At 38.0% G+C, this 1,095,724-nt stretch overlaps 3 protein-coding genes across 8 annotated transcripts; 2 read left to right on the top strand and 1 right to left on the bottom strand.

The window, feature by feature from the left end:
• Positions 1-34,096: 34,096 nt before the first annotated feature.
• LOC150087067 (BRISC and BRCA1-A complex member 1-like) lies at positions 34,097-151,757 on the top strand. The gene is made up of 8 exons (XM_090372363.1): positions 34,097-34,735; positions 40,324-40,382; positions 52,696-52,816; positions 79,550-79,631; positions 88,810-88,834; positions 108,962-109,085; positions 128,957-129,043; positions 151,557-151,757. Exons 1-8 carry the CDS (start codon positions 34,400-34,402, stop codon positions 151,755-151,757), a joined length of 1,035 nt encoding a protein of 344 aa, XP_090228489.1. The 5' UTR covers positions 34,097-34,399.
• Positions 151,758-183,304: 31,547 nt separating this feature from the next.
• On the top strand, positions 183,305-702,567 carry Pi3K21B (phosphatidylinositol 3-kinase regulatory subunit alpha). Of its 5 annotated transcripts, none has more exons than XM_090372927.1 (23): positions 183,305-183,405; positions 222,062-222,738; positions 283,700-283,780; positions 309,500-309,547; positions 332,877-332,980; positions 343,483-343,617; positions 372,481-372,561; positions 387,032-387,080; positions 412,519-412,632; positions 415,966-416,064; positions 457,101-457,211; positions 486,742-486,819; positions 505,402-505,530; positions 518,316-518,523; positions 539,787-539,887; positions 564,725-564,923; positions 581,116-581,214; positions 609,628-609,808; positions 629,791-630,041; positions 634,551-634,727; positions 634,853-634,936; positions 673,513-673,680; positions 702,123-702,567. In XM_090372927.1, exons 2-23 carry the CDS (start codon positions 222,402-222,404, stop codon positions 702,316-702,318), a joined length of 3,030 nt encoding a protein of 1,009 aa, XP_090229053.1. In that variant the 5' UTR covers positions 183,305-183,405; positions 222,062-222,401; the 3' UTR covers positions 702,319-702,567. The 5 variants fall into 5 exon arrangements, with proteins under 5 accessions (XP_090229053.1, XP_090229050.1, XP_090229054.1 ...); XM_090372924.1 differs by having other exon boundaries at positions 183,328-183,419; XM_090372925.1 differs by lacking the exon at positions 183,305-183,405 and adding an exon at positions 183,865-183,893.
• A 3,955-nt stretch (positions 702,568-706,522) lies between these two features.
• LOC150087065 (serine/threonine-protein kinase PLK2-like) lies at positions 706,523-1,094,437 on the bottom strand. 2 transcript variants are annotated; one of them, XM_090372930.1, is made up of 14 exons: positions 1,094,343-1,094,436; positions 1,016,901-1,017,078; positions 925,392-925,499; positions 893,713-893,829; positions 883,430-883,647; positions 866,566-866,661; positions 850,613-850,885; positions 842,037-842,160; positions 837,296-837,395; positions 811,027-811,101; positions 783,428-783,590; positions 745,843-745,972; positions 719,451-719,567; positions 706,523-706,998 (listed from the first exon to the last, which is right to left on the bottom strand). In XM_090372930.1, exons 2-14 carry the CDS (start codon positions 1,017,066-1,017,068, stop codon positions 706,792-706,794), a joined length of 1,896 nt encoding a protein of 631 aa, XP_090229056.1. In that variant the 5' UTR covers positions 1,017,069-1,017,078; positions 1,094,343-1,094,436; the 3' UTR covers positions 706,523-706,791. The 2 variants fall into 2 exon arrangements, with proteins under 2 accessions (XP_090229056.1, XP_090229057.1); XM_090372931.1 differs by lacking the exon at positions 1,016,901-1,017,078 and having other exon boundaries at positions 1,094,343-1,094,437.
• Positions 1,094,438-1,095,724: the final 1,287 nt, after the last annotated feature.

Raw genomic sequence — 1,095,724 nt, 5'->3', positions numbered from 1 at the left:
AGATGCATATATAATAAAATGGTTATAAAATGCATTGTTTATAGGCTGCGACCAAACCGTCTTGTTTGTAATAATAAAGGAAATGTGAAAACCATAAAGCAAAACTGCCAATGATTGAATTAGCGACTGCAATAGACTCTTCTCTCTGTGTAGACATTTAGCCTTTTCCTGAAAGCCACAGGACACTTTATAATTACTATATAGCATCTGTAAGGAACCAATTCAGGTGAACCTATTTGCAGCCTGCAATCTTGTTTCAAATATACAAACAAAGAATTATTCTCAAGTAGACCGTGTGCATGAAACACTATAAAAAGATAGTTTGTGTGAAAATAAAGGGAACCTGAAAACCATAAATTATTTTGAAAATTTCGTGTATTTTTAATTTTAGCGATTTATTTTTGCCATATACCACTTAACAAGTACCACACTTAGTTGTTGTGATTTTTCATGTTGTGTTTATTTGACATAAATTTATTGAATTCATGTGTTTTATAAAATAAAAATTATTATTTTTCAGCAGGGAAGGGGATTTTATTCCACCAGGGGTGAAATTCGCCTGTCACCCAACTGGATTCAACACTGTTAGCAACAGTCATCAGATTGAGCTATTGCACCAAGATATAGGAAAATTGAGTGGATGGGCTGAGTTTGTTATTTGGTTTTTAGGAGCATTAGCAACTAAGGCCATATTGCTCCGGGGATATGCGGTGGTCATACCCTGGCCTTTCCGCATCCTCCGTATTTGGTGGTCACGGGTGTGGATGGGCTGAGAAATTTAACATTGACAAATGCAAGGTAATGCAAAAGGGTAACAGAAATCTGAGATTAACTTATTAACTGTGTGGTACTACACACAGGGTAGTGAAGAATGAAAAAGAACTGGGGGAAATTGTGCAGTCAGACATAAAACTGTCTGAGCAATGCAAAGTTATCCTGCCAGGATAACTCATGGTGTTTTAGCATTAGTAGAGGCACATGATGCAAGAAGGCAAACTTACACAGCATCAGCCAAAATAAAAAATAAAAAAAGTTCCCATTCACACAACCATTTGCTCTAAAAGTTTTTCCAGGTCTTCTTTTATTTAAGCTATCAACCTCCACAATGACAGATGGAAGATTGGTCCGGCAATCAACCACCCGGTGACTAAAGTCAAATATCCAAACATCTATTCTACAACTTTCCTTCAGCAATTTGAATTTATGCCCTCTCAGGCTCGTAATCTGAGCAGGAGGAAAAATCTCATCAGCATTGAGCCTGCTCAAACCATTCAAGGCGTTATACACTGATTCAGATCACCTCGCAGGTGCCTACTCTCCAGACACTGCAATTTGCAGAATTTAAGCCTTTCTTGGTAAGAGCACCCCTTCGTTCCCTCACCAATCTTTTTGCACTTCTATGTACTCTTTCTAGCAACTGCATCCTTCCTAAAATAAGATCTGTATGCAGTACTCAAGGCATGGCCTGACCATTGCCTTATACAAAGGAATAATCACCCGATAATTCCTTATACAAAAGAATAATCATATATTCACCATATGTCAACCAACCAGTCTTGTCAAACATATGGTGAATAATCACCATATGTTTGACAACACTCCATTACCTGCTCTGGCAGCCTGTCTGCACTGCTCAGAAAACTTCATATCTGACTGTACAATTACCGAAAGGTCTTTTTCATTCCCTATCACTCAGAGTGTAGGTACGTTTCTCTCGGGTTACTTCTACCCATATGCAGTACTTTGCATTTGTCAATGTTAGACTTCAGTTGCCACTTCTCAGTCCATCTGCCCAACTTTTCTAGATATTGTTGCAGTAGCATACTGTCATTAAGAACCCTGCTAATGACATTTTATCATCTCCAAACTTGGACATTAAGCCTGATATACCTTCATCAATATCATTGATAAATATACAAAACAACAATGGGCCCAACACTGAACCCTGGAAAACTCCACTAATAACATTAGTCCACAAAGAGTGGTGTCCATTAATTACCACTGTCTTCTCCCACTCAACCTTTATCCATAGCAGCATTTTTTCCTCCAATGACACACTGCTCCGATTTGTGCAGCAGCCTTCCATGTGCAACAGTATCAAAAGCCTTTCTAAGATCCAAATATATGATATCAAAATTGTTCTTTGCATCCAGTTTCTTTGTGACTACATCATAGTATCCTATCAAATTGGTCAGACAAGACTTCCCTTTAACAAACCCATGCTGTGTCCAAGCTATAGCTGAAGTCTAGATGATCCTGCAATGCTTCTTTAATCAGTGCCTCCATTAATTTCCCCTGGAACAGAAGTTAAACTAACAGGTCTGTAATTACTCATGTCGCCTTTTGATCCCCTTTGTGAAAAAAATGCAAGATCTCAATGGAAAATTTCTACCGTTACAGTCTCCAATAATACAATGGAATGGGCAGGACCTATCCTCTTCTACTGACGCTGCAAATGCTTTAGCAGAATCTTTCTATAATATTTCCACCTCTTCCTCTTATGTGACCTGCTTTCAACGCATTAAAACTAATCAAGAATGTGAAAAATTGAATTTTTCAACTAATCTCTCACTTCCATATAATCAGCCCTTTACTCTAGCTGAGCTCAAGGAATTCTTGGGCAAATCTCCGAATAGTGCAGCAGGACCTGACAGTATTCACTACAGTATGCTGAAACATTTGTGTGAAGCTGATCTATACATACTATTGCTATTTTATAACCACATCTTCTCAGAAAACACATACCCTCACTCATGGTGTCATTCCTATATTTGTGCTATACAAAACCAGGCAAAGATCCATCTCTAGTTGAGAATTACAGACTGATATCATTGACAAGCTGTTTGGGCAAAATCTTCAAAAGGATGGTGCGCAAGAGGCTGACCTGGATTCTAAACTCCCAAAATCTTTTTTCTGATCACCAATATGGCTTCCGTAAAAACAGGTTCACCCTAGATTTACTTGTAAAAATTGAATCTAACATACATAATGCCTTCATTAGGAGACATCTTGTGATAGTAAATCTGGATATTAAGAAAGCATCCGACACCACATAGCATCATGGTATTATCAAAGATATGCATCAGTTAGGGATGAGAAGCTATCTCCCTCAAATCATTCAGAACTTTCTAAAGTTACGTATCTTTCAAGTCCGATATCAAAACATCCTATCAGCATCTCGCATTCAAGAAGAGGGTGTCCCACAGGGTTCCATACTGAGTCTAACCCTATTTGCAATTAGGGTCAACAATATATTGGAAGATTTTCCAAAAACTATTGAAGTATACACGTACGCAGATGAGCTCACCATATCCTCCCAAGCACAAAGTATGAATGCTATTGAAAGACAGTTACAAATTGCTCTAAACAGAATAGAATCTTGGACTTTACACAATGGATACCATTTTGCTGAACAGAAATCCACAACCACTCATTTATGCAAACTACAGTCACTTCATCCTGATCCTGAGCTAAAGATAAAAAATGTGCCGGTTCCTCATGCTAACACTGTCCGTTTTCTTGGCCTGACACTAGATATGAAACTGAACTTTCAAGCAGATGTGGCCTATCTTTGAACCATCTGCTTGAAGAAATTGAATATCCTTTGGTGTGTTATCCATGACATGGGGCGCTGATTGACATACCTTATCCATCTTTATAGAGCTCTCATTAGGTCCCGTTTGGACTGCAGTTCTCCAATGTATGACTCTGCGAGGAAGAGTACTTTAGAGCAATTAAATACCATCCAGCACAGTGCTCTGAGAGTTTCTATAGGGGCCTTCAGAGCCTCTACATTGAAGCCCATGAATCTCCCTTACATCTTTCGAGAAAAACATTGCTTTTGCACAAAAATACCTCAAAAATACAGTCTTCCCTCTACGCTAGTTGGAAATGTTTGTACAATACTGAATGGGAGTCATTTTACAATAGTAAACCAAATGAAAACAGACCTGCTGCACTTAGACTTAAAGAACTGACTCAAACGTGGAACATAGGAATCAACGTTATATATCAGGACACGACACTGCCTGATCTGCTGTGGACAAATATCCCTGCAATTTACGATGACTGTTTCTAACAGTGGGGAAAGAACACCTTGTCTCCTTTCAATATCACACAGTTACATGAAACTTACTCTGCTTCTAATTCACATCCCTGTAAGATCTATACAGATGGATCAAAAACTGAGACCCAAGTAGGTGCTGTGGCAGTCTTTCCGTCATTCACAACTTCTGTCTCATTACCTGTAGAATGCAGTATCTTCACTGCTGAGCTTTATGCTATAAACTTGGCTCTGGATCACATCACTGAACTTCTAATTACGCGTGCTTTAATTTACACTGACTTGCTCAGAGCTGTCGCTGCCATAAGTAGTAATACCAACTCCTCTCACCCTGTAATAAAACAAATCCATTCTTAATTATTTGCTTGTAATGAGTCAAACCAAACTGTGACATTCTGCAAGATTCCAGGACATTGTGGCATAACAAGAAATGAAAGAGCAGATCTTGCAGCCAAACAATGCTGATGCTATCGAGGCAGAGTTAGGTGGGTTTGAAAACTGTCAGAAATAATAGATTAAAAGTAGCTGCTGGCAGAGGTGAAAGTGATTCTTGCACTGTTTCTATTGAAATGCAATTGAGCAGCAGAGTCATAGTGGAAGAAGTAAATACATGGGCTGTGTTAGAGTAACTAAGAGTAGAAACAGGTGCATGTATACCAATGCTAGGAGTATAATTAATAAATTGGATGGGCTTGAAGTGCTAGTAAAACATAAAAAGGCAGACATTGTTGGGATATCAGAGACGTGGTGTCGCACATACATAAGCAATGCAGAATTGGAATTTGGGGAGTACAATGCGTACAGAAAGGATAGACAGGACAGGAAGGGAGGAGGGGTTATGCTGTTAGTTAAGAAACATAAAATCTAAGGAAGTGCATCCAATTGATGTTGGTGGACAATGCAGTGTTGAGTCTGTTTGGTGTGACATAAGCACTGGGAAAAGAAAAAAGAGAGGTGTGTGTTATAGGTCTGATGAGTATAATGAGCAATTGTGCAGAGAAATAGAGTGGGCCAGTAAATCAGAGTGTCTTATAATGAGGGATTTATTTCCCAGAGATTGACTGGAATTTGTGGGTTGGTCACACACACACACACACACACACACACACACACACACACACACTAGCAAGACTTTTGTGGATTTATTGGATGATTGTTTTTTATAGCACCATTTTTGGGAGGCAACTAGAGGGAGTAATACTCTTGATTTCATTATCAGTAGCGATTCTTCATGCATTAAGAATCTGCAGGTAAATGAACCACTAGGTGGCAGTGATCACAGTGTGCAGAAGTGGAATTAATTAAAGATATATAATTACCATCAGGGGTAAAGGGAAGGGTTTTTGCTTTCGTAAAGGTGACTACGGTGGTCTCAGACAGTATTTAAATTCTATACAGTGGGACCAACTGATGATGTTACCAAAATCAAATTCAAAATGGGAAGCATTCAAAGAACTTATCTTGGAAGCTACTAGGCTTTACATACCAACTAAGAAATATTGTTCAAGGTTTAGGCCTAAATGGATGTCAGATGAACTAATTAGACATGTGGCAGAGAAGAAAAATGCATGGGATACATATAAATTAACAGGTAACACAGAAGCCTATGATAGATATAAGCTGGTCTGTAACCAAGTCACAAAGGAGGTTAGGAAGGCAAAAGCAGATTACAAAAAATCTTTGGCAAAGGATGCAATGAAAAACAGCAAAGAGTTCTTTACTTATGTAAACTCTAGAAGGAAGGGGATGAATCAGATTGGTCCACTTGATATCAATGGTTCAACTGTTGATGATCCTGCTCAGGTAGCTAACAAACTAAATGAATATTTTGCTTCTACATTCACACGAGGAGTTATTCAGTGAGGGGAATACCAGAGGTGTATTAAACACTGGCAGTAAGCTGGATAACACCTGCATATTCTTGCAGTTATTATCCAGCTCACTACACGCCTGCATATTCTTGTGATAACTAAGAGTAAAGTGGACGAGAAATTGTTGAAGATAAACATAAAGGCACTGGGGTGAATGGAATCTATCCAGTTATATTAAAGGAGACAGCAAAGAAACTAAGCGAATCCTTAGCCATAATTATGAGAGCTTCCTTGGAGTCAGGGGAGGTACCCGTGGACTGGTTTTGTGCAAATGTGACCCCAATCCACAAAGGAGGATCAAAGGAACACACAGCTAATTACAGACCTGTTAGTTTAACTTCTGTTCCAGGGAAATTAATGGAGGCATTGGTTAAAGAAGCATTGCAGGATCATCTAGATAAGACTTCAGCTATAGCTTGGACACAGCATGGGTTTGTTAAAGGGAAGTCTTGTCTGACCAATTTGATTGGATACTGTGATGTAGTCACAAAGGAACTGGATGCAAAGAACAATTTTGATATCATATATTTGGATCTTAGAAAGGCTTTTGATACTGTTGCACATGGAAGACTGCTGCACAAATCAAAGCAGTGTGTCATTGGAGGCAAAAATGCTGCTACGGATAAAGGGGTGGTTGAGTGGGAGAAGACAGAGTGGTAATGAATGGACACTGCTCTTCCTGGACTAATGTTATTAGTGGAGTCCCCCAATTGTTGGGTCCATTATTGTTTTCTGTGTTCATTAGTGATATTCATGATGGTATATCAGGCTTAATGTCGAAGTTTGCAGACGATATGAAGGTCGGCAGGGTTGTTAATGACACTAATGACAGTACGCTGCTGCAACAGGATCTAGAAAAGTTGAGCAGATGGGCTGAGAGGTGACAACTAAAGTTTAACATTGACAAATGTAAAGCATTGCATATGGGAAGCAGTAATCCCAGAGTAACGTATCAACTGTGTGGTACTAAGCTGACAGTGGTAGAGACTGAAAAGGACCTGGGGGTAATTGTGCAGGCAGATATGAAGTTTTCTGAGCAGTGCAGACATTCTGCAAGAGTAGCTCATGGTGTCTTGTCAATGATATACAGGAATTTTTCTAGCAGGGATATGGAGGTGATTATCCCTATAAGGAAATGGGCAGACCACACCTTGATTACTTTATACAGTTCTGGATGCCTCATTTTAAGAAGGATGTAGAGCTGTTGGAACGAGTACAGAAAAGGGCAACAAGATTAGTGAATGGAACAAAGGGTTGTTCTTACGAGTTATCTTTGCCAATTACAGTGTCTGGAGACTAGGCACCTGAAGGGTGATCTGATTGAGGTGTATAATGCCTTGAATGGTTTGAGCATGCTCAATGCCAATGGGATTCTTCCTCTTGCTCACAATAATCGCCTGAGAGAGCATAAATTCAAATTGAGGAAAGACAGTTATACGATAGATGTGCGGAAGTTTGCATTTAGCCAGCGGGTGGTTGATTGCTGGAACAAACTTCCATCTGTCGTAGAAGTTGATAGCTTAAACAGATTCAAGGCAGAACTGGACAAACATTTGAAGTGAGTGAAATGAGAAGGGGGTCTTTTTTTCTTTTTTTTTTTTTTTTTTTGCTGATGCTGTATTAGCTTGCTTTCTTGCATCATGTGCTCTTGCTAATGCTAACAACCAGATACTACTCCTTTGCAGACTTTTCAAACTCCATATACCAATTATAAACATTATCTGTAAAGCATGTCACCAATCTGTAGAGGTTATCCAGGAAACAAACTATACCAAATAAACCCAGAACCAAAGCTGTTGCTCTCCAGTTTCTAGGAAAGCAGATGAAAAGAAACAATTTTAGGAAGACTAAATATTGGGCATACTCACCTCACTCAGCTGTATCTATTAACAGCATTCTCCAACGTACATCATTTCAAGTACAACCGACCATTCACCATTTGTTAGTCTACTGTCCCCACTTTCAAATCATCTGCTTAAACACCTTTAAATCAATTGCTAATACAGTCATCAATAAATTTATTGCAGATTCTGGGAGATGATCCTAATAAAAAAGAACTATTTACTTTCCTAAATCGTATAGGAATATATCATAAAATATAGTTATTTTTTTGATATTCACCATTAGAAAGACACAATATAGCCCTAGCAGCCTATGTGTCGTTAAACTCAACAACAACACCACCAATATTACATTTTCTATGTAGCATCACACAACTGGGAGAAAAAAAAAATTGGAGACATTAGTTTTACAGCTGCCCTTGTATATATAAGTTGAACATTTGTATCACTCTGCCAGTTAATTATATGAGGGGATATCTGGAAATTTTGTGATGTCACTAAGAAATATTTCTTAGATGTTATTTATTGATACTTTATGGAGTGTTTCAAACATATTGCACAGCTAAAAGTGAGGAAAAAAGTTTCTGTAAACATATTTCTGAAAGCTTTATTTCTGAGATATTAAATATTAATTGTAAATTAGGAAAACAAAAGAAATTGAAATAAACCTCTAAAACAAAAATGACTAAAGCAGCTGTTCAGAGTGACCTCTATTCAGTTCTGCAAATCAGCTTCTGAAGACAGGGTGCCTGATTGAGGTGTTTAAGTCCTCGAATGAATTGAGTAAGCTGAATATAAAAGGCATTCTTTCTATTGCTGAGACTACATACATGAGGGGACACAAATTCAAGTTGGGGAAGGATGGTTGCATGGTAGATGTGCTGAAGTTTGCCTTCAGCCAGTAGGTGGTTGATTGTTGGAACAGGCTTCATCTGTTGTTGTCGAAGTGGATGGTTTGAATAAATTCAAGGAAGAACCAGACAGATTTTGGAGGGTATGGATGGGAGAAGCATGTAGTGTCTTTTTTTTTTTTTTTTTTTTTGGCTGGAGTTACATAAGTTTGCTTCTCAGCACTGCTATTCTGCTCAATGTCACATTCAGTACAGTGAATCCATGATTCCCTGGCATGTCCTGTTGTTTCAGAACTATTCTTAATAGTTTTAGCAGTTTCTGCAATTTCTCAGTTTGACCTGCATGGTGGTATGCATAGAATAAACCATTGATTTCATGCAACCTCACGCAAAGTAATCTAAGGCTGTCAGGTCAGGTGATTGTGGTGGCCATTGTACAAGGCTGCTCTGTACAATGTTTGTCCATATTTTAAAAAGTGGAAACATCATGGGGGAAATATGAGCTGATGCACTGTTGTGCATAAACCCATTCTCTACTGAATTTGTCTTCTTTTAACTTTGTCTTTCAATTAGTAGCTTTGTCTTCCAGTAGTTCCCACAAATTGTACCACAAAAAATGTAGCTATGCCATTCCTGAAGCGTTACTAGTAAAAAAAAAAAAAAAAAAAAAATAGGTAACAATAAAAAAGCTACACTAAACATTAAAAGGAAAGGTATGAGTATTGAAAATCATATTTGGGTCTTCTTTGGCCCAGCGATGAGTATTTTGACAGTAGAGAATTTTATTTGTTGTAAAAAAAAATATGCTCATCTGCAATCAGAAAATGGCTGATTACAGAGATTCATACTCTTTAAATATATATATATATATATTTTTTTTTTTGCAACAATTCTTTTACAGGTGACTGAAATGTATATAGCTTTTTTTCCATGTAATATCCTCCATACTCTTGTAGATGAAACATCTATATAACCTCTCTCAACCATCTGTTACTCATCGCAGGATATACTTCAACATCACAAATATTTGCCTCTCAAAGTTTGTATTTCATCATTATTTCCCTCTGCCAGTGTTTACTCAATGGTTTCAGTGTACCTATTTTTTGAAACCGTTAACTTTCCACAGCAGCAAATGCTTCATGATTTAGTACTCATCGAGTTGAAAATTTTAGATAAATCTGTGAGCAGCAGCCACAGAATTCTTATGAATCTCAACATAAATTATAAAATCATATCACACAACTCAGCAAACGTAAGCAGATTTGTAATGTCTCTCATAATATCAACATTAGAATAGAAATTTGCCTTTAGCCAGCGAGTGGTTAATTGCTGGAACAAACTTCCATCTGTTGTTGTGGAAGTTGATAAGTTAAATAAATTTAAGGAGGAACTGAACAAACATTTAGAGGAAATTGTTTTGTAAATTTTCTTTTTTTTTTTTTTGGCTGATGCTGCATAAGCTCATATACACTTACTTTCTTGCATCACATGCCATTACTACTACTACTACTACCTGAAAGTTAAGTGACAGACACAATGACTTTTAGTTTCCATGAAAGTCAAGTCAAGTAAGAGATACATTAACACTGCTAATATGTTTTCTGTCACACTGGTTATTCACAACTGAGTAATTGGTATGATGTGCATGTCAGTGTTGGTACATATGTTTTGTACAGTTTAAAGGCTGTACAAAACATATGTACAGCCACACAGTGACATACAGTATATATTGAACTTATTGTAAAATATTCAAATTTTTTGTTCAAAAATTTCAGCTATTTTACAAGTTTTTTAATTAGTGACTGATGTTTAATATCTCAGTAATAAAGGCTTTTGAGATGTTTATAGGATTTTTTTTCTTATTTTTAGCTAGAATATGCTCCTATATTTGTTTCTTGCAATTTTGAACTACTTTGTATATAAGTTTAACTTTTGTGTCATCATTCCAGTAAAATCCAGATGCAGGTGTGTTTTTTTTTCCATAGGAAGCAGCTATCATTGGTAACTCTTTACAGGAAATACATTGCTCAAAAAAGGATAGGAGGAATATAAGGGTATGGCTTCCTGCACTTTTTAGCGTAATTGAATTGTAATGTGATCCAGGGTAAAAATTTACCCAGAGGACCAAAGTAGGGGTAAGGGAACAAAAAGTGATATTGTTCTGCACAATGGGACTAATGATATCAAGGTTAGGCAATCTGAGGATTTACTTAACAGATATAGGGAATGTTGAGAAAAAGCCACAAGTTAGGATTTAATTTGAAAGTGTCTGTAATTTTGCTGCTCAGACATGACAGAATGGTGAATGTAATGAGAACTTTGTCAACCACTTCTGCCATGGAGAGATAGTGCAAGGCTGATGGGGTTGAATTTTTCTAGGCAAGGTCTGTACTTGTTGGCATGTTTACAGAGATGGAATATATATTTAAATAGATGGCCAGCAAAAATATTTGCTGATTCTGTTGAGGCAGGGTTAGGTGGGGTAGTTAGTAATGGCAAATGATATAAGAAAGCAAGCTTATACAGCATCAAAAAAAAAAAAAAAAAAACAAACAAAAAGACCTCCCAGTTCCTTTAGTTCTACCTTGAATTTATTTAAACTATCAACTACTAAAACAACAGATGGGAGTCTGTTCCAGTAATCAACCACCTGTTGGCTAAAGGCAAACTTCCACACACCTATTCTGTAACCATCCTTCCTCAATTTGAATTTGTGTCCTCATGTGTGTGGTCTGAGCAGGAGGAAGAATCCCATCAGCATTGAGCTTGCTCAATCCATTCAAAGCCTTAAACACCTCAATCAGATCACCTTGCAAGTGCCTAGTCTCCAGATGCTGCAATTTGCAGAACAGAAGCATTTTTTGGTAAGAGCACTCCTTTGTTCCACTCACCAATCTTGTTTCCCTTCTCTGTACTCATTCCAGTGCTCCACATCCTTCCTAAAATGAGCCTCCAGATCTTTATGCAATACTCAAGATGTGTTGTGACCATTGCCTTATATGATGGGATAATCACCTCCTTATCCCTGCTAGCAAAATTCCTCTATATTAGGTTCCCTATATAATATTGGTGCGAATATACCATGGATCACTCTTGAAGGCAGAAAACTGCATTTGTAGTGTAAAAGGGCATCATTTTATCTGTATCTCATATTGTGCTCCTCCTTCACAAGTTGCGAAGGAGGAGCACAATATATTACTTAAATACGTTACTTGAATAAGTAACACTTCACTAAAAGAGAAGACTATTGTTACTTATTCTCAGTGGGCATCGCCACCCAGATGGCACCGTTTCAAGGCTTGTTGGCCTTTCATCTGTGGGTGGGCAGGTACCCTGGTATTGCAGACATGACAATCCATTTGTGAAGATAATCACACAATATGAGAGATGCTTTTACACTACAAACCTGTTTTTTTGCCTTTGGGAGTGGTCTATGGTGTATTCACACCAATATTATATAGATTATTTATACTCTTAAACCTATGATGCCTTGTTGCATTGAGTTTAACTTATACATTATCATGTACACCTTTCAGCATCTTTCATATTGTCTGATTATCTTCACAAGTGGATTGCCATGTCTGCAATAGCCGGGTACCTGCCTACCCACCGATGAAAGGGTGCCGTCTGGGTAGTGGTGCCCACTGAGAATAAGTAACAATAGTCTTCTCTTTTAGTGAAGCGTTGCTTATTTGAGGTAGGGCAATACATGGCAACTCATTGTGAAGGAGGAGCACAATATGAGATACAGATAAAATGTTGCCCTTTTACACTACAAACATAGTTTTTTGCCTTTAAGAGTGATCTATGGTCTATTCACACCAATATTGTATAGATTATTTATACTCTTAAACCTATGATGCCTTGTTGCATTGAGTTTAACTTGTATATTAGGTTCCCAAATTGCTCTGCGGTTCCTAAGGGATCCGCAAACAGTTCCCAGGGGATCTGTGGACAATTTCTGTAATGGCTACTTTGAATTTTACTTATTTTTTTAAACAAAATCTAAATATTGTTACAGACTGGATGTTGCACCTGACATGAGATTTCAGTTGTCTACAATCACTCTCAACTTTAAAGGACTTGTGAGATGAAAAGCAATACCATTCTTCACACTCGTAGCCGATGAGGTACGACTGATTCTATACTCAAATACTGACAGTTTATTATTCAGTTATTTTTTGTGTCAGTCTGAAAGAGGTAGATTGTAAGCATATAATAAATCAGGTCTGAGATATAAATTTTTAATTTTGGATACCTATAGTCCGGACACCACATATTTAAGTGAGCTAGGATGTAAGGATCTGTCGTTATTTTTCGAAGCCAAAAGGGGTCTGCCAGCAAAAAAGTTTGGGAAACACTGCTGTATATCATTGACAAAACCCCATGAACTCTCCTGGCAGCCTGTCTGCATTGCTCAGAGAACTTCATATCTGACTGCAAAATTACCTCCAAGTCTTTCATTTTCCATTACCTTGAGTGTAGTACTACACAGTTGGTACGCTACTCTAGGGTTACTGCTATGCATATGCAGTACTTTCTCCTATCTGCCTAACTTTTCTAGATTGTGTTGCAGTAGCATATTGTCATTAACTATCTTGCCAGCCTTTGTATCATCTGCAAATTTAGACATTAAGCCTGATATGTCTTCATTGGAAACTGGGGCTGGAAAACTGCTGATGTGGGGAAGGATATATAGATTAATAATTTAACAGCGGCCACAAGCAAGGGTGAAATTGATTCATGCTTTCTTGACTTCTATTGATAAATGCAGAAGCGTAGAAAACAAACTGTGGAAGGGAGAGATCAAGGTTGCTTGGGGGGGGGGGGAACTCATGAGAAAACCATATAAATGGGGTTGTGTTAAGGTTGCTTAGAAGAATAAATGCCAAAACATGCTTATACACTAATACTAAGAGCATAAATACTTCTGAGGAAGTGTTATAGCAGACTGGGACTTAATAAATGCAGTGGAGGAAGAATTAGTATAAGAATTGAAGGAACAGGTCATATAGGAACAGGGTTGTCAAGGACACTACTGACACTATGCTGCTGCAACAGGATCTGTAAAGGTTGAGCAGATGGGCTGAGAGGTGGCAAATGAAGTTTAACATTGACAAATGTAAAGTACTACACATGGGAAACAGCAACCCCAGAGCAACGTATCAACTCTGTAGTACTACACTGACAGTGGTAGAGAATGAAAAGGACCTGGGGGTAATTGTGCAGGCAATATGAAGTTCTCTGAGCAGTGCAGACGGGCTGCAAGAGTAGCTCATGGTGTCTTGTCAATGATATACAGGAATTTTTCCAGCAGGGATAAGGAGGTGATTATTCCCTTGTATAAGACAATGGTCAGGCCACACCTAGAGTACAGTATACAGGTCTGGAGGCCTCATTTCAAGAAGGATATAGAGCTGCTGGAACGAGTACAGAGAAGGGCAACAAGATTAGTGAGTGGAACAAAGGGGTGCTCTTACGAAGAAAGGCTTAAGTTTTGCAAATTACAGTGTCTGGAGACTAGGCACCAGCGAGGTGATCTGATAGAGGTGTATAAAGCCTTGAATGGTTTGAGCATGCTCAATGCTGATGGGATTCTTCCTCTAGCTCAGAATAATCACCTGAGAGGGCATAAATTCAAATTGAGGAAAGACAGATGTAGGATAGACGTGCGGAAATTTGCCTTTAGCCAGCGGGTGGTTGGTTAGTGGAACAGACTTCCATCCCTTGTAGTGGAGGTTGATAGCCTAAATAAGTTTAAGGCTCAGCTGGACAGGTATTTTGAACGAAGAGAGGGGTGAAGTGGGTTTTTTTTTTTTTTTTTTGGCTGATGCTGCATAAGCTTGCTTTCTTGCATCAAATGCCTCTACTAATGCTAATATGTGCAAAGATAATTCTGACCAAAAAAGATGGAGAACTTTACCTACCCATAATATTATACTTCAGTATGCCAATGCTACCAACAGTGGCAAAGGCAGGTTATTTCAAGTACCATATCAGACCATATGTACCAAACCCCTTACAATGTTACGAGTGCAAAAAATTTGGCCACTCATAAGTGACATGTAGGGTAGATGCAGTTTGCATCTACACTTGAGAATACACAAGGAGAGTGTACTGCTCAATCACCACATTATGCAAATTGTGAAGGCTTTCATCTGGTACATCAAGAGCTTGTGACTTGTGGAAATAAGAAAGAAAATCCAAAAGTATTAAATTGAGTACTAAGTTATGTATCAGGAGGCTTTTTCTAAAATTCCTTTTTCTTATTCTAGCCTCCTGGTAGCTTCTTCTGGATATGCATAGCATATCTAGAAATTGCGTAACATAGCCATGCATCTGTTACCTATAAAAACACCAAACCGTAATAACACGGACTGAGACAACAATTCTTCCAAAAATGTCACTTGCTGAATGGGTGAAATCTTTGTTAACTTTATAGACTCACAAGTGACATCTGATCAAGTTAACAATGTCCAGAATTCATTTCCATCTACTTGTACTCCTGCATTTCAAAGTACAGAAACATATGGAACCAAATTCTGTTAATCCCAGGGACTCGCATATCATCTGGATATCATCATTCTTCTCTTTCTTGGTGATTCCCTTTTACTTTTGACACACTCCCTCTCTCTCTCTCTTAGGGTAACGTGGGCAATTTTTTTTTTTTTTTGGCTGGTGCAGCATAAGCCTCGAGCTTCCTTGCACCATGTAGCTAATAATAATAATTTCGGACACATTTGCACATCTGCAGTCTGTGGGAACCTCCACTGAGTCCAAGGATGCCCTCATAATTATGGCTAAAGGTTTGCTTACTTCTTTTGCCACCTACTTTAACATAAATGGATAGATCCCATCCAACCCAAGTGTCTTTATGTTTAACTTCAACAATTTCTCCTCAACTCTGCTCTGTTATTACAAAATCATTTAACTCCCTGTTAGAGTTTAATAAGCTTCTGTCCTCCACTTCCCTACAGAATTCCTCATGTGTGAATGTATATGCAAAATACTCATTCAGTTTGTCAGCTATCTGAGCAGAATCATTAACAGTCGAACCACTGATATCAAGTGGACCAACCTGATTCATCCCCTTGCTTCTAGAATTTATATAAGTAGAGAAGTCTGCTGTTTATCTTTACATCTTTTGCCAAATCTCTTAATCTGCCTTCACTTGCCTGACCTCGTTGTGACTTGATTACAGACTAGCTTATATCTACCATAGGCTTCAGTGTTGCTTAATAATTTATATGCAACCCATGCATTTTATTATTATTATTAGCCATATGGTGCAAGGAAGCCTGAGACTTTTGCTGCACCAGCCAAAAAAAAAATTTGAGTTACCCTGAGAGAGAGAAAGAACAAGAATAAGAAGTAGAAGGGAATCACCAAGGAAAGAGAAGAATGATAATATCCAGCTCAGGACCCTGGGTGCGCCAAGTCCATACTCACCAGATGTGATCTCCCGGGATTAAAAATAATTAACTTTTAGGCGAGGCGCCAGGCAACGATCCCTGTACTTTTGTCAATGATATATAGAAACTTTGCTTGCAGGGATAAGGAAATCATTATCTCCGTGTATAAGGCCATGGTTAGGCCGAAACTTCAGTACTGTAGCCTCTAGACCTGGTCTGGAGAGCAGGCATCTTCCGAGAGATCCGAATGAGGTGTTTAAAGGCTTGAATGGATTGAGTAAGCTGAATTGTTAATGGCATTCTTTCACTTGCTGAGACTACACACGAGTGGGCATAAAATTCAAGTTAAAGGATGGTTGCAGGATAGATGTGTAGAAGTTTGCCTTCAGCCAGCAGATGGTTGATTGTTGGAACAGGCTTCCATCTGTTGTGGAAGTGGATGGGTTGAATAAATTCAAGGAAAAACTAGACTAATTTTTGGAGGGTACGGATGGGCGAACTGTTTTATTTTATTTATTTTTGACTGATGCTACATAAGCTTGCGTTCTTGTGTCATATGCCATTACTACTACGCTCATCTGGCTTTGCAATCGTGCATCTTCAGTTTCACAACTTGTGGTTTTGTGGGATACCACTTGTATCAATCAAATTTTTATATAGTCAGAAAATCCTTTTTCATTCTTTCTGAAAATGCATTGAAATAGCTATTTTCCCAGAATACAGATAAGAGGGAAAAAAATTGCCACAAGTAATTCCAATATATAGACTGGCAGATACAGTGAGCATCGCGCATGCTCATTCGAGTTGGAGCTTCATTATTGCGATTTTGCTGTGATGCATTAAAAGTATACAATTACTGAATGTTCTTAGCTTTCATTATTCAGCTGACTTTAGAACAGGGTACCCCTCCAGACTGCCTCAGTCTTAGGGTGTTTATCCCCACCTTCCTGCTGTTTTAAAATAGGAAAAGAGTTCCCAATTTATAAACAGTGGTGGGGGGATAAACCCCATAACTAACACTAACCATAGCAGGTTAGCCATGTAAATCACTGCCTTCTTCTTGCTGCTATTTTGGAAGGGGAACCCTGTTCTAAAGTTTTACCCATTATTCTTTCTGAAAATGTAGAAAATTGGGTAATCCTGCACTTTAGTGTTGTGAGTCACAGTTCAGCTCACAAGTCGCACCATCTGCGACCTGTCGTGAATCATATTCTGACTGGCAGTTCTGACTTGCTGAGAATGCATAACACTCACTGTATCTGCCAGTCTATGTGCTGGGAATTGTCAAGGAGCATGCATGCTGCTCATTGTATCTGCCATACTATATACTGCCAAGTACTCACAGTATTTTTTTTTTTTTTGCTTTAAATAAAAAACAATTTCCCGACTACCTAAGAATTTGATTTATAAAAATAAAAGTAGATAGTTATAAAAACAATAATGGAAATAGGTAATTATTTTCAGGTAATATATTTGATATTGCCTGAAAATAATATATGAGTATATTTTGTTATTATTTGTATATATTTATAATAATTTGTACACATTACAGTGTTACCAATTAACGTGTATGGTGCTTTACCCAAATACTATGCCATAACATACAGCGCTATCTGAATTGCCTCAGCATATCCCTTTGAACTTAATTTTAATGGGTGTACAGGACCATTCTGATTATAAGTGTTTGTTTCTGCAAAACGACCTTATGACAGAAAGGTGAGTGTTGCCCACAGAAGGACAAGGACCTTACAATCGAAATGCAAATGTGTCTTATAATGTAACACTGCAATGTGTACAAAACATCGCAGTGTTACTAGTCGTATCACAACAAAAACTAAAAGGCCAAGTCAGAGAATTAAAAATAACATAAAAATGAATAAAACTTATTATCTTAACATGCTTTCATCTCAAATAACTTTTTAAAAAATTGTACTCAAATAACTGCGATCAGAATAACAATAACTAACAATTACAGGTGTTCGGGATTGAGATTTTCTGGATCCCTTGTAGGTGTTCTGTTACAAATAATCACAAAATATACTCATTATTTTCAAGAAATACAAAATATATTACCTGAAAATAATAATTACCTACTTCCATTAATTTTATAATCTTCTATTTTATAATCGTAGTCATGAAATTATATTTTATTTTCTTTCTTAAAAACGAAAAAAAAAAATTACTGCGACTACGTAGTACATTGCCAGTACAGCAGATAAGTGAGCCACAGAGTAGTAACAATTCCCAGCAAAGACCGGTAGACACAGTGAATATCGAGCATGCTACTCGAGTCGGAACTGCCCCGTCAGAATATACCCGACAAATACAGAGTGTCGCGCATGCTCTGTGACAATTCCCAGCGCAGAGACTGGCAGAAACACAGGCAACCGGCTGATACAGTGAGTGTTGCGCATGCTCAACAAGTCGGAACTGCCAGTCAGAATACGATTCCCGACAGGTTGAGCTGGCAATGACTTGCGAGCTGAACTTGACTCAAGACACTAAAGTACAGACTTACCGAATATTATTTTCTTTCCAAAAAATTAAAAGTATATAAAAAATTACTGAAAGATCTTATTTTTCATTATTTTTAAATCAGCGAGCGCCGCGCATGCTACGTCAGAATTACAGGTTCGGTAAAAAGAAACTGCTCCATCTAAATACGATTCACAAAAGTTCAAGCTAGCGGTGACTTGCGATGCAAAACTGCACAGAGTAGTAACATATCTTACTTCTCTGTGCTAAACTGGAGGATTATCGAAATCTGAACATGCCAGCAGTTACTCACAACAAAATCTAAAAGGCCAAGTCAGAGAAATAAAAATGGATAAAACTTATTATCTTAACATGCTTTCGGCTAAAATTTAGTATATGGTGCACCCTCTCTATACTCGCCGACACGGCACTGATTGATGGGTGCTGACTCCGCCCAGTGTCACGTGATCTCCTGAACATACGGAAACATCTGGCACGAGTGCCACGCCATGTTTCCGTATGTTCATGTTTATGAACTTCACTGATAGAAATGTCACGTGGTGTTAATATTTGATTAGCCGATTATTTAATTTTATCGATGCGCAATTAAAACCGAAAAACGAAAAGTTGTTTGGTTTTGGAAAAGGCTGAATAATACGTATATGGGGGGTGTGGGGACAGAAGCCCCCACAGAAACGGGGGGTCTGCGTTGAAACGGGTGTCTGTTGTATCGAGTGATTTTTTTCTGCGAAATATTAGTTCGAAAATGTTGGGTTGTTTAGAAAATATAATTCGATGATGAGGTGAGTGGTTTTCTGTCGTTTTAGCATTTCTGTTGACGGGCATCGGCAATTTTCGGCGTGAAATCGTGTAGTTATCAGTGATTATTCGATTTCTTGAGATTTACTTTTTTGCTTTGCCTTCTTGCTCTTCAACTGGATGATTTATTCCTGCAAAATATTAGTGCGAAAGTGTTGGATCGTTTAGAAAACATAATTCGATTGATAAGGTGAGTGATTTCTGTTTTTTTTTTAGCATTTCTGTTGACGGGCATCAGCAATTTTCAGTGTTGCACGTGGTGTTAATTTTTGCTATAAATAATATGCTAATTACTTGTTTTTTCATGTTCGGGCAGAAAAGCAGGGGATCGGGATCCCCTATCCCCCGTCTAGTAATGTACGGGCGAGAAGAATCAGGGGTTACACGTGGTGCGAATTTTTTTTTAAAAATTGCCGTATAGCCTTTTCTTTTTCTTCATTTCAGCTCCGATTTTGTGGGAGGAAAGCGGGGGTTAGGGGGCACCATCCCCCACCAATTTTTTTTTTTTTTTAATTCATTTGTTCACTCGCATCAGCAATTCTCGTTGTTAATGCTCGCGAAAATGTCTAGTAATGTACGGGGGAGAAGAAGCAGTGGTTGCATGTCGTGTGAATTTTTGTTACTTGTTTTTTTTTTTTAATTGCCGTTTTTCGTTTTCTTCTTCATTTCAGTTCCGCTTTTGTGATGTCTCGTGACATATTGCGGCGCCTCCGTAGCCAGATGGGAAGGAGCAGCAGTGCGTAGCACACGCTTTTTGATTAGACCGGGGTTCGAGCCCGTCACCACCAAATACGGAGGATGCGGAAAGGTCAAGGGAATGACCACCGCACATTCCCGGAGCAATATGGTCTTAGTTGCTAATGCTCCTAAAAAAAAAAAAAAAAAAAACAAATAACAATGGCATATTGCAGTCCCCAAATAACGTGCATTTTTGTTACTTTTTAAAAAATTGCCATTTCCCGTTCGTCCTATTTTTCTTTTTAATTTGCCACGTTGTTGATCTACAATAAAAATTGATTTGCTTTTCCATTTCTATCGTGAAATTTTCTTAAAAATTACTGTTTTGTCTCTCCTTTTTTTTCTTTTCAGACAATCTCATTGTTAATGCTCGTAAAATATAGCTTAGAAAAACGTGCATTTTTGTTTGTTTTATTTTTAATATTTGTTCATTTGTAGTTTCTTTTCTTTCGTGAAAATTACCTTTCCCCCTTTTGTTTTTTTTCTTTTCGGCTCTCTCCGACTTATTCAAATGTCACGTGACATTTTGTGATCCACTAAATACGTGTATTTTTGTTGTTTTGGTTTTTAGGAGCATTAGCAACTAAGGCCATATTGCTCCGGGGATATGCGGTGTTCATTCCCTGACCTTTCCGCATCCGGTGTTCACGGGCTCGAACCCCGGTCTAATCAAGAAGCGTGTGCTACGTACTGCTGCTCCTGGCTACGGAGGCTCAGTGTATTTTTGCAACTTGAATTTTTAAAATTATTGGATTTATCCTATTTTCAGCCGCCGTTTTTGTTGCTGTGCCACGTGCCATCTGCGTGTCACTTGACATCCGTCGGCCGAGGAGTATAGCGAGAACGCAGTGAGTGGGCGGAGTCACAATCCGTTAAACACTGCTTTCCCCCTCTTCTCCTCGCCGCCATTTTGAAGGGTGTACCATAAAATAAATAAAATAAAAATAAATTTAAACTAAATCTTTACCATGCTTTCATCTCAAATAACTTTTTAAAAAATTGTACTAAAACAACTGCGATCAGAATAACAATAACTAACAATCACACCAGGAATATCTTCTGCAACTTACAATACGTTGTGCATTATGCGATAATAGTGACATCAGTGAGCACGGTTGCTGACTCAAGTTAACTATTAAACTAAAAGTAAACTAATAAACTCCGGCGTTTCGTAAAAAATTGAAATATAGCATTTTTTTCCATAGACAAAGTTATCCTTATTTCTCAACGATTCTAAATGTCAGAAAAAAACAACCTAGATAAAATAAATCCTTAAAAAGCAGCTTTTGGAGGGAAAAAAAAAACCCGTTCTATTAGGATCACCCAAACAGCAACTGATCTGCCTATGTGTAGTACAAGGTTGTTAAAATTAAAGTATCCCTATGTATAATGCTCTGGAGGGAGTTCTAAGGCTCGTACTAAAGAGAAATTTGGACAACAGGTGCAATAAAGAATGCACTCGCCATTTATTGGAAATAAAATTAGTTACAAAATTTGTCACGATATGGAGCTGTCGCAATACAAATCACTTGAATAGTGCTCCAATTGTTCAATGTGTCCTCGATTTTGGTCAACAACAGTTTCCATTCGAAGAACAGCATTTTCTACAGCAGAACGTACCATGTCAACTAGAACAGCCAACACACGACGTCTTCAGATCTGCCAGTTTTACATACTTCCTTATAAACCTGATTCTTCAAAACACCCCATAACCAGAAACTGCATGGGGTGAGGTCCGGTGATCGGGGTGGCCAAGATGTCTGGAAACAACGGCTGATGACCCGTGCGTCTGTAAATTAAAAAAACTCTCTCCTCTCCCCCTCTTCTCAGCTTGAGCTCAGGTGCGGCTCTTCGGATTCTCTCTCTTTTTTTTAATTTGATCAAAAATGGCTCTTCACTCAAAAAAGGTTGCCTACCCCTGGCATAGGGTGTCAGATGAGAACTTAATAAAAATTTGGAATATTCAACCAAAACTTTATTATGAAATTATTTTTTACTTATTTTACTCACATTTTACTTATTTTTTTATATACTTGAATAATAAATTTATGCTTAATAAACTGTGTTAATAAACTTAATTTGTTGTTCTTATTCTAAAAACATTGCTACTAAAGTAACAATATCAGGAAAAAAGAATTTTTAGAATACTAGAATACTTTTTATATCCTTTTAATTTTCAATTTTTCCTTATAGCAAAGAATCAGTACCGGCACCTATTTTTTTATAAAAAAAACACAAACACTATATATATATATATATATATATATATATATATATATATATATATATATATATATATCACATCCAATTGTTGCAGAAAGGCCTTAGGCACATGGAGGCCAAAATAAATTTACATAAATTTGTTTTCACCTCTCTGAATAAATTACGTTACTTGAGCGCCTAAGCTCATGCTGACAGGTCGCTCTTGTAAGCGTTCTGAATGAAATAATGGAAGTAATCTACCAAATGTGCATAACCCTTTTTTTTAAAGGATTATGTACATTTAGGTACATTTCCGACCTTAGAAAGGTTTGTTGGTGCGGTGAGCCCGTAAATAGCAGAACATTTATTTATTTACTGGAAAGGAGGAAAAAAACTAGGAATATCTCATAAAGAAATATCCACAAACTCCGCTTGACATCAGTTAACAGAAATGCAGTGAAACGGCTATCAGAATTCCTTCTGTGTGCGAGGAATCGAACCCAGACCATTCCAAATGAATGCCAATGACTAATCCACAATTCTAACACTCAAATAGAATCTTGAACTCAGACCATTCTAAACAGTGCCAATGACTAATCCACATTACTAACACTGGTACATGAAGAGAAACACGAACTGGAGAACAGACCATTCCAAAAAAGTGGTAAATAAGTAATTTACAATACGTACTAACCTCCCTTTTCTTATAGATGTAAATCTGGTTCTTATAGCGGAGACTAAAGCAACAATGACAAATCATTGCCACTAGGTGGCCCATAAATAGCAGAAAATAATCAAAGTATTTTTTATTTGAAGACAGATTGTTTTATGGTCTACAACCACATCTAGTGGTGAGAACTGTGTACAAAGTAGGGTAAAATTATGACTTCGGGAGGTTCTCATTGTAAACTTTCAAAAATTGCTAAAATCTATATACCCTATTTCCGAATTTTTGTGACGTGGTGGTATGGCCACCGAAAGTTGTTATATTTTTTGTTCAATTCAAAGACGGATTTACCATGCAGCATAAGCGTCACGACTCCTCACTTCCACTTGCCACTTTAATGCTGTGGTAGCGGGCTTAGCAATGTGTTGGCATGATCATATGTTTTTTGTAAAATTTGAAAACGTAAGACATTTTAACCACAATCGGTTAAGACCGCAGTCTCTTTCCATTCCGATATCATCTCCGTCACGCTTGCCCTCGTTCGGGTGAAGTTTTAGTAGCCGCGGGCAATTTTGAGATCTGGCTAAGAGGAAGTTGATTTGGAGATACATTTCGTTTTTGATTTAGATTTAGTGAGATGTATTTATGTGGTTTGCAGTCACATCAATGTTTATTTAAGTTACTGCCATCTATCGTGCTGCAGAAATGGCGTACAGAAACACTCCTGCCGCCTATAACATAAACCGTCACTACAACGAGGACATCAACGACAACCAGGTTGATATGTGTCGTCAGTTCAAAGAGTATTTAAGATTAGTGTCTGCAATTCTGCTCAGACACGATAGGAGGGAGTATATTATGATGAGAGCCCTGTCAATCAATTCGGCCCTGGAAAGATTGTGCAAGGCTCACGGGGTAGAATTTTTTTCAGCCTGGTCTGTACTTGTTACCAGAAGAGACTGCTTCTACAGGGATGGGATACACTTAAATATAAGGGGTGCAATAATGTTTGCTGATGCTATCGAGGCAGTGTTAGGTGGGTCCGAAAATTGCTAGATTAGGGGGGATACAAGGACTAATACATTAACAGTAGCTACTGGCAGAAGTAAAAGTGATTCTTGCACTGCTTCTATTGGAATGGGCAGCAGCTTGGAAAATAAGATGCAGGATATTTCAGAGTCTGCTGGGAATCATTGGGGTACAAGTAAACACATGGGTTGTGTTAGGGTAGCTAAGAAAAAGAATAGGTGCATGTATACTTGCGTGTACACCAATGCTAGGAGTTTGGTAAATAAATTTGATGAATTTGAGGTATTGCTCAAAGCATAAAAGGCGGATATTGTTGGTATATCAGAGACGTGGTGTCACACAGATATAAGTAATGCAGAACTGGAATTTGGGGAGTACAACGTCTACAGAAAGGATAGACAGGTTAGAAAGGGAGGAGGGGTTATGCTATTAGTTCAGAAACACATAAAATCCAAGGAAGTGAAGCCAGTCGACATCGCTGAACAGTGCAGTGTAGAGTCAGTTTGGTGCGACATAAGCAATGGGAGATCAAAATTGAGAGTAGGAGTGTGCTATAGGCCTAATGACTCTGATGAGTATAATACGAAACTGTACAGGGAAATAGAGTGCGCCGGTAAATCAGAGAGTATTATAATGGGGGATTTTAATTTCCCAGATAAATTTGTGGGTTGGTCACTCACACACTAGCAAGGGTTTTGTGGATTTATTGGATGATTGTTTTCTAAATCAGCATGTTCGGGAAGCAACTAGAGGGAGTAATACTCTTGATTTGATTATCAGTAGTGATTCTTCATGCATTAAGAATCTGCAGATACAGGAACCACTAGGTGGCAGTGATCACAGTGTGCTGAAGTGGGATTTACTCAAAGAGGTAACTACCATCAGGGGTAAAGGAAAGGGTTATTGCTTTCGTAAAGGCGACTACGATGGTCTGAGACAGTATTTCAATTCAATACAGTGGGACCAACTGATGATGTTACCGACAGCAAACTCAAAATGGGAAGCATTGAAAGAACTTATCTTGGAAGCTACTAGGCTTTACATACCAACTAAGAAATATTGTTCAAGGTTCAGTCTTAATGGATGTCAGATGAACTAATGAGACATAGGGCAGAGAAGAAAAATGCATGGGATACCTATAAATTAACATGTGACACAGAAGCCTATGTTAGATATAAGTTGATTTGTAACCAAGTTACAAAGGAGGTTAGGCAGGCGAAGGTAGATTACCAGAAATCTTTGTCAAGGGATGAAAAGAAAAACAGCAAGGAGTCCTTTACTTATGTAAACTCTAGAAGGAAGGGGATGAATCAGATTGGTCCACTTGATATCGATGGTTCAACTGTTCATGATCCTGCTCAGGTAGTTAACAAACTAAATCAATATTTTGCATCTACATTCACACATGAGGAGTTATTCAGGAAGGGGAATGCCATAGATGAAGTAAACATTGGCAGTGAGCTAGATGATATTGAAATAATTGAGAGTAAAATGGAGGAGAAATTGGTGAAGATAAATACAAGAAAGGCACCTGGGGTGGATAGGATCTATCCAGTTATATTAAAGGAGGGGGATGAATCAGATTGGTCCACTTGATATCGATGGTTCAACTGTTCATGATCCTGCTCAGGTAGCTAACAAACTAAATCAATATTTTGCATCTACATTCACACATGAGGAGTTATTCAGGAAGTTGAATGCCATAGATGAAGTAAACACTGGCAGTGAGCTAGATGATATTGTAATAATTGAGAGGAAAGTGGAGGAGAAATTGTTGAAGATAAATACAAGAAAGGCACTTGGGGTGGATGGGATCTATCCAGTTATATTAAAGGAGGCAGCAAAGGAAGTAAGCAATCCGTTAGCCATAATTATGAGAGTTTCCGTGAACTCAGGGGAGGTACCAACAGACTGGAGATGTGCAAGTGTAACCCCAATTCACAAAGGAGGATCAAAGGCTGACACAAGTAATTATAGACCTGTGACTTTAACTTCTGTTCCAGGAAAATTAGTGGAAGCACTGGTTAAAGAAGCACTGCAGGATTATCTTGACAAGAATTCAGTTATAGCTCACACACAGCATGGTTTTGTTAAGGGAAGGTCTTGCCTGACCAATTTGATTGGATACTATGATGTAGTCACAAAAGAATTGGATGCAGGGAATAACTTTGATATTATATATTTCGATCTTAGAAAGGCTTTTGATACTGTTGCACACGGGGACTGCTGCACAAATTGGAGCAGTGTGGCATTGGTGGGAAATTGTTGCTATGGATAAAGGGATGGTTGAGTGGCAGAAGACAGAGAGTAGTAATTAATGGACACTGCTCATCGTGGACTAATGTTATTAGTGGAGTCCCTCAGGGTTCAGTGTTGGGTCCATTGTTTTTTACTGTATTTATAAATAATATTGATGATAGTATATCAAGTTTAATGTCCAAGTTTGCAGACGATACAAAGGTTGGCCGGGTTGTAAGGGATGCTACTGACGCTATGCTGCTCCACCAGGATCTGGAAAGGTTGAGCAGATGGGCTGAGAGGTGGCAAATGAAGTTTAACATTGACAAATGTAAAGTACTACATATGGGAAACAGCAACCCCAGAGCAACGTATCAACTCTGTGGTACTACACTGACAGTGGTAGAGAATGAAAAGGATCTGTTGGTAATTGTGCAGGCACATATGAAGTTCTCTGAGCAGTGTAGACGGGCTGCAAGAGTAGCTCATGGTGTCTTATCAATGATATATAGGAATTTTTCTAGCAGGGATAGGGAGGTGGTTATTCCTTTGTATAAGGCAATGGTCAGGCCGTATCTTGAGTACTGTATACAGGTCTGGAAGCCTCATTTCAAGAAGGATGTAGAGCTGCTAGAACGAGTACAGGTTAGTGAACGGAACGAAGGGTTGCTCTAACGAAGAAAGGGTTAAATTTTGCAAATTACAGTGTCTCGAGACTAGGCACCAGCGAGGTGATCTGATAGAGGTGTACAAAGCCTTGAATGGGTTGAGCATGCTCAATGCTGATGGGATACTGCCTCTTGCTCAGAATAATCACCTGAGAGGGCATAAATTCAAATTGAGGAAAGACAGACAGTAGGATAGATGTGCGGAAATTTGCCTTTAGCCAGCGGGTAGTTGGATGGTGGAACAGACTTCCATCCCTTGTTGTGGAAGTTGATAGCCTAAATAAATTTAAAGCTCAGCTGGACAGGTATTTCGAACGAACGGAGGGGTGAAGTGGAAAGGGTTTTTTTTTTTTTTTTTTTGGCTGATGCTGCATAAGCTTGCTTTCTTGCATCATATACCTCTACTAATGCTAATGCTAGTAATTGCACAAGGAAACTTGCAACGCCCTGAAATCTTACAGTATATATATTAAAGAAATTTGATAGAGGTTTTCCCAAATTTGACAAAATCCTAAAAATTTACATGACATTACCAATAACGAGTTGTGAAACTAAAACAAACTTTTATAAACTATCAATAAGGAAAAAAAAAACAAAGTTCGATTAACCATGACAGAGAAAGACTGAATTATCTTTCTATTCTCTCTATAGAAAATAATATAACAAAATCGTTGTCATAAGAAGAGGCGATCAAAGAGGTTTTTTTTTTTTTCTCGCCTTTTTCCCATTATTTTGTGGGGTTGGCGTTTTTATTGTTTTGGCATGCAATGTTTACGGCCCTTCCTCCTGACGCCAACCTTCACCTTTATTCGGGTGAACTGGGACTATGCAGTGGTCATTCCCTGACCTGCCGCATCCTCCGTATTTGGTGGGTACGGATTCGAACCCCGGTCTAATCAAGAAGCGTGTGCTATGCACCACCGCTCCTGCCCACTTGGCTACGGAGGCGCCAAGAGGCGACCAAAGAGTATAAAGCCAAAACATATAGGAAAAAATGTATTATTATGGAGGTGTCTTCAGGCAATTAATTAAAAAAATATATTTCTGGATTTTGTGATGTTTGTAGTATTTGTTAGCTGTTTTAAATTTGTTATTTGTTGTGATTTCTTTTCTCATTCTAAATAAATATTCACTTTCGTACCTATATTTTGTATTCGTAATATTGCATTCTTTTTCTTACAGAGGGCTCCAAAAATTGTATACACTTCAGGTTCCACAAAACTTGGATCTGCCCCTGTTTCAAATTATTATTGGCACAGAGGCAAGAAAGGTTTGTCATGGCTGGAATGGATTGTTGGTGTAAGAATAATTCTGTGGGTTTTCACAAGTGCATTGAAGGTGTTTGGAATAAAGGATTTATAAATAAGCTTCCGTCCTATGGTTTGGCATCTGTTTTTTTTTTTTGTAATTAGGTATCCAATTTTCTCTCTGATCGCTCATTGTGAGTGATGGTAGATGTTACCTGTCTTCTAACCTCTCCACTGATGCTGGTGTTCCCCTGGGTTCAGTTCTTTCTCCCATTCTATTCCTCTTGTATATTAATGTCTTTCTTCCATTGACTGGAAATCCGATCGATAGTTTTGCTGACGATAGCACATTGCATCCCACCTTACAGTTTCAGAAACTTTGCCCTGCTCAAACAGCTTCAACTTCTCGAATATCTACTACGAATTCCTTAAATGCTGACCTCGGGAAATTCTCCGGTTCGGCAAAGATAACTGAATTGATTTCAATCCTTCTAAAACTCAGTAAAAATCTTGCAAGAAAGATTCTTCTGCTCCGGTGCTTAACTTTGATCACACTACGATTTCTAGGCAAGGTCATATAACTCCATTGGGGATTACCTTGACTTCTAGTCTCTATTGACATAAGCACATTACAAATATTGCTTCCTCTGCATCTAAGAAACTGGTATTTCTCTTTCGCTCTCTGTGTTACTTTTCTTCCAAAGAGCTGTTCACTCTGTGCAAATCGCGAATCCGCCCTACCATGGTATATTGTTAAAAAAATATCTCGGGTGGTGTCCCCTCCAAAAAAAAAAACTTTCTCAGGCTTCTAGATTCCCTTCAGAAGAAGGCAGTTAGGTTAATCAATGACTCATCTCTAACAGAGTCTCTTCAGATGTTTCTACATGGGCACTGTTCTCTTGAATTGGTTTCTATAATTCCCGCTATCGCTTTCAGAACAGTCCGAACAATTGCTCCCACCAGCTAACATCCATTTGCTGTCCAACCTAACTCACAGAACCAACTTTTCTTCTTCCTCGTTTATTCATTCAACTTCTGTTTTTTTTTTTTTTTTTTTGGAACAACCTTCCTTCATACGTATTTCCTAAAAATTACAATCTACAGAAGTTCAAGTATCATCTCAACAAAAATCTTCTTTCATCTTCGCAGCCTCCAACACATACACTACTAAGTACTGTTGGTTCTAATATCTCTCATGTTTGGGGTTTATATAAAAAAAAAAAAAAAAGTTTAAATGACGTGGTAATTTAAATGCATAAGTTAAACAAGTTAAACAGTTTTTTTTCCAAAACGCTGTAATTATTATTATTAGTAACGTTAGTTTTCGTTTCAATGTACAGAATGAAAGGAAACAAGCTTATACAGCAGCACCAAAAAATATATATATAAATAAATAAAATAATAATAATAATAATTAATTAATTAAAAACATTTCCCACATTACCTGTCGAACCCCTCTTATAACAATTTGCCCAATTATTCCTTAAATTTATCAACTATTAAACTTAATTTATTAAACTAGCCACTTCCACAATACATTTCGAAGTTTGTTGCAATTATCAAATATCCATTAACTGAAAGCAAATTTATGCAGATTCATTCTGCAACCATCCATCCTAAATTTAAAATTAAGCTCCTTCACGTGTATTGTGTAAGCAAGATGGCATCATCAGTTCTGTTTCCACCATTAATCTCATTTCTATTTTCTGCACATATTCCGTTCAAAAAGATACATATCATTTCTAAAACGAGATTCCCATAAGCATGCAGTGTGCAAGATGTGGCCTAACTACTGAATTGGCTTATAGAACAGGACAATCACATCTTGACCAGCTGATAAATGCCTATATATCACTGACAAAACACGCATGAGCATTTAAATTTTCAATATAACTGGATATACTAACATTTGATCATAGACATGACATTTTTTGTTCTCATCCTTATACATAATAAGGATGAGAACTAACAAAGAACAACAATAAGATGGGAATATCAGCCTGAATATCTAAATTTAAAAATACCACAAAGGTTGGTAGGGTGGTTACTGACAGTAATTAAGGTGTCTACTACAACAAGATCTAAAGAAATTATATCGAATACATAATGATCAATCCGTGTATGGATTTAAAAAATCGAGAACAGTGAGTGAAAAGTAAGAAATTTTTGTGATCTTTATATAAAGAATTAAAATATATGCGAAAACCTTTTGATGGCAGTTATTTTTATTGCATTTCATGTGCTCCCAATTCTCGCATTTCATGTGTTCAAACAATTTGGGGGCCTAACTGGCAAATATTTTCATGGTGCAGAAATCATACCTCCTATAACAGGAAGCTAAATGATTTTTTGATATCTGAGAGGAAAGTAGAGGAGAAATTGCTGAAGTTAAATTTAACAGAGGCATCTGAAGTGGATGGGATCTATCCAGTTATATTAAGGGAGGCCGCAAAGGAAGTAAACAAACCTTTAGACATAAATATGAGAGTATCCTTGGATTCAAAGGAAGTCCCCAAGGACTGGAGACTTGCAAATGTATTCCCTTTTCACAAAAGGGCATCAAAGGGTGACACGAGTAATTACATACCCGTTAGTTTAATTTCTGTTCCACTGAAAATAATGGATTCACTGTTTAGAGAAGCAACACAGGATCACCTAGACAAAACTGCAGTTATTGTTCAGACACAGCATGGGTTTGTTAAGGGAAAATCTTGCCTGACCAATTTGATTGGACACTATCGATGTGGTCATAGAAGAACTGGATGCAAAAAATAATTTTGATATCAAAAACTTGGATTTCAGGATAGCGAGTCCATGAGATGTCGATGTGAGGCCTGTATTCAGGCAGAAAGTGAACATTTTGAACAATTACTATAAGATGATGTGAACAGTTAAGTGTTATAGACAGACCTTCAAAACTCGGAAACCAAGCATTTTCGGAACTATGTTGATATAAAATATTTTTATTGTCTACATATCAGGAACTCATTCCTGAAGTTATGCAGTGTATTTTTTAGACACCCTGTATAAGTAAAGGAGACTTTGCTATTTTTCTTAGCATCCTTTATCAAAGATTTCTCGTAATCTGCCTTCGCCTGCCTAACCTCCTTTGTGCTTACACACTAGCTTATATCTACCATAGGCTTCTGTGTCGCCTGATAATCTATATGCATCCCATGAATTTTTCTTCTCTTCCACGAGCCATGTTATTTCATTTACATTTAGGTCTACACCTTGAACAGCATTTCTTAGTTGGTATGAAATGCCTAGTACCCTCCACGATTAAGTCCCTGAAGGCTTCTCAATTCACTGTTGGTAACATATTCAGTTGATTCCATTGTATGGAATGTAAAAACTCTCTGAGATCACTGGTCACCTTTACGATAGCATAAACCCTTCTCCTTACCCCTGCTGGTAATTACCTCTTTAAATAAATCCCACATCAGTACACTGTGATTACTGCCACCAAGTGGTTCGCTTATCTGTAAATTCTTAACGCATGAAGAATCGCTGCTGATAATCAAATCAAAAGTATTACTCCCTCTGGTTGCCTCTCGAATATGTTGCTATAGAAAACTGTCATCCATTAACTCCACAAAATACTACCCATATGCAATACTTGGTCTTTGTCAGTGTTTAACTTCAGTTGTCACCTCTCAGCCCATTTGTCCAAATTATCTAGATTCTGTTGCAGTAGCGTACTGTCATTAACAACATGCCAACATTCGTGTCGCCTGCAAACTTGAACCTTAAGCTTGATATACCTTCATCAATATCATTGATGAAGTTCGAAATACCTGTCCATCTGGACAGGTATTTCGAACGAACAGAGGGGTGAAATGGGAGTGGTTTTTTTTGGGCTGATGCTGCGTAAGCTTGCTTTCTTGCATCATATGCCTCTTAAGAGGCATATGATGCAAGAAAGCCTCATCATATGCCTCTTCAGATGCATATTTATCATATGCATCTGAAGAAGCATCATATGCATCTGAAGAAGCATCATATGCCTCTTAAGAGGCATATGATGCTTCTTCAGATGCTAATTTATACATATGGAAAACTAATGCTAATTGATAAATATGGAAAACTAATGCTAATTGATAAATATGGAAAACTAATGCTAATTGATAAATATGGAAAACAACTATGGTCCCAACGCCGAACCCTGTGGCCTCGAGTAATAACCTTAGTTCAAGAAGAGAAGTGTTGATTTATTACCACTCTCTGTCTTTGATTATTCAACGAGCCCTTTAAGCAGCAACTTGCCATACTGCTCCAATTTGTACAGTAGTCTTTCATGTGCAACACTATCGCTGTTGGGCCCATTCTTGTTTTCGTTATTTACAATGATACTGATGAAGGTATATCAGGGTCAATGTCTAAGTTTGCAAATGATAAGAAGGTTGGCAGGGTTGTTAATGACAGCAATGATTGTGCACTACTGTAACGGGATCTGGAAAATTTTAGCAGAAGGGCTGAAAGGTGGCCACTGATGTTTAACATTGACACCTCTTAGCTTTTCAGTGGGCACCTCTCAGTCCTTCTGAGAGGGCAGATAGGTGGCCACTGAAGTTTACCATTGACAAATTTAAAGTACTGCATATGGGTAGCAGTAACCCCAGAGTAAGGTATCAATGAAATAAATGGAATTTGAAGCTTGCTTTCTTGCATCATATGCCCTACTAATGGTAATGCTAATAACCTTAGGTTAATGTACCATGTGGTACTCCACTCCTGGTAGTGGAAAGGATAAAACGCCTCGGGTGTAATTGTGCACTCAGACATGAATTTTTCTGAGCAGTTCAGGCAGGCAGCCAAAGTAGCTCATGGTGTCTTGTCAATGTCATTCAGAAATTTTGCTAGCAGGGATAAGGATGTGATTATCCCCTTTTATAAAGCAATCGCAGGTCACGCCTTGAGTACTGCAAGCATGTCTGGAGTCCTCATTTTAGGAAGGATATAGAGCTGCTTGAACGAGCACACAGAAGGGCAACGAGATTGGTGATGGGAAAAAATTGTTGCTCTTACCAAGAATGACTTCAGTTCTTCAAATTGCAGCTTCTGGAGACTTGGCATCTGCGAGGTGATCTGATTGAGGTGTATTAGGCTTCGCATGGTTTGAGTAAGCTTAAGGCTGATGGGATTCTTTCTCAGATTATGCGCTTAAGGGGGCATAAATTGAAATTAAGAAAAGACAGTTGCAGAATAGATGTGCCAAAATTTGTCTTTTGCCATCAAGTGGTTTATTGCCGGAACAAACTTCATCTGTCGTTGTGGAATTTTATAGTTCAAATTGATTGAAGGAAGAACGGGGGAAACTTTTGGAGTGAATATATAGGTAAACTGAGAGTTTTGTTGTCTGGCTGATGCTTTATAAGCTTGCTTTTTTGCATATAATGGAAGAAAGCAAGATCATACAAAAATCGATTAGTCACTGATGCGGCTAAAACCCTAATAGACATATATGGTTCAATACTGTGTAAGTTGTTAATGCGTCCAAAAGACTAACCAGAACAGCAAATGATACTTGTGAAATAAATAAATCATATTTTTCATTTTAAGATTTTAATAAAAATTAGCTGAATGAAATAAACAATAAAACTATCAAAAAATTAATATTTTATTTTTGATTAAAAAAAAGGTTTTTGCTTATCTGAATACGACTGCAGCGTATGCGCCAAGTCACAGAGAAGTAAGATGTGTTACTACTCTGTCCGCCGAGCAAAGAAATTTTAAGATTTCAGTAGACGATTTTGTTCCTCATTATTATGTTTATTGCTAATATTATTATGTTTATTGCTAATATTAATGTCATACAATAGTAGCTATATTATTCACAGCCATTCAAAAAATTAAACTTCAACTTATTTTTAGATAACAAAAAATTATCTTAGCTGTTTGAGTTCGGAGAGTAGTACTGTACTCTGTTCACTTGTCATTTTTCGTAATTGAGTAACGCCAGTGATTGTGTCTATTAAATAAATTTTTCTATGTAAATTAATAATTGTGATTTAGTTATTCCTGTTCTTATCGGAAATTTCTTATTAACGTGGTACGGTGTTTTTTGTTTTTGCTTTAATAATGATTATAATGAACCTGATATAATTAATCCACTTTGCTGCCATCGATAAGCGATGTCATGGGTTGCACTTCTGAGCTTCAGCTAAAATTTTGCGTTTTGTTAGACGCGATCACAACTTACTAATTTTATCAACGATCAGGCGAGTCTTTGTTTTAGGATTAATTCTTTCTGTGTTCTTTCATTTTCTTTGGTCGCAATGGAACCGGCACCCTTATTGCAGGATATTGATATGGGAACACAAAGTTCGGTTACTACAATAGCGGAAACTCCAAGCATTCAACGGGAGAGTGAAGTTGAAGATGAAAATAATTCGGATCAAGAAATTCCTGAAAGAATTAGCCCTGTGGAGGAAACAAAAACTGTCCATATGACTTCGTCGGAAAACATTACTGATCGTATTACTGATTTGGATCATTTTAAGCCATGTAATCCGACTGTTTACGACACCAGAAAGCATTCAGTTTCTGGAGTGTCAAAAGAAGTTCCAACGCTTGAAAGAATAATACCGAGAGTAGATTGCCCAGAGAAAATTGTAAGTGGTTTATGAATTTATTCATTATGAATCTTGTAGGATAATTTTTTTATCTGATTAACTCTTGAATAAATACTTTTATATCTTGCCTTGCAGACTAAATGAACTATTTGATGCAACCAGCATTTTTGCCACTTGATAAATTTCAGACTACAAAATCCTGCAGCTTGTGTGGGATCAGGTGTGTGCATTTAAAGAGAAGTATCATTTATATTTTTGAACTCAGTTTGTGGGGAAGCCAAAAAATAAGTAACATTTCTGGTTTTCATACAATAACCACACCTTGAGTACTGCATACAGTTCTGGAGGCCTAATTTTAGGAAGGATGTAGAGTTGCTAGAATGAGTACAGAGAAGGGCAACAAGATTGGTGAGAGGAATGAAGGGGTTCTCTTACCAAGAAAGGCTTAAATTGTGCAAATTGCAGTATCTGGAGTCTAGGCATATGTGAGGTGATCTGATTGAAGTGTATAAGGCCTTGAATGGTTTGAGCAGACTTAGTGCTGATGGGATTCTTCCTCTTGCACAGATTACGAACTTGAGGAGGCATAAATTCAAATTGAGGAAAGACAATTGCAGAATAGATGTGTGGGAATTTGCCTTTATCCAGCGGGTAGTTGATTGCTGGAACAAACTTACATCTGTTGTGGAAGTTGATACACTTAAATAAATTCAAGGAAGGACTGGACAAACTTTTGGAGTGAATTAATGGGTGAAGTGGGAAATTTGTTTTCTGGCTGATGCTTTATAAGCTTGCTTTCTTGCTTCATATGCCTCTATTAATGCTAATAATTACACAAAAGTTTTGACTTTAAATGAAATCTTGCAGAACTTTGGGCTTTTTTTGCAAATATGACTTGAGAAATATCAAAATCAAATTAATGAGCTGAAAAATATAATATAATATTTACATTACATAAATTAATATTCAATTTAGTGATAGTAAACATGGTATGTAAGCATATGTTAATTCACCCATATAATATTCTAACTTAAGTATTGCCATTAAACCAAATTATATCTTTGACATATTTGGATCCTCTTGGAATTTTATCATTAAGCTCAAAGGAAAGACTACTTAAAGACTGAAAAAACAAAGACCTTATGAAGTGCAATGAGTGCTGACAGAGAATACCTATGTACACTCATACCCATATATTTCTGCTTCCAATTAGTGATCTTATGTAGTTATGTGTGTATTACAAGGAAATGAGTAATAGAAAGTTTGAAGGGCTAACCAAGAAATGCATAAACAAACATGCCAAGTAAAGGAGGGGAAGTCTGTGTCTGTACTCTGTGGACTAGAGAAGGCGAATCACTTTGCCAGGCCATAAGAGTTGTTTGTTATTATAATTATTTGAGGATAACCAGAATAAACACAAATATTTTAGTTACAAAAGACACAAAAATTAAGATACAGAAGTACTTTAGTATTGCATAAATTCTGAAGGATAGGAATAAAATAAAAAAAGAAAAAACATTACTTGTATATAAAAAAAGTTATTTTTATTTTGATATTTTATTTTTCTACAGTTTCCTTTTTTTTTTTAAAGTTTGTTCAATGTGTCACTCTATTATTAGTAGTAGTGGCAAATGATACAAGAAAGCAAGATTATATAGTATCAGTGAAATTCCTTGAAGTGCTGTTTCTTTTCTGGTTCATAGTGCTGTATCCAGGATACATCTTCAGTTAAAATGATTTTAAATATGCCAATTTAGAAACTTGATAACTGCATGTTCAAAAAAAAAAAATCCTTTTAAAACAGTGTAACTTGTAAATAAACAACTAAATAGAAACAGCACTACACACACATACTAACTAGAAACTCTTATCCATGTGGTGAATCTAACTGGTATTTGATGTGTCATTTTGCATTGAGGTTATGAACCAGGAGGCACTACTTTTTTTTGATCCTCTTATGTAAAGTATTTTACACTGCACCCAGTCCTATGACAGAGTTCAGGAGTTATTGAAATGCTTTGACTGTTGGGATTTTTTCATTCTCAAAGGATATGGATGGATCTTTTAGCTTGCTTGTTTTATTTTAATTTTAATTTTATTTTATTTTATTTGGTGCTTTGTTTTGTCACATCATGTGAAAGTAGTGGAAACAGAGGAGCACAGATGGCCTCAGCAACCATTGTGTACTTTTCATAAGCACTGTTCAAAAGATTCATTTCAATTCAGCTCAGTGCAGTGTAAAATATAGACAACAGTAGCCAATCTGTAATAGCCTTCCATTTTGGCCTGATGACAGGAGTTGGTAGTGTTGCCATATAATTTAGTTCCTTAGTTGTAGGATATGCTTAGTTTAGGATACTACATTACATTGACTGTATCTGTATTTATCATATTTGTTATCAATAAATTAAATTCTAAAATATAAAAACAATGTGTTTTATACATACACTAGTGGTACTTTATTAGGTATAACTACCCTTGGTGCCTCCGTAGCCAGGTGGGCAGGAACAGCAGTGTGTAGCACGCTTCTTGATTACACCGGGGTTCGAGCCCTGTGACCACCAAATACGGAGGAGGCGGAAAGGTCAGGGAATGACCACCGCATATCCCTGGAGCAATATGGCCTTAGTTGCTAATGCTCCTAAAAACCAAACAATAACAACAACAAATAACTACCCTTTTTGTAGCTGAGTGGTCAGGAGCAGGAGTGTAGTAGTACACGCTCTTTGAGTAGACCGGGGTTCAATCCCCTGGCTGCTAAATACGATAGATCTGCCAACCCGCACTGGACCAGCATAGCAGATTATGGTCCATTTCCCTCAGCATGAATTGTTGAGGAGGCTTCCATCCTACAGTGGCTTGATAATGGCTGCAGTTTACCTTTTTTTTTTTTTTTATCCTTTTTATCAGATAGAGTGATCCTCCAGTGACAGCATCATGTGTTGTTAACCATGTGATATAAAGAAGGTGGACAGATATGTATGATGCAGCATGTGCACAGTTCAGTGTGAGAATGGGCAAGATGAAAGATTTAAATGGCTTTTAAAGTGGCATTCTGACCAAATAACATCCAGCTAGTGGTGATCCTCTGGTTGGATGCAGCTCATTGATGCACGATGCCAGTGGAGACTGAGTTATGCAGGGTAATAGGAAGGCTACAGTAAGTCAAACCACCCAGTCAGTACATTGGTAACCAAAGAGGCATTTCAGATTACACAACTCGTACCTTGTCACAGATGGTAGTATCACAGCTGACAGCTGAACTGATTGAATATTTTGACAAAGTAACAAAGGAACTAGATGACAAAGTAACAAAGAAAATAAATTTCGATATTTTTAACAGCAATCGTATACTTGGATTTCAGGAAAGCTTTTGATGCTGTTGCACATAAAGGACTCCTGTATGGATTGGAGCAGTGTGGCATTAAGGGCAGTTATTGCTATGGATAAAGGGATGGCTGAGTGGGAGAAGCCAGTGTTATCAGTGGGAACTGCTCTTCCTGGATAAATGTTATTAGTGGAGTCCCCCAGGCTTCAGTGCTGAGCCTGTTGTAGTTTTCACTTTGTTTATGATTTTAATGAAGGCATATCAGTCCTAATGTCTTAAGTTTGCAGATGATACAAAGGTTGGTAGGGTGGTTAATGACAGTAATCAGGGTATGCTTTTGCTACAAGATCTAGATAAATTAGATGGCCCGAGAAGTGGCAATTTAAGTTTAACATTAACACACGAAAGGCACTGCCTATGGGTAGCAGCAGTGCTGTAGTTGTAAAATTAGCAGGTGTACTCTGTGAATGTTACGTATGCAGAGAGTATACTGTGCTTATTAATTGAATTCCATGGGGTATATGGCATATGTCCATATATGTGTGCGTATATATTTGTGCACACACACACACACGGCATATTTACTTACTTATATATATATATATACAGCATATATATATGCTGTATATACACATTAAATATAATAAAACTATAAATCTAGGAATCAAATAATTAGAATAAAACTAAGAATAAAATTCTAATAAATTTATTTTTTAATTTTCAGTAAATATTTTAATAATATGTTTTTTCAAGTCTTTCAAAAGCCAGAAGGTATATGCTATTCACTTAAAAAACCAGAGGGTATACGCCATATACTCCACACTACATCCCTGGGTAACAGTCATCCCTGGTTAATATACCAACTGTGTGATACCACACTCGGTAGTGGAGAATGAAAAAGAGCTAGGGGAGTAATTGTACAGTCAGATATGAAGTTCTCTGAGCAGTGCACACAGCCTCCCAGGATAGCTCATGGGTTTTTGTCAATGATATTCAGTAATTTTGCTGGTAAGGATAAGGAGGTGATTATTCTATTGTATAATGCAATCATTAGGACCTCTTGAGTTATGCATACAGGTCTAGAAGCTTCATTTGCAGAAGGTGCAGAGAAAGGAGTGAGGGTAACAAATGGGCTCTCTTACCAGGAAAGCCTTCAGTTCAAATTGCAGCATCTGGACATTAGACATGTGGGAAGAGATCTGATCAAGGTGTTTAAGGCTCTGAATGAATTGAGTAAGCTTTGTGCCAATGGAAATCCTCAGACTAAAGTAGCAAAGTAATGGGAGTGCTGTGGTTTGGGGGGGGGGGAGAGTTGGAACTGAAGGAGCAATTGTCCTACTAATCACGGCCTAACAAAATGCAACTACTTGTGCAACATTGCAGTTATCCTGTCTGAAATGGAACATGGTGGAGCCAAGGGGGATTTCTTTGTATGTGTTTGGTATAAACAGTACGAGAAAATTTTTCACAAACTTGCCATTCTGATAGGTGTTTATGAAAGCTTGAAGGACAGAGAGGTGCCCTCGAAGCAATTAAAATGGGGGGGGCATCAAGCTCGCTCTCAGCTGCCTAACTCAACACTAGAACCTTAACGTGCATCAGGCAGCACAGCAGCAATCCTCGAGGCAGAATGCACTTGCCCCCGAAGGATGTAGTAATCGTTGGACTATTATCGGGGAAACAGGAAATATGTTGTGTAAAAATGATAGGTGATATTATTGTACGTGTGGGAAATAATGATATTAAGAGTAAGAGATCTGAGGATTTAATTAACAAGTAAAGACAATTTAGGAAAAAGTTGCAAGTTAGGATTAAATTTGTCTGCAATCCTGCCCAGTCTCAATAGGAGGAGTACATGTTGAGAGCCTTGTCAATCAATTTGGCCCCAGAGAGACTGCAAAGCCCATGGGGTAGAATTTTTCTTAGTGTGGGCTGTGCTTGTTAACAGGGGAGACTTTTTACAGGGATGGGATACACTTAAATAGAGGGGTGCAAGAATATTCGCTGATGCTATCAAGGTAGTACTAGTAGGTGGGAAAACTGATAGTTTGGGGGATACACATACAAAAAGATTTAACTAGAGCTGCAGGCAGAGTTTCATTGCCCCTCTAAAGCAAAGTGTCGGCAATTTGCTTGCTGTGGGTCATCATGAAACTGAAATGCGAGGGCTGTTTACATCACTTTAATAGTTATCTTAATTTGTAATATATATATATATATAAATATGTTTTTTTTGTACAAAATATGTTAGTATTTGCAGGTGGGTGAACCAGGTTAATTATGTTTTTTTCATTACCAGGTGGTATGTATTGATTTATCTTCAGATATGGAAAGTCCTCCTTTCAAATTAGGAGATGGGTAAGTGCATTAATTTTGTATTGTTTTTTTCAATATGAATTATTATTTCAAACTAACTGTATATGTTTGTGCATTTTGTGTTGCATTATACAAGGTAGGCATAATTTAAGTTTTCCTATTTCTCTCTGCTAAACAGAAGAGTGGAGGGGGAAATAGCATTTTAATTAGGAATATATGTGCTTCAGAGAATGCAGATGAGGTTTATAGGGGAAAAGATTTATTCCAAAACTCACCACCAGAGAGGCAAAGAAAGTTTGCTGTTTAATTTTAGGACAGTAGCTGTGTGTTGTGGAATCTATTTGGAGCACAGTCCATGAGGTGTGATGTTGTTTTTCAAGTTTGCAAGGACATAAATGTTAGCATGCAGACTAGGTGACAAGAGACTTCCCATTTTAACAAGATTGTCCCATTTTTGTGAGAGTTGACCCATTTTTCTGATGAAGAGGAAATAATATGCCAGCTAGTTCCACTTTATTAGTATAATTATTGGCAAATGATACACAAAAGCAAGCTTATATAGCATCAGTAAAAAATAAAATTAATTTAAAAAACTTCCCCACATCACTTGTCCATGTCTAATAATTTGTCTAATTCTACTTTAAATTTATTTAAATTATGCATTTCAAATAATGTTTACTGATTCATTCAAGAAATAGACAAATTTGTAACATCATCATCATCATCAGCCATTTTCAATCCACTGCAGGATGAAGGCCTCTCCAGCAACTTCAGCAACTTTTATTTTATTTATTTAATTTGTAACTTTTATTTAATTTGTAACACATGACACTGATTCCACCATTCTTCAGGTTTTGCTATAGCAGCTGAATCCACCATCTGTTTAAAGTATGATACTTCAACGAGAGCTAGAAAAATTAGGCAGATGTGCTGAGATGTGTCAATTCAAGTTTTAACATTGACAAATGTAAGGTGCTTTGTATGGGTAGCAGTAATCCTGGAATAATATACGAACTTTGTAGTAGATAACGAAAATGACCTGGGGGAGAATATTGTGCATTCAGACATAATGGTCTTTAGGCAGTACAGATGGGCTGCTAGGACATCTCATTGAATTGTGTCAATGATATACAGGAATTTTTCCAGCAAGTATAAGGAGCTAATTATTCTGCTGTATAAGGCAATAGTTAGGCAGCATCTGGAATACTGCATACAGGTCTGGAAGCCTCATTTTAAGAAGGATGTGGATATTTTGGAACGAATGCAGAGGACAGCAATGAGATTGGTAGGGAAGAACAGAAGAGTACTCTTACCAAGAAAGACCAGTTCTGCAGCTCGCAGCATCTGCAAACTAAGTACCTATAAGGAGATCTGATTGAGGCATGTAAGGCTTTGAATGGATTTAGTAAAATAAACGTTTGTGGCATTTTTACTCTTGGACAGAAAAAACACATGAGGTCACAAATTTAAATTGAAGATGGGTGATTGCAGGGTAGATATGCAGAAATTTGTTTTCAGGCATAGGGTAGGACATCTCATTGAATTGTGTCAGTGATATACAGGAATTTTTCCAGTAGGTATGTGTCAGGCATAGTGATTGTTAGTATAAATTTCCACCTGGTTTTGTGGAAGTAGATAATTTGAATACATTTATGGAATTAAGGAAGAATTAGACAGATAGATGGGTGGTGATTTTTTTTTTTTTTTTTTAGTTGATGCTGTATAAACTTGCTTCCTTACATCATTTGCCAGCGATATAAGGAACTGCTAATAAAATAATGTTTACTTATTTGCCATCTGTTGCAGTTGAAACAAGTTTATGACAAATGACAGAAACTTAACTCAAAGCATAGAATGTGTGATAGAAGTTATATGTTTCTAATACAACTTACATGGCAGCCATGTAAGTTGTATTAGAAACATATAACTTTATGATTCATGTGCACACTATGCACTCTCCCATGCCATGTTGCCATTTCGGCAAGTGTCTTGTTTTTCATTTTTTAAAATCTAGTCACCCTGTGATAGGATTCATTTGTTCACAAAATCTCACAACCAAAGGTCAGAAAGTTCAGATTGAAGGAACAGGACAATCGTGAGGTTGGAAATTCACAGTCCATTACCTTGTGTTTAGTGAAATTTGCTCATGATAAGACCTATGCATAAACATACTTACCTGAAGGAATTCACATTGTTGCAATATTGGAATGGCCTTATCACGTACATGGGGCTTGATAGCACTGACAAATCATTTCAGGTCATGTTACAAACATCTCAAAAAAAAAAAAAAAAAAAAAAAAAAAAGAAAGAAAGAAAATGTAAATGAAAATTTCAGCTATTACTGCCATATAGGCTGCTGTAGGTAAATGTAATGGGTATCTGCAGATTGATTGTTGCCCAAATTTAATAGTTGCAAGCAATCATGACCCTTGAAGCAAAAGTGAGCCTTGTCTTTCTATAAAAATTTCAAGACTATACATCCATATATGCTAAAATATTCTGTGCCAAGGCAGGTTGAGTTTCCAGGTGACCACTCAGGAGCTGGGGTGGATAGTAAGTTGTGTTCCTGTAATGAAGAAGCACTTTAAGCCTGTGAACTATAACTTAATTTCACCAGCACACATGAGGCTACCTATTAGAATATCCCTTCTTTGTCTTTACTGTTCTCAGGTTCTCTATTCTTCAGGTTAGTCATGTTCTGTTATAACTGTATCTATACTGAATTTGTTTTTCTTGGATAATCGCCAAATTTCATAATCAAATGCAGAAACATTTAATAAACTTCAAAACCATATTGTTAACAAGTTAGAAGAGTGATACAACTCAAAGAAAATGTGCTTTCAAGAGAAGCAATTTATTTATTTATTTATTTATTTTTTTGTTAATTCGTACTGATCGAAATTGAAAAGTGAATATTTTGCACTCTGCTGGTACGAAGTGCATTTCATAAACTTTATATACCCATTGTTATTCCTTATGTAGTTTCAGAAACAACCCTCAAAAACAATAACTTTTATCCCTTATTTTGACTTGTGTCACTTTTCTTATGTAAGTAATTAAATTTTTTGGAGATAAATTATTGTACTAATATGGAAAATTATAACATAATTTTTAATTCAAAATAAACTGTTATCATTTAGTGAAAAATACAAAAAAAAAAAAAAAAAAATAGGATATACCAATTCACATTATAAGAAAGAAAATTATAAACCATTATAGAATGGCAAATAATATTTCAGAATACAAATTATTTTAAATAGAGAGGTTACACCATCTTTCTTTTTCTCACTAAATTGTATTTTGCTTTTATAAGCTTTGTTCAAAGCAAGATTCTCAACATTTCCAGTACTTGACTTCCTTTTTAAGGATTTCTGACCTCAACACTCTGGAATTTATCTTTTTCATGAGAAGTTTTATAATAAAGTGTTCCTTTTCTACTCTTATAATTTTAATGTCAGATATCTTGAAAATATCTGTTTAGGCTCTTGGGTGAGTTTGCGAATCCAATATTAGTAGCTAATTGCTTCAAATCATGAACATCATCATAGCACGTTTCCTCCACTTTATAAGGATTCCCAGTTTTTGGCTCTATTAATTTGTCTTTCATTCACAAAGTGAGCACTATTATCTTCATTCTGGCATAACCCATAATAAGAAATTTGTGTGTTATACTTTTTATCCATTTATTTTTCAAAACTGCATACATATACATAGTGATCATAAATCTATTTTTCTGCTGGACATCACAATTTTACAAATAAAATATAACATCCAGATGATTAGTGTTGTTTTCTTCCTCTTTGATAAGCTTGAGGTATCATAATATACAAGAACCAATTTCGTTGGCTCCTCTCTGAGTTTCCCCTTCATGCCATGCAAGACATTCAACATTATTTATTTAATTTTTTTTTTGACTGGTGCAGCATATGCCAATAGGCTTCCTTGCACCATGTGGCCATTGCTAATACTACTAAAGTGAAATTAAAAAACTCAGCTTTGACACATAATAAAAAGAAGCATTTTCATGTGTCGGGGTAATACAGCTTGAATATCATACATGGCAATTATAATATTTTCTGATTTATTTCTTGTCCATCTCTTTTTCTTCTTGAGATAATTTTGTCTCGTTCAGATGAACTTGATAGTATTCTTCAAATTCGGCCTTCAAAAACAGTCATAATTCTAAAAGTGATACTTTTCTCATAAAAATAATATTAAAATATAATATAAAAGAGTAACTTTTCAAATTATGTCATTTCACTTGCTAATCATGTATACAAGGGGTGGACACTCTCCAGCCCACGTTCATTTTCAAAATACAGTAAACCCCCACTATTCGCAGTATCTGTATTCGCGGTTGCTGATTTAATATAAAATGAAACCTAAAAAAATGTGAATTTTAAAGCGCCATGAACATTTTCCGCCATAAAAAAACATGGGCGTGGCTAAAATTATCTTTCCTGGTCAAAACAGTGCTCAGTGGGTGGGTTGAGAGGGGTGACAAAATTGCGAGCATGGATGTTTCTCGCTAATCCTTGTTCAGTATGTGTTATGCGCTTGTTATGGAAAATTTCGTTGTTTGTTTAATTTATTTAATTTATATGCTTGTATATTAAATAAATTTATCAATTTATAAATTGATATGCTTACAAAAGTGATAAATCTACCGTTTTGCAGTGTAAAACAGACTTTTTCGAGTGTTTTAACGGAAGAAAGTGACTTTATTGTGGACAAGTTCTTTCTAACCGGTACAAAAATATGGCTACGAATAACAAGGGAAATGTGAAAATATCAAAGAAGGTGATGCCATTGGCGAATAAAATTGAGTTATTAGACAAAATTTATAATGGTGAAAGTGTCTCCTCAGTGGCAAAACATTATAAAATCAATGAGTCAACAGTACGATCAATCAAAAAATCAGAAGAAAAAATCCGCTGTAGTGTCCGTGAAAACGTGAAAATTTGCTCTGTAACTCGTGATGTTAAATTAGAAAAAATAGAAAAGGCTTTAAATTTGTGGATAGAAGACCGAACTCAAAATAAAATTCCGTTAAGTTCACTCATCATTCGTGAAGAGGCAAAACTCCTTTATCAACACTTTAGCGAAACTGGTGATAGCACTGGCGGGATAAGGTTTTTAGCTAGCAAAGGGCGCTGGTTTGAAAGATTTGTTTGAAATTTCTAATGAATATTACATTTAATATTAAATTGTTTCTTATTTTCATTTCGATGCCATATGCTTGCATTTAACTATGTACTGTCTATGTACATAGTCATATCATGATGGTACATATAATATATACATAGACAAAATTTTAAACTAGTTTTTCTTATATATTTCATACTTTGGAACGGAACCCCTTTATTACTATGGGAGCCATAACTCAGTATTCACGTTTTCCGTATTCGCGGCATTTCTCAGGAACATAACCCCCTTGAATAGCGGTGGTTTACTGTATATATAATAAACAGCCCATCAAAGAAAATGAAATTTTTGGAATTATTTCAACACAAATTTTATAAAAATTTGAACCAAGAAGAATTTCCACAGGTGATAGATAATGCACAGAAAATTCTGTCATTATTTGGAAGCACACAGATGCGAACAATTTTTTTCAAAAATGACATTTATAAAATCCAAGAACAGGTCACGAATTTCTGACTTAAATTTAGAAAATAATCTGCACATTGCTACAACAAATGTCAAAATACAACAATTGATTCACTGAAAAAAAAATAAACAGTATCAAATCTCAATAAATATTATAAAAATAAAATATTGTAATTTTTGTTACTGAAATTGTATTTCTATTTTGTTAATATAATTGTATCTTTGTAATTTTATCTTGAATTTGTATTTCATTTTTTTAATTAATAAAATTAATTATATGTACAAATATAAATAAATAAATAACATAAATAAATAATAAATAACATAAAACTGTTTATGACAATTTTTTTATTATACACCATTTTAATAATCCTAAAAATCAAAAGAAAAAAAAAAAATTTGGCCTGCATGTACCTCACAGACATTTTATTTGACCCACTATTTAAAAAGGTTGCCCACCTCTGATGTATACTAACACTTTGAAAGTTGTGACTTCAGTTGTGTCACTTTTTTACTGGGCTAACAATATATACATAAGCATATATTAGATATATAAGCAGGCATGTATTAAACACATTACAGACTGCTGTAAAAAGAAAAGTACACCAGATAAAGAGAAATGGTTCATTTTATTTCAAAGATAAACGAAAAAAAAAATAAATAAATAAGTTTCATGGAACTTCAGGTTACACTCCCACCTGAAAGTTTGGGATCACAGCATATGACAACAGTTTTCTTTAATTTTTTTGAAATTAACTAGGACAATGTAAGGTTTAATATAAAAATGCAACATACTACAAAGTTTTTTAAGATTTTTTTTTATTAAGAATCGAAAAATTTACATCAAAAAATGTTGAAATGATTAATATTAACAACTACACTGATTTTTCATAAAAAAGTCCTCCATGAAATTTTATCACTGCCTTACAAAGACATGGTATTCTGGCAATTAATTTTATTATAATGGCTTGATTAACATTATTCCAAGTGATCTGCAAGGTTTGTCATAAATTTTTTGATGATGGACAGACTTTATGGACTTGACAGTCTAAATGATCCCATAAATTGCGTTTGTCAGGTGATTGGGGTAGCCAAACCATAATTTACAACACCCCTTCCTGTTGTTTAGTTTCTAGAAAGTCCCTACACAGCTTATCGCTGTTCTTCGGATCATTGTCTTGTTATAATATAAAACTTCTTCCACAAAGTCAAAGTCCAGAGGATATTGCATTACATTCAAGAATGTTTTTATAGCCTTCTTGTCTTAAAATTCCTTCAATTCTAAGTGTCACCCACTACAGAAAAACAGAAGTAACCCCAGGTCATGATGGAACCACCACCACATGCTTGACGTAGGCACTAAACAATGTGGCACCATTTTTAATTCAGTTGATTGTTTCACATAAACTATATGCTTGGATCCAAAAATTTCAAATTTGCATACATCCATCCACAGTATATTTTTACACTCTTCAGTTTTCCAATGTTTATGACTCTTAGCCCAAGCCAACCATTTCTTTCGATTTTTTAGTTTTAATAAGGGTTTTCAGACTGCTGCTTGACCATGAAGTTCTGCTTGTTTAAGACAAAGTTTCACAGTGATATAAATATGCAAGTTTCTCTGTTCCTGTTGAACTCAGCTTGGATTTCAGTTGCAGTAACCAAATGTTATGGTTCTATCTTGTGCTTCCATTGTTATGTGTGGTTGTCCTGATCACGGTTTGTCCTTTAAACTGCCAGTCTCCTTGAACCATCAAATGGTAGTGTGTACTCCTTTAAATGAAATGCCTAGTTTTTTGCCAATACTTCTCATGGAATAACTTTCTTTGTACAGATTTATAATAGCACTTCTTTTTTCAACACTCAGGCTTTAGCCCAAAATATTTTCAATCAACACTCAGTTCCTTATTTCTTGCCATGTTTATCAACAAACACAAAACTTACACAACACTGAAATCAAATACCCATCATACCCATGATGGGTATTTGATTTCATATGTTACAGCTCTTACTGCTCAGCTTATATTATTGCAAAACACTCTAGAATCATCTACAGTCTTCTGTAATATCTTTCTAGAATATTCTAGAATCGTTTACAATGTTCAGGAATCTTCTACAGTGTTCCACCATATTCAGACATCTTGAGTCTTCTACACCTTTCTGGAATAGTCTCAAATATTTTAGAAATTTCTTAAATATTATTTAAGTTTTATGATTTTTATACATAATAGAAAATACTTTTAATAAAAGTTTGTAACCAGTTGGTCCCATTTTAATAAAAACTTTGAAAATTAAGGAAAATGAAATGTGATTCCAAACTTTTAGGCAGCAGTGTGTGTAGACTGTTAAATAGCAGGGCTGAAATGGTCCAATCTTCAAACTGCATTGCTATAGCACAGTGGTTCCCAAACTACTGAGATTTATGAACCCCCTTCAAAAATCAAAACAAGTTTGCAGACCCCTTCAAGAAAGAAAATTAATTTTAATGTGTGAAACAACTCAACTTTATTCTTATTTTTATACAGATATACACTGAGTGATCACTGAATTATGACCACCTACCTAATACTTCGTACGTCCTCCTTTTGCCCTCAGTACAGCAGCTATCCAATGTGGCATTGATTCAACAAGATGTCAGAAGCGTTCGGGAGGTATGGCCAACCAAGCTGCGTGTAATGTGGTCAGGTATGGAGGTGATTGGTATATCCAGATGCCTGATGTGCCTTTCCATAGTGTCCCACAAGTGCTCTGTGGAATTGATATGGTGGGGGAGTTTGGAGGCCAATCGATATGCTGGAAGTCAGAACTGTGTTCCTCAAACCATTCCTGCACATCAAGTGCCCAATGGCTTGGTGCATTGTCATCTTGGAAGATACCATCGCCATTCGGGAAAAAGTGTAACATAGTGGAGTGTACACAGTCAGCAAAAGCAGTTGATGATAGCGGAGACCAGTGATACGTTGTTCCACATGCACCAGGGGTCCAAGTTTTTGCCAGTGAAACATGCCCCACACCATACAACCGCCTCTACCAGCCTGCACTTTTGATACCATGCATGATGGATGAAGAGCCTCATGTTGTTGACGCCAAATCAGTACACAACCATCCACGGTGTGGAGTAAATAACATGACTCATCCGACCAGCACACCTTCCAGTCTTCTAACGTCCAACTTGCATGCTCTTTGCGCCAGGCGAGTCTTTTGCGCCAATGGACCTTGGTTAGAAGAGGATGCCATAGGGGTCATCTGCTGGTATACGTGCGAGCGTGCAATGCATGGTCATGCCAGATACTGTTCCGGGTTAGCCCATGTTGTATCGGATAATAAACTCTTCAACAGTGCTGCCCTATTTGCCTGTACAAGTCGTTGGACCCGGCACTCACCTCCAACATCAACCTTAAGGTCAACATTTTGCTGATCTTTGCAGTTTTGCTGTTGGGTCGTTGTTTGACCATTTTGGCACCAGTCCTGGTACACTTTAACAACGGTGGCTCTTGAACATCCCACCAGTTCAGCTGTTTGAAAAATCAAGGCACCAACTCGTCGAGCTCCCACAATCTGTCCTTTATCAAAATCCAATAAATCCTTCCTTTTACCCATCACATTCGGAATTTTACTACCCACTGAACCACTGACACCTTATCTATGCTATATAGGTCGACTAACTCTGCACTCTCGTACCTCATGTGGTCAACTGGTCGCATTCAGTTTTCGTAAGGATGATCATAATTCAGTGATCAATCAGTGTATAATAACTATCAATTTGCTATATATAGAACAAATAATTTGAAATATGTATACAATTATATAGACTAATCATATCGAAAATAAGTAATGTTCTGTAATGCAATTCATTGTGATTCTATCAGCATATTTTTTAAGAAAATTAACACATATTACTTGATACCGTCTGCACATTTCGTGTACCCCCTGGAACTGGTCTACAGACCCCAGTTTGGGAAACGCTGCTATAGCAGAATGCAATGCATGTTTTCTCTGGTATTGGAAGTTATTTGTGTTTATGTTTTGCATTATGCGGGGTGATCATAATTAAGGGTTTCATATTTCTGTCCACTGAAGAAATGGGAGAATAACATTTTAATTAGCCATCTGCATACTTCAAAGGATGCAGATTAAGATTATAGGAAGAAAAATTTGTTCCAAAGCTCACCACCAGAGGGATGAAGAAAGGTTGCTGCTCAATTTCATTAAAAAAGGCTGCTTCTTGATTCCAATAAATATGTGCATTTTAATGAAATTAAACAGAGATGTTAATGGTTGTTAACAATGCTATCAAATTATAAGCACCTGGAAGGCTGCTTCTCCAGGGGGGAGTTGAATTAAGTTCAAGAAACAGCTAGTAGTCATAGCTGCTAACTTTCTGGATTTATGTTTGGGGGAATCTTTATTTGACCCATCCTCCAGCTCACCATTCTAACATGGTTATTCTCCAGCCATTTCACAAAAACACCTGTAAATTATTCCTTTGCTGTTAAATTCAGAATTTTTGAAATAAATTCTGTGTATTTGTGCATGAAATTTGTAGTTCATTGCTAGTTAATGATTAGTTCATCAGGTGTGTACCAGTCTGTGTTGCATAAAATATATGGAATGCACAAAGATAAACATTAGGTATTGTACTGTAACATTAAACCATATATTCTTTGTATACTTGGTGTGAAGCTAAATGTCATGTAACATTGTCTTTTAGTAAAATTCCAAAGAAATATGACGTAGTGTTTAAGAAGATATATACCTATAGTTTTCCATGTATTATAAAATCTGGAAAAAGGTAACACATTGTGTGAAAGGGATAGGATGATATGTGGTTAACCATTAACTATAATTTAAAGTAAATTAAAAACACTGGTACACCACGTGATCAGGGTCGGATTAAGGATGAAATAGGCCACCCGCCATATTTAAATTTGAGGCCCCTTTAAAATATATATATATATATATATTACACACATACATATAAATACTAGTTTTTATATTTATATTGTTAATTTATATTATATTATATTTTATTGTTTTATTCATCCATACATTGATACATATTTTTCCATCATCCATAAAAACTATTATTATTAGAAATTTTTGTCACTACTTGAGAAAATATTTATGCTGAAAATGATGCCTCTCTTCAGGTGAGGCTCCTGGCCATGAAGTGAGTCACATCAATTTACACTCAATACTTTGGTAGTGTTTTGAGGCTCAACTGAACACCATCATCAGGCCTATAGGGGAAGTTAAAACACGAAAGAAATCATATTAGCAATTATAGGGTGTTACAACAGGATTGCATTGTAAAGTTACATTAATGAATTTTAATATAATATGGCATTAAATTAAGATAAATTACTTTAAATTAAATTCTTTACAAAATTACTAAGAATATTTTACGAGAATTGTTCAAAAGGAATATTGAGATATGAATTTAAATTTGGACCACACAAGGACCACCTGGTGTTATAAAAGGAGGTGCCCAAAAAAATAGCAGAACAGAAAATTACCATAAGTTAATTCTGAAGGAGGGGGATATATGGAAGAAAAATCTAAAGAAGGATTATCAAAGTAGGACAGTACCCACTTGTTCAAGTGAGTACTGTCCACTTTAATCTGAAGCTCTTTTCATCTTTCTCTCACTCACTCACTCTCACTATTAGGTAAGCCTTTCCACAATCCTACTTGTTTGATAATCCTTTAGATGTTACTTTCATATTCCCCCACCCCACTTTAGAGTTAACTTACCATAATTTTCTGTATGTTTTTTTGTGCACCAACTTTCTATAACACCAGATATTATAATGATCTGCTTTTCAAATTTAATCAAATCTTCTCAGTATTTCTTGTGGACAGGTTCTCGTAAAATATTCTTTGTAATTTTGTAAAGAATTTTATTTAAATTATCTTAACTTAATGCCAATATTATATTAACATTCATTAATGTAATTTCATAATGCAATCCTGTTTTACAGTTACTAATTTGATTTCTTTCATTTTTTTAATTTCCCCTATAGGCCTGATGATGGGGTTCAGTTAAGCCTCAAAACATCAACAAAGTATTGTAAATTGATATGATTTACGTCAATAAACATTTAAAACTCTATCACATGGTGTTAACATGTTTTAGACAGTGTTACACCACGTGACAGTGAAAAAAGTATTAAGAAAATTTTGATTATATTTTCTATATGTTAGTAATAAATAAATTAAAATTTATTTATTACTAATGTCATATTATATGCAAATGCATATAATATGATGTCTAATGATCACTATTTTCCCAATCATAAAAATGCTTTTAATTTCCTTCTTCATTTGATGCTACTTTGTTTTATATCATGTAAGTTTTCAGTTAAGTATGGCTTCAAGTGTATGCTCTGTTATCATTAAGAGCAGGGTTCGAAGTGGAAAATTTTATGAAACAGAATGTTCCTTAAACTAATTTTTAATAACGTTTATACACGACATTATCTATGTAACAAATGGTATTCCTGTCGTTTGCACAAACATAGGTAATGTCCTTACATAGGTGCACTACAGCCCATTCAAAGCCCTTTTTAGAAGCAAATGGCCTCACTAATATGGTTATTGTTCATTATCAGAACTGGTGCCCTACACAGATTTTTAAAAAAATTTGTTTGTTGCCTAAACCATCTTATGTATGTTTATTGACACCATCTTATTATTAATATGGCTGTCTTATTATTAAAATAACATCAATATTTTTTTTCTTTAGGTCCAGATATTCACCATTATATATGGTTAAAAGAATTGTAGAAATTTATGTCTATAATAAGCACAGAATAGACAGGATGCACGAATTTGCTTTAGTTGTGCTACATGAATCTGCCACATGGGTAAGTCATTAACCTCATAAATTAATGTTTAGTGTTTCATTTGAGGTGAGAAAAGTGCAATCTGTCCAAAACAAAACCATTTTTTGATGAAAATTTTAGGGAAAAAAATTACTTCACTATAAATTTATATTCTCTTTCATTATTGTTTAATAGTTTCAAAGTCACAATTCCTGTATAAGGGGCATGTATTTAACAATCTCAAGAATTATGAGCTCAGTTATGCAAAAGAATGCTTTCCTGTACTGTCAATTAAATTTGACTTAAGAGGTAATTATTATTATATGTTCCCTAGACACCAGGCTGAGAACTTATAAGATGAGACTATATATTCTTCCATAGAATTGCAGAAAAGCATCAAGTTCACATACAGCATTCAGAATCTGCAATCATGATTGTATTAAACTAAGTAGCATGTGTTAAGTCATAAATTATAATGGCAGGAGTTAATTAAATGACCTATTTTAATGCAACAGAAAACTTTCTTGTGGAATTTAGCACAATTTGTCAGTTAGTTAACAATCCAACTGCATCGCGTTTGTCTCTCTTTAGTTCTTTTTGATTTCTAATACAGCAGGCCTCCATTATAACGCGGTTCGCTTTATGCTGATTCGCTATAACGCTGTTCTTATATTATAACCCGTATCTGACTATAACGCTGTCACAGATCACTATAACGCTCTTTTACAGATTGCATTTTTGGCATATTTAACGAAATCGTTTCATTTGATGGAGTCGATAGCTTGAAAATGAATAGCAAAACAGCATTAAAACGTTTCCCACGCCGACTTGAGAAATTTTCCCACGCTCAGTGAAATTTTCTCGCATGCTAATTTAATTGCAGTACAGTGACTTGTTACATAGTTCCGAGATCAACATTTTAAAAAATATATCAAGTATGTTGCTTGTAATATTTGCGTTATATGCATTTATCCAAAGTCTAGTCATCACTCAGTACAGTATTAGACATTGTGCGTAACGGACAGTTTACTCGAATATTGTATCGTAATTAATGCAACCAACGCAGTTACATTTTCGAAGGGTTAATAATGGCAGATAAGAATGAAAAAGCAACAACGTCTGGGCGCAGTACAAAGACTATAAATGTAAGAAAAAGACTGAATTTGAAAATTAAATTAGACGTTTTGAAGCGAATTGATTCCGGTCAACGACAAGCGGATGTGCACCATAATTTAGGACTTGCAAGTTTAACTGTAAGAACAATTATAAAAAAATAAAGAATTAATTTTAGCAGCGGGAAAGATAACTGTTCCACTGCAAGCAACTAGGGCTAGGCCGACTATTAGGATTGAATTGGAAAGACTAACTAATTTTATTGAAGATAATATCCAATGCAGAATTCAGTTAAGTTAAATATTTAAAAAAAAAAAAAAAAAAGAGAGAAAGAGATTAGCCAATATGATGATCTGAAGAAAGCTCACCTAAAAAAAAAAAAAGAGCTGAAACTTTCAAAAAAAGAACATAAAATTATTGAAGAGGGGTATTATGTGTTATACTTCTCAACAAGTTTTTAACATAGATGAAGCAGAACTTTTATGGAAAAACGAATGCTTAAAAGAAGTTTCTTATTGAAAGAAGAAAAAGCATGCCAGGTTTCAAAGCGGCGAAGGATCGGTTGACTTTATTGTTAGGTGGCAACACTGCGGGAGATTTAAAATTAATACCCCTTTTAGTTTATTTGGAAGAGGGCCAAAGTTCAACCCAAAATCGACACATTTTTCATGATTTTAATTGGAATTTTAAGTTTAATTTTGATACGTAAGTAGTTCCACATAATTATATACATATGTAATGCAGAATATTTTATATGTACAGATATTTGAATATTAAATATTTTGACCGACATTTGTGCGTCTTTTCACTACCGTTTATTATTGATTAGGAAATATCCTATGGCACCGACCGCAACTCACAAATACATATGTTACCTTATGGGAATGTGGTGTTCGCTTAGCGTGGATTCACTTAGCGCTCTGTTTTTCCGGAACGAATTATCAGCGTTAAGCGGGAGTCACCTGTAATCATGTTTGAAAGCTAACATTCACATCGCAACATATTTGCATAACTTATGCATACAGCAGCTGTCATTGTAATCCTTAACAGAAGGCCAGCAGGCATTACTTCGGCTACTTCATGGCTTCTTCTTCTGTGAAACTCTAAAATAATTGAGTATTGGTCAGAGAAATGTTTTAGAATATTGAATGAGGCAGAAGGGAAAAAAAATTAATTTCTAAGTAAAGCAGTTTTTATTTCTAGTGCACACTGTGTTGAGAGCATAATGTTTCACAGAATGGGAGGCAAAATAAAATTATTTCTAAATAAAAATAAAGAAGTAAAAAAAAATAAAAATAAAATTTTTCTAATTTTTATGTTGATTTCGCAAAGTTGTGGAACATTGCAAGCATAATGTTTTGTATGGTAGTCAGCTGCCATTGCCCTATGCTTTAGCTACTTTGTTCTGTGTTAATTTCTCAGTGCAGTCTTCTCCTTTTTTAAAATTTCAGTAACCTTACCTTAATTTGATAAGGTAAGGTTATTGTTAGGTTACTAAAATTGATTGAAGTATGAAATGAGGATAAACTAAAGTTTTATTTGCAAGGTACACTCTCTTGTAAGCATAATGTTCCATGCAATAATATTTTCTTCTACATATTTTTTGAATTTGTTTTCTTCATGCATGTTTATGTAACCTATCCCTAATACAATAACAATGCTGTGTATGGTTATATTACAGAAACTGACAATAATACCAAATAGGAATAAAATAAAATGTTATATCAAAATAATACACTGCATAATTTTGGAAGTGATTGAATTTAACTTTTTGGGCATTGTTCAGCTAACCAGTCCTTTTAAAGCTACAGAAAACTTTTCACTGTCTTCTGTATAATAAGTCAGCTGGTTAGCAATCACGCTGAATCAAGTACTTCTGTCACTTCTTACCTTGACTGGCAACTCATATCAGTCAAATCTCATATCACTCTTGATAGTATCCCTATGTTTGAACCAGTGTGCAATTGCATTTCTCCCACAACTAATATTTCTAGTTAAAAGCTCTTTTAACCAAGGTATTCCCTCTACTGCCTTCAAAACTGCTTATATAGCACCACTATATAAATCAGGTGATAAACCAGAGTCATACTGTCTAAACCATAAACAAATTTACTTGTTAAGCTACTGAGGCACTTGTTCACTCTCAGCTGATGAATACATTCAGAAATATTTTTCACTCGATACATCATGGATTTTTAAGAGGGCATTCAAATACTACTAATTTGCTGTTATTTGATTTATAATTGATAAAGGCAATACATTTCAACCTACAACTTTACCACACGCACTGGTCCTTGAGGTTGCAGACACTCTCTCAGATATGCCAGACAAGTTGTACTTGATGATTAAGTGTTAGCCAGTAAAATAATTTAATTGCAAATAGATACTGAATATCTTTGATTACAAATAGATACTGTAGCTTTCGAGACAAATCGTGCCTCTTTTTCAACAGAAAAATTTAAACTTAATTATTCTAACAGACACAGTTATGCATGCAGTTAGGCCTCTGAGGGCACGAGGTAGGTCATTCAATCATTAAACTGGTGTTCATTGTTGCTGCACGGATGTGCGCAGTTTTTCTCCAGCGCTTGTCTAGACATAAAACGGTTGTCTCTAAGATGGGGTGTAGTCTCATGCCTTTGCAGCGGTTCATGGCTCCGTAGCCGAGTGGGCAGGAGCGGGAGTGCAGTAGCACACGCTCTTTGAATAGACCGGGGTTCAAGCCCCTGACTGCTGAATACGATCTGCCAACCCGCACTGGACCAGCGTGGCAGATTATGGTCCATTTCCCTCAACATGAATTGTTGAGGAGGCTTCCATCCTGCAGTGGGTTGATAATGGCTGCACTTTACTTTTTTTACTTTATGGCTCTCAAATTGCCCAATATATTGAGTGACTCTAACCAGAGACGGTGGCGAAAGTGTCGGGAGTGGTCAATTATTTCATAGTCCCGCTTGGGATTGAGGTCGTGGTGGGTGGACCAGAAGTGTTCCGTGATTGTGGACTGGTCAGTCTCAGCAAGGCGAATCGCTCTGTCGTGTTCTGCAAGGCAGTCTTGAAGACGTTTCAAAGTCTCTCCTATGTAGCAGCTGTCACAGTTTTTGCAAGCTATGCGGTATATTACACTGCTGCGTAAGAGAGGGGTGACAGGGGTTTTTACACTGGAAAGTAGGGAACGTAAGCTTCTACTGGGCAACTGCATGCATTTTATGTAGTATTCTCTGATGATTTTGGAGAACTGGCCGGACATGCCTAGATAGTAGGGAATGTAAAGAGACTTCAAGACCGCCTTGCAGAACACGACAGAACGATTCGCCTTGCTGAGCCCGTGGTCGGTCTCAGCAACCTAGTGTTTTTTTGCAATTACAAGGATGCAAAATGGGATGACCAGCGAGATTTCTTCTCTTCTTTTCCTTGGTCGGATTACTGTTTCAAAACTTCTGATGTCAACGTTTGCTCAGATCATGTCAGTGAAATTATTCTTGTAGGAATGAAACCCTTTATTACACACTCCACTTTAAAATCTCGTCCTTTATCTAAACCTTGGTTTTCCAATAAATGTGCTAAGGCTTGTTCAAGAGAAGAATGTTGCATATCGTAATTGGCTTGTTTCCAATTCTTCAGTTTCATTTTCTGCCTACACCAAAGCTCGCAACAATTCTAAAGCAGCTATTAATCAGTCCAAACTAGATTTTGAACAGGCTAAGAGTAGAAAACATGCTTCTTGCCCTAATGGTAGCCGAGCATTCTGGTCTCTTGCCAATGTTATTGGCAGCAACTTTTGCCCATCTCTGCTCCCACCTCTGTCAAAACCAGATGGTTCTGTTGTCACTTCAACCAAGCATAAAGCTGACTTGCTAGCATCCCATTTTTCTTCCAACTCATGTATTAATGATCTTGGTGAAACACCTCTCACCATTCCCAACACACTCCATTCAATACCTCCTGCGGTCTTCCACCAAAAGGATGTCAGAAGGATTTTGACAAATCTTGATGCTAAGAAAGCTCCAGGTCCTGATGGTATTTCTCCACTTGTTCTCAAAACCTGTGCTCCTGAACTTACTCCTGTTCTTTGCTGCCTTTTTTCACTTTCTTATTCCAAAGGTGTTTTTCCTTCTGCTTGGAAATTTGCTCATATCCAGCCAGTTCCTAAAAAGGGTGACAAATCCCTCCCATCCAATTATCGTCCCATTGTAATTACTTCTACTCTTTCTAAAGTAATGGAGAAATCAGCCGCCAACTCTTAAACTACCTAGAAACCTTCCATTTGATCAACGATTGCCAGTATGGATTCCGTCAGTGTCAATCGACTGGTGATGATCTGGCTTATGTTATCCATTTATGGACAAATTCAATGGAAAAGTTCGGTGAAACACAAGCAGTTGCTCTTGACATCTCAAAGGCTTTCAATTGTGTTTGACATAAAAGTCTTCTAAACAAGCTTCAATCTTATGGTTTGACAACTGTTTTTTGTAATTGATTATCCAGTTTTCTCTGTGATCGCTCACTGAGGGCAATGGTAGATGGCTTTCTGTCTTCTGACTTCTCCACTAATGCTGGTGTCCCCCAAGGTTCAGTTCTTTCCCCCACTCTTTTCCTCTTGTATATTAATGACCTTTTTCCTTTGACTGGAAATCCTATCCATAGTTTTGCCAGTGATAGCACATTGCATTCCACTTTACAGTTTAAGAAACCTTGCCCTGCTCAATCAGCTTCGACTTCTCGAATATCTGCTCCAAATTCCTTAAATGGCGATCTCCAGGTAATTGTCTAGTGGGGAAAAGACAACTTAGTCGATTTCAATCCTTCTAAATCTCAGTCTTGTCTTATATCTGACAAAAAAGGATTCTTCAGCTCTTATGCTTATCTTTGGTGATACTCCGATTTCTAGGCAAAATGATATATCTCTTTTGGAGATTACCCTGACTTCTAATCTCTCTCTCTCTCTCTCTCTTGGCACAAGCACATTACAAATATTGCTTCCTCTGCATCTAAAAAAATTTGTACAGAGTGAACAGCTGTTCACTCTGTACAAATCGCAAATCTGCCCTACCATGGAATATTGTTCCCACATCTGGGGTGATGTCCCCAAAACCTCTCTGAGGCTTCTAGATTCCATTTCATTGGGGATTACCTTGACTTCTAGTCTCTGTTGACATAAGCACATTACAAATATTGTAATGTGCTTATGTCAATAAGCACTCTTCCTCTGCATTGAAAAAACGTGGTTTTCTCTTTCGCTCTCAGTGTTACTTTTCTTCCAAATGCTGTTCACTCTGTACAAATCACAAATCCGCCCTACCATGGAATATTGTTCCCACATCTGGGGCGGTGCCCCCAAAACCTCTCTGAGGCTTCTAGATTCCATTCAGAAGAGGCAGTTAGGTTAATTATTGACTCATCTCTAACAGAGTCTCTTCACTCGCTGTCTCATAAACGTACTATTTCTGCTGCAAGCCTTTTCTACAGATACTTCCACGGGCACTATTCTACTGAATTGGCTTCTATAATTCCTGCTCTCTTTCAAAACAGTCCGAACACCTGCTGCCACCAGCCAACATCCATTTACTGTCCAACTTCAAACTCACAACCAACTTTTCATCTTCCTCGTTTATTCATTCACCTGCCATTTTCTGGAACAACCTTCCTTCGTAAGTATTTCCTGAAAATTACAGTCTACAGAAGTTCAAATCTAATGTCAACAAATATCTTCTTTTGTCTTCTCAACCTCCAGCCCAAGGTACTAAGTACTATAGGTTGTAATACTTCTCGTGTTTGGGTTTTCACAAAAAAAAAAAAAAAGAAAGAAAGAAGACCATTCACGTTGACATTTCCAGTTCCATTCACTCTGTATCATTGTAAATTCTTCTAGGTACACTCAATTTTCTGGGCATTGCTGGCAGTGCCCCAACATTGGATCACTAGCTTTCTTGTTGAAAGATCTGCAATAATTAAATATTCCAATAACACTCCCAGTCCATTCATAATTGGCCTGAGGATTGCCTCAGGGCCCAAAGAAAGGTGACTTTATGAACAATGAGTGTTCCTGTTCCTTCTTTAACAGTAATTAAATAAGTCATTACAAAGGTCTCTTTAAAATGCACTAATTTTAATATGTTCTTTTCCTTTACTTCCTTTTGCTTTAGAATCTCTTATTCCTTATGAGTGGCATTGAATCTTATACTAATAAAGGAGCTTATATATTAACATAAAAGTCTCACAAATTTCAACATCTCACATATACAGATGATTTAAAAATTTTCAGATCTATTTGGAAACTTAGTGCAGTTAACTTCTACTGGCCGTAAATTCAGTACCTAACTGGAAGCCGACCGGGCTAGCCGAGTGGGTAAAGTACCTGCCCGGCAACCCAAAGGTCGCGGGTTCGATTCCCGCCTCGGGCTTGGATCAAAGTACTGCAAAAACCTTGGGAGGCGCAATATGGCCACAGAAGCCGATGCGCCAACAACTACCAAATCAAAAAAAAAAAAAAAAAAACCTAACTGGAAGAAAACATTGGATTATCATAAAAATAATACTATGGCACATGCTTTCAAAAAAATGTCTCCCCCTTCCTGGTGGGGGGGAGATGCATTTATTTCATTCATAATCCGCACTCTCTTGCATTCTATTTTTATGCTTTTTTTGTATATTTTATAATTTATTAATTTTTTTCCTGTTAGGTTATATAATAAAAATATAAAATTAAAATATTAAAGTAAAATTAAAGGTTATAAAATTAAAGTATCCCTATGTAGAGGGCTCTGGAGTGAGTTCTAAGGCTCGTACTGAAGAGAAATGTGGACAACAGGTACAATAAAGAATGCACTCGCCATTTATTGGAAAAAAAAATTAGTTACAAAATTTGTCACTATATGGTGCTGTGACATTACAAATCACTTGAACAGCACTATAACTGTTCAATGTATCCTCCATTTTGGTCAACAGTTTCATTCGAAGAACAGCATTTTCTACAGCAGAATATAACATATCAACCGGAATAGTCAGCGCATGACATCTAATGCTGTCCTTCAGATCTGCCACAGTTTGACATCCTTCCCGATACACGTGGTTCTTCAAAAAAACCTCATAACCAGAAGTCGCATGGGGTGAGGTCCAGTGATCAGGATGGCCAAAATGTCTGGAAACAATGGCTGTTGACCCGTTCATCTGTAAAGTGTTGCCTTAACAATCTTTGGACACAACGGTGGATGTGAGGTGATGCACCATCTCACATGAATGGGGTATCCTGAAGGCACTTACGTTGTTGCAGCTCTGGTATTGTGTAATTTGCCAACATTTCATAATATCGCTGTCCAGTGATGGAACAGGTGCGGGGTCCAGTTGGTGTTACCTGTTCAAAAAAATATAGTCCAATCATGAATATGGCCGTAAATCCAACACACTGTCACTTTTGGAGAATGCAACTGGACCTCTTGGATAACTCGGGGGTTTTCTGTTGCCCAAATGCGACAGTTGTGCATATTCACTTGTCCGTTTAAGCAGAAGTGGGCTTCATCACTCCAAAGGATGATCCATGGCCAAGTGATATCCAAAGTCATTCACGCCAGAAACTGAATTGCGAATGTGAAACGAATATCTACATCACCATGCTTTAGCTGCTGTAGCATGTGCATCTTGTAAGGATAGTACTGTAAAACTTGACGCATTACTAGCCTTACAGTGAAATGTGGCATGTCCACTTCACGAGAAACAGCTGGCACACTTGCACCACCACATGGAGATTGACTTGATAAATCCACCACAGCCATAGCTACATCTTCAACATGAAAAGAGTCCACTCGTTTTCGATCTCTACCTGGTTGAACACCAAGATGTCCTGTCGCTTCAAATTTTTCAATCATTTTGCAGACAGCACAACCAGTCATAGGTCCACGCCTTTTGCGTTTCTGATACCAGAATTCTCTGATAGCTGCAGCTGCAGTGTTGCTGTTCTGATAGTACAGTTTCACTAATAGTGCCTTTTCCTGCAATGTTATTGGCATTGCTGCTGTAGTGCAGGTAAACATCTACTGTATGATTTTGAAGAGACTGTTTGCTTTCATACAGTACAGTAGAGCTGAGTAGTGGTGCTGTGGCAATAACTTACGATTATGCAAATAACGTAAGTTATTTGCATAATCGTAACTAAGATAGTTACTCGCCATACAGTGATACAGCGCCATACATTGACAAATTTTGTAACGTATTCTTTATTGTACCTGTTGTCCAAATTTCTCTTCAGTACCAGCTTTAGAACCAATGGGTGCTGCTCTTCTTGGACTAATGTTATTAGTGGAGTCCCACAGGGTTCGGTGTTGGGTCCACTGTTGTTTTGTATATTTATCAATGATATTGATGAAGGTATATCAGGCTTAGTGTCGAAGTTTGCAGATGATACAAAGGTTGGCAGGGTTGTTAATGACAGTAATGGCAGTGTGCTACTGCAACAGGATCTAGATAATTTGGGCAGATGGGCTAAGAAGTGGCAACTGAAGTTTAACCTTGACAAATGCAAAGTACTGCATATGGGTAGAAGTAACCCCAGAAGTAAACGTACCAACTGTGTGGTACTACACTTAAGGTGGTAGAAAATGAAAAAGACCTGGGAGTAATTGTGCAGGCAGATATGAAGTTTTCTGAGCAATGCAGACAGGCTGCCAGGGCAGGTCATGGGGTTTTGTCAATGATATATAGGAATTTTGCTAGCAGGGAAAAGGAGGTGATTATCCCTCTGTATAAGGCAATGGTCAGGCCACGCCTTGAGTACTGCGTACAGGTCTGGGGGCCTCATTTTAGGAAGGATGTAGATTTACTTGAGCGTGTACAGAGAAGGGTAACAAAATTGGTGAGGGGAATGAAGGGATCCTCTTATCAAGAGAGGCTTAAGTTCTGCAAATTGCAGTGGCTGGAGACTAGGCACCTGCGCAGTGATCTGATTGAGGTGTATAAGGCCTTGAATGGGTTCAGCATGCTGAATTCTGATGGGATTCTTCCACTTGTTCAGATTACGAACCTAAGGGGGCATAAATTCAAATTAAGAAAGGACAGATGTAGAATAGATGTGCGGAAATTTTCCTTTAGCCAGCGGGTGGTTAATTGCTGGAACAAACTTCCATCTGTCGTTGTGGAAGTTGATAGGTTGAATAAATTTAAGGAGGAACTGGATAGGCATTTGGAGGGAATGGTGTGATTTTTTTTTTTTTTTTTTTTTTTTTGGCTGATGCTGCATAAGCTCATACATTTGCTTTCTTGCACCACATGCCACTACTACTACTACTACTACCAGCTCCAGAGCCCTGTACATAGGGATACTTTAATTTTAATAACCCTGTATATATATATATATATATTTTTTTTTTTTTCTTACACACCGGGGGGGGAAATGAAATGGTATGTAATGTAAATTTAAATACTAATGCATAATAATTAAGCTAAATAAGTAAAAATATAAAAGATTAAAACTAGGGTTAGTGTGTACTTAACTGTAACATTTATGGTTTGTGTTCTTTTTCTCACACACAGTCTTATTCATTCTTCTGGCTTTCATTTGATTTGTTCGACTCTTGCTTTCTGCACTGCACTCTCTGGGCACCTCAACTTACTGCTCTTCTTCAGTTGTGGTGGTGCAGGCTTAGCCTCAAGTTCTTTTGCAGGCCAGGGGAGAATGCAGTGATAGTGTTTGTGAGTTAGTAAATGTTTGTTAGTATATATAAAGTTATTATTAACTTTGTATTCTTTCAGCCAATTACATTTGCTCCTCCACTCCTTCCCATTCACCATAACACTCAGTTACTCTCTCTTTCTCTCATGCTGGGTCACTCTTTCTTTTACCAAAACTGATATTTATTCCCTTTTACCATAATTCCTAATTCACTCTTTCACTCAGTGCCCAAACCATTCATTTTGTCTTTCATTCTCATTCATTAGTTTATTCTACATTGCATCACCTTGCGGCACCTCTGTAGCCAGGTGGGAAGGAGCAGCACACGCTTCTTGATTAGACCTCGGTTCGAGCCCGTCACCACCAAATACGGAGAATGTGGAAAGGTCAGGGAATGACCACCGCATATCCTGGAGCAATATGGCCTTAGTTGCTAATGCTCCTAAAAACCAAATAACAAATAACAAGCATCACCTTGCTACTAGCTTACTGATATTTTTCAGTTAATCTGCTTCCCTGGCTGATGTACATCTCCCTCCCTTACATGGTTACTTATTTGGTGTGGGACTCCAGGTTCCTACACATAGCAGGGTAGTTCTGGGGGTGGGGGGTGCCCGGGTCAATCCGGTTTTGTCACGTCAGGGCACAGAATACTGCTACCCTGACAGTTTTTAAGTCATCGTCTGAGCATGGCGGGAGATGTGGGCAATTTTGATTATTGTTTAATTGCTGGGGGGCTGAATTGCCATTCCTTGGATAGTTCTGCACATTTCGAATACTTTCTGTGTGAAGGTTGTAAAGGCTTTATAGTTTCCTCTTTTATGTATAAAAAAGGGTGACTTTTCCAATTGATTTCTCACTGGTTGAGTGAATGATTAAGAACCTTGGAACAGGCCCTGATATCCCTGGGACCCCTCGACGTGGGCACCTGTATGTGGTGAGGGAACCTCCCAGTGATGCTGCTGGTCCTCCAGATTAGCATCACTGGGATCCAATGCCCACAGCCTAGGTTCTAGGCTAACATCAATGGAATCCGGCATGTTTGCTGTGCGCTGCGACCCTTGGAAATTCGGAAAGGGGATCCTGGTGGTTGAGGGGGGGCCCAACTTCAATGCACCACTTCGGCCCCTGCTTCAACAAGACGGGTGGTTCTGGATGGCCTGACTAGGATCAGTCGGCTAGTGGGTTCGCCTGCACGGGTCAATCGTGCTAATGCTATGCCCCTACACTCATGGTCTGAGGGACAGGATTCAGGCTGGCGGCAGTGTGGGTATGGTGTCTGGGTAGGCCTAGCGTACCACTCCTGAGTGCATTTATTGCATGCCATGTAGTGGGCATTCCTTTGGGCTCTGTGGTGTTTTGGGAGCCCAGGCAGTGAACCACTACAAAACTACTATGAATCCTGATAAACTTAATTCTTCAAGAGCCGCAACCCGTTCCATATCTGCAAATTTAAGTGAAGAAACAGAAAGTGCTATTGCACCAAAGCGACAATGTACTGAAATACCATTAGGGCCTGTTCCAAGGTTCTTAATCATTCACTCAACCAGTGAGAAATCAATTGGAAAAGTCACCCTTTTTTATACAGAAAGGGTTAGATGGGTTAGCAGGTTCCCCTAAATCTGTTAAGCTCCATTCTGGGGACCTCTTAATAGAATAAAAAAATGATAGGCAGTCTGTGCAGCTACTCGGAGGAATACCAATAACAGTTACACCACACAGAACACTCAACTCATCGAGAGGTGTTATATCAGAGTGGGACTGTCTCGGTGTTACCAAGGAGGAGGAAATCTGCTCTGAACTGAAACCACAGGGAGTGATTGCCGTTAAGAGAATGCGCATAGGGATGGGAAACTTGTTAAATCTAGAAATTTAATTAATGCTCATAAGGATGGGAAACTTGTTAAAACTAGAAACATAATCCTGACTTTCAACTCACCGACATCTCCACGACAAGCCATTTGAGTACGTTCATATGTTCCAAATCCTTTACGATGTTCGGTGCCAGAAATATGGACATTCTCAAATGGCTTGTCGTGTGGTCCTTGCATACGCTTGATTTGGTTCAAAGGACCACGAAACAACATCATGTTCAGCCACTAAACCCACCTGCATTAACTGCCAGGGGGAACATCCAGCCTATTCACGAGCATGCCAGAGGTGGAAAGAAGAAAAAGAAATTCAACGGCTGAAGCCAGAGCTGAACATATCATATCAGGAGGAAGGAAAATGGTTAAGCCTATAAATATCAACAAACCCACCTATGTCCAGAAAGTAGCAGGGAGATGTTCCATTGGAACTCAGACCTCCAAAAGAGTCATTCACTCCCATTGCACGCTTCCTCATAAGCTTCCAAAAACCTGCACAGATAGATTAATCAGCTGCCACTGCCATATTGGTACCTCCTAATGCTCCCCCAGTATCAAAAGTAATAGCCAAAGAAAAGACCAAGAAAATTGAAGTACCTTCTAGTACTCAAGAAAACATGGATGTCAAGGAGAAGGAAGTACAAGACGTTTCAGTCTTGGAACTCTTTGCTGAGGAGGAAATGACACAGGACAGAGTCCATACTTCCCCAGAAAAGATAAATCCAAGACTGACAAAGGCAAGCCCTCAGCACCCCGGAAGCCGCCTGATGGACCCACCAGCCAAAATAATGGCTAAATTCTTACAATGGAACTGTCGTGGATTCCGGTGAAACAGTAATGACATCAAGGCCCTCCTGCAGAAGCGTGAGCCTGTTTGTTTTTGCTTGCAGGAGACATAATTGAAGGCAAATGAAAACCCTTCCCTTCGTCATACTACTATCGTCTGAAAGAACAGAATTGGGAACGGACCTACTCATGAGGGTGTTGCTATCCTTCTGGGCAACCAAACCCGATTTAAACCTATTCCGCTCTCTACCAGCATAGAAGTGGTAGCAGTTCGCCTCACAGTAGGGTTTTTGTTAACAGAGTGTTTGTTTATTTGCTACCCGGAGCCGACATCTCCCAGAAAGACTTTGATGATCTCATTGTGCAGCTGCCTACTCCTGTCTTACTCCTGATCAATTTAAATGGACGCTGGGGTAGTGCTCACGTTAATGGAAGGGGACATGTCATAGAGTCTATGCTCACTGACAATGACCTTTCCCTTTTAAATGTGGGAAGTAATACCTTTTTTCACATTCCTACCTGTACATTCTCTGCCATTGATCTCACTACATGCTCTCCCCACTCTCTCCTTCCTTCACTGACTTGGGAGGTAGAGGAGAACCTCTTTGGAAGCTATCACTTCCCCGTGATAACCAGCCTAATTAACAGAAGGCCATGTCTACCTTTTAGTTTACCACGGTGGAAGGTTGATCATGCTGACTTGAATGACTTTCAACATCTAGTAGCTTTGACACCAATACAGTCAGCCAGTAGCTTCTCAATGATGCAGTGGCATACATCACAGAAAGCATTGTCCATGCAGCTGCAACTACAATTCCGGTTTCCAGGTTTCCACCGTTTCCAAAACCTTGGTGGAATGCTGAATGCACAGCAGCAAAAAGGGCACAAAACAAGGCTTGGGGGATATTTTGTCAATATCCCACTGCAACCAATCTCTTAGCCTTCAAACGTGCATGTGTAAAAGCATTCTATATTCGAAATCAAAGCCAAGAGACATTGTGGATTCACTTTACATCCACTATAACTCGGTTGACCAGCGTAAACTGTCTGGGATAAAATCTGGAAAATGAAGCGGAAATATACATTGCACCCTTCATCGGTCCTGGAACATAATGAATGTGTTATTGCAGGTCAAACTGCATAGCTGATGTTCTTGGGGGAAACTTTTACTACTATTTCTTCAACATCCTCTTACTCCCCAGATTTCTTGGCCCTCAAAAACAAACACGAAAAGCAGCCCATAAACTTCAAATGTAAGAATTTTCATCCTTATAATGGGGACCCTTCAGCATAGAAGAATTAAAAACAGCTCTTATTCTTCACTAAAAAGGCCTCTGTGGTCAGGAAATCTATCCATAATTGATGCCACCAACTCTGACCAATTATAGCTTTATAAACATAAATAAAATAAAATTACACATAATAAAATAAATAAGTAAAATCGACTGTAAAATGTAGTATAATTTAAAATACCATAAATCATATGAATTCATATCAAATCATATAAAAACTATACATTAAAAGCGTTAAACCCATACTACTGTAAAACTGAAGCTTTCGGCAGCATCTGCTGCCTTCCTCAACATAAGTAGTGCTGCATCAACAATTCATTATAAAGCATTATAAAGCCTTCCCAGCAGACCTGTGCATACTCCATTTCCCATATATCAGCACCGGAAGTGGCACGTGGCTGTATGACCTGAAAACGCTCCTCCCTATCCAGGATAACGGTCTCAAACATTACATTAATCCTACAACCCTTATCCCTATTCAAGCTATGATCACCTAAGGAACAAATCCTTAGGCTCTCCAGCCACTTCCGTTTCCAGAAACCCTCTACCTTATCTGTAATTACAGCACCTTCGGCTTTTATACCCTGCCCGGTTTCCCAGGCATGTTCCACCATGGCCGCCTCCGAGACATTAGCCAACCTAAGCGCCCTACTATGCTCCCCCAGTCTATCACGTAATCTGTACTTAGTCTCACCTACATAACATCCCCCACAATCTTTCAAAATTTCTTATATTTTTCCTAGTACAGGGGAGTAGAGTTATTGGTCTTTATGATTTGGGATCAGTAGGGTGTTTCTCAGGGTTTTTGAGAATTAATCTTAACACAGCTTTTTTTTACATATTTTTGGGAATATACCCTCTGTCAGAATATACAGCTGCTGTATATTCTGAGAAAATTTGCCAGATGGGTTTAGAGGGGAACAGGTATCCTGTGTGTTATCAGACACTCAGCCTAAAACACTGATGGATCCAATATCTCTATTACAGAAGATTTAGGAGAAGTCCAGTTGGCCTGCCTCCCTAAAATCCACTCATGCACACCTTCTCGATGGTAAGCCCTGTTATGTCACTTAGGTAGCAACGAACGTGTAGAGTGGTTCTCTTCAAGACGCCTGGTCAGCGTGAAGAGGAAAAGACCAAACCCTCCAGCAATGAGAGCACAACAATACAAATGGCCCTCAGTCCCCAGCAGCTTTCACTCTCCCTCTTACGGCAGCGAGAGGATGAGAGTGGAAGCAGAGGGTGCTAAGAATCTCTGGGTACGACCAGGCTGCCATGCACGGAAACTGAACTTGGCCTGTTATAATGTATGATCACTCATCGGTGAAGACAGGATATTAGAGCTGGAAAAGGAATTAGAAAATGTGAATTGGAATATCATCAGTTTGGCTGAAACAAGAAGAAGAAATGAATCACTTATAAGTTTATCAAGTGGAAATCTGCTGTACACCAATGGAAACAGTGAAAGGAGTGAAGGTGGATTTGGGTTTCTGGTCCATAAAGATTTTAAAAACAACATTTTGGAATTCAAACGTACATCACCAAGGGTGTCAAGACTAATACTCAAGATTTCTAAGAGGTACAACCTAAAGATTATAATGATTTATGCACCAACATCGAGCCATGATGATGAAGAGGTTGAAGAAATGTACACTGAAATTGAGAGTCTTCTAGATGAGCAGAAAACCCACTACACTATTATTATGGGAGACTTCAATGCTAAGGTTGGAAAAAGGCAAAACAGCGCAGAAAGAGGAACTATAGGAAATTTTGGAATTGGTGAAAGAAATAAAAGAGGTGAAAGACTTGTGGAATTTGCAGAATCTCAAGGACTGTCAGTAATGAACACTTTTTTCAAGAAAAGGGTGAACAGAAAGTGGACATGGAAGAGTCCAAATGGATTAACAACTAATGAAATCGACTTCATCCTCACTAACAAGATATATTGTGAATGATTTTACCGTCCTGAATAAGGTAAATGTTGGAAGTGATCACAGAATGGTAAGATGTACACTTGATATAGATGTAGGAAAGGAAAGGAAAAAACTGACTCGAGTAAATAATACAAAGGTCTTTGAGATAACAGAGGAGGAGAAAAAGCAGTATGTACTGGAACTTAAGAACAAGTTTGAGCTTCTGCAGACTGCTCAGGACGAAGATATCGATGAGGAATATTACAACTCTCTGAAAGTGATAAAGCCCAAGAAACCTATAAGGAAACAGAAATCCAAAGAAGAAAAAATTAGTCAAGAAACACTTGTCATGATGAACCGAAGACGACAAATGAAGAGCAAGAAAAACACTGACAGGGAGAAAATTGAGTATACTGAGTTATGCAAAGCCATTAGAAAGAGACTCAGAGAGGACATAAGAAGATTTAACACAAGAAAAGTAGAACAAGCATTAAGGGAAAACAAAGGATTTAAATCAGCAGCCATGAGCAGTAATACAGAAAGACAAATGATACTGAAACTGAAGAATAGCGATGGTGTACTTATAAACAGCAGAGAAGGCATAATTCAAATAGCAGAAGACTACTATAGAGAACTATACAAGGAGCGAGGGAATGATACCAGCAGTGGGGAAGATGGATTGCAAAGTTGCAACACATACGACATACCTGATATTCTTCCTGATGAGGTAGAACATGCACTGAAGAAAATGAAGAATCGGAAAGCCCCGGGGGAAGATGAAGTTACTGTAGAGTTGTTAAAATTGGGAGGAAGAGACATAACACAAAAACTGGCAAGGCTCTTCACAAAGTGCATTAGAAAAGGTGTGATGCCTAAGCAGTGGAATAATGCAATCATAGTTTTGCTGCATAAGAAAGGAGATAAATCAGAAATTGGAAATTATAGACCAATTAGCTTGTTATCCCACATCTACAAGTTGTTCACAAGGGTCATTACTAACAGATTAGAAAGAATACTTGATGAGAATCAACTGAGAGAGCAAGCTGGCTTTAGGACAGGATTCTCAGCTATGGATCACCTTCACGTAATATCACAGCTAATGGAGAAAGCAAATGAATATAAAACACCATTATGCCTGGCATTTGTGGATTATGAAAAGGCATTTGACTCCATACAGCATAAGGCAATGTTTCGGGCACTGGAAAGACAAGGTATAGATACCCCATATATTATGATTTTGAAGAAAATATATGAGAGTGTTACCTCCTTTATTAGACTAGACAAAGACAGTAGGAAATTTAAAATCGAGAAAGGAGTTCGACAAGGAGACACAATATCTCCGAAGCTGTTTACTGCTGCCCTTGAGGAAGCTTTCAGAAGATTAGACTGGTCACAGAAAGGAGTCAATGTGAACGGAGAGTACCTAAACCATTTACGATTTGCAGATGACATTGTGATTATAAGCCACGATCCCAAAGAATTAGAGGAAAATCTTAATCAGTTATGCACAGTTAGTAAGGATTTTGGACTAAAGATGAATATGGCTAAAACAAAAGTAATGATGAACAAGTATGCCACAGAAAGGGAAATAATGATTGAAGGAGCAGTAATTGAAAAGGTGGAGTCATAAACTTATCTGGGACAAATTATTAGCTGTAATAATGATAAATGGCTGGAAGTCAAGAGAAGAATAAATTTTGGATGGATAGCATTCAGGAAATATAGTCACATACTGAAGAGCAATATCCCAGTTTGTCTGAAACGTAAAATAATGAATCAATGTATACTCCCCACCATGACTTATGGAAGTGAAACTTGGGCACTCAGCAAAAGAATGGAAGAGAAGCTGAGAACTACACAGCGAAGAATGGAATGAATTATATTGGGAATCAGACTGTTAGATAAGAAGAAAACACATGGATTAGGCAGCAAACTCAAGTAAAGGACATTCTTATCAAAACTAAAGAACTAAAATGGTCTTGGGCAGGACACATAGCTCGAAGACATGATGACAGATGGACTAAGAAAATAACAGAATGGTACCCAAGAGGAGCTAGAAGAAAATCTGGAAGACAAAGGCGGAGATGGATAAATGAAATTCATGAGTTTTTGGGTAGTAAATGGATGGCCAGTGCTCAAACAGAAGGAACTGGAAAGTTGCTGGAGAGGCCTTCATCCTGCAGTGCATTGAAAATGGCTGATGATGATGATGATGATGACCCTCTGTCAAACAGTTATTATATAGTGCTATTAATTTGTCTGGTGCTATTTCCACTAATTTTTTGATAATCTCAACTTCTAAGAGGTCAAAACCTGGGCATTTATTGTTTTTGGTTTTAGATAGTGCTATTTTTAATCTTGTATATTCAGCCATTGTCATATTCAATGTTTTCTATTATAATGTCTATCTGTGTGGGGAATGATCCCCAGTTTCAGTCTGAATAATACTGTCTAGGATGTTATTTATAGAATCTGCCCAACACGGGATTGGGGTTCCATCAGGTTTGACAGTAGTTTCTAAGACATCTCCTCTTGGCAGCTTGTTGGTCACTATTCTGTAGACAACTGCCCAAAGGTTATTGTTTCCAGTAGTTCCCACCAAGTGCCTCCAGCATTCCATTTTCTTCTCTCTTATGAGGGGTGCATACTGATTCCTGAGAGTTCTATAAAAATCTCTCAGTGCATCCACCTCATTTTGTGGCCAAGATGTTATGGCTCTTTGAAAATGTCTCCTCGCCTGGTGTACCCTTCTCCTGAGTATAGTCAGCTTGGGGCAACATCAGGGGACTGCCTGCTTCCCCAGTTTTTTCTGTGGGATAGACAGGTTTGCTGTTTTCGTTAAAATGTTTGTCATAATTAGTGCTTGCTCGTCCTGGCCACAGTTTCCTGATCTAGACCACTCATTTTTATGTTTTTGCAGCTCAGCTGCTGTATATTCTGAGAAAATCTGCCAGTTTGCCTTTTTAAGGTTATACCTTTTGATATCCAATAAGGAGTGTTGGGTTGTTTGTAATTGCCTGCTTAGTTTGAAGGTAAGGACTATGATCTAATGTGGTCCAGACTGGCTGGACCCACCCGTCTGTAATTCTATAAGCTGTTGAATTGGTAGCAAGGGTAACATCAGTGTCACTCTCCCACATGATACTGCTAAAAGTTGGGAGGTTATTTGGTTGGTTTAGCACTTGAAAGGGTGAGGTGGCCACATAGTCTGAAGGTATCTGGCCATTGTGTGTGCCTGCTCTGTCTTCCATATGGCTATGCCATAAGGCTGATCGGCAGTTGATGTCAGCACACACACTATGATATTTGCAGTAGGTAGCAAGTCTGTGACTGCTTGTAGATATTGAATAGTTGGATTTATATCTTCACCTGGTCTGGAATATAGTGAAATAATGTAAAACTGTCCTGCACTCTGGTGATTTGGGCACACACTGCCACTGGGAAGCAGAGGTGATCCACCTTTGTGCCTGTAAGGTCAGTATTTTTAACTACTATTGCTGTAGAAGGGGACATCTGGGGTGTATTCTATTATTTTATAGCCTCTTGGGTATCCTTGAACCCTACCCATATATTTGTATGTCTCCTGGATTACCAAGATATCTATATTATTTTCTTCTAATTTGAGTTTGAGCTGATCTATAACAGCTCTTGCTCTTTGAGCATTCAATTGGATATGATTTAGAGCCCTGGTCATATTTATGTTTTCAATATGGTCCATAGTTGGTCCTAGATTGTATAAGTTTTACCATTTTTTTTTTTTTTTTTTTTTTTTGTAACAGCAGTATTTATCACATTTTGGCTGTTGAGACTTAATTTTTCAATTTTTGTAATTGTGGCCAGCTACTGCACAGTGACCACAGACAGGTTCTTTCTGACTGCAGTCTCCGGCAGTGTGACCATATTTATGACAGTTAAAATATCTTTGGATAGGAAAATGTTCCCTAAATCTATGACTGGTCCAGCCAGCATAGATTCTCTGTTGTCCCTGCAATACCTTCCAAATTTTCGGCGTAATTTCTGCAATTATGTTGAGCTTTCCATTCCTTTTATTTTTTGTTGCTCTTTTCAACAGGAACTTAGCAGCAAATTCATCTATTGTCATTTCATTGTTAAAGTTTTTGAAGTAGATGTCCATCATGAATTCTTTTTCTATTATTGACATAGGTACATTAAAGATTTGGGTTTTTCCCTTGGTTTTTCAGGGAGCAAGCCCAGTTTTTCCACCTCAGGATGTTTTTCTATTTTTCTTAGATCTTATTTGTTTGTTATCTCGATCAGGACTCCGTTATTCCTGATTTTTTACGTTGTTTACAAAAGGAAAATTCAACAGTTCCTTTTGTTTGTTTTGGTGTATACACCATCGCTATGTATGAGTAATATATCTAATTTTATACTTTTAGAAATTTGTCGTTCATTCGACATATTCATTCATCACATTTCATTCTTATAACAACATTGTGTTTTATCTCCACTGAAATTCATATGAGACTTTGTCTAATTACATTTTTAACTTTGTAAATATCGTTTCTTTTATAAATTCTGCTGTTATCTCTTCGATTCAGTTTAACTTTATTTTTAACCAAAAAAATGAATAGCAAATGCTTAGAAAACGGTACTCACCTTGTATAAATCTGCAATAAAATTTTTTGGTAGATGGTGGTTAAATTTAGGTTGAAAGAGGCATTAAATAGAACTAAGGCGGGGAATGGGGTGAAAATATTTTAAACAGATTTTAAAATGAGCGCAAGGAAGTAGAAATGCAGATCTCCAATCCTTGGTTGTCATAAAGAGATTAAAAGATGTAAATGAAAAAAAGAGAGAAGAGCATTTCTACTTCCTTGCGCTCATTTTAAAATCTGTTTACTTCCTTTGCTGCCTCCTTTAATATAACTGGATAGATTCCATCCACCCCAAGCCTTTCTTATGTTTATCTTCAACAATTTCTCCTCCACTACTCTCAGTTATTACAAGATTATCTAGCTTACTGCCAGAGTTTAATACGCCTGTGGCATTCCCCTCCCTGGAAAACTCCTCGTGTGAATGTAGATGCAAACAGTAGACGGATTTCCGCACAGGCGCACGAGGCGCGTGCCTGGGGGCCTCTTAAATCGAGGGGGCCTCAAATCTCAGGTTTCAAAAAAAAAAAAAAGTTGTTTCATTTTAAATTTTTACACTCATCTTTATTACCATTACTGAATAAAACTATAATTTAATATGAGAAGTTAGTAAACTCTTATGCGAATATCCCCACATATATGAAATATCTATGCGAACTAATTGAATCTGAAGTAGAATATATATTATCATTAATGCTAGGTTTTATGTATTAATGTTAGATTTGGGAGGGATGGTAGTTGTGTCATTTTTTCATTTAAACATTAGTTAAAATATGTATGAAAGAATTGCGCAGCCAAAATGATTAAAACCACAACACCAAATCTAGAGCGCGTGCTATAGTAAAAGTGTGCGCGTAGAATGCACACTGTAGTGGTACCGAAAATATTTAGAGGGGGGGCCTCAAATTGAATTGCACCTAGGGTTTCTCAAGTGATAAATCCGCCACTGGATGCAAAATATTCATTTAGTTTGTTAGCTACCTGAGCAGGATCATCAACAGTTGAACCATCAATATCAAGTGGACCAATCTGGTTCATCCCCTTCCTTCTTGAGTTTACATTAGTAAAGAACACTTCGCTGTTTTTCTTTGCATCATTTGGCAAAGATTTCTCGGAATCTGCATTTGCTTGCCTAACGTCCTTTGTGACTTGGTTACAGACCAGCTTATATCCATCATAGGCTTCTGTGTCACCTGTTAATTTATATGTATCCCATGCATTTTTCTTCTCTGCCACATGTCTGATTAGTTTATCTGACATCCATTTAGGCCTAAATCTTGAACAGTATTTCTTAGTTGGTATGAAAAGCCTAATATCTTCCAAGATTAATTCTTTGAATGCTTTCCATTTTGAACTTGCTGTTGGTAACATCATCAGTTGGTCCCACCATATAGAATTTAAATACTGTCTCAGACCACCGTAGTTACCTTTAGAAAAGTAAAAACCCTTCCCTTTACCCCTGATGGTAGTTACCTCTTTGAGTAAATCCAACTTCAGTACATTGTGATCACTGCCACCTAGTGGTTCTTTTATCTGCAGATTCTTAATGCATGAAGAATCACTACTGATAATCAGATCAAGAGTATTACTCCCTCTAGTTGCCTCCCGAACATGCTGCTGTAGAAAACAATTATCCAATAAATCCACAAAAGCTTTGCTTGTGTGTGTGTGACCAACCCACAAATTCCAGTCAATCAACATTGCATGGTCCACCAACATCAATTGGATGCACTTCCTTAGATTTTATGTATTTCTTAACAGCATAACCCCTCCTCCCTTACTGTCCTGTCTATCCTTTCTGTACACATTGTACTCCCCAAAATCCAATTCTGCACTGCTTATGTCTGTGTGACACCACATCTCTGATATCCCAACAATATCTGCCTTTGATGTCTTGACTAGCACATCAAGCTCATCAAATTTATTAACTATACTCATAGCATTAGTGTACGTGCAAGTATACATGCACCTGTTTCTACTCTTAGTTACCCAAACACAGACCATGTTCTTGTTCCATTATGACTCCCAGCAGTCCTGGAAATCCCCATTGCCTTGCTTTCCAGGCTGCTCAATTGCATTTCAATAGAAGCAGTGCAAGAATCACTTTCACTGCTGCCAGTGGCTACTGTTAATTTGTTAGTCTGTGTATTATTCCTTTAAGCTAGCAGTTTTCCGACCCACCTAACTCTGCCTCGATAGCATCAGCAAATATTCTTGCATGCTTTCTATTTAAGTGTATCCCATCCCTGTAGAAGCAGTCTCTCCTGTTAACAAACACAGACCAGGCTGAGAAAAATTCTACCCCTTGAGCCTTGCACAATCTCTCCAGTGCCGAATTGATCGACAAGTCTCTCATCATATACTCCTTCCTGTCTTGTCTGGGCAGAATTGCAGACACTTTGAAATTCAACCCTAACTCACGGCTTAACAAGTACAGGTCAACTCCCATTGACCTGTACTTGTTAAGTAATTCCCCCTGTCTCCTACTCTTAATATCATTAGTGCCATCGTGTACAACAATATCACCTTTTGTGCCCTTAAAAGATGATATCTTCTCTACAATGTCAACCTTTTCCCCCTGGCAGACATACCCGGAGCACCTCCGTAGCCAGGTGCCTCCTTTAATATAACTGGCAGGAGCAGCAGTGCATCGCACACGCTTCTTGATTAGACGTGACCACCAAATACGGAGGATGTGGAAAGGTCAGGAAATGACCACCGCATATCCCCGGAACAATATGGCCTTAGGTGCTAATGCTCTTAAAAACCAAAAGCAACAACAGACATACCTTGGTCCTGTTCCACCTAACCTTTTTGCTCAATATGTTCCCCGTTTCCCTGACAATAGTCACCAACAATTACTAGTTCCTTTGGGACCAGCGCATCCTACCTTGGGGGTTGCAGCTGTGTTTCTTGATGTTCAAGTGCAAGCTCTTTAATTGATGTGGGGACTGAGAGCTCGATGGGCCCCTTAATTTAAGCTCTCATATAGGCCCATAACAATGCTGAGTTGGCACCTCTTTTCCTCACACTCCTTACATCATGCACACACAAAGACATTCCCCTTGGCAATATAATGCCCATTCCTGATTCTCCACAAACATCATTCAAGCAGTGCATTTCAAGAGGCTGTGATTCAGAGGACAACCACCTCCATGAGTTCTTCTCTGAGCCACAGCACTCCCATTAGTTTGAGCCTTTTGCTTTGCTGCTCTGGTCTGAGTCATGATTTCTATTCAATTTCAAATAAAATTCCAACACAAAATATAACCCTGAATTTATATCCCAATGCAGTTATAACACTATACATATGTATTTCAGTATCGAATATTATCTCCGAGTTACGTTATATGACTTCCTTATCTCCTGTCAAGTTATATGTATTAATTTATAATGTTATGTTTGTAAAAACTAGGTTGTTATATGTATTTATTTTTTTTAAAAAAAAGTACAATTTAATTGTACTTTTTTAACAAAATTTAATGAAATTTAATAAGATTAGTAAATTCTACTGATTAATTGATACTACTATACTTGCTATCTAGGTGCCTCCGTAGCCAGGTGTGCAGGAGCAGTAGCGCACACACTTCTTGATTAGACCGGGGTTCGAGCCTGTGACCATCAAATACGGAGGACGCGGAAGGTCAGGGAATGACCACCGCATATCCTCAGCCCGAATAAAGGGTGAGGGTTGGCATCAGGAAGGGCATCCGGTTGTAAAAATTGCATGCCAAAACAATAAAAAAAACGCTGACCCCCATATAATAATGGGAAAAGGCGAGGACAAAAAAAAAATGCTATCTAGTTTTCCGTTAAACCTTACACAATCTAGTTCGGGGTATGTTGTATTGTATAACAATGGCGGCATTTATGAATGGTAAATATAATGGAAAGTAGTTAATACCTGGACATCAGGTATTAATTACTTTTAAAATTGCGCTATCTAAATTCAAAATAAACCACAGAACTTGAACTAGGTCTATAAGCTACTTATAGAAAATAATTTAATCTAACAATTAAGTCAATAAACCGGCTAAATATAATTAAAAGCTTAGCCTTCGCAGGAGCTGCAAAACTTGTCCAACACATGGATTAGATAGATACCCTTACAGATACTAAGTAATAACCTACAAAATCTCTTCCTAGTTCAAATTAAACTAAATTATTGTTACTAGGAAATATAAAGCAACTCTAGAAAATAAATTAATATGCCAATTTAATTCAATAAAAAAGCAAAAATTTAAGAAACCTTCTCTATTAGCTGGAGCTGTAAAAACTTTGCCTGTTTACATGTACTCTTATACCCACATACCCTGATTTATTTATTGATGTCGAAGTTTGCAGATGAGGCATAGGTTGGCAGGGTTGTTAATGACAGTATGCTACTGCAACAGGATTTAGAAAAGTTGGCAGATGGGCTGAGAAGTTGCAACTGAAATTTAACATCGACAAATGCAAAGTACTGTACATGGGTGGTAGTAGTAACCCCAGAGAAAAGTACCAAATGTGTGGTACTATATTTAGTGTTGCGGAGAATTAAAGAGACCTGGAAGTACTTGTGCAGTCAGATATGCAGTTTTCTGAGCAGTGCAGACAGGCTGCCTGAGTAGGTCATGAGGTTTTGTCAATGATATATGGGAATTTTGCTAGCAGAGATAAGGAAGTGTTATCCCTTTGTATAAGGCAATGTTCAGGCCACACCTTCATTACTGCGTACAGGTCTGGAGGCCTCATTTTAGGAAGGATGTAGATTTGTTAGAATGGATACAGAAGGGCAACAAGGATTGATGAGGAGAACAGAGGAGTGCTCTTACCAAGAAAGGCTTAAGTTCTGCAAATTGCAGCATCTGGAGACTTGGCACCTGTGAGGTGATCTGATTGAGGTGTATAAGGCCTTGAATGGTTTGAGCAGGCTCAGTTCTGATGGGATTTTTCATCTTGCTCAGATTACAAACCTGAGGGGATATAAGCTCATTGAGGAAAGAGTTGTAGGATAGATGTGTGGAAATTTGCATTTAGCCAGTGGGTAGTTGATTGCTGGAACAAACTTCCATCTGTCGTTGTGGAAGTTGATAGCTTAAATAAATTCGGAAGAACTGGATAAATGTTTGGAGTGAATGGATGGGAAGAATTTTTTTTTTTTTTTTTTTTTTGCTGATGCTGGTATAAGCTTGCTGCTTCATATGCCTCTGCTAATGCTAATTAACACATTGGGAAGTCTATTTTTTGTTCTATTTTAATTGTTTTATTGAATTAATTTAATTGCATTCTTTATCATTTTACAACCAAGTCTTGCAGGTTTGAACCAAACTGGTCATGTTGCTAAATGGCTCATTGCTTAGCATTTCCTGTTTCTAAAAGTAGGATTTGAAAACTACTGTCATTTACATTGTAAATAAATCATCAAAATAAATTGTAGTAGATTTGTTCGTTTAAAACAATTGAAATCATTGTTGTAATAATTATTTGAGATTTCTTTTCACAAAATTAAAATTTCAGGAATAATTGTATAGTATCTTGCAGCTTCGGAATTTTACTGGAGATCCCAAAGAAATTTGTAATGTTTTAGAAGATCTCAATGAAACAAAGCAATGTGAATCTTGTGGTATCCTTTTATTATTCAACTGTTTTTTTTTTTTTTTAAGTTACTTCATTATTTATGTAATATTTTTGTTCTATATGTTGGAGTCAAAAGGAATTATTAGACTCACTCGTTATTAGTGAAATATCCTACAAACTTTAGCATATTTGTGGAAACCTAAGATAGTTGTTTATTTCTTATTTTTAATATTTAGATTTCAGGTCATCAGCTCGACATCATTTATTTGATTTGGTTTTTTAGGGTTAGTAAATGTTTTGAGGCTTTCTAACTGGAGAGACCTTTTTAACTACATCTAAACTAGTTTGGTGAGTATTAGCATTGGCAGGGCATATGATGCAAGAAAGCAAGCTTATACAGGGTGTCTCAAAAATATTGGTACAAACGTTTAGGGGAGGTAGGTAACATCTAAAGGAATGTGAATCGCATAGGAACCCATAACCGGAAACGTCACGGGAAAGTAGTAGCAGAGGCACAAGAAGCAGAAATGACACAAGACAGTAATTAGTGGCAAACATTTATTTGACATAAAATTAACAATGAAGTACGAGATGGATGCATTTCATGATGTTATAACAGATGCTCGAAGGTTCCACCATGACATGCGATGCATGCGTGACACCGACGTAGCATGCATTGGCGGACACGGTCGAACACACCTGGAGTTTCTTTGACAGTAGCAGCAGCACAGACGAGTCTCACCACGAGATCCATTTCCGTCTCCACAGGCGATTCATACACGATAGATTTGAGAGCTTCCCCACAGAAAGAAATCAAGGCTCGATAAATCAGGTGGCGTGGGGGCCGGGCAACGGGTCCAGCACGGCCAATCCATTGACAACCAAAACGCCTGTTCAAATGGTCACGAACACGCCTTCCATAATGGGCAGGCGCTCCATCACGTTGAAACCAAATGTTGCGTCTCACATTTGCTGGAACATCGTCAAGTAACCCTGGTACAACTTGTTCAAGAAATATCCGATATTTAGCGGAGTTCATGCGGGATGGTAACAGGTGTGGGCCAACTAAGCAGTCACCGACCATACCTGCCCACACATTTATTGCGAAGTGATGTTGTCGCATGGGGGCACACACCGTGTGGGCCCTCTGCTAATCCATACACTAGGTGCATGTCTGCCAGCTCACAGTTCGAATAACGATGCATGCTCTTTGTGCAGCGACTACTGCTTGAATGAGTTAACCAGAAATTTTCCCTCTCGCGAACTGATGAACAGCACCGTGTATCGACTTACAGTGACATTTCCGGTTATGGGTTCCTAAGCAATTCACATTCCTTTAGATGTTACCTACCTCTCCTAAACGTTTGTACCAATATTTTTGAGACACCCTGTATAGCATCAGCCAAAAAAAAAAAAAACCCACAGACCCTTCTCATTTCACCTATCCACTCACTCCAAGTGTTTGTCTAGTTCTGCTTTGAATCTGTTTAAGCCATCAACTTCTACAACGACAGATGGAAGTTTATTCCAACAATCAACCACCCGCTGGCTAAAGGAAAACTTCCCCACATCTATCCTACAACTGTCTTTCTTCAATTTGAATTTATGCCCTCTCAGGCAATTATTCTGAGGAAGAGGAAGAATCCCATCAGCATTGAGCATGCTCAAACCATTCACGGCTTTATAGTATTAGTATTAGTAATGGCTGCATGGTGCAAGAAAGCTTATGCTGCACCAGCCAAAAAAAAAAAAAAAAAAACCCAAATAAAACAATGATAAAAAAAAAAAATAAATAAATAATAATAATTAATAAAGGAAAAGGAAATTAAACCTATCATCCTATGCGCTACCCTCACCCGAAGGTACTATCCAGATGACCTTTGAATTTCCCCAAACTGTCAGCCTCTACCACCCGTGTAGGCAACTTATTCCAGTAATTTATAACTCGCTGAACCAACATGGGAAACATGGACTTTTTCCCAATAGGTAACGGTGTCAGGCAGTGCTGTATTTTGCGACCTCACCTTTTAAATCTTTATGCCGAAGATATCACATGTGAAGCTTTGGAAGATTTAGAGACTGGCATCAAAATTGAAGGACTGAAGATAAACAACCTTCGTTATGCAGATGATACTGTGCTAATTTGTAATTCTAAGAATCATCTTAAAGAAATTCTGAGGAGAGTATGTGAAGCAAGTAAGAAAAAGGATTGTTTCTGAATGTGTGTAAAACTAAAATTATGTTGATTGGTGATAATCTTGATTCCAGTAAAGTGAAGGTTAAACACCTCAATCAGGTCTCCTCTAAGGTGCCTAGTTTCCAACCTCTGCAACCCACATATCCAAAATCTTTCCTCATATAGGAGCCCTTTTGCTGATCTCACCAGGCGAGTTACCCATCTCTGGACCCTTTGAAGAACAACAATGTCTTTCTTTAGGTGCGGTCTCCATACTTGAACACAGTATTCCAAATGTATTCCAGGTCTAACAATAACTTTATACAATGTCCTTTTCTCTACTAGTGATTGTTCGATAAATCATCGATAGGACACCGTGGGCCCTCCTTGAAACCAGTCTACCATGCTCAGAGAACTTCATATCTGACCGTATCATAATACCCAAGTCCCTTTCCTCCACTACTGGCTTTAGTTCAACTCTGCCAAGTGTATAAGTTATTTTGGGGTTACTGTTCCCGAGGTGCAATACCTTACACTTTGCTGGGTTAAAGCACAGCTGCCATTTTTCTGACCATCTCTAAAGTCTATCTAGATCATTCTGAATAAGCTCTGCTTGGCGGCAATCATTAACTACTGTACCAATCTTTACATCATCTGCAAATTTAGACATCATGCCCTCTATCCCTTCATCGATGTCATTTATGAAAATCAAAAATAACAATTGTCCTAATACTGATCCTTGGGGAACCCCACTTCTTACATCAAACCAATCTGAGGAATAACCATTTATCACAACTCTCTGCCTCCTGCCCTAAAGCCATCCAGCTATCCACTAAGGATTTTCCCTGTGATTCCAACCTGTTCCAGCTTATAGAGTAACTGCTCATGTGGGACTGAGTCAAATGCTTTGCTGAAATCCAAATAAACAATGTCGAAATTATTCCTTAAGTCCAGCTCTTGAGTGACCCTGTCAAAATAGCTGACCAGATTAGTTAAACGTGATTTCCCTATACAAAACCATGCTGAGTATCCATCAGAATTCCATTTCTATCTAAGTGATCCTGAATTCCACCCTTGATCATAGTCTCCATGATTTTCCCTACTACTGAAGTTATGCTAACTGGACGGTAATTTTCCACTTCACTCTTAGAATCGCCCTTATGTTTTGGAGGTACATTGGCACTTTTCCAATCCAATGGAATCACTCCTGAATTCAGTGATGCTTTCATAATTAGCCTCAGTGGTTCATTGCACTCACTTGCCACCTCCCTTAAGATTATAGGGTAAATGCTATCAACCCCAGGAGTCTTACTGGCATGTAGGCTCGAAAGTTTTTTTCATTAAATAATCATGTGAAATTTCAACATCATTAATTAAATTTTTTTTCAACTTCACTCCCAGAATTTCTCATTGACATGAAGGGTTTTTCTTATGTAAATATCGATGCAAAGTAACTGTTGAGTTTATCTGCAGCTTCAGCTGGGGTATCTAATACTATCCCACATCAATTACATAAGGGTCCGATCTGATTTGTCCTCCTCTTCTTTGCATTTATATGTGCGAAGAATTACTCCCCACTAAGGTCACTTCCCTTAATGCCACACTGCTCCTATTTGTACAGTCATCTTCCATGTGCAACAGTATCAAAAGCTTTCCTAAAATTCAGGTATATGATATCAAAATTATTTTTTGATATCATATACCTGATCTGCCTTTGCCAACTGCCTTTAATCTACCTTTGCCAGCCTAACCTTTTCAGTGGCATTATTATAGATCAATTTATAGCTGTTATAGGCTTCAGTACTTTTTATTGCTCTGTAACTTTTCCATTCCGTCTTTTTCTGCTAAAGTAATTTGGCAACTTCATTATTCATCCAACTTGGAATCTTCCTCGTGGAGTATTTTTTTAATGGTATATAAGCATTTAGGGCTTCTGTGATTAATGGTTTAAAGGTATACTATAATTCAATTGTATTCGCTCTCTGTGAGGTATCTACCCAGTTAATAAAGGCCATGTAGCACCTTAAGGCATCATAATTTCCTTATAACCCATTCCTTTGCCTTTAACTACTGCTGCCTCTCTCTTCAAACGTCCACCGTAGAACTCCGTAATCATTTCCGGCTACTGTTGCCTGTACTGTCAGCCCTATTATGTCAATTACTTCCCATTTGCTCCAATCAATTAAAGGCAAATTGAAATCACCCATAATAAGACATCACGCTTACTTGGCCATTTGCATGTAGAGGCTCTCATCATAATCTTCGCAATCACCTGGCCTGTAGATTACTCCCACTCTCATTATACCTTTGCTTCCAACTATTTCACACCATACGGATTCTATACTAGCATGCAAAATGTATGAATCCGGGAAACATTTCGTTGTGTTCAGGCTACTTTTGATAAGAAGCATGACCCCACCACCCCTTCTATCTTCCCTATCCTTCCTAAATACATTATACATACCATACTGAAACTCATCATCCCTTATCTCCAGGTGGCACCACGTTTCTGTAAGCCCTATTATGTCAACATTAATTGTCCTAACCAGCAGTTCGAATTCACTCATTTTATTGATAACACTTCTGACATTACTGTATAAAGTATTTTTGCACTTGTATGTTTGGCAGCTCATGTCATCTCATAAAAAGTAGTTACGTTGATGTTTTGCCAGTGCATAAGAAGTACATAGCATTTGTTTTTGTATGCATGATCATTGTTAAATAATTTCCAAACAGTATATGACATTTTAATTTCAAATTGGAGATGTTTTTTGTGTGAATGTCAACTATGCTTCATTCTTATTATCAGAGCTGATTTACCCTCTGCACATGTTACTGCTATGTTTCCCTGCATTTTTTTGGTAGCCTACATTGGCACTACCAAAGTGATATGTATTTTTTACCAGCAGCATAAGAGTATGCCACGCTTTTAACATTTGTTTTTCTTTGCAGGTTGATTGTTTAAAAAAATCTCAAGACAGTATGCGACTTTTTTTTTTTTCTTAATCAGAACTGTTTTACTTGTGAAAGTCAGGCATTCTTCATTCTTGTTGTTGGAGCTAGCTTTCCCTCCACATATGTTACATCTGTGTGTCCAGGGCCAGTGCCAGACTATTTTGTGCCCTAGGCAAGGCGAGCTACTTGTACCCCCTAAAAATAAATTGCCAACTTCAATTTTTAAGAATAAATGTTTTGTAGAAAAAATAAAAAGCACAAAACTTGAAACTGCTAAATTTATTTTAAATTGCAAGAATAATTAATAATCAATCTGATTATCTTTCGCAAATACAAAAGAAAATATTTTGACACACAAATCTCCACCATTGGCAACACAACATTAAAACCTTTTACTTCACACACCTTTAAGTATATATACTATTTAACCTTACTTGGCATAACCAACCCGTCATGTTACCACAATATTTTGCTTACGGTCAGATAGAGAAACAAACAAAAAACAGACAAACAGAGTTATAAACATCTCATAAAAGTTTCAATTTCAGGCACATCAAAATTTCACTTTGTGTGCCTTTTCCTTTGAAAATTTTGTCACCAATTCAACCAGATCAAGTACTGATGCCTTGGCATGTTCAATTGATATAGTTGCCTAGCCAACTAGTCTCTTTTCCAACATTGCAGAGCGTATGTAAGTGTTTATAAGTTTTAACTTTGAGAAACTACGTTCACCACTTGTCACTGATACTGGAAGTGTGAGTAAGATCCTTAGAGCAACAGAAACACCAAGCACATTATCCAGGAGTTTTTGTTGTAGTATGAAGCGAAGTACTTCTTGTGGCAGCATAGACTTTGGAAGTCTTCGAACTATTTCCAGAAGTTCGCAACAATCAGCTGATGAAGAGGCACTTCGCTTCGAAAGCTGCTATGTATTTTAATGCTTTTATTATATTATATTATATTTTAATGCTTTTATTTTATTGTATTTTAACGCTTTTATCTTATTTTATTTCTGTTTTATCTTATGTATATATCATTTTTGTTTTAATAAATTTATTTTAACCAGTTATTCGGTTGTCGCAAGAAACTTTGATGATATAATGCAACCCGGCCACAAGGCCTGTTTTCTAATGTCTAGATATTGATGATTTTTCTTCCCTGCCTTCATAGCAGACTTGCTTGAAGAGGGAACGGTTATAATTATTCCTTCTTTACTGGAACCTCCACCTTTATCTTCTTTATCCCCTCACCAAGTAAATCCATGTTCCAAATACTTACGATTTTATTTCTCCACCTTCACAGCAGACTTGCTTGAAGAGGGAACAGTTATAATTATTCCTTCTTTACTGGAACCTCCACCTTTATCTTCTTTTTTGCCTTCATCTTGCTATCAAGGGTATTACACTAACTGAAATTTGTGTTGGCAACAGGTCATTACAGTACTTAGGTAAACGTAGCCGATTATTCAATAATCTCTTTAGTCATATTACTGTAATGAAAATGAATACTAGTTTTTTCTAAGATTAGTTTTTCTTCTTTAACCTTTTGCACTGCGATACTTCTGCCGTGTGCTTACCCTACCACTCTGAATTAACTTCCGTTTGCCACAAAGTTGCGATTCTTTCATTAGGGTGGAAACACATTAGGCAAGCTCACATTTTACTAAAGCACATTTCTGTAGGTCACTACATTAAAACAATAAAAACAATTTGCAGTTCCCGGTTCATTGGGCTTTTCTGTTAGTGCAATATAATTATAAACTGGTAGTAAACTCGATCTTATTGCATTTGCAATATACCGATAGCTGGAATTGGGCGAGTTTTTATGTTATTATGGTAAAATGTGTTTCCCCTTCCATTAAATCTTCAATCATATAAAAAACATAAATAAATTTTCATAATCTTCTCTTGATTCCTGTTTTTAAAGCTTCGTAAACTGTGATATAAATTTTTAAAAAAGAATAAGTTTAAGTAACTTAAACCCAAATTATGTGGCACCCTTGGAATGTTGTTGTGGCACCCCAGTTGAAAACCACTGGAATATTAAAAAATAATAATTTCAGGTTTACAATTTTACATACACTCAATTTAGTGTGCAGAAGTTTTTGTCAATGGAAAAAAAATTGCACAACTTGAAATTTTTACACACACAGGCCATTAAAAGTTAGAGGGAACATTGCTTGCAACCATCCTTTTTCAATTTAAATTTGTCCTCTTGCGTGTTCCCTTCTCATTCAAGCAATAGTTAGGATGCCATCTGCATTTAATTTACTCAATCCATTTAAGGCCTTAAAATCTTCAGTTAAGTCTTTCCACAAGTGCCTAGTTTCCATATGCTGTAATTTTCAGAAATTGTCTTTTCTTTTTTTTTTTTTTTTGTCAGGGTACCCTTTTGTGTCCCTGACTAATCTTGTTGCTCTTCTCTGCATCCACCCCAACATATCCACATTCTTCCTAAAACAAGACTTCCAGTCCTGTATGCAGTACTCAAGATATGGCCTAACCATTGCCATATACAAATATTTTTGATGTTAAGATAATAAGAGAAGTAACTGCTACTACTCTGAGGAATGAAGAAAAAGATGGTGATGAAGTTTACTAAAAAATTCACGCATTGGCACAAGTGATCCAAACACTGAATACTGTTCAGTGTTTGGATCACTTTAAGAATAAATTGACTGACAGGAAATTTATTTTAAAACTGTCAGTGATGTTATTACTGTTGTGAAGGATAAGGAGAAAAACAAGAAGTAGTAGTTAAAGTATATATAACAGTATATTTCCTCCTCATAAATAAAAACATAGCAATTTTGAATGATTTTACTGATTTGATTGTATTTCGTACATTTTTCTTTATATGACATTATGTTTGTTATTGATCATTATTCTGCAATTTTTTGTGTTGCAGTAATTATGTCATATTGCTCATATATGTAATTATAAAGAACATGAAATAACAATTATATATAAGAATATATATAAATAATATTATATTTTAAGGCTTCTTCTACTAAATACATTTATATTGTTATTAAAGCACACAGTGCAATGGTTGGTAGTTATTTTTGGTTGTTATATCTTTACTGTTTAATCTTAAAAACACATCTTGAATAATTCAAATTTTCTAGGAAAGAATCCTTCAAATTCAAGTTTCATCGTGTGTGTGTGTGTGTGTGTGTGTGTGTGTGTGTGTGTGTGTGTGTGTGTGTGTGTGTGTGTGTGTGTGTGTGTGTGTGTGTGTGTGTGTGTGTGTGTGTGTTTAATCTATTATAAAATATTGGAATAGATGTAAAAGGTATGTCAGATCAGATTAATGCCATCAAATTGTAGATTGGATTGAACGTTACATCAATCTGTAATCTAAAAGCTATCTGTTTCTGATTGTTATCTGCCTGTTTAACTAGGTCCAAATAATTAAAAATAAAGGCAATCTATGCTAAACTTTAAATTTAACAGCAAACAGGCAAGATAACAGCTAGCCCGACAGATAGCTTTGAAAGGAATATACAGAAAAAGAGTGCCAACCATAATTTTTTCAGATGTGGTGTTTTTTATTTATTTATACGTAGGCAAAAGAAAGCTTATGCTGACATAAGGAGAAAGGAGGTAAGAATAAGTATAGTAATAGTATCTCAATTTCCCTCAAATTTCTCTAATAGATCTTGAGGTATAAAATTTTAGAGTAAGAAAGTAAAAAGCGAAAAGCAAAAAAAATAGCTTTTTATAATGGTACTTAGGATATACCCGGAGCATAGCTGCCCAACCCTTTAGTATGGGATCCTGGTATAACTACGAAGGGTTAAAGGATGGTATTTTATGGACACAAACAGGATTACGATAATGAAGAAATAATAAAAAAAAATTTATTTTATATATTTTTATTGCTAATTATATGTTTATTTCTAGGGTGCAGCAATGTAAACCAACACAGGCTATCTTAGTCTTTATATGTTCTTTTGGCCTTATGGCCCGCTGAGTACTTTTATGCGAATGTTTTAATACACTTTGAATACCTATATAGTACCAATTATATTCTTACAATAGTAATTATATATATATATATATATATATTTTGCTTTAACTGAGGTTTCAAGATCTGGGATCATTATTTGCACTTGTGTAAGTATATTTTTTAATTGCTATTTTTATACTGTATTAGGTGTAACATGTAATTACAGTAGAATGCTAATTATTGGAGGCTCTGTTATCTGTAAGGTTGGTTTAACTTGATCCCAGTATGTTTTTATTTTGCAATTATATAAAAAAAAAATCAAAAAATAAAATTCCACTTAGCCAGCTTGTGAAACAAGTGGCTCCCGTAGCCTCCTTAACCGTATGAATATAAGTAGAGTTATGTGGACAAAATTTAAGATGAAAAGATGGGTGATGAAATTTGTGTGTACATACAGTCCATCTGAAGGCCCAGAAACAGATGAAATACAAAGCACTAAAAACTAGTGACAGAAAGAATAGTACTGGTTGGAGATTTAAATAGGAGAATATAAATCTGTTAGAGTATATCTTTTTTTCCATTATTCCAGTAAAACTAGATATCCAGGAAAATTAATTGAGGCACTGGTTAAAGAAGCACTGCAGGATCATCTAGACAAGACTTCAGTTATAGCTCAGACATAGCATGGTTTTGTTAAGGGAAAGTCTTGCCTGACCAATTTGATTGGATACTATGATGCAGTCACAAAAGAACTGGATGCAGGGAATAACTATGATATTATATATTTGGATCTTAGAAAGGCCTTTGATGCTGTTGCACATGGAAGACTCCTGCACAAATTGGAGCAGTGTGGCAGTGGAGGCAAATTTCTGCTATGGATAAAGGGATGGTTGAAGGGGAGAAGACAGAGTGGTAATCAATGGACACTGCTCATCGTGGACTAGTGTTATTTGTGGAGTCCCTCAGGATTCAGTGTTGGGTCCATTGTTGTTTTCTGTATTTATAAATGTTGTTGATGGTATATCAGGCTTAATGTCAGAGTTTGCAGACGATACAAAGGTTCGCAATGTTGTTAAGGACACTACTGACGCTATGCTGCTGCAACAGGATCTGGAAAGATTGAGCAGATGGGCTGAGAGGTGCAAATGAAGTTTCACATTGACAAACGTAAAGTACTACATATCGAAAACAGTAATTCCAGAGCAACGTATCAACTCTGTGGTATTACACTGACAGTGGTAGAGAATGAAAAGGACCTGGGGGTAATTGTGCAGGCAGATATGAAGTTTTCTGAGCAGTGCAGACGGGCTGCAAGGGTAGCTCATGGTGTCTTGTCATTGATATACAGGAATTTTTCTAGCAGGGATAAGGGGGTGATTATTCCCTTGTATAAGGCAATGGTCAGGCCACACCTTGGTCTGGAGGCCTCATTTCAAGAAGGATGTAGAGCTGCTGAAAGAGTATAGAGAAGGGCAACAAGATTGGTGAATGGAACAGAGGGTTGCTCTTACAAAGAAAGGCTTAAGTTTTGCTAATTACAGTGTCTGGAGACTAGGCACCGGTGAGGTGATCTGATAGAGGTGTATAAAGCCTTGAATTGTTTGAGCATGCTCAATGCCGATAGGATTCTTCCTCTTGCTCAGAATAATCACCTGAGAGGTCATAAATTCAAAATGAGGAAAGACACACGTAGGATAGATGTGTGGAAATTTGCCTTTAGCCAGCGGGTAGTTGGTTGGTGGAACAGACTTCCGTCCTTTGTTGTAGAAGTTGATAGCATAAATAAATTGAAGGCTGAGCTGGACAGGTATTTGGAACAAATGGAGGGGTGAAAGGGGGGTGTTTTTTTTTTTTTTTTGGCTGATGCTGCATAAGCTTGCTTTCTTGCATCATATGCCTCTACTAATGCTAAAATTTGTGACAAAAATCGACTTCAATTTTCAATAAAAAAAAGATTAAACAAATACAAATGATAAATAGGATACCATTACTTCAATTGCTCTACGTGTAACAGTGGAGGGGATTGAATTATAATTCATTTCTTTTCATTTCACAGAATCTATTGATATGCCAAAATTGCTACTAATCTTAACATTTCTGAGAATCTCTTAATACTGTACTTTATATATGCATATATGTTCTATAAATAAATAATATCATAGTGAAATTCGTTATTTTTTTTTAAATTTGGGACATGGTGTCAAATATAGCAACCTCACAAGGGGCTAAGTCCAAGTTGTCTGCATTCTAAAAGTCACAGAATATTTTTATTTTTCATTAAAAATTGGGAAAATTATGTTTTTGATGTTGTGTCCAAGAAAACTATGAAATGATGTATTTTTTTAAAGTGTGAGTTTAACCACTGTGCTAGGGAAGTAATGGAATCATTAGTTAAAGAAGTAATGCAAGAGCATCTTGATAGAAGTGGGCCATAAGGTAATCACAGCATGGATTGCTAAATTAAGATCCTGCCTCACCGTTCTCATTAGCTACTATGATGCAGTAACAAAGGATCTGGATGCAAAGTTTAATTTTGATATCATATACAGTAAACCCCCGCTATTCGCGGGGGTTACGTTCCTGAGAAATGTCGCGAATACCGAAAACGCGAATACTGAGTTATGGCTCCCATAGTAATAAAGGGGTTCCGTTCCAAAGTATGAAATATATAAGAAAAACTAGTCTAAAATTTTGTCTATGTATGTGTTATATGTACCTTCATAATATGACTATGTACATAGACAGTAGTGAAATGCAAGCATATGGCATCGAAATGAAAATAAGAAACAATTTAATATTAAATGTAATATTTATTAGAAATTTCAAACAAATCTTTCAAACCAGCGCCTTTGCTAGCTAAAAAACTTATCCCGCCAGTGCTATCACCAGTTTCGCTAAAGTGTTGATAAAGGAGTTTTGCCTTTTCACGAATGATGAGTGAATTTAACGGAATTTTATTTTGAGTTCGGTCTTCTATCCACAGATTTAAAGCCTTTTCCATTTTTTCTAATTTAACATCACGAGTTACAGAGCAAATTTTTGAAACAATTAGCGCGTTTTCACGGACACTACGGCGAATTTTTTCTTCCGATTTTTTGATTGATCGTAACGTTGACTCATTGATTTTATAATGTTTTGCCACTGAGGAGACACTTTGACCATTAGAAATTTTGTCTAATAACTCAATTTTATTCGCTAATGTCATCACCTTTGATATTTTCACATTTCTCTTGTTATTCGTAGCCATATTTTTGTACGGGTTAGAAAGAACTTGTCCACAATAGTCACTTTCGTCCATTAACACACTCGAAAAAGTCTGTTTTACACTGCAAAACGGTAGATTTATCACTTTTGTAAGCATATCAATTTATAAATTGATAAATTTATTTAATTTATAAGCATATAAATTAAAAGCAAACGACAAAAACTTCCATTACAAGCGCATAACACATACTGAACAAGGATTAGCGAGAAACATCCACGCTCGCGATTTTGTCACCCCTCTCCCCCCACCCACTGAGCGCTGTTTTGACTGGGAAAGATAATTGTAGCCACTCCCATGTTTTTTTATGGCGGATAATATTCACGGCGCTTTAAAATTCACATTTTTTTAGGTTTCATTTTATATTAAATCAGCGATCGCGAATACGCGAAACCGCGAATACAGATACCGCGAATAGCGGGGGTTTACTGTACTTATATTTCAGTAAAGCTTTTGATAAGTACCACATATGCATTTGTATAAATTGGAGCAATGTGACATTAGGGGAAAGTTTCTAGAGGATAAAGGGGTGGTCACTTGGTGAGAGACAGAGTCGTACAGCCGCTTCTCTTCATGGATTACTGTGATAAGTGGGGTTCCACATAGTCAATGTTAGGCCCTTTACTGTTTTTGATATTTATTAATGATATTGATGTAGGCATTTCAAGTTTGACTTCAAAGTTTTCTAATGATACAAAAGTGGTTAATGACAATAATCAGGGCATGGTACATCAAGGGGATCTGAAGAAACTCAGCAGATGGGCTGGTAGATGGTAGTTGGGGTTTAATGGTGATAAATACAAAGCACTACATTTGGGTACCAGTAATCTGAGAATGGGGCTTAGAGGGGAACAGGTATCCTGTGTGTTATCAGACACTCAGCCTAAAACACTGATGGATCCAATATCTCTCTATTACAGAAGATTTAGGAGAAGTCCGGTTGGCCTGCCTCCCTAAAATCCACTCATGCACACCTTCTCGATGGTAAGCCCTGTTACGTCACTTAGGTGGCAACGAACGTGTAGAGTGGTTCTCTTCAAGACGCCTGGTCAGCGTGAAGAGGAAAAGACCAAACCCTCCAGCAATGAGAGCACAACAATACAAATGGCCCTCAGTCCCCAGCAGCTTTCACTCCCCCTCTTACGGCAGCGAGAGGATCAGAGTGGAAGCAGAGGGTGCTAAGAATCTCTGGGTACGACCAGACTGCCAAGCACGGAAATTGAACTTGGCCTGTTATAACGTACGATCACTCATCGGTGAAGACAGGATATTAGAGCTGGAAAAGGAATTAGAAAATGTGAATTGGAATATCATTGGTTTGGCTGAAACAAGAAGAAGAAATGAATCACTTATAAGTTTATCAAGTGGAAATCTGCTGTACACCAATGGAAACAGTGAAAGGAGTGAAGGTGGAGTTGGGTTTCTGGTCCATAAAGATTTTAAACACAACATTTTGGAATTCAAAAGTACATCACCAAGGGTGTCAAGACTAATACTCAAGATTTCTAAGAGGTACAAGCTAAAGATTATAATGATTTATGCACCAACATCGAGCCATGATGATGAAGAGGTTGAAGAAATGTACACTGAAATTGAGAGTCTTCTAGATGAGCAGAAAACCCACTACACTATTATTATGGGGGACTTCAATGCTAAGGTTGGAAAAAGGCAAAACAGCACAGAAAGAGGAACTATAGGAAATTTTGGAATTGGTGAAAGAAATAAAAGAGGTGAAAGACTTGTGGAATTTGCAGAATCTCAAGGAATGTCAGTAATGAACACTTTTTTCAAGAAAAGGGTGAACAGAAAGTGGACATGGAAGAGTCCAAATGGATTAACAACTAATGAAATCGACTTCATCCTCACTAACAGAAGATATATTGTGAATGACGTTACCGTCCTGAATAAGGTAAATGTTGGAAGTGATCACAGAATGGTAAGATGTACACTTCATATAGATGTAGGAAAGGAAAGGAAAAAACTGACTCGAGTAAATAATACAAAGGTCTTTGAAATAACAGAGGAGGAGAAAAAGCAGTATGTACTGGAACTTAAGAACAAGTTTGAGCTTCTGCAGACTGCTCAGGACCAAGATATTGATGAGGAATATTACAACTTTCTGAAAGTGATAAAGCCCAAGAAACCTATAGGGAAACAGAAATCCAAAGAAGAAAAAATTAGTCAAGAAACACTTGTTATGATGAACCGAAGACGACAAATGAAGAGCAAGAAAAACACTGACAGGGAGAAAATTGAGTATACTGAGTTATGCAAAGCCATTAGAAAGAGACTCAGAGAGGACATAAGAAGATTTAACACAAGAAAAGTAGAACAAGCATTAAGGGAAAACAAAGGATTTAAATCAGCAGCCATGAGCAGTAATACAGAAAGACAAATGATACTGAAACTGAAGAATAGCGATGGTGTACTTATAAACAGCAGAGAAGGCATAATTCAAATAGCAGAAGACTACTATAGAGAACTATACAAGGAGCGAGGGAATGATACCAGCAGTGGGGAAGATGGATTGCAAAGTAGCAACACATACGACATACCCGATATTCTTCCTGATGAGGTAGAACATGCATTGAAGAAAATGAAGAATCGGAAAGCCCCGGGGGAAGATGAAGTTACTGTAGAGTTGTTAAAATTGGGAGGAAGAGACATAACACAAAAACTGGCAAGGCTCTTCACAAAGTGCATTAGAAAAGGTGTGATGCCTAAGCAGTGGAATAATGCAATCATAGTTTTGCTGCATAAGAAAGGAGATAAATCAGAAATTGGAAATTATAGACCAATTAGCTTGTTATCCCATATCTACAAGTTGTTCACAAGGGTCATTACTAACAGATTAGAAAGAATACTTGATGAGAATCAACCGAAAGAGCAAGCTGGCTTTAGGACGGGATTCTCAACTATGGATCACCTTCACGTAATATCACAGCTAATGGAGAAAGCAAATGAATATAAAACACCATTATGCCTGGCATTTGTGGATTATGAAAAGCATTTGACTCCATACAGCATAAGGCAATGTTTGGGGCACTGGAAAGACAAGGCATAGATACTCCATATATTATGATTTTGAAGAAAATATATGAGAGTGCTACATCCTTTATTAGACTAGACAAAGACAGTAGCAAATTTAATATCGAGAAAGGAGTTTGACAAGGAGACACAATATCTCCGAAGCTGTTTACTGCTGCCCTGAGGAAGCTTTCAGAAGATTAGACTGGTCGCAGAAAGGAGTCAATGTGAACGGAGAGTACCTAAACCATTTACGATTTGCAGATGACATTGTGGTCATAAGCCACGATCCCAAAGAATTAGAGGAAAATCTTAATCAGTTATGCACAGTTAGTAAGGATTTTGGACTAAAGATGAATATGGCTAAAACAAAAGTAATGATGAACAAGTATGCCACAGAAAGGGAAATAATGATTGATGGAGCAGTAATTGAAAAGGTGGAGTCATATACTTATCTGGGACAAGTTATTAGCTGTAATAATGATAAATGGCTGGAAGTCAAGAGAAGAATAAATTTTGGATGGATAGCATTCAGGAAATATAGTCACATACTGAAGAGCAATATCCCAGTTTGTCTGAAACGTAAAATAATGAATCAATGTATACTCCCCACCATGACTTATGGAAGTGAAACTTGGGCACTCACCAAAAGAATGGAAGAGAAGCTAAGAACTACACAGCGAAGAATGGAACGAATTATATTGGGAATCAGACTGTTAGATAAGAAGAGAAACACATGGATTAGGCAGCAAACTCAAGTAAAGGACATTCTTATCAAAACTAAAGAACTAAAATGGTCTTGGGCAGGACACATAGCTCGAAGACATGATGACAGATGGACTAAGAAAATAACAGAATGGTACCCAAGAGGAGCTAGAAGAAAACCTGGAAGACAAAGGCGGAGATGGATAGATGAAATTCATGAGTTTTTGAGTAGTAAATGGATGGCCAGTGCTCAAAACAGAAGGAACTGGAAAGTTGCTGGAGAGGCCTTCATCCTGCAGTGGATTGAAAATGGCTGATGATGATGATGATGATGAATCTGAGAATATAACATTTCGTCTGGGTGGTACCAAACTGAAGGTAGTGGAGTGTGAAGGGTAATTGTACAGGCTGACATGAAATTCTCTGAGAAATGCAAATAAATAATTAAAACAGCCCATGAGGCTGTTTTAATTAATGATTTGCCAGCAGGCCCAAAAAAAAAAAAAAAATCCCATTGTATAAAGCAAAGGTTAGGCCACATAAGAATACTTCATACAGGTTTGGAAATCTCATTTTAGTAAGAACTAAATCTGTTGGAAAGTGTATAGAGAAGAGCAAGAGTTGGGGATGAAAAATGGATATTCTTACTAAGAAAACCTGGGATTCTGTAAATTGCAATCTGTAGAATATTGTCATTTGCATGGTGATATGATTGTCACCATGTAAATGACTGACTGACTGCATCTTTATTCTTTCTGAGATGGAACATGTAAAAAAAGTACAGTGCAGCCATTATCGAAAATTGCACGGTGGAAGCCTCCTCAACAATTCATGCTGAGGGAAATGAACCATAATCTGCCACGCTGGTCCAGTGCGGGTTGGCAGATCGACCGTATTCAGCAGTCAGGGGCTTGAACCCCGGTCTACTCAAAGAGCGTGTGCTACTGCACTCCCGCTCCTGCCCACTCGGCTACGGAGGCCGTGTGTACATAAGGGAGCATAATTTAAATTTGAAAAGGATGATTGCAGATAGATGTTCAGAAATTTGCATTTGGCCAAAGAGTAATCAGTTTCTGGAATTGTTGGAATAAACTTCTACCTGATATTGTGGAGGTGGATATTTTCAATAAATTTAAGAAAGGTTTGGACAAATTATTGGAAGGAATATTGAAATTTTTTTTTTTTTTTTTTTTTGCTAGTGCTATATAAACTTTGTTTCCTTGCATCATATTTTCAGTGCTAACACTGTTAATATGTATTCATAACCAATAACTAAACATTAAATTATTTCCTATATTTCTTATTCTAAGTCAGCAGTAGATGTGTAGTAATTGTTTTGCATTGAGGACCAGGACCTGCTTATGTAGCACGAATATACCCTTGAGGTTTAAAAAGATAACAGTATTAATTTTTGAATTTGAAAATGATAGCTTTATTAATTTTCTGAATTTAACTGTTATAAAACAGGTGGTACCTGTTTTATAACAGTTAATTGGTACCACCTGCATTTATAGGAAAGCATTCACACTCCAGTCTGTTCCTTCATTATAATTCCCACCACCGCTTTACCATGAAAATAACTATGTTATGCTCACAGTCCTGTATGAGACTTTCTAATCTGAAATCTCCTCTGGCTTAAAGCCTCTTTACCACATTCTGTCAAATTCATAACTAAATAAATATTTTCTTTTAAGCAAATTACATGACGACAACAGGAAATATTTGAACTTGCATACCTTGGTTGGCTCACAGGCCTGCGAGCCATCACAGCTCATCTCTTGTCTGTGTTGTTCTTCAAATTCTGTATATCATTTAGAACTTTTAATTTCCTTTATTTGAAACTCAACTTTCTCTGATCTAACTTTTCTAAGAGTGAAGTGGTGTCTTTGGTGATTTTAATATTTACTACTTCAGCTGGCTTCAATTTTCTAGTTACACAGACCCAGCTTGTCAGGATATGCAAGCTTTTACCTCATGACCTTACTAATGACCTCACACGACTTGTTCATTTACCTAGCAGAATATTAAACAATCTTAACCATACACCCAATATTCTTAATATTTTCCTTACCAACAATTTTTCAACGTATGCAATTAATGTTAGTAATCCTCTAGGTACCCCAGATCTCTCTCTCTCTCTCTCTCTCTCTCGTGGGTATTCTCAGTCTCATGTGATTTGGCATTATAAGAAGGCAGAATGGGAGCATTTAAGTAATTTCTGCTTCTTTCAATCCTAAGGTTTGCTTAGGTAATGAAAATGAAATTGTTTCTGTAAGGATAAAATCCTTTATTCTGCATTCCATCCTTGGATTTCCAATAAATGTTTTATGACTGTTCAAGATAAGAATGTAGCAAGACATTTAGCTCTAGCATGCAGATATGCTGCTGATGCAGAAGGCAAGCTTATACAGCATCAGCCAAAAAAAAACTTCCCATTTCACCTATTCATTCACTCCAAAAGTTTGTGCACTTCTTCCTTGAATTTATTTAAGCTATCACCTTCCACAATGACAGATGGAAGTTTGTTCCAGCAATCAACTATCTGCTGGCTAATGGCAAATTTCCGCACATCTGTTCGACAGCTGTCTTTCCTCAGTTTCAGTTTATGCCCCCTCAGGTTTGTAATCTGAGCAAGAAGAAAAATCTCAGAATCTCATCAGCATCGAGCCTGCTCAATCCATTCAAGGCCTTGTACACTTCAATCAGATCACCACCTCGCAGGTGCCTAGTCTCCAGACACTGCAGAACTTGAGCCTTTCTTGGTAAGAGCACCCCTTTGTTCCCCTCACCAGTCTTGTTGCCCTTCTCTGTACTCGTTCTAGCAACTCTACATCCTTCCTAAAATGAGGCTTCCAGATTGCCTCACCATTCTGATTAGCAGTACTCAAGGTGTGGCCTGACCATTGCCTTATACAAGGGGATACATAATTGACTTACATCCAAAACTCAGCTACATACCCTACTTGTAATTAAGCCCACAACAGTTGAAAACAATTTTAATCAATTAAAGCTCAATTTTGAACTGACTTAGAGTTCAAAGACTTGCTTCTTGTCAGCGTGGTAATCAAGCGTTCTGGTCTTTGTCAAAGTTATTGGCCACAACTTCTGTCCATCTATATTCTCACCTCTGGTATAACTTGATAGTTCTCTTGCATCCTCAGCTAATGTTAAAGCCAACTTATTAGCATCATGCTTTTCTTTCAACTCTTACAATGATGATCTTGTTAAACCACCTCCAATGCACTCCACTCAGTGCTTCCTGTGGCCTTCTGAGGGAAGGATGTTAGAAGAATTCTGAAAAATCTTGATGTCGAGAAAACTGCAGGACCCGATGGCATTTCTCCACGTGTTGTCAAAACCTATGTTCCCGAGCTTGCTCCTGTTCTGTGTCACCTTTTCCATTTTGTTATTCCTGTGGTGTTTTTCCTTTTGCTTGTAAATTTGCACATATCCAGCTAATTCCTAAACAAGATGACATATCCATCCCTTCCACTTATTGCCCATTGCACTTACCAAAGTAATGGAGAAATCCATCAAATGCCAACTCTTAGGCTATCTTGAAACCTTCCCTCTGATCAATGATCACCAGTATGGACTCCATCATTGTCAATCTATTGATGATATATCAACTTATGTTACCCATCTTTGGACAAATTCAATGAAAAGTTTGATGAAACTCAAAGTTTCTCCTGACTTTTTAAGGTTTTTTATTTCATTTGACGTAAAGATGTTCTGTGTAAGCTCCCATCTTATGGATTGCCGACTGTTTTTTTCAATTGTATATCCAGGTTTATCTTTGACTGTTCACTGCAAGTGATAGTAGAAGACTATCTAACTTCTCTGCTAATGTTGGTGTTCTCCTCCAAGGTTCAGCTCTTTCTTCACTCTTTTCCTTTTATGTATTATTTAGTGATGGGCATTGGAATCATTAATAAACATTTATTTCAGTAATCAAAATAATTTATATGCAGATAAGTTGATTATGAAATCACAGCAATCAATTATAAATAATAGTAGTCTACAGTAATCAATTATAGCATTTTCATAATCGATTATATGCATATTAGTTGATTACAAAATCAGTAGTGACCGAATGCTACTATGCCTGGAATTATTCTCTATATATACACACACCCATGAGCCAAAACATTAAGACCACCCCCTCTCCCCATGAGTGGATGCTTCCCACTACACCTAGTAGTGATGTCACTGACCAGTGAAGCATATGTAGTATTGACAGGGGTAGCATGTGTCAGTTTGTCAGTACAAATCCTTAGCAATGGAGAAAGGGAATTACCTGATGGAGATTGAATGGTTAAATGATTTGTTCTAATAGCAAGTCAAGGCCAACGTTGCCACAACCACAGTTATCAGCTTTTCAGGGACTGCTGTAGTGACGTGGCAGGAATGGTACAAAGAGTTACACACATGCACCCAAATTGCGAGAACAGTGAGAACACCACTGGTGATAGTCCAGGTGAAGAGCAGTTGGCACATGGTCTCCAGGACAACAGACAGTTCACAATCCCTTGATTAATGGCATACTACAACCAGGACACATAGAGAAACATTTCTGAGTACATCGTCCAGTGGATACTCTGCAGATAGGTATATGGAGTAGGCAGCCTATTTGTGTGTCCACTTTGACTGTCATCGATATCTCTACCCTGCAGTTGGGCATGGGAGCACCATTCCTGGACATTGGATGACTGGAAAAGTGTTACATAGTCCGATGAATCAAGGTTCCAGCCAGTGGTGTAGCTACCCTTTTTTGGGCCTGGAGGCAAAGAACATGTTCGGGCCCCTACTTAATGAAAATTGCAAAAATATAAACATGAGATTAAAAAAATTTTTAAACTATTAATAATTCCTCCTCTGCCTCTGTAGACACTGTAATAAATATGATGAATACATTTTTGAAAATATAAATGATGTATTAAAAAAAATACCGAATTTATATCAAACCCTATTTTTTATTATTGTGAAACAAAACTCAGTAGCTTTAATTACAGATTAAGATCAACCGAAATACATACAAAATGATCAGTGAAAAAAATTTACTGTATACAAAGTAAATAAAGCTAACTAGGTAGTAAGCAATCTCGGGAAGTTTGAAGTTCGCTGAAGTGAAGTTGAATGAAGTTCGCTGAGCAGTGCAGATGGGCTGCCAGGGCAGGTAATGAAGTCTTGTCAATGATATATAGGAATTTTGCTAGCAGGAACAGGGAGGTGATTATCCCGTTATACAAGGCAATGGTCAGGCCACACCTAGAGTACTGTGTACAGGTCTGGAGGCCTCATTTTAGGAAGTATGTAGAGTTGCTAGAACGAGTACAAAGAAGGGCAACAAGATTGGTGAGGGGAATAAAGGGGTGCCTTACCAAGAAAGGCTTAAGTTCTGCAAATTGTAGCCTGGAGAGTAGACACCTGTGAGGTGATCTGATTGAGGAATATAAGGCCTTGAATGGGTTGAGCAAGCTGAATGGTGATGGGATTCTTCCTCTTGCTCAGACTAAGAACCTGAGGGGGCACAGTTTCGAATTTTTGTTGATTGGTGGAACAGGCTTCCATCTTTTGTTGTGGAAGCTAATAGCCTAAATAAATTTAAGGCTGAGCTGGACAGGCATTTGGAACGAATGGAGGGGTGAAATGGGAGCGTTTTTTTTGGCTGATGCTGCATAAGCCTGCTTTCTTGCATTGTATGCCTTCACAGTAACAAAAATTCAAGCCTTAAGCAAATGAAAAATATCTATAAATAATAAGATTTGAATTAAAATATGCATAAACATGAAACCTCAGTAACAATAATAAATATATACATTTATTACATGACATGTGTTACATGCAGATATAAATGACAAAATAAAAATACATAATAAAATATACAGAAACATAAATAAACACCGCAGAAAAAAATACACATACACATGTATAATAGTTTTGGAGTAATTTTAAAACAAATCATTGTAATAAGTAACCAACTGTATATGTTAAATCTAGTCTATATACACAAAAAAAAGTTTTATAACATATTTTAAACTTTAATCAAAATTTTGTCTCCTAGCCTTTTTAGTCGGAAAAAATATCTATAATTTCGTTGAAATCAAAAGAATTCGCTAGATCATTTTCTATGCTTAAGATGGGCAAATTGCTAAGTCGATCTTGACCTATTGTGTTCCTTATATATGTTTTAATTTCGAAAAACTCCTTTTGACACTAGCCACAGTAACCGGCAAGGTCAAGAATATAAAACATGCCATTATAATGTCTGTAGCAAATGCAGATAACGATTTTTTAATTAAAATAAGGTTGCGTAAGTCCTGAATTGAATTAATTTTTGAAATTTCTTGTCCTATGATATTAAATTTTAATAGCCGCTATGGAAAGTCATCAGAAATATCTTAATTGTATTGGTTTTGAAATTCTACAGCCGCTTGTTGCAGAGCTTCATTGTGTGATAAGATGTGTGTTTCTGGTTGCAAAATTTTAAACTATCTACAACATTTTTTGTATTAAGAAATCTATATTTTAATTGATGTATCACAATGTCTATTGTTGCATAGTATATATCAACTTTTTTATTTGATTTAAAGTGCAGCGTAGCTTGGTATAGGGTGTAACTTTGACAGCTTGTGATTGGTGCCGACGCGAGACAGGTGCAGACTGTCCCAATGTTTATATTTATGTTAACCATTGTTAACACTGATCAGTTTGACTTACTTCCTTTGCTTACTGCACATGATTTATGGTTATGACGTATTGGTCTTCTTTCCTGAATACGAGTATAATATATCACCATTTTTAACCTTAAAATGTTCCTGGGTAAATTGGTCTTGCCAAGCACCCCACTCAACTGCACTCTTAAACTAAATTGGGTTTAGCTGTCTTTCGTTCACCCAAAGAATATACCAAAGGTGATCTCACGTTGCAGACCAAGGAAACACAACAAAGTTTCGCTAGGTGATAACATGTAGAAAGCTGTATTCTCACCTAGTGCTTACCTTAAAAGGCTATTATTTAGCCAAATCACCTCATACTTTTGTCTGCTACTGTACTTGCAGCGAAAAATTCGATCCCGTGACTATCAGTCTTCTTCAGCTTACTAGGTGAATGACAGGAAATGTAACGTAATCCGATTCTTGTTAAGTGGGCCACATCACAGTGAGCTAATATTATTCTATCAGCTGTTGACCAAGTCTTCTTCAGAGAGGAATGAGTAATCTATTTCCAAAATAGACTTCAAGGTTAAATATGAATCTCATAGCTGCTAGTTGATTACATTGAACAGCTCCTATGCAGGAAATCAGGCCTCCGAGCCCAGCGGACACCTGCTGAGATATTTGGTACTTTTACCTCACCTAGATATGAGATTTGTTTTTCTCATCGATAAGTTTTGTTTTGGATGTCTCTTGTCCCTGAATAACAATCCCTGGAAATTAGTCCCCCATTAATGAGCTCCCTAGCCAATCAGAACGTGGTATTGGCATGAAGGGGGGGACCTATATATTCAGGTGGGTGACAAAGGATGGCATTCTTCTTGTGCTAGTTCTTCGTTCTTGTTCAGGCTCTTCTTTGTCTTGATCTTCTAATCGTTCTTGCTGTTCTTCTTTTTCGGACCTGAGAGGTACAGACGCAGAACCAGTATAGTTAGACCAGACAATTATTTACTGGTAAGTTCTACTTGTTTATGCTCTTAATTCAGTACATAAGCATCCCTCCTCATTAAAACGTTATCTGATGTAATATTACTTGACATAATACTTGCCAATTAGAGTCTAACGTAAATAACAAACTTTTAAAACATGCGAATTGGATTATTGAGTACATGTAGCACGAGTCATGAAGAACACTAACCTGTTGGACACATGTACCATTAACGTTGTATATTAATGAATGTATGTACCAAATTTTACCTATTATCTCAGGTGTATGACTTGTAGTATTGTGGTTCACCAATAAACATTGTTTCTGCACTAATACATCTAGCCTTTTCTTTTGCCACACGTTAAACCTTTGCACAAGATTTATAGTAAAGGAACCATATTTTGTGGCATTCTGAGATCTAACTTATAGGAGGATTTCAGAATGAAACAACGCTAATCCAAGCCGCGGGCTCTCCTTATCACAAAGATTAAGGAAGACTTGAGGGCATAAGAGATTATTGTACTATTATAGAAACCACTAGACAATCACGTAAGTTCACTGGCGTTTTCTGGCCCATCAATATTAATGATTAAACTTGCCCGGAAATCTTGTTATACACATTGCATCTTGAGTAATAATAAGGTTGAAAGTCTTAACCTCCATAGGAAGAATGATGGCCAGAAAAACCCTGTGGAACAAACATACTTACCCTTTAAATACCTTTCTTGTTTGTTTTCCACAACAAACACATAACTAAGGAGGTCACAAATTAATATGAAAACAATTAAATAAAATTAGCCAATGATGCCAGGCCCGGCAGCAATTGCCTTGCCTGCCTACATGGTAGCTATGCCACTGGTTCCAGATCCATCATGCTGACAGATGGGTGCATATTCACGGTGAACACAGCTGCAACTACACTGCATGGTTGTACAAAAACAGGCTGGTGGTGGTGGTGGTGGTATCACGGATTTGGGTGATGTTTTCATGGACATCACTGGGTCCCCTCATTCTCCATTGAATACACCCTCACAACCAAATCCCATCTTAGCATTAGCATTGGTAGAGGCATACGATGCAAGAAAGCAAGCTTATGCAGCATCAGCCGGAAAAAAAAAAAAAAAAAAACGGCTCCCATTTCACCCCTCCGTTCGTTCCAAATACCGGTCCAGCTCAGCCTTAAATTTATTTAGGCTATCAACTTCCACAACAAAAGAAGTCTGTTCCACCAATCAACTACACACTGCCGCTCCTGCCCACCTGGCTATGGAGGCGCCTCTCAGGCGATTATTCTGAGCAAGAACAAGAATCCCATCAGCATTGAGCATGCTCAAACCATTCAAGGCTTTATACACCTCAATCAGATCACCTCGCAGGTGCCTACTCTCCAGACACTCTAATCTGCAAAGCTTATGCCTTTAGGCACCTCCGTAGCCAGGTGGGCAGGAGCGGCAGTGTGTAGCACATGCTTCTTGATTAGACCAGGGTTCGAGCCCGTGACCACCAGATGCGGAAGGGCCACGGAATGACCACCGCATATCCTCGGAGCAATATGGCCTTAGTTGCTAATGCTCCTAAAAACCAAATAACATAACATAACATAACATCCTTATGCCTTTCTTTGTAAGAGCAACCCATCGTTCCATTCACTAATCTTGTTGCCCTTGTCTGTACTCCTTCCAACAGCTCTACATCCTTCTTAAAATGAGGCCTCCAGACCTGTATACAGTACTCAAGGTGTGGCCTGACCATTGCCTTATACAAGTGGATAATCACCTCCTTATCCTGCTAGAGAAATTCCTGTATATCATTGACAAGAGACCATGAACTACTCTTGCAGACCACCATCTGCACTGCTCAGAAAACTTCATATCAGCCTGCACAATTACTCCCAGGTCTTTTTCATTCTCTACCACTGTCAGTGTAGTACCACAGAGTTGATATGTTACTCTGGGGTTACTGCTTCCCATATGTAGTACTTTACATTTGTTAATGTTAAACTTCATTTGCCATCTCTCAACCCATCTGCTCAACTTTATTAGATCCTGTTGCAGCAGCGTATTTTCATTAGTGTCCTTAACAACTCTGCCAACCTTCGTATCATTTGCAAACTTGGACATTAAGCTTGATATATCATCATCAGTATCATTTATAAATACAGAAAACAACAATGGACCAAACACTGAACCCTGAGGGACTCCACTAATAACATTAGTCCATGAAGAGCAGTGTCCATTGATTACCACTCTCTGTCTTCTCCCACTCAACCATCCCTTTATCCATAGCAGCAATTTGCCTCCAATTCCATACTGCTCCAATTTGTGCAGCAGTCTTCCATGTGCAACATAGAAGACTACATGGAGGTAGTTACCTCTTTGAGTAAATCCCACTTCAGCACATTGTGATCACTGCCACCTAGTTGTAGAATTATTTATAATAATTCTACAACTAATACATTTTATTTAAAATAAAATACATTAGTTGTAGAATAGAAATACTCATAAAAAATTGTGACTGGTTATGACCTTTTATATTTAAATTAGCTCATGGTGGAAAAGGCTGCCAGCCTCTGGTTTTATACATTGCAGTATGTGATACAAGTATTAAATAGTTTTGTAAGCTTATATATATTAAAAAAAAAAGCATATGATTACCTTCAGTAATAGCAAATACCCCGCAAAATGTAATGGAAATTTTATTTTTTCTCTACCATTCTAAAACTTGGAGAACTTACATTTCTCAGAGACAAAACTAGCATACTTAAACTTGAAGACTCCTAGTCAAACCCAAGAAGTGGAACTCTATTGATTGATATGTAAGTATTCGTACTTTTCTAGTGTTGATCTTGTGGAACTTTTTGTCATGCTGGTTTAGATCTCTGATATGCTGTCAAAATGGTGACCCTTCAGATAGGATATCACTTTGGGGAACAGAAAATAATCAGCAGTTGCCAAATTTGACAAATACAGGAGATGGAGAAGCACTGTAACACCCTTCTGTATGAGAAACTGCGTGACAATGGTCACGATGTGTGATGGTGCATTATCATGAAGCAAGATTGGCCTAACATGCTAAATTCAACTGTCTGTTCATCACTCCTCTGTAAAATTCAGAGTTGACTGTTTGTCCTTCTGGTACAAATTCTGTGCCCATAACTCCGTGCCAATCAAAAAAAAATCACCAGTGTTGTTTTGGTTCAAGACTTTTGGAACTGTGGTTTCTTTAACCTTAACAAATTTTCTCCAATCCTACAGCTAATTGTCTTTTTGTTTTAGGTTCATATGCAAAGCAACTGTCTGCCATCCGTGCATGTGCTATGAAGTGTGAGCATGCTTTTCTTATATTTCAAATCTCCGACAACAATTGAACACATGGTATCCTTGCTGATGTGAAGTGGGTCTGCTCTCGTTTGGGAGGACGGGTGCCGATTTTCCATTAACAGCAGCCAAACTTTTTCGGTGGTTGAGTTCATACGAGACTGGAATGGGTGACCGCTCTGTGTATATTGTCCTGAACATCTTCCCACCCTTCACGGAACTGCCCATACCAGCAAAAAATGTTCGATTGTGATAGTGCTTCTTGTCCATAAGTTGCACTCACCATTGCAACTGTTTCATTTGCACTTTTTCCACTTTTTCTGGCTTTAAAATAAAATTTTGTCACCAAGAAAACTTGGTCCTTGATTCCATGACGATGTACAGGTGACCCCCGCTTAACGCTGATCATGCGTTCCGGAAAAACAGAGCGCTAAGTGAATCCGCGCTAAGCGAGCGCCGAATTCCCATAAGGTAACATATGTATTTGTGAGTTGCGGTCGGTGCCATAGGATATTTCCTAATCAACAATAAGCGGTAGAGAAAAGATGTCGGTCAAAATATTTAATATTCAAATATTTGTACTTATAAAATATTCTACATTACCTACGTATATAATTATATGGTAACTACTTATGTATCAAAATTAAACTTAAAATTCCAATTAAAATCATGAATTTAATTGATCTAAATTGATTTAATTTAATTATGAAAAATGTGTCGATTTTGGGTTGAACTTTGGCCCTCTTCCAAATAAACTAAAAGGGGTATTAATTTTAAATCTCTCGCAGCGTTACCACCAACAATAAAGTCAATCGATCCTTCGCCGCTTTGAAACCTGGCATGTTTTATCTTCTTTCAATATGAAACTTCTTGTAGGCAATCGTTTCCACAAAAGTCCTGCTTCATCTATGTTAAAAACTTGTTGAGAAGTATAACACATAATACCCCTCTTCAATAATTTTAACAAGTTCTTTTTTGAAACTTTCGGCTCCTTGATCTGCACTTGCGGCTTCTCCCTGGATTTTAAATCTATTCAACCAGCCCTTACTAGTTTTAAATGTTTCCACTTTTTTTTTTTTTTTTTTTTTTTTAGGTGAGTTTTCTTCAGATCATCATATTGGCTAATCTCTCTCTCTCTCTCTCTCTCTCTCTCTCTCTCTCTCTCTCTCTCTTTTATTATTTATAATATTCAACTTAACTGAATTCTGCATTGGATATTATCTTCAATAAAATTAGTTAAAGTCTTTCCATTTCAATCGTAATAGCCGGCCTAGCCCTTGTTGCTTGCAGTGGAACAGCTATCTTTCCCACTGCTAAAATTAATTCTTTATTTTTTTTTATAATTGTTCTTATAGTTAAACTTGCAAGTCCTAAATTATGGCACACATCCGCTTGTCTTTGACTGGAATCGATTCGCTTCAAAACGTCTAATTTAATTTTCAAATTCAGTAGTATTTTTCTTACATTTATAGTCTTCTTACTGCGCCCTGACGTTGTTGCTTTTTTATTCTTATTGGCCATTATTAACTCTTCGAAAATGTAACTGCGTTGGTTGCATTAATTATGATACAATGTTCAAGTAAACTGTCCGTTATGCACGATGTCTAATACTGTACTGAGTGATGACTAGACCTCGGATAAATGCATATAACGCAAATATTACAAGCAATATACTTGATCATTTTTTAAAATGTTGATCTCGGAACTACATAACAAGTCACTGTACTGCAATTAAATTAGCGCGCGAGAGAATTTCACTGAGCGTGGGAATATTTCTCAAGTTTGTGTGGGAAACGTTTTAACCGTATTTTTTATATTCATTTTCAAGCTATTGACTCCATCAAACGAAACGATTTCGTTAAATATGCCAAAAATGCAATCTGTAAAAGAGCGTTATAGTGATCTGTGACAGCATTATAGTCAGATAGTGGTTATAATATAAGAACAGCGTTATAGCGAATCAGCGTAAAGCGAACCGCGTTATAACGGGGGCCTGCTGTAATTTTACTTCACCAACCTAACAACTTTCCAGTAGAATACCTTTGTGCACACTGATGAAACTTGGCACATAGCCAGTTCAGACTTGATGGTGAATAGTTTCAACAGTGGCCAATGTATGGCGCTGGTAGTATCATTTAAGAAAAATTAATCCTAAAACTTTTTGGATATACCTTGTATAATTTAAAACTACCACTTAAGGCATTTATATATCCTGAAATATTTCATAAAGTAATTTGCTTTAACATTCAGTTTATTGCATACTAAAAAGTATATGACTACTGAACTATTTATTATATATATATATAGAAAAAGTAATAATTTGCAATCCAATTTACTAGAACAGAGAAGATTGAATTGCCAGCTGTTAGCCATCCAGAAGTGATTCCACCTCCATATTCTGTTAGAGTAATACTGATTTATGGCAGATCCAATACTGTGCCACAAATATATGATGAGCATAAGGTTGGAAGCATTTTTAATCCATATTTAGATTAGTTCTATGTAACAAATTAAATTAACCTTATCTATTATAATTTTAACTAGTCTTTCTCTCTTTCTTTGTACTTAACTAAAAGGTAAGAGAAGGAAAAATACTTTCAGAATATTAGATTCTCAGCCTTTCTAGGAATTGGCTATAGCTGAGTTTTAATAGATAGAATCTATTCAAACCCTGACCTATAAAGGCAGCTCTCTGAATATTGCACTGTTGATGATTTTTCTATTTATGAGGGAGTAGCTAGAGAAATCCATGACGAAGCCTTGCAGCCATGAACTGAAACCAGTTAACTCTGCAGTGACCAGAACAAAGGCAATCATATTTTTTCACAATTCAAAATAACCAGTGGGTATATAAATGAGATTAACATCGTCATAGTTTAAGAATACAAAATATTAGCATTGGTCCATTAATGCGATCTCAACGTTACTGCTACCTCCGCTAGCAACGTTAATGCCTTCTTATTTTCTGATCGCTTGGTCACTGGTTGGCACCGCTCCTGCCTCCACGTGGCAGGGCCAATAACCTGGGAGAAGGAAGCCCCTGTCCCAGGGCTAAAAGGAGCAACAATGGATTGCAATGAATATCCACCACTAGAGCCAACAGGCTCTCAACGTACCGACACCCGTAGAAGGAAACATGATCTTAGTCTCCCAAAAAGAATGAGAACAGATTCTAGCAAATCAGAACCACCAGCTTTTCTGATAATGCATTCATTATCGACTCAACCAGTAAGCAAATTGTCTCCCTTTGTCATTCAAAGATGTCTTGAAAATTCAGCAGGAACACCAAAAATGGTAAAACGACTCCAGTCAGGAGATCTATTAATTGAAACCATGCAGGCAAGACACTCTGAACTGTTATTGAAACTGTCAACTATAAGCGGAATGCCAATCAAAGTCACGCCACATAATACACCGAACTCCTCAAAAGGAGTAATAAGTGAGTGGGATTTATTAAATGTAACCGAAGAGGACATAGTTTTGGAATTACAAGAACAAAAAGTAACACAAGCAAGGCGAATTATGATCTGGGAGGACGATAAACTAGTTCCAACATGAAATATCATATTGACTTTCAGTGCACCAAATTTACCAAATTCAGTGAAAGCAGGCTATCTGCACTGCCGAGTCCGTGCATACATTCCAAAATCTCTTAAGATGTTTAAAATGCCAAAAATTCAGTCATTCTCAAATAACATGCAGAGGTGAAATTACATGTTCTAATTGTGGTTCAAAAAATCATTCTCAAACAGACTGTACTGCAAAATCTCCAGAGTGCCCAAATTGTAAGAGGGATCACCCAGCATATTCAAAATCATGTGATCTGTAGAAAATGGAAAAAAAGATACAGAAGATTAAGATCGAAAACAAAGGATCATATCAAGAAGGCAAGTCAAGGTAACTATGCCAAAACGCAGCTATTCTACTGCTACCCAAAACTGTCAAACTGTTGCGACCCAAACAGAGGTGTCAATCCCACCTAACACATCCATTGCAAAATGGGCACAATCCGTACTATTGTCAAATTAGCCAACTAACAAACCTGTTTCAATCAACAAAATAAACAATACCCCACTCTCAGTTCCATCTAAAATAACATCAATTGATAAAATACAAAGGAAACCACAAAGGCAATGCGCCGCTGAATTGCAACAACCAAATTCAAGCAGCATGGTCAGCTAAGCTGTAAATGCACAAGAAGAAACAGCCCTTGATCTTCATGCAGAAGATGACATGGAGACTGGATGTTTACTTACTGAACTGATGATGTAGGAGAGAGTACAGAATATGGATGCCCTTATTTTCCAAGAAAGGATAAGACTAAACATGGTCGTCAAAAGCAAACTGCTCCCTCTTACAAGAAAGAGATAGAATCATCTTCCCTCTATAAAACCAAATAATGAAGCACATTGTACAATAGAATTGCAGAGGTTTACGCAGTAATACTGATAATATATACGATTTGATCTCACGATATAATCCTGTAACCATTTGCTTAAAAGAGACTAACTTAAATCCACAGGTAACTTATACAGGGTGTCTCAAAAATATTGGTACAAACGTTTAGGGGAGATAGGTAACATCTAAAGGAATGTGAATCGCATAGGAACCCATAACCAGAAACATCACCGTAAGTCGGTCGACAGCGCTGTTCAAAATCATGTGATCTGTAGAAAATGGAAAAAAAGATACAGAAGATTAAGATCGAAAACAAAGGATCATATCAAGAAGGCAAGTCAAGGTAACTATGCCAAAACGCAGTAGTCATTCAAGCAGTAGTCGCCGCACAAAGAGAATCCATCGATATACGAACTGTGAGCTGGCAGACATGCACCTAGTGTATGGATTAGCAGAGGGCAATGGATGAGCTGCTCAACGAATTTATGGAGAACGCTTCCCAGATGGACATGTACCAGACCACTGTTTGTTTGCACGTGTGCATCAAAATTTGTGCGATTATGGGTCATTTAGAGGTAACAGGAGTAGTGCAGGCAGACCACGTTCGATGCAAACTCCCGCCATGGAAGAAAGTGTGTTGAATGCCGTCCAGAATAATTCTACTACCAGCATACGTCGCTGCCTCTGCCTTAGGAGTGTCTTGTTGCAGTGTACAGTGTGTCCAGCACGATGATTCCTTACACCACTTTCATCTCCAAAGGGTTCAGTTACTGCTCCCCCAAGATCATCCTGCACGTGTGGCTTTTGCGCAGTGTTCAAGACTCCAAGAAAGTGTTCAAGACTTGAATTTTCCAGCCTATGTTTTGGTCATGGGTGAGGCTTATTTCACTCAGGAAGGCTTATTCAATCAGCACAATGCTCATGTGTGGGCTCATGACAACCCACACTGTGTGCGCCCCCATGCGGCACAACATTGCTTCGCAATAAATGTGTGGGCAGGTATGGTTGGTGACTGCTTAGTCAGCCCATACCTGTTACCATCCCACATGAACTCCACTAAATATCGGATCTTTCTTGAACAAGTTCTACCAGGGTTACTTGACAATGTTCCAGCAAATGTGAGACGCACATTTGGTTTCAACATGATGGGGTGCCTGCCCATTATGGAAGGTGTGTTCGTGACCATTTGAACAGGCGTTTTGGGCGTTGATGGATTGGACGTGGTGGACCTGTTGCCTGGCCCCCATGCTCACCTGATTTATCGAGCCTTGATTTCTTTCTGTGGGGGGGGCCCTCAAATCTATCGTGTATGAATCGCCTGTGGAGACGGAAATGGATCTCGTGGTGAGACTTGTCTGCGCTGCTGCTACTGTCAAAGAAACTCCAGGTGTGTTTGACCCTGTCCGCCAATCCATGCTGCGTCGGTGTCACGCATGCATCAAGTCTCGTGGTGGAACCTTCGAGCATCTCTTGTAACATTATGAAATGCATCCATCTCATAATCCATTGTTAATATTATGTCAAATAAATGTTTGCCACTAATTACTGTCTTGTGTCCTTTCTGCTTCTTGTGCCTCTGCTACTACTTTCCCGTGACGTTTCCGGTTATGGGTTCCTATGCAATTTACATTCCTTTAGATGTTACCTACCTCCCCTAAACGTTTGTACCAATATTTTTGAGACGCCCTGTATGTTTAAACATTAAAGAGCCTATAGAAAAGATAAAATTTCTTCAAGCCATGCACACAGAGGAGTTGCAATTCTAGTGGATTGTCCATTTCCAGCAAGAAACATTCCACTTCAGACCCACTTAGAAGCCATTGCAGTTTGTGTAGCAATGGGTCAAACAATAACTCTATTCTCAGTATACCTTCCACCTGATAATATTTACACATTGAAAGAATTAGAAGATCTTGTAAAACAAATACTATCTCATAACACCTACACTCATCTTTCCACAGGATCTATGTCAGCAATTGACTTATCTATTTGTTCCCCTGAGTACTTCCTATTATAGATTGGACGGTTTTAAATGATCTACACAACAGTGATCATTTCCCAATTATATGTAGAATTCACACAATGCAGACACCATTGCCCTGATCCTTGGGTATTATGGAAATATTCCAAAGCAGATTGGAAAAAGTATTCTGTCTCCATCTCCTTTGATAGCCAATTGATACAACTAGAGTCCATTGATGATGTCACCGAGCACATTACTAAACAAATACTACCAGCAGCTTCCAAAGCAATACCATGGTCTTCTGCTTTCAAACACAAAAACCTTAAACACTGGTGGAATGATGCTTATACCATAGTGAAAAAGGAAAAAAATAAAGCCTGGAATCTGTTCCGTAAGTTTCCAACCACCGACAACCTAATTCAGTTTAAAAGGCTTAAGGCAAAAGCACGACAAATTAGAAGACAAGCCAAAAAAGAATCATGGATACAGTTTGCCTCCTCTATCACAAAAGACACTAGGAGTAAAATTATTTGGAAAAAAATTCGACAACTAAATGGCAAATATTTTCCGGTTTCTGTTCCAATTTTAACCAAGAATGGGCAGGAAATATCTTCACCACAAGAAAAAGCTAATGCGCTTGCAGAGACTTTCTCTGAAACATCCGCTGCTACAGCTTATGATACTTCCTTTCTACAAATCAAAGCCATAGCAGAAAAATATAAGATAAGCTTTCAAACTACCCACTCTCTAGCCTACAATCAACCTTTTTGTCTTTTTGAACTCCAAACAGCATTAAACAGATCACCTAATAGCACTGCTGGAGCTGATGGAATCTTTTATGTAATGCTGAAACATCTAAACAATATAGCTTTGAATTTGCTAATAACATTCTTTAATCGGATCTTTCTTGAAGGTACATATCCTTCTACCTGGCATCACTCCGTTATTTTAGCCTTTCCCAAACCAGGAAAGGATCAATCACTCACACAAAATTACCGACTAATCTCCCTCACCAATTGTGTAGGTAAAACTATAGATTGGATGATACACAGACGACTTACCTGGGTTCTTGAAACTCAAAAGCTGCTAAACAACAATCAGTTTGGATTCCGACAAAATAGATCCACTTTGGTTCTCATGGTGAAAGCAGAGACTAACATCCGTAATGCTTAGGTGAAAAATGAACATCTTGTAATGGTAAGTTTGGATATTGAAAAGGCTTTTGACACAACCTGGAGGTATGGCATATCGCAAGAACTTTATTCCCTAGGATTGCGTGGACATTTACCGAAATTTATTCAAAACTTTCTCAAAAACAGAACTTTTCAGGTTCGTTATCAAACAGTACTTTCTCGTATCTATACCCAAGAAGAAGGTGTCACACAAGGTCAATACTTAGCGCTACTCTTTTTTCACTTAAGCTGAACACTATAACCCACAACATTCCCAATACTCTCATTATACATGTATGCTGATGATCTCACTCTATCTTGCAGTTCAAAAAATATTCATACTATTGAAAGACAGCTGCGCTCTCCATAAATAATCTAGAAATATGGACACAGCAGAATGGATATCATATGTCAGAACAAAAACAGTTGCAATTCACTTCTGGAAAAAATGCAAGCTGCATCCAGAACCAGAACTTCAGCCTAGAGATCCACCTGATACCACTCACCAGTAATCTTTGTTTCCTAGGTTTAATGTTGAATACCAAACTTAACTTTGTTTCTCACATAACATATCTCCAAACTGTTTGTTTAAAGAAACTAAATATTCTTCGGTCCATTTCTTCCATGAAATGGGGTGCTGATAGATACTCTCTTCTACATCTGTATCGTGCTCTTATCGGGTCTTGCTTAGATTATGGAGCTGTTGTCTATGACTCGGCTAGGAAAAGTGCACTAACCAGACTGAACACCAGCCAACACAGTGCCCTTCGTACTGCACTAGGAGCTTATAGAACACCCCTGTCCAGAGTCTGTATGTAGAGGCATATGAACCTCCACTTCACCTTAGAAGGAAAATGCTGCTTCTTAATTATACAGCCAAAATTCAAAGCCTTCCAGCTCATCCTGTTCGACCTTTGCTTCCCAACCCTGATTGGATCACATTCTACAACAGCAAAATTGCTGAAAATAGACCCACAGGTATTTGATTAAAAGAATTGATACATGCCTGGGACATAAATTTTGACAATATGCTTCAAGAGAATGATGTACCTGATCCACCCTGGTCTGTAACCCTCCCTTACTGTGATACCTATTTTCAGAAATGGAGAAAGAAATCCCTGGCAGATGAAAGTATTAAACAGCTACATAAAGACCATGCCCTCAACAATGCTCAACGCTATATAATGTATACAAATGGTTCGAAAACAGACTCATCTGTTGGTACGGCAGCTGTCTTTTCCTCTTTTACACTTTCTATATCACTACCAGTTGAGTGTAGCAGTTACACTGCAGAATTATACACAATAAAATTAGCCCTAGAAAATATAAACACTTTCCACAATACTAGCAGTATAATATACGCAGATTCCATGAGTGCAGTGTCTGCATTAGACAATAAACTTTCAATATCGCATCCCATCATAAAACAAATTTTTTCCTGCTTAAACCACACGAAGTAAGAATCATGCAGTGATATTTTTCTGGATCCCAGGGCATTCTGGTATCACAGGTAATGAGAGAGTAGATCAGGCAGCCAAACAACTAGTCACTACAATACCATCACATTACCAAGTACCATATATAGATTATTTGAAGTGCATTAAAAAAAAAAAAAAAAAAAAATGGCGCCTCCGTAGCCAGGTGGGAAGGAGCAACAGTGCGTAGCACACGCTTCTTGATTAGACCGGCGTTCGAGCCCGTCACCACCAAATACGGAGGATGCGGAAAGGTCAGGGAATGACCACCGCATATCCCGGAGCAATATGGCCTTAGTTGCTAATGCTCCTAAAAACCAAAAACAAAGCATTAAAAAAATCTATACATTTCAGTGGTCTGAAATCTGGAGGTCACAAACAAACAAACAAACAACAAATTGCTCAAAATCAGAGGAACTAACAAGATTACGCATAGGGCATACTCGTCCAACCCATATATATCTACTCAAGGAGGATGTCCCACCTCAATGCAAGCATTGTACTTTACCACTTACTGTCAGGCATATACTCTTAGATTGTAAGCACTATTCCTATTTCCAAAACAATACTTTCCTTTCACTGTCACGACTGAAAGAGCCTCTATCACTCGCCCCTATTATTGGAAACAATGCGAATTTAAATGAACTATTTACCTTTCTTAAGCAGATACGAATATATGATTTTCTGTGATGACAAATTAGACCGAATTTTTATATAAAAAACATGTCATAGGAATAGGCACATTTTGGCCCCAGTTTCCCTTCTGCCCAAAAACACCAATACCCATGTGATCTAAAAGAGCATACACTGAATTTATATTCAAACAGTATAGAAAACTTTTTATACAGGGAAACTTACTTAATGGAGAAAAACCATTAAAGAATGAAAGAGGTTAAACTTCGCCAAGAAACAGGTTAATGACATTTTAGAATTGGCTGATTAAAAAGAAAAAAAAGAGCAATGTGCAATCATTTATATTATCACAATATAAATCTCTGGGTTTAAGTGAAAAGCACAACTGCAAATTCTCATCAAATAAGTTTTTTATTCCTTGGATTACTTTGTACTTTATTAGTAAATTAATAAGAGGAGTTTACCTCAATGTAGTACGTAGAACACTTCCGTATGATACCCTCCAGAAATTAAAACGGAAAAAACAAAAAAATCGACAACTTACCGGTACATTAAAGTAAAATATAAATAATTAAATAATCAATTTAACACAATTCAAAATCAATTTAAAACAATTAAAATTCAAATTAACGCAATTAAAAGAATCTAACGAAAATAATCAAAACGATTATTTTCGTTAGATTCTTTTAACCGTTTTGAATATTTTCGTTAGATTCTTTTAATCGTTTTGAATATTTTCGTTAGATTCTTTTAATTGCGTTAATTTGAATTTTAATTGTTTTAAATTGATTTTGAATTGTGTTAAATTGATTATTTAATTATTTATATTTTACTTTAATGTACCGGTAAGTTGTCGATTTTTTCGTTTTTTCCGTTTTAATTTCTGGAGGGTATCATACGGAAGTGTTCTACGTACTACATTGAGGTAAACTCCTCTTATTAATTTACTAATATTATTATCAACGTAGAACATATTGAGTATTACAGCTCTGATTCATACTATCTAATTAATTTTGTACTTTATGAAATAAAAGTTGAAAAATTGTTTTTTTTTTTTTAGAAAAAATATGGCCAAAATAATCAAAAAAAGCCTTCATGTATAAAGAGCAGTTAATGCACATTTTCACTGAAAATGTGCATTAACATTTCAGTTGAAATGTCACCATTAGCATTAGCAAGGGCACATAATGCATCAAAGCAAGCTTATATAGCATCAGCCAAAAAAAAAAAAAAAAACACCCACACACCCTTCTCATTTCACCCAGCCACTCTCTCCAAATGTTTGTCTAGTTCTGCCTTGAACCTGTTTAAACTATCAACTTCTACAACAACAGATGGAAGTTTATTCCAGCAATCAACCACCTGCTGGCTAAAGGCAAACTTCCGCACATCAATCCTACAACTGTCTTTCCTCAATTTGAATTTATGCCCTCTCATGCAATTATTCTGAGCAAGATGAATCCCATCAGCATTCAGCATGCTCAAACCATTCAAGGCTTTATACACCTCAATCAGATCACTTCGCGGGTGCCTAGTCTCCACACACTGTAATTTGCAAAACTGAAGCCTTTCTTCATAAGAGCAACCCTTTGTTCCATTCGCTGATCTTGTTGCCCTACTCTGTACTCATTATAAAAGCTCTACATCCTTCTTAAAGTGAAGCCTCCAGACCTGTATACAGTACTCAAGGTGTGGCCTGTCCATTGCCTTATACAAGGAGATAATCACCTCCTTATCCCTGCTAGAAAAATTCCTATATATCATTGACAAGACACCATGAGCTACTCTTGCAGACCGTCTGCACTGCTCAGAAAACTTCATATCTGCCTGCCCATTTACCCCCAGTCCTTTTCACCCTCTACCACTGTCAGTGTAGTACCACACAGTAGATACATTAATCTGGGGTTGCTGCTTCCCATATGCAGTACTTTACATTTGTCAATGTTAAACTTCAGTTGCCACCTCTCAGCCCATCTGCTCAACTTTTCTAGATCCTGTTGCAGAAACGTACTGTCATTAGTGTCATTAACAACCCTGCCGACCTTTGTATCATCTGCGAACTTGGACATTAAGCCTTGATATACCATCATCAGTATCATTAATGAATACAGAAAACAACAATGGACCAAACACTGAACCCCGAGGGACTCCACTAATAACATTAGTCCACGAAGAGCAGTGTCCATTCATTGCCACTCTCTGTCTTCTCCCACTCAACCATCCCTTTATCCATAGCAGCAATTTGCCTCGAATGCCACACTGCTCCAATTTCTGCAGCAGTCTTCCATATGGAACAGTATCAAAAGTCTTTCTATGATCTAAATACAGTCGAACTTCCCTATAACGAATTCGATAAATCCAGCGAAAAATTCATTATAAAGAAATTTCGTTATACAGAGAATATCTTTTTTATTAGAAATTATTATCTAATTAGAAAATGAAAACGAATCTACATTTATTTTTAATGTATTTTATTTCAAAAACATACTTATTTAAATTACATTTACACAATTTTCGCCGGTGAGTATCACAAATTAAAAAAAATCTGTAATTTTCGTTTGCACTGTACAATTAAAAAACTGTCTGATTCTCAAAGAAAACCTCACATTTGTTCAGAGCATTAAAAACATTATCAGGAATATTTTCACAAAATTGTAGACCCATATGAACCGTTAATCGTTTCTACGCGAGTTGGCTTTTCTACGGGTTCTGATGCGTCATCGTTAATTTCTTCGTGATCATGGTCGCATTTAACACTGTTCAGTAGTATTTCATCTTCATTTGGATATTCTGCTGTGATCTACATAAACATAACTACCCAGTGTTATTTCATTTTCGATGTTTCCAGACGATTCTAATAATGTCCAAAAGGTTTTTCAGTTGTGAAAGGGGCAGTTCATCTTGTTCGTCCAGTCGTTGTTCAACTTCTGTATTCAATGCAAATCCCGCTTTCGAAAAACAATTTTGAATAGTGTATTCAGTGACATCGTTTGTCCAAACTTTTGCCAGTTCAGAGATGCAATCTCTAAGGTTAATTGTAACCTCCAAGTTTCTATTTTCTGATAATGCATTGACAATCTTCATTATTATTCTCTTTCGATAATGAAATTTAAAATTTTTAATAATGCCTTGGTCCATTGGCTGGAGTTTTAACGACGTTACGTTTGGTGGTAAAAACAACTTCGCACTTTTAAGTTTGGCAGAAATACTGGCAGGATATGCCGGCCAGTTGTCAGTTACCAACACGATTTTTCTTTTGTTATACGCTTGTCTAGTTTTAATATCCATTCTTCAAAAATATCACTTGTCATCCATGCTTTTTTATTAAAAGGTGTAGTCAACTTCCAAAGATTTTGTGCCTCTAAAACATCTTGGGTTTTTTGATATTCCGATGACTTAAAGTCTTAATTTTTCACTTCCTGTCGTATTTGCTCCAACTAGCACAGTGATTCTTTCTTTGCTTTGTTTTCCGCCAAAACATTTATCATCTTTAAAGCAAGTGTTCTATTCGGTAAACATTTAAAGAATAAACCTATTTCGTCAGCATTAAAACATTCTTACGCTCATATTCTTCCAAAATCTTCTTTAAGGTATTGTTCCTCCAACTGTTGCAATCTTCTTCGCTTACATTAACACTTTCTCCGCCAATAACCTTTTCCACAATTCTGTGGCGCTTCTTAAATTTATCTAGCCACCCAGTGCTTGCATTAAATTCTGTATGTCCAAAGGACTGTGCAAATTTCAGAGCTTGTTGCTTAATTATTAGGCCCGATATTGGGATATTCTTTTCACATATCATTTGCATCCATTTTAGAACAGCTTAATGAACATCTTCATATATACACAACTTAATTCGCTTCTTATCTGCTCCTCCTTCAATTGCATTTAAAATTGATTCTCAATTTTTTTTAAAAATCGTAGATAAACTGCTTGCAGATATGCCATATTTCTCTGCAACATCTTTTTTCTTAAAACCCTGGTCAATATCATAACAGTCTTTGCTTTATCATTAATACTTAAACACTTTCTCTTTGACATTGTTTTCGCAATTGTAAAAATTACTGGACTCAGGTTAGCTACCTGAGCAGGATCAGCAACAGTTGAACCATCAATATCAAGTGGACCAATCTGATTCATCCCCTTCCTTCTAGAGTTTACATAAATAAAGAACTCTTTGCTGTTTTTCTTTGCATCCGTTGCCAAAGATTTCTCATAATCTGCCTTTGCCTGCCTAACTCCTTTGTGACTTGATTACAGACCAGCTTATATCTATCATAGGCTTCTGTGTCACCTATATGTATGCCATGCATTTTTCTTCTCTGTCACATGTCTAATTAGTTCATCTGACCTTCATTTAGGCCTAAATCTTGAACAATGTTTCTTAGTTGGTATGAAAAGCCTAGTAGTTTCCAAGATTAATTCTTTGATTGCTTCTCATTTTGAATTTGCTGTTGGTAACATCACAGTTGGTCCCACCGTATAGAATTAAAATACTGTCCAAAACCGCTGTAGTCACCTTTACAAAAGCAAAAACCCTTCCCTTTACCCCTGATGGTAGTTACCTCTTTGACTAAATCCCACTTCAGCACATTGTGATCACTGCCACATCGGTTCCTTTATCTGCAGATTCTTAATGTATGAAGAATCACTCCTAATAATCAGAATAAGAGTATTACTCCCTGTAGTTGCCTACCGAACATGCTGCTGTAGAAAACAAACATCCAATAAATCCATAGAAGCCTTGCTAGTGTGTGAGTGACCAACCCACAAATTCCAGTCAATCTCTGGGAAATTAAAATCCCCCATTATAAGACACTCTGATTTACTAGCCCACTCTATTTCTCTGCACAATTGCTCATTATACTCAACAGATTCATTGGGCCTATAACACATTTTTCCTTTCCCAGTGCTTAAGTCACATCAAACAGACTCAACATTGCATTGTACACCAATATCAGTTGGATGCACTTCCTTATATTTTGTGTTTCTAAACTAACAGATAATCCTTCCTCCCTTCCTGTCCTGTCCTGTCTATCCTTTCTGTACACATTGTACTCCCCAAATTCCAATTCTGCACTGCTTATGTCTTGTGACACCACGTCTGTGATATCCCAACAATATCTGCCTTTGATGTCTTGAATAGCACTTCAAGCTCATCTATCTGCCTTTGATGTCTTGACTAGCACTTCAAGCTCATCTATCTGCCTTTGATGTCTTGACTAGCACTTCAAGCTCATCTATCTGCCTTTGATGTCTTGACTAGCACTTCAAGCTCATCAAATTTATTAACTATACTCCTAGCATTGGTGTATGTGCAAGTATACGTGCACCTGTTTCTACTCTTAGTTACACACAGCCCATGTATTTACTTGTTCCACTACAACTCCCTGCAGTCCTGGAAATCCCCATTGCCTCGGTTTCCAACCTGCTGTTTAATTGCATTTCAATAGAAGCAGTGCAAGAATCACTTTCACCTCTCCCAGCAGCTATTGTTAATCTATTAATGCATGTAACCCCCTCCAAGCTAGCAGTTTTTCGACCCACCCTTCTCGATGCTATCGAGGCTAACTCTGCCTCGATAGCATCAGCAAATATTCTTGCACCCTTTCTATTTAAGTGTATCCCATCCCTGTAGAAGCAGTCTCTCCTGTTAACAAGCATAGACCAGGCTGAGAAAAATTCTACGCCTTGAGCCTTGCACAATCTCTCCAGGGCTGAGTTGATCGACATGGCTCTCATCATATACTCCGTCCTATCATGTTTGGTTAGAATTGCAGACACTTTCAAATTCAACCCTAACTCACAGCTTTTTTTCAACATTGACCTGTACTTGTTAAGTAATTCTGCCTGTCTCCTACTCTTAATATCATGATATCAATACCAGATTACAAATTGGACAGGAATTGCTTAAGACACCAGATTAATTGCGTTGTCAGTGTTACTCACCCTGTGGGCAATGGTTGCATTCTCTTCAAGGTGGAATTGAACATAACTCTCGATTTTAAATCGGCTATGTCAACAACAAGTACATAAAACACTTGTTAGCCAATATCTGTAGTTTATAGTCCATGCGATAGTCTTGCTCGAAGTGATTCTTGAGAATTTATTTCGTTAAAGGTCTGTTGACAAATAATGAAGTTGTTAATACTAAAGTCTGTTGATGACATCATATCGCAGAAAACATATACTAATATGAAAAAAAATATATTAAAGTACTGATTATAAAGGAAATAAATTGGGACCCACTTATGGTTAATGCAAAATATAGTTAATGTGAAATGTATCGTAGGTTCATTCCAGGATCTGTAGTTTTCGAGGTATATTTATTCACTTGCACAAAATGGTTTTCACAAAAATATTTTTTGATTCTGGTAAAAAGGAATATATGCAAAATTTTTCTGTTTTGTAAAATGGCATTTGAAATTATTTCACATCCTCTTTGTCTTTCAAACACCCAAAGCTTTCACCTTCCCACTGAAATTTTCTATCTGTTGACTATTATGGAAAATCTTGAACATATCTCAGCCTTTCTATTGCCTCCTGCTGTCACTGGCCTAAGCTGTTAGTGATACAGCGGGTTGTGAAATGTGCACTTAGGATCCTACGACAGCATGCTAATTTCAGTACGATACTGTAAACAGAGAAAATCTCTCTTACTCACCCTTTCTCTAATTTGCAATTCTTTTCCTTTTTTTTTAGACACTATATGTTGAGTCACTTATTTATTTCTTGTGATGCGCAACCTAGTATACATAGAATTTTTTGAATGAAAAGCACTGTCTTTGTATTTATCAGTTCATTGTACAGTACAGGTACATTTTGTTTTATCATCTTACAAGTCCATATTGAAAATGATCACTAAAATCTGTAAACAGAATGCTCTATTGCTATAAATAAAAATGCAGATCCTACAAACAGTAGATGCTGCTTCTGCTTTGAAAACAGAAACCTGCAAGAAATACAGGATTCCCAGTTCAACTTTGTCAACAATTATAACAATTCCGAAAAAATAACTTCCATTTTTGAGAGTAGCAAGTTTGAACCAGAATCAATGCATTCTCCATATGCATTCAGCAAAGAATGAAGATTTAGACATAACTTCTATTTTGTTTAAACAAGCCTGTTTACAGCTACTCAAATTTGTGGTCCTCTTTTAGAAGGCTTAATCGCAGAGCTGGGAAATGAGTTCCATTCTAATCAAGGATGGCCTGATTATTCAAGAAGAAGAAAGTTGTTTTTAAATATGTTTATGGCAAATCAGAGAAAGTTTCTAATGACATGATATCAGATTGGATGACATTTACTTTGCCTTCACTACTGAGAAATTATACAGCTAAAGATATTTTCACTGCACATGAAGCAGATATATATATTTTTTGCTGCCTATACAGATAAAATGTTGGCATTTAAAGGTGATCACTGTCTGGGTGAAAAAAAGTCAAAAGAATGTATTACTATGGTGGTATTGCAATTCAGATTGTTTTGAAAAGTTTCCTATGATTGGATGAAGTTTTTAATTCTCACTATAAAAATACAGTACAGGTTAATGCAATGCATCATGTCTGTACATAGTGGAGGTGATGTAAATCAAAATTTGCATGCAACCCATCATTCCACACATCTCATATTGTGAATCCTTCACAAGTTGACTGTTTCTTATACTTTGAATAAATAACTTCCCAGTAGGGAAGTCTTTTGTCACTTGTTTTCACCTGTATAGCTGCCAAATCTATGGATTTATAACAGCAAATCTCTCTTTTTTTGCTCGATTTGAACCCTCTCTTTCTCACCTCATAATATAGTTTGTGACAAGGTATTTCTTGGTCTTTTTGCAGAAACTCAGGTTTTCTCCACCTTTTTCTTTTCACAAAAAACTACAATAAAATTGTTTCTTATGTTTTCAATTATTCAATTTGTTAATGAAATAGCCATCGGGTGTGCTGTGGTAATCTACATTGCAAAATATGAATGTGTGCTAATAGCATTCTTCTCTATTATAGGCAGTAATCTCATAGTATTTGTATAGTGGAAAGCTAATTAACAATATCTTTCAGTAACATGCTAAAGAAATATGATATAAAATTTCAGATGATATGTATACAACATTTTCCATGGATTGTAAATCTGAAAAGGGTAACAACACTGTTGCCTTGGGTAGATGTGATTTTTCTATTTCAAGTAGTAGAAAATGCAATGCAATCAGACATTTGTAAATAAATTAGCATAATAAGAACACAACATGCAAAAATAGATTTTGCATGTTGTGTTCACAGTGATGTCATACATCTCAAATGTTTATTTCCATCGTTTTTTTTTTTTCTTCACTTCATGTAATGATGAAATTGCATTAAGAAATATATTTCCCAATAGCAAAGGAGCAACAAAATACAGTTGAGGAAGAACAAAAAAGTAGGCAATTTTAGTGAAATTACACAGATAGAGAAAGAAGATGTAGTGATTGCTTTGAAAAATGGTCCATTTTTGATTATTACAGATAGCAGTAACCAGAGTGATCCCAAGCTATATCCCATTGTGGTGACATTTTGTAAAAAAAAAACAATCTTCAAATTGAAAGCAGTTTTGACCACCAAAGCATGACCTTCATACCAGCAGTGCAGGGTGACTCTACAGGGTGCAACATTAGGCATCTTTTTTTCGGAACCTGAAAGCACATGGGATTTCTTCATCCCACCTGCTTTCAGATTGATAATGCATCTGTTATGGTAGGCAACAAAGCTAGAGTAGCAAGGGTATTAAAATAGGAGACTGAGCACTTGGTGGTAATAGACTATCCTTGTCATCTTATTAATTTGTGCACTGAAAAGGCAGCATGCCTTCCTGTGGAAGTGGATAAATATTTGATGGCCATATCTCACTATCTAAACAGAAATGCTAAAAGGAAAGACATTTAAAAATTTTCAACTGGTGCATATCAGTGAAGTAAAAAATGTGTACCTAGGCCAGTAGTAGAACAATTGCAACCTTTGATAAGTCTGTTTAAAGAAGTGATGAGCAAAGCAATATGAGCACTTTTCAGAGTAATAAATTGAAAAACACAAGTACTCTAGTAACAGGCACTGACTCATGTTAAAATCCAATTCATGATCCAAAAGTTTTGAATGAACACAAATGTATGAACTCAAAAAAAAAAAAAAAACCTGAATCAGCAACATTTGGTAAAACCAATCCTAAATAGGCCAAGCAAGATGATAATGCTGGGTATGTTATTCTCATTCAAGCAGAAAGTCATCTCTTCGTTTTCTCCCCTCTGGCCTGAATAAAACAATTTGCTGTTTTCTTTTAAATGTTATGCCAACAATACTTTAAACATTTGAAAATCTGGACTTAACCTTTTCAATCAACTTACTTCATGTCATGTGCTGAGGTCATTACTCCTAGATATGTTGAAGAATGTTACCTTCAAATTTATTTTACCACTATTTTACAAATCATCTACATCTTTTGGAAATTGATGAAATCGAAGTCTGCCAAACCTGTATGATTCCTTTTGCTTCAAAGGTGGTACACGTGCACTGTCCACTCTGATGCTTCCTCTGTATCTAAAAAACTGGTTTTTCTCATTCTCTCAGCATTACTTTTCTTTCCATCTCTAACAAAGTCTCTCTACTCTCTGTCTCATAGATGTTCTGTTTCTGCTACATGCCTTTTCTGTAGCTACTTCCATGCACACTGTTCTTCTGAATTGGCTTCTATAATTCCAGCTCTGTGTTCCAAACCAGTCTGAACATGTGCCACAACTAGTCAGCATCTTTTTATTGTCCAATTTCACACTCACAGAACCAACTTTTCTTTTTTCTCTCTTATTCTTTCAACTTCCATTTTCTGGAACAACTTCCCTTCATACGTATTTACCGACTATTACAATCTATAGAAATGCAAGTCTAATGTCAACTTTAAGTATCTTATTTCATCATCTCAACCTTCAGCCCAAGCACTAAATATTATAGGTTCTAATACCTCTTGTGCTTGGGTTTTCATTAAAAAAAGGAGGGTAATCACACGAAGAATTACAATATTAATCAGTCTATTTCAATAAGAATTGAAGCTGCTTTCAATGTAAAATTGTTCCCTTTTGTTCTTCTGACTAATCTTTTTATGTTTTTTGGCACTTGTTCCAACAGTTCCACATCCTTCTTAAAATGAGGCCTCCACACAGGGTGGTCATATTTTGAAAATTGGTAAGTGGCAACTTGAAACGAAATAAAAGAAAAAAATAAAATTACAATTAAAATACATTTTTTTTATCAATCAGTCAATCGTAGTATTTATTTGTTATATGATTGTTGTTAATATGCATTTGTCCTATATAAACTATAATATTATTTATAACAGTTATTTTAAAAATAGTGAGGAAGTCTACTTTTACTTTATATATTTTTCTTTAGATATCACTAGTTTTAAAATTTCATCTACTTCCGAAGATTTTAAAAAGTTTTTAAATTCTGAACAGGACATGTTATAGTTTTCTTTCACCATAAGTTCAGCGTCTAAATTTTCTAATAAAAGATGGTTTCTATCTTTCTGCCAAACAGTTTTCATTAACTTAAACTTTCTGATGAAGCATTTAAATGTGGAATGCTTAATGTGGAGCTTACAATTTGAAACAAATTATTTGTCTCCAGAAATTTTGAGAAAAATTTCACCCATTTTTTTTATCAACACGCATTTTCTTTTCTTCATTACTCAGTGATGAACAAAATGCCTTTAGACTTTCTAATTTTTCTCTTGTTATTAAAATTAATTTTTAACACATCCGTTAGAGTCCAATAAGATTAATTAAAAGTATGTATAATCAATAAATTAACAGTTTTTTCCCTCTCTTATCAGGACAAATGCTGATATTATCGGGAAGCGGGACTTGAAGTTCTAAATCGTGACAATCCCGGCCATATCGGGATGGTTGGCCATCCTGTCACCATACCTGTATACAGTACTCTACACGTGCCCCAACCATTGCCTTGTGCAATGGGATAATTACTTCCTTCTTCGTGCTAGCAAAGTTCCTGTATATCGTAGACAAAACTCCATAAACTGTCCTGGCAGTATGTCTGCACTGCTTGGAGAATTTCATATCTGACTTCACAAATACCCCCAGGTCTATTTTATTTTCCATTGCCCTAAGTGTAGTACCCCACAATTGGTATGTTAATCTGCTACCCTTATGCAGTACCTTGCTTTTGTCAATGTTAAGCTTCAGTTGCCATTAGTCCAAGGAGAGTAGCACCCATTGATAGCAACTCTGTGACTTCTTCCACTCAACCATTCCTTTATCCATAGGAGTAATTTGCCCTAAATACTACTCTGCTCAGTTGTACAGCAGTCTTCTGCGTGCAACAGTATCAAAAGCTTTTCTGAACTCTTAAGTATAAATCATCTACTACACAAAAAATTGAGGGAGTGTGTGGAGGCTTGATAGATACTTAGCTAGTCCCTCTGTGAACTTCAATAAAAATAAAGGCCAATACCCCCCCCCTTCCACACACTATTTTCCAGGCCTCTAACCTTCTTCCAACCACCACAGGAGACGTAGGAGACAGAATACCATCACAAAAAAGATGACTTCTGGAAGCCACTTAAATGGAATACTCCCATAACAGGAGGATCCTGGGTGGGGCTGCAACTATTGCACTGAAGGATTGCTACACAGCACATTGGCCCTACAGTCAACCACATTCCCTTCCCCTCAGAAGATTGGGCACTATAGCAACTCCTAACGGTCATGGTCAATCAGCACCAGGTTTTGCTCCTCACCTCGCCAGTGTTATTAACCCTTTCTACCAGTCCTAGGATGGATAGATCACATGACCACATCACCAATTGGGACCTCATATCCCTTCAGTGAACAGAAATCAGATAATGGTCTTTTTACTAAGAGAGCTGTAGGGATCATTTTTGTTTTACTCTTCAGACATTTAGTAGTATTTTGTTTATACACTTACTATCAGTCCAATCCAAGTAAGCTTTTATACTTTGTATAAAGTATTTATCAGCAGTGCTCACTTACCTCGCTTTTCACTCAATAAGTTTGTAAAATATTATTCCATATATTTTTAGATGTTTGTTATATTTTCATCCTTTCCTTCTTTTAATACTCTAGTCCAGAAGAGGAAGAAGGCAAAGTGGCCATAGAAATGCTGGTTACTCCCCAACCATTTCCATTTAGCATACTTTTTATTATTAACTTAATTAGCATAATGCATCAGGTATTCTGGTGCATCTAGGTGTGTGTGTGTGTGATCACCTATTAAAATTACTTCATCAATTATCATAAAAAATATTTTATGCTATATCTTAATAATATAATGATTGTAAACAGAAAGATTTTTTGTCAATTATTTTTCATAATTGCAGATAATCTACACAAGTTTTGTAGTGCATTTATCTTAATACACATTATGTGGAAATATTTTTGATATTTACATCTTCTGATTATTACACTGGTTGTATGTAATACTAAAATAGTGTCATCCTAGGGCAGGCATCCATTAGGTATATTGGATTTTACCAGATAACATTCAGGTGTTTCAACAAGGAATTTCAGTGTTATGAATTCATCACATTTTGTGTAATGTATTTATGCTCCAACATTTCATAACTCACTATAATCTTCCTTTCCAGTTTTTATTTCTTATGATTTTTTATGTAGTTTTACTAACTCTTTCTTCTGTACAGGTTTTAAAGAAACTGCAGCAGTCACATTACTTTTTTCTAGATGTATTATATATTCATGAAGCACCTTCTGAGGATAACAAATGTCAGGTAAGTTTAGATGAGACAGATTTTGGATTTTTAACTCACTCTCATTCCATTTACATGTGAGTGCATGCACGCACACACACACTTTCAGTTCTTTCACTTAGCATTTGTTTTTGTAAGATTATTATTGCTTATGATACTAATTAGATATACATCATAACTATTTGAATACATTTGGGAGATAATGATTATGTTGTGGTGTGGCAAATAGATTAATTATACTGATATGCAGTTATACCACTCAGAAATTATCGAGTATATCAAAAATCATTCTCCAAATAAAGTTTTTAAAGATAAAACAAATTTATTTATATGATAAAGTTCAGTGCACTGCACTTTTGTACTAAATAGAATCATCACTGAATTATTTCCTGATGTGGTTCCAAATAGAATAAAACATACCAGTGTAAAGCACAACTATCACAAAAAATTTCTTTTTTGGGTAATTACTTTTACTGACTTCAAATTGTAATAAGGATTATTATTAAAACACTGAGTACCGCATTTATTAGGTACAGCCCCATCATCCAAGGAATTAACCACTTTCCATCACAGGCAGTATCATTGCTTGTACCAGGTGCATATAGAGTAGATGATCTGTTACCGGTGTGTGTGCATGCATGCGTATGTACATACACAAATGCATGCGCGCGCACACACACACACACACACACACAACTGAGGACCCTGCAGCCAGAAGGATACAGGTATATTTTTGATCAGTTTTGAGTTAATGTATGTAATATATCTAAAAAAAAAAAAATACCTGCATCGATTGATGCAAGAAAGGTGCAGATCTGACGTGTAGGTGGTCAGTAATAGTTCTAAATGTATCTACCTCCACAGTTGTTTGGTGGAAGAAAGAGGCAGCTCCAAGCTGTGCCCTTTTTGCTCCAATCAAATATCGTGCCATCATATACTCCCTCATATCGTGTCTGGGCAGAATTGCCCAGACACGATAGGAGGGAGTATATGATGAGAGCCCTGTTGATCAATTCGGACCTGGAAAGATTGTGCAACGCTCAAGGGGTAGAATTTTTTTTCAGGCTAGTCTGTACTTGTTAACAGGAGAGACTGCTTCTACAGGGATGGGATACACTTAAATAGAAAGGATGCAAGAATATTTGTTGATGCTATCGAGGCAGTGTTAGGTGGGTCGGAAAACTGCTAGATTGGGGGGGATACAAGGACTAATAGATTAACAGTAGCCACTGGCAGAGGTGAAAGTGATTCTTGCACTGCTTCTATTGGAATGAGCCGCAGCCTGGAAAATAAGATGCAAGGTATTTCAGAGACTGCTGGGAGTCATTGCGGTACAAGTAAACACATGGGTTGTGTTAGGGTAGCTAAGAAAAAGAACAGGTGCATGTATACTTGCGTGAACACCAATGCTAGGAGTTTGGTAAATAAATTTGATGAATTTGAGGTATTGCTCAAAACGTCAGAGGCAGATATTGTGGGGATTTCAGAGACGTGGTGTCACACAGATATAAGGAATGCAGAACTGGAATTTTGGGAGTACAATGTCTACAGAAGGGATAGACAGGATAAGAAGGGAGGAGGGATTATGCTATTAGTTAAGAAATACATAAAATCCAAGGAAGTGAAGCCAGTTGACATTGCTGGACAGAGCAGTAATGAGTCAGTTTGGTGTGACAAGCATTGGGAGATCAACATTGAGAGTAGGAGTGTGCTATAGGCCTAATGACTCTGATGACTATAATAAGAAATTGTACAGGGAAATAGAGTGGGCCAGTAAATTAGAGAGTCTTATAATGGGGGATTTTAATTTCCCAGATATTGACTGGAATTTGGGGGCTGGTCACTCACACACTAGCAAGGCTTTTGTGGATTTATTGGATGATTGTTTTCTACATCAGCATGTTCGGGAGGCAACTAGAGGGAGTAATACTCTTGATTTGATTATCAATAGTGATTCTTCATGCATTAAGAATCTGCAAGTAAATGAACCACTAGATGGCAGTGATCACAGTGCGCTGAAGTGGGATTTATTCAAGGAGGTAACTACCATCAGGGTTAAAGGGAAGGGTTATTGCTTTCGTAAAGGCGACTACGATGGTCTGAGACAGTATTTAAATTCTATACAGTGGGACCAACTGATGAGGTTACCAACAGCAAATTCAAAATGGGAAACATTCAAAGAACTTATCTTGGAAGCTACTAGGCTTTACATACCAACTAAGAAATATTGTTCAAGGTTTAGGCCTAAGTGGATGTCGGATGAACTAATGAGACATATGGCAGAGAAGAAAAATGCATGGGATACATACAAATTAACATGTGACACAGAAGCCTATGATAGATACAAGTTGATCTGTAACCAAGTTACAAAGGAGGTTAGGCAGGCGAAGGTAGATTACGAGAAATCTTTGGCAAGGGATGCAAAGAAAAACAGCAAAGAGTTCTTTACTTATGTAAACTCTAGAAGGTAGGGGATTAATCAGATTGGTCCACTTGATATCGATGGGTCAACTGTTGATGATCCTGCTCAGGTAGCTAACAAACTAAATGAACATTTTGCATCGACATTCACACATGAGGAGTTATTCAGCGAGGGGAATGCTAGAGGTGTATTCAACTCTGGCAGTAAGCTAGAGAATCTTGTAATAACTGAGAGTAAAGTGGAGGAGAAATTGTTGAAAATAAATACAAGAAAGGCACCTGGGGTGGATGGGATCTATCCAGTTATATTAAAGGAGGCAGCAAAGGAAGTAAGCAAACCCTTAGCCATAATTATGAGAGCTTCCTTGGACTCAGGGGAAGTACCCATGGACTGGAGATGTGCAAATGTGACCCCAATTCACAAAGGAGGATCAAAGGACGACACAAGTAATTATAGACCTGTTAGTTTAACTTCTGTTCCCGGAAAATTAATGGAGGCACTGGTTAAAGAAGCATTGCAAGATCATCTAGACAAGACTTCAGTTATAGCTCAGACACAGCATGGTTTTGTTAAGGGGAAGGCTTGCCTGACCAATTTGATTGGATACTATGATGCAGTCACAAAAGAACTGGATGCAGGGAATAACTTTGATATTGTATACTTGGATCTTAGAAAGGCTTTTGATACTGTTGCACATGGAAGACTGCTGCACAAATTGGAGCAGTGTGGCATTGGAGGCAAATTGCTGCTATGGATAAAGGGGTGGTTGAGTGGCAGAAGACAGAGAGTAGTAATTAATGGACACTGCTCATCGTGGACTAATGTTATTAGTGGAGTCCTTCAGGGTTCAGTATTGGGTCCATTATTGTTTTCTGTATTTATAAATGATATTGATGATGGTATATCAAGCTTAATGTCGAAGTTTGCAGATGATACAAATGTAGGCAGGGTTGTCAAGGGCACTACTGAAACTATGCTGCTGCAACAGGATCTGGAAAGGTTGAGGAGATGGGCTGAGAGGTGGCAAATGAAGTTTAACATTGACAAATGTAAAGTACTACACATGGGAAACAGCAACCCCAGAGCAACGTATCAACTCTGTGGTACTACACTGACAGTGGTAGAGAATGAAAGGGACCTGGGGGTGGTTGTGCAGGCAGATATGAAGTTTTCTGAGCAGTGCAGACGGGGAGCAAGAATAGCTCATGGTGTATTGTCGATGATATATAGGAATTTTTCTAGTAGGGATAAGGAGGTGATTATTCCCTTGTATAAGGCAATGGTCAGGCCACACCTAGAGTACTGTATACAGGTCTGGAGGCCTCATTTCAAGAAGGATGTAGAGATGCTGGAACGAGTACAGAGAAGGGCAACAAGATTGGTGAATGGAACAAAGGGGTGCTCTTACGAAGAAAGGCTTAAGTTTTGCAAATTACAGTGTCTGGAAACTAGGCACCAGCGAGGTGATCTGATAGAGGTGTATAAAGCCTTGAATGGGTTGAGCATGCTCAATGCTGATGGGATACTGCCTCTTGCTCAGAATAATCACCTGAGAGGGCATAAATTCAAATTGAGGAAAGACAGATGTAGGATAGACGTGAGGAAATTTGCCTTTACCCAGCGGGTGGTTGCTTGGTGGAACAGACTTCCATCCCTTGTCGTGGAGGTTGATAGCCTGAATAAGTTTAAGGCTCAGCTGGATAGGTATTTCGAACGAACAGAGGGGTGAAGTGGAAGTGGTTATTTTTTATTTATTTATTTATTTTTTTTTTTTTTGGCTGATGCTGCATAAGCTTGCTTTCTTGCATCAAATGCCTCTACTAATGCTAACTGGGGAAATGGCTCGCAGAGTCCAGATAAATTATAACTATGGTAGATCTTTAAAGCTATAGTTACAGAAGCCTTGAATGCACATATACCATTAAGAAAATACAACATAAGGAAAAGCTAAGAGAGAAAAGTGCAGAGACAAGCAGTTTTTCACGTATGAGAATAAGGAGAGAAGAACGAATTATATTAGACTCTTGTGTAATGGGTGCAGAAAAGAAAACCCAGTTGATGTTGCAGATGGATTGAACCTGGTACTTTGCATTGATATTTATAGAAGAAAGACCCTTCAGGAAGAGGATAAATTGTACAAGTGAAGTGGGAAAGCATGAAATTAGCAATATTGAAATTTCAGAAGATTTAATAGAAAACCTTTCAAGCCTAAAGGAGGGTCATGTCATATTGCAGCGAGAAACCAGTAATTTTGAAGAAGGCAAGAAAAGAGTGTATGGCTAATTATAGGGTCATTATTCGACCCATGAGAGATTCCCTTGGATTGAAGAAGAGCAATTGTATCACTTATACATAAAGATGGTTGTAAGAGTGAAGTGAGCAATTACTGGTCTGACTTCAGTGGTAGGGAAAATCAGGAATGCAGTAATCAAGAGTGAAATACATGATGATTTAGTTACAGCTGTGTGTTCCATCACAGCATGGTTTTGTAAAGGGGAAAATCACATTTAACCAACCCTTTGTTAGCTATTTTGATATGGTCACTTACAAGCTGGATTTAGGAAATAATTTCAACATTTTTTGCTTGTATTTGAGCAAAGCATTTGACTCAGTCCCACTTTGAGGGGTTACTGTATAACCTGCAACAAGTTGGAATCACAGGAAAAATTCTTAGCTGGATCACAGGATGGCTGCAGGGCAGGAAGCAGATTAATGGGCAGTGGTTATTCTTCAGCTTAGACTAATGTAAAAAGTGGAATTCCCTAAAGATCTCTAATGGGACCATTATTTTTGTTTTCTTACATGACATTGACAAAGGGCATAATATCAAAATTTGCAGATTGTGGCAAAATGAGTAGAGTGGTTAATGATCAGCAACTTCAGAACAACTTGGATAGTCTTCGGGAATGGTCAGAGAGGTGGCAGCTGTGTTTTACTGCAGCAAAATGCAAGGTCTTGCACTTCAGAAATAGCAACCAAAAATAACTTATTCACATGGTGGGATTGAACTGAAAACATTGGAGGAAGAAAGTAATTTGGAAGTTACAATATGGTCGGACATGAAATCCTTCAAAGCTGGTGGTGGCAAGCAGTAAGGGAAGACCCATGATGCCCCTAAAAGGTACAAGCTAAAGATTATAATGATTTATGCAGCAATATTGATCCATGATGATGAAGAGGTTGAAGAAATGTACACCGAAATTGAGAGTCTTCTAGATGAGCAGAAAACCCACTACACTATTATTGTGGGAGACTTCAATGCTAAGGTTGGAAAAAGGCAAAACAGCGCAGAAAGAGGAACTATAGGAAATTTTGGAATTGGTGAAAGAAATAAAAGAGGTGAAAGACTTGTGGAATTTGCAGAATCTCAAGGACTGTCAGTAATGAACACTTTTTTCAAGAAAAGGGTGAACAGAAAGTGGACATGGAAGAGTCCAAATGGATTAACAACTAATGAAATCGACTTCATCCTCACTAACAGAAGATATATTGTGAATGATGTTACCATCCTGAATAAGGTAAATGTTGGAAGTGATCACAGAATGGTAAGATGTACACTTGATATAGATGTAGGAAAGGAAAGGAAAAAACTGACTAGAGTAAATAATACAAAGGTCTTTGAAATAACAGAGGAGGAGAAAAAGCAGTATGTACTGGAACTTAAGAACAAGTTTGAGCTTCTGCAGACTGCTCAGGACCAAGATATTGACGAGGAATATTACAACTTTCTGAAAGTGATAAAGCCCAAGAAACCTATAGGGAAACAGAAATCCAAAGAAGAAAAAATTAGTCAAGAAACACTTGTCATGATGAACCAAAGACGACAAATGAAGAGCAAGAAAAACACTGACAGGGAGAAAATTGAGTATACTGAGTTATGCAAAGCCATTAGAAAGAGACTCAGAGAGGACATAAGAAGATTTAACATAAGAAAAGTAGAACAAGCATTAAGGGAAAACAAAGGATTTAAATCAGCAGCCATGAGCAGTAATACAGAAAGACAAATGATACTGAAACTGAAGAATAGCGATGGTGTACTTATAAACAGCAGAGAAGGCATAATTCAAATAGCAGAAGACTACTATAGAGAATTATACAAGGAGCGAGGGAATGATACCAGCAGTGGGGAAGATGGATTGCAAAGTAGCAACACATACGACATACCCGATATTCTTCCTGATGAGGTAGAACATGCATTGAAGAAAATGAAGAATCGGAAAGCCCCGGGGGAAGATGAAGTTACTGTAGAGTTGTTAAAATTGGGAGGAAGAGACATAACACAAAAACTGGCAAGGCTCTTCACAAAGTGCATTAGAAAAGGTGTGATGCCTAAGCAGTGGAATAATGCAATCATAGTTTTGCTGCATAAGAAAGGAGATAAATCAGAAATTGGAAATTATAGACCAATTAGCTTGTTATCCCATATCTACAAGTTGTTCACAAGGGTCATTACTAACAGATTAGAATGAATACTTGATGAGAATCAACTGAAAGAGCAAGCTGGCTTTAGGACAGGATTCTCAGCTATGGATCACCTTCACGTAATATCACAGCTAATGGAGAAAGCAAATGAATATAAAACACCATTATGCCTGGCATTTGTGGATTATGAAAAGGCATTTGACTCCATACAGCATAAGGCAATGTTTGGGGCACTGGAAAGACAAGGCATAGATATTCCATATATTATGATTTTAAAGAAAATATATGAGAGTGCTACATCCTTTATTAGACTAGACAAAGACAGTAGCAAATTTAAAATTGAGAAAGGAGTTCGACAAGGAGACACAATATCTCCGAAGCTGTTTACTGCTGCCCTTGAGGAAGCTTTCAGAAGATTAGACTGGTCGCAGAAAGGAGTCAATGTGAACGGAGAGTACCTAAACCATTTACGATTTGCAGATGACATTGTGGTCATAAGCCACGATCCCAAAGAATTAGAGGAAAATCTTAATCAGTTATGCACAGTTAGTAAGGATTTTGGACTCAAGATGAATATGGCTAAAACAAAAGTAATGATGAACAAGTATGCCACGGAAAGGGAAATAATGATTGAAGGAGCAGTAATTGAAAAGGTGGAGTCATATACTTATCTGGGACAAGTTATTAGCTGTAATAATGATAAATGGCTGGAAGTCAAGAGAAGAATAAATTTTGGATGGATAGCATTCAGGAAATATAGTCACATACTGAAGAGCAATATCCCAGTTTGTCTGAAACGTAAAATAATGAACCAATGTATACTCCCCACCATGACTTATGGAAGTGAAACTTGGGCACTCACCAAAAGAATGGAAGAGAAGCTAAGAACTACACAGCGACGAATGGAACGAATTATATTGGGAATCAGACTGTTAGATAAGAAGAGAAACACATGGATTAGGCAGCAAACTCAAGTAAAGGACATTCTTATCAAAACTAAAGAACTAAAATGGTCTTGGGCAGGACACATAGCTCGAAGACATGATGACAGATGGACTAAGAAAATAACAGAATGGTACCCGAGAGGAGCTAGAAGAAAACCTGGAAGACAAAGGCGGAGATGGATAGATGAAATTCATGAGTTTTTGAGTAGTAAGTGGATGGCCAGTGCGCAAAACAGAAGGAACTGGAAAGTTGCTGGAGAGGCCTTCATCCTGCAGTGGATTGAAAATGGCTGATGATGATGATGCCCCTATCAATTAGTTTTCATACATTTGCTTGTTGGAGATAGGGAGGTCATGCTCCCATTGTATAAGGCAATCATAAGACCATACTTAGAATACTGTGCTCAAGTAAGGAGACTACACATAAAAAAAAAGACATCAGGCTCCTTGAAAGAGTTGAAAAATAAGCAACATGTCTTGTGAGATCAGCAAAAGGGTGTCCGTAAGAGAAAAGATTTCGAATATGTGGCTACAGAGCTTGGAAACTAGGCACCATAGAGGAGATTGGCTGAGGTATATAATGCTTTGAGAGGCAAAAGTGAAATGAATGATGGTTCAATCTTTATTATTATAAATTATTCCAGAACTAGGGGCTATAAGTTCAAATTATGGGGAAAGACGCTCAGTGTAGATTGAGATTGCAAATAGTTTTCTTTTAGCCAGCAAGTTATTTACTGGGATAAGTTGCCTCCAAGGGTAGTTGAGGCTGTGACAGCTTTGAGAAATTCAAAGGTCAGCTGGAGAGATACCTATGTGAGGAGTCAAATAGATAGTTTTAGTTCAGTTTATTTTGTTATATTTTATTATTTTTTTAAATTAAATAATTATTTTTATTTCTTTATTTTATTTATTTTTATTATTTTTTGGCTAGGACAACGGAAGCCTAGAACTTCCTTGCACATATCTTTGGGTACTGTGTCATATTTTTAATCATAAGAGCAGTGTGTTGTACTTTTGTGAGGTTCGGTGTCATCTCCCACATAGTTTGTTCTATGTTATTTTACATGATTCTGAACTAAAGCCATTTTGAGTATCATTTACAATGTATGTTTTAGTACTGAGCTGAAGGAATAGTGAATTCCATTGAGTCGAATGTGATTATTATTATTTTTAAAAAAAAAATTTAAAAAACTTTTTTTTCTTCTTTATAATTTTTCCCTTTTATGGGTTTTCTTTTGGCCCATTCATTTTGATGCTACGTTTCATGCATTGGCTTCTTCCTTCTTGGGTGGTTGCTAGTGCAGTTGCGGAGGAAGTATAGCAGACTCTCGATTTACCGTGATCAGATTAACCAGGACACTTCAAGACTCCAAATTAAAAAAAAAAAAAAAAAATCAACCAGAAATCATAAAATTGAAGTAATAACTAGAATAGGTATAAAAATATGTTTTGCAAGTTACAAATAAGCCACAAGAAGTGCCGTTATAAGTCGTCATTAGGACCGCTTTTTTTTTTTTTTTTTTTTAGCCGTGGGCATGAAGCTAAAAAAAAACAAAGAGAGAGAGAGCAAATGTTTTGTTGGTTTATTTTTTTTGTTGGTTTATAAATTGCGAAAATGATGGGTAAACGCAAAAGAGTTGCGCTTTCAGTTAAACAAAAAATTGAAATTATTCAAAAGTTTGAAAACGGTGCACCGTTAAATCCCTAAGGAACCATTATGATGATGCTGATCAAACTGTACACGACATTTTAAAAAATAAAGGGAAGCATCTTATTGGACACACAAGTAAGTTTTTTATCTATCGCCATATTTTTACGTAGGTTGCAGAACATTTTTCAATACAGTAAGTCCCCGACTTACGCAACTACGGATTTACGTAAATTTGTTTTAACTCAAATTTTTTATTTTTATTTTTTTTGGGATTGTGAAATTTAAAACAACAAAAAATAATAATAAAAAAAGCAATCAATAACGACAATCACAGCACGCACAAATTGCACAAATGAGATTGGAATAACAAGAAAAAAATAGGAAAGAAGAGAAGATTCTTATAATTATTTATGTGGTTTTTTTTTTATATAACTGAAGATTTCAGTGAAGGGGACACACACACACACACACACTTCAACATAACGTAAAAACCAACAGAATTCCAACTATCGCTATCATAGCAAATGCAAGAAGATCGAGTTTACTACCCATTTGTAATAGATTGCGCTAACAGAAAAGCCCAATAAAACAGAAAGTGCAAATTGTTTTTATTGTTTTTTGTTGACCACCAGAAATGTGGTTTAGTAAAATGTGAAGTCGCACGGGGTGATAATAGTGTGGGAACGAGAGTAGCCTTGTGCAGGTGAAGTTTTTACAGCTCAGGAAAATAGAGAAGTTTTTTCTGTTAATAAAAAAAGAAGTTCTTTTATTAATTTAAATTGGCATATTAACTTATTTTCTAGAATAGCTTTATATTCCTAGTTACGATACTTAGTTTAGATAGAGATTTTGTAGGTTATTACTTAAGTATTGGTAAGGGTATCCAATCCACGTGTTTTACAAATTTTGCACAGCCGGCGAACAGGAAGTTTTTGAGCTATATTTTTTTTTTAATTATTTTCTATAAGTAGCTTATAGACCTAGTCAAGATCCTTGGTTTATTCCAAATTGAGACAGTGAGATTTTGGAAGTTAATTAATACTTAAGTGTCCGTAGATTTATCGTTTGTAAATTGCCGCCATTATTATACGATACGTTATATCCCGAACTAGATAGTGTTAACTTAGTAGAGTATAGTATATAATATCAATTAATAGTAAAATTTATTAATCTTGTCGAACTTCATTCTCAATTAAATTGTACTTTTTAACTAAATACCTACAACGACTTAGATTTTACAAACGTAACATAATTAATTAATACATAACTGATACAGAAGTTATATAAAGAAACTCGAAGATAATACTTGATACTGAAAAAATATATATAGATATATAGTGTTACAGCTGCGTTGGGATACAAGTTTAGGGCTATAATTTTTGTATTGAAATTGAATCGAAATCATGTCTCAGACCAAAGCAGCAAAGCAAAAGGCTCAAGCTAAATGGAGTGCCGTGGCTCAGGGGAGAACTGAGGGGGGCAGTTGCCCTCTGAATCACAACCTTTTAAAATGCACTGCTTGCTTGATGTTTGTGGAGCAGTCAGGTACGGGACATGATATTGCCAAGGGGGTGGGAGGGGTGTCTTTGTGAGTGTGTGCACGATGTAAGGAGTGTGAGGAAAAGAGGCAAAAACTCAGCATTGTTATGAGCCTATGCGAGAGCTTGAAGGACAGGATGGATACCCTCGAAGGATCTAAATTGAGGGGCGCATCAAGCTCTCAGTTGCCCACATCAATGCTAGAGCTTGCACTTGATCATCCCGCAACACAGCAGCAACCCCCAAGGCAGAATGCGCTGTTCCCACAGGAACTAGTAATTGTTGGTGACTCTATTGTCAGGGAAACGGAGAACATTCTATGTAGAAAAGATAGGTGGAAAAGGACCAGGGTATGTCTGCCAGGGGCAAAGGTTGATGACGTTGTAGAGCGGATATCATCTTTTAAGGGCACAAAAGGTGATATTGTTGTACACGTTGGCACTAATGATATTAAGAGTAGGAGACAGGCAGAATTACTTAAGAAGTACAGGTCACTGTGGAAAAAAAGCTGTGACTTAAAGTTGAATTTGAAAGTGTCTGAAATTCTGCCCAGACACGATATGGCCCCAGAAAGATTGTGCAAGGCTCAAATGGTAGAATTTTTTTCAGCCTTGTCTGTACTTGTTAACAGGAGAGACTGCTTCTACAGGGATGGGATACACTTAAATAGAAAGGGTGCAAGAATATTTGCTGATGCTATCAAGGCAGTGTTAGGTGGGTCGGAAAACTGCTAGCTGGGGGAATACAAGGACTAATAGATTAACAGTAGCCACTGGCAGAGGTGAAAATGATTCTTGCACTGCTTCTATTGGAATGAGCAGAAGCCTGGAAAACAAGATGCAGGATATTTCAGAGACTGCTGGGAGTCATTGCGGTACAAGTAAACACATGGGTTGTGTTATGATAGCTAAGAAAAAGAACAGGTGCATGTATACTTGTGTGAACACCAGTGCTAGGAGTTTGGTAAATAAATTTGATGAATTTGAGGTATTGCTCAAAGCATCAAAGGCAGATATTGTTGGGATATCAGAGACGTGGTGTCACACAGATATAAGGAATGCAGAACTGGAATTTGGGGAGTACAACGTCTAGAGAAAGGATAGGAAGGATTATGCTATTAGTTAAGAAACACATAAAATGCAAGGAAGTGAAGCCAGTCGACATCGCTGGACGGTGCAGTGTCGAGTCAGTTTGGTATGAGATAAGCATTGGGAGATCAAAATTGAGAGTAGGAGTGTGCTATAGGCCTAATGACTGTGATGAGTATAATAAGAAACTGTACAGGGAAATAGAGTGGGCCAGTAAATCAGAGAGTCTTATAATGGGGGATTTTAATTTCCCATATATTGACTGGAATTTGTAGTTGGTCACTCACACACTAGCAAGGCTTTTGTGGATTATTGGATGATTGTTTTCTACATCAGCATGTTCAGGAGGCAACTAGAGGGAGTAATAATGTTGATTTGATTATCAGTAGTGATTCTTCACGCATGAAGAATCTGCAGATAGAGGAACCACTAGGCGGCAGTGATCACAGTGTGCTGAAGTGGGATTTACTCAAAGAGGTAACTACCATCAGGGGTAAAGGGAAGGGTTTTTGCTTTCGTAAAGGCGACTACGATGGACTGAGACAGTATTTAAATTCTATACAGTGGGACCGACTGATGATGTTACCAACAGCAAATTCAAAATGGGAAGCATTCAAAGAATTTATCTTGGAAGCTACTAGGCTTTATATACCAACTAAGAAATATTGTTCAGGGTTTAAGCCTAAATGGATGTCAGATGAACTAATGAGACATATGGCAGAGAAGAAAAATGCATGGGATACATTTAAATTAATGGGTGATATGGAAGCTTATTATAGATATAAGCTGGTCTGTAACCAAGTCACAAAGGAGATTAGGCAGGCAGATTATGAGAAATCCTTGGAAAAGGATGCAAAGAAAAACAATAAAGAGTTCTTTACCTATGTAAACTCTAGAAGGAAAGGGATGAATCAGATTGGTCCACTGGATATTGATGGCTCAACTGTTGATGATCCTGCTCAGGTGGCTAACAAAGTAAATGAATATTTTGCATCTACATTCACCCATGAGGAGTTAATCAGGGATGGGAATGCCAGAGGTGAGTTTAACTCTGGCAGTGAGCTAGATGATTTGTAATAACTGAGAGGAAAGTGGAGGAGAAATTGTTGAAGATAAACATAAAAGAGACGCCCGGGGTGGATGTGATCTGTCTAGTTATGGACCGGAGATGTGCAAATGTGACCCCAATTCACAAAGGAGGATCAAAGGGCAACACAAGTAATTATAGACCTGTTAGTTTAACTTCTCTTCCAGGAAAATTAATGGAGGCACTGGTTAAAGAAGCGCTGCAGGATCATCTAGACAAGACTTCAGTTATAGCTCGGAAACAGCATGGTTTTGTTAAGGGAAAGTCTTGCTTGACCAATTTGATTGGATACTATGATGTGGTCACAAAGGAACTGGATGCAGGGAATAACTTTGATATCATATATTTGCACCCTTAGAATGGCTTTTGATACTGTTGCACATGGAAGACGGCTGAAAAAATCGGAGCAGTGTGGCATTGGAAGCAAATTGCTGCTATCGATAAAGGGATGGTTGAGTGGGAGAAGGCAGAGAGTGGTAATCAATGGACACTGCTCAACAAGGACTAATGTTATTAGTGGAGTCCCTCAGGGTTCAGTGTTGGGTCCATTGTTGTTTTCTGTATTTATGAATGATATTGATGGTATATCAAGCATAATGTCCAAGTTTGCAGACGATATGAAGGTTGGCAGGTTTGTTAAGGACACTAATGACAGTACGCTCCTGCAACAGGATCTAGAAAAAGTTGAGCAGTTGGGCTGAGAGGTGGAATATGGAATAATATGGAAAGCAGTAACCCCAGAGTGATGTATCAACTGCAGGATCATCTAGACAAGATTTCAGTTATAGTTCAGACACAGCACGGTTTTGTTTAGGGAAAGTCTTGCTCGACTAATTTGATTGGATACTGTGATGTGGTCACAAAGGAACTGGATGCAAGGAATAACTTTGATATCATATATTTGGTAGAGAAGGAAAAGGACCTGGGGGTAATTGTGCAGGCAGATATGAAGTTTTTTTAGTAGTGCAGACGGTCCGCAAGAGTGGCTTATAGTGTCTTGTCAATGATATACAGAAACTTTTCTAGCAGGGATAAGGAAGTGATTATCCCCTTGTATAAGGCAATGGGCAGGCCACACCTTGAGTACTGTATCCAGGTCTGGAAGCCTCATTTTAAGAAGGATGTAGAGCTGTTGGAACGAGTACAGAGAAGGGCAAGATTAGTGAATGGAACAAAGGGTTGCTCTTACGAAGAAAGGCTTAAATTTTGCAAATTAGTGTCTAGAGACTAGGCACCTGCAAGGTGATCTGATAGAGGTGTATAAAGCCTTGAATGGTTTGAGCATGCTCAGTTCCGATGGGATTCTTCCTCTTGCTGAGAATAATCACCTGAGAGGACATAAATTCAAATTGAGGAAAGACAGATGTAGGATAGATGTGCGGAAGTTTGCCTTTAGCCAGCGGGTAGTTGGTTGGTTGGTGGAACAGACTTCCGTCCTTTGTTGTGGAAGTTGATAGCCTAAATAAATTGAAGGCTGAGCTGGACAGGTATTTGGAACAAATGGAAGGGTGAAAGGGGAGTGTTTTTTTTTTTTTTTTTTTTTTGGCTGATGCTGCATAAGCTTGCTTTCTTGCATCATATGCCTCTACTAATGCTAAAACCCTGTGAAGTTCTTTTCAGGAAATTGAATTTTGACTGTTATCATCAAGTCCGTGACTGCTGAATACAGTGCTGTTTCTTGTAGGTCATCCCTGAGTATAAACAGAAAATTTATTTTTTATCATGGTACTAAGTGACAGCGGTACTAGTAAATCTATCAAGAAAAGGAAAGCGAATGATTTGGATCAGAAAATTAAAATAATAACGATGTATGAAAATGGCCAAACATTAACAAGTATTGTGCTGAATTCAGATTCGTCAATAATAATATAGTAGCAATATGTTACCAGTCATTCCCGAGTTAAGTAAAACTCGACTAGGTAAGAAGTCGTGGAATATAACTCTTACGTTTGTCGAGGACTTCTGTATTTTTGGATTAACCGGGAAATCGATTATCCGGGATTTGTTTTTTACCATCTATCCCGGAAAATAGAGTCTATTGTACTTACAATTATTATTATTGTTGTTGTAACTTTTTCTCCTTTATGGGGTTTTTTTTTTTTTTTTTGCCCCATGACAGGTACTGGTACCAAGTGCATGGTTTGGTTGGTTGTGTCCGGTTACGATTATTATTGTTATTACTGTTGGTCGAGGAACTCTTACTAATCCAAGTGTTCAGGACCACGGCTTTCTGGAGTCTCATGTAAGTGTTCTCTGGGAGACCTATTGCTGGTAGGTTCTTATGGAGGCCTTTTAGCACCATGCCGGTGGTTTACACAGCGATTGTAATGGTCATTACATGTTCCATATACTGCATTTCTTAGACTTTTTGTCTTGGGTCTCTGTACTTCTTAATCTTTCCCTCATAGGTTTTCTTGGGTCGGTGTCGATCAGGTACGTAGCCCTTCTTGTCGATGAGGGTAATGTCTAAGTTGTTGTGTGAGATTGTCTTGTCACATCTTATTATGGCATGGTCATAATATAATTTGTGAGTAGGAGTATCTAGTACGGCCTGAGGTTCATACTTCTAATATGGTACACTTTATTTAATCAACTGGTATTTTTGCACTAGCTTCTGATGTATTATCCTGGCCATCTGGTCTTGTCTTTGAGTGTCCTCCATCTGAGTGATAACCCTGCATCCCATGGTGATGTGCTGGATTGTTTCTGGGGCCATGTGACTTTGTCGATATGTGTAATCTGTCAATCTGATGTCCTTGGCAATATATTTCCTGTAGTTCCTATTGTTGATTACCTGGTTTTGGATGGTGAGCATGATCCTTCAGTCTCGGGGAAGAGCTTTCCATTCATGAGCCATACATTGGAAGCAATCTTATGTATGTAGGCTTGATGGAGGTCACTCTAGTGTCTGCTATGCAGTGTATTCTTTGCTTATCTTTCTGTTTTTGTTAGTGTGTTATCCTTGTTGAGGTTGAGTGTTGTGTGCCATTTATCTATCTTTCTTATGGCTTGGTAGATTGGTGCTTTGTTTTTCTGGAAGTAATCCCGCAGGTTTTTGAATCACCTTCTCTTGATGACCTCTCCTTTCCGGGCTATGGTCAGTCTCTAAATGGCCAACTTCAAGTGACGTTGGCAGCCCTTCATTATCATTATCCTGGTTGATCTCATAATCTCCAACACAGTGTTGGTCTCATCTATAATCCCAAAGGAGTACTGGTATTGAGTAAGTGTTTATGCCTGTGACCATATTCCCACCATTCAGCTTTGATTTTAGCAGGATTCTCAGTCTGATCGTATTTCTCAGTCAGGCAGGCCTATATCTCCTTGTGTTGTAACCTGTGATCCTGTATCATCCCCAGATATTTGTGTCTCCCTTTGTCATGGCTTGAATCTCTTCACCAGTCTTCAGCTGGTAGTTTTATTCAACTGGATATCCTTGATGCAGTCCATGGGTCTTGCATCTTGCAATTTGCCAAGGCTAAATTTCATCCTTATGTTAGTACTGAACTCTTTGGTGATGTGGAATAGCTGTTGGAGTTGATTCTGAGTTGCTGCTAGAGGTTGATGTCATCCATGTACATCAGGTGAGAGAGGGTATACAGGTTCATCCTCCCTTCTTTTTTGGGTATAATTCTTATTTGCTGTTATTGAGAATGTGGGCAGTAAGTTGAGCCCTAGACAGAACTATAGTGGGCTCTGGGCATCTCCCAGAAAGATTCCTCTTCTAATGAATGTCTGGTTGTGACATTCTTGACCTTGATTGCAGTCTGCCATTTTGCCATGGTCTAGGAAGTGTCAATGTCTGGTTGACTTTGTAGATTTTCAGAGTCTCTATCAGCCAGCTATGGGGCACAGAGTCAAAGGCCTTGCAGTATTCGAAATATGCTGTGTACAAGTTATAATGCTTCTTGTAGGCCTGCTCTATAACCGTAGTGTCAATGTTCAATTGATCCTTGAATCAGAAACTCTGGGATTGTGTCAGGCTGCATTATTATATGGGTGAATTGCTCTGCAACGTGCCTGTATGTGCATCTGAATTTCTTTTTTGTACCAGTAGTTGTAAATGTTATTTATTCTTGAAGTTCACAACTTGTGGGACTTACTGATCTACTGTTGCACCTCTTCCTTCTGAATCTCCCATTCTGTCATCTCTTTTATATCCTTTGTTTTCTTCCATTCTAGATCTATCCAGAGGACAACCTTAATGGCTAAATTCACTGCTCCACAGGTTGCCCCAGAACTCCTGAAGTGCATTCTGGTTGGGGGGGGGGGTCCATTGCCTCCCTTCTCTTCTCCAATTTTCCTCTAGAAGGCTCTCAGGGTTTCGTCGCCAGATATCCTGTTGTCTGTATTTTCTGGACACCCTTCATGTAATGTGTCTTGCTGAGTGCCAGAAGTTTCTGCCTGAGGGTGTCTAGGTATTCTTCGATCCTCTTATTTATGTCTTCTGTGTGCTGTGGACATTGTCTTTCTTGAGAATGGTCTTCACTTTTCTGATCGGCTTCTTACTTCTGTTACCCTGTGGGTATTGGGTCAGTTGGCCTATCTTCACTCTTATCTGTCTATCTTCTGCTTCAGCCTTCTTTTCCAGGCTGATGGTTCCACATCTTTGCCTTTTGTTTTCTGTTGGTCTCTGGTTTCCCTTCTGTTCATCCTGGTAGCTGCCACAGCAGCACAGAAAATGGCTGTGCAGATGGTGTATAGTGTTACTTCATCATTGTTGAGGTAATCCAGTATTATTTGCTGATTGAGGTGGTCTGACTTCCCACAGGATTCTGTTGGATCTTTGCTTTGATGTGGTGTGTTTTTATGGGGTTCATTCCCTCAAATCCAGCCAGGACCATCTTCCACTCTTCTATTATAGATATTGTAACCTTATCTGTTTCCACTTTGGCTGCTCTGGGTTGTGGTTCCTCCTTCAGTTTTGGTTTGGTTGTGTCCGTACTTGTTCTTTGTAGTTGGTTACTCACATCTTGCTTGATTTTTCCAAGATTGCAGAAGCTATCAGGTTGTTAATGGCCCATCTCTGATCTGTTATTCGCTCTTTGGTGACCTGAACAGTCAGGTACCATTCCAACCGCTTGGTGTGTAGTTTTGTCTTGTGCATTGTCATATCTGTCTCTAGCTTCATTACTTCATACTCTTGCATGATGAATATATTATATATCATTTGATGAATATATCATTTCAAAGTCCACTTCATGCATTAGCTTCTTCCTTCCAGGGTGGTCACTAGAGCAGTTATGCAAGTAACACTTCCATTTGGTTGGGCTGGGTGGTCTTGCCTTTAGTTGTGGTAGCCATACATGAGACAGCTCCACTGTCGTCTGTGGGAGGCTGTCTCTGACTTTTCAAACCGACCGTTCTGCCTAAGGCCTACACCACACTCGTTGCAGTATGTTCAGTATTTCGACTTCTCATCTTCATCCAGCTATGAAGGTGGACCTGTTTTTGCATCCAGTGGTGGGTGGTAGTTATAGGGAGCAACACCGGATGGCGCCACTCTGCCACTTCTACCTTTGGAGAGGCAAGTCCAATGGAGTGACTTTCGCAAGTTTTTTTTTTTTTTTTTTTTTGTTCTCCATGATTTATTTATTTGTGGGGTTTTTTTTTTTTTTTTTTTTTTCACGTGAAATTTGAATTTGAGTCCATAATATTGTATTGGTGGTCCGGGACCATAACCACTGGACTAATAATAATTATTATTATTATTACTACTACTACTATTATGATTTTCCTTTATTGCCATTGCATGAAACATGGGTAGCCACTTTATGAGTAACAGCTCACATATTCATACCATGCTATATAAAGCAGGTGGAATGCTGTGTAGATGCAGTATATGTGCAATTCAGTGCAAGAATGGGTGAGATGAAAGATTTAAAACTATGAATGTTGTGTGTTTGGTACCAGATGTGCTGTTGAGTATCTTGGACTATACAACCCTTCTGGAATTTTCACATGTGACAACCCCAACAGGTTTTCATACATCAAAACCTGTTCCAGGTGTATATAGATTGGTCCAGTAACCAACTAACTTCCTGCCAATGACATGCCTATGGACAGAAACAGTTCGTTGTTGCAAGAGGCCAATGGAGGATAACAAAACTTGAATAGGGTAACAGAAAGGCTACATTCGATCAAAGAATAAGTCGGTACAACAGTGGCAACCAAATAGGCATTTCGGAATGTTCTGACAAGAATGTTCTGCTATTTTTTCATTGTACCTTGTCACAAATGGGTATCGCTACCTGTGACTAAACAAGTAGATTCCATTGCAGTGGGTAATGTTTTTCCAATTCTCCAGTTCTCCACTTTTTACAAGTCCATGACCCATCATGCAAGATTCCAACACTGCAGGCTGGTAGTTGCAGCAGTAATGTGCTGTGGGGAGTGTTTTCATGATTTGGATTGAACCACTTGATACTAGTGCCTCATCATTTGGATGCCACAGGTTATCTGGGAATTGTTTTTGACCAAGTGCATCCCTGAGATTGGGTTCTTCTGACAGGATAATGCACCATGTCACAAGGTCCGAACTACTTCTAGGAATGCAAGAGTGAATTCAGCCTGCTGTGGTGACCTACCCAATCACCAGATCTTGATCAAATTGAGCAGCTGTGGGGCAAGGCAGAATGAAGGCTTTGGAATAGAGAACTGCAATTGTCCAATGCAACAGCTGTAGGGAGCATTTGAGTCAGCATGGACTGACTTTTTAGTGTATACCACGAAGAATCGAGGCTGTTCACTATCAGGCAGGTGTCTCTAAGATATACTACATTTTTATTAAATTAACAAACATATCTGTTTTTATATAATAAACAATTCTGATACCAGAACAGGATGTGTTTTTTTTTTTTTTTTTTTTTGTCCCTGATTTGCTAATGCTATTTTTCATACGAATGATTTATGACTGACCAATTTGACCGCCCTTCTTAATATTTATTATTGAGCAATTATTCTGTGATACAGAATAATGCTTAATCATAACAGTAAGTGATCCTGTATCTTTAATAGATTAGGATCATGTTCTTAGAATTGTAAGTGGTTGTAAGAAGGGAGAGATATATGTATAATTGTAAGCACAAATATACATGTATCTCTCCCTTCTCTTAATATATGTTATAAGCAGTAAAGGTATAATTGAAGCTGGCTTCAAAGTTTAAAAAAGTCATAATAAGAATAAACGTGTCTCAGAAAACAAAATAATGTGAAATTCACTTGCATAGAACAGTTCAATTAAATGGTCTAATTTATTACTTAGACTTGTATCATTCTAATATAGTCATTTTGGTTGAGTTTAAAAATTTTAGGTAATTGAATAATTCTAATTTACCAAACAATGAAAAAAGGTGAGTTTAACCCCTGGCACCACCTTGCTGTGACGGGACTAATTGTGTCTATCATTGCTGCAATTAAAGATTCTATTCTATTATTTCTTCTTTTTTTTTCCCCAGAAAGAAAAGTAAAAATTCTGTTGGTCACCCCTTAATATTCTCCAACAATCTGCCCCCCCCCCCCCCCCCACCACCATCTGCACAGTGGTAGACCTAGCAGTATAGTAATTTTACCACTGCTCTTTCTTCTTCCTGCCATGCTCTTGGATTTCGAATAACTATTAAACTTCTTAATTTTGCAAAAACATAGGAAAAATAGGTAAATGTTAAGTTTCACAAAATATTGGGAGTAGCTGACTTTTTGAATAATTAAAAATACATATCCACATGTAACATGAAAAACAACATGATAAGTTTTGTACATGTAATGCTTTTTGTAGAACATCTATACACAGAATATGAAAAATAATTTAACTAGTGTTAATTGGAACTTTTATAAATAGTATGTCCTACAACATCGACAAAGAGGCTATGAAACTCAAACATCCAGGGAAAGGGCACTGGCAGTTGGCAGCTTCATCATGACAAATAAAATGAGCAGATTGGCTCATACTGCACTGCTCTCTGTGTGCAACAGTTTCTGAACAAGAACAGCATGGCTCTGCTTCTCCATTCTCTGTACTCATCTGATCTTATTCCCAGTGATTTCTTTTTCTGCTTCTGAGACTAAAATTTGAACTCAAATTTAATTATATTTTGGAGATCAAGCAGAAATTGAAAAAAGGCAACAGGAGGATACAAAACAAGTGCAGAAATGCCCTAACAATGACATATTATGTGTAAAACCCTGCAATTCTCTTAATGAAATGATATAAAGCCCTGTCCCTGTGTATTCTTAATTGTAGGGAATGCTGAGGAATAACATCCCCCTCAAAGTTTATAATTAATTTTTTTTAAAATTATTATTGTAGCCCAAAAGCTTTTGAATAGCGCCTCATATACCAAAGTGCCTGCTTAATTAACACAGACTTATTAACATGAACTATGTCCATCCATTTCTCACCTCATATATCCAATTTGTTTTCCCACTACACAGTAATAAACAAGACAAGACAATCAGCCATCACAAGCAAAGTTGTTATTTTATAATAACAGCTGTAGAACAGCAGCCCACCTAGACGTGCTAATTTTTTCTTGGGGATGGGACTGATACCATCAGTCGTGTCTTTCAGATTCCAACCAATTATAATTTTCCTCTGGTGAATACAATTACCTGTTCACAAATGCTGTACAGATTAGTATGTGAATACTGCCAGTGCTGGCTTAGCTCACCACTGTTAGTGAGCTAAGCCATCACGGGCAGTTGTTGGAGTGACAATCATATTTTTGGCTACTCAGTATTAAAATTTAAAAATAATATCAAACAAAACTTCAACATTATAAAATAGCTAATACTCCTTTGACCCTGTGAAAATTATGAAAAATAGAACTTGATCAATTCTTGCTTTTTTGTGCCTGTAGGATTTATGCTGACTAGTAAATGCAGTAGCCTTAATGCTTGCCACATAACAAACTTCATGTTGTTACAGGCAGCTCATGTCAGACAACTTCAGCAAATTTTCACCAAAGACCACTTGCAATCAAATGAGGGACCGCTACATTCCAAAAGATCAAAAAATGCTATCATAGCCTTGTCTCATGTTATAAATAAGTGGCAGATTACACCTTTTAGTCGTGCCATTTTTTTTTTTTTTTTTTTTTTAATACTTGGTTTCATTGTTAGCAGGAAGAACATTCCATTTACTATACAGTTTACATCCTTCCAGCCACAAAAACACAACAGAAAACAAGGAAATCCTACTTTTTTCAAAGGTCAAACAGAATTAATAATTGTATATCATAAAAATTAATTCTTCTACTTCTTTTAAAGGATATTATTCTTACAGGACAATTGGATACTATTTTGAATTATTTATTTATTTTTTTTTTTTACAATATTTTTGTATGAACGGTTATATATATTTTATAACGTGTTTTTCTATAGGAAATATTTGAATCATTTTGTGATTTGGATGAAAAATATACATCTTATGTGTTTGAGGTGATGAGAAATACTACTAAATTACATAACTGTATGGCAAAGTTGTTAGCACATCCTCTTCAAAGACCCTTTCAAAAGGATACTTTTTACAAACTTCAGGTAAATACAGTTCCTGATGAAAAAGAAGAAGAAGAAGAAGAATAGTTATATAGATAAACTTGTTTGCATTATTGTTAAGTTTTTCATTTACAAGATTTGGTCGTAATTGAATAATGGAAGTTAGTGTGTAATGTTTCATTAATTCTGTATGTAATTACTCTCCACTGAAAGAATAAAACTAAGTTAATCATATTTGTTTAATATATGTTTTATATATTATTCAGAGAAAGAGAAGACCTGCCCTCACTTCAGAACACTTAGTATTCTGTTTCTCTGATGGAATCTAGTTTGGGTTAGTGATAATGTTTCCCTTTTCATTCCTCTGTCATTCATTGTTCTTTCTATTTAGTGTTATTCTCAATAAGAAAATAATTAAAAGCGCTTAAAACATAAAAAGCAATAGAACAATATTCCATGCTTGTAGCAATCTGTGTTATTAAAATAATAAATTTAACAAAACATGGCAAATTGCTGCACAGAGGTTCTCATTATACACAAGATTGATGTTATGCAGGGTTTTTGTTAATGTTTTTAAACAAAAAACAGTTCCTTGGATAAATTTCATATTTATGTAAAAGTGGATATAATTGACAAGTTAAACATGTCCTCAATATATAATTGTGGCAAGTTGTAAATTGTCGAGCTTGTTTGATGACTCATCTAGACAGTAATGCATGAATCACCTGTTTATCTGTAGTCAATACAAATTAGCACACATTAAATAACAGGTGTTTTATGCTTTTTATTCCATTTTAAAATTAGTGATTTTTATTGAACAGTGAAATTGTATCACATTTTGTATCAAATTTGGAAAAAGTGCAAAAGAAACCAGTGAAGTGATGAAAACAGCTTATGGAGAAGGTACTGTGTCCTTCAAGTTGATTCTGTGAGTTTTCATTTGGATAATGAATAGATGCTGTTTTCGTCACATGTTCAAATTGGTTTCATAGAGAGTGAAGAGAATTACAGATGCAATTCATAACAATGCACGTGAGAATATCTGTAGAAAAGGCATGCATCAGAAACTGAACATCTGTGAGACAGAGTGGGGAGACTTTTTATGAGACAGGTCATTAATTTATCTGACTGCCCTCTTTTGAATGGGGTCGAGGCTTGAGAGAGATTTTGGGGAACCACAATCCAGATGTGGAAAAATATTCAATGTAGAGCAAGTTTGAAATTTGTAAAGAATGATTAGTTGCTTAGACTTGCCTTCTAATTCTGGGAGTGAAAAAGAAAATCCAGTTATGAGTTTTTTTTTGTTTTTTTTTTTCCTGAATTGAGTAGTGTATAGAGTATGAAATGGTTTATCAGTGTCATTGATGCAAGAAGAAAAGTAGGAATGCTAATAATTCAGATTTTTCTTTGGCTGAGGATGCAATAGAACCATACAGATATAACATGAGTTGGATGTGCAGAAGTTGTAGACAATTACTTTTGCATGAGACCAGCATATGTGACTATCATTTGGACAAGAAACAAGTTTTATACTCTTAGCCTGTTCAAAATTGAGTTTGGACTGATTAATAACCATATGGTTCTATTGAATCATATGGTTAATTGTTGCAAGCCTTAGTGTACAGAAAATAAAGACAGAAGTTTAGATACAGAACAAATTGCAATATGCTGTATTCCTATCTTGAACAACCTTGAGATATTTGTTCGAAAACCAAGCATTGGATGAGATTTTAGTGTGTAATGCAGAATAAAGGATTTCATCCCAACAAGAATAATTTCACTGACACAATCTGTCAATACTCCCATCTGATTTTTCACAAGAAACCAAAATGCTCGACTGCCTTTTAGACAAACAAGTTTTATACCGTTAGTCTTCTCAAAATAGAGTTTGAACTGATTAATAACTGTTTAATGATGAACTTTAGTGTAGGCAGAAAATGAAGGTAAAGATTTATATACAAGCAAATCATGATTTATTACGTTCTTTTTTGAAACAGCCCTTACACATATATTTGGGATCCAAACTTTGGATAAGGGATGTTTTAGTGAGGAATTCAGAATAAAGGATTTTTCCAAAAAAGTGGTTATGACAGCTTATGGGGTTCAGCCAATGATATACAGGAATTTTTCCAGCAGGGATAGGGAGGTAATTGTCCCTGTTGTATAATGCTGATTTCCCCCATCTGTCAGTACTTATGTCAGTACAAAGAAAATCAAAAACATTGAATGCCAAGGTCAAAAGAGTATTCTCTCCAAGAACAACTTCAGTTCTAATTTCAGTTTCTGAAAACTAGGCACCTGCAAGGAAACCTGATACTAATGAGACAAATTTAAATTGTAAACTGCTTTTAGCCAGAGCAATTAATTTTTGTGACAAACCATCTCATTATTACACTACTCTGTATTTTGAAAAAAATTCAGTGATGTTTTCTCAGAAAATGTTGTTTCTGAATCATTTTGTACTAGTGAATTCAAAAATAACTTAGATTTAGATTTGTTTCCAAAAAGTCAGATTTATTCAAATATCACAAAAGGAAATGTGATTTTTCACAAATTTTTAATAATTTGGCCAAATTTGTGCGCACTGAAGTTATAACAGAATGCTACTTTTACCAGAATTATATTTAAATACATGTTGAAAACTCTATTAAAAGGGTAGTGTGGTAAAATATCCACTAAACATTAGTCTATCATTTTAAAAACTGATCTAAGATTAGTCAAATTTTTGTTTCTTTAATATTCTTGCAGATTGTTCTATTTTACAACATCCAGCAATAGTCATCTATCATGTTAACATTCCAACTCCTCTGGTACCTCACCTCTGTGTCTTTAATGTTTGCGAAGCCTCTCACTTCTTCACTAACACTTTCCTTGAGTAGTCAGTGTAGGAGTGAAAAAAATGTAACTTGACACTCATGTTGCAGCCCAGCTTCTTGAAATTTGCCAACATATTTTCAACTATATTGTTGTCTAGATCCTTGTTCCCTAAGAAGTTCTCAACAGATCTGAAGATAATCCATGCTTGCTTTTTTTTTCTTTTATTCATAGTTCCCTCAAAATCTCAGTCCTTCATCAGTATGTGAATTTGAGATCCAACAAAAATACCTTGTTCTAATTCTCGGGTGATCAGTGGGAATTTGGTACATAGGTAGTTGAAGCAGGGACCTTCTTGCAGGGCTTTCACAAACTGTTTCATCAAACGGTTTGATGTGTGAATATAGAAGGAGGACAGTTTTTGTGGTCTACTGTTGGTTTGAGAACTATGTTCTTTGATTCAGGCAACAAACTGCCTCTCTTTGGCTAGACCTTGACATCCCTGTGCCTACATCTTCCTCAATTGTCCCACTCGCACACTCAATAGCATCAGCAAATATTCTTGCACCCTTTCTATTTAAGTGTATCCCATCCCTGTAGAAGCAGTCCCTTCTGTTAACAAGTACAGACCAGGCTGAAAAAAATTCTACCCCTTGAGCCTTGCACAGTCTTTCCAGGGCCGAATTGATCGACAAGGCTCTCATCATATACTCCCTTGTATCGTGTCTGGTCAGAATTGCAGACACTTTCAAATTCAACCATAATTCACGGCTTTTTTTTTTCAACAGCGACCTGTACTTGTTAAGTAATTCTGCTGGTCTCATACTCTTAATATCATTAGTGCCAACGTGTACAACTATATCACCTTTTGTGCCCTTAAAAGATGATATCCGCTCTACGACGTCATCAACCCTTGCCCATGGCAGACATACCCTGGTTCTGTTCCACCTATCCTTTTTACAAAGCATGTTCCCCGTTTCCCTGACAATAGAGTCACCAACAACTACTAGTTCCTGTGGGACCAGTGCATTCTACCTTGGGGGTTGCCGCGAAAATCAACCTCAGAACATGCAATTTACAATTACAGACATACAGAGCAATATGGCCTTAGTTACTGATGCTCCTAAAACTACTACTACTGCACACTACTTACACAAACTTACACTACTGCTGTATCTGGCCATTGTACGCTGGTACTGTTCTTAACTGAGATACGAGACGAAGTTCAAATGACATTCTAGGATCCACCCCTTACTTAAACACATGTCAACCTAGCATACTGGAGGTGACTACCCATGTGTGAATCAATGTAAACAATAGTCAGGGTGTGGCGACCACACAACTCATCGACCAGTGCAATACCACTGCTTAGAGGCTTGTAGTGGTGAAACCCGTGTTTAGTCTCCAGAGCAAAGCTCTGTCAACACCTCATCCCCCACCCATATCTCTTTCATCATGCAACATGAGATTATAGAAATAGTCCTTACATTACAATCTTCCTTTCATTTCAAGGGTACAGCTCTAAAACACTTTACAGGCCAGTGCTAGATATCCCAGTGGACAACCTATTGGTAACTAGAAGACTTCCAGATCACCCAGTCTAAAAATTCGTTGCCTGTACTCTGTCAGATAATGACTGAAGATAATAACGACAATGCCCCCACAAACTTGTGTTTGTGGGGGCATTGTCAAGGCCACGTCACGGAGCTGAGTATATTCTTGCTATATATTTTTGGATATGCCCTATCCAAAAATTTCGTTACTTCACATAGCATGCCCTACTCACCTATTCTTACTACTGAATAAATAATGAATTGTCAGACTAATAGAACAAACATAAAAAAGTAGGCACCTGCAAGGTGATCTGATTGAGGTTTATAAGGCCATCCTACCTCATGTAACAACTGCAGGTTATCTAAAGTGAGTACCGTTTATTAAGCTTAGCTATTCGAACTTGGGTTTATAAGGCCCTGAATGGCTTTGAGCAAGCTGAATGCTGATGGGATTCTTCCTCTTGCTCAGATTAAGAACCTGAGGGAGAACGTTCAAATTGAGGAAAGACAGTTGTAGGATAGATGTGTGGAAGTTTGTCTTTAGCCAGCTGGTGGTTGGTGGAACAGACTTCCATCTTCTATTGTGGAAGTTGGTAGCCTAAATAAATTTAAGGCTGAGCTGGACAGGTATTTGGAACGAACAGGCAGTGAAAGTGAAATGGAAGCGGTTTTTGTTTTGGCTGATGCATAAGCTTGCTTTCTTGCATCGTATGCCTCTACTAATGCTAACATCTGCGAGATCTAAACCTCTCAGATATTTCCTTGTTCGTTTCACAAATATATATGGTCTCAGTTCTAATCTCAATGATGCCTGCTTCCACTTTCACTCTGCCAAACCCCATGTTATTTTTCCTTACAGAATCCCAGTTATCCTTTGATTCAACTACTACTCATCTCTGTTGTCTGAATTATTCGCTGTTATGATTCCTTTTGCTTCAAAGGTACTTGTGCAAATTGTAAGTTCTGGAATAGTCTCTTTTCGACCTGTTGGCTTAAAATCTCTCCACATTCTGTAAAATTCATCTGTTGCATCTATCTTTCTCCTAGCTTCATTAATTACTTGGAACTTTTTGATTTCTTTTAAACTTGACTTTCTCGATTCCAACTTTACTAACATAGATGGGAGACTTTGATGGCTATTATATCCGGGTTTCTTATTGAGAATTATCTGTTATATCCGGGTTTCTTATCAGTATTGTTGGGAATTGCAGCTCATGGAGTTGCTTCCTCTGACTGTAGTATTTTGTATTTTAGGGGATATACCCTGACCAGTTTGGAGTGGGTATATGGTTCCTGTAGGATGATGATGTCGGCATTTACTTTGTCAGCTTTTAGCCTGATTTGGTCTGTTACGACTCCTGCCTTTTCTATGGTGTTGGAAGAATTTGACAATCGTGGTGTATTGCTTTGGGTGTGCTGCCATATATCTACATAAAAATTAAGTTTGGTTCAAACTTAATTTTTATGTAGATGGGACATATGTTATCTCTTACTGAGTGCTTGCGTTGAGTTTTTGGCCTTTGCAATTGGCACATTTGGTTGTTCGTCTTTCTTGGGACAGTCCTTGTAGTCATGGCCTTTTTCAGCACAGTAGCCACGTGTCTGGATTGTTTGGGTGCAAGTATGGCCAAACTTGCAGCACCTATAACATCTGGAAACCACGATGTCTTCACAAAATCTGTGGCTGCTCTAGTTTACAAAGATCCTTGTTCCACCATCCAGTTCTTGGAGTTTCCTGTCATGGGTTTAATCGCATATCTTGGTGTGACCAGTTTTTTCATGTTGGTATTTGGGAGGGACCTCTGCAGGTTTCTGAAGTATATCTCAGGTCAGTTCTGGCATAATGTTGCTATTCAGGTCGTAGATTTTCATGGAGGGTCCTTTTTCTCTTTGGCGATTCTGCCTTCAATCCTATTTATTGTTATCTTGGGGTTAGTCATAATCTGACTGGATTCTTTGATGGTTTCCGTCTCTATGATGATTCCCAAACTCCTCGTTTTTCTGATTGTTTTTGTTGTCGATTTCAGATCACATAGTTCTTGTATAAAGTGGGTTTTTTTACTTTCGCTGGAGGTGGTGTCATCAGCAGTGAGTGGTCTCGGCACAACAATATTGGGAGTTGGCAGGTTGGTTTTTGGTTTGTATATTGTCAGGTAGGTTGGAGGAATTCCTCAGTGTTTCTGCATATATCCCCCTCTGGATCCCCCCCAGTAGAGAGGGATCCAGAGGGGGATCCAGTTGTTTTTCATCACTGGCATCTCTCTGGCTTGGCTGGTTATCTTGGATTTCTTTTGGTTCTTTCGGTTTAGTTTGCGAACGCGTCTCTTCCAACTTGAGCATGGTTGGTTTTCTATATTTCCTCTTTCCAGTCTGTGGGGCTCCAGTGCAGGGGTACGCTGCTTCATCCTGGTTTTCTATGATGATGGAATCATCGTTGGGATTCAGATACGTAATGTCCTGGGAGTTTTCAGGCTTTCCCTCCATTTTGAGTAAAATCCGGATTTTCGAGACTGTCTGGATTAGCGAGGTTTCGTGGTTTTCCTGTTATAGAGCCCATAGGTCGGTGGAGATTAACACCTGTCGCATATTTCTAAGTGAAATAGAGGCTGAGTTAAAATCACCTAGAGGAGTGGGAGTAATTTCCTGTGACATTTCTAGGCGTGGCAAAAAACGGTGATATCTAATATGCTGTATTGTACAATGGGCAAAAGTTTGCGTAACACCATGGAACGTTTATGATGGAGGGAGGGAAACACAAACATCGTCATTACTTGGCAGTTTTGCACTTAAATCGGCGAAAAATGGGATACTGACTTGGTCCAATGATACTCACAGTTGGGAAGCGTCCCAGTCAAGATCCAGACCTACAGCGTGACAGCTGCATTGGTGCACTTCCCTATGTCCTTGTGGGCCTCGTGGTGACCATGTGGTCTCACAAACAAAGGAAATAGAGAATAACGCTGAAATCTGGTAAATACCCCAGGAATTTCACAAAACTGCTCACCACAATGTTCCACATGATAACTTGCTGTGCAGAAATTAGCATTAGCATTAGCATTAGTAGAGGCATTTGATGCAAGAAAGCAAGCTTATGCAGCATCAGCCAAAAAAAAAAAAACCCACTTCCACTTCACCCCTCTGTTCGTTCAAAATACCTGTCCAGCTGAGCCTTAAACTTATTTAGGCTATCAACCTCCACCACAAGGGATGGCAGTCTGTTCCACCAACCAACCACCCGCTGGCTAAAGGGAAATTTCCGCACGTCTATCCTACATCTGTCTTTCCTCAATTTGAATTTATGCCCTCTCAGGTGATTTTTCTGAACTAGAGGAAGAATCCCATCAGCATTGAGCATGCTCAAACCATTCAAGGCTTTATACACCTCTATCAGATCACCTCGCTGGTGCCTAGTCTCCAGACACTGTAATTTGCAAAACTTAAGCCTTTCTTCGTAAGAGTACCCCTTTGTTCCATTCACAAATCTTGTTGCCCTTCTCTGTACTCGTTCCAGCAGCTCTACATCCTTCTTGAAATGAGGCCTCCAGACCTGTATACAGTACTCTAGGTGTGGCCTGACCATTGCCTTATACAAGGGAATAATCACCTTATCCCTGCTGGAAAAATTCCTGTATATCATTGACAATACTCCATGAGCTACTCTTGCAGCCCGTCTGCACTGCTCAGAGAACTTCATATCTGCCTGCACAATCACCCCCAAGTCCCTTTCATTCTCTACCACTGTCAGTGTAGTACCACAGAGTTGATACGTTGCTCTGGGATTGCTTTTTCCCATGTGTAGTACTTTACATTTGTCAATGTTAAACTTCATTTGCCACCTCTCAGCCCATCTGCTCAACCTTTCCAGATCCTGTTGCAGCAGCATAGTGTCAGTAGTGTCCTTGACAACCCTGCCAACCTTTGTATCATCTGCAAACTTGGACATTAAGCTTGATATACCATCATCAATATCATTTATAAATACAGAAAACAATAATGGACCCAACACTGAGCCCTGAGGGAATCCACTAATAACATTAGTCCACGATGAGCAGTGTCCATTGATTACCACTCTGTCTTCTCCCCCTCAACCACCCCTTTATCCATAGCAGCAATTTGCCTCCAATGTCACACTGCTCCAATTTGTGTAGCAGTCTTCCATGTGCAACAGTATCAAAAGCCTTTCTAAGATCCAATATATAATATCAAAGTTATTCCCTGCATCCAGTTCTTTTGTGACTGCATCATAGTATCCAATCAATTTGGTCAGGCAAGACTTCCCCTTAACAAAACCATGCTGTGTCTGAGCTATAACTGAAGTCTTGTCTAAATGATCCTGCAGTGCTTCTTTAACCAGTGCCTCCATTAATTTTCCTGGAACAGAAGTTAAGCTCACAGGTCTATAATTACTTGTGTCAGCCTTTGATCCTCCTTTGTGAATTGGGGTCACATTTGCACATTTCCAGTCTGTGGGTACCTCCCCTGAGTCCAAGGAAGCTCTCATAATTATGGCTAAGGGTTTGCTTACTTCCTTTGCTGCCTCCTTTAATATAACTGGATAGATCCCATCCACCCCGGGTGCCTTTCTTGTGTTTATCTTCAACAGTTTCTCTTCCGCTTTACTCCCAGTTATTTCAAGATTCTGTTGCTTACTGCTAGAGTTGAATACACCTCTGGCATTCCCCTTGCTGAATAACTCCTCATGTGTGAATGTCGATGCAAAATATTCATTTAGTTTGTTAGCTACCTGAGCAGGATCATCAACAGTTGACCCATCAATATCAAGTGGACCAATCTGATTCATCCCCTTCCTTCTAGAGTTTACATAAGTAAAGAACTCTTTGCTGTTTTTCTTTGCATCACTTGCCAAGGATTTCTCGTAATCTGCCTTCGCCTGCCTAACCTCCTTTGTAACTTGGTTGCATATCAACTTGTATCTATCATAGGCTTCTGTGTCATGTGTTAATTTGTAAGTATCCCATGCATTTTTCTTCTCTGCCATATGCCTCATTAGTTCATCTGACATCCATTTTGGCCTAAACCTTGAACAATATTTCTTAGTTGGTATGTAAAGCCTAGTAGCTTCCAAGATAAGTTCTTTGAATGCTTCCCATTTTGGATTTGCTGTTGGTAACATCATCAGTTGGTCCCACTGTATAGAATTTAAATACTGTCTCAGTCCATCGTAGTCGCCTTTACGGAAGCAATAACCCTTCCCTTTACCCCTAATGGTAGTTACCTCTTTCAGTAAATCCCACTTCAGCACACTGTGATCACTGCCACCTAGTCGTTCATTTATCTGCAGATTCTTAATGCATGAAGAATCACTGCTGATAATCAAATCAAGAGTATTACTCCCTCTAGTTGCCTCCCGAACATGCTGATGTAGAAAACAATCATCCAATAAATCCACAAAAGCCCTGCTAGTGTGTGAGTAACCAGCCCCCAAATTCCAGTCAATATCTGGGAAATTAAAATCTCCCATTATAAGACTCTCTGATTTACTGGCCCACTCTATTTCCCTGTACAGTTCCTTATTATACTCATCAGAGTCATTAGGCCTATAGCACACTCCTACTCTCAATTTTGATCTCCCAATGCTTATGTCACACCAAACTGACTCAACACTGCACTGTCCAGCGATGTCGACTGGCTTCACTTCCTTGGTTTTTATGTGTTTCTTAACTAATAGCATAACCCCTCCCCCCTTCCTATCCTGTCTATCCTTTCTGTAGTCGCTGTACTCCCCAAATTGCAGTTCTGCATCCCTTATATCTGTGTGACACCACGTCTCTGATATCCCAACAATATCTGCCTTTGATGTTTTGAGCAATACCTCAAATTCATCAAATTTATTTACTAAACTCCTAGCATTGGTGTACACGCAAGTATACCTGCACCTGTTTCTATTCTTAGCTACCCTAACACAACCCATGTGTTTACTTGTACCGCAATGGCTCCCAGCAGTCTCTGAAATACCATGCATCTTGTTTTTCAGGCTTCTGCTCATTCTAATAGAAACAGTGCAAGAATCTCTTTCACCTCTGCCATTGGCTACTGTCAATATATTGGTCTTTGTCTCCCCCAAGCTAGCAGTTTTCCGACCCACCTAACACTGCCTCGATAGCATCAGCAAATATTCTTGCACCCTTTCTATTTAAGTGTATCCCATCCCTGTAGAAGCAATCTCTCCTGTTAACAAGTACAGTCCAGGCTGAAAAAAATTCTACCCCTTGAGCCTTGCACAATCTTTTCAGGGCCAAATTGATCGACAAGGCTCTCATCATATACTCCCTCCTATCGTGTCTGGGCAGAATTGCAGACACTTTCAATTTCAACCCTAATTCTCGGCTTTTGTTCAACAGTGACCTGTACTTGTTAAGTAATTCTGCCGGTCTCCTACTCTTAATATCGTTAGTGCCAAATCTTTAGCTGTAGACTGGAAAAACTACACATTTTAGAACTAAAAATCAGGAGCGTGAAATAACGTGTCCACACGTAACGGCAGCCATGTTGCATCCTGGTGTTATGGTCTGGGTAATGTTTTCATGGCTTGGGTCCAATGATACCTCAGGAGGGCACCCTGAACGCAAATGGTTACCTATCGATCATTGCCGATCAGGTAAACCATACATGTTGACCATGTTCCCTGGGGGTGATGGTATCGATCAGCAAGACAATGTGCCATGCTATGTTGCCAGAATTGTCCATGAGAGGTTTCAGGAGTATGACGAAGACGTCAAGCTTCTCCATTGGCCACCAAATTCTCCAGATCTTAACCCAATTGAATGTCTATGGAACAAGTTCGATCGACATCAGAAGGATGGATCCCCCACCGAGGAACCTACAGGAAATCTGGCCTACACTGCAGCCTGCATGGTCACAGATATCTGTAGCAACCTTCCGCAGATTTATTGAGTCCCTCCCACAGCACCTGGCTGCAGTGCATGCTGCGAAAGGCGCAATTTCTGGATACTAGGTAGGTGTTCATTATATTGTGACTGGACCCTGTACATGGGCTGTGTTGGGGAAACTAAGAGTAGGAAAAGGTGCATGCATACTTCATGTACACCAATGCTATGAGTATAGTAAATATATTTGACGAAATTGAAGGGCTGGTCTGGATTCAAAGGTGTATATTGTTAGGATATCAGAGACATGGGGTCACACAGATATACGCAGTGCAGAATTGGAATATGGTACAAACGTGATAACCAGGATAGGAAGGGAGGAACAGTTATGCCGTTAATTAAGAAACATAAATGTAAGGAAGTGCATCCAATTGACTAACGGTGGACAATGCAACATTGTGTCAGCTTGTGACATAAGCACTGGGAAAGGAAAAATGAGAGTAGGGGTGTAGTTATGCTTTTAGTTAGGAAACAAAATTTAAGGAAGTGCTTCCAGTTGACTTGGATGGACAATGCAATGTTCAGTTTTACATAAGCACTTGGAAAGCAAAACAGAGAGTAGGAGGGTTATATGCCTAATGGCACTGATGAGTACAACAAACAGTTGTAAAGAGAAATAGAATTAGCCAGAAAATCAACTTGTCTTATAATGGGGAATTTTAACTTCCCAGATATTGCTGGAAACTTGAGGGTTGGTCAATTGCACACTGGCAAGGTTTTGTGCATTTATTGGTGATTCTCTTCTACAGCAGCATGTTCCAGAGAGAATATTGTTTTGGATATCGTTATTAGCAGTGATTATGCGGGCATTGAGAAAATCTGCAGAAAAAGAAATCACTAGGTGGCAGCGATTACAGTGTACTAATGTAGGATTTACTTAAAGATGTAACTACCATCAGGAGTAAGGGGGAGAGTTTTTGCTTTCGTAAGCTTTACATGTGATACAATGGTTGGCACCGTTATTAGTGGCAGTATGCTAATGCCAATACTGTCAATACTACTAGAGAAGGGGGAAGGGAAGTTTAACATAGACATATGCAAAGTACTGCATATGAGTAGAAGTAACTTGAGAGAAACGTACTAACTGTGTGTAGATGGACTGAGAAGTGGGAAGTAAAGTTTAACATAGACATATGCAAAGTACTCCATATGAGTAGAAGTAACCTCAGTGAAACGTACTAACTGTATGGTACTACACTCAGGGAAATAGAGAATGAAAAAGATCTGGTGATAATTGTGTAATGCAAATTCCAGCATCTGGAGACTAGGCACCTGCAAGATGATCTGATTGAGGTGTATAAGGCCTTGGATGGGTTGATCACGTTCGTTGCTGTTGAGTTTCTTCCTCTTGCTCAGATAACGAACCAGAGGGGGTATAAATTCAAATTGAGGAAAGACAGTTGTGGAATAGATGTTCGGAAATTTGACTTTAGCCAGTGGGTTCTTGTTGCTGGAACTAACTTCTATCTTTCATTGTGGAAGTTAATAGCTTAAATGAATTCAAGAAAGAGCTGGACAAACTGGAAAATTTTTTTTGGTTGATGCTATATAAGCTTGCATCATATGCATCAACTAATGCTGTCAAAAGTAAAAAAAAAAAATGCTAGGTCAAAAAAATATTCAAAAACTTATCTATTAAATATTCTTGTTTTCACGGTTTAAATATATTTTGCATTAGCTCAGGCATACGATGCAAGAAAGCAAGCTTATGTAGCATCAGACAAAAAATAACTCCTCCCATTTCACCCCTCCATTTGTGCCAAATGCTTGTCCAGCTCTGCCTTCAACTCATTTAGGCTTTCAACTTCCGCAACACAACATGGAAGTCTGTTCCACCGATCAACTATCCGCTGGCTAAAGGCAAATTTCCGCACATATATTCTACAACTGTCTTTTCTCAATTTGAATCTGTGCCCCCTGAGGTTCTTAATCTGAGGAAGAGGAAGAATCGCATCAGCATTCAGCTTGCTCACCCATTTAAGGCCTTATACACCTCTATCAGATCACCTCGCAGGTGCCTATTCTCCAGATGCGGCAATTTGCAGAATTTAAGCCTTTCTTGGTAAGAGCACCCTTTTGTTCCCCTCACCAATCTTGTTGCCTTTCTTTGTACTCGTTCTAGCAACTCCACATCCTAAAATGAGGCCTCCAGACCTGTACACAGTAGTCTAGGTGTCGCCTGACCATTGCCTTGCATAACGAGATAATCACATCCCTGTCTCTGCTAGTAAAATTCCTATATATCTTTGAAAAGACTCCATGACCTGCCCTGTCAGCCCAACTGCAATGCTCAACGAACTTCATATTTGGCTGCACAATTATCCCCAAGTCTTTTTCACTTTCCACTTCCTTGAGTGTAGTACCACACGGTAGGTTTCTCTTCGGTTATTGCCACCCATATGCAGAACTTTGCATTTGTCAATGTTAAACTTCAGCTGCCACTTCTCATCCCATTTGCCTAACCAATCTAGATCCAGTTGGAGTAGCATACCTTCACTGTCATTAACAACCCTGCCAACCTTTGTATTATCCGCAAACATGAACATTAAACTTGATATACCGTCATCAATATTATTATTATTATTACTATTATTATCAGCCATATGTGCAAGGAAACCTGAGGCTTATGCTGCACGAGCCAAAAAAAAAAAAAATTCCCAAGTTACCCTGAGAGAGACAGAAGGGAATGATCAAGAAAGAGAAGAATGATGATATCCAGCTCAGGACCCTGGTGTGCCAAGCCCATACTCACCAGATGTGAGCCCCTGGGGTCATTGATAAATATACAAATCAACAACAATGGGCGCCACACCGAAACCTGGGTAACTCCACTAATAACATTAGTCCACGAAGAGCAGCACCCATTGATTACCACCCTCTATCTTCTCCCACTCAACCATCCTTTTATCCATTGTAGCAACTTACCCTTAATACCATTCTGTTCCAATTTGTACAGCAGTTTTCCATGTGCAACAGTATCAAAAGCTTTCCTGAAATCCAAGTATATGATATCAAAATTATTTTTGGCATGCAGTTTCTTTTTGACTATATCATAGTAACCAATCAAATTGGTCAGACAAGACCTCCTTTTAACAAACCCATGCTGTGTCTTAATATTAATCAAGTCTTATCTAGATGATCCTGCAATGCTTCTTTAACCAGTTATTCAATTATTTTCCCCGGAACAGAAGTTAAACTAACAGGACTATAATTACTTGTGTCGCCTTTTGAATCCACTTTTGGAATTGGTGATACATTTGCACACTTCCAATCCATGGGGTCCTCCCCTGAGTCCAAGGAAGCTCTGATAATTAGAGCTAAGGTTTGCTTACTTCCTTTGCTGCATCTTTTAATATAACTGGATAGATCCCTTCCTGGCTCCTCCGTAGCCAGGTGGGAAGGAGCAGCAGTGCGTAGCACACGCTTCTTGATTAGACCGGGGTTCGAGCCCATCACCACCAAATACGGAGGATGCAGAAAGGTCAAGGAATGACCACCGCATATTCCCGGAGCAATATGGCCTTAGTTGCTAATGCTCCTAAAAACCAAATAATAAACAACAAACAACAAATCCCTTCCACCCCTGGTGTCTTTTTTATGTTTAACTGCAAACAATTTCTCCTCCACTTTGCACGCAGTTATTACAAAATCAGTTAGAGTTTGATAAAGTTCTTGCACTCTGCTCATTGAATAATTCCTCATGTGTGAATGTAGATGCAAAATGCTCATTCAGTTTATCAACTACCTGATCATGATCCTTAATAGTCAACCTATCTGTGTTAAGTGGTCCAATCTGATTCATCCCTTTCCTTCTACAGTTTACATAAGTAAAGAACTCTTTGCTGTTTTTCTTTGCATCATTTGCCTTCTCCTCCCTAACCTCCTTTGTGACTTGACTACAGACTAGTTTATATCTGCCATAGGCTTCTGTGTCACCTGATACATTATATGCATTTCATACATTTTTCTTCTCTGCCATGAGGCTCATTAGTTCATCTAACATCCATTTAGGACTAAACCTTGAACAGCATTTCTTAGTTGGAACGAAAAGCCTAGTAGCCTCCAAAATTTAGTCCCTGAAGGCTTCCCATTTAGAATTCAACTTTGGTAACATCATTAGTTGATCCTACTGTACAGAATTTATAAACTGAGTCCTCTGTAGTCATGTTTCCGAAAGCAACAGCCCTTCCCTTCCCTTTAGCCTTGATGTAGTTACATCTTTTTGTAATTCCCACATCAGTACATTATGATCACTATCACCCAGTGGTTCTTTTACCTGCAAATTCTTTATGCATGAATAATCACTGCTGATAATCTGATCAAGGGTATTATTCCCTCTGGATGCTTTTCGAACATGTTGCTGTAGAAAATAGTCATCCAATAAATCCACAAACGTCTTGCTAGTGTGTGAGTGAACAACCCACAATTTTCAGTCGATATCTGGAAAGTTAAAATCTCCGATTATAGGACATTCTGATTTACTGCCCCACTCTGTTTCTCTGCATAATTGCTCATTATAATCATCAGATTCATTAGATCTGTAACACACACACCTACTCTCATTTTTCCTTTCCCAGTGCTTATGTCACACCAAACAGATTCAACATTGCATTGTCCAACAACATCAATTACATGCACTTCCTTCGATTTTATGTTTCTTAACTTACAGCATAACCCCTCCTAACTTCCTCTCCTGTCGTCTTTCTGTACACATTGTACTCCCCAAATTTCACTTTTGCACTGCTTATGTTCGTGTGACACCACGTCTCTGATATCGCAACAATATCTGCCTTTGATGTCTTGACTAGCACGTCAAGCTAATCAAATTTATTAACTATACTCCTAGCGTTGGGCTGTCTCGACGTGCACTTACCGGACGAGCCAATACACCACAAAGATGCTCGATAGAGTTCAGATCAGGACTCTGGGCTGGCAAAGCCAACTTTTCCACACCCATGTCCTCAAACCACTCTGTTACGACCCGAGCAGTATGGCATGGAACGTTCTCTTGCTGATAAAGGTATGGGCCTTCACCAAAGTATTGCCAAAATGTTGGACGTGCATAATTGTCCAGGATGGTCGGTCGTGTAGTACGCAGCATTCATGGTTTTATCGATAACTACTAATGGGCCCAAGCGAAACCATGAAAAGAGTCCCATATCATGACATTGGCTCCACCAAACTTCATTGTTTAGCATTAGCATTAGCAGAGGCATTTGATGCAAGAAAGCAAACTTATGCAGCTTCAGCCAAAAAAAAAAAAAAAAAAAACCACTTCCACTTCACCCGTCTGTTCGTTCAAAATATCTGTCCAGTTGAGCCTTAAACTTATTTAGGCAATCAACTTCCACGACAAGGGATGGAAGTCTGTTCCACCAACCAACCACCCGCTGGCTAAAGGCAAATTTCCGCACGTCTATCCTACATCTGTCTTTCCTCAATTTGAATTTATGCCCTCTCAGGTGATTATTCTGACCGAGAGGAAGAATCCCATCAGCATTGAGCATGCTCAAACCATTCAAGGCTTTATACACCTCTATCAGATCACCTCACTGGTGCTTAGTCTCCAGACACTGTAATTTGCAAAACTCAAGCCTTTCTTTGTAAGAGCACCCCTTTGTTCCATTCACTAATCTTGTTGCCCTTCTCTGTACTCGTTCCAGCAGCTCTACATCCTTCTTGAAATGAGGCCTCCAGACCTGTATACAGTACTCTAGGTGTGGGCTGACCATTGCCTTATACAAGGAAATAATCACCTCCTTATCCCTGCTAGAAAAATTCCTATATATCATTGACAATACACAATGAGCTACTCTTGCAGCCCGTCTACACTACTCAGAGAACTTCATATTTGCCTGCACAACCACCCCCAGGTCTCTTTCATTCTCTACCACTGTCAGTGTAGTACCACAGAGTTGATACGTTGCTCTGGGGTTGCTGTTTCCCATGTGTAGTACTTTACATTTGTCAATGTTAAACTTCATTTGCCACCTCTCAGCCCATCTGCTCAACCTTTCCAGATCCTGTTGCAGCAGCATAGTTTCAGTAGTGTCCTTTACAACCCTGCCTACATTTGTATTATCTGCAAACTTGGACATTAAGCTTGATATACCCTCATCAATATCATTTATGAATACAGAAAACAATAATGGACCCAACACTGAGCCCTGAGGGACTCCACTAATACCATTAGTCCACGACGAGCAGTGTCCATTGATTACCACTCTCTGTCTTCTCCCCCCCAGCCACCCCTTTATCCACAGCAGCAATTTGCCTCCAATGCCACACTGCTCCAATTTGTGGAGCAGTCTTCCATGTGCAACAGTATCAAAAGCCTTTCTAAGATCCAAGTATATAATATCAAAGTTATTCCCTGCATCCAGTTCCTTTGTGACTGCGTCATAGTATCCAATCAAATTGGTCAGGCTAGACTTCCCCTTAACAAAACCATGCTGTGTCCGAGCTATAGCTGAAGTCTTGTCTAAATGATCCTGCAGTGCTTCTTTAACTAGTGCCTCCATTAATTTTCCTGGAACAGAAATTAAACTCACAGGTCTATAATTACTTTTGTCAGCCTTTGATCCTCCTTTGTGAATTGGGGTGACATTTGCACATCTCCAGTCTGTGGGTACCTCCCCTGAGTCCAAGGAAGCTCTCATAATTATGACTAAGGGTTTGCTTACTTCCTTTGCTGCCTCCTTTAATATAACTGGATAGATCCCATCCACCCCGGGTGCCTTTCTTGTGTTTATCTTCAACAATTTCTCCTCCACTTTACTCTCAGTTATTACAAGATTCTCTAGCTTACTGGTAGAGTTGAATACACCTCTGGCTTTCCCCTCGCTAAATAACTCCTCATGTGTGAATGTCGATGCAAAATATTCATTTAGTTTGTTAGCTACCTGAGCAGGATCATCAACAGTTGACCCATCGATATCAAGTGGACCAATCTGATTCATCCCCTTCCTTCTAGAGTTCACATAAGTAAAGAACTCTTTGCTGTTTTTCTTTGCATCCCTTGCCAAAGATTTCTCGTAATCTGCCTTCGCCTGCCTAACCTCCTTTGTAACTTGGTTACAGATCAACTTGTATCTATCATCGGATTCTGTGTCATGTGTTAATTTGTATGTATCCCATCCATGTTTCTTCTCTGCCATATGCCTCATCAGTTCATCTGACATCCATTTAGGCCTAAATTTTAACAATATTTCTTATTTTGTATGTATAGCCTAGTAGCTTCCAAGATAAGTTCTTTGAATGCTTCCCATTTTGCATTTGCTGTTGGTAACATCATCAGTTGGTCCCACTGTATAGAATTTAATTACTGTCTCCGTCCATCGTAGTCGCCTTTACGAAAGCAATAACCCTTCCCTTTACCCCTGATGGTAGTTACCTCTTTGAGTAAATCCTACTTCAGCACACTGTGATCACTGCCACCTAGTGGTTCATTTATCTGCAGATTCTTAATGCATGAAGAATCACTGCTGATAATCAAATCAAGAGTATTCTTCCCTCTGAACATGCTGGTGTAGAAAACATGCCTCCTGAACATGCTGGTGTAGAAAACAATCATCCAATAAATCCACAAAAGCCTTGCTAGTGTGTGAGTGACCAGCCCCCAAATTCCAGTCAATATCTGGGAAATTAAAATCTCCCATTATAAGACTCTCTGATTTACTGGCCCACTCTATTTCCGTGCACAGTATCTTATTATACTCCTCAGAGTCGTTAGGCCTATCGCACACTCCTACTCTCAATTTTGATCTCCCAATGCTTATGTCACACCAAACTGACTCGACACTGCACTGTCCAGCGATGTCCACTGGCTTCACTTCCTTGGATTTTATGTATTTCTTAACTAATAGCATAACCCTTCCTCCCTTCCTATCCTGTCTATCCTGTCTATCCTTTCTGTAGACATTGTACTCCAGAAATTCCAGTTCTGCATTCCTTATATCTGTGTGACACCACGTCTTTGATATCACAACAATATCTGCCTTTGATGTTTTGAGCAATACCTCAAATTCATCAAATTTATTTACTAAACTCCTAGCATTGGTGTACACGCAAGTATACATGCACCTATTTCTATTCTTAGCTACCCTAACACAACCCATGTGTTTACTTGTACCGCAATGACTCCCGGCAGTCTCTGAAATATCCTGCATCTTGTTTTTCAGGCTTCTGCTCATTCCATTAGAAGCAGTGCAAGAATCTCTTTCACCTCTGCCAGTGGCTACTGTTAATCTATTCGTCTTTATCTCCCCCGAAGCTAGCAGTATTCCGACCCACCTAACACTGCCTCGATAGCATCAGCAAATATTCTTGCACCCTTTCTGTTTAAGTGTATCCCATCCCTGTAGAAGCAATCTCTCCTGTGAACAAGTACAGTCCAGGCTGAAAAAAATTCTACCCCTTGAGCCTTGCACAATCTTTCCAGGGCCGAATTGATCGACAAGGCTCTCATCATATACTCCCTCCTATCGTGTCTGGGCAGAATTGCAGAGGATACAATGAGGAAGGAACTGTTACCGTGCCATTCGCCACACCCAAGAACGGTCATCAGACTGGTAGAGTGAAAACATCGACTCCTCTGTCCATAGGACTGTTTTCCCCCTGCTCTACAGACCAGGAATCGAGCTCCTTACATATGTGTTAATTGGCGTCTAGCATTTGGTGAAGTGATTAATTCTGTTCAACTGTTGAGGTAATTCTGTTGAATGTGTCACCTTGCATGCCCACTTTGCAATCGTCTCTTCGAAGTCCAGTGTGCATATTTATAGTAGGTTCAGTGACGTGTTACATGCATAGGATCTGTTTCCCCTGCCATGGAGGGGTGTCCGGATATTAATTGTAGGGCAGTGTATACAGGGTGTTTCTAAAATGATGGGCAATAATTTAAAGGTGAAAAGTACAAACTAAAATAAGCAAAAAAGTCCCAGTGAAAATCGGTCCGCAAATGACCCGTTTTCGAGATAATTCACATTTTTTTGTTAAGAACCACCAGTGACTATGGGAGCACTAGTTTAGCAGAAAGCTGTGAATCCTTTGCTATGGGTGGTTTTATTAAACATAAGATAATACCTTTTTAATTTTTGGTTTCAACACGACAGATGTTACATGTTACAGGATGTTACAAAAGGTGTTCAAAATGCTGTTCTTGCATCCGTACGCAGCTTTGTAATCTTCTCTGCATTGAGTTGCGAATCTTCTCAGGCATTCCTGGGTCATTTCTGATATTCTGAAAGGCTCCTTCAATCCGACGCTGCAATTCCTCAACTGTGTTAATGTCGGAAGTGTACACCAAGCTTTTTACATAACCCTAGATACAAAAATCCATAGGATTGAAGTCTGGTGATCTGGGCGGTCACATTCCAGGCCCACCTCTACCTATCCACCGTTCACCATGTCTTATAGTAAGATTCCGAGTCACAACTCGAGCAAAATGTGCCCGTGCACCATCATGCATAAACCACATGTTCTGGCGCTGCTGAAGTGAAAAGGTCAAAATTTTTTTGACCTTTTCACAACGTAACTGATTAGTATTATAATAATGTCATATGACGCAAGAATGCAAGCTTATAAAGCATCAGCAAAAAAAAAAATAATAAAAATGAAAAAAAAAAAAATATATATATACAGTATATAATAAAACTTCCCACATCACCTGCTCATTTCTAGTTCTTGTCTAGTTCTTCCTTGAGTCTATTCAAAGTGCACGTTTAGACAACAACAGATGGAATTTCGTTTCTGCAAATAAACTACTGGGGCAAACCGCCATGCACTTCTATCTAGCAACCGTCCTTTCACAACTTGAATTTATGCCCTCTTATGTGTGTGGTCTATGCAAGAGGAAGAATGCGGTCAGCATTGAGTTTTATCAATCAATTCAAAACCATAAACACCTGAATCCGATCACTTCGCAAACTGCCCAGCATCCAGATTGCAATTTGCACAACTGAAGCCTGGCTCACCAATCTCATTACCCTTTTCTGCACCTGATCTAGCAGTTCTACATCCATCGTAAAATTAAGCCTACAGACCTGCATGCAGTACTCAAGATGTGACCTAAGACTGTCTTTTACAATGGGACAATCACCTCTTTATTCCTTTAGCAAATGTATAGAATATTAAAAAAAAAGAAAAAAAAACCCTTCAACTATACAAGCAGTCTGTCTGCATTGTCAGATTTTCCGTGTCTTACTGTGCAGTTACTCCAGCTCTTTCATTTTCCACTGCACCGAGGGTAGTACCCTACAACTGGTATGCTAATCTTGGATTACTGCTTTTGCATTTCACAAATAGTTTCACAAATGAAAGCCTAACTCACGGCTTTCACAAAGCTGTGAGTTAGGGTTGAATTTGAAAGTGTCTGCAATTCTGCCCAGATATGATAGGAGGGAGTATATGATCAGAGCCTTGTCGATAAATTCGGCCCTGGAGAAATTGTGCAAGGCTCAAGGGGTAGAATTTTTCACAGCATGGTCTGTGCTTGTTAACAGGAGAAACTGCTTCTACAAGGATGGGATACACTTAAATAGACATGATGCAAGAACATTTGCTGATGCTATCGAGGCAGAGTAAGGTGGGTCGGAAAACTGCTAGCTTAAAGGAATAAACGGACTAATAGATTAACAGTAGCCGCTGGTACCAATGTAACTTAAATTTTAAGTGTTCCTTAAATTGACAACATCGTATCGAAAAGGCAAATGAGTTATTGAGTGTTGAGTAAAAATTTTGATGTGCAGTTTTTTGTTTAAGTCTAGCTTAAAATTTAAGTCTCATTGGTGTAACTGAACATAAAAAATAATAACTTACCCTGTTAAGTGAGGTGTTTCGAAAACAGCTTCAAAAGGGTGAATAATAATAATTGAAATCATATAAGATTAGATTCAATAGCGTCACTAAAGCCTATTTGTTTTAAAGTGCAGCGTAGCTTGGTATAGGGTGCAGATTTGACGGCTTGTGATTGGTACAGACGAGAGACAGATGCAGACTGTCCTAATGTTTATATTTATGTTAACCATTGTTGACACTGATGAATGCGACTTACGTCCTTCGCTTACTGCACACGATTTATGGTTATGACATATTAGTCTTCTTTCCTGAATACGAGTATCTGTTTACGTCCGTTCCCTAAGCTCTAATTTTTAACCCTAACTCGAAAGTTGTCCCCCCCCCCCCCTGAAAAAAACCTAATAATTTCTATAATTTCTACTCAATTTACAAAATTGAAACTTTCCATATACATAAACAGAAGTATATTCTTTGATTTCCTACCTTTAAATTGCAGCAAAAACTATTAATTCACTCGAGCTTACGTCATTAGCGTTACCAAGGTGATCCAAGGAGAAAATAAAAATGTAAGCAACTTTCTTCGAAAACTTTCTTCTGAAAATTGAGCATCATTATTTGCGAACAATATTTTGCATTGTCGCTCTGTCACAACATTTTGCTTTTACTGCTTTTCGTAATTGTTGTACGAAAGAATTGCAACGAATTGTTTTTGAAAAACAAAAATATCGCATTTCCTTTCTTCAATATGTATTGTATCTACTAACAAAAAATCAAGGAAATTCATCTATTGGAAACCACAGTGGAAAAGGAAGGGTTAAAAAAAAAACTGTCGTAAAACTGATCACCACAATGCGCATTTCATAAAAAAAAAAGTCGCTTTATTGTAATTGTTTTTAGAGGACTAAATCGGAGCAGCAGTGTCACGGATGTATATTTGATCTTCTTACGAAATTTCAAGAAAATATTTCTATTGATAGCTGCGTTATAAACTTCGAAAACTAATGTCGAAGGAACTTCGTATGCATCTCACCTGGTGTGCAAACGAAAAAAAAAATATATAAAAGTAAAGGATTGTTTCCACAACCCGTTACTCGAAGTGACGGATTGGAAAATTGTAATTGTTACTGAATACTTCGATATTTCCTTGATATGCATTTGATACAATCAAAAAATTTCAAGAGAAAAATTAAATTTTCATTATCACACACACGCGGAAAAATTCACCATAAAGTGTCATATGTTTGGATGCCTGAATTTCATTCTGAGCTACAAATTTATATTTCACTTCTCTTGCGCTGACTGGCGCCTCCGTAGCCAGGTGGGCAGGAGCGGCAGTGCGTAGCACACGCTTCTTGATTAGACCGGGGTTCGAACCCGTGACCACCAAATACGGAGGATGCGGAAAGGTCAGGGAATGACCACCGCATATCCTCGGAGCAATATGGCCTTAGTTGCTAATGCTCCAAATAACAAAAACAAACAAACAACAGTAATGTTTTCTTGCGCTGACAGAGTAGCTGTTGGCTGAATGAAGGAAAACAGGGTTCATTTTCCTGAAATTTCCAGTTCCTTTGGAGGGAAAAACTCCTTAGGGGAGGGAGTTCGCCCTTTCTAGTCCGACCTTAGGGGAGAGAGAGAGAGAGAAATAAAAATACTCTTTTGGTGGGGAGACGGCCAGGAGGTTGTCAAAGCTCCAGAGCTCTAACTTTCATCAGAGATGCTGAAGTTCTAACAAGTCAGTTTCATCGCGTATGTGGAAGTTCTAATTCCTATTTCTTTATTGCATTCAGTTTCACAACAGATGCTAAAAGTTCTAATAAGTCAGCTTCATCCTAGCATTAGGCTGCGGCTCCCAAGACCAGGCCAGCTCCTCTCTCACCCTACTGTATATGTTTTATTTATTTTTTTCATCTATTTTATTTATTATTATTATTATTATTATTATTATTATTATTATTTATTTATTTATTTTTTTGCTTGTTTCTTGTTCTAGCAATCCATCCTGGATTGGGGCTTCTCTGGGCCGGGATAGTCCTCCTTCCCTCTTCCCTCTTCTTCTTTCCTCTCTTCATCTTATACAAGTTTTTCTTTCCTCTCTGGGAAACTCGTTCTCCAGGGAGGAGGGCACTGAACACTGCTTCCAGGTAGCCAAAAGGCCAAAACAGAACACACATATAAGCTCACAAACAGTTTTTATTTCCTGTCACTTTCTCCCGTGCGGGATGAAAAAAAATTTTTTTTCTCTCACACTCTCTCTCTTGCCTTCCTTTTCGTCTGTCTTCATCCAGCATGAGATATTCCTATGTGTTATGTGGAATGAATTTTTTTTATTTATTTTACACGACACGCACTGGCCTTACCTTAACAGAGTCTGTAAAAACTGAACAGAGCAACGAAGCGGAGATGAACTTTTGTTCATCCCCGCTTCGATAGAATTTTTTTCAGCCTGGACTGTACTTGTTAACAGGAGAGACTGCTTCTACAGGGATGGGATACACTTAAATAGAAAGGGTGCAAGAATATTTGCTGATGCTATCGAGGCAGTGTTAGGTGGGTCGGAAAACTGATAGCTTGGGGGGATACAAGGACTAATAGTTTAACAGTAGCCGTAGGCAGAGGTGAAGGTGATTCTTGCACAACTTCTATTAGAATAAGTAGCGACCTGGAGCGAGGGGTGTTGGGGGTTTCAGGGACGGATGGCAGCCATCGTGAAACAGGTGGGTATATGGAATGTGTTAGAGTAATTAAGAATAAGAATAGGTACATGTATACTTGCATGTATACCAATGCTAGAAGTATAGTAAATAAATTTGATGAATTTGAAGTGTTGGTCAAGACATCAAAGGCGGATATTGTTGGGATATCAGAGACGTGGTGTCACACAGATATAAGGAATGCCGAACTGGAATTTGGGGAGTACAATATGTACAGAAAGGATAGACAGGATAGGAAGGGAGGAGGTGTTATGCTGTTAATAAAGAAAAACATAAAATCAAAAGAAGTGCATCCAGTTGATATAGATGAACAGTGCTCTGTTGAGTCAGTTTGGTGTGACATAAGCACTGCGAAAGCAAAAATAAGAGTAGGAGTGTGTTATAGGCATAATGACTTGAATGAGTACAATGAACAATTGTACAGAGAAATAGAGTGGGCTAGTAAATCGGAATGTCTTATAATGGGGGATTTTAACTTCCCAGATATTGACTGGAATTTGTGGGTTGGGCACACACACACTAGTCAGACTTTTGTGGATTTATTGGATGATTGTTTTCTGCAGCAGCATGTTCGAGAGGCAACCAGAGAAAGTAATACTCTTGATCTGGTTATCAGCAGTGATCATTCATGTATTAGGAATTTGCAGATAAAAGAACCACTAGGTGGCAGTGATCACAGTGTACTGACGTGGGATTTACTTAAAGATTTAACTACTATCAGGGGTAAAGGAAAGGGTTTTTGCTTCCGTAAAGGCGAGTATAGTGGTCTCCGACAGTTTTTAGTTTCTGTACAGTGGGATCAACTGACGATGTTACCAACAGTAAAGTCTAAGTGGGAAGCATTCAAGGAATTAATCGTGGAAGCTACTAAAAGGTTCATACCTATTAAGAAATATTGTTCAAGGTTTAGGCCTAAATGGTTGTCAAATGAACTAATGAGACTCGTAACAGAGAAGAAAAATGCATGGGATGCATATAAATTATCAAGCGACTCAGAAGCCTATGGCAGATATAAGTTAATCTGTAATCAGGTCACAAAGGAGGTTCGGCAGGCGAAGGCAGATTACGAGAAATCCTTGGCAAACGATGCTAAAATAAACAGCAAGGATTTCTTTACTTATATAAACTCTAAAAGGAAGGGGATGAATCTGATCGGTCCACTTGACATCGATGGTTCGACTGTTGATGATCCTACTCAGATAGCAAACAAACTGAATGAGTATTTTGCATCTACATTCACACGTGAGGAATTATTAAGGTTTGAAAATGGCAGCAGGTTATCAAATTGTAGCAAGATACTTAATGATTTTGTAATAACCGAGAGCAAAGTGGAAGAGAAATTGTTGAAGTTAAACGTAAGAAAAGCACCTGGGGTGGATGGGATCTATCCAGTTATATTAAAGGAGGCGGCAAGGCAACTAAGCAAACCCTTAGCCATAATTATGAGAGCATCCTTGGACTCAGGGGAGGTTCCCACAGACTGGAGATGTGCAAATGTATCCCCAATTCACAAAGGGGGATCGAAGGGTGACACGAGTAACTACAGACCAGTTAGTTTAACTTCTGTTCCGGGTAAAATAATGGAGTCGCTGGTTAAGGATGCATTGCAGGATCATCTAGACACGACTGCAGCAATAATTCAGACACAGCATGGGTTTGTTAAGGGAAAGTCTTGTCTGACAAATTTGATAGGATATTATGATGTGGTTACAAAGGAACTGGATGCGAAAAATAATTTTGATATCATATATTTAGATTTCAGGAAAGCTTTTGACACTGTTGCGCATGGAAGACTACTGTACAAATTGGAGCAGAATGGTATTAAGGGTAAGTTGCTACAATGGATAAAAGGATGGTTAAGTGCTAGAAGACAGAGGGTGGTAATCAATGGGTGCTGCTCTTCTTGGACTAATGTTATTAGTGGAGTCCCACAGGGTTCGGTGTTGGGTCCACTGTCGTTTTGTATATTTATCAATGATATTGGTGAAGGTATATCAGGCTTAATGTCGAAGTTTGCAGATGATACAAAGGTTGGCAGGGTTGTTAATGATAGTAATGGCAGTGTGCTACTGCAACAGGATCTAGATAATTTGGGCAGATGGGCTAAGAAGTGGCAACTGAAGTTTAACCTTGACAAATGCAAAGTACTACATATGGGTAGAAGTAACCCCAGAGAAACTTACCAACTATGTGGTACTACACTTAAGGTGGTAGAAAATGAAAAAGACCTTGGAGTAATTGTGCAGGCAAATATGAAGTTTTCTGAGCAATGCAGACAGGCTGCCAGGGCAGGTCATGGGGTTTTGTCAATGATATATAGGAATTTTGCTAGCAGGGAAAAGGAGGTGATTATCCCTCTGTATAAGGCAATGGTCAGGCCACGGCTTGAGTACTGCGTACAGGTCTGGAGGCCTGATTTTAGGAAGGATGTAGATTTACTTGAGCGTGTACAGAGAAGGGCAACAAGATTGGTGAGGGGAATGAAGGGATCCTCTTACCAAGAGAGGCTTAAGTCCTGCAAATTGCAGTGGCTGGAGACTAGGCACCTGCGCGGTGATCTGATTGAGGTATATAAGGCCTTGAATTGGTTGAGCACGCTGAATTCTGATGGGATCCTTCCACTTGTTCAGATTACGAATCTAAGGGGGCATAAATTCAAATTAAGAAAAGACAGATGTAGAATAGATGTGCGGAAATTTTCCTTTAGCCAGCGGGTGGTTAATTGCTGGAACAAACTTCCATCTGTCGTTGTGGAAGTTGATAGGTTGAATAAATTTAAGGAGGAACTGGACAGGCATTTGGAGGGAATGGTGTGATTTTTTTTTTTTTTTTTTTTTTTGGCTGATGCTGCATAAGCTCATACATTTGCTTTCTTGCATCACATGCCACTACTACTACTACTACTACACCTGTAGTAGTAGTAGAATTTTTTTAAGGAGGTCACAAAAACACAAAAATAAGAATAATAATAAAAAATTGCATTATAGCTCTAAGTGAGCTTCATCCTAGAATGCCGGAGTTCTAATAAGGCCGATTTTGGTGCGGTGCGTATAAAAAAAATAATCCACTTTGCTTTACTGTAATTGTTTCAGGGAACAATATTTAGGAAATTTACTTTCTAACAATATTTTACATTATTGTTATGTTACAATGTTTTTTTTTTTTTTTTTTTTGATTTGGAAGTTGTTGGCGCATCGGCGTCTGTGGCCATATTGCACCTCCCAAGGTTTTTGCAGTACTTTGATCCAAGCCCGAGGCGAGAATCGAACCCGCGACCTTTGGGTTGCCGGGCAGGTACTTTACCCACTCGGCTAGCCCGGTCGGCTTACAATGTTTTGCTTTCTTTCTTTACCTAACTGCTGTAGCCAACAATGTCGGTGTGCAGGACGTTTCATCACAGATGCTGAAGTTCTAATTAGTCAGTTCATACTAGGATGCGGAAGTACTAATCAGTCCGATTTTGGTCTGGCGCGAATTTGAATGCAAATGACTACGGTTACTTTCTTTCGAGTGACCACATGTTTTCGTCTTGTGCAGATGTTTTATTGTGGATACTTCCTTCCAGTAAATTCATTAGCAGTAGTGTTTTATTGTACTAAAGTAATTCGTTATGTTGGAGGAAACGGTTTTTGCTCCTAATTGATGTAACATTTTCGCAAAGGGATCATCTGAACCCAATGTAAATTAAAAGGACAGTAAAAGAGTTGATGGTTGGTGCCATTGGTGGGCAGCATTCCGACAAACAAATTTTCTGTTTATACTCCGGGACGACCCTGGTCAGAGGAGATCCCAAAATAGAGAGAGATTTGTTTAGCAGTCACCGATTGATTGTGCGAAATTACACAATCTGCCAAAAATCACATCACAGTAAAATAAGAGAAGTGATGGGGAGAAAATCTATTTTTCAGTGGGGTTTTTCTTTTTATTTCAGCTCAGAACAGCATATGACCGAGGATTTATTCGGCTTCTGTACTAAAACTGAATTTCTCCCTTTGCGATGACATCAAAGCGTAACAAGCAAATATTTTCTAAGAATACTTTTTGAGCAGCCGTTAGTCGCAATCTATTAGCTTTGTATTGTTAGAAATCTTGCAGTTTTGTGAAGAAGACACATTTCAAGAAACAATCCGTTATTCATAGCGGATGATTTCTTCTTCTTCTTTTGCACACCAATTTTCGAAGTTTATAACGCAGCTATAAATAAAAATATTAAATATTTTCTTGAAATTTCGTTAGAAGATCAAATATGCATCCAAGGAAACTGCTGTTCCAATATTGTTCCCTAAAAACAATTACAATAACGCAAACTTTTTTTTGATCAAATGCGCATTGCAGTGTTATCAGTTTTACACCAGTTTTTTTCCGTTTCCAGTGTAGCTTCCAGTAGATGAATTTACTTGATTTTCTGGTAATTACCTTTCCTATTTGTTTTCCACACATAACTAAGGAGGTCACAAATTAATATGAAAACAATTAAATAAAATTAGCCAAAGACGCCGGGCCCGGAGGCAATTGCCTTGCCTGCCTACATGGTAGCTACGCCAATCCTTAGCCACAATTATGACAGCTTTCTTGGACTCAGGTAATTTGCATATTTCCAGTCCAGGGGAGGTACCCATAGACTGGAAATATGCAAATGTACCCCAAATCCACAAAAGAGGATCAAAGGGAGACACAGGTAATTACAGACCTGTTAGTTGAACTTCTGTTCCAGGGAAATTAATGGAAGCATTGCACGGACAAGACTAGACAAGGCAAGACTCATCTAGACAAGACTTTAGTTATAGCTCGGACACAGCATGGGTTTGTTAAGGGAAATTCTTGGCTGACCAATTTGATTGGATACTACGATGTAGTCACAAAGGAACTGGATGCAAAGAATAATTTTGATACAGTTGCACATGGAAGACTGCTGCACGAATTGGAGCAGTGGGGCATTGGAGGCAAATTGCTGCTTTGGATAAAGGGAGTTTAGTGGTAGAAGACAGAGAGTGGTAATCAATGGACACTGCTCTTCGTGGACTAATGTTATTAGTGGAGTCCACCAGGATTCAGTGTTGGGTCCATTGTTGTTTTCTTTATTCATTAATGATATTGATGATGGTATATTAGGCTTAATGTCCAAGTTTGCAGACGATACGAAGATCAGCAGGGTTGTTAATGACACTAATGCCAGTACGCTGCCTGCTGCAACAGGTTCTAGAAAAGTCGATGAATTTACATGAATGTTAATGAATTTACATTTGTCAATGTTAAATGCAGTTGCCACCTGAGAGGTGGCAACTGAAATTAACATCGACAAATGTAAATTACTGCATATGGGGAGCAGTAACCCCAGAATAACGTATAAACTGTGTGGTACTACGCTGACAGAGGTAGAGAGTGAAAAGGACCCGGGGTAATTGTGCATGCAGATATGAAATTTTCTGAGGAGTTTAGATGGTTTGCAAGAGTAGCTCACGGTGTCTTGTCATTGATATTCGGGAATTTTTCTTGCGGGGATAAGGAGGTGATTATCTCCTTGTATAACGCAATGGTCAGGACACACCTTGAGGACTGTATACAGGTCTGGAGGCGTCATTTTAAGAAGGATGTAGAGCTGTTGGAACGAGTACAGAGAAGGACAACAAGATTAGTGAATGGAAGAAAGGGTTTCTCTTACGAAGAAAATCTTAAGTCTTGCAAATTACAGTGTCTGGAGACTAGGCACCTGCGAGGTGATCTGATTGAGGTATAGAAAGCCTTGAATGGTTTGAGCATGCTCAATGCTGATGGAATGCTTCCTCTTGCTCAGAATAATCGCCTGAGAGGGCATAAATTCAAATTGAGGAAAGACAGTTGTATGATAGATGTGCGGAAGTTTGCCTTTAGCCAGCGGGTGGTTGATTGCTGGAACAAACTTCCATCTGTCGTTGTAGAAGTTGATAGCTTAAATAGATTCAAGGCAGAACTAAACAGACATTTTGACCAGATGGATGAGTGAAGTGAGAAGGATGTGTGTGTGTGTGTGTGTGTGTGTGTGTGTGGTTAATGCTATATAAGCTTGCTTTCTTGCTGTTATTTGTTATTTAGTTTTTAGGAGCATTAGCAACTAAGGCCATATTGCTCCGGGAATATGCGGTGGTCATTTCCTGACCTTTCCGCATCCTCCGTATTTGGTGGTCACGGGCTCGAACCCTGGTCTAATCAAGAAGCGTGTGCTACGCACTGCTGCTCCTGCCCACCTGGCTACGGAGGCGCCACTTTCTTGCATCATGTGGCTTTGCTAATGCTAAATGCAGTACCTTGCATTTGTGAAACTTCAACTGCCATTTCTGAGCCTATTTTCCTAAACTTTATATCTTATTGCATAGCTTACCATGATTACTGTCATTAACCACCCTGCTAATCTTTGTATCATCTGCAAACTTAGACATTACGTGTGATATACTTTCATCAATATCAATAAGAAATATAGAAAACAACAATGGGTCTAGCCCTGAAGCCTTTGGGCACTCCACTAATATTAACATTAATCCCTAAAGAGCAATGTCCCTTAACAACCACTCCATTTATAACCATATATGCCAGAAGTTGTATGCAGTGTCCCCATACGGTTAACGATATCATTATAACTCAATGGGGACAATATTTGATATTACATTTTTTTTTTCAAACATATGTTTTTTCATCTTATATCACGATGCATGTTGGAGGATGGCTTATATATTTTGTAATTATTAAATGTTATTCAGTTTCAAAAATTATAAATATTTTTGGCTTGCTGTGCTTTTCAAGTACATATTATTTAGTTCTACGATCAAAGTTGCGTATAAGGTTTGTTGGTTTACAATAAATTGTGCAGTTATGGCACCTCGCATCAGTTTAAATGTGACTTGTAGTAACTAATTCTTAATGCATTATCGAACGTGGAGTGATATTCATATTTTAGTCAAGAAGAGCATTGAAAGTAAGGCTGCATTTGTAAGTTCATGATATATATTATCTTTTTGTCGTTTTTGATACTTTATATGTGAATAATGGCAGGGTCACAGGTGGGTGGTGGTAGATAAGCTTCGATATATGAGTGTTTTTAGGCCTATGTTGGCATCTGTGGTGCGATCAAAAGGTGAGCACTTCTAATGTGGCAAACTTAAGTAAATTGCGGGGGTTCACTAAATAGAATTAGAGAAGCATTTTGCTTTGTGTTAATAAAAAACAATTTAATGAAAGTAGAAAATTTTAATTATAACATAACCCTACGTTATGATCTCTTTTATGTGATTTTCAACTGAGATAAGTTAAAGTGCGAAAACCTGAAAAAAAAAAAAAAATGACCGCCTACTAACCTGCATTCTGCCATTCATAGTCCATTTGTAGTAGAAGCTTATTTGTAGAAGTTTAGTTCCCCCCCAATTTTCTAATCTCGGTCGAAGATCGCGAAAACTGGATTGTAATGTAAAGTTGTGAGAATAAAAAAAAAAAAAAAACATGCAGCGAAATGTACCTACAGGATGTGATTCAGGGTAGATTTTGTATTGTCTCACCATTCATTTATTTTCTTCTAATTCCACAAAAATACGTATGCTAAGATTAGGGTGTATATGGAAAGTGTTTTTCAGTTATATGATCAAATTGTGACTAGGTTGTTTGCAAACAGAAACGTATTTGATATTGGAGCAGTCTCTTACGAACCCACTCAGGGTGCCTTCCTTGATGTTAAGAATACAGTAATGTATGTAATTCACAGACTGAACACTAGTTTATTTATAGTATTTGCAGTAATAGCTAAATGAAAAAATAAACAAAAAATAATAAAATTACTGATGCTTAACAGAAATAATTTAATTAATATTTTTAGATGACTTCCGAAACATCATTCATTATTGTTTGCAAATGTTCCCTAACTTATTGAAAAATTATTTTGCACATACATTCACCAATTAAATTTTTAGGGATGTGGATACTAGAAGTATTCCTAATTGTAACTGGAAGTTAAATAATTTTAGGTCAATGGAAAGGAAGCTAAAAGAGAAATTATAAAAGCAGATAATGCACCTGGGGCTAGTGGAATCTTTGCAATTATAATAAAAGAATGAACAAAAGAGGTGAGCAAACATTTAGTGACAGTTATGAAAGCACCTTAGATTCATTACATATCCCTACAGATTGGAAGTGTGCAAATGTCTTTCCTGTTCATAAAGGGTGGATGAAGACCAACTGATTATTCTACCAACAGCGAAATTCTAAATGGGAAGCATAACAACTAAGAAATACTGTTCAAGGTTTAGGCTTAAATTGACATCAGATGAACTAATGAGACTCATGGCATAGAATAAAATTTTTTTTTTTTTTTTTTTTTGGATGATGCTGCATATGCTTGCTTTCTTGCATCATATGCCTTTACTAATTATTCCATTGTATAAAGCGATGGTCAGGCCACACCTAGAGTACTGTATACAGGTCTGGAGGCCTCATTTCAAGAAGGATGTAGAGCTGCTGGAACGAGTACAGAGAAGGGCAACAAGATTAGTGAATGGAACAAAGGGGTGCTCTTACGAAGAAAGGCTTAAGTTTTGCAAATTACAGTGTCTGGAGACTAGGCACCAGCGAGGTGATCTGATAGAGGTGTATAAAGCCTTGAATGGTTTAAGCATGCTCAATGCTGATGGGATTCTTCCTCTAGCTCAGAATAATCACCTGAGAGGGCATAAATTCAAATTGAGGAAAGACAGATGTAGGATAGACGTGCGGAAATTTGCCTTTAGCCAGCGGGTGGTTGGTTGGTGGAACAGACTTCCATCCCTTGTGGTGGAGGTTGATAGCCTAAATAAGTTTAAGGCTCAGCTGGACAGGTATTTTGAACGAACAGAGGGGTGAAGTGGAAGTGGTTTTTTTTTTTTTTTTTTTTTGGCTGATGCTGCATAAGCTTGCTTTCTTGCATCAAATGCCTCTACTAATGCTAATGCTAAACTGAATGAGCATTTTGAGACTACATTTATACATGAGGAATTATGTAGGGAAGTGGAGGACAGAAGCCTATTAAACTCTAACAGGGAGTTAAATGATTTTGTAATAACTGAGAGCAAAGTTGAGCAGAAATTGTTGAAGTTAAACATAATAAAGACCCCTGGGCTGGATTGAATCTATTCAGTTTTATTAAAGGAGGCAGCAAAGGAAGTAAGCAAACCCTTAGCCATAATTATGGGAGCATCCTTGCACTCAGGGGAGGTCCCCACAGACTGGAGATGTTACAAATATATCCCCAATTCACAAAGGGGATCAAAGGGTGACACGAGTAATTTCAGACTTAATTTAACTTCTGTTCCAGGAAAAATAATGTAGTCACTGGTTAAAGAAGCATTGCAGGATCATCTAGATATGACTGTCATAATGCATGAGACACAGCATGAGTTTGTTAAGGGGAAGTCTTATCTGACCAATTTGATTGGATACTATGATCTGGTCACAAAGGAACTGGATGCAAAAAAAAATTTTGATATCACATGCTTGTATTTCAGGAAAGCTTTTGATACTGTTGCACATGAAGACTACTGTACAAATTGGAGCAGTATGGCATTAAAGACAAGTTGCAGGTATGGATAAAGGGATGGTTGAGTGTGAGAAGACAGAGAGTGGTAATCAATGGATGCTGCTCTTTGTGGACTAATGTTATTAGTGGTGACCTCCCACTATGAGACTTGATGGGGAGTCAATCAAAATTACAAGATCTTATAAATACCTTGGTTTATTTTTCGATGTTTGTATTAACTTGCCAAATATGTTTTGGCAAGCCAAATATGTTTTATAGAATTGTGACTAGCAATTAAAATTGTGACTAGCAAAATCATCAGAATTACTAGGGCTGTGTGGGGTATTAAACCCTCCACACTTAAAATATCATTCATGTATGTTTATACCCATTGTTTGTTATGCTGCTGGAGCTTGGGGCTCCAGGGTTAATTATTGTACGGTCAAAAAATATCTTGTTCAAGCACAGTGTTTTTTCTTGCTAGCTGTAAGTCGATCATGTATAACAGTGTCTACTGCTGCATTGCAGGTCCTATGTCATATAGTTACCATTCATTTTTAAGTAATTCTGAAATATTTACTATATCATCATCGAAAAGCTCTCCTTGCTAGTGTAGGTAATTATACTTATAATTTGGAGCTGCAGAAGAAAGAGGATATTAAAAGACTTCGAATTGTTGTTATTAAATGGCAGAATTCATTGATTGACTCTAATCTTGGTAGAATCATCAATAGATTTCTTCCTGTGTTCTCTGAATATGAAAACAAGCTTGGCTGGTTTAACCCAGGTCTTTTTGTAACCTTTCTAATTACAGGTCATGGGACCCTGAATTATAAATCATATTCATTGGGTTCGGCTAACTTTCCTCTGTCATTGTGATGCTCCTGAAATGGTAGGGCACCTCATTTTCAACTATTTAACTTTTGTGATATTAAGAATGAATTGCATTTGTTAACAAGTATCAATGCCTAATGATGTTCCAAGATTTATTGTTTGTAGAGAAAACTTCGTGGCATTTTCTGACTTTGCAGAGAAATTGTTCAATTGTAGGAAAATGGTTATTGAATATACGAAATCATAATAATAACTAAACCTAAGTTATTGATAATTAGCACATTGGTGTAATGACATTTTGTCTTTCACTCTGTGCCTTTTGCAACTGTGTGTACAGCCTCCGTAGCCGAGTGGGCAGGAGCGGGAGTGCAGTAGCACACGCTCTTTGAGTAGACCGGGGTTCAAGCCCCTGACTGCTGAATACATTCGATCTGCCAACCCGCACTGGACCAGCGTGGCAGATTATGGTCCATTTCTCTCAGCATGAATTGTTGAGGAGGCTTCCATCCTGCAGTGGGTTGATAATGGCTGCACTTTACTTTTTTACTGTTTTGGTGTAGAACTTTCTGTTTGCGGATTGTTGAAATGATGGAGCTTTGTTACGACTAGATTGCAGACTTGGTTGTGGAGTTTGTTGTTGGTGATATTCACTCCGCTGAGTATTAATCATGCTTGTATAAATGTAAATAGTTTTTTGTATTTGGTACATACAGTTTTTTCTTTTTTTTTTAAATGGCTAATTGGTGTACTGGTAAGCTAGTTTGGGCCTGCTGTGGTAGTGGTACTACTTTGTAAACTTAAGTGTGACATGCCTATGTAAATAATTATTTGATGGGTTGCCGACCGGGCTAGCCGAGTGGGTAAAGTACCTGCCCGGCAACCCAAAGGTCTTGGGTTCGATTCCCGCCTCGGGCTTGGATCAAAGTACTGCAAAAACCTTGGGAGGTGCAATATGGCCACAGAAGCCGATGCGCCAATAACTACCAAATCAAAAAAAAAAAAAAAAAAAAATTTGATGGGTTCTCTGCCTTGCTCTTTAAACTTTCTTTCCTAACTTCATTTTTCAGGTATGTCTTCTTCTTCCCCTTCTATTTGCCTTCCCTCCCCTCCCCTCCTATCTCCCTAACTAAACCTTCTATTTCCTATATTCCTTTCAGTTCAAAATTTGGGGCTGCCAGATTTGCATGATATCTCAGGTAGAAATTAGACCCTGGCGCAGCTCCCCGTAACCAAGATTGGGAGTCAGGACCTGGTGTCCATGGCCTCCAGGCAGCAGTCGCCTGGTGCCAGCACTCAACATAACAACACACTTACATACTTACATTTTCAGGCCTTGGCTTTTTGCCTTTTCAGATGCTACAGTGGTATATAGGGAAATCCTGGAGACCACAATTAAACAAATATACCTTGACCTTGCCCCCTAGGGTTCGGTGTTTTGCCCATTGTTGTTTTGGAATATTTATCAGTGATATTGATGAAGGTATATCAGGCTTAATGTCCAAGTTTGCAGATGATACAAAGGTAGGCAGTTGTAAATTATAGCAGTGGCAGTATGCTACTACAACAGGACCTAGAAAAGTTGGGCATATGCACTGAGAAGTGGCAACTGAAGTTTAACATTGACAAATGCAAATTACTGCATATGGGTAGCAGTAACTCCAGAGAAATGTACCAACTCTGTGGTACTACACTGAGGGTGGTAGAAAATGAAGAAGACTTGGGAGTAATTGTCCAGTCACATATGAAGTTTTCTGAACAGTGCAAGACAGGCTGCCAGAGCAGGTTATGGGGGGTCTTGTCAATGATATGCAGGAATTTTGCTAGTAGGGAAAAGGAGGTGATTATCCCTTTGTATAAGGCAATGGTCAGGCCACACCTTGAGTACTGCGGACAGGTCTGGAGGCCTGGATGAATGTAGAGTTTCTAGAATGAGTACAGAGAACGGCAACAAGATTGGTGAGGGGGACGAAGAAATCTTCTTACCAAGAAATGCTTAAGTTCTGCAAATTGCACATCTGGAGACTAGGCACTTGCGAGGTGATCTTATTGAGGTGTATAAGGCCTTAAAATTGAAATTCAGGAAAGACAGTTGTAGGATAGATTTGTGGAAATTTTCCTATTGCCAGCGGGTAGTTGATTGCTGGAACAAATTTCCATCTGTCTTTATGGAAGGTGTTAGCTTAAATAAATTCAAGGAAAAACTAGACAAAGTTTTGTAGTGAATGGATGGATGAAATGGGAAGTTTTTTTTTTTTTTTGTCTGTCACTCTATTAAGCATGCTTTCTTGCATCATATGCTAATGCTAACTTGGACATTAAGCTGGTATACCTTCATCAGTATCATTGATAAATATAGAAAACAACAGTGAGCCCAACACTGAATTCTGGTGACTCCACTAATAATATTAGTCCACGAAGAGCTGTCAGTTAATTACCACTCTGTTTTCTCCCATTCAACCATCCCTGTATCCATAGCAGCAACATTCCCTTAGTGCAGCACTCCTTCAATTTGTACAGCAGTTTTCCATGTGCTCAAAAGTATGAAAAGCTTTCAGAAATCCATGTATATGATATCAAAATTATTTTTTGCATCCAGTTTCTTTGAGACCACATTGTAATATCCAAGCAATTGGTTAGATAAGGCTTCCCTTTAACAGACCCATGCTGTGTCTGAAATATAACTGCAGTCTTGTCTAGATGATCATGCAATGCTTCTTTAACCAGTGACTCCATTATTTTCCCTGGAACAAAAGTTAAACTAATGGGTCTATAATTACTTGTCACCCTTTAATCCGCCTTACTAAATTGGGAATACATTTCCACATCTCCAGTCCATGGGGACCTCCACTGAATCCAAGAATGCTCTCATAATCATGACTAGGGGTTTAATTATTTCCTTTGCTGCCTCCTTTAATATAATTGGATAGATTCCATCCACCCCAGGTGCTTTCTTATTTTTAACTTCACCAATTTCTCCTCCACTTTGCTCTTGGTTATTACAAAATCATTTAGTTCCCAGTTAGTTTTAGTTAATCATTTAGTTTGAAAAACTTCTGGCCTCCACTTCAAACAGAATTCCTCGTGTGTGAATGTAGATGATGCAAAATACTCATTGTTTGTTAGCTACAAGAGCAGAATCGGTGCCTCCATATCCAGGTGGGCAGCAGCAGCAGTGCGTAGCACACGCTTCTTGATTAGACCGGGGTTACAGCCCTTGACCACCAAATACGGAGGATGCAGAAAGGTCAGGGAATGACCACCGCATGTCCTTGGATTGCTAATGCTCCTAAAAACCAAATAACAACAAACATAACACAAGAGCAAAATCATCAACAGCCGAACCATCAGTATCGAGTGGATCAATCTGATTCATTCCCTTCCTTCTAGAGTTTACATAAGTAAAGAAGTCTTTGCCTTCCATTCTTTGTTGAGGATTTCTCGTAATCTGCCTTAGCTTGCCTAACCTCCTTTGTGATTTGATTACAGACTAGTTTATATCTGCCATAGGCTTCTGTGTCGCATGATAATTTATTTGCATCCTATGCATTTTTCTTCTATGCCATGAGTCTCATTAGTACATCTGACATCCATTTAGGCCTAAACCTTGAACAGTATTTCTTAGTTGGTATGAAAAGCCTAATTGCGTCCAAGATTTATGCCTTGAGTGCTTCCCATTTAGAATTTGCTGTTGGTAACATCATCAGTTGGTCCCACTGTAGAATTTAAAAACTGTCTGAGACCATTGTAGGTACCTTTACAACAATAAAATCCCTTCCCTTTACTCTTGATGGTAGTTACATCTTTAAGTAAATCCCACATCAGTATACTGTGATCACTGCCACCAAGTGGTTCCTCTATCTTTTGATTCTTGATGCATGAATAATCGTTGCCGATAATCAGATCAAGAGTATTACTCTGTCTATTTGCCTCTTGAACATGCTGCTGTATAAAATAATCATCCGATAAATCCACAAAAGTCTTTATAGTGTGCAAGTGACCAAACCACAAATTCCTTTCAATATCTGGGATTGTAGAGTAGTTTATATCTACTGTAATCTTCTGTGTCACTGGATAATTTATGTTCATTCGTATATTTTTCTTATCTGCTACCAGTCTCATTAGTTTATCTGATATCTATTTCGGTTTAAGTCTTGAATAGTATTTCTTAGTTGGTATGAAATTACTGAGTAGCTTTTATTTCTTCCTTGAATGCTTTCCATTTAGAATTTGTTGTTGGGAACATGATCAAGTTGGTCCCACTGTACTGAATTTTAAAACTGTTTGAGGCCACTGTAGTGAACTTTACAAAAGCAAAAGTCCTTCTCTTTACCCTTGATTATAGTTACATCTATAAGTAAATTCAAAATCATTATATTTTGATCACTGCCACCTGGTGGTTCTTTTATGTGTAGGTTTTTAATGCATCAGTAATCACTCTTGATAATCAGATCAAGAGTATTACTCCCTCTTGTTGCCTCTCTAACATGCTGATTTAGAAAACAGTCAGTAAATAAATGCACTAAAGTCTCGCTTGTCTGTGAATGACCAACGTACAAGTTTCAGTCAATATGTGGAAAGTTAAAATCTTCCATTATAAGAGAATATGATTTACTGTCCCACTCGACTTGTCTGTGTAGTTTTTTGTCTATACTCATCACAGTAATTAGGCTAACTGACAATTCTGTAATTTTTGTTTTTCCAGTGCTTATGTCATACCAAAGTGACTCACCATTGTACAGGACACCCATATCAACTGGATGCACTTTGTTAGATATATATAACTCCAGGGGCTCACATCTGGTGAGTATGGGCTTGGCACACCCAGGGTCCTGAGCTGGGTATCATTATTCTTCTCTTCTTTGGTGATTCCCTTTTATTTCTCTCTCTCTGTCTCGCTCTCAAGGTAGTTCAGAAATTTTTTTTTTGGCTGGTGTGGTATAAGCCTCAGACTTCCTTGCACCATATGGCAGGTTTTGGCGCATTATAACTTTAGCCGCTAGTGCGCCAATAAAACCCAAGCAACAACAACAACAACAACAGCACCATATGGCATAATAATAATATATAATTTTTAACTAAGAACATTGCCCCTCCCCATTCTTATCCCACTGCCCTTTCTTTACATATCAGTACAGGTCACTGTTGAACAAAAGCCGAGAATTAGGGTTGAATTTGAAAGTGTCTGCAATTCTGCCCAGACACAATAGGAGGGAGTATATGATGAGAGCTTTGTCGATCAATTCGGCCCTGGAACGATTGTGCAAGGCTCAAGGGGTAGAATTTTTTTCAGCCTGGACTGTACTTGTTAACAGGAGAGATTGCTTCTACAGGGATGGGATACACTTAAATAGAAAGGGTGCAAGAATATTTGCTGATGCTATCAAGGCAGTGTTAGGTGGGTCGGAAAACTGCTAGCTTGGGGGGAGACAAAGACCAATAGATTGACAGTAGCCACTGGCAGAGGTGAAAGAGATTCTTGCACTGCTTCTATTAGAATGAGCAGAAGCCTGAAAAACAAGATGCATGGTATTTCAGAGACTGCTGGGAGCCATTGCGGTACAAGTAAACACATGGGTTGTGTTAGGGTAGCTAAGAATAGAAACAGGTGCAGGTATACTTGCGTGTACACCAATGCTAGGAGTTTAGTAAATATATTTGATGAATTTGAGGTATTGCTCAAAACATCAAAGGCAGATATTGTTGGGATATCAGAGACGTGGTGTCACACAGATATAAGGGATGCAGAACTGCAATTTGGGGAGTACAGCGTCTACAGAAAGGATAGACAGGATAGGAAGGGGGGAGGGGTTATGCTATTAGTTAAGAAACACATAAAAACCAAGGAAGTGAAGCCAGTCGACATCGCTGGACAGTGCAGTGTTGAGTCAGTTTGGGGTGACATAAGCATTGGGAGATCAAAATTGAGAGTAGGAGTGTACTATAGGCCTAATGACTCTGATGAGTATAATAAGGAACTGTACAGGGAAATAGAGTGGGCCAGTAAATCAGAGAGTCTTATAATGGGAGATTTTAATTTCCCTGATATTGACTGGAATTTGGGGGCTGGTTACTCACACACTAGCAGGGCTTTTGTGGATTTATTGGATGATTGTTTTCTACATCAGCATGTTCGGGAGGCAACTAGAGGGAGTAATACTCTTGATTTGATTATCAGCAGTGATTCTTCATACATTAAGAATCTGCAGATAAATGAACGACTAGGTGGCAGTGATCACAGTGTGCTGAAGTGGGATTTACTGAAAGAGGTAACTACCATTAGGGGTAAAGGGAAGGGTTATTGCTTCCGTAAAGGCGACTACGATGGACTGAGACAGTATTTAAATTCTATACAGTGGGACCAACTGATGATGTTACCAACAGCAAATTCAAAATGGGAAGCATTCAAAGAACTTATCTTGGAAGCTACTAGGCTTTACATACCAACTAAGAAATATTGTTCAAGGTTTAGGCCAAAATGGATGTCAGATGAACTAATGAGGCATATGGCAGAGAAGAAAAATGAATGGGATACTTACAAATTAACACATGACACAGAAGCCTATGATAGATACAAGTTGATATGCAACCAAGTTACAAAGGAGGTTAGGCAGGCGAAGGCAGATTACGAGAAATCCTTGGCAAGGGATGCAAAGAAAAACAGCAAAGAGTTCTTTACTTATGTAAACTCTAGAAGGAAGGTGATGAATCAGATTGGTCCACTTGATATTGATGGGTCAACTGTTGATGATCCTGCTCAGGTAGCTAACAAACTAAGTGAATATTTTGCATCGACATTCACACATGAGGAGTTATTCAGCAAGGGGAATGCCAGAGGTGTATTCAACTCTAGCAGTAAGCTACAGAATCTTGAAATAACTGGGAGTAAAGTGGAGGAGAAACTGTTGAAGATAAACACAAGAAAGGCACCCGGGGTGGATGGGATCTATCCAGTTATATTAAAGGAGGCAGCAAAGGAAGTAAGCAAACCCTTAGCCATAATTATGAGAGCTTCCTTGGACTCAGGGGAGGTACCCATAGACTGGAAATGTGCAAATGTGACCCCAATTCACAAAGGAGGATCAAAGGTTGACAAGTAATTATAGACCTGTGAGCTTAACTTCTGTTCCAGGAAAATTAATGGAGGCACTGGTTAAAGAAGCATTGCAGGATCATTTAGACAAGACTTCAGTTTTAGCTCAGACACAGCATGGTTTTGTTAAGGGGAAGTCTTGCCTGACCAACTTGATTGGATACTATGATGCAGTCACAAAAGAACTGGATGCAGGGAATAACTTTGATATTATATACTTGGATCTTAGAAAGGCTTTTGATACTGTTGCACATGGAAGACTGCTACACAAATTGGAGCAGTGTGACATTGGAGGCAAATTGCTGCTATGGATAAAGGGGTGGTTGAGGGGGAGAAGACAGAGAGTGGTAATCAATGGACACTGCTCATCGTGGACTAATGTTATTAGTGGAGTCCCTCAGGGCTCAGTGTTGGGTCCATTATTGTTTTCTGTATTTATAAATGATATTGATGATGGTATATCAAGCTTAATGTCCAAGTTTGCAGATGATACAAAGGTTGGCAGGGTTGTCAAGGACACTACTGACACTATGCTGCTGCAACAGGATCTGGAAAGGTTGAGCAGATGGGCTGAGAGGTGGCAAATGAAGTTTAACATTGACAAATGTAAAGTACTACACATGGGAAACAGCAACCCCAGAGCAACGTATCAACTCTGTGGTCCTACACTGACAGTGGTAGAGAATGAAAGGGACTTGGGGGTGGTTGTGCAGGCAGATATGAAGTTCTCTGAGCAGTGCAGACGGGCTGCAAGAGTAGCTCATGGAGTATTGTCAATGATATACAGGAATTTTTCCAGCAGGGATAAGGTGGTGATTATTCCATTGTATAAGGCAATGGTCAGGCCACACCTAGAGTACTGTATACAGGTCTGGAGGCCTCATTTCAAGAAGGATGTAGAGCTGCTGGAACGAGTACAGAGAAGGGCAACAAGATTAGTGAATGGAACAAAGGGGTGCTCTTACGAAGAAAGGCTTAAGTTTTGCAAATTACAGTGTCTGGAGACTAGGCACCAGCGAGGTGATCTGATAGAGGTGTATAAAGCCTTGAATGGTTTAAGCATGCTCAATGCTGATGGGATTCTTCCTCTAGCTGAGAAAAATCACCTGAGAGGGCATAAATTCAAATTGAGGAAAGACAGATGTAGGATAGACGTGCGGAAATTTGCCTTTAGCCAGCGGGTGGTTGGTTGGTGGAACAGACTGCCATCCCTTGTGGTGGAGGTTGATAGCCTAAATAAGTTTAAGGTTCAGCTGGACAGGTATTTTGAACGAACAGAGGGGTGAAGTGGAAGTGGTTATTTTTTATTTATTTATTTTTTTTTTTTGGCTGATGCTGCATAAGCTTGCTTTCTTGCATTAAATGCCTCTACTAATGCTAATGCTAAAAATTTTGAACGAACAAAGGGGTGAAGTGGAAGTGGGTTTTTTTTTTTTTGCTGATGCTGCATAAGCTTGCTTTCTTGCATCAAATGCCTCTACTAATGCTAATGCTAATATTCTACTCCCCATACTAAAATTTTGCAACCGTTATGATTGACACCACATCTCCAGTATCCCTACAATGTCTGCATTTGATGACTTAATGAGTGATTCAAATTCATCAAATTTATTTACTATTCTGTTAGCAGTAGTGTACATGCAAGTTAGTTACTGTAATGCAGCCATCTGCTTTTTCTGTGATGACTCACCGTTGGAGTTGAAATCCCCGACACCTTGCTTTCCAGGCGCCTGCATTTTTTAGTAGAAATAGTACACAAATAACTTTCTGATTAATTCCAAATAACTTTCTGTGATTTTTTGATTAATCTGGTGTATTTATTCTTTACATGGCCTTGTAATTGCATGAAAGTATTGGTAAGGGTATCATATCCACGTGTTACAAGTTGCAGCTCTGCAGAACGAGAAGTTTTTTAGCCATATTTAGCCGCTTTATTGACCAATTGATACATCAAATTATTTTCTATAAGTAGCTTATAGACCTAGTCAGGATCGTTAGTTTATTCTGAATTGAGACAGCGAGATTTGGAAGTTAATTAATATTTAAGTGTCTGCAGAGTTACCGTTCATAACTTGCGCCATTGTTATACGATACAGCGTTATATCCCGAACTAGATAGCGTTAGTATAGTATATAATATAATGTTTTCAATTAATCAGCAAAATCTATTAAATTTGTTAAACTTTGTTGTCAATTAAATTGTACTTTTAACTAAATACATATAAGGACTTAGATTACAAAATGTAACATAATTAATTAATACATAACTTGATACGGAAGTTATATAAACGGAACTCGTAGATATTTGATACTGAAAATATATATAGCGTTATAACTGTGTTGGGATACAAGTTTAGGGTTATAATTTTGTATTGAAATTTAATTGAAATTAAATCAAAATCACGACTCAGACCAGAGCAGCAAAGCAAAAGGCTCAAGCCAATGGGAGTGCTGTGGCTCAGAGGAGAACTGAGGGGGGCAGTTGACCTCTGAATCACAGCCTTTTAAAATGCACTGCTTGCATGATGTTTGTGGAGCAATCGGGTACGGGACATGATATTGCCATGTGGGCTGTCTTTGTGTGTGCACGGTACAAGGAGTGTAATGAAATTAGGCGACAACTCAGCGTTGTTATGGGCTTATATGAGAGCTTGAAGGACAGGGTGGATGCCCTCGAAGGATCTAAATTGAGGGGCTCATCAAGCTCTCAGCTGCCCACATCAACGCCAGAGCTTGCACTTGGTCATCACACAACACAGCGGCAACCCCCAAGGCAGTATGCGCTGGTCCCACAGGAACTAGTAGTTGTTGGTGACTCTGTTGTCAGGGGAAACGGGGAACATCTTTGTAAAAAGGATAGGTGGAACAGGACCAGGGTATGTCTGCCAGGAGCAAAGGTTGATGACGTTGTGAGCGGATATCATCTTTTAAGGGCACAAAAGGTGATATAGTTGTACTAAGAGTAGGAGACCGGCAGAATTACTTAACAAGTACAGATCACTGTTGAAAAAAAGCCATGAATTAGGGTTGAATTTGAAAGTGGCTGCAATTCTGCCCAGACACGATAGGAGGGAGTATATGATGAGAGCCTTGTCGATTAATTCAGCCCTGGAAAGATTGTGCGAGGCTCAAGGGGTAGAATTTTTTTCAGCCTGGTCTGTACTTGTTAACAGAAGGGACTGCTTTTACAGGGATGGGATACACTTAAATAGAAAGGGTGCAAGAATATTTGCTGATGCTATCGAGGCAGTGCTGGTGGGTCGGAAAACTGCTAGCCTGGGGGGATACAAGGACTAATAGATTAACAGTAGCCACTGGCAGAGGTGAAACTGATTCTTGCACTGCTTCTATTGGAATGAGCAGAAGCCTGGAAAACAAGATGCAGGATATTTCAGAGACTGCTGGGAGTCATTGCGGAACAAGTAAACACATGGGTTGTGTTAGGGTAGCTAAGAAAAAGAACAGGTGCATGTATACTTGCGTGAACACCAATGCTAGGAGTTTGGTAAATAAATTTGATGAATTTGAGGTATTGCTCAAAGCATCAAAGGCAGATATTGTTGGGATATCGGAGACGTGGTGTCACACAGATATAAGGAATGCAGAACTGGAATTTGGGGAGAACAACGTCTACAGAAAGGATAGGAAGGATTATGCTATTAGTTAAGGAACACATAAAATGCAAGGAAGTGAAGCCATTCGACATCGCTGGACGGTGCAGTGTCGAGTCAGTTTGGTATGAGATAAGCATTGGGAGATCAAAATTGAGAGTAGGAGTGTGCTATAGGCCTAATGACTGTGATGAGTATAATAAGAAACTGTACAGGGAAATAGAGTGGGCCAGTAAATCAGAGAGTCTTATAATGGGGGATTTTAATTTCCCATATATTGACTGGAATTTGTAGGTTGGTCACTCATACACTAGCAAGGCTTTTGTGGATTTATTGGATGATTGTTTTCTACAACAGCATGTTCAGGAGGCAACTAGAGGGAGTAATACTCTTGATTTGATTATCAGTAGTGATTCTTCACGCATGAAGAATCTGCAGATAGAGGAACCACTAGGCGGCAGTGATCACAGTGTGCTGAAGTGGGATTTACTCAAAGAGGTAACTACCATCAGGGGTAAAGGGAATGGTTATTGCTTTTGTAAAGGCGACTACGATGGTCTGAGACTGTATTTAAATTTTATACAGTGGGACCAACTGATGATGTTACCAACAGCAAATTCAAACTGGGAAGCATTGAAAGAACTTATCTTGGAAGCTACTAGGCTTTACATACCAACTAAGAAATATTGTTCAAGGTTTAGGCCTAAATGGATGTCAGATGAACTAATGAGACATATGTCAGAGAATAAAAATGCATGGGATACATATAAATTAACACATGACACAGAAGCCTATGATAGATATAAGTTGATCTGTAACCAAGTTACAAAGGAGGTTAGGCAGGCGAAGGCAGATTACGAGAAAACTTTGACAAGGGATGCAAAGAAAAACAGCAAAGAGTTCTTTACTTATGTAAACTCTAGAAGTAAGGGGATGAATCAGATTGGTCCACTTGATATCGATGGTTCAACTGTTGATGATCCTGCTCAGGTAGCTAACAAACTAAATCAATATTTTGCATCGACATTCACACGAGGAGTTATTCAGCGAGGGGAATGCCTGAGGTGTATTCAACTCTGGCAGTAAACTAGATAATCTTGTAATAACTGAGAGTAAAGTGGAGGAGAAATTGTTGAAGATAAAGACAAGAAAGGCACCTGGGGTGGATGGGATTTATCCAGTTATATTAAAGGAGGCAGCAAAGGAAGTAAGCAAACCCTTAGCCATAATCACGAGAGCTTCCTTGGACTCAGGGGAGGTATCCATAGATTGGAGATGTGCAAATGTGACCCCAATTCACAAAGGAGGATCAAAGGCTACACAAGTAATTATAGACCTGTGAGTTTAACTTCTGTTCCAAGACTTCATTTATAGCTCGGACACAGCATGGTTTTGTTAAGGGGAAGTCTTGCCTGACCAATTTGATTTTTTTTTTTTTTTTTTTTTTTAATGAGAACCCCAAACACGAGAGGTATAGTACTTAGTACCGTGCTTGGGTTGGAGGTTGAGAAGACGAAAGAAGATATTTGTTGATTCTGGACTTGAACTTCTGTAGATTGTAATTTTCAGGAAATACGTATGAAGGAAGGTTGTTCCAGAAAACGGCAGTTGAATGAATAAATGAGGAAGATGAAAAGTTGGTTCTGTGGGTTTGAAGTTGGACAGTAAATGAATGTTGGCTGGTGGCGGCACGTGTTCGGACTGTTTTGAAAGAGAGAGCGGGAATTATAGAAGCCAATTCAGAAGAACAGTGCCCATGGAAGTATCTGTAGAAGAGGCATGCAGCAGAAACAGTGCGTCTATGAGAAAGCGAGTGGAGAGACTCTGTTAGAGATGAATCATTAATTAACCTAACTGCCCTCTTCTGAATGGAATCAAGAAGCCTGAGAGGTTTTGGGGGCACCACCCCAGATGTGGGAACAATATTCCATGGCAGGGCGGATTTGCGATTTATACAGAGCGAGCAGCTGTTTGGGAGAAAAGTAACGCCGAGAGCGAAAGAGAAAACGAAGTTTTTTAGATGCAGAGGAAGCAATATTTGTAATGTGCTTGTGCCAAGAGAGATTAGAAGTCAGGGTAATCCCCAAAAGAGATATATCATTTTGCCTAGAAATCGGAGTGTCACTAAAGATAAGCATAGGAGCAGAAGAATCCTTTTTGTGAGATATAAGACAAGATGAGTTTTAGAAGGGTTGAAATCAACTAAGTTGTCTTTGCCCCACTGGAGAATTACCTGAAGATCGGCATTTAAGGAATTGGCAGCAGATTTTCGAGAACTTGAAGCTGATTGAGCTGGACAAGGTTTCTCAAAATGGAAAGTTGAATGCAATGTGCTATCATCGGCAAAACTATGGATTGGATTTCCAGTCAATGGAAGAAGGTCATTGATATACAAGAGGAAAAGAGTGGGGGAAAGAACTGAACCTTGGGGGACACCGGCATTAGTGGAGAAGTTAGAAGACAGAGAGCCATCTACCATCACCCTCAGTGAGCGATCAGAAAGAAAACTGGATAACCAATTACTAAAAACAGTTGGCAAACAATAAGATGGAAGCTTGTTTAGAAGACCTTTATGCCAAACACGATCAAAAGCCTTTGAGATGTCAAGAGCAACTACTTGTGTTTCACCGAACCTTTCCATTGAATTAGTCCATAAATGGGTAACATAAGCCAGAATATCACCAGTGGATCGACACTGACGGAATCCATACTGGCGATCGTTGATCAGACGGAAGGTTTCTAGGTAGTTTAAGAGTTGGCGGTTAATTGATTTCTCCATTACTTTAGAAAGAGTAGAAGTAATTGCAATGGGACGATAATTGGATGGGAGGGATTTGTCACCCTTTTTAGGAACTGTTGGCAATGGATATGAGCAAATTTCCAAGCAGAAGGAAAAACACCTTTGGAATAAGAAAGTGAAACAAGGCGGCAAAGAATAGGAGTAAGTTCAGGAGCACAGGTTTTGAGAACAAGTGGAGAAATACCATCAGGACCTGGAGCTTTCTTAGCATCAAGATTCATCAAAATCCTTCTGATATCCTTTTGACGGAAGACCACAGGAGGCATTGAATGGAGCGTGTTAGGAATGGTGGGAGGTGTTTTACCAAGATCATTAATACATGAGCTCGAAGAAAAATGGGATGCTAGCAGGTCAGCTTTATCCTTGGCTGAAGTGACAACAGAACCATCTGGTTTGGACAGAGGTGGGAGCAGAGATGGGCAAAAGTTGCAGCCAATAGCTTTGGCAAGAGACCAGAATGCTTGGCTACCATTAGGGCAGGAAGCAAGTTTTCTACTCTTAGCCTGTTCAAACTCTAGTTTGGACTGATTAATAACTCCTTTACAATTGTTGCGAGCTTTGGTGTAGGCAGAAAATGAAACTGAAGAATTAGAAACAAGCCAATTACGATATGCAACGTTCTTCTCTTGGACAGCCTTAGCACATTTATTGGAAAACCAAGGTTTAGATAAAGGATGAGATTTTAAAGTGGAGTGTGGGATAAAGGATTCCATTCCTGCAAGAATAATTTCACTGACACGATCTGAGCAAACGTTGACATCAGAAGTTTTGAAACAGTAATCAGACCAGGGAAAAGAAGAAAAGAAGTCTCGCAGGTCATCCCATTTTGCGTTCTTGTAATGCCAAACAATACGAGGTTGGGAATAGCCATGAGATAAAGGTTCCATTGGAGAAGAGACAATCACCAAGTTGTGATCTGAAGTGCCTAAAGGACCTCTCACTTCGACGTTGTACTTAGAAGGGTTGTTTGTGAGAAAAAGATCAAGCGTTTGGCTGTATGATTAGGATTGTCCAGTATTCTTGTAGGTAAATGAACAATCTGTGCTAGGTCATTAGTAATTGCAAAAGCCTCAGCATCTCGACCTGCTGGGTCGGTGTGACTAGAAAACGGAAGCCAGCTGGAGTTGTGAACGTTAAAATCACCAAGGAAAATTACCTCACTGTTAGGAAAGTTGGAGTGGAGAAAGTCAAGTTGCAAAGAGAGGAAGTCAAAGAGCTCCAAGTGATTAGTGGAGTTGGGAGAACGGTAGAGACAACAGATGAATTTTACACAATGAGGTAGAGAAATTTTAAGCCAGAGAAGATCAAAGAGAGGAGATTCCAAATTGCCAAGTCTCTGACAGGGAATACCAGAACGGACATATGCACAAGTACCACCTTTGAGGCTAAAGGAATCATACAGCAAATAATTTGGACATCTGAGATGAGCAGTAGTTGAATCAACTGATAACTGAGATTCAGTCAGAAAAAGTACATGGGGTTTGGAAGACTGCAAGTGGAAATGGACATTGTTGAGATTAGAATTGAGACCACGTATATTTGTGAAATGAATTAGGAAGTCCTTGGGAGGTTTAGATCTTTTCGCAGATAAGCTTGCTCTATTATTTTGACAATTCATGGTGTATTCAATAGTAAGAAAAAGTGGGTGGGACATGCTGTATGAAGTAATGAAATTTTTGGATATGGCGTACATGTGGTAAGAATATACCCAGATCCTTGACATAACGTGGCCTCGACAATGCTCCCCGCATACACACTACTCGGACTCCCTCCAGTCACTATCTGGCAGAGTAGAGGTAGCAAGATTATACACTAGCTGATCCGGAAGCTTCCTAGAGAGTTATCAATAGGTTCAGTCCGGTGTACTAACTAGCGGCCGGCCTGCGAACACCGTTTTAGAGCTGTACCCTCGAAATGTAAGGAATATTGGATCTCGCCACGACATTCATCATAACCTCAAAAATCATCAATCATACTGCATGATGGAAGAGATAGGGAAGGGTTGGCCGGAACTTAGCTCTAGAGATTAAACATGGTTTCCACCACTTCAAGCCTCCAATAAGCAAAGTGGTGGTATTTCACCAGTTGATGAGAGTCATCTACCACCTAGTACTGCCTGGTAACATAGAGGGGCGGCGTTCCGCCCCTCTATGTTACCGATTGGATACTATGATGCAGTCACAAAAGAACTGGATGCAGGGAATAACTTTGATATTATATACTTGGATCTTAGAAAGGCTTTTGATACTGTTGCACATGGAAGACTGCTCCACAAATTGGAGCAGTGTGGCATTGGAGGCAAATTGCTGCTATGGATAAAGGGGTGGTTGAGGGGGAGAAGACAGAAAGTGGTAATCGATGTACCGCTCATCGTGGACTAATGTTATTAGTGGAGTCCCTCAGGGTTCAGTGTTGGGTCCATTATTGTTTTCTGTATTTATAAATAATATTGATGATGGTATATCAAGCTTAATGTCCAAGTTTGTAGACAATACAAAGGTTGGTAGGGTTGTTAAGGACACTACTGATGCTATGCTGCTGCAATGGGATCTGGAAAAGTTGAGCAGATGGGCTGAGAGGTGGCAAATGAAGTTTAACCTTGACAAATGTAAAGTACTACTTATGGGAAACAGCAACCCCAGAGCAATGTATGAATTCTGTGGTACTACACTGACAGTGGTAGAGAATCTAAAGGACCTGGAGGTTATTGTGCAGGCAGATATGAAGTTATCTGAGCAGTGCAGACGGGCTGCAAGAGTAGCTCATGGTGTCTTATCAATGATATACAGGAATTTTTCTAGCAGGGATAAGGAGGTGATTATTCCCTTGTATAAGGCAATGGTCAGGCCACACCTTGAGTACTGTATACAGGTCTGGAGGCCTCATTTCAAGAAGGATGTAGAGCTGCTGGCGCGAGTACATAGAAGTGCAACAAGATTAGTGAATGGAACGAAGGGTTGCTCTTGCGAAGAAAGGTTTACGTTTTGCAAATTACAGTGTCTGGAAACTAGCAACCGGCGAGGTGATCTGATAGAAGTTTATAAAGCCTTGAATGTTTGAGCATGCTCAATGCTGATAGGATTCTTCCTCTTGCTCAGAATAATCACCTGAGAGGCCATAAATTCAAATTAGCATTAGTAGAGGCATATGATGCAAGAAAGCAAGCTTATGCAGCATCAGCCAAAAAAAAAAAAAAACCACTTCCAATTCACCCCTCTGTTCGTTCAAAATACCTGTCCAGCTGAGCCTTAAACTTATTTAGGCTATCAACTTCCACGACAAGGGGTGGAAGTCTGTTCCACCAACCAACCACCCGCTGGCTAAAGGCAAATTTCCACACGTCTAACCTACATCTGTCTTTCCTCAATTTGAATTTATGCCCTCTCAGGTGATTATTCTGAGCAAGAGGAAGAATCCCATCAGCATTGAGCATGCTCAAACCATTCAAGGCTTTATACACCTCTATCAGATCACCTCGCTGGTGCCTAGTCTCCAGACACTGCAATTTGCAAAACTTAAGCCTTTCTTCTTAAGAGCACTCCTTTGTTCCATTCACTAATCTTGTTGCCCTTCTCTGTACTCGTTCCAGCAGCTCTACATCGTTCTTGAAATGAGGCCTCCAGACCTGTATACAGTACTCTAGGTGTGGCCTGACCATTGCCTTATACAAGGGAATAATCACCTCCTTATCCCTGCTAGAAAAATTCCTATATATCATTGACAATACACCATGAGCTACTCTTGCCGCCCGTGTGCACTGCTCAGAGAACTTCATATCTGCCTACACAACCACCCCCAGGTACCTTTCATTCTCTACCACTGTCAGTGTAGTACCACAGAGTTGATACGTTGCTCTGGGGTTGCTGTTTCCCATGTGTAGTACTTTACATTTGTCAATTTTAAACTTCATTTGCCACCTCTCAGCCCATCTGCTCAACCTTTCCAGATCCTGTTGTGTTGCAGCAGCATAGTGTCAGTAGTGTCCTTGACAACCCTGCCTACCTTTGTATCGTCTGCAAACTTCGACATTAAGCTTGATATACCCTCATCAATATCATTTATGAATACAGAAAACAATAATGGACCCAACACTGAGCCCTGAGGGACTCCACTAATAACATTAGTCTACGACGAGCAGTGTCCATTGATTACCACTCTCTGTCTTCTCCCCCTGAGCCACCCCTTTATCCCCAGCAGCAATTTGCCTCCAATGCCACACTGCTCCAATTTGTGCAGCACTCTTCCATGTGCAACAGTATCAAAAGCCTTTCTAAGATCCAAGTATATAATATCAAAGTTATTCCCTGCATCCGGTTCTTTTGTGACTGCATCATAGTATCCAATCGGTAACATAGAGGGGCGGAATGCCGCCCCTCTATGTTACCAGGCAGTACTAGGTGGTAGATGACTCTCATCAACCGGTGAAATACCACCACTTTGCTTATTGGAGGCTTGAAGTGGTGGAACCCATGTTTAGTCTCTAGAGCTAAGTTCCGGCCAACCCTTCCCTATCTCTTCCATCATGCAGTATGATTGATGATTTTTGAGGTTATGATGAATGTCGTGGCGAGATCCAATATTCCTTACATTTCGAGGGTACAGTTCGCATTTGTCAATGTTAAACTCATTTGCCACCTCTCAGCCCATCTGCTCAACCTTTCCAGATACTGTTGCAGCAGCATAGCGTCAGTAGCGTCCTTAACAACCGTGCCAACCTTTGTATCGTCTGCAAACTCGTACATACTTGATATACCATCATCAATATTATTTATAAATACAGAAAACAACTATGGACCCAACACTGAACCCTGAGGGACTGCACTAATAACATTAGTCTATGATGAGCAGAGTCCATTAATTACCACTCTGTCTTGTGCCACTCAACCATCCCTTTATCCATAGCAACAATTTGCCACCAATGCCACACTGCTCCAATTTGTGCAGCAGTCTTCTGTGTGCAACAGTATCAAAAGCCTTTCTAAGATCCAAATATATAATATCAAAGTTATTCCCTGCGTCCAATTCTTTTGTGACTACATCATAGTATCCAGTCAAATTGGTCAGGCAAGACCTTCCCTTAACAAAACCATTCTGTGTCTGAGCTATAACTGAAGTCTTGTCAAGATGATCCTGCAGTGCTTCTTTAACCAGTGCTTCCATTAATTTTCCTGGAATAGAAGTTACTCACAGGTCTATAATTACTTGTGTCAGCCTTTGATCCTCCTTTGTGAATTGGGGATACATTTGCACATCTCCAGTCTGTGGGTACCTCCCCTGAGTCCAAGGAAGCTCTCAAAATTGTGGCTAACGGATTGCTTACTTCCTTTGCTACCTCCTTTAATATAACTGGATAGATTCCATCCACCCCAGGTGCCTTTCTTGTATTTATCTTCAACAATTTCTCCTCCACTTTACTCTCAATTATTATAATATCATCTAGCTCGCTGCCAGTGTTTACTTCATCTATGGCATTCCCCTTCCTGAATAACTCCTCGTGTGTGAATGTAGATGCAAAATAATAATTTAGTTTGTTAGCTACCTGAGCAGGATCATCAACAGTTGAACCATCGATATCAAGTGGACCAATCTGATTCATCCCCTTCCTTCTAGAGTTTACATAAGTAAAGAACTCCTTGCTGTTTTTCTTTGCATCCCTTGTCAAAGATTTCTCGTAATCTGCCTTCGCCTGCCTAACCTCCTTTGTAACTTGGTTACAGATCAACTTATATCTATCATAGGCTTCTGTGTCACATGTTAATTTATAGGTATGCCATGCATTTTTCTTCTCTGCCATATGTCTCATTAGTTCATCTGACATCCATTTAGGCCTGAACCTTGAACAATATTTCTTAGTTGGTATATAAAGCCTAGTAGCTTCCAAGATAAGTTCTTTCAATGCTTCCCATTTTGAGTTTGCTGTTGGTAACATCATCAGTTGGTCCCACTGTATAGAATTTAAATACTGTCTCAGACCATCATAGTCGCCTTTACGAAAGCAATAATCCTTCCCTTGACCTCTGATGGTAGTTACCTCCTTGAATAAATCCTACTTCAGCACACTGTGATCACTGCCACCTAGTGGTTCCTGTATCTGCAGATTCTTAATGCATGAAGAATGAAGAATCACTACTGATAATCAAATCAAGAGTATTGCTCCCTCTAGTTGCCTCCCGAACATGCTAATTTAGAAAACAATCATCCAATAAATTCACAAAAGCCTTGCTAGTGTGTGAGTGACCAACCCACAAATTCCAGTCACTATCTGGGAAATTTAAATCCCCCATTATAAGACTCTCCGATTTACTGGCCCACTCTATTTCCCTGTACAGTTTTTTATTATACTCATCAGAGTCATTAGGCCTATAGTACACTCCTACTCCCAATTTTGATCTCCCAATGCTTATGTCACACCAAACTGACTCAACACTGCACTGTCCAGCGATGTCGACTGGCTTCACTTCCTTGGATTTTATGTGTTTCTTAACTAATAGCATAACCCCTCCTCCCTTCCTGTCCTTTCTGTAGACTTTGTACTCCCCAAATTCCAGTTCTGCATTACTTATATCTGTGTGACACGACGTCTCTGCTATCCCAACAATATCTGCCTTTGATGCTTTGAGCAATACCTCAAATTTATTTACCAAACTCCTAGCATTGGTGCACACGCAAGCATACATGCATCTGTTCTTTTTCTTAGCTACCCTAACACAAACCATGTGTTTACTTGTACCGCAATGACTCCCAGCAGACTCTGAAATATCCTGCATCTTATTTTCCAAGCTGCTGCTCATTCCAATAGAAGCAGTGCAAGAATCACTTTCACCTCTGCCAGTGTCTACTGTTAATCTATTAGTCTTTGTATCCCCCAATCTAGCAGTTTTCCGACCCACCTAACACTGCCTTGATAGCATCAGCAAACGTTCTTGTCTCGATAGCATCAGCAAATTGAGGAAACACAGATGTAGGATAGATGTGTGGAAGTTTGCCTTTAGCCAGCGGGTAGTTGGTTGGTGGAACAGACTTGTGTCCTTTGTTGTGGAAGTTGATAGCATAAATAAATTGAAGGCTGAGCTGGACAGGTATTTGGAACGAATGGAGGGGTGAAAGGGGAGTGTTTTTTTTTTTTTTTTTTTTTTTTTTTTGGGTGATGCTGCATAAGCTTGCTTTCTTGCATCATATGCCTCTACTAATGTTAATGGTAACTTTTGCCTCTTCATGCAGCTTTAGTTGATCTGTTTAAGGCTTAATGATGTCAATTTCTTTTTTTTTTTTTTTTTTTTATATCAGCGTTATTCATTTTGGTCTGCAATTTTCAAATGTGTTAAGACCAGGGTGATTTCTCTCTTTCTTAGATAACCTCAACTGAACCAGTTTTTATACTCATTGGGGCAAAAATATAAACCAGCCATGAAAATTAATCATTTAATAATTTTAATGTTTTAATAATTTCACTGAGTTGAATGTGTGTCGTTTATCCGACATACACACTTAACTTTTTTATCAAGTGAGAGGTTTGTCTTGGAAAATAGGTTACTTATCTGGTGAAAGCAGGAAGCAAATATAGGCTGTGATTTCAATTCCATGACATTCTTATGTATTTTCATACACAGAACCTCTTCACAAAATGTAGGCAAGCTACTCCACTGCTTGTTTTTGCACTATGAAATCAGTTTGACATCAGGTAATTGAAGTTTCCTGATGTTTTCAAACAGTTATTTTTGATAATATCATTCCAGTATTGGATTTTAAGGTTAACATAAGAATAAATTAATACATAAAAAGATGTGTGTACATGGTTTTTACAGAGCATTGAAATTTTATGAAACTGAACTCACTCACTCTGCACAGTTCTCACAGTACTGGAAAATATGCCCTCAAAAGGGTAAATGCACCCCCTCATCCCTGTTTTGATCTTTCATTTTTTCGCTTTTCTTTGCCCTGTTTTAGATAGCAACTGCTTTCGGTGATTTCAGACTGATGCATAGTGCAGACACCCAGATTTTTTTTACTAGGTACAACCCAGATGGTTTCATAACGGATGATATTGCATCATATCCATAATGCATGTATTATTATAACTAGTAGGCACATTGGAGAAAAATATTATCAAAAATAAAATGAAAGTTTTTTTTTTTTTTTTTTTTTTTTTAATGCTTAGCTTTTTGTTGTAATGCCTGAAATGTCTATTGTTTCTGCAGTTAATATTATGTGCTGACACAAGAATCATATTAGTCATGTGCTTGGAACAGTCCTTTTATTTGGTATCACTGAGCATTCAACCATTTTGTCTGCTCTGTTTCATCTCTAATGACATACATTAACTAATGTGACTATTTATATTATTGTTATACTCATAACATCATGATTTATGTCAGTTTGTGTAGCTACAGTTAATTTTGTATTTAAAAGTTAACTTAGTAAAATCTGGTTAATATCATAAACTAGATTCTAGTTGAGACTTCTTGAGTGATATATGATTTATCTTTGTAGATGCAAAATTTGAGCCCAGTGTCATGAATGAAACACTGATGAGCCAAAACATTATGACCACTTACTTAATATGATGTTGGTCCTCGACGTGCAGCCAAAACTGCTCGTACCTGGTGAGGCATGGATGCTACAGGATTTCTAAATGTGTTACCAACACATAACCAGCAGATCCGCTGGTTATGTGTTGGTAACACATAACGATTTGCAGATGACATTGTGGTCATAAGCCACGATCCCAAAGAATTAGAGGAAAATCTTAATCAGTTATGCACAGTTAGTAAGGATTTTGGACTAAAGATGAATATGGCTAAAACAAAAGTAATGATGAACAAGTATGCCACGGAAAGGGAAATAATGATTGAAGGAGCAGTAATTGAAAAGGTGGAGTCATATACTTATCTGGGACAAGTTATTAGCTGTAATAATGATAAATGGCTGGAAGTCAAGAGAAGAATAAATTTTGGATGGATAGCATTCAGGAAATATAGTCACATACTGAAGAGCAATATCCCAGTTTGTCTGAAACGTAAACTAATGAATCAATGTATACCCCCCACCATGACTTATGGAAGTGAAACTTGGGCACTCACCAAAAGAATGGAAGAGAAGCTAAGAACTACACAGCGAAGAATGGAACGAATTATATTGAGAATCAGACTGTGAGATAAGAAGAGAAACACATGGATTAGGCAGCAAACTCAAGTAAAGGACATTCTTATCAAAACTAAAGAACTAAAATGGTCTTGGGCAGGGCACATAGCTCGAAGACATGATGACAGATGGACTAAGAAAATAACAGAATGGTACCCAAGAGGAGCTAGAAGAAAACCTGGAAGACAAAGGTGGAGATGGATAGATGAAATTCATGAGTTTTTGAGTAGTAAATGGATGGCCAGTGCTCAAAACAGAAGGAACTGGAAAGTTGCTGGAGAGGCCTTCATCCTGCAGTGGATTGAAAATGGCTGATGATGATGATGAACCAGCAGATCCTTTAATTTCTGTAAGATCTGTGGTTGAGATGTCACAGATCAGAGTTGCTGTTCCAACACAAACCACAGATGCTTGATGGGATTGTTGTCTGCAGAATTTGGAGGACAGGGCAATACCTGGAAGTCTTCCTCATGTTCCATGAACCAGTCTCAAACAGTCCCAGTGGTGTGGCACAGCACATTATCCTGCTGAAAGACGACACCACCAGAGGGGAAGGCCATTGCCATGAAAGGGTGTACCTGGTCAGCAGTGATGTTTAGGTAGGTGGTAGACGTCAGAGTGCCCGGCACACGGATGACTGGACCCAGGGTATCCCAGCAGAACATCGCCCAAAGCATGACACTGCCGCCACCAGCTTGTTTTCGTCCCACGGTGCATCCAGGCGGCATCACTTCCTCAGGTAAACGACGCACGGGTACTCGGCCATCCACATGGTGCAACAGGAAACGTGATTCATCAGACCAGATGACCTTCTTCCAATCACTCAAGGTCCAATATCAAAGCTCGCGTGCCCATTATAGCCTCTGTCACCGGTGAACCGTGGTTAGCATGAGTACTCGGAGTGGCCTGCAGCTATGCAGCCCCATTTTCAGCAGGGTTTGATGTACTGTGTGTACATAACAATTTACATAATGACTCTGTGGTCATAATGTTTTGGCTCATCAATGTATATTCAAGAATAGTTTTGGTGATGTATAATAGATCATTCATCTGGATTGTACAAAAACCTTTATTGAATAAGTGATGTCAAAATTATTCTTTGCATCCAGTTTCCTTGTGACAGTGTCATAGCAGTTAATCAGGTTTGTCAGGCTTGTTGCAAACCAGCAAATCCCCCTTAACAAATCTGTGCTCTGATTGCCTTATAGCTCCATTTCAAACCAGATGATGTTGTATTGCTTCTTTAACTACGGACTGCATTATTTACCATGGCAGCACAGAAGTCACCATTTATCTATAATTGCTCACTTGAACCTTTCAACCTGCTTTCTGAATAGGAGAGATATCTGTCTCTAAACTGCGGGACTTTTTGCCTGAATCTAAGGATGCTCACCTTATCGAAGCTAAAGGTTTATCTCCATCGCTGCTTCTTTTAAGATAACTAGATGGTTTCCTTGCAAACCAAATGCTTTATTTACTTTTAGTTGCAATGATTTCTCTCCCATCTTCCTTTCAGTTATCATAAAATCACAAAACTCATAGTTAGTATTGGATAGATTTCTGGTATCTCAATCTCTAAAAACTCTTTCACACATGCCTTTATATACAAAATATATTAGTGTAATGTTTGAACAGCATGTTGCAAGCATGTTCAGTTTAACTAAATACATGAAATGAAAGCACTTCACATTTATAAAGTTTAAAATATGTTTATTATGTATATATTAAGTGCAATAGCATCATTAATGATGCTGTTGCACTTAATATTATACATAGTCTAAACTTGCTTGAGGCTTTAGCCCTAAACGATCTTAGTCTAAATATGTTTATTACTAATAGTGTGAAAATCATATGTGGATATGTTCTTCAAACCATACCTTGTGGAAGAATGGATATCCCAGCAGTCTCATAAATAGGTCCATAAAAATACAGAAAAAATTCAACATATTCAATTTCTCCCTACTCCCACTCTACAGGATGAGAAGAACAGTGCCTGATTTTTTATACAGTAAATTGTATAAAATCTTCACCTGTGTAGGCTGTTATTATTATTATTTTTCTGTTTATACTCCGGCACGACAACCAAGTCAGTAGAGTTTACAATAAATCGTCAATACAAATATTTATCGTATTTAGTAGTCACAGGCTTGAACCCCGGTCCACTCTAGGAATGCTCCTGACCACTGGGCTACGTCAGGCCCCGTTGTTGTTGTTTGGTTTTTAGGAGCATTAGCAACTAAGGCCATATTGCTCTGGGGGGGATATGCGGTGGTCATTCCCTGACCTTTCCGCATCCTCCATATTTGCTGGTCACGGGCTTGAACCCCGGTCTAATCAAGAAGCGTGTGCTGTGCACTGCTGCTCCTGCCCACCTGGCTATGGAGGCGCCACCTGTGTAGGCCCACACTGTTTGTAAATAATCTGCTACTAGCATTAGTAGAGGCATATGATGCAAGAAAGCAAGCTTAATAGCATCAGCCAAAAAAAACCCCTTCCCATTTCACCCATCAATTCACTCCAAATGTTTGTCTAGTTCTGCCTTGAACTTATTTAAGTTGCTGACCTCTACTACAACAGATGGAAGTTGGTTCCAACTATCAACAATATGCTGGCTAAAGGTGAATTTCCTCACATCTATACTACAATTGTCTTTCCTCAATATGCATTTATGTCCCCTCAGGTGAGTAATCTAGGCAAGAGGAAGAATCCCATTAGCATTGAGCTTGCTCAATTAATTCAAGGCCTTATACACCTCAATTAGATCACCTCACAGGTGCTTAGTCTCCTGAAGCTGCAATTTGCAGAACTTAAGCCTTTCCTGGTAACACCAACCCTTTGTTCCACCTAACAATCTCGCTGCCCTTCTCTGTACTCGTTCCAGCAGCTCTACATCTTTCCTAAAATGAGGCCTCCAGATCTGTATACAGTACTCAAGGTGTGGCCTGACCATTGCCTTATACAAGGGGACATCATCATAAGCAATGACAGATGATGATGTCTCCTTGTATAAGGCAATGGTCATCAGAAAGTTGCTGGTAAGGCCTTCATCCACTGCAGGATGAAGGCCTCTCCAGCAACTTTCCAATTCCTTCTATTTTGTGCAATAGCCATCCATTTACTACCCATGAATTTGTGAATTTCATCTGTCCATCTCCATTGTTGCCTTCCAGGTTTTCTTCTAGCTCCTCTTGGGTACCATTCTGTTATTTTCTTAGTCCATCTGTCATGTCTTCGAGCTATGTGTCATGCCCAAGACCATTTTAGTTCTTTACTTTTGATAAAAATGTCAATTACTTGAGTTTGCTGCCTAAACCACGTGTTTCTCTTCTTATCCAACAGTCTGATTCCTAATATAATTCTTTCCATTCTTTGCTCTGTAGTTCTCAGCTTCTTTTCCATTCTTTTGGTGAGTGTCCAAGTTTCACTTCCATAAGTCATGGTGGGGAGTATACATTAGTTCATTATTTTACGTTTCAGACAAACTGGGATGTTGCTCCTCAGTATGTGACTATATTTCCTGAATGCTATCCATCCAAAATTTATTCTTCTCTTGACGTCCAGCCATTTATCATTATTACAGCTGACTCATCCAAGATAAGTTATATGAATCCACCTTGCCTTATGAAACATTGCCTTATGCTTTATGGAGTCGAATGCCTTTTCATAATCTACAAATGCAAAGCATAATGGTGTTTTATATTTATTTGCTTTCTCCATTAGTTGTGATATTATGTGAAGGTGATTCGTAGTTGAGAATACTCTCCTAAAGCCAGCTTGCTCTTTCGGTTGATTTTCAAGTATTCTTTCTAATCTGTTAGTAATGACCCATGTGAACAACTTGTAGATGTTGGGACAACAAGCGAATTGGTCTATAATTTCCAATTTCTGATTTATCTCCTTTCTTACACAGCAAAATTATGATTGCATTATTCCACTCCTGAGATATCATGCCTTTCGTTGTGTGTTTTGTGAAGAGTTTTGCCAGTTTCTGTGTCGTGGCTTTTCCTCCTAATTTTAACAACTCTGCAGTAATTTCATCTTTACCTGGGGTTTTTTGATTCTTCATTTACTGTTCCTTTAATCATTATAACCCTGTGACATACTTGTTCATCATTACTTTTGTTTTAGCCATATTCATCTTTAGTCTGAGATCTTTACTAACTCTGCATAACTAATTAAGATTTTCCTCTAATTCTTTGGGATCATGGCTTATGATCGCATTGTCATCTGCAAATCATAAATGATTTACGTACTCTCCATTCACATTGACTCCTTTCTGTGACCAGTCTAATCTTCTGAAAGCTTCCTCAAGGGTAGCAGACAACTTCGGAGATATTGTGTCTTCTTGTTGAACTCCTTTCTCAATTTTAAATTTGCTATTGTGTCTAGTCTAATAACAGAGGTAGTGTTGTCGTATATTTTCTTCAAAATCACAATATATGGAGTATCTATGCCGTGTCTTTCCAGCGCCCGAAACATTACCCTATGCTGTATGGAGTCGAGTCAAATGCCTTTTTATAATCCACAAATGCCAGGCATAATGGTGTTTATGTTAATTTGCTTTCTCCATTAGCTGTGATATTACATGAAGGTGATCCACATTTGAGAATCCTATCCTAAAGCCAACTTGCTCTTTCGGTTGATTCTCATCAAGTACTAGCTCTAATCCGTTAGTAATGACCCTTGTGAACAACTTGTAGATGTGGGATAACAAGCTAATTGGTCTATAATTTCCAATTTCTGATTTATCTTCTTTCTTATGCAACAAAACTATGATTGCATTATTCCCTCCTTAGCCGTCACACCTTTTCTAATGCATTTCGTGAAGAGTCTTGCCAGTTTCTGTGTCGTGGCTCTTTCTTCCAATTTTAAGTTAAGTTTGAAGTTACTTTTCACTAACTTCATCTTCACATGGGGCTTTCTGATTCTTCATTTTCTTCAACGCATGTTCTAACCCATCAGGAAGGATATCCGGTATGTCGTATGTGTTACTAATTTGCGATCCATCTTCCCCACTGCTGGCATCATTCCCTCGCTTCTTGTATAATTCTCTGTAGTAGTCTTTTGCTATTTAAATTATGCCTTCTCTGCTATTTATAAGTACACCATCGCTATTCTTCAGTTTCAGTATCATTTGCCTTTCTGTATTCCTGCTCATGGCTGCTGATTTAAGTCCTTTGTTTTCTTTTAATGCTTGTTCTACTTTTCTTGTGTTAAATCTTCTAATGTCCTCTCTGAGTCTCTTTCTAATGGCTTTGCATAACTCAGTATGCTCAATTTTCTCCTTGTCAGTGTTTATCTTGATCTTCATTTGTTGTCTTCGGTTCATCTTGTCAAGTGTTTCTTGACTAATTTTTTTCTTCTTTGTATTTCTTTTTACCTATAGGGTTCTTGGGCTTTATCACTTTCAGAAAGTTGTAGTATTCCTCCTTGATATCTTGGTCCTGAACAGTCTGCAGAAGCTCAAACTTGTTTTTGATTTCCAGTACATACTGCTTTTTCTCCTCTTCTGTTAACTCAAAGACCTTCGTGTTAATTACTCGAGTCAGCTTTTTCCTTTCTTTTCTTACATCTATATCAAGTGTGCATCTTACCATTCTGTGATCACTTCCAACATTTATCTTGTTCAGGACGGTAACATCATTCACAATATATCTTCTGTTAGTGAGGATGAAGTCAATTTCATTAGTTGTTAATCCACTTGAGCTATTCTATGTCCACTTTCTGTTCACCCGTTTCTTGAAAAAAGTGTTCATTACTGACATTCCTCGAGATTCTGCAAATTCCAAAAGTCTTTCATTTCTTTCACCAATTCTAAAATTTCCTATAGTTCCCATTTCTGCATTGTTTTGCCTCTTTCCAACCTTAGCATTGAAGTACCCCTATGATGATAATGTAGTGGGTTTTCTGCTCATCTAGAAGACTCAGTTTCGGTGTACATTTCTTCAACCTCTTCATCATCATGTCTCAATGTTGGTGCATAAATCATTATAACCTTTAGCTTGTACAAGGGGACAATCACCCCCTTATCCCTGCTTGCAAAATTCCTGTATATCATTGACAAGACACCATGAGCTACTCTTGCAGCCTTTTTGCACTGCTTCCCTTTCATTCTCCATTACATCAACTGGGTAGTACCACCCAGTTGATGTGTACTCTGGTTTAATGCTAACCATATGCAGTACTTTACATTTGTCAGTGTTAAACTTCAGTTGCCACCTCTTAGCCCATCTCCTCAAATTTTCCAGATCCTGTTGGAGTAGTGTACTAGTAAAAAATTTCTGTCATTAACAACCCAGCCAACCGTCTGCAAACTTCGACATTAACACTGATATACTTTCATCGATATCACTGATAAATACTGAAAACAACAATGGTCCTAACTCCAACCCCCGGGGGACTCCACTAGTAACATTAGTCCAAGAAGAGCAGTGTTCATTGACAGCCACTCTGTCTTCTCCCAGTCAACCATCCTTTTATTTATTGTAGCAACTTGCCCTTAATGCCATACTGCTCCAATTTTTACAGTAGTCTTCCATGTTTACAGTATCCAAAGCTTTCCTAAAATCCAAGTGCACGATATCAAAATTATTCTTTGCATCTAGTTCCTTTGTAACCACATTATATTATCCAATCAAATTTGTCAGACACGACTTCCCCTTAAACCCATGCTGTGTCTGAACTATAACGGCAGTCTTGTCTAGATGATCCTGCATCGTTTCCTTAACCAGTGACTCTATTATTTCCTCGGAACAGCAGTTAGACTAACAGGTCTGTAATTACCCGTGCCACCCTTCGATCCCCCTTTTGAATTGAGGACACATTTACACATCTCCAATCAACGGGGACCTTCCCCGAGTCAAAGGAAGCTTTCATAGTTACGACTAAGGGTTTGCTTACTTCCTTTGCTACTTCCTTTTATATAACTGGATAGATCTGATACACTCCAAGTGCCTTTCTTTTGTTGAATTTCAACAATTTCTCCTCCACTTTGCTCTTGGTTATTACAAAATAATATAGCTTCCTGCCAGATTTGATAAGCTTCTGGCCCCCACTTCCCAACAAACCTCCTCATGTGCGAATGTAGATGCAAAATGCTCATTCAGTATGTCAGCTACCTTAGCAGGTTCATCAACAATCGAACAGTCAATATCAAGTGGACTAATCTGATTCATCCCCTTCCTTCTAGAGTTTACATAAGTAAAGACATTGTTACATTTTGGTTTGCATTCTTTGCCAAAGATTTCTTGTAATCTACCTTGCTTCCCTAATGTCCTTTGTGATTTGGTTACATACTATCTTATATCTACCATAAGCATCTGTGTCTTCTGATAATTTATGTGTCCCATACATTTTTCTTTCCTGTGACAAGTCTCGTTAGGTCATTGGCATCCATTTAAGCCTAAACCTTGAACAGTATTTCTTAGTTGGCATGAAAAACGTAGTAGCTTCCATGATTAAGGCTCAGCTGGACAGGTATTTCGAATGAATGGAGGGGTGAAGTGGAAGTTTTTTTTTTTTTTTTGGCTGATGCTGCATAAGCTTGCTTTCTTGCATCATATGCCTCTACTAATGCTAATGCTAAGTACCATCTCCTTTTTGTCTTCTTGGTGACTTCAATGCACATCATCCACTATGGGGATTTGCTCACATGGATAATAGTGGACACTTGATAGAAAAGCACATAGACCAACTGAACCTAACATTGCTGAACACTGGTCATAACACCTACACTCACCTCTCCATGGGATCTATGTCAGCAATTGACCTATCCATTTGTTCTCCTCAGTTATTTCCCATTATAGATTGGACAGTTTTAAATGACCTGCACAACAGTGATCAGAATTCAAACAATGCAGATGCCGTGGCCTGATTATTGGGTAACATGGAAATTCTCTAAAGCAGATTGGGAAAAGTATTCTGCCCCCATCTCCTTTGATAGCCAATTGATATTACTAGCATCCATTGACGATGTAACTGAGCATATTTCAAAGCAAGTACTGGCAGCAGCTTCTGAAGCAATACCACAGTCTTCTGTTAGGGAAAAAAGAAAGGGAAAGATATAAATAAAGCCTGGAATCTGTTCCATAAGTTTCCAACCACCAGCAACCTAATTCAGAAGAAAAGCTAAAAAAGATTCATGGATACAGTTTGCCTCCTCTATCACAAAGGATACTAGCAGTTTAATTATTTGGAAAAAAAATATAACTAAAAAACTGGTTTCTGTTCCAATATTAACCAAGAATGGGCAAGAAATATCTTCATCACAAGAAATAGCTAATGCACTTGCAAAGATTTTCTCTGAAACGTCTGCCATTTTGATGCTCCCTTTCTACAAATCAAAGCCATACCAGAAAGGTACAAGATAAATTTCCAAACTACTCAGTCTCTTGCCTATGATCAATCTTTTTGTTTATTTGAACTCCAAACAGCATTAAATAGATCACCTAATAGGGCTGCTGGAGCTGATGGAATCTTTTATGTAATGCTAAAACATCAAAACAATACAGATTTGAATTTACTAATAACTTTCTTTAACTGGATCTTTCTTGAAGGTACAAATCCCTCTACCTGGCATCATTTTGTTATTTTAGCCTTTCCCAAACCAGAAAAAGATCAATCACTTCCACAAAATTACTGACCAATCTCCCTCACCAGTTGTCTAGGTAAAATTCTAGAAAGGATGTTAACACATATGACTTACCTGGGTTCTTGAAACTGACAAGCTGCTAAAAACAATAATTAGTTTGGATTCCGACAAAATAGATCCACTTTGGATCTCACGGTGAAAGCAGAGACTAATATCCATAATGCTTATGTGAAAAATGAACATCTTGTAATGGTACGTTTGGATATCGAAAAGGCTTTTGATACAACCTGGAGGTATGGCATATTGTGAGAACTTTACTCCCTAGGATTACGAGGACATTTACCAAAATTCATTCAAAACTTTCTTCAATACAGAACTTTTCAAGTATGTTACCAAAGTGCTTTCTCATATCTTTATTGAGGAAGAAGGGGGTCCCACAAGGATCAGTACTTAGTGCTACTCTTTTTCCACTTAGGCTGAACACCATAATTCAAAACATTCCCAATACTGTCGAATTATATATGTACACCGATGATCTCACTATATTGTGCAGTTCAAAAAATATTCATACCATTGAAAGACAGCTACAACTAATCCTAAATAAGCTTGAAATATGGACAGTGCAAAATGTATATCATTTGTCTAAACATAAAAACAGTTGCAGTTCACTTCTGGAAAAAATGCAAGCTGCATCCAGAACCAGAACTTCAGCTAAAGAATCACCTGATGTCTCTCATGAGTAATCTTAGTTTTCTAGGTTTAATGCTGGATATCAAACTTAATTTTGTTTCTCACATAACATATCTCCGAACTGTCTCCCTGAAAAAACTTAACTTGTTCAGATCCATTTCCGCCATGAAATGGGGTGGTGATAGACTCTTCTAGATTATGGTGCTGTTGTCTATGACTCGGCTAGGAAAAATGTGCTGATTAGACACAATACCATCCAACACAGTGCCCTCCGAACTGCTCTAGGGGCATTTAGAACATCCTCTGTCCAAAGTCTTTATGTAGAAGTACATGAACCTCCACTTCACCTTAGAAGGAAAATGCTGCTCCTCAATTATGCAGCCAAAATTTAAAGTCTTTCAGCCCATCTTCAACCAATACTTTTCAACCCAGAATAGACCACATTCTACAACAAAAAACCGGTAGAAAATAGATCCACTGGTATTTGTCTAAAAGATTTATTGCATACCTGGAACTTTCAATTTGACGATATACATTAAGAGACCGATGTACCTGATCCACCCTGGTCTGTAAATCTCATTCATTGTGATACCTATTTTCATCAATTTGGGATAAGAAATGTCTCAAATGAAAGTATTGCTCATAACTTCATAAAGGCCATGCACTTAATAATGCTCAAACTTCCCTAATATAACAGATGGTTCGAAAACAGACTCTGCTGTTTGTAACAGTTATACTGCAGAATTATACACAATAAAAATAGCCTTAAAGAATATTAACACTTTCCACAATGCTAGCAGTGTAATATATACCGATTCCACGAGTGCTGTCTCTGCATTGGACAATAAGTTTTCAATATCGCATCCCATCATAAAACAAATCTTATCCTGTTTAAATCATCTATGAAGTAAAAATCACACAGTGAAATTTTGCTGGATCCAGGGCATTCTGGTATCACAGGTAATGAGAGAGCAGATCAGGCAGCCAAACAACCGAACGGTACAACACCAGCAAATTACCCTGTGCCATATATATAGATTATTTAAAGCATATTAAAAAAACCTGTATAATTCAGTGGACTGAAACCTGGAAATCACAAATAAACAAGAAATTGCTCCAAATCAAAGATAAACCAGAATTATGGAATTCTACCTATAGGCAACACAGACAGGAAGAGGTTGTAATAGGGAGATTACATATAGGGCATACACACACCCAACCCATATGTACCTGCTCATGAGGGATGATGCACCACTATGCAGGTACTGTTCACCACTTACTGTCAAACATATACTCCTAGGTTGTACGCATTATGCTCATATCAGGAAAAGTGCTTTCCTTTCACTGTCAAGACTGCAAGATTACAATCTTAACACTGCAAGACAAAATATTACTTGTCCTTATTATTGGAAATAATGTGAATCTAAATGTTTAGTTGTTTAGCTTTCTTAAGCAAATACAAATATATGAATTCCTGTGATGCGAAAATCAGACTGATTTAGTACATAAAATAATAACATAAGAATAGGCACATTTTGGCCCCAGTGGCCCTTGTGCACTAAAACATCCACACCAATACTAAATACCTCACCACTCTCTGTATCATCTGCAAACTTAGATTTTAAGCCTGATGGACCTTCATCAGCATCATTAATAAATATAGAAAACAGCAATACCTCAAAACTGAACCCTAGGTGGAGTCCACTAATAACATTAGTCCAGAATAGCAGTGTCCATTAATAACCATTCTCTGTCTTCTTGCACTCAACTATCCCTTTATCCTTATCAGTAACTTGCCCTTAATGCCACACTACTCCAATTTATACAACAATCTTTTATGTGCAACAGTATCAACAGCATTCCTGAAATGTAAATATATGATGTCAAAACTATTTTTAGTATCCATTTCCTGTGTTAGTGTGTCATAGTATCCATTGAGATTGGTCAGACAAGATGGTCTCTTAAAAATCCATGCTGTAACTGCAGCATAATTGCATTCCTGTCTAGATGGTCCTGCATTAGTTCTTTAACCAGTGACTCCATTATTTTCTCTGGAATAGAAGTTAAGCTAACAGGTCTGTAATTACTCATGTCACCTTTTGTACCCCCACACATCTTCAGTCCATTGGGACTTCCCTCGAAACCAAAGATGCACTCAAAATTATCGACATCCTTGAAACCAAAGATGCACTCGAAATTATCACCTTTGCTGCCTCTCTTAATATAATTGGGTAGATCCCATCCATCCCAGGTACCTTTTTTATGTTTAGTTTCAGCAATTTTTCTTCCACTTCCTTCTCAGTTATCACAAAGTCATTTAACTCCCTGTTAGTTTACTAGACTTCTGTCATCCCCTCTCTAAATATTTGTCATGTGTGAACAGATGCAAAGTAGCTATTCAGTCTGTCAGCAACCTGAACAGGGTCATCGATATCAAGTGGACCAATATGACTCAACCCCTTCCTTCTACTGTTAGTATATGTAAAGAAGTCTTTGCTGCATTTCTTTGCCAAAGAGTCTTTTCATTCTCGTAATCTGCCTTAGCTTTCCTAACCTGCTTTGTCACTAGATTACAGACTAGTTTATATCTGCTATAGTCTTGTGTATCACCTGATAATTTTTATGCATCCCATGCATTTTTCTTCTCTACCACAAGTCTGATTGGTTCATCTGACATCCATTTACATCTAAGCCTTGAACATATTTCTTAGTTGGTGTGAATACGCAATAGTTTCTATGATTACTTTACTGAATGCTTCCATTTAGAATTTGCTGTTGGTAACATCAGTAGGTTCCACTCTATAAAATTAAAAAATTATCTGATGCCACTGTAGTCACACTTGGAAAAGCAGAAGCTCTTTCCTTTAACCTTAACAATAGTTATGCTAGAGGAAACTTTTCCTTTACTTTAGACATGCCGGTGGAACACTGAAAACAGATTTGCAATTGACACTCAAATTCTAATCACATTTTTTCTTTCTCAGTGAAAAAGATTTGTTGATCTGTGTAATTAGAAATAATGTTTGTAAATGAATGCCGTACTGTAGTAATACTAAAATTCAGACATTTGTTATTGTAATGGACATTTAAATTTTTGATTTTTTTTTTTTTTTGTGATTACTATGTGGTTAAAAATTCTTCTATCAATTGTTTTTGTTACTTAAAACATTGGAGAGAGAGAGAGAGAGAGAGAGCCCTCTCCCCTAATATAATAAGCATTTTATCTATCTGAACTAAATATTTTTCTGAATACATTTATATTTGTTGAATTTTATCATCAGTATTATTTATTGATGAGTTTCACTTTTTCATATTTATTGCATTTGTTTTCTTTTTCAGATCAGTTTTCATCAACGAGAACTGATAATGAATCTGTGGTTAACATGTTTATATATACAAAGTGAGTGTCATTGGGCTGATGGAAACCAGACTTCCTTTCCATTTAAATTTAAATTACAGTTAAAAGAAAAGCACTACACAGATGATTACAAGTTTCAGAGGTGCAATGTATTTTCTTAACATTTATTTGAATCTAATGAAGTGCATTTCACAATCGTGGTGGCTATGACTTTGGTGATGTAACAGGAATTACTTAAAATGTGAATTACGTGATTCTCTTCTGGAATCTACATTTTACATACTTTTTTAAGTGGATAATTGTTGAGTATATGCAAGAGATATGGGGGAGATTGTGTTTTATAGATCACAGTACAGGTATAATAAACAAGATGATTCTGAAATTTCTCTCGAGGCTGGGGATATTCTTGAAGTAAAGAAGCCATTCCAGTTTACTCTTGAAGGAACAGAAGAAAATCCAGAAGGGTGGGTACTAGGAAGGAATCAAAGGACAGCAGAAGCAGGATACTTTCCTGGAACTTTTGTTGTTTATCTTAGAACAGAAATGTCATTACCTACTACACCAGTGCCTCAGAGGCCAGTTCCCAGGCCTGAACCTGTAGTGGTAAGAAACATAATGCTTGAAGAATGCAATGATTCAGGATATGTTGGCTCACCTGGTAAGTAACTCACAAACCTTCATTTTGTAGAATACATAATCCATTGAGTTCTGTCTGTTTTGCCGTAGGCACATAAGTTGGAAGATGATGATGAGCAGTCTTTCAAATTTGAAAGTCATGAAGTAGACTGTGTTATGGTTATAAGATAAAATAGTTAGTGTAATGCCGAGGATTATATCTCTTTTTTGTGATGCTCACAATTAAAAATTGCAGTGTAATATAAATTGCAGTGTTAATTGCAGTGTTAATTTATATTAATACTGCAATTTATGTTTATTAGCATTAATGCTAATGCTAATATTCTATTTCTGTGATAACAGTTCAACATAAACATAACAAAACATGCTGGAAACAAATTCTGCTCTCTTTGCTGCCTTGCATCTTTTTAAACGTTGTGAAAAAGGCAGTTTTTTCTACCCCAAAACACACACACACACACACACACACACACACACACACACACACACACACACACACACACACACACACACACACACACACACACACACACACACACACACACTTCATTTGGGTGGGGCTGTAGTCAGCCAATCTCAGGTAGAGAGTGAGATTTTATTCCAGGTTTTTCAGCCCATGAACACACACTTTGAAAGACAGACATACTTGCTCAAATATTTTTCAGTAGGAAAAGATTGGAAATAATCATTGTTGGCACCCTGAATGGGCATCCCATACAGTAGCAGAAGGATCTGTTATGGAACAGCAATCTCACCCTTTCCCCTTACTTCTGAAATACAAAATTGAAAACCCATGGTGCTTTGTGTGCTACACAAGAACTATCAGGGATACAGACTACAACATAATGTTTTAAGAATGTAATGGTTCAACTTGATAACATGCTATTTAAGGGATTCTTGTCTGTTGAATATTAGATTTTGAGGTGGCTGAACCATTACCGTGGAAAATTATAATTACCGTCTTAAGAAATATATTTCATTCCAACCTGAATTGGATCACCTGTTAACTTACTATCGTCAAACTCAACATTTCGATCCTATGAAAACTCTTCATTGAAAGGATGGAAATTAAGCTTCCACCATTGCTTGACCACTAATAGACCCCAATGCTGTAGTCAAACCACCTTGTAGCCACCTTATAAACAGAATAAAGAGCCTTGCTCAGTTGTTTCTCACCCTGGACTCTGACAGCTTTTGTAGAAAAAAGGCCTACAAATACACTATAAATATATTGATAGAGAGAAATGAATTTGATAGTATGAACCAGAGCTATCATGTTCAATACGTTCTACGTTGATATCAATATTTGTAAAAGAAAAAGAGAAGTTTACCTCAATATGATACGTAGAACACTTCCGTATAATACTCTCCAGAAATTAAAATGAAAACAATTAAAAAATCAAAAATTTTGCATTACAGTAAGAAATAATTAACAATAATTAAAAATCACATGAACATAAAAAACAATTTAACGCAATTAAAAATTAAGTCAAAAATTAATTTCAAGTTAATTAATTTCAAAATTAAGTAAAAAAAAATTGCAAAACGATTTTCCTTCCTGAAGCTGACAATGCTTTTCAACCATGTGTTGTGATCACAGGAATGAAAATTATTGAATAGAGGTGTGCATGGAACTTAAATAGGGATGATTTGTCTTCACGCATGCACATAAAGGAACACGAGTCAGAGATTAGATATGGCCAGCAAACATTAACAGAATTCTCATGTAATTTAATTTTGGCAGTTTCTGCAACTAATAGTCTCATATAATTACGTTGGACACTTAAGTATTTTGGCCTTGTTAAATAAAAAGGTATGTTTTTCATTAATGGCATGAAAGGCTAATTCTGACGCTGCTGAACAAGAAGCACAAACTAAGGCCGCACGTTGATTAATACAAATTCAGAGGAAACCGCGCAGAACCCTGATAAGATGAGTTGCAATGACCGCAAGAAATGTTGTATACTAGGTCATTTATTTGTGTTGCAAATGAGGAAAGGACTGAGCGGTTGTTCAGTATAGTGTGTAATTTCTGTATTGACCTGGCTAAAACTTTAAATTCGGTATCTTTAAAGAATCTGTTAAGTTGTTTGTGCCACTGTTCAACATATGAGACAGAAATAAAGTATTTTTTGATATTACTATTGTTGGTTGGTGTATTTTTTTGTATTCTATCCTTAGCTTGTATCCTAATTCTGTCTATTGTAGCAAGTGGGTAACCCCTGTTTAGGAGTCCAGGAATCTGCTGGTTAATATTTGTCTAATTCTGTCTGTTGTCTATCCCTATTTAAGTTCACCCTTTATTCGATAATTTTCATTCCTGTGATCATGACACATGGTCAAAAAGCATTGTCAGCTTCAGGAAGGAAAATCGTTTTGCAATTTTTTTTCGTTAAATTAATTTGACTTAATGTTTAATTGCGTTAAATTGTTTTTTAATTGTTTATTTGATTTTTAATTATTTCTTACTGTAATGTAAGATTTTCGATTTTTTAATTGTTTTCGTTTTAATTTCTGGAGAGTATTATATGGAAGTGTTCTACGTATCATTTTGAGGTAAACTTCTCTTATTCTTTTACAAATATTGATAGAGAGAAAGAAGGAGGGGTAATGCCTTTAATTGCCAAGCATATAGTCAAGACAAACGTAACCAGTATACTTAACTGTACTGAATCAGTATGGTGTGACAACAATTTAGAAAACAAAGCTAAGGAGTTTGTAATAGGCTAGATGTGATGAGTATAAGGAACAAATGCAGACAAATAGAATGGGCAAGCAAGTCAATGTCTTTTTATGGAAAACTAATTTTTCGGAGGTTGACTCTAACTGCTAAACTACTAAATGTTAAAAATAACTTTTGTTGTGTGTTGAATGGAAACTTCAGTGGTTTGAAATTTAAAGAGGCTGCTTGTCCATCAAAGATGAACCACACTCTAGTTGTCCTTCAGTTTCAAAACTAATGACTTAGTCATGTTTGTGATCTGCTAGATCCTAGATTCCTAAATAAAATTAGTTTTTCACTAGATACCTAGTGAAATTAGTATTTCATATGGGACATTTTAGTAAATTTTAACACAAGCTTTGGAAATGAGACATATTTCGGCCAAGTTTGTGCTTTGTATCCTCCCTGATGATCACAGAGAAGTTCTTATATCACGTGATCTTCGTTATTGTGCTGCTTATGCTGTTGACTCGCTCTGTATTTTTCATCATTAAAAAGTAAAGTATCATTACTACGTGACAAATCATTGGTGTGTGACTATGATTTGAAAAGAAAGGCCCCGACCTGTCAGTGCGAGGATCTGTCCCCCCCCCCCCCAAAAAGGGCCAAAGAAACTAAACAGCCTTCATCAAATGGAAGACCATGCTTATCATATTTTTTGACTCACAGGGAATTGTTCATAATGAATTTATCCTGCATAGTCAGAGTGAATCAGAAATACAGTGGAACTCTGCTTTACGATATTAATCCATTCCATAGACACCATCGTATCCTGAAAATATCATAATGTGAATCCAATAACATTGTTTTTTTTTGGTAATTCATTCCAAGACCTTGGAAGTTGAAATTTTTGCTATGTGACTAAGCTATTTATCTCTCTAAAATGTGATTTTTGTAATGGAAATTAAACATATTGCTTAAAAAAATTGATTAAAACTAATATATTGATTAAAGCACAACACAAAAATCACTTCAACTACAGGATGCAAAAACAAAACATTATGCCAACACGTTTACAACTGCTGCTATTGGCTGAGAGGAAGGACCACGTGGTCTGGTTGGAGAGGATCGTAAGCCCATCCCATTCTAAAGTTAAATAAGTAGGTGGCGGTAAACATCATCACTTGTTAGTGGAATCAGCCACTTTAATTTCAAAAAACCAATTCAGATTAAAATGCACTACACTCATTGTTATCATATGTTCGTTTATAAGAATCAATTTTTGAACACCTTTGTGATATTTTTCTAAAGCATATTTCTGGAGGTCACTACCATAAAACAATAAAAACAATTTGCAGTTTCTGGTTTTTTGGGCTTTTCTGTTAGTGTAGTCTTAACAGAAAAGTGTAGTCTAGTGGGCCCGTTGTTTTGTTCGAATCTTCCAGCCATTGTTTTCGTATATAGAGTGGTAGGGAATTCGAATTTTTAATTGTGGTAAATAGGCAGTTCTAACGTAAAATTATACAGCGTAATACACACCATTGCATTTAGGATTCTATTAGATAGTGTAGTATTGATAATTAATTAATTAAATTTATTGATCTTATTAATTTTAAATATTATGTCCCAGACTAGAGCAGCAAAGCAATGGGCACAAAGTGGCAAGAGTGCTGTGACTTGGGGGAGAACTGAGGGAGGTGATTCTCCAATGCATCACAGCCTAAAAAAATGTGAAACTTGTGAAATGTTTGCCAAACTCTCTGGAACAGAACATGATCTAGTTGAGGAGGATGTCTTTGTGTGTGCTAGGTGCAGTGAGTGTCAGGAAATTAGGTCAACTCAGCATTCTGATGTCGTCTATGAGAGCTTGAGTTGTAGGGTTGATGCCCTTGAAGCAATTAATATGAGGGGCCTGTAAAGCTCTCAGCTGCCCAACTCAACGCCAGAGCTCACTCTTGTGCATCAGGCAACACAGCGGCATTCTCCAAGGCAGAATACGCTGGTACCACAGGAGTTAGTTATTGTTGGCGACTTTATTGTCAGGGAGATGGGTATTAGTATTAGCAATGGCCACATGGTGCAAGGAAGCCTGTGGCTTATGCTGCACCAGCCAAAAAAAAATAAAATAATAAAATAAAATGAAATAAAAATAAAACAAAAAAATAAATAAATAAAATAATAAGAAAATTAAAAAAATAATAATAAAATAACAAAAAAATAAATGATAAGAATAAAATAATAATAATAATAAAAAAATTTATATAATAATAAATAAGATAAAAGGAAATGGACAACCTAAGCGTTTCCCTCCTCCAGTAGGTAATCCAGCTGACCTTTGAATTTCCCCAAACTGTCAGCCTCTACACCCATGTAGGTAACTTATTCCAATAATTTATAACTCACTGACTAAAATAAAACTTCCTGCAATCCAGTCTAAACATCTCCCCCCAAACTTGAAATTATGGTCCCTAGTTCTAGAATCATTTATAACCATAAAAATTTCGTCCTCATTCATTTTGCTTATGCCTCTGAGTCTTAAACATCTCAATCAAGTCTCCTCTAAGGTGCCTAGTTTCCAACTCTGCAACCCACATATTCGAAGTCTTTTCTCATATGCACTTTTGCCGATCTCACTAGGCGAGTTACCCATTTCAAGAAGCGCAATGTCTTTCTTTAGGTGCGATCTCCAAGCCTGGTGTACAGTAGGACCAATTGATGATGTCACCAACAGAAAATTCTAAGTGAGAAGCATTCAAGGAACTAATCGTGGAAGCTACTAGGCTTTCATGCCAATTAAGAAATATTGTTCAAGGTTTAGACCTAAATGGATGTCAGATGAACTAATGAGACGTGGCAGAGAAGAAAAATGCATATAAATTATCAGGCAACACAGAAGCCTATGGGCAGATATAAGCTAGACTGTAATCAAGTCACAAAGGAGATTAGACAAGCGAAGGCAGATTACGAGAAATCTTTGAAGGATGATAAGAAAAACAGCAAGGACTTCTTTACTCTAAAAGGAAGAGTATGAATCGGATTGGTCCACTTGATATTGACGGTTTGACTTGATGATCCTGCTCAGATAGCTAACAAACTGAATGAGTATTTTGCATCTACATTCACATGAGGAGTTATTAAGGGAGGAAAATGCCAGATGTTTATCAAACTGTAACAGGGTGCTTAATGATTTTGTAATAACTGGCAGTAAAGTGGAGGAGGAATTGTCGAAGTTAAACATAAGAAAGGCTCCTGGGGTGGATGGTATCTATCCAGTTATATTAAAGGAGGCAGAAAAATTTATGCCCTCAGAGGGCATAAATTCAAATTGAGGAAGGATGGATGTCGGATAGATGTGCGGAAATTTGCCTTTGGCCAGCGGGTGGTTGGTTGGTGGAACCGACTTCCATCACTTGTTGTTGAAGTTGATAGCCTAAACAAATTTAAAGCTCAACTGGACAGGTAGTTCGAACGAACGGAGGGGTGAAATGGGAGAGGGTTTTTTTTTTTTTTTTTTTTTGGCTGATGCTGAATAAGCTTGCTTTCTTGCATCATATGCCTCTACTAATGCTAATGCTAAAAGGAACTAAGCAAACCCTTAGTCATAATTATGAGAGCATCCTTGCACTCAGAGGAAGGCCCCATGGACTGGAGATGTGCAAATGTATCCCCAATTTACAAAGGGGGATCGAAGGGTGACACGAGTAATTACAGACCAGTTAGTTTAACTTCTGTTCCGGTTAAAATAATGGAGTCACTGGTTAAAGATGCATTGCAGGGTCATCTAGACAAGACTGCAGCAATAATTCAGACACAGCATGGGATTGTTAAGGGAAAGACTTGTCTGACAAATTTGATTGGGTATTATGATGTGGTTACAAAGGAACTGGATGCAAAAAATAATTTTGATATCATATACTTCGATTTCAGGAAAGCTTTTGACACTGTTGTGCATGGAAGACTACTGTACAGATTGGAGCAGAATGGTATTAAGGGTAAGTTGCTACAATGGATAAAAGGATGGTTGAGTGGGAGAAGACAGAGGGTGGTAATCAAAGGGTGCTGCTCTTCACGGACTAATGTTATTTGTTGGGTCCACAGGGTTCGGTCTTGGGTCCACTGTTGTTTTGTATATTTATCAATGATATTGATGAAGGTATATCAGGCTTAGTGTCAAAATTTGCAGATGATACAAAGATTGGCAGGGTTGTAAATGACAGTAATTGCAGTTTGCTACTGCAACAGGATCTAGAAAATTTGGGCAGATGGGCTGAGAAGTGGCAACTGAAGTTTAACCTTGACAAATGCAAAGTACTGCATATGGGTAGAAGTAACCCCAGAGGAACGTACCAACTGTGTGGTACTACACTTAGGGTGGTAGAAAATGAAAAAGAACTGGGAGTAATGGTGTAGCGGATATGAAGTTTTCTGAGCAGTGCAGACAGGCTTCCAGAGCACGTTATGGGGTTTTGTCAGTGATATACAGGAATTTTGCTAGCAGGGAAAAGGTGATTATCCCTTTGTATAAGGGATAGTGGAATGGTCAAGCCATGCTTTTAGTACTGACTGCATACAGGTCTGGGGGCCTCATTTTAGGAAGGATGTAGATTGGCTTGAGTGTGTACAGAGATGGGCAACAAGATTGGTGAGGGGAACGAAGGGGCCTTCTTACCAAGAGAGGCTTAAGTTCTGCAAATTGCAATGGCTGGAGACTAGGTACCTGCGGGGTGATCTGATTGAGTTGTATAAGGCCTTGAATGGGTTGAGCATGCTGAATTCTGATGGGATTCTCCTGCTTGCTCAGATTACGAACATAAGGGGGCCATAAATTCAAATTGAGGAAAGACAGCTGTAGAATAGATGTGTAATAATTTGCCTTTAGCCAGCGGGTGGTTAATTGCCGGAACAAACTTCCATCTCTCGTGGTAGTTGATAGCATAAATAAATTCAAGGAGGAACTGGGCAGACTTTCAGAGCGAATGGTTCTGTGAATTTTTTTTTTTTTTCGCTGCTGCTACATAAAATCATATGCTTGTTTTCTTGCATCACATGCCTCTATTACTATATGAATAAAAAGTTAAAAAGTTGTTATTCAAGGTATAGATTGACAAAAGAATTGATGACTTTGTTGCAAAGAATAAAGATACAAAGCATGATTATAAATTATAATTATCAGCTGACCCTGACTCTTACACTAAATATAAATTAGTGTGTAATAAAGTTACTCTGGGATTGGGCTTGCTAAGTCTGGTTATGGGCTATGTTCCCTCTAAGCTGTGCTTTCGCGTGCAGATTTTGAAAACAGTGCACGTAGGAAATTGAACTACACACAAAAATTAAATTCCAAAAAATATGGTGCTAATAAAACAAGCACAGTTTGTTTAAAAATGCAAAATTGACTATGAGACTGGCTGTGTGCATTATTATTACTACTGAAGACTTTTAGCACTCTTTTTGTAAACATTTCAAGTAATGTCTGTTAGCAACACTCATATTTTCTGTTAAATGCAAATACAACACAATAGTAACTATGTAAATGACAATATTAACAAAAAATAATTTCAGGTTTACAATTTTACATACACTCAATTTGGTGCACACAAAAAAATTAGAGGGAAGGCCTCCATAGCCGAGTGGTCAGAAGCGGGAGTGCAGTAGCACACGCTCTTTGAGTAGACCGGGGTTCAAGCCCCTGACTGCTGAATACAGTCGATCTGCCAACCTGCACTGGACCAGCGTGGCAGGTTATGGTCCATTTCCCTCAGCATGAATTGTTGAGGAGGCTTCCATCCTGCAGTGGGTTGATAATGGCTGCACTTTACCTTTTTTTTTTTACCTAGCTAAAAGTACAAAGAAAACAAGGATTTCTTTACTTATGTTAGCAATAAAAGGAAAGGATTTATAACCAATGTATGATTACTGATTTATTTCATAATAATTCCATACATGAAATGATAAAATATACTTATACTAATAACCTTATTTAGCCACTTGACATCAGTGGTAACAGTGATAATATCGAAATGGTGCTGATAAGCTGAATAAATTTTGCATCTGCATTCACATATGAAGAAGTTTTTAAAGTTGAGGATACTGTGGTCTATTTAATGCTAATTGGGAAATGAAATTTTTTTTTTTTTTTTTTGATAACTGAAAAGGGACTAGAAGCAAAAACAATTAAACAAATAATAAGTAAACAAGGTACCAGGAGCCTATGGAATCTATTCAGTTATACTGAAGGAAACCACAAAGGATATATGCAGATTTCAGCTGTTATAATAAGGGTATTCTTGGGTTAGGCATGGTTTTTATAGATTCGAGGTGTGCGAACATCTTTCCTATTTACAAAAGTGGCTCATAGGATGAAGTGAGCAACTACAGACCTGTCAATTTGACTTCTGTTCCAGGCAGGAATATGGTATCTTTAGTTAAGGATGCAATACAAAATTGCCTTGAAGGATATGGAAATTATAAGGGAATTACAGCATGGTTTTGTTAAGGACAGCTCATATCTGACTATTCTAATTAGCTGTTATGAGGATGTCAGTAAAGAAGGATTATCCCAGAAGCATGCAAACTGGAGCTTTGAGACCCTGCATGATTTTAGCAGTCATGCTTTTCACTTACTTGGTCTGCACAACTGACACTCCCAGTACCATTCAATAATAAGGGGTTTCTTTAATTTCTCCTTTGAAAAATTACTGAAATCTCTTATTGCACAAAGGGGAAAAAAAATGTCGGATTGGTTAAGCCTATGCTTTAAAATTATATCTGTGTATTGAAAAACAAGAATTTAAAATAAGCAGTACCTCTTATATCCACTTATTGAAGTGTGCTGGCTATTTTTTATGGCAGTGCTGCAAATTGATAAAAGTAGTGTTGAGAGTGAAAATCCCCGAGCTCTTTCAATAGCAGGTCTAACATGTACACCTCGCCAAAGCGACACCAAAACAAACCTCGGATGGACCCATGATTAGACATCCTAATTATGTTATTAAAAACTATCATGAAATCCATATGGAAGCTCACTGTCATACTGACTCTGGCCCACCCTCCTGGGCTTGAGGTTGTCGCTAGGTGATCCCCTCACACATCCAGAGGGAACACGGCTAAGGAAAATTACAAAACCCAAGAGACAAAGGTAGTACCACAGACACGAATAAACAAGAGAGCGAGTTGTTGGTCGACAATCACATGTCGACCAACAACTCACTCGCAGAAGCCTGTTCATTTGACGATTGGCTCCACAAACAACCACAGAACAGGTTAAAAATGGCATAAAATAAAATCTAAACCTATCTGTTGATGTATCCCAGTTGCCCGCAAAATGGCCTTCCTATGCATCTTTTAGATTAGATTGCAACATAACCCAATATAAAATCTTGATTCAGCCATCTGCCTGGCCTCAAGGGCTCCTCATCAGCCCCTTTTTCAACCCCCCCTGCCTCAAGGCATCAGCAGCACAGTGAAATATACTGCATGGTCACATTAAGGGTTCAGGTAACCCAGCTAGCTGATGCAGCATGGAAATCATAGATGGAAGACAATACACAATTCCTGTGAGGATATCTCAAAGAGACATCTCCAGAATAGATGGAAACAGACCACAGAGGTAGAAAGTACTAAGGAAGATCCCCAGATATAATAGCCTTGCCCTCTTCTATCAGAATGCCCGTAGCATCCGTAATAAGCTCGAAACTGTAGAAGAGCTTTTACTCTCACACAATTATGATGTGCTTTGCATAACAGAAACTTGCTTGACCATAATGAAGAGGATTTTCCGTTTGCAGTTTCAGCTGGTTATAATGATTTTCTGCTCCTGACAAGACAAAAGATGGATGGAGTGGGACTTTTCTATAAAACACCACACATGATTGTAACTAAGAATTACAAAAGTCATTCCACTAAGTTCGAAGGCCTAATTGCATATTGCCAATTTAAATCAGCCCACATTGATATTGCAGTCATTTATACACCCGCAGGACCATTGATGAGATAACTAATTGGCTCATTCATGGGCTTTGTCCATCGACAAGGCATGTAATCTGTTGAGATTTCAACTTGTGCATTTTCAGTCCAGAATGCTAAATAATCTTCATCCGTTAGGAATCTATCTAATTAATCAGCTCCCAACAAGGGGATGACAACTATCTTGATCTTGTGCTATCATCAAGCGACTGAACTTGATTCAATAGCAGAAACTGCCTTTCAATCGGATCATATGCCCATTTTCATTAACTTGTCTTTTCCGACTCCAAACTACAATATCTCGACTAGGGTCCACACAAAGGTAATAACCAGCCCGAAATTAATCAACACTAGTAAATGCCTTGAAGCAGCCACTGCAATTCCTTGGAATTCACTTCAGCATGGTCTGTTAACTAGCTGGCTCGTTGCAATTTCTAAATTTGCAGCCTCAAAGAAAATAAGGATCTTGGAACGCACAAGAGGATGGTGGGCCCCTGAGCTCAGCAACAGCTTTAAGATTAAACAGCAACTCTACAAACAATGGAAAAGAACAGGACAAATCCCAGACTGAATTGCATACTCTAAAGTACGAGCAAGCTTCAATCCACTCAAGTCTCAAGCCGTAAAACAACCACATTGAAGTCACTATGTAAGGGTGCCCCATCATACCCACAGAAACATTATCTTTCCTCACAGCTCGATCCTGATGTCTGGATGGACTTTATTGCACGATTTCATTTCAGCGAGGTAACCATGAGTCCAGTGATATTCCTCTGCTTGATAATGATGTGCCCAGAGATGCACTTGCAACCATCTTAATCACAAGACACGACCTTATATCTGCAATTAATCAATTGCCTGCAACTGGTACTGCAGGGATTGACGAAGTTCCACAGTTTATCATAAAATTTTTGAGTCCATATCTAATTGATCACCTCTTAACAATTTTTAAAACATATTAAAAGGAGAATTTTTCCCTCCAACATGGAATGTGCATTCCGTTAGGCCACTCCCAAAAGTCTCCCAGCCAACTGAAGCCAAGCACTTTAGACCCATTTCTCGCTCCTTGTGTTTACTGAAGCTGCTTGAGAAAACAGTACTGAAAATGCTTACCATGGACATCCTTCCATGCAGGCCACATCAAATTCATTATGCTTTGCACGACAGATCAACAATTAGTAAATGCATATGACCACCAATGCCATCCTTGGATCGTTTGAAGAGAAAGAAGAAATTGTTATCACATATCTGGATCTACAAGCGGTGTTCGATAGTGTCACCATCCCTGCTTTGCTTAAGCTCCTTCAAAATTATACCATATCACAGGCCGAGTATTGAAGTTTCTGACATCCCTTCAGATAGAACCATCAAAATGTTTATAGGAAAGCAGACATATACTAGGAAAATGCAAGCAGGCATGCCCTGTCTGGAATTCTTTTCACAGTGATAATTAACCCGCTAGTACACAATAGACCAGATATGTCATCATATGCAGATGACTTGAAGCTCTTAACAAAAATAAAATCAACCAATGAAGCAATAGACACAACAGCAACCATCAACAAGACTTTATCAGAAATAAAGCAGTATCTCATGAGATTTGACCTGCAAGTTAATCCTGCAAAATCCGCCATCATGGTCTTCTCACTGAAACCCACACCAACCATAATTCATCCGGCGATAGACGGAGTCTTGGTCCCCTCTGTCAAAAAACGGAAAGACCCGGGTGTGACCTTTGATCAAAAATTAAGATTCCATCACATTAAAGAATTCTGTGCTAAATTCAGCAGTAAACGGTGGATTGCCAAGCAGCACTTGCTACATATTCATAACACAAATCTGATAAGAACGTATATCAGGACGATGATCTTCGGAGGTGTACTGTATGGGTAGAGTTGTGGGGCTCGGCCGCAAGCACAACAATCAAACCATTGAACGCTGCGGAATACTGGCTCCTGAAGTTAGGCTACCTGGAAGTGTCATCTTCCACCACACCTTCACACAGCACTGTTGGCCAAAGCACTGAATTTAACCAGATTCGCAGCCTTAATGAACGAAAGAAGACTAATCTTCACTATCAAAATGATCTCTGGAAGGTTTTCAGCATCCAACATTTGGGACACCGCGTGCTGAAGAATCCCCCAATCAGCACTCCGATCCACTCCCAAGCTTCTTGCTCTTCCATCGAGGTTACATTTTAAAGATATGTTCCTTCCTTATCAGAAGCTCCATCTAGCTCAGTCCTTGGATGCCGACCTGTGCAAAATCGCTGATGACAAAAAGTACAGCCGGCACATCCTAGGTCTGCACGTGTGTTCTACAACTCAACTGATGTGAGATCACTACGACTCGGCAAGAATTTCAGGGAAACTTGAATTCAAGAAAACTATCCTGTGTTATTTTAATTTATTTTTATATGTTGTTGTATTTTTTTTTTAACTAAATTCAATCTGCTGTATGTTATTTATCCTATTATTTATTTATTACATTTCCAGCAAGATGATATCTCTGCCGCTTGTTAACCCCTGGCTTAGTGCCGTGAAGGGTTTGTAAAGGTAGGGTACCTGCGTGTACCTAGGAACCTTACAATAAAGATCTTATTTATTTATTTATATTGCTGGAGTCTGGCTGGCATACAATTATTGAAGCACACGGCTTTTTTGATTTACATTTTACTCACTGACAATGAATATAACTCTCAAGTATGGGAAGTGATAACAAAAAAACATGCCTGAAGTCATGTCTAAAGTACTGCGTGCCTGTTTCAAAATTAGATAGAAAAATATTAAATATTATTATTATATAATGTTCTATGTTATGTGATAGAACATTGTTTTAAAAAAATAATTAAAAATATGTTTTTAATATAAAAAAAATGGGATTTTTCACAATTATGTTCATTATAGATTGAAAATAAAGGTGGCATAAAAAATTAACAATTTTAAATTATTCTTGCTTATTTTTTAGGTTTGAAATAGGATAACTCTTTTCTGGTGTGTGTGTGTGTGTGTGTGTGTGTGTGTGTGTGTGTGTGTGTGTGTGTGTGTGTGTGTGTGTGTGTGTGTGTGTGTGTGTGATTCTCAAAAAAAACAGTGAAATGACTTGCTTAAGGGCTAACTTGGACATCATTTACTTAGATTTCATTTACTTGATATAGTCCCCATAAATTGAGCAGTATGGCATAAGCCAGGTTATTATTACCAATAAAAGGATAGTTAAGTGGTTGGAGACAGTAGTTATAAGTGACCACTGCTATACATGGATCTTGGATCCGTAATGTTTCTAATATTTTTTAATAATATTGTGCAGGTATTTCAACTTTAATGAATGAGTTTGCTGATGAAATAAATCTGCACAGGGTAGTTAGTGACTGTAGTCAAAGTATGCTACTTCAATAAGTCAAATTATTTTCAAAGGTAGCTGACGTTCAACACTGGAAAATGCATGGCCTTATATCTGGGTAGCAAAATCAAAGTATGATATACCACTTAGGTGCCACCAAACTTGATTATAAATAATGAAAACAATTTTGGAGTAACTGTACAATCTGATATTAAGTTTTTGACAACATAAAGGTTTTTGTGATTGTTAAATATAGACTTTACCAGTAGAGATAACAGTTATGTATTAACATTGTTGCAAATGTTGCCATCCAGTCTACAATTATCCACACTCCATTTAAATTTGTCTCCTTGTGTGTTATGTGACTAAGCATACAAATTACCTTGCCATTCAGTTTACTCAAATTTTCAAGGCCTAAACAGTTGGAGCAGGTCAGCTAGGAGAAACCATCAATGTAACAATTATGTATTAATATTTTTTAAAAATAATAATTATTATTAATTATGCGCATATATATATTTTATATAATATCGATGTGTAGATACACCATAGACAACTCTTAAACTACAAAGTAGTTGTTGTAGGCATCATTTGCTCTTTCTCATATTGTGCTCTGCCTTCACAACGAGTTGCCATGATATTGCACTACCTTGAATAAGTAGCACTTCACTAATAGAGAAGACTATTGTTACTTATTCTCAGTGAGTACCACCACCCAGACATGTTTCAAGGCTATTGGCCTATCATCAGTGGGTGGGCAGGTACCCTGGTATTGCAGACATGACGACTCGGTTGTGAAGATAATCACTCAATATAAGAGATGCCAAAAGGTGTATATGACAATATTTAAAATAACTAAATGCACAAGGCATAATACATTAAGAGTTTAATATCTATATAATATTGGTGTGTAGATACACCATAGACAACTCTTAAGAAACTACAAAGTTTCTTAAGAGTTGTAGGTAGTGCAATATCATGGTAGTGCACTTCTTAAGGTAGTGCAATATCATGGCAACTCGTCGTGAAGGCAGAGCACAATATGAGAAAGAGCAAATGATGCCTGCAACAACTACTTTGTAGTTTCTTAAGAGTTGTCTATGGTGTATCTACACACCGATATTATATAGATATTAAACTCTTAATGTATTATGCCTTGTGCATTTAGTTATTTTAAATATTGTCATATACACCTTTTGGCATCTCTCATATTGAGTGATTATCTTCACAACTGAGTCATCATATCTGCAATACCAGGGTACCTGCCCACCCACTGATGATAGGCCAATAGCCTTGAAACATGTCTGGGTGGTGGTGATACTCACTGAGAATAAGTAACAATAGTCTTCTCTATTAGTGAAGTGTTACTTATTCGAGGTAGTGCAATATCATGGCAACTCGTCATGAAGGCAGAGCACAATATGAGAAAGAACAAATGATGCCTACAACAACTACTTTGTAGTTTCTTAAGAGTTGTCTATGGTGTATCTACACATCGATATTATATAGATATTAAACTCTTAATGTAGTATGCCTTGTGCATTTAGTTATTTTAAATATATTTTTTATGCACATACATTATTTATACATATACATTAGAGTGTACATTAGAGTGTCGATAATTCGAACTAATTGGGATCAGAAGTAGTTTGCACTTCCGATTTGTTCGGATTTTCGAACTTATCAAAAATATTGTTCTGGAGACTAAAAAAAAGTATAGCAAGTTTAGAAATAAAAACATTGGCTTTAAAATCTGAGGGACTGCATAATTTTTTGTTAAAATCCAGTGGCTTTTCACACAAAAAAGGTCCACATGTAGGTTCTCCTAAACTTTGTCTCTTGTGTGAACCACAAATAGGACATCAGCTGTTCTCAAAAAGTTTTTTTTTTTTTTTTTTGGGCAATCTGAATAAAGTTTGAATGCAAACTTAAAATTTTTTCCTCATTGTTTTATGTCTGTTATGGTTGACTTTCCAGCCTCGTAATTTTGCTAACAAAGATCCGCTTTCTCCCTTTGAAAGTCTGTTAAAAATCTTGATCTTCAATTCAATTGTTAAAAATTTTTGCTTCCGTTTAAAAGACGAAGAAAATTAAACTACAGTAAAATAAAAAGTCTGTTCAGAATCTTCTTACTCCGTATCTCACTTGAGTGTAAGGCGCCTCCGTAGCCAGGTGGGAAGGAGCAGCAGTGCGTAGCACACGCTTCTTGATTAGACCGGGGTTCGAGCCCGTCACCACCAAATACGGAGGATGCGGAAAGGTTAAGGAATGACCACCGCATATCCTGGAGCAATATGGCCTTAGTTGCTAATGCTCCTAAAAAAAACCAAAAAACAACAACAAAAAACTTGAGTGTATCATGTTAATTGCAATTTCTCGTGTTCTTTGTTTGATTGACACATTTTTTTAACTGTTTTAGCTTTTGCAATCTCAAAAAAATGTCACTGAACAGAAATATTAGATTTATAAAGAGTTATTTTTAATTAGTACTGTATGTATATTAATTAAGCTATATACGATGAAAACACAAATTTATTTTTGTTTTGCTAACTTATGGCTGCTATTCTTCTGATTTTCATGTATCATTTAATTTTGTTGAAAAAATAGTGTAAATTTGGGCTTTATACAGTGTATCATCATTTTTATAGCCTGTGGATAATATTCCTCCAATTTTCACTAATTAGAATTGCTGTTTAATAGAATCAAAATTCAATTTACAAACATAACCAAAATAACCAGCACTTACTGTAATTATTTAGCATTAGCATTAGTAGAGGCATATGATGCAAGAAAGCAAGCTTATATAGCATCACCCAAAAATAAAAGAAAAAAAAAAAAAACCCTTCCCATTCCACCCACCCATTCATTCCAAAAGTTTGTCTGTTTCAGCCTTGAATTTATTTAAGCTGTCAATTTCCATAACAGATGAAAGCTTGTTCCAGCAATCAACTACCCACTGGCTAAAGGCAAATTTCTGCACATCTGTTCTACAACTGTCTTTCCTCAATTTGAATTTATGTTCCCTCAGGCGGCTAATCTGGACAAGAGAAAGAATCCCATCATCGTTGAGCTTGCTCAAATGATTCAAGACCTTATACACCTGAATCAGATCACCTTGCAGGTGCCTAGTCTCCAGATGCTGCAATTTGCAGAATTTAAGCCTATCTTGGTAACAGCAACCCTTTATTCCAGTCACTAATCTCATTGCCCTTCTCTATACCCGTTCTGTAGCTCAACATCATTTCCTAAAATGAGACCTCTAGATCTGTGCAGTACTCAAGGTGTCGCCTGACCAGGAAACATGCTTTGTAAAAAGGATAGGTGGAACAGGACCAGGGTATACCTGCCAGGGGCAAAGGTTGATGACATTGTAGAGCGGATATCATCTTTTAAGGCACAAAAGGTGATATAATATAGTTGTACACGTTGGCACTAATGATATTAAGAGTAGGAGACCGGCAGAATTACTTAACAAGTACAGGTCACTGTTGAAAAAAAGCCGTGAATTAGGGTTGAATTTGAAAGTGTCTGCAATTCTGCCCAGACACGATAGGAGGGAGTATATGATGAGAGCCCTGTCGATCAATTCGGCCCTGGAAGGATTGTGCAAGTCTCAAGGGGTAGAATTTTTTTTCAGCCTGGTCTGTACTTGTTAACAGGAGAGACTGCTTCTACAGGGATGGGATGCACTTAAATAGAAAGGGTGCAAGAATGTTTGCTGATGCTATCGAGGCAGTGTTAGGTGAGTCGGAAAACTGCTAGATTGGGAGGATACAAGGACTAATAGATTAACAGTAGCCACTGGCAGGGGTGAAAGTGATTCTTGCACTGCTTCTATTGGAATGAGCCGCAGCCTGGAAAATAAGATGCAGGATATTTCAGAGACTGCTGGGAATCATTGGGGTACAAATAAACACATAGGTTGTGTTAGGATAGCTAAGAAAAAGAACAGGTGCATGTATACTTGCGTGTACACCAATGCTAGGAGTTTAGTAAATAAATTTGATGAATTTGAGATATTGTTCAAAACATCAAAGGCAGATATTGTGGGGATTTCAGAGACGTGGTGTCACACAGATATAAGGAATGCAGAACTGGAATTTCTGGAGCACAATGTCTACAGAAATGATAGACAAGATAGGAAGGGAGGAGGGGTTATGCTATTAGTTAAGAAATAAATAAAATCCAAGGAAGTGAAGCCAGTCGACATTGTTGGACAGTGCAGTGTCGAGTCAGTTTGGTGTGACATAAGCATTGGGAGATCAAAATTGAGAGTAGGAGTGTGCTATAGGCCTAATGACTCTGATGAGTATAATAAGAAACTGTACAGGGAAATAGAGTGGGCCAGTAAATCAGAGAGTCTTATAATGGGGGATTTTAATTTCCCAGATATGGACTGGAATTTGGGGGCTGGTCACTCACACACTAGCAAGGCTTTTGTGGATTTATTGGATGATTGTTTTCTACCTCAGCATGTTCAGGAGGCAACTAGAGGGAGTAATACTCTTGATTTGATTATCAGTAGTGATTCTTCATGCATTAAGAATCTACAGGTAAATGAACCACTAGGTGGCAGTGATCACAGTGTGCTGAAGTGGGATTTACTCAAAGAGGTAACTACCATCAGGGGTAAAGGAAAGGGTTATTGCTTTCGTAAAGGTGACTACGATGGACTGAGACAGTATTTAAATTCTATACAGTGGGACCAACTGATGATGTTACCAACAGCAAATGCAAAATGGGAAGCATTCAAAGAACTTATCTTGGAAGCTACTAGGCTATACATATAAACTAAGAAATATTGTTAAAGTTTAGGCCTATATGGATGTCAGACGAACTGATGAGGCATATGGCAGAGAAGAAACATGCATGGGATACATACAAATTAACACATGACACAGAAGCCTATGGTAGATACAAGTTGATCTGTAACCAAGTTACAAAGGAGATTAGGCAGGCGAAGGCAGATTACGAGAAATCTTTGGCAAGGGATGCAAAGAAAAACAGCAAAGAGTTCTTTACTTATGTGAACTCTAGAAGGAAGGGGATGAATCAGATTGGTCCACTTGATATCGATGGTTCAACTGTTGATGATCCTGCTCAGGTAGCTAACAAACTGAATGAATATTTTGCATTGACATTCACACATGAGGAGTTATTCAGCGAGGGGAAAGCCAGAGGTGTATTCAACTCTGGCAGTAAACTAGAGAATCTTGTAATAACTGAGAGTAAAGTGGAGGAGAAATTGTTGAAGATAAATACAAGAAAGGCACCTGGGGTGGATGGGATCTATCCAGTTATATTAAAGGAAGTAAGCAAACCCTTAGCCATAATTATGAGAGCTTCCTTGGACTCAGGGGAAGTACCCATGGACTGGAGATGTGCAAATGTGACCCCAAATTCACAAAGCATTGGGGTCACATTTGCAAAGGGTGACACAAGTAATTATAGACCTGTTAGTTTAACTTCTGTTCCTGGAAAATTAATGGAGGCACTGCTTAAAGAAGGACTGCAGGATCATCTAGACAAGACTTCAGTTATAGCTCAGACACAGCATGGTTTTGTTAAGGGGAAGTCTTGCCTGACCAATTTGATTGGATACTATGATGCAGTCACAAAAGAACTGGATGCAGGGAATAACTTTGATATTATATACTTGGATCTTAGAAAGGCTTTTGATACTGTTGCACATGGAAGACTGCTGCACAAATTGGAGCAGTGTGGCATTGGAGCCAAATTGCTGCTATGGATAAAGGGGTGGTTGAGGGGGAGAAGACAGAGTGTGGTAATCAATGGACGCTGACTAATATTATTAGTGGAGTCCCTCAGGGTTCAGTATTGGGTCCATTATTGTTTTCTGTATTTATAAATAATATTGATGATGGTATATCAAGCTTAATGTCCACGTTTGCAGACGATACGAAGTTTGGCAGGGTTGTCAAGGACACTACTGACACTATGCTACTGCAACAGGATCTGGAAAGTTTGAGGAGATGGGCTGAGAGGTGGCAAGTGAAGTTTAACATTGACAAATGTAAAGTACTACATATGGGAAACAGCAACCCCAGAGCAACGTATCAACTCTGTGGTACTACACTGACAGTGGTAGAGAATGAAAGGGACCTGGGCGTGGTTGTGCAGGCAGATATGAAGTTTTCTGAGCAGTGCAGACGGGGAGCAAGAATAGCTCATGGTGTATTGTCGATTATATATAGGAATTTTTCTAGCAGGGATAAGGACGTGATTATTCCCTTGTATAAGGCAATGGTCAGACCGCACCTAGAGTACTGTATACAGGTCTGGAGGCCTCATTTCAAGAAGGATGTAGAGATGCTGGAACGAGTACAGAGAAGGGCAACAAGATTAGTGAATGGAACAAAGGGGTGCTCTTACTAAGAAAGGCTTACGTTTTGCAAATTACAGTGTCTGGAGACTAGGCACCGGCGAGGTGATCTGATAGAGGTGTATAAAGCCTTGAATGGTTTGAGCATGCTCAATGCTGATGGGATTTTTCCTCTTACTCAGAATAATCACCTGAGAGGGCATAAATTCAAATTGAGGAAAGACAGATGTAGGATAGACGTGAGGAAATTTGCCTTTACCCAGCGGGTGGTTGCTTGGTGGAACAGACTTCCATCCCTTGTCGTGGAGGTTGATAGCCTGAATAAGTTTAAGGCTCAGCTGGACAGGTATTTCGAACGAACAGAGTGGTGAAGTGGAAGTGGTTATTTTTTATTTATTTATTTATTTTTTTTTTTTTTGGCTGATGCTGCATAAGCTTGCTTTCTTGCATCAAATGCTTCTACTAATGCTAATGCTTATAAAAGCAGCTAATCACCTCCTTATCCTTTGCTAGCAGAATTCTCATATATCATTGACCAGACCACATCTTTTTCATTGGTTTTTTGGTTTTGTTTTTTTTTTTTTTTAGGAGCATTAGCAACTAAGGCCATATTGCTCCAGTGATATGCGTTGGTCATTCCCTGACCTTTCCGCATCCTCCGTATTTGGTGGTCACGGGCTCGAACCCCGGTCTAATCAAGAAGCGTATGCTGTGCACTGCTGCTGCTGCCCACCTGACTACGGAGGCGCCATCTTTTTTATTCTCCACTTACCCTGAGTATAGTACTACACAGTTGGTATATTACTCTAGGTTTACTGCTACCCATATGCAGTAATTTGCATTTGTCAATGTTAAACTTCAGTTGCCACCTCTTCGCCCATCTGCTTAACTTTTCTAAATTCTGTTGCAGTTGCGTACCATCTTTACTATCATTAACAACCCTACCAATCTTCATATCGTCTGCAAACTTGCACATTAAGCCTCATATACCTTCATCAATATCATTGATAAATACAGAAAACAACAATGGGCCCAACATGGACCCCTAGGGAACTCCACTAATATTAGTCCATGAAGAGCAGTATCTATTGATTACCACTCTGTCTTCTCCCACTCAACCATCTTTTATCCATTGTAGCAACTTGTCCTTAATGCCATACTGCTTCAACTTGTCCTTAATGCCATACTGCTTCAACTTGTCCTTAATGCTATACTGCTTCAACTTGTCCTTAATGTCATACTGCTTCAACCTGTACAATAGTCTTCCCTGTGTAACAGTATCAAAAGCTTTCCTAGAATCCAAGTGTATGATATCAAAATTATTTTTTGCATCCAGTTTCTTTGTGACTGCATCTTAGTATTCAATAAAATTGGCCAGACAAGACTTAACAAACCCATGCTGTGTGAATTATTACTTCAGTCTTGTCTAGATGATCCTGAAATCTTTCTTTAACAGGTGACTCCATTATTTTCCTCTGAACAGAAGTTAAACAGGTCTGTAATTACTTGTCACCCTTTGAAAACCCCCTTTGTGAATTGGATTTACATTGGCACAACTCCAGTCTGTTGAGACCTCCCCTGAGTCCAAGGACGACCTCATAGCAAGTGTATCAATCATCCAGACAATTTTTGTCTATCATAGAAAAAATATCTATGACATTACAAAACTTTATTAATTCTTTTTATTTTGGATGTAAAATTGATGATCAAGACAAACGTTGGGTGCCTTACTAGTGTTGTTATTACCTGTACGACAAACCTTAGGAAGTGGTTACATGGCAAACTCAAAGCGTTACCTTTTGCAGTCCCTGTGGTTTGGCAAGAATCATCATCTAACCACATTAATAATTGCTACTTCTATATGACAAATATATCTGGTATATCTAAAAAAAAACAAAAAAAAAACCAAACATGCTGTAATATATCCAAATATACCTTCTGCAATTCGGCCCGTTCCACATGAAATGTTGGTGCCTGATTTACTCGAGTGCTACAAAAACATGGACTGTTGTGAATGTCATTGAAAATTCATTTTCTTCATTCTCATCTTGAATTTCTCCCCGAAAATCTGGGAGATGTGAGTGATGAACAAGGGAAGCGGTTTCATCAAGATATTTCCATGATGGAAAAGTGGTACCAAGGTCGTTGGGATCCTGTAATTATTATTATTATTATCCATATGGTACAAAGAAGCCTGAGGCTTATGCTGCACCAGCCAAAAAAAAATTCCCGAGTTACCCTGAGAGAGAGGGGGGGGGAGTCAGAAGCAGAAAGGAATCACCAAGAAAGAGAAGAGTGTGATATCCAGCTCGGGACCCTGGGTTTGCCAAGCCCATACTCACCAGATGTGAGCCCCTGGTATGATGGGGGTGATTACTGCTCATTCCTTGTGAGGGAGAGTAAGCAGGGATACAAGAGAAAATTCCTTAGTAGCAAACATTTTTAAGGACAATTACAGGTATGCTGATTATATATTATTGAAATATAACTATTTTGCAATGATTTATATTTTTTCCAAAGTTAAATGAGTTTTAGAGAACGTATAATTTTTTTTACACTTGTTTTACAAACTTGAATTATACATATATATCCCTTTATTTTAACATTAAACATTGGCACATCTTTTGATGTAGACGTGGTAGAGACTTTTTATGGTGATTTTTGGAATCAGCACATTTATTTATTTTGGAATCAGCGCATTTATGACAAAAAAATTTTTTGTTGGCTAATGCAATTTAAAAATAATTTTAAACACTGGTTGGCATGACCAGTGTTTCTAGCTGAATTTAAGGCATCATTTCTTTATATAACAATGTTAAATGTAGCAGAAACATTTAAACCTTTATATATAAATAGTAAATACACTAAGGCGCATTTAGGGCTAGAGCCTCAAGCTGCGAACAAATTTAGACTATGTATATAAAGTGCTTAGCATCATAATACACAGCCATTTCTGAATAAACAGAAAATTTTTAAGGTGGCATCGTTTTAGGTTATATCTCATATTGTGAATGCCTTCACAACGAGTTGCCATGATATTGCACTACTTCGAATAAGTAACGCTTCACCTAAGGAGAAGACTAGTGTTACTTATTCTCAGATAGGTACCACCACCCAGACAGCACTGTTTCAGGGCTATTTGGCCCTTCGTCAGTGAGTGGGTAGGTACCCAAGTGATGCAATGATGGCAAAAACAGTTATGAAGTATAACTCCACAATATGAGAGATGCCTGATGGTGTATGATGTATTTAGACTAAGGCGCATTTAGGGCTAGAGCCTCAAGCTGCGAACAAATTTAGACTATGTATATAAAGTGCTTAGCATCATAATACACAGCCATTTCTGAATAAACAGAAAATTTTTAAGGTGGCATCGTTTTAGGTTATATCTCATATTGTGAATGCCTTCACAACGAGTTGCCATGATATTGCACTACTTCGAATAAGTAACGCTTCACCTAAGGAGAAGACTAGTGTTACTTATTCTCAGATAGGTACCACCACCCAGACAGCACTGTTTCAGGGCTATTTGGCCCTTCGTCAGTGAGTGGGTAGGTACCCAAGTGATGCAATGATGGCAAAAACAGTTATGAAGTATAACTCCACAATATGAGAGATGCCTGATGGTGTATGATGTATTTAGACTAAGGCGCATTTAGGGCTAGAGCCTCAAGCTGCGAACAAATTTAGACTATGTATATAAAGTGCTTAGCATCATAATACACAGCCATTTCTGAATAAACAGAAAATTTTTAAGGTGGCATCGTTTTAGGTTATATCTCATATTGTGAATGCCTTCACAACGAGTTGCCATGATATTGCACTACTTCGAATAAGTAACGCTTCACCTAAGGAGAAGACTAGTGTTACTTATTCTCAGATAGGTACCACCACCCAGACAGCACTGTTTCAGGGCTATTTGGCCCTTCGTCAGTGAGTGGGTAGGTACCCAAGTGATGCAATGATGGCAAAAACAGTTATGAAGTATAACTCCACAATATGAGAGATGCCTGATGGTGTATGATGTATTTAGACTAAGGCGCATTTAGGGCTAGAGCCTCAAGCTGCGAACAAATTTAGACTATGTATATAAAGTGCTTAGCATCATAATACACAGCCATTTCTGAATAAACAGAAAATTTTTAAGGTGGCATCGTTTTAGGTTATATCTCATATTGTGAATGCCTTCACAACGAGTTGCCATGATATTGCACTACTTTCGAATAAGTAACGCTTCACCTAAGGAGAAGACTAGTGTTACTTATTCTCAGATAGGTACCACCACCCAGACAGCACTGTTTCAGGGCTATTTGGCCTTCGTCAGTGAGTGGGTAGGTACCCAAGTGATGCAATGATGGCAAAAACAGTTATGAAGTATAACTCCACAATATGAGAGATGCCTGATGGTGTATGATGTATTTAGACTAAGGCGCATTTAGGGCTAGAGCCTCAAGCTGCGAACAAATTTAGACTATGTATATAAAGTGCTTAGCATCATAATACACAGCCATTTCTGAATAAACAGAAAATTTTTAAGGTGGCATCGTTTTAGGTTATATCTCATATTGTGAATGCCTTCACAACGAGTTGCCATGATATTGCACTACTTCGAATAAGTAACGCTTCACCTAAGGAGAAGACTAGTGTTACTTATTCTCAGATAGGTACCACCACCCAGACAGCACTGTTTCAGGGCTATTTGGCCCTTCGTCAGTGAGTGGGTAGGTACCCAAGTGATGCAATGATGGCAAAAACAGTTATGAAGTAATAACTCCACAATATGAGAGATGCCTGATGGTGTATGATGTATTTAGACTAAGGCGCATTTAGGGCTAGAGCCTCAAGCTGCGAACAAATTTAGACTATGTATATAAAGTGCTTAGCATCATAATACACAGCCATTTCTGAATAAACAGAAAATTTTTAAGGTGGCATCGTTTTAGGTTATATCTCATATTGTGAATGCCTTCACAACGAGTTGCCATGATATTGCACTACTTCGAATAAGTAACGCTTCACCTAAGGAGAAGACTAGTGTTACTTATTCTCAGATAGGTACCACCACCCAGACAGCACTGTTTCAGGGCTATTTGGCCCTTCGTCAGTGAGTGGGTAGGTACCCAAGTGATGCAATGATGGCAAAAACAGTTATGAAGTATAACTCCACAATATGAGAGATGCCTGATGGTGTATGATGTATTTAGACTAAGGCGCATTTAGGGCTAGAGCCTCAAGCTGCGAACAAATTTAGACTATGTATATAAAGTGCTTAGCATCATAATACACAGCCATTTCTGAATAAACAGAAAATTTTTAAGGTGGCATCGTTTTAGGTTATATCTCATATTGTGAATGCCTTCACAACGAGTTGCCATGATATTGCACTACTTCGAATAAGTAACGCTTCACCTAAGGAGAAGACTAGTGTTACTTATTCTCAGATAGGTACCACCACCCAGACAGCACTGTTTCAGGGCTATTTGGCCCTTCGTCAGTGAGTGGGTAGGTACCCAAGTGATGCAATGATGGCAAAAACAGTTATGAAGTATAACTCCACAATATGAGAGATGCCTGATGGTGTATGATGTATTTAGACTAAGGCGCATTTAGGGCTAGAGCCTCAAGCTGCGAACAAATTTAGACTATGTATATAAAGTGCTTAGCATCATAATACACAGCCATTTCTGAATAAACAGAAAATTTTTAAGGTGGCATCGTTTTAGGTTATATCTCATATTGTGAATGCCTTCACAATATGCCACCTTAAAAATTTTCTGTTTATTCAGAAATGGCTGTGTATTATGATGCTAAGCACTTTATATACATAGTCTAAATTTGTTCGCAGCTTGAGGCTCTAGCCCTAAATGCGCCTTAGTCTAAATACATCATACACCATCAGGCATCTCTCATATTGTGGAGTCATACTTCATAACTGTTTTTGCCATCATTGCATCACTTGGGTACCTACCCACTCACTGACGAAGGGCCAAATAGCCCTGAAACAGTGCTGTCTGGGTGGTGGTACCTATCTGAGAATAAGTAACACTAGTCTTCTCCTTAGGTGAAGCGTTACTTATTCGAAGTAGTGCAATATCATGGCAACTCGTTGTGAAGGCATTCACAATATGAGATATAACCTAAAACGATGCCACCTTAAAAATTTTCTGTTTATTCAGAAATGGCTGTGTATTATGATGCTAAGCACTTTATATACATAGTCTAAATTTGTTCGCAGCTTGAGGCTCTAGCCCTAAATGCGCCTTAGTCTAAATACATCATACACCATCAGGCATCTCTCATATTGTGGAGTTATACTTCATAACTGTTTTTGCCATCATTGCATCACTTGGGTACCTACCCACTCACTGACGAAGGGCCAAATAGCCCTGAAACAGTGCTGTCTGGGTGGTGGTACCTATCTGAGAATAAGTAACACTAGTCTTCTCCTTAGGTGAAGCGTTACTTATTCGAAGTAGTGCAATATCATGGCAACTCGTTGTGAAGGCATTCACAATATGAGATATAACCTAAAACGATGCCACCTTAAAAATTTTCTGTTTATTCAGAAATGGCTGTGTATTATGATGCTAAGCACTTTATATACATAGTCTAAATTTGTTCGCAGCTTGAGGCTCTAGCCCTAAATGCGCCTTAGTCTAAATACATCATACACCATCAGGCATCTCTCATATTGTGGAGTTATACTTCATAACTGTTTTTGCCATCATTGCATCACTTGGGTACCTACCCACTCACTGACGAAGGGCCAAATAGCCCTGAAACAGTGCTGTCTGGGTGGTGGTACCTATCTGAGAATAAGTAACACTAGTCTTCTCCTTAGGTGAAGCGTTACTTATTCGAAGTAGTGCAATATCATGGCAACTCGTTGTGAAGGCATTCACAATATGAGATATAACCTAAAACGATGCCACCTTAAAAATTTTCTGTTTATTCAGAAATGGCTGTGTATTATGATGCTAAGCACTTTATATACATAGTCTAAATTTGTTCGCAGCTTGAGGCTCTAGCCCTAAATGCGCCTTAGTCTAAATACATCATACACCATCAGGCATCTCTCATATTGTGGAGTTATACTTCATAACTGTTTTTGCCATCATTGCATCACTTGGGTACCTACCCACTCACTGACGAAGGGCCAAATAGCCCTGAAACAGTGCTGTCTGGGTGGTGGTACCTATCTGAGAATAAGTAACACTAGTCTTCTCCTTAGGTGAAGCGTTACTTATTCGAAGTAGTGCAATATCATGGCAACTCGTTGTGAAGGCATTCACAATATGAGATATAACCTAAAACGATGCCACCTTAAAAATTTTCTGTTTATTCAGAAATGGCTGTGTATTATGATGCTAAGCACTTTATATACATAGTCTAAATTTGTTCGCAGCTTGAGGCTCTAGCCCTAAATGCGCCTTAGTCTAAATACATCATACACCATCAGGCATCTCTCATATTGTGGAGTTATACTTCATAACTGTTTTTGCCATCATTGCATCACTTGGGTACCTACCCACTCACTGACGAAGGGCCAAATAGCCCTGAAACAGTACTGTCTGGGTGGTGGTACCTATCTGAGAATAAGTAACACTAGTCTTCTCCTTAGGTGAAGCGTTACTTATTCGAAGTAGTGCAATATCATGGCAACTCGTTGTGAAGGCATTCACAATATGAGATATAACCTAAAACGATGCCACCTTAAAAATTTTCTGTTTATTCAGAAATGGCTGTGTATTATGATGCTAAGCACTTTATATACATAGTAAATACATAAATTAAATTCCTTATATATAAATTTTAAATACATAAATATGCAGTATGTTGCATTCAAGAAAACTTGTGGAAAATTAAAAATTTTCTGTAATTTTCCAGTTTTCCCTGCAGAATTTCCTTAAAATTATGACTGTTATACTGTATTTATTAGTTACAGTAATAGTTTGTGATGCCGTTAATTTTCTGATCTTCCAAAACCACATATGTAGTGTAAATCTAGCACTCTTCAAAATCCAGTCTTTTTAGAATGTCCAGTTTAAACAAGTTTTTCCAATAGCTTTTCAGCCCCTTCACAATTATTAGCACTAGCTAAATCACTTGATTTCCTTGAGGCTATTAAAAAGAAAATTGAAACTACTACTGGGTAAATAAAAATCTGTCACCCAGTCATAAAATGCACATAAATAACACATAAACTACAACTGGCTGTAAACTAAACTGAAAATGGCATTGCTGAGTGGTGCTACTGTGCAGTTAAAAGCAACTTCCAGGCAGGAAAGGACATTTCCTAAAGAGAAGTTTTATAAACAACACTTCAGGGAATTTCAGTTAATTAGAACCCCTGAGTGGGTTCTCCTTTTTCCATACCACCAGGCGGGGGATGTGAAAAGTATATACTATTGTAATATGCAAGTAATGGTGCGTGTAATCATAGCATATTAGTCATGGACACAGAAATTAATACAGATTTGTCAGATACAGAAATTACTCAAGGACACAAAAAATAACTTTTGAGACAATAAACAGACAGCGCTTTCAGTTTCTCATAGTCATAAATTGGAAATGTTGCAAAGCATTTCCACTTTGATCGGCATTTCAGCAGTTTTCTTGTTAATTACAGTATAGGTTCAAAGTCAAATTTTAATAGCAAAATCAAAGAACACACCTTTGCAGGTATGCACCGTGAGTTACAGCTGATTGGTAAATCAGACTGAAGAGCATTAAAGTTCTTTTTTTTTTTTTTTACAGAGCCTCTCAGGCACCCAAACACCTGCTAATAGGTAACTCCTCCCAAGGTGTTTGTAGTGAATAGCGCTATTCTGGGGAAACAGAGCACTCTGGAGGAGGGTATCAACATAAATAGGGGACTACTGTAGTTAAATATCCTGAACATCCAAAATAAGATATTACTCTATTTTAAGCAGTTATTAGCATCATAAATACCTTTTATCAAATCCTTTAAAGTCCATTACGATGAGCATCTTTGCAATGCATGATTATTTCATTGTGTTGAAATTTCATTCTAAAGAATAATGCTTTAAAATTATTTCAAAAGAACCATTATTTATTCAAATAAATTCTGCTGCATTTTCTAATTATAGAATTAGCAGTTTCTGCTTTATATTACTTAAATGTCAGCTGTGAAACCAATAATAAATAAATAAAATGAAAAATACATGCTACAAAAGTAAAGATATTTGTTTAGAGATTATCATTTTGAAAGTATATTGCACAAAATTTTAATAAAATTTTAAACAACAATAGAGTATTTCTTATAAATAAAATACTCATTAATATGAAAATTCTTTTTTGGTGAAATCGAAAATGTGGATTTAAGTTGCACCAAGTTAAATTACTACTTCTAAGACACATGCTCTCTCTCTCTCTCTCTCTCTCTCTCTCTCTCTCTCTCTCTCTCTCTCTCTCTCTCTCTCTCTCTCTCTCTCTCTCTCTCACTAGGAAAAAGTAAGAGATGCACAAATTTGTCATCTCACAGGCTGCATCATCTGAGATCATTCTGGTTTTTTTAGGGGAGGGGTGCAAGTGCACTGTTTCAAATTGGATGTGAGCATAAACATTCAAAAATTGTTATCAGGAAAGACTACTTCTACAGGGAGGGGATACACTTAAATAGAATGGTTGCAAGAATATTTACTGATCCTATCAAGGCAGTGTTACGTGAGTTGGAAAACCGCTAGCTTGGAGGGGGGATATACAGAATGATAGGTTAACAGTAGCCACTGGCAGAGGTGAAAGTGATCCTTGCACTGCTTCTATATTGTTGGATATCATTGGCAGATATTTTTGGGGCAACATGAAACGTGGTGCAGGAAATAAGGAATGCAGATTTGGAATTTGGAGAGTACAATGTGTACAGAAAGGGTAGAAAGGGAGGAGGGAACGCTGTTAGTTAAGAAACACAAAATCTAAGGAAGTGCTTCCAGTTGACATGAGTGGACAGTGCAATTTTGAGTCAGTTTGATGTGACATAAGCACTGGGAAAGAGAAATTGAGAGGAGGAGTGTGTTATAGGCCTAATGACTCTGTTGATTATAATGGACAACTGTACAGAGAAATAGTGGACCAGTAAATCAGATTGTCTTAATGGGGGTTTTTAACTTCCCACATATTGACTGGGACTTCTGGATTGGTCACTCACTCACACACTAGCAGGGCTCTTTTGGATTTATTGGATGATTGTGTTTATAGCAGCATTTTTGAGAGGCAACCAGAGTGAGTAATACAGTAAATCCCAGCTATTCGCGGTATCTGTATTCGCGGTCGCTCATTTAATTTAAATTAAACCTAAAAAACTGTGAATTTTAAAGTGCCGTGAACATATTCCGCCATAAAAAAACATGGGCATGGCTAAAATTATCTTTCCTGGTCAAAACAGCGCTCAGTGGGTGGGGGCGAGAGGGGGTGACAAAATCCCGGCGTGGATGTTTCTCTCTAATCCTTGTTCAGTGTGTGTGTTATGCGCTTGTCATGGAAGGTTTCGTCGTTTGCTTTTAATTTATATGCTTATAAATTGAATATCAATTTATAAATTTATCAATTTATAAATTGATATGCTTACAAAAGTGATAAATGTACCGTTTTGCAGTATAAAACAGACTTTTTCTAGTGTGTTAACGGAAGAAAGTGACTTTATTGTGGACAAGTTCTTTCTAACCCATACAAAAATATGGCTACGAATAACAAGGGAAATGTGAAAAGATCAAAGAAGGCGATGACATTAGCGAATAAAATTGAGTTATTAGACAAAATTTCTAATGGTAAAAGTGTCTCCTCAGTGGCAAAACATTATAAAATCAATGAGTCAACGGTATGATCAATCAAAAAATCGGAAGAAAAAATCCGCCGTAGTGTCTGTGAAAATGCATTAATTGCTTCAAAAATTTGCTCTGTAACTCGTGATGTTAAATTAGAAAAAACGGAAAAAGCTTTAAATCTGTGGATAGAAGACCGAACTCAAAATAAAATTCCGTTAAGTTCACTCATCATTCATGAAAAGGCAAAACTCCTTTATCAACACTTTAGCAAAACTGGTGATAGCTCTGGTGGGATAAGTTTTTTTTTTAGCTAGCAAAGGCACTGGTTTGAAAGATTTGTTTGAAATTTCTAATAAATATTACATTTAATATTAAATTGTTTCTTATTTTCATTTTGATGCCATATGCTTGCATTTCACTATGTACTATCTATGTGCATAGTCATATTATGAAAATACATACGTAGACACAATTTTAAACTAGTTTTTCTTATATACTGTATTTCATACTTTGGAACGGAACCCCTTTATTACTATGGGAGCCATAACTCAGTATTCGCGTTTTCGGTATTTGCGGCATTTCTCAGGAACGTAACCCCCACGAATAGCGGGGGTTTACTGTATTCTTTATCTGATTATCAGTAGTGAATCTTCATGCATTAAGAATCTGCAGATAAAGGAACAACTAGGTGGCAGTGATCACAGTGTGCTGATAAGCATTTACTCAAAGATGTAACTGCCGTCAGGAGTAAAGGGAAGGGGTTTTGCTTTCGTAAAGGTGACTATGATGGTCTGAGACAGTTTTTAAAGTCTACAGTGGGACCAACTGATGGTGTTACCAAGAGCAAATTCTAAATGGGAAGCATTCCTGGAAGTAATCTTGGAAGCTACTAGGTTTTTTTTCGCAACTAAGAAATACTGTTCAAGATTTAGGCCAAAATGAATCTTATATGAGCTAATGAGACTCTTGGCACGAAGAAAAATGCATGGGATGCATATAAATCATCAGGTGACACAGAAATCTATGGTAGATATAAGCTGGTGTGTAATCAACTCACAAAGGTGGTTAGGTAGGTGAAGGCAGATTATGGGAAATTTTTGGTGAAGGATGCAAAGAGAAACAGATAAGAGTTCTTTACTTATGTAAAATTTAGAAGGAAGAGGATGAATCAGATTGGTCCACTTTATATTGATGGTTCGACTGTTCAGGACCCTGCTCAGGTAGCTGACAAACTGAATGAGTATTTTGCATCTACATTCACGCATGATGAGTTATTCATGGAGGGGAATTCCAGAAGTGTATTCCAAACTCTGGCAGAGAGCTAAATGATTATGTAATAACTGAGAGCAAAGTGGAAGAGAAATTGTTGAAGTTAAACATAAGCAAACCCTTAGCCATAATTATGAGAGCTTCCTTGAACTCAGGGGAGGTCCCCATGGACTGGAGATATGCAAATATGACCTCAATTCACAAAGGGGGATCAAAGGTTAACACGAGTAATTACACACCTGTTATTTTTAACTTCTGTTCTGGGGAAATTAATGGAGGTGTTGGTTAAATAAGCACTACAGGGTCATCTAGACAAGACTGCAGTTATAGTTCAGACACAGCATGGGGAAGTCTTGTCTGATCAATTTGATTGGATACTATGATGTGGTCACAAAGGAACTGGATGCAAAAATAATTTTGATATCATATACTTGGATTTCAGGAATGCTTTTGATACTGTTGCACATGGAAAACTACTGTAAAAGTTGGAGCAGTATAGCACTAAAGGCAAGTTGTTGTTATGGATAAAGGGATGGTTGAGTGGGAGTAGACAGAGTGGTACTCAATAGACACCGCTTTTCGTGGACTAATGTTATTAGTGCTGTCCCGCAGGGGTCCGTGTTGGGCCCATTGTTGTTTTCTGTATTTATCAATGATATTGATGAAGGTATATCAGGCTTATTATCCAAGGTTACAGATGATACAAAGGTTGGCATGGTTGTTGATGCTAATGACAGTATGCTACTGCAACAGGATCTAGAAAAGTTGAGCAGATGGGATCAAAGGTGGCAACTGAAGTTTAACATTTACAAATGAAAAAACTGTAATTAACCCCAGGGGCTCACATCTGGTGAGTATGGGCTTGGCACACCCAGGGTCCTGAGCTGGATACCATCATTCTTCTCTTTCTTGGTGAATTCTCTCTCTCTCTCTCAGGGTAACTCGGGAATTATTATTATTATTTTTTTGGCTGGTGCAGCCTAAGCCTCAGGCTTCCTTGCACCATATAGGTATTAATAATAATGTGGGTAGAAGTAATCTCAGAGTAACGTATCAACTGTGTGGTACTACACTCAGAGTGGTAGTAAATGAAAAAGACATGGAGGTAATTGTGCAGTCAGATGTGAAGTTTTCTGAGTAGTTCAGACAGTCTGCAAGAGTAGCTCATGGTACCTTGTCAATGATATACAGGAATTTTTCTAGCAGGGATAAGGAGGTGATTATCCCCTTTTATAATGCACTAGTCAGGCCAAACCTTGAGTACTATGTACAGGTCTGGAGGCCTCATTTTAGGAAGAAAATGAGTTATGCAAATTGCAGTGTCTGGAGACCTGCGAGGTGATCTGATTGAGGTGTATAAGGCATTAGCATTAGTAGAGGCATATGATGCTGCATAAGCCAAAAAAAAAAAAAAGAAACTTCCACTTTACCCCTCCGTTCGTTCGAAATACCTGTCCAGCTGAGCCTTAAATTTATTTAGGCTATCAACCTCCACAACAAGGGATGGAAGTCTGTTCCACCAACCAACTACCTGCTGGCTAAAGGCAAATTTCCACACATCTATCCTACATCTGTCTTTCCTCAATTTGAATTTATACCCTCTCAGGTGATTATTCTGAGCAAGAGGAAGAATCCCATCACTGACTGAACATTGCACTTATCACTGAAATGAACTGGATGCACTGCCTTCGATTTAATATAATATGCTTTTCATAACTAAGAGCATAACCCTTCCACCACTCCTGTCCTGTCTGTCCTTCCTGTATATCATTGTACAAGCATTTTACTCCCCATATTCATTTTCATCATCACCTATGTCTGAGTGGCACCACATCTACACTATTCATATGTCTGTATCCAATGTCTTAATCAGTACTTCAAATTCATCAAATTTGTTTACAATGCTCTTGACATTAGTGTGCATTCCAGTATACATGGAAATGTTCTTACTCTTAGTTATCCTAACACAGCCCATGTGTTTATTTTTCCCTGATGACCCACAGCAGGGCCTGAAATCCCAGACACCTTGCTTTCCAGGCTGCTGCATATATCAATAGTAGCAATGCAAAAATCACTTTTACTTCTCTCCAGTAGCTATTGTTAATCTATGTCTTAGTCTGTGTATCCCTTCAATCTAGCAGTTTTCCGACCCACTTATCACTTCCTCGATAGCATCACCAACTATTCTTGCATCCTTTCTATTCAAGTGTATCCAATCCTTGCAAAAGCAGTCTCTTCTGTTAATTAACAAGCACAGGCCATTCTACCCCACGAGCCTCACACATTCTCTTTAGGGCAAATTGATTGACAAGGCTCTCAACATATACTCCCTCCTATCATGTCTAAGCAGAATTGCAGACACTTTTCAAATTCAATCCTGACTTGCAACTTTTTGCCAATTTTGCTCTGTACTTGTTAAGTAAGTCCTTAGATCCCTTACTTTTGATACCATTAGTGCCAACGTGTACAACAATATCACTTTTTGTACCCTTAAAAGATGTCATCTGCTTTTGACCATGGCAGACATACCCTCACCTATTCCACTTATTCTTTTTGCCGTGTCACTGACACTAACTGGCTCCTCTGGGACCAGGACATTCTGTCTTGAAGATTGCCACTGTGTTATCTGATGCAAAAGAGTGAGCTCTGGCATTGAGTTGGGCAGTTGAGAGATTGATCTCCCCCCCATTTGAATTCTTTCAAGGGCATCTGCCCTACCCTACTCTTAACTCTCTGCTCCTAGCACACATAAAGACATTTTCCTTGGCTGGATCATATCCTGTTCCAGAAAGGTCTGCAAATGTTTCACAAGTTGCACATTTTTTTAGACTGATGTGTTAGAGAATTGCCCCCTTCTGTTTTCCTCTGAGCCACAAGCTCCAAGTTACCCTGAGAGAGAGAGAGAGAGAGAGAGAGAGAGAGAGAGAGAGAGAGAGAGAGAGAGAGAGAGAGAGAGAGAGAGAGAGAGAGAGAGAGAGAGAGAGAGAGAAGTAGAAGGGAATCACCAAGAAAGACGAATGATGATATCCAGCTCAGGACCCTGGGTGTGCCAAGCCCATACTTACCAGATGTGAGCCCCTGGGGTTATGATAATATAACTCAGAGTAGCATTTATTATCAAAGTAAGATGCCGATTAAATTGGTTAAAATCTTACTTCCAAAACTGCCGAAGTAAAGGTTTGATTCAAGTTTCAGTAATTCTTGAATTTTAGTTGGCTTCAAGAAACCAAGAAAGCAATGCTACTTAGGTCAACATGTATGTAACAGCAAGCTTTTTGATATTATTTGACTAATGAACTCTTTGAGTTGAAAGACGCCTCCGTAGCCAGGTGGGAAGGAGCAGCAGTGCCTAGCACACGCTTCTTGATTAGACCGGGGTTCAAGCCTGTCACCACCAAATACAGAGGATGCGGAAAGATCAGGGAATGACCACCGCATATCCCGGAGCAATATGGCCTTAGTTGCTAATGCTCCTAAAAACTAAATAACAAAATAACAAATAACTTTGAGTTGAAAACTGGTTAAATTGTCTGTTTTAAACAGTTTTTGCAGTTTTTCATTTCATAGTCTGTTTTAGAAATTGTGCAATATAAAATTTGCTTTCTATGAAAGTTCTGTAGACCTTCTGGTGATCTTGTGATACAAGGTAGCCAAATGTTACTGCAGTTTACACATGTTAAATTGTAAGTGTTTTTAATTTAATTTTAATTTGATTAGCTTATGCATAGTAGTATGCATCATAACTCATTTATTTAAGGCATCTTGTAATTATACAATACACTGTTGAAATAACAGCACTCCAAATAACGGAACATTCGAGCTAATGGCACATTGAAATCGGATGTTTACATACAACGTAGATCTCTTGTAGTGCCGAAAAAATAAAATGGCAAGTCATATGATTATTGTATTTGTTTACTTTGCAATTCTAAAAGTGAATTTTGTACTGATATCACAGATTATACTGCTGTTTTACATTTATTTTAAATTAAAAACCCCTCACTATGGCTCCTGAAGTTAATAAACTACATACAGAGAAGAAAAGAGGAACAAGATTAAAGTTAGTGACAAACTTGATATAATCCAAACTGTTAAGTTAGGGACACCCGGAAAGTTAATTCATATGCTCATGTGTATTGTGTCTGTGAATTGCGTGTTCTCTGGTTGATTTGCCTGTTTTGCTGGACAGAAAAAAACCCCAGTTTCTGGGCGTGGAAAAAACCTTGCTACTGCCCCTGAGACTAACTAACTCAGCCCCGGAGTGAAAAAAACCGATTAAAGTTCCTCACATCATCGATGGGATTCGAAGCCTTTTCCACTCGGTGTGTGTGTGAGGAGTGATGATACTACTGTGCTACCCCTGCAGAGTAAACTTGATATAATAAAGAAAACAGAAACGGGCATAAGCAGGAACTAATGGCAGAATATAACATTGGATGGTCAATATGCTTATATTTTTTATGTGAGTTAATAAAATTGCATTCTTAATCTCTATTTTTAGCCTTATTTAGGCTCATTATTTCTGCATTAAATATATTTAAAATAAAACTTTCTAGATAATGGAAAAATCAAATTAACGACACCTTGAATCTCTGAAGGTGCCATTATTCTTGAAAGGCTACTGTAGTTTGAAGGGTAAAAAATCAGTTTGGGAATTTTATTCAATGACTGCTATTTCTGTTTTGAGATGCACCCAGTAAATAAAATAAGTTATCCAGACATTGTTATGTTAGGTGTTTGTGTTAATTGGAAAATTCTTATATTAGTCATATCATGGTAGATTCAAAGGAAAATTTTTCATTAGTGAAAGAGGGGTGAATTGTTTTGGATAGCTCTTGAAAAAGCTGCAAGCTGTAATTATTCCATTCCTTTCATTTATAGTGTCTGTTTAAAAGTTTAACACTTACTAGAATTAGTTTACTATTATTATTAATAGTGGTAATGATGCAAGAAAGCAAGCTTATGCAGCATCAGCCAAAAAAAAAAAAAAAAAAAACTGTGACAACAGCACTTCTTACATCACCTGTCCATCCCCCTCCAACAGCTAGTCCAGTTCTTCTTTGAACTTAAACTATGCACTTCCACAACCCTAAATGGAAGTTTGCTCCAACAATCAACCACCAGAGGATGTTCCATGGAAATTAATGGAGTCATTGGTTAAAGAAGCATTGCAAGATCATCTAGACAAGACTGCAGTAATAGTTCACATACAGAATGGGTTTGTTAAGGGGAGGTCTTGTCTAACCTTGGCAGGGTTGTTAATGACTGTAAAGACAGTATGCTACTGCAACAGGAAATAGAAAAGTTAGGCAGATGGGCTGAGAAGTGACAAATGAAGTTTAACATTGACAAATATAAAGTACTGCATATGGGTAGCAGTAACCCAAGAGAAACGTACCAACTGTGTGGTACTACACTCAGGGAAGTGGAGAATGAAAACAACCTGGGGCTAATTGTGCAGTCATATACTGCACTCCCACTCCCTACCATTCGACTATGGCCTCCTTGGCTGACTAGCCAGGAGCAGAAGAGCGTGTACTACTGCACTCCGGGGGTTCAAGTCCCCGACTGCTAAATATGGTCGATGTGCCAACCCACACTGGACCAGTGTGGCAGATTATAGTCATTTTCCCTCAACATGAATTGTTTGAGGAGGCTTCCATCTTGTAGTGGATTGATAATGGCTGCAGCTTATCTAACCTTACCTTGTCTGACCAATTTGGTTGGATACTATGATGTGGTCACAGGGGAACTGGATGCAAAAAATAATTTTGATATCATATAGTTGGATTTCAGGAAAGCTTTTGATACTGTTGCACATGTAAGACTGCTGTACAAATTGGAGTGGTATGGCATTAAGGGCAAGTTGCTACAATGGATAAAAAGATGGTTGAGTGGGAGAAGACAGAGAGTGGTAATCAATAGACTGTTCTTTGTGGAATCTCCCAGGGTTCGGTGTTAGGGCCATTGTTGTTTTTTATATTTATCAATGATATTGATGAAGGTATATCAGGCTTAATGTCTAAGTTTACAGATGATACAAAGGTTGGCAGGGTTGTTCATGACAGTAAAGACAGTATGCTACTGCAACAAGGTCTAGAAAATATAAGGCAGCTGGGCTGAAAAGTGGCATCTGAAGTTTTACCTTGACAGGTGCAAAGTACTGCATATGGGTTGCAGTAACCGAAGTGAAACGTACCAACTGTGTGGTACTACACTCAGGAAAGTGGAGAATGAAAAAGACCTGGGGTAATTGTACAGTCAAGATATGAAGTTTTCTGAGCAGTGCAGATGGGCTGCCAGAGCAGGTCATGGAGTCTTGTCAATGATATATAGCAGGGGTAGGCAACTTAATTTGTTACGCGATCTACTTTTTTCCTTCAAAATGTGCTGCGATCTACCATCTCGAGAATTTCATTGCACATGGTTAAAAAAGTTCAGCACATATTGAAAAATGTTGTCTTTAAATTTAAATAAAATTCAGAATTCTTATTTTAAATTCATACGTATTTAAATTTTTAATTTATGCAAAGTTTGTGTCTTCATGTCATCTGCTAAGCTTTCAAAATCCGCGATATACTGTGATAAGGTGAACCATATAGAACCTTCTGTATGCAAGTCCGTAAGAATAGAGCAATTCTCTGTTTTTTTTTTTTTTCCATATTTGAAAAGGCCGATTCACATAGATATGTGGAACCAAAACAGGAATTTAAAAGTTCACTGCATTTTTTTATATTTGGGTACTTTTCTCGGCAAACATATTTCCAAGTCTTTTTCTGATGATCTGGCTTTTAGGAAGATATCATTTCGCAATGTAATAATTTTATTTTCAAGTAATATTTTCTCCATGTAAAAAATCTCACGTATCTAAGTCGACATTAAATGGATAAGAAATATATTGAACAATGTCTTCAATTGTTTCAAAGTCATCCACAACTTCCTCAATTTCAGAAACATATTTCTTACTATTAAATTCAAAAACAGGATATTTTTGCAAATGAACTTGCATATTTGCAAAATAATAGAATTTTTTTCCTTTGAGATCCTTAGCCGTAGCCAAAAATTGATATTTATATGCAGAAATATTTCTAATCATGCCACCCACATTTTTATTTTTTCCTTGTAATTCCAAATTCAGATCACTTAATTTACTGGTAAAATCTGCCAAAAAAGCCAGACCCCACAACCACTCTGTATCTTGTAGCTGCTGATAATCATCTCCCCTTTGATTAACAATTTTTTTAAAATTTCATTCAACAAATTTCGAAATCTCTGTAGAAACTTACTCTGACTCAACCACCTCACACTTGTGTGTAATATCAGATCCAGTTCATTTTCATATTTTGAAATTGCATTTTGAAAAGTCTCCTTTGAAGAGATTGTCCTCTGTTGGAATTCACGATTTCGAAAGCTATGTCCATAACACTTAGAATTTAATCTTTTGTTAGCTTGTTGGGGATGATATCCCCAACACTTGTTGGGGATGATACAGTGGTAACTCAAAAAATCTTGGAATTCACCATTACAAGAATGCAAAATGGGATGACCTGCGAGACTTCTTTTCTTCTTTTCCTTGGTCAGATTACTGTTTCAAAACTTCTGATGTCAGCGTTTGCTCAGATCGTGTCAGTGAAATTATTCTTGCAGGAATGGAATCCTTTATCCCACACTCCACTTTAAAATCTCATCCTTTATCTAAACCTTGGTTTTCCAATAAATGTACTAAGGCTGTTCAAGAGAAGAATATTGCATATCGTAATTGGCTTGTTTCTAATTCTTCAGTTTCATTTTCTGCCTACACCAAAGCTCGCAACAATTGTAAAGCAGTTATTAATCAGTCCAAACTAGAGTTTGAACAGGCTAAGAGTAGAAAACTTGCTTCTTGCCCTAATGGTAGCCAAGCATTCTGGTCTCTTGCCAAAGCTATTGGCGGAAACTTTTGCCCATCTCTGCTCCCACCTCTGTCCAAACCAGATGGTTCTGTTGTCACTTCAGCCAAGGATAAAGCTGACCTGCTAGCATCCCATTTTTCTTCCAGCTCATGTATTAATGATCTTGGTAAAACACCTTCCACCATTCCCAACACGCTCCATTCAATGCCTCCTGTGATCTTCCGTCAAAAGGATGTCAGAAGGATTTTGACGAATCTTGATGCTAAGAAAGCTCCAGGTCCTGATTGTATTTCTCCACTTGTTCTCAAAACCTGTGCTCCTGAACTTACTCCTATTCTTTGCCGCCTTTTTTCCCTTTCTTATTCCAAAGGTGTGTTTCCTTCTGCTTGGAAATTTGCTCATATCCAGTCAGTTCCTAAAAAGGGTGATAAATCCCTTCCATCCAATTATCGTCCCATTGCAATTACTTCTACTCTTTCTAAAGTAATGGAGAAATCAATTAACTGCCAACTCTTAAACTACCTAGAAACCTTCCATCTGATCAACGATCGCCAGTATGGATTCCGTCAGTGTCAATCCACTGGTGATATTCTGGCTTATGTTACCCATTTATGGATTAATTCAATGGAAAGGTTCGATGAAACACAAGTAGTTTCTCTTGACATCTCAAAGGCTTTTGATCGTGTTTGGCATTAAGATCTTCTAAACAAGCTTCCGTCTTATGGTTTTCCAACTGTTTTTAGTAATCGGTTATCCAGTTTTCTCTCTGATCGCTCACTGAGGGTGATGGTAGATGGCTCTCTGTCTTCTAACTTCTCCACTAATGCTGGTGTCCCCCAAGGTTCAGTTCTTTCCTCCACTCTTTTCCTCTTGTATATTAATGACCTTCTTCCATTGACTGGAAATCCTATCCATAGTTTTGCCGATGATAGCACATTGCCCACTTTCCATTTTGAGAAACCTTGTCCTGCTCAGTTAACTTCAACTTTTCGAAAATCTGCTACCAATTCCTTAAATGCCGATCTTCAGGTAATTCTCCAGTGGGGCAAAGACAACTTAGTTTATTTCAAACCGTCTAAAACTCAGTCTTGTCTTTGGACTACTCATGTGGCCATGCCGTGTGCAAATAGAATTTTTTTTTTATTTTTAATTTGGTGACTATTATAGTGGCTGATCAGTGTTCCGCAATGCCATATAGAGTTCAAATCTCATGTGAACAGAATGATTTTTAATTTTTTTCCCATCTAATGTAGTCAAGTGATCAGTGTGGGTAATGATTAAATTTTTTTCAAATGACCAATTGTAAACTCCTGATTTGTATGGTCTTGCTAAAGTATCAGAGCTCAAGAACTCTTTCTCCCATTAATGATAAAGCAATCCAGAAGTCTTATGAAATCATCACATTCATTACTTCCATTGTTTGGAAACTGTCATATTTTTGATTTGAATGCATAGTACTAGTGGTCTGTGGATACAGTTCTTCATAAACTGAGTAACATCAATTAATTTTCAAAACATAAAACCAAATACAGTAGACTGTCGAAATAACGGCACATTGAGATCAGATGCTAACGTACAGTGTAAATGTTGTGCAGTGCCGAAAAAAATAAAATGGCGTCATGTGATTACTTTATTTGTTAAATTTATCATTTAGAAAGTGAATTTTGTACTGATATCACAGATAATACCGCTGTTTTACATTTATTTTAAATTAAAAACCCCTCACTATGGCTCCTAAATTTAATAAACCTAATACAGAGAAGAAAAGATGAATAATTAAGAACATTAAAGCTTAGTGACAAACTTGATATAATAATAGAAAGTAGAACAGGCATTAGTAGGAGTGTATTAATGGCAGAATATGCAAGGACTACTTATTCCATTGGAACCAATTTTTGATAACAGATAGGTGATGTTTTGGTCTCTTTCAGGTCAATATAGCTACTCATTGCGGATGTGCTGGCCTTGCTCGAAATCAAAGTTCCAGTTCATACCATGTGTATGAACTGGTACAATAAAAATTATAACAATTTTTATTGTTATAAGGATTTCTGGTGCAAGAACTACTTATGCCATTGGATCATCAACATGCTTGTTTTTATGTGCAGTTAATAAAATTGCATTCTTAATCTCTCTGTTTGTTATTTAGCTGCATTAAATATATTAAAAATAAAACTTTCTAGATAACGGAAAAATCGAAATAATGACATCGTGAATCCCCGAAGGTGCCATTATTCTGAGAGTGTACTGTATATAGATGTATTCAAGGTATCATCTGGAGACCTGTAGCTGTTTCCGCACTCATAATAAAAAAAATAAAATAGCAGAAGTTATGCACCAGCACTAAGAATTAAATTTTTTTTTTTAATCAGTTCATTTTCAGATTTGGGACAAGTGATATAATCACAAGCAAAGGCTTTGCCTATTCCACAGTAAATTTCCATAATATGATAGATAACAAAAGAGATGGAAAGCTCCATGTAAGCCTAGAACTAAAAAGTTTTATGCATCTGAATTAGTATAACTACATTCTTTATGTATACTATCTGTAGCTTGAAGCTTTTTAGCTGTAGACTTGGATAGAAATAAAAGGCAGACAATGCCATTATGTGTTAGAGGTCAAGCTTGGACCTCTTTAATGGAAAGTATTATTGTTAGAGTGTACTAGTTGTAGCAGCTTCTAGATGCTTATTAGACATTTTCCATATGCAGTGGCTACAATAAATTTTGTTCTTGATGTTCCTTTTGCAGTAAAAGAAATTGTTTCTATTAGATGCTAGAAAATATAACAGTATGAAATCCTACACTTAATTTGACAAACACTGTATTATACAAAGGATACTAGGAAAGTTTTGCAATACAGCTTTGTTTATTTAATTTTTTCAAAGTAATTTCCTCTACATTCAATACACCTCTCCATCCTCCGAAACCAATCTTTAAACCAGTTCTGCCAAGTTTCACTAGGGAGTAAAGCACACTCGTTGTCCCAAGCCCGTAGAAGGTCCTCATCACTGGAAAACCGCCTCCCTTTTAGCTTCATTTTCACATGCGGGAACAGTGCAAAGTCGCAGGGAGCAAGGTCTGGCCTGTAGGGAGGGTGCTCAAGAAGTTTCAGTCCTGTCGTGGTCAAATATTCGGTGCAGGCTTTGGCACGGTGAGCTGGAGCATTTTCGTGATGGAGGTACCAGGTGTCCATTCTTGACTTTGGCCGCAGGTTCTTCACAGATCCAATGACTTTAGGCAGTTCCACAATTCCACTCGATTTGAAAAATACAGCTATCATTTTCTTCTTTACAGATCGGGATTTTCTGACAATTACGGGTGTGTCGTCATCATCAAAGACCCAAACTTTGTTTTGAGCCTTGGTGGGCAGATCGTAATAGTACAGCCAAGTCTCGTCACCTGTCACGATGTTGTTCACATACTGAGATTGTCCCTTATCAAACTTTTTTAACATCTCCCGGCACCAAGTCACACGTCGTGTCATCTGCTCTTCAGTCAGTTGATGCGGCACCCAGAGAGAACAAAGTTTCTTCACGTGCAAATGATCTTGCAGAATCGAACGAATTGCTGGTGCATTTAGGCCCAAAGTATCCTCTATCTGTTGGTAGGTCACTCGCCTGTTTTCGTCAAGCATTTTCCTCACAGCAGTAACGTTTTCCTCCGTAACTGACGTTCGTGGCCTTCCCAGCCTCTCAGAATCCTCCAGAGTGAAATTTCCCCTTTGGAATTCTCTATACCACCTGAATATTGTTGTACGATGTGGACAATCATCATCTAGTGCAAGAGTCATTTCTTCTAAGCACTGGTCTATGGTTAAACCACGCACGAAATTATACCGCAAAACTGTCCTTATCTCATTTCGTGACCACGATGCCATCGCAAGCACTTTACACTCTCACTACTAATGAATAACTGAACCCATCGACTTGGCGCGGCGGCTACTATGCACGTATGAACATGTCTCAACATGCAGCAACAAGCAGCTTCCTGTGATTCATTGTTGCGTCATATTGCAAAACTTTCCTAGTACCCTTTGTATATAAAAATCTCCATACTTACCCCAGTGCTTGCTACTTCAGCTTGTTACTGGCATTTATTGGAGAGAAAGTAGTAATAGAAAAGTTGATGCAGTGGTTTTCTCTGAAATGAGAAAACTAAGTTCATCACATTTCTACAATTTTAATAATAATAATAAAAAATTACTCATCACCACCTGGTGAAGGCAGTTTGCTTCACTGATTCCTGTGGAGATAAAATGCTAAGGCAAGAGTGTGAGTTAGGAATATCTAATTTTTTTTAAAATTTCCGATTTTAATTAACACCTAGATCCTAATTGATATAGAGACATATGAAGTATCTTATATTGGACGGCTCCTAAACACAGGCGCCTCCGTAGCCAGGTGGGAAGGAGCAGCAGTGCGTAGCACACGCTTCTTGATTAGACCGGGGTTCGAGCCCGTCACCACCAAATACGGAGGATGCGGAAAGGTCAGGGAATGACCACCGCATATCCTGGAGCAATATGGCCATAGTTGCTAATGCTCATAAAAACCAAAATAACAATAACAACAGCTCCTAAACAACAGTTAGATTCCACTGTAAAGTTAATGGAACAGTGTCACTGTTAAGGCCAGCTGTGCACAAGGCGGGTGTTTGTGATCGTTTGTAATAACAATAAAAAATTACTCATCACCACCTGGTGAAGGTAGTTTGCTTCACTGATTCCTGTTAGTTTGTTTTACCTGGCTACTTAGCTACCAGGAAGCAGCAATCACCTAGAAGGCTGCTTACCAGTATGCATCTCTTGCTATAAGGAGGTGGCACAACAAGCATGTACTGCCTTATCCGAGGACAGACAGGTAAAAAATAAAATAAAAATAAATAAATACATAGTCGAAACTCTTTTTAGCAACCCTCTTTTTCATCTCCCAACACGTTATGACGTCCTATGTGGTTGGTCCTAGCCAATTTCTCATTAACTAATGCTATTTTGCATTTAGTGTAACGACCATAAATTTCTACCTCTTAACCTGAATTTTCACTTTCTTATTACAATATTCACATTTAAAAATGACAGAAAGCTTCAAATATATTGAATAATTGCAGCTGACCGGGAGAAATAATTTTTTAAGATTTCCCATGCTCTTTTCTTGCAGTGTGGTAATCAAATGAACATCAGCTAGAAGTCAGTTATGGTGTAAGTTTATTGGTATGGCTCTTCGACAATCGCAGAAAATTTAAGATTTTGCAAGCTGTAGATAATGGTGTTCATTCTAAGACTGATATTTCCAAACAGTTCTGCATTCCTAAGAGTACTCTGTTCGCTATTCTGAAACATTGGAAAAAGAATGAAAGTTTAGAGAAATCTGCTGCTGCACCAGGTAGAATTAGAGCACAAAAGGCAAAGTATCCAGTTCTTGTAAAGGTAATTTTCGAATGGCTAATGATGATGCAAAAAATAGTTCCTGTAGATGATAAAAGTTAAGGCTGAATTGTTTGTGAATCGAATGGATATTGAAGAATTTAAAAGTTCAGATGGATGGTTCCAGAAATTTAAGACTCATTATTGCCAGTCTTTCAAAAATGTTTTGCTGACATATGGCGACAATGACATCTCCATTGCTGATGAAACTGGAATTTTAAATTGCTACCGGATAAAACGCTTACATTTAAAGGTGAGAAATGTAGTGGCAGAAAAAAAGGCCAAACAATGGATTACCATTCTCCTAGCAGAAAACATGACTGGCACAAAGAAGCTTCTTCCTTTAATTATTGGGAGAGTCTAGAACCCTCAATGCTTTAAAGGATTGAAGACATTACCGACTATGTATCGAGCAATCCAAAGGACATAGCTGACATCACAAATCCACAAAGAATGGATCAGAGACTTAGATCACAGGATGAGTGAGAAGAATAGAACAATTTGCTGTTTGTGGGCCACTGCACTTCTCATTGTCAAGTAAATGACCTACGAGCAATCACCTTCGAGTACCTACTACTACCACCAAATTTGATGTTAGTTCTTCAGCCACTTGATCAAGGTGTAATCCAGTTTTTTAAGAAAAACCACTGAAGAATGCTATTAAATAAAATTATTCTATATCTTGAAAGCAAAATTTAATGCGAAATCGACATCCTGCAGGCAGTGTATTTATGTGTTTAAGCATGAAATGAAGCTGAGCATTATTAGAGGCATATGATGCAAGGATGCAAGCTTATACAGCATTAGCCAAAAAAAAAAAAAAAAAAAAAACCCTTTCCATTTTACCCATCCATTCTCTTCAAATATTTGTCTAGTTCTGCCTTGAATTTAATTAAGCTGTCAACTTCCATAACAGATAAAAGCTTGAACCAGCAATTAACCACCCGCTGGCTAAAGGCAAATTTTTGCAAATCTTTTCTACAACTGTCTTTCCATAATTTGAATTTATGTCCCCTCAGGTGACTAATCTGGGCAAGAGGAAGAATCTCATCAGCATTGAGCTTGCTCAAACCATTCAAGGCCTTATACACCTCAATCAGATCACCTCGCAGGTGCCTAGTCTCCAGACACTGCAATTTGCAGAACTTAAGTCTTTCTTTGTAATTCCCTTTGTTCCATTCACCAATCTTGTTGCCATTCTCCATACTTGTTCGAGCAGCTCCTCATCCTTCCTAAAATGAGGCCTCCAGACCTGTATACTGTAATCGGGCCACATCTTCACATCTGTGAAGATGTGGCCCGATTATAGCCTTATACAAGGGAATAATCACCACCTTATCCCTTCTAGAAAAATTCCTGTATGTCATTGACAAGACAATGAGCTACTCTTGCAGATTGTCTGCACTACTCAGAAAACTTCATATCTGACTGCACAATTACCCCCAGGTCCTTTTCTTTCTTCATTACCCTGAGTGTAGAACCACACAGTTGATATGTTACTCTTAGGTTACTGCTAGGGCTTACAATACCGGTCAAAATCTGAATACCGGTATTTCGGTATTTTTAATTTATGAAACCAGGATACCGGTATTCCAAAAACGTGTTTTTCTCAATACATTTCGATGACAATTAGGTGCAATAAAGTAAGAAAAAAAACAAGTACTGTATTGTAATTATTTGAATTCATGCTTTAAATAAATTTTTATTGCAATAATAAATATTCTGAAAAAAAATACAGTTTAATACAGTTATATTAAAAACAAAAAAATACATATTGTTACTGCAAAGTTTAGTTATATTTAAGCATCTGCACTACCTGTTATATTAAGTGAACTCTTAAGAAACATAAGCAATTGATAGTATGATAGTTTAAAATGGATCTAGTTTTGGTACATGCCGTATTTGATTAGCAGCTGAAAACGCCCTTTCGGATTCTATTCTGGTACTGAGATAATCATAGACAATCTCAGTCCATATTTTCTAGGCTTTGAACTTTTTTAACAAAAATAGTTAAAAGTATTTCATTAATTTCCAAATCAAGTTCATCTTTTAAAATCTCATTGGAGTCAGGCAATTTCTTATTTTGGAAAGAATTTGCGGAACACTGTTCTGTTCCGTGTTGGTCTTCCCTGGTTGAATTATGTTCATCCTTTTCTGAAGGACAAAGACGTTTTATTCAGCAAAGTATAATTTTCACTATAGTATCTTTACTGACTCGGGGAGAGAGCAAAGAGTGGGGATAAGGAATAAAGAAGAGAGCAAAGAGTGCAGTTGAGGAATTCTTTACATATATAAATGCAAAGAACAGAAGGACAAATCAGATTGGACCCTTATGTAATGGGATATATACCCCAGCTGAAGTTGCAGATAAACTCAACAGTTACGAAAAATCAATATTTACATAAAAAAAAATGCCCTTTGTGTCAATGAGATGTTATGGAAGTGAAGTTGAAAAAAATGTAATGATGTTGAAATTTCAAATGATTATTTAATGAGAAAACTTTCACGCCTACGGGCGAGTAAGGCTCCTTTGGCTGATGGCATATACCCTGTAATCTTAAAGGAGGCAGCAAGTGAGTGCATTGAACCATTAAGGCTAGTTATGAGAGCATCACTGGACTCAGGAGAGATTCCATTGGATTAGTGTAAATTGGAACATAAAGGCGGTTCTAGGAGTGTAACGGGAAATTACCAACCGGCCAGTCTAACTTTAGTAGTAGGGAAAATCATGTTTAACAAATCTGGTTAGCCATTTTGACAGGTCACTCATGAGCTGGATTTTGGGAATAATTTCGACATTATTTATTTGGATTTCAGCAAAGCATTTGACCCAGTCCCACATGAATGGTTACTTTATATGTTGGAGCAGGCTGGAATCATAGGGAAAATCCTTAGATGGATAGCACAATGGCTGGAGGGCACCAGGCAGAGGGTTGTGATAAATGGTTATTTCTCAGATTGGGTTAATGTAAGAAGTGGGGTTCCCCAGGGATCAGTATTGGGACCACTGTTGTAGAGTAGTTAATAATCGCCGCCAAGCAGAGCTTCTTCAGAGTGACCTAGATAGACTTTCGGGATGGTCAGAAAAGAGGCAGCTATGCTTTAATTCAGCAAAATGCAAGGTCTTACACACTTGGTGTAAGTAAATAGCATATACACTTGGTGGAGTTGAACTAAAGTCAGTAGTGGAGGAACGGGACTTGGGAGTTACGATCCGGTCAGACACGAAGTTGTCCGAGAATTGTGGATGGGTTGCAGTGTTGCATGGTGTCCTATTGATAATTTATCGAACAATTGCTAGTAGAGATAATGACATCATAATCACATAAAGGTGATTTTATAACCTTTATGTGATTAAATTATAAACAATTTTTTTTTTTAAATTAGTACCGAAAAACCGGTATTTTCTGTATCAATACTGGAAACATAATTACTGCTACCCATATGCAGTATTTTACATTTTTCAATGTTAAATTTCAGCTGCCACCTCTCAGCCCATCTGCTCAACTTTTCTAGATCCTGTTTCAGTAGCACACTGTCATTAGTCTCATTAACAACCATGCCAACCTTCATATCATCTGCCAACTTGCACATTAAGCCTGATATAACCTTCATCAGTATCATTAATAAATACAGAAAACCACAAAGGGCCAAACATGAACCCTGGGTTACTCCACTAATAGAATTAGTCTACAAAGAGCAGTATTCACTGATTACCACTCTCTGTTTTCTCCCACTCAACTGTCTCTTTATCCATAGCAGCAATTTGCTCTTAATTTGTACTGTAGCCTTCCATGTAGAACAGTATCAAAAGCTTTCCTAAAATCCAAGTGTATGATATCAAATTATTTTTTGCATCCAGTTCCTCTATTATCACATCACAGGAATTCCAATCAAATTAGTCAGACAAGACTTCAACTTTAACAAACCCATGCTGTGTCTGGCCTGTAACTGCAGTCTTGTCTAGATGATCCTTCCTTAACCAGTGCCTCCATGAATTTCCCCAGAACAGAAGTTAAACTAACAGGTCTGCTGTGTCTGAATTATTGCTGCATTCTTGTCTAGATGATCCTGCAATGCATCTTCAACCAGTGACTCCATTATTTTACCCGGAACAGAAGTTAAACTAACTGGTCTGTAATTACTCGTGTCACCCTTTGATCCCCCTTTGTGAATTGGGGATACGTTTGCACATCTGCAGTCCGTGGGAACCTCCCCTGAGTCCAAGGACGCTCTCATAATTATGGCTAAGAGTTTGCTTAGTTGTTTTGCCGCCTCCTTTAATATAACTGGATAGATCCCATCCGCCCCAGGTGCTTTTCTTATGTTTAACTTCAACAATTTCTCCTCCACTTTGCTTTCAGTTATTACAAAATCATTAAGTATCCTGCTACAATTTGATAACCTTCTGCCATTTTCAAACCTTAATAATTCCTCATGTGTGAATGTAGATGCAAAATACTCATTCAGTTTGTTTGCTATCTGAGCAGGATCATCAACAGTCGAACCATCGATGTCAAGTGGGCGAATCAGATTCATTCCCTTCCTTTTAGAGTTTATATAAGTAAAGAAATCCTTGCTGTTTTTCTTAGCAGCTTTTGCCAAGGATTTCTCGTAATCTGCCTTCGCCTGCCTAACCTCCTTTGTCGCCTGATTACAGACTAGCTTATATCTGCCATAGGCTTCTGAGTCGCTTGATAATTTATATGCATCCCATGCATTTTTCTTCTCTATTACGAGTCTCATTAGTTCATTATATAACCATATAGGCCTAAGCCTTGAACAATATTTCTTAATAGGTATGAAACTTTTAGTAGCTTTCACGATTAATTCCTTGAATGCTTCCCACTTAGAATTTACTGTTGGTAACATCTTCAGTTGATCCCACTGTACAGAATTTAAAAACTGTCGGAGACCACTGTACTCACCTTTACGGAAGCAAAAACCCTTTCCTTTACCCCTGATGGTAATTAAATCTTTAAGTAAATCCCACATCAGTACACTGTGTTCACTGCCACCTAGTGGTTCCTTTATCTGCAAATTCTTAATACAAGAATGATCACTGCTGATAACCATATCAAGAGTAGTACTCTCTCTGGTTGCATCTCAAACATGCTGCAGAAATCATCCAATAAATCCACAAAAGTCTGACTAGTGTGTGAGTGACCAACCCACAAGTTCCAGTCGATATCTGTGAAGTTAAAATCCCCCATTATAAGACATTCTGATTTACAAGCCCACTCTATTTCTCTGTACAATTGTTCATTGTACTCATTTCAGTCATTAGGCCTATAACACACTCCTGCTCTTATTTTTGCTTCCGCAGTGCGCATGTCACACCAAACTAACTCAACAGTGCTAACTAACTCTAACTAACTAACAAACTAACTCTATCCTTTCTGTACACATTGTACTCCCCAAATTCCAGTTCAGCATTCCTTATATCTGTGTGACACCACGTCTCTGCTATCCCAACAATATCCGCCTTTCATGTCTTGACCAACACTTCAAATTCATCAAATTTATTTACTATACTTCTAGCATTGGTATACATGCAAGCATACATGCTCCTACTCCTATTCTTAGTTACCCTAACACATCCCATATACCCACCTATTTCAGGATGACTGCCATCCGTCCCTGAAACCCCCAACACCCCACGCTCCAGGGCGCTACTTATTCTAATAGAAGTTGTGCAAGAATCACCTTCACCTCTGCCTACGGCTACTGTTAAACTATTAGTCCTTGTATCCCCCCATGCTAGCAGTTTTCCGACCCACCTAACACTGCCTCGATAGCATCAGCAAATATTCTTGCACCCTTTCTATTTAAGTGTATTCCATCCCTATAGAAGCAGTCTCTCCTGTTAACAAGTACAGTCCAGGCTGAAAAAAATTCTACCCCTTGAGCCTTGCACATTCTTTCCAGGGCCGAGGCGCCTCCGTAGCCAGGTGGGAAGGAGCAGCAGTGCGTAGCACACGCTTCTTGATTAGACCGGGGTTCGAGCCCGTGACCACCAAACACGGAGGATGCGGAAAGGTCATTCAGGGAATGACCACCGCATATCCCGGAGCAATATGGCCTTAGTTGCTAATTCTCCTAAAAACCAAATAACAACAACAACATCCAGGGCCGAATTGATCGACAAGGCTCTCATCATATACTCCCTTCTATCGTGTCTGGGCAGAATTGCAGACACTTTCAAATTCAACCCTAATTCTCGGCTTTTGTTCAACAGTGACCTGTACTTGTTAAGTAATTCTGCCGGTCTCCTACTCCTAATATCATTAGTGCCAATGTGTACAACTATATCACCTTTTGTGCCCTTAAAAGATGATATCCGCTCTACAACGTCATCAACCTTTGCCCCTGGCAGACATACCCTGGTCCTGTTCCACCTATCCTTTTTACAAAGCATGTTCCCCGTTTCCCTGACAATAGAGTCTAGTTCATGAGGGACCAGCGCTTTCTGCCTTGGGGGTTGCTGCTGTGTTGTGTGATGACCAAGTGCAAGCTCTGGCGTTGATGTGGGCAGCTGAGAGCCTGATGGGCCCCTCAATTTAGATCTTTCGAGGGCATCCACCCTGTCCTTCAAACTCTCATATAGGCCCATAACAATGCTGAGTTGTTGCCTGATTTCCTTACACTCCTTACATCGCGCACACACAAAGACATCCCCCGTGGCAATGTCATGTTCCGTTCCAGAGAGCTCGGCAAACATTTCACAAGTTGCACATTTTTTTAGGCTGTGATGCGTTGGAGAAAGGCCCCCCTCAGTTCTCCCCCGAGTCACAGCACTCCTGCCACTTTGAGCCCGTTGCTTTGCTGCTCTAGTTTGGGGCATGATACTTTAAATTAATAAAATCAATAAATTAAATTAATTAAATGTCAATACTAGGCTATCTAATAGAAACAGTGAAGCGTAATACTCTATAAATTATACGTTAAAGCTACCTAACTACCTCAATTAAAAATTTGAATTCCCTACCAACATATACAAAAACAGTGGCTGCAAGATTCGAACGAAATAACGGTTATTAAGTATTAGGTATATCTATAAAAACTGTTTATCTAAATTAAAATAAAAATAACCAGCGTAACTATAACTATAAGACTATGTATTAAGTACAATATAAAATAACAATTATGTAAATAAAAAGGCAAACACTTATCGTTTTTTTCGGAGCCCGCAACTGACAGCTGTAATTTTTAGAGAGAGTCAGCGCCCTCCTCTTGATGAAAGTTGCATGTTCATATGCCTCACTTCCCACTCCAAAGGCATCCCACAAGTTTTCAATTGGAATTCGGTCAGGCAAATTTGGAGGCTAATCAAGATGGGTGATATTTTCACAATTTCACTGTTTTATCAGTGCAGGCCCGATAACACAGTGCATGACTGGCTTGGAAAATCCTGTTTCTGCCCAGAAAAAAATGCAACATAGTAGGCTGCATATGGTCTCCTAAGAGCTGCTGGTAGACCTCACTGTGAAACATTCGTCCCTATGCACCAGGGGTCTAGTTTTTGCCAACAAAAAAACATGTTCCACATTAAGCAACTACTACCATCTTCCCAGATAGTGGGCACCATGTACGTTTGGCCTATGGATTTCTTTCTTGCACCACACACGAACGCATCTGTCGGCATTATTTTGCAATATGTATTTGGTTTGTTTGTTTGTTATTTGGTTTTTAGGAGCTTAGCAACTAAGGCCATATTGCTCTGGGGATATGCGGTGGTCATTCCCTGACCTTTCCGCATCCTCCGTATTTTGGTGGTCACGGATTCGAACCCAGTCTAATCAAGAAGTGTGTGCTAAGCACTGCTGCTCCTGGCTACGGAGGTGCCAATATATGTATTTGGACTCATCTGATCTGCACACTCGTTTCCAGTCTTCCAGTGTCCAACCAACAAGTGTATTGTTGACACCACAGCATTTGCTGTCGACACATGGGTTCCCAGAATCATGCCCTTTAGAAATGCCATGATATCTTTACTACATTCCATTAATTGCTACTTTATTACTTTACCTTGCATGACCAAATGCAAATTAGCACTGTGATAGCATATAAAGCTATTTGGTTTTCTATACTGCTAGCTGTGTAGCATAGCCCATTATCAATGGGTTGGTCACAATTCATTGATCACAGAATGTATACGGGCAGTTCTTGCTTTACGAGTTTTGGGTTTAAGAGGTTTTTTTTTTTTTTTTTTTTATTATCAAGTATCAACAAAATAGAAAATATGAACATTAATTGCAAAAGTGAATATTAAACATAAGTACCACATTTCAAACCACACTTGTAGATATACAATACAGTGTACCCCTTCTTTAAGATATTAATCCGTTCCAGAGGCACCATCGTATCTTGAAAATATTGTAATATGAACTCAATAACACATCGTTTTTTTGGTTATTCGTTCCAGGACCTTGGAAGTTGAAGTTTTCACTACATAACTAAGCTATTTATCTCTCTAAAAGGTCAATTTTTATAATAAAAATTGCACTAGTTACCAATTCAAATCATTAAAATGCACTGCACTTTCATTGTTATATGCTTTTGTGATATTTTTCTAAAGCACATTTCTGGAAGTCACAACCATAAAACAATAAAAACAATCTGCACTTTCTGGTTTGTTGGACTTTTCTGCTCCCAAACTACTGAGATCTATGGACTCTTTCAAAATTTAAAAAAGTTTACTGACCCATTCAAAAAAGGTTTGCAGATCCCTATATATAACATATGCATATGTTATATACAGGGATCTGCAAACTTTATATATATATATGGACGACCACCATTTCGCAGACCCCCCCCCCTGGAACTAGTCTACAGACTCCAGTTTGGGAAATGCTGTGTTTATGCAATCAATTATAAATGGGTAGTAAACTCGAAATTACCCATAGCTGGAATTGTGTGGGTTTTTATGTTATTATGATGAAATATGTTTTCTCTTTACTGAAATCTTCAATCATATAAAAAACATAAATAAATTTTCAGAACTTTCTCTTCATTCCTTTATTCCAAGATCAGTTTTCGTATCACTTTGTGCCTGAAGTAAAACAATATTGTGAAAATAAAAATATTCCTTTTCAGTTGATTCTGATTTTAGATAATGCACCTGGCCACCCACCATTTCTGCAGCATCACCATCCTAATGTTAAAATAATTTTTTTGCCACCAAATACGACACCACTTTTGCAGCCAATGGACCGGAGCGTTTAAAGTGCATTATCTTTGCGATTCATTATCTTTGGAAGGCATGCTAATTAATGGAACAGATAAGTAGGGATGTCAAACTCAAAGTATTTTGGAAAGAATTCCATATTTTAGATGCATTTAAAATAATACAACAAGCCTGGGACAAAATTACAGAGAAGAACATGAAGGGTGTTTGGAATAAGCTTTGTTCTCAGTTTATTGATAATTTTGAAGCATTTCAAGGACCAGCAGAATCATACAAAATGAAACAGAAGAGGTCGTTACTATTGCCAACCAATTGCAGCTTGACGTTTCTAAAACTGATGTCACTGATCTGCTTCAGGCACAGAATGGAGAGCTCACAAATGAAGATCTCTTTGAAATGCCAGAATGTGAAGAAACTGAGGAAGAAGATTTAACAGCTGGAACTCCTGGTCGTTCCTTCACTCTCAAGGGGCTAGATGAAACTTTTCAACACAGAAAATTTGAGTTGAGATTCAAATTTGGAGCATACTAGGAAAGTTGCTTCAGATTTAAAAAAATGCTTATGCATGCTATTGTGAAATTTATAAAGAAAAGAGAAGACTGTCTTGGAAACAAATGCCTCGACTATTTTCTGAAGAAGATGACTCCTTGTGCTTCCAACAAACCAACAATGAGTGCTTGAGACAGCAAACCAACAGCGAGTGCTGAGACAACAATGAGTAATCAACGAGTGTGCATTTATTTGATGATGATGAAGAATAAACATTCTTTAACATTTGTAAGTCATAAATAATTTCTTTATTATTATAATTTGCTTGATTTTACAGGCTTTGTTTTCATTTCTTTGGATAAATCAATCTTGTTTAAGTATAAACTAAGTAGCTAACCTCATTGTTGAGAACGTAATCCCTGTTTTTAACATTATGTGTAGGGGAAATAAGTTTCCGCTTTACAAGTTTTTGCTTTATGAGTGTGCGCTAGGAACGAATTAACTTGTAAAGTTGGGAACTACCTGTATATAAAAAGAAGCTTTTTTCTTTTACACCACTAGAGCCCACCCTAGCTGTACCGGCATAATCCCAGCCATAGGGAACAAGAGTCCCATCCAAAGTGTCAGCATATGTTTAAAAAAAAAAAAAAAAAAAAATCAAAATCCATTTCTGCCAGATTCAAACCTGGCAGAGCCAATGAAGTTATCTCTGAAGAGATGGGAAGGCACCCCACCAAAAAAAAAAGGGAAAAAAAAAGGGAAAAAAATATAAAAAAAAATTGTAAAATTTATTAGAATGTTGAATTAAAAAAAAAACAACTTCAGACAGAGGCACCATCCAGAGAGCAAGAAACAAGGGAAGTGTGGAAGGTCAGTTGCCCCTTGTTAATTAGGCCATTGAATGCTTTTTCATCACACTGTGGGTGCCACAATCCAAAATTGTTTGCAAGTTTGGTTTCCAACACATTACGTAAAACTGTCATCTCTATTTCAGACAAATAACCAGAAGTTTGCCATGCGTATCAGAGCATTGGATAGTACTTGGGAGAGTTTGATTGTCAATAATGAAGATATTTCTGTGCATGTTCTCCATCATATCTAATGTATTTCTTAAGCATTTTACAAATAGTTTGCTTTGACAAAAGAAATGTATATTGAGTAGTTGTCAATATTGTATTCTTTTCAAGTGGCATAATTTTGATCTTGCGATGCACATCTTCACAGGAAAGGCTGTAAATAGTAAAATTGCATTCATTTACCAATCAACCAGGAGAACAGACTTTCTGTAGTTCCAGCTATTGAACATATAATAACCAGTGGCAGTAAAATGTAAAATGGCAGATAGCCATTTTACTATTAGAGCTATGTTTACATATTGTATTTGGAGTGCTGTTCTGTCTGATACCATGCTCAATGTTTTCCAAATTTCCCACTAGGTTCTTGAAGCAAATGTACAACTTCTTCCCAAGTTTCTCATCAACAAGTATCAACATATGAATAGCATATGAATAGTTATTAACTTACTATGTTATAGTTATTAGCTTATTAATTTACTATGCAGGACCAACACATTTTCCCCCAAGGCAGAATGTGCTGGTCCCACAGGAGCTAGTTGTTATTGGTGACTCTATTGTCAGGGAAACAGGAAATGTATTGTGCAAAAAGGATAGTATTAGTAATGGCCGCATGGTGCAAGAAAGCCTATGGCTTATGCTGCACCAGCCAAAAAAAAAAAAAAAAATAGGCAGAATGTCTGTAGTGGTAAAAGTTGATGACATTGTAGAGCCGATATCTTTTAACTGCAGAAAAAGTGCTATTGTTGCACACGTTGGCTCTAATGACATTAAAAGTAGCAGATCTGCCTTATGTAACAAGTACAGTGAAATGTCAAAAAAAGTGGCGAGTTAGGGTTAAATTTGAAAGTGTCTCCAATTCCTCTCAGACACAATAGGAGGGAGTATATGATGAGAGCTTTGTCAATCAATTTGGCTCTGGAGAGACTGGGTAAGGTTCATGGGATAGAATTTTTCCCAGCGTGGTCGGTGCTTGTTAGCAGGAGAGATGCTTCTACAGCAGGCCCGGGCAAACTATGGCCCGTGGGCCGCATGCGGCCCGCTGCACATTTTTGTGCGACACGCGAGCTTTAATGGTATTTTCGAAAAAAGTTTACTTATTTTATGCCTTTTGTGACACCTTTTTGAAAAATAAATTTGTATATGTAATACATTATAGAATTTGTCGACTCGTAAATTGTTTTATCATCTCTGTATTGTTCAAATTGAGATAGAATTTGAAATTGTGTGCGAACCGGAGCGAGCCAACGGATGCTTTTATAACAGTATAATTCGAAAAATGTTTAACAGTAACAGAGTTGAAAAATGCTTAACAAGATATAATTTACAATGGAACAAAATGGTCAGCGTAACAATGGACGGAGCAGCAAGTTTGACAGGTAAAAATGTTGGAGCGTTAAAGAAAATTAAGGATGAAATTTGTGAACATTATCCTGATTTATAATTTAATTACAATTCATTGTATTATACAAGTATTATGTAAAAATGTATTATGTAATCAACAAGTATTATGTAAAAATGTGTTAAAAGTTGAACATGTCACATCTTTTATTATTATTATACTAGTAAATTTAATACGATCGAGTGGCCAGACAATTTGTTCAAGATATTGAATTTGAGTACACAGATATTCCTTATCATAGCCAAATTCGATGGCTTAGCTTAGGAAAAGTTCTTTGGCGAGTATTGGATCCTAAAGATGACATCGTTCTATTTTTAAAACTGAAAAATATTATGGGCATTCGTGAACATCGTGACACTTAAATACTTTCAACACCGTGTTACAAGTGAAAAATTTATACGCCCATGATATGGTAAAAAGCTTGAATGGATTTCATTAAAACTCCAGTTGTTCCTTCGATATTTATTGACTAACAAGGTAGACCACTTTCCAACCATGAAGTTGCTGAAGATTCCAGAAAGTAAATTTGAAAAATATTGTGAAATTATCAACACTGAATGACAACTTTTCACAAAGATTTGGCGACTTCCGAAAAATTGAGACAAGTTTGGCAATAGTGCGCGACCCATTTTCAATAGAAATAGATAGTGCACCAAGCAGTGGCAGATTTCTGCACAGGTGCGCGCCTGGGGTTTCTTAAATCGAGGGAGCCTCAAATCTCAGGTATCAAAAAAATAAATAAAATTGTTTCATTTTAAATTTTTACACATCTTTATTACCGTTACTGAATAAAACTATAATTTAATATGAGAAGTTAAACTCTTATGCAAATATCCCCACATATTATATGAAATATCTATGCAAACTAAGTGAATCTAAGTGGAATACATATTATCATTAATGCTAGATTTTATGTAATAATTTTATGTATTAATGTTAGATTTGGGAGGGATGGTAGTTGTGTCATTTTTTCATTTAAACATTAGTTAAAATATGTATGAAAGAATTGCACAACCAAAATGATTAAAACCGCAACACCAAATCTAGAGCGCGTGCTATAGTAAAAACGTGCACGTAGAATGCACACTGTAGTGGTACCGAAAATATTTAAGGGGGGGGCCTCTCAAGCGCTAAATCCGTCACTGGCACCAAGTGAACCACAACTGCAGATTATAGATCTGCAGTGTGATACCGGTTTAAGGGAATTGCACCGTCGTGAGGAAATCTGTAAATTTTACAATACTCTAAATTCGACGAACTTAAAGATTTTGCCCGAAAAATGTTGGTTATTTTTGGATCAACCTACATATGTGAACAAACATTTTCAATCATGAATCTAAATAAAAATTCTTTACGATCAAGCATCACCGATGAACATTTATAAGCAGTTTTAAGAATCTCAACTACAAAATTAACACCCGAAATTAAAAAAATGTTAAAAGATGTAAAACAGTTCCATTCATCTCATTAAATTCTTGATTGTTAGAGAATATTTTTTTTTTATGTTATATTTCTTCTTCATGATAAAAAATAATATATATCTAAAAATAGTATTTTACGTGCGGCCCGCCTTCTTTTCAAATTCCTAATGTGGCCCTTCAGCCAAAACATTTGCCCAGGCCTGTTCTACAGGGATGGGATGCACTTAAATAGAATGGGTGCAAGAATATTTGCTGATGCTATCTAGGCAGTGTTAGGTGGATCGGAAAACTCCTAGTTGGGGAAGGAGATACACAGACTAATAGATTAACAATAGATACAGCGGAGAGGTGAAAGTTATTCTAGCACTGCTTCTATTGGAACGAACATCAACCTGAAAGCAAGGTGCTAGGGATTTCAAGGGCTGCTGGGAGTCATCATGAAACAAGTGAATACATGGGCTGTTTTAGGGCAACCAAAAGTAAGAACAGGGGCATGTATACTTGCATGTACACCAGTGCTAGGCATATAGAAATAATACAGTAAAACTTGGTTATAATGAGCACGGAAATAACGAGATCACGGCTGTAATGAGCTAAAAGCCATAATGATTTTAATTTATGCCTATTCTCATAAAATTGTTAACTTTTATAACGAGCGTACTAAACAGATATACCGTATAAATTTTGGTAATTATGCAGAAATTCTTAATTGCTCAGGTAGTCAAAGGGCGATTAGCTTTTATGGCTACCCACATCATATATCAGCTGGTTTATGACCTTGACCTTTCAGGAAACTTAGAAGGCCTGTTTCCAAAATTTTTGAAACGGACTTCTAAGAACTTTGTATGCAGATCACTTTTGTCATTTTAAAGTAAAATCAGTTAGAAACAAACCCTTCCTTCGGAAACATGTCTACTAACAAAAGAAAGTGTCTCTCGATTCACAAAAAGGCAAAATTATTCGTGGGTTAGAACATGGTGCAAAAAATGTTGATGTGTGTAAAAAGTTTTCTTTGTCCTCATCAACAGTATCGACATTATGGAAGAATAAATGTTTACTTATTGGCACTGGAAAAGAACATAACCGGGAAAAAAAAAAAAAAAAAAAATTAGAAAGTGCGAGGTTACAAACATCGATGAAGCATTGCTTCAATGGTTCACTACACATTTAATAAATCCACATCCAATAAATCCACAAAAGTCTTTTGTGGATTTATTGGATGTGTGCGAATGACCAACCCATAAGTTCCAATCAGTATCTGGGAAAGTAAAATTCCTCATTAGAAGACATTCTGATTTACTGGCCCTCTCTAGTTATTTGTATAGTTGTTCATTGTACTCATCAGAGTCATTAAGCCTATAACAAACTCATCCCCTCATTTTTCCTTTTCCAGTGCTTATGTCACACCAAACTTGGAAAGCTAAAATGAAGGTAGGAGTTTGTTTAGGCCTAATGACTCTGATGAGTACAACGAACAATTATAGAGAGAAATAGAACAGTATTTCTCTGGGACAGTGTGGGGCAGTAAATCAGAATGTTTGATAATGTTGGGATTTTAACTTCCATATAGTTCATAAAAGCAAACTTCCTGCTAATGGTATGATTGAATACTTGTCAGTGGATGTACTAAATCATTTGTTCAGAATGTTTTGTATGTCTTTTTTGTATTTGTTGAAAATAATTCTAATTACTTTTTCTGACAAATTTAACTGTTATTATTATTTTTTAGCTCCTGCATTACATAGGCGCACCTATTATCAACATAACTTGGTGGATACCTTTTTCCTTACTCCAGTTTTGTGTAGGAACTGTAAGTTAGTTTTCAAATTAATATTTATATGTATATTTGCCGTAATCTGTATACAGAATATATACAGGAAACCATAAATTCATATGTCATATAATGCTAAGGAATTAATGTTTAATAGAGTCACACTAATTCACATTTGAAGAAATATAGTGCTATGTCATCCGTTTTTTCTAATATCGTGTATTACTTCTCTCCTGGGGTCGCGCTGTGCATATGGTTTTTAAGGTCTGTTTTTGTGAAGCTTTAGTTCCCCATTCTCTAACACACCATCTAAAACTGTTGCCATTTCTATCTTAAATTTCCTGTTTATATAATTTTGCATATTAACTTAATTAGGACAAGAGATAAATAAAGATAAAATATTATAAAACACTGAATATATTTATAAGATTATGAACAGAGACAGATTTCTGTGCAGCTTTAACAAAAGCCTCCCTTTCAATTAAACAAATGTCTTGTTTTAGAATAAATAATCTAACAATCATCTGTGTAACAGAACTTTTCATTTACTGTGAAATAAAGAAAATTTTTTCTTTATTTCACAGTAAACTAATTTAAGGTTAAAAAAATAATAATAAATAATAATGTGTATGTAAGTTGTTTCTTTCAGTGACTTTTTCCCCTAATCTGTATGTATATATTTAATGAATATTTTTTATGCTTTAGCTGAGCAACTTCAAATGGCAAACAGCATTCCAGATTAGGGTCAATACCTTAATGAACGAGACATGTAATAACACATTTATTAAAACAAAAGAAAACATGTAGTGATAGTAGTAGTAGTGGCATGTGATGCAGGAAAGCAAGTGTATGAGCTTATGCAGCATCAGCAAAAAAAAAAAAAAACCCTTCCCATTTCACCTATCTGTTTACTCCAAAAGTTTGTACAGTTCTTCCTTGAATTTATTTGAGCTATCAATTTCCACAACAGATGGAAGTTTGTTCCAGCAATCAACCACCTGCTGTCTAAAGGATAATTTTTGCACATCTATTCTGCAACTGTTGTACCTCAATTTGAATTTATGCCCACTCAAGTGTGTAATCTTAGCAAGAGGAAGAATCCCATCGGCATTGAGATTGTTAACATCATTCAAAACCTTATACACTTCAATTATATCACCTTGCAGGTGCCTAGTCTCCAGATGCTGCAATTTGTAGAACTTAAGCCATTCTTGTTAAGAGAAATTTGTTCCTCTCAGCAGTCTCATTGCCTTTCTCTGTACTTGTTTCAGCAGCTCTACATCCTTCCTAAAATGAGACCTCCTGACCTGTATGCCATACTCAAGGTGTGGCCTGACCATTGAATTATACAAGGGAATAATCAAAAATTCCTGTAAAGCAAAATTCCTGTAATCATTCACAAGACCCCATGAGCTGTTCTTGGTGCCTGTCTGCACTGCTCAGAAAACTTCATATCTGACTGCACAGTTACCCCCAAGGTCTTTTTCATTCTCCACTACCCTGAGTGTAGTACTGCACAGTTGGCATATTACTCTGGTACATATGCAAAGTACTTTGTGTGGGGTTACTACTACCCTATGCAGTACTTTACATTTGTCAATCTTAAACTTCAGTCTCCACCTCTCTGCCCATCAGTCCAACTTTTCTAGATCCTCTTTCAGTAGTGTACTGTCATTAACAACCCTGCCAACCTTCGTATCATCTGCAAATTTGTACATTAAGCCTAACGTACCTTCATCATTGATAAAAATATAGAAAACAACAATGGGCCCAACACCGAACCTTGGGGTACTCCACTAATAACATTAGTCCATGAAGAGCACTGTCCATTGATCAACACTCTCTATCTTCTCCCATTCAAACATCCCTTCACCCATAGCAGCAATGTGCCCTTAATGCCATGCTGCTCCAATTTATAGGCACCTCCGTAGCCAGGTGGGCAGGAGCAGCAGTGCGTAGCACACGCTTCTTGATTAGACCGGGGTTCGAGCCCGTGACCACCAAATACGGAGGATGCGGAAAGGTCAGGGAATGACCACTGCATATCCCCAGAGCAATATGGCCTTAGTTGCTAATGCTCCTAAAAACCAAGTAACAAACAAACAAACAGCTCCAATTTATACAGCAGTCTTCCATGTGCAATAGTATCAAAAGCTTTCCCAAAATCGAAGTTTGTTTTCCAAATTATTTTTTGCATCCAGTTCCTTTGTGACCACATTGTAGTTATCCAATCAAATTGGTCAGACAAGTGTTAGGGATGTTTCTTTCTCTCTTCTTTGTGGTATTGTTTGTTTGGTAGCACTTTCTGTTTCCCCCCTTTACTTTTGTCCATGTTACTTTTCCTATGATAACTACAGTAAACCCCCACTATTCACGGTTTCGCGTATTCGCGATCGCCGATTTAATATAAAATGAAACCTAAAAAAATGTGAATTTTAAAGCGCCGTGAATATTTTCCGCCATAAAAAACATGGGTGTGGCTAAAATTATCTTTCCCGGTCAAAACAGCGCTCAGTGGGTGGGGGGAGAGGGGTGACAAAATCGCAAGTGTGGATGTTTCTCACTAATCCTTGTTCAGTATGTGTTATGCATTTGTCATGGAAGGTTTCGTCGTTTGCTTTTAATTTATATGTTTATAAATTGAATAAATTTATCAATTTATAAATTGATATGCTTACAAAAGTGATAAATCTACCGTTTTGCAGTGTAAAACAGACTTTTTCGAGTGTGTTAATGGAAGAAAGTGACTTTATTGTGGACAAGTTCTTTCTAACCCCTACAAAAATATGGCTACGAATAAAAAGAGAAATGCGAAAATATCAAAGAAGGTGATGACATTAGCGAATAAAATTGAGTTATTAGACAAAATTTCTAATGGTGAAAGTGTCTCCTCAGTGGCAAAACATTATAAAATCAATGAGTCAACGGTACGATCAATCAAAAAATCGGAAGAAAAAATCCGCCGTAGTGTCTGTGAAAACGCGCTAATTGCTTCAAAAATTTGCCCTGTAACTCGTGATGTTAAATTAGAAAAAATGGAAAAGGCTTAAAATCTGTGGATAGAAGACCGAACTCAAAATAAAATTCCGTTAAGTTCACTCGTCATTTGCGAAAAGGCAAATCTCCTTTATCAGCACTTTAGCGAAACTGGTGATAGCACTGGCGGGATGTTTTTTTTGCTAGCAAGCAAAGCCGCTGGTTTGAAAGATTTGTTTGAAATTTCTAATAAATATTACATTTAATATTAAATTGTTATTTTCATTTCGATGCCATATGCTTGCATTTCACTATGTACTGTCTATGTACATAGTCATATTATGAAGGTACATATAATACATACATAGACAAAATTTTAGACTAGTTTTTCTTATATATTTCATACTTTGGAACGGAACCCCTTTATTACTATGGGAGCCATAACTCAGTGTCCTGGCTGCTGTCGCATTAGATTTGCACTGTGATTTTAAGGTTGGGCAATCACTGGGAATCACACCACCTCCAGCTTTTCACCCATTACTGATTTGTACTTGTTTCTTCTGGTGTATTAGAATATTGGCAGTGAGAACGAGACATGTAATAACACATTTATTAAAACAAAAGAAAACATGTAGAGTGATAGTAGTAGTGCCATGTGATGCAGGAAAGCAAGTGTATGAGCTTATACAGCATCAGCAAAAAAAAAAAAAAATTTACAAAACAATTCCCTCTGAATGTTTGTCCAGTTCCTCTTTAAATTTATTTAACCTATCAACTTCCACAATGACAGATGGAAGTTCGTTCCAGCAATTAACCACCCGCTGGCTAAAGGAAATTTCTGCACACTTATTCTACATCTGTCTTTCCTCAATTTGAATTTATGCCCCCTTAGGTTAATAATATGAACAAGTGGAAGAATCCCATTATAATTCAGCGTGCTCAACCCATTCAAGGCCTTATACACCTCAATCAGATCACCTCGCGGGTGCCTAGTTTCCAGCTGCTGCAATTTGCAGAACTTAAGCCTCTCTTAGTAAGAGGATCCCTTCATTCCCCTCACCAATCTTGTTGCCCTTCTCTGTACACGCTCAAGCAAATCTACATCCTTCCTAAAATGAGGCCTCCAGACCTGGCCTGACCATTGCCTTATACAGAGGGACAATCACCTCCTTTTCCCTTCTAGAAAAAATCCTGTATATCATTGAAAAAAACCCCATGACCTGCCCTGGCAGCCTGTCTGCATTGCTCAGAAAACTTCATATCTGACTGCACAATTACTCCCAGGTCTTTTTTATTTTCTACCACTGGAGTTACTTCTCCCATATTCCTCTGGGGTTACTTCTCCCATATTCCTCTGGGGTTACTTCTCCCATAATCAGTACTTTGCATTTGTCAATGTTAAACTTCAGTTGCCACTTCTCAGCCCATCTTCCCAAAATTTCTAGATCCTGTTGCACCATTGCTGTCATTAACAATCCTGCCAACCTTTGTATCATATGCAAACTTTAACACTAAGCCTGATATACTTTCATCAGTATCATTGATAAATATACAAAACAACAGTGGACCCAACACCGAACCCTGTGTGACTCCACTAATAATATTAGTCCATGAAGAGCAGCGCCCATTGATTACCACCCTCTGTCTTCTTCCACTCAACCATCCTTTTATCCATTGTAGCAATTTATCCTTAATACCATTCTGCTCCAATTTGTACAGTAGTCTTCCATGTGCAAACAGTGTCAAAAGCTTTCCTGAAATCCAAGTATATGATATCAAAATTATTTTTTGCATCTAGTTCATTTGTAACCACATCATAATATCCAATCAAATCATGTATACAGACTTGCACTCCATCTAGTTATTTGTGTAAAAGTAAAACGTACAGTGATTCCCAATCAAAGCTCAAAATAATGGTTTTATCAATATCAAGAATTTGATTAAAGTTATAAAATCATGCAGTTAACTCTTCGTGGAGTTCTGAAACTATCTGTTCATTAACTTTGTTTGTTTTTCTATATCGCTCTGGGCTGAATAACTATAACGTTCACAAGCATCTTTGCACTTTTGCATCTCTTCGTTAAAGGAAAATATAGGGTGGTTAGTTTATTAGGAGTCCTGTCATCTCTCACCACTTGTTCTCATCATAAGTAAAAGACTAACATTGGTCTGTGTTTGATTATTTTGGCTCCTTTTATGTTCAGTTTACTAGAGTTGTCTCTCTGGTACTCAAAGAGCATTATAGCCATTCTACACATTCTCAAGTTAACAAAAGTTCAAATAGATAGGAAGAAAGCATGAATTTGTATCTGTTAATGTTGTTTTTGACATTTTCATTCACACAAATGGAATAATTTGCTTACCAGGCTAAGTTGCGTTCCTCTAGAGCAGGTTATAAGCCTTTCTTCTCTCTGGTAGAAACTAGGTCCATCTGTTAGCTTTGAGGCTTTGTTTCAGCCTCCCGATCTTTCTTGCTGCTTGAGGTACTGCCATCCACTGGAACGATACTGACTTCGAGCTGCCCCCTACACATCGCAAAAGTATTTCTTCCTTCTCCTCTCTCTGAAGGCTCTTCGAACCCTTTAAATACGCTTGTTCTCTTGTTCCACGTCACAGAGACAGTCACCCAAGGAATGCGCATTTACTCTCTTGCATTGCCTTTTTTGGTAATCTTTCTGCAAAACATCTCTCCATCGCGGCAATAACCCTTTCAGTGCCTCTGCAGACGTGAACTCATGACCCCTGCTCTCCTTCCGCCCCCCGCTGTGGAGAGGTATGCAAGAGAGCGTTAGAGCGAGAAGTTGTGCAATATCCTGTACACCCACACCTTCTTCCCTGAAAAAAATAAGATTTTATTCTCTTCATTAATTAATACCATGGTTTCCCATTGAATATGGTTTCGTAGTTCATCCTAAATATCCCAAGATACTGTATTATCATTCAGTCATTGATTAGTACTGTCTGTTTATTGGGAGGTGCTAAAATTCTCGATCCAACTTAAGACTTCCCTTAACAGACCCATGCTGTTTTCTGAACAATAACTGCAGTCTTGTCTAGATGATCCTGCAGTGCTTCTTTAACCAGTGACTCCATTATTTCCCCCTGGAAAAACAGTTAAACTAACATGTCTGTAATTACTTATGTGACCCTTTGATCCCCCTTTTTTGAATTGGGGATATATTTGCACATCTATAGTCTGTGGGCCTCCCTTGAATCTGAGGATGCCCCTCGACGTGGGCACCTGTACGTGGTGAGAGGACCTCCCAGCGATGCTGCTGGTCTTCTAGATTAGCATCACTGAGATATAACGCCCATACCTTGGTTCCAGGGTTACATTGTTAGAATCCGGCGTGTGCAGCTGTGCGCCGCAACCCGTGGAATTCGGAAAGGGGGATCCTGGTGGTTGAGGGGCTCAGCCTTAATACACCACTTTGGCTCCTGCTTCGACAAGACAGGCGATCCCAGACCGGCCCGACTGGGATCAATCGGCAGGTGGTTTTTACTGCTACGGTCAACTACGTTCCGATAAGTCTCCCTCCCTTTGGTCCTGGGACGGGATCAAGGCTTATTGGAAACATGGGTATGGTGCTCCTAAGCAAACTTGGCATCCCATTCGTGTACACAGTACCTGCTAGTTCACGAGTGGGAGTCCCCTTGTAGGGCTCCGTGGTAGGGCATCGGAAATTTTTATCTTACTCCGTAGGGCATGGGAAATTTTTATCTTACTCCTATGAGTAATTCAAATCCTTTTTCTTCTGGGGGCCCCAACAAGGCCCCTATCTAATTGATCGTCAGATGATCAATTAGAATGACACCAATTCTGTTAAAAGAGCCAGAACTGAAGAGAAAACACCATCTGTGACACTTCTTTTTCTCATTCTCCATTCCACCGGAGATCAGACAATTGGGAAAATATTACCTTTCTTTATCCTGAAAGGATTAGAAGGGATGGCAGGTTCACCTAAAACGGTTGCGTTCTGGAGAGTTATTTTAGTCAAAGCATCAAATACAAAGCATGCTGAAAAAATTTTGAAAGCCACATCTATATGGGGAATACCCATCATCGTAACCCCTCACAAAACTCTGAGCTCGTCACGAGGTGTAATATCAGAGTGGGATCTTCTTCACGTTTCTGAAGAAGAGATCTGCTCTGAATTAAAAGAACAAGAAGCAACAGCTGTGAAGCGAATATCCATGCGAAAGGATGGGAATCTCGTCCCTACCTGAGTTCTCATCCTAACATTTAACACCCCACGGCCTCCAAGTTCCATCAAGGCAGGGTATTTAAACTGCCCAGTGAGGATTTACGTTCCAAACCCACTGAGGTGTTTTAAATGTCAAAAGTACGGCCACTCACAAACAGTTTGTCGTGGTAACCCTGCCTATGCTCGATGTGGTGCTAAAGATCACGAGAGCAAAGAATGTCTAGCTCCTAAGCCTAATTGTACTAACTGCCAAGGAGAGCACCCTGCATACTCTCGAGCATGTCAGTGGTGGAAGGACAAAGAGGAGATTCAAAAATTAAAAACTGAGCTGGACATCTCCTACCTAGAGGCCAGAAAACACATCCAACCAATAAATAGCGGGAAGCCTTCATACGCCCAGAAAGGTTCTGGTAAAATTACCATTGGGACCCAAACTGATACGACTGTTCCCCCAAGTGACTCTTTTACTCCCATTGCCCGCTACTTACTGAGTTCACTAAAGCCCACCCAAAAATCAGTCAGCTGCCACTCCAATATCGGTACTTCCCAGTGCTCCAGCATTAACAACAGCGAGCACTAAATTAAAATCACAGAAAAGTGAACTGCCCACTTCAGGGCAAGAAATAAAGGATGTCGAGACCAAGGAGGTACATGATGAGTCAGTCTTGGAACTCTTTGCGGAGGAAGAAATGGATACAGGACAGCTCTATATTTTCCAAGAAAGATAAATCCAAGACTGACAAAATTAAGCCCTCAGCACCTCGGAAGCCACCTGATGGACCCACCAAGTCCAAATAATGGCTAAATTCCTACAGTGGAATTGTCGTGGATTCCACCAAAATACTGATGACATCAAGGCACTCCTGGAAAAGCACAAACCAGCTTGCTTTTGCATACAGGAGACTTATTTAAAGGCAAATGATGACCCCGTCATGCATAATATTACCATCATTCGTAAGGATAGAATTGTGGATGGTCCTGCTCCTGGAGGAGTCGCAATCCTCGTCGGCAACCAGATCCCATTGTAGCCTTTGCAGCTTACAACTAGCATTGAGGCTGTAGCAATTCGCCCTACAGTGGGGTTCTTATTAACTGTCTGTTCTGTTTATTTGCCACCTGGGATTGACATCCCCCAGAAAGACCTTGATCTTATCATGCAATTGCCTTCCCCTTGTTTAATTCTTGGGGATTTCAGTGAACATAACACTGTGTGGTAGTGCTAACATTAGTGGAAAGGGACGAGCCATAGAGCATATGCTCACTGACAATGACCTCTCCCTCCTAAATGTGGGAACAAACACTTCTTCCACATGCCTACCCGTACATTCTCTGCCATTGATCTTTCTGTCTGCTCCCCTTCTCTCCTTTCTTCACTTACTTGGGAGGTAGAAGAAAACCCATATGGAAGCAAATACTTCCCCTTGATAACCACGCTAACTAGTGGTAGACCGTGTCTGCCATTTAGTTTACCGCGGTAGAAGATTGATCAGGCTGACTGGAATGCCTTTCAACATCTGGCAAATCTTGACATCGCTACAGTCAGTCAGGAGCCAATCAATGATGCAGTCATGTATATCACAGAAACGATTGTCCAAGCAGCTGCAATTGCAATCCCAAAATTATCCAGTCGGTTCCCACTATTTCCCGAACCTTGGTGAAATTCAGAATGCACAGCAGCAAAAAAAGCACAAAACAAAGCCAGGGGATATTCCGCCGATATCCCACGACTGACAATTTAATATCATTTAAACATGCATGTGCGAAAGTGCGTTATGTACGATGTCAGAGCCAAAGGAAATCTTGGATTTGTTTTACATCGTCCATAACTCAGACTGCTAGCTCAAAAGTAGTCTGGGATAAGATCCGGAAAATGAAGGGAAAATATCCACCATGCCCTTCAGTGATCCTCGAGCACAACGGATGTCCAATTGCAGATCGAACTGCAGTTGCAAATACTCTAGGGGAAACATTTGCAAAAATCTCTGCAATAACATCTTTTCCTGCAGAGTTTTGACCCTGAAAAAGAAAAGTGAGAAAAACCCACTGAACTTCTATTCAAAAGGGCTTGAATCGTATAACAAGCCCTTTTCACAGGAAGAGTAATGCAGCACTCTTTCTCACGCATGCAAGTGCTGTGGGGCCCGATGACATCCACTACGAAACGTTAAAACACCCCTCACCACAATCTAAGGATCACCTTTTAATTTTGTTTAACAGAATTTTTATTAACAAAGAATTTCCGGATTCCTGGTGAAAGTCTATCATTCTTGCTTTCCCAAAACCAGGAAAGGATTATAGAAATCCAAGTAACTATCATCCTATCGTTCTGACAAGCTGTTTGTGCAAATTCCTGGAAAGAATGGTTGCCTTGTATGGTATTTGAAAATAAATGGTCAGCTTTCCAGGACTCAGTGCAGCTTCCGAAGAAATAGAGCCACTTTGGATCATTTAATCCAATTGGAAATGTCCATTCGTGATGTTTTTATTAAATTCTAGCATCTGGTAGCAGTTTTCTTTGATATTGAAAAAGCGTACGACACAGCCTGGCAATTTGGAATATTAAAAGACCTCTATAACTTTGGTCTTAGAGGTAATCTTCGTCGTTTTATTAAAAACTTTCTTTCGAATCGCTAATTTAAGTCCGTTTAGGATCCACCCTCTCGCGAGTGTTCTCTCAGGAAGAGTGAGTCCCACAAGGATCCGTTCTAAGTGGCACGCTTTTCACAATCAAAATAGACTCCATCACAGAACAACTTCCACCCATGGTAAACAATGCCCTCTATGTTGACGATTTTGCTATATTTTGTCATTCATGCAATATGAGGGTCATTGAAAGGCAACTGCAGAAAACCATTGATCATCTTACAGCTTGGTCTTTGGCTAATGGGTTCAGATTTTCATCACAGAAGACTGTTTGTGTACACTTCTGTCGCAAACGTAATCTTCATCCTGACCCAGAATTAAGGCTTGGGCTCATCCCAGTTGTAGCAGAATTCAAATTCCTTGGACTTATTTTCGACAAGAAGCTGACATTTTTACAACATATTCGTCAGCTTAGGACAAAGTGTGTTAAAGGGCTTAACATCCTTCGTGTCCTTTCGTCAACTTCATGGGGCACAGATCATATTACCCTTCTTTGTCTTTATCGAACACTTGTCCATTCCAAACTCGATTATGGGTCTCAGGTTTATGGTTCTGCTAGAAATAGTGTACTTCGGTGGTTAGATCCAAAGCCTTTATGTTGAAACTAATGAATCATCTCTAGATCTTCGACGTAAGCAGTTGTCCTTACAGTACGTCTTCAAATTGAAATCCCTGCCCGATCATCCCACGTGGGCATCCGTTTTTGAGCCATGCTGGGAAAACCTCTACAAGACCCGTCGGACTGCCAACAAACCTTTTGGTATTTGGATTCAAGGGCTGTTGAATAAACTAGACATGATGTTGCCTAGTCACCCAGGCAATTCCTTTCACCCTGGCATGCCTATTTTCCAACTTGTGACTTCTCCCTTAAGATCTGGGAGAAGGCTACTACACCGCCATCTGTCTACCAGCAAATCTTTGCATCACATAGACAGCAGTATTCTGACTTTCTGCCAGTCTATACAGATGGCTCAAAGTTAGAATGTTATGTGGGATCTGCTGTTGTGTTCCCAATAAGATCCCACAAGAAACTAGCATTTATACTGCAGAGTTGTGTGCAATAGAAACAGCCCTAAATCACATTAAAAATCATGACTACCAGAGGTATATGATTTATTGTAATTCATTAAGCGTGTTACAGGCTCTAGTATCGGTGAGGTATAACCCTCATCCGATCCTGTCCAGGATCCGGCAGTTCTTTTTTCTCTCGTGGAATTAGAATTTGATATTCACTTTTGCTGGATCCCAAGCCACATTGGGATCCCGGGAAATGAATTAGCTGATACCGCTGCCAAATCAGCCATTTCCCTGAATAATCATTGCCTGTCAGTCCCCTATACAGACTACAGGCAAATAATACGCTCTAAATTATATTCCCAATGGCAAGATTCTTGGCACGGACAGGCCACAAATAAACTACATCACATAAAGCCTGTAATTACGCAATGGCAGTCCAGTCTATGCAGGGTTCGAAGAGAGGAAGTTGTTCTTGCTCAGCTCTGCATAGGTCACAGTCATCTAACACATTCCTATTTGCTGCGGGCGGATGATCCACCTATGTGCGAGATGTGTAACGTTATTTTAACCATCAGTCATATTTTTATAGAATGTCCTATTTTTATAGAAGCACGATGCTTGTGTTTTACCGCTTTTAATAATTTGACTGAACCATTTACACTCAGTCAGATAATAGGTGACAGAGACAATATGTCTGACGTTTTTAACTTTTTAAAATCTATTAATTTGTATACAAATATCTAAGTTTTATATTTTATATGCTTTTATTTTATACCTTTTTTACATAATAGTTAATTGCTTGACGTGATAGCCTAGGCTAGCAAAACGTTTAGTAGCCTTTTAAATTTGACTTGGCACATTATGGCCTTAGCTGCCAATGCGCCATTAAAAACCAAACCAAATCCGAGGATGCTCTCATAATTATGGCTTAATTAAGGGTTTGCCTCCTTTAATATAACTGGATAGATCCCATCCACATCAGTTGACTTTTTTACATTTAACCTCAAAGATTTCTCCTCCACTTCGTTCTCAATTATTACAAAATCATTAACTCACTGTTAGAGTTTGATAAACTTCTGGCCTTCACTTGCCTACAGAATTCCTTTTGTGTGAATGTAGATGCAAAATTCTCATTCAGTTTGTCAGCTACCTGAGCAGGATTATCAACAGTTGAACCATCAATATTAAGTGGACCAATCTGATTCATCCCCTACAACAGAGGTTGCCAAAATTTCTCAGTTCATGGCACTCTTAGTGTCCTAGTAATTTTTTTATGGCACGCCTGGACCAAAAGAAATACCTAACAGTGGTTTTTGACCTTTTAATAATCCCATTCTCTGTGTATATATATAATATTAAAAAATATGTTATATGTTAGTTATTATAATAATATAATTATAAACAAAATTACAATTCATAATACAAATTATATACACTTATATAATAATTTTATTCTTTATATAGAGGTACTAAATAAACATCAGTTATAGATCACTACAAACTTAAAAACTAGGGTACAGTGGATACTGTACACCTTTTTATAATGAAATAAATATATGGATTTCAAAAAAAAAAAAAAGTTTAAGTAACTTATTCCCAAATTACATGGCACCCCTGGAATATTGTTGCAGCACCCTGGTTGAAAACCACTTTCTTTCTTCTCTCGGTTTCTTTTTTATTACTAATCCATTACAGCTTGGTCACAAAGGTGGCAACACTGCTGCCTACATATGGCAAGACAAGTAACCTGGAGGGAAAGAAGCACTCCCCCCCTTCCAGCGTGAAATGAAGCAAACATTTCCCAAAGCTCAGAAACCCACTGAATGCATAGATGAAATCCTCATAGGGTGAAAACAAGCAGAGCCTGGTTTTGTCACAGCTAAACGTGTAAACACTGACATAAATAGAATCCCAATTCCAACATTCTTCATTATCTGCTGAACTCAAGAACATCCAATTGGAAAACTCTTGCTATTTCTTGTGTCGAAATGCCTTGAAAGCACAATAAGTACCGCAAGATGTTTTGTCATTTAAAATCGATAGACTTACAGGTTGAAGTTGCCACTGCCCAACAATCTGAGGAACTACTAAAACTAAAAATCTTTGGAACTTTTGTTACTGTTTAACCATACGTTTCCTCTGAACACATCAAGACGTGTTATCACCAAATTGGACATCACCAACCCGTCAGATGAAGAGATAAAACAGCAACTGCGAGATCAAGGAGTCATCAGCATAACACAAATTATGACAAAGTAGGATGGCATACCAGTTACCACTTGGAATATAATCCTCACTTTGGACAACCCTAAACTAGTAGCAATGATCAAAGCATGTTACCTTAACTGCAGTGTTAAAGCCTACATTACAACCCCCTCTATGCTGTTGTGAGTGCTAGAAAACTGGGCATTTGGCAAACAGTCTGTAGAGGAGCAGCTGTTTGTGCCACATGTAGATCCACTGTGCATACTCATACTGATTGGACAACACCCAGTTGTCCTAACTGCAAAGAAGCATATCCAGTGTTCTTTCAGCAGAACAAGTTCTAATGAAATCCGAACATCACTCCATTACTAGAGTTGTTTACAGATGGTGCTCTGAGGGTTTCATTATGGGACCTCTGATATGTAATATGGTTTTAAGTGACTGGCTGCTTAGAAATTTCCCAAACTCTTATATAATTGCATATATACTGACAATGTTATTATTATTATTATTATTATTATTATTATTATCAGTGGAAGATTAAAAGCAATAGTTGAATCCAATGCCAAATCTGTTCTACAAGATCTTACCATTTGGCCTAAATTGAACAAGTTAATTATTAATCCACTTAAAATTAAAACACTTCTGCTTAAAGATAAATTTGATCATAATAGACTGTCAGAAATAAAAATTAATAATTTAAAATTCTTTTAATAACAGAAATGAAATACTTTGGATTAATATTGGATGAAATGTTAAATTTCAATGCCCATCATTCTCATCTGGTGACTGAATTTTTCCAGCACTCTCATACTTATTATTCAAGAGGACTGGGGCCTTTCAAGGAAAACTCTAACTCTGTATTACTCTGCACATTCATTCCTATTGTAACCTTCAGTTCTGGTGCCAGGTTCCACAGTAACCTGTGAATTACAGAATAATAAAATTTTAAAATAAATTAATTTCTATACAAAGAAGCATACGACTTGCCATAGTGTGTGCCTGCTGTACAGTGTCGCCAGCTTCTCTTCAAGTTTAGCAGGATCTATTCCACTAGATCTTCACATAGCTTACAGAGGATTGTGTTATAGGCTGAAACAAGGAATTCCAACTGAATACCTAGATATTAGAATGAACTTCAATAATAATATCAAAGGTGAGAAGAAAAACATCTGAAACAAATTTAACATATGGCAACACAATGGGATACATTGCTCACTGTACAGATCACTAGAAAGTTTTTCCCAGTGGTTACTTACCTAACGGATAAAGGAAGAAGAAAATGGTTCTCTATATCCGTGCATACGTCATATATCATCACTAGGCACAGATCACTAAATGAAAAATTATATACATTTGGACTTCGTAATACTTGACATTTATAAGGTCCTATGAATTTCCTTAAAATTGTGTTAAAAACTTTTGCCCTGGATTCAAATATTACCTTGTGAAAAATAAAGAAATTTATTCCATCTTCCAGAATTGTGCTTCTCTTGTTTTTGAAAGATGCCAATCTATTGGACCAACACCAACTGCTTCCATCTGATTTTTGATTTTTTTTAACGTGCACTGCTTGTACTATATTCTGATGTAACTATATATCCCATCCCTGTTTTAAGTTTTAGTTTCCCTTAATTGTTATTTTAAAGGCAAGATGCACAGGGCATAATAACATATGGGTTTGAATAACTATATAATATGGGTGCAGATACACCGTAGTTTACCCATAAATTAAACTACATATGTAGTGTAAAGGCATCATTTTTAATTGTATCTCATATTGTGTTGGTATTGCACTTCTTCAGATAAGTAACGCTTCTCTAGTAGAGAAGGCTACTGTTCTTTATTCTCAGTGGATACCACCACCCAGACGGCACCGTTTCAAAGCTGTTGGCCTATCGTCGGTGGGTGGGCAGGTACCCTGATAATGCGAACATGCCCTCATATTTGCGAAGTGGTTCCACAATATGAAAGATACTAATTGGTGAACAAATGATAATGTATTTTAAAGACGAAATGCACAGGGCATAATAACATATGAGTTTGAATAACTACACTGTGCTGCCACTTTATTAGGTATGCCTACTTAGTAGCGTGTTGAGCCTTTTTTAGCCTTCAAAACAGCCTGAATTCGTCTAGGCATGGATTGAACAAGATGCTGAAAATGTTGTGCAGGAATGGAGTACCATGCAGACATGAGTGTGTCATGCAGTTCCTTGAGATTTGACAGAGTTATAGGCCTGCAGCAAACAGCCCTTTCCAGCTCATCCCAAAGATGTTCAATAGGATTGAGATCTGTGGACTGAGTGGGCCACTGCAGCAAAGAAAAGTCATTGTCATGTTCCTGCAACCATTCCATAGTGATTTGGGCTTTGTGCACCAGCGCTATCCTGCTGGAAGTAACCATCTAACTGAGGATAAACTGTCAACATGAACGGATGCACTTGGTCAGCAACGATGTTTAGGTAAGATGTGGCATTCAGACGTGAATCTGAGTATCAATGGACCCAATGTGTGTCAAGAAAACATTCCCCACACCATAACACTGCCCCCATCACATTGCACAGTAGTCATCAGACATGATGACTCCATGGATTCATGTTGTTTTCACTAAATTCTGAGCCTTCCATCAACATAGTGCACCAGGAACTTCAACTCGTCAGACCAAACAACTGTTTTCCAATCCTCAATAGTCCAGTGCTGGTGTTGCTGTGCCCACAGGAGGCGTGCTCTCTTGTTCTTCATTGATAACAAAGGTATGCGATGGGGCCGTTGGCTGTTGTAGCCCATTTGCGACAAAGTGCAACTAGTGGTCCGTTGTGATATTTTGTTCTGCGCACCAAGGTTATATTCTGACGCTTTGTCCAGCACGTTTTACACCTACTGCCATGCCACATTCGAAGTCCATCAGATCACTCCTTTCCCCACAACTATGGTCATGTGACTTGCAATGTTGTGGGACAAACCATTTGTGTGCACAGCAGGGGTGTACCTAATAAAGTGTTAGCACAGTGTATATAATATTGGTGCAGATACACCATAGTTTACCCATAAAAGCCATATACCATATTCTTATTTTGAACAGCCTAAAAAAAAATGTGCAACTTGTGAAATGTTTGCCAAACTCTCTAGAACAGAACATGATCTAGCCAAGGAATATGTCTTTGTGTGTGCCAGGTGCACAGTGTCTAGAAATTAGGTGTCAACTCAGCGTTCTAATGGGAGTCTATGAGAGTTTGAAGAGTTGGGTAGATGTCCTCAAAGGAATTAAAGTGGGGGACCCATCAAGCTCTCAGTTGCCCAACTCAACACCAGAGCCCACTCATGGGCATCAGGCAACACAGTGGCAATCTCCAAGGCAGAATGTGCTGGTCCCACAGGAGTTAGTTATTGTTAGCGACTCTATTGTCAGGGAGACGAGGAATATATTGTGTAAAAGGGATAGATGGAATAGGACCAGGGTATGTCTGCCAGGGGCAAAAGTTGATGACGTTGTAAAGCATATCATCTTTTAAGGGTACAAAAGTTGATGATGTTGTAAAGCATATCTTTTAAGGGTACAAAAGGTGATATTGTTGTACACGTTCGCACCAATGACATTAAGAGTAGGAGATCTTCAGATTTACTTAACAAGTATAGGTCAGTGTTGCAAAAAAGTCGTGAGTTAGGGTTAAATTTGAAAGTGTCTGCAATTCTGCCCAGACACGATAGGAGGGAGTACGTGATCAGAGCCTTGTCAATCAATTCGACCCTGGAGGGAATGTGCTAGGCTCAAGGGGTAAAATTTTTTTCAGTGTGGTCTGTGCTTGTTAACAGGTGAGACTGCTTTTACAGGGATGGGATACATTTAAATAGAAAGGGTGCAAGACTATTTGCTGATGCTATCGAGGCAGTGTTAGGTGGATCGGAAAACTGCTAGCTTGGGGGGGGGGATTCCCAGACTAAAAGGTTAAAAGTAGTTGCAGGCAGAGGTGAAGGTGATTCTTGCACTACTTCAATTAGAATAAATAGCGGCCTGGAGCGAGGGTTGCTGGGGGTTTCAGGGACTGATGGCAGTCATCATGAAACAGGTGGGTATATGGGATGTATTAGGGTAACTAAGAATAAGAATAGGTGCATGTATACCAATGCTAGAAGTATACTAAATAAATTTGATGAATTTATAGTGTTGGTCAAGACATCAAAAGCGGATATTGTTGGGATACCCGAGATGTGGTGTCACACAGATATTAGGAATACAGAATTGGAATTTGGGGAGTACAGTGTGTACAGAAATGATAGACAGGATAGGAAGGGAGGAGGTGTTATGCTGTTAATTAAGAAAAACATAAAATCAAAAAAATGCATCCAGTTGATATAGATGAACAGTGCACTGTTCAGTCAGTTTGGTGTGTGACATAAGCACTGCAAAAGCAAAAATAAGAGGGGTGTATTATAGGCTTAATGAGTACAATGAACAATTGTACAGAGAAATAAAGTGGGCTAGTAAATCAGAATGTCTTATAATGGGGGATTTTAACTACCCAGATATTGACTGTAACTTGTGGTTTGGTCACTCGCACGCTAGTAAGACTTATGTGGATTTATTGAATGATTGTTTTCTGCAGAAGCATGTTCAAGAGGCAACCAGAGAGGGTAAAACTGTTGATCTGGTTATTAGCAGTGATCATTCGTGTATTAAGAATTTGCAGATAAAGGAACCACTAGGCAACAGTGATCACAGTGTACTGATGTGGAATTTACTTAAAGATATAATTATCATCAGGGGTAAAGGAAAGGGTTTTTGCTTTCATAAAGGTGACTACAGTGGTCTCAGACAGTTTTTAAATTCTGTACAGTGGGATCAACTGATGATATTACCAACAGCAAATTTTAAGTGGGAAGCATTCAAGGAATTAATTGTGGAAGCTACTGAAAGTTTCATACCTTTTAAGAAATATTGTTCAAGGTTTAGGCCTAAATTGTTATCAAATAAACTAATGAGACTCGTGACAGAGAAGAAAAATGCATGGGATGCATATAAATTATCAGGCGACACAGAAGCCTATGGCAGATATAAACTAGTCTGTAATCAAGTCACAAAGGAGGTTAGGCAGGCAAAGGCAGATTACAAGAAATCTTTGGCAAAGGATGCTAAGAATATAGCAAGGATTTCTTTACTTATATAAACTCTAAAAGGAAGGGATGAATCTGATTGGTTCACTTGATATCGATGGTTTGACTGTTAATGATCCTGCTCAGATAACAAACAAACTGAATGAGTATTTTGCATCTACATTCACACATCTACATTAAGGTTTGAAAATGCCAGAAGGTTATCGAATTGTAGCAGGGTGCTTAATTATTTTGTAATAACTGAGAGCAAAGTGGAGGAGAAATTGTTGAAGTCAAACATAAGAAAGGCACCTGGGGTGGATGGGATCTATTCAGTTATTAAAGGAAGTTAGCAAACCCTTAGCCATAATTATGAGAGTATCCTTGGACACCGGGGAGGTCCCCATGGATTGGAGATGTTCAAATGTATCCCCAATTCACAAAGGGGGATCAAAGGATGATACGATTAATTACAGACTAGACAGTTTAACTTCTGTTCCGGGTAAAATAATGGTGTCACTGGTTAAAGATGCATTGCAGGATCATCTAGACAAGACTGCAGCAATAATTCAGACATGGATTATTGCAGGATGCAAAAGATAATTTTAATATTATTATTATTAGCCATATGGTACGAGGAAGCCTGAGGCTTATGCTGCACCAGCCAAAAAAAAAAAAAAAAATTTCCCGAGTTACCCCTGTGTGTGTGAGAGAGAGAGAGAGAGAGAGAGAGAGAGAGAGAGAGAGAGAGAGAGAGAGAGAAGGCATCACCAAGAAAGAGAAGAACGATGATATCCAGCTTAAGTCTATTATTGGCAATTTTCTCCAAGATTTTGGCCAAGCAGCTGGTCAAAGCTATAGAGTAATAGTTCTGTGGGTCTGATTGGTCTTTTCCCTGTTTCAGGAAAGCCAGTATTATTGCGTGGTGCCATTGGTCTGGAAATGTATTCTCAAGATATATTTTATTAAACAAATCTAACAGGGCTAATTGAGATTGTTCATCTAATTGTTGTATCATTGCATAATGTATTTCAATGGGACCAACTGCACTGTGTTTCATCTGTAGTAGGGTTTGTTTTAATTCTGCTACCATGAGTGGCAAGTTGTATTGTTCATAGTGCTTGGTGGAAAATTTTAGGTTTATTTTTTCGGCCTTCTTGTAAGTTTTTCAAAGCATTTGAGTATGCGCAAATGGCAGATGTATTGGCAAAGTTTTCTCTGAGTACACTGACGATATCTGAGGTATTTGTGACTAACTGTCCTTTCCAATTTAGTAATGGCGATGAATTTATTTGAGAATTGTTTGTCATCCTTCTGATCTTCTTCCAGATAAGTATAGCAGGTGTGGAACTGGTTATAGTGGATGCAAATTTGATCCAACTCGCCTTTTTTGCTGATTTTGTGCACTCTCTTGACATTAGCTCTGGCTCTTTTGAATTGTATCAGATTGTCCGTTGTTGGATATTTACGAAAGTGATTCTAGGCTCTATTTCTCTCTTTTTTAGCTTACTGGCTCTCACTGTTTCCATGATTTTGGATATATTCTAATGTTAAAAGATGTTTCAGGTATTGTCTTTTCTGCTGCTTGAAGAATGGTATTTGTGACATAGTCCACTGCTCTTTGTACTGATTCTTGTTTAATGACGTTCCGGTCTAGTCTTGCTAATATTCTGAAGGTTTCCAGTCTGCATCATATATTTTCCCTCTAGGATGCCTGGTGGCTTGGTATAGGGTTTTCTTTGTAATTTTCAAAATTATGAGGTAGTGGTCGCTGCTCCATGAGTTCTCATGTACAATCCATTGGATCTTCGGGAACAGTATTGGGGAACAGATTGATAGATCTATTGCAGAGTTGCTTTTTGATGGTAGGTGGAAGTGTGTGTGTGTGTGTGTGTGTGTGTGTGTGTGTGTGTGTGTGTGTGTGTGTGTGTGTGTGTGTGTGTGTCATCATTCATGATCATAAGGTTGTTCTTGTTTATTATTTTCTCAATTTGTTTACCCTTCTGATCTATTTTGGGATCACCCCATAGTGGGTGATGTTACCTAAAATGCAAAATGGAGATGTTAGTTGAGCAATCAGCTCTTCGAAATCTTTCAATGGGAAATCTTGACTAGGAGGTATATATATTGATGTTATGGTAATGTTGAAGCTTATTGCTAGTCGGACTGTGACTGCTTCTATGGGTGTGTTCAACGGCATTGCTTGGGATGGCACGTGTCTGTTAACTAATATTGCAACTTCTCCTCGCATTGTTGTTGTAGCTGATATGCAGTCCTTTCTATATATTGTATAATTTTTGATTTCATTGTGATCCTGTAATTTTAAATATGTTTCCTGTAGGCAGATACTTAATGGATGATACTGGGTAATGAGGTCTATGATATCATTAATGATTGAGCAAAAACCTCGACAGTTCCACTGGATAATCATATCTGTCATTTCGGGTTAGATAGTCCCTCGGATTGTTTCCTTGGGGCTGTTTTCACTCTGTCCGCCTTGGTTTTATCTTTCTTTGGAAACTGGGGTCTTCCAGTATCCACTTCTTCTTCTTCTTCTTCTTCTTCAACAGAAAGTTCGAGTACGGGATCCTCTCTGAGGTTTATTACCTCTGTATCCATTTGTTCTGCCATTTTTATTTCTCTATTACTTTTTCTTTCTTTGGTTACTTTTCTTTTTACACTTTCTGCATTTTCCGGTGGAAAAGACAGATGTGTATTGACCACTTTTTCTTGTTGTTTTTGTGGTGGAGATGTTTTAAACAATTCGTGAGCCCATTCTGAGATTGATTCTTTTGGAGGAATTGTAACATTTGTTTGTGTTCCAACAGATATTGAATTAGGGAATCTCATTTCAGGAGTCCTTTTTGATTGTACTAATGACTTGAACATAACTTGTTTGTTTCCTGTGTTTATTGTTATTGCTTTTTTAGCTTCTTTGTATGAAACGCCATTTTCCGCTTTGTACTTTTGGATTCTTTATTCTTTCTTCCAGATTTCACACTCTCTTGAACAAGCAGAAAACCTTCTTTATAGTTTGCACATTTATGGTTGTCTGCTGTACAAGTAGAAGTGACATGCTCTTGAGAACCACAGTTTTTCACCCGTTGCCTTACCTCTACATACAGTCTGCGAGTGGCCAAACTTCTGATGATTAAAGCAGTGGAGAGGATTCGGGATGTATGGTCTAATATTGCAATGTAGATATCCAGATTTTACTGACCTGGGTGGTTTTGGTATGTTAAAAGTGAGTATCAGGTTCCTAGTGGGAGTAATTTTCCCTTCTTTTTTAATTGTTATTCTTTTTAAGGTTTATGACTCCTTGTTCCTGAAGTTCATTTTGAATTTCCTCCTCGGATACATTTAGAAGATCCCATTCCATAACGACACCTTTTGAGTTATTGTGAGGGGAAACCGTTATTGGTATTCCTGCAAAGGTTGTCATTTGTAACAATCTTTCAGAATGTTTAGAGTGGACTGTTTCTACTAAAATATCGCCTGATTTTAATCTTTTAACATTTTTTGGTGGGCCGACACAGCTCTCAAGGGTCTTTTGTATGAGAAAGGGTGACAATTGGCCTACCGATTTCTCAGTGTTTGAGTGTGTAATAAGGGAAGTTAGGGCATTTAAAGCTTTTATATCCGTTTTCAGTCTCTTTTTAGTATAAAATATTTTAGAAAATTTGAAAATTGTCTTCAATTTCCTGTCCATTATTGCTGGGGGGTTTAGTATGTGGTGGGTTGATGTGCATCGACTTCGCTTTGCTCTTCCTTTTAGCAGTGAGTACATTATGGAAATTGAATACAGGATTATTTTAAAGTAACCTGTATATATTAACATTTTTAAATCATAATATCGAGTCATAAATTGTTTCATATAATGTATTAATTGGATTAATTTGATGTGAGTGTCAGGCTGATTATGAGTTAAAATCTCTTATATTTTTCTAATTATCTAACATGTATATCACGGTTTGTAAGATGTTTGTTCAGCTATTATTATTTTTAATAAAAATTAAGTTTCCGATAGTTATAAACAATTATGTATTTTTTTTAGCTTTTGGAATGCCCCCTTTTGTAACTGGTTCTTAGTCCCATATAACATGGTTTCGCACTACATGAGATTTTATAGGAACCTAACTACTGTGTTATATGAGGGTTACCTATACTGGAAAAATTAAGGCAATTTGTACATAAAGGATGTATTATTTAAAATGTAATGAAATGACCTCCAAAAATACCCCACAGGGCCCAAAAATGAAATCTACAGAACAAAGTGCTTACTCTTAAAAGATGTTATAAGCCAAATGACTCTGATGAGTATAACGAACAACTGAACAGAGAAATAGAGTGGGCCAGAAAATCAGATTGTCTTATAATGGGAGATTTTAATTTCCCAGATATTGACTGGAACTTGTGGATTGATCACTCACACACTAGCAAGGATTTTGTGGATTTATTGGATGATTATTTTCTATAGCAGCATGTTCGAGAAGCAACTAGAGGGAATAACACTCTTGATCTGATTATCAGTAGTGATTCTTCATGCATTAAGAATCTGCAGATAAAGGAAACACTAGGTGGCACTGATCGCAGTGTACTAATATGGGATTTACTCAAAGAGGTAACTACTATCAGGGGTAAAGGGAAGGGCATTTGCTTTCATAAAGGTGACTGTGGTTGTTTGGGACAGTTTTTAAATTCTATACAGTGGGAACAACTTGTTGATGTTACCATATCATATACTTGGATTTCAGGAAAGTTTTTGACACTGTTGCGCATGGAAGGCTATTGTACAAATTGGAGCAGAATGGTATTAAGGGTAAGTTGCTACAATGGATAAAAGGATGGTTGAGTGGGAGAAGACAGTGGGGGTTAATCAGTGGGTGCTGCTCTTCGTGGACTAATATTATTTGTGGAGTCCCACAGGGTTCGGTGTTCGGTCCACTGTTGTTTTGTATATTTATCAATGATATTGATGAAAGTATATCAGACTTAGTGTCAAAGTTTGCAGATGATACAAAGGTTGGCAGGGTTGTTAATGACAGTAATAGCAGTGTGCTACTGCAACGGAATCTTGAAAATTTGGGCAGATGGGCTGAGAAGTGGCAACTGAAGTTTAACCTTGACAAATGCAAAGTATTGCATATGCATAGAAGTAACCCCAGAGAAACGTACCAACTTTGTGGTACTACACTTAAGGTGGTAGAAAATGAAAAAGACTGGGGAGTAATTGTACAGTCAGATGTGAAGTTTTCTGAGCAATGCAGACAGACTGCTAGGGTAGGTCATGGGGTTTTGTTAATGATATACAGGAATTTTGCTAGCAGGGAAAAGGAGGTGATTGTCAATCTGTATAAGGCAATGGTCAGGCCATGCCTTGAGTACTGCATACAGGTCTGGAGGCCTCATTTTAAGAAGGATGTAGATTTGCTTGAGCATGTAAGAGGATCCCTTCATTCCCCTTCAGTGAGGGGAATGAAGGGATCCTATTACCAAGAGAGGCTTAAGTTCTGCAAATTGCAGTGGCTGGAGACTAGGCTCCTGCGCAGTGATCTGATTGAGGTGTATAAAGCCTTGAATGGGTTGAGCACGCTGAATTCTGATGGGATTCTTCCACTTGTTCAGATTACGAACCTAAAGGAGCATAAATTCAAATTAAGGAAAGATAGATACAAATCACTATACCACTCTTTTACAGATTGAATTTTTGGTAAATTTAACGAAATCATTTCATTTGGAGTCGATAGTTTGAAAATGAATAGGAAAACAGCATTAAAACATTTCCCACGCTCGGTGAAATTTTCTCGCAAATTAATTTAATTGCAGTACAGTGGCTTGTTACGTAGTTCCGTGATTAACATTTTAAAAAATGATCAAGTATATTGCTTGTAATATTTTTGCTATATGCATTTATCTGAAGTCTAGTCATCACTCAGTACAGTATTAGACAATGTGCGTATGGACAGTTTACTCAAACATTGTATCGTAATTAATGCAACCAACGCAGTTACATATTTGAAGAGTTAATAATTCTGGATAAGAATGAAAAAGCAACAACGTCTGGACGCAGTATGAAGACTACAAATGTAAGAAAAAGACTGAATTTGAAAATTAAATTAGATGTTTTGAAGCGAATCGATTCCGGTCAAGCGGATGTGTGCAATAATTTAGGACTGGCAGGTTTAATTGTAAAAACAATTATAAAAAATAAAGAATTAATTTTAGCAGCGGGAAAGACAGCTGTTCCACTGTAAGCAACCAGGTTGTTGTTGTTATTTGGTTTTTAGGAGCATTAGCAACTAAGTCCATATTTCTCCAGGGATATGCGGTGATCATTCCCTGACCTTTCCGCCTCCTCCGTATTTGGTGGTGACGGGCTCAAACTCCGGTCTAATCAAGAAGCGTGTGCTATGAACTGTTGCTCCTTCCCACCTGGCTACGGAGGCGCCAAGCAACCAGGGCTAGGCCGGCTATTAGGATTGAAATGGAGAGACTTTTAACTAATTTTATTGATGATAATATCCAATGCCAGAATTCAGTTAAGTTAAATATTAAAAAGAGAGAGAGAGAGAGAGAGAGATTAGCCAAATGATGATCTGAAGAAAACTCATCTAAAAAAAAAAAAAATGTGGAACCATTTAAAACTAGTAGGGGCTGGTTGATAGATAGCTTTAAAATCCAGGGAGAAGCTGTAGGTGCAGATCAAGGAGCCGAAACTTTAAAAAAACAACTTGTAAATTATTGAAGAGGTGTATTATGTGTTATACTTCTCAGCAAGTTTTTAACATAGATGAAGCAGGACTTTTTTGGAAACAAATGCTTAAAAGAAGTTTCATATTGAAAGAAGAAAAAAACATGCCAGATTTCAAGCGGCAAAGGATCGGTTGATTTTATTGTTGGGTGGTAATGCTGCGGGGGATTTAAAATTAAAACCCCTTTTTAGTTTACCAGGAAGAGGGCCAAAGTACAACCCAAAATCAACACATTTTTCATGATTAAATTCGTCAATTAAAATCAATTTAGATCAATTAAATTCATGATTTTAATTGGAAATTTAAGTTTAATTTTGATATGCAAGTAGTTACCACATAATTATATACGTATGTAATGCAGAATATTTTATATGTACAAATATTTGAATATTAAATATTTTGACTGACATTTGTGCATCTTTTCACAGCCGTTTATTATTGATTAGGAAACATCCTATGGCACCGACCACAACTCACAAATACATATGTTACCTTATGGGAAAGTGGCACTCGCTTAGTGCGGATTTACTTAACACTGGAACGAATTAGCAGCGTTAAGTGGGGGTCACCTGTAATGAACAACTGTAGTGTGCAACAAACCAGCATTTCATCATGGAGAATTTTAACTTTCAGATATTGATTTTGAACTTATGGTTCTAACTCAATAGTAGAACATTTCTAGATTTGCTACATGACTGCTTTGTGCACCAACTGACTTATAGTTAATGAGTACATTATTTAAATAAATAAAATAACAAAAGCATGTACATTTCAGCACTTTTTTTGAATTTTGCATGTTTAGGATACTGTATGATTTAAGAGCAATTGACCTAGAAATCTGTATTAATCTTCAGTATTTTCCTTAGGCAAAGATTATATATGGGGAACTGGTCAAGTTGGAATGAAATGTGAAGGTAAGTCTTATTTCACCTTTCTTTTGTCAAAAAAAAAAGTACTGTTTTTTCCTCAGATGTATGATTTGAAGGATTGATTTATAATTTGTGGATAGTCCACAGTCTTTTGTGACTAACAATTTTCCTGAAAGGGGAGAAATACTGTTTGGTTTGTATGCTCTATAAAATTATGTTTGTTCTATAATAAAGATGTCATTGTTTTGTGGGATTTATAGTAAATGTTTATTCCTCTTGTTTAGTAATGGACAAAGTTCTTAATGGAGGAGTCTAGAAATAGTAGTACGCTGAAGTTAGCATTAGCAAAGGTTCATGATGCAAGAAAGCAAGCTTATTTAGCATCAGCCAAAAACCCATATTTCACCCATCCACTCGTTCCAAATGTATGTCAACGTTATGCCTTGAATCTATTTAAGCTATCAACGTCTACATCGACAGATGGAAGTTTGTTCCAGCAATCAACCACCCACTGGCTAAAGGCAAACTTCTGCACATCTATCCAGAACAGTCTTTCCTCAATTTGAATTTATGCCTTCTCAGGCGATTATTCTGAGCAAGAGGAAGAATCCCATCAGCATTGAGCATGCTCAAACCATTCAAGGCTTTATACACCTCAATCAGATCACCTCGCACGTGCCTAGTCTCCAGACACTGTAATTTGTAAAACTTAAGCCTTTCTTCGTAAGCAACCCTTTGTTCCATTCACTAATCTTGTTGCCCTTCTCTGTACTCGTTCCAACAGCTCTACATCCTTTTTAAAATGAGGCCTCCAGACCTGTATACAATACTCAAGGTATGGTCTGACCATTGCCTTATACAAGGGGATAATCACCTCCTTATCCCTGCTAGAAAAATTCCTGCATATCATTGACAAGACACCATGAGGTACTCTTGCAGACCGTCTGCACTGCTCAGAAAACTTCATATCTGCCTGCACAATTACCCACAGGTCATTTTCATTCTCTACCACTGTCAGTGTGGTACCACAGAGTTGATACGTTGCTCTGGGAGTACTTTACATTTGTCAATGTTAAACTTCATTTGCCACCTCTCAGCCCATCTGCTCAACTTTCCTAGATCCTGTTGCAGCAGTGTACTGTCATTTGTGTCATTAACAACCCTGCCAACCTTCGTATCTCCTGCAAACTTGGACATTAAGCCTGATATACCATCATCAGTATCATTTATAAATACAGAAAACAATGAACCCAAAACTGAACCCTGAGGGTCTCCACTAATAACATTAGTCTATGAAGAGCAGTGTCCATTGATTACCACTCTCTGTCTTCTCCCACTCAACCATCCCTTTATCCATAGTAGCAATTTGCCTCCAGTGCCACACTGCTCCAATTTGTGCAGCAGTCTTCCATGTGCAACAGTATCGAAGGCTTTTCTAAGTTGTGACTAATTTGGGCAAGTCCTGAAATAGAAGAAAGTAATTAGTGCCAGATTAAAATTTTTAGGCATTTGGACCAACCAATATGTTAGGCACCATTTGCCTTTATATATATATATATATGTGTGTGTGTGTGTGTGTGTGTGTGTGTGTGTGTGTGTGTGTGTGTGGACTAAAAAGAAAAACAAGCTTAGCTACTTCTTTTTTTTTAACTTCAGTGTGCTAATGGAATGTTGCAAAAAAAAAAAAACACCCTTTGAAACCTCCTGATTAATAATAAACTGATATTCATTATTTGCAAAAATCATAATAGGGTACAGAGCATTAGTGAGTAACACAGCAATACATGCAATACAATTTTTATCAGCTGAAATTAAGGAATGAAAGAAGCTAAGCAGAAATTTCCATTTTCTAAGATCTGCATAAAATGGGAAAACCAAACCTACATCTGTTATAACTTTTATTTAAAATTAATAAAAACATTTAAATAGATTAATTATAGGAATTTTGAGAATCTAATGGTATTTGACTGCGTGAGAAAAATCAATTATGCCCTTTCCATTGGTTTCCTACTTCTGTGGTGGGCTGCAATTAATTTTAGAAATATTTTCTTTAATGCTAATGTTACACAATCAGCCAGTTGCTTCATGGTTTTCATAAGCTTGTCATCATAACATCTCTCAAATAATTTTAAATTAAAAGTCATTGAAAATATTTTGTTATTAAAATGGCTTTTGAATTTGTTGAGAGTAAGAAAGGAAAGCGAAAGATACATTTCAATGGATATTTATATTTCAACAATAAAGACACTGAAAATAAAATTTATTGGACATGCAAAAATTATCAGAAACTCAAATGTAGAGTGGAATTTATAACCGAATGAAGTAAAATTATTAAAATCTCTGGAGATCATTGCCATTGTGGAGATGCTGCTAAAGTTGAAATGGCTTCTTTTACTAAGAAAGTATGTGATGGTGCAGTAAATTCACATCCACCTCATTATATTATCTTCCATCCCTTGTTGTGGAAATTGATAGGCTAAATAAATTTAAGGCTCAGCTGGACAGGTATTTATAAGGAACGGAGGGTTGAAGTGGAAGTTTTTTTTTTTCTTTTGGCTGATGCTGCATAAGCTTGCTTTCTTGCATCATATGCCTATGCTAATGCTAATCTCAGAGCAATCAATTAGAATTAGTAAATTGACTGCCGTTAGTTTACCAAGTGTATGAAATTTGGAAAGAAGAAGAATAAGAAATATTTGTGTGAAGAAGACTGCTGTACCAAATGGCAAATGTGCCTGTGAAATGAGAGGATATAGTGTTTCATGAGATTTATAAATGAATGGCAACTGGTAAAAATTTGTTACTATTTGACTCTGGTCCTGCAGTTGATCATATTTTAATATTTTCAAGACAACAGAGCCTTCAATTATTAGCACAATCCCAGCACTGGTATGCAGATGTTACATTTAAAACTATTCCTCCCTGTTTTTTTTCTCAGATATGCACATTTCATGGTTTAAGAAATAACGATATTATTCTTTCATTATTTGAGTTATTACCCAACAAATCTGAAAACCCATGTTCGGATGTTACAAAAATTAAGAAAATTAATTCCTTCTGCATCACCAGAAATAATGACTGATTTTGAGACAGGATTTATAAATGCTGTAAAAATTTAATTGCAAATGGTAAGACATCAAGGTTGATATACTGATGCTAATTTTGCATTACATCTTAAAATGTTACCAGCTCTAGCTTTCATACTTCCAATATATGTTGAAAATGCCTTTGAAATATTGTGTGATAGCAATGTATCACCACCAGTGAGTGTGAAGAATATTTATATAATTATTATAGTTTTCAATAAACTTTGTTTTTGTCATCTCAGTCAATTGTGCATAACAGGCTTTGCAGTAAAAATAAATGTTATTACTTACATATGGGCCTTCCTTGCAGCCTGTCTGCAATCTAAAAATATTTCTTGACTGAATTCCTAAGAGTATGAAAGAATTGCTTTATGCATGGTTACTGCACATACATCATTTCTACTACCAAGGTATGAATGCATCATTTAATTATATATCATATTATGAACACCTTCTCAACGAGTGACCGAGGTATTGCACTGCTTTGAATAAGTAATGCTTCGCCAGTGGAGAAGGCTAATGTTACTTATTCTCGGCTGATACCACCACCACCACCACCTAGACTGCACCGTTTCAAAGCTTGTTGGTTTAGTCATCGGTGGGTGGGCACCCTGTTGTTGCAATAGTGACAGCCCAGTTATGAAGTATAACTCCACAATATGAGAGAAGCTTGATGGTGTACATGGTTTAATCTAAAAATATTTCTTGGCTAAATGCCTCAGAAAATGAAAGGGTTGGTTTATGCATTCTTATTGCACATACATCATTTCTGCTATCAAGGTAGTATGAATGTATCGTTTAATTATATCTCATATTGTGACATTGAGTGACCGTGGTATTGTACTGCTTTGAATAAGTAATGCTTCACCAATGAAGAAGACTAATGTTACTTATTCTTGGCAGATACCATTACCATCAAGCATCTCTCATATTATGGAGTTATACTTCATAACTGGGTTGTCACTATTGCAACAACCAAGTACATAACCACTCACCAATGAGTAACGGTGCTGTCTGGATGGTGGTATCTGCCAAGAATGAATAACACTAGTCTTCTCCAATGCTGAAGTATTACTTATTCAAAGCATTGAAACACCTCAACCACTCTTTGTGAAGCTATTCACAATGATGCATTCATATACTACCTTGGTAGTAGAAATGATGTATGTGCAGTAATCATGCATAAATCAACTCTTTCATACTCTTAGGCATTTAGCCAAGAAATATTTTTAGATCAAACTACACACACCACAAGCATCTCTCATATTGTGCAGTTATGCTTCATAACTGGGTTATGAAGTATAACCCAGTCACTATTGCAACAACAGGGTACCTGCCCACCCACCGATGAGTAAGCCAACAAGCTTTGAAATGGTGCCATCTGGGTGGTGGTATCTGCCATGAATAAGTAACATTAATCTTCTCCACTGGTGAAGCATTACTCATTCAAAGCAGTGCAATACAGTAAGTCCCCGACTTATTGTAGGCCTGAGTTATGTAACTTCGGATTTACGCAAATTTTTTTTGCTCAAAAAAAAAAAAATTAAAAATAAAATAGAAAATAAGCAATCAATAATGACGAACATGGCATGCACAAATTGCACAAGTGAGATACGGAGTAACAAGTTTATGAAGCTTAAAAAATAGGAATGAAGAGAAGATTCTGAAAATTTGTTTTTTTATGCGACTGAAGATTTCAGTGAAGAGGGCACACATTTCACCATAATAACGTAAAAACCCACAGAATTCCAGCTATCAGTATTATCGCAAATGCAACAAACCCAATAAAAAAGCCCAGTAAACCGCAAACTTCAAATTATTTTTATTGTTTTATGATAGTGACCTCCAGAAATGTGCTTTAGTAAAATGTGGGCTCGAGTGAGGTGATAATGGTGTTTCTGCCTTAACTCCATGGCCGGCGAATGGTGCAGCTGCACAGGTGTCAAAATTTATGGGTGCAAAATGGCCATAAATTCACTGATTTGCTGTGAACCTCAAGTCGTGATATGAAGTCGATCTTATGTTTCGATTCAAGCAATTCGGAAGAGTTCGCATTTCAGTTATCAATAGTTACTTATGCTGTCCTATTTTTGAATCTTTGAGTATTTACTAGTTACTTATAAGTATCTGTTGGGGTTTATATTGAATAATTATGCTATGTTTTATTTGTTGATACGATTTATAATATATATAATTTAATATGCAATTACTGATTTGATAACTGATGTGTAAATATATAATTTATATATGGAATTACTGATTTGTAAATATATGATTTGCATAATGTGTATATAATATTTTGGGACGAGACTGTGTTCAGTTATGTAACCCACTCCCTTAGTATCTCGTACTCTGCTATGTAATTAGCACCGTCCTGGCACTTAGCTGTACTGGGATGATTCATTTTGTGGAATAAACAGATGATAATAATAATAATAAATAACATAATTATATTGCAAAATGTGGTTAATTTATTTATTTCCTAAATAATATATTTGATTTTATCCTTCAGGGGCTCTCATACATTGTTTCTCTTTTAAAATAAAAAAGTAAATATTTTTCAGTTAATAGTAAAAATATAATGCATAAACTTAATAGGAAGTTGGAGAGGGCATACCAAAAAATATCGCACAGGGTGCTTATAGACATGGGGCTGATTCTGTTTAATCCTGTGAAGTTCCTAACAGAAAATTTTATTTTGACTGTTATCGTGGAGCCAACTAAGGGCATAAGCGACAGCGGTACTAGAAATTTACTAAGAAAAGGAAAGCGATAGACTTGGATATGAAAATTAAAATAATAAGGATGCATGAAATGATTAACAAGATTTGTCAGGGTCAACAGTAAACACGATAATAAAGGACAAAGACAGAATATGAGAAGCAGTGAAAGGTTGGAATCAATGAAATCAGCCCTAATAGCCAAGGCTGCGAAATACATATCCGTTTTTACAGTACAATAACATGCATTTTTTTCTTCCTTTTATGTTTTCTTTTCTTATGTGCCACTCTGGCTACTTCACTGCTCTCCCCAGATAAAGTTTTTAATTGAACTAATTAAAAATATATAACTATATATATATATATATAACACAACTAATATATAGAGAGTATATAACTAATTAATTGAAAAATATAAAATATATAACTATTTTTCTTCATTCATCTGAGGATATTATGTGGTTTTTATAATTTTGGGATACAGGGATATAGTAACAATATTTTATTAGTCATTCCCCGAGTTACGTAAAACTTGGCTTACGTAAGAAGTCCTGGAATGTATCTCTTACCTATGTCAGGGACTTACTATATCTTGGCCACTCGTGAAGGTATTCTCAATATGAGGTATAATTAAACGATGCATTCATATTACTATCTTGGTAGTAGAAATGATGTATGTGCAGTAACCATGCATAAATCAACTCTTTCTGTCCACAATACTCGTCCCTTTCTTTCACTACTAACTTTAGTTCAACTCCAAGCCCCTTTCTTTCACTACTGACTTTAGTTAAACTTCACCAAGTGTATAAATTAATTTGGAATTACTGTTCCCCAGGTGTAAGACCTTGCACTTGCTGGATTAAAGCATAGCTGCCACTTTTCTACCATCCCTGAAGCTATCTAGGTCACTCTGAAGAATCAGCCCTAATAGCCAAGGCTGCGAAATACATATCCGTTTTTACAGTACAATAACATGCATTTTTTTCTTCCTTTTATGTTTTCTTTTCTTATGTGCCACTCTGGCTACTTCACTGCTCTCCCCAGATAAAGGGAAGAGCAGTGAAGATTCACCCTAATCTGATGAATAACCATTTATCACAACCCTCTGCCTCCTGCCCTGAAGCCTCCTGCTGTCCATCTAAGGATTTTCCCTGTGCCAACCTGTTCCAGCTTATGAAGTAACTGCTCATGTGGGACTGGGTCAAATGTTTTTCTGAAATCCAAATACAAAATGTCAAAAGTATTCCCTAACGGCTCACAAGTGACCTTGTCAAAAGAGCCAACCAGATTTGTTAAACATGATTTTCTCTTTACAAAAACATGCTGCGTATCCTTCAGAATTCCATTTCTATCCAAATGATCCTGAATTCCACCCTTGATCATAGCCTCCATAATTTTCCCTACTGCTGAAGTTAGACTGACTGGTCGGTAATTTCCCATTACACTCTTAGAATCTCCCTTATGTATTAGAGATACATTGGCACTTTTCCAGTCCAATAGAATCTACTCCTGAGTGATTCTCTTATAATTAGCCTCATTGGTTCAATGAACTCACTTGTCACCTCCCTTATAATTATAGGGAATATGCCAGTGGTGCGCAAACTGTGGAGCGTGACTCCCAGAGGGGTCACAGAAATTTTTAAATACATTTATTTTTTGTGTACATAAAAGCTAAAACCCTGTTGTTAAAATTACTTTTTCAATACTGTAGGTGTAGAGACCTTGCTATTTGAACTAAGTCTGAGATAGGAATGAACCCTACTGCCCACCCTGTTGGGAATATGCCTTAATTTGCTCACTGGCTATGGACACACAAAAAGCAGTTTACTAGCTTTTTGTTGACTAACAGTTGAATAGCATACTGACTTCTCAGTATGTATTAATATGTACTTCTCATTACTAATCAAATGCTAAATAGCACTGAGAAATACTACTCAATTAATCCCTTACAGTAATCCCTTTAGCTTTTAATTCATGCTTCCTACAGCACAAATTCTCAAATTGCATGTACTGTATTGCCTAAAGGCCAGAGGTACAAATGTGCGGTATCAGTAAATATACATACCAAGTGTGTTGCACACAGGTGCGGCGCAAGGGTTTTTAGCGCCCCTAGGTAGAAATGTATTTGCTGCCCTTGAGATACTTTTATTACATATTATTATAATAAAAATTTTGAATTTCAGTGCCCCTATATCCTGCTTACCTGGCTTACCGTGTTCCGCTGGCCCTGGTTGCACGCAAGCTTCATTCTGTTTCGTAATTCGGTGCATTCTCCTTGCTACAATAAAAATTATTTCAATTATGCATGGAGAAAAGTGCAGCAACGATTTAAAAACCATTCCTCTGTCCAGAGACAGTGTTGTGAGGCATATTACAGTTATCGGACAATATAAAATTCAATTTATTAAATCGATTGAGAGAAAGTCTAATTTTTGCAATACAGTTAGATGAATCCACAGATATTTCAAATGTTGCTCAACTTATTGTATATGTGATATACTGCTATGAGGGGGATATTTGAGGATTTTCTATTTTGCAAAGCTTTTGAAGGAAGAACGATGGGCTAGAAGTTTTTTGATGTTATAAATATTTTCTTTCAAACAAATAATATTACATGGAACAACTGTGTTGTGATTTGTATCGATGGCTGCATTAACTGGAGAAAATAAAGGTTTAAAAGGCAAAGTAAAGGAAATTGCTCCAAATATAGTTTTTAATCATTGCATTGTATATAGGGAAGCATTAGTAGCGAAAGAAAGAAAGAAATGCAAACTGATTTGCACAAAGTTTTGAAAGATGCAGTAAGTGTGATCAACTTTATTGAAAGTAGAAGCTTAAACAGCAGACTTTTTGCTATACTTTGTAATGAAATGAGATCGGCTTATGAAACGTTTCTTTTATATACAAAAGTGAGGTGGTTGTCCAGTGGTAAAGTGTTGTGACGTCTTTTTGACCTCAAACATGAAGTTTTATTGTTTTTATCAGATACAGATCAGAACCTTGCTCAGTTGTTTACAATTAACATACGGCTTGGAAAACAGCTACCTTGTTGATATATTTGAAAAACTTAATGATTTAAATTTAAGTCTTCAAGGATATGGAACAAATATATTAATACTCAGAAGCTTTCAAAAATAAACTTAACCTTTGGAAAATTGAATTTGAGCGTAATAATACTGAAATGTTCCCATGTTTTACTGATTTTGTTAATAGCAATAATATTGACATTTTACAATTTAGGGGTGTCATTGCCACCCACCTAACAATGCTAATTAAGAATTTTCCCAAACAATTATGGTACCTCCAGAAAAAAATGTTGTATTGGAATCGTGATCCCTTTGCTTTTGAAATTTCTTTATGTTCCAAAATTACTATTGAGCAAAAAGGAAGATCTTATTGACCTGTCGTCTGACGAAGCATTACATGCTCGTTTCAAGACTACTTGTAAAAAATTTTGGATTTCTCTTCGAGATGAGTATCCGGAATTATCGAAAATGGTGATACAAAGATAGCAATTTCAAATATTGCGTCCAAATATGGACGAAATATTATTGGTTATCCAGGCTCATCCTTCTCATTAATTGTTTTGTTTTGCAATTTTTCATTTTTTATTGTTTTGTAATCTTAATTGAAGAATAATTTGATTTGTTGTTTATGCTGTATTCAGTAAAAATATGGAACAATTATTTTAATGTGTAAATTAAAAAGGAAACAGTTTTTTTATTCCTTTGTCAGTACTCAAATTAAATTTTTTTGTACATAATTTATAAAATGCTATTTTTATTCTCAAAAAATGTTGTCATCCTCCCTCAGGGTTTACATTGAGGGGTTGCATCAATTTTATATTTAATAAAGGGGATCACAAGCGAAATAAGTTTGTGTGCTACTGGTATATGTCATCAACCTCGGGAGCTTTACTGGCCTGTAAACTCAAAAGTTTTTCATTAAATAATCACATGAAATTTCAGTATCATTAATTACATATTTTTCAACTTCACTCCCATAATTTCTTATTTATCAGAAGTGTTTTTCTTCTCTAAATATCGATGCAAAGTAACTGTTGAGTTCATATGCAACATCACCTGGGGTATCAAATACTATTCCATGTCTATTACATAAGGGTCCGAACTGGTTTGTTCTTTTCTTCTTTGCATTTATATATGCCAAGAATTCCTTATCCCCACTCTTCACTGTTTTTGCCAGCTATTTCTCATCTGCCTTTGCCAGCCAAACCTCTTCTGTGGCATTATTACAAATCAATTTGTAGCTGTTATAAGCTTCGGTACTTTTTATTGCTCTATAAATTTTCCATGCCGTCTTTTTCTGCTCAAGTAATCTGGCAACTTCAGTATTTATCCAACTTGGAATGATCCTCATGGAGTATTTTTTAATGGTATATATGCATTCAAGGCTTCTCTGATTAATGTTTTAAAAGTATACCATAATTCAATTATCTGCTCTCTGTGAGATATCTACCCAGTTAATAGAGGCCATGTCTCACCTTTAGCCACCTTAATTTCCTTTCCTGAAATTATAACCCGTTCCTTTGCCTTTAACTATTGCTACCTCTCCCTTCATCGTCCATTGTAGAACTCCGTGATCACTTCCTGCTACTGGTTCCTGTACTGTCAGTCCTATTATGTCATCTGGTTTGTGGGCAGTGATCAGGTATAGAATATTCTTTTCCCTAGTACTTTCCATGACATGTTAGTAAAAATAATCTAGTTGATTTAAAAATTTAGTCCCCTCCATGGAGTTTCCCTCCCATTTGCTCCAGTTAATTAGAGGCAAATTAAAATCACCCATAATAAGACATTCACACTTACTTGTCCATTCCATTTGAATGTAGAGGCTCTCATCATAATCTTCACATTCACCTGGCCTGTAGATTACTCTCACACCTTTGCTTCCATACTATCTCACACCATACAGATTCAGTAGTATCATGCGAAACATCTGAATCCGGGAAAGCTTTCATCATGCTGAGGCTGCTTTTGATAAGAAGCATTACCCCACCATCCCTTCTGTCTGTCCTATACTTCCTAAATACATTATACATATCATACTGAAACTCCTCATCCCCTATTTCCAGGTGGCACTACGTTTCTGAAAGCCCTATTATGCCAGCATTACTTGTCCTAACCAGCAGTTTGAATTTACTCATTTTATTGACGATATTACTGTGTAAACAATTAAAAGTTACTGTTCTTGTACAGTTAACTACCCTGACATACCTCTTGAAGTTATTTAAGCTTGCTTCCCTGTCATTGGTTATCCACTCATTTGAAATGTTTCTCCCCTCAGAACATCTTGTTAATGTCATCAAAGTTTCTTGCGATGACCGACTAACTGGTTAAAATAAATCTATTAAAATAAAAATGATACATACATAAGATAAAACAGAAATAAAATAAGATAAAAGTGTTAAAATACGATAAGATCAAAGTGTTAAAATACAATAAGATAAAAGAGTTAAAATATAATATATAATAAAAGCGATCATGCCCAGCTGACTTGTGCTGTTGTAACCATCAGTATATACTGAAGTACACCATTTACAGACTAGCTGATGAAGAGGCACTTCGCATCGAAAGGTATTGTGTATTTTAACGCTTTTATTATATTATATTTCTGTTTTATGTTATGTATATATCATTTTTATTTTAATAAATTTATTTTAACCAGTTAGTCGGTTGTCGCAAGAAACTTTGATGATATAATGTGCAACCCGACGCACAAGGCCTGTTTTCTAATCTTGTTAATGTGATCTGTTGTAGTTACAAACCAGAACTCCTGAGGTATGTGCAAGTGTTACTTTGACCAATATTATCACATAAATGCATATTTATATTACCTCTGCCCTCCCAAACTACCAACTCCCCTGAACCTTTAAGGTATCCTTAGTAAAACTGGCAAAAACCCTTGCATCACCTTTGTATGAATGTATCCCGTCTCTACAAAATGGATTTTTCTATCTATCAGTGTGGGCCAAGGTAATAAAAAATTTCCCCCAAAAGCCTTGCAGAGTCCTTCAAGTCTTGAGTTAATCCACAAGGCTTTCAGCATACAATCCCTCCCTTTGTGCCTGGGCAGAATTGCAGACACATACATTCCGACGTAACCCATGGCATTTCCATTTCTTCATCATGGTCCTATATTTGTCTAACAAATATAAGAACATGCAGCAGGATCACCCAAAACGGTGAAGCAACTCCAGTCAAAACTGTTGATAATAAACCACTTAACCCAATGATTCAGAACTATCCTGCTTAAGTTGAATTGCATTCCAATTCACCCACATATTACACTGATCTGCTCCCAGTTAGTTATAAGTGAGTGATAATACTAAACCTGTTGGAAAAAGAAATAGTCTAGCAATTGCTTAAGCACAAAGTAAATACAAGAAAGACGAATTAAGATCTGAAAAGATGCTGACCTTGTTCCTCTCTGTACTCCAATCATGCTGACTTTGATTAAAGGGAAAAAAAAAAAAAAACACTTCCCATTTCACTCATTCATTCGCTCCAAAAGTTTGCCCAGTTCTTCCTTGAATTTACCCAAGCTGTCAACCTCCACAACAACAGACAGAGGCCTGTTGCAGCAATCAACCACCCACTGACTAAAGGCAAACCTTTGCCCATCTACTATACAATTGATCCTCCTCAATTTGAATTTATGACCCCTAAGGTGCATAATCTGAGCAACAGGAAGAACCTCATCAGCATTGAGCATACTCAAACCATTCAAGGCATTACACACCTCAGTCAGATCATCTCTCTGAAGTGCCTAGTCTCCAGATGCTGCAATTTGCAGAACTTGAGCCTTTTTTGGCAAGAGCAACCCTTTGTTCCCCTCACCAATCTCATTACCCTTCTCTGTATTCATCTGAGCAGCTCTACATAGTTCCTAAAATGATACCTCCAGACCTATATGCAGTACTCAAGGTGTGGCTTGACCATTGCCTTATACAAAGGGATAATCACTTCCTCATCCCTGCTAGAAAAATTCCTGTATATCATTGACAAGACACCATGATCTACTCTTGCAGATTGTCTGCACTGTTCAGAAAACTTCATATCTGACTGCACAATTACCATCAGGTCTTTTTCATTGTCCACTTACCTGACTATGGTTCCACACAGTTGGTACGTTACTCTGGGGTTACTGCTACCCATATGCATTATTTTGCATTTGTCAAACTTCAGTTGCCACTTCTCAGCTCATCTGCCCAAATTTTCTAGATCATGTTGCAGTAGCAAACTGTTATTACTGTCATTAACAACCCTACCACCCTTCATATCATCTGCAAACTCGGTCATTTAGCTTGATATACCTTTATCAATAACATTGATAAATATAGAAACAACAATGGACCGAACCTTTGGTGACTCCACTAATAACATTAGCCCACAAAGCACAGTGTCCATTAATTATCACTCTCTGTCTTTTAGTCAACCATCCCTTTATCCACAACAGCAACTTGCCCTCAATGCCATACTGCTCAAGTTTGTACAGTAGTCTTCTATGTGCAGCATTATCAAAAGTTTTCCTGAAATCCAAATATGTGATATCAGAGTTATTTTTACATTCAGTTCCTTTGTGACCACATCATAGTATCCAGTGAAATTGGTCAGACAAGAATTCCTCTTAACAAACTCATGCTGCATCTGAACGATGCAGCATGAATAACTGGAGTCTTGTCTAGATGATTCTGCAATGCTTCTTTAACCAGTGACTCCATTATTTTCCCAGGGAACAAAAGTTAAAATAACAGGCACTGTAATTATTCGTGTCACTCTCTAATCCCACTTTGAATTGGGGGATCAAATGGTGACACATATGCACATCTCCATCCATGGTGACCTCACTTGAGTCCAAGAAGCTCTCATAATTGTATCTAAGGGTTTGCTTATTTCCTTTGCTGCCTCCTTCAATATAATTGAATAGATCCTGTCCGCCCAGGTTCCTTTCTTATATTTAATTTCAACAATTTCTGCTCCAATTTGCTCTCAGTTATTAAAAAATCATTTAGTTCCCTCCCAGAGATTAATAAACCTCTGGCATTCCCCTCCCTAAGTAACTCTTCATGTGTGAATGTAGATGCAAAATACTCATTCAGTTTGTCAGCTAGTTCAATTATATTCATTCGGTTTGTCACGTGAGCAGCAGCATCATCGGCTGTCGAACCATCAGTATCAAGTGGACCAATCTGATTCATCCCCTTCCTTCTAGAGTTTATAGAAGTAAAGAAATCTTTCCTGTTCTTCTTTGCACCCTTTTCCAAAGATTTCTCGTAATCTGCCATCGCTTGCCTAACCTCCTTTGTGACTTGATTACTGACTGACTTATATCTACCATAAGCTTCTGTGTTACCTGATAATTTATATGCATCCCATCATTAAGTAAATCCTACATCAGTACACTGTGATCGCTGCCACCTAGTGGTTCTTTTAGCTGCATATTCTTAATGCATGAATAATAACTGCTGATAATCAGATCAAGAGTATTATTCCCTCTGGATAACTCCCATATATGCTGCAGTAGAAAACAATCATCCAGTAAATTCACAGAAGTCTTGCTAGTGTGCGAGTGACCAAACCACAAGTTCCAGTAAATATATGGGAAGTTAAAATCCTACCATTAGAAGACATTCTGATTTATTTGCTCACTCTATTTCTCTGTACAATTGTTTGTTGTACTCGTCAGAGTCATTAGTCATGTAACACACTGCTACCCTCATTTTTGCTTTCCCAGTACTTGTGTTACACCAAAATGGCTCAACATTGCGCTGTCGATCCATGTCAACTGGATGCACTGCCTTAAAATTTGTTTCTTAACTAACAGCATGATCCCTCCTCCCCCTTCTACCCTGTCTATCCTTCCTGTACACATTGTACTCCCCAAATACCAATTCTTATATCTGTGTGGCAACACGTCTCTGATATACCAACAATATCTGCTTTTGATGTCTTGACCAGCACTTCAAATTCATTGAATTTATTTACTATGCTCCTGGCATTGCTGTACATGCAAGTATACATACACCTATTCTTATTCTTAGTTACCGTAACACAACTCACGTATTTACTTGTTCCATGATACCTCCCAGGAGTGCTTGAAATTCTCAGCACCTTGCTTTCCAGGCTGTTGCTCATTCCAATAGAAGCAGTGCAAGATTCACTTTCACCGCTAAAATGTTCCAAATGCCAAAAATTTGGTCATTCCTAAATAACACGTAGAAGTAAAGCTACATATTTAAATTGTGGATCCAAAAACCATTCACAAACTGAATGTTCTGTAACATCTCCACAGTGCACTAACTGTAAGGGTGAACATTCAGCTTATCCTAAATCATGTGGATTTTAGATACTTGAAAAAAAATATAAGTATATAAGATCAAAAAGAAGATTTCGTACCAAGGGCACAAAAGCAAGTTAAGTTGCTTTCATGCCCTTGTTCATGTTCTTTGCTACCCAAAATCTCCAGGCTGTCGCAACCTAAACAGATACATTGATCTCACTGCTCACATCAATTGCAGAATGGGTTTGATCAATGCTCTTAAACCAAAATCCATTTAAGTTGCATCTAGTAGAGAAAACAGACAATACTCAAAGTTAATTTCCTTCCAAAATCACTACAGGAATGAAACAAAAAAACCAAAAAAAAAAAAAAAAAAAAACACTACACACATACTCAGGTACTGTTAGAATGAAACAACCACCTTGCAGTATGAATGCTGGCAACGCAGCCAATGAAGATGAAATAGTACTCGATCATCATACCGAAGATGACATGAAGAATGGATGTCCTGTTAACCTCAGTACAGAGATAACAGATAGCAAGGATTCTGAATGGCCTGTTTTTCCATAGAAAGGAAAGGAATAGCAATCGCCTTCTTCAAAAGTAAATGATACAGAACATTATCCAATGTAATTGCAAGGTTTTCATAGCAATACTGATGATGGTCATCATTTAATTTTCAATATGATCCCATAGTTATTTGCTTCCAAGAGACAAACAACCTCAACTCCATCTCAGATCTTTGATCAGGATCTTAACTCCATGTTTGATCTCGGGAGGCCCCAGGTGCCAAGCGATTGTGACTAAGCGATTTCTCAGTACTTCCAGTGCGATTTCCAGAAAGCGATTTACAGTTCCTTTTTGTTCTTATCGTTAAAAAATCTATTCATTTTATAACAGCTCTCGTAACAAAAGTCCCTGTACAGAGCAAGGAAGGAAAGCCACCTTTCTTTTTTCTCATAGTATATTACTAATCCCTACTAATCTTCGCTTGGTCACACCAGGCACTGCTCCTGCCTCCCCGTGGCGGGGCCGGAAATCTTGGCAGAAAAGTCTCTCTGCCAAGGGCTAAAAGGAGCAAAGATGGACCATACCAATACTGACTCTTGCGGGATCAATGCCCCATCACATTCTAGAGAGCAGGAAGATTATAACCCTTCCTTTGCTAAGAGACAAAAGAAGGATACAGACCAGAATATCTGGCCTCATTTCCTCATAATACATTCTTTGACTGACCAGCCAGTCAGCAAGCTTTCTCCTTTTCTGATCCAGAAAAGTTTAGAGAATGTCGCTGGCTCACCAAAAATGGTTCGCAGACTAAAATCAGGTGACCTGCTTGTTGAAACAACACAATCCAAGCATTCTGACAAGCTACTTAAATTGAAAACACTTGGAGGAACTCCCATAGAAGTGTCACCTCATGCCACCTTAAACTACTCAAAAGGAGTTGTAACAGAATGGGATCTCCTACATGTATCCGAGGAAGAAATTAAACAAGAGCTTTCAGAACAAAATGTTATTCAGGTAAAAAGAATACTAATCAAAAAGGATGGTTCTCTACTTCCAACCAGAAACATTATACTAACTTTCAACTTGCCAAATCCACCAACATCTGTAAAAGCCGGATACTTGAACTGTCATGTCCGACCGTACATACCGAACCCAATCAGATGTTATAAATGTCAAAAATTTGGGCATTCACAGACAGTACGTCGAGGGACTGCTGTATGTGCTTCATGTGGATCTAAAGACCATATCCATACCGAATGTTCTGCACAAACCTTGCAGTGTCCAAACTGCAGAGGCAACCATTCCGCTTACTCCAAAGACTGTGAAACATGGAAAAAAGAAAAAATGATTCAGAAGTATAAAACCGAGCACAAAGTTTCCTACTCTGAGGCAAAAAAACAAATATCACCAATTACAATAACACGCTCATATGCAGCAACTGTCCAACAGCATAAACAGATAACTGCTGTTACTACCACTTCAATTCAAACCAACGTTACAGTCCCACCAAACATCTCTATTTCTGATTGGGCTCGCTCAATCCTAGCTCCATCAGCAAAATCATCTTCAACCTCAACTTCTAATCAAGCCATAAATACACCTGTTACAATTCCGCCAACAATGCCGTCTATGTCACGGCCAATCATGAATACTAAAAACATAGATAAAGATGACAAAAACCCCCTGCCCATGATCATATGGATACATGTGAAAAAGAAGTCCCAGAAGAACCAATCTTAGAGATACATGCTGAGGAAGAGATGGAAGTGCGCCCAATCTTCTCCAGAAAAGAGAAAAAGCCTGAGCGATCCAAGCAGACCCCCACTCGTAAAAAGTCAGAGACAAATACAAACACAAAGCCAATATAATGCGCACAATAATACAGTGGAATTGTCGAGGTTTCCGCAGCAACCTGGATGACATTCGCAACCTAGTTGATAAATATCACCCGGTAGGCGTCTGTCTGCCTTCAAGAAACTAACCTAACACCACAAATAAACGCAGCAGTAAACCACTACGGTACCTATAGACAAGACCGAAGATTTTACGGAGGAGCTCATGGTGGAGTTGCAATCTTAATTGATTCCAAAATTCCGTGTAAACGCCTCCAACTACAAACTCTTTTGGAAGCAGTTGCAGTTTGAGTCTCAATACATTTTACTTTCTCGTTGGTCTCACTCTACCTTCCCCCAAATCAAGAATTTTCATATTCAGATTTGGAAGCGTTAGTAACCCAGCTTCCACCTCCGGTCTGTATCATGGGAGATTTAAATAGTCACCATCCCATGTGGGGATCCCGTCATCAAGACAAACGTGGTAAATTGATTGAGAAATTACTGGAAGAGCAAAATCTCTCTCTCCTTAATACTGGTACTGAGACATACACCCATTTGCCCACTGGAACAGCCTCTGCAATTGACGTATCCATATGTTCACCTGTCCTATACCCATTGATTGAATGGTCAATATTGAAGAATCCACTAAATAGCGACCATTTTCCTGTGGTCTGCAAAATACTAACAAATGATGTTGCACATCACGATGGCCAAAAAAGATGGAGATTCCATAAAGCTGACTGGACTAAATATAAAACAATTGCAGCAATAGATGAACAAATAATCACCACTCAGCCCATAGACAATGCTACAGCTCATGTCACAAACCAAATTTTAATAGCAGCTGAAGCTACAGTTCCTCGGTCATCTGGAAAATGCCATAAACATGGCACAGCATGGTGGACTGAAGAATGCAGTATGGCCAAAAGAGAGAAGAACAAAGCTTGGAATCTCTTCCGAAAATATCCCATTTTCATCAATCTCATAAATTTTAAAAAAGCCAGAGCCAAAGCTAGATATCTCCAGCGTAAAAGTAGAAAGGAATCATGGATACGTTTTGCCTCCACAATTAACAAAAATACAGATACCCGTGTCATATGGAACAAAATCAGAAAACTAAATGGGAAATTTCTTTCAGTTCCAACTCCACTAATAATCTGGAATGGACAGGAGATAACAAACCCCAAGGAAATCGCAAACTTACTGGCAACTATTTTCGCAAATATATCAGCAGTATCGGCATATACTCCATCTTTTCAGAAAACTAAAACTGTAGCTGAAAAATACAGACTAAATTTTAAAACCAACCAACAACTCCCATATAACCAACCTTTCAACATAGAAGAATTACAAAAAGTTCTGGCTAAGTCTAGGAAGAGTGCAGCAGGACCTGATGGAGTTCACTATGAAATGATCCAACAACTTAATCAAAAATCTCTAAAGGCATTGCTTATGCTATACAATAGAATTTATACGGAAAACTACTATCCAAATTCCTGGCTTCACTCCCTTATAATTGCCTTACCAAAACCTGGCAAAGATCACACGATCCCTACAAATTATCGACCAATAGCGCTAACAAGTTGCCTTGGGAAAATCCTCGAGAAAATGGTGAACAACAGATTAACCTGGTTTCTGGAAACATATAACGTACTTAACATAACTCAATACGGATTTCGTAAAAATAGATCATCTCTGGACCCCATGATAAAAGCAGAAGCAAATATCCGCAATGCTTTTCTAAGGAATGAGCATCTAATAATGATCAGTCTTGATATAGAAGAAGCCTTTGATACTACCTGGCGATACGGCATTCTTAAAGATCTCCACAATATCGGTTTGCGAGGAAACTTACCACTCTTGGTAAAAAATTTTCTGAAAGTTAGAACCTTCCAGGTAAAATACCAAAATGATCTGTCAAAAATATACACACAGGAAGAAGGAGTACCCCAAGGCTCAGTGCTGAGTGCAACCTTATTTGTCATCAAAATAAACTCTATTATAAAAGACCTGCCAAAAACAGTTGAAACATTCCTTTATGCAGATGATGTTACTATCTCGTGCCATTCACAAAACATGAACATGATAGAAAGACAATTACAAAGCGCAGTGAACAAAATAGAACTGTGGACTAAAAACAATGGCTACAGATTATCAGAACAAAAAACAATAGCTGTACACTTCTGTAGAAAACGAAAAATGCATCTAGATCCAGAAATAAAACTAGAAAACCAGCTGATACCTCTAGCTAATAGTATACGTTTCCTTGGCCTGATTCTTGACAAAAAACTTAACTTTTTGGAACACATCAAATACCTCCGAACAACTTGTCAAAAAAAACTAAATATTCTCAGAGTTCTTTCTGCAATGAAGTGGGGAGCCGATCGGTTCACACTTCTTCACCTATACCATGCTATAATCAGATCAAGACTAGACTATGGAGCCCCTGTGTATAGTTCGTGTAGACCAAGTGTCATCAAATGGCTCGATTCCATACATCATAGTGCCTTACGAATCTCTTTAGGTGCATACAGAACATCACCAGTACAAAGCTTATATGCAGAGACTCATGAGCCCTCATTATATCTCCGGAGGCAAATGCTGCTATTAAACTATGCAATTAAAATCCAAAGTCTTCCTCACCATCCTACTTGGCAGTATCTTTTCAATCCACAGTTGGAAATCCTCTACAGCAATAAACCCACAGTAAATAAACCAGCCGAAATACGACTAAAAGAAACAATCTCAAAATGGGGCCTAAGCTTTGAAAATGTACACGAGGATAATAGCATAAGTATTCCACCATGGCACACTTTCACACCAAACTGTGACACTTATTTTCAACAATGGGGAAAAAGCACTCTGGCAAACGTCAACATAAAACAGATGCATGCAGCCCACTCATCACAGTTCTCGGAATACCTTCATATATATACAGACGGCTCTAAAATAGACACCAAAGTTGGTGCTGCAGTGGTATCTCCAGACACTGTTCTCTCACAACAACTTCCAAACCAATGCAGTAGCTATTCCGCTGAACTATTCGCCCTAGAAATGGCCTTGAAATACATAGATTCTTCCCCTCTTCTAAAACATCTCATCTACACAGATTCATTGAGTGCAATACAAGCTCTCCAACAAAGACAGACTCCATCACATCCCATTCTCTATCAGATACAAGCTCACCTTGTGAAACTTAAAAAGCAAAATGAGGCAAGTAAAATTCTGTTGGATCCCAGGACATACAGGCATTGAAGGTAATGAAAGAGCTGATCAAGCAGCAAAGAATCCTACAAACACAAACCAAAGGTTTTGCAAAGTTCCATATACCGATTACAGACCAATCATAAAACAGTTTCTCCACAATCAGTGGTCACAAATGTGGCAAAATGAATTAAACAATAAACTGTTTCAAATAAAACATGAGCTACAGCCATGGAAATCGAGTCTTCGCAAGAATCGCCATGAAGAAGTCATTATATCCAGATTACGCATTGGACATACACATCTTACGCACAACTATTTACTCACCAAAGCAAATCCTCCAGAATGCCTTCACTGTTCTTGTCAACTCACTGTAAAATATTTCCTTATAGAATGTCCACAATACCGCATGGCGCGACAATCAGCCTTCCATCTCCCTATAAATTTCCAAGATTCTCTGACCTTATCACAAATCCTAGGCGATAACTCCAACATTGAAAATATATTTACATTTTTAAAATTAATAGGATATTTTGACCAGATATAAAGCATATTTAAGAAATAGAAACGTCCTTGTCACTAAACATTAATAGATAGGCGCAATATGGCCAAAGTTGCTTTTGTGCCAAAAAAACCCAACAACAACCAACCAACCTGATCTCGGGAATAAACTGATTCCTGAGGAATTCCCAAGGTCAAAAATTACACATTATGCTTTAAAGACAGGAATTAACTCCTCCATATGAGGAGGCATGGCAATTCTGTTAAAATCAAAGTGCATTCCACTGCAAATTTCCTTGGAAGCAGTTGCTTTCAATATTGTTCTCAAAATTAATCTAATTGTTGTTTCAGTTTACATCTTCCCAAATTATGTCTATACTACTAAAGATCTTGAAGAATTTATAACATGAGTACCAGTTCTATTATGTTTAATAGATTATTGCTAATCACCACTACCAATCATATTTACGTACAAATAAAAGTCCTTACCCTCATTCTTTGATATTTGCTTTCACATATTTTGACTTAATAAATATACTGTGAATTTACTTATTACAGTAATACCCCGAAGTTACGCGATAGGTGGGTCCGACGAAAATCGCGTAAGTCGGGGTACAACTTTGCATATAAATACATATAAATTTTACTTAATTGGGACCAAGGACTAACAAAAACACTAGTTTAGAAGAAAAATATTAATAAAATTGCAGTTCTTTATACATATTAATACAAAATATGTATTAAAAAAATAAATGACTTACGTTAAAAAGTTATTTCGATGTCGATGGCTTCATAAAATCTAACAAATTCGTCTGACGACACAGCGCGTTCTTTTTTTCACGCAGAATTTCTTCGTAGCAAGCTAATAATTTTTTTATTCCTTGCTTTGTAGCTATAACGCGTTCTTCGTTGGAGTCTATGTTTTCTAAAATTTTTAAGCCCTTTACAATTGAGCCCTTTTCAATTTTCAAACTGAAGTTTGCAATTGTCATGTGCTTTTCGACGTTGCTTCATTTAGGCCTGTAGCACGTGCAATATCACATGGTCTTTGCTTTCGCTCAAAGCGTTTCACAATTTCATATTTTTTCTCTATCGACAGAGGCGGACTGGCCATGAGCCTTACTGGGGGAAACCCCGGTGGGCCGGAGGCCGGTGTGATTTTGGCCATAAACCATAGTATGAGGCCACTATAAATTTTCCCGGGTAAGAATTTTTGACCCAGTCCGCCTCTGTTTATCGATAATTGCTTTTCTTTTTCTCTCTGAATCTGCAGTGTCTTTACCAGGACGCTTCCTTTTCACACCTTTTAATTAAGTATTTTACTCATTTTTAGGAAATGAAGCACAATTACAAAACGAGGAGGCACGCTTGATATGCATAAACAAAGCTGCGCGCATGTAGCAACTGAATAAACAACACCATAAAGGCTATTAACATACACTATTAACACCTCACATTTCTAGGGGTTACTACCATAAAACAATAAAAATCCAGTTGCCTTTCTGCTAGTGAAATCTGTTATAAACTAGTAGTAAACTCGATCTAATTGCATTTGCGATTATACCGATAGCTGGAATTGTGTCGGTTTTTATGTTATTATGGTGAAATGTGTTTCCCTTCACTGATATAAAAAACATAAAAGCAGCAAAGTTGAATTTTGTTCATCTTTCGCTCTCATTCTCCGCCGTCGCACCGTATATCGATAACACATGAAAAACGACCTTGAAGATAGTGGGCGGCAGCGTTGCCAAACGAAAAAATCAAGAACCGCGTAACTCCGAGTTCGCGTAAGTCGGGGTAGCGTAAGTCGGGGTATTACTGTACTTATTTATGTCCACTGTTAAAGAGATGCTTAGGGTTAGATCAAAATGTATCGATTTAATTCCATACATTCCAACCCTAAACAGTGAAGTTCTTTTTTTATAAATGATATTTTCCTGTGTATGTTCTTTGGCCTTCATATATCAGATTACACAGAGTGTTATTCAAGACAACTTTAAATGGTGATATTGGGCATCATATATTGCATCTCCAGTGATTTTAATTATTAAATTAACAGCCACAAGCAAAGGAGAAAAATTTAATCTACTAAGCTTCTTATTTATTAAAACTAGAAAATATCGACTCACTTTTCCTCAAATCCATTTAAGTTTTTGCCATTTTATTATGAGTCTTGTTTTTGTCATTCACCTTACTTCTGGCTTTACTTCTCCTTCAGAATGCCATGGTTGCTTCCACAATGTGTGTGTGCCATTTGCTCCCACTCATGTATGCCAGAGGTCTGCAGATGCTTTACCTCCCATTACTATTGACAGAGATGTGGTAAGTATCGGTATTATTAATAGCCACTTGATGCAAGGAAGCCCTAAGCTTTTGCTGCACTGCCCAAAAAAAAAATTAATTAATTAAAAATAATATATATATAATGCGGTTATTACGTTTAGATGTATGTATTCTTTTAGATTTGCGAGTTCTTCTGTGCTGCGTTAATGCCATTGTATTTTTGCCATAGGCCAATTGTACATTATACATGCAAGTATATATTCGTTTAATTGTAGATTGTTACCGATTATTGGTGTTTTTCATATAAGTATTAGTGTTCATACAAATTTGTAATCAAGTTAACCTAGTTTGGTTATCTTCATTCCATATGGCCTATACATTTTGAGTTAAGATAAAAAGTATAATGCTAAATGATAATGATTTTTCATAACATTTTACTAATGAAAACATTTTATCTGTAGCAAAATAATTATTAAATCTTAATTTCTGTATAAATTTATATAATAATACTAAATCTTAAATACTGTACAAATTTATATAATAATATAACGTATTGCATTACACCACGTGGCCATCAATCCCCTACTTCATTGGGGGCTTTCAGTGGATTGACAGCCCTTTTCGACGTAATGCCTCATACTTACTCGTTTCTGGTATCCTGTGTGTTATCAGACACTCAGCCTAAAACACTGATGGATCCAATATCTCTCTATTACAGAAGATTTAGGAGAAGTCCGGTTGGCCTGCCTCCCTAAAATCCACTCATGCACACCTTCTCGATGGTAAGCCCTGTTACATCACTTAGGAGACAACGAACGTGTAGAGTGGTTCTCTTCGAGACGCCTGGTCAGCGTGAAGAGGAAAAGACCAAACCCTCCAGCATATGACAGCACGACAGAGCAAATGCCCTCAGTCCCCAGCAGCTTTCACTCTCCCTCTTACGGCAGCGAGAGGATCAGAGTGGAAGCAGAGGGTGCTAAGAATCTCTGGGTACGACCAGGCTGCCATGCATGGAAACTGAACTTGGTCTGTTATAACGTAAGATCACTCATTGGTGAAGACAGGATATTAGAGCTGGAAAAGGAATTAGAAAATGTGAATTGGAATATCATCGGTTTGGCTGAAACAAGAAGAAGAAATGAATCACTTATAAGTTTATCAAGTGGAAATCTGCTGTACACCAATGGAAACAGTGAAAGGAGTGAAGGTGGAGTTGGGTTTCTGGTCCATAAAGATTTTAAAAACAACATTTTGGAATTCAAAAGTACATCACCAAGAGTGTCAAGACTAATACTCAAGATTTCTAAGAGGTACAAGCTAAAGATTATAATGATTTATGCACCAACATCGAGACATGATGATGAAGAGGTTGAAGAAATGTACACTGAAATTGAGAGTCTTCTAGATGAGCAGAAAACCCACTATACTATTATTATGGGGGACTTCAATGCTAAGGTTGGAAAAAGACAAAACAGCGCAGAAAGGGGAACTATAGGAAATTTTGGAATTGGCGAAAGAAATGAAAGAGGTGAAAGACTTGTGGAATTTGCAGAATCTCAAGGACTTTCAGTAATGAACACTTTTTTCAAGAAAAGGGTGAACAGAAATTGGACATGGAAGAGTCCAAATGGATTAACTACTAATGAAATCGACTTCATCCTCACTAACAGAAGATATATTGTGAATGATGTTACCGTCCTGAATAAGGTAAATGTTGGAAGTGATCACAGAATGGTAAGATGTACACTTGATATAGATGTAGGAAAGGAAAGGAAAAAACTGACTTGAGTAAATAATACAAAGGGCTTTGAGATAACAGAAGAGGAGAAAAAGCAGTATGTACTGGAACTTAAGAACAAGTTTGAGCTTCTGCAGACTGCTGAGGACCAAGATATTGATGAGGAATATTACAACTTTTTAAAAGTGATAAAGCCCAAGAAACCTATAGGGAAAAAGAAATCCAAAGAAGAAAAAATTAGTCAAGAAACACTTGTCATGATGAACCGAAGACGACAAATGAAAAGCAAGATAAACACTGACAGGGAGAAAATTGAGTATACTGAGTTATGCAAAGCTATTAGAAAGAGACTCAGAGAGGACATAAGAAGATTTAACACAAGAAAAGTAGAACAAGCATTAAGGGAAAACAAAGGATTTAAATCAGCAGCCATGAGCAGTAATACAGAAAGACAAATGATACTGAAACTGAAGAATAGTGATGGTGTACTTATAAACAGCAGAGAAGGCATAATTCAAATAGCAGAAGACTACTATAGAGAATTATACAAGGAGCAGGGGAATGATGCCAGCAGTGGGGAAGATGGATTACAAAGTAGCAATACATACGAAATACCCAATATTCTTCCTGATGAGGTAGAACATGCATTCAAGAAAATGAAGAATCAAAAAGCTCCGGGGGAAGATGAAGTTACTGTAGAGTTGTTAAAATTGGGAGGAAGAGACATAACACAAAAACTGGCAAGGCTCTTCACAAAGTGCATTAGAAAAGGTGTGACGCCTAAGCAGTGGAATAATGCAATCATAGTTTTGCTGCATAAGAAAGGAGATAAATCAGAAATTGGAAATTATAGACCAATTAGCTTGTTATCCCACATCTACAAGTTGTTCACAAGGGTCATTACTAACAGATTAGAAATAATACTTGATGAGAATCAACCGAAAGAGCAAGCTGGCTTTAGGACAGGATTCTCAACTATGGATCACCTTCACGTAATATCACAGCTAATGGAGAAAGCAAATGAATATAAAACACCATTATGCCTGGCATTTGTGGATTATGAAAAGGCATTTGACTCCATACAGCATAAGGCAATGTTTCGGGCACTGGAAAGACAAGGCATAGATACTCCATATATTATAATTTTGAAGAAAATATATGAGTGCTATATCCTTTATTAGACTAGACAAAGACAGTAGCAAATTTAAAATCGAGAAAGGAGTTCGACAAGGAGACACAATATCTCCGAAGCTGTTTACTGCTGCCCTTGAGGAAGCTTTCAGAAGATTAGACTGGTCGCACAAAGGAGTCAATGTGAACGGAGAGTATCTAAACCATTTACGATTTGCAGATGAAATTGTGGTCATAAGCCACGATCCCAAAGAATTAGAGGAAAATCTTAATCAGTTATGCACAGCTAGTAAGGATTTTGCACTAAAGATGAATATGGCTAAAACAAAAGTAATGATGAACAAGTATGCCACAGAAAGGGAAATAATGATTGAAGGAGCAGTAATTGAAAAGGTGGAGTCATATACTTATCTGGGACAAGTTATTAGCTGTAATAATGATAAATGGCTGGAAGTCAAGAGAAGAATAAATTTTGGATGGATAGCATTCAGGAAATATAGTCATATACTGAAGAACAATATCCCAGTTTGTCTGAAACGTAAAATAATGAACCAATGTATACTCCCCACCATGACTTATGGAAGTGAAACTTGGGCACTCACCAAAAGAATGGAAGAGAAGCTGAGAACTACACAGCGAAGAATGGAACCAATCATATTGGGAATCAGACTGTTAGATAAGAAAAGAAACACATGGATTAGGCAACAAACTCAAGTAAAGGACATTCTTATCAAAACTAAAGAACTAAAATGGTCTTGGGCAGGACACATAGCTCGAAGACACGATGACTGATGGACTAAGAAAATAACAGAATGGTATCCAAGAGGAGCTAGAAGAAAACCTGGAAGACAAAGGCGGAGATGGATAGATGAAATTCATGAGTTTGTGGGTAGTAAATGGATGGCCAGTGCTCAAAACAGAAGGAACTGGAAAGTTGCTGGAGAGGCCTTCATCCTGTAGTGGATTGAAAATGGCTGATGATGATATATATATATATATATATATATATATATATATAAAAAAATACCTATTTGAGTTTCTCTCTTCACCTAGGTGTCCATTGGTGCTGAAGTCGGTGAATTGTTGGATTTTGTGCTCCAAATTTAACGGATTAATTTAGTCTTTAAAACAAGCCTTCAAAGTTTATTTATACAGGTCTTAAAAAGCAAGTTGAAATCTACAGGGTGGCACAACTTTTGAGAACGAGATGATTAATATTCAGCAAACCCCAGGGTCCTGAGTTGGATATCCCTTCTACTTCTGAGCGCTCTCTCAAAATTTTTTTTGGATGGTACAGCAGAGGCCACAGGCTTCGTTGCACCATATGGCTAATAATAATAGTAATATATGTTTAAAAATGGGTTGTTGACAGTTGAAATATTCTTAGGATTGTAAGCCTATAATGGCTGCTTATGTTTTAACATAGGACAGTGGTTCCCAAACTACTGAGATCTACAGGCCCCCTCAAAAATAAAATAAAAAAAGTTTACGGACCCCTTCAAAAATAAAAAAAAAAAGTTTGCAGACCCCTATATATATAATTCAAAGTGTTGAGTGACTAATAGAAACAGATATACACTGAGTGATCACTGAATTATGACCACCCCTGTGAAAACTGAATGCCACCCGTTGACCACGTGAGGTACGAAAGTGCGGAGTTAGTCGACCTACTATTATACTGGAACTAGCATAGATAAGGTGTCAGTGGTTCAGTAGGTAGTAAAATTCCGAGCGTGATGGGTAAAAGGAAGGATTTATCGGACATCAATGAAGGACAGATTGTGGGTGCTCGACAAGCTGGTGCCTCGATTTCCCAAACAGCTGAACTGGTGGGGTGTTCGAGAGCCGTTGTAGTTAAAGTGTACCAGGACTGGCGTCAAAATGGTCAAACAATGACCTGATGGCAAAACTGCAAAGGTCAGTGAAAGGTTGGTGTTAGAAGTGAGCGCTCGGTCCGATGACTCATACAGGCGAACAGGCCCAGCAGCATTGAAGAGTTGACTACCCAATACAACATGGGCCAACCCGTAACAATATCTGGCATGATCATGCATCCTACGCTTGCATGTCTGGGCTATGCCAGCAGACAACCCCTACAGTATCCTCTCCTAACCAAGGTTTATCACCATTAAAGACTTGCCTGGTGCAAAGACCATGCAAGTTGGATGCTAGAAGACTGGAAGAAGGTGTTCTGGTTGGATGAGTCACGTTATTTACTCCACACTGTCAATAGTCATGTTCGGATTTGGTGTCAACAACATGAGGCTTTGGATCCATCATGCATGGTATCAAAAGTGCATGCCAGTGGAGGCGGTTGTATGGTGTGTGGGCATATTTCACTGGCAGGAACTCGGACCCTGGTGCATGTGAAACAACGTATCAGTGGACTCCACTATTGTCAACTGCTTTCTGACTGTGTACACCCCACTCCGTTAGACTTTTTCCCAAATGGCCGATGGGAAACTTTTTCCCATCGGCGCATTGTCAAAAAGATTACAATGCGCCGAGCCATTGGGCAATTGTTGTAGGAATGGTTTCAGGAACACAGTTCTGACTTCCAGCATATTGATTGGCCTTTGAACTCTCTCAATATTAATCCCATAGAGCACTTGTGGGACACTATGGAATGGTCATTAGGTCCTTGAAGTTGTCAAAGACATTCTCTCAGATATGCCAGACAAGCTGTACTTGCTACCTGGGAGTCTAAAACACTGATGGAACTGATATTCCGGTGACACTCAATCAAGTGGACCCAATTTTGGCGCGAAGTCCGTGCAGTCTGTGACAGCCAAATCCTCTGCTTACACCTTCATGATGGTGAGACTTTTAGTAATCCTGGGTATAACCTCCATGCACAAGTACATGGTGGGCGACCACCAAGGTGTGAACCAACGTAAGCAGGGGTCGAGGTGTGCCGCCCACACCACATGGAGGAATGCCGCCCCTCTATGTTACCAGGCAGTACTAGGTGGTAGATGACTCGCATCAACCGGTGCAATACCACCACTTTGCTTATTGGAAGCTTGAAGTGGGGGAACCCATGTTTAGTCTCTAGAGCTAAGTTCCGGTCAACCCTTCCCCATCTCTTCCATCATGCAGTATGATTGATGACTTTTGAGGTTATGATGAACATCGTGGCGAGATCCATTATTCCTTACATTTCGAAGGTACAGCTCTAAAACAGTGTTTGCAGGCCGGCTGCTAGTTAGTACACCAGACCAAACCTATCGGTAACTCTTTAGGAGGCTTCTGTATCAGCTAGTGTATAATCTTGCTACTTCTACTCTGCCAGATAGTGACTGGAGGGAGTCTGAGTAGTGTGTATGTGGGGAGCATTGTCGAGGCCACGTTATGTCAAGGATCTGGGTATATTCTTACCACGAGTATGCCATATCCAAAAATTTCATGACTTCAAACAGCATGTCCCACCCACTTTTTCTTACTGTTGAATACACCATGAATTGTCAAACCAATAGAGCAAGGTTATCTGCGAAAAGATCTAAACCTCTCATACACTTCCTAATTCATTTCACAAATATATGTGGTCTCAATTCTAATCTCAACGATGTCCATTTCCACTTGCAGTCTGCCAAACCCCATGTACTTTTTCTGACAGAATCTCAGTTATCGGTTGATTCAACTACTGCTCATCATCATCATCATCAGCCATTTTCAATCCACTGCAGGATGAAGGCCTCTCCAGCAACTTTCCAGTTCCTTCTGTTTTGAGCACTGACCATCCATTTACTACCCAAAAACTCATGAATTTCATCTATCCATCTCCGCCTTTGTCTTCCAGGTTTTCTTCTAGCTCCTCTTGATTACCATTCTGTTATTTTCTTAGTCCATCTGTCATCATGTCTTCGAGCTATGTGTCCTGCCCAAGACCATTTTAGTTCTTTAGTTTTGATAAGAATGTCCTTTACTTGAGTTTGCTGCCTAATCCATGTGTTTCTCTTTTTTTATCTAACAGTCTGATTCCCAATATAATTCGTTCCATTCTTCGCTGTGTAGTTCTTAGCTTCTCTTTCATTCTTTTGGTGAGTGCCCAAGTTTCACTTCCATAAGTCATGGTGGGGAGTATACATTGGTTCATTATTTTACGTTTCAGACAAACTGGGATATTGCTCTTCAGTATGTGACTATATTTCCTGAATGCTATCCATCCAAAATTTATTCTTCTCTTGACTTCCAGCCATTTATCATTATTACAGCTAATAACTTGTCCCAGATAAGTATATGACTCCACCTTTTCAATTACTGCTCCTTCAATGATTATTTCCCTTTCTGTGGCATACTTGTTCATCATTACTTTGGTTTTAGCCATATTCATCTTTAGTCAAAAATCCTTACTAACTGTGCATAACTGATTAAGATTTTCCTGTAATTCTTTGGGATCGTGGCTTATGACCACAATGTCATCTGCAAATCGTAAATGGTTTAGATACTCTCCGTTCACATTGACTCCTTTCTGCGACCAGTCTAATCTTCTCAAAGCTTCCTCAAGGGCAGCAGTAAACAGCTTCGGAGATATTGTGTCTCCTTGTCGAACTCCTTTCTCGATTTTAAATTTCCTACTGTTTTTGTCTAGTCTAATAAAGGAGGTAGCACTCTCATATATTTTCTTCAAAATCATAATATATGGGATATCTATGCCTTGTCTTTCCAGTGCCCGAAACATTGCCTTATGCTGTATGGAGTCAAATGCCTTTTCATAATCCACAAATGCCAGGCATAATGGTGTTTTATATTCATTTGCTTTCTCCATTAGCTGTGATATTACGTGAAGGTGATCCATAGTTGAGAATCCTGTCCTAAAGCCAGCTTGCTCTTTCGGTTGATTCTCATCAAGTATTATTTCTAATCTGTTAGTAATGACCCTTGTGAACTACTTGTTGATGTGGGATAACAAGCTAATTGGTCTATAATTTCCAATTTCTGATTTATGCCTTCTCCTCTCTTATGCAGCAAAACTATGATTGCATTATTCCACTGCTTAGTCGTCACACCTTTTCTAATGCACTTTGTGAAGAGCCTTGCCAGTTTTTGTGTTATGTCTCTTCCTCCCAATTTTAACAACTCTACAGTAACTTCATCTTCCCCCGGGGCTTTCTGATTCTTCATTTTCTTGAATGCATGTTCTCCCTCATCAGGAGGAATATCGGGTATGTCGTATGTGTTGCTACTTTGCAATCCATCTTCCCCACTGCTGGCATCATTGGGGCGCCTCCGTAGCCAGGTGGGCAGAGCGGCAGTGCGTAGCACACGCTTCTTGATTAGACCAGGGTTCGAGCCCGTGACCACCAAATACGGAGGATGCGGAAAGGTCAGGGAATGACCACCGCATATCCCCGGAGCAATATTGCCTTAGTTGCTAATGCTCCTAATAACAAACAAACAAACAAGCTGGCATCATTCCCTCCCTCCTTGTAAAAATCACTTTAGTAGTCTTCTGCTATTTGAATTATGCCTTCTCTGCTGTTTATAAGTACACCATCACTATTCTTCAGTTTCAGTATCATTTGTCTTTCTGTGTTACTGCTCATGGCTGCTGATTTAAATCCTTTGTTTTCCCTTAATTCTTGTTCTACTTTTCTTGTGTTAAATCTTCTTATGTCCTCTCTGAGTTTCTTTCTAATGGCTTTGCATAACTCAGTATACTCAATTTTCTCGCTGTCAGTGTTTTTCTTGCCCTTCATTTGTCGTCTTCGGTTCATCATGACAGGTGTTTCTTGACTAATTTTTTCTTCTTTGGATTTCTTTTTCCCTATAGGTTTCTTGGGCTTTATCACTTTCAGAAAGTTGTAATATTCCTCGTCGATATCTTGGTCCTGAGCAGTCTGCAGAAGCTCAAACTTGTTCTTAAGTTCCAGTACATACTGCTTTTTCTCCTCCTCTGTTATCTCAAAGACCTTTGTATTATTTACTCGAGTCAGTTTTTTTCCTTTCCTACATCTATATCAAGTGTACATCTTACCATTCTGTGATCACTTCCAACATTTACCTTATTCAGCACGGTAACATCATTCACAATATACCTTCTGTTAGTGAGGATGAAGTCGATTTCATTAGTTGTTAATCCATTTGGACTCTTTCATGTCCACTTTCTGTCCACCCTTTTTTTTTTTTTGAAAAAAGTGTTCATTACTGACAGCCCTTGAGATTCTGCAAATTCCACAAGTCTTTCACCTCTTTTATTTCTTTCACCAATTCCAAAATTTCCTATAGTTCCTCTTTCTGCGCTGTTTTGCCTTTTTCCAGCCTTAGCATTGAAGTCTCCCATAATAATAGTGTAGTGGGTTTTCTGCTCATCTAGAAGACTCTCAATTTCGGTGTACATTTCTTCAACCTCTTCATCATCATCATGGCTTGATGTTGTTGCATAAATCATTATAACCTTTAGCTTGTACCTCTTAGAAATCTTGAGTATTAGTCTTGACACCTTTGGTGATGTACTTTTGAATTCCAAAATGTTGTTTTTAAAATCTTTATGGACCAGAAAGCCAACTCCATCTTCACTCCTTTCACTGTTTCCATTGGTGTACAGCAGATTTTCACTTGATAAACTTATAAGTAATTCATTTCTTCTTCTTGTTTCAGCCAAATCGATGATATTCCAATTCACATTTTCTAATTCCTTTTCCAGCTCTAATATCCTGTCTTTGCCGATGAGCGATCTTACGTTATAACAGGCCAAGTTCAGTTTCCGTGCATGGCAGCCTGGTCATACCCAGAGATTCTTAGTAACCTCTGCTTCCACTCTGATCCTCTCGCTGCCGTAAGAGGGAGAGTGAAAGCTGCTGGGGACTGAGGGCCATTTGCTCTGTCGTGCTGTCATATGCTGGAGGGTTTGGTCTTTTCCTCTTCACGCTGAGCAGGCGTCTCGAAGAGAACCACTCTACACGTTCGTTGCCACCTAAGTGATGGAACAGGGCTTACCATCGAGAAGGTGTGCATGAGTGGATTTTAGGGAGGCTGGCCAACCGGACTTCTCCTAAATATTCTGTAATAGAGAGATATTGGATCCATCAGTGTTTTAGGCTGTGTCTGATAACACACAAGATACATGTTCCCCTCTAAGCCCCTCTCAGATGCCCAAATTAGTAATTGGAATAGACATTCTAGTAATTGGAATAGACTAATTTTGGTGAATTTTTTGGAATATCAACTAGGTGTTAATACATAGGAGAAGGGGGGGGGTCAATTCCAATTTTATTTTGGCTGTTTTGTGCTCCTAAACCATTCTTTTCAACTGTAGCCATAACTTATAATATCTTTGAGGAAAGTATTATTTAAGATATCTCTGTTTCACAGGTTTGAAAGATCCCCATTGCCATCAAAATAGCCCTAGTTTTTGTTTCAACCTGTGATATGCCCTAAATACCGTAAGGGATTAATTTTTGAAAGTCTTTGAAAATGTTTTAATTGATGCAAAGAGCTTCAGAAATATTAAGTAATACGCAGCATTGATGATTGACTATTTCTCTAGAAAAGAATATTTAATATCAAAAGCAGAGGTCTCCCTATTGTCCCATATGTTTAGGTATCAAATTTATATACTCTTAGGTAAACCAAATTTATGTTTATGGAAATATCTGTAAGGGGCAGGTGCAGTTCAGAAATTGATTAATATAATATGCTCTATGTTAATAATTCATTCCCATTTCTGTAGCCAATTAGTCAGTGGTCATCGTCAAATGTAGTGGAATGGATGGCTGCTCTTAATCTTTGTCGTTATGCTGAACTTTTCAAATCTAAGGATATTAAAGGTTCTGATCTTGTCAGTATGGATAAAGAAAAACTAATAGTAAGTTTTATTGAATTTCTGTAGGTTAACATTGGGAATAGTTATTCTAAAATTTTCATGATTAAAAAAACATTTCAAGGATATTCAGTATTTTTTGTCTTTTTTTATTATTAGCATTAGAAATGCTAATGATGCAAAGAAAGCAAGCTTATACAGCATCAGCCAAAAAAAAAAAAAAAAAACAACTCTTCCCATTTCAGTGATCCATTCATTCCAAACTTTTGTCTAGTTATGCCTTGAATTTATTTAAGCTATCAATTTCCACAACAATAGATGGAAGTTTGTTTAAGGATTCAACTACTGGCTGGCTAAAGGCAAACTTCTGCACATCAATTCTACAACTGTCTTTCCTCAGTTTGAATTTGTGCCCCCTCCCCCAGGTTTGTAATCTGAGCAAGAGGAAGAATCCCATCAGCATTGAGCCTGCTCAACCCATTCAAGGCCTTATACACCTCAATCAGATCACCGCACAGGTGCCTAGTCTCCAGCCACTGCAATTTGCAGAACTTAAGCCTCTCTTGGTAAGAGGATCCCTTCATTCCCCTCACCAATCTTGTTTCCCTTCTCTGTACACGCTCAAGTAAATCTACATCCTTCCTAAAATGAGTCCTCCAGACCTGTACGCAGTACTCAAGGCGTGGCCTGACCATTGCCTTATACAGAGGGACAATCACCTCCTTCTCCTGCTAGCAAAATTCCTATATATCATTGACAAAACCCCATGACCTGCCCTGGCAACCTGTCTGCATTGCTCAGAAAACTTCATATCTGACTGCACAGTTACTCCCAGGTCTTTTTCATTTTCTACCACCTTAAGTGTAGTACCAGACAGTTGGAACGTTTCTCTGGGGTTACTCTGGGGTCCCACTGTATCATCAGTTGGTCCTACTGTATAGAATCTAAAAAATCTCTGAGACCACTGTAGTCGCCTTTATGAAAGCAAAAACCCTTCCCTTTATTCCTGATGGTAGTTACATCTTTAAGTAAAACTCACATCAGTACACTGTGATCACTGCCTCCTAGTGGTTCCTTTATCCGTAAATTCTTAATGCATGAATAATCACTGCTGATAATCAGATCGAGTGTTACTCCCTTTTGAGCCTCTCTAATGTGCTGCTGTAGAAAACAATCATCCAATAAATCTACAAAAGCCTTGCTAGTGTCCAACCCACAAGTTCCAGTCTATATCTGGGAAGTTAAAATTCCCAATTATAAGACACTCTGATTTACTGGCCCACTATTTCTCGGTATAATTTTAATTGTTCATTGTACTCATCAGAGTCATTAGGCTTATAACAAACTCCTACCGTCATTTTTGTTTTCCCAGCACTTATATCACACCAAACTGACTGAACATTGCACTGTCCATCTATGTCAACTGGATGCACTTCCTTAGATTTTGTGTTTATTAACTAACAGCATAACCCCTCTTCCCGTCCTGTCCTTTTTGTGCACATTATACTCTGCAAATTCCAATTCTGCATCCCTTATATCTGAGTGACACCACATCTCTGATATCCCGACATATCATATTTGGATGTCTTAACCAGCATTTCAAATTCATCAAATTTATTTACTGTATTTAATTTGGTATTACTGCTACCCATATGCAGTACATTCCATTTGTCATTGTTAAAGTTCAACTGACAATTCTCAGCCCATCGGCTCATTTCTAGATCTTTTTGCAGTAGCTCACCCTGATTACTGTCATTAACCACCCTGTCAACCTCTGTATCATCTGTGAACTTTGACATTAAGCCTGATATGCCTTCATCAATATCATTAATAAATATTGAAAACAACAAGTCCAGCACTGAATCTTGTGGGAATCCACTTATAACATTAGTCCAAGAAAGAGCAGTGTGCACTGATAATAAATATTTATCTTTCCCCACTCAACCATCTCTTTATCCATAGCAGCAAATTGTCCTTAATGCCACATTGTTCCAGTTCATAAAGCAGTCTCTTATGTGCAACAGTATCAAAAGGCTTCCTGAAATCTAAATATATGATATCAAAATTTATTTTTGCATCCAGTTCCTTGGTCACTACATCATACGATCCAGTCATGTTGGTTAGCCAAGACTGCCCTTTAACCAATTCATGCTGTGATTGCAGTATAATTGCATTCCTGTCCAGATGGTCAGGATTTACTTCTTTAACCAGTGACTCCATTATGTTATGGTAAGTTAACAGATCTGTAATTTCTTATGTCACCTTTTGATCTCCTTTTATGAGTTGGGGATACATTTGCACATCTCCAGTCCATAGGGACCTTCCCTGAATCCAAGAATGCTCTCATAATTATAGCTAAAGCCTTGCTTGCCTCTCTTAATATGATTGGATAGATCCCATCGATCCCAGGTGCTTTTTTAAGTCCATGCTATTTAGCTGAAATATGGCACTATTCTGTGCTGACAGATAGTGCTGCCAGTGGTATTTCAATGTAGGGTGGATAAATTGGGACTATTAATAAAAATAATACCAACCATTGACACTGAACGCTGTGTTCAAAAATGTCTCACTGACTTTGTGGTCTTTGTTCAGCTCAAGCAAATTTGAAGTTGCACAGATGATTGTTATCTGTCTAACTTCAAATACTTTGCCATTATATCATTTACCTTTCTGTATGAGGTAAAATAAGTTTTGTGGTTGAATGAATATACTGCTAATGAAAAAATGTAAAACAGAGCAAGTCCTTAATATACAGTATGCCAGTCCTCGTATAACATGTGTTTACACTACATGAATTCGCCTTTGTGTTTACAAGAAATGGCAATCGAACTTGGAATCACCCCAACTGAATGCAACACAATAGGCATGAAGAGAAGATTCTGAAAATGTATTTATGTTTTTTATATCAGTGAAGGGGAAACACATTTCACCACAATAACGTAAAAACCCACACAATTCCACTAGCAGGAACGCAACTGGAAATTGTTTTTATTGTTTTATGGTAGTAACCCCCAGAAATGTGCTTTAGTGAAATGTGAGCTATTGAGGTGTTCATGGTGTGCCTCTGCCTTTACAGTGTTGTTTATTCAGTTGCTACACGCACGCAGCTTTGTTTATGTGTATCAAGCGTGCCTCCTCATTTTGTAATTGTGCTTTATTCCCTAAAAATGAGTAAAATACAGCCAGTCCCCGTATAACACGTGTTTACACTACACGAATTTGATCATACACGATTTATAAATAGGGGAACAATATTGTATATAACACGAACCTTTGTGTCTACAAGAAATGGCAGTCGAACGCGGAATCAGTCCAACCGAACGCAACACGATAGGAATGAAGAGAAGATTCTGAAAATGTATTTTTGTTTTTTATATCAGTGAAGGGAAACACATTTTACCATAATAAGGTAAAAACCCACACAATTCCAGCTATCGGTATTATCACAAATGACATTAGATCGAGTTTACTACCAGTTTATACCAGATTCCACTAGCAGAAATGCAACTGGAAATTGGTTTTATTGTTTTATGGTAGTAACCCCCAGAAATGTGCTTTAGTAAAATGTGAGGTATTAATAGTGTATCTCTGCCTTTACGGTGTTGTTTATTCAGTTGCTACACATGCCCAGCTTTGTTTATGTGTATCAAGCGTGCCTTCTCATTTTGTAATTGTGCTTTATTCCCTAAAAATCAGTAAAATACTTAAAAGGTGTGAAAAGGAAGCGTCCTGGTGAAGACACTACAGATTCAGAGAGAAAAAGAAAAGCAATATCGATAAACAGAGGCGGACTGGGTCAAAAATTCTTACCTGGGAAAATTTGCAGTGGCCTCATACTATGGTTTATGGCCAAAATCGCACCAGCCCACCCGGGTTTTCCCGGTAAGGCTTATGACCAGCCTGCCTCTGTCGATAGAGAAAAAATATGAAACTGTGAAACGCTTTGAGCGAAATGAAAGACCACGTGATATTGCACGTGCTACAAGCCTAAATGAGGCAACGCCGAGAATTAGAAAGAATGCAGAGAAAATAAAAACAACTTTCATAGTAGGAACAACTCAAAGTATAATTAAAATCCATTAGATTAAGACACAAAGAATTGGAAGAGATGGAACGGCTGTCATCTCTTTGGATAGAAAATAAAACAAAAAAAAAATTTGCTTACAATAGAAGCAAAAGCATTAGCAATATTTTATTACATAATAGTCGTAATAAAATACTTACCTATTTTATTATGATAATTTATTGTGTTTGGTAATGTTTTGGTTACAAATATGTGTTCAATCTTGGGTGGTCGGCACCTAACCCTATTTTTCCCATAGGGCCTCTTGTTTATATTGCACAAGGGTTTCTAGGAACACAACTATCGTGCTATAGGAGACTTGACCGTAATAAAATATCTCTCTTAGGATTTATTCTGTAATTACAACAGTGCTCCTCGAACTAACATCAAAAAGTCATTCCTTTATTTTATTTTATTTTTCTCCATTTTCTTCTATTTTCCCAATCTCCGTCTACCAGTCCTTTTCTATTCATAGCTGCTCTCACACCTTCTATCCACATCCTTCTTGGTCTTCCTCTCATTTTCCTTCTCCATGGCTCTTCTGGGCAATCTGTTGTCCTCCATTCCCTTCACATGGCCAAAAACCACTCCAATCTTTTCTTCTATATTTTATCAATGATGGTTTTTTGGACGTTCATTGTATTCCTTATCACATCATTTCTAACCTTTTTTGTCCTAGACTTTCTTGCCGATCTTCACCAGAAATCCATCTCAACAGCCAATAGTTTATTTTTTTGACTTTCATTTAAAGTCTAAGTCTCACATCTATATAGTAAAACACTTTGTAATATTGCATTATATATTTGATGCTTAGTTTTGTTAATAATATTTTTATTCCATAGCACATAATTGAGCATTCCTATGACCTTTCTACCTGCACCCAGTCTTCTCTCAATTTCCTGCATTTCCAGTCTTCTCTCAATAATTGCACCCAAGTATTTAAATTACTTACAGTTTCCACCTGTATTCCATCTAAATCCAGAACATCCTCACTTCGATTCATGTACTCTGTCTTATTAAAATTTACGGTCAGTTCCCATGTTTTATATTCTTCTAGTAACTTTCTGCCCATGTAATTTGCATCATTATCATCTTGTGCTACCACGACTTGGTTGTCTACAAACAAATAAAATATACTATTTATAAAATAAATATATACTGCATTGGCTATTAGTATATCAGATGATAAAAAATGTATATTTTACTACATGTAGAAGACATATTGAGTAGTATTTTCAACATCAACATGAAATTCTATAATAAGTGGCAACCCAAAATAAAAATACTAGGATCAGCTGCTTGATTTTGTTTTATTACTTATTTATGCAATAAGTGGCATTCAGAAATGGCTGAATAGTAATTCAGAATATTAAAATTTAAATTAGGTTAAAGAGCGCTGAGTCTGAGTAATCAGGTGTGAGGTGCATAAGTACACGTGCGTTGAGTGACCGGGGTTCGAGTCCGTAGCATATGAGGTAAAACAGGATTTACAATGAAATCTATATGCTTATATCGGTAAAGTGTAATTGTTCTGCAAAAACCAACTCTTCTACTTGCACTTTTGCAATGGTGTAACTATTAGTAACCCTCGGTATACCCCCCCCTTTCCATCTCCCAAAGGCCTGAAATACTGCACCTTGTTTATTGAAGATGTTGGTTCACACCCAAGGGCCTGAAAGACTGCACCTAGTTTATTGAAGATGTTGGTGCACACCCGCTCAAGTTGATACCCAAGTGTGAACCAATATGAACAGGAGTCAAGGCATTCACATTACACAGGTGGAATGCCTCCCATCTCTGCCACCAGGCAATACTGAGTGGTAGATGACTTTCGTCATCCAGTGTAATTCCATCACTTTGCTCATTGGAGGCTTGCAGTAGAGAAACCCATTTTTAGTTTCCAGTGCAAAGGTCTGGAAAGTACCATCTCTTCTATTATGTAGTATAAGTACGATTTTGAGATTATGATAGGCTGATTGGTAAGATCCAGTATCAAATCAAATAGTTTTTGCATGCTGGCTGCTAGTTAGTCCACTGGACTTAGCCTATTGGTAAACTGTTAAGGAGGCATCCACATCAGCTTGTGACTAGAGAAAGTCCAAGTAGTTTGTATATGGGGGGGGGTGTATTGTTGAGGCTACATTATGTTAAAGAGCTATGCCGTACCCAAAAATTTCATTAATTCATATGCTTCTCTCCTCTACTTTACCTATTGAATTTACTTTGTCTCTTGACCTACATTATCTACTGAATGCATCACAAATATTCAAATTAATAGAACTAACTTAATGAAAGATCTAAACCTCCCAAAAAATTCCTCATTAATTTCACAAATATGTGGTCTCAGTTTCCATCTCGGTGATGTCCATTTCCACCTACACTGTGGCATGCTCCACTTTTTCTGAAAAAATCCCAGTTATCAGTTGATTATACCACCACTCATCTCAGTTTTTTTTTTCTCTGTGATTCCTTTATGATTCAATCTATGATTTCCTTTGCTTCAAAGGTGGTACTTGTTTATTTATCTAGAAATAAAAACTCATCCCTATGTGATGCTATATTGGCTTCATAAATGAATTTTGAAATTGTAGAAATTCATTATAATTGTATTACATACAACTTAAATATAATTGCATTAGGGATACACTAGTGTGCCAGGGCCGCTCAGAAAACAAGTTTTATATTACATGAGGAGAAGGGGGGTTCTCCATGGTTGTGTTGGTGGTTTTACTGCTTATTTGTTTGGAGAGATCTGAGTTTGAGTTGACAACTGGAGGAATTTCTAAAGGTCTTGTCAATCAAAGCTATAGTTAGTCAATCTTGAGGTGGAAGGAGTAGCCCCCCCCCTGAGTTATTCTGGATTTTTTGGCCTACACAACATGCAAATTGTCCTTGAATATACACTTGTACAGACATAATATGAAACAGAACAGTATGATCTAAGTTGCTGATGCTCCTAAAAACAATTAACAGTATGATGGGAGGAGGAACAAATGCATTGTGAAATTGCAAGTTTCTGCTTGTCTTGATGTGCACATAAAAGCAGCAGTGTTGGGGGAAGGGGCTTGTCTGAAAAATTCTCAGTTCATCTTGTACAAATGTCCAGAAATTCATTAACTCTTGTATCTCAGAAAACTTGTGGTAAAAGCCAAAATTAGCTCAGGTTATTGATTCATGTATTTTCACTTGTTGATTTGTGTTGTGCAGGGTAATTAGTTGCAGTTATCTTTAATAACAGATATTGAAATTTTTAGTTTGCTTGTTATTTGTGTTTAAAATCATTAGTTAAACTCAGAATTTAAACTGATGGCCAGTGATTTGAGGAGACCTTCCTGGATCCAGACATAATGGTCCATCACATCCTAGCTCCCAGTGCCACAGCAAGTGTGTACCTGTTTACAAACATTATGCATGTTAACCAAGCCCCATGATACAAAAAATATAATGCTGTCATTAGCATATCATCTTCAGATATTTATTTATTTTTCTCTTATGAAATATATATTTAATTGGATGGTTAAAGGTTGCTTTATTGACACTACAAACTACAATTAAAATGCATTATATCAACCTAATCAAAACTGCTTGATTAAAAAAACTCTAAGATCCCAATCAAAGATTATCAATGAGTTTCTTATTTTTAATCACAAATAGCAATCAGGTCACAAAGGAGGTTAAAATGCCAGAAGGTTATCAAATTGTAGCAGGGTGCTTTAATGATTTTGTAATAACTGAGAACAAAGTGGAGGAGAAATTGTTGAAGTTAAACATAAGAAAGGCACCTGGGGTGGATGGGATCTATCCAGTTATATTAAAGGAGGCGGCAAAGGAAGTAAGCAAACCCTTAGCCATAATTATGAGAGCATCCTTGGACTCAGGGGAGGTCCCCACGGACTGGAGATGTGCAAATGTATCTCCAATTCACAAAGGGGGATCGAAGGGTGACACGAGTAATTATAGACCAGTTAGTTTAATTTCTGTTCCGGGTAAAATAATGGAGTCACTGGTTAAAGATGTATTGCAGAATCATCTAGACAAGACTGCAGCAATAATTCAGACATAGCATGGGTTTGTTAAGGGAAAGTCTTGTCCGACAAATTTGATTGGTTATTATGATGTGGTTACATCATAATAACCAATCAAATTTTGCATCCAGTTCCTTTGTGGTTACAAAGGAACTGGATGCAAAAAATAATTTTCATATATCATATACTTGGACTTCAGGAAAGCTTTTGACACTGTTGCGCATGGAAGACTACTGTGCAAATTGGAGCAGAATGATATTAAGGGTAATTTGCTACAATGGATAAAAGGATGGTTGAGTGGGAGAAGACAGAGGGTGGTAATCAATGGGTGCTGTTCTTCGTGGACTAATGTTATTAGTGGAGTCCCACAGGGTTCGGTGTCGGGTCCAATGTTGTTTTATATATTTATCAATGATATTGATGAAGGTATATGAGGCTTAGTGTCAAAGTTTGAAGATGATACAAAGGTTGGCAGGGTGTTAATGATAGTAATGACATTGTGCTACTGCAACAGGATCTAGAAAATTTGGGCAGATGAGCTGAGAAGTGGCAACTGAAGTTTAACCTTGACAAATACAAAGTCCTGTATATGGTTAGAAGTAACCCCAGAGAAACGTACGAACTGTGTGGTACTCACTTAAGGTGGTAGAAAATGAAAAAGACCTGGGAGTAATTGTGCAGTCAGATATGAAGTTTTCTGAGCAATGCAGACAGGCTGCCAGGGCAGGTCATGGGGTTTTTGTCAATGATATATAGATATTTTGCTAGCAGGGAAAAGGCACCTCTGTATAAGGCAATTGTCAGGCCACGCCTTGAGTACCGCTTACAGGTCTGGAGGCCTCATTTTAAGAAGGATGTAGATTTGCTTGAGCGTGTACAGAGAAGGGCAACAAAATTGGTGAGGGGAATGAAGGGATCCTCTTACCAAGAGAGGCTTAAGTTCTGCAAATTGCAGTGGCTGGAGACTTAGCTCCTGCAAGGAGATCTGATTGCGGTGTATAAGGCCTTGAATGGATTGAGCGTGCTGAATTCTGATGGGATTCTTCCACTTGTTCAGATTAAGAACCTAAGGGGGCATAAATTCAAATTAAGGAAAGACAGATGTAGAATAGATGTGCGGAAATTTGCTTTCAGCCAGCGGGTTGTTAATTACTGGAACAAACTTCCATTTGTCGTTGTGGAAGTTGAGAGGTTAAATAAATTTAAGGAGGAACTGGACAAACATTCAGAGAGAATTGTTTTGTAATTTTTTTTTTTTTGGCTGATGCTGCATAAGCTCATACACTTTCTTTCTTGCATCGCATGCCACCACTACTACTACTACAATTCTGCAACAAATAATCTTACCATGGTCAAAGTTTGTAAAAAATTTTATTCCATCCTTTGAAATCTCAGAGCATTCATGGAGGTGGGGGGGGGGACTGTGTAATGTGTTGGCTGGCCTGCTCAGATGTGGACCATCCAACATATTTTGTAGGCAACTGTGGAGAATACAAATCTGTCTTTATTTTAATTTTTTTTTTATATACCCCAAATTACAAAAAGTATTAAAACCTAAAGTACTTAGTACAGTGCATGAATTGAAGGAGATGGGCAGGTAAGGGATGGCTAATTGGAAAAATAACAAATGTAAATTTTTTACCGATCTTGATAGACTATCAGATATCCACCTGTCCACCATTATATTCTAATTAGCAATAAAGACAGAGATTTGTATTTTCCACAGTTGCCTGCAAAATTTCCAGTAGAATGTTCACTACCTCCTGACATATAGGAGGGAGTATATGATGAGAGCCTTGTCGATCAATTCGGCCCTGCAGGGATTGTGCAAGGCTCAAGGGGTAGAATTATTTTCAGCCTGGACTGTACTTGTTAACTGGAGAGATTGCTTCTACAGGGATGGGATACACTTAAATAGAAAGGGTGCAAGAATTTTTGCTGATGCTGTCGAGGCAATGTTAGGAGGGTCGGAAAACTGCTAGTTGCGGGGGATACAAGGACTAATAAATTAACAGTAGCCACTGGCAGAGGTGGAAGTGATTCTTGCCTGATTCTTTTTCAGGCTTCTGCTCATTTCTATTGAAATGAGCAGAAGCCTGAAAAACAAGATGCAGGATATTTCAGAGACTGCTGGGAGTCATTGCGGTACAAGTAAACACATGGGTTGTGTTAGGGTAGCTAGGAATAGAAACAGGTGCATGTATACCTGCGTGTACACCAATGCTATGAGTTTGGTAAATAAATTTGATGAATTTGAGGTATTGCTCGAAACATCAAAGGCAGATATTGTTGGGATATCAGAGACGTGGTGTCACACAGATATAAGGAATGCGGAACTGGAATTTGGGATATACAATATGTATAGAAAGGAGAGACAGGACAGGAGGGGAGGAGGGGTTATGCTATTAGTTAAGAAACACATAAAATCCAAGGAAGTGAAGCCAGTCGACATCGATGGACAGGGCAGTGTCGAGCCAGTTTGGTGTGACATAAGCATAGGGAAATCAAAATTGAGAGTAGGAGTGTGCTATAGGCCTAATGACTCTGATGAGTATAATAAGATATTGTACAGGGAAATAGAGTGGGCCAGTAAATCAGAGAGCCTTATAATGGGGGATTTTAATTTCCCAGATCTTGACTGGAATTTGTGGGTTGATCACTCACACACTAGCAAGGCTTTTGTGGATTTATTGGATGATTGTTTTCTACATCAGCATGTTCGTGCAGCAAAAAGAGGGAGCAATACTCTTGATCTGATTATCAGTAGTGATTCTTCATGCATTAAGAATCTGCAGATAAATGAACCACTAGGTGGCAGTGATCACAGTGTGTTGAAGTGGATTTACTCAAGGAGGTAACTACCATCAGAGGTAAAGGGAAGGGTTTTTGTTTTCGTAAAGGCGACTATGATGGTCTGAGACAGTATTTAAATTCTATACAGTGGGACCAACTGATGATGTTACCAACAGCAAACTCAAAATGGGAAGCATTCAAGGAACTAATCTTGGAAGCTACCAGGCTTTACATACCAACTAAGAAATATTGTTCAAGGTTTAGGCCTAAATGGTTGTCAGATGAACTAATGAGACATGTGGCAGAGAAGAAAAATGCATGGAATACATACAAATTAATGGGTGACATGGACGCCTATGATAGATATAAGCTTGTCTGTAACCAAGTCACAAAGGAGATTAGGCAGGCAAAGGCAGACTACGAAAAATCCTTGGCAAAGGATGCAAAGAAAAACAGAAAAGAGTTCTTTACCTATTTAACTCAAGAAGGAAAGGAATGAATCAGATTGGTCCACTGGATATTGATGGTTCAACAGTTGAGGATCCTGCTCAGGTGGCTAACAATCTAAACGAGTATTTTGCATCTACATTCACGCATGAGGAGTTATTCAGGAAGGAGAATGACATAGGTAAAGTAAACATTGGCAGTGAGCTAGATGATTTTGTAATAACTGAGAGGAAAGTGGAGGAGAGATTGTTGAGGATAAACATAAAAAAGGCACCTGGGGTGGATGGGATCTATCCAGTTATATTAAAGGAGGCAGCAAAGGAAGTAAGCAAACCCCTAGCCATAATTACGAGAGCTTCTTTGGACTCAGGGGAGGTACCCATAGACTGGAGATGTGCAAATGTAACCCCAATTCACAAAGGAGGATCAAAGGCTGACACAAGTAATTATAGACCTGTTAGTTTAACTTCTGTTCCAGGTAAATTAATGGAGGCACTGGTTAAAGAAGCACTGCAGGATCATCTAGACAAGAATTCAGTTATAGCTCAGATGCAGCATGGTTTTTTTAAGGGCAGGTCTTGCCTGACCAATTTGATTGGATACTATGATGTAGTCACAAAAGAACTGGATGCAGGGAATAACTTTGATATTATATATATGGATCTTAGAAAGGCTTTTGATACTGTTGCACATGGAAGACTGCTGCACAAATTGGAGCAGTGTGGCATTGGAGGCAAATTGCTGCTATGGATAAGGGGATGGTTGAGTGGCAGAAGACAGAGAGTGGTAATCAATGGACACTGCTCAACGTGGACTAATGTTATTAGTGGAGTTCCTCAGGATTCAGTGTTGGGTCCGTTGTTGTTTTCGGTGTTTATGAATGATATTGATGATGGTATATCAAGTTTAATGTCCAAGTTTGCAGATGATACAAAGGTTGGCAGGGTTGTTAAGGACACTACTGATGCTATGCTGCTGCAACAGGATCTGGAAAGGTTGAACAGATGGACTGACTGAGAGGTGGCAAATGAAGTTTAACATTGACAAATGTAAAGTACTACATATGGGAAACAGTAACCACAGAGCAACGTATCAACTCTGCGGTACTACACTGACAGTGGTGGAGAATGAAAAGGACCTGGGGGTAATTGTGCAGGCAGATATGAAGTTCTCTGAGCAGTGCAGACGAGCTGCAAGAGTAGCTCATGGTGTCTTGTCAATGATATACAGGAATTTTTCTAGCAGGGATAAGGAGGTGATTATTCCCTTGTATAAGGCAATGGTTAGGCCACATCTTGAGTACTGTATACAGGTCTGGAGGCCTCATTTCAAGAAGGATGTAGAGCTGCTGGAACGGGTACAGAGAAGGGCAACAAGATTAGTGAATGGAACAAAGGGTTGCTCTTACGAAGAAAGGCTTAAGTTTTGCAAATTACAGAGTCTGGCGACTAGGCACCGGCGAGGTGATCTGATAGAGGTGTATAAGGCTTTGAATGGTTTGAGCATGCTCAATGCCAATGGGATTCTTCATCTTGCTCAGAATAATCACCTCAGAGGGCATAAATTCAAATTGAGGAAGGACGGGTGTTGGATAGATGTGCGGAAATTTGCCTTTGGCCAGCGGGTGGTTGGTTGGTGGAACCGACTTCCATCACTTGTTGTTGAAGTTGATAGCCTAAACAAATTTAAGGTTCAACTGGACAGGTATTTCGAACGAACGGAGGGGTGAAATGGGAGTGGTGTGTTTTTGTTTTTTTTTTTTTTGGCTGATGCTGAATAAGCTTGCTTTCTTGCATCATATGCCTCTACTAATGCTAATATTGTGTCCTTCAAATCTGAAAGAGTTGTTGTACATCCTTAAAGTTGTTATTGTACATTCTTAAAACATTTTAATACAGTTATTCTTGAACAAGGAGGCCTTGAGACATTTTTCTATCTTATAATTGAGTCATGAAATGCAGACATTATAGGGATAGCAGAAACATGGTTGTCACTGAGACATAAGTAATACCAAATTTGAATATAGGGAGTACAATATATACAGGAAGGATAGGAGGGGTGGGGAGCTGTGCTCTTAATTAAGAAGCATATGAAATCTAAGGCAGTACATCCAGACATGGGTGACCAGTGCAATGTTGACTCAGTTTGGGGTGACATAAACACTGGGAAAATAAGAATAAGCATGTGTTATAGGTCTAATGTTAGTGATGAGTATACCAAACAGCTATACAGAGAAATAGAGTGGGCAAGGAATAATGGGGGATTTTAAATTTCCAAATACTGACTGGAATTTGTGAGTTGGTCATTCTTCAAACATTAAGAATCTGCAGGTAAAAGACTCACTGAGTGGTAGTTATCACAGTGTACTAATGTACACTGAATGAATGTACACTTAGAAGAATGCAAGCAGCCTTCCTGTGTAGCATTTTTTGTACAGCCATAATAAACTTGCTGGTCCACAAGAGAATAGATATGATAGCATATGCAGGTGACTCTTGATCAAAATAAAGTGGACTGATAAAATAAGAGTAAAATACAGAAAAGAATGTATCAGAAATACGGCATTACATAACAGTATTTGATTTGCAAGTTACCCCAAAAGAAAAATGGCCATCATGGTCTTTTCACTTAAACCCACACCAATGTAAGGTGGTAGATGACTTTCATCAACCAGTGAAATACCACCACTTTGCTTATTGGAGGCTTGAAGTGGTGAAACCCATGTTTAGTCTCTAGAGTAAAGTTTCTGGCATCCCCCTCCCCCCATACTTCTCCTTCAACCCATGCATGGTACTAAGTACTATAGGTTTTGATACCTTTCGTGTTTGGGGTTTTCATAAAAAAGAAAAAAAAGTAGTTGGAAGCAAAGATAGAGTGGGAGTAATCTACAGGCCAGGTGATTGTGAAGATTATGATAGGAGCATCTACATGCAAATGGAATGGGCAAGTAAGCATGAATGTCTTATTATTGGTTATTTTAATTTGCCTCTAAATGATCTATATATAAAAGAATATTTTGCTTTTTCATGTGCACACTTTTTGCTATCCACAAGGCAGGGCTAACTGCAAAGTTAGCCCTGCCTTGCCTCAAAGTGATTGGCAGGTCTGTCTCAAAGATGCTTTTACAAACTCTTAAATTTTTTACAGCCTTTAAATTTTTCTATATATAAAAGAATATTGATAGTGCTTTTAATTTTTAGTTTATAATCTACATGTCTTAAGGCAAATATTCAATTTTTTCAAAAGTTTCTTCAGCTATTAGCAGTGTTGTTAATAATGGCAGTAATAGAAAAAAGTAAGACCGACTGAAGATCGGATCAGAAAGGCTGAGAAGAAAAGAAAAGATCTTGAGTATGAAACGGCACTTAAAAATCCTGAGATCGAAGAAAAAGCGATTATTGAAAAATATGAAAATAATAAATTAAAGGCTTTACAAGAAAGGGAAGGTATGAAAAATGAAAGACTACTTTCATATCACAAGGTTACGTGTAGTGGAAATAAGGAAGAAATGTTTGGTTTGTGAGCACGTCACAGGTGACAGAACTAGATCGAAAGCATATATTCCACTGATTCATATGTATTCAACGAAGGAGAATATAACTTTATTTTTCAATGAACACAGTTTTCTGTGAAATTGGCTTTTAGTATGACAATAAACAAAAGTCAAGGTCAAACATTATCTAAGGTTGATAATGTTGATTTATCATCACCATGTTTTTTGCATGGACAATTGAAGGCAGCTAAAAATCTCATTGTATTAACGGAAAATGGATCAATAATGCTGAAGAGTTGGTTGTGTGGGGTTCCCCCTACTAAAAAAAATTAAAATATAAAAACATGTAATTCAGGTTCATGTGACACAAGACAGAAGGGAGCGAAGCGACCTTCTGACTTGTTGGAGCAAATGAAAAGAAAACTCTATATGGGGGACAAAATTTTTAAATCAGCTAGATGACTGTTATTTGTATCAACATGTCAGGGAAGTACTAGTGGAAAAAAATTCTAGATCTAATCACCAACCAGGCAATATAATAGGGCTGACAGTACATGAACCGGTAGTAGGAAGTGATCACGGAGTTCTACAGTGGACGATGAAGGGAGAGGTAGCAGTAGTTAAAGGCAACGAATGGATTATAATTTCAGGAGAGGAACTTATGATGGCTTAAGTTGCTACTTGGCCTCTGTTAACTGGGTAGATATCTCACAGAGAGCGAATACAATTGAATTATGTTATACCTTTAAAACATTAATCACAGAAGCTTTGAATGCATATATACCATTAAAAAATTCGGCATGTGGAGGATTCCAAGTTGGATGCATAATGAAGTTGTCAGATTACTTGAGCAGAAAAAGACAGTATGGAGAAGTTATAGAGCAATAAAAAGTACTGAAGCCTATAACAGCTACAAATGATCTGTAATAGTGCCACAGAAAAGATCAGGCTGGCAAAGAGTGGGGATAAGTAATTTTTCGCATATGCAAAGAAGAGACAGACAAATCAGATTGGACCCTTATGTAATGGACGTTCGATAGTATTAGATACCTCATCTGATGTTGCAGATGAACTAAATAGTTACTTTGCATCGATATTTAAAGAAGAAAACTCTTTGTCTAGTATCACTGGACTCAGTGAGAGATCCCGTTGGATTGGGAAAGTGCTGGTGTATCTCCGATACATAAAAGTGGTTCTAAGAGTGTAGGGGTAAATTACCGACTGGTCAGTCTAACTTCATTAGTAGGGAAAAATATGGAGGCAATGATCAAGTGGAATTCAGCTTTATGTGGATAGAAATGGAATTTTGAAGCATACACAGTATGTTTGTAAAGGGAAAATCATGTTTAACAAATCTGGTTAGCTCTTATGACAGGGTCACTTGTGAGCTTGTTTTAGGGAATACTTTCGACGTTGTTTATTTGGATTTCATCAAAGCATTTGACTCGGTCCCACTTGAAAGGTTACAGTTACGGTTGGAATCACAGGGAAAATCCCTAAGTGGATAGCAGGATGGCTTCAGGGCAGGAGGCAGAGGGGGTTGTAATAAATGGCTATTCTTCAGATTATTACTATTAGTCATAAATGTACAAGGAAGCCTGAGGCTTATGCTGCTCCAGCCAAAAATAAATATCTGAATTACTCTGAGAGAGAGAGAGAGAGCAACATTCAGAAGTAGAAGTGAACCAATAAAGAGAAGAATGATGATATCCAGCTCAGGACCCTGAGTGTGCCAAGCCCATACTCAATGTGAGCCCCTGGGGTTGATTGCGTTAATGTGTGAAGTGGGGTTCGCCAAGGACCAGTATTGGGACCACTGTTGTTTTTGATTTTCTTAAATGACATCGATGAAGGGATAGAGGGTGTGGCATCTAAATTTGCAGATGATGTAAAGATCAGTAGAGTAGTTAATGATCACCACCAAGCAGAGCTCCTTCAGAGGGATGGTCAGAAAAGTGGCAGCTATGCTTTAATTCAGCAAAATGCAAGATCTTACACCTGGAGAACAGTAATCCAAAAATAACTTATAAACTTGGTAGAGTTGAACAACTAAAGTCAGTAGTGGAAGAAAGGGTTATGTTATTATTATGTTATTTGGTTTTTTTAGGAGCATTAGCAACTAAGGCCATATTGCTCCGGGGATACGCGATGGTCATTCTCTGACCTTTCCGCATCCTCCGTATTTGGTGGTCACGGACTCGAACCCCCATCTAATCAAGAAGCGTGTGCTGTGCATTGCTGCTCCTACCCACCTGGCTACGGAGGTGCCGTAAGAAAGGGACTTTAGAGTTACTATACAGTGAGATACGAAGTTCTCTGAGCATTGTAGACAGATTGCAAGAAGGCCCATTGTGTTCTATCGAAGTTTTATTGAACATATGCTAGTAGGTCCTTGAGGTTGTCACAGACATTCCCTCAGATATACCAGACAAGCTGTACTTGCAGCTGCATTATAGCTTTAGTTGCCAATGTGCCAATAAAACCCAACAACCAACTAACCTGTGAGTCTAAAACGCTGATGGAACTGATATTCGGGTAACACTCAAGTCAAGTGGACCCAATTTCGGCGAAGTCCGGATGGTCTGTGACAGCCAAATCCTCTGCTTCCACCTTCACGATGGTGGGACTGTTAGTAATCCTGGGTATAACCTCCATGCACAAGTACATGGTGGGTGACCATCCAGGTGTGAACTAACATAAGCAGGGGTAGAGGTGTGGTGCCCACACCACATGGAGGAACGCCACCCCTCTATGTTACCAGGCAGTACTAGGTGGTAGATGACTCTCATCAACCAGTGCAATACCACCACTTTGCTTATTGGAGGCTTGAAGTGGTAGAACCAATGTTTAGTCTCTAGAGCTAGGTTCCGGTCAACCCTTCCCCATCTCTTCCATCATGCAGTATGATTGATGACTTTTGAGGTTATGATGAACATTGTGGTGAGATCCAATATTCCTTTCATTTCGAGGGTACAGCTCTAAAACGGTGTTCACAGTCCGGCCGCTAGTTAGTACACCGGACCGAACATATTGGTAACTCTCTAGGAGGCTTCCGGATCAGCTAGTGTATAATCTTGCTATCTCTACTCTGCCAGATAGTGACTGGAGGGAGTCCGAGTAGTGTGTATGCGGGGAGCATTGTCCAGGCCACGTTATGTCAAGGATCTGGGTATATTCTGACCATGTGTACGCCATATCCAAAAATTTCATTACTTCATACAGCATGTCCCACCCACTTTTTCTTACTATTGAATACACCATGAATTGTCAAACTAATAGAGCAAGCTTATCTGCGAAAAGATCTAAACCTCCCAAGCACTTCCTAATTCATTTCACAAATATACGTGGTCTCAATTCTAATCTCAACGATGTCCATTTCCACTTGCAGTCTGCCAAACCCCATATACTTTTTCTGACAGAGTCTCAGTTATCGGTTGATTCAACTACTGCTCATCTCAGATACCCAAATTATTCGCTGTATGATTCTTTTTGCCTCAAAGGTGGTACTTGTGCATATGTCCATTCTGATATTCCCTGTCAGAGACTTGGCAATTTGGAATCTCCTCTCTTTGATCTTCTCTGGCGTAAAATCTCTCTACCTCATTGTGTCAAGTTCATCTGTTGTCTCTACCGTTCTCCCAACTCCACTGATCACTTGGAGCTCTTTGACTTCCTCTCTTTGCAACTTGACTTTCTCCAGTCCAACTTTCCTAACAGTGATTTTAATGTTCACAACTCCAGCTGGCTTCTGTTTTCTAGTCACACCGACCCATCAAGTCGAGATGCTGAGGCTTTTGCAATTACTAATGATCTTGCACAGATTGTTCATTTACCTACAAGAATACCGGACAATCCTAATCATACAGCCAATACGCTTTATTTTTTTCTCACAAACAACCCTTCTAAGTACACAGGCGAAGTGAGAGGTCCTTTAGGCACTTCATATCACAACTTGGTGATTGTCTCCTCTCCAATGGAACCTTTATCTCATGGCTATTTCCAACCTCGTGTTGTTTGGCATTACAAGAATGCAAAATGGGATGACCTGCGAAATTTTCTTTTCTTCTTTTCCTTGGTTGGATTACTGTTTCAAAAGTTCTGATGTCAACGTTTGCTCTGATCGTGTCAGTGAAATTATTCTTGCAGGAATGGAATCCTTTATCCCACACTCCACTTTAAAATCTCATCCTTTATCTAAACCTTGGTTTTCCAATAAATGTGCTAAGGCTGTTCAAGAGAAGAATGTTGCATATTGTGATTGGCTTGTTTCTAAATCTTCAGTTTCATTTTCTGCCTACACCAAAGCCTCCAACAATTGTAAAGCAGTTATTAACCAGTCCAAACTAGAGTTTGAACAGCCTAAGAGTAGAAAACTTGCTTCTTGCCCTAATGGTAGCTGAGCATTCTGGTCTCTTGCCAAAGTTATTGGCCGCAACTTTTCTGCTCCCACCTCTGTCCAAACCAGATGGTTCTGTTGTCACTTCAGCCAAGGATAAAGCTGACCTGCTAGCATCCCATTTTTCTTCCAGCTCATGTATTAATGATCTTGGTAAAACACCTCCCACTATTCCCAACGCGCTCCATTCAATGCCTCCTGTGGTCTTCCGTCAAAAGGATGTCAGAAGGATTTTGACAAATCTTGATGCTAAGAAATCTCCAGGTCTCGATGATATTTCTCCACTTGTTCTCAAAACCTGTGCTCCTGAACTTACTCCTATTCTTTGCCACCTTGTTTCACTTTCTTATTCCAAAGGTGTTTTTCCTTCTGCTTGGAAATTTGCTCATATCCATTGCCAACAGTTCCTAAAAAGGGTGACAAATCCCTCCCATCCAATTATCATCCCATTGCAATCACTTCTACTCTTTCTAAAGTAATGGAGAAATCAATTAACCACCAACTCTTAAAGTACCTAGAAACCTTCCGTCTGGTCAACGATCGCCAGTATGGATTCCGTCAGTGTCGATCCACTGGTGATATTCTGACTTATGTTACCCATTTATGGACTAATTCAATGGAAAAGTTTGGTGAAACACAAGCAGTTGCTCATGACATCTCAAAGGCTTTCGATCGTGTTTGGCATAAAGGTCTTCTAAATATGCTTCCACCTTATGGTTTGCCAACTGTTTTTAGTAATTGGTTATCCAGTTTTCTCTCTAATTGCTCACTGAGGGTGATGGTAGATGGCTCTCTGTCTTCTAACTTCTCCACTAATGCCGGTGTCCCCCCCAAGGTTCAGTTCTTTCCCCCACTCTTTTCCTCTTGTATATTAATGACCTTCTTCCATTGACTGGAAATCCTATCCATAGTTTTGCCAATGATAGTACATTGCATTCCACTTTCCATTTTGAGAAACCTTCTCCTGCTCAATCAGCTTCAACTTCTCAAAAATCTGCTACCAATTCCTTAAATGCCGATCTTCAGGTAATTCTCCAGGAGGCAAAGACAACTTAGTTGATTTCAACCCTTCTAAAACTCAGTCTTGTCTTATATCTCGCAAAAAGGATTCTTTTGCTCGTATGCTTATCTTCAGTGACACTCTGATTTCTAGGCAAATTGATATATCTCTTTTGGGGATTACCCTGACTTCTAATCTCTCTCTTGGCACAAGCACATTACAAATATTGCTGCTTCTTCATCTAAAAAACTTGGTTTTCTCTTTCGCTCTCAGCGTTACTCTTCTTCCAAACAGCTGCTCACTCTGTATAAATTGCAAATCTGCCCTGCCATGGAATATTGTTCCCACATCTGGTGTGGTGCCCCCAAAACCTCTCTCGGGCTTCTTGATTCCATTCAGAAGAGGGCAGTTAGGTTAATTAATGACTCATCTCTAAAGAGTCTCTGCACTCGCTGTCTCATAGACGTACTGTTTCTGCTGCATGCCTCTTCTGCAGATACTTCCATGGGCACTGTTCTTCTGAATTAGCTTCTATAATTCCTGCTCTCTTTCAGAACAGTCCAAACAAGTGCCGCCACCAGCCAACATCCATTTACTGTCCAACTTCAAACTCACAGAACCAACTTTTCATCTTCCTCATTTATTCATTCAACTGCCGTTTTCTGGAACAACCTTCCTTCATACGTATTTCCTGAAAATTAGTCTACAGAAGTTCAAGTCCAATGTCAACAAATATCTTCTTTCGTCTTCTCAACCTCCAACCCAAGCACAGTACTAAGTACTATAGGTTCTAACACCTCTCGTGTTTGGGGTTTACATAAAAAAAAAAAAAAGTAGAGATAAGGGCGTTATAATCCCACTATATAAGGCTGTTTTTTAAACCACACTTGAAGTAGTGTTCAAGTGTTGTCTAAAAAAAAAAAAAGCACCTAAAAAGACATCAAGCTCCTTGAAAAGGTCCAAAGATGAGTAAGTCCATTAGTGAGATCGACAACCTGTTGCAGATCCATATGAGGAAAGACTGAATATTTTAGGTGCACAGCTTGGAAACTAGGCACATTTGAGGAGACTTCACTGAGTTGTTTAAGGCTCTGAATGGCAGTAGTAATAGTAGTAGAGGCAAGTGATTCAAGAAAGCAAACTTATGTAGCTCAGCCAAATAAATAAATAAACATTTCACACATCCCTCTAAAAGTTTGTCCAGTTTCTCCTTGAATTTATTTAAGCTATCAACTTCCACAATGACAGATGGAACTTTGTTCTGGCAGTCAACTACCTGCTGGCTAAAGGCAAATTTCCACACATCTATTCTACGACTGTCTTTCCTCAGTTTGAATTTATTTGTTCTCAGGTTTGTAATCTGAGCAAGAGGAAGAATCACATCAGAATTTAACCTGCTCAATCCATTCAAGGCCATATACACCTCAATGAGATCACCTCACAGGTGCCTAGTCTGGGGGTGCTGCATAATTTGCAAAACTTAAGCCTTTCTTGATAAGAGGACCCCTTCATTCCCCCACCAATCTTGTTGCCCTTCTCTGTACTCACACACGGAACTCTAACATCCTAAAATAAGGCCTCCAGACCTGCATGCAGCACTCAAGGTGTGACCTCACCATTGCTTATATCAATGGATAATCACCTTTTCCCTGCTAGCAAAATTTCTGTATATCATTGACAATACCCCATGACCTTTTCTGGCAGCCAGTCTGCACTGCTCAGAAAACTTAATATATGACTGCGCAATTACTCCCAGGTATTTTTCATTTTCTATCACGCTAAGTGTAATACCACACATTAGTTATGTTTCTCTGGGGTTACTCCTCATTTACAAAATACAAAACAACAATGGGCCTAACACTTAGGGACTCCACTAATAACATTAGTCCACAGAGTCCATTGATTACCACTCTGTCTTCTTCCACTCAACCATCCTTTTATCCATTGTAGCAGCTTGCCCTTAATACTGTACTGCTCCAATTTGTACAGTAGCCTTCCATGCACAACTGTATCAGAAGCTTTCCTGAATCCAAGTATATGATATCAAAATAATTTTTTGCATCCAGTTCCTTTGTAACCACATCATAGTATCCAGTCAAATATGTCAGACAAGACTTTCCCATAACAAATCCATGCTGTCTGAATTATTACTGCAGTCTTGTCTAGATGATCCTGCAATGCCTCTTTAATCAGTGACTCCATTATTTTACCCAGAACAGAAGTTAAACTAACAGGTCTGTAATTTATTTGTGTCACCCTTTGATCCCCATTTGTGAATTGGGGATAAATTTGCACGTCTCCAGACCGTGGGGATGTGCAAATCCCATAAGTCCAAGGATGCCCTCATAATCATGGCTGAGAGCCTGCTTTCTTCCTTTAATATAACTGGAAAGATCCCATCCATCCCAGATGCCTTTCTTACATTTAACTCCAACAATTTTTACTCTATTTTATTATAGTCAAATGAATGAGAATGATATTTTCATGGTTATAAATGATTCTAGAACTAGGGCCATACATTCAGGTTATCGTGGTAGATGTTTAGATGTAGACGCCGAGTTATAAATTACTGAAATAAGTTACCTACATGGGTACTTAAAGTGACAGTTTGGGGAAATTCAAAGGTCTGCTGCCTAGTTACCTACAAGAGGATGGAAATGCATAGGTTGTCTGTTTCCTTTTCTTTTATTATTTATTTTATTTAATTTTTTGTATTATTCATTAAGATTATTCCTAAATATGATACCACATGAAATTAATAATATAGTTTATTAAGCTATTCGCTTAAACTACTATATATTAAGGTAACATGTCAGATATTTTACTCTATTATATTTAGGAGGAATAATCTTAATGGAAAACAACCACGTAATGCCCTTCCCTAACTATATTTATTATTATTATTATTTTGCTTCTTTTTTTTTTTTTTTGGCTGGTGCAGCATAAGTCTTAGGTTTCATTGCTGCACCATATGGCCATTACTAATACTAATATTAAAATAGTAATGGGTGAATTTTTCTGAGATTACAGATCAGAGACCAGTCTGAAGACATTTTGAAAACAGACTATAGATAAAATTTTATTTATATGATTTGTGGTTACTATTCTTGGCTTCAATTATTATTATGCTATATCTCATTGTTATTTGAACACAATAATATTAAAATAGTAATGGGTGAATTCTTCTGAGATTATAGATCAAATGCATGTGTACAATTAGAGGCCAATCTTCAGACTGGCATCTAATTTTACACATGCATTTGATCTGTAAGCAATTAAAATTTTAATTGCTGTAAGCACTTTAAGACTTTAAGCAGTTAAAATCCTTAATGGTAACTTAAAAGGAAAAATCATAAAAATATTGATTACTGTAAACTTGTAGAAAACAATGTCAAAATCAACTTGTGTTAAATGAGATCTTCTATGCACATGAGCCCTCCTAGAGCTTTTCATATTTTCTGCTTTTCATTGCTTGTATTAGAATTGAAAAATTATATGTTCTGATTGCCAGTGTCTCTATACCCAATGCACCTATTTGTTTAGTAAAAGAAGAGATGTGGGGGGCTGTAATTAGAAGAAGTGCTATCGAAAGAGTTTTTTTATCTCAAGCAGAAAAGTGAACTGGCATTATACACTTTAATCCTAACTGATGTTTGCAATATGAAGTGGGTGGGGGGGGGGGGGCATTATTTCCATAATGATGCCATAGCTGCCAGTCAATAGAGAATCAATTTTTTGACTTGGCACTTCTCCTTTTTACCATCATAATGTGGTTATTGGTAGTTTTTCTTTTTCGTTTTTTTCTTTTCTTTTTTCTTTTTTCAAAAAAAAAAGCAGGTTGGGGGAAGCAAAAGAAGTTAGAATTGGAATTTTTAAAAACTCTGCAAATTTCTTATTTTTGTTCTGTTTGAACAGCCAGTTTGAACTGGCTGTTCAAACACATGATCCATAGGCCATATTTGTTAATTTATCCATGACAAAAAGGTAAAGTTTATTCTGCAAGTTTTTATTTCCAATACAATGCGCACCTACAGCCCAGGGTCATATAAATTGATGGAGAATAAGCCAGTAAGAATCGAGTGCGGAGACAATAGATATATAATGAACATAAAAAAAATTGGTGGATGATCAACTTGTCAATAGTATTATATCATGACATTTGCAAAAGACTTTTACCAAAAGTGTTTTATAACTGCACTAAAAAGCTTTAGTGCAGTTATTTGTGCTATCAAGGTGATTTGTGTGCTTATATGATTCAATGAATATACGAATGTTACAATTTCAAATATGGAATACAATCATAGCAATCACAGCAAAGAAATTTATTCATTGGCATGATGAATAATGGTACATTGTGAACTGCTGTGACTAGCTAACTTTCTATTAAGAATTCCTAAAATGAAATGTGTTTGCTTATGGAAGTCAAAGTCTGCTGTTCCAAAACAGAATTCTCATTTAGCAAGTTGCTAACTGAGTTTTTGGAAGTGTTAAATTGAATATTATGACATTGTTTAATGCACTTACATCATTACTGCACCATTTCTAAGTTATTTGGCCTTTCATTGGTGGGCTGGCAGCTATCTAGTTGTGACTTATTTACACACTATAAGAGATGCCAAAAGGTGTACACTGAATGTACAGAAATCATGGGATACCTACCTAGTAACGGGTAGGCCCACCTTTCACCCGGATAAGGGCAGTCACATGGCGAGGCATTGAGTCCACTAGTTCACGAAATCGTTCCACAGATATTTCCATCCATGCTTGCTGAACCACTATCCATAATTCCATCACATTCCTGGGTAGAGGATCCAAAGCTTGAATGGACCTGTCATCGCATCCCAAAGATGCTCTATAGGATTCATGTCTGGCGAATGGGGAGACCATGCCATGGTGGTAAAATCTGCGGAATGCTCTTCGAACCATCATCCAGTCACCAGAACTCTATGGGGAGGCGAATTGACCCGCTGGAAACATTGTGCTGTGGGTGCACAACGACCATGAAGGGATGCAGATGGTTTGCAAGGATGGACACATAACCTGGACAGTTCAAAGATACATCCAGATGTACCAGAGGTCCCATCATGTGCTAGTTTAACATGCCCCAGACTATTATCAACTCTCCACCTGCCTGAACAGTTCCTTGTTGACATTGTTTGTTTGTTATTTGGTTTTTAGGAGCATTAGCAACTAAGGCCATATTGCTCCGGGGATATGCGGTGGTCATTCCCTGATCTTTCCGCATCCTCCATATTTGGTGGTCACGGGCTCGAACCCCAGTCTAATCAAGAAGCGTTTGTTACGCACTGCTGCTCCTGCCCACCTGGCTACAGAAGCCCTTGTTGACATGCCGGGGTGCATAGTTTCGTCTGGTTTCTACCAGATATACTCTCCTATCCGATTGAAATAACTGGAAACGGGACTTTTTGGACCAGGAGGCCCGTCTACAACCATCCAAGGTCCAGAGCCGATGTTCTTTTGCCCAGTTGAAGCTTAGAGTTCTGTGTCTTGATGTTAGCAATGGGACTCCACAATAGAGTGACCCATGCATTGTGCACCCACTGTCATCCCTCTTTCAAAGTAAGTTGGTTAACTCACACCCTTTATCCATACTGACATTGAATTACTGTCTGCGTGAATGCAATGTATCTATATACCTGCCAAGTGGTGGGTTTGTCCACTAGTGAAAGGGGTGGCAACGTTGTTGTGCCCAGGAATACAGGTATCCCATGAATTAACACTGTTGCGCATGGAAGACTATTGTACAGATTGGAGCAGAATGGTATTAAGGGTACGTTGCTACAATGGATAAAAGGATGGTAGAGTGGGAGAAGACAGAGGGTGGTAATCAATGGGTACTGCTCTTCATGGACTAATGTTATTAGTGGAGTCCCACAGGGTTCGGCATTGGGTCCACTGCTGTTTTGTATATTTATCAATGATATTGATGAAGGTATATCAGGCTTAGTGTCGAAGTTTGCAAATGATACAAAGGTTGGCAGGGTTGTTAATGACAGTAATGGCAGTGTGCTACTGCAACAGGATCTAGAAAATTTGGGCAGATGGGCTAAGAAGTGGCAACTGAAGTTTAACCTTGACAAATGCAAAGTACTGCATATGGGTAGAAGTAACCCCAGAGAAATGTACCAACTGTGTGGTACTACATTTAAGGTGGTAGAAAATGAAAAAGACCTGGGAGTAATTGTGCAGTCAGATCTGAAGTTTTCTGAGCAATGCAGACAGGCTGCCAGGGAAGGTCATGGGGTTTGTCAATGATATATAGGAATTTTGCTAGCAGGGAAAAGGAGGTGATTGTCCATTTGTATAAGGCAATGGTCAGGCCACGCCTTGAGTACTGCGTACAGGTCTGGAGGCCTCATTTTTGGAAGGATGTAGATTTGCTTGAGCGTGTACAGAGAAGGGCAACAAGATTGGTGAGGGGAATGAAGGGTTGCTCTTACCAAGAGAGGCTTAAGTTCTGCAAATTGCAGTGGCTGGAGACTAGGCACCTGTGCGGTGATCTGATTGAGGTATATAAGGCCTTGAATGGGTTGAGCATGCTGAATTCTGATGGGATCCTTCCACTCAGATTATGAACCTAAGGGGGCATAAATTGAAATTAAGAAAAGACAGATGTAGAATAGATGTGTGGAAATTTGCCTTTAGCCAGTGGTTGGTTAATTGCTGGAACAGACTTACTTCCATCTGTCGTTGTGGAAGTTGATATGTTAAATAAATTTAAGGAGGAACTGGACAGGCATTTGGAGGGAATGGTGTGATTTTTTTTTTTTTTTTTTTTTGGCTGATGCTGCATAAGCTCATACACTTGCTTTTTTGCATCACATGCCACTACTAATTCTGTCCTTTCAGTGTACTTCTTAGGCTGATAAAATTTTAGGGCAGAAGCCTCAAACTATGATATATGATCGGTGTGGTTGCATCATTACCGCATAGTTGAATTTAAAGACAAACTGAAGTTTGTATGTTAGGCATCAGTATTAGAACATCTCATATTGGGAAATCCTTTACAATAAGTTGCCTTCCTTGTGTACTTCGAATAAGTAACACTTCCAATTAAATAAGGCTACTGTTACTTATTCTCAATTGGGTACCTGCACTGATACAGCATTGTTTCAAAGCTATTTAGCTTTATCAGTGGGCTGGTAGGTATCCAAAGATATAAGAGCTGATGACCCAGTTATGATTTATTTACACAATACGAGAATTGCCAAAAGGTGTACTTCTTAGACTAATAAAATTTTAAGGCAGAAAGCCTCAAACTATTTAAAATTCAATCTATTGCATTGATTGACTAAACAATAATAGTTTGAGTACACAGTGTTAAATTTTTGCACTAAACAATAATGATAATGCACTAAACAATAATAACATGCAAACTTTGGTTTGTCTTTAAATTCAGCTATGTAGTAATGATAAAATTGCATTAAATGTCATAGTTTGAATTAAATATTATTTTATTATAATTTAAATATAATCATATTTGGAGACCCATTAGAGATTCTTCACCCAGTAGCACTATTCAGGAAACAAGTTTTTTTTAACTAAATTGACATGAATTGACTTCACAAAAATAGTTTTCATTACTTCTCAATGAAAATAAAGAAATAAATATTTTACAGTAGAGTTATATATATATTTACTGCAAAATATAGATATTTGTTTCAGGTAAGAACCTACCAGATGATATTATGAAAGAAGTAGGAATTGATGTATAGTGGTACTTGGTTGAAAAACTGATAAATGCACAAAAAAGCTGGTCATTTATGCTTGGCATTTTAACAATTCCTTGTAGCAATGCTGAGTTTGAGAGAATATTCAGTCAAGTGAGAAAAAACAAACTCTAAGTTCTAAACTTTTTGTTTTAATGTCAGTATTGTTATAACAATGGTATTGCTTTTTTGAAGAGGGCAATGTATGCAAGTATCCTTCCTTGAAACAGTCATAATCGGCCGATGTTTAATGAATAATCCAAACAGAAACTTCCTTAAACTAATTTGAAAGTATACTGTTCTGCCAAAGAATCCTGTGGCTGTATTTTAATATAAAATGTGTTTGTTTTTCAGTGAACTTTAAAAATTTTCCTACTTTTTTCTGAAAAATTTTCTGTCATCCTGTTTTTCTCCTGCTTGCAGTGCCTGATCTCCATCTTTTCAAAAGCAGAAAGTTGGCATTCATTTAATGTTAAAATTAAGAATCTAATTACAAAATCTCAATATAAAATTAATTTTTGCTTATATTTAAGTATATTGAATGATGTACTAAATGTATTATCCACATTTAGAATTTAGAAAACGTTTTTGAAAGAGTGTCAAGAAATAAAGAAAATAATATGCAGGATAAACAACAAAAGATTACTATATTAAAAATTGAGTGTTCATCCAAGGGTTTTCCTTCTAATATTCATCTAAGAGCATCCAATAACATTATATGCACCACTTCTCCTGATCTTAACAGCGTGAAATGCTTTCTGGATGAGCTTAAGTATTTTATGTTATTTATTTATAATTATTAATGTAGTCCAAATAACTAATTTGTGAGTTAATTATTTTTTCATCTAAGCTTAGTATTTATGAAAAATAAGATTAACTCAGTCTTTAGGCAAAAAGTTGTAATTTGTGTAATAAATTATTGTGAACATCATTCAATCTTTAAGCTCTTTTATTATTTTAGAATATTGGCATTAAAGATGAATTTCATCAGAAAGTTATCTTAATCTGTGTTGATGAGCTTTGTCAGCGTAATAACTTCAATGTAAGTATTTATTTTGTGGTTTTGTTTTTCTGCTATAGTTTGTAAATTGACAATAAAATATGAAGTGGTAAAATACCACTTCATATTTTATTCTATTTTAGTGTTAAACAAGAAGAAAAAGGTTTATTAAAAGAACTAATAATAAAGATTGCACAACTAGAAAGCTAAATATAAAATTGGTAGTAATTTTATGCAAAACTGCTTTGTATGTTGCCGATTTAGACTGTTTTTTTTTTTTTTTAATGCAAACATTCTAGTCTAGAGTATAAATTTTGAATGAAATTTACAGAATTATTGGCAGAAAGTACTTTTTTTTTGTTTTTATTGTTGTTATTGTCATTCTTTGCCCTCTCAGCATTATTAGTAGACCTTTGCAGCCTTATGCAGCTTTGTTCCACAAACACATAGTTCACAATGCATATGTTTCTAATTTATTGCAACAAGACTATCTAATTGCTACATTCAATGTTTATATCATACTTGGTTATAGTATTCTGTGATTATTTAACCCTTTATGTAAAAGGCTTTCTATATGTGTAATAGAAAGACAATGTGGATTAAATATGCATTGTTTTTTGTAAGTTGTGTTTTTGAGAGAGAGAGAGAGAGAGACTTATGCATAAAAAAAGCCTAGATTTATGTATACATCTTGCTCTAAAAGAAATTAGCATTAGTAGAGGCACACGATGCAAGAAAGCAAGCTTATGCAGCATCAGACAAAAAAAAAAAAAAAAGCTCTGATTTCACTCCTCCATTCATTCCAAATACCTGTCCAGCTCAGCCTTAAACTTATTTAGGCTTTAACTTCCAGAACAAAAGATGGAAGTCTGTTCCACCAATCAACTACACGATGGCTAAAGGCAAACATCTATCCTACAGCTGTCTTTCCTCAGTTTGAATTTATGCCCTCTCAGGTGATTATTCTGAGCAAGAGGAAGAATCCCATCAGCATTGAGCTCAAACCATTCAAGGCTTTATACACCTCAATCAGATCACCTCGCAGGTGCCTACTCTCCAGACACTGTAATCTGAAAAACTTAAGCCCTTCTCTGTACTCGTTCCAACAGCTCTACATCCTTCTTAAAATGAGGTCTCCAGACCTACAGGTCTCAAGGTGTGGCCTGACCATCGCCTTATACAAGAAGATAATCACCTCCTTATCCCTGCTATAAAAATTCGTGTATATCATTCACAAGACACTATGAGCTACTCTTGCAGACCGTGTGCACTGCTCAGAAAACTTCATATCTGCCTACACAATTACCCCAGGTCCTTTTCATTCTCTACCACTATACTAGTACTGTACTTGTCAGTATAGTACCACAGAGTTGATACGTTACTCTGGGGATTACTGTTTCCCATATGTAGTACTTTACATTTGTTAATGTTAAACTTCATTTGCCACCTCTCAGCATATCTGCTCAACTTTTCTAGATCCTGTTGCAGCAACATACTGTCATTAATGTCATTAACAACTCTGCCAACATTCGTATCGTCTGCAAACTTGGACATTAAACCTGATATACCATCATCAATATCATTTATAAATACAGAAAACAACAATGGACCCAACACTGAACCCTGAGGGACTCCACTAATAACATTAGTCCACGAAGAGCAGTGTCCATTGATTAACACTCTCTGTCTTCTCCCACTCAATCGCCCCTTTATCCATAGCAGCAATTTGCCTCCAATGCTGCACTGCTCCAATTTGTGCTTGTTTGTTATTTGGTTTTTAGGAGCATTAGCAACTAACGCCATATTGCTCCGGGGATATGCGGTGGACATTTCCTGACCTTCCCGCATCCTCCTTATTTGGTGGTCACGGGCTCGAACCCCGGTCTGATCAAGAAGCGTGTGCTACGCACTGCTGCTCCTGCCCACCTGGCTACGGAGGCGCCCTTCCATGTGCAACAATATCAAAAGCCTTTCTAAGATCCAAGTATATGATATCAAAGTTATTCCCTGCATCCAATTGCTTTGTGACCACATAATAGTATCCAGTCAAATTGGTCAAACAAGACTTCCCCTTATCAAACCCATGCTGTGTCCAAGCTATAACTGAAGTCTTTTCTAGATGATCCTGCAGTACTTCTTTAACTAGTGCCTCCGTTAATTTCTGAAACATGAGCTGTTAGAAGTTAAACTAACAGCTCTATAATTACTTGTGTTGCCCTTTGATCCTCCTTTGTGAATTGGGGTCACATTTGCACATCTCCAGTCCATGGGTACCTGCCCCGGGTCCAAGGAAGCTCTCATAATTATGGCTAAGGGTTTGCTTACTTCCTTTGCTGCCTCCTTTAATATAACTGGATAGATCTCATCCACCCCAGGTGCCTTTCTTATGTTTATCTTCAACTATTTCTCCTCCACTTCCCTCTCAGTTATTACAAAATCATCTAGCTCACTGCCAGAGTTTAGTTCACCTCTGACATTCCCCACCCTGAGTAACTCCTCATGTGTGAATGTAGATGCAAAATACTCATTTAGTTTGTTAGCCACCTGAGCAGGATCATCAACAGTTGAACCATCGATATCTAGTGTACGAATCTGATTCATCCCCTTCCTTCTAGAGTTTACATAAGTAAAGAACTCTTTGCTGTTTTTCTTTGCATCCTTTGCCAAAGATTTCTCATAATCTGTCTAACCTACTTTGTGACTTGGCTACAGATCAGCCTATATCTATCATAGGCTTCCATGTCACCATTAATTTATATGTAACCCATGCATTTTTCTTCTCTGCCACATCTCATTAGTTCATCTGACATCCATTTAGGCCTAAACCTTGAACAATATTTCTTAGTTGGTATGTAAACCCTAGTAGCTTCGAAGATTAATTCTTTGATTGCTTGCCATTTTGAATTTGCTGTTGGTAACATCATCAGTTGGTCCCACTGTATAGAATTTAAATACTCTCTCACACCATCTTAGTCGCGTTTACGAAAGCAAAATCCCTTCCCTTTACTCCTGATGATAGTTACCTCCTTGAGTAAATCCCACTTCAGCACACTGTGATCACTGCCACCTAGTGGTTCCTTTATATGCAGATTCTTATTGCATGAAGAATCACTGCTGATAATCAGATCGAGAGTATTACTCCCTCTAGTTGCCTCCAGAACATGCTGATGTAGAAAACAATCATCCAATAAATCCCCAAAGGCTTTGCTAGTGTGTGATTGACCAACCCACAAATTCCAGTCAATATCCAGGAAATTAAAATTCCCCATTATAAGACTTTCTGATTTGCTGGCTCACTCTATTTCCCTGTACAGTTTTTTTTTATTATACTCATCAGAGTCATTAAGCCTATAACACACTCCTACTCTCAATTTTGATCTCCCAGTGCTTATGTCACACCAAACTGACTCGACACTGCACTGTCCAGCGATGTCGATTGGCTGTAACTCCTTGGATATTATGTGTTTCTTAATTAATAGCATAACCCCTCCTCCCTTCCTATCCTGTCTATCCTTCCTGTACATATTGTACTCCCCAAATTCCAGTTCTGCATTCCTTATATCTGTGTGACACCACATCTCTGATGACCCAACAATATTAGCCTTTGATGTTTTGACCAACACATCAAATTCATCAAATTTATTTACCAAACTCCTAGCATAGGTGTACAAGCAAGTATACATGCAACTGTTACTATTCTTAGCTACTCTAACACAACCCATGTGTTTTCTTGTACTGCAATGACTCCTAGCAGTCTCTGAAATCCCCTGCATCTTGTTTTCCATGCTGCTGCTCATTCCAATATAAGCAGTGCAAGGATCACTTTCACGTCTGCCAGTGGCTATTGTTAATCTATTAGTCTGTGTATCCCCCCCCCCCCAAATCTAGCAGTTTTCCGACCCAACTAACACTGCCTTGATAGCATCAGCAAATATTCTTGCACCCTTTCTGTTTAAGTGTATCTCATCCCTGTAGAAGCAGTCTCTCCTGTTGATAAGTACAGGCCAGGCTGGGAAATATTCTACCTCTTGAGCCCTGCACAATCCCTCCAGAGCCGAATTGATCGACAAGGCTCTCATCGTGTCTGGACTGAATTGCAGACACTTTCAAATTCAACCCTAATTCATGGCTTTTTTTCAACAGTGACCTGCACTTGTTTAGTAATTTCGCCGGTCTCCTACTCTTAATATCATTAGTGCCATCACCTTTTGAGCCCTTAAAAGATATCTTCTCTGCAACGTCATCAACCTTTGTCCCTGGCTGACATATGCTGGTCCCGTTCCAACTATCCTTTTTACACACTGTGTACCCCATTTCCCTGACAATAGAGCCACCGACTACTAGTTCCTGTGGGACCAGCGCATTCTGCCTTGGGGGTTGCTGCAGTGTTGCATGATGTTGAAGTGCAAGCTCTGGTGTTGATGTGGGCATCTGAGAGCTTGATGGATCCCTCAATTTAGTTCCTTTGAGGGCATCCACCCTGTCCTTCAAGCTCTCATATAGGCCCATAACAACACTGAGATGTTGCCTGATTTCCTCACCCTCCTTACATCGTGCACACACAAACATTCTCCTTGGCAATATCATGTCCCTTACCCGATTGCTCCAGAAACATCAAGCAAGCAGTGTATTTTAAAAGGCTGTGATTCAGAGGGCAATTGTCCGTCTCAGTTCTCCCCTGAGCCACAGCACTCCCATTACCTTGAGCCTTTTGCTTTGCTGCTCTGGTCTGAGTCATGATTTAGATTTAATCTCAGTAAAATTCAATTTCAATACAAAATTATAACCCTAAACTTATATCCCAATGCAGTTATAACACTATACTTATTTTTTCTTTTTTTTTCAGCATAGAGTATTATCTCCGAGTGTCGCTATATAACTTCCGTATCAAGTTATGTATTAATCAATACTTTTCCGTTTGTAACATTATTATTTAATATTAAATATTAATATTAAAGAGTTAAAAATGGCAAAAATATTTTAAAAACCTTAGTATATTTTTACAAGAACAAATTTAAATATTCTTACCAAAGAAAAAGAAAATGAACTTGCATGTTAACACAACAAACCAGTTTTTTCTCTAGGTGTCAGGAATGAATCTTTTTTTCAGAGAGAATTTGTAACTAGAGGAATATCTTACTATATCAATTGAAAAGTATTTGTTTGATGTAAGCATTGAAGTTGAGCAGAACATGAAATGACATTGGTTAACTTACTAAGATCGGCACTTACATAAATGTCCTTTTCAAACAGCAAGGTAGGACAAGATGCCATCGCGATATGCCTTGTCTAGAGTCCACAGGTCGATGTTGATGTTGAGAGAGTTGAGTGTGTCCAGAGTCACATTAGGGAAGTGTGTCTTGAAATTCTGTAACCACAGGAGCCTTGAGCACAGGGAGGGGGTACTACGGAGATGTCTGCCTGGCAAACACCAACCACCCGTGTTCCCGATGCTGATGTGATCCTGCTTAGCTGAGCACAGATGAAGGAATGATTTTATTTTTAGCACATGGGCTCTGTGGACTTTGGGCGTATATTGCAGGTTGCAGCAGAGAGTAGATTTAGATGTTGTGTAGATCTGGTGCGACCACAAGTTGGCCCACTTCAGCACCCAGAATTTGAGGCCCTATAGTTTCCTGAGGGTGGTGCCACCAACCAAACTTCCACGGCATAGGAGAGTACACTACAGAAGCAAGTTGCAAGGTATTTGTTGATTATTTGCTTATTGTGCGTTTTGCACAGATCAATTTTCATTCCCCAGAATGCTCTCAGGGCTTTGGAATACTGAGCTTGGATTTGTTTTTTATAGGTGAGGTTGGCATCAAGGATTACTCCTAGTTTGACACTGTCTGTGGGAATCAGAACATTTCCTGCCAATTCTGGAAGTAGAGAAGATGCAGTATCAGTAGAAGTCATCCGACTTGGCGTAAAGATGAGATAGTTTGACTTCTCCGGATTGACTGACAGGACAAAAAATTTAGCATACTTACAGAATGTATTTAGGTAGCTGTTTACAGATTCAGAGGTGGTTTGTCTTTCTTGTGAGTCACCAACATGGCGTTTGCATGGCAAGTAGCAAACAATGTCATCAGCATACGATAGGAAAGCTGGAATTTGATCCATTTGTGGAACGAATATTGCTGCAAATAACAAGGCTGAGAGAGAACCACCTCGTGGGATCCCTACTTTGACCCTTTTAGTGACTGTAATGCCATCGCCTTTGAAGTGAAGCATTCTCCTAGATAGCAAATTATTGAGGATCTCGAGCATATTTCCGGATATCCCATAGATTCTCTCAAGTAAGGCAAGAAGGGGTGTTATTTGGACTGAACCGAAAGCAGATTTCATGTCCAGAAAAATGGTGTGAAGATCTTTGTTGTCATTCCAGGTGCAAAGTATTTTCTGTGATAATGACTGTAGGCAGGTTACAGTAGATCTGTTAGACATGGCATAATGGTTATGTTCTGGCCTATGCGCAAAGATTGCGAGTGCTACATCATTATAGATGCACTTCTTGAGGCATTTCAGGAAGGGAGAGGCAGTTGATATTGGCCTGAAGTCAGCTGGTATTTTCGCACGAGGCTTTGTCAGAATTGCCCATGACTGTATGATAACCAGCTTGAAGGCACCTGTGCAAATTTGAGTACTTTGTTGTAGAGTTGAGTGAGCTCTTTGCTGATGAAATAAGAAGCAATTTTTAGACAAAAAAGAGGTATTGCGTCAATTCCTATGGTGGACTTGTCAGGTAGTGAATTTATTATTTTTTTATTAGTTGTTCTTCGGAAATTTCTGTATTACTAGAAGGTAAAGAAATGTTAAACGCTTCGTTCCAAAATATGCTTCAGACACATGGTGATCTCGCTTAAAATGCAGCACATGCTCACACCATTCCTGGACATCTACAGATAGAGGGGGTGCAAGTATGACTAGTGGACCACACATGTTTTCTCCTGGATAGCCGGTCATTCATGAAATTGTCAATAGCAAATTGTTTACTCTTCTGGAAATCCATCCTTGCTTTGGAAAATTTGGCATATGACTCTTGTGAATGCGACTTCTTGTAAGAGGCATGGGCTGCCTGTTTTTCCCTAAAGGCCTTGGTCAGGATGTCATTCCACCATGGCTTTGAGTGGGGACTAAGGATGCAAGTTTTGGACATTGCAGACCTTGCAATGAATTCCATCCATCTCGAAAGCCAGTAGGCATCCTCATTTATGTTACGCTCAGCCAGTATGCTCCATGGGTAAAGTTTGGAAAAGGGTAGTAACTTTTCCAATGTATGTATTTTGGATTGTATACTCTCCTGACAGTGTTTGTAGTTTGTACTTGTGTACGTTCATCCTTAGGTGCCTGTAGAGATATCATCACAGCAATCGGAATGTGATCGGACGGGAGGAAGTTCTCAGTTATGGTCAGGGTTTCCTTTACTAAACAGTTTGAGAAGATGCGCTGCAGGGTGGCATCGCCGTGTGAGGGAGGAACATGAATAAGACTAATGCCCATTTCCGACATGTTCAATGACAGAGTATCTAGGAGCTTCTTTGTGGCCGGCAGTGGAAGGTTAAAGTCTCCGAGGATGATGAGCTTTTGCCGATGATTGATTGTGGATGACAGCCATGCTGTCAGATTAAGGACAGAATCTTCAGAAACCGGTGGAGGGAAATAAACGGCACACACAGAGATCGACAAACCAGCAATTCGGAACTCCTTTGACAGATTGCTACACCGCCACCTCATGCCTTCACCTCAACATTTGAGGTGAAGGCAGCAATTTCCATTTCATCTCTGAGCCAGGTTTCAATCAGAATGACGAAGTCGTACTCTGCGCAGGAAAGCAAATCAAGTAGGCCATCTAGTTTGTTTTTGACACTCCTGATGTTTTGTTGGAAACATCGAATTTTTACTTCGACAGAAGGTTGTACTATGATGAGATTACTCTTGAAACAGTATTTGCTTTTCACATAATGATCTGTAATCTCGTCCCGGGATCGATGTTGCGTTCAATGTGCCCTCTTACTGGATATTCTAACTGGAATGCGACCGGTCCAATGTTTGCTCGTCATCTCCACGTTAGACATCTATAAGTTGCACCCGCTCTCAGATATAATTTGCGAGACTCTGCTAGAGAGGATAGGTAGCTATGCTGGTGTAGTTATGCATTGTTGTGGAATGCATAACTACACGTTATGCATTTGGGCTTGATAAGTTCTTGGTCTTTGGTGTCCCATAGTATGGCATTACGAATAGACCTCTGGGCCCGTATTCAGCATTGAGGTATTGTTGGTAATTAGGCCCATCAATCTGAATCCTAAAGGAAGCATAAGATGGATGCTTTGTATTGATTTTGAACCGGGTATGCCTAGTTCCATCAACAATGCCTGAATTTCTTCAACTTTTGTCAACGGATCCAGCATGCTAAAGAAGATATTTGCATGAGCATTTCTGGGGCTTGGCAATCTCATATTTTGAGACTAGTATTAACTACTCTCGTGCCAATCAAGGTGGTTTTGCTGTTTCTGGAATACCGTTGGCATGGGGATGCTTGCGTTGGTTGAGGTCCAGGCATCTGGTCTTGCTGTGCTCCATTCATGTCAGAGTTCCGTTTCGTTGACTCTAGCATGGCGCTATAGGCGCTGTCTTTAGAGAGTGTAACTATATCCGTTTCGGGTAGTAGCGATGACTCAGGTGTGGGGGATGGGCGTTCCAGTGAGCCAGGACAAGGGAGCCTAGTGTTCACGGGCAAGAGACCTTGTAGTAGGCTCAAGGACTTTCGTTGATAATCTTCAAGCTGGCTCAGATGTTCCCTTAGCGAGCTATTTTCTGAATACAGTTTTCTTAGGATGCCTTCAATAGTTTCAAGTTTCTCAGTGTTACCCATGCAAAAATCGCAGCTGACTTGAGCCTGTGATTCCGTTTGAGAACAATTATCAGTAACCCCAGGCAAAAACTTGCTGTTCGTAGCTGGTTCACTGAGAGTGGAATTGATATGTGTGGTGATGTCATTAACAACATTCAGCATTCTAGAGGGAGAGACTGTGGGGGAGGGAGGCAAGTGCACTAAGGGAGCAGCCAATATGTGAGCTGTATCTGACGAATCCCTATTTTGCTTGCGGCAGAGTGCACATCTCCATTTTGATTTCCTAAGTTGTGCAGTCTGTTTTAGATCTTTTATGCCACTACAAAAAAAATGCAAAAAAGAAGCTGGCATGATAATGATGAACATTTTATTAGGCAGTCGGAAAGTTTTTCGCAGCTCGAGCATGGTTGCATATTTTTTGACAGCATTGTACCCAAAATTCACTAAACATTACATGGAGAGATATGCCAAGGTTGCTGACAAAGTAAAAGCAGAGTACTTACTGACCAAGGAATGTTCCTTCAGGCTAGAGTTAAGTAGGGTGGTGAAGAGCTGACTGCTTACTTTTTGCAGTATGTGGGCTCCAACGGGTAAATGAATACACACTGTACTCACAATGGCGAACAACAAGGTCCAATTCAACTTTAGCAATTCTGCCAGGAAATCCGAAATTACTGGACAAAATAGTAGCAAAAAGCACTTCGATACTCACTCCTCACAAACTGTGAATATAGATCTAAGACGTTAGATGAAAATTAAGATGGTTACACTAGTTTCAGAAACTAAAGCAATTGAAGTAAGCAGAGTGTGTAAATAACCCGACCCGAACAATCACATATCAAAATAGTAATAGATATTAAAATATAAAATATCATATCAAAATATAATAGTAATAGAGGGCATGTGTTGCAAGAAAGCAAGCATATGAGCTTATGTAGCATCAGCCAAAAAAAAAAAAAAAAAAAATTCATGCACCCATCCCCTCTAAAATGTTGTCCAGGTTCCTCCTTGAATTTACTTGAGCTATCAACTTCCACAATGACAGATGGAAGTTTGTTCCAACAATTAACCACTCGCTGGCTAAAGGCAAATTTACACACATCTATTCTAGAACTATCTTTCCTCAGTTTGAATTTATGTCCCCTTAGGTTCTTGCTTTCTTGCATTATTTGCCATTACAACTATTACTACTACTACCTCACTCTCACTTATAATTTTTTTTTTTTTAAAAGAATTATACTTAGAACCATGCCGACCGGGCTAGCTGGGTGGGTAAAGTGCCTGCCTGTCAACCCAAAGGTCGTGGGTTCGATTCCCGCCTCGGGCTTGGATCAAAGTACTGCAAAAACCTTGGGAGGTGCATTATGGCCACAGAAGCCTATGCGCCAACAACTACCAAAAAAAAAAAAAAAAAAAACTTAGAACCATTACAAATATGCCTAAGAAAACTAAAAAAGTCTGGATAATATTTATTAAACCATGATACAACACCTAAATTCTTATTCTCTGTCTTTACTATCCTATATAATAAAATTTTTTCTAAATAACTTATATTCTTCCACATGGCAGCATGCAGTTGTCCTTGCATTTCCCAAACCTGGAAAAGATCATCCTTATACATCTGTGAGAGCTGTTCAGTAAAGAATGATCATAATTTTTCATGGACAACCATATGTGGCACTTTCTGTTTCTAGCTGAGCTCTGGAATTTAATACCAAACTAAGCTGAATCAATTGCTATCAACATACCTGTGTATCATGCCTCTAAAAGAATGTGTCTGTAGTTTTATTTGAAAGGTTTTTTTTTTTTTTTTTTTTTTACTTTTTATTATTATTATTTTTAAGAACCGTTTTTCTCTCTCGTTTGGTTGCAGTGTAAGAGATTATATTTCTGCACTATATTTGTCTAAAGAGTAAGACATTTCAAGTTCTATAAGTTAAGGCCATCATAGCTAGTGGTTAGACATGACAGTAAGTACTACTCTTGTATGATCATTAAATACAACGCTGTTTTTTATATTCTCCTTTTTGTAAATTCCTCTGACCTGCATCACTGTTTTAGAATTGAAATGGAGAATTTACAAGGGCTGTTCAATAAAGAATGATTGTATTTTTTCATGAACAACCGTACCACTTTCTATTTTTAGATAAGCTGCAGAATTTAAGAGCAAACCAAGCTGCATCACAACTTTTGCTCTTTTTTTTTTTTATGTTCGTTTTTTATTGACTCGTGTGCACACGTGACACCATGCACACAAGCCAACTGCACAGTTAGCTCGTGTGCAAGGTGTAACTTTGGTGATCAGTCAAGGTGATGCTTTTTCAGTTTCGCTTAGGTAACAATGGACATGACATGCTAGGAACAGTATCCTGCTCTCAAATTTTGTTTCCGTCTCAAGAAAACATCAGCTGAAGCATATGAAATGTTAAAGTATTTATGGTGAATTTGTGCTTGCTTATAGGACAGCTCACAGGTTGTTTATAATGTTTAAAGATGGATTTGATTCAATTACAAAAATTGTCTATCCTGGAGCTCCAACCACTTCTGTCACACAGAAATTATAAACAATGTTTCTCTAATTGTGAGAGACAGATCATCGTATAACAGTAAGGCAACTGGCAGAGATGTAGAGAATATCAATAGGGAGCAAGCACGATATTCTTCATGGCCATTTTCATACGACATATTTGTGAACGCTGAGCTCTAAGACTACTCACACCTGTGAATCGCATGGAGCTAGTTTGCATGGAGTTTTGTCAGCAGTTGGAGACCGAAGATGGTGAACTTCTGCACAAGGTCATAGTGGCAGATGAGACATGGCTTCAACATTTTGATGCAGGGAGCAAGCAACGAAACTGTTTGGAAGTCTACGTAATAAAAAACTAACAAAAAAAGAGCAAAAGTTGTGGCTTCTGCAGGAAAGGTTATGGTCCCTTTTTGTCCCTTTTTTTTTTTACATTCAAGGAATGGTTTAACAGCATGTGGTGCCGTGCCCTGTAATTGTTATAGACCTTACTACAGACTCTGCTTTACACTTTGTGGGATCACATTTGTCACTAATGGCTACAACTGCATGCAGGTGGGTGGATGCTGCATCATGATAGTGCAAGACCTCACATTGCTCATACTGTCATTGGGTATTTAGCCAACACCAATATCATATGTGTTCCTCATCCACCCTACAGCTCTGACCTTGCACCCCTCAAATTTTTTTAATTTTCCAAACTTAAAGAAAGATCTGCAAGGAATACATTTTCTAGTCATCTGGAGTTGTACAGACATCAGAAGCGATTCTCAAATGTATGTCAAAAAATTGCTTCCACCATGTTTTTGTAACATGGTAATGGTAGAAACATTGGAGCAAGTGCATTTCATCAAATGCCTGGGGGCCACATTGAAAAGGACCAACAAAGGAGTGGTTGAGTGGGAGAAGACTATGTGGAGCTACACTCACTGTAGTGGTGAATGAAAAAGACCTGGGGGTAATTGTGCAGTCAGATATGAAGTTTTCTGAGCAGTGCAGACAGGCTGCCAGAGCAGCTCATGGTGTCTTGTCAATGATATACAGGAATTTTGCTAGCAGGGATAAGGATGTGATTATCCCCTTGTATGAGGCAATGGTCAGGTCACACTTTGAGTACTGCATATAGGTCTGGAGGTCTCATTTTAGAAAGGATGTAGAGCTGCTGGAACATCATGTACAGAGAAAGGCAAGATTGGTGAGGGGAACACAGGATTTCTCTTACCAAGAAAGGCTTAAGTTCTGCAAATTGCAGCATCTGGAGACTAGGCACCTGCGAGGTGATCTGATTGAAGTGTATAAGGCTTTGAATGGTTTGAGAAAGCTCAGTGCTGATGGGATTCTTCCTCTTGCTAAGTTTACACACGTGAATTGGCATAAATTCAAATTGAGAACGACAGTTGCAGAATAGATGTGCAAAAATTTGCCTTTAGCCAGTGGGTGGTTGATTACTGGAATAGGACAAATTTTTGAGTGAATGGCTGGGTGAAATGTTTTTTTTTTTAGGCTGATGCTGCTTGCTATAAGCTTGCTTTCTTGCATTATATGCATCTATTAATGCTAAAACTTAGCCAACTGGTCAAGCGTAAGAGTGCAATAGCACTTGCTCTTTGACTGAACCATGGTTCAAACCCATGACTGCTAAATACAATTAATACTGTTATTTAGGATTCATTGTAAACTCCTCTGACCTGGTGGTCATGTGGACTATAAGGATAAAATATGGATGATTAATAAAGGGATGTTGTGAAACAAAATTATGATGATTCTTTATTGAACAGCTCTAGTAATTATTGTCCTATTTCATTTACCAGCTCTGCTTACATAGAATGCTCTATCACTCCAATTTGGATTCAGAAAAAATAGATTAACCCTACCTATATGTCAAAGTTTCAAACATATGTAAGAAAGTCATTTTTTAGAAAATGGCATATGGTGATAGTAAATCTAGATCTTGAGAGGGTTTTCGGTACAACGTAGAGATTCTCAATCCTTCAAGGTTTATTTGGGATAGAATACAGTGTAGACTTTTCAATTTAAAGAGAACTTCCTTTCTCTCAGGACATATCAGGTACAATGTAAAGATTATATTATATTCGGGGACTTAATGTATAGAAAAATGTTCCACATCCTACATAAAAAATTATGACGATAAATAAAAAACTTGCCACTCACTACTTGCGTGTCCAGTACGTTGCTTCCCCTTATTATTTGCGATGTTGATTTTAAGTCTAATAGCTTTCGTATATTTTTTATGATGCTGAATATGGTTTGGTCACCAACATTATAATGGTTCATTAGAGATTTAACGGATGCACCGTTTTTAAACTTTTGAATAATTTCAAGTTTTTGTTTAACTGAAAACAAAAAAAAAAAGAAAAAAAAAGTCGACATCCCTGACATGAATAATGAAACAAAATTTGTCCTTTTGCGATGTAACGAAACATAACAATCGACACAATGCACTAAATCAAACTAAAGATATGCTAATCTCCCAGTGACAAACTTACAATGCCGCTTGTTGCTTATTTACGACTTGCAAAACATCTGGAAATACCTTTCTATTTATTACTTGAATTTTATGATTTCTGGTTGGTTTTTTTTTTAAATGTGGAATCTTCAAGTGTACTGGTTAATCTGATCCCGGTAAATCGAGAGTCTGCTGTATAATCCTGTTAATTGTGACTATGCACATCTGATCGAACTCATTTAAACAGTTCTTCACATAGAAATATATGCAAGACATGCTGATTAAGTCTGAATAATGGAGGAAGTTGAGCCAAGCTTAATTACCTGTTACACTATTCTTATCACACTTTTGTACACCTAGCAGTATATGCAAGACACATGCTGCCAAGTCTGAAGGATGGAGGAAGCTAAGCCACATGTATTGACTTACACAGCAATTACATCCATAATGTGGATTGCTGAAGCATGAGCAAAGTATGTCACAAAAGCTTTCTGTGTCATATAAGGTTCTGCTGTTGCTGATACTGCTATAGGTATATATAATAATAAATAGGATTTTTTCCAGTATTGTTATTTATCATCATATGAGTATAATTTAATTTCAGTTAAAAAAAAAAAACATCAATGTACAAAATATTATGAAAGCAATTTCTCTTTCTATTCAGTGTTCAGTTGAAGATACCAGAAACATCCAAAATAATTTCTTAGCAGATGGTAAGTATGAAGTAAAATAATTGAATGTATTGAATAATTAATTATAGCCTATAAGGAATGTTCAAAATTTTGAACAGATTTCTTAAATGAATAGTATATAAATAATTACTTAAAAATTATTTTTTAAAAAATACAGCAGTTTGAAAAGCTAAATTTTTATTTTTGTTTTCTTTGTTTTTAGATTTTAGCTAAGTTTTTTCATTTTGCAAATACACTTGCATGTTGTAGTAGTAGTAGTAGTGGCATGTGATGCAAGAAAGCAAATGTATGAGCTTATGCAGCATCAGCCAAAAAAAAAAAAAAAAAAAATCACACCATTCCCTCCAAATGCCTGTCCAGTTCCTCCTTAAATTTATTCAACCTATCAACTTCCGCAACGACAGATGGAAGTTTCTTCCAGCAATTAACCACCCGCTGGCTAAAGGAAAATTTCCGCACATCTATTCTACATCTGTCTTTTCTTAATTTGAATTTATGCCCCCTTAGATTCGTAATCTGAACAAGTGGAAGGATCCCATCAGAATTCAGCGTGCTCAACCCATTCAAGGCCTTATATACCTCAATCAGATCACCGCGCAGGTGCCTAGTCTCCAGCCACTGCAATTTGCAGAACTTAAGCCTCTCTTGGTAAGAGGATCCCTTCATTCCCCTCACCAATCTTGTTGCCCTTCTCTGTACACGCTCAAGTAAATCTACATCCTTCCTAAAATGAGGCCTCCAGACCTGTACGCAGTACTCAAGCCATGGCCTGACCATTGCCTTATACAGAGGGATAATCACCTCCTTTTCCCTGCTAGCAAAATTCCTATATATCATTGACAAAACCCCATGACCTGCCCTAGCAGCCTGTCTGCATTGCTCAGAAAACTTCATATCTGACTGCATAATTACTCCCAGGTCTTTTTCATTTTCTACAACCTTAAGTGTAGTACCACACAGTTGGTACATTTCTCTGGGGTTACTTCTGCCCATATGCAGTACTTTGCATTTGTCAAGGTTAAACTTCAGTTGCCACTTCTTAGCCCATCTGCCCAAATTTTCTAGATCCTGTTGCAGTAGCACACTGCTATTACTATCATTAACAACCCTGCCAACCTTTGTATCATCTGCAAACTTCGACATTAAGCCTGATATACCTTCATCGATATCATTGATAAATATACAAAACAACAGTGGACCTAACACCGAACCCTGTGGCACTCCACTAATAACATTAGTCCAAGAAGAGCAGCACCCATTGATTACCACCCTCTGTCTTCTAGCACTTAACCATCCTTTTATCCATTGTAGCAACTTACCCTTAATACCATTCTGCTCCAATTTGTACAATAGTCTTCCATGCGCAACAGTGTCAAAAGCTTTCCTGAAATCCAAATATATGATATCAAAATTATTTTTCGCATCCAGTTCCTTTGTAACCACATCATAATATCCTATCAAATTTGTCAGACAAGACTTTCCCTTAACAAACCCATGCTGTGTCTGAATTATTGCTGCAGTCTTGTCTAGATGATCCTGCAATGCATCTTTAACCAGCGACTCCATTATTTTGCCCGGAACAGAAGTTAAACTAACTGGTCTGTAATTACTCGAATTATACTTTAAAGCTGTTATTGCCACCACAGTTAAAGATAAAGCTGACCTGAATACTTTTCTTCTGCGCCTCCGTAGCCAGGTGGGCAGGAGCAGCAGTGCGTAGCACACGCTTCTTGATTAGACCGGGGTTCGAGCCCGTGCCCACCAAATACGGAAGATGCGGAAAGGTCAGTGAATGACCACCGCATATCCCCGGAGCAATATGGCCTTAGTTGCTAATGCTCCTAAAAAAAATCCAAATAACAAATAACAACTTTTCTTCTAACTCTTGTATTGATGGTGTTGGCAAACCACCTTGTACAATTCCTAGTACCTGCTGTGATCTTCCATCAAAAGGATGTCAGAAGGATTTTGAACAATCTTGATGCCAAACAAGCACTGGTTCTGATAGTATTTCTCCATTTGTTGTCAAACATTTGCTTATGTACTTACTCCTGTTCTGTATTGTCTCATTCCATCCGGTGTTTTTCCTTCTGCTTGGAAATTTGCTCATATCCAACCAGTTCCAAATTCCTCTCATCCAATTATCACCCCATTGCACTTACTTTTACTCTTTCTAAAGTAATGGAGAAATCTATTAATCGCCAACAAACTCTTAAACTATATAGTTTGCTTGTTATTTGGTTTTTAGGAGCATTAGCAACTAAGGCCATATTGCTCCGGGGATATGTGGTGGTCATTCCCTGACCTCTCCGCATCCTCCGTATTTGGAGGTCACAGGCTCGAACCCCGGTCTAATCAAGAAGCATGTGCTATGCACTGCTGCTCCTGCCCACCTGGCTACGGAGGTGCCTAAACTATATAGAAACCTTCCATCTGATTAATGGTCACCAGTATGAATTCTCTCAGTGTTGATCCACTAGTGATATACTGGCTTGTGTTACACATCTATGAACAAATTCAATGGAAAAGTTTGGTGAAACTCAAGTAGTTGCTCTTGATATTTCAAAGGGTTTGATCATGTTTGGCCTAAAGGTCTTCTAAATAAGCTTCCATCTTATTGTTTGCCAACTATGTTTTGTAATTGAGTATATATAGTTTTCTCTTTAACCTGTCAGTAACAGTGATTCTAACTTCTCCACTAATGTAGGTGTTCCCCAAGGTTCAGTTCTTTCTCCCACTCTTTTCCTCTTGTATATTATGACCTTCGATTGACTGGAAATTCTATCCATACTTTTGCCAATGATAGCATATTGTATTCCACCTTCCAGTTTGAGAAACCTTGTTCTTCACAAACAGCTTCAACATCTTGAATATTTGCTACCATTTCCTTAAATGCTAATATTCAAAAAATTCTCCAGTGTTGCAGAGATAACTTAGTTAATTTCAATCCTTCTAAAACTCATTCCTGTTTTGAAAAACCATTCCTATGTTCCTACGCTAATTTTTGACAATACTCAGATTTCTGGACAAGATTACATATCTCTATTAGGTAGTATGAACCAGAGCTGTAATGCTCAATACGTTCTACGTTGATATCAATATTTGTAAAATAATAAGAGAAATTTACCTCAATATAGTACGTAGAACACTTCCGTATGATACTCTCCAGAAATTAAAACGAAAAACTTACATTAGAGTAACAAATAATACAATACATTAGAGTAACAAATAACTAAAACAAGGCATTTTAGCCCTAAATGCATTGTAGTAACAAATAATTTAATAAACAATTAAAAATCAATTTAACACAATAAAACTCAGTTTAACACAATTAAAAATCAATTTAACGCAATTAAAAAATAAGCAAATTAATTAAAAGAATTTAACAAAAAAAATTGCAAAACGATTTTCCTTCCTGAAGCTGACAACGCTTTTCGACTGTACGTCGTGATCACAGGAATGAAAATTACCGAATAGGTATCGTCACTACCAAATACGGAGGATGCGGAAAGGTCAGGGAATGACCACCGCATATCCCGGAGCAATATGGCCTTAGTTGCTAATGCTCCTAAAAACCAAATAACTAACTAACCAACCGAATAGGGATGAGTATGAAACTTAAATAGGGATTATTTGTCTTCGCGCATGCGCATAAAAGCCCATGAATTGACCGACGAACATTAACGGAATTTTCGTGTAATTTAATTTCTTCGGTTTCTGCAATTAATAGTCGCGTATAATTATGTTGGACACTAAGTATTTTGGCCTTGTTAAATAAAAAAAGTATGTTTTTCGTTAACAGCATGAAAGGCTAATTCTGATGCTGCTGAACAAGAAGCACGAACTGAGGCCGCATGTTGATTAACACGAATATTCAAAGGAAAATGCGTCGAACCCTGGTAAGATGAGTCGCAATCACCGCAAGAAATGTTGTATACCAGGTCCTTAATTTGTGTTGCAAATGAGGAAAGGACTGTGCGATCGTTCAGTATAGTGTGTAATTTCCATGTTGGCCTGGCCACAATTTTAAAACCGTCAATTTTAAAGACTTGGCGATAATTCCAATTTATTCTCACTAGATGTTACCTCATTATATATGAATGTAAATGTTGAATACAGATTAGATATTATTTGAGATGTGTTAAATAACAACTCGATTAATTATACAAAGCTTCCTATTAAGGAAAATTTTCACTTAATTAAACTGTTATTTGAGGCCAACTATATCACCTTTCAAGACGAAGTGTACAAACAAATTTTTGGTTTGCCAATGGGATTGAGCCTGAGCTGCTTAATATCGGAGATCTATCTCTCAACGATTAAGCATATACATTTGATGCCTTTTCGACCCCGTATCACATACTATGGGAGGTATTTAGACGATGTTCTAGTTATTACTGATAGTAGTACTGTCCAAGACATTTTACATTCATTTAATAATATTCATTCTAGGCTCAAATTTACATTGGAAAGGTTCAACGCGTTTTCCTTTGAATATTTGTGTTAATCGACATGCAGTGTCAGAATTAGCCTTTCACGCCGTTAACTAAAAACATACTTTTTTTATTTAACAAGGCCAAAATACTTAGTGTCTAACGTAATTATACACGACTATTAATTGCAGAAACTGTAGAAATTAAATTACACAAAAATTCTGTTAATGTTCGTCAGCCATATCTCATCTCCAATTCTTGGACTTTTACGCACATGTGCGAAGATAAATAATCCCTATTTAAGTTTCATACTCGCCCCCTATTCAGTAATTTTCATTCCTGTGATCATGACATACGGTCGAAAAGCATTGTCAGCTTCAGGAAGAACTGCTAATGTGCCATAAAATCCTAAAACGAACAAACAAAGCTTCAAGAAGGAAAATCGTTTTGCAATTTTTTTCGTTAAATTCTTTTAATTAATTTTCTTATTTTTTTTAATTGCACTAAATTGATTTTTAATTATTTTTTAAATTATTTGTTACTCTAATGTAAGTTTTTCGAATTTTTCGTTTTAATTTCTGGAGAGTATCATAGGGAAGTGTTCTACATACTATATCGAGATAAACTTCTCTTATTATTTTAGAAATCTCTGTTAGGGATTACTCTGACTTGTAATCATGCTTGGCATGAGCACATCACAAATACTGCTTCCACTGCATCTAAAAAACTGGGTTTTCTCTTTTTCCTCTCGGCATTACTCTTCTTCTAAACAGCTACTCACTCTGTACATATCCCAAATCTGTCCTGTCATGGAATATTGTTCCCATGTCTGGATCAGTGTCTCTTCTTTCACACATACGTTCTATTTGTGCGTGCATGTCTTTTCTATAGATATTTCCCTGGGCACTGTTCTTCCAATGGCCTCTACAATTCTCTCTCCCCCCCAAACCAGTCTGAACACATGCTGCGACCAATCGGCATCCCTTTTCTGTCCCACTTGGAACTCACAGAACCAACTTTTCTTCTTGCTTATTTATTCCTTCAACTTTTGTTTTCTGGAACAACCTCCTTTTGCACATATTTCTTGAAAATTACAAACTACAGAAATTCAAGTCTAATGTCATCAATAATCATCTTTAGTCTTCTCAACTTTCAACCCACACACAATACTAAGTACTCTATTTTCCAACACCTTTCATTTTTGGGGTTTTCCTTAAAAAAAAAAAAAAAAAAAAAAACATATGGAATACCTGTTTGAAGACCACTTTTGGCTATACTACAGGAATTATAACGCCACCTTAAGAATTCAAAAGCTTCAGCATTGATTAGTATCAAATGGCATAATGATGCAAAGAAATGAAGTTATTCTGCATATGCCAAAAAAGAAAAAAAAAGAAGAAAGAGGACCAGCCCTCTCATATTATTCCCATCATCAAATTGGTTAACCCTAAATGAATATTGTAATAATATACTTGTGCTTAACTCATATAATAGTAAATTGAAGTTAGTGGTATCCACCTGTTAATTTTCAGTAACCATTCTCCCCAAAGCCAAATACTGCAGTAGTGGCACTTTTAAAAAGAAAATAAATGAGTTATCCTTAAGTTAAACAGCATGACTGTTTAAATTAAAGATGTTTCCTAGATCTAACAGAACTGAGAAATGTTTTTAACAGCACTGACTTGTTTAAACACCCATAGAATCCTCTGACTTGTTTAAACACCCATAGAATCCTCTGTGTACATGAAATAATTAATTTTTTTTTCTTGTACAGTTTGAACATTTACCTACATACCTGTTTTACTCTCTGAAATGATCACAGGCTAGTGTGTTGTTGCCACCTCTATTGCTAAACAGCCAACACACTTGATCTTTTTTTCACAAACAACCCTATTTAAGTACACTGTCGAAGTGAGTGGTCCTTTAGGCACCTCAGATCACAACTTGGTTATTGCCTCTTCTCCAATGGAGCCATTATCTCATAGATATTCCCGACCTCGTATTGTTTAGCATTACAAGAATGCAAAATGGGATGACCTGCACGATTTCTTTTCCTTGGTCGGATTACTGTTTCAAAACTTCTGATGTCAATGTTTGCTCAGATCATGTCAGTGAAATTATTCTTTTAGGAATGGAATCCTTTATCCAACACTCCACTTTAAAATCTCATCCTTTATCTAAACTTTGGTTTTCCAATAGATGTGCTAAGGCTGTTCAAGAGAAAAACGTTACATATCATAATTGGCTTGTTTCTAATTCTTCAGTTTCATTTTCTGCCTACACCAAAGCTCGCAACAATTGTAAAGCAGTCACTAATCAGTCCAAACTAGAATTTGAACAGGCTAAGAGTAGAAAACTTGCTTCTTTCCCTGATGGTAACTGAGCATTCTGGTGTCTTGCCAAAGCTATTGGCCTCAACTTTTGCCCATCTCTGCTCCAACCTCTGTCAAAACCAGATGGTTCTGTTGTCACTTCAGCCAAGGATAAAGCTGACCTGCTAGCATCCCATTTTTCTCCAAACTCATGTATTAATGATCTTGGTAAAACACCTCCCACCATTCCCAACACGCTCCATTCAATACCTCTTGTGATCTTCCATCAAAAGGATGTCAGAAGGATTTTGATGAACCTTGATGCTAAGAAAGCTCCAGGTTCTGATGTTATTTCTCCACTTGTTCTCAAAACCTGTGCCCCTGAACTTACTCCTGTTCTTTGCTGCCTTTTTTCACTTTTTTATTCCAAAGTTGTTTTTCCTTCTGCTTGGAAATTTTCCCATATCCAGCCACTTCCTAAAAAGGGTGACAAATCCCTCCCATCCAATTATCGTCCGATTGCAATTACTTCTACTCTTTCTAAAGTAATGGAGAAATCAATTATCCACCAACTCGTAACCTTCCTAGAAACTTTCCGTCTGATCAACGATCGGCAGTATGGATTCCGTCAGTGTCGATCCACTGGTGATATTCTGGCTTATGTTACCCATTTATGGACAAATTCAATGGAAAAGTTTGGTGAAACACAAGCAGTTGCTCTTGACATCTCAAAGGCTTTCAATTGTGTTTGGCATAAATGCCTTCTAAACAAGCTTCCATTTTATGGCTTGCCAACTGTTTTTTGTAATTGGTTATCTAGTTTTCTCTCTGATCACTCACTGGAGGTGATGGTAGATGGCTATCTGTCTTCTGACTTCTCCACTAATGCTGGTGTCCCCCAAGGTTCAGTTCTTTTCCTCTTGTATATTAATGACCTTCTTCCATTGACTCGAAATTCTCTCCATAGTTTTGCCGATGATAGCACATTGCATTCCACTTTCCATTTTGTGAAACCCTGCCCTGCTCAATCAGCTTCAAGTTTTCGAATATCCGCTTCAAATTCCTTAAATGCTGATCTCCAGTGGATCAAAGACAATTTAGTTGACTTCAATCCTTCTAAAACTCAGTCTTGTCTTATACCTTGCAAAAAAGGATTCTTCTGCTCCTATGCTTATCTTTAGTGACACTCCGATTTCTAGGCAAAATGATATATCTCTTTTGGGGATTACGCTGACTTCTAATCTCTCTTGGCACAAGCACATTAAAAATATTGCTTCTTCTGCATCTAAAAAACTTGGTTTTCTCTTTCGCTCTCGACGTTACATTTCTTCCAAACAGCTGCTCACTCTGTATAAATCGCAAATCCACCCTGCCATGGAATATTGTTCCCACATGTGGTGTGGTGCCCACAAAACCTCTCTCAGGCTTCTAGATTCCATTCAGAAAAGGGCAGGTAGGTTAATTAATGACTCCTCTGTAACAGAGTCTCTCCACTCACTTTCTCATAAACGTACTGTTTCTGCTGTATGCCTTTTCTACAGATACTTCCATGGGCACTGTTTTTCTGAATTGGCTTCTATAATTTCTGGTCTCTCTCTTTCAAAACGGTCCAAACCAGTACTGCCACCAGCCAACATCCATTTACCGTCCAACTTCAAACTCACAGAACCAACTTTTCATCTTCCTTGTTTATTCATTCAACTGCCCGATTTCTGGAACGTATTTCATATGTATTTCTGGAACGTTCTTCATACATATTTCATTAGCATTCGAATTAGTAGAGGCATATGATACAACAAAGCAAGCTTATGCAGCATCAGCCAAAAAAAAAGAAAAAAAAGAGAGAAAAAAAAAAACTCTCATTTCATCCCTCGATTCGTTCGAAATACCTGTCCAGCTGAGTCTTAAATTTATTTAGGATATCAACTTCCAGAACAAGGGATGGAAGTCTGTTCCATCAACCAACTACCCGCTGGCTAAAGGCAAATTTCTGCACATTTATCCTACATCTGTCTTTCCTCAACTTGAATTTATACCCTCTCAGGTGATTATTCTGAGCAAGAGGAAGAATCCCATCGGCATTGAGCATGCTCAAACCATTCAAGGCTTTATACACCTCTATCACATCACATCACCTCGCCGGTGCCTAGTCTCCAGACACTGTAATTTGCAGAACTTAAGCCTCTCTTGGTAAGAGCAACCCTTCATTCCCCTCACCAATCTTGTTGCCCTTCTCTACACGCTCAAGCAAATCTACATCCTTCCTAAAATGAGGCCTCCAGACCTATACGAAGTACTCAAGGCATGGCCTGAACATTGCCTTATACAGAGGGACAATCACCTCCTTCTCCCTCCTAGCAAAATTCCTATATATCATTGATTGTTATTTGTTATTTGGTTTTTAGGAGCATTAGCAACTAAGGCCATATTGCTCCGGGATATGCGGTGGTCATTCCCTGACCTTTCCACATCCTCCGTATTTGGTGGTGACGGGCTCGAACCCCGGTCTAATCAAGAAGCATAAAGTAAGCACTGCTGCTCCTTCCCACCTGGCTGCAGAGGCGCCCTATATATCATTGACAAAACCCCATGACCTGCCCTTTCTTAAGCCTTTCTTCGTAAGAGAAACCCTTTGTTCCATTCTCTAATATTGTTCCCCTTCTCTGTACTCTTTCCAGCAGCTGTACATCCTTCTTGAAATGAGGCCCTGTGACCTGTATACAGTACTCAAGGTGTGGCCTAACCATTGCCTTATAAAAGGGAATAATTACCTCCTTATCCCTTCTAGAAAAATTCCTGTATATCATTGACAAGACAATTGAGCTACTCTTGCAGCCCGTCTCACTGCTCAGAGAACTTCATATCTGCCTTCACAATTACCCCCAGGTCCTTTTCATTCTCTACCACTGTCAGTGTAGTACCACAGAGTTGATACGTTGCTCTGGGGTTACTGTTTCCCATATGTAGTACTTTACATTTGTCAATGTTAAACTTCATTTGCCACCTCTCAGCCCATCTGTCCAACCTTTCCAGATCCTGTTGCAGCAGCAGCATAGCATCAGTAGTGTCCTTAACAACCCTGCCAACCTTTGTATCGTCTGCAAACTTGGACATTAAGCTTGATATACCATCAATATCATTTATAAATACGGAAAACAACACTGAACCCTGAGGAACTCCACTAATAACGTTAGTCCATGATGAGCAGTGTCCATTGATTACCACTCTCTGTCTTTTCCTCCTCAACCATCCCTTTATCCATAGCAGCAATTTGCCTCCAATGCCACACTGCTCCAGTTTGTGCAGCAGTCTTCCATGTGGAACAGTATCAAAAACCTTTCTAAGATCCAAATATATAATATCAAAATTATTCCCTGCAATCATTTCTTTTGTGACTGCATCATAGTATCCAATCAAATTGGTCAGGCAAGACCTTCCCTTAATAAAACCATGCTGTGTGTGAGCTATAACTGAAGTCTTGTCAAGATGATCCTGCAGTGCTTCTTTAACCAGTGCTTCCATTAATTTTCCTGGAACAGAAGTTAAACTCACAGGTCTATAATTACTTGTGTCAGCCTTTGATCCTCCTTTGTGAATTGGGGTCACATTTGCACATCTCCAGTCTATGGGTACCTTCCCTGAGTCCAAAGAAGCTCTCATAATTATGGCTAAGAGTTTGCTTACTTCCTTTGCTGCCTCCTTTAATATAACTGGATAGATCCCATCCACTCGGGTGCCTTTTTTATGTTTATCCTCAACAATTTCTCCTTCATTTTCCTCTCAGTTATTACAAAATCATCTAGCTCACTGCCAGAGTTTACTTCACCTCTGGCATTCCCCTTCTTGAATAACTCCTCATGTGTGAATGTAGATGCAAAATACTCGTTTAGTTTGTTAGCCACCTGAGCAGGATCCTCAACTGTTGAACCATCAATATCCAGTGGACCAATCGGATTCATCCCTTTCCTTCTAGAGTTTACATAGGTAAAGAACTCTTTTCTGTTTTTATTTGCATCATTTGCCAAGGATTTCTCATAATCTGCCTTTGCTGCCTAATCTCCTTTGTGACTTCGTTACAGATCAGCTTATATCTATTATAGGCTTCCATGTCATCCATTAATTTATATGTAAACCATGCATTTTTCTTCTCTGCCTTATGTCTCATTAGTTCATCTGACATCCATTTAGGCCTAAACCTTGAACAATATTTCTTAGTTGGTATGTAAAGCCTAGTAGCTTCCAAGATAAGTTCTATGAATGCTTCCCATTTTGAATTTGTTGTTGGTAACATCATCAGTTGGTCCCACTGTGTAGAATTAAATACTCTCTCACACCATCTTAGTTGCCTTTACGAAAGCAGAAATCCTTCTCTTTACTCCTGATAGTAGTTACCTCCTTGAGTAAATCCCTTTTCAGCACACTGTGATCAGTGCCACCTAGTGGTTCCTTTATCTGCAGATTCTTAATGCATGAAGAATCACCACTGATAATCAGATCAAGAGTATTACTCCCTCTAGTTGCCTCCCAAACATGCTGATGTAAAAAACAATCATCCAATAAATCCACAAAAGCCTTGCTAGTGTGTGTGTGTGTGTGTGTGTGTGTGTGTGTGTGTGACCAACCCACAAATTCCAGTCAGTATCTGGGAAATTAAAATCCCCCATTATAAGACTCTGATTTACTGGCCCACTCTATTTCCCTGTACAGTTTCTTATTAACTCATCAGAGTCATTAGGCCTATAGCACACTCCTACTCTCAATTTTGATCTCCCAATGCTTATGTCACACCAGACTGACTCGACACTGCACTGTCCAGTGATGTCGACTGGCTTCACTTCCCTGGATTTTGTGTTTCTTAATTAATAGCATAATCCTTCTTCCCTTCCTGTCCTGTCTATCCTTTCTGTACACATTGTACTCCCCAAAAAAATTCCAGTTCTGCATTCGTTATATCTGTGTGACACCACGTCTCTGATATCCCAACAATATCTGCCTTTGATGTTTTGAGCAATACCTCAAATTCGTCAAATTTATTTACCAAACTCCTAGCATTGGTGTACACGCAAGTATACATGCACCTGTTACTATTCTTAGCTACCCTAAGACAATCCATGTGTTTTCTTGTACCGCAATGACTCCCAGCAGTCTGAAATATCCTGCATCTTGTTTTCCAGGCTGCTGCTCATTCCAATAGAAGCAGTGCAAGAATTATTTTCACCTCTGCCAGTGGCTACTATTAATCTATTAGTCCTTATATTCCCCATTCCAAGCTAGTAGTTTTCCAATCCACCTAACACTGCCTCGATAGCATCAGCAAATATTCTTGCACCCTTTCTATTTAAGTGTATCCCATCCCTGTAGAAGCAGTCTCTCCTGTTAACAAGTACAGACCAGGCTGAAAAAAATTCTACCACTTGAACCTTGCACAATATTTCCAGGGCAGAATTGATTGACAAGGTTCTCATCATATACTCTCTCCTATCGTGTCTTAGCAGAATTGCAAACACTTTCAAATTCAACCCTAATTCATAGCTTTTTTTCAACAGTGACCTGTTAAGTAATTCTGCTGGTCTCCTACCCTTAATATCATTAGTGCCAACGTTTACAACTATATCACCTTTTGTGTCCTTAAAAGATAATATCTGCTCTACAACGTCATCAACCTTTGCCCCTGGCAGACATACCCTGGTCCTGTTCCACCTATCCTTTTTACAAAGCATGTTCCCCGTTTCCCTGACAATAGAATCACCAACTACTACTAGTTTCTGTGGGACCAGCGCATTCTGCCTTGGGGGTTGCCACTGTGTTGTGTGATGACCAAGTGTAAGCTCTGGCGTTGATGTGGGCAGCTGAGAGCTTGATGGGCCCTCAATTTAAATTCTTTGAGAGCATCCACCCTGTCCTTCAAGCTCTCATATAGGCCCCTAACAACGCCGAGTCGTTGCCTGATTTCCTTACATCGTGCACACACACACAAAGACATCCCCCATGGCAATATCATGTCCCGTACCTGATTGCTCCACAAACATTAAGCAAGCAGTGCATTTTAAAAGGCTGTGATTCAGAGGGTAACTGCCCCCTCGGTTCTCCCCTGAGCCACAGCACTCCCATTAGCTTGAGCCTTTTGCTTTGCTGCTCTGGTCTGAGTCATGATTTCGATTTAATTTCAATAAAATTTCAATCTCCGTACAAAATTATAACCCTAAACTTGTATCCCAACACCGTTATAACGCTATATATATTTTTCAATATTGAGTGTTATCTATGAGTTCCGTTTATATAACTTCCATATCAAGTTATGTATTAATTAATTATGTTACGTTTGTAATCTAAGTCGTTATATGTATTTAGTTAAAAAGTACAATTTAATTGGCAATGAAGTTTAACAAGATTAATAGATTTTACTGAATAATTGACAATATTATATTATATACTATTCTATACTAAGCTTACGCTATCTAGTTCGGGATATAACGTATCGTATAACAATGGCGCAAGTTACGAACGGTAACTCTGCAGACACTTAAATATTAATTAACTTCCAAATCTCGCTGTCTCAATTCAGAATAAACTATGGATCCTGACTAGGTCTATAAGCTACTTATAGAAAATAATTTAATATAACAATTGGTCAATAAAGCGGCTAAATATGGTTAAAAAAGTTCTCGTTCAGCGGAGCTGCAACTTGTAACACGTGGATTTTATACCCTTACTGATACTAAGTAATACCTACAAAATCTCTATCTAAGTTAAACTTTAAACTAAGTATCGTAACTAGGAATATAAAGCTATTCTAGAAAATAAGTTAATATGCCAATTTAAGCTAATAAAATAAAAAAAACTTCTCTATTCCAGGAGCAGTAAAAACTTCGCCTGCACAAGGCTACTCTCGGAAATACGTATGAAGCCTTCCTTCATATGTATTTCCTGAAAATTGCAGTCTACAGAAGTTCAATCCTAACGTCAACAAATATCTTCTTTCGTCTTCTCAACCTCCAACCCAAGCACGGCATTAAGTACTATGCTTGGGTTGGAGCACGGTTACAACCCCAAACCCAAGAGGTTCTAATACCTCTTATGTTTGGGTTTTCATAAAAAAAAAAAATAATAAATAATTTCTTTATCACTTTCCTGGCACGATTTGAATGTTAAGTCACGTTGACTGCTTTTCTCCCTAAAATACATGGCGTGCGTCTGTGTGTGCGCATGCACACTTTCTTATCCTCCACGGTTTGTTCCTGTAACGTAAGGGTACAAAAGCAGCAGCAAAAATATTATTCTGTATTAGTATTTCAGGGATAAATGTTTCCTGTAAAATTAGAATGTCTCCTCCCAGTGCAACTTCACTAATTAAGATTAACACCACTCAAAATAGCAGTAGACGAGTGAACACAGTAATTTTGTAAATTGGATTTAGTTGGTTCTTAGTCTTGAATAGATGTAGGCAATCATTGTTTATCCTAGTAAGTTGTGTAAGAATTATTTATAGGTACTTTTATCAGTACTTTTACTTATAAGTAATTTAAGTAGCTTTCATTTTTAGTTTAATCTTTATGTTAAATAGTTTCTCTCATATCACTTTATAGTTTGCTATGCACTGTATATCAAGGGTGCACTGTACAGTGGGCCCTTCATATCCGATTACTTCCCAGTTGGTCATACACTATTATTCTCTTATCCATTGTTGATAATTCCTCTTATCTGTTGAATTATAGCCACCTATCTCATATGTCATGTATCTTTCAATCATTCAGTAGCCTGTCTACCCTAACATCCCCTGCCTAGAGGTCCCAAAACCACTACTCTCCTAATTTTGTTTTATTTACTTTGTTTTGCAACAAACTCAATATCAGTACCTTCAAAGTCAATTGCAAAAGCTAAGGAGCCAATGGTAATCTCCACTTTGGAAACAAATTTAAAAATTATTGCTTGTTTTGTAGATGACAAATGAGCAAACAGTAGTTCCCCTCATGTTTTACTGCTGTAGGTTGTGTAACATGAACATGGTACACATCCTTCAATAGTAAGAAAATTTGTACCTGATAAACAAAAATATAAAGTTTTTATACTGATTTCCATTGTCTCGAGGAAGTTCTAGAAGAAGGCTAGGTCTGCAATCAACTCTGGATTCTGTTTTCAAGAAGGAGGAATCTATAGCCCTCACTTCTGGATTTTAAGTTCCTGGTATGTGGATCAAGATTTGCCCTTCAAGTAATAAATTGATATGCATATTTAAATATGTATATTACATGTGTAAATAAATGAAGCTATCATTAAACTAGTTTTTATTGGTGTTTGTTTAACCAAAAAAATTTGTTTAATGCTGAAGTTTGACTTCCCTGGAACTATTTATCATCATTTTTATAGCATTAGTCTGTTGCTCCATATCAGTTGTTTTCTTTAGCCATCACACTTTTCTAGAAACAGATACAGTCAGATCTCTATATAACGAAATCGATCATTCCCTTGAAAAAATTTGTTATTACAAAATTTTGTTATAAAGAAATATGACCTTTTCAACAATAATGAAAAATACCGTAAATTCAGAAATATAGTAAAAGATGGGAAATAATTCAAAAATAAGTGCAAATGAATGAATTTTCTAACATTTTAAAACAATTAATTTATTAAGTTATTAATTTGTGAAAGTGTGAATGACTCTTTTCTTCGAAACAGCAGATGAATAAGTTGTATAGGTTTTCATCTTTTTAGCCACTGCTGGGTAAAGGCCTCTCCCAAACTTCCATCTTTTTCTATCCTGCACCATGGTTGGCCAGATTCCTCCTGCAGGGTTTTACAGGCACCATTAAATTGTAAAATGTTTTAGCCCTTAATTCATGGAATTAAAGCCTTTAGCTATTAAAAGCTAAAGGGATTAATACTTAATCCTTTTAGCTATTAATTTGGGCTTTCTACAGCAACAGCTTTTTGCCTAAAGGCTAGAGGTGCAAAAAATGCATATCCAGGTTTCTCGAAATCAGTTTGTTATATGGAAATTTTTAAAAACTATTTTAAAAATTTCAAAACTATTTTCAATGTAATGACCAGACCAAGGAGAAATTTAAAAAGTTTGCTACATAGAAAATTTTGCTATATGGAAGTTTGTTAAAGAGAGGTCCGGCTATATTTCCAGAAAACTGTGATGGATAAGGGAAATAACAGATTTCAAGAACCCAGTGCACATTATTTTAAATACTAAAGTTTTTCTGGTGAACACCCATACCGGCATTAATCAGTGAAATATGAAGATTACATTGATCTGTCATTAAGATATTTAAAACTCACATTTTGTTTTTTATTTCTTTTAAGATTATCATAATACTTTTATTGATGCTTTGATAAAAACTGAAAGTAAATCCAGTAACATCACCATTAATCCAGTTAGTTTGGTGAATTGATTGCACTAGATAGCAAGACTTTTGTTGATTTACTGGATGATTGTTTTCTAAAGCAACATGTTTGAGAGGCAACCAGAGGGAGTAATACTTTTGATCTGATTATCAGCTGTGATTATTCATGCATTAAGAATCTGCAGATAAAGGAAACACTAGGTGGCAGTGATCAGAGTGTACCAAAGTGGGATTTACTGAGAGATGTAACTACCATCAGGCATAAAGATAAGGGATTTCGTTCTCATAAAGGTGCCTACAATGGTCTCATACAATTTTTAAATTCTACACAGTGGAATTAACTGATGATGTTACCAACAGTAAATTATAAATGGGAAGAATTCAAGGAATTAATCTTAGAAGTTACTAGGTTTTTCATACCAACTAAGAAATACTTTTAGGCCTAAATGGATGTCAGATGAACTAATGAGACAGAAAAAAAAAATGTATGCAGTGCATATAAATTATCAGGAGACACAGATGCCTAAGGTAGATATAAGATGGTCTGTAATCAAGTTACAAAGAAGGTCAGGCAAGCAAATGTAGATTACGAGAAATCTTTGGTAAAGGATGCAAATAGAAACATTAAAGACTTCTTTACTTATATAAACTCTAGAAGAAAGGGGATGAATAAGATTGCTCCACTTGACATCAATGGTTCAATTGTTGATGCTTCTGCTCAGGAAACTGAAAAAAAATGAATGAGTATTTTACTCTACATTCACACGTGAGGAATTCTGTAGGGAAGTGGAGGGACAGAAGCTTTTCAAACTCAAACAGGGAGTTAAATGATTTTGTAATAACTGAGAGCAAAGTGGAGTAGAAATTGTTGAAGTTAAACATAAGAAAGGCACCTGGGGTGGATGGGATCTATCTAGTTATATTAAAGGAAGCAGCAAAGGAAATAAGCAGGCCCTTAGCCATGATTATGAGGGCATCCTTGGACTTAGAGGAGATTCCCATGAATTAGAGATGTGCAAATGTATCCCCAATTCACAAAGCGGCGAGGGATCAAAAGGTGGCACAAGTAATTACAGACTTTGTTAGTTTAACTTCTGTTCCAGGGAAAATAATGGTGTTTCTGCTTAAAGAAGCACTGCAGGATCATCTATGCACAACTTGGGTTTGTTATGAAGGAAGTCTTGTTTGACCAATTTGATTGGATACTTCTCTATGGTCACAAAGGAAAAGGATGAAAAAAGAAAAAATATTGATACTACATACTTGGATTTCAGGAAATTTTTTGATACTGTTGCACGTGGAAGACTACTGTACAAGTTGGAGCAGTATAGTATTAAAGGCAAGTCCCTGCTGTGGATAAAAGGATGGTTGAGCAGGAGAAGACAGAGAGTGGTAATCAATGGACACTGCTCTTCATGAACTAATGTTATCAGTGGTGTCCCTCAGAGATCCATGTTGAGACCATTGTTGTTTTCTGTATATTTCAGGGATCTTTATGAAGGCAATGTTCAATCAGGCTTAATGTCCAAGTTTGCAGATGATACAAAGGTTGGTATGGTTGTTAATGACAGTAAGGGCTGTATGCTACTGCAGCAGGATCTGGAAAAGTTGAGCAAATTGGCTGAGAGGTGGCAACTGAAATTTAACATTGACAAATGCAAATTGCTGCATATGGGTAGAAGTAACCCCAGAGTAACATGCCAACTATACTCAAGGTCAGTTTTAAATAAAAAAGACCTTGGGTAATTGTGCAGTGAGATAAGAAGTTTTCTGGGCAGTGTATACAGGTTGCAAGAGTAGCTCATTGGGTCTTGTCAATGATATTTAGGAATTTTTCTAGCAGCGATAAGGAGGTAATTATTCCCTTTTATAAGGCAGTGGTCAGGCCTCACCTTGAGTACTGCAAATAGGTCTGGAGGCCTAATTTTAGGAAAGATGTAGAGCTCCTGGAGCGAGTACAGAGAAGGGCTACCAGATTAGTAAGGGATGTGTTAGAGTAATTAAGAATAAGAATAGGTGCATGTATACTTGCATGTATACCAATGCTAGAAGTATAGTAAATAAATTTGATGAATTTGAAGTGTTGGTCAAGACATCAAAGGCGGATATTGTTGGGATATCAGAGACGTGGTGTCACACAGATATAAGGAATGCCGAACTGGAATTTGGGGAGTACAATGTGTACAGAAAGGATAGGAAGGGAGGAGGTGTTATGCTGTTAATAAAGAAAAACATAAAATCAAAAGAAGTGCATCCAGTTGATATAGATGAACAGTGCACTGTTGAGTCAGTTTGGTGTGACATAAGCACTGCGAAAGCAAAAATAAGAGTAGGAGTGTGTTATAGGCCTAATGACTTGAATGAGTACAATGAACAATTGTACAGAGAAATAGAGTGGGCTAGTAAATCGGAATGTCTTATAATGGGGGATTTTAACTTCCCAGATATTGACTGGAACTTGTGGGTTGGGCACTCACACACTAGTCAGACTTTTGTGGATTTATTGGATGATTGTTTTCTGCAGCAGCATGTTCGAGAGGCAACCAGAGAAAGTAATACTCTTGATCTGGTTATCAGCAGTGATCATTCATGTATTAGGAATTTGCAGATAAAAGAACCACTAGGTGGCAGTGATCACAGTGTACTGACGTGGGATTTACTTAAAGATTTAACTACTATCAGGGGTAAAGGAAAGGGTTTTTGCTTCCGTAAAGGCGAGTACAGTGGTCTCCGACAGTTTTTAAATTCTGTACAGTGGGATCAACTGACGATGTTACCAACAGTAAATTCTAAGTGGGAAGCATTCAAGGAATTAATCGTGGAAGCTACTAAAAGGTTCATACCTATTAAGAAATATTGTTCAAGGTTTAGGCCTAAATGGTTGTCAAATGAACTAATGAGACTCGTAACAGAGAAGAAAAATGCATGGGATGCATATAAATTATCAAGCAACTCAGAAGCATATGGCAGATATAAGTTAATCTGTAATCAGGTCACAAAGGAGGTTCGGCAGGCGAAGGCAGATTACGAGAAATCCTTGGCAAAAGATGCTAAGAAAAACAGCAAGGATTTCTTTACTTATATAAACTCTAAAAGGAAGGGGATGAATCTGATCGGTCCACTTGACATCGATGGTTTGACTGTTGATGATCCTGCTCAGATAGCAAACAAACTGAATGAGTATTTTGCATCTACATTCACACATGAGGAATTGCTGTGAATCCACTTAAATACAGCTTCTTTCAGGAACACTTCTTTTGGCTTTTTTTAATGTCTGTCTATTTGATACACTGCTTCTATCACTTCACACATCAAATTTTAAAGAAAACATCTTTATAGATTCTTTTTGTTTTGTAATATCTGACAGTCTATTGGCCAATACCAAATTCTTCAGCAATTTTTTTTTTCCCCCCAGGAACACCATTTTTCAAGTTGTTCCATCACTTTGAGCTTGTTAATGATAGTTAGAGTAGCATGTTTTCTTTTCATTCCACTTTTCAGTTCTTTAGAACCCATAATTTTATAAAATATGTTAACTTATGTACATATATATATATATATATACAGGGTGTTTCAGTTAAACGTTTCAGAACTTCTAAGAGGGGTAGGGTACATCCTGACAACTCGAAATCATATAGCAATGTGGGGTCGGAAATGCTTTCCTGAAGCGGTGTTGTACACAGAAGCACCATAAAGAAAAGAGACCGTAAGTGAGAAATCGTTTTAATAATACATGAAAAGAAGCAAAAGGTACATGGATTAAAGTAAGTGTTCGAAGTTTCTTCCACGGGCTACAATGCACGCCTCACATCTCCGACGCATGGACATCCGAACATTCTGGAATACTCCAGGCGAATTTCGAATTTCTTCGGCAGCTACTGCGATTCTTGCAACCAGCTCCTCAGCATTGTCAAAAGGGGTGTCATAAACTAGCGATTTCATATGACCCCAGAAATAAAAATCAAGACATGATAGGTCGGGTGACCGAGCAGGCCAACGCACGGGACCACCACGTCCGATCCACTGTTGACCAAATGTGACATCCAGGTAGTTACGAACATCTCCGCTATAATGGGCAGGGGCTCCATCGTGTTGGAACCACATTGTCTGTTGCGTTGATGCAGAAATCTGTTCATCTCTCAAAAGTTGTGGCAATACTTGCTGCAGAAAGATCAAGTAGATAGGTCCGGTTAGACGACACGGTAACAGGTAAGGTCCGATGAGGTGATCTCCCATAATACCGGCCCATACATTGACCGAAAATCGAATCTGTGCTGCACGACGTCGTATTGCATGCGGGTTCTCGACCGCCCAGATATGGTCGTTATGCGTGTTGAAAATTCCTTCCCTTGTGAAGGATGCCTCATCGGAAAACAACACTTCAGCAGGAAAAAGGGGATTTGTAGCACATTTTCCAAGGTACCACTGTGCGAAAGCAATACGAGGTTGAAGAAACTTCGAATACTTACTTTAATCCATGTACCTTTTGCTTCTTTTCATGTATTATTAAAACGATTTCTCACTTACGGTCTCTTTTCTTTTTATGGTGCCTCTGTGTACAACACCGCTTCAGGAAAGCATTTCCGACCCCACATTGCTATATGATTTCGAGTTGTCAGGATGTACCCTACCCCTCTTAGAAGTTCTGAAACGTTTAATTGAAACACCCTGTATATATATATATAAAAAGTATGCAAGTTAAGCAATATAAGCAGTAACATCCTTCCGACTCAGAGTCAACAATGATACTGAACAATGCACAAGACAATCTATTGTATGTTCTGTCTCTCTGCACAGTCAGTGACTCGTCTGCCTTCCTAAATCCTGCATCTTTCAAAGTACTCCACTATGAACAGTTTTTCATATTTCGATCCGGATTAGCGAGGGTTTACTGGAAGAAAGTTGCAGGGAAGCATTCCATTGGGGCATGAACAGATTATTCCACCAAAGAAAGGTCATAAAAAAAAATTAATAAAATGTGTCAAAAAAATCAGAAGAGCAACCAGCAACTCAAGAAAAACTGAATATAAAACTCAAGGAAGTATCACGACTCATTTTCTGAACTATTTGCAGAAGTGGAAGACAGAAACAGAAGAGCGTTCCTGAGGAAACAAAGGCCTCAGCCCTTTGGAAGCTACCAGATGGACCTGTCATATCTAAATAATAAACACATTTAAATCTTACAAGGGAATGCCTTGATTCCATCAGAATAGGATTATATTAACCTCCTTGTATAAGCATGAGCCAACTTGCTTTTGCTAACAGGAGACATATTTAAAGGTAAATGAGGATGCTTGTGTAATTATTCAATTTTATGCAAAGACAAATCTGGGGATGGATCTGCCCATAGAGTAGTCACCATTCTTGTGGGTAACCACTCTTTTCAGACTATGTTATTTACCACCAGTTTAAAGGCTGTAGCAGTTTTTCTATAAGTAGAGTTTCTCTTAACTGTTTGTTCCATTTGTTTGCCACCTGGGAACGACATCACCCAGGCAGACTTGATGATCTCATTAAGCAGTTGCTATTCCATATTCTGTTACTTGAGCTTTTCAATGGACATAATACACTGTGGGGTATTGCTAACATCAGTGTAAGGGTTCAGACTATTGAGCGTGTGCTTGAAAACATTGTTTCTGGCCTTTCTAAATGTGGGCTCTAACACCTTTTTTCCACATGCCTACCCATACATTTACTGCATTCAATCTTTCTATATGCTTCCCTTCTCTCCTCCCCTATTATACATGGAAGGTTGAAGACAGCCTTTATGGTAGTGATCACTTCCCTGTGATAGCCACCCTTTTTAAAGGGAGACTGTGCCATCTGTCTAGGATACCACAGTGGAAGATCGATCATGCTGACTGCAATGCCTTCAAGCATCTGGCAATATTTAATATTACAACAGTCAACAAGAAGCTAGTTAATGGTGCAGTTAAGTACATTACAGAAAGTATTGTCCAAGTCACAGAATGGGAAATGGGAAATTTCAATTCCGAAGGCATCAACCCGGTTTCCACCATTTCCAAAGCCATGGTGGAATTTGGAATACACAGCAGCAAGAAAGGCTCAAAACAAAGTGTGAGGGACATTTCATCATTATCCCTCCATAGATAATCTAATAGCCTTCAAATATGCACGACAAAAAACATTTCATTAGACATCAGTCAGAAGGAGCCTTGGATCCATTTTGCATTTTCATCACTCAGATAGTAAAAGTAATATAGGCATGTGATGCAAGAAAGCAAGTGTATGAGCTTATGTAGCATTAGCCAAAAAAATTCACACAACCATTCCCTCTAAATGTTTGTCCAGTTCCTCCTTGAATTTATTTAAGCTGTCAACTTCAACAACGACAGATGGAAGTTTGTTCCAGCAATTAACCACTTGCTGGCTAATGGCAAATTTCCGCACATTATTCTACAACTATCTTTCTTCAATTTGAATTTATGCCCCCTTAGGTTTGTAATCTGAGTAAGTGGAAGAATCCCACCAGAATTCAGCGCGCTCTACACGTTCAAGGCCTTATACACCTCAATCAGATCACCTCACAGGTGCCTAGTCTCCAGCTGCTGCAATTTGCAGAACTTAACTTCTCTTCGTAAGAGGATCCTTTCATTCCCCTCACCAATCTTGTTTCCCTTCTCTGACATGCTCAAGCAAATCTACATCCTTCCCAAAATGAGGCCTCCAGACCTGTACGCAGTACTCAAGGCATGGCCTGACAATTGCCTTATACAAAGGGATAATTACCTCCTTTTCCCTGCTAGAAACATTCCTGTATATCATTACAAAACCCTATGACCTGCCCTGGCAGCCTGTCTGCATTGCTCAGAAAACTTCATATCTGACTGCACAATTACTCCCAGGTCTTTTTCATTTTCTACCACCCTAAGTGTAGTACCACACAGTTGGTACGTTCCTCTGGGGTTACTTCTACCCATATATAGTACTTTGCATTTGTTAATGTTAAACTTCAGTTGCCACTTCTCAGCCTATCTGCCCAAATTTTCTAGATCCTGTTGCAGTACCACACTGCCATTAACAACCTTGCCAACCTTTGTATCATCTGCAAACTTCGACACTAAGCCTGATATACCTTCATCAATATCATTTGATAAATATACAAAACAACAGTGGGCCCAACACCGAACCCTGTGGAACTCCACTAATAATATTAGTCCATGAAGAACAGCGTCCATTAATTACCACCCTCTGTCTTCTCCCGCTCAACCATCCCTTTATCCATTGTAGCAACTTACCCTTAATACCATTCTGCTCCAATTTGTACAGTATCAAAAAGTGTCAAAAGCTTTCCTGAAATCCAAGTATATGATGTTAAAATTCATTTTTGCATCCAATTCCTTTGTAACCACACATAGTATCCAATAAAATTTGTCAGACAAGACTTTCCCTTAACAAAAAAATATGTCATCACCTAAATTCCTCTGGGACAAAGTCTAGCAAATGGAGGGCATAGATGCACGTTGCATACTACATCGATCTGAGAGCATAATGGATATGCAATTGCAAACACTCTAGGGGAAACATTTGCCAAAGTGCCTGCTGAAACATCTTGCTCTCCTGAATTTCTAGCCCTCAAACAAAAAGCTGAAATGCAGCATTTGAATTTAACTTCAAATAATTGTTAGACATGCAATCTGTCATTCACAGAATGGGAGATGAATGTGGCACTATCTCTATCCCATGTGAGTGCTGTTGGGTCAGATGACATCCATTATGAGATGATTAAACATCTTTCAACTGAAACTGTGGATTAGCTGCACTATCTGTACAACATAATCCATCTTGAAGACTAGTTTCTGGTCTCCTGGCATAAGGCAATCATGCTTGCCTTCCCAAAGCCAAGAAAGGATCCAAAATTTCTGAACAATTACTGCACAATTGCTCTGACAATCTGCTTTTTTTTTTTTTTTTTAATGAAAACCCCAAACACAATAGGTATTAGAACCTATAGTACTTAGTACCATGCTTGGGCTGGAGGTTGAGAAGATGAAAGAAGATATTTATTGACATTAGACTTGAACTTCTGTAGACTGTAATTTCAAGAAATACGTACAAAGGAAGGTTGTACCAGAAAACGGCAATTGAATGAATAAACGTGGAAGATGAAAAGTTGGTTCTGTGAGTTTGAAGTTGGACAGTAAATGAATGTTGGCTGGTGGTGGCATGTGTTCGGACTGTTTTGAAAGAGAGAGCAGGAATTATAGAAGCCAATTCAGAAGAACAGTGCCCATGGAAGTATCTGTAGAAAAGGCATGCAGCAGAAACAGTACATCTCTGAGACAGCGAGTAGAGAGACTCTGTTAGAGATGAATAAGATCCTGGAAAGGATAGCTTGCATAAGATCCTGGAAAGGATGGTTAATGCCCATACCATGTTGTATTTAGAAGCCTTTCAAAAAACCAGGTCAACATTAGATGATTTAATAACACTGGAAACATTTATTTGAGGTGCTTTCCTAAAATGCAAACACCTGGGGTCGATTTTCTTCGATATGGAAAAAGCATATGACGTGGCTTGGAAATTTGGAATCTTAAAAGATATCTATAGTCTCAGTGTTAGGAGTCATCTATCCCTTTTTATAAAAAATTTATCATTGAACCGCTCATCCCAACTTTGTGTGGGGTCAGTTCTTTCTCTCTCAACCTTTATGCCAAGAGGAGGGAATGTCCCCAAAGTTATGTTCTAAGTGTTATGCTTTTTTACTATCAAAGTTAATTCCATTATTGAACAACTTTCTCCAACTGTAAACACTGCCCTCTTCATTGATGACTTTAGCATATTTTCACAGTCATGCAACATGAGGGTTATCAAATTACAGTTGCAGCCTGCCATTGACCACATCAGATCTTGGGCAGTGGCTGATGGTTTTAGGTTCTTGCCTCAGAAGGCTATCTGTTGCACTTTTGTCACAAATCGAACTTTAACCCTAAACCAGAACTCAAGCTCAGACCTAACATCATTTCAGTAGCACCCAAAACAAAATTCTTGGGTTTCGTATTCGATAATAAGTTGACATTTTTACCACATATCTGTCAACTGTGGACAAAGTGCACAAGTGGACTGAACCTCTTGCATGCCATTTCATCCAATAATTGTGGAGAAGACTTCTGCATTTTACTCTTATGTCTTTTTTGACATGGGGACATAATTTGTTAAGTCACTGGAATATTTTAACCCTTCTCTTTTACCTGACCTGGTTTTGGCATATAATAGCCTTAGTTGCTGAAGCGCCAATAAAACTTAAAACAAACAAACAAAGAATTATATATGTTTAAATGTTATGTGAAAATAATTCAAGTTGATTTTTGCTTTATTATTATTATTATTTTTTAAATGTTAGGATCAAATACCCCTAGTCATCAGCTTATTGAACAGAGTTTTTCTTCAGTTCTCCAATGTGATAAATGCAATAGCTATTTAAGAGGACTCATGCATCAGGGATTACTTTGCCAAGGTAATTTTGTTTCTAATAGTACATTAATATTGTAATATTTACTGTAACCTTGGTTGACTCACAGTTTTTTTCAAAACTGTGATTATAACTAGAATATAACCAAGTAATTAGAAACAAAGTAATGGAAGCAAATTTAAATAAATATTAGTTTATTTGGTCTCAAAAACTACAGGCATGTAATATTTTGTACACCTGTCCATACTGCTAAGCCAGAAGGGTTTATGGAGTAGGTATGTATCATCTACTAAGTAGAATCATACAGTCCTCTGTGACAGTACAGTAAACCCCGCTATTCGCGGGAGTTACGTTCCTGAGAAATTTCGCGAATACCGAAAATGCGAATACTGAGTTATGGCTCCCATAGTAATAAAGGGGTTCCATTCCAAAGTATGAAATATATAAGAAAAACTAGTCTAAAATTTTGTCTACGTATGTATTATATGTACCTTCATAATATGACTATGTACATAGACAGTACATAGTGAAATGCAAGCATATGGCATCGAAATGAAAATAAGAAACAATAATATTAAATGTAATATTTATTAGAAATTTCAAACAAATCTTTCAAACGAGCGCCTTTGCTATCTAAAAAACTTATCCCGCCAGTGCTATCACCAGTTTTGCTAAAGTGTTGATAAAGGAGTTTTGCCTTTTCATGAATGATGAGTGAACTTAACGGAATTTTATTTTGAGTTCGGTCTTCTATCCACAGATTTAAAGCTTTTCCATTTTTTCTAATTTAACACCATGAGTTACAGAGCAAATTTTTGAAGCAATTAGCGCGTTTTCACGGACACTACGGCGATTTTTTTTCTTCCGATTTCTTGATTTATCGTACCGTTGACTCATTGATTTTATAATGTTTTGCCGCTGAGGAGACACTTTCACCATTAGAAATTTTGTCTAATAACTCAATTTTACTCGCTTATGTCATCACCTTCTTTTTGATCTTTTCACATTTCCCTTGTTATTCGTAGCCATATTTTTGTACGGGTTAGAAAGAACTTGTCCACAATAAAGTCACTTTCTTCCGTTAACACACTCGAAAAAGTCTGTTTGCACTACAGACTGCAAAACGGTAGATTTTTCACTTTTGTAAGCATATCAATTTATAAATTTATTCAATTTATAAGCATATAAATTAAAAGCAAACGACGAAACTTCCATGACAAGCGCATAACACATACATACTGTGTTATTATTTTACTAATAACACATACTGAACAAGGATTAGCGAGAAACATCCACGCTTGCGATTTTGTCACCCCTCTCCCCCACCCGCTGAGCGCTGTTTTGACCAAGAAAGATAATTTTAGCCACGCCTATGTTTTTTTATGGCGGAAAATGTTCACAGCTTTAAAATTCACATTTTTTTTAGGTTTCATTTTATATTAAATCAGCGACCGCGAATAGCGGGGGTTTACTGTATAATAATTTTGCCACTTGTTACTCATTTGGAGAGATCTGGACCAATTTCAGTTGGTGACTGAAGGAGTTTCTATAATCCTTATTAGCCAGTTTTACCGATATGGTACACACCATTTGGATGTAACACACAAAAAAAAATAATAATAAATAAATAAGAAAATAAATTACCTGTTTTGGCACCTTCCTCATGTATCTATTCAACTGTTCTCTGAAATTCTTCAAGCCAGCAGCTTCAATCTCCAATGGAAGCAACTTATTCCAATAATTTGCAACTCACTGGCTAAAAGAAAACTTCCTGCAGTACAATCTAAACCTCTTTCCCATAATTTGAATTTATCTTCCTTATTTCTGGAATCATAACTAAAAATCTGACCCTTATTCATTTTACTTTCACCTCTTACAGCCTTATACCTCAATCAAGTCTCCTGTAAATTGTCCATTTTCTGAGCTCTGTAGCTTTCGTATTCAAAGTCTTTCCTCATATGGACTCCCTTTTGCATATCTCACCAAGCACATCTGTCTTTGGACCCTTTCAAGGGGGCTGGATTTCGTTTTTTAGATGTGGTTTCCATACTTTAACACAGTCTTGCAACTGCCTTATGAAGCAGGATTTTTATCTCTCTCTCTCTCTCTCTCTCTCTCTCTCTCTCTCTCTCTCTCTCTCTCTCTCTCTCTCTCTCTCTCTCCAAACAAATATTTGATATATCATTGAACACTGTGGGCATTCCTTGCTACCTGTCTACACTGCTTAGAGAACTTCGTTCCAAAAATTCATAAATAATGATAGAAACATAGAGTCTGGAATTTATAGCTAAAAGCAAACACTTACTTTTTCTGAGCTGTAAATCAGAACAAACCTTGACACAAGCAAAGAACAAATAAAACTGCGTGCCAAGTCTATAAACAAAAACAAAGCACTGCAGTAACTTTTTTTTTGGTAGTTGTTGCCGCATCGGCTTCTGTGGCCATAATGCACCTCCCAAGGTTTTTGCAGTACTTTGATCCAAGCCCAAGGCGGGATTCGAACCCGTGACCTTTGGATTGTCAGGCAAGCACTTTACCCACCCAGTCGGCCTGCAGTAACTGATCGAACTCTGTAGTCCAGAGTTCAATCAGTTTGCTGATATCAAACAGTTGTTAATTTCATGTACATGTCCAACTGTATTGTAATTCCCAAATCCCTTTCTTCCTCTGTTTTCAGTTCAACTGCTGCCATCTGTGTAAGTTATTTTGGGGTTACTATTCTCCAAGTGTGAGATCTTTCATTTTGCTGCATTAAAACATAGTTGCCACTTTTCTTAATCCTTATGACCTTCCCTGAAGTCTCAGTCATCCTGAAGAAGCTGTTCTTAGTACTGATCATTAATGACTCTACTGATCTTAACATCATCTAAAATTTTGACACCGTGCCCTGTATCCCTTCGTTGGTATCACTTAAGATAAACAAAAACAACAGTTATTTATTTTTCATGTGAAAACACCTTTGGCAGCACCTACTAAATTTTTTGGACTGAAGTAAAACCAATTGGTAACGAAAATGTGAGATGGAAATGATGTCACTTCCCAAATGATGCTAATGTTGATTCAGTAGAGTAAGTAGTGGGTATGAGCTTAAAAAAGTTACATCATTCATAACTGGTTCTAGCTGTTTGATTTTAAAAATGCCTTCTAACCGGCAACTAGCCTGCAATCCATCTGAGGAATTCCCTTGAAATTCCAACATGTGCCGTTAAAATCCACCTGGTAGAATACTTGAAACTAAATAATCATTGGTATTTGTATTATAAATTGAACATAATTATTTATTCATATCAACCCAACATAATTGCTTTAGTAAATATTATGTATGCCTTCTAGCTTTACTATAAGAAAATCAGGCTTCGTGCATTTGTTATTTTGCAGAATGTGGACTTATCTGCCATAGAACTTGTGCCGCCACAGGGCTGCCAGCCTGTCCAGTTGGTAACACAGAAAAGTCTAATAAAAAGAAGTTATTATCTGGTGAGTGCTCTAAATATATACATTTCCTTGCTCAGAATGTTGTTAATAACACTTCATAATCAAAACTACCCTTAAGAAGGAATTTTATATTTATATATTTATTTTTATCTACAGAAGAACTTTACAGTATAAATTTTGAAAATCAACTTAACATCAAATTGCAGGCATTTATGTAACATGCACTTTGGTTATTGTAAAGTAAGAATTATATTTTAAGAAAATCAAATGTGCTTATAATACCTATAGTAATATTAAATTAAAAACATTTGAATTATAAATTTAATATTTAAAATCCAGATAACTATCCAGTAGCTTTCTAAATGTAAATAAGCTCTCTACTTGCTCAAAGCTTGGTGCATTTGTTAACTAAGTAACAAACTTAGTTTGTGCCACACGCAAAAGAAAAATGATGATTTAATTTACTCAACCTTTCAAAATGCCTAAAAATCTTTATCCGATTCACATATACTTGTAGAATACTTTTCAATCAGTTATCTATGTGGGGATCTGATCAGATTTTGCAAATCTAAAATCTGGAGTTAACCAGATTTTTAGAGTTTAAAAATGATAGATGAAGAAGGGTTTAAAAATACCAAAAAAAAAAAAAAAAAAAAAAAATCTAAAATAATGTTCTGGGACAAGTCTGGTCTTCCTTTTTAATTTTTATTTATTTATATATTTTATAATGTCATTGACCTTCCAAAGTTGTATGATATCATACACGTTAAAGCGCTTGGATTTGCAAACAACCATTAAATATAGAAACAGTCTTCCTCAAAAGTTAAATGGCAGTTCATGATTTTAACATGGTTTATACAAAGAATGGTAAAAATTTAAGAGACCTTTAGTAACAGTTGTAAAAGAGATGTTGGGAGAAAGTCTAAGAGAAGACCTGGAGTTCAGAATTCCATGGTAGACCAAAGAAGTCAAAGGCAGTTAGAAACAAGTAAATGTATGCACTGCTTTACATTTCAGGCACATTTAGCAAACAGTAATAATGATTTATAACAAAGAGAAAATTTATTTTGTTTCTCCACATCTACCATATTGCCCATTAATTTCTCCATCCAGCACATGGCAACAAACATAATACCAATGCTTCAGCTACAATGTACATTATATGGATAGGCTGTGTTGATATGTACAAAAAAAAAAAAATAATAATTACCAGATTTCTGTTGGTCCAATTTTAATGAAGTGTGAGAAGGATTAATAAATTGTTCCAAATGAGCCAAACAAAATTTCATGAAAATCCGTCCACTAGAAGTTCACTTAAGTTGTTGTACAAACAGATGGATAGACATGATGCAGACATATTATGCATATATGCTAACATGCCTAAAAAGAAAAATAAGAAATTTTTGCAAATAACACTGAGTACTTATTGGAATATAAAGAAAGGTAAAATAGCTAAGATATATGTAAAATAGGCTAAAGAAAAAAATCTTTGGAAGATTTTTTGCAAAAGTTATGGAAAAGAGGGGAACAGGTATTCTGTGTATTATCAGACACTCAGTCTAAAACAGAGATGGATTCAATATCTCTCTATTACAGAAGATTTAGGAGAAGTCCGGTTGGCCTGCCTCCTAAAATCCATTCATGCACACCTTCTTGATGGTAAGCCCTGTTACGTCACTTAGGTGGCAACAAACATGTAGAGTGGTTCTCTTCAAGATGCCTGATCAGCATGAAGAGGAAAAGAAAAAGAAAAAAACCCTTCAGCATATGACAGCACGATGAAACAAATGGCCCTCACTCCCCAGCAGCTTTCACTCTCCCTCTTATGTCAGCAAGAGGATCAGAGTGGAAGCAGAGGGTGCTAAGAATCTCTGGGTATGACACAGCTGCCATGCACGGAAACTTCCTAATTCATTTCACAAATATACGTGGTCCCAATTCTATTCTCAACGATGTCCATTTCCACTTGCAGTCTGCCAAACCCCATGTACTTTTTCTGACAGAATCTGTTATCAGTTGATTCAACTACTGCTCATCTCAGATGCCCAAATTATTCGATGTATGATTCCTTTCGCCTCAAAGATGGTACTTGTGCATATGTCCGTTCTGATATTCCCTGTCAGAGACTTGGCAATTTGGAATCTCCTCTCTTTGATCTTCTCTGGCTTAAAATCTCTCTACCTCATTGTGCCAAATTCATCTGTTGTCTCTACCATTCTCCAAATTCCACTAATCACTTGGAGCTCTTCGACTTTCTCCAGTCCAACTTTCCTAACAGTGAGGTAATTTTCCTTGGTGATTTAAATGTACACAACAACTCCAGCTGGCTTCCGTTTTCTAGTCACACTGACCCAGCTGGTTGAGTTGCTGAGGCTTTTGCAATTACTAATGACCTTGCACAGATTGTTCATTTACCTACAAGAATACCGGACAATCCTAATCATACAGCCAATGCGCTTGATCTTTTGCTCACAAACAACCCTTCTAAGTACACGGTCGAAGTGAGAGGTCCTTTAGGCACTTCAGATCACAACTTGGTGATTGTCTCTTCTCCGATGGAACCTTTATCTCATGGCTATTCCCAACCTCGTGTTGTTTGGCATTACAAGAATGCAAACTGGGATAACCTGCGAGACTTCTTTTCTTCTTTTCCTTGGTCGGATTACTGTTCAAAACTTCTGATGTCAACGTTTGCTCAGATCATGTCAGTGAAATTATTCTTGCAGGAATGGAATCCTTTATCCCACACTCCACTTTAAAATCTCTTTCTTTATCTAAACCTTGGTTTTCCAATAAATGTGCTAAGGCTGTCCAAGAGAAGAATGTTGAATATCGTAATTGGCTTCTTTCTAATTCTCCACTTTCATTTTCTGCCTACACCAAAGCTCGCAACAATTGTAAAGCAGTTATTAACCAGTCCAAACTAGAGTTTGAACAGGCTAAGAGTAGAAAACTTGCTTCTTGCCCTAATGGTAGCCGAGCATTCTGGTCTCTTGCCAAAGCTATTGGCTGCAACTTTTGCCCATCTCTGCTCCCACCTCTGTCAAAACCAGATGGTTCTGTTGTCACTTCAGCCAAGGATAAAGCTGACCTGCTAGCATCCCATTTTTCTTCCAACTCATGTATTAATGATCTTGGTAAAACACCTCCCACCATTCCCAACACGCTCCATTCAATGCCTCCTGTGGTCTTCCGTCAAAAGGATGTCATAAGGATTTTGATGAATCTTGATGCTAAGAAAGCTCCAGGTCCCGATGGTATTTCTCCACTTGTTCTCAAAACCTGTGCTCTTCAACTTACTCCTATTCTTTGCCACCTTTTTTCACTTTCTTATTCCAAAGGTGTTTTTCCTTCTGCTTGGAAATTTGCTCATATCCAGCCAGTTCCTAAAAGAGGGTGACAAATCCCTCCCATCCAATTATCGTCCGATTGCAATTACTTCTATTCTTTCTAAAGTAATGGAGAAATCAATTAACTGCCAACTCTTAAACTACCTAGAAACCTTCCGTTTGATCAACGATCGCCAGTATGGATTCCTTTAGTGTCGATCCATTGGTGATGTTTTGGCTTATGTTACCCATTTATGGACTAATTCAATGGAAAGGTTCGGTGAAACACAAGTAAGTGCTCTTTACACCTCAAAGGCTTTCGATCGTGTTTGGCATAAAGTTCGTCTAAACAAGCTTCCATCTTATGGTTTGCCAACTGTTTTTAGTAATTGGTTATCGAGTTTTCTCTCTGATTGCTCACTGAGGGTGATGGTAGATGGCTCTCTGTCTTCTAACTTCTCCACTAATGCTGGTGTCCCCCAAGGTTCAGTTCTTTCCCCCACTCTTTTCCTCTTGTATATTAGTGACCTTCCATTGACTGGAAATCCTATCCATAGTTTTGCCGATGGAAGCTCATTGCATTCCACTTTCCATTTTGAGAAACCTTGTCCTGCTCAATCAGCTTCAATTTCTCGAAAATCTGCTACCAATTCCTTAATGGCGATCTTCAGGTAAGTGTCCAGGGGCAAAGACAACTTAGTTGATTTCAACCCTTCTAAAACTCAGTCTTGTCTTATATCTCGCAAAAAGGATTATTCTGCTCCTATGCTTATCTCTAGTGTCACTCCGATTTCTAGGCAAAATGATATATCTCTTTTGGGGATTACACTGACTTCTAATCTCTCTTGGCACAAGCACATTACAAATATTGCTTCCTCTGCATCCAAAATCTTGGTTTTCTCTTTCGCTGTTGCGTTATTTTTCTTCCAAGCAGCTGCTCACTCTGTATCAATCGCAAATCCGTTCTGCCATGGAATATTGTTCCCACATCTGGGGTGGTGCCCCCAAAACCTCTCTCAGGTTTCTTGATTCCATTCAGAAGAGGGCAGTTAGGTTAATTAATGATTCATCTCTAACAGAGTCTCTCCACTCGCTCTCCCATAGACGTTCTGTTTCTGCTGCATGCCTCTTCTACAGATACTTCCATGGGCACTGTTCTTCTGAATTGGCTTCTATAATTCCTGCTCTCTCTTTCAAAACAGTCCGAACACGTGCCGCCACCAGCCAACATCTATTTACATTCCAACTTCAAACTCACAGAACCAACTTGTCGTCTTCCTTGTTTATTCATTCAACTGCCGTTTCTGGAACAACCTTCCTTCATACGTATTTCCTGAAAATTACAGTCTACAGAAGTTCAAGTCCAATGTCAACAAACATCTTCTTTCATCTTCTCAACCTCCAACCCAAGCGCGGTACTAAGTACTGTAGGTTCTAATACCTCTTGTGTTTGGTGTTTACATAAAAAAAAAAAAAAAAAACTGACCTTTGCCTGTTACAACATAAGATTGCTCATCGGCGAAGACAGGATATTAGAGCTTGAAAAGGAATTAGAAAATGTGAATTGGAATATCATTGATTTGGCTGAAACAGCAAGAAGAAATGAATCACTTATAAGTTTATCAAGTGGAAATCTACTGTACACCAATGGAAACCGTGAAAGGAGTGAAGGTGGAGTTGGGTTTATGATCCATAAAGATTTAAAAAACAACATTTTGGAATTCAAAAGTACATCACCAAGGGTATCAAAACTAATACTCATGATTTCTAAGAGGTACAAGCTAAAGGTTATAATGATTTATGCACCAACATCAAGCCATGATGATGAAGAGGTTGAAGAAATGTACACCAAAATTGAGAGTCTTGTAGATGAGCAGAAAACTCACTACACTATTATTATGGGGGACTTCAATGCTAAGGTTGGAAAAAGACAAAAGAGCACAGAAAGGGGAACTATACGAAATTTTGGAAGTGGTGAAAGAAATGAAACAGGTGAAAGACTTGTGGAATTTGCAGAATCTCAAGGATTGTCAGTAATGAACACTTTTTTCAAGAAAAGGGTGAACAGAAAGTGGACATGGAAGAGTCCAAATGGATTAACAACTAATGAAATCGACTTCATCCTCATTAACAGAAGATATATCATGATTGATGTTACTGTCCTGAATAAGGTAACTGTTGGAAGTGATCACAGAATGGTAAGATGTACACTTGATATAGATGTAGGAAAGGAAAGGAAAAAACTGACTTGAGTAAATAATACAAAGGTCTTTGAGATAACAGAAGAGGAGAAAAAGCAGTATGTACTAGAACTTAAGAACAAGTTTGAGATTCTGCAGATTGCTCAGGACCAAGATACCGACAAGGAATATTACAACTTTCTAAAAGTGATAAAACCCAAGAAACCTATAGGGAAAAAGAAATCCAAAGAAGAAAAAATTAGTCAAGAAACACTTGTTATGATGAACCGATGGCGACAAACGAAGAGCAAGATAAACACTGACAAGGAGAAAATTGACTATACTGAGTTATGCAGAGCCATTAGAAAGAGACTCAGAGAGGACATAAGGAGATTTAACACAAGAAAAGTAGAACAAGCATTAAGGGAAAACAAAGGACTAAAATCAGCAGCCATGAGCAGTAATACAGAAAGACAAATGATACTGCAACTCAAGAATAGTGATGGTGTACTTATAAATAGCAGAAGACTACTATAGAGAATTATACAAGGAGCGAGGGAATGATGGCAGCAGTGGGGAAGATGGATTGCAAATTAGTAACACATACAATATACCTGATATCCTTCCTGATGAAGTAGAACATGCATTGAAGAAAATGAAGAATAATATGGATCACCCTCATGTAATATCACAGCTAATGGATAAAGCAAATGAATATAAAACACCATTATACTTGGCATTTGTGGATTATGAAAGACATTTGACTCCATACAGCATAAGGCAATGTTTTGTGCACTGGAAAGACAAGGCATAGATACCCTATATATTATGATTTTGAAGAAAATATATGAGAATGCTATCTCCTTTATTAGACTAGACAAAGACTGTAGGAAATTTAAAATCGAGAAAGGAGTTCAAAAAGGAGACATATTTCCGAAGCTGTTTACTGCTGCCCTTGAGTGAGAAAGCTTTCAAAAGATAGAGTGGTCGCAGAAAGGAATCAATGTGAATAGAGTACCTGAATATGATATGCAGATGACATTGTGGTCATAAGCCACGATCCCAAAGAAGTAGAGGAAAATCTTAATGAGTTATGCACAGTTAGTAAGGATTTTTGACTAAAGATGAATAAGGCTAAAACAAAAGTAATGATGAACAAGTATGCCACAGAAAGGGACATAATGATTGTTGGAGCAGTAATTGAAAAGGTGGAGTCATATTCTTATCTGGAACAGGTAAGGGACATAATGATTGTTGGAGAAAGACATTTATCATTATTGAGCCATTTATCATTATTGCTGTAATAATGATAAATGGCTGGAAGTCAAGAGATGAATAAAGTTTGGATGGATAGCATTCAGGAAACAGTCACATATCCCAGTTTGTCTGAAACGGAAAATAATGAACCAATGTATACTCACCACCATGACTTATGGAAGTGAAACTTGGGCACTCGCCAAAAGAATTGAAGAGAAGCTGAGAACTACACAGCGAAGAATGGAACGAATTATATTGGGAATCATACTGTTAGATAAGAAGAGAAACATATGGATTAGGCAACAAACTCAAGTAAAGGACATTCTTATCAAAACTAAAGAACTAAAATGGTCTTGGGCAGGACTCAAGCTCGAAGACATGAGGACAGATGGACTAAGAAAATAACAGAATGGAAGATAACGGTGTAGCTGGATTGATGAAATTCATGAGTTTGTGGGTAGTAAATGGATGGCCATTGGACAAAACAGAAAGAACTGGAAAGTTGCTGGAAAATGGCTGATGATGATGATGGAAAAGAAGTATGGAAAAATGTTTTGATATTTAGTTTAAAAAAATCTTATAATATAATAGGATGGAAAAACCATAATAAAGATGCCTTACTTAATGGCATTTCATTATAACAGCACTTAAATTACCAGCAGCATATGGTAAGCAATATCCCTCATCTTGTTATTACAACACCTTAAATCATTTTCAGAAATCTTAAAAACTGTAGCACTCAATAGCAGAAAACTGAGGAAAAATAAATCATCTATGGAACATTTACTTACCAGATTGAAGTTGACTTTAGTTACTAGATTTATTTATTTTATAGTCTTTTTAAAATGGGTCAAGATTGCTTATGAAAGGAAGCAGTAGCATGCAAGGACCCAAGATATCAAATGACTGGAGCTTTGAGAAAACTAGGGCTTAATTGTCTCTTCAATTACCTTGGATTGGGAGAGCTAGTGCAGGGTATATGAACAAACATAGTGGAGACTACAAAAAGGCTGACTTAGATAATGCTGAGGAGGTTGATATGGTCAATTTACTGGAATTTGAAGCACTGAACTCCTGACAGTGTTCAGTGTGTATCTATCACTATCACTATGTTGTAGTGGGCTGAAAAATATTTTCTGTCAACCACAACCATAACACACACACACAAGGATAATCTGTTCCATTGGCAAGTTTGAAATGCTTATGACTTTCACGTGCAAACAATTATGATTGATATTAGAAAGTTATATATTTTGTGGAAATTTTTTTGTAACAGTCCAAAGAGATTCTGTGCATAGTCGGACAGAATTAAAAGCTAGGTATCTTTTATGGTGTTAGTAAAAGTTTGACTCTGTTTGCTGTATCACTTTAGTGTTACTGACATGAACATTGAGCTGCAAGAATTGGCTGCGAAACACATCAGATTCAAAACACAGCACTCCTGACTTTTGTATGTAAATCAGCTTCAATCGAAATGAGAAAGTTGCTTATAACTTGGAAATTTTTCACATAATGAAACAGTTGACATAGTTATTCATCTGGAAAAAAAAAAAAGTGAAAACAGTAATGATAATCCTGATGAAGGGACAAATGAAGAACACAGTGGGATTTGCAAAAAAAAAAAAAAACCCCTAAATACATGAAAGTTAATTTCAGTGGACATGTTTAAACAATTATGGACTGTTCTACTGACAAAAGTAATAATTCTGACTATCAGTGTTCGACATCAAGCAAGATGTAATCACCTGTGTTCAGACTTTCATAATATAAATTTATATGGCGTATTGGAAAGCACCTAAATACACTAGACTCCCGCTAGTCCGAACTAATTGGGATCGAGCCCTGTTCGGATTAGCCGAATAACTGCAATAATGCAGAAGCAAGCAGTAAAACAGGTCTGGTTTATTAAGGAATGAATGTATAGTAAGCCTACTAGCGTTTGTATGCAAGCGTAACACACCGGAAGCAACCCCCCCCTCCACGCTATGACTAATTGCACACGACATTGTGCATTAAACGTGAATGTTTATATCTTCGCTCTACATTACATTTTATAGTTTAGTTTAGTTCAGTCTGCTTCCACAATGGCCACGAAATGGAAACACACAACGTGTACGTTGAAAGATAAGATGGAAGTTTTGAAAAGGCTGGACAAGGGGGAAAGTGCAACAAAATTAGCAATAGAGTTTGGAGTGGGCAAGGCCACAGTAACTGACTGGAAAAAAAACCGCGCAAAGATCGAGCAATTTTGTACCTCTACTTCAGAAAAATCAGTTGAAAATCGACAAACAGTAAGGCCCTCAACGTTTGACAAGCTTGATGAAGCCTTATTCACGTGGTTCACTCAGGAAAGAGGAAGGGGAACACCCCTAAGTGAACCTCTTGTTAGAGAAAAGGCCATTCATCTCAACAAACTAATGAAAGGTGATGAATCATTTAGTGCGAGTACCGGTTGGTTTGATCGCTGGAAGAAGCGCCATGGGATTCGCCAGCGAACGATCACCGGGGAGCAATTATCAGCTGATCATGCTGCAGCAGAGAAATATTTGGGTGAGTTCGCTGATTTGGTATCACATTATTCACCTCAGCAGATATATAACGCTGATGAGACAAGTTTAAATTTTAAGGCTTTGCCCACAAAAAGTCTAGCATCTCAACAAGAAATGCGTGCCCCAGGTTTTAAAATGAATAAGGAGCGAGTGACGTTGATAGCTTGTAGTAATGCTTCAGGAAATCACAAGCTACCTTTGATGATGATCGGTAAATCAGCGAAGCCGAGAGCTTTTAAAAATATGAACATTAACAATCTTCCAGTTCATTGTAAAAGTCAAAAAAAAGCTTGGATGAACAGACAGCTTTTCATTGAGTGGTTTCATAATCAATTTGTCCCAGCAGTGAAACATTTCAGCAATGAAAATGATTTGCCACCTCGTGCCATTCTCCTCATAGACAATGGAAACGTCTGGGTGCGCCGTCCCACCCAGACGTTTCCGAGTTGACATCAGGGGATATAAAGGCAGCTTTTTTACCGCCTAATGTAACACTGTTATTACAGCCCATGGACCAGGGGGTGTTACAGTCTATCAAGCTTGCATACAGAAAGAAATATCTTAGGTCCTTGATAGAAGATAACACCAATTCACTTTCTTTACATGAGAAAATGAAACAAGTGAACTTAAAAGATGTTGTATATTGGGTTGCTGAGTCGTGGGAGGGTGTAACCGAGCAGTCCATACAAAGATCATGGAAGAAATTATGGCCCTCTCTCAGCTTTGTCAATAGCTCTGACGAAAACAATGATATAGAACAATTAATTCAGCTCGTACAGGAAATTCCCGGGTGCGAGGAAGCAATAGAATCTGACGTTAACGAGTGGATTGCAGCGGATGGAATAGGTCATGAAAACCTGTCGGATGAGGACATCGTGGCAGCTGTCACCCAAGAAGACTCCAAGCAGAATGATGACGGGAGTGATGACGAGCCCGGTGTTTCTGTGGAACAACTTGTGTCGCACACAGACGCGACAGCGGCCCTTGACCTCGCTTTACGCTACTTAGAACAACATCCCAGCGCTACACCAGCAGACTACATGTTTATGAAGCGGTGGCGAAACATAGCATATCTAGCCGATTTTCATCGTTATGTCAAAAGAAACTAACAGAGTTTGTTACTTCTGAAAAATGACTTTTGTTCCTGTTTTGGTGTGTAAGTATAGATCTGTAATTTTAATAGGCCATGTCAAACACTGATTTATTAATTTTGTATTAGTACAGTACTACAATAAAATACAATTGTTTTGTGGAATTCTAAATGTTTTTGTACCATTAATGCCATTTAAATTTAACTGGAAAATACAAAAAACGTATATTTTGCGAACTAAAAAATTTCCTCTCCGCCGACCGAAACGTGTTCGGATTAGGCGGATGTTCGGATTAGCGAGAGTCCACTGTATATTAAAATTTGTGTTTTGTGACACTTTTCAGATAATTCAAATCTTAATATATATTTTAAATTATTTATTTCATTCTACTTTGTTCTAATTGTGGTTTCATTTCTCCAGAATCCAGAAAACTTTGGGCTCAAGCTTTCTGGATAAAAAGTCTGGTACTTCATTTTGAATATTATAACTTTCAGGAATCTTTGCATTACTAATAAATTTGAATGGTAATGCATGCCATTTAACATTGTGACTAAGAAAAGCTATTGCTATTAGCATTAATACTTCTTCTGGCCAGTTCTCTTTGCATACACATTGAGAAATGAATCCGTTGTGTCTATATAGTGGCCTCACCCAATGTGACACTTTTGGAGTGGTCTAGTTTGAATCCAATCAGAGACTGGAGGAATTAATGAAGCCCCATCTCCCCCGGGCCTGGCCTGTAGAGCAGGTCTCAAGCAGAGGAGTAGGTTTTGTGAATTATTCTGGATTTTTCAGCAGCCTACCTCAGCCAAATCAGCCTGTTAACCAGTACTTGTACAATTGTAATACACCCAGCATAATATGGCCTTAGATTCTGATGCACTTTATGTATCAAGAAACCAAATTTTGTCTCTTTCATTTTCTTGAATTGTATTGATGCAAAGTGGCCTAGGTCAGCTTGTGTGTGTGGCAAAATTTTGAGGGTATGATAGAATATCTAAAAAACATTTTATTCATTCTCCTTGTTTCTGACAGTAACGTATAATGTATGTGTGCATTTTCAGTCTTCTCAGAAGGAACAGAATGGAATTTTGATACATTGTCAAAGGTGATCTAAATATTTAAAGCCAAAGTAAATTGAATGTTAGTCTGTTTTGGATTTAAGTCTTAGCTATGAACCGGCTTTTAGTGGAATTTTTCTGAAGAGAGAAGAAAATAAAAAAGCAAAGGCTGCTTTTTGCTACTCTTCTTTTTCCATATTAAAAGGATAATTCAAGAAATTCATTTAATATTTTTTTAAAATTTTCGTGAATTTCTTATTTATTTTCATTAACAAATTGGTGATCAGGTATGCTGCCAAAATAGAAACATGCATAATAGTGTTGTTCACTGTAATGTGTGATATTTCATCGGACTTAGTGGTGTGAAGCTAACTAGCAATGTTGTAGTAGTAGTAGTAGTGGTGGTGGCATGTGATGCAAGGCCTCCATAGCCAGGTGGGAAGGATCAGCAGTGCGTAGCACACGCTTCTTGATTAGACCAGGATTCGAGCCCATCACCACCAAATACGGAAGATGTGGAAAGGTCAGGAAATGACCACCGCATATCCCGGAGCAATATGGCCTTAGTTGCTAATGCCCCTAAAAACCAAATAACAAACGAACATGTGATGCAAGAAAGCATGATGCAAGAAAGTATGAGCTTATGTAGCCATCAGCCAAAAAAAAAAAAATTTTTTTTTTTTTTACAAAACAATTCCCTCTAAATGTTTGTCCAGTTCCTCCTTAAATTTATTTAACCTATCAACTTCCACAACAACAGATGAAAGTTTGTTCCAGCAATTAACCACCCGCTGGCTAAAGGCAAATTTCCGCACATCTATTTTACATCTGTCTTTCCTTAATATGAATTTATGCCCCCTTAGGTTCGTAATCTGAACAAGTGGAAGAATCCTCTCTTAGTAAGAAGATCCCTTCATGCCCATCACCAATCTTGTTGCCCTTCTCTGTACACGCTCAAGCAAATCTACATCCTTCCTAAAACGAGGCCTCCAGACCTGTATGCACTACTCAAGGCGTGTCCTGATCATTGCCTTATACAGAGGGACGATCACCTCCTTTTCCCTGCTAGCAAAATTCCTGTATATCATTGACACAACACCAGGACCTGCCCTGGCAGCCTGTCTGCATTGCTCAGAAAACTTCATATTTGACTGCACAATTACTCCCAGGTCTTTTTCATTTTCTACCACCTTAAGTGTAGTACTACACAGTTGGTACGTTTCTCTGGAGTTACTTCTACCCATATGCAGTACTTTGAATTTGTCAATGTTAAATTTCAGTTGCCACTTCTCAGCCCATCTGCCCAAATTTTCTAGATCCTGTTGCAGTAGCACACTGCCATTACTGTCATTAACAACCATACCAACCTTTGTATCATCTGCAAACTTCAACACTAAGCCTGATATACCTTCATCAATATCATTGATAAATATACAAAAAAACAATGGGCCCAACACCAAACCCTATGGAACTCTACTAGTAATATTAGTCCACAAAGAGCAGCACTCATTGATTACCACCCTCTGTCTTATCCCACTCAACCATCGTTTTATCCATTGTAGCAACTTACCCTTAATACTATTCTGCTCCAATTTGTACAGTAGCCTTCTATGCACAACAGTGTCAAAAGCTTTCCTGAAATCCAAGTACTGCAGACTCTTGATTAACCAGGACACTTCAAGACTTCAAATTAAAAAAAAAAAAAAAAATCGACCAAAAAAATTCAAGTAATAACTAGAATAGGTATAAGCAAATATTTTGCAAGTCGTAAATAAGCGACAAGTGGCATTATAAGCCATCATTGAGAGATTAGTGTACCTATTATCTTGCAATCCCCACTGTCTTCACACCTGCCGCTCAAAAAAAAAGGGGGGGGGAGAGACCAAATGGTTAATTTGTTTTAGTGCGTCGTGTTGATTATGTTCCATTGAAGTGCAAAAAGACAAATTTTGTTTCATTCTTTGTCAGGGATGTCAGAATTTTTTTTATAGTAAAAAAAATATTTATTTATTTATTTTTTTGTTTGTTTGTTTAGAAATCGTGAAATCGTGAAAATGAGGGGTAAACGCAAAAGAGTTGCGTTTTCAGTTAAACAAAAACTTGAAATCATTCAAAAGTTTGAAAACAGTGCATCCGTTAAATCTCCAAAGAACTGTTATAATGTTGGTGACCAAACCAGGCACAACATCGTAAAAAATAAATGGAAGCTATTAGATATAGAATGGACATTGTAAAAAAATATAGGAAAAGCTATTAGACTTAAAATCGACATCGCAAAAAATAAAGGGACACTGGTAAATTTTTTCGTTTATTACTATTGCCATGTTTTTTATGTAGGTTGCTGAACATTTTTCGATACAGTAAGTCCCTGACTTAGTCAACTATGGATTTACGTAATTTTTTTTTTTTTTTTTTTAGGATTGTAAAATTTAAAACAAAATTAATAAATAAATAAAATAAGCAATGAATAACGATGATCACTGCATGCAGAAATTGCAAAAGTGATATACGGAGTAACAATCAAAAAATAAAAGAGGAATGAAGAGAAGATTCTTACAATTTATTTATGATTTTTTTTTTTTTTTTTTTTTATATGACTGAAAATTTCAGTGAAGGGGACACATTTCACCATAATAACATAAAAACCCACACAATTCCAGCAATCGGTATTATCGCAAATGCAATAAGATCAAGTTTACTACACATTTATAATTAGATACAAGAACAGAAAAGCCTAGTAACCCGGAAAGTGCAAATTGTTTAAATACAGTGACCTCCAGAAATGTGCTTTAGTAAAATGTGAGTTCGCGTGAGATGATAATAGTGAACCCTGTGAAGTTCTTTTCAGAAAATTTCGTTTTGACCTTTATCATGGTGCTGACTAAGAGAATAAGTGACAGTGCTACTAGTAAATCTATCAACAAAAGGAAAGCTATCGATTTAGATCAGAAAATTAAACTATTAAGGATATATGAAAATGGCCAAACATTAACAAGTATTACACGGAATTCAGATTTATCAATAATAATATAGTAGCAATATGTTATTACCCGAGTTATGTAAAACTAAACGAAGTAAGAAGTCCTGGAACTTGTCTCTTACGTATGTCGGGGACTTCTATATTTTTGGATTAACCGGGAAATCGATTATCCGGGATTTGTTTTTTACCAACTATCCCGGAAAATCGCGAGTCCACTATATATGATGTCAAAATTATTTTTTGCATCCAGTTCCCATCATAATGTGTAACCACATCATAATATCCAATCAAATTTGTCAGACAAGACTTTCCCTTAACAAACCCATGCTGTGTTTGAATTATTGCTGCAGTCTTGTCTAGATGATCCTGCAGTGCATTTTTAACCAGTGACTCCATTATTTTACCCAGAACAGAAGTTAAACTAACTGGTCTGTAATTACTCATATCACCCTTCAAACCCCTTTTGTGAATTGGGGATACATTTGCACATCTCCAGTCTGTGGGGACCTCCCCTGAGTCCAAGGATGCTCTCATAATTATGGCTAAGGGTTTGCTTACTTCCTTTGTCACCTCCTTTAATATAACTGGATAGATCCCATCCACCCCAGGTGCCTTTCTTATGTTTAACTTCAACAAGTTCTCCTCCATTTTGCTTTCAGTTATTAAAAAATCATTAAGCACCTTGCTACAATTTGATATCTTTCTGGCATTTTCAAACCTTAATAATTCCTCATATGTGAATGTAGATGCAAAATACTCATTCAGTTTGTATGCTATCTGAGCAGGATCATCAACAGTTGAACCATCGATATCAAGTGGACCAATCTGATTCATCCATTTCCTTTATATAAGTAAAGAAATCCTTGCTGTTTTTCTTAGCATCCTTTGCCAAGGATTTCTCGTAATCTGAGTTCACCTGCCTAACCTCCTTTGTGACTTGATTAAAGACTAACTTATATCTGCCATAGGCTTCTCTGTAGCCTGATAATTTATATTCATCCCATGCATTCTTCTTTTCTGCCACAAGTCTCATTAGTTCATTTGACAACAATTTAGGCCTAAACCTTGAACAATATTTCTTAATAGGTATGAAACTTTTAGTAGCTTCCATGATTAATTCCTTGAATGTTTCCCACTTAGAATTTGCTGTTGGTAACATCATCAGTTGAGACCACTGTAATCACCTTTACGGAAGCAAAAACTCTTTCCTTTACCCTGATGGTAATTATATCTTTAAGTAAATCCAGGCACCTCCGTAGCCAGGTGGGAAGGAGCAGCAGTGCGTAGCACATTCTTCTTCTTCAAATATGGAGGATGCGGAAAGGTCAGGTAATGACTACCACATATCCCAGAGCAATAGAGCCTCAGTTGCTAATGCTCCTAAAAAAACCAAACAACAAACCAACAACAAGTAAATCCCACATCAGTACACTGTGATCTCTGCCACCTAGTGGTTCCTTTATCTGCAAATTCTTAATACACAAATGATCACTGCTGATCATTTGTGTATTAAGAATTTATTAAGATCAAGAGTAATACCCTCTGTGATTGTCTCTCGATCATGCTGTTGCAGAAAACAATCATCCAATAAATCCACAAAAGTCTTACTAGTGTGCGAGTGACCAACCCACAAGTTTCAGTTAATATCTGGGAAGTTAAAATCCCCCATTGTAAGACATTCTGATTTGCTAGCCCACTCTATTTCTCTGTACAATTGTTCATTGTACTCATTTGAGTCATTAGGCCTATAACACACTCCTACTCTTATTTTTGCTTTCGCAGTGCTTACGTCACACCAAACTGACTCAACAGTGCACTGTTCATTTGTAGCAACTGGATGCACATCCTTTGATTTTATGGTTTTCTTAATTAACAGTATAACACCTCCTCTCTTCCTATCATGTCTATCCCTTCTGTACACATTGTACTCCCCAAATTTCATTTTTGCATTCCTAATATCGGGGCTTAGAGGGGAACAGGTATCCTGTGTGTTATCAGACACTCAGCCTAAAACACTGATGGATCCAATATCTCTCTATTACAGAAGATTTAAGAGAAATCCAGTTGGACTGCCTCCCTAAAATCCATTCATGCACACCTTCTCGATGGTAAGCCCTGTTACGTCACTTAGGTGGCAACAAACGTGTAGAGTGGTTCTCTTCAAGACGCCTGGTCAGCGTGAAGAGGAAAAGACCAAACCCTCCAGCATATGAGAGCACAACAATACAAATGGCCCTCAGTCCCCAGCAGCTTTCACTCTCCCTCTTATGGCAGCGAGAGGATCAGAGTGGAAGCAGAGGGTGCTAAGAATCTCTGGGTACGACCAGGCTTCCATGCACGGAAACTGAACTTGGCCTGTTATAACGTACGATCACTCATCGGTGAAGACAGGATATTAGAGCTGGAAAAGGAATTAGAAAATGTGAATTGGAATATCATCGGTTTGGCTGAAACAAGAAGAAGAAATGAATCAGTTATAAGTTTATCAAGTGGAAATCTACCGTACACCAATGGAAACAGTGAAAGGAGTGAAGGTGGAGTTGGGTTTCTGATCCATAAAGATTTTAACAACATTTTGGAATTCAAAAGTACATCACCAAGGGTGTCAAGACTAATACTCAAGATTTCTAAGAGGTACAAGCTAAAGATTATAATGATTTATGCACCAACATCGAGCCATGATGATGAAGAGGTTGAAGAAATGTACACTGAAAATGAGAGTCTTCTAGATGAGCAGAAAACCCACTACACTATTATTATGGGGAACTTCAATGCTAAGGTTGGAAAAGGGCAAAAGAGCGCAGAAAGAGGAACTATAGGAAATTTTGGAATTGGTGAAAGACTTGTGGAATTTGAAGAATCTCAAGGACTATCATTAATGATCACTTTTTTCAAGAAAAGGGTGAACAGAAAGTGGACATGGAAGAGTCCAAATGGATTAACAACTAATGAAATTGACTTCATCCTCATTAACAGAAGATATATCATGATCGATGTTACCGTCCTGAATAAGGTAAGTGTTGGAAGTGATCACAGAATGGTAAGATGTACACTTGATATAGATGTAGGAAAGGAAAGGAAAAAACTGACTCGAGTAAATAATACAAAGGTCTTTGAGATAACAGAGGAGGAGAAAAAGCAGTATGTACTGGAACTTAAGAACAAGTTTGAGCTTCTGCAGACTGCTCAGGACCAAGATATCGACGAGGAATATTACAACTTTCTGAAAGTGATAAAGCCCAAGAAACCTATAGGGAAAAAGAAATCCAAAGAAGAAAAAATTAGTCAAGAAACACTTGTCATGATGAACCGAAGACGACAAATGAAGAGCAAGAAAAACACTGACAGGGAGAATATTGAGTATACTGAGTTATGCAAAGCCATTAGAAAGAGACTCAGAGAGAACATAAGAAGATTTAACACAAGAAAAGTAGAACAAGCATTAAGGGAAAACAAAGGATTTAAATCAGCAGCCATGAGCAGTAATACAGAAAGACAAATGATACTGAAACTGAAGAATAGCGATGGTGTACTTATAAACAGCAGAGAAGGCATAATTCAAATAGCAGAAGACTACTAAAGAGAATTGTACAAGGAGCGAGGGAATGATGCCAGCAGTGGGGAAGATGAATTGCAAAGTAGCAACACATACGACATACCCGATATTCTTCCTGATGAGGTAGAACATGCATTGAAGAAAATGAAGAATCGGATAGCCCCGGGGGAAGATGAAGTTACTGTAGAGTTGTTAAAATTGGGAGGAAGAGACATAACACAAAAACTGGCAAGGCTCTTCACAAAGTGCATTAGAAAAGGTACAATGCCTAAGCAGTGGAATAATGCATTCATAGTTTTGCTGCATAAGAAAGGAGATAAATCAGAAATTGGAATTTATAGACCAATTAGCTTGTTATCCCACATCTACAAGTTGTTCACAAGAGTCATTACTAACAGATTAGAAAGAATACTTGATGAGAATCAACCGAAAGAGCAAGCTGGCTTTAGGACAGGATTCTCAACTATGGATCACCTTCACGTAATATCACAGCTAATGTAGAAAGCAAATGAATATAAAACACCATTATGCCTGGCATTTGTGGATTATGAAAAGGCATTTGACTCCATACAGCATAAGGCAATGTTTCGGTCACTGGAAAGACAAGGCATAGATACCCCATATATTATGATTTTGAAGAAAATATATGAGAGTGCTACCTCCTTTATTAGACTAGACAAAAACAGTAGGAAATTTAAAATCGAGAAAGGAGTTCGACAAGGAGACACAATATCTCCGAAGCTGTTTACTGCTGCCCTTGAGGAAGCTTTCAGAAGATTAGACTGGTCGCAGAAAGGAGTCAATATGAACGGAGAGTACCTAAACCATTTACGATTTGCAGATGACATTGTGGTGATAAGCCACGATCCCAAAGAATTAGAGGAAAATCTTAATCAGTTATGCACAGTTAGTAAGGATTTTGGACTAAAGATGAATATGGCTAAAACAAAAGTAACGATGAACAAGTATGCCACGGAAAGGGAAATAATGATTAAAGGAGCAGTAATTGAAACGGTGGAGTCATATACTTATCTGGGACAAGTTATTAATTGTAATAATGATAAATGGCTGGAAGTCAAGAGAAGAATAAATTTTGGATGGATAGCATTCAGGAAATATAGTCACATACTGAAGAGCAATATTCCAGTTTGTCTGAAACGTAAAATAATGAATCAATGTATACTCCCCACCATGACTTGTGGAAGTGAAACTTGGGCACTCACCAAAACAATGGAAGAGAAGCTGAGAACTACACAGCGAAGAATGGAACGAATTATACTGGGAATCAGACTGTTAGATAAGAAGAGAAACACATGGATTAGGCAACAAACTCAAGTAAAGGACATTCTTATCAAAACTAAAGAACTAAAATGGTCTTTGGCAGGACACATAGCTTGAAGACATGATGACAGGTGGACTAAGAAAATAACAGAATGGTACCCAAGAGGAGCTAGAAGAAAACCTTGAAGACAAAGTCGGAGATGCATAGATGAAATTCATGAGTTTTTGGGTAGTAAATGGATGGCCAGTGCTCAAAACAGAAGGAACTGGAAAGTTGCTGGAGAGGCCTTCATCCTGCAGTGGATTGAAAATGGGTGATGTTGATGATGAATATCTGTGTGACACCACGTCTCTGATATCCCAACAATATCCGCCTTTGATGTCTTGACCAACACTTGAAATTCATCAGATTTATTTACTATACTTCTAGCATCGGTATACATGCATCTATTCTTATTCTTATTTACCCTAACGCATCCCATATACCTGTTTCACGATGACTGCCATCAGTCCCTGAAACCCCCAGCACCCCTTGTTCCAGGCCGCTGCTTATTCTAATAGAAGTAGTGTAAGAATCTCCTTCACCTCTGCCTGCAGCTACTTTTAACCTTTTAGTCTGTGAATCCTCCCAAGCTAGCAGTTTTCCGACCCACCTGACACTGCCTCGATAGCATCAGCAAATATTCTTGCACCCTTACTATTTAAGTGTGTGCCATCCCTGTAGAAGCAGTCTCCTGTTAACAAGCACAGACCACACTGAAAAAAATTCTACCCCTTTAGCTTTGCACACTCCCTCCAGGGCAGAATTGATTGACAAGTCTCTCATCATTATATTCTGTATTTATCATTATATTCATCATTAATGTTGATGTCATACCTGTCAGTTATTTATTTGCATCTTTTTTCATAGAACATATCTTCTTTTCAGTTTTGCTGATCATAAAGGCACATTGATCAGTAATTTGTTATGTTCGAAATATTTAAAAAATGGATCCATTTTTGATTGCTACAGACAACAGTAATCAACGTAATTCCAAGCTATTTTCTATTGTGGTAACCTATCTTAATTAGGAAAAAATAAATTAATAAATAATAAAGATAATTTTTCACTTTAAAGCAGCGTCTCTCAGTATCAGCACTGGAAGATGACTCTGTTCAGTATAACATTGTACATCTTTTTCTGAACAACTTGAAAACATGATTGATTCCTTTAAAAACAAACTATCTAACATTTAGTGTTGATAATGCACCTGTTATGGTAGGCCTACATATTTGGAGTAGCAAGGATACTATAGAGGAGATTTTCACTTGGTGGTAATAGACTGCCCTTGGCATGTTATTTTATTAATTTGTGTTGAAAAGGCAGCATGCCTTCCTATGGAAGTGGATGAATATTTGGTGGACATATACTATACTACTATCTAGGAAGAAGTTTTAAAAGAAAGAAAGGGAAATTTTTTACTTCGTTGGCATGCCATTGAAATAAAAAAGATTTTGAAACATGTACATAGCATTAGCATTAGTAGAGGCATTTGATGCAAGAAATCAAGCTTATGCAGCATCAGCCAAAAGAAAAAAAAAAAAAAAAAAACTACTTCCACTTCACCCCTCTGTTCGTTCAAAATACCTGTCCAGCTGAGCCTTAAACTTATTTAGGCTATCAACTTCCACGACAAGGGATGGAAGTCTGTTCCACCAACCAACCACCCGCTGGCTAAAGGCAAATTTCTGCACGTCTATCCTACATCTGTCTTTATTCAACTTGAATTTATGCCCTCTCAGGTGATTATTCTGAGCGAGAGGAAGAATCCCATCAGCATTGAGCATGCTCAAACCATTCAAGGCTTTATACACCATTCAAGGCTCAAACCATTCAAGGCTCTATCAGATCACCTCACTGGTGCCTAGTCTCCAGACACTGTAATTTGCAAAACTTAAGCCTTTCTTCGTAAGAGCACCCCTTTGTTCCATTCACTAATCTTGTTGCCCTGCTCTGTACTCGTTCCAGCAGCTCTACATCCTTCTTGAAATGAGGCCTCCAAACCTGTATACAGTACTCTAGGTGTGGCCTGACCATTGCCTTATACAAGGGAATAATCACCTCCTTATCCCTCCTAGAAAAATTCCTATATATCATTGACAATACACCATTAGCTACTCTTGCCGCCCGTCTGCACTGCTCAGAGAACTTCATATCTGCCTGCACAACCACCCCCAGGTCCCTTTCATTCTCTACCACTGTCAGTGTAGTACCACAGAGTTGATACGTTGCTCTGGGGTTGCTGTTTCCCATGTGTAGTACTTTACATTTGTCAATGTTAAACTTCATTTGCCACCTCTCAGCCCATCTGCTCAACCTTTCCAGATCCTGTTGCAGCAGCATAGTGTCAGTAGTGCCCTTGACAACCCTGCCTACCTTTGTATCGTCTGCAAACTTCGACATTAAGCTTGATATACCCTCATCAATATCGTTTATGAATACAGAAAACAATAATGGACCCAACACTGAGCCCTGAGGGAATCCACTAATAAACTTTTTCTGAACAACTTGAAAACATGATTGCTTCCTTTAAAAACAAACTATCTAACATTTAGTGTTGATAATGCACCTGTTATGATAGGCCTACATATTTGGAGTAGCAAGGATACTATAGAGGAGATTTTCACTTGGTGGTAATAGACTGCCCTTGGCATGTTATTTTAGCACATATTTTCAGCACATAGGGTGACCATCTATGGTTAAATGTTTACTGGCAGAACAGTAGCAATCTTTGACAAGTCTGTTTAAAGAAGAGGTTAAAAGTGAAATGAAAAGTAATATGAGAACTTTTTTCAGAGTTACCAAATAAAAAGTTCAAGTGATCACTAGTGAGTGGCACTGATGCATGTTTGCATCCAGTTCACCATCAAAGTTTTAAAACAGGACAAATTGATGAACTCAAGAAAAAAACTAATGAATTGAAAGAAACTCCTGATAAAAGCAAGCTGATAATTCTAACCATGCTATTCGCACTCATGCAGAAAATCTGTTCATGTTTCTCTCCTCTGGCTTGAATAAAACATTTTGCTTGTTTCATTTAAATTTTTATTCCAATGTTTGAAAACCTGAACATAGCTCTTCAGTGTAATGTATCTCACATCCATGTACTGAGTTCATTACTCCTTGATATGTTGAAGAATATTATGTGCAAATATATTTTACCAAGAGTTTGCAAACTTCCCACTTCTATTTTGAAATTGATTACCAAAGCTTATTAAACAGATGGATAATTTTAATTTAGTCATAGGCATTTCTACTGTCAAGATTAGAGAGTCCGAAACAAGAGAAGATTCTGTTCTTTTGCTACATGAGGAAAGTACTTTATGGCTGCATGTGACTACATGATGTACTGGCTTCCTGTGGAAAGATGATGTTCTTAAAAATGACGTTGTAGAGCGGATATCATCTTTTAAGGGCACAAAAGGTGATATAGTTGTACACGTTGGCACTAATGATATTAAGAGTAGGAGACCGGCGGAATTACTTAGCAAGTACAGGTCACTGTTGAAAAAAAGCCGTGAATTAGGGTTGAATTTGAAAGTGTCTGCAATTCTGCCCAGACACGATAGCAAGGAGTATATGATGAGAGCCTTGTCAATCAATTCGGCCCTGGAGGGATTGTGCAAGGCTCAAGGGGTAGAATTTTTTTCAGCCTGGACTGTACTTGTTAACAGGAGAGATTGCTTCTACAGGGATGGGATACACTTAAATAGAAAGGGTGCAAGAATTTTTGCTGATGCTGTCGAGGCAGAGTTAGGTGGGTCGGAAAACTGCTAGTTGGGGGGGATACAAGGACTAATAGATTAACAGTAGCCACTGGCAGAGGTGGAAGTGATTCTTGCACTGCTTCTATTGAAATGAGCAGAAGCCTGAAAAACAAGATGCAGGATATTTCAGAGACTGCTGGGAGTCATTGTGGTACAAGTAAACACATGGGTTGTGTTAGCGTAGCCAAGAATAGAAACAGGTGCATGTATACCTGCGTGTACACCAATGCTAGGAGTTTGGTAAATAAATTTGATGAATTTGAGGTATTGCTCAAAACATCAAAGGCAGATATTGTTGGGATATCAGAGACGTGGTGTCACACAGATATAAGGAATGCGGAACTGGAATTTGGGGAATACAATGTGTATAGAAAGGATAGACAGGACAGGAGGGGAGGAGGTGTTATGCTATTAGTTAAGAAACACATAAAGTCCAAGGAAGTGAAGCCAGTCGATCGATGGACAGGGCAGTGTCGAGTCAGTTTGGTGTGACATAAGCATAGAGAAATCAAAATTGAGAGTAGCAGTGTGCTATAGGCCTAATGACTCTGATGAGTATAATAAGATATTGTACAGGGAAATAGAGTGGGCCAGTAAATCAGAGAGTCTTATAATGGGGGATTTTAATTTCCCAGATATTGACTGGAATTTGTGGGTTGGTCACTCGCACATTAGCAAGGCTTTTGTGGATTTATTGGATGATTGTTTTCTACATCAGCATGTTCGTGAGGCAACAAGAGGGAGCAATACTCTTGATCTGATTATCAGTAGTGATTCTTCATACATTAAGAATCTGCAGATAGAGGAACCACTAGGTGGCAGTGATCACAGTGTGTTGAAGTGGGATTTACTCAAGGAGGTAACTACCATCAGAGGTAAAGGGAAGGGTTTTTGTTTTCGTAAAGGCGACTATGATGGTCTGAGACAGTATTTAAATTCTATACAGTGGGACCAACTGATGATGTTACCAACAGCAAACTCAAAATGGGAAGCATTCAAGGAACTAATCTTGGAGGCTACCAGGCTTTACATACCAACTAAGAAATATTGTTCAAGGTTTAGGCCTAAATGGTTGTCAGATGAACTAATGAGACATGTGGCAGAGAAGAAAAATGCATGGGATACATACAAATTAATGGGTGACATGGAAGCCTATGATAGAATATAAGTTGGTCTGTAACCACGTCACAAAGGAGATTAGGCAGGCAAAGGCAGACTACGAAAAATCCTTGGCAAAGGATGCAAAGAAAAACAGAAAAGAGTTCTTTACCTATTTAAACTCAAGAAGGAAAGGGATGAATCAGATTGGTCCACTGGATATTGATGGTTCAACAGTGGAGGATCCTGCTCAGGTGGCTAACAATCTAAACGAGTATTTTGCATCTACATTCACGCATGAGGAGTTATTCAGGAAGGAGAATGATGTAGGTAAAGTAAACATTGGAAGTGAGCTGGATGACTTTGTAATAACTGAGAGGAAAGTGGAGGAGAGATTGTTGAGGATAAACATAAAAAAGGCACCTGGGGTGGATGGGATCTATCCAGTTATATTAAAGGAGGCAGCAAAGGAAGTAAGCAAACCCCTAGCCATAATTATGAGAGCTTCTTTGGACTCAGGGGAGGTACCCATAGACTGGAGATGTGCAAATGTAACCCCAATTCACAAAGGAGGATCAAAGGCTGACACAAGTAATTATAGACCTGTTAGTTTAACTTCTGTTCCAGGTAAATTAATGGAGGCACTGGTTAAAGAAGCACTGCAGGATCATCTAGACAAGAATTCAGGTATAGCTCAGACGCAGCATGGTTTTGTTAAGGGCAGGTCTTGCCTGACCAATTTGATTGGATACTATGATGTAGTCAGAAAAGAACTGGATGCAGGGAATAACTTTGATATTATATATTTGGATCTTAGAAAGGCTTGTGATACTGTTGCACATGGAAGACTGCTGCACAAATTGGAGCAGTGTGGCATTGGAGGCAAATTGCTGCTATGGATAAAGGGATGGTTGAGTGGGAGAAGACAGAGAGTGGTAATCAATGGACACTGCTCAACGTGGACTAATGTTATTAGTGGAGTTCCTCGGGGTTCAGTGTTGGGTCCGTTGTTTTTTTCGGTGTTTATGAATGATATTGATGATGGGATATCAAGTTTAATGTCCAAGTTTGCAGATGATACAAAGGTTGGCAGGGTTGTTAAGGACACCACTGATGCTATGCTGCTGCAACAGGATCTGGAAAGGTTGAACAGATGGGCTGAGAGGTGGCAAATGAAGTTTAACATTGACAAATGTAAAGTACTACATAGGAAACAGTAACCCCAGAGCAACGTATCAACTCTGCGGTACTACACTGACAGTGGTGGAGAATGAAAAGGACCTGGGGGTAATTGTGCAGGCAGATATGAAGTTCTCTGAGCAGTGCAGACGAGCTGCAAGAGTAGCTCATGGTGTCTTGTCAATGATATACAGGAATTTTTCTAGCAGGGATAAGGAGGTGATTATTCCCTTGTATAAGGCAATGGTTAGGCCACATCTTGAGTACTGTATACAGGTCTGGAGGCCTCATTTCAAGAGGGATGTAGAGCTGCTGGAATGGGTACAGAGAAGGGCAACAAGATTGGTGAATGGAACAAAGGGTTGGTCTTACGAAGAAAGGCTTAAGTTTTGCAAATTACAGAGTCTGGAGACTAGGCACCGGCGAGGTGATCTGATAGAGGTGTATAAGGCTTTGAATGGTTTGAGCATGCTCAATGCTGATAGGATTCTTCCTATTGCTCAGAATAATCACCTGAGAGGGCATAAATTCAAATTGAGGAAGGACGGATGTCGGATAGATGTGCGGAAATTTGCCTTTGGCCAGCGGGTGGTTGGTTGGTGGAACCGACTTCCATCACTTGTTGTTGAAGTTGATAGCCTAAACAGATTTAAGGCTCAACTGGACAGGTATTTCGAGCGAACGGAGGGGTGAAATGGGAGTGGTGTGTTTTTTTTTTTTTTTTTTTTTTTTTTTTGGCTGATGCTGAATAAGCTTGCTTTCTTGCATCATATGCCTCTACTAATGCTAATGCTAAATGCTGAGGTAACACAAATTTCATCAGTTAGCTGTGCATCATTTTCAAATTTGAAAATTTTATGAATAACTTTCCAGTACTTTTTGATGTCATTAAAGATAAAGAAAGATATGAAGTAATAGATGTTTTTCAGCATCAGTTCTGATAGTTTCAGTGTAAGAACCTACCAGATACTATTTTGAAAGAAAAAAAGAATTGTTCAGTAGTCCTTGGTTGGGGAACTGATAAGTGCATGGGGAAGCTTGAAATATAAACTATCCCAAGTCATTCTTGGCATTTTAACAATTCCCCATAACAGTACTGAGCATAAGAGAATATTCATCTATGTTAGAAAAACAAAAATTGAGTCCAGATCTTCTCTTCTGATGAAGTTTGGAATGTGCCTGATATTCAGTCCTGACAGTAGAGCCACTGTTATGAACAAGACTTAGACTCAACAATTTTCAAGAGGGCATAGTATGCAAGAGTATCTTTCTTGAAGCAATCAAAATCAGTTGATGTGTAATAGAATATCCAAACAGTAATCCACAGACAGAAAAATGTTCAGTATGCTAATTTTTGGAAGCATATAGTACTTGGTAAATGATTTTATGCGTATTTTTTAATAAAAAATATATGTTGTTGGTGATTAATTTTTTATGCAGTGTGGACTTCATAAGAATCTCTTTGTTTAAGTAATAAACCACACTGTGCTATATTTATGGTTTCTGAGAATTGCCATGAATATTCTTCCAGTGATGATTTGCTAAAGCTGCTATCTGGTAGGATAATTACCGATTGTGCTAATATTCAAGACCTACTTATGAGTCAAATGTGCCAAATTTTAGGAAACATCTGGTTATTTTATGCTAACTAAACTCTTGTTTATACCTTCATATTAGTGGGTCCTGTACGTCATATTAGTGGGTCCAGTACCCAGGGTAACATACTAGTGGGACTGTTAATAAATCTGGGCGTATCTCCCCATGTTAAAGGAGTAAAAATTCTGTACATAATATACAACCAAGTGTGAATCAAGGTAAGCAGGGTGTTGAGGTGTGACAACAGCACTGCATGGAGAAATGACAACGCCTCTTCTGTGTTAGGCATTCCTAAATGGTAGATGATTCTCTTCACCGTACATAAGCTGACATAGAGTAAAAAAATATGTGGAAGTCCTAAAGTCTCGAAACTTTATTAGACAACTGGACAGACAACTTGAGTAGTCAAGACTTGCTAATTTTCATAAAATCGGACAAATGCAAATAATTTATTGTAATTTTTCCTTGTAGAGAATCTGCAATCTCATTATGGATTTAAAATAAACTTTGTGGATTTTTTTGGAAAGGGTAGTATAGGCTATTTTTTTTTTTTTTTTTTTGTAGTGGGGGATGTTGAGTAGCCGAAAAAGGGTGAAGTACGTTGGGGGATAAAAATTTCCTGCCTCCCTCCCCATATTACACTTATAGTTTGGGAATTTGTAAATTGTAGTTTCTTTGTTTTTTTTTTTTTGGCTTGGGGGGGGGACTTAGGAAAGGGAAAGAAAGGGATTTCACTCGGAAATCCAGGTGCGTGACTACTCATCCCTCTTAGTAGAGGTCCTGGATTTGAAGGGGGGGGGGGTTATGTTCTGTTGTTAAAGTTGAACTTATAGGATATTTGTTTTAGGTCCCATTCTTCAGAGATTATTATCGGTCTATGTATGTTTGTTGATCTCATTGGTTTCTAACTTAAATTTTGTGTCTTGTTTGTCAATTCTTATCGTGTTTTCGAAGGAGGGGTAATTTCTTGTGTCTAAGTGGTGAACTACCAATTCAGAACTATTATTTTTTTCCGTTCGGTCTGTTTTTTCTTTGTTATTTGTGGCTACTTTTAAACGGCTTTTGTTTTTTTATTCTTGTATGTAGCGATGTTCTCATGCTGCCTATATATATGCAATCACAATCCGATGCGCAGGGAATTGCATAAACCATGTGTTTTGCTGTTTGAAATCTATTGTTTTTTTGTTGATAGCTGAGATTTTCAGGTATGTCCATATTTTCTTGGAGCTGCCAAAGGCTAGATTTACTTCGAAATCTTTGAAGATTTTTTTCAATGGTTGTTCGTTTGTTTCAATGTACGGGAGCCCTATCCACTGTTTTTTTTGCCGCATCTCGTTTTGGTTTTTTTTTTTTTTTGGCTGTATTTAAGGTGCTGTTTATTAGCCATTTTGGGTAACTGCAGTTGGAAAATCTGTTAAGTGTTTCAATTTCCTGTTTGCATTCATCCTCTGTAGATGAATACCTGAAAGCATTGTTGAACTGGGCTATTAGGATTGATTTTTTGTGAGAGAGAGGGTGCCATAGCTGTCAAAATGTAAATAATTTCCCTTATTTGTAGGTTTGTGGTATATTTTTGTGTTGATTTTGGTGGCATTTCTTGTTAACATTAAATTTAGGAAGTTGATCCTGTTGTTTTCTTCATTTTCACTTGTGAATTGTAGCCGATTACCTACATTATTGAACTCATGGAAGATGGTATTTATGGTGTCTGGTTTGCCTATAAGCAGACAATCATCTACGTACCTTCCATAAAATTTAAGGGATGGGGAAGAGTACTTGGAAATTATGTCGTTTTCTATTTCCAGGATGTAAAATTCGGAGAGATGTTGACTTATGGAATCGCCCATTGGCACCCCATATACTTGTTGGTAAAAATCTCCTTCATGGGTGAAATAATTCGCTGATAATAAGATTGTTATAACAACATGTCTTGACTGGCCTTCACAGCTTTTGGAGGGTGTTTGTGTATAGTGATTTTATATCGAAGGAATATAATTTGTCATAGGGTTCTAATTTTATTTTTTTTGATTGACGAAAATAGGCATTCCTTGTTTTTTATGCAATATTTTGAATAATTCATTAGGAGTTTTAGTATGTCACCCATAAATTTTGCTATGTTTGCTGTTGATGTATTTTTGAACCTTACTACGGGCCTCAACCCTTTTTGTCTGGTTTATGCAACTTGGCGACTCTGAATATGTAGGGTGAACGTGTAGTATGGGCTAAGAGGTCTGCGTGCAGATTGCTGGTAACCTTTTCTTCGGAGCATAATCTTTTTAGTTCTTTTTCAATTTTTGATCTGATGGTGAGGATAGGATTTTTGCCTAGTTTCTGGTATGTGTTTGTATCTTGTAGGGGGTTTGTCAATTTGTTGTCATAATCAGATTTGTTTATTAATACTATTGAGTCACCTTTATCAGCCTTTTGAATGATGATGTTTTTATTTGTGGCTAATTTTATGATGCTTTGAAATTCCTCTTTTCAAAGGTTAGGAGTAAGATTTGGTTTTTTGTTTATCACATTGTTTTATTTGTTTGATTAGACTTTTTCTATTGCTGTGGCTGTATAAGCTTGTTTGGACTTTTATTACATGTTCGTTGTATGGAGGTCTTTTTTGGGTGTAAACCAGACAAAAAAGTTCCATAAACCAGACAAACCATTGAGACCCATAGTAAGCTTCAAAAGTACATCAACAGCAAGCTTATCAAAATTTATGGGTGACATACTAAAACCCCTAATGAATTATTCCAAATATCGCATAAAAATCACTGAACACCTTTTCTCGTCAATCAAAAATTTAAAATTAGAACCCAATGACAAATTACATTCCTTTGATATAAAATCACTATACACAAATGTACACCCCCAAAAAGCAGTGAAGGCCACTCAAGACATGTTACATAATGATCCCACACTTAAAAACAGAACAAAATTAGATATTTCGGAGATAACAATCTTACTAAATATGCTGTTATCAGTGAATTATTTCACCCATGAAGGAGATTTCTACGAACAAGTATATGGGGTACCAGTGGGCAGTTTCATAAGTGAACATCTCTTCAAATTTTACCTCCTGGAAATAGAAAACGACATCATTTCCAAGTACCTTTTCCATCCCTTAAATTTTATTGAAGGTATATAGATGATTGTCTGCTTATAGGCAAACCAGACACCATAAATACCATCTTCCGTGAGTTCAATAATGTAGATGATCAGCTACAATTCACAAGTGAAAATGAAGAAAACAACAGGATCAACTTCCTAAATTTAACATTAACAAGAAATGCCACCAAAATCAACACAAAAATATACCACAAACCTATAAATAAGGGGAATTATTTACATTTTGTCAGCTATGGCCCACTCTCATACAAAAAATCAATCCTAATAGCCCAGTTCAACAATGCTTTCAGGTATTCACCTACAGAGGGAGATCGAAAAACTTAAGAACAGATTTTCCAACCACTGTTACCCAAAATAGCTGATAAATGGCGCCTTAAATACAGCCGAAAAAAAAAAAACAGTAAAGAAAAATCAAAATGAGAAATGCCAAAAAATAACAATGGATAGGGCTCCCGTACATTGAAACATACCAACAACCATTGAAAAAAATGCACATATATAGGCAACATAAGAACATCCCTACATTCAAGAATCAAAAACATAAAAGCCGTTTAAAAGTAGCTGCAAATAACAAAGAAAAAGAACAGACCCAACGGAAAAAAATAACAGTTCCGAATTGGTAGCTCACCACTTAGACATAGGACATTACCCCTCCTTCGAAAACCAATAATAATTGACAAACAAGACAAAATTTAAGTTAGAAACCAGTGAGACACTAGTAATAAGATCAACAAATAGATCAATAAACATACATAGACCAATAATAATTTCTAAAGAATGGGACCTAAAACAAATATCCTACAAGTTCAACTTTAACAACAGAACATAACACTCACCTCTCCCCCCAAATCCAGGACCTCTACTAACGGGGACAGGTAGTCACGCACCAGGATTTCCGGGTGAAACCACTTTCTTTCTTTCCCTTTCTTACCTTTTTTTTTTCCCCCCCTGCCAAAAAAAAAAAAAAAAAAAAAAAATCTACAATTTTCAAATTACCAGTGAGGTGGGAAATTTTTCCCCTCCACCATACTTCACCCTTTTTCGACTACTCAACCCCCACCACGCTTTTGAAATACAGCAAGGGAACGTGCCTGGGATATAAAAGACTGCCTCAACACCTTCTGAATTATGTCACCCGGATGCAGCTGTTCCTGAAGAAAACCTCAGGTAATCTTAAAATAAAATATATAATGTTCCTAAAATTTAATATATTTTTTAAAATTTCCAAAAATAACCTATACTACCTTTTTCAAAAAGTTTTTCATAAACTTTCCACAAAGTTTATTTTAAATCCATAATGAGATCGCAGATCCTCTCAAGGAAAAACTACAATAAATTATTAGCATTTGTCTGATTTCACGAAAATTAGCGGGTCTTGACTACTCAAGTTGTCTGTCCACCTTACATAAGCATGGTGTTACCATTTTCTTACTCTTGACCTGGAATGAAAAAATCGTATTTGATCTCCAGGAGAGAGCGCTATCTCACCCATTTTTTCTATTGTGATGTATGAGTTGTCTTTAGAGGTTAATGTGAGCATTGTATTGGAATCCAGCATTCCTTACATTGCAAGGATATAGCTTTAAAATTGTTGTTGCAGGCCAACCATTAGGTAGTCCCTGGACCAAACTGTTGGTAATGCTCTAGCACGCATCCAGAAACTAGATCTTGTTGCTTCTAATCTGCTCGCTATGACTGGAAGGTGCCCAAATAGTGTACAAGAGGGGCAATGCCTATACCATATAATTTGTCAGTGAGCTGAGCATGTCTCACACATGTATGCATATCTAGAAATTTCATCAGTTTGCACATGCCCCATCAGCTTTTTCACATCTACATCAACGCACTAGAAAGTCAAGTGAATGGAATAAACTAATCTGCAAAAAATTATTCCTCCTCTCCCCACAAAAAGAGTTCATAATTCATTTCACAAATATATGTTTCTCAATTTTGATCCCAGTGTTCTCCCTCTCCATCTACAGTGTGCTAACCGTTGATCTGTTTAGAGTATAATTGAAATTTTAAAATCAGTGAAATCAGTTTGTGTATACTTCCCTCTCAACCTGCACAGAGAACCATCCAAATCTTTAATGACATTAGGCAGTACTAAATGGCAGATTTATCATCTGGAATAAACATAATATTGCCTTGAAATATAGTTTTGAATTAGTAGGGAGCATATGCTGCAAAAAAGAAAGCTTATACAGCATCAGCCAAAAAAAAAAAAAAAAAAAACCCTTCCCATTTCACCCATCCATTCACTCCAAAAGTTTGTCTAATTCTGCATTGAATTTATTTAAACTGTCCACTTCCACAATGACAGCTGGAAGCTCGTCCCAGCATTCTACTGCCCACTGAATAAAGGCAAATTTCTGCACATCATCTATTCTACAACTGTCTTTCCTCAGTTTGAATCTATGCCCCCTCCCTCAGGTGTGTAATCTGTGCAAGAGGAAGAATCCCATCAGCATTAAGCTTGCTTAAACCATTCAAGGTCTTATACACCTCAATCAGATCACCTCACAGGTGCCTAGTCTCCAGACACTGCAATTTGCATAACTTTCTTGGTAAGAGAAACCAAGAAAATTCCATTCACCAGTCTCTTTGCCCTCCTCTTTACTTGTTCCAAAAGCTCTACATCCTTCTTAAAATGAGGGATAATTCAGTATTCTAGCAAAGGCTTATTTTTACAAGGGGATAATCATCTCCATATATCTGCTAGAAAAATTCCTGTATATCATTGACAAGACCCCATGAGCTACTCTTGCAGCCTGTCTTCACTGTTCAGAAAACTTCATATCTGGCTGCACAATTATCCGAAGGTCTCTTTCATTCTCCACTTCCCTGAGTGTAGTGCTGCCCAGTTGGTATGTCTCTCTGGGGTTACTGCTGCCCATATGCAGTGGCCCAGGTGCCAAATGATTTATTGAATAGTTGGTCAGAACTTTATCATTGCGACTTGATTTGTCAATTGATAGTGCGGCTGTTTTGTTTGATCCCTGTGCAATAAATTATTTTGAAGAGGCTCTTCCTCCTAGTGGTCTGGGCTGGGCAGCTGAGGTGATTCCTCAGCTGGCAGATTGAGCCTATTTTGGTTGGTTCTTTTTGTAATTTCGCGAGATCTAAATTTTTGTGATATAAGCCAAAAACGAGAAGGAAGATCCCTGTTCCTCCGGTGGAGGAGTCAGGAAAAGAATCTTCGGTAGAGTCTTTGGAGGGAAGCTCCGAATCTTCGAGTGATGAAGAATCAGAAAAGGTCTTGAGTCGACCGTCTGAAAAGAAAAGGATTCCAGAGGGGAAAAGTTCACAGGAAAAGACACGTATAGTTACGAAGAAGATTTCGAAACAGATACAGTGTAACCTAGAACCTATTACCTTGCAGGAATTAGAGTCTTATAGAACTAAGTTACGGCTTTTTGTGTCGACTTTGAATAAGCCGAGTGCACACGACTTGAATGTTGTAATGGGATATTGGGACAAGATGGTATTGTATGTGGAGTCTTTGACTATACGGAATGTACGGTTAGAGACGAAGTTGAATACTTTAAAGGAACAAAAAAGGAAAGCAGGACAAGTCCCTGAATTAAGATCATATGCAGAGGCGGTTAGTGCGAGTTTAGAGACCAAGTTGAATACTTTAATGGAAAAAGGTAAAGCAGAACAAGTTCCTGAACTAAGATCATACGTTGAGGCGGCTAGTGCGAGTGAGATTAGATCCAAGAAGAAATCAGTTATAGTGAAGGCTAATGCGGATAGATATAATACCAGTGACCAAGTAAAGACCGAGTTAATGGCACGAGTTGCACCGGTTTTAACTAATGTCAAGGTTGTATCAGTTCGTCCCATACGAAACAAGAGGGTTATGATCGAAACTGCATCTGAGCTGGACGTTAAGAAAATTGAAGAATGCACGGAAGTGCAAAAGTTCGGAATGGAGGTAGAAAGGCCCCTTCGCCGACTTCCCAGATTGGTTATTTTTGACGTGAGTTCGGATGTAGATCGTGAGTCCTTTAATAACGAACTATGGGAAAGGAATTTGGTGGATGGATTTGACAATAAGGACCAAGTGCTCTCTGAAATAAAAATACTAGCAAAGAATAAAGCAAGGAATTCCTCAGGACATAATGTAGTGGTGGAGGTTTCCCCACGTATACGAAGATACTTGTTGAAATGTTCTAGAGTATTTTTAAATTGGAGTTCACACCGTGTCCGGGAATTGTGGACTCCAACACAATGTTACAAATGTATGGCGTATGGCCATGTGGCCCGGTACTGTGACGCGGGCGAGTTCTGCAGTCACTGTGCTGGGAGTGGACATACATTCAAGTCTTGTACGCAAAGAGCAGAAGCTCCAAAGTGTGTAAATTGTTGGCGGAGGAGGATGCCTTCTGAGCATGATGCTAATAACCGAATATGTCCAGAATATCTAAAAGCGGTTGATACCCTAAAGAGACGTACAGAACAGGATTAGTGGTGTTGTGCGGGGGGCTTCTCCTCTTCCAGTAATTGAAAAAGACTTCTCCCAGCAGTGACTGGAGTCGTCAGTCACAGTGGCGTCAGTGTTGGGGTCTGCAGGAACCGGGCAGGTGTGTGGTTGCATTGATTGTGAGATAATTTTGTAAGATCAATTTGTATTGAATGAAATTTGTGTTATTATTTAGTCTGAGAGGTGTCAGACAATGTTTGCTAGATAGGGCAACCTACCTCCTCGCGGTGGGGACGGTAACTCGTGAGGGGGGCGGAGACGCCGTCTCCCCCGCGAGGCTAAAGGTTGTGCTCTCTTTAATTTGTTATCATAAGTCAAGTTAGACTTTGTAATTGTTGTTTTGTTAAGGTTGATTGACCTAAGAAAATTGTAACAAATAAACAGTTATGAAATATTGGTAGATGGGCTACGGCCCAGGTGACCAGTTAGGAATAGCTTGAAATATGAGAAAAATGCCCATATGCAGTACTTTGCATTTGTCAATGTTAACCTTCAGTTGCCACCTCTGAACCCAACTGCTCAACTTTTCTAGATCCTGTTTCAGTAGCGTACTGTCATTAACAACCCTGCCGACCTTCGCATTATCCAGCAATCGTCCATCCATCTGCACAAACTTGGACATTAAGCCTGATATACCTTCATCAATAAGGCGCACTATAGCCCCGACAGCCTTTGCCCCCCTAAACCCCAATAACACACACACCTTCATCAATATCATTGATAAATACAGAAAACAACAATGGGCCCAATATGGACCTCTAAGGGACACCACTAATAACATTAGTTCATGAAGATAAGTGTCCATTGATTACCACCCTCTGTCTTCTCCTACTCAACCATCCCTTTATCCATAGCTTCAACTTGCCCTTAATGCCATAATACTCCAATTTCTACAGTGGTCTTCCATGTACAACAGTATCAAAGGCTTTCCTAAAATCCAAGTATATGAAATCAAATTATTTTTTGCATCCGGTTTCTTTGTGACTGCACGTAGTATTCAATCAAATTGGTCAAACAACACATGCTGTGTTTGAACGTATAACAGCTGTCTTGTCTAGATGATTGTGCAGTGCTTCTTTAACCAGTGACTTCATTATTTTTCACAGAAGTTAAACTAACAGGTCTGTAATTACTCATGTCACTCTTTCATCCCCCCCCCTTTGTGAATTGGGGATACATTAGAACATCTCCATTCCGTGGGCTTTCCTGAGTCGAATGATGCTCTCGTAATCATGGCGAAGGGTTTGCTTGTGTCTTTTGCTACCTCCCTTAATATAACTGGATAGATCCCATCCACTCCAGGTGTACCTTCATCCAACACGGACTATAACTGCTTTTATCTGTTTATATATATATGTACAGCAACCCCCCGCTATTCGCGGGGGTTACGTTCCTGAGAAATTCCGCGAATACCGAAAACGCGAATACTGAGTTATGGCTCCCATAGTAATAAAGGGGTTCCATTCCAAAGTATGAAATATATAAGAAAAACTAGTCTAAAATTTTGTCTATGTATGTATTATATGTACCTTCATAATATGACTATGTACATAGACAGTACATAGTGAAATGCAAGCATAAGGCATCGAAATGAAAATAAGAAACAATTTAATATTAAATGTAATATTTATTAGAAATTTCAAACAAATTTTTCAAACCAGCGCCTTTGCTAGCTAAAAAAACTTATCCCGCCAGTGCTATTACCAGTTTCGCTAAAGTGTTGAAGAAGGAGTTTTGCATTTTCACGAATGATGAGTGAACTTAACGGAATTTTATTTTGAGTTCGGTCTTCTATCCACAGATTTAAAGCCTTTTCCATTTTTTCTAATTTAACATCACGAGTTACAGAGCAAATTTTTGAAGCAATTAGCGCGTTTTCACGGACACTACGGCGGATTTTTTCTTCCGATTTTTTGATTGATCGTACCGTTGACTCATTGATTTTATAATGTTTTGCCACTGAGGAGACACTTTCACCATTAGAAATTTTGTCTAATAGCTCAATTTTATTCGCTAATGTCATCACGTTCTTTGATCTTCTCACATTTCCCTTGTTATTCGTAACCATATTTTTGTATGGGTTAGAAAGGACTTGTCCACAATAAAGTCACTGTCTTCCATTAACACACTCGAAAAAGTCTGTTTTACACTGCAAATCGGTAGATTTATCACTTTTGTAGGCATATCAAATTTATAAATTGATAAATTGATTCGGTTTATAAGCATATAAATTAAAAGCAAACGACGAAACCTTCCATGACAATCGGATAACACCTACTAAACAAGGATTAGCGAGAAACATCCACGCTTGCGATTTTGTCACCCCTCTTCCCCCACCCACTGAGCGCTGTTTTGACCGGGAAAGATAATTTTAGCCACGCCCATGTTTTTTTATGGCGGTAAATGTTCACGGCGCTTTAAAATTCACATTTTTTTAGGCTTCATTTTATATTAAATCAGCGACCGCAAAACCGCGAATAGCGGGGGTTTACTTTTATTTATTTTCAACAATTTCCCCTCCAGTTTGCTGTCAGTTATTACAAAATTCTTTAGCTCCCTGTTACAGTGTGATAAATGTCTGCCATTCTCCTTCCTAAATAACTCCATTTGTGAATGTAGATGCAAAATACTCATTCAGTTTGTCAGCTACATGAGTAGGATCATCAACATTCGAACCATCAATATCAAGTGGACCAATCTGATTCTCCCCTTCCTTCTATAGTTTAAATAAGTAAAGAAGTCTTTGCTGTTCCTCTTTGCATCCTTTGCCAAAGATTGCTCGTAATCTGCTTTTGCTTTCTGGATCTCCTTTATGACTTGATTACAGACTACCTTACATCTTGGGGCGCCTCCGTAGCCAGGTGGGAAGGAGCAGCAGTGCGTAGCACACGCTTCTTGATTAGACCGGGGTTCGAGCCCGTCACCACCAAATACGGAGGATGCGGAAAGGTCAGGAAATGACCATCGCATTTCCCGGAGCAATATGGCCTTAGTTGCTAATGCTCCTAAAAAAAACAAAAAAAAAAAAAAAAAAACCTTACATCTACTGTAGGTTTCTCTGTCTCCTGATAATTTACATGCATCCCATGCACTTTTCTTTTCTGCCACGAGTCTCAGTTCATCTGATATCTGTTTAGGCCTAAACCTTGAACAGTATTTCTTAGTTGGTATGAAAAACCTAGTAGGTTCCAGGATTAATTCCTTGAGTGCTTCCCAATTAGTATTTGCTCTTGGTAATGTCTTCAATTGTCCCACTGTATAGAATTTAAAAACTGCCTCTGAGACTACTGTATTCACCTTTACGAAAGCAAAAGCCCTTCCTTTTACCCATGATGGTGGTTACAACTTTGAGTAAATACCTCATCAGTACACTGTGATCACTGCCACCTAGTGGTTCTGTTTTCTGCAGATTTTCTTTAATACATATATAGTCACTGCTGATAATCATATCAATTGTATTACTCCCTCTGATTCCCTCTTGAACATGCTTCTGTAGAAAATAGTCATCCAATAAATCCACAAAAGTCTTGTTAGTATTCGAATGACTAACGTACATGTTCCAGTCAATATCTGGAATGTTAAACTTCCCCATTATAAGACGTTCTGATTTACTGGTCCATTCTATTTCTCTGTACAGTTGTTTATTGTACTCATCAGAGTCATTAGGCCTATAACATACTTTTACTCTCCATTTTGCTTTCCCAGTACGTATGTCACAACCAACTGACCCAACGTTACACTGTCCATCCATGTCAACTGGATGCACTTCCTTAGATTTTGTTTCTTAACTAACAGCATAACCTCTCCACCCTTTCTATCCTGTTTGTACACATTGTACTCCCCTCTCCACCCTTTCTATCCTGTTTGTACACATTGTACTCCCCAAATTCCAATTCTACATTTCTAATATCCCAACAGTATCCATTTTGATGTCTTTGACCAGCACTTCAAATTTATTTACTATGCACCTAGCATTGTTGTACATGCAAGTATACATGCACTTTTCTTACCCTTGGTTACCCTAACACAGCACTTGTATTTATTTGTTCCATCATGACTCCCAGCAGTACTTGAAATCCCCAGTAACTTATTTTCCAGAATGCTGCTCATTCCAATAGTACAGTGCAAGAATCACTTTCACCTTTGCCTGCAGCTACCGTTAATCTATTAGTCTGTGAATCCCCCCCCCACCTAACAGTTTTCCGACCTACTGAACACTGCCTCGATAGAATCAACAGATATTCTTGCACCCTTTCTATTTAAGCATATCCCATCCCTGTAGAAGCAATCTCTCCTGTTAACGAGCACAGATCATGCTGTTAAAAATTCTACACCATGAACCTTGCACAATCGCTCCATGGCCGAATTGATTGACAAGGGTCTCATCATATACTCCCTACTATCATGTTTGTGAATTGCAGACACTTTCGGATTTAACCCTAACTCGTGAATTTTTTAAAATATGGACCTGTACTTGCTAAGTAAATTCGCAGATCTCCTACTCTTAATGTCATTAGTGCCAACTAATTGCTAGGTAGCTGATCTTGGATGGAGGATTAGGGTTTCCACTTCCCCAAAAATCATCACTCATCTCATTTTTCCTAATTATTTGCTGTATGATTTTTTTCTGCTCCAAACTTGGTACTAATATATATGCATGCTGCTCTGTTCCTTAGATAGTTGTTAATTTGGAATCTCTCTCTCTCTCTCTCTCTCTCTCTCTCTCTCTCTCTCTCTCTCTCTCTCTCTCTCTCTCTCTGATATTCTTTGGCTTAAAATGTTTTACTTCATTCCATTTTAGAGAATTTGTCTTTTTGTTGGTTAATTATAATCATATCGTTACATGTTGTAATTCTTGATTTGTGAGATTCTCCAAAGGTTTTGTTTGATAACCTGACATGGCCGAGTGGTCTGAAGCGAGAGTGCAGTAGGACTGAGATTCAAGCCCGTGACTGCTAAATATGATGAAAGTTTGTATAGACAAGAACAATGTAAATTATGAGCAAGACATATGTAAATTATGAGCTAATTCTAACACAGGTTATGATCACTTACAATAACAATCCAATATAATTATCAGGTAATTTGTAATATAAATCTCTGTTAGAATTTAAAAATGTTATAGAAGGTTTATACTTGTAAATCATGTTATCCTTTTTATGCATGAGAATTTCCAGTATTTCTTCATCATGTGACTCCTTGCATAATGGTTAGCTGTATACACCTAAAATTAAAGGAAATAGAGAACCAGGTGTAAACTGTTAAATGCTAGCAGAACAGTTGTAGAAGTCATTATAGTAAGGAAAAAATATGCATTAAATTAAGGTGTATTGGTTTGTGAAGATTAATTCATGAACAGTTTAGAGAAGAAAGTGTGCTTTATTTTCTGAAGAAAATACATGGTAAGCCTCATACTAATAAATTACAGGCAGTTCCCGCTTTACGAGTTCCCGGGTTTAAGAGTTTTTTCCCCCTCAAGTATTAACAAAATCGAATATATGAACATTAATTGCAAAAAATGAATGTTAAACTGTTAAAATGTCAAAAAATAAATACCGCATTTCAAACCACGTGTGTAGCTATACAATACAGTGCACCTCTCTTTACAATATTAATCTGTTCCAGAGACACCATTGCATTGTAAAAATATTGTAATGTGAACCTAATAACACATTGTTTTTTAGTTATTCATGCCAAGACCTTGGAAGTTGAAATTTTCGCTATATAGCTAAGCTATTTATCTCTCTAAAAGGTCATTTTTATAATGGAAATTGTATTTGTTGCCAATTCAAATCATTAAAACACACTACACTTTCATCGTTATCATATGTCCCATTATATCAATCAATTTTGAACGGCCTTGTGATATTTTTCTGAAGCACATTTCTGGAGGTCATGACCATAAAACAATTTGCACTTTCCGGTTTATTGGGCTTTTCTGTTAGTGCAATCAATTATAAATGGTTAGTAAACTCAATGTTATTGCATCTGCAAAAATACCGATAGCTGGAATTGTGTGGATTTTCACATTATTATCGTTATAAAGAATCTGCACTTCTTGTTATAAAGAATCTGCATATCCGTCATCTGTCATGCAGATTCTAGGTTTCGGCATGACTTTTCTTTGTTTTGGTTTTTTGTTTTGGCATGACTTGCCTTCTAAACAGCTACTGGCTCTGCAACTGACAAATCCGCTGTAAGAGACTGTTGTTTGATCATCTGTGGTTGTGTCTCCAAAATTTCTCTTAAAGTCTGAGACCAGTAGTTTCCAAATTGTTGTCACTTGAGTCACACCTGGAGTTAAAACACTTTATTTGTGGCACAAATAATGATTGCTATTGAATTCAATGAAGTTTTTCCTAATCTCACATTCTGCAAGATTAGGAAAAACTACATTTTGCTTTCATATGACTTGCCCTCATATTATTTTAGTTTTAAAATGTTTTTTGTTATTAAGATTTCCTCATAAAGGACAATTTCTAATGTAATTTACAATTTTTATCAGCTGTTTTTGGCAGGGATATTTCTACTCAGTTTACTCCTAGTCTTCAGTCAGCACCAACATTAGTTCTTCACTGTATTCAGGAGATTGAAAGCCGTGGAAGCCAAATAACTGGTAAATTGAATTTTATCACTTGTGAATAGTTAAGTCTTGGAGACTTGATTTTGCTGTTTTTAATGTTATCTTAGTATATTTTTATTGCTGATTTTTTTAAGATGTGAATTATTCAATTCTCTTATTTATTCAATTATGATGGCAGGAGACATTATTGTTAAAATTAAAACTGCTTATTGCAACCCATGTTTTGGGAGTGGTTATGGATTTCTGTCAGAGAATTTTCTTTGAAGATATCAGTGTTACACACCTTTGTATTAAGAGTATAAATACTTTTCATTAAATGTACTGTATTTAATAGTTACATATCAAAGGTGCAAAATTCAATGTGTTAAAAGTAGACATCACCCAAAAAATCTTGGGAAACCAAAAAATCTTGGTTTCCCAAGATTTTACTCTAAAAACAGAGTAAAAGGTGAAGTTTTTTTTATTATTATTATTTTTTAAAATAAATAGTTGTTATTCACTATAAGTATATAAATTATTTATTAACAGTGAATAAACATACATCAGTACACCTAACCCTTAATACAGAGCTGGGGCGGTTACTCTTACAATGCCAATACAAATAGTAATGACAGAACAAACTAAAAATTTATTAAATATTAACATTAGTACAGGTCAACCATCACTAATCCGGCAGCGCTGGGACCTGTAGAGTGCTAGATCACCGGTGGTTAGATTAGCACATACAGTTTACCCAACAGCTAACCACCTCATCCTACCTTTAACATGTTGACTGCCAAGCTAGTTTAAGAAAAAAATTCTCCAGGGGCCAAAAAATATTTAGAAAATAATTTGATTAGTAATTCTAAAATAAATATTGTAATGTCAGTGTTGTCATTTTTTCTTCTAAAATATCAAAAAAAATCTTTTTTGTGTTGCATGTATGTGCCCCAATAGGTGACTTTATTTCTTGAAAAGTCTTGTCGGCCACATATGTGTGACGCTATTATGGCATACATATGAAGGTCATTTGTGATTAGTTTATTGCATGCGTAGTGAGCGCTGCAATGAAACTAGTTGTGATAAAATTATTATTATTAGCCATATGGTGCAAGGAAGCCTGAGGCTTATGCTGCACCAGCCAAAAAAAATTTCTGAGTTACCCTGAGAGAGAGAGAGAGAGAGAGAGAGAGAGAGAGAGAGAGAGAGAGAGAAGTAGAAGGAAATCACCAAGAAAAAGAATGATGATGATATCCAGCTCAGGACCCTTGGTGTGCCAACCCCATACTCACCAGATGTGAGCTCCTGGGATTATAAACTCTCAAACGGCACAGTAAGTTTGTCAGTATTGTTAAAGATTTTGTGAAAACAAGTTCGTTAGTGCACCGTATTATCCATCATATTGTGTTGTGTTTTTCTGCAAGTTTGTGTAAGTGTTTTTAAAAAAAAAATCTAAAAAGGAATGGCTAAAATAAAATTACTAAAATAAGAGGAACTGAAAGAAATTGCTGGAATTTACAACTAAGCAGAGTTAAACTTCTCACAGACACTGCTGTCAAGTTTTTTTCAGAAGTTCACAACTTTATCTGTTATGGACAATGTACAGTGTTTGCACTTTACACTAGGAGAAGCCCTTCCTTTATGCATTGGAACCGTGGCTGGGGCTAAATGTGAGCAGGTTATAATAATAAATGCAGAAAAACAAGTAGGAATGGCTTGCCAATGTTTACCAGTTCGCACCAACAGCTTATGCTGCAACCAACACCACCAAAACAGTAGCAGCAGGTTGGTGCACTGACCCGGGAAATTTGAAATTATGTTCATGGAAATTATGTCCGGATTAGTGATGGTCGACCTGTATTGGCATTGATGATGATGCAAGGAACCAAAAGGCATGCCCAATATATTAAATAATATTGCATTCTTGTCAATGTTTCAGATCCAACTTTTGGTATCCGTTAATTAAGCTGAGCAGGTAACAAGTCTTCAAGTATGAAGGAAAACTTGGAGACCTTTTAACTGCTTAATGTCTTGATAACAGATAAAGAAAGTGGGATTTAAAATATTATTTTTTTATTTATTTATTTTTTTTATGATAACCCCAAACACGAAAGGTATCAAAACCTATAGTACTTAGTACTCTGCATGGGTTGAAGGAGAAGTATGGGGGGAGGGGGATGCCGGAAACTTTGTGCTCTTGAGACTAAACATGGGTTTCACCACTTCAAGCCTCCAATAAGCAAGGTGGTGGTATTTCACCGGTTGATGAAAGTCATCTACCACCTACAAATTTTGACAAGAATGCAATATTTTTTAATATTGTTAGTGTCTTTTGATAGGAAATGGATTCTTGTTTGTTTTTTTTATCTAATTTTTTCTCCAGGGATTCAATAAATTATCTAAAATTGAATAAATAACGTGGAGTTAAGATATCTAATTTTTAATAAATTGTGAGTATTCATCCCATTTAGTGCTTTCATATAGTATAATACAAACTAAGTTGCATTATATGAAACTCTTCAAATTAAACTAAAATGCAGAAATAAAGATATTTCACCAATTACATTAATTAATTAAAAAAGAAATAACAGGTTAAGTTTTGTTTTATTTTAGTCAAACTAAAACAAGTAGGAAAATGAACATTTTCGTACTTGTTTTAAAGTTCATTTTCTACTAAAGTTCCTACCCACCATCCCTGTACACAGTCATTGTACTCGAAGGGATATTGTCCTCTAGGCTCTTCAGATCACAACTAGATGGGCTCTTCTCAAGTGGAACCTCTCATTGGTTGTTCTCAGCCTCTTGTTATTTGGCATTACAGGGATGTGAAATGGGATGACCTGCATGGTTTTTATTCTTCTTTTACTTTACTGTTTTAAATCTTCTGATCCCAATTTTTGCACAGGCCATGTCAGAGGAATTATTCTTGTAGGGATGAAATCTATTATTACACATTCCACCCTAAAATCTTAACCCTTATCTAAACCTCTGTTTTTCAATAAATACGCTAAGGCTGTTCAGATAAGAATGTAGCTTATTATAATTGATTTGTATCCAAATTGCCAGCTTTATTTACTGCCTATGGTAAAACTTGCAACAATTGTAAAACAGTTATTAATCAGTCCCACTTGATTTTGAACAGGCTTAGAGTAGAAAACTTGTTCAGATTATATTTGAGCATTCTAGTCTCTTGCCTAAGCTATTAGCTGCAACTTTAGTCCATCTGTACTCCCACCTCTGTTACTGCCTGATGGTGTTCTAGTGCACCCTTAACTAAAGATGGGCCGACCAGGCTAGCCAGGTGGGTAAAGTGCCTGTCTGGCAACCCAAAGGTTGCAAGTTTGAATCCCGTCTCTGGCTTGGATCAGTGTAAAATGCAAAAACTTTGGGAGGTGCATTATGGCCATAGAAGCCGATGTGCCAGCAACTAACAAAAAAAAAAAAAAAAAACCTAAAGATGGAGTTAACTGACTTGCATTCTATTTTTCTTGTAACTCTTGTATTGATGATCTTGGTCTACTGTCAAACCCAGTACACTTCACTCAGTGCCTTCCATGAACTTCCGACAGAATGATGTTAGAATTGTGATCATTCTCAATGCCCAGGAAACTCCAGGTTCCAATGGTGCTTTTCCACCTATTCTAAAGATCTGTGCTTCTGAGGTTGCTCCTGTTCTGTGGTCAACATTTTACTGTTTATTCCACTAGTGTTTTTACTTCTGCTTGGAAATTTGCTAATATTCAGCTGGTGACAAATCCCCCCCCCCCCCTCCCAGGTATTGTCTATTGCTCTTACTCTTACCTTTTTCAAAGTTATGGAGAAATCTATTAACTGTCAATTTGTAAATTAGTAACCTTCCATGTAATCAGTGATGTAGATTCCATCAATTTTGATTCACTGATAATATATTGGTTTATGTTACTCATCTCTGAACAAATTCAGTGAAAAAATTTGTGAAACTCAAGCAGTTGCTCTTGACATAAAGGTCTGCTAAACAAGCTCCCAACTTATGCCCTCCAAACAATTTTTTTTTTTTTTTTTGTTATTAAGTATCCAGTTGTCTCTCTCTCTCTCTGAATACTCACTGTGGATGATGGTAGATGGTACTCTGTCTTTTAAAGTCTCCACTAATGCCGGTGTCCTCCATGGTTCACTCTTTCCCTTTCGTGCATTAATGACTTTCTTCCACTGACCAGAAATCCTGTTCTATTGACATGCTACACATTCTGCCTCTCAATTTGAAAAACCTTCTCCTGCACAAAAAGCTTCAACTTCTTGAATATTCTCCAGTGTGACATTGAAAACTTAGTTAACTTTAATCTGTCAAACTCTTCTCAAATTCAATGTCATCTTATTTCACGCAAGAATGCGTCTGCTGCTCCTGTGCTCATCTTTGATGACACTCAGATTTTTAGACATGATCACATATCTCTACTAGGGGTTACCTGAACACTTAATCTCTCTCTCTCATAGACATTGAGTTTCTGCTGCATGCTTTTCTGTAGACACTTCTATGGGCACTGTTTTTCTGAATTGGCATTTGCACCTTCCCCACTCTCTTCCAAACTAGTCTGAACATGTGTGTGTGTGCAACCAGTTAGCATCCATTCACTGCCTAACACCAAACTCACAGAACCAACTTTTCATCACTTATCCCTTCTACTTCTGCTTTCTTAAAGAACCTTCCTTCTCACATGTTGCCTGAAAATTTCAGTATGCAGAAATTGGAGTTCACTGTTAACAAGTGTCTTCTATCTTCTCAGCCTTCACCATGTGCTGGGTGCTATAGGCTTTTATACCTTTTGTGTTTGAGGTTTCATATATATATATATATATGTACAGAGTGGTCCACAATTAAGGAAACATGTCTTGCTGTAAGTAACACTAATTTAAATATATATTTTAATTTATGCTAGCACAACAGAAAAAAAAAAGCATACATAAACTTAAAAAAAAAAAAAAAAAAAAAAATTGTTTTTAAAAAAACTTATTTTTTGGTCACAGAGCAGCACAGCAAGGCACAGTTCCTGAGAAATGTTCTCAAATTCTCTATTCTATCTATTTACTGCTGAAGCTCCAGCAGAGACCTTGCTGAATACTAAATAATTTATCCTTTAGGAATCCCCACAAAGAGTAATTACAGTGTGTTAAATTCAGGGATTGTGATTGCCACTGATTGGAACCCTACTGTCCAATCCATTGACCTGGGAACTTTTCATCGAAGAAGTTATGTAAAAGTTTTGCATAGTGAGCCATTATTTCATCCTGCATGAAAAAGCAAGTGCTGAAAATTGATTTTGGACTGCATTAATGGAATAATTTTGTCTTTATCAGTTTCAGGTAGCTTTCTCTTGTCATGGTTTCCATCAGAGAATAAAGGTCCAAGAACAGTCTGTCCAAATTCCAGCCCAGACTCAAGCCAGGAGCATTTAAATCCCTGTTAAAGAATAAATGAGAATAATTAAGAGAGTAATAAACATATCAGTCCACAAAACATTATCAACAATATCTAGTATTTGTAATACTCGTTGCCAAAACCATTCGGCTAATTCCATTCATCTTCATTGTCTTCATTCAAACTTGGTAGCAACATGGAATGATAAACCTTGTATTCAAGTTCTTTTTTGATTCTGTTTAAGATTGTTTTGGGTCTTTTAATTTTCAAGCTTCACTTCCTTTGAGATTTTTTTTAGACTTCTTTTGATATTCTCTCTTAAAAAGTACAAATTGGCAGATGTCTTTAAAATACAAGTCTGCCAGGTTTGGGTAGATTGCACACTGTTCCCACATCTTCACAATTTTCTTTATGGTCTCTGTTGTGGGTGGTTTATGTCAAAAAACTTGTTTGAACTTTGGCAACATTTTTCAGTTTTGTATGTCACCTTAAAATTTCATTCCTCCCCTTTGTTTTAAGGCTCATGCTACTATTCTTACCTTGAAATTATTCTGGAACAATAAAAAAAAAAAAATTACAAATTATTTTTCAAGTAGTAGTGGCATGTGATGCAAGAAAGCAAGTGTATGAGCTTATGCAGCATCAACCAAAAAAAAAAAAAAAATTACAAAACAATTCCCTCTAAATGTTTTGTCCAGTTCCTCCTTAAATTTATTTAACCTATCAACTTCCACAATGACAGATAGAAGTTTGTTCCAGCAATTAACCACCTGCTGGCTAAAGGCAAATTTCCACATATCTATTCTACATCTGTCTTTTCTTAATTTGAATTTATGCCCTCTCAGGCGATTATTCTGAACAAGTGGAAGAATCCCAGATCACCTCGCAGGTGCCTAGTCTCTAGCCACTGCAATTTGCAGAATTTAAGCCTCTCTTGGTAAGAGGATCCCTTCATGTCCCTCACCAATCTTGTTGCCCTTCTCTGTACATGCTGAAGCAAATCTACATCCTTCCTAAAATGAGGCTTCCAGACCTGTATGCAGTACTCAAGGTTTCTTATGTTTAACTTCAACAATTTCTCCTCCACTTTGCTCTCAGTTATTACAAAATCATTAAGCACCCTGCTACAATTTGATAACTTTCTGGCAAAAAAGGTGTAAAACACTAACAATTAAGGAGAAAAATGGATGTGATCGTCACATGGAGTCTGGTGAGCATCAGTCGGATGTGTGTAAGGCGTTGAGTTTAGCACCTTCTACTGTATCGACGATTATGAATAATGTTGATAAAATAAAGTGCACACACACACAGGGATAACAAGTGTGCCATCCTCCAGAACAACTTATTCATGCAGTGAGACAATGGAAAAAATGGAGAAATTGTTAGTGTTGTGGGTTGATGAAATGAACCAAAATAACATTCCTGTTACACAGGTGGTAATTCTGGACAAGGCAAAGTCGTTATTTGACGAAATATGTGAGGAGTCTGGTAGCACTGAAACATTTACGGCCAGCAAAGGGTGGTTTCATCAGTTTAAAAACTGTTGTAAAATTCACAATGTGAAAGTGTCTGGTAAGGCTGCTAGTGCTAACGTTGCAGTGGTGGAAGAGTATCCTTCTGAATTTAAACGCTTAATAGACGAAGGCAGCTACCAACCTGATTTAGTTTTTAATGTGGACGAAACGGGTAGTGGAGTCATCACTTGAGTAAATACGTACTCAAGTGATGACTCCACAGGACCAAAGTAAAATTTTATTTTATTAATTATTTTATATATAAGTATAAATAAAACATGTGCATTAAATGTTTAAAATATTTAATTATTTATAAAGAACAGAAATAGCGCAAAACTTGGAAAAATTTTGGGAATTTTGGAACCTATCTCATTCAATTACATTATAATTTGGTCTTGTTTTACGACCCTGTTTTTCTGGAACCTAACCATGTCATAAAACGGATCCTACCTGTATTATGTTGTGTTTTCCAAGAATTTGGCATACGTGTTATTATCAATCTTTTCTTCTAATTTAATCATCTTAATTCATTATTGATATGTTTTCCAGTTTTTGGTACCTTTCAAAGATCGGAAGGAATCTTCAGACTGTATCCTACACCTCTTTTCCTAATAATGAAATAAACGTAACATTCTCCTACCAAATATAAGTTTATGATCCAGGTCCTCAACTAAGAGGTTGGGTTTTTGGGTAGATTGATTGAAAAATTTAGCCTTTTTTTTTTTTTTTTTTTTTTTTTTTATTAATCTTAGGATTTCTCTTTCTAAATTATGGGGCCTACTTTTCACTGTTGTAGATGTCACCTTTTAATATTTCATATTCCTTTATTTCTTAGTTTTTTGTTGTTGTCGTTCATTTGAATGTGTAGGGTTTTATTTGGTTCTAGATGCTAGATGACTGTCATCAACTGGTATAAACTACTACTTTTCTTCTTGGAGGCTTGAAGTGGGAGAACTATCAGGGTGTTTCTCTGGGGACCTATATTTAGTCCCCAGAGAAACACCCTGGCAATCTCCCCCCATATGTTCCATCATGCAGTATGATTGATGTCTTTTGAGGTTATGGTGGACATCATAGCAAGATCCAATCTTCCCTACATTTCAAGGGTACACCTCTAAAACAGTGATTGCTCGCTGGCCACTAAATAGTCCACCAGAACAAACATATTGGTAACTCTTTAAGAGGCTTCCAGATCAGCTGGTGTATAAGCTCACTATATTCCGCCAGATAGTGACTGGAGGGAGTTGGAGTACTGTCAAGGTCACATTATTATTATTAGCCATATGGTGCAAGGAAGCATGAGGCATGCTGCACCAGCCAAAAAAAAAAAATTCAAATTCTGAGTTACCCAGAGAGAGAGAGAGAGAGAGATAAAAGTAGAAGGGAATCATCAAGAAAGAGAAGAATGATGATATCCAGCTCAGGACCCTGGGTGTGGCAAGCCCATACTCACCAGATGTGAGCCCTGGGGATAAATGTCAAGGAGCTGTGTATATTCTTGCCATGTGTATGCTATATCCAAACATTTAATTATATAACAAATCCTCCTCACCTTTTATTACTACTGAATACATCATGAATTGTTGAAACTAATAGAACAAATTTGCATGAAAAGATCTAAACCTCTCAAAATTCATTCACAAATATATGTGGTCTCCAGTCTCAATGATGGGCACCTCCGTAGCCAGGTGGGAAGGAGCAGCAGTGCGTAGCACACGCGCTTCTTGATTAGACCGGGGTTCGAGCCGATCACCACCAAATACAGAGGATACAGAAAGGTCAGGGAATGACCACCGCATATCCTGGAGCAATATGGCCTTAGTTGCTAATGCTCCTAAAACCAAACAAAACAAACAATCCAGTCTCAATGATATCCATTTTCACTAGTCTGCCAAACTCCACATACTTTTTCAGACAGAAGCCCAACTATTTGTTGATCCCAACACTGCTCATCTCAGTTATCCTAATTATTCGCTGTATGATTCCTTTCGCTTTAAAGGTGGTACTTGTGATCTGATATTCCCTTTCAGAAACTTAGTAAGTTGGAATCTCCTCTTTTTGATCTTCTCTTGCTTAAACCTCTCTACCCCATTCTGTCAAATTCATCTGTTGCTTCTGTCGTTCCCCCAACTCCACTAATCACTTGGAACACTGATTCCTTCTCTTTGAAACTGGACTTTCTCCAGTCCAAATTTACTAACACTGAGGTCATTTTCCTGGGCAATTTTAATGTTCACGACTCCAGATGGCTTCCATATTTTAGTCACCTGGAACCAGCCATTTAATATGCTGAGGCTTTTGCAATTACTAACGACCTCGCACAGATTGTTCATTTACCTACCAGAATACTAGACAATCCTAACCACAGCCAAAATGTTTGACCTTTTTCTCACAAACAGCCCTTCTTAAGTACATGGTAATGGTCCAATGAAATCCTCTTGTGGCTATTCTCACCCTCGTGTTCAAGAATGCAAAAGGGACGAGTTGCAGGATTTCTTCCCTTTTCCTTGGTCGGTCGGATTACTGTTTTAAAGCTTCTAATGACTTTTGCTCAGTTCGTGTCAGTGAAATTATTCTTGTAGAAATGAATCCTTTATTCCACACTCCATCTTAAAATATCATCCTTTATCTAAACCTTAGTTTCCAATAAATGTTCTAAGGCTGTTCAAGATAAGAATGTTGCATAATGCAAATTGGTTTGCATCCAAAGCTCCAAGTTCATTTTCTCATCATCATCATCAAGAGGAGTGTTTCCATTTACAATGGGTTTCCTCAGCCTACAAGTTATTTCTTATTAGGAATTTTTTCCCGCCATAAAGTGCGGTTCAAGGTGTCTTGGTCGGTTAAGCCTCGGGTTGTCATGCACTCCCGTACTCCATCCATCCATGTCCTCCTAGGTCTTCCTCTTCTCCTTCTTCCAGGAGGTATCCATTCCAGGATAGCCTTTGAATATCTGTTTTCTTGCATCCGTTTTACATGTCCATACCATGTTAGACACTTTTCTTTGATGGTGTTAATAATAGTCTTTTTCACTTCCATTTTTTCCCTTATGTCTTCATTCCGTTTTCTGTCTCTTCTAGAAGTTCCTGCTGAGTGTCTCCAAAAATTCATTTCTGTGGAGAGTAATTTGTTTTCCGCTCGCCTATTCAATGTCCAGGTTTCCGCTCCATACAATAGAAGACTTTGTACAATCATTTGAAATATAAGTTTCTTTGTTTTATTTAGGATATTTTTGCTCCACAGAACAGAGTTTAACATGCCGATAGCCTTTCTGCCATCTGTAATTCTCTTATTGATCTCTGCTTGGGATGCTCCATCACTTTGTAAGATTGATCCCAAATATTTGAATTTATCAACTTGTTAGATAGGAATGATGCATATAGGAACATAAATGTTCCTATATGCATCATTCCTATCACCCAGCCATTTCTGATATGCAAGTTTCTTTTCCTCTACAGCAGCTCTTACCTTCTCTGTAATCCAGGTCTTTTTTGGCAAAAAGAAGAGCCAAGGACTTCATGAGCTATTTTTTTAACAGTATTTTTTAAATATTCGTAAATTTCTTCAGTATTACCTTTTATCTCTATGTTAATTGCAGCATCCAGTCTCTGGGTGAAGTTGTTTCTGATGCTGTCGTCCTAGAGTAGGTCAATGTTAAATTGATCCACATGTAGCATTTCTCCTTCCCTGCATTGGTTGTCCACACACATTTTCTTAATCCAGTTCCACCTCAGTGTTGTTTTAACAAGAAAATGGTCAGATCCACATTCAGCTCCTCTATAAACTCTGACATCTTTCAATACAAATGTCCCTGAATGTTTTGAAATAATGTAATCTATAACTGATCTAATTTGTCTTGTCTCCTGTGACCAAGTATATTTATGGATATCCTTGTGTTGGAAAAAATTGTTTATTCTCAAGTCGAACTGTTCACAAAGATTGCATAGTCTATCTCCGTTGTCATTCCTCTCTTTCTCTCCAAATCTTCCAATAACTTTGCTGTTTTGCTTCAGTTTCTACTCTTGCATTGAAATCTCCCATTAGAAATATCTCTTTGTTCTTAGGAATTTTTTCTATTAGTTCTCTCAGATCCTACCAAAATTCATCCTTCAAGGTATCGGCGGTGTCATTAGTCAGGGCATATATTCCCAAAATACATATTTCTCTCCTATACATTTTCAGTTCCAATGAGATCATTCTTTCAATAATAAATTGCCAGTTTTTGATGTTGTCTCAATTTCTTTTTAACAGCAATAGAAACTCCTGCTCTTGCTCTTTCACTCTTATCAACTCCACTCCAAAAATTCTCCCATTATTTCCTCTCCACATCCCTTTTTCTTTGTCTCTGATAACACGACGATGTCTAACTTGAATTTTTGCAGTTCATCCGAAAGAAAGTTTCTTTTAGTTGAAAGGCCTTGAAGATTCCAACATCCCAAAAATCATAGTTTTGATGTAGGCAGAAAAGTTGATTTTCTGCTTACATCAAAACTCACAACAATTGTAAAACAGTTATTAATCAGTTCACACTAGATTTCAAATAGGCTAAGAGTAGAACAATTACTTCTTGTCCAAATGGTAGTCAAGCATTCTGGTCTCTTGACAAAGCTATTGGCCACAAATATTGACCATCACTCCTACCACCTCTGTCAAAACTGGATGGTTCTATTGCCACTTCAGCCAAAGATAAAGCTGACTTGCAAGCATCCTACTTTTCTTCTAACTCGTGTATTTGGGAACTTGGCAACTACCTCCTACCATTCCCACTATACTCCATTCAATGCCTCCTGTAGTCGTTTGTCAAAAGGATATTAGAAGAATTTAACAGTCTTGATGCCAAGAAAGTCCCAGGTCCTGATGATAATTCTTGACTTATTTTAAAACCTGAGCTTACTCCTGTTCTCTACATATTTTCACTTTCTTATTACACAGGTTTTTCCCTTCTGCTTGGAAATTTGCTCATATCCAGTCAGTTCATAAGAAGGGGGTGACAAATTCCTCCCATCCAATTATCGTCCCATTGCACTTACTTCTGCTCTTTATAAAGTAATGGGGTAATCTATTAACCACCAACTCTTAAACTATCTAGAAACCTTCCATCTGATCAGTGATTGCCAGTATGAATTCAATCAGTGTCAATCCACTGGTGATATACTGGCTTATGTTACTCATCTATGGACAAATTCAATGGAAAGGTTTGGATGTTGTTCTTATTTGGTTTTTAGGAGCATTAGCAACTAGGGTCATATTGCTCCGGGATATGCGGTGGTCATTCCCTGACCTTTCCGCATCCTCCGTATTTGGTGGTGACGGGCTCGAACCCCGGTCTAATCAAGAAGCGTGTGCTACGCACTGCTGCTCCTTCCCACCTGGCTACGAAAGCGCCTGAAAGGTTTGGTGAAACTCGAGCAGTTGCTCTGACATTTCAAAGTCTTTTGATTATGTTTGGCATGAAGGTCTTCATCTAAATAAGTTTTCATGATTTGCTAACTGCATTTTGTAATTGGATATCCAGTTTTCTCTCTGACCGCTCACTCCAGGTGATAGGAGATAGCTCTCTGTCTTCTAAATTCTCCGCTAATACTGGTATTCCCCACAGTTCACGTCTTTCTCCCACTCTTTTCTTCTTGTATGTTAATGACCTTCTTCCATTAACTGGAAATTCTCTCCATATTTTGCTAATGATAGCACATTGCATTCCCCATTTTCAATCCACTGCAGGAGGAAGGCCTCTCCAGCAACTTTCCAGTTCCTTATGTTTTGTGCAGTGGCCATCCATTTACTGCCCATGAACTCTTGAATTTCATCTGTCCATCTCTGTTGTTGTCTAACAACTTTTCATTTAATTCCTCTTAGGTACTATTCTGTTATTTTCTTAATCAATCTGTCTTCTTGTCTTCTAGCCATGTGTCCTTGCTCAAGTCCATTTCAATTCTGTAGTTTTTGATAAGAATGTGCTTTACTTGAGTTTGCTGCCTAATCCACCTGCTTCTCTTCCATTCTTTTGGCGAGTGCCCAAGTTTCACTTCCATAAGTCATGGTGGGGAGTATACATTGGTTCATTATTTTAAGTTTCAGACAAATTGGGATATCGCTCCTCAGTATGTGACTATTTCCTAAATGCTATCGATCCAAAATTTATTCTTTTGACTTCCAGCCATTTATCATTATTACAGCTAATGACTTGTCCCAGAAAAGTATATGACTCCACCTTTTCAATTACTGCTCCTTCAATCATTATATCCCTTTCTGTGGCATACTTGTTCATCATTACTTTTGTTTTAACCATATTCATCTTTAGTTCCGAAATCCATACTAACTCTGCATAACTGATTCAGATTTTCCTCTTATTCTTCAGGATTGTGGCTTATGATCACAATATCATCTGCAAATCGTAAATGGTTTAGATACTCTCCATTCACATTGACTCCTTTCTGCTACCAGTCCAATCTTCTAAAGCTTCAATCTTCTAAAGCTCTTCAAGGGCAACAGTAAATAACTTCGGAGATAATGCCATCCTTGTCGAACTGTTTTTTTTTTTTTTTTTTTTCCCTCAATTTTAAATTTGCTGCTGTCTATCTCTAGTCTAATAAAGGAGGTAGCATTCTCATATATTTTCTTCAAAATCATAATGTATGGAATGTCTATGCCCTGATGATGCCTTTTCATAATCCACAAATTCCAGGCATAATGGTGTTTTATATTTATTTGCTTTCTCCATTAGTTGTGATATTATGTGAAGGTGATCCACAGTTGAGAATCCTGTCGTAAAGCCACTTGCTCTTTTGGTTGATTCTCATCAAGTATTCTTTCTAATCAGTTAGTAATGACCCTTGTGAATAACTTGTAGATGTTGGGACAACAAGCTAATTGGTCTATAATTTCCATTTTCTGATTTATCTCCTTTCTTATGCAGCAAAACAATGATTGCATTATTCAAATCCTTAGGCATCACACCTTTTCTAATGCATTTTGTGAAGAGTCTTGCCAGTTTTTGTGTCGTGTCTCTTCCCCCCAATTTTAACAACTCTACAGTAAATTCATCTTCCCCTAGGGCTTTGTTATTCATTTTCTTCAGTGCATGTTGTACCTCATCAGGAAGGATATCAGGTATATTGTATGTGTTACTAACTTGCGATCCATCTTCCCCACTGCTGGCATTATTCCCTTGCTCCTTATATAATACTTTATAGTAGTCTTCTATTTGGATTATGCTTTGTCTGCTATTTATAAGAACATCATCACTATTCTTCAGATTCAGTGTCATTTGTCTTTCTGTACTTGCTCTGCACAAATAACTACAACCATTAGAATATCCACTACAAGTTCCTTAAATACTGATCTCCAGATAATTCTCTAGTGGGGGCAAAGATAACTTAGTTGATATAAATTTTCTGTTTCACTCTCGACGTTACTTTTCTTTCTCGCATCTGCTCGCACTGTACAAATCGCAAATCCTTCGTACCATGGAATATTGTTCCCACATCTGTGGTGGTGTCCCCAAAACCTCTATCTTCTAGATTATGTCCAAAAGAGGACAGTTAAGTTAGTTAATGATTAATCTGTAACAGTCTCTCCACTCTCTGTCTCATAGATGTATTTCTGCTGCATGCCTTTTCTACAGTGGTGCACAATGGTCATAGTTGCCGATGCACCTAATAAATCCCTAAACCAACAACAACCTTTTGTACAAATACTTCCATGGGCATTTCCATAAATGTGTGAAATTTGCCTATAACCAGCAATTGGTTGATTGCTGGAACAAACTGCCATCTGTCGTCATAGAAGTTGACAACTTAAATAAATTCAAGACAATTTTGTAGTTAATGGATGGGTGAAATGGGAAGGGTTTTTTTTTTGTTGATGTTATATAAGCTTGCTTTCTTGCATCATATGCTAATGCACTGTTCTTCTGAATTGACTTCTTTGATTCTTCCCTCACTTCTGAACCAGTCTAAACACATGCCGCAACCTTTTACTGTCCAACTTCAAACATACAGATACAACATTTTCTGAAAATTACAGTCTAAAGAAATTCAAGTCTAATGTTAACAAATATCATCTTTCATCTTCTTAACCTTCAACCTATGCACAGTACTTTGTACTATAGGTTCCAATACCTCTCATGCTTTGGGGTATTGGAAATATTTTTTATTTTTCTTAATGTAAAAAAAAAAAAAAAAAAACCTTTAATACAATATACAGTACTGTACAATATAAAATTATGTTGTAATTTGATCTTTGATTTACGGATATCAGAAACAGGTTTTTTTGTTTTTTTTTTACGTTGTAAGTTTCACAAACATATGCTACTGAGATGCTTTGTTCTAATTTCTCAATTAGCTCTAATTTCTGTGCCCCCTTTAAGTTCACACGCTTTCTTTTAACTCCTCTATCACTTGATGCCATTTTAAATTTTAAGGATTGCAAAATTATTTAATAAATAAAGTCACAATTCAGAAATCACAGAAACACTCTGTATACAACCTGACTGCACAATAGCTTGAGGCAGACTGAAACAAAGCAAGTTGATAGACCTGCAGTTTATTGTCCCGAGTCACATTCAGCTCGCAAGTCACCGCCTGCTCTTATCTGTAATCTGGGAAAACAGCTATTTGAACACTTTTTCAGGAAGAATAGAAAACAATTTCCTGGATTTGATTATAAAAATAAAAGTAGGTAATTAATTATCAAAACAATAATGGAAATAGGTAATTTTATTAATTTTTAATTAATAACAACACCGAAGTTTTGTTTAACCTAAAAAAAATAATATGGTCGCTATTAATATGTACAGGCATACCTCGATTAACGAATAGGATGCGTTCCACGAAATTACTTCGTTAAGCGAAACTTCGTTTTCAGAGGTAAAAATACTATGGCCAGAATAGGGATACGTTCCTACTTAAAGAAAATGAAAAGCTTTTTTTCGAACAAAGAAAAGTTTTATTAAATAAACAGTCAACTTACATACAAAGTGAAATCACATTTTAAAATATGAGGTTAAAGTTGATTGTTTATGCTTTTTTTCTCTTTCATTTAACAATTGCCTATACGGAGTTATTGCATTTAACACTGATCGCTTAACTATAACACTTCTTCCTAAATCAGGATCATTTTCACTAAAAAAATTTAAAACGTTTTCAATGTCATTTAAGCACCTTTTTAAATCTTTGGTTGTTAACACTTTTTCGGCAGGAACTTCTTTAACTTCGCCTTCATTATCTTTGTCTTCGTTGCTAACAAGGTTTTCTAAATCTTCCACTGAAAAACCATCATCTTCTGCATTCAATAAATTTCTAACATCCTCTTCATCGACATTTTCGAAACCTATTGATTGAGCCATCTGGATAACTTCATTTCTAATTTCTTGGATGTTATTTTCTTCTTCTAGTACAACTTCTGGCCATATTTTGCGCCAAACTCCATTTAAACATTTCTTAGTGACTTCTTTCCAAGAACTATCAATGTTTTCAATTGCGTTTTTAATGGTGTAGTTTTTCCAAAAAGTTTTAACTGTCATTTCCTCTTTATCCTCTAGTTCAGGTAAATTGCTTAAAATTCGACGCAGATAATAAGCTTTAAATGATGCTATTACTCCCTGATCCAATGGTTGAATCAGGAAAGTTGTGTTTGCTGGAAGAAACACAACTTTGACAGGAATGCATGTGTCCAACGTGTTAAGATCAGTAGGATGTCCAGGAGCATTGTCTAACAACAAAAGAGCTTTTTCTTCAAAGTTGTTTTTTTTTTTGACAATACCGTTTTACTCCAGGACAAAAGTGGTTAACAAACCAATCAGTAAATAACTCCTTGGTAACCCACGCTTTTCTATTTGCTTTCCATATTACAGGTAAATTCATTTTTATGTTACCTTTTAACACCCTCGGATTTTCTGAATGGTAAACTAATAACAATTTTAATTTATAATCGCCAGAGGCATTTGATCCAAAGAGTAACGTTAAACGGTCTTTGGCTGCTTTGAACCCAGCAGCTGATTTTTCTTCAATAGAAATGAAGCTTTTTGTTGGTAGCCGTTTCCAGAACAAACCGCTTTCGTCAACATTGAACACCAAATTTGGTGGAAAATTTTCACGTTCAATTATTTCCTTTAGTTTTTCTGGAAACTTATTTGCAGCTTCTCCTGTTAATTTTACACTATGAATCCTGGCCCGTTTTTTTAAATTTCTCGAACCAACCACGAGAAGCCCAAAAGGTTTCCGTAATTTCTTCAGTTTGTTTAGATTTCAGGTGATTAAACAAAAATAATGCTTTTTCTTGAATCACCATTTGACTTAAAGGCATATGACATTGTGACATATCATCTATCCACAAAGTTAACATTTTCTCCATTTTTTCTAAAATTGGATTCCTTAAGCAAGTTAATTTTGCCGCTGTAACATCTGTACAATTCTGAGCAGACTGTTTTATTTTTTCTGATTGACTTAGTATGGTTGTTAAAGTTGATTGCGCTAATCCTAAAGAATGTGCCACATCGGATTTTCTTTCGCCGCTTTCAACACGTCGTACGATATTTAGTTTAGTTTCCAAAGAAATTGCTTTTCTTTTCTTTGATTCTGACATTTTAATTAACTAAAACAAAAATATTTCTATTAAAATTTACAAAATCTACGTTATGTAATGCTTCACAGAACCTACGTCGATTATTGCAATGCGCCACACTGAAACAACGTCAAATCATGTAAACAACAACTAAATTATGCGATTGACGCGCAAAACTGTTATAACAGACACGCCTGCAGCTCGGGAATGCGTAACGAGTCGCCGTCAGTCACCAATCGAATGATTGTCGGGCGTTGGTCTTAAATTGGAATATTTTTTTATGTTAAATGGGGCTTGAAATTGCCGACTTCGTTATATCGAGGCTTCATTATCAGAGGTAACGTTAACCGAGGTATGCCTGTACATTATTGTATTATTATTTGTCCCATCCATTAAATCCAAAATCTATAATATCAGGGTCTGTTAAATCAAGGGTTTACTATATTTCTGATGCAATACCCCCCCCCCCCAGCACTTTAATTTTTAATAAACTACTGATATCAAATTTTTCAACAGGAAACACATTTGAGATATAGGGAAATTTTACCTATAGAAGAGAATTTAAGAAATGCCACTGTGCTGTGCTGTGCTGTGCTGTGCTCATAATAAGACATGCTATTGAACGACAAATGTACAGTGAAGGTAGGTTTTTCAGCACACTCACAGAGCAAAACAACCTTTGAAGATGGTTTCTGAATGAAGACTTCAGAAGTATTTTTACTAACATTTTCAGGAAAGAATATATTGCTATAATAACTTGCTTAGTAAGAAGCATGATGAATACATAGGTTTCACTCAGATTAGCCCAGCTACGAGTATGAATTGTTGGGACACATAACAAAAGTTCTCTATAATTTTTGTATTGTTAAGTTTTAAGAATACCATGTTAACCAACTTAGCAAAATTCATTGTAATAATCTTACGCTCTTAACGGATTTATTCGAATACTGCATAAAAGCTACTGAATGCCTCTTATCTCATAAACAGTATTACAATAGATTATGAACATAGGCTCTGTTTTTTTGACATAGTGTTTTTGTGCTAATGTATAAAGTTTTAACAGCAACAGCCAACTTGCGTAAAATAATAGCTTGAGATTGTTATCGTGATTAGTTAATGTATTATTAAACGGTTAGACATCTTAATACTGGTGAATTACTTTACCCATTATAATGTTACTATGAGGAGCAAGTATTTTGGGTTCCCAGGGCAAAGAGTGGTCCATCGATGTTTAAGAGAGCACCCAATTAAATATGTATGGAAGGTGTGTACTGATTGTGCCCTAATCAGTACAATCAAAGCAATTTCTGATGAGCTAATCAACACTGGTGAAAGGCTGAAATGCACATTCTCTCTGGCCAGTTGCTGTGGGTGATGGTAGATGTCTCTGTCTTCTAACTTTTCCACCAGTGGAAGGTGTTTCCCAAGATTCAGTTTTTTCTCCTACTCTTTTCCTCTTGTATATTAATGACCTTCTTCCACTGACTGGAAATCCCATCTGTAGTTTTGCTGATGATATCACATTACATTCCACATTCCAGTTTGAGAACCCTTGCCCTGCTCAAACAGCATAAACTTCTCGAGTATCCACTACCATTTCCTTAAATTCTGATCTCCAAGTAATTCTCCAGTGGGGTAAAGATAACTTAGTTTATTTCAATCCTTCTAAAACTCAGTCCTCTTACATCTCCCAAAAAAGGATTCTACTGCTCCTATGCTTATTTCGATGACACTCAGATTTCTAGACAAGATCACATATCTCTATTGGAGATTACCCTGACTTCTAATCTCTCTGTCATAAGGATTTCACAAATATTTCTTCATCTGAACCAAAAAAACTGGATTTTCTCTTTTGCTCTCAATGTTACTTTTCTTCCAAACAGCTGTTGTTCACTCTGTACAAATTGCAAATCAGCCATATTTGAATTTAGAATTAATCTTAATAATTATTTTGATTAGAATTAATCATAGAAACTAGGTTTTTCATACCAAATAAGAGATCCTCTTCAAGATATAGGCATAAATGGATGTCAAATGAACTAATGAGACTCATGGCAGAGAAGAAAAAAAGCACTGAATGCATATAAATTATCAGACGACACAGGAGTTTAAGTTTATGGCAACAATATTCCATGGTATGGAATATTGTTGCCATATCTGGGGTGGTGCCCCCAAAACCTTTCTCAGGGGCTTCTAGATTCCATTCAAAAGAGAGCAATTAGATTGACTTCTCTCTCTCATAGGTGTTCTGTTTCTGCTGCATGCCTTTTCTGTAGATACTCCCATGCGCAGTGTTCTTCTGAATTGATGTCTATAATTACCACTATCTCACTATCTCTTCCAAACAGTCTGAACACATGCTACAACCACTCAGCATCCTTTTACTGTCCAACTTCAAACTCACACAACCGACTTTTATTCTGCTTCATTTATTTCTGAAAATTACAAGCTACAGAAATTCAAGTCTAATGTCAACAAGTATCTTCTTTCATCTTCTCAACCTTCAACCTATGCAAGGTGCTAAGTACTATAAGTTCCGATATTTTGTGTTTCGGGTTTTCATAAAAAGAAAAGGCTTAAATTTTTTAAACTGAACTGTAACAGTCCTGGCTCTGAAGCAATCCAAATAAAAGAAACTACATGATAATGGATGAGAACTATTTTTAAAAAATTTCTTTTTTTTAACAGTTCTCATCCATTTTCGTGTAATAAATCAATTTTAACAGGCCAGGTTTAATGTCTTTAAATACAGTAGAACCCGGATAAGAAATTCCCGTATAAGAAGTTTTCCACTGCACTAGATTTGGGTTCTTAAGTTCCAATTTCAACTCTATATATTGTAACGTATTATTTTCCCACGTAAGATGTTTTCCCCACATAAAATGTTCATGATAAAGAATACACAGGGTATTATTATAATGATGTTTTCCCACTTAATAAATTTTTTAAATATACAATTTCTTTATTTTTAATATTAAAAAATATTAAACAATAAGAACATTTTGGTAATCGAACAAGTTATTGCATAACATCATTTTAGTTTGTAGTAAATCAGCAAAGTAGGTGAAATGGCATCGTTTTTGTGATAGCTCATGCTGTGAATGCCTTCACACCGAGTCGCCCTGATATTGCACTAACTCCAATAAGCAGCGCTTTCCAGTGGAGAAGACCAGTATCACTTATTCTCAGTGTATGTGGTATCTGCCAAAAATCCATTGGCCAAGTGTTGCCTATTCGAGAATCCACTGTTGAACCATTGCTCATTTGAGGTAGTTCAATATCAGGACAACTCATTGTGGAAGCATTCACAATATGAGATATCACAAAAACGATGCCACCTACTTCAGTGATTTACTATGAACTAAAATGATGCTATGCATTAACTTTTCGATTAGTCAATTTTCTGTAGTGTGAGGCTTTCAGTGCTAAATCCTTTTTAGTATAAACATTTTTATATAATGGAAGTGACATATTGCAATTGTTTTCATTGATATCCATAATTGGACAGTGTTGACCACATGAAGCACAGTGATGCACATGCCGTTAAATTCTGATGTTCAACTGTCCAGTTGTGAATTACTTAGTGCTTAGTTACTCTGTCTTATTGTAAGTGTGACCTTTTAAGATATGTTGTAACTCCAAAGAAACTCATCCTTGCAACTTGGTAATGAGTATTTGGTTAAGAGTTTGATGAACAGAAAAGCAATTAGAAATTTTCAGTTTAAAAATGTTTCCCATAGGCAAAGTGAAATATTTAGAAATTCTGAAATAGTACTTAAAAATGATCTTTAACTTATGTATGTGTATCTTTTTATTTGTGTAGTTAATATTTCATACCCTTAGATCATTTTCCCTTCTAAGAAGTTTTCCCACGTAAGAGTTCTAAACATCCAGTCCCTTGGAAAAATTCTTATCTGGGTTCTACTGTATTTCACCCTGGATGAAGGAAATCAAAACGGTAGTTACAATACTAATCCTTGGGGAATCCCACTTCTTACATTATCCCTATCTGAAGAGTAACCATTAATCATAACCCTCTGCTTCCTACATTGCAACCACCCTGTGATCTATCTGAGGATTTTCCCTGTCTTCTTTTTTTCTGTGAAAGATTACTTGGTTTATTTGTAATGGTGTACAGGTAAGTCATGACCACTCTGAAAGAAAAAAATTACAGTAGGAGTGTGATATAGGACTAATGACTCTGATGAGTACAACAAAGAGCTGTATACAGAAATAGTGGGCCAGTAAATCAGAATAGCTTATAATGGGGAAGTTTAACTTTAAAGATATTGACTGGAACTTGTGGATTTGGGCACTCACAGATCAGCAAGACTTTTATGAATTTATTGGATGACTGTTTTCTACAGCAGCATGTTAGAGAGGCAACAAGAACCAATACTCTTAATCTGGTTATCAGCAATGATTCTTCATGCATTAAGAATCTGCAGATAAAAGAACCACTAGGTGGCAGTGATCACAGTGTATTGATTTGGGATTTACATAAAGATGTAACTACCATCAAAGGGAAAGGCTACTACTGACATAAAGGTGACTACAGTGGTCTCAGACAGTTTTTAAATTCTGTACAGTGGGACTAACTGATGATGCTACCATCAGCAAATTCTAAATGGGAAGCATTCAAGGAATTAATCATAGAAACTAGGTTTTTCATACCAAATAAGAGATCCTCTTCAAGATATAGGCATAAATGGATGTCAGATGAACTAATGAGACTCATGGCAGAGAAGAAAAAAGCATGGGATGCATATATATTACCAGGTGACACAGAAGTTTAAGCTTATGGTAGGTATAAATTATTCTGTAATGAAATCACAAAAGAGGTTAGGCAGGCAGTGGCAGATTACAAGAAATCATTGGAAAATGATGCAAAGACTTCTTTACTTATGTATACACTAGAAGGAATGGAATGAATCATATTGGTCCACTTGATATTGATGATTCACCAATTGATGATCCTGCTTGAATGAGTATTTTGCATCAATGTTCACACATGAGGAATATTTTAGCGAAGGAATGCCAGAAGTTTATTAAACTCTAACAGAGAGCTAAATGATTTTGTAATAACTGCAAGGAAAATGGAAGAGAAATTGTTGAAGTTAAACATAAGAAAGGCACCTGTGATGGATGGGATATGTCCGCCAATTATATTGAGGGAGGGAGTGAAGAAAATAAGCAAACCCCTAGCCATAATTATGAGAGCATCCTTGTATTCCGGAGAGGTTCCCACAGACTGGAGATGTGGGAATGTATCCCATTTCACAAGAGGTGGGGGATCAGAGGTTGACATGAGAAATTACAGAATTCTTAGCTTAACATTTGTTTCAGGAAAAAAAAATGGAGTCGCGGGTTAAATAGATAATGCAGGCCTATCTAGACAGGAGTGCTGTTATACATCAGTCACAGCATGGGTTTGTTAAGGGAAGATCTTGTCTAACCAATGAAATTGCATATTATGATGCAGTGACAAAGGAACTGGATATAAGAAAATAATTTTGCATAAAAGACTGCTGTATAAACTGGAACAGTGTGGCATTAAGAGCAAGTTGCTGCTAGAGATAAAGGGATGGTTAAGCAGAAGTAGACAGAGTGTGATAATCAGTGGACTAATGTTATTGGTGGAGTCGCCTAGGGTTCGGGTTCGGTGTTGGGCCCATTGTTTTTGTTTTCTATATTTATCAGTGATATTGATGAAGGTATATCAGGCGTAATGTCCAAATTTGCAGACTATACGAAGGTTAGCAGGGTTGTTAATGACAATAATGATGGAAGACTACTACTACAGGATCTAGAAAATTTAGCATTAGTAGAGGCATATGATGCAAGAAAGCAAGCTTATGCAGCATCAGCCAAAAAAAAGAAAAAAAAAAAAAAAAAACAACAACAACAACACACTTCCATTTCACCCCTCCGTTCGTTTGAAATACCTGTCCAGCTGAGCCTTAAATTTATTTAGGCCTATCAACTTTCACAACAAGGGATGGAAGTCTGGTCAACCAACCAACTACCCGCTGGCTAAAGGCAAATTTCCACACATCTATGCTACATCTGTCTTTCCTCAATCTGAATTTATGCCCTCTCAGGTGATTATTCTGAGCAAGAGGAAGAATCCCATCAGCATTGAGCATACTCAAACCATTCAAGGCTTTATACACCTCTATCAGATCACCTTGCTGGTGCCTAGTCTCTAGACACTGTAATTTGCAAAACTTAAGCCTTTCTTCGTAAGAGCAACCCTTTGTTCCATTCACTAATCTTGTTGCCCTTCTCTGTACTCGTTTCAGCAGCTCTACATCCTTCTTGAAATGAGGCCTCCAGGCCTGTATACAGTACTCTAGGTGTGGCCTGACCATTGCCTTATACAAGGGAATAATCACCTCCTTATCCCTGCTAGAAAAATTCCTGTATATCATTGGCAAAAGACAGTATGAGTTACTCTTGCAGCCTGTCTGCACTGCTCAGAGAACTTCATATCTGCCTGCACAATAACCCCCAGGTCCTTTTCATTCTCTACCACTGCCAGTGTATTACCACAGAGTTGATACATTGCTCTGGGGTTGCTGTTACCCACGTGTAGTAGTTTACATTTGTCAATGTTAAACTTCATTTGCCACCTCTCAGCCCATCTGCTCAACCTTTCCAGATCCTGTTGCAGCAGTATAGCGTCGGTAGTGTCCTTAACAACCCTGCCAACCTTTGGATCATCTGCAAACTTCGACATTAAGCTTGATATACCATCATGGCTGCACTTTACTTTTTTACTTTTTACCATCATCAATATCATTTATAAATACAGAAAACAATAATGGACCCAACACTGAAAGACTCCCTTGAGGGACTCCACTAATAACATTAGTCCACGATGAGCAGTGTCCATTGATTACCACTCTCTGTCTTCTCCCACTCAACCATCCCTTTATCCATAGCAGCAATTTGCCTCCAATGCCACACTGCTCCCATTTGTGCAGCAGTCTTCCATGTGCAACAGTATCAAAAGCCTTTCTAAGATCCAAATATATAATATCAAAGTTATTCCCTGCATCCAGTTCTTTTGTGACTGCATCATAGTATCCAATCAAATTGGTTAGGCAAGACTTTCCCTTAACAAAACCATGCTGTGTCCGAGCTATAACTTAAGTCTTGTCTAGATGATCCTGCAGTGCTTCTTTAACCAGGGCCTCCATTAATTTTCCTGGAACAGAAATTAAACTCACAGGTCTATAGTTACTTGTGTCAGCCTTTGATCCTCCTTTGTGAATTGGGGTCACATTTGCACATCTCCAGTCCATGGGTACCTCGTCTGAGTCCAAGGAAGCTCTCATAATTATGGCTGAGGGTTTGCTTACTTCCTTTGCTGCCTCCTTTAATATAACTGGATAGATCCCATCCACCCCAGGTGCCTTTCTTATGTTTATCTTCAATAATTTCTCCTCCACTTTACTCTCAGTTATTAGAAGATTATCTAGCTTGTTGGCAGAGTTGAATACACTTCTGGCATTCCCCTCCCCGAATAACTCCTAATGTGTGAATGCCGATGCAAAATATTCATTTAGTTTGTTAGCTACCTGAGCAGGATCATCAACAGTTGAACAATCGATATCAAGTGGACCAATCTGATTCATCCCCTTCCTTCTAGAGTTTACATAGGTAAAGAACTCTTTGCTGTTTTTCTTTGCATCCTTTGCCAAAGATTTCTCTTAATCTGCCTTCGCCTGTATAACCTCCTTTGTAACTTGGTTACAGATCAGCTTATATCTATCATAGGCTTCTGTGTCACGTGTTAATTTATATGTATCCCGTGCATTTTTCTTCTCTGCCATATGTCTCATTAGTTCATCTGACATCCATTTAGGCCTAAACCTTGAACAATATTTCTTAGTTGGTATGTAAAGCCTAGTAGCTTCCAAGATAAGACCCGGGGGTAATTGTGCACTCGTATATGAATTTCTCTGAGCAATTCTGAATGCTTCCCATTTTGAATTTGCTGTTGGTAACATCACCAGTTGGTCCCACTGTATAGAATTTAAATACTGTCTCAGACCATCGTAGTTACCTTTATGAAAGCAATAACCCTTCCCTTGACCCCTGATGGTAGTTACCTCTTTGAGTAAATCCCACTGCAGCACACTGTGATCACTGCCACCTAGTGGTTCCTTTTTCTGCAGATTCTTAATGCATGAAGAATCACTACTGATAATCAGATCAAGAGTATTACTCCCTCTAGTTGCCTCCCGAACATGCTGATGTAGAAAACAATCATCCAATATATCTACAAAAGCCTTGCTAGTGTGTGAGTGACCAACCCACAAATTCCAGTCAATATCTGGGAAATTAAAATCCCCTATTATAAGACTCTCTGATTTACTGGCCCACTCTATTTCCCTGTACAGTTTCTTATTATACACATCCGAGTCATTAGGCCTATCGTACACTCCTACTCTCAATTTTGATCTCCCAATGCTTATATCACACCAAACTGACTTGACACTGCACTGTCCAGCGATGTCGACTGGCTTCACCTCCTTTTATTTTATGTGTTTCTGAACTAATAGCATAACCCCTCCTCCCTTCCTATCCTGTCTATCCTCTCTTTACACATTGTACTCCCCAAATTCCAGTTCTGCATTCCTTATATCTGTGTGGCTCCACGTCTCTGATATCCCAACAATATCTGCCTTTGATGTTTTGAGCAATACCTCAAATTCATCAAATTTATTTACCAAACTCCTAACATTGGTGTACACGCAAGTATACATGCACCTGTTCATATTCTTAGCTACCCTAACACAACCCATGTGTTTACTTGTACCGCATTGACTCCCAGCAGTCTCTGAAATATCCTGCATTCTGTTTTCCAGGCTGCTGCTCATTCCGATAGAAGCAGTGCAAGAATCACTTTCACCTCTGCCAGTGGCTACTGTTAATCTATTAGTCCTAATCCTATTAGTTAATCTATTAGTCTGTGTTAATCTATCAAGTTAGGCAGATGTTCTGAGAAATGGCAATTGAACTTGAATATTGACAAATGCAAAATACTGCATGTGAGTAGCAGTAACCTCAGAGTAATATACCAACTGTGTGGTACTACTCAGGGTAGTGGAAAATGAAAAAGACCCGGGGGTAATTGTGCACTGGTATATGAATTTCTCTGAGCAATTCAGGCAGGCTACAATGACAGTTCATTCACTTTTGTCAATGATATATAGGAATTTTGCTAGCAGGGCTAAGGCTGTGATTATCCCATTGTATAAGGCATTGATCAGACCACCTTGGGTACTGCATTGGTCTGGGGGCCTCATTTTAGGAAGGATATAGATCTGCTGGAACAAATACAGAGAAGGGCAGTGAGATTGCCAAGAAAAGGGATACCTTTACCAAGAAAGGCTTGAGTTCTGCAAATTGCAGCATCTGGAGACTAGGCACCTGCGAGGTGATCTGATTGAGGTGTTTAAGGCTTTGAATGGTTTGATCAAGCTCGGTACTGATAGGATTCTTCCTCTTGCTCAGATTATTAACTTGAGGAGGTATAAGTTCAAATTGAGGAGAGACAGTTGCAGAATGTGTGTGTGTGTGTGTGTGTGTGTGTGTGTGTGTGTGTGTGTGTGTGTGTGTGTGTGTGTGTGTGTGTGTGGACATTTGCCTTTAGCCAGTGGGTAATTGATTGCTGGAAGAAGCTTCTGTCTGTTGTTGTGGAGGTTGATAGATTAAATAAATTCAAGGCAGAATTAGATAGTCTATTGGAGGGAATGAATAGGTGAAATGGGAGGTTTGTTTTTTTTTTAAGTTGGTTAATTGCTGATATTATAGATGCTGTATAAACTTGCTTTCTTGCATCATTGGCCATTGCTAATGCTAGTACATTTGTAGATGTTCTTCTGTTAAGTCTAATTAACACTGACTTTTATCTGTTAGTGTAATTCGAAGAATCATTTTGAGACATCTTTTGAGACATGTCTTCTGTAAAGGGGTGTTTTGACCTTGCTGGAAAGAAAACAATGTGTTGTATTAACATATCGTGAATCCCTGCAATCTGGAAATGATTTTGTATTCAGTTGAGATTGCATATATTTCCTGTTTATATTTCAGGACACCGTATAAGATGTTTCAAAAGTGATGGTCAATAATTTAAAGGTGAGCTGTACAGACTACAATAGGCAAAAAAAGCCTAGTAAACTTAAGTGAATCATTTTTGAGATATTGCACATTTCTAGCTGGGATCCACCACTGACTTGTTTGTTTTGGTTAGATTATGCTCATTCTCTCCCTTTCTCCCTCTCTCAATGCTCTGAGATGTAGCAGGCTTACTAGTACTTGTATGCCTGCTACACCAACCTGGAAAGAGGTTATGAAGAGTGTACCAACATGCACTTCATATATGGTGAGGCCAAGGCAGTGTGGGGGTGCCTCCGTAGCCAGGTGGGAAGGAGCAGTAGTGCGTATCACATGCTTCTTGATTAGACCGGGGGTTCGAGCCCGTCACCACCAAATAAGGAAGATGCGGAAATGTCGGGGAATGACCACCGCATATCCTGGAGCAATATGGCCTTAGTTGCTAATGCTCCTAAAAACCAAAACAACAACAACAACCAAGGCAGTGCACTCAAGGCTGCACGTTTGTACTAAGAAGCATTTCCCTGCCGAAGGCAGCCCAACAGGTGCACATTCATCAGGGTACATCAACGCCTTAGAGAACATGGGCACTTCACACATGGAGTACAAGCAGGTAGGCCCAGAAGCATAACACCTGATGTTGAGGAAAGGGTGTTAGAAAGAATAGAATAACATCCAGGAATTTCGACAAGGAGGATTGCTCTCCAAGAGCATGTACTAAGTCATAGCAGTGTGTGACAATTTTACATCACCAATTACTGTACCCCTACCATATCCAGCATGTACAAGATCTCAGCAATACAGACTACCCTCGCAGAGTGAACTTCTGCCAGTGGATGCAACAACAGTGTTTCCTGAACCCCCAATTTTTAAACAACATTTTGTTCACTGACGAAGCTGAGTTTACTCGTGATGATATTTAATTTTCATAACTGTCACATTTGGTCTGGCAAAAATCCTAATGAAATTCACGAGTCACAACATCAGTGTTTCTTGTTGAATGTCTGGGCAGGACTACTAGGAGACTGTCTAATTGGACCACACTTTCTGCCAAACAGACTAACAGAAGAACTGTACCTTCAGTTCCTGCAGAATGTTCTTCCAAACCTCTTTGATGATGACAATGATCCACTTCAGCAACGCTAGAACATGTGGTTTATGCATAATGGTGCACCGGCACATTTTGCTTGAGTTGTGACTCGGTATCTAACTAGAAGGTATGGTCAATGGTGGATAGATAGAGGTGGTGATTTGGGAAGCCTAATATGGCTTCCCAAATCACCAGACTTAAATCCTATGGATTTTTGTATCTGGGGACCATGTAGAAAGCTTTGTGTACATTTCTGACATTAACACAGTTGAGGAATTGCTGCGTTGGGTTGAAGGAGCCTTTCAGCAAATCAGAAATGACCCAGGAATGCATGAGAGGATTCGCAACTCAATGCAGAGAAGACTACAAAGCTGCATACGGATGCAAGGACAGCATTTTGAACACCTTTTGTAACATCTGTAAAATCCTGTGGTGTTGAAACCAAAAATTAAAAATGTATTATCTTATGTTCAATGAAACCACCCTTAACAAAGGATCTACAGCTTTTTGCTAAACTAGTGCTCCCGTAGTCAGTGCCGGATCTTAAGAGAAAATGTGCATTATCTCAAAAAATGGTTCATTTGCGGCCCAATGTTCACCGGGACTTTTTTTGCTTATTTTAGTTTGTACTTTTCACCTTTAAATTGTTGACATTTTTGAAACACCCTGTATAAGTATATAATTGCCAAATGCAATATTATTTTAATAGCAGACCATGTATTTTGTGACATTTTGCAAAATGCATAATCTGCAAAATTGTGCCTTATGTGCTAACTATACTCATATCAGTTTTTGTTGTTGGAATATAAAGTTTCTCTCTCTCATATTAGAGTATTTATTTCTTGCTAGAGAATTATCTCCTGTTACAGTATTTTTATTTAATAATTTTAATAGGTATCGATCTATATAGGGTATACAGAACATCGGCTCCAAGTGATATTGTAGCGGATTTGAGGCAGAAATTTAGTGATGGTAAGTAACATAAAAATGGCTCATTATACTACAGGCAGATTGTTTAGAATGTGAGTATGCATATAAGTATGCAGTGTATATACTTATATGCAGTCTGAAATACTATTCCTCTTTTCTTTCCCTAGTGTGCGTATACACAGGTTTTTAAAAATCCAAATCTTTATTATTAGATTTAGTTTGTAAAACCAAAGAACAGCTCTTAGATTTTAGGGTACTGATATAAAATTAGTGATCAACTACTATTTGAAACAAATTTGAGTGTAGAGCCTTTTCCAAAACTTATAGTATTTAAATGTGTTGTTAATGAAATCTAAATTTTAAAACTGGTGAAACCAAGGTTACTATGTTAGCTAAAGCATAACAGTGAAGCATTAGTAATATCATTTGCTATATCAGCTACAACAAGAACATATTTTCATCATTCCCTAAATTTTTTCTTATATAGTCAACTTATGGTGAATCTTTACTGGCAAGTATCAACTATCATTGCTGTCTAGGTCATCTTTTAATCAGAGATTATCCTCAGATCTGAACTTGCGTAATAGACATCCAGGGGTTACTTTTATTTTATGATACTGGTGAAATACAACTCATTTATATTCAAGAAATAATGCCCAGTGGAGATTAATACCTGTAAGGCAAATTAGGTGATTACTTATGATCTGTTCAAATAATCTTTGAACGTGATCATGGATGATTGTTTAGTCTTAAGCCTATCTCTGGTATTTGTGCATTCTTGATATCTAATGATGAACAAATAGCAATTTTTGGTTTTTAGTCCCTTTGTTAGTGCTGTTAACCATAACTTCTGAGAGTTGTACTGGCTGTATTATTAGATGTAACGTTGAATTAGCAGATGTATGTGCTGTATGAATATTATAATTCTACAGCTACCATTCTTATAGTATTGATATAACACAATTTAGTAATAGTCTTTTATGTGATTCTGTAGGCGTATAGTTATATTAGAAGTCCATAAATGTTTTGTTAAGCCCATAAACTATTAATATATAGGCCAAGTGATCTTTCTAGTGTGATTATCTAGCATTTTCCTAGGGCGAGTACTAGTGCTTTTATAAACCCCCTATGCTCACAACATTACTGCCTCCCTTGTTGAGCAATGTCACTGCTACACCCGCTAGCAACGTCACTGCTAACCCCACTTGCAACATTGGTACTACCTTCACTAGCAGTGTACTGCTCTGCTCTCTTCTCCTCTTGATCACTTGGTCACTGGTTGGCACTTCTCCTACCTCCACGTGGTGTGGCTGGTAACCTGTGAAAAGAAAGTCCCTCTTCCAGGTCTAAAAGGAGTAAAAAGACTTAAAAAGCTTTCCACCATTAGAGCCTACAAGCTCGAGACTAGACATGTCCGATGTCAATGATCCTAAACAATCAAAAAGGCTTAGAAGGGAAATGCATTGCAGTGACATGCCCAACTTTCTGGTGATACACTACCCTCAACCCAGCCTGTGGGCAAGTTATCACCTTTTGTTGTCCATAGATATTTAGCATCCATAGCTGGAACACCAAAAATGGTTAAAAAACTACAATCCAGATACCTGATTGAAACAACCAAATCAAAGCATTCTGAGTGGGTGCTCAAAACAACATTTGTTGCATTGCCAGTGTCTATCACTCCCCACAATACCTTAAATACCTTGAAAGGTGTTGTCACGGATTGGGACCTGCTTTCAGTATCCAAAGAGGAATTAGTTCAGGAACTGAGCGGTCAAAAAGTAATTAGCGCCAACCGTATGATGACCAAAACAGATGGAAATCTTGTTCCAACCCGATCCATCATTTTAACTTTTAGCACCCCAGATTTGCCATCCTCAGTAAAAGCTGGCTATTTAAACTGCTGAATTCGGCCTTGCATCCCAATCCCATTCATTGTTTTAAATGCCAGAAATGTGGACATTCTCAGCAGGCATGTAGAGTTGATGCCATTTGTCCTATTGGTGGTTCCAAGGAGCATGCACAAGCGCAGTGTTCAGCCTCAACTCCCATTTGCCCCAACTCTAAAGAAAGTCATCCAGCCTTCTCTAAATCATATAAAATATGAAAAACAGGGAAGAAAATAAAAAAATATAAATTAGAACATACCATGAGGCACGTAGACAAGTTATGTTGACTGTGCCCAGTCGCTCTTATGCATCTCACACTCGAAGCTCTCATTCAACAGCAGCTCAAACAGACATCAATACCACCCAGCATATCTCTTGCTAACTGAGTTAAAAGTACGCTATCAAACTCTGGAAAAGACACACCTCAAACTAAAACCAGCGAAGCAACCAACAATCCAATCAGTATCCCAACTGACATTCTGACAGTCCCACAGGTCAAAGAAAAACAGAAAACTACAAAGACACAAGAAAACTGAATCACCCACCAATAGTATGGAAGTAGATGTACAATCAGATTATGAGGAACCCATACTAAAACTTCACACAAACGACACTATGGATACTGCACACCCCATTTCTCAAAAAAAGACTGGAAAAAAATGCTCCTTGAACAAAAAACAGTCAGATTTTACAATGGAACTACAGAGGTTTTCATTGCAACACAGATGATATTAAAGACCCAATTAATCGATATTCTCCAGTTGACCTTTGCCTTCAGGAAACTTACCTAACTTCACAGATTTCTCCTTCGATAAAGGACTATTGCCTTTATCGAAGAGATCGAAATATAGCTAATACTGCCCATGGTGGTGTTGCAATCCTAGTAAATTCAAAGATCCCAACTAAACGTATCCCACTTCAGACTGAAATAGAAGCTGTTGCTGTTCGTATAACTCTCCATATTTCAGTAACACTTGTCTCAATCTATCTGCCGAACCATACTTATTCTTTAAAAGATCTTGAAGATCTCTTCACACAGATACCTCCACCTCTCTGTATGTTAGGCAATTTTAGCAGGCACCACCCCTTATGGGGCAATCCTAAACTAGATAGATGTGATTGACTCACTGAAAGCTTTCTAGAGGTGCAAAACCTCACAATACTCAATACTGGTGCACACACACTCATGTACAGCTCTCAAATGGACACACCTCAGCAATAAATCTCTCAATTTATTCTCCAGTACTGGTCCTAATCGTATGAAAATTTTTAATAGCACAGACTCCAACCAAATCCTGCAGGAAATGGAAATTTGTTCGAGCAACTGGGCAAAATTTCAGTCCTCGATCTCTCTTGAGGAAAATATCTGCCTACCGCATGTTAATAATGTGACAGCTTACATCACGTCGCATCTCCTAAAAGTGGCCCAAGACATAATACTATTATCAAATCCTCTGGGCAAAAAGCACTATAATTACTGGTGGAATGAGGAATGCACAAAAGTAAAGAAAGCAAAAAATAAAGCCTGGAATTTATTTCAGCAATATCCAACTACACAGCCAACCTCGTTAATTGTAAGAAGATAAGAGCAAAAGCACATTTCATACAAAGGCAAGCCAAAAAAGAATCCTGGATCCTTTTAGCATCAAGCTTTAAAGCATCAAATATCAATCAACTTCATGCAGCTTACACTCAAAGATATATTGTTTTTTCTGCAATTTATGAAGGTGACTCTAAATTTAATTCAAACGTTGGACAGCTGCAGTGTTTCCAAATGCCGTTATTTCAGCATCCCAAAAACGGAAACATTGATCCCAAAAAAGTATGGGGAAAAATTAAACAGTTGTCTGGTTAGTTTCCTAGCACACCTTCTCCAGTCCTCTCCTGGAATGGGCAAGATCTATCAAGACCCTTAAATATAGCTAATGCTTTGGGCATTACTTTTGTTGGAGCCTCAGCAGAATCAGCCTATACTACATTATTCCGACAAATTAAAAACACTACAGAAGAACTTGCTATTAACTTTCAAACTGCTCACCCTCTCCCATATACCAAACCTCTGCAATATCCTGAACTTTTGCATGCCATTAGAACAGCCCACAATAGCACTGCCAGGCCACATGGAATTTATTATGTCATGCTACAACATCTTAATGACAAAGCTTTGTGCCGCTTCCTGGTTTTTTACAATCATATATTTTTAGAAAATGTTTTTCCAGCTTCTTGGCATCACTCTACTGTTTTGGCATTCCTAAAGCCTGGAAAAGATCCAACCAATCCCCCATAGACAGTTGCTATCCATTTCTGTAGACAACAAAAACTTCATCCAGATTCTGAACTTCAAATTTCTAATGTCTCTATCCCAGTCTCTAATAACATCAGATTTCTAGGATTAATCCTTGACAACAAGTTAAAGAAGTTTATAGACCTTATTAAAAATGTACGTACTTCCTGTCTAAAAAAGTAACATAGCTATAGACCAATATCTCTATCAAGCTGCCTCAGCAAAATCCTTGAAAAAATTGTCCACAGAAGACTCGTCTGGATCATTGATTCAGAACATCTAATAAGCTATAGTCAATATGGCTTGGCTTTTGTTGAAATAGGTCATGCTTGGATCTTATGGTCAAGGCTGAATTTGCCATTCGAAATGCCTTTATTAAATGTGAACGTGTAGTAATGGCTTTAATAGATATAGAAGGCTTTTGACACACCTGGCAGCATGGCATACTAAGTGATTCTTGGTCTACAGGGCAACCTTCCTACGTTTGTTCAGAACTTCCTACATACTAGAGCGTTTCAAGTTCAATACCAACATGCTCTCTTTGCAACTTTCATTCAGAAGAAGGTGTTCCACAGAGATCACCTGTGGAACACCTGTGTACCAAGTGCCACTCTTTTTGCTCTGAGAATAGATTCTATCATCACACAGCTTCCAAATACAGTTGAAACTTACCTTTATGCAGATGACCTTTCCATCTCCTGCCATTCCCAAAACATGAGATCTATCGAACGGCAGCTTCAGAAATCACTTAATAAAATACAACAGCTGGCCAGCTTCAATGGCTATCGACCCTTGCAGCAGAACAGTTACTATCCATTTCTGTAGACAACTAAAATTTCATCTAGATCCTTAACTTCAAATTTCTAATGTCTCCATCCCAGTCTCTAAAAACATCAGATTTCTAGGATTAATCCTTGACAACAAGTTAAAGTTTATAGACCTTATTAAAAATGTATGTACTTCCTGTCTAAAAAAGTTAAACATACTCAGAGATTTCTAGGATTAATCCTTGACAACAAGTTAAAGTTTATAGACCTTATTAAAAATGTATGTACTTCCTGTCTAAAAAAGTTAAACATACTCAGAGCATTATCCGCCCAAACATGGGGTGCAGATTGTACTTCTCTGCTTTGATTATGCAGTGCAATAATCAGATCCCGTCTCGATTATAGAGCTCTCATCTGTGATTCAGCCAGAATGACTGCATTGACTAGTTTGATCCAATTCAGCACAGTCTTGAGGCTTGCACTTGGTGCATTCAGAACAGTGCCAGCACATAGTCTCTACATTGTGATGCCCACGAGCCTCCACTAACTTTACGGAGGAAAACACTGTTATTGAAGTATGCTGTCAAGATACAAAGTTGTGCTTCGCATCCCAACTGGACTTCTCCTTCTCTTGTGACACTTACCTCTGCCAAAATGGGGAAAGAACATTTTACAAGCATCAAATATCAAACGTCATGCAGTTCACACTCAAAGATATATTGTTTTTTCCCCAATTTATGCAGATGGCCCTAAATTTAATTCAAACATTGGAGCAGCTGCAGTGTTTCCAAATGCCATTATTTCAGCATCCATTCCATCTGAATTAAGTATCTTCTCAGCTGAATTATATGCATTTAAACTAGCTTTACAAAATCTCTGTTCTGACTGTTCTTTAAAATCTGTTATTTATGCTGATTCCCTCAGCTCAAGGCCCTGAGTTCCAAGCGATAGTGCCAAGTGTTTTTCTCTGTGTGATTTATAGGAGTACTCTTTGAAAACAATATAGGTTTATTTCTTTTCTCGTGTGATTTTCTCCTCTTTTGTTCACATCAAGTGGTTCTTTGCTTTCAAAGTCAGAAGTAAGAACCCAGAAAGGGACTCCACCTTTCTTTTCTTAGTCTTCATATCAAATACTAACCACTCTACTAACTTCAATAACTGCTTGGTCAATGGTGGCAAAGCTTTTGCCTCCACATGGCGGGACTAGTAACCTGGGGGAAAATCCACCCCTCAGGGCTAAAAGGAGCAGAAATGGAAACTGATGTATTTTCATGTTTAGAGCCTAAGAGCTCTCAACATGACAATGACACCGACCATGACTTCTCTCTTTCAAAAAGACTTAAAAAGGACACGAGGAAGCAGGAATCTCCAGCTTTTCTCAGTACATTCTTTGTCATCCTAACCTGTGAGCAAGCTCTCCATCATCTAGAGAAAGATTTTGCAGCATTTTCTAGAGATGCCTAGAAAATGCTGCAGATTCACCAAAAAAAGGTCAAACATCTCCAATCAGGAGATTTACTGATAGAGACATCTCACTCAAGACATTCTGAGTTACTATTACAACTAACTTCTTTAAGTGGAATACCGATTCGGGTCACCCCACACAACACACTGAATTCTTCCAAGGGTAAAAAAAAAAAAAAAAAAGGTAAACTGCAGCCATTATCAACCCACTGCAGGATGGAAACCTCCTTAACAATTCATGTTGAGGGAAATGGACCATAATCTGCCACGCTTGTCCAATGCGGGTTGGCAAATCGACCATATTTAGCAGTCAGGGGCTTGAACCCCAGTCTACTCAAGGAGGATGTGTTACTGCACTCCTGCTCCCGATGGGATCTATTAAACGTTTCTGAGGAAGGAATAGTCCAGGAGCTAAAATATCAAAATGTGTCTCATGCAAAATGAATCCTGATCAGGAAAGACAGCAACTTAACTCCTACATGAAACATAATCTTAACTTTCAGTACTCCAAATCTGACCAGGTTCTGTCAAAGCAGGTTACTTGAACTGCCGCGTTAGGCCATATATCCCAAATCCACTTGGATGTTATAAATGTCAAAAGTTCGGCCATTCTGAGGCAGAATGCAAGGCTCCACACCATGGTGTCCTAATTGTAGTGGCAAGCATCCAGCTTACTCCAAAGATTGTGAAGAATGGAAGATAGGGAAAAAAATACAAAAATATAAAAATTGAAAATAGTCTTATCAAGAAGCGAAAAAATAGGTCAACTTAAATATATCAAAACATAATTATGCTTCTACTATTCACAGACACAAATCAATGGCATGTCAGACAGAAGTATCCATCTCTCCAAAAATATCAATATTGGACTGGGCTCAATCAGTACTCTCGGTCCAGCATCCATCTAAACCAAATTTGGTAGACCAAAGCAATAATATGCCACTCACAATTCCATCCCAGAAACCTTTGCATTGTCAGGTCGCAGAAAATTTGCAAAGATCGTATCCTTGTTGAGGCGAAACAATCATGCCAAACAAGCATGGGTGCAGATGATATTATCGGTCAAGAAGAACTTCTTGAAATACGTGCAAAAGGTAATATGGACGATAGCATAAATCAGGACATCCCACTTTTCCCCCCAAAAAAAATCAAAACTAGACCATCGTAAACAATCAGCTTATTATCAAAGTAATATCTATGTTAAATCTGTTATTGAAGTATACCTCCACAGCAGGGGACAGTCTTGAAACATATAGAGCAATTTTTCTTAGTACTTTGATTAGATTTCAGTACATACAAACTTGATATGACTCCCTATTATGTAATGACTATTCTGATATAGTGACCTCTTGTTGTTTTTAATTTCTGTGTGGTTGGTGTATTTTGTCCAATTTAGCCATAGGGTTAGTGACTGAGCTTAATTTTGTGTGAGATGTTTGTCATTTAAAGGTAAAGATTGCTTCATTATGAGATTAATAGTTCCATTATTTTCATTAAACTTCTTAGAGGATTCTGAGTTATGTTTCCTGAACAGGATATTTTTCTTAGTAATAGTAATAGAGGCATATGTTTGCCCCTATGTAAAACAGAGATTATCTTTGTTATCATTAACCATATTTTTCAATTATCTATTGAATATAGCTCATAACCATCACACTTAGGCTTAATATCATTACTAAATTAAATTTGCTTTTGACTGCATTCTGTTATAGTGTTTATAGATAGTGTCATCCATCTAGTGGTTATAATAGAGAAATACTGAGGCTGCTGCAAATCAGGGTTGTTTTTTTTTTTTTTTTTGATTGATTGATTGCTATATTACCAATGCACAAATAATGATTTAGGTTCTGCACCAAGGGTTTGGTCAATGTTGGGTTTGTGTAAAATTATCTTCCATTTCAGTTTCCGATATCTGTGTAGAAACAGATTTTAATTCATAGTTCACCCCTGTGCTTGGCAATGGATTGAAGAAGCAGTAAGAATTCTTTAGGTGAAGTTTCATCTTCATTCACTGGGTCATATTCAGTGTGTTATGTCTAATGACTCAGATGAGCATCATTGAACAGCTGTAGAGACAAAATAGAGTGGGCATGTAAATCAGATTGTTTTATAGGGGATTTTAACTTTCCAGATATTGGCTGGAACTTGTGGATTCACTCACACAGTAGCTGAAATTTTATGGAGTTATTGGATGACTGTTTTCTACAGCAGAATGTTAGAAGGGCAACAAGAGAAAGCAATAATGTTGATCTGATTATCAGCAGTGACTTACCATGCATTAAAAATATCCCAATAAAGGAACCACTAAGTGGTAATGATCATAATATGCTTATGTGGGATATACTTAAAGATAACTACTGTCATGGGTACAAAGTAGGATTTTGCTTTCATGTGGGCAGATACAGTGGTCTTAGACATTACTGATGATGTTACCAACTACTAATTCTAAATGGGAGGCATTCAGAGAAGTAGTAGAAGCTAATATGTTTTTTATATCAACTTAGAGATACAGTTCAAGGTTTAGACCTAAATGTATATCAGATGAACTGATGAGACTAATGGCAAAGAAAAAAAGTACAGACTAGTATGTAGTCAGATCACTAAAGAAGGTTAGGCAGGCTAAAGCAGATTTTGAGAAGTTAGTGGAGAAGAATGCAAAGAAAAGTAGCAAAGAATTCTTTACTTATCTTAACACTAGAAGGAAAGGTATGAAAGGCATAACTGTTGATGATCCTGTTCAGGTTGCTAACAAACTAAATAAATATTTTACATCTATATTCATGCATGAAGTTTTTAGGGATAGAAACACCAAAAGTATACCAGGTTGTAACTGGGTGCTAAGTGATTTTGTTTGTTATAACTGATAAGAAAGTGGAAGAGAAATTGCTGAAGTCATAAATAAGTAAGGCACCTTGAACTCATGGGTTCTATCCAATTATATTAAAAGAGTTAAGCAAACCTTTGGCCATAATTATGTGAGCATCCTTGAATTCAGGAAAGGTTCCTATAGACCTGATTGAAATGTTTAAGGCTCTGAATAATTGAATAAACTTGATGATGGTATTCTCTGACAACTCGCGCAAGGAGCCATAAGCTTAAATTGAAAAAGGATTGCTGCAGGATAGATTGCGCACAAATATGCTTTTAGTAGAGTGTAATTGATTGTTGTAAGCATTTATGATATTGTAGAAGTGAATAGTTTGAATAAATTTAAGGAAGAATTAGATGCATTATTAGAAGGGATGGGCAACTGATGTGGGTAGTATTTTTTTTTTTTTTTTTTTTTTTGCTGATGTTTTATAAATCATCCAAAAAAATTAAAAGTTTTTTTGTACTATCATTTAACTGTACTGGCAGATAGAAACATCTTAGCTAAGTATTATGTAGTAGTAGTAGTAGTAGTAGTAGTGGCACCTAATGCAAGAAAGCAAGTGTAGGAGCTTATGCAGCATCAGCCAAAAAAAAAAAAAAAAAAAAATCACACCATACCCTCCAATTGCCTGTCCAGTTCCTCCTTAAATTTATTTAACCTATCAACTTCCACAACGACAGATGGAAGTTTGTTCCAGCAATTAACCACCCGCTGGCTAAAGGCAAATTTCCGCACATCTATTCTACATCTATCCTTTCTTAATTTGAACTTATGTCCCCGTAGGTTCGTATTCTGAACAAGTGGGAGGATCCCATCAGAATTCAGCGTGCTCAACCCATTCAAGGCCTTATAGACCTCAATCAGATCACCGCGCAGGTGCCTAGTCTCCAGCCACTGCAATTTGCAGAACTTAAGCCTCTCTTGGTAAGAGGATCCCTTCATTCCCCTCACCAATCGTGTTGCTCTTCTCTGTACACGCTCAAGCAAATCTACATCCTTCCTAAAATGAGGCCTCCAGACCTGTACGCAGTACTCAAGGCGTGGCCTGACCATTGCCTTATACAGAGGGACAATCACCTCCTTTTCCCTGCTAGCAAAATTCCTATATATCATTGACAAAACCCCATGACCTGCCCTAGCAGCCTGTCTACATTGCTCAGAAAACTTCATATCTGACTGCACAATTACTCCCAGGTCTTTTTCATTTTCTACCACCTTAAGTGTAGTACCACACAGTTGGTACGTTTCTCTGGGGTTACTTCTACCCATATGCAGTACTTTGCATTTGTCAAGGTTAAACTTCAGTTGCCACTTCTTAGCCCATCTGCCCAAATTATCTAGATCCTGTTGCAGTAGCACACTGCCATTACTGTCATTAACAACCCTGCCAACCTTCGTGTCATCTGCAAACTTCGACATTAAGCCTGATATACCTTCATCAATATCATTGATAAATATACAAAACAACAGTGGACCCAACACCGAACCCTGTGGGACTCCACTAATAACATTAGTCCACGAAGAGCAGCACCCATTGATTACCACCCTCTGTCTTCTCCCACTTAACCATCCTTTTATCCATTGTAGCAACTTACCCTTAATACCATTCTGCTCCAATTTGTACAGTAGTCTTCCATGCGCAACAGTGTCAAAAGCTTTCCTGAAATCCAAGTATATGATATCAAAATTATTTTTTGCATCCAGTTCCTTTGTGACCACATCATAATAACCAATCAAATTTGTCAGACAAGACTTTCCCTTAACAAACCCATGCTGTGTCTGAATTATTGCTGCAGTCTTGTCTAGATGATCCTGCAATGCATCTTTAACCAGTGACTCCATTATTTTACCCGGAACAGAAGTTAAACTAACTGGTCTGTAATTATTCGTGTCACCCTTCGAACCTCCTTTGTGAATTGGGGATACATTTGCACATCTCCAGTCCGTGGGAATCTCCCCTGAATCCAAGGATGCTCTCATAATTATGGCTAAGGGTTTGCTTAGTTGCTTTGCCGCCTCCTTTAATATAACTGGATAGATCCCATCCGCCCCAGGTGCCTTTCTTATGTTTAACTTCAACAATTTCTCCTCCACTTTGCTCTCAGTTATTACAAAATCATTAAGCACAAGCACACTGCTACAATTTGATAACCTTCCATTTTCAAACTGTAATGATTCCTCACGTGTGAATGTAGATGCAAAATACTCATTCAGTTTGTTTGCTAGCTGAGCAGGATCATCAACAGTCGAACCATCGATGTCAAGTGGACCAATCATATTCAGCCCTTCCTTTTAGAGTTTATATAATTTTAGTAAATTGATACGTTGTATCAATTTACTAAAATTTACTAATACGTTTAGTAAATTAACGAGGCCAAAATACTTAACGTTCAACGTAATTATACGCGACTATTAATTGCAGAAACCGTTGAAATTAAATTACACGAGAATTCTGTTAATGTTCGGCGGCCATATTTGATCTCCGATGCGTGGACCTTTACGCGCATGCGCGAAGACACATAATCACTATTTAAGTTGCAGGTTTAGCCTGATTCGATAATTTTCATTCCTGTGATCACGACAGTCGGTCGAAAAGCATTGTCAGCTTCAGGAAGGAAAATCGTTTTGAATATTTTCGTTAGATTCTTTTAATGGCGTTAATTTGAATTTTAATTGTTTTGAATTGATTTTGAATTGTGTTAAATTGATTATTTAATTATTTATATTTCACTTTAATTATATATATATTTTACTTTAATGTACCGGTAAGTTGTCGATTTTTTCGTTTTTTCCGTTTTAATTTCTGGAGGGTATCATACGGAAGTGTTCCACGTACTATATTGAGGTAAACTCCTCTTATCAATTTACTAATATTATTACCAACGTAGAACATATTGAGTAATACAGCTCTGATTCATACTATCTAAAGAGTTTATATAAGTAAAGAAATCCTTGCTGTTTTTCTTAGCATCTTTTGCCAAAGATTTCTCGTAATCCGCCTTTGCCTGCCGAACCTCCTTTGTGACCTGATTACAGACTAGCTTATATCTGCTACAGGCTTCCGCGTCGCCTGATAATTTATATGCATCCCATGCATTTTTCTTCTCTGTCACGAGTCTCATTAGTTCATTTGATAACCATTTAGGCCTAAACCTTGAACAATATTTCTTCATCGGTATGAAAAGTCTAGTAGCTTCCACGATTAATTCCTTGAATGCTTCCCACTTAGAATTTACTGTTTGTAACATCGTCAGTCGATCCCACTGTACAGAATTTAAAAACTGTCTGAGACCACTGTACTCCCCTTTACGGAAGCAAAAACTCTTTCCTTTACCCCTGACGGTAGTTACCTCTTTGAGTAAATCCCACTTCAGCACACTGTGATCACTGCCACCTAGTGGTTCCTTTATCTGCAAATTCTTAATACACGAATGATCACTCTTGATAACCAGATCAAGAGTATTACTTTCTCTGGTTGCCTCTCGAACATGCTGCTGCAGAAAACAATCATCCAATAAATCCACAAAAGTCTGACTAGTGTGTGAGTGACCAACCCACAAGTTCCAGTCAATATCTGGGAAGTTAAAATCCCCCATTATAAGACATTCTGATTTACTGGCCCACTCTATTTCTCTGTACAATTGTTCATTGTACTCATTCAAGTCATTAGGCCTATAACACACTCCTACTCTTATCTTTGCTTTTGCAGTGCTTATGTCACACCAAACTGACTCAACAGTGCACTGTCCATCTATATCAACTGGATGCACTTCTTTTGATTTTATGTTTTTCTTAATTAACAGCATAACACCTCCTCCCTTTCTGTCCTGTCTATCCTTTCTGTACACATTGTACTCCCCAAATTCCAGTTCTGCATTCCTTATATCTTTGTGACACGACGTCTCTGCTATCCCAACAATATCCGCCTTTGATGTCTTGACCAACACTTCAAATTCATCAAATTTATTTACTATACTTCTAGCATTGGTATACATGCAAGCATACATGCTCCTATGCCTATTCCTTGTTACCCTAACACATCCCATATACCCAACTATTCCAGGATGACTGCCATCCGTCCCTGAAACCCCCAACACCCCTCGCTCCAGGTCGCTTCTTATTCTAATAGAAGTTGTGCAAGAATCACCTTCACCTCTGCCTGCGGTTACTGTTAAACTATTAGTCTTTGTATCCCCCCCAAGCTAGCAGTTTTCCGACCCACCTAACACTGCCTCGATAGCATCAGCAAATATTCTTTCACCCTTTCTATTTAAGTGTATCCCATCCCTGTAGAAGCAATCTCTCCTGTTAACAAGTACAGTCCAGGCTGAAAAAAATTCTGCCCCTTGAGCCTTGCACAATCTTTCCAGGGCCGAATTGATCGACAAGGCTCTCATCATATACTCCCTCCTATCGTGTCTGGGCAGAATTGCAGACACTTTCAAGTTCAACCCTAATTCTCGGCTTTTTTTCAACAGTGACCTGTACTTGTTGAGTAATTCTGCCGGTCTCCTACTCTTAATATCATTAGTGCCAACGTGTACAACTATATCACCTTTTGTGCCCTTGAAAGATGATATCCGCTCTACAACGTCATCAACCTTTGCCCCTGGCAGACATACCCTGGTCCTGTTCCACCTATCCTTTTTACATAGCATGTTCCCCGTTTCCCTGACAATAGAGTCACCAACAACTAATAGTTCCTGTGGGACCAGCGCATTCTGCCTTGGGGGTTGCCGCTGTGTTGCGTGATGACCAAGTGCAAGCTCTGGCGTTGATGTGGGCAGCTGAGAGCTTGATGGGCCCCTCAATTTATTTCCTTCGAGGGCATCCACCCTGTCCTTCAAACTCTCATATAGGCCCATAACAACGCTGAGTTGTCGCCTGATTTCCTTACACTCCTTACATCGCGCACACACAAAGACATCCCCCATGGCAATATCATGTTCCGTTCCAGAGAGTTCGGCAAACATTTCACAAATTGCACATTTTTTTAGGCTGTGACGCGTTGGAGAATCGCCCCCCTCAGTTCTCCCCCGAGTCACAACACTCCTGCCACTTTGTGCCCGTTGCTTTGCTGCTCTAGTTCGGGGCATGGTAGTTTAAATTAATAAAATCAATAAATTAAATGTCAGTAGTATTTGAATAGAAACTATGAAATAGAAACAGTGAAGCGTATTACTATATAATTATGCGTTAGAGCTACCTCAATTAAAAAATTTGAATTCCCTACAAAAACTTTGAATTCCCTATATACAAAAACAATGGCTACAAAAATCGAACAAAAATAACGGTTTTACCTATCGTAAGTAAAATCCACAAAACTCTTTATCTAAATTAAAATAAAAAATAACCAGCGTAACTATAACTATATGACTACGTATTAAGTACAATATAAAACAACAATCATGTAAATAAAAGGCAAACACTTATCGTTTTTGCGGAGCCTGTAACTGTCAGCTGTAACTTTTAAATAGAGTCAGCGCCCTCTTGAAAAAGTCCCGATACCTTTGCTTAGCCATATTTCCATTTTAGGTGAGAGGAACTTAGATTTTAAAAACACTATCAGTATTTTTAAATCTATCAGTGTTTTAAAACTATCAGTGCTCCCAGCAGACATACCCTAGTTCTTGTCTGTCAATCATTATTACAAAAAATGCTATCCATTTCCCTAACAGTAGAATTCCTCATAAAACTTTAAATTTTGTAATAAGTTTCACCTAAGATCTGGACTTAAATCAGTCAATCTGTGCTTGACCATTCTTTCCCTGCTGTCCAAACCAGAATTACATCACCTGGAAGGTCACTAGGTACTTATGTACTTAGTGAATTGCATCTCCAGTGATGCAGTTCCAGGTGATATCATCCAGGGTCACCAGTTGGACCATGCACCTGCATCTCCAACAGTTTTTCATGGACTGTAAGTGATTTGAACCTAGATCATTAGTATTATATATATATATGAAAGGAGTTCAAAAAACAATTTGTATTCACCCAGAAGTAGTTGTGATAGAAAGATTTAATTTCTTTTGTTTAATACTTTGAAATCTCTATAGCAACCAGACAAATTTTGGATTTGATCTGACAATTCCTTTTTATTTATTATTTATTATTTTCTTTGCATCACTGAATGAAGTGAAATGTCACATCATTCAGTGCCGACCGGGCTAGCCAGGTGGGTAAAGTGCCTGCCTGGCAACCCAAAGGTCGCGGGTTCGATTCCTGCCTCGGGCTTGGATCAAAGTACTGCAAAAACCTTGGGAGGTGCATTATGGCCACAGAAGCCTATGCGCCAACAACTACAAAAAAAAAAAAAAAAAAAAAAAACCATCATTCAGTGTTGCAGAAGTCTTGTTGCATTGGTATAAACAGTTCAAATGTGGAAGAACATTATGAAGAAATCCCAGAACGCTCAGAAACTGCTGTAACAAAAGAGACTGTTGCAAAAATTATTGCATTAATCCTGGAAGATTGCCGTATTATCATCAAAGATGCCACAGAGCTCCAAATTAGTGTAGGACTGGTGGAGAACATCATCCATCAACAGTTGCATAAGAGTAAAGCATCTGCTTGATGGATTTTCCAGATTTTTGACTACTTACCAGAAGAAGGAAAGGGTGCAATTTGCACATGAAATGTTGTCGATGTGCCAGGAAAAGCAAGGAGGTTTTTTTTTTGTTTTGTTTTCACAGCTAGTCACCATGGATGAAACGTGGATCCATTACTATGATCCCAAAACTAACGTCAAAACAATGGAAGCATGCAGAATCATCGCTCCCAAAAAAGGCAAAGGTGCAACCAAGTGCTGGCAAGGTGATGCTGTCAGTTTTTTGGGATCAGCATAGTGCGATACTAACAGATTACCTTCAAAATGGCTGATGTGACGGCAAAGTATTATTCCATCCCCTCATAAAGCTATGTGCTGCTATAAAAGCAAAACAGGAAAAGCTGTTAAAAGGTGTGCTTGATGTGCTCCATAATAGTGCATTCCTTGTATGCTGCAGTGAGGTATGCCCATAAATGTAGGTTTGAAATATTGCCACATCCTGCTTATTCCCCTGACCTTGCACCCTTGGATTTCTTGCTCTTTCCTGTCCTGACGTCCTTTCTTTGTGGAAAACACTGATGCTGATGATGTGATTTTTGCTGCTGAGTCATGGTTTGAAGGACAGTCAGAGGACTTCTACAAAACTGATCTGTGGAAGTTTATTGAGAGGTGGAAAAAATGTGTCATTTTGTCTGGTGACTATGTTGCATATAAAATATGATTGATTTTTCAAATTCTCATGTTTATTTCAGCCTTCTTTCACGATTACCTCTGGGTGAATACAAATATTTTTTGAACCCCACCTCGTAATATATAATCATTTGATTTTGCATTGTTATTTCCCTTAATTTGGCATGTGGCATTGAAAAAATCAATCATACTTTTAAGTGATTGTACCTTTCTTTGCATACTTTGTAATAAAAGGAAATACTGTAAATTCTCACTTTTAATAGACAGTCCACTGAAATAGGTTTTTTGTGCCTCTTGATATAACTGCTTCATTCTGATGGTATTTATTGATAGTTAAGATATTTTCACTGCTAGTGAACTAACATTTTCGTCACCATAACCTTCCATAAGCCTGCCAAACAGGGAAGACATTAGTAGGATGCCATCAACCTCCAGAGAGGATACTCAGGAGAGCTTAATATTCTGAGTAAGCTTTAGTCAGAGTTTTCATGTATAGCAAAGCAATATTTCAAACTGTTCTGCCCCCACACAACTTTTAAGCACAGTAAAATATAGGATTACAGATTTTATTTAATTTTCTTCCCATTGTACAATACTACTTCATAACATTCTATCAACTTCAGTAAATATATGTATTTCTTTTGAGTTTAACAGTCAGATTTAGTGGATGTGCCTTACCCTCATGTAGTCCATCAAGGCAAGATTTTGCTGTAAAAATGTTATTTTAATATTTTTGTTAATATTATTTTAATGTTCATAAATTTGCTTGACAATTTATGAATTTTATGCCAAAAGGGATCTGGACTGCAGTGAATTGCATTTTTACTAATATAGGCAGTGAAGAAAACTAATTATTGACTTCTTCTCTAGGCTGGAATTCACGTTACAGGCTGTACGACTGATGGGCTCATGTGGAAACTCCATGACTCAGACATCTATTCCTGTCTGAATCATGCAGTTCTGCATTTTATTACTCTAAGTTTTGTTTTGGCCACTAATTTTTTTTTTATATTGCATATCTTAAATTTCCATTTATAATATAGAATTGCAAAATAATTAAAATTTACCTAAGAAACCACCCCTAAAGTGCACTTAGAAAACATGCCTTTTTGCCTATTTCATCTTGAACTGAAGAGCCAGTGGAATACTTGTCTGCAACCTTTGGAGGTCAAAGCAAGAATAAATGAATGAATTAGTAGTACCCTCAGTACTTTTTATCTCTCTGTAACTGTCCCATGCTGTATTTTTATGATCTATTTGACCAGCCAGCTCTTCAGTCATCCATTTCAGCATCCTCCTCCTACAGTATTTTCTTAAAGGTGTATCCATTCATGGTACCAACAAGCATAGCACAGAATGACAATCTTAACATAGTGCAACAAAAATATTTTGAAACTTATAATAAACTTAATGCCTCTATAAGAATTGTGAAATTTTTGGAGGTGTCCTCTTAACAAATGAAAAACTAATATTGTATTTTTTGTTAAGCTGTTTATTTAATATCAAAATGATGATTTCTTTAACACTAAATTTAACAGCAGTGTATTTGTGTGCTTTTTTGGTTTATTCTTTTTCAAGTTCCTTAATTATCTTAATAATTTTTTTTTAATATGTAAGTATTGTCATTCACTTTTAGTTACTTGCAAATATTTTCATAACAGTTCTGTTTAATTTTTGATGAATAATATACTTGAATATAATATAAACTCAGCATGCCACCAGTTAGTATTTCAGTAATGAAACTCTACTTGTAATTGTCACTCTGCTGATAGATGTTTGTAGTTTCACCATTTGATGAAACACCTAAATATTCAGCATTTCTTAATTACTGCTGAAATTTCATTTGTGTAACTGATTGCATTCACAGTCATTTCATAACTTTTATTTAACAAAATTATGATATTTATAACCAACATAGAAAAAAATTAATTGAAGAATTTATAATGAAAGTGAATTTAAAATGTTTGTACCATTCCATCTCATTTATATTCTGTATAATTTTTCTGATACCCTTTGAATTTAACATGACTAAGTGATTTCAGACTTTTTTTTATAGCAGGTACTTAAAAACTAAATTGTCTCCTGCATTAGATATAATAATTTTTATGCAGATCCAGAAGGTGTTGACCTGAAAGGCTATGAATTGAACTGTATTGCAAGTGCCTTAAAAAAATACCTTCGCGAGTTACCCAATCCAATAATCCCTGTGCAGAACTATGATAAGTTCCTCGAGGCATCTAGTAAGTTAAAAATTTTACTATAGTGAATAACTTTTAAAAAAATCACATTTTAGAGAATCTGTTACCCAGTTTAATATAGTATATCTATATATAATCTATACAAATAAATCTATAAATTTGATAATATAAACCAGATCTGTGATGCTCAATATGTTCTACATTGATTTCCAATATTTCTAAAAGACTAAGAGAAGTATACCTCAATATGATACGTAGAACACTTCTATATGATACTCTTTCTAGAAATTTCTGGAGAATATCATATGGAAGTGTTCTACGTATCATATTTAGGTATACTTTTGTTATTCTTTTACAAATATCTTTTACATGGTGTATTGTCAATGATATGTAGGAATTTTTCTAGCATGGATAAGGAGGTGATTATTCCCTTGTATAAGGCAATGGTCAGGCCACACCTAGAGTACTGTATACAGGTCTGGAGACCTCATTTCAAGAAGGATGTAGAGCTGCTGGAACAAGTACAGAGAAGGGCAACAAGATCAGTGAATGGAACAAAGGGGTGCTCTTACGAAGAAAGGCTTAAGTTTTGCAGATTACAGTGTCTGGAGATTAGGCACCAGTGAGGTGATCTGATAGAGGTGTATAAAGCCTTGAATGGTTTGAGCATGCTCAATGCTGATGGGATTCTTCCTCTTGCTCAGAATAATCACCTGAGAGGGCATAAATTCAAATTGAGGAAAGACAGATGTAGGATAGACGTGCGGAAATTTGCCTTTAGCCAGTGGGTGGTTGGTTGGTGGAACAGACTTCCATCCCTTGTTGTGGAAGTTGATAGCCTAAATAAGTTTAAGGCTCAGCTGGACAGATATTTCAAACGAACGGAGGGGTGAAATGGAAGTGTGTTGTTGTTGTTTTTTTTTTTTTTTTTTTTTTTCTTTTTTTTGGCTGATGCTGCATAAGCTTGCTTTCTTGCATCAAATGCCTCTACTAATGCTAATGCTAAATAAATCTATATAAAATCTTTTTATAGCAGATCATTGTTGTTGTAGTCATTCAGTGGTTAAAAAAAAAAAAAACCCATAAATGCTAAATAAAGCAAAAGAAATTGACAAAATCTATTATATAGCCACTCCACCAAGGGAGTTATTCACTCCCATTGCACATTATTTATTGAGCTCACAAAAGCCAACCCAAAAAACACGGTCAGCTGCCACTCCTATATCTGTACCTCCTAGTGTTCCACCACTTAATTCCACAACAGCAGTAACCTCAGAGTAACGTATCAACTGTGTGGTACTACACTGACAAAGTGTGTTAGTTGTCCGGCGGCACCAGGGGTCCCCCCCCCCATCTCCATATTGTGTACTCTGTTTGTGTAGCACAGAACTCTGTGAAGGCCAGAGATTTAAAAAAGTGTGTGTGGAGTGGAAGGATGTGTAGTGTTGTGTACCATTGTTCTTCTGACCATTTAGCCGTTGGGACCCACCGTTACCGCACTTGGCCCTGGGAAGGCAGGTCAGGTACCCAGTAGATTTTATTTTGTACTCTGGCAGGCCCTGCCACCTAGTTTCCGAAGATTTCAGTGGCAAGGGCCTATGTCAAAAAAAGGGGGGGGGGGGTAACTCTAGAATATGAAAGGCCAAGAGAGGTTTAAATTTGGATGTTATTAATTGATAAATTGTATGGGGTGTACACTGTGAGTTAGACAGAGTGGGGGGGGAAGACTGAAGGCTGGGGAAGAATACAGAGGTATGGGGATGACAGAGAAGGCGACCCCAGAAAGTCAGTAAGGCAGGCTCATGCCTCACCAGGTGGAGGGGGGGGCAGTAGGGGGCAGGGAAACCCCCAGCCGAGAAGGAAAGTGAAAAAAAACCAGGCTAGAGTGCTCGGTTTTATTGCCAATGTGATGTGGCAGAGAAGCTGCTGGTGTCTCCAATGTCTGGGCTTGGAGTCCGGTCCCGGTTGATCTTTCCTGCAGATTCAGTTGCAGATATCAACCTGATTGAACTTGGATGAAGGAAGTGAATTTCAGTTCAATGAGGTGGTGGTTGATGCTACTGGAGTGGGGGGGGATGCTCAGAATCTGTCTCAAGTTATTGGTATTGGTGGTTTAATAAGCTCGTTAACGTTCTTCATCTGTTGAAGACATCCTGTGCAAAAGTGGTAAAGTATTTATAATTGTCATGGGTATGAATTAGTATATGTTTCTGGTCCTTAGGCAAATTGGTAATCTTTGTGATCAGAATAGATCTCAAGTCTTCATATTCAGGACAGTCATACATTATATGCTGCCAAGATTCGTCAGTGCCACAGTGGCAGCGTGGATCATCTGTGATGCCCAGAGACGTTAATTTTTCTTGTATTGACCCATGGCCTGTAAGGAGGTACATTATGTACAGGCCAGGGGAAAACCAGCTTGGGGCTTTTGGAAACACGAACGTTACTTCAGGGATGAATTTCTTTGTAATTGCTCCCTTAGTGGATGTCGTCAATCTGTCCTGCCAGGCCTGCTGCAGGTGAGCGAGAAGGCACCTTTTCTCTGTCTTGAAGCTCTGCAGGGTCACTGTTCCTTGCATTCTCAGTGCCTTGCTTCCTGCCACTTTTCTGGGTTATCAGTTTCACCTAATCATGGCTCCTCAACAGACGAGACCGCAGGGGTGAGAAAGATTAAGTCACTTGTTGTGTTGTCTCTCTGTGCGTTGTTTTTCCCAGCACTTGGAACACTGCTTTTGCACTGGCTGTAGACGTATCTAGCTCGAGCTGTGACACTAATCTTTGGAATCGATCTTCCAGGACAGCACTCCCCCAGGGTTCTTTTGCAGGGGTCATTACACATCAGAAAAATTTTAATATTTTTTCCGCAGCAATCGTGAGTTTGCATGACAAGGCATAATAATTATTAAAGAGGTGGAACTAGGCAACAAACAGGTGTTTAAATAGCACTTCTGTTGTGGCAGAAGGCTTCTGCAAGTTTATTTCTATTTTTTTTTATAATAATTACTGAAAATATAGTTTCTAAAGTTCCTTATTTCTAAAGTGTTTGACTGCCAGGCAATAAAATCACTTCTTACTGTATGAGGATGTAGTTTGTAATTCAGTTAAATTTAGCAAAGCATGACTTTCCCTTCTTTTAAGTTCCCCAGCCGGTAGTCATTCTCCACTGCAGAGAGACAATGTAAACAGACCACCTGCAGGTTGACCTGATTAAGGGGAGGTGGCGATCTCTAAGACACTGGTCAGCATGACCCTGTACTGGATAGAATTTCGTTGGCTATTATGTGATGAAGGGCTTGGCTGAACAAAACAAGATATGCAATTCAAGTTTTTAAATTGAAAATAAAGTTGTTTACCTGATCATTTAGTAGGAACAACTTGCCTCAGGAACAAGCACGCCAGAAACTGAGTCACTGCTTACCAAAAACTTGACAAGATGTTGAGATGAAACCTTTAAACTATTCATTGAACAGGAGCATAAAAACATGCAATCATACAGAGAAAATGCCAGTACCGTTCTTGGTACTACACTGACAGTGGTGAGAATGAAAAGGACCTGGGAGTAATTGTGCAGGCAGATATGAAGCTTTCTGAGCAGTGCAGACGGTCTGCAAGAGTACCTCATGGTATAGTGTCAATGATATACAGGAATTTTTCTAGCAGGGATAAGGAGGTGATTAACCCCTTGTATAAGGCAATGGTCAGGCCACACCTTGAGAACTGTATACAGGTCGGGAGGCCTCATTTCAAGAAGGATGTAGAACTGTTGGAACGAGTACTGAGAAGGGCAACAAGATTAGTGAATGGAACAAAGGGTTGCTCTTACGAAGAAAGGCTTAAGTTTTGCAATTACAGGGTCTGGAGACTAGGCACCTGTGATGTGACCTGATTGAGGTGTATAAAGCCTTGAATGGTTTGAGCATGCTCAATGCTGATGGGATTCTTCCTCTTGCTCAGAATAATCGCCTGAGAGGGCATAAATTCAAATTGAGGAAAAACAGTTGTAGGATAGATATGCGGAAATTTGCCTTTAGCCAGTGGGTGGTTGATTGCTGGAACAAACTTCTATCTGTCATTGTAGAAGTTGATAGCTTAAATATTCAAGGCAGAACTAGACAGACATTTGGAGAGAGTTAGGGATAGGTGAAACGAGAAGGGTGCTTTTTTTTTTTTTTGGCTGATGCTATATAAGCTTGATTTCTTGCATCATATGCCTTTGCTACTGCTAATACTTCCAAAACAAAGTGGTAAAGAAAAGTAAAAAAAAAAAAAAACTAGATGAGCCATCTGCAATACAAGGAACAATGGATGTAGAGGTTAAGGAGGTGTCAGACAACTCAGTCCTGGAACTCTTTGCAGAAGAGAAAGAAACTGACACAGGCCAGCATCCTTTCTTTCCGAAAAAAGAACAAAGCCTTCAGCCCTTTGAAAGCTGCCAAATGGATAAAAAAAAATCTAAATAATGGTCACATTCAAAATTTTACAATGAAATTGTTGTGGATTCTGATGAAATAGTGATGACATTAAGGCTATCCTGCATAAGCATGAGCTGACTTGCTTTTGCTTACAGGAGATGTATTTAAAAGCAAATGAGGACCCTTACTTGCATAACTGTTCAATTAGTGTTAGTATTAGCCATATGGTGCAAGGAAAAAATAAAATAAATAAAGGCGAGTTACCCGTCTTTGGACCCTTTCATGAAGCATAATGACTTTCTTTAGGTCCGGTCTCCATACTTGAACAGAGTATTCTAAGTGCGGTCTAACAATAACCATTATATAATGGGATTATTACGTCCTTATCTCTACTCGCAATTGTTCGACATATCATTGATAGGATACCACCGGCCTTCCTTGCAACCAGACTACAATGCTCGGAGAATTTCATGTCTGACCGTATTGTAATACCGAAGTCCCTTTCCTCCACTACTAGCTTTAGTTCAACTCCACCAAGTGTATAAGTTATTTTGGGATTACTGTTCCCCAGGTGCAATACCTAACACTTTGCTGGATTAAAGCATAGCTGGAATTTTTCTGACCATCTCTGAAGTCTATCTAGGTCACTTTGAAGAAGCTCTGCTTGGCGGCGATCATTAACTACTCTACCAATCTTTACATCATCTGCAAATTGAGACATCACACCTTCTATCCCTTCATCAATTTTGTTTATGAAAATCAAAAACAACAGTGGTCATAATACTGATCCTTGGGAAACCCCACTTTGTACATCAACCCAATCTGGGGAATAACCATTTATCACAACCCTCTGCCTCCTGCCCTGAAGCCATACCGCTATCCATCTAAGGATTTTTCTCTGTGATTCCAACCTGTTCCAAGGGACTGAGCCAAATACTTTGCTGAAATCCAAATAAACAATGTCGAAAGTATTCCCTAAGACCAGCTCTTGAGTGACCCTGTCAAAATAGCTAACCAGATTAGTTAAACATGATTTCCCTTTACAAACCCATGCTAAGTATCCTTCAGAATTCCATTTCTATCTAAATGATCTTGAATTCCACCCTTGACCATTGTTTCCATGATTTACTCTACTACTGAAGTTAGACTGACCGACTGGCAATTTCCCACTTCACTCTTAGAACCACCCTTATATATTGGATATACATTGGCACTTTTCCAATCCATTGGAATCACTCCCAACTCCAGTGATGTGTCATAATTAGCCTTAGTGGCTAATTATGACACATCTAATAATGACTAATAATGCACTCACTTGCCACCTCCCTTAAGATTATAGGGTATATGCCCATCAACTCCAGGAGCCTTACTGGCTTGTAGGCTGAAAAGTTTTTTTTCATTAAATAAACATGTGAAATTTCAACATCATCGGTTACATATTTTTCAACTTCACCCCCATAATTTCTTATTGACACAAAGGGTTTTTCTTCTGTAAATATTGATGCACAGTAACTGTTGAGTTCTTCTGCAACTTCAGCTTGTGCATCTAATATTATCCCACGTCCATTACATAAGGGTTTGTCCTTCTCTTCTTTGCATTTATATATGTGAAGAATTCCTTACCCCCCTTTGTCCACCTAACTTTATGCATACAGATAGTGCTGGGAATGGACCTGCTCACAGAGGAGTCACCATTCTTTTGGGTAACCATGCCCCTTTTCAAGCTGCACCACTTACCACTAACTTAGAGGCAGTATCAGTAGCAGTTTGTCTTATAGTAGGGTTCCTTTTAACTATTTTCTCCATCTATTTGCAACCTGGGGACAACTATCCCTAAGCAGACCTTGATAATCTCAGTAAGCAATTGTTATCTCCTTTTCTACCACTAGAGAATTTTAATGGAGACAGTACTCCGTGGGGTAGAGCTGACATCAATGGAAAAGATTGGACTATTTGTTTGTTCGAATTCAGTGACTTCCCTTCTAAATGTGGGCTGTTAACCTTCATGCCTACCCATACATTTGCTGTGATTGATCTCCCTTCTCTCCTCTCTCTTTGCTTATGGGAAGTTGAAGACTACCTTTCTGCTAGTGATCACTTCACCATGATATCCACTCTTTGTAAAGGGAGACCATGCCACCCTTCTAGGATACCACAGTGATTGTGCTGGCTGGAATTCCTTCAAATGTCTGGCAATTTGATATTGATACCACATTGATTGTGCTGGCTGGAATTCCTTCAAATGTCTGCCAATGCTTAATGCCATCACAGTCGGCCAGGAGCCACTTACTGAAGCAGTAAAGTACATCACAGAAGGTATTATTATTATTATTATTAGCTACATGGTGCAAGGAAGCCTGAGGCTTATGCTGCAACAGCCAAAAAAAAAAAATTCCAAGTTACCCTGAGAGAGAGAGAGAGAGAGAGAGAGAGAGAGAGAGAGAGAGAGAGAGAGACAAAAGTAGAAGGGAATCACCAAGAAAGAGAATGATGATGATATCCAGCTCAGGACCCTGGGTGTGCCAAGCCCATACTCACCAGATGCGAGCCCCTGGGGTTAATTTGTCCAAGCAGTGGCAATTCTTATTCCAAAGACTGGCTCAGTTTCTGTCATTTCCAAAACCGTGGTGAAATGCAGAATGTGCTGTAGCAAGAAAGGCTAAAAGCAAGGTATTGCTGATATTTCGTCCTTATCCCATCACAAATAATCAAATAGCCTTCAAACATGCACGTACGTGCCAATACATTACATCTTATATGTCAGAGTCAGAAGGGATCTTGGATCCGATTAATGTTTTCCATCACCTAAGCTTTTTTTAGGATCAGTGTAGTATGTGACATGTATCTGCCCTTTATTTTCCAGAAAATGAAGGGCAGATACATATTGTTCACTACATTTATCCTAGAACATAATAGATGTGCAATTGCAGACCCAGCTACAATTGCAAACACTCTAGTGGAGACATTTTCTAAAGTGTCTGCTGAAATATTGTATCCCCCAGTGTTTCTGTCCTTAAAACAAAAGCTGAAAAGCAGCATTTGAAATTGTCTTTAAATAACTGTGAGCACTATAACTAACCTTTCAAATAATGGGAAATAAAAGTGGCATTATCTCTATCCCAGAAAAATGCCATTGGACCAGATGACATACACTATAAAATGATTGAACATCTATCATCTGAATCTATAGGTTGCTGCTCTGTCACGAATATATTCTGTACTCTGAATGTATGTTGACAGAACTGATTGATCTCAAGATACACCTATACAACAGAATGTATCTTGAGATCAATTTCTGGACTCCTGGCGTTGAGGATCCAAAAATTCCAAACATTTATTGCCTAATTACACTGAGAAGCTGCTTGTGCAAGATCCTGAAAAGGATGATTGATGCCTGCTTCATGGTATTTAGAAGCAAATGACCTTATTTCCAGAATACAGTGTGGCTCCTGAAGGAACAGGTCAGCACTTGACCATTTAATAAGACTGGAAACATCTATTCAAGATGCTCTCCTCAAACTCAAGCACCTGATATGGAATATTGATTTTCTTTGATATGGAAAAAGCGTATGACATGGCTTAGAGATTTGGAATTTAAAAAGATATCTCTCTAACTTGGTCTTAGTGGTCATCTAGCCCCCTTTATAAAAAAACATTTTTTTTTTTATTAAACTGCTCATTCCAAGTTCATGTAGGGTCCATTCTCTCTCTCAACCTTATTGCCCAGAGGAGGGAGTTCCTCAAGGGCCAGTTCTAGGTGTTCCAGTGCTTTCTGCTATCAAAATTAATTCTATTACCAAACAGCTTCCTCTAACTGTAAACAGTGCCCTCTTCATTGATGACTAGCATATTTTTTCTGTCATGTACCATGTCAACTCTTGGGCAGTGGCTGATGGTTTCAGGTTCTCATTGCAGGGATACAAAAATGTATCCGATCAGACAAAACATCATTCCAGTAGCACCTGAAACAAAATTCTTGGAGCTTGTATTCAATAATAAGTTGACATTTCTACCACATATCTGCCAACTGTGGACAAAGCATATAAGGGGACGAAACCTCTTATGCACCATATCCTCCAATAATTGGGGAACAGACCACTCCCCAGTTATTTGAGAAAATGGCACATAAGAGGTTCACTTATGGGTACCAAATGTACGTATCTTCTAGAAACAGCATACTGTGATGGCTAGTCGAGTAAACTACCAAGCCATCCATCCGCATTGCTACTGGAGCATTCAGAACATCCCCTGTCCAGAGTTTATATGCTGAAGCAAATGAACCACCTCTCTCACTTCAATGAAAACAGCTGTTGCTAAACCATAACTTTAAACCGAAATCCCTTCCAGACCACCCTACCTGGACATCTGTTTTTGAACCACGATGGGAACACCTCTATAACACCCATTAGACTGCCAACCATCCCTTTGGTATTTGTATACAAGAGCTGCTCAGAAGAGCTTAACATCGCTGTAGACAATGTTGTCCAGTTACCAAGGCAATCCCTTCTGGCCTGGCATGCCCACTTTCTGCCATGAAACTTCTCCATTAATAACAGGGAAAGGCCAGTACTTGATCAGTCTACCTACAACTCTATGCACCCGTCGATCTTACTCTGATTTCCTATCTCCCATCATTGTTAGCTCTAAAATCAGAATTGTCTGTGGGATCTGCTACAGTCTTCCCAGATAGCACAGTATCTGAGAAGATTGCTTATGAGTGCAGTACACACACAGCAGAGTTGTATGCTAGAGAGCTAGCCTTGAGCCACATTAAAAGTAATAATTTTCAAAGCTGTAGGGTGTGGATTCTAAGTGCATTACTGTCCTTATCAATGATGAGGCATAATCCTCATCCGGGATTCGGCAAAAATTATATCTTCTTTATGAATCTGCATTCGACAACTGCTTCTGCTGAAAGCAGATGTCGAATGCAGCCGTACTGTGATCACAAGTAATGATTGACAGATACTGAAACCAGATCAGCACACTCCCAGAGGAATCAATCTGCCAATCCCCTATACAGACTATAGGCAAGTAATACACTTTAAATTACCCTCTCAGTGGCAACAATCTTGGCATGGGCACATCGCGAACAAGCTGTATCAGATAAAGCCTGTAATCCAATACTGACAGTCTAGTCTGCACAGAGACCATAGAGAGAAATTTGTTCTTGCTCACCAGTTGTTTTTGGACAAAATCATTTCATGCATTCATCCCTGCTGAGGGTAGATAACTCCCCTATGTGTGAGAATTTTAATACTTTTTTAACGATTCAACATATTTTAACTGTGTCCACGCTGTAAGACACAAAAGTATTTTTATTTATTTTTTTTTTTTTTATTATTTTACTGTTATTAGTCACATGACTGAGCCTTATACACTCAGATTTTATCTGACAACGACCATGTGTCTGCTGTTTTTAATTATTTAAAAGATTTATACCTTTTTATTCATATTTAAAGTGTATCTTATTTACATTTTGATATACTTTTATAGTTATACCTTTTTAACTTAGTGACCTAATTTCGGTCACTGAAATGTTTTAAATGTTATTTTATCCATGATCTGGTTTTGTTGCATTATACCGTTAGTTGCTAATGTTCCCATAAAACCCAAAACAAATAAACAAACAATCTCACTTCCATTTATCAAATTCTCATTCATCTATACATCTTGGCTCACTCAAGGCTAAATTATTTGGCTTTGGCATAGCTGATGACCCCTACTGCACCTGCAACACAAACGATGACTGGACTTGTGTTTTATGCCCAAATTATCACAACTTGAAGTATTCTCATTACAAAAAATCACAACCATCTATTTATAACAGAATAAAACTGCTATCACAAGCATCTATTTATAACAAAATAAAACTACTACAAGGCATTTAATATGCACGAGCAGTTTTTGTAGCATGCCAGGCGGCAAATAATAACACAGCAGTAACAGTTTCTTCAACCAACTAATCTCAGCAGATTATATTTCTTCACAGTAGGACTCATCCCACATGTGGTCATGTCCCCATATAGACAAATCAAAACAAGACTGGCCTGTCAGAATGTGTTTCCCGCCTAGCATGAACATGGATGTTTATGTGGACAATGCAGTGTTAATGAAAGTATTGGGTATGAATGAGTGCACTGTTTGACTGTAAAGCTTAGACTGAATGCAAGAGTTACATTATGTATAGGTTATAAGTTAGTATATAACAGATTAAATGTAATTCCCTGTGTGTTAAGAGTAAGTATGTAAGGGTGTATAAATGTGTAAGAGTATACATACATTGATTAGTTGGATTACTCATGTCACCTTTTGACATGATCAATGCTAAAAGTATGCTTACCTCATTTGCCACCTTTAATATAACTAGATAAAAGGTAAGCAAAAGCAGTAGCCATTATCAATCCACTACAGGATGGAAGCCTCCTCAACAATTCATGTTGAGGGAAATGGACCATAATCTGCCATGCTTGTCCAGTGCTGGTTGACAGATTGACCACATTTAGCAGTCAGAGGCTTGAACTCCGGTCTACTCAATGAGCGGGTGCTACTGCACTCCCACTCTTAACCACTTGGCTAAGGAGGCCTCACATAACTAGATAGATCCCAATTAATCCACTTACTTTTACATTTAGCTTAAAAAATTTCTCCTTCACTTTCCTTCCAGTTATGGGTATTCTACTTGTCATTCGTTTGGAGAAGTCTTAGTTAAAAACCCATTGAAAGCTGATAAGTTTCCTAGAAAAAGAGTTTCAATTATGCATTTGTTAGCCAATTTAAGATAGCTGAGAATAGGATTTATTCTTCTGAATCAGTTTTGATTTTTCAGCCCACGTAGCACATTGTCCTCTGAACAGAGACTTCTACAGGTCTAATACATGAAGACCATATGAAATGACATACTTTGACCAAAATAATTAATCCACCCTAGACTCCTCAAACAACAACAGCAAAAACTAGTGTTTCAGTACCAGAATTAAATGATTTTATGTGTGTATAAATTATGAAAATAGTTCATTAAAAAGGTGACTGAAACAACTAAAACAAGTCAGATATTTCTATCACTTATGTTGTTTGTCCTCAGTTGTTAGTGCTTAAAAAGTATGCAATGAAATAAATGATTTAGCTGTAAAATTACCCAGTAAAATCCACAATTGGATCACCATTGTAACAAACAGATCTGTTCATTTTCAGAAAAAATTGCAACATATTTTAGTCACTGAAGAAACTGCAGATTTTGCCATCCTGGAACAGATTTTTTTAAAGCATGCTGTCATGTTTTCAGTCATGGTCAACTTAATCTAATCAGTCTTAATCAGTGTGCACTATGTATACCTTTTATAATATATACATATAACTTTAATTTTATATGAAATTTTTTGAATTTTTTATGAAAATAGTTCATTAAAAAAGGTGACTGAAACAACTAAAACATGTGTCAGATATTTCTATTGAGGAATTTATTGTAGCTTAAACACAGAGCGTACAGATAAAGCAGAAATATATGAGCTTTCGGCTATATGGTAGCCTTCGTCAGAATTAAAATTCTGACGAAATTTTTAATTCTGACGAAGGCTACCATATAGCCGAAAGCTCATATATTTCTGCTTTATCTGTACGCTCTGTGTTTAAGCTACAATAAATTCCTCAATGAATCCAGAGCGCGTAGGCCTGTTTCGTTATGTTAGATATTTCTATTGCTTACATTGTTTGTCCTCAGTTGTTATTGCTGAAGAAATTATGCAGTGAAAAAACAATTTAGCTGTAAAATTACCCAGTAAAATCCACAGTTGGATCACCATTGTAACAAACAAATCTTCATTTTCAGAAAAAATTGCAACATATTTTAGTCACTGAAAAAACTGCTAACATCATCGAGATCAGAACTGAAATGCACCCCCTCATATTCATCAGACTTAGCCCCATGTGACTTATTTTTGTTTCTGAAGCTCAAGGTACCAGTGAAAGGCTATTATTTTGATGGTGTCAACCCCATTCAAAGAGGTGTGACAAGAACATTGAACAGTATACAAATCATGGTCAACTAGTCGTTACATTTGCTTCATGATCATTGCATGCGGTGTGTGGACACAGGAGGAAGTTATGAATAAACCAGGGTTAGTTTACTCATATGAGTACTCATAAGGTATCATTTTTTTCTAGCATCAGTCTCATTTTCCAATTGCCGCACTGTATGTGATATGTTTGTGGACAAGTGTTATTAAACTACCTAGTATATTAAGTGGGTTAATATGTATCCTATAGTCTTTGTCATGTTTTAATAATTGCTTACTTACTAGCAGTGTACTGTTAATACTAATTACTCTCGTAGATTTTTTTTTTTTTTTTTTTGCATTTTAATAAATTCCTTATTTATTGTCTGAATTTTTGTCAAATTTCTTGACAATTTTGCAGGAATACGTAGTGATGAGCACTGTGCTCGATGTCTGGAGCAACTGGTATATCAACTTCCAGCTCACCATCGATTAACTTTAAAATCCCTGATGATACACTTTTGTAGGATTTGTCAGATACAGTTTTCTCATGGTATTAAAGAACCTCCTACTATCCTGATACAAGGCTTGTGTCACATTCTTTTGAGGCCACCTTGGGAAAGAATAATGTATGTAAGAGATTATTTTATGTTACTTGCAGCAAAATAAAAACTGTATTATGTAAAAAATCTTTATCTCATCCAAGTTGATTTAGATATTTAATAGTCAGAATTTTTTTGTTCTTAGAAACCTGAGATTCCATCTGATATATGTATGATGACACCCATAGCATTAGCACTTAACTTTAATCAGCTTAAATCACCTTAAAAACTAGTTACTTATGTTGCCTCAACCTTTGGAATAAATTTTTCATACCAAAGCTGAGAATTAAGAATCTACATTCTGCAACAAACTGAATTAATTTATTCAAATTTGTAATTTCATGAAATGTATAATCCAAGGCATGTATCCATTTTTGTGATGACTAGCACCTTGAGTTGATGACTTCCATTTTGTATTTTTGTCTTTCCCCATCTCCTTCAACCCATGCAGGGTACTAGCATTAGCATTAGTAGAGGCATATGATGCAAGAAAGCAAGCTTATGCAGCATCAGCTGGAAAAAAAAAAAAAAAACTTCCACTTCACCCCTCTGTTTGTTCCACCAACCAACTAGCCGCTGGCTGAACGCAAATTTCCGCACTTCTATCCTACATCTGTCTTTCCTCAATTTGAATTTATGCCCTCTCAGGTGATTATTCTGAGCAAGGGGCAGAATCCCATCAGCATTAAGCATGCTCAAACCATTCAAGGCTTTATACACCTCTATCAGATCACCTCGCCGGTGCCTAGTCTCCAGATACTGTAATTTGCAAAACTTAAGCCTTTCTTCTTAAGAGCAACCCTTTGTTCCATTCACTAATCTTATTGCCCTTCTCTGTACTCGTTCCAGCAGCTCTACATCCTTCTTGAAATGAGGCCCCCAGACCTGTATACAGTACTCAAGGTGTGGCCTGACCATTGCCTTATACAAGGAAATAATCACCTCCTTATCTCTGCTAGAAAAATTCCTGTATATCATTGACAATACTCCATGAGCTACTCTTGCAGCCTGTCTGCACTGCTCAGAGAACTTCATATCTGCCTGCACAATTACCCCCAGGTCCTTTTCATTCTCTACAACTGTCAGTGTAGTACCACAGAGTTGATACGTTGCTCTGGGGTTGCTGTTTCCCATATGTAGTACTGTACATTTGTCAATGTTAAACTTCATTTGCCACCTCTCAGCCCATCTGCTCAACCTTTCCAGATCCTGTTGCAGCAGCATAGGTCCTTAACAACCCTGTCAACCTTTGTATCGTCTGCAAACTTGGACATTAAGCTTGATATACCATCATCAATATTATTTATAAATACAGAAAACAATAATGGACCCAACACTGAAGGACTCCCCTGAGGGACTCCACTAATAACATTAGTCCACAATGAGCAGTGTCCGTTGATTACCACTCTCTGTCTTCTCTCCCCCCCTCAACCACCCCTTTATCCATAGCAGCAATTTACCTCCAATGCCACACTGCTCCAATTTGTGCAGCAGTCTTCCATGTGCAACAGTATCAAAAGGCTTTCTAAGATCCAAGTATATAATATCAAAGTTATTCCCTGCATCCAGTTCTTTTGTGACTGCATCATAGTATCCAATCAAATTGGTCAGGCAAGACTTCCCCTTAACAAAACCATGCTGTGTCCGAGCTATAACTGGAGTCTTATCTAGATGACCCTGCAGTGCTTCTTTAACCAGTGCCTCCATTAATTTTCATGGAACAGAAGTTAAACTCACAGGTCTATAATTACTTTTGTCAGCCTTTGATCCTGCTTTGTGAATTGGGGTCACATTTGCATATCTCTGGTCTATGGGTACCTCCGCAGAGTCCAAGGTAGCTGTCATAATTATGGCTAAAGGTTTTCTTACTTCCTTTGCTGCCTCGTTTAATATAACTGGATAGATCCCATCCAGCCCAGGTGCCTTTCTTGTGTTTATCTTCAACAATTTCTCCTCCACTTTACTCTCAGTTATTATAAGATTATCTAGCTTACTGCCAGAGTTAAATACACCTCTGGCATTGCTCTCGCTGAATAACTCCTCATGTGTGAATGTCGATGCAAAATATTCATTTAGTTTGTTAGCTACCTGAGCAGGATCATCAACAGTTGAACCATCGATATCAAGTGGACCAATCTGATTCATCGCCTTCCTTCTAGAGTTTACATAAGTAAAGAACTCTTTGCTGTTTTTCTTTGCATCATTGCCAAAGATTCCTTGTAATCTGCCTTCGCCTGTCTAACCTCTTATGTAACTTGGTTACAGATCAACTTATATCTATCATAGGCTTCTGTGTCACGTGTTAATTTATATGTATCCCATGCATTTTTTTTCTCTGCCATATGTCTCATTAGTTCATCTGACATCCATTTAGGCCTAAACCTTGAACAATATTTTTTAGTTGATATGTAAAGCCTAGTAGCTTCCAAGATAAGACCCGGGGGTAATTGTGCACTCGTATATGAATTTCTCTGAGCAATTCTGAATGCTTCCCATTTTGAATTTGCTGTTGGTAACATCATCAGTTAATCCCACTGTATAGAATTTAAATACAGTCTCAGACCATCGTAGTTGCCTTTACGAAAGCAATAACCCCTCCCTTTACTCCTGATGGTAGTTACCTCTGAGTAAATCCCAATTCACCACACTGTGATCACTTCCACCTAGTTGTTCCTCTATCTGCAGATTCTTAATGCATGAAGAATCACTACTGATAATCAAATCAAGAGTATTACTCCCTGTAGTTGCCTCCCGAACATGCTGATGTAGAAAACAATCATCCAATAAATCCACAAAAGCCTTGCTAGTGTGTGAGTGAATCAAATTCCAGTCAATATCTGGGAAATTAAAATCCCCCATTATAAGACTCTCTGATTTACTGCAGTCTAATCTTGTACTACTACAGTCTAATCTTGTTAATACAAAGTTCAATGGCCCTAAATTGTCACGTTCTGTGTCTGTAGTAACGAGGCCCCACAAAAGTCTCAAAATTTTACCTTTTTTTTTTTTTTTTTTGGATATAATAATAATATCAAAAATAACTTAATTTAAATTAATAAAATAAAATAATAAAAGCAAAAGCCTTTTCTAACAATACAGTAATAGGACCAAGACATTTGTTAAAGATTTTATTTTATTTTTAAGTTAAACTAAGAGAAAAGCAATTAACGAAAATGAAAATATTGTACAGTATACAGGAGTACGAGTTAGAAGGAACAGAAAGAGGGAAAGGAGGACGGACTGAAGTTAAGGAGCAGTCCGCTCTTTGTGAGGTGAAAATAGGGATCTGGGGGTGGGAGTTAAAGTAGCAGGGGACAGGTGCCCCTGCATGATCACCAGAGGCCAATGGACTCTGTATCCCGCACTCAGAAGTTCTCCAGAGTGCCACCAATCCCGCACCAGAACAGTGCCGGCTGATCCTACCCTATAAGGGGTTTGCAGCAGTATCCCGCACTCGATGAGTGCCAGCAGTGTTCCTACCCTTAAAGGATTTGTAAGTTGTCAAGGCAGTGTCCTCTAGCAGAGAAGGAGCTAACCCACGCCAGTCTGATTCAGGCCTTGGGCAGCATGATCCAATGTTGTTCTCATTTCAGCAATCTTGGCTAGCCTCAGTGCGAAGATTTCCTGCGCATACACAGTTAGTGCCCTGTACGTGTTTTCATCGAGCAGCAGCGAGGACTCTTGGTTTCGTGGATTCCTTTGAATTGCGGTAGCAAACTTGATTCTACTGTTGTCATAGGCAGGGCACTCATACATGAGATGCCCCCAGGACTCTTCTTCTCCACAATGGCACCGCGGGTCTCTTTCAATCCCCATAGCTGTGAGTTTCTGACGGAAGGGGCCGTGTCCAGTGATAATAAACGTCATGTGCAGACCAGGTGAGAACCAGGGAGGGGCTATTGGGTGAGTATGGTTTATAGTTGGGAGGAATCGCCTCGTGATGTCTCCTTTCTGCGTGGTTTCCCAGCTCTGTTGCCATATCGCTTGTAGGTGTTGGGTGATTCTCCTCTTCTCTATCTTGGGGTCATTTGCAAGATCCAGCTGGAAATTTACTATTTCAGCTGGTGTTCCTTTCCTAAGGTGGTAATATAGGCCTCGCCTGACTACTTCTAGGTAGAGTGGCTGACAACCTGTTAGAACTTGCAAGGCAGGGGTGCTAACAGTGCGGCATGCCCTACTAATTGATAGCAGCATGAACCTTTGAATTGTATCCAGCTTCTGTTTGTTTTTTGTTAGTGTAGCTTGTCTATACCAGGTGGAGGCACCATAGCAAACAATCGGGACAAATACTGCTTTGTATATGAGGGTCAGAGCTTTGTGCTTCAAGCCCCAGTCGGATCTGCTCACCCTCCTGATCATGGCGGCATACTTCCGGATTTTGGTGGCTAGATATTTCAGGTGGTTATGGAAAGTAAGACCAGAGTCAATGTAAATACCTAAGTATTTAACCTCTGCGTACAGTCGGATGGGGGTGAAGTTTAATTTCATCGTAGGTGGTCTTCTAATTTGTAGTCTGCCCTTGAGGAGAATGGATTTTGTTTTTTCTGCCGAGATGGTAAGGTTGTGCAAGGCTGCCCAGTTCTGGAGCTTCACAAGCGCCGCATTTGCAATAATTTCCAAGGACGACCTAGTGTCCGCACGCACCAACAGGACAAGGTCGTCCGCAAAGGCCAAGGGCTCAGCCCCCCCAAGGTCCAAGCCCAGGAACTCGTCCAAGACAATAGACCAGAGGAACGGGCCAAGCACAGAGCCCTGCGGACAACCCCGGTGTATGAATCTGGTAACTGTCTGATATTTGTTAGTAACTCGTACTTTTCTGTTGGTTAGATAAGACTTCAAACTGTTATATAGATTTTTAGAAACATTTGAGTGCCGAAGTCTCCGAAGAACGCTGGGCCACCACAGGCGGTCTAAAGCTCCAGCAAAGTCCACCAATATAGCAAGAGAGTACTTGAAAGCTGAGTGCGTTGCTTGGGTGATTAGATTGTTGACAGCGTCTTCAGTGCTGCAGCCTTTTTTAAAGCCATATTGTTTTTCTGAGGAGAGTTGGTGTTCCTCGTAGCAGGCAGAAAGTCGAAACAAGAGTAGACGCTCCAGTAGTTTGGCCATCACGGAGAGTAAGGCAATCGGGCGATATGAGGCTGGGTTCTGTGGTGACTAGTCCGAGTTTTTCAGTATTTGTTTTAAGGTTGCAGTCTTCCATGAAGCTGGGAAGGTGCCCTCTGCCAGGCACTTATTCTGTAGGCTTAGAAGTATAGCTGGACAGGCCTCAGCGAATTTTTTGAGAACTTCTACTTCCAGCAGGTCTGCACCTGGTGTTTTTCCATCTTTCATCTTGTTAATTGCCAGGTCCATCTCAAAGCCGGTGAACGGGGGCTCCACCGTTGCTGTGTGGTATTCTAAATTCTGGTTGATAATTCCTTGTTGCTGTTGCATCAAGGGTGCCTCTTCAACAGGGTAAATGGTATCAAGAATGTTATTTATAGTGTCCTCCCAGGTATAGGTGGAAGTACCGTCTATTTTCAGTGTTGTATCAAGCACCTCACCACGTGGTAATTTATTAGTTACAATTTTGAAAACGATGCCCCAGGGGTTCTCATTTCCGGAGATAGACACCAGAGTTTGCCACGATTGCTTTTTGTTTTTGCGAATTTCTTTAGTATATTCATTTCTGACTGTGCGGTAAACCCCTGCTATTTGCGGTATCTGTATTCGCGGTCGCTGATTTAATATAAAATGAAACGTGAAAAAATGTGAATTTTAAAGCGCCATGAACATTTTCTGCCATAAAAAAAAAACATGGGCGTGGCTAACATTATCTTTCCCGGTCAAAACAGCACTCAGCGGGTGGGGGAGAGGGGGTGACTAAATCGTGAGTGTGGATGTTTCTCGCTAATCCTTGTTTAGTATGTGTTATGTCCTTGTCATGGAAGGTTTCATCGTTTGCTTTTAATTTATATGCTTATAAATTGATATGCTTACAAAAGTGATAAATGTACCATTTTGCAGTGTAAAACAGAGTTTTTCGAGTGTATTAACAGAAGAAAGAGAATTTATTGTGGACAAGTTCTTTCTAACCCGTACAAAAATATGGCTACAAATAACAAGGGAAATGGAATGTGAAATTATCAAAGAAGGTGATGACATTGGCGAATAAAATTGAGTTATTAGACAAAATTTCTAATGGTGAAAGTGTCTCCTCAGTGGCAAAACAATATAAAATCAATGAGTCAACGGTACAATCAATCAAGAAATCGGAAGAAAAAATCCGCTGTAGTGTCCGTGAAAACGCGCTAATTGCTTAAAAAATTTGCTCTGTAACTCGTGATGTTAAATTAGAAAAAATGGAAAAGGCTTTAAATCTGTGGATAGAAGACCGAACTCAAAATAAAAATTCCGTTAAATTCACTCATCATTCGTGAAAAGGCAAAACTCCTTTATCAACACTTTAGCGAAATTGGTGATAGCACTGGCGGGATAAGTTTTTTAGCTAGCAAAGGCGCTGGTTTGAAAGATTTGTTTGAAATTTCTAATAAATATTACATTTAATATTAAATTGTTTCTTATTTTCATTTCGATACCATATGCTTGCATTTCACTATGTACTGTCTATGTACATAGTTATTTTTTTTTTTTTTTTTTTTTTTTTTTTGGTTTGGTAGTTGTTGGCGCATCGGCTTCTGTGGCCATAGTGCACCTCCCAAGGTTTTTGCAGTACTTTGATCCAAGCCCGAGGCGGGAATCGAACCCGCGACCTTTGGGTTGCCAGGCAGGCACTTTACCCACCTGGCTAGCCCGGTCGGCGTACATAGTTATATTATGAAGGTACATATAATACATACATAGACAAAATTTTAGACTAGTTTTTCTTATATATTTCATACTTTTGAACAAAACCCATTTATTACTATGGAAGCCATAACTCAGTATTCGCGTTTTCGGTATTCGCAACCCCCGCGAATAGCGGGGATTTACTGTATATTTTGATATATACAATATTATAGTATCACAGTAAAAATAATTACAATCTTAATATAACACAGATTAAAAGGTTAAAAGTGGCCGCAGCAGAGGCAACTGTGATTCTTCCATTGCTTCTATTGGAATGAGCAGCAGTATTGAAAGCAAGGCAATGGAGATTTTCAGGACTGTTGGGAGTCATAGTGGAACAAATAAATACATCGGCTATGTTAGGGTAACTAAGAGTAGAAACAGGTGCATGTATATTTGCATGTACACCAATTCTAGGAGTATAGTTAATAAATTTGATGAGCGTGAAATGATAATCAAGACATCAAAGGCAGGGATTGTTGGGATATCAGAGACATGATGTCACACAGATATAAGCAGTGCAGTTTTGGAATTTTGGGAGTACAATGTGGACAGAAAGGATAGACAGGACAGGAAGGGAGGAGGGGTTATGCTGTTAGTTAAGAAACACATAAAATCTAAAGAAGTGCATCCAAATGATGTTGATGGACAATGCAATGTTGAGTCTGTCTGGTGTGACATAAGCACTGGAAAGGAAAAATGAGAGTAGGTGTATGTTATAGGCCTAATGAATCTCATGAGTATAATGAACAATTGGGCAGAGAAATAGAGTGGGCCAGTAAATCAGAATATCTTATAATGGGTGATTTTAACTTTCCAGATATTGACTGGAACTTGTGGATTGGTCAACTCGCACACTAGCAAGGCTTTTGTTAATTTATTGGATGATTGTTTTCTACAGCAGCATGTTCGGGAGGCAACTAGAGGAAGTAATACTGATAATCAGATCAAGTAAACTCTTGATCTGATTATCAGTAGTGATTCTTCATGCATCAAGAATCTGCAGATAAAGGAACCACTAGGTGGTAGTGACCACGGTGTGCTGAAGTGGAATTTACTCAAAGAGGTAACTGCCATCAAGGGTAAAGGGAAGGGTTTTTGCTTTTTTTAGTAGTAGTAGTAGTGGTATGTGATGCAAGAAAGCAAGTATATGAGCTTATGCATCATCATCAAAAAAAAATCACACCATCACTCCAAATGCCTGTCCAGTTCATCCTTAAATTTATTCAGCCTATCAACTTCCACAACGACAGATGGAACTTTGTTCCAGAAATTAACCACCCGCTGGCTAAAGGCAAATTTCCGCACATCTATTCTACATCTGTCCTTTCTTAATTTGAATTTATGCCCCCTTAGGTTCGTAATCTGAACAAGTGGAAGGATCCCATCAGAATTCAGCGTGCTCAACCCATTCAAGGCCTTATACCCCTCAATCAGATCACTGCGCAGGTGCCTAGTCTCCAGCCGCCGCAATTTGCAGAACTCCAGCCTCTCTTGGTAAGAGGATCCCTTCATTCCCTTCACCAATCTTGTTGCCCTTCTCTGTACACGCTCAAGCATATCTACATCCTTCCTAAAATGAGGCCTCCAGACCTGTACGCAGTACTCAAGACATGGCCTGACTATTGCCTTATACACAGGGACAATCACCTCCTTCTCCGTCCTAGCAAAATTCCTATATATCATTGACAAAACCCCATGACCTGCCCTGGCAGCCTGTCTGCATTGCTCAGAAAACTTCATATCTGACTGCACAATTACTCCCAGGTCTTTTTCATTTTCTACTACCTTAAGTGTAGTACCACACAGTTGGTATGTTTCTCTGGGGTTACTTCTACCCATATGCAGTACTTTGCATTTGTCAAGGTTAAACTTCAGTTGCCACTTCTTAGCCCATCTGCCCAAATTATTTAGATCCTGTTGCAGTAGCACACTGCCATTACTGTCATTAACAACCCTGCCAACCTTTGTATCATCTGCAAACTTCGACATTAAGCCTGATATACCTTCAACAATATCATTGATAAATATACAAAACAACATTGGACCCAACCCCGTACCCTGTGGGACTCCACTAATAACATTAGTCCACGAAGAGCAGCACCCATTGATTACCACCCTCTGTCTTCTTCCACTTAACCATCCTTTTATCCATTATAGAACTTACCCTTAATACCATTCTACTCCAATTTGTACAATAGTGTTCCATGCGCAACAGTGTCAAAAGCTTTCCTGAAATCCAAATATATGATATCAAAATTATTTTTTGCATCCAGTTCCTTTGTAACCACATCATAATATCCTATCAAATTTGTCAGACAAGACTTTCCTTTAATAAACACATGATGTGTCTGAATTATTGCTGCAGTCTTGTCTAGATGATCCTACAATGCATGTTTAACCAGTGACTCCATTATTTTACCCAGAACAGAAGTTAAACTAACTGGTCTGTAATTACTGATGTCACCCTTCGATCCCCCTTTGTGAATTGGAGATACATTTGCACATCTCCAGTCCGTGGGAACCTCCCCTGAGTCCAAGGATGCTCTCATAATTATGGCTAAGGGTTTGCTTAGTTGCTTTGCCGCCTCCTTTAATATAACTGGATACATTCCATCCACCCCATGTGGTTTTCTTATGTTTAACTTCAACAATTTCTCCTCCACTTTGCTCTCAGTTATTACAAAATCATTAAGTATCCTGCTACAATTTGATAACCTTCGGCCATTTTCAAACCTTAATAATTCCTCATGTGTGAATGTAGATGCAAAATACTCATTCAGTTTGTTTGCTATCTGAGCAGGATCATCAACAGTCGAACCATCGATGTCAAGGGGACCAATCAGATTCATCCCCTTCCTTTTAGAGTTTATATAAGTAAAGAAATCCTTGCTGTTTTTCTTAGCATCTTTTGCGAAGGATTTCTCGTAATCTGCCTTCGCCTGCCTAACCTCATTTGTAACTGATTACAGACTAGCTTATATCTGCCATAGACTACTGAGTCGCTAGATAATTTATATGCATCCCATGCATTTTTTTTCCTTCTCTATTACGAGTCTCATTAGTTCATTAGATAACCATTTAGGCCTAAACCTTGAACAATATTTCTTAATAGGTATGAAAATTTTAGTAGCATCCACGATTAATTCCTTGAGTGCTTCCCACTTAGAATTTACTGTTGGTAACATCTTCAGTTGATCTCACTGTACAGAATTTAAAAACTGTCTGAGGCCACTGTACTCCCCTTTACGGAAGCAAAAACCCTTTCCTTTATCCCTGATGGTAATTAAATCTTTAAGTAAATCCCACATCAGTACACTGTGTTCACTGCCACCTAGTGGTTCCTTTATCTGCAAATTCTTAATACACGAATGATCACTGCTGATAACCAGATCAAGAGTAGTACTCTCTCTGGTTGCCTCTCAAACATGCTGCAGAAATCAATCATCCAATAAATCCACAAAAGTCTGACTAGTGTGTGAGTGACCAACCCACAAGTTCCAGTCGATATCTGTGAAGTTAAAATCCCCCATTATAAGACATTCTGATTTACAAGCCCACTCCATTTCTCTGTACAATTGTTCATTGTACTCATTTCAGTCATTAGGCCTATAATACATTCCTGCTCTTATTTTTGCTTCCGCAGTGCTCATGTCACACCAAACTAACTCAACAGTGCTCTCTTCATCTATATCAACTGGGTGCACTTCTTTTGATTTTATGTTTTTCTTAATTAACAGCATAACACCTCCTCCCTTTCTATCCTGTCTATCCTTTCTGTACACATTGTACTCCCTAAATTCCAGTTCTGCATTCCTTATATCTGTGTAAAAGTGACTAGGGTGGTCTTAAGCAGTATTTAAATTCTATACGATGGGACCAACTGATGATGTTACCAACAGCAAATTCAAAATGGGAAGCATTCAAAGAATTAATCTTGGAAGCTACTAGGCTTTTCATACCAACAAAGAAATATTGTTCAAGATTTAGGCCTAAATGGATGTCAGATGAACTAATTAGACATGTGACACAGAAGCCTATGATAGGTATAAGCTGGTCTGTAACCAATTTACAAAGGAGGTTAGGCAGGCGAAGGCAGATTACTAGAAATCTTTGGCAAAGGATGCAAAGAAAAACAGCAAAGAGTTCTTTACTTATGTAAACTCTAGAAGTAAGGGGATGAATCAGATTGGTCCACTTGATATCGATGGTTCAACTGTTGATGATCCTGCTCAGGTAGCTAACAAACTAAATGAATATTTTGCATCTACATTCACACATTAGGAGTTATTCGGGGAGGGGAATGCCAGATGTGTATTCAACTCTGGCAGTAAGCTAGTCTTGTAATAACTGAGAGTAAAGTGGAGGAGAAATTGTTGATGATAAACACAAGAAAGGCACCTGGGAAGGATGGAATCTATCCAGTTATATTAAAGGAGGCAGCAAAGGAAGTAAGCAAACCCTTAGCCATAATTATGAGAGCTTCCCTGGACTCGGGGGAGGAACCCATGGACTGGAGATGTGCAAATGTGACCCCAATCCACAAAGGAGGATCAAAGGGAGACACAGGTAATTACAGACCTGTTAAACTTCTGTTCTAGAGAAATTAATGGAGGCACTGGTTAAAGAAGCATTGCAGGATCATCTAGACAAGATTTCGGTTATAGCTCGGGACACAGCATGGGTTTGTTAAGGGGAAGTCTTGTCTGACTAATTTGATTGGATACTATGATGTAGTCACAAAGGAACTGGATGCAAAGAATAACTTTGATATCATATATTTGAATCTTAGAAAAGCCTTTGATATTGCCAACAGCAAATTCAAAATGGGAAGCATTCAAAGAACTTATCTTGGAAGCTGCTAAGCTTTACATACCAACTAAGAAATATTGTTCAAGGTTTAGGCCTAAATGGATATCAGATGAACTAATGAGGCATATGGCAGAGAAGAAAAATGCATGGGATACATACAAATTAACACGTGACACAGACGCGTATGATAGATACAAGTTGATCTGTAACCAAGTTACAAAGGATGTTAGGCAGGCGAAGGCAGATTACGAGAGATCCTTGGCAAGGGATGCGAAGAAAAACAGCAAAGAGTTCTTTACTTATGTAAACTCTAGAAGGAAGGGGATGAATCAGATTGGTCCACTTGAGATCGATGGGTCAACTGTTGATGACCCTGCTCAGGAAGCTAACAAACTAAATGAATATTTTGCATCGACATTCACACATGAGGAGTTATTCAGCGAGGGGAATGCCAGAGGTGTATTCAACTCTAGCTTTATTGTAAGCTAGAGAATCTTGTAATAACTGAGATCAAAGTGGAGGAGAAATTGTTGAAGATAACCACAAGAAAGGTACCTGGTGTGGATGGGATCTATCCAGTTATATTAAAGGAGGCAGCAAATGAAGTAAGCAAACCCTTAGCCATAATTATGAGAGCTTCCTTGGACTCAGGGGAGGTACCCATGGACTGGAGATGTGCAAATGTGACCCCAATTCACAAAGGGGGATGAAAGGCTGACACAAGTAATTATAGACCTGTGAGTTTAACTTCTGTTCCCGGAAAATTAATGGAGGCACTGGTTAAAGAAGCACTGCAGGATCATCTAGACAAGACTTCAGTTATAGCTAGGACACAGCATGGTTTTGTTAAGGGTAAGTCTTGCCTGACCAATTTGATTGGATACTATGATGCAGTCACAAAAGAACTGGATGCAGGGAATAACTTTGATATTATATACTTGGATCTTAGAAAGGCTTTTGATACTGTTGCACATGGAAGACTGCTGCACAAATTGGAGCAGTGTGGCATTGGAGGCAAATTGCTGCTATGGATAAAGGGGTGGTTGAGGGGGAGAAGACAGAGAGTGGTAATCAATGGACACTGCTCATCGTGGACTAATGTTATTAGTGGAGTCCCTCAGGGTTCAGTGTTGGGTCCTTTATTGTTTTCTGTATTTATAAATGATATTGATGATGGTATATCAGGCTTAATGTCCAAGTTTGCAGACGATACGAAGGTTGGCAGGGTTGTCAAGGACACTACTGACACTATGCTGCAGCAACAGGATTTGGAAAGGTTGAGCAGATGGGCTTCGAGGTGGCAAATGAAGTTTAACATTGACAAATGTAAAGTACTACATATGGGAAACAGCAACCCCAGAGCAACGTATCAACTGTGTGGTACTACACTGACAGTGGTAGAGAGTGAAAGGGACCTGGGGGTGGTTGTGCAGGCAGATATGAAGTTCTCTGAGTAGTGCAGACGGGCTGCAAGAGTAGCTCATGGTGTATTGTCAATGATATATAGGAATTTTTCTAGCAGGGATAAGGAGGTGATTATTCCCTTGTATAAGGCAATGGTCAGGCCACACCTAGAGTACTGTATACAGGCCTGGAGGCCTCATTTCAAGAAGGATGTAGAGCTGCTGGAACGAGTACAGAGAAGGGCAACTAGATTGGTGAATGGGACAAAGGGGTGCTCTTACGAAGAAAGGCTTAAGTTTTGCGAATTACAGTGTCTGGAAACTAGGCACCAGCGAGGTGATCTGATAGAGGTGTACAAAGCCTTGAATGGTTTGAGCATGCTCAATGCTGATGGGATTCTTCCTCTTGCTCAGAATAATCACCTGAGAGGGCATAAATTCAAATTGAGGAAAGACAGATGTAGGATAGATGTGCGGAAATTTGCCTTTAGCCAGCGGGTGGTTGGTAGGTGGAACAGACTTCCATCCCTTGTCGTGGAAGTTGATAGCCTAAATAAGTTTAAGGCTCAGCTGGACAGGTATTTTGAACGAACAGAGGGGTGAAGTGAGTTTTTTTTTTTTTTTTTTTTTTTTTTGGCTGATGCTGCATAAGCTTGCTTCCTTGCATCAAATGCCTCTACTAATGCTAATGCTAATACTGTTGAACATGGAAGACTGCTGCACAAATTGGAGCATGTGGCATTGGAGGCAAATTGCTGCTATGGATAAAGGGATGGTTGAGTGGGGGAAGACAGATAGTGGTAATCAATGGACACTGCTCTTCGTTGACTAATGTAATTAGTGGAGTCCCTCGAGGTTCAGTGTTGGGTCCATTGTCATTTTCTGTATTCATAAATGATATTGATTATGGTATATCAGGCTTGCTTAATATCAGAGTTTGCAGACGATATGAAGGTTGGCAGGGTTGTTAATGACAGTACACTGCTGCAACAGGATCTAGAAAAGTTGAGCAGATGGGTTGAGAGGTGGCAAATGAAGTTTAACATTGACAAATATGAAGTACTACATATGGGAAACAGCAACCCCAGTGCAACGTATCAACTGTGTGGTACTACACTGACAGTGGTAGAGAGTGAAAGGGACCTGGGGGTGGTTGTGCAGGCAGATATGAAGTTCTCTGAGCAGTGCAGACGGGCTGCAAGAGTAGCTCATGGTGTATTGTCAATGATATATAGGAATTTTTCTAGCAGGGATAAGGAGGTGATTATTCCCTTGTATAAGGCAATGGTCAGGCCACACCTAGAGTACTGCATACAGGCCTGGAGGCCTCATTTCAAGAAGGATGTAGAGCTGCTGGAACAAGTACAGAGAAGGGCAACTAGATTGGTGAATGGGACAAAGGGGTGCTCTTACGAAGAAAGGCTTAAGTTTTGCGAATTACAGTGTCTGGAAACTAGGCACCAGCGAGGTGATCTGATAGAGGTGTACAAAGCCTTGAATGGTTTGAGCATGCTCAATGCTGATGGGATTCTTCCTCTTGCTCAGAATAATCACCTGAGAGGGCATAAATTCAAATTGAGGAAAGACAGATGTAGGATAGATGTGCGGAAATTTGCCTTTAGCCAGCGGGTGGTTGGTAGGTGGAACAGACTTCCATCCCTTGTCGTGGAAGTTGATAGCCTAAATAAGTTTAAGGCTCAGCTGGACAGGTATTTTAAACGAACAGAGGGGTGAAGTGAGTTTTTTTTTTTTTTTTTTTGGCTGATGCTGCATAAGCTTGCTTCCTTGCATCAAATGCCTCTACTAATGCTAATGCTAATACTGTTGAACATGGAAGACTGCTGCACAAATTGGAGCATGTGGCATTGGAGGCAAATTGCTGCTATGGATAAAGGGATGGTTGAGTGGGGGAAGACAGATAGTGGTAATCAATGGACACTGCTCTTCGTTGACTAATGTAATTAGTGGAGTCCCTCGAGGTTCAGTGTTGGGTCCATTGTCATTTTCTGTATTCATAAATGATATTGATTATGGTATATCAGGCTTGCTTAATATCAGAGTTTGCAGACGATATGAAGGTTGGCAGGGTTGTTAATGACAGTACACTGCTGCAACAGGATCTAGAAAAGTTGAGCAGATGGGTTGAGAGGTGGCAAATGAAGTTTAACATTGACAAATATGAAGTACTACATATGGGAAACAGCAACCCCAGTGCAACGTATCAACTGTGTGGTACTACACTGACAGTGGTAGAGAGTGAAAGGGACCTGGGGGTGGTTGTGCAGGCAGATATGAAGTTCTCTGAGCAGTGCAGACGGGCTGCAAGAGTAGCTCATGGTGTATTGTCAATGATATATAGGAATTTTTCTAGCAGGGATAAGGAGGTGATTATTCCCTTGTATAAGGCAATGGTCAGGCCGCACCTAGAGTACTGCATACAGGCCTGGAGGCCTCATTTCAAGAAGGATGTAGAGCTGCTGGAACAAGTACAGAGAAGGGCAACTAGATTGGTGAATGGGACAAAGGGGTGCTCTTACGAAGAAAGGCTTAAGTTTTGCGAATTACAGTGTCTGGAAACTAGGCACCAGCGAGGTGATCTGATAGAGGTGTACAAAGCCTTGAATGGTTTGAGCATGCTCAATGCTGATGGGATTCTTCCTCTTGCTCAGAATAATCACCTGAGAGGGCATAAATTCAAATTGAGAAAGACTGTTGTAGAATAGATGTGCGGAAGTTTACCTTTAGCCAGCGGGTGGTTGATTGCTTTTTCATCTGTTGTTGTAGAAGTTGATTGCTTAAATAGGTTCAAGGTAGTACTTGACAAACCTTTGGAGCGAAGGGATGGGTGAAATAAGGGGTGTTTTTTTTTTTTTTTTGGCTGAGGCTATATAAGCTTGCTTTCTTGCATCATGTGCCCTTGCTAATGCTAAAGACAACATTGGTATAGAAGAAGAACTAGGGAATGTTTCCATCATTCCCTAGCTCTTCTATACCATGGCATTACCAGTGGTACTACTTTGAAGGTGCCTTGCACACTTGATGGCGGTATTATATTGATAGATGCCAATTTTTTTTGTAAGCACTATAATAATAATAATAATAGTTTCTGAAATCACTGTTGCAGTTCTAGCTTTATTATTAACCATATAGTGCAAGGAAGCTCTCGGCTTTGGCTCTGCCAGCTAAAAAAAAAAAAAATAATAATAAATAAAATAACTATCACTGTTTACCATTTCATATATATTCCCCTTCTTCTGACCTTTGAATTGCACAAAGCTGTCTACCTCAACTACGCAAGCAGGTAACTTATTCCATTATATCTAGAATGAAATAATTGCATTGTGAGTGATAGCGAAGACATTATTACAAGTCATAGAAAGTGGTGTTTCTACTGTAGAAGTTTGTGTTGTATTGTAGATACAGTTAAAATGTTTTTGATGTTGCAAAGGATTTATGCTAAGACTGATATACCAACGTAAATGAATTTTCTTGAACACATGGTTATAAGTTATAAAGAAAGAACAGTGTAACTTAAATGAATCGTTAATTATAATATAAGTGAGTATGAATGTATTGGTTATGTTTATTTGGCACAGGCTTTTCTGGTATCACTTTTTTTTTTTTTTTTCTTTTTTACACAATGCCATAATTAGAGAATGCAATCAAATGCAGGGTTTTTGAAATCATTAGGCAACCTGCGTATAGAGGATTCCATTGTTTCATATGTTTGACAGGCCTGCGACAAGACAAAAGTATCGCTACAACAGTAGAAAATTTTGCCTGCCGGGTGGGGAAGGGTAATACTTCGCAATATTATAAAATTTTCTGTTATTTATAAATATGACCTAAGCGAGCCAAAGCAAAAATTAATTGCATAATTTATTGTGCTATATGCTCCTGTCGCATCGAACTTGATCACATAGTACGTTCGAATTAATATTGATCTAGATCAGTGAGCAGTACCATACGGTACCTCGAGAATTGCTTAAATTTTAGCTGGGCAGTGCACCCATTCAATAAGTTCTGGGGAGAACACTGTACCACTCCCAAATTCCCGGCAACTAAACAGTCATACGACATCAGTTAGGTATAGAGCTTCTAATGCAGGTGCACCCAACAACAACAGAATTGTCATTGAATTCGGCCTCCACTCTCTGCTTTCTGTCTTCATTCTTTATTCCCTCCAAAGTGCTGTGCTGTTAAAAATTTAAAAAAAAAATAGCTGTCTTCAATGTTTTCAAAGTGTTTAATCTACATGGATGACAAAGAAAGTACAGTAGAATCTCGATTTTCTAGGATAGATGGTAAAAAACAAATCCCGGATAATTGATTTCGTGGTTAATTCAAAAATACAAAAGTCCCCGACATGCGTAAGAGATACGTTCCAGGACTTCTTACGTAAGTTGTGTTTTACGTAACTCGGAAATGACTAATAACATATTGCTATTATAATATATTGACAAATCTGAATTCCGCGCGATACTTTAATTGTTTGGCCCTTTTCATACATCCTTATTAATTTAATTTTCTGATCGAAATCGATGGCTTTCCTTTTGTTGGTAGATTTACTAGTAGCGCTGTCACTTTTTCTCTTAGTCGGCACCATGATAATGGTAAAAATGAAATTTTCTGAAAAGAACTTTACAGGGTTAGGGGGGTGGGGGAACACATTATTATCAGCTGACACGAACTCACATTTTACTAAAGACATTTCTGGAGGTCACTGCCATTAAACAATTTGCACCTTCCGGGTTACTGGGCTTTTCTGTTCGTGCATCTAATTATAAACGGATAGTAAACTTGATCTTATTGCATTTGTGATAATACAAATGGCTGGAATTGTGTGGGTTTTTACGTTATTATGGTGAAATGTGTCCCCTTCACTAAAATCTTCAGTCATATATATATATATATATAAAAAACAAAAAAAAACCTAAATAAATTGTAAGAATCTTCTCTTCTTTCCTATTTTTTTGCTTGTTACTCCGTATCTCACTTGTGCAATTTGTACGTGCCATGATCGTCGTTATTAATTGCTTATTTTATTTATTTATTAATTTTTTGTTTTAAATTTACAATCCTAAAAAAGAAAAAAAAAAAATTGAGTGAAAAAAAATTTACTTAAATCCGTAGTTACATAAGTCGGAGACTTATTGTATCGAAAAATGTTCAGCAACCTGCGTAAAAAAATATGGCGATAGATAAAAAACTTACCACACACTACTCGCATGTCCAATACGATGCTTCCCTTTATTTTTTGTGATGTCGATTTTAAGTCTAATAGCTTCCCTTTATTTTTTGCAATGTTACATATGGTTTGGTCACCAACATTATAATGGTTCCTTAGAGATTTAACAGATGCACTGTTTTCAAACTTTTGAATAATTTCAAGTTTTTGTTTAACGGAAAACGCAACTCTTTTGCATTTACCCATCATTTTCGCGATTTCTAAACAAAAAAAAAAAAAAAAATACTATAAAAAAATTCTGACATCCCTGACAAAAATAACGAAATAAAATTTGCCCTTTTGCACTGCAATGGAACACAACAATTGAAGTGACGCATTAAAACAAACTAAACATTTGGTCTTTTTTTTTTTTTCCTTTTCTTTTTCGAATGGTGGGTGTTGCAAGGTATTAGGCACACTAATCTCCCAATGATGACTTATAATGCCGCTTGTCGCTTATTTATGATTGCAAAATATCTGTTTATACCTATTCTAGGTATTACTTGAACTTTTTTTTTTTATTTTTTTTTTTTATTTGGAGTCTTGAAGTGTCCCGGTTAATCGAAAGTCTGCTGTATTGAAAAGTTGATTGAAGAAATGGAGAACAGACTGGCATTATTTTGAAAAACATTACAAGAATATTCAGACAGTAATGTTAAAATAAACCTGAAGAAAAAACTGAAGCAGGTATATATATATTCATTTTATTGGACATTTGTTTTATTACAATTGTATATTCATATTTACACAATAAGTAGTATTCACACTTTATCATACTGAGAGGGAACAGATCCTTGAAGTGAAGTAAAATAAGAAGCGAAATAATTTCTAATATAAATCCCAGAAACACTTCCTCATACCAGATGGAGTTACACCTCTTAATGCATATCTACAGTGTATCCATAAACAAATTCCATCCTTCATTCGAATTAAGTTATGAAGCACACAACAGGCCTTAACAATGCTATCACAAAATTCAATATTTATATCAAGAGACCTGTGAAAAATTATCCATTTTCTGGCCAAAATCCCAAATGTTTTTGTGTGCCTGTAGTTGAATATTCGTTTTGGGTATGTTTTTCTGAGCAAATGGCTGTAAAATGTACTTTGAGAGACCAAAAGCTTCAAGGGCAACAGACTGCATACATTTTCCATTGTCATCATTTCTGTTATTTATTCACTGTCTGTTATTTAGAATGTTAAATTGGTTGTGCTCGTGTCTTTTGCCCATATTTGAATCACTGGAACTTCCATAAGATCCAACTTCAACCCATGGCATCAAGACTATCAAAAACAAAATAATAATAATTTTTTATAAATTAAAAAATGAAGAACTGCTATCATGAGATTTTGTTATCCTTATGTGTTTCCCATTGACTGTGCCGATAATGTTAGGGAAATTCATGCATTAGAACTGATTAGCAATGGTAATCCAGTCTCATGATATTTTCCTGGCATGTAGATAGCTGCAGAACCTTTTGTATCTCATCATATGTTCTTGTAATTTGCCAGTTTGAATCAATTGAATTGATTCAAACCATACCAATTTGAATTCCAATCAAGATTTCAATTGGTATGGAATTAAAGCTGGATCCTGGGGTCAAATACCTATAAAAACATAAGCAATGCGATCAACATTTAAAATAATGTAAGCAAGTTTATAATATTATTTTGAGATTATTTTTATTTATTTATTTATTTTTTGTTTGTTTGTTTTTGTTTCTGCCCAGGAGATTCGAAAACAATGGAAAAATCATTTCTCTCAGTTCCCCATAATCATATAAAACTGATCTTTTATAATTTACCTTTTGTTACTATAATGGCTTTTTTTTTTTTTTTTTTTTTAATATAAAAATATTTTTTTGCATGTTTTAAAGTATAACTTAGAAAATGAAGAGAATTTTTTCTAATAAATTTTGTTTGCTTACTTTAATGTGTTTGTAATTTTAGGTTAGCATTCTCTTCTCATTCATATTATTATCATCAAAATCCATCTTGAATCTGGATAACTATAAAACATTTTAGTTGGTATGCAGAGGTACAGCAAAAAAAAAAAAAAAACTGTTTCGTCGTACTACAAAAAGTCCTCTGTGTGCGGGTGACCTTAGTGTGATGTTGCATGCAAGACAGTTATTTTATAATTGTTTTCAATTATTTTTAGCACCTCCGTAGCTAGGTGGGAAGGAGCAGCAGTGCATAGCACACGCTGCTTGATTAGACCAGGGTTCGAGCCCATCACCACCAAATACGGAGGATGCGGAAAGGTCAGGGAATGACCACCGCATATCCCAGAGCAATATGGCCTTAGTTGCTAATGCTCCTAAAAACCAAAAAAAAATCATAATAATAATAACAAACAATTATTTTTAAATTAGGATTTGATTTTTAGAAATAATCTCATTCTAATGTTTGGAAGTTAGGTTCAAATTAAGAACAAGTTAATATTTAACAGCATATATGTACGAAGTTTTCATTTAAAAAAAATTTTTTTTAAATTGCTTTGCTGAAAACAGTTTAAAGTTCTAAGTTCTCTTAACCAAAATTAATTATCACTTCAGCTGGTATGTTTTGGGTATAAATTGAAACAATAGTTTGTCTCTAGACATACCAAAACAGCAGATGTAAAATAACATTTGCTTGTATTATTAAATTTATTGTATAAGTAACATGTTTCCTTATCACTATTTTTTACAGAACACTGCCATTCATAAGTGAACGATGTAGATAAGTTTGTTATTCAAAAAAATACACAGTATTTTCAAATGATATGGCATATAAAATGTATTCTTTATTATTTTTTTCTTCCAAATTGCTTATTTTAAAACCACACTGATTTATTTTAGGTAACTTTGACTCATTGTTTTATATTGCCATATGCCATAATAACATATGCCTTCATCTGAAGGTGAGCTATGTTCATTTATCTAATCGAATCCTTTCTGTTTCACAGGATTTAATTATATGACTTTGTGTGTATGTCAGTCTATAATTTTACTTTTTCACTAATATTGTTTCAGCCAAGTTGTATATAATACTGAAGCTCACACCAGAATAGTGGAACTTCTGCTGCTAAAAGTTGACTGGGGAGTAAAGCTGCCAACATTTGATACAGCTCCTGGTGAGTTAATGTGAACCAAAGTTATGAATCTAAATGCCATTAAATTTCATGAAATGTATATGTGTGCATATGTCATATAGTGGAGCACAATACTCGGTTGAAAAAATTAATGATGTCTGTAAATGATTAGTGCTTTCATGGGACCAGAATAGTACTTGAGGTTATAAAAGCACATTTTACCATGAAAGTGTTATTTATAAATAATTTATTAAAAGTGATGATTTTGCATAATGTTGTATCTCACCACTCCACTACATCTCCAGCTCAAAATTCACAGTAAGACTACAGATATGTAGTCTTACTGAAAAGTGATGTTTGGTGTTTGTGATACCTATTAAGATTCATTCAATACCACATAGCACTTTCTATGACCAGAGAAGCTATTAATGATGTAATTCAGGTTTGGTAAACTAAACACAATCTTGTCCTTGACTTCTAGTCAGTGGTCAGCAGACCTCTGATTGCTATAAGTATGGTGCCTCCGTAGCCAGGTGGGAAGGAGCAACAGTGCGTAGCACACGCTTCTTGATTAAACTGGGGTTCGAGCCCATCACCACCAAATACGGAGGATGCGGAAAGGTCAGGGAATGACCACCGCATATTCCCGGAGCAATATGGCCTTAGTTGCTAATGCTCTTAAAAAAACCAAACAACAACAACAACAGCTATAAGTATAGCTGACCGGGCTAGCCAGATGGGTAAAGTACCTGCCTAACAACCCAAAGGTCGCGGGTTCGAATCCCGTCTCGGGCTTGGATCGAAGTACTGCAAAAACCTTGGGAGGTGCATTATGGCCACAGAAGCCGATGCGCCAACAACTACAAAAAAAAAAAGAAAGCTATAAGTATGAGTTAGTCTTAATACAGACTTGTGTATTCATAAATTACTTCAAAATATAGTACTTTTAAACTGGTAATACACCAGAAGGTTATTCTGCCATTTGTTTGAAATATAGGACACTGCCATGACAGCCTATTTCAGCATTTATTGATCTCTCATCAGATAACAGGTAGTGACTGTTAGCATGAGCCTACATTTATTTTTAATGTATTTTATTTCAAAAACATACTTATTTAAATTGCATGTTTACACAATTTTTGCAGGTAAGTATTACAAATTAAAAAATCAGTAATTTTCTTTTGCACAGTACAATTCAAAATGTCTGATTCTCAAAGAAAACCTTACATTCAGAGCATTAAAAACATTATCAGGAACGTTTTCACAAAACTGTAGGCCCAGACAAACCATTTTAAAAGTATGAATCATTTCTTCGCAAGTTGGCTTTTCTTTGGGTTGTTCTGATGCATTTTCAATGTCATCATTAATTTCTTCATGATCATTTTCACGTCTAACACTGTTCAGCAGTATTTCATCTTCATTTGGACGTTCTGTTGTAGTCAGATCTTGATCTACATTAACATAACCATCCAGTGTTATATGATTTTCAATGTTTCCAGGCGATTCTAATAATATCCCAAAAGTCTTTCAATTGTAAAAGCGGCAGATTTCTGGTTGTTTGACTTCTATATTCAATGCAAATCCCACTTTCGAAAAACAATTTTGAATAGTATATTCCAGAGCCAGAACTGGGGTGGGGTGGGGTGGAGTGAGCAGGGCACCAGCCCCAGGTTCAGCACTTTAAGGGTGCACTCGACCAGTTATATATTTTAAAATTGCTTCATTTTTGATTTAATTACAGTCGGACCTGAGTTAAACGAACTTCTTTAGAGCAAATTTTTTGAATTTCTTTTGGTAATTACATTTAAAAATTTCTGTAGAATGAAGAAAATTTCCACATAATGAACGGATTAAGAAAGACTTAACTTTGTATGCCTTGTTTCCACCTCTGGCCTTCAGGCAATTTAAGCAATTAGGAAGTGCAAATTAAGGATTAAAGGTATTACCTTTCCAAAATGTAAGTGGAACATAAAACATATGCAGAGCCACCTATAAAAATTTTATTAGAAGAAATACTGCATTATCTTTGTACATGCTACTTGTGATTCCAGAAATTTTTGTGAGAGTGAAAAAAATTATAAATTTGAGATTTATAATCATTTACGGAAAAAAAATTGGGGAGAAACAGTGTTTTACAAATTTCAAAAATAACAGAGAAACTCCAATTACAAACTTCTAAAAAGTATGGCCCGTTTTGTGACGTCACACCTCTGAGCTTTTTGGTTTGTCCTCCAGTGCTAGCCACTGGAGGACAAACCAAAATTTTGTTTATCCTCTAATGGTTAGCACTGGAGGATAAACAAAATTTTTCAAATATCTGTTGATATTTCAACAGATATTTGAAAATTCATGTTTTATCAATTCCGCAGGATATAAAATCTGTAATCCCTTTACAACTTTTCCAATTCGTTCATAGAATCTTATCTAATATAGAAATAGCGCTATGAATTTTTCTTACCCTGCCTGTAACAGTAGCTGCTTGTGAAAGGTCCTTCAAAGCAAGAAAAATTCAACTAAAACAATACACCTTTATTGCATATTTTTAGTTTATGTTATAATGTTAAAAGTACTATATTTCACAATATTTTGTTTCTATGATTTTATACTAGATATATAAACATAAACTATCTGATTTTCTAATTTCTTTGTAGTTATATATGTTTTCTTTCCAGTTTATATAGAATTAAATTCTCTGTAGATATAAACGAATATTTGATATTTTAGTTTTACTATATTCATTGTATTATTTAAATTATTTTATTATGCAAATCGTAGACCATTGCAATAATAACTTTTATAAATTCATAAAGATTGCAGAGGAGTAGCAAGGAGGGGTTCAGAGGGAGCATTTCCCCCAGGTGCCGAGCTTTCGGGGTGCAAACTGAATAGGAATTATCTATCACAATCAGGGGCACCAGGAAAACATGTTCCCCCCCAGGCATCGACAACCCTAGCTACGCTACTGAAAGATTGACTACCTACATACAGGGTGTTTCAGTTAAACGTTTCAGAACTTCTAAGAGGGGTAGGGTACATCCTGACAACTCGAAATCATATAGCAATGTGGGGTCGAAAATGCTTTCCTGAAGCGGTATTGTACACAGAAGTCGTCGTGCGATGTCGTGCAGCACAGATTCGATTTTCGGTCAATGAATGGGCCGGTATTATGGGAGATCACCTCATCGGACCTTACCTGTTACCGTGTCGTCTAACCGGACCTATCTACTTGATCTTTCTGCAGCAAGTATTGCCACAACTTTTGAGAGATGAACAGATTTCTGCATCGACGCAACAGACAATGTGGTTCCAACACGATGGAGCCCCTGCCCGTTATAGCGGAGATGTTCGTAACTACCTGGATGTCACATTTGGTCAACAGTGGATCGGACGTGGTGGTCCCGTGCGTTGGCCTGCTCGGTCACCCGACCTATCATGTCTTGATTTTTATTTCTGGGGTCATATGAAATAGCTAGTTTATGACACCCCTGTTGACAATGCTGATGAGCTGGTTGCAAGAATCGCAGTAGCTGCCGAAGAAATTCGAAATTCGCCTGGAGTATTCCAGAATGTTTGGATGTCCATGCGTCGGAGATGTGAGGCGTGCATTGTAGCCCGTGGAAGAAACTTCGAACACTTACTTTAATCCTGCCTTTTGCTTCTTTTCATGTATTATTAAAACGATTTCTCACTTTCGGTCTCTTTTCTTTATGGTGCTTCTGTGTACAACACCGCTTCAGGAAAGCATTTCCGACCCCACATTGCTATATGATTTCGAGTTGTCAGGATGTACCCTACCCCTCTTAGAAGTTCTGAAACGTTTAACTGAAACACCCTGTATAATGAGGGCATACTTATAACACTTTTACCCCAGGCATAGGATTGCCTAGTTCCAGCTCTAGTACATTCACTGACAAAAAAAAAAAAAAAACATTCACTGACAACGTTTGTCCAAACTTTTGCCAGTTCAGAGATGCAATCTCTAAGGTTTATTGTAACTTCCAAGTTTCTATTTTCTTGTCATGCATTGATTATCTTCATTAATATTCTCTTTTGACAATGAAATTTAAAATTTTTAATAATGCCTTGATCCATTGGCTGAAGTTTTGACATTACATTAGGTGGTACAAACAACAACTTGATACTTTTAAGTGTGGAAGAATTTGCCAGACAGATGTCAGTAATTAACACTATTTCATTTTTCTCTTGCTATACACTTGTCTAGTTTTAGTATCCATTCATCGAAAATATCACTTGTAATCCATGCTTTTTTATTAAGTGTAGTCAACTTCCGATGACTAAAAGCTTTAATTTTTCACTTCCTGTCATATTGGCTCCAGCTGGCACAGTGATTCTTTCTTTGCTTTATTTTCTGCCGAAACATTTATCATTCTTAAAAGCAAGTGTTCTATTAGATAAACATTTAAAGAATAAACCCATTTTGTCAGCGTTAAAACATCCTTAGGTTCATATTCTTTCAAAATCTTTAAATGTTGTTCCTCCAACTGTTGCAATCATCTTCACTTACATCAACACTTTCTCCACAAATAATCTTTTCCACAATTCTGTGACACTTCTTAAATTTATCTAACCACTAGTGTGCATTAAATTCTATTTGTCCAAGAGACTGTAAATTTCAGAGTTGTTGCTTAATTATTGGACCTGATATAGCTGTATTCTTTTCATGTATCGTTTGCACCCATTTTAGAACAACTTTATCAACATCTTCATATACCCATAACTTAATTCACTTCTTGTCTGCTCCTCCTTCAATTGCATTTAAATTTTATTCTTGATTTTTTAAAATTATAGATAAACTGCTTGCAGGTATGCTATATTTCTCCGCAATATCTTTTTTCTTAAAACCCTGGTTAATATCATGAAGAATCTTAACTTTATCATTAATACTTAAACACTTTCTCTTCAACATTGTTTCTGCAATGGTAAAAATTACTTGGCTACGACGGGCTGTAACTCACTGCCTATACATAAAACACTGCTAGCCACCGCAAACTTTGCTGCACTGGCCGTAAAGTAAATTGTTAGTACTACCTACTCAGTGAAGCTTGCTTGTCTTTTCAGCAGTATCATGTGAGTTTTCCTATCCATCACTTTGAAGAAATATGCGACTTTGTGAATTCCTTTTATTCTGCTCTCATTCACATATACATGAAAGAAAATTTATTGTTAATGTATGCTGTATGTTACTTTTCATTAGAAAACAGAGCATATAGCCTATGTGATGACAAATCATTCTAAAAGAACAAAGTTAAAAATTTCATGAAACCCATCAATCGAGAGTCCAGAGAGATGAAAACTATCATATGTATAATGATTGACAAGAACGTCATGTGATACAGTTGAAGTGAGAAGCGAATGTCACTCAGTAGGTGTTACTAAAAACTGACTATCTTCTGGTTTCTTTAAAAAATCAGTAATCTGAGTTTGTTTACTTTTACTTGATAGATCCTTGTAAATTTCGTGGTATGGAGCTAAGCATTTTTGAAGCTCCCTTTTGAACTTTGTGCTCCCTTCAGTCAAACAATCTGCATTCAAAAAATAATATTCTAGATGCTTGGCTAAGTTTATGCCTTCCAGTATGCTTTTTAGTGTAAAATTTAGAACTTCAGAATTTTCATCTCTTCTATCATCCTCTGAATTGATTCGGTTTACCTCCGATACCATTTCCACCAAATCCGCTTTGCCAGCCTCTTTTTCTACCAGTAATTCTTGAACATCTTCAGTAGTGATATCATCAAAACCTTCCCCTCCTACTGACTTAGCAAGTTCTACTATCACACTGGTTCGATTTTCTGCCGGTTCAATCATATTTCCTGAATATGGTCGAATTCTGACCATATATATTTCCAACACAAATTTAATGTTGACAGTTGTACTTTTTTGAGTGATAAAGCTATGATTCCGATACAGCCCACAATTTAAAAATGTTTCCATGCTTCCATCACTTCAATAGATTTAGAATCAATTTTTTCAAAAATCCATTCTGATTTTCTGATGTAATGAGTTTTAAAGGTAGGTATAATGCCTTGATCTAATGGCTGAATTAAAGAAGTTGTGTTAGGTGGTAGAAATATTACTTCAACATTTGGATAACTTAAATCTTTTGGATGGCCTGGTGCGTTATCCAATTACTTGAGCTGGATTTAGGGAATAATTTCGACATTGTTTTATTTAGATTTCAGCAAAGTTTTTGACTCAGTCCCACACGAGCGGTTGCTTTATAAGATGGAACAGGTTGGAATCTGTGAAAATCCTTAGATGGATAGCAGGATGGCTTCAGAGCATCAGGCAGAGGATTGTGATAAATGGCTATTCCTCAGATTGGGTTGATGTAAGCAGTGGGGTTCCCCAAGGATCAGTATTAGGACCACTGTTGTTTTTAATTTTCATTAATGACATTGATGAAGGAATAGAGGGCATGATGTCTAAATTTGCAGATGTTAAAATTGGTAGAGTAGTTAATGATCACTGTCAAGCTGAGCTTCTTCAGAGAGACCTAGATAGACTTCAGGAATGGTCAGAAAAATGGCAGCTATGCTTTAATCCAAGAAAGTGTAAGGTATTACACCTGGGAAACACTAATCCCAAAATAACTTATTCACTTGGTGGAGTTTGACTAAACCCAGTACTGGAGGAAAGGTACTTGGGTGTTACGATGTGGTCAGACATGAAATTCTCTGAGCATTGTAAACAGGTTGCAAGGAAGGCCCATGGTTTCCTATCGATGATCTATCGAACTTTTGCAAGTAGAGATAGAGACATGATAATCCCATTATATAAGGCTTTTGTTGGACCACACTTGGAATACTGTGTTCAACTATGGAGACTTCACCTAAAGAAAGACATTGAGCTTCTTGAAAGGGTGCAAAGACAGAAAACTCACCTGGTGAGATCAGCAAAAGGGCATCCTTATGAAGAAAGACTTCGAATATGTGGGTTGCAGAGTTTGGAAACTAGACACCTTAGAGGAGATTTGATTGAGGTGTTTAAGGCTCTGGGAGGCATCAGTAGAATGAATAAGGATGAAATTTTCAAGATTAAAAATGATGCAAAAACTAGGGGACATAAATTCAAGTTACAGGGAGATGTTTAGATTGGACTACAGGAAGTTATAAATTACCAGCGAGTTATAAATTACTGGAATAAGTTGCCTACATGGGTGGAAGCCTTTCTTCGTAAAAGCAACCCTTTGTTCCATTCACTAATCTTGTTGCCCTTCTCTGTACTTGTTCCAACAGCTCTACATCCTTCTTAGAACGAGGCCTCCAGACCTGTATACAGTAAGGAAGTAATTATCCACCTGTATGCCTTATACAGGTGGATAATCACCTCCTTATCCCTGCTAGAAAAATTCCTGTATATCATTGACAAGACACCATGAGCTACTCTTGCAGACTTTCTGCACTGCTCAGAAAACTTCATATCTCCCTGCACAATCAATTACCCCCAGGTCCTTTTCATTCTCTGCCACTGTCAGTGTAGTACCACACAGTTGATACGTTACTCTGGGGTCATACTTTACATTTGTCAATGTTAAACTTCAGTTGCCACCTCTCAGTCCATCTGCTCAACTTTTCTAGATCCTGTTGCAGCAGCATACTGTCATTAGTGTTATTAACAACCCTACTGACCTTTGTATCGTCTGCAAACTTGGGCATTAAGCCTGATATACCATCATCAATATTATTAATAAATTCAGAAAACAACAATCGATTAAACACTGAACCTTAAGGGACTTCACTAATAACATTAGTGCACAAAGAGCAGTGTCCATTGATTACCACTCTCTGTCTTCTCCCACTCAACCATCCCTTTATCCATAGCAACAATTTGTCTCCAATGCCACACTGCTCCAATTTGTGCAGCAGTCTTCCATGTGCAACAGTATCAAAGGCCTTTCTAAGGTCCAAGTATAAGATATCAAAATTATTCTTTCAATCCAGTTCCTTTGTGACCATTTTATAGTATCCAATCAAACTGGTGAGATAAGACTTCAATTTAATAAACACATGTTGCGTCCAACCTATAACTGAAGTCTTCTCTAGATGATCCTGCAATGCTTCTTTAACCAGTGGTTCCATTAATTTCCCTGGAATAGAAGTTAAACTAACAGGTCTCTAATTACTTGTGTCTCAGTTTGATCCTCCTTTGTGGATTGAGGTCACATTTGCACATCTACAGTCCATGGGTACCTCCCCTGAATCCAAGGAAGCTCTCATAATTGTGGATAAGGGTTTGCATACTTTCTTTGCTGCCTCCTTTAATATAACTGGATAGATCCCATCCACCCCAGGTGCCTTTCTTATGTTTATCTTTCACAATTTCTCCTCCACTTTACTCTCAGTTATTAGAAGATTATCTAGCTTACTGGCAGTTGAATACACTTCTGGCATTCCCCTCACTGAATAACTCCTCATGTGTGAATGTCGATGCAAAATATTCATTTAGTTTGTTAGCTACCTGAGCAGGATCATCAACAGTTGAACCATCGATATCAAGTGGACCAATCTGATTCATCCCCTTCCTTCTAGAGTTTACATAAGTAAAGAACTCTTTGCATCCTTTGCCAAAGGTTTCTTGTAATCTGCCTTCATCTGCCTAACCTCCTTTGTAACTTTGTTACAGACCAACTTATATCTATAATAGGCTTCTGTGTTGCATGTTAAATTATATGCATCCCATGCATTTTTCTTCTCAGTCACATGTCTAATTAGTTCATCTGACATCCATTTAGGATGTCAGATGAACTAATTAGACATGTGACATGATTTCATACCAACAATATTTCTTTGTTGGTATGAAAAGCCTAGTAGCTTCCAAGATTAATTCTTTGAATGCTTCCCATTTTGAATTTTCTGTTGGTAACATCATCAGTTGGTTCCAACGTATAGAATTTAAGTACTGTCTCAGACCACAGTAGTCATCTTTACGAAAGCAAATACCCTTCCCTTTACCCTTGATGGTATTTACCTCTTTCAGTAAATCCCACTTCATCATACTGTGATCACTGCCACCTAGTAGTTCCTTTATCTGCAGATTCTTGATGCATGAAGAATCACTACTGATAATCAGAGAGTCTTATAATGGGGGATTTTAATTTCCCGGATCTTGACTGGAATTTGTGGATTGGTCACTCGCACACTAGCAAGGCTTTTGTGGATTTATTGGATGATTGTTTTCTACATCAGCATGTTCGTGAGGCAACAAGAGGGAGCAATACTCTTGATCTGATTATCAGTAGTGATTCTTCATGCATTAAGAATCTGCAGATAAATGAACCACTAGGTGGCAGTGATCACAGTGTGTTGAAGTGGGATTTACTCAAGGAGGTAACTACCATCAGAGGTAAAGGGAAGGGTTTTTGTTTTCGTAAAGGCGACTATGATGGTCTGAGACAGTATTTAAATTCTATACAGTGGGACCAACTGATGATGTTACCAACAGCAAACTCAAAATGGGAAGCATTCAAGGAACTAATCTTGGAGCCTACCAGGCTTTACATACCAACTAAGAAATATTGTTCAAGGTTTAGGCCTAAATGGTTGTCAGAGGAATTAATGAGACATGTGGCAGAGAAGAAAAATGCATGGGATACATACAAATTAATGGGTGACATGGAAGCCTATGATAGATATAAGTTGGTCTGTAACCAAGTCACAAAGGAGATTAGGCAGGCAAAGGCAGACTACGAAAAATCCTTGGCAAAGGATGCAAAGAAAAACAGAAAAGAGTTCTTTACATATTTGAACTCGAGAAGGAAAGGGATGAATCAGATTGGTCCACTGGATATTGATGGTTCAACAGTTGAGGATCCTGCTCAGGTGGCTAACAATCTAAACGAGTATTTTGCATCTACATTCACGCATGAGGAGTTATTCAGGAAGGAGAATGATGTAGGTAAAGTAAACATTGGCAGTGAGCTGGATGATTTTGTAATAACTGAGAGGAAAGTGGAGGAGAGATTGTTGAGGATAAACATAAAAAAGGCACCTGGGGTGGATGGGATCTATCCAGTTATATTAAAGGAGGCAGCAAAGGAAGTATGCAAACCCCTAGCCATAATTATGAGAGCTTCTTTGGACTCAGGGGAGGTACCCATAGACTGGAGATGTGCAAATGTAACCCCAATTCACAAAGGAGGATCAAAGGCTGACACAAGTAATTATAGACCTGTTAGTTTAACTTCTGTTCCAGGAAAATTAATGGAGGCACTGGTTAAAGAAGCACTGCAGGATCATCTAGACAAGAATTCAGTTATAGCTCAGACGCAGCATGGTTTTGTTAAGGGCAGGTCTTGCCTGACCAATTTGATTGGATACTATGATGTAGTCACAAAAGAACTGGATGCAGGGAATAACTTTGATATTATATATTTGGATCTTAGAAAGGCTTTTGATACTGTTGCACATGGAAGACTGCTGCACAAATTGGAGCAGTGTGGCATTGGAGGCAAATTGCTGCTATGGATAAGGGGTTGGTTGAGTGGCAGAAGACAGAGAGTGGTAATCAATGGACACTGCTCAACGTGGACTAATGTTATTAGTGGAGTTCCTCAAGGTTCAGTGTTGGGTCCGTTGTTGTTTTCGGTGTTTATGAATGATATTGATGATGGGATATTAAGTTTAATGTCCAAGTTTGCAGATGATACAAAGGTTGGCAGGGTCGTTAAGGACACTACTGACGCTATGCTGCTGCAACAGGATCTGGAAAGGTTGAACAGATGGGCTGAGAGGTGGCAAATGAAGTTTAACATTGACAAATGTAAAGTACTACATATGGGAAACAGTAACCCCAGAGCAACGTATCAACTCTGCGGAACTACACTGACAGTGGTGGAGAATGAAAAGGACCTGGGGGTAATTGTGCAGGCAGATATGAAGTTCTCTGAGCAGTGCAGACGATCTGCAAGAGTAGCTCATGGTGTCTTGTCAATGATATACAGGAATTTTTCTAGCAGGGATAAGGAGGTGATTATTCCCTTGTATAAGGCAATGGTTAGGCCACATCTTGAGTACTGTATACAGGTCTGGAGGCCTCATTTCAAGAAGGATGTAGAACTGCTGGAACGGGTACAGAGAAGGGCAACAAGATTAGTGAATGGAACAAAGGGTTGCTCTTACGAAGAAAGGCTTAAGTTTTGCAAATTACAGAGTCTGGAGACTAGGCACCGGCGAGGTGATCTGATAGAGGTGTATAAGGCTTTGAATGGTTTGAGCATGCTCAATGCCAATGGGATTCTTCATCTTGCTCAGAATAATCACCTCAGAGGGCATAAATTCAAATTGAGGAAGGACGGATGTCGGATAGATGTGCGGAAATTTGCCTTTGGCCAGCGGGTGGTTGGTTGGTGGAACCGACTTCCATCACTTGTTGTGGAAGTTGATAGCCTAAACAAATTTAAAGCTCAACTGGACAGGTATTTCGAACGAACAGATGGGTGAAATGGGAGTGGGGGTTTTTTTTTTTTTTTTTTTTTGGCTGATGCTGAATAAGCTTGCTTTCTTGCATCATATGCCTCTACTAATGCTAATGCTAATCAGATCAAGAGTATTACTCCCTCTAGTTGCCTCCCGAACATGCTGCTGTAGAAAACAATCATCCAATAAATCCACAAAAGCCTTACTAGTGTGTGAGTGACCAACCCACAAATTCCAGTCAATATCCAGGAAATTAAAATCCCCCCATTATAAGACACTCTAATTTACTGGCGGGCACCTCCATAGCCAGGTGGGAAGGAACAGCAGTGCGTAGCACACGCTTCTTGATTAGACCGGGGTTCGAGCCCGTCGCCACCAAATACGGAAGATGCGGAAATGTCAGGGAATAACCACCGCATATCCCGGAGCAATATGGCCTTAGTTTGCTAATGCTCCTAAAAAAACCAAATAACTAACTAACTAATTTACTGGCCCACTCTATTTCTCTGCCCAATTGCTCATTATACTCATCAGATTCATTTGGCCTAGAAAACACACACCTACTCTTATTTTTCCTTTACCGGTGGTTATGTCACACCAAACAGACTCAACATTGCATTGTCCATTACATCAATTGGATGCACTTCCCTAGATTTTGCATTTCTTAAATAACAGCATAACCCCTCCTCACTTCCTGTCCTGTCTATCCTTTCTGTACACATTGTACTCCCCAAATTCCAGTTCTGCACTGCTTCTCTCTGTGTGACACCATGTCTGATATCCCAACAATATCTGCCTTTGATGTCTTGACTAGCACTTCAAGCTCATTGAATTTATTAACTATACTCCTGGCATTGGTGTATATGCACCTGTTTCTACTCTTAGTTACCCTAACACAGCCCATGTATTTACTTGTTCCACTATGACTCCCAGGAGTCCTGGAAATTCCCATTGCATTGCTTTCCAGGCTGCTGCTCAATTGCATTTCAATAGAAGTAGTGCATGAATTACTTTTACCTCTGCCAGCGGCTACTGTTTATTTTTAGTCCGTGTATCCCTCCAAGCTAGCAGTTTTCCAACCCACCTAACTCTACCTCGATAGCATCAGCAAATATTCTTGCACCCTTTCTATTTAATTGTGTCCCATCCCTGTAGAAGCAGTCTCTCCTGTTAACAAGCACAGACCAGGCTGAGAAAAATTCTACCCATTGAGCCTTGCGCAGTCTTTCCAGGGCCGAATTGATTGACATGGCTCTCATCATATACTTCCTCCTATCGTGTCTGGGTAGAATTGCAGACACTTTCGAATTCAACCCTAACTCGCGGCTTTTTTTCAGCATTGTCTTGTACTTGTTAAGTAGTTCTGCCGGTCTCCTAATATCATTAGTGCCTCTTAATATCATTAGTGCCAACGTGTTTTTTTTTTTTTTTTTTTTATGTGAACCCCAAACACGAGAGGTATTAGAACCTATAGTACTTAGTACCGTGCTTGGGTTGGAGGTTGAGAAGACGAAAGAAGATATTTGTTGACATTGGACATGAACTTCTGTAGATTGTAATTTTCAGGAAATACATATGAAGGAAGGTTGTTCCAGAAAACAGCAGTTGAATGAATAAATGAGGAAGATGAAAAGTTGGTTCTGTGGGTTTGAAGTTGGACAGTAAATGGATGTTGGCTGGTGGCGGCACATGTTCGGACTGTTTTGAAAGAGAGAGCGGGAACTATAGAAGCCAATTCAGAAGAACAGTGCCCATGGAAGTATCTGTAGAAGAGGCATGCAGCAGAAACAGTGCGTCTATGAGAAAGCGAGTGGAGAGACTCTGTTAGAGATGAATCATTAATTAACCTAACTGCCCTCTTTTGAATGGAATCAAGAAGCCTGAGGGAAGTTTTGGGGGCACCACCCCAGATGTGGGAACAATATTTCATGGCAGGGCGGATTTGCGATTTATACAGAGTGAGCAACTGTTTGGAAGAAAAATAACGCCGAGAGCAAAAGAGAAAACCAAGTTTTTTATATGCAGAGGAAGCAATATTTGTAATGTGCTTGTGCCAAGAGAGATTAGAAGTCAGGGTAATCCCCAAAAGAGATATATCATTTTGCCTAGGAATCGGAGTGTCACTAAAGATAAGCATAAGAGCAGAAGAATCCTTTTTAAGAAATTAGGTACAGGTTCATTTAGGTACTATACTGTTAAAAGTAATGAAAGAGTGCTTAGAGACTGGCTAATGTATTCTCTTACAAATGAATATTTGTATTTCTTTATTTTCATGATATTTTGAAGCAATGCTGTAGCCTTAAGTAGATTGGTTGTACAGAGTGGAAGAATTCTTCTCTTAGACTGAAAGAACATGAGAATTCTTTTCTTGATAGACAGTCTTCTTGCACTGCTATTGCTAATCACATCGATAGTGTTTTAGTTGCCCAGTTCATTCATGAATGTAAATATTGTAGGAATATCTTAAGAAGCTTATGACTTCTTACAGTTTATTTCTCAGTGAATATGGAATTTTTCAGTAATAAGGAACTGATAAGTTATTTTATCTGATTTTTAACCAAGGTTATCTCAAGATAGGCAAATCATGGAAATTGTCATAATTACACAAAAAAAAAAAAAAAAAATGAAATTTTTCAGAAATTATTTCAATAGAAATATGGTGGACTTGACATACTTTTTTAACTGACTTTAGTGTGCATCCTGTTTATTAATTTTTTTTTCTTAGTAGCCTCTGTTTTCAAGATATTTCATGTTAGTCAAACTGATAATTGAAAAATTCTGGAATCGGGCATTATCTAAATCTTGCTGTAATCATCAGCAGCTATTTTTGATCAAATTGTAGACCCTGAAAGATTTTTCCAAACTGACTATATAAATTACAAAATATTGTTGCTTTTTGTGCAAGTGGGGCATCTGAACCAGAACCATTAATTACAAGCCTCATATCTGGTCTTCTCAAACGAATCTTATATCTGGTAATAAAAATGATATTTCTGTCCTGCTTGATTGAACAAACATATTTTTACAACTACTTTACATGAAGTTTTATTCCTAATGAAGAATTTCATAGAAGTTATGGACAAGAATAGAGATGGCTTTCGGTATTTCAAAAATGAAGTTTCTACACTTTAGTGATGCCGAAATCAAAGAAAATGTATGTGTCACTCCTCAGATCAGAATGTTACTGAAAAATGAAGATTTTGAAAATACGTTGTTAAATCCTTTGGATCTGGAAGCTTCAAAATCCTTTGAAAAAGTTTGTTAACATTTTTTTGTGGCAACAATAGAGGATAACTATTAACTCTTGATTGAGAATTTATTAAGCCTGCCAATATCTCATTGCAATATGCCTTTTAAAAAATACACTTCCTCCATTTCCATTTAGATTTTTTTTTTTCCACATAATCATAATCTTCAAGATATTGAATAAATTTTTATCAAGAAAGGTGAAAAGTGAGTATCCCTGTGGACTGTTGCTGGCACATTGATCAGAAATGCCACTCATGATGATGATGATGATGATGATGATCCCAAAAGAAAGAGCAAAAAAAAAAAAAAAAAACATTTTTTTACTCAATTTTATTGTAATATATGTTAAAATTTCAGTAAGTATAACCTGTGTTTCTCTTTAAATCCATGTGTGCTTGGCAATATCTGATATGAAGTTTTGAGAGCAGTGCAGTTCATAGGGTCTTGTCAATGATATACAGTAACTTTACTAGCAGAGATAAGGAGGTGATTATCCCTTTGTATAAGGCAATGATCAGACCACACCTTGAGTACTGCATACAGGTGTGGAGGCCTCATTTTAGGAAGATTGTATATCTGCTGGAATGAGGACAGGCAAGGACAATGAGATTAGCAAGGCAAACAAAGGGATGCTCTTACCAAGGAAGCCTTAAATTCTGCAAATTACAGCATCTGGAGACTAGGCACCTCTGAGGTAATTTAATTGAGGCGTATATGACTTTGAATGATTTGAGCAAGCTCAATGCCGATGGGATTCTTCCACTTGCTCAGATTACACACTTGAGGGGACATAAATTCAAATTGAGGAAAAACAGTTGCAAAACAGTTGCAAAATAGATGTGTGGAAATTTGCCTTTAGCCAGTGAGCAGTTGATTGCTTTGACAAACTTCCATCTGTTGTGGAAGTTGATAGCTTAAATAGTAGATTCAAGAAAGGAGTGGACAAATGTTTGGAGCGAATGGATAGTTGAAATGGAAAGGGTTTTTTTTTTTTTTTTTTTTGCTGTATTAGCTTGCTTTTGTGCATCATATTCCTCTGCTAATGCTAATCTGTAACTTGCACTCTCTATACCCTATTGTTAATGAGAATGAAAGTAACTTGCATTCTGCTGCTGATTACCTTAGCATCCTGCCGAGCCTCTATATTTGTGAATATGTGTGTGTGTGTATGCTATTTTCCATCAATGGAAAATACTAATGTCTAAGTGTAATTCTAAAATCAAAACATTTAGGATCTTTGCCATGAATTAGACATTCAGCACAACTTGATGTTATCAAGACATGTAATGCATCAACATGCTTTTCCTATTATTTCTGAAGAGTGTGTGTGTGTGGGGGGGGGGAAATCCAGTAAAAGAGAAAATGAAGCACTATTCCCAAAATTGAAAGGGGTAGAAGGAAACAGCTCTGATGACGGTGGTATATATTTTAATACTGCAAAGAATTCATGAAGTTAGTAAAATACTTATGCAATTTTCTGCCAGTGCTAGATAACCTGTCTTCCTAAAAGAAAACAGGTTATCCCTGAAATACTGGAATTATCCAGTATTTAATGGATATTTTTCTAACTGTAAAAAAAGAATCTACATACAGAATTACATACAGAGATTCTAGGAGAAAAAAGTTCCTGGGAGTGTGTTTGGATTTAAGTTCTTTAAATTAATTTAACTCTAAGGCATTCATTTATTGTCAAGTTTCAATATGTCATATGCAGCTCTATATTAACCCAGCAGTGGTGCCATCATTTTTATTAAAAAAGAGAAAGGTTGCAGGACACCTGACAGTTCTTGCACCTAGTTTCTATAAGAAGACCATACGAAAACCATATCAGAAACTATTACAGTAAAAGAGTAACTATGTTTAGGAAGGAAGGGGGAAAAAATTCAGAATTTTAATCATTGATTAACAGTTAAGGCAGGAATAGTTTTTCAATGGGTGTCTGTCAGGTTCCCTGCCACTGCTGCCTGGTTAAGTATAGATGCCAGATTTATGCTCTCTAATTAAGTGAAAACTTCATGTTTTTTTTTATGAAATTAGTAACTATGTATCTGTTTTGAATAAGTATGGTAAATAACTAACCTTAATGATTTGACCACCTGTGTTCGTGTACTGCATAGATACAGAATTAGTGTTCAAATGATTTTGATACCAACAAAATAATTTATTATATCAGAAATAAATCTTTTATGATTATTGCCTTGTAACTGATTAGTCATTACACAAATTATTGGTCATGTGGGTGGGCTAATAAATGACCTAGATTATGAATTTATATTATAGATGCTCATAACAGTATAGTTTGTTTTAAAAAATAAATAAAAATTTTAAAAAAAATTGTGGATGGTCTAATAAATGGCCCAGGATTATAAATTATAGTATAGATGCACATGACATGTGCATCTATACTATAGATGCACATGTCATGTGCATCTATTTGCGATTTGAATAATTTGTGTTAAAAATAAATAAAAATAAAAACTCATTTCAAGTGGCCTTAATACTTGCACTTCTTTTGTATGAAATAAATGAAATTACATATTTTAGCATTGCCTTAATCCTAAATGAGGGAAGTAGTGAATTTAATGATATATGATCACCTTAAAAAACCTTTTCAAAATCTCATGTTATAATAGCGCTAGTAGTGGCAAAATTATGGAAGAAAGCAAGCTTCTATGACACTGGCCATTTATAAAAGAAGAAAAAAAAAAAAATCCCCTTATTTGCCTAGTCCTAATAATTTGTTGAGTCCTTGAAATATATTCAAACTACATATATATTTATCATAAGATTTTTTTATTTATCATCGTGAAGTTTATTCCAACAATTAAGTTACTCTGTGTCTGAAAGAAAATTTCTAGGCATCTTTTTAAACTACCTTTTTTTTTTGTAATTTAATTTGTCCCCTTTTTGTGTGTCATCCTAGAAGCAGTAACGATGCTATCAGTATTTAATTTATTCAACCTGTTTAAAGTCAGACATTTCAGTTAATTGCACATCATTCTCCTTATATATGCCTAGTTTCGAGATGCTACAATTTACAGAACCCAAGTCTTCCTTGGTAAAAACACAATTTTTGTTTTTTTGCCCGTGATTAATTTTGATATTTTTTGGGGCACTGGAGTACGTTAGAACCATAGTATAATGTAATATTGTTACACTGCCATAAATTTGTTGCATATGTACTTTAGGGACTTACAAAGCTCCAAGAATCAGTTAATAGAAAACTATTTCATATTCATTGAAGCTGAATCATTCTAAGTAGCTGAGCCACAGTTGTATATATATTCTATCATTTGCATTTTTGTAAGATGTTGTGCCACATAATTAGCATTAGCAAGGGCACATGATGCAAGAAAGCAAGCTTATATAGCATCAGCCAAAAAAAAAAAAAAAAAAACCCTTTATTTCACCCATCCCCTCACTCCAAATATTTTTAAGTACTGCCTTGAATCTATTTAAGCTATCAACTTCTATAACAACAGATGGAAGATTGTTCCAGCAATCAACCACCTGCTGGCTAAAGGTAAACTTCCACATGTCTATCCTACAACCGTCTTTCCTCAGTTTGAATTCATGCCCTCTCAGGTGATTATTCTAAGCAAGCCCATCAGCATTGAGCATGCTCAAACCATTCAAGGCTTTATACACCTCATTCAGATCACCTCGCAGGTGCCTAGTCTCCAGACACTGTAATTTGCAAAACTTAAGCCTTTCTTTGTAAGAGCAACCCTTTGTTCTGTTCACTAATCTTGTTGCCCTTCTCTGTACTCGTTCCAACAGCTCTACATCCTTCTTAAAATGAGGCCTCCAGATCTGTATACAATACTCATGGTGTGGCCTGACCATTGCCTTATATAAGGGGATAATCACCTCCTCATCCCTGCTAGAAAAATTCCTGTATATCATTGACAAGACACTGTGAGCTACTCTTGCAGACTGTCTGCACTGCTCAGAAAACTTCATATCTGCCTGCACAATTACCCCCAGGTCCTTTTCATTCTCTACCACTGTTAGTGTGGTACCACAGAGTTGATAAGTTACTCTGGGATTACTGCTTCCCATATGTAGTACTTTACATTTGTCAATGTTAAACTTCATTTGCCACCTCTCAGCGCATCTGCTCAACTTTTCTAGATCCTGCTGCAGCAGTGTACTGTCATTAGTGTCATTAACAACCCTCCCAACCTTCGTATCGTCTGCAAACTTTAAAATTAAGCTTGATATACCATCATCAATATCATTTATAAATACAGAAAACAACAATGGACCCAACACTGAACCCTGAGGGACTCCACTAATAACATTAGTCCTCAAAGAGCAGTGTCCATTGATTACCACTCTCTGTCTTCTCCCACTCAACCATCCCTTTATCCATAGCAGCAATTTGCTTCCAATGCCACAGTGCTCCAATTTGTGCAGCAATCTTCCATGTTCAGCAGTATTAAAGGCCTTTCTAAGATCCAAATATATGATATCAGAGTTATTCTTTGCATCCAGTTCCTTTGTGACTACATCATAGTGTCCAATCAAATTAGTCAGACAAGACTTCCACTTAACAAACCCATGCTGTGTCCGAGCTATAACTGAAGTCTTGTCTAGATGATCCTGCAATGCTTCTTTAACCAGTGCCTCCATTAATTTCCCTGGAACAAAAGTTAAACTAACAGGTCTGTAATTACCTGTGTCTCCCTTTGATCCTCCTTTGTGGATTGGGGTCACATTTGTACATCTCCAGTCCATGAGTACCTCCCCTGAGTCCAGGGAAGCTCTCATATTATATGGCTAAGGGTTTGCTTACTTCCTTTGCCACCTCCTTTAATATAACTGGATAGATTCCTTCCACTCCAAGTGCCTTTCTTATGTTTATCTTCAACAATTTCTCCTCCACTTTACTCTCTGTTATTACAAGATTATCTAGCTTACTTCTAACACTACTCACACCTGAGGGATTAGCAAGTTTGCATGAACTTTTGTCAGGAACTGAAACAGATGGTTACTGAAGATGGTAAGGTTCTGCACAAGGTGATAGTGACAGATGAGACATGGTTTCATCATTTTGACCTGGAGAGTAAGCAACAAAGCTCTGTTTAGTAGTCTACATCATCACCAACACAAAAAAATAAAAGCAAAAGTTGTGGCTTATGCAGGAATGGTTTACCAGCATATAAACCACATCTTGAGACTGTTATGGAACCTTACTATAGAACTGTACCGCACACTGAGGGATCACATTCATCACCAATTACCACAGTTGCATGCAGGTGGGTGGATGCTGTATCACGACACTGTGAGACCTCACATTGCTTATAATGTTATTTAGTACTTAGCCAGCATTAATATCTCCTCATCTCTCCTTTGGCCCTGACCTTGCACCCTATGATTTTTTTATTTCCAAAGTTAACGAAAGAGCTGCAAGGAAAACATTTCTAGTTGTCAGAAGAAGTTGTAAAGACATCAGAGGCAATTCTCAAACACATGTCAAAAAATGTCTTCCACTACATGTTTGAAGAATGGCAAAAATGTTGGAGTAAGTGCATTTCATCAAATGGGGCTATTTTGAAAAGGACCGTCAAAATATGGATGATTAATAAAGATATGTTGTGAAAAGATTATGATCATTCCTTGCTGAACAGTCCTCATAGCTGAAAGTCTAAAATGTTCATTTAGTTGATATTCAGGTCCCACTTGAATCAGGTGCATTGATATTTGAAAAATATGTCAACCAAATCCTCTATTCATGTTGGCGGGACTGTTAATTATTCTGGGTATGTTAATATTCACGGCACAGCTTGCCATTTTTCTCTCTCTCTCTCTCTCTCTGTTTTTTGCATGAATTGGTTATTACACCTAATGCTTTATGTTTTGAGTTAATATTTTTTCCTAAAATATTATACAAATTAGCACAATATATAGTGCAATATAATATGCCACTGTTATACTATGTGATTGACAGTTGCATTAGCATTAGTAGAGGCATTTGATGCAAGAAAGCAAGCTTATGCAGCATCAGCCAAAAAAAAAAAAAAAAAAAAAAAACCCACTTCACCCCTCTGTTCGTTCAAAATACCTGTCCAGCTGAGCCTTATTTAGACTTATTTAGGCTATCAACCTCCACTACAAGGGATGGAAGTCTGGTCCACCAACCAACCACCCGCTGGCTAAAGGCAAATTTCCGCACATCTATCCTACATCTGTCTTTCCTGAATTTGAATTTATGCCCTCTCAGGTGATTATTCTGAGCTAGAGGAAGAATCCCATCAGCATTGAGCATGCTCAAACCATTCAAGGCTTTATACACCTCTATCAGATCACCTCGCTGGTGCCTAGTCTCCAGACACTGTAATTTGCAAAACTTAAGCCTTTCTTCGTAAGAGCACCCCTTTGTTCCATTCACTAATCTTGTTGCCCTTCTCTGTACTCGTTCCAGCAGCTCTACATCCTTCTTGAAATGAGGCCTCCAGACCTGTATACAGTACTCTAGGTGTGGCCTGACCATTGCCTTATACAAGGGAATAATCACCTCCTTATCCCTGCTGGAAAAATTCCTGTCTATCATTGACAATACTCCATGAGCTACTCTTGCAGCCCGTCTGCACTGCTCAGAGAACTTCATATCTGCCTGCACAACCACCCCCAGGTCCCTTTCATTCTCTACCACTGTCAGTGTAGTACCACAGAGTTGATACGTTGCTCTGGGGTTGCTGTTTCCCATGTGTAGTACTTTACATTTGTCAATGTTAAACTTCATTTGCCACCTCTCAGACCATCTGCTCAACCTTTCCAGATCCCGTTGCAGCAGCATAGTGTCAGTAGTGTCCTTGACAACCCTGCCAACCTTTGTATCGTCTGCAAACTTGGACATTAAGCTTGATATACCATCATCAATATCATTTATAAATACAGAAAACAATAATGGACCCAACACTGAGCCCTGAGGGACTCCACTAATAACATTAGTCCACGATGAGCAGTGTCCATTGATTACCACTCTCTTTCTTCTCCCCCTCAACCACCCCTTTATCCATAGCAGCAATTTGTCTCCAATGTCACACTGCTCCAATTTGTGTAGCAGTCTTCCATGTGCAACAGTATCAAAAGTCTTTCTAAGATCCAAGTATATAATATCAAAGTTATTCCCTGCATCCAGTTCTTTTGTGACTGCATCATAATATCCAATCAAATTGGTCAGGCAAGACTTCCCCTTAACAAAGCCATGCTGTGTCCGAGCTATAACTGAAGTCTTGTCTAAATGATCCTGCAGTGCTTCTTTAACCAGTGCCTCCATTAATTTTCCTGGAACAGAAGTTAAGCTCACAGGTCTATAATTACTTGTGTCAGCCTTTGATCCTCCTTTGTGAATTGGGGTTACATTTGCACATTTCCAGTCTATGGGTACCTCCCCTGAGTCCAAGGAAGCTCTCATAATTATGGCTAAGGGTTTGCTTACTTCCTTTGTTGCCTCCTTTAATATAACTGGATAGATCCCATCCACCCCGGGTGCCTTTCTTGTGTTTATCTTCAACAGTTTCTCCTCCACTTTACTCCCAGTTATTTCAAGATTCTGTAGCTTACTGCTAGAGTTGAATACACCTCGGGCATTCCCCTCGCTGAATAACTCCTCATGTGTGAATGTCCATGCAGAATATTCATTTAGTTTGTTAGCTACCTGAGCAGGATCATCAACAGTTGACCCATCAATATCAAGTGGACCAATCTGATTCATCCCCTTCCTTCTAGAGTTTACATAAGTAAAGAACTCTTTGCTGTTTTTCTTTGCATCCCTTGCCAAGGATTTCTCGTAATCTGCCTTCGCCTGCCTAACCTCCTTTGTAACTTGGTTGCATATCAACTTGTATCTATCATAGGCTTCTGTGTCATGTGTTAATTTGTAAGTATCCCATGCATTTTTCTTCTCTGCCATATGCCTCATTACTTCATCTGACATCCATTTTGGCCTAAACCTTGAACAATATTTCTTAGTTGGTATGTAAAGCCTAGTAGCTTCCAAGATAAGTTCTTTGAATGCTTCCCATTTTGAATTTGCTGTTGGTAACATCATCAGTTGGTCCCACTGTATAGAATTTAAATACTGTCTCAGTCTATCGTAGTCGCCTTTATGGAAGCAATAACCCTTCCCTTTACCCCTAATGGTAGTTACCTCTTTGAGTAAATCCCACTTCAGCACACTGTGATCACTACCACCTATTGGTTCATTTATCTGCAGATTCTTAATGCATGAAGAATCACTGCTGATAATCAAATCAAGAGTATTACTCCCTCTAGTTGCCTCCCGAACATGCTGATGTAGAAAACAATCATCCAATAAATCCCCAAAAGCCCTGCTAGTGTGTGAGTGACTAGCCCCCAAATTCCAGTCAATATCTGGGAAATTAAAATCTCCCATTATAAGACTCTCTGATTTACTTGCCCACTCTATTTCCCTGTACAGTTTCTTATTATACTCATCAGAGTCATTAGGCCTATAGCACACTCCTACTCAATTTTGATCTCCCAATGCTTATGTCACACCAAACTGACTCAACACTGCACTGTCCAGCGATGTCGACTGGCTTCACTTCCTTGGTTTTTATGTGTTTCTTAACTAATAGCATAACCCCTCCCCCCTTCCTATCCTTTCTGTAGACGTTGTACTCCCCAAATTCCAGTTCTGCATTCCTTATATCTGTGTGACACCACGTCTCTAATATCCCAACAATATCTGCCTTTGATGTTTTGAGCAATACCTCAAATTCATCAAATTTATTTACTAAACTCCTAGCATTGGTGTACACGCAAGTATACCTGCACCTGTTTCTATTCTTAGCTACCCTAACACAACCCATGTGTTTACTTGTACCACAATGGCTCCCAGCAGTCTCTGAAATATCATGCATCTTGTTTTTCAGGCTTCTGCTCATTCTAATAGAAGCAGTGCAAGAATCTCTTTCACCTCTGCCAGTGGCTACTGTCAATCTATTGGTCTTTGTCTCCCCCCAAGCTAGCAGTTTTCTGACCCACCTAACACTGCCTCGATAGCATCAGCAAATATTCTTGCACCCTTTCTATTAAGTGTATCCCATCCCTGTAGAAGCAATCTCTCCTGTTAACAAGTACAGTCCAGGCTGAAAAAAATTCTACCCCTTGAGCCTTGCACTATCTTTCCAGGGCCGAATTGATCGACAAGGCTCTCATCACATACTCCCTCCTATCGTGTCTGGGCAGAATTGCAGACACTTTCAAATTCAACCCTAATTCTCGGCTTTTGTTGAACAGTGTCCTGTACTTGTTAAGTAATTCTGCCGGTCTCCTGCTCTTAATATCATTAGTGCCAACGTGTACAACTATATCACCTTTTGTGCCCTTAAAAGATGATATTCGCTCTACAACGTCATCAACCTTTGCCCCTGGCAGACGTACCCTGGTTGCCTGATAATATACATTAATTCCGTGCATTGTTTTCCTCTGCACGTTAACTAAACTACCATTTTGAGGTTAACGCTAAGGTTACACGGCATCCATTTTGATTTATACCTTTAATAGTATTTTTTTTTTGTTATAAAAACTGTTGTAGCTTCCAGAACAACTCTCCTACAGCTTTGAACATTTGTAATTATTACAATTGCTGCTTCGTACTGCCATAAAGAATTCATTAGCATGCACAATGCATCTAGAAATCAGTAGACCCTCAGTGCCACAACAGAAACAAAGCAGCAAGTGAAGCCAGTTCATCAACAATAGTGATCACACAATATTAGGAATTTCAGACAATAAGATTACATTGCATTGAAACCATTCATCCAGACTCTAATTCAAAGACTCGAAACCTGAATTGTTTTTTAACGTCATTCTATAATTTGTTTAATTCTAAATACATATAGTAATTTATGATTACTTTGATTTTTGCTATTACTACAGCATTTCTTTTCTGTAGTAATAGCAAAACCTAATACTTGTTAATACCCTGAAGAAGTCCCACAAAGAGGAATTTAAATGTGTGGGTATTTAAAAAGTTAGTAAGTACTGGATAATAAGTTGATCTCTATTAAATGCATATTGTCAGCACAGCTCATTTACATTATCTAGCACCTGCTTGCAAAAATGCCATTTAATGAACAGATTTGCATCTTTTGTTAAATAATTCTATAAAACCTTTACTTACATAAAATTTACATCCAGATATTTTCCTTTATCCCAGCTATTCCTCCCCGAAGACCATCAAGGGTTTCTCAACCATCAGGAGATTTTATTAATGTTGGCAGTCCAGGTAGCATCAATAATAATGGAATCCATGTTTTAGGATCAGTTGATGGTTCTGATGGTATTATTCTCCCTAGGCCCAACGATGGACCAAAATCTTTACAAGAAGCAGAATGGTACTGGGGCGATATTACACGGTAATTATTAAACAATAAATAATTTTTTTTTTTACCCTTGCTTATTGTTGAATAATCAGTAATTCAGATTGTCATTTAACTTAGTTTGTCTATAATATTCTTGGGCCTGTTATCTTTTCCTGTTTAGTTACCAGTATTTTAAATGTGTATTAATATTGAAGTAGTGTGTAACTAGAGCTAGACACTAAAATAAGTTGTGTTTTGTCATTGCCTTTCTTGACAAATCATGCAGTTAATGCTATATGGAAGTATTTGTAATAAAACTAACTCACTAACAAAATATCAAGCAGTTTACAGCCATCTGTACTGGACAACATCTCTTGCATATACTGGCTAGCATCAGCCATTGGCATAAAAAGTCAAAATATGCTGCGGTTCCAACATCACTGACTTAAAAGAAGAAATACCAGTCTAAGGAAAACTGCTCTCCATTAAGTCTGGTTAATTGATGCCATCACCAGCCTTATCAATAATGAACCACTTGAGACACCAAAAAGAATGTAAATGGAGATTCCATACTCTCAGATGTTACTGGAAATATATGGAAACACCTACAGCATCCTTCAAAAATGCAAAATTTGCTGAAGAATCACACTACACTATATTGTATATTCATAATTTACTTAGTTTAATGAATTTAACAATTACATTAATAGATTATATGTTTAGAGGATTGTGTGCCTCTTTTTCTGTGGTAAAAACTAATAGAACAGTAATAATATGATAGTAGCATACAGATGTTACATTTTTTTGTCCTAGATGGCACAAGAACCACTTGGAACTGCAGAATGTGAGTTACGGAATCCTGGAAGCCCAGGTCATCACATCACATTACATTTGAGTGAACCATTATCTGTTGTCCCCCTTGGCTTTTGCCCATATATGACATTAGTTCATCTGTGTCTAACATCTCAACCTTCATATGATTGGTTAATATACAAAACACAGAGATCCTCAACTTGGGTAAACTCAAGTGTAAATAAACTAAAAAGAGATATGACTATTTAGCCCCGCCAACAGGGTCAGACACTCCCCCCACAAGTTACCTCACCACATGGAGGTAGGTCACTACTATTTATTAAACCATACTTAACAATGTAATCTACAATTAGTAGACTACACTATGGCCCATACAGGCCTTTAAGTCAACTATACCAGCCAATATAAGTTCTAGAGTCCAGACCAAGCAGTGCGCTGCAGCAGTTGTATCTAAGTTACCATTGATACTATTGTGCACAATTCTGAAGTTCACAAGTTGTACACTCGCAGCAGTTATCTTCTGTCTGCTCCTGATATCAGATGTGCACAAAACATAATTCAAACCTAAGTGACTAAGCACCATGAAGGAACAGCAATACAAAATGCCTCAATGTTACCAGGACAAGCATGGATGACCCCACCTCCATGGGCAGAACCATGAGAGCCAAAACATCTGAATCCATTTGAACTGTCACATTCTAACATGCACAAACTACTGCGCACCACACCACCCCCAAACATCAGCCATAGTCCTTTCTTTGTTTTTCTAAATCCAACACTTGATTCAATTTCAGATCTCTTATTTGTGGCAGCATGATTGGAGGGGACCCTATGCCTCCAGAAGTTTATGCATTTCAGATCACTATTCAGATCTGGACAATCTCTATAAGAGCGGCCCCCACCCAGAACAGTGTCCGCAGAAGGGATCACCCCCACATGGTCAAAAGCCATGCAGAGAAGAACTGTGTAGGTATCAACAGGTCCTTAACACTGTGCAATGTCACCCAATGTCTGGTCTCGGTGGCATACGGTAACTTTCGATCGCACATTATCTTGACTGAAGCCACCATCTTTGAAATTTCTTATCCATAGCTGGTCTAGATACTCCTCTCGAGAAACTTCTTTGTTAACATTAAAAACAACCAGTCTGTCTCTCAATCTCCATTCCAAGTTCAACCAACTTTAGGACAAAACAGGATATTTTTAGTGTCTTGTTCAGACTGCCTACGGCACCACCTGCTTATCAGTTATAGGTCTTGCAGCAATAACTTTCATGCCTTTTAATTTAGACTGAACAGATGCCAGAAGTTGCTTCTTAATTTCATCGGTTGATCTAATCTGATCCGTGACAGCCTTGATTATTACTGCCTTTGGCTTTGTTTGCTCCTCCTGCATCGCAACATCAGCAGCCTCAGAATAATTTGGTTAGTCTAATGAATTTAACAATTGCATTCATAGATCATGTTTGGAGGATTTTTGCTCATCCTGTGTTGCAGCATGAGCAACCTCGGCATAACTTACTGTATTTCTTTGATTCTAAGACGCACCTTAATTTCAGTACCTTAATTTCAAAAAAAAAAAAAGCTTTGATTCTAAGAAAAAATAAATAAATAAAATGAAACACTAAAATAAATCTAAAAAATATTTTTATTATAATAGAATTCAATTTACTAACAACAATAGTACCTGTATTTATCAGTAGGTATATTATTCATCACTTCCTTCTGAATCTTCTGAGCTGTCGATATCTGCATCTGATTCTGCATCTGAATTCTGCATCTGAATCTGTCAGATTCTTCTGAGCCATCGTTATCTTCATTATCCCATAATATATCATCTTCTGAGCCATCTAGAGTGTTGGTGATGCAACGTTTTTTAAATGAGTGCTTGACCATTCTTTCTGCGATCAGCTTCCAAGCTGTTGATACCCATTCTGCCAATTTTGATGCTGGCGTTTTCTTAATTTTTCTGGAAAGTGTCAGAGGAAGGTTGTCGGTCAACAGCCAAGATTCATATTCCTTTCTCAAGTAATCCTTAAATGGTTTGTTGACTGAAACGTCGAGTGGCTGCAGTTGGCTAGTCATGCCACCAGTAATCACAACCAAGTCACCACGTTTTTGCATGATTTTATTTTTGACCCGTTCGGACAAAGGTCCACGAAATGCATCAAGTACTAGCATGCTAGGTGGGTTATGAAGACTTCCAGGACATCTATTCCACACAACATTTAGCCAGTCTTCCATAAGCTCTGCCGACATCCATCCATTTTTTGTGCATGCACAATAACATCTTTGGGGAAAATTTCATTCTTTGGTATGGTTTTTCGATTTAAAATTAAATATGATGGCAACTTTCGACCATCAGCGGTGATGCATGGCATCACAGTGATATGCTGCTTTTCGTAGCCTGTACTTATAATCTTGATTTCCTTAGCACCTTTAGCGTTGATGGTGTAATTTCAAGGCATATCGAAGAAGACCGGGGTTTCATTAGCATTTCCAATTTTACTAAACTCAGTTTCTTTTTTTCCTTAATTTCATCACCTGTCGCTGAAAGTTAATCAGCTTCTGTTGAAAGTCTGCAGAAATTTTTTGACAGATAGATGTTCGACGCCTTAGCGATACTCCACTATAATGCATGAGTCTGTTGCACCAGCCGCGACTGCCTTTAAAAATTATTTTCTCTATTCTGAGGGATTTGGCAGTTTCTCCGGCTTTCAATTGCATGGCTTGTCGAGTGATGGGTAATCCTTTTGCACGTGTCTCCATTACAAAACGTATCACAGCTTCATCGACTTGTGGAAATCTTCCTTTCTTAGGCCCTGTAAAGCACTTGGTTGTTGTTTTGCACGAAAATATGGAATTGCGATCATTTCTCCAACGATGAACATTTACTTCACTAATGTCAAAATGTCGACCCGCAGCTCTATTTCCTTGTTCTTTTGCATACACAATAACTTTTTGTTTCAATGCGGCTTCGTAGTGCAATCTTTTTGACATTTTAATGTGCAATAAGGGATCAAAAAAAAAAATGAAATAAAGTAACTCCACTTCTTACATACTTTTGAAGATACAAACAAAACTTCCTAGTTTTTGCTGAGTGAGCTCCACTATAATGAAATAACAGTGGCTTCACATTTCAAAAGCACGTGAAATCACCCACGCCACTTTATTCTCCAATGGAATTAGAGAATGCGATAATGGTCAATCTTGGAGGTGAAGTTTCTGCATAAAAACAAAACATGTGGTGCTGTGCAAAGCACGGGAAAATTCGTAGGAAAAAACTGCGATTGTAAGATGCACTCCGTTTTTAGAGATGATTATAGGGGAAATAAAGTGCATCTTAGAATCAAAGAAATATGGTAGTTACTTTAATGAATTTTACAATTACATTCATAAATCATTAATTTTTTAGAAGACTAAATGTACAAGTTATAATATGGGTTGAAATTAACTATTTAATATTGGTGTAAATACACCGTAGTTTACCCATGTTTAACTACATAAGCAGTGTTAAGGCATCGTTTGATTTTATCTCATATTGTGGCTACCTTCACAACGAGATACCAGGTATTGCACTACTTTGAATAAACAATGCTTCTCTAATAGAGCAGACTACTGTTATTTATTCCCAGTGGGCACCACCAGCGCCTCCGTAGCCAGGTGGGCAGGAGCAGCAGTGCATAGCACACGCTTCTTGATTAGACTGGGGTTCAAGCCCATGACCACCAAATACGGAGGATGCGGAAAGGTCAGGGAATGACCACTGCATATCCCCGGAGCAATATGGCCTTAGTTGCTAATGCTCCTAAAAAAAAAAAAAATCAAATCAAATGGGCACCACCACCACCACCCAAACGGCACTGTTTTGGAGCTTGTTTGCTCACTCATAACAGTAGTCTCCTCTATTAGGGAAGCATTGTTTATTCGAAGTAGTGCAATACCTGGAACTCATTGTGATGGTAGCCACAATATGAGATAAAATCAAACGATGCCTTAACACTACTTATGTAGTTAAACTTATGGGTTAACTATGGTTTTTTTACACCAATATTATATAGTTAATTTCAAACCCATAACATATTATGCTTTATGCATTTAGTCTTCTAAATATTATTATTACCTACACCATTTGGCATGTTTGCATTACCAGGGTCTGCCTGCCCACCGATCAGTGAGCCAACAAGCTCCGAAACGGTGCTCTCTGGGTGGTGGTGGTGCCCACAGAGAATAAATAACAGTAGTCTGCTCTATTAGAGAAGTGTTGTTTATTCGAAGTAGTGCAATACCTGGTATCTCCTTGTGAAGGTAGCCACAATATGAGATAAAATCAAACGATGCCTTAACACTATTTATGTAGTTAAACTTATGGGTAAACTATGGTTATATTTACACCAATATTGTATAATAAATCATTAATATGAAAACAAAGCTACAAGGCTCAACAGGTTCTACATAGTACTGATATTTTAAAATTATAAAAGCGAACTTCAATTTGGTATGTAGAATGGCTTCAGACCAATGCTATCCAAATGTAGGCGGATAAAATAATTTAATGAATTCTTGCCCTCACAGTACCATGAATGATTTTACGTGCACCGGAATCAGAAGTCAAGGACCCCAACCCGAACCCAAAACACACCAATGAAAAAATTTTGATATATCAAAATTTTTCTCCTGAACAGAGGTTAAACTAACATGTCTGAAATTATTCATCACTCTTTGATCCCCCCCCCCCTTGTGAATTGGGGATACATTTGTACATCTGTCCGTGGGGACTTCCCCTGAATCCAAGGGTGCTCTCATAATTATGGCTAAGGGCTTGCTTACTTCCTTTGCTGCCCTCTTTAATATAACTGGATAGATCCCATCTATTCAGCTATATTAGATCCCATGAAAAATACTTGACAAGTGTAATTAATCTTAAAATTTGAAATTAGGTACTCTCATCAATAGAATAAGCTTAGGGAAATATAGCACAGGAACCTTGATTAGAAATAACTATTCAAGAAAAGAGAAAGGAGGAAATTAACAGAAACGAACTTAAATGTGCAGCAGATGTGGCAAGGAAGACAGCAGCAATGAAAGTCCATCTCCTGATTCCAGTAGTTAATGTTAAAAATTTGACATCTCGGCATATTACAGCAGATCATAATGGGTCTCTGTATTGGTCTTTCATTGAAGATCTGGGCTGATTATGAAGCATGCATTTTTCTAATAATTTAAAGCAGATTGAAGAAATGAGAGATTTTGGATTTTCAACTGATCTTAGTCTCTTGTGATATATTTTCTTTTTTTGACTTAAGAATAATTGTATCATTCATGTTTTTACTTGCCCCTTTTAGTCTGTCTAAGGGAAACCTTTTTCTAAATCTTTTTTATACTCGGCGATACATCTTTTTTCCTTCTTCTGTTAATTGGCCAAACCAAAACTCTTTCCTTAAATACTTTATTTTTAATTATCTATATAATATCGGTGTATAGATACACCATAGACAACTCTTAAAAAACTACGAAGTAGTTGTTGTAGGCATCATTTGCTCTGTTTCTCGTATTGTGCTCTGCCTTCACGACGAGTTGCCATGATATTGCACTACCTCGAATAAGTAATACTTCACTAATAGAGAAGACTATTGTTACTTATTCTCAGTGAGTACCACCACCCAGATGGCACTGTTTCAAGGCTATTGGCCTATCAACAGTGGATGGGCAGGTACCCTGGTATTGCAGACATGACGACCCATCATTGTGAAGATAATCACACAATATGAGAGATGCCAAAAGGTGTATATGACAATATTTAAAAATAACTAAATGCACAAGGTATAATACGTTAAGAGTTATGAGTTTATTATCTATATAATATCGGTGTATAGATACACCATAGACAACTCTTAAGAAACTACGAAGTAGTTGTCTGTAATGTCTACAATACCAGGGTACCTACCCATCCACTGATGATAGGCCAATAGCCTTGAAACAGTGCCGTCTGGGTGGCGGTACTCACCGAGAATAAGTAACAATAGTCTTCTCTATTAGTGAAGTGTTACTTATTCGAGGTAGTGCAATATCATGGCAACTCGTCGTGAAGGCAGAGCACAATATGAGAAGCAGAGCAAATGATGCCTACAACAACTACTTCGTAGTTTCTTAAGAGTTGTCTATGGTGTATCTATACACCGATATTATATAGATAATAAACTCTTAACGTATTATGCCTTGTGCATTTAGTTATTTTTAAATTTATTTTTAATATACTAGCCATTGTGACTATTGTCACATTTTTATTGCAAAATATGAAACTGTAATTGTGTTCTTACTCTCCTAATATCCTCAGTCTGGCACTGCTTATTTTACATTCATCTCGTTACCACCTTCACTTGTGCTTTAATTATTTGAGTAAAAAAAAAAAGCCCTGCACTGAGTATTGCATATCTTCTGTTCCTTTCTATCATTTCTCCAACATGACCTCTTTTGGTCATAGCAGCAGCAGCAGTAGTAGTAATGGCAAATGATGCAAGAAAGCAAGTTTATATAGCATCAGCCAAAAAAAAAAAAAAAAAAAAACCACACACACACACACTTCACCATCCTTACCATCCATTTCCACAACAACAGCTGGACAGCCATTCCAACGATCAACCACTCGCTGGCTGAAGGCAAACTTCCACACATGTATCCTGCGACTCATCTTTCCTCAACTTAAATTTATGCCCCCTCGTGTGTGTAGTCACAGAAAGAGGAAGAATGCCATTCACATTCAGCTTACTCAATCCATTCAAGCCCTTAAACACCTCAATCAGGTAATCCCACAGATGCCTAATCTGTTTTGTTCCCTTCACCAATCTGGCTGCCCTTCTCTGCACCTGTTCCAGCAGATCTGCATCATTTATAAAGTGAGGCCTAACCATGGCCTTGTATAAAGGGATAATCCCTTATCTCTACTAGAAAAGTTTATGTATATCATTGACAAAGCCCCATGAACTTTCCTAGCAACATCACTACATTGCTTAGAGAATTTCACATCTGCCTGCCCAATTTCCCCAGTTCTCTTTCATTTTCTGCTACCCTGAGTGTAGTTCCACACAGTTGATAAGTTATTCTGAGAGTACTACTACCCATATATATTTGCCAGTGTTAAACTTCAACTGTCATTTCTCAACCCATTGACCTAATTTTTCTACATCTTGTTGCAGTAGCATACCATCATTACTGTCATTAACTGCTCTGCCAACCTTTGTATCATCTTCAAACTTTCACATTAAGCCTGATATACCTTCATGAGTATCGTTAATAAATATTGAAAACAACAAGCAGCACTGAACCCTGGGAAATTCCACTGATAACATTAGTCCACGAAGAGCAGTGTCCATTGATAACCACTCTGTCTTCTTCTAGTTAACCATCCCTTTATCCATAACAGTAACTTGCCCTTAATGCCACATTGCTCCAGTTTATACAGCAGTTCTTTATGTGCAACAGTATCAAAAGCCTTCCTGAAATCTAAGTACAGTAGAACTTTGATTGTCTGTCAGGGTATGGGACCAAGACCATGATAGATAATTGAATAGAGGGATAATAGAATATGTACATTAAAAACATTATACAGTAAACATTATCTCAGGTTACGTTCCTGAGAAATGTCGCGAATACTGAGTTATGGCTCCCATAATAATAAAGGGGTTCCGTTCCAAAGTATGAAATATATAAGAAAAACTAGTCTAAAATTTTGTCTATGTATGTATTATAGGTACCTTCATAATATGACTCTGTACATAGACAGTACATAGTGAAATGCAAGCATATGGCATCGAAATGAAAATAAGAAACAATTTAATATTAAATGTAATATTTATTAAAAATTTCAAACAAATCTTTCAAACCAGCGCCTTTGCTTGCTAGCAAAAAAAACATCCCGCCAGTGCTATCACCAGTTTTGCTAAAGTGTTGATAAAGGAGTTTTGCCTTTTCATGAATGATGAGTGAACTTAACGGAATTTTATTTTGAGTTTGGTCTTCTGTCCACAGATTTAAAGCCTTTTCCATTTTTTCTAATTTAACATCACGAGTTACAGAGCAAATTTTTTAAGCAATTAGTGCGTTTTCACGGACACTACGGCGGATTTTTTCTTCCGATTTTTTGATTGATCGTACCGTTGACTCATTGATTTTATAATGTTTTGCCACTGAGGAGAAATTTTACTGAGGAGAGACATTAGAAATTTTGTCTAATAACTCAATTTTATTCGCTAATGTCATCACCTTCTTTGATATTTTCACATTTCTCTTTTTATGCGTAGCCATATTTTTGTAGGGGTTAGAAAGAAATTGTCCACAATAAAGTCACTTTCTTCCGTTAACACACTCGAAAAAGTCTGTTTTACACTGCAAAATGCTAGATTTATCATTGTTGTAAGCATATCAATTTATAAATTGATAAATTTATTCAATTTATAAACATATAAATTAAAATCAAACGACGAAACCTTCCATGACAAACGCATAACACATACTGAACAAGGATTAGCGAGAAACATCCACGCTCGCGATTTTGTCCCCCCCCCCCCACCCACTGAGCGCTGTTTTGACCGGGAAAGATAATTTTAGCCACGCCCATGTTTTTCATGGTGGAAAATATTCACGGCGCTTTAAAATCCACATTTTTTTAGGTTTCATTTTATATTAAATCGGCGATCGCGAAACTGCGAATACAGATACCGCGAATAGTGGGAGTTTACTGTATATTCAATTGACCAGGTCACCTAACTTATTTATTTTATTACATAATACATAACCTAATGAAATTTAATTAAACTTTAATTATTATTTATTTTTTACCAGGTTATCAAAAAAATCATAGTGCATACATACTACATACATACCTATTTTTAATATTTTGACTTACATTGGTCTAGTAATGTTATAAAATTTTAAAAGAAAACAATATTATATAATTAAATTGTTTTTAAAAAAGCCAATCAATTTCTTTTGTTTCATTAGCCCTCAAGCCTTTTGGGAGGCAATGTTGTGAATTTTTCACAAAAGTAACACTTGCAACTGCAAAATTTCAGTTTCCTTTGGAATGGTTTCTGTATCACTTGAATATATTTCTGGCCACAACTTATTTCAGCTTCATTGTATTGTTTGAACTGGAACATCATGCCAGGCATCAGCAACATTGAAAATTGCATCTTTTATAGTGTAGCATTTCCAAAACTCTATCACCTCTAATTTATTTTCTGCCATAACAAGTTTTTGAATGAACATTTTGTGATAACAATGTTTCATACTCTCAATCACGCCTTGGTCCATCGGTTGAATGAGAGAAGTCGTATTTGCTGGCAGAAAGTGGAATATTTTGCCACCATTGCTTTTTAAATCACATATGTGTATGGAATGAGTAGGCACTTTGCCCATCAGTAGCATTGCATATTGTGGTAAACCTTTTGATGCTAAATGTAATCTTACACATGGTTCAAATATTTTATGAAACCAATCATGAAATATATCTTGGCTCATCCACGCGTTGTTTTGTGAGAAATGTTTAACTGGCAAAGCATTTAAATTAATATTTTTAAATTATCTAGGCCTTTTTGGTTTTCCTCTAACAACCAAAGGCAATTTATGACTACTGCTGGCATTAGCACATACCACTATAGTGAGGCAATCTTTTATCAAGGTGTCATATGTTCATCATTGAGGCCAGTGTCTTTTGAGGTAGTGCCTTCCAGTTACGGCCAGTCTCATCACAGTTGTATATTCGTTCTTTAATCAAACTTCGATCAGCTATTTCCTTCTGTAGTTTTTCACGATAAACAGAAATTGCTGCTCTCTTTGCACTTAGCTTCTCACCCTCGATCGACAACTGTCGAATACCATGGCAAAGCTTAAATTTGTCCAACCATCTGATGCTAGCCTTGAATGAAGGATCTCCTCCTACTGAATGAAGGATCTCCTCCTACTTTTTTATTGATTTCAATGGCTTTTTTGATTATTATAGGTCTCGACAGTGGAATTCCTTGGCTACATTTTTGAACAAACCATTGAAACATTGCAGTATCCAATTGTTAATTTTTAGCAAGCTTCATTGTTTTACGACTTTTAACATTACCGTCAGTGGTTTCCATTTTTGACACGTGGTTTTCAATTTTGTCTGTATCGTGCTTTATATCATTTACTATTTTCCGATGCTATACTTATAGCACTTTCACATTTTCTTAGACGATTGATTATTTCAATTTTTCATGATAATCTCAACACTACTTGCTTAGTTTTTCTGTCATTTCAATGGATATACTAAATAAAAATTATTAAAATATGAAACAAGAGATTAAAGTACAATCATATACAGTGAGTTGTAAACAAAGCCTGAGTGACACATGGCACCAATATTGCAATGCATTACGGCGTAGTGGGGTTAAGTGACAGTTAACAGAGACTGGTGGTAAATAGAGTGACGGACAATCGAAGTTCTACTGTATATGATATCAAAATTATTTTTTGCATTCAGTTTCTTTTTCACTGCATCATAGTAACCTAAGAGATGGCTTAGACAAAATCGCCCCTTAACAAAACCATGCTATAACTGCAGCATAATTGCATTCCTCCCTCCGATCCAGATGGATCTGCATTCTTCTTTAACCAGTGAATCCATTATTTCCCTGGGACAGATGTTAACCTGTGACCCCCATTATTTTCCCTAAAATAGTAATTACAGACCAGGCTTAACAGCTTAAGCCTGGTCTGTAATTACTCGTATCACCTTTCCAACTCCCTTTATGACATGAGGATACATTTGCACATCTCCAGTCCATAGGAACTCTTCCACTGAACCCAAGAATGCTATCATAATTATGGGTTAAAGGTTTGCTTACCTCCTGCTGCTTCCCTTAATATGATTGATAGATTGCATCCACCCCAGGTGCCTTTTTTATGTTCAGCTTCAACAGTTTCTCTTCTACTTTCCTTTCAGTTACACAAAGTCATTTAGCTCCCAGTTGGAGTTTGATAAACTTTTGACAACCCCTCCTGTAAAGAATTCCTCATGTGTGAATGTAGATGTGAAATATCAATTAATTTTTTCAGCAACTTGAGCAAGGTCATCAACAGTTAACCTATTGACATTGAGTGGCCTGTGTGATCCAACCCCTTACTTCTACTGTCAAAACATGTTTTTGCTGCTTTTCTTGGCATTCTTCACCAGTGACTTCTCATAATCTTCCTTAGCTTGTCTAATCTCCTTTGTGACTTGAATACAGACTAATTTATATCTACTATAGGCTTCTGTGTTGCGTGATAATTTATATACATCCCATGCACTTTTCTTCTCTGCCACATGTCTCAGTTGTTCATCTGACATCCATTTAGATCTAAGCCTGGAACAATTTCTTTGTTGGTATGAAAAACCTAGTAGTTTTTTTTTAAATACTTCCCATTTTGAATTTGCTGTTGGTAACTTCACCAGTTTGGCCCACTGCATACAATTTAAAAACTTTCTGAGACCTCTATAGTCACCCTTGTAAAAGCCTTTCCCTTAACTCTTGACAGTAGTTATGTCTTTAATTAAATTCCACATTAGTACACTGTGATCACTGCAACTCAACTGCAGATTCTTAATGCATGAAGAATCACTGTTGATAACCAGATCAAGAGTATTGCAATACTCTTGATCTGGTTATCAGCAATACTCTTACTCAGCAAGAGTATTGCTGCCTCTCTAACACCCTGCAGTAGAAAACAGTCATCCAAGAAATCCACAAACGCCTTGCTAGTGTGTGATTGACCAACTCACAAATTCCAATCAAAATCTTAAAAGTTAAAATCCCCCATTATGAGACATTCTGCTTTGTTGGCTCACTCTATTTTCTCATGTAGCTGTTTGGTATACTCATCACAGTCATTAGGCCTATAACACTCTCCTTTTTTTTTTTTTTTTTTTTATGAACCCCCAAACACGAGAGGTATTAGAACCTATAGTACTTAGTACCGTGCTTGGGTTGGAGGTTGAGAAGACGAAAGAAGATATTTGTTGGCATTGGACTTGAACTTCTGTAGATTGTAATTTTCAGGAAATACATATGAAGGAAGGTTGTTCCAGAAAACGGCAGTTGAGTGAATAAATGAGGAAGATGAAAAGTTGGTTCTGTGGGTTTGAAGTTGGACAGTAAATGGATGTTGGCTGGTGGCGGCACGTGTTCGGACTGTTTTGAAAGAGAGTGCAGGAATTATAGAAGCCAATTCAGAAGAACAGTGCCCATGGACGTATCTGTAGAAGAGGCATGCAGCAGAAACAATGCGTCTATGAGAAAGCGAGTGGAGAGACTCTGTTAGAGATGTATCATTAATTAACCTGACTGCCCTCTTCTGAATGGAATCAAAAAGCTTGAGAGAGGTTTTGGGGGCTCCACCCCAGATGTGGGAACAATATTCCATGGCAGGGCGGATTTGCGATTTATACAGAGTGAGCAGCTGTTTGGAAGAAAAGTAGTGCCGAGAGCGAAAGAGAAAACCAAGTTTTTTAGATGCAGAGGAAGCAATGTTTGTAATGTGCTTGTGCCAAGAGAGATTAGAAGTCAGGGTAATCCCCAAAAGAGATATATCATTTTGCCTAGAAATCGGAGTGTCACTAAAGATAAGCATAGGAGCAGAAGAATCCTTTTTGCGAGATATAAGACAAGACTGAGTTTTAGAAGGGTTGAAATCAACTGAGTTGTCTTTGCCCCACTGGAGAATTACCTGAAGATCGGCATTTAAGGAATTGGTAGCAGATTTTCGAGAAGTTGAAGCTGATTGAGCAGGACAAGGTTTCTCAAAATGGAAAGTGGAATGCAATGTGCTATCATCGGCAAAACTATGAATAGGATTTCCAGTTAATGGAAGAACGTCATTAATATACAAGAGGAAAAGAGTGGGGGAAAGAACTGAACCTTGGGGGACACTGGCATTAGTGGAGAAGTTAGAAGACAGAGAGCCATCTACCATCACCCTCAGTGAGTGATCAGAGAGAAAGCTGGATAACCAATTACTAAAAACAATTGGCAAACCATAAGATGGAAGCTTGTTTAGAAAACCTTTATGCCAAACACAATCAAACCCTTTGAGATGTCAAGAGCAACTACTTGTGTTTCACCGAACCTTTCCTTTGAATTAGTCCATAAATGGGTAACATAAGCCAGAATATCACCAGTGGATCGACACTGGCGGAATCCCTACTGGCGATCGTTGATCAGACTCAAGGTTTCTAGGTAGTTTAAGAGTTGGCGGTTAATTGATTTCTCCATTACTTTAGAAAGAGTAGAAGTAATTGCAATGGGACGATAATTGGATGGGAGGGATTTGTCACCCTTTTTAGGAACTGGCTGGATATGAGCAAATTTCCAAGCAGAAGGAAAAACACCTTTGGAATAAGAAAGTGAAAAAAGGTGGCAAAGAATAGGAGTAAGTTCAGGAGCACAGGTTTTGAGAACAAGTGGAGAAACACCATCAGGACCTGGAGCTTTCTTAGCATCGAGATTCATCAAAATCCTTCTGATATCCTTTTGATGCAAGACCACAGGAGGCATTGAATGGAGTGTGTTGGGAATGGTGGGAGGTGTTTTACCAAGATCATTAATACATGAGTTGGAAGAAAAATGGGATGCTAGCAGGTCAGCTTTATCCTTGGCTGAAGTGACAACAGAACCATCTGGTTTGGATAGAGGTGGGAGCAGAGATGGGCAAAAGTTGCGGCCAATAGCTTTGACAAGAGACCAGAATGCTCGGCTACCGTTAGGGCAAGAAGCAAGTTTTCTACTCTTAGCCTGTTCAAACTCTAGTTTGGACTGATTAATAACTGCTTTACAATTGTTGCAAGCTTTGGTGTAGGCAGAAAATGAAACTGAAGAATTAGAAACAAGCCAATTACGATATGCAACATTCTTCTCTTGAACAGCCTTAGCACATTTATTGGAAAACCAAGGTTTAGATAAAAGACGAGATTTTAAAGTGGAGTGTGGGATAAAGGATTCCATTCCTGCAAGAATAATTTCACTGACACGATCTGAACAAACGTTGACATCAGAAGTTTTGAAACAGTAATCCAACCAAGGAAAAGAAGAAAAGAAGTCTCGCAGGCCATCCCATTTTGCATTCTTGTAATGCCAAACAACACGAGGTTGGGAATAGCCATGAGATAAAGGTTCCATTGGAGAAGAGACAATCACCAAGTTGTGATCTGTAGTGCCTAAAGGACCTCTCACTTCAACCGTGTACTTAGAAGGGTGGTTTGTGAGAAAAAGATCAAGCATATTGGCTGTATGATTAGGATTGTCTGGAATTCTTGTAGGTAAATGAACAATCTGTGCTAGGTCATTAGTAATTGCAAAAGCCTCAGCATCTCGACCTGCTGTTTCGGTGTGACTAGAAAACGGAAGCCAGCTGGAGTTGTGAACATTAAAATCACCAAGGAAAATTACCTCACTGTTAGGAAAGTTGGAATGGAGAAAGTCAAGTTGCAAAGAGAGGAAGTCAAAGAGCTCCAAGTGATTAGTGGAGTTGGGAGAATGGTAGAGACAACAGATGAATTTCTGTTGGAGATTCAACAGATGAATCTCCTACTCGCATTTTCCCTTTCCCAGTTCTTATATCACACAAATGACTCAACATTGCACCCATCACCCAATTCAACTGGATGCACTGCCTTAGATTTAATATGCTTCTTCACTAAGAGCATAATCCCTCCTGTCCTGTCTGCCCTTCCTGTATACACAAGCGGAAGTATCCATCAGCATTAAGCAGGCTCAATGCTGATGGGATATTTCCACTTGCTCAGATTAAGAACCTGAGGGGGGCATAAATACAAATTGAGGAAAGACATTTGTAGAATAGATGTGCGGAAGTTTGCCTTTAGCCAGTGGGTAGATGATTGCTGGAGCAAACTTCCATCTGTTGTTGTGGAAGTTGATAGCCTAAATAAATTTAAGGCTGAACTAGACAAACATTTGGAGTGAATAAATGGGTGTAATAGGAAGGGGTGTTTTTTTTTTTTTTTTTGGCTGATGCTATATAAGCTTGCTTTGTTGCATCATAGGCCTCAACTAATGCTAACATTGTACTTTCCATATTCAAATTCAGCATCACTTAGATCTGAGTGATACCATGTCTTCCCTATCCCTACAGTGTCTGTATTTGATGACTTAACCAGTACTTCAAATACATCAAATTCATTTACAGTGCTCCTAGCTTAGTGTACGGCACATGTTCTTACTCTTATTTACCCTTACACAGCCATTTTTCACTTGTATTATTCATATTCATTTGTATTATTTTAGTTATTTTTCTTCCTCCTAAAGTACTTTCATAAATTTATTTGGAAAGTATTTAATAAGCAAACTTATAAAAAAAGAAATACTTGCATCACTTATTGTTTTTGAACGTATTATTTTCATTTATTGCAGAGAGGAAGTAAATGAAAAACTCAAGGATACACCTGATGGTACATTTTTAGTTAGAGATGCATCTAATAAAGGCTCAGGAGAATATACTCTCACTCTCAGGTAAGGTAACTAATGAAATGAAGGATGTCTTGTAGATATGATACTTTCATTCATTTTCTGAGTCACATGGTACCTGCACCCTTTAATGGGTCTAAACCCCTTCCTTTTTATATTTCTGCATACAGCCCAGCAAGAAATTTTATTTCTTAAAAAATCAGCATGCAATCAATGTAATGCCTGGGAAAATTTCAAGCAGTATTCCAAAGGAAAATCTGCAAGCATGAAAAGAACTTCTTATATAACTACTTAAACAACCACCATTTCTCACTGCCAAGTGAAAGCGATGTGTAACAGCAAGAGAAAGTTATCTTCTCTTATCAAAAATTGGGACCGTGTTAATAAAGCAGTTATAAAAGTAGTGTCAGACATCACATACCATTTTTATAAAAGATACAGGAATATTGAATGTGCAAGGTGTCTACAAGCCTCCTTTACAAAATTAAAATGTTATTGTGGGAATAGGGTATACATGATACAAATCTGATACCACTTCCAAGTGATGAGGTTATCTTAAAGTTTTATTCACTAATCAGAAAGTGTGCATGCTACAGCAGCATAATTACCAAATTATGTAATCATTGTTTAACTGTAATCATTACCAAATTACAACAAAATTCCATCTTGGTTTTGTCATTGATCAGCAGCTTCTATATGGGATATAACTTGTATAGTTCCATCCTCAAATAGCAATATAACACATTACACACTGTTGACCTTGGCACGTTAAGCTCACTTCTGGCACATCCTATGGATTTCCCTGGGCTTAGTGTAAAACTTCCTAGAACCAACTACACTGTGCCCTTACTGACTTTTGTTCAGCCACCCACCTCAGCTGGAATTATTGCACAAACATGCATCCTTTAAGAATTTCCCCTATCATTTCAGAACTGTAAGTCTACTTTGTGGCTTCTTTTTCAACTGTGATCAAAATTTATTCATAAATTTGCAGTCTGCCAGTGGTGGCAGACTGCAAATTGTTGGACCAAAGTACCCACTATGCCTTTTTGGGTTGGTAAACTTTGCCATGATTATCGTTTTGTTATTGCATTACCATTTATTGCAGATTCCAATATTCCAGTTGGTGAATAAAGATTTGTAGATATCCTATAGGGGAAACCCTGGAGACTGCCATACAAACACAAATATCTTGAATCATCTGGAAATGGTTTCAGTTTTGTATCATCCAAAGAAACCTCCTTCACAAAGGAGGTTTCTTTGGATACCCTGTCTTTGTGGACGAGGAAAATTCATGATGGGCTACTGATCAAAATTATCTATGCAGTGTGTTGGTAGGGATTTTTTATTATTATTATTATTATTATTATTATTTATTTTTTTAAAGAAATGTATTGTCCTGCTTATCTGCTCGAGATGGTCCCCTAATTCTCTCTGTGCATCACCAAATCAGTTCGTATTTTCTGAAATTGTGAAATAAGTTCAATGTGTGGGTTTATCATGTTAATTCCTTTAACCAGTGAGTTGTTAATTACTGGAAAATGTGAAACAATTTTTTTTTCTGGCAGAGCAAAAGCCTCTGAACGTTTTTAAATTTAAAGATAAGACATAAAACTTTTGGAAATTAAAAAATACATATTACACTTTAATTATAAGTCTTATGAAACATAAAACCTTGTTTCATATTAAAAATATTTTATTCAATGAACTGGTTAGTGTAAAGCATCATTTTAGTTCATAGTAAATCACCAAAGTAAGTGAAATAGTATAATTTTTGTTACATCTCATATTTTGAATTCACAACATCGTAAATTCTCATATTGCAATATGGGATGTAACAAAAACTATGCCATTGCACCTACTTTGGTGATTTACTACAAACTAAAATGATGCTTTGCACTAACTTGTTTGTCTAGTAAATCACCCCATGATCTGAGGCTTTCAGCTCCGAACCCTTTGGCGCCTCCGTAGCCAGGTGGGAAGGAGCAGCAGTGCGTAGCACACGCTTCTTGATTAGACTGGGGTTCGAACCCGTCACCACCAAATACGGAGGATGCGGAAAGGTCAGGGAATGACCACCGCATATCCCGGAGCAATATGGCCTTAGTTGCTAGTGCTCCTAAAAACCAAATAACAAACAAGCTCCGAACCCTATAAAGGAAATATTTTATTCTTATTCGTTTCTTTCCATTAAAACTTTTTTTCTGTTTTGAGATTTCTTCCAAAAAATCCCATCTTGTCAAGAATTTTAATAGTTAACTTCTGTTTTTTTTTTTTTTTTAGTGCTAAGATTAATTTAAGTATATATATATATATATATATATATATATTTTATCATAAATGCAAAACTTTTGGATTGTTAGTCTTCTAAATATTGTGATCATTTGGTCTAGAGAATAACTTAAGTTTTTTCACATTTATTGGGCAATAAGAAACCTGAACATTTATGTTTTGATTGACTTGGAATCATTTTTATGAATCATTCTGAAAATCCTGGAGATACACTAGAACACTAATTGTTGCTTGCTTCATGTCTCCAATTTATCATTTAGTGTTTCTTTGTCAAAATGTTCAATAACGTTGAATATAATTTTTCTATATGTGTACAGTTTTTCTGTACACAGTTTTGATTGAGATAATTCAGAAAGGAATATCTTTCTCACAGACTTGAGAGAATTAAAATTACATTCATTATTTTCTTGTGCTTTCAAAATCGCCTTGCCTGTCACTGTTGAAACTATTGAGCTCTTTGTTGCTGCTTCAGAATCATTCCTTTTCACTCCAGATGACAACTCCATGGGTCTCTTTTTGTCTACAATATCATAAACTCTATTGTTGAATGAACAAGTACCTTTCAGTATGATCTGCTTGAATTTTCATTATAAAACTAATTTCTCATTGCCATTGGAAGAAGGGGAATACAGTGGTGCTCGGGCAGTCCGTGGTTGTGAAATCCATACCAATAGTACCATCCTGGACATAGGTCGGGGAGTATGCTCCATGTGTTTAAGTCAGTAATGTTATTCTGTTATCATAAATATATGACGAATAATCTAAAAAACGCAAAATAACCATCAAAATACAATACCCTCATAGTTAACCAATTGGTGGGCACAAGTCCAGGGTCCTACTATTGATATGGGTTTCGCAACCCTGGACTGCCCGAGCACCACTGTATTCCCCTTCTTCCAATTACTTTTTACTGTTCTTACACCCTATGTTTTTTTATTTCTCAAGAGCAATTCGGTTAACCAAAAGCAATATTCGTGCTATTTTTCTGCTATCTCTCACTTTTTTTTTTTTTTGTCTGCAACAAAGTTTAGAGTCTTTTTATGCTACTTTGTCAGTTTTGAAATTCTTCCCTATACTGGGTTGATATGCTTTATTTGTTTAATTGCTGACCTCCGTATCACACTGGTAATGTTAACTTTGACCTATTTACACTTTCTCTCCTCCCACACTTGGGGATACTTTAACATGCATATAAATATGCTGGGAACCAATTTGCTAATTTCTTTGGTTCACCGATACAGCCAGACTGATGTTTACTCCCTTCAGCCCATAATTCCTGCTCCTGCTTGGCACCACAGTAAGTTGTCCTCCTTTGTCTAGATCCTTTCATCTTCATTTTAAATTACTTTTGTTTAAATTCCTGTTGTGTTGTTTGCTATTTTAATTTAATTTAATCTTAATTTTTGCTTTGATTTGATCTGGTGTTTATTCCTTTCTGTTTTGGTCTCCATCGTGTCAGCTATGAAATATACATCAGCCAACGTTTTTACCTCTTGCTACGTATATTTCATATCAGAAACAGAGGCCTTGCTTCTTGCTGTATTTCCTTTAGTTTTGACTGCTGACCCTTGATGACAAAGTTAAAATCATTGGATCTATAGAATTAAGTGCTATATGTGTTATTTTTGTTTTATTTTCCAGGTGCCTATTTAATTTTTTCCATTGTTATTACATCTGTTGTGGTCAGCATTTCTCCATTCATACTCAAATCTATCTATATTCCATTATGGTCGTTGGGTATTTCTGCTATTACTTAGCAGTGCCCCTTACCCATAAACCATTCCAATTTTTTAATTATCATTTCTTTTCAGGCTGTTACTATTTACTACAACTACTTGTTATTAATACATTATATATATATACTATTTGTACCTGGCATAACATACTCCATCTTTCTTATTATGGCATAAATATTTTAATCTAGATCCTTCAGTCTTCACCATTCTTGTTTAGCGGTGATATAATTCTACAGCAGTCACCTATGGGATATATGCATATATCTCTATTGCAGGTAGTTCCCCGTCTTCTCCAACAAATATTGCAGCAACCTCTGTTTTGGATGTAAGTGCATTATATCGTCTCTTATCTAAGTCTGAGTCTTCTATAAATGCCATGTGCACATTCATTGTTGGATTGGCCTGGGTTATTTGATGCATTTGTTTATATGACTCAGCAAATGGGTTAACTTGTTGCAGCATCTCATCCAGTTGTTGCATTACTTCAGCCATACACCCTCAGTTTGATTGTTTTCAAACTGTTTTGTTGTTGTTGCTTCAGCAGAATCGAAAATATAAAGTTGTCCATATCCTGGCTTATTTGCCTCATTTAGATATAGCGGTGAGACCAAATGGTAAATCTGGCCGTGTATTCTAAAACAGTATGGACCATTTCCAGGCAGTGATTTAATCTCTGTGCCCATTGATGCAAACACCATTGCTGAGTTGTACTCTCATATATGTTCTCTGCAGTTATTTACTTCACGTAAGCAAATAACTACAGAGAACTGTAGTTATTTGCAAGCAGCTCTCATAATAGAGTAGGTGTCTCAGACAGTGGGTCAAGTGAAACCTTTCCATATGACAGCATTTAGTGTATTTATTCGACGCTTTTAACTCATGTGTCCAATATCTTGCATTGCAATACTCACAGTTGTAACACATATTTTCCATGTCATGCTCTTCCACATTAATTACAGCTTGTTAATTATTTGCATCCGATACTTCTATTTGATTAGTCCTATGGTGTTTCACCAGTCTTCTCATTTCCAATCTTGCTTCTCTTTTCTAGATGTTTTCTGTTTGTCTTCATAGTCATAGAGTCTCCTTTCAGTCTTGTAGTCTATTAGATCTCTCCTCTCATGTTTCATTAGCATTTCTTCTACATTTTCTCAAAGTTCTTACATGCTGTTCATCCATTTTTACACTTTTCTTGATGTCGTAAATTGTTGAAGTCCCCACATTAAACTCTTTGGAGAGATTTCCTGAATTTTCACCTTTTCTAATTCTATTAATAATTTCCGTTTTTTGTTGCAATTTAAAAACTACACGTTTTCTTTTCATTCACATTTTACCGAAAAAAATGAGAAAAATAATAAATCACACAATTTCAGGCCGATATTATCCTTACCTAATCCGGAGCTAAACTAACCTGAAATTCATTCATTCTTTCTGAGAAAACCCAGTTGTCTCTGTGATATTTTTGTACAGCACATTTCTGAAGGTCACGTAGATAGCAGTCACAACCATAAAACAATAAAAACAATTTGCAGTTTTTAGTTTATTGGGCGTTTTGTTTGTGCAATATGTTATAAATAGGTAGTAGACTCGATCTTTTGCTTATTCTAATCAAAATTCAATTTGTAAACGTGATCACTATAACCAGAGCTTGCTGTACTACCGTTAATAAAAAAAAATTAAAAAATCAGCCTTTCAAATTATTCCAGATAACCGGCGTTCTATTGTGTATGTGTTCATATATATATATATATATATATAATGGGTTTTTAATGTAACTCTTTAAAAGAAAATTTTAAAGAGTCACATAGAAAAGAGGTAAACAGTAGATGAAATGGTTTCGATGAAAGCAGATTAATAAATTAGGTATGACAGATGCTTACTCATTTATACTTACTCAATTTAATTTAATATTAATACAAATTATATATACATACACACAGTAGAACATGTTCTATCCAAAGTCAGCTTTCCGAAATAATTTGAAAGGCTGATCTTTCTTCTTTTTTTAATTAACAGTAGTACAGTAAATGCTGGTTATAGTGATCACATTGGCAAATCGAATTTTGATTATAATAAATGAAAGATCGAGTTTACTACCCATTTATAACAGATTGTACAAACAAAAAGCCCAATAAACCGAAAACTGCAAATTGTTTTATGGTTGTGACCTCTAGAATACTATGTGACCTTCAGAAACGTGGTTTAGAAAATTATCACAGAGACTACTGGGTTTTCTCGGATTTCAGATTAGTTTAACTCCAAATTCGGTAAGAAAAATATTGGCCCGAAACTGTGCAATTTATTATTTTTCTCAATTTTTTACGGTAAAATGTGAACTAAAATAAAACGCATAGATTTAACAAAAAATGAAATTATTAATAGAATTAGAAAAGGTGAAAATTTAGGAAATCTCTCCAAAGAGTTTAATGTGGGGACTTCAACAATTTACAACATCAAGAAAAATTCGAATGCTATAACAGAATTTGTGTCGATTGTGGATAGTGAAGGAGGATCTAGGAGGAGAAAGAAAATGTCGAAAACTGAAAATGCCGCTTTAGAGTGCACTTTTTTTTTTTTTTTTTTGTTTTCTTCACAAATGAAAGTTTAGGTGAACCAGTGTCTGGCCCAACGTTGTGTAAAAAAGTATTGGATTTTAATCGAAAATTAAGAGGTAATGAAGATTTTAAGGTAAGCACAGGTTGGCTGAAAAATTTTAAACTGATACACGGTATACGTGAACTAGACATTCAGGGTGAGATACTTTCTGCAGAGGAATCAGCAACGGAGTCTTTTAAAAGTAAGTTCACTTCAGTTAAGCAAATTACAAGAAAGAAAACGTTTATAACGTTGATTAGACGGGCTTATTATGGAAAGCATTACCGAGAAAAACGGCGCCTCCGTAGCTAGGTGGGAAGGAGCAGCAATGCGTATCACACGCTTCTTGATTAGACAGGGGTTCGAGCCCATCACTGCCAAATACGGAAAGGTCAGGGAATGACCACTGCATATCCCGGAGCAATATGGCCTTAGTTGCTAATGCTCCTAAAAACCAAATAACAAACAAACCGAGAAAAACCCTAGCCACTAAGAGAAATGCCTGCACCAAGTTTTAAGATAAGAAAATAGCAAGTTACAATTGCTATGTGTGCAAATGCCACTGGGACACACAGATTGTCTGTGCTCGTTATCGGTAAGTCAAAAAAACCGAGAGCATTTAAAAATCTTTCTAATTTTCCTGTTTTGTATAAAAATCATAAAAATTCCTGAATGGATGTTTCTGTTTTCTGAAATTGGTTTATATATATTTTTTAATTTAATTAATCTTAATTATTTTATTTTACCAGAAAAATTATCCGTAAAATTTGGCTATCCGGAACAGGTCTATATATATATATAGGAGTTATGTATATATATATAACTCCTAAGTGTGTTTTTTATATATAAATATAGACTATAATCAAATATAATATTAGGACGGATGTAATGTTCTATCTACAATAGATGGCATTAATCCAATCTGAACTATATTACTTAAGATATTTATTAATTGCTCCTATTCTATATATAAGAGGAGTGTGTTATTCGGCCTAATGACTCGAATGAGTACAGTCAACAATTGTACAGAGAAATAGAGTGGGCTAGTAAATCAGAATATCTTATAATGGGGGATTTTAACTTCCCAGATATTGACTGGAACTTTTGGTTGGTCACTCACACACTAGTAAGACTTTTGTGGATTTATTGGATGATTGTTTTCTGCAGCTGCATGTTCGAGAGGCAACCAGAGAGGGTAATACTCTTTATCTGCAGTGTTATCAGCAGTGACCATTCGTGTATTAAGAATTTGCAGATAAAGGAACCACTAGATGGCAGTGATCACTCTGTACTGATGTGGGATTAACTTAAAGATATAATTACCATCAGGGGTAAAGGAAAGGGTTTTTGATTCCACAAAGGTGACTACAGTGGTCTCAGACAGTTTTTAAATTCTGTACAGTGGGATCAACTGATGATGTTACCAATGGCAAATTCTAAGTGGGAAGCATTCAAGGGATTAATCGTGGAAGCTACTAAATGTTTCATACCTTTCAAAAAAATATATTGTTCAAGGTTTAGGCCCAAATGGTTGTCAAATGAATTAATGAGACTCGTGGCAGAGAAGAAAAATGCATGGGATGCATATAAATTATCAGGCGACACAGAAGCCTATGGCAGATATAAGCTAGTCTGTAATTAAGTCACAAAGGAGGTTAGGCAGGCGAAGGCAGATTATGAGAAATCTTTGACAAAGGATGCTAAGAAAAACAGCAAGGATTTCTTTACTTATATAAACTCTAAAAGGAAGGGGATGAATCAGATTGGTCCACTTGATATCAATGGTTCAACTGTTGATGATCCTGCTCAGATAGCAAACAAAGTGAATGAGTATTTTGCATCTACATTCACACATGAGGAGTTATTAAGGATTGAAAATGCCAGAAGGTTATTAAATTGTAGCAGGGTGCTTAATGATTTTCTAATAACTGAGAGCAAAGTGGAGGAGAAATTGTTGAAGATAAACATAAGAAAGGCACCTGGGGTGGACATGATCTATCCAGTTATATTAAAGGTGGTGGCAAAGGAAGTAAGCAAACCCTTAGCCATAATTATGAGAGCCACTTGGACTTACGGGAGGTCCCCACGGACTGGAGATGTGCAAATGTATCCACAATTCACAAAGGGGGATCGAAGAGTGACACAAGTAATTACAGGCCAGTTAGTTTAACTTCTGTTCCGGGTAAAATAATGGAGTCACTGGTTAAAGATGCATTGCACGTTCATTTAGAGAAGACTGCAGCAATAATTCAGACACAGCATGGGTTTGTTAAGGGAAGAAAGTGTTGTCTGACAAACATGATTGCATTAGCATTAGTAGAAGCATTTGATGCAAGAAAGCAAGCTTATGCAGCATCAGCCAAAAAAAAAAAATAAAAAATAAATAAATAAAAAATAACCACTTCCACTTCACCCCTCTGTTCGTTCGAAATACCTGTCCAGCTGAGCCTTAAACTTATTTAAGCTATCAACTTCCACGACAAGGGATGGAAGTCTATTCCAGCAGCCAACCACCCGCTGGCTAAAGGCAAATTTCCTCACGTCTATCCTACATCTGTCTTTCCTCAATTTGAATTTATGCCCTCTCAGGTGATTATTCTGAGCAAGAGGAAGAATCCCATCAGCATTGAGCATGCTCAAACCATTCAAGGCTTTATACACCTCTGTCAGATCACCTCGCCGATGCCTAGTCTCCAGACACTGTAATTTGCAAAACGTAAGCCTTTCTTCGTAAGAGCACCCCTTTGTTCCATTCACTAATCTTGTTGCCCTTCTCTGTACTCGTTCCAGCATCTCTACATCCTTCTTGAAATGAGGCCTCCAGACCTGTATACAGTACTCTAGTTGTGGCCTGACCATTGCCTTATACAAGGGAATAATATGCCCTCACTGGCTTCTTGGGAGATTGTTGCGGAGTGGACAAACGTAATTGGCTCCCAGCTAAGCAGTCAACTGAACAAAGACCACAGACTTCCTCAAGCAAGATTGCTAGATCTGTTGAAAAGGTTAGTGCCCTCAACAAAGGGAAGAAAGCATCTTGTAATCAGACAAAAGAGGCCTGTGGCAGGTATAGACTCAAATGAAAGGGCACCACATGTGGCCTATGATGTCAGTAGCCCAGTGGGCATAAACATCGAGGAAAAAAATTATCAAAACCTGGTAAAAGAACTCATGAGAATGTGAAGGGTCCAATTAATACTATATCTTATCAGCCCATAATTGTGCAGTTGGTCTTCCTTCAGTGCGCACACTTTCCAAGAGTAAGGATCACCTACCCAATAGCAGATATAATCTCACTGCTGCTGTACTATGGAAATCCAGGTTATTTATTTACCGGCTCAGTCCACATACGAAGATGGAAGTTTTAAATGCATTTATTAATAATGAAATTAGAGTGGTATTTGAGGTTCGTGCACTAAGAACCAAACATCCCTCTTATGCTTCTTTCCTGGTGTCTTACAATACATTGGACAAAAGTAAACTATTGGAATCCCCATATTGGCCTCCGGGATTAATAATTAGGCTATTTAAAATTTACAAGAATACGAGCAATTTGCAGAGCAGTGATAGTTAGCAATCATGGCACAGATACAACTATTGGTGTTCCTCTCTTTTGCCGGACCCTACCGTTTCTGTCAATTCAAGGATAGGCGAAGATGGCTATAAGCATTCACGTAATATATAGGGTGTCTCAAAAATACGCTGCATAACTTCAGGAATGAGTTCCTCGTATATGTAGACAATAAAAATATTTTATATCAACATAGTTCTGGAAATGCTTGGTTTCCGAGTTTTGAAGGGCTGTCTATGACACTTAACTGTTCACATCGCCTTATAGTAATTGTTCAAAATGTCCACATTCTGCCTGAATACAGACCTCACATCAACGTCTCATGGACTCGCGAAGATGCTGCCAAATTCCTGGCATGTTTCATATTGTCTCACAACCTGCCAAAATTCAATTGCAGAGAGTTTCCACATCAGCCACCAGAGTCGAATACACCAATGTCTTTAAATGGCCCCACAAGAAGAAAGTTGGTCCACCTCTACCTATCCACCGACCAGGAAACCTTCGATTCAGGTAATTGCGGGCTAGGTGGCTGAAATATGCGTGAGCGCCATCATGCATGAAGTGTGCTTGTTGGCAAATAATCAATAGCGTGGCGTTCAAGAAATCGGGCATGTTGTTTTCTAGAAAGTTTCTGTACGCCTGCCCTGTGAGTTTGTTTGGAAATACATGGGGCCCAAATAACTTATCACCAAAACACCCGCCCAAATGTTGAGGCTAAACAGCTGTTGGTGATGTGATGGAAGAATTGCATGTGGGTTTTCCTCAGCCCATACATGCTGATTGTGAAAGTTTTGGATTCCGTCTCGTGTGAACTGAGCTTCATCTGTGAATATCACTAAGGCAGGAAAGTGAGGAGTTGTACCACACTGCTGCAAGAACCACTGGTAGAACATTACTCGCGCAGGGTAATCTGCTGGTGACAAGGCTTGTACCCGTTGCAGATGGTAAGGATACAGTTGGTGTTCTCGTAACACTCTCCAAATAGTCGAACGTTGAACAGCCAGTTGCATTGCTGTTCTGTGTGTGCTGATTCCAGAAGTGGCATGCACAACATCCAAAATCTCCTCCTCTACTTCAGGAGTCATCGATCTTGGTTGTCCTCTGTCGGCAGCACATGGTGTAAAGGTCCCCACGTTCACAAATGGATACCTTCAAACATTTTCCTGTCTGGACATCTTCGTTCTTTGGAACCTTTCGTGGTACAAACGATGAGTCTCCAGAGCATTGCCGGCTACCAAATCATACATAAAGTGCATATCAGCTTGCTCCTGATTTGACTACTTGGTCAGAATGGAAAACCACCAGATTCTGTCAGAATAAACGGAGCAGAATCTGAGGACTGGAGCTCCACGGTACATGCTATAGTGTCAAGTCTGTTCCCTAAAGATATTCCAGAGTTGGATACATTGGAGCAAGGCAAGATACGTCTTGAAAACAGTATATACACGGGTTCAACTGATATTGAGTGTTTCAATCTGTTGGAGTTGGGTTCTGCCATAGCTGGACTAAACAGCAAAAAATGCCCCGGAATTGACCTTGTGGAGAATCTTGTTATCGTCAAGTTTTTCAACTTTTACCCACAAGTACTGCTAAATCTCTTGAACAAATGCCTCCTGGAAGGATACTTTCCAAGTCAGTGGAAATTGGCATTGCTCAAGATTCTTCACAAGACAGGGAAAAATATATCCGATCCCCATGCTTACAGACCAATTTCCTTACTTGCTAATCTGGGAAAGTTATATGAACGTCTTCTGGCTCCCAGAATACTAAAGAAATTTGAGGAAAACCAACTATGCTCAAACTGTCAGTTTGGCTTCAAAAAAGGGAGGTCCACCGACGATGCTATTCTTACGGTGATGAACTTTATCCAGAATTCATCTTCTAAATATGTTTTGGCAATTTTTGTGGACTTTGAGGGCGCTTTCGACTCCCTCTGGTGGGAGAGTGCCCTCAGGTCTTTAAGGCTGGCTAAATGTGATAATTATGTGTACAGGGTACTGAGATCATACTTTAATGAGAGATACATCATGGTCAAGGCAAAGCATCTGTCTTACAAGGCCCAGGTTTCGAGAGGATGCCCCCAGGGGTCGGTGTTGGGGCCTCTCCTCTGGAATGCCGTACTAGATCAGTGGCTCACGAAATCACACGAGGATTCTCTAAAGGTGGCCTACGCCGATGATCTCGTGATTGCCATAGAAGGAAGGTCACGTAAGGTATTAGAGGATAAAATTCAACCCATCTTAGATGATTTGGTGGCATGGGCTGACATTAACAAGCTCAAGATATCTCCGAGTAAAACGAATTTCATGACATTTAAAAACCACTTTAATTACGGAAGACCACCAAGAATTCGACTGAATGGTTTACAGATACCTTATGTTCCTCAAAACAAATATCTTGGCATAATTCTTGATGATAAATTAACCTTTCTCCCTCATGTCACCAAACTGAAGGAAAAAATTAGAAATTTTACTGCTTCGGTCATAAGAATCTCCAAAAGAGACTGGGGTTTGAATAAAAAGACCTTGAAACTATATTATAAAGCAATATTTCTGCCTATAGTTTCGTATGGAGCAGGTATTTGGTACCAGAACGTCGTTAAGGTGAAAATTAAAAACAAGTTACTATCAATTCAAAGGACAATGCTTCTGGCACTAAACAATGCCCCTCGTACAGTATCAAACAATGCCCTCCAAATTCTTGGAGGAGAACTGCCTTTAGATTTATTTATTTTATACCGTGGCATGATTTATAAACATAAGAAAGGACTGCAGGTATCTATTATGGGAATTACAACCGACCCAGTTAGTAACTTAAAGACAGAACAGAAAAGATTATGGAGTGAAATGATTAGTATTTGGCAAAGTAGATGGAATGAGTCTGTGCACGGCGAAGTCACAAAGAAGTATATTGAAAATGTTGAGTTTGCTTCTACTCAACCTTCTGTTTCGTGGTTTGCACCAAGCATGTTTACGACGTATTTGTTAACAGGCCATGGATCTCTGAGGGCCAAACTTTTCGACAGAGAATCGGAGCCGGATCCTTTTTGCACCTGTGGTCAAATGGAGGACTGGATCCATGTTTTACTGTTTTGTCCGCAATATACAGACCATCGAGTATTGCTACTTAATCAGGTTCCAGGTCTAGCTGAGGACAACGTGAAAATACTAGTTGAGAACGAAACAAACTTTGAGACTTTCCAGACCTTTGCAGAATCGGTCTTTAAGAAAAGACTTCAACTAAGAACTCAAATCCAAAATCGAGTATAAATCTGACAGCTGAGCAGTTAATATAAATGTTGGTATCCCATTAAATATAAATAGGATGACTTGTCAGATATGTAAATTGAATTGTATTACTAGGATTTAGAGTCAAATTTTTATTATCTTTTGTACATATGTAAATATTTACTTCGTTTTTTTTTTTTTTTTTTTTTTTTTTGTTGGTTTCCAGGTTTGGGCAACCTGGGGACGGGATTGCTGGCACCCACCGGTATTGCACTATCTCCGGTGGGTGTGGGATTTGTGCCCATGGCACTAAAGGTAATAGTAGACCCAGGCTTGGCTGCTTGTGCCTGGGGGGCAGGCAGCGGCTGCCTGGGTGTTGGCTGCTCCCTGGTGGCAAGGTGGACATACACAAGCGTTAAAAAGCTTGCTGAGTTTCTGCACCACCACAGACGTGCAAGGTGGAGATGGGCTAAGGCCTAGGAGCCACCCTTGATACAGGTAATACACACACACACACACACACACACGTGTTCATATATAATATAGTATATATATAGGTATAATGAGAATGATAATGCTAATGTATATAAAATTGTATATATATATTCTCTGTAAGTTCTTGTATATAAAATGTAAAGAATTGTGTGTACAAATAAATGGAAAAAAAAAAAAAAAGTACCTTGTGATGAAGGAAATCACCTGCGGGAGAAGACATTCCAGTTAATAACTCGGGAACCAAGCATTTCCGGAACTATGTTGATATAAAATATTTTTATTGTCTACATATGAGGAACTCATTCCTGAAGTTATGCCATATGTTTTTGAGACACCCTGTATATTATGAGCATTGTAGGAGTCTAGTGAATAAAATTGACAAACTTAGAATCTTGCTTTGCTCTCTGGAATTTGATGTGTATATTTTCACTGAAACATGGCTGCACGATGGGATTCTAGATTCAGAATTTGCAGTAGTGGGCTATACTGTCCTCAGAAGATCAAGGGGCAGTGGCGTCGCAATCATAATCTCGAACTAATTTGCAGTAACAATGCACAGGCGGTTCCACAATATCAAAGGAATCTTCTCTCAGATGTAGGTTCATAACCAAATTGAACTGGGCCTCAAGCAATACAACAACACTTCTACTAGAGGCAAGGCATTACTGGATCTCATTTTTGCATCCAAGCAGATCCTAATTTTAGAAGCAGCTTCATTTCTGCCATCTGATCACAAGGCTTTGGGCTGTAAAATAAACATACCACAGAAAAATAAATGCACAACTCTTGTCCCAGCCATGCTAATCTTTAGGAAAGCAGACTGGCAATTATTAGGATGTGTACTTGATAATATTGATTGGTTCTCATTCCCACATAAATGTAGGAATAAGAACTTAGTCACTGCATAAATTATATTTATGCAGTCACTAATCATCTTATTAACACAATCTCCTCTATCATTCAGGACTTCATACTTCTCAGTAAAAACTACAGGAACAGATTCCCTCATTGGTTCACTGCAGACATAATTGCAAAAATCCGAGCCAAAGAACAGTGTAGAAAAATCTTCAGGGTGACACATGAATAAGCATATATGTTAGTGTTAAAGGAACACAGGAAGAAACCTTAAAAGGATGATCAGAAAGCAGTACGTTCATTATATTCAATCAATTCAACATAATTTCACCGTTAATGGCAACCTGAAGCCATTTTGGAACATGCTTAGGCACTCCAATAACTGCTCAACTGGAACCAAGATTATAGATACCGATGGCAAGCCTATAACCTGTGACAAAAACAAAGCAGATATTTTTGTGACTTTTTTCCTCCTCATATTCTGAGGAAACTACAGCCACGCCTGCTTCAACTTATCAATTTTCAGTTGTCAAAGATGATACACTTCATATTCTCTTGGTAGACACAGATGATCTCACTCAAGACTTCGGAAACTTACAAAAGATTTTTCAGCTGGCCCAGATAAGATTCTACTTATATTGTGGAAGAAATGCTTTCCACAACTTGAATTTATAATATTGCATATGTTCAATCTTTCTGTTAAGATTGGTATTAACCCCACTTACTTCAAAGCAATCAGCGCTTTTCCAATCCCAAAGAGCAGCGCAATTCATTCACAACCGATTAATGGAATATTTTCAGTACTTCATCTGCCACAGCCAACATGGCTTTACCAGGGGCCGCTGAACTACCACTAATCTTCTCACTATCTGGGTGGACAAGTTGATGTGATCTACAGTGACCTAACAGGGGCTTTTGACAGTGTCTTTCACTATCATCTTGCTAAAAAAAAAACTAAGTCAGTATGGAATACTGACTTAGTTTTTTTTTTTAGCAAGATGATTGATGAGTTATATATTGTATCGAAAACATGGGATTATTATCAGACAGGAAATCTCAAGGAAATTTTTTCCATCAATAGTAGTACCATAAGGATCATCTTTTGGGCCTCTTTTATTCACCATCTTTGTCAGCCACATTTTGTAGAGGGAAGTGGTATTAAGATTTTAATGTTTGCCAAAACTTTACTCACAGATCAACACTCAAGCAGATGCAGATAACCTACAAGCTGCTCTCAACTCTTTTGCCAATTGGGTTGCTTTAAACCGTCTGGAGGTTAATCCCAGAAAATTCAGCTCAATTTCTTTTGCAGGTTCAAGGAAAACTAAGGTTTTAGTTAACCATTACTACATCAAGGATATTCCAATTACCAGAGTTTCTGAAATTAAACATCTGGGAGTTACTTTTACCGCTGGCTGTCAGTTTGATAAGCATATTAGGAATATATTAAACCAAGCGAAAAAGCAAATTGGCTTCATCAGACATACAGATTTAAAGATCCTCAATTCTCTCTGCTCCTATTCAAAGCAGTACTCCCTATACTGAAGTTCTCTGCTCCTATATGGAACCCACATTATGTACATTTGATACAGCAAATAGAATCGCTACAAATGAAATTCGTCCATTATCTTTCCAGGCATAATCCTATGTTTTACCATCGAATCTTCTACCCGAATCTCTGTTCCTACTTCAAGCTTCAATCTCTGGAAATTCAGCAAAAATTACTGGATCTAAAATAGTTGTATCACGTCTTCTCTTGTTCTACCTACGTGCCAGATCTTCTATGCATTCCAGTGGTGGCTACCAGACAGAAGACTACTTTTCACATCAGTAACTCCAGGTTAGAGACATCCAGGAATGCCTTCTTTAAAAGAACTGTGACACCCATTTACAAATATAATCTATATTTGGTTGTGGACAGGAAAGCGTTTCACAGAACTATTTGGAGCAAGTTGGCTGGTTGACTGAGCTCAAGACGAAAGATGTCCTCATCAATTCTGTGTGTGTGATGATGTCTCCACTATTGCCTGCTCTCTGATTCTCTTCAAGATGCTGAACCAAGGATGTCATGTATACCATATTTTATTTCCTTGAATTGGACTTATACCCTTGGAAGGGAACTATTAATTCTGCTATTTATTTATATGTTAATGTACAATCTTTGTATCTTCCTGTGTATTTTCTGCTTTGTTATACACTTTAACTGGGTGCATGCCTGCTGTGTATATTTTATGTTAATAATAAATAAATAAATAAATAAATACACTGGTGGGGTTGAATTAAAAACAGTGGAGGAGGATCTGGGAGTTACAACATGGGTAGATATGGAGTTTTCTGAACAGTGTAAACAGGCAGCCAAGAAACCCATGATGTCCTATCAGTGGTTTATCGAACGTTATCTTGTAGAGATAGAGAGGTCATGATCCCACTGCATAAGACCACATTTTTAATATTGTGTTCAAGTATGGAGACCTCATCTGAAAAAAGACATTGAGCTTCTTGAAAGGGTCCAAAGACAGGCAACTCGAATGATGAGATTGACAAGAGGGCGACTGTATGAGGAAAGACTGATTATGTAGGCTACAGAGCTTTGTAGCCAGGCACTTCAGACGTGACCTGCTTGAGGTTTACAAGACTCTAAGAGGGATTTGTAAAATTGAATGAAGGTGGAATTCTCACTGTTCAAAAGAATTATAGAACTAGGAATCATAAATTCAAATTACAGGTTTAGATTAGATTGTGGGAAGTTTTATTTGACCAGCAAGTCATTTATTGCTGGAACAAGTTGCCCCTGCAGGTAGTTGAGGCTGTCTGTTTGAATAAATTTAAAGGTCAACTGGATAGTTACCTGTGGAAGAGGAGAGAAGCATATAATTGATGTTTTCTTATCTACTTTTTTTCTCCAGTGCAGCAAAAGCCTGTGGCTTCTTTGCACTATATATGGAAAATACTATATTACTATTACTAATGGGTAATTCCTCCCAAAATGTTTGGAGTGAATAGCACTATCCCAGGGGGATAGAATGTCTTTCTGGAGGAAGATATTGAAAAATACAGAGTGCTATCACAAAGAAGTGCACTAGCACGTCTAGTAAAGTAACATCTAAAAAGTAAATTACTTATGAAATCGCATTTTAATGGGTTTTAATGAAACCCATCAAAATGCGATTTGTTAGAATGCAATTCTGCTTATAACCCAATGAAAGCATGGGTCCCATTTTTTTTGTCAGTTGAAATGTGTTTTTAATCACTGAAAATCAACATTTTGGATTCCTTGTGAACATGTGATATTTTTAGTTTAAATGCGAATCGGCAATATGCATTATCCTTAAGAACAATAATAAACAACTTTAACTTTACTTGTTGACTTGTATTTCGGAGACACAAGCTGGTTTGCAAACTGGATTTAAATTTCTTGAAACAGAAAAGGTAGATTCCCTTTCAATTTTACAATTAAAACAATTTATTGAAATTGCCATAAAAGAGTTAGCAAAAGCTTAAGATGCCGAAGTTCATGACAAAAATATGCATTTAGTCAAAGCTTAATAAAGAGACGGCACTCACCTCAATAATCTGTTGTGATTATATGAATCATAAAACAGTAGTGTGAGAAATCATTGGTTAAACTAAAAACGTGTTTAAAAATCGTGGTAAGGAAAGCATGGTTTAAAAAGAATAATTGAAAAACTTAGCCCAGAGGAGGAAGGGTGCACCATATCGTCCTCTAGTTGTCTGAAATTATCTGAAATCAAAATTATCCTTAATCCTTTTTTAATTTTAATTTCAGACAACTAGAGGACGATATGGTGCACCCTTCCTCCTCTGGGCTAAGTTTTTCAATTACTCTTTTTAAACCATGCTTTCCTTACCGTGATTTTTAAACACCGTTTTTAGTTTAACCAATGATTTTTCGCACCACTGTTTTATGATTCACCTCAATAACCACAACGGTTATTGAGGTGAGTGCCGTCTCTTTATTAAGCTTTGACTAAATGCATATTTCTTTATTGAAATTGTTAAAAGGAAACAAAGAGATGTAATGAAACAGTAAACCCTTGATACAGTTTTTTTAAATATGAAAGAATTGAAAGTAATGACTAAATTGTGCAAACGTTTGTTCGCTGTCTACTTAGTAGTTGAAAGAACATAGAGTGGATTATGTTTTCCTTTTTCTCCCTAATTTTCGACCATTTGTTAATTTCAAAACACGAACATAACAGTCAATCCAACCATGTGCAAAAGCAGTTTTTGTGAGTATTGATTTGTTTTTGTGACAAAAGGTGTGTGTGTGTTTATCTTGTTTATCTATATTTAACAACATGAATGTTGGTTTTTTTTTTTAAATAATTTATTGTACAGTATTAATAAAAGATTGAAACAGCACAATTGCATATATTTTCCATTATTATTATTTTTTGCATGATTTTTCTTAGACGTAGTATTGCAGTTATCATGGAAAAAAAGAGACAAGTAAAATTGATAGTACGTATGAAGTTTAAGTGCCGAAAAATGGCTAGAATTTTCTAACGAGATCCCGCTTGTGTTGCAATGTGATTCTTTGGACCTCAAGCATCGCATTATAATAGGCTCGTTGGAATGAGCAAATACATGGGTTATGTTAGGGTTACTAAGATTAAAAATAGTTGCAGTGTTTTCTGTAGAAAGTGATTTTAGAGATTTTTTTTTTTTTAAACTGTGACAGTTTATAGGAATACATTTATCTCATAACTCATGCTAACTGTTAGAAGAAACTAAAGCTTTTCGATATAAAAAAAAAAATGGCACAGGAAAGGTATATTTTTTTCTTTTAAAGGTAAAATTTTATATTGAATTGTTGATGAAATTTTGCACAATTCTGTGTTCCTCAGTTTGTAAAGAGAATTCAGAAGGCACCATTACAATTCTAGCTGCCCATGATCCAGTGGTTAGCCCAGATACTTCTGTGATAAATGTATGGCCCATTGTGGAATGCAATGTCTAAAATCTGGCTGCCCTTAGTAATTATTATTATTATCTGTTTATTTTTCTTACGAGACACCCATAGACAGCACGTGGCTAGAGGGTGTGGTTATATTATATCAGTATTTACAAGCATATTTACATGAACTTATTTACAATATTTGGAGATGAAAAAACGCAGAGTATGTGTTAATGGATTAATTGCGAATGGTTGTTAAATGCTAAATATTATTATATAAATTATTAAATTAGTCTTTAGTCTTCTTCTTATTATTTGTACCTGCCGGTACACATTACCAAATATTTCTGTCCTATACATTTTCTGTACATAGTTTCTCTGCATCTATATTTAAATTATTAAAATTTTCTCTTTACATTTATTCAAACTACCCACTAGCCCATATTTTTACACTTCCCTGCAACAAAAAAAAAAAAAAAAAAAAAAAATTTTTTTTTTTTTTTTTTTCCTTCTATGAACTAAGATAAGAAATAACAATTAGAAAAAAAAAAAAAAAAATTGGGATAACAATAAGAATAATAACGCAAATCAATTAATGCAACTACTTAAGAAAACAACAAAATGCTTAGAAATACTAATTTCTCTGTTACCACAGCTTTGCTAAAATGCAAATCGCTTGTAACGCATGATATGCATTGTATATGTTGTAAATTGACCTTGTATATTTGAAATTATATATTGATACCTGACATTGTGTACAGATTGTAAATAGAAGGATTACTATATTTCTACTGTCAAATTCCTCCTCTGTAAGGCTTCGGCTGTTTTGGAGTAATAAATAAATAAATAAAAACTGTCCTTCCTCAATTTAAATTTATGCCCCTTGTCTGAGCAAGCGTAAGAATGCAATCGCATTTAACTTATTCAATCCATTCAAAGCCTTTATTGTATACATGAAGAAGACTCAGTGTCCTACTTCATGAAAATCTTGCACTTTTGCAATCTTGCACAGCATGCTTCTCTTTTGACATCTTTGTGCCACCTTGTTTTGGTCGGTATTAATCTGGAATTACATGAAGATGTACGTGCAGTAAGTCACCATAAAATTATTGTTTAAAACAAGGCATTGTGCTACAAGCACGTGTTGCACGATCATGATAAAGTTTACAGTACTTTATCATGGTTTTGAATGGTTTGGCTATTTTCACATTAGAAGAGGAAGAGGTTGGGGGAGTGTTGAACACGATCCCACATCAAGCTACTCTTCCATTGCACACTGGGATGAAAATATCAACAGAGTCCAGAAATTTTTGAAACACACAATTGCCAAGTAGCAGTTCAGGTGAACATAAGCAAAAACAGTTATCCCAAAATTTTGACTGAGGATTTGGAAGTTGCACATTAGGTTTGTTTCATGTGGCCAAAACAAAACTAGGTCTGTGATTCAGCATTAGTAGTGGAAAATGATGCAAGAAAGCTTGCAGATGGAAGTTTGTTCTAGCAATCAGCCACCTGTTGGCTAATGGCAAACTTCTGCACATCTATTCTGCAACTATCCTTCCTTAATTTGAATTTATGCCCCCCCCCCCCCCTCAGCATTGAGCTTGCTCAATTCATTCAAAGCCTTAAACACCTTAATCAGATCACCACACAAGTGATTAATCTCCAGATGCTGCACTTTTCGGAACTGAAGCCTTTCTTGGTAAGAGCACTCCTTTGCTCCCCTCACCAATCTCATTGCCTTTCTCTGTATCTACTCCAGCATCTCTATGTCAAAATGAGGCCTCCAGACTTGTATGTAGTAATCAAGATATGGCCTAACCATTGGCTTATGCAATGGAATAATCACCTTATCTGTGCTGGCCTAGCAGCCTATCAGCACTGCTCAGAGAACTTCATATCTGACTGCACAATTACCCCCAGGTCTTTTACATTTTCCACTAGCATTAGTAGCGGGTTGCAGTATCATACCTTCCATGAAAATTGTTTCTGCTTCGAAGTCAAAGTGAAATCTCTCTCCAAAAGGTATTATGAATAAAGGAGTTTGTTCTTGTAATTGTGATTATTAATCAAGACTTTTACAAGAGTGTTAACGTGAGAATCCCAAAATGTGTTCTTTCTCTTTTATGATAATACTCTCAAAAAAACTAGTGTTTATCCAATAGTTTTGTGGATGGTGAACTAAGTCAATGTCTTATTTCATCTATCATATTCACCAGATATATCATATCAGACCTTTCTGTTCCCTCCATTCAAAAGAGCCATGAAAGGCAATTTACATCTCACACACTTCAAGCCTATTTGACTGAAGTATTTTTGTAAATGGCTTCTAAAGATGCTTCAAAAACAGTGATGGCAGTAATATTTTGTTGATACAAAATATTACTTATTCAAAGGAGGAAAGTGCCATTATTAGTTTTTAAATACCTTTCATGGTTTAGATTTTTATTAAGTTCTGTCCTGGAATATGGGAAAGAAATGTGCATGTATGACATCAGATATAGCTATATCATCAACATCATCAGAAGGCACATGTTACTGGATATTCCAAAAGATTGCATTTATATAATTGAAGTAATTCTGTAATATGTAATTCTGCTATTGGTGAAGCATCAACTGGTGCCTTTATACAGTCCTCAGGTTAACATGAAGAAGTAGAAACCTCAAATAACCTTGTAGAAGAAATAAGCTTGTTGTGTAAAGGGGGGGGATTACAAATATGTAACCTGAAAGAATAGCTGAAAAGAACGGTTTTCTTTCATTTGTATACAGTTGAACTTGGTTATTATGAGCATCAAGGGACCAACAAAATTTCCTCATTATTGACCGTTACTCACTATATCAGTGATGAGTTAAATCTACCTCCTTTTTTTTTTATTCTCAATAACTTGATAAAAAGATAGATTCAACAAAATAATAGAGAGAAAAAAATAATATTAGTATATACCTACATATTATTTGTATTAATATGCTTGTATAAGCCACAATACACTTAATTAATAAACACAATTTCAATTAGTCTTTTTATTTATCAATTTTAAAATTGATGTTGGTTTTAAGATTTCACTTTGATATTTCTCAAGTTTCCCCTTAAAGTATTAAACACTCAAAGTATTAAAAGTCTCATTATTTGCCTCAGTTCCTTCAAAAAATTTGACTAATGTGTCCATTGCATCTTGAGCTTGGGAGATTGTCGGCACTGATTTTGTTTCGCTTTCACTTGTCGTCATATCATCATCACAATCATCGTCTTCCTTGAGCACAGCATCTACAATGTCATTCTCTGTAGGAAGAGCACTAGTTAGCAAGTTGTCATTGACTCGTACAAATTTATTGATTGAATTTATTTATTTTATTAAAAGCTACAACATTGTTATGTAGCAACCATTTGGATAATGGTAAGTTTTTTTCTTCGTTTCCATCATCTACAATTGAAATTTTATTTGAATTTCTTGAAGCAATTTGATATAGTTGTCAAAGTAATGTTGTTCCATGCATCATCCAATATCGATATAGACTCGTTAACTTTCTGTTCTCTTTTAACTGATTAGATGTAGAACTATAAATCTTTTATAAAATCCTTTCAAACAGTTGATTACACCCATCCATTGGTTGTAAAATTGATGTCACATTGGGAGGCAGAAACACTAGCTTAATTTTGGATAAATTTTGAATCTGGGGATTTGCAGGAAAACAATAAAATATTTTTCTTCTTAATATTTCTAAATATTTAGACTTCTAAATATTTTTAAATATTAATATTAGAAATATTATTTCTAATAAAAATTTAGAAATAATTCTTCTAAATATTTAGACTGTTCGCAGTCTAATCCACAGGAAGTTTCCTTACGTTTTTAAAACCCTGAGGTTTTAACAGTTTACCGATAACAAAGTTTTTTTTTTTTTTTTTAATCAGTTCCTGTCATTTTTGCACATGTGAGCACCATCAAGTGAGTCTTTGATTTTTTTCCACCAACACATTTTCCCCCTTTGAATTTAAATGTATTGTCAGGTGTCAGATTATAAAAATGTCCTGTTTCATCGGCATTGTAGATGTCTTCGTCATTGAAATCTTTCCTGATTTCTGCCCAAACACGGTCAATCCATTCATTTGCCATTATTGGATCTACAGATTGAGATTCTCCACTAATTTTTGCATAAAAGATGTTATGTTGGTTTTTAAATCAATCCATTGTTACATACAAAATTGTTTAACAAATTTTTCCGCTTCAGCCTTCAAGATCAGACCATCTGTTGAAAATCCAGCACTTCTTTGTTATTTGGTTTTTAGGAGCATTAGCAGCTAAGGCCATATTGCTCCAGGAATATGTGGTGGTCATTCCCTGACCTTTCTGCATCCTCCGTATTTAGTGGTCACGGGCTCAAACCCCGGTGTAATCAAGAAGTGTGTGCTACGCACTGCTGCTCCTGCCCACCTGGCTATGGAGGTGCTAGCACTTCTTTGTGTAGTGAACCATTGAAATGACAATAAAGTGATCTGCATACAAACAGTTGTTTCCAAAATTCTTAGGAGTCCTGAAATAAATGTATGGGCCAGTGAATACACGAAAATCTGTAAATAGGGTAATGCAACCATAGAAATTACAAGCGGAATGCCAGTGCACATTGTATAGCCCCCCATCCCCAAAAGGACAAGGTCATAAACTGGCCGCTGATCCGATCCAGTGGGGGTGGTCATAAAAGCTAAGTTGCCCTTTTCATTTTTGTCTATTTCAAGAATTGTTTTTTCGACTATCCAAGAAATTAAGAATGTTTGCATAGTTACAAAATTTATATGGTATATATCCGTGTAGGAAGTTCGTTATAACAGTGAGCGATTGTGTGAGAATATGTATAAATTAAAATCATTGTGGCTTTTTGCTCATTACAGCCATGATCTCATTATTTCCATGCTCGTTACAACCAAGTTCAACTGATTTTTGCATTCTTTTTCGATCCATATATGCAAATTCACTATCCATATACGTTCCCCTCTAAGGGGATTAGAGGGGAACAGGTATCCTGTGTGTTATCAGACACAGCCTAAAACACTAATGGATCCAATATCTCTCTATTACAGAAGATTTAGGAGAAGTCCTGTTGGCCTGCCTCCCTAAAATCCACTCATGCACACCCTCTCGATGGTAAGTCCTGTTACGTCACTTAGGTGGCAACTAACATGTAGAGTGGTTCTCTTCAAGACGTCTGGTCAATGTGAAGAGGAAAAGACCAAACCCTTCAGCATATGACAGCACGACAAAACAAATGGCCCTCAGTCCCCACCGGCTTTCACTCCCCCTCTTACGGCAGCGAGAGGATCAGAGTGGAAGCAGAGGGTGCTAAGAATCTCTGGTTACGACCAGGCTGGAAAAGGAATTAGAAAATGTGAATTTGGAATATCATCGGTTTGGCTGAAACAAGAAGAAGAAACAAATCACTTATAAGTTTATCAAGTGGAAATCTACTGTACACCAATGGAAACAGTGAAAGGAGTGAAGGCGGAGTTGGGTTTCTGGTCCATAAAGATTTAAAAAACAACATTTTGGAATTCAAAAGTACATCACCAAGGGTGTCAAGACTAATACTCAAGATTTCTAAGAGGTACAAGCTAAAGGTTATAATGATTTATGCACCAACATCAAGCCATGATGATGAAGAGGTTGAAGAAATGTACACCGAAATTGGGAGTCTTCTAGATGAGCAGAAAACCCACTACACTATTATTATGGGGAACTTCAATGCTAAGGTGGGAAAAAGACAAAACAGCGCAGAAAGGGGAACTATACGAAATTTTGGAATTGGTGAAAGAAATGAAAGAGGCGAAAGACTTGTGGAATTTGCAGAATCTCAAGGATTGTCAGTAATGAACACTTTTTTCAAGAAACCGGTGAACAGAAAGTGGACAAGGAAGAGTTCAAATGGATTAACAACTAATGAAATCGACTTCATCCTCACTAACAGAAGATATATTGTGAATGATGTTACCGTCCTGAATAAGGTAAATGTTGGAAGTGATCACAGAATGGTAAGATGTACACTTGATATAGATGTAGGAAAGAAAAGGAAAAAAACTGACTCGAGTAAATAATACAAAGGTCTTTGAAATAACAGAAGAGGAGAAAAAGCAGTATGTACTGGAACTTAAGAACAAGTTCGAGCTTCTGCAGACTGCTGAGGACCAAGATATCGACGAGGAATATTACAACTTTCTGAAAGTGATAAAGCCCAAGAAACCTATAGGGAAAAAGAAATCCAAAGAAGAAAAAATTAGTCATGAAACACTTGTTATGATGAACCGAAGACGAAAAATGAAGAGCAAGATAAACACTGACGAGGAAAAAAATTGAGTATACTGAGTTATGCAAAGCCATTAGAAAGAGACTCAGAGAGGACATAAGAAGATTTAACACAAGAAAAGTAGAACAAGCATTAAGGGAAAACAAAGGATTTAAATCAGCAGCCATGAGCAGTAATACAGAAAGACAAATGATACTGAAACTGAAGAATAGCGATGGTGTACTTATAAACAGCAGAGAAGGCATAATTCAAGTAGCAGAAGACTACTATAGAGAATTATACAAGGAGTGAGGGAATGATGCAGAAGATGGATTGCAAATTAGCAACACATACAACATACCCGATATTCCTCCTGATGAGGTAGAACATGCATTGAAGAAAATGAAGAATCATAAAGCCCCGGGGGAAGATGAAATTACTGTAGAGTTTTTAAAATTGGGAAGAAGAGACGTAATACAAAAACTGCAAGACTCTTCACAAAGTGCATTAGAAAAGGTGTGACGCCAAAGCAGTGGAATAATGCAATCATAGATTTGCTCCATAAGAAAGGAGATAAATCAGAAATTGGAAATTATAGACCAATTAGCTTGTTATCCCACATCTACAAGTTTTTTCACAAGGGTCATTACTAACAGATTAGAAAGAATATTTGATGAGAATCAACCGAAAGAGCAAGCTGGCTTTAGGACGGGATTCTCAACTATGGATCACCTTCACGTAATATCACAGCTAATGGAGAAACAAATGAATATAAAACACCATTATGTTGGCATTTGTGAATTATGAAAAGGCATTTGACTCCATACAGCATAAGGCAATGTTTCGGTCACTGGAAAGACAAGGCATAGATACCCCATATATTATGATTTTGAAGAAAATATATGAGAGTGCTACCTCCTTTATTAGACTAGACAAAAACAGTAGGAAATTTAAAATCGAGAAAGGAGTTCGACAAGGAGACACAATATCTCCGAAGCTGTTTACTGCTGCCCTTGAGGAAGCTTTCAGAAGATTAGACTGGTCGCAGAAAGGAGTCAATATGAACGGAGAGTACCTAAACCATTTACGATTTGCAGATGACATTGTGGTGATAAGCCACGATCCCAAAGAATTAGAGGAAAATCTTAATCAGTTATGCACAGTTAGTAGGGATTTTGGAATAAAGATGAATATGGCTAAAACAAAAGTAATGATGAACAAGTATGCCACAGAAAGGGAAATAATGATTGAATGCGCAGTAATTGAAAAGGTGGAGTCATATACTTATCTGGGACAAGTTATTAGCTGTAATAATGATAAATGGCTGGAAGTCAAGAGAAGAATAAATTTTGGATTGATAGCATTCAGGAAATATAGTCACATACTGAAGAGCAATATCCCAGTTTGTCTGAAACATAAAATAATGAACCAATGTATACTCCCCACCATGACTTATGGAAGTGAAACTTGGGCACTCACCAAAAGAATGGAAGAGAAGCTGAGAACTACACAGCGAAGAATGGAACGAATTATATTGGGAATCAGACTGTTAGATAAGAAGAGAAACACATGGATTAGGCAGCAAACTCAAGTAAAGGACATTCTTATCAAAACTAAAGAAGTAAAATGGTCTTGGGCAGGACACATAGCTCGAAGACATGATGACAGATGGACTAAGAAAATAACGGAATGGTACCCAAGAGGAGCTAGAAGAAAACCTGGAAAACAAAGGCGGAGATGGATAGATGAAATTCATGAGTTTGTGGTTAGCAAATGGATGGCCAGTGCTCAAAACAGAAGGAACTGGAAAGTTGCTGAAGAGGCCTTCATCCTGCAGTGGATTGAAAATGGCTGATGATGATGATGATAAGCAAATTCACTGGTTCTTTCATACAGAGGCTGGTATTCTTCATCTTTCACTCTTTACATAACCAGCCTGTTTACTTCCACAAGGCTATTTCAGATTTTCTACCTCTTTACATTAGGTATTATTTACAATGGCTTCTTTTTTTATCTATCCATGGAGATTGTATAAAGGCATAAGTTTGATGGTTTGCCAAAAGTGCAGTCAATTTCAGAATATGTCTTTTGGTGACATTGCTGCTGATGTTATATTTGAATCCTTGAAGTTATGTTCAATTTCTAACATTTTCAATTTCAATTTTTCTATCCCTCCTGTAAGTATAAATTTATATATTACATATGGATTATATTTGTTCATGCTAGAAGAAATTATGCACCTTCCTATGTATAAATTTATTTACTTAGCTCACTAAACACTTCATACATTATTTCCATAATTTTCTCTTCATCTCTTAGATGTTCTTATTTAGATATACATGCGTATAATTTTTTTTTAAAATAGTGATATGGCTTTTATATATCAGAATTTTGTGGTTCAGAATCTTATGTAGATGTACTCATATCTGTTGATATAAATCCTTTTTAATTGTTTTAAAATACCTTTACAACTGAATATATTTTAAATTTCAGGAAAGGAGGAAGCAACAAATTAATAAAAATTTGCCACAGGAATGGAAAGTTTGGGTTTTCCGAACCCTTTAAATTCAGTTCTGTAGTAGAGCTCATTAATTATTACAGAAATATGTCATTAGCACAATATAACCGCACATTAGATGTCAAATTGCTCTATCCTGTTTCCAGATTTCATCAGGTAGGAGTTACTATATTTCATTTTTTAAAATAATTTCATAGGGAAAATTCTCTCCAGCTACTATAAAATAAATGTGTTTATGATGTTTCTTAACGTATTGATCATTGTAGGGACATCCCAGAGAACTATCAACAAAATTTTTAAACCCTACTTTGAGGGAATTAAATCCCTTAAATATGATAAATCCTTGATTTAACAGACATCAGAATAAAGGACAACATAAATTTAACCAGGCTTTTCATCTATACAGGACCTGCTGATGTAATTGCCTCAATCTGATAGTTAAAATTTTTTCACCATAGCGCAAATTTAACTTGCATCTAATAAAATGGCTGGTCTTTATTTCATTTATTAGTGCAGTATCCAGTAATCAGATAAAGACAAAATACTCTGCATCTTTGTTCTCCTTAATGATTGTTGAAGCAAGTTTTTGAAATAACATACCTGTTTCATGTTTACAGTTCCTTTTGTTATGAAAAAATTATAAATAAGCCCAAATTCATATACGAAGTGAAAGGATCCAATTTAGAAACTCTTGCATGAGATAAGATGTTTTGCTCTTGGCTTACAATGCTGTTATTCATTATTGCTAACAAGAAGTATTAGCCATGTGGTGTAAGGAAGCCTGATCATTTGCTGCACTGGCCAAAAGTAATAATAGATGAACAAATAGCGAAATGAAATAAAGTAAAGCACCTATTTGAAGCCCTCCTCACATATGTACCTATCCAGCCGACCTCCCCACAGAGGCAACTTATTCCAGTAATCAACAACTCACTGGCTAAAAGAAAACTCTCTGCAGTCTAACCTCTTTCCCCATAATTTGAATTTTTGGCTCCTAGTTCTATATTCATTTACAGTAGTGAAAATTTCATCCTCATTCATTGTACTTTCTCCTTTAAGAGCCTTGTACGCTTCAGTCAGGTTTCTCTAAGATGCCTGGTTGCCAAACTGTACACTCCACATATTTGAAGTCTTTTCTCGTAGTACATCCCTTTGCCAATCTCATAGGCAATATGCCTATGAGATTGGCAAAGGGATGTCCATTTCAACAAAGTCTTTCTTTAGGTGTGGTCATACTTGATCCCAGTATTCCAAGTGCAATCTTACAAATGCCTTACACAATGGGATTATTACTCCCTGTCTTTACAAGCAAATGTACAATAAACTGTGCTGTAAAGTTTCCGATTGCAGTATTATAGTTTCCATCAGCTGTTGTAGTTCAAAGTGTATCTCCAATTATCTTTTTCATAATGGTGTCATGACAGCAAACTTCGGCAACTGTATGCACGCTTTCAAGTTTAATGGACAGGTCCTTAAACCCCCTCCTCCCATGTAGTCCATTAAATTGAAGTTTTACTGTAAATATCAGTTTAAAGCATGATAAGGAATATGAAGGATAGAATTGTGAAGGTGTTCACAATATGAGATATAATTAAAACAATACCAAATCATTTATCATGGTAGTTTACTGCATATAAAAATTATGCGATTGCACTAACCCATATGTCTGGATGCAGTTACTTGGGGGGGGGGGGGTGTAAAAGGAATTTGCATTGCCTTACACATTATAATTTACAAATAAAGAACTTGACAATATTGATGAAATTAAATGTATCACCAACACAGTGAGAGTTACTAGAAATTAAGAAATCATGTAACTAAATGGTGAAAATTATGCGAATAGTATTAGTAGTAGTAGTAGTGGCATGTGATGCAAGAAAGCAAGTGTACGAGCTTATGCTGCATCACCCAAAAAAAAATCACACCATTCCCTCCAAATGCCTGTCCAGTTCCTCCTTAAATTTATTCAACCTATCAACTTCCACAACGACAGATGGAAGTTTGTTCCAGCAATTAACCACCCGCTGGATAAAAGCAAATTTCCGCACATCTATTCTATATCTGTCCTTTCTTAATTTGAATTTATGTCCCCTTAGGTTCGTAATCTGAACAAGTGGAAGGATCCCATCAGAATTCAGCGTGTTCAACCCATTCAAGGCCTTATACACCTCAATCATATCACCGCGCAGGTGCCTAGTCTCCAGCCACTGCAATTTGCAGAACTTAAGCCTCTCTTGGTAAGAGGATCCCTTCATTCCCCTCACCAATCTTGTTGCCCTTCTCTGTACACGCTCAAGCACGCTTCTCTGTACACGCTCAAGCAAATCGACATCCTTCCTAAAATGAAGCCTCCAGACCTGTACGCAGTACTCAAGGCGTGGCCTGACCATTGCCTTATACAGAGGGACAATCACCTCCTTTTCCCTGCTAGCAAAATTCCTATATATATCATTGACAAAACCCCATGACCTGCCCTGGCAGCCTGTCTGCATTGCTCAGAAAACTTCATATCTGACTGCACAATTACTCCCAGGTCTTTTTCATTTTCTACCACCTTAAGTGTAGTACCACACAGTTGGTACATTTCTCTGGGGTTACTTCTACCCATATGCAGTACTTTGCATTTGTCAAGGTTAAACTTCAGTTGCCACTTCTTAGCCCATCTGCCCAAATTATCTAGATCCTGTTGCAGTAGCACACTGCCATTACTGTCATTAACAACCCTGCCAACCTTTGTATCAACTGCAAACTTCAACGTTAAGCCTGATATACCTTCATCAATATCATTGATAAATATACAAAACAACAGTGGACCCAACACCGAACCCTGTGGGACTCCATTAATAACATTAGTCCACGAAGAGCAGCACCCATTGATTACCACCCTCTGTCTTCTCCCACTTAACCATCCTTTTATCCATTGTAGCAACTTACCTTTAATACCATTCTGCTCCAATTTGTACAGTATTGTTGCTATACTTCCAATTTAGGTCAGATAAATGAGTAGGGAAGCACCTTATCCAATCCAAAATACATTAGCTATGAAGCCAATACAGTTTTTCAATAATATGAAGCACTTTATCACTTCACTTGGAATGTTCAACAATTTTTAAATGAAGTCTTCCCAAACAAATGGTTGGCAGAGGTGAGTGGCCAATTGCTTGATCACCCGCTTTGTCCTCATTGGACTTTTTCTTTACGGGGCAAAGAAACCTCACTCTTTGAACAATCTTAGCATCAGGATCACAAATGCAATTAATTCCAATTAACTGAAACACAACTGGAGAATATGTTTATGGAATTGAAAAACTGTACTGTGCTTTGTTTCAGTAATGATGGAGATTATTGCCTACCCAAAAAATTGGAATAAACTACCTTTCCAATGCATTTTATAGATTGTTTTTTGTCTTGTCTCCGACCGGACTACGTGGTCCTTCCTCTCAGCCAATAGCAGCATTTGTAAACATGTTGGCTGCATGCCTTGTTTTTGCATCCTTTAGTTGAAGTGATTTTTTTGTGTTGGGCTTTAATCAATTTTTTTTAATCAATATGTACAATTTCCATTATAAAAATCACCTTTTAGAGAGATAAACAGCTTAGTTATTATAGCAAAAATTTCAACTTCTGAGGTCTTGGAACAAATTATCAAAAAACAATGTGTTATTGGGTTCACATTACAATATTTTCACAATGCAGTGGTGTGTCTGGATCGGATTAATATTGTTGTTTGTTTGGTTTTTTAAGGAGCATTAGCAACTAAGGCCATATTGCTCCGGGATATGCGGTGGTCATTCCCTGACCTTTCCGCATCCTCCGCATTTGGTGGTGACGGGCTCAAATCCCGGTTTAATCAGAAGCGTGTGCTAAGCACTGCTGCTCCTTCCCATGGCTATGGAGGCGCCGCATTAATATTGTAAAGTGGGTGTCCACTGTATATGCAAAATGAGCAGAGGGGAAAAAAAGTTTTAAAAGTTCCAGTGTAATAGAGATTGGTCAACTGTTCTGATGCACGGTAGGGTTAGAGCTTTTGGTACTAGAAAGTGTTTATAGATAGATAACCCAAGAAGGTGGAAAGTGTCTCTTTTCCTTAAACAATTCCTAATCTCCCACATAATATTCTTCTTTACTTCCCAAAAGCCTGTTTTTTACTCATTACTATTCTTGTTCTTATTTCTGTACTGTTCTTTAGTTCTTCCACCATTAGGCTTCCCAAATACCTGTACACTCTCAACTGATTTCTCTTCTCCTCTTTCAATATTTAACTTGCACTTTTCCCTTCCCACTCTCATAACCTTTGTCTTCTCAATATTTATTATCATCACAAACCTATCAACCTATCTTTGTCCTATTAACAAATTTCTGTAGTCCTTCCTCAAGAATTTTCCCCCAACACTGTATCATCTGCAAATTTAACACTCTCAGTAACCTTTCCCCCATCTTCAGCATACAATCTCCTCATCCATATTTCCTTTATCACTTCTTTAACCATTTATTCTACATACAGTATACAGGGTGATTCACTACCAGTGCGACAAACTTGCAGGAGGTGTAGGGGGCACAAAGAAGAATCGGAATCACATAGCATTGCAGGGTCCGAAATGCCTTCGTTATGAGGTAGAGGATGTTGAACGGGAGGTCGCGTGAACAGCGATCCCGCTGGAAGTGAGCATTTGCGAACTGGTTCCCGAGGCAGTAGGATGGACGAGTATTCAAATGTTGAACTGGCCGACATGCACCTCGCGTATGGAGCTGCAGACTGTAATGGGCACGCTGCTCTGCGCTTGTACCAGGAACGTTTCCCGCACAGGCATGCTCCTCATCATACGATTTTCGCACGTGCGCACAGAAGGTTATGTGAGACTGGTTGTTTCACGAGAGGTACCATGAATCGAGAGCGAATGACGAGGACGCCAGACAATGAGGAGAATGTCCTACGTCTTGCAGAAGGCAATCCGAGCAATAGGCCAACGATTGGGTATTTCCCAATCCACTGTATGGAGGATACTGTCAACAAACCAAATGAGTTCATACCATCTGCAACGCATCCAATCATTGGAGCCTGCAAATTATCCACTCTGGAGGACTTCTGCTACTTGGTTTCTTCAACAGAAACGGTTCGCAAATGCTGACTTCCAGCAGGATCGCTGTTCATGCAACCTCCCGTTCAACGTCCTCTACCGCATGATGAAGGCATTTCGGACCCTGCAATGCTATGTGATTCCGATTCGTCTTTGTGCCCACTACACCTCCTGCAAGTTTGTCGCACTGGTAGTGAATCACCCTGTATATCAAAATTAGTCACGGAAAAAAAAAAAAACAGGGCTCATGTTGCACCTCTTCCTGTTGCTGTATTTTCATTGTCGCCTATCCTAACTATTACTTCTTGGCCTGAATATAATCTACTAATCATTCTTGTGTCCTTCCAAATTACTCTTATGCTTTCCAGTATATTGAGTAATTTAACCCATGAAAAAGCCTTCTCCAAATCTGTATAAAACATACACATACATCTTTGTTCAATTCCAGATGTCTTTCTGTCAACATTCTCATCAAGCAATCCTTGTTCCCCTTCCCCTCCTAAAATGAAATCAGCACTCTTCCACATTTTCCTCCAACCTTCTGTTTAATATACTTAGTATTATCTTTGCCATTTCTGATACAAAACTTATAGTTCTAAAATATTAACATTTCATTGCATGGATTTTCTTTTCTATCAGTCTCATTACTGTGTTAAAATTTTCTCACCATTCCTCTTGCTCATACATTAACATGCATAATTCTACTAATTCCCCTTATAAACTCTGCTGACAAGTTTACTGATCATTCATTAAATTTAATTTTCTTAACCTTTCTAATAATTTTAATTCCCTACACCCATCCCACCATTCCTGTCTTGCTTTAATTCTTACTCACCTTAGCCTAATGTTAATCTCTCTGTACCTTTTCCTGCCATCTTCAGTATTGGTATTTTTCCATTTCCTTCTTTCTTCCATGTCTCTTACCCTCTGTCACCCATAGTTTCCTAATTCTGAACCCCTGCCTGTATCCTATTTCTTCTTCAGCAATTTTCTTACTTACCCATTTACTATTTATACTTTGATTATCCATCCAGTCATCTCTTTCCAATAATAGCCTTTACCATAATTTTTCCTCCATAATATCCTTCGTTTTTGTTCTGTGTTCCATCTTCTACCTTTCTTTGCCCCCTCAAATCCTGTTCAACTTTAATTCTACATTCATTATAAGAAAATATATGTCTGGGCCTGAGTAGGCATGAGAGTTCTTCACATTGTTTCAGTACCTTTCCCAAACCAAAATATAGTGCAGCTGATATCTGCTTCCATCCCCAAACATTTTCCATGCTTTCTTTAATTTTTGTCATCTAAACCAAATATTTGTTATCATTATATTATTCTGCTCATAGAACTCTTCCAACCTTTCCCCTCTCCTCTAATTGTTCCTACCCAGCCCATATTCTCCTACGTAGTTTATCTCCTTTCCTTCTCCAACCACTGCATTCCAATCGCCCATAATTAATAATCTGTCTGCCTGATCTCTCTCAATTACATTTTGTAGTTGCTCATAAATCTCAATCTCTGCTTCCTTATATTCTGTTTTTGATGTATGTACTTATATTAATGTCATATCCTTCTGTCTTCATTCTTACAGCCATCAGCCTGTCACTAATCTATTTTATCTCCTCCACACTTTCAGGCACCTTCTTACCCAAAACTACTCCTATTCCATTCTTACTCTCTCTCATTACCTCCAGAATGAAAAATGCTGTCACTTCTAAAGTCCCCTTTGTCTTTCCATCTTATTTTACACAATACTTTTGTTCTGTTTTCCCATTTAAAGTTTTTTAATTTCTTTCTCCATTATGCAGGCCAAAAACTCTAAAAGCTGCTTCTTCAGTGGCTGTTGGGAAATAACATTTTTGATATGTATCAAATTAAAACAGGACTGATCTGCATTCAGTGCAAATATCCTGAAAGTTTGGGGGTTAAAGAGAGTTCAACCTGCAGGACAGAATATTCTGCACTAATTAAGATGAATACACTCCCTTCCCCCCCCCCTTTTTTTTTTACCATGCTGAAAAAATAGCCTGCAGCTGGGAAATAATTAGATCTCTCATTTTGCCAGGAAGTCATGATTCTGTGAGAGAGCACATATCAAAAAACTGACTAAAAAATATTGTTTCTAATTCAGATGATTTTTGGGAAGTCATCAGTTTATTAGTACAACAACACTTCTCTAATTCTTTAGAACTTCAGCAATTAATGTGTCTATAGAAATTTTTATCTAGTCAACCTGTAGCATGTCCTGTAAGGCACAACTTGTTTTTTTTTTTTTTTTTTTTTCAGTTTTATTCTACCTACTTTTTTCTTTCAAACATTGATGGTTCTGGCACTATAAATGAGGCCAAGCATCAAATGATTCCAAAATGATATAAAACTCACCACAAAGAAACTTATTTTTGATTTAGTGCTTCCTGTTCAAATTCTTTATTTCACACAAAGCCTCTTAAAAGTAAAGAAGTTTGGAAAGGAAATCTTTTTTATTTCACTTAACTAATGCTATTAAAATACTAATTTGTAGAGACCTTGATCACCAGGTGATATCTCTCCTTCCTTAGAAACCTGAGTAAGAAAGTGCTCACTCGCTGGGCCACAAGGTGATGACACAAATAAGGCAGCTAGCAGATCCCGAGATGTGGCCAAACTAGTCAAAATTGAAGAAATGGACAGTTTCCAAAAAGAAATGAAAAACCTCCAACATTTTTGATTATACACTCAATTATTCAGTAAACAGTATGATTACTTGAGCTTTGTTGGACCACCCAAAAATATCAGACGTTTACAATCAGATCTCCCCTAATAGAGACTGCAAATGCATGAGAATGCTTACTTTAGTTTATGACAATTACGGGTATCTCAGTAACAGTATCCCTGCATAATCTAAATACAGTGAGAGATGTCATTTCTTCTTTTCCTTGGTCAGATTACTGTTTCAAACCTTGTGATGTCAACATTTTCCAGATCATGTCAGTGAAATTATTCTTGTATGGGATTAAATCCTCTATTTCACACTCTGCCATAAAATTTTGTCCTTTATCTAAACTTTGATTTTCCAATAAACAAGCTAAGGATGTTCAGGACAAGAACGTTGCATATCGCATTTGGCTTGTATCCAAATTTCCAAGTTCATTTTCTGCCTACACCAAAGCTCGAAACCATAGCAAAGCTGCTATTGTTTCAGTAAAAACTGCTGTTTTTCAGTCCAAACTAGATTTTAAACAGGCTAAAAGTAGAAAACTTGCTTCTTGTCCAAATGGTAGTTGAGAATTCTAATTTCTTGACAAAGCATTTCACTGCAACTTTTTCCCATCTCTGTTACAACCTCTGTCAAAACCAGATGGTTCTATTGCCACTTCGGCAAAAGATAAAGCTGACCTGTTAGATAAACTATCTCCTACCATTCCCAATACACTCCATTCAATGCCTCCTGTGGTCTTCCATCAAAAGGTTGTCATGAACAGACTTGATGCCAAGAAAACACTAGGTCCTGATGGTATTTCTCCATTTGTTCTCAAAACCTATGTTCCTGAGCTTACTCCTATGTTCTGTTGCATTTTTTTTTACTTTATTCCATAGATGTTTTCCCTTCTGCTTGGAAATTTGCTCATATCCAGCCACTTCCTAAAAAAGGTGACCAATCCCTCCCATCCAATTATTGTCCCATTAAACTAACTTTTACTCTTTATAAAGTAATGGAAAAATCTATTAACCATCTAACTCTTAAACTATCTAGAAACCTTCCATCTGATCAGTGATCGCCAGTATTGATTCCCTCAGTGTCAATCCAATGGTGATATACTGGACTATGTTATTCATCTATGGACAAATTCAATGGAAGAGTTTGGTTAAACTCAAGCAGTTGCTCTTGACATTTCAAATACTTTTGATCATATTGGGCATAAAGGTCTTCTAAATAAGCTTCCATCTTATGTTTTGCCAATTGTTTTTTGTAATTGAGTATCTAGTTTTCTCTCTGACTGCTCACTGTGGTTGATGATAGATGGCTGTGTCTTCTAACTTCTTCATTAATGCAGGTATTCCTCAAGGTTCACCTCTTTCTCCTACTCTTTTCCTCTTGTGTACTAATGACTTTCTTCCATTGACCAGAAATCCTATCCATAGTTTTGCTGATAGCACATTGCATTCCACCTTCCAGTTGAGAAACCTTGTCCTGTGCAAACCACTACAACTTCTCGAATATCCACTACCAATTCCTTAAATTCTCCAGTTGGGCAAAGACAACTTATTCTTCTTCTCCTATAGACAATATTACATATCTCTATTAGGGGTTCTCCTGACTTCTAATCTTTCTTGGTAGAAGCAGATCACAATTACTTCTTCTGCATCTAAAAAATTGGGTTTTCTTGTTCACTCTCAGCTGTGTCCTTTTCTGCCAAACAGCTACTCACTGTGTACAAACCTCAAATGTGCCCTACCATGGAATACTGTTTCCACATCCAAGGTGGTGCCCCCATAACCTCTCTCAGGCTTCTAGACTCCATTCAAAAAAGGACAGTTTGGTTAATTAAGGACCCATCTCTTACAAAGTCTCTCCATTCTTTGTCTCATGGATGTTATATTTCTGCTGCATGCCTTTTCATTAGATACTTCCACTGGCAGTGTTCTACTGCATTGGTTTCTATAATTCCCCCCCCCTTCCAAACTAGTCTGAACATGTGCTGCAACCAGCTTTTCCTGTCCAACTTCAAACTCACAGAACCTACTTATTTTCTTCATTTATTCCTTCAACTTCTGTTTTCTGGAACAACCTCCCTTCACACATATATCATGAAAATTGCGATCTATAGAAATTAAAGTGTAATGTCAAAGAATCGTCTTTCGTCTTCTTAACCTTCAACTCATTTATGAAGGCCCCCCGAGTGCCAAGCGATATTAGTGACCACAGCGCCTTTTCATAGTGATTATCTGATACGCTTTACTGTATATACGTTTCTCCTGAGTTTCGCAAGTCCGTTAACTCTTGAGCATTATAATTGAATAGATCTTTCAAATTATATAACCCAGAAAGGAAAGTACCTTTCTTTAACCCTCTTTTTATTTTTCGTTAATACTAACCTTCTCTTCGCTTGGGTCACTAGGTGGCACCGCTCTTGCCTCCACGTGGCGGGGCTGGTAACCTGGGAGAAAAAGATAATCTCCCGGGGCCAAAAAGAGCACGTCATGAGTAAATCAAACTCGGACTTATCTGGGCTGCCAGATGCACCCCAGACATCAAAAAAGAAAGATAGTTCTATTGCAGGAACTTCAAAACGGCAGAAAACTGACTCTGACATCTATCCTTCTCCAGCTTTCCTGATCGTGCACTCAACTGGTGAAAATGCAATTGGCAAAATCTCGCCATTTAGAATACAAAAGGAATTAGAAAGCAGAGCTGGAGCTCCTAAGTCTATAAAAAGACTTAGGTCAGGAGATATTCTGATCGAGACCTCTAATAGTAAACACTCAGAGCGACTCTCGAATATTAATCTCTTTGCTGGAATACCAGTTACTGTGACACCCCATAGATCACTGAACACCTCTAAAGGAGTGATCTCTGACTGGGATTTAATAGATGTGTCCGAAGAGGAGATGCTTGAAGAACTTAAAGAAGAAGGCATCATACAGGTCAAGAGAATTTCCACCAGAAAAGAAGGAGTTCTGACTCCTACACGCAATCTCATTCTGACCTTTAATACACCACATCGCCCAGCATCCATTAAGGCTGGATATCTGGTCTGTAATGTCAGACCTTATATTCCAAACTCACTACGGTGTTTCCGATGTCAGAAGTACGGACATTCCCAGACAGCTTGCCGGGGAACTCCTGCTTGTGCAAAGTGCAGGTCAGTTGAACACAACTGCGAAGCCTGTACTGCTCCCCAACCGATATGCCCAAACTGCAAAAAAGATCATCCCGCTTACGCTAGAACATGTGATCGCTGGAAAACTGAGAAACTTATTCAGATTTATAAAACCAATCATAATGTGTCCTATCAAGAAGCAAAGCGAAACGTCTCACCACCAACCCTTGCAAATAGATCTACTTATGCTCAAATCACCAAAAAATTCCAATCAACCGCATCGCAAACTGAACTAACAGTACCCCCAAAAGAGTCTTTCTCGAACTACGTAAAAACACTGTAGAATGCAACTCAAACTGAGGCAGTCAATACGCCAGTTTCTATACCAATCGAAAATCTCCACTCCCCGGACAAAGGACGCAAAGAAAAACAATCGTTACTTCTGGTCACCAACAGGAAATGGATACTAAGGAAATAACCCCAGATGACCCTGTCCTACACATTTTTGTAGAAGAAGACATGGAAACAGAAACGCCCTACTTTCGAAAGAAAGACAAAAACAAGAGTGAAAAACAGAGAACCTCAGCACCAAGAAAACGCTCGGAAAGTCTAACTAGAGATAAACAATGAACACAATAATTCAATGGAATTGTTGTGGTTTCCATGCCAATATTAATGACCTATACGACCTTACCTCTAAATACACACCAATATGTCTCTGCCTCCAAGAGAGGCGCCTCCGTAGTCAGGTGGGAAGGAGCAGCAGTGCGTAGCACGCGCTTCTTGATTAGACCGGGGTTCGAGCCCGTCACCACCAAATACGGAGGATGCGGAAAGGTCAGGGAATGACCACCGCATATCCCGGAGCAATATGGCCTTAGTTGCTAATGCTCCTAAAAACCAAATAACAACAACATAACAACAACAGCCTCCAAGAGACGTATTTCAAACCTCAAGACACACCAAAACTGTCTTATTACAATATCTTTAGAAAAGATAGAACCGATCAAAATACTGCACATGGTGGTGTAGCTGTTATAACAAACCCATATGTTCCTGTCAAACAGGTCTTACTGAACTCTCCCCTCGAGGCAATAGCGGTCCGTGTAGCTGCTGACATCCATATTACAATCTGCTCCTTATATATTCCACCAAGCTTTTCCATCCAACAAAATGATCTAAACAACCTCATAGCTCAACTCCCCACACCTTTCCTCATTCTGGGAGACTTAAATGGTCATCACACACTATGGGGTAACAACAATATCGACCAAAGAGGAAAACTAATTGAAAAATGTTTAGATGATAACAACCTTCTCCTTCTAAATGACGGGTCACCTACTTATGCTCACCTTCCTTCTGGAACATATACTGCAATAGACCTGTCTATCTGTTCTGCAACTTTGTATCCTACTCTAAAGTGGACGGCAAACAATGATCCACTGCATAGTGATCACTTTCCCATTACAATTGAATTACTAAATAAACCCACTTATCTTACTAGAATTCCTCGGTGGCTAATTGATAAAGCAGACTTTTTTTTTTTTTTTATGTGAACCCCAAACACGAGAGGTATTAGAACCTATAGTACTTAGTACCGTGCTTGGGTTGGAGACTGAGAAGACGAAAGAAGATATTTGTTGACATTGGACTTGAACTTCTGTAGATTGTAATTTTCAGGAAATACATATGAAGGAAGGTTGTTCCAGAAAACGGCAGTTGAATGAATAAATGAGGAAGATGAAAAGTTGGTTCTGTGGGTTTGAAGTTGGGCAGTAAATGGATGTTGGCTGGTGGCGGCACGTGTTCGGACTGTTTTGAAAGAGAGAGCGGGAATTATAGAAGCTAATTCAGAAGAACAGTGCCCATGGAAGTATCTGTAGAAGAGGCATGCAGCAGAAACAGTGCATCTATGAGACAGCGAGTGGAGAGACTCTGTTAGAGATGAATCATTAATTAACCTAACTGCCCTCTTCTGAATGGAATCAAGAAGCCTGAGAGAGGTTTTGGGGGCACCACCCCAGATGTGGGAACAATATTCCATGGCAGGGCGGATTTGCGATTTATACAGAGTGAGCAGCTGTTTGGAAGAAAAGTAACGCCGAGAGCGAAAGAGAAAACCAAGTTTTTTAGATGCAGAGGAAGCAATATTTGTAATGTGCTTGTGCCAAGAGAGATTAGAAGTCAGGGTAATCCCCAAAAGAGATATATCCTTTTGTCTAGAAATTGGAGTGTCACTAAAGATAAGCATAGGAGCAGAAGAATCCTTTTTGCGAGATATAAGACAAGACTGAGTTTTAGAAGGGTTGAAATCAACTAAGTTGTCTTTGCCCCACTGGAGAATTACCTGAAGATCGGCATTTAAGGAATTGGTAGCAGATTTTCGAGAAGTTGAAGCTGATTGAGCAGAACAAGGTTTCTCAAAATGGAAAGTTGAATGCCATGTGCTGTCATCGGCAAAACTATGGATAGGATTTCCAGTCAATGGAAGAAGGTCATTGATATACAAGAGGGAAAGAGTGGGGGAAAGAACTGAACCTTGGGGGACACCAGCATTAGTGGAGAAGTTAGAAGACAGAGAGCCATCAACCATCACCCTCAGTGAGCGATCAGAGAGAAAACTGGATAACCAATTACTAAAAACAGTTGGCAAACCATAAGATGGAAGCTTGTTTAGAAGACCTTTATGCCAAACACGATCAAAAGCCTTTGAGATGTCAAGAGCAACTACTTGTGTTTCACCAAACCTTTCCATTGAATTAGTCCCTAAATGGGTAACATAAGCCAGAATATCACCAGTGGATCGACACTGACGGAATCCATACTGGTGATCGTTGATCAGACGGAAGGTTTCTAGGTGGTTTAAGAGTTGGCGGTTAATTGATTTCTCCATTACTTTAGAAAGAGTAGAAGTAATTGCAATGGGACGATAATTGGATGGGAGGGATTTGTCACCCTTTTTAGGAACTGGCTGGATATGAGCAAATTTCCAAGCAGAAGGAAAAACACCTTTAGAATAAGAAAGTGAAAAAAGGCGGCAAAGAAAGGAGTAAGTTCAGGAGCACAGGTTTTGAGTACAAGTGGAGAAATACCATCAGGACCTGGAGCTTTCTTAGCATCGAGATTCATCAAAATCCTTCTGATATCCTTTTGACGGAAGACCACAGAAGGCATTGAATGGAGTGTGTTGGGAATGGTGGGAGGTGTTTTACCAAGATCATTAATACATGAGCTGGAAGAAAAATGGGTTGCTAGCAGGTCAGCTTTATCCTTGGCTGAAGTGACAACAGAACCATCTGGTTTGGACAGAGGTGGGAGCAGGGATGGGCAAAAGTTGCGGCCAATAGCTTTGGCAAGAGACCAGAATGCTCGGCTACCATTAGGGCAAGAAGCAAGTTTTCTACTCTTAGCCTGTTCAAACTCTAGTTTGGACTGATTAATAACTGCTTTACAATTGTTGCAAGCTTTGGTGTAGGCAGAAAATGAAACTGAAGAATTAGAAACAAGCCAATTACGATATGCAACATTCTTCTCTTGGACAGCCTTAGCACATTTATTGGAAAACCACGGTTTAGATAAAGGACGAGATTTTAAAGTGGAGTGTGGGATAAAGAATTCCATTCCTGCAAGAATAATTTCACTGATACGATCTGAGCAAACGTTGACATCAGAACTTTTGAAACAGTACTCCGACCAAGGAAAAGGAGTCTCGCAGGTCATCCCATTTTGCATTCTTGTAATGCCAAACAACACGAGGTTGGGAATAGCCATGAGATAAAGGTTCCATTGGAGAAGAGACAATCACCAAGTTGTGATCTGAAGTGCCTAAAGGAGCTCTCACTTTGACCGTGTACTTAGAAGGGTTGTTTGTGAGAAAAAGAGCAAGCGTATTGGCTGTATGATTAAGATTGTCCGGTATTCTTGTAGGTAAATGAACAATCTGTGCTAGGTCATTAGTAATTGCGAAAGCCTCAGCATCTCGACCTGCTGGGTCGGTGTGACTAGAAAACGGAAGCCAGCTGGGGTTGTGAACATTAAAATCACCAAGGAAAATTACCTCACTGTTAGGAGAGTTGGACTGGAGAAAGTCAAGTTGCAACGAGAGGAAGTCAAAGAGCTCCAAGTGATTAGTCGAGTTGGGAGAACGGTAGAGACAACAGATGAATTTGACACAGGAATTTGATGTTATTAGTGGAGTTCCCCAGGGTTCGGTGCTGGGCCCATTGTTGTTTTGTGTATTCATCAATGATATTGATGAAGGTATATCAGGATTAATATTCAAGTTTGCAGATGATACAAAGGTTGGCAGGGTTGTTAACAACAGTAAAGACAGTATGCTACTCCAACTGGATATAGAGGCGCCTCGGTAGCGAGGTGGGAAGGAGCAGTGGTGCATAGCACATGCTTCTTGATTAGACCGGGGTTCGAGCCCATCACCACCAAATACGGAGGATGCGGAAAGGTCAGGGAATGACCATCGCATATCTCGGAGCAATATGGCCTTAGTTGCTAATGCTCCTAAAAACCAAATAACAAACAAACGATGTAGACAGGTTGGGCAAATGGGCTGAGAAGTGGCAATTGAAGTTTAACATTAACAAATGCAAAATACTTCATATGGATAGCAATAACACAAGAGAAACATACCAGCAGTGTGGTACTACACTCAGGGAAGTGGAAAGTGAAAAAGACCTGGGGAGTAATTGTGCAGTCAAAATATCAAGTTTGCTGAGCAATGCAGACGGGCTGCCAGGGCTGGTCATGGAGTCTTGTCAATGATATATATAGGAATTTTGCTAGCAGGGACAGAGATGTGATTATCCCATTGTACAAGGCAATGGTCAGGTCTGCGTACAGGTCTGCAGGCCTCATTTTAGGAAGGATGTAGAGTTGCTCAAATGAGTACAAAAAGGGCAACAAGATTGGTGAGAGGAACAAAGGGAATGCTCTTACCAAGAAAGGCTTAAGTTCTGCAAATTGCAGCACCTGGAGAGTAGGCACCTGCGAGATGATCTGATTGAGGTGGATAAGGCCTTGAATGGGTTGAGCAAGCTGAATGCTGATGGTATTCTTCCTCTTGATCGGATTACTAACCTTAGGGGGCATAGATTCAAATTGAGGAAAGACAGTTGTAGAATAGATGTGTGGAAATTTGCCTTTAGCCAGTGGGTGGGTGGTTGATTGGTGGAACAGATTTCCATCTTTTGTTGTGGAAGCCTAAGTAAATTTAAGTCTGAACTCAACAGGCATTTGGAACAAATGGAGCGGTGAAATGGGAAGGTTTTTTTTTTGTTTTGTTTTTTGCTTGAGTTCTTGCATTGTATGCCTCTGCTAATGCTAACTGTTCCCACCAATCAGACACCTCTTTGAGTTGCTCTGCTTAGTGAAATATGTAAGACCCACTCGAATAACATGCAAATCTTTAGTATCTTGCTGGTCAAAACCAGCAGAGCATCAGTAGAAACTACTCTACATGCCCTGTTTATGCCCAGAAGTGCAAATCTGTGTGCTGATAAAAAAAATGATTTCAGATTACCACGTTAGTCATCTCGTGTGCCAAGTAGCAGATGCATGAATTATAATAGGGACAAATAAACATTCATATAGCATATTTAACCTTGCCATTTTATACCCCAACTTAAATAACACATCAGAGCTCGCCATACAGGCAGTGGTGTGCTGGAGCCGGCTTGTGCCAGTTGTTAAACCGATAATGGCTATAAACTGTAGAGCGGCATGCACTGCAATCTGAAGTGGCTAGCAGCATTTGGGCGATAAGCTTGTATATGGTAACACAGAAAATCTAGCCAGGGCATGCTTATTTAGTCACCTTCTGTGCTTCCTTTGCCCCACCCATTTCTTACGCGGCAGCCTGTACACCGATTATCTCGGCTTGCAATTTTACTGGAATATTATTTCCAGTAAACACTGTTACGGTCCCATCCTGTTTTCAAGCATTGTTAGTCTACTGGAGCGAAAGTTATCATAGTGAAATTAACTAATTATTTCTATAATTTCTATCCTATCTACAAAATTGAAATTCTCAATATACATAAACAGAAGTGTTTTCTTTGATGCCACAAGCAGCAAAAATATACGTTCAAGTATGCATTTTCTAATTATTCCCAAGAAAAACAATCATCACTGTTGACCATGATTATAGAACGCTTTGCTGAATTTGTTTGAATTTCCCCGCATGTGTGCTCCATCGCTGGCTAAAGCGAATTTTATATATATAGTTACCAGAGCAGTGAGTGACATGGAAGGCCCCATCACTCACGAGCGTGATACAGGGGGAAAAAATAATAAAATGCACATAACTGTTTCTTCAAATAAGAAACATAACTGAAAGAATTGCAATGAATTGTTTTTGAAAAATGAAAAGATCGTACTTCCTTTCTTCAGTGTGTATTGCATCTACTAATACAAAATCAAGGAAATTCATCTATCGGAAGCCACACTGGAAACAGAAAAAAACTGGTGTAAAATTCATAACACTGCAATGTGCATTTAATAAAAGAAAAGTTTGCTTTATTGCAATTGTTTTTAGGGAACAATATCAGTACAGCATGATTTTTGGATGTATATTTTTTCTTTTAACAAAATTTCCAGAAAATACAGTCGTACCTCCATATAATGAAATCAATTGTTTCCTTGAAAAAATTCATTATACAGAAATTTCGTTATAAAGAAATATGATCCTTTCAACAATGAAAAATACTGTCAATTCAGAAATATAGTTAAAGATGGGGAAAGAAATGGGAATCAATAATTTTTTTAACATTTTAAAACAATTTATTAATACATACATATTAAGAAATTACTACTTACATGATGCCCACAATTTATTAATACACTTAAGAATAATTTCGTAAAATGTTTGATTATTTTTTGTTGTACACTGGATTCTGCTGGACATCGTTCGTAAAAATGTTCGCATTTGTTTAAACTTTAAACAGTCAGATATATTTTCTGTTACATTTTCTTCCCACTAAAAGTCTCGATGCAAAGTTTCAAATGCTACCAACATTTGTTTGGAAGGTTTAATATCATCATTCTTCTCTTTCTTGGCGATTCCTTCCTTCCTCTCTCTCTCTCTCTCTCTCTCTCTCTCTCTCTCTCTCTCTCTCTCTCTCTCTTTCTTACAAAAACATTATATTAAACGTGTAAATAATAACAACAAACTAATTTATAAATGAAGTATTTTATTAATATATTTAGTATGTTTTTTTATTTGTTACATATATGTTATATGTTTTATAAAATATAAGCATTACCTATACAATTATGAAAATAAACGTGTGAAACAAAATGAACTGCAAAAATAATACATAAACAATGAATTATAGATATAAAAGTTAATATTTTTAAAAACATTGAATAAATATTTATAAGTTGAACAATGTATATTGCAGTATTACTTTTCTTAAAATATGCCACAAGATCAGATTTCAGTATCAGGAGGGTAGATTGTACCTGCTGACCCTACCCTGGCTATGCCACTGAACAGTAGTAATCCTTTATTGCACGGAAAGTAATGCATTACAGTGCGGGTAGTGGAGAATGTTTTCTGCTTCAAATGGAAAGAAAGTACTTGTCCATCTGGAAATAATTTCAAGTGGCATGAAGACAGTAACAGGTTTTTTTTCCCAGAAAGTCCCTTGTGGTAAAATCAAACAGGAAGTTACCCTTTACATTACCGAAAGTCGGGGCCAGCTAGGGATGCGTGAGTGAGGCGAGTACAGGAAGATACAATGTACCTACTGACCCTACCCTGGCTACACGACTGCACAGTAGTAATCCTTTATTGCATGGAAAGTAATCCATTACAGTGTGCATAGTGGAGAATGTCAAGTGGCATGAAAACAGTAACAGGTATTTGTAACCATTACATCAGACCAGCCTCAAAGAAGTACAGGAATAAGCATTGTGCGATATTATTATTATTAACTATATGGTGCAAGGATGCTCGGGGCTTTTGCTGCAACAGCCAAAAAAAAAAAAAATTCCTGAGTTACCCAGAGAGAGAGAAGGGAATCGCCAAGAAAAATAGAATGGGGTATGAGCAAGGAACAAGTATTGTGCAATTTGTTCCTTTAGTGAATCCAAGGAAGATTTTCCTTCCACCTCTCCACATTAAAATTTGCCTAATGAAGACTTTTGTGAAAGCAGTGGATAAGATGAATTCGAGAGGATTCCATTACTTACATAAGAAATTTCTCAATTCAGTGCCATAAAAGTGAAAGATGGAATCTTTGTGGAACCTCAATTCAGAGAGCTTCTGTAGGAGTAAAGCTTTGAAAAATATCTGTTTATTAGAACTAAAAGCATGGCACACTTTGAAATGATTTCGTGGAAACTCTTCGGGTAATTACATCTCCCACCTACTGAGATGTGGTTCAGAAACAGCTCATCGAGAAGTTTATGAAGTATCGCTGAAACATCATTTCTTCCATTTTCATTTAGACTTCTTTCCTGAAAACCCAGGCATGCTGTGTGATGAGCAAGGGAGATGCTTCCTCGAAAACATTTAAGTCAGTGGAAAATCGCCACCAAGGGTTCTGAAATGAATGTGCATTGGCAGACTACTGCTTGAATATTGTGCTATGACATTCTGGACAAGATGTACCAAAGGAAATCATCCACTCAACATTTTTAAATTGTACATATATTTTTTTGCAATAGCGAACTGTATTAATTTTAATATGTGTATAAAGTGTTTTGAGTTTAAATTATAAAAGTAATAAAAATTGGAATTGTAACTAGTCTCGTGTTTTGTAATGAAATTGGCTTAACTTGTATCAGCCATTATTTTGTGAAAAGTACATGTGCCTAGGAAAACACTAGGAAAATTCGATTCCCGCCTCGGGCTTGGATCAAAGTACTTCAAAAAAACCTTGGGAGGTGCATTATGGCCACAGAAGCCTATGCGCCAACAACTTAGACCGGCGTTCAAGCCCGTCACCACCAAATACGGAGGATGCAGAAAAGGTCAGGGAATGACCACCGCATATTCCCGGAGCAATATGGCTTTAGTTGCTAATGCTCCTAAAAATCAAAATAACAAACATAACAACAAGTGCCAACAACTACAAAAAAAAAAAAAAAAATCGCAAAATTGGTTTTGAAAAGTGTTTACATCTTTGGTGGTGGGGGGGGGGGGGTTCATTTTTAACTTTTAACTGTTATCATTTATATTGACTTTTAATACAATTAGAAATAATTCTTTTTCAATAATTTTTTTCTCATGTTATTTCAGGCTGAAGATGATGAGGAAAGTACAGCTGATGTTGAAAAAGTAGGACAGAAATTGATGAATATCAATAGGGAATACTTACAGAAAACTAAGCAGTATGACCAATTTTATGAAGACTACAGCAAAACTCTTCAAGATATCCAACAAAAGAAACAAGCACTGGATGCTTTTAATGAAACTATAGCAATCCTTCAAGAACACATTGAGAGGCACAAACAATCTCAGAAGGATGCACTTCCATGTGAGATAAAACCGTATGTTTTTCTTTTGTTTATATGTTTGTTTTCGAAGGTATTATTTAATAAAAGTCAGAAAATTCCCTGCAATTTATTCTTGTGGGTGTGCATGAATTACCCAAAATGTGTATTTTTATTATTAATACTAGCAAAATGATGCAAATAAAAGAAAAAAATTATATACAGGATGAGGCAGAGAAACCTGGCGATTTTTGAAATGAAATAACGACTGAAAGTACATTTGATGCCATTTTATTTTTTAAAGATCACATCAGTGAAATGTTTCCCGTTATACCTCACACATTGTTCCAGTCTACCTTGAAGATTTCTCATCACTTTCTGGATCATTTCTCCTGGAATTGCTGAAACTTGTCCCTTATCCTTGATTTTAATTCTTCAGTGTTTATGGGTCTAGTGGCATAGACTTGACTCTTAAGGTAGCCCAACAGGCAGTTAAATCCTGAGAACACACCAGCCACAGAACATCACCATTCTTTGAAACCACATGCCTGGAAACATTTTGCCCAACACACTCATTGTTGTTTCTCGCTGTATAAGCAGTTGCCCCATCTTGCTGGAACCATGTGGTAGTAAGATCAATTCCATGGTGATGAAATTCTGGCTCCACAAAATTCCATAGCATTTCCATGTAGCAATATGATGGAATCATAACCATAACGCCTCCATTGTCTTCAAAGAAGTAAGGGCCTGTGATTCCAAATGCCACAACTACACCAGATAGTAACTCTCTAACTGAAGAAGACATTAGTGGAGCTGATTTGGATTTTCAGTTTCCCAATAACAAAAATTCTGTTTGTTGATGCAACCTGGCAGTTCGAAATGTTTCTCATCTGTTATAAGCAGAACATTTCCGACATCTTCCTCAGTCACAATTCAGAGAATTGCTCAGAAAAATTCTGGCAAGTAGCTAAGTCCCTATCACTTAGCTCTTGAGTAACCACCATTTTATACTGATGAAAATTGAGCACCTTTTGCAAAATTCTGCACAAGCTTCACACACATTCTCAGGGTAGTAGCTTGCTTCCTGGCAGAACAGCATGGACTCCAAAGGACAACTCTTCCCACATTTTCAACCTTCTCTGGCATTCATACTCTTGCACAACACCTGGAGGTTACCCATCTGTGGATAAATTCAATGGAAAAGTTTGGTGAAACTCAAGTAGTTGCTCTTGACATTTTAAAGGCTTTTGATCACGTTTGGTCTTCTAGATAATCTTCCATCTTATGGTTCCAACTTTTATTGTAATTGAGTATCCAATTATCTCTCTGACCGCTTACTGCTAGTGATGGTAGATGGCTGTCTGTCTTCTAACTTCTCCAGTAATGCTGGTGTTCTCCAAGGTTCAGTTCTTTCTCACACTCTTTTCCATTAAATACACAACTTCTTGTGTATTTAATGACCTTCTTCCATTGACTGGAAATCCTAACTTCTCAATACACTATCAACTCTTTAAATGCTGATCTCCATTGATAACTTAGCTGATTTTAATCCTTATAAACTCACAATGGTCATATATCTCAAAAAGGATTCCTCTGCTCCTATGCTTATCTTCAATGACACTCGGATTTCTAGGCAAGATCATATAACTCTATTGGGGATTACCCTGACTTCTAATCTCTCTTGGCATAAGCACAATACAAATATTGCTTCCTCTGCATCTAAAAAACTGGGTTTTGTCTTTCACTCTTAGTGTTACTTTTCTCTCAAACAGCTGTTCACTCTGTACAAATCGCAAATCAGCTCTACCATGGAATGTTATTCCCATATTGGGGTAGTGCCCCCAAAACCTCTCTCAGGCTTCTAGATTCCATTCAAAAGTGGGCAGTTAGGTTAATTAATGACTCAGATGACTTTCATCAACCGGTGAAATACCACCACTTTGCTTATTGGAGGCTTGAAGTGGTGAAACCCATGTTTAGTCTCTAGAGCAAAGTTTCCGGCATCCCCCCCCCCCCATACTTCTCTTTCAACCCATGCACGGTACTAAGTACTATAGGTTTTGATACCTTTCGTGTTTGGGGTTTTCATAAAAAAAAATAAATAAAATAAAAAAAAAAAAAGAGCCCCTCCAACCTTGTCTCATAGACATTCTGTTTCTGCTACATGCCTTTTTTATAGATACTTGCATGTGCACTGTTCTTCTGAATTGGCGTCTATAATTCCCATTCTCTCTCTCTCTCTGTTCCAAAGTGGTCTAAATACCTGCCACAACCAGTCAGCATCCTTTTACTGCCCAACTTCAGGACCGTTTTTCTGAAACAACCTTCCTTCATGTGTATTTCCTTAAAATTATAATCTGCAGAAGTGCAAGTCTAATGTCAATGAATATCTTCTTTCATATTTTTAACCTTTGACCCATGCACAGCACTAAGTACTATAGTTTCTAATACCTCTCTTGTTTGGGGTTTTCATTTAAAAAAAAATCATCTACTTTATTCTTGGATTTCCCAGAAAAACCAGAAATATTGGTCATGCAAAAGTAGTAACTATTTGTGGTCTCGAGGTTACCAGCATATCACCAGAACAGCAAAAAGGCATTGATTTATGATTACCTCTAAGTCGGTCTGTTAATGTCTTGAACATGAGCTACAGGAAATCTGTGAAGCCCTTACTTTATCTCGATCTCCGACCTTGCATCCAAAATAGAATTCATAGGCTTTTCTCACAAGTTGTAACAGAGGCTTCCACTGTGATTTTAATACTACTGCTCTGCAAATGTAACAAACACTATCAGGCTTATTTTGGCAAGAAAATGACATATTTCATGTACAGTTGAGGTATGTGCACTTAAGAACACAATTAGGAACTTAATAGATTTTTACTTCTAATTGAAACACAGTTCACGATTACACATATACACACAACACTTGTTTACAAACACTAATTCACTAAAACACCTGTTCACTTTGTTCACCACTTTCTCTCCAAAACATACACTTTTTGAATTACAAAAATGCTTACTTGATGCAGAACCCACTCATATATATACCAGTAGAGAAGTTTCTAGAAGGCTCACAATGTTTCTGGAAAACTCTAGGACCTTCCAGAGCCGACCAGGCTAGCCGGGTGAGTAAAGTTCTTGCCTGGCAACCCAAAGGTAGATAAAACAGATGGAAAAGATGATTAAACCAGCTATAGGTCTTCGTTTTAGGTCATTAACCTGCGATATTTGAAAACTGAGGATGATGAGAACTTTTGAAGCACATATCCGAGTTTTTGAACATATTTCCTACAAGAATCTGTTGAACTCTTTCAGGGAGGAAATTGATGCAAACGAATGTTATCATTATTTTCACATTTTGATTTCTGGTAGCATTAGAAGATTGTCAGAACAGGAGGATCAGTGAATCCACTGACTAAACAAATTTTCCACAATAACCACATTTCCAATATTGTAATCTCACCCTTGTTCTTGTTATACCCATGTTGCAGAGGATGATTAGCAGATTGCAAGAAGCGGGGCTTCATTCTCGCCATGCATTACCTCATCTATCTCTGATGTCATTCCACATCTGCAGTGCAAAAGTGTACCGCAGATGATAGAATGGGAAGAGAGTTGCTTGGGAACAAGAATGTTATCATGTAATCTTTAGTGATGAATCTCATTTCTGTTTAGAATCCAGTGATAGCCATATGCATGCCTGGAGACTTACTGGGAAAGAGGTAATCCAGCCTGCACCAGAGCGCAGAATGCTGGGAAAATACCCAGGATTATGGTATTTAAGAATTCACCTCTAGTGGTTATCAGTGACATTGATGGCAAGACACATTGAAAGTATTCTAAGACCATTCAATGCTGCTTTTTGTCCTCTCTATCCTAAATGCTGTTTCCAACAAGTAATGTCTGCCCATATATGGATTGTATAACAGTGCATAGGTGACATGAACATGCTTACTTAACCTGCCCATTCATAGATCTTTCGTCCATTGATCATATTTCAACATCAGAGATAGATGAGGCAATGCATGGCGAGAAAGAAGCCCCACTTCTTGTAATCTGCATATGAAAGAATGTTCACTGACCCCCCTCCCCATCTTAGGCCCCTACCACACTTGCCCAACTCACAGCATGAGTGCAAGAAGCATGACTCAGTGTTCACCAGGATGACATTCACCACCTTTTTGACTGTTGCTATTTGTATCACAATTTTCAGAAGCGTATTTTATATTGATGTACTCCACATATTTGTAGGTGCTGAACTGGAAAGCAAATTTAATCATTTCTTCTCTGTATTGACTTTTCTCACTCCACTTATTTTGAGATGAGAACTTTTATCTGGGTCAATTTCAGTGATATGTAGCATATGTATATATTAAAATCTGTCATATCTTCTCATGCAGTAATATACTTTTATGAATATAGTGCCACATTTTGCAAATTATCCATGGTTTTATCCAGAAAGGTTTATTTCCCAATCACACTAAATAATCAGGAGTCTTCTGTGGTTAAGAATACTTACATTGCCTGTGAATTGAAATTTAATAGGTTTTTTAAATCTTTACAGACTTTTGGAAAATTTTGAACTTCTAAATTCAAGACTGAAGGCCATTCAGGAGAGTCAGTGCCAGGTGGAAAATGAACTAAAACACCAAGCTGCTTACAATCGTTCGCTTGACAGAGAAATGAATTCACTTAAGCCAGAGATAATTCAGCTTTATAAGCAGAGGGAACAGTATCAGACGTAAGAATTATTGTTTTTATAGCCATTCTGAAGAATTTGTAGTATCTTAGCTATTGTGTTGAAACTTTAACAAATTCTCATAATATTAGAATTTCAAAAAGTGTAAAGTTCCCTTTTCCTTTCAGTTGGTTATTTGGTAAAGGAGTCAAAAAAGATAGGATTAATAAATTACTCCAGGAGTCTTCTGCAGAGGCTAAAGACATCATCAGGTAAGATATGTGATTGACTAACATCTTAATTGAATTTCAAATTAATTATAATACTTAGAAGAAAGCAACTTAATAGAAATGATTGTATCCATCAGCAATGGTGTGTTGTTAAATAACAAAGTTACAATGAAGTTTCTGCCTTTTGGATATTTTTAAATTTAATGCATTTCATTAACATTAATGAGTTTTCTGATTAAGATCAACCCGTTTAAAGAGTAAGATCTTTATTTATAAGTTATAATAAAGCTGGAAGTTCCTAAACTAACTTTGCAAATTGCTTTTAGTGTATTCGTGTGTAACAGAAATTTAACAAAAAATTATAAAAACTTGTAAAATGAAAATGAAACAGGGATGCATTGTTTAATTCCTTAATTCATTAACCAAAAGGGAGAAAGTAAAAACCATAAAAATAAAATTCATGGCTAACACTTAGAATTTGGTTGTAAAAATGTTTGGAAAAGGTTTGGTTGCTCACAGACATGTTGAGGAGGTTCTGTTTATCCAAGTTATGGATCAGAACATCACATGCAAACATACTGTCTCTGCATCTGCCCAAATTAGAATGCAACCACTCAACCTACTCAAAAGTCAAATTCTGGAAACTTGGTAAGAAAATTAAAAAAAAAATAAAGTTGTATATAAAGTGACTTATCATGAGCTAAGAAAACGGATAATACTAGTTAAACCAGTGAATGCAGTTACTTTTCTAAAATTTCCATCTTTAGCAACCCAAACAGATGCTTCATTTCTCTGAATGGGTCCCTGTTTCAACTCGCACTGAAGTGAAAATTTGTTTCACCAAGCCAGCAATACTCCATTTATCATTACCTTGTATTATCTTTCCATTACACCTGAATTCAATTTGTTTCCTTCATATAATGGAAGAGGAAAGCATCCGATTTAATTTTTTAATGAAAAAGTTCAACTTAATGGAAAGTACCTTACAATTCCCTCTCCAATTTTAAAGTGGTATAGACAAGATCTGTTCAGTCCCTTTGAGATTATGAACACTTTAGCCAAAACTTTCTCCAAAGTGGCTGCAATCACATGATTCATCCTACCAACAACTCAAAGCAACAGCAGAAAGTTTTGTTAAAGAGGACAGAGCTGTTTCTCTTCTCTTCCTTATAATAAACCATTTATAATATTTGAGTTGAAAGAATTCCTAAATATATCGTTCTGCTCGTCCCATTGTTGTAACTAACTCATGTTACAACAGACAGCTAAATGAAACAGCTCTGTCTACACCATAATAATTTGTCTAATTTTTGCTTAAATTTGTTCAAACTGTAGCACCAGATGAAAGTTTTTCCTAACAAACAATCACTCTGGCTTCAAGCAAGGCAGGTTTTTGCACATCTGTTCTACACTCATCCTTCAATTTAAATTTATGTTCTTATATGTACTGTCGCCGACTGGGCTAGCCGGGTGGGTAAAGTACCTGCCTGGCAACCCAAAGGTCACGGGTTCGAATCCCGCCTCGGGCTTGGATCAAAGTACTGCAAAAACCTTGGGAGGTGCATTATGGCCATAGATGACGATGCACCAACAACTACCAAAAAAAAAAAAAAAGTACTGTCTGAGTGAAATTATGGCATGTAATTATGTCGATGGCATAATTACATGCTATCAACATGTAATTTATTCAATCCGCTTAAGGCCTTAAACATTTTAGTCAGACCTTGCAGATGCTGCAATTTGCAGAACTGAAATCTTGCTTTTGTATCCATGACTAATCTTGTATCTTGTTGCTCTTCTTTGCACCTGTTCCAACAACACATTCTTCCTAAAACAAGGCTTCCAGATCGTCCCATTGCTTTATACAATGGGATGATCACTTCCTTGTCTCTGCTAGCAGAATTACAGAATTACTATGTACAAGTGGACCCCCACTTTATGATATTAATCCATTCCAGAGACACCATTATATCATGAAAATAACGTAATGTGAACCCAATAACACATTGTTTTTTTTTTGGTAATTCGTTCCAAGACCTCGAAGTTGAAATTTTTGCTATATAACCAAGCTATTTATCTCTCTAAAAGGTGATTTTTATAATGGAAATTGTATATATTGATTAAAGTACAACACAAAAAATCACTTCAGCTAAAGGCCAACATGTTTACAAATGCTGCTATTAGCTGAGAGGAAAGACCACATTGTCTGGTTGGAGATAAACAGTAAAGTGAATGAAAGAAGTAGGGGCCAGTTAAGTTGATCACTTAACCGGCACCTGCTTTATTTAGTTTATCCCCCTACCCTCTGTAATGTAAAATTAAGAAGGAAGAAACTAAATCTATCAATTTTCTTAATTTTACATTACAGCAGGTAGGGGATAAACAAAATTTTAGTATTTATGGGAAACCCACTAATATGGGCATGTTATTACACTACAATAGCTCTCACCCATATACATACAAAAAATCAGTCATGCTCAGTCAGTTTTTAAATACTTTTAAATATTCAACCACACAGAGTGTGTTACTGTCATAATTAGAGGAGCTAACAAAGAGATTCCTCAATAAAGATTATCCAATTATCTCTATCAATAAAGTTAAATTGATTGCTCAGGAAAAGAGAACCAATAGCAATCAAAAAACAAATATTGATAAAAAGCATTTTATTACAATCCCATACATTGAAAATTAGTATAACAAACTGAATTATTTATGTAAGGGCATGGATGTGAAAGTGATAGCTAGACCTACTAATAAATTACATACATTATTAAGGAACCGTTTGACAAATTCTTCCTTTCAACAAACACATGATCTTGTTTACAGCATTTCTTGTAAAGACTTGTGACTTAGCTTATATCGGATCTACTCAGGGAGTGTTGGATTTTCGCGTAAAACATCGGGCTTCGGTACGCGCGGCGAGAGCAAACGCTTCAGAGTTGGCATTTCATGCTGTGAATGAGGAACATTCTTTCCTCCTTAATGAGGCCAAAATAATTAATATCCAGCATAATTACAGTAAGTTACTTATTGCTAAAACTCTTGAAATAGAAACTATTAACCTTCGCAGACCTTTTTTGATATCAGATGATTGGTCCTATAAACTGGTGAAAACTAAATTTCCTTTTAAATACATACCCATCAGTGCATTTTTTTATTTTTTAGTTTCATTCCATCCTGTGAATACGAGACATCAAAAAGTATTTCTTAAGGAGGAAGAAATCCGCTTTCACGTATTTTATATTCATTTTTTTAATCTAGTTGTAATTTTGACATAATGTTTTCCTATGCTGATCTGTTATGTGATATGTTGCATCACAGTTGATATTTTTGGAGTCGGGTTGGGGCCTCAACTGTGATTCCGGGTTGTTAAATCGCTGTCGTACTTTTGGTATGGAACACATTAAAATGTATTTTATTTGTTTTATATGATGGACTAGGAAAGTTGAAAAAGAAGCCTTCCTATAAAGAGACCAAGGTAATCCCTGTATTATTTATTAAAGGTTGCAAAGTATAGGAGTCATTGAGCATATAATAGCTTTTATTACACTTAATTAAGCTATGTACTTAAGTGTAAATTTATTTTTATTTTGTTAACCAGTGGAAAATATTCTTCCAATTTTCATGTATCATTTAATTTTTCATCGTAAAGTGATTTGATTGTGCAGTGAACCAATCGTAAAGCGGTGGTAAATCGTAAAGTTCATGTCAGACTGGATAATTCACCCCCCCCCAGGTCTTTTTATTTTCTTTGTAACACTGCCTTGGGTGTGATACCACCCAGTTGGTTAAACTTAGTTTTCACTTCACAGCCCACCTGGCTAATTTGCTAGATCTTGTTGCAGTGTCATACCCTGATTGCTGTGATTGCCATATAAATGTATTCCTGTCATGATGATCCTGCATTATTTCTTTAATCACTGACTCCATTATTTATCCTGGAACAGGAATGACGCTTACAGGTCTGTAATTACTTCTCCCTTTGATTACCCTATATAAGCGGGGTAAACATTTGCACATATCCACTCCTTAAGGACCTCCCCTGAATCCAACATACTCTCATAATTATATAAGGTTTAATTATCTCTTTTGCTGTTCCTTTTAATATAATTGGATAGATTCCATCAGCCAGAGGTGCCTTGCTTACTTTTAGCCCTTAATTTCTCTTTCACTTCCCTCTCAGTTATCACAAAATCATTCACCGCCTATTATTAGTTGGTAGAGTTCTGGTATACCCATTTGTAAACACTTCTTTGTGCATGAATGTAGATGCAATATATTTATTCAGTTTTTCAGCACCAGAACAGGATCTTCAATAGTTATTGATGACCTGTTCTGATTATATTCATATCTAATGAACCAATGTTTTTCATTCCTTTCTTTTAGTGTTAACACAAATAAAGAACTCTTTGCTACTTTTCTTTGCATTCCTACCCAAAGACTTATTGTAATCTTTTTAGCCTGACTAGCTTCCCCATTCTTCTGACTTGATTACAGATTAATTTGAGCTTACTGTATGTATCTGTACTCCTTGATAATTTATAACCACCATATGCATTTTTCTCATATGTTTGTCTTAGTTCATTTTTCAAGCACCTAGGATAGTTTGTATGAAAAACTTAGTAGCTTCTACTTTTCTGCATATTTCCAATTTTTAATTTCATGTCAGACTGGATAATTCACCCCCCCCCCCAGGTCTTTTTATTTTCTTTGTACACTGCCTTGGGTGTGATACCACCCAGTTGGTTAAACTTAGTTTTCACTTCACAGCCCACCTGGCTAATTTGCTAGATCTTGTTGCAGTGTCATACCCTGATTGCTGTGATTGCCATATAAATGTATTCCTGTCATGATGATCCTGCATTATTTCTTTAATCACTGACTCCATTATTTATCCTGGAACAGGAATGACGCTTACAGGTCTGTAATTACTTCTCCCTTTGATTACCCTATATAAGCGGGGTAAACATTTGCACATATCCACTCCTTAAGGACTTCTTTGTGCATGAATGTAGATGGAGCCTTTGTGCATGAATGTAGATAGCCACAAAGCTCCATTATCTGGAGCTTTGTGGCTATTATTTTTCTTTCAGCGTTGAAGGTGTTAGAAATTCTGTGGGTATGCCCTTTTTAAGTCTGTAATATAAGCCTCTTTTGGCTACTTCCAGGTAATGTGGGAGAGCTCTGGCCACAGCTGTAGCGCAGGTGTGCTTACTGCGCAACATGCTCTGTAATAGTGAGTAGTATTGTCCTTTGTATCGATTCTAATTTATTCCTATTTCTTACTATGACCAAGTGGGTGAACCATGCACCGACTCCATAGGTGATAACAGGTAGGAACATTGCATGGTATATGATTGCCAGGGTCTTTCTTTTGAGCCCCCAATCTGCTTGACTGATCCTGGAAATCATACCTGCATAATTTCTCACTTTCTTCGCCAAGTAGGTCAAATGGGGATAAAAAGTTAATTTTGAATCAAAGACCACTCCAAGCTATTTTAGTTCTGTTACCATTTTTATAGTAGCTGTGTTAATTTTGATTTGTGGACATTTTCTGTCCAAATTGCCTTTTAAGAAGTATTTGTTTGGTTTTTTCAGGTGATATTTTGATCATGTGCATTTGTGCCTATTCCTGCAGCTGCAAGAGGGCTACATAGGATATTTGCCCTACAGCCACTCACGTGTTACCTTTTACAAGGAAAAGCATGTCATCTACAAAGGCCAGGCTTTCCGCTGGCCCAGATCCAAGGCCAGAAATTAATCCAGAACAATGTTCCAGAAGAAAAGGCCAAGGATTGAACCCTGCAGGCAGCCTTTATTCACAGGGCATGTCAATTCCTGGAACTTTGTGCAGACTGAGTCACTTCTGTCTGTAAGGTAGCTGTTTATTACTTTATAGAGGTTTTGTGGGGTATTTGCCTAGCAGAGGACATTAGGCATTTGCCTAAGGACACTAGGCCACCAGAGTGAGTCATATGCCCCAGCAAAGTCAATAGAGATTGCCAGCATATATTTCTCCTTTGAGTTTTTAACTGTTGTTAGAAGGTGGTGCATGACATCCTCCATAGAGTTGCCCTGCTTAAAACCATACTGATTATTGGAATGTAAACCTGCTTTTTTGTAGTATTGAGCTAATGTTCTTGTTTATACTCCGGTACGACCACCAGGTCAGTAGAGTTTACAATAACTCAATCAATACAAATTGTTAATTCTATTTAGCAGTCAAGGGCTCGAACCCCGGTCCGCTCAAAGAGCGTGTGCTACGGCACTTGTGCTCCTGACCACTCGGCTACATCAATCTGCTATATACAGTCGATTCCAGTTATTTGGGACACATCGGGACTAGTGCATTTTGGCCCGATTAAGCGGCTGCCCCAATTATCTGAAGTTTCACATAAATAGTTAAAAATACAATGTTACCCCCCACCCCCTTTTTTTTTTTTTACAATTGGTTCACTGTACAATCAAATCACGTTATGACGAACTCAAAGTAAAGTACCGTTCACTATACGATGTGCAGTAAGCGCCGGTCATTGTGATCGCGTTTGTGAATTGAATTTTAATTCTATTAAACAGTGATTCTAATTAGCGAAAATAGGAGGAATATTATCCAAAGGCTATAAAAGTTTTATTACCTTACCAATTAAAAAATTAAATGATACGTGAAATTCGGAAGAATATACTTGATAATCGGAATAATTAATGCATACTGTAATATGTACATACTAACTAAACTAGTTGACATTTGTGGGTGGGGGTTAAAATTTAAAACAGTAAAAAGATAAGCAATCAATAACAAAAAACACAGCACACACAAATTGCAAGCAACACGATACGCGAAAGTGGGAACGAAGTAACGAGTTACAAAACTTTAAAAATAGGAATGAAGAGAAGATTCTGAAAATTATTTTTTTTATATGATTGAAGATTCCATGGAAGTGTAAACACATTTTACCATAATAAACGGCATTTTGTCCCAAATAAGCAAAGTAAACCCTGGCTATTTTCTTGATTGGGTTCTGGTTTTTAAGATTTGTCCCAAATAAACGGCTGCCCCAATTAACCGGTGGCCCAAATAACCGGAATCTACTGTATTAGTCTTTCGTATATTTTCCCTAGTACAGGGAGTAGGGCTATTAGGCTATATGATTTGGGATCAGTAGGTGGTTTCTCAGGGTTTTTGAGAATTAATCTTAATACAGCTTTTTTCCATATTTTTGGGAATATACCTATATAATAACTGTCATACAGTTATTATATAGTGCTATTTCTCTAATTTTGTTTTCATAATCTCAACCTCTAAGAAGTCAAAACCTGGGTATTTATTGTTTTTGGTTTTAGATAGTGCTATTTCTAAGTCTTGTATAGTAAACAGAGGTTCAATATTGGCATTCATATTCAGTGTTTTATTTTATAATGTCTACTTGGGTGGGGGGAATGATCCACAGTTTATAGGACATTTCCTCTTGGCAGCTTGTTTGTCACTGTTCTGTATACAACTTCCCAAGGGTTATTGTTTCCAGGAGTTCCCCCAAGTGCCTCCAGCATTTCTTTTTCTTGTCTCTTATGAGGGCTGTATACTGACTCCTGAGAGATTCTATAAGAATCTGTCAGTGAATCCACCTCATGTGGCCAAGATGCTCTGGCTATGAAAATTTCTCCTCACTTGGTGCACCCTTCTCCTGAGTATAGTCAGTTCAGAGCACCACCAGGGGGTTGCCTACTACCTCGGTTTTTTCCATGGGATAGACGGGTTTGCTGTTTTTGTTAAAATGTTTGTCACAGTCAGTGCTTTCTTGTCCGGGCTACAGTTGCCTAATCTAGACCACTCATTTTCCTGTTTTTGCAGCTCAGCTACTATATGTTCTGCGAAAATCTGCCAGTTTGCCCTTTTAAGGTTATACCTTTTAATATCCAACAAGGAGTGTTGGGTTGTTTGTAATTGCCAGTTTAGTTTGAAGGTGATGGCTCTGACCTGATGTGGTCCAGGCTGGCTGGACATAGCAGTCTGTAATTTTATAGACTATTGAATTGGTGGCAAGAGTGACATCAATGTACATGGTACCACATGGTACTGCTAAAGGTCGGTAAGTTATTAGGTTGATTTATCACTTTAGCATTAGCATTAGTTAAGGTATATGATGCAAGAAAGCAAGCTATAGAGCATCAGCCCATTTCCCATTTCACCCATCTGGTCACTCCAAATGTTTGCCTAGTTCAGCCTTAAATTTATTTAAGCAATCAACTTCCACAACAGATGGAAGTCAGTTCCAGCAGTCAACCAAAGACAAACTTTGGCACATCTATTCTATAACTGTCTTTCCTCAATTTGATTCTATGCCCCTCATGTTCTTAATCTCAGCAAGTGGAAGTATCCCATCAGCATTGAGCCTGCTCAAACCATTCAAGGCCCTGTACACCTCGATCAGATCACCTCGCAGGTGCCTAGTCTTGCTGCAACTGACAGAATTTAAGCCTCTCCTGGTAAGAGAACCCCTTTGTTCCTCTCACCAATCTTGTTGCCCTTCTCTGTATTCATTCTAGCAACTCTACATCCTTCCTAAATTGAGGCCTCCAAACCTGTACGCAGTACTCAAGGCGTGGCCTGACCATTGCCTTATACAAAGATATAATCACCTCCTTGTCTCTGCTAGCAATATATCATTGCAGTTATTATCACTGCTAGCAATATACCCATATATCATTGACAAAACTTCATGACCAGCTCTGGCAGCCCATCTGCACTGCTCAGAGAACTTCATTTCTGACTGCACAATTATCCCCACATCTTTTTCATTCTCCACCTCCCTGAGCATAGTACCACACAGTTGGTATGTTTCTCTTGGGTTACTGCTACCCATATGCAGTACTTTGCATTTGTCAATATTAAATTTCAGTTGCCACTTCTCAGATTTTCTAGATACCTAACTCCATCTACCTAACTTTTCTAGATCATTTTGCAGTAGCATACTGTCTTTACTATCATTAACAATCCTGCCAACCTTTGTATCATCTGCAAACTTGGACATTAAGCCTGATATACCTTCATTGATATAATTAATAAATACACAAAACAGCAATAGGCCCAGCACCAAACCCTTGGGGACTCCACTAATAACATTAGGCCATGTAGAGCAGTGTCCATTTATTACCACTCTCTGCCATCTCCCACTCAACCATCCCTTTATCCATTGCAGCAACTTGCCCTTAATGTCATACCACTCCAATTTGTACAGCAGTCTTCCATGTGCAATAGTATCAAAAGCTTTCCTGAAATCCAAGTATACGATATCAAAATTATTATTTTTTGCATCCAGTTCCTTTGTGACCACATTGTAGTATCCAATCAGATTGGGTGCCTCCATAGCCAGGTGGGCAGGAGCAGCAGTGTCGTAGCACATGCTTCTTGATTAGACCAGAGTTCGAGCCCTTGCCCACCAAATACGGAGGATGCAGAAAGGTCAGGGAATGACCACCGCATATCCCCGGAGCAATATGGCCTTAGTTGCTAATGCTCCTAAAAACCAAATAACAAACAAAACCAATCAGATTGGTCAGACAAGACTTCCCTTAAAAAACCCATGCTGTATCTGTACTGTTACTGCAGTCTTGTCTAGGTGATCCTGCATCACTTATTTAATCAGTGACTCCATTATTTTCCCCAGAACAGAAGTTAAACGAACAGGTCTATAATTATTTGCGCCACCCTTTGAGTCCCCTTTGTGAGTTGGGGATGCATTTGCACAGCTCCAGTCCATGGGGACCTCCCCTGAAGCTAAGGATGATCTCATAATTATGGTGAAGTGTTTGCTTACTTCCCTCACTGCCTCCTTCAATATAACTGGATAGATTCCATCTGCCCCAGGTGCCTTTTTTATGTTTAACTTCAACAATTTCTCCTCCACTTTGCTCTCTGTTATTAAAAAATCATTTAGCTCCCTGTTAGTTTAGTAAACTTCTGTCCTCAGTTTACTAAACCCAAGCATTCATCCCAAGCATTTTTCTTCTCTCCCACGAGCCTCATTAGTTCATCTGACATCCATTTAAGCCTAAAACTTGAACGGTATTTCTTTGTTGGTATGAAAAGCTTAGTAGCTTCCAAGATTTATTCCCTGAAGGCCTCTCATTTAGAATTCAAAAGCTACCTGAGACCACTGTAGTCAACTTTATGAAAACAAAACCCCTTACCTTTACCCTTGATGGTAGTTACATCTTTAAGTAAATCCCACTTCGGTAGACTGTGATCTCTGTCACTTAGTGGTTCCTTTATCTGTAAATTTCTAATGCATGAGTCATCATTGCTGATAATCAGATCAAGAGTATTACCCCCTCTGGTTGCCCCTCGAACATGTTGCTGTAGAAAACAATTGAAAGGGTAAGTTGACTATAAAATCTGATAATACCTGGCCATTGTGTGTGCCTCCTCTGTCTTCTATATGGCTATACTATAAGGCTGACCAGCAGTTGACATCAACCACTATGATATTTGCAGTAGGTAACAAATTTATAACTGCTTAAAAGTAATCTGTAGTAATGTTTGTCTTCATCTGGTCTTGCATAAAGAGATATGATATAGAACTGTCCTACTGGTGATATGGGCATACACTGCCACAGGGGAGCAAAGGTGATCCACCTTTGTGACTGTATGGTCAGTATTTTTAACTACTGTTGCTGTGGAAGGGACACCTGAGGTGTATTCTATTATTTTATAGTCTCTTGGGTATCTGTGAACCCTACCTATATGTGTGTAGGGCTCCTGGAGCACCAAGATATCTATATTATATTCTTCTAATTTGAGTTTGATCTGATTTACAACAGCTCTTGCTCTTTGAGCATTCAATTGGACAAGGTTTTGAGCCCTACTCACATTTATGTTTTCAATCAGGCCCATATTTGGTCCTAGATTGTATAAGTTTTACTTTTTTTTTTTTTTTTTTTTTTTTATAACTGGGGCATTTATCATCCCTGATACCATGTGTGTAGTCAGTCAGCCGTTGCTGCCTTGCAGATAACACATTTTGACTGCTGAAACTTATTTTTGTAATCTTAGCCAGCTACTGCACAGTGACCACAGACAGGTTCCTTCTGACTGCAGTCTCTGACAGTGTGACCATATTTATGGCAGTTAAAACATCTTTGGATAGGGAAATGTTCCCTTAAATCTATGACTGGTCCAGCCAGCATAGATTCTCTGTTGTCCCTGCAATACCTTCCAAATTTTTGGTGTAATTTCTGCAATTATATTGAACTGTCATTTCATTGTTAAAATTTTTGAAGTAGATATCCATCATGAATTCTTTTTCTATTACCGACACAGTAATAGAAAAACAGGTACATCGAAGATTATAATATTTTGGTTTTTTCCTTTTGGTTTTTCAGGGAGCAAGCCCAGTTTTTCCACCTCAGGATGGTTTTCTGTTTTTCTTAGATCTTCTTTTGCTTGCTACCTCGATCAGGATTATTTCTGATTATTTCTATTATTTCTGATTTTTCACATGTTGTTTACCTTTATTTCTCTCAGATGAGGCTTCAACTTTGTTTCCACTGGTCCTTAACTGACTCATTCTTTTTATGGGTAGTGTCACTTTTCCCTTTTAGAATAATAATGTTGCTTTCCTTGTTTATATTAAGTCACCTAGCAGCTATTTGTTTAGCTCTACATATGTCCTGTTTGCCATTGAGCTTTGCAGCTTGGGCATGGGTTAATGTGTTCATTGTTTTATAGTTGTCTCTAATTTTGTTTTTAACACTTGGTTCTCTTTGTTCAATTCAATCAGGTGCTGCTCAAGTAGTGATGGTGCCTCCGTAGCCAGGTGGGAAGGAGCAGCAGTGCGTAGCACACGCTTCTTGATTAGACCAGGGTTCGAGCCCGTCACCACCAAATAGGAAGGATACGGAAAGGTCAGGGAATGACCACCGCATATCCTGGAGCAATATGGCCTTAGTTGCTAATGCTCCTAAAAACCAAATAACAAACAAACAAATCAAGTAGTGACCAACAGTTCACTATCTGCAGCCTAATTTCAGAAGTAATCCTATTGGTTTGCTTGTGCATGTATTCTTCTAGATACACTCTGGTTCCTTTTGCCTGTTTGATAGAGTCAGTCAAATTTGATAAGTAGTCTAGTTTAAGTTCTTCTGTCTTTTGTTCCATCTCTGGAGTTTCTTGATTTTTCCCTTTCCTGGCCTTCTTAATACTGAGGAGGACAGTTATTATCTAGTTCATTATTATTTTCTTCATTATTAGGGGCTTTCTCCCTGAGTACTCTAACTCCATTTTCAGAGGAGTCTTTTAAGTCATTGTTCAGGATTTTGTCATTATTTGACTTTTCAGCCATAATTTCTAATTACGTACACTTTCGTAGCAATAAGTTGATTGCAGACATTTTAAGTAGTGATTTGAACTACATTAACTCCTGGCTTATAGCCGTGAAGGGTATTGTGTATGCCTTTTGTATGCAATAAAGAGTTCTTATTCCAGTGTAGAATCGCAATTTTCCCATTTTGGCGGGAAAACGCCAATTGACAAAGAAAACTCTCTTATAAACTAAGTATGGTATAAGTTAATTCTGTCATTAGCATTATGTTTCCCATACAAAATAACCTTGTCACAAACAGTTTTAAGTATAATGTATTCAAAATTTTTGGGCTTTTGAGATGGGCTTGCTGGTGCTGAGCAAAAATAGACAAAGACAATCACAAAAACTATTCTTACCTGACTTAATTAACTTACCTTCATCTGTGATACTCTTCAAACCTGAAAAATCCATGTTGTAATTGTTAAAGAAATCCAAGATCGTGCAAAGTCGTCATCAATTGCTGTCCGCCGTTTACATCAAGCGGTGATTCTTGCAGATGCGTCCGTTCACCTCCGCGATCGCAGCGCCACCATTTGGAACTAAGTGCAATGGAATGATAATTGGATGGGAGGGATTTGTAGTCATTTTAGGAACTAGTCGGATCTCAGCAAATTTCCATGCAGAAGAAAGAACGCCAGCAGAAAAGGAAGGTGACAAAAAACAAGAGTAAGCTGGGGAGCACAAGTTTGGAGAAGGAGAACCACTGGCAAAATATCGGGACTTGGACCTTTCTTGGTGGCCCCGGGTGCCAAGCGATTGACTGAGCGATTTCTACTTGTGCTTTCACTGCGACTTTTTTGATAGGTGAATTCTGCGTTCTCTTTTACGTTCCTCTCTTTGAGAAATCCTTTAATTTAGTAGCTCTTGTATCAAAAGTACTGGTAGAGAGCAAGGAAGGAAAGTAACCTTTCTTTATTTTTCATATTTAATAGACTAACTCCTACTAATTTCGCTTGGTCACTCCAGGCACTGCTCCTGCCTCCCCGTGGCGGGGCCGGTAACCTTGGCAGAAAAGTTCATCTGCCAGGGGCTAAAAGGAGCCAAGATGGAACAAAATATGTTTCCTTGTTTAGAACCGACAAGCAGTCGGCTAAACACAGAGCACGAACATGACTCTTCGCAAGCAAAGAGGTTAAAAACCATTTCCTCTGCGACCGAGTTTCCTGCATTTTTAATAATGCATTCATTATCAGAACAGCCTCTTAGTAAGCTATCCCCCTTTCTTATCCAAAAACACTTGGAAAGTATTGCAGGGTCTCCCAAGATGGTTAAGAGATTGCAGTCGGGGGACTTACTAGTAGAAACTGTCAACTGCAGGCATTCTGAAAAACTCCTGAAAGTGACAAACTTTGCAAAAATTCCAGTAAAGGTAACTGCCCATGCAACCCTAAATACATCTAAGGGTGTTATATCTAGTTGGGACCTTTTGAATGTGACAGAAGAAGAAATTAAAGAAGAGCTAAATGAACAAAATGTAATTGCTGTCAAAAGAATCATGACTAAAAGGGACAATATACTCACACCCACCAGAAGTATCATTCTCACCTTTAACAGTCCAAATCTACCCTCAACAGTAAAAGCAGGATATCTACTCTGTCGCATTCGTCCTTATATTCCTAATCCGCTGAGATGCTACAAATGCCAAAAGTATGGCCATTCTCAGGCGGCATGCAGAGGGAACCCAGCTTGTCCCAACTGTGGATCTTCTGATCACAGTCAAAACGACCGTTCGGCAAAAGAAATGACTTGTCTTAATTGCAAGGGTAACCATCCTGCTTACTCTAAAACATGTGAGAAGTGGAAAATGGAGAAAAAAATTGTAAAATATAAAGTCGAAAACAAAGTTACTTACCAGGAAGCAAGAAAATTAATTGCACCCAGTATATCTAACCGTAGCTATGCCAGTGTTGCAAAAAAATATCAAACAATAGCCACGCAAACTGATGTTACTGTTCCATCCAACATATCAATCTCCGACTGGGCCCGAGCTGTTCTTTCTCAGCAACAGTCCAATATCCAGAAGCACTCAGATCAAGCAAGTAATACGCCTCTTACGATTCGAGCAAAATCTCCTCATTCGCCAATGATTGCTACCACACCAAATAATCCCAGTTCAACTTCAAAACAGAGTATTCAGGAAACATCAGTGGATCAAGAGTACCCATCTAAACAGGAAGATCCGATTCTTGAAATATTTGCAGAAGAAGAAGAAGAAGATATGGACACAGGTCGCCCCACCTTTCCAAAAAGAAATAAACCAAAGCCAGAACGCCACAAGACAGCCACGTCAGGTACAGCTTCTTCTAAACTCAAATAATGCCTTATATTTTACAGTGGAATTGTAGAGGCTTTAGATGCAACATTGATGATATTCAGTACTTAATTAGACGCTACTCTCCAGTGGGTTTCTGTCTGCAGGAAACCTACTTAACTGCTAAAATCTCTGTTTCTATAAAAAACTACTCAGTCTACCGAAGAGATCGGAATACATCTGACTCTGCTCGTGGTGGTGTAGCTATTTTGATTAACTCAAAGATCCCTGCTAGTCAAATCATTCTTCAAACCAAAATTGAAGCCGTTGCTGTGCGTCTGATTGCTGAGATTGCATTTACGCTAGTCTCAGTCTATCTCCCACCAAACAATACCTACTCTTTCAAAGATATTGAAGAACTTTTAGTACAGCTACCCTCACCAGTCTGCTTGCTAGGGGATTTTAATGGCCACCACCCTTTATGGGGATCCTCTAAATTAGATAGACAGGGCCGACTGATTGAAACTCTACTAGATAAACAAAACCTTACCATTCTTAATACTGGTACACACACCCATATACAGTTACCTACTGGACAGACCTCTGCAATTGACCTCTCGATTTGTTCTCCGATACTGTTTCCAGTCATTCAGTGGTCCGCTATGGATGACCCAATGGGAAGTGACCATTTTCCAATTGTCTGTAACCTGCTCACTACACAACTACCATTAGACCAACCCTGCAGAAAATGGAAATTTTCTAAAGCCAAATGGGCCAAATTTCAATCAGCAATCATTCTGGACAAAGAAACTATTCAGCTACAACCTATAGATAAAGTAACCGATTATATCACATCCAGTCTTTTAGTTGCAGCAAAATACTCAATTCCATTATCAAACCCCCCAACCCGACGGCACTTCAACTACTGGTGGAACGACGAGTGCACGAAAGCAAAGAAGGAAAAAAATAAAGCATTCAACTTATTCCGTCGATTTCCGACAACAGCTAATTTAATTAGCTACAAGAAGCTAAGGGCAAAAGCGCGGTTCATTCACAGGCAAGCCAAGAAAGATTCTTGGACTCGGTTTGCATGTACTATCAACAGAAATACCGACTCCAGATTAATATGGAAGAAAATTAGACAGCTTTCTGGGAAGTTTCCAATCATCCCTTCCCCAATTCTTTCATACAATGGACAAGAACTCTCTGGTCCTCTAGATATAGCGAATGCCTTGGGTAAAACCTTTGCCGAAGTCTCTGCTGTATCAAATTACACTCCAAAATTCCAAAAAATTAAGACCTCCACCGAACAGAGGCCCATTAACTTTACAACCTCACTATCACTTCCGTATAATCAGCCCCTTGAATATTGTGAACTTTTACAAGCCATAAAAACAACGAGAAACAGTGCAGCTGGGCCAGATGGCATATATTATGTCATGCTGCAGCATCTCGATGAGCAAAACTTACAAATGCTGCTAGTTTTCTTTAACCGGATCTTCCTGGAAAATATTTATCCAACATCTTGGCACCATGCTACAGTTTTGCCCTTTTTGAAACCTGGAAAAGATCCTTCCAATCCTAATAGTTACAGGCCAATCTCTCTGTCAAGTTGCCTTGGTAAAATTCTTGAAAAAATGATCCACAGTCGACTCAGCTGGATCATTGAAACTGAACAACTATTGAGTAATTGTCAACATGGCTTTCGCAAAAATAGGTCCTCTCTAGATCTGATGATCAAGGCCGAATCTGAAATTCGCAATGCCTTTGTGAAAAATGAACACCTTGTCATGGTCTCCATTGATATAGAAAAGGCATTCGATACTACCTGGCGATATGGCATTCTCAGTGACCTACATAATCTTGGTCTACGAGGCAACCTGCCTATATTCATTAGGAACTTCCACCAGATCCGCTCTTTCCAGGTTCGATACCAAAACTCCCTTTCTTCTACATTCTTGCAGGAAGAAGGAGTACCACAGGGGTCGGTTTTGAGCGCAACCCTATTTGCCATTAGAATTGATTCCATTTCCAAAGAACTTCCAAATACTGTAGAAGCCTATCTTTATGCTGACGATCTCTCCATTTCTTGCTACTCTCGGAACATGAGATCTATTGAACGCCAATTACAAATATCCCTCAATAAAATTCAAAAATGGGCTGAGTTCAATGGATATCGGCTTTCCCATCAGAAAACAGTTGCTATCCACTTTTGTAACCAACGCAAATTACATACAGACCCTGAACTCCGAATATCAAATTCCAGCATCCCGATTACCAACAATATTAGATTCTTGGGATTAATATTAGACAGCAAGTTAAATTTCCTTGAGCACATTAGAGTAATACGTACTACCTGTCTGAAAAAGCTGAACATGCTTAGAGCTCTATCTGCCCAGTCTTGGGGAGCAGATCGTACAACTTTGCTGCTCTTATATAGAGCACTGATTAGATCTCGGTTAGATTACGGTGCCCCAGTTTATGATTCTGCTCGAAAGAGTGTATTACGCTGGCTGGATCCTGTACAACACAATGCACTGAGGATTGCTCTTGGTGCTTATAGGACATCACCAACCTATAGTCTATATATTGAAGCCCATGAGCCCCCTCTTTACCTCCGCAGAAAAATGTTACTACTTAAATATGCAGTCAGAATACGAAACTGTTCTCCGCACCCCATCCAACCATATCTCTTTAATCCATCATTTCACAATCTCTATAGAAATAAACCAAATAAAATACGCCCAGCAGGCCTACGGCTCCTTGAAATAGCACAAAATTGGAATGTTCCTCTCCAGAGTAGGCAGCACAGAAAGAATTATTCTTGCCCACCATGGACCCCATTTCCTCAACCAGCCTGTGATAATTATTTTCTCCAATGGGGAAAGAATCATCTACCAACTCTGAATGTGCAACAACTCCATGCTAGCCATATTCAAAACTGTTTTGACTTCTTACCGATATATACTGATGGTTCCAAATCTCATTCAACTGTTGGAGCAGCAGCAGTGTTTCCCTCTGCTATCATATCAGCCTCTCTTCCACCTGAGTACAGCAGCTTTTCAGCGGAATTATATGCAATTCAATTAGCTCTAGAAAATTTGAGTCTTCACCCATCTGCAAAATATTTAATTTACACCGACTCTCTGAGCTCAATTAGAGCAATGCAGAATTTCTCTTATAAGGATCACCCTATACTAAATCAAATCAAGTATTTGCTGTTGAAAATCGAAGATCGCCAGCAACGAGTGAACTTTTGCTGGATTCCAGCACATTCAGGCATCAAAGGGAGCGAGTTGGCTGATATTTCGGCTAAAAATCCATCAACAGTAGACTTAACCTCTGCCTTTATCCCAGTTTCTGATTATAATATTATAATTCAAGCAGCATATCATGCACAATGGACAGAGCTATGGCATAAACAAACAAATAACAAACTGTTCCAGTTAAAACAGGACCCAAAATTTTGGCACTCATGCATTCAGACAGTTCGGCGAGAAGAAGTGGTACTCGCGCGGATTAGAATAGGACATACTCATCTGACTCACCTCCATCTACTCACAGGCGATGATCCTCCTCTTTGTTCACAGTGCTCTGAGCAGCTAACAGTCAAACATATTTTGATTGACTGTCCACATTATCAACAACATCGAACTTCAATATTTCATTCTCTGGCTAATTTCCGTGAACGGATAACATTAAATGATATCATTGGTGCAAATGCCAATATTAATGAACTTTTCTGTTATTTGAAACAAATAGGAATGTATAAGCGACTCTGATTAGTTTCTGGCATGAAATGAGATTGAACCGTCTTCACATTAATTATTTATTTTATCTTTTCAACCTACCTATGAATAGGCGCAATATAGCCACAGCAGCTTGTGCGCCATTAAACACCCATACCACACACACACACCTTTCTTGGCATTAACATTGCTAAAAATTCTTCTGACATTCTTTTTGGTGGAAGAATTCAAGAGGCATTGAGTGGATTCTGCTGGGAATGGTAGAAGGAGGTTTACCGAGATTGTCAATACAAGAGTTAGAAGAAAAGTAGGATGCATGTAGGTCAGCTTTACCTTTAGTTGAGATGCGAGTAAAGATGGGCAAAAGTTGCAGCCAATCAAGTCAAGAAACTGGAATGTTCAACTACCATTTGGACAAGAAGCAGGTTTCTACTTGTAGCCTATTCAAAATTTAGTTTGGTGTGATTAATAACTGCTTTACAGTTGTTTTGTGTTTGGTATAGACAGAAAATGAACCTGAAGATTTGCAGGCAAGCCAATGGTGATATGCAACATTCCTATTTTGAACAGCCTTAGCACATTTATTAAAAAATCTGAGGTGTGGATAAAAGATGAGATTTTAAGGTGGAGTGTGGAATAAAGGATTTCATCCCTAAAAGAATAATTTCTCTGACATAATCTGAGTAAACATTGACATCAGAATATTTAAAACAATAATCCAACCAAGGAAAAGAAGAATAGAAATCTGCCAGGGCACAATTTTACATTTTTGTTATGCCAGACAACACAAGCTGAGAATGTCTACAAGAGAAAGGCTCCAGGGGACCACTCATCTCGACTGTGTACATGGAAGGGTTATTTGTGAGAAAAAAAAATCAATAGTGTTGACTTTGTGAGTTTGGATTGGCGGGTATTCTGGTAAGTAAATGGACAATGTGTGAGGTTATTAGTAATTGCAAAAATTCAGCATCTCAAGCAGGTTGGTCCATGTGACTAGAAAACAGAAGCCAGCTGGAGTTGTGAACATTAAAATCACCAAGGAAAATTACTTCATTATTAGGAAAGTTGGACTGGAGAAAGTAAAGTTGTAAAGAAAAGAAGTCAAAGTAATTAATTATTAATACATGATATGTATTACTAAGTCTCTGACAGGGTATATCAGAGCAGACATATGATATGCACAAGTATCACCTTGAAGCGAAAGGAATTGCATAGCAAATAATTATAACAACTTAGATGAACAGTGGTCGAATTAACTGATAGTTTAGATTGTGTGAGAAAAAGGAAGTGGGGCTTGGACATCAATCCTGTAAGTGGTAATGGACATCATTGAGATTGAACTGAGACCACATATATTTATGAAATGAATAAGGAAATATTTGTGAGATTTAGATATTTTTGCAGATAAGTTTGCTTTATTAATTTGACGATTTGACTACTTTTGGTGTGTTGCTGTGTTGTCTGATGAATGAGTGTAAGCTCCGAAGTTGAAGTGGCGAGCTGAGAGCTTGATGAGCTACCATTTTAATTCCTTCAATGCCGTCAACTGTGTTCTGCAATCTCTCATAGATTGTAGAACACAGTTGCAGTCTGTGAGTTTGCACTTAATTTTCTCGCACCCTTTGCACTGAGCACACACACAGCGACATCCCCCTTGCTGTGTCATATCCCATTCCAGATAGTTCTGTGACCGTCTAGCAAGTATCACAATTTATGAAACTGATTCATATTAGAACTGCCTCTCTTCAATTCCCCTAAGCCACAGTATTCCTGCTGCTTTCAGCTTTTTGCTCTGCTGCTCTACTCTGAGGCAGGTTTAAATTTAATTTAATTTAAAATACCACAAACTAAGAGATACCCGAGTGCAATAATAATACTGCCCTATTTACAGGTTATACCGATGATATGTACTACACTATATATTACTCTTCCAAGCTACTTTATACAGCTGTGAATTATATAGGTACACTTGTAACATTGTAAACCTAGTTTATAATGTTATTAAAAACAATTCTATTAATTATATTCCTACTGAACTACAAAAAGAAATATGAAATAGCAATTTGAAAATAAATATGAAATATCAATGCAATTTAACACTTGACTGTAGTGGCAGAATTTTCTCTTACTCTGGAACTCGTTTTAAGCAATTTGAGAAACCAATTAAGTTTTACCTACCGCATTACTACTTTTAGTAATGCGGTAGGTAAATGCATTAAGCAAAAATGTAACAAAACAAACAACTAATTTTTAAGTAATAAAATGCCTAGCAGAGTTCATATAATCACACCAACTTGATGCTATCCTCATTCTCAAATCCTGCAACATAAGCATATTGAGTAGCAGTTACAGCTGACCATTTATCTATTTTAACTCCTGATTGATGTCCATTGGGGTTTGTTTTTGGCTAAAAAGACTATTTGTGGGCCTTTTGCAAACGGAGTCTTTACTCTAATCCTTAACTCAGGCTTGTAAAAAACACTATTCCACTGATAATGTGAACAAAATTTCTGGGAATCAGTTTTGATCAAATGCTGACTTTTCAGCAATATATAATCAGTAGCTCAGGGTAAAGTGCATAAGAAGTGTAAATATTCACTGTTCTGTCTCCTTCAATTCTTGGTTAACAGATAGAAGCTCATTATTACTCTTATTAGGCACTTTTCCAGTCTATACATGTTTATGGTTTCCAAGTCTATTCTTATGCAAGAAATTTCATACTTTGGGTTGAACCAGTCCATCACAGGGCAATATGATTTGCTGCTGGAGTGTTGTTTCATTATTGCCTGTCCAGAACATTTATGTGTAATGCATACTTATGCCAAAAAAAAAGGAAAATCTAATAACATTAAAAGAACTACCAGTTGTGCCATTTTATCTTGGTCCAAGAGCTAGCTCAAGATAGCTTTACAGTATGCTTTATAATGTGTCCATCTTATGATTTTACTCTTGTGTACTGACAGAAAGTTGAGACATCCCCGTTTATTTACAGCACAGAGCTGAATATTCCTACTTCTTGTTAATATATATAGATCTGTGGGATTTGCATGTGTTTTCCAAGAAAAACTGTATGCAGTTGGATTTCCCCTTGAATGTAGTATATAAAGTCGATTCTGGTTATTTGGGACACATCGAGACTAGTGCATTTTGGCCCGATTAAGCGGCTGCCCCAATTATCCGAAATTTCATGTAAATAGTTAAAAATGCAATGGACCCCCGCTTTACAATTGGTTCACTGTACAATCAAATCAATTTACGATGGAGTCACCATATTAAAGGTACCATTCACTATATGATGTGGCCCCAGGTGCCAAGCGATTCTTGCGTGTTTATAAAGCATTTATCCTCACATTGACAGAGTTTTCCTTGTGTTTTTCTCGTAGTATTAAAGTTTTCTGTTAAATAGCTCTACTTACTTAAAAGCACTAAGAAGAGAGCCCAGAAGAAGGCAAGTACCTTTTTCTTTAATTTAGCTAACTTAGTAACTAACTCTACACTTAGCCACCAAGCGGCACTGCTCCTGCCTCCCCGTGGTGGGGCCGGTAACCTGGATGGTAAATGCAAACCCCCAGGGCCAAAAGGAGCCATCGTGGATAAAAATCATTATCCAAACCCAGAGTCTTTGAGCTCAAGAGCAGAAGCTTCTAACACTGACCATGACTGAAGTCAACCTAAAAGACTGCAAAGAGAAGCAGAATGTCATGACGATTTTCTAAACTTCCTGGTGATTCATTCCCTATCTGCCCAACCTGTGGGTAAGTTATCACCATTCTTAATTCAGAAAATCTTGGAGTCTATTGCTGGATCACCAAAAATGGTAAAAAGACTGGAATCTGGAGACCTTCTGATAGAAACAGCCACCTCAAAACATTCTGAGCGGCTGTTAAAGACAACAACATTTGGTGGGTTGACAGTATCAGTTACTCCCCACAAAACACTAAATTCATCAAAAGGTGTCATCAGCGAGCGGGACCTAATTACAGTCTCCGAAGAAGACCTACTCCAAGAACTCAGTAGTCAGAAAGTAATAAATGTAAAACGGATCATGATGAAAAAAAGATGGAAATCTCACTCCAGCAAGATCCATCATTCTGACATTTAGCACTCCAGACTTACCATCCTCTATTAAAGCTGGTTATTTAAACTGTCGGATTTGACCTTATATCCTGAATCATATTCGTTGCTTTAAATGTCAGAAATATGGTCATTCCCAGCAGGCATGCCGAGGGGAAGCCATATGTCCCATCTGCAGTTCTAAAGATCACACCCAAGCAGATTGCTCACTCAGAACCCCTGTTTGTCCAAACTGCAAAGGAAGCCATCCAGCCTTTTCCAAAACTTGTGAGCTATGGATAAGGAAAGAAAATTCAAAATTGAAAATAAAGTCACTTTTCCTGAGGCACGTAGACAAGTTATGTCGACCATGCCTAGTGGTCACTCTTATGCAGCTTGCACTCGAAACTTTGTTTCTACTGCAGCTCAAACAGATGTATCAGTTCCGCCTAAGACCTCTAGCGAATTGGCTTAAATCTACACTTTCAATCTCTAAAAAAGATAATCTTCCAAAAAAAACTAGCGAAGCCACAAATACTCCAATCAGCATTCCTACTCATACCCCATTGGTCCCAGTTGAAAGAGAACAATTAAAATCTGAATCAGTCTCAAAAAAAAATGAAATCTCCCACCAACAGTATGGATGTAGATGAGCTGCTAGATAATGAGGAGCCCATTCTAGAACTCCATGCAGAAAGCAAAAATAAGAGTAGGAGTGTGTTATAGGCCTAATGACTCGAATGAGTACAATGAACAGTTGTACAGAGAAATAGAGTGGGCTAGTAAATCGGAATGTCTTATAATGGGGGATTTTAACTTCCCAAATATTGACTGGAACTTGAGGGTTGGTCACTCACACACTAGTCAGACTTTTGTGGATTTATTGGATGATTGTTTTCTGCACCAGCATGTTCGAGAGGCAACCAGAGAAAGTAATACTCTTGATCTGGTTATCAGCAGTGATGATTCGTGTATTAAGAATTTGCAGATGAAAAGGAAGAGGATGAATCTGATTGGTCCACTTGACATCGATTGTTCGACTGTTGATGATCCTGCTCAGATAGCAAACAAACTGAATGAGTATTTTGCATCTACATTCACACATGAGGAATTATTAAGGTTTGAAAATGGCAGAAGGTTATCAAATTGTAGCAGGATACTTAATGATTTTGTAATAACTGAAAGCAAAGTGGAGGAGAAATTGTTGAAGTTAAACATAAGAAAAGCACCTGGGGTGGATGGGATCTATCCAGTTATATTATAGGAGGCGGCAAAGCAACTAAGCAAACCCTTAGCCATAATTATGAGAGCATCCTTGGACTCAGGGGAGGTTCCCACGGACTGGAGATGTGCAAATGTATCCCCAATTCACAAAGGGGGATCGAAGGGTGACACGAGTAATTACAGACCAGTTAGTTTAACTTCTGTTCCGGGTAAAATAATGGAGTCACTGGTTAAACATGCATTGTAGGATCATCTAGACAAGACTGCAGCAATAATTCAGACACAGCATGGGTTTGTTAAGGAAAAGTCTTGTCTGACAAATTTGATAGGATATTATGATGTGGTTACAAAGGAACTGGATGCAAAAAATAATTTTGATATCATATATTTGGATTTCAGGAAAGCTTTTGACACTGTTGCGCATGGAAGACTATTGTACAAATTGGAGCAGAATTGTATTAAGGGTAAGTTGCTACAATGGATAAAAGGATGGTTAAGTGGGAGAAGACAGAGGGTGGCAATCAATGGGTGCTGCTCTTTGTAGACTAATGTTATTAGTGGAGTCCCACAGGGTTCGGTGTTAGGTCCACTGTTGTTTTGTATATTTATCAATGATATTGATGAAGGTATATCAGGCTTAATGTCGAAGTTTGCAGATGATACAAAGGTTGGCAGGGTTGTTAATGACAGTAATGGCAGTGTGCTACTGCAACAGGATCTAGATAATTTGGGCAGATGAGCTAAGAAGTGGCAACTGAAGTTTAACCTTGACAAATGCAAAGTACTGCATATGGGTAGAAGTAACCCCAGAGAAACGTACCAACTGTATGGTACTACACTTAAGGTGGTACAAAATGAAAAAGACCTGGGAGTAATTGTGCAGTCAGATATGAAGTTTTCTGAGCAATGCAGACAGGCTGCCAGGCAGGTCATGGGGTTTTGTCAATGATATATAGGAATTTTGCTAGGAGGGAGAAGGAGGTGATTGTCCCTCTGTATAAGGCAATGGTCAGGCCACGCCTTGAGTACTGCGTACAGGTCTGGAGGCCTCATTTTAGGAAGGATGTAGATTTTCTTGAGCGTGTACAGAGAAGGGCAACAAGATTGGTGAGGGGAATGAAGGGATCCTCTTACCAAGAGAGGCTTAAGTTCTGCAAATTGCAGTGGCTGGAGACTAGGCACCTACGTGGTGATCTGATTGAGGTGTATAAGGCCTTGAATGGGCTGAGCACGCTGAATTCTGGTGGGATCCTTCCACTTGTTCAGATTACGAATCTAAGGGGGCATAAATTCAAATTAAGAAAAGACAGATGTAGAATAGATGTGTGGAAATTTGCCTTTAGCCAGCGGGTGGTTAATTGCTGGAACAAACTTCAGTCTGTCGTTGTGGAAGTTGACAGGTTAAATAAATTTAAGGAGGAACTGGACAGGCATTTGGAGGGAATGGTGTGGGTTTTTTTTTTTTTTTTTTTTGGCTGATGCTGCATAAGCTTATACACTTGCTTTCTTGCATCACATGCCACTACTACATCAGGAATATTGGATGCCCTACATTCTCAAAAAAGGACCGGAAAAAATGTCCCATGTACAAAAAACAGTCAGAGGAATCATCCTCAGGTAAACCTAAATAATGCATAACATCATACAATGGAATTGCAGAGGACTAAGCAGTCATTCTGATGACTTAAGAGATTTAATAGCTCAATTCAATCTTATAGGTGTATGCTTACAGGAAACATTCTTGTCACCCCAAGTTTTGCCAAAATTTTTCAAGTTATACCGTTTACAGATGAGATAGGAACTCAGAATCAACTGCATGTGAAGGAGTTGCTATTCTTGTTAATGCTAACATACCATCCAGGCCGATCCAATTGAGAACTACCCTAGAAGCTGGGGCAGCTCGCATTGCAGTTGGTACATCATTTACCATTGTTTCCATTTATATTCCACCATTTGCACCACTTCTGCTTTCAGAACTTGACAACCTCATTGCACAACTCCCAACTCCAATTTGTCTTTTTGGTAACTTTAATGGACACCATCCATTGTGTGGATCTGCCACAATGCATAGAAGAGGCAAATTGATGGAGGAATTCATGCATAATAATGATCTTAATTTATTAAATTCTGAATCTCCTACCTATATCCACTTAGCAACCGGATCTGCTTCCGCAATAGACTTGTCAATTTGTTCACCATCCATATTTCCAATCATGACATGGTCGGTATTAACCAATCCCTTTAACAGGGTTAACTCCAAATCCAGATCAACGATCCTTGGCAGTTTAAAAGGGCAAACTGAGGTGGCTATTCTGCCCAAATACTCTTAGACAGATTTTATGTTCAAAGACAACATATTGATGATGTGAACACTTACATAACCAATCAGATTCTGACTGCAGCTAAGGCCTCCATTCCAAAATCCACACCATGTTGAAAACACAGAAATCACTGGTGAAATACAAATTGTTTAATTGCCAAACAGGGAAAAACCATGCTTGGAATAATTTCTGCAAGTATCCCACCACTAGTATAACCTAATTGCTTTTAAAAGACTAAAAGCAAAAGCTAGACAAGTTAGTCTGATAGCAAAACGGGATTCTTGGATTGCTTTTGTCTCAACCATCACCAAAGACACAGATACACGGGTCATCTGGAAAAAAATACAGGCATCAAATGGCAAATTTGCCCGGCTGCCCTCTCCGATACTTCATTGCAGAGGGAAAGACATTTCTACTCCTGAAGAAGTTGCAAATGCATTAGCAGAATCATTTGCAAAAATCTCAGCTTCTGTCACCTATGCATCCAGCTTCCAGAACATCAACGCAAGTGCAGAACGGTATAAAATCAACTTCTTCATGTGCTTCATTCCCATACAACTAACCATATACATTAATAGAACTTCAAGAATCATTAAACAGATCTAACAATAGCATTGCAGGTCCAGGTGGAGTTCATTACATTATGCTAAAGCATTTACTTGGAGAAGACTTGAGAACCTTATTAATTTTTTTATAATCGGATCTTCTCTGAAAATGCCTATCCTTCTTCATGGTACCGTTCGTTCATTATCGCCTTCCTGTGTTGAAAATTACAGACCAATATCTCTTACGAGCTGCATGGGAAAAATGTTTGAAAGAATGGTTCAAACTAGGCTCACTTACATCCTGGAGTTAGAGACTCTCCTTCCAGATCATCAGTGTGGCTTTCAAAAAAATAGATCAAACCTAGATGTGCTCATTAAAGCCGAGTCTCATATCTGCAATGCCTTTGTCATGAAACAACATCTAGTGATGGTCAATTTAGATCTTGAAAAGGCATTTGATACTACATGGTGTTATGGCATTATTATGGACCTTTACCATCTGTGGCTTAGGGGCCATTTGCTCAAAATAATTCAAAATTTCCTGCAGTTGCTTTCTTTTCAGGTCCGATATAAAAACATACTCTCTGCATCTCACATTCAGGAAGAGGGAGTCCCGCAGGGATCAATACTTAGTCCAACAGTGTTTTCAATCCGAATTAGCAGCATGACACAAGCTGTCCCAAAAACCATTCAAACTTATATGTATGCAGATGACCTTACCATTTCCTGTCAGTCTCAAAGTATGAATACCTTCAAACGACAGCTTCAACTTGCCATAACCAAAATAGAATCCTCGACTTCGTGGAATGGCTACCGACTATCAGAAAAGAAATGCACTCTCACTCACTTTTTCAAGAAACAAACTCTCCATCCCGAACCTGAACTACAAATAAACAATACTCCAATCCATCTTGTTAATACCACTACATTTCTTGGACTACTATTAGACCGCAAACTAAATTTCCAAGCACACATCACCTATTTAAGAACTTCTTGTATAAAGCATTTGAATATACTTCGATCGGTCTCATCTATGTCACAGGGAGCTGATCATTATAGAAGTTTAGCTGCATCTTTATAGAAGTTTAATCCGTTCACGACTAGATTATAGTTGTCCAGTATATGACTCTGCCAGGAGCACTACTTTAAAACAGCTAAATATGATCCATCACAGTGCTCTGAGGACTGCACTGGGAGCTTTCAGGACTTCTCCAATCCAAAGTCTATATATTGAAGTGCATGATCCCCCATTACACCTGCGTAGAAAAACACTACTGCTCCACTACGCTGCTAAAATCCTGAGTCTACCATTGCACCCAAGTTGGGGGTATCTTTATAATACTCGTTTGGAATCCTTCTATGAGAGCAAGCCAAATGAAAATAGACCTGCCTAGCTCGGGATCAAAGAGCTTGTTCAGACTTGGAATGTCAATTTAAATGAAATTTTCCAAGACACAACTACACCTGTTGCTCCTTGGACATATTTTTATTTATTTATTTTTTTTTTTATGTGAACCCCAAACACGAGAGGTATTAGAACCTATAGTACTTAGTACCGTGCTTGGGTTGGAGGTTGAGAAGACAAAAGAAGATATTTGTTGACATTGGACTTGAACTTCTGTAGATTGTAATTTTCAGTAAATACGTATGAAGGAAGGTTGTTCCAGAAAACAGCAGTTGAATGAATAAATGAGGAAGATTAAAAGTTGGTTCTGTGGGTTTGAAGTTGGACAGTAAATGGATGTTGGCTGGTGGCGGCACGTGTTCGGACTGTTTTGAAAGGGAGAGCGGGAATTATAGAAGCCAATTCAGAACAACAGTGCCCATGGAAGTATCTGTAGAAGAGGCATGCAGCAGAAACAGTACATCTATGAGAAAGCGAATGTAGAGACTCTGTTAGAGATGAATCATTAATTAACCTAACTGCCCTCTTCTGAATGGAATCAAGAAGCCTGAAGAGGTTTTGATGGGCACCACCCCAGATGTGGGAACAATATTCCATGGCAGGGCGGATTTGCAATTTATACAGAGTGAGCAACTGTTTGGAAGAAAAGTAACACCAAGAGCAAAAGAAAAAAACCAAGTTTTTTAGATGCAGAGGAAGCAATATTTGTAATGTGCTTGTGCCAAGAGAGATTAGAAGTCAGGGTAATCCCCAAAAGAGACATCATTTTGCCTAGAAATTGGAGTGTCACTAAAGATAAGCATAGGAGCAGAAGAATCCTTTTTGCGAGATATAAGAGAAGACTGAGTTTTAGAAGGGTTGAAATCAACTAAGTTGTCTTTGCCCCACTGGAGAATTACCTGAAGATCGGCATTTATGGAATTGGTAGCAGATTTTCGAGAAATTGAAGCTGATTGAGCAGGACAAGGTTTCTCAAAATGGAAAGTGGAATGCAATGTGCTATCATCGGCAAAACTATGGATAGCATTTCCAGTCAATGGAAGAAGGTCATTAATATACAAGAGGAAAAGAGTGGGGGAAAGAACTGAACCTTGGGGGACACCGGCATTAGTGGAGAAGTTAGAAGACAGAGAGCCATCTACCATCACCCTCAGTGAGCGATAAGAAAGAAAACTGGATAACCAATTACTAAAAACAGTTGGCAAACCATAAGATGGAGGAAGCTTGTTTAGAAGACCTTTATGCCAAACACGATCAAAAGCCTTTGAGATGTCAAGAGCAACTACTTGTGTTTCACCAAACCTTTCCATTGAATTAGTCCCTAAATGGGTAACATAAGCCAGAATATCACCAGTGGATCGACACCGACGGAATCCATACTGGCGATCGTTGATTAGACGGAAGGTTTCTAGGTAGTTTAAGTATTGGCGGTTAATTGATTTCTCAATTACTTTAGAAAGAGTAGAAGTAATTGCAATGGGACGATAATTGGATGGGAGGAATTTGTCATCCTTTTTAGGAGCTGGCTGGATATGAGCAAATTTCCAAGCAGAAGGATAAACACCTTTGGAATAAGAAAGTGAAAAAAGGCAGCAAAGAATAGGAGTAAATTCTGGAGCACAGGTTTTGAGAACAAGTGGAGAAATACCATCAGGACCTGGAGCTTTCTTAGCATCAAGGTTCATCAAAATCCTTCTGATATCCTTTTGATGGAAGACCACAAGAGGCATTGAATGGAATGTGTTGGGAATGGTGGGAGGTGTTTTACCAAGATCATTAATGCATGAGCTGGAAGAAAAATGGGATGCTAGCAGGTCAGCTTTATCCTTGGCTGAAGTGACAACAGAACCATCTTGTTTGGACAGAGGTGGGTGCAGAGATGGGCAACTTTTGCCCATCTCGGCACCCACCTCTCGATGGGCAACTTTTGCCCAAAGATGGGCAAAAGTTGCCCACCTTTGGCAAGAGACCAGAATGCTCGGCTACCATTAGGGCAAGAAGAAAGTTTTCTACTCTTAGCCTGTTCAAACTCTAGTTTGGACTGATTAATAACTGCTTTACAATTGTTGCGAGCTTTGGTGTAGGCAGAAAATGACACTGAGGAATTAGAAACAAGCCAACTACGATATTCAACATTCTTCTCTTGAACAGCCTTAGCACATTTATTGGAAAACTAAGGCTTAGATATGTGTCTGTCTCTCAAGATTTACACTTCCACCAGTGGGGGGAAAATATTATATCTCCCTGCAATATCAGACAGTTACATTCAGATCATGCTACTACGAACAACCATGACTGTAAAATTATATATATGGATGGTTCCAAATCTGAGGGTTTGGTAGGTGCTGCGGAGGTTTTTCCTTTATGTACAAGTTCAGCCACAGTACTGCTTGCTGGCAGCATCTTCACAGCTGAATTATATGCCATTAAGTTAGTGCTTAGTAAGATTATTGAGCTTTCCATCTCATCTGCCATAATTTACACAGATTCTCTCAGTGCTGTCTCTGCCATAAGGAAGAATTTCTCCTCTTCTCATCATACATTGAAACAGTTTCGTTCCCAGCTATTCGCTTGCAATGTGTCCAATCAGTCAATCAGTTTTTGCTGGATCCCTGGCCATTTAGGCATTCCGGGAAATGAAAGTGCTGACTTTGCCACTAAACATCCTCAACCCGCTCTCTCACAATATCCTCAGGTTCCTTACTCTGACTACAAGTCTGTCATACGCAAAGCGTGCTATGATAAATGGTCACAGACCTGGAAAAGTGACACCAACAATAAACTTTACCGGATAAAAGAAGATCCAAAGTTGTGGCTCTCTGGCTTCCAACAAAAGAGACGAGAGGAAGTGGTACTGGCAAGACTCAGAATTGCATACACTCATCACACTCATCTGTTTCTATTATTGGGAGAAAACCCACCACAGTGCTGATCCTCTCAGATGCAACTTACAGTCCGTCATTTTCTGGTTGATTGTCTTTTAAATTCAACCATCATTTATTTATTTACAAAAAAAAAATAAATAAAAAAAATAAACTTTAACAATAAATGTTAAAATTGGTATTTTTAAAAATAATTTATGGATTTCTGTCTATTATCATTAATGAATTAACCATCACATGTACTAATCTACACTGCAAAATAGAAACCTGGTATCGGTAAGGGTTATCCAATCCATGTGTTACAAGTTTTGTAGCTCCGCTGAACAAGAAATCTTTTAGCCATATTTAACCGCTTATTGACCAATTGTTATATTCAATTATTTTCTATAAGTAACTTATAGACCTAGTCAAGATCCTTGGTTTATTCTGAATTGAGACAGCGAGATTTTGGAAGTTAATTAATACTTAAGTGTCCGTAGATTTACCGTTTGTAACTTGCCGCCATTGTTATACGATACAAGGTTATATAACAAACTAGTATAGTATATTATATAATATTTACAATTAATCAGTAAAATCTATTAATCATGTTAAACTTCATTATCAATTAAATTGTACTTTTCAACTAAATACATATAACGACTTAGATTTTACAAACATAACATAATTAATTAATACATAACTTGATACAGAAGTTGTATAAACGGAACTCATAGATAATACTCGATACTGAAAAATATATATAGTTTGGATACAAATTTAAGGTTATAATTTTGTACTTAAATTGAAATTTTATTGAAATTAAATCGAAATCATGACTCAGACCAGAGCAGCAAAGCAAAAGACTCAAGCTAATGGGAGTGCTGTGACTCAGGAGAACTGAGGGGGCAGTTGCCCTCTGAATCACAGCCTTTTAAAATGCACTGCTTGCTTGATGTCTGTGGAGCAATCGGGTACGGGACATGATACTGCCATGGGGGATGTCTTTGTGTATGCGCGATGCAAGGAGTGTAACGAAATCAGGCAACAATTCAGCGTTGTTATGGGCCTATATGAGAGCTTGAAGGACAGGTGCCTTGAAGGATCTAAATTGAGGGGCTCATCAAGCTCTCAGCTGCGCACATCAATGACAGAGCTTGCACTTGATCATCACGCAACACAGCGGCAACCCCCAACGCAGAATGCACTGGTCCCACAGGAACTAGTAGTTGTTGGTGACTATTGTCAGGGAAACAGAGACCATGGTATGTAAAAAGGATAGGTGGAACAGGATCAGGGTATGTCTGCCAGGATATCATCTTTTAAGAGCACAAAAGGTGATATTGTTGTACACGTTGGCACTAATGATATTAAGAGTACAAGACCGGCGGAATTACTTAACAAGTACAAGTAACTGTCGAAAAAAATCCGTGAATTAGGGATGAATTTGAAAGTGTCTGCAATTCTGCCCAGACACAATAGGAGCGAGTATATGATGAGAGCCTTGTCGATCAATTCAGCCCTGTAAAGATTGTGTAAAGCTCAAAGGGTAGAATTTTTTTACAGCCTAGTCTGTACTTGTTACCAGGAGAGACTGCTTCTACAGGGATGGGATACACTTAAATAGAAAGGGAGCAAGAATATTCGCTGATGCTATCGAGGCAGTGTTAGGTGGGTTGGAAAACTGCTAGCTTGGGGGAATACAAAGACTAATAGATTGACAGTAGCAGAGGTGAAAGTGATTCTTGCACTGTTTCTATTGGAATGAGCAGCAGCCTGGAAAACAAGATGTAGGGTATTTCAGAGACTGCTGGGAGTCATTGTGGTACAAGTAAACGTGGGTTGTGTTAGGGTAGCTAAGAATAGGAACAGGTGCATGTACACTTCCGTGTACACCAATGCTAGGAGTTTGCTAAATAAATTTGATGAATTTGAGGTATTGCTCAAAACATCAAAGGCAGATATTGTTAAGATATCAGAGACGTGGTGTCACACAGATATAAGGAATGCATAACTGGAATTTGGGGAGTACAATGTGTACAGAACAGATAGAGAGGATAAGAAGGGAGGAGGGGTTATGCTATTAGTTAAGAAACATAAAATCCAAGGAAGTGAAGCCAGTCGACATCGCTGGACAGTGCAGTGTTGAATCAGTTTGGTGTGACATAAGCATTGGGAGATCAAAATTGAGAGTAGGAGTGTGCCATAGGCCGAATGACTCTGATGAGTATAATAAGAAACTGTACAGGGAAATACAGTGGGCCAGTAAATCAGAGAGTCTTATACTGGGGGATTTTAATTTCCCAGATATAGACTGGAATTTGTCCGTAGCCGAGTGGTCAGGAGCGGGAGTGCAGTAGCACACGCTCTTTGAGTAGACCGGGGTTCAAGACCCTGACTGCTGAATACGGTCGATCTGCCAACCCGCACTGGACCAGCGTGGCAGACTAAGGTCCATTTCCCTCAGCATGAATTGTTGAGCAGGCTTCCATCCTGCAGTGGGTTGATAATGGCTGCACTTTACCACTCATACACTAGCAAGGCTTTTGTGGATTTATTGGATGATTGTTTTCTACATCACCATGTTCGGGAGGCAACTCGAAAGAGTAATACTCTTGATCTGATTATCAGTAGTGATATTTCGTGCATTAAGAATCTGCTGATAAAGGAACCACTAGGTGGCAGTGATCACAGTGTGCTGAACTGCGATTTACTCAAAGAGGTAATTACCAACCATTCCCTATACCAAAGAGGTATAGGGAAGAGTTTTTGCTTTCGTGAAGGCGACTACGATGGTCTGAGACAGTATTTAAATTCTATACAGTGGGACCAACTGATGATGTTACCAACAGCAAATTCAAAATGGGAAGCACTCAAAGAATTTATCTTGGAAGCTAGTAGGCTTTACATACCAACTAAGCCGACCGGGCTAGCCGCGTGGGTAAAGTGCCTACCTAGCAACCCAAAGGTTGCGGGTTCGAATCCCGCCTCGGGCTTGGATCAAAGTACTGCAAAAACCTTGGGAGGTGCATTATGGCCACAGAAGCCGTTGCGCCAACTACTACCAAAAAAAAAAAAAAAAAAATACCAACTAAGAAATATTGTTAAAGGTTTAGGCCTAAATGGATGTCGGATGAACTAATGAGACATATGGCAGAGAAGAAAAATGCATGGGATACATATAAATTAATGGGTGACATGGAAGCCTGTGATAGATATAAGATGGTCTGTAACCAAGTCACAAAGGAGATTGGGCAGGCAAAGGATGCAAAGAAAAACAGAAAAGAGTTCTTTACCTATGTAAACTCTAAAAGGAAAGGGATGAATCAGATTGGTCCACTGCATATTGATGGTTCAACTGTTGATGATCCTGCTCAGGTGGCTAACAAACTAAACAAGTGTTTTGCATCTATACTCATACATGAGGAGTTATTCAGGAAAGGGAATGCCAGAGGTGAAATATACTCTGGCAGTGAGCTAGATGATTTTGTAATAACTGACAGGAAAGTGGAGGAGAAATTGTTGAGGATAAACAAAAAAGGCACCCGGGGTGGATGGGATTTATCCAGTTATATTAAAGGAGGCAGCAAAGGAAGTATGCAAACCCTCAGCCATAATTATGAGAGCTTCTTTGGACTCAGGGGAGGTACCCATAGACTGGAAATGTGCAAATGTGACCCAAATTCACAAAGGAGGATCAAAGGCTGATACAAGTAATTATAGACCTGTGAGTTTAACTTCTGTTCCAGGAAAATTAATGGAAGCACTGGTTAAAGAAGCACTGCAGGATCATCTTCAGTCATAGCTCGAACACAGCATGGTTTTGTTAACGGAAAGTTTTGCTGAACAATTTCATTGGATACTATGATGCAGTCACAAAAGAATTGGATGCAGGGAATAACTTTGATATTATATATTTGGATATTAGAAAGGCTTTTGATACTGTTGCACGTTGAAGACTGCTGCACAAATTGGAGCAATGTGGCATTGGAGGCAAATTGCTGCTATGGATAAAGAGATGGTTGAGGGGGAGAAGACAGTGTGGTAATCAATTGATACTGCTCTTCGTGCATTAATGTTATTAGTGGAGTCCCTCAGGGTTCAGTGTTGGGTCCATTGTTGTTTTCTGTATTTATAAATGATATTGATGATGGTATATCAAGCTTAATGTCCAAGTTTGCAGCCGATACAAAGGTTGGCAGGGTTGTGAAGGACACTACTGACAGTATGCTTCAACGGGATCTGGAAAGGTTGAGCAGATGGGCTGAGAGGTGGCAAATGAAGTTTAACCTTGACAAATGTAAAGTACTGTATATGGGAAATAGTATCCCCAGAGCAACATATCAACTCTGTGGTACTACACTGACAGTGGTAGAGAATGAAAAGGACCTGGGGTTAATTGTGCTGGCAGATATGAAGTTTTCTGAGCAGTGCAGACGGGCTGCAAGAGTAGCTCATGGTGTCTTGTCAATGATATACAGGAATTTTTCTAGCAGGGATAAGGAGGTGATTATTCCCTTGTATAAGGGCAATGGTCAGGCCACACCTTAAGTACTGTATACAGGTCTGGAGGCCTCATTTCAAGAAGGATGTAGAGCTGCTGGAAAGAGTACAGAGAAGGGCAACAAGATTAGTGAATGGAACAAAGGGTTGCTCTTATGAAGAAAGGCTTAAGTTTTGCAAATTACAGTGTCTGGAGACTAGGCACCGGCGAGGTGATCTGATAGAGGTGTATAAAGCCTTGAATGGTTTGAGCATGCTCAATGCTGATGGAATTCTTCCTCTTGCTCAGAATAATCACCTGAGAGGGCATAAATTCAAATTGAAGAAAGACAGATGTAGGATAGATGTGCAGAAATTTGCCTTTAGCCAGCGGGTAGTTAGTTGGTGGAACAGACTTCCATACCTTGTTGTGGAAGTTGATAGCCTAAATAAATTTAAGGCTCAGCTGGACAGGTGTTTCGAACAAACGGAGGGGTGAAATGGGAGTTTTTTTTTTGTTTTTTTTTTTTTTTTGGCTGATGTTGCATAAGCTTGCTTTCTTGCATCATATGCCTCTGCTAATGCTAATAATGGCATTGTTCTCTGTTATGCACAATCATTTCAGGCTATGCAAGTGGTACAAAAATAAATAACAATGTCTTTTGGTAAAATGCCAGAGAAATACAATCTAAAATTTCAGAAGATACACATTCAAGATTTTCTGTATTGTAAAAGGTAACAATTTTTTGTTGAACACATGCACAGGGTGTCCATAATTAAAGTATCCCTATTCAGAGCTCTCAGTAATGAACGGAATGCCACCAAAATTAGTAAGTAAACTGTTCAAGGCATGGGGAGAAGGATACTCTGAAAAAATAAATTAGTTCCAAAATCTGTCGATAGGGGATAATATGGCACTGTACAAGAGGAAAGACATGACAAAGTCCAACAAATAAATAACTAAGACAAACCTTAATGAAATTACAAATTTTTATTTGTGCTTTTTACAAAGAAACTGAACTAAACTTAGTTCAATTTCTTCCAGGCTTAACAGCAAAGGACCCAGTTTCCTCAAATTTGTTAATCATTCTTCTAACTGCTGCAGATGATAAAGGACTTTGACTTAAGTTCTTACAGCGTCTAAATTCAGGCAGAGTGAGATGCATTGTTAACGGGAAACTTACAGTATATGCTTGTGATGTTCGTGTTGTGCCTTTATAGCTTTCTGCTGCTGGGAAAATTAAATTAACTCAGATTTATGTAAATTTTCTGCTGTCTTGGGTGTCTTATTTTTTAGTTTGGATTTAAAACTTTAGTGCAATTCAGTTTCTTTCCGTTTTTTTTTGAAAAGAGCACAAATAAAAATTTGTAATTTCATTAAGGTTTGTCTTATTTATTTGTTGGTACTTTGTCATACCTTTCCTCTTGTACAGCTCCATATTATCCCCTATTGGCAGATTTTGGAACAATTTTTTTTTTTTCACAGTATCGTTCTCCCCATGCCTTAAATAGTTACTAATTTTGGTGGCATTCCACTTATTACTTAAGCAACAGAGAGCTCTGAATAGGGATACTTTAATTATGGCCACCCTGTATATATGATTTTTCAATTTCAAGCAGCAGAAAATCAAATGTAATCGGACATTTTCAAACAAAAAAAAAGGATAAGAACAGCATGCAGTACATTGAAAGAAATGTAATATATGTAGCATTTCATATTGGTCTGTCATATGTGCAGAATATTTATTTGCATCTTTTTTCATCACACAGTATAATTTTCCTCTGAGTTGTGCTGCTAGGTCAGCACAACTTAGAGGAAAATTATACTCTGTGACGAAAAAAGATTATAGACCTATCAAATTAATGAGCCAGACAATGAAGTGGTTAGAGAGCGTTGTCGAAAGGAGACATGGACATGTGTATATGTAAGGGCGACACCTAGAACGTTTGTTCAATCAACTCCGCCTTGTGTCTCTGTGAAGAACAGTATCACTACAAATGGGCCAGATATGTGTGTGACGTACGTTTGTGTGTATTATGTGTGTGTTTTGTTGTTATGTTCTGGCCACTTGGCTACCCAGAAGCATCAGTCGCCTGGACAGATGATTCTGGGTACTCGTCCACACCACGGGAAGGTGGGCCAGTCCCAGAAAAACACTTACTGTCTCAAGAGAGACTCTGACCCACCTAGTGTTGCCAGAAGGTGGAACAGATTCCACTGGGGGCCCATTCCAGAGGGAGGAGATAAAGACAGAAGAGCCAAAAAAAAAAAAAAAAACACCCATGGTGCAGTTAGGAAAAAAAAAAAAAAAAAGTAAAATAATAATAATAAATTAATTAATAAAAAAAATATATATATATTAAATAATAATGATAAAAAAATAAAGGAGACTGAGAATTAAGCTGCAAGACCAGATTACCAAGAACCAGCTTGGCTTTATGAAGGGGAGAAGCACTATCGATGGAATATTTATAGCAAGGGTCCTGCAAGAGAAATGTAGGGAGAAAGAACAAGCTCTCCACTTAGTCTTCATAGATGTAGAAAAGGCTTATAACAGAGTACCTAGGAGTCTTCTGAGGAAGAGGTGTGTTCCTGAGACCTATGTCAAGCTTATCCAGGATATGTACCAGGATAGTAGAACTAGAGTATGTAGTGCAGCTTTCACTGATAACATTGGCTTCCACCAGAGCTCTGCCCTTAGCCCATTTCTATTCATCATCATAATGGACACACTAACCAGAGACATTCAAAGCAATGGCTCTGTCAGTTGACAGTTTACTCTTTGCAGATGACATCATGCTTAGTTGACGAATCGCGCAAGAGAAAGTACAGGAGAGCTAGAGAGATGGGTAACAGTTCTAGAACGGGAAGGTCTAAAAGTAACAGGAACAAGACAGAATACATGAAATGTTCAGATCAAGCACTGACCTGAACAGGACATCCGAAGTCAAATAAAATCTGAATGGGCCAAGTGGCGGGAAATGTCTGGTGTTTTGAAAGACAAGAAAATGCCAACTAAACTGAATTCAAAAATTTACAAATAGATGGTAAGGCCATGCATGCTATATGGCTCAGAGTGCTGGGCTGTCAGAAGAAAAGAAGAATGAGCTTTAATGTCAGCAGAAATGAGAATGCTAAGATGGAGTTTGGGAATAACCCTAAGAGATATAAAGCAGAATAAAGATGTGAGACAGGAGATGAAAACTGCACCCATACACTTTAAGATTAGGGAGAACAGACTGAGATCATGGGGACACTTCGAGCAGTGCAAGTTTAGCCACGTTACCAAGCATGTGCTTTCTGAATTTTATTATGAGTTGTGCATTTGTGTTTCTAAACCTGTTTTGTTTTTGTTTTTTTTTTTTAGAGAGTCTGCATTTTTACGAGAAGATGAGGTACCACCACATCATAGTGAAACAACATGGTTCCTCAAAGACTGCTCACGTCCACAAGCTGAAGCCTTACTAAAAGGAAAAATAGATGGAACTTTCCTCATAAGGAACAGTAGAACTGGCCAGTATGCACTGTCTATTGTGTAAGTTTTGTATACTGCATATTTGAATTTTATAGGAAGCAAGTTATTTATCAATTATTGTTTTCAAAAAATCATGATATTTGTTTCAAATGGATATAAATTTTAAGCAACACCCACATTTAATAATACTATAATACCAGTTTGTAATATGTTAGCATTAATAGAGGCATATGAAACAAGAAAGCAAGCTTAGCATTAGCATTAGTAGAGGCATATGATGCAAGAAAGCAAGCTTATTCAGCATCAGCCAAAAAAAAAAAAAAAAACACACCACTCCCATTTCACCCCTCCGTTCGTTCGAAATACCTGTCCAGTTGAGCCTTAAATTTGTTTAGGCTATCAACTTCAACAACAAATGATGGAAGTCGGTTCCACCAACCAACCACCCGCTGCCCAAAGGCAAATTTCCGCACACCTATCCGACATCCGTCCTTCCTCAATTTGAATTTATGCCCTCTGAGGTGATTATTCTGAGCAAGAGGAAGAATCCCATTGGCATTGAGCATGCTCAAACCATTCAAAGCCTTATACACCTCTATCAGATCACCTCGCCGGTGCCTAGTCTCCAGACTCTGTAATTTGCAAAACTTAAGCCTTTCTTCATAAGAGCAACCCTTTGTTCCATTCACTAATCTTGTTGCCCTTCTCTGTACCCGTTCCAGCAGCTCTACATCCTTCTTGAAATGAGTCTTCCAGACCTGTATACAGTACTCAAGATGCGGCCTAACCATTGCCTTATACAAGGGAATAATCACCACCTTATCCCTGCTAGAAAAATTCCTGTATATCATTGACAAGACACCATGAGCTACTCTTGCAGCTCGTCTGCACTGCTCAGAGAACTTCATATCTGCCTGCACAATTACCCCCAGGTCCTTTTCATTCTCCACCACTGTCAGTGTAGTACCGCAGAGTTGATACGTTGCTCTGGGGTTACTGTTTCCCATATGTAGTACTTTACATTTGTCAATGTTAAACTTCATTTGCCACCTCTCAGCCCATCTGTTCAACCTTTCCAGATCCTGTTGCAGCAGCATAGCGTCAGTAGTGTCCTTAACAACCCTGCCAACCTTTGTATCATCTGCAAACTTGGACATTAAACTTGACATACCATCGTCAATATCATTCATAAACACCGAAAACAACAACGGACCCAACACTGAACCCCGAGGAACTCCACTAATAACATTAGTCCACGTTGAGCAGTGTCCATTGATTACCACTCTCTGTCTTCTGCCACTCAACCATCCCCTTATCCATAGCAGCAATTTGCCTCCAATGCCACACTGCTCCAATTTGTGTAGCAGTCTTCCATGTGCAACAGTATCAAAAGCCTTTCTAAGATCCAAATATATAATATCAAAGTTATTCCCTACATCCAGTTCTTTTGTGACTACATCATAGTATCCAATCAAATTGGTCAGGCAAGACCTGCCCTTAACAAAACCATGCTGCGTCTGAGCTATAACTGAATTCTTGTCTAGATGATCCTGCAGTGCTTCTTTAACCAGTGCCTCCATTAATTTCCCTAGAACAGAAGTTAAACTAACAGGTCTATAATTACTTGTGTCAGCCTTTGATCCTCCTTTGTGAATTGGGGTTACATTTGCATATCTCCAGTCTATGGATACCTCCCCTGAGTCCAAAGAAGCTCTCATAATTATGGCTAGGGGTTTGCTTACTTCCTTTGCTGCCTCCTTTAATATAACTGGATAGATCCCATCTACCCCAGGTGCCTTTTTTATGTTTATCCTCAACAATCTGTCCTCCACTTTCCTCTCAGTTATTACAAAATCATCTAGCTCACTGCCAATGTCTACTTTACCTACGTCATTCTCCTTCCTGAATAACTCCTCATGCGTGAATGTAGATGCAAAATACTCATTTAGATTGTTAGCCACCTGAGCAGGATCCTCAACTGTTGAACCATCAATATCCAGTGGACCAATCTGATTCATCCCTTTCCTTCTTGAGTTTAAATAGGTAAAGAACTCTTTTCTGTTTTTCTTTGCATCCTTTGCCAAAGATTTTTCGTAGTCTGCCTTTGCCTGCCTAATCTCCTTTGTGACTTGGTTACAGACCAACTTATATCTATCATAGGCTTCCATGTCGCCCATTAATTCGTATGTATTGCATGCATTTTTCTTCTCTGCCACATGTCTCATTAGTTCATCTGACAACCATTTAGGCCTAAACCTTGAACAATATTTCTTAGTTGATATGTAAAGCCTGGTAGCTTCCAAGATTAGTTCCTTGAATGCTTCCCATTTTGAGTTTGCTGTTGGTAACATCATCAGTTGGTCCCACTGTATAGAATTTAAATACTGTCTCAGACCATCATAGTCGCCTTTACGAAAACAAAAACCCTTCCCTTTACCTCTGATGGTAGTTACCTCCTTGAGTAAATCCCACTTCAACACACTGTGATCACTGCCACCTAGTGGTTCATTTATCTGCAGATTCTTAATGCATGAAGAATCACTACTGATAATCAGATCAAGAGTATTGCTCCCTCTTGTTGCCTCACGAACATGCTGATGTAGAAAACAATCATCCAATAAATCCACAAAAGGATGGCTAGTGTGTGAGTGACCAACCCACAAATTCCAGTCAATATCTGGGAAATTAAAATCCCCCATTATAAGACTCTCTGATTTACTGGCTCACTCCATTTCCCTGTACAATATCTTATTATACTCCTCAGAGTCATTAGGCCTATAGCACACTCCTACTCTCAATTTTGATTTCCCTATGCTTATGTCACACCAAACTGACTCGACACTGCCCTGTCCATCGATGTCGACCGGCTTCACTTCCTTGGACTTTATGTGTTTCTTAACTAATAGCATAACCCCTCCTCCCCTCCTGTCCTGTCTATCCTTTCTATACACATTGTATTCCCCAAATTCCAGTTCCGCATTCCTTATATCTGTGTGACACCACGTCTCTGATATCCCAACAATATCTGCCTTTGGTGTTTTGAGCAATACCTCAAATTCATCAAATTTATTTACCAAAACTCCTAGCAATGGTGTACACGCAATTATGCATGCACCTGTTTCTATTCTTAGCTACCCTAACACAACCCATGTGTTTACTTGTACCGCAATGACTCCCAGCAGTCTCGGAGGCGCCTCCGTAGCCAGGTGGGCAGGAGCAGCAGTGCGTAGCACACGCTTCTTGATTAGACCGGGGTTCGAGCCCGTGACTACCAAATACGGAGGATGCGGAAAGGTCAGGGAATGACCACCGCATATCCCCGGAGCAATATGACCTTAGTTGCTAATGCTCCTAAAATCCAAATAACAAACAAACAAACCCAGCAGTCTCTGAAATATCCTGCATCTTGTTTTTCAGGCTTCTGCTCATTTCAATAGAAGCAGTGCAAGAATCACTTCCACCTCTGCCAGTGGCTACTGTTAATCTATTAGTCCTTGTATCCCCCCCAACTATCAGTTTTCCGACCCGCCTAACACTGCCTCGACAGCATCAGCAAAAATTCTTGCACCCTTTCTATTTAAGTGTATCCCATCCCTGTAGAAGCAGTCTCTCCTGTTAACAAGTACAGACCAGGCTGAAAAAAATTCTACCCCTTGAGCCTTGCACAATCCCTCCAGGGCCGAATTGATCGACAAGGCTCTCATCATATACTCCCTCCTATCGTGTCTGGGCAGTATTGCAGACACTTTCAAATTCATCCCTAATTCACGGCTTTTTTTTCAACTGTGACTTGTACTTGCTAAGTAATTCCGCCGGTCTCCTACTCTTAATATCATTAGGGCCAACGTGTACAACTATATCACCTTTTGTGCCCTTAAAAGATGATATCCGCCCTACAACATCATCAACCTTTGCCCCTGGCAGACATACCCTGGTCCTATTCCACCTATCCTTTTTACAAAGCATGTTCCCCGTTTCCCTGACAATCGAGTCACCAACAACTACTAGTTCCTGTGGGACCAGTGCATTCTGCCTAGGGGGCTGCCTCTGTGTTGCATGATGACCAAGTGCAAGCTCTGGCGTTGTTGTGGGCAGCTGAGAGCTTGATGGGCCCCTCAATTTATTTCCTTCGAGGGCATCCACCCTGTCGTTCAAGCTCTCATAAAGGCCCATAACAATGCTGAGTTGTCGCCTGATCTCCTTGCACTCCTTACATCGGGCACACACAAAGACATCCCCCTTGGCAGTATCATGTCCTGTACCCGACTGCTCCGCAAACATCAAGCAAACAGTGCATTTTAAAAGACTGTGATTCAGAGGGCAACTGCCCCCCCTCAGTTCTCCCCTGAGCCACAACACTCCCATTAGCTTGAGCCTTGCTGTTGAGCCTTGAGTTTTGCTTTGCTGCTCTGGTCTGAGTCATGATTCCGATTTAATTCAATAAAATTTCAATTTCAGAACAAAATTAAATCCTTAAGTTATATCCCAAACAGTTATAACGCTATATTTATTTTTTCGGTATCGAGTATTTTCTACGAGTTCCCTTTATACAACTTCCGTATCACGTGTACCACTATAGTTATGTATTAATTATTTGTTACGGTTAAGTCGTTATATATATATATAGAGTTAAAAGTACAGTTTAATTGACAATAAAGTTTATCAAGATTAATAGATTTACTGATTAATTGACAATATTATATTATGCACTATACTACCCTAAGCTTATGCTATCGTGTAAAAATGGCGGGAATTCACGAACGGTACTTCTACGGACTCGTAAGTATTGATTAGCTTCCAAATCTCGCTATCTCAATTTAGAATAAACTAAGGATCCTGACTAGGTCTATAATCTACTTATAGAAGATAATTTGATATAACAATTGGTTAATAAATCGACTAAATTTGGTTAAAAAAAAACCTCTCGTTCAACGGAGCTGCAATTTGTAACACGTGGATTTGATACCGTTACCGATACTATGTAATACCTACAAAATCTCTGTCTAGGTTAAACTTTAAACTAAGTATCGTAACTAGGAATATAAAGCTACTCTAGAAAATAAGTTAATATGCCAATTTAAGCTAATAAATCAGAAAATAAATCAGGAAAAACTTCTCTGTTCCAAGAGCGTCAAAGAGCTTCGTCCGCACTTATATAGCATCAGCAAAAAAAAAAAAAAAAAAAAAACCTTCCCATTTCACACATCCATTCCCTCCAAAGGTTTGTCTAGTTCAAACTTGAATTTATTTAAGCTGTCAACTTCCACAACGACAGGTGGAAGTTTGTTCCAGCAATCAACCAATCGCTGGCTAAAGTTAATTTCCACATATCTCTTCTACAACTGTCTTTCTCAATTTGAGTTTATGACCCCTCAGGTACGGAATCTGAGCAAGAGGAAGAATCCCATCAGCATTGAGCTTGCTTAAACCATTCAAGGCCTTATACACCTCAATCAGATCATCTTGCAGGTGTCTAGTCTCCAGATGCTGCAATTTGCAGAACTTAAGCCTATCTTGGTAACAGCAACCCTTTGTTCCACTCACTAATCTCATTGCCCTTCTCTGTACCCATTCTAGTAACTCAACATCTTTCCTAAAATTAGTCCTCCAGATCTGTATGCAGTAGTCAAGATGTGGGCTAACTTGCCTTATACAAGAGGATAATCACCTCCTTATCACTGCTAGCAAAATTCCTATATATCATTGACAAGACCCCATGAGCTACTCTTGCAGCCTGTCTGCACTGTTCAGAAAACTTCATATCTGACTGCACAATTATCCCCACATCTTTTTCATTCTCCACTACCCTGAGTAGTACCACACAGTTGCTATGTTACTCTGAGGTTACTGCTACCGATAAGCAGTACTTTGCATTTGTCAATGTTAAACTTCAGTTGCCACCCCTCAAGGTAGCACTGAAAGAGGTAGCCAATCCGCTCAACTTTTCTAGATTCTATTGCAGTAGTATACCATCCTTACTGTTATTAACAACCCTACCAACCATCGTATCAGCTGCAAACTTGGACATCATTGATAAATATAAAAAAACAACAATGGGCCCAACCCTTGGGGAACTTCACTAATAACATTACTCCATTACTATTGGAATGAGCAGCAGCCTGGAAAACAAGGTGCAGGGCATTTCAGAGACTGCTGGGAGTCATTGCGGAACAAGTAAATACATGGACTGTGTTAGGATACCTAAGAATAGGAACAGGTGCATGTATACTTGCGTGTACACCAATGCTAGGAGTTTGGTGAATAAATTTGAGGTGTTGGTCAAAACATCAAAGGCAGATATTGTTGGGATATCAGAGACGTGGTGCCACACAGATATAAGGAATGCAGAACTGGAATTTGAGGAGTACAATGTGTACTGGAAGGATAGACAGGATAGGAAGGGAGGAGGGGGTTATGTTGCTAGTTAAGAAACACATAAAATCCAAGGAAGTGAAGCCAGTCGACATCGCTGGACAGTGCAGTGTCAAGTTAGTTTGGTGTGACATAAGTATTGGGAGATCAAAATTGAGAGTAGGAATGTGCTATAGGCCTAATGACCCTGATGAGTATAATAAGAAACTGTACAGGAAAATAGAGTGGGCCAGTAAATCAGATTGTCTTATAATGGGGGATTTTAATTTCCCAGATATTGACTGGAATTGTGGGTTGGTCACTCACACACACTTGTAAGGCTTTTATTGATTTATTCAATGATTGTTTTCTACAGCAGCCTGTTCGGGAGGCAACTAGAGGGAGTAATACTCTTGATCTGATTATCAGTAGTGATTCTTCATACATTAAAAATCTGCAGATAAGGGAACCACTGGGTGGCAGTGATCACAGTATGCTGAAGTGGGATTTACTCAAAGAGGTAACTACCATTAGGGGTAAAGGGAATGGTTTCTGCTTTCGTAAAGGTGACTTTGGTGGTCTGAGACAGTACAGCTAGGTCGCGATTAGTGCAACTAATGAATCCCATGAAGTAGTCGCATTATTCAAATTCGCTCTATTCGAAGTTATAATTGTGTTAAATATGGTAATTGGTTCCAGCTCGATGGAAATAGGTAATGAAAAATTTTAAACATAAGTTTTTATATTTTTATTAACGAATTATTACAGTAAAGGATAAAAAGAATATACTTATAATTTAAATTTATTATTAACAAAGTCGCATAGTACTGTAATTATAGAAAGCAAAATAAAAACAAAAAAAATTCTAAATATCATTCCTAAAGGTAAGCTTACACTGACGAAAACATCTTTACTGTCTTTAGAAATATTTTAGCAGCGTAGACTTAACTGTTTTCTCCTTCTTTAAATCTTTGTACATATGCTGGTAGATGCAGAGTGCTTTATCCACATCTCGGCGAATTTGCATGCTTCGATCGAGGTGAGGGTCAGCATCCATAATTTTTTTGCTTCACAACTTCCACAGCTCAAAAGATATCTTCAGATTCCTTGAGAATGAACTCCTTCACTTTCACATTACCTCGTTCTTTGGCATCATTGTCGTCTTCTTCAAATGCTCTTTGTTGATCTGAAAGTAGGAGATCATTATCAGTCAATTATTCCGAGTGTGAATTGAGCAGTTCCTGAACATCGCCATTTTCTAGTTCATCAAATCCAAGTTCTCTTCCAATATTTGTTATTTCTTCTATAACAGTTTCTTCGAAACCACTACTATTTAAACAATGAGGCAAAATGCACTTCCACTCCACACAAGTTGTTTGCAGTTATTTGTTGCCAAGCATGCTGAATATTTTCTATTGCATGTCTGATGTTATAATTTTTCCAGAACACTTAAAGAAATTGCATCGTCTCCTGTAGTTTTAGCAATTGTCTGTTCAAATGTTTTTCTTATATAGTAGGCCTTAAATGTTGCGATGGTCCCTTGATCCATGGGCTGCAACAAAGATGTGTTTGGTGGTAAAAAAATGATTTTAACATTTTCATATAATGAACCGAGTGTAGTTGGATGACCTGAGCATTATCCAAAATTAGTAGAACTTTAAATGCGATGTTGCTTTCCTTGCAATATTTTTCAACAGCTGGGCAAAAATAGCTTGAAAACCAGTCAGTGAACACAGCTTGGGTCACCCATGCCTTCTTATTTGATCGCCAAATAACTGGAAGTGATCTATAGTTGTAGCCTTTTAGAGCACGAGGATTTGGAGACTGATAAACAAACATCGGTTTAATCGCCTTGAGCGTTGTCTCCCAATAAAAGTGTTAGGCAATTTTTAGACACTTTAAATCCAGGTTGAGTTTTTTCTTTCTTATAAATGTAAGTTCTGGAAGGCATCCTTTTTCAGAATAAACTGGTTTCATCCACATTAAATATTTCTTGATCAGTTTATCCACCATCTTCGATTATTTTTTTTAAAACATCAGGATATTTAGATGCTGCATCCTCATCTGCACTGGCCATCTCACCAGTAATTTTAACAATATGCAGCTGAACTCTATTTTTAAATCGATCAAACCAACCAGCACTTGCACTAAACGTTTCTTCTACTTCATTATTTTTTCTTTCACTCTCTTAAACAAATTTTTAATTGCAATCCTCAATCCATACAGTTAAAAGACACTCCATTTCTATCATAGTAATACTTCTATTCCTTGTAGATGTTTGCAAACCACAAAAGGCTGATGCAACTTTACATTTTTCTTTTATTTACCCTGCGTGTTTTATTATATTCCGTACCGGAAATTCAGGCATTCCGACATCTCGTCCTATTTTAGAGTTGCTATGACCGCGTTCATGTCATTCAATCACATCAATTTTTTGCTCTAATCCAATAACGAGCCTCTTCTTTTTTGCACTCATGGTGTTTTTATCTGAAGGAATCTTCCTTTTGTCCATTTTGTTATGGGCACTCCTTAAAACGATTAACACAAATCACTAACGGATATTACGACAGGCAGTAGCGCATGCACACACAAAGATAAACAAGTGTAGCAGCGTCTAATATGAGGCTAGCTGTGCTAGGCTCACATTAACTGAATTTTGGTTCACATTAAACGCCACCTGGTATCATTATACAATTCGTGCTAAATCGAATATCGCATTAATCGCGACCTAGCTGAATTTAAATACTATTCATTGGGACCAACTGATGATGTTACCAACAGCAAATTCAAAATGGGAAGCATTTACAGAATTAATCTTGGAAGTTAGTAGGCTTTTCGTACCAACTAAGAAATATTGTTCAAGGTTTAGGCCTAAATGGATGTCAGATGAATTAATGAGACGTGTGGGAGAGAAGAAAAATACATATAAATTAACAGGTGACATGGAAGCCTATGATAGATATAAGCTTGTCTGTAACCAAGTCACAAAGGAGGTTAGGCAAGCAAAGGCAGATTACGAGAAATCTTTGGCAAAGGATGCAAAGAAAAACAGCAAAGAGTTCTTTACTTATGTAAACTCTAGAACAAAGGGGATGAATCAGATTGGTCTACTTGATATCGATAGTTCAACTGTTGCTGATCCTACTCAGGTATCTAACAAACTAAATAAGTATTTTGCATCTACATTCACACATGAGGAGTTATTCAGGGAGGGGAATGCCAGAGATGAATTAAACTCTGGGTGAGCTAGATGATTTTGTAATAATTGAGAGCAAAGTGGAGGAGAAATTGTTGAAGATAAACATAAGAAAGGCACCTGGGGTGGATGGGATCTATGCAGTTATATTAAAGGAGGCAGCAAGGGAAGTAAACAAACCCTTAGCCGTAATTACGAGAGCTTCCTTGGACTCAGGAGAGGTACCCATGGACTGGAGATGTGAAAATGTGACCCCAATTCAGAAAAGAGGATTGAAGGGTGACACAAGTAATTACAGACCTATTAGTTTAACTTCTGTTCCAGGGAAATTAGTGGAGGCACTGATTAAAGAAGCACTGCGGGATCATCTGGACAAGACTTCAGTTATAGTTTGGACACAACGTGTTTATTAAGGTAAGTCTTATCTGATCATTTTGATTGGATTCTATAAAATGGCCACAATGGAACTGGATGGAAAGAATAATTTTAATATCGTATACTTGGATCTTAGAAAGGCCTTTGATACTGTTGCACATGGAAGACTGCTGCACAAATTGGAGCAGTGTGGCATTGAAGGCAAATTGGTGCTATGGATAAAGGGATGGTTGAGTGGGAGACAACAGAGAGTGGTAATCAATGGACACTACTCTTCGTGCACTAATGTTATTAGTGAAGTCCCCCCAAGGTTCAGTGTTGTATCCCTGGTTGTTTTCTGTATTTATTAATAATATTGATGATGGTATATCAGGCTTAATGTCTAAGTTTACAGACAATACGAAGGTCAGCAGGGTTGTTAATGACACTAATGACAGTACGCTGCTGTAACAGGATCTCGAAAAGTTGAGCAGATGGGCTGAGAGGTGGCAACTGAAGTTTAACATATGGGAAGCAGTAATCCCCAGAGTAACGTATGAAAAGGTAGAGATTATGACAGTGGTAGAGAATGAAAGGATCTGGGTTTAATTGTGCAGGCAGATATGAAGTTTTCTGAGCAGTGCAGATGGTCTGCGAGAGTACTCATGGTGTCTTGTCAAGGATATACAGGTATTTTTCTAGAAGGGATAAGGAGGTGATTATCACCTTGTATAAAGCAATGGTCAGCCTTATTTTAAAAAGGATGTATAGTTGCTGGAATGAGTACAGAGAAGGGAAACAAGTTAGTGAATGGAACAAAGGGTTGCTCTTACAAAGAAAGGTTTAAGTTTTGCAAATTACAGTGTCTGGAGACTAGGCACCTGCGACATGATCTAATTGAGGTGTATAAAGCTTTGAATAGTTTGTGCATGCTCAGTGCTGATGGGATTCTTCCTCTTGCTCAGAATAATCGCCTGAGAGGGCATAAATTCAAATTAAGGACAGACAGTTGTAGGATAGATGTGCAGAAGTTTGCCTTTAGCCAGCGAGTGGTTGATTGGTGGAACAAACTTTCATCTGTCATTGTGGAAGTTGATAGCTTAAATAGACTCAAGGCAGAACTAGACAAATATTTAGAGCGAGTTGTTGTTGTTATTTTTTAATTTATCGCGAAGCTTCCTAACCTGAAGCTTCCTAAAAATACCTTTCCCAGTTAGGAAGCTTCGCGATAAATTAAAAAATTATCTACATCCGAACGATCGGTCTGTATTGAAGACCTCCATAGATTTGCGATGTGAAGCACCTAGGCCTCAGAAATAAAAAAACAGACACGTTAATGCGAATTCTAACACATTGTCGCGGGCTTGCGACCAAGTTCATACGAATTGGGTGACAACTCTCCCCCCCCCCCCAAACACACAACATACCAACACAGAATATGTCAGCTAGTTCACGAACACCCCCTCACCCAGTATTCAATGAACCGACATATCAACAGGTTACTAATCTTTCCTCGTGTACACTATCGCAGGACCAGATTTCACTTTTATCCAAAGGACTAAATTATAATTTACCACCTCTAAAACTACCTAAAAAACAATGCGCAATTGATATTGAATTTGGACTTCGTAATATTCCACAAAAAGATGTATTTATTCAACAAGTTAACCAAGTAGTGACTAACATAAAAGAAACGCGACTTCCTAAATTGAATACACATGACAGTTCAGCTTTACGAGAACTTCGGGGAAATAAGGACATTATTATACAGAGGGCAGATAAAGGAGGTACAATGGTAATACTAGATAAACATGATTATATTAATAAATTAGATTCAGTTGTGTCAGATACCTCCACTTATCGTGAAGTAGACCCGGCAATGTTTACCAATTTGGTCAATACAATTAACCACGTATTGAAAAAATGACTACATTACTACGGTTCAGTTAAAGGAATTGAAGTCCAGAACATACAATATTCCTGCACTTTTCGGTCAGGTAAAATTACACAAGACTGGATTTCCTGTTCGACCAATTGTTTCCTACAGGAACTTGGCATTTTCATCCTTAGCCACACATGTATATAACATTATAAAACCCTTCAGACAGGTAATACCATTTTGGGATTAAGAACTATGATACATTATTTAATAATCTTAAAGACTGTAGACTCGGCGACAATGACAATTTATTCTCACTAGATGTTACCTCGTTATATACGAATGTAAATGTTGAATACACATTAGATATTATTTGGGATATGTGAAATAAAAACTCGACACCGATTAATTATACGAAGCTACCTATTAAGGAAATTTTTCACTTAATTAAACGGTTAGTTGAGGCCAACTACATCACCTTTCGAGACAAGGTGTACAAACAAATTTTTGGATTACAAATGGGTTTGAGCCTGATATTACTACTTAATGTCAGAGATATATCTCTCAACGATTGAGCATATAAATTTGACACCTTTTCGACCCCGTATGACATACTGTGGGAGGTATTTAGACGATGTTCTAGTTATTACCGATAGTAATACTATCCAAGACATTTTACATTCGTTTAATAATATTCATTCTAGACTCAAATTTACATTGGAAAGGGAGGATACGGATACAAAGTCATTAAACTTTCTAAATTACACGCTTACACGGGACTCGAATAAAATACAATTTAGCATCTATCAAATACCTACAAACACCGGTATGCTTCTACATTATAATAGCTATCACCCGTTCACCTACAAAAGATCGATTATCTTTAATCAATTTCTAAATGCCTATAAATATTCAACGACGGAATCTGCTTTAGACTCAGAAATACAAATATTAACTAACAGATTCTTAAACAGGGGTTATTCCATTACCACAATAAACCGAATTAGGGTACAGGCTAAGGATTGGATACAAAATACTACACCAATCAACAATAGTAATATCAAAAAATCCTTTATTTCTGTCCCATATGCTGAACAGTGGCACAAACAGCTTAACAGATTCTTTAAAGATACCGAATTTAAAATTGTAGCTAGGCCAATACGGAAGTTACACACTATACTGAACAATCGCTCGGTTCTTTCCACGTTCGCAACACAAATTAATGATCTGGTATACAACATTTCTTGCGGTGATTGCGACTCGTCTTACCAAGGTTCGACGCAATTCTCTCTTAATATTCGTGTAAATCAACATGAAGCCTCAGTTCGTGCTTCTCATTCAGCAGTGTCAGAATTAGCCTTTCATGCCATTAACGAAAAACACTTTTTTATTTAACGAGGCCAAAATACTTAACGTTCAACATAATTATACGTGACTATTAATTGCAGAAACCGTTGAAATTAAATTACACGAGAATTCTGTTAATGTTTGGCGGCCATATTTGATCTCTGATGCGTGGACCTTTACGCGCATGCGCGAAGACAAATAATCACTATTTAAGTTTCAGGTTTAACCCGATTCGGTAATTTTCATTCCTGTGATCACGACATTCGGTCGAAAAGCGTTGTCAGCTTCAGGAAGGAAAATCGTTTTGAATATTTTCGTTAGATTCTTTTAATTGTGTTAATTTGATTTTTAATTGTTTTAAATTGATTTTATTTAATTATTTATGTTTTACTCTAATGTACCGGTAAGTTGGCGTTTTTTTCGTTTTTTTTTCCGTTTTATTTTTGGAGGGTATCATACGGAAGTGTTCTATGTACTATATTGAGGTATACTCCTCTTATTATTTTACTAATTGCATCCTTTATTAAACATTTCTCATAATCTGCCTTTGCTTGCCTAACGTCCTTTAGCCGACCGGGCTAGCCGAGTGGGTAAAGTACCTGCCCGGCAACCCAAAGGTCGCGGGTTCGATTCCCGCCTCGGGCTTGGATCAAAGTACTGCAAAAACCTTGGGAGGTGCAATATGGCCACAGAAGCCGATGCGCCAATAACTACCAAATCAAAAAAAAAAAAAAAAAAAAAAAACTAACGTCCTTTGTGATTTTATTACAGACTATTTTAGTAAATTAATAAGAGGAGTTTACCTCAATATAGTACGTAGAACACTTCCGTATGATACCCTCCAGAAATTAAAACGGAAAAAACGAAAAAATCGACAACTTACCGGTACATTAAAGTAAAATATAAATAATTAAATAATCAATTTAACACAATTCAAAATCAATTTAAAACAATTAAAATTCAAATTAATGCAATTAAAAGAATCTAACAAAAATATTCAAAACGATTTTGAATATTATCTCAATATAAAATATATTTTCAATATATTTTATATTGAGGTAAACTCCTCTTATTAATTTACTAATATTATTATCAACGTAGAACATATTGAGTATTCCAGCTCTGATTCATACTACAGACTATTTTATATCTACCATAGGCATCTGTGTCTCCTGATAAATTATATGCAACCCATGCAGTTATATTTTCTGCCACAAGTCTCATCAGTTCATCTGACATCCATTTAGGCCTTGAACAGTGTTTCTTGTACCTTGAACAGTATTTCTTAGTTGGTATGAAAAGCCTAGTATCTTAAAAGATTAATTCCTTGAATGCTTCCCATTTAGAATTTGCTGTTGGTAACATCATCAGTTGGTTCCACTGTATAGAATTTAAAACTGTTTGAGACCACTGTATAGATTGTAGTTACAATCTGGAAAGATGTATCAACCCCTGATGGTATTTAAATCTTTGGGTAAATGACACATTATTACAATGTGATTACTTCCACTTATTGGTTCCTTTTTTCGCAGATTCTTATTCCATGAATAATCGCTGCTGATAATCAGATCAAGACTATTACTCCCTTTGGTTGCCTCTAACATGCTAGTGTGTGAGTGACCAACTCACAATTTCCAGTTTATATATCTGGAAGTTCAAATCCCCCATTATAAGACAATCTGATTTACTAGCTCACTCTCTTTCTCTCTGCAGCTGTTCGTTGTACTCATCAGAGTCATTAGGCCTATAACACACTCCTACTCTCAACTTTGCTTTCCCATTTCTTATGTCACACCAAGCTGACTCAGCACTGCACTATCCACCCATGTCAACTGTATGCATTTCCTTAGATTTTGTGTTTCTTAAATAACACGACTCCTCCTGCCTTTCTATCCTTTCTATACCCATTGTACTCCCCAAATTCTAATTCTGCATTCCTTATTTCTGTGTGACACCACTCTGATATCCCAGCGATATCTGCCATTGATGTCTTCACCAGGCCCTCAAATTCATCAATTTATTTACATTGCATTGCATTGATGCAATGCAATGCACCAATGGCATTAGTGTACATGCAAGTATACATGCATCTATTCTTACTCTTAGTTACCCTAACACAACCCATATATTTACTTGTTCCATGATAACTTTCAGCAATCCTTGAAATCCCCAGCACCTCGCTTTCCAGGTTGCTGCTCATTCTAATAGAAGCAGTTCAAGAATCACTTTCACCTCTGCCTATGGCTGCTGTTAATCTAGTAGTCTGTGATTTCCCCCCCCCTCAAATGAGCAGTTTTCCGACAGACCTAACACTGCTAATCAGCAAATATTCTTGCACCATTTCTATTTAAGTGTGCCCCATCCCTGTAGAAACAATCTCTCCTGTTAACAAACACAGACTGACCTGAGAAAAATTCTACCCCACAAGCCTTGCACAATCTCTCCAGGGCCTGACTGACAAGGCTCTCATCATATATTGCCTCCTATTGTGTCTGGACAGAATTGCAGGCACTTTCAAATTTATCCCTAACGCGCGACTTTTTTTCAACTTTGACCTGTACTTGTTAAGTAAATCTGCAGATCTCCTACACTTAATGTCATTAGTGCCAACGTGTACAACAGTACAACTTTTGTCCCTGGCAGACATACCCTGGTCCTATTCCACCTATCCTTTTTGCACAATATATTTCCCGAGTCACTGACAGCAACTAGCTCCTGTGGGACCAATGCATTCTGCTCTTTAGGTTGCCACTGCATTGCCTTATGCACAAGAGTGAGCTCTGTCATTGAGTTGCGCAGCTGAGAGTTTGATCCCCCCCCCCCCATTTTAATTCTTTTGAGGGATTCTACCCTACTCTTAAAACTCTCATAGACGGCCATCAGAACACTGAGTTGGTGCCTAATTTCATGACATTCTCTGCACTTAGCACACACACACAAAGACATCCTCCTTGATCATGCCCTATTCCAGAAAGATCCACAAGCATTTCACAAGTTGCACATATTTTTAGGCTGTGATGCATTGGAGAATTGCCCCCTTCGGTTCTCCTCTGAGCCACAGCACTCCTGGTACTTTGTGCACATTGCTTTGCTGCTTTAGTCTGGGGCATGATTACCATTTAAATATGATGTAATTAATTAACAATGAAAATTAATAAGGTCAAATTTAATTGATTGACTATACAATACTATACTAAGCTAATGCAGTGATATGTATTCCGCTATATAGTTTTCCGTTATACCTTAGCTATCAAGTTCGAGATATATGCTATCAAGTTATGCTATACCGTAACGATCACACTCTTAAATTAGATATATGCCCAAAATGTGATTAAAACCTTCAAAATACTTATTTATTACAATTGAAATCCTATGTTTTTTCTGAGGTGCTGGTTACATGCTATGATATTCCCGCCAAAAAACCAATACGACAGTGGTATGAGTAGAGAGTAGTAACTTACAAAATCACTAGCTAAATTTAAAAAATAAGCTAACGAATGCTACTAAGTGTATTTAATCTATTTGTAAAACACTAATTAATACATTAATTAATCAAAAATACGATAAAATTTTTAAGAAAACTTATCTGTTTGCAGGCGCTCCTGAATTCTATGTCTTCACACCTATAGTCTCATTCCCAGATATCAACATATATCCCAGATATATGTTGCTCCAGAGAACATCTGTTCTTATCACATTGTTAATTTATGTTCCACACTTCATATTTTATTGTCAACATTATTATTATACAGTCCAGTGATAAATAAAGTTTCTCTATTAATTAGTATTGCTTATAAAGTTGAAATTTTACAAGGATTTACATCAAGGGTTCTCAATCATTTGCATTTTTGTACCATCAAATCAAAAATACAAAATCTTGAATACTACTGGAGTAGAGATCTCAAAAAAAAAATTAACTCAAAAAAATTAACTCATTTATTTTACTCATAATGTAATTAAAACTTTAATGTGATGAGTTTTTCATAGACTATAACTTATCTGGAGTAATCTTTGTTAATTTTAGATATGTCAGTTTCGGGTTTCATTTTCATTCTGTATTATTTGTTTTTAAGTATAGAATATTTTAATTGGCACACAGTCCTCTAAAATACCTCTGAATGAATTCATCTATTACTTGGTTTTGCTTGTACCTTCAGATTTCTTCTGAATTGAAATATTCTTATGTTTGTCTGCTTTTGGCTTTCTTTTTTAGGTCCATGTCTGTTTATTCCTATGTGAATATTTTTAGAATTGATGCTTCAGATGTGTTCATCTTTTCTATGTCCATCTGTGTGGCTCTTGGAGCTCATAGGTTGGTCTTTGTTATGATGCTGATTTGTGGATGTTTGTTCCAAGGGAATCAAAATTAGAGTATCCACCAATTTCTCCTAGTTTTATTATTTCAATCCACTTAGATTGTGCTGAATGTAACTCATTTGGCAGTATGGAAATTTCAGTTTAAATTTCAACTGATTTCTATTTAATTACTGCTTGTTAGATTGTGATGGTTGTATTATTCTCTATGCATCTTGGTATGGCATATTGCATTTGTTTTGTATTTCTGAATTAGTTTTCCTTTCTCCAATTTTTTGCATGTTCTTGAGCGAGCTGAGTGTTTGCATTTCATTTCAAGGTGCTAGTAGACTGTGATATTTAGAACCATATTTTTCACAGATGTATGTGTTTCTGCATGCCATATGTGAATGCATTGCAATTGATTTGGTATATATGTACTGTCTTACTTGACAGCTCATCTATCCTGTTTTGACTGCTATTGTAGGTTTCAGTGCATTAAAGGTTTCTTGTTGGTAATATATTTCCATCTCTTCAGATATTTAATTCTCTTCACTCCTATAACTACTTGATTTTTCAGTTCTTTTGTTATCTCTTTCTCAAGCATGTTCAAGAGGTCCCACTCAGAGGAGGTAGAGTAGAGAAATGAGAAAATCTTCTGGAGGAGTTTAAAGTATTGTAGGGTGTTACAATTACTGCTGTTCCTCAAAAAAGGATTGTTAACAACATCTTTGAGTGTTTGGTGTTAGCCGTTTCCATTAGTATATCCCCACGTCTAAGGCATCAAACTGACTTTGAGAGGTCATACTAAGCCTTCTAAATTTTTATTTATTTATTTTATTTATTTATTTTTTTTGGATCACAAATGAAGACATTCGTCCTAGTGTGTTGTCTCCTGTTGCATTGTAACAAGGTATATCAGCATTTTTGGAAGGTCCATATCTATCTCTTGTTGTTTTGCCTTAGTGTTCTCTGAATTATCTGCATGCTGGTTACATGAGGCTGTTTCTCTTGAAGCCCTATAGGATTAGTGATTTTATTACTTTGGTTTACTCTTTCGACTCTGGGAGTGTTACTTCTCCCAGATTTCTAGCTCTACCACATGGAGGCATCAGCATTGCCACTTAAGTGACCAAGTGGCTATTTTCTTTCTGTGCCTTTATTTACTATTTGTAAAGATCATTTTAGTAAAGGAAAAGATAATTAAAGATCAAAACTGGTATATATACTGTAAAGCTCTATGAATCACTGGGAATCTGTCACTAATAAATTGCCTAGCAGCTGGGGCCTCTCAACAAATAGTATGCAACAGCTATGAATGACTCTTTCGGTAGAACAGGCATTTCAGTAAGAATCGTGATTAGCTCTCCTAGCAGCTTGTCTGCACTGCTAATAAAACTTTATATCAGACTGCACAAATATCCCCAGATCCTTTTCATTTTCAACTACCGAGTGTAGGGCCACACAGTTGGTATATTAATGTGGGATTACTGATACCCACACACAGTACCTTGCATTTACCAATGCTAAACTTCAATTGCCATTTCTCAGCCTATATGCCAAACTTCTAGATCTTGTAGCCACAGCATACTTTTGTATCATCTACAAATTTAGACATTAAGGTTGGTATTCTCAGTATCTACCCATTCCCATGAGTTTTCTGGACCAACTGGGTGTTATCAAGTTATATTCAGTACCTTATCCAAGTTTTGATTACCACTTCAAGTTGCTAAGGATTCAGCTAAACCCTTTATTTTTTTTTTTTTTATGAAAACCCCAAACACGAAAGGTATTAGAACCTATAGTACTTAGTACCATGCTTGGATTGGAGGTTGAGAAGACAAAAGAAGATATTTCTTGACATTAGACTTGAACTTCTGTAGACTGTAATTTTCAGGAAATACGTATAAAGGAAATTGTTCGAGAAAACGGCAGTTGAATAAATAAACGAGGAAGATGAAAAGTTGGTTCTGTGAGTTTGAAGTTGGACAGTAAATGGATGTTGGCTGCATGTTTTGGAAGAGAGAGTGGGAATTATAGAAGACAATTCAGAGGAACAGTGCCCATGGAAGTATCTGTAGAGAAGGCGTGAAGCAGAAACAGTATATCTATGAGACAGCGAGTGGAGAGTCTCTGTTAGAGAGGAGTCATTAATTAACTTAACTGCCTTCTTCTGAATAGAATCTAGAAGCCTGAGAGAGGTTTTTGGGGCAGTGCCCCAGATGTGGGAACAATATTCCATGGTAGGGCAGATTTGCAATTTGTACAGAGTGAACAGCTGTTTGGAAAAAAAGTAACACGAAGAGCAAAAGAGAAAACCAAGTTTTTTAGATGCAGAGGAAACAATATTTGTAATGTGCTTGTGCCAAGAGAGATTAAAAGTCAGGGTAATCCCCAAAAGAGATATATCGTTTTGCCTAGAAATCGGAGTTTCACCAATGATAAGCATAAGAGCTGAAGAATCCTTTTTGTGAGATATAAGACAAGACTGAGTTTTAGAAGGATTGAAATCAACTAAGTTGTCTGTCTTTGCCCCACTGGAGAATTACTCGGAGATCGGCATTTAAGGAATTGGTAGTGGATATTTGAGAAGTTAAAACTGATTGAGCAGGGCAAGGTTTCTCAAAATGAATAGTAGAATGCAATGTGCTATCATCGGCAAAACTATGGATAGGATTTCAAGTTAATGGAAGAAGGTCATTAATCCTCTTGTAGGAAGAGAGTGGGTGAAAGAATTGAACCTTGGGGGACATCTGCATTAGCAGAGAGCCATCTACCATCACCTCAGTGGTCGATCAGAGAGAAAACTGGATAACCAATTACAAAAAATAGTTGGCAAACCATAAGATGGAAGTTTGTTTAGAAGACCTTTATGCCAAACAGGATCGAAAACCTTTGAGATGTCAAGAGCAACTGCTTGTATTTCACCAAACTTTTCCATTGAATTTGTCCCTAAATGGATAACATAAGCCAGAATATCATCTATGGAATCCATATGATCAATGATCGCCTGATGGAATCCATACTGGCGATCGTTGATCAAATGGAAGGATTCTAGGTAGTTTAAGAGTTGGCGTTTAATTGATTTCTCCATTACTTTAGAAAGAGTAGAAGTAATTGCAATGGGACGATAATTGGATGGGAGGGATTTGTCACTCTTTTTAGGAAGTGGCTGAATATGAACAAATTTCCAAGCAGAAGGAAAAACACCTTTCGAATAAGAAAGTGAAAAAAGGCGGCAAAGAACAGGAGTAAGAACCAAGTTTTGAGAACAAGTGGAGAAATACCATCAGCACCTGGAGCTTTCTTAGCATCAAGATTTGTCAAAATCCTTCTGATATCCTTTTCATGGAAAACCACAGGAGGCATTGAAAGGAACGTATTAGGAGTGGTCAGAGGTGTTTTACCAAGATAATTAATACATGAGTTGGAAGAAAAATGGGATGCAAGCAGGTCAGTTTTATACTTGGCTGAAGTGACAACAGAACCATCTGATTTTGACAGAGGTGGAAGCAGAGATGGGCAAAAGTTGCAGCCAATAGCTTTGGCAAGAGACCAGAATGCTTGGCTACATTAGGGCAAGAAGCAGGTTTTCTACTTTTGGACTGATTAATAACTGCTTTACAATTGTTGTGAGCTTTGGTGTAGGCAGAAAATGAAACTGAAGAATTAGAAACAAGCCAAATACGATATGCAACGTTTTTCTCTTGAACAGCCTTAGCACATTTATTGGAAAACCAAGGTTTAGATATAGGATGGGATTTTAAAGTGGAGTGTGGGATAAAAGATTCCATTCCTACAAGAATAATTTCACTAACATGATCTGAACAAACGTTGACATCAGAAGTTTTGAAACAGTAATCCGACCAAGGAAAAGAAGAAAAGAAATCTCGCAGGTCATCCCATTTTGCATTCTTGTAATTCCAAACAGTACGAGGTTGGGAATAGCCATGAGATAAAGGTTCCATTGGAGAAAAGACAATCACCAAGTTGTGATCTGAGGTGCCTAAAGGACCACTCACTTCGACCATGTACTTAGAAGGGTTGTTTGTGAGAAAAGGATCAAGCGTGTTGGCTGTATGGTTAGTGTTGTCTGGTATTCTTCTAGGTAAATGAATAATCTGTGCAAGGTCATTAGTAATTGCAAAAGCCTCAACGTCTCGACCAGCTGGGGAGAACAGTACAGACAACAGATGAATTTGACCACGAGGTAGAGAGATTTTAAGCCAGAGAAGATCGAAAACAGGAAATTTCAAATTGCCAAGTCTCTTACAGGAATGTCGGAATGGACACATACACAAGTACCACCTTTGAGGCAAAAGGAATCATACAGCGAATAATTTGGGCAACTGAGATGAACAGTAGTTGAATCAACCGATAACTGAGATTCTGTCAGAAAAAGTATAACTTGCAGTCTGCCAAAAGTAGCTTGGCAGACTGCAAGTGGAAATGGACATCATTGAGATTAGAATTGAGATGACATATATTTGTGAAATGAACTAGGAATGTTTTGGGAGATTTAGATCTTTTCGCAGATAAGTTTACTCTATTAATTTGACAATTCATGGTGTATGCAATAGTAGGAAAATTGATGAAATTTTTGGATATGGCATACACATGGTAAGAATATAAAATTAATAAAATAAAATATAATAAATATATAATAAAATTATATTTTACAGTAAGCCTTGATATAATATGGCCTTGATAACGCCCCCCCCATACACACTACTCGGACTCCCTCCAGTCACTGTCTGGCAGAGTAGAGGTAGCAAGATTATATACTAGCTGATCCGGAAGCCTCCTAAAGAGTTACCAATAGGTTCGGGCTGGTGTACTAACTAGTGGGTGGCCTGAGAACACCGTTTTAGAGCTGCATCCTCAATGTAAGGAAGATTGGATCTCGCCATGTTGTCCATTATAACCTCAAAAGTCATCAGTCATACTGCATGATGGAAGAGATGGGGAAGGGGTGAGCAGAACTTAGCTCTGGAGAATAAACCTGGGTTCCACTACGTTAAGCCTCCAATAAGCAAAGTAGTGGTATTGCACCGGCTGATGAGGGTTATCTACCACTTGGTATATCCTGGTAACACAGAGGGGCAGCATTCCTCGATGTGGTGTGCCCAAACCTCGACCTCTGCTTACGTTGGTTCACACCTGGGTGGTCACCCACAGTGTGCTTGTGCATGGAGGATTTCTAACAGTCCCACTATCGTGAAGGTGCAAGCAGAGGATTTGGCTGTCACAGATCATCCGGACTTCACTGAAATTGGGTCCACTTGACTTGAATGTCACCCAAATATCAGTTCCATCAGCGTTTTAAACTCCCGGGTAGCAAGTACAGTTTGTCTGGCATATTTGAGAGAATGTCTGTGACAACCTTAAGGACCATTATAGTTTATATCAGTGCTAAGCCATTCTGAAAACAAATGAATATAAAGAACCAGAAATATTGGTATCGTATACTGTATGTAGGAAAGGATAACACCACTGAGGTTTACACATGTTTGGTTCTGTTGACTGGCAATGACTTCCTCATGTTCAGTTCTTCTGTGAACTTCCAAGCAGAAATATATTGATGTTTTTCACATATGAATCAATCATTGAAGAGATGAGAACTACCTGTTCATCTTTAGCATCTTCCCTTCCTCCCTGAAATCTATAAACCACAAAATTCAGCTCTACACGTTGTGTGGTATCTGTAAACCTGTGACATTTTTCTCCAGTTTCATTAAAAATTTACCATTGATTCTCTGTTCTAAAAGGTTATCTTTCACAAATGAAAGAAAACACTACTTCATTACAAAACTTGCTGCAATCAAAAAAACTGAATTCAGATTATGCATTACACAATACTGCTTATTTACAATCACATAATCCAACAAGCAGCACTAGCCACCCAGCTGTCACATCTTATAAAAAATATTAGCCTGGTCAGTTTAGACTCTTTATCTTTACAATGACATAGTCACAAAATAGAGCAGCTTAATGCTCTGAATTTACATGTACTCCATAATAAATTCTTAAGTAGGCATAATAAGAATTGGAAAGACAATATCCCATCATGATGCTTTAAATGAGTATCCATCATGTTCATATCCATGCATGGTGAAAATGTGTGACAAATTAGCATTAGAGGCATCTGATGCAAGAAAGCAAGCTTACATAGCATCAGCCAAAAAAAAAAAAAAAAAAAAAAAATCATCATTTCACACATCCTCTAAACCAGCAATTCCCAACCTTTTCTATAGAATGGATTTCATAGAAATGGATTCTATAGAATCTGTTTCTATGAAATTTCTACCATTAGCTTGAAAACATAGGGTAAGCCCCTTAGGCTTACTGTTACGGGGTGGGGGAGATAGATAATAAGGGAGTGTAAAGTAAAAAGATATTTAAAATTTGTACAATGTCCATGCAATAAAATTATATTTTACAGCAAGCCTAAATTAAGACAACATAAAATAACGTATAAATACGTTATTTTATGTTGTGTCTGTGTACACTTCCCAGGGGCTCTGAGGAGCACAGGTTGGGAACCACTGCTCTATACATTTGTCCAGTTCCTCCTTGAATTTATTTAAGCTATCAACTTCCACAACAACAGATGGAAGTTTGTTCCAGCAATCAACAACCCACTGGCTAAAGGCAAATTTCTGCACATCTATTCTATGACTGTCTTTCCTCAATGTGAATTTATGCCACCTCAGGTTCATAATCCAAGCAAGAGGAAGAATCCCATCAGAATTGAGCCTGCTCAACCCATTCAAGCCCTTATACACCTTGCAAGTGCCTAGTCTCCAGATGCTGCCATTTGCAGAAGTTAAGCTTTTCTTGGTAAGACCTTTTTTCCCCTCACTAATCTTGTTGCCCCTCTTTGTACTCGTTCTAGCAACTCTACATCCTTCCTAAAATGAGGCCTCCTGACCATTGCCTTGTATAACAGGATAATCACCTTCCTGGCCCTACTAGCAAAATTCCTATGTATCATTGACAAGACTCCATGACCTGCCCGGGGAACCCATCTGCACTGCTCAACAAACTTCATATTCAACTGCACAATTACCCCCAGGTCTTTTTCACTTTCCATTTCTCTGAGTGTAGTACCATACCGTTGGTACATTTCTCTTTGGTTATTGCTACCCATATGCAGTACTTGGCATTTGTTTTTGTTAAACCTCAGTTGCCACTTCTCAACCCATTTGACCACCTTATCTAGATTGAGTTGGAGTAGCATGTTGTCTTTACTGTCATTAACAACCTTGCCAACCTTTGTATCATCTGTAAACTTGCACATTAAACCTGATATACCTTCATCAATATCATTGAAAAATATACAAAACAACAATGGACCCAACACCAAACCCTGGGGAACTCCACTAATATTTGTCCACGAACAGTAGCGTCCATTAATTACCACTCAACCATCCCTTTATCCATTGTAGCAATAACCTTAATGCCATATCTCTCCAATTTGTACAGCAGTCGTCCATGTGCAACAGTATTAAGAGCTTTCCTGAAATCCAAGTGTATGATATCAAAATTATTTTTAGCATTCAGTTCCTTTGCAACCACATCATAGCATCCAATCAAATTGGTCAGACAAGACCTCCCTTTAACAAACCCATGCTGTTGTCTAGATGATCCTGAAATGCTTCTTTAACCAGTGATTCCATTATTTTTCCTAGAACACAAGTTAAATTGACAGGTCTATAGTTACTTGTGTCATCTTTTGAACCCCTTTGTGAATTGGTAATACAATTGCACACCTCCAGTCCATGGGGATCTCCACTGAGTCCAAGTAAGCACTCATAATTATGGCTAAGGGTTTGCTTACTTCCTTTGCTGCCTCCTTTAATATAACTGGATAGATCCCATCCACCCCAGGTGCCTTTCTTGTGTTTATCTTCAACAATTTCTTCTCTGCTTTGCTCTCAGATATTACAAAATCACTTAGCTCCCTTCATTGAATAACTCCTCGTGTGAATGTAGACACAAAATACTCATTCAGTTTATCAGCTACCTGAGCATGATCATCAATAGTCAACCTATCTATGTTAAGTGGTCCAATCTGATTCATCCCTTTCCTTCTAGAGTTTACATAAGTAAAGAACTCTTTGCTGTTTTTCTTTACATCCTTTGCCAAGGATGTAAATCAGTTGATCCCCCTGTACAGAATTTAAAAACTGTGTGAGACCTCTGTAGTCACCTTTACAAAAGCAATAGCCATTCCTTTAGCCTTGATGGTAATCCCCACATCAGTACATTGTGATTACTGTCACTCAGTGGTTCCTTTATCTGCAAATAATCACTGCTGATAATCAGATCCAGAGTATCTCTCCCTTTGGTTGTCTCTTGGACATGTTGCTGTAGAAAACAGTCATTCAATAAATCCACAAAAGTCTTGCTAGTGTGCGAGTTACCAACCACAAGTTCCAGTCGATATGTGGAAATTTAAAATCTCCAATATGACAATCTGATTTACTGTCCAACTATTTCTCTGCACATTGCTCATTATACTCATCAGGCCTATAACTCACAGCTACCTCATTTTTCCTTTCCCAGTGCTTATGTCACACCAAACAGACAGAACATTGCATTGTCCACAAACATCAATTGAATGCACTTCCTTTGATTTTTGTGTTTCTTAACTAATAGCATAAACCCTCCTCCCTTCATGGCTTGTCTATCCTTTCTGTACCCATTGTACTCCCCAAATTTCAGTTCTGCACTGCTTATATCTGTGTGACGCCATGCCTTTGAAGTCTTGATTAGCACTTCAAGCTCATCAAATTTATTAACTATACTCCTAGCATTGGTATACATGCACCTCTTTCTACTCTTAGTTACCCTAACATAGCCCATGTATTTATTTATTTGTTCCACTATGACTCCCAACAGTCCTGGAAAATCTCCATTGCCTTGATTTCCAGGCTGCTGCTTATTCTAATAGAAGCAGTGTAAGAATCACTTTTGCCTCTGCTAGCAGTTGTCTGACCCACCTAACATTGCCTCTATAACATCAACAAATATTCTTGCACCCATTCTTGTAGAAGCAGTCTCTCCTGTCAACAAGCGCCTTCGTAGCCAGGTGGGAAGGAGCAGCAGTGCGTAGCACACGCTTCTTGATTAGAGCGGGGTTCGAGCCGGTCACCACCAAATACGGAAGATGCGGAAAGGTGAGGAAATGACCACCGCATATCCCGGAGCAATATGGCCTTAGTTGCTAATGCTCCTAAAAACCAAATAACAAACAAACAATCCGGTCAACAAGCACAGACTAGGCTGAAAAAAATTCGACCCTTTGAGCCTTGCACAATCTCTCTAGGGCTGAATTGATCAACAAGGCTCTCATAATATACTCCCTCCTATCATGTCTAGGCAGAATTGCAGACACTTTCACATTGAACTCGCAACCATTTTTCAACATTGACCTCTGCTTGTTGAGTAAATCTGCAGATTTCTTAATGTCATTAGTTCCAATGTGTACAACAATATCACCTTTTGTGTCCTTAAAAGATCTTATCTACAATGTCATCAACTTTTGCCCCTGGCAGACATACCCTGGTCCTGTTCCACCTATCCTTCATGCATAGTATATTCCCCATCTCCCTGACAAGTCACCAACAATAACTAGTTTCTTTGGGACCAGTGCATTCTGCCTTGGAGATTGTCTCTGTGTTGCGTGATGCACAGGAGTGAACTCTGCCATTGAGTTAGGCAGCTGAGAGTTTGATGGGCCCTTATATTTTCTTTCTTTTAGTGCATTTACCTTACACCTCAAGCTCTCAGATGCCCACCAAAACACTGAGTTGGAACCTAATTTCTTGACACTCTAGACCTAGCATGTACAAAGGCATCCTCCTTGGCTAGATCATGTCCTGTTTTAGAAAGGTAAGCAAACATTTCACATATTTTTTGAATTATTAGTGTGAATTATTGTATTCCTGTTGCTATGGTAGTGTCTCAGACTTCTGTTTTCCTACCTCACTACTTTGGAATTTGCCCATAAAGTAGTAAATAAATTGAGTAATAAGACTGTTTCTATCATGTTTTTTCAATCTCATACAGGTTATGTCAGATAATAAAATTTTTTTAAGTTTCCAATTTTAAACTTTTTCTTCTCTCCAACTAAAAGAAAACTGATAAGTCGTTTTTATTTTTTCTGCTAGACTTAAATATTTAACAAATAAAAGGTTCTTTGAAAATCCATGTGTCTTATTCATTTTGGCAATGTAGTGTATTTCCTCATTGGAGATGAAGTGCCTGCACAATGAGATTGATGCACTTTTAAAGGCAAACTTAGTTGCTATTGTGTTTTATAGCATTATATGGCATCACTGAAAAGTTGGTATTCTGAACTGACATTGAACTAGAAGTTACCTTCCTTTTCAACCAGTGTCATTATGTACCAAGTAATGAAATCCCAGTTTGTTGGGAGGGAAAAATACATAAGTGCATTTTATTCAATATTTACATTAATGATTAGAAAGGTAAAATTGCAGATCTGTTCATAATTCCAATATGATCTGTCAATTTTTGTTGCATTTAATTAAAAAATATATAATCTTAAAAGTCCCATGTTGCTAAGAAAACAATGAAAATTTTAAATTAAAAAGTTTGAACAATATAATTGTTTCATTCTACTTATAGCTTGTTTAAATGTAGGTTATAAATATATTTGAGATAATTTATGCATATAACATAGTCAGACTTTGAATAATTTTCAGTAATTAAAAGTATATTGGTATCCAAAACCTAAGCAATAAATAAAACAGACTGAATAAAATCCTTTTTAAATCAGCTTAGGCCTGTGTTTAAAATAGAAGCTTAATTCACACAATTTGATATAACATGGGGACTAAAATAAAAACCACTGCAAAAATATTGTTTAAGGTGATTTTGACTGACTATTACCCAGTTCATAACATACCCACCAGCTTGTATATCATTAACCATTAAAGTTTTTGGTTGACTACCTAAGAAAGTGTTTTGCTTAAGTCTTTGGATACAAGTATATATGAAGGCAAAAGTTAACAATATTTACTAAACTGTGTTTTTTTTTTTTTTACTCCCTAGTGCTGATGGTAAACCGTGCCACTGTCTCATTAATAAGACAGACCGTGGATATGGCTTTGCAGAACCATATAACATTCATCCAACACTGAAGAGCCTTGTGTTGCATTATTCTCAAACATCTTTGGAAGAACATAATGATACACTCAAAACTACTCTTGCTTTTCCTGTGTTTGGTCCTCAGCCACAAACCAGCTGAGACTTAATTTTATGCTTTGTGACCTTCCTCCCGTTTCCAGGAAGAGTTTTTTTTTTTTTTTTTAAACTTGAGTGTCACAATTGCCAACTCTCCACATAGACTTCAAAGTAGCATTCCGTCCAGTAGTGATTTAATTCACGACTGGACTAAAAGAAGCTGTTGTTTATAAGTGATTATATTTGACTGTGATGTGGGACCTTGACATTATTTTGTGTATATTTGACAAGTAGAAGTTAGGACTTTATTGTATTTTCATATGTTGGTACTATGTATCATATCATCTAATGACATTTTGCCATTTGTAGAATGTGAATTCTTCCAATTATTTAATAAATAATCATACTATGTCATATCAGAAAGTTGCAACAAAGGACATTGTTTGGAGCTGTTGTGAATGTCTTGGGTTCAGTGTATTACTTTCTTCAATTATATTGAAATTCACTTGTCTGCTATTTGGAAGTAGCTTAAGGCCACTGCTGTTAGCAGATTTGATCTACAAACTGAATTTTATTAGTTATAATCAATGGAATTATTAATTTTAATTTTTTTAGTGCAACATTTAATAAAATTTAAAGCAGCATTGAGGTATATCAAAATAAAAGTACCTCAATAATTTTTAACTATTATTAGTTACTTTCATGATGCCTTTAATGTCACTAATTTGATATCCATTCATACTTGAAATAATCAGAACTTTCATTTGTATATATTACACAGTAATAGGATTGGATATTGTTCTAGAACTAAGACAAAAAAATTTTAGAGAATATTTGATTGCAAGTTTTAAGCTATAAATTTGTGAAACACTTGTCACTGGTGTTAAGTGTTGAGCTGTTAACTTACTTTTTGAGACTATCAATTGGAACAATCTCTTCACTTTGCAAAAAAAAAAATATAAATTTAGCCCAAGAGCATTTCACATTGAGTTCTTGTGTGTGTGTGTGTGTGTGTATATATACACACACGTACACAACTTGTATATTACCTGTAAATAACACATGATTGTACCGACTGATTTTAGATAGCAACTCATTTAATTTTATTTTTTAACATACATATTGTTAATAAGGTTACATATCTTGAGAATTTCTCCTTAGCCACACCAAAGAACAGCATCCAATCAAATGTAAAGCTGTATCTCAACTTGAAATGAGGAAAAAAACAGGTTGTTTGCAAACTTTATATGATAACTTTAACTGCCCCCACTTTTTTGCTAGTCAGTTTAGTTAAGTTTTATCTAATAGAATGTTTTGTACTTTGCACCTTTGCTTGTCATATTTGTTTTAAAATGTAATTATTGGTGCTGATCTGTATAAATAATGTTTTGTGTCTGGTTCAAAAAAATAAAATTTTTTAACTGAGTTTTTTCTATTACATACACTAGAATGGTATTGGTTTGAATCTTCTTAGGCTTTGAGAATGTAACACATTCAGCCATTTGATAATTCAGTAAGGCTTTCTTCACTGAAAAATTTAGTAAAGGCTATTTTCATATATAATTTAAGAGTAAAATGCACATCACTTAAATCATTCAAATTTAGTATATAAATGTTGAAAAAAATTGCCATGCATATACATCTTTTCTTCTCCTTAAACCAACATGAATTTTACTTCCATTAATATAGCAGCTGTTTACAATTTATACATATACAGGTTTTTTGTGGTTACCAATAATGCATGCATCTTGCAATTCAGGGGAGTTGATATACACTGCATCCATTGCATTTTGCTCTGATTGTATTGTTAGCAACAAATGATGAAAAAAGCAAGCTTACGTATCATTAAAAAAATTCCCATTTCACCTATCCATCCCTCTTCTGCTTGTCTACTTCCTTGAATTTATTCAAACTATCCATGTCCACAGCATCAGATAGAAGTTTGTTCCAGCAATCAACCACCTGGTGGCTGAAGGTAAACTTGGACACATCTATTTTGCAACCATCCATCCTCCGTTTGAATTTGTGCACCTTCGTGTGTAGTCTGAGAAGGAATCCCATAAGCATTAGGCTTGCTCAAGCCATTCAATGCCATAAACACCTCAGTCAGATTTCCCGAATCCAAGGATGCTCTTAGACACCTAGTCTCAAGATGCTACAAACTGCAGCCTTGTTGGTAAGAGCACTTCAGTCTCATTGCCCTTCTCTGTATCTACTCTAGCAGCTCTACATCCTTTCTAAAATGAGGCCTCCAGACCTGTATGCAAGATGTGGTGTGACTGTCGACTTATACAATGGAATATTTGCCACCTAGAAAAAATATCATTGACAAAAACCATGTGCTGTCCTGGCAGCCTATCTGTACAGCTCTGAGAACTTTATATCTGACTTCACAATTACTCCAGGTCTTTTTCATTTTCTGCTACCCAAATACACCTAATTTGAAAGAATCTGGGGAGAACTGTGTCACTTTCAAATTCAGTCCTAATGCATGACTTTTTTTAGGACATTGACCTGTACTTGTAAAGTCTGTACATCTTACTTTTAATTTCATTAGTGCCATTTTGTGCAACAGTATCAACTTTTTGTGACCTTAAAAGATGATATCTGCTTTACAACATCTGCTTTTGCCCCCTGATCCTGTTTTACTTATCCATCTTGCACAACATATTTCCTATTTCCCTGACAATAGAGTTCCCAACTATAACTACTTCCTGTGGGACCAGCAACATTGTGCTTTTGGAGATTGCTGCTGTGTTGCCCAATGCACGATTGTGAGCTTTGGTATTAAGTTGCAACTGAGAGCTTGATGGGGCCCTACATTTTAATACCTTCCAGAGAATTTATCTTATTCTTTAAACTCTCACAAATGTCCATCAGAACACTGAGTTGGCACCTAATTTCTGCATCAAACCCACACAGACTCCCCCCCCCCCTCGGCCATATGTCCTATCCAGAAAGTCTGCAAACATTGCACAAATCACATTTTGTTAGACCATGATTCATAGGAGAATCACCCCTTTGGTACCCCCCCCCTCCACCGAGCCACAGCACTCCCACTACTTTGTGCCATTGCTTTGCTGCTCTAGGCTGGGGCATGACTTCTGTTTAAATACAATTTAATTGATTACTACAGTACTATATTAAGCTAATAGATTCCTAAATGCAGTGTTACGTGTTATGCTATCAAATTTGAGATATATTACACTATACCCTTACCACTGTACTAAAACTAAATCAGGGAAGGAATCTGGCATTGGAATGATTGGCTATAAAATTACTTAACTTTTGACAATACAATTTATTACAACACTACTTTCCTATTTAGAATGCAACCAACACCTAAGATCTACAGTGTAATATTAATTTTGGGAAGCCATTAGTTGGACCAAACCCAACAGAATATGCTTTCCTTGGACTAAGGTGTTCTTAATGGAACTCAACTGTCAATTTTGTACATAAAATTTAATATTCATATACAAACAAATTTTGTAATCCCTTCAAAAATAGATGATAATTTTTGGTGAAATATTCTGGTTGTTTTTCATATGTAGATAAATTTGTGTGCAACCTTGATTGACAAAATTATGTTCTTCAATCAACACTTTGCTTTATATTGATTTTGACTGATTGTTGAAAAAAGTTACAGGAAAAGTATAACAGAAAAGGTACTGTCTTGATAAAAAAAAATTAAACTTTAATAGCTCACACATGTTCATAAACATGTTCCATTTTCTTATGTTTTCGTCTACAATTGTCTTTTTTTTAATAATGTAAGATTTATTTAATGATGCAGAAAACAAAAACATCACATATAGAAACCATTCATCTAACTCAATTTATTATATACTAAAAATTCTTCATAATACAAAATACCATCTTTCTTAAATCTGAAATATTCTGTTTTGGTTTAAAATTTATATGTTCTGGAATAATTTATATTAGCTAAACTTTTAACTTATTTCCGATTCAGTTCATTTTAATTACATATTGTAGAATTGTTTTTCACAGACAAAAACAAATTAGTCTTTATGACAAACAAAAAACAAAATCATTAACAGATATGCAACTTGGCTGTAAAAAATCATTTTATCTTTTGGGTATTGGCCATACAATAAACAATATGTACATTCCTTAAACATATTTACAAAAAAAAAAAAAAAAAAGCTAGTTGATAGTCTGCAAATGATATTTCCAACTCTCAATATGTTCTTTAAATATATACGGCAACCACTTTGCAAGTTACCAAAGTTTTAAAAGTCGGCAGCTTCATTTCTCTGTTAAGTCTTTGGAATGCAAAAAAAAAGGACAAATTAAGTTTTTGTTTACAAGATATAATACAAGCAAAATGTATGTATCAATGATTAAGAACATATCAAGGTCTATAATTTATATTTCTTAATCAAGTGTGTCTGCACAGAGCCAGCTGATACCAAACACTGATTTCAAAGTCAGTAACAATAACTAGCAAAAGCCAGTTTGAGATTGGCACAAGTCACTCACAGTACCAGTTTACAATTTAAGAACCTATTCTTTGTTATAGTGGATGGCTGTCTGTATGGGAAAACTGCCTTAACATAGATAAAGCAAACTGTAGGTGTGCAGTGACATTAGGATCACAACCTTTCTTAGAAATATCCTTCAAAGAATATGTATAGGAGTGACGATCTTTGTTAATATACATTAACAGTCCATGGCACATGCCACTGAGAACAATTTTGGTGTGATCAGCAAAAAAGTTAACCTGAAACAGAATATAATGCATTTAATTATAATTTAATATACATAGAAACAGAAATTAATATATTTAATTATAGATCATCCAACTTCTGTAAGATTTTTTTAGATAATGAAATATAACAAGAGAATTACTCATTACCAACAGTTTATACAAGAATGTAATGCTAAAACTTTTTCTGCTGATATCAGATACCAGAGGAAAAAGTTATTTAAAAATAATAAGTTTCATTTTTATATGAAGTATAAATAGAAGGCAGTTAATTACACCAGGAGAGCAGGAAAACAAGTTATAAAATTACCAAAACAGAAAGGTGCATCTGACAGGACATTGGACCACAAGAGAGATTTTACAATTCTTAATACAAAAAGAATTGCTGCTGATAATCAAATCAAGTTTGTTTATGGACTTTACGACGTAAGGGCAGCAAGGCCATAATGCACCTATGGTGATACACAGTTTATGTATATAAATGTTGTTGAGAAAAAAAATAAAATAATAAAATCACTGCATTGTACAGTTATGTCCATTTAAGGAATGAAAAAATTTTGGCCATGTGTGGGGTATGTGCCAGGAGGTCAGCAATACTGAAATAAATGTTTGTTCTGGAAAAAGGTAAATATAGCTTGTTAGTCCCTATTGTATTTGGGCAATCAATGAGTACATGTTGGACAATGAGCTGAGTGTTACAGTTTGTACATGGTGGATCAGTTATGCAAGAAGATAAAGATGTGTTATATGTATATGGCCTACTCTTAGTCAGGCTAATGACTTCTTCGTGCCTGTTTTCACGTATACTGGATTTCCAAGTTTGAAGAGGTTTCTTTATACGGAGTAGTTTGTTCCCAACTTGACTTTGCCAGATGTGTTACCATTTTTCAAGACACCACTTCTTTAGAATTGACTGGTAGTCTGTGATTGGTATACTAAACGGTTGATCTATAGGACCTGTGGCAGTTTTCGCAGCTAGATCAGCATGACCGGGGATCCAACAAAAGATGACTTCTTGTTTCTTCTTATTTAGCTTAGTCATGGTATTCCAAATCTGTATGAGTAAGGTAAGGGTTTTTATTCTGCTGTATAGCACTAATGGAGTCTGTACAGATAACACTGTTCAATATATTTGTTGATAAGGTGAAATTTAACACTATGAAGACAGCACAGAGTTCTGCAGTGTAGCTGCTGCATTCAGTGGAGAGTTTCTTGGCTATGGTAAGGTTGGGAAATACTGCCACTGCACCAACATGGATGTCAGTTTTAGATCCATCTATGTAGATTGGTGTGCTGGGTTCTCAATGTGGCATGAATTTGCTGTATGTTCTGTTGGGATAAAGTGTGTTTCCCCAGTGATGTGAGTAAAAGGTTACAGAGCAGTATATGATACATCCAAGGTGGGACTGTACAAGAAGCAGTAGGCTATATCATGCCAAGTTCAATTTTGCCAGTCACTGAGCAGGGAATGCAGGCATATCCCTGTTGATGGGGATGCTGTATAAAGGTTCTCCCATTTGGGCAAGAAAATGTCCATTCCAAATAGGGTTGTCCTGTTGCCCTTTGAGTTTTGCTGCGTAGTTCAACAGAAGCATTTGGCTACATAGATCTAGAAAGGTTTTAGTTGCTTCAGCAACTAAGCTCTGGCCTGGAATGCCCCCAGTGCAAGATGAAGAGAACTGTGATGTCTGCATCAAGCCAACATAAGGCACTTGGTCTATCAGAGCTGTAGTCTAGATGTGACCGTATTAATGCATGATACAAATGCAGTAACGTGTAACGGTCGGCTCCCCATGTTGTGCCTGATAGCACTCTTAAGATGTTTAGCTTCTTAAGGCAAGTAATCCGGAGCTCTTATGTTTGAGGAATGTAAATTTAATAGCCAAGAAAGCAGACACTACAAACCACTGGGATGGTTTGATTTTCTAGGTGAAGTTCTGGGTCTGAATGTAGGTTACACTTCCTACAAAAGTGTATCCTGACAGCCTTTTGTGGCTAGAGGTGAAAACCATTGTTTTGGAACCATTTCACAACTTTGTAGGTGGCACCTTGCAATTGTCTTTACCATTCGCATATTAGGCAAATGGCAGGAGATACTGAAATCTTCAGCATACAAGCTGGTGGACACTTTGTGGTAGATACTTTGTTATGGAGTTAATTATGTTAAATAGGGTGGCATTTAGTACTGAACCATGTGGGACTCCTCCTTCCTAGATAAAATTGGAAGGTAACTGGCTGTTGACTAACTTGAAATGAATGATAATGGAGGAAGTTGCAGATAAACTCTGGTAGACTGTAGTCCTAGATCTTATAGGTTTTGCATTATACCATACCTCCAACTGTGTCAAAAGATTTTTCTATGTCAAAGAGAATCATGGCATGGTCTTTTCATACAAAAGCATCACAGATGTTTATTTCTGCCCAGACAAGCAAGTCAAGAGTCGATTTGCCTTCACAGAAACCACATTGTATTGGGTTAAGAAGATCATTTTGGACTAGAAACCAGGCATTGGTCATTTTTTACAGGACCTTGTGGATTTGTAGGATCTTTTCCTGGTTTTGAAAATGCCAAAACATAAGCATGTCATCATCTGTCTGGGAAGGTATTCTTTTTGAAAATTGTTATAAAGAAGTAACAGTGTCTTAAGGTCTGGTTCAGTAAGTTGGTCTATCATGATGTAGCATATTCCATCTGGTCTGGCTGCACTGAGTTTAGTAATGGCTAAAACATTGTGCAATTCTGACACTGCAAAGCATTGTATTATGCAGCACTAGATGCTGATTCAAAGTTGATGAAATGTTTCTCAGCTTGTGCCTTGTTTACCTGAAAAGGTAAGATGAGATTTCCATGAACAATTTGCCCAATGTATTCACAATCTCCACTGGTGTTGTAACATCACAACCATTTACAGTAAGTATGGGAAGACCGATGTGTGGATGTTTAGAGTACATATGTCATTTTGGCCATATTGCATTTTGCATTTTTGTAGTTCTTGTAATTGTGGAGGTGAAACGTCTCTATGCTTCCCTTTTGTAGTCTGCCTAATACATTTTGCTTTTGCCAAGTTTTTTTGAAGCAGATGAGATTTGCTGTTGTTGGAAACGTACTGAAGGTATTCCATGCTCTGTTCTTTTCTAGCCATTATTCCACCACAATTTTGAGCATGCTGATATTTTGTTGGATTGCTTAGGAATCGCTTGGTCTGTTGCCTCTGGTATTTGGTTAGATATATATTCTGTGGCCAAGTTTATGGATGTTTGCTAGACCTGCTTTTCTTCCAGTATTGTTAGTTGCTTGTATATATCCCATTTTGCATTGAAAAAGGTTTCTAGGTAGTTTAAGAGTTGGCGGTTAATTGGAAAGAGTAGAAGTAATCGCAATGGGATGATAATTGGATGGGAGGGATTTGTCACCCTTTTTAGGAATTGGCTGGATACGAGCAAATGTCCAAGCAGAAGATAAAACACCTTTGGAATAATAAAGTAAAAAAAAGGAGGCAAAGAACAGGAGTAAGTTCAGGAGCACAGGTTTTGAGAACAAGTGGAGAAATACCACCAGGACCTGGAGCTTTCTTAGCACCAAGATTCGCCAAAATCCTTCTGACATTTTGATGGAAGACCACAGGAGGCATTGAATGGAGCGTGTTGGGAATGGTGGGAAGTGTTTTACCAAGATCATTAATACGTGAGTTGGAAGAAAAAATGTGATACTAGCAGCAGCTTTATATCCTTGGCTGAAGTGACAATAGAACCATCTGGTTTGAACAGAGATGGGCAAAAGTTGTGGCCAATAGTTTTGGCAAGAGACCAAAATGCTTAGCTACCATTAGGGCAAGAAGCAAGTTTTCTACTCTTAGCCTGTTCAAAAACTAGTTTGGACTGATTAATAACAGCTTTACAATTGTTGCAAGCTTTGGTGTAGACAGAAAATGAAACTGAAGAATTAGAAACAAGCCAAATACGATATGTAATGTTCTTCTCTTGAACAGCCTTACCACATTTATTGGAAAACCAAGGTTTAGATAAATGACGAGATTTTAAAGTGGAGTGTAGGATAAAGGATTCCATTCCTGCAAGAATAATTTCACTGACACGATCTGAGCAAACAGTGACATCAGAAGTTTTGAAACAGTTATCTGACCAAGGAAAAGAAAAAAAAAAAGAAATCTCACAGGTCATCCCATTTTGCATTCTTGTAATGCCAAACTTTGGTTGGGAATAGCCATGAGATAAAGGCTCTATTGGAGAAGAGACAATCACCAAGTTGTGATCTGAGGTGCCTAAAGGACCTCTCACTTCAACCGTGTACTTAAAACGGTTGTTTGTGAGAAAAACATCAAGTGTGTTGGCTGTATGGTTAGGATTGTCCAGTATTCTTGTAGGTAAATGAACAATCTGTGTGAGGTCATTAGTAATTGGAAAAAGCTCAGCATCTCAACCAGCTGGAGTTCTGAACATTAAAATCAACCAAGGAAATTAACTCACTGTTAGGAAAGTTGGACTAGAGAAAGTCAAGTTGCAAAGAGAGGAAGTCAAAGAGCTCCAAGTGATTAGTGGAGTTGGGAGAACAGTAGAGACAACAGATGAATTTAACACAATGAGGTAGAGAAGATCGAAAAAAGAAGATTCCAAATTACCGAGTCTCTCACAGGGAATATCGGAATGGACATATGCACAAGTATCACCTTTGAGGTGAAAGGAATCATACAGCGAATAATTTGGGCAATTGAGATGAGCTGTAGTTGAATCAACCGATAACTGAGATTCTGTCAGAAAAAGTACACTGGGTTTGGCAGACTGCAAGTGGAAATGGACATCGAGATTAGAATTGAGACCGCGTATATTTGTGAAATGGATTAGGAAGTGTTTGGGGGGTTTAGATCTTTTCGCAGATAAGCTTACTCTTTTAGTTTGACAATTCATGGTGTATTCAATAGTAAGAAAAAGTGGGTGGGACATGCTATACGAAGTAATGAAATTTTTGGATATGGCGTACACATGGTAAGAATATACCTTGACAATGCCCCTGCACACACACACTACTCTGACTCCCTCCAGTCACTATCTAGCAGAGTAGAGGTAGCAAGATTATACACAAGCTGAACCAGAAGCCTCCTAGAGAGTTACCAATAGGTTCGGCCCGGTGTACTAACTAGCAGCTGGCCTGCGAACACCGTTTTAGAGCTGTACCCTCGAAATGTAAGGAAGATTGGATCTCACCACGATGTTCATCATAACCTCAAAAGTCATCAATCATACTGCATGATGGAAGAGATGGGGAAGGGCTGACCGGAACTTAGCTCTGGAGAATAAACATGGATTCCACCACTTCAAGCCTCTAATAAGCAAAGTGGTGGTATTGCACCGGTTGATGAGTCATCTACCACCTAGTACTGCCTGGTAACACAGAGGGCAGCATTCCTCCATGTGGTGTGGTCACCTACCGTGTGCTTGTGCATGGAGGTTATACCCAGGCTTACTAACAGTCCCACCATCGTGAAGGTGCAAGCAGAGGATTTGGCTGTTACATACCGTCCATACTTTGCCGAAATTGGGTCCACTTGACTTGAGTGGCACCCAAATATCAGTTCCATCAGCATTTTAGACTCCCAGGTAGCAAGTACAGCTTGTCTGGCATATCTGAGAGAATGTCTGTGACAACCTCAAGGACATGTAATGATTTACCTGAGTTTACATAGGTCACTCAGGAAAAGGCCTTTTTGCTTTGGGTTCCATAATGTGTGAGGAATATTGTTGCATCCGAAAGAGCAGGACTAAAATATTTACAAAAGATTAAACTATTTACAAATATACAAACTATATTGGGTCTCTTCATCAGCTGGCATTGCAATGGAACATCAAATGATACCAGGCGTGGTCATGTATTAGAGAATTAAACATGCACAAGGTTGGTTAACATTATGGAGGCAGTTGTCTTTCAATGGAAGACAACAATGTAATTATTTACATGCACATTTGTAGTGATGTAAATGTCCCACCCTCTTCTCCCATTGACTCGAATAAATATCACTAAGAGGAAAACTTTTTTTTAATGTATAGAGAGATATGCAAGCATGTGCACATCTACAGATTTGAAATCTTGCACCATCATTGAATTTATAAACTAGAAAAAGGCTAATAATTTCATGTTTACATTTTGTTTATAACTTTTTTTAAAATTTTGAACAAAATTTAGGTTATGATAAAAGTTACATGTGTAAGGTTTAAGTTTTTCATTAAAAAAGTAATTTCATATAATAATTCGATCTGTTAGTCATGCACTGGTATTCTCCAAGGAGGATTAAAAAATAAGATTAGAAAAAAAGTTCTGCCCCTATCAGGGGTAGCAGAACCACTTTTGTTACCACTGCCATGTCAACAAGTATTTTGCATTTACATTCACACATGGAGTTAAGGGAGGGAAATGCCAGAAGTTAATCAAACTGTAACAGGGTACTTAATGATTTTGTAATAACGGAGAGCAAAGTGGAGGAGAAATTGATAAACATAAGGCACCTGGGGTTGATGGGATCTAACCAGTTATATTAAAGGAGGCAGCAAAGGAACTAAGGAAACCCTTGGCCATAATTATGAGAGCGTCCTTGGACTTAGGGGAAGTCCCCCCAGACTGGAGATGTCCAAATATATCCCCAATTCACAAAGGGGATCTAGGGAGAGCACAAGTAATTACAGACCAGTTAGTTTAACTTCTGTTATGGGTAAAATAATGGAGTCACTTGTTAGAGATGTATTTCAGGATCATCTAGACAAGACTGCAGCAATAATTCAGATTCAGCATGAATTTGTTAAGGGAAAATCTTGTCTAACAAATTTGATTGGATACTATGATGTGGTTACAAAGGAACTAAATGCAAAAAATAATTTTGATATAATATACTTGGATTTCAGGAAAGCTTTTTATACTGTTGAACAAGGAAGAGTGCTGTACAGATTGGAGCAGTATGACATTAAGGTTAAGTTGCTACAGTGGATAAAAGGGTGGTTGAGTGGGAGAAGACAAGAGTGGTAATTAATGGATGCTGTTCTTTGTGGACTAATGTTATTAGTGGAGCCCCACAAGGTTCAGCATTGGCTGCACTGTTTTGTATATTGATCAATGATATTGATGAAGGTATATCAAACTTAGTATCAAAGTTTGCAGATGATACAAAGGGTGGCAGGGTTAGTAATGGCAGTGTGCTACTGCAACAGGATCTAGAAAATTTGGCAGATAAACTGAGAAGTGGCAACTAAAGTTTAACATTGACAAATTCAAAGTACTGCATATGGGTAGAAGTAACCCCAGAGGAATGTACCAACTGTGTGGTATTACACTTAGGGTGGTAGAAAATGAAAAAGATGTGGGAATAATTGTGCAGCCAGATATGAAGTTTTCTGAGCAATGCAGACAGGCTGCCAGAGCAGGTGATGGGGTATTGTCAATGATATACAGGAATTTTGCAAGCAGGGAAAAGGAGGTGATTATCCCTTTATATAAGGCAATGGTTAGGCCACACCTTGAGTACTGTATACGGATCTGGAGGCCTCATTTTGGGAAGGATGAGGAGTTGCTGGAGCATGTACAGAGAAGGGCAACAAAGATTGGTGAGGGGAACACAAAAGGGTCCTCGTGCCAAGAAAAGATTAAGTTCTGGAAATTGCAGCGGCTGGAAACTAGACACCTACGAGGTGATCTCATTTAAGTATATAATTCAGTGTGCTCAACCTTGAATGGGTTGAGCAGATTGAATTCTGATGGGATTCTTCCGCTTGCTCAGATTACAAACCTGAGAAGGCATAAATTGAAATTTAGGAAAGACAGTTGTAGAATAGATGTGTGGAAATTTGCCTTTACCCAGCAGGTGGTTGTTGGTGACTATTGTCAGGGAAACAGGGAACATGCTTTTGTAAAAAGCATAGGTGGAACAGGACCAGGGTATGTCTGCCAGGGGCAAAGGCTGATGACATTGTAGAGCGGATATCATCTTTTAAGGGCACAAAACGTGATATAGTTGTAAACGTTGGCACTAATGATATGAGTAGGAGACCAGCAGAATTACTTAATTACAGGTCACTGTTGAAGAAAAGCAGTGAATTAGGGTAGAATTTGAAAGTGTCTGCAATTCTGCCCAGACCCGATAGGAGGGAGTATATGATGAGAGCCTTGTCAATCAATTCGATTGTGCAAGGCTCGAGGGGTAGAATTTTTTTCAGCCTGGTCTGTACTTGTTAACAGAAGGGACTGCTTCTACAGGAATGGGATACACTTAAATAGAAAGGGTGCAAGAATATTTGCTGATGCTATCAAGGCAGTGTTAGGTGGGGGGGATACAAGGACTAATAGATTAACAGTAGCCACTGGCAGAGGTGAAAGTGATTATTGCACTGCTTCTATTGGAATGAGCAGAAGCCTGGAAAACAAGATGCAGGATATTTCAGAGACTGCTGGGAGTCATTGTGGTACAAGTAAACATGGGTTGTGCTAGGGTAGCTAAGAAAAAGAACAGGTGCATGTATACTTGCGTGTACACCAATGCTAGGAGTTTGGTAAATAAATTTGATGAATTTGAGGTATTGCTCAAAGCATCAAAGGCGGATATTGTTGGGATATCAGAGACGTGGTGTCACACAGATATAAGGAATGCAGAAATGGAATTTGGGGAGTACAACATCTACAGAAAGGATAGACAGGATAGGAAGGGAGGAGGGGTTATGCTATTAGTTAAGACACACAAAATCTAAGGAAGTGAAGCCAGTCAACATCGCTAGACAGTGCAGTGTCGAGTCAGTTTGGTGTGACATAAGCACTGGGAGATCAAAATTGAGAGTAGTAGTGTGCTATAGGCCTAATGAGTATAATAAGAAACTATACAGGGAAATAGAGTGGGCCAGTAAATCAGAGTCTTATATTGGGGGATTTTAATTTCCAGATATTGACTGGAATTTGTGGGTTGGTCACGCTCACACTAGCAAGGCGTTTGTGGATTTATTGGACGATTGTTTTCTACATCAGCATGTTCGGGAGGCAACTAGAGGGAGTAATACTCTTGATCTGATTATCAGTAGTAATTCTTCATGCATTAAGAATCTGCAGATAGAGGAACCACTAGGTGGCAGTGATCACAGTGTGCTGAAGTGGGATTTACTCAGAGGTAACTACCATCAGGGGTAAAGGGAAGGGTTATTGCTTTTGCAAAGGCGACTACGATGGTCTGAGACAGTATTTAAATTCTATACAGTGTGACCAACTGATGATGTTACGAACAGAAAATTCAAAATGGGAAGCATTCAAAGAACTTATCTTGGAAGCTACTAGGCTTTACATACCAACTAAGAAATATTGTTCAAGGTTTAGGCCTAAATGGATGTCAGATGAATTAATGAGACATATGACAGAGAAGAAAAATGCTTGGGATACATAAATTAACACGTGACACAGAAGCCTATGATAGATATAAGTTGATCTGTAACAAAGTTACAAAGGAGGTTAGGCAGGCAAAGGCAGATTACAAGAAATTTTTGCCAAAGGATGCAAATAAAAACAGTAAAGAGTTCTTTTCTTATGTAAACTCTAGAAGGAAGGGGATGAATCAGATTGGTTCACTTGATATCGATGATTCAACTGTTTATGATCCTGCTTAGGTAGCTAACAAACTAAATTAATATTTTGCATCGACATTCACACATGACGAGTTATTTAGGGAGGGGAATGCCAGAGGTGTATTCAACTCTGGAAGTAAGCTAGATAATCTTGTAATAACAGTAAAGTGGAGGAGAAATTATTGAAGATTAACACAAAGGCATCTGGGGTGGATGAGATCTATCCAGTTATATTAAAGGAGGCAGCATAGAAAAGTAAGCAAACCCTTAGCCATAATTATGAGTGCTTCCTTGGACTCAGGGGAGGTACCCATAGACTGGAGATGTGCAAATGTGACCCCAATTCACAAACGAGGATCAAAGGCTGACCCAAGTAATCTATAGATCTGTGAGTTTAACTTCTGTTCCATAAAAATTAATGGAGGTACTGGTTAAGGAAGCACTGCACTGGACAAGACTTCAGTTATAGCTCAGAACAGCATGGTTTTGTTAAGCGGAAGTCTTGCCTGACCAATTTGATTGGATACTATGATGCAGTCACAAAAGAACTGGATGCAGGAAATAACTTTGATATTATATACTTGGATCTTAGAAAGGCTTTTGATACTGTTGCACATGGAAGACTGCTGCACAAATTGGAGCAGTGTGGAATTGGAGGCAAATTGCTGCTATGGATAAAGAGGTGGTTGAGGGGGAGAAAACAGAGTTGTAATCAATGGACACTGCTCATCGTGGACTAATGTTATTAGTGGAGTCTCTCAGGGTTCAGTGTTAGGTCCGTTATTGTTTTCTGTATTTATAAATAATATTAATGATGGTATATCAAACTTAATGTCCAAGTTTGCAGACGATACAAAAGTTGGTAGGGTTGTTAAGGACACTACTGACACTATGCTGCTGCAACAGGATCTGGAAAGGTTGAGCAGTTGGGCTGAGAGGTGGCAAAAGAAGACAAATGTAAAGTACTGCATATGGGAAACAGCAACCCTAGGGCAACGTATCAACTGTGGTACTACACTGACAGTGGTAGAGAATGAAAAGGACCTGGGGGTGATTGTGCAGGTAGATATGAAGTTCTCTGAGCAGTGCAGACGGGCTGCAAGAGTAGCTCATGGTGTCTTATCAATTATATACAGGAATTTTTCTAGCAGGGATAAGGAGGTGATTATTCCCTTGTATAAGGCAATGGTCAGGCCACACCTTGAGTACTGTATACAGGTCTGGAGGCCTCATTTCAAGAAGGATGTAGAGCTGCTGGAACGAGAACAGACAAGGGCAACAAGGTTAGTGAATGGAACAAAGGGTCGCTCTTACGAAGAAAGGCTTAAGTTTTGCAAATTACAGTGTCTGGAGACTAGGCACCGGCAAGGTGATCTGATAGAGGTGTATGAATGGTTTGAGCATGCTCAATGCTGATGGGATTCTGCCTCTTGCTCAGAATAATCACCTGAGAGGGCATAAATTCAAATTAAGGAAAGACAGATGTAGGATAGATGTCCGGAAACTTGTCTTTAGCCAGCGGGTAATTGGTTGGTGGAACAGACTTCCATCCCTTGTTGTGGAAGTTGATAGCCTAAATAAATTTAAGGCTCAGCTGGACAAGTATTTCGAACAAACGGAGGGGTAAAGTGGAAGTTTTTTTTTTTTTTTTTTTTTTTTTTTTTGGCTGATGCTGCATAGGCTTGCTTTCTTGCATCATATGCCTCTACTAATGCTGATTGCTGGAACAAACTTCCATCTGTCATTGTGGAAGTTGATAGCTTAAATAAATTCAAGGAGGATTTGGACAAACCTTTAGAGGAAATGGTTATGTGAAAGTTTTTTTTTTTTGGCTGATGCCTCTATTACTACTACAAAGATTTCAACAAAAATATGAAAGGTTTAGTAGTAATTCTGAGTACCTGATGTTTTTTAAGCAGAAAATCTCTATACTGAAGTATCTCAGCAATTTTTGCTAAACCAGTAGCACTTTCCAAACACCCCTGTATGAGGAAAAGTAAAATCTTGCTCATTAACTGGTTAGTGAATTAAAGATTATTATTATTAGCCATATGGTGCAAGGAAGCCTGAGGCTTATGCTGCACCAGCCAAAAAAAAAATTCTGAATTACCAAGAGAGAGAGAGAGAGAGAGAGAGAGAGAGAGAGACAGAGAGAGACACAAGAGTAGAAGGGAATCACCAAGAAAAAGAAGAATGATGATATCCAGCTCAGGACCCTGGGTGTGCCAAGCCCATACTCACCAGATGTGAGCCCCTGGGGTTGGATAAGGTTGTTGCATTTGGTCTGTCTTAAATCTTTTCTTACTTGTATGATAATTTGATCCACAAGATTCAAGCAGAGTAAATGCTTCTAAATCCAGTATTACTTCATTTAGCAATGGGACATTGGATTCACCTCTGAAGTTTCTTGCCCTAGCACATGGAGACAGGAGCACCACTACCAGTGACCAAGCAACTGTAAAAATTAGTTAAGTTGGTAGTCAGTAATAAAGAGAGAGAGAGAAAAAAAGCAAAAGCAAGTTTCCTTTCTGAGCTCAACACGTCTTGTAGAAATAGAACCTACTTATAACAAGAAAAGGAAAAGCAAATATCAAAAAGTCTTTGAGCGAGCAAGCGAGAGAGAGATCACGTTATCACTGAAAATCTCTTCACACCTGGAGCTAATTCATTTATGGAATTTAATCATAGGAGCAAAGAAATGCAGCTCCTATTATGATTATATTCCTTATACTCAATTCCTAGGAAAGTAAATTAACTGCACAGAACAATTTGAATTAGCTTTGTTTACTATGGGACAGAGCATAAGCATGCAATTATGTACAATAATTATGATTCAATTATAAATATCAGTACTAAAATATGCTTACCTGTAAAGTTCCTGTATTTAGTTGCATAACTATTGAACTTGATGTTCTTATCCATCTGTTCATTTGAGGAATGCTTGTCTTTTGTTTAACTTTTTTTTTATGACATATGTTACCACCCTATTTAAAGAATTAAACATTCTGCATTGGTTGTTAAGTAGTGCAAGAGACATGTTCCAGTTTCACAAACTATTAGCATTGAAATATATATCATTTATTCTTTAATAAAGAATAGTTGTAAATGTTAATCTGCTGTTAAGATATAATACACTATAGCAACAGTGCTTATATTCATTGTTAACCCTCAATTCAGTTAGGAAAATAGTTTTTCACAATTGCACTGATCCCATTCTGGGATTCTACCACAAACTGCTTTGTGCTACACTACAAATAACATCACTCCTCATAAAAGAAATGAAAGATACAGTTATAATGCAGATTCCCCTCTGCCATTATAATACTGATCACTATTTTAAAGATATATATATCTTAAAGCAGGGTGGAGTAATTGTGTACATGTGTGTGCTTGAGAGAGAAAGTCTGATCTTTTTTAAATTTATTTAATGCATTTAAATATACATTATTAACTTGATTATATTTTAGGAAGGATGTAGAGTTGTTAGAACGAGTACAGAGAAGAACAACAAGATTGGTGAGAGGAAAAAAGAGGTGCACTTACAAAGAAAGTGTTTAAAGTTCTGCAAGTTGCAGCAGCTACAGACTAGGCACCTGCAAGGTGATCTGATCAAGGTGTATAAGGCCTTGAATGATTTGAGCAGGCTCCATACTGACAAGATACTTCCACTTGCCCAGAATAAGAACCTGAGGGGGCATAGATTCAAATTGAGGAAAGACAGTTGTAGAATAGATGTGCGAAGTTTGCCTTAGCCAGCGGGTAGTTGATTGCTGGAACAGACTTCCATCTGTTGTGGAAGTTGATAGCTTAAATAAATTTAAGGCTGAACTAGACAAACATTTGGAGCGATCAGATGGGTGAAATGGAAAGTTTTTTTTTGGGGGGGGGCTGATGCTGTATAGCTTGCTTTCTTGCATTATGCCTCAACTAATGCTAATATCATTTAGATGAATTCACATCATTGAATTTGATTATTGCTTTGTGAAGCTTCACTCAAAAAATCTGAAGCAGCATGTAATACATGCATATTTGTTACTTGATGTGACAAAGCAAATCAGGAAAGAGACATTTAATGGAGCAATTTATTCACTAAGTCGTATAACTTATGTTTTAATTGTATTAAATATTTGAAGTTGTAACACTTCATTGAATTGTATCAATGTAGAAGTCACTTGGTTTAAAACTTTTTCATATGGATTGAATCACTTCAATACATTTTCTTGCTTTGAAGACCAGAAGCATGTTTTTCAGCTCTCCCATCAACTTATGCCTTATTTTTATGTATTTCTCTACTTCATGTTAAACCACTTTGTTATAGTTGTAATTAATCCAGCCAAAGAATGATGTATAATTTATAATAATAGTTACACTGACATGATCACTGATACTATTACTCAAGTAGATCAATCAAATCATTGTTACTGTTCTTCACTCTTAGTTAAGGAGTTATCCAATATGCTAGAGCAGTAGTTCCTAACTAGTGTGCCACAAGATTAGGAAGAACTATCGACTTCAATGGCAATCACTATTTAGGTGTCTTGAATGAGTCTTAACTTCAAGTATGACTTTAATGACAAAAGATTAGGAGCCACTGTGCTAGAACATGTCTAAATGTCTGTGAACCTTCATTGCAGACTACAGGAGGGCCTCGATTAACACAATTAATTCGTCCCGCGAGCGCATCATGCAAAATGGAAATGCGTTAATCGAATATAATAACCAATGGGAAAAAAATTATAATTGGTCCTTGACCTTCTGGAATGTCCATAAAGAATTTTAAAAATACCTTTTAAATAACTTTTTAACTGTATACAATGTAAAAGATAATGAAAATAATTATGGAATTAAATGTTTATTGCATAAAACAGCGGTTCCCAAACTGCAAGCCGCAGAATATTTTTAATTTTCAAGGGAAACACAGCGATACTCGACATCTGTCAGACACCGTGCAAACTGCTAGCTCGAGGTAGTTCACAGTTTCAACATTTCTTATTAAGTCGTTTGGACCTAACTACTAAGTGGAACTGTTAGGTATTTCTTTTGGTCTGACTGCACCTTGAAAAAATTACTGAGACACTAAGAGCGCCATGAACCGAGAAAGTTTGGGAACCTCTGACATAAAATACACAATGAAGAAATGACTGTTGCGAAAATATTTGAACAGTCTTGACTTTCTCTTTTCATCAATCAATTTCCAATAGCCGACAACAATCTTCTCTGGGCCCTGGCGAAATAAATATCGCAGAGAACCTCAAACCTTTTGTTTGAGGTTCTATGTGATACGAAAGATTTCGTCTAATTCTTTTACTGTTATCTCCTTCGCGGTAACATTTTCATCTGGCTCATTTAAAAATTTGAATTTTTATGCAAGTGTGCACTGACTTTATTAGCAGGAGACAAACAAGTAACACGTCTTCTTCTGATGGAGCACACCGAGGCAGGCAGCAGGCAAATATTTGTTTATTGACTGTACTACTCGCTGTAAGCTTAACGTGCGATTCAAATCTTTTTCAACTATTGCATAAAAAAAAAAGATCGTGTTAACTGGAAATTTGCATCGTGAAAAGTGGTATAATTTTTCAAATAGTGTTAACTGAAAATCACGTTAATCGAACTCGCGTTATGTGAGGCCTTCCTGTACTTCATATTTATTGTAGGAATATTTTCTGTGTGTGGTATTGGTTGTTTATTGTCACATTAGCTGCTATGGCTATCATCATTCTACTCTTCCATTTGGCATGAGTTGAGTCCCTATTTAGATATCATCCTACATTGTTGTCAATCTCTTTAATCTTGCATCATTTGTGGATCGCTCTGAAAGCCTGCGTTTTCCTTTAGGCATTGGAGTCACTCTTTTGGGTCTTCCTGGTGGTCTCTTATCTCCAATTCTTCCTGTCATTACTACATTAAGCAGCCTGTGTTGTTTCATCCAGTTCAAATATCCAAACCACTGAAGTTGGCTATAGTGGGCCTATTTGTAGGAAAATCAGAAAATAATTAAAAATGAAGCCAGTTCAATTTCATTTCAGTTCAAAAACCTATTCATAAAAGATTATACACTCCAATTTGTTTCAAAAAACAGAAAAGTTCATTGATATTTGCCTGCTCTCCAATGACATGTAAATGTCAACAGTTCTCGAAGATTAGCCAGATTTAAGTATGAAGTTCGATGTTGTTGATAGCATGAACAGTCAATCAAAATATGTTTGATTGTTAGATGTTCTGAGCAGTTTGGACTGAGGAGGATTATCATACATGAATAGATGGAGGCGAGTCAGATGGGTATGTCTTATTCTTATCCGCGCAAATACCACTTCTTCCTGCTGCACTGTCTGATTATTCAAGTGCCAGTATTTTCGATCTTGTTTCTACTGGAAAATTTATTATTCGTTTGGTTATGCCATAGCTCTGTCCACTTTGTGCAATGCCGCTTGAATTAAGATATTATAATCAGGTGCTGGAATAAGGGCAGAGGTTAAGTCTAAAGTTGATGGATTTTGTCAGATATCAGCCAGTTGATTTCCTTTTATATTTGAATGCACTAGAATCCAGCAAAACTTCACTAGTTGTGGATGATCTTCAATTTGCAATAGCAAACTCCTGATTTTAATTAAAGTATGGTGATTCTTATGAGAGGGATTCTGCATTACTCTAATTGAGCTGAGAGAGAGTCCATGTAAACTATATTTTGCAGATGGGTGTAGATTCAAATTTTGTAGAGCTAATTGTATTGCATATAGTTCTGCTGAAAAGTTGTACTCAGTGGAAGAGAAGCTGATATGATAGCAGAGGGGAAACACTGCTGCTGCTCCAGTTAAATGAGATTTGGAACCATCCCTTATATTGGCATGAAGTCAGCATAATTTTGAATATGGCTAGCATGGAGTTGTTGCGCATTGTGTTGGTAGATTCTTTCCCCATTTGAGAAAATAAGGTCAGTTGAGGAAAGGGGGTCCATGGTGAGTGAGAGTAATTCTTTATCTGTTGCCTATTGTGGAGAGGAACATTTCAATTCTGTGATATTTCAAGGAGCTGTAGGCCTGCTGGCCAAATTTTACTTGGTTTATTTCTATAGAGATAGAGTAGTGGTTGATTAAAAAATGTATGGCTAAAGAGGACACAAAAAGCAACTCTGTATTTTGGCTGCATATTTAAGTAATATGCATTCTTCTGCAGAGATACAGAGGAGGCTCATGAACTTCAACATATAGACTGAGTTGAAGATGTCCTATATGCACCAAGTGCAATCCGTAGTACATTATTTTGAATAGGATCCAGCCAGCATAGTACATTCCTTTGAGCAAAATCTTAGATTGGAGCACCATAATCAAAACAGGATCTAATCAGTACTCTATATAAGAGCAGCAAAGTCATACGATCTGCTCCCCAAGACAGGGCAGATAAAGCTCTCAGCATGTTGATCTTTTTAAGACAGGTATTACATATTAATTTAATATGCTCAAAGAAGTTTAGCCTACTGTCCAGGATTAGTCCCAAGAATCTGATATTGCTGTCAGTCTCAGAATGGTGGAATTTGATATCTCTAATTCGGGATCCGTATGCAATTTGCGTTGACTGCAAAAGTGGATCACAACTGTTTTCTTTTGGGAAACACGATATACATTGAGTTCAGCCCAGTTTTGTACTTTGAGGGGCATCTGCAATTGCTTTTTGATAGACCTCATGTTCTGAGAATGGCAAGGAATAGAGAGATCGTCAGCATAAAGGTACACCTCTACAGTATTTGGGAGTTCTTTTGTAATGGAATCAATTCTAAGGACAAACAGAAATGCACTCAATACTGACCCTTGTGGTACTCCTTCCTGCAAGAATGTAGTAGAAAGGGAATTTTGATATTGGACCTGGAAAGAGCAGCTCTCGAGGAAGTTCCTAATAAATATAGGAAAGTTGTCTCGTAAACCATGATTATGGAGGTCATGGAGAATGCCATAATGCCAGGTAGTATCAAATGCCTTCTCTATATCTATGGAGACCATAAATAAGTGTTCGTTTTTCAAAAAGGCATTGCAAATTTCAGATTCAGCCTTGATCGTCAGATCAAAGGAGGACCTGTTTTGGCAAAAGCCATGCTGATATTACTTAAATGTTTGCTTTGAATGATCCAAATGAGTCGACTGTGGATCATTTTTTTCAAGAATTTTACCGAGGCAACTTGACAGAGATACTGGTCTCTAACCAGGTTTCAAAACGGCCAGAACTGTAGCATGGTGCTAAGAAGTCAGATAAATATTTTCCAGGAAGGGTCAGTTAAAAAAAAAAAACCTAGCAGCAGTTGTAAGTTTTTCTCATCAAGATACTGTAACATAACATAATATAATATAATATATCCCATCTGGCCCAGCAGCACTATTGCGTGTTGTTCTGATGGATTGCAAAAGTTCACAGTATTGGAGACGCTGGTTCTATGGAAGTAACAGTGAGGTTCAAAAGTTGATGGGTCTCTGTTCTGTTGTGGTCTTAGTTTTCTGGAATTTCAGAGTGTAAGTTGAAGCAGCTGAGACTTGAACAAAGGTTTTGCCCAAGGAATTTGCTATATCCAGAGGAGCAGAGAGTTCTTGTCCATTGCAGGAAAGAATTGGGAGAGGAACAGTTGGAAACTTCCTAGAAAACTGCTTCATTTTCTTCCATATTAATCTTGAGTTAGCGTTTCTATTGATAGTTGTTGCAAACTGAGTCCAAGAATCTTTCTCGGACTGTCTTTGAACGAGATGCACCTTTGCCCTTAGCTTCTTGTAGTTGGAGTTCGACAAAATAAACTCCACGCTTTATTTTTTCCTTTCTTCGCTTTTGTACATTCCTCATTCAACCAATAGGTGAAGTGGCGTCAGGTCTAGGGATTCGATAATGGAATTGAGCATTTAGCTGTATATAAAAAGGCAGGATGTGATATAATCGGTAACTTATCAATGGGCTGTAGTTGTATAATTTTTTTGTCCAGAGTGATTGATTGCTGACTGAAATTTGTCCCAATTAGCTTCAGAGAATTTCCAAAAAATTGGAAAATGGTCGTTGCCCATGGGATCATCCAGAATGGACCATTGCATGACTGGAAGCAGCACTGGAGAACAAATTGCTAGGTCAACTGCAGAAGTCTGTCCAGTAGGTAACTTATACAGTTACCTATGGGTGTGCAAGCCACTATTACGAAAAGTGAGGTTTTGTTTTTCCAGTAAAGTTTCAATCAGCCGACTGCATCTAAGTTAGATGATCCCTATAAAGAGTGGTGTCCATTGAAATCCCCTAGCAGGCAGATAGAGGGTAGCTGTATTAAATTCTTCAAGATCATTATAAGAGTAGGTATGATTTGGTGGAGATAGACTGCGACTAGTGTTAAGAAATCTGAGTAATCAGACACAGTGACAACTTTGATTTCAGTTTGGAGAGTTATGTGCCTAGACGGAATAGAGTTAATCAAAATAGCTACACCACCAAGTGCAGAATCTGATGTATTTCAATCTTGTCTATAGATTGGGTAGTTTTTATAGAAACAGAAATTTGAGGAGTTAAATAGGTTTCTTGCAGGCAGAAACCAACTGGAGAGTAGCAGTTATTAAGTATTGAATGTTGTCAATGTTGCCACAAAAGCCTCTGCAAAATATAAGGCATTACTTATAATGGTAGGGCAACCGGCATCAATATCTTCTTCTACAAATATTTACAGAATCTGATCTTCCTGTTTGGAAGAGTACTCTGCATCCATCAATGTGTCCTGAATAATCTTTATTGAAGTCAAACTAGGATTATTTGAATAATAGCAATCACTGGCATCATAAGAGGCATATTACTTGCTTGGTCTGAGTGCTTAAGGGGATTGGAATGTTGCTGAGAGAGCACTCGAGCCCAGTTGGAGATTGATATGTTTGACAGAACAGTAACATCAGTATGAGTGGCTATTGTTTGATTTTTTTTGCAATATTGGCATAGGTAGGGTACAATTAATTTTCTTGCTTTCCGATAATTAACTTTGTTTTCAACTTTATATTTCCCAATTTTTTTCTCCATTTTTCCGCTTCTCACATGTCTTAGAGTAAGCAGGATGGTTGCCTTTGCAGTTGGGACAGATCATTTCTTTTGCCGAACAATCACTTTGAATGTGATCGGAGGATCCACAGTTGGGACAAACTGGGTTCCCTCTGCATGTCGTTTGAGAGTGGCCATACTTTTGGCATTTATAACATCTCAACAGATGGAATGAAAGGACGAATGCGGCAAAGTAGATATCCTGCTTTTACTGATGAGGGTAGGTTTGGACTATTAAAGATGAGAATGATATTTCTGGTAAGTATGAGTATTTATCTCTTGATTATAATTATTTTTACAGCAATTACATTTTGTTCCTGAAGCTCTTCTTTAATTTCTGTCACATTCATCAAGTCCCAACTAGATATAACACCCTTTGATGTATTTAAGGTTGCATGGGAAATTACTTTCACTGGTTGTTGTTGTGGTTGGTGGTGTTGTTTTCTGGTGCAAGGGCAACTTAGACCATATTGCATCTCCCAAATCAATTGAATTTACATATAAGAACTGCTTGCACAGCAGTTAGAAACTGTCATACATTTGAATTTGTTTTAAATAGAAAAGAATTGAGAGATTTGCTTCTTTACCTATGAGGCTATTGAGAGACAGAGGTTGTTGTAGATCTGAAATGAAACTAAAGGCCGTTCGTCTGGTGTTGTTAAACAAGCTACATTCAAGGAGCATATGTTTTACTGTAAGTGGTTGCGAGCATTGTGCACACTGAGGAGGATCATTCCCTGTAAGCAGATATAGATGTGCCAGGTGAGTTGACCTATTCAGATTCTGGCTAAGATTACTTATCTTCTATTTTTACAAAGGCTAGAACTCCATAATTGTTTGGATTTCTAGCCTTTGTAGCCTTTGTTTGGTTGTGGCTTGTGATGTGTTTGCATTTTTCACATAAGTATCCATTGTTCCATGCAAGTTCTCCGTATATTGTCTATAATCAGGATATGGCACTAGATCAGTTGTTGGGACTATGTTGGAAGGATGCTTTGCAGCAGCATCTGCACATTCATTTCCTGGAATACCACTGTGGCCAGGGATCCAAGACAAGAGAAGTTTGCTGATGCTCATGAAGCTGCATCAGCTTATGTCTTAATAAAGGATTGTTAGGTGAAGCACCTTTCAAAGCTAAAATAGCACTTTGTGAATCAGTATATATTTATTGACAGGAGTGAGATATTTTTCAGAGCAAGCTTAATGGCATGAAGCTCAGCGGTATAACTGCTGCATTTGGCTGGAAGTGTAAATGAGACATTTGAATTTGGGAAGACAGCAGCTGCACCCACCTGATTATCAGACTTTGAACCATCAGTCTGCCACCAGCCAACATCCATTTACTGTCCAACTTCAAACCCACAGAACCAACTTTTCATCTTCCTCATTTATTCATTCAACTGCCGTTTTCTAGAACAACCTTCCTTCATATGTATTTCCTGAAGTTCAAGTCCAATGTCAACAAATATCTTCTTCGTCTTCTCAACCTCCAACCCAAGCACGGTACCAAGTACTATAGGTTCTAATACCTCTCGTGTTTTGGGTTCACATAAAAAAAAAAAAAACTGCCATCTACTTGCATAACACTGAAAACCAACACCAGTCCTTTTCTTTATTTTAGAAGGCAAAGTATTATATACTCCGTGTTATAAGTGAAGTATTTAGACACTGTGTCAACACCTCATCAACCTTGCTGATTCAGAATTTGAAATATGACAAAAAAAAAGTGTTTTCTGGTGGTAAAAAGCGACTAAATGAAAAAAACTAATATAAATGTCTGTCTGAAGATTGGACAGACAGAATTCCATTTTTCAAGAATGTATTACCAGAAAGATTTGTGCAGATATTTTCAATCTTGTATCTCTGCCCAACAAAACAGAAAAATAAAAGAAATTCAGAGTAAATCTAAAGTAAAAAAAAAAAAAAAAAATTTTTTTTTTTTTTTAGCAATTTGAATGAAAAACTTGTGAATATTTTGTTATAGGAAGAATTATGCATTAAGCAAAATTTACTGTTGGTTTCAAGAGTAGAATGTCATTCAACTATCCTAACCCTTTTAGAGCCAACAAAGTTGGCCTTTATGTATTTTGGCTGATTATAAACAAATCTGTGTCAGCTATTATGCCATATTTTGGCAAATAATTAAAATATCTAAAGACTAATGACTTTATAAAACATTTTACCATGAACTTTAATATATTAGCTCATGCACACTCAAAAAAATAAAAAAAATAAATTTATTTATATTTATTTAAATTTAATTTATTAAATTTATTAAATTAAATTTATTATATAATTTATTATAAAATTTATTATATTAAATTTAAAATTATAAAAAAAATAAATTTATTTAAAAAAAAATTTATTTAGGCCATCAACTTCTGCAACAAAAGATGGAAGTCTGTTCCACCAATCAACTACCCACTGACCAAAGGCAAATTTCTGCGTATCTATTCTACAACTGTCTTTCCTCAGTTTGAAACTGTGTCCCTTCAGATTTTTAATCTGAGCAAGAGGAAGAATCCCATCAACATTCAACTTGCTCAAGCCATTCAAGGCCTTATACACCTCAATCAGATCACTTTGCAGGTGCCTATTCTCCAGGCGCTGCTTTTCGCAGATTTAAGCCTTTCTTGGTAAGAGCTTTTTGTTCCCCTCACCAATCTTGTTACCCTTCTTTGTACTCTTTCTAGCAACTCTACATCCTTCCTGAAATGAGGCCTCCAGACCTGTACACAGTACTGTAGGTGTAGCCTAACCATTGCCTTGTGTAATGGGATAATCACCTCCCTGTCCCTGCTAGCAAAATTCCTATATATCATTGACAAGAATCCATGACCTGCTCTGGCAGCCCATCTGCACTGCACAGAGAACTTCATATTCGACTGCACAATTATGACCAGGACTTCTTCACTTTACACTTCTGAGTGTAGTACCACACAGTTGGTACATTTCACTTCGGTTATTGCTACCCATATGCAGTACTTTGCATTTGTCAATGTTAAACTTCAGTTGCTACTTCTCAGCCCATTTGCCCAACTTATCTAGATCCAGTTGGAGTAGCATGTTGTCTTTACTGTCATTAACAACCTTGCCAACCTTTGTATCATCTGCAAACTTGCACATTAAACCAGATATACCTTCATCAATATTATTGATAAATATACAAAACAACAATGGGCCCAACACCAAACCCTGGGGTACTCCACTAATAACATTTGCCCATGAAGAGCACTGTCCATTGATTACCACTCTGTCTTCTCCCAACTCAACCATCCCTTTATCCATTGTAGCAACTTACCCTTAATGCCATTCTCTTCAATCTGTATAGCAGTCTTCCATGTGCAACAGTATCAAAAGCTTTCCTGAAATCCATATATATGATATCAAAATTATTTTTGGCATTTAGTTCCTTTGTGACCGCATCATAATATTCAATCAAATTGGTCAGACAAGACCTCCCTTTAACAAACCCATGCTGTGTCTTAACTATTACTGCAGTCTTGTCTAGATGATCCTGCATTGCTTCTTTAACCAGTGATTCCATTATTTCCTATATATCAACCTGCTAGTTAAACTAACAGGTCTATAGTTACTTGTCACCTTTTGAACCCCCTTTGTGAATTGGTGATACATCTGCACACCTCCAGTCCATGGGGACCTCCCCTAAGTCCAAGGAAGCTCTTATAATTATGGCTAAGGGTTTGCTTACTTCCTTTCTGCCTCCTTTAATATAACTGGATAGACCCTGTGCACCCCAGGTGCCTTCCTTATGTTTAACTTCAACAATTTCTCCTCCACTTTGCTCAGTTATTACAAAATCAATTTTAGCTCCCTGTTAGCATTTGATAAACTTCTGGCACTCCCCTTATTGCTTAACTCCCCATGTGTGAATGTAGATGCAAAATACTCATTCCATTTATTAGCTACCTGGGCATGATCATCAATAGTCAATCCATCTATGTTAAGTGTTCCAATCTGAGTCATCCCTTTCCTTCTAGAGTTCACATAAGTAAAGAACTCTTTTCTGTTTTTCTTTGCATCATTTGCCAAGGGTTTCTCATAATCTGCCTTCGCCTCCCTAACCTCCTTTGTGACTTGATTACAGGCTAGTTTATATCTGCCATAGGCTTCTGTGTCACCTGATACTTTATATGCATCCCATACATTTTTATTCTCTGCCATGAGTCTCATTAGTTCATCTGACATCCATTTAGGCCTAAACCTTGAATTTGAACAGTATTTCTTAGTTGGAATGAAAAGCCTAGTAGCCTCCAAAATTAAGTCACTGAAGGCTTCCCATTTAGAATTCAATGTTAGTAACATCAGTTGATCCCACTGTACAGAATTTAAATGTCTGAGACCCCTGTAGTCACCTTTACGAAAGCAATAGCCCTTCCCTTTAGCCTTGATGGTAGTTACATCTTTAAGTAATTCTCACATTAGTACATTGTGATCACTGTCACCCAGTGGTTCCTTTATCTGCAAATTCTTAATGCATGAATAATCACTGCTGATAATCAGATCTAGGGTATTACTCCCTCTGGTTACCTCTCGAACATGTTGTAGAAAAAAGTCATCCGAAAAATCCACAAAAGTCTTGCTAGTGTGCGAATGACCAACCCACAAGTTCCCGTCGATATCTGGAAAAGTTAAAATCCTCCATTATAAGACATTCTGATTTACTGGCCCACTATTTCTCTGCACAACTGCTCATTATACTCATCAGATTCATTAGGCCTATAACACACACCTACTCTCATTTTCCTTTCCCAGTGCTTAAATCACACCAAACAGACTCAACACTGCATTGTCAACCAACATCAATTGGATGCACTTCCTTTGATTTTGTGTTTCTTAACTAACAGCATAACCCCTCCTCCCTTCCTGTCTTGTCTATCCTTTCTGTACACATTGTACTCCCCAAATTCCAATTCTGCACTTTTTCTGTGTGACACCATGTCTCTGATATCCCAACAATATCTGCCTTTGATGTCTTAACTAGCACTTCAAGCTCATCAAATTTATTAACTATACTCCTATGTGCTGTGCTCATAAGGAATCTTTTCACCAAGTGCTATCTGGGAAGAGGACCACAGACCCAACAGATGAATGACTTTGAACCATCACTGAAGACAGGAAAAGTCTGAGCATAGATTTATGTATAGACAGAAAATGGAGTGCTGGCCTTTCCCCAATTTTTAATAGAGAATTTGCACAATGGTACTTGAGCATGCATAGATGGAAGCAGTTGCCTTGACTTTGCAACATTGTCTATCTTGATCTTCAATTCTTACTAGCTGCTGGACACAAATATCAAAAGGGATGGTTGGTTGGTGATCTTACAGATAATATAGAGATTTTCCCCAATATGTTTGGCAGGGGTTTTAGTTTAAAAGTGTACTGTAATGTAGAGAAATTGCTTATGTCTAAGAAACAAGGAAGATTTGGTTGCTTCAATGTCTTGGCTCTGGAAAGATGTTTGGAATAGGAATACCCAATACAAATGGTATAATGATGGACTGGATCAAGCCATCATACAGAATGCAGTTTCTAGCCATTGCATATACTTGTGACCTAAAATACAATTCAGAAGTAATATACAGGGTGTCTCAAAAATATTGGTACAAACATTTAGGGGAGGTATGTAACATCTAAAGGGATGTGAATCGCATAGGAACCCATAACCGGAAACGTCACGGGAAAGTAGTAGCAGAGGCACAAGAAACAGAAATGACACAAGACAGTAATTAGTGGCAAACATTTATTTGACATAATATTAACAATGGAGTACGAGATGGATGCATTTCATGTTACAACAGATGCTCAAAGGTTCTACCATGAGACACGATGCATGCGTGACACTGATGCAGCATGGATTGGCAGACATGGTCAAATGCACCTGGAGTTTCTTTGACAGTGGCAGCAGCGCAGACGAGTCTCACCACGAGATCCATTTCCGTCTCCACAGGCGATTCATACACGATAGATTTGAGGGGACCCACAGAAAGAAATCAAGGCTCAATAAATCAGATTAGCATGGTGGCCACCACAACCAATCCATCGACACCCAAAACACTTGTTCAAATGGTCACAAACACCTTCCATAATGGGCAGGCGCTCCGTCATGTTGAAACCAAATGTTGCATCTCACATTTGCTGGAACATCAAGTAACCCTGGTAGAACTTGTTCAAGAAAGATCCGATATTTAGCAGAGTTCATGCGGGATGGTAGGTATGGGCCGACTAAGCCGTCACCAACCATACCTGCCCACACATTTATTGCGAAGGGATGTTGTGCCGCATGGGGGCGCACACCGTGTGAGCCCCTCTGCTAATCCATACATTAGGTGCATGTCTGCCAGCTCACAGTTCGTATATCGATGCATGCTCCTCGTGCGGTGACTACTGCTTGAATGAGTAAACCAGAAATTTTCCCTCTGGCAAACTAATGAACAGCGCCGTGTACAGACTTACGGTGATGTTTCCGGTTATGGGTTCCTATGCGATTCACATTCCTTTTGATGTTACCTACCTCCCCTAAACATTTGTACCAATATTTTTGAGACACCCTGTATAATACAATTCAGAAGTTTAAGTAACATGCAATAATATAACCCCACCTGTTAGAGGATAAGGTCTGTAATATTGACATTGACAAATGCAAAGTACTGCATATGGGTAGCAGTAACTCCAGAGGAACGTACCAACTGTGTGGTACTACACTTAGGGTGGTAAAAATTAAAGACCTGGGAGTAATTGTGCAGTCAGATATGAAGTTTTCTGAGCAATGCAGACAGGCTGCAAGAGCAGGTCATGGGGTTTTGTCAATGATATACAGGGATTTTGCTAGCAGGGAAAAGGAGGTGATTATCCCTTTGTATAAGGAAATGGTCAGGCCATGCCTTGAGTACTGTGTACTGGTCTGGAGGCCCCATTTTGGGAAGGATGCAGATTTGCTTGAGCATGTACAGAGAGGGGGGCAACAAGATTGGTGAGGGGAATGAAGGGATCCTCTTACCAAGAGAGGCTTAAGTTCTGCAAATTGCAGCAGCTGGAAACTAGGACCTGCAAGGTGATCTGATTGAGATATATAAGACCTTGAATGGGTTGAGCACACTGAATTCTAGTGGGATTCTTCCACTTGCTCAAATTACGAACCTAAAGGGGCATAAATTCAAATTGAGGAAAGAGTTGTAGAATAGATGTGTGAAAATTTTCCTTTAGCCAGCAGGTGGTTAATTGCTGGAACAAACTTTTAAAGGGAATGATTTTTTTTTTTTTGGGTGATGCTATATAAGCTCATAACACTTGATTTCTTGCATCACATGCTTCTATTACTATTAGTGAAGTCCCTTCATGCACTTCCTTCAAAGTTGATGTATACGTTGAAGAATCATCAACTACAAGTCCCAGGAATTTCAAGCACTACTTGTATGGTGTTTTGTCCAAGCTTTAGTTCTAGTTCAGCTTCTGGCAAAAGTAGTCTTTTGCAATGAAACCTGAACCCATTAGCCATCACCCAAGAATCAATGTGGTCAAGATGCTAAAAATTATCTGCAAGGAGGGCATTGTTTACAGTTAGAGGAAGTTGTTTGGTTTGATTGAAAATGCATAACACTTAGGACTGATCCTTAAGGAACTCCCTTTTCTTTGCAAAATGGTCAAGAAAAAGTGGATTCTATACAAATTTGGAATGACTGGCTTGACAAAGCTACACAGTGTCCTTAAAAGGTCAGTTTCTAAATACTACATAAGGCAAGTGTTGCCAATTCTTTCCAGATCTTGCACAAGCAGCTGGTCAGAGTGATAGGACAATAATTGTTCAATATTTCTGGATCCTTTCCTGGTTTGAGGAAAACAAAAATGATTACCTAACTTCAGCAGTCCAGCAACTGCTGCTGTATAAGCTAGAAATAGCAATAGATTAGTAGATTCTAATGAAAGATGTTTAATCATTTCATAATGCATGTCATCTGGCTCCATGGCACCCAGTTGGCATAGAAAGTACCATGTTTCAGTTCCTATTGTTTTAAAAGGCTGATTGTAGGTCTCACAGCCATTTGAAGAAATGCTTAATTGCTAGTTTTCATATTTTTGTTTGAAGACCAGAAACTGAAGAGTAAGATGTTTAGACAGAAACTTAGCAAATGTCTCTCCTTAGTGTTCACAATTGCTTTTCTACAATTGCACAACCATTATGTTCTAGAATTAATGAAGTGTGTGATATGTATTTTTTCTTCATTTTCCAGATTTTGTCCCAGTTAGCTTTGGCAGTTTCATATAATTTCATTTCTTCCCTGGTGATAGAAGATATGAAATGAATCCAAAATTCCTTCCAACACTAGTGTAGCATGCGTTAGCATATGCACATATGAAGGCTATTAGATTATCTGTTGTAGAATATTGACAAACTATCCCTCACACCCTATTTTGAGCCTTCCTTGCTGTGCATTCTGTATTCCACATTGGTTTGGGTAATGGTGGAAACCACATTACCCAAACCAATGTGGAATACAGTTAGAGGAATTATGATTCCAGCTGCTAGGAACAATAATTTCTGTATGTACTAAATTGAATCATTGAATGGCTCCTCACTGACTGTGGTGGTATTAAACATTGGCTGATGTCTGAAGGCATTTTCTAATCAGCCTGATCAAACTTCCGCCATGGTACTGTGTAATATCCACCCTTCTCAACAGGTGGACATGGTCTCTTGTTGAAAAGAGTGGGTATTACAGGGAAGTGATCACTACTGTAAATGTACCATGTACAAACAAGGAGAAAAGCGAGCAGATACAGTGGGTATTGTTCCCAGCTGGAACACATGGAACAAATAGTTAAGAGGAAGCCTCTGTAGTAGAGTGGTCAGGAGTGTGAGTGCAGTTACACATGCTCTGAGTAGACTGGGGTTCAAGCCCATGACTGCTAAACACTGTCGATCTGCCAACCTGCACTGGACCAGCATGGCAGATTGTGGTCCATTTCCCTCAACATGAATTGTTGAAGAGGCTTCCATCTTGCAGTGGGTTGATAATTGCTGCAGTTTACCTTTATTTACTACCTACTGTAATGCAAATTAATACTTCCTCCATGTTAATAATAAGTGGCATAGCTTAAAAGAGGGGTAGGTCACCCATGAGGATGGCAGCTCCTCCATGGGCATGGGCATACCCAATTCTACCATTCCAGATAATTGAAAAATTATGCAAGGAAGGATTTTCATTGTCTTTAAATATATCTCCTGCAAAATAAAGTTGGCTCACGTTTATGTAGGAGAGTTTTGATGATGCTACTATTTCTGTGGAATCCACAATAATTCCACTATAAGAATTTGAATGTGGCCATTATTTAGGTTTGCTGGATCTGTTGGTAGACTTCCAAAAGGCTAAGGGCTTTATTTTCTCAGGGTTTATCCTTTTAGGTATGTATGAACATTTTCTGGTATTCATTTCTTCCTCAGCAAAATGTCTCAGGACTGAGTCTTCTATTGCCTCCTTCACTTCTACACTGTTCCCGAGATGGGAATAGTTTTGATTGTTTTTCCTTGCTACTCACTTTTGGCAGAGCTGGTGCAGCAACAGGTATTGATATATAAGTTCAGCAACTGATTGGCTCTTTAGTTGGTTTTGATGAACTAAATAAATGGCAGACAAGGGGAGTGAATGACTACTAGTGTATTGGTCACTGTGGTCTGATGGCACACTTCCCATAAACCTGAGAACTTGCTGCCATTTACTGGTCTGATTGTTTTCTGGCCTCTTTATAGGAAATATCCAGTTCTGTTTTTAGTTTTTGAATTTCTTTCTCTTCCTTCCACTGCTGGCATGAAGGAGTTGCAAGATGCCGTCCTTGGCAATTTGTGCAAAATTAGCTTGGAAACGAAGCATTCCTTACTCCTTGGCAGCACCAGATCAAGCACAGGTAGGGTTGCATGACAGACTCTACAAGTAGCTATACTTTTGACACTTGCAAACACCTCCATGAATTTGCAATGTAAATCCTTGCTGGACAGTTCAGTCTGCCCTGATAGTATATTATTTTGAATGCAAGGATGGGAACTCAAGTGGGAATGAGATTTCATCCTTGCACAGTGATATTCACTTCATGCTGTCACACTTTCATCTTTCAATTCAAAGTAATTTCTTCTTCAGACACAAAAAAATATCCCTTTTGATATGGCTTTCAGAATTTGCCGGACATGTTTGGGACAGGAGGCTTCAGATAAAAACAACTCCAGGATGATGCCTTTTCACAGATGTCAGAAATCTGTCAACCCTTCTAATGCTTTCTGGATGAAGAAAGTGACATTTTCCCAATTGCCTGCTCTTTAATGGAACGGATGAGGGAAATGGGTGTTACTGATGGCAGTGTATTCTCAAGTTCTGGGTATTTTTTTCCGTGGCATCATCAGATCAATTATGTAGGGACCTTATTGTATCCCCAGATAAGAGATTTAAATTCTCATAGGTCCTAATTAACTTACTCACCACAGATCTCTACATAGAGATGCCCACTCGTACACTAGCAGGTACTGTGTATGCAAAAGGGATGCGAAGTTTGTGTAGAGCATCATACACACATTTCCAGAAAGTCGTGACCCCATTCCAGGACCAAAGGGAAGGAGACTTGTTGTAATGCAGGTGATCCTAGCAATACAAGCCACCCATTAATTGACCTCAGTTCGGCTAGTCCACAACCTCCCATCTTGTTGAACAAAGGGCCAAAGTGGTATATTAGAGCTGACTCCTCTCATCCACTAGATCCCTAATTTCCATGGGTCTTGCATAAGACGTTGCACTCTAATGACATAACCCTGGATCCCAGTGATGCTAATCTGGAAGGCCAACAGCATCACTGGGAGGTCCTCCTCACCATATATGTGTCCATGTCATGGGGGTAAATCAAAAGGAAAAATTGGGAATTTTTTTTAATTAAAAAAAAAAGTGATGGAACCAAAATGTCTTACTGGTGCAAAAGCTTGTTACTGTAATATGTGGGAGCTAATAAAGCAAAACTTGTAGACTTGTCAAGAAATACGATCAAACCTGTTGTTTCTTATTAAAAGCTGTTTGAAAATAACCAGACCATTTCCAGGGTCTGATGAAGATCATGTGAATCAAGTGTGTGGTGTGAGATAACTAGTGGTAAAGGAAAGATGAGGGGTGTATTACAGGCCAAACAACTGTAAAAAATATGATAAAAATCCCCTTACACAAATTGGGCAAGTTACTGGAAATTATTGACCAGTAATATAAGTCAGATCAGATTTGAGCCAGCTGAATGATTTATATATTGCAAAATATGAGAGAAAGCATAAAGAAGCACAAATATCCTTGATCTGATACTTATCAAAGGTCCAAGCAGTGCTAAAAGCATAATACAGAAGCTGTAGAAATATCTGTAGTTAAAGGGAAAGCTTCAATTTCAGAAGGGATTGTGTAATTACAGTGAAATGAGGCATTTCTTAGGGTTACAACTATATAATGTTGGATATTAATGCATTTCAGCACAAAAATTAAGATAAAGATTTGCATTCCAGTGGAGGAAGTATCGGAAAGAATCGGAAAGCCCCGGGGGAAGATGAAGTTACTGTAGAGTTGTTAAAATTGGGAGGAAGAGACATAACACAAAAACTGGCAAGGCTCTTCACAAAGTGCATTAGAAAAGGTGTGATGCCTAAGCAGTGGAATAATGCAATCATAGTTTTGCTGCATAAGAAAGGAGATAAAATCAGAAATTGGAAATTATAGACCATTAGCTTGTTATCCCATATCTACAAGTTGTTCACAAGGGTCATTACTAACAGATTAGAAAGAATACTTGATGAGAATCAACCGAAAGAGCAAGCTGGCTTTAGGAGAGGATTCTCAACTATGGATCACCTTCACGTAATATCACAGCTAATGGAGAAAGCAAATGAATATAAAACACCATTATGCCTGGCATTTGTGGATTATGAAAAGGCATTTGACTCCATACAGCATAAGGCAATGTTTCGGGCACTGGAAAGACAAGGCATAGATACTCCATATATTATGATTTTGAAGAAAATATGAGAGTGCTACATCCTTTATTAGACTAGACAAAGACAGTAGCAAATTTAAAATCGAGAAAGGAGTTCGACAAGGAGACACAATATCTCCGAAGCTGTTTACTGCTGCCCTTGAGGAAGCTTTCAGAAGATTAGACTGGTCGCAGAAAGGAGTCAATGTGAACGGAGAGTACCTAAACCATTTACGATTTGCAGATGACATTGTGGTCATAAGCCACGATCCCAAAGAATTACTGGAAAATCTTAATCAGTTATGCACAGTTAGTAAGGATTTTGGACTAAAGATGAATATGGCTAAAACAAAAGTAATGATGAACAAGTATGCCACGGAAAGGGAAATAATGATTGAAGGAGCAGTAATTGAAAAGGTGGAGTCATATACTTATCTGGGACAAGTTATTAGCTGTAATAATGATAAATGGCTGGAAGTCAAGAGAAGAATAAATTTTGGATGGATAGCATTCAGGAAATATAGTCACATACTGAAGAGCAATATCCCAGTTTGTCTGAAACGTAAAATAATGAATCAATGTATACTCCCCACCATGACTTATGGAAGTGAAACTTGGGCACTCACCAAAAGAATGGAAGAGAAGCTAAGAACTACACAGCGAAGAATGGAATGAATTATATTGGGAATCAGACTGTTAGATAAGAAGAAAAACACATGGATTAGGCAGCAAACTCAAGTAAAGGACATTCTTATCAAAACTAAAGAACTAAAATGGTCTTGGGCAGGACACATAGCTCGAAGACATGATGACAGATGGACTAAGAAAATAACAGAATGGTACCCAAGAGGAGCTAGAAGAAAACCTGGAAGACAAAGGCAGAGATGGATAGATGAAATTCATGAGTTTTTGAGTAGTAAATGGATGGCCAGTGCTCAAAACAGAAGGAACTGGAAAGTTGCTGGAGAGGCCTTCATCCTGCAGTGGATTGAAAATGGCTGATGATGATGATGGAGGAAGTATGGAGGACCCAAACAGAACTAGCAGAATAAAACAAAGCCCAGACAGCTATATGCTCTCATAGGACAGCAATACAGATGATAAATAAGTGCATAACATTAGCAGGGGCATATGATGCCAAGGAAGCAAGCTTATATAGCATCACCAAAAAAAAACTTCCCATTTCACCCACCCATCAACTCCAAATGTCTAGTACTGCCTTTAATTTCTTTAAGCTGTCAACTTCTACGATGACAGATGGAAGTTTATTCCACAATCAACCACCCGCTGGCTAAATGCAAATTTTTGCACATCTAGTGTACAACTGTCTTTCCTCAATTTGAATTTATATCCCCTCTGGTATGTAATCTGGGCAAGAGGAAGAATCCCATCAGCATTGAGCTTGCTCAAACTATTCAAAGCATTATACACCTCGAGCAGATGATCTTGCAGGTGCCTAAGCCTCCAGACATTTCAATTTGCAGAACTTAAGTCTTTCTTTGTAAGAGCAACCCTTTGTTCCATTCACCAATCTCATTGCCCTTCTCTGTGCTCATTCAAGCAGCTCTATATCCTTGCTAAAATGTTTCCTCATGACCTGTATATAGTACTCAAGGTGTGGCCTAATCATTGCCTTATACAAGGGGATAATCACCTCCTTATCCCTTCTAGAAAAATTCCTGTATATCATTGACAAGACACCATGAGCTACTCTTGCAGACCATATACACTGCTCAGAAAATTTCATATCTGACTGCACAATTATCCCCAAGTCCTCTTCATTCTCTACTACCCTGAGTGTAGTACCACACAGTTGATACATTACTCTGGGGTTACTGCTACCCATACGCAGTACTTTACATTTGTCGAAGTTACTTCAGTTGCCACCTCTCAGCCATCTGCTCAACTTTTCTAGATCCTGTTGCAGTAGCATACTGTCATTAACAACCTTGCCAACCTTTCTATACTCTACAAACTTGGTCATTAAGCCTGATATAGCTTCATCAATATCATTAATAAATACAGAAAACAACAACAGGCCCAACGCAGACCCCTGGGGGACACCACTAATAATATTAGCCCACAAAAAACAGTGTCCATCTATTACCACACTGTCATCTCCCACTCAACCATTCCTTTATCCATAGCAGCAACTTGCCTTTAATGCCATACTGCTCTAACTTGTACAGTAATTTTTCATGTGAAACAGTATCAAAAGCTTTCCTGAAATCCATGTATATGATATCAAAATTTATTTTTTGCATTCTGTTCCTTTGTGACCTCATTGTAGTATCCAATCAAATTGGTCAGACAAGACTTCCCCTTAACAAACCCATGCCGTGTCTGAACTATAACTGCAGTCTTGTCAAAATGATCCTGTAGTACTTCTTTAACCAGTGCCTCCATTAATTTCCCCAGAACAGAAGTTAAACTAATAGGTCTGTAATTACTTGTATCACCCTTTGACCCCCCTTTGTGATTAGTCGTCAATATTTGCATGTCTCCAGTTCATGGGGACCTCCCCTAAGTCCAAGGAAGCTCTCATAATTATGGCTAAGGTCTGCTTACTTCCTTTGCTACCTCATTAATATAACTGGATAGATCCCATCCACCGCAGGTGCCTTCCTTATTAACTTTAACAATTTCTCCTCCACTTTGCTCTCAGTTATTACAAAATCATTTAGCTCCCTGCCAGAGTTTGATAAACTTCTGGCATTCCCCTCCCTGAATAACTCCTGATGTGTGAATGTAGATGCAAAATACTCATTTAGTTTGTAGCTGCGTGAGCAGGGTTCTCAACAGTCGAACCATCAAAGGGATTTGTAATAATGGCATCGATTGGATAAGTAATAAAACCACTGATGGGGATAAGACATGTGAAAGTTAAAGTACAGTGTAAGTAAGTGTGTGTTTAGGGTCAAGCGGCACCAGGGGTTTCCCCCATCTCCGTGTAGTTTACATTGTGGTGTGTTACAGTACGCTGTAAATGCCAGAGATTTAAAAGTGTGTGGGTCTTGGATCGTTTAGTGTCGTGTACCGTTGTTCTTCTGGTCGTTTAGCCGCTAAACCCCAATTGGGGCCCAGCGTTGCCCCACTTACGCCCCGTGGAGGCAGACCAGGAACCCAGTAGCTTGTATGCACTCTGGCAGGTCCTGCCACCTAATTTCCTGAGATTTCGGTGGCTAGGACCTTAAAAAAAAAAAAACACAAACACGAGGGCACTTAAGTTTATAAAAGCCATGAGGGGTTAATGTGGTTCAGTTTTCAGTTTAGAAATCGTTAATTTTGATTAGTTATGTGGGGTTTACGCTGCCGTATTAGTCAGAGTAGGGGGAAGAGACTGAAGACTGGGGAGAAAGACAGAAGTATGGGGTCGATAGGGAGGGCAACCCCAGATGGTCAATAAGGCATGCCCATGCCTCACCAGGTGAAATATGTGGGGTGGTAGGGGAGGGAGGAAACAGGAAGACCATCTCCTCCTCCCCCCTGCCAGGGATAGGAAAAAAAGGTACCAGGCAAGGGAGCTGGTAGAGATTGCCATTTGGTTACATGGCAGTGAGGCTGCATCAGTCGTAGTGTAGTCATAAGTCCGGTAGCAGAGTCACTCGTGGGATATTGTCCCGTCCAAGTTGAATGTCTTTGTTTTGGTTCTCTATCTTCATTCAGTATATTTGTCAGTTTCACTAGGTCTCATATTTGTTGGTACATAGGCAGGGTTTCTTGGTAGACAGCTAGTAGCTTCCACATAATTTTCATTCTGGGGTGTGTCCTAAAGGATGTTTTTTTTTTTTTTTGTTATCTGGCTGGTCGCCTTTCACTCCTGGTGTATGCATATAGGGTTCTCCTTCTTGAGAAGAGTTCTTGAGCGAAGTTGGTCAGGGCTCTGTATTCCCCCTCTCAATCCAATAGGTGAAACTTGCCCTCTGGGGAGGTATCTCATACTCGTGATTAGAATGCACCTGAGATCCTCGTATTGCGGACAGTCGTACATGAGGTGTTCCCAGGTTTCGATCTCTCCACATGTACAGCATGGGTCCTCTACAAGGGCGAAGTCCATTAACTTTGCGTTAAAGGGGCCATGTCCAGTTAGCAAGTATGTTGTTTGCAACCCCGGAAAGAACCAAGTAGGCGATTTTGGATAGATTTTTTCAAGTTGCGGTAAGAACTTGTGGGTGATTGCTCCTTTGGTTGTTTCTGCCCACCTGTCCTGCCACACCTGCAGCAGTTGAGACTGAAGCCGGATCTTTTCTGCCTTATGGTTGTTTGTTGGGTCTATTGTAAATTCCAAGGAAGTGGTGGTTATTCCCTTAGATAAGTAGTAGAGGAGTCCTGTTCTTGCGATTTCAAGATCAAGTGGAAGTACTGCTGCTATCACCTGAAGCGCTGGGTTACTCACCGTTCTGCAGGCGCAGGTGGTAGTGAGGAGGATGGTGCATTGAATTGCATCCAGGGTTCTCTTATTTACAACCAAGGCAGTTTTGTCATACCAGATTGCTGAAGCGTATGTAATTATCGGGAGGAAGGTTGTCTTGTAGTATAAGGCTAGGGTACGTTTTTTGAAACCCCAGTCTCGCCTTGTGACCCTAGCTACCATGGCAGAGTAGTTTCTGATCTTTTGTCTTAGGAATTTGAGATGTGGTTGGAAGGATAAGTTATTGTCTAGTATGACACCCAGGTGTTTTAGTTGACTAGCAAACTTGATAGTTGTCCCATCAATCTTAATCTGGGGTGGTCGTCTCAGTTGCAGGGTTCCTTTGAGCAGCGCCGACAATGTCTTTGTCGGTAAAATTGTTAAGAAATTCTTCTTGGCCCACTGTTGGAGTATCTGCAGGGCTTGATTAGCTAGGATTTCCAATTGGGCTCTGGAGTTTGCTTGCACTGTCAAAATCAGATCATCTGCGAAGGCCTGCACCCCCACTGCACCTAGGTCCATTCTCAAGAACTCATCAAATACCAAGTTCCAGAGGAGTGGGCCCAATACAGACCCCTGTGGACATCCTCTGTGTACTGTTCTTGCGATCTTTTTGTATGGAGTGTTTATCTCCATTTTTCTTTGTGAGAGATAGGTTTCTATGACTTTATAGAGGTTGATGGGTACTTTAGCTTTCCTGAGTCTGCCCAAGACGCTCGGCCACCAGAGTGAGTCGAACGCCCCGGCAAAATCAATCGCTATTACGAGGAAATATTTGTTGTCACATTCTTTGACTTTGTTAGTTAGGTTTCTGAGGGCTTCTGTTGTGGAGGATCCCAGTTTAAATCCAAACTGATTTCCAGCTAGGAGGCCAGCTGCTTCATAGTGTTGAAGGATTCGTTTGCGCAGTAGCCTTTCAAATAATTTGCTAACTACTGCGATGGGCCTGTAGGATTTCGGGCACTCTGATTTCTTAGTCGGACTCTTGATAAGTTTGATGTTGGCCTTTTTCCATTTTGTTGGGAATTTTCCTACCTCTAGGCATCTGTTGAACAGGGTCAATAGAAGTTGGTGTATATTCTATTACTTTAAGTATTTCAGGTTCTATCATGTCTAGGCCGGGACATTTTCTCTTTCTTATCCGGGCGGCAGGAGTACTGAGCTCCTCCCCTGCTATTCGCGGTATTTGTATTTGCGGTCGCTAATTTAATATAAAATGAAACCTAAAAAAAAAAAATGTGAATTTTAAAGCGCCGTGAATATTTTCCACCATAAAAAAAAAAAGAAAAAAAAAAACATGAGCGTGGCTAAAATTATCTTTCTCCGTCAAAACAGCGCTCAGTGGGTGGTGGGGAGAGGGGTGACAAAATCGCAAGCATGGATGTTTCTCGCTAATCCTTATTCAGTATGTGTTATGCGCTTGTTGTGGAAGGTTTCATCGTTTGCTTTTAATTTATACGCTTATAAATTGAATAAATTTATAAATTTATATGCTTACAAAAGTGATAAATCTACTGTTTTGCAGTGTAAAACAGACTGAGTGTGTTAATGGAAGAAAGTGACTTTATTGTGGACAAGTTCTTTCTAACCCGTACAAAAATATGGCTACGAATAACAAGAGAAATGTGAAAATATGAAAGAAGATGATGACATTAGCAAATAAAATTGCGTTATTAGACAAAATTTCTAATGGTGAAAGTGTCTCCTCAGTGGCAAAACATTATAAAATCAATGAGTCAACCATACGATCAATCAAAAAATCTGAAGAAAAAATCCGCCGTAGTGTCCGTGAAAACGCGCTAATTGCTTCAAAAATTTGCTCTAACTCGTGATGTTAAATTAGAAAAAATGGAAAAGGCTTTAAATCTGTGAATAGAAGATCGAACTCAAAATAAAATTCCGTTAAATTCACTCATCATTCGTGAAAAGGCAAAACTCCTTTATCAACACTTTAGCAAAAGTAGTGATAGCACTGGCGGGATAAGTTTTTTAGCTAGCAAAGACGCTGGTTTGAAAGATTTGTTTGAAATTTCTAATAAATATTACATTTAATATTAAATTGTTTCTTATTTTCATTTCGATGCCATATGCTTGCATTTCACTATGTATTGTCTATGTACATAGTCATATTATGAAGGTACATATAATACATACATAGACAAAATTTTAGACTAGTTTTTCTTATATATTTCATACTTTAGAACGGAACCCCTTTATTACTATGGGAGCCATAACTCAGTATTCGCGACATTTCTCAGGAACGTAACCCCCCGCAAATAGCGGGGGTTTACTGTACAGCAAATTCCTACTGAGTTCTACTTATATTTAGGCCTGATGTAGCCGAGTGGTCAGGGGCAAGAGTGCATAGTATGCATTCCTTGAGTGGACCGGAGTTCAAGCCCGTGACTACTAAATACGATAAATATTTATATTGATGATTTATTGTAAACTGTACTTTGTTGTTGTGCCGGAGTATAAACAGAAAATTTATATAAATACAACAAAAGAGTATATCAGATGCACTTTTACAAGGCAGAAGTAGTGAGTAGCATTCAAAGTAGCAGTGAATTGAACAGCTGCCTTGTAGGGTAGCAATCTTTACAACTGAAAGCATGTTTGAATCAGAGGAAAGTAGTGGTAAATCATAGCTGTAAAATAAACAATAAATGCTCTCTCTCTCTCTCTCTCTCTCTCTCCCGAAGTTCAATAAAACTGTAAAGGGGAAAAAATGACATTCCAGAGTTTTTCACACTATGGGAGCTATTCATCTAAAATTAACACTATCTTTTAACAATGCTTACCTCAGTTAAATTTTCTTCCATATACTGACCAAAATATTGCAGTAGTGTATATCTAGTACTGAGTTCAGGTGGGATATCACAAGTTGAATGCATTTTCATATTGCCTTCTGCAGGCCAAAATTCTATATACCTAAGTATAACAAAAACAATTTAGTTCCTTATAAGCATTTTCCAAATATAAATCATACTAAATATGGTGCATCAGGACTGGCTTTTGCAAGCAGTACTTCCCATATAACTAAGGAATTTTAAACTAACTTATCTGATAAAATTAGATATGCAAATTAAATTAATAGTTAAATAAACAGATTATTAGTAGAAAAGGCTCTCAATTTCAGATTACCTTCTCATTGCACTTACCTCTATTCTTTTCAAATATGATCCATCAACTGCCAACACTTACCATCTTAAAACTTCCCTTCTGTTCAATAATCACCAATATGAATTCTGTCAATGTCAATTATATACTTTCTGCCAATAATGATACTGACCAAAATATTTCAGAGATGCACATCTAATACTAGGCTCATTTATAGACAAATTCAATGGAAAAGTTGAGTGAAATTCAAGCAATTTGCTTAACATTACAACATTACAAATACATTTGATCATGTTTGGAATAAGGGTCTTCTAAACAGGTTTCCACCTTATGATTTGCCTTCTGCTTTTGGCAACTGGGTAAAAAGGTCTCTCCAACAAACAATGGTAGATGGCTCAGTCCTTTAACTTCATCTCATACCAGTGTTTCCCCAGGTCTTTCATCTGCTCTTTTCCATATTATATGACCTACTTTACTGACTGCAGATCCTATTTAATTTTCTAGTGATGGCATATTATATTCTACCTTCCAGTTTGAGAACCCTTTCTTGAATGAAAACTTGGTTAACTTCAATTCTGCAAATCTCTCTCAAGCTCTTGGACTGTTCAAAAGAGGATAATTGGGTTAATCAATGATCCTTCCCTTGCAAACTCTCTCCATTCTATCACAGATGTTCAATTTTTGCTGATACCTTTTCTATAGATTTTTCCATGGGCACTGTTCTTCCAAATTGGCAGCTGTAATTCCACCAGTCTTGAATGCATGCCTCAAATTAATCAATATCCAACTCCAGACCAACAAAGCCAACTTTGTCTTCCTCATTTATTCCTTAACTTCTATTCTTTGGTACAACCTTTATTTCATGTATTTCCTAAAAATTACAATTTACAGAAATTCATGTCTAATGCCACTTATTTTTCTAATAGTCTTCCAGATTTGCTGGGAAACTGATTTACTGTTGAGGAAAAACAGACTCAAGGAGGAATTTTTGCCTGCTTTTCTGATATACCTGCCCTCACTTAACAGAGAATACAATTGAACCAGTGAAAGCAGTAGCTAGAATAAATTTTAATACATAAATAGGAGCTTTCGAGATAGCATATCCCTTCTCAGCTAAAGGGATGTATGTATGTACTTAGCTGATGAAGGGATACGCTACCCCAAAAGCTCCTATTTACCGTATTTAAATTTATTCTAGCTATTGCTTTCATTGGTTCAACTGTATTCTCTGTGTTAAATTATGGAATCCAGTGACACAGGCCCATTCTCATTCATTCCTGCCCTCACTATTTGAATGAGATCAGTTGTAGTCAGGTTGTGGTGGATGATATTCCAAGTTCTATTTTGTTTTTCTTTTTTTTTGGCCTACAAGACAATCACTGTTCCAGCAGGTTTTGGATGTATTGATAGTTTCACACATTTTAGGTATGGCACTATCAGCAGCATACTTTAACTTATCTGAAAAAAAATTGACCGCATCATTGGGCCAGGGCTGTTGAACTGGCTGCAAACTGTATTGCTAGAGTTTGATAGTTTCCTTTTAGGATTTTTGTAAGGAAAATCAGGAGTTTTATCTAGTAGCTTAATTATAATTGGAAAAATGTCACTTTGGAAAAGAATTATTCCACCTTGGCATAGGGAAGAAACTTGGAGAACACTGATAGATCAAGTTGAGGTATTGGTGCCTGAAGAGAGGTGAATTTATGACCCACTATTAAGAAGAATGCAATTGTATTTTAAAAGAATATCATTGTCACCAACTATGACCCTTGTAGTTTATGTAGTTGTCTCCTCATAGAATGTGATATCTGTTAATATCTCCTGGGATACAATACAGTGAGGGCAATTGTGATAGAAGGCTGTGCAGAGAATTATATTGCCCATAGTTTGGTGATGTGTAGAAAACTATGATTACTCAACACACCTCTTGAAGCAATTGTTTTGTTGCTTCAAGAGGAGTGTTGAATAACTCTGTGGGTAAGTGAAATGTCACCCCCTCCATCTGTGGAGTTGTGCAATCCTGTTTTCTGAAAATACTACCTGTTCACCTTTGAGTGTTTTTTCTTGTAGATACATATTGGTACATACTGTGTAGTTAGGTCAGAAATGTCACCAATGTTGACTCGCTAAGTTCCACTGAGTGAATGTATCACTTTCTTGCTTGCCTTTAGTTTACTTCTGAAGGACTCTCTCAGGTAAGGACACAAGAAAACTGGCTTTGTGTCCTTATCCTCTTTAACAAACAGATCAAGTACAAGCAACCCCCCATATAACCCCGGGGGTTCACATCTGGTGAGTATGGGCTTGGCACACCCAGGGTCCTGAGCTGGATATCATCATTCTCTTTCTTGGCAATTCCCTTCTACTTTTGACTCTCTCTCAGGTTAACTTGGGACTTTTTTTTTGGCTGGTGCAGCATAAGCCTCAGGCTTCCTTGCACCATATAGCTAATAATAATAACACTACTTCTACAACATTGTTTCACTCTAACGCGATTGATAAATTGCGGCAATCCTCGTGCAACGTGATTTTGCTCTAACACTGAGAATTGCAGGAAATCTTGCATAACGCTGTATTTTTGAAATTTTGTGCTGGGAAAACCTTGCTATTATGTTAGATGTAATTTTCAACGTTTCCATTCCTTTTTGTGAAACCCTGCTGTTGACTCACTAGTCGTTATCACCTTTGTGATATTTTTCAAAAGCACATTTCCAGAGGTCACTTTCAAAAAACAATTAGCAGTTTCCAGTTTATTGGTCTTTTCTGTTAGTGTAATCAATTATAAATAGGTAGTAAACTACCTATTTATAATTGATTACACTAACAGAAAAGTTAAAGAAAAGATATAAATGGGAATTATAAACGGGTAGTTTACTACCCGTTTATATCTTCTTGCATTTGCTATAGTGCCAATAGCTAGAATTCTGTGGGTTTTCACATTATTATGGCAAAATATTTTCCCTTCCATAAAATATTCAATCATGCAAAAAACAAATATTTTTCAGAAACTCATTAATCTCACTTGAGTGTATCATGTTTGTTGAAACTTGTGCATCTGTGTTATTAATTACTTATCTTTTTTACTGTTTTAAATTTTGCAAACAAAAAAAAAGTTGACAAAAATATCAATTAGTTAGTATGTACATATTTACAGTATGTATTAATTAATTAAGCTATGTATGTAAGTGCAAATTTATTTTTATTTTGCTAACTGGAAAATATTCTTCCGATTTTCTTTATTACCAATTAACAAAGTTAAATTTGTGCTTTATATCTTTGGTCACTCACACACTAGCAAGGCATTTATGGATTTATTGGTTGATTGTTTTCTATAGCAGCATGTTAGCTAGGCAACAAGGAAAACTCTTGATCTGATTATCAGCAGTGATTATTCGTGCATCAAGAATTTACAGATAAAGGAACTACTAGATAGCAGTGATCACAGTGTACTGATGTGGGATTTAAAGTTGTTGCTACCTTCAGGGGTAACAATACAGTGAAGGGAAGGGTTTTTGCTTTCGTAAAGGCGACTACGATGGTCTCTTTTTTTGCTAGTTGTTGGCGCATAGGCTGCTGTGGCCATAATGCACCTCCCAAGGTTTTTGCAGTACTTTGATCCAAGCCCGAGGCAGGAATCGAACCCGCGATTCCTGCCTCGGGTTGGAAACTTTGGGTTGCCAGGCAGGCGCTTTACCCACCCGGCTAGCCCGGTCGGCTTCACAGTGGTCTCAGAGATTTTTTAGATTCTATACAGTGGGACCAACTGATGATGTTACCAACAGCAAAAACTAAATGGGAAGCATTCAAGGAAGTAATCTTGGAAGCTACTAGGCTTCTTTTTTTTTTTTTTTTTTTTTCAAAAAAAAAAAAATACTGCTCTAGGTTCAGGCCTAAATGGATGTCAGATGAACTAATGAGACTCGTGGCAGAGAAGAAAAATGCATGGTATGCACATACATTGTCACGCGACACGGAAGCCTAAAGTAGATACAAGCTAGTCTATAATCACGTCACAAAGGAGGTTAGACAAGCAAAGGCAGATTATGAAAAATCTTTGGCAAAGGATGCAAAGAAAAACAGCAAAGACTTCTTTACTTATATAAACTAAAAGGAAGGGAATCAGTCAGATTGGTCCACTTGATATCAATGGTTTGACTATAGATGATCATTCTCAGATAGCTGCCAAACTAAATGAGTATTCTGCATCTACATTCACACATGAGGAGTTATTCGAGGAGGAGAGGGCCATATATTTATCAAATTAACAGTGAGTTAAATGATTTTTTAATAACTGAGAGCAAAATGAAGTAGAAATTGTTGAAGTTAAACATAAGAAAAAGCACCTAAGGTGGATGGGATCTATCCATTTATATTAAAGGAGGCAGCAAAGGAAGTAAGCAAACCCTTAGCTGTAAGGGTTTGCTTACGTGGGGACTTCCCCTATCCTTGGACTTAGGGGAAGTCCCCACCAACTGGAAATGTGCAAATATCTCCAATTCGCAAAGGGGGATGAAAGGGTAATACAAGTAATTACAGACCTGTTAGTTTGACTCTGTTCCAGGGAAAATAATGGAGTCACTGGTTAAAGAAGCATTGAGAATCATTTAGACAAGACTGAAGGAGTAATTCAGATACAGCATGGGTTTGTCAAGAGGAAGTCTTGTCTGACCAATTTGATTGGATACTATGATGTGGTCACAAAGGAACTGGATGCAAAAAATAATTTTGATATCATATACTTGGATTTTAGGAAAGCTTTTCATACTGTTGCACACTGAAGACTACTGTACAAATTGGAGCAGTATGGTATTAAGGGTAAGTTGCTACAATGGATAAAAGGATGGCTGAGTGGGAGAAGACAGTAGTGGTCAATGGGTACTGCTCTACATGGACTAATGTTATTAGTGGTGCCCTCAGTGTTTGGTGTTGGCCCATTGTTTTTTGTAAATTGAGCATTACAGCTCTGGTTCATACTATCTAATTGTTTTTTTTTTTTTTTGTATAATTATAAATATTGATGAAGGTGTATATATATGAAGCCTAATGTCAGTTTGCAAATGATAAAAAGGTTGGCAGAATTGTTAATAACAGAAATGACAGTATGCTGCTGCACAGGATCTGGAAAAGCTGGGCTGAGAAGTAGCAACTGAAGTTTAACATTGAGAAATGCAAAGTACTGCATATGGGTAGCAGTAACCCCAGAGAAATGCACGAACTATGCGGTGTTACACTCATCATAGTGGGGAATGAAAGAGACCTTGGGGTAATTGTGCAGTGAGATATGAAGTTTTCTGAGCAGTGAAGACAGGCTAGGTCATGGGATCTTGTCAATGATATACAGGAATTTTGCAAGCAGGGATAAGGTGGTGATTATTCCCTTGTATAAGGCAATGGTCAGGCCACACCTTGAGTAATGTGTACAGATCTGGAAGCCTCATTTTAGGAAGGATGTAAAGTTGCTAGAACGAGTACAGAGAAGAGCAACAAGACTGGTGAAGGGAAAAAAGGGTGCTGTTATGAAGAAAGGGTTTAAATTCTGCAAATTGCAGCTTCTGGAGACTAGGCACCTGCAAAGTGATCTGAGGTGTATAAGGCCTTGAATGGATTGAGTAGGCTTAATACTGAGGGGATTCTTCCTCTTGCTCAGATTACAAACCTGAGGGGGCATAGATTCAAACTGAGGAAAGACTGTTGTAGAATAGATATGCTGAAGTTTGCCTTTAGCAAGTGGGTAGTTGATTGCTAGAACAAACTTCCATCTTCTGTTATTGAATGGATCAGTGAAATGGAAAGGTTTTTTTTTTTTTTTTGACTGATGCTATATAAGCTTGCTTTCTTGTATCATATGCCTCTACTAAAGCTAATACAACTTGATACATAAAAAATGGGCTGAACCAGTGAATAGATTGAAATTTATTGAACGACTTATAGAAGAGATGAAAGAGAAATGACAGCTAACTTAGGAGATCTTGTTATGGTTGGTAGTAATTGTCTTTCAAGTTTTTATTTCAAAAGAGACCTCAAATTAAAAAATGGCTTATTTATTTATTTTATTTATTTTTTTTTTTTGTTATCATGACATAACAATTGAAAGAATGTTGAAAGAATATTTTCAGAAACTCATATCATTAAAAATTGTAACTGGCCACATGTATAGAGTTTAAATTATATATGCAAAAAATCTATAATCATTTTAGAGATTTCATAATTTATAATTTCAAAACTGGAAATTATTTTGTTGGAGTAATTTTAACACATTAAAGTATGTGTTTAGAATGCTGCATCATTATGTCAATGTTTGTTGATCAGACAGACAAAACTATCTGAATACTATTACATAAATTTAACAAATTTATTATGCAGATTTTTACTGAACAAAATATGAATTTCAATGAAATATGATTACAGGCCTTTCACTCCTGATTTATTTTTTTTTTGCAATACTGCTCAATTATTCAAATATTAATGTAATTATATTAAAAAGATTACCTAAAAATGGTTGTTTTCACTGTGTGTGTGTTTAATTTCACAAAGGCTGCTAATGCCACATTGTGCCTGGTTCTATTTAGTACTGCAGTTGAAATTTTAAAATCTGTTAAATAATCATATCCACTTCAAGAACAAAAAAAATTCACCTAGATTTGCATTATCTCCAATCAGATGAGATAATGTGAAAATTGTGTCTCAATCATTAATATAATGGTTACAATTTAGTAGAATATGCTTCATAAGTATAGTCTGACAATACGTACAAATAAACAGATCTTTCCCCATGAGCAGATAAATATGGGTTAGATGCATGTGCCCGATATGCATCCTAGCCAGAAACACCTCCTCTTGCCTATTTGATCTGATGCTTGATGCCCACAACTGAGGTTCCTGTTTGAATTACAGCAGCTTATTACCACCCTGGGCCTGCCAGATCTGCAACCATTATTCTTCACTCACATTTTTTATGACTGTTTTGTAGTCTGTGTATGGCACTTGATAGTCAGGAGAGCATGCAATGGTCAGATGTTTAGCTGCTTGATCTGCATGGTGTTCATTTCCTTTGATGCCTACATGACCTGCTTTCCAACATAAAGTGACTGATTGGTTAGCAGCAGGTAACACAATTATCTGTGATCTGATTTGCTTCAAGACAGAGTGGATTGGCTTGGATGAATTTTGTAATGCTGTTAGTGCACTCAAAGAGTCGGAATAGATCATTGTTTGTTTACAATGATCTATTCTGCAAGACAGATCCTTTAGGTGATCTAGAGCTATCTTTATTGCAAAAAGTTTGGCAGAAAGTACTAGAGGCATGTAATGCAAGAAAGCAAGCATATGAGCTTATGCAGCATCAGCCAAAAAAAAAAAAAATTCACACAACCATTCCCTCTAAAAGTTTGTCCAGTTCCTCCTTGAATTTATTTAAGCTATCAACTTCCACAACAACAGATGGAAGTTTGTTCCAGCAATTAACCACCTGCCGGCTAAAGGCAAATTTCCACACATCTATTCTACAACTGTCCTTCCTCAATTTGAATTTATGCCCGCTTAGGTACATAATGAGCAAGTGGAAGAACTCCATCAGAATTCAGTGGGCTCAACCCATTCAGGGCCTTATACACCTCAATCAGATCACTTTGCAGGTGCCTAGTCTCCAGCCACTGCAATTTGCAGAACTTAAGCCTCTCTTGGTAAAAGGATTCCTTCATTCCCCTCACCAATCTTGTTGCCCTTCTCTGTACACACTCAAGTAAATCTACATCCTTCCTAAAATGAGGCCTCCAGACCTGTACACAGTACTCAAGGCATGACCTAACCATTAGCTTATACAAAGGGATAATCACCTCCTTTTCCCTGCATATACACTGAATGGACACTGCATTCCTTCGGAAGGGACACAGAACTAGAAAAGACAGTAGAAACTGCCACTGCACCTACTGTTGCACTTGTTTTTGAGCCAATAATATATAAGGAAAACACTGAGAATTTTTAGCTACATGTGCAGCATGGAGTTTCCTGATGGTGAGATCTGCTACTTGTTTTTTCCCCAATGTTGGAAAGATAGATCAGACTGGTATATAACTAGACCATGGAGGTCCATAAGTGTTTGTTTCCTGAAAGATTATCTATAGGCAAGTTCCAGCATTCTGTTAACAGTAGCAGCCTTATTCCAATTGGCTTGTTTTCATTAAATGTTTTGTCATAAAAGGCAGTCCACTGGGGCTCGAATAAGTATTGCCAGGTAGGACGAAAGGAAAGACTATTTTTTCTGCATAGTTGAGTAGCAACATTTTCCTCCAAAGATGGAATGGAGCTTCATGTGCCGCTATATATATATATATAGACTATGTACAGGGGATGTTCTGAATGCTCCTAAAGTAATCCTTAGAGCACTGTGATGGATAGTGTCTAGCCAAAGCAATGCACTTTTCCTAGCCAAGTCACAGATTGGAGCTCCGTAATCCAAGCAAGATATAATTAAAACCCAATAACTGAAGCAGAGTACCCCCACATTGATATCAGTCAGCACCCCACATTGACGAAGATATTTAATTTTTTTAAGCAGATGGTTCTCAGATATGTGATGTGCTGTATGAAGTTTAATTTATTGTCCAGGATTGGATGAAGAAATCTGATACTATTGGAAAGAGGTATGGCAAAATTAAGTTGTAATTCTGGCTGGGGGAGGATCTTACACTTTTTATAGGTGATTATAAAAATGGGTATTTAACATTCAGAAGTTGGATTTTCTTCCAAATTAATCTAGTATCAGTATTTTTTGTGATAGTGGAAGTGAACTGAACCTTGTTTGGCTTTACTACTTCTTTGCCTTTCTTTAGCATTGAGTTTCTTATCATTTATTAGGCTAAATAGTAGTGGAATGCTTGCAGAAAATATTCCAAGCTTTATTTTTTTCCTTTTTTGCTCTATTACATTCTTAATTCCACCAGCAGTTTTTGTGCTTGCGTGGACGACTGGAAATAGCTTTATCAGCTGCTGCTAGTATCTGTTTTGTGATATGGTCAGCAGCTTCATCTATTGATTGATTGATTCTGAATGAAGTGTTTATCTAAAGTGGTACTTGAGGAAAATGTTATCCAGTTTGCATTTGAGAATTTCCATCTTCTACAAATTTCTGGATAATTGGAGATAGTTTGAAATTTGCAAGTAATTGGGAGATGATCACTATTATGTGGATTTTCCAATACTGCCCAATGTATTGGGCAGTATTGGAAAATATATTGGAATATTGGAAAATACTTGGGTACAGAACAGGGGAGCAGCTAGATCTATGGCAGAAGTATTTCCTGTGGGAAAATGCACATAGGTATGTGCATTTTTTATCCATATGTAGACTTCCCCAAAAAGGGTGGTATCCATTAAGTCACCCATAAAACAAATAGGAGGTGGTATCTTAGCAAGGAGATCATCAGTCTCTGGGTGTAAATGTTTGATTCGGTGGAAGATAAATAGAAACAAGTGATAAAATTATTCCAAGTTCTATGTATACAGCAACAACTTCTAAATTAGTTTGTAAGGGGATTTGCCTAGATGGAGTACTAATGAATACTAAAACTGCTACACCTCCACGCAATGCAGTTGCTGCATTCCTGTCATGTCTGTACGAAGTATATTTTTTTTTATTGAGGGTGTCACTTGTGGAGTTAAAAAAAAAAAAAAAAAAACACTTCCTATAAGCAAATACCTGTAGGAATTAAGATCCCGTATTAGCTCATAGAGCTCATCTTATTTTTGTACACAGTCCAACATTTCCATTGTAAAATGCACTGCATTATTTAGTATTAGTGGTAGGATGATCTAGTTGCTTTTTAGAGACAGTAGTTTTACAGCAATCTTTTTTTTGAAAAGGTAGGATGTCCAGTGTCCATATCTTCTTCAACATAAAATTTCTCTAATATAGGTTCTTCTTGTGTTGTTTCATCTATGTCCATTACTGCAGTAATAGTTTGGTTCTTAGGAGAGGATTCAGCTTTTGCCACCCTGGTCTCACTTTGGGACTTGAAGCCACTAATTGAGGGGATGGAAATGGGAGGGAGTATTACATGTTTGATCTTTGTTTTGCTTCACAGATCTTTATTATTTTGCTTTATGTCGCAGTCTTTGGAGTATGCCAGATGGTTTTCCTTGTAATTTGGACACTGTGGGGTTGGTGCCTTACATTCTGTTTGTGTAAGAGTTTTACACCCACAGTGTGCACATGTGGGGTCTCCATGGCATGCTGTCTGGGAATGGCTGAATTTCTGGTATTTAAAACATCTTAGGGTTTGGTTTGGTTTATATGGCCGGATGCGACAGTTTAAATATCCTGACTTGACTGAAGCTGGTAGGTTTGGAGAACTGAAATTTAAAATTATACTCCAGGTAGGGACTAAACTGCCATCTTTTTGGATCATGATCCTCTTTGCCTGAGTGACTTTTTGTTCTTTAAGTTCCTGGACTATTTCATCTTCAGGAACGTTAAATAGGTCCCATTTAGTGATCACTCCCTTTGAAGAATTGAGGGTGACGTGGTGTGATTTGAACTGGGATTCCACTCAAGGATGTCAGACGTAATAATAGTTCAGAGTGTCGAGAATTGGTGGAATCTATTAATAAATCTCCGGATTGGAGACGTTTCACCATTTTTGGTGAACCTGTGGCATGTTCGAGGCATCTCTGAATAATAAAGAGGGAGAGCTTGTCCACAGGTTGCATTGACAGAGAATGTATTATCGGAAATGCTGATAATTCCTGTCTGCCAGTGTTTCTTCATTCTCTTTGAGGGAGAGAAGTCATGGTCGGTGTCGTGAGTGTCATTTCATTGAGCTCTTTGGCTCTAAACATGGAAAATCACCTGTTTCCATCTTTCCCGCCACGTGGAGGTAGGAGCGGTACCACCAGTGACCAAGCGGTTGTTAAAGTAAGTAGAGGGTTAGTAATGGATATGTAGAATAAAAAAAGAAAGGTGGATTTCCTTTCTAAGTTCTTACTTTTGACCTTTAAAGTACAGAACCACTTAAAGTAAACAAAAGAACATGTCACGCTAGAAAAGAAAAAAAAACTATCACTTTGGGAGAGCACTATATATTTGCAGGAAGAAAATCACTTGTCACTATCTATCGCTTGGCACTCAGGACCATCCTGTAGGTAAATTTAAGAGTAATCAAATTGTACTGGTCAAGAAACTTTTCTATTATTTGTCCACATTCTGATTTTCCCATAACAGATGGACTATTGAGGTTCCCTAGGATGAAGTAGGGTTGAAGAAGTTGTGCCACTAGTTCTTCTAGGTCGTTTTAACTTATATTTTGATTGGGGGCAAGTATAGCAAAACTATAGTTAAGTCAAAATTAATGATGACTATTACTGCAACTGTCTCAAGGTTTGCTTTTAATGGGAGTAGTTTTGGGAAGGTATTTGGGTGTTGATTATCAACACTACACCTCCAAGTTCTAGACTGTTCAGGTTGTTTACAACACTAGCTTGCTGATGAATTGTATAGTTTAGAAGAGAAACAGTGAGGCAGCTGCTCCTCTGCAGACCATCTGCAAGTGCCCAAACTTGTGGCAATTGCAGCAGCATAAAGGTTTTGGAATATATGCTTTAACACGGCAATTAAGATAACCTGCTTTGATCACTGTTAGTGGTTTAGGGTTATCAAAAGAAAGTATTATGTTCTGAGTAGGATCTAGTATGCAGTCTTTTTTTGTCATTCTTCTTACATTGATTACTCCTTGATCTTGTAGTTCTTGTTTTATCTCTTCATCTTTGAGGTTCCATTCAGTGATGACACCTCTTGACACATTCAGGATGACGTGTGGTGAAAAGGTATAAGGTATGTTCGTGTCAGACGGCGCCTGGGATTTCTCCCATCTCCGCGTATGTTCGCTGTATCGAGGACAGTACACTGTCAAGCCAGAGACTTGAAAGTGTGTGGGTCATGTCTGTGCAGTGTGATCTGTTGTGCCCATTGTTTGTCCGGCTTATTGGCCGCCTGGCCCCTGGTGGGGCCCGACGTTGCACATACCTTGCCACGTGGAGGCTAGCCGGGTGTCCAGCATCATGACGAGTTGCTCCGGCAGGTCCTGCCACCTAGTTTCCTGGGATTTCAGTGGCTAGGACCTAAAAAATAAATAACTTAATAAAAAAATAAATAATAAATAAAAAAAAATAAAAATAAAATAAAAAATTTAAAAAATAATGATAAAAGTAAAAAAAAATAAATAAAATAATAAAAAAAAAAATATATATATATATATATATATATATAGGCGTTTGACGTTAATTCTTAAGGAGATTGCTGTTAGCAAATCGCTGGTTGGGGTTGAACGCTAGAAAGATGTGTTAAAAGGCCTAATAGGTCGGGCAGAATTTTGTTGTTATTAAATTTAGACGTGTGGGCTATACGTTAGATGAAAGATAAAAGTGGGAGGAAGGGGAGGCTGAAGACTGGGGGGGGTAGAGTAGAAGTAAGGGGTCGATAGAGGACATGAACCCTGCTAGGCAATATGGCATGCCTATGCCACACCAGAGGGGAGTTTGGATGGCGGGTGGGGGAGACGAAGAAGAGCTATCTCCCCCTGCCATGGATAAGGTATACAGTTAGAGTGGGGGAAGAGACTGAAGACTGGGGGGGGGAAAGGCAGAAGCATAGGGACGATAGAGAAGGCGACCCCAGGTGGTCAGTGAGGCAGGTCCATGCCTCACCAGGCGAAGAGATGGGTTGGCAGGGGAGGGAGGAAACAAAGCATGTCTCCTCTCCCTCCTGCCGGGGATAGGGAATTTAAGATGAATAGGGTAAGGGTACCCCATTCAGCTTGCCATATAGCATTTGGCAGCGGAGCTGCTAGTGGTTCTAGTCCGTTTCCAGGAGCGATCGGACCGAAGCATGATCGGTCATGGGGTGGTTCCCGTCCATTCTGCAGTCTTTACCGTCAAAAGGTCCGGGTTTGCTTGTCGGCATTTGTGGGGTCTTTCTTGTGACATTTCCCATCCATGTGGTGTTTGCGTCAATGTTGTTTATAGAGTCATTTCTCATTTATTCAACTTTAGGTCCACTTCAGGGTTTAGTGCCTTGATTATCGGAGACCATTGGATTCAGGCGTCTTCCACGGGATGATTTCCTTCGAGGTTTGTTCATTTCCTTATTGTGTCAGTTGTTGATTGCGATTTGCTGCGATAAGAGCTCTCCGTCTTGTGAACAGGGCCAGTGCATAGCTGGAGAAAGCCTGATATTCTTCCTTGGTGTCCAAGATGTGGTACTCCTGGCCGTATGGTAGATACTGTATTTTGGTGATGAATGCGCTGCAGAGGTCGTCATACAGCTGGCAATCATGCACGAGGTGCTGCCAGCTCTCCAGCCCCCCGCAGGTGCAGGTGGGATCTTCCTGTATTCCGAGTAGGGATAGCTTTGCATTCAGAGCTCCATGTCCTGTCAATAGGTATGTGACTTGTAGGCCCGGGGAAAACCAGGGTGGGAAGTTCGGAAAAACCCGGCCAATGTTGGGCAGAAACTTTCTGGTGATTTTGCCTTTTTGCGAGGTGGCCCATCTATCCTGCCACATTTGCAGCAGGTGAGCATGCAGCTTTTTCTTTTCCATAGTCTTGCTATTGATGTCGGTGGTGAATCCCAAACATGTCTGTGGGATACCCTTGTCCAGGTGGTGAGTGAGGCCCCGTCGAATGATCTCTAAGTCCAGTGGAAGGACACCAGCAAGGACTTGCAGGGCATGCGTGCTCACTGTGCTGCAAGCTCGAGTAATGGTCAGAAGGATTGATCGGTGAATCGAGTCAATGATTCGTTTATTGACAACAGTTGTGGCTTTTTGATACCATGCACCAGATGCATACGTGACTATTGGGGTGAAGATGGTTTTATAGAAAAGACGTAGCACCCGTCTGTCTAGGCCCCAGTCTCTGCGAGTGACTCTGGCAACCAATGCAGTGTATCGTCTGACTTTTGTACGCAAATATTTCAGGTGGTCCTGAAATGATAGATTTGGATCTAGAATCATGCCTAGGTACTTCAGCTGCTTTGAGAATTTAATTGTTTCCTGGTCAATCTTGATTTGTGGAGGCCACTTGAGGTTGAGGCACCCCTTGAGCAGAATGGAGTTTGTCTTTGCAGGGGATATTCTAAGTTGATTTTTCTTTGCCCATTCCTGAAGGGTGGACAGAGCCCGGTTTGCCAGTGTCTCCAGTTGTGTCCTTGAGTCCGCTGACACTGTTAGTAAGAGGTCATCAGCAAAGGCCTGCGATTTTACCTCGTCAAGGTCTATAGCTAGGAAGGAGTCCATTACTATGTTCCACAGTAGTGGTCCAAGGACCGAACCCTGTGGACAGCCGCAAAATGTATTCTTGGAGAGGGTCCCATAGGGGGCAACAATCCTGATGGATCTGTTTGTGAGGTAGCTCTTGATGACCTGTAGAGGTTGCCTGGGATCCCAGCAACCCGAAGCCTTGCCAAGATGCTTGGCCACCAAAGTGCATCGAAGGCCCCAGCAAAGTCCACGGCAATCACAAGGAAATACTTCTTGGTGCATCTCGTTACTTGTTCTTGTAGGTGTATTAAGGCATCCACGGCTGAGCGACCCCGCCTGAAGCCAAACTGGTTGGGTGAGGCCAGGCCAGCCCTGTCATAATATTGCTCTATTCGTCTATAGAGAAGGCGTTCAAGTAGTTTACTTGCAACTGTGAGAAGTGCGATCGGTCTGTATGATTCTGGGAGGTGTGGTGGTTTGGTCGGATTTTTCAGGATTAGTTTGACGTTTGCTTTCTTCCACGAAGTCGGGAAGGTGCCACAGTGAAGACAGAGGTTGAAGAGGTTGAGCAACAGGTTCGGGGAACACTGTCTTTTTGATGATTTCGGGCTCCAAGAGGTCTGGTCCAGGGCATTTATTTCCCCTAATGAGGGTGGCAGCACTCTTGAGCTCCTCCATGGTGAAGTGAGGTTCTGTCGTTGCTGTTTGATAGCTTTCATTTTCTAAGCAGAGTTGGATCTGCTCTGTTGTCTCTGGTTGTATAGCCGGGTGGAAGACTGTGTCCAGGATATTGGAAATAGTGTGCTCCCAGGTTGTGGACATGCCTCCTTGGGTCAATGTGGTGGCGGCAATAACTTCCCCTCGGGGGAGTTTATTCATGGTCAGTTTGTAGACGATTCCCCAGGGGTTCTCGTTTCCCATAGTGGAGACCATGCGCTCCCAAGATTGCTGTTTACAGCTTCTGATTTGGGCTGTGTAAGTGTTCCTTGCTTCTTTGTAGCGTTGTTTGAGTACTTCAACCTCTGCCGTCGGCCAGGAGCGCCTGGCCCGCTGAAAGGCCTTTCTTCTGGTTTGTGTTTCTTTCCGGAGTCGTTGCAGTTCTAGGTTCCACCACAGCACAGCCCCAGGGGTTGGATTTTTCTTTTTAATAGCGATGTCGCTTGTGTGCGTTATGATCTCTGTTATCTTGCTTTGGAGGTGATCTGGGTCTTCGAGGCACTCAAGCTCACTCTGTCTCTGTTGTTTGCTGGTTTTTAAGGTACTTTGGAAGAGTTCCCAGTTTGCTTTGGATATGGAGTATCTGTGAGTGGTTTGTCTAGCTGCCGGTACTCTAGTCAGTGATCTGTTGAGTTGGAATGTAATGGCTCGATGATCAGATGTTGTCCAGGCCTCTTGGACGGACCGTCGGTAGTATTATTAGCGATGTTCCTGGAAGCCAAGGAGACATCTATGGTGGCTTCCCACAGTGTATTAATAAATGTGGGCAGATTGTTTGGTTGGTTTAACACTGTCAACGTTGAATTTGCAAGGAACTCTTCCAATATAGTTCCGTTTCTGGTGCCATGTCTGTCTGGCGTGTGACTATGCCACATTGGTGACCGGCAGTTCACGTCTGCCCCTACTATAATTTTAGCGTTGGGAAGGGTGTCAGCAGCCAGTTGGAGGTATCTTGTGGCGAAAGTTATGTCTTCGCCCGGTCGACAGTAGAGGGCAATAACATAAAATGCCCCCAGAGCTGTGGTGAGGTGGGCACATGCAGCCCAGGCTGTGCAAAGCTGTGTGATTTTGGTCACCGTAATATCCGGATTTCTGACCGCGACTGCGGCCCAGGGGGTGTCGTCCTCGAATTGTACTATCTTGTAGGTCAAGGGGTATCCCCTGACTATCTTCATGTGTGAGTATGGCTCTTGTATTATCATGACATCTACATTCTCCTCTTCAGCCTTGATACGGATCTGATCCGCTACTGCTCTGGCCCTCTGTGCGTTGATCTGCAGAAATTTTACCTCTGTAGTATTGTATCCTCTAAGGCGCGTCCCCATAATCCAGCCTGGATTGGAACAAGCTCTTAATTTTCAGGTAGGTGGGGCACTTGTTATCCCTGATTGAGTGGGTGCAGTCCAGCTTCAGACTCTTGCAGTTGGTACAGATTGGGTCAGTACTCTTGTTTGGGCAATCCTTGTAAGTGTGGCCTTTTGCCGAGCAGTGGCCACATGTGGGGTCAGTCTGGGTGCAGGTGTGCATTGTATGCCCATATTTACAGCACCTGAAGCATTTGGGTACAGCCAAATGTTCACGGAAGCGGTGGCTGCCCCAATTTACATATACTCTGTTCTGGGTGTTTAATACTTTCCATGCTGCAGGCACAAGTTCAATTATCCAGTTTCGTTGAGTGCCATTCTTGGACTTGGTTGAATATTTTGGTGTCAGCAGTTCGTCCCTTCTGTGTTCTGGGAGAGCGGACATCAGGTTTCTTTGATAGATTTCCTCTGTTAGTTTATCCGGGGTCAGGTCTTTATCCAGGTCATAAATAACTATTGAGGGCCCTTTTCTTTTAGGGGTAGTCGCTGTGAGCCCCAGCTCAGTGATTTTGGTATTAGTGATAATTTTTTGTGCTTCCTCCCTTGTTTCTGTCTCTATCAGTACTCTGACATTTCTAGTTTTCCTGACCGACTTTATTCTGGTTGTCTTGAATTCTTCTTTTAGGCTGGTCATGATTTGCATCTTTAATTGTTCGCTTGTTTGATTTTCCTCAATGGTTGTTAGTTGGAGCACCACCAGGTGTGGTTGTTTTGGCAAGGTCTTTTTTGTTGTAGCAGGTACACTGCTTTTTATTGCTGATTCACCGGCTGACGTCCTCAGCGCTTGTGCATAAGATGGGGCACGCTGTTGCATTTTGTTTGCCCCACCATCTAGGTATGCCTCCAGTTTCACAGCAGTTGTTTCATATTTTAGGTTTGTCTGGTAGAGAATTGTCTCCAACTTTGTCCAGAGGTAAACAATCTGTCCCCTAACACCAGTGGTTATCCGGTTGTTAGAATCTTTCATCAGATCCTCAAGGGCGGTACGCAGGATTTGAGTTTTTTCCAACAATGTGCCCTCTGGCCAGGAGGGGTCCAAGGGTGCAGAGGCCTCTGGTTGTTTTTTCTCCACAGTCAAATCAATTTGTGGGAGGGAATCCTTCCGGGTGTCCTTTAGCTGAGCACTCTGGCTTCGCGTTTCTCTATCAGGTTTGGGCGTGTCCAGCTTCTTCCACTTCTTTTTCGTTGCTGGTACAGTACTCATCTCATAGGTCGCTTCCTGCATGCTGGTGTTCTTGAATTCCTAATGAAGTGCAGCTGTATATACCCAATAAAAAGGCTTTTTTTTTTTTTTTCCTGCTAACACTGCATTTATTCACACACAAGTAGCTTAAGAGTATTTAGTTTTCAGAATTCCATCTAACCTCCTACTACAGCACTAAAAGAATCTACAATAATGGCAATAAATAGAGAATAACTTATCATACGTTATGAATAACTCTGTTCCCCTATTAGCTGTGCTCATATTACATAGTGATACGCAACATAGTGAGCAATCACAAAACTCTATAAAGTTGTAGTAATTATAGGATTCACTTCCTAATTTGGTAAACTGCACCAAGAAAAATTTTTCGATACTTAACGAGCATTATTCACTTTTAATGAGCATCCATTATAGTGCAAATTTAATATCTAAAGGTGATGACAGGTCTGCTGTATAGATCTTTATGCAGATGGTGAAATTTGCGCCGCACACGTGCTATTGAAACAAGCACTGGGTAAGTGTGAGAAGGAAGTAAAAACGAGAGGCACAAAACGGTGAAACTGGCAGCTCCGAGCAACGCCCGTCCAAGGTCACGGAAGGGTGAAAATAGCCCCAGTCAAATTTGCGAGAATAGAGACTGTGGTGGTCAGGCAAAGGAGTGCCCACCTCCCTAAAGCTTCGCTTATGGTGCCTAAGCGGAGTGACCAAAGAACAATATCGGTGAGAAGAAAATGGAAGAAACTCGAAAGAGAGCTCTAATAACACAAAACTATGCTTACCAACAGAATCCTCAAGTTGTGATTATCCATTTGGTAACAAACTGCACTTTTAACACGAAATAAATCCATAGTTCTGACACGATAATACAGGAGCTAAAAATAACGTGACCGCTATGCTACCCTCCCCCAAAAAGTTCCACCAAAAGTTTTCAGTAGTTGCCCAGACTGTTAAGCAGTGGCAACTTCAACCAGTAAGTCTCCTGATCTTAAGTGCCGAATCACTTTGAGGGTACCTATTATGCTTTCTAGGCATTTTTGCACTAGAAATGGCGAGAGTTTGCCAATAGGTTGTTCTTCGGCTGAGTGAATGGTAAGAAAGGTTGGAGTTCTGATTTTAACTACAGTCTTTTAAGATTTAGTTGCAACAAAATCAGGCTCCAACTGTTTCTGCCCTGTAAGGGTCTCATCTATGCAGCCAGCGGATTTCTGTGGTTTAGGAATTGATTGCTCCATTCCGTCCTAGAAGAGTGCTTTCCCCCCCTCCAGGTTACCGGCCCCGCCATGTGAAGGCAGGAGCAGTGCCACGTTTGTGGCCAAGCAGTAGTGGGTTAGTAATAAAACAAAAAATTAAGAGAAGAAAGAAAGAAACATTACTTTTCCTTCTGATCAAGTAAAGTGCTTTCTTTCCTGAAAGAATTGAGTGGTAATGTAATACTGAAAATAAGGAAACTATTTTATTTCACCAAGAAAGAGCTAATTTACTAAGAATATGTATACTTGCATGTACACCAATGCTAGGAGTATAGTAAATAAATTTGAAGTGCTGGTTAAGACATCCAAGGCAGATATTGTTGGGATATCAGAGACTTGGTGCCACTCAGATATAAGGGATGGCAGAAATGGAATTTGGGGAGTACAATGTGTACAGAAAGGATAGACAGGTTAGGAAGGGAGGAGTGTCATGCTGTTAGTTAAGAAACAAAATCTAAGGAAGTGCATCCAGTTGACATAGATAGACAGTGCAATGTTGAGTCAATCTGGTGTGACATTAGCACTGGGGAAGCAAAAATGAGGGTAGGAGTGTGTTATAGGCCTAATGACTGAGTACAATGAACAATTATACAGAGAAATAGAGTGGGCCAGAAAATCAGTGTCTTATGAGGGATTTTAACTTCCCAGATATTGACTAGAATTTGTGGGTTGGTCATTCGCACACTAGCAAGGCTTTTGTGGATTATTGGATGATTTGTTTTCTAGCAGCATATTAGAGAGGCAACCAGAGGGAGTAACACTTTTGATCTGATTATTAGAGTGATTATTCATGCATTAAGAATTTACGGATAAAGGAACCACTAGGTGGCAGTGAGCAGTGTACTGATGTGGGATTTACTTAAAGATGTAAAAAGAGAAGGGTTTTTGCTTTCGTAAAGGTGACTTACTAGTCTCAGAGATTTTTAAATTCTATACAGTGCGACCAACTGATGATGTTACCAACAGCAAATTCAAAATGAAAAGCATTCAAGGAAGTAAAATACTAGGCTTTTTGTTCCAACTAAGAAATACTGTTCTAGGTTTAGGCACAGATGGATGTCAGATGAACTAATGGGACTCATGGCAGAAAAGAAAAATGCATGGGATGCATATAAATTATCAGGCAACACAGAAGCCTGTGGTAGATATAAGCTATATATCAGCTAGTCTGTAATCAAGTCACAAAGGAGATCAGGTAAGCAAAGGCAGATTATGAAAAATCTTTGGCAAATGATTCAATGACTTTACTTATATGAACTCTAAAATTTGTAAAATAATAAGAGAAGTTTACCTTAATTTCATACGTAGAACACTTCCGTATAACACTCTCCAGAAATTAAAACAAATAAAACATTAATGCAAAATTAATAAAATAAATTGAACAATTAAAAAATATTAAATAATTTAATTATTTAATTGTTTTCAATTTATTTTAATCATTTTGCATTAATGTTTTATTTGTTTTAATTTCTGGAGAGAGAGTTACACAGAAGTGTTCTATGTATGAAATTGAAGTAAACTTCTCTTATTCTTTTACAAATATTGAAATCAACATACGTATTGAGCATCATAACTCTGGTTTATACTATTAAATTCATATTTAAACTCTTGACTATTTCAGTCACTTCCTTCCTCTCCAGGCATAACTTATTGATACACACACAATTACGGAGTATTTTTTGAACAGCTTGGTGCAAAATTACATTAGATTAACACTAAAAGGTAACTACCATTAGGGGTAAAGGGAAGGGTTATTGCTTCCGTAAAGGCGACTACGATGGACTGAGACAGTATTTAAATTCTATACAGTGGGACCAACTGATGATGTTACCAACAGCAAATTCAAAATGGGAAGCATTCAAAGAACATATCTTGGAAGCTACTAGGCTTTACATACCAACTAAGAAATATTGTTCAAGGTTTAGGCCAAAATGGACGTCAGATGAACTAATGAGGCATATGGCAGAGAAGAAAAATGCATGGGATACTTACAAATTAACACATGACACAGAAGCCTATGATAGATACAAGTTGATATGCAACCAAGTTACAAAGGAGGTTAGGCAGGCGAAGGCGGATTACGAGAAATCCTTGGCAAGGGATGCAAAGAAAAACAGCAAAGAGTTCTTTACTTATGTAAACTCTAGAAGGAAGGGGATGAATCAGATTGGTCCACTTGATATTGATGGGTCAACTGTTGATGATCCTGCTCAGGCAGCTAACAAACTAAATGAATATTTTGCATCGACATTCACACATGAGGAGTTATTCAGCAAGGGGAATGCCAGAGGTGTATTCAACTCTGGCATTGTTGAAATAACTGGGAGTAAAGTGGAGGAGAAACTGTTGAAGATAAACACAAGAAAGGCACCCGGGGTGGATGGGATCTATCCAGTTATATTAAAGGAGGCAGCAAAGGAAGTAAGCAAACCCTTAGCCATAATTATGAGAGCTTCCTTGGACTCAGGGGAGGTACCCATAGACTGGAAATGTGACCAATTCACAAAGGAGGATCAAAGGCTGACACAAGTAACTATAGACCTGTGAGCTTAACTTCTGTTCCAGGAAAATTAATGGAGGCACTGGTTAAAGAAGCACTGCAGGATCATTTAGACAAGACTTCAGTTATAGCTCAGACACAGCATGGTTTTGTTAAGGGGAAGTCTTGCCTGACCAACTTGATTGGATACTATGATGCAGTCACAAAAGAACTGGATGCAGGGAATAACTTTGATATTATATACTTGGATCTTAGAAAGGCTTTTGATACTGTTGCACATGGAAGACTGCTACACAAATTGGAGCAGTGTGACATTGGAGGCAAATTGCTGCTATGGATAAAGGGGTGGTTGAGTGGGAGAAGACAGAGTGGTAATCAATGGACACTGCTCATCATGGACTAATGTTATTAGTGGAGTCCCTCAGGGCTCAGTGTTGGGTCCATTATTGTTTTCGGTATTTATAAATGATATTGATGATGGTATATCAAGCTTAATGTCCAAGTTTGCAGATGATACAAAGGTTGGCAGGGTTGTCAAGGACACTACTGACACTACACTGCTGCAACAGGATCTGGAAAGGCTGAGCAGATGGGCTGAGAGGTGGCAAATGAAGTTTAACATTGACAAATGTAAAGTACTACACATGGGAAACAGCAACCCCAGGGCAACGTATCAACTCTGTAGTACTATACTGACAGTGGTAGAGAATGAAAGGGACTTGGGGGTGATTGTGCAGGCAGATATGAAGTTCTCTGAGCAGTGCAGACGGGCTGCAAGAGTAGCTCATGGAGTATTGTCAATGATATACAGGAATTTTTCCAGCAGGGACAAGGTGATTATTCCATTGTATAAGGCAATGGTCAGGCCACACCTAGAGTACTGTATACAGGTCTGGAGGCCTCATTTCAAGAAGGATGTAGAGCTGCTGGAACGAGTACAGAGAAGGGCAACAAGATTAGTGAATGGAACAAAGGGGTGCTCTTACGAGGAAAGGCTTAAAAGTTTTGCAAATTACAGTGTCTGGAGACTAGGCACCAGCGAGGTGATCTGATAGAGGTGTATAAAGCCTTGAATGGTTTGAGCATGCTCAATGCTGATGGGATTCTTCCTCTAGCTCAGAAAAATCACCTGAGAGGGCATAAATTCAAATTGAGGAAAGACAGATGTAGGATAGACGTGCGGAAAGTTGCCTTTAGCCAGCGGGTGGTCGGTTGGTGGAACAGACTGCCATCCCTTGTGGTGGAGGTTGATAGCCTAAATAAGTTTAAGGCTCAGCTGGACAGGTATTTTGACCGAACAGAGGGGTGAAGTGGATTTTTTTTTTTTTTTTTTTTTTGGCTGATGCTGCATAAGCTTGCTTTCTTGCATCAAATGCCTCTACTAATGCTAATGCTAAGATACTTGGGCTCAAATTTACCATATTTCTTTCCTAAAATATTGACTTAAAAACAACATCATTCCAAAGTTTGTCAGGGTAAATTTAAATTATAAAATTTCAGGCATAAAGCACTTGCCACATCGTACAATATAGTTAAACTTGCCTTAAAATCTTGGTATTGCAATAAACAAAAATACCTTTCCCAGGTTAGAAAACTTGGTGACAAATTAAAAAATTTGTCTACACCGAAACAATTGATCTGTATTGAAGACCTCCATTGATTTGCAACAGGAAGCACAGGCCACAGAAATAAAAATCAGACATTAACAAATTGAATACATTATCAGGACAGGTTCATACCAGTTGAAACACATTATCGCAAGCATTGGACCAAGTGCATATGAGTTCATCGATAACCCCCACATGCGTATAATGTGCTAACGCACAATCAGAATGCTGCTGTGAGTTCTCAAACACCACCTCACCCAACATTCTATATATCAACAGGTTACAAATCTTTCCTCATATACGCTATCGCAGGACCAGATTTCACTTTTATCGAAAGGATTAAATTATAATTTACCTCCTCACAAACTACCTAAAAAACAGGTCATAATAGATATTGAATTTGGACTTCAAGCCGTCCCACAAAAAGATTTATTTATTCAATAAGTTAATAGATATTGAATTTGGACTTCAAAACGCCCCACAAAAAGATTTATTTATTCAATAAGTTAACCAAGTGGTGAATAACACAAAAGAAATGGGACTTCCTAAGTTGAATATTCATGAAAGTTCAGCTTTAACGTGAACTTTAGGAAAATAAAGATATTATTATTCAGAGAGCAGATAAAGGAGATACAGTTGTAATACTCAATAAAACTGATTATATAAATAAGTTATATTCAATTATATTAGATACCTCCAACTTATCTTGTAGTAGACGCGGCACTTTTTGCCAATTTGGTCAATCAGTACAATAAAACTTCTATATTACTATGGCTCAGTTAAAGGAATTGAAGGCCAGAACATACAATATTCCTTCACTTTTTGGTCAGGTAAAATTGCACAAGACCGGTTTTCCTATTTGGCCAATTGTTTCTTACATAAACTCTACATTTTCCTCCTTAGCCACATATCTATATAGTATTATAAAACACTTTAGACAGGCGATACAATTTGGGATTAAAAAAAATAAATAAAAATCACACTACAATACGTTATTTAATAACCTTAAAGAATGCACCCTCAGTGATAATGAAATTTATTCTCACTGGATGTTACTTTGTTATACGAATGTAAATGTCGAATACACATTAGATATTCTTTGATATAGGTTAAATAATAATGCTATACTGATTAATTATATGAAGATTCCTATTAAAGAAATTTTTTAGTTAATTAAAGCCAACTATATATGACATTGAGACAAAGTATACAAACAAATTTTTGGTTTGCCAATGGGATTAAGTCTAAGTGGTTTGATATCAGAGGTCTATCTCTGAATGATAGAGTGTATACATTTGATGCCTTTTCTACTGAAATGCAGACTCAATTTTACATTGGAAAGGAAAATACAGATACTAGGTCATTAAATTTTCTAAATTTCATGCTTATTTGGGACTCAAATAAAATCCAATTTGACATCTATTGTAAACCAACAAACACCAGTATGCTTCTGCATTATAACCTATCATCCATTCACCTACAAAAGATCTTTTACCTTTAATCAATTTTTTAATGCCTATAAATATTCAACAACGGAATCTGCTTTAGACTCAGGAATACAGATATTAACCATCAGATTCTTAAACAGGGGTTACCCCCTTGCAATTATAAACCGAATTAGGGTACACACTAAGGATAGGAGACAAAAAACTACATCAACCAACAATAATAGCATCAAAAAATACTTTTTCTGTCCCATACGGTGAACAGCAGCATAAACAGCTTAACACATTTAAAGATACCAAATTTAAGATTGTGGCAGACTAATGTGGAAATTACACGCTATACTGAACAATCGCTCATTTCTTTCCTCCTTTGTAACACAAATAAATGACATGGTATACATTTCTTGTGTTTGATTCTTCTTACCAAGGTTCCACACTGTTTCCTCTGAATTTTTGCATTAAACAGCATGCATCCTCAGTTTGTGCTTCTCGTTCAGCAGCATCAGAATTAGCCTTTCATGCCATTAATGAAAAACAAATTTTTATTCAACGAGGCCAAAATGCTTAGTGTCAAATGAAATTATACAAAACTATTAATTTCAGAAACCATCAAAGTCAAATTACACGAGAATTCTATTAATGTTTGCAGGCCATATCTAATCTCTGATTCGTGGTGATTTATGCACATGCGCGAAGACTAATTTCGATTTAAGATGCATGCTCACATGCAGTAATTTTCATTCCTCTGATCATGACATATGGTTGAAATGCATTGTCACCTTCAGGAAGGAAAATCGCTTTTCATATTTACATGAAAATTTTTTGTAATCAAATTTCAATTATTTTTTAATTGTTCAATTGATTTCAATTATTTTGCTTTAATGTTATTCCTTTTAATTTCTGGAGTGTTATACGGAAGTGTTCTATGTTCTAATTGAGATAAACTTCTCTTATATTTTTACAAATATTGAAATCATCAAAGAACATATTGAGCATCATAGCTCTGCTTTATACTATAAATTCTAAAAGGAAAGGGATGAATCAGTTTGGTCCACTTGATATCAATGGTTTGACCGTAGATCATTTTCAGATAGCTGCCAAACTAACCGAGTATTTTCCATCTATATTAACACATGAGGGGTTATTCAAGGAGAGGGCCAAATGTTTGTCAGACTAACAGGGAGTTAAATGATTTTGTAATAACTGAGAGCAAAGTGGAGGAGAAATTGTTGAAGTTAAACATAAGAAAGGCACCTGGGATGGATGAGATCTATCCAGTTATATTAAAGGAGCTGGCAAAGGAAGTAAGCAAACCCTTAGCCATAATTATGAGAACGTCCTTGGACTCGGGGGAAGTCCCCATGGACTAGAGATGTGCAAATATATCTCCAATTCACAAAGGGGATCAAAGAGCGACACGAATAATTACAGACTTGTTAGTTTCACTTTTCTAACAGGGAAAATAATGGAGTCACTGGATAAAGAAGCACTGCAGGATCATCTAGACAAGACAGTAGTAATAATTCAGACACAGCATGGGTTTGTTAAGGGGAAGTCTTGTCTAACCAATCTGATTGTATACTATGACATGACCACAAAGGAACCAGATGCAAAAAAAATATTTTGATATCATATACCTGGATTTTAGGAATATACCTGGATCTCCAGGCTTTTAGTATCATATACCTGGATCTCCAGGCTTTTGATACTGTTGCACATGGAAGACTGCTGTACAAATTTGAGCAATGTGGCATTAAGGGCAATTTGCTACAATGGATAAAGGGATGGTTGAGTGGAAGAAGACAGCAGTAATCAATGGACACTGATCTCCGTGGACATGTTATTAGCGGTGTCCCTCGGGGTTCCCTGATGAGCTCACTGTTGTTTTATATATTTATCAATGATATTAATGAAGGTATATCAAGCTTAATGTCAAAGTTTGCAGATGACACAAAGGTTGGCAGAGTTGTTAATAACAGTAATGACAATATGCTGCTGCAACAGGATCTGGAGAAGTTGGGTAGATGGGTTGAGAAGCAGCAACTGAAGTTTCACATTGACAACTGGAAAGTACTGCATATGAGTAATAGTAACCCCAGAGAAATGTACCAACTGGGTGATGTTACACTCTGGGCAGTGGAGAATGAAAGAGACCTGGGACTAGTTGTGCGGTCGGATAAGTTTTCTGAGTAGTGCAGACAGGCTGCCAGAGTAGGTCATGGGATTTTGTCAATCATATACAGGAATTTTGTGAGCAGGAGATAAAAAGGTGATTATCCCCTTGTATAAGGCAATGGTTATACAAGGGGATAATTACTGCATACAGGTCTGGAAACCTCATTTTAGGAAGGATGTAGAGTTGCTTGAACAAGTACAAAGAAGGGCAACAAGACTAGTGAGAGGAACAAATGGGGGTGCTCTTACCAAGAAAGGCTTAACTTTTAAGTTAAGTCTAATGGCTTAAGTTCTGCAAATTGCAGCATCTGGAGAGTAGGCATCTGCGAGGCAATCTAATTGAGGTGTATAAATCCTTGAATGGATTGAGCCGGCTCAATGCTGATGGGATTCTTCCTCTTGCTCAGATTACAAACTTGAGGGGACATAAACTGAAATTGAGGCAAGGCAGTTGTCGAATAGATGTGAAGAAATTTGCCTTTAGCCAGCAGGTAGTGAATTCTTCAAATAGGCCTCTGGGGTTGGGAATATTCATAATAACTGCACCTACTGTTATTAAAAATATAAATAGTGTTATGTTATATTAAAATAATGATGTAGATAAATGAAATAAATAGAATGATATAATTCCACTGGATAAAACTGATAAAAAGGTAACTGTCTGCACAATAAAAAATTAAATTTTAAACTGCAAAAGAATTATTTACAATAAAACAATGTAGATAAAACACAAGATGATAAAAGCTCTAAAACACCGTAGCTTTCAGAGGCATCCGCCTCCTTTTTCAACAGTGAGGTTTATTGTACGGCACATCCTTAAATATCAGCAGGCTCACGGTTCTCAGCACGTGTTTCTACAGGAGCATGGGCAATATTCTCTTCATGTGCACTGGAACCAGAAATGGCTCGAGAGCGTTCCAAGCGGAAACACTCATCCCGTCCAAGAACCACTGCTTCGAAGAGGGGATGAATGCGGATTCCCCTGTCTCTATTAATGGTATTGCTCTTGGAGGAACAAATCCGCAAGCTCTCGAGCCATTTGCTGTCCCAAAATTTATGTGCCTGGTCGACGATAACAGCTTCTTCTGGGGAGATTTGATGGTGCTCGTCCCAAAAATGTTCTGCCACAGCAGACTTCCCACAATCTGCGGTCTTTATCGTGTTCATATGCTCCCCCAGATGATCTTTGAACTGACGTTTTGTTTCACCAACATAACATTCCCCACAATCTGGGCACCTGATCTCATACACGACCCCACTTGTAAATTCCCTTGGTATGGGGTCCTTGACCTGTGACAACTGTGTGCAACCTCCGCCCTGGAAGCTGCACACAGCATGTCTGGCAATCCGGCAATACCTGAGCTATATGCTCAGTTAGGTCCGGATAGTAGGGAATGTATGCGGTGGCAACTGGTGTAAACGGTTCTCTTTGTCCATGCTCTGCTCCTCGGATATATTTATCTATGATCTTTTGGGGGTAGCCGCATTTTCTGAGATCCGCTGTGACACGTTTAATTTCTTTTCTATCCTCGGGGGTGCTGCAATGGGACCCAGCCTTATCCAACAATGCCCTAATAACACTATTCTTATGATGGCTGGTTTGTTCCATACTGTAATGTGTATTTCCAGTGTATGTAGGAAACCCGGCACATGGGTTTCCTACATACACTGGTTTTCAGCCTAGGGCCTTCCCTATGTACCAACACATCAAGAAAAGGGAGGGTACCCTCTACTTCCACCCCCGAGGTAAACTGAATAAACGGGGAGAAGCTATTAAGGAAACCAAGCACCTCATCATCTCTCCCCCTCCAAATAATTGTAAACGTATCGTCGACATATTGTTTCCATGCACGCATGGGGAGAACTGACCCAACAAAAATCCTGGCTTCTAGCTCCTCCATAGCTAAATTTGCTATGACAGCACTAATAGGGGAACCCATTGCTGCGCCATGAACCTGCTTGTACATTGTTTTGAAACACCATGGTAGTGCTTGAGAGATATAGCCCCACCCCACTACAAATGTCCTCCACACTTAACGGAGTCCTATTGCATAGGGTGTCGTCCTTCTCCAATGCCATGCATGCACATTGCACCCCATGGTCAATAGGAATGCATGTGAACAAGGATATCAACATCGAATGATACCATTCAATGTGATATTCTTATGACATACCTTCAACAATTACTCATAAGGGTAGTTAATTGCTGGAACAAACTTCCATCTGCCATTGTGAAAATTGATAGCTAAAATAAATTCAAGGCAGAACTAGACAAACATTTGGAACAAGTGGATGGGTCAAATGGGAAGGGTTTTTTTTTTTGGTTTTTTTTTGGCTGATGCTGTATAAGCTTGCTTTGTTGCATCATATCCTCTACTAATGCTAATGAGAGAGCAAGTTCAACACAGAAGTGTGAAGAAATAAAGCGCAAAGTCTCAATTCTGGTGGGCATTTAGGAGAGTTCAAAGAACAGGGTTGATGGTCCCCGCATTAATCCCTTGAAGGAATTAAAATGTGGAGATTAAAAATTGTCAGCTGCCCATCTCGATGCCAGGACTTCCACTCATACATCAGAAAGCACAATGACAGTTCCCAAGGTAGAATGCAATAGTCTCACAGGAGGTAATGGATGTAGTTATTGTCAATGAAATATATTGTTCAAAAAGGATAATAGGACCAGAGTATGTCAGCCATGGATAAAAAGGCAATGATATTGTAGGTATCACTCAATGGCACAAAAGGTGTTGTACACAGTGGCATTAATTATATTAAGAATAGAAATGAGAACTTTCAGCCATTCCCGACTTACGTAAGGGTTGCATTCTGCGGAACTCTACGCAAGTCAAATTTTACATCATTTGGAATTTCCCTAAATGTTTATGCAGCACTTGCAACTATTCTTGTTGAATTTGATTGAAGCAGAAAAGAAATGTTCGACAAACACGTAAATAGAATTATTTATTCAATTTTTTTTATCTCATTTTATCTCGTCAAAATTGTAAAATTACAAAAAGAGAGGAGACTCAATGACAGCAAGTTTTACTTTTCGAGCACCAGATCCAAAATTAACTCACCAGCTGATAAGCACACATCTGTGGAAATTGAGGGCTGTGAAGATTTAGAAGGCACTGGTGACTTCTCCACATACTTTGTTTTGCAATGCTTAAACCTATTAAACCACCTGTTGCTTGCCACGAACTTGGCTTGGGTTTTGCTGTACTTTTCCTTAATATCTTTATAAATACTTCTTGCTTTTACTTGAATGGCCATTGCACTGAGGGGGCAATTGCTTCTGAATCTGATTTTCCATTCATATTATTAATAGCTTTTCCATCTTCAATATAGCACCTGAATGCTGTTTTGTGATCACTGTTCATCTTAAATGCATTGATCCTTTAACATGTTCTTTTATAAGCACACTGTCCCTTAAAATAGTATTCACTGTTGAAGCAGCGAGACCTAATTCCGTGCAATAGATGAAAAACTTTGTCCTGCTTCATACTTCTTAATTAATCATCTTCATTTCTAAATCAATTGTTTCATTTTCCTAGCACTGCCAGCACTTGAACTTTCCGTTGGTCCCTTTCCCTTCACCACTGTAGTAAGTAAATAAATAGGTATGAAGAGAAGATCCAGCAAAAGGGAACTCATTTCACCATAATATTGTAACGTAAAAAACCCACACAATTCCAATTATCGGTATTATCACAATTGCAAGAAGATAGTTTATTACTCATTTATAATAGATTGTGCTAACAGAAAAGTCCAATAAACCAGAAAGCACAAACTTTTTATTGTTTTATGGTACTGAACTCCAGAAATGTGTTTTAGAAAAATATCACAAATGTGTTCAAAATTTATTCTTACAATGGAACATATGATAACAATGAAAGTGTAGTGCAATTGCCATTATAAAAATGACCTTGTAGAGTGATAAATAGCTTAGTTATATAGCAAAAATTTCAACTTCCAAGGTCTTGGAACAAATTATCAAAAAAAAAAAAAAGTCATTGGGTTCACATTGTGAATTTTCACAATACCTCCATTTATTCATACGGGATGCAAAAATACATTTCCACGATTTTTTTAAAATTGCACTGGCAGGCAGAAACTTACGTAAAGTTAAATTTCCGTAAGTCGAGTATACTTAAGCCAGGGAGTGCCTGCCTTACTTAACAAGTACAGGGCAATGTTACTTAACAAAAAAAAATTGATATTGCCAAGGAGAATGTCTGTGTGCATGATGTAAGGAGTGTGAGGAAATCAGGTGCCAACTCAGTGTTATTATGGGCCTATATGAGAGCTTGAAGGACAGGGTGGATGCCCTCAAAGGATCTAAATTGAGGGACAAATCAAGCTCTCAGCTGCCCACATCAACACCGGAGCTCACTCTTCATCATCACGCAACACAGCAGCAATCCCCAAGGTGCTGGTCCCACAGGAACTAGTAGTCAGTGACTATTGTCAGGGAAACCAGGAATGTATTGTGCAAAAAGGATAGGTGGAACAGGACCAGGGTATGTCTGCCAGGGGCAAAGGTTGATGATGTATAGCAGATATCTTTTAAAGGCGCAAAAAGTGATATTGTTGTACACATTGGCACTAATGATAATAAGAGTAGGAGACTGGCGGAATTACTTAACAAGTACAGGTCACTCTTGAAGAAAGGCCATTAATTAGGTTGAATGTGAAAGTGTCTGCAATTCTGCCCAGACATGAGAGGAGGGAGTATATGATGAGAGCCTTGTTGATCAATTCAGCCCTGGAGATTGTGCAAGGCTCAAGGGGTAGAATTTTTCACAGCCTGGTCTGTGCTTCTTAACAGGAGAGACTGCTTCTACAGGGATGGGATACACTTAAATAGAAAGGGTGCAAGAATATTTGCTGAGGCTATCAAGGCAGTGTTAGATGGGTCGGAAAACTGCTAGCTTGGGGGGGGGGGATACACAGACTAATAGATTAACAGTAGCCATTAGTAGAAGTGAAAGTGATTCTTGCACTGCTTCTATTGGAATGAACAACAGCCTGGAAAACAAGATGCAGGGGATTTCAGAGACAGATGGGAGTCATTAGGTACAAGCAAACACATGGGCTGTGTTAGTGTAGCTAAGAATAGGAACATGTGCATGTATACTTGCATGTACATCAATGCTAGAAGTTTGGTAAATAAATTTGATGAAATTGAGGTGTTTGTCAAAACATCAAAGGCTGATATTGTTGGAAAATCAGACGTTATGTCACACAAATATAAGGAATGCAGAAATGGAATTTGGGGAGTACAATGTGAACAGGAAGGATAGATAGAATAGGAAAGTAGGAGGGGTTATGTTATTAGTTAAGAAACACAAAATCCAAGGAAGTACAGCCAGTCGACATGGCTGGACAGTGCAGTGTCAAGTCAGTTTGGTGTGACATAAGCACTGGGAAATCAAAATTGAGAGTAGGAGTGTGTTATAAGCCTAATGACTCTGACAAGTATAATAAACAACTGTACAGGGAAATAGAGTGGGCCAGTAAATCAGAGTCTTATATAATGGGGGATTTTAATTTCCCAGATATTTACTGGAATTTGTGGATTGGTCACTCACAACACTAGCAAGGCTTTTGTGGATTTATTGGATGATTGTTGTCTACAGAAGCATGTTCGGGAGGCAACTAAAGTGAGTAATAAATGAGTGAGAATCTGCAGATAAAAGAACCACTAGGTGGCAGTGATCACAGTGTGCTGAGTGGGATTTACTCAAATAGGAAACTACCATCAGGGGTAAAGGGAAGGGTTTTTGCTTTTGTAAAGGCGACTATGGAGGTCTGAGACAGTATTTAAATTCTATACGATGGGACAAACTGATGATGTTACCAATACAAAATTGAAAATGGGAAGCATTCAAAGAATTTGAATGCTTTGAATGCTCCAAAGACCTTGGAAGCTACTAGGCTTTTCATTCCAACTAAGAAAAGTTGTTCAGGGTTTAGGCCTAAATGGATGTCAGATGAACTAATGAGACATGTTGCAGAGAAAAAAATGCATGGAATACATATAAATTAGTGGGTGACACCGATGCCTATGATAGATAACGTGGTCTGTAACCAAGTCACAAAGTAGGTTAGGCAGGCAACGGCAGATTACAAGAAATTCTTGGCAAAGGATGCAAAGCAAAACAGCAAAGAGTTCTTTACTTATGTAAATTCTAGAAGGAAGGGGATGAATCAAATTGGTCCCTGGATATCGATGATTCAACTGTTGATGATCATGCTCAGGTAGATAACAAACTAAATGAGTATTTTGCATCTAGTTATTCATCCTCCCCAAATAACTATGTATATGAGGAGTTATTCGGGGAAGGGAATGTCAGAGTTGAATTAAACTCTGGCAGCGAGCTAGATGATTTTGTAATAACTGAGAGCAAAGTGGAGGAGAAATTTTTGAAGATAAACATAAGAAAGGCACCTACACCTGGGGTGGATGGGATCTATCCAGTTATATTAAAGGAGGCAGCAAAGGAAGTAAGCAAACATTTAGCCATAATTATGAGAGCTTCCTTCGATTCAGAGGAGGTCCATGGACTGGAGGTGTGTGTGAATGTATTACCAATTCACAAAGGGGGTTCAAAAGTGTGACACAAGTAACTATAGACCTATTAGTTTAACTTGTGTTCTGGGGAAAATAACGGAATCACTGGTTAAAGAAGCATTGCAGAATCATCTAGACAAGACTGCAGTAATAGTTAAGACACAGCATGCATTTGTTAAAGGGAGGTCTTGTCTGACCAAATAATTGGATAATATGACATGGTCACAAAGGAACTGGATGCAGGGAATAACCTTGATGTCATATTTGGATCTTAGAAAGGCTTTTGATACTTTGCACATGGAAGACTGGTGCACAAACTGGAGCAGTGTGACATTGGAGGCAAATTGCTGCTATGGATAAAGGGATGGTTGAGTGGGAGAAGACAGAGTGGTAATCAATGGACACTGCTCTTCATGGAGTAATGTTATTAGTAGAGTCCCTCAGGTTTTGGTGCTGGGCCTATTGTTTTGTGTATTTATCAATGATATCAATGAAGGTATATCAGGCTTAATGTCCAAGTTAGCAGATGATACAAAGGTTGGTAGGGTTGTTAATGACACTAATGACAGTATGATGCTGCAAGAGGATCTAGATAAGTTGAGCAGATTGGCTGACAGGTGGCAACTGAAGTTTAACTTTGACAAATGTAAAGTACTGCATATGGGAAGCAGTAACCCCAGAGTTTCAATTGTGTGGTACTACACTGGCAGTGGTAGAGAATGAAAAGGACTTTGGAGTAATTGTGCAGGCAGATATGAAGTTTTCTGAGCAGTGCAGACTGTCTCTAGCTCATGGTGTCTTGTCAATGATATACAGAATTTTTCTAGCAGGGATAAGGAGGTGATAATCCCCTTGTATAAGGCAATGGTCAGGCCACACCTTGAGTACTATATACAAGTCTGGAGGCCTCATTTTAGGAAGGATGTAGAGCTGCTGGAGCGAGTACATAGAAGGGTAACAAGATTAGTGATCTTGTTGCCCTGGAATAAAGGGTTGGAATAAAGGGTTGCTCTAACGAAGAAAGGCTTAGGTTTTGCAAATTAGTGTCTGGAAACTAGGCACCTGCGGGGTGATCTGATTGAGTTGCATAAAGCCTTGAATGGTTTGAGCATGCTCAATGCTGATGGTATTCTTTCTCAGAATAATTGCCTGAGACGGCTGGCATAAATTCAAATTGAGGAAAGACAGTTGTAGGATAGATGTGTGGAAGTTTGCCTTTAGCCAGCATGTGGTTGATTGCTGGAACAAAACTTCCATCTGTTGTTGTAGAAGTTGATAGCTTAAATAGACAAACATTTAGGAAATAGAGCTAGACAAACATTTGGAGCAAGTGGATGGGTGAAATTAGTTTTTTTTTTTTTTTTTGGATGATGCTATATAAGCTTGCCTTTACTAATGCTAAAATCTCAGGTCAGGATTAAATTTAAGTGTCTAGAATTCTGCCCAGACACATTAGCAAGGGTACATGAGGGCCTTGTTAGTCAACTCAACCCTGGAGAGAATGTGCAAGGCTTGTCGGGTAGAATTCTCAGTCTGGTCTGTGCTTATTAATAGGAGACTTTACAAGGATGGAATACACTGAAATAGAAGAGGTGCAAGAATATTTTCTGATGCTATAAAGGGAGTGTTAATGTTAGGTGGGTCAGAAATCTGCATATAGACTAACAGATTAACTATAGCCACAGGCAGAGGTGTGATTCTTGTTACAAATGCAGCAACCTGAAAAGCAAGGCGTCAGGAATCAGGCCTACTGGGGGAGGGACAAGTAAATACATGCACTGTGTTAGGGTAACTAAGAGTAAGAACCAGTGCAAGTATAACTGCATGTACAATAATACTAGGAGCATAGTAATAAACTCAATGAATTTGAAGTAATGATTAAGTCAACAAATGCACACATTGTGGGGATATCAGACATGGTGTTGCTCAGACGTAAGGGATGCAGAATTTGAATATGGGGAGTACAATGTGCACAGAAAAGACACATGATAGAAGGGGGGTATGCTCTCAATTAAGAAGCATATTAAATCTAATTTGGTGGCCAATGCAATGTTCAGTCAGTTCAATGTGATATAAGCACTAGGAAAATGAAAATATTATATACATAATTAAGATATAGGCTTAATAACTGATGAGTATGATGAACAACTATACAGAGAAATAGAGTAAGCCAGTACATCAATGTCTTATAACAGGGATTTTAACATTCCAGATATTGAACAGAACTTGGGGGTTGATTACCCACACACTAGCAAGACTTATGGATTTATAGGATGGCTGTCTTCTCATGTTGCCTCTCTAGCAAGTTAGAGAGGCAACATGAGAAAGTGATACTCTTGATCTAGTTATCAGCAGCAATTCTTCATACATTAAGAATTGCAGATAACATACCCATTGGATAGCAGTGATCAGTGTACTGATGAGGGATTTCCTTAAAGATGAAACTGTCTTGGATAAACGGAAGAACTTTTGTACAAGTGACTACAGTGGTCTCAGTTTAAAATCTATAGTGTGACCAACTGATATAATTATAGACAGAAAATTCTAAACAGGAAGCATTTAGGGAAGTAATCATAGAAACTACTAGGTTTCTCGTACCAATTAAGAAATAATGTTTAAATCTTAGATATAAATGGATGTCAGATGAACTAATAAGACTTGTGGCAGAGAATAAAATTGCATGGAATGAGTCTAGATTTTGTTGCAGGTATGCTACTGCCACAAGATTATAAAATTTTGGCAGATGGGCTGAGAAATGGCAATTAAAGTTTGACATTGACAAATGCAAGGTACTGCATATGCATTGCAGTAATCCCAGATTATTGAACTAATGCACTCAGTGGTACTGCACTGAGGGTAGTGGAAAAAGAAAGACCTGGGGAATAATTATGCAGTCAGATATAAAATTCTCTGAAGAGTACAGGCAGGCTGCCAGGACAGCTCATGGGGTGTTGCCAATGATATACAAAAATTTTGCTAAAAGGAATAAGGAGGTGATTATCCCCTTGTACAAAGCAACAATTAGTCTTGAGAACTGCATACAGGTCTGGATGCCTCCTTTTAGAAAAGATAAATCTGCTGCAACAGGTGCAGAGACAGGCAATGAGATTGGTAAGGAGAGCAAAAGAAATTCTTACCAAGAAAAATAAAAGAATGTTCTTACCAAGAAAAGCTTTAGTTCTGCAAATTGTAACACCTAGAGACTAAGCACCTATGAAGTGATCTGATTAAGATGTTTAAGTCATTGAATGGATTGAGAAAACTTAAAGCTGATAGCATTAAGCTTTCTCAATAGAATAGAATTTCTATTATTGAAACACATTCTTCCTCTTTCTCAGACTATACTGATGAGGGGCATAAGTTGACACTGAGGAAGGACGGTTACAGAATAGAAGTGCAGAAGTTTGCTTTCAGCAGGTGGTTACTAGCTCCCATCTGTTGAGGAAAGTGAAGTTTGAATAAATTCAAGGAAGAACTAGACAAGCTATTGGAATAATGGAGAAGATGTAGGAAGTGTCTTTTTTGCTGATGCTGCATAAGCTTGCTTTCTTGCATTATTGCCACTACTAATACAGCTTCAGCCACCCATCTAAATCACACCTGGATTCATACTATCTTCTTAATCCAGTATAACCAGGTAGGAGACATTGACCTCTGATGAACTTTACTATGCAAAATAATATTAATAAGGTGAAGGATGCTGTCAACAACATTTTAGATGAAGACATTATCTTCAACATGTATCACAACTACTACTGATGACATCTATCTACGCAAATTGTTTCTTATTTTCGTTGATCACTTTTCAAACTAACCAGATGAAGGAATATAACCTGCACTTGAGGAAAGGGACTGGACTTTTGTATAATCTTTATTTTAGTTAGCTGTGATACTGTGACTAAAATTAACTGTGCCACAGGCAATAAGGGTCATTATATACATGAAAAATGCAATAACATTTTCTACCAACTTGGGGGGGGGGATCTATTGAAATTCATATGATTTCTGAAAATCTTGGCAGTTTTAAGAACCTCCACTTACCTCGGTTTAAGTAGAATCTCTCTCTCTCTCATCTGGCAAAGTTAATATTGAGAATTTTTTTTTTTTTTTTAATTGTAACAAATAGTAGCAATTCATTGCTTCTGTTCATTAAATATTTAATTACAGTTAAGGTTACTTACATTTTATCAGGAGACAATGTAAGTTTTGTGTTATCATTAAACACTACACCAATGCTGTGATCCGAAAGCTGATAGCCAAATCCATACTTGTTTGAGTAGTCGATCCACTTGGTAATGAAGAGAAGACTGTGGCCAGCCAGTGGAGAAGATGTTGCTTTTGTAACTAAGATTTTAGAAATAAACTAATATCATAGATCAAAATAAAATAAACTAATTATGAACACTTAAATTTTCAAAGCCAAAGTAAAAACAAATGTCATTAGTTTAAAAATAACTAGAAAGCCCAGTCTGAAATGCAGCAGATCGATTTGCTTATAGAATGTTTAACTAAACTGATTCTATGTTAAAGAATTGATCAATAGTTTAGCTAATAAGCAGAGATCAGAAAAGCATTTTTCTGACAGACCTTCTTGGAACTGTTAAATTGTACATTAATACATAACAATGACATAAATAAAGCAGCTAATTGTAATATACACAATTTAATTCTAACCTGTATTGCAAACAGGTTTCTAACCAGAAATATGCCAGTGAGCCCAAAGTAACAAAACCTACTGAATATATACCAACACAAATTTTGAACTTTGTTTTCTTAAATTTATGAAAAAATTAATTCATAAATTTATTAAATACAATATTCTTCACGCTTTTACAGTCTATGGAAATTATGGATACTGTTGTATGACCTATACCTTGAGAATGCCACATATAGCTGCCCGTGTGCAATGAAGGAGTTCTCACTGCACAACCACCATGTTGAAACTCTGGCCTTGCAACTTGTTGGTAACTGTAAAGGCCAACAGTATTGGAAGCTGCGTCACTGTTGTAACTAGAAAAAGTGGGCCCCAATGCAAAGTTTAGTGTGGGCCCCCTGAAAATATTGAGAGTAATACTATACTCAATAATAATGACCCAATAAATGGGCCCTACCTCTAATAAATGGGTTCCTATTCGGCCTTGGCCAGAATAGTCAAAAATCTTTAAAAATTGCCCTGGAAGTAGCAGCTATTCTAATAGCATTTCACCTCTATTCACTGCAGTTTCGCTTGTGCTCTGCAGCTTTTATTCCTAATGTCTTTGAATACACTAAGCAGTTAAAATGGTGTTTTCCCAGCTTAAATGTCACATTTATGATTATTATTATGATTATTATTATTAACTAGGTGCAAGGAAGCCTGAGGCTTATGCTGCACCAGTCAAAAAAAAATTTCTGAATTACCCCGAGAGAGAGTATCACCAAGAAAAAGAATGATGATATCCAGCTTAGGACCCTGGGTGTGCAAAGCCCATACTCACCAGATGTGAACCCCTGGGGTTGATTACAGATCATGGGAGTATAAACTCCAAATTAAATGCACTTGGATTGTTCGCATTGCCTCTGTCCTTGTGGAGCTGTTGAGACGGTCGAGCATTTAATCCTAGAATGTAACCACTATTTAGACATTAGAAATCAGCTTCCAATTTTGAAAAGTGTATATAATCCTGATTTTCCATGGTTGGTGGTAACAAGGGAGAATTTCTTGTATTTCTCTGATTTTGCCAATAGTGTGTTCAGGAGACAAAAATGCATTGTAAATGTTAATCCCTTAATGAGGTGTTATACCAAAGAGCTAAGGTTTTCTTGGCTCTGTTTCACTGAGTCTTTTATTGTAAGTTGTTCATGAGAACTGTTGTTGAAAATTAAATCTTGTATATATGAGAGGTTAATGATAATGTCTTTGCAGGAAAATAAGTCCCTGTTAATGATATACATTATAGCAGGGGTAGCCAACTTAATTTGTGATGCAATCTACTTTTTTTTTCTTTAAAATGTGCTGTGATCTACCATCAAAAATTTCATGCACATGGTTAAAAAAGTTAATCAACACATATTGAAAATTGTTGTTTTTAAATTTTAAAATTAAATACAATTCAGAGTTCTTATTTTAAATTAAGATTTATTTAAATTTTTAAATTTATATGAAGTTTATGTGTCTTCATATCATCTGCCATGCTTTCAAAATCGGGGATATACTGCGATAAGGTGAACAGTAAAGAGTTTTATGTATAGAAGTCCGTAAGAGTAGAGCGATTCTTCATCTTTGTTTGTTTCAAATACAAAAAGGCTGATTCACATAGTTATGTGGAACCAAAACAGGAATTTAAATGTTCACCGTGTTTTTTTTTTTTTTTTTTTTTACATTTGGGTACTTCTCTCTGCAAATATATTTCCAAAAGTCTTTTTCTGATGATCTGGCTTTTAGGAAGATATCGTTTTGCAATGTAATAATTTCATTTTCAAGTAATATTTTCTCCATGTGAAAAATTTCAGCGATTTTTTTCTGCAATTTGTTTCATTTCTAAGTCGACATTAAATGGATAAGAAATAAATTGAACAATGTCTTCAATTGTTTTAAATAAAATCATCCACAAATTTCTCAATTTCAGAAACATTTCTCACTATTAAATTCAAAAACAGGATTTCATATCTGGTGAGTATGGGCTTGGCACACCCAGGGTCCTGACCTGGATATTATCTTTTTTCTCTCTCTCTCTGCGTAACTTGGAAATTTTTTTTTGGCTGGTGCAGCATTAGCCTCAAGCTTTCTTGCACCATATGGCTAATAATAATAAATATTTTTGCAAATGACCTTGCATATTTGCAAAATGATAGCATTTTTTTTCTTTGAGATCCTTAGCCATTGCCAAAAATTGATATTTATATGCAGAAATACTACTAGTCATGTCACCTACATTTTTATTTTTTCCTTGTCATTCCAAATTCAGATCACTTAATTTACTGGTAAAATCTGCCAAAAAAGCCAGCTCACACAACTACTCTGTATCTTGCAGCTATGATAATCTCACCTTTGATCAACAAATTTAATTTCATTCAGCAAATTTTGAAATCGCTGTAAAACTAACTCTGACTCAGCCACCTCACATCTGTGTAATATCAGATCTGGTTCATTTTCATCGAGCAGCATTTTGAAATGTCTCCTTTGAACAGATTGTCATCTGATGGAATTCACGATTTTGAAAGCTATGTCCATAACACTTAGTATTTAATCTTTTGCTGGCTAACACTTGTTGGTGGATGATACAGTGGTAACTCAAATCTGGGACTTCATCATCCTTTTGGCACAATGCAATGAATGCGTTAAGATTGCTTTAGCTCCATCTGTTGTTACTGACATGAGCTTCAATAGTGGTAATTTAATTTTTCAATAAAACTTTTGAATGCATTAAATATATCAAGACCTCTAGTTCTTTCTTTTAATGACATCATACTCAGCAGTTCTTCTCTAGTGGCAGAATCATCGATAAAATGAGCAAGTGAACTGCATCACTGACATCTGTAGACTCATCCAGTTATAAAGACAAGGACACGCCATTAACAATATGAGCATGCAATTATTCGCTCACATTTCTAATCATTTTTTTGACGCGTCACATGACAGTATTTCAAGATAATTGCAGATCTTGAAGAGCACTTTTAAGCCAAGGAAGCATTGCAAATCAAACATTTTGATTTTATCATTACAAAAAATGTATTCTAGTTCCCACTCTTGATGAAAATGATAAGTTTTACTCTTTTTCGTAGTATTCATTTTAAATCAAAGGGTATTAAATTAACATAAGTACTGTACAGTTATTAATATTAAGTAAGCTAAATAAGAATTTGACACGTGCACTATGCTCTCCACAATGTAACTGCGTGAATTTTCACTAGACAAGCCTAGTGGCTGCCAGCAAAAAGAGTAGTCACGTAGTTCAAAGGATTTGTAATAAGTGTATGCAGTGGGGCACATAATAATAACATTTACATTTCGACTAATCTATTTATATATATATATATATATATATATAAAATTTGTTGTGATCGACCGAAATTAAAGTTGCGATTGACTGGTAGATCGCAAATTGACTTGTTGGCCACCCCTGCATTGTAGTATTGATTTCAGTGACTACGTACAAGACCAAAAGGTATTAACTTTCAGGAAACTTCATTCTAGAAGATAGTGTCAAAAACAGTTTTCTTGCTGTTGACATTTATTGTCAATATTTTTCTTTTGGAGACATATGGCATTTAATGTTACTTGCTGTCTATAGGTTGTAGACTTTTATATAATTTTAGACGTATATAATTTTTATTGATACTATTTGGTTGCTAGCTTTGTATTGCTATTCAAATGTCTAAGTTTCTTTAGATTAGAGTTTAAATGTAATAGAATATAGTTCACTATATACTATTTCTGTAAACTATTCTCTTCTATTTCAGGGGATGGTCTATTTCTTCTTCCCCTTATCTTCTATCCAACTTTCCCTTCCCCTTCCTTCCAACCCCATACTTCTCATTCTTATCTCCACTTCCTTTCCCTAAACACCTTGGGGCTCCCAGGCTTGCCCAACAGCCCCAGTAAGTATCTCTGGTAATAAAGTTGTCCCTAGCACACTTCTTCATGGCCAAGGTTGACAGTCAGGGGGTCAGGTGTACCCTACCCCCTGGCTGCAAAGTTGCCAGCACTCAACAGAACACCACACATACTTATGCACCTACATACACACATTTTCCAGTCTTGGCTTTTTGCCTTTTCAGATACTACAGCAGTATATAGGAGAAACTACAAAGACCACAATTAAAACAAACACACGTTGACTTTGTGCTCTGCGGCTAGCCAACAATAAACATGCTTCATGTTAAAAAAAAAAAAAAAAAAAATTGTATGTAGACAGTAAATTTTATCATAAACATAACTTTAAAAAAAAACTAGCATTCTTACTCAATTACCATATTTCCCCATGTATAAGACACCTTAATTTTGGGGCCCGAAATTTGAAAAAAAAATTTATTACATAAAGTTATTGAACAAGTTTTATTCATCATATCATTCAAAAAATCATCACTGTCAAAACCACCATCCATCAGCTTGTCCTCATCTGTGTCTGATGACGAATCACTGTCTTCATATATTGCTCGTCCTCAGTTCCATCTATGGCATTTGAAATGTCACACTTTTTAAATGACTTGACAACGATCTCAATCTTGATATTATCCCAGGATCTTTTCACCCAGGTACAAACTTCTCCTATAGTTGGTTTCTTCACTTTTCCTGCTGGTGTCAAAATTGTCCCAAGAAGACTTCATTCATTGGTTCCATTCATCTCTCGTGGCAGCTTTGAAGGGTTTGTTAATGCTGACATCAAGTGGTTGGAGCTGGGATGTCAAGCCTCCAGGTATGACGGCACGTTTTGTTTTTTGCTCTGCAGCAATCTTCTTTGTATTTTTTGTTATGTGTGCCCTGAATTGATCAAGTACCAATAGGACAGGTTTTTGTAAGAGCCCACCTGGTCTCCTGCTCCAAACTTTCTCAAACCAGATCTTCATCCCATCCTGATCCATTCACCTCTTGTCATGAACGTAGACAATCACTCCTCGAGGAATGTCTTCTTTTGGCATTGTTTTGCATTTGAAAATCAACATAGGAGGCAGCTTGGTTCCGTTGGCACAACAAGCTAGAACAACTGTATAATGGCACTTTTCATGTCCACTTGTCTTCACAGTTACAGTTTTCACCCCCTTCTTATCAACAGTTCTGTTACTTGGGACATCAAATTAAAGGGGGACTTCGTCCATATTTGCAATCTGTCCCAACTCAAACTGATGTGTCTTCCAACATTGAATGACAAAACGATGAAATTCAAGGACCTTCTGCTCATAGCTTTCAGGCATCTTTTGGGCAAGTCTGGTGCATGTACGCATGCTTAGTCCATTCCATTTCATGAACCTGAAGCACCAATTGTGTCCTCCTTTGAAATCAGTAACTTCTTTTTCATCAGCAATTCTTCTTCTTCTTGCCTCATGCTGCACCATCTTTGTGGACACAGGAATTCCAATTGCCCTTTGCTCTTCAATCTATATCCTCAATTCCCTCTCTAAATCAGGCCATTTTGTTGACTTGCCTCTAATGGCCTTCTGTCGTGGCGTTTTCAATAGGGTTTCTTCTTCCCATAGCCAGTCTCTTATTGTTTTCTCAGTTGAAGGAGGACCAAACTTACGTTCAGCAGCACAATCTCCATTCACTTTTGCAAACTGGATCACTTTTAACTTGAATTCAGCATTGTACGAAAATCTTTTCTGAGCCATTTCTGGACAGAACGTGCTAAAACATAACCTAATATACCGGTAAAAAAGTGCGAAACAATGAGCTCAAAGACAACAAGTGCAAAAAAGCAGGAAATGCAAGTAAAAAAAAAAATCTACAACCACTGTATAAGATGCACCCAGTTTTTAGACCCCAACTTTTTCGAAAAAAGGTGCGTCTTATACATGGGGAAATATGGTAAATTGTTTTCTGTTTCGGTAGGTGGGCAGTGGGCTCCCTTTCAGTCATGAGCCCATTGCATGACATTGGCATAGTTACACCACTGGTCACAGTACAAACAGAAAGTCTCCATCACCACTTGTGCCTAAATGAATGAGGTACAGATGCAAAAGGAGCAAATTCCCCCATCCATGAGCACCTCACATGTAAGAATCCTGCAGTGCAACCCTACAAACAATTACAGATGCCCAACTGCAGACTCCTATAATACTTCATAACATTACAACAGCACAATCTACAATCTCATATTGTGCAGTGGAAATCCAGATGACAATGTATAAGATTATTGCGCAGATAGAGAAACATGTGATCACTGTGATAGGTGATACTTGTGTATATGTCCATTCCGATATTCCCTGTCAGAGACTTGGTAATTTGGAATCTCCTCTTTTCGTTCTTCTCTGCCTTAAAATCTCTATCTCAAAATCTCTACCTCATTCTGTCAAATTCATCTGTTGTCTCTACTGGTCTCCCAACTTCACTAATCACTTAGAACTCTGATTTCTTCTCTTTGCAACTTGACTTTCTCCAGTCCAACTTTCCTGACAGTGAAGTAATTTTCCTTGGTGATTTTAATGTTCACAACTCCAGCTGGCTTCCATTTTCTAGTCACACCAACCCAGCTGGTTGAGAGGCTGAAGCTTTTGCAATTACTAATGACCTCGCACAGATTGTTCATTTACCTACCAGAATACCGGACAATCCTAACCATACAGCCAAAATGCTTGATCTTTTTCTCATACACGGTCAAAGTGTGGTCCTTTAGACACCTCAGATCACAACTTGGTGATTGTCTCTTCTCCAATGGAGCCTTTATCTCATGGCTATTCCCAACCTTGGGTTGTTTGGAATTACAAGAATGCAAAATTGGATAACTTGCAAGATTTCTTTTCTTCTTTTCCTTAGTCTGATTACTGTTTCAAATGTACTGATGTCAACATTTGCTCAGATTATGTCAGTGAAATTATTCTTGTAGGAAAAGAATCCTTTATTCCATACTCCACTTTAAAATTTCTTCCTTTATCTAAACCTTGATTTTCCAATAAATGTGCTAAGGCTGTTCAAGAGAAGAATGTTGCATATCATGATTGGCTTGTCTCCAATTCTTCAGTTTCATTTTCTGCCTACACGAAAGCTCGCAACAATTGTAAAGCAGTTTTACAATTGTTGCGAGTTTACAATTTGGACTGAGGTAAATGTTTACAATTACCTCAGTCCAAACTAGATTTTGAACAGGCTAAGAGTAGAAAACTTGCTTCTTGCCCTAAAATGGTAGCCAAGCATTCCAGTCTCTTGCCAAAGCTATTGGCTGCAACTTTTGCCCATCTCTGCTCCCACCTCTTTCAAAACCAGATGGTTCTGTTGTCACTTCAGCCAAGGATAAAGGTGACCTGCTAGCATCCCATTTTTCTTCCAACTCATGTATTAATGACCTTGGTAAAACACCTCCCACCATGCTCCATTCAATGCCTCCTGTGATCTTCCGTCAGAAGGATTTTGACGAATCTTGATGCTAAGAAAGCTCCAGATCCTGATGGTATTTTTCCACTTGTTATTTTCTTGAACTTACTCCTGTTCTTTGCCACCTTTCACTTTCTTATTTCAAAGGCATTTTTCTTTCTGCTTGGAAATTTGCTCATATCCAGCCAATTCCTAAAAAGGGTGACAAATCCCTCCCATCCAATTATCCCATTGCAATTACTTCTACTCTTTCTAAAGTAATGGAGAAATCAATTAACCGCCAACTCTTAAACTACCTAGAAACCATCCATCTGATCAACAATCGCCAGTATGGATTCCGTCAGTTTCAATCAACTGGTGATATTCTGGCTTATGTTACCCATTTATGGACAAATTCAATGGAAAAGTTCAGTGAAACACAAGCAGTTGCTCTTGACACCTCAAAGGCTTTCGATCGTGTTTGGCATAAGAGTCTTCTAAACAAGCTTCCATTTTATGGTTTGCCAACTGTTTTTGTAACTGGTTCTCCAGTTCTCCCTCTCTGATCGTTCACTGAGATTAATGCTAGATGGCTCTGTCTTCTAACTTCACCACTAATGCTGGTGTTCCCCAATGTTCAGTTCTTTCCCCCACTTTTCCTCTTGTATATTAATGACCTTCTTCCATTGACTGGAAATCCTATCCATAGTTTAGCCGATGATAGCACGTTGCATTCCACTTTCCATTTTGAGAAACCTTGCCCTGCTCAATCAGCTTCTCGAATATCCGCTCCCAATTCCTTAAATGCCAATCTCCAGGTAATTCTCCAGTAGGGCAAAGACAATTTAGTTGATTTCAATCCTTCTAAAACTCAGTCTTGTCTTTATCTCGCAAAAAGGATTCTTCTGCTCCTATGGTTATCTTTGGTGAAACTCAGATTTCTAGGCTAAATAATACATCTCTTTTGGGGATTACCATGACTCCTAATCTCTCTTGGCACAAGCATATTACAAATATTTCTTCCTTTGCATCTAAGAAATTTTTCTTTCGCTCTTGGCATTACTTTTCTTCCAAAAAGCTGTTCACTCTGTACAAATCGCAAGTCTGCCTTGCCGTGGAATATTGTTCCCACATCTGGGGCAGTGCTCCCGAAACCTTTCTCAGGCTTCTAGATTCCATTCAGAAGAGGGCAGTTAGGTTAATTAATGACTCCTCTCCAACAGAGTCTCTCCACTTGCTGTCTCATAGACTTACTGTTTCTGCTGCATGCTTCTTCTACAGATATTTCCATGGGCACTGTTCTTCTGAATTCTCTTCTATAATTCCCACTCTCTCTTTTTCAAAACAGTCTAAACTCGTGCCGCCACCAGCAAACATCCATTTACTGTCCAACTTCAAACTCACAGAACCAACTTTTCATCTTCCTCATTTATTCATTCAACTGCTGTTTTCTCTAACAACCTTCCTTCATACATATTTCCTGAAAATTACAGTCTACAGAAGTTCAAATCTAATGTCAACAAATATCTTTTTTTTTTTTTTTTTTTTTTTTTGATTTGGTAGTTGTTGGCGCATCGGCTTCTGTGGCCATATTGCACCTCCCAAGGTTTTTGCAGTACTTTGATCCAAGCCCGAGGCGGGAATCGAACCCGCGACCTTTGGGTTGCCGGGCAGGTACTTTACCCACTCGGCTAGCCCGGTCGGCAACAAATATCTTCTTTCATTTTCTCAACCTCCAATCCAAGCACGGTACTACAGGTTCTAATACCTCTTGTGTTTGGGGTATTCGTGTAAAAAAAAAAAAAAAAAAAAAAAAAAACAACAAAACCTTGACTCAGCTGTACATGTAAATCAGTCAAACTTGACTTAATTAAAATATTGCATCATTTTCCCAAAATTTGGTGTACAAAAATTTATTCCCACATACACCACCTTGCAAAATATCCTGCTGGCACCCATGACTCCAATGCCACCCAACACAGTGCAACAGAGGGGAAGTAGGAATGGAAACAGACGCCAATAGTTAAAATATCTTACATTTGCAAATCTTACAAAAACAAATGACCATGGGAACATATTGCTACAGCCCCTCCCAGGGCCTTAATAGGGCCCATGCAAATGAGGGGCTGGTTGGTTGGTTATTGGAAGTTTAATGGTGCATCAGCATCTAAGGCTCGCAAATGAGGGGCCCCTGAAGCTTAAGCTTCATTAGCTTCAACTGTAAATCTGCCTCTGTACATACTTTTTATTATTCTTTCCTTTTTTAATTTCTTGTATACACATGTGTATTTCATAAACTTGTTTGTTCCATGTGTTCTATTGCCAAATGTTCGGAAATAATATATTGTTAAGTTTGTGATTCATACATATTATTCACATGCCTTTTTAATATTCAAATAAAGATAATAAAAATATAAAACATGCACGTGTATAAGTGTTCCTAGGTCTATCTAAGAAAAAAACATTCAAACACCTGGTCGCCATGCCACCCCCATACAATGATACCTGGATATGCCACTAGTAATTGTTTTATAACAGCATCAATAGTTCAGAAATAGCATGGGTTTAAGGGGAAGTCTTGTCTGACCAATTTAATTGGATACTAGGATGTGATTACAAAGGAACTGAATGCTAAAAACAATTTTGATATCATATACTTGGATTTCAATAAATCAGTAAAGCTTTTGATACTGTTGCATGTGGAAGACTGCTGTATAAATCAGAGTTGAGTGGGAGACTGCAGAGAGTGGTAATAAATGGACACTGCTCTAAGTGGAATAATATTATTAGCGGAGTCCCCCAGGGTTCGGTGCTGGGCCCATTGTTTTGTGTATTTATTGATGATATCAATGAAGGTATATCAGGCTTAATGTCCAAGTTAACAGATGATACAAAGGTTGGCAGGGTTGTTAATGACACTAAAGACAGTATGCTACTGCAACAGGATCTATAAAAGTTAGGCAGATGGGCTGAGAAGTAGCAACTGAAGTTTAACATTGACAAATGCAAAGTACTGCATATGGGAAGCAGTAACCCAAGAGAAACATACCAACTCTGTGGTACTACACTCATGGAGGTGGAGAATGAAAAAGACCTGGGGGTAATTATGCAATCAGATATGAAGTTCTCTGTGCAGTGCAGACAGGAGCCAGAGCTGATCATGGTTTGTTTGTTATTTGGTTTTTAGGAGCATTAGCAACTAAGGTCATATTGCTCCGAGGATATGCGGTGTCATACCCTGACCTTTCCGCATCCTCCGTATTTGGTAGTCACGGGCTCAAACCCTGGTCTAATCAAGAAGAGTGTGCTACGCACTGTTGCTCCTGGCCACCTGGCTATGGAGGCGCCCGGCTGATCATGGAGTTTTGTCAATGATATATAGGAATTTTGCTAGCAGAAACAAGGAGGTAATTATCCCTTTTTATAAGACAATGGTCAGGCCACATCTTGAGTACTGTATACAGGTCTGGAGGCCTCATTTTAGGAAGGATGTAAAGTTGCTAGAATGACTCCAAAGAAGGGCAACAAGATTGGTGAGAGGAACAAAGGGGGTGCACTTATGAAGAAAGGCTTAATTTCTGCATCTGGAGACTAGGCACCTGCAAGGTGATCTGACTGAGGTGTATAAGGCCTTGGTTTCAGGAGGCTCAATGCTGACGGGATACTTCCGCTTGCTCAGACTAAGAACCTGAGTGGGCATAGATTCAAATTGAGAGAACAGTTGTAGAATAGATATTCAGAAGTTTGCCTTTAGCCAAGTTGATTTCTGGAACAGACTCCCATCTGTTGTTGTGGAAGTTGATAGCTTAAATAAATTTAAGGCTGAACTAGACAAACATTTGGAGTGACCAGATGGATTTTTTTTGGTCGATGCTGTATTAGCTTGCTTTCTTGCATCATATGCCTCAACTAATGCTAATGACAAAAAAAATGGGCAAAGAAAGCAATAACTTTGAGAAAACCAAAAAAATATTTTCTATGCATCTGTTACATTGCCCATTCATTCCACCAACCATGTGGCAACAAACAATATCCAGTGCTTCAACTACAATTAAGGTACATGAATAGCCTCTGTGGTAATGTGCAAAAAATAATTGCTGGATTTTGATTGGTCCAATTTTAATTAAATTGGGAAGACTTGAAAAATCATTCTAAGGGTGTTAAAATATAAAACTGCATGAAAATCCACCTCTGGGAATGTAGTTAATACATGCAGACAGAAAAAAAAATTTAATAAAATAATCTGTAATTATTTCTATTGGTTTGATTTTAATGAAATTTGAGATGGCTTGAAATCTTTAAAAAAGCCCAAATATAAAATGCACAGAAATGCATGCACTGGGAGTTGAGTTGTTATGTGCAGGCAACAGATCATTATGCAGATATACTAAGTGCTTAAAAATGGGGAAAAAAAAAATAAATAAAAATGACCTTTTTACCAACCAAAAAAAAAAAAAAAGTACTTTGTCTTCCATATCACCCTTAGTGAACACTATGCCTACACAAAACAACGATTGGAGATGCAGGGATTTTATATACAGTAAACTCTCATAACACTTTCAAAGGAACTGGCCCCAGAGAGCACTATAAGTAGGAAAGAATTGTTTCCCCCCACCTCCCTTTTTGAGGATGTTTTTAATTTTTTCTATCAATATTTTTATGGATAATGACTAGCTTTTTTATTTTATTTTATTTATTTTTTTTTTTTTGCGGTGTTCATAAAGTAGCAGTTTATGCTAACTTGAAAAAGTTGCATACTTGTTTTACTACCATCAACTTTTTTTTTTAAGATTTTATTAAATTAAACTAAACATATCCTCATTATTATAAACAGGTTGTGGGTTTTTTTTTTTTTTTGGCACAAGGGCCATATTGTGCCTTTTCATTATTAACTTATGTCTGAGTCTTTAATACTATGGTTAAACTATATATATTCATGCTTAATTAAGTATTTAAACAGCTTCAAAATTTACATTATTGCAAAGTATGTGTAGTAAAGTTAAAGGTTCCTGCAAATTGGATAGAGAATAAAAATGGGATTTCCAGTTACTTGAGTATTTAGGGTATTCTATTAGGATATGTTTGATTGCTAGCTGGGTCTGACAGAAGGGACACTGAGGTGGGTTTTCTCCCATAAGCAAGAACAGATGAGCTGTATAAGAATGACTAATATGGAGTCTTGCCAAAATGACTTCACCTGCTTTTCCAGAAACTAGAAGTCCACAGCTGAGGTTCTTTTTTAATCTGAAATAGTTTATTATTCACTTGTGTTTGCCACAGTTCAGACCATTGAAGTCTACATGCTGTTTTAACATTGGATTTATAATCAGTGTATGGGACTTTCAGATGGCAGAATGAGCACTGTTAGGATGTTTAGCAGCATGATCCAAACTTTCATTACTTGGGATGCTGACGTGACCAGGGATCCAGCAGAAGGTGACCAACTGGTTAGATGTTTGATATTGGTATAATTTAGCCTGTATCCGTTTCAGAATGGGATGTTGGGAAGAAGTGGTATATTGAATAGAAGTGACTGCACTTAAGGAGTGTGTATATAAGAACTTGCTTGAATTGTTGCTTGGTTATATTATCTAGGGCTAGTTTAATTGCATACAATTCTGCAGTATAGATACTGCATTCTGTAGAAAGAGATACAGCTATTGAAAAGGCAGAATGCTGAGTTTTTTAAGGCATGGGCTTCATTGTAGCTGCTGAAAGTTGTTTGGCAGGGAGCTTTTCTCCATCTCAAAAAAATTATCACAAGGTGAGATTGAATCCAGGGATGCCCAGGAGGAGCAACATCTTCGAGGATATGCTGGAAGTTAATATTCCAACTAAGCATCAGTTCTTGCAATCTAATACCCGCAGGGCAGTTTTCATTAGGTTTATTATGGTATAGCATTACATACCGAGGGTCAAACAGGTATTCCCAGCTAGGATGAGATGGAATACTTTTAATTTTTGCAGCATAGCTACATAGTAAGGATTTTCATCTGAGGTGCAATGGGGGTTCATTTGCCTCAATATACACACTGTGGACTGGAGATGTTCTGAAGGCTCCAGTGGCTATCCTTAGGGCACTATATTGAATAGTATTCAGATGTAACAAGGAACTGTTTCTTGCAGAGTCATAGACAGGTGATCCATAATCAAAGCAGAACTGGATTAAAGTTTTATAAAGATGAGAGGGAGTGTCTATCAGCACCTGAGGAGTTGTTAGAGGAGAAAACTCCTAAGATGTTTATTTTCTTTAGACAGACCATTCTAAGGTACGCTACATGATTGGAAAAACTAATTTTATTTTCGAGATATAGACCCAATAAACAAAAATTATTGGTAAGAGGAATCAGGTTGTTTTTTTAAATATATTTTAGAATCTGGATGTAATTTTCATATTTTAGAGAAATGAATTGCAGTCTATTTTCTGCTAAGGAATAGCCATTCCTTTGTGCCCAAGATTCTATTCTGGCTATAGATAGTTAAATAATGAGGTTGTCAGCAAACATATGACTCAACTATTTTTGGTATGTCTCGTGTCATATTTGTAATTGTGAATAGCATTGCACTCAGGATGGAACCCTGCAGGTACACCCTCCTCTTGTTCCAACAATTTGGATACACTTATCTGACCTGAAACAGTCAGTGGTGTAGGAAACTTTGTATAAATTGGGGTAACTGGCCCCTCAAGCCAAAATAACCAAGGTCCTGGAGGATACCATATTGCCAAGTGGTATTGAATGCTTTCTCAATATCAAGGTTGACCATAACCAGATGTCTCCTTATGAGAGCATTGTGGATGTTTGCTTCTCCTTTAATCATCACATCTAAGGTTGAGTGGTTTTTCCGAAATCTATACTGGATTCTGTTTAACAGATTGTTTCCAGAAGCCACGTTAGCCATCTGTGGACCATTTTTTCTAAGACTTGGCCTAAACAGCTGGTCAGTGATATTGGCCTGTAATTATTATTATTATTATTGTAATTATTATTATTAATAGCCATATGATGCAAGGAAGCCTGAGGCTTATGCTGCACCAGGAAAAAAAAAAGCTCCCGAGTTACCCTGAGAGAGAGAAAGAGAGAGAAAAGTAGAAGGGAATCACCAAGAAAGAGAAGAAGGATGATATCCAGCTCATGTGGTATGGTATGATCCTTCAGAAAAGCTAGTACAATGAGTGATGCCAGGAGTGCAGATAAGTATTTTCTAAATATATTCTGTTGTAGAATTTCAATAGGGAACTTACTGCTTTGTTATTTAACTTTTTTAACATTATATAGCAAACTCCATCCAGACCATCAGCAGTACTAGATGCTTTATTGAGAGAATCCAAAGGTTCCTTTAAAGTGAATGGCTGATTGTACAGGTGAGATAACTTAGTAGAAAAGTTTATTTTGTGTTGTTCTGCAGATGCCTTAATTTTTTTGGAAGGTTTGGCTGGCTGTATGTGGACACTGCTGATATACCAGTGAATGACTCAGCTATGGGTTTGCTATTCTGTTGGAGCAGAATTCCTGCCCTTTCCAGTTTAGGATTGAGGCTAGAGACTGCACGTATTTACCAGATTTTCTTCCAGATGAGTCTATGGTCCATGTTCATGGTGGAAGCAAAACTTATCCAGGGGTCCTTTGCTTTTCTTCTTATTTGGCAGAATTTGGTCTTTAGTCTTTTAAAGTTAATAAAATTAGCAGTTGTAGGGAATTTGCAAAACAAATTCCAAGCTAGATTTTTTTTTTTGTCTGTTTAGCATGTACGTATTCCCGATTCCACTAGTAACTGCTGTGTTTGCGTTTCCCAGGCAAAGATTTAGGTACTGCAGAATTTGCAGCTTGTAATATCTGATTCGTTATATGATCTGTGACAATATCTATGGGCTGGAACTGGTCTATCTCATCATCAAACTGGATTAGGGAGGCATATTCATGCCACTTTGCCTTACAGAATTTCCAAGTGGATTGCTGCAATGGAGACAAGTTTACTTGTGTTTGAATATTGCAAAGAATTCATAGATGATCACTATTTAATGGATTATCAAGAACTGACCACTTTGTATTGGCATATATGGAGGGAGAACAAATTGAAAGATCAATTGCAGTTGTGGATCCTGTAGAAAAATGGACATAGGTGGGTTCAGTGTTTAACAGGGTAAGGTTATGAGAATCAAGCAGCGATTCTATTATTTTACCCCTTTGTCAATTTTTGGAGATCCCATAGCAGATGATGAGCATTGAAGTCACCCAGAAAGCAGAACAGAGATGGCAGCTGATCTACTAAGTTTTCTAAGTCATCTTAGGAGAAAGATGAATTGGGAGGGAGATATACACAGCGATCACTGAATTATGACCATACCTATGAAAACTAAATGTGACTCATTGACCACGTGAGGTACAAGAGTGCAGAGTTAGCTGACCTACATAGCATAGATAAGGTGTCAGTGGTTCAGTAGGTAGTAAAATTCAGAGCTTGATGGGTAAAAGGAAGGATTTATCAGACTTTGGTAAAGGACAGATTGTGGGTGCTTGACGAGCTGGTGCCTCGATTTCCCAAATGGCTGAATTGGTGGGGTTTTCGAGAGCTGCCATAGTTAAAGTGTACCAGGACTGGCATCAAAATGGTCAAACAACAACCCAACAGCAAAAGTGCAAAGGTCAGCAAAAGGTTGATGTTAGAGGTGAGTGCCAGGTCTGATGACTCGTACAGGCGAACAAGCACAGCACTGTTAAAGAGTTGACTACCCAATACAACATGGACCAGCCTGGAACAATATCTGGCATGACCATGCATCACATGCTCACACGTATGGACTATACCAGCAATGACCCCTATGGCATCCTCTCCTAACCAAGGTTCATCAGCGTAAAAGACTCACCTGGTGCAAAGAGCATCAAGTTGGATGTTAGAAGACTGGAAGGTGTGCTGGTCAGATGAGTCACGTTATTTACTCCAGACCATGGATGGTCATGTACGGATTTGGCATCAACAACACTCTTCATCCTTCATGCATGGTATCAAAAGTGCAGGCCAGTGGAGGCAGTTGTATGATGTGGGGCATGTGGAACAATATATTAATGGTCTCCACTATCGTCAACTGCTTGCTGACTGTGTACACCCTGCTATGTTACACTTTTTCCTGAATGGTAACTGTGTCTTCCACGATTTGAGGAACACAGTTCTGATTTCCAGCATATTGATTGGCCTCCGAACTCCACCGATATCAATCCCATAGAGCACTTATGGGACACTATGGAAAGGCATATCAGGCATCTGGATAAACCAATCACCTCCATGCCTGCATTGCTGACCACATTACACACAGCTTGTTTGGCCATATCTCCTGAACGCTTCTGAGATCTTGTTGAATCAATGCCATGTCGGATAGCTACTGTACTGAGGGCAAAAGGAGGACCAACAAAGTATTAGTTAGGTGGTCATAATTCAGTGATCACTCAGTGTATAGAAGCTATTGTAAGGGTGTTACCAATTACAATGTGCACTGCCACTACTTCAAAAGGAGTCTGAAGAGAAACATGTTTGGACAGAATGTTATTTCTAACAATAATAGCCACCCCTCCATGAGCTGGCATGTCAATACTCCTCTCTCGTCTAAAGATACTATTTTTAACAGAAGGACACTTGCGAATTTAAGAGTTTACTGTAAGGCTATGCCAGCTGGTTCATACCGATTGATTAGTTCCTGCAAATAGTCTGTTCCGAAAGCCTCTGCAATTCCATTGAAGAATTTTCCATTATGTGGTTTTATGTGTTGTTTTTGGTTCTGACAGGTTTTTAGTTGTAGCTTGCTTGTATCGATCTATTTTTGTTTTGTCTTTCTTAGGAAAGATAAGGCGGATCATGTCCATCTCATTGGTTACATTTAATTCTAAAATGCCATCATCTGAATCATGATGTGTGGGGCATGTTTCACTGGCAGGAACTTGGACCCCTGGTGCATGTGGAACAACATATCAATGGTCTCCGCTATCGTTAACTGCTTGCTGACTGTGTGCACCCCACTATATTGCACTTTTTCCCGAATGGTGACGGTGTCTTCCACGGTTTGAGGAACACAGTTCTGATTATAGCGTTTGGAATACCTCCCGAATGCTTCCGACATCTTGTTGAATCAATGCCATGTCAAATAGCTGCTATACTCAGGGCAAAAGGAGGACCTACAAAGTATTAGGTAGGTGGTTGTAATTCAGTGATCACTGTGTATAGAAGCTATTGAAAGGGTGTTAACAATTACAATGTGCACTGCCACTACTTCAAAAGGAGTCTGAAGAGAAACATGTTTGTACAGTGTTATTTCTGACAATAATAGCCACCCCTCCATGAACTGGCATGTTAATACTCCTATCTCATCTAAAGATGGTATTTTTGACAGAAGAACACTCATGAATTTAAAAGAGTTTCCTGTAAGACTATGCCAGCTGGTTTATACCAATTGATTAGTTCCTGCAAATCATCTTTTGTGTTCTGAAACCCTCTAATTCCATTGAAGGATTCTTTCCATTATGTGGTTTTATGTGTTGTTTTTGAGACTGACAGATTTTTAGCTGTAGCTTGCTTGTATCGATCTATTTTTGTTTTGTCTTTCTTAGCAAAGATAGGGCGGGTCATGTCCATCTCATCGGTTGCATGTAATTCTAAAATGCCATAATCTGAATTATGATGTTCATCAATGTCCATTCCAGTAATGGGTGGTGATTGTGGTTTGATGGTTTCTGTCACTTTTGGTTTTATTGTTGAGGAAACATCCGTTGGTATGGTAATTGGGGTATTACTAGGCTGTTCACTTGTTTTTTTGTGTAGGACATTTAACCCTGCCTACCTTTGGACTTTATTCAGGGATATCTGCAGTTGCCATTCAATGGATCTGGTGTTCTGAGAATGGCAAGAAATAGAGATCTGCATAAAGGTAGGTCTGAACAGTATTTGGAAGTTGTGATAGAATCTATTTGAAGGGCAAAAAGTGTTGCATTCAGTACAGACCCTTGTGGCACTCCTTCCTGTAAAAATGTCACAGAAAGTGAGTTGGGATATTCTGGAGAAAGTTCCTAATGAATATAGGCAGGTTGCCTCATAGATCAAGAGCATGAAGGTCACTGAGAATGCCATGACACCAGTAGTATCAAATGCCTTCTCTATGGAAACCATAACAAGATGTTCTTTTTTTTTTTTTTTTTTTTTACAAAGGCATTACGAATTGCAGATTCAGCTTTGATCATGAGATCTAAGGAGGACCTGTTCTTACGAAAGCCATGCTGATGATTACTCATTAGGTGTTCTATTTCGATGATCGAAAAAAAAGTCTATTATGAATCATTTTTTAAAGTAATTTACCGAGGCAACTGGAGAGGGAAATTGGTCTAACTGTATGGACTGGTAGGATCTATTCCAGGTTTCAGAAAGGCAAAAACTGTGGCATGATGCCAAGAGCTGGGATAAATGTTTTCCAAAAATATTCAGTTATAGTAGACCAGCAGTATTTGTAAATTTTTGTCACAAAGGTTTGGTAACATATAAGATATTCCATCTGGCCCAGGGGCACTGTTGCATGTTGTTTTAATGGCATGTAGAAGTTCAGAATATTGAAGAGGCTGGTTATACGGAAGTGAAACTTAGGTTTGAAAATTGATGGCACATTGTTTCAGTCGTGGTCTTTATTTTCTGGAGAAAAAGTTGATGCCACAGAAACTTGAGCAAAGGTTTTGCCCAGGGCATTTGTTATGTCCTCAGGAGCAGAGTTCTTGCCCATTCCACGAAATAATTGGTGGAAGGATGGTTGGAAATTTGCAGGAAATCTGCCTAATTTTCTTTCATATTAACCTGGAGTTACTGTTTCTATTTATGGTAGATGAATCCAAGAATTCTTCTTGGCTTGCCTCTGAATAAGACATGCTTTTGCCCTTAATTTCTTGTAGTTGATAAGATTAGTTGTGATTGGGAATCTACGAAATAAATTCCATGCTTTATTTTTTAACTTTTGCTTTTGTGCATTCTTCATTCCACCAATAGTTAAGGTGTTGTTGGGACTGGGGATTCTACAATGGAATTGAACATTTAGCTGCAGATAAGGCCCCTGTAGGCAAATGGTCAGGAGCAGGAGTGCAGTAGCACGCTCTTTGAGTAGACCGGGGTTCAAGCCCCTGACTGCTAAATACAGTCGATCTGCCAACCCTCACTGGACCAGCGTGGCAGATTATGGTCCATTTCCTTCAGCATGAGTTGTTGAGGAGGCTTCCATCCTGCAGTGGGTTGATAATGGCTGCAGTTTAACCCTTTTTTTTTTTAAGGTGTGACGCGATATAATCTGTGGCTTCATTTATCAACTGTGTTCGTATAAATTTCTCATCCAGAGTGACCGAAATTTGACCCAGTTGGCTCAAGAGAACTTCCATTTCTTGCAGGGTTTGGCTAATGGTGGCTGTGCAGTGAGCAAATCACAAATAATCGGAAAATGGTCACTGCCCATGGGATCATACATAACAGACCATTCCATGATTGGAAACAGAATCTGAGAGCATATTGAGAGATCGATTGCAGAAGTTTGTCCGGTTGGAAATTCTTTGCGAGTAGGTGCACCGGTATTAAGAATGGTAAGCTTATCTACAAAGGTTTCAATCAGTCAGCCATGCCTATCTAATTTAGTAGATCCCATAAGGGGTAGTGCCATTGAAATCCCTCAAGAGACAGACAGGGGAGGATAGCTGTATTAGTAGGTTTTCAAGATCTTGGTAAGAGAAGGTATGCCTTGGTGGGAGATAAATTGATACTAATGTTAACTCAATCTGGGTTATCAACCATACAGCAACAACTTCAATTTCCAAAACTGATTTGCTAGGGATCTTTGAGCTGACCAAGATGGCCACAACCCCAGGAGATTAAAAGGTCATCTGTATAAAGGTAAGTGTCTACAGTATTTGGGAGTTCTTTAGTGATAGAATCAAGTCTAAGAGCAAAAGAGTGGCACTCAGTACTGATTCCTGTGGAACACCTTCCTGAATAAACGTTGTAGAAAGGGCATGTTGGTATCAAACTTGAAACGATCTGGTATGTAGAAAATTTTTCACAAATATTGGAAGGTTGCCCCGCAGATCAAGAGAGTAAAGGTCTCTAAGTATACCATGCCACCAGGTGGTGTCAAAAGTCCTCTCTATATCTATTGAAACCAATACTAGATGTTCATGTTTAACAAAGGTATTACGAATGGCAAATTCAACCTTCACCATAAGATCCAAGGATGACCTATTTTTACGAAAGCCATATTGACTATGGCTCATTAACTGTTCGGACTCAATGATAAAGATGCGTCTACTGTGGACAATTTTTTCAAGGATTTTGCTGAGGCAGCTTGAGAGGGATATTGGTCTATAGCTATGAGGATTGGTTGGTTGGATCTTTTCCAGGCTTTAGGAATGCCAAACAAGTAGAATGATGCCAAGAGGCTGGATAAACGTTTTCTAAAAAAATTCGGTTGTAAAAGACGAGGAGGAGGTGCAAAGCTTTGTCATCAAGATGTTTTAGCATGATATAATAGATCTCATCTGGTCCAGCAGCACCATTGTGAGCTGTTTCAATGGCATGCAAGAGCTCAGAATATTGCAGAGGTTTGTTGTAGGGCAGAAGGAGAGCAGCTTGAAAGTTAATAGAACACTGTTCTGCAGTGTTTTTAATTCTTTGCAATGATGGAATATAAGCTGAATGTGCTGATACTTTGGCAAAAGTGTTGCCCAAAGCATTTGCAATATCCAATGGTTTAGATAGATCTCCCCCATTCCAGGAAAGGATTGGAGAAGGTATGGTAGGAAACTTACCAGAAAGCTGTAATTTTATTCCATATTATTTTGGTGTCAGTGTTTTTGCTAATGCTAGATGCAAAACATATCCAGGATTCTTTCTTGGCTTGCTTTTGTATGAAAGGTGCTTTTGCCTTTGACTTCTTATAATTTATAAGATTGGCTGTTGTTGGATTCTGCCAAAACAAATTCCAGGCTTTATTTTTTGCTATTTTTGCTTTTGTGCATTCCTCATTCCACCAATAATTATAATGCTTAAGACCAGGGGGATTTGATAGTGGTATTGTGTCTTTAGCCACATTTAGGAGATGTGACGTAATGTATTCTGTCACATCATTGATAGGCTGGAGACGAATTTTTTCCTCATCAAAAGATGTTAATGACTGGAATTTTGCCCAGTTTGCTCGGGCAAATTTCCATTTTCTGCAGGGTTGAGCTGGAGGAATCTGCACTATTAATAGGTTACATACGATTGGGAAGTGATCACTATCCATTGGATCACTTAAAACATACCACTCTATGGTTGGAACCAGTAATGGAGAACAAATGGAGAGATCTATTGCTGAGGTATGTCCAGTTGGGAGCTGAACGTAAGTATGTGTGCCAGTATTGAGTATGGCGAGGTTTTGTGCCTCTAAAAAGCTCTCAATTAATCGACCTCATCTATCTAATTTAGGATCCCCCCATAAGGGGTAATGCCCATTGAAATCCCCTAACATACAGAGTGGTGGAGGTATCTGTATAAGGAGGTCTTCAAGATCTTTTAAACAGTAAGTATGGTTTGGCTGTAAGTAGATTGATACTAGTGTTATTGCAATATGGAGAGTTATACGCACAGCAACAGCTTCTATTTCAGTTTGAAGTCTAACATGTTTAGTTGGGATCTTTGAATTTATCAGGATTGCTACACCACCACGGGCAGCATTTGTTGTATTACGATCCCTTCGATAAAGGCAATAGTTCTTTATCGAAGGAGAACTTTGCAATGTTAAGTAAGTTGCCTGAAAACAAAGGGCAACTAGAGAAAAACAATTAATTAGATCTTGGATATATAGTCTGTATTGCAACGAAAGCCTCTGCCATTCCATTGTAAATTACAAGGCATTATTTGTGTTTAGTTTATGGAGATGATTCTGACTGCTTTTTGAAGGTGACTGATTTATGGCATTCCAATTTCTGTTTCTTTTTTTTTTTTTTGGAAAACTGGCCGACCAGTGTCCATTTCTTCTTCGGCATGGATTTCTAAAATAGGATCTTCCTGTATAGATCTGCCATCTGTGTCCTGAATATTTTTTAATAGCATTTGAGTTTGTAATACAAGATGTGGTAGCAATCACTGGTGGAGGAGATACCACTGGTATTGTCAGAGGTGTATTATTTGCTTGGTCTGCGGTCTTGGATTGTTGCTTGCGTACAGTTGGTTGTATCAGAGAGAGGACATTTCTAGCCCAATCAGAAATTGATTTATTAGTATGGAATGTGACATCAGTTTGAACGGAGACTGCTTGATATTTTTTTACAGTATTTGCATAGGTAATATTCTGGTTTATAGTTGGTGCAACTAGTTTTCTTGCTTCTTGGTAACTGACTGTTTTCAACCTTGTATTTTACTATTTTTTTCTCGGTTTTCCACTTTTCACATGTCTTGGAATATGCAGGATGGTCGCCTTTGCAATTTGGTCATGTCATTTTTGTAGCTGTACAATCATTTTGTATATGGTCTGAGGACCAACAGTTGAGGCAGACAGGAATTCCTCTACATACAGTTTGAGAATGCCCATACTTTTGGCATTTATAGCATCTTAAAGGGTTGGGAATGTATGGGTAAATGCAACTGAATAAAATAACCTGCTTTTACAGAGGGTAAGTTTGGTGTATTGAAGGTAAGAATAATAGTTCTGGTAGGTGTCAGTTGATTATCTTTTTTAATCATTCTTTTCGCTTCAATTACGTTCTGTCCCTGCAGTTCTTGGGTTATTTCTTCCTTGGTGACATTTAATAAATCCCAACTCTATATGACACCCTTAGATGAATTTAGGGTTGTGTGAGGAGATATTTTTACAGGAATTCCAGCAAAGCTTGTTAGTTGTAGAATGTCTTTGATTTGTGGTTTCTATTAAAAGGTCTCACTGTCTTGGGAGATCCTGCAATACCCTCCAGATGTTTTTGGATGACAAAAGGAGACAATTTACTCATAGGCTGACTACTTAACGAATGGAAAATTAAGAAAGATGGGCAGGGATGCTCCATCTGGCTAGTCTTCTGTCTCTTTGGGTTGTCATTTTCTGTATCAACATGGTCTGTATTTGCCATGTTTGCTCCTTTTCACCCTTGGCAAGAGGACTTATCTGCCAAGGTTTCCGGCCCCCACAATGGGGAGGCAGGAGCAGTGCTGCTAGGGGGCCAAACGGTTTAAGTGTTAGTTGTTTAGTAACTAGAAATATATGGATAAATAAAGAAAGGTGGGTTTCCTTTCTGTGTTCTAACTTATGGCTTTTCAAGTATAGAATGGATTGAAAAATAAGATTGCTAAGAGAAAAGTGGGAACTTAGAAATACTACCAATTTTAAACACACACACCAACCGTTTATGACTGATTGAATAATGAAATAAAATAAAATAAAATGATAAAAAAGACTAAAATAATATTTACAAAAAACTGAAATATAACAAAAATAAAATAAGTAAATAAGTTAAAATACATTAAAATATAAATATAAAAGCGATAAAAACACTATTAGAGCTTTCGGAGGTGTCTACCTCCTTCCTCAGTAATAGTGAGACTTAAGCGACACATCCTTAAGTACCAGGTTCACGGCACACACGGATGACTGATATTGATAAAATAAATGATATTGATGATGGTATATCAAGCTTAATGTCCAAGTTTGCAGATGATACAAAGGTTGGCAGTGTTGTCAAGGACACTACTGACACTATGCTACTGCAACAGGATCTGGAAAGGTTGAGCAGATGGGCTGAGAGGTGCCAAATGAAGTTTAACATTGACAAATGTAAAGTACTACACATGGGAAACAGCAACCCCAGAGGAACGTATCAACTCTGTGGTACTACACTGACAGTGGTAGAGAATGAAAGGGACTTGGGGGTGATTGTGCAGGCAGATATGAAGTTCTCTGAGCAGTGCAGACGGGCTGCAAGAGTAGCTCATGGAGTATTGTCAATGATATACAGGAATTTTTCCAGCAGGGATAAGGAGGTGATTATTCCATTGTATAAGGCAATGGTCAGGCCACACCTAGAGTACTGTATACAGGTCTGGAGGCCTCATTTCAAGAAGGATGTAGAGCTGCTGGAACGAGTACAGAGAAGGGCAACAAGATTAGTGAATGGAACAAAGGGGTGATCTTACGAAGAAAGGCTTAAGTTTTGCAAATTACAGTGTCTGGAGACTAGGCACCAGCGAGATGATCTGATAGAGGTGTATAAAGCCTTGAATGGTTTAAGCATGCTCAATGCTGATGGGATTCTTCCTCTAGCTCAGAAAAATCACCTGAGAGGGCATAAATTCAAATTGAGGAAAGACAGATGTAGGATAGACGTGCGGAAATTTGCCTTTAGCCAGCAGGTGGTTGGTTGGTGGAGCAGACTGCCATCCCTTGTGGTGGAGGTTGATAGCCTAAATAAGTTTAAGGCTCAGCTGGACAGGTATTTTGAACGAACAGAGGGGTGAAGTGGAAGTGGGTTTTTTTTTTTTTTTTTTTTTTTGGCTGATGCTGCATAAGCTTGCTTTCTTGCATCAAATGCCTCTACTAATGCTAATGACCAGGCGCATACTCAGCATTCCTTTCACTTGTACCAGAACAGGAAGTGGTCTGGAGACGTGGAAAATTAAAACGTTTATCTCTGGCCAAAACCACCACCTCAAAAAGGGGGTGAAGCCTAACTCCCCTGTCTCTGTTCATGCTATTGTTACCAGAGGATCCAATCCACAGACTTTCCAGCCACTTGCGGTCCCAGAATCTATGCGCCCGGTCAAGGATGACAGCGTTGTTGGGGGAGATCTGGTGTTGTTTTTCCCAATAGTGCTCGGCAATGGCGGATTTATTGAGCTCTGCAGTCCGTATCGCTCGTGAATGCTCCCCCAGACTGTCCTTGAGACGCCGTCCTGTCTCCACCCACGTAACATTCCCCACAATCCAGGCATGTGATCTCATATACGACCCCACTACTAGAATCCCTAGTAATGGGGTCTTTGACCTGTGACACTACTGTGTGCAACCTCCGGCCCGGAAACTGCACACAGCGTGTCTGAAAGTCGCGAAGCATCCTCGCAATGCGATCTGACAGGCCCGGATAGTAGGGAACATACACTGTGGTAAGCGGTACAGGCGGAACTACCCGATTGGGCTCTTCCTCTCTGTTGTATTCATCAATGACCCTCTGGGGGTAACCGCACCTCATAAGATCCGTCGTGATTTGCCTAATTTCCTTCTCTTCCTCCTCAGGGGTACTGCAATGTGTTCTCACCCTACCCAAAAGTGCTCTGGCCACACTATTTTTATGTTGAACAGTCTGTGCCACCCTATAATGTGTGTACTGGCCCCTACACATTGGTTTCCTATAAACCAAATAATTCCTATAAATAATTAAGTTTTTTGTAAATATTATTTTACAGTCTTTTTTATCATTTTATTTTATTTCATTATTCAATCAGTCATAAACGGTTGGTGTGTGTGTTTAAAATTGGTAGTATGAATAATCCCAACCTCAGAGGCCTTATTACAAATATAACTTAGAAATAACTTTATTCGCTTTTGAAGATCACTATGGATCGCAGAAAACATCACTTGACCTGGAATTCGCTTGGCACCTCAATGTGATATCATATATTGAGGGGGCCTCAATGTGATATATTCATATTAATGCAAACATTGAACTATAAGAAAAAATCCTTATGTAGAGGGTGAACATAAAAAGTTCGTGATGATTGTTCATTTGACAATGATTTATTTGTCAGCTAGAAACCAGAGTGAAAGTGCACTCTAAACAAACTAGCCTTGCAAAAATTAGAAGTGATGTTGCTTTCTATACCATCACTAAGGCTCATGGTTTCAACCTCTCCAACCCAAAAATATTAACTGTTCATTGACATAGTGGAAAGGCACTTAAAATTTAGTGAAGGAGAGACTTGGATGAATTTCATATACAAATGAATGTTTCACAAGTTGTCACAGGAACAAATGTGTGGTTTTCATTCATTTCCCCATACACACCACCACCATTTAGATAACATTCATCAATCTCAAAAGAAGTTCCAAATGACCACCTCAATTTCAAAAATTTACCCAACCAACAACAGCCCAGCTTGCCAGTACCATAACAATACAGTTAGCCTAAGGCAGCATCACATCAGTATTTTGTTGCATCAGCATTCTAGGTACTAAAGGTACACAAGTGAATTCTCTAGGGATACAATAAGTGAACACAAAGGGAAATAAGCAGAGGATTGGAAATATTAACATCCAACTCAGATTTTCACAGGTGTGATGATTGGCTTGACATGTCATACTACCTTAACCATCACAGTTCATACATTTAATGTACCCTAGTTTTAATTGCTGAATTTCCACTGAGGCCATATGCTCCTAATCATGTAATTTCATCTATAACTCCTTGTTCATCACTTCCTCAAGCAGCTTTATCACAGATAAAGCTTTGTCAAATATTAGTCTATTTACAAGGGATTTATAGGCAAGTTGATTATTTCCTAATTGAAAGGATAAGTTTTCCCAGTTTAACTGTAGAAACAATTAACAAGCCATTATCTTTTCTGATATGGCATGGAAATATCAATTTCAGCTATAACTGAATGGATTTTCTATTCAGTGCTATGTTCAGCAATATTGAAGCAATGCACGCATTCAGAGTTACCAACATTTGAAGTCAGAACTTTTACTGCACATTCTCTGTGCATGGCATTAAAAAACTGCCAATAAAATTAAATTTCCTTTAGAAAAGAATCTGAATTTCCTACCTTTAGGCATGCTTTGAAGACAGGATCTTAGAAGACCATATAAAGTTTCTGCAGAGTATTCCTTTTGTTTTGATCCTTGGAAGGAGAAATATTTCAAGCAATTAAAATGGATAATTATTAGAAAAACCTCTACACATTATATCAATACCTTTTACAAAAAATCATAACATCAAGAATCTTTCTAACTTTAGCTTTTCTAAAAGTTAACTTGCTATTTCTGTAAAATAAGAATTTAAAGCTTTAACTATTTGGGGTTTTTTATTTTTTTTATTATTTTTTTGGGGGGGGGGGAATCTTAAAACTAAAGAAATCACCAACCTTACTTAAATAAAAAAAAAAAAAAATTCCAATTTCAGAATACACAGGAATTTTTCCATTTGTAGATTTATACATTTAATTTGTAGAATGAATGTTACTGTCCATTTCATTTCCATCACTGTGCAGCTGCCTTTTCCTTCTAAAAATGCTCTCCTTAGAAATAAGTACACTTGTACCTCAATATACCAACTGTCAAAAAACTTCTGCAAACCAATTTTGAATATATAACCCTGTAGCACAGTGGTTGTGACAACTACAACTTCCTCATCCAAAGCATCCTTTAGATTTCAACCACAACCAAAAAAAATGGGGGGGGGGCAAATTTCAATCAACAGTATTCTCATACCTCTGCAATACAAAAATACAAATTTCATTTACATTCTGACACAGCAGAAGATAAACTCCTTTTGGCATGGTTTCCACCTTCTTTGCTGCTACTTGAGTTCTGGATCACTGGTTAAATTCATACCCTATCACTAATCACTCAAATCAGAGACTTTCTTATTCCAACCACTAACAATCTTCACACACACATTTCTCATAAATATTTCTCTACTTCACTGCTTTGTTGATAAACTGATTCAACATCTTTCTCTGATTTCCTGAACTAGTGCAATTTACCTCTAGGGTAATAGTCAAAGTCCAGGCTATAATGTCATCAGCCATAGATTCTAATCTTCCCTCAAAATGGGTTTTACTTGAAACTGATGTTCTTAACACACTGATCAACAATAACTTACATTTTAATTTATTTATTCAGTTTTAACCCATGTATAGCATATGCACTAAGAGGATTATAATTTTCTTTTCTTTAGCATTAACAAATTCTTTCACTGATTATTCTCTCATTTATTCACATCTACTTGTGCTTCCAAGGAAACAATAGCTTTGCTATTAGGGTACTTAACAAGTAGTTAAGCACTCTAATGGCAAAATTCACAATTAAAAAAAAAAAAATTTGTCAGGTACAGATTGGTGTACATTATGCTTCTTTGTTCCATAGGTACAAGAGCATCGAACAGAGATTTTCATTCTAGAAAAAATCCCAGAATACTGAGCACTGATCAAAACTTCTATTTAAGCACTACCAGATGTTCAGAATAGAATTTATGTATTCTATAGATACAGCAAAACTACCATTATACAAACACCTTAAACCAGAATTAGACAACGTGAAAAAAATTCAAATGTTCTCCAATGCTTGATAATTATCACGGTCACATAATAGCACGAATATGCAGTTCATGCATCAGAGCAATGCTTCAATGTTAAATATAAGACAACTAGAAAACAATGCAGCAGTCCTTGAAGCTGTCACAGACATTCTCTCAGGTATGCAAGCTGTGCTTACAACCCAAAAGTTCAAAATGCTGATGGAATTGATTTCCATCAAGTTAAGTGGACCTAATTTTGGTAAAGTCCGCTGGGTCCGTGACAGCCAAATCCTCTGCTTGTACCTTCACAGTGGTGGGACTGTTAGTAACCCTGGGTATAAACTCAAGGTGCAAGACCTAAAATATGGCACCTAGCATACTGGAAGTGACCATTCAGGTGCAAACCAATGTAAGTAGGCATCAAGGTGTGCCGCCCACACCACACAGAGGAATGCTACCCCTGTGTTACCAGGCAATACTAGGTGGTAGATGACTCATCTACCAGTGCAATACCACCACTTTGCTTATTGGAGGCTTGAAGTGGTGGAACCAATATTTAGTTTTAAAAGCAAAGCTCCCCCCCCATCTGTTCTGTCATGCAGAATGTTTGATGTCTTGAGGTTATAATGGACATCATGGCAAGATCCAATCTTCCTTACATTTCAAGGGTACAGCTCTAAAACAGTTTTTGCAGGCAACAGTTTTCCCATACTTTACTATGAGAGGCAGTCACACTCACACATCTTTATTAGTTTTAAGGATTTCTATAAAAAACGAGCGTTTCCTAGTAAAATACCATTAGATAAATTAATCTGATAAAGATAAATTAATCTGATAAAGTTGTTTAAAGAAATAACCAAAATTAAGCAAGATGTTGAATAAATGATTTTTCCCTATGCTTTTATATGGGATGCAGTCACACTATCAACTATCACATATCTTTATTAGTTAAGGATTTCATTAAAATACAAGTGTTTGAGTAAAATTCCATTAGTTAATCTAATCTGGACATGTTTGGACACTAACTGCATTTTAGCAGTAAGTAACATGGATGCTGTAACTGCATCGTAGCGGTAATGCGAGTTGTATTTAGTGGTCATGCAGTTTTGAGATTAGTTATGGTGGATATCGTTAAAATATCCTCCAAGCATTGGTTTGTACTTTTTTTTTCTATCTGCTGCTATGGATTCTACAATCCACCACGGTTTTGAGAATGGTTGAAACCGGATAAATTTTTTTTTTTTTTTGGAAGTGATAGTCCACAACTAGATAGTCCACAACTAGATAGTCCACAGGACTAAACCTATTGATAACTCTAGTAAGTTTTTGGATCAGCTAGTGTATAATCTCTCTGCCTCTACTCTGCCAGATAGTGACTAGTCACTATCTGGCAGAGTAGAGGCAGTGGGAGTTCAAGTAGTGAGTATTCAGGGAGGAATTGTAGATGCAATGTTATAACAAGGAGCTGAGTTTATTCTTGCCATGTTGTTTGTTGTTTTTAGGAGCATTAGCAACTAAGGTCATATTGCTCCGAGGATATGCGGTGGTCATTCCCTGACCTTCCCGCATCCTCCGTATTTGGTGGGCGTGGGCTTGAACTCTGGTCTAATCAAGAAGCGTGTACTATGCACTGCTGCTCCTGCCCACCTGGCTATGGAGGCACCTTTCTTGCCATGTGTACACCATATCTCCACTTGTTCTCAAAACCTGTGCTCCTGTACTTACTCCTGTTCTGTGTCACCTTTTTTCACTTCCTCATTGCAAAGGAGTTTCCCTTCTGCTTGGAAATCTGCTCATGTGCAGACAGTTCCTAAAAATGGATGACAAATCCTTCCCATCCAATTGTCATCCTATTATACTTACTTGACATTTCATAGCTCTTGACATTTCAAAGGCTTTTGCTAGCGTTTGGCATAAGTCTTCTCAATAAGCTTCCATGTTATGGTTTGCCATCTGTTTTTTGTAATGGAATATCCAGTTTTCTCTCTGACTGCTCACACTGCAAGTGATGTAGATGTCTGTCTTCTAGCTTCTCCACTAATACTGGTATTATCCAAAGTTCAGTTCTTTCTCCTACTCTTTTCCTCTTGTATATTAATGACCTTCTTCCACTGATCAGAAATCTTATCCATAGGATTGCTGATGATAGCACATTTCATTCCACCTTCTATGAGGGGTTTTCCAAAAAGTAAGGCAATTTTTTTTTTTCCTAATAATAATGGTGAAAGTGAACGAGATGAAACTCTGTGGACAAATAGAACCATTAATAATATTCAAAAAGACCACCACTGAAGTGTTGCAATACAGTCGCCTCACAGCAGATTCTAGTTGCAAAATGCCAGCTGTGTGAGTGTGGTCCAAAACAAGTGTTTGTAAAGTTATTCTTTTGCTTTTTGCAAGCAAAAGGGTCTTCAAGTGACATTCACCGTGAACTGGTTGCTGCGTATGCTGAAAACGTGATGACAAAGAAGCAGGCATGTTCTTGGTGCAATGAATTTAAAGTGGCCCATGTTGACATTGAAGTAGACATAGGTGAAGGATTCGGCATTCGAGGTCAGTGGATGCGCTTAGACAGGGCTCCTCAGTTAAGTGGTTTACTTTTGGATAGTGCTTTTAAATATTTGATTTATTTAGATATTGTTGGATTATTTTGTTATAGGTTTTCCTGTAACTGTTTGATTTTAATAATATTATAGATATAATTTTTTAAAGTTACTTTCATTGATATTTATTTAATTTTATAATGGTAGTTACGAAATCTGCCTTAAACACGTCACAGGGTATCGTGACTCACATGGAAATAGCCGATGGCGATTTATGGGTGAGTAATGATTTAATCCGTTGTGGAACCTGTGGAATGTTTTCCAAGGTCGACCTGGTGACTAATCCTACCTCACCTGGGGATTCTTTTCTTTGTGATCGATGTAAGGAGTGCACCGATCTTAAATTACAATTTGGTGCACTGATGGAACAATTTGAGTCCCTGAAAAAACGAGTGCTTGCCCTCGAGAATAATGCATCTGGGAGCTCGTCAGGGACTCAAAACAGAAAAACCAGTGCAAACTACTCTGATTAAAAAGGACATTGTTTTATTAGGAGACTCCATTGTCAGGGAAACGGGGAATAATTTTTGTAATAAGGATAGGTGGAGCAGAAGCAGGGTATGTCTGCCGGGAGCAACTATTGATGATGTCACCAACAGATTGTCAGATTTTAAGGGGGTAAAGAAAATATTATTATTCATGTGGGGACAAATGATATTAAACGTACACGACCTGACTATTTGTTGGAAAAATACAGGACCATGCTGAGGAAATGTCGCGAGCTAGGCCATAATGTCTATGTGTCTACAATTCTGCCTAGACACGATATGAGGGATTATATGTTAAGAGCCTTGTGGATTAACTCAAGACTTGAAGGAATCTGCAAGGCTTTAGAGGGCAAATTTCTATCAGCATGGCCCACACTTGTAGGTAGAAGGAATTTGTTTTGTAGAGACGGGATACACTTAAACAAAGGGTGGTGCAAACGTTTTTGCCAGTATTATTGAGGATACCTTAAAGGTTGAGGGAAACTGCTAGTTAGGGGGGGGATGTGGATAATACTGACACACATTTATCTGATAATATTGGTCAAAGTAACTCTTGCACATACCTTAAGAGTTCTTATCTGTTACCCCAACTGGACGTATTATCTAGATGTTCTGGGGGCAGAAACGTTTCACGTGAGCGGGTAGCTAATATCAGGGAAGAGAGCCTAAAAAACTTCAAGGGTTGTGTTCGGGTTGTTAAATATACAAGAACAGTAAATCTTAATTGTTTATACAGTAACGTTAGAAGTGTCGTCAATAAAATGAGCGAATTCGAACTGCTGGTTAAAACAAGTAAAGCAGACATAATAGGGCTTACAGAGACGTGGTGCCACCCGGAAATTGGGGACGAGTTCCAGTACGGCTGGTATAATGTATTTAGGAAGGATAGAGTAGATAGAAGGGATGGTGGGGTAATGCTTCTTATCAGAAGCAGCCTGAGTGCGACGATAGCTTTCCCAGATTCAGACATTTCACATGCTAGTATAGTCTGTATGGTGCAAGATAGTTGGAAACAAAGGTATAATATGAGTAGGAGTAATCTACATACCAGGTGATTGTGACGATTATGACAAAAGCTTCTACATGCAAATGGCATGGGCAAGTAAGCGTCAATGCCTTATTATGGGTGATTTCAATTTGCCTCTATTCTATTTAATCTATCCAGTTATATTAAAGGAGGCAGCAGAGGAAGTAAGCAAACCCTTAGCCATAATTATGAGAGCTTCCTTGGACTCAGGGGAAGTACCCACAGACTGGAGATGTGCAAATGTGACCCCAATTCACAAAGGAGGATCAAAGGCTGACACAAGTAATTATAGACCTGTGAGTTTTACTCTGTTCCAGGAAAATTAATGGAGGCACTAGTTAAAGAAGCACTGCAGGATCATTTAGACAAGACTTCAGTTATAGCTCGTACACAGCATGGTTTTAAGGGGAAGTCTTGCCTGACCAATTTGATTGGATATTATGATGCAGTCACAAAGGAACTGGATGCAGGGAATAACTTTGATATTATATACTTGGATCTTAGAAAGGCTTTTCATACTGTTGCACATGGAAGACTGCTGCACAAATTGGAGCAGTGTGACATTGGAGGCAAATTGCTGCTGTGGATAAAGGGGTGGCTGAGGGGGAGAAGACAGAGTGGTAATCAATGGATACTGCTCGTCGTGGACTAATGTTATTAGTGGAGTCCCTCAGGGCTCAGTGTTGGGTCCATTATTGTTTTCATAAATGATATTGATGATGGTATATCAAGCTTAATGTCCAAGTTTGCAGATGATACAAAGGTTGGTAGGGTTGTTAAGGACACTACTGACGCTATGCTGCTGCAATGGGATCTGGAAAAGTTGAGCAGATGGGCTGAGAGGTGGCAAATGTAAAGTACTACATATGGGAAACAGCAACCCCAGAGCAACGTATCAACTCTGTGGTACTACACTGACAGTGGTAGAGAATGAAAGGGACCTGGGGGTGATTGTGCAGGCAGATATGAAGTTCTCTGAGCAGTGCAGACAGGCTGCAAGAGTAGCTCATGGTGTGTTGTCAATGATATATAGGAATTTTTCTAGCAGGGATAAGGAGGTGATTATTCCCTTGTATAAGGCAATGGTCAGGCACACCTAGAGTACTGTATACAGGTCTGGAGGCCTCATTTCAAGAAGGATGTAGAGCTGCTGGAACGAGTACAGAGAAGGGCAACAAGATTAGTGAATGTAACAAAGGGGTGCTCTTACGAAGAAAGGCTTAAGTTTTGCAAAATACAGTGTCTGGAGACTAGGCACCAGCGAGGTGATCTGATAGAGGTGTATAAAGCCTTGAATGGTTTGAGCATGCTCAATGCTGATGGGATTCTTCCTCTCGCTCAGAATAATCACCTGAGAGGGCATAAATTCAAATTGAGGAAAGATATGTAGGATAGACGTGCAGAAATTTGCCTTTAGCCAGCGGGTGGTTGGTTGGTGGAACAGACTTCCATCCCTTGTTGTGGAAGTTGATAGCCTAAATAAGTTTAAGGCTCAGCTGGACAGGTATTTTGAACGAACAGAGGGGTGAAGTAGTGGTTTTTTTTTTTTTTTGGCTGATGCTGCATGAGCTTGCTTTCTTGCATCAAATGCCTCTACTAATGCTAATGCCTCTAATTGATTGGAGTAAATGGGAAGGAAACTAGACATGGGGAACAAAATTTTTAAATCAACTAGATGACTGTTATTTGTATCAACATGTCAGGGAAAATACTAGAGAAAAGAATATCCTAGACCTCATCATCACACATGAATCAGATGACTTAACAGGGCTGACAGTAGAGGAACCAGTAGCAGGAAGTGATCACGGAGTTCTACGGTGGATGATGACGAGAGAGGTAGCAGAAGTAAAAGGCAAAGGAATGGGTTTTAATTCAGAAAAGGAAATTACGATGCCTTAAGGTACTACATGGCCTCTATTAACTGGGTAGATATCGCGCAGAGAATGAATACAATTGAACTGTGGTACGCTTTTAAAACATTAATCACAGATGCCTTGAATGCGTATATACCATTAAAAAAAATACTCCACGAGAAGGGTTCCAAGTTGGATGAATAGTGAAGTTGCCACATTACTTGAGCAGAAAAAGGTGGCATGGAAAGGTTACAGAGCAATAAAAAGTACTGAAGCCTATAACAGCTACAAGGTGATGTGTAATAGAGCCACAGAAAAGGTTCGACAGGCAAAGGCAGTTTATGAGAAATCACTAGCAAACAGAGCAAAGAGGGGGGATAAAGAATTCTTCACATATATAAATGCCAAGAAGAGCAGAACAAACCAGATCGGACCTTTACGTAAGGGAAAGGGGATAGTAATAAATACACCAGCTGCCGTTGCAGATGAACTCAACAGTTATTTTGCATCAATATTTACAAATGAAAAGCCTTTTGTGGCAATGGGAAATTGTGGGAGCGAAGTTAAAAATATGTAACTAATGATATTGAAATTTCGCAAGATTATTTAATGAAAAATCTTTCGAGCCTACAGACCAGTAAGGCTCCTGGAGTTGATGGAATATACCCTATAACTTAATGGAGGCGGCAAGCCAGTGCATTGAACCATTGAGGCTAATTATGCAAGCATCACTAGACTCTGGGGAGATTCCCTTGGATTGGAAAAGTGCAAATGTATCTCCCATACATAAGGGTGGCTCTAAAAGTGAAGTTGGAAATTATCGACCTGTCAGTCTGACTTCAGTAGTAGGGAAAATCATGGAGGCAATGATCAAGGGTGGAATTCAGGATCATTTGGATCGAATTGAAATTCTCAAGGATACTCAGCATGGTTTTGTAAAGGGAAAATCATGTTTAACAAATCTGGTTCGCTATTTCGAAAGGGTCACTCACGAGCTAGGATTTAGGGAATAATTTTGACCTTGTTTATTTAGATTTCAGCAAAGCTTTTGACTCAGTCCCACATGAGCGGTTGCTTTATAAGCTGGAACAGGTTGGAATCACTGGGAAAATCCTTAGATGGATAGAATGATGGCTTCAGGGTAGGAGGCAGAGGGTTGTGATAAATGGCTATTCCTCAGATTGGGTTGATGTAAGAAGTGGGGTTCCCAAGGATCAGTATTAGGACCACTGTTGTTTTTAATTTTCATAAACGACATTGATGAAGGGATAGAGGGCGTGATGTCTAAATTTGCAGATGTTAAAATTGGTAGAGTAGTTAATGATCACTGTAAAGCTGAGCTTCTTCAGAGAGACCTAGATAGACTTCAGGAATGGTGAGAAAAATGGCAGCTATGCTTTAATCCAACAAAGTGTAAGGTATTACACCTGGGAAACAGTAATCCCAAAAAAACTTATTCACTTGGTGGAGTTCAACTAAACCCAGTACTGGAGGAAAGGGACTTGGGTGTTACGATATGGTCAGACATGAAATTTGAGCATTGTAAACAGGTTGCAAGGAAGGCCCATGGTGTCCTATCGATGATCTATTGAACTTTTGCAAGTAGAGATAGGGACGTGATAATCCCATTATATAAGGCTTATGTTAGACCACACTTGGAATACTGTGTTCAAGTATGGAGACCACACCTAAAGAAAGACATCAAGCTTCTTGAAAGGGTGCAAAGATGGGTAACTCGCCTGGTGAGATCGGCAAAAGGGCGTCCTTATGAAGAAAGACTTCGAATATGTGGGTTGCAGAGTTTGGAAACTAGACACCTTAGAGGAGATTTGATTGAGGTGTTTAAGGCTGTGAGAGGCATCAGTAAAATGAATGAGGACGAAATTTTCAAGATTATAAATGATGCTAGAACTAGGGGACATAAATTCAAGTTACAGAGGAAAATGTTTAGATTGGACTGTAGGAAGTTTTATTTTAGCCAGCGAGTTATAAATTACTGGAATAAGTTGCCTTCATGGGTGGTAGAGGCCGACAGTTTGGGGAAATTCAAAGGTCATCTGGATAGTACTTTCTGGTAACGGAAGCGCATAGGATGATAGGTTTAATTTCCTTTTTTTTATTAATTATTATTATTTAGTTATTTATTTTATCATCTTTTTTTTTTTTTTTTTTTGGCTGGTGCAGCATAAGCCATAGGCTTTCTTGCCCCATGCGGCCATTACTAATACTAAGATCGACATCAGGCAGGTACACCTTCATTGAGCAAGACAGAAGACAACATTGGGCACATTAAGGGCATCTTTCGTGAAAACAGGTGAGTGAAACTGCCATGAAATTGCAAATAGTTAATGTGAGTATGTCTACTGTTCGCGAAATTGTTCATGATGTGCTTAGCTTTCGAAAAGTGTGCTGCCACTGAGTGCCCCAACAACTGTCGGAGGAGGACAAAGCAAAATGCATGAGGATGTGTCTGGAGAACCTGTTGTGATACAGCAAAGGAGGATTTTCTCGCTTGCATAGTCACAGCACACACAAAATATGGGAGAGCAAGGCATATCTGACATTCTCTCAGATGCCAGACAAGCTGTACTTGCTACCTGAGAGTCTAAAACACGCTGATGGAACTATATTTGGGTGACAATCAAGTGGACCCAATTTCAGCAAAGTCCGGATAGTCTGTGACAGTAAAATCCTCTGCACGATGGTGGGACTGTTAGTAATCCTGGGTATAACCCCCAAGCACAAGCACACTGTGTGACCACCTAGATGTGAACCAATGTAAACAGGGGACGAGGTGCAGCACCCACACCACATGGCAGAATGCTGCCCCCGTGTTACCAGACAATACTAGGGAGTAGATGACTCATCAACCAGTGCAATACCACTGCTTTGCTTATTGGAGGCTTGAAGGGGGTGGAACCCACATTTAGTCTCCAAAGCTAAGTTCCGGTCACCACTTCCCCATCATGCAGTATGACTGATGACTTGAGTTATAATGGAAATCATGGCGAGATCCAATCTTCCTTACATTGAGGGTACAGCTCTATAAAGGTGTCTGCAGACCATCTGCTAGTTAGTACACTGGACCGAACCTATTGGTAACTCTTTAGGAGGCTACCAGATCAGCTAGTGTATAATCTTGCTACCTCTACTCTGCCAGATAGTGAATGGAAAGAGTCCGAGTAGTGTGTATGTGGGGAGGGGGGATTGTCGAGGCCACATTATGTCAAGGATCTGGGTATGCTCTTACCATGTGTACACTATATCCAAAAGTTTCATTACTTCGTACAGCATGTTGCCCCACATTTTCTTACTATTGAATATACCACGAATTGTCAAACTAATAGAGTAAGCTTAACTGCAAAAAGTTCTAAACCTCTCACACACTTCCTAGTTCATTTCACAAATATACTGCTCATCTGACTTGCCCAAATTATTCACTGTATGATTCCTTTCGTCTCAAATGTGGTACTTGTGCATATAGTCCTTGAGGTTGTCACAGACATTCTCTCAGATATTTACTTGCTACCTGGGAGTCTAAAACACTGATGGAACTGATATTCAGGTGACATTCAAGTCAAGTGGACCCAATTTTGGCAAAGTCTGGACAGTCTGTGACAGACAAATCCTCTGCTTGCACCTTCACGATGGTGGGACTGTTAATATCCCTGGGTATAACCTCCATGCACATGCACACTGTGGGCCACCACCCAAGATTGAACCAACTTAAGCAGGGGTCGAGGTGTGACACCCACACCACATGGATGAATCCCACCCCTCTGTTACCAGGACTAGGTGGTAGATGACTCTCAATCAACCGGTGCAATACCACCACTTTGCTTATTGGAGGCTTGAAGTGGTGGAACCCATGTTTATTCTCCAGAGCTAAGTTCCAGTCAACCCTTCCCCAACTCTTCCATCATGTAGTATGACTGATGACTTTTCAGGTTATGATGAACATCATGGTGAGATCCAATCTTCCTTACATTTTGAGGGTACAGCTCTAAAATGGTATTTGCAGGCCAGCTGCTAGTTAGCACAACAGACCAAACCTACTGGTAACTCTTTAGGAGGCTTCCGGATCAGCTAGTGTATAATCTTGCTACCTCTACTCTGCCAGATAGTGACTGGATGGAGTCCGAGTAGTGTGTATGCAGGGAGCATTGTAGAGGCCATGTTATGTCAAGGATCTAGGTATATTTTTACCATGTGTATGCCATATCCAAAAATTTCATTACTTCATACAGCATGTCCCCCCCCCCAACTTTCTTACTATTGAATACACGATGAACTGTCAAACTAATAGAGTAAGCTATTCTGCAAAAAGATCTAAACCTCCCAAACACTTCCTAGTTCATTTCACAAATATGCGTGGCCTCAATTCTAATCTCAACGATGTCCATTTCCACTTGAAGTCTGCCAATCCCAATCTACTTTTTCTGACAGAATCTCAGTTATTGATTGATTCAACTACTGCTCATCTCAGTTGCCCAAATTATTCGCTGTATGATTCCTTTCACCTCAAAGGTGGTACTTGTGTATATGTCCGTTCCGATATTCCCTGTCAGAGACTTGGTAATTTGGAATCTCCTCTTTTTGATCTTCTCTGGCTTAAAATCTCTCTACCTCATTGTGTCAAATTCATCTGTTGTCTCTACCGTTCTCCCAACTCTCCTAATCACTTGGAGCTCTGACTTCCTTTCTTTGAAACTTTACTTTCTCCAGTCCAACTTTCCTAACAGAGGTAATTTTCCTTGGTCATTTTAATGTTCCCAACTCCAGCTGGCTTCCGTTTTCTAGTCACAATGACCCAGCTGGTCAAGATGCTGAGGCTTTTTCATTTACTAATGACCTTGCCCACATCGTTCATTTACCTATAAGAATACCAGACAATCCTAACCATGCAGCCAACATGCTTAATCTTTTTCTCACAAACAACCCTTCTAATACACAGTCGAAGTGAGTGGTCCTTTAGGCACCTCAAATCACAACTTGGTCATTGTATCTTCTCCACGCCTTTATCTCATGGCTATTCTCAACCTCGTATTTGGCATTACAAGAATGCAAAATGGGATGACCTGTGAGATTTACTTTCTTCTTTTCCTTGGTCAGATTACTGTTTCCAAACTTCTGATGTCAACATTTGCTCAGATCATGTCAGGAAAATTATTCTTGTAGGAATGGAACTTTATTCCACATTCCACTTTAAAATCTCATCCTTTATCTAACCTTGGTTTTCCAATAAATGTGCTAAGTCTGTTCAGGAGAAGAATGTTGCATATTGTAATTAGCTTGTTTCCATATCTTCAGTTTCATTTTTTGCCTACACCAAAGCTCGCAACAATTGTAAAGCAGTTATTAATCGGTCCAAACTAGATTTTGAACAGGCTAAGAGTAGAAAACTTGCTTCTTACCCTAATGGTAGTCTAATGTTGGTCTCTTGCCAAAGCTACTTGCTGCAACTTTTGCCTATCTCTGCTTCCACCTCTGTCAAAATCAGATGGTTCTGTTGTCACTTTAGCCAAGGATAAAACTGACCTGCTATCATCCCATTTTCCTTCCAACTCCTGTGTTCATGATCTTGGTAAAACACCTCCCACCATTCCCAACACACTCCATTCAATGCCTCCTGTGGTTTTCCATCAAAAGGATGTCAGAAGGATTTTGACAAATCTTGATGCTAAGACAGCTCCAGGTCCTGATGGTATTTCTGCAATTGTGGTCCTGAACTTACCTCCTGTTCTTTGGTGCTTTATTCACTGTCTTATTCCAAAGGTATTTTTTCCTTCTGCTTGGAAATTTGTTCATATCCAGCCACTTCCATAAAAGAGTGACAAATCCCTCCCATCCAATTATCATCCCATTGCAATTACTTCTACTCTTTCTAAAGTAATGGAGAAATTAACTGCCAACTCTTAACTACCTAGAAACCTACTGTCGGGATCAACGATCGCCAGTATGGATTCCATCAGTGTCAATCCACTGGTGATATTCTGTCTTATGTTACCCATTTATGGGCAAATTCAATGGAAAAGTTCAGTGAAACACAAGCAGTTGCTCTTGACATCTCAAAGGCTTTCAATAGTGTTTAGCATAATGGTCTCCTAAACAAGCTTCCATCTTATGGTTTGCCAACTGTTTTGTAATTGGTTATCCAGTTTTCTCTCTGATCACTCACTGAGGGTGATTGTAGATGGCTCTGTCTTCTAACTTCTCCACTAATGCAGGTGTGTCCCAGGTTCGGTTCTTTCTCCCATTGTTTTCCTCTTGTATATTAATAACCTTCTATTGACTGGAAATCCTATCCATAATTTTGCCAATGACAGCACATTGCAATTTCACTTTCCATTTTGAGAAACCTTGCCCTGCTCAATCAGCTTCAACTTCTCAAATATCTGCTACCAATTCCTTAAATGCCGATCTCCAGGTAATTCTCCAGTGGGGTAAAGACAACTTAGTTGATTTCAATCCTCTAAAACTCAGTCTTATCTCGCAAAAAGGATTCTTCTGCTCCTATGCTTATCTTTTTTTCCACTCCAATTTCTAGGCAAAATGATATATATCTCTTTTGGGAATTACCCTAACTTCTAATCTCCCTTGGTACAAGCACATTACAAATATTGCTTCCTCTGCATCTAAAAAAAAAACTTGGTTTTCTCTTTCGCTCTCGGCATTACTTTTCTTCCAAACAGCTGTTCACTCTGTACAAATTGCAAATCTGCCCTACCATGAAATTTTGTTCCCACATCTGGGGCAGTGTCCCCAAAACCTCTTAGGCTTCTAGATTCCATTCAGAAGAGGACAGTTCGGTTAATTAACGACTCCTCTCTAACAGTCTCTCCACTCACTCTCTCATAGATGTAAAGTTTGTGCTGCATGCCTTTTCTACAAATACTTCCATGGGCACTGTTCTTCTGAATTGGCTTCTATAATTCCCGCTCTCTCTTTCAAAACAGTCCGAACACATGCTGCCACCAGCCAACATCCATTTACTGTCCAATTTCAAACTCACAAAACCAACTATCTTCCTCATTTAATCATTCAACTGCCATTTTCTGGAACAACCTTCCTTCGTACGTATTTTCTGAAAATTGCAGTCTACAGAACCTCCAACCCAAGCACGGTACTAAGTACTATAAGTTCTAATACATCTCGTGTTCGGCGTTTTCATAAAAAAAAAAAAAAGACTCCATGACCTGTTAACATCCACAATCTCCTGTGCACAAAAAATTCAAAACTGTTCTCAGTGTCTGAAAAGTCATGGACACAATGTTCTGGTATCACCAAGGCGTTCTTTTTGGTTGATTTCTTGCCAAAGGGAGGAACAATCAATACACAGCTTTACTGTGCAACATTGAAAAAACTGAAAGCCAACATTTGATGCAAACGACCAGGACTTCTGACAGGTGGCATGATTTCATGATTTTGTTGCATGACAACAACTCTACACATTGCCCACACCACTCATGAGTGGTTGCATGGTAATTGTTGGGAAATTGTCACATCCCCCCCCTCCCCTATAGACCAGATTTAGTGCTTTCAGACTTCCATTTGTTTGGCCCTGTGAAAAAACACCTTTCAGGAAAGCATTTTACCATGGATGAGGAAATTCATCAGGCAGTGCAATGTTGATTACTGCATGTGAGCATTGACTTCTTCAGTACTGGTACTGAAAAACGGATCCATCGTTGGGACAAGTGCATCAATAAAACTGGAGAAATAGTGCATGTTCACTTATTTCTTGGTGTGTAATTTCAACTTCGTATTATTAAACATCATTGAGAGAAAAATGTGTTACCTTAGTTTCCGGAAACCCCTTTTAGTTTAAGAAACTTTGCCTTACCTCGCCCCAACATCTTTAACTTCTCAAATATCCACTATCAATTCCTTACATCCCAATCTCCAGTAGGGCAAAGGTAACAGTTGATTTCAATCCTTTTATATACATGTATATAAATTAGCAAGCTGTAAAAAACTAAAAAGAGCTGATACCTTGTCATTGTCAGATAAAATCTGACTGACTGTATAAGGCTCAGTCAGATGGTTAAAAGTGATAAAGCACATTATTAAAATCTGGGCACTCTATTAAAATAGGTTTCAGGGATAAAACTAGGAGAGTCATCAGCCCTCAGCAAGAAGGAATGTGTCATATGACTGTGTCCTATGGTCTGTGCAAGAACAACTTCCTCCTTACGATTCCTGCGCAGACTGGACTGCTACGATTCAATTACAGGCTTTATCTGATTTAATTTATTGGTAGTCAGTCTATTTCATGAATCTTGCCACTGGGTGTGAATCTTTGTGTATTATTTGCCTGTAGTCTGTATAGGGGACTGACAGGCAACAATTATTAGAGGGAATTGCTGATTTGGCTGCAGCATCAGTCAAATCATTTTTCCCTAATCCCAATGTGGCTGGGAATCCAGCAGAAGCAGATATTGTATTCACATTCATGGAGAGAGCGAATCTTCTGCTGAACTCGAGACAGAACTAGGTGAGGATTATATCTCACTGATAATAAAGCCTATAAGATGCTCCAAGAATCTGAATATAAAAAGAACTGTTGGTGCTGGCATTTACTTACATATAATTCTGAATTCGAGCCATCTGTCTAAACTAGCGCAAAGTCAATGTTCAGCTCTGTGTGCTCAATAAAGCTGCAGGTAGGCAGACGATGGCATGTCCAACTTTCCCCCATTTTTAAGGGAAAAGTTGCATGCTGGAATGTGAACATGCCAGGGTGGAAGGGGCTGCTTTGGTATTTGGGCAACCTTGTCTACCTTGATTTTAAGTTCTTTGAGTAGCTCTTAGAAACAAATACCAAAAGGATAATTGGCAGTCTAACGGGCATTGTACACATAGGATGGTCTGGCAGAGATTTCAGTTTTACTGAAATCTCTGCATTACTGCTTATTTCAAAGTGATATTACTGCTTATTTCAATTTATTACTGCTTATTTCAAAGTGATAACAGTGGTGTATCTGCTTCAACGTATAGGCTCCAGACAGGAGATGTTCGATACGCTCCAGTAGCGATACAGATAGCCTGATGATGGATAGGGTCCAGCCATCCAAGTACACTGTCCCTGGATGAATTGTATACCTGGGACCCATAATCTAGTCTGGATCGTACAAGTGTACAGTAAATACTGTAGTATGGTGCATCGGTCTGTACCCCAAGATGCAGAGGACAGAGTGAAGAATATTAAGGCCTCTTGTGCACTTTGTACAAAGTTTATGGATGTGATCTAGAAAGGTCAGCTTTTTATCAAATACAAGTCCCAAGAATTTTGCGTCTGACACTACTGGAATAGCATTTTGTTCAAGCTTTAATTCAAGTTCAGAATGAAGATTACACGCTTATGACAAAAGTGTACACAGATTGTCTTCTGCAGTGAGAACCTGAATCCATCAGCAAGTGCCCAGGAATTAAGGCGATTAATGGCTTGTTGCAGTTGTCTTTCAATAACACTTCATGTTACATGGCTGACAAAATATGCTAAAGTCATCAACAGAGGGTGTTGTTTACAGTTGGAGGAAGTTGTTCTATGATGGAATTTACTTTCATGGCAAAAAGCGCAACACTTAATACTGATCCTTGCAGTACTCTCTCCTCTTGGCAAAATGGACGAGAGAGTGAGGATACTACATGAACTTGGAAGGACCACTTGGCTAGAAAATTTTTGATAAAAATGGGGAGATTCTCTCTAAGACTGAGGTCATGCAAATCTTTTAAGGCACCAAATATCCAAGTTGTGTCATACGCTTTCTCCATGTCAAAGAATACTGACACTAATGTTCACATTTTAGGAAATGCATTCTGGATGGATGTCTCCAGTCTAACAAGATGGTCCAGAGTGGACATGTTTCTGCAGAAGCCACACTGAATGTTGGAGAGGTGGTGGTTTGATTCTATGTACCACATTAAATGAAAATTAACCAGTCTCTCTCTCTCGGATTTTGCACACAGCTGGTCAGGGCAATAGGACGATAATTAGTAAGGATTTTGGAATCCTTTCCTGGCTTCACAAAGGCAAGAACAACTGCCATGTGCCAGGCATCTGGAAACTGCTCTTCAGTATAAATTTTGTTATATAAAAGGCGCAGGTGATCCATAGATGTTGGTGAAAGGTGCGTAATCGTTTTGTAATGGATGCCATCTGGGCCAACAACACTTGGTTTAGAAAGTGAGAGAGAGCTCTTTTTAATTCCTGCATAGTGGGGACAAAGACCCTTTAGTGTGAAATTTAGTGCCCATTTTTCTCTTTTATATTTCAGGACCAGAAACTCTGAGGAATAGGAAGATATCCCAGGTATCTGAAATTGTTTCCCCAAAAGCATCTGCACAGGGGTCAGAAATCTGGGGATCCACCTTGCATTGATCTTACTCATCTCCAAATGTTCATGGAGGATAGTTATAACTGTTCCTTCTGATTGTCACATTCCCTAAAGATTTGGGACACCTTTTAACTTCTGGCACATTACTGAAGTGGTCACTATCACAGACCTTCCTGGATGTGGATCATCTTCGATGGACTCGACCCCACTTGTCCAAGTTTGCAGATGATACAAAGGTTGGCAGGGTTGTCAAGGACTTTGTTTTGTTTTGGTTTAATTGGCGCATTAGCTACTAAGGCTATAATGCGCTTTTTCAAGGACACTACTGACACTATGCTACTGCAACAGGATCTGGAAAGGTTGAGCAGATGGGCTGAGAGGTGGCAAATGAAGTTTAACATTGACAAATGTAAAGTACTACATATGGGAAACAGCAACCCCAGAGCAACGTATCAACTCGGTGGTACTACACTGGCAGTGGTAGAGAATGAAAGGGACCTGGGGGTGGTTGTGCAGGCAGATATGAAGTTTTCTGAGCAGTGAAGATGGGCTGCAAGAGCAGCTCATGGTGTATTGTCGATGATATATAGGAATTTTTCTAGCAGGGATAAGGAGGTGATTATTCCCTTGTATAAGGCAATGGTCAGGCCACACCTAGAGTACTGTATACAGGTCTGGAGGCCTCATTTCAAGAAGGATGTAGAGATGCTGGAACGAGTACAGAGAAGGGCAACAAGATTAGTGAATGGAACAAAGGGGTGCTCTTATGAAGAAAGGCTTAAGTTTTGCAAATTACAGTGTCTGGGGACTAGGCACCAGCGAGGTGATCTGATAGGTGTATAAAGCCTTGAATGGTTTGAGCATGCTCAATGCTGATGGGATGCTTCCTCTTGCTCAGAATAATCACCTGAGAGGGCATAAATTCAAATTGAGAAAAGACAGATGTAGGATAGATGTGCAGAAATTTGCCTTTAGCCAGCAGGTGGTTGGTTGGTGGAATAGACTTCCATCCCTTGTCATGGAAGTTGATAGCCTAAATAAGTTTAAGGCTCAGCTGGACAGGTATTTCGAACGAACAGAGAGGTGAAGTGGAAGTGGTTCTTTTTTTATTTATTATTATTAATTTTTTTTTTTTTTTTTTGGCTGATGCTGCATAAGCTTGCTTTCTTGCATCAAATGCCTCTACTAATGCTAAACTGTTTTAACCAGAATTTCACCTGGTATTCTGAAGGTGCACTGTTTCCATACACAGCCACCATCCTTTCATGAATGGCCTTGGGCACATTTCTTTCTTTGGTGAAAAACTTGATGATGAACAATGCTCCAATTTCAGCAAATCCATAATTTGATACAGGTGTCTTGCTTCTGTTGTAGCAGCACAACCTAAAAACATAGTGGGATTGAACTTAGTATGAGTCAAGTTAAGATATGTTGGGACATGATAAATCATGAAAATATTACTATGGGAAGTACCACCTTAGGTAGATAATTTATTGAATGCCCCTTGTAACTCATCTTTAACTGGGTCTCTGTCTCACAGACATTGTTTCTGCTGTATGCCTTTTCTAGTTTCTATGGGCAATTGGCTTCTATAATCTCTCTCTCTCAGCAGTCCAAACATGTGCAGCAACCAGTCAACATCCTTTTACTGTCCAACTACAAAACTCACAACCAACTTTTCTTCATTTGTTTATTCAATTTCTGTTTTCTGGAACAGCCTTTCTTCATGCATATTTCCTGAAAATTACAATCTAATGTCAACAAGTATCTTATCTTTCATCTTCTCAACCTTCAACCCATGCATGGTACTAAGTATTATAGTACTTCTCATGTTTGGTGTTTTCATAAAAAAAGAAGTCTTAAAGAGAGTGGTGACTGTCCTAGGGAGGAGTGGTTGTGTCTTATGTACATCAGAAACCTAGACCATATTGCATCACCATATATCATGTCTGTACAAGTATGTTCGCAGGCTGATTTGTATGTTGTGCGAGCTGAAAAATTTCAGATTAACTCATGAGGAAACTTAATTACTATAATTAATAACCCAGTCATACACATGAAATTAATAATATAGTTTATTAAGTTTATAGCCCAAACCACTATACATTTAAGGTGACATTTCAATACCCATCATCAGACCATGCTGTTAGAGGTAAAAAAATAGAAAGGGTTACAATTTGGGAACATTTGTAATTAATTATATTCTAATAAATATTATTTGTGAATTTTAAGTCTAAAGGATTTTTGGTTAGATGTCTGTTTGGGTTACACTATAAAACTGAGATTAAAAAATAAATACATACAGATAAACATACATAAAAATAAATTCTTACCTACTGTCAGACTCCTGATAAATTAACAGCCTTGCCCATAAATTAACAGCCAACGGTTAATTTATGGACCAGGGATTAAATCAATTGACCTATAGTAAGATTGCCAAGTTTTACTATCCTGGATCCAATAGTTCTTGTTGGAGTGAACTTTACATACTCCAGTCATCTGTGGTTGTTGTGCAGGCTGGTACTGGGTGTTTGGATGGGGTTTGTATGTGGGGTGCTCTTCCAGATAGCTAGACTATTTTATTTTTTTGTTTGTTTTTCCATTTCTTCCATTTTCTTGTTAATTATTAGATCGTGGGGAAACCGTAATTCTTTCATCTGAGATTGGCTAACTAATCTCAGATGAAGCCTTACAGAGTACTTCAGAAATTCTTCATATCATAGATTGGAATTGAACCCAAACCCAAATTGAAATGAGCAGCAAGTGGCTAATCCACTACAGTGTCATGGTGGACACTATGAAGGAGTTCCTATTATGTGACACTTTAATGAAACAGGATAATCAAATACAGGACTAATAGCCCTGCATTATAAATTGCTTACATGTTAGCTGGTTTCTGTAATAGATCAAAACAGCAAGGATACAATTTAAAAACAATAAGGCTCACTATCTAATAGGCAGCTCAGTTTACTAATTCCACTAAAGGAATTTATGGTTTCAGTGATAGTTGCAGACTTTCACATGGCACTGAGCTGTTTGTGTAAATATTATTTAGAATGTTAGTGAGCTATTTATAATTGATCACAAAAAAAGTGTACACTTACACTGACTTAGATTCTTGCCTTTTATGCAAAAATAAAAAAAAAAACATGCCAACATCAATGCACCAGGAGCAGCAGTGCATAGCACACGCTTTTTGATTAGACCGGGGTTTGAGCCCGTGACCACCAAATATGGAGGATGCGGAAAGGTAAGGAATGACCACCGCATATCCCTGAAGCAATATGGCCTTAGTTGAATCACATGACAAGGTGAAAATACTGACATTTACCTTGCACGCTGGCATTATATTCATATAATCCACATTTCACCGAGCAGCTAATATCGACCAACCTTACTATTGTACTGGATGGTCTGCTGATAAATTGAGTGAAAATTAAAAACTATTTTTTTTTCACATGATTAACTTATCTATGCATTAAAATTATTATAAATGTTGCCTTAACTATTACTAATGCACCAAAGCAACAAATCAAAAATGCACAGAGATAAATTACCAGGTCATCCCTCACCTTACAACCATCATGCATGTGCACAAATCTCCAAAAGATAGTGTTTTTACAAATGAGCAATCTTCAAATATTTTTTTTCTTGATCAAATTAAAAAGGATAAAAAAAAAGGGAGGTTTGCTGTATTGATATTAAACATGAAACTGATTACAATTTGCTCTACAGAAAACTTAATTTTTGTGCTTTCTAATAATAATATTAGAAGAACACAAAAATATTATTACTATTCTTTGTTATTTTCCTAAAACCAGTAAAATTTGTTCTATAAAATAATAATGTTGATAGTTTAGCATATGTATTAAGAGTACATCACTGTAGATGTACTAATGTCATGCCAATCATTGCAAAATACAGATTATAGCAATTATAAAAACAGAACTGCCTGTTCAACCTCACTGATAGAATAATGTATAAAATATTACTTACCATGCCAACCCATGTTTTCCTCCAGCCATGGCCATAATGAACAAAGGATTTAAAAGACAAACACTAATGAAAAAAAACTTACTAACAAGCACAACCAAGAATCAAAGCATTTGTAATGCCATGGGTGTCATGATTTTAATGCAAGCTGAATATTGACATCAAAGCTAAGTGTGGTATTGATTTCCAGCAGAAGAGAGAAAAATATTAATACAGGTCGACCATCACTATTCTGGCAGCGTTGGGACCTGTGGGGTGCTGGATTAGTGAGTTTTCCAGATTACCGGTGGTTATTTTAGCACATACATTTTACCCAACAGCTAACCACCTCCTAACTTTAACACATTGACTGCCAAGCTAGTTTAAGAAAAAAATTCCCCAGTGGGTCAAAAAATATTTAGGAAATAATTTGATTAGTAATTCTAAAATAAATATTATAAATATTGTAATGTCAGTGTTGTCGTTTTTTCCCTTAAAATAGTCTTTTTTATGTTGCATATGTTTTATAACTAAAGTATTTTGGTTACTTTATTTCTTGAGAAGCCGTGTCGGCCACATACATATGATGGTTGTTTGTGATTAGTGTATTGCACCCGCAGCGCGCGCTGCAATAAAACTAATTGCGATAAAATAAACTCTCAAACATAGAAATAAGTTTGTCAGTAGTGTTAGATTTTGTGAAAACAAGTTCGTTAGCACGCTGTATTATCCATCATATTGTGTTATGTTTTTCCGCAAGTTTGTATAAGTGTGTTGTAAAAAGAAAAAAAAAAAGATTAAAGAAAATTACTAAGATAAAATGAACTGAGAGAAATTGCTGGAATTTACAATTAAGCAGAGTTAAGCTTCTCACAGACACACCGCTGTCGAGTTTTTTCAGAAGTTCAACTTTATCTGTTATGGACAATGTACGGTGTTTGCGCTTTACACCACGAGAGACACTTCCTTTATGCATTGGAACCACGGCTGGGGCTAAATGTGAGCAGGTTATAATAATAAATGCAGAAAAACAAGTGGGAATGGCTTGCCAGTGTTTACGAGTTCATGCCAACAGCTGATGCTGCAACCAATGCCACCAAAACAGTAGAGGCAGGTCGGTGCGCTGACACGGGAAATTTGAAATTACGTTCATGGAAATTATGTCCGAATTAGCAGTGGAACCGGATTAGTGATGGTTGACCTGTACCAATTATTGTTTAGGCTACAATTATACCTAAATCAAGGTAAGACTTTGAAAAGGTCTCAAATCTCTCAAGATAAATACAGGTGCTTCACTAAACTGAAATTAATAAATACAAGAAAATGCAGTATGTTTGTGTATATTGGGCTTTGGCTGGGATCATAAAAAAAACATTATTCAACCATAATACAAATATTTCTACTAGAGTTTTTTTCATAATGAAGTGTTACTTGTTTTAAAGTATCTTTTTTTTTTTTGGTAAAAATGGCATTTATGGATGTTTCTCTCTGAAATTTAATTTTATTTTTTGGTGGTTAATATAATCACTCTTTTTCCCTTTGTAAGTAGTTGGTTGTCTGAGTAGACAAACCAGCACCCATTAACCCTCTAATGAGGATGCCTAACCATCCTCATTAGAGGATGGTTAGGCATCCTCATTAGATTTTTTTATTTATTGCATAAATAAAAAAAAAAAAAAACCTACCAAAGTGACACTGCCAATTCTAGTATCCCTCAATTGCAATTCCTTTGATCTGCATCAATAATTGTTTTGTTAATGAAAAAAGTTTGGCCATAAAAAAAATAACACATTAAACTTAATGTGTTATTTTTTCTATGGCCATTGAGTTAAGCTCATTTTTAATGTATGCAATCATTAAAAATATGAATTTAAAATTAGCGTGGTGATTTTGTCCAATACTAAGAGCACTACCATCATGTGCTTTAGGAGTGGCACAAATAGTAGATGCACACCAACTCATGTAAACAATGAGTTCAAATGGTTTTCACACTTGTGAAAACTAAATGAACTTGTATTTTCATCACACCCAAAGAGGCAAGTTCAAACAAGAACAAGCACACATGCCCAATTTTATTTAAAAAAATATTTAAAAATATATTTTTTAAACTATTAAGAAATGGATTTCCACAGGTACAAGTGATGTGGACTCTGAATTTCATTAAAATATATCTGTTGATGTTAGAACACTACAAACAGATGATAGTGAGCAGTGATGATACTTCAAAGAAAGAATCCATTTACTAAAAAGAGCTGCCTTCTTGTTCCAGTAACACAAGAGAAGTGCTCCAAGACATAAATAATGCACCCTTGCAAATATAAGCAGCAACAGCAAACATGTTAAAAAGATTACACCTGGAAAAAGCGCATTTTCTAGTGCAATATGAGTGGCAATAAGTATAATTTACATGAATAAAGGTAAATTACATATATTAGAATTGTGAAGCACTATGGAATTGGGAAAGACATGCACATTGAGTTAAGCTCATTTTTAATGACACATCAGCAATACAGGCCATGATGCACTGAGTTGGTTGACTTTTTTTTTTTTTTTTTTTTAAATAACACGAGTAACTTGCACCATAATGCATGGGTTCCAAATGTGAAATTACACTAAAAGTCAGTGGTAATATAAAAAAAAAAAGGTTGCCACCAAACAGTATAAAAGTCAAAAACAGGATTGATTAATAAAAGAAAATAAAGAAATACAAGTGTGTATAATGACTTAATATTTATATATATTTAAATATATTCATATGCAAAATCCTAAACTTCAGACAGTGTCTTTGTCAGATAAAAGATCACTGGGTGTATAAGTGTTGGTCAGATGATTAGAAGCATTAAAACATAAAATACGTACATTTATAAAATTACTAGATTCAATAAAAAAATATGCTTTATGGTTAAGATTTCACATCTTGCATCATCAGCCCTTTCAGAAAAGAAAGTATGAAATTACTGTATTCTATGCAAAGCAAGCTAAAACAACTTGCTATCTATGGTTCCTTCTCAGACTAGACTGCTAGTGTTTGATTAAAAGCTTAATCTCATATACAAGACTATGTATAAATATAGTGCAAGCACATCAGAAATACATAGCTATATCTGAATAAATCAGAATATTAGTAAAACGGCATCGTTTTAAGTTATATCTCATTGTGAATACCTTCACAATGAGTTGCCAAGAGATTGCACTACTTCGAATAAGTAACGCTTCACCTAAGGAGAAGACTAATGTTACTTATTCTCAGATGGATACCACCACCCAGATGGCACCATTTTAGGTACCCGAGTGAAGTTTCCTTAGGTGAAGCGTTACTTATTTGAAGTAGTGCAATATCATGGCAACTCATTGAAGGTATTCCCAATATGAGATAACTTAAAATGATGCCATTTTACTAATATTCTGATTTATTCAGATATAGCTATGTATTTCTGATGCACTTGCACTATATTTATACATAGTCTAGACTCTCCCATAGCTCGAGGCTTATGCCCTAAACTCTTTAGAGTCTAAATACATGATACACCATCGGGCATCTCTCATATTGTGGAGTTATACTTCATAACTGTTTTGCCATCATTGCATCACTTGGGTACCTACCCATTCACCGAAGAAGGGCCAAATAGCCCTGAAACGGCACCAGGGGGAGCTTGATGATGTCCGGAGTTTCCAAGAATAGGTAACAACAGCCTTCTCCACTGGAGAAGCGTTGCCTATTTGAGGAGTTTGAGTTTTTGAGTGGTGTGAGTTGGAGTTACTGTCCCTTTCATTTTTCTACACCGTTTCTTTTCCTCTTCCACTCCTACTTTCCCTCTACCTTTTTGCTTTTCTAAGTCTAATAGGGACAAGTGGATAATCGAGTTATTATCCCACACATATACAAAATATCCCTGAAACAGCACCAGGGGGAGCCTGATGATGTCTGGAGTTTCCAAGAATAGGTAACAACAGCCTTCTCCACTGGGGAAGTGTTGCCTATTCGAGTTTATGAGTGGTGTGAGTTGAAGGAGTTACTGTCCCTTTCATTTTTCTACACAGTTTCTTTTCCTCTTCCACTCCTACTATTACTTTCCCTCTACCTTTTTGCTTTTCTAAGTCTAATAGGGACAACTGAATAGTCCAATTATTATCCCACACAAATACAAAATAGCCCTGAAATGGTGCCGTCTGAGAATAAGTAACATTAGTCTTCTCCTTAGGTGAAGCGTTACTTATTCAAAGTAGTGCAAGTCTCATATACAATAATTTGCTTGAGGTTTCTCAGGCCTTGTTTCCATGGAGAAACATGTCTAGTTCTGGATGAAACAGAATTCATAGACAGCAACTGGGTTAGGCAACAGCAGTTGCTGTCTATGAATTCTGTTTGGAACTAGCAGACTTTTGAAGGCTGTATGGAAACATGATTTGGTCTTGGTAATTTATACCCTTTAAGCAAAAAAAAAAAAAAAAAGTTTGTCAATAAATTAAAAAAAATAATGTACAGAATGAAATTTATACATTGTTTTCAATCATACCTTTATGCTTGCTGAATACATTCACTATTTTTTTTTTCAATGAGCACTGAAACCCATGGGTTTGTTTCTTTTTCTCCTTCTTTAGATACACTTTTTTATTCTGCACAAAAAAGGAAAAAATTATAATTCAGACAACCTTAGGTAACACTTATGATTATACCCTCAACATTCTTGGTTTTTTGTTATCAAGCAGAACTCTTTTACAAGAAAAAAAAAAGCATATCCATGTATCTTGTTATAAAACTATACATCTATGGACCCATTATGAATCACCATATTGCAAAAAAATAACTAACAGTTAAGGACATACACATTAAAAATAATTGTAAACAGATTCAAGCCATAGATGTTAAAAGAAGGTAATGTTGTTGTTGGAGTGGGGTTTAATAGTGCAAGGGCTACTACAGCCAAATTGCGCCTGTTACTTTGGTCTAGAAGTGACTGTATATATCATAGGAAATAAGTCTAAAAGTGACTGTAGACGTTAATCATTTTCAGGTAAGTAAAAAGGTTCTGAGAAACTGCTACAATCTCCAAGTATATGGGATAGTTGTAGAGGTTTTTGTAAATTAAGCTGTTATTTGAAACATGCAATTCTAACTGAATGGTAACGTGCACACACAATTAGGATATGCTTAACTGTAAGTAGGGAGCTACAGTGTAAGCAAAGTGGAGGATCTTCTCCTAGCAGTAAAAAGAGGTGCATTAGATGTGTATGGCCAATTCGTGCTCTTGCAAGCATGACCTCTTCGTGCCTGTTTAGTCTGAAACTGGATCTCCACAACTGTGGATTCTGTCTTACCTCAAGAAGTTTGTTTCCTGTCTGGGTATGCCACATTTCATACCACATCTCAGTACACATCTGTTGTACGATTGGTTTCAAATCAGAGTACGGAACTGAGATGGAGTCAAAGCAAGCAGGGTGCTTTGCAGCTTCGTCTGCACGCTCATTTCCTGGAATTCCGACAGAGGATATCCAGAATGGCAGAATTTCACAGTCAGCTTCTTTTCATTGCGGTTACCTAACTGTGATCTGATTTGTGTGAGAAGTGGATGGGAATGTTGTAGTTTATTCTGTAAGGCACTCACTGCACTTAGTCTGTATATATTATGACCTGGGTTTTTAATAGGTCATTAAGGAGAAGCCATTTTTATTGCATAGAGTTCAGCTATAAAAACACTGAATTCAATTGGTAACTGGACAGAGACAGTGAACGTAGGAAGGACCAATGCAGCTCCTACAGATGTCAGTTTTTGAGCCGTCTGTATATACACGAAGAGAGAGTATTGGCCAATGCATGAGCATCATGTAACTGTTTTAAGATTTTGATTCGATAGGGAGTATTTTCTCCACTGAAGAAAGGAGTTATCACATAGAGGTATATATATTGCCCATGGTGCTTGGTACTGCATCTGCAGCACGAGATATATTTCCAAGATAGATGTTCCAGCATTGCATTAGCTCCTGTAGTCGGATGACAGCAGGTTTGTTTTCATTTGGTTTACTTTTATAGAAGTTTGCCCACTGAGGTTCAAAGAGATGTCCAGATGGGGTGATAAGGGATGCTATGTAATTTGACTGCATAGCTAAGAAGCAATACTTTTCTCCTAAGATGTAGTGGAGGTACATTGGCATTTATAGACAGACTTCACACTGGGGATGTCTTAAAGGCTCCTAAAGCAATCTTGAGAGCACTATGCTGCACAAGATTGAGCCGAGCCAAGCCAATGCTGTCTTCTGAGCAGAATCATAAACTGAGGCTCCATATTCTAGACAAGATCTTATCAAGGTTCAATACAGGTGTAAAAGCGTGAAGCGATCAGCTCCCCATGCCACAGAAGAGAACTTTGAGCATATTCATTTTTTTCATGGTGATCCATCTCCATTTCTTCCTTTGTGGATACTTCTAGAACTGATCCTTTGGATGTATTTATCATTTCTCTGTTCAGCTTCCAGTCTTTGTCAGACCTATAGCAGTCAACTCCTCAGGTGCTGATTTTTATATTTGGTCTGAGGGAATTGAAACAGTGTTCACTGTTCTTTTCTGTTTTCAGGATTTCAAGCCATTTAACATTGTTTTCACCTGTACTGAAAATAATTTATTTTGCAGTGTGAAAATTTTGGTTTGGACTTCAATTGATTTATGCTTGATCATTGCTTATTGCTCTGTCATACAGTGTTACATATTTCTGAATTAGTTTTTCTTGCTTCCATTTTTCACATTTTTTTAAAAGCTGGGTGTTTTGCCCCCTTGCAACTGGAAAATTAAGATTACTGAAGCAATCAATTGTAGTTATATCTGTACATTGTGAAATCACTGACAGTGCAGTCTTTAAAATAATAATTGGCACAGATGGATGTGTTTCTGCACACCATTTGAGAGTGCCCAAACATCTGGCATTTAAAGTAGCACAATCTATTTGTTATGTACTGTCAGTGATCTCACAGTCTTTAAAATCATAATTGGCACAGATGGATGTGTTTCTGCGCACCATTTGAGAGTGCCCAAACATCTGGCATTTAAAGTAGCACAATCTATTTGTTATGTACTTATTCTCATCACCCCCTTAAGAGATACCACTTAAACTCGTCGGGAGATTAAGATATTGTAGGTTGTTACAACTACTGATATTCCTCCAAAAAGTTGTTGCTAACAACTTGAGGGTTTTCACTGAAGTTAGCTGTTTCCACTAATACATCCCCAGATCTATAGCAACACAATGACTCGAGGGATCTACTAGGCCTCAAGTTTTTTTTGAATCGCAAGTAGACATTGATCCCAATCTGTGATCACCTGTTCCACGTATGATGAGATATGTCAAAAGTTTTTGTGGAATCATATCTATGTTTTTGCCTTAGTACTTTCTGAATTATCTGTATATTTTTTTACATGGGAGCTTTCTCTTGAAGTCCTGTAGGAGTAGTAATTTTACTATGTTTGATCTTTCGGCCCTGGTAGTGTTACTTTATTCTCCCATGTGGGGGGCAAGAGCAGTGCCACTTATCAAGCAAGTAGCGATTGGGTTAGATTAGTAATGAGAGAGAGAGAGAAAAGAAAGGCAAGTTTACTTTCTGTGCCTTCACTTACTACTTGTAAAATGTTGTTTTATTAAAGTAAAAGATAGTTAAAGATCAAAATTAAGTAACCTGGAAATTTACTAAAAAGTGCTAATAAACTGCTGGGAATTGCTTAATCACAAATTAACTGGTACCCACAGTAGCTTGGGGGAGGGCAGGCTTTATCCTCCAGATTTCTAGGCCCAACATTAGTAGGAGTAGTTTAAGAATAGGAAAGGTAACTTTTTATTGAAACATTGCTGACTACTTGTGGTCAATAACTGAAGTTTAGTAACAAAACAAAGAGTGCTATAAATGATAACTAAAATATAACTTTAGGGGAACTACTGGAGCACTCTGAATTGCTTCATCGCTTAAGAAAAATGCTTGGCTTTGGTTCTCTTCACAAATGACTGCAATACAAATTAAATCAGTATAGCACAAGGGATAAGTTACTGTTATTGATAAAGGGATGGACAAGTGGCAGAAGACATATGGTTATTAATAGGCACTGTCTTCTTGGACCAATATTGTTAGTGGAACACCTTGGAGTTCAGCATTGGGCCTGATATGCTTATGCCAATGATACTGTTTTAGGCATATCAATTTTAAGTTTGCCGATGATACAAAAGTGGGCAGCATGATTAATGACTGATCAGGGTATGCTTCTCCAGCGGGAGCTGACTAAATTAAGCAGATGGGCTAAAAAGTGACAATTAAGTTTAAATATTGAAAAATGAAAGGTGCTACATTTGGACAACAGTAATCCCAGAATAAAATATCAACTGCATGGTACTACACTCAAGGTGATTAAAAACCAAGGAGAATGAAAAAACCTAGGGCTAATTGAACTGTAATAGCATTGGAAAATTATGCAAGAAAGCAAGCTTATGCAGCATTAGGATCCTGTCCATCCTCTAATAGTTTGTCTAGTTCTTCCTTGAATTTATTCAAACTACTTACTTTTACAACAACCAGATGGAAATTTATTCCAACAATAAATGACCCACTGACAAAGCAAATGTCTAACCACTCATCCTCAATTTCAATGTGTCAACCCCACATGTGCTCAATTTGTGTCACCCTTACATGTGATTACTTCTCTGAATACCATTTAGAATTTGCTGTCAGTAACACCAGCTGGTCCCACTGCACAGAATTTAAAAACAGTTTGTATATAGTTCTCTCTGAACAAGTTCTCAGAGCAGCACAGACAGGCTGCTAGAACAGCTTCAGTGATCCTTCAACAATATAAAAGCTGCTAGAACAGCTTCTGGGATTCTTCAAGGCTTGCCTTCACCTGAATGATGTAACTGCATATAACTCATACATAATGAGCAAAAGAAAATCAACATCAGGTTTCAGAGACACCACTTCAAGCTGAACATTTAGTGCAGTTTCATGATCAATTTCATTTTTATTTGAATGAACATGAACTAAATCAAATCCAAAATGCTTAGCTAAGGAATGTTGTGCCTGAAGCCCAACATTATCTCAAATCTGCAGAAAAAATTCACAAAAGGACAAAATAATCTTAGTGTACTTTGAATGCATTTTAATCAAGCTCATTTGCTAAATCTTTATGATCAGCTGAAAACAAGTTCCCAAGAAACTAGTTTTCAGCTGACAGATTGGTAATATTAATTCAAATTAATTTTGAATTAAAACAATATCTGAACTTACTTTTTGCTGTTCCAAGTTATTTGGTCCTAATTTCACTTCATTTGTTTGTAGATGAAGTTGCACAGCAGCTAAAGTATACTCGATAACATTCAAATCTACTGTTATATTTCTTTCTGCACTAGATCTGAAATTATAATTAGGTTGCTAAATTCCAAGAATATTTTTAATAGAAGAAACTAAACTTGGCTAATAATGATAATAACTCCTAATTCTAAAATACCTCTAGGAGCTAAATAATGATATTATATTTGCATATTAAAACCATCTAAAAACTATATGAAACTAAACTTCAATAAAACCTTTAGTTGTACTGTACCATTGAAATCAAACCAATTAACAAATTCACTGCATCAATGCATAAGCATTCAACAACTGGAGTCTTGCATGCATTACAGCACAATACTCCAGCATAAAATCACACTTCCACAGCAGCCAGCATTCTCTTATGCATACAGGAAATAATTCTTAAGCAGTCAAATATTAGTGGTGTAAAAGTAAAGGTACATGAAATGAATGGCTTGATTCAGGCAGCATAATGAACTTGGGACTATTAGCATCAACAATTAGTTTTTGTATAGTATATCTATGTATATGTACATAGCATAATCTTTTGATAAACTTCAGTTTTGTTACAATTTACAGTGCTCAGCCCACATTAAATTTTAGAAACCATTATTTAAAAATAATTGGAATGTTGGGGATTTTGAAATTTTGTTCTCAAGATTCCAAAAATTATGGCACATTGAATGGATCTCTCAAACGTGGGGGGCAACAAACATGTCAAAAATCAGAGTGGCATTCAGTCCCTGCACTTTGGTTTTTTGGCCAAAAAACTTGTTTACCTTCTGCTAACAAATGTCTGCTCTCCAGCTTTCTGAAAGTCAAAAATTTGCAGCTATGTTCTGCCTTGGTGGCTTCCACCCTCCTGAAACCTAAGGAAATAATGCAAATCACATTATCCAACTACTTTGTACATCAGAGATTTCAGATTCTAGGATGGGAGCAGCAGTGACAGAACACTGAATGAAACAAAACAACTCTTTTCTGATCAAAAAAAATTTTTAACAAAAAAAAAAAAAAAGTACAAAATTAATAATAAATTAAGTGGGTTTTTTTTTTTTTTTTATGAAAATCCCAAACACGAGAGGTATTAGAACCTATAGTCAGTGGCGGATTTCCACATGTGCACACCTGGGGCCTCTTAAATCGAGGGGGCCTCAAATTTCAGGTCTCGAAAAAAAAAAAAAAAAAAAAATTTGTTTCATTTAAAATTTTTTACACTCATCTTTATTACCGTTACTGAATAAAACTATAATTTAAGATGAGAAATTAGTAAACTCCTTTGCGAATATCCCTACATATTATATGAAATATCTATGCGAACTAAGTGAATCTGAAGTAGAATACATATTATCATTAATGCTTAAACGCATTTTCAGTTTTTTCGTAGTGGAGTGAAGGACCCTGTGACGATATTGCTCAAGAAACGATATTTGATTTGTTCGCAGAGGCAACTCAAAACTATTCGCAACTAATTGGGAACCAATAAGCAAGCACAGAAGTCTTTTAAAGCCTCTGAAATCACTACTGCGCTGGCTCACATGTAATGGAGCATAGTCTTTTTTAATAGCTTTCGGAACTAACATATCACTCACGAATCTGTTACAAATTACTAGTGTGGTGTGGTTGGTGTTTTAGTGTAGGAGTATTTTTGTTTTGTTATCAAGTAAGTATCTGTAATATCTTATGTATTGTTTATGTATTTATCAAAACTGAATTGTTTGATGAGGCGTGACATTCATAGCAAGTGATAATTGGGAATTAATTTTTTAATTCCCAATTAATAAAATATGTACGAAAGAATTGCGCAACCAAAATGATTAAAACCGCAACACCAAATCTAGAGCACATGCTATAGTAAAAAGGTGCACGTAGAATGCACACTGTAGTGGTACCGAAAATATTTAGAAGGGGGCCTCAAAATTGAATTGCGCCTGGGGCTTCTCAAGTGCTAAATCCGCCACTGCCTATAGTACTTAGTACCGAGCTTGGGTTGGAAATTAGGATGAAACAAGACATTTTTTGACATTAGATTTGAACTTCTGAAGACTAATTTTCAGGAAATAACATATGAAGGAAGGTTGTTCAAGAAAACTGCAGCTGAATGAATAAACAGGGAAGTTAAAAAGTTGGTTTTGTAAGTTTGAAGTTGGACAATAAATGGATGTTGGCTGGTGACGGCATGTGTTCGGACTGTTCTGAAAGAGAGCAGCAATTATAGAAGCCAAATCAGAAGAACAGTGCTCATGAAAGTATCTGTAGAAAAGGCATGTAGCAGAAACAGTACGTCTATCAGACAGCGAGTGGAGACTGTTAGAGATGAATCATTAATTAACCTAACTGTCCTCTTCTGAACAGAATCTAGAAGCCTCAGAGAGGGTTTGGAGGCACCACCCAGATGTGGGAACAATATTCCATGGTAGGGCGGATTTGCAATTTGTACAGAGTGAACAACTGTTTGTAAGAAGAGTAACACCGAGAGCAAAAGAGAAAACCAAGTTTTTTTAGATGCAGAGGAAGCAATATTTGTAATGTGCTTGTGCCAAGAGAGATTAGAAGTCAGGGTAATCCCAAAAGAGATATATCATCTTGCCTAGAAATTGAAGTGTCACCAAAGATAAGCATAGCAGCAGAAGAAGAATCCTTTTTGCAAAATATAAGACAAGACTGAGTTTTAGAAGGATTGAAATCAACTAAGTTGTCTTTGCCCCACTGGAGAATTACCTGGAGATTGGCATTTAAGGAATTGATAGTGGATATTCGAGGAGTTGAAACTGATTGAGCAGGGCAAGGTTTCTCGAAATATAAAGTGGAATGCAATGTGCTATCATCAGCAAAACTATGGATACGATTTCCAGCCAATGAAAGAAGGTCATAATATACAAGAGTGAGGGAAAGAACTGAACCTTGGGGGACACCAGCATTAGTGGAGAAGTCAGAAGACAGAGCCATCCACCATCAACCTCAGTGAGCAATCAGAGAGAAAACTATAACCAATTACAAAAAAAGCAGTAGGCAAACCATAAAATGGAAGCTTGTTTAGAAGACTTATGCCAAACACAATCGAAAGCCTTTGAGATGTCAAGAGCAACTGCTTGTGTTTCAAACTCTTCCATTGAATTTGTCCATAAATGGATGATATAAGCCAGAATATCACCACTGGATTGAGACTGATTGAATCCAAACTGGTGATCATTAATCAGATGGAAGGTTTCTAGGTAGTTTAAGAGTTGGCGGATAATTGATTTCTCCATTAATTTAGAAAGAGTAGAAGTAATTGTAATGGGAAGATAATTGGATAGGAGGGATTTGTCACCCATTTTAGAAACTGGCTGGATATGAGCAAATTTCCAAGCAGAAGGAAAAACACCTTTGGAATAAGAAAGTGAAAAAGGTGGCAAAGAACAGGAGTAAGTTCAGGAGCACAGGTTTTGAGAACAAGTGGAGAAATACCATCAGGACCTGGAGCTTTCTTAGCATCAAGATTCTTCAAAATCCTTCTGACAGAAGACCACAGGAGACATGTGATAATTTACCACAGGTGGTAAATTATCAAGCAACTCAGAAACCTATGGCAGATATAAGCTAGTCTGTAATCAGGTCACAAATGAGGTTAGGCAGGCAAAGGCTGATTATGAGAAATCTTTGGCAAAGGATGCTAAGAAAAAACAGCAAGGATTTTCTACATTCACACAGGTGGAGTTATTAAGGTTTGAAAATGGCAGAAGGTTATCAAATTTTAGCAGGGTGCTTAATGATTTTGTAATAACTGAGAGCAAAGTGGAGGAGATATTGTTGAAGCTAAACATAAGAAATGATGATTGTTTTCTACATCAGCATGTTTGGGAGGCAACTAGAGGGAGTAATACTCTTGATCTGATTATCAGTAGTGATTCTTCATGCATTAAGAATCTGCAGATAAAGGAACCACTAGGTGGCAGTGATCACAGTGTGCTGAAGTGGGATATACTTAAAGAGGTAACTACCATCAGGGGTAAAGGGAAGGGTTTTTGCTTTAGCAAAGGCGACTACTATGGTCTGAGACAGTATTTAAATTCTATACAGTGGGACCAACTGCAAATTCAAAATGGGAAGCATTCAAAGAACTTATCTTGAAGGCTACTAGGCTTTACATACCAACTAAGAAATATTGTTCAAGGTCTAAGTGGATGTCAGATGAACTAATGAGACATATGGCAGAGAAGAAAAATGCATGGGATACATACAAATTAACACGTGACACAGAAGCCTATGATAGATACAAGTTGATCTGTAACCAAGTTACAAAGGAGGTTAAGGCAGGCAAAGGCAGATTACGAGAAATCTTTGGCAAAGGATGCCAAGAAAAAAACAGCAGAGTTCTTTACTTAAGTAAAATCTAGAAGGAAGGAGATAAATCAGATTGGTCCGCTTGATATCGATGGTTCAACTGTTGATGATCCTGCTCAGGTAGCTAACAAACTAAATGAATATTTTGCATTGACATTCACACATGAGGAGTTATTCAGCGAGGGAAATGCCAGAGGTGTATTCAACTCTGACAGTAAGCTAGATAATCTTGTAATAACTGAGGGTACAGTGGAGGAGAAATTGTTGAAGATAAACACAAGAAAGGCACCTGGGGTGGATGGGATCTATCCAGTTATATTAAAGGAGGCAGCAAAGGAAGTAAGCAAACCCTTAACCATAATTATGAGAGCTTCCTTGGACTCAGGGGAGGTACCCATGGACTGGAGATGTGCAAATGTGACCCCAATTCACAAAGGAGGATCAAAGGCTGACACAAGTAATCATAAACCTGTGAGTTTAACTTCTGTTCCAGGAAAATTAATGGAGGCACTGATTAAAGAAGCACTGCAGGATCATCTAGACAAGACTTCAGTTATAGCTCGGACACAGCATGGTTTTGTTAAGGGAAAGTCTTGCCTGACCAATTTGATTAGATACTATGATGCAGTCACAAAAGAACTGGATGCAGGGAATAACTTTGATATTATATATTAGGATCTTAGAAAGGCTTTTGATACTGTTGCACATGGAAGACTGTTGCACATGGAAGACTGCTGCACAAATTGGAGCAGTGTGGCATTGGAGGCTTGATTTGATTTGATTTATGGTGCATTGGCAGCTAAGGCCATAATGGCATTGGAGGCAAATTGCTGTTATGGATAAAGGGATGGTTGAGGGGGAGAAGACAGAGTGGTAATCAATGGATGCTACCCATCGTGGACTAATGTTATTAATGAAGTCCCTCAGAGTTCAGTGTTGGGTCCATTATTGTTTTCTATATTTATAAATGATATTGATGGTATATCAAGCTTAAATGTCCAAGTTTGCAAGATGGTATATCAAGCTTAAATGCCCAAGTTTGGTGGAAGACTTACATCCCTTGTTGTGGAAGTTGATAGCACAAATAAATTTAAAGCTCAGCTGGACAGGTATTTCAAACGAACGGAGGAGTGAAATGGAATATTTTTTTTTTTTTTTTTTTTTTGGCTGATGCTGCATAAGCTTGCTTTGTTGCATCATGTGCCTCTACTAATGCTAATAACCTCAAAAGTCATCAGTCATACTGCATGATGGAAGAGATGGGGAAGGTTTGACCAGAACTTAGCTCTAAACTATTTGTAAAGTATATTAGCAAAGGCACATGATGCAAGAAAGTTTATATAGCATCGGCAAAAAAAAAAAAAAAAAAAAAAAACCACTTCATTTCATCCCTCTGCTCGCTCCAAATGTTTGTCTAGTTCTGCCTTGAATCTATTTAAGCTATCAACTTCTTACATCGACAGATGGAAATTTGTTCTGGCAATCAACCACCCACTGGCTAAAGGCAAACCTCTGCACATCTATCCTAGAACTGTCTTTCTTCAATTTGAATTTATGCCCTCTCAGGCAATTATTCCAAGCAACAGGAAGAATCCATCAGCATTCAGCATGCTCAAATCATTCAAGGCATTATACACCTCAATCATATAGAAAGAAATGAAGTATAGGTAAGCATGACAGTAAATTCATCTTTAAGACAAGTTCTCTGGTTTTGTTTCAAAGTCACAATACATGTTAGCATGTTCAATATACATTTCTTATCAACTACTATTTTATTATTTATTTATTTATAATGAACTCTTTACAAGAAACTTATCTTAATTTTTTTTCACTACAAACACCTCATTCTAATTTACAAAAAACTTAATACCATAATAATATAATGTATCCTGTTACCTTAACAGGATACATTATACTAAAATGTATCCTGTTAAGGTAAGGGGACATCAGTCCTGAATTTACAGTTCCTTCTTTAATCAACTATAAAATGTCCTATGAAATTCAACATAGTCATATTTTGTTTAAATTGTGTCCACCTATTTCTGTGTACATTTCCTTACAGACTACACAATTCATTTATCTGGTCACAAATGTCTAATAGAAAGCATAAGCCTAAATGGGCAGTTTGTTTTTAAGACTGAAGTAAAAAAAATTAAGTGGATTTGTTTATCTTCCCTCCTTTCCCAAGGCTACCTACTAGGTTTCTCTCTGTTCCTTGGCTAAGTAGGTTGCTCCTCCCTCACTGCTTTCAAGATCAAGAATTTCCAGTTCTGCAACACCGATCACCTTGGGATGATCCAAACTCTCATCCCCACTACCCTGGAGAAGATGTCTGATTTCCTCATATAATGACCATTGGATCAGCTTTTAGACTACTAGCATAGCATCCTACTTTGTGTTTCAAAATTACAACTGGAATATAAAACCAGGATGCCAAATCATATTTTCACAACAATGCTCAATTCCATACTCCTTTTCTCTGCGCACACTCTTCTCCTCGTAATTATATCTAACTGAATTTCTTATATTTAATTTTTTCTTCGTGCACCTAGCAATTTCTCACTTTTTCATAACATCCTTCTCAGAGATAATATGGGCTGGTCCTAATAGGTGTGGGTATGTTTTCACAAGACTTATGGTCCACTTTCCCATAGGTTTAAGGCACTCCTCAAACTGTTCTTTTTTCCTAAATGAATGGAAACTCCCAGCTTTGTTCTTTTCAGCAATTTGCCAGATTAGACCCCACCCCACACACAACAATTATTCACCACCTCACAAAAAAAGCCTGTTATCCCATAGCTATCACTCTTATCCCTCCCCCTCCTCATGAACTCCAATAATCTGCTTTTAATAACAATAAAAACTAATCAATACATCGTTATCAACATCTACTGCCACTACCGATAACACGCCCTATCTGTTTACCGAGAATGCAGGATGAAACTGCAGTAGCGGGAAACGAGTTTGCCCGGTAAGTTTTCCTGAAGTTTTCTGTGATTCTCATGTTGGCTTTCTTTACCTTCGCCTCCAAATTTACTCAATGTCAGTTTTATAATTTCACATTTCATCATATATTAAGGCAAGACTTAAATTCTTATGTAAAACAATTTGCTTTATATCACAAATATTATTACTAACTCAATAAAGAAAGTAACCTTTTCTGCATTACTAAAACACATAAGATTCTCAATTATGGGTTTAATTTTTCTTAAGTTTACTTTTTCTACAACTATCAATAAAACAATATTCATATTTACAGATAGCACATTTTAAATTCAAACAAAGCTTGTAAAGATCAATCTTTATGGCAGTTTAACACTTTCACTGCTGGCTTTTCTGATGACAGTTTTGATTGAGTCAATCTGGATTGGAAATGGCAATTCTTCTCACTGTGACTGAATTATTGCAGGTGCTTAGTCACCTAGCAAGAGACTAGGCACCTGAGAGGTGATCTGACTGATGTGTTTAAGGGTTTGAATGGATTGAGCAAGCGCAGTGGTGATGGGATTCTTCTTTTGCTCAGCCCACCCACATGAAAGGGCACAAATTCACACTAAGGAAGGATGGTTGCAGAACAGATGTGTGGAAGTTTGCCCTTAGTCAATGGATGGTTGATTGCTGGGAAAACTTCATCTGTTTTTGAAGTTGATAGCTTAAATAAATTCAAAGACTATTGGGGGAATGAACTAGACAAAATGACTAGAATGAACTAGACAAATTGGGGGAATGAACATAATTCCTTCCAATAGTTAGAGGGAATTGTGACACCTCCCAATAGTGGGGTTTTTTTTTTTTTGGCTGATGCTGTATAAGCTTGCTTTTTTGCATCATTTGCAGCTGCTAATGCTAATTAATCAGCCTCCAGTGAAGGGTACCTGACAAAAATATTCAGTTTTTCCTTCTCTCAAAGTGGAAGAAAAAGTTAGTAGGGTGGATTTTAATGCACTTGGGTTCCTTCCACCTACATTAAAATCTGAAACCATACATTTGCATTCAGGAAGCAGTGAATGTGTTAACAGCTAATAGAAATAGAAAAACCCTTGAATTTATAAAGGAAAAAGTACTAATCAGCATTGGAAATTTGATTGGATAATATTTAAAAATCAAATTCTATTTAGATATTAAAATGAGAACTGAATTTACAGTTATTTGCAAAAAAAAACTTAAATTATAAATTTAGAACTTACTTCACATTGTCTGATGTATCTTCTGACTGTGTATAATTATGTACACAGGGAGAACCTAGCATTTTAGGAATTGTGACTTTTAAAAAATCATGATCTAATATAGCAGCAATAGTCGGACGGTCACAAGGATCTTTCTGAAGAAGACTAGCGATTAATCTACTTGCTGGTTCTGACAAGGTATTAGGAATAGAATATCTGTTGCTACTTATCCGGGCATATGTTTCATTGATGGTTGAAGTTTCAAAGGGTGGCTGTCCAACCAACATAGCATACCTATAAAGGAGAATTAAGTTAATGACTAATATATGGCTCAAATTTTTAATACCACATGAAGTTGAAAAAAAAAAATGGCTGTAGAACTAACACAGAACAATTGAATAAAAATTAAATACAGCGAAACCTCAGTAATTTGGACTCCTTTATATGTCAGACCACTTTTTTTTTATCTAAGTATTTTATGTGGAATAGAAATTTTCCACAAAAAAGTATTTAATGATTCAATTAAATACTTCTTTCAAATTAATTTCAATCACTTTTTTTTATAAGTATAAGTTAAATCATTCAAAAGTAAAAAAATGAAATGCAAATGAAAACAGACGTTTTTATTCTTTAAAAACGTCCCTACCCATCCTTCCAAGGAAATTTTATCATGTGATGACTGGCAATATCAACTGCCTTTCCTTACATCCAAGTACCATAAACCCTCATACAACCTATGGAACAGGGAGTCTTGTTAGTTTAACAACACATCAGCAGCTGTGGTTACACCGTACACAGGGTGTGAGGTAACCACTGATTGTAAATATGGTAAAAGTGTGCACAATTTTCCAAATACTAATAAATGCTAATTTGTTTCAGATAACAGAAGACTTTTCAGCTTTTTATTATTATTTATAATGGTGCAAGGAAGCCTGAGGCTCATGCTGCACCCAGCAAAAAAAAAAAAAAAAAAAAAAACAAGTTACCTTCAGAGTGAGAAAGACAGACAAAAGTAGAAAGGAATCACAAAGAAAGAGAAGAATGATGATATCCAGCTTTAATTCAGTCAGGATCAATGAGATCATGACCAAAACCTGTGATGAGGATCGGGAGAATTCTTGCTTGGTATGCATGTTCATAGGTTGAACAGTCTACTAGGATGTGATAAATAGTAAGGACCATATTACATGCACACAGCAGAGGTGTTTTTATTATTATTATTATTAGCCATATGGTGCAAGGAAGCCCGAGGCTTAGGCTGCACCAGACAAAAAAAAAAAAAAAAAAATTTGGAATTACCCGGAGAGAGAAAGAAGTAGAAGGGAATCATCAAGAAAAGGAAGAATGATGATATGAAGCTAAGGCCCCTTGGGTGTGCCAAGCCAATACTCACCAGATGTGAGCCCCTGGATTTACTCTGCTCTAAGCAGACGTGAATGAGTAACATGTATGTTCTATTCATAGTCCAGCCAGTGTGACTTCTTGCTAGTTTGTTCATAGGCTATAGAGACATGGTTTGATACATTGTAATTTGTTAATTTTACATTGTCAGGTTAGCTGCCAGATGTTTGCAACTGTTTCAGATTATCTGTTTAAAGTCCTTATATGGTATCTTACTTCCTTGGTGGTGTGGGAACTGCTTTAGCATTATCAGCTACTTTGTTTTCCAACGTAACCCACCCATCCCCCAGCAACAAAAAGGATGAAATTTGAATACTGCTCACTGATAGTGACATGCAGTTGTAAAATATTCTCTTTGGAAGGCTGGTTTTTGCACAAATTCTGTAATTTAAAACTACACTCTGGTGGAGTCAAGTCCAACGTGCAGGAAGACATTTTGCTATTGTTGCAATGTTGTCAACTGTCAAATTCAGGCTTACTGATAATTATTGGATTTGTATTCTCTTAAAGGTCTACTGATTAAGAGGTGGTTATGACATCATGTCTCCCAGTGCGACATAAATAATATTGACCGGTGCAGTTGTTCAGGTAGAGATGTATTTTCACCACATGCTGCAATATTAGTTATAACCTCATGAGGAAATTCATGTGCTTCAACATATGGGCTGTGAATTGGGGATGTGCAAAAGGCTACAAAAAGGGATGCATATAGCAGTGGGGTGAAGTGGATAAAGCTGATGAGGAGCAATAGGTCTTGTTAAATTCTTATTATTATTCTAAGTGCATATGATGCAAGAAAGCAAGCTTATAAAACATCAGAAAAAAATATATAAAACTTCCCCATCACTTGTCTATCCCCTCCAATAATGTCCAGTTGTTCTTTAAATTTATTTACACTACCACTTCCACAAAAAAAAAGACAGAAGTTTGTTACAGCAATCAACCACCCACTGGCTAAAGGCAAACTTCTGCAACCATTTTCAATTTGAATTTATGACCCCTCATGTAAGAAGTCAGAGAACAAAGAATTCCATCAGCATTGATGCTTGCTAAATCCATTCAAAGCCTTAAACACCTTAATCAGATCACCTTGCAAGTTCCTAGACACTGAAATTTGCAGAACTGAAGCCTTTCTTGGTAAGACCACCCCCTTTTGCTCCATTCATCAATTTCACTGGCCTACTCTGCACTCAGTCCATCACAACTACATCCTTCCTAAAATAAGGATTCAGACTTATATGCAGCAATCAAGAGAGGGTCTAACCATTGCCCTATATAATGGGATAATAACCTCTCTGATAAGAGTTCCTGCATACCATTGACTGGTATGTCAATGGTATGCAGGAACCCCAACAGCTGTTCTGGTAGCCTATCTGCATTATTCAGAATACTTACATCTAAACAATTATCCTCCCCCAAGATCTTTTTAATTTTCCACTACCTTCATAGTAGTACAAAACAGTTATGTTATGGAAATAACATGCATATGTCAACATTAAACATCAACTGCCATTTCTCAGCTGATCTGCTTAAATGTCATATCTTGTTGCAGTAGCATATCCTGATTACAGTCATTAACCAAACTGCCACCCTTAGCATAATCTGGAAACTTGGACAGAAACCTGATATATCTTCAACATCATTAATAAATACAGAAAACAACAAAGGGCCCAGAGATGAACCAGAGTTCTTCAACTAATCACATTAATCCATGAATAACCACTGTCTTTTTCCACTCAAGCATCCCTTTATTCATAGCAATAACTTGCCCTTAATACCAACACTGCTCCACTTGCCAATTTGTACAGCAGTCTTATGTGCTATGATACTTTATGCAACAGTATAAAAGGGTTTCCTGAAATCAAATTATTTTTTTGCACACAGTTCTTGGTTACTGCATCATAGTATTCAATCAGATTGGTCAGACAAGACTGCCCCTTAACTAATCAATACAGCAAAGTTGCATTCTGTCCAGATGGTCCTGCATTACTTCTTTAACCAGAAACTTTCTGTGCAACAGAAGATAAGCTAACAGGTGACTCAACCATTTCATCCACCTTTGTAAACTGGAGATAAATTTGCACTTCTTGAGTCCATTCCTATTTAAAATTTGATATTGGTAACTTCGTAAGTTAGTCTCGCCATACAGCATTTAAAAACACCGAGTCCACTGTAGTCATCTTTATGAAAGCAAAATCCCTTCCCTTCGTTCTTGACAGCAGTTATATTTTTAAATAAATCCCACATCAATACACAATGATTACTACCACCTAGTGGTTCTTTAGCATTAGCATTTGTAGAGACATATGATGCAAGAAACCAAGCTTATAATACATCATCACCCTAAAAAAAAAAAAAAAAAAAAAAAAAAAAAACTCTCCCATTTCACCCCTCCATTCGTTCCAAGTACCTGTCCAGCTCAGCCTTAAATTTATTTAGACTATCAACTTCCACAACAAAGGATGGAAGTCTATTCCACCAACCAACCACCCGCTGGCTAAAGGCAAACTTCTGCACATCTATCCTACATCTGTCTTTTCTCAATTTGAATTTATGCCATCTCAAATGATTATTCTAAGCAAGAGGAGGAATTCCATCAGCATTGAGCATGCTCAAACCTATTCAAGGCTTTATACACCTCAATCAGATCACCTCTCAGGTGCCTAGTTTGCAGACTAATTTGCAAAATTTAAGCCTTTCTTCATAAGAGCACCGCTTCGTTCCATTCGCTAATCTTGTTGCCCTTCTCTGTCCTCATTCCAACAGCTCTACATCCTTCTTAAAATGAGGCCTCCAGACCTGTATACAGTCCTGTATACATGGTGTGGCCTGACCATTGCCTTATATAAGGGGATAATCACCTCCTTATCCCTGGTAGAAAAATTCCTGTATATCATTGACAAGACACCATGAGCTACTCTTGCAGAGCATCTGCACTGCTAAGAAAACTTCAATATCTGCCTGCACAATTACCACCAGGTCCTTTTTGTTCTCTACTACTGTCAGCGTAATACCACAGAGTTGATATGTCACTTTGGGGTTGCTGCTTCCCATATGTAGTACTTTACATTTGTCAATGTTAAACATCATTTGCCACCTCTCAGCCCATCAGCTCAACTTTTCTAGCTCCGGTTGCAGCAGCATGCTGTCAATGTCCTTAACAACCCTGCCAACCTTCATATCGTCTACAAACTTGGACATTAAGCTTGATATACCATCATCAATATCATTTATAAATACAGAAAACAACAATGGACCCAATACTGAATCCTGAGGGACTCCACTAATAACATTAGTCCACGATGAGCAGTGTCCATTGATTACCACTGTCTTCTCCCACTCAACCTTCCCTTTATCCACAGCAGCAATTTGCCTCTAATGCCACACTGCTCCAATTTGTGCAGCAGTCTTCCATGTGCAACTGTATCAAAAGCCTTTCTAAGATCCAAATATATAATATCAAAGTTATTCCCTGCATCCAGTTCCTTTGTGACAACATCATATTATCCAATCAAATTGGTCAGGCAAGACTTTCCCTTAATAAAACCATGCTGTGTCTGAGCTATAACTGAAGTCTCGTCTACAGGATCCTGCAGTGCTTCTTTAACCAGTGCCTCCCTTAATTTTCCTGGAACAGAAGTTAAACTAACAGGTCTATAATTACTTGTGTTGCCCTTTGATCCTCCTTTGTAAATTTGGGTCACATTTGCTCATCTCCAGTCCATGGGTACCTCCTCCTCCTCTGAGTCCGAAATTCTCATAATTATGGCTAAGGGTTTCTTACTTCCTTTACTTCCTCCTTTAATATAACTGGATAGATCCCATCCACCCCGGGTGCCTTTTTATGTTTATCTTAAACTATTTCTCCTCCACTTTCCTCTCAGTTATTATAAAATCACTAGCTCACTGCCAGAGTTTAACTCACCTCTGCCATTCCCCTCCCCTCCTTCAATAACTCCATGTGTGAATGTAGATGCAAAATACCCGTTTAGTTTATTAGCCTCCTGAGCAGGATCATCAACAATTGAACCATCAATATCCAGTGGACCAATCTGATTTATCCCTTTCCTTCTAGAGTTTACATAGGTAAAGAACTCTTTGTTGTTTTTCTTTGCATCCTTTGCCAAGGATTTCTCATAATCTGCCTTTGCCTGCCTAATCTCCTTTGTGACTTGGTTACAGACCAGCTTCTATCATAGGCTTCCATGTCACCCATTAATTTATATGTATCCCATGCCACATGTCTCAGTTCATCTGACATCCATTTAGGCCTAAACCTTGAACAATATTTCTTAGTTGGTATGTAAAGCCTAGTAGCTTCCAAGATAAATTCTTTGAGTGCTTCCCATTTTGAATTTGCTGTTGGTAACATCAGTTGGTTCCACCGTATAGAATTTAAATACTGTCTCAAACCACCGTAGTCACCTTTAGGAAACAAAAACCCTTCCCTTTACCCCTGATGGTAGTTACCTCTGAGTAAATCCCACTTCAGCACACTGTGATCACTGCCACCTAGTGGTTCCTTTATCTGCAGATTCTTAATGCACGAAGAATCACTACTTATAATCAGATCAAGAGTATTACTCCCTCTAGTTGCCTCCCAAACATGCTGATGTAGAAAACAATCATCCAATAAATCCACAAAAGCCTTGCTATTGTGAGAGTGACCAACCCATAAATTCCAGTCGATATCTGAGAAATTAAAATCCCCATTATAAGACACTGATTTACTGGCCCACTATTTCCCTGTACAGTTCCTTATTATACTCAGAGTTATTAGGTCAATAACACACTCCTACTCTCAATTTGGATCTCCCAATGCTTATGTCAACACCAAACTGACTCGAAAATGCACTGTCCAGCAATGTCAACTGGCTTCACTTCCTTGGATTTTTGTGTTTCTTAATTAATAGTATAAACCCTCCTTCCTTCTTATCTTGTCTTGTCTATCCTTCCTGTACACATTGTACTCCCCAAATTCCAGTTCTGCATTCCTTATATCTGTGTGACACCACATCTGATATCCTAACAATATCTGCCTTTGATGTTTTGAGCAATACCTCAAATTCATCAAATTTATTTAGCAAACTCCTAGCATTGGTGTACACGCAAGTGTACATGCACCTGTTCCTATTCTTAGCTAACCTAACACAACCCATGTGTTTACTTGTATCGCAATGACTCCCAGCAGTCTCTGAAATACCCTGCACCTTGTTTTCCAGGCTGCTGTTCATTCCAATAGAAACAGTGCAAGAATCACTTTCACCTCTGCCAGTAGCTACTGTTAATCTATTAGTCCTTGTATTCCCCAAGCTAGCATATTTCCAGCCCACCAAACACTGCCTCGATAGCATCAACAAATATTCTTGCACCCTTTCTATTTAAGTGTATCCCATTCCTGTAGAAGCAGTCTCTCCTGTTAAAAAGTACAGACTGGGCTGAAAAAAATTCTACCCCTTGAGCCTTGCACAATCTTTCCAGGGCAGAATTGATTGACAAGGCTCTCATGATATACTCCCTCCTATCATGTCTGAGCAGAATTGCAGACACTTTCAAATTCAACCCTAATTCACAGATTTTTTCAACAGTGACCTGTACTTGTTAAGTAATTCTGCCAGTCTCCTACTCTTAATATCATTTGCGACAACAGGTACAACAATATCACCCTTTGTGCCCTTAAAAGATTATATCTGCTCTATAACATCATCAACCTTTGCCCCTGGCAGACATGCCGTGGTCCTGTTGCACCTATCCTTATATCCTTTACATAGCATGTTCCCTGTTTCTCTGACAATAGTCACAAACAACTGCTAGTTCCTGTGGGACCAGCGCATTCTGCCTTGGGGGTGTTGCCGCTGTGTTGGGAGATGATCAAGTGCAAGCTCTGGCATTGATGTGGGCAGCTGAGAGCTTGATGGGCCCCTCAATTTAGATCCTTCGAGGGCATCCACCCTGTCCTTCAAGCTCTCATATAGGCCCATAACAACGCTGAGTTGTCGCTTCATTTCCTCACATTCCTTATACCACGCATGCACACAAAGACATCCCTCTTGGCAATATCATGTCCCATACCTGATTGCTCCACAAAATCAAGCAAGCAGTGCATTTTAAAAGGCTGTGATTCAGAGTGCATCTGCCCCTCAGTTCTCCCTTGAGCCACAGCACTCCATTTAGCTTGAGCCTTTTGCTTTGCTGCTAGGCACCTCCATAGCCAGGTGGGCAGGAGCGGCAGTGCATAGCACACGCTTCTTGATTAGACCGGGGTTCGAGCCCATGATCACCAAATATGGAGGATGCAGAAAGGTCAGGGAATGACCACCGCATATCCTCAGAGCAATATGGCCTTAGTGCTAATGCTCCTAAAAACCAAATAAACAAACAAACAGCTTTGCTGCTCTGGTCTGAATCATGATTCTGATTCAATTTCAATACAAAATTATAACCCTAAACTTGGATCCCAACACAGTTGTAACATTATATATATTTTTTTAAATGTCAAGTATTATCTTTGGGTTTCTTTATATAAGTTCCATATCAAGTTATGTATTAATTAGATTTTACGAACGTAACATAATTAAGTCATATGTATTTAATTAAAAGTACAATTTAATTGACAACGAAGTTCAACAAGATTAATAAATTTACTGATTAATTTATCATATTATATACTATACTAAGCTAATGCTATCTAGTTCGGGATATAACATTGTATCGTATAACAATGGCGGCAAGTTACTAACGGTAAATCTACGGACACTTAAATATTAATTAAGTTTCAAAATCTCGCTGTCTCAATTCAGAATAAATCAAGGATCTTGCCTAGGCCTATAAGCTACTTACAGAAAATAATGTAATATAACAATTGGTCAATAAAGCGGCTAACTATAGCTAAAAAACTTCCGGTTCGCCGGCTCTGCAAAATTTGTAAAACACGTGGATTGGATACCCTTACCGATAACTAAGTAATAACGTACAAAATCTCTATCTATGTTAAAATTTAAACTAAGTATCGTAACTAGGAATATAGACTACTCTAGAAAATAAGTTAATATGCCAATTCAAGTTAATAAAACAGAAAAAAACTTTATGGTCCTCAGCCATAAAAACTTCGCCTGCATATCAGTACTTTTATCTGCATAGCTTTCTCTCATTGCCTCTAACAAGCTAGTGTAGAAAATAGTCTATTAAACCAACAAGTTTTGATACTGTGAGTGATCAACCCCAAGTTCCAGTCAATATCTGGAAAATTAAAATTCTCTCATTAACTCACTTAAAACACTTTCATTAACATAGCCATTTGGGTGTGTGTCAATGAAAACATCGAACAAAAGATTAGAACACTACCTATAGTACTTAGTACTGTGTGCAGACAAAGTTTAGAAGACTGAAGATACCTTTGACATTAGACTTGAATACTGCAGATTGTAGATTTCAGAAAAAACATGTGAAGGAAGGTTCTTCCAGTCAAAAGAAACTGAAGGGATAAATTAGACAGAAATGTTTGTTCTGCGAGTTTGAAGTTGGACAGTAAATGGATGCTGACTGGTTCAGACTGAACCAAGTGAGGGAATTACAGATACCAATTCAGAAAAATAGGGCCCTTGAAATATCTATAAAAAACTGAACATGTCTGAGACAGAGTGGAGAGATTTTGTAAGCAATAAGTCATTAATTAACCAGACTGCCCTCTTTTGAATGAAGTCAAAGCCTGAGAGATGTTTTAGGAGTGCCACCTCAGACGTAGATATTTTTACAGAGTAACTTTTTAGAACAAAAGTATCACTGAGAGCAAAAAAGAATCCAAATGTTTTAGAGGCAGACAAAGCAATATTTGAATGTGGTTAATGCTAAAAGATGGCAGAAGTCAGAGTAATCCCCAACTTCTGCTCTTGTCTGGAAATCTGAGTGCTATTGAAGAAAAATGGCAGGACTAGTAGGGTTGTTTTTTTTTTTGTTTTTTTTTAAGACATGGTTGAGTTTTAGGATTGAAATCAACTGTTATCTTTGTCCCATTAGAGAATTACTTCAGGATCAGCATTTAAGGAATTAGTGGTAGATATTCAAAAAGACAAGGCTGTTTTGTAGTGCAAGATTTATCAAACTGGAAGGTAGAATGCAATGTGCTATCAGCAGCAAAACCACGAGTAAGATTTTCAGTCAGTGAAAGAAGATCATTGATATACGAGGGGGGAAGTCAGGTAAAGAAATGAACTTGGGGAACATCACAATTAGCAGACAGAACAATCTACCATCATTCACAGAGAGCAGACAGACAGAAAACTGGATACCCAAGTGGGGAAAAAAAAAAAAAGTTGCCAATCCATATGATGGAAGAAGTCCATAAAGAGCAGTGTACATTAATAACCACACTGTCTTCTCCCACTCAACCATCCATTTATCCTTAGCAGTAACTTGCCCTTAATGCACAGTCTTAAGTGGAAAAGTTTCAAATGCTTTCCTGAAATTCAAGTATATGATTTAAAATTTATTTTTTGCACACAGTTGCTTTGTTTTTCATGTATCCATTCAGATTGGTCAGACAAGATCATCCCTTAACTAATTCATGCAGTATAATTGCATTCTTATTTTCTCTGGAAAAACAGCAGTTTTGCTAACTAGTCTGAAATTACTCAGATTTCTGCTCTTCTGATTCCCCTTTGTGAATTGGGGAAAAATTTACACATCTGCAGACCATTGGGACATCCCTTGAATCCAAGGATGGTCTCATAATTATGGCTAGGGGTTTGCTTACCTCTTTTGCTGCCTACCTTAATATAACTGGATAGATCCAATCCACCCCAGGTGCTTTTTTTTTTTTCTTATGTTAACCTTCAACAATTTCTCTTCCACTTTCCTCTAAGTTATCACAAAATCATTTAGCTCCTTTTTTGAGCTTGAAAAACTTCTGGCATCCACTTCCGTAAAGAAGTCCTAATGTGTGAATGTAAATAGAAAATATCTATTCAGTTTGTCAGCAACCTGAGCAGTGTCATCAAAATTTAAACAACTGACATAAAATGCAAGTCAATGGTTTAACTTTTTATGATATTTTTCAATGTGATTCAACCCTTACTTTGACTATTAATACAACAAAAGTCTTTGCTGCTTTTCTTGGAATTCTTTGCCAAAGGCTTCTTGTGATGTTTAGCTTACATAAGCTCCTTTGTGACTTTATTACAAACTAATTTATATCTACCATAGCCTTCTGCACCACCTGATAGAGTACATGCATGTATATGATGCATTTTTCTTCACTAACACAAGTCTTCTTGGTTCATCTCACATCCATTGAAATCTAATGCCTGGAACAGTATTTCTTAGTTGGTATGAAAAGACTAGTATCTTCTACAATTATTTCATTGAGTCCTTCCCATTTATAAGTTGCTGTTGTAAGATCATTAGATTGTCCCACTCTATAAATTTTAAACTGTCTGAGACCACTGCAGTCACCCTTATAAAAGCAAAAGCCCTTCCCTTTACCATTAACAGTTGGGTAAGTAAATTACATATCAACACACTGACCTATGTCTTTAACCTGAAAATTCTTAATTCAAGAAAAATCACTGCTGATAATCAGATGTTGTTGGGTTTTATTGGCGCATTAGCAACTAAGGCTATAATGTGCCCTGATAATCAGATCAAGATGCTTCGTGTTGCCTCTCTATCATGCTACTGTAAAAAAAAAGAGTAATGCAATAACTCCAAGAAATGTTTTGCTAGTGTGTGAGTGAACAACTCAAGTTCCAGTCAATATCTGGAAAGTTAAAATCCTCAATTATAAGAAATTCGAATTTACCCTATTCTATTTCTCTGCATAGCTGTTTGTTGTACTCATCATGGTCAACAGACATAACACACTCCTACTCTCATTCTTGTTTTTCCCAGTGCTTATGTCACACCAAGCTGATGCAACTTTGCACTGGCCACCAATGTTAACTAGATGTACTGCTTTACATTTAATATGCTTCTTAATTAAGAGCATAACCCCCCCTTTGTCCTGACTGTACACATTGTACTCCCATATTCAAATTCTACATCCCTTATATCTGCATGACTCCATGTTTCCAAAATCATCACATTGTCTGCATTTAGTAACTTATTCAATACTTCAAATTCATTTACTATGCTCCTAGTATTGTATAAGTATACATGTACTTGATGCCCTTAGTTACCCTAACTCTGCTCATACATTTACTTGTTCCATGAATGGAACAAGTAAATATACAAGTTATGTTAAGTGAAAGTGATTCTTTCACCTAACACAACCCATTTTCACCTCTATCTGCAGTTTTCCAACCCAAGTAACACTGCCTCAATGGCATCAGCAAATATTCATGCACCTCTTCCATGTAAGTGTATCTCATCACTGTAAAAACATCCTCCTGTTAACAAGCATAGACCTAATGAGAAAAATTGTATGCCATGAGCCTTGCACATTCTCTCCAGGCCCAAACTGAATTAAAGGCTCTCAACATGTACTCTTTCTTATCGTGGCTGGGCAGGATTGCAGACACTTTCAAATTTAATCCTAACTTGCAACTTTTTCTCAGCATTGCCTTGTACCTGTGAAGTAAGTCCTTCGATCTCCTACTCTTAATATCATTAGTACCAGCATGTACAATATCACCTGTCATACTCTTAAAAGATATCTACTCTATAACACAATCTACTTTTGACCCTGGCAGACATACCCTGGTCCTATTCCACCTTTTTCTTTTGCACAATGTCTCCTGTTTTCCTCTGACAATTTGCATGATTGGAAATTGTCATGAGGGAAAGAGGAACCATTGTACAAAGCTTGCTTTCTTGTATCATTTGCCACTACTACTACTGTAATAATGGAAAATGCAAGAAAGTAAGCTTATATAGCATCAGAGAAGAAAAAAATTCACCCATCTGTATCCTTCAAGGATTTGTCTAGTTCTCCCTTGAATTTATTCATCCTATCCACTTCCACAACAGATGGAAGCCTGTTCCATCAATCACCCACCAACCTGAAGGCAAACTTACACACATCTATCCAGCAACCATCCTTCAACTTGAATTTATGCCCCTCACATGTATAGTTTCAGTAAGGGGAATAATGCCTTTAACATTAAGCTTACTCCATCCATTGAAGGTCTTAAACATCTCTATAAGAGCTTTCTACAGATGCCTAGTCTCCAGATGTTGCAATTTGCAGAAATGAAGCCTTTCTAAGTAGGAGCACCTTTTTGTTCCCTTCAATCTAGTTGCCCTTCTCTGCACTCATTCCAGCAGTTCCACAGGTTCTGGAAGCCTAAAGTTAGGCCTCCAGAACCTGTTTACAGAACTCAAGATGCAGTCTAACTGTGGCCTTGTACAAGGGATCATCACCTCCTAATTTCTGCTAGCAAAGTTTCTATAAATCATTGACAGAACCCCATGAGCTGTTCTAGCAGCACGTCTGCACTGCTCAGAGAATTTCATATCTGACTGCACAATCGCTCCCAGGTCTTTTTTATTTTCCGCTACCCTGAGTGTAGTACCACACAGTTGATAAGTTACTATGGGATTATTGCAATCCATACGAAGTGCCTTACATTTTCACTATTGAAAATGTACCTTTTAATATGAGAAGTACCTTTTCACTATTATCTGTCAATGTTGAACTTGAACTGACATTTCTCAACCCATCAACCTAATTTTTCTAGATCTTATTGCAAAGAGCATGGCCCATTGATAACCACCCTGTCTTCTTCCACTTAACCATCCCTTTATCAATAAAAGCAACTTACCCTTAATGCCACATTGTTCCAGTTTACACAGCAGTCTTCCATGTTCAACAGTATCAAAAGCCTTCCTGAAATCCAAGTATACAAGATTTGCTTACCAGGAGAGGCTTAAATTCTGTAAGTTGCAGCATCTGGAGACTAGGCACCTGCAAGGTGATCTGACGGAGGTGTACAAGGCTTTGAATGGTTTGAGCAGGCTCAATGCTGATGGGATACTTCCACTTGCTCAGATTAAGAATCTGAGGGGATAAATCTATTCTACAATTGTCTTTCCTCAATTCAAATTGAAGTTTGCCCTTAGCCAGCAGGTAGTTGATTGCTGGAACAATCTGTTGTTGTGGAAGTTGATAGCTTAAATAAATTTAAGGCTGAACTAGAACAAACATTTGGAGTGACCAGATGGGTGAAATGGGAAGGGGTTTTTTTTTTTTTTTTGGCTGATGCTGTATAACCTTGCTTTCTTGCATCATAAGCCTCAAATGTTTAGTTTGTTTTAGTGCGTCGCGTTGATTGTTGTGTTCTGTTGCACTGCGAAAAAACATTGTTTCATTATTTACGTCAGGGATGCCAATTTTTTTCTTATAGTAAATTTTTTTTTTTTTGTTTAGAAATCATGAAAATGGGTAAATGCAAAAGAGTTGTGCTTTCAATAAAACAAAGATTTGAAATTTTTCAAGTTTGAAAACAGTGCATCCATTAAATCTCAAATGAACCATTATAATTTTGTTGACCAAACCCTGCGTGACATTGTAAAAAATAAAGGGAAGCTTTAGATTTAAAATCAGTGTCACAAAAAATAAAGGGAAGCATCGAATTGGACACACAAGTAGTACATGGTAAGTTTTTTTTATCTATCACCATATATTTTACGTAGGTGGCTGAACATTTTGATACAGTAAATCCCCGACTTACGCAACTACGTATTTATGTAAATTTATTTTCACTCAATTTTTATTTTTTTAGGATTGTAAAATTTAGAACAACCAAAAAAAAAGCAATCAATAACAACGATCACAGCACACACAAATTGCACAAGTGAGAACAGAGTAACAAGGGAAAAAATAGGAAAGAAGAGAAGATTCTTACAATTATGTATTTATGCATTTTTTTTTTGTGATTGAAAGTTTCAGTGAAGAGGATACACACTTCACCATAATAACGTAAAAATCAACAGAATTCCATCTATCGGTATCATTGCAAATGCAATAAGATAGAGTTTACTACCCATTTATAATAGATTGCACTAAGAGAAAAGCCCAATGTATGGATACCAAAGTTACAGTAATTGCAACTGTTACTCACTGTCACATCTTCCATTGGTGATTGCACATGAATTACTTCTGGCTGATAATGTATTGCACCTCCTCCATGAGCTGTGTGAGAGTCATTTCAATCTCTTATGAATATAGTGAAGCTAAGTATTTTTGTGGAGGTGTAAGTTTCTTGTAGGCAGATGCCTGCTAGATTAAAGTGATTAAATGGTGAATGTCATCTAAATAAATTGCTTCTAAAACCAGTAAAATTCAATGTATGAATTTAAGCATTATTTGCATTTTGTGGAATGAGCTGTTACTACTATTTTTAGAGGTATTGTATTTCTGCCAGTCAGTCATTTTTATTTTATATATATATTTTTTTTTTTCAGAGAGAAAAAAAAAAAAGCGTCTGAGTATCCATATTATTTTCAGCATGAAATTCAAATATGGGTTCCTGTAGTTTGGCTTGTTCAAGTTCCAGGTTTATTGTTGGGCACTTCTTTGCCTTAGTAGTCTCACTTGTTTTATTTTCTACACTTGAAAGGGAAAGTTATTATTATAAGCATACTGATTTTCACTGACATGAATATTTTTAGAGTGTCCATATTATTATTATTATCATTATTATCATTAGCCATAAGGTGCAAGGAAGCCTGAGGCTTATACTGCACCAGCCAAAAAAAAAAAAATTTTTTTTTAACCCTGAGAGAGAGAGAGAAAGAGAGAGAGAGAGAGAGAGAGAGAGAGAGAGAGAGAGAGAGAGAGAGAGAGAGAGGTGAGCCCTATTTTTTGGCACTGAATTCAGTATAGGGATAAACCTGATGTACAACAGCAGTAAAGCACTCTTTTTGGAGTGTTGCTACAGACACATTTGGAAATGGGCTTTCAGAGTTTGATAATGTGGGCATATCAAATGGTAAAATAATGTTTCTGGTAGGGGTAAGAACACCATCTGTATAAATGGTGTGTTCTGTATAAAATACGGAACATTATTTACAAGACAGAAAATATGTAACTCATTTTGGTATCACAGGGGGTTGTTTGTTGCCTTTGCACAAATCCAGGTCTGAGAAAATGAAATAATGCCCTAATGTTTAGTATTAGCCATATGGCATATGGTGCAAGGAAGTACTGGGCTCATTTTGGCATTGGCAAAAAAAAAAAAAATTAAAATAATAATAAATAAACAAACAATCTATTTGACTCTCTCTCCTCATATAGGCATCTTTGTACAGCTGAGCCTTGAATTTCTTGATGTTCATTTTACTTATACCTCTCAATTAAATCTCCTCCAAGCTCTGAAACTCACATATTCAGTCTTACTTCACATGGGAGCCCTTTTGCTAATTTCACCCATATCAACTCTCCCAAGAAGCTGAATGACTTTCTTTTTTTTTTTAGATGCCGTTTCCATACTAGTATTCCAAGTATGGTTATAGTTATAGAAAATAGCTACAGAAAAACAGACCAAATAGCAATTATCTAATCAAAGGAAATCTCTTATCCTACATAACATAATACTAATCATAGCAATGTTTCTAAGGTTCATCTGTTTAGTACTCACATAATACATCCCAATGCCCATATATCTGCAGCAAATCCATGACCTTCAACATTAAGAACTTCAGGAGCGATGTAGTTCGGAGTACCACATACAGTCCTTTAAATAGAAGAAATGTAAATTCATGAGGCAAATACAAGAGAGAAAATTAATTAAAGTTAACACAGTGAATTTACAACTTTATATTATAATTACTGCTTAATTATCAATCAGTACTCACCTCAATTATCCGTGTATTTTCACATTGGAATTATAGAAGTAGGAAAAGTGAAGATTTACAATAATAATATCAGTCAACGGTCAAGTCTTCACTTTTCCTACTTCTATAATTTCAATGTGAAAATACCGCATGTTCATTCATAGATATCAAAATAGCCCACCTCATTTAAATTTTAGAATAATTTTCTTTTAATAATGGTAAATGGAAGAAAAGAATCTAAATTATTTTCAAAAACATTTATTTGCAAAATGTCCATTTAGTATTTGTAACATGATGCAAGGAAGCAAAGCAGATTGGTAGTTACAATACAGTCCTGGAAAATGATTTCAGGACAACACCCTAACTTTTTTCCCCTGATTAACTATACCAATTGCATGTGGTTAAAAAGTGGAAAAACTAGCAAAACTACAAACACTTAAAGTAAAGGAGAAGGGGGGGGGGTTACATTCAGGTTCAAAAATACAGCAATGCAAATTTTAAGCAACAGAAAAATGAAAATAGTAATGTAAATTATACATTTTAAAAGTGCTTAAAATCAGAAATAAAAAGGTGAGAATAAATAGTTGAGTTGGAGTGTGAATGCCATCTTTCTTCATCATTATCCTCCTAACATGTACCACTTGTTCTGTTAGCTCGTGCAGTAACTCTTCCTCGGAAACAGTCAAAAGGTGCCATTCAGTAATAACACCGTTCGATGTTTTCAGGGAATTATGTGGGGTAATTTCAACTGGTAGTCACACAAAGGTCTTCGTTTTCAACAATTTCTCATATTGATGACTTAGTGAGGTTTCTACTAAGATCACATGACTGTAGTCATTTTATCATTTTTGGTCCTTGAGGATGTCAGACATTCTCTCATATGCCAGACAAGCTGTACTGGCTACCTGGGAGTCTAAAATGCTGATGAAACTGATATTTGGGTGACATTCAAGTCAATTAGATCCAATTTCTGCCAAGTTCAGACAGTTTGTGACAGCCAAATCCTCTGCTTGCACCTTCACGATGGTGGGACTGTTAGCAATATTGGGTATAACCTCCAGCACAAGGACACTGTGGGTGACTACCCAGGAATGAACCAATGTAAGCAGGGGTCGAGGTATGGCACCTGCACCACTAAGAGGAATACCGCCCCTCTGTATTACCAGGGAATTCAAGGTGGTAGATGATCTCAACTGGTACAATTCCACCACTTCGCTTATTGGAGGCTTGAAGTGGCAGAACCCATGTTTGGTCTCCAGAGCTAATTTCCGGTCAACTCTTCCATCATGCAGTATGACTGATGTTTGAGGTTATGACGAACATCATGGAGAGAGAGAGAGAGAGAGAGAGAGAGAGAGATCCAATCTTCCTTACATTTAGAGGGTACAGCTCGAAAACTGTGTTCGCAGGCCGGCCGCTAGTTAGTACCCCGGACCAAACCTATTGGTAACTCTTAAAAGGCTTCCAGATAAGCTAGTGTATAATCTTACTACCTCTACTCTGCCAGATAGTGACTGGAGGGAGTCCGAGTAGTGTGTATGCGGCGGGCATTGTCGAGGCCATGTTATGGGTATATTCTTACCATGTGTATGCCATATCCAAAAATTTCATTACTTTGTACAGCATGTCCCACCCACTTTTTCTTACTATTGAATACACCATGAATTGTCAAACTAAAAGAGTAAGCTTATCTGCAAAAAGATCTAAACCCCCCCAAACACTTTCTAATCCATTTCACAAATATACGCAGTCTCAATTCTAAACACAACAATGTCCATTTCCACTTGAAGTCTGCCAAACCCCATGTACTTTTTCTGACAGAATCTGTTATCAGTTGATTCAACTACTGCTCATCTCAGATGCCCAAATTATTCACTGTATGATTCCTTTCGCCTCAAAGGTGGTACTTGTGCATATGTCGTTCTGATATTCCCTGTCAGAGACTTGGCAATTTGGAATATCCTCTCTTTGATCTTCTCTGGCTTAAAATCTCTCTACCTCATTGTGTCAAATTCATCTGTTGTCTCTACCGTTCTCCCAACTCCACTAATCACTTGGAGCTCTTTGACTTCCTCTCTTTGCAACTTGACTTTCTCCGGTCCAACTTTCCTAACAATGAGGTAATTTTCCTTGGTTATTTTTAATGTTCACAACTCCAGCTGGCTTCTGTTTTCTAGTCACACCGACCCAGCTGGTCAAGATGCTGAGGCTTTGGCAATTACTAATGACCTTGCACAGATTGTTCATTTACCTACAATAATACCAGACAATCCTAATCATACAGCCAACATTCTTGATCTTTTTCTCACAAACAACCCTTCTAAGTACCCAGTCAAAGTGAGTGGTCTTTAGGTACCTCAGATCACAACTTGGTAATTGTCTCTTCTCTAATGGAGCCTTTATCTGATGGCTATTTCCAACCTCTTATTGTTTGGCATTACAAGAATGCAAATTGGGATGACCTGCGAGATTTTTCTTCTTATCCTTGATCAGACTACTATTTCAAAACTTCTGATGCCAACATTTGCTCTGATCGGGTCAGTGAAATTATTCTTGCAGGAATGGAATCCTTTATCCCACACTCCACTTTAAAATCTCTTCCTTTATCTAAACAATAACCTTGGTTTTCCAATAAATGTGCTAAGGCTGTTCAAGAGAAAAATGTTGCATATTGTAATTGGCTTGTTTCTAATTCTTCAGTTTCATTTTCTGCTTACACCAAAGCTCGCAACAATTGTAAAGCAGTCAATCAGTCCAAACTATATTTTGAACAGGCTAAGAGTAGAAAGATTGCTTCTTGCCCTAATGGTAGCCAAGCATTCTGATCTCTTGCCAAAGCTATTGGCCACAACTTTTGCCCATCTCTGCTCCCACCTCTATCCAAACCAGATGGTTCTGTTGTCACTTCAGCCAAGGATGAAGCTTACCTGCTAGCATCCCATTTTTCTTCCAACTCATGTATTAATGAACTTGGTAAAACACCTCCCACCATGCTCCATTCAATGCCCCCTGTGGTCTTCCTTCAAAAGGATGTCAGAAGGATTTTGACGAATCTTGATACTGAGAAAGCTCCAGGTCCCTATGGTATTTCTCCACTTGTTCTCAAATCCTGTGCTCCTGAACTTACTCCTATTCTTTGCCACCTTTTTTCACTTTTTATTCCAAAGGTGTTTTTCCTTCTGCTTGGAAATTTGCTCATATCCAGCCAGTTCCTAAAAAGGACAAATAAATTAGGATTTTTCCCTCCTAAAAAAGGAGGGACAAATCCCTCCCATTCAATTACTTCCCATTGCAATTACTTCTACTCTTTCTAAAGTAATGGAGAAATCAATCAACTGCCAACTCAAACTACCTAGAAACCTTTTTTTTTTTTTTTTTTTTTGTTTGTTTGTTTGTTTAGGAGCATTAGCAACTAAGGCCATATTGCTCCGGGATATGCGGTGGTCATTCCCTGACCTTTCCGCATCCTCTGTATTTGGTGGTGACGGGCTCGAACCCCGGTCTAATCAAGAAGCGTGTGCTACGCACTGCTGCTCCTTCCCACCTGGCTATGGAGGCGCCACCTAGAAACCTTCCAACTGATCAATGATCGCCAGTATGGATTCCTTCAGTGTCGATCCACTGGTGATATTCTGGCTTATGTTACCCATTTATGAACTAATTCAATGGAAAGGTTTGGTGAAACACAAGTAGTTGCTCTTGACATCTCAAAGGCTTTCGATCATGTTTGGCATAAAGGTCTGCTAAACAAGCTTCCATCTTATGGTTTGCCAACTGTTTTTAGTAATTGGTTATCCAGTTTTCTCTCTGATCGCTCACTGTAACTTCTCCACTAATGCCGGTGTCCCCCAAGGTTCAGTTCTTTCCCCCGCTCTTTTCCTCTTGTATATTAATGACTTTCTTCCATTGACTGGAAATCCTATCCATAGTTTTGCTGATGATAGCACATTGCATTCCACTTTGCATTTTGAGAAACCTTGCCCTGCTCAATCGGCTTCAACTTCTCGAAAATCTGCTACCGATTCCTTAAATGCCGATCTTCAGGTAATTCTCCAGTGGGGCAAAGACAACTTAGTTGATTTCAACCCTTCTAAAACTCTGTCTTGGCTTATATCTTGAAAAAAGGTTTCTTCCACTCCTATGCTTATCTTTAGTGATACTCCGATTTCTAGGCAAAATGATATCTCTTTTGGGATTACCCTAACTTCTAATCTCTCTTGGCACAAGCACATTACAAATATTGCTTCCTTTGCATCTAAAAAAAACTTGGTTTTTTCTTTCACTCTCCATGTTACTTTTCTTCCAAACATCTGCTCACTCTGTATAAATTGCCAATCCGTCCTGCCATGGAATATTGTTCCCACATCTGGGGTGGTGCCCCCTAAACCTCTCTCAGGCTTCTTGATTCCATTCAGAAGAGTGCAGTTAGGTTAATTAATGATCTATCTCTAACAGTATCTCCACTTGCTGTCTCATAGATGTATTGGTTCTGTTGCATGCCTCTTCTACAGATACTTCCATGGGCACTGTTCTTCTGAATTGGCTTCTATAATTCCCGCTCTTTCAAAACAGTCCGATCACGTGCTGCCACCAGCCAACATCCATTTACTGTCCAACCTCAAACCCACAGAACCAACTTTTCATCTTCCTCGTTTATTCATTCAACTGCCATTTTATGGAACAACCTTCCTTCATACGTATTTCCTGAAAATTACAGTCTACAGAAGTTCAAGTCCAATGTCAAAAAATATCTTCTTTCTTCTCAACCTCCAACCCAAGCATGGTACTAAGTACTATAGGTTCTAATACCTCTCGTGTTTGGGGTTTACATAAAAAAAAAAAAAAAAAAAATTGTTTATTACACATTGCAACTGCCTCTTGATATTTCATGTTCTGTAATTGACTGGAGATACTCAAGGCATCAACATAAAGAGCATGTGATGCTGAAGGAGGAAGCCGATTTGTGATCGAATTAATCTTTATGGCAAACAAAGTGGCACTCAAGAGTAAGCCCTGTGAGATGCCTTGATAGATTTTGGTGAAAAGTTTGTAAATCAACTAGGAAGGTTCTATTCATCAGAAAGTTCTGGATAAACATAGGAAGATTGAGTCCAGCATGGTGCATATCTCTTGGGATCCCATATCTCCGAGTCATATTGTAAGCTTTTTCAATGTCAAAAAAATACTGTAACCATATGTTGTGATCTGATAAATGCATTTCTAATGTTGGCTTCTATCCTAACTAGGTTATCTAGTGTAGATCCATGATATCTAAAACCACACTGTTTATGTAGAAGTTTTCTTCTAAATCCCATATCAATCTTTTATTTAATCATTTTTTTTTAGTAGTTTTTCTAAAAAACTACTGAGAACTATTTGTCGATAGTTACATGGGTTTGTCAAGTCTTTCTCAGGTTTAGGAAAAGCTAGTACTATTTGCATGGCAGCGTTTGGAAATACATTTTTGTAGCATATTCTGTTATATAGTTTCAGTAGATTTTCTAATTCAATTTTAAGGTGCCTAATCATGTTGTATGTCATCTGGACCTACTGCACTTGACCTGGCTGTGGACAAAACTTCATTTATTGTGAATGGTTATAGGACTCATTACCTTTTGATTTAAAATTAATCTCATGCTTTTCTGACTTTTCTTTTTGGATCAGAAATTCTCTATGATATGAAGCTTTTGCTGATACTTTTTCAAAAGGTCTTGCCTAGCATATTTGCAATAATGATAGGGTGTCAAACTGTTTCCATTGCAGATCAGTATTGGGTGATGGCCTATTTCTATATTTCCCTGCCATTTTCTTATTTAATTTCCGACTATGAGCATTCATTGTCCTGTTTATTGTAGAAGTGAATTGGATCTATGTTGCTCTTCGACTATTTCTTAGTAAATTTTGCTATAGCTCGCATTCTTTTGTACTGAATCAGATTGTCTGTGGTGAGGCATCTGCAAAATTGGTTCCATGCCCTATTTTGTTTTCTTGTTTCATTTACAATTGTAACTTTTCTTGTTACAATTAGCATTCCACCATGTCTTCAGACAGTTGGGGAAAAATGAAGTCTTCAGGATTGCAAGTTTGCCTGCATTTTGTATGGTTTCTGTGACATGTGCTAGATGTCACAGAACATTAGATGTTGCAAGTACAACATCTAATGTTTTGTGCTCAATGATATTGGTGTTGAAAACTGATTTCCACCCAAATGCTTCCCAGTTAGCTTTATCTTCCAGTGGGGGAGCCCAGCTGGTATGACATGGATACTCACCCACCAGTGTGAAAATTACTGGGTAATGAGGATTTTCCCAAATTACCAAGAGGATTTTCAAATACCTCCCAATTAACGATAGGGCAAAGGAACAAGAAGACCCAAAACAATGCACAATAACCAGAAGCAGACAGAGGAAAAATACCATTGATATGACAGGGAAACCAGAAGTAACAGTGAGGCTAAAGAACTGCCAGACCCAACTAAAGGAATAAGAAGACCTGAAGCAAGGGGAAAAAGGACACCCCTCGCCACAAGGCTCGGTGCCTGACCAAATGCTTATGCTCAGAGCTGCATTAGAGACCATAATGCAAGATAACAGCAGCAGAATTTCCTCTGAAATAAGAGCAAAGATAATCCTGCAGTGGACAAAGCTAGAAATGATTCTACTTCAAACTAATGTAGAACACCAAAAAGCAATCACAGCACTACAAACATACAAGGCTGATGGAGGTATATGCTACAGTGCAGCCCATCATATGCCAATGCACTGAGGAACACACTCCCTGAAGACACAAACATGACCAAGCTCAGAAGGAAAAAAAAAACTGCTGCAAACCCCAAATCTAGTAATCCTAAGACCAAGGAATTATCATTGACAGCAATCTCTCACTTAAACCGCACCTAAACTACCTCAGGAAGAAGATATGCATATACGCAGCACTTATAGTAAGAATCATGCGTAAGGACTGGGGGCTAAATAAAAAGACCATCTCCCTATATTGTTTGTTATTTGGTTTTTAGGAGCATTAGCAACTAAGGCCATATTGTTCCGGGGATATGCGGTGGTCATTCCCTGACCTTTCTGCATCCTCCGTACTTGGTGGTCACGGGCTTGAACCCCGGTCTAATCAAGAAGCGTGTGCTGTGCACTGCTGCTCCTGCCCACCTGGCTACGGAAGCGCCCCTCTCCCTATGTTACAAAACCCTCTTCATCCCAGTAATTATGTACCAATCACCACTACGGATGATGAAGACCATCACAGCAACAAAGAGGAAAACCCTTGAAACAATTCAGAGTAACATACTACTTACAATCACTAGAGCGAGTAGCACAGCAACACTCCAGGTGCACTACCCCATTGACCTGGAAGTTGCTCATGAGGGATTAATGTACTATCACAAAAAAGCGATCCCAATTACAACCTGTGACATAACCCTTGATGTGACAAGTGGCTGGAAGAGGGAACAAAAAAGGATAGATGAATTCCTAACAGAAACTTGGCAAAGAAGGTGGAATAAAACCAACAAAGGAGCAATAATGCATAAATTTCTTCCACTAGTGACAAAAATGCACCCGAAAGTCCCACCGTGGATCTTCCTGGGCCTTAACACTACATATCTAAAGGGCCATGGCCTGTTTAAGGAAAAACTAAACATGCTAAGCATAACAGAAGATAGAAATTGTACTTGCAGAGAACCTGAATCATGTCATGCATGAATGTGAAAATTATGATGACATAAGAGAGCCTCATCACAAACATCCAATACAACCCAATTCACCAAGAATCCCGACTCCTGAATACACAAGAGTTTGTAGCATTTACCAACTTTGCAACTCAACTATTTACAAAAAAGGAAAACAATTATTGCACTACAACCTGTCCAGCAGGAAGACAACACTCAATAGAAAAGCCTAAACTTAGAAGAAATGGATGAACCAGAACAAGGGAGAAACTCAAACTAGAATCAAAGAATAAAATTCAACAGTACAGAAAAAATACACCATTAGTGCCCAAAAGACTAATCAAAGTTGCTCACAGGAAAAGGAGAAGACAACTATCTGGAGGAAAACTATCCCAGAGAAGACAAATTCTTGTCACACTGACGAAATTCCTGAATGACCAACACTGAAGCGTCCCAGAGCTAGATTAGAGCAACATCTGGCTCTCAGATCCTGCAGGATCCTCTTTAAACCCCATTTCCTGGAAGGGGGAGAACCCTCTTTTCCCCTTGCCATCCTTCCTTCCCTCTGGTGGGGCATGGGCATGCTCCACTGAAAAAGGGGGTTTTCTCTATCGACCTCTTTGCTTCCAATTTACCCCCCCCCCCAAGAGTATCAAGTGTATTAATCCCTCTAGGTGCCTCCCGAAAATTCTGATATAGAAAACAATCATCCAATAAATCCACAAAAGCGTGTCTAGTGTGTGAGTGACCAACCCACAAATTCCAGTCAATATCTCAGAAATTAAAATTTCCCCATTATAAGACTGATTTACTGGCCCACTGTTTCCCTGTAGAGTTTCTTATTATACTCATCACACCTATAGCACACTCCTACTCTCAATTTTGATCTCCCAATGCTTAGGTCACACCAAACTGACTCGACACTGCACTGCGATGTCAACTGGCTTCACTTACTTGGATTTTGTGTTTCTTAACTAATAGCATAACCCTTCCTTCCTTCCTATCTATCTGCACACATTGTACTCCCCAAATTCCAGTTCTGCATTCCTTATATCTGTGGGACACCACATCTCTGATATCCCAACAATATCTGCCTTTGATGTTTTCAGCAATACCTCAAATTCATTTACCAAACTCCTAGCATTGGTGCAAGTATACATACACCTGTTCCTATTCTTAGCTACCCTAACACAACCCATGTGTTTACTTGTACTGCAATGACTCCCAGCAGTCTCTGAAATAACCCTGCATCTTGTTTTCCAGGCTGCTGCTCATTCCAATAGAAGCAGTGCAAGAATCACTTTCACCTCTGCCAGTGGCTACTGTTAATCTATTAGTCCTTGTTTCCCCGCAAGCTAGTAGTTTTCCGACCCACTCAACACTGCCTCGATAGCATCAGCAAATATTCTTGCACCCTTTCTATTTAAGTGTATCCCATTCCTGTAGAAGCACTCTCTCCTGTTAAGAAGCACAGACCAGGCTGAAAAAAAAATTCTACCCCTTGAGCCTTGCACAATCTTTCCAGGGCTGAATTGATCAACAAGGTTCTCTTCATATACTCCCTCCTATCGTGTCTTGGCAGAATTGCACAGACTTTCAAATTCAACCCTAATTCATGGCTTGTTTTCAATAGTTACCTGTAGATGGAAGTTTGTTCCAGCAATCAACCACCAGCTGGGCTAAAGGCAAACTTCTGTACATCTATCCTACAACTGTCTTACCTCAATTTGAATTTATGCCCTCAGGCAATTATTCTGAGCAAGAGGGAGAATCCCATCAGCATTGATGCATGCTCAAACCATTCAAGGCTTTATACTCCTCAATCAGATCAGATCACCTCACAGGTGCCTAGTCTCCAGACACTAATTTGCAAAATTTAGGTCTTTCTTCGTAAGAGCAACCCTTTGTTCCATTCACTGTTCTTGTTTCCCTTCTCTGTACTCATTCCAATAGCTCTACATCCTCCTTAAAATGAGGCCTCCAGACCTGTATACAGTACTCAAGGTGTGGCCTAACCATTGCCTTATACAAGGGGATAATCACCTCCTTATCACTGCTAGAAAAATTCCTGTATATCATTGACAAGACACTATGAGCTACTCTTGCAGAGCATCTGCACTGCTCAGAAAACTTCATATCTGCCTGCACAATTACCCCCAGGTCCTTTTCATTCCCTACCACTGTCAGTGTAGTACCACAGAGTTGATACGTTACTCTGTGGTTACTACTTCATATGTAGTACTTTACATATGTAAAGTACTACATATGAAGTACTTTACAATGTAATGTACTACATATGAAGTACTTTACAATGTAATGTACTGGTAGTACTTTACATTGTAAAGTACTACCAGTGTTGTACCACAGTTGATATATTACTCTGGGATTACTGCTTCATATCTAGTACTTTACATTTGTCAATGTTAAACTTCATTTGCCACCTCTCAGCCCATCTGTTCAACTTTTCCAGATCCTGTTGCAGCAGTCTAATGTCATTAACAACCCTGCCAACTTTCGTATCATCTGCAAAATAGTCTGAGCATCCCTAAAAAGGGTTATGTCCATTCATATCTCCCATCAGAGAGGGGAAGGTAATTTTATTTGTTTTTTTTAAGGAGCATTAGCAACTAAGGCCATATTGCTCCGGTGATATGTGGCGGTCATTCCCTGACCTTTCCACATCATCCATATTTGGTGGTCACGGGCTCTAACCCCAGTGTAATCAAGAAGCATGTGCTACACACTGCCGCTCCTGCCCACAGAGGCGCCAGGGGAAGGTAGTTGTAGTAATACATCTAAGTCTTCATAAGAGACTTCTGCTGGTAGTATGTATAGTGAACATATCATTAATAGAGATCCTGCTATTGTACGAATTGCTACTGCCTCTATTCAGCTATTTATATATACTTGTTGTGTTGGTATTCTGTCATTTACTAATATAGTCACTCCTCCATGGGTTATACTTTCAGTTATTCAGTCTCCTCTGTACATTGAATAGTTCCTGATATTGATAGTATCTTGTTTAAGGCACGTTTCCTGGAGACAGATACAAATTGGTGTGTACTATGTAATCAGATACTGGACATAAAAATTATTGCACTGTCTTTGACAGTTTCATTGAATAAATTTATCCAATTGTATTTGCTCAGCCCCACAAGCTGTTTTTGTTGAGTGGTAATCTTTTGCTTTTCTGTCCTTTATCTCTTTTCAGAAAGACTAGTACAGACCAGGTAGATATGGATATTGGAAAACAGTTTTCCAGTATCCATATCTTCTTCAGCATGGATTTTCAACGCTTCATTTACCTTTTCTGTATTCTTTAATTCCATAAATTCAGAGGGAGGTTCATAATTGTGGTCCTTCATTACTATTTCACATTTGGAGAATTTGAGGGAATTGAGATTGGTGTGTTTAATGTTTTCTCATGTTTATCTTTTTGTTTTGCTTGGAGTAAGTGTTTGACTTATGGAGAGAAATATTCATTTGGAAGAAATGAGATTTGTTTGACATTCAACTGATTTTAATTTAGTCTCTACTTGTGTGTACGTTGGTCTACTGATTATAGCTGGCTGGACCAATTTTATTGCTTCGTGGCATGTAATATTGTGGTCTGTTTTGTATTTCTGTATTTCTCTTTTCCATCTTTCGCACATTCTGGAGTAGGCCGGATGTTTTCCTTTACAATTTGGGCACTTTGGGGTTGGAGCAGGGCAGTCTTCGATCTGATGTTCTTTGGATCCACATTTGGCACATGTTGGTGTAATTCTACATGCAGTCTGAGTGTCCATATTTTTGGCACTTGAAACAGCATAAGGGATTTGGAATATATAATTTTAATTGGCAGTTCAAATATTCTGCTTTTACAGTAGGTTGGATTTTTGGTGTGTTAAGTGTCAGAATTAAGGTTTTGGTAGGTATTCCATCTCTCCGAATAGAAATTAGTCTTACATTCATCACTCCTTGATTTTGGAATTAGTTGCTGATTTCCTCTTTAGTAACATGCAAGAAATCCCTGTCAGAGATTACTCCCCACAAAGAACACTCAGGGAGTTGAAAATGAAAAATAACTGGGGGTAATTGTGGAGTAATACATGAAGTTGTCTGACTGATGCAGAAAGGCTGCCAGGACAGTTCATGCGATTTTGTCAATGATATACAGGAATTTTACTAACAGAGATAAGGAGGTGGTTATACTATTGTATAAGGCAGTGGTCAGACCACATGTAGAGTACTGCATACCCATCTGGAACCTCATTTAGTAAGGATACAGAGCTGCTGAAAAAAAGTGCTGAGAAGGGTAACGAGATTGCTGAACGGAACAAAAGAGTGCTCTTATCAAGAAAGGCTTCAGTTCTGCAAATTTCAGCATCTGGAGACTAGGCACCTTTTGGGGGGGGGGGGACAAAAATTCAAACTGAGGAAGGACAGTTGCAGAATTGATATGTGGAAGTTTGCCTTTAGCCAATGGCTGATTGTTGGAACAAACTTCCATCTGTTGCTGTAGAAGTTGATAGTTTAAATAAATTCAAGGAAAAACCAGTCAAACTATTGGAGGGAATGAATAGGTGATATGGCAGGCATCATGTTTTTTGTTTTTTTTATATAAGCTTGATTTCTTGCATATTTGCCACTGCTAATGCTATAGACTTGTTGACCCCCATGTTAGAGAAAATGTACTCTTGAAAAGGGAACAGGGGAGCAGAAAAGAGCACTGAAATTTGTTTAGATGACAAATGGATGTTCTATCAGGAGAGACTTGAAATTCTTTTTGCTAGTGATTGACTGTTGGAACAAAACTCACTTACTCTTGTGAAGGTTGGAAGAGCATCTACTTTTAAAAAATGTTGGATAAATACTTGAAAGAAAGGAGGAAAAGTGACATTGATTACTTTACTTTGCAGAACAAATTATTTTTTTAGCTAGTTTAGTCCTGCATAAGCTTGTACTTCACTACATAATTTTGCTGATACCAATATTCTTAATGACCAAGTCATTTCTCAGTAAAAATAAGACAGACTGACGTGGCAAACACTCAGAACACAGTAAGTGAAACCCTACAAAGAGGCAAATAGCAACTGCCTCTAAGTTAGTAAAGAGGTATTATTTGAAAACAAGGTAGTGGGCAACCATATTACATGGCAGAGTCACATCGTAGTGATGGTCTATCTCCTGTTTACCTTAGTGTATCAAGCCGACATTCTGCAAAGTAGGGTCAACATGTATATCTAGGTATGTCTCCTGGAAACAAAGGGAAAAAAATAGCTTGGGTCTTTTTGTGTGGATTTTCATAAGGTTAATAAATAGCATGTAAACAAGAATAAATTATACTTTAACTGGAATAATTATTTCAGTTTGTGTTCCAATGGAACATCTATCACCTTCTCTGTGTACGAAGGTTTATGGCTATTTATAGCTTTCACCACTTGTCTTGAATCCTTTTTAAATTTTTTTTTTCCTTTCAACTGCCAGCATTTGAGAATATGCAGGGTGTGTGCTTTGCCTTGACAGCATTTTTTTTAATTTGTAGGTAACTACCCAGCTGACATGAATTTAACCAATCTGCTAGCCTCAAAACCACCCACAGAGGTAACATATTACAGGAATTAACAACTGGATTAACAATTTGACTGGATTGTCTAAACTTCTTTCATCATAATTTGAATTTGTGGCTCCTAGTTTTGGAATCATTTAGAATAGAGAAAATTTCACCTTCCTTTATGTTCTGTAGCCCTACATATCAAAAGTCTTTCCTCATATAGTGCCCTTTTATAGATCTCACCAAGTGGATTGCCCACGCTGGGATCCATTCAAGATTTTTTTTTTTTTTGTTGCAGTCTCCATACTTTAACATAACACTCCAAGTGCAATCTTACAATTGCCTTATACAGCAGAATTAAGACCTCTCCTTCTCTACAAGAAAATGTTCAAAAAAATCATTCATAGAACACCATGGATCACCATTACCACTTTTCTACACTGCTTGGAAAACTTCACACATTTAACCATATCTTAACAATAAAAATCCTTTCTTTCTACTGATTTTACCTTCCCCACCAAGTTATTTCGAAGCTGCTATTCCAAGTTTAACCCTACATTTTCTGTATTAAAACACAGCTGCTGCTTTTCTGACCATTCTTGAATCATATCAAACTCATTCTGAAGGAGCACTGATCATTAACCACTCTCCCAATCCTCACATTATCTAAAAATTGTCATGATGCCCTCTATCCCTTCATTGATGTCAATTAAGAAAATCAGAAACACCAGTCCCAAAAACCAATCCAGGGTGAACCTCACTCTTCCAAAATTAGACCAATCTAAGTAACCATTAATCACAATCTTCTGGCTCCCAACTTCAACCACCCTGCAATCCATTCCACATGTATATGCCATTAACTCCAGGAGCCTTTCCTTTAGGCTTAAATGTTTTTCTAATAAACAATCTGCTGTAGTTTCAATATTGCTACATTTCATACTGCTCAGCCTCTCTTCACTGTGAAGGGTCTTTCATTTGTAAAAATTGATGAAAAATGCCTGTATAATTCATCAGCAACAGTGACTAGATTATCTGTGATTTGTTAGAAATTGGGAATATTTTAACACAGTGAAAATCAAATGAAATTTATATGCTTTATTGCATTCAAATTTAAACATGTGGAGTAGAATGATCCCAAAATTGAAAATAGCATACAGCAAATTATGAAGTTTATTTGATCAACTACTGCATTGAAATATTCTCCTGCTATATCCCATGGTATTATACTGCCTAAGACTTACCCAATTTCAGGGGTTAAAAGTACATAAAGTTTGCAATTTAAATTGAAGTATTATGGAAGCATTATGCTTCCTTAAATGGAAGCATTATTAAAACTGAACACCACTTGGCTGTCCAGTTTGATAAAATACATCAGTCACAATTCAGCATATTTGTTAATAGAAACCACCTGCCAGCTATTAAGGAGACGGAGAGCTTTGAAACAAGCTGAATTTGTGGAAGTGACAGTTTGGCCTTTTCTATTTCTCATATCTGCCTGAGTCTCCAACCCCCCCTTCAAAATTAAAACAGCTTCCCTAAAGATGTTTCAAATTTTTAAATTTGCTGCAGTCACTCTTTTTGGGTGACAATACAATTTAAAAGATTATCAACTTAAGCAGAACTATAGATAATGGGGCTTGTCTAAGTTGATTATAAGTCTACACCCTAATGACAGACTTTCCGTCTGTATTAGTAGAGGCATGTGATGCAAGAAAGCAAGCGTATGAGCTTATGTAGTTTCAGCCAAAAAAAAAATAATAATAAATAATTCACACATTCATTCCCTCAAAGTTTGTTCAGTTCCTCCTTGAATTTATTGAAGCTATCAACTTCCACAACAACAGATGGAATTCTGTTCCAGCAAGCAACTACCCACTAGCTAAAGGCAAATTTCCGCACATCTATTTTACAACTGTCTTTCCTCAATTTGAATTTATACCCCCTCAGGTTCGTAATTTGAGCAAGTGGAAGAATCCCATCAAAATTCAGCATTCTCAACCCATTCAAGGCCTTATACATCTTAATCAGATCACCTCGCAGATGCCTGGTCTCCAGCTGCTGCAATTTGCAGAACTTAAGTCGTTCTTGGTAAGAGGACCCCCTTCGTTCCCCTCACCAATCTAGTTGCCCTTCTCTGTAATCACTCAAGAAACTCTACATCCTTCCCAAAATGAGCCTCCAGACCTGTATGCAGTACTCAAGGCATGGCCTGACCATTACCTTATACAAAGGAATAATCACCTTTTCCCTACTAGCAAAATTCCTGTATATCATTGACAATACCCTATGACCTGCTCTGGCAGTCTGTCTGCACTGCTCAGAAAATTTCATTAAGCTGAAGTAAAACACACACACAGTTACATGTTGTGTAACGTGACCGCTATGACTTTAGGAGAAGTGTACTCAAGCATTTTATTTCTACTTACAATTTTAAACAAAACACACACTAGGTTGCTTGTTTGTTTGTTTGTTTGTTATTTGGTTTTTTAGGAGCATTAGCAGCTAAGGCCATGCTGCTCCAGGAATATGTGGTGGTCATTCCCTGACCTTTCTGCATCCTCTTATTTGGTGGTGATGGGCTCGAACCCCGGTCTAATCAAGAAGCGTGTGCTACGCACTGCTGCTCCTTCCCACCTGGCTACGGAGGCACCCAGTAGGTTGCACTGTACATTGAATTTAATTGGATCTTTCTTGCTTTCCTGTTCTGTCACATTAAGCTTCAACTAATCCTACACTAACATTTGAAATCCAAATTGCATTAAAAGTCAGGTAAATTATATAATAATATAACTACTGATTAATTAGTTAATTACTAGAAATACTTAGTAAAATATGCTTTATTCACATTATTAAAGAGATGAGAATTTACTAAGTCATTTAAGAAATAAGATGGAGAATGGAAGAAATCTAGAATAATTGTAGCCATACTAATTTTGAGTAAATTGTAGCCATTGCTACAATTACTCAATAAAACACACAGTAGCTTTTGTTTTAGCTTTAAAAATTCACATTTTTAAAGAGATGAGACGTTACTAAATTATTTAAGAAATAAGATGGAGAATGGAAGAAATCTGAAGTTAAGATGATGACTTAGAATTTAATACAAGTTCTTCAACAGTTAAACTAAATTCTCAGTCATGTTCTTTATACATGACTGACATTTGGGGAAATATGACTAAAATTTCCCATGTATACAGATATAGGCAATATTAGTCATAATTCCCAAATATAAACTAAAATATCACTACTTTTTCCATTTGGAGAAAAACTCCAATTGTTGCATGGCAAACTACATATTTTACTCTTCAACCACACAATATTTCTATAACTGCTGCTTCAAGAAATCTAGATCTAAAACAAAAGCAACTGACAAAATTTTGTATATCCATATGTAAGGAATTTTCACATTTCAGCATTTAAATATTTCATTTCTCTGAAAATATGCTATACTCACGTTTTCCCTAAAATATTCTCTTCTGTTCTGGTGGCAAGACCAAAGTCACCAATCTTTACTTCCATGTCATCAGAGAGAAAAAGGTTCCCAAGTTTTAAGTCCCTATGGATAACATTTTGGCCATGAATATATTGAACTCCTTCTGCCAGTTGATGCATATAGTAACGCACTTCTGCCTCTGTCAATACTCTACGATTCTTCATAACATGCACCATAGACTAAAAAATTAAAACCATTTTAAAGCACATGCATACACACATTGCACACATCATTATGAGAAAAGTGAGTAATGTAACAAGTAATAGAGGAGGTGATTATCCCTTTATATAAGCCAATGTTCTAGCCACACCTTGGGTACTACATACAGGTCTGGAAGCCTCATTTTAGAAAAAAAAATGTACAGCTGCTGGAACGAGTACAGAGAAGGGCAAGAAGATTGGCAAGGGGAACAAAGGGCTGCTGTTACCAAGAAAGGCTTAAGTTTTGCAAATTGCAGTGTCTGGAGACTAGACACCTGCATGGTGATCTGATTAAGGTGTATAAGCCTTTGAATGGTTTCAACAAACTCAGATTAGCATTAGTAGAGGCATTTGATGCAAGAAAGCAAGCTTATACAGCATCAGCAAAAAAAAAAAAAAACCCCCACTTCCACTTCACCCCTCTGTTCGTTCAAAATACCTGTCCAGCTGAGCCTTAAACTTATTTAGGCTATCAACTTCCATGACAAGGGATGGAAGTCTGTTCCACCAACCAACCACCCGCTGGCTAAAGGCAAATTTCCGCACGTCTATCCTACATCTGTCTTTCCTCAATTTGAATTTATGCCCTCTCAGGTGATTATTCTGAGCAAGAGGAAGAATCCCATCAGCATTGAGCATGCTCAAACCATTCAAGGCTTTATACACCTCTATCAGATCACCTCACTGGTGCCTAGTCTCCAGACACTGTAATTTGCAAAACTTAAGCCTTTCTTCGTAAGAGCACCCCTTTGTTCCATTCACTAATCTTGTTGCCCTTCTCTGTACTCGTTCCAGCAGCTCTACATCCTTCTTGAAATGAGGCCTCCAGACCTGTATACAGTACTCAAGGTGTGGCCTGACCATTACCTTATACAAGGGAATAATCACCTCCTTATCCCTGCTAGAAAAATTCCTATATATCATTGACAATACACCATGAGCTACTCTTGCAGCCCATCTGCACTGCTCAGAGAACTTCATATCTGCCTGCACAACCACCCCCAGGTCCCTTTCATTCTCTACCACTGTCAGTGTAGTACCAGAGTTCATACGTTGCTCTGGGATTGCTGTTTCCCATTTGTAGTCCTTTACATTTGTCAATGTTAAACTTCATTTGCCACCTCTCAGCCCATCTGCTCGACCTTTCCAGGTTGAGCAGATGGGCTGATCAATATCATTTACAAATACAGAAAACAATAATGGACCCAATACTGAGCCCTGAGGGACTCCACTAATAACATTAGTCCACGACGAGCAGTGTCCATTGATTACCACTCTGTCTTCTCCCCCTCAGCCACCCCTTTATCCACAGTAGCAATTTGCCTCCAATGTCACACTGCTCCAATTTGTGCAGCAGTCTTCCATGTGCAACAGTATCAAAAGCCTTTCTAAGATCCAAGTATATAATATCAAAGTTATTCCCTGCATCCAGTTCCTTTGTGACTGCATCATAGTATCCAATCAAATTGGTCAGGCAAGACTTCCCCTTAACAAAACCATGCTGTGTCCGAGCTATAACTGAAGTCTTGTCTAAATGATCCTGCAGTGCTTCTTTAACTAGTGCCTCCATTAATTTTCCTGGAACAGAAGTTAAACTCATAGGTCTATAATTACTTGTGTCAGCCTTTGATCCTCCTTTGTGAATTGGGGTCACATTCGCACATCTCCAGTCTGTGGGTACCTCCCCTGAGTCCAAGGAAGCTCTCATAATTATGGCTAAGGGTTTGCTTACTTTCTCTGCTGCCTCCTTTAATATAACTGGATAGATCCCATCCACCCCAGGTGCCTTTCTTGTGTTTATCTTCAACAATTTCTCCTCCACTTTACTCTCAGTTATTACAAGATTCTCTAGCTTACTGCTAGAGTTGAATACACCTCCGGCTTTCCCCTTGCTAAAGAACTCCTCATGTGTGAATGTCGATGCAAAATATTCATTTAGTTTGTTAGCTACCTGAGCAGGATCATCAACAGTTGAGCAATCGATATCAAGTGGACCAATCTGATTCATCCCCTTCCTTCTAGAGTTTACATAAGTAAAGAACTCTTTTCTGTTTTTCTTTGCATCCCTTGCCAAGGATTTCTTGTAATCTGCCTTCGCCTGCCTAACCTCCTTTGTAACTTGGTTACAGATCAACTTGTATCTATCATAGGCTTCTGTGTCATGTGTTAATTTGTATGTATCCCATGCATGTTTCTTCTCTGCAATATGCCTCATCAGTTCATCTGACATCCATTTAGGCCTAAACCTTGAACAATATTTCTTAGTTGGTATGTAAAGCCTAGTAGCTTCCAAGATAAGTTCTTTGAATGGTTCCCATTTTGCATTTGCTGTTGGTAACATCATCAGTTGGTCCCACTCTATAGAATTTAAATACTGTCTCAGTCCATCGTAGTCGCCTTTACGAAAGCAATAACCCTTCCCTTTACCCCTAATGGTAGTTACCTCTGAGTAAATCCCATTTCAGCACACTGTGATCACTGCTACCTAGTGGTTCATTTATCTGCAGATTCTTAATGCATGAAGAATCACTGCTGATAATCAAATAAAGAGTATTCCTCCCTCTAGTTTCCTCCCGAACATGCTGATGTAGAAAACAATCATCCAATAAATCCACAAGCCTTGCTAGTGTGTGAGTGACCAGCCCCCAAATTCCAGTCAATATCTGGGAAATTAAAATCTCCCATTATAAGACTCTCTGATTTACTGGCCCACTCTATTTCCCTGTACAGTTTCTTATTATACTCGGAGTTATTAGGCCTATAGCACACTGCTACTCTCAATTTTGATATCCCAATGCTTATGTCACACCAAACTGACTCGACACTACACTGTCCAGTGATGTCGACTGGCTTCACTTCCTTGGATTTTATGTATTTCTTAACTAATAGCATAACCCCTCCTCCCTTCCTATCCTTTCTGTAGACATTGTACTCCCCAAATTCCAGTTCTGCATTCCTTATATCTGTGTGACACCACGTCTCTGATATCCCAACAATATCTGCCTTTGATGTTTTGAGCAATACCTCAAATTCATCAAATTTATTTACTAAACTCCTAGCATTGGTATACACACAAGTATACATGCACCTATTTCTATTCTTAGCTACCCTAACACAACCCATGTGTTTACGTGTACTGCAATGACTCCAAGCAGTCTCTGAAATATCCTATATTTTGTTTTTCAGGCTTCTGCTCATTCCAATAGAAGCAGTGCAAGAATCTCTTTCACCTCTGCCAGTGGCTACTGTTAATCTATTCGTCTTTGTCTCCCCCCCAAGCTAGCAGTTTTCCGACCCACCTAACACCGCCTCGATAGCATCAGCAAATATTCTTGCACCCTTTCTATTGAAGTGTATTCCATCCCTGTAGAAGCAGTCTCTCCTGTTAACAAGTACAGTCCAGGCTGAAAAAAATTCTACCCCTTGAGCCTTGCACAATCTTTCCAGGGCCGAATTGATCGACAAGGCTCTCATCATATACTCCCTCCTATCGTGTCTGGGCAGAATTGCAGACACTTTCAAATTCAACCCTATTTGAGGGGGCATAAATTCAAATTGATGAAAGGCAGTTGAACAGTTTTGTGGAAATTTGCCTTTAGCCAGTGAGTGGTTGATTGCTGAAACAAACTTTCATCTGTCATTGTGGAAGTTGACAACTAAGGATTCAAGGAAGAACTGGACAAACATTGAATCCTTAGTTGTCAACTAAGGATTCAAGGAAGAACTGGACAACCATTTAGAGTGAATGGATGCATGAAGTGGGAAAGGGGCATTTCTTTTTTTTTTTTTGTTGATGCTGTATAAACTATTTCTTGCATCATATGCCTCTACTAATGCTAGTAAGTAACAAAAAGATAGTGTAATGTATTTACAAGGATAGACAAAGAAATAAGCTATACCTTTGTGCATAGAGTTCAAGTAAGCAGACCTGCAGGAAGGCAGGGCCTTGTGTCTAATCCAGCCTGATTAGATGAAGCACTGTTGTAACAAATGGAAGAGCTCTCAGGCAGATAAAGGATAAAATTCCATTTGTTTCATCAATTTACATGTTAATATAAGCAGTCTGAATATAAAATAAAATTCCATTTATTTTGCACAAAAAAAAGCTGACTTTTTTTTTTTTTTTTTTTTATGAAAACTCCAAACAAGAGGTATTTGAATGGATAGTACCGTGCTTGGGTTGGAAGTTGAGAAGACGAAAGAAGATATTTGTTGACATTAAAGATATAATTACCATCAGGAGTAAAGGAAAGGGTTTTTGCTTTCGTAAAGGTGAGTACAGTGGTCTCAGACAGTTTTTAAATTCTGTACAGTGGGATCAACTGACTATTTTACCAACAGTAAAAATTCTAAATGAAATATTGTTCAGGGTTTAGGTCTAAATGGTTAACAAATAAACTAATGAGACTCGTGACAGAGAAGAAAAATGCATGGGATGCATATAAATTATCAAGCAACTCAGAAGCCTATGGCAGATATAAGATAGTCTGTAATCAGGACACAAAGGAGGTTAGGCAGGCGAAGGCAGATTACGAGAAATCCTTGGCAAATGATGCAAAGAAAAACAGCAAGGATTTCTTTACTTATATAAACTCTAAAAGGAAGGGGATGAATCTGATTGGTCCACTTGATATCGATGGTTCGACTATTGATGATCCTGCTCAGAAAGCAAACAAACTGAATGAGTATTTTGCATCTACATTCACACATGAGTTATTAAGGTTTGAAAATGGCAGAAGGTTACCAATTGTACCAGGGTGCTTAACAATTTTGTTATAACTGAGACCAAAGTGGAGGAGAAATTGTTGAAGTTAAACATAAGGCACCTGGGGTGGATGGGATCTATCCAGTTATATTAAAGTAGGTGGCAAAGCAACTAAGCAAACCCTTAGCCATAATTATGAGAGCATCCTTGGACTCAGGGGAGGTCCCCATGGACTAAAGATGTGCAAATGTATCCCCAATTCACAAAGGGGATCAAAGCGTGACATGAGTAATTACAGACCAGTTAGTTTAACTTCTGTTCTGGGTAAAATAATGGAGTCACTGGTTAAAGATGCATTGCAGGATCATCTAGACAAGACTGCAGCAATAATTCAGACACAGCATGGGTTTGTTAAGGGAAAGTCTTGTCTGACAAATTTGATAGGATATTATGATGTGGTTACAAAGGAACTGGATGCAAAAAATTTTTGATATCACATATTTGGATTTCGGGAAAGCTTTTGACACTGTTGCGCATGTAAGACTATTGTACAAATTGGAGCAGGATGGTATTAAGGGTAAGTTGCTACAATGGATAAAAGGATGGTTGAGTGGGAGAAGCAGAGGGTGGTAATCAATGGGTGCTGCTCTTTGTGGACTAATGTTATTAGTGGAGTCCCACAGGGTTCGGTGTTGGGTTCTGTTGTTTTTTATATTTATCAATGATATTGATGAAGGTATATCAGGCTTAGTGTCGAAGTTTGCAGATGATACAAAGGTTGGCAGGGTTGTTAATGACAGTGTGCTACTGCAACAGGATCTAAATAATTTGGGGAGATTGTCTGAGAAGTGGCAACTGAAGTTTAACCTTGACAAATGCAAAGTACTGCATGTGGGTTAGGATTGTCTGGTATTCTTGTAGGTAAATGAACAATCTGTGCAAGGTCATTAGTAACTACTAAAGCCTCAGCATCTCGACCATCTGGGTCGGTGTGACTAGAAAATGGTAGCCAAGCTGGAGTTGTGAACATTAAAATCACCAAGAAAAATTACCTCACTGTTAGGAAAGTTGGAACAGAGAAAGTCAAGTTGCAAAGAGAGTCAAAGAGCTCCAAGTGATTAGTGGAGTTGGGAGAACGGTAAATACAACAGACGAATTTGACACAATGAGGTAGATCGAATTTAAGCCAGAGAAGATCGAAAAGAGGAGATTCCAAATTACCAAGTCTCTGACAGGAATATCAGAACAGACATATGCACAAGTACCACCTTTGAAGCAAAAGGAATCAAACTGTGAATAATTTTGGCAACTGAGATGAGCAGTAGTTGAATCAACTGATAACAGATTCTGTCAAAAAAAAGTACATGGGGTTTGGCAGACTGCAAGTGGACATCCTTGAGATTAGAATTGAGACCACGTATACTTATGAAATGAACTAGGAAGTGTTTGGGAGGTTTAGATCTTTTCACAGATAAGCTTACTCTATTAGTTTGACAATTCATGGTGTATTCAATAGTGAGAAAACGTGGGAGGAACATGCTGTACGAAGTAATGAAATATTTGGATATGGCGTACACATGGTAAGAATATATCCAGTTCCTTGACATAACGTGGCCTCGACAATGCAAGCTTATACAACACCAGCCAAAAAAACTTCCCATTTCACGTGGTCACTCCAAATGTTTGTCTAGTTGAGCCTTAAATTTATTTAAGCTATCAACTTCCACAACAGATGGAAGCCTGTTCCAGCAATCAACTACCCGCTGGTTAAAGGTAAACTTCAACCTAACATATCTATTCTACAACTGTCTTTTCTCAATTTAAATCTATGCCCCCTCGGGTTCTTAATCTGAGCAAGCAGAAGTATTCCATCAGCATTGAGCCTGATCAAACCGTTCAAGGCCTTATACATCTCAACCATCATCTCTTAAGTGCTTAGTCTCCAGATGCTGCAACTTGCAGAACTTAAGCCTCTCTTGACAAGAGCACCCCTTTGTTCCTCTCACGAATCTTGTTGCCCTTCTCTGTACTCATTCTAGCAGCTCTACATCCTTTCTAAAAATGTTTGTCAATCTAGTAGAGCTTTCTTCTACTACAGCTGAGGTTTTACCTTAATTTAATGAAATGTTTGACAATACAGTTTTGATATGCAAAAGCTGTTAAAAAATCTCATTGGATTTTATTCTGATGGTGCAAGCAAAGAATTTCCAATCACGTGGCACTGCTTAAACCACCACTTGCAGTTGGCTCTGGATGATGCTATTAACTATGTAAATGAAGTAAATCATTTTGAAATATTTTTGGATAAAATCCATTTACCATTAATCCAATAAAATCAATCAGAACGTGATGAAACGTCAGAAGATTTGGAGATTGAAATTATAAAAATGGAAAGTGTTTTAGGCCTGCACTGGGCAGCATGCAGTTTAAGAGCAGCAATTGCTGTCTGGAGAGTGCATCCAAGTCTATAAATGCACTTTAATAAGGAAAACAAATTTTCAAGAATGGCTGAAAGATAACAAATATAAATTTCTTTAATGATTTGACTCTCATAATATTTTGGAAAAGATTTCATGCTTTCATATGTTTTGCAATTGCATTTTATAACATTAAAAAAAGCCAAAACAATTAGAGCAATGCACTGTCTTCAGGAAAATGTTGGAAAATATAACGAGCAAATTTCCAAGTTTTTGAAATCTAAAAATTAACAAAACACCCTTCAAAAATAATTCAAAAACAACTCCACCTCTTCTGAACAAAAAAACTTATTCAGAGTGTAACTGATAACTTGACAGCCATGCTTTTGTCTGGCTGTCAAGTTATCAGTTACATTTTTATTTAATATATTTGTCAGTTACATTTAATTACAGTAAACCCTCGATTTAATGGACCCCAATATAATGGATTTTGGATTTAACTGATCAGACAAATAATAATACAGTAATGTACATATTAATCTCGACCATATTTTTTTAGGTTATACAAAACTTCAGTGTTATTATTAATTAAAAATTAATAATTGCCTACTTTTATTTTTATAATCAAACTCAGGAAATTGTTTTTATTCTTTTTGAAAATGTGTTCAAATAGCTGTTTTCCCAGATTACAGATAAAAGCAGGCGGTGACTTGCAAGCTGAACATGACTCAGGACACTAAACTGGAGGTCTACTAACTCGCTTTGTTTCGGTCTGTTTGCCTCAAGCTATCATGCGGGCAGGTTGTATACAGAGTGTTTCTGTGATTTCTGAATTGTGACTATTTATTAAATAATTTTGCAATCCTTACAATTTAAAATGGCATCAAGTGATAGAGGAGTTAAAATAAAGCGTGTGAACTTAAATGTGGCAGAGAATTTAAGCTAATTTCTCAATTTAGCTAATTGAGAAATTAGAACGAGACATCTCAGTAGCATGTGTGAAATTTACAGTGTAAGAAAACTATTTCTGATATCTGTAAATCAAATGCCAAATTGCAATATTTTATATTTACAAAAGAATATTACATATTCTTTATTATAATTTAATATTGTACAATACTGTATAAAAGCTTTAACATTAAGAACAATAAAATAAAATGCCCCCAGGTTACATTCGATTTAACGGACACCCCTCCTCCCCTATTATTCTGTTAAATTGAGGGTTTACTGTACATTTAAATTGGGAACAAACATTGAAAATCAACAATGACAAACTTTTAGCCCTCTAATTTATTAAACCCAACTACATGGAAATATGACTAAATACTTTCACCATAGCTAGAAGGCAAAAACAAATTAGTACAGTTGAAACAGCTATTAAAATTTTAAATTCACCCCGATGACCTTAAGCCTTTCTTACCAAGAAAGGCTTAAGTTCTGCAAATTGCAGCATCTGGAGATTAGGCACCTGCAAGGTGATCTGATTGAGGTGTTTAGGGGCTTGAATGGTTTGAGCAAGCTCAATGCTGATTGGGATTCTTCCTCATGCTCAGATTACATACTTGAGGGGGCATAATTCAAATTGAGCAAAGACATTTGCAGAATAGATGTACAAAAATTTGCCTTTAGCCAGTGGGGTGGCTGATTGCTGGAACAAACTTCCATCTAACATTGTGGAAGTTGATAGCTTAAATAAATTCAAGGAAGAATTAGACAAACTTTGAGTGAATGGATGGATGAAGTGGGAAAGGTTTTTTTTTTTTTTAGCTGATGCTGTATAAGTTTGCTTTCTTGCATCATATGCCTCTACTAATGCTAATTACCTTAGGGATTTTGTAGATATGAATCTGGAATCATAACTACAAAATTCTGTTCCACCTACAATCACTAAATCTAAAAAAAAATTAAACAATAGTTGTTAGCAGTGCAGAAGTCTTTAGTGTGATGAATGATATAGCCACACGTGAAAGAAGTAACTAAACATCTGATCATATATCCCACTTAAATGACCATAAAAATTACAGGAAAACCTTTTTGTGATGTCCTGAAACTGGCAACATTGTTTAACTGTCACCAGACTTTTCTGCAGAACTTTTGAAGAACCATAAGAAAAATAAAATCGCTGCATGTAATATTTTTGTATGAAATTAACATAAAAACATTTTCATATGATATAATTATTGTAATTACTTAAGTAATCTATTTTACTATTTAAATGCTTATTTCATGTTCAACTTGTTTTTTGAATAAAGGCTTAATTTTCAGTTAAATTTTGTACTTCCTATCCCATTTTGGTGTCCAAACTTTAGATCAATAAAAAATTGATTCAACATTGTCTATTTTGCTTTATGCTTTTTTACTTTTTAGACCACTAAGCTACAGTTGTGAAACGCATTCTAACATTCATCTTTGATTTAATCTGAATCAATAAAACATCATTTAATAGCCTTTTCCACTATTATATTCTGCTTTACTTCATTCCAACCAACTTGCAAATAGCATATTTTATGTTATAATTTTTTTAATACTGTTATGCCTTTTATCCCCTCATCAGAATCATAACACACACAATCTGTGATAAAAATATTTACAGCTCAGATTGACTCCTGGATAGATTAGACAAGGGATACACTACTGGAAAATAAGAAAAGGCATTTGATGCCATTGGCATTTATTAAACTTCCAGTAGTATGTGCAGTTGCATTATTTAACAATAACAATGCCTTAACAATATAATCAAACCAATTGTATTGTTACAATAAAGTCCAAATTAAGGGATCCAATTAATGGAGTGAATTAGTGAGGTTATACTGTGTGTGCCAAGAAAATTAAAGTCAACAGATCAAATTAATTAGTACTTAAGTAGAACTTGGTATAGCATAAAACAAATTAGCTTCCACATTTAGATTATCTATAACTCACCTTTCGTGCGCAGTACTCCATTACTATATATACATTATCCCTATCTTCAAAGTAATTATGGAACTGAACTATATTTTTGTGGTGTAGGGTCCTATGAAGCTCAATTTCTTTTAGAATCTGAAAAGGCAAAAATGTCACAACTGCATATTTAAATTTTTGCTGTATATATATATATATATATATATAAGGAAAAAAAATAAATTGATGTTCACAAAAGATGTTTTGTGTGTAAACATCTTTGACAACACCTACTACATTTCAAACAGCTAGAACCGAAATTATGAACGAAGTAATTTATGCTCACGCCCACTACTTATTCTGCTGAATCAATATTAGTGATAATAGGATACACACGCCTACTGCTTACTCTACCAAATCAATGTTTGGAAGAGGTTAGGCCAATAGCCGAATTACCCATTTGTTGAGTAGTACGATTGCAACAATACAAGTATTTGTATTGTTACAATCATACTATCATGTTACTCTATCATGCTTTGTCGCAAGTTACACATGCAGCGCTACGAGATCTGCAGGTCAAAACAACGACGATGTTGCCCCTGATGAAGCATGCGGTAATGACCTGCACATAGCCTTGTAACGTCACTGTGAGAAGACCCCTTTCGAAACTTTTACAATCGTCCAAACAGCGAGATGAATGAGGATCTAAAGCTCACCATGCTCAGACTTAACGAGAATGACCAATGACAAGCAAAAGATTCTACTCATTTGAAGTCTGTTATCTCCCAATCAAACCAATTCAAATATTCTTTACCGGTCCAGCTGGTTGCGGAAAAATGTTTATGTTTCGCCTCTTGATGGAAATATACAACCGCTTCGGTAATATACAGACGGCTACTCTAATGCCTAATACATGCATTTCAACTGGTAAGGCTGAAGTACATATAATGTGCTCAGATCTGGTTTATGCCAGCTCTGAGCACATCCAAGGTATCTTGATATCCATAGCCTTCAAGATATCCATTTCTCTGGTTACCAAAAGGTTTCTGCCACTGGTGGCAATGGTTAGCCCAAAGCCACTTAAGTGGTATGCCCCGATTCAAATGACACAAAAATATTTCCACATCACAAAATAGTGACAAATTGATTTTACTAACATCTGAAATTTAGTAGGTGCTGCCAAAGAACTCAAAAAAAAATAAATAATAAATAAAAACTTCATTTACACCTATCCACCCTGACTAAGAGTTTATCTAGTTCTTAATTGAATTTATTCAAACTTCTGCAACACCAAATACAAATTTGATCCAGTAATCAGCAACCCTCTGGCTGTAAGCAAATTTACACACAAACCTGCAATCATCATTCCTCAATTTGAATTAACGATTGTGTACAGTCTGAACAAGAGGAAGGATTCCATCAGCACTGATGTTTACTAAAATCCATTCAAGGCCTTAAACACCTCAATCAGATCTCCTCACAGGTGTCTGGTCTCCAGATGCTGCAATTTGCAAAACTGAAGCATTTCCTGGTAAGAGCATCCTTTTGCTCAGCTTGTTTTAGTTCATTCCTAAAATTTTGCTTCCACACCTGTATGAAGTACTTAAGATGTGGCCTAACCATTTCTGTACATAGAGGGATAATCACCTCCTTATTCCTGCTGGAATAATAATTTCTGTATATGATTAACAATATCCCCATGAGCTGTCCTGGTAGACTGTTTGCACTGCTCAGAGAACTTAATAAATAATTGTGTGTAATTTATTAATTCACTAGTCTGAAATCATTAAACAAATATAATGCAATATTGTAATATATTCAGTTTTCCGGTATATCCCACACATGCAAGGTCTAAAAATACTGTAGTGTAAATACCTATACTAGAAAAATTCTGTAGGCAAATATAGGTCAATCATTATCTGCCCTCTTTCATTCTGTATTCATCTTTCACCCACATAATTCATTGTACTGACTACAAGGTAAGTAGCAAATTTTTTAGAACAATTTGTTTATGAGAAAAATTGGAACTGAGGCATGACTGCATTACAGAATAACTGGTGAATGACCTTGACCCTATGTCCTCACAGCCACATTTTTTAATAGGCTTATTAAACAAAAACCAGAGAAGACAAACAAAAACCAGTACATTGTGCCTGTCAATCTGGGTAATAGTAAGGAGTATTCACCATATAATTCAAGGAAGCCATAGGCTTTTGCTGCACAGCAAAAAAAAAAACACACAAGTAGATAAGAAAATACAAATTATATGCATCCCTCCTCACACACAACTATCCAGTTGACTTTTTAATATATTCAAGCTGTCAGCCTCAACTACCTGCAATGGCAACTTGTTTCAGCAAACAACTCACTGGCTAAAAGAAAATTTTCTACAATCTATTGCAAACTTCCTCCCCTGTAATTTTAAGTTTTGGTCCCTAGTTCTGAAATTCTTTATAACACTGAGAATTTCACCTTCATTCATTTTACTAATCCCTCTCAGAGCATTATAAACCTCAGTCAGGTCACCTCTAAGGTGTCAAGCTCAGTAGTCCACATAATCTGGGTCTATCCTCATACAGTCATCCTTCTGCCAATCTTACCATTCAAGTTGCCTGTCTTTGGACCCTTTCAAGAAGCTCAGTCTTTTTTTCAGATGAGGTCTCCATGCTTGAACAGTATTCCAAATTTGGTCTTAAATTTGCCTTATACAGTGGGATTATGACCTCCCTATTTATACAGGATAGTGTTCAATAAATCATCAACAGCACACCATGGGCTTTCCTAGCTGCCTCTTTACACTGTTTAGAGAACTTCATATCTGCCCGTAATGTAACTCTCAGATCCCTTTCCATCTCCACTATATTAATTAAAATTCAATAAGCGGGTAATTTATTTCTGGGTTGCTATTCCCAAATGTAAGATCTTGCATTTAGCAGCATAAAAACAGCTGCCACATCTGACAATCTTTGAAGTCAAAGTAATCCTGAAGGAGTGCTGCTTGGCACTGATCATTAATGACTCTGCCAATGCAAAATTTACATTGTCTGAAAATTTTAACATCATGCCTTCTGTCCCTTCATTAATGTCATTTATGAAAATGAGAAACAGTGATCCAAGAACTGATCCTTAAGGAACCCCACTCTGACATTAGCAAGGGCACATGATGCAAGAAAGCAAGCTTATATAGCACCAGCCATAAAAAAAAAGCATGCAGTCCCTTCTCATTTCACCCATCCACTCACTCCAAATGTTTGTCTAGTTCTGCCTTGAATCTGTTTAAGCTATCAACTTCTACGACAGATGAAAGTTTGTTCCAGCAATCAGCCACATGCTGGCTAAAGGCAAACTTTCTGGACATCTATCTTTCCTCAATTTGAATTTATGTCCTCTCAGGCAATTATTCTGAGCAAGAGGAAGAATCCCACCAGCATTGAGCATGCTCAAACCATTCAAGGCTTTATACACCTCGGTCAGATCACCTCGCAGGTACCTCGTCTCCAGACACTAATTTGCAAAACTTAAGCCTTTCTTCATAAGAGCAACCCTTTGTTCCATTCACTAATCTTGTTGCCCTTCTCTGTCTCGTTCCAACCACTCTATATCCTTCTTAAAATGAGATCTCCAGACATGTATACAGTACTCCAGGTGTGGCCTGACAAGTGCCTTATACAAGGGGATAATCACCTCCTTATCCCTGCTAGAAAAATTCCTGTACATCATTGACAAGACACCATGAGCTACTCTTGCAGGTTTGTAGTGGTGAATTAATTCATGTATATTATCGATGTTACTGCAAAGACCTCTACAGTTCCATTGGATAATATGTTCCATTATTTGGTTTTGTAGAAGAAAGTTGGATCTGTGCTTTTTATGCATGGATTGTTTATAACAGTCACGTTTAGATTTTTCTTTTCTGAGAAAATTGGGGTGTCCTGAATCATTTTTATCTTCCATATCACCATTTGCATGTAATTCAAGAAAATCTTCTTGGTTGGGCATATCATTGGTATCCAAGCTTGTTGGTCGGGTGTGTTTCACCTCAACAGGATCTGATTTTTGCAATTTTTCTGCCACTTTACTGTGGGTTAGTTTTTGAGTTGGAATTGTGAGTGGTGTATTATTACTTTGGTCCACTGACTGTAATTTAGTGTAGACTTAGTTGATAGTACCAATTGAGCCCAGTCTGCAATCAACTTGTCCGGGCGACTGATTTCTGTCTGCCATGCTGCTGATTTGTGACTACTGGTAGCCAAACTGTAAATGCTTTTTTTTTGGCATGCTTAAATTTTGTCTTCTAGCTTCTGTTTATTTTATTATACTTTATTTTCAGCCTTTTATTTCTGTATTTTTTTTCCAAACTTCCAGAGATCACAATCTTTGAAGTGCACTGGATGATTGCCCCTGCAATTAGGACACCACGAAGCCTGTGCCTTGCATTCTGATTGAGTGAGTTTTGCAACTGCAGTTTGGACATGTTGAATCTCCAAGGCATGCTGTCTGGGAGTGACCAAATTTCTGACATTTGTAGCATTGTAGAAGATTCATGATAAAGGGCCGAACATGGCAGTTTAAATAACCTGCTTTGACTGAAAATGGTAGATTTGGTGAACTGAAGGTTAAAATTATGCTATGGGTTGGGACTAAGGTGCAGTCTTTTTGTATCATGATTTTCTTGTCCTGAGTCACATTTTGATCCTTTAGTTCCCAGACTATTTCTTCCTCTGAAGCATTTAATACATCTGGTGAGTATGGGCTTGGCACACCTAGGGTCCTGAGCTGGATATCATCATTCTTCTCTTTCTTGGTGATTCCCTTTTACTCTCTCTCTCCCCCTCTCTCTCCCTCCCTCCCTCTCGCATAAGCCTCAGGCTTCCTTGTACTATACGGCTAATAATAATAGGTCCCATTCACTCCCTTGGAAGAATTCAGGGTATTATGTGGAGTGACTTGAATTGGAATTTTCCACTTAAGGAAGTCTTAACAGTAGGTCAGAATGTCTTGAGTGAGAGGTCTCTATTAGCAAGTCTCCAGATTGAAGATGATTCACCATTTTTGGAGATGCTGCTGCATTTTCAAGGCATCATTGTATGATGAAAGGGGAGAGCTTGCTGACAGGTTGTGAAGACAGAGAATGGATGATCAGGAAAACTGGAGATTCCTGCTTGTTTGCATCCTTTAGTCTTTTCAACAGCAAGACGTCATGATCAGTTTCACTGTCATGTTGAGAGCTCTTTGGCTCTAATCATGGGAAGTCATTAGTGTCCATGTTTAGCCCCGGGAGAGGGACTTTCTTCTCCCAGGTTACTGGCCCTGCCACATGGAGACAGGAGCAGTGTCAAGCAGTTATTAAAGTTAGTAGAGTACGTTAGTATTTAATATAGATACTAAAAAAAGAAAGATATTTTTTTTTATTAAAACTTGAACAGTAGATACATTTTCAACAACTATTTACATTCTATGTACAAAGTAAAAAAGGAAAGATAAAGGAACTTTTTAGAATGAAATACAAAAGTTTCAACATTTTAATTTCAGGAAATAAAAAAAACAGTTTCTTGGGGTTGGATCATTCTTATATCAAGTGTCACACGTTGAAGGTGATGGACTGTTCAGTGATGGTGAAGAGGTGACCGCCACTGTTCCATTCGCTGTTAAGATGATCCACAGTTTCTGGTTTTTTGCTGTGGAATTAGAGTAGAAGTCTGCTATGCAACTTCTTCCATAGGCTCCATTCAGATGTTGCGCCGATGTGTCGACAGGAGGCACGTCGTCACTGCTTCTTGTGTGCTTCAAGTAGAAGTTGTAAATGACTGCCTTGGCCACAATGAATAAGAAGTTGCAGTTGGTGTATGCTGTCTGCTCAGAGTGAAGTAGGTCCCAGTAGTCCTCCAGAGCGTGGGCGGGGTTGTAGGCAAGCTTTGCTGCATCCAAAGCGTATTTGACGAGTTCCTTGTTCACAGGGCATGCCAAGTATGTGTTCCAGGGTACCTGAGGTGGTGCAGAAGAGGCAGTAGTTTGAAGAGCATAACCCAAAGATTTGTAGCTTAACTGGGATGGGAAGGATGTTGTGCCACAGTCTCTACTGGATGTCTGCATCCAATTTGGAACATTTCGTCCTGTATGGACCTGTAAGGTTCCACTGAAAGTTTGATGGTGGCTTGTGGCAAGTGGAGAGGAGTGTAGGGACAGCTTGGCAGGTGGATGACGGGAAAATCGTGGTTGTATGGCGAGACATGATTAGCTGATAGACTTTTTTGGAGGGTGCAGGAGACAGAGGTACCGTGTCTTCTGGTGATGTGATGACGAAGGTTGGTGTAGGCAAGGATCCAGTGACATTTCCAATCCCTTTAGTTGTAGTGATGTCTGGAAGAGCTTGTGTGATCGCTGATTTTAGATGCATGTGTTGCTGCTTTGCATTTATGGTTTTAATGGGCAAATCTTCTGATGCTTTCCATTCAAGGCTTTGTGTCAGGAGGTCGCAATGGTTCTTATTCCTGCCCAGTTCCACGTAGGGAAGAAGAGAAAAATCATTTGCAGAGTCTATTCTTTTATTGTAGAAGAGTGGTTCTGAAAGTATTCCGGGAAGGGATGTTCTCTCAAGATTATGGGGAAGGTTTAGCTTTTTCCAGCGGTATAGCGAGTCTTTATAAAACAGTAGTTTGAGTGGTGCTGGTGCCATATCCATTCTCAATATTGTTGAAAGGGATAGTCCTCTAGTGGCTGTTGCTAGTAGTTTATCCGTAGTGTTGGAATGTGGGTATTTTCTTCTTAAGACGTTTCAGCATCTTAAGAAGAAAGGTGATCCGGAATGCTGTGATTTTGTCATCAAGAGAGACCAACCCTTGACCCCCGTGAGTAAGCGGCTGGCTAAGTTTGGAGCAGGACATCCAGTTGGTTTTGTTCCAAAGGAAGCTTCGGACAGATGCCTGGATTTGGTGGAGGAAGTCAGCAGGTGGAGTGAGAATTTTGAAGGTGTGCCAGAGAACGCTTGCCGCCATGTGATTGACCACAAGCACTCTCCCTCTCAGCGAAGATGTGGCACACACGCTTCTCCATTTCCCGAGTACTTTGTTGAAACGACTCAGCAATTCGGGTCAGTTCTTCTGGGAGAAAAGGAGGGTATTGCCGAGATACACACCTAGGTATTTCTGTCCCTGCTGGACCATGTCTGTCCCTGCTGGACCATGTGCCTTGGATAGATAGATACCCTGTCTGATTTCTTACTTCAGACATTTTAGGCAAAACTTAAGTGAACAAAACAGAAGAAAATCACACAACAAAAATAAGACTCACTTTCAAAAAGCATTATGAATCAGAGAAAAATCACTTGTCACTATCACTTGGAGCTCTGAGGAAAGCCAATTGATGCAGTGGTGATTATGTTTGCATAGCGCTGGATTGTGTTGCAATTGGAAGAATACCTTGCCAACAGCAATTTTGAAATCAATCAACTGAACAATCTCCCCACTTTCTCCAGTACCATGTGGTGACTCTGGAGGTAACAATTGCAACTAGTTCACTTGCAGGCCATATCTCTAACTGGTTGGGCCACCTCAGACCACCGGACAGTTACCTTTCAAACCCTCAGATCTGTATCTCATGCTTCAATTCCAAGATAACTGCAGCACAGATACTCCGGGGGCAGGGCTGACTGGGACCTATTTCGGGAGGAGCTGATTGACCATGCTCAGGTCCTCCGAGCCAGTAACCTACAGGAAGGAGTCCCGGACTGGCACCAATGTGAAGTCACAAATGCCATCACCTGAGTGGCCAATACTGCCATTAAACAGAAAATACCAATCTCCAGAACAATCCCATGGTGGTCTAGGGAACTCCAAACCCTCCAAAGCAATGTCAACCAAAAGAGACGTTCCAACGCAGACGATCCTGGCCTCAAGCTGAAGTTGAAATCCTTAGAGAATGATACAGGGAAGTTAGGAACCAGTATACTGCAATGATCAGGCAATGGAAGAAGCCATCCTGGGAGCACCTACCTGGTCTCCACCACTGGCAACGAAGACCCCTGGGAGGTTTATCGGACACCACCAATAAGCTCCCCAGGGGAGAAGTCATCTCCTCCACAAAAACCCCCACAAAACACAATAACCATAACCTGGCAGGGATCTATAAATAACATTCTAGATGTAACCTTCCAGCACAACCCACCATCTCAACAACTGGTGGGTTGTACAATATAATCCTGACCACATTGAGGAGCCTTTCAGAGAGATGGAACCCTTCATTGCAGCACAGAAAACCAAAAAACAAAGACTCCAGGCCTGGATCTCGTTGAGCCTGAGATTATCAAAGAAAGCCATAGAATATATTCCAGACATTTTCCTCAACTTATACAATCATGCCTATGCACTGGGTGGTTCCCAACTGATTGGAGGACAACTAGGGTACGTCTAATACTAAAAAAATCCCATGAAACGACAATACCTCCCCGAATCCTATCGTCTAATTGCGCTGCTCTCCATTACCAGCAAAATCTATGAGCACTTGCTCCGCCAAAGGATAGAACGACACTATAACTCTGCAGGATTGTCTTCGGATAGCCAATTTGGTTTCAGAAAGGGAAAATCAGCCACAGATGCCATAGAAAGCATTACAAATGCCACCAATGACTGATCAAAAATACTTCCTTCTGCTTTCAATTGAATTTGCCGGGGAATTTTACACCCTCTGGTGGCCAAGTGTCCTTGGCAGACTCAGAAGAGCAAACCTACCGGGCAATCTCTAACTGTATCAGGCAGTACCTCACTCAAAGATACATTATGGTGAAAGCACCCTACTGCTGTTGTAGAGCGTCGCCATCATCTTGTGGATGGCCCTGTTCTTTTTGGTTAAGTGGCACGTCTTGATTGGGCTGGTTTTCGTGCTTGCTTCAAGGCGCCATCTTGTTTCCTCTCGTTTCTGTGGGGCGACGCCCTTTTTCCGTCTAGTCACTCAACTCACTATCTTTTAGGACAAAATCCCCACCCTCTGTCTCCAGAAATTATATAACCCCTGTGACTGCAGCAAAGGATTAGCGTTGTGTTTAAAGGATCGACCAATCACAATGCGTTGACTCAATCCCCCGCAAATAACTTATTTTAGGTGGTTCTTACCTGTGCTGGTGTGATTGGATATGGGCAGAGAGGATGAGACTTAATGAAACACATAATATTTATTAACACAAAGTAAACTAAATATACAACACTTGCACTCTACTTAAGTGATCAGTTTAAATAGTGGCATTCAGGCATTAGTTACATTTCATAATGTCAAATGCGTGGGTCCGTATTAAGCTAGTACATTCAGCTCTTCCTAGAAATCCTGTATTTTCTCTTGCGACGTTACTCTTCACAATTCTTACCTTTTTGTAGTGTACTAGATTATTCTAGGTTAAGTGGTTAGGAAAGAAGCATTGAAAAGGTTATCATTTTAGTTTCGGGTTTTGATTGTTACATTCACACGAATAATATAATTGCTTACCGGTTAATTCGCTCGCTCCTAGAATTCCGTGATACGGCTGCCTCCTTTCCAGCGAAATCTGGGCGGGGTCCTCTACTGGTTTTCGGGCAACTTTTCTGGTGGCCGCTCTGCTTCTTCTCCGCCTTTTGTCTCTCGCTGCTCTGGCGATCTTTCGACTAGATGTTCGTCTGCGAAGAGCCAACTCTCCTGTCCTCTGTGTCCTCTGTCTCTGTCTGCTTCTCAGTCGTGACTCTCCTCACTGTCTGACTCAGCCCTCCTGTATTTATCTCTGACTTGGGTGCTACTTTCCCTCTTCAACTTTTTTCTTCGTTGATTACTCAACAATGAGAAATTCTTCGCTCCCTCCCAATGACAGTGGGGGAAGTCGTAAATATGACAGAATACTGTTCTTTTAGTTGCCCAAATCTGTGTCACAGGCAGGTGCAAGCCTGGTTTCACTATCGACCTAAACCTTCCTTTTTGTTTATTATCGTTAGCACAGGGCCGAAGTTCTCGCTGACTCTTTCTACCCCCGTTACGATCCCCTGTTCAGGGCGAAAGTAAGTTTGTGTTAGTCATGGGCTCTTGCCTTCTCATAGGCTCGCTCACCTCTTCTCTTCAATACTTTCGGTTTGGCTTTCCCTAGCTTGAATATTACGAATTCTAATTGAAAACTGTTTTTTCGATAATTTCGCCCTAATACCCTAAATACAGGTTTTATTTATTGAACAAAGAATTAGATTTATCCGATCGTCGTGAGCTGAGAATTTATCAGCCTCACACTGTGCAACCAAACAAATTCAGAGGCTGTCCTCAAGACTCCACATTTTGGAATGTAGTGCTTGATGATTTCTTGAATCTTGATCTGGGAGAAGTATAAACAAGCCTATGCAAATGATCTAGTTCTAATGCTCTACAGGGATGGGATACACTTAAATAGAAAGGGTGCAAGAATATTTGCTGATGCTATCGAGGCAGTGTTAGGTGGGTCGGAAAACTGCTAGCTTGGGGGGAGACAAAGACCAATAGATTGACAGTAGCCACTGGCAGAGGTGAAAGAGATTCTTGCACTGCTTCTATTAGAATGAGCAGAAGCCTGAAAAACAAGATGCTTGATATTTCAGAGACTGCTGGGAGCCATTGTGGTACAAGTAAACACATGGGTTGTGTTAGGGTAGCTAAGAATAAAAACAGGTGCAAGTATACTTGCATGTACACCAATGCTAGGAGATTAGTAAACAAATTTGATGAATTTGAGGTATTGCTCAAAACATCAAAGGCAGATATTGTTGGGATATCAGAGACGTGGTGTCACACAGATATAAGGGATGCGGAACTGCAATTTGGGGAGTACAACGTCTACAGAAAGGATAGACAGGATAGGAAGGGGGGAGGTGTTATGCTATTAGTTAAGAAACACATAAAAACCAAGGAAGTGAAGCCAGTCGACATCGCTGGACAGTGCAGTGTGGAGTCAGTTTGGTGTGACATAAACATTGGGAGATCAAAATTGAGAGTAGGAGTGTGCTATAGGCCTAATGACTCTGATGAGTATAATAAGGAACTGTACAGGGAAATAGAGTGGGCCAGTAAATCAGAGTGTCTTATAATGGGAGATTTTAATTTCCCAGATATTGACTGGAATTTGGGGGCTGGTTACTCACACACTAGCAGGGCTTTTGTGGATTTATTGGATGACTGTTTTCTACATCAGCATGTTCAGGAGGAAACTAGAGGGAGTAATACTCTTCATTTGATTATCAGCAGTGATTCTTCATGCATTAAGAATCTGCAGATAAATGAACCACTAGGTGGCAGTGATCACAGTGTGCTGAAGTGGGATTTACTCAAAGAGGTTTGTTTGTTTGTTTGTTGTTTGGTTTTTAGGAGCATTAGCAACTAAGGCCATATTGCTCCGGGATATGCGGTGGTCATTCCCTGACCTTTCCGCATCCTCCATATTTGGTGGCGACAGGCTCGAACCCCGGTCTAATCAAGAAGCGTGTGCTATGCACTGCTGCTCCTTCCCACCTGGCTACGGAGGCGCCACTCAAAGAGGTAACTACCATTAGGGGTAAAGGGAAGGGTTATTGCTTCCGTAAAGGCGACTATGATGGACTGAGACAGTATTTAAATTCTATACAGTGGGACCAACTGATGATGTTACCAACAGCAAATTCAAAATGGGAAGCATTCAAAGAACTTATCTTGGAAGCTACTAGGCTTTACATACCAACTAAGAAATATTGTTCAAGGTTTAGGCCAAAATGGATGTCAGATGAACTAATGAGGCATATGGCAGAGAAGAAAAATGCATGTGATACATACAAATTAACACATGACACAGAAGCCTATGATAGATACAAGTTGATATGCAACCAAGTTACAAAGGAGGTTAGGCGGGCGAAGGCAGATTACGAGAAATCCTTGGCAGGGGATGCAAAGAAAAACAGCAAAGAGTTCTTTATTTATGTAAACTCTAGAAGGAAGGGGATGAATCAGATTGGTCCACTTGATATTGATGGGTCAAGTGTTGATGTTCCTGCTCAGGTAGCTAACAAACTAAATGAATATTTTGCATCGACATTCACACATGAGGAGTTATTCAGCGAGGGGAATGCCAGAGGTGTATTCAACTCTAGCAGTAAGCTACAGAATCTTGAAATAACTGGGAGTAAAGTGGAGGAGAAACTGTTGAAGATAAACACAAGAAAGGCACCCAGGGTGGATGGGATCTATCCAGTTAGATTAAAGGAAGCAGCAAAGGAAGTAAGCAAACCCTTGGCCATAATTATGAGAGCTTCCTTGGACTCAGGGGAGGTACCCATAGACTGGAAATGTGCAAATGTGACCCCAATTCACAAAGGAGGATCAAAGGCTGACACAAGTAATTATAGACCTGTGAGCTTAACTTCTGTTCCAGGAAAATTAATGGAGGCACTGGTTAAAGAAGCACTGCAGGATCATTTAGACAAGACTTCAGTTATAGCTCAGACACAGCATGGTTTTGTTAAGGGGAAGTCTTGCCTGACCAACTTGATTGGATACTATGATGCAGTCACAAAAGAACTGGATGCAGGGAATAACTTTGATATTATATACTTGGATCTTAGAAAGGCTTTTGATACTGTTGCACATGGAAGACTGCTACACAAATTGGAGCAGTGTGACATTGGAGGCAAATTGCTGCTATGGATAAAGGGGTGGTTGAGGGGGAGAAGACAGAGTGGTAATCAATGGACACTGCTCATTGTGGACTGATGTTATTAGGGGAGTCCCTCAGGGCTCAGTGTTGGGTCCATTATTGTTTTCTGTATTTATAAATGATATTGATGATGGTATATCGGGCTTAATGTCCAAGTTTGCAGACGATACAAAGGTTGGCAGGGTTGTCAAGGACACTACTGACACTATGCTGCTGCAACAGGCTCTGGAAAGGTAGATGGGCTGAGAGGTCGCAAATGAAGTTTAACATTGACAAATGTAAAGTACTACACATGGGAAACAGCAACCCCAGAGCAACGTATCAACTCTGTGGTACAACACTGACAGTGGTAGAGAATGAAAGGGACTTGGGGGTGGTTGTGCAGGCAGATATGAAGTTCTCTGAGCAGTGCAGACGGGCTGCAAGAGTAGCTCATGGAGTATTGTCAATGATATACAGGAATTTTTCCAGCAGGGATAAGGAGGTGATTATTCCATTGTATAAGGCGATGGTCAGGCCACACCTAGAGTACTGTATACAGGTCTGGAGGCCTCATTTCAAGAAGGATGTAGAGCTGTTGGAACAAGTACAGAGAAGGGCAACAAGATTAGTGAATGGAACAAAGGGGTTCTTACGAAGAAAGGCTTAAGTTTTGCAAATTACAGTGTCTGGAGACTAGGCACCAGCGAGGTGATCTGATAGAGGTGTATAAAGCCTTGAATGGTTTAAGCATGCTCAATGCTGATGGGATTCTTCCTCTAGCTCAGAAAAATCACCTGAGAGGGCATAAATTCAAATTGAGGAAAGACAGATGTAGGATAGACGTGCGGAAATTTGCCTTTAGCCAGCGGGTGGTTGGTTGGTGGAACAGACTTCCATCCCTTGTGGTGGAGGTTGATAGCCTAAATAAGTTTAAGGCTCAGCTGGACAGGTATTTTGAACGAACAGAGGGGTGAAGTGGATTTTTTTTTTTTTTTTTGGCTGATGCTGCATAAGCTTGCTTTCTTGCATCAAATGCCTCTACTAATGCTAAAACCCTTGGGGAGGTGACAGCCCTCCTGTCCCTCCCCTCCTTCCCTTCTGGTGGGGCATGCCTCACTGATCTGGGGTTGCCCTCCCTATTGACTCCATATTTCTGACTTTTCCCCCCTGCCTACCTAAAACACCAGTGAATGCCCCACACAATGTCAAAATTTTAAAATTCAAACTGCATATGAAAATCCCTCTCAACTTAACTTTTTAGCAACTACTTCCCCATAGCACACACTTCTCGATTAGACAGAGGTTAGAGCCCATCACCACCAAATACAGCGGATGCGGAAAGGTCAGGGAATGACCACCACATATCCCAGAGCAATATGGCCTTAGTTGCTAATGCTAAAAACCAAACAAACTACTTCCCAATACTATTAAATTATTTTTTCAATTTTTTTTTTTTTTTATTTTTAGGTCCTTGCCACTGAAATCGCAGGAAATTAGGTAGCAGGACCTGCCAGAGTAAAAACTTAAAATTACTTGGTACCTGGTCTGCCTTCACGAGGCATGGTGTGGACAACATTGGACTCCAGCAGGGGTTTAGCAGCTAAGTAGCCAGAGGAACAATGATACATAACATTACACTTACAAAATCCATACACTTTTAAATCTCTGACCTTTACAGTGAGCTGTTACTCCTACAATGAAAGCAATGCAGAGATCCTGGAACCGCTGGGGCTGTTAGACACCAACAGGCCCCAGGGGTTCTCCATACTTTTTACAGCGGCCCCAACGTTATCCATATTTTTATCTAAGCACGTCGCAAGAACCCCTGCACAACAAAGGCATCCATTTTTGTTCTACCATCACTGCCACATGCTTGGAAGCTCTGTAAGCTGCCAACATATGATATATAATATTAATTCCCATGGAATTTACACATAGATGTGCCAATAATCAATAATGTACTAAAATGGGTTTAGACGTATTAACCTGCTCCTTGCCTTTACTATTTTTATCAATATGACTGTAAACCAAACACCACGTGGTTGAAAAACTCTCATCAGATCTGCAATCCTTGAAAAATAGATTTTTGGGCCATTCGTTCTCCACGAAATTAGATCGATAGAACATCACCAGATAGAGGTAGGCCTCTGCTTTAAAGGAAGGGACAAATCATTATCATTAGTGACTAATCATAATGATTTAGGTGTTTTTCACAAGTTCAGTGACCCCCCCTCCCCTTTACAAATGTTCGTTTGGAAGAAGACTTTTTCTATTCCTCTCACAGGAAAATGAAATATCAAACAGTGTTCAACACCCTACAAAACCTAAAATGAAATTAGCCCATTCTCAGAGGGCATCTTGGCACTCTGCTGTCTTCCCCCCCCACTTCACTAGGGAAGGAGCCCAAAACTTCAAAGTACTGCCAAGTAGCAAATTGCACCACGGACTTGTGATTGATTTCTTCAGCAAGCAAATAATAGCCATATTCAGACTGTGCAGTTTAAATATTGGTTGATGTTCGATTATCCAACATCACACCAAACTAATAAGAACAATGGATAACTTAAAGTGAAAACTCTGCTGACTCCACTTCAAATTCAAAAGAAAGACCATTAAGAGGGGCAACAGGACCACCCAAATCCACAATGAAGACCCACAAATTATAGACCAAAACTGAGATGGGATGACGCAAAACTCCTACCAGAAAAGAAAAAAATAAAATAAGAGGCACATAGTTTATGAAGTCTGAGTGGTAGGCATGATCACAGAGTGAAAACGAAGGAGCCCCAGGGAATAGCAGGTATCCAACCAGAGAATATCGAAGATGCTACTAAACAACCGGAATCGCTGAACACAAACCCTTCCCTTCCTGAAGGCACATTACTGGACTAGGCCCTGGCCCTCTGGGTTGAATTAGAAAACAAACTAAAAGAATCCACAAGCAGAATTACTGCTGTCCTATGAGCAGAAATTGTTGGCATATGGACCAATCAGGAGACAGCCCTTCACAATGTCCATGTTGACTCAAATGCAACATGCATGCCCCAACATACTCTGAAGTGCTGAGGAAATCCAATTCAAAGGCATCAACTAATGGTAAAAAGTAAAGTGCAGCCATTATCAACCCACTGCAGGATGGAAGCCTCCTCAACAATTCATGCTGAGGGAAATGGACCATAAATCTGCCATGCTGGTCCAGTGCGGGTTGGCAGATCGACCGTATTCAGCAGGCAGGGGCTTGAACCCCGGTCTACTCAAAGAGCGTGTGCTACTGCACTCCCGCTCCTGCCCACTCGGCTACGGAGGCCGTCTGACTAATGGCAACCCAAAAAGAGAAAAACACTCCTACCAAAACAGCACCTGGTGTTGCTCAAGCCGGCTGCACTTTGAACCACCAAACACAAGTGAAGAAATAAAGCAGTCATAGCAACCCTCTCAGAAGACTTCAAAACACAAGGATAAAATCAATCTGTAAACCTGCAATACTGGAATCATAATCAAAACCGAGCCAAAGTAAGATGCTCACACAATCCTAACCAACACCAAGATCCCAACCATGTGAGTCCTTGCTCAACCACCATTCAAATAAAAATATTTGATTGAAAATGACATCAATCACACTACCCTCTGAGAAGAAATCTACCACCGAAACCTGCAGCAGTATTTCCCAGATGGAAAGCCGGAGGAACTCATCACACCGAAATACCAGACAAAAATCCAGGATTGGGAATGCTGCAAATTGGGTTGTGGAGCTTGCACTGCAAGTCTGGCAGGCACTCATTCACTCATCATAGAAGAGTCTATATAAATTGAGGCTCACCCTATTTCAGGGAACACGTGGCCATCACCAAGTGTTTCCGCTTTGGCCACACAATGCGGACGTGTACACAGGCGGAGCAGACCTGTGTCCACTGTGTGACAAAGTGGTCATAGCTATGATACATGTCCTAATAAAACCACTGACCCAATCTGTGTAAACTGCCAAAGCCTAAAATTACCACACACCCACTCAATCCATCAAGTGGTCCCAAGAAACCTGGGACCACTTGATGTTCAACTGCCATCTGTATGAAGACCTCTGGGCCCATATCACTCAGCTCCAGTACAATCACTGCCTACTTGATGACGAAGAGAACTACAAACCATTCAAAGTTTGCCAAGACTTGTTCACAAGGAGCAGAACCCTACCACATCCAATAAACTTGGAAACCACTTAGCATGACCAGAACAAACTCATCACTACAAACCCTGCACAGAACAGTGATGAGGAGTTGTATGAATTTTATGATGAATAAAACTTGAGTTCAATAACTTTGTCATACATTTTTTCAAATTTCAGACCCCAAAATTAAGGTGCATCTTATACATGGGGAAAGATGGTAGGCATTAAATGTGAATATAAACAAATTAAGGAGGCATTACTTGAACTATTCATTTCTCCTTATGAAAAACCTATTTCTAAATCAGAGAGCTCATCACTGGCTGAAATTGACAATTTAGAAACAGCTATTTTAACAATTGTGTGGGACAAAAATTTTACAACGAATAAATGACTAGTAAATCTCTCAAAGATCCCGATATGGATTTGCTATTAGCTTGTTAGTCTTTAGTTGGTTTTATTTTAGATATAAGAAATAGTTTCATTGTTAATACTTTTAAATGTCATTTGCGATAAGCTAATTTTGGAAATTAACGAAAGGACGAAAAGCTATTTAGACATATTAGATAGGTTTGACATATTTTTAAAGAAAGATACCTCAAGATAAGTACATGACTAGTATTAACAATTTTACCAACTTATAGGACTGATATTGACTTGGAAAAATTTATTCACAAAGCAATTTTTAATAATGATGAAAGAAGAAAATTTTTCAATTAAAAATGTACCAATTTATAAACGATGAGTTAAGGTCTACCTTCCCAAACGTAGAAACTATTTTAAAAATATTTTTGACTAAGCCTATTTCAAACAAGTGCTAAATGCTAATTTTCAGTGTTGAAACGAATTAAATTATTTAAGCAACTTGCAAAATAAAACAAGTGACCTATTGTTATTATTCATTGAATCAGATGCAATGGACTCAATTACTTATGATGATATAATATAAAAATAGCGAAATGCTTAAAGTTATGATATTATAGATATATTTGTAAAACCAAAGCCAGAAAAAAAAAAATTAGTTTTTTTTTTATTTAATACATATATACTTATGTATAATATATTTTTAATACAGATATCAGATCGATCAAAGCAGTAACAACAGACGTGCAAGCGTTCGGGCGTTCACTCAAACAGTGAATCAATGAAACAGCAGAAACCCTGCTAGGACATCAGGTGTTGAAAAAGAAACAACGGTGGATGACCCAGCACATACTAGACCTAATGGATGAACGGAGAACATTCAAAAGCAACAACAACCGGGAAAAATACAAAGAAATACAACAAAAGATCAAACAGGAAATCCCGAAGGCGAAGGAAAAATGGATGGAAGCTCAGTGTGCAGAAATCGAAGACCTAATCAAGAAAAATGACAACTTTAACCTGCACAAGAAGCTTAAAGAAGCTGGAAACATCTACAAACCGGCTCCTATCCCAAGCTTATATACGGACAACAATCAACCTATACTAAGCAAACAAGCCAAACTTGACACCTGGAAGAGCTATATATACAATCTGTTCGGCACCAACAGAAAACCGGCAGAAAGGCAACAACAAACACAGGAAAACAATCTCCACATATTAACATCTGAAGCGGAACATGCCATCCGAATAACAAAGCCAGGCAAGGCCTGTGGACCTGATCAGATTCATGTGGAACTGCTGAAACAACTAGACTACAGCAACATCCAACAACTAACAAAATGGTTCGATCAAATCTACAACAACGACATTGCATCCGAATGGCTCCAATCCATCTTCGTGGCCCTACCAAAAAAAGGATACCAGCCGGAAATGCGAAGACTTCAGGCTGATCAGTCTAATGAGCCAGGTGCTAAAAGTCTTCCTCAAGGTGATTCAGCAAAGGATAAGATGTAAGTGCGAAAGTGCACTAGGAAACACACAGTTCGGATTCTGCAGGGGACTAGGCACCAGAGAAGCAATTTTCTGTTTACAAATATTGCTACAAAGGTGCTATGAACATCAAAAAGACGTGTATATATGTTTTATTGATTACGAGAAAGCCTTCGATTCAGTAGACCACGACCGTCTAATTGACCGAATGAGAAAACTTGGGCTTGAAAACAACGATATCAACTTTATTACAACTCTCTACTGGAATCAAACAGCCCGGCTTTGCTATGACAACGACCTGACAGACCCAATTCCAATAAAAAAAGCCGTCCGGCAAGGCTGCCCATTATCTCCCATTCTTTTTAACATCTATTTGGAAATGATCTTCGACCAAACACTGGCTGATAAGAACATCGGCATAAAAGTTAACGGACACTACATCAATAACTTAAGATATGCCGATGACACAGCACTAATAGCGGATTCAGAACAAGATTTACAGACCATCTTGAACGAAGTGGACATAGAAAACCAAGTATGGGGGCTACAAATTAACAAAAAGAAAACAAAGGTGATGAAGGTCAGCAGGACTGCAAGCAAAATCACAATCAAATTAACAATGAAAAATTAGAGCAAATACACCGCTTCAAGTATCTCGGAGTACTCATTGATGACCAGCTGAACCACGAGGCCGAAATCAAAAGCAGAATTGAACAAGCCAGGCAGGCATTCACCAAGTGGAAAACCCTCCTCAGGTTTGAAGGGTTTTCCACTTGGTGGAAAACCCTTTTCCACCAAGACAGAAGCTTGAACATCATGCTCAAATTACGCACATTGAAATGCTACATCTGGCCAATACTGCTCTACGGTGTAGAAACCTGGACTCTAACATCAGCCACTACAAAAAAGCTCCAGGCCTTCGAAATGTGGCTCTACCGAAGAATGCTGAAAATCCCGTGGACAGCCAAGATAACCAACGTACAGGTCCTGCAGGACCTGCTCAAAACCATCATCAGCAGGAAATGTAAATACCTAGGTCACATTGCTAGGAACCAACAAAAATATCACCTACTACCACTCATCCTGGAGGGAAAGATCGAAGGCAAGAAACGCCCAGGCAAACCGAAAATGGCATGGCTAGATAACATCAACACCTGGCTTCACATGACAACAGCACAAATTCTACACGCAGCGCTAGACAGAGAACAATATCAAAACAAAGTCGCAAACGCCATTCGGCAGCATTAAAGAAGAGGAATACAGATATACCAATGCTGTTTTATTTTTATTTTATTAAAATGAGCTTTTATAGAAATGTAGACTTTTCAATAAATTAAAAGATATTTATGAATTTGATTAACTTAAATAAACGTTTGAAGCATTTTTTTTTTTTTTTTTTTACTTTGTACTGACTTAACCTGACCTTTTGGAGCCACATAATTTCAGGGCCTCCAAAAGTGTAAATGCGACCCTGATGTCTAATACAATTTGGAATACCCAAGCATCAGTAGCGAAACTTGCTGAAGTGTGGTTAGGCCAGAGCTCAAGCACAGCCTGCAAAATTTATCGGAATAAAAATGAGTTATTGTTGAAAGGGGAAGAAAAAGCTTGTAAAATTCCAATGTTTAAAAAATAAAAATACTAATTTGCTCTTAGTCAACTACATCTGTGCATCAGTAGTCATGAAATTAAGTACAACCAATATCTTTTGGCTTTTGTAGCAATTTCTTCAGGAGTTTGAAAGAGAAATGACTGCTTTGTCCACATCAAAAGCTAGTTAATGTGACTGCATGATACTAAGACAACTATGGCCAAGACTTGCCATTCTCATGTTACTTGAGGAGTGAAGCACGAAAGCATGTCTTAGGTTATATTTAGGGATACACCTGAATTTTCTTTAGGTAACTTGAACACATCATCATTGCTTTATTCCCAATTGACTGAGAAAGTCAGAGGTCGTGAGTCACAGAATCATTGAAAAGATGTTCAGCTGAGTTCAAGATATGGGAAGTTTACTTATTAACTCAGTTGGACAGGCAGGCATAAGGAAGGCTCTCCTTCTACTAGTATCCAAGTATGATGAAACTATTTACAATTCTAACCCTTGCCAGTACTACCTCTTGTCAATTTTGCCAAAAACTGGAGTCCAATATATTGATCATATTTAAATGCAGCTTATTAGGTGTCTGTCTGTCTCTGTCTCTCTCCAAATTGGTTTACTTTCCACTCTAAAGAACTGGTTTAAAATTCATAAAAAGGAATAAACAAAGTTCTTTCTTTCTTCATTAGAATTCTTTGCAGTTCATCAGCTCACTCACTGCCACCAATGCTCACATGACTGGGATAGGGCATACACTCTATTATAGATGATAATAGTTACAATAAAATGGTTAGTGTAAGTTTATATAAATTCCTTTATTTCATTTCACACAGAAAATGAAAATAAGTAAAATTAAGTGCTGAATTAATTTTGGTATCATCACTTCAATTTTCTTCCACTCCATCCTTCCAATCACTGATGGTGCAAGAGGGTTCCCTTGTATTACTAAACAAGGAACAAATATCAGAATAAGATGGAAAAAATTTCGGCAATCCTAAACACTACTGCTATATTAATAATTTAAACAACAGTGTCCTGGAGTTCCAACCACTGCTGTCACCAGAGAAACCATAAACCCTGCTTCTGTAATTGTGAATACAGGTAACCCTCTTATAACACGGCAGTTTGGTGTTATACGTACAAAAAAATCTCATGTAATGCGAAACAGTGTTATACGGGACTAAGAACCAGTATGCAAAGGGAGTTACGTTCCAGAAGCTAACAAAATTTTTTTTTTTTTTTTTTTTATATATGTAACTATTGGAAACCTAACTTTTATAGTAGTAATAACTTGATATTTTAAGTTTATTTTTATAATAGCAGTAACTTAAATAGTAATAACTGAACAAATGTCTTACCTTACAAACTGTGATACTTGTGTCAGATAATGTACGTTCATTTAATTTTCTTCCTATTTGTCGCTGCTAAGAACAATCTTCTGCAGCATCTAGATTTCTTGTATCTTCTACTCTCTTTAAAAGTTATGAACTGCATGCTTCGAAATCAATTTTTTATGATCTCAAACAAGCACAAGTTCAATAGCACAGAACCTAACCCAAGGATCTCCAAACAAAATACAACTGATCCCCCCCTTTAAACGATACACGAAATTCGGAAGAATATTTTCCAGTTGGCAAAAATAAAAATATGTTTATGCTTACATACATAGCTTAATTAATAAATACTGTAATATGTATATACTAATTGATATTTCTGTTCATTGACTTTTTTTGGTTGTAAATTTTAAAACAGTAAAAAATGATAAGCAATTATATAATAACAAAGAATACAATATGCACAAGTGAGATACGGAGTAATGAGTTTCTGAAAATTTGTTTTTTATGTGATTGATTATTTCATGGAAGGGGAAATGCATTTCACCATAATAATGTGAAAACCCACAGAATTCCAGCTATGGGTACTATTGCAAATGCAATAAGATCGAGTTTACTACCCATTTATAATTGATTACACTAACAGAAAAGACCAACCAATAAACCGGAAACTGCAAATTGTTTTTATTGCTTTATGGTAGTGTTTTATTGTGTTATGGTACCCAGAAATGTGCTTTAGAAAAATATCATGAAGGCAATAACCAGAAAGTCAACAGCGGGTTTCACAAAAAGGAAAATTACACCTAACATGATAGCAGGGTTTCCCAACACAAAAGCTCAAAAACACCGTGTTATTCAAGATTTCCTATAGTTCTGAAACCGTGTTAGAGCGAAACCATGGTGTATAAGTACTGTTATGCAGAGGTTGCCTGTATTGTCATTTTAGAGTAAGGAAATTGACAAAGATGTTGAGAATATCAGTAGCAAGCACATTCAGCATTCTCCATGCCATTTACATATGACATATGTTTGTGCATGCAAAGTTCCAAGACTACTCACACCTGAGCAACACGCAAGTTCATATGGAGGTTTGTCAGGAGCCACAACAGATGGTGAGGTTCTGCACAATGTTATAATGGTAGACAAGACAGCTTCATTTTGGCCCAGAGAGTAAACAAATACCACAGGGGCTCACATCTGGTGATGTATGGGTTTGGCACACCCAGGATCCTGAGCAGGTCTCTCTCCCTGTGTGTGTGTGTGTGTGTGTGTGTGTGTGTGTCATCCTTGCACCATATGGCTAATAATAATAACAAAGATGTTCGTAAGTCTACATCATCGGCAACACAAAATGGCACAAAAGTCATGGCTTCTACAAGAAAATTTTTTTATTTTTATTTTATTTATTTATTTTTTTTTTTTTTTACATTCAAGGAATGGCTTACCAGAATATTGTGCCAACTCACAACGTACAGGTTAGTGCAAATGCATCATTTTAGTATGCAGCAACCTACTAAAGTGGTTACAAATTTGAACCATTTAAGTATACCACATGTTGTGAATACTTTCAGAACGAGTTTCCATGATATTACACTACCTCGAATAAGTAACACTTCACCAATGGTGAAGACTATTGTTACTTATTCTCGGCAAATACTACCAGCATCCAGATGGCACCGCTTTAAAACTGGTATGGGATAATATACTCTTATCCTCATACTGTCCCTATTAGACTTATTACAGCAAAAAAGATGTAGGAAAGTGACAGCAGGAGAGGAAGAAAAGCCATCAAAGAAGGAACGGGAAAGTTACTCCAACTCACACCACTGAAAAACTCGAACTCCTTGAATAGGCAGCGCTTCCCCAGTAGAGAAGACTGTTACCTATTCTCAGAAACTGATTAATAGGCTCCCCAGATGGCTGTTTTTGAAGCTAGTTGGCTTCATCGGTGGGCGGGCAGGTACCCTGATCTTGCAATGTATATATATATATATATATATAAATAACATAACTGTTTTGGGATATAACTTAAGGATTTAATTTTTGTTTTAAATTTTATTGAATTAAATTGGAATCATGACTCTGACCAGAGCAGCAAAGCAAAAGGCTCAAGCTAATGGGAGTGCTGTGGTTCAGGGGAGAACTGAGAGGGGCAGTTGCCCTCTGAATCACAGTCTATTAAAATGCACTGTTTGCTTGATGTTTGCGGAGCAGTCGGGTACGGGACATGATACTGCCAAGGGGGATGTCTTTGTGTGTGCACGATGTAAGGAGTGCAAGGAAATCGGGCGACAACTCAGTGTTGTTATGGGCCTTTATGAGACCTTGAAGGACAGGGTGGATGCCCTCGAAGGAAATAAGTTGAGGGGCCCCATCAAGCTCTCAGCTGCCCACATCAACGCCAGAGCTTGCACTTGGTCATCAGGCAACACAGGGGCAGCCCCCTAGGCAGAATGCGCTGGTCCCACAGGAACTAGTAGTTGTTGGTGACTATTGTCAGGGAAACGGGGAACATGCTTTGTAAAAAGGATAGGTGGAATAGGACCAGGGTATGTCTGCCAGGGGCAAAGGTTGATGACGTTGTAGAGCGGATATCATCTTTTAAGGGCACAAAGGGTGATATAGTTGTACACGTTGGCACTAATGATATTAAGAGTAGGAGACCGGCGGAATTACTTAGCAAGTACAGGTCACTGTTGAAAAAAAGCCGTGAATTAGGGTTGAACTTGAAAGTGTCTGCAATTCTGCCCAGACACGATAGGAGGGAGTATATGATGAGAGCCTTGTCGATCAATTCGGCCCTGGAGGGATTGTGCAAGGCTCAAGGGGTAGAATTTTTTTCAGCCTGGACTGTACTTGTTAACAGGAGAGATTGCTTCTACAGGGATGGGATACACTTAAATAGAAAGGGTGCAAGAATTTTTGCTGATGCTGTCGAGGCAGTGTTAGGTGGGTCGGAAAACTGCTAGTTGGGGGGGATACAAGGACTAATAGATTAACAGTAGCCACTGGCAGAGGTGGAAGTGATTCTTGCACTGCTTCTATTCAAATGAGCAGAAGTCTGAAAAACAAGATGCAGGATATTTCAGAGACTGCTGGTAGTCATTGCGTTACAAGTAAACACATGGGTTGTGTTAGGGTAGCTAAGAATAGAAACAGGTGCATGTATACCTGCGTGTACACCAATGCTAGGAGTTTGGTAAATAAATTTGATGAATTTGAGGTATTGCTCAAAACATCAAAGGCAGATATTGTTGGGATATCAGAGACGTGGTGTCACACAGATATAAGTAATGCGGAACTGGAATTTGGGGAATACAATGTATATAGAAAGGATAGACAGGATAGGAGGGGAGGAGGGGTTATGCTATTAATTAAGAAACACATAAAGTCAAAGGAAGTGAAGCCAGTTGACATCGATGGACAGGGCAGTGTCGAGTCAGTTTGGTGTGACATAAGCATAGGGAAATCAAAATTGAGAGTAGGAGTGTGCTATAGGCCTAATGACTCTGATGAGTATAATAATATATTGTACAGGGAAATAGAGTGGGCCAGTAAATCAGAGAGTCTTATAATGGGGGATTTTAATTTCCCAGATATTGACTGGAATTTGTGGGTTGGTCACTCGCACACTAGCAAGGCTTTTGTGGATTTATTGGATGATTGTTTTCTACATCAGCATGTTCGTGAGGCAACAAGAGGGAGCAATACTCTTGATCTGATTATCAGTAGTGATTCTTCATGCATTAAGAACCTGCAGATAAATGAACCACTAGGTGGCAGTGATCAGTGTGTTGAAGTGGGATTTACTCAAGGAGGTAACTACCATCAGAGGTAAAGGGAAGGGTTTTTGTTTTCGTAAAGGCGACTGTGATGGTCTGAGACAGTATTTAAATTCTATACAGTGGGACCAACTGATGATGTTACCAACAGCAAACTCAAAATGGGAAGCATTCAAGGAACTAATCTTGGTGGCTACCAGCCTTTACATACCAACTAAGAAATATTGTTCAAGGTTTAGGCCTAAATGGTTGTCAGATGGACTAATGAGACATGTGGCAGAGAAGAAAAATGCATGGGATACATACAAATCAATGGGTGACATGGAAGCCTACGATAGATATAAGTTGGTCTGTAACCAAGTCACAAAGGAGATTAGGCAGGCAAAGGCAGACTACGAAAAATCCTTGGCAAAGGATGCAAAGAAAAACAGAAAGGAGTTCTTTACATACTTGAACTCGAGAAGGAAAGGGATGAATCAGATTGGTCCACTGGATATTGATGGTTCAACAGTTGAGGATCCTGCTCAGGTGGCTAACAATCTAAACGAGTATTTTGCATCTACATTCACGCATGAGGAGTTATTCAGGAAGGAGAATGATGTAGGTAAAGTAAACATTGGCAGTGAGCTGGATGATTTTGTAATAACTGAGAGGAAAGTGGAGGAGAGATTGTTGAGGATAAACATAAAAAAGGCACCTGGGGTGGATGGGATCTATCCAGTTATATTAAAGGAGGCAGCAAAGGAAGTATGCAAACCCCTAGCCATAATTATGAGAGCTTCTTTGGACTCAGGGGAGGTACCCATAGACTGGAGATGTGCAAATGTAACCCCAATTCACAAAGGAGGATCAAAGGCTGACACAAGTAATTATAGACCTGTTAGTTTAACTTCTGTTCCAGGTAAATTAATGGAGGCACTGGTTAAAGAAGCACTGCAGGATCATCTAGACAAGAATTCAGTTATAGCTCAGACGCAGCATGGTTTTGTTAAGGGCAGGTCTTGCCTGACCAATTTGATTGGATACTATGATGTAGTCACAAAAGAACTGGATGCAGGGAATAACTTTGATATTATATATTTGGATCTTAGAAAGGCTTTTGATACTGTTGCACATGGAAGGCTGCTGCACAAATTGGAGCAGTGTGGCATTGGAGGCAAATTGCTGCTATGGATAAGGGGATGGTTGAGTGGCAGAAGACAGAGAGTGGTAATCAATGGACACTGCTCAACGTGGACTAATGTTATTAGTGGAGTTCCTCAAGGTTCAGTGTTGGGTCCATTGTTGTTTTCGGTGTTTATGAATGATATTGATGATGGGATATCAAGTTTAATGTCTAAGTTTGCAGATGATACAAAGGTTGGCAGGGTCGTTAAGGACACTACTGACGCTATGCTGCTGCAACAGGATCTGGAAAGGTTGAACAGATGGGCTGAGAGGTGGCAAATGAAGTTTAACATTGACAAATGTAAAGTACTACATATGGGTAACAGTAACCCCAGAGCAATGTATCAACTCTGCGGTACTACACTGACAGTGGTGGAGAATGAAAAGGACCTGGGGGTAATTGTGCAGGCAGATATGAAGTTTTCTGAGCAGTGCAGACGAGCTGCAAGAGTAGCTCATGGTGTCTTGTCAATGATATACAGGAATTTTTCTAGCAGGGATAAGGAGGTGATTATTCCCTTGTATAAGGCAATGGTTAGGCCACATCTTGAGTACTGTATACAGGTCTGGAGGCCTCATTTCAAGAAGGATGTAGAGCTGCTGGAACGGGTACAGAGAAGGGCAACAAGATTAGTAAATGGAACAAAGTTTTGCTCTTACGAAGAAAGGCTTAAGTTTTGCAAATTACAGAGTCTGGAGACTAGGCACCGGCGAGGTGATCTGATAGAGGTGTATAAGGCTTTGAATGGTTTGAGCATGCTCAATGCCAATGGGATTCTTCATCTTTCTCAGAATAATCACCTCAGAGGGCATAAATTCAAATTGAGGAAGGACGGATGTCGGATAGATGTGCGGAAATTTGCCTTTGGCCAGCGGGTGGTTGGTTGGTGGAACCGACTTCCATCACTTGTTGTTGAAGTTGATAGCCTAAACAAATTTAAAGCTCAACTGGACAGGTATTTCGAACGAACGGAGGGGTGAAATGGGAGAGGGTTTTTTTTTTTTTTTTTTGGCTGATGCTGAATAAGCTTGCTTTCTTGCATCATATGCCTCTACTAATGCTAATGCTAATCCAGTTATGAAGTATAACTCCACAATGAGATGCCTGATGGTGTGTAACTAGTTATCAGACTAAAAGCATTTTAGGGCAAAGCCTCACATGTACAAGTTTAATGATGTACAAGTCAGTGCAAAGGCATCACTTTAGTATGCAGCAACCTACTAAAGTGGTTACAAATTGGATTCATTTAAGTATATCTCATATTGTAAATACCTTCACAATTGAGTTGCCATGATATTGCACTACCTCGAATAAGTAACACTTCACACCAATGGAGAAGACTTACTTATTCTTAGCAAATACCACCACCCAGATGGCACTGTTTCAAAGCTTATTGGCTTCTCATCAGTGGGTGGACAGGTAACCTGCTGTTGCAATGATAACAAACCAGTTATCAACTTTACTTCCACAATGAGAGATGCCCAATGGTGTATAACTAGTTACAGTCGGGCATCTCTCATATTGTGGAGTTAAACTTCATAACTGCCTTTTATGCAGGATTCACTGGTCTCCAAGCTTGTTAGAAATGGATTTTCACCTGATTGTACCCAGATTTGATCCTTCCTGGGTTCGGGAACTGTGGGCACCTACTGGCATTAACACTATCTCCAGTGGATGCGGGATTGTTCGTGGTCTTCACTAGTGTGTGAGTATCGGAGACTGCTACACCCATACAACTTTAGCTTCTTCCTATGGGTGCTGGTAATGATACATTTAGTATAGTATGTGTATAGTTGTGGCCCACTTCCTCGTGGCATGGACAGAGAAGCAGCCTTCCTGGTGATTACTTCCTGGTAGCTAAGTGGCCAGAAACAGTTAACACACACACACACACACACACACACACACACACACACACACACACACACACACTGTGCAAACAGCACTATACTCATTTTTTGCCATGTACAAGAGCTTTGTATATCATCCCAGAGAATCATGAACTAATGTTTAGGGGACCTCCTTACATAAGACAACACATGTCCCATCAACAACTGGAAGAATTCTTTAGTCTTCTTCATTGGTACTGGACCAATTTGAGGTAGGAGTAGAGTTGAGCTTAACCGCAAGTTATTCCGGGTTTTACAGCCCTCATAACATGCACATCAGACTGCTACCTCTACAGACAAAAATACAATAAGAATCTGAGCGACAAGCTCTAGTACCCTAGAAGTGCATATTCTTTGTCTCCACACACTGCATTTCCAGTTTGATAAAAGGGGGGTATCAAAAAGTACCCTTACCTAGAAACAATAGCCCTAGAAAGGTGAAACTTCACAAGAACTTTAATCCTTTTCTATGTACAGGAATACCTCGCGTAGCCCAGTTAATTCATGCCAAAAAAATGTACTATGCGAAACCGTACTGATAGAGGTATTATTAGTATGTATTTTAATGTAATGCATTCCGACAATTTGATTATATGGGTATAGTTTCAAAAATATATAGGTGTTTTGTTTACTATAAATTGATGCACACGAAGTTCTTGCAAAAAAAAAAAAAAAAAAAAAAAAACTAAAATGATAAAAATGAAAAATACTAGTAAGTACATTAGAAATTATTTTTATTGCAGTATGTACGTACCAAAAGAATACAAGTGACGTAAGTACTGTATTTTTATTTAAAAAAAACAATTGATCAGCTTAGTTTGCACAGTTTTTTCTTCTTTTTATCTGCATACATCTCTTTATAACATCGAATGTCATTTTGCAACGCCTGCCTTACTTTCATACCTCGTTCGATGTTTGGATCTAGAAGAACACTCAGCCCAATACATTTCTTCTTTCCACTCATATTTGCATATAAAGGTGTAACATTTTTAAAAAATAATCTTTAATAAAAATACACAGCGAAAAATATTTGTACAGCTTACGCACAATCAACGACCTCACCGCTCGGAATCTAGAGTGTTTACTAATGTATGAATGCTAGCAAAGTCCGTATATAATGGGAGTTTCGACAACCAGTCAGAATGGCCTTGAATCCATAACGCATTAGCCTACATGCTGGCATTATAATACATACGTATCAGATGTATTGGTGTGTAACGCAGTTAATTTTTTTCAATTTGTAAACTGCGCTATAGCAAAACCTGCGCTGTTCGAAACCACGCTATGCGAGGTATTCCTGTACTCTCCATATATAGTAACACGTTTCTCCCATCTATGGATCAGTTGTTTAATGCCTTGATCATAGAAGCACCTCTTACCTGAAACCACGATTCTACTTCATTGGTGAGTTCCTGAGACAAATCAAAGCAGTGTCCATGCAATGGTTTCTTTATTTCTCGAAACAAGTCTGATAGTGCTAGGTCAAGAGAATGTTGAGAAAAGTTCTCAACTCCAAAACAGTTTGTAAGAACACTGCATTCGACATTGCTTCTGAAAAAGCATCAGCAATCTTGGAATCCATGATGCAGAGACAGACATGCAGATGGTCAAGGTTTGTTTTAATTACTGTCTCCAGGGTTCCACCATATACCTGTGCAGATGATCATTAAAATGCTGTGGGCAGACCTATAACTAATTCCCACTGCATTTGTGATGAAATAAATTGTCACACGTCTGTCACACTCCGCACCAGCTGCTCAACCTTTGCAACAGTCTCTGTGTGTGGATGTTGATGGACTTCCTTCTCTTGGCTCAAAGACACTGTATGGCCGCACTGGAACTCCCATTTCCACTTTTTATAGTGTTATAGGATGGACAATTCTGCCCATACGCAGCTTTCATTTCTTTGTCAATTTCTTGAACTTCCTTGCCCTGCATATGCAGGAACTTGATCACTGCTCGATACTCCACTTTGTCAACCACATCATCCTTCCTCAGATTCTGGGCTTCACCTCTTGTGTACGATCACTTACGGGAATGAAATTTCACATGTTAGTTATTGAATATGTAGACAACTTATATTAAAAATGGAATCTTCCTACTGATGTTTTATCTAAGTCAGGGTACAAACTTTTTGATATCCCCTTTTATAAGCCATGTATCAATCATAGCATGTAGTAATCCTCTCTTCTAAATTGGGATCGTGTCCTTACCTTTAAATACCAGGATCCCAGTAGTCAGACTTTAACACTGATTACTCTCCACTGAGGGTTGCTTCACTGTCAACCCTATGATATTATCTGGATTATGGGTGGCAAACAGAAGCAGACTGGCCATAAGACTTACTGGGGAAACTTTGGTGGGCTGAGCTGGTGATTTTGGCCATAAACACTAGTATAAGGCTGCTACAAGATTTCCCCAGTAAGAATTTGACCAAGTCTGCCTGTGGCAGTGGTGATTGGGTGCAGAATATACTTGCCCCTAGTACTTTCCCCCAATACAGACAAGTTTAAATGGCTAAAATTGTCCCCTATTGAGTTTTTCTACCAATTGCTCCCATCAATAAGGGGCAGATTGAAATTTCCCATAATAAAAGGCATTCTTTATAACTATATTACTAAATAAAATAATAAAATTATTACAGAAAAAGTATTTATAATAGATAAATGTAGATAATAGGAACTGTAGTGGTATTTTTTACATTCCAAATTCAGTGATTATGCAGGCTTTTTTTGTTTTGTTTTTTACTTCATTTGGCACCTGTAGCTAAGGCCACATTTGTCGTATCCTAGTTACCTTTCTGCCAGAATGTAGTCACTACATTTAGGATAAATGCAGACCCACCTAATGTCAACTTTTAAAGAAATTGTTAAAATTTAGCAGGTTCAAATACCCAGATACATTGACTGAAAATTTAATATCTCTGCATATTTGAAAATAAAAATTCTACCAGAAACCCAAAAAACTAAACTTATCGAAAAACCAGAAGACACCCTTTCCAATAAGTTTTTTCTGGAAATAACTTACAAGAGTTGGCAGCCATGTAATCCATTGAAATATGTTCAAGATTAGCTAGCTTATTATTACAAATTTTAGGCATTATCTTTTCACAACACATTGGTGTGACATGTAACGCTAATTGAGAACTGCTGCTCTAACCTCGCTTACATATATGAATACACATATGCTTATATATATATATATATATATATATGACTGGTGTTTGTTTGCAAGGGAGAAAACTTCAGTCATGAAAATACTTCTCACAAATATGAAATGTAGGCATTTAACTAACCTTTTCCATTTGGTGAGGTTTAGTTATTCTTGACTTCGGAATAATCTTACCAGCATATACCTTGTTTGTTTTCAGATCGGTAAGTTCATGTACCCTGGCAAATCCACCCTAAAAAAGGATTCAAATGGATAAAAATAAGTACAGGTAAAACATTACGTATTTACTTTTATTTTATGTAAAAAAAAAAAAAAAACCCTTTCCACCTTAACTTAGATCAAGTCTCTTGGATTCTATTTCGAATCCAAATTGATGGAAAGTCAGTAAGATGGTCACAAAGCAAATTAAAAAAAAAACAGTAAGCAAAAAATTGATTTACATTAACTTTTCATATGCTTGGTTTAAAAGCACATGAAAGGTAGTGTCATACAGGTGAAATCCACATAATGCACTTTGATTTTAACACAAAAGTTAGTGTAAATACATCATTTCTGTATGCAGCCAACTACTAAGTAGTTAAGAATTGGCATCATTTTAGTATATATCTCATATTGTGAGATATGGTAACAATGAGTTACCGTGATATTGCACTACTTCGAATAAGTAACACTTCACCAATGGAGGAGACTATTCACAATATAAGATATAATAAAATGCCAATTCTTTACTTAGTTGCCTACATACAGAAATGTATTTATATTAACTTGTGCATCAGTTAACTTCTTCATAACCTGAGGCTTTTGGTCCTAAAATGCTTTTTACTCTAAATTACTTTGATTTCAATAATTTTAAATGGTAACAGATGTTGCATGCCAATTCATGACCCCCCCCCTTCCCAACACTACTGTCAAGGTATATATTCATTCATGTTTGACGATTTTGCTCTTTCAACTCACCACTTTTGCATTATTGAACATACAAAAGGCATTAGATGACAAACGGCTTTTATAATTTTCTTCCAATGAATGAGGTTGAATGTCAGTATGAGCATCATTAACCTGGATGAGATTGGGCAGGTGATGTGATAAGTATTTGCCCCCCCCCACTTAGTCACCAGGAAGGCGATCACCTGGAAAGCCTGCCCAGTGTCTCTACACCGTGGGGAAGTGGGCCACAACTATGTATGTACCGTAAACCACCTTTACAATTTCGTATTGAATGCCCAAAATGAACTAGGATTATTCAACAAAAACAAAATGTAATTGCTATCCAGAAACCTGAAGCCAGCACGCACCCCCCCCGGCACACACCTGATAGGATAGAACAGACAAAAATGAAATAACTGTTAAAAAAGCAAAAAGAGGAATCCTGCATAAGCAAGCATGTGCCAGCAATAATCCAGCCTCAGAACCACTAAGGCAGCAACAGTGATTGCAGAGAAAAGGTCCAGAAAGGATTCAACAGAATTCAGCAGATGCAGTTGTAGCTGGCAGTGTAGAATTGTAGTCCAGGTAATTTCTTCAGCTGGGACCTTCAGGGATGATGGAAGACAGACAAAGGAATCACTGAAGTCTTGAGAAAGACTATGGTGGGTAAATGTCTTGCAAATGAAGTCCTGGAAATGGTTAAATATTTCCTTTAATGTAAGAAGAGAAAATTCATTCCCATGAGAAAATGAAGTGGAAGAGATAAGAGACTGATGGACAATTAAAGAGGACATGCTCCCAATCCTCTTGGCTACAGAAACAAAGGTTAGTAAAGTCACAAGTTTAGCTCGAAGTGGGCCATGCACAGTGAGAAGGATGTCTAAACTGGGAAAACCACTTTAGTGATTTTTTTTTTTTGCAAATAAAAAGTTACCAATTAAGTACTGAACCAACGATCCCACTAAATTTGAACAAGGTAGTCCCAGCAGCATTTCTTTTCAATTTTAGGGTCGCATTTAGTACTTAAAGCGTATTCAGAAAAGATAACTGTTCTTGAGTGAAGAAGATGGAAACAAAATCCACAGAAGATTATCTGGCAGCCATTTATGATGTGAAGTGCAGCTGTTGAAACTATATGTTTGATTTATGGCTAAAAGCATGCATCACTAAGCAGATAATTTTTTCTAAAGGTGAACCTTTTTAATGTACCAGAACTAGACACCAGCACCATAGGTACAAAACAATTTGAGTGCTTACACATAGAATGCAGGTAGCTGCTTACCAGAAACCAGCAGCAATAAGCAGGTTAAGCTTCTCATTGGCTATGAACACACACAAAGCAGTTGGCCAGTGCAGCTACTCAGTATGCAATGGGGTAAAGTTTTGCCCTGGTCAGCTGCTTTCTGTGTGTTCATAGCCAGTGAGAAGCTTTAGCTGAATTTCGCTGCTGGTTTCAGGTAAGCAGCTACCTGCGTTCTATGTGTATGCAGCCTTATATAAGAGACCGAGCATATGATTAAAACCCCAAGATTGGTTACAGAGGTAGACAATTGTAGATTGAGTTTTATGATTTTATCATGCAGGTGCAAAATGTTTTTGTAAACTAAACATATGGTCTAATATGATGCTCAGCAATTTATGCCATTAAACCATGGAGAGAGAACATTCATAAAGACATAATCACATAGGTGATTTTATAACCTTCATGTGATTAAATTATAAACAATTTTTTTGAATTAGTACCGAAAAACCGGTATTTTTTGTATCAATACCGGTATTTCAATACCGGAAAAAAAATTGACCGGGATCCCGGTACTGTAAGCCGTACTCACAGCCCACTATAACAGCCCACTTAGTGACCGTTTTCTCCACAGGCAGATGCTCCCAACAATCCAATCAATTGACGGCAACCTCTGCAGGTTTGCGAAGGATCAGAGGTACCAAAGACAGATCCTTAAGAGCCTGACCTTGGCCAGGCAAACTGCTCATTGATATGGGCAGCATAATAATGTTCGAAGTACGATGTCTTTATGAATGTGTTGTGAATAAAGTCAAGAATATCTTTATGAATATAAATATAGATATTTATTAGTATATTGTAAATACTGATGTAGGTTAGTGTAAATGCATCATTTTAACATAGCTATCTACCAAAGTAGTTTAATTAAATTGGCATCGTTTTGGTTATATCTCATATTGTGGCTGCCTTCACAATGAGTTGCCATGATATTGTACTACCTCGAATAAATAACACTTCACCAGTGGAGAAGAGTATTGTTATTTATCCGCTATTGTTTTTTACTCGACTTAAGTTATTTTCCATTGCTGTACACCTGCATTCAGAACCGTTATTGTTCTGTGCCTGCTCACTTTTGCATGACTAATTAGCAATCTGCTTCAACTGAGTGTCTGCGTGGATTTAGATGTACGAGCACTTAACTTGCCCTATTTTAGATTTTGTAGTTAACCACAAAGAATTTAGAAAATTGTTATAAAACATTTTCTAACTAATTAACTAAAAAATCATTACCTTTATTTATACTTTTAAGATTTTGGATCTTACAGAATTACAGCGTTGAATGTGCCGCGGATAGCTAGCGAATGATCTCGAACTGCTGTGGAAATCCTTTCCACCATACTGTATTAGCAAGTAAAGCGGACGAATAATACTGATTTTAAAAATGAGCTTGAGAATGCAACGATGAATACCTGGACACCGAATCCTATAGAGAGGAGACACTTCAAAAGGTTTGAGTTATATATTAAATAAACTTCTCTCACCTGCATCGGGAACAGTTTCTATGAAGTAAAACTGCACAATTAAGGATTCTTAGAATCGTTAATTGCAGTCTATCAACTCCTTTCTAAAGCAAAAAAGGAAAGAGTGTACACATGTGTATATGTAACGGGCGGCACCTAGAATGGCTGTTCAACTCTGCCTCGTGTCACTGAAGAACAGAATCACTGTAAAAGGGCCATAATGTCTTTGTGCATGTTTGTGTGAGTAGTGTGCATGTTCTGTTGTCTGGCGCTTGGCTACCTAGAAGCATCAGTCACCTGGAGAGATGATTCTGGGTATTCGTCGACACCACGGGGTGGTGAACCAGTCCCAGCAAAACACGTACCACTCAAATTAGAAACTCATCCACCTAGTGTTGCCAGGATCCTCTTGGGGGGGGGGGGGGACCACCCATGGTGCAGGTTATCAAGGGAAAGAAAAAAATACTATAAATAATAAAATAAAATAAAAAGCTAGTGGTACTGCCAAAAAAAAGTAATAAAAAATTAAATAATACATATCAATAAGGCTATATCTAAATCACAGATTTAGCAAAAAAATAAAATATTGGGGCACGTGACAAAAAATAAAATAACAGCAGAACGTGACAAAAGAAAATAAAAAAAATTACCAGCTGAACTGGAGTAACCGATTCCAAGCAGAACGCAAAAACTAAAAAAAAAAAAAAATTTTCACAGCGAACTTCCAGTTCGTTGCACGAGTATTTCTAATGTGTCTTGTTTCTGCGTGGATTTGCCTTTTACGCTCGAAGACCTGTGCAGCATAAGTCTGCAGCGCTGACAGATTTTCTGGTGTTCGGAGTAGGAGATCCGGTTGATGCTCAGTTATGTTTGGTACTGCCTATGTAAGAGTTATGTCTTCGTACAGCGGATATTCAAGAAGGCGATGCTTCCAGTTCTTTTCTCCGCAGAAACAGCTATCTGTTGTAGATAATGCTAACCGAAAAAGCATTCTTGTTGAGGGAAGCATATCCCATGACCAAGGAGAAGGATTCAAAGATCAATGACAGCCCAGACAACAGTTTTCGCTGCAGTAAAAGAAACCTCCGGAACGAATTTTCTGGTAACGGTGTTTTTTCTGGTGTTTCAAAGTTATCCCAGCTGGTCTGCCAAATGCTTATTAGTTCATTGTAGCATCTGAGTAGAAAAATGGTAAATATTGGAGTTTATTCCTTTTTGAGACAATTATATAATGGCTCCCTCACTAATGGGAGGGGCAACTTGTGTAATTGGGACCCGCTGATTTCGTAAAATCGGACAAATGCTAACTACGCAATGATCCTGCCATTAAAAAAAAAAAAAAATTAAAAAAATTATATATATATATATATATATATATATACACACACACACACACACACACACACACAGTATATAAAAAAAACACTTATCCGCCAATTATTTCACCCATGGTGGTTTTTTTTTTTTTTTTTGTTTTATTACCAAGGAGTATTTAGGAGTATTTGCAGATGATCAGGTGGTGATAGCACAAGACTTTTTTTTTTTTTTTTTAACTCTGTTCTGTGGAGCAAAAATATCCTAAATAAAACAAAGAAACTTATATTTCAAACGATTGTACAAAGTCTTCTGCTGTATGGAGCGGAAACCTGGACATTGAATAGGCGAGCGGAAAACATTGCTCTCCACAGAAATGGATTTTTGGAGACGCTCAGCAGGAACTTCTAGAAGAGACAGAAAACGGAATGAAGACATAAGGGGAAAAAATGGAAGTGAAAAAGACTTATTGACACCATCAGAGAAAAGCGTCTAACATGGTATGGACATGTAAAATGGATGCAAGAAAACAGATATCCAAAGGCTATCCTGGAATGGATACCTCCTGGAAGAATGAGAAGAGGAAGACCTAGGAGGACATGGATGGATGGAGTACGGGAGTGCATGACAGCCCGCGGCATAACCGACCAAGACACATTGAACCGCACTTTATGGCGGGAAAAAATTCCTAACAAGAAATAACTTGTAGGCTGAGGAAACCCATTGTAAATGGAAACACTCCTCTTGAAGTATTTGGGGTACCAATAGGCGGTTCCATAAGTGGACATCTCTGAATTTTATCTTCTGGAAATTGAGAACCACATTTCCAAGTACTCCTTCCCATACCTTAATTTTATGGAAGGTATGTAAATAATCGTCTGCTTATAGACAAACCAGATACCATAAATACAATTTTTCATGAGTCGAATACTGTAGATGAAAGGCTGCAATTCACAATAGAAAATGAAGAAACAGCATAAACTTCTTAAATCTGACATTAACGAGAAATGCCACCAAAATCAACACTAAAATATATCACAAACCTACAAATAAGGATAATTATTTGCATTATGACAGCTACAGACCCTATTCTCAAAAAAAAAAAAAAACCCCAATTTTATAGCCCAGTTCAGCAATGCTTTCAAGTATTCATCTATAGAGGATGATTGTAAACAGGAAACCGAATCAATTAAGGACAGATTCTCCAACCGCGGTTATCCGAAATGAGGCTTATACACAGTGCCTTAAATACTGCTGAAAGAAAAAGAAAAACCAAAACGAGAAGTGATGAAAAAAAAAAAACAATGGATAGGTTTCCCATATTAAAATACCTAAAACCTTTGAAAAAAATTTTTCAAAGATTCCGGAGTAAAATTAGCCTTCGGCAGCTCCAAGAAACTATGGGGGCATACCTTAAAAATAAAAAAAAAAAGTATAAAATAATAGCTTTTAAACAACAAACAGTTTATGCAATTATAGGCAGCACGAGAACATCGTTACATACGAAAAATCCAAAAGCAGTTTAAAAGTAGCTTCACATAATAAAGAAAAAATATACTGGACAGAAAATTAGTTCTGAATCGATAGCTCACCAATTATATACAGGACATAACCCATCCTTTGAAAACACCATAAAACTAGACAAAATTTAAGTTAGAAACCAGTGAGACTCTAGCAAGAAGATCAACGAACAAGTCAATAACCATACACAGACCAAGAATAATTTGAGGAGTGGAATCTAAAACAAATAAGTTCAAATTTAATTTTAAAAAAATACCCCCACCCACCATCAAGGACCTCTACTAACGGGGACGGGTAGTCACGTATCCGGATTTCCGAGTGGAAACTTTCATATCCTTTCCTCCAAAAAACCTTTAAGCTGTTCTAAATCTTCAAATTCTCAAACTATTAGTGAAATATACGAGGGGTGGGAATTTTCCTTTTATCCTTCTCTTCCTCTCGCCTACTTAAACACCCCCTCCGCACTTTTGAAATACTACAATGGAACGCGCCTTCGACACGTATTCGCTTCTCCTTTGAAGATGGTATAAGCGAAAAGCCCACATCAAGCTTCGAGTATTTTATTATTATTAATTTATTTCTCTATTGAGGAGACACCCTTAGGACAGCCATTGGCTAGAAGGGCGAGAGTTACATTCTAAGGTGTGAAGCGGACCCATGAGCAAAAAGTTAAAGTTCATGGGACCCTGAAAGGTTGAATACAGAATTTTGGAATACATGAGTAATTATGATTTTATAATAGAATATTTACATTTTTGGATCTTTGAACATCAAAGAATATTTAAAATTTTGATATCATCTAAAGTACCGAGAATATATAGTTTTTTGAACCGAGTGGCTGTGACAGTTACAGGACACGATAGGAGTCGGCAAAGACTTGCAATCTGTAGGCTTTTTCGTTACAATGCTTAGTTGAACAGTTCTATTGTGTTTGCTGGAAAAAAGCGACTTAGGCTGTCCAGGTTTTTTTAAGTTGATTTGAAGAGGATGTCTTGTTTCAGCAATTCTGGTGGCTTCTCGACGAGAGTGAAACAAGCCGTCAATACTGGGAGCGTCTAATCTTCCTGTTAGCAGTTGGGCTAATGTGAAAATATTTGTGTTGATTGTCTGTTTCCAGGGAGGAATGCTGAGATTGGAAAGAAGAATGGCTCTAGAGATAGAAAATGGGTGGTTCGAGATCCTGTTCAGCCATCTCAAGAGCCAGTATTCAATACTAAGGAACGCTTTCAGGTTGCTCGGTGGGGCCGAGGATCAAATCAGTGACGCATACAGTGGGATGGGACGTATACATTTCAAGATATACTTTTTAGCAAGATCTGGGTTTCTAATGCCAATTAACTCCTGTTTGGCAGCCCAGAGCGCTGCATATGTTTTAGCTTTGATGTAATCAAAGTGCTCGGAGAATGTTAGTCCCTCATCCCATTTTAGGCCAAGGTCTACGTGCAATTTAACCTTTGGAACTTCGCATCCGCTTACCAGCACAGAGATAATGTTCCTGCTCTTTTTCTTTGTAATTGTCATCTGGGCGGATCTGCTTGAGTTTAAACGTAATCCAATACAATCGAGGTAATGCTCCAGTTCATTTGTTGTTATTGGCTTGTTGATTTGTTTGCTTAACTTGTAGATCTTTAGATTTGACGAAGAATTTCAGGTCATCAGCATACGCAATAAAGTTTCCATTATGTAATGCAAAAAATGGTTCCAGAGCTGCAGCAAATAAGTGAGAGAACGCCTCCCTGTGGCACTCCCTGTGAAATGGAGTAATGGGCAATAAAATCGTCATTACGGATGAGAAGTCTTTCCTTCAGAATGCTACATAAAATCTTCAGGAGATTGCCCTGTATCTTGAAGTAGAAAGATAAAATTTGTTCCAGAGCCGTTATCGAGATATTGGTCAAAAGCTGCGGATATTGTCTAGGAAGATAATATCGAGCTGTTCCTTATTGTTGAGAGCGTTCTGCATCCGGAAAAGGGTCTCAAGGAGATTTGTGACGGTTGATCTTCCAGATAAGACGTAGTGTAGGTGCAGAGGACGATGCCCGAAGCAGTGTTGGGCGAGGGCTGAGAGAAGGGTCTTCTCAAAAATTTTCAAAATGGTGCAACTTATGGGCCTATAGTCATTGGCGTTTTTTGGTTTCTTTATTTTGGGAATGGGCCTGACAATGTATCTGTTCCAATATACAGGGGAGAGTACCATTTTGAATGATTTGGTTGAAAGTGTGATGCAATACCTCAATGTAAGGGCTGCTGATTTTTGCCATGAAAAGAGGGAAGTTATCAGGACCAACAGTTGCTTTATTAGGAAGTTCATTTATGGCTTTCATGAGGTTTTCTTTGGCAATTGTGATGGTTGTTAGAGGTATCTTTCTTATTAAGTTTGAAGCGGATTCTTCTTTTTCTACGATTCGGTGAAGGAGATCAGTTATTCTCTTCTTGTTTTCTTCTGTTGCTAATTGGTTGGGCGCGGGAGGTTGTCCAAATGCCTTCTTGGACCATTCGGTAAATACCTCGGCAGTCACGAGACCTTTTTTCTGTTATCCCGAATGATCCTTTTTTCCGTGTTTGAGTTTTGATATTACATCTGCGTAATGTGCTTGTCTTTTCAGTTTTATAAAGTGAGCACTTTTTTTTGTACAGAATGTGGTCATTAGGATGTCCTGTCTTCAGCCACTTCCTGTAAAGTCTTTGCTTTTTACGAAAGACATGTTTTATCTGTGTATTAAACCAGTTTTTGGATTTCCCGGTTATCCTTATGACCTTCGATGCTCCTTCATAGGCAATTTTTGTGAGCTTTAAGGCTAGTAGCTGGAGAGCTTCCTCTGCCGGCTTCGTGCTTAGTTCTTGCCATTTGTATTCTCGAAGTTCTTTGATAATGATGTTTGGCTTGATGTATTTTAAAGAAAAGGTCGTTCTGTGCATGCCGTTAAAATTTCCGCCGTCCCTCTGATTGGGTCCAGCAACGTTGTGTGGTCTCTACAGCTATGGGATTGTGGTCTGACTTAAAGCGAAATTAGTTTATCTGCTAATCTAATGCTGAGTGTATTGTAATAGACATCTAACCGCTGATTCCCTCTAGTTGCTGGAGTAACCAGCTGTTTCAGATGTAGTTGTGCAAGAATAGAGTCAAGATTTCTTTTTGCTTCGGTATGTTTTGGTTTGGTTTTTTTTTTTTAGGAGCATTAGCAACTAAGGCCATATTGCTCCGGGAAATGCGGTGGTCATTCCCTGACCTTTCCTCATCCTCCGTATTTGGTAGTGACGGGCTCAAACCCCGGTCTAATCAAGAAGCGTGTGCTACTTACTACTGCTCCTTCCCACCTAGCTACGGAGGCGGCGGTATGTTTTGGAATTGGCATGTTAACATCTCCTAAAAGATCGTATCTACAGCTGGATTGAGTTTAAGGGTAAGCCATGCATGGAGTTCATTTCTTGAATCTCTGGTGTGCTCAGGAGGCAGGTATAAGGCAGATTTGTAATTTTATTTTCCCATTGAAAAAATGGTAGCACAGGTGGCTTCAAAATTATGATTTGGAGAGGTGTTCCTTTGAAGACTGATATTCATCTTTATACAGGATCTTGGCTCCTCCACTCCGTTTTTCAATTCTTCCAGTACCAATACATTTGTATCCAAGCGGATTAGCGAGCATGTTTAGTTGTCTGTTATTGCGTAACCACGTTTCAACAAGGGAAATGTAATCAAAGTCAGCCATCATCATGCAGGTTTGTAGCGCGGGAAGCTTGTTGGAAATGCTTCGAAAGTTCTGGAAAAAACACCGCAGGCTGCCAGTCCCCTGTCTCAGAGAATGGGGAGGATTTGGTTGCTACTGTGAGGTTTCAGAAGGGCTATTTGATCTTATCATCCATCTATCCCTGTATGGTTTGACCAGTGATCCTGCCGGCCAGTCCTGAAAATTCAGTAGCAAAGAGGACTGTCCCATTGGGCACGTGACAACAAATGAGGCGCAAGAAGGATGCCTCGTCTTTAATTGTTTAACTTCCACTGTTAATCCAAACTCAGTTTTACACATGTCTTTAATGTAACTGGGCTGCGTTGCAGGGCCTAATCTTGAAATAAAGATCTTCTCTCGTGTAGAAACAGCTGTAATATTATATTTGGCCAGCCTATTCAAATCTCGGTTGGATGTGTTACGAAAGTTAGTACCGCAACCCTTGCGATTAGAAAAGCAAGGTGCTGTACACTGCCAGACATGACCAGTAGTGTGGGTCCCATTCGAGGTTTTGCCACTTGTTTCTGGCAAAGGTGAATGCGTAATACTATTAGAACTGGGGTCGTGCAGTCTGTAGGATACTTCTGCTGTCCTGTTTTTTCTCTTAAGTTTTCGCTGATGATTTGCTCAGCAGTGATTGAAATGAAAGCAGGTTGAGGAGGATATGATGATGGGACATGAGAGGGGCGGAGCCTCTGAGGCAGCAGAGCTCTGCCAGTTGTCCGCTACATCTTCCTGTATATTCCGAGTGGCACTTGCCAAACCGCTGGACTGACAACTGGCTTTATTGTGAGTGGCAGGAGTGTAGTTGGCCTCACGATGCAGGGAGCAATTGACTGCTTTGCTAATCTTTACACCTGGCTGATCACTGAATGACTGAGGGGAAGAAGGGGGGGGGGCCTGTAGCCCTTATTCTTTTTATCTCCCTTTATACTTCCAATTACAAATTCGCTATGCATGGATTTAGGGTAAAAGCTTGCTTTCACTCCTTTGTCCTGTTACAAGGGTTCATCTACTTTTAGGCAGGTATTTCAATACTATTTCCATCTATTCTAATTATAAAATACAGAATTTAATATTTCTAAAATATGTCTTAATATCCTACATATTCTTCTTAGGATTTATTCCGTTATTGCAACTGTTCTCCCCTCAACCTAAACATCGAAAAGTCATTGCTTTCTTTTTTTCCATTTTCTTCTAATCTCCATCCACCTCTTCTATTTATAGCTGCCCTTGCACCATCTATCCACATCCTTCTTTGTCTTCCTCTTTTTCCTTCTCCATGGGTCCTCTTGGCAATCTGTAGTCCTCCATTCTCTTCACATGGCCAAACCACTCCAATCTTTTCTCTATTTTATCAATGACGGTTTTTTGGTCGTTCATTGTATTCCTAACTTTTTCAGTCCTAGACTTTCTTGCCGATCTTCCTATATATTATATTTAACATTTATTTTTATTTGATTTAAAATCAAACCACTGATTTAAAAATTAAATTAAAAATGAAGACATCCTCTACAAGAGAAAATCACAATAAGTTATTAGTCCGATTTTACGAATATTAGCGGGTCTCGATTACACAAGTTCTGTCCAACATGTCAAAGCATCAAGTTTCGAGACAATAGGATTCCCATAATGATTTTTTATACGACGGCAATGGGGGGGGGGGTTAGAGTGTAACCCAAAAAAAAAAAAATCAAAGCCGGACGTAAAGAGAACAAGCCAAATTATATATATATATATACATATATTTTTTTTTTTTTTTTTTTGCTATTCACAAGGCATTAGTACAGATATCTGCAGCGTATTTTTGCCTTCCAGACTATCTCCTTTTAAGTAAAGTAAAAAAATTTACATTCCGGCGTATTTCTGAGCATATCCAAGACAACAGCAACATAATAAATTCGCAGGTAACGAATTTTTTCTCTCCTTGAGAGGGAGAGAAAAAAAAAAAAAAGTCAGGCAAGGGCAAGCGTATTTGACTAACCTGAAAGCATTTCTCAGTTTCCAAACAGATTAATGACACCACTAATCTCAGTTTGTAACAGATTAGGACTCACCTGCTACTGCATTGTGTATGAATTTTGCTGTGTGAATGCGAACAAATTAAGAAGCAAGCAAAACCGTAACAATTCGCTAACTGCCAAGAAACATGACTAATGACGATCAAAGCACACAGTTTAAGCAGAAATAGAATGGGTTTTTTTTTTTTTTTTTTAGGCTACATGTGATAGGGTTCGGAGTCTTGAAAATAATTTACGAACATTTGCGGCGATATCTCTCTGATTCAACTAGTTAGCCGAGGTGTTCACATTAGTGCAAAGCAACTCAGACCGCGCTGTCAACAAGTCAGCGTATCGTTTAAAACCTTAGGGTCGGTTTGTCAGTTTTGCGGATTTCAAGCCTCAAACTATCCGGGATAGAAAGTTCTGCATGACACATTAACTCAGCACTATGAACTTCAACGCTCAACCCTCAAAAAGGGATTCCTTACATTATTCATTGAACAAATACGGACCTGAAACCAATCCTAGCGCAACTAATAACACACATGGAGAAAGCTTGTCCAGATTACTCAATTTTTTCCCTTTATCCATTCATGATAAAGGGGAAAAAAAAAGTTTTCTAACTTAGATTAAGTATTTTTTTCTAATGTACATCTCTCGAAGGATCATCCTTCTATACAGAAAAGGACAGAAAGAACATTACCGTACCCACTCACACTCAGTTGCACCTCCTATTAAGATATCCAAGTATAATTACAAGCGACTAAGACAACTTTCGTGTAATTACAACACAATTACATTGCCTTGAATTCCTATTGTCGAGGTGCTTAAACGGTTATTATCGACACGGGTTGCCGCCATTTCCTTTTATCTCCAGCGAGTTCGCAGCATTTCAACGGAATTTAATTGCTTCATTTCTTATCTTACTGCTTAACAATAATAAAGCTGAGCTGATGAGAAATTTAAACACTAATAATGGCTCCTTTCTGTCGCAGTTCATTCTCTTAAAGTAAAAAAAAAAAAAAAAAAAACTGCACTAAATCTAAAACAATAACAGACGTTCTCTTAAAATTCCAGGTACGAAATGAATAGCACTGTGTATAAAGACATCTTGAATTGTAAACGAAAACCTTGAATATTTAGGTAAGTTGTAATACTCCGCGTTCTAAGCTTTTGCGCACAACTTTGGAAAACTAAAAGTTGTTTATTTGGTATTTAATAAAAAAAAAAAAAAAAAAAAACCACCATAGAATTTAATACAGAAGTGGAATCTGTATATTATGGATGGGAATGAGTTTCCGACTCAGTATGTTCTTTGAATATTACGATAATAATATACAAAGTTAGTTCCTTATATGAAGTCAATTCATTGTGAACACCGAGGTCTGCCTTAAAACTATTACTTAATGAATCCTCTAATTACTTAATCATCCTAGTTAATCTAGTTTACCCTAACCGCAATAATTAACTTAATCAGTAAACAAATCAACTTGTAGCCGAAGAGAACAGTACACTAGCATGTGTCAAATTTTGTTGTATATAATAAGCAGTTGTTGATAAAGACATCTTGAATTCTAAATCAGGATGGGATTTTGTGTACGCGACCTAAATCCATGTAAAAGATTTGAATGTTGATGAAACTTATGAAGTCGTTGTTTCATGGTGAGAAACCTTACCCTGAATTGATGGCACTTTTGTTCTACTTCGTAAAAACGTGCCCTGCCCTTTCCTCCCCTTAGAAAAAAAAAATGTTTCATGGCATTCAATCATGAATGCACATCTACCCAGCAATATTTATTGATTGCTTAGTATAAAGGCCTCCGTAGCCGAGTGGTCAGGAGCGGGAGTGCAGCGGCACACGCTCTTTGAGTAGACCGGGGTTCAAGCCCCTGACTGCTAAATACGGTCGATCTGCCAACCCGCACTGGACCAGCGTGGCAGATTATGGTCCATTTCCCTCAGCATGAATTGTTGAGGAGGCTTCCATCCTGCAGTGGGTTGATAATGGCTGCAATTTACTTTTTTACTTTATATCCATAAATGGCATCACACAATCCAATTACACTAAGATAGGGTCTTATATATACATTTTCCAGCCTCTTTACATTTTTCTGTCAATTACATGATGGAGTCATTAATATTCTTTCCTGTTTTCCCCTAAGGTAACTTTGACTAGTTTAATCTTGGCTTTGCTATTTTGTGTGAGTGTGTGTGTGTGTGTGTGTGTGTGTGTGTGCGCGCGCGCGCAAAGTTATGATATGGCTTTTCGCAACAGGTAGTCAAAGTAACATACGACCATAGTAAAAAGTATCCAAAATCGAGAAACATGACATGGGGGCCTCGAAACACCAAATGCATTTTATGTCAATCAGCATACGGATTAAAGAGGTGGACCTCATTAGCACTGAAGTTCGCATTTAATTAGTTTAAATGATAGCCTCTCCAGTATTAAAATCGCCTAAATCAAATTTAACTGAAAATCTGTAGGAAGATAATTCTACCCGACCCCGTCACACACCTCCAGTATAATGTTCGATAAAACAAACTCCTGGCTTAAGCGTCTAAACATGGAACATGGACATGTGTATATGTAAAGGCGGCACCTAGAACGTTTGTTCAACTCCGCCTGGTATCTCTGTGAAGAACAGTATCACTACAAATGGGCCAGATGTGTGTGTGACGTACGTCTGTGTGTGTGTTCTGTTGTTGTGTCTGGCCGCTTGGCTACCCAGAAGCATCAGTCACCTGGACATGATTCTGGGTACTCGTCCACACCACTGGAAGGTGGGCCAGTCCCAGTAAAACACGTACCGTCTCGAAAGAGACCCTGACCTACCTGGTGTTGTCAGCAGGTGGGTCAGGAAGCTCTGGGGGATCATATCAGAGGGAAGGGAAGAGGGGGGAAAACCTACCCGTGGTGCAGCTTGTAAAATAAAAAATAATAAAAAATAAAAAATAAATAATAAAATAAAAAATAATAAATAGAATAATAAATAGAATAAAAAAGTAATAATAAAAAAGTAATAATAAAAAAGTAATAATAAAAAAGTAATAATAAAAAAGTAATAATAAAAAAGTTAGTGGTGCGTGCAGGTAATATATTATAATAAAGTAATATTTATATATGAAAAATAAAAATAAATAAAATAAAAATTGATAGTATGGCAAATTTAGCAAAAAACCGAACTAAAAAAATGATAATAATAATAAAATAAAATATATATATATAGCAAAAAAAAAAAAAAAAAAAATTTGAATTTAGCCTTCTCCTTCACAAGTGTGAAATCTAGGCTGTAGAACTGTTTGTCTGGTTTTTGTTGGCATTGGCATACAAGGTCTTTCGCCGGGTAAAAATGCCAGATGCAACGGCCTGCAGGGAGGAAAGATTGTCTGGAGTCTGGATTAGTTGATCCAGATTGTCTGGGGAGTTCAGAATGTCTCTGCGAAGTTGATCTCTGAGATCCTCGTACAAGTCACAGTCAAAAAGGTGGTACCAGTTTTCCTTGCCTCCACAAAAGCATAGGTCGGTAGCGAGAAGCCCCAGTTAGTAAAGCTTTTCATTCAGGGAGCCGTGGCCGGTCACCAAGAAGGATTTCAAGGCTGAGAGAGAACCAGGATCTTGCAGTTTTGGTCATCGCAAACTTTACCTCGGGAAGGAATCTTTTAGTTACTGTGCCTTGTGGCGACGTATTCCACCTGGTTTGCCAGATGTTGAACAGTTCACTGTAACATCTTGTGTTTTCACACTTATCATCTGCAGTGATGATTAAGCTCAATATCCAGAATACAGGTTGGTATTTTTTTTTTCTGATTCTGAAGCAGAGCCCACAGAAGATTGTAAACAAATCAAGCGGGAGAGTTCCCGCAATTACCTGAATAGCTGCCGTGGAGACAGTCCTGCATATACGGTGGGTGGCCAGGATCATTCCTCTTTGAATGGAGTTCAGTTTGTTTCTCATTTTTATAATAACTGCACGGTGGAACCACACACCGGCGGCATAAGTTACAATGGGTAGGAATACTGCTTTGTAGTATAGCGATAACGTTCTCTTAGACAAACCCCAATCACTTCGAGACTGAGGATGGAGGCAGAAAATCCTTTAACTTTGGTGCTGATGTGTGGGAAAACATGGAAACATTGCCTCAAGATCGCTACTCATTAACAGCGCAACCAATACAAGGATCGAGATTCGTTCTAATAGAACGTATAATGCTTGCGCGCCAAGCAAAATCGACACATGAAAGGAAAATCCTTATTTTATCGCAATTCTCATTACATAATTGTAATCATATCCGTCACTTCGGAAATTCAAATAATTTTCTGGGTCACTATCTTCCACGAAATCCGGTGATTCTGTTTTCTGGCAATTCATCAATCCATACTCCAAGACCAACAAATAGGCCGCCGTAGCCTAGTGGTCAGGCGCGCGGGTGCATAAGTACACGTGCCTTGAGTGACCGGGGTTCAAGCCTGTGACTGCTGAATACGGTGCTGTTTCTTGTATTCTGTCTATCTTGTGAACTCCTCTGATCATTTGGTCGTCCCGGAGTATAAACAGAAAATTTATTTATTTATATGAAAATCGCTTCATTGACTACTGGAATTTAGCAAGATTAAAGTCACCACAATAACACATGTGGTTTAAGTCTGGGGTGATTGGGGGGGGGGGAAGTAACCTTGTTTCCAAGTGCATGCACACTCAGCTCTACAGGGACTCAATCTGAGGCGATGTGGTATTTGAAAAACTACATAAGATTCTGAACCTCACTGCTCACTGGACAAATGTAAAAAGAAAACAGAAGAAATATTTGGCCCTTCCCTCTCAATGTTGTTTTCATTAAAAGTTGTATCACAGAATGCTGCAATTCCAAGAAATGAAAATATAATCTACAAAAACTTTTTGGTAGAAGAGCTTCAATGAAATACTTTTTTTTTTTTTTTTTTGAAAACGCTGGAACTTAAGTACTAGTCGCTTTATGAAGATCACTTACTGAAAGATCGCACAGATAATCGCCTGGTCACAATTCCCTTGACACCCAGGGCCTTAACTTAAGAAAACTACTACGAAAATGAGCATGTGTTATTGTAAAGGGTAGCTCCTAGAACGTCAGCTCAACTCCACCTCAAGTCTCTGAAGAACAGTACCACTGTAAAAGGTGGCAGATATGCGATTAGTGCGAATTGTTGATTCCGGGTACTAGTCCAAACCACGTGAAGGTGTGCCAGTCCAGTAGAACACGTACTGTCTCACCTGATGTTACCAAAAGGTGAGCCAGATTCCTCTGGGGACTCTTACTTCAAACTTCAGGGGGAAGGAAACACCATGATGTTGGAGGGTGGGGGACGGAGCCAACCCTAGGAAATTCTATGGAAGTAAAAATATAACAGATGAGAACACCCAATCGACTTAATTAACTGATAAGTTAGTAAATCTATGATCAAGTCTTGAGTGTATACCGCAAAACAATTTTTTCCCCCTTTACCCATTAGTTTAACGTTATCAAGGTAACGTCTGCTTTGCTGATAGGATTTTACCCTTGCTTTAAATGGAATAAAGACGACCTTAACACTAAGCATTCGAAGCCTTTGTTTCTTACCTGCCTGTCTAGGCTGGCAACCGACATACACGCATGCCTGGAAAATGATTTACGATGCATACATTAAGCGCAATCATGCGATTCATTTTTTTTTTTTTTTCCTTTTTAACTTTTATTCTCCATAGAGTATTCCATTCCATTCCATTGTTCACTACACGCTTCAGATTTCTGTATATGAATCAACATAAGGATATCAACCAGTTTCTTTCCAAAAAATAGGCTACTTATGGCAAGCAAATATATGCCCTTCTAACCGGAGGCCACAACGAAATAACTCATTTGCCTATTTAACGCGATGGGGTATTTGAAAAACCGTGCGTACTGGGCACTGTATCAAGGTCATAAAGCGAAGCCATTAACTCCACCTATGGCGGCGTTAAAATTACGATAATTATATGGGCGTTTACTTTGAAGTAGGCACAAAGTCAATATTTTTCGCTCGACGCTACCGCTAAAGGTTTACACCTTGTATTATACTTTAATCATTTGTAACAAATCCCAAAGAATATACGATGAAAAAGCAGAGTACATATCGACCTAAGCAAGAAGTTGCCAAACGTTATTACACCTAGTCCAATAAATTACATCTTTTCTAAACACGTTAAAGTATGGAAATTTATTGCGCACCGAAAAATTCGTGCATTATCTCAGCACACATTTTCCCCGAATCAGTGAAAGGATAAGCGAGATCTCGTAATCCAAACTTACTCTACTGATGTTTTCAAAAAAGATAAAAATCTTTCATTAGGCCATTTAGAAATAGTTTTGCTAATGCAGTTTTTACTCTAAGAAGCCAAAGAGAAGAGAAGAATGCACATGTAGTCTCATAATATCCATCAAGTGTTAGTATAAGTTATGAGAATATATTCACGTTATGAACGCAATTCGTGACTTTATACACCTAACAGTAAAAGAGTGATTTTATTTAGTCCCATAGCCTCCTTAGTTAAGTGTGTAAATAAATACAAGTTGTAATCAAAAATTTGGGAGAACTGAATATTTATTAATTCCAAAAAACTATACTACTTCCTCCAGGAGGGCTTAATTAATATTTATTAATTCCTAATATAACTTTCACTACTTCCATTATCCATGAGAAAATAGTTTTCACTCTCATTATTTATCTCCTACATGCTAACTGGACATTATTAGCCATATGGTGCAAGGAAGCCTGAAGCTTATGCTGCAACAGGCCAAAAAAAAAAAAAAAAAAAAAAAAAATTCAGTTACCCTGTGAGAGAAAGAAGTAGAAGAAAATCACCAAGAAAGAGAAGAATATCCTCCAGCTCAGGACCCTGGGTGTACCAAGCCCATACTCACTAGACGTGAGCCCCTGGGGTTATGGCTCGCTTAATGAAAAACCTTACCAATTTCTACTTTTAGTAATGACCACTCTCAATACCATGAACATTAAGATGCTTTAGTCAGTTAATAACTAAATTAACTATACAGCAAAGTGACGTTTCCGGAACTTTGTGGTATCCATCACAAGACCATATATTGGCCTTTGTCAGCCCCTGCTTGCCGAGTGTCTCAATCCCTACTGTGCATTCTGGAATTTGTGCGTCCGGATTGAGCATCCTTCCCCAACTATATTTTACCAATTTAGAATTTCTAATAATCTCCTGTCGATGAGAGCTACCTGAACTCTTCAAATCCTTTTTGAATGCTCTATTTATGGGGACCTAAGATCGGCTCTAAAAGCAAACAGTTCCAAACTTTTCTCGTGGATGCGAGGAGCTACTCATCTATCAATAATTTACAGGCCCTGCAAACCTGCAATGCTGCTTTTAATCGTAGGAATACTTTCAAACCTCAATGTTAATGCAAGCAATCAAACTGAAAACACATCGCAAATGAAAATACCTGTTGCCTCGTTTGTAGTCCTGATGACTACATGAACAAAATTTTCCTGGTTTTTCAAGAACGTGTCAAGGTTTTAACAGATGTTGCATTTTTTCTGGCTCATCCTTTATTAAGCTTCTTCACGACTCAATATGGCCATCCATTTACTACCCACAAACTCACGAATTTCATTTGTCCACATCTGTCTTCCAGGTTTTCTTCTAGCTCCTCTTGGGTACCATTCTGTTATTTTCTTAGTCCATCTGTTATTTTCTTAGTCCATCTGTCATCATGTCTTCGAGCTATGTGTCCTGCCTAAGACCATTTCAGTTCTTTAGTTTTCATAAGAATATCCTTTACCTGAGTTTGCTGCCTAATCCATATGTTTCTCTTATCTAACATGTACAGTTATACTGTCATCAATTAGTTACTTGTGATACCACTCCAGTTTAACAAATTCACACCTAGAACTTGTTACCTGCCTTGCTAGTCTTGTTTTTGGATAACTTTATTGATCCAGTTTAACTAAAGACTTTGGGCAGCACTAGATAAAGACATGGTCGTGCAATATCCTTTATGGTGCTCCGCATTTTTGACCCTTTATGCTATTTTCTTTTCTTCTGCTGTCCTGCCTCCTGGGTGAAAGGAGATGATTGTGCGTGTCCGTGTGCTGGCTTGCTGGGACGGGATTCTTTTGAACGGTTCCAAACTCGCTTTGGACATTCAGTGCGTGATTATCAAGGTTGATCACAACATGCGTAGTTGTGGCCTACCTTCCCGTGGTGTATATGGACACTAGGCAGCTTTCCCAAACGTGAAGTAGGCTAAGGAGAAAACAACGTTGAATAGTGGATAATTTAGTTTGTACAGTTTTAATTGCAGTACGTCTAAACCAAAGACTGGCAGGATTCTAATCGGGATTACGGCAGCATTATAAAATAGATGGAGGGTTTTAGTGATTGATTTTTTTTTTTTGATTTTTGGTAGTTGTTGGCGCATCGGCTTCTGTGGCCATATTGCACCTCCCAAGGTTTTTGCAGTACTTTGATCCAAGCCCGAGGCGGGAATCGAACCCGCGACCTTTGGGTTGCCGGGCAGGTACTTTACCCACTCGGCTAGCCCGGTCGGCGAGGGTTTTAGTGTTCAACCCCCAGTCTCATACTGGTAATTTGGAGCAGCATTGCGTTAAAACTCTAAATTTGACGGACAGACGTTGAATACGTGCAGTAAAGGAAAAGCGGTCGTCGATGACTCCTAAAATTTTGGTGCTTCGGACTAGTGGAAGTAAGGATAATTCTTGTCAACTTTTACAACTGGTGGTCTGCCATAGTCTAATTTGTGTTTAAAAATCATGATCTTCGATTTAGTTGGAGATAATTTCAATTTGTTCTTAGAGGATTAAGACGATAGTTCAAAGAGTACTTTATTGGCATAGAGTTCTAAATCAGATCTTGAGTTTCCATTCACCAAAATGACAAGGTAATCTGCATACGCAAGTTGTTACACATTTTGAAATTCAGTCGTCCCAAGCAGCCAATCATCAAGAACTAGGTTCCAAATCAAGGGACCCAAAATTGATCCTTGGGGGGAAACCAGGGAGACAGATCTGTGAATCTTCGTGCTTTTAGTGATGACTGTGACAGTGCGATCAGCAAAGTAGTTTCTAACAAGTTTATAAAGCTGAAGAGCATGATTGGAACGGAGTCTACTGAGGGCGCTTTCCCAACGTAAGGTATCAAAAGCACCCTCAAAATCGATAAAGATCGCCATAATATACTTGCAAGTGGAGCTGTCAATAAGGTGAAGTTTTAATAAGATGTCTTCGCATCCAAGCCCTTGCCTAAAACCGTATTAAAGAGAGGATGTGAAAGTTGTAGCTCCCTGCAGTGTGGTTATTTTATTAGCGATTAGTCTCCAACGCTTTTCCCAGGTGAGAAAGCAAAGCTATGGGGTGGTAGGATCTGTCATTGTCTAGTGGCTTACCAGGTTTATGTAAAAATCTTAAGAATGGAGTGTTTCCATGGTGTGGGAAACGTTTCAGTATTTAAGCAGTTGTTGAATAATTTAAGAACTTTGGGCCATAAAAATGTTTGATAAATATATTATCAATCAGGTCATCGCCAGGACATTTGTTTGAATTATATTCAGGATGGAAGTAAGTTCCTCTGCAGTGAGTGTAGTGAGATCATCATTAGGCAGCAGTTGGTCCAAGATGGCATTTAGGGAGTCTGTGAATGCAAGAGTTTCCATACTGTTGTAGGTAATGGAATTAAAAATGTCACCCAGGATCATTTTATTTTTAGCAATTTTATAAATGACACCCCAAAGATTATTATTCCCAGATGTACGGACAAAATTGTGCCAGGATTGCAATTTGCTTTCATAAATCAATTTTACGTATTTTCTTTTGAGTTTTGTATTCATGTAATCTGTTAAGGCTAAGTACGCCGTTTGCGCTGAAAATTTCTTCTGACTTTGTGTACAAGTTTTCGAGTAGAAGAAAGCTCGTTATTCCACCAAGGTGTGCAGTTAGTTTTTAGCTTCTTTTTATGCTTAGATTTCTGAATTGCAGTAATGATAATGTTTGGCTCGGATGGGAAGCGATATGTCAGAAGACGAAAATCAGAGACATAACATCCTCACTGCATAACACCGACTGTAAAGTTTCCCGCCGGTCAGATGGTCTAGGGATGCATAACAAGCAAAGGGGTGGAGTGAATTAAGTTTATTAACGGAACGGTGAATGCAGAAACCTACCCTGCTATCTTGGAGTGCCTGAAACCCGCTTTTAGGGATCACCACACAGACGTCCAAAACTGCATTTTAACAGGACTGAGCACCATGCCACACACAATTTGTAAGTTTTATGCTATTTAGATTTAATGACGAGTCTTGTCTCAAGGCTTAAAACATACATACAAATTTTTTTCTTTCTTAAGGTGCAGTCATACCTCAGAAATTCTGCCATTAGTGTTGGACTGGCCCGGCAACAGTGCAGATTTGAACCCTATTAAAAATTGATGGTACATAATGTCGTCTAAAAGTGCTCAGAAGAAGCCAACAAGTAAGATTCAGCTGCAGGAGAGCATTGTAAGGTTGTTATACCAACCTTACAATGGTTGGACAACCGTCCATCCAGAAGTTGATTAACTATGCCAGATCGTTGGAAGGCTGTAATTGCAGCTAGAGGAGGAACAACAAAATATTGAGGACTTACTTTGCTGATTTACAGTATATAATACTATTAGGTTAACTTGTCATTTCAGTTTGAACACGTAAATGCAATAAAATGTTTGGTTGTCATCATTGCCATTTGCATGATTTCTCATATTTCCATTAATTACGCATTTTAGCCTTTGGGAGGATATTTATAGCAATTATTATTAAATCAGTTTATTAAAGTAGCAAGTGTTTGCTTTCACCCCTTATACACAGCCGACCGGCTAGACGGGTGTACAAAAAATGTAAGAATTGCAATTACTGTATTAACAATATAAGGGTGTTACAAATAAGAAGGGTGAATTACAAAAATGCACGATTACAATTATTTACAAAAGTGCGTATATTTACAGTATTGTTTACAAAATGCAATTATTAACAAGTAAGCTGTGCGCTTCAGAGAGGGTCTTTACTCTGTACTGCTTGCTTTCGAAGTAGTTCACAGGGTTTATTGCCAATGAATTGAAATGGTTGATTGCGTTGTTTGGGAAGATATTCTTCAGACAGCACAGGTTGGACAACATAGGACGCAACCGAAGGTAGGGGTTGTCATTACTGCATCCAGCACGTGGAATAGAGATAAGTCCTCGAAGACTGAGGGCGTCAATCACATCGGTAAGTATCTGAGAAAGAATATTCCTGGATACAATGTGAACTCTCCAGGGAAAGATATTTAAGTTGGTATATAAAACAGCCCTGGAGATGAATGCATTGCCCGTGATCCTATTCATCCATCGCATTACCCAGTACTCGACTGCCAGGAATCTGTTTATGTACGACGTCGGGGCAGAAGACCAGATTGGTGATGCATATAGTGCGATAGGTTGTAGGCACCGCTGGACGTATCCTCCGACTACATTGACGTTCAGTAACCCCGTCAGCTCCTGTTGAATTGCCCACAACGCCGAAGTCTTCGATTTCATGGTCGAAAAATGGTTCTGAAAAGTGAGGCCCTCGTCCCAAGTCATGCCGGGGTCGGTATAGGTATGTTGAGGGTCTGACGGCTCCAGGGATTTCTCCCATCTCCGCGTATGTTCTATGTATCGAGTGACAGTACCCTGTCTATGCCAGAGGTTTAAAAATAATGTATGGGTCATGTGGTATGTAGTTTGTTGTGCCCATTGTTCATCCGGCCTGTTGGCCGCCGGGCCCCCAGTGGGGCCCGGCGTTACCATACCTAGCGACGGGGACGCCGGCTGGGTGTACCAAGAGACTAATTATACTCTGGCAGGTCCTGCCACTTACTTTCCTGGGATTTCAGTGACTAGGACCTAAAATAAAGGTTGGAGTTATCGCTGTTGATTTAAGTAAAATTGCATTTAGAAAGCGCTGAGTGGGTTTTTACGCTGAAAGAACTATTTCTAGAGAGCCTAAAAGGTCGGGCAAAATTTTATGTGATTGAAATGTGGACATGTGGGGCAATCGCTGTACAAGAGAAAGTAATGGGAGGGAGGGTGTAGACGGGGGGATGAAATAGGAAGAAGGGGTCGGATAGGAAGGTGATCCCCATTTTAAGTGGGGCATGCCCATGCCACACGACATGGGGAGGCGAGGAAAGGGGGAAGAAATAAAATAAAATAAAAAAATAAAATAAAATAAATAAAAAATAATAAATATATATATATATATAATAATATATATATATATATATATAATAATAATAATAATAAATCTCACGCCGGGGTCGGTGTGAGATTTCACTTTCCTTATCTCTAATCCATTGTGATAGGCTGTGATGTCATTTTTGATTCTCTTTTTTGTTAAGGCGAGTTGAGCCGATTTTGATACGGTTAGTTCCAGACCTGTTTGCAGTAGATAAGCTACAAGGCTGTCGATCAGGACGGAGACTCGCTAATTTGTCAGGTGAGTTTGTTCAGCTTCTTTAGATGTTATGTATAATTTGAGGTCGTCTGCATATGATAAGAAACCAGTGTACCTTGCGAGGAAATGTTCAAGGGCAGCAGAGATTGGGTATATCAGGTGGAGTCTTGGGACCCATCTAACCAATGCATTTTGAACATTTCTGCAACCCACAATTCAGCACAAACTGCAAAATTTAAAAACTTAAATGACAAGTTAACGTAATAGTATTATGTACTGTAAATCAGCAAAATAAGTCCTCAATATTTTATTGTTCCTCCTCGAGCTGCAATTCCAACCTTCCAACGATCTGGCATGGAGTTAAAACTTCTGGATATACGGTTGCCCGATTTCGTGGTACCACACCTTTACAGTGCTCACCTGCAGCTGAATCTTATTTGTTGGCTTCTTCTGAGCAATTTTAGACATTTATGTACCAGAGCAATTTTCAATAGGGTTAAAATCTGTACTGTTGCCGCCGCGCCAGTCAAACATTAATGCCACCATCTGAGGTATGACTACACCTTAAGGGAGAAAACGAGGGAAAACATTGGTGTAAGTACGTTTTAAGCCTTGTGAGACAAGACAAACTCATCATTAAGTCTAAATAGCATAAAACTTACCAATTTTGCTGTGTGATAAGCTGCTCAACTCCTGTTGAAAAATAGCAGTTTTGGACGTCTGTGTGGTAACAATATCCCTAATAGCGGGTTTCAGGCCTCCTCCAAGATAGCAGTAGATTTCTGTATTTACCGTTCTTCCGTTAATAAACTTAATTCGCTCCATCCCTTTGCTTGTTATGCATCCCCAGACCATGTGACCGGTGGGGAACTTTACAGTCGGTGTTATGCCTCCGATTTTCGTCTTCTGACATATCGTTTCCCATTCGAGCCATGCAGGTTGAATTTAGATTCATGAAAAAAGTTGACGGTGTCCCATTGCTCCTTTGTCCATGAAACATGCGTTTTAGCCCAAGCAAGTCGTTTCTTCCTCATTTGTTGGGTCAACAAAGGCTTCTTGGGCCGATAGGCATATAGACCACATTCCGAAGCAGTCTTTGGATAGTTCGTGCACTTGTTTCAACGCCAGAGGCCATCTCAAAGTCCATTTTTAGATCAGGAGCACTAGCATGGCAATTACGAAGGCATAGCCGTTTTAAATATCGATCTTGGGAAGGCGTAGTCACTCTCTTACTGCTTAATCCATGTCTTCTCTTCACATCGTTTACACGCTTTAATTTCAGCATCTGGTATACTGTTGACCCAGCGATAGCACGCGTAGAAAGCCCTTCCTGGGACAGCGCAACAGCTACGCTTGCTTACACCTCCGAAGAACAGGACACTAATGAGCGTGTATACCCTTCCAACGCCGTATTTATAGAAGCGGCTGATGAATACCAATCACTGTGTTGTAATAGAAGCGTTATATGACGCAATACAAAAAAGTGTAATCAAACAATATCTTATACTTTTCACTACAAATATTACTTTTAAGGTGATGCAGTTTTTTTTGTCCACCAATGTATGTATCTATCTCACAGGGAGAGTGATACGGATGGAGACGACAATGACTACATTCAAGAATTTCTTTAAGTAAAGTGCCAAGTGTGCAGGAGCATTATACAAGAGGATTTTCTAGAGCATATTTTTCTGCCACTTTCTCTAAACAGCACAGCGAAATGGCCGAGGTTCCCCCCCCCCCCCAATGTTCTTAATAGTTTGACCACGCAAGGTAAATTCATAATGAACAATGTCCTGTAATTATCAAAAATGCGATAAGCATGACCTTAACATTTGATCAAGATTATCTTGCTTCCTTGGGCCTAAGAGAAGACAGTCTTCCATTTAAAAAACTGCGCCTCTGTTTTCAGTTCTTGGCTACTCAAGATTCGACACGGTATTGATAGAAGAAAGTGTGGGTCGCATTAACAAAAGTCCTGACATGCTGAGAACTAGCTGCTTTCTGTGTTCAGTGAGGATGCGAAGCACCGACCTGGCTGAAACGCGTTACATTCCCAAGTTGTTACAACTGGCACGTCCAACAAGAAACAATTTCACTAACAACTTCGATCAGAGTTAAATGGCGTCCGCTCATCAGATCACGAACAACTGAATCATTATTTTTGAAATTGAAAGGTGGCTACAGTGAGGATCACCTTCGACAGACAAGCGGCCCGCATTAAACTTGCGAACTACTTAAAATCTCAGAACGACTTGTAATACACAGTGAGGATGCTAGGTAAACTTAGCTGAAATAGTGAGGATGCTAGGTAAACTTAGCTGAAATAGTGAGGATGCTAGGTAGACTGATGTGTTACATTTTCAAATTGTTACAACTGGAGTTGTCCAAAAAGTTTTAACATTTCGTGGGAGGTTTCTATTGCACTTTTACTTAATTTAAAACAAAATTGATGCAACTTCACAGCTCAGTAAAATCGCCTATTGCCCGCGCGCTAATGCAGACTGAAGAAAAACGGTTAATTCATACGTTACTATAGGCCACCGAACTTGTTTCGACAAGTTAACTTGCTACAACACCATAATTTCGAGATATGAAGTCAGTCCGAGTTTTGATCACACTTTCTGTACGAAGATTATGTGCAGTCAAAATAAACGCATTCTATAAAAACATCAAAAATTAACTCATTATCTCGCCAAAGGGCTTAGAGGGGAACAGGCATTCTGTGTGTTATCACAGAATGCCTGTTCTGTGATAACTGATAGATCCAATATCCTTCTATTTCAGAAGATTTAGGGGAAGTCTGGGTGGCCTGCCTCCCTAAAATCCACTCGTGCACCCTTCTCGATGGTAAGCCCTGTTACGTCACTTAGGTGGCCACGAACGTGTAGAGTGGTTCTTTTCAAGACGCCTGGTCAGCGTGAAGAGGAAAAGACCAAAGCCTCCAGCACATGACAGCACAACGAAACAAATGGCCCTCAGTCCCCAGCGGCTTTCACTCCCCTCTTACGGCAGCGAAAGGATCAGAGTGGAAGCAGAGGGTGCTAAGAATCTCTGGGTATGATCAGACTGCCATGCACGGAAACTGAACTTGGCCTGTTACAACGTAAGATCGCTCATCGGTGAAGGCAGGATTACTAGAGCTGGAAAAGGAATTAGAAAATGTAAATTGGAATATCATCGGTTCGGCTGAAACAAGAAATGAATCACTAAGTTTATCAAGTGGAAATCTGCTGTACACCAATGGAAACAGTGAAAGCGGAGTTGGCTTTCTGGTCCATAAAGATATAAAAAACATTTTGGAATTCAAAAGTACATCACCAAGGGTGTCCACAAGACTACTACTCAGGATTTCTAAGAGGTATAAGCTAAAGGTTATGATTTATGCACTAACATCGAGCCATGATGAAAAAATATACACCGAAATTGAGTCTTCTAACTGAACAGAAAACTCACTGCATTATCATTATGGGGGACTTCAATGCTACGGTTGGAAAGAGACAAAACAGCGCAGAAAGGGGAACTATAGGAAAATTTGGAATTGAAAGACTTGTGGATTTTGCAGAATCTCAAAGAATGTCAGTAATAAAAATTTTTTTTAAGAAAAGGGTGAACAGAAAGTGGACATGGAAGAGCCCAAATGGATTAACTAATGAAATAGACTTCATCCTCAATAACAGAAGATATATCGTGAATGACGTTACTGTCCTGAACAAGGTAAATGTTGGAAGTGATCACAGAATGGTAAGGTGCACACTTGATATAGATGTAAGAAAAGAAAGGAAAGGAAAAAAACTGACTCGAGTAAATAATACAAAGGTCTTTGAGATAACAGAAGAGGAGAAAAAGCAGATGTACTGGGTTTATGCAGGCTGTTCAGGACCAAGATATTGACAAGGAATACTACGACTTTCTGAAAGTGATAAAGCCCAAGAAACCTATAGGTAAAAAGAAATCCAACGAAGAAAAAAAAAAAAATCAGTCAAGAAACACTTGTCATGATGAACCGAAGACAAATGAAGAGCAAGAAAAAACATTGACAGGGAGAAAATTGAGTATACTGAGTTATGCAAAGCCATTAGAAAGAGACTCAGAGGACAAGAAAATTTAACACTAGTAAAGTAGAACAAGCATTAAGGGAAAACAAAGGATTTAAATCAGCAGTAATACAGAAAGACAAATGATACTGAAACTGAAGAATAGCGATGGTGTACTTATGAATAGCAGAAGACTACTATAAAGAGTTATACAAGGAGCGGGGGAATGATGCCAGCAGTGGGGAAGATGGATCACAAATTAGTAACACATACAACATACCTGATATCCTTCCTGATGAGGTAGAACATGCGTTGAAGGAAATGAAGAATCAGAAAGCTCCGGGGGAAGATGAAGTTACTGTAGAGTTGTTAAAATTGGGAGGAAGAGACATGACAAGAACTGGCAAGACTCTTCACGAAATACATTATAAAAAGGTGTGGTACGTAAGGAGTGGAATAATGCAATCATAGTTTTGCTGCATAAGAAAGGAGAGAAATTGGAAATTATAGACCAATTAGCTTGTTATCCCACATCTACAAGTTGTTCACAAGGGTTGTTTGTTTGTTTGGATTTTTTGGCGCATTAGCAACTAAGGCTACAATGCGCCAAGGCCAGGTAATATCTAAAAATTTAAGCTCTCGGTGACCAAATTAATTAGGCCGCCATGTCCAGATATATAATAACAAATATCTAAAAAATAAATCAAAGAGATAAACACAAGGGTCATTAACAGATTAGAAAGAATACTTGATGAGAACCAACCGAAAGAGCAAGCTGGCTTTAGGACAGGATTCTCACCTTCACGTAATGTCACAGCTAACGGAGAAAGCAAATGAATATAAAACACCGTTATGTCTGGCATTTGTGGATTATAAAAAGGCATTTGACTCCATACAGCATAAGGCAATGTTTCGGGCACTGAATGATTTTGAAGAAAATATGAGAATGCTACCTCCTTTATTAGACTAGACCAACGGTGGGCAAATGCGGCTCTTCGTTAAGTGCGGCTCCCATTTAAAATTTAAATCCGTTTTTTTATTATTTCAGAACTTTTTTCACTGAATCTTGTTGAATTAAGTAACTAATATTTTGTTATACGGATTTTATGTTGTGTTTATTATTATTATTTTTTTTATGTCTAGATATTTTTCTATTTTCATTTTGATTATAAATAAATCTGCGCGCATTTACACTGCTGGCGCCATCAGCGGATTTGTGCGTAAAAATTACGAGTAATTTTTCCGCGCCGTAAATAAATTTAATTATTTTGTTTCAATTTGAGACTTTGGAATTAAATTTAAATTTTTTGATAACATGACCTCAGAAAATATCAAAAAACGAAAATACGAACAAGAAAATAGAATCTTACAACAAGAATGGGTAGAAAATTTTGCTTTTATTGACAATAATGGAAAGTCGTTGTGTCTTATTTGTAAAGTTACAATTGCAAACTACAAAGTAAGCAATTTACTTCGGCATTACGAAGTAAGTCATCTCCACTTTTCAACTCAACATCCATTCAATTCAAAATTGCGAACAGAGAAACTTAAGTCCTTGCAACAAGGACTCTTTTCTTTTAGTCGCGAAGATGACAGAGCAAACGAAGCTAGTTTTTTGATAGCTTGGAATATTGCTCGTGCCAAACGTCCATATGAAGAAGAATTTATTAAAAGAAACTTGGAAGTGGTTAACGTTTTGGATCCAGATAACACGAAAACTGCATAAATTGATCGCACAGGTTCCTATGTCACGCCGTACAACTGAGCGTCGTATTGGTGCAATTAGTAAAAATTGTTGAAAATAGTTTGATGTGCGATTTGAAAAATTGCACAGCATTTAGTTTAGCTCTCGACGAGTCTACAGATTCAGGATCTTCCACAATTGGCCGTTTTTGTCCGCTATGTATCTGCAGACGTAAATATGAAGGAAGAACTGTTAGACCTAGTAGCTCTTATCGAAACAACGCGCGGTATCGATGTTAGAAATGCGCTTGAAGTAATGAACAGGTTTGAATTGCCTCGCGATAAACTTGTAAGTGTTGCGACTGATGGAGCGCCTGCAATGATAGGAAAAACCAAGGTCTCATTGGTCTTTTAAACAATGATCCTAAAATTCCACGTTTTTTACCTCTTCACTGCATAATTCAACGCGAGCATCTCATAGCGAAGTACTTCAAATACGAAAATGTGTGGAAGATTGTTTTGCAGATTGTGAATTTAATTAGAACAAATGCCAAAACACATCGTCAATTTAAGAACTTTTTAAAAGAGTTGCGAGTGAATGACGAAACAGATGAATTGCCCAGTGATTTATCCCTATGGTGTGTTGTAAGATGGCTGTCAACTTAATGTTTTGAGACGTTTTGTGTAACTCCTAAATCCTATCATAACATTTACAAAAGAAAAAAAATACATACCCAGAATTAGAATATGAAACTTTGCTTTGACTTAATGTTCCTTACAGATATAGAACATTTGCAAACACTTAATTTGGCTTTACAAAGAAAGGGAAAAAAAATTGTCACAAACTGTATTTAGTTTTGAAGCTAAACTTCGGCTTTTTGTGTACGATCTTAAGAACAAAATATTTAATCATTTTCCACGAGCAAATATAATTAATATCAAAACAGAAAAGTTAGACGAATACAAGGAAAAATTGGAAGAATTGCAAGCAGATTTCAAACATAGGTTTGAAGATTTGAAAACTATTTGCATATTTTGTGAACCCATTTATTTGTGATATTATTGAAGATGGATTTCCAATTTCTGAAATAACACTTGTTGAAAAAGCGGCTGGGGAATTGGAATTATTAGAGATGAAAGAGAATCAGGCATTGCAAATGCAGCACAAATCTACTTCTATAATTGAATTTTGGAAACTCGTGCCAGAATCAAAATATCCACATTTAAAGAAAGCTGCTTGCCGTCTAATTTAAATTTTTGGTACAACATATTGCTGTGAATCTTTGTACACCACAATGAAGTCGAAATATCGTTCACAGTTGACCAATCATCATCTCACTGAATTGCTGCGAACGGCTTTAACAAATTTTACGCCAAATTTCACAGATTTGACCAAAGGTCTTCTTTAAATGTTATACTTTTTATTAATGCATTTTTATTATATTTTTTTTATTATTAAATTTTTGAAATAATTATATTGTATTTTCTTTCTCTTAATTATATATGTATGATTTACATAGCAATTAAGACTTGTGTACAATATGTAATCATATTAATTAAATTAGAATTTGTGTATTTAGTACTATGTAACTATGGTGTAGCTCTTTATAATACATGAAAAATCGGAATGCGGCTCTCATTGACCTCATGGGTGCCCACCTCTGGACTAGACAAAGACAGTAATAAATTTAAAATTGAGAAAGGAGTTGGACAAGGAGACAATCTCCGAAGTTGTTTACTGCTGCCCAGGAAGGAGTCAATGTGAATGGAGAGTACCTAAACCATTTACGATTTGCAGATGACATTGTGGTCATAAGCTACGATCCCAAAGAATTAGAGGAAAATATTAATCAATTATGCAGATTTAGTAAGGATTTTGGACTAAAGATGAATATGGCTAAAACAAAAGTAATGATGAACAAGTATGGCAGAGAAAGGGACATAATAATTGAAGGAGCAGTAATTGAAAAGGTGGAGTCATATACTTATCTGTGTATATTGAAGATGCAGACCGAGTCAGCAAGTTTGAATCCTAGATAAAACATTTGCAAAGGTTGTTGGAGGTGGTTTGATTGGAGAGGATGAACCAGTTTTATCGAAGTCAGTCGGGAATCGTGAGTGCTCGCGGGGCTCCTGAATCCCAGTCTGACCCTAATAACATAGTTATTTTTCGTCCATCAGAAGGCTCTGAGATTGACTCTAGTCTGAGCGTCAAATCGACAGTGACTGAGCGTTTAAAAAAAAAAAAAAAACATGAAAATTAAAAATATTCGTCTATTGCGAAACAAAGCAGTTCTGATGGAGACAACTTGCCAAGATGACGTAAGCAAGATAACCGAGAATTTAACATTTAAACAAGCGGGTTTGTCGGTTGAGAAACCTAAGTTTTCCAATCCAACTGTGTTAATTTATGGTGTTCCCAAGGATCTTACAAAACAGGATATACTTGAGGATTTGTATTGTAAAAACCTTCAGAATTTTAATGTTACTCAGGAGGTTAATCAAGAGGTTTCCTTTAGGTTTAATTCAGGTTCGGAACCAAATGTTACAAACTGGATTATAGGATTTAGCCCTCGTCTCTATAAATGCTTGTTTAAGAACAACAGAATCTTTTTGGGATTTGGATCACACCGTTTTAGAAAATTTACTGTGGTCAGCAAGTGTTTTCGTTGCCTTGGCTATGGCCATTCATCGCTGAACTGTTCACATAAAACGGTGTCATGTGGCCACTGTGCAAATAGTGGTCATATTTATGCTGAGTGTCCCAGCAAAGAGAGTTCCCCTAAATGTATCAACTGTAAGAGGAGAGGTCGCGACCATGATCACTCAGTCCGAGACAATAAGTGTCCAGAATATATCAGAGTTGGAGATGACAGACAGGAGAACATATGAGTAACGACAATTATTTTCAATCTACCACAGAGAACTTAAATCACTTCACAGGTTTAAAAGTTTTGCAGATAAACGGACAACGGTCTCGTGCTGTAGCTGATGGAATTCGTGTTGCAGCTTTTGAGGGTGAGTTTGATTTGGTTTGTATTCAGGAGCCATACTATACGGCCCAAGTGGGAGGACATGCATACAAGGTTATGGGATACCCGTCGTCATGCCGAGTTCTTGCTGCTACAGATGTTCCCCCAAAGTCAACTATGGTGGTTTTGAATCGGAATATTGTATTGACGGCCATTACTAATGAATGTTCTGCAGATATAGTATGCACGATTGTGGCACTGAGGGATCTTTCCTTTTGTTTGGTTTCTGCATATTGTTCTCCTTTGGCAGATTTTCTGGTTTGTTTGCATCATCTGGATAGGATTTGTTCGAGGTTTGTTGGGAGTGGACTGATACTGGCTGCGGATTTGAACGCTAAATCTCATTTTTGGCATAGTGGTGTTGTTGATTCTCGTGGATCTCTGTTGGAAGACTTGATTTTAACACACAATTTAAGTGTACAGAATTTACCAGATAAGCCTTTTACTTTTTCTGCTTGTCACGGCCAGTCAAATATTGACGTGACTGTTGTTTCTTTCGGGTACGCGGAGAGAATACTGAATTGGGATGTGCATTCTGATTTGTTGAACAGTGATCATAGAGCTATTTCCTTCTGTGTTGCTCCTGATAATATGCGGAGGGATTTTGGAACTGGTACTTTGAGAAGATTTTCTATGGAAAGAGTTAAATGGGATAAATTTGGTAGTTATTTGAAATCAGTGTACAATGATGAATTTGTATTATCCCTGAATAATTTGAATGCGGAAGAGTTGGTAGCTCACATTGAGTACCATTTGTTTCAAGCCACGTTGCATTGTACTAAAAGAAAACAATCTAAAGTAGTCCCGGTACCATGGTGGTCAGTCGAACTGACTGTTTTGAGGTCTAGGGTGATGAGGGCTAGAAGAGTTACAGCGAGGCAGACACCTGTCTGGGCGGGATGTGGAGTTGCTCGCTGGTAATTATCGATCTTTAAGACGACAGTATCACAAAGAAATTGCTCGAGCCAAGCAGGAATGCTGGCAGAAATTGGTTAAGGAGGTGAGAAATTCGAACCCTTGGGGTCTGATTTACAGAATATCACGGGATAAGTTGGTACGAGGTGAAATTTACAATACTGTGGTGACCGAAGGGGTGGAAACTGATGATTGGTTTAGTACTGTTCAATGGATAGTTGGGGAACTTTTTCCCGAGGATGTGTTGGAGTCGGATACAGTTGATCAGGCTAGAATACGTCTGAGTAATCTGGTGTATGATGGTTCATCGGAGATAAGTTTGTTTTCGTTGTTTGAGCTGGGGATAGCTACCGCGAGGTTGAACACTAAAAATTGTCCAGGGTTGGATCTGTTAGAAAATAAAATTGTGTTGAAGTTTTTTGAGGTCTGCCCAGATGTATTGCTCAAAACATATAATAAATGTTTGTTGGAGCGAGTGTTCCCGAGATAGTGGAAAGTGGCTCTTCTCAAGATTCTACACAAGCCCGGTAAGCCTCGTGACGATCCTCGAGCTTATAGACCAATTTCGCTTTTATCAAACCTCGGTAAGCTGTTCGAGAGGTTATTGCTTCCTAGAATAGTTGACATCCTGACTGTTGGTAATGCTATGTCGAATTTTCAGTTTGGCTTCAAGAAGGGTCATTCGACCGAGGAGGCAATATTGACATTAATTAATCATGTGAAGTCCTCTTCCGAGAAATATGTTTTGGTTGTGTTTGTAGATTTTGAAGGTGCTTTTGACTCCGTGTGGTGGGAGAGTGTTCTGAGGAGGTCTGGCTGTGACCGGTATATATATGGAGTAATACGTTCATATTTTAGAGATAGATTGGTAAAGGTATGTATGAAGCACCTAATGTATAGCTATTATATAGGCCGAGGATGTCCACAGGGGTCAGTGCTGGGTCCAATTTTTTGGAATGCCGTACTGGATCAGTGGTTGCAGAAGTCTCCAGCTATAAGTTGTTTCCGTGCGGCGTACGCGGATGATTTGATTGTGGGGGTCCCGGGTGGATCTAGAATTGTGTTGGAGCATAGAATACAGGAAGTTTTGGCGCCTCCGTAGCCAGGTGGGAAGGAGCAGCGGTGCGTTAGCACACGCTTCTTGATTAGACCGGGGTTCGAGCCCGTCACCACCAAATATGGAGGATGCGGAAAGGTCAGGGAATGACCACCGCATATCCCGGAGCAATATGGCCTTAGTTGCTAATGCTCCTAAAAACCAAATAACAACAACAACAGGAAGTTTTGGTGGACCTTGCTGATTGGGCTGCCTTGAACAAGTTGAAAATTTCATACACAAAAACTAAATTCATGGTATTTAAAAATCATTTTGATTATAACCGCCCACCTAGAGTAGTATTAAACGGAAGGCAAATTCCTTTTGTGTCCAACATTAAGTACTTGGGGGTGATACTGGATGATAGGATGAGGTTCCATTTACATGTTGCACATTTGAATGACAAAATAAAGAAGTTTATTTACTCAGTTGTACGAATTTCAAGAAGAGAATGGGGTCTTAGTAAAAAAACTGAGTTTATATTACAAGACTATCTTTTTACCAATTATTGCTTATGCTGCCGGTGTATGGATTGCGGATATGTTCAAGGCCAGAATCCAACGTAAGTTAATGTCGTTGCAACGTTCTATGATACTGACTTATTTGTATGCACCACGGACTGTGTCTACGGTGGCACTTCAGGTGATTGCTGGATTGTTACCTCTGGATTTATATGTGGTCTATAGAGGAATGATGTATGCGATGCGGAAAGGTATTCCTGCACAATATCTAGGGATGTCATTGAATCTTACAGCTACAGTTAAGGAGGAGAAACTTCGAATTTGGACTGGGTTGGTCGGAATATGGAGAGCACGGTGGAGTTCTTCAGAGGTGGGAGAACTAACCAGGAAGATCATTCCTGTGGCCGATTTTGCCATTACTAAACCGGTGTCGTCGTGGTTCTGTCCGTCTATGTATACCACGGTATACATAGACGGACAGAGTTTTTTGCTAACAGGTCATGGGTCGATCAGAGATAAACTGTATTCTCGTGGGTTGGAGCCGGATCCATGGTGTTCTTGTGGAGCGGCAGAGACTTGGCAGCATATTTTGTTCTCTTGTCCTTATTATAATGTTGACGGTGTCTTTTGGGAAAACAGATAGCTAATTTTAATGAAGATAACGTACATACATTGGTGCAAGGAGTTAACAACTTTCAGGCCTTACAAGAGTATGCAAATGCTGTGTTCCCTAAAAGATCTATCATATGAAACCTCACGGACATTGAATTGGCCGTCTACAACCAGAATCTTCATTGATTGCATCAGGGCTTGGGAGCTTCAGACCTGGAAGCTTTTGGTCGGGTCTGGGGCTCCTGGGCATGTACCACTTAAGTGGATTTTTTTTTTTTTTTTTTTTTTTGTTCAGTTCTTGGGTTTGGGCGGCCCAAGGCTGGACAGCTGGCACTCAACAGTCTAGCACTCTCTCTCTGTTGAGTGCTTAACTGCGCTTTGGCGCTTCAGCTTTTAAAGATAGAACCAGGTCCGCTCCACGTGCCAGGGATGGGCATCAGATTGCAGTTGAAGAGTTCAGCTGCTTTCTGATGGCAAAGTGACCTGACATAAACAACATACTACACTCACAAACATCTCTTATATTTACTTTTATTCTTTCCTATTCAAAATTTCTTGTTTATACACATAACTTAGCTTAGATTATGAACTTAAATTTTTTTTTTTTACTTTACTTCTCTTTTCAAAAATACGTTTTGTCTTCTTATTTCTTAGCTATCTTTTTATTTATCAGATCCATTACAGATTTTCTGTTTTAAACGATTTAGGTGGAGATGGGCATTTTTCTGGGAACCACCCTGAACCAACACACACACACACACACACATACACTTATCTGTGAAAAGTCATTAGCTGTAATAATGATAAATGGATGGAAGTCAAGAGAAGAATAAATTTTGGTTGGATAGCATTCAGGAAATAGTCACATACTGAGGAGCAATATCCCAATTTGTTGACTCCCCGCCATGACTTATGGGAAGTGAAACTTGGGTACTCACCAAAAGAATGGAAGAGAAGCTGAGAACTACACAGCGAAGAATGGAACGAATTATATTGGGAATCAGACTGTTAGATAAGAAGAGAAACACATGGATTAGGCAGCAAACTCAAGTAAAGGACATTCTTATAAAAACTAAACTAAAATAGTCTTGGGCAGGACACATAGCTCGAAGACATTATGACAGATGGACTAAGAAAATAACAGAATGGCACCCAAGAGGAGCTAAGAGAAAACCTGGAAGACAACGGAGATGGACAGATGAAATTCATGAGTTTGTGGGTAGTAAATGGATGGCTATTGCACAAAACAGAAGGAATTGGAAAGTTGCTGGAGAGGCCTTCATCCTGCAGTGGAATGAAAATGGATGATGATATCTTACCAAAAAGTGTCCTGCTTTGGCAAGAGAAGAAAAGAAAAGAAAAAAAAAAAAAAATTCGTCCCACATCTCGCCTGGGATGTTAAAACACTTTGCTCCATGGATGGTAAAAAAAAAACACCAAGAGATCCAGTGCATAATTTTCTTGCTCTCAAGTCTTAATAATAAATTGCGTTTGTATTAAAACTACAAATTTACAAAAGGATGCTTCGCACGCATAGAATAAGGCGAAGTTGCAGCAGTGGAATTGTTTGGAGGGCATTAGGACCAACCATCAAGTCAGTCTAAAGGCACTTTCCCCAATTGAATTATCTATTTATTAAATGGGTGTTTGACTGTCACTGCAGGCAGTAAATTTAATTTATATTAGATTCTTACCTTGTTTTATATAGGAATCTTATTACATAATATTTATTACTTGCTTCTAACATAAATAATCCGTTATTGAAACCAGGATGAGTATGCATAATATCCCATCATAGCAAGTCAGCAGGCGTTAATGTAGTAAATTTTTTTCATTGGGCCATATAATATATGGCCCAAAGAAAAAATTTTACACTAGACTTCTAAATTATAATAATATAATGTAGTAGGCTAGGTTATTTTTATTTTATTTTATTTTTTACCTGGGTTATCTTCAATCTATTATGCAGGTGGGATAATCGAGGCGTTAACTGCGGAGAAAGTAACCCATACTATGAACTTAGGATCACATCTTTTGGCTACTCAGCTTACTCAAAAGAAATAATTGTAAATAACTAAAACTGACAGTTAGGTTGTTAATTGATAAAACTTGAACATTCAGCTTCCGACTGAATAACTAAGTTGAAGAAATGGATAACAAAAGCAGTGGACTTTTAAAGTTAAGGATCATACATCACTTATAATTCTGATCATGGCGAAGCAAAACTTTTGTAGAAAACCCGCATAAGTACGTACTGTGCATATTTTTGCACGAAACTCAATTTCTGCTAAAAATTCTTAAAAATCGCAATTTATTTCATGTTATATATCTAGCCGTCTCGTATAACAAATTTAAACGGAGTTGTATGAGAAAGCTTTCAGAAATATCGTCACATAATCGATACAATAAATAACACTATTCGATATAACGATACATAACGTGCTAAACTGAGCATCCTATAAAATCAGCTGCAAGGGAAAAAAAAAACACTTTTCCATGATGGTAAAATTTGGAGATTTAGCTGATTTACGCTGCATATAACAAACTAACATTGCCAAAGCACAACTGATTAAGTGAACGGTATGTTGTTTAATGGCACAAGAACTGATAAGGCCATTGTGCCCTATTCTATTTAGTAATGCAGTTGAAATGTCAAAATCTGTTAAATAATTGTCTGCTTCAAGAACGCAAAAAAAAAAAAAAACTCAGCTAGATGTGCATAGTCTCCAATCAGATGAGATAATGTTAAAGGTTCTTGCAGATGCGAAAATTGTCTCGAACATTAATATAATGGTTACAATTTAGTAGAATATGCTTCACCGTAACTATAGTCTGGCAATATGTACAAATAAGCGGATCTTGCCCCATGAGCAGATAAATATAGGTTAGATGCATGTGTCCCATACGCATCCTAGCTAGGATCACCTCCTCTTGCCTATTTGATCTCATGCTTGATGCCCACAACTGAGGTTCCTGTTTGAATTGCAGCAGCAGCAGCTATTTATGACTGATTTAGTCTGTATACAGCACTTGGCAGTTAGGAGAGCATTCAGTGGTCGGATGTTTAGCTGTTTGATCTGCATGTTCATTTCCTTTGATGCCTACATGTGATATCCAACAGAAAGTGACTGATTGGTTAGCAGCGCGTAACACAATTATCTGTGATCTGATTTTCTTCAAGACAGGGTGAATTGGCTTGGATGAATCTTTTAATGCTGTTATTGTACTCCGAATCAGAATAGATCATTGTTTGCTTATAGTACAGATCAGTTACGTGATCTAGAGATATTTATCGCAACCAATTCGGCAGTATAGACAATGAATTCCTTCGGAAGGGACACGGAATTAATAAAAGATAGAAAGTGCACCTACTATTGTAATTGTTTAAGCACATCGGTACATGAGAAAACACAGAATTTTTAGCTACATGTGCAGCACATGGAGTTTCTTGATGGTTAGATCTGCTGCTTGTTTTTTCCCCCATGTTGGAAAGAGATCAGACTGGTATATAACTAGACCAGTGGTTTTCAACCGGGGTGCCGCAACATTCCAAGGGTGCCGTGTAATTTGGGTTTAAGTTACTTAAACTTATTTTTTTTTTTAATTTATGTTTATTTCATTATAAAAATGTGTACAATATCTTTTGTGGTGATCTATAATTGATGTTTATATATATATATATATATATATATATATATAAATAATGTAATATAAAAGTTAGGCAAAAGTAATAAAAATAAATAAATATAAATATGAAGCTATCATCATTAGCTTCATATGATATTCTAATGATAGCTTCATATTTATATTTATTTATTTTTATTACTTTTGCCTAACTTTTATATTACATTATATAAATTAGTGGTAGTAGTGGGTTGATATGCTAAATAAGCAGCGCCTGTGCCGCCATCTATTCATTTCTTTTTATTATATAAGCTGGCTAAGCTTGCATTATGTCAGTGGTGTGGCTCTGATCAAGAGTGCTGTCTGTTCTATAGATTATTTCTCGCTGCATAAGGACCACCGCCATGCAAATCCTCTGCATTGGTTGATCTATCGGAGAATGGAAGGGTGGTTTGGTTCTTCGATATTTCCGCCTTTGCGATGATTTGTATGACGATTGAAATGCAGCGATTCCATGACCATTATTGCCCTCGTGGTCCTCTGTCGATATGGGGCATAATGGTCAGTCTATCATTTTGATATTTTAGTTTTTTGTAGTTTCTTTAACCCCTTTTTGGTGATATTTCACGTCTTTTGGAACTGGTACCTTCAAGGGGGGTACCGCTAAATTATTTATAATTGGCATTATTTTAAATTTACATCGTTTTTATTAATTGGGTTTAATGACTAAATTATACAGGGGATTATCGACTACCTTTTTGTCTTATCTTTACTTTCCCTTCCCTGTTTGTTTATTTTATATTATTTTACGTTTCGTTTCGCTCTACATTTTTGCCGTACTACTGGCTGATGTTTTTTATTTTATTTTAAATATCAGATTTATTTTAATTATCAGATATATATATATATATAGTGTATTATGAAATTAATTTTTATAATGATATTATTGTAATAACTATCATATAACATTTTTTAATATTACACACACAATCGGATCTAACAGGCAGAAAATTACTTAGGGGTGCCGCAAAACAAAATAAATTACTTAGGGGTGCCGTTATTAAAAAAAGGTTGAAAACCTTTTTTTAATAACGGCATAGTTCAGCAGAGTTAGATTGTGTGTGCCCAGTAATGTTTCTATTAGCTGCCCTCTTTTATCCATATGTAGACTTCCCCACAAACGGTGGGGTCCATTAAATTCACCCATTAAACAAATAGGAGGTGTTATCTGGGCAAGGAACTCAAAGTCTGAGTATAAACGTTTGATTCGGTGGAAAATAAATAGCAACAAGTGAAAATTATTCCAAGTTCTATGCGTACAGCAACAACTTGCTAAATTAGTTTGCAAGGGGATTTTTGTCTAGATCAGCGTTTCTCAACTTTTTTTTTTTTTTTAATTATCGTCCCCTAAAGGGCTTTTTCAGACTTTCCTAATCGCCCCACATGAAATTTTAAACAAGAAATTACTTTATACTTACTCCTTGTTCAATGGGATCTCTGAGCCTGCTGCTTCTTAGCTAAAAGTTCAATGTTCGGTATGATATTAGTAAGTTTAATTCTAATGTCTCCTCTTGAACAGATATTAATTCTATTTCTTTCCTCTAAGATTTTATTTACTGAACTAAAACCACTTTCAGCTATATAAAACGTTGGAAAACAAAGTACTTTGGCCATTTCAGACCACACCGTTGGATAAGAAGTTCAGTTGTTTTTGATCCCCACAATTCAGCCATTCCACCTTTTTCGAATTTATTTTTATTTCTTAAAATTTACATTTTAATTCTATGAGTTCTTGAATTTCTTCACTAGCAGACTCAGCATCGCATCCAACTGGATATAACCATGGATTCACTTCAAAAGAAAATAAATCTGAAAATTATTTTTCATTTCACCTTTTAAAGAACAAAAATGATCTGAATAATTCCTAAGATCATTCTCAGCGAGAGATTCATTGATTTCAGCTAACTCTTGCATGCTATGAAGTTGTTTTCTAATTAAATTGCTTTCAAATATTTCGTTTTTCAGTGAAGGCTTTTAATATGCGTTTGCAGTCTATCACTGTAATTAATTTCCCTTGAAATTGAAGTGATACTTCCAGAGGTGGGCCGACCGAGGGTGCAAGGGGGTACTGCACCCGGGAGCCAACGTTCAAGGGGCGCCTGAAAATCTGAAACTTACATACACATATTAAGAAAATTTTAAAGGGAGGGCCAAATTTCAGTCAGCACCTGGGCGCAAAATTGCAATTGTCACCCGGGCGCCCCATACCCTAGGAATTCCCTGAATACTTCATTAAGATTTCAAAAAATCCAAGCCATATATTATGTTGTTTTTGTGTTTGCTGATCTCCTATGCTAAATCCGTGTCCCCCTTCGCTTTCCAAAAAAACTAATTATCATATCAAAAAGGTTTACAAATCTTGTTACAGTTTCCTTTAGAAAGTCGTGTGACTTCTGTATGTAAAAGAAGCCTTACTTACTGTTCTTCATTAACAATTTTCTGAAAAAGCGATCTTGCAGATGATCATATTTGCTATGTGACTTCATTTTATTGATGGTTTTAATAACTATGCTGATAGGTTGATAAAGAACCGGACTAATATTTTTAGCAACCAGATGATGCGGTGCACAATGCAGTGTATTGCAAGAACTTCACTTCGGGACATATTTCGTGTAGGTGGGCCATAAAACCTTTATGCCTTCCAACCATGCATCAGCAGTGACACAGGATATCAAAATTTCCAATGGTACTTGTTTTTCAAACCATGTTTTTACAGTATCAAAAATGGATGCTCCAGTACAGTCAGTTTCTAAATATTTTATAAACAACATATCGTCTTGCAATTTACAATCATCACCCGAAACAACGAACGTATGCCATAAATGGCGTTATTGTCAATAACTGTGGATTCATCAATCTGAATAGAAAATTCTCGTTTTTAGTTTGTCAGTTAGCTTCTCTTCAATGTTAACTGACATCATCAATTTGTTGTTTGTTTGGTTTTTTGACATCATCAATTTGTTGTTTGTTTGGTTTTTTTTTTAGGAGCATTAGCAACTAAGGCCATATTGCTCCGGGAATATGCGGTGGTCATTCCCTGACCTTTCCGCATCCTCCGTATTTGGTGGTGACGGGCTCGAACCCCGGTCTAATCAAGAAGCGTGTACTACGCACTGCTGCTCCTTCCCACCTGGCTACGGAGGCGCCTCATTAATTTGTCTTCAAATTGAATCGTTGCCCAATGGCAATGCTTTTAAAATATTATACTGTAAGGATTTTGATGCATCACTGTTGAAATTACAGTCTAATACGGGTCGTATAACAGTCTCAGCAACTGTATGAGCACAAGTTTCTTCAAAATGATTTCTGCAATTTTATAAGACGCAGTCATTCCATCCAACTATCTTTTCTTGGCGCAGTATAACTGCAGTCGTTTTTGCGCCAGTAAAATCAACCAATCCAACTTTATCAGGATGTTTCCTTTTTAAGTGATCTAAAAGTCTTGATGGTTTCATAGCCTCATTTTAAAAAGAACTATAACACAAGACATGGGCTTTCAATAAAATCACAAGCTAGATATTCATCCAGCTTCTGTCAAAACTTTCTTTTCAGTACTTGACATGACTGATGATGGGTTGAATAACTACAAAGAATTAAATAATAAAATATAAACTATTTTAATTTAACTCTCATAGCCCAGGTCATCCCAGAAGCACTGTGGATCAAAAATAAAAACTTCCACAAGCAAACAATAAATCAATACTAATTGTCGCTTAAACAGTAGAAACAATACACAAACATTTCCTCATCCCATCCATGCCTCACATATTGACCAATGAAACAAAAGAATAAATAAATAAACCATGCTCAACCACGCCGCCGCCAAGGTCGCAGCTGTTGAAAAGGCGCAAACGCCGGATATTGCTGAGACATTACCTCTGAAAGCACTTCGGCATTTAATGGCTAAAGCAAAGGTGGTTGAATTAAACCACCTCCACTGTCTTTTTCTTATCAATTTCTCACTCACTCCTAACATACCTGTAAAAATCAGTTGTCTCAGGGGAAAAGAAAACCCAATGAGAGAATTTAAATATTAAGGAATAAGTTGTCGGGTAGAGTTGAACTTGAGGGCCACAAACCATTGTAACACCCATGATTTTTAAGTCACTCAAAAACCAATTTTCGCTCCTTTGGGAGCGAAATCGCCCCCGTTGAGAATCCCTGTCTAGATGGAGTACTAACGGATACTAAAACCGCTACACCTCCATGCGCTGCAGTTGCTGCATTTGTCACGTCTGTACAAAGTATATATATTTTTTTTTATTGAGTCACTTGTGGAGTTAAAAAAATTTCCTGTAAGCAAATGCCTGCAGAGTTAAAATCTCTTATGAGGTCATAGACCTCATCTGTATTTGTACGTAGTCCTCGACAATTGCATTGTAAAATGCACCGCATTATTTTGTATTAGTGGTAGGATGATCCAGTTGCTTTTTAGAGGCAGTAGTCTTATTGATATCTTTTTTGGAAAGGTAGGAAGTCCAGTGTCCATATCTTCTTCAACAAATTTCTAATATAGGTTCTTCTTGTGCTGTGTCATCTATATCCATTACTGCAGTAATACTTTGTTCTTAGCAGGGTATTCAGCTTTTGCCACCTGGGTCTCACTTTGGGACTTGCCACTAGTAGAGAGGATGGAAATAGGAGTATTACAAGTCTGATCTTTGTTTTGCTTCGGACGGCTGAGGAAATGAAAGCAGAGCTCTCAGTTCCTTTTGTTTTCTTTTTCAGAGAAAGAAAACAAATCGCTCATTCAGGAAGCGATTTGTCAGGTGGAATTGAGTCATTCCAATACATTTGAGTAGCAACCGAGCGATATTTCTTTATAACATTAGCATATGTACGTGCTGGGGGCTTAGAGGGGAACAGGTATCCTGTGTGTTATCAGTTATTGTTTGTTTGTTATTTGGTTTTTAGGAGCATTAGCAACTAAGGCCATATTGCTCCGGGAATATGCGGTGGTCATTCCTTGACCTTTCCGCATCCTCCGTATTTGGTGGTGACGGGCTCGAACCCCGGTCTAATCAAGAAGCGTGTGCTATGCACTGCTGCTCCTTCCCACCTGGCTACGGAGGCGCCCGTGTGTTATCAGACACTCAGCCTAAAACACTGATGGATCCAATATCTCTCCATTACAGAAGATTTAGAAGTCCGGTTGGCCTGCCTCCCTAAAATCCACTCATGCACACCTTCTCGATGGTAAGCCCTGTTATGTCACTTAGGTGGCAACGAACGTGTAGAGTGGTTCTCTTCAAGACGCCTGGTCAGCGTGAAGAGGAAAAGACCAAACCCTCCAGCATATGACAGCACAACAATACAAATGGCCCTCAGTCCCCAGCAGCTTTCACTCTCCCTCTTACGGCAGCGAGAGGATGAGAGTGGAAGCAGAGGGTGCTAAGAATCTCTGGGTACGACCAGGCTGCCATGCACGGAAACTGAACTTGGCCTGTTATAACGTACGATCACTCATCGGTGAAGACAGGATATTAGAGCTGGAAAAGGAATTAGAAAATGTGAATTGGAATATCATCGGTTTGGCTGAAACAAGAAGAAATGAATCACTTATAAGTTTATCAAGTGGAAATCTGCTGTACACCAATGGAAACAGTGAAAGGAGTGAAGGTGGAGTTGGGTTTCTGGTCCATAAAGATTTTAAAAACATTTTGGAATTCAAAAGTACATCACCAAGGGTGTCAAGACTAATACTCAAGATTTCTAAGAGGTGCAAGCTAAAGATTATAATGATTTATGCACCAACATCGAGCCATGATGAAGAGGTTGAAGAAATGTACACAGAAATTGAGTCTTCTAGATGAGCATAAAACCCACTACACTATTATTATGGGGGACTTCGATGCTAAGGTTGGAAAAAAGGCAAAACAGCGCAGAAAGAGGAACTATAGGAAATTTTGGAATTGGTGAAAGAAATAAAAGAGGTGAAAGACTTGTGGAATTTGCAGAATCTCAAGGACTGTCAGTAATGAACACTTTTTTCAAGAAAAGGGTGAACAGAAAGTGGACATGGAAGAGTCCAAATCGATTAACAACTAATGAAATCGACTTCATCCTCACTAACAGAAGATATATTGTGAATGATGTTACCGTCCTGAATAAGGTAAATGTTGGAAGTGATCACAGAATGGTAAGATGTACACTTGATATAGATGTAAGAAAGGAAAACTGACTCGAGTAAATAATACAAAGGTCTTTGAGATAACAGAGGAGGAGAAAAAGCAGTATGTACTGGAACTTAAGAACAAGTTTGAGCTTCTGCAGACTGCTCAGGACTAAGATATCGACGAGGAATATTACAACTTTCTGAAAGTGATAAAGCCCAAGAAACCTATAGGGAAACAGAAATCCAAAGAAGAAAAAATTAGTCAAGAAACACTTGTCATGATGAACCGAAGACGACAAATGAAGAGCAAGAAAACCACTGACAGGGAGAAAATTGAGTATACTGAGTTATGCAAAGCCATTAGAAAGAGAATCAGAGAGGACATAAGATTTAACACAAAAAAAGTAGAACAAGCATTAAGGGAAAACTAAGGATTTAAATCAGCAGCCATGAGCAGTAATACAGAAAGACAAATGATACTGAAACTGAAGAATAGCGATGGTGTACTTATAAACACCAGAGAAGGCATAATTCAAATAGCAGAAGACTACTATAGAGAATTATACAAGGAGCGAGGGAATGATACCAGCAGTGGGGAAGATGAATTGCAAAGTAGCAACACATACGACATAGCCGATATTCTTCCTGATGAGATAGAACATGCATTGAAGAAAATGAAGAATCGGAAAGCCCCGGGGGAAGATGAAGTTACTGTAGAGTTGTTAAAATTGGGAGGAAGAGACATAACACAAAAACTGGCAAGGCTCTTCACAAAGTGCATTAGAAAAGGTGTGACGCCTAAGCAGTGGAATAATGCAATCATAGTTTTGCTGCATAAGAAAGGAGACAAATCAGAAATTGGAAATTAGACCAATTAGCTTGTTATCCCACATCTACAAGTTGTTCTCAAGGGTCATTACTAACAGATTAGAAAGAATACTTGATGACAATCAACCGAAAGAGCAAGCTGGCTTTAGGACAGGATTCTCAACTATGGATCACCTTCACGTAATATCACAGCTAATGGAGAAAGCAAATGAATATAAAACACCATTATGCCTGGCATTTGTGGATTACGAAAAGGCATTTGACTCCATACAACGTAAGGCAATGTTTCGGGCACTGGAAAGACAAGGCGTAGATACCCCATATATTATGATTTTGAAGAAAATATATGAGAGTGCTACCTCCTTTATTAGACTAGACAAAGACAGTAGCAAATTTAAAATCGAGAAAGGAGTTCGACAAGGAGACAATATCTCCGAAGCTGTTTACTGCTGCCCTTGAGGAAGCTTTCAGAAGAATAGACTGGTCGCAGAAAGGAGTCTATGTGAACGGAGAGTACCTAAACCATTTACGATTTGCAGATGACACATTGTGGTTATAAGCCACGATCCCAAAGAATTAGAGGAAAATCTTAATCAGTTATGCACAGTTAGTAAGGATTTTGGACTAAAGATGAATATGGCTAAAACAAAAGTAATGATGAACAAGTATGCCACGGAAAGGAAAATAATGATTGAAGGAGCAGTAATTGAAAAGGTTGAATCATATACTTATCTGGGACAAGTTATTAGCTGTAATAATGATAAATAGCTGGAAGTCAAGAGAAGAATAAATTTTGGATGGATAGCATTCAGGAAATATAGTCACATACTGAAGAGCAATATCCCAGTTTGTCTGAAATGTAAAATAATGAATCAATGTATACTCCCCACCATGACTTATGGAAGTGAAACTTGGGCACTCACCAAAAGAATGGAAGAGAAGCTGAGAACTACACAGCGAAGAATGGAACGAATTATATTGAGAGTTAAACTGTTAGATAAGAAGAGAAACACATGGATTAGGCAGCAAACTCAAGTAAAGGACATTCTTATCAAAACTAAAGAACTAAAATGGTCTTGGGCAGGACACATAGCTCGAAGACATGATGACAGATGGACTAAGAAAATAACAGAATGATACCCAAGAGGAGCTAGAAGAAAAACTGGAAGACAAAGGCGGAGATGGATAGATGAAATTCATGAGTTTTTGGGTAGTAAATGGATGGCCAGTGCTCAAAACAGAAGGAACTGGAAAGTTGCTGGAGAGGCCTTCATCCTGCAGTGGATTGAAAATATCTGATGATGATGATGTACGTGCTGGAATATATCTTTCATTATTTGTCGTTTGGCTTCTTGCTAAGTCACTATGTTCCACTTTATATTTCTGTATTTTTACCAAGCTTCCACAGATTGCAGTTTTTCGAATACGCAGGATGATTCCCCTTGCAATTTGGGAAAACTGCAGATGCTGCAGTACAATCTGTTTGAACGTGATCTTGGGAACCACACTTTGGGCAAGCATTTTGCCTTTAGCCAGCGGGTGGTTAATTGCTGGAACAAACTTCCATCTGTCGTTGTGGAGGTTGATAGCTTAAATAAATTCAAGGAGGAACTGGACAAACTTTTGGAGGGAATGGTTGTGTTTTTTTGTTTTTTTTTAGCTGTTGCTGCATAAGCTCGTACGCTTGTTTTCTTGCATCACATGCCTCTTATTACTATTACTTCTTTGACATGTCTGAGAGTGTCCGAATTTCTGGCACTTATAACAGAGTATTGGATTTGGAATATAGGAACGGATATGACAAGTTAGATAACCAGCTTTAACAGTATTTGGCAAGTTTAGAGTATTAAAAGTGAGTATTATGCTGCGTGCAGGAATGAGATTGCCTTTTGATCTTGCAGTTCTTTCACAAGCTCCTCTTCCATTACATTCAATAGATCCCAGTCAGATATAACATTTTGGAACTATTTAGGGTTGTGTGTGGAGAGAGATTTTAACAGGAATTCCCCCAAATGTGACCTTTAACAGCAATTCTGAATGTTTGGACAGTGCCGTTTCAACAAGTAAATCCCCTGATTCTAATCTTTTGACCATTTTAGGAAATCCAGCAGCATTTTCTAGAAACCTCTATTATAAATGGAGAGAGATCTTAAATTAACTGTAAGATAAGATCTTACAAGTTAATTTAAATGACGATAGCTGGGTTGTCTTTCGCAAACTAAGAGATTAGAAAAAAAACGTCAGATAGTGATATTGAAAGATAAAAAAAAAAGCTACAAATTTAATAAAATAAAGATAGTGGGATTTTCGCAAGGTGAGATTAAATCAGGAGAAATTTTAATGGGATAAGCGTGAGAATAACTAGTAGCAGACGGATAAACTGGCAGCTCCCAATATACACAAAAATAAACAGGGACAGCAGGAATAGGTAGCGGGGGTCATTTGTGAATAGGCGTGAAAGAGGTTGATCGGAAGCCAACAATAGGACGGGAGACCGGATTAGTCGAAGCGTTTCCTTTGATCGGTAACACCGTCAGACTAAACAGGAAGTAGGTGCACTTCAAATGTTCGGTTTCAAATTAAGACTGGCGTCTGGCTGGCTGTGATGGAAGGTTTCTGATGCTTTAGAAGGCAAGGTGCGAAAATGGAAATTGAGTGTTTGTGGGGGTGGCTGGTCGACATCGAAGGGGCATACTGCCTGGGGAAAATATATATATTCAAAGGGGAGGTTGGATCGCGCACTAAAGAGATAGCATGGGAATTTAATATTAGCGAATGAAACGGAACGTAAATTTAAATAGAAAGGGGAAGATTGGTTGAAGTCCCAAACGGAGACGGGCCAGTCAAAAGGGGCGATATGGAGTTCATGGGAACAAAAGAGCGCGGAAAAAATAAATGAGTCCTCTCGAAAAACAAGCAAGGAGTTTTGGGGGAGAAAAATAAAGTCGGGCAGTGCAGAAATACAGGGAGTGATAGAAAGGGGCCTAGACTGTAATGAAAAAAAAAAAAAAGGTTAATGGTAGGAGTAACGGGAAGGGCAAGGATAAAAAAAAAGGGGTTATGAAAGACAGTAAGTGTGCCAGGAAAGGTAACGACCTCTTGGAGCAAGATGCATCAATGATTTTTAGTAAGGGAGGAGTTGTACATTCAAAACGGAGAAGGGACGCCAGACCCATGCAGCCAAGAGTTCCGGAAATCGGAAGCAGATACAAGAGAAAGCAGATGAAGGAGAGTCATAGAAGATAGCCTAAGATGGAAACCTGAAACCTCCCTGGAAAGGAAAGAAAAGGATAGAAGTAGGTGAGCACTATATTAAGTACATTAAGCTAGCTAGAAGGACTGTTAGAGAAATATTATAATAATTAAAGGGGGTTAGTACTAAATAGGTAAAGAGACGAAAGTTTCTCTCTGAAGCAAAAATACTAATAGAGTTTATTATGTTAAAGGGGGTTAAGTGTATAATGGAAGGGAAACTAAGGAGTGAATAGTAGATGAGATTGATATAACAGATGTGTGTTAGGAAAGGTAGTAACTTTTCAAAGAAAGATTTTGAATATGTTTTAAAGTTATAGACAAGTAAGTTATATGAGAAACTCTGAATGTAATGGTTTATTGATGGAGATTGTTGGTTTATCTGAATGACTAGTGACACGAAGAGACTTTAGGAAAGTTAAGACTTGTCTACAAGTATATTGTAACAGACTGGTGAGACCACAGAGCATAATGATGAAAGTAGCATATTTGATTGCTAATGTAAGAAACGGAATTGTACTCAGGAGTAATGAATGTATGTGTTAGGAGTTAATTAGAGCAAGACGATTGAATCAGGTGTTTTCATTCAATGGTAAACTCAGATTATCTAGTGAATGGAAATGATTATGCAAGATACCTCTGAATTGACTTTGTATATTATGAATGTATGTTTTCTTTTATTCAATTGTATATAATTTTGAATATGTGTATGTAATAAATTTCATGTTTTGTTTTCACTTGAGTCCTATTAGTCTAATCAACACACGCCTTGCTTGCCTAGTTAAGAACTTGCTCTCCCGCAATTAGGCGAGAGAGTCCTGGTCTCTAATTCAATCAATGGAATCAATCAATGGGGAATCAATGGAAATTACCCTCAAGAGCTTGAGAATCTTCTGTGATATTTACCGAGCATAGCAGTCAGGTGGCAAATTTGGAGTGGGGTCTTGTAGGTGTGAGGGCACCTAAGAAAACCAGAGTTAAATGTATAATAAGACAAAAGGAGATAATAATAAAATGATAAAAAAAGGAAGTAAACAAAAATCCCCCCCCCCACAGAATGAATGATAAGGAAAGTTGGATACTCCAGTTGGTGATGTCTTTTTTTTAAAGCGCATTACATTCAGAGTTATACCAATCTGTGGTATTTCAACTCGAAGGCTCTAATGCTGGATAATTTTCTTTATCCATGTCGGCTCCTTTTCGTCCTGAGGGATTAGCTTTTCCACCCAGGTTACCGGCCTCACCACGGGGAGGCAGGAGCAGTGCCGCTTGTGGCCAAGCGTAGGAGTTATTACGGTTAGTAAACTAATGAAGAGTAGAAAAACAGTACTTTCCTTTTCCTAGCTCTCTTTATACTTTTAGAAAGTAGAGCTAATTAACAGAAAGACTTATAAAGCGAAATAAAACAAGGAAAAACTCGGTCGCTCCAGAAAATCACTCTAGGAATCACAATAGAAATAGCACAGAAGATCGCTTGGCACCCGGGGCCTGTATGGTATGTCTACAACTACTTAAGTGATACTATTTTTTTGGCAACCTAACCAGGACCTACATTCAATCCACAATTTATTACGTTGAGATTTCAGATAACTTTACCTGTCTGCGGGCTTGCTGCTTATAGACTTTCCGGTTTTGCTAACCAAAGTCTGTCGGTTCTCCAACTTAACCAAAGTTAAGTTGGAGAACCGACAGACTAATACCGATTACCTCAACCCCACTTGGTAAAAAGGTTTAATTCTCACTCGGTCATTTTGCACTGATAAAATACCTCTCTCAGTAACCAATTCAAACTGTTTTACTGACCTAGGGATTTGTCAAACTAGCGAAAAACATTTAGACAGCGAGTTACATTTTAGACCACGTTAGCAAAGGGTCATGATTTGTCATTTGAATTAGTCATGAGTTGTTTAAAATGAAGAGCAAAACTTACGAACGCACATTCAAAAAATTCATTTCTGCGCATCCGCTATACTATGCATTCAATTCTCCAATTATCGCACGGCAACAAGCATCCCCTGCTTCAGCTACAAATATACTATATATGGATAGCGAATGTGATATGTGAAAAAATCATAACTAGGGGGCCTCGCTCGCTTCTTTTGATAAAATACTTACAGAAGCTTTCGACACTGTCTTCCTCTGCTACTATGCATATATTACATATGGAAATCAAACATGGTACCCCGTGATCATATTAGATAAACTGCGCGTGACCACGCTTAAACAGAGGCTTGTTTTATCACAGCAAAGCAGGCTTTTGTTACGTATTTTAATATTTGTTACGTAACCCGCATCTCTCTCCTCTCACTAACTGAATAAATATCACTAGGAGGAATATTAATTTAATGTATAGAAAGAAAGAAAAGAAAATAAAGCTACACTTCTATTATCCGATTTTAATGAAATTGGTGGTTGCTCTACAAATCTTTCTAAAAGAGCTAAATATAAAATTACATGAAAATCCATCCACTGGATTTATTACATGCAGATGGATGGACAAAAAAAAAAAAAAACCTGACAGATTACTGGTTAATTTTAATGAAATTTGGAAGTCTCGACAGATCTTTCTAAAAGAGCCAAATATAAAATTCTATAAAAATTCATACATAAATGATACTGCGAGTGTTGAGTTATTACAGGACGGGAAGACAAGACACGGTGAAGACTATGTAGACACTTCGTGTCTTTATGCAGACACCTTATGTATAAGCTAACGAGCCTCGTGATTACTAAGGAGGGTACTAACTAGCAGAATTAGTCCCTAATAACTACATTAAGATTCCTGTAATTTCTTAATTAACTAGCTTTCTGAAAAAACTACGCCTCTTTGTAGAAAACTTGCTTTCTAGTGTATTACTTCAGAGGCAGTTATACATCATTAAAACTTCCATTTAACTATGCTTTTAAATTCGGCAATAAACAAATGACAAAGATATGCTAAGACTAATGCGAGGGTCATTAATAAAATTAGTAAAACTATAAAAAACCGTTAGAAGCATAAAAATCGCCTAAGTTAATTTACACGATAGGATACGCGAGAGAATTTCCTAAGAAACATGGCACTAGAGTGACTAGACTATCTTTACATCCACCAGAAGCAGCACAGGAAACTGTTCCTTCCTGATTACATCATTCATAGTTAAGGGGCTTTTCAAATTTTCCCTATCTGTTTAAGGTATCTTGTAGTGGTGTCATTCAACTTGCTTAATTAGATGGCGCTTCCCATTCAAAACATGGGCTTGGAGATCACGTATCGACGTCTTAAAAAAAGACGTATCTAAAAAGACACTAAATGACAACGAAAAGCAAAGGGAATTAAGTTATTAGCTGCGAAATTCTTTCCTAAAGTTGTTACAATAGTGCATAGGAATTCACATGCAATTCAGAATAACAAATTAATGCTTTTGACAAAGTTAAAAATTGAGTTCAAAATCTGATGAGCGATGCTACTGAGAGCAATTTCTATTGTCAGAGAAATCAATATCAGAATGGAATAATTATTTCATGAAGCGCTGCCACACGCTAACAAAGTTGCGGTTCCTCCGCCTTATTTAGTTTTGCAATTACTGTATTAAAAAAGCTACTGCGGCTCAATTCGTATCCGAATTTCAGTCGAAAGATGCGTAATCAATTGAATATTACTTGCGGAAAGTGGTCAAGGACGAGTATCGAAATGTCCAACCCAACCTAAAGAATCTCATTGTGACGTCAAATTCGAACTTAAAAAAATAACATTAAAATTCGCAGTTCGTGACGTCATAAATGCATGATAAAGCAAACGTTTTTTAAGAACCTCCCACCACCTAAGCATAGATTTACAAGGAATCGATTTCTTCTATTAATTCAGGTGTAAAATGAAGAAAGAAAACTGATCCATTTAAACGTCATCACTGAGATTAATTTAGTTCTCGATTATAAACGGCTTTCTACCAGATTTTTTTTGCAGACATTGATATGCCTTAAGATCAGGAAGCCAAGAATCCGTTAATGCCTCTTATCAATCATCCAAGGCTGCCGAACGTCATCTTAATCATCGATATAATTAACCTGGCTGATAACACGTGCATGTCTGAGTGGAGAAAATTGATGTTCTAGCTCTAGTAAAATTGCTCTCTTATTTCTGTCATTCTGAACAAGATCCGCTGCATGACGAACTAATGTCGTAAGTTATAGAAAAGCACAAGACAACGAAGAAACTAGAACTGCATGTCCTCAATATTTACCACAAATAGCAAGGCTATTTGTGGTAAATATTGAAGACTTAAAAATCGCTAGACTTTAAAAATTTACTACTTTGACAACAATTGTTAATTCTTCATTTAACTCGGCACTTATTTTTTTAGTTGCTGACAGTGCAGAACAACGCTGTCATTGGGCCACTATGAAGGTGAAGTGATGACACGGCAAGGACGCGAGAAACCACAAATGTGTGGCGTACCTGTTACTTCTAGCTATACACAGTTCACATACCAGAAGCGGCTAATGACCGCTATTCAAAGATAATCCTAATTAAAGTGTTCCATTGGCAACCACTACAAACACGCCCGCTTGAACTTTTCCACTCAGAAATATTTTAACTACCCCCTCTAGTGCAACAAATCGGAATAATTTGTATGGCAGTCGGAGCTACTCGGCGCTAATCAACCACCGCTAAAATATCGTTCGTTGTCTCCGCTATAATCTTCCAAAAAATAGAACTGACTGGAACAAAGCGGGGGGAGGGAACTATTTACCCGACTTCGGTAATTACGTTGGGCAAGGATCCGAACCTCAAGACTAGCAGAAGTGCAATTATCTAGCCAAATACCTGACAGCAGATCTAATTGAGTTAGCAAATCTTGGCGAGGTGTACTGACAGTCTGATTAGACAAGTGATCGCGTTGTTCATTAACTTTCCTTTGTGTTACTCTAGTTCATTTTGTAATTTATAAATACTGGCAAATATTTAAACAAGAGAATTAGCAAACGCCTGTTAGCGTGTTTAAGAACTATTTCCTAGAAATCTTTGTTCTAAAATAAAATGGCTGATTAAAACAAAGGAAACTCAGTGGAATGTGAAATGCCAGTTTACTAAACATTTCATTTCGAAATATAGTACAGAACCTTCAAACAACGCGACAGTGTCCAAGTACAAACAAAAAGAAAGCATTTTCTCATTCTCAAATGATTTTTTGTTTGAAGGCGCAACCAACAACTTCTCTAATTAAGGAAACCTAATTAAGTTCTATCTGCGCTATAGCGTAGTCAATAAACACTATATCAACTCGGGGAACTTTCGAATCTCAAAGACAGGGAGCCCACAAGAACCTCGCAAGATCACATTGCTTATTTCAAGCAGGCACAATGCCGTTGTCGGAACAAGTCCTAAAATTAATAAGGCAAACTGTCCTAATGGAATGGCTAAAATCTCGGTACCATCATAAGTTCAGTCTCTTAAATCTAGTGCTGCTGATAGTACATACTTCAAACATTACATTTACTGCGAAAAAGTTAACCAGTGTCAGCTAATTCTCCCGTCAGTTACAGAGACCAATACGCTCAGCTGTCTCTTCAAAAAAGCCAAAAAACTATAAACATTTTTATACACATATACGATTCCCCAGAGTAATTTAACTGTATACACTGTAACTGCTTAGGGTAGACAAACTAGCCCAGGGTTAACTAAGAACCTCCTGACGCTTCCCTAAATAACTGTGTACAAAATGGTGTATACAGTGTACCATTCACGGCAGGAATGCCAGGGGCTTCACATTGGCTGGTGGACAAAGGCCTTGAGGACGGGGCTCACATCGAAGTTCGGGTCATTCTCCAGGGCCAACAATATAATGTTTCAGTTAAATTATTCACAATATATTCATAAAGATATTATACAGTATTTTTGACATTATATACAATAATATACAGACATCCTTTTCTAAATTTATTATACTGCGACATTACTGTGCAGTTTGCCTGGTTGAGTTTAGGTCATCGAGGATCTCTCTCTCTCCCGTATTTGCGATCCTTGACAAATTTGCAGAGGTCGCCTTCGATTGCTTGGACTATGATAAGCGTCTGCTTGGGGAGAAAGCGGTCGCTAAGGGCTAGTCTATTATGGTTGGCTATAAGTGTTGGAGCTGACCTCAGTCCGGGTTGAGGGATTCTTCAGCTGCACAGTTCCCATATGTTTGGCTCCGAGATTATTCCAGTGGTCATTTGGCAGTTAATGTGAGGAGTCTTTCCATTATAAGGTTTGGAAGTCGGGCAAAGTTCAGTGCGGCTGCCATTGCACTTTGCTGGGGTGGACGATGATGTTTATGTGTGATCCAACGAAGGAGCCAGTATTCAGAGGGGTACACATGCTTGATATTCGTGGGGGCTGCAGATGCCCATATTTCTGAGGCATATAACACGATGGAGTATATAGAGTATACGTACCGCCGAGTCACATCCAGATCATTAACGTGAAGTAGTTGTTTGGTAATCCACCGCATTTTGCAGAATTTTGTTATGAGCTTGTCAATGTGGGGCTTGAAGGTCAGCTTGCAATCGAAGACGACTCCCAAGTCCGTATGTGTATTTACCACTGGAAGGAGAATGTCATCTAGAGAAGCTTGGACTTCAGTGGGTTGGTGTTTCAAAGAAAAGACAATTTGGGCTGATTTTGCAGGATTAATAAGTAGTCCAAATTGATGGAGATAGGATTGTAAGTCGTGTAGCTTTCGATTGATCTTTTCATTAATTTTTGAGATATGTTCGCCCGGGTTAATCTGGGTGTGTAGCTTAATATCGTCAGCATAGCAGATGTCTTCTCTCTCTTGAACAAACGGAATAATGACTGCAGTAAATAATGCCCTGGAGGACTCCGCCTTGGGGAACACCCACAGTGATTTTTCTTGAGATTATATCTTGATCCGCTGGAAGAACAATGATTCTTTCTGATAGCAGGGTTGTGATAAACCACAACATGTCACCTTTTATATGGAAGTAATTTTCTAGGAGGTGAACGAGCGAGGGAATGCTGATTGAGTCGAAGGCAACTTCCAGGTCGACATACGTGACAGCAAGTTCTGCTTTAGCTTCTAGTGCTCTGAGAATGGTGCTGGTAATGGATGTTAAATTGCTGACTGTGGATCTTCTGGGAATGGCATAGTGAATTTTTGGGGGTTTTTGAGGCAAGATTTGATTGATGGTTGAAAATAATGGTTTCTCCATAAGTTTCAAGAGGCTGGAAGAGCAAGAGATTGGCCTGAACTGTTTAAGGAGGGATGCAGATTGGCATTTAGAATGTGGCCTCACAGCATATCTGTTCCAGAGAGGGGGAAGTAGTGCTGCGTTAAGACACGGTTAAAAATTGAGAGTAGTGGATCGATGATAAACGTGCTGACACTTGATCAGAATTGTGGCACAAGGTCAGGGCCTGTGGGTGGCAATCCACATATAGCAGTTATAAGCTGCTTCCTGGTGATGCTAACGGTGGCGAGCATATCCGTTGGGACGTTGTTGACAGGTAAGTTGCCTGTATAGGTTGGAGCCACATTGTTCGAGAACCGTGCAATGTGGTCCATCCACAGTTCAATATCCAGTGTGTTAGGAATTCCTGTGTGCCAAGAGTCATAAAATGGTTTGCCTTTTTGTAGGGTTGCTTTTAGATGTTTTTTGACTGCAGATGATTTCTGGCGGTTGAACACTGCCTTTGCTCTGGAAAAGGCAATCAGATCTTGTACAGCGCCTGACTCTTTCCATCTCTTATGCAGATTTTGTTTTTCTTGGAAGGTTTTGTTCAATGCAGGTGTCCACCGAGCTCTTGAATGGGGAGTGATGCAGACAGTCTTTATCGCTCCATAGTTTGCAATGGTCCAGATCCGCCTGGCCATGAGGTCCACAGCCAGCTGGAAATTGTAATTGTTGACAGCTTCTCAAGGGATGGAGGATGCGGCTTCGAGACATCGTGGTGGATCAATGAATTTGGGGGATGTTATTTCTTTTTTCGGCCTTGAATATCGAAGTTAGGTGCGTCCGAGTGCAGGAGTATGGCAATGGGTTCGTGATCGGATTGAAAGAAATTGTGAAGGTTGTCTTCGAGGTCGCATGGTGCTGAGGAGAATACCAAATCTAAGAGATTGGATCCTCTCGTGGGGTGGCTGTTGAGAAGGCTGATACCCAGTGAATCCATACCGCTAACATGTGTCCAAAGATGTGCAAGAATAGGTGGAAGATTGAAATCTCCACAAACAATGTGCTTAGCAGAGGCATGGAGGTGATTCGCTAGCCAATGGATTACATCTTCAATGATATCACTGTTTGGGCCTGGTGGAATATATACTGCTGTCTATCAAATAGGTTTAGGCTTGAGGGACACCATAGCAGCTTCAAATGGAAGGGATTGGCTTACCACAGAATGTACCAATGAAAAGAGGGTGGTATTGTAGAGTATTGCGACTCCCCCTCCTCTGCGATCCACTCTAGAGGAGCAGAGCATCTGCTAAGCCTAAGGTGCACAGGCAACGGAGTCCTGCCCATTCCCAAGCCACGTTTCAGCGATACAGAGGACATCTAGGGTTTTCGAGAGTAGAAGCTGTTCGACAGTGTCTAGCTTGTTACAGATACTTCTTGCATTTTGAAAGACAATTTGAATGGCGGTAGCCATAGCAATCTGAGTTCGTACGGGTGGCAAGTCTCTTTTTTGGGGCCGCATTGGTCTACTGTGCGTTGCGATATGTACAGGGATATTAGAGACAGGTTTGCAACCTTGGGGATTGACATCATAAACGGCTGGTAGTTGGATTGATTGATTGATATGTGGACTTTGTTCTCAGTAGATTAATTTGAAATCTTCTGCGTTTCTTTGGCTCGGCAGTTTTAATTACTATTGCATTTGTTGATGATTTTGGTGGTTTATCGTGGTTCTTGGCATCTGATCTCGGAAGGGCTTAACGAGAGTTCCAGGGGACCATAGCCTTGGATCCAACACGAAGCTCATCATCTCTGGGTGATGAGTGACTATAGAGAAAGGCATGCAACAGAAAGTCTGAGACAGGGTGGAGAGAAAAAAACTGTTACAGATGAGACATTAATTAACCTAATTGCCCTCTTTTGAATGGCATCTAGAGGCCTGCGAGAGATTTTGGGGACACCGCCCCAGAGGTAGGAACAATATTCCATGGTAGGCCAGATATGCGATTTCAACAGAGTAAACAATTGTTTGGATGAAAAGTAACGCCGAAAGCGAAAGAGAAAACCCAGTTTTTTTTAGATGCAGAGGAAGCAATATTTGTAATGTGCGTTATGCCAAGAGGGATTTGAAGTCAGTAATCCTCAAGATCTTGCCTAGAAATCAGAGTGTCATCGAAGATAAGCATAGGAGCAGAAGAATTCTTTTTGCGAGATACAAGACAGTGCTGACTTCTAGAAGGATTGAAATTAAGTTTTCTTTACCCCACTGAAGCAGAGGAGGGTTTCTCAAACTGGAAGGTTGAAAGCAATGTGTATTGTCAGCAAAACTATGGACAGGATTTCCGGTCAATTGAAGGCCATTAATATACAAGAAGATTGGGGGAAAGAACTGAACCTTGAGGATCACCAGCATCAGTGGAGAAGTTAGAAGACAGACGTCTACAATCACTCTCAGTGAGCGGTCAGAGAGAAAACTGGATACCCAATTACAAAGAACAGCTGGCAAACCATAGGATGGAAACTTATTTAGAAGACCTTTATGCCAAACACGATCTAAAGCCCCTGAAATTACAAGAGCACTGGCTTGAGTTTCAAACTTTCCCATTGAATTTGTCCATAGATGGGTAACATACGCCAGAATATCACCAGTGGAACGACACTGATGGAATTCATACTGGCGATCGTTGATCAGATGAAAGATTTCTAAATAGTTTTAAGAGTTGGCAGTTAATTGATTTCTCCATTACTTTGGAAAGAGTAGAAGTAATCGCACTGGGACGATAATTGGATGGAAGGGATTTGTCACCATTTTTAGAAACTGGCTGGATATGAGCAAATTTCCAAGCAGAAGGGAAAACACCTTTGGAATAAGAAAGTGAAACAAGACGACACAAAACAGGAGTAAGTTCAGAGGCACAGGTTTTGAGAACAAGTGGAGAAATACCTTCAGGACCTGGAGCTTTCGTAGCATCAGAATCATCAAAACGACAACATACTTTTGACGGAAAACCACAGGATTCATTGAATGGAGTGTACTGTACTGGGAACGGTTTGAGGTGATTTACTAAGATTTACAATACACGAGTTTGAAGAAAAATTGAATGCTAGCAGGTCAGCTATATCTTTGGCTAATGTGGCAACAGAATTATCTGGTTTGGACAGGTGGGAATAGATGGGCAAAAATTGCCTCCAAATAGCATTGGAAAGAGACCAGAATGCTCAGCTCACATTTGGACAAGAAGCCAGTTTTCTACACTTAGCCTCTTCGAAATCTAGTTTGGACTGATTAATATCTGCTTTTAGCCTCTTCGAAATTAGTTTGGATTGATTAATATCTGCTTTACAAAGTATAAATAATACTTAATTTTTATTATTACGCAATGTCGCTTATAAAATGCGTAGTACTGGGAATATTTTATAATAAAAAAAATCAGTACTATTATACGATTTCAGAGAATATAGGCTTAGGAGTTCGCGATAAAAATATTATGCTGAAAGGGGGTTCGCGAGTCAAAAAAAAAAAAGTTGGGAACCGCTGCCCTACGCTAAAACTGTAAAAGCTGTTTTGGTTTGAGTTTTAATGGCGTATCAGCAATTAGGGCTATAACGCGCACTGTATAAGCAGATATTAGAAAAAAACGAGAGAGAGAGAGCACATAATACTTACTGTGATGGGATTGAATATTATGCATTTAGTATTGAAATAATAACATATTGGCCATTCTGCATTATATGGATGAATTTTAATAAGTATACAGCATTTGTTAATTAAGTTTTCAATATGGTGTGTGAAATGCATTAAATGTTTTGTTAAAAGTCCCGCCCTCTCCTTTTGATACTGGAGTACTACGTATTGATGAAAACTAAATTCCTACACATAATCATATGGCACATTAGATCCCTGAATTCTTGATTATCACGACGACTAATAACTAAGGAACCAACCAATCACCTTTACAAAGGCTTTACTATGCTACGCAGAACATCCCAAATGTAAATTAAAGCCAGCAAATCAAAGTTCTGCTTGAAGTAACAATGTCTGTATTAAGTATCAACCGAGATGCCAAATGTTCGGTATCTCAGTATGCAATTTCTTTTGATTCCAGAATTCTTTGAACCTGCTCCGTCAGTATATCAAAATTAAATATTAAAATTTCTTTATTTTTAATAATTTCCAATATAAATAGTTTCGCCTCCATTTTACCACGCGTGCACGACTGATCACATTCCGAAACTCCTCCGAATCCACGACTCCAAGAAATCCTTATAGCCTTAAGTGCAATGTCTGCTTTCTACATAACTTCTTGGCTACGTGCGTCGTCATGCCGACCGCACTTGTATTATCTGTTGCACATTTAAGAGAATGCGGGCGGTCATAAACCGGGCTGATATCAAGTAGTTATTGCTTTATTTCCAGTAATGCATTCATTCGTATTGCTACTAATGTTCGGAAGGCCAACAATGGAGAAACCATCGAAATTAAGAGAAAGCGCGCCCATGACGTCAGAAGTAAATAAATCAGGCAGTATACTTTATAGTTCTCGGTATTCCAAGAGATATCGAGAACTCCTGTTACTAAACGTTGGAGTTAGATCCTTAAAGTAGAACTGTTTAACTAAGAACTCGTTTAAATAGGCCATGAATACGTCGAGTCATGAATAATCTTTAATTGCAGTATAAGGTGTATACAATTAATCCTACCACGTTATGTATGGTGGTGCCAGAGCATTATTGGAAAGATTGAGTATTCACTGTAGGGAATAATGACCATTGGGGTCTTTTGTTTAAATTAACAAAAAACAAACTGAACGTTAATAATTTGATTTATACTGTGAGAACTGGCAACACCGAAACACTTCAACAATTCAGGCTATCACTGATAAACTGTTTAGGGTGGATTGTGCAGCAGATGACAATAATGTGCAAAGTAGTGTTAGGAGGGAAAACAGTGTTTGTGGTCCCTTCAACAGTTTTATTTGATACTGTTGAGTTGAAATTGATAACTTCAAAGTTAAATTCTAGTAAAACACCGGGTTTAGATATGGTGGAAAACAGCAGTATAATTAAAGCTGTTGAACTTTTCCCTGAAATTATTCTAAAAATGTATAATAAGTGTTGTGGAGGGAGTCCTTCCAGGTTTATGAATTAAAATTAATTCATAAACCAGGGAAGAAATTAACTGATCCAAGAGCTTACAGGCCTATTTCTCTGTTAGCTAACCTGAGCAAGATATTTGAAAGATTGTTATTAAGATTGGAGTTTAACACTGCTAATATAACTTTTCCTTACCAGTACGGTTTCAAGAAAAACTGTTCTGCTGAGGATGCTATAAGTGACTTGGTAATTTATTGTAGACTTTCTTCTAGTAAATATGTTAGCTCTGTTTGTGGACTTTGAAGGCGCTTTCGACACAGTGTGGTATGAGAGCGTCCTTCAATCTCTGCAGGCAGTTAATTGTCCTGATTTGTTATATTACACTGTTAAAAATTATTTATGTGGAAGGATTTTGGTCAGATCTCAACATTTAGAGTATAAAAGGGATATAAGCTGGAGGGTGTCCACAAGGGACAGTTTTAGGTCCAGTATTCTGAAATTAGTTCTTAATCAATGGCTTTCAAACTGAGTCACGAGAAAGTTAAGATTATGGTAGACCCACTAAGTTACATATAAATGATAAACAGATACTCTTAGAATCTAAGGTGAAGTATTTAGGAATAATTACAGACGACAGGTTGTGATTAACTGCACACCTTGAAAATATAAGTATTAAAATCAAAAAGTTTACAGCATCTATTGCCCGTATCACTAAATCAGACTGGGGACTAGGAAAACGTGTTCTAAGTCTGTATTATAAGGCAATTTTTATTCCTATTATTGTGTATGCAGCCTCAGTGTGGTATCATAGGTTTACTAATGTTTCCAGAAGAAATTACTATTAATTCAAAGAGTCATGCTTTTGACTATAGTGAGAGCATGTAAAACTGCATCAACTAATGCACTGCAGGTTTTAGCTGGGGCACTTCCTTTAGGTTTGATGGTAGTATTCAGAGCTTTTGGATATTTTTTAAGAAAGGTTAAACAGATTACGTTTTTGGGCATAACCAACGATTTAATGATAGATATTAAGAAAGAAAAAAGAAATATTCTTATGAAATTCATTGATATTTGGCAGCAAAGATGGAATACTAGTGAAACTGGTGCTGTGACTCGTTTGTTCATTCCACTAGTTAAATTTAATTGTGAAAACAAGTTGACTAAGTGGTTTATCCTAATTTTATATTAACTGGTCATGGTTCTCTAAGACAAAAGTTATCAGTTTGGTTTAGAGTCCCAACCATATTGTGAATGTAAAATGGTAGAGTTGGGAGCATGTTATATATGAGTGTCCGCTATACGAAGAATACAGATATATATTAAGGAATAAATTTTCCAATTTTGATAAAGGTTTTGAATATTTATATGTTCAATCCCAGGAATATTATTTAAGCTTTCAAGAATATTGTAGATTAGTCTTTCAAAAAAGGAAACTGTTGGCTGTTTTAATAGATAGTGTTTTTGTTTTGTTTTTTAATTTTCTAGCGGTCCGTGTTAGTCATGGTTGACTGATACTGAAATTAATTTAATTTATTTATTATTATTATTTTATTTAATTAATTTGTTTTATTATTTTTGTGTTATTTAGTTTTATTTTAGCTGGCTTTCAGGTTTGGGCAGCCTGGGAGCAGGATTGATGGCACCCACTAGTATTGCACTACCTCTGGTAGGTGCAGGATTTTAAGTGCAAATTGCACTGAGAGCAGTAGACCCTGGCCCGGCTTCATGTCTTAGGGATGGGCACCAGGTATCGGGCACTCAGATAGTGCCTGCCCCCTGGTGGCAAAGAGGCCTGTGTTTATTTTTTTGATACAGAATATATAGGTGGAGATGGGCATCAGTCTGGGCGCCACTCTTGACATACTATAATACCCTTCCGCCACCCTTTTGAAGTTGTGTATGTTCTTGTTTACACTCCGCCACGACCACCAGGTCAGTGGAGTTTATAATAAACCAATCAATACAAATGTTAATCGTATTTAGTAGTCACTGGCTTGAACTCCGGTCCACTCATGGAGTGTTCTACGGCACTCGCGCTCCTGACCACTCGGCTACGTATCCAAAACAAGATCTCCGTCCCCGCTAAATTTTACGAGCATCCTTAACACATTAACAGAGCAGATCTTTGACGTTGAATTCTTTTCTACTGTTGGCTTGTTTTCATTCACGGATATGGATTATAAAAATGTTAAGAGGATGATAATTTTCGGTAATTGAAGTTTCCAAAATATTTTTCTAACCGTCCAGCTGTTGCTAAGGCTGAATTGGCTTAAAGTAATGGCTCAAAAATAGAATGCAATGACAAATTAATGTCAACCATTCTCAACGTATGGGCGAGCTTAGTTAAATCGATTTATACAATGTAAACAAAGTTAATTTCCAATTAAAATTCTCTTAATTGTCCTCTATGTTATGAATTATAGATGTCGGTGAGAATTACTGAAAGAAATACCGCTGGCGGACCAATTATTATTAGCTATATGGTTGTAAGGAAGCCTGAGGCTTATGCTGCACCAGCCAAAAAAAAAAAAAAAATCCGAGTTACCCTGTGTGAGAGAGAGGAGGGAATCACCAAGAAAGAAGAATGATGATATCCAGCTGAGGACCCTGAGTGTGCCAAGCCCATACTCACCAGATGGAAGCCCCTGGGGTTAACAATTTATACGAAAGGAAACGCCATATTTTCTACATTGCATGAAGTTCAATTTTTAACTGTGCCAGAATTAATCCTTCAGAAAAATACAAAACAATTGTTCCATTACATTCAAATTTTATTACGACCACGTGTTCCATTACATCGCGAAAATAATTCTTTTTTGGAGCTGCATTGGTAATATTATAAAATAGAAGCCATGGCAAGTTTAATATGGGTTTATCGATAAGTAGATAAAAAAATTTAATTTGTGGTAGTGTTTTATTTTAAAGAGACAAAAGTAGCTGTGCGTGCTTCAACAATTAACCAGTTAATTACTGGCTGCAACGTGGGACATTTTACTTGCCTTGAGCTTTAGTGTCATTAGCTATTACAGTAGTTGATTACACGTTGAACAAATGCGTCGCCTCGCGAGACTTCTCTGCTTCGGAAGCATGTTCAGTGTTATTTTCTCGTGAAAGTACAATAAATGTAATTACCTTAGAACTACGGTTGTGCACGCTCACTTCATCCCTGGGATATTCATTTTGCTGGCCTTAAATACAAACATTGAAGACTTATTCTTAAATGAAGAGCAACAATTTAAGGTTTTTTCTCGATTCTTCTGTTTTCCTCCGATTAATCAAATTAAAAACGTTTATAATCCGGCTATAATCAAGCTATGAAGGTTCGAAGAAACCCGATTAGAGATAGAAATAGGAATCGGTCAAAAAAGTGCGACTTAGTATTCTGTAGTCTTGGTCAGTTGTGTACGAAACTATACTCAGGCAACGATTAACACTTTGTTAAACTAGAAAATGCTAAGTCATCTTTACAGAAAAATCATTCATTCAGCATCTTTTCCAGAAGAAAAAGATGACATTTTTTTCTGTCTACGTACCGTCACCCACCCAAGAGCACCGATCTCTTATTTACAGTCTTGCCACAGTCTCAGACATAGCCGTATATTTGGTTTTCTTGTCATTCAAGAAAAGGCGAAGATGAAATCCACAGAAAGCATATAAAGCAACGACCTAATATGCGCGAAGGCAGGGGAGAAAGTTTTGTACGTGTTAGACAGTTGCCGTCATGTTCCCGATACGTTATTCATTACGAGCTTTGCGGAGAATTATGGGTAGTCCCATAGGTCCCATGCGTCCAAAACCTCTCGGCGAGCAAACTGTGAACCATAAATCTGCCAAAGAGGAAAGCTCTAGGTTGGAATAAGTGGCTTTCCAAGCAGCCTTAATTCAAATGCATGGGTCCCTTCGGTGCAGTGAATGGCAGCTCAACATCCCTCACATAGCGATGTCCACTCTTAAGGCGTTATGTTTCCACTGCTAGCTCGCTCTGCTGAACGCAAGGTCTCTCTCTCTCTCTCTCTCTCTCTCTCTCTCTCTCTCTCTCTCTCTCTCTCTCTCTCTGAACGGTTTACAAGTAACCTGTAATAAAGCATTAAGAAACTAATACGCATTAACTAAGTTGAAAATAGTGAGCGTTAGTCAACAGGCATTTTTATATCAATTGTATACGGATCACGAAAGGAAACACTGTTAGTTTCCCAAACTTTCTCGGTTCACGGCGCACTTAAGTGTCTCAGTAATTTTTTCACGGCGCCCCTAGGCCAAAATAAATACCCAACACTCCCGTTTATTAAGTAGTTAAGTCCAAACAACTTAATAAGTAATGTTGAAACTGAACTAACTCGAGATAGTAGTTCGCGCGGTGTCCAACAGATGTCGAGTATCATTGTTTCCCTTGAAAATTTAAAATATCCCGCGGCGTCCCAAGCTGCCTCAGCGCAGTTTGGGAACTGCTGAGCTACCACATTGTTCTCTGCATCTGTAATATTATTTTATTCAAATCTAAACAAATTAAGAGTCATTTAAAAATGATGGAGTAAAAAAAAGTTAATGTACCAAGCACGTTACATTTAGGCGCGTTGTTTTTTTTTTTTTTTTATTATTTTTATTTTCCCCTTAAATTAATTGAAGGTTCTTTTTCTGTGATTAATATAAATAAAAAGTAAATGTAATTATCTCGTTATCAATTAATTACTAACATTATAACTTGATAGAACGCTTAAAGCTCTATAGAAGCCTTTCAATCTTTTTAACCTTGAAATAATTTTCAGGTGTACAGCTCACGGTACGTTAGCGTGATCAGTAAGTTGTAGATACAATAATCCAATGGCGCCTCCGTAGCCAGGTGGGCAGGAGCAGTAGTGCATAGCACACGCTCCTTGATTAGACCGGGGTTAGAGCCCGTAACCACCAAATACGGAGGATGCGGAAAGGTCAGGGAATGACCACCGCATATCCCGGAGCAATATGGCCTTAGTTGCTAATGCTCCTCAAAACCAAATAAACAAACAATACACTGGTCAAAACATTATGACCAGTGAGTCGTTATGCAAATCGAAGCAACTGCCGGTGATCTACGGCGCGTGGGCTGGTCGGGACACTACAAAAAACACCTGATAGTTAGCTCTGTTAAATCAGTGTTACTCTTGTTCTTCAGATGGGAAAGGCAGCGAACTTAACTCCTATTTGAATGAAGCTTCAAAATAGGTCAGCCTGGTTTGTATTAAATGAGTTCTGCTACCAGTATTTATTCGATGCGAGCTGTACAAAAGCCTAATTTTTTCACTGTTTTTACGGTATTCGTATTTACATTTTATGCTTGATTTAGTTGGTGGGTGTAGCCAGATTTGTTAAAGTTAAACTACCAAGTAATACTATTTGCATTTAAAAGTTCGCACACTAACCACTTCGTCACAAACCAGATCTTAGGGAATGCCACATCCTATCCTTATTTGGGTAAGCAAATATTTTCAATTCGATTTCTCAGTCCTTTCCCCATCAATATTCATCAACAGATATTACACGAGGCTGACAGAATATTAGTTGGCTAAATTCCACGACTACCTTGAGACTGATGGGTGTTTGGAAGAATTTTATGGTCGGATGCCTTTCAACCCATGCAAACCATAAAAAAAATAAAAAATTGTCAGAAAAAAAGCACTCAATTGGGTGCACTTTGTCATTAGAATTTTTTTTTCGAATGTCATTAGAAAGTGCTCACGTAGGCTAGACAGTTGGTTTTGCTGCTTTTGACAAGATTTGCGACATTTCTGAGAAAATAAAAAAGTGCGAATTTCTATAGATACTCATCGCTCCATTTTGATTAATTTCTGCATTAACCGATTTGTGAGTTTTGCGAAAATATAAAAATGGGTTAACTGTTATCTGAAATACAGGTAGTAGCATCACTAGCGAAATTAAACACAAGCAGCCATTTGGGAACTCAATTTAGAGGGGCGGGTCGAAATTAATTTAAGGCAAATGTCAAAGCTAACACTCATATTCAGACATTCGCTAGCAATGTATTTTAATTGTTAATTCATAAAAGAAAAAAAGGGGGCGGGGAGAGAGAGAAAACTTATTTTGTGCAAGCAAATATATTCACCCATGGGTGTCCACAAAATTTTCGGGGGGGCAAAAGCTTGGAGACATAATTACATCAGTAAATTTAATTCTTTATCTTTGCTTCTTCCCACGTTTATATGGGGTCGGCATTTCAGTCCTTAATTCTTTTCCTCCATCCTCTTTTAAATCCTCTGCCACTTTGTCCTTCCATCTCAGCTTAGGTCTCTCCCTCTTCCTCATCACCTCCAACTTTTCACACCTCTTCCCCACATACTCCTCACTTCTTCGTTCCACATGTCCAAGCCACCTTAACCTAGATTCTTGCATTTTTTTTTTACTCAGGGGCCTTAACCGTACCTCTGATGTAGTCATTTCTTACCCTGTGCTTCGTAACACCACACATCCATCTTAGCATCCTCATCTCCGCCACTTCCATCTTCTTCTCCTGGGCCCTTTTAATCGCCCATGTCTCAGCACCGTACATCAATGGGGGTCTAGCCACACTTTTATACACCCTTCCCTTCATTCTACAATTTACTTTCTAATCATGCAGCACCCCACTCACCTTTCTCCAGTTCAACCATCCACATTGCGCTATGCTGTATTTCTGCACTCAATCCTCCATCCCTCTCAATGTTCGATCCCAGATACTTAATTTCGAAACTGATGGTAGCTTTTCCTCCTGCAGTTTTATAGAACTCTCATCTTCTCCATTCAATACCATATATTCTGTCTTTGTTCTACTTATCCTCATGCCTCTCTTCCAACGCTTTCCTCCATTCCTCCAATTTCTTCTCTACCTTTCCTTGGGATGGTTCGCACGGTAAGATATCATCCGCGAACAGCATACTCCATGGTGCTCTACTCTTCACTTCTCTCACCAACACATCCATTACCAGATCAAACAGATATGGGCTAAGAGCTGATCCCTGGTGCAGTCCAACTTCTACAGAGAACCTCTCAGTCATACCTACTGTATTCTTAAACTGAGTCACCGCTCCCTCATACATTTCCTTCACAAGCCTTACGTACTTTTCTGATGCACCCTTTTCCCTCATGCGTCTCCATACCTTTTATCATATGCTTTTTCCAGGTCTATGAATACCATGTGCAACTCTACTTGCATCTCCCTGTATCTTTCCATCACCTGCCTTAAAGCAAAGACCGCATCTGTTGTCCCTCTTCCCGGCATGAAACCAAACTGTTCCTCTCCTGCCTTATCCTTCCTTCAATTCTTTCCCAGATCTTCATCGAATGAGACATTAACTTTATTCCCCTGTAGTTCCCACATTCCTGCACATCACCCTTTCCTTTATAGATTGGCACAAGTATACTTTCCCTCCACTCATCGGGTATCCTCAGTTTTTCAATAAAGTCCCATAGGATATCGATCCCTTCTCCCATACTTCTCCATACCTCTACTGGTATCTGATCAACACCTACTGCTTTCCCCCCACCTCCTCTTCATTTTTCTGAGTGCGCTTTCCACTTCTTTCCTGCTTATGCCTTCCACTACTCTTTCATTCGTCTCTCCATCCTCGCACAATGCTCTTGAGTTTTCCTCATTTAATAACTTCTTAAAATAGTCTTTCCACCTTTCCTTAACCTTCTCCTGTATAACCACTCCCCTCTCATCTTTTATGTTTTATTGATGAGAAGTCTCTCGCTTTGGCTATTCTCATCAATTGCCTATTTCCATCTTTCCTTTCCAGTTCCCCATAGGCCTCGTCCACTGCCCTCGCCTTTGCTATTGCCACAGCCCTTTTTGCCTCCTTATTTGCTAATTTATATGCTTCTTTATCTTCCTGGCTACCCGTTAAAAATCCCATCTTTTCTTCATCTTTTGTTTTATCACCGATTTCACTTCCTCATTCCACCACCAAGCCTCCTTTCCCTCCGGCAACCCCTTTCTTGATGTTTTCCCCAACAACTCTTCTCCAACTTTCCTTATGATATAACTGTTTAACTTCCATCACTCTTCCACATCTTCCGGTAACTTTATTCCTTTTAGCACCTTTTCCCTAAACTCCTTACTCAAACCCTCCTCTTTCAATCTCCACCATTTTATCCTTTTCTCCCTCTGTCTTGAATATTTTCTACTTTTGTCCACTGCAACCCTCTCAATCGGCCACAAGCAATAATTAAATAATTATTTAATTAAACAAGTAGATTATAGAATACAGCAGTGTTTCTCAAAGGGTGTGCCGCGTCACATTAGTGTGCCGCAAAATTTAGAAATTTCTTCTTCTATGACTACGTAGGTGTGCCGCGAAAATTTTCTTCTTTGGAAAATGTGCCACGAGAGTAAAAAGATTCAGAAACACTGGAATACAGTATTGCATCAATACAAAAACACATACATAATGTATATAAATTTACAATATAAACGAAACAAGTATGTGTGTGTGTGTGTGTGTGTGTGTGTGTATATATATATATATATATATATATATATATATATATATATATATATTATGTGAGGTAAAAGTTAGGCAAATGTGATAAAAATAAATAAATATGGCTATGTAGCTATCATTAGAGGCAGCAAATGCACATCCTCCACATGATGCCTAATTATATCTGATAATTAAAATAAATATGATATTTAAAATAAAAACATCAGCCAGTAGTACGGCAATAATGCAGAGCGAAACGAAACGTAAAATAATAAAATAAACAAACAGGGAAGGGAAAATAGCGGTAGTAGGACAAAAGGTAGTCGATAATTCCCTATATAAATGACTAAATTATATAGGGAATTATCGACTACCTTTTGTCCTACTACCGCTACTTTCCCTTCCCTGTTTGTTTATTTTATTATTTTACGTTTCGTTTCGCTCTGCATTATTACCGTACTACTGGCTGATGTTTTTATTTTAAATATCATATTTAAATATATATATATATATATATATATATGTGTGTCAATAATCACGTATCGTATAAGAATTGAATTCTCCGTCTATCGCTAATGACATTTTCATTAAATTTCTTCTTTACCGCTTCCTCTTCTAGCTTCTTCCTGTGCACACTAATCATACAAACCTGAAAAGCAAATTTCTGAGATAGTGGACACCTTAACCATGTTTTCACAAGTCTCAAGGTGCTGAAACTTCTTTCAATGGTACAGATCGTAACAGGTAATATCATACCAATAGTTATCGCCGCATTAATAGAAGGAAAATAGCCGCAATGTTCCGAAACATCTGGTAAATTTTGGGGAACATGTCGATGAACCAAAAACAGGAACACGTGTTTTACTGCTGCAATAGATGAAACATGTGTTCTATGGTTACTCGGCGGGGTAACCATGTGTTCTATGGTTACCCCGCCGAGTGCCAAAACCGGCCAACCCGTAATAAAATTAAAGCAGATAAAGCGTCCCATGGTCGAGGGTGTAAGATTACATCTCAATCACTTTTACGATTATAATTTGTAGAATTTTACTACAAATAAAATAAAAATAACAATGCACAATGTCACACAGCTGTATCTCACACAGCTGTATCTCTAGTACTTTGGAAGTTAGTTGGGGCTATAAGCACATTTCCGGTAAACCAAGCAAATGTCAAATGACTTTCTTGGTAAATTACAAAAATGTTTATTACAAAATAATTTTGTAGTTAACGTTTTTTGACACTAAACCTAATTATGACAGCATCTTTGGATAGAGGGGAACCTTGGATTCTGTCCCAGTGAACTGAAAATAAGACAGTAATTACAGACCTGTTTCTTTTACTTCTGTTCCATGAAAATAACGGAGTCACTGGTAAAAGAAGTAATGCAGGATCACCTAGAACAAAGCCGCAATTATACACTGAAAGAACAGAATTCATGGGATACCTGGTTCCTGGGCAACGTAACGGTGTCACCCCTCTCGCTAGTGGACGAACCCACCGCTTTGCAGGCATATAGGTACACTGCATTCACGTAGACGGTAATTTAGTGTCAGTATTATATGTCGTGAGTTAAGACTTTGAAAGAGGAATGATAGCGGGCCCGACGCATGGGTCACTATCGCGGAAGTGATACAGAAATTGCACTGTCCCCGTTCGACAGTATCAAGAGTGCATTGGGAATACGCCATTTCCGGAATAACATCTCATCGTAGACAGCGCTGGACGGAGAAAGGTGGTGGATGAACGTGGCAGTCGACGTCTGTCTCGCATTGTTTCAGCCAACCGGAGAGAGACAGTGGCACAAATCACTGCCGACGTCAAAGAGAGAGGTGCTGGAAACGTCTCCACCAAGACCATCTGGCAATAGGTTATGGGAGCTGCCGACCCACCGGAGTCCCATTGCTAACACCAAGACACAGAACTCTAAGCCTCAACTGGGCAAAAGAACATCGGCACTGGACCTTGGATGATTGGAGACGGGTCTCCAGGTCCGATGAGTCCCGCGTCGAGGTATTTCGAGCAGAGGGTGCGTATCTGGCGGAAACCGCACAAAGCTATGCACCCGTCATGTCAACAAGGAACAGTTCAGGCAGGTGGACGGTCAGTAATGGTCTGGGGCATCTTCAATTGGCACATGTTGGGACCTCTGGTACGTTTAGACACATCTCTGAACGGTCCAGGTTACGTGTCCATCTTTGCAGACCATCCGCATCCCTTTAATCATCGTGCACCCACAGAAATGGACTCTTCCAGCAGGACAAGGCGTCTCCCCACAGAGCCTTGATGACTAAAACATGGTTCGAAGAGCATTCCGCAGATTTTACCACCATGCAATGGCCTCCCACGTTCATGAACCCTGTGGAGCATGTGAAAAGGTCCGTTCGAGCTTTGGATCCTCCACCCAGCAATGCGACGGAATTAAGGACAGCCGTGCAGCAAGCATGGAAATACCTGTGGAACGCTTTCTTGAACTAGTGGACTTAATGCCTCGCCGTGAGATTGCCCTTATCCAGGCGAAATGTGAGCCTACCCGTTACCAGGTACGTATCCCATGATTTCTGTCCACTCTGTGTACTTCAAACACACCATTGGTTTGTTAAGGAGAAATCTTGTTTGACCAATTTGACAGGATACTACGCTGTGGTCACAAAGGAACTGGACGCAAAAAATAATTTTGATGTCATATACTTGGATTTCAGGAAAGCATTTGATATTGTTGCACATAAAAGACTGCTGTACAAATTGGGGCACTGTGGCATTAACAGCAACTTGCTTCTATCGATAAAGAGATGGTTGAGTGGGAAAAAGACAGAATTTTAATCAGTGGATCAATATGAATGGTAATCAATTGCTCTTCATGGACTAATGGTATCAGTTGAGTTTCGAAGGGGTCTTTGTTGGGCCCATCGTTGTTTTCTGTATTTATAAATGATATTAATGAAGGTACATCAGGCTTAACGTCCAAGTTTGCAGATGATAGAAAGGTTAGCAGGTAATACAAAGATGCTGTTACAGTATGATACTGCAACAGGATCTAGGAAAGTTAGGCAGATGGGCTGAGAAATGGCAATTGAAGTTTAACATTGACAAATGCAAAGTACTGCATATGGGTAGCAGTAACCCCAGAGTTACATAGAACTGTGTGGTGCCACTACCCTTAGTAGTGGCACCACACAGATTGGGGGTAATTGTAGAGTCTGATATGAATTTCCGAGTACAGTAATGCAGTGAGAAAGAGATCGTATCTGCCAGGTACAGCTAATGGGGTTTTGTCAGTCATATACAGGAATTTTGCTTAGCAGGGATAAGGAGATAATTATTTCATTGTATAAGGCAAAGATCAGGCCACAGCTTGACTACCGCATACAGGTTTGGAGGCATAATTTTAAGAAGGATGTGGAGCTGCCCGAACGAGTACAGAGAAGAGCAACGTGATTGGAGAAGGGAATAAATGTTTGCTCTTACATAGAAAGGCTTTAGTTCTGCAAATTGTAGCGTCTGTACCAGGTACCTGCGAGGTGATCTGATTGAGATGTTTATGCTTTTAATGGATTGAACCAGCTCAATACTGATGGGATTATTTCTCAGACCACACTCATGAGAGAGAATAAATTCAAACTGAGGAAGGAAGGTTGCTAAATGTGCGCGGAAGTTTCCCTTTAACCAGTGGGTGGTTGATTGCTCGAACAAACTTCCATCTGTTGAAGTTGACAGATTAAATAAATTCAAAGAAGAACAAAACTATTGGTCGGATTATTAGTTTTTTTTTTTTTATATTTATTTATTATTATTGGCTGATGCTGTATAAAGTTGCTTTTTTACATAATTTCCCACTGCATGCCACAATTTGAACAGAGAGCAGGCATCAAGTTTATGCCAGAACAAAAAAAAAAAAAAATATATATATATATATATATATAAGCAAAGTAACTTCCTGTTCCGAGTTTCGGAAATGTGTTCAGTTTGTTTAAGCCCGGAAAGTTAGACGTGTGCTTTTCGATATAGTGAATTGTTTTCGTACAGAAATATGAGCAATGAACAAATAAGGTCGTGTGATCGAAGGCAAAGACTGCCTTCTATATTTCAATAGAATATTTCAATATATTATATTGAAAGAAAGTTACCATTATAACACTTAGAATCTTACAGTTTATGCATCTTATAAGCAGAGAGAGAGAGAGAGAGAGAGAGAGAGAGAGAGAGAGAGAGAGAGAGAGACCTTAATTTATTCCAATTTACTAACCCTTGAAAATTTTATTTTCGTGATTTTTACTTGCGTTAAACATGCAATTTCAAATAAGGGACGGTATTTCGGGATTTTTTTAAATATTAAAATACTTCAGCAGAATTTGTAGTGTACTGAGCAAATTAAACAGAACTTTTGTAAAAGAAAACCGAAGTAAACGCATTTCACATTTTTAGATAGATGCTCTTTTATTATGAATCTAGTTTTCATCCTGCACCCACTAACGGAAAGTACTCATTAAAATAAAGTATATCCCCTTCTTTCAGATTGTTAAACAAGTATTTGAAGTCCTTCAAAGTTCTGCTAATCAATTATGAGCACAGAAACTACAGTAATCATCCCGCCTTTAGTTAACGAAACAGTTTACGATTCCGGTGGCGCACTGAAAGCAGAGCGCAAAGAATATACACCACTTAAAAGTATGGAGTGGTTCTAAATTAAGTTCTGATGAACAGCGGTACAATCAGCTACCATCAAAAGCTTTTAGTAGAAAGGTGAGCTGATTGGACCACCAGTTTAAGTTCAAAGCAAAAGTCGAGTCACTGGGTAATAAAGACAGGCAGCGATGACGGTACTGAAATAAAATGCAATTAAGTTTGAGGATGTCCCCATGAGCTAAAAGATTTTCATTGAAAAGACGAATAAATTAATAAATAATACATGGTCCACAACTAAACCGTATTCTCTTATTTCGAAATAAATTAATTTAATGGTATTCTTCAATTTAAGATTAATAATAATAAAATTAAGACATTGAAATTTAAGACCAAATTTAACGAATTTCCAGGTTGGTAATATATTAGTTTTTAATTACCTTAAGATATTTCTTTAAAATCCATGAGACGATTCATCTGGTTTAATGCTAATAAATGTTCAAGATCTTAATATGGGTAATTTACGCAATTTTCCCCAGTAAATGGATGATTATTTTGCTGTTAGGAGATACACGAAGCGCACCAACTGTGATCCTATCACGATATTCAAGCTTTTAGTAGAGGCTTCAGAATCCCCTGGAACTATCCATGCATCATGTGTAGCTACTGTAATCACACCTAGAAAGCTAGCTGTCAGCTATACAGATGGTCGTTAGTGTGATGAAACGGAGACTAAGCTGGCCGGAAGAGGAAGTTTTCGTGACAATGTACAGGACGAATTAACAGAGAAACTTCCACGGGAATGTGTGAAAGCAGCTCGGTGGATTAGAAGCTTTCCGCCCACCGTTACTGATTGGTGGGAGGCTCGGCAGTTAATTGGAAAAGGTCAACTGCTAATCAAGGCAATGTCAGAGGCCAGAAATGAACTACACCTAGATGTGCTGGCAAACAAAATGGGATGGCCAGCAATACTCAACTGCCTTCTGTGTCACGGAAAACAGGACTTTAATTCATCAAGGTCACAATCACACATCTGGACGTTTAGGAATATAACGGCATGCAGATTGAGTTCACTTACGTTTCTTACATGGCCGTGCAACGGTACTTGGGGTTCCGGATACAAAAGGGATTAATGGGCCCCGGTTGGGGAGCCGAGATCGGAGGCCCTGGTGCGGCGCATCCAAGGACATGGTTTCTTGCTAAGAAATCAGAACAGGGCAAACGCTTCGATTAACACAAAACACTTCGGCATCTGTCCCTTACAAGAAGTTTCCTCGACATTGCATTACATTTAAAATAAGAACTTCTTTCTTACGGTAATGTGGTAACACCGCTCAAGACTGCCATTTCATCTATGTTCATGCATAAGGGTTATATCCCGACTTACCAATGTTAACGGACTTGTGTAGTGGACATGCTTCAGACTTTCACCTGAAAGGTGCTTATAGTAATTAGGATATCCTCCTCTCAAATTTTTTCATTAAGGTGAAGCAAGTGGGCAATGCTCTGCTTTCTAACTTATTTAATGATTATCCTTTCAACCCCAAGGTGGACTTGGCGCATCATGGCTTTAGTCGCCCATGCGCCATAAAAAAAGAAACAACCATTTCAACCCCAAGCTGAAATTTCAACATTTAGATTCATTCTCCGCTTTTATCAGAATGATCACCTGTTCATTAATAAGGAGCGCCCCACTCTGCTAATCTTGTCATGTGTTAATGGGTTGTCAAGGTAGCTCCAGTGTTAGCAAACAAAAGAGACAGTAAAAAAAAAAAAGCTCACCCAAGTCAGATTTTAACAAAAAAATGTAATTAGTTTCCGCAAAAAATAACACTTCGCAGAGAAACATTTTATAAAAAGCTATAAATATCCATTTACCTTACAGCTCTTCCGGGAGAACCATAAAACATACTGCTCGTTTCTATTAAGTGCAATGTCAATTGCGGTTCTCTGTACACTTAAAACAATAGTTACTCGAGACAGTGCAATGCACTAGACTAACATTCACACTAACTTTAAGGCAACGTACTTCCATCACAAATATTAACAATAAATTATTCAATACAAAAATAAAACGTGGTGTTGTAGCAATGAATTATTCCAATTGTATCAATTATTTGTAGCCACACAATTACTCGCCTTTCCAGCTCTCTGGCTGGGAATATTATCCCAAACATGATTAGCGAAACGTTAGAAACAAACGCACGTAATGCGAACCATATCAATATAATAACCACATTCCAAGGTAATGGTTTCAATTCCTACAAGAACATCGATTCCGTCAAGATTGCTCCAAGTCGCGCATATCGAATTTAAGAATACACTATTTCCAAATGGCAAACAACTTTTCATACATCACGCATACTATCTTGCATGCTATGTCCTCCTCACGCAAAAGAGCTGATCTATTAATAGATACTTCTTAAAGCCTCTTCACTGCGTCAAAAGATCTGTTAAAACATTTGCAACAAGAAGAAAACTTCCGAAAAAGAATTAAGAACACAAACTGAGTTACTGCAAAAATTTGAGCAGGTGGGAATAGAAAAAAGGTAAAAGGATCAGCGTAACTAGAAAGTGTCTTGCACTGACTAGTTTACTTCTTATCCATCAGTTTTACCATCTTTATCTGCACTGTTCTTCAGCGAAATTGTACCGTAGAACGTCGATTATCCGAAACACCCCCCTCCCAAAAAAAAATTATCTACTTTTAATGCACTGGTTATGCTGAAATATTACTCCTGCCGCTTAATGCATTCGTTTCTGATTATTTATTCGAAGATATATGCAGTATAGCATAGAAATAGTCAATTTGTCATTACAGCATTTAAAAATCTTATAAATACAGGAGTTAAAAAGCTTTTAAAAAGTCTTTTCTGAAAATGGCGGAGGAAGAAAGCTTTTCCAAGGATGACGTTTACAATGGAAATGAAACTGGTCTTAATCCTTTTAAATCACTTGCATCGCGACATGAAGTAGCTGCTCCTGGTTTCAAAGTTAACAAACAGCGTGTTACAGTGTGTGCAAATGCAATTTTATTGCAAGTGTGCAGAGGCATCGAGAAAATGAGGGTAAAGTTTTGCTTATTATCTATAATGCACCATCCCACCCTCTTGAAAAATTGAATTCAATTGACTAGAACTTCATTGCCAGTTTTTTAACGCCAAATATTACAGACCTGCTGCAGCCAATGGATCAAGGTGTTATAGAAAAACTAACAATGTACAAAAGAAGTCTTGCGTCGCTTTCTGCTACCAGAGGGAGATGAAGAAAGTGCGGTTGAGTTTTCAAAGAAGCTCAACATCAAGGATTGTTACTACATGTTAGCAGCTGCCTGGAACATGTCGGAAGGAAATCTGAAAAAGGCATGGCATGACATGACAAACTTCGGGGTGCTACCGAAGAGACGGTCGGTCACACATGTGTAAGATTTGAATGAAGACGTAGGTGAGATTGTAACTTTTTTTCAAGAAATTCTCGGGTTTTCCTAGTGTGGGCAAGATGATGCAGAGGCATGGTTAAACAACGATGCTGATGATCCTATTTTAGCGGAAGAAGAAATTGTTGCATTAGTCTAGGATGAAGAACGTGCTGACTTTAACCAAGTGAAAATAACCATTGCAATCAGTGAAAATTTTACATGCATGCCTGATGCAATGCCCATAACAGCAAAAATGCTAGGGGTTTAACATAGAAAGGAACTAAAACAGGAAAAAACCAAGTTGAAACACGAAGTTTTTTTTTTTTTTTTTTCATAATACCAACATCAGGGAAAAATTCACTTGGCTGAAGACGAAAGCTGGTCCCTGATGGTGCGTCTTCTGTAGGCTTTGTCCTCGATGAATTTCTTGTAGTCAGCATCCATCTCTTGGACCATCTCCATTGGCAGGAATCTATCGCCCTTCCTGAGCCTCAACGCCACGAACTGAAGAAGGGAAGGGAGAGGAAGATTCTCCAAATTTTTATTTATTTTATTTTTTTTAATGAAAACCCCAAACACGAGAGGTATTAGAACCTATAGTACTTAATACTGTGCTTCGGTTGGAGGTTGAGAAAAAAAGATTTGTTGACATTGGACTTTAACTTCTGTAGATTTGTAATTTTCAGGAAATACGTACGAAGGAAGGTTGTTCCAGAAAACGGCAGTCGAATGAACAAACTAGGAAGATGAAAAGTTGGTTCTGTGAGTTTGAACAGTAAATGGATGTTGGCGGCACCTGTTCGGACTGTTTTGAAACAGAGCGGGAATTATAGAAGCCAATTCAGAAGAACAGTGCCCATGGAAGTATCTGGAGAAAACGCATGCAGCAGAAACAGTACGTCTATGAGACAGCGAGTGGAGAGACTGTTAAGAGGAGTCATTAATTAACTTAACTGCCCTCTTCTGAATGGAATCTAGAGGCCATCTAGAATGGAACCAATTACACATCTGCCAAAAACTTGGTGTATTGATTTCACCCGATATCAATTTAATGGTGACGAGTAAGCGGAGGGTGAGGATCCGTTCTGAGACTTTTCTATAGTTTGTAAGTTAATGACAAAGAGGGGAGCAGGCCCACTCACGCGGAGGCCTTCACTGCGCTAGAAACTGCAATGGCATGGTGTGAGCAACAGTCTGAATGCTGTTCTACGGAGACTGCTATTAGAGAGGATGAACCTAGCAGTGAAACAAAGAAACTCGCATGGTTCAAAGAAAAATTCAAGGTTACATATTTTAAAAAATAAGCCTTTCCAAAATTCATTATACTCTTATTTGTGTGCAATTAGTTTTTTTTTTTTTTTTTTTACATAAACAGAAATAAACAGTGTAATTTATAGCTTAAACCATGAAAAACAATTAAGTTCAAAATAAATATATAATATACATTGTTTCTTCAAAACGTTTTGGTTATTATTTACAAACCATCTCCTAAATCAATTATTTTTTTATACTTCATAATTCAAAATACAGCAGTAAAACCGTGCGTACAATAATTTAATTGTAGGTCTAATTTCACTTTGTTTCATATAAACTGGGTATTCTCATGTATTTTTGATTATCCGACTATGATTAATCGAACCAATTAGTTCGGATAATCGACGTTGTACTACATGTCCAAAAATTTAAAGTGAAGTAGCATGTAAAAAGTTACTTAATTCAGGAGTTCATAGCATAATTTTGTCTGAACCAAATAGCAGTCATATTGAAATAAAGTGAAAACAAAGTTTAACCACCGTCAATATCTCCCCAATCTTCTTGCTCTCACTATAATTTTCCTCCCTAGAGATAGCATTCAATTGAAGCGTAGTCAGTCGACCTTGAAGAAAGGCTTTATGTGCCAATAAACTATACAAGGAGTGCATGATGACAAAGTCATTACCCCGTTAAAGTGAGTTTTTTTTTTTTTTTTTATCGCACGGTGTGGACTTGGAGTGGTTTCGATCGTTCAACGTAACCAACCATGATTAGTACATGGTCCTTGCATACTGGATTGGTGCACTTTCGTGCTTCAAGATCTAGATTTCTTTTATAAGACATTTTCTGTAGCGAAGGTTCAATCGAAGAGTCATGAAAGCATACACAATGCTTTTTTTTTTTAAGCACTCAGTTAAAATTCTGAAAATTTTGGCGACTAATCTTTATTAGTAGTTCAATATTGTATATAAAAGAGCCGTGGTTTATCACAAATTCAACTCGGCTGGATAGCATATGAAAAAAAAAAAAAAGAGATATTTAGAGAGAAAAAAAAATCCAAAAAATTCAAAACAAAGTATCTGACCAGCGCATTTACCCTGTGTTTTCATATGGAAGGGAAACATTGTCTTTGAAGGCCTCCCTACATGTACGAACTTCAGGGTTCGTAATTGCAGTTAACACCTTTCTGCAGCCGAAGCAATTAAGTGACCTAGGTCCTACGCTATTGCTCAAAAACGTGCTCTCCGTCCGAGGAACGCTAACATATCCCGTCATACACTTCGAAGCTTATATAGTCCTACCAACACGAGAACAAACTCGGTATCACTGTCATACAGCCAATTTAGAGGGTAGAATTAGTGAAAAACTAGGAAAAATGAATTAGGAAAAAACAAGAAACAGCACTATATTTAGCACTCACGGGCTTCAAACCTCGTCACTCAAAGCACGCTACTTATGACCCTTGCGTTTGACCACTCGGCTACGGCGGCCTTAGATATTATATTATAGACCAAACTCGAAATGAGATCGCAATCGATTGTATATATTTAATTATACATTGATTGCTTTTGTTTAATATTAATCGAAAAATAGAAGTGCTCGAATCATCCCATCACTCCTAAATCAGACTGCATCTAGTGGTGAGCTTCAGTTCATTCTTGTGGCAGTACTGTGAGACCCAGGATTTCTTAATATTTATTTTATTTATCTGGTTAAATGTCGTTATACCCCGTGCTTTGGAATCCAATTTAGATAGTTGTGTATCATCTCAATTAAAACACAACTGGCTGCTCACTCCTCTAAATCTCACAAGCTACCCGACTGCTTTATTTATTCTGTGTCACAGAAAATTAGTATTAGTAATGGCCGCATGGCGCAACAAAGCCTATGGCTTATGCTGCACCAGCCAAAAAAAAAAAAAAAACGAATAAAACAATGATAAAAAAAAGAAAAAATTAATAAAAGAAAAGGAAATTAAACCTATCATCCTATGCGCTTCCCTGACCCGAAGGTACTGTCCAGATGACCTTTGAATTTCTCCAAACTGTCAGCCTCTACCACCCATGTAGGCAACTTATTCCAGTAATTTATAACTCGCTGGCTAAAATAAAACTTCCTGCAGTCCAATCTAAACATTCCCCCCCCCCCCGTAAATTGAATTTATGTCCCCTAGTTCTAGCATCATTTATAATCTTGAAAATTTCGGCCTCATTAATTTTACTGATGCCTCTCAGAGCCTTAAACACCTCAATCAAATCTCCTCTAAGGTGTCTAGTTTCCAAACTCTGCAACCCACATATGCGAAGTCTTTCTTCATAAGGACGCACTTTTGCCGATCTCACCAGACAAGTTACTAGTCTTTGAACCTTTTCAAGAAGCTCGATGTCTTTCTTTAGGTGCGATCTCCATACTTGAACACAGTATTCCAAGTGTGGTCTAACAAAAGCCTTATATAATGGGATTGTCACGTCCCTATCTCTACTTGCAAAAGTTCGATAGATCATCGATAGGACACCATGGGCCTTCCTTGCAACCTGTTTACAATGCTCAGAGAATTTCATGTCTGACCGTATCGTAACACCCAAGTCCCTTTCCTCCAGTACTGGGTTTAGTTGAACTCCACCAAGTGAATAAGTTATTTTGGGATTACTGTTTCCCAGGTCTAATATCTTACACTGTTGGATTAAAGCACAGCTGCCATTTTTCTGACCATTCCTGAAGTCTATCTAGGTCTCTCTGAAGAAGCTCAGCTTGACAGTGATCATTAACTACTCTACTCTACCAATTTTAACATCTGCAAATTTAGACATCACGCCCTCTATCCTTTCATCAATGTCGTTTATGAAAATTAAAAACAGTGGTCCTAACACTGATCCTTGGGGAACCCCACTTCTTACATCAACCAATTCTGGGCACTGAGGATATTTATTCTCCTTGTACTCGTTTGGACTTGGTGCAAATTTTTGAGGGCAGCGTATATTTCTCTTAGAAAAATGAAGCACTTTAAATTTCTAAACAAAAGGTTTATTTCCATATCAAAATTTACAGTATTATCTCATTTAATGTTAAGAAATATTACCTCCACCTTTCTGAAATCGTACCACCTACTCTTAATTAAGGTTAACTTCAGGATCAATAAAAACTTCCTTCTACCTCCTTTTTACGTTTTTTTCCCCATACATATCTTTAATTATACCATTTAGTTATAATCACCCCTTTTCTTCTGCAAATTGTACGACACTACTTTTAAAGTTAACTACAGAAACAATAGAAAAACTTTCCTTCTACCTCCTTTATTCATCATACATTTTTTCAATTAATCTAAAATTTTCTTTCAAATCTTTTTGTACACACAACATCCTTCCTCTAACAATCTCAGACTATACTACTCTCTGAAAACAATCCTTACAAAATACTGCTCCTCTAGCCAATTATCTACATCTTTGGGTTTTTTTTTTCTTTCACAAACATATACAACTTAGGGATACATATTCTCCCTAGAGCACTTATGCAACATAATCCTGAACATAACATTGTAAGGTGTGAATCTTACAAATATGGAGTTAGTTTATGGGAATTTTTTTTTTTTTTTTTTTGATTTGTAAATAAATAATTTTTTGACATGGTAAATCCTTGATATGGAAAGGAAAAATTTACATTAAAGAGATGCATATATGGCAAGAATACTGAATTTAGAAATAAGCGATTATAGATGTGTAAATTGAATAGCACTCAAATAGAAGATAAAGTAACATAAAAATGTAAATGCGTGAGAAAAGAGGTGAACTGACAAACAAAGGCAGCCGCCAGTACTAGGGAAGGGGTGGTCATTAGTGAACAGGCGGAAAAGGGTTACTAGAAACAGAACAATGGCATAGTGAAATACGAGCAATTAAGAAACGTTTGATCTATGCGGCATCTGGACATAAGTCCAGATGGGCTAGCGTTTGGGTCGGAAAAGACCAGGTCACTGTGGCGACTTTTTGGCAAGTTGACAACATTTTGCAAATGTGAAAACACGAAAATGGCTATCCTGGGAGACGACGGCAGACATGAAAGGTTAGTGCTGCCCTGAGACATGAATACAATAAGACAACCATAGAATGGAATGTGAACTTTCCTTTCCTAGACAAATTTTAACGTTTTAAGTCTCATAATTTAGTAATTTTTAAGTTTTTAAAATTTATAATTACATTAAGTTACGAATATCCACTTATCGGAATTCCAACTTTTTATAATTACTATGTACCTGTCATAAGCTTCATCAAACCAAGCGGATTATTATGAGGTGTGTGCTGAAAATTAAGCTACGCTATACTTATGATCTAGTCGTTATATCACAGCATATAAGGAATCCTTAATATATGATCAGTCGATACTTTATCCTTCCATTGTTTATAGGAATAATTTTCTTTTATAGCAGGGCGCGTATTCTTGTGGATTTTTTAATTTCAATCAGGAAATCGATATAACCTAATTACAATATAGCGACACAGAAAAGCTCTACAAAAAAGTTTCTCAAAGCAGGGGGTTGTTTCTTAGCTCTCACATTTATGGCACCGCAAACTTCCATGAGTTTTGATGGCTGAAGGCGTTATGGCCCCATGATGGTCTACACTCTACATGTTACTACTGTACTATGTAATCAGTAGCAGATATTCAATTCCCAACATGTCTGAATTTAACCCCTGCTGTCTCAATTAGTACTTCGAAAATGATTACTCAGGTAGGGGAGAGACAACACACTCAGATTTAATTACTTGTTCATTGAGAACTAGTAATAAAACCTGACCGCAAGTGTATAGACTAGTGGTTATCAAATTTTTTGGTTCGCGGCGCACAGTAAAACAAAACAAATCTGGCGCACTTAGTGTATAAAATTTAAAATATTACTATTTTAAACTATGAATAAAAATAACTTAATAGAAAACTTACTTTATTTTAATAAATTAAGCATGGTCATATGAGACACGAGCTTGATGTTTTTGGCGACCTTTTCAATGTCAGGACATATGACATAAATATACCCTCATTTTCACCTTCAATGCATTGGAGTTGGTTTTTTTTTTTTTTTTACATTTAATGTTAGTTAGTGAAGAAAATCCTAATTCACACAGGAATGATATAGAAAACTGCATCAAAATGGACAAAGCTTTTTTAGTTACTGATTGAAATCCAAAATTTTTCGATAGACAACTCTTCATGTTTGATTTTTAATCAAAGATCGCTGGATACAGAAGCCAGTAGTTGTTCTTCAGATAATTTCAAACCAACGTCCGATGTAATTTTTATGAACGGGTTTCGAACCCAATCATAGTCTTCTACGTTTAACGATGGAAAATAAGTAATTTTTCTTCCAGAGTTGTCAAATGTTCAATCACGATACGATAGCGAAGGAAACATTTCAAAATTACTATCTCTAGATCTATTTTTCTAAATTGCTATATTTTCTGAAATAGAATTAGCTTATCTGTCGAAGTTAGAAAGTTTCATTTTTACCTTGAATACTTGTATTGTGGTTATTAAGATGCATAAATATCTGTTAAATATTCCAGCCTAGAAATATAAAATTCACAACGAAAATATTCACAAAAGCGTTATTTTTCTTCCTCAAAAAATGCAAGCCTCTTTTCGGAGTTCATGTACGCGACATACACCCCCCCCCCCCCCCACCATTGACAGCCATCTCAATTCTGTATTTAAAATTAAGCGTGTACTGCGAATCTATATCGATACAAATTTGCTTAAATAAACGAGTCTTTAATGGTCTGCTTTTAATGAAATTAACCATTACGACAACTCTGGTTTAATTTTTGTAATTCAATTCCTAATGTTTTTGAAACGAGGACCTCTATGCAGAAAGAAATGAGTTGTAATAACATTGGGATTTTGCTGTTTTACGAGTGTTGTTAACCCTTTCATAGACAGACAGCCTACCATAGATAGTTCCATCCGTACAAATGCCTCACATGACTTCCATGAACATTTCCATTTTTCAAGGTAGGCGGTTAAAGTATCAAAGATGTCTTGACTCCTTGTAGTACCTGGCATTTCTTTGCAACAAAAAAAAAATTACTATTTGGTCTCCATCAAAAGAATAAATGCAAGTAGCTGTGCTTTGATATTAGTAGATTCGTCAATTTGCAAAGCAAAATCTGAAGTTTATTCCATACATTTTCTTCTATGTCAGCTGACAGCTCTGTAATTTGTCTACGAATTGTATAATTTGAGAAGGGAATTTTGCTTATTTCTTGTTCTCCATTTCCGAACGCTTTAAAAATCTTTCTGTATGTTGGTAAAATAATTGCCTCGAGTAGAGTATGCGACTTCATTTTTTGTGTAACCATTTCAGATCTCATAAGAAACTATCCGAGCCTTTTCAGAAACTTAATCTTTTTGTTTTTTAATGTTTGCTTGTTGTTTCAATTGCTGCTCTGACAATCTTTTAAACTTTTCCTTGAAGATGTGAGTATTTAGTTGTCAAATGTCTAACTTGCTAGGAACCATGAGTTCGTTCAACATTTTTTTCGCCACACACAGTGGGAAAGGCTTATCTTTGTTTCCGGTCCAAGAAAAAACGAACTTTTAAGTGTTGCAATATTGGCGGTTAGGTCGTGTTTTAACTTGGACATTTGTTCCTTTTGAAGTAAACTCACTTTCAGATTCACAGTCGTCAATGCTACGTTTCCTCTTAACAAATTTATCCATTTTTATGGGGTGCTATAGGTCAAAAAATAATAGAAAAGCTGAATTGCATATACAACACATACTGAATTACATCTAACACAGGCACAGAACACACGTAGCCTATTCCGTGACACAGTCGGAGAGAACATGTAGCCTATTGTAGGCTCAAACTAATATAAGTGAATCACCAGCATGCATCCTAAGCGGCCACGTACGCATGCGTGTTTTGAATGCGTTTCAAACGCTCCTCGGTCACATTGCTTGCTAGCTGTGTACAATAACTTATCCTAGGGGACTAAGCCTAGCTATTAATTGATCATGGATGTAATAAATCTCTATGCAAATGGATTTCTCATTTTAAAAATATACTTTCATAATATTCGCGGCACACCTCTTACCGCGTACCTGTGTGCCGCGGCGCACCGTTTGAGAAAGACCGGTATAGACCCTACATGTGAAGAATTCAAAAAAAAAAAAAAAAAAAAAAATTGAGCCACTCAGGCCACGAAAATAGCAACGAAAGTGCCCAGATACGTGCCTTTCAGAAGTTTCTACTAATGTTTCTGTCTGTGCTACTAGGCTACACTAATCAGTTAATTATGACAACAGGCATAAACTTAGTCTTGCGTGTTGGGTGGCCACCTTAACAGAAAAACTGAACCAAAGATTGAAAGTAACAAAAAAGGATGGAAAGAAGCATGCTGGGGCCAGAAACACAAATGAGGAAGTCAGAACAAAAACAGGGGTAACTGACATAATATATTTAATGTTTGAAGTAGAAATGGACTGGATAGCAGCATGTAGTAGACAAAGATGGACCAGATAATGGGAATGGACACCAATGGATGGTAAGCGAGGAAGACCTCGAGTACGATGGTGAGATGATATCCAGAAAATTGCAGGAATGCAAAGGGTGTGAGCTGCAGTGGCAAGACATCATGGGTGGGGGCCCTCGTACACCGTGGATTGCCAACAGTTAAAAAATAAAATACCACGAGTTTGGACCCTGATGTAACGTATTTTTTAATGTAATTTTCTTTTCCTTTTTCCATATGGTCGTCCCGGAATATGCATCCACCCTATGAAGGGGGGGGGGGAATTTATTAGTGCAACATGGAAAACGAGGAAATTGCGAGTTGCCACTGAGAAAAATCCTATTTCCACACCACTGCCGCAATCAGCTGTCTGGCTTCTAGATCGGAAAGAAGTTGTTTCGTTTTGGACGTATGCCCAGAAGATAAGTTAAAGATAACTCCAACTTCCTACAATGCCATAATTTCTTATATCACCTTGAATACCTGTGTTTTTAGGTAATGCTCCAGAGAAAGCGTTGAATTCCTATGCAATTAACGATAATTGCATTTGCAATACAATCTGAGAACTCTACCATTACTGTATTTTTATTATTTCAAATAGTAAAACTACATTATTAATTATCTATAATTATGTCGAAACACAATACTGGGCAGTACGGAGTCTCAAAGCAAGGTCTAAGAATAGGAAGCAATTTAGAAAATAGAAAGGGCTGGATTTATTTGAATTAACGCAAATAATGTGCTTATTGTGCCTAAACTACCTTCTTTTTGCGGGCTAAATTGCCTATTTTTAAATTCCACACTTAAGACTGGCTCAAATATAATTCTTTCCCAAATGAGTGAGTAGTACGGAGGCACAGATGAAATGGAATTAAAGATAACATGGCTATTTTTTGAATTACCGGAGAACAAAGGCACTTTCAGTAAACTCTGGGGTAATTTCCTTGCCACTGCTGTTTATGTATTGTGATACTTTCACTCACCTGCATTATATTCAAGAAAGGCAGTTTGCCACAAACTGATCTCTCCATGCCATTAAGCAGAAAGGAAAAACTCAAAAATCTAAAACTATCTACGAAATAATGCTTTCATCGTTAAATATCGAATGAATATTTCAAATAAAGTCCATATAATCTTGTGCCTTGGGGTGACATCATTATCAGAAGTTTACGAAACATGACAGGAACACAGTTTAGAAAAAAAAACTAGCATTCTCAAATATTTGCACACTGATACAAAAAAATGAATTTTGCTAGCTGGAGGCAAGATATTATGGTGATAGTAACAAAGGCAGAACACACCCCCCTCCGTTTTTTAAGATGACAAATAGGCGGAAAGATTTCCAGAGGGACTTAAAAAGCATGTCTGATGTTATTGTAATATCAGAGACAAGGAGGACAAAAATAAACGGAAGTCTGATTACTCGGAAGCTGCATTTTCATGCTTCTAGCTTTCCTTTTTATTTTATGCACACCTCAAACACGGTCGCGACAAAATAAAATGATCTGCGTGAAGACTGCTCATCCCCCCACATTCCCTCGATGATTCATGCATTAAGTGCAGATAAGTAAAGTTTCATGAAAGCTTTTCTGACTTGGTCCCAGGAAAGAAAATCTGTATTTTATTCAAAATTTTGCAGCTTGCCGTCATTGGGTAATGATAACGATTTCTATTAAATTAGTTAGTTAGTTATTTGGTTTTTAGGAGCATTAGCAACTAAGGCCATATTGCTCCGGGATATGCGGTGGTCATTCCCTGACCTTTCCACATCCTCCGTATTTGGTGGTGACGGGCTCGAACCCCGGTCTAATCAAGAAGCATGTGCTATGCACTGCTGCTCCTTCCCACCTGGCTACGGAGGCTCCTAATTTCTATTAAATAATTAGAGTTAATTACTCGTGATTAATATCGATCAAGTTGATCGTTTTAACGATAAAGATGGTTTAAGAAACTAAAATATGAATATTAAAACAAGACTTTGTATGTGGCAGCGTGGGCTCAGTATCCAGTATTTAAATTTGCTGGAGTTACTTTCTCTGCTAGTGCTCCATTAAAATCCTGGCCTCTTCCACAAGAAAGATGTACAATATGAATATATACTTTCATTATAACATAAAACGTGCAATAAGTTAAAACAAATAATAAAAATGGAAGTACTGGAACAAATACAGAAATTGAAATCACTCTGAAGCTTTCAGAATGTTCCATTCAACCGACACGGCTACCTGCGCAACGCTGTTAGAATGAAGCTTCCCTTCAACTGGTTATGTGCAGAAGCGATTCAATTACCGCTTGGGAGCCACCATTCGTCCCGCATTATAATCGCAGATTATATTAGATATATTTCCATTACTACAATATACCGGTGATACAGTTTTACGTGATATTCGTTAGATATGGGAAGGGAGCTCAAACAGTAAAGAAAAATCTGTTCTTATCCTCGTTCTTAAACTCTAAGTAGCTCATTAACCAGCTACTCTTCAGGCGAGAACACTTTCCCCCTGAAGCTTGGATACATTATTCAAGTAGCCTGTTCAATTCATTTTAGCGCTTTAAACGGTCAACACCAAAAAAGTCCTTTTCGAATATTAGATAACGCTTCTTTGTAATAACATACAGAGAATTTTGTTATTCAATAGAGGATGGTTATGAAGTTTAACAATATAAAACCAGGTCCACATCGGTCAATCCAACGAAGAGATTTCACAAACGGGGTAGTATCACGAGACACTAAGCGAGGGCAAAGTTTCTAACAGGTGGCATGCGATTCTTAAAATTAGCATGAAACCTAGGACCATAAGTTAGCATTTCATCTGGAAGAACAATCCTTCCATGTTTCATACCAATGAATGCATATTACATGTTCGGCAAATGTTTGTTTTAATTATTGAAATAGTTTGGAATGGTAATGGCGTGTTCAGTATGCCAGGAGGAGAAGGCCCTCTGGGTTACACTGAAATTCACGATGTCACATATGTGATTCAGTATTAGGATGATTAATTGATGTAACAGTTTGACTTAATTGTTAACAAGCCGATCACGGATTCCCATGTGTGCTGCCAGGCAAGATTAGGTCATTAATGAAGGATACAATACATTAAGAATGCGCTAAACAAGAAAAATTATGTACAGGGCCCAATCCATGAGGGCGGAGGTTGTGAAGGCGTTCACAATACAAGATGTAACAAAAACGATGACATTTCACCTATTTTGGTGATTTTACTGCGAACTGGAATGCTTTGCACTAACTTGTTCGTGTAGAAAATTTCTCGTAGTCTGGGGCTTTCAGCCCTAACCGCCTTTTAGTACGTTAAGGTTTTATTTAAGTGAATGCTATCCGCTATGGAATTCTGGGCAGTTCTTCACACGAAACAGAAAAATCTGCGCCCTACATTACTCCAAGGAGTTAAACTGACATCGAAACACCAAGGTGTTTCCAACTACGAAAGCCTATCAAATCACCGAAGCAGTGATTTGATAGGCTTTGGCTGACCGAAGTAATAGCCAATGTCACTTTATTGGCATTCGTAAAGACCTTAACCAGAAAAAAAAAAAATTTCCAACTGTTCTTCCGACAAATACTAAAAAACTAATAAAGCCACTAAGAGGTTTCGAATAGCAAAAACTGGCCATGGAATACTATTTTGAAGAAAGCACCACAGTAGCAATAATAATAAACTCACCTTGCCTAAAAATTTCCCTTTGACGTAAGTGGTATCCGTTTCCTTGTCCACCACGTACTCGAAGAGTCTGATGGTGTTGTTGTTGAGGATGCAGTTTTCTAGATAAATGCCGTCATCCCCAGCCTTCACCTCTTTTTTCAAAACAGTCGTTCTGTTGATTTCTCCCATCTTGGTCTAACTGCAATAATCAAAAACCTCAGCTTCAAATTAAAGTTCAATGAGATGAGATTGCTAACTATCTACTTTTGTTTTGATATACATTTTTAGTGAGTAATCCATTTATCTCGTTTAGGTACAAGCGCATGTTTCAGAGAACACCTTCCCCTTCCTTATAAAGGTTGTCGTACCATGACGTCTTAGGCGCATTCGCACATGTCTAAAGCGTCTATTGTCTTCACCATATCCATATATAACAAATCGACTGATTAGTGGATAGAATTTCTTGGAATTTTATATTTAGCTCTTTTAGAAGGGTTAAAGCCATCAAATATTGAAATCGGGCAAAAATAAGCAATTGTTTTTAATACATATTTTAATACAATATACACGTATTAAATTTACAGCTGAAGCACTGGATATTGTTTGTTACCGTGCGCTGATTAGAGGAACGAATGGACAGTATAGCTGATACGCACAAAAGTTCGCGCGTATGAAAGTTTTGATAATTTTTCATATGGAATATGTTATGTTTGTCATTATTCCAATCCATAAGTAAAAATGGAATATATAATTAAATATATAAAAATGTTGACCCGATATTACAATCTATGTTGTTATTTACTTTAAATCACGGTTCTAATTTACTTCAGAAGTAATTTATGATTACTACTTAATTACTTTTATATATTACTTACAACAGAATTAAAATGTTAAAATTTTCGCTTCTATTCATCAGAATTAAAAAAAAATTGAACGGAACTAATATTTGACTGCGTACATTGCGAACACACCCTTTTTTGCATTGCAATCTTCATTTTTTTGTACTCAACTCTCCGCCCCCCTTCCCCAAAAGGGAGGGGGTGTTCAACCGTAGTCAAGTTGTTTGAAACGTCTCGAATGTCAACCCTACTGAGGTATTCATCCCGTCAGATTACCAGAGTGGAACAGTAACCTATCACAAGCCCTAGTTGTCATCTCGTGAGTCATTGTTACGTTTCAGATACCGCAGAAAATGAGCATCAAAAACAATGTGCACGCTTTGTCACCAACATAATGCACTTAAGTGATGCAAAGCAAAGCGGCACAATAAGGATTCAGGCTTGAAAAGTTGCACCTTTCTTCAGTATCATTAAGGTGGAGCAATGCGCCTCATCGAATTACAAACTGAAGTCCTTTTCGATCACTACTTACGCTTTTATATTAAGGCCGAGAAAGTGTTTATTGCTGATATTATCTAAGAAATAGTGTTCTCTCGCAGTTCTCGTATGCTGCTATTGGAGTAATTGAAAGAAATGGTATGCTAAACTTACTCGAAACTGGACAGCCTGGATAAACAGGCATTCGCAAGGGATTCTGTTCTCAGAGTATTTCAAAAATCGGCAATGATGTCGCTCATATGCAATAAAATTTGTTACAGGATTAACCGGTTTCAGCAAATTTTGTGCGAAAAGTTTTCATAAACGAAAAAACCTTGGTGCAAACAACGTTAAGCCGATAAACGCAGTTCGCAAAACAGTCTTCTGAACGGCGTCGTGCTATGCTATTTTAAAAAAAACTTTACATTAGATCTGGAACCCGCTTAAAATGTCCTTTTCAACATTATATACATGTGGCCCAGAATAAAGTAGCGCAAAAAAGCTTTATTTCGCTTCATATGATTATAAGATTCGAAAAGGTATTTCGAATCTTCTCTGCTGTCGTTCTTTCTAGAAAGAGTTGTTTTCCCACACATCTTGCAGAGCTCTCAGTGCCGGATCACGAAAAATACCTCTACAATCCCCGCCTCCTCTCAAAGCTCATAACCATTTGCTTATATCACGCGATAGGGCTGGACAGGGGTCGGTTCTTCTTGAAAGAGGTTCCGGAATGGTGGTGCAGCAAGTATTGGATCAAATCTTTCCATATGGAAAGATTGCACCGTCCTGTTGAAACCACTACCTTACCCTTTAAAACTTACGTTCCTGAAGCGACAAAATGGTTTCAGTTCATCGATGAATGTGATCACAACATGGTTCTTGGTTAGCAGTAATACAAATTTAACCTGTATGTAGTTGTTTTTGTTATTTAGGTTTTAGGAGCATTAGCAACTAAGGCCATATTGCTCCAAGGATATGCGGTAGTCATTCCCTGACCTTTCCGCATCCTCCGTATTTGGTGGTCACGGGCTCGAACCCCGGTCTAATCAAGAAGCGGGTGCTACGCACACGCTTCTTGATCTGGACCTTGATTCTAGACACGCGCCCCTGTCTATGTAGTAGTAAAACCAGAAGTGATGTAAAAAAAAATCGACGAATTCAATTAATCAATTGAGCTGGTCAAAGGTTGGCCTGATTAGAAGCTCAAAATCGTCTGCATGGAGTGGCATGGTTTCTTAGTTTAAGTCTAGTGGCCAAAATTTATAACAATTAACAGAATCATAAAAAATACATTGTCCTAGCTTTTCTACCTGGATCCCTATACAGGGTGTCTCAAAAATACACGGCATAACTTCAGGAATGAGTTCTCATATGTAGACAATAAAAATATTTTATATCAACATAGTTCCGGAAATGCTTGGTTCCCAAGTTAACCGGAATGTCTCGTCTCCCCAGGTGATTTCCTTCATCACAAGGTACTGACAGAATCTGGTGGTTTTTCATTCCGACCATGTACTCAAATCAGGAGCCAGCGGATATGCACTTTACGTACGGTTTGGCGGACGGCAATGCTCTGGAGGCTCGTCGTTTGTACCACGAAAGGTTCCCAAAACGAAGATGTCCAGACAGGAAAACGTTTGAAGGTATCCATCGCCGCCTTTGTGAACATGGGATCTTTACACCTTGTGCTGCCGACAGAGGACGCCCAAGATCTACGACTCTTGAAGTAGAAGAGGAGATTTTGGATGCTGTGCATGCCACTCCTGGAATCAGCACACGCAAAACAGCAATGCAACTGGCTGTTCAACGTTCGAATATTTGGAGTGTTGCGAGAACAACTGTATCCTTACCATCTGCAACGGTTACAGGCCTTGTCACCAGCAGATTACCTTGCGCGAGTGGTATTCAGTGGTACCACTGGCAGAAGGTGGACATTTTGAACAATTACTATAAGGTGAAGTGTCAGACAGACCTTCAAAACTCTGAAACCAAGCATTTCCGGAACTATGTTGATATAAAATATTTTTGTCTACATATGAAGAACTCATTTCTGAAATTATGCCGTGTATTTTTGAGACATCCTGTATACTGGTTATTTCCTCCAGTGCTAGTCCTGGTTTTCATCCTTGAAAGTCTGTACCTATAAACGAACAGTAGGTACTTGACATTGCAAGCAGAGATGAGGCCACATTCACTTCTTGAATCCCGTCTTTCTCACCCGAATCAGGTTGTTCCTCCTCAGAAAAAAGACCGTTGGATATTTTATTTATTTTAAAAAAAAATGTTCATTACAAGTGACAACCATTAAGGCCAGGAGGGTGAATCAAATGCTTACAATTATTCCTTATTTATACTTTAGAAGAATTTGCTAATAATGTTTACAATTTTTTCTTTCTATACTTGTTAGAGAAGACAAACTGTCTGTTCCTTTCCTTCTACATTAAAATTGCTTATACTTTACAGTCCTGATATTATTCCTGTTTACTCAGGCTTAAAACTTGAAATCATAAAAGACGTAACAAACTATTAATATATAAAACAAAGCTTTAAAACAACTATTATAAGAGTTAAAACAAATTTTCTGCATTAAGTTAATATTGTTGTTTATTTACAGAATTCGTTCCTCAGAGAAGGAAATTAGTGTTAGTTATCTTTTTAGATCTTTGAAAGTCCTTAGAGTCCACTATTTTTATTATTTTTTTGACATTCACAGATAAAACGAACATCTCAGAACAATTTCATAACCCCTTTCCCGATGTTCATTCAGGACATTTGAGTCTCGCAAATTTCATTGCATAACTTTGTGTTTAGGCACATCTTTTCTGTACTGTTTGTCCTCGTTAAATCTTCTTACTATTGTTTACTAAATAAAATTTAGGAGCGGTGGGGATTTGAAAAGTTTTAGCCCAATAATAATCGCAAAGGTTTTCATGAAAGGCAATATTGCCAATTTGTGCTGCGACTCCCTGTGTTCACAGAAATCAGGTTTATAACTACATTCTTCTCTTTAACAGAGCACTGAAGTGTGGAAAGAGAATGATGACCGTTGAGAGAATCAAGCACCGTGCAGTTATTAACTATTTTCATTTAAAGGAAATGTCCCAGAAAAAAAAAAAAAAAAAAAAAAAAATTTATGAAGACATGCAGCAAACATTAGCGGAATGCAGTCCTTCATAAACCACGGTCAAAAACTGGGTTGCACAATTTAAGTGTGGACGAGACAGTCGAGGATGCACCCCGCAGTGGAAGGCTGTTACAGTGCCGACACCTGCAAATGTGGAGATGTCATTCATGACCGGATCATGCAAGACTGCACTGAATAACACAAGCACATTGAGACAACGTTCAACATCTCCCACGAGTTAGTTCACGATATTGTGGTGAATGTTTTAGGAATGAAGATTTCTTCGAAGTGAATGCAGATCAGAAACGAGAAAGAATGAGGTGTTGTCATGAGATTGTGCAACATTCTGAAGCTCAGATTTGGGGACGGTATATCACTCTGGAAGCATCCCTCTTCTTCACCCCCTCATAAAAAGCTCCGAGTGTAGAAGTTGGAATTGGTCTTCTGAGAATGCAGAGGGAGTGGTAATGCTTGATTTCCTGGAAAGTGGTCTATTATCAATGCCGAGCATCATTCTAACCTACTAAGAATTTTCCGCGAGGAACTGAAGCTCAAGAGACGTGGAAAATTGGCCGTAATTTTGGCATCAAGACAATGCACCGGCGCACGCAGTGTTTGACTCGGGCAACATTCCATGACTTTGAGTTCGAGCTATTACAGCATCCTACTCATCGGATTTGGCTCTATCGGACTAATTTTCTATATCCAAATCTCAAAAAGGACAGGAATTCAACATGGACAATGCTGTAATGGACGCAGTGGCGTATTCAGGGTTGGGCAGAGAGCATATATCCCCTCTAACCAAAAATTTGAAATTAAAGAAACAGAACGCAGGAGGCATTCTAAAAAAAAAAAAAAAAAAAAAAACTCAGAAGCCTGGTCGCCATGCCCCCCTTACAATATTACCTGGATACGCCACTGGATGGATGCAATCAACAAGTGGTTTGAGTTAAAATCTTCTGAATTTTATTAGAGCGGGTTACGAAAGTTAGTGGATAGCGACAGAAAAATGTTGACTTAAGGGCGGGAGGGGGACGATATTGAAAAATAAATGGGTTTTAACAACTTCTCAGCATTCCTTATAGAGGGACTAAACTTTTAAACCTCCCTTCGCACTTGCAGGGAACATCTCTCAAGAGCATTCAATCCTTTAAATTCCATTCCAAAATATATTTTAATTAATTAAAAATAAGTTACACCAATAGCCAGAAAGCCTTACATATGGCATTGATAACTTTGTACAAGATTAAGCCCAAAAGGTAATTATGGACATAAACAGAATATATAAATAAAAAAATATATTACATATCAATTGTCAAGGGGGGAGGGAGAACCTATTTGGACTAAATAGAAGGCTAAATACAAGATACTACCCATTCTGCTAGTATTTTTTTATAAGAAAATACATATGAATACAAAAAAGTTAAGAGTTATCATAATACGTAAATTATCATCAGCAAACTTAGGTCATTAAAATGAAAAAAATGATAAAAAGAAAAAAGCATGTGCAAAAACGTTCTTCTGAGAAGATGTCAGGTGAACAGATAAAGTAAAATAATTAACTGGTTTTTTAACCTGGTTATTTTTTACAAAAATAACATATCTATATTACAATTATTTAACTTTGGGAAATTATTAAAGTAGTGGTGATCGAGATGGAAGGTTTTACTGACATCTGTATGAAAAATGTTGATTTCTCAGTTGTCTAGCAGGGCAGATAAAGTTAAGACTAAGGAGTTCGGGAGCATTATTAATGCCCATGATAAATCTGCTGAACATAGACTACGGACGATTTCAGTATGAAATCATCCAATGTACTTAGGAGGGTTCATGTGCGGATGGACTTTGGACTACGTTGCTCACTTTTGGATATATCTCATCTGTACAATATCATGAGTTGTATCTGTATATATGGTATTTAGTATACGGCGGGTTGTCCGAGTTTGGCAGAGACCGCCTGGTACAATAAATAAAAAATAACATCTAGCCTAAAGTGTTAAGAGACCAAAATATTTGCACCCGTCCAAGTTTTATTTTCATAATTTAAATTAGCCTAAGATGCCAAGAATCTGATGAGATTCTCACTACCCATCAAACGATAATTGCGTGTGGAACGCCAGAACTACGCAGATACCATCGCCGCTAGCATGTATCCTGTCCCTCGAACCATGAGGGTAGGGGCATGGCATTGACACGATTAGCCTTCGCGGGTGAACTCATTACCGACTGATCCTGGACGAGCCGTCTCAAGACCACCCGTCTTGTCGAATATGGTCAAAGTAGTGTTGCAGCTTAACCTCTGAACAGCCATGATCCTCTTTTCAAGTTCCAACGCGTCGCAGCACACGGCAAACACGCCGGAATCCTATGGTGGTACCTTGGAACCCAGGCTGTGGGCGTTGAATCCCAGTGATGCTAACCTGGAAGGCCAAGTAGTATCACACTGAGAGGTGCCTTTCAGAAACCTCCCTACGACCAGGAAGGTTCGGCCACTTTTTTGCATTACACTGTATATACACAGCTTTCCCACGGTCATTCTCCCCGTAACTTCAGCCCAGGAAACTTACATTCTTTGGAACAGAGTTCAGCATAAAACTGTCTGAAGCTAGAAGTATTATTCATCCACTGCAGAAGTTCGCAGTAAACAGACAACTAGCAATTGTTAGAAGATTGTTTAGCATCTTACCGCTAAACAATAATTTGCTAACAAATTAATGTTTACAGTTTTTTCTTTCTATACTTGTTACAGACCGACTTGGTCTATTCCTTTCCTTCTACATTAAAATTGCTTTAAAATAACAACTTTAACAGGAGGTTATGCATTAACATGCATAACAACCTCCTTGCACCAGTCTAGTTTTATCCTCATAATTTAGATTATGCCTTAAATACCAAGAATCTGATGAGATGCACACTACCCTGTCAAACAATAAATGAGTGCAGGAGTGGAGTTGTTAAAACTATTGCATACAAAAGACACGTCGTACACAATACCCTTCACGGCTACAAGCCAGGGTTTGTAGTTATGCATAACAACCTCATGATCAAAATCTTATTGTTTAAAAACATTTTCATATGCTGTTACCCACATCGACTTAGGATTCCACCTTCCTTGTTTCCTATGCCCCTCCACCCTTCCCACCAAAAAAAAACATGGCTGGATTCGCCCTTGCTTAGACAGTCGCTTCTGAGTTACTGATTTAAATTGTATATAATCAAACATACAAGCTGTTTGGGCACTAATCTAGATGTGATCACTAGGAAGATTTCACATTTCCACCCATAAGCAACAAAATAAAATAATTTAAGTGTTGTATAACTTTTATGGCTATTTACGCAACTCATGAGATCGGAATATTATTCTATTCAATAAAAAAAAAATAATAAATAAACTTAACATTTCCCTCATGAAGTGAAAGTCAATTTAACGAAATATGTAAAACGCGTACTAATTCGTAAAGGGAAAGTTATTCTTAACTTCAAAAGCACATCTGGAGAATTTCAAGGCGCTACTATGGAAATCTTATGGAAGTGAATGAAAACAGCTACAATAAAATCTACTTATGGAGAAACATTACAAGAACCACTCATGATTTCGTGGTACGGCGAAACCAAATCCTAAGATGCGCATGTACTAACATCATCAGTAGTCAAATCGGTCTCTGCAGACGTAGGAACTATCAGCCATCTGTAATGACAGAAATACGATCGGTACAAAGCTTCACGCTTTCAAGAATAGAAACACCAAGAACTCTTTTCGAATACTGTATCGTAAAAAAGCTTTAGATTAAGCTCCTTTATCCCGCTGCCCTTGTATTTGAGGGTTACACTCTCCAGACGAATGTACGAGAAATTTCTGTGTTTAAAAGAGGAAACTCTGGTTTTTTGAAGGGAAAAATTAGCCTTCCAAGCAGTCGTTCAAGTACATAACAAATTTTCCATGAAGTTCAAAATAAGGAGTTCAGAAAAATGATATCAATGACAATCTCCGGTGAGGTTTAAAAATAAAATCGCAGATATGAACGGGCAGCTCAGTTTCAAAGTTGCATTACCGCCTGAGCCTGCCTTCGTACATTCGTTTGATCATTTATTTTTAGATTCTCATATATCCCAAATAACAAATCCTCGGGCATCAACGGTACTAACAGAAATTCTACTCGAACTGCCTGTAATGTTATTTCTTTGCCTTCAAATATTTAGACTGTTCATATGAAGCTAACAGAGTTTCTTCACGTAGGACGCAAGACAAAGTGGGGGGGGGGGGGGGCACGGCGATTAACCCAAAAATGAGAACTACTGTCAAAATTCCGCGGTAGTACCATATTAGTCAGCGATTCTAGAAAAACCTTTTGTTTTACCCCCTAATAAAAAGTTACTTTTGCGAATTCACTAAATTACTAATGTTCTATCCGCTACGGACAGTGCGGAAGTTCGGCATGGCTTTATTTACCCCTGAAAGATTTAGAACGAAATCGAGTAGGGATTTCGTGTAAAGAAGGTTTAAGATAGTTCATCTTAAGTCTGAAACAGTGGCATCAAACTGAAGTGCGTACGTTAACATGCGAGCGCACTTCCCCGTTTGGCACTGCTGAATAGTAACACTTAAATATTCGTATTATTTATTATAAGTCTTATAATATTGTATTATCTTTAGATAGGTTCCACACAAGGAGTCTGTAGAAGTTGACAATACTCTAGTCTTAAAATAAATAGTTGACTTTAGTTCAGATTAAAAGAACTAAGTATAAAATTAAGCACAGTTGCTTTCATACCGATATTAACCAGAACCATACAAATTATGTAAGCAGCCGAGTTTGATTTCAAAACAAGTTAACGTCATCGTTCAAAAGAATTGTTTTCAACCTTCATAGTAATGTTCATCCAAGTTTGTCACATGTTTTGCCTGCGGCTCTAACAGAATGACGAATGTATATCTTTTTCTTTGTGCTTCCAAACTGTTAAAAAATAAAATAAATGAAGTGTGGATTTGATGTAACCAATTTAAATCTACTCCAATTGAAGATCTGAATTTTAGTTCCTTTAAAACCGCCAATCCATTATTACGAAATACTAACAAGATCATACCAGCTGAACAGGAATCTGCACTGGAATTCTTTTCTTGAGAGCGTATTAAAAACCGACCAAGTAATTTCCTCAGTCTCATGAGAGGAAGTATCTCCCCACTCCCTTCAGAATATAAAGGAACCTGAAATTACCCTACACAGTAAGTTACAGTGCCAATACCAAGCATTTAGAAATTCAGTTATAGGGCACCAGGAAAATTCCTATTACTAACAAATAGATTAGGATAAGACTGGGAGTTCCATTGACAACCACATACCATCTGTCTCCATTGTTATACCTGATCATGGTTAATGACTGTCGTCATTCGAACCGCACTTAACTTGAAGTTACTATCCCTCTTCCGATCCCCATTTTAAACTTAAAAATGGATTTGGAATCGCTTCGGCACTCTAGTGTTTTATTTATGACCCCTCCCGAACAAGTTTGTTCGTTTGTTATTTGGTTTTTAGGAGCATTAGCAACTAAGGCCATATTGCTCCGGGATATGCGGTGGTCGTTCCCTGACCTTTCCGCATCCTCCGTATTTCGTGGTGACGGGTTCGAACCCCGGTCTAATCAAGAAGCGTGTACTACGCACTGCTGCTCCTTCCCACCTGGCTACGGAGGTGCCCGAACAAGTAGTATTAGAATCTATCGCACTTAGCACTGTGCTCAGGTTGAGAAGACAAGTTATACTTGTTGACATTAGACATGAATTTCTGTAAATTGCAATTTTCAGGACATACATGCGGAGGATGGTTGTTCCAGAAACAGAAGTTGAAGGGATAAATGAGGCAGAAGAAGTCTGCGGCAAGTGTTCAGATTTGTTTGGAAGAGACAGGGGGAATTATAGATGCCAATTCAGAAGAACAGTGCCCATGGAAGTATCTATTGGAATGGCATGCAGCGGAAAGTGGGCTCTCATCGTGGACGTCTGCATGGAGGGTGGTTGTTTAGAAGAAAAGTAACGATGAGAAAGAAATAAATCCAGTTTTTTTAGATGCAGAGAGCAATCTTTGTGATGTGCTTATGCAGAAATTAAAAGTCGGGATAATCCCCAATAGAGATAGATATAAACTTGTCTAGAAATCAGAGTGCCATAAAAATAAGCATAAGATCAGTATACTTTTTGCGAGATAAGATAGAACTGAGTTTTAAAAGGATTGAAATTAACCAAGTTATCTTTGCTCCATTGAAGAATTAAGTAGAGATCAGCATATAACTGGTAGTGGACATTCGAGAAGATTAAGCTGTGTGTATGTGCGCGCGCAGGACACGATTTCTCAAACTGGAAGGTAGAATACAACCGTACTATCATGTGCAAAACTATAGATGGGACTTCCCGTCAGTAGGTCATTAATTTACAGGAAGAAAAGAGTGGGAGAAAATACTGAACCTTGGGGAACACCAGCATTAGTATAAAATTTAGAAGACAAAGCCATCTACCATCACTCGCAGCAAACATGTTTCTTGTTTGCGAATTTGTTGTTTTCAAAAAATTTGGCTAATGACCACGGTAAACTGCCCAGTGTATGCATAACCAATAATTTCCAGTTTTGTTTTTTTCTAAAACATTCTCAGCAATCAGTGTTAATTATTTTACGTTTGTCTGAAACGTAAAATAATGAACCAATGTATACTCCCCACCATGACTTATGGAAGTGAAACTTGGGCACTCACCAAAAGAATAGAAAAGAAGCTGAGAACTACACAGCGAAGAATGGAACGAATTATATTGGGAATCAGACTGTTAGATAAGAAGAGAAACACATGGATTAGGCAGCAAACTCAAGTAAAGGACACATAGCTCGGAGACATGACAGATGGACTAAGAAAATAAAAGAATGGTACCAAAGAGGAGCTAGACAAATGCGCAGATGAAATTCATGAATTTGTGGGTAGTAAATGGATGGCCAGTGCCCAAAACAGAAGGAACTGGAAAGTTGCTGGAGAGGCCTTCATCCTGCAGTGGATTGAAAATGGCTGATGATGATGACGGCAAGTTTATTTACAAAATATCAACAAAACACAGGGTCTAACCTTAGACAGATTCGAAGAAAGAAAAAAAAAAAACACAACTAATTTTGATTCGAATTAAAGAAATTTGAAGGAATAAAGAATATAATTAAGACTTCGTAATAGAATAAGGAAAATATTAATACTCGTTTTATGTTTAAAGTTAGAATTATATTTCTCACTGGACGAAGCGGCCTAAAATAATTCGTTATGAAAGGAGGAACTATTTATACTGATTTGTCACATAATCAAAGAAGGGGGGGGGGGGGCCCTAATCGTTTATGTAATAGTGCATAGTTACTTCTGATTGAACTCACAAGAACAAAGTGAATGTGAAATGTGTCCGACTGCCAGACAAAGTCCCGGAGAAACACTTATTTATTTTGAAAGTGTGAGTTAAGCTATTTATGAAGTAACTGGTTTCATGACGACGATGACCGTGAAGAAATCGTTTAAGAAACGCGGTATGAGCAATGCATTAGGTGGCAGGGATGAACTGCACGATGAGTGACGCTGCAAAATTTAATGCCTGTTAATGCAAGATAGTTGTGACAAGACTTCAAATCATGCTGTAAAAGTATGTATCATTTGTTACATTTGTGCTTAAATGGAACAAGAAATAAAGCACGCAGTAAGAATGGTATGTACTGTAAAAATATTGGTTTCTTCGCGGTTTATGATCATGAAGTATTCCAATTAAAATGTTACCCTAAAATTTACCTTTCAATATCTGTTCGCATTTTCAGTCGGCAGCATCTTATAGCCGAATATTATGATAGTTTAGAGAATTTCATAAGTTTAAGGCGTCATATCACTTCCTTGTATACTCAGATACTACTGGAAATATCTACACAATATAAAAAGAACCCACAATCCGCAGCTTTCTAAATCACCGAACACACCTTCGCACATTAAATATACTACAGGATAAGATGGACTGTTACCACAGTGACAACAAGTGACTCATGGTGATCCTACTACCGTACCACAGGCAGTAGTCTCCGCTGAATGGCTGCCAACGAACACCCTGCTTGACAACTAAGGATTCAGAGGTGGAGTGCATGCAATCCTAACTCTGTTATTGCAACGTAAAGGCTTTCGAACCGTTGATGGTCATAAAACATGGAGAGAAGATTATAAACCGCGATCGAAAATGTCGAAGCCTTAGTTGCTCTTGTTTATACAAGAGCGTAAATCAGGACTTACGCAGATGTAAAAATTTATAATCTACTTAACTGAAGATTTTCTATTTAATAAAATATGCAGCTACCTGACAACTGGTTATTTAACATTGAATTAATGCTTAATCCATTGAAATGTACAATAGTATCATTTTATTTCGTATGGAAGCCAATATTAAATTTAATTATATCCTTGGTTCAATTTGATTCCTAGAAGAGCAAACATTCGTGATCCGTGTTACTATTAGCCAAACTTGCAAACCGGCCAGAAAACAGTTTGGCTTGATCAAAAGAATTTGCTGGCATCTCAATAATCCCGATTTTTTTTTTAAATTAAAAGTTCATAAATAACCTCTTTCATCTTTCAAGACGAACTTGACTTCAGAGACAATGAAATTAGAGAATCTGTCAAGTACTCAGTCAAACTCTTTTTCTCGTTCCTCTCTAATCAAGAGAATTTTAGAAGCAGGGAATCAACTGAAAGAAAAGGGAGCCCCTGGCGTTGATGAAATATCTCCGTCTCTGCTGAAAAAGGTCCTTAGCTCAGTTCTTATGCCACTGAAGTATATATTCAATTTCTCCTTTCAATCTGGTAAATTCTCTTCTCAATTCAAAAAAGCAATAATCATTCCTGTTCCAAAGGGAAACCGTTGGAACTCTAACAACTTTCGACCAATAGCTCTCTGTTTTTGCAAAATTACTTGAAAAAAAATTCTTCATAGCAGACTCATGGGGTTTCTTGAGGAAAATCAGCTCATCCATCAACAACAGTATGCTTATCGCTCTAAAAGATCCACCGATCTTGCAATTGTTGACTTCTGCTCAAGGACCATTGATAGTCTTGAAAAGGGGTCACTATGCTATAGCACTGTTCCTTGACTTATCTAAAGCTTTTGATTGCATAAACCATACTATTCTACCTACCTAACCTTGGCTTGAGAGGGAAAATTAACCTTCTCCTTGAAAACTATCTTACCGATCAGCCGTTTGTCGTAAGAACAAATCAATCATACTCTGACATCTGTTATGTCTCCAGGGGAGTTCCTCAAGATTCACTTCTTGGACCTATCCTATTTGTTCTTTGATCGATGAATTTCTCTCTTCTGCCATCTTCTAACCTAGTAGGGTATGCCAATGATATTTCCATCCTAATCACAGATAAAGACTCTAATGAGCTCCAACTCAAAATCTCTGCCTTGCTTTCTGTGATGCATAATTGGCTTCGAAAGAATCAGCTTATACTGAATCCAGAAAAATCAAAATATGGTGTTTAGAACGAAAAACAAACCACTAAATATTGATCTAGACGTAACATACAAAGAAAAACAACTTGAAAGGGTGAATGAAACCAAGTTTCTCGGAATCTGGATAGATGATAAGCTAAGTTGGGCAAAACAAATGATAACCATACGAAAGAAAACTTCGTCATTAGCGGGAATACTCGCCAGGGCCTCTGCCTGGGTGTCTCCTCTTCTCACACAAGTATTCCTTTCTTTAATTCAGCCGCACCTCACCTATGGAATCATCTCATGGGGTACCACCAGTCAAGAAAACCTCGCGAGAATCAACTCCATTCTCAATCGATGCGTTCGTTCAATTTTAGGCCTTCCCTGGAATGCATCGGTTAGTTCGAGATACAAGGAAGTGAGAAGGCAGCTATTGCAGAAAACCGAGGCGATCCTTGTTTACAATGCTATGACGACAGCAGACTTCCCCCCTCTCTTCAGATCCTTTTTCATAACCACAGACGAAGAAGAAATATCATACAATCTAAGAAATGAAGCCAACCTGAAGATTCCGCTTTTCAGGAAAAGCCATCAGGTTAGAAAAGCATAAAATACAGAGGTGCTAAAACCTGGAACAAACTTCCTGCAAAAATGTCACTTCACTAAATCAATTCAAGAAACTACTAATTGAACACATCACCAGGGATGTCTGATTCAAATTACCTTCTACTCAACTGCTGGATTTTATAAACACCAACATGGAAATAATGTACAAATGTTAAAGGAAGCAGTTGGCAAATAGTTTGTAAATTATCTCATCATTTTCCTTTTCTCTCCTCACTTAATTGTAAAAATGTTCACAATGTTATAAGTAGTGATGCTTTTTGAAGTCTTCTGTAAAGAAATGTATAAAAAAAACTCAAATTAACTGTACATTTTTCAGTTGTATATTCATAATTTTTTTTTAAGGGAACACCCCCTAAAAAGCCATTGGCTTATGTGTTCTCCTCCCTTTTTGCTGTTATCTCCCAAAAAAGTGTAACATAAAATAGGGATAAATAAATTATTATAAAATGACTATACTGCCTAGATAATGTATCCTCGTATAGAACAAATTTTGAACAATTTCACTCGTTACCTTTGCTACAAATTAAATATAGATTTCACTCAAATAACCTAACAAGATAGATGCCATAAATTTGGCTCAATGATTTTGGAAAATCGAAGGGGGGAGGAGAAAAAAAAAAAAAAAAAAAAAAACTTTGACCGTGTATGTTTTTAAATTATAAATGCTCAAATTGACGAGCTTTATTCCAAACAGTCAACCTTAAGTGTCCTCCGAGAATCAGTAGGAAAGCTTACCTATTTAGAAGAGTAAACACTTAAATCCAATTAGTTTTTCAGAGTAATGGGATTAAATAATCAATTGAAATGTCAGATACGAGCAATTTAAAGATCTAACAAAACTGTCTAAATATTAATCCTATCGTACTGCTTTTTTTTTTTAAAGTTCTACTTTAACTGGTAATTGTTTTAATTATTTTGTTAATCTTTCAATTTAAATCGTTGAATTGTAAATCAACAATTATGTATTTAATCTGAGTTTCTCTGTAATGTTGAAGGGGCGCCTCCGTAGCCAGGTGGGAAGGAGCAGCACTGCATAGCACACGCTTCTTGATTAGACCGGGGTTCGAGCCCGTCACCACCAAATAGGGAAGAGGCGGAAAGGTCAGGGAATGACCACCGCATATCCCGGAGCAATATGGCCTTAGTTGCTAATGCTCCTAAAAACCAAATAAACAAACAATGTTGAAGGGTAAATAAAAAAAAATTGAAAAAAGTGCTTATTACCTTAGTCACAATTTACTATGACAGACTAAACACTACCAGCCACAGTTGCACAAAAGAACAAGTCTATTTAATCCCAATACTGCTACTACTCCGAAGAAACTAACCACCAAAACATGTTACTACTCTTATAAACGTGAAAATTTGAGAGCGACATGATACAAGTTCATACAATTTAGTGTGACATGAGTAAGTAACGAAATGATAAACACCTTGGAATTTCGTTTAGATTAACTTAAACGCAGCTAAACAGCTTCCTAGTCAGAACTGTCTTACTGGAATATCGCAAGCCAAAATACCGCTATTCCTTAAAGGATGACAGTTTGAATTTGCAGCTCACGTCCCTGCGTAATGTGCGAACAACGCGGATCATCCCTGGGAAGTTGGCACGACCCGGCCATAAATTTCCTACTGCCATTTTGACGTTGATTATACACATTAAACAGTTTGCAAGCACGTAACGAATAGTTGGAAAAGTACTTTCGTTTTAATTAATTATACGTCAGATATCTAAATATTGATGTAAAAACAAAAGGTGGTTGAAAGATCTGTTGGATTGTTAAACGGAGTTCAAGCGATGAATTATTTTCAGGCGACTTACCTTACTTCGTTAGGTCATTATTCTCCAGCTGAAACTAGAGGAAGTGCAAATCTAATGTACATCTCGAAAGGCGTAAACACGAAGCATTGTTGGTCACGTCACACAGCAGTAAGGAGATAAAGGATACTGTGTCCTCACTGAGTAACTGCATCTGGATCTAAAATATTTCATAAACTTAACCGTTCGTGTTCTCTCAATGACCTTGCAAGACAGCAACTTTACACATTAACTGCTTCGTTGTTTTCAACCAATAACGTATCTATTGCGTGTCCAACTATGAAAGACCCTTCGAAATCAATAAGGTCACTAATATTTATAGCAGGAACTGGGATGTTTTGAGTTAAATAAAAATAAACTAATTTCTTACAGAAGTCCCGCAAAAGGCAGTTTGGTTTTAGACGCATCAGCGACTTATACCATATTGCGCTAGTGTATTATGTCTGTACAAGTGTGTTCGTGGGCCGATTTTCATGTTGTGCAGGATGAATGGCAGGCGAGGTTACCAATGCGCAAGACGTAATAACAGACCAAATGAGATCGGAAAATAAGCAGGAAATTTATAAGGAGCCCAGAAGAACATTTTAATCTTATTTATAAAGAAAAGCGTTTAGCATGGGAACGATTGGTAAAAAAAAGCTCTTGATGAAGACCCATCGGGTCTCCCTTACAAACTGGTTGTTGAAAAGATACATCCGGCAGAGATCTCATCCATATTCAAGTCGAATAATACTGAAACGCTTACATGGTCAGAGACCATGAATGATATTCTGGACGAAATAATACAAAGGGTACTAGGAAAGTTTTGCAATACAGCTTTGTTTATTTAATTTTTTCAAAGTAAATTCCTCTACATTCAATACACCTCTCCATCCTCCGAAACCAATCTTTAAACCAGTTCTGCCAAGTTTCACTAGGGAGTAAAGCACACTCGTTGTCCCAAACCCGTAGAAGGTCCTCATCACTGGAAAACCGCCTCCCTTTTAGCTTCATTTTCACATGCGGGAACAGTGCAAAGTCGCAGGGAGCAAGGTCTGCACTGTAGGGAGGGTGCTCGAGAAGTTTCAGTCCTGTCGTGGTCAAATATTCGGTGCAGGCTTTGGCGCGGTGAGTTTGGAGCATTATCGTGATGGAGGTACCAGGTGTCCATTCTTGACTTTGGCCGCAGGTTCTTCATAGATCCAATGACTTTAGGCAGGCATTGTTCAGTATACCACTTAGCTGTGACTGTCTTCTGCGTGTCCAAAACGACACGTTCCACAATTCCACTCGATTTGAAAAATACAGCTATCATTTTCTTCTTTACAGATCGGGATTTTCTGACAATTACGGGTGTGTCGTCATCATCAAAGACCCAAACTTTGTTTTGAGCCTTGGTCGGCAGATCGTAATAGTACAGCCAAGTCTCGTCATCTGTCACGATGTTGTTCACATACCGAGATTGTCCCATCAAACTTTAACATCTCCCGGCACCAAGTCACACGTCGTGTCATCTGCTCTTCAGTCAGTTGATGCGGCACCCAGAGAGAACAAAGTTTCTTCACGTGCAAATGATCTTGCAGAATCGAACGAATTGCTGGTGCATTTAGGCCCAAAGTATCCTCTATCTGTTGGTAGGTCACTCGCCTGTTTTCGTCAAGCATTTTCCTCACAGCAGTAACGTTTTCCTCCGTAACTGACGTTCGTGGCCTTCCCGGCCTCTCAGAATCCTCCAGAGTGAAATTTCCCCTTTGGAATTCTCTATACCACCTGAATATCGTTGTACGATGTGGACAATCATCATCTAGTGCAAGAGTCATTTCTTCTAAGCACTGGTCTATGGTTAAACCACGCACGAAATTATACCGCAAAACTGTCCTTATCATTTCGTGACCACGATGCCATCGCAAGCACTTTACACTCTCACTACTAATGAATAACTGAGCCCATCGACTTGGCGCGACGGCTACTATGCACGTATGAACATGTCTCAACATGCAGCAACAAGCAGCTTCCTGTGATTCATTGTTGCGTCATATTGCAAAACTTTCCTATTACCCTTTGTACATCAGGATGTTCAATCTCCAGAAAATACCGAATAGACTAGAATACGAATAAACCATTTAACCTATGAAGGACCTTCGTTTGAAGAAAATTTCATGTATGAGGAGACTGATGAGGCCATTTGCTCCATGAAGGAGGGAAAATGTCTGGGTTTAGATTTGATGGAAGTTTGTCTTGAAAATAATTTGGAAGGTTTGTCCAAAATTGATTGAAAATCTACTTAACACCTGTCTCAAAGAAAGGTCTTTTCCCAAATTGAGCAAGCAAGCAAATTTGAAAATATTATTAAAAAATCTTAACAAAACCGTAAACCATGCATCGTCATACCGTCTTATTGCCCTTGTTCCCGTTACTAGGAAGGTACTGGAAAGATTTATTGTTGCAAGATTTATAAAATTATTACAATAGAAAAAATTTACACATAGCTAATCAATTCGGTTTCACTAACGGAAAATCTACAGTAGATGCAATTAAACAAACTATGGATTTGGTTTCTATTTCAAAGGGGCCTTTGACACCTTATACGGTGGCAGAGAGCGTCCTGGCGAGGTTCCGGGAGGCCAGGGTCTGTCCCCATTTACAGAATTATCACCGATTACTTTCAGGACAGATGCCTTTGTAGTCTCATCTGGACATTGCTCTGTATCGAGACTGGTTACTCGGGGCTGTTCCTCAGGGATCAGTTCTCGGCCCTGTTTGCTGGAACGTGGTCCTTGATGAGTGGCTGGTTAAAGAACATGTGTGTATTTCTAAACTTGCATATGCAGACGACCTTGTTGTTCTCATATACACGTGGAAATGTTTCCACGTTCTTGTTGGAAGAACGTGGAAACGATGTGTTGCTTGATTTAAATACTTGGGTGTAACCCACAAACTGGAGATTTCCGTAATAAAAACCAAACAAATGTTCTTTAAATGTAACCTAGTTTACAGAGACCACCAAACATAAGATTAAACAACCAACCTATTAAAATTGTCCGTACGTATAAAATATCTTGGTATAATGGTCGATGATCGGTTTCAGTTCGTAGCCCATGCAAAATATATACTGTACTCCACAAAATATAAACACTGCGTGGTAAATGATTAGAATTACAAGATGTGCCTGGGGCACATTAAGTCTTCTACATTAAAAATGTATTATGGAAGCATCTTTATAGTCTGCTATGCAGCAGGTGCATGGGGCACTAGTATTTGTAAATGCCTTGTTAAAAAAAAAAAAAAAAAAAAAAAAAATTGTGCAAGCTCAACGGTTTTTTTTTAGCGACATCAAGGGCATGTCGTACAATTTCGACATCAGCTCTTCAGGTACTAACAAGCAAACTGCCCATTCAGTTTGAAATATTTAACTACTTACAGTAGTATAGGCGGCAGGGCCTATCTGCTGTCACTGATCACTATACACTTAATCTAGAGTTAGCAGTTAAGAAAGATGTGCAGAGAATTCGGAATCAGTTCCTTGTAGATTGGCAGGAGAAATGGTCTAATGACACTAAGGGTAGAATAACTAATAAATTCATGCCTAGGATGATAGAGTTAAGTAAATCAAATGACTTGGTTTAATCCAGGCTTAAATTTAACGTTCTTGATTTCAGGCCATTGAAGTCTGAATACTGCATACTTTTTTGGTCTTGCTGCTTCTCCACTGTAACTGCGGAGAGCCTGAAACAGTGCAGCCTTTAATTTTTGAATGTAATTGTTACTTCGATTATAGAAGGGACTTAAAAATATTTACAAATATATACGAGAAGAATGACTTACCTAGATTTCTTGACAGTAAAGAAAATTACCTTCCTTTAGCAGAATTCGCAGATAAGATCTTTAGGCGAAGTAAAAGACTGATTGGAACGGATCCTTAGCCAAAAAAACATGTGTCCCTTGAGAACATGTTCTACATATATTTTTGCACGAATTTTGATTCCTCAAAAGGCTTGAGAAAAATTGTGTATAAAAAAAATTGACTGTCTTAATTAGAAATTAATGATAAAGCTTTCATTGCTGAGGTTTGCAGCTATTTTGATTTTAGCTTAATTATAAACAAGACTGGATCGAGTCAATTAAAGATTGGTGATAAATATATTGAAATTATGAAAATTTTAATATAGTACCTTGTGTGCTCAGGCAGTTGGCCTTTTGTAAATAGTGTGTGTTCGGGGTGGCTCTGGCCATAATTGCCGAACTGACTTCCCACACGGGATGACAGATCTTGGAAAGAAAGTTTTGCCTTGCAGCTTCAAAATGCTGAAATCTCAGATTTGTTGTGATAATTTGGGTATAGGCTATATCTGACTTACTTATTGCGTTGTTTTCTTGTTGTGAGATCAGGATTTCTGACTTGCTAAATTGAAATCGCTGTGAAATTGTTAGATTTAGACATTGAGCTGTTCGTTGACGAATTTATATCTTAGATTGAGATCAAATTTCAATAGAGTTGACCTGTAGTGATGGGGATAAAGAGGTTATTCGATTATCACAAGACAGTGATTTTTGGTTTAACGTAGTTGTTGCTGGGTGTTCAGTATAATAATTGGGTGTTTTTAATTTTGAAAATTGCTTTCTTACTGGCTGGGGAAAATCCCCATTAGCTAGTATTTTAACCTTTAGCTGTAGTCTTTCCGGCTTTAAAAAAAAAAAAATTTATCGCCACACAGCTCGTTTCTTGAATCCATGACGATTTTATTGCAACCTAAACACAATTTTCAAGCAGAAAGGTGTATGACTTCCTTTCTTAATAGGCATATCAATTGTAGGCGTACACTCCTTCCGTGTACTATAATATATAATTAGTTACCTTATTTATACACAATTTTTTTCACCTACATTAATTTTATCTGGTAACTACAAGTTATCCTGGGGCCTCTGACTGCGTTAACAAAATTCCAGGCAATTTATTTATTTCGCTAGAAAATTTAGTGAGCCAATTGACAATACACATGAAAAATTTACAAATGTTTAATTATAGAAACTGACTTATTTATATATATATATATATATATACACACACACATATACACACACACACACAAGATTTATCACAAGAAAACTTTTCCATATTATAGACAATTTCAACAAGTCCGTTCTATATCTCATTCTAAATTGAATTATATATAGTTCTTTACCGACATCCAATTTGATTATCCAGCTAACTCCTAGGCTAGTCAAATTTATCACAGTTAGGATTTCAGAATGCTTTTTTTTTTTTTTTTTTGATTATTTCCTTGACTAGGAATAATAATACGAAACAGTACTTACAATAACTTTCATTTCTCCTAGTTTTCGGACCAGCTCCTTGATCTTCTGGCACTTTAATAGCTTCCACATCAGATTCCTTGTTATTATCCAAGATTCTCCTCGACCAAACTCACTTTAATGTGGCCTATTCATACTAAACGGCCCACTTACTATAAATTTATCTACTCTTTGAACTATTAGTTACATATCTGCACCTAACTACAACTCCCAACCACGACCTCTCTCGACTACTAACTTACTCACTGCTTCCCTACTTGCTAACTCGGAAAAACTCCGCCTACTTGCCACCGAACCAGTCCTTATATATTCGAACTTTAGTTAAATTTCGACCTGACCTCCCCCCCTCAGTAAGTCGAATGTTCATCGTACTTCTGAGAAATATGGTTTCGCCCTAAGATATTTTCCTAATGACTATTCCTTATCCCATTACAACTGTTCGTTGCGTTTATAATTTTTGTTCACTGAAACTTTAATTATACAGAATGTTCATATGTTAATTTCGCCCATATACTTTATCTTTATTTATAATTTTTTTTAAAATAAGCTTAAGCTTATTTTAAATAAAAAAAGGCATTGTGTACACTGATGAAATCTGGAACAGAGCCAGTTCAGCCTTGATAGTGAATAGTTCCAACAGTGGCCAATGATGGCGCTAGTGGTATTGTATTTAAAAAACACCTTTTCAGACATATTTAAATAAATTCATATTTGCCGTGATAATCTTCCGTAGTAACATTTTCTTTATGGATCAAATTAGAGATGGGAATAAACCCCATTCCTCCCCTAAACGCAAAACTGTCTGCTAAATGCATGTCCTGATTCATTGACTGTCTTCAGCTTGCCAAGATTTTCCGCATGTCAAATAGATGTACTACGTTAAGCTATAAAATCTAAACCGTTTCCTAGAGTGGGTATTGAACTTTCTCAATACAAAAAACTCAATAAATAACAAGGTGAGCGATTACCTATGCCCTAATTAAAAAAATTATTCTTGCAGTCTATCGTCAGCACTAGAGCCCACCCAGCAAGAAGTGTTGAACACCATTCACATCACAAAACAATAGCTGATCGTAACCAATTCTCTACCTGCCTCGTCAACCACCGGTGATGGAGTTCCCCAATTCATGCTCAAATGCCTAAGTCCGTACATTATTCAACCACTTTTATCTTCAATCAGTTACTCTCGAACCAGATTTTCCCACAGCAATGGAAAACACTCAAACCTTTAGCCAAAGTTCAGTCGCCATCGAAACCTAAACACTTCCGACCCATCTTCAACTCCTCCAGCCTGCTGAAGCTCCTGGAGAAGACCTTACTCCCCATCCTCACCAAGCAGATCTTGCCCAGTAATCTAGCCCAAATTCACTACTTCCTTCCAAACAGATCAACGATCACCAATCTGTTAGCATTCGAGAAAAGGCACGAACTAGCTGTTACTTACTTAGACATTGAGGCTGCATTTGATGCCGTCCAAGTAAACCGACTACTCACTCTCCTGGAATGTCACTTCCAGATCACAGGGAACATTATGCTTTCTCTCCTCTCTTCTGCATAAGAGTTATAAAGCTTCGTACAGAAGATCTTACTCTTACTAGATCCGTCACCGCAGGAGTCCCACAAGGAGGGGTCCTTTCGGGCCTTCTATTTTCATCTATTATCTTCCCACTGGTTGCACATTCTCGATGTCTACTGAGCTATGCTATGCGGATGATATCAAGATACTCACTCCCATCATCCCTGGTCAAGACCTTGATCTGGTAAAAGCAGAAATTAACAACACTCTCACTGCAGTTACATCTTACCTCTGCCAGTTTGGGCTCAATATCAATCCTGGTAAGTCCGAATTCATGATGTATTCATTGAAGCAAACTCCTTCTCTCCAGCCTTCGTCGGCAACACCCTCATCCCAATTGTGTCCAGCCATTGTGATCTGGCCGTTGTATTAGACTCCAAACTTCGATTCAACGCCCACAGACATGCTCCTCACACGTGCTTCAAGACTACGGTTGATAGCAAAACAGCATCGTCATATCACAGATAAAAAGAACCATGAGGTCCATAACAACAGTTATCTTTCCACCTTTACTCTATGCTGTTGAAATTTGGGCGTCAGCGGCACCGTCAATAAAGAAACCACTCTTTGCCACAGAATTCTGGCTCCTAAAGTGGGCCAACAGGAAGCACAACCTTCCAGCTCTGATTCGCACCACGCAGCTTGCCGACTCTCTCGGGATTCCACAGCTTCCCACCTTAGTCGACGACCAACGCCTCCTAGCAACAGTCAAGATGATAACAGGCATAATTGCAACACCTTCATTCTGGGATACCTGTGGGTGGAGGATTCCCCCTGCTGCCCTTAGGGCCAATCCCCAGCTCTACTCGCATTCAGCACGACTCCATCTCTCTGACAGGTTCCTCCCGCAGCAGATGCTCAAGCAAACCCAGGCACTTGACGCCGACCTGAACAAATTCGCTGTTGACCGGACTTACCGGAAAAAAATTATGACTAGTAGGACTATCATCAATGGCTGATGTGTACCTTGGATCTGTTCGTCTGATTGAGCTGGTACTCTTATCTCGATGTTAAGCCAGCTCAATCAGACCTAACTCTCGTAAGGAGTTCTCTCCTTTGTATTAAAATATGTTTTCGTTTGTAAAATTACCTTTTTTTTGTAAAAAATTGTCCAATTTTCCCGGAAGTTTCGGGAGGCTGTAAACCCCTGGCTTTTTGGCCGTGTAGGGCAATAAACTCTCACTCTCTCTCTCTCAGAAGGCAAACCATATGGAATTCGCATGTTACGCAAACAATCTAAAATTCTTTAGAATAATCTAATCAGCCACATCAGATCGAATTTATAAAAATAAAAAACAATGACCCTTTAGCGTATCTGTCATCTTCCTGTTTAAACTTAAAACAGCACAACTAACAATAACGAAGAAGAAAAATAATAATATACAAGTTATCATAAATAATCCGGATGTACCAAAGAGACACCTCAAACCGACCTAGGGTTAACATGGGATGTTGTTGTTATTTGGTTTTTAGGAGCATTAGCAACTCAGGCCATATTGCTCCGGGATATGCGGTGGTCATTCCCCGACCTTTCCGCATCCTCCGTATTTGGTGGTGACGGGCTCGAATACCCCGGTCTAATCAAGAAGCGTGTGCTACACGCACTGCTGCTCCTTCTCACCTGGCTAGGGAGGCGCCTAACGTGGGATGAGAATTTGACGTTCCATCACTTCGCACGAATCAAAACGTATGCAGCAATGCGGAAGATACGGACATTATGGATAAAAATGTCAATCTACCAATATACAGTATAAAGAGATGCCTTCTACTTATTCTACTTTATTTGGGTCAGAAATTTGGTCATCGCTACCAGAAAACTATAAAGCAAATATTCTATGGAATACGGATCTTCAATTGGTTCAACTGGATCTGTGGCCTGGTTACCATTTCAAGTTCAGCACTTCTTGCAGCCCTGATCTCCAGCTCTGGAAGCATAGGGTAGCAATAGAAATTATCCTGATGCTCTTAAAACTCATCAGGGGAAAATTCGGCTGCTCAATATCAAATATAATCGAGCAGCCCGAAATAAGCGTTTGTTTATACTCCAGGACGATCATAAGGTCAGAGTTGAACACTGCTAACTGCTTGAAACGCTGAAAGCATTTGGATACGGGTTCTACATCATCCGAACATCTATTATACGATGCCAAATTATGCTTGAAAGTCAATAACCAGCTCACCTGCAACCTTCATTACTCCACAGGGATAAAACAAGGCTGCCCCACTCTCTGGGCAACTCTACACAATTGCCATTGAACCTTTCCTCAATAAACCTGCCACCAGTCTACAATCCCGACGAACACTGCTGCTACTAGAGCCTCACCTTAAAATAACCTACTCAGCATACGCCGATGACGTCACAATTGCAATTCGCCACGATAGTGAATTGGAAAACATCCAAAGGGTTCACGATCTCTATGCCCAAGCATCAAATGCCAAACTGAACCACAGAAAGACCAGTTGTCTTTGGGCTGGCAACTGGAAAACCAGAACTGACTCCTCCATCCAATGCACATGGTCTAGTGAGGGGCAAAAATATCTAGGTGTGAATCTGGGCAATACCCTCCTTTTCTCCCAGAAAAACTGGCCCGAACTGCGGAGCCGTTTCAACAGGGTACTCGGGAAATGGAGAAGAGTGTGCACTACATCTTCGTAAAGAGGAAGAGCGCTTGTGGTCAATCAGCTGGCAGCAAGCGTTCTCTGGCACACCTCAAAGTTCACTCCGTCTAGTGACTTTCTCCACCAAATCCAAGCATTATCCGAAGCTTCCTTTGGAACAAAACCACTGAATGTCCTTCTCTAAACTCTGCCAGCCGCTCACTCACGGGGGTGGTCAGGGGCTGGTCTCTCTTGAAGACAAAATCAGCCTTCCGGATTGCCTTTCTTCTAAAGACGTTGCAAATGAAAAACTCATATTCTGCCACCACCGCTAACAACAGCCACAAGAGGGCTCTGTCAACAATCTTAGGAATGGACATGGTACCCCTAAAACTACCTTTCTTCTACAAAGACACTACACCGCTGGAAGACGCTTAGCCTTCACCACTCTTGAGGGAACATCACATGGATTTTCCTACGTGGAACTGGGCAGGGATTAAGGACCATAGGAGACCTCCTGACCCCCTCAACCTAGAATGGAAAAGTTCCGAAGACCTGCTAACACAAGCTAAAATCGGCGATTGCAAAAGCCCTTCCAGACAACACTACAGCTAAAGGGATTGGAGATTTCGCCGGATCCTCACCATCACCAACCTTCGTCATCACAACACCAGAAAACTACCCCTGTCTCCTGCACCCCCGAAACAAGTGTATCAGCTAATCATGGTACGCCACACAGCCACGATCTTCCCGTCATTCACTTGCCAAGTTCTTCCTGCACCTTTCTCCACACATCACGAGCCACCATCTAACTTTCAGTGGAACCTTCCGTACCCGACGAAATGTTCCAAATCGAACGCAGACATCCAGTGGAGACTGGCACAACATCTTTCCTACCCCAGACAAGCTAGAAATCTTCGGGCTAAGCACCTCAAACTACTGCCTCTTCCGCGCCACTCCAGGTACCCTGGCATGCCCTGTGAACAAGGAACAGATCAAATATGCACTGGATGCAACAAAGCTTGCCTGCAAGCTCACCCACACTCCGGAGGATCACTGGTACCTACTTCACTCTGAGCAGACAGCGCGCGCACGCACACACACACCACTTGCAACTTGTTACTCGTTGCCGCCAAGGCCGTCACTTACAACTTCTACTTGAAGCACACGAGAAGAGTGACGACATGCTTCCTATCGACACGTCAGTGCAAAATCTCAAGTGGAGTCTACGGAGGAAGTTGCAGAACAGACTTCTACTCGAATTCTGCTGCAAAAGACAACTCTGGATCATCTTAACAGCAAATGGAAGAGTGGCGGTCACCTCTTCACTGGAAAGTCCATCACCTTCAACGCGTGAAATGAGACTGATTCAACGCCAAGAAACTTAATTTCTGAAATTGAAATGTTTTTTAAGAAAGAAATACAAAAAAAAAAAAAAAAATATCTTATTTTTCCTTTTGTACATAGAAATGTAAATAGTTCTTGAAAATGTATCTACTGTTCATGTTTAAATAAATAAAAAAATAATAAAGTCAGGAGTTCACAACGACATGGCCATATTTAGCAATTACGCGGGCTTGAACCAATGTCACTCTTGTACCCTTTGACTTGACCACTGCGACGGCAGTCGACATGCGTCTCATCCATTCATAAGTCGCGGTTATAAAAGAAATGTTCCCAAAAATACATTAGCAGTAGTATCAATGATTATATGACGGTAGACCTATATGTACGTATAGGACAAGTACAGAAGAGAAATTCAGAAAAACACTGTACAAATGTTTCCGACTCAATCATACAATGAAAACTCCCAGCTTTAAAGAACGATTGAACAAATGAACGGATAGTAAGACTACAACGTTATAACATTAACATAGATGCAAAATTAACTTAAATTTGCAAAATTTAAGTATTCATATGCTACAAGCACAATTGCAGATACCATTAAGTAGAGGTGCAACTTTGTAAATTTAAGTAGCATACTTATACGTATATTATTTCTATACCAAAGAAAAATAATGTAAAGCGAAATTTGTAACCATTACATGTTTTATATCAACGTTTTATTGTAATTTTACTGTTCATAATAGAATGGATGCTCTACCAGCAACTCTGCTGTTTAGGGGAACCCTTTGGTTAAATAAAATTAAAATAAGGATTATTATAAACATCTTCACATGCAACACAAGGCCTTATGCCAACTTCACACGTGACTCTCGAAATGATCTAAGTAGCAAAATGCGCACAAGTTCAATCGCCTTTCAAGAGGCTTAAATGGGCCAGATGTCTCAAACAGATTGCCTGATGACTAATTAGGTTACTTGATATCACTGAGACTACCGGAACACTTCCTTCTGAAATGTGCTCCTTCAAGTCGTGACACTTCGACGTACCAATGAATGAAAAGTAAATATCAGTACGGTATATTGATGACTTCAATCGTGTTAGCCAGTTGACACACGGCAAACCCTTGTCCTACAGAATTACTAGTTCACTGTACAGGGTGATTCTAAACAAGGGTCACAAATTTTACAGGTGTATTGTATACCTCGAATTTGAGAAGAAAAAGAAAAGTCCTAATATATGTGGGGCCGCAAACTTCTTGTTTCCGAGATAAATTAATTATTTTAGCATGAATTGCACAAGTAATCACAACAGCTGTTCAAAATGGCCTTCTAATAAATTCTTCTAGTAAATTTGGAAGAACGTTTTCTACCAAATTTAACTCTCGGTACAGAAATGCTGTCACAGCCTATTTGGTAAAACATACGGACCCACCAACGCATCTCCAAGGATGCCTGCCCAAAAGTTGACGGAGATTTGATACTGATGATTTGTTTCAATAATCGCACGCGGATTCTCTTCGCTCCAAATAGGAGTGTTATGGAAATTAATAATTCCATGTCCTGTGAACATGGCCTCATCTGTGAAAAACACATAACGGAGTAAGTAGGGATTCCCTACACATTTATGCAAGCACCATTGACGAAATTTTAGTTTACGTTGATAATCAGGTTCAAACAAAGGTTCTACACGTTAAGTAATACAGTCCATTTTCGTGTACGCTCCTCGACAATGGACTGTGAAACACCTTCGGTTGTTGAAATCCTTCCTAGACTGTTTCGATGATTATCTTCAATTGCACGGAGTATGCTATCTTCAACTACTTCGAACACTTCTTAATCTTCCTGGTGTACGTTGTTTAGAAAACGAACCATGTTCCCTCAAAATCAAATGAAAGTCCGAGCACAAGGGATTCCACGAATAGGAAAGGACTCTTGATAAAGCAGACAAGCTCTACGTGTATTCCCATTAGCACGAACAAAATAGAAATGCATATCAGCCATTTCTGTAAATGTGTATTCATTAGTAATGAATCATTACCCATTATTTTAACAAGAGAAAGGAATCGAAAAACATAGCTCTTACAAAACTAATAAACTGAAATCACGAATACATACCTTTGTTGTCGCTACGTATGTCAAGGTCGTCAGAGATAATATCGACTATGACTGTTTACTTTGCTATTTATTATCTGATTTAAGAAATATTTTTTCATATCAGATTAAGTCTTGCTAAAACTTAAAATCGGTTTATCTCAGAAACCAGGTTTGCGGACCTATGTTTATTAGGACTTTCTCAAATTCGAGGTGTAGATTACGCCTGTAAATTTTGTGACACTTGTTTAGAATATGGTGTTTCCGAGATTCGTCCGGGTTTATGTGAAACGGTCGCAGTGTCACGAAAGTTTTTTTCGGGACGCTTAAAAACGTCCCGGTTTCTTGTTATGAACATTTGTACAAATTTATTTGTGCACAATCAAAAAATAGTAGCAGAATTCGTAGCATTGTCTTCAATCGCGTAGTCAATCACAGCCTGTACGTTGCCTGTTTCTCGGCCATCTCACTAAGCTTTATAATGGTCAAAAAACTTATTTATAATCCATATAATCAAGGTGATATCTAGCATTGATTGGCAGGCCTTCATTTCTTGTGTATGCACGTGTGATGTGTTCGGTTTCATTTCACGTGACTTTTAGTTCGCACAGAGTAATGTTTATTTGCTTCGAGTATTTATTAAATCTGTTTATTGCTCTGCTCAAGAGCCACCCCCCTGGTCAGCAGTAAGCTAGGGGAGGGTGATATTTACATTGAGTTTAAGACAGGGACAGGTATCTGGCGGTTACATGGAGAACATGTATGCTTAACCTGAAAAGGTACAGAACTTAGCGTTTATTATTTTTACATACTTGAAAGTTGTGGAATACTGAAGTGTCCCAAATTAAAGGATATTATTTTACCAAAAGTGCTGTAAATTACAAAACATGAGAAATATGTACAAATATATAAAGGATTGGGGCAGTCCATCGCCGGTTGTTGCCCGTGGTATTTCTTCAATCTTGATGTCCTAGTGCTCACAGCCAAGCGTCTTTAGAGTAATAGACGTCAAGAGGGGACCAGTGACGCTTTATTTTACATTCATCGTGTCATGGGAATCATTGTCGCGGCAATTTTCCTTCTGGTGGTCTGTCATAACTAAGTTTGACTGTCCGTTAGCTTCTTGCGTCTGTATATATGCTGCTGGCAGAATTTATCCAGGTCGATGGTTACATTGTTGATCAAATGTACCATGTTTCCTGGGAACGTGCGTCTCAAACCTTTCAGGTTGTGAGGCGATTCTGAGTGGGAGCCTTGGGTCCACATGATTTCTTCCGGCAATGCGGGGATTTTTTTTTTTTTTTTTTATCAGATCAGTGATGTCAAGGGTATCGAGCCCTCCTGTAATTAGTCTGGCAAGTGTAAAAAGGTTTGCTGCCACAATCTGTTGTTTCCATGGGGCGACTTCGAGATTTATGTAGAGTTGGGCCGTAGAAAGTCTGTACTGGTTACCAGTAGAGCCAATTCAGGAGCTAGTATTCCAGGCTGAGGAACTTTATCTTACTACTGTGTTCGAACGCAACTTCTTTTCTTTTCAGTGCACGTGGTTCGATCAGTTTATAGATAAAGACAAGAGTTTTTTTGTAACAGTTTAAATTAGTTTAACCTGCATAATAAAAATAAATATACACACACACACACATATATATATATATATACACACACACACATATATACACACACCTAAACGTAAATGTGTGTTTTCAAAGAGGACTTCCAGAAAGAATGGAGTTTTATAAAAAAAAAAAAGGAAGACATGAAAATGAGGCTGAATGCAGAATATGCTCATGTTTATCAACGTAAGTCACGGTGGGAGATGTGATATCAAAGATCACATTAATTCTAAAAAACACGCAATCAAATTTCAAGCAACTGCATCATCATCCAAATTGAAACACTTCTTTGTCAAAGAAAATTCAAATGAACATGACACGGTAGCCACCGCTGAACTTACAATGGCGTATCATTTAATTAAACAGTCGTTTAGAAGTGTTGATTGCTTCAAGCTTTTTGGTCAACTTTTTGATGACAAAAAAATTGCACAAAAATTTCCTAGTGCACGAATGAAAATAATTGCACTAATAAAGAATGCATTGGCTCTTTATTCACTTAGCGAAGTTTTCAAAGATGTCAACTGTTCTAAATTCTTTGGAATTTCAGCCGATGCAAGCAACCATAAATCGAAGAAAGCATTTCCATTATTATTGCATTATTTCAACGAGAAAAATGCAAGTTATTCTTAAAATGAATTGTTTACCCGATGAGACAATCAGAAACTGTCGTCAACTGAATTTTTACTTCTCTGAAGGAAAAGTAATATCCCCAAAGAAAAGTGTATTGCGTTCGGAGCTGACAATAGAAATGTTAATTTTGGAGGGATCAACAGAATGAGGCCAATGCAACGTATTTTCTCAACACCAAAATTTGCTTAATTCCAATATCAAAAGATTGTTGGACGTCTAGCGCATATTTCGTAATTATGTTCAATCGGGAACAGGAAGACTAGAAGTTGAGGTGTAATTGGTAGTTATAAAAATATTTCCTTACTTTCAACACTTATACTGTTCGAACGGAACGTTTAAAAGGAATTTTGTGCTACCGTTGACGTAGAGCAGGAGTGGCCAACTTAATTTGTGATGCGATCTACTTTTCTTCAAAATGTTCCGCGATCTACCAAGAATTTCATTGCACATGGTTAAAAAAAAGTAAATCAACACATTAAAAATTTAATACAATTCAGAATTCTTAATTCATACGTATTTAAGTTTAATTTATGTGAAGTTTGTGTGTTATGTCATCTGCCAAGCTTTCAAAATCGGGTATACAGGGTGATTCACTACCAGTGCGGCAAACTTGCAGGAGGTGTAGGGGGCACAAAGACGAATCGGAATTACATAGCATTACAGGTTCCGAAATGCCTTCGTCATGTGGGAAGGTCGCGTGAACAAAGAAAAAACAGAAACAGCAACTCGTTAGTGTAATAGAAATCATTTTAATGACAAGTTTTACATTGGCAAAAAGCCATGCTACAGAAGGTGTTCGAAAGTTCGACCAGAAGCAGTCACACAGGCTTCACAGCGCCGCCACATGGAATCCCTAACGTTCTAGAAGATGCCTGGCGTGTCTCGAATCTCCCCGGCAGCTACAGAGATGCAAGCGACGAGGTCTTCAACTGAATCAACGGGGGGTCTCGTACACCAATGTCTTCATTTGACCCCAGCAGAAAAAGTCCAGGCATGATAGGTCCGGCGATCTCGCAGGCCAATAAATCGGACCACCACGACCTATCCAATGCTGTCCAAATGTAACGTTTAGGTGTTGACGGAGTCATTGGTGTAATGTGGGGGAGCCCCATCATGCTGGAACCACATTGAGCGGCGCAACGACTGAGGAACATGTGCTTCTTCAATAAGTTCGGGCAGGACTTGCTGTAGAAAGATCAAGTATGCCCTACTGTCCAGACGAGGGGGCAGAAGGTACGGTCCAATGAGGTGGTCTCCAACAATGCCGGCCCAAACATTGACAGAGAAACGGCGTTGAGTTGCACGTGTTCGCGTACCATGGGGGTTCTCCAAAGCCCACAAATGGGCGTTATGTTGAGTGAAGGTTCCCTCTTGTGAAACTTGCCTCATCCGTGAACAATACGGACGCAGCAAATGCGCTGTCTGCCGCACTCTGTTGAAGAAACCAAGTAATAAAAGTCCTCCGGAGTGGATAATCCGCAGGCTCCAATAATTGGACGTGTTGCGGATGGTATGAACTCAGTTGGTTTGTTGACAGTATCCTCCATACAGTGGACTGGGAAATACCCAATCGTTGGCTTATCGCTCGAGTACTCCTACTCTGATTGCCTTCTGCAAGACGTAGGACATTCTCCTCATTGTCTGGCGTCCTCGTCGTTCGCTCTCGATTCATGGTACCTCTCGTGAAACAACCAGTCTCACGTAACCTTCTGTGCACAAGTGCGAAAATCGTATGGTGAGGAGCACGCCTGTGCGGGAAACGTTCCTGGTACAAGCGCAGAGAGGCGCACCCGTTACAGTCAGCAGCTCCATACGCGAGGTGCATGTCGGCCAATTCAACGTTTGAATACTCGTCCATTCTACTGCCTCGGGAACCGGTTCGCAAATGCCGACTTCCAGCGGGATCGCTGTTCACGCGACCTCCCGTTCAACGTCCTCTACCGCATGACGAAGGCATTTCGGACCCTGCAATGCTATGTGATTCCGATTCGTCTTTGTGCCCCCTACACCTCCTGCAAGTTTGTCGCACTGGTAGTGAATCACCCTGTATATTGTGATAAGGCCAACCGTAAAGAGTCTTCTGTATGCGAGTCTAAGAGTAGAGTGATTCTTCGTCTATTTGTTTCAAATACGAAAAGGCCGATTCACATTAGGTATGTGGAACAAAAACAAGAATTTAAAAGTTCACTGCATTTTTTTCATATTTGAGTACTTTTCTCGGCAAAAGTACTTCTGATGAGCTGGCTTTTAGGAAGATTCAATGTAATAATTTCATTTTACAAGTAATATTTCCTCCGTGCGAAAAATCTCAGCGATTTTTTCTGCAATTTGTTTCGTATCTAAGTCGACATTAAATGGATAAGAACTATATTTAACAATGTCTTCAATTGTTTTAAAATAACCGAATTTGGTTTTAAAATCATCCACAGCTTTCTCAATTTCAGAAAATTTCTCACTATTACATTTCTCACCCTTCCTGGCACTTTGCCGTCCCGGGGTGGTTTCCTTATGGAAATAAACAGATGATAATAATAATAATAATAATAATAATAATAATAATTCAAAAACAGGATATTTTTGCAAATGATCTTGCATATTTGCAAAATGATCGAATTCTTTCTTTAAGATTAGCCATTGCCACGTCTGTAGAATCATCGTTATAAAGAAAAGGTCACCATTAGCAACATGAGCATGCAATTTTTCGTTAAGTTCACTATTAGGCAGAAAATCCGATTGGCATTTACCATGGAGTGCGTAAAAGTACCTTTCTAAATTTACTTTTTTTGGGTATAGCCACGGAAACATTGCAAATCAAACAACATTTTTCTTTTATCATTACAAAAAATGTATTCTAGTTCCCACTCTTGATGGAAATCATACGTTTTACTATTTTTCGTAGTATTCATTTTAAATCAAATCAATGTATAAGTACTGTTCCGTTATTAATATTAAGTAAGCTAAATAAGAATTCCACAACGAACTGCGTGAATTTTCGCTAGACAAGCCTAGCGGTTGCGCCGCGACAAGGGTAGTCACATAGTTCAATACACTGATGATAGTCGTATGCAGTGGGGCCCTTAATAATACATTTAGATTTTGACTAATCTATTATTATCATCCATATAGTGCAAGGAAGCCTGAGGCTTCTGCTGCACCAGGAAAAAAGAAAACTTTGAATTACCTTGAAAGAGAAAACAAGTCAGAAGTAGAAGGGAATCACCAAGAAGAATGATTATATCCAGCTCAGGATCCTGGGTGTGCCAAGCCCATACTCAAGATGGGAGCCGCTGGGGTTCTTTTTTTTTTATATATATATATATATTTAAAAATCGTCGTGATCGACTTGTTGGCCACCCCTGATGTAGAGTATAAAAAATTGCCCTCACTCTAAAACTCGCTAGTTTTCATTATTTCTTGCACTAATATAGAATGTACACTTATGAACGCATTTTAAAAATTTTCGAAGTTTAAAATTTTTTTATCCGAAGAAAAGCCTCCCGTTTTTATTGAGAACTATTTTAATCATCCATTGGGAGAAACATTTGTGGATTGCTCACAGCTTTCTCAGTTTCTTCAATAAGCATATACTAATGAAAAAACAAAAAAATTTTAGGTTAAAATAATTGTTCAAGAAACAATTAACAGAATTACATAATAGAATACTGATGAATTTCTGCCATTTGAGGCTAGAAAAATTATTCAGTGTGATATCGAAAACCAAAAATTTCAGAAGTTTAAAAACGAAATCAGATGATTTTTATTCGACGGCTAAAAATTATTTATAAAATTTGGTTGAAACCCCTAGAACAATTCTAGTTCTTAAACTGGATGCTAATGAAAAAACTTTGCGAAATCGGAGGATATTAAATTTTCTGGAATCATTTGAAAAAAAAAATTTGAAATTAAGTTTGATAGAAATTTATGATAAATATAAAGAATGGACTACACTGAGTTGTGTTGAAAAATGGACAAGATTACTTTTTTAAAAAAACGGAATACCTTGAACAAAAGAACGAGTTTTAGATTATGTCCATATTTATTTGAAATTCCGGGCCACAACGCCAGCTGCGAGCGAATATTTTCTTTAATGGAAAAACAGCGGACTGATAAGGATAATAGGTTAGAGATGAGTACAGTTAATGCAATTATTAGCTGTGTTTTTAATTTGAGGGACCTAAACTAAAACAGATTTTAAGAAAAAAATTAAAAATAACAAAGATCTATTAAGTGCCGTGAAGGAGTCCTGCTAAATATATTAATAAAAAAGTTTTCGTATTTATTGCATAAATTGTTGTTCAAATTTATGAATTCTTTTCTGTTAATTCTACATTTTTAAAATAAAAATTAGTCTTTATTAAAAGAATTCCGCACATTTTTCCCCCAAGAGATAACCCCCCCCCCCCCCGATAACAACGCCATAAGATAAGTGTCCCGGTTTTGTGTTCTTCCAATATGGACACCCCAATTTAGAATAACCCTGTATAATACACAAGAACTATGCTGACAGTAAAAGTTCAAGTTTAAAAACTTAAGTTTCACTACATAATCTCTCGCTCTACCGTGGCACGCGACTTGAAACGGAGAATGACAGCGAATGTACTGCAATTATAAAAGCAGAATACAGCTTAAAGCTTCTGACTGGATTTTATAGCCAAGGGCTTGAAACATCTTTATATTTAATATTTACATTAAAACGCAGTTTATGATAAATATCATAAACTGCATTTACACTAATTTCAGTGTAAATCAATATTTACACTAAAATTACAGCTTTAAAGAGATGTGCCAGACATTTCTAGCTAATCACCACATTAGTTAATAAACGATTATCCGAATATTAAACAAATTTAATTAAAACATGACTTCCACAATTGTCAAACCCTGACAACAAGCTGAGATAAAAGCCAGAGCATTTGTTTTAATGTACAATAATATTTTTCTCCTTATCTTATGAATATAAATATCTGTTAATTAATACTGTATTTTGTTTGCGTAGGGAAAGAACATTTGCAGAATTAAGGCGTGTTTATGAAACAGGTACTTTATTACTACTAGTAAAACTGAACCTGATACGCATGCAATATGCTTATAGTGAATATAAAAAAAAAAAAAACCACTTTACTGTTCCCCGGCTTTGCTGGGGAACTGCTTTTCCAATTGTGGCTCACACGCCACTTGATTCACCAATCACTTTGATGGGCTGTTTTGTTCAGTGTAGTTGTTAACCATTCAGCTACGTCAGGGGACTAAATGAATGAAATAATAAATGTAAAAAAAAAAAAAAAAAAACACGTTCTCGTTCTGTTAAAAAGTCCGGGTCAACTTTGAACCACCCTCTAGTTTGCCAAGATGGTAGAAATCGCAAAATAATTATGCATATATAGCTGCGTCACTGGCAAATAATTATATCCCAAGACTATTTGCAGAAAAAAAAAAGTTCACTAAATATACCAAACTAATGAAGCAAATTAATAGTAAAATGAGGACTATACTTTCCAACGTGCGATTCTGTGACCCGGCAACCAAGGTGCCCTTTAATAATCAAAATAACAACAAATATATAATTGGCATTAATTAATTGTCATCGTACATTGTGTTCCATTTTCTACAACAGCCTTAGGACGATCACGTTTGTCTTTATAGTAAAATTATTTCAGTAATTAAGTTTTAAATAAACTATAAAAGTGTGCAATACAGTGACACCCCAGTATCACTTAGCGGACATCTTGCCTTGTAGACACTCAGGCTTGGGTCCCAGCCAGAAGTTAAACGACCTCTCCAAAATACGGACACTTCAATCGGTGTCCTTTCACGCAATACCGTTTGTTTTGTAAACGCCCTGTACATTATTTCTCTAATATACAGGGTAGATTGTTTCCTGTATATTCGGTTATGCTTATCACTACATTAAAAAATGCTATGTCAGCAAAAACGATAAATATTGACTAAGAATGTAACTATCCATAATGAAAATTAAATGCTCTAAACAAAGCCATTTATATTAATTTTTACTAAATTTTTTTATTAAAATTTAATTCAAATAAATATGTACAATGAAAATCAATAAAAACTAAGCACGCAACCGGTTAGTGACTTTCATTTTCCGAATTATTGAAACTGCACAGCGTGCACCTCCACATAGAGGACACTTTCTTCTCCCCCCAGTGTTGTCCACTATAGAGAGGTTTCACTATATTACTACTCTTTATAAGTAGTTATTTTATTCTGTTCTTATATTTTGAATCAAATTTGATTTTTCCAATACATTGTTTTAATTTTAAACTTGAACTCGTACCCACCTTAGCGTTTGTAAACACTGGGTACGAGTTAAAGTTTAAAATTAATGCAAAAAATGTATTTCAAAACCATGTCGATAACTTATGTATATAGGAACTGAAATTATATACACCTTACTATGCATACTCCAAACGCAGATATACTTGCCGAGTTAATTTTCCAGCCGACAAGGTGCCCATAAGCACTGTAACGGCAGTATGGGTAATGGGAAACCATTTCAAATAAATAACAGCGTTCTTTTCATTAGGGAACTGTAGTTATTTTGAATTTCAGGTGGAATACCTAGACAACTTACAGTAACTTGCCTTGCAATATGAGATTGGCGCACTTTGTAGAAACTACGTACATACTGTAGTTTTTGCCAACACGTACAATGTTTTCTAGCTCTTATAAAACTGTTTACTTCAGGGCTGAAGCCTTTTTAAATGACCCACTTAACAAGTCAGTTTTAAATTTATATTAAAAAAACTACTTAAAATATTCATTTGTGGTTAACAGGATCCATATAATTAAGGTCTGTCGTTTGGTTTTTGTTAACCGGAGTTTAAAATACCATTAGAGCACAGACTACACTAATATTGTAAAACTCTGAATGACGGGTACGGCAACGTGTTAGTTTATGCCCATCTACTAAATAAGTTTACTAAGAAATTAGCCGCAGTAGATCGAGAAATATCTTTAAAAAAAAATTGGCAATATGACGTGAAGAAAAAACAAGATTTCAATTATACTTCAAATAGAGTAAATAAATAATTCACCATAACGTTTAACTAGCTATTAAGAATAAATCGCCAGGCAACAGACTGAACTTGTCTGACCGTTCTTCGTATGGAAAACAGTTCTCAGAAGCATAACCATGCAATTCTCAGAGACAGAACTCGGCAATGGTTGATTTAAAAAAAGAAACCAAAACAAGCATGTCTCTACCCCCAACGGGAATTGAACCCAGACCTTTCCCACATGGAGAAGAGTCAACCTTACATGAATAAAGTTGTAGATGTAAGCAGTGCTTGCTGAAAGAGCTCGTCCTATGTAACCGATTCGTGATGGGCATACAAGATAGATACGTACATATTTTTTCCCCCACCCTGGGAAAGAATGTTTATTTTTAATGCTTTCATGTATCAAGTTTTAATTTGAATACCAACACTATTATTTCCCCCACGAATGCATCCCACAATTCCATTGCACACAGTTTGCGACAATCTCCATTCATATCGCTGAGGAATGTATATTAACCCCAACAGAACGATGTTTAGTAGAGAGGCTCCACTACATGACCGTCCCAGTAACGCTGCATTCATTCTGCACTCCCTTCACAGCCGATGGCCTAAAACAGTGGCCCTTCCAAGTTAACACAGCCTAGGCCTCGAAAACTGATATTTTCGACATTTCAGAATAGTGATACAACCACTTTTCCTCGTATTCCACTCAGCCCAGCCAGAAATCTTATTTCAGAAGGGTGGAGTGAATATTACTATGGTAGTAACAAAAAATCACCTTCAAAATAAGTTGTCGTGCTGACCTATCCACGCATACGTGACGCAAGCACTTCACTGTTGTAAAAACGGCCTGAAGATTATGAAGGCTTAATTTTAAAAAATTAATCAAGATAGAATATTCACTCCAAAATTATTTCATAATTAATCAGTTAATTTTAACTGATAGTTAAATTAGTTTTTTTAGTAAAAGTTCTTTAATACTTTCCTAGTACCATTAGTAAACAGGCGTGAATAACTTATAATATATATGCTTTCAGTGCCCAAACTGCAGTTCAATTTTGCTAATAAGACTAGTTAACTAGCAAGCATTAACGAATTCTTCCAATTCTTTACTTCCATTTAGCAGCTTTTTTAATTTTAATTACAAGTGAATAAATATGGTTTCTATTAATTTTCTAAATAGAAGATTCGGTTACAGTTAAATAGTGGCAAAGTATAGGGGAGAAACAACGAAGCCTACCTCAATATAACGCCGCCAGTAGATTCATAATTAACGCATATTGCCGAGTCACCAATGGCGAGCAGGCTTGTCTTCGTCCAAAACATTTGCTTCGATTGAAATCATAACAGAAGCAATTTCCACAGATAATCATCTTAAAAACTTAAAGCTTTAGTTCCTTTAGCTTGTTCAAATCTAAACTAACGCTAAATGGAACCCGAATAAAGTATAAAATGAGCCAATATTTCTTAGAATACATTCACCAACGCGCGAACAAACAAATTACTTCCTTATTTGACACACTAACACCACCTGTTCAATTTCGAAAAATTGAAAATACTAGAATTAAGTAAAACAATTTTTTAAAACTGCTGCTTACCATTTTAAATTGTAACCTGTTCAAGTACAATTTATTTATTTTTTTATAATTCTAATATGCGCGATTCAAGACTTAAAATGGATGCAAATACGGTTACGATAATTATGTTTATATGAAATATTCTGTTTATACTCCGGAACAACCATATGGTTAGAGGAGTTCACAAGATACTGAGAATACGAGAAACAGCACGTATTTAGCAGTCACGGGTTTGAACCCCGCTCACTCAAAGCACGTGTACTTATGCACCCTGGCCATGACCGCTAGGCTACGGCGGCCGTAAAAATTTTGGTGGGATCCGAACTGAGGTCTATCAGCTTATAGGCATGTGCCTTAACCACTGCGCTAACCAGACTTTTAATTCTTCAGTCCTCACCTTGTAATGTAACACATGATATCATGAATGCACTATTATATTCAAGGAAGAATGCTCAAGTGTATATCTGCCTAACATTTTCGGCAGTCAAGCTCAATAACTGAAGCTTAAACCGCGTGTTCAACGAAGTTTCCATTTGAAATGTTAACTTAGGAACAACCACACAAAGATACTAGTTTGTGTGTAGCTAACTAGAACCTCTTAGCTACATAGAGAACTCAGTTGGAACGTATTGCGCCACCTCGCACTGAAGGTCTAAGCCGCCTTCGTACTAATAACTCGTTTCAAGCTACAGTATTACTTTGTGTAGGCTGGAATTTTAGATGCAAGCTACAGTACTTGAAAGTTTCTCGGCCCGAATAGCCTTATTACATTTGTTGGGTCTGCGAATATTTAGATAATGAATCACATAGCTATAAAGTGAACATATAAATACACTTATTAATAAAATAAGTTTACTTTAAGTAAAAATAAACCATGCTTATAAATACAGCATGGATGTCGCTGAAAACCTTTTGTAATGCATAATAAATATTATACTCAAATTTCAGTATCCTTAGGAGCAATTTGTGCAGACGTTTGATTTACTAATTTAAATAAATCGCTAGTTCGGATCAAGCCAGGAAAACCAGTCATTCGGTCTTCAAGATCCAGTGTAGTTAAATATCCATTAATTGGAATTTGCGAAATTAGCCTTTATTGCATACAGTTGGCTACTTTCTCACATACTACAGATGACTGATGCTGTACGTTCAAGTATTATTCCTTACTTGCAATTCAGCAAGCGTTCCAATTATCCCAGAGCTTTTGCGCACATTGGAGCTATCTATTTGAATGCGCACGCACGCAGGCGAGGAACGCCATTCTTTAATTAGAAGCGAATATCATTTCCTAGAATACCGTTAGATTAGATACGTTTCGAAAGCTCAATTACAGGAAATTCTCTTCCGTTTACTTTAACGAGTAGGAAGGATGAATTCAATCTCAACGGAATGCTGCTGACAAATGAGTAACAATTCAAAAATTCTGAGATTCGAGACTGTTGAAACTGAAAATTATGCAATTTGGAAACATGCCATGCGTTAAGGTAAGCGTAACCCTATCGAACAGGGTGGCTCAATTTTTTTTTTTTTTTTTTTTGATAGAGCCTCGCCAATAAGATCAGCGGAAGCCATTTGAAAAGATCACGTAGCGAGTTCATAATATCAAATCGCGAAAAAAGAATTTAACAGCAGAAGACCACCAACAAAGCAGGTGACATTTTAGGCCTACACGTTCAGTTTTAAACTGCCTATTTCGTTACAAAGACAGAATATGTACATTTGAGCAAGTTTTCACTCAAATATACGCAACAAGATAGTACAATAATTTCATGTTACTGAGATCATTTAAAGCAAAAATAGCAAGAGCACAACGTAATGAATGATCAATAAGAAAACAAGTGCTTCTGTAAATTTAGTGACAGTCTTTCCTACTAAACATACGAGGATACATACTTGCCAGCATTGGCGCTATGTCTTGTCAGATGCATCAGTGGCTTATAGCAGAAACACTGGAGACCGCTGTACAATACACAAACTTTAAATACTTAAAATCCCATTAACCCCCCATATAGTGGATCGTCCGTTGATGTGTGCGTTTAGATTCAGAGTTAGCTCCTGGATACATGTTTTATTTTAGTGTTTTGTGACAACCCCAGTTTTAGATAATGTGTGCCATAAGTCCGAATTGTTGGTGAGACTGGAGATAACTTTCTTTAGGCTGACAGTTAAGGGAAACTCTTTAGAAACGGATTTAGTTTTTACCTTTACATAGTTCATTTTCGTTTTATTTTGGAATAATGGCTGCCTATGTATTTGTCTTCCCACAACTGTCAACTACAATTGTTACTTTTAATTTGTTGTTTACCCCAAAATCTTGGGCTAGGCAAAAAGTAATTGTAATTTTGGACATTTCGGACGCAAGGTGGTTAAGGGATACTTTTCAGCTTATTTTGGTCAAAATCTTGACGTTCTGTATTTGCTTTAGGACTTTAGCATTTCTAAAACATTTTCATTGTTTTAGAAATCAATGTAGCCATATCTTCTTCCTTCGTAGCTGTAATGGCGGCTGTTAATATTTTGGAGGGAAACTAATACTGGAGGACGCCATTTTGTCCACCTTCTAGTGGAAAGTTGTAATTACTGAACTTTGGAAATTTGAAAATTAAATACTTATGTCTAAATGCGTGTTATATAATGTATATGGTGATAATGTGGGTCTAGGGCCCTGGTAACCTTTAAGTTTTAAAATGGATTTTTGTAAATTGTTTGAAAATTACCTTCAAGTCTTACTTTGAGCAAAACTTTACCTTTGTCTCTTGGGTTCCCAATAAGCCCTATTGAAGTGAAACTTATTTTGATAAGTAAATACAATTACTTATTGTTGAGTATTTTGGGCGCCGCTTATTGGTTAGTTTTTACGATAATTTTCAAAGTTTTATATATTTGTTTGACGTTCAAATGTCAGACTGGCTAAGATGGCCACTGATTCTTTGTATTGTTATTGTAATCAGGACTATAGGATTCTTGAAAAACTGATTTTGGGTCCTACAAACAATTCAACTTAACTGATTTTTGGCTACTAGTGTATAATTTTCATTGATTTGTGCTAGAGGCACTGTTTCTGGTACTATAAAAATAGTGTTTCTGTTAAATTGACTTATAACCAAATATTTTCTCTCAATTTAGTGTTTAAAAACTGAAGTATGTCAGCTGAAAGCTCATCCTCTTCAACGGTTACAATGCCAAATAACACTACCTGACAATTTTTTTTTTCGCCATACCTGTGGAACGAAAGTTGGTTATTCTGAACAAAATTAATGTCCTGATTATGAAAATCTGGAATCTTTTACTTCTGTCACGTCTACATCAAAAAAGATGTACGCATTTTTTTTAAAAATTCCTTGTTTTTATACAATATCAGCATACATGATTGTAATTAGTACACACAATACATGTTACTTAGACATGTTTCCAACTCAACGATTCATTTTATAGTCCAGATTGCTTTCCCGTTTAAGGAACCAACAGTAATCTCCCATCATGGCAGAGTCCCAGCGACTTTAGTGGTATCGTTTTTCCATTGCAGATACGGCCTGGTGGAAGCTCTCCTTGTTCATCACAGACATCTGTTAAGTATTCAGGAAAGAAATCCAGATGGGAATGAAGGAAATGCATTTTCGATGACATTCGGCACCCCATGTTCTTAACATTAGAGCAAGTTTGTCACCAGTTGCTCATAGTTCTCTCTTCTCTTTCCGAGGAATGCGTGTACCACGGCTTGAAAGATCTCCATGCAGCCAGTTCAACATCATTCAGGTTTCTTTGAAATTCATCTTTTAGAAGCTTTATTTGAGAACTTATGAAAATTCCTTCAGCTATGCATGAGATAAATTTGGAAACATTTTCAGTAAATATGCGAATCCTCTGCTTTCTTTATCCAGTGCCTTAGTCAAATTCTCAATCAGTCCAAGCTTGATGTGTAAGGGGGAAGAAAAACCTTTTCTGGATCAACCAATGAAACACTTTACATTGCTTTTGCCGGGAATAATTCATCTCTCTTGTCCCAGTGTTGTAAGAGGTAGTGTTTGACTGTTGCACGACTATCCCACAAACACAGGAAACAAGAGTACTTAGTGAAACCACCTTGCAACCCAACAAGCAGTCCAATCACTTTGAGATATTCCAACTCATTGTAACATATAGCAGCAAGAATCTGGGACATACTATCATAAGTTTCTTTTAGACCAACAGCATGAACAAGAGGAATTGATGGTAAAGTATTTCCATTATGAAGCAATACTGCTTTCAAACAGCTTTGACACATCAATGAACAAACGCCATTCAGAGGTATCGTGATCAATGTTCAGTTAGTGCACAAGACCAACGACGTCTTTGCAGACATGTTTTCCATTGCAAAATATCTTTAACTCTTCATTTCGCTTAGGGTATATTGTAATGTTTGTACCTTTGGCGAGTAAGTTCCACTGTTGGAGTCTGGATCCGAGTAATTCGGCCTTCTCTCTGGGAAAGCCCAAGTCGCTTAATTCTTCATGTTCAATATAGTGTGCGGCCTTCTTTTTCTGGCTCGTAGTCCAAATCATGTGATAGTTCCGCGACATCTGGTAAAATGATTTCTTCTGTACCTTTATCACTACTTCCAATACCCCAAGATTTTTGTGGCACAGGTACTGGCAGTTCTTTATCGTGTGGCACTGGCCTAATTGCCGATGGGATATTTGATGCAGTGCTTGCTCTTTTTTGGAAATACCATTTATTTTTTTTCATGCAGAAATAGCAGTCGTCGAAATGATTCTTCGGCTCGCGCCACATCATAGGGACAGCAAAAATAATGCTCTCAGCTTGCCATATAACCACAGCCTTAAGTTCGTTGTACAAGTAATACAATAGATATGTGGATCCCAATTTTTTCTTGGTCACCGATCTTGCTGCTGAATACAATGACTATGCAGCTTTGACATTGTATATTTTCTTACTGAGTTTTTGGGGTTAAGCATCTACAAACATAAGTCTGGGTGATTGACGCAAATTCTGTGCTTTGTCTTCTCCATTTTAACAATGCATTAACCTAAAAACAGTAACAGCAATTGGTAAATTTGAACTGAAGGTGAATTCTTGTAGCGTAGTTTACCATACACTATATATTGAATAGTGTAATAAAATTAAAAAATACTGACTAGTCTGGAAAAGTGCATCAAAATATACTATACTGCAAGAACAGTAATGATGTACTTGCTTAACTTTTAGCCCAATAAACAAAACCAACCAAAAGTTAAGTTTAAAAATTTTATTTCAAACAGTAATGATATTTGTACAGAATCCAGTTATCTTCCAGCAACCATTGATTTGCTGGGGGTAATAATCATGTTGGGTAGTGTAACTTTAGCCCCAGAAGTCCTGGAGGCTGAGTTGCAAGATTTACAGCAATCTTCTATTCGATTTGTAAATATCCTTGAACAGTTTTCTCCATTGCCAAAGGCTCGGGTTGAGTCTAGTACCCCAAATGTAAATACAGGAATTCCTCGATTTTACGCAAGTTTTTGCCGGCTGGTGTAAACTTAAAAAATCGTGGAAAGGAATTTTGCATCCCGTAGGAATAAATTGAGGTATCGTGAAAATATCATAATGTGAATCCAATAACTTTTTTTTTTGGTAATTCGTTCCAAGACCTTGGAAGTTGAAATTTTTGCTATATAACTAAGCTATTTATCTCTAAAATTCTGGTCATTTTTATAACGGAAATTGCACTACACTTTCATTGTTATCATATGTTCCGTTATAAGAATCAATTTTGAACGCCTTTTGTGATATTTTTCACAAATATTTCTGGAGATCAATACCATAAAATAAAAACAATTTGCACTTTCCGATTTATTGGTCTTTTCTGTTCATGTAATCAATTATAAACGGTTGTAGTAAACTCGATCTTATTGCATTTGCAATAATCCCGATAACTAAAATTGTGGGTTTTAACGTTATTATAATGAAATGTGTTCCCCTTCGTTGAAATCTTCAATCATATAAAAAAAAATTTTCAGAATCTTCTCTTCATTCCTATTTACGTATTACAATGGCGAAGGGAAAGGGACCAACAGAAAGTGCAAGTGCCGGCAGTGCTAGGAAACGAAACAAAATTGATTTAGAAATAATGATTAATTAAGTACGAAACAGGACAGTTTGTCATCTATTTCACGGAATTAAGTCTCGCTGCTTCAACGGTGAATTCTACTTTAAGGAACAGTGCGCGTATAAAAGAACATGTTAAAGGATTCACACCGGACCAGTCTGCCTCAACAGTGATCACAAAATAGCGTTCAGGTGCTATATCGAAGATGGAAAAGCTATTAATAATATGGATGGAAAATCAGATTCACAAGCGAGTGCCTCTGAGTCCAATGGCCATTCAAGCAAAAACAAGTATTTATGAGAATATTACAGCGAACCCCAAGCCAAGGGTGGTTTAATACGTTTAAACATCGAGCTGGTTTCCAAGACATTAAAGTCGCCAATGCCGATTCTGTAGCTGCAGAGAAATTGTTTTGGAAAAAAAAAAACCTCTAAATCTCCACAGACCAACTTCTGCAGCGGCATGCTTATCAAGCTGGAGAGTTAATTCTGGCAACTATGATCGAAAAGTAAAACTTGCTGACGTTATGCCTGTCTCCTCTCTTTTTGTAATTTTAATTTTTTTACAATTTTGAAATTTTTCCTGCACATGAGAAAAAAAAAAAAAAATTGAATAATTCTATTTACATGTTCATCGAACATTTCTTTTTAGCTTCTATCAAATTCAGTGCGCATAGTTGCGAGTGCAGAATTTTCCTAAATGCTTATTTCGGGAAATTCCGACTTACGTAAAACCGACTTATGTAGCTTTCCGCAGAACGCAACCCCTAACGTAAGTCGGGGAGTTCCTGTATTTTAGATAATTCTAGCAACTCAGTCCAGTCAGATGAGTGTTTCACTTGATTTCGTTTTTGCACGCAAGAACAATTTTCTTGATGTGATTAAAAATGGTGCAAAAGTCACCTAAAATAATTGTAGAAATTAGTAAGTTATTTAACTCCATGGAAATAATGTTATTAGAGACTTTACCATCGAAACACTAAACTTACAACCAAATCAAAAAGCAAAACCACGCCTACAGATTTAACGGCAGCCAGTTATGCTACTGTTGCTGCCTCAAATGCGGAGGGACAGGTGACAGTTACTTTCCCTTCAGGGGTACATAAATTAAACAGACCTCCCAAGGAAGTTAAACCCCACACTAATTGCATACAATGTCAGTAAGGAAGTTTCGGACAGTCAGTTTTTAGAAGACCTGTTTGATTAGAATATTGCTGAGCATGGCATTAGCAGGGAAGAATTCAAAAATACAGTTAACATTTAAGATAAAATCAAAACACAAAAACAACTTACACCTATATATATAAAAAATATTAAGGATAATAGAAAATTATTAGAAAAAGTAAATCAATCCAATAATAATACCATCAGGGACCTAAGAAAACGCAAAAAAAAAATAAAATATTATCGCTTTTTACCGACAATCTAGATGACTTCAACTGGGCCAACAACCCAGAATGAAGGCAAAAAAACGACAAGAGGTTCTCTGTTTCTGTGATGATCAATATATGCTAAGTAATTTAAATCTAAACCAAATATAAATCAGTATAGGCTAAATATGAATAAATCGAATGATGATAAAAGTTAAGAAAATTTAGAAATATTAGAATCAAAAGGTAAGAAATAAGTAAAATATAAATGTAAGCATATATTAATCATCGTTGACCCGACAGAGAAGGTAATTTAATGATTAAAATAAGATTAAATATATAATACATACTACATATTGACCGTATCCCGGACATAAATGTAATAGTCGTCAAAATAATGTGGTGCCCCCTATGTGATGGAAACGGTAAAAATAAATAAATAATTAAATTAACGCAAAGAGAAACATGCAGATAGTAAGAAGAAAAACTAAAGGAGTCGGAATAATAGAAATTGAACTCCAACAAAGGCGAAAAATAGTGGTATAGATAAGAAATAGTTTCTCCTACGTCCTCGGATTGCCCTAATAATTTCGGAGAAATAAATAAAGAGTGTAGGACAGTTTAAAGACATTAAAAGATAAGTTGTGGCTCGGGTATGCCCGGGATCGCAAACCCGTTCCTATAGTAGGACCCTGAGCTGAATTTGCATGTTATCTCAACGTGAATTTAAGTAAATTTAAATGAATTTAACTATATGTATATATTAAAAAAAACAAAAAAAACTGTAATTTGCAAGCCGGTGGGTACAAGTTTTCTACGCCGTAAGACACCAAGAATGCAAAGTGTATCCTATGTACATGGCACTAAATGACAATTATATTGAAAATTATAATGAATTATAATTACATTATGTCCTAGATACGGTCAATATGTAGTATATATTTAATCTTATTTTAATCATTAAATTACGTTCTGTCGGGTCAACGATGATTAATATATGCTTACATTTATATTTTACTTATATTTCTTACCTTTGATTCTAATATTTCTAAATTTTCTTAACTTTTATCATCATTCGATTTATTTATATTTGGCCTAGATTTAAATTACTTAGCATATATTGATCACAGAAACAGAGAACCTCTTGTCGTTTTTTGCCTTCATTCTGGGTGGTTGGCCCCAGTTGAAGTCATCTAGATTGTCGGTAAAAAGCGATTAATTTTTTTTTTGCGTTTTCTTAGGTCCCTGATGGTATTATTATTGGATTGATTTACTGTTTCTAATAATTTTCTATTATCCTTAATATTCTATAGACATTATGGGTGTATTGCATGATTGCTTGCAACTGCATTGACCCATAAATATTAGTTATTGTCGTTTTAACTTTCTTTCCTTTTTTATCGCTAATATATATATATATATATATATATATATATATATATATATATATATATAGGGTGGTCATCCCATGGTGTGAAGAGCTTTCTTATAGCTTCTCGTTGCTATAAATGTTTAAGTTGTCACTCTGCAAGACACTGTCGTCAAACGGAACATACATGTGGTCACTGTGGTGAGTTAGGACATCAAATAGATTGTACAAAAAAGGATTCCTCTGCAGTTTGCCCAAATTGCAAACTGAGGAAGAAGCGCGACGATCATTCTTATCGAGACATGAAATGTCCCGAATATATAAGGGCACAAGAATCAACCAAACTTAGGACCAGTTATGTATGATAACTGGCATAACTGGAAACAAATGTTAGTGTAAAAGTTAAAGCGCTGCAGTTAAATTGTCAGAAGTGTCTCAGTAATGCATGATCTCTCCAAATTGATTGATAAACACAGCATTTCGGTCTTAAATTTACAAGAACCCTACTCGTACAAATGAGATATTAAGGGTTTGCCTTTTAGATCCAAAATTGTTCAATCTAATACTGAGACAACCGGGGTGGGAGGAAATGCAGTGGTTAGGGTCTGGACGGCCTTGGCTGTCCTGGATCCTAAAATCAATGTAACTAAAAGTGTAGGACTTTGCTGAACTCATTCGGCATGGGCTTGTCCTGAAGGGTCTTTCGGGCAGATTTATTTTATTTTCAATGTAGCCGGTATCAGCAATCCATCGAACCTTTCAAACTATATGGCGAAAGGCTCTTCATAGACTTGATGGAAGGAGGGCGATAGTGTTCATGGACGCTAACGTTTCTTCCAGGAACGTCTAACAGCTCCTTTCTAACCCCAAAGGTGACCTGTTCGAGGAATTTATTCTAACCAAGAATCTGATCCTTTGGAATACGGGAGGACACCACCAACCTTTGTTACAGCTAATGGACAAATCATACATCGATATCAGTTTCGAACAGTGCCTTTGGTAGACAGTGATTAGAGGGAACATGCCTCCTGGCTGTCAAGCGACCATAATTTTATAACTTTTAATGTCAATACTGATACTCATTCCACTGTTTTAAGATCATCACATGATTTCCCCAAGTATAACACTCAGGGCACAACATGGAAAAATTTGATAGCAACCTGAGAGAAAATACCAGAGATTTTAAATAGTCTTGCCCTGTTGCCAGCACAGTCACAGGTGGAAGAAGTCCAAAATCTTATCCGTTTTAAACGATGCGATGCATCGTTTAAAAAGGAAAGAAGCAGGAATGATGTGCCATTGTGGTCCTTAAACTTTTCAAACTTGAAAAGAAATCTTAAGAATGCCAGGAGAAACTTCCAAAGAGCTAAGAGGAGTAACAGACCTGCCGACGAAGTGGACCATTTGGCAGAACTCTCCAAGTCTGCCAGACGTCTATATTTTAACACAATATATGGAGACAAAATCGGCTTGGGAGCGAATGGTTGAGCAGACATTAAACAGCAAACCCTGAGGCACAGCTTACAAAATAGTATCTGAGAAAATTCACCCCAGCAAGGTATTTTCATCAATGTTAACGATTGATAGAAGGGAGATTCTTTCCTGGGCAGGTTATATTTTAACACTATATTGGATACTATCTATCAGGATAGCACTGTTCTGGAAACCACAGAACAAACATACGAGGATTGAACACTTGACTTATTCAGGTCTAGCACTTGAAGAGCCTTTAACTTATGAGGAACCTGCATGAGCTCTTGATTCAATGTGGGATGGGAAATGCCCAGGATTGGATCTTCTCGTGGTTGTGATTTTGAAAAGAATTTGGCGCGTGTGTTCACAGCTCATTTTAAAATTACTTAATTCTTGTCTAAGGGATGGTTCTTTCCCTAGTATTTGGAAACGGGCCAATCTCAAAATATTGCTTAAGCATTCGGACATGTCTTCCAATGATGCATCGTCTTATAGGCCAATTGCCCATGTTAGGCAAGGTGTTAGAGAAGTTAATCATAGGCAAATTTTTGGGGTATATCAAGATAAAAACTTGCAGGTACAATCCCAGTATGATTTTAACAAGAGTAAATGCACGGTTGATGCTATAAGGCACGTGATCTATTCTGTTTCGTCTACGGAATCAAAGTATGTACTCGGCCTCTTCGTGGACTTCAAAGGGCCTTTGACACCTTATGGTGGCAGAGTGTCCTGGCGAGGTTTCGGGAGGTCAGGATCTCTGCTCCTATTTATAGGCTTACATCTGACTACTTTAATGATAAATCTTTTAGTCTCATCGGGCTATTACTTTTTAAACAGGCTTGTTACTAGGGGCTGCCCTCAAGGATCCGTACATGGTCCAGTTTGTTGGAACGTGATCCTTCTTGGGTGGCTCGCTGTTAAGAATAAGACGGTCCTGAAAATAGCGTATGCTGACGACCTCTTAGTCTTAGTATTTGGGGAATCTAGACCCGAGTTAGAAATGAGAGCAAATGACATACTAAGTGATTTAAATTGTTGGTCCAAAACTCATAAGTTACAAATTTCGACATTAAGTCAAAACAGATACTTCTGATGGGCTATTTAAACTTCAACACAGACCACCAAATATTAGACTCAATCAAAATGCTATTCAATTGTAAGATCTTATAAATATTTAGGGATTATGATGGATGACCGCTTCAGTTTCACTATCCATGCTAAATATTTGCTTCAAAAAATAAAAGGCACTTACAGGGAAAATAATTAGCATTCAAAATGTTTCTGGGCTGTTAAGTCTGCTACTTTAAAGCTTTATTACAAATGTATCTTTATTCCGATAGTATTTATTCTGCAAGTGCGTGGGGCTATCGTATCACAAATTGTCAAGTCAAAAAATATATAATACAAGCACAACGCATTTTTCTACTTACTATATCTAGAAATTGTAGAACCGTCTCCACTTTAACCCTGCAAGTTGTAAATGGAAAGCTACCAATAAATTATGAAGTGATGTATCACTATCTTCAGTATTTCAGGCAGAAAACCTTGCCAGCTAAAGTCGGGAATTTCTCTATTGATTTGGACACACCAGTGAAGGAGGACAATCTTAGAATAAGATCGGAGTTTATAAATGACTGGCAAATGGTTTGTTCAACTGCTGAACAAGGTAGAGTAACTAATAAATTTATCCCAAATGTGATGGGGTATACTAAACAGCAAATTGCTTGGTTTAACCCAAGCATGAATGTCTTTTATTGACTAGTCACAGTAGCCTTCGCTAACCTCTAGCATCGATGAGCCGTGATCGTCAAACACCCCGCCGGCGGTTCGTGGGTTTTCCTTCCTCGGACCACTTTCGGTAGGTACTAACTACTGCTTACCGTGAGCATCCACCAGTCATGCCGTTTCGGATATGCTCTGACCCAGTCGTCTGGCCATTACAATTTGGCTTTTGTTAAACTCCCTTTAAGTCCGCTGCTTTTCCCATCTGAAGAACAAGAGACATTAACGGAGCTCAGTATCAGGTGTTTTTTATACCTTGTCCCGACCCGCGCACGCGCCGTAGTTTACCTGCAGTTTCTTCGATTTGCATAACGACTCGCTGGTCAATGTTTTGGCTCATCCGTGTATATCGAGCATGGTTCACCATTGTCAGGCCGGCCTGTTTAGCCGTTGGAGGGGATGATATGCCGTACCGATGTCATGTGATCATATTTTCGAGCATCTTGTATCAACTTCTGTATTGACCTGTTTGGTGATTCTTATGCCACCACCTCTATAAATGTCGCTTATACCTTTCTGAAGTTTCTTGCTGTCTCTTCATTCTATGGTACACCACCATACCAAATTGCCCCGTTTCATCACAAACTGCATGAGGTACAACACGTTTTCTACGTGTTCTGTTCATTTTGTCGAGCAGTGTAACTGTAAATTAATGGATTAGTGGTAGTAGGCAGAAATGGAATGACAGCAAATGGTCGGTGACCTTTGAGCAGCTGCAGTTTCATGCCTCTGTTCGCTTCCATTTTTCTCACTTATGGACAGATTTCAAAAGGATCCCACCTTGTAAATTCCTTTTAGAGCCCACGCCTCCTAACAGAATTCAGGGGGTTAATCCTTCGAATGAAAAGATTTCAACTAGCACCGGTTGGAAATAGTGAAGACAAAAGAAAAAATAAAATCTATACATTAGTTATACAATAATCGAAAACCATATCGCTAGTGTCGATCTAGCATAACCATCAAAATATCAACTTTTAAAGTATCTACATATTTATTATGCTGTTTAAAAAGTTCTTGACAGATCAACAAGGTGATGTAATTGCTTCAGGGTATGTGAATCCCCTAAGTGGGACGAAGGTGTGAATTGCAAGTTCGACTCAGTTTGAGAGAGTTTTTTTTTGTTAGTTGTTGGCGCATCGGCTTCTGTGGCTATATTGCACCTATCAGTTTTTGCATTTTCTAATCTGATCCAACCCCGAAGCTGAATTCGAACCCGCGACCTTTGGGTCGCGGGTTCGAATTCACTCCATTAAATGCTGCTACATCTTCATCAATCACTAGTCAATCTGGTTAAAAGTTCTAATTTAGCATATGCTTTGTCAATTAATTTATATATTTCATCTTTTTTTTATTATTATTAATTCATTCACAGACATTACAAGCTACTCATTTCTAGTTAAGGAACCAGAAAGGCCTACTTTGGAAAAACTATTGGATACATTTAAAATGCCAACTAAGGAGGAAAAAGAAATAACAAAAATGGCAGTGAAATGTGTGTAAAGATATAAAACCCTTTCAGGCTGCAATTAGTGAAGGATTTATAAAATTGGCAATGGCTTGTTGATAGTGGTTAAAGATCTGGTAGTGTTGAAGCCAAGGTATTGTTCGTACTACTGTATCACGGAATACCAAAACCTTGGCATCGGAACTTCGACTTAACTTCTTTGAGTTCAGGAATAATTGTCAAATAGGAGGGGCAGTGACTTTAAATTTGTGGACAGACGATTTTAGAAAAATTGGGTATTTATGTTTAATTTTACATATGTACATTAATGGATCTTGCTCTTTGGTAGAAAGGGTATTGTTCAATATGTACAATACAATGGGATATTTCCCTAATAAAGGAAAAAAAAATGTATATTAAGTCGGCGATAATGCAAAGTCTTCAGAAATATGAATTTCATTTTTTTTTCCAAACTTCGTTTGTGTAACCGATCGTGGTGAAAATATGACATCGTTATTAAAAAGTATTTAAGTTTGAACTGTTCCACATATCTACTAAACAATTTTAGCATCACACCTTTGAGTTTAAAGATGCAGAAAAGAATAGAAAATGCAATGAACTCTGGAAAAAAAAATTTTCAATCAAATCTACAAAATTCTTTTAAAAACAACTCAAAGCACCTATTGAAACCAGATGGAACAGCTTGTTCACTATGTTCGAATCTATTCATTCACACGCAGTATGATCAGATTAAGGAAATATTTGCGAAGTCTAAGGAGCATTGTCTTGATTTTATGATTACTTAATAGAAAATATTGTACCATTTCTGGAGCAATTTAAGAAAAGCTTCATATGCGTTGGAAGCTTTCAGTAAGCCGACAACGCTACATTTAACTATAGTCTGGTTTAGAAGACTAAAACAGCACATTCGTCCTCAGTTATGGATGGAGACATTTCTGAACATAGAAAAATGTTCATCTATCTGCAACAAAAATTTCTACACATTTCATAAAGTATGCTTTGTTTTTCATCCGAAACCGAAGAGTTAAAAGGAACAGGAATTCTTTCTGTTCCTTTGAATAACGGAACAGAAAGAATAGAAGGCCGGTAAGGGAAACTGAACAAAAACAACTGAATACTGAACTAGAAGTCGCAACTACATCATTTCCACACGAGACCGAAAGATCAGAATCAAACGGTTCGTCAGAATGAAAAAGGAAGGCGATTTATTTGATGTGGAAGATTCAAGTGATGAAAATATCGAACCTCCAACCCCGATGACCCGATAAAATTATATCACAATGAAGCTTCCAAAAAAAAAAAAAAAATTGACGATGGAGAAGTTTCACTTGTTGAAATGGTGAAGAAAAAAAAAAGGGTACTTTTTCGTGCAGCTGTGGCTCGTTTCATTCTTGCCATCCCTACCAGCAGTGCAGCATTTTCCTACAGAGGGATTTCTCGCCCAATAAAGGACTCATCCGAACCCGAAAACTGATGTTCTCTTTCCGCACAGAAAGGGGGAAAAGTGTAAAGTTAATTATGCTATTAATATATTTCAGTACATTGTTCTATTTATGCGGTTTTTTGCTTTTGTTTTGTTTTTAAGTTTGTATTATATGCAATTAATATCAATATAGTTGATTCAGTGATGCATTTCAATATTGGTATATATATAAAAATGAAGACATTTTATTTGTGGGTACAAACAGCGCGGTCTGGTTCGGGTGCAATTCCAGTTATGACTGAGAGGCTAATATAATGCACCCGCGCCCTACTGCTATTCTTTAGCTACGAACGCTAAATGTTCTTCGATATTATGTACACGTTATATACGAATATATACACACACACAGTATATATAATAAAATACTGTGAGGAGTGAAATCTGTCTCAGCAAGGCGCAGTTAGCAGTAAACAAAGGCCTCGCTTTGTTAGTTAATTGATGACTGTTCATTCTGTCAGACTTCAGATCCATGAACTTTATCATCCTGCTTCTAACAAGACTTAAGAGGCGTGAAACACTAAGTGATGACTTACTCCAAGTTCACTTCCTTTGGCACGGAGCGGCAGACAAAACACAGCCGTAATAGTTGCCCAATTAGAGTACACGACCTTGGCGGAAAGCCCGAGCCTCCCGGCCGACACGCTGAGCATGACCAAACCGAAATGCAGGCAATAAAGCCAAGTTTTACGGCGGAATTAAAAAGGAAGGAAGAAACTGAAGTGCAAGAGTCGTTGTTTTCGTCCTTATATCTTCCCAAACTAAAGAAATCCTTCAGCAGATGTACAGCCGACGAGCGTAAAATTAACTTCTGCACACTAAAACTATCTATACACAACTGGATCCATCAACATAAATGACAAAGGAAGAAATAAGATACGATATCAACTTCAGATTGAAACTTCGGATTCCTTGTTATTTTTGACAAGGGACAAGCCCAACTCCCCTCAAAAGAAAGCGAGAGGGAAGCGACAGCCCAAAGGATGGAAAAAAAATTACCCGGAACAACAACTTAGCAGGGATCGTACACTAACCAATAATAGAGCCAGCTGTTCTCCTAGCTTTGTCAGTCCATACTATTTTATTAACACGCTTATCAGGTAACCGTCGCTTCTTACAGTAATTACCTCTTCCAAGTGACATTTCCTGGCCTCACGGAGAGCACACTGGAATCGGCGATCGCAACGAAATTCTAGACGGTTCGGCTAACTCCTCGTCAATACGTCAGCTCTCAAAGACAAAAAAACAGAACATTTATCACACAACACTTAAAGTGGGAGGGTGATATTGAGGGGAAAATAAAGTACCGCCTAGATATAGTCCGTGAACAACGCATGATGATCGAATATTCGCCGATAACGGAAGTATTAAGTTCACTTGTTTATTCGTGATCTCTGATTACGACAGCACAGTCGCTGTGTGAGATGCCGCAGTGGTAACATCTGTTTACCGAGCATCCCCCCAAAGACAATTTATTTTGTAACTATCAAATTTAGATTTAAATGAAGTAAGTTGTGCACTTCACTGAAAGCTCTCTCGATTGTACCCTAGTCAACGGCAGATTGTTACCGTATAATGAACCCAATCCACCAGTGGCTTCCTCCTTTATTTATGACAACATATTTACTGTCAACACACGGCTGAAATATAGCGCAAGGAGCAGAGGCGCAACCGAGCATGGAAATTAACGTCAGCTATTTGTTTCAGCCAAGTTTAAAGGTTCGGTTAAATTTCGCTTGTCTACTTACACAATGCGCAGAGCATAGATGAATTTGTTAAAAAGGGTAACCTAAATCGATACACGTAATTTAAATGGAAATTTTTAAGGAGAATAACGGTTCGCTCATACTATTGCATTGGCATCTTATTTCCTCTGACATTATTATTAATGAAATGTTAACTTGGATTCAGAAATGATATAAATACGTACCAGTCTGATTTAGTTTCATTATTCAGCTATCAAAGGAGAAAAATTCGGTGTTATTGTCTTTCTTACTCTGTTACCAATGGACAAAATACTGTTAGACGAAAAAACTAACCGACTTGGCAGTTCCGTTACCAAGCACTTCCCCGATGGGGGGGGGGGGTTCAATTTCTTGCTGGGGAAGAATTGGTCGTTCCCCGAGAAAGAAACAGCGATTCAACAGCTAGATTTCAGATGAAGACCAACGCCTTATTTTAAGTGTTTGTAGAAAGGTTTTTGCAACTCAAGCGGCAAACTAGAGTATGCCCAGATAAAAGGTTTCTGGGCATAAAAGGCACTGATATAAAACAATACCCAACAGCCGTCGTAGCCTAGTGGTCAGGCGCGCGGGTGCCTAAGTACACGTGCCTTGAGTGACCGGGGTTCAAGCCCGTGACTGCTGAATACGGTGCTGTTTCTTGTAATTAATCTATCATGCGAACCCCTGGCCGTTTGGTCGTCCCGAAGTATAAACAGAAAATTTATTTTATTTGGCAAAGCCCCACTTGGGTGCTTACCAAAAAGCGAACCAACGATGCTACCAAATGCAATCTCATTGTAAAGCAAGTCTACGAGTTGCTTCTGTCCTCATCCATTGGTAATGGCACGCATTACAAATAGCAACACTTCTCATGAAGTAATGCAATAAACTTTGTAATGACTGTTCATAATGAGCGATACATTCAGCTAAAAAAACAGATTTAGCTACTAACACCAGTTCAGTATTTCTTAGTACATAGGCTGGGGTGGATTTATGCAACTGTCCGTTGGCTATCCCACTCTACCAATGCGCAAATCTTCCCTGTATACAACCAAAAGTCGAACGTCAGAAACCGAAGGTTATTAATTGAAAGTGGTACATAAACATTGAAAATGCTGTTTAAAGCTTTCATTAAAAATTTGTGCAACTTGTGCTGCGAACACTAATGCAAAATAGCAATGGATCTGTTTTCTTGTGTAAAATTACTCGAGATCATATGCAAAAAAGTATGTAGACAATTTAATTGTAAAGATGTGGCTATTTAGATATGGCTATTCCAAAGAGTAGCATACAAATTAAAATTCCACTCTTCCCTAACCAATGTTGCTCTTTTTCTTTTAAGTAAAGATGCACTCAGCTAATAACAACGATGGAACATTGTTTTACATCATTCAAGAAGGATCTAGGAGCGTTGTTTTTGTCAATATGCAATGACTATTTTAATGCACCAACAAGGACATTCTTGAATTCAAACCGCGTTTTATTTTCACAAAATATATTTTATATCATACACAGAAGTGATTGGGTTCCTTACTTTTGGATCACTGATTTCAAGATTTAACGCCAATGAATTTAATCACTCTGGAATCAATGGCAACTTATTATAGATAAAGTTTAGTATCATCATGCAATATTCGTGTTGGCGAACGGTACAAGGAAGCAAGCTTACAACAGCAACTCAGCAAACTATAAAAAATAAACTATCCGTATCATTTGTTCATCTCCTTTAACAATCTGTCTAATCCTCTTTAAATTTATTCCAACTATCAACTTCTTCGACAACCAGGTGGATTTGTTCCAACAATCAATTACTCTCCAGACAGCAAAGTTTCATCATGAAAATGAAATTTGGCATTGATTAGTTCAACTGCCACGGATTTTATATCGGTATTTCAAGATGGCAAGCACATCCGCTGTCATCTTGTGACACTCGAAGTAATATTCAACCTAGCTCAACGTGGTAAGATGAGAATTATTTCACCTTAATTCTCGAAAAAACAAAAAGTTGTAACCAAAGGTCTAACGAAGTACTTACCGAGATGGTCATAACCGGAAAGACTTCAGAGGTTTGCTAATAACTTACAGGTTGCACAGATACACACAAGTGTTGCTGGTTTTACTGCGCATCATCGATGAAATAATACTTGAGCCAAATCTCAGAGAGAGAAGGGATTTTCTTCAGCTCGCACAACATGCAAATCGGCTTTTAAACACGTCAAACAAGGTTATACACTGATATTAGTGGCAAACTCCGATGCCGTTAAAATAATTTGAAATACCGTTATAAAATCCATGGCAGTTGAACTTAATCACATTTTCCTTCAGCCTGTTCAAAATTCCAAAAGATTCAGTAATTAGAATTTTTCAATATGGAAGGCAAGACGTTCAACATTTCACAACTGAATTGTTTACATAAAAACCACATCTAACCCGATTATATAAGCTTTCAAAACAAGTCTTCCTTTACGTTTATGTACACCGAGAGGCAGTATTTTCAGCCGTGAGACTAGTATGGGGACAATACCACATTTCGAAATGACCCACTCACAGGCCCCGCTTCCCAGTGAATGGCCTGCATTCCATTGCCCGCAGCAACATTTTCGGGAGTATGACAAAGCAGGGATTACAACTAACAACGGAGGCCGGTAGTTAGGCTCGCGGCTGAAAACATCGCCTAACAATTTTATTTCGCTCCGCAACCATATTTGACATGATTTTTCATCCTCCAAAAGAAATGCTGTTTCAATTTCAAATACTTAATAGCAATTAATGCGTTGTAAAATAGCTCTTAATTGCATCTGTCGCTAAATTATAACAAAGGTGAAGTTTCGTTTTAGAACTTCTGTTAAGAAACAGACCAACAACTTCGAAGTTCGTACTTATATCAATAAAAGTTTGGTCCTCTCAACTCTTTTATACATAAGTCCTCAAATGTAACTAGGCACCTTCATTTCATAATTCAGCACATCCATAAATACGCGAATCCAGTTTTGTCTTGCACTAAGAAATTGGATCTTCTGAACCTTTCGCAGCTGTCCCCATCAATACTAAACAGTGGATTACGCAATATCTGAATCTCCTCCTGGCTACACTACAAGCAGTAGCACTTGTGGCATTGTTATGGGGGGGAACCATTGATGAAAGGGACTTGTTTCATTAAGGACTACATGGAATTAAGTAACTTCCATCTAGAATTGCACTTTCTTACTCTCCTCAAAATGAAACTTGTTACGTTATGTATATGAATGAAGAAATGTATTTTGGCCCAATTTTCTGAAAATGGGTCGCATACTTTTAACTGTTATGTATCGACGCGCTATAAGTCATTTTTGCAAGGTCAACTTGTGGGTGGAGTATTTAGTACGTAACAGTTATATTACAATTCATTAGTGAAATAGCGCGATACTATTGGAATAAACTTGCAGTTATTATATTTGTTTAATTAGATTTGTATAAGGTGCCCGTAGCCGAGTGATAAAGTAAGAGGGGATACAGAACTACGAATCGAATGACAATGGTTTAAGCCTACGTGAAAACTAAAATACGGTGATGCTTATGAATTCTGTTGTGAAATCCTAACCTTGCAGTCATCCTGGAGTGTAAAAAAGGATATTTTGGTTATACTTCTTAAATTCAAGGAATTGATGTCAAGGATGCGCATCCACACAAACAGCCAGTTTACAACGGAACAATGTTGCAACTTTTATGGAATACAACTATTGATTTAAATTTATGGAATTAAAATACAAAATTTATAGAATCGTGGATTAGTTTCAACGTTAGGTTTATGCAGCTGTAATTTAATTAAAATGGTTTCATTTGTAAATTATATTAAAGATGGAATAAAAGAAAGTTTGACTGAACAAATATTTGGGGAAATGATCTCCTTGATATTGTACGCACAAATTCAAACGCTTGTGCAAGCATTCCTGATAGTCTTTATTTGTAATAACTAATAGTTGTCAATCTGAATTTCCTCAGGACCTTTAAGTGGTATTTTAGAACTCATTAGTTCTAAAATAAAGATGCGACTGTCGGTGGCCAGCGTTGCTGTTACCATCACCCCCCACACTTCCATTATATCTTGCCGAGTCGGTTTCGACCCCTGGCGAGTCTTTGGACAATAGATCCCTAATTCACTATCTTCCATCGCATTAAGGAGCCCTCAGTGCATCCTAGTGTTTTTTTTTTTTTTTATCTAATCAATATTACACGTTGTCTTCCAAAGCATTCTCAAAAGGCATTCATTCTGTGTACACATTACATTTCGAAAGTGGAACAGATTCTGCTTGATTATCATGACCTCAAGGGAACAAGCAGACAGTTGGACCAAAATCGAGTGATTGGTTTCCGTACCGTCCATGGTATCCTAAGCAGCCTTCTCCAAGTTCCACAGCTCGAAGGGTTTAAATCTCTTTCCTCTCGTCGTTCTTCCATGTCCACAGCAAAATCAGCTCTCATATTTTTATTTTATTCGTAACTACCTTATAATAGGTCAATAGCTTACCGAACTGACTACGTGACGTTTGTATATCATCGGTTTCTGTTGATCACAACTATCGCAAGTCAAATTTACGTAACAGACTTCCAACTTTTTTAACCGATTATAAGACGCCTAACCTTATTTAAAGGCATTAAATTTTTTAATGCTTAATTAAAAACTAACTACTAATCTTATTTTAGGTGACTTCACCTTATTGGGTAAGATTTGATTATCTCAAATGGTGAGAAGCATAGGTGTACTTCTAAGCGTGCTGAGATTCATCTCAGTCTGACGTAGTAGTAGCAGCATGTCATGCAAGGAAGCATGTGTATGAGCTTATGCAGCATCAGCCAAAAAAAAAAAAACCACACCATTCCCTCCAAATGCCTGTCCAGTTCCTCCTTAAATTTTTTCAACCTATCAACTTCCACAACGACAGATGGAAGTTTGTTCCAGCAATTAACTACCCGCTGGCTAAAGGCAAATTTCCGCACTTCTATTCTACATCTGTCCTTTCTTAGTTTGAATTTATGCTCCCTTAGGTTCGTAATCTGAACAAGTGGAAGGATCCCATCAGAATTCAGCGTGCTCAACCCATTCAAGGCCTTATACACCTCAATCAGATCACCGCGCAGGTGCCTAGTCTCCAGCCATTGCAATTTGCAGAACTTAAGCCTCTCTTGGTAAGAGGATCCCTTCATTCCCCTCACCGATCTTGTCCTTCTCTGTACACGCTAAAGTAAATCTACATCCTTCCTAAAATGAGGCCTCCAGACCTGTACGCAGTACTCAAGGCGTGGCCTGACCATTGCCTTATACAGAGGAATAATCACATCCTTTTCCCTGCTAGCAAAATACCTATATATCATCGACAAAACCCCATGATCTGCCCTGGCAGCCTGTCTGCCTTGCTCAGAAAACTTCATATCTGCCTGCACAATTACTCCCAGGTCTTTTTCATTTTCTACCACTTTAAGTGTAGTACATACCACAGTTGGTACGTTTCTCTGGGGTTACTTCGCATTTGTCAAGGTTAAACTTCAGTTGCCACTTCTTAGCCCATCTGCCCAAATTATCTAGATCCTGTTGCAGTAGCACACTGCCATTACTGTCATTAACAACCCTACCAACCTTTGTATCATCTGCAAACTTCAACATTAAGCCTCATACCTTCATCAATATCATTGACAAATATACAAAACAACAGTGGACCTAACGCCGAACCCTGTGGGACTCCACTAATAACATTAGTCCACGAAGAGCAGCACCCATTGATTAGCACCCCCTGTCTTCTCCCACTCAACCATCCTTTTATCCATTGTAGCAACTTACCCTTCATACCATTCTGCTCCACTTTGTACAATAGTCTTCCATGCGCAACAGTGTCAAAAGCTTTCCTGAAATCCAAATATATGATATCTATTTTTGCATCCAGTTCCTTTGTAACCACATCATAATATCCTATCAAATTTGTCAGACAAGACTTTCCCTTAAACCCATGCTGTGTCTGAATTATTGCTGCAGTCTTGTCTAGATGATCCTGCAATGCATCTTTAACCAGTGACTCCATTATTTTGCCCGGAACAGAAGTTAAACTAACAGGTGTGTAATTACTCGTGTCACCCTTCGATCCCCTTTGTGAATTGGGGATACATTTGCACATATCCAGTCCGTGGGAACCTCCCCTGAGTCTAAGGACGCTCTCATAATTATGGCTAAGGGTTTGCTTAGTTGCTTTGCCGCCTCCTTTAATATAACTGGATAGATCCCATCCACCCCAGGTGCTTTTCTTATGTTTAACTTCAACAATTTCTCTTCCACTTTGCTCTCAGTTATTACAAAATCATTAAAGTATCCTGCTACAATTTGATAACCTGCCATTTTCAAACCTTAATTCCTCATGTGTGAGTGTAGATGCAAAATACTCATTCAGTTTGTTTGCTATCTACAAATCTGCCTTCGCCTGCCTAACCTCCTTTGTGACCTGATTAGAGACTAGCTTATATCTGCCATAGGCCTCTGAGTCGCTTGATAATTTATATGCATCCCATGCATTTTCCTTCTCTGTTACGAGTCTCATTAGATAACCATTTAGGCCTAAACCTTGAACAATTTCTTAATAGGTATGAAACTTTTAGTAGCATCCACGATTAATTCCTTGAATGCTTCCCACTTAGAATTTATTGGTAACAGTCAGTTTATTCCACTGTACAGAATTTAAAAACTGTCGGAGACCACTGTACTCACCTTTACGGAAGAAAAAACCCTTTCCTTTACCCCCGATGGTAATTAAATCCCACATCAGTACACTGATCACTGCCACCTAGTGGTTCCTTTATCTGCAAATTCTTAATACACGAATAATCACTGCTCATAACCAAGAGTATTACCCTCTGGTTGCCCCTCGAACATGCTGCTGCAGCAAACAATCATCCAATAAATCCACAACAGTCTTACTAGTGTGTGAGTGACCAACCACAAGTTCCAGTCAATATCTGGGAAGTTAAAATCCCCATTATAAGACATTCCGATTTACTAGCCCACTATTTCTCTGTACAATTGTTCATTGTACTCATTCGAGTCATTAGGCTTATAACACACTCCTACTCTTATTTTTGCTTTCGCAGTGCTTATGTCACACCAAACTGACTCAACAGTGCACTGTTCATCTATATCAACTGGGTGCACTTCTTTTGATTTTATGTTTTTCTTAATTAAGAGCATAACACCTCCTCCCTTTCTATACACATTGTACTCTCCAAATTACGTCATGCTCGAAACAGCCACTACTTACACTGATGTTCAAAGAAAGTGCATCAACTAGGAATTTCACATTTCTAACTATTTTTCATGACTACCATCACAAATAGGAATATAAACAAGAGATATTTATCAATAGTTAAGGCAAAGCTAAGTAATATTTGACAGGTTCTCTCAAAATATTCCAAAATAAGCACTTGCAATTTTTATATAACAGGTTTGGTAAACACGACAATTATGGCTGAAATGTTATCAGAAGCCAGCAATTTACTTCAGTTTATCATTTTAAATGGAAATCAAAATGAAAAGGTGCAAACTAGTATTTAGTTGAACCACCTCTGGCCCTGATAACACCAGCACACCATCGAGGCATTGACAGTCAATTTCTGAAGATAAACTGATAATTCGTGGTTCCAAACACGAATTATGAAGTTCACGAAGGATCTTTGGTTTCTTTCTGGCAACTGCAGATTCCACACGATGTCAACAGTTCTCTATAGGATTCAGGTCCGAGTTGTTTCGTGGCCAGTTAAGAGTTGTAATGGACCGTTCTTCCAACCATTTTTTTTCACCTGTAACAAATGTAACCACATTACTGTCGAACCTCTAATGCAGAAATGAAGCTAAAGTAACTACCGAAGTGCCTACTGACACTTTTCGCCCGATGAAAAGGAGCAGAGTAGTCCTGAAAGGTGCAGTTACTTGGCAGGTTGAAATGGTCTGTAATGGTTGGCAGCAATTTGCCTTCCATTATAGGCAGGTATCCATTGGCATTTACGAAACCTTTTATAAACTGCAGGTGATACGAAATGCACCTCCATTCATTTGGCTGGTGGGGAATTTCACTGTAGACACCATACAGTCTGGGTGGTATTCTTCACCACGTCTACGACGAATCGTTTGTCTCCCACATCAGAGCCATGCAGGTTGAATTTCTTCTCATCCGAGTGAAAAAAAAAGACTTCCACTGCTCGGAGGGGGGGGGGTACATTTGACACGCTCCTTACACCAAATTAATCAGGCCTTTTTTCATTTTGTGTGAGGAGGGGCTTCTTAGGACGACGGTCTAAAAGTCCATTTTTGAAGAGGCGTCTTCTGACTGTTACTGCATTGCTACCACTCCTGTATGTTCTTCCCTTCTCTTTTCAGCTCAGATGATTAAGCTTTAAGGCATAAGCGTTTCAAAACGCGGTCCTGTTTTGGCGTACAGACTCCTTTGGGTCCGGTTCCTTTTTTCCTATCAGCAGAACCAGTAGTCTTGAGTTTAGAAAGAAATTACCCACTGTCGACTGATTACAAGACACTAAGCAATATGACGGGAAGAACATCCTTCCTCACGTAAAGCAACAATAGCACTTTCTTCATGGCGTCAACTGCACGTAACACGCTATCCTGACAAGCAAGGAATGACTGCAACTCTTCCTGAGCGTGCTTATATAGCTGAAAGTAACAGCTGATGCAATATTACGTCATCACCTACGGGTGTCAATCTTATCTGATGTAATCTGTAAGAAATATTGCCCATACGTTATTTGAACAATTACAATTTTAAGGGGTGATGCACTTTCCTTGAACACCAATGTACAATACGTTGATTAGGCCTGGCTGACATCAAATGAATCTATGCTCTTTTTTTCCAAAAGGTAATTCCATCATTAGGAATTAAAGACAGGCTCTCTTTGTGAGATACACAATCCGAGCCAGTTTTTCTTTTGTCGCGTGTATTTTTGCTAGTAGAGTGCTATGCCTACAATTTAGACAGTTTTTTTTTTTTTTTTTTTTTGCTGTTAAACAGTTGAAAGACAAAGTTGTCTGATATCGAATAATAAAACAGCCTTTTCGTACAAAAATTGGTATGGGGGTATCACTGACAGTTTTTGCCAATGACTTTGAAAGCATCAAAATGGTTCAGTGTGCTCTGAACCAGAAGAGATTTAAAAGAACTGCAATTCCACTCTTGATCTTATTGGTGCTGCGACTTACCGCACATCCACACATGTCACGAAACTTTGCTTTTCCCAAAATAAACTATCATCCCTGGGGCTAGAAATACTCGCATTAGAATTCTCTTATCAACTCATTTGCTAACTAGTTTCAAGTTGACAAATTCATAACATTATTATGAATGAAAAAAAAAAAACACGAATTTGACTAGCTTAGTTCAATTTAGACACTAGTTTCACCAAGGTGTTTGCACAGTTACATATTAGAGGGGTTAACGTTCAATACAGTAACGTTTAATAGGAGTCGACGACTACAATCGCATCTTTCATGAACGCTTGTGCAGAAAGGTGCGCTCAGAATGAGCAATAACCGCATGAAATGAGTGCGTGAATAGATACGGAGTCCTCTGCACCTTCAAGACTGTCTCCCATGACTAACAAACCTGCTTTAAATGATAGTACAAATAGTAGCGGTATTCTTTGAGCTTTGCCAGCTGGGTTTACATGAGAGGCAGACGAAACATTAGCCCCTCATCTCTAATTGAGAAACATTTCCGAGGAAACAACTATTTGCATAATCTTTTCTAATTGTGCCTAAATACCGGTCTTTATACGCCTCTTGCTTGCATGCATCCAAATCAACTTCTTTCTGCCTACACTAAAAAGCTACACAATCGTTTAAACCAAGTTTAATAACACCAAAATTTGATTTGAAAAGTCCCGAAATAAAATATATATTAAAAAATTGAGTTTTCCCTCTGCCGAAGTGGCAGCCATACTGGTTTTGGTAAGAGTCGTTAACCAATACTTTTGCCCATCTATGTCCATCTCCCAGCACTGATTATCTTTGAGGACTGAGTGAGGGAGGACTTCATTTTCCACGCAGACTTACACACGACTTCAATTTTTCTTCCAGAAAAGTCAGGAAGAATCATTTCAGTGTAAACACCATGTTCACAGCTTGCTCGGCATCCCGAGTTCATTTTATTTCCCGCATTACTTTATGAGAAAACGAAGAAATTCTCCGCAATCACAGAAATCTACTCCTACAAATTCTGTTGACATTCCGGGATAGCACGTATAGTCACATTTATAGTGATGTCTCCAGAACCACCCCACCAGCAGAAGGTCAATTCCAGCGTTAAGACACGGCAGAGTTTTTTTTTTTTTTTTTTTTTTTTTAACACGAGTTAAATTTTCAGTGTTTAACATTGATATCCACGGCAGAGGATACTTGAGATTCGATCAGCTTTCTTTTTTTAAACTTATTCAAAAGTTATCTCGCGAAATAAACTGTTCGCTTTTGTGGGTAAACATATGATTACCAATGACTGACCAGCAGGATGTTAATGCCAAATAGCACATCTAGTTGTCTTGAATGCAGAGATACTGTTGCTCCCAACAGGAAGCTCACGCGGGACGTTTATTGGTGAAACTTCAGTCTTTCTTCGGTTTTCTGTTTGAACTGGACAAAATACTTCGCATGCTTGTGCTTTTCCAGCAGAGGACACCGCCTTTCAACCAACCTTATGATGAATTTAGAAGTTGGTGAGATGCCTTTTAATTTTTTAGGGTGTTTTTTTGTGGGGGGGGGGGCGCTTGTGCCTTGTGATTAAAATTATATACCAACACTCATCTATTCTCATGCATTTTATTAAAAAGATCCAACATTCTAAGGCACTGGCAAATTAATAAAACTCACATAAGGGGAGGATTCAAGCCAAAAATGAAACTAGTATTCAATTTGAAATGACAGAGTTTTTTTTTCCTTAAGATATTAAATTATTAATCACGAAACTTGTCCGACGTTTTTACTGAAATTTAACAAGAACTCAGCTGAATCCACTGAAAAATAAGTTGTTATTGTGATGTATTAGGTGGCATACTGATTATGCTGGATAATAATCTTTTTATCAGCTTCTGTGGCCATAATCCACCTCCCAAGGTTTTTGCAGTACTTTGATCCAAGCCCGAGGAGGGATTCGAACCCGCGACCTTTAGGTTGCCAGGCAGGCACTTTACCCACCCGGCTAGCCCGGTCGGCTTGGATAATAGTAAAGAAACGGTTGGTAATAAGTTCACATACCGCCCGTATGACGACTATACTTATTTTCTTACAAAAATCGCTTTAAAAGAAACTGATATTCATGTAAATACACAAAATTCTCAGATTTGAACGGCGCCGAACCTTGTCACTCATATTCGGTTCGCGCCGTAAAAAAAAAAGGTAAAGTGCAGCCATTATCAACCCACTGCAGGATGGAAGCCTCCTCAACAATTCATGCTGAGGGAAATGGACCATAATCTGCCACACTGGTCCAGTGCGGGTTGGCAGATCGACCGTATTTAGCAGTCAGGGGCTTGAAGCCCGGTCTACTCAAGAAGCGTGTACTATTGCAATCCGGCTCCTGACCACTCGGCTACGGAGGTTCGCGCAGTACGTCTGGACAAGTATGTGCATGCACGAGCCAATTTGTATGTTGTACGGACTGAAAAGCCCGTAATTACTCGCCAGAAAACTCCTTTGTCTCGCCGCTTAAAAACGAACTGCACCCTCGATTGAAGACGCCTTTAGAAATTCCTTGAGCCACCAACGGGACTCAAACTCAGACCTTTTCTAAAGAGACGACCATATACCGACTGAGCTGCCGAAGGACAACGCATGTACACAGCGCATGCTCACGTGGCTCTTCCAATAGAAACAGTAAAACTTCGGAGAGATTTTACGCAAAATTTATGCTATTACATAAAATTTACGTAATAGCAGCTTATGTATTTACGATTATTTTCAGTAAGAGTAAAAAGTGGCTTCGCAACTTGTCACTCGTTTGGGAGGTCGGAGTTCGAATCCAGAGACAGTAGAAGAATTCTTACAAACCTCATCAAACAGGACTGCAGTTAGCCAATCTAAGTTCGAGATAAGAGGGCTCCCAGCAGGTTACTCCAGCCCGCACTAATGGGGCAGACAATACGCTTGTTCAGTAGGCCTAAGATGTCGATGTGATATAAAACCAAGTAGTGCGATATTAGCTCCATTTATTCAACATGAAATTAGTGCCAATATGGACTGACCTTCAGTCAATCCATATTGCAGTACATACAGTCTGTGTATTTTCCAAGTCTACGCGAGACATGCAGCAGGTTATGTAAATTTGAAGTTTTTGGAATCGGGGTATAATTCGGTATTGACATTGCTGTTTTCATAACTGCGTCAGACAGCGCCCATTTCCTACTTGTTACCTAGAAGCAATACCGGACATCACGTCTGAGACTGCGTTTTCATGGGTTCAAGGACAGATTCTTGACTGCAAAACTATGTAACGCCCATTTTAAATACCCTTCTAGGAAAGCGTACATAATAAACAAGCTTCTAGTTCTCATATGCTTTAAACCAGTGGCAACTGGCTATAAAGTGCCAATCAGCCGTGGCACTCCTAGAATAATACGAAAAAGACTTATCGTATTTATTGCCAATATGTTTATTTTGTATATATAATAACTCATGGTATAAGTGATTAAATACTACATATCGTAATCTTAATTCAACTGCTAAAAGCAATGTGCCAGTAAAACTGGATTTTACTGACAACAATTAACTGTATTAGATATAGCAAATAACCACGCATGGGCACTGCGATTCATACGAAAGACGAATTAACGTGCTAGCGCCAATTTCTAGTCTCGTGGCAATAAGTTCATTAAAATAGTTTTGCACTCAGAGACAGCACGCGAAATTAGAGTTTACAAGATAAAGCGAATACACCACAACCGTATTTACCAGTCACGCTGGCTAGAACCACAGTCATCTCAAACGCATGCACTACTGTACCCTGGTGTTGACCACTACGGGCTACAAAAATAATGCGTTTGTCTCCGTTTCGCTGATGTTAAACAATTAGCCAGAGTTCCACCTGATTTAGATGTTTTTTTTTTAAAACAATGCTCTAAAAGAAACGAAGCAAAAACTATTCTGGAGCTGCCAATTGAAATCACCAGCGGCCACCACTATTTTAAAATAGTTTATAATACTGAGTTCGCTTCGAATTCGCTATTAAGACTCGTTCACTAAAGCTTTCACGTGTCATTACCTTCGGACAGAAAATAACATTTAGAGGCTTTCAGAATTGCGTGTTATATAGAAAATCATAACAGAACATCAAAGAGCAATAAATCGACCATTTCTCAGACTAACCTGAGAAAAATGTTACGTCAACCAATCCATGACTCATCAATGAGGAATTTGAAGAAACTTTCCAACAGAGCGCATTGTCGATGACAAAATGAGCACGTGTCGATCGTCGATTCACCAAGCAAGTTCAATGGCCTTCGCACATTTCTATTACTTTCAGTTATATGCATTTGTATTTGCCTCCAGGACTTCTCAATCTTAAATTAAGTTTGGTAATTTATGAATTTGGAAAAACAACGCCAAAGCCTGAAACGTTCGATGAAAGTTGTGAACCAAGTTGTTCGGTTTATTCAATTTAAGTTAGGTTTAGTAAAAATAACTTCTCAGCTAAAAATTTGATTAGTCTCATTGTAGTTTGTGATGTAACCGAGAATTCATAAAGCTTTGCTAAGAAAATTAAAGAATTAATTTCCTTAGCAAATTCTTACTGGAAAGGGAATTTCCAATCGGCATTGCAAAGCTTCTTTTATTAAAAAATACTTTAACAACGAGGAAATAAAAGAATTTTCTTCCTGTCAGAGTGGAAGATCGCTGGACTTACAAATGAAATCGCCGTCCCCAGCATCTGTCAGTTAATGGGTTAGTTGTTCTATTGTGACCTCTGAACTGTTCTTAATCGGAAAATAGAACCGAAATGCTTCTCTCTCATCCCTCCTTTCCCCAATTCTTGTTCGGAATTTAGGCGATGGGTTCCAGACGACTCAAAAATCTCACCTGCAGCGGAACGAGACCAACAGTATGAAAAGAAATACTTCCGATTCAAACACAATAGCGTTCTTTGAACGGAACGGAAGTCGCTGGGCCAAGTATTGAGTTTGCTTCACTGTCGGTACGCGGCATCCGGTTACGACAGCTGATATCTGACTATTTGCAGCGAAAAGCGCTCTCATTAAAACGATGTCTCGACAATATTTGCGAAACACGTTGCTTAAACTGTAAAAAACTGCTTCTACCACTCATTCATGAAGTTCGGAAATTGTTATTGCCTGTAATTATTTAAATAATTAATTTAAATAGGATGCCACGGGGGAATACTATGCCACCTGTGAACACTGACTGCTACGAACAAATTCAGTGCAGCCATTTGGATGATATCCAGCCGAAGAAGAGAGCATTATCCACGAGAGAAGTATTTTTGGCAAAGATTCACGCGTCTCGACGAACATAGCTAGTGGTCCAAGCTGTATTTTGTTATTAAAATGTTCATTCAATTCACGATGGCATCTGGTTCACAGAAAGGAAGGCTTTCGTCCAAAATCAGGTTTCTTGATAATGGACGATCATTAGTATGCAAGAAAAGTTGTCAGAAAAACCAAAAACAAACTTCTTTTTAAAGTTTAAGTAAAAAAGAAACTGAAAATGTTTTCATTCCAAAACTTTTTTTTGGAATGTTCACTACGAAAATGTCAGCAGCGGAATTGAACTAATGAAAAGACTATCAAAACCTTCAGACATTTTATAATTTCTAAGCTTGTTAACTGAACTTAATGAAATTGGATAGATAAGTATTGCAGTAGGCAACTTGATTTGTATTCAATGAGAATCTATCGACTTCTTGAACTGGCGATACCCGCTTCAAAAATATAACACTTAAAAGTAACGTGTCTTCGTCGTACTTAGGAACCGGTTTGTTTAAAAATTGGAAGATAAGCCAGAAGAATCCACACCTACTTTGTAAGAAGCTATTGGTACTTGTAGGGCAAAACTGCATTTCGGATGTCGCTTTCAGTAAACTAAGTTTGCTGCTTGGTGCAAACTCGCATTGTAAAGATAGGTGCATTAGCAACAAACTTAGTTTGCTTTAAGTGCTTTTCCCCCATGAACTTCCAGAATGAAGTTCATCTGGCCGCCTGTTCATCTTCACAGGTGAAAGAACATATGATGGAAGTTACTTGAGGGCAACAGACGAGATTCGTCTAATTATAGATGCACCGAGAAGGGAAACATTTAACTACTGCCATCTTGTACTGTTTTGATAACAAGAGAAACCAAGTATGAGAATGGCCAATTTGTAATGTTAGGGCGCCACGAAGTCACACAACTCTCGCCGATATTACAATCGCTAACGCGAGAAGTCCTTTACAAATATTCCTAGTTGTGACATTTAAAAAGTTGACTGAATCAAGAATGTTTTAGAGGGTCCGTTACACTGAGCTCTCGAAAAAGCTCCACGAAACTGGAAAAACATCTCTCGAAATGCTTTTCCAAATTTCGCAGCAAACTTGTAAAAAAAAGTAGTCAACAGCCAGTGATCACGGGCCTCAACAAACAAGGCGAAACAATTAACTCAACAAGGAAATTAATGTTCAGGGAAATTGAAATTGGCCCTGAAAGCGATTGTTTATTTTTCTTTCGTATAAATAATCCAATTTATCAAACGAAATCTTATTCACATTTTTTCCCTCTTTCTCTTAGTTCATCCCTAATTTCTGCCCAATTCTAGTTGAAATCAAACTAAAACTTTATAATGACAAGTGTAGATTAATAGAAAAGTTTTGCTTACGTTTTTATGATTCATTTTATTACTTGAGTCCAGTGATTCGTAGAATCAAAATAATAAACCAAACTTAATGTCTAGTCGGATTCCAACCACTCGACCTAAAGAAGGGAAGAATTAAACTACATCTATGGAGACATTGCCATGCTATAACAAAGCGAGCATACCACGCAAGAGTTAATGCCCGCATCCAAAACTGGAATCAACTGACTTAAATGTTCCATGAATGAGGAAGCTAAACATTGAGGAAAGCGCATTTTCGGGAAATAGAATTCTCTTCAATTTGTAGCGTACCCGTTACTCGTAGCTTAACTTATTGGATTGTGATTATATATTAATGTAGATAGTGTTACCACTGTTCATTTAATGGAGAGCAACCTAATTATATCGTAGTTTAACTTAACTTAGTTTTGGTTCCGATGAGTGAGATTCCGACAAAACTCACTGACAAGAGTCGAAGTCGTAAAATGTGACAATTATTTCAAAGCAAAGCCATTCATTATATATAGTATTAGACTTAAATAAAATCTGTGGGGATTGGGGGAATTCTGTTCCAGAACTGCTCCCTCCCAACAGAAACATTCCTTCCAATTACTATCAGCTTCGATCAACTAATTAAACTTACAAAGTAAACTATTGTGAATTGGGGAAAGCTCTATCATTACAAACGTTCTGCTTGAAAGTCAATTTTGCATACCAGTTGCATAGCTTGTTTATGCAAATGATCACTAAGTAAACCTCAAATCTGATTCTAAACTATCCTTCAAATTCAACAGCAGTGGTTCGCGAAGAATGACAGACAAATGTTTGTTCTGAAATCACCTTAACGACGATTATGGAAAACTAGGTCACAGTACAGTACTATCGAATTTATAAGCTAAGAGTTTTAAGGAGTTTCTTCCGAAGAAAGAAGGCTTAGATGTCCTCCTCCTATTCTTAGGAGGAGGAGATCTAAGCTCCTCCTCCTATTGTTTTTGAAGCATTGAGTTCTTCCTATCATCGACAGGATTCGGACGTAGACTTTAAGGCCCAAGACAACTTATGTCGTTTTGTGCTTGTAGACTAGTCTAATTCACAAACGAAAATTGTACGATTAAATAGAATCGAGGATTGGAATGGAAACAAAACCCAACCCCACCAATTTCTTCTGATAAAGAAACGTTTGAATAAGGCCTAAGCGAGACTCGAGGACATGTGAGACTTTGTAGTCCAATCTTGGACTGTCACGGGTTTTGAAGCGACAGTGGCTTCACTAAGTGGCTCAGTTTATTCCCACCAGCGGCCGAAACAATTCTCCTTTAAGGCAAATTATGAAAATGATAAGTAATGATCGTCCCTGGGCAGTTTCGCAGTATCAAGTTTGAGTCATTACAATTGTTTCTTGTCCTCCCCATTGTAATGTACAGTATGCCAATGACGATGGACGGATGCATAGATGGACAGGAGCAATAGGCAACTGTGATAATTATTGGCTTCGTCTTTTATCTTCTGTTCTTTCTACCCAACTTCGTACACCTTTCAAAGTTGCCTTGTTTTAACCATTAAAGAACAATACAGTTAAGTAACCGTAGTTTAAACAAATGCTTGTGGTAATTAAAAAAAAAAGAAAGTTTAAAAATGCAGCTTTCTTTTTTTTTTTTCCTGTCATTCCAGTCACTGAACGAAGAATCAAAAGGATATTTCTCTAATGAATACTTGGGAAGGCAAATGAAGCGACTCCACAACAATACATCGTTCGGTGCCCAACTTGGAATTTCTTATTGAAATAAACTGGTATCAAAAAACACTCATCATTGAAGCCAGTGACGAGTTTTTTTTTTTTTTTTGATACCACGTTCGCCAGTGTCCCTGAAGAGCTGAAATTAAATTCGGTTGGGGATATCAGATACAGGTCCCTTATATTCGGCGTATTTCTCAAATTACCTCCTGTGACTTGGCTTTCATTTTACATTCGGATAAACTTCCCAGGAATACTACAAATAATTGGGCTGTTCTGGCAGGTCCTTTAAGATATTGGTTTAGCTATCGTGACGCAAATAATGCCATCTTCTGCAGACTTAAACGTTGTGAAATTTCGGATGGCTTGATTATTGTAACGTTAGCAGATGATACGACATGCAATGCACGTAACCCACGCCTGCTGCCATCGTTTATAATACCACTCACCACGATGCATGCAGACAGTACATTAGAGGTTTCAACTAAAGACTTCATCTCTCTGAACGACTGCCTGCCACTTCTTTTAACACAACAAATGACCAGTGTAAGAGGTTTTTTTTTTGTCAAAAAGCGAATTGGTTAGTCCTCCATGTTAATCCGAGTGTTCGTTAAAATCGGAACGAAATAACACTGTCTTTTTAAACACGCTTTAAATTCAATTCACCTCAGATCGTGAGGCAATATATCCTACCTATATTAGGTGTGTTCTAAGGCCCGTTTATCTACGAAATGTAGAATGATGGAATCCTGGTTCAGTTCGAATATTAACCCGGTGTCTGACGTACGTCACACACCGGGTTAATATCCGAATTGACCATCATTGAAGTTTGTTCAAGTCATCCCGAAGGAGCGCTCCTTGGCACTCATCGTTAACTTCACCATTCTTTACGTCGTCTGCAAATTTTAACCATCACGCCTTCTATCCCTTTGTCGATGTCATTTATGAAATGGAGAAACAAGTGGTCCAAGAAACGCTCCTTGAAAGATCCCACTCCTGACGTCACAACCGAACCTAACCAGTAATCCCAACCTGTTCAAGCTTATATAGTAATCTCGTGAGGGACCGAGTCAAATGCTGTGCTAAAATTCAAATAAACTATAACGAAATTGTTTTCTACAGGCAGCTCATGAGTAACTGTCAAAATACCTTACTAGTTTAATTAAATGGATTTTCGCTTAAATTTTGAGCAGAGTTGAAATCAAAGCGACCTGTTCAGCTAAACGACATGTCGCATTGAGTAGGGTCAAGAAACTCGGTTCTCCGAACTACAGACCGTGCAAATTGTAATTGGGAGGAGGGCAGGAAATTATGCACGGCTGCGAAAGAGTACAATAAGAAGAAAAAAATACAGAGGAAGAGAGAAGACCACTTAAACCAGGATTCCTTTAGCATAATCTCGATTCTTGGGCCAGTTGTAAACAAATTGACACAAGGAAGCATCTTATTCGTAATGAATCCAAGGTAAAGCAGAGGGTTATTACTGCATTGCGTGCATGGGAGGGAGGGTTCGCTCTCAGGCTACAAGCAAGAGCCACCATTTGCATAAATACCATGCATGATACACGCGCTGGCAGATCAGTTCGCACGAGCAGAACGCGACTATTGACAATTATCTGGGATTCTTCAATTCTGCTATCATTTATGGAATGGATATCTGCAGGTTCTGTGCCAGAAGATTAATGTTCTATACAGACGAATTTGTTTCTCTCATGGGCAACCTTGAAGTGTCAGACCCGCCGCAGTCGGTATGGTACTATGGATCGCCGAGGCTGATTGATGATCACACTTAATTCTAAGTACCATTTCACACAGGTTTTGATTTATTATTGATAAAAAGTGATCGACTTAATTTTACGCAGCAGTAACCTAGTTTTTCCCAAAAACATAAATACGTCCCCTTGTATATTAGTTTCGTCCTTGGTCTGGGTTCAAATCCCATTAAAAACTGGAAGAATTAAGCGCTTTTCAATCGGAGTTTGAAGTCTCTGGTGAAGAATGCCTCCCAACTGCGTTATTCTGGGTTTTGCAGCCTGGACAACATCCCATCTGCCGCAAACAAACATATGAATTTGCGCACTACGATCAAAGCAGTGCGCAAAACCATCCCACCCATTACATCCTTACATGACCTCCCTGTGTTGGAACTGCTTCGTTTCGCATTTTAAGATGTGAACTGCCAGGGTTTTTACCCAGGAAGACATTTTCCTAACACGTAGGCTGTCCATTAATTACAAAAATGGTATCGTTCAAATGTTGAGATATGTTAGGAGTAAGCATACTAGTTGGGCAATCCAGTGTGGAACAAAGTCTAAAAAGTTAAGGACAGATCTAAAAACTGAATTTTTTTTTTTTTTTTTTTTTTTTCTCTCAGCGACATAGCGAAAGACTTTATGCTGTGGGAGGGCTACACATGATTAGGAGTTCGCGAAGGTCGTGAACGGGTTACACGTTTTTTTGTAACAGGTTAACACTAGCTTTTCGGAGCGAAGTTAAGATGGATATGATTTCTTAGCTCAATAAAACTTTACAACGAGTGGAGGGCACTTTATAAAGGAACATAAATGACCAAGAAATCTGGAGCTTTTGGAAACTCCACTATTTTTTTTAATAGCTTGAAACACCGTAATATTTTCAAGTATAGCTCATTTAAACAGCCTTAAAATCCCCAACCCCCAAGAAAACTTTATTTGTAACGCACAGTCCTACAGCAGAGAGAGGCTGTAGATCTCAGAATTTGGACAGCGATTAGTTATTAATAACTAAAGGAGTTACTATTGAAGGCAATCATTTCTTTTATCAATAGAAACTTCACACAACTTCGGACGATTCTGAAAACATTAAATGATTATGACATTCACTCGCGCTGACTCCACACAACTCAGTAAACAAAAAAACGAGTACACTAATCACTGCGGGCTTAAAAGGTGGCAAATATTTAAATATAAGAGAACACGGAACAAAGTGCTCGAAAGCAGTAAAATAATACAAAGAAACGAAAAATATTCCTACCTACGAAAGGGAAGTGCCTTCCCAGAAATCAAAGAGGGACCTTGAAATCCAAACAGAAAACGAAGCTTCGTGCGACCACTTCTTAACAATACACACTCCACACTGCTCAGCTGACGACAGATCACGGCTCAATACCACGCCGCCCGAGCCATGACTCACGTGCGACTGCTGCGCGTTGCTGAAAAACCATCTCGCGAACGCGAATTGTTGTGGTTGGGTAAGGCCATTATGAAAAGGCGGGATAGAGGAAAGGCATATAACGGAATTGCTACAGAACCGAAGCTGATTAATTCAACAAGTTAAAGTACTTTGCCCTTAGGGTTACGTCAAGAAGTGTAGTAAATAATCCGCTTTTGTTCTCGCTTCCATCAATAACCCCTGTTAAAATTCCGCTTATCTAACAACCTCTTTCAATAAATATGAGTTTAGTGAGGGGTGTTTTCATATGTGAAAAGAATGAAAATAAATAATAAGGTTGTTACTTTCGAAAAGGGGGATTAAAGCTATTTTGAGGAAGAGAGGTATATTCTGAACAAAATAAGGGTCCCGATGTTTTCTTTCGATCTGTTTTAATGCATACTTTAACATTCTTTCTTCAGCGGCCTTATTTAATTTTGTTCTTTTTTTTTTTTTTTTTTTTTTTGTAAAGAAAGAAAGCTAATAATAGAATATTCAAGAGCTTGCTCGACTTTTTTTTATTTTTATTTATTTTTTAAATCCCTCTTATTAGTAAACAGGAAGATCTCCGTCTCATTCACCCATAACTTTCGGAGCGGCCGAGGAGTTTATTAACCTGGCAATGAGCGGATTGTCTGTCACTCGCATGAGCAGAGGACAGTAATGACACCTATAATTAGGACATCCTTTTCTTTTAGGGAGGCGGGGACCAGTATTTATAGTTTAATTCGACTTTAAAATAGAGTTGAATCTTAAATGGACAGAAGGCTCGTTTTTAATCGGAATTTCTCGGGACTCCCCACCCCCTTTGAACGAAGTGTGAAATTAGACAAGAAGCGCCGAGTAGAAAACGTTTTCCTTCATTGGTATTAGGACAGCAAAGTTACATGGTCGAGAGATTCGCAAAAATAATTTTGCTAATGGATTTTTTTCCCCCACCCACTTTCCTGTTTAGTTTAGTTTCCTCGTAATTTACTAAGACTAACAAAAGGAAATAGAAACTCTTCGAGCCTTAGGAGAAAACAAGGCGTTAATTTTTGTTTTTTTTTCACTGACCCTCTAATTGCAAATACACGTAGTTTGAGTTCATTGTTGCTGTTACTGCGCATGTTCAAGAACTGCATTGGACTTAATAAACAAATATTAATTCCAAAAACATGATTATAATCCTCAAACACTGTTATATGCGGAGAAGTACTTGCAAA

This window comes from Mastigoproctus giganteus, chromosome 4, assembly GCF_048544385.1.
Source record: "Mastigoproctus giganteus isolate SK-2022 chromosome 4, ASM4854438v1, whole genome shotgun sequence".
In the NCBI taxonomy this organism is placed as follows: domain Eukaryota; kingdom Metazoa; phylum Arthropoda; class Arachnida; order Uropygi; family Thelyphonidae; genus Mastigoproctus; species Mastigoproctus giganteus.
Note: the sequence above shows the minus strand (reverse complement) of the source record. Positions and strands in the feature narration are given on the sequence as shown.

Excerpts from the sequence above, each read along its gene's own strand:
- LOC150087067 (XM_090372363.1), top strand. The coding sequence starts at position 34,400 with ATGGAACCGGCACCCTTATTGCAGGATATTGATATGGGAACACAAAGT. Across the intron at positions 34,736-40,323 it reads TAGATTGCCCAGAGAAAATT|GTGGTATGTATTGATTTATC; the intron begins GTAAGTGGTTTA and ends TTTCATTACCAG. Across the intron at positions 109,086-128,956 it reads AAATATATGATGAGCATAAG|GTTTTAAAGAAACTGCAGCA; the intron begins GTTGGAAGCATT and ends TCTTCTGTACAG.
- Pi3K21B (XM_090372927.1), top strand. The coding sequence starts at position 222,402 with ATGGGGGAGATTGTGTTTTATAGATCACAGTACAGGTATAATAAACAA. Across the intron at positions 609,809-629,790 it reads CTGTTTCCAGATTTCATCAG|GCTGAAGATGATGAGGAAAG; the intron begins GTAGGAGTTACT and ends ATGTTATTTCAG. Across the intron at positions 673,681-702,122 it reads CAGTATGCACTGTCTATTGT|TGCTGATGGTAAACCGTGCC; the intron begins GTAAGTTTTGTA and ends TTTACTCCCTAG.
- LOC150087065 (XM_090372930.1), bottom strand. The coding sequence starts at position 1,017,068 with ATGGGAGAAATCAACAGAACGACTGTTTTGAAAAAAGAGGTGAAGGCT. Across the intron at positions 893,830-925,391 it reads AACCTCACCAAATGGAAAAG|ATTCTAAAAGAAATTGAGCT; the intron begins GTTAGTTAAATG and ends TTGCCTTTTCAG. Across the intron at positions 866,662-883,429 it reads GAGAATATTTTAGGGAAAAC|GACTGTATGTGGTACTCCGA; the intron begins GTGAGTATAGCA and ends TTCTATTTAAAG.